Source organism: Chelonia mydas, chromosome 9, assembly GCF_015237465.2.
Source record: "Chelonia mydas isolate rCheMyd1 chromosome 9, rCheMyd1.pri.v2, whole genome shotgun sequence".
In the NCBI taxonomy this organism is placed as follows: Eukaryota; Metazoa; Chordata; order Testudines; family Cheloniidae; genus Chelonia; species Chelonia mydas.
In genome coordinates, this window is record NC_057855.1 from 39,814,905 (window position 1) to 40,968,337 (window position 1,153,433).

The 1,153,433-nt window shown below is 41.6% G+C and overlaps 3 protein-coding genes and 4 long non-coding RNA genes across 11 annotated transcripts in view; 3 read left to right on the top strand and 4 right to left on the bottom strand.

Annotated features, from left to right (window-relative positions):
* Positions 1 to 86,004: 86,004 nt before the first annotated feature.
* CLSTN2 (calsyntenin 2) lies at positions 86,005 to 788,711 on the bottom strand. The gene is made up of 18 exons (XM_037908920.2): positions 788,655 to 788,711; positions 785,742 to 786,057; positions 472,813 to 472,935; positions 226,378 to 226,573; positions 223,885 to 224,093; positions 210,862 to 211,011; positions 194,948 to 195,133; positions 184,681 to 184,929; positions 183,986 to 184,107; positions 131,865 to 132,027; positions 110,855 to 111,021; positions 103,432 to 103,580; positions 100,771 to 100,994; positions 96,252 to 96,422; positions 95,421 to 95,566; positions 88,378 to 88,501; positions 87,382 to 87,566; positions 86,005 to 86,524 (listed from the first exon to the last, which is right to left on the bottom strand). Exons 2-18 carry the CDS (start codon positions 785,806 to 785,808, stop codon positions 86,330 to 86,332), a joined length of 2,826 nt encoding a protein of 941 aa, XP_037764848.1. The 5' UTR covers positions 785,809 to 786,057; positions 788,655 to 788,711; the 3' UTR covers positions 86,005 to 86,329.
* Positions 788,712 to 930,885: 142,174 nt separating this feature from the next.
* LOC122461675 lies at positions 930,886 to 932,871 on the bottom strand. The gene is made up of 2 exons (XR_006283762.1): positions 932,802 to 932,871; positions 930,886 to 931,267 (listed from the first exon to the last, which is right to left on the bottom strand). It is a non-coding gene; the product is annotated as an uncharacterized LOC122461675 (long non-coding RNA).
* Positions 932,872 to 933,427: 556 nt separating this feature from the next.
* Positions 933,428 to 946,922, bottom strand: LOC122461674. The gene is made up of 3 exons (XR_006283761.1): positions 946,710 to 946,922; positions 934,690 to 934,732; positions 933,428 to 933,506 (listed from the first exon to the last, which is right to left on the bottom strand). It is a non-coding gene; the product is annotated as an uncharacterized LOC122461674 (long non-coding RNA).
* Positions 946,923 to 947,314: 392 nt separating this feature from the next.
* On the top strand, positions 947,315 to 974,488 carry LOC122461653. The gene is made up of 4 exons (XR_006283735.1): positions 947,315 to 947,375; positions 956,801 to 956,865; positions 973,675 to 973,732; positions 974,207 to 974,488. It is a non-coding gene; the product is annotated as an uncharacterized LOC122461653 (long non-coding RNA).
* An 18,593-nt stretch (positions 974,489 to 993,081) lies between these two features.
* Positions 993,082 to 1,072,237, top strand: NMNAT3 (nicotinamide nucleotide adenylyltransferase 3). 5 transcript variants are annotated; one of them, XM_037908998.2, is made up of 5 exons: positions 993,082 to 993,206; positions 1,025,845 to 1,025,996; positions 1,051,234 to 1,051,417; positions 1,059,223 to 1,059,332; positions 1,070,569 to 1,072,237. In XM_037908998.2, the coding sequence occupies exons 2-5, from the start codon at positions 1,025,885 to 1,025,887 to the stop codon at positions 1,070,916 to 1,070,918; spliced, it is 756 nt and encodes a 251-aa protein (XP_037764926.1). In that variant the 5' UTR covers positions 993,082 to 993,206; positions 1,025,845 to 1,025,884; the 3' UTR covers positions 1,070,919 to 1,072,237. The 5 variants fall into 5 exon arrangements, with proteins under 5 accessions (XP_037764926.1, XP_043378268.1, XP_037764927.1 ...); XM_037908999.2 differs by lacking the exon at positions 993,082 to 993,206 and adding an exon at positions 993,223 to 993,718; XM_027824907.3 differs by lacking the exon at positions 993,082 to 993,206 and adding an exon at positions 993,223 to 993,624.
* Positions 1,072,238 to 1,080,733: 8,496 nt separating this feature from the next.
* RBP1 (retinol binding protein 1) lies at positions 1,080,734 to 1,131,391 on the top strand. Its single transcript, XM_007062472.4, has 4 exons — positions 1,080,734 to 1,081,079; positions 1,081,745 to 1,081,923; positions 1,126,065 to 1,126,166; positions 1,131,083 to 1,131,391. Exons 1-4 carry the CDS (start codon positions 1,081,007 to 1,081,009, stop codon positions 1,131,134 to 1,131,136), a joined length of 408 nt encoding a protein of 135 aa, XP_007062534.2. The 5' UTR covers positions 1,080,734 to 1,081,006; the 3' UTR covers positions 1,131,137 to 1,131,391.
* Positions 1,131,392 to 1,152,125: 20,734 nt separating this feature from the next.
* LOC122461671 overlaps positions 1,152,126 to 1,153,433 on the bottom strand; it is an 18,312-nt gene continuing 17,004 nt past the window's right edge. Inside the window, exon 3 of the long non-coding RNA XR_006283755.1 lies at positions 1,152,126 to 1,152,164. This is a non-coding gene — a long non-coding RNA (uncharacterized LOC122461671). The remainder of the gene's footprint in view (positions 1,152,165 to 1,153,433) is intronic.

A 1,153,433-nucleotide genomic window follows, 5' to 3' on the forward strand; every position in this document is an offset into this window, starting at 1 on the left:
TTAGTGTGGTTTATGGCATCATGATCCAGATCAGGGAGATAGGATTAGGGTGAGTATGTCCCTACTCATTAGACACCTGCCGAGGGAAGCAATCAAAATGGCAACTACAAAGAAGTGGTAAATGAAACCACAACCACTTCACTTTCCAACAAACAAATCTGAGCCATTGCTCAGTCCATGGGACCTTCAACAGGGAAACCACTTGCAGCTGGATTCCATAATGGGAAAGGGAAGCTAAAGTAAATGGGTGGACAAATCAAAATCATTGCCACCCAATCTCAAATCACCTATTCCCACCAAGGTTATAGATAAGCATATAGATGAGGAACCACAATCAAGAGAAGCTAAAAAGAATCTAGCTGCCACACTCTTAGGGGAAAATCATTTGTATCCTAGTGTGATGCTGTATGATTGAATATGGCCATTTATATAATTGATATTACCACTGTTATACAATTGCAACAATTCTTATACAATGTTTGTCATGTAAGGTATCAATGGAAACATTGTAATCTGGTAGGTATGATCTTATTTATATGGATGTATCATTTTTGCATCTGAAGTTATGAATATGTATTTGTATCTCAAATGTGCTTTGTTCAAGGGTGACACCCACAGGCTAGTTTAACATCCAGTCTAGCTAGCCTCTTGTTGCAGAACCATTAAATTGTTTCATGGACCATTCAGGTGGTGATGGGCCATTAAGGGAAATCAGCTCAATAATGAGTCTTCCTGTGGATGCCTCAGACAGTGTGGGGCCAGTGGCTATCCCTGTGATTCAGCAAAACCTGTAAAGACATGTGAAGTGGACATGTGACCTAAGACACCATCTTTGCCAGTAACTTTCCATGCACAGGGGCTATGGGCATTGTTTGGGACTGTAACTTTCCATGCACCTGGGAGAGGGGGTAACTTGTAACTGGACCATCTCCATTTTGCCTCATTCCTGCTCCAACTCTCTGGACTGTGGATTTACAACAAAAAGGAGTGTTTTGAACTAGGGACTGAGGACCTTCCAATCTTTTGGAAGTTACCAAAGAGACTTTTGCAAGCCAGCAGTCTATTCCATCATTGCTACAAACCTGGTCTAAGGCTTTGCAATCATTTGCATGTATATGCTCTTTTAACCACTTTAACTCTATTCTTGTCTTTTATTAATTCTTAGTTCATTTACTAAGGATTGGCTGACAGCATGATATTTTGGTGAGATCTGAAATCTATATTGACATGGGGGTAAGTGTCTGATTCTTCTGGACTGGTAGAACCTCATGTATGGTGAATTGGGTTTTCAGTAACCTCTCGCTGTACAAGACCAATTTGTCTGCATGGGAATCGTGGGCTCCATGGAATGCCTAAAGGGGACTGTGTTTTGGCTTCTTCTCAAGCAGCGTGGTACTGCAGAAGCTCTTTTGTCACTGGTTTGCTGAATCTAATTGTAGTATAAACCACCAGTTTTCAGGTGTGCCTGCCTTGTTTCTTCAGTCTGCCCTGAGTGTGGCATTCTCGGTGTGGTCCATTCTAGACACCTGGTCACACCTAGCGTCATGAATATAAAACAAAGGGAGCATGAGATCTCCTCAGGGTTTTGAAACTCACTTTTTTTGGAAATTATGATTTAATCTTCCTGGGTGCCTCACTGTGTGGAGGCATAATGCTCTAGGCTGCAGTAGCTGGGGGAGGGGCTGAGCTGCCCTCACAGAGCTATGCCTGACTTTGAGTGCCCAACTTGCAATATATTAGTGTCTCACATTGCTAATGTGGGGTGCCTCCCTTTTTGGGCATGCAGTCCCTTTTGAAAACTTGGTTGCCTGTGGCTCACCCTCAGCACCTGTGACTGAGCCAAGAATAGAACCAATGTCTTTTGCCAATAAACAGGATCTCTATTTTTTTACCCTGTCAATTTCACTAATTTTTTACCCTGTCACTGGCGTAGCAGTGTCTGTTAGGTGGCTGCTCCCTGGCAATGAGCCTACCTGGAAGATAGCTGGTTTTATTTCATTTGTTTTTAACTTGTTTGCCAGCCCTGCTTGCTTCAGCACCTGATTGGAAACCGGCCCTTTCCTCCCAATATCTGTGATGTGTCAGCCCCATTTAGCTTAACTCCCACATGATAGAAATGTTTTGCTGGCTCAGCTTTTGTTAAATGAGAGAGATTTGAAGTATTGAACCTTTCCAATTTCTTGCTCTTATAATATAAAATTAAAATTCAAGATGACTCAGTTGCCAGTGAGGTGCATTGGAAATAGCTAGACCAAAGTTGGGCTCCTGAGGAGAGGAAGGCTCCAGCTAAAGATTAGCAGCTGGATAAAGCAAGAGAGCAAAAACCAGATTGTGAACTTAAGACTGCTTCATTGCCCTAAAGCTACAGCAGGAGTTTGCTGCACTGAGCATCATACACCACTGAGTAAATAAATAGGAGGAAAAAATAACATGGTTTCCTTTACAACATTTTTTCCTTCTGGTTACAAGAGAATGTAATTTGCCTCATTTAATGTACAACCACCCAATGGATTAAGTTGCACTATCACACATCTGGCAGTCATTCAGCTTGTCCTTCCCATCAACGTTAATTTCTGAATACTATGTAAATGCTAGAACTGGACGAAGTACCAGGGATAAGTATTTGTCGAGTAATTTATTTGACCGTTATTGCAGTTACCTGCAGAACAGATTATACGCAGACAATGTTCAGCCAGCTTTAAAGCTCGTTGAATGATGCCAAAAATTAATTGTCAAATCATGGCAATATTCATCATGAAAGAATATAATTGACAAATGAGCTTAACTTATATAATCATATGGTCATGATGCTGTGAAATCAGACTTTCAAAGTAATATACATGTGATTTATAAGGTTAAAAATATCAAACATAGAAACTGCCATACTGAATTTGATTGGATGGCCATCAAGTCCAATATCCTGTCTCCGACAGTGGTCCATATCCTATGCTTTGGAGGAAGGTGTTGGAAACCCTGTGAGAGAGAAAACCATTTAATAATTTGTCCATAAGGGAAGTTTCTTGCTAAATCCAGGCATTTAGGCCTCAGTCCTGCAACATGCAACATGCTCTGGCCTTGATGCACCAAAATACCCATGCACATACTTAACTTTACACATGAAAGTATATGTATTTGTGCTTAAAGTTAAGCACATGTTAAGTTCTTTGCTGTATTAGGGCTGAGGTGCTCCGTACTTTGCAGGATTGCTCCCTTAGTTGGTGATACATGAGCTGAAGCACAAGGGTTTATAGACCTCCTATTTCTTACCCTATCTTTATATAACTTCACCTGTTTTCATTATGCACGTGTCCAATCCTTAAAAATCTTGGCCTAATGATTTCTTGTGGAGGGGAGTCCCTGCATGTTAATTATGCACCGTTTAAAAATGCATTTCCTTTGAGTTTCATTTTGTTGTATTTCAGTTTCATTAGCTGCTTCTTGTATCATGAGAGAGGGTAAATAGGAATATCTGATTTACCTTCTCTATACCAGACATCTTTTTTTTATATCCTACCTTTAATCCCCACTTATTCCTCTCCTTTCCAAATTAAACAACCCTAATCTTGTCAGTCTTCTTACACAGACTGTTTCAGCCTTCTAACCCTTTTTGTCACCCTGTCTATTTCAGCTGTTATTAGGGTTACCATATTTCAGATTCCCAAAAAGAGGACAGGGGAGGGAGGAGGAGCTGAAGGGGGGTACAGTTGGAGGGTGCTAGGGGGGCACCTGTGGCAGGGGTACTCACTGGACGCGAGGGGGCAGTTTTGCTCCCTGTCATGGTGGTAGGTCAACTGGCATAAGCCCAGGACACAGCAATAGCTGTCAGTCAGCACCTCCTTGTGGGACTGCCTTCCCAGGGCTTGGAGCTGGCGCCTGGGTGGGCAGGATCCGGCAACTGTGGCTGCAGGGGAATGGACCAATCAGCTGTGGATACAGGGGAGGGACCAATAAGGAAGTGGACCAATTGGGTCTCTTCTGCAGCGTCTGCTCTTCAAAAAATCCCAGACGTTTCCTGTTTGAAAAATCCGCCCAGACAGAGGATGGAGCCACAAAAAAGAGGCAATGTCAGGGAAAACCTGGACGTATGATAATCCTAACTGTTGTATGACCTAGCTGCTCCCCTGTGTGTAGGAGGCAATCATCCTATGAAAGAGGTCCCTCTCTCTGGTGCTGTTGAGGCAGTAAAATGGTAGCATTTTGTGCCTTTCCCTTGCTATGTGTTGGATAGTTGTGCCTCATCCATACTGTAGCTATAAAGAACTTGAAAAGCTCTTTATTCTTTCTTCAGTGTTGCCAACTCTTGTGATTTTTATTATGAGCACTGTTCCCTCTAAGCTGTGTGTGAGTGTGCGTGCACACAGAGATCCTAAATCCCACGCACATGGCAAAACACCGCGCACACAACAATTTGCACAGAAGAAATATTTTACACACACAGCCTGTCAAAAATTAGAGGGAACATTGATCATGAGTCTTGCAATATAATGTTTTTCTTTAAGTCTCAGATGCTGGAGTTATGAGATTGTGTAAGAATCTCAGCTTTCATTTAAAAAAAACCCAAAAGGTAAGTTGCTAGCTCTCATGATTGCGAAGAAAAGCTTGAGAATATGACAAGTGCACCCTAAAGATACAGAAACCAGAAAGCCAATACAAAAATCTAAACTTTTTTATTAGAAACAAACAAATCCCATGATTTTTAAGCCAGTCTCATGATTTGGGGGGCCTGCCTCATGGTGTTTGAACATATGGGCTTCCCAATAATATAATCCTTCATGATGAAAGATGACATATGCACACAAGTAATTATAATAAAATTAGCAGCCTGTCCTTGCTTGCCTTCATACAGTAACCATTGCTGTGGTGGTCACATTTAAATTTCAGTTTTATTTCTACACCTCATTCAGGAGTTGTGACTGTTTTCAGTTTGTTTTGAATCTATTTCTCATTGCACCTATAGAAACTCACAGGCTGGCCCATAAAGAATCCCAGCCTACCAGTTCCATAACAAGAGAGGGAAAAGAGACCTATTGCTAATAGTTTCCTTTCAATTATTTGAGACGGCATGAGAGATTGCACACTTCTGTGTAAGTGCTTAGGTTGCTAAACCAACTACTTAGATTTTTTTTCTGCAGTATTTTTATAGTTAAATTACTGTTGGACCTGACTGCATTAGGGCTGGATTTTTGTTGCCAAGTGAAGCGTGATGCAACATTTACATTAACTGAGTTCACATTCAAAACTGATTTTTTTAAAAAATGGAATTCACAATCTGATTAATGTCCAATTAAAATATCTGGTATTGTAGTCCCCTGGCTATTGGATGTTCTGTTTCTCATTCTGTGCCTGCTCCACAAAGGACATGAGCCTGTTGCAGCTTTCAGCCTAGCTACAGCTAATTGTAGACAGTCTGGACTTCTTTGGCTCAATCGTCAATGTTGGTCAAAATGGTTGCTGTCACACTATAATGATAAAGAGCTTGGAGTCTTCGAGACAGAAATTAATATTTGTTTTCCCACAATTCTTTAAAGTCTATTTTATAATACCAGCATGATACTACAGGACATAGTAATGCTGTCCATATATCTAGGCTGAAGACACTGAGGCCAAGTTTCTCAAAAACAGGAGCCCAACTTTTAACTTATTGAAAAATCAAGAGTCCACATAAGCATTTAAGGGCCAAACATTTGACACCCAGTTTTGAAATTCTTGGCCAAAGGCTCCAAATTATTTGGTGTTTTTCTGTTTGAGTCTTTCATAGACTGATCCTTATTCATTAGTTGTATTTTCCAGATAGCTTATACAAACAATTGTCAGCCTGTGGTCTGTTTGCAAACTATTGACTTGCAAGTTCGTTTGTTCGTTCATTCATTCATTCATTCATTCATGTATGTGCTTTGCAATAAGTCGCCTTTGACATATGTTATAGCTTCTGCTCCCTGGCTGGATAATTGAAATGTTAAAACAGAAGAATAGTGAACAGCAAATGTTAATAAAAAAGAATAGCAAACACTCTTGCTTGCATATGAAGCTGCTTATTCTGGTGCAAATGTTGGCATTCATACAAGGAACAGACATTTGCGTGACCACGGACTAGTTTACTCTAATGTTCATTAACAGCAAACAGTTAGGGGTATGAACATGGTCAAACCACCACACAGTCAGAATTCAAATGACCACTCACAAATGCTGTTTTGCAGCTTTCAATCATCTCTCTTGACAAGACCTCCTTGATTTCGTGGTATTATCCATCAGCACAGCTGTTTAAGTGTTACTAAGTTACTTTCAAGCAAAAAAAAAATCATAAAGCAATCTTAAATAATACCAATCCAAAGCTCCCAAACATTTTACAGTAAGATCCATAATCAAGATGTCAGCAAATCATTGTGTTATTGTCCTAGAGATAGGAAAGGTTCTTGATGGGACAAATGACTTGTAGATTTAAGCTTTTAAAAAACCGACAGTTACCAGATCATGGTACAGCTACAACACTACAGAACAGCATATAGCCCATACATTTATACAAAATGTAATCCGCTATAATAGCAATCGGCTAAAGAAAAACTTAGAGAAGTGGAGAAATTAACGGATGTTATAGTTTGTGAGTTAGTAGTTTGTGGAGAGGGATAGGGAAGTAGGATTCTGGTTTTGTTCGTGGCCCTGGGCAAGTCACTTTGTCTTTCTGTGCCTTGGGTATGATTCTTACTGTTTTTCTCAGTGATGTTGCTGCTGAGGCTTAATGAATTATTAATAATTGTAAATCACTATTAGCTCCACGGATTAAAGAGTCTCTATATGTGCAGTTATAGCATGCGTAAGTATAAATTGTACTATGAAAGTTCCTTATGCTGTTGAATCATCCCCCACCTCCCATATGTAATGATGAATCCAGGCATTAGGCAATTTCATGTAATTAAAATGTTGGGCACTAAAATCGCCCCCTGAGTTGCAGCTCTTGTTTTCATGGGGATTCCCGTGGAAGGCAATAGTCTTCCAATGTTAGCTGAGCACACATGAGCAGAATACAAACCGTGTAATGGAGGACATTGTCTAAAATAGCACCAGGCACTTTAAGCAGCCACAATTTCAGTGAAAATGACAGAGTATTTTCAAGACTCAGGACTAACCTGTCTTTGAGCTGGTGTGAATGCTCTTCTTACCTAACAACCCAGACACATTCAAAGGCTGCATCATGTTGTTTTTTAATATTAGTAGATTGAATTCAGAATTTTGAATTGTTGCCTTTTTTGTTGCTCCATTTATAATCTTAGCACGTCACACAAAATTAAGCAGTTTCACATATTCTTAGCCTTCAGCCATTCCATTTTGTGTGACCCCCATTAGCGCATACAAAAACTGAATAGGTTTGAGTCCAGGGCATAACTAGCTATACATCTGTGGGGGCGGGGAAGAATTCAGTTTAACTATATACACCCCCCGCTGGTCTCCTCACATCACCACAACCCACCAGTCCTTTCTAGACTTTCCAGCAACAAAGGAGCTGGATTCTAAAAGATAGGCTCTAGGAATTATTATTTGTTTGTGTTATGCAGGAGGTCAGATTAGTTGATCACAAGGGTCCTTTTCTGGCCTTGGAATCTATGAATTTCCCTTTCCTCCCAAACCATCATCCCTTACCTGACTTTCCTCCATCCAGTTCTCAGCCTTAGGCCATACAACACTAATGGCTTCAGCACAGGGTCTGGCTGGTTGACCAGGACTTGTAGCAGAATTGACTGGGATCTGTGATTATTTACTCTTTGTGATAGAAGATTGGCTCCTTACTCCCCTCTGCCATATATCTGTCATATGGGAGACCTTTTTCTTCACTACAGAGGGTGAGGGTTGGGGGTAGGACTAATGATTCCATTAGCAGCAACTCCTCCCTCCCCTGAGTACAGCACTACTAGCAGTGTGGAGATGCTCTCTCCTTTCCTCACCTCAGTTCCTGGGCTTGGCTAACAGTCTCTGATGATGATGGTGATTCCTGAAGTGAGAGCACTGCAGACCAAGCAAAGGAGGATTCATGGTACTGAGAGAGGCCTCACTAACCCCCAGGCAACAGCAGATCTGTAACAAGGAGGCCTGTCATACTACAAGCCAGTGACTGACATGTCAGAGGTTTATGCTCCCCAAACATTTGATCAGTGCCACCCTCATTGGACTCTGGAGATCAGCATTTGAATAGGATGCCTCCAGGGGATGCCTACAATGAGGTCTCCCAGAAGCATTGTTGGTGATCCAGCAACTTCAGACTTCCCTGTCAATAAGGATGGTATCAGCGCTGCAAGACTGAACTCTGCGGCTGAGCCTGCAGTATTTTGAATGAAATGTAAAGACTACATCTACCCTCCCTTGATTTAGTCATCTACAATTCCATAGCACTGTTAGTCCTGGTCACAATGCCAAGCTGAATAAAATACATTATGCCTATCTAAATTATCCCAGTGTTTTCAGTTGGATTCATTTTCATTTAATTGTTGTCTAGCATTGATGTATGCCACTGAAAAGCGGCCACATTTCACCCCAGAAATAGCTTCATTTTGATGCTATTGAAGCAGTCCCTTTGTATAAGCTATATTTTAGCATGTAAAGCTCTTTTGGAGCCTGTAAGTTGAAAGCTGCTGCGCAAATGGAAAAATAATATGCTTTCATCAATACCCGCATTATCATGATTAACTTGCCACAAATCATCAAGGGAAACATGGGAATGTCATGAAGTTCTAAGTAAGTCATGATTCTTATGTCAAATCGAATAAGAAGAGCATGAGAGGACAGTTCCGCTAGCTATGATAAAATCACAAGAAGAAAAGACTCAATCCTCATGCTTCATGTGGTAAGAATAGTTGTGGTCAGGAAGACTTTTCCATCTATTGTATAATAGGGCACAATTAGATACATTAAACTTCTGAGGCATTTGATAATAGCCATTGTGGAAAACAGGATATGGGACCCGTATGACAATTTCTGTGGTCCTGCAGTTACCTATCTGGCCTATGCTAGATATAAATATAGACCAATATTTGATCTTCTTCCTCTTCTTTCAGTACGTACTTTATTTCTTCAACTGCAAACATTTAATCCCAGCACCGAGGTATTATAAATAACTTATTATTTTAACCAGTTATGTTGGTTACAAGCTACCTTGGTTATATCGTGGGCACCTGATAGAGAAAAAGAATTCGCCATCAATCCAAGAACATAAAGTCCTCCTCAGTATCATCATTGTATGGTTCTTGAAGATGAATGTTAGGACAGAGTACTCATTCACTGACATAAATAACAGACCTAAAGGCAGGCCAATAGCAGTAATATATGACTGCCAGAGTCCTTCTTTTTTTTTTTTTTTTTATATGGGTGTTTTCCCTCCTCCCATTACTCTTCTGTGGTTTAGAGGGCCTTGAAAATGGGTGTGTCTAGTTACCACGTTCCAGTTGGAAAATCAGATAGGTCCAGCTAAAGAAATAGATTGAAATGACTGTTCAGTCACATCTCAGAATTTTCCAAGTCTTTAGTTATCTCCTTGTGAATAACATACCTGAGGACAGAGGCTTGGTCTACAGTACCAACTTATGTTGGTATAACTAGATCGCTCAGGGATGTGGAAAATCCGTACCCTTGAGCAATGTACTTATACCGCTCTAACCCCCGGTGTTGACAGAGGCCGCCTTCCATTGACATAGCTACTGCCTCTCAGGAAGTGGAGTCTTCACTAAGTGCTAGAGCACTGCAGCTGCACCGGTGCAGCTGTAAGTGTAGACAAACCCTCCCAGCCTGCATCTGCTTTATTTCTTATCAAACAAAACACACAAACAAGGTGTAAACCAAGAGGTCTTTTTTATGCAGAATGAAGTGAGAAGTAAACAGCTGCTCTGCCTCTATAACGCACACCTGCTCTTTGGAAACTTTCAACAGGAGCGGACCAGTTTTAATAGTATCTGCCCATGCTGCTGCTTAAACTGTGCTTGTTTTCCTTCAAAAATGCTGTTTTACTACAAATTTTCACTGTTTATGGCTAAATGGCCCACAAGCGGTTTCAGAATTTTGTTGTTGTTGTTGTCTATAGAAATATACATAATAGCAGGAGGGCACACAGCCTATCATTCTAAATGAATGATCATATGCCACCCCTCACATGTGGGAAGTAGCTGTCAGTGCAACTGTAGATCTGGTCTCTGGGTTCCTCTCAGAATGTGCTGCCAGTGAGTTAAACTAGCCAGTCTAGAAACATAAGACTGTCCTTTCTGTTCTGACACAGCACTATTAAGGGACTGGCTGGAGATTTGAGTTCAGTTCCCAGCTCTGTCCCAGGCTTTCTCTATCCTCTTTCTCTACCCTCCTTTGTCTGACTTGTCTATCTCCTACTGTGTTTGTACAGCTCCTAGGACATTAGGGTCTCTATCTTTGCTATTGTAATACAAACAATTTTTAGCTCCATGCAGAGAAGATAGTGTCCTAACAAATACGATGTTTATCTAAAACTGAAAAATATTTATGTTTAGCAGGCTATATGTAAAACCCCATGATGAGCTCAGCTGAGGACGTCTTACAGTGTTAGACTGAACCACAGCTATTCCTGCATATTGTCCTTTCAGAAATCTAATGATCACTTTAAAAACAAGATATGAACATAGAAAAAGGTAACACTGAGCTGGGTGGCATATGCATCCTGAAATAGGATACTTCTGCACCATACTTCTGCAGCCCTGTCATTTTTGTGGAGAATGAGGGCTGAATTGTGAATTGTTTTGCAATGTGTGTGATACATAGGAAAACAGCCAATCATTTTTAGGATTTAAATATAGATGACAGTATTGATAGCAGAGCTGGGTAAATGTTTTTGACTGAAATTTTTTCCACAAAAGAAATGCAGATTCAGGCCAACCAAAACAATTCACAGATTCATGTCAGTTTAAAAAAAAATCAAAGCTTTTCATTTTGACATTTTTCAAAACTAAATATTTTAATTTTTTATTCAAAATGACTTTTCATTTTAAAATTTACTTCAAATTTACAAAAAATAAAAAAAATTAAAAAGCTAAAGAAGAAATGAAAAGTTTTGTTTGACCCAAAGCAAAATTTGCTACTTTTCAGTTTGCCAAAAAAATTAAACTTTTTGTATCAGGTTGACTCAAAATGTTGTTGTTTTTTCCTTTTTGCTTTTTGTTTTGTTTTGTTTTTGGAACAGCCACTGAAATGAAAAAAAATCAGTTATCCACATAGCTCTGTTTCTGGGGTTAATGGATACAGGATTGAACAGCCCAGGGTAGAAACATGTAGACAGCTCTTGGCAAGTTCAGGTGCCATCTTCTCAGTGTATGTTTCACAGTAAGTTTCAGTTTATGGTACAGAAAACATAAATGTCACTTGTGATACACCATACATCTTTTATACAAATTATTCAAAGGTCAGTCTGCAATTCTTATCTCTCAAAACAATATAGACATATTATAGTGGTTTGAAAAGGGGAGAGATTTGAGAGTATATTGGCTAATCTTTGCCAAAAGGAAGTGCTAATTCCAGTGCACTGAGCTATTACAAATTTGTGATAGATTACAACTCTTATACTTCAGCTTTCTATTAGAGTAACTAAATTAGGGAATAAGGTCACCTGCTGCTTGAGGAAAACCATTTAACTTTTCCATATGCTAGTATTTTAATATGAAAAGACTTTATCTGGTCTCCTTAGACGGTGGGCACCCTTAGGCAATCGTCAGTAAAGCAATATTTAAAATCACTGTCTACTTTTGTCATTCTCAGATGACTATCTTTTTTTGGTCTGTGGCCCCAGTTAAAGCTTGCATTACAAGAAAGGAGAATGAACCTAAAGAGCCTAAAGTGTCTTTACAAAACACATGTGACACGCTGGCAGACCAGATGCCATCTCTTGCCAAATGCTTCAGCCGAGCACTGACAAATTCGTTGCTGGAAATCAGTCTGTTTCACCCATGTGTTAGTATAGTTAAGATTTTTGAATTTATAACAATGTGTTTAGTTTTTATGAAATACTTGTAAATTGCTGCCTACATTAATATCTTCTCTCAAATCTGTATCTCACATTATAAGGTAATATTTAAGTTTTTGCTTTATGACTGTAAAAAATGTTTGCTCTGAAACTGTGAACCCAGTCAGGAGGAATCATCTCCTAACCACCAAGAAGGCTGGTTTGGGGAGATGAAAACTGTACATGCACCTTTGTCAGGCTGTCCCTTTGTGACCTAGTGTGAATTCACCTCAAAGGTGGGCACCTGCCTTTCCTGAGGGGTTCTATAAGGTGGTGGCAACTTCAAACCTTCCAGCATTTCCATAGCAGCCATTCTGATGGAGGTCTGGTGGGACAATAACAGAGAAATTTTTCCACTGCTTTCTGGTGTGTTTAAAATTTCATTAACAACAATAAGATAATTCTGAGGAATTGGTCCCACCTTCTGAGTATGGCACCCTCATTAAAAACAGGGCCTTCTACCTTCCTGTGTGTAAGGACAGGAATAATTGGCATGCCTTAATTTACAGTAAAGAATGCTTAGACACTAGGGCCCACATCTTCAAGTGTACAGTTTTCACCTCCCAAATTAAAAGGAGCTAGGCACCTAATACCTTTTGAGGATCTGGCAAGAGCCAAATTCTACACTCAGCTGCACTGCTGTAACCCACTGATATCAATGGTGCTGGCTAACAGTAATACAGAGCAAATAATCCGATATAGTAATGACCAGAGTTTAGCTTGTACATTTTATCCCCAAACCGGGCTTATGATGAATTGCCATTTTCCCTATGCACCCAATTGCTAAGAAGGCTTTGAATAACACATACAGATAATTTTAAAAGACCACTGCAGTGTGCAAAATCATATCTCATTTATTTTACCTTAAAATGAAATAAATTTCCTGCTTTAAAATAATTTTCATGTTAAAATGGTCATTCATTGCATATTAGTAATTAGACTACCGGCCAAAATTTTCATATGTGGGTGCCTAAACTTAGGTGCACAAATATGGACTTAGATGTCTAAATGCCTTAGGCTTTGGTTCAGCACAGCATTTTAAAATATATTTAATGCCTATTGATTTCAGTGGGAATAGACTACTTACATTGAGTATATGTTCAGGAGCTTTTGTGAATCAGGGCCACCTTCCTGATTTTGAGAAGTACTGAGCAAGCATTGCTTTCATTAATTTAGGTGCTTAAAAGACATCTAACCCTTTATGATAGTCCGACCCCATTTGTGAGCAATAAACTTTTCTTGAAAATGTAACCCATTGACTTTGGTGGGATGTAGGTGTTCAGCACCTGTGAAAATCATTTCACTTCCTGAGATACCTCGATGTGGGTTTTACTGCTCAAACTATATATATCACCATTATGTTTACTTAAAGTATTGTTACAGCCTACTGAAAATGGCTGCTATTCAGACCAGTGTTCAGTTCACTTTTCTGAAGTATTTGTACAAATAGTTAGAAAATAGCACAAATTGAATACAGTGACACAAATCAAATACTAATTGAATTTTCTTCCCATCATTACCAAGAAAACAATCATATTTCTTTCCTAAACTGCTGTCAACCATCTGGCAAGGAGACTATAGACTGCACACCAAACAACTGGAAAAGAGCCAGTTCTGACTTTCCTAGGTTCTCAGACTGTGGGTCGGGACCCCAGTGTGGGTCATGACCCCCTTTGAATGAGGTCACCAGGGCTGGTTTAGACTTGCTGGGGCCCAGAGCTGAAGCCCAAGTCCCACTATCTAGGACAGAAGCAAAAGCCCGAGGGGCTTCAGCCCTGGGCAACAGGACGCAGGTTGCAGGTCCTCTTCCTGGGGCTGAAGCCCTTGGCTCCCCCACCCAGGGCAGTGGGGTTTGCGTGGGCTCAGGCTTCGGTCCCCCCTCCTGGGGTCATGAAGTAATTTTGACAGGTTTCAGAGTAACAGCCGTGTTAGTCTGTATTCGCAAAAAGAAAAGGAGTACTTGTGGCACCTTAGAGACTAACCAATTTATTTGAGCATGAGCTTTCGTGAGCTACAGCTCACTTCATCGGATGCATACTAACAGTATGCATCCGATGAAGTGAGCTGTAGCTCACGAAAGCTCATGCTCAAATAAATTGGTTAGTCTCTAAGGTGCCACAAGTACTCCTTTTCTACAGTATGCATCCGATGAAGTGAGCTGTAGCTCACGAAAGCTCATGCTCAAATAAATTGGTTAGTCTCTAAGGTGCCACAAGTACTCCTTTTCTTTTTGAAGTAATTTTGTTGTCAGAAGGGGGTTGCAGTGCAATGAAGTTTGAGAACCCCTGTCCTAGGTATTATTATTCAGCCAGTGGAAACATCTCTGAATGCCAGTGGGGATAGTATGGGGACAATGCCCACCAATCATTATTGTACCTGGCTACAGAAGGCAGGAAAGAACATATATTCTGTTTATTTTCACCTATCAAATGTCTTTGTTTTGCACTGAAATGTGTGGATTCCATTCCTTTTGGATTCCATCCTCTGCCCCCCATGATAATCAGTTAACCTGTCTTGGATATTGATGACATTTACTTTCCACCAGACTTGATTTTAAATATTTGTCATGGACAAGGTTAAGGCGCTCATGCAGGGCAGCACGGCAGCATGTCTGGCTCCGGACAGGCGGTGCGGCAGCCAGACACGCTGCTCTGAGTGGCCTGGTAAGGGGAGCAGTCAGGGGACAGGGAGCAGGGGGCAGTTGGATGGGGTGGAGGTTCGGGGGGGGAAAAACGGGGAGGTTAGATAGGGGGTGGGGTCCTGGGGGGCGGTTAGGGGTAGGGGTCCCGGGAGGGGGGCAAGGAGCAGGGGCGGTTAGCTGGGTCAAGGGTTCTGAGGGGGGCAGTCAGAGGACGGGAAGTGCGAGGGGGCAGATAGGGGGCAGGGGCTAGACTGTTTCGGGAGGCACAGCCTTCCCTACCCAGCCCTCCATACAGTTTCTCACTCTGATGTGGCCCTCGGGCCAAAAAGTTTGCCCACCCCTGAGCTAGGATTTGATTCCCCTGCTTTTGTACACATACTTACACTAGCACTCATGCAGCTAGTGCACGTATAAATAACGTAGCAGGAGTAGCACGGATAGTGGCAGTGGACACACAGCTGAGCCATGCTGAGTATATACCTACTGGTTTCCAAATTACATTTCAACACTTTGCTAATAAAAATCACAATGGTTATCCCTTAAAGAGAGTCTTTTTGATTTATGAAGAGCAAAGAAACTGTAGACTGAATCTCAGCGCCGTGATATTGTGGAGTTGCACACAGTAGTAGTTTGGTTTCACCTGTCTGCTCTTTCTTCCCCCCTCTGATTCACTGTAGCTAATTATGTTTTTTCAAGTTAGGATCACTAGATTCTTTGAATGTTTAGTGTTGCTTTCCTGGTAATTTACATGCAATATGTTTGCTCAAGCTGATAGCCTAAAGCTAGATACAGTAAATTCCTAATTGTCTACAAAATAATAAACCAGAGCTGCATAAGATTTTAACTCACAACATTTAACTGGAAACAGTACATACATTCTACTTTATCTTCTGACAGAGCTAGTAAACCAGAGCTAAAAAGCCTTTCCTAAGTTACTTCAAGAGGAATTTAACTTCCCTGAGGTTTATGTTTACTCAGATAAATTAAAAACAAACTCTCATTCATGTCTTACTTGACTGAGGACACTCCTCTAGACCACATATCATATGCCAGCTACTGCACAGGGAAAAGTGATGTATCTGCCACTGCTGCTGTGACTTCTGCCCCTGCCTCATGCAGTTTTGAAGACATTGCTGAAACACTTTCCTCTCTCCTTTCCCCATTCCTACCTGAACTTTTATTCACTTTGTGGCACAGCTGTAGCTGAAGTCCTGGAAGTCAATGGACATATGACACTTTATACCAGAGTGGTGTCCTAGATACACACAGTTCATGGATGAAAAAATAGTCAGTCTGGAAATTAGAGCAAATGTCAGCTTCGCTCCAGGGCCAGAGAGGTAGCTGGATACAGAGCTCATAGACCCATACTGTGAATCCGGACTCCCAATAGATTATAGCAAAGCCTCAAAAATCTTCTTATGAGGTTCGGGATCTGAAACTAGATGGCTCTACAGATTGGTAACAAGATACCAGTGCTTAACCTCTTGCTCATCGGCTTCAATCAAGACCAGTTCTGTAATGATCAAAAATCCTATAAAAGTTGTTTGGGGACCAGTGTGGAATGAATACAACTGGTCACTGGAATTTAAAATGTAACCCTTCTGCCAGGTGGAGCTGGCAGCAACCAGGGCCAGGTTCAATATCTAGGGGTTCCTTTTCAACAATATAACACAGAACCGGCTCAAGCCCCTACCCAGTAATCTGGGAAAACTACACACCACGCTGGGTGCATCTGAGAGGCAATACTTCCCCTCTCATAAGCACAGAGTCTGAATGTAGAAAAGTAACTAGTGGTGTTCCCCAAGGGTCAGTCCTAGGACCAATCCTATTCAACTTATTCATAAATGATTTGGAGAAAGGGGTAAACAGTGAGGTGGCAAAGTTTGCAGGTGATACTAAACTGCTCAAGATAGTTTTGTGAGATCTTTTTGAAGTTCTTCACAGTCTGCTTTGGTCTTAAGTAAGTGATTGGGCAACAAAATGGCAAATGAAATTTCACGTGGATAAATGTAAAGTAATGCACATTGGAAAAAATAACCCCAACTATACATACAATATGATGGGGGCTAATTTAGCTATAACTAATCAGGAGAAAGATCTTGGAGTCATCGTGGATAGTTCTCTGAAGACGTCCACACAGTGTGCAGCGGCAGTCAAAAAAGCAAACGGGATGTTAGGAATCATTTAAAAAGGGATAGAGAATAAGATGGAGAATATTTTATTGCCCTTATATAAATCCATGGTACGCCCACATCTTGAATACTGCATACAGACATGGTCTCCTCATCTCAAAAAAAGATATACTGGCATTACAAAAAGTTCAGAAAAGTGAAACTAAAATGATTAGGGGTTTGGAACGGGTCTCATATGAGGAAAGATTAAAGAGGCTAGGACTTTTCATCTCGGAAAAGAGGAGACTAAGGGGAGATATGATAGAGGTATATAAAATCATGTGTGGTGTGGAGAAAGTGAATAAGGAAAAGTTATTTACTTGTTCCCATAATACAAGAACTAGGGGCCACCAAATGAAATTAATGGGCAGCAGGTTTAAAACAAATAAAAGGAAGTTCTTCTTCACACAGTGCACAGTCAACCTGTGGAACTCCTTGCTTGAGGAGGTTGTGAAGGCTAGGACTATAACAGGGTTTAAAAGAGAACTGGATAAATTCATGGAGGTTAAGTCCATTAATGGCTATTAGCCAGGATGGGTAAGGAATGGTGTCCCTAGCCTCTGTTTGTCAGAGGGTGGAGATGGATGGCAGAAGAGAGATCACTTGATCATTACCTGTTAGGTTCACTCCCTCTGGGGCACCTGGCATTGGCCACTGTCGGTAGACAGGATACTGGGCTGGATGGACCTTTGGTCTGACCCAGTATGGCCTTTCTTATATTCTTAAGGACAAAAATGGGCTTTGAGCTTCCCAATAGTCTACGAAGAACATGAGGAATATTGGGGTTTGGATTTGGGAGCTTGCTGGTTTCACAACAGACCTGTATTTCTTCACTGGTCAGAGCAGAGAACTTGATAGTATTCATATTATCCAAATGTGCACAGAAATTCAGAAGAACAATTCATCCATTATCACTGTCTCCATGAATCCTGCAAAGAAAAGATTTAGGTGTGGATGATTTAATTGTTGTTATCATGACACTGAACCTCATTAGATCACATGGCCTATATTATTTCTAGTTGTTATTATTTGTATTTCAGTAGCAGTTAGGGGGGGTCCATTTGAGATAATGGACTCATTGCGCCAGGCTCTATAAAACATACAGTCCCTGCTCTGCAGCGTTTACAATCTAAATACTGTAGACACGACAGACAACAGGTGGGAGGGAAAACAGAGGCACAAAGAGGTGAAGTGACTTGTCTATAGTTACATAGCAGGTATGTGGTAGATCCAGAGTCAGAACGTAGATTTCTTGATTGCCAGTCCAGAGCCCTTATGCACAAGCCCATGGATTTCCTCGTTGAACTCACATCTGAAAAGAGTGATTTGCTGTGCTACTCTGAAATTAGACATTTAAAAGGAAGGAACATTTTTGTAAAATTTCTTGTATTTCTAGAAGAGATCAAAGATTTTTAACTGGGAATGGGAAATCTGTTGATATGTCTGAAAATTACAAGTAGCTCTTTGATCTTGAAGGGCTCATGGATATTAAATCACATCTATATCAAAAAATGTAAATTTCCCTTTTCAGGGCTAGAATCTGAGGCTGAATTTCAGGTTCAGATCCACCTTCCAAACAAAGCAGACTTATTTCAAGCACACCTTCAGCAGAATGACATTTCTTACTTATGCCTAAAGACTCAAAAATATCAGTGAGATCACACATTCCAATACTGAACATGGATCAACAAGTTTAATGATTCATGTGTTTGATGGTTCAGGACAGAGATAAGAACATTTTATTTTTAGTGGAATCGGATGTTGCTGAGACCAAAGCAGAACTCAGTTACATTTAATACTCTGAAATTTATTAAGGAAATTCACAAATGCTAATCCTATTGGGAGTTATGAAATTCAGTGGGAGGGGACTGGGACCGTAATGAATTCCTATAAATGCCTGCTGAGTACAGATAACAAGAGTTAACATACAGGAGATGCCATTTGTGCAAGCAACTTTAGAAAGACTTGTAATGGTGACCAGGGCTTTTCTCTTACAAATGGGAACAAATAAATCACTGCAATCCCCTAACAGACTCAAATCTACATTTTAAAAAGTGTATAGCCACCTCAAAGATACAACCACATATCAATAAGTTGGTTTCAAAGGAGCCGTGCCAATCTTCCTATCTATACTACTTCTCCTGTAGCCTCCAGCAGCGCTGGAGCTAGGCACAAACAGACTAAGCAATTGTTTGGAGCCCCAAGCAGCTCAAAGGGGGGAGGGTCCCCTATTCAGTTTTTATGTTGTGGTGTGGGGCTGAGGGCCCAAAATATTCCTGATTAGGGCCCCCAATGGGCTAGCACCGACTCTGGCCTCCAGTCAGTATTTTGCTATTTTGTGTGTTTTGAAATCTTTGTATACTCTTCCAGCTCTTTAAGGTTGCAGGAACAAACCATCTCAATGTGTAGAAAAAATAGTAAATATGGCAGGCAACCAGCTTGGCTTAACAGTGAAATCCTTGCTGATCTTAAACACAAAAAAGAAGCTTACAAGGAGTGGAAGATTGGACAAATGACCAGGGAGGAGTATAAAAATATTGCTCAGGCATGCAGGAGTGAAATCAGGAAGGCCAAATCACACTTGGAGTTGCAGCTAGCAAGGGATGTTAAGAGTAACAAGAAGGGTTTCTACAGGTATGTTAGCAACAAGAAGAAGGTCAGGGAAAGTATGGGCCCCTTACTGAATGGGGGAGGCAACCTAGTGACAGAGAATGTGGAAAAAGCTAATGTACTCAATGCTTTTTTTGCCTCTGTCTTCACGAACAAGGTCAGCTCCCAGATTACTGCACTGGGCAGCACAGCATGGGGAGGAGGTGACCAGCCCTCAGTGGAGAAAGAAGTGGTTCAGGACTATTTAGAAAAGCTGGACAAGCACAAGTCCATGGGGCTGGATGCGCTGCATCAGAGGGTGCTAAAGGAGTTGGCGGATGTGATTGCAGAGCCATTGGCCATTATCTTTGAAAACTCATGGCGATCGGGGGAGGTCCTGGATGACTGGAAAAAGGCTAATGTAGTGCCCATCTTTAAAAAAGGGAAGAAGGAAGATCCGGGGAACTACAGGCCAGTCAACCTCACCTCAGTCCCTGGAAAAAATCATGGAGCAGGTCCTAAAGGAAGCAATTTTGAAGTACTTCGAGGAGAGGAAAGTGATCAGGAACAGTTAGCATGGATTCACCAAGGGCAAGTCATACCTGACTAACCTAATTGCCTTCTATGATTAGATAACTGGCTCTATGGATGAGGGGAAAGCAGTGGATGTGTTATTCCTTGACTTTAGCAAAGCTTTTGATACGGTCTCCCACAGTATTCTTGCCAGTAAGTTAAAGAAGTATGGGCTGGCTGAGTGGACTATAAGATGGATAGAAAGCTGGCTAGATCGTCGGGCTCAGTGGGTAGTGATCAATGGCTCCATGTCCAGTTGGCAGCCGGTATCAAGCGGAGTGCCCCAAGGGTTGGTTTTGTTCAATATCTCCATTAATGATCTGGAGGATGGCGTGAATTGCACCCTCAGAAAGTTTGCAGATGACACTAAACTGGGAGGAGTGGTAGATATGCTGGAGGGTAGGGATAGAATACAGAGGGCCCTAGACAAATTAGAGGATTGGACCAAAAGGCATCTGATGAGGTTCAACAAGGAGAAGTTCAGAGTCCTGCACTTAGGAAGGAAGAATCCCATGCACCATTACAGACTAGGGACTGAGTGGCTAGGCAGCAGTTCTGCAGAAAAGGATCTCGGGGTTACAGTGGATGAGAAGCTGGATATGAATCAACAGTGTGCCCTTTTTGCCAAGAAGGCTAACGGCATTTTGGGCTGTATAAGTAGGAGCATTGCTAACAGATCGAGGGACGTGATCATTCCCGTCTATTCGGCATTGGTGAGGCCTCATCTGGAGTACTGTGTCCAGTTTTGGGCCCCACACTACAAGAAGGATGTGGAAAAATTGGAAAGAGCCCAGCGGAGGGCAACAATAATGATTAAGGAGCTGGAGCACGTGATTTATGAGGAGAGGCTGAGGGAACTGGGATTATTTAGTCTGCAGAAGAGAAGAATGAAGGGGGATTTGATAGCTGCTTTCAACTACCTGAAAGGGGGTTCCAAAGAGGATGGATCTAGACTGTTCTCAGTGGTAGCAGATGACAGAACAAGGAGTAATGGTCTCAAGTTGCAGTGAGGGAGGTTGAGGTTGGATATAAGGAAAAACTTTTTCACTAGGAAGGTGGTGATGCACTGCAATGGGTTATCTTGGTAGGTGGTGGAATCTCCTTCCTTTGAGTTTTTCAGGTCAGTCTTGACAAAGCCCTAGCTGGGATGATTTAGTTTGGGATTAGGTTCTGCTTTGAGCAGGAGGTTGGACTAGATGACCTCCTGAGGTCCCTTCCAACCCTGATAGTCTATGATTCTATATTTTGTTAAAATGTGCAGTTATTTTTGCTTAAAATCCTACGCATGTTTAGTTGTGGCCCTCAGACTATTAGTAAGTTGTCTATACAGCTCTCAGCACTGCCAAGATTGTGCACTGCTGACATAACATATGGATTATTTTAAGCAATCACATTATGTGACTAGAAATAGGATGAAATCTCAAGCATAACTCTGAACCTTTCATCTTATATTATACTCTCTCAGTTCCAATTGCTTTATTGAAACAACAAGGTTAATATATAAAAACATGTTGTTTTGTCGAGTGTATGTATGTCTTCATACAATTCAATTGTTTTAACAACCCTTCCTCTTCTAGCAAATTCTAGCCTCTTCTGCTACGTCCTACCTATCTCCATTTGTTACTCAGATTGTGTCCTGAGAATACACAACTCCATACCACTATTGTATGTTTCACCCTTGTAATTATTCCAGCTGGCACACTCAAAGGAGCCAAAGAGAGTTAGATACCCACATACCTTTAAGATTCCATAGAAGTTAGATATCTAGCTACCTTTGGCCACTTCGAAAACCTAGGCCTATAATACTGAATATTACTATTATTTATTAGAGTAGCCTAGACATCCCAGCTGAGAACAAGGCTCCACTGCTCTAGGCACTGTACAAACATATAATAAATTCCAGCACTCCGTAATGTGTAATCTAAACAGACAACAAAGGGTAGGAAAGAGGAGGAATAATTCCCCATTTCAAAGATGGGGAATTGAGGTTGAGATTTTCAAAGCTATCTAGGGGATTTAGACAAAGATTTTTCAATAGAAATTAATGGAAGATCTGTGCCTAAATACCCTCCTTGTCTTTGAAAATGTCAACATGAGAGATTATGTGACTTGACCGTGGTCACAGAAGAAGCCTGTGGCAGAGCAGGAACAGCACCCCAAACTTCTGGGTCCCTTTACCACGCAACCGTAACAATGCAACCATCTTCTCTCTTAGCAGCAGAGCTTTGAATAAAACAGAGAATGTTTTTCTTCATATTTTTACTCTTTAAAAAGGAAACTAAAAATTCCTAATCAATTCCCTGCCCAGAACTAATAAAGCAAATATAAAAACTGCAGTGAAAACTCATCTCTTTTAAAATATCTGTGCTTCAGCTACAGAAATGAGAACCAAACCTTCCAAGAAAAGACAGTGTCCCCCACCCCCTTTTTGTGTGTGCGTGTGGCGGGGGCAGGGGCAAAGGCTACTTTCCCTTTTAGAAAAAGCAGTCAAAAAGGTAAGTCCCAGCCATCATGATAGCCAATGAAATGGATACTTTCTTAGACCAACTCTATTTTATTGCAATTGCAATTAATACCGTTATAAAATTATTATCTTAAAATAATCTCTGAGTGAGGAAATAAATGGTGGCTACAGATGGCATCACTGTCAGTGGAGTGACACGCATTCCCTCTTCGCTTTTCAGGCTAATTGACCAGCTTGTGCCTGTCTCTCTTGTGGCAGCTCAATTGTTTCCCTATTGCTCTCTGACCTTTCTTTCTCTATGCCTGCTCTCTCTTCCTTGCTTGTCCATTTTTTCTCCTCAATCTTTCCTTCAGTTGTAAAACAAGGACATTTTTTCACTGTCAAACTCAGCATTATCATGCACAAGAGGAGCTGAGCCCAAGGCACACTGCAGGGAAGTGATTGCATGAAGCTGGACACAAGATAGTGATTTGCTTGCTGCTGGTACTGCAGGACGCATGAACAAACATCTCAGTGACAGCAGCTGAAAGCATTGCAGCAGAAGGACTGAGGGTGCTCACCTGCATGCAGCTGTGAAGAAACAAAGCGTTTCTACTTTGTACTGAGTCCAAAAAACCCCACTCCATTTTCTATGTGGGCCAGACAGGAACATTCTGTCCTTTTCATTTCATTTCATTCACACTGGCAATTGAGTGGGATGTTATGTTTTGGTTTTTTAAAAAAAATTCCTGTCCATTAATGTATTCATTTCTTTCTCAGACGGAAAGACACTGGTTTCTCTTAATTCATCCAGCAGAAACTCTCAATTCTGGGCTGTTTAATATGGGAAGAATTATTACTATGCAAAGGAACTTGGCACCTTTTGATTATTTCTATTTTAAGAAAGAAGCAGACAACAGGATTAAACTGAATTCTTTATTCAAGCAAATTCATATGCTGTAAGTGAAAGAGCTACCAAACATCGTGCCCATCTTCTCTTGATTCTGTTGTTTAGAAACACAGGAATCACCAGACTGGATCAGAACAGTGGTCCATCTAGTTCAGTATCCTTTTTCTGACAATGACCAGAAAGAAATAAAACTGGGCAGGAAAAGGTTTTCCCATCCTGAGAGACTTTTTGAGATTTCTAATTTTTTTCCCCATTCTGAAGCAAGATGAAAAATTGAAATCTCAAATACTTCCATGAAGCATAAATCAATTAAAAGGAAGAACAACTTAGCCTCAGGTCAATTCAAACGTTTCATGTCAATAATTTCGATCTTTTAAATTTGTCTTTCACTTTTTACTATAAAGTAACTTAAATTTCAAAATGAGAGGACTTTTCAACAAAAAAATGGAACAGTTTAGTTTAGGAAAATGTCAAAATGATATGTCTTGACAACTTAGGGTATGTCTACATTGAAGTTAGACACCCACGGCAGACCCACACCGTCTGACTGAGGCTTGGGGGCTGTTTAATTGTGATGTAGACTCTCAGGCTTGGGCTGCAGCCCAAGCTTTGGGACCCTCTCACCTCGCAGGGTCCTAGAGTCCAGGCTGCAGCCTAAGCCTAAATGTCTATGCTGCAATTAAACAGTCCATTAGCCTGATCCCCATGATCCCGAGTAAGCTGGCACAGGCAAGTTTTTTATTGCAGTGTAGACATACCCTGAGAACCAATCCTTTCCTGCAAACAGTTATGGTTTTTCCATCACAAAAACATTTTGTTGAAAAATGCCCAACCAACTCCTGTACCAGCTGCTGCAGAGGGAGGTCCAAGAAGCACCGCAGTAAGAAGTTATGGGAACAATCTGCCTCCAGGTAAAGTTCTCTCCTAATACCTAATAGTTAGAGGTTGGTTTATACCCTGAGGCATGAGAAGATACAGCCAAATCTTTTGTTTGTTTCTTTAGGTCCCTACAGCACCTAAAGTATGTGTTTATTCACTCTTGTTCTATACCAAGGGTGGCCAAACCACTGCTTGTGAGCCACATGCAGCTCTTTTACAATTACCATGTGGCTTGCAGAGCCCCTCAGCTCTTCACCATTCTCACCTACCAGATTGTGGGGGAGCTCGGGGCTTCTACCCTGCAGCAGGGTGGTGGGGTTAGGGGCTTCTTCTGCCCAGCAAGGAGGGAGGTCTTGGGGCTTGAGCCCCGCGGGGGCACCTATCAGAACAGGGCTGAAGCCCTAAGCCCTGGCAGGTGCCTCCTGCCAGGCTGAAACCCCAAGACTTCCCACCCCTCAGGGCAGAAGCCCCCAGCCCTAGCAGATGCCTGCCACAGAGCTAAAGCCCCCAACCCCCCCTCCCCCCACCCTTCAGGGCTGGGACCCTGAGCCCCAGCAGGAATACCCCAACTCTCTAACTTCTGAAGATTGTCATATGCGGCTGAGAGGGTCAGTAAGTTTGGCCATCCCTGCTCTGCTCAATCAGCATTAGATTCAACATGTGACAACTAGATAGTGATGAATATCAAACAATTAAATAAATCACAAAAAAGGTGAGTCAATTTGTTGGAAATGGTGTTAAAAACTGCTTTATGTTTGGTACCATAGTACAACACTGACATATTTTGATCTTTATATTAAAAGTAATTAAAAGTAACACAGCAATTGTTATTGCCATCATAACATATAGCAGTGAGAAATGGCAACTTACCAAGAAAGAAACACAAAAGCTGGATGCATTTCATCACAAATGTCTGAGAACAATATTGGGAATAACATATAGAGATAGGAAGACTAATGAAGAAGTCAGAAAAATGACTGGACAAGGCACCCTCTCACAAATCATCTACAGAAGAAGACATCAGTGGCTGGGACATGTGCTGAGAATGGAAAAAGAATGCTTACTAAATACATCCTTGAATGGAAACCAGAAAATGGAAGAAGAAAGAGAGGAAGACCGTGAATAACATGGAAATGAACAGTTCTGAACGACATCAAGCACCTCAATATGAAATGGGAAGATTTGGAGAGAAGGGCAGTTAGATGTGCCTCCCACCCCCAGACCTCTATAACACAACATCCCTGCTGGCTTATCATGACCCATGACACCACATCTTGCAATATAAATTTTAGGTCTGAGATTCCTAGCAACATCCGAGTGACGAACATCCCCCAGTCCAAACTCTACAGCCTACCAACCATCCCCACACCTACAGTGGCAAACCCACCAATCGCTGTGCCATCAGAAAAAATTCCTCCATTTTCCCCATGTGGATTAAAGGAGCCCAGTTAGGGCCTCTGGAAATCTTACTCCATAATGAGCCCTGAAAACCTAAAGGTCAGAAGTGGATTTATTTACATACACGGTCTCTAGTCCTGCAAAGACAGCAAATTCAAAGTGTAACTACTCACAGTATATACCATTAAGGATGTGTGTAATTTGTTGCAGGACTGAAGCCTATGTCACTAACATCTGTATATGAGATTAATTAGTACAGCTGGTCCAAAAGGTTTCCTCAAAACATTTTTTTCAAAGAAAAAAAGCTTTTTTGACAAAATGGACATTTTTGTAAAAAAGCTTCCATTTTCATTCTGTGTGTACGTGCGTGTGTGTGTTTTGCTTTTCAGGATCCGAATCCCTCTTCCTCCTAAATTTAAAGATTTTAACCAAAGCCAGACATTTTTCGGCTTTTGACTATAAAAACATGAAGTGTTTGTTGTTCTGGATTTCAGTTCTTTTAAAACCCCTAAAATGTTAACAAAACCTGAAAAAACAAAAGTTTTCATCAAAAATGTTTTACAGAGAAAAAAAATTATTTCCTGGTGAGCTCTGTTAATTTGCCTTATGTTATTTAATATATCATAAAAAAATTACTTTCCCTATTTTATTTATCTCCTTTTCCTCCCCCCATTGCATCTCAAGTCTCATTTGGCCACTCTGCATATATAAGAGTAAATACGACAACGTGTCTCGTGATGCAGAGTCGGCAAAGAGGAGGACATAAACTTCCTAGTCACAGTTTAGTACTGTTTTCCTGCAGGAGTTTGCAAGATATTAAAATAACAGAAACATGTCGCTATAAAATCATGTTTCCTCATCCTGAGTGTGTATTGTATTTTATCCAGTTTTGGAAGTACCAGTTATTAAGAAAACCTATAGGAGATCCCCCACCCCTCACCCCCCACCCCAGTCATGTAAAACACAAAGTTTGATTTCAAGACAGACAAGGGCAGTTTGTTGTCAGGGCAGATGTCTAGTGAGGCTGATTGAAGAGTTTTGGAGAAGGGAAAATGGGGCTAGTGGATACTAATTGTATGAACTTCAGGGCAAGGACTGGATCTGCATATGTTTGAAAAGCACTTTGTGTGCTGTGGATGTTATCGCAAATAAATAATAGATAATTTTGGAGCTATTGGAGAGATGTGTGGAAACAAGTTGTGGGCTGTTGGGGCCTGTGGGAAGGCTGTGACAAGGGCTGAACAAGCCTGGAAAGGCTATTGGAGGCCTATGCTGAGGGGCTGCCACAGTTTGGGATCTATTAGAGTGTTCTGCAGAGGGTAAGGGAAGGCTGGCTGGCCTACTGGAGGGTTATGTGGATGGGATAGTGAGGCTGGTGACATCTATGGAATGCTATTTAGAGAGGTTGGCAGAGAAACTGGTGAAGGGCCATACAGAAAGGAGGACACAGTTAATGGGACCTGTATTAGGGTTGGATAGACAGGACCATTGTGATTATCTAGTCTGCTCTTCTGTATAACACAGGCCATAGATCTTCCCCAAAATATTTTAATATAATAATAATGACCACATAGAAGCCCTTTCATCTCCTCCTTGAAGAATGCCTCTTTGAACTTTCCCAAGCCTTGTAAAACATTTAGTTTCAGTTGAGTCTCTGATCTGTTTAGGGTGACCAGATGTCCCGGTTTTATAGGGACAGTCCTGATATTTGGAGCTTTGTCTTATATAGGTGCCTATTACCCCCCACCCCATCCCGATTTTTTACACTTGCTGTCTGGTCACCCAAATCTGTTGTTTATCACCACTGGTAATATAGGGTTTCATATATACAGCACTGAACTGACCAATGCGTATTTTGTCAGTGTACCATTGCTATCTGCTGTATCAGGGTCATTCAGCTCTGTGGTATGGGCCCCATATTAATAAAAACTAAGGAATAATCTACTGAAGGTGAAATGGTAGGGATGCACGGTTTGGGAGCTATCCCCATTACCACTGATATGAATCACCATAGCATACAGTACAGTTTTAACTATGGAGTGCTAGCTGGCCAAGGATTAATGTATATATATACACTCATACACACATACTCACATGAGTGAGAGACATTTCATATAGAAGTAGAAGGACATGATATGCAAGTAGAATACCCAGATGTGATGGAACACTATGGAGAGGTTGATTGATTGAATGGGGTGCCAGAGAGACACAGATAGACAGAAGTACACAGATAGAGAGGGATACAGATGCAGTCAGCTGGGGGGGAAAATGGCAGAATACATTACAAGAAGAGAATGGAGTAATCCCAAGAAAAGCAGTACCTGATAATGATTTACATTTCCACAGCACTTTTCACCCAGGACTCTTTACAAACATTTTACAAAGGGATCTCTTCACTCATCCCAGAAAAACAGTTAACTCTTGGGTGAAGGTGTTAAAAAAAAACAGGTTAGAGGAATGTCACAAAACAAGGAGAGAGAGAGAGAAAATGATAACATAGAGAAAGAGAGGGAGGCAGAATAGTTAAGGCTGATATTTCATTTAAAATATATCCTATTCAAAACAAAGTCATGCCCTTGGACCAAAGTAAAATACACTTCAATCAAAACAGCGTGATAATGAACTTATAATCGTGTGCTGATTAACGTCTATATTGTAACAGACAAACAGCATTATCATTTCAGTTACCCTCTGAACTTTTATATTTAATTAGTATGTTTTATCATTCAAAATGAGAAAAATATTAAATCATCAGTAACTTTTGCCTATTGTTTCTCTATCAATAAGAAATAGAACTGATATTTAAGGTTGGAAGGCCTAATTTTAAAACCAAATATCTAGTTTTGCAGTTTTCATCCCTGGTTAATTTTATCCACAACTTTGAACTTGCAGTGAATTGCAAGGTAGAAGCATGAGTGAACGGCAGATCCCAAAAAATGGTGGCCCAGTTTGAAAAATAAGCATATGTACACACCTACACCCACCCACCCACACACCTTCTAAATCTGTTCCTTGAACGCTAGCAGAAGGACTCTTTTCCTCTTTGAACTATTGTCTTACATTCATTATGAATGTTTGTATTTTGCAACCACAAAGACCATCAGTCTGCCCTACACTAAAAGGAAGAGAGAGCATTATATTACAAGAAACAGCACTTTAGCATCTATCAATACAAACAGAACATAGCTGGAATATTACACATTTTACTGAGAACTGCTGAATATAGCTGCACACTGCCATGATGGCATATGTTGGGGGTACACTACTGATCTCCAGCTATACAGATTTTGTATTTGTGGTGTGCAGTGTGTTGCGTGTGTGGGGTTGCTGTAGAAAATTCTCTCTCAGCTGTTGTACAGTCACGTCTGAAAGCTGACTGATTATAGCGTCCACATTTCATTTTCAGATAGGTTCACATTAACTTCCTCCGCTACGAAGAGTGGTCCCATTTCACTGTGTATCTGATTAAGTTCCTAATTATGTTACCCTCATCAAAAAGTAGAATGAGATAGTATATAGCAAGCTGATGCAATGAGATCTGAATCTTCTCCACATGTCCCCTTGTGCCTTCCACCCTAAACAGACACCACCGCTCCTCCACCATCAAGACATATTCTGGTGAGTAATTCCATTTTTAAAAAGTAGAAGATGCGCAGCTCTCAGCTATCTGTGGCTACATGAAATAAAGATGCATGAGCAGCTCAGGAGATGCATGCACAATCTTTTGTAAACTGCACCAGAGAAAAGCGAACACCTCATACTGACTGACCCCTAAACTTCCAAATTACATTTCACTCTTAACACATTCAGATTAAAATACTCCCCTCCAACTTTATACTTGGCTTCACAATAGGTGTGCTTGATCTTGTCTGTACTGTATCTGTTTCAGCCTTGCTTCTTGATTCTGGGATTTATTCTCTTTATCTCATATACTCTTGTTTTTTGGTATTGGTACTCTACATCATTCGAGCTGACATCCCATTTCTTTGTTCTGCTGTAGTTCATTTTTGTTGATTTCATTCCTATACCCACATCTGTCTATACACTTAACTGAGCATTTCCATGCCTGCCAATGATTCAGAATCTTTTAAAAGTTAAAACCATGACATTAGACTTTCTCAACGTTTGCAAAGTTTAGATGTTTTAAAGCAACACAAATAAATGTCTAAGGCACCGGGTGGGGTAGGAAGTGGCCCAGAGGAAGATGAGTAGGAGGTGGGCTAAGTATAGACCATCCCATGCTATCACACTTTCAGGGCCCTGGACCAGGACGCAATGGAGTAGGAGGGCCCAGGTCCCCCTACCCTCTCCACATTCCCCTATCCACCCCAGATTCCCCTATGCCTAGCTCTTTAATGGGCAGACTAAGGGGGTTGCTGACAAGGAAGCTGACCCAGCTGAGCCCCATTTAGGGGTTCTTGCCACATTGAGGTAAGAGAGAGACCCTGCTGACCAAACAAACCATTCCACATCAGTCAGGAAGCTGTTAACAGTCTTGGTTACCTCTTCACTCTCTAAAGCAGTTGGTTTATGTTTTATTCTTTCTTTCTTTCCTAATATATAGATTCTGTGGGTTCTTCTGAGGAGTCTAAATATGTGTTTATGAAGAGAACAAAAGCCTATTTTTTTTCTTAAACATTTAAATGTTGTTTGGGTTTATTCAGATGCTCAACCAGAACACCTGAAGGGAGGTCAAGAGTGTGAACCAATGAAGGTCTCCACATGTCAGAGAAATGACAATGCTGATGTAGTATGATGAGAAATCACCTCAGGAAAAATACAACTGAATCTTTTGAAAAATAGCCAGAAATTATACTTGCATCTGAAGTGGAGGAGTTTTATCATTATTCTTGCAACAGCAGGAAAGCTTCGTTATGTATTTTAGATGTTTGTTATCTTGAGTAAATCTGCTTATTACTGCACAAAAAGATCACACTCAGTTGTTCAGGGATGTGTATTCTAGTAGACTCATGGTTGTGGAGCAAATTGTGATGTGAGATTACTCTTAATTCAGACCTATTTTATCTTGTAAATAGATATGGATAAAGCCTTTTTAGATGCTACCCCACGTGCAGAGCAATGTCTGTAAGCTTCAGTTGAGTGCAGTGAAAAAGAAGAGTCTTGTATTCACAAACAACTAGATCAGAGCTAACATACACATAAAGTTACCAATATCGTCAATAGGGTGTGTTTTATTGCGGGCAAATAATCAACATTTGTCAGATTATTCACAAGAAAGTAAGTGAGCATAGATAGACTGGTGGTTATTGTCACATGCAGAGATTACTTCTAGTACAGAATGGAGTACTGTGACCTCAAGTTCTAGGTTAGTGAAATAAAGAAGTTGGACTAAAATGAGTGAAATAACTGATTTAAAAATCATACACACAGACACACACACACACACACATATATATATGTTTATTTGTTGTGGCACTAATGAATCTACTAGTCAATGAAGATTACAGGAACTGAAGTGACAAGTATCTTCTTGGTTAACGGGACTTTTAACTGAGTTCAGAAAAATCTGCAAAAAAGGATGCTAATGAGTCACCAAATGCTGTGTCAGGGTCAGTAAAGCCATTCACAGACTCAGAACTAGACATCCGAACTTGTTTCACTGACTGAAAATCAAACTGTTGTTACAGAATTTATAAAGGGAACAATCATTATCAGCATGACCTACTCAGTAGCCACATTCACCAGCCTGTTAAGTCTGATTTGAATCACTCCAGTAGAGTGGAACAGACAAAGTCAATGTAAGCGATTATCTGGGAAGTGCTGCAGCATAGGGGAATCCACTGTTGTTGTGGTGTTAGCAGCTTGACTTCGTTGCCAGTTCAGATACAGAGAATGACTGGAGAGCCACTACTGTTGCCTGATACCCAGCTGCTGCAAGTGACCCTTGGACACATAAGCAGCCTAAGTAAGATGCAGCACCCGTGAGGCTGCTCAATTGTTTATACCAGTGGCCCAGGTCTTAAGTCATGTCAGTGCCAGGATCAGGACTTAATGCCAGCTTTGAACTACACAACTTGTACCAAGAGCAGCATGACCAGTGTCGTGTATCTGGCCCTCTGTCACGTGGATTCATCATTACAGGATTACCATTAGTGGTGCTGGAACGCTTTTAGTAGTGGAGGTGCTGAAAGCCAGCCCCCTCGCCGGAGTGTGCATCCACCCCCACCAAGCTGAGGCTGGGAGCAGGGCTGTGTCTCAGGGAGGGGTAGGAACCTGGACAGTAGTAAGGGGGCCAAGGCTGTGGCCGCAGCTTGGGGTGAGCGTGGGGCCAGGAGAGGCCCTGGGAAGGGGCCGGGAGCCAGGACCCCACATGAGGGGCCAGGAGCAGAACCCTGGCTGTGGGGCTGGGCGTGGGGCCCTGGGAGTGGAGTCCTGGGAGTAGCAGGCCGGGTGCGACACCCCAGGACTAGAGTCCTGAGAGCAGGGGGTAGAGCCGGGCAGGGGGCCCCGGGCATGGTTAGGCTCCAAAAAATCATTAGATTCACTGAAAAAATCAGGAGATTTTTTAAAAAATCATTAATTTGGGGTTCTTTTAATTTATCTTCTACTTTGAGTCTTTAGGTTACACTTGCTTCATATTTTCAGTCTTTTTGCGGCAACCATAAGGATTAGAAATTTACTCTTTTTTTTTAAAATGAAAGCCAATATTCTTATATAATCTACTCACTCCAGCATTGGGAGGCTTTATGGAAAAACACCAAATATAACAAAATATTCGGATAGATGGCAACACTGGATCTATTTCCATGTTCCACAATCATATTTTTTCATATATAAAACTGCATTGGCTTGTTTGTAATATATCCTGTATAAATTGCAAACTCTTAGATTTTTTTCTTCTGATGCCAGCCTTAAAAACTGTAGATGATTCTATTTGCTGGTCAGGTCTTATAGAATAGTAACAGAAGCTGAGACTCATTGGTCTCCTGTCACTGTTCTTGGGGATATGGTCATGAATGATGATGCTATTGATGACCCACAAAACTGAAGACTCAAGATTTATATTCTATTCACTTTTTCAACTATTGCCAGTAACCGTACATTACTTAAAATCTGATAAAATAACAAAACTTCAAAAGATCCTCCACTTTTAAACTGGTCTTTAGCTCTTGCTTATACTTCTATTCTTCACCTGCTCCCTAGGTGTTACTATTACTGACTTAATTATCATTTGTGAATAAGTTAATTTACTGGGGGGGAAGGGTTTTGTTTACAAACCTCCAGTGATTTCTCCAAATGTATGCATTATTCACAACTTTATGCAAACCAGTCTAAGTGGGTTGGAAAACTATTCATTTGAATTACTTGTGATCCTTCTTTCATTACATAGCTTGATCACCCAAGCCACATGGCATAGTTTTAGTTTCGCTGAAGACTGAATGCTTCTGTACATCCAGTAGTCTTGAAAATGACTGACAGCTACAGGCTTGATTTTCAAAATTGTACACGAGCAATTATAAATCCAATGTGTGTCTGCAATTTTGTGCCTAAACTGCAGGTGCAATTAATATGACTGAACATGCAATCAGATCACTTCATGTTCAAATGGCCCTGCCCATATAACTCATGATCTGAACACACACTTATCCATTTATGTGCCTATTCGTTACACAAGTGCATGCACAGTTTTACGTATGTTGCACTGCGAGGCAATGGTCTTTTTTAAACTGGAACATTTTATTAAAGCTTTTGTCAAAATGCAAACAAATACAACATGCTCAAGCCCTGCTACTAGAGAGTTTTCAGGGGGCATGAAACTCTGCTTGCCACCCTGCTCTGTACAGCTTCGTGTCTGACTTCTTCAGCATGGTCTCATTCCTCAAATGGACCATAAGGAAAACTTCCTCACAAGGAAACTTGTCCTGGCTGGCATTTCAGCCTGTTCATTTTCTCTCTCTCATACACGCACACACACACTTGCATTTACATTATCATACTCTAACATTTATATTCTAAAGTGTGAGAGCAACACATACAAAACAATGCATCTAGTTTTGAGACTCATCTGCCCAGCTCTCAGCAGCTGTATTTGTCTGACTGCTCAAGGAATGGGTTTTTTCCTTGGGACACTGTTCTTATCTAGCCCTCTTTTCTTCATCCAAGTTTCTGGAACAAAGCTGTTCCAAGTGGATCATTTTAGCCTTCTGATAAGGAGACATTGCACTGACCTTTCAGGATAAAAATCAGCTAAGCCTTTTATAACTCAGTTTACAAATAAATTGTATCCTGTACTTTGGCAGTTGGGGGGGGGGGGGCATGTACAGTTCAAAATATCCCTAGGGCATCAAACAGAGAGAAGGTTAAACTAAAGAGCTACTCGAATGGCAGTGGGAATTGCTACCACCATTCTGTCAGCATCCTGTCAGCAGGAAGGGCTAGAATGCAAAGTGCAAAAATGCCTCTTATTGTGTAGCTCAGCAACCTCTGTGACCAAAGAATGAGACAGTGTGTAGGGAATTTACTGTTTTGATAACCCTCATTGCCTAATCAGAAGATTTTAATGCCTTCATCTGTTTGTGTCTGTCTGCTTTCAACCTCAGCAAACAGAGCAACTGAAGTAACTGGGGGGGGGTGGGGGGCAGAATCCTGAAATAATAAATGCTACTTTCTTTCAGAATCCCAAAAGACTTGTAATTGGTTTGTGTTCTTAGAAAGTCTCTGATGAGCTGCAAAGTATGTTTAGACTAATGTCTTACCTGAAATGACTTTTGTAACTCTCCTAAGCACTTACAGTGCAGGAAGAGTTTTATAAAGTTGGTGTTCTTTGCCCAGCAGATGATTTGAGAGCGAGAGAGTGAAAAGAGAGACTTCAGGGGAGAGTAACAGTCAGCAGTCTTGCTAGTACACTCAGGAAAATATCAATGAATTCCTCTTGCATTAACTATTGATATACCAACCAGCCATACGATCCCCTTAGAGTCTAAAAACATTCCTACTAATATAGCAGAGCTTGGGTTCTGCTATGTACCTTACCTTTTGCTCACCCCAACAGCCTAAGCATAAAGTTGTGTGAACCAGTCAGGAAAAGATCCCCTGCTGCCTCTGTGCACAGAATCTGCAAGGAAAGAGCACTAAAGATGAACTGAATGTGGAGAAATAAAGCATGAGTTTAACATACAGTTGTGCACGCTGAGGTCTCCTATTTCAAAATGAACGAGGAACTCAGACTGTGCTTTTGACAACTTTAGGCAGGTTTCAGATATTTTATTATCCAGTTGCTGTAAAAATCTGCTAGAATAATCAGTTTGTAGAGTGATTCCATTTGACATGGGTGAAGCTTCAGGCCAATTTGTGTTACACCGGTGCCTAACTGCCTCAGTCAGAGTTGTGGCCCTGTTGTGCTAGGTACTATGTGTACACATATTGAGAGAGAGTCTCTGTCCCATAGATCTTGCAATATAAATAAAACAGCCAAAAGGAGGGAGATGAAAACAGAAGCAAAGTGACCCGCAGGTTAGTGGTAGGGCAGGGATTAGAACCCAGGTTTCCTGCTTCTCTGTATTGTGTTCTATCCATTAGATGAAACTACTCCCATTTCTTATTTTATCCCAATCATTTCACTTCTTTCTCTTATAAATCCTTATCCTCAGTTTGGCCCTTACCTTTAGGGTACCCTCAGGGTGACAGTGTGTAGCATGCAGGTTCTACTCCACCTCTGCACACACATGTTGAGCAGCACCCAGGCAGTTCTTGTTCATAGCTCAGGACCTGGGATAATTTTTCCATTTGATTTGATTTTGCTGTGGGCCAGTGGATGGCTTCCTCATCACTTGGACAAGCTTTAAACATTTCCAGCTAGACCCCACTTGTGTAGTACAAGCCTAGAAAGGGGATGTCCCTTTTATAAATCTCACATACAACTGTATACATTGCTATGGGCCAATGAGTGAAGTCCTTACTTTGGTTTTGCTAGGTCCTTACTGAAGTCAATGGGAGTTTGTGACAGTAACGTTTCAGTAGCAGTTAATAAAATATTTAAAAAGACATCAGGATATGCCCTGTGTAATTTTGGTACTTTGTATACTGTACAATGGATGCCATTCACTATTCAACATTCACCACAACGTGGCATTGGACTTTACTGTGGTAATTTCTATAGTAATTACTATGGTGAAGTCAAATCAGTGTTTTCCACATCACAGTAAGTAACATACAATGTATTTCCTTTAAGGCTCTCAAAGCAATTTATAAATTTAAAGAAGTCCCCTGGGAGGTAGGTATTATTACATTAATTGTACCAGAAAACAAAAGCAAGAAACAATCACAATGGGAATTACACAACACCACACAGTGCAGCAGGAGCAGCGCAGAAAACAGAATGCAGGAATCGTTCCTCACAGTCCTCTGCCCTCACAAACCTCCATTCTCCTTGAACATTCATTACAGAGTCCTGCATTGCCAGGTTGATGAACTAACTACATAGCCTGCTAGCATTTCATGTCTAATATCTCTTATTTTAATGTGCAAATGCAAGCGCAGTTGATAATTTTCACTTGGAAATGACTGAAATTGAGGGCTTGGTTAGCCACACAGTTGTGTACACTAGACTCTCCTACTTCCACTTGTACTAGGAGCTTAAATTGCTTTTCTGAAAATGCTTCTGTTGTTTCATGTGTGCATCTGCAGCTCACTAGATGCTTTACTGGAGGGTTTGAAACATGTGGATAGAAATTTGTGGCATCATCTTGGTCTGTCCATTTGATTTCTGTTCCTTTCTTATGTGTTAACCAGAATGTTAATGAAACTTTGAATCTTTTTCTTACCATAATGAACAACACTACTATGGTACCAACAAGTGAAAAATGTAAAATAAACGATACTTGGAGTGTAGGAGTCTATGGGCCATATCATGCAAGGTTCCAAGCCCCATTTGACTTTCATGGTATCCAAGCTTTCAGGAGTCCCTAAGCCAGGCCTGAATGCACAAAAGGCATTAGGTGTCTAAGTCCCAGTTTCAGGACCACTGCAATGCACACAACTTCTGTTGAACTCTGTAGGTGCCTAAACTTAGCTAATGTCTAAGTTTTTGTAGTAAAAGTTCCCTATTCATCTATGTTTCTGCCTCTGGGCATGCGCACTGCTACCTCTTTCTAGGAGTCTGAATACCTATGTCCTGCCTATGCCGCAGAGCAATTCACAAACTGAGGAAATTAGGTATTTGTCTGCCAAAGTCATGTGCAGGGCCTGAACCAGTAGGCACTCTCTGAGCATGTCTACCAGATCAGATCCCTCAGGTGAGTTCACATAAAACAGACTTGCGTAGTGAAGGGCAGTGTGGTGGGGTGCCCCCCCCCCATACTTGCCCAGAAGGGGTTAATGTAGGCTAGAAAGGCAGCCAGTTAACCAGACAGGCCGCACCTGTGGGGAATCAGATGGTTTGCATACTCCCCTGATTTAATAATGAGGGAGTCCGGCTGAGGAGGAATGAGCTGGACTGAGATTATACAGACATGAAATGGGCAGAAGAGAAGTAGACTGCAGTCATTCCTTATAAGATGGGGAGCTATGGAGCTAAAGTAGCTCACAGTTACTTCCTGAAAGGAGGGAGTTTTGGGGCTGAAAAACCCAGAAAAGTGGGGGGAGGCAGAAGCTTAGAAAAGTCTTAGGGAAAAGGCAATAAGGTCTGGGATGGAACAGACCTTGGCTGCCGACTAGAAGGTCCCTGAGCTGGTGCCCGGAGTGTAGGGAAGGCCTTGGCTCCCCTACCAGCCATTGGGGAAGTAGCACTGGCTGGGTAATAAGCTATGCCTGCTTGTAAGAAGAGACCTTCCTATCCTGGACAGGGAGAAATATGACTTGGCTGGAGGACTAAGTCATGAACAGAGGGTATCTTGCCTTGCAGAGATCTAGGAAGAGACAGTAGGGTATGTGGCGAGAGGTGAAAAGGTGGAATCAGACCTGGAATCAGCGAATCCTCAGAGAGACCAGGAGCAGGTGCACTAGTGGTGAGCAGGCCTGTGACAGGGAGGAAGTGGACTCTTAGCTCAGGTGTTAGAGTACTCAGAGGACTGGGGAGAACCCCAGACCCCAGTTCCAATCCCCCCTCTGCAGAGTTCTCCCACCTCTCAGGTGAGTGACCTAACCACTGGGCTATGGGATATTCTCAAACTCTCCTGCTGTAGCTGTGGCACTCTGGATAAATAGTTAAAAAGTCATTGGAGCAGGGGGAGCGTCCAACCTCCCAGGTAACTGCTCTCGCCACGAAGCTGTAGACATTCTTTATATTTCTGCACGTTCACTCTCTCTGGCCCTAATGAGAGAGAGAGAGAGAATGTCACAATGCCTAACTCCTGTGAATTCAGGCATAAGCCCCTTGCTGGATTGGATCGGAGGATGTTAAAAGTGAGAGCTTGTACAGTAATACAAAATGTAATGGATCTGACAGATTCTGGGCTAAATTCTGCTCTCATTTGCATTGGTGTAAACCTAGAGTAACTCCATTTAGTTCAGTGAAATTGTTCTGAATTTACACAACAGCACACAAGGAAAAAGTTACTGCTGTCTACTGTATCTTGAAATAAAACTTCAGACAGAAGGATAGCCCCCAAGTACAAGTTAATCAAGTAAAGCTTTGATATGGAAGACTCATACTCTCTGAAGCCCACTCTCCTCCAGTATGAAAGTGAAAAATCACTGACTTTTTCCTATTCTGTTTAGTAGCTGTTTTATTATGATGTTACAGCATCATCTTCATTATCAAAATCTGACAGCCTGGTTCATCAAGAGTGTGTCTTGTGTCTTTCTTGGCACACCTGATTTAGTAGGGCACGTTCCTAACATAACTCCTTTGACATCATATAGGATGTTGTTTTTGAGTCTTAATGCTATATCCATAGTCAAGAGACCAGATTCTCCACTGGTGTAAAGCAATATAGTTATATTGACTTCAAATTATTTGAAGTTCTGGCCCTATGTATTGACTTGGAGCTCAATCACTAACACTGAGCTATATCGCTACATTTCTTGCACACAGAACTCCTCTGTAATTTGGAGGAAAATGTGGGTAAGTAAGGAATGTGGGACTAAGTACACTATGTGTGCAGAACCTGATGAAAAATATAGCATATACTGACTTGTCAATATAAAGGAAAAATACTTATATACATTTTCAAAGTTTTTATACAGTTTTCATCACTATTGCCCTGGTGCAGCAAACAACATAAGCAGATGCTTAATTCAAGCAAGTAAATATTCCCATTTTAGTTAAAAAGACATAAAAATGTAAAGCTAAACTTACTCCACGTTTCGGTTCAACAATCAAAATGTGGTAAGATGATGAAACTGAAAAATGAAAATCTGGCTATGGTAGCGGTATAGGTGACAATCCAGGAAAACAATTAAGAATGTGCTTAACATTTTAAGTACATTAGCAGTCCCACTGACGTTTTCTGACGTCTTCATTTTGGCAGAACTGTAAGTGCAGATATGGCCTTAAGTAGGATTTACTTATCCATGCTTGGGGAACATACCACTATTCAACGCAAATCTATGGCTTGTCCAGGTCTCGGTCTTCGTTTCAGCATTATTTTCCACCATATGTGTCTCTCACTATCCAGAGGGTTTCCCAGTCATTTCTTTACAAGTGCAACTGTAGCAACTGTGAATGATGAACCCACTGAAGCGTTATGATCCCAGTCCTCCAAGGCCTCTACACATGGATCTTTCATTCTGTGCACAGCGGGTTTATAGTATTGGACCCTGTATCTGAAATAAACAATCTTAGCCACAAATGCTGAGTTCCAACATCTTAGATGACTTAAGATAACTTTTAGAATATATATCCTATTTAGCTTTAGTATTATAAAATAGAGAACCCAGAGTATTACTTGCCTTTTACTGAATTGAGAGGCATGTCACGTAGCAAAAATGTTGCAATGGCTTTTCACATTTTGTATAAGCAATTTTTATTTGGTTGTGGTCTCATATATGCTATTCTGAAACAAGGAAATCAAAGAATATTTTAACTTGAACTAACTTGCTTTATATTGAATTATTTTAGGATTTACCTATCTTAGCTTACAATATACCTGTCACAGACTTAGACAAAAACCAGATAAAGGCTACATAGATAAAAGAGTATAACCAGTTCATTGGTTTATGGACACTGAAACCCCAAGAGTAATCCATGTAATAATCCCAAGTGCTGGATTTTCCATTTGGATCTGAGTTAGCTGAAAATTACAAAGACACAGACAGCCAAACAGCTCCTCTTGACTACTCATCTGGCTCATATACACAGTTTATCCCAGCTAGTGTAGAAAATGTGCACACATGAAACACTGGCAAACTACTTTCAGAAGTGACTGTATGACTCTCTTATGGACAGGGATAAAAACTCCCTTTTATTTGTTTCCAGTTCCTCACTTTGGACATTGTCAAACACAGATACAGTACACAGGAAAACACTAACCGAACAGGGCTTTTTGATAGCTGAATCAAGGCAGAGCACTTTGTGAGGCGGGGAATTTGCAGCAGGGAGAAGAGGCTGCTGGGATGCATTCATATGTATAGATAACTCTGCTATTTAGTGTTGTGCTATTTACATACTTAAGACAGAGAACAAGCCATGTGTGCTTTTGCTCTGTATTTAGGGTCCAATAGTTTAAGCACAGGGCTGTAATCAGGAAGTCCTGTATTCTAATCTCAATTCTAATGTGGTGTCTCTCTCTAGCCTTGGTCAAGTCACTTTGGTCCCTAAATTTCTCCATCTATAAAGTGAGATTGGGAGGCTTTATAAAATTAAGACCTAATTCTTCCCTTGGTTATTCTGGTTTCTAGAAGCACTAGGACCAAGGCTGGCTGCCAGCTAGGAAAGGTTTTATGAGCTAGAGCTAACGTCTACTGACAGAGCTGCACAAGGGAGGTTGGCTATGAAAACACTATCTGCTATGCTCTTGGGTTGAATCTCATCTCCTAAGGTGCCATGGCTGGTGGGGACTCAAGGGTACAGTATCAGCAGGGGTGGACTGAGACCACTAAGTACCTTGAATGTGAAAAATGTGAATGTGCTATAAACTACAAGCTATCCATATCCTTTCAACTCTCATTAACAATAAACACCCATAGGTGTCCTCTTAATATATCCCCCATCAATGTTATAAATCCTGGACTGTATGAGAAACCACAGGAATCAAAACCAAAGAATAAACTCTTGAAAACACCTAGGAATCAAAATGGCCACGTTTAACGCAGATTTAATTAAAATTCTGTAGCACAACAGGGGCTTAGACTCAGAGAACCTGAGTTAGTTTGGAGGCTGACTTAACACACTGTTTCAGCGTTGATGCTGGCTTAACCATGAATAATGGGTTTTCTGTTTGTTATTTAGATAGACGATTTAATGTTTAAACAATAAATAAAGTTCTACCAGCTATTCAACCAACCTAGTGCCACACAAACCACACAAGATTCAATGAATATCTAAACTCTTGGGTATACAAAAGCAGGGCTGGAAATCTAAGGTATTCTTCTACTCCTAGCCCTGGCCAGAACTAGAAAGAACAAATTATACACCATTGGGAGAAATAAATTTCTCAAACATTTTAAATATCTCAAAAACAAGTTTCGGGTCAAGTTTTGTTCTGTGCATGGGGGAGAAGTTGGGATTGAGGTGTTTGATTTCATGATTACCAATTCACTCTTCCTCATCTAAAATCTTAAATTCAAAAATATTTCATAGTTTACATATGGAGAAATAGGCTTCTCACCACTTGCCATTTCAGAATCATGTGAGCAAAATATCTTTAAAATATTATTTAGATTCACCTACAATGTTTTGCTATATACAAAGAACAGCCGTATGTGCTCTGTCTGAATGACTTAGGCAGAGCTAGCATTAGCATTCTGAGGTGGCCCTATCCTTTTTGCGCCAAAGCTAACAAATTCTTGTCCCCTTTTATTGTACCACTGTGCATAGGGCTGATCTAAGGCCTTGTCTACACTACAAAGTTTTGTCACTGCTGTTGCATGTCCTCACTAGTTCCTTGTGTCAGCAGAGGGCAGCCACAGTAACAGCTCTTGCATCGACACAGAGAGCAGTGGACTGTAGTAGCTATCCCATCCTGCACCTGGTGCTTTGGGAAGGGTTGCAATGACTCATGGGGCAGGCACAGCATCACATGATGCAGGTTTCTCAATCCCATCATTCCAGGGGCATCCTAGTAGATTGTCCGCAGCTTTTTCAACTGAAGTGGGGGAGTGGGAGGAGGGAGAGGAGAGTGGTGTGTCTGGGGTGGGGGAGACAGCAGCCTGCTGCCTGACTGACCTATCCTAAGGCAGGGTGAAACCCCCCTCACGCACACGTCAGGCCCCGGCTCTGCTCAGCACAGCAGGCTCTCCCAGAGCAGTTCATTCTGCCTGCCTGCGGTTCTGTGATACAAGTTCTCCCACACCCTCCTCAGCTGCTGGGGGAACGGCATCCTGAGCAACCCTGTGAGCTCTTGGTGCTGGGGAATGTCAAAGCAGCACAGCAGTGCCCCCCCACCCCCACACACACCCCGCTCCCTGCAGCAGCAGTCTGCCTGCCGCAGTGTTCCTAGTGCAGGGCAGAACAGGAGCATTCCACGCTAATGATTTGCTCTTTGTTCCCCAAATGGCGCAGCATGCTCAGCTGTCAGATATTTCCGGGAGCTTTGAAAAGTGAGGGCCGCATGCCTGCAGGGCAGCAGAGATCAAAACAATGAGCAGAGCGGACACGGCAAGCATTGTGGGGTACTGGTGGAAGCCAGTTATGTCAACAAGAGAAACAGCAGTGTCTACCCTGATGCTTTGTCGCTTTAACTTTGTGGCAAAAATCTTTATGCCTCTCATTGAGGTGGTTTTATTTTGTCGGCAATACAGCAGAGTTTTGCCACCAAAAGCAGCTTTGCAGTGCGTACACCTCCCCGGTTTGGTGGCAAAAGCTGCCTTTTGCCGACAAAACCTTGTAGCGTAGACAAGGCCTGAGGATTTGGGGGAAGTTCGCAAGACGAGTCTTTCAGATACACCCCTAACTTAACAAGCATGTCACATAAAGAGCTTCATCCAGAAAAAGAGAGAGAGTTCTATTTACCTGTTCCTGGATGGGCAATTAACGAACGTCTCCTTTCTGACAAAGTTGCTCTGAAAGTATCAGCATGATTACATCCATTGGCTCTCTGTTCTTTCTGAGGCATGGCATGGAGGGCAGGAAACCCATAGAAAAGCCGTGGTACTGGTGCTGAGGCAGCCACACAGAGGGCAAATTGATATTCTCCTCACCCTTTCACTGGGGCCACCACTTTCCCTCCCACAGGAAAAAAAAGCTGTTGAGGGTGCAGTCAGCACACTGCCACTCATAGGGACGTAGTTCCACATAACACCGCTCAGCTTCCACAATCAATAAGACAGAGTTAGCTTAATAGCTGGTTAACATAGTTCTCCCTGTAGGCTGTCTGATGACTACGACATGAAGATAAAAAGAAAAGGAGGACTTGTGGCACCTTAGAGACTAACAAATTTATTAGAGCATAAGCTTTCGTGAGCTACAGCTCAGTGTATCCGATGAAGTGAGCTGTAGCTCATGAAAGCTTATGCTCAAATAAATTTGTGAGTCTCTAAGGTGCCACAAGTCCTCCTTTTCTTTTTACGGATACAGACTAACACGGCCGCTACTCTGAGACATGAAGATAGTCAAGCCAGCTAGGCTGCCTTTGGGGATTGGTCCTGCTTTGAGCAGGGGGTTGGACTAGATGACCTCCTGAGGTCCCTTCCAACCCTGATATTCTATGATTCTATGATACAATGGAGTGTCCACTTTAGACAGACAGCCACAGACTGCAGATTGGATTCCCCTCTGATCCTTGGCTATTTCAGCTCCATGCCTTCTACTTCCCAGCTAGGCCTCCCCTGCAGAGGGACAAAGGAGAAGCTGCCCAACAGCCATGGAGATTTTGGATGATGAGGTTTTACATAAAACAGGCAGACAGGAGAATATTGTTGGGTTTGTGTAACCATTTGTTTCAGATTAGACAGATTTTCTAATTTTCCTCAGAAACCGCCCCCCACAGGTACAAGTACAAAGCTGTTCCTCTGAAATTGTTTTTCAGAGAAGGGATCATCTGTTCCAGTGTGATGCATAAGTGTGTGTGTCTGTTTATGACCAGAGAGTGGCATTTTAAAAAATACAAAAATTGGGAAAATAATTATATGACCGATTACATCATTCACTGCTGCTTTTTAAAAAGTTCCCTAGTGAAGATCCTACCTCTGTTGAAAGCAATGATGGTTTTGCCACTGATGTTAATGGAAGTAGGTTTGACAATAGAGCCAGATCTTCAGGCTGGTACAAATCAACGTACCTCCAATGACTACAGTGATTTAACCCCATAAGGATTTTATGTCATGTTGATTTATATCATTTCTCTATACATTTAGTTTCCCCACCCAATGTCTGGCATCTCCAGTCCTTTTAGAAGTGGTAGACACATATTGTGCTGGTTGTTAATTTTTATAAAAAGTATAGTACTACAGAAAAACTTCTCACGGTTTCCCAAATCCCTTGCTCTCATACATTAATCTTTTCATCCAAATTTTCAAGGAAACTGTGTGTTTCCAAATTCTGGACTCTATGGTCTTGAGTTCCTGGGAAAATAAAAACAGGGAGCCTGGGGAAATGTTCATTACTGAACTGATTTGCACTGGCAGCTTCTTTTAAATACAGCTGTCATGCTGCTAATGGTATGGAGATTTCTTTCTCTCTCTCAGAGAAAGGCAGTTTTCTTTTCCAACAAGAAAATCCACAACATGATGCAAAATGTCAGGAGTAATTAATTAATTAGTTGTGTCAACCAGCAGCAAAATCTCTCTCTGAGAAGGTCATTGGTTATCTAAAGCAACCACAAAGGAAACCACAAGGGTATTGTAACTAGAGCTGGACTAATTTATAAGTTGTATTTAGCCTTATTTTGCTTATGGAATACCTCTGTGTCACCATGATTTCCTTGAACCTGTTCATTTCCTGAATGTCTTAGACAAATTTGGTTTGTTTTTTCCCCTCTGTGGGCTTATTGCAAGCAGTCCTCTGTGTATTTAATATGTGCTATTTGAACTGTGTTGCCTAGTTATCATTATTCAGAGACATCACATGATACTGTTTCTCTTGCTTGATTGGATGAGTGCATTTGTGGTGAAAATACATGCATGTGCAAATTTAAACTTTGGTTTCCATCACCATTCAGACCAATATGATCTCATTCCTTCAAATATTCATGGAAAGCCATTGTGCTAATACAAAAGAGGGATGAGCCCAGTCCAAAGGGAATTCACTTAAAAAGCTGGAATGAATATTTGTAGGGAAAAACTTGCAACATTCACTCACTTTCACCCACTTGTAATAGTGATTTCACAGCACTGGCAAAAAAAAGAATGTGATTTCTTTTTTTACCCTTTTCATCTGTTAGATAAATAACTGGCAATTTCATTTCTGATAAACAAATTTTTAATAGAATCTAGGTGCTAGTTGTTTTTCTATTGTATGTGTCCACCTCTGGAATATTCATCTCACTAATTTTAGATAATTTGAATTAAAAAAAAATTAAAGGTTAGGTCCTTAGGTACGAACCACCTCTGAAGGGGGGACAAAAGTGGCTGTGGGTCACCTTTATGCCCCCTAATTCTGATTCCAGCACCCCCAAGCACATCTTAGACCAGCCTCAGGGCTACTTTAATTGGCAACAGCTTCCAAGGAGCCATTCTAGAAACTGACAGTCATTGAAGCATAGCAGTGTTCTGGTCATGCCACAAGAGGATTCCGCTTGCTGTGCTAAGGAAATCTTCAGTTTGGCCACTTAAACCAGCACTGGAGCAGCAGAAAATGCTTGATCTGGACCTCTGGATCCAAATACCTCTTAGAATCTGATGCATTAGAAGTGGGGACAGGATCCTGGAGTACATCATTATACAAGCTTAGGCGAATCTAAGGACTTGGCCTCCATTCCTTCTGAATGTGTTATTAGAGGCAAGGGCACATGGGTCCTAGCAACTAGGGCAGACCACCAGAGTAAATCCTCCCTCTCCCTGCCCATAATGCCTGAGGTAATACTAGGAGAATGGATTGGTTGTTGCACATTTCTTTGTGAATGTGACATCACTATCCAGTGTTTCTGTGGATGTTCAAGGATGGCTTCTACAGCATTATTAGAAGTTCAGCTGGGAGAGAGGACCAGAGGTGAAAGTAAGCCGGTACGCCCCAGTACCGCATACTGGCAAGAGCCGGTGCGCCATACCGGGGTGGATCGGCTTCCCCAGGCTCAATTTAAAGGGCCTGCAGCTCCCAGCAGCAGCTGGAGCCCCCGGCCCTTTAAATTGCTGCCAGAACCCCATTGCCAGAGACCCGGGGTAGCAGTGGTGGGGCTGAGGTGGCGATTTAAAGGGCCTGGGGCGGTCGCAGCGGCTGAGCCCTGGGCCCTTTAAATCATCCCCAGAGCCCCGCTGCCACTTCCCCAGGGCTCCAGCAGGCTCCGGGGATGATGTAAAGGGCCCGGGGAGTAGTGGCGACCGGAGCCCCGTCCCCAGAACCCTGCTGCCAGAGCCCTGGGGAAGCGGCGTCGGGGCTCCGGGGATGATTTAAAGGGCCCAGGGCTCCGGCCGCCGCTACCACCCAGGGCACTTTAAACCACTACCAGAGGCCCCAGCTGCCACTGTTACCCTGGGGAGGGGGGAGGAGGCACTTGCCGGTACACGGTGGGCTGGGGCTGGTTCTGACATTCCCCAGCCCCGCCCCTTCCACCCGAGGCCCCGCCCCTTCTGGGGGCCAGAGCCGGCCCCAGCCTAGCCCTGTACCGGTAAGTCCCAAGACTTACTTTCACCCCTGCAGAGGACATCCATTCCCAAACAAGAAGAGGAGAGAGAATGTCATATGACTTATCTGACCAATTGCAACTCACCATTGCAGCCCAGATAGATAGTAAATATTGTCTACTCAGTGAACTTTTCATAATCTATAGAGTTAACACTTTTTCAAATTAATTTCTAATGATTAGGTTAAAGGAAACTGAAATATTCCATAGGGGAAATAAAATGTCAAAGACTAAATTCACTCTGAGATTTAATAGATTTGATCTATAGAAGAAAATATAAAAAAAAAGAGCACACATTTTGATGCTACTCTGGCTTTACAGTCCAGCAACGATTGCTTTGAACCAAAACCTTTTTTTATTTAGATAGCTTATTTAAAACAGTCAGCTCTAAATCAGCTATTGTAGATTTTCACTTTGAGTCTGTAACAATATAAAAGATTGTTGAGTTACAGACTCAGGGTGACAGTACAAAAATCTTTGATTGGTGTCTTAAGAGCAGTGCTTTTGTTCATACAAAACTTGAATAGAGAATTATGTATATTGATGCTCTCTGAAAATAATAGGAAGCATTATATTTCAGAATAAGAAGGTATTTGATATATATTTCAAAACATCGGCATAGTTACCCAAACAAGAACCTTTTTACCCAGAATTTTTGTCTCCAGGTATCAAGCTTCTATATTCTTCTCAGGAAAATGTACAATTTTATAAGCATATGGAATAATTTCATAACTTTTCAGGATCCCAAATGGGTAAAGAGGATGATTTGCTTAGTGAAGAAGTGGAGAAAGTGGCAATTATCTTGATGATGATTTATCGACTAGCTGTGCTGCTCGATTACAAATAATTATCCAGTTAATTGCTATACGTGTCAGTGACTAAGTTTACTTTTCAAAATATAGGTTTATAGTTCATAATGCTAAAATGGGTATAATCACTACAGATACTCACCTATTTATTTTCTTTCTTTATTCCATGGTGACTGTCAGATTTTGTGACAAGAATGACAAAGCTTTCTCTTTTCCTTGTGTAAGTAGTTAAAAAAATTAACATAATTATCACTTGTCTGAATCAGTTTTATATGTTAATTTTTATTTAAAAGATACATATTTTTGAAGAGAGAAGTAAAGAGAACGTTGCCATTTTAGAGTGTCCTAATGAACTTTAATACTTGTAAGTGAAGAAATAAAGTTCAAAACAGCTGTTCACATGTTAGTCTGATTTCTCGTTTACTCTGAGGCCCCTTTACATCACTCTGGCAGTATAAAGGGGCCTTTAAAATGGGTGATAATTATAGCTATAACTACTTTAAGGTCAGTTTTCACTAGTGTTAAAAGCCTTACTGTAAATGAAAACCTGTTGAACACTATCATACCATATTAGTAACTTGTTTAAATACAGAAGTTCTATTGCATAAACTTTACCAATATAGTTAAAGTGGGACCACCCTCCTAGTGCTGATGCAATCATATTGGTATAAGATATGTATGCCAGTATTACTTATTTCTATACGGGAAATGAAATAAATTACACTAGTATAAGGCATTTTTATGCCAGGGTAATAGTGTCCACTGTAGAGGTTATACTAGTTTAACTATTTTGGTTAAAAATAAAATACATCCCTATCCAAAATACCAGCACAAAAATTGTGTGTGGTTCAGTCCCAAGGAGTGCAATGGAAAGGGATTGCAATTACAGTACTCAAAGTAACTCTGACCACCTGTCAAAGTCATTAGCTAATAAGGTAGCCTGCTCAATTGAGTAAGATTTTAATAGTGCTATTAACAAAAAAAAAAAAAAAAGAATTATGCTATTAAATAATTAGCCTCCCAAAGTTTCTGATTGTGAGGTAGTTTAGTAGATAGGTCAAGAAGGTACAAACTGCTTAGGAATTTTCTTCAAACCAGGATGATATTAAGCAGTATACTTGAAAGCTGGTTGAAACCATAGATTGATTAATAGTTCACGGCTCTTCATAATGCTACCTTCACTTTGATTCAGACCCAGACATTAGATTCAAGGTAAAGCAGACTCTTGTGAAGAAAATAGTTGTAAAATGAAATAATATTTTCTTTTCAGAAGAAATTAATCAAGTAGTGGTTGGTCCTAATGGATTCTGCCTCTGCTGCCTCGCGCACCCTTATCTGGTCTTCTAATTACAGTACATGTCATGAAGAGATGATCAACTCTGCTTCTGAAAAGAGTCCCCTGTGGAGACTGCCTAACTGCCTGCGGTTTTGACGTTTTCAATGCCAAAAATGAAAACTGACAATTAAGTCAACCTTTCACTGAACCAAAAGAAAGGATAAAAGGTCCTGTCAGTCATAGTCCAATACATATATTAATGTTTCAGAAACAACTGGGGAGAATGGAGCAAAATAAAAGGAACAGAGATGTGAATGAGCAAATAGGGAAATGGATTGTCAAGCAGTTTGTCCTGAAATCTGGGCTTCATGAAATGTTTCACTAAACCGCAAATGAACAGAAATGTTTTCATGAATTCCCTTTTTAAGGATGTGATCCTGTGGGTATTGAAGTCAAAGGTGCAAGATGAGGCTCTAAGGGCAGATTATTAAAGATATTTAGATGCCTAAAGATGTAGATAGGTGCTTATGGGAGTTGGGCACCTAGGCCTCTTGAAAATCCCGCTAGGCACCTATGCACCTAAATATCTTTACAAATCTGACCCTAAATCAATTAGAAGAGTGTTCTTTTGCATTTCCATTCCCCCTGGGTGGGTGAAACCTACCAGGACAGGAGTTTAGTGAATCAGTTCTAACAGCTTGGAACCTCAAAATCCTGTTACTACTAAAACAACTAAACTGATGTATGAATAAAGTAAAGAGTTAGTGTACAATTAACCTCATCTGCTTGAGGACAAAGATGAAGCTGGCAGCATAGGCTTCTTCAGATTTTGGCCCTCACCAGACCCAATGGAGACAATAGAGGAAGACCGTGTCCAGTCACTACATCAGTGAAAAATAGGGACAGGGTGCAAGGATCCTCCTCCACTGTATGCTGTATCAGTACCGGCCTCAGTGTCAGTCCTTGTATTCTTGGGCTGAGATTCTGAGAGCTACTGGAGAACTTATACACCCATTTTCCATTCAAATTAATAGGAATTGGGTGTTCAAATCCCTTACATGACTTTAAAGATCTTATCCTTGAAGTGCAAAGACTTTGTAGGGCTTGTATCCCTGCTGGCACTAACCTCTCCAGGGCAGGTAGGGAGAAGAGCCATGGTCCCACACTTGTCAGCAGAGATGGCCATGGAAAGTTGGAAGTGAATACCATACCTACTTGAAGGGTGTCACAGCCACCATGCCCTTCTAGTGCCCCTTGCAGCCAAGAAAACATTGTGCCTCCTGCAGTCCATTGCTTTCCAGAGCAACTCCTGGGGTGGTTGCACTTCTGCACCTCCCTCACCAAGAGACTGGTTCTACCTGCCAGAACCCACACCAGAGACTCTGCCAGCTCATACTGCCAGCACTTCAAAGACAGTTGCTGAAAATAGCCACTCTGTAAAAGAAATGCTGGAGCTGATCTCTCTTTGGACAAATTAAATTTAAAGCTTCCTAGAAGGGGAAGATTAATTCCTTTGTGTCCAAACAAGCAGAAGACGCCACCCTGTAATGTTGTAGGGAAAGTAATTACCCCAAACACTAGTGAGAAAAATCATCTGAAATGAAAATTCTTTACCCAAAAGAACAAAGCTTCTCCCATTTGACAGGAGTCTAAAAGGATAGAAAATAAAGTCCAGTTACAGAATATAAAAGGTCTTGGGCTCCTCTACTCTATTCTGGTTCTGATGCCATACCTAGCATTATGGTATTTTAGCACCTTAGCTTCTGTTACCTACAGTTCTTTCCTTCTTACTCTCTTCTTACCCACAAGGGAAAATTTAATGTGGATTTTCTTGATTTGCATTTTTTTGAATTTTGTTTTTTAAGTGTGCTGTTTTATGAGTTATTAGTGAAGGCAAGGTCAAAGTAGCACACTTTGCATTCAGTCCTCAGATCTTTCTGTCTTCATGGAAAAGTCTCTGACTGGTCTATCCGGTCTTGAGTGCTATAAAATTCTTATTGTACACACAGAGATGGAGTGCATTACAAAGTTATCTGTGCAGAAAGATCAAAAAAGAAAAGAAAAAATATGATAGACCTAATCACATATGGTTGCAATGAACATGCTGGCCACATGTTTTTGTTTTGTCTAAACAGTTGTCACTGTTACACAGTCAAGTTTCTCTTCTCTTACCCCCTTTTCCCTCCCTCCCCCGCCCCCCAACCCACCGACCAAAGGAGACATTTTGTTATGAGTTAAGGGTTAGTGTAGTCAGACACAGTTTGGATATATTGGGCCTGATTCTCATACCAGGATGAAACTGGTATGATGGGGTGAATTCCCCGATACAGTCATAGAATGGAGAATAAGGGTCCTTGTTTAAATCTTGGCAGTGCCCCTTTAAGATAACTGCATTAGATTTATATCACTTTGAGGCAGAAGTATCATTTTTGGTCTATATTATGTGAAAGTTTCTTTGGTCTGCTTGACGACACATACATGTCAAGGGATTAAGAGCATTCCTTAGAGAGCAATGATGACTTTTAAATTTGCCTGGAAGCAGTGCCACTTGAATCACCCAATTAATTCTTACCAGTCCATCTTACATACCAATGTTGAGTCCCCAGATAGTGTATTTTCATTATCAGTCAGTTTGTGTACACAATGAATGCAACCTATGCACAAGAATTAAGCAGCATACTTATTATTCTTTAGCAAAGACATTTTCAGAGCTGAAACAAATAGAAGCCTATCTCAGCACTAGAGGGCACTCTGTAGTTAGGCACCAAGGGCCTGATTTGTAAAGGTACTTAGGAGCATAAAGATGCACATAGTTGCTCTGTGGGATTTTCAGAAGTGGCTGGCTGTGTATCTGTATATTTAGGAACCTGAAATACCTTTAAAAATCTGGCCTGAAACACCAACTACTCTCTTTAAATTGTTTAAATGTTTAAATTGGAAAAAAAAAAAAAAAAAAAAAAAAGCAGTGCAATGCAGAAACACCCAGGTGCTGGCAGGACAGGGATTAATTAGAATGTTACTTCTAATGTGGCAGATGAAAATGACGCAGCCTTTTTTGGAAAGTGGGTCTCCATATAAAGCTGATCCAAACAGTTGTGAAATGCAGTATATTACAATGCTGTTCCTGCACAAAAGAATCCTCTCTGACTTGACACAACTTCACAAATAAGAATTGTCATCGTGTATAAAAGACAGGGAGTTCAAGAATGCTTAGAGCTTCCCTCATAAAAGACCTGATTTTGATCTCAGCCATGCCCATTTAGAGCTCTTGACCTCAGTGGCATTCACACTAATGTGAGGTAAGAATTGGGTCACAAACTGGGTTCAGAACAAGGATCTGAAAAAGGACTACACAAGAAATAGGAATATTTGCTGTGTACAAGTATATGAAGAAGTTTGGCAATTTCTCAACTACTGAACAAGGGGAAGCCTGTCCTGACTGGAGCTACCTTTTTTAGAGTCCCTTTGTACCATAGCAGCCCTTTCACCCACTGCAAAGGGGCTAGAGCAGGGATGAGGATTTCACAGGTATTTTCAGAGATCCAACCTACCTAGGAAAGGCTGCCAGAAGAATTAAACAATGAAGTTTATCTACACGATTATCAGGTAAATTCTGACTAAAATGAATATTTGGCCATCATGACAAAATGGAAAAGAGGTAGGATAAATATTTAATTTTCAGAAGAGAGAGAGGTAAGTAGCAGGAGAAAATAGTTATCCTGGTTGTTAGTAATGGAGTGGAGTTGTCTGCAGGTGCTCTTGTTCCTCTTAGAGTAAGTAGTTGCAAGCAACACATAATAAATATGAGCACTTGAGTTGTGAAAGTGATGAGAGCCCTGGTGAATTAATAAGGAAAGTCTTTGCCCGTGAAAAAAAATTTCTCTCATGATTTCACTCTTTCCCACTTACAAATCTTGGTATCAGAGTAGCACCCATGTTAGTCTGTATTCGCAAAAAGAAAAGGAGTACTTGTGGCACCTTAGAGACTAACAAATTTATTTGAGCATAAGCTTTCATGAGCTACAGCTCACTTCATCAGATGCATTCAGTGGAAAATACAGTGGGGAGATTTATATACACAGAGAACATGAAACAATGGGTGTTACCATACACACTGTAAGGAGAGTGATCACTTAAGGTGAGCTATTACCAGCAGGAGAGCGGGCGGTGGGGTGAGGGGGGAACCTTTTGTAGTGATAATCAAGGTGGGCCATTTCCAGCAGTTGACAAGAACGTCTGAGGAACAGCGGGGGGTGGGGGGTGGAATAAACATGGGGAAATAGTTTTACTTTGTGTAATGACATCAGGAACAGTATCCCCAATAATGTCACGGCAAACCTGGTTGCTGAACTTTGTGACTTTTTGGGGACAATGTATACCTTCAAGTTAGCAGCACTGCCCCACAGTATGCCAACATTTTTATGGCTGACTTAGAACAAAGCTTCCTCAGCTCTCGTCCCCTAATGCCCCTACTCTACTTGCACTACATTGATGACATCATCTTCATCATCTGGAACCATGGAAAAGAAGCCCTTGAGGAATTCCAGCATGATTTCAACAATTTCCATCCCACCATCAACCTCAGCCTGGACCAGTCCATACAAGAGATCCACTTCCTGGACACTACGGTGCTAATAAGCAATGGTCACATAAACACCACCCTATACCAGAAACCTACTGACCGCTATTCCTACCTACATGCCTCCAGCTTTCATCCAGACCACACCACATGATCCACTGTCTACAGCCAAGCTCTACGATACAACCACATTTGCTCCAACCCTTCAGACAGAGACAAACACCTACAAGATCTCTATCAAGCATTCTTACAACTACAATACCCACCTGCTGAAGTGAAGAAACAGATTGACAGAGCCAGAAGAGTACCCAGAAGTCACCTACTACAGGACAGGCCTAACAAAGAAAATAACAGAACGCCACTAGCCATCACCTTCAGCCCCCAACTAAAACCTCTCCAACGCATCATCAAGGAGCTACAACCTATCCTGAAGGACGACCCATCACTCTCACAGATCTTGGGAGACAGGCCAGTCCTTGCTTACAGACAGCCCCGCAACCTGAAGCAAATACTCACCAGCAACCACATACCACACAACAGAACCACTAACCCAGGAACCTATCCTTGCAACAAAGCCCGTTGCCAACTGTGTCCACATATCTATTCAGGGGACACCATCATAAGGCCTAATCACATCAGCCACACTATCAGAGGCTCGTTCACCTGCACATCTACCAATGTGATATATGCCATCATGTGCCAGCAATGCCCCTCTGCCATGTACATTGGTCAAACTGGACAGTCTCTACGTAAAAGAATAAATGGACACAAATCATAACATTCAAAAAACAGTTGGAGAACACTTCAGTCTCTTTGGTCACTCGATTTGGTCACTCTAAGGTGCCACAAGTACTCGAAATCTTGGTATGTTTGTTCCATCTCCCCTTACTTCCAGCTCAAGTAGCTTATCAAGTACATTACACACTGTTCTTGCAACCTTGTTATGGTCTTTTTGCTTCGGAGGTTTAACATAAGAAATGTCAAAAAAAAAAATGCTACACATTAGGCCTGGGTCTATAACTGACTGATGAATGATCAGACCTATGCAAACATGATGAAAACATTTGATTAATCAGTTCTAGATTTATGAACTCCAGCCTAATCGTGAACGTACATCTTTAAGAAACACAGTAAATTATTCCTAACTTCTATACCTCAATGCAATGAGCATGTAGTTAGAGTGGAGTTGATTTAGACAGTACCTGTTTTTTAGGAGCCACATAGTTTTGGTTATAATGTTGATTCCTTCAAGTCCCTCCTCAAAGGTCACCTCCACCTTAACACATGCAGAAAACTGCCATCAACCAAGCAGGTGGTGAGTGTGATCAGGGCTACTGATTAGCTAATACAATTAGCCTGTGCTAAAACACCCTATCTTTTTTGTTACCCCCAAAACCTGTTTCTCACTCACCTGTTCCGTTGGGTCTTAAGCTCTAATCCTCTGTTGACTTCAGTGGGGTTACATGTATGGGCAGCAGTTAGCTCATATTTTATCAATTGCAGGATCAGAGCCATAGATTGTAAGATGTTTTGGGGGTAGGGACTATCATTCACTATAGCTTTATACAGTGCCTCTGTTTGAGGCCTCAAGGCAGTGCAACAATTTAAATGTTAAACAACAAAATAATAATGATACCCATGATTCCCAGCCTTTTATGTATCTCCAAATTCCAAATACGCACAAGTTTCAGCACGCAAAGGAATTATGCAACTGACTTGGCTTTAAGGCTGATGAATGTTTCTTTTCTGAGAATTCACTCAATGGAAGCATGTATATTAGGGTATGCCTACTCTGTTCTCGAGAGGTGCAATTACAGCTATCTTTGATGTAGCTTGATCCCAATTGCAGTGTAGACACACTCTTAAGTATCTATCTCCTTTTTTGTCTTCCTTGACATATTTTTATTTAATAGGCTAGTTTCTCCATCACCACAATCTATCAGACTTTATTTTATGCTAAACAATCCTAACGGGTGGTTCCTTTCTTTTCCATTATTTAGCCCTATTTAATGCTTGATTTCCTAATCCTCTCTGCTGACCACGGATGCTGTTATGGATAATTTCGCAGCCTAATGACATAGCTTGTAGGTAAAGTACCATATTCGGGGACCCTTGGGGCCTAAGAATTTGAGCTCTCTGTCTAATTCGGCAACAGGATTACCTATATTATATATATATATATATATATATATATATACACCTATATGGCAAGTCACTTAATCAGCTTGTATTACAGATTACTCATTTGGAAAGTTGTGATAATTGTGGAGTTAATACCACACAGTTCTCATAGAGGATATGTTGTATGAGACTCTTAATAAAGCGATGGCCTTCAGGGTAAGAAAAAATAAAGTGTAAAAAAATTAATCATATTGAACTACCTGCCTTGCTATGGTATGATGGGTGATGTGGAGATCTGAGTATTATTAGTGCATTTCCATAGGCAAGGGAGTATGACCAGGACATGCAAGGTGACATTTGTATAACACTATAGATGAGGTATTAGAATGAGAGAACAGGCATTATGACAAATGTATGCTATAAGAAAGTCCAAATTGGTTTGAAGTGCTTGAATTTAGTGTGTAATGAGTGAGGTTACTTTCTAATACAAGGTAGTATTAAACTAGAAAAAGAGAGACAGCACTTTTATGGGACAGCGTGTAGGTATTAGTGCAATGAAACAGAGAGATGCAGTATCTGAAAAGATGCACATCAGAAGATATTTGGTATTTGGCCCATTTAAGTATAAAAAATTCTCTTACAGCTATAATAAAATGAGTGATTTGAGTCAAGTGTTCCATTAAAATAGATCATAAATCTTCCTCAGCTCACAAGAGAGAAAGTTAGACATAGCTGAAGGAAGTGTCATCCCACATAAATGGGATCTGGTGAACTTGATGTGGATTTGGCACTTTAATGACTAGGCAGGAGAGGGGCAAAGTAGAAAATATTCTGATACTTATAAAAGCTTTCTGCAGAAAGTGCCCTGTAAATAAGCAAGGCAGAACCCACTGACATTGCCTTTTGTCTCTAGCCTTATGTGATAAACTGATAAGTTTATCCCAGCAAACACATCTTGACAAACCAGATAAATAGAGATGTGAAATGAAGCTGTATGGGAAGGAAGGGCTTTCTTTTGCTTAAGGCACAGTTCTGGGAACCCAGAGAGCTAGTTTGTGTTCCCACTTCTGCAACAGATTTCATGTGTGTCCTTGGGCAAATCACTTAACCTCTCTATGCCTAGGTTTTGTCGCGTGACTCCTTGAAAACTCAGGGCCACTCTTTGTACACAAAATCAAAGCAGGAGTGCATTCATTCTTAAAAAGAAAACTTCATGATTTGATTAATCAGTTCTAGATACATGAACTCCAGCCTAATCATGAAGGTATATCTTTAAGAGACACAGTAAATTATTCTTAACGTCTATACCTCAATGCAATCAGCATGTAGTTAGAATGGAGTTGATTTTCCAGTCCTTTAAATCCTACCTTTTTTCCTGTGACATCTCTAGAGAACTGTTTGACATTCAGAATTTTAGAAACAAATTCACCTCATTTACACCTTGAATATCTATCTCCCTCTCCTCTAGTTTTATTAAAGACAGGTGTTTTTATATCAGTGATCTTCCGTCTATTCATATCCATAGGCTAGCAGCACTCACCGATCATAATAGCAAAATTTGTTGTGAGGACTTTCTCAGGTTGACACCATTCTTACTGTATATGTTATGGAACACAAAGAAAAAAGCTGAGATAAAGATTGTCTTGAGTTTATCTGCGCCACAGGCCACCAGAGGCTGCAGCATTAGGATGAAGACTGTCTTGGACTGTAGGTGTTCACACATATACATGTGAGAACAAGGCTACAGGTTACTAAATGTAACGGATTGAGGCCTCGTGATGTCCCTTGTAGCATGTATGCCGCCTGCAGGTCTCACAAATCACCACTGAAGCCATTCTTTCAAAGAGCAAGCCATGCTGGAACTCCTTCATTAGCTAAGAGCGTTCCAGTCCAACCCCAAACCACAGTTTTAATGAAAAGTCCATAACAGCAATGGCGGATTTAGAGTTAGTGGGGCCCTGTGCGCAGCTTCATTTCCGGGGGGGCTCCCCTCGGGACCTAGCCAAGAAAAAGAACATTCTCCCCCCTGTTTTTCATTCTTTTTTTCTTCATCCTCCTCCTATATTACAAGTAATGGGAAGTAAATGAAAATAAAGTGAGGTACCTTGATTGGGGCAGGGGGTTGGGGTACAGGAGGGGGTGGGCTCTGGGAGGAAGTTTGGGTGCCGGATGAGGGCTCTAAGCTGGGGCAGAGGGTTGGCGTGTGGGAGTGGGTGAGGAGTGCAGACTCTGGGAGGAAGTAATACTGATTGTGTGTATCTTAGATGCTACTCATAGACAGACAGTTCCTGCCCATCAATATAACTATTGATTCAGAGATCAAAAGGAAATATTAACATTTGAATGAATCTTGGGTAAAATAATGTCATTGTCTGTAAGTCTCTTTGAAGTTTGTAATAGACTGCCTAATGGATAAATTGATCTATGTTAATTTGTGTAACTAATTACTGGTGGTGTTTAGAAAGCAAAAGGTCACATCAAAAACCTATTGTTTAACCAGGACTGTGTGGTCAAGTGGATGCTAAGACACTGTAGAAAAAGACCCTTGAGTCCTGATCCCATTCATCTCAGATCTGCTTAGGCGTCATAGGGGACATTTGAGTTGCATGACTGGGGTTCCCAGTTATGCTGATGCCCTGAATATGATATTTGGATATTGGACCATAACCTATGAACTATTTCTGAAAGAACTCTCTGCAACTACAAAGCTCACCATCTCTGCTATGAATCTGCACCTCAATGAATTGAATTCATGTCTGTATGTATATTAATCTTTTAACCATACTCTCTCTCTTTTACGTTTTAATAAATTTTAGTTTAGTTAATAAGAATTGGCTGTAGTGTGTATTTGGGTAAGATCTGAAACATTCATTAACCTGGGAGGTAATGTGCCCAATCCTTTGGGATTGGTAGAACCATTTCTTTTATTTGCTGAAATATGATTTACAGAAATTTTCATCAGATTTGACATGGGTACCTGGATGGGGACCTGAGGCTGGATCACTTTAACGGAACTATGTTGTTTGAACTTCTGAGTAACAAGTAAGGTAATAAAGAAGCAGTTTTGTGCTGGTTTGTTAAATATAAGTATTGGAATATCCACCAGCTTTTTGGGTATTATCTGCCCCATTCTTTGCAGTTCACCCTAACTGAATAACCACAGCTGGCTCCCCACTAGGACCCCAGTCACAAAGGGGCTTACATAGTCCTTCTCATCCCTACATTAAACCAGAGTTCCAAATCATTATAAACCTACCCTGCCTGGGCTTCTATAGCTCTATGGAAGATTTTGGCAACCCTTTGTGTCTGCCTGTGCCTGAGCCTCCTGTCTCCTCCTGGACTGTTCTTTATTTGCGGGGTTCCTAGGTCTCCCCCAACTGGGACTGATAGCTCCAATTGAATTAGTGTACTCAAATGCAGGGCTGCCCAGAGGATTCAGGGGGTCTGGGGCAAAGAAATTTCGGCGGCCCCTTCCATTAAAAAAAAGGTGCAATACTATAGTAACATGTGTTTGGAAATGTAAAAAATAACCAGTGAAATACATTCAAAAATTAATTTTTAATCATTTGAAAATACACGAAATACATTATTTAAAACATTAAATGCTTTAACGGTATGTATACATTTGCAATTATGTAATGCAGCTTATGAAATCTTTTTTTTACAAATTGTTCTGAACATTAATTATAGAGCTGCAATTTTTTCCCTCGCTTTCATTTTGGCGAACTCATTAATAATGTCATCAAAACCTGCGTCTTTGGCTATTTCATATTCTATGCTCAAAGTGAGCAAATGGTTCAGCCTTTCTTCCCCAGTGGCTGAACGCAAACGATTTTTAATCAATGTTAGCTTACTAAATGCACGCTCGCCCGCTGCTACCGACACTGACAACACTGTTAGTAGGCATAAACAAATACAAATCTGAGGAAACATTTTCCAATCCTTTTTTGAAGAGAGCATTAAGAAGTGTAAGTGCAGAGGTTATATGTATATCAACTCTTAAGTTGGAATCTTCTTTTATTTTGTAAAAGATTCTAAGTTCCTCTTTACAATCTTCTCTGTGGAGGTCTTTTGGATATGCTGTGGCCAAAGTGTCAACAAAATTTTCTATAGAAGATTCATCCTCTTTATCTGGTGGACACAAAATGGTTGAAAATAAATTTGAGACTTCAGCCATTCTTTCACCAAGACTTCCTAGCTCTGCTAGAAGCAAATCCATTGTCGGGAAGAACACCTGTATTTTGAACTGAATATTGGGAGAGTCAAACAGGCCAAATCGGTCCCCCCAAGAGGCAGTTACCTAGTCACAGATACTGGTCTTGATCCCTCTTAAAGGGACCATGTACCCTGTGACACTATACCAGCAATTATTCCCTACCAATTGATCTAAGGAGTAGCTAGGGAGTTGTAGAAGATTTCTGTTTACTTCCCTTCTGGGTGAGATTTTCAAAGGTGCCCAAGGGATTTAGGCATCTAACTCCCACTGACTTTTGAAGGGCATTGGGTGCCTATCTCCTTTGGGTGCCTTGGAAAATCTCAGGCTTTGTCATTCATAGCAGCATGGAGGAGAAAAAAAACTTCAGTCTTAAGTACATGAGACCTGGTGCAAAGCTTATGGTGAGTAAATAACTTATGAACCCACTCAGAGCACCCTAGGCATATGTATTATGTTCATGGCATATACACAGAGGCGTTCAAAAACAAACACAACAATACTCTTTCTGGAAGGTTGCAAAGTAATATTGCTTTATTTCTTAGAATCCAGAACTGTAAGCCTACCTTGCTGCAGCCTACCTTGCCGCAGTCCCACTGAAGACTCAGAGCACAGGGTGTCCCTCAGACCATGCAATTCTACAAACAGGACAAGGCTACACCTTACAAATTAAAGTGATCACTTGTAATTTTCACACAGCTTTCAATACACCACAATATGCTTTTAGTCAGGGTGGTAAGCAAGGGCTAACTCTTGTTCAGGTGCCTTAAAGTGTCTGACCGCATCTGTGTGCACTCAGAAAAATCTTAATATGCTACTGCAAAAATAGCTACTGTATGATTTCACATAAGGAGGGTTATGACCTTTCTGTGTGAGCAAGTGATAGCTGAAGTGCAAAACAAGAGTGGAAGGAAGGACTTTCTATGATCGGGACTGGCAAGGAATCATAAGTGAGAAAATAGGTTTGTATCTCAATGCCATTTTCATTGCCCTTTGACTGAGCCTGAAAGAAGATAAGTTTATTTTAAAAAAAAAAATCAATCCATGAGGATATTATCATTCTAAAAAGGCCTCTTCGGGCTCAGGTGGATGCACGGTGGAAACCAATGTCCTTTCCCAGCCTGCTTACACCTCGAGGAATAAAAATAGTCGTTCTATTTGTCCTTCAGCTCTTTATTGAACCAGACCTTCAGAGTATGGTTCACTTTGAATTCATGCTTAATGAAGCATAAGTTGTATTAATAGCAGCTATTAAATTTAGATAGCTCAATAGGTTATTTGGACTTAACACACTGAGTCAGACAATGCTAAGAGTGGCCACGTCCAGTTTGTGATGCACTCCAGAAATTTCATTTCAATTCCTAATGCTCCTGGCTATGAATCATAGTCCACCACAGAAGCCTCATTCTGTAGAAGTAGTCTCCTTTCCAGGGAAGAAAGGATGCTCTTAGCAACAGTTATCAGTGAATGATGAAGCCCACAGCTGCTAAAAGAAGCAGGATGGAAAATAGGAAAGAAAAACTCAAACAAATAGTGTGATGCTGCACTACATAATGTTTTATGAAAATATGCTTATGAGTGTGAATATAATGTAACTGGAATATGCTTTATGCAAAAGGTCTCTTGTAAGGTATCATTACAAATATTCTACTAAATGTGTTTATCCTATTTGTATGAATGTATCATTCTTGTATCTGAAGCTAGAAATATAAAGTACAACTCAGGTCCTATCATAATTATGCAAAGTGTGGGCCATTGATGGTAGTTTAGAATCTTGATGGCTCCCATTGACTAGGACAATTGGTTATAAATGGCTCTGTTGACTTTCAAGCCTTCCTGTGTTCATGTAAGCCAGGCCAAGAAGCATGGTGGAATCCATCTTAAACCTGGTGCTTTTCCATTTAGAAGGAGGGGTGGGGATCCAATGAGACAAAGATTCCCGCCTTGTGCCAAAGCTATAAAAGGGGGTGGAAGAGAACAAAGGAGACTGCTAGTCATAAGAACACCTCTAGTTTCCACCTAATATGCCTGCTGGAACTCACAAGGACTGTGCCGAGGAAAGGATTGGGCCCAGACTTGGAAGGAGTCTAGTCTGTGAAAGAAGCTTATTGGAACATCCCTTAGGGTGAGATATTACCTGTAACAGGTTCATAATGTATTAGGCTTAGACTTGCGTGTTTTTGCTTTATTTTACTTGGTGACTTACTTTGTTCTGTCTGTTATTACTTGGAACAACTTAAATCCTACTTTTTATTCTCAATAAAAATACTTTTGTTTATTATTGAACCCAGAGTAAGTGATTAATAAGAACATAAGAATGGCCATACTGGGTCAGACCAAAGGTCCATCCAGCCCAGTATCCTGTCTACTGACAGTGGCCAATGCCAGGTGCCCCAGAGGGAGTGAACATAACAGGTAATGATCTAGTGATCTCTCTCCTGCCATCCATCTCCACCCTCTGACAAATAGAGGCTATGAACACCATTCCTAACCCATCCTGGCTAATAGCCATTAATGGACTTAACCTCCATGAATTTAGCCAGTTCTCTTTTAAACCCTGTTATAGTCCTAGCCTTCACATGCAAGGAGTTCCACAGGTTGACTATGCGCTGAGTGAAGAAGAACTTCCTTTTATTTGTTTTACACCTGCTACCCATTAATTTCATTTGATTAATACCTGGGGGAGCAAACAGCTGTGCATATCTCTATATCAGTGTTATAGAGGGTGGACAATTTATGAGTTTACCCAGTATAGGCTTTATACAGAGTAAAATGGATTTATTTGGGGTTTGGATGCCATGGGGAGCTGGGTGCTGGAGACAGGTAATCTGCTGAGCTGTTTTCAGTTAAGTCTGCAGCTTTGGGGGAGTGGATCAGACCCTGGGTCTGTGTTGCAGCAGGCTAGCATGTCTGGCTCAACAAAACAGGGTTCTGGAGTCCCAAGCTGGCAGGGAAAATGGGCTCAGAGGTAATTTCAGCACATCAGGTGACAGTCCCAAGGGGGTCTCTGTGACCAAACCTGTCATAAATATTATAATATCTTGCCAGCTAAGAAAAGGTAGGATATTTTAAACTATCCAAATAATATAACTGCCATGGCACAGTCACATTGTGCCTTCTACTCAAATGGTCCAAAAACGTTGGACAGCATTAACAAAAAATATATAAACTGCATTATACAATCTATATGCAAAACTCACTTCCTCCACTACTGAAGTGGTATGGAACATACCTAATGCTACACTATACTTAGTGGTATGAAACATACCTGCATGAAACATACTGAACGCTACACTATACTTAGGACCCTAACAAATTCATGGGCCATTTTGTTCAGTTTCATGGTCATCAGATTTTAAAATTCATAAATTTCATGATTTCAGCTATTTAAATCTGAAATTTCACAGTGTTGTAATTGTAGGGGTCCTGACCCAAAACGAGTTTTGGTGGGGGGGGGGGCGCAAGGTTATTGGGAGGGGGGGTTGCAGTACTGCTACCCTTACTTCTGCGCTGCTGCTGGCGGCAGCTCTGCCTCAGAGCTGGGCAGCTGAAGAGTGGTGGCTGCTGGCTGGGATATTTATGGTATTGCCACCCTTACTTCTGCACTGCTGACTGCAGAACTGGGTGGCAATACAGAACTGGGTGGCAATACCACTCTCCAGCTGCCCAGCTCTAAAGGCAGCACAGAGCTAAGGGTGGCAATACCACAACCCCCCCCCCAAAATAACCTTGTGACAACCCCCCCCCCCCCCCGCAACTCCCTTTTGGGTCAGGACCCCCAATTTGAGAAATGCTGATCTCCCCCCTGAAATCTGTATAGTATAGGGTTAAAGCACACCAAAGACCCTGATTTCATGGGGAAGACCAGATTTCATGGTCCGTGATGTGTTTTTCATGGCCGTTAATTTGGTAAGGCCCTAACTATATTATTTGATTGGATGGCAAGAAGAATAGCATATAAAACAGCTGAACCTGCCAGGGGACTTTAGGTAGGCAGAATGTCATTTCCCCAACAGATAGTGTTTCCACATTGCTAAGGTTAACATCTCCTAGATCCACCAAGTCCAATATGCTGCCTCTCAGAGTCACATATGCCTGCTGCTTCAGAGGAAGAAAATAATACAGTGATCTGAGCATAGGCCTGGGAACAAGGACTTTACTGGGTGAAATCTTGGCCCTACTGCATTGGTGAGAGTTTTGCCATTGACGTCACTGAAGCCAGAATTTCATCCCAAACTTTAATCCCTGCTCTGAGACTGACTCCCTCTGTGAGATTGCATGAGTCATTAAACATCTCGGCTTCATTTCCTCATCTTTAATAACCCCTATTTACCTCAGAGAAGCAAAGGGAAAATGATTGGGAATTACACGAAAACTACATATGCTACTAAATTCTAAGTATAATAAATGATTATAGGATTAACAACACTCCATCATGCTTCTGACCAATTGTTCAGTGGTGTACAATAAACGTTGAACAATAGTAGCTGTGGTGCATATTCTCTCTTGACAAAGCTAGCTAAGCCCTGAAGCAAGAGAATTATTATTTTCTTAAAACCTTTTAACTGTCCTCTTAGTTTCCCAGTGTGGTTTGATCAGACTTTTGTCTCTCTTTCAGATTGCATTACAGCTCTGAAGAGCCACCTTAAACAGCTCTGAGATTTAGCCCATAACAAATTGATATGAATAAAAATAATTAGAATGGAAAATCCACAATGACTAATTCACCTAACAAATTTAGACATTTTTTCTGCTCCTGAAAAATTATTCTTAGTGAATTTTACCATTGTTCACATTTTTTCATTAAAGTTTTTTACTCTGCAGATCGATCGAAGTTACTGTGCTTCCTTGTTTCAAATTTGAGCTATAATGTCAAGTTGTGATTGTTTCTGCTTCCTAATTGGATACATATCACGTTTGGAGAGGTCACTGGGACAGGAAGAAAATAAGCATAATAAAGGAATTTTAGAAATATAAACAATTTTTCTTTCTGGGCCTTTGTCCTGGGTATAACTCCTTCCACAGGGTTTCTTGGCAGAGCATAAATTTAGCGATTTAGAAGAAGTAACTGCATGTGATCATAGTTGCTAAGGGGCCAGTCAGATGCATGTGGGGGTCCCATCTCATTTCTGCATTCTGGAGTTGGCTTTTGGGAACCCTGTCCCCCTCCTGTGTCAAGCAGCATCACACCCCGTATAGAGTACATCACTCCAAGTGCAAATATTTCCAGTTTAAGCTTAACACTGCTTTCATGTAAGCAAAACTTATTTGCTTGAATGTTGCACAAAAGGGATGTGAATGAGCTCTGAGCAAAATTCACTTTTTAATCAGATTGAATTGTCATGGAAAATTCTTTGCTATATAAGCCCTACTCTAATAACAATGAATATAAGCTGTAATATCAGTCCATTTATTTAAAGCCAAGCTGTGCTATGTATGTTGCTAAAGAAGCTTAAGAAAGTAAAGGAGAGTCTTCCCTAACACAGAGTTACATTAGCATAGCCACATGGGCCACTATGTTATGTCAGTAAGTCTGCTCCCTAGTGCTATCCCCACTTTCCCCTCCCCAGATCTCCAGCTTATCTCCCTTGTGCAGATTCTTTGCATCTAAAGAGGCACATTCTTTCTTCCTTTAAACCCCCAAACATCCAGCTCCCCAGTAAAGCCAGGCATCTACCTTTATTTCTTCCTAAGTGCTGGTCCTGACTGTCTCTGGATGGTGGTGAGAGGTGATGAGATAAGGTGGTTAGGAGGCAAGCATGAGATGTGTGTCTCAGTGCTGACCTAGCCTATGGCCCTCTCCTAGAGCTGGAGCTCACTAAGTACAGATGCCTATATCTGCATCTACCTAGTGGTCAGAGCTGCCCAAAGCACAGACTGTTACTATCTTCCATATTTTATAGTTATAAGATAAAGATTTTGGGAGGGGAGTAATGATTTTGGGTGCTCAACTTGAGACACCTAAAAGGGACCTGATTTTCAGAGGGTGTGCACTCAGCATTTTCTGAACATCAGCCCCTTTAAGGTGTCTCACTTTGGGCACCTAAAAATCATTACACCCTAAATCACTAGTCACTTCTGAAAATCTTAGCCACCCCTCCCATACCATTATTAGCTACCTTTTAAGAAAAGCTGTGCTTAGAATGGATTTGCCCGAACACAAAGATGCTATTCACAGCAGAGATCTTTACTAAATGGTACAATGAACATCTGTCTTTCACTTCACTAAAGCCCAACAGACAACATAACATTAGACTTTTGATATAACAGAAATGAAGGTGATGTTTCTCAATTGAAAAGGCTTTGCCTCAACATTTATTTTGGCTAAATGCCTCAGCTTCGCCTTGGCATTTTACCGAAGCAGCGGAGGAGCAATATTCTATGTCACTGTTCTGTTCCACTGACTAACTCTTAATTATTATTCCAAATGGAACTGAGACCAGCTAATCAGGGAGCTAGAGGATGACTGACCTTTATTTATTGCTGAAAGGAACCCAAAACCACACTGATACCATTAAACAGGGGCAATCTCTAGGATATAGCCTCAGATATCTGATAGCTTTTCCTAATAGTAATAAAAGCATTTCTATAACACGTCTCATCTTCAGAGCACTTTACCAACTATAATTCTTTTGGCAGCCATGAGGTTATTAGTGTCCCCTAAGCTGGAAATGTATTTGGCTAGTGGACAAAAAAAAATTTTACTTTTAGAAGTGAATTCTGCTGCTAACATTTCAGCAAACTCACTATACTGGTGTGCCAAGCATATCCCTTCCTCCTCCTCCCCACAGCCCACCCAGGATTGGCTGTAGGTGTACTGTGTCCTAGTCAAAGGCATGAATTTTCCATGTCCTATTACTCCCCAGAATAATGAGCCCTGTCTGCAGTGGGGAATCTCACTCTCAGATATAAAGAATCAGTTGATATTTAAACTTTGCTTTTAATTTTTGTTATGAGAGGCCAGTAAAGAGCAAGTTCATGAGAAGTATCCAGATCTGTCCCTGTCCCCCTGCTGTTCTGCCTATAGCTCATCATTTGCGTCTCTGCTGAATTTTTGCATACCAGCAGACTGTCATCTTTCCCCTCTTGAGATCATGTTCTTTTGATTTCTTGTTGATCCAGCTTGCCAGAAGGTAAGAAACCTCCCAGTCCTAATACTATTCCAGTAGTATTATTCCTTGTTAGGTGCACCCTAGGCAGTCACCCATATATCCTACACAATATTCAACCCAAAATATTGTGGGTTGAACCATTTTTAAAAATGTTTTGCAAATAGAAAGTTGAAAAAATTTGTTTCAGGTTGAAATGGTTCAAAACCTTCTCCCTCTTACAGTGGTGTAATTCCACAGTGTGACAGTGCACTATGTGGCTTACAATGTTCCAGTGTGGCTGTAGCTGTGTCAGTCCCAGGATATTAGAGAGACAAGGTGGGTGAGGGGATCTCTTTTATTTGACCAACTTTTGTTGGTGAGAGAGAGAGAGACAAATTTTTGAGCTTACACAGAGCTCTTTGACAGAGAAACAAGCCTTGTGGATGGGGAAAGCGGTAGATGTGGTATATCTTGATTTTAGTAAGGCTTTTGATACTATCTTGCATAGCCATCTCATAAACAAACTAGGGGAATACAACCTAGATGGAGCTACTATAAGTTGGGGGCATAACTGGTTAGAAAACCATTCCCAGAGAGTAATCATCAGTGGTTCACAGTCAAGCTGGAAGGACATATTGAGTGGGGTCCTGCAGGTATTGGTTCTGGGTCTGGTTCTGTTCAATAGCTTCAAGAATTATTTAGCTAATGGCATAGAGAGTACACTTATAAAGTTTGTGGATGATACCAAGCTGGGAAGGGTTGCAAGTGCTTTGGAGAACAGGGTTATAATTCAGAATGATCTGGACAAACTGGAAAAATGATCTGAAGTAAATAGGATGTAATTCAATAAGGACAAATGCAAAGTACTTTACTTAGGCGGGGACAATCAATTGCATGCATACAAAGTGGGAAATGACTGCCTAGGAAGGAGTACTGCAGAGAGGGATCTGAGGGTCACAGTGGACCACAAGCTGAATATGATTCAACAGTAAAACATCGTTGCAAAAAAAGCTATCATCATTCTGGGATATATTACCAGGAGTGTAGTAAGCAAGACACATGAAGTAATTCTTCCATCCTACTCCATGCTGATAAGGCCTCAGCTGGAGTACTGCGTCCAGTTCTGAGTGCCACATTTCAGGAAAGATGTGGACAAATTGGAGAAAGTCCAGAGACGAGCAACAAAAATGATTAAAGGTCTAGAAAACATAGCCTATGAGGAAAGATTGGGAAAAAATGGGTTTGTTTAGTCTGGAGAAGAGAAGACCCATGGGGGCCATGATAACACTTCTCAAGTACATAAAAGGTTGTCACAAGGAGGAGGGTGATAAATTGTTCTCCTTAACCTCTGAGGATAGGACAAGAAGCAATGGGCTTAAATTGCAGCAAGACAGGTTTAGGCAGGACATTAGAAATAGCTTCCTAACCGTCAGGGCAGTTAAGCACTGGCACACATTGCCTAGGAAGGTTGTAGATTCTCCATCATTGGAGGTTTTTAAGGACAGGTTAGACAAACACCTGTCAGGAATGGTGTAGTTATTATGTAATCCTGCCTTGAGTGCAGGTGACTGGACTAGATGACCCACTGAGGTTCCTTTTGATCCTACACTTCTATGATTCAGGTCTGGGAAACTTACTCAGAGTGTCACAGCTAAATACAAAGTGGAACAGATTGTTTAGTACAAGTAAACACATAGTTCAAAGGACCATTCAAGGGCAAGTGGCCAGTGAACACCCCTCCAGTAATGGGGAGAAAAGAAGAGAGGGGAGCAGGGACCAGCTGGGAGGGGAGATTACAATTGAGTTATACATGATTGTAGTAACCCATAAATCCAGTGTCCGTTCAGTCCATGATTTTTATGACCGTGATAGAGCGCTGGATGTTTACAGGTGAGGCAGCGCTCTGATTACTTTGGGCGAGTCTACACTTAAAATGCTGCCTCAGTGCAACTGCACTGTTGCATCTTCGCTGCTACAGTGCTTTAATGAAGATGCTCTAAGCCAGTGGGGCAGAGCTCTCCCATCAGCATAGTTAATCCACCCCCCAAAGAGGCGGTAGCTATGTTGGCAGGAGAAGCTCTCTTGCCAGCATAATGCTGTCTCCTCAGGCGTTAGGTCAGAATAACTCTCGCTCAGGGGAGTGGATTTTTCACACCTGAGTGATGTAGTTATACCAAGACAGTGCTGTAGTGTAGGCCAGACCTTAGGCACCAATCAGTTCCCCTGGAGAAGGCAGAGTGAGGGTAGGCAGCTAATTAGCTGATCAGGCAGGGTAGGCTGATGAATCAATTAGCCATCAGCTGAGGGATATAAAGGACGATTCTGGGGCATCCCAAGGACGAGGATAGAGCTTGCCCCATTACAATGACACATTTGGGATGGAGTCAGCTAACTAGTATGGGTGAAACAAGCTCCAGTCTTGAGCTCTCTCGCTCCCTGCCATATCGATCTCTTATCTTGTCCTTAAACTTAGATTATAAACTCTTTTGGGAATGGCCCTTTGTGATATGTTTTCACAGTGCCTTTTGGGGCTCTGGCCTCTAGGCACTACTGTTATACAAAACAGTGCCAGTGCTAGCCCACTGCGGGGGCCCAATCAGGAATATTTTGATCCCCACCCCCAATCAATACTAATAATTAATAGGGGGGCCCCTTGAGCTACTTGGAGTCCTAAACAATTGCTTAGTCTGCTGGCTCTGTGTATAAATAAATACGTAAAAACTTTCAAAAATGCCACCCTTTTTTCAGTGATATTTCTCCTTCCCTTGCTACCATGGCTCGAGTTTGTAGAGGGGGCTGGGAAGCACACTCTGGAAACATTGTGAGTCTGTCTCAGGAACTTTCCACCTGCTAAACTATCAGAGTTCAACATCTTAGCATCTGAATAACTAAGGCTCATTTTTAAACTGAACCAAACTTCTGAATCTGGTGAGAATTGCCCAGAGCCAGGAAGGGTGAACACTGATTATGTTAATATGGTTCATACAGCCATCATAAAAGTGTTGATAATAATTAACAGAAATAGGTTTCTGATTGAGGATATATGTTGCCTCCTGCACAGATATCTATAGCTGTATATTAAAAAAATACTTACTAGATCATATTACAGCTGTTGGTTCAGATTCACTCAAATTTTGCACAGAATAGAATTAATACATCTTCATGCAACATGCTATGACATCACCTCTTACCTTTTATTAGGAAACAAAATTAGTTCTGGTAATCACTTCTAAACCATCAATTAGGATGAGAATTTCACACACATTTCAATGGGAGCAGTTAGGCTGAGGGCTTTTGATCATCTCACTCTGAAGAACTCATATATGTTACCAAAAAATTTAAAGTGTTGCCAATAAAATGGATTCAGGGTTTGAGTTAGGTTCATATTTTCTCTGAGTTCATTGCTCAATGGGCTAAATATGTTTTATTAAGCAGGAACAGAAAGAGTTAAAGGTTATTCTGGGGTGGGTTGGGATGCAATTCTGTATTTTTTAAAAAAACTAATGAAAAAAGGAATAAAACCCAATTGCTTTCAAGGGATTGAGGAGGGAAAAGGAGGAAGGAACTGCTTTATAAGGAGGGGAAGCTCATTCGTTTTTAAAAGGGGCTTTTTCTGTTAGAAAAACACACTTTGGAGCTATGTCCTTATGCCAGCTTACAAGGCTTTGTTCAGGCGATATTATAGCCAGCTAGTACAGCGACTGCTAACTAATATTCCAGGCCCTCATGATGTTTTATCATTAAAAATTATAATGATTTATTTTAATCATGCGGTGTCCTGAAGGGAATAAGCTTTCAGGAATGCAGAAAAGAGCTACATATGCCACACCTTCATAACTAACGAGAAAATGGAATCTTAAACCAGTAAGCTTGGCCAAGCCTAGGTTACGTGAACTAAAGTATGAAGGAACCCATCTAGCTCTGGCTACTGTAACACCAGGCCCTAGTAGGTTATCAGCAGCAGGGATTGAAGCTTGGACTTCTGGATCTTAAAGCATGAGTCTTTACTACCTGAGCTAAAAGACTCACTGTGTTAGCCACAGCTGTAGCTGGCCTGTTGACCTCTGTGTGGCCCGTCTGGAGAGGGTGTGGGGTACAGCCCATAGCAGCCTTCATTAATCTATTGCTTGCCTATCACAAACCCAAAGATGTGATGATCCACTCCCCCACTCACTTTTATGTGAGGCTCGATAGCCTCTGCAGGAAGCACGGGTGGTTGAAGGCAGCAGCTGGAATATCAACTAGGATTTAGAAGACAGGATTAGAAAATAACCAATTGAGAGAACAACCCAGAGAAAAAAACTACAACATAATTGGAGACATTGTGGCTGACAAACCAGGTGTTAATGTATAAAACCCTAGAAAAAGCAGGAACCTGGCTCATCCCACGAACAACACAGCCCACAGTTGATGCTGCTGCTAGTATCATTTTGTTTAAAACATGAAAAATGTGGATATTGTGAAAACTGAAGAGCTTTAAAAAGTAAAACAATTGGAGTTTTACAGGTCCTTTAAGGTCTCTTCAAAATTGGAAGCAATTGCTCAGATATATTTTTCTCCTCCTTTTACCTACAAAATAGGCTTTATTATGCAGCCTAAATAACAGCAAATCAATATAACAATGGAACTAGTATCCCTGAATTGATTATATAAGCGTGTTTGCTCCAAATGAACCATTAACTATTTTCACTGTTTACTGTGGGAGCTTGAAGTATGGGGAGGGGGTGGATAAGTGGAGAGTGGTGTGTTCTGGGGTTGTTGTAGATGTTTGTTTATTCTTAAGTGGTGGCTTATGAGAGTTACACAGGTAACTATAGTTGGTAATTTTAATCTTCTTTGTGTACTATAACTGTGTAAGCAAATGGAATTTTATATTTTAATCAAATGGTTCTCTCACTACAGGAATCACCTGGTGTTACTATTTTTATTTATTTATCTGGGGTTATCAGTCCATCTTTTACAGCCTTGGTCCCTTTGTCAGTCAGATATTTGTTGTGTTGTCCCATCTTTCAAAAAAAAGAAAGAAAGAAAGAAAGAAAGAACAATGGATCCAAAATGTTCATCAAAACAGTTGTCTTTAATCTCTAATCCTTTACATTTCATCACTCAAGTAAAATGGGATACATAACAGGACCCTGTTGAAAATAGTTTGTATAGATTATACTCTGAATAAATTTGTTAGTCTCTAATTTTCCAACAGTAGGTTTTGCCAGCTCTCAGGGCTTCTAGGTTCCTCACTCTGTGGGAGGGAGCCTGACAGCTCCCAAAACTGTGAAAGTCCTGTCTCAAGCCTGGGTTTCTGGCTCTGAGCTGCGCTGCAGGGATCCTAGAAGCAGAGCTACCAGATCTCCAGGCTGCTTGGAGAGCCTCATCAATTTCATTTTGAAAAGTCAAAACAAAGTGTTGTTTTGATTATTTCTAAATGAAATTTTGGAATTCCCATTCAATGGAAAATGTCAATGTTTCATTTGGATTTTTTTTCGGGTTCCATTCCACCATAGCACCAACCCTTCAACAGACCCTCCACATTACCACCTCATATCCTCCCCAAATTCACAAAAAAGTGTTGAAGTATTTTATAACCATGAGTCTTTTCATAAAGGCCACATTACTCCATAATATAGACTAAAAGGTATAGCCAATTGTTTGACTAGCTACATTCGTGGTTCTTCTTAAAAGTGTTCAAGAAAACAAATACCCAAACTCAGACAATAAATTTGGCTAAAGACAAAACTGTACAATATGAAAAGGAGACATGCATACCCCTTCTTCTGAGAAGAAATTTTTATTCACAGCATGCTCACCTTATGCAGAAGATGTGCTTCAAAGATATGCATTTGAGTTAGTAGTATTTATAATAAGAGTTTACAAGTTATAAAACTTTACACATCACTGAAAGTTTAACCCACTAATTGTGCCAGTTTTGTCCTTGATATCTCCCCCTCTGTTTTTCCCATCTCTCATTTTGAATATTACATTCAAAGCGTTGACGAGTCATGAAAGTATTCCCTAACTCTACTTGATATCACATATTCATGCATCTTTGTTTTGACAAGTTTCCTATTTTCTAACGGCAAAACAGACTTCAGCTTTTCAGTGTATTGTGGGATGTTTGACATAGATGACAGAATTGTGGGAAGAGCACAATACATTCAGTTAGCATAATTTCCCAACACACACACACACATATATATATATACACACACACACACACACACACAACATACATACACACACACACATACACATAACACCTATCAATGTGGTGTTTACTATGCCTAATATATAGGCATACAATATATATGGCTAACATATAACAATATGGTTAAGGACCGTAGAGATACAAACCTATTCTTTTTTCTTGCCATAAAGGTCCCTCATTTTCCTCTTGAATGGGGGTTACTGCTCATGCAGTGAGACAATCCAAATCTTTATTTGGTGAAATAAAGACTACAGAACATTACCTTTTATGTGAAATTCTAAAATCATATTTATTGGCCAATTCACAGAAAGTGCCATAGTGACCACAAAAATGAATCTGTTTTTAATACATGTACAGGCCAAGTTTTAAAATAACAGGTCTATTTTCAATATGCATTTAACAAATCATGTGGAAAATGCCAGGATTTTAGCAATCTCAAAATCAGAAATGATTGTTCAAAGTGACATGGTTTCCATGGATTATACCACAATGTCGATGCGGGGAGGGAACACAACTTATTCCCACTACATATAAAGTTCATTTTCAATGCACTTTTCTGTGTATCAATTTTTACTGAACAATTTATTAAAGAAAAAAATGGAAAAAAAAATCAGTAATCAGATTTGTAGTAAATGTTCAAAAAAATCAATAAAAACAAAAATGAGGAGTCCTTAAAGGAGGAGCACCTTAAAGACTAACAGTTTTATTTGGGCATAAGCTTTCATGGGTAAAAAACCCCGCTTCTTCAGATGCATGGAAGAAGTGGGTTTTTTACCCATAAAAGCTTATGCCCAAATAAATCTGTTAGTCTTTAAGGTGCCACAGGCCTCCGCATTGTTTTTGTGGATACAGACTAACATGGCTACCCCTCTGATACAAAAAATCAATGTCAGTTCATATTCACCTTTTTAATTGCATATTAATTTCAACATCCTGCAAAAATTGTATAGATCCTCTCTTCCATACACATTTAGCACTTGCAACAAGACATTTCTAGGTGTGGCTTTGATCACTTCACGTGTACAATAATATATATAATATAATGAGCATCTCTCCTATGCTGAAGAGATTGTTTGAGACACAATAAAAGGCTTAGAACAATCATACAATACGTGTCTGATACATTTGTATCCCATCTGGTATATTCCATATTGCCTATAAATATGGTCACAGTTACACAGAGATTAAATTGTCTAATTGCTAGGAAACCTCCCGAAACTGGAAAAAAATTGCTACTGGCTAGAATTATTGCTTACAAGCAAGAACTAATGCACCAATATGGAAGCAAATCTTGCAAATTAAAAGTGCATTTTCCAACAAGGAAAGGTATCTTTTCCACTATTCAGTTATTATAAAATATAGTGACTATAGAGAATATGAAATATAGTGAAATGAACTGACCCAGTCAGCCAATTAGAGGAAAGGGATATTGAACTCAAAACGGTGTGGTTATTTCCTGGTTGTGCAAAATCCTGAACTCTGATTGGCTTATAGGTATGATTTGCATAACTATATTGTTATATCTGAATAAAAAATGCCCACAACAAGCACAGATGCCTGAACTTTTGCCTCTCGACCTATCCATTCATCCCAGTTAACCCCATTCTTTGCTGTTCCTCCCCCTTGTCCACTTACAACCCCTCATCAAATAAGATTAATCCTTTTTAAATTGTATTTAATGTGTGGGGTCAGATGGGGGTGAAGAGCCAGAAGAAGCTGGAAAATGAAAACAAACACTGTTGAGAATTTGCTTACCATTTTCCAGCCAGCTCAAAAAGTGGCCACGTTTGTTGTAATTTGGGAATTTGGAAGCCAATAGCAACTGTGAGAAATATAATAGCCAGAGGTGATTTGCACTTTCACTGCAAAAGGACCACCCATGGCTAGATCTTGCCTGTTAGGTACAGACCTGCACTAGGGGAAGAATAGAGCCACTTCACACCCAGATGAGCAGTGGAAGGCCTTCTGCTTCACTGAGGCACAATGCCACCCTGACCTCCCAGCAACCAATGGGGTGTGCATCCACTATTGCAGCCTTTATGAGGTGCTGTCTACTTCCTCATTTCACACCACAGATCATAATGTGGGTAGCATGGTTCTACCTCCTCCTTTCTGCCCCTTTTGGAGCTCTATATGCACCTGGAGAAGTGGAGATATGGCAATCTCTACTCTCTCCTGAACACAGACCGCAGAATTGGGTCACACAAGGTTGGGATGGGAGGAAACGCTCCTTGCGCCCTGCCTTCTCCCCTGTAGACTCAAATAAAAGCCAGGCACAATTTGGCCCATGATGATTATGCCCAATACTTGAATCTGATTGGCTAATATCTCCAAACTAGAGAACAGGGAGTTGCACATTCCATGGTTGAAAAATAACCATACAATTTTGATGCCATGTGTATAGATTTGGGCCTGTTGTAGTGTCCCAGAGCTCCAACAGGTTGACACAATTCCATTTCACGGAGCAACCTCAAGTACTTATCTACATAACCAAGCACATTCAGCCAATCAAATCACATGAATGGATGAAAGTTCTAGTGTCTCAAAGAAATAAAAACCATGCACCAGTAATGACAACTCTTGATGGTTATTGTTCAGAGGGCAGGGTATTTCTTTCATCCCTTTTACAAATTAGAGTGTTTAATAACAGAGTTATGTGCACCAGTGATGCCTCTCTTTGTATTTCTCAGTCTAAGCTGTGACAAGCTACAACTGGTTAAGCTTGCCTCCTGACTCTTTCAGTCTTGCGTCAAATACACATTGATATGAAGAGAGACTGTCAAGTTCATATCTGGCCATATATATATATATATAAGCAGTATCAGAGCTCATCAGTCTGTTACTGTCTAAAAGAGAGTTTCATTATAGCTTTTGTATTTGTTTAATCTCTGAGATACTACACAGAAGTACACAGCACTGAGAGAGTGAACTGACCATAAGTAACAAAGGGAAATATTTTTTTTTTAAAGATTTTGTGGTAAATAGAAATTCATAAAAAAGGCAACAAAAATGATCTAGGGATTGAAGACCATGAATAAAGAGACATAATTAAAAGAACTGTGAATGACTTGTCTCATAAATGACCAATGGAGGAAAAGTGATAACCATCTACAAATATGTGGAGGGTATAAATCATAGTTAGGGAGAAGATTGATTTAGCTTAGGGTAAGAGGGTGTAACTAAGAGTAATGGGGGGAAATTAAGAAAAGGAGAATTTAAACTGAATACCAGGAAAAACTTCCTAATGATGAATTCTATTAGACTCTGAAACAGTGTCCCAGGGGAAGCAGTGGAAGCCCCAGCCTTAGAATCATTAAAAAAAACTAAACTCGGGGGAAGGGGAAGCATTAGAAATATATTATAAGGAACAATCCTGCACTGCTAGGATAATAGACTAGCTAGACTATTTTTTTTCCTCATCTTCTGATTTCTATGACTAAGATTTGATGAGCTAATATATGTTCTAAAAGTAACCTTTAAACATTGTGGTATTTTTCTTTCTTTCTTTCCTACAGTTTGGTATCTTTGTACAGGGCCACGTATATCAACAGGAATAACTTGAATGTCTGTTATTCTCTAAAGCAATGATCCACTTCAAATCCATGCTCTTTTGTCAACACTGTTCTTATTTTCTGAACTACTGAATTCCCAATTAGGTACAAACTGATATTACTCAGATTGTGGTGGTGCACTATATACATCGTAGCATGGCCATTTCATACATTTTCAGAAGTGACCACTTATTTTTGATGCCTCAATTTTTGGATGCCTAATGCAAGACATTTAGGGGCCTTATTTTGTGAGGTGCAAACTATCTTCAGTTTCCCCTGGAATTGTGGGTAATCAATATCCCTGGAAAAAAATATTACACCTAAGGTTTTCAAAATTGTAGCACCCAAAATGAGTGGATACTTGGACATTTGTAGCAACTCTAGAACGGTTTAATGTAGTAGTTAAGACCTTTGTATTATTGAATGCAATCTTTATACGGTGCCCCCTGTTCTTTATGTAACATGATTTTTTTCCACAGCTCTCTGAAATATCTTAACACAAATCGGAGTGCTGAAATGTCTCTGAATCTTCCCTTAATTTTAATAACACAATCACTGGAAATTTTAATTATCTGTGAATACCTACAGAATTTGCATTCTCACAAATCAGAGAAGACCTACGTTGACCATAAAGCATTCCCCACACAATGCAGGCGTAGCACAGTGACATTTGTCATGGTTCTTTTGCCTTCCTGTCTCTGCTGGAGGTGTTGTAACTAATGTACCAAACAAGCCACAGGCAGCAGCAACCAACTTAAATCACTCACAGTTTTAGTTCATTACCACAATAGCCTCCATGCTGTGAATGATTAAATATTAAGCAGAAATATATGTATTGTCATCTTAGAACACCTGTCAATTTGACATTCAGCTTCCTTCCTAAAACTGCTAAATGCAGATAATGGTCAATCCAGAAAGAATTATAGTAGATGTTTCTATTCTCTCACTATTGATACTCTGAGGATTTGAGCCTCCAATGCTTGTCTCTTTCACACCAACCTGATAACCTGCTTTAGCTCCGTGTCCACTATTTACTTTCATCTCTGCTGTGTCACCACTCACCATTCATTTCTTAAATATTAATCCTCTGTTTCCTACATTGCTCACCTAACATTAGCCTATATTCTTTTCACATTCCAAAAGATCATACAGCCAAAACATCCATATAAATCTTTCCCAGCACCACAGGGCCTCACTCTTTGCAGCCTACTGAAAATGATGTATCGCCAGTTTTATTTCCAATGTGAAACTTCACTCTAGTGACTAACATGGTCAAAATCATCTGAGTAAGCCTTTTATTCAACTGAGATGTGTTTAATACTTTGGAAGGAATGGAAGGGGAAAGACACTGGGGAAAAAAAACTAATCAAGCCCTGGAAAACTTAGCAAAAGGTCTGATAAAGGATAAGATAGTCAAAGGAGCCTAAAGAAGCTAGGTGCCCAACTCCCATAGAAAGATTAAATTCTTTTGAAAATCCCATCCAAAACCAGTGGGTTAGAAATTTGCTCTATATTCAGACACATTTCTAAAAATGCACCCTGTCATTTTACAGACATATAACACACTGCACAGCCTGACAGGTTCTGCTACATGAAAAAGGTCACCGAATTTGCCACCTAAAATGAAATCAGATATTTAGCTGACAAAATTAAAGTCACACTTCTATGAAAGAAACATGTAAAACTTATGCTTCTTCCCTAAAAATTCTTACCACACAAATACAGCTGTACCTATTGGCCCAGATGGAAGTTTTGGGCCCATATTGGGACCAATATTTTCTAGCTCAGGTGCCTAAAGTTTATTGTCTAAATCTATATTTAGGCACGAAAGGGCTAGATTGCTGCTTGCCTTCAGGGAGCTGCACAAAGGAATTCAGGAGTGCGAGGCTCCCTGTCCTTTTCCATTAGGCTACCCAGATCTTGGGCTGGGGTCCTGTGCACAGTGTAACACAGTCATTGCTCTCCCTCACAAGCGGAATATGAATGGAGTCATCTGTCTTCTGGAGCTGGCTGGATCTGTGTTGGGGGTGGGGGGGGTGCAAACTGCATCAATTCCAGTGTCCTAGGAGGAAAAGTGACTCTGCAGGGCTGATTGTCCACTACCTCATGCAGCCATTTATACCAGTGCAAAATGAACACAGTGTGGGTATAAAGCACTACCAAGTCAGAACTGTACTGTTTTGCATTCATTTTGTAACAGTGGAAATGACTGCAGCAGGCACAGGACTAAGAGAATAGGCCCGATGACTCATAGAACCTTCTGGAACTCCCCTGGGACCAGCACCCTATATTCAGAGCTTCATAGGTGGCTAGATTTTCAGTGGTGCCCATAAATCTTTATTTTCCACAAAAGGAAAAAAATCCATGAGACATTCCTTTTAAAACAACCCCCCCTTTCCCCCCCAATGTTTACCTTTTTCTACAGGATCAGTATAAAAGCTTTTAGCATTACATACTTTCTCTCTGTTTTTATTAGTATTTTAAGTATATTTCATTTTATTAAATATCCTCTTCAGAAAATCCAATTAAAATGGACAAGAGAATAGACCAAGGACATACACTCTCTCTCTCTCTCTTCCCCCCCCCCCCTTGTTTTTGGCAGGATTTGTGCCTACTGTGCCCAGAAAAAAGTTTTTTTCATCACACAACATACATAATTGCAAATTCATTCCTCTGTCCCTCCTCCCACACTTAGCAGACAGACACACTCCAACATGTATGCAGTAAACAGAGACCTTATATCTGCAGCTTGTAAATGTAAAACCTCCAAAGAAATTAGGAAAGTTAAAAAAAAATGGTTTTTAGTTAACATTGTTGTAAATGTGCATTTGCTACCAAGGTTTCAATAGCCCAAGTTTGTCCGGCTTTTGGTTTCTTTTCAGAGAGCATAAAATTACTTCAAAACAACTATTATTTTCCCCTACAGTAATAATTAAAGAAGCAACAGTGCTAGCAGGGGCAGGGGCTTTCTTTCACTGTGTGCGCATACAGCAGTGCCTAGCACAATCAGACGCCATCCCTGACTGAGGCTTCTAAGTGTTTCTGGAACACAAGTATTAAATAATAAATTATAATAGCTAAGTTCTCATGAGGCCTGTTCCAACACCTATTGAAGTCAACAGGAAGACTCCCAATAGATACTGCATATCAGGTCCATGCACAACCCACTTTTTCAATCACCAGGACTCTTGCAAACTCTTGTAATCCCCATGTGAGAATGTTGACAAAGCCTTGTGTCATTTTTCTACTTGTTATATAACAGAAGCTTCACATAAGATGGTGGCGGGTTTTTTTAAAGTATTTTCTGTGGTATCTTTCACCCTTAATTACAGTCAAGAACTTTGTGGAATGAACATGAACTGTCTTTATGCAATTCAGGCTCTATTAATTTCTGTTTAATCATCATGGCTCTTTTCCAGAATAATAAAACACAGCAGCTTGCTAGTCATTCAGAAACAAGGAAGCTTAGCTGACTTGCTAGACATCACTGGTGAAGTTTTGCTGCTACATCAATGTTATTTTAGCAAAAATATTTCTCAGGTCTGATGGAATGTGCTGTAACAATAGCGGTTGTCTCTGGGACAACACAGTCCCACTGGATGTCTTTCCGCCACTCTCCAGTCAAAAAGAATCACGCCTCCAGCTGGCATGGTCTAAAAGAAGAGTTAAACCATTACAGCATGGTCACAAACTTGCATTCATTCCTTCATTCCAGGATGCCATTCCCTTTACTAAAAATATTATAATATTCTACAGCAATGGTCCTAGCCCACTCTGGCTTACAACTGTTTTCTTGCTGTGTTTACACTGTAAACTGCAGGAAACATAGCAATTCTTGAAGAACACCCTGGCTCCCTATTTATTTTGAGTGCAATTCAAGGCGCTGATGCTGATTTGTGAATCTCTATGGAGGTTGGGCATAGGCATAGAAGTCAAGGTCAGCAGGGGATTCTTTTGTTGTCAGTCCTTAGACATGGATTTCTGAGGGCTCGTGGTTGAAGGGATCCTCAGTGGAAAGCAGTTGGATTGGGAATTTTTATGGTGTCTGGTGTGCAGAGCCAGAGTCTCTGGTGGACATTCAGGCTTTGGTGTACTGTTCATATCTTTCCCTTGGTCTTATCCTATGAAGGCAGCATGACTGTGATGGTCCTACATAGTTTAGGGATGAGTAAAAATGTTTAAAGTGGTCAAAAGGTGAGGTACACTATCTTTAATTAGAATAGAGCAGTAAGATACTGGCCAGCGCTGAACCCTCTGACCAAGTCACAGTCAAAATGGACCCCTTTCAGGATATAAAGAGTTCACCAAACTGTCTACCCTCACCAGGGTCTTCAGCCTCATCTATGAGCCCTTTAAATCCAGTCCTTTGCTCAGTTCTCTAAAAGGGCGTTGTCCCATTCTCCTGACTTAGGCCACCTGGCCAGTGATGAGGGGAACCCAGACTTGTCCACTACTCTGGGTTCCAACCCAGGGACCCTACAAACACCAGCCACATACTGCTTCCTTGAATTAGTTGCTGTTGAATTCCTTGGACCTGGTCCCTTTACCTGAGGCTTAAAGTTCTCAGGTCCTCTGTCTCCCCCAGTCCCAAGTCTAGTAAATGCACCCCATCAAGATCCTTTGGTCAGAGGGGAGCACTCTTCTTCATTCCCTCTGGCTCCAGCCTGGAACTGAGCTGCTAACCCCTGCAGCTCCTTTTATCTGAACCTGCTGAGATCTGATTGGCTGCTTCCATGAGACTCTCCAGGCAGGCCTAGAGGACTCACCTCCACTGCTCCTTTCTGGGGTGGGGTGTAGTAGGACCACAGAGCCTTCAAACATATACTAGGGAATAATCAACAGTCACACCGACTGGCCAGAGATGCATCAATCCCAAAGTTTGTTATTAGCCTGAATCTCCTACACTGAAGTGCACAGCAGTAAGAAATGAACCATCAGAGAGATGGTTCAATATGTTTTAAAATGCATATGAATCTGCCACCATTAGCAACAGACAGAGTGAGTACTATAATTCCAAAAACTCCAATAACAAAAGGCTTACATGAGTCACGGTGGTTTACTTATCAGTTGCAAATATCCAATTATGAAATGTCTCTGCTGAGAAAGCTAAAATGAGAAATCACCAGGATTTCATCTGCTGTATAACTGGCAGAGGACAAATACCTAACTATATTTAAAGTGGTAAAGTACACACAATGACACCTTTATTTCCTATCCAAAGTTTAATTCTCTTGTTGTTGCTTCTGCCATTATTGGCTTGTTTTGGAAGGGGAGTGGAAAACCACTATACAGAAAACAGAGGAAAAACATGACCCATAAAGGTGAAACAATTATAGTTGGAGAAACTAAGATGTTAATCATGTGTTAGACATCAAGATTTACAGCACTCTATTTCTTTCCCTCAAGCTAGATTCCTACAAATTGGGTACATGAAAATTAAATTGTGCTACAAGGTTTATATTGTCATTTTCAATAAACATACAACAACTGACACAGATATGCTTAATCTAATCAGCAATTATGTATTGTAGTAGGGAAGATGGGATTTCTACTGGCTTATAGATCATCAAGACCTGTATTTCTCCTCTCTATAAACAATCAAATGCTTTCTAGATGTTTTTAATTTCTGTGATTGATGGTACATTTCCCAGATATCATCATGTTTGAATAAATGAATATTCAGAACAAACACTAACATTGTATTTGAGTTAATACTAAGATTTAATGAACCCTTATTTGAACTGGTGTCAGCTGGTGCAGTACATCTTGATATTGATCTCAGCAGCCATATGTCTTTAGAATCATTTGTATAGATATAATACGTGTGGTATGGGTGGAAGTGAAAAAGAAATCTGAGCTATTGACCATGAAAAGCAATGTAAGCAGCAATAATATTAGTGCAGATAACACATTGTGCAACTGGACTGAATTTGCATTAGTAAATATTGCAGCTTTTTCCAATCTGCCTCTATCCTCAAAATGTCAGAAGAGAAAACGTAAGTATCTATCTTGGGGCATTTTTAACACCCCATCCCCACAACAGCCAGATGCCATATGAGGAGGTCTCACTTTTGTGGTTTTTCAGGGACTTTTGGGGCCTAATCCTGCTGCTTTTAATAAGGTAGAGCTCTCATCTTAATGACATCAGTGTGAGTTTGGCTGAGTAAGGGTCACAAGACTGGGTCCATTTTGACACTTGCTACTGGAAAATGAGGGACTTTTATGGGGCTTGATGACCCAGATCTGTATTTGGAGCAAGGGGATTTGCTTCAGAGAGCCAGATTATTCAGGGGAGTGCAAAAGAGTAAGGATATTATACTGCCCTTTTAAGAGGTTGTACAACAGTTCCTACAGCAGGGGGTGGGGAGTGGGCACCACATAGCTTCTTGAGTGTAAAGACTGCAGTTTACCTGTTTTCTAATAGGAGATACATGGATGCTCCTTGTATACATTCTCCTCCCTCGTCATGAACCTGTTCAGGGCTGGGTACAATCTGGCCTTGAATGAAATATAGTCTCTAGTCTAGCCACATGATCAAAGTGATAAGATTGAGGGTCAAGGGAAATACACTTAGAAATCTCTAAGGAAGTGAAACAGAGAGCCCCTATGAGAAATATTACATAGTATTTTTCATTATTCAACCAGTACAGTCATGTAAATTGTAGTGTGTTGTAGAACTGGTTGAAAGTTTTTAATGTAAGCATATTTTTGACAAATACTTTTTCAAGCAAAGTGATTCTCCCCCCCTCCCCATTTTGGGTGGAAAAAATGGCAACTGAAGAAAAAAAAAAACAATTCAGTAAAAATGTTCTGGCTTTCATAAAGATTTTTTACCCTTAGGAAAAAAAAATCTAGTTTTGGTTTCAGCAAAAGTGAAACATTTTTACTAAAAATGCTTTTTGAAAACCAAATGTGTTTGGTTTTTATTCATTAAAAGAAACTGAAAAAAAATTGTAGAAATGTTTGGAAAAAAATGAAATAATGAAAAACAATTCCTTCAGAAATAGATTGTAAAATGACAGTGTTCCAGTGTTTTGGGCCATTGCTACAGAAAACTGTAGTGATGTTTCATATGTGTGTACATTTTATAAAGGAATATCCAGTTCTCACTGAAATTTTGTAAAAATGACCCTCCTGATTATTTGAATGAAAAATGCTTCATAACCTGCTTAGATGATTAACCTAAAATAAGTACATTTTAGTGTATAGACTACAATCTTGTAAAACCAATAACACAGGCTCTGCTTTTACTCATCTTACTTCTATAAATTAGACATTTACAAATATAAAATTATTCATGTTTCCTCCTTCTGTAATGTACCAGCATGATCTGAATAGATTTGCATCCAATAACCAAAATGTAAATATTTAATGAATGTTTATATATTTATCAAGCCATGAATAAGTTATAAAAAAATTAGACCATTAATAATGTTGTAAGTTGCTGTTTTCAAAAAAAAAAAAAAATGATGAAAATCATTTGACAAAAGTTGAATTTTTCAATACAATTTTAATTTTGAGATTGATTTTTAAATCTCTGATTTTTACTTTCTGTCTGAGCAGAAAGCTTTGTTTAGTTGTGTGCTGAAAATAAAACCACAAATGAAAGGCCTGCTTCATATTATTATTGGAAAAAAAAAAAGAAAGAATTATGCCTTTTCACCAGATTTCCTTTCATCATACTCTGGAAGGAAGAAAACACAATATATATACACTTTAATAATGAGTTATTTGTACATACACCATCTAAAATGCAAAACAGTAAGTGGCCTAAAGAATATCTTGCTATTCAAAATAATTAGTGAGTATAAAAATAAATTAAGGGACCAATCTTGCTGTTCTTACACCCTCAAGTAAATGGGACTGTAACACATGAGAAAAGTTCCATATTGCCAACACCAAGCATTCAAAAATCATGAGTCAGGCACCCCAAAATCATGAGGTCAGTCTAAAAACCATGATTTTTTTTTTAAAAAGGAATAAATTTCGGACTGTCTTCATTTACCTTCCAATTTTTTAAGCTTGTAGGGCCCACTCGGGTCACATTTTCAACCTTTTTTTGCACCCATAAGAGCTAGAAACTTGATTTAAAAAAATGAAAGCTGAGATTTTCTGTATTCACTTTACTGTAAGAGCTGAGGCTTTAAGAAATATACCAAGTAGCAAGAGAGCTGGCAACCCTGAAAGTTATCCATATGAACCCAGAGTGAGTAAGGGTTGCCCCCTGCAGGATTAAGTGCCATGACTGTGCATGGAGCCACGGCACCCTAGCAAAGAAAAAAGATTGACACATGTACTTTTTTGTTCTGTTACACTCAACACTGTACCGCTACTGAGCTTCTTGGGGGCACACAGGAAAGATAGGAGGAATGGCTCACTCCAAACAGCAAATTACAAAGCAAAATCCAACAAACAAAATCTAAAGGAAAGAAGAGGGTTGGAAACAGGTGAAAAGCCACAGGGCAGCATTCACGGTCATGCCAGTTGGTTTGTCTGTTATACATTAAAATAGTTACCCTAGGAAATGCTGCCTCATTTGTTGTTCATGTCATTTTGAAGATGCAGAGGATATTAAAGGGAGGAGGAAAAAAAAACAGAAACAGACTTACCAGCATATTTTGTGTATTTTTTTTCTTTGAACAGTGTTTAGGAAAAAACATGCTGCATTAAACTAATACTTGCTCAAGCTCTCATTGTACTTTTACTTCCTTTGGTTCCAGGTGGATTCTCTTTCCTTGTTCCTATTTTATTTTATAGACCCCTTTTCTCAAAGAATAAAGGGTTCAGGAAGAGGAGAAAAAGGACAGTTGTAAGTGCAAAGGAGAGCTGGAGAGTCTAGGTTATGTCAGTTTTTTCCTGTGCCACTGTTTGGTTGGTAAAAGCATAGCAAAAATGTGGGACAATATTTTACAGAATAAAGCCAGACAAATTCCAGCTGGCATCATTTAATCAGTCTTTCTACAGGCAGAAGGGAACATTTCCCCAAGACTGTATTTCATTTTCATGCATACATGTAAGTACCTGTCTAAGTCCCAACCAGAGGCAACTTGAGTATACTGGGGTTCATTGATTTCCTGTTACTGCAGTAAGATACTGCATCAAGATAATGATTTACAATGCAGATTACAAAACACTGATTTGCAGCAAATTACTGAATCCGTGGCTAATGATCAGCCCCACAGATTTCAGCTGAAGCCAAGCTGAATTAGAATTTATGTTTCACATAAGAAAACGTTGCTTAATCTGTGGGCAGAAGATCTCTGAGACTTAACAAAAGAAAAAAAAAGTTTTTTTCTGGTGGTTTTATATGATAGTAGTCAGATTTCAATAGGTGGACTGGATAAAGATTTTATCTTCAAGGTCATGACACATTAGCAGATAAATGTATTACCCATTCCTATTCTCACATACACCCTACATGTGAAGTCTTAAATATCCCTCTGCAGAATGCAATTAACATCCAAGAAGGAAAAAAAAAAAAAAAAAAAAGGGAGGTGGTAAATGGCATTCAGCCTTGACACCTGTAGCACTAAACCTCTGCTTCCCCGCCCCACCCCATTCCTGGAGACACTGCAATACCAGGTCAATCTGAAGGCAGACTTTTTTTTAGACACAAGAAAGTGAAGCCAAATGGCAACAGCATTATTTGGACCCACAGAAATAATCGTCATAACAAGCTGAAATCTCTCCTATATGAAAAAATAGCAAAGGCAAAACCTCTATGGATTGAGTGACAGGACTTTTATTGGATTATTTGGAACAGAAACTGGAAATTGAGGGACTAAATTGACGGACCAAGCTCCAGACTAGTGTCGTTACCATAGAGGACATTAAAGTTGGTACCCTGTATTTCACAAGGCATTGTAAGGAAAGGGACAATTCTATCAATAGCAACTGATACAACGATATCAATTTGGGCAATAGAACTATATCTATTTTAGGCAATAAATTCAAATCCTGTCAGTTAATTCATAGACAGAAATTAACTTGACTCAGAAATAAATTGTATTGCTGTTTACAAAAGGAGCAATAGGACTGGCAGGTTCTAGTAAGGGAGTGTTGAATCATCCCACTCCAACTGCTCTTGCCTGGTGGCATTCTGTTTGTCTCCCGCATTTCCAATTTCTTCTTCCTCCTCCTCTTCTTCACTTTCACCTGATTCATCACTGGTTGTATCTTCCTCCTCTTCTACCTCCTCCTCCTCACTCTCCTCTTCTACATGGTGAGGCTCTTCATATTTCTACATTATGTTAGAAAACACAGAAGGAAAGGGACTTGTTCATTAACCTAGCTAGGGGAACATAAAGCAATTGAACCAATAGTTTAATACCTCCTGTAACACCCATGAAAATAGGTAATGTAGCTATATAATGGCTTGCTCCAGAAACTAATTGCTAATATATTGGGAAAGCGTGATTTACGTGGCTACCTGGTTACTAGAGATATATATAGATAGAGCAGAATAAAGTAGCAAGTAAATTCTAAAGCTTGAAGCTATTGTAACAAAAATGAAATACTGGTAAATGATTGTCCTTGTTTAGCAAAGCTACCCATAGTTAGCTCTTAACTTTTGCTCATGTGTCAGTTTCTCTAGACAGGTGTTCAATTTTGTTGCTCTTTTCTGAACCTCTGCCCTGGACTTCCCCTTGCCTTCAGTTTGTCAATATTTGGTACTAGCACATTTTAAAATGGACAAATTGCATTGTTGTGGATGCTTCAAATTGCAAGAGTCTATGCTGGGCAGGAAGTGATAGTGCAATGCTCCTCTCCCTCTTAAGCCAATTCTTCACCATCCCATCAAACAACAATCAGATGCAGGAGGACAAATAAAATAATAAATAATCAGAAGCATAATCATCATCATCTGTATTATAGCCATGCCTACAGGCCTCACCTTAGATCGGGGACCAATTGTGCTAGATGCTGTACATACACATAGTAAGAGACAGACCCTGCCTTGAAGAGTGATCACACAAACAAAGTAGCAATCTAAATAAATCCATCTTTAAAGTGTTTTTAAAAAACAGTAACTAAACAAGCTACCACCCAAAATGCTAACTCCTGGAAGTGCCATGGCAATCCAACTTTTTTGCATACCTCCATGGGGTTGACAGTAATGGTTAGAGCAGAATCATCCCAATCCATTTCATTTTCTTTACTTCCTTCATTTTCTGTAGAGCTGGCCTGATGAGAAGTCCGAATTCTGTAGATGCCCAAGGCTATGATGAAGACTAGTATGCTGACACAGATTATTATAACAATAGTAGCCACGCTTGGAACAACTGAAAAAAATAATGGAATAATTTCTCTACAGATTTGCCTACACACCACTAAATACATTCTTTCCTTCTGTTTTTTTCTTTTCTTATGCTGAGATTCTGCAACCTGCACATCACTGGTAATATTTCCAATAATTACATTCAGTGATCGCAAATGGTAAGAACAATGCAGAACTCAATGTTAGACAGTTGTCTGTTGCTGCCAGAAGGTTAAACTGTCCTTCATCCATATTGTCCCTTTCTGCTAAGGGCAGCCAGCACGTCCCTTGGCCTGCGCCGCTTTCCGCAGCCCCCATTGGCTTGGAGCGGCGAACCATGGCTAGTGGGAGCTGCGTTCGACCGAACCTGCGGATGTGGCAGGTAAACAAACCTGTTCGTCCCGCCAGGGGCTTTCCCTGAACAAGTGGCGGACCGGCTTTGAGAACTACTGTGCTAAGGGACAAATATTCCCAGATATTCCCAGGATTACAATTAGAGAATTAACTTCATTTGTGAAAATCACTGATGTCTGGAATTCTGCCATTTGCCAGTTTTAAATTTTTCAACTTTCTGGTCTCTATTTAAAAAAAAAACAAACAAAAAAAACAACCTGGCCACACAATTTCCAATAGTGTATTTTTTAACTAAAGCACAACTCCTCAGGAAGACAGAGGGGGACAAATGTTACTTTCTTTTACACCTATGCAATGACTTCTTTTGGGTTGCCCAGGGTATAAGTGGGGATTCTATGTCTCCATTGGTTGACTGAACTGAATCACAACAGAAACACTGACAACAACTTAAGTATTATGAGCAATTTCTGTATAGTTAATACCTGAGCCAGGAATGCTGTTTAGGTTTTCTTCTGGGTGATGGATAGACTGGAGAAACGGTGGCTGTATTACCATGTGATTTACATGCTCCATAAAATTAGAGTTCGAGTTGTGTAGGATATTAACCTGGAACAAAAGAACAAGCAGCATGATACTACAAAGTGCTGTAAATTCCAATACCATGCCTTCTGGTGTCTGAAACTGGTCTAATGATGAACTTCACAGCAAAGATTATAGTATATTGATCTTGGTAGAAGATTCATGTTCATTTTGTAGGCACTGGAGACAAGATCAAATGTCTCCCAAGTCAGTTAACCTATCCTGCGTTATTTTATGGTTTAGCTGGGCCACTTTGTTATTGGTAGCTCTTGAACAGACTCAAAGAATAAAGAAGCTCTCTCTCTCTCTCTTACCTGTGTGAACCAGCTCTCTTTTTTCATCTTTCTATCATAAGTTAGATGCACTATTGAAGTCAATAAGAGTTTTATCATTGTATTTAACAGGAGCAGGTTTGGGCATTTGTAGAGCCCTTATTAATTTGATGGAATTTTCTAAAGTACTCTAGAGAACTGTCTTGAGGGCACTCTGTTCTCTGTCCTACTCTAAGTGCAAGCACAGCCTCTTGTTTGAATGTGATGCTATCTCTGTTCTACTCCAGGTTAAGTGACAAATGTGGAACGTTTCTTTGCGGTTCACTGAGCTCTTTTCTATTCTGCTTCTATGGGGAACGCTATGGCAAGTTGGGAGTCTTGCAGTGTGGGGAGTCACCCAGTTATTCAGTCTGCTCCCTGTATGTATATCTGCTGACATTAGTGACTGATACGTTTTATTACTCTTGCTTCTGTTAGCAATATAGAGCCATGCCAGCTGTGGGAGAGTGGGCTGAATTCTATTTTGGCTCATGCGTTAACATAATTGTTAATTAAGTTGCAAAGGCATGGTCAAATTCAGTCTTCATTTACACCTGTGCCACAACACTAAAGGTAATGGAGTTAGGCACACAAGAAACTCTAGAGAATCTGGCCTAGAAAATCTTTATGGAGATGATCAATGAGCCAGAAGGAACAAAGCTGGATTTTCAGAACCCAGATTACATTTACAGGACCAGCAACTAAACTCAACCTTTTTTCTTGTAAACCAAGACAAACTGTTCTGAAAATCATTGAGACCCCAACACAGAACTCTCCAATGACAGATTTAATGTCAATTTGCACAGTGCAACGGCATTTGAAAAATGTCCAGATGAAAACCCAAAGAATCATCGACATGGTGCTCAAGAAAGTGTTTCACAAAAGTAAGTATTCATGGCAGTCCTGACTATGCAATGTAGCAGGTGTGCATGATGCTTGTGTTCTTCCTCCTTGCCCGAAAATGAGATCTGAGCCCAAGTTAACAATTTTCAAAACACTGAGTAAGATGAGCAATATATTCAAATATTGATTATATGTTTCATTTACCCGTGGCAAATAGCATCCTTTGTAATAAGTCCCCAGGTTTTAGAAAGGACAAAGATTTCTCACATGACAGCACATGTACATGAAAAATTCTATTTGTTTCCTCACAGAACTTACTTCTCTAAAGGTTCCTAGGAAGGAAGGAAGGAAGGAAGGAAGGAATGTAATTCATAGCACAACGCAACTCTGCTAACCCCTTCTTTTCTCATAGTCTATATAAATACCAATAATAGGCCAGGAGGAAAGCTGAGAAAGGAAAGCAAAAGACAGAGCAGAGGTGACAGGAATTTGTTTTTTTCATAGCTCATGCATGCATTTTTTTTAAATTTAATTTACTATTTTATTTTTAAGGGCCTAATTATAGGATCTCTGGGCCTGGACCTCTACTACTTTGCAGTATGTCCAGTCGTTTACACCTGTGCAAACTGGATATAAAATGGTATCAATGCCAAAAAAGTCACTCTGCAACAGGGTGTACTTACCCTTTAAGGAAAACTACAGGCTCAACACAACATACTTCTACTTTTATCCCCAGAAAAAGAGAATTCTGGGAGAGGAAGCACCCAGATATATTCTGTCCAATTTACAATTCCCAGAATCCAAGAGGCAGCCTTTCCTCACTCAGTGTGAGAAATAGAGATGTGGAGTGAGGAAGGGAAGGTGGCAGGCATGAAGGGAAGGTGGCAGAAGCTGGTGAAGCTAGCAATTTAGAAGGAGCTATGGAAGCAATCTAGAAGAGGTGGGTGGATAAAAAAAAAGTGTGAAGAACCCAAGGGAGATGGGAGTTCTGTGACTTTTGTAAAGAGCCTTCGGGTGGACAGAGGTAGAGGATGGTACCCAAGGGTTGTGAAGTACACACAAGGAGGGGTGCTATTAGAAATAGCCAAGTCCCAGCTGGAAAAATCAAGGGATTACCAGAGTGAAAGAAAAAGCTGTGGGCAAAGGGAACATACAGGGAATGGGGCACCAACTGATTGATAACTTACTGATTTGGGACCCACCACTAGAGCTTCCAGACAGTGAGAGCACTCCCTGGCTTCAGTTCCCTGCAACATGAGAAGGGAAGAATGGTAGACCCTCAAAGAAGGCCTGTGGCTCAAAAGGAGAGGCTGGATGAAGTGCGATTACATTCCAGAGAATGGAAAGATAGACAGAAAGGCTCATGACCCAGTAATGGGACTGCATGGAGCTTTTGTGTTGGTTTTTAATTTGAACTCCAGTTTGGGACTTCAGTTACCCCAGGAAATATGGAATCTTTCTGAGTTAGCTGGAGGACTTAATTTAATCATTGTACCTGCTTAGAGAGAAATTGAGGCACAGCTAGGAAAGGGAAACTGATGCAGTAACCACATTATAATAGGACACCTCTGACCACAAACACCAGTCCTGATTGCATTCCTCCCTCCCCCCAAAAGCCTACGTGAATAAATATGTCTTGTAGAGTGACCTAAAGGGAAACAAATATAGGCTATTTCGGATGAAGGGTGGGTGTTAGTTGCAATTTAAGGCCCCTTGTGAAAAATAGCATGCGGGTAGTTCCCTTTCATGTATACCGAGTGGGCTCCAGCTCTTTAATCTCCACTGACCAACTTTAGCTCTGTTGTGCAGGAAGAGAGGCAGTGTGTCACGTAGGCAGTCCTCATGCCATTCAAGATCAATGCCAATACTTTAATTTCCTTTCAGAAAGGAAGAGATATCTATTGCAAATCATGGCACAGAATTATCCTGTGCACTAGCTTTGTCTCCAGTTTGGTTGAAGGTGTAGCTCCAATGCTGACTGTATTGCAGTAATCTAATTTTGAGGTGATGTGGCCATGGATAACCACCACAAAGTCTGCCTCCCACCAATAAGGCCACATTCTCCTGACTAAGTTGAAAACTGGCCTTCCTAGACATGTTATATGGCTGTTTAGTAGCAGCTGGGGATCCAGTAGTTCCCCCAAATTCTATTTAAAAAAAGTAGGCGTACAACATGAATAAGAAGGGCAGGCATAATCCTTGTTCTAACTTCCAACGGCTTCAAATCAGTTAGCTAGCCGTTACCCATTCTCCTTTGCCAGAGGGTGCAACAGTCAAGAGCTGCTGCTGTTCTTAACTGAGAGCAGGGAGTGGCATAGAAATGCTTAAAGAGAAGTGCTGAAGCAGTTCAGTGTCTGAGAAAAGCACTTGCGAAGCTTTTGAGAAGAGATGAAAGATTTTGAGAAGAGGTGAAGCTGTAAACTCAGCCAGGTTTGATAAAAGAAAAAAAAACAGAATATAAGCATAGCAGCAGCCCGAATTCGCCACATTTTCTAAATGCAGGATTTCATAAGAGCTTAAAAATTAAAAGGAAACTATGCCAATTGTGCCATGAGCTGAAAGAAATGAAGTTCTTCGTGGCATTACAACAGCCATACAAAGGAGACACTGGAGAACCATGTATGTGGCTGATTAGATGAACGAATGGGAGCATCCTGCGGCATATTTTGCCATAGAAACCCACTGTCAGGCTAAACAGGCATTCAGAATTCCAATAGAGAGGACCCATTCCAAAGACATAAGGAAGAGAATGGGACAGTCATCCCAGGAAATGGGAGATAAGTGGTGAGCAGAAATGATTTCAAGTATACAGCACTTGTGGAATTACTCCCAGCAGCTGTTGCCCCAGTCAGTTTGGTTGACTGTGGAGCAGACAATCAGTCACCAGCTGAACAGCTCATTTGTGTGAACGTAGTGACTCTAGGTCTGGTTTTAGTATGCAGCCTCCAACTCCGTAGCTGAAATTTCTGCTAGCCATTTTGAATCCATTTCAGTTGGAGGCACAATTTGTTCCATTTCTACATTTAAAAGATTTATGGGTGCAAAAGCAGGAGCAACTGTTTGTAGGTGAAAAAATACGTACTCAAAAGTGGAGTGAATTATTTTTTAAAGTATTGACCTTTCCCATAGTACTGACTATTTGACCTATTTTATAGGTGTAATTTGAGATCCTAATGTGGGAAAACAAAAATGGAAATACCCAGCCCTGAAACAGCTGTGAATTACATCTATAACTGTCAAATAAAGGTGTATCTTTCAAAGTGCATGAAGTCAAAACCCAAAGGTTCAAAAAATATGCATTTTAGAAGGGAAAAGGATCAAACAGAGTGACCTGGCCCAATGCAACAGCTAGTGTAATTCATATTATCTCTATTAAAACAGATAGTTATTAAAATGCAATATTTTTGTTGGCAGGATTGGACTTTTTCTGTGAAATTTCATACCGAGGACTGTCGCCTCCATTTGTAGTAGATAAACCTGGATATACATGTAAGCAGAACCTTTTCTACAACCCTATTAATCCAATTCCAGTTCTTAATGAACAGGTAGCCATATATGTTATAAGTTGCCCTATCAGATTGGACCTGAAGTGCACCAGGTTTTATATTCTGACTCTAGCAATCTCTAATACCGGATTAGACCAGTAAAAAAGCACCACCGCAATTGGCACCTGGGTTCAGACTAAAGAGGATTACATCAGCATGGAAATTGAGCAAAACTCAATTTTGAGAGCCCCTCTCACTTGTGAAAGTTTGACTCGAGCCCCATTACTGGGATAGAGTAAGGAAGCTTACACCACTGCGCTTGTTTTGTGCCTCCACAGAGAACTTAAGCCCTGGGATATCAATCTGGTATATTATACCAGCATGCAGTTCACTTTAAAGAAAAAAATTGTTAACTAGAACAGGTGCTAGTGGTGTTGAGTGAGGTCTCTGAAGTAATGCCGCATACAAGAATGAAAAGGGCTCTTTCGTGCTGGAACAACATGCTGGTTACTAGGCAGAGCTCGCTTGCCTGTGATTTGTGGAGACACCTGCAGTATCTCACATTGCTGTGCATAGGAAGCAATAGTGTTCTGCCTCATTTGCTGGAGACAAAAATATGTGGACTCTCTGCTTTATATGCAATTATTTAATTGTGACTGACTATGTGTGAGCAGCAAATGCTGTAGAACAGAGTGTTGATCCTGAGGTTGAAAGATGCAGTACCTCTGATGCGTTAGACTATGAAAGTGAAGATCCTCTATAAAAAACTGAATTGAACCCTATCCTCATACTGACTTAGGAGGTGCAACTTAATCTGGAACGATTTCCTACTGATGAAGAATACATCATTTCACTTACCGCAAGTCGGTAACACTTGGTGGCACACAAAAAAGCAGCACTGACAAAAAAGAAACCATATGTGAAGTTGGAAAGCAATGAGCTTGCAGCATGGTGCTTTCAAGCTGCAGTATAATAGTTGGGACATAGGTTGGAGCTTGAATGTGGGAGGCAGTTCATGGAAAAATATTCATGGTAAATAGGCCCAATGTTAGATGGGGTGGATCTGAGTTACTACAGAGAATTCTTTCCTGGGTATCTGGCTGGTGAATCTTGCCCATATGCTCAGGGTTCAGCTGATCGCCATATTTGGCGTCAGGAAGGAATTTTCCTCCAGGGCAGATTGGAAGGGGCCCTGGGGTTTTTTGGCCTTCCTCTGTAGCATGGGTCACAGGTCACTTGCTGGAGGATTCTCTGCACCTTGAAGTCTTTAAAACCATGTTTTGAGGACTTCAATAAGCTCAGACATAGGTGAGAAGTTTATTGCAGGAGTGGGTGGGTGAGATTCTGTGGCCTGCATGGTGCAGGAGGTCAGTCTAGATGATCATAATGGTCCCTTCTGACCTTAATATCTATGAAAAAGTAAGGATGACCTACACCTCTACTATGCATGGGAAGAATGTGGTTTTGTATATTATGTGATACAGCATGGCCAGAGGGCAACAGGAGAGTACTAAAAGGGAGCCTTATTCCCTGTAGAGGGAAGAAAGTTTGCAAGAGACTAATTAAAGCACCTGAAGCCAGTCGCATGATAAAAAACCCCTGCTTCAATCAGACCAGGAGGAGTTGGAGCAGAGAGCAGTTTGGAGAAGTGCCATGGCTGGCTAGAAGACCAAGACCCTAGGTAAAGAGACACCTGGCTTGTGGGGGAGAGGAGAGAGAGAGGGGTTTGGAGCAGGAAGCCCCACAAGCTGAAGAGCAGGAGAAGGAAGCAGCCCAGGGGAAGGAAGCACTAGTTCAAGTGGTTTACCACTATCCCTAGGGCCCCTGGGCTGGGACCCGGAGTAGAGGGCGGGCCCGGGTCCCTCCCTCTCCACTACCCTTCTCTGGGTTACTAGTGGGACAGTAGATACCCTAGTTCAGAGGCAGGAAACTGTGCCCTGAACCACTCCTCCACTCCCCAAGCAGAGGAAGTGTGGGACCCATCATAATTGTACTGGCAATTTGCCACAATTAGTATCAAGTGAGAGTTCATCTTGTCGTTACATACCACTGAGTAGGCTAGGCAGAGCAAAATCCATTCAGTATTCCCAGCTAGGGATGCCATACAAAATGAAAGTGACCTATGACATATGTAGAAGTTTTCCTCTCGTAAGTTATTACTACTCTTTCATTATAGCACCCAAAATGCGGTAGGTACTGCACAAACACAGGAACACTCAATCCCTGCCCTGAAGGATGAGGGAAGAAATGTAGTTCATCAATAACAGAGGGAAAGTTTTGGTAACAATGCATCTTTTCATTACTCACCTCCAAGTTAAAGTCATTACTGGTGTATCGGCCATTCAGCTCTGAGCACTTGATCCTGAACTTTCTATCAAAGATGTTGAAAGTGTGCCAATTGCGATATCGAACCTGTCGAAGCACCAGTTCATAGTTTCTCATTGTGTCCACACCTGAATCAGTAACACAACACGAATAAATACCAAAAGATGTGTAAGAGGCAAGCATTGTAGGAATCTTTGTGTTTACTACAAGAGTACTGAACAGGGAAATCACATGTTCTAAATAATAAAATAAAGTAGATAGAACAATCTGAATTTGTCAAAGATTCCAGTTCATATCAAGTTAAGTGAGCAATGTTAGGACTTCAGGAACTGTAACAAAAAAAACCCCCTTATTTTCATACTAGAGAAAAAAATATACAGATGTGGCACTAATAATTTAGTAACTTCAAAAATTACAGTGTGGCCTTCAGTGGGTCAGGAACTGATCAGCACTTGTGTGAGAGCATCAAGGAATCCTCTCACTGACCTATGCCATAAGGGCTTGTCAAAGGGAGAATATGTTCTGTGTCCCCATATGCTCCTGGGGGTTCACTTCACCACATGGGGGTATAAAAGGTGGGGCTATGGACATGCTGAGTCCTACAGGATGAACCAGTTAGCTGGTGGAGCAGGCTTTCATCTGGGAGCCGAGGTGGAATTGTGCTTTTTTGAGGCACAATCTCTTATTCAGCTTCCTCTGGATAGTGTGATTCAGGTCTGCTCTGTCCCTAACACAGAGTGGTACCTTAAAGGCAAAAACCTGGCCCTTTCCTTTTAAGAATGTAATTAAAATGTAAATGACTCATTAGCATACCATAGATAGAATACCCTGCTGTGGAGTTGGTGGCATCTAGATGTTTTCCTTGGTGCTCCTTACGATCCAGTTCTAAACACTCCTGTCTGGGATCTAGTTCCACACCAATGACCAAAATGTCACAGAAATCCAGGTTGTGAACCATTTCCTCTAACACAACTGGCTTATGGACTGTAAACACAGGGAATAGACCATACAGAAATAAGAAACAAAATCAGAGAAAAAACAGTCACAAAACAGATTTATACTTTAACATGGTTTGCACAGTGCTGTCAGCTTCCAAAGGGAATGGCTGAATAGTTCTAAGCATGTATTAAACATTGACTATAGCATGCAAGTCAAAAGCAAGAAATCTCCAGTACTCAGATGCGACTATGAGGGGGGCATATCAGTACTTAGATGAATCCAAAATATAGCAAACCATAATAAAAAGTATTCAAGAATATGTCAGAAATATAACATTGAAACATGATTTTGGAAGTAAATTCACAGCTTAACAATTTCGCTTTTCAATACTATATTGACATCAGCCTGGTACTACTTCATTCAGTACATTACTACATGTGCCAAGGAGCTGTGAACATAAGTCTTTCTTTCTGTGATTGCACGATTCTCTCAATTCTTCTATGGCCCATAAAGAATTTTGTATTAGAGAGGATGCTATACTAATCTATCCAAGAACTAGCAGTCATAAACTGGAATATCAAATGATCACGCGTTTTCCAAGCTCAAAGTAATTGAGTTGTAAACTGACTGTCCTTCAGTGAGTAGTATAAAATCTGTCCTGTCTCAGAAGAGAGTCAGATGCATATTTAATATTTTAATTCTCTGGTCTACTTGGCACAAAGTGGCTGGAACACTGGCTTAACTGGCTCCATGCGGATACCCCTTGCATAATATAAATCTCTGGAATCACAGCAACTGTCACCTCTCCTTAGGGTCCCAATTTAGAGGCCACTCCCAGGAGGAAGGGATTAAAGTCAGAACCACCCTATTCCCTGGCAATCTTCAGCTGCTGGAATAGCCCATGAGGGCTGTGGATTGCTGGGCACAGCCTTAACTGTTGTGTCTGAGATGCATCCAGCCCCCAGTCAGCTGCAGAACTGCGGGGTGGGGCAGAAAGACAGATAGCAGAGTTACCTTTGCCCCAACTCCCTCAGCTGTGCCAAGTGTATCTCTGCTGCAGCTGGGGATCTAGCTTTACAGAGTCTGTTAGGCAACTTTTCTAAAATCAGTGAAAAACTTCCTTAAGTTAGCAAGAATTCACAGGTTTCATAGTGGTAGCCATGTTAATCTGTATCAGCAAAAACAACGAGGAGGCCTTGTGGCACCTTAGAGACTAACAAATTTATTTGGGCATAAGCTTTTGTGGGCTAGAACGCAGAAAGCTTATGCCCAAATAAATTTGCTAATCTCTAAGGTGCCACAAGGACTCCTCGTTGTTTTTTCAAGAATTCAGTTACCTTTGCTCTTTGATCCATGGATGAAAGTGTCCAAATGTAAGAAAGATTCAAGCCACAAAACATGGTACTTATAATTATAATTCAATATTGTTTGCAAAACCAGAGTCTTTTCCAATAAGAGTTGCAACAATTTAACAGATACTTTATCCAGCCATTTTTTTTTTACTACTGTTAATAGATAATGGTATGAGGTAACATTTTCAAAAATGCCTAAGTGATTTGGGGACCTAAATCAATTGGACCTAGATTCCTGAGTCACTTATGGACAAGGTGCATTAAAACTGATGAGTTTTTAAAAAATTAAATCTGATTTTTTTATTTAAATTAAAAGCAGGATTATTTTAAAAATATTTAAAAATTAAATTTGAAGTTGACAACCTATATTAATCCCTACATTTAATATTAAAATTTAAATTAAATACAAAAAATAATAAGCAGTAAATGTTTGCTCACAAGTTCCAAAGAAAGTCAAACCACTGAACTGATCAAAGCCACTGACTGAACACCTGAAACCAGAGTTTGCTGAAATATTAAACAAGCTTTTGACAGCAGTAGCCTCTTCTGCATGTGCAGAGAGAATATTTTCTTCATTTTAGTTTATTCAACTAGTTCCATGCAATGGACTAGTTCATTCAAAGTTAAGAAACCCACTGGAAGCTGAAAAAACAGGGAAGCTTGTTTTCCTCTTCCAATCTATGAAGAGCAACTTAGTGGGAGAGAATGAGATCTACTAGTTCTAAAATATTGAAGGACATGGTAATCCATTTACTAATGACAGATAATACTTCATTTCTTTAACACATCAGTTTTAAATGCAAAATGTCTTTTGATAAATAATTTTTCCTTACTTATCTAGCACATTCAAGATAGTATAAGAACAATATTTTTAAAACCATTTAATTGGATTTGAATTTCCATCCATATAGAGATGGACAGAAATTACAAGTTAAAATGAAGCATCTAATCTAGTAAAAATGTAAGATATATTACTCAAATAAATGTGTATCAATATAGTGCATCCTCCTGATTATTAAGAAGCACAATATTTCATTAATGTTGCAAATCAAAAATTCTATTGGTTACCCATCAGTGTGGATCAATCTTCCCTTAGCAAAATAACTAAAAAGTACAAATGCAAAACACAATTAAAATCAATTACTTAAAACAAGGTTTTCTGCTTGTTGATTTAAATTACAATTAAAACTGGTGATTTAAATTGCTTTGATTTAAATCAGGGGTCTCAAACTCAAATGACCACCAGGGCCACAGGAGGACTAGTGCATTGGCCCAAGGGCCGCATCACTGATACCCCACTCTTGCTGCCCCCCACCCCGCCTCTTTCATGAGGCCCCACCCCTGCCCCACCTCTTCCCACCCCTTCCCTGCCCCCATTCCAACCCCTTCCCCAAAGTCCCCACCCCAACTCCGCCCCCTCCCTGCCCCCAGGGGGTGCAGAAGGGGTGCGGGGTGTGGCAGGGGGCTCAGGACAGGGGGTTGAGGTGCAGGACAGGTTTGAGGTGCAGCAGGAAGCTCAGAGCATGGGGTTGGGGTGCAGGAGAGGTGCAGGGTGCGGCAGGGGGCTAGGGCAAGGAGTTGGGGTGCAGGAGGGGTTCAGGGTGCAGGGTCTGGGGTGACAGCAGTGCGCACCGGGGCCAGGGCAGGCTCCCTGCCTGCCTACCCTGGCCCTTGCACCGCTCTGCTCCAGGAAGCGGCCGGAACCATGTCCCTGTGGCCCCGGGGGGGTGGGGGGGGCGCGAGGGCACAGGGCTCTGTGAGCTGCCTTGCTGCTCCCCCAGGTACCTCCCCCGAACCTCCCCGTTCCCGGCCAATGGGAGATATGGGGGGGGGGGCAGTGCCTGGCAGCCATGGCAACGCACAGAGCCCTCTGCCTCTCCCCCCCGGGCCACAGGGATGTTGTGCTGGCCGCTTCAGGGAGTGGGTCAATCCTGTGGGCCGGATCCCACCCCTGGCCTGGAGGTAGACTGGGGGCGGGCTGCAGGAAATAGTTCCGCAGGCCGCGTGTTTGAGATCCCTGATTTAAATCGATCTGTCCTGTTTAGGACTAGATTTTTAATGGTATTTTGGTGCCTAAAGATGCAAATACATGCCTAGTGGGATTTTCAAAAGCATCTAGGCACTTAACTCCCAATGGGAGTTAGGCACTGAAGTACTTTTGAAAATCCCTTTGATCACCTAAATACATTTAAAAATTTGGCACTTAGGCATTTTTACTCATAATGCACAGGGATCGGAATGAAATCTCAGAGTCCCTAACATGCAAAGTGACTGATCACCTCTTCTGAACAGGTATCCTTTTACATATTACATTGCATGCAGTGATTGTAGCTCACGAAAGCTTATGCTCAAATAAATTGGTTAGTCTCTAAGGTTCCACAAGTATTCCTTTTCTTTTCACTATGATCTAGAATACTTTCTGGCCTTTGGAGGGCAGATATAGTTTAAGGCAACCGATAATTAGGATTGTTACAGAAAAGAAGCTTTAGAGAACCAGGGCCCCTATATATCATTAGCAGTTTCAGCTTTTCTGAGAGATGTAGAAATAGTTGCCTATTATTCTGGTCTGAGAAATGTAGCTGAGGAGGATTCCTAAGACAGCTGGTTAATGGCTTTTTAATTAAACTTCATAACAGCAGCCAAAAGGAAGACTCTTTTTTTAAGAAATTTTTGGTGATGCCTTATTGATATTTCCTAGTGTTTGCCTACCACTGAAAGAGTCAGGATATTTCATGTTAACTCTGTTGAGCACTTCTAATAAGAAGTAGGCTCTTCAAAAGCACAATGTAAAAAAAAAAAAAAATTAAATGGTTTAGAGAAACTGTACTTAATGAACATACACACAGTAGGCCTGTAAACTTGTGCCTGAGGATTTGCCCGTTTGTTTCAAAAATTGTTTGAAATACACAGTAAAATAGTCTAAATCCGAGATTGTGAGCTCTCTGGGGCAGAGATTGTCTGTGTTATTTCTGTGTACTGTATCTTGTACAATAAGGCCTTAACTCCAGCTTGAGGCAAATGTGGAAAACAAATACACAAACCTCCATCATTTTCTTTAAAGTCCACAGAATGTTCCACTTTGGTGACTGTGCTGACAATTCTGATATCTGGTAACAGAGTCACTCCTCTTTCACTTTCAAATTGCGTAGCTGGTCTAGCAAAGTGGTCCATTCCACTTATTGTGATCTTGGGCTCATTGGCCTGAAACACCATTACATAGGCTTCTATATCTGGGATGTTAATGCAGACATCTTCACCAAAACACCTGAAAAATATATTTCTTTAATTGCATGGAATAGTTGTCAGGTGAAATTCCTCCCTTGCTAGAGGCATGCAGTATAAAGCAAGCAAGCTAGCATGGCTACCTCACCCACTCTTTCTATGCATGTTTCTGTCTTTGCTTTCTTTTGCCCAATGCCCAACTAGTTAATTTTTGTGCTTATTTCTCCATGTTATTTAAGCTGCCTTTGCCCCCAGATAAGTCCATTTCATACTGTGATCCACCAGTACATATGCACATCTTTCTGTACTCTGCCATGTGTAAAAGTTAGCAATGGTACTAACAGTTCTGGGTTGCAAAGTTCATGTGGGCCTATATACAAATGTTCAAAATTACTGGAATTACCTTTGAGTAGTTTAACACTTCAGTGGCAAGTGCAATCATTAGTAAGGTCAGTAGGCAAGAAACATTTAGACACTTAATTAACATTTAACAAAAGAGTCAATGGTTAAAAAATAAAGTTAATTAGATAGCAACTAATCATTGTAAGCTTAACATTAGGGACCTGTAATAACCATACAGCTAAGGGTAGCCTAGAATTCCTCCTTACCTGTAAGGGGTTAAGAAGCTCAAATAACCTGGTTGACACCTGACCAAAAGGACCAATGGGGAAAGAAGATACTTTCAAATCTGGGGGGTGGCGCGCGCAGAACGCTTTGTTGTGTGTGTTCTCTTGGGAAGCAGAGAAGCATCAGGTCAGAAAACTCCTTCTCCTATAAACCATCCTAAAAGTCTCTCATATTACAAAAATTGAGAGTAAAAGCCTGGAAAGGCATGTTAGATTATCTTTTGTTTTGCTTGTGAATTTTTCCTTTACTGGAGGGAGGTTTATTCCTGTTTTTTTGTAACTTTGAAACTAAGCCTAGAGGAAGTTCTGCTGTGTGTTTGAATCTTTTGTTACTCTGTAAAGTTATTTTCCATCCTGATTTTATAGAGGTGATTTTTACCTTTCTTTTAAGAACCTGACTGATTTCTCTATTGTCTTAAGACCCAGGCATTTGGATCTGTGATCACTTTGTAACCAATTGGTTAGGATATTATTCTCAAGCCTCCCCAGGAAAGGGGGTGTAAGTGCTTGGGGGAATAGTAACTCCAAGTGGTCTTTTCCCTGATCATCACTTGGTGGTGGCAGTGTACCCTCTAAGGGTAAAGAATTTGTGCCTTGGGGAAGTTTTAACCTAAGATAGTAGAAATAAGCTTAGGGGGGTCTTTCATGCAGATCCCCACATCTGTACCCTAGAGTTCAGAGTGGGGAGGGAACCCTGACAGGACCAAATTGATAACATATGTGGCAAAATACCTTGTTTGCCTCAGTCCTTTTTAGCCTTGGAGACTCAAGTTTAGGGCAAGACAAATCCTTATAGGTGGCACAGGGTCCTGCTACTCCTCTCCTCAGTCAGTCCCTTGTGCTTGTTTTCCTTCCCTTCTGGGGAGCAAGTGCAGCCTCCCTACTGGGAAGATCTGGTGTCTTGCTGCAAACAGCCTACTAGCAGCTTCCCTACTCCCTCAGTCTCCTCCTCCTGCCACCCAGCAGAGGGTTTAAAAAGGTCCCAAGTAGTTGGCGTCAGCTGAAGCTAATTGGTTCCCTAGCAACCCCTTTTCCAGCTGAACCCTATTGCCCAGTGGTTCTCTCTCCTCAGTGGATAGGGAGGGGCCTTTTAATCCCCTGGGACTAATTACTACCCCCTTTTGTAGCTTTGTCCTGGGTTTACCACGCATAGTTATCTTGTTAAATATGAATCAAGAACCTAACCATCCTCTTAAATGGAATGCATCATGGGCTCAGTGCTGCTCTTCCTGAACACCAACAACTCCAACTGAAGTCTGTGTGTACAAGGAATGGAAGACTGTTCCTTTACCATGGAGAAATGTTATCATTGTTGCTTACGCTATTCTGTGATAGTTGTATGATAATAGTAGGACACAGTAATTTCTACTTTGTCCAAGATGCCACAATTTTGCAGTGATTGTGGCCCTATCACAATATAGGCAAAGGCTATTTCTAGCAGAGAGGCATTGCTCGTGTAGATGTACCCTCTATTCATTATAAAAGGCCTGATTTAAAAGTTATGGCTCTAAGTATGTCAGAAGAAACCTTAAGCAATTGGACAAATGGGAATAATACTGACCTTCTACTGATATATAACATACACACAGACACTTCAATATAGACCAAATGCTTCACAAATGGTACACAACCAAATTACATTTACAAGAAAGACACCATAAAAGCAAAACATAAGAAACCCACAAAGTAATTCAGCATAAAAGCAAATGCAGCTCATGCCTTATGCTCGATAGTGTAAAGATATAGTTTATCATATATTTTAAATCAAATTCTATTTTTACATTTCCAAAGAAAAAATAATTAATGTATTTAAAAATATAACCGATCTAATCAGTTTAACTGAATGTAACTTACTGGACTTTAGACGAGACTTTAAGACGCCGTACGCCCATGGTAGGAAACTGTCTAGAGTTGATATATGAGACCTTTTGGAGAGCTTGATTTATATTCTCAATATCATCTCCTTCTATGACAAGGACTGACTGGGAAGGGTTGAAGTGATACTGGGGAAAATGCATATAATTAGTATTTAGGGTAACAGATGGATAACACACTTCTAAGGAATTATTTAGAGAGACTGGCTAAAATCTAATAATTTAAGAAACAAATGCTGTGAGTAGTCAATATTAGTTAAGTACATATATAGCTTTTAGGAACAAGCACCCACCAGATGCTCATCTATCACACATTTTAGAAATTGTTATTGCTATAGTTAACCGTATAGTAAATGAGGAGCTAGTCGAACTACTGAGAATCTACACTATTTACTCAGCTGCTCATATTTTTGAAATGTGACTTTTCATAAATGCATCATTTTATTATTATTATTATTATTATTATTATTACAGGATATGCTAGGGAAAAATTATTGCTGGTAGAAAATCATTGACTTTAATAAGAGTTATACATGAAGAAAATTTGTCCTGCCTTGTTTTTACTGCCTCTGTGTATTTTTATGCCAGTCCATCTTTGAGATATTTTTCCACATGAGTGAACAAAGCAATTAAACTTTCCTTACCACAACCCCAGGAATGACAGTCACAACCAAGGGTATTCTCCTCCCTCTATCTCATGATCACTGGAGGGATCACTATGTAAACTGGGGCTTCTTCCTGCATAAAACCAGCTGCTCATCTGAACGGATAAGTCTTATTAGAGAATCATCGGTTGTCTTTGTAGCTGTGCTAACCTTTCCAAAGCTCATAAGACTGAAAACAAAAATGTAGCAGCCTGCTGACAGAGGCCAGCCTATCTATGTGAATTGTAAATGCTGATTGGTTTTATCACCACCAAGACCGTGAGGCTTTTCTACAGGATGGGGTAGTGCACACTGCAGGGGTGTGATTTCTAAAGCACACTAATGCATTACACATGTAGCTCCCACTCACGTGCACTAAATCTTCCTGACTGTGCTTTAATGTCATGCTGTGTGAAACAGCACGATGGTAAAGCACACTAGGCAACCTGTTATGTGCAGCGGCAGGGTCTACATGGACCAATTAATGTGTAACACATCAGTGCACTGTGGAAATCACACCCCTGGAGCGTGCACTACCCCACTATGTAGACAAGCCCTAATTCTGAGCTTCATTTACAGACAAATAAGTTTGTTTTCTACCTTTTTTGTTAGTTTGGTGTGTGTGTGTGTGAGAGAGAGAGTTTGTTGTTAATTTCCTTCTGAAAGATGTCTGTTAATCAGGTCAGTGAGCCATCAGTGCTGCACAGAAAACCAGATCAACCTCTGAGTTTACATCCTCCCACTTAGGCTCCATAAAATGTAAGGAAACTAATACCAAATGCACTTTCATTCCATGCAGTCATTTCCTGAGGCTGACTGTTGATTATGGGAACATATTTTACAGTTCATGTCACACAAACGTCTACATTTTAAAAGAAAAAGGTTTAAAAGATGAAGATTAAATAGAATGTGCACATGAGAGAGGCAGGGCAAGCTTCAAGCTGAGTAGGACAGGGAGACGTAGGTTCAAGCCTTGTGAATACACATCATGAAAAATTTAAGAGATTTTCTGCAGAAGAATGTACTAACACTACGTGATCATGCATATCACTCTTTTTACCTGTAGACTAGCAACAGCAAAGAATGACATTAGCAAGGGGTGACTCAAGCTAGCTAGTTAACTTAATGGCTCAGGTGTAAGAGCTCTGGAATGCTGCCAAAGGGAGTGGAAGAAAATCCTAGCCCTAGTCTACACTACAGAGTTAGGTCAACATAAGGCAGCATTGATTATGGAGTTGTTTACACTACAGTGTTCCTCCCGCCACTTTAACTCCCGCCCGCAATGCCAATCTAATAAATACACGTTAACCTAAGTGGCCACCATGAGGTGTCCCACAATGCCCTACCATGATTGCTCTAGTCACCATTTGAACTCCGCTGCCCTGTGGCCAGATACACGGGTGCACGCCCCTCCCCTTTTAAGGTCCGGGGAATTTTTGAAATTGCTCTTTCTATTTACTTGGTGTGGAGAGCGAACATAACTGCCCAGCTGACCATGCTGGCTCCATGCAGCACTGCAGGTGCTGGATCTCCTGGGTGCAGGCATAGCTCTGATCCAGTCATAGGAACATTGACATCTATGGCCAGATCGCTCGGGGCATGGAGGAGAAGGGCTACAATAGGGATACGCAGCAGTGCCATGTAAAAATCAAGGACTTGCTCCGGGCATACCAGAAGGCAAAAGAGGCAAATAGTCGCTTGGTGTGGAGCCGCAGACATGCCAATTCTACAGGTAGCTGCATGCCATCCTCGGTGCCTACCCCACCTTCACCACCAAGTGCCAGTAGATACTTTGGGGGGACCTGGAGTCACAGGCCACCAGAGTGAACCCTGAAGATGAGGTGCTGGACAAGGAGGAGGAGGAGGATGGAGGACGGGCAATACGGGCATCTGGTGGAGTGGCAAGCCAAGATCTCATTTTGACTCCTGAGCAGTTAAGCCACTCCCAGCAGTCCAGCACTGGAGAGCCTGATGCAAGGGAAGGAACCTCTGGTAAGTACTCAGTTTGCTTCAATATTGCAGGGCCACATCTGTGAAATAACCAATAGAGGTAGAGTCACTATTTGCTTCTCATTCCCCTGTACAGCTGGGCAGAGGGGGCCCTGCCAAACAGTTTGTTTATGTGCACTGGATGTCCCATGAATCCTCCGTAGAGATCTTTAGGAAACTTTCCTGGAGGTAGTCTGCAATCCTCTGCCAAAGATTGCTTGGGAGGGCTGCCTTCTGTCTTCCCCTGGAGTAGGACAGCTTGCAGCTTTCTGTACAGGCCTGTGTTCTTAAAGACGCATGCTTCATGCACTTTCCCTGACCAGTTCATATTATGCCAGTGAAACAAACCCGGTGATCCACCAGCGCTCGCAATACTGTAGAAAAGTAGCCCTTTCTGTTGATGTATTCCGTCGCAAGGTGGTCTGGTGTCAAAATAGGGATGTGCGTGCCATTGATTGCCCCACTGCAGTTCAGCAACTCCATTTCTGCAAAACCATCCACTATTTCCTGTACATTGCCCTGAGTCACAATCCTGTGTAGGAGGACATGATTAATGGCCCTATGTACTTGCATCCACAAATGGTGGATTTCCCAACACCAAACTGATTCCCCACTGACCTGTAGCAGTCTGACATTGCAAACTTCCACAAAACAATCGCCACTCACTTCTCCACTGTGAGTTCAGCTCCCATTTTGGTGTCGCTGCACCAGAGGGCTGGGGCGAGCTCCGCACACAGTTCCAGGAAGGTGGCCTGGCACATCCAAAAGTTCTGCAGCCACTGCTTTTCATCCCATACCTGCATAACGAGGCAATCCCACCACTTGTTTCTCGGGCCCAGAACAGACGGTCCACCATGTGCAGCTGCTCCGTGAATGGCAACAGCAATCTTGAATTGTTTATTTTTCTGGTTCATAGCAAGGCAGAAACCAAGGCACCATCATCAGACTCACAGCTCAGTAAATACTGCTGGATCAGGCATGTTGTGTTTGTGTGCTCAGCACAATACTGAAGAGCAGTGCAGGATCCATGCTTTCTAACAGAGATGGTGGGCACTCAGGTTACCACAGCTGTTGAAAAGTGGCACAAAACGTACTAGAATGCCCATGGAATGGAGAAAACCTAATCAGGAGATGCTGAACCTGCCCCCATGAGGCATTACAAACCCTTCCCAAAACACCCTGTCGTAGATTGTGGTGAGTTGCACAGTGGGATAGCTACCCAAGGTGCACTGCTCTCTGTGCACTGCTCTCTGAGTCAATGCAAGAGCTGCTACTGTGGATGCACTCCACCAACACAAGAAGGTAGTGTGGACATGCAATAGTGGTTTAATTACATTGATATAACTTAAGTCGACTTAACTTTGTAGTGTAGACAAGCCCTAGGCTGTTTACATCTCGCTCTTGGAGGATGTGGAGAGGGGAGAGAAGTTAAAAATAGCATAGACAGTGTCTGCAAGATTTGTTGTGTATATATGAAAATTAGACCATGGAAGAAGCAAGGAGATAAAAATTGCCACATAAGAAATCTTGTGACAGTATTAAACTGTTCTTTTCTAGATAAATATAAAGAGACCAAAGGGACCAACTGACAATCCTACTAACTTTTAACATTCGCTAGTCATTTTCCTTCCGGCGGTGGTATCATTCAAATATCCATATTGTACATATCCATGGCAGTCACATACAATATCTGATGTCATCAGGTGTGTTTATTTTGGGACAATGGACACTATCTTCCTCTATTAATTTTCAACCCAAGGTCAGGCACCAACTGTGCCTCTTATCTGTTCCTCTCCCTCTTGGCACAACCAGAAAACCCTGCCTGGTGTATCTCCGACTGCTTTTTTCCATTTTTGCCTCCTGCTGTCAACTCTGACTGTCAGACTGGCTGGGGAGGTAAAAATGAAAGAAGCACCTTTAAAGAAACACCATGCCACTATTGTAATTCTGAAATTGAAAATGTTTTGAAGTTCAGTGTGGGAAGGAAAAAAAAATTCCCTGGACTTCATTTTTCTTCCACCCACTGCTGGTTCATAGAGAGAACCATTCATCCATGCGGGAGCAGCAGTGGGAGGCAAAACTGAAGAGGTTTTTCCACCCACACCTGAAACCACAGGCTACTATAATAATGTCAATTTCAAAATGACAACAGGGGTGCAACGACTAAGTATGTTTTTAATAAGCATGAGCCAAGTATAAGCTGACTTATGACATACAAATTCCAACATACATGTATTGGTATATATTTGTGAGGAAACAGGATTTTCTAGTAAACAGCCTTATGTTACATTCATAATCTTAATTTGTAAAGGACATTGCTAAGAAGCATGTCATCATAATTTAGTGAATTGCTGGGGTGGAAGTCCTATGAAATCATTTACGTTCTCACTATAATAAATAAAACATGAAAATAGAGTACTTTTGGGGCTCTTTGTTCAGTATATAAAGATAGTACCACAAAAAAAGAAGGTTTCATGCAATATGTTTTACCCAGGAAAGAATGAGGTGGTGAAATAGAGCCATTCAATACTGACATGAGGGTTAAAGTAGAACAAGGTGAATAACTGGGGTTTTTTTAGGTCTCCGGAAGTTCCACAAAAAACATTCGTTTGACCCAAACTGAAACCGATTTTTTTCAGTATTTTCAGCTAATCAGAAAAGTTGACAAATTTCATTTTGGGTTAAATGAAACAAAATATTTCATTTCTGGGTATTTTTAATAAAAGCAAAGGAAAATGAAGGGCTAGATTTTAAAAAACTACTGGAGGAAGTGGTAGTAGTGGTGGAAGTAGGGGTATTCCACTTTATATAAAATGCTTGAATAGTTTTTGGCCCAAAGAAAGTGAGAATGAGGACACTCATCTGGAATGTGGGAGACCCAAACTCAAGTCCCTGATTCTATGCCTACTTAATTATGTATGCAACAGGAAAGACAGAGAGTGCCACCCCAGAATAGCCAGTAGCCTAGTGGTTAGGGGCACTCACCTAGGAAATGGGAGGCCAGCGTTCAAGGTTACTGAGTATAAGGGGCTACGACTACCTCCTCCTCTGGTACTTTTGTGATTGGCATCTAAATTCCCTTGTCAATCTAGGGTCCCCTTCCAAAAAAATGTGTTTTGTTGGAAACTATTCAGCAAATTTATATCAAATTTGTTAATAGCTTCAGCCAACCTGAAACTTCATTTTTCAGCGAATAAATTATTTGTCCAAAAACTTTAATCAAACTCAAGTTTAAAGACAGTGAAACAATCTTACCTTTACCACATAAAGCTAACTCCTGCAGCTCTTACTCATGTTGAGTATTATCTATTCTCACAAGTAAAGGTTGAAGAATCTGGTCCTAAGCTTGCACATGCAACTTAAATTTTGCCCTCTTGTCTGCAGATACCATAAATCAAGAGTACAACATAACCTCTTGTCTAGATTCACATGTGTATCTTCTTGCAGCTCTGTGTATTACTTAGTATATGCCACATTTGGCATATGTCAAAACCCACTCAAATAATTTCCCTGAAAAATACACATAAATAGTACCTTCACAACATTTTCTAGATTAAAATATAACAACACAGAGTAACAATGACAATTTGTTGCCAGGTGGAGGCCACATAAATTTGCAGTTAAATTACCTCCCTAGTTAATTGTTTAATTCTCTGTTCTGTTCCAAAGGAAGGTTGTACTGTGATTATCTATACTGCTAAAATAACTCAATATTAGTGAACTGGCTGACTCCCCAAAATATGCCAAAGCAAGATTGTGCTGCTGATTAAAAAGAAAATGTATAATACTTGGGAACTGACAAATTTGTTAAAATATGCAGTTTAGGTAACAAATACTCCTCTCTAACAAGTCTCTTAGTAACTAGAGCTGTTCTGGAATATTCTGACAAATTTGTGTCAGCATAAAAGGGTGAAAATTACATTCAAGAGGCTACGTATGCATATCCAAGAAAGTAGAGAAAACTATGAGTGAAGTCCTGGCCCCACTGAAGTCCTAGCAATTTTGCCATTGACTTCTATGGGGCCAGAAGTTTGCCCTATATTGTATTACTTTATAACGTGATTATGTCATTAAAGACCATAAGATAATGGATATATACAAACACAATTAAAGTTGCACATGCAAATTTAATCTTTGCATTTCCTGACTTTTGCATACTTAATGGTCCCATCTTAATGTCCTATTAATGTAGTTTGCCTTGTGAAATATATGTTAAATCTAACACACAACCCAGTTTGCAGAGTTGCCACCAGATGAAATGATATTTCACTTATGTTTCCTGTTGCTTTAAAGCTATTTCAGATCAAAATTCAATAAAATACAGCAGTCTGTAGAAGCATGCCTATTTTTGTAAAGGTTTCGGAGTAGCAGCCATGTTAGTCTGTATTCACAAAAAGAAAAGGAGTACTTGTGGCACCTTAGAGACTAACAAATAAAATAAATTTGTTAGTCTCTAAGGTGCCACAAGTACTCCTTTTCTTTTTGTAAAGAGTACCAAAACAGGGCTTTGACAACATGACCTGGAAATCCTTAGGGACTGTGAAATACCTGCGGCACCTTACTTTCTAAGTGTGTATTGTTGAAATAATGGAAATATTTTTCTTTGCATTATCACAGCTCCTCTCCTGGTATGCTTTTTCTTTGCATGACTCTATGGGAAATTATATTGCTTCTAGGAGTACATTTGTACTGTGTGTACTTTACCTCTGGCTCTCCACTTCATAAATCAGGTCTAAATTTTATCAAAGATGATGTCAGTTCATCCCTCACCTTTATTCCTTGGCCAAGACTCTCAAGAGAATTAATATCCAGACCTTCCTTGCAGGCCTGCAAACAGGAAATCACTTTCTGACTTTCAATTTTGCCTGGACGGATAGTGAGACTGGCAAGGCTGCCATGGAAATACTGAGCAAATCTGGGCTTAGCGACTTCCCCTCCTAGAAGAAACAGAATGCAAAATTATTCTGTTGATAATACCCAAATACAGATATTCTAATAACTCATCTTACAATATTGTAACATACAAATATAGGTTTGATATCCAATTTAGTCAAACACTGTTAAACTCCTGCAATCCCAGTTACCACGATCAAGTGAACAGAATCCCAACTAGGATATGCTTTAGGCATTGTTGTGATGGCATCCAGGAACACCACTATATTTAAGGTTTTGTCAGCATTTCCATTATTGTAAACTGCTATTTTCAAGGGTTTCAAACATGTACTTGTTGTTGAAACATAGCACACAAAATCCCTGCCCAGGAATGTATTGTTGTTATTTCAGAATATGTGAATAAAAAGGTATTTGACCATTTTTTAATTTAAACAGGATGCAAACAACCTAAATTAAATATAACATTTTTATGAGATTTTGTACACCATTTTATGCTTGCACAGACTGAACACAGGTTTCAATGTATTTGTTTGTACATATATTTATTTGTCCTTTTTCTAAACACTTGTCCATCACAACAATCTCTGGCAGCATGTGCATTTCTTTAAAAAAACAATGCAACTTCATACAATGTTAAGTAAAAGTAGACTCCATCCAGAAATTTAGCTTAGCTATAGATTAACATAAGCATTGCCTGACCTCATCCCCTCAGGCAAATCCTAAAGAAAAGATAGGGCTATCACTGTATCCTGGAAGTCAACAAGACTTGGCCTCTTGGGAACAAACATGAGAAGTGAATTCCAGAGTTGAGGTCCTTCCTCTGTGTACACCCCGCCTCTAGCCTCCAAACATTCTAACTACCACTGGATTTCATTGAGTTGGCTAACCAACTGCCATGAACGTGAGAAAATGAACAGAGCAAAAAGAGGCAGCTTCTCCAAATTCAAATCCTACAGGGTTTCAAACATCATGAGTTGCCACCAGAAGTGAATAGGAAGTCATAGATGCATTGGCATACTACAGCCAACTCATTAGGCAAACGGGCCACTTTATTCAAATGCAGCATCTGAATGGTATTCAAGTATAGCATCATTTTTAGTGGTCAATAATAAATGTTAACATCCACCACTTGCAAGCAATTGGAGTTACTGAGCTACTGCCCGCAAGCACTTTGTATAAATCTCCTTATTCTCTTCTGGGTACACTTCTAGACATTGATGAGTAAACCCCTGAGAACTCCCCTCCCCACTCTCTCTCAACACTGTACTCACTACAGAAAAAACAGTTATTTCATATATATGACAATACACACTGGAGTAATGGGGTTGGGGGAAGGTTTTGTAGACATAGGTTTGGGATTGCTTCATTCCCCAGTCATGGAAGCAGACATGTTACCATGTACTCTTAGATGCGTTCCTCAGCCAAAGAGCATCCCCTTTTGTCTTCTCTGATGGCATCACATATAGCATCACTATTTATCTCAAAGAAAACTGCCCACAGTGAGAAAAAAAATCAGTCTTTTTTTCTCCAAGCTGTCCATCATGTAGAAAAGTTTCTCTGGGTGGATTTTTGCAGAGTACAAGAAAACCTTCATTTTTTCAACATCTCTAATTCAGGATTAGTTTCTACTGTACGTTAGGCCTTTCAGTATTTACCGAGTTCATAACACCATTTGGAAAATGGTTAGTGTACCAAAACCACATTCAATTCCCACCCCCCAAAAAACCTAGTAATAGAGACATAAAGTAATAGTAGGTGTTCTTTAAAATTAGCAGCTAAGTATTTATGTACAGTAGATATTTTTAAAATATAAATTACAGTACATAAGAACACATTGAATTGAATTAACATTCATTTTCCTTTTGTCAGGAATATCCTCAAACAGAATATAAAATCAAACAAAATACCCTTCACACCCTTCCCCCAAAATCAGACAAGAGCTCAAAAAAAAAAAAGGGGGGGAGGGGCTTCTAATTGTGCTTTGAAGTTGTGCATGTTCAGGCTTTAGCAGACTCCCTAAGAGACCAAGCTCCACAGATGAGGGCCTCTGGCTAAACCCCTGACACTGATCCTGGAGTTTTAAACTTCAGAAACCAATAGCAAGAGCTTGCCAACTGATCTGAATTGTAGTAACGTGATGCAGGATGAGAAGTACACAATTCAAGGATTTAAAGATTACAGCCTACCCCTTAAATTGTATCAGGAAACGAACATGAAGTTAGGGCAATGGTTTCAGTGTAGGTGGTCTCCACTCACAGGGCCTCAGTCAGTAGGCATTCATTCTACACTATATGGCGTTTCTGGGGAGATTTCAAGGAAAGCCATGACAACTAATTAGGGTGAACCACCGTAGTCTTGTCTGAAGGTGACAACACTAAAGATGATCATTGTGTGGTCAGTGTTATAGAGGGATGATTCAAGCATCTTGGCCAGGCTGTAGAGAATAGAGTGATGCACAGATATTTTTTGCTTCTTATTAGTCCGGGTTCAGGCCTCTTACTTTGTAGTTGGTCACTTAACTGGTTTGCCAGTTTCCCTGGGATTCATCATACAGCTTCATCATCCTGGCCCACACTGAAATGTAGACATTGAAGGGAAACAATAATGAATCTGCAGGACCAAGTGGGGGGATACAGAAGAGGATGAAGAAGGCATGATAGAATCATATTTCCCATAATCTTTTCCTGTTAGATTAGCTGGAATGTCTCACTGGGGTCCTTCCTTGATATTCCCTTACTCCCTAAGTATATATAAGGAAATACAGTAGTAACATCTACAATACAACTGAAGCTACATATTGTGGTTGATTACAACATATCATTTGAAGAAGTCTTTATTGTGTCATTTAAAATGACATAATTGACCATGGACCATACTGAATACACATAAAGAGATTATTATTGTGCCAAAAACCCACTTGTAAAATCCATTTAAACTGGTTTACAAGAAAGCAGAATGACCATCTGGAGCTGTTACAATCTCTGAGGTATAAAATTCTTGTTTTAAAAATTATCTGTCATGCTGGGAATCAATGAACTTCCACAAACCTTATATCATTTGCCCATCACTATTAAAATAATTATTGTACTGCAACTCTACAGTCAGTAAGTGCACGAATCTGACAGCCAGCCAGTGATTAGCTTCTAGAGGTGCAGAAGGGGCAGTAGGGGTGAGAGGAGCATTTCCCCCTTTAACTTCTCCTTTTCCTCCATGCAGGAGCTGCTTGCAATGGCAGTGATTGCATTCACTTGATTGCATGGGGCTATGATTATTAATGGAGCTAACCACCCCAAAAAGGGGACAGGGAAGGCCCAGCAAAAGAGGGGGTCATGTTCCCCCCACTATGAACTGGCCAGCTGTGAAAGGAAGCTTGTGTTTTCCCTGTGGGATGTAGCAATGCTCTACCCTGAATGCTGGGGAGTTTCAGGATGGGTTGAGAGTCTGCACAACTCCCTCTCCCCCCACTCCCCCGCCACCCCCCACTCGATTTATAAAGGCATAAAACCAGGAAGCTGGTTTTCATGTAAGAAGTCATGACCATTTCCTAGAAATGGTCTACTAGAATGCTTGGTGGATGCAGAAATAATCAGAGACACCAAAAATATCTGAAACAACATGCTCAGATACTACTCTGGTGCTTACACACAATGCTGTCGGTGTCTATACAAGTATATAGTATTGTATAGTTGGTGTCTATGCAAGTATATAGCTATTTCAGATAGATCATTTCTAAACTTTACAGAGGTATGCTGTTTTCTTCATAGAGTGGGGTAACTTCCACTAGAATAAACAGGAATGATTGTACACGCATGCTTAGAAAGAAGAATGCATCTCATAGTTTGCTGAAATAGGCCAATGAATAAGCCTTCCATATAGCACTATTTAGCAGAGATAAAGAGAAAATGATGTACCTGTCATTCTTGTCCTTTTATGGTAAATACCAGTAATATTAACTGACCACCATCATGGGTCTCATAGCACATGAACATTTTGTAATGTTTATAGCTCAGTGTTTCAACTCAGATATCTTCTCAGACCAAGGAGCCTATATCAATTTATTGTGCACTTCAACAGCCAGTAACTGCCACCACCATGCAAGATGAACAAAATACACAGTAAAACAAGAACCGAAAACCAAAGCTTTCCCCAATTTTGAAGGCAAAATTGACAGGATAGATGAGTGCTGATCTGTTATAACTCAGTAATTTTCTGTTTTCCAAAGGTACAAAATAAGAGATCCCCACTCTGTGAAGAATAAAAAGTGTCCCGCGTTTCTATAAAATATTGCTAACTGATAACACATAAAAAACTTGTTGCAAATGGAATTTCCAGTAGCAGTATAGAATCAGTATGTGATTATGGACAGTAATGTTAATAAGAACAAGCGTTTTTATTTGGGAGCAGGATATTCTTCTTCTAAAGACACCTCTAACTCCTCTGGGGCTCATTCTGATATAGTTTTATCCTTGTGTAAGTCCATTTAACTTTGGTGCTTTTGCTCTTGATTATACCGGTACAACTTAGATCAGAATCAGACCTATTTAATTCAACAGAGTTGTATCCAGTTACCTGATGACTGAATTTGACCCATAATACCTAAAATAAACACATGCTAAGAAACATCCCCTCAAAATAAAATTTAAGGGGTAGAAGGGTGAGTTGCTTCCAAGAAAGTTCTCTGTCTGTGACACTTTTAACCAAAATTTGAATTTCTGTTACAGTGCTGAGTCCAAGCAATAATCTTTTGCATTTGTATGTAGGGTTCTCAGATGCATTTAGCTGGAAATCTCCTGAATGATAATATATATATATGGGGCTAGCAGTAACCAGGAAGAAAGGCAAAAGCTTTGGTGATAGAGGTCTGGTGATGAACCAGCTCATCTTCAATATAAGGAATTTTTAAACTCATATGCCATTGTGTGGCAGAAACTAAAACATTCTTCTTCTCTGGCATAGCACGTGCAAATTCCTGTTCTTCAGAGCTGTCCTTCAAAGCAAGCCATCTAATTGATCTAGAAATCAGTGATTCTCAAACTTTTTTTTTTGCGGGCCACTTGAACATTGCTGCGGGTCTTGGCGGACCACTTAATGATATTTCCAAATGTTGTTTGTACCGTTAGCTAACGATTGTAAAGTGCTTTGGATAAGAGTGCTATATTTTAAAAAAACCCTTAATAATTAACTTTTTTGTTCTACAAATAAAAGCACAACTCATATTTTAATATCAGTAGTCTTACCTTTCTAATGCGATTGGTGTGCCCTCTCTCCCCCACTGCGGCAGCCCCCGAGCTGATACTTGGAAGGAAGGGGGGGTCTCTCCCTCTCTCCCCTGCCGCGGCAGCCCCCGAGCTGGGGCTGGGAAGGGCGGGGGGGTTCTCCCCTGCCCTGGCAGCTCCTTAGCTGGGGAAAGTTGCCTCTTTCTCTGGCCACCTCAGCCCTGCATGGCCCAAATTCCCCACAACCCCTCTTTTCACCCCACTTTCCCCTCCCACCTACCCCTCTATTCCCCCCAAGGCCACCACCTCACCTTACATTTGTGTCTTCTCCACGGTCCAGGCACCTAATTAGTGGAACCATGCCAGTGCAGCTCTACTGATTAGGTGGGTGGCCCTTCATTCTCTTGTGTGCAGTCACCCAGGCATGCACCTTAGCGGGAACTATCAGCGGGAACTATTCATCACTATGAATGGAGCTCGCAGACCACTGGTGGTCCACGGACCACAGTTTGAGAACCTCTGATCTAGATTATCTCAACCAATTTCAGTGTCAGCTGTTCCTCATAGTCAGCCATTTCACAGTTAAACTCAATCAGATATTGATATGCTTTTCTAAGAGTCTGTAGTAGTATCAAGGACTGAGAGAATAAGGACACTATCTTCTCTGATAGAGTTTCATTTAGTGTCCCAGCTGGAAACTCTACAGAGGGAGATGATGAATCAGATTCATGCCTCAATGCACTAATTCACCTAGGGAAATAGTTACGGTTGGGTGCTGTATGCTGGGTTGCATGAGAGCGAATGATGAGGGGAACTCTTGCAATTAGCTTCCATGCTGTCAGCCATGGAGTGCTGTTGATATATCTGCAATCCATGGAGGAGTGGAATAACCTGAGAGTGCCTCTGCTTATTCCCCAGAGAATGCTGATGGGCAATTCTCCAAGTGCTTTTAGTTTCAGAATGTCACTCCTCTTCTTTAATGTGTATGTTCAGTTCAGTGAGGCAGCAGGGGTCACAGTATCTTTAATATGCTGATAATACAACTGTGCATCGCTTTTTTATCAGACCCAGATGGAGGCAATTACTTGCTTTCCCAACGTCTGGCAGAAACAGATAGATGGATGAAGGCTATCTGGCATAAACTCAACTCATATAAAATGGAGGAGATGACAATTGGCTATCGGAGGCATCTGAAGAAACTGCCAAAGTCTATTATTGCTCCCTGTATTGAGCATGTCAGAGTGGGTTGCAATCTCAAGTATGCCAGACACCTCCCAACTCCTGGATTCCCAGATAGCCAGAAGCACGTTTTTCTATATTGGGACATGCAAAAAAATCTTACTTTCTTTGCTCTGGTCCAGATCTTGCCACAATCATCCATGCCTTTACTGCCTCAAGCTAGACCAGTGCACTGCAAGAATCTATGCCATCAAAACAGTTGGTGCATTACTGGTGTGTGTCTATAATGAGGCCAAAACCACTGACACAAATGATGTCTGATGTTTCAAGAGCACAACACAATGTGGTGGAAGACCTTCGTATAACAAGCATTTTGGTAATGTGGACCCACCAGTAGGTTCTACTGAAAATAGAATCAGAGGGTCTGGAGAGAACTGAAGGTCCTTGAAGTCTCAAGTGCAGACATCAAGACATATAAGCGGTTAAAATGAGGCTCATCATCAATACGGGTAGGTCTCTACACATATTTCAAGGAAGGTTCAATTGCTTTACCTTTTGAATTAGAATCAAGTGACACACTGTGAAGGTAAGAGCACTGATGTGTCCAGGCAGTTGTTTCAAGACTGTCAAAGTGCCACTTTTTTCTAAAATGCCAAATTTGCACTAAAGTGCCAGCTTCCAATGCCTAGCCTCAGCCCTCAACCAAAATATTTGATTCATCTAATCTCAAGGACCTTCTCTTTGGGGCTGCCAGATGTGCTGAAAGCATCAGGGAAGGCCAGACACAATGATAGGTTATTGCCTGAGTTGATGGCTCAAGACAACGTCCAGCTGAGTTGTGATTCTTTTGAGGTATTATAATGACTGGTCGTGCTGTCAGTGTCAGGCATCTTCCAGGTTCATGGGGGGCAGGGGCGGGGGAAACAGAGGGAGGAGAGCTACAACCAGACAGCAAATGTAAATAGAAAAGGAACTTGAATTGAAACTTATTTATGGGTCAGACAAGACAAAACAACTTGCCTCATAAAAAGAAAATGGTGAGTCAAAGAATTGATGCACCAGCGGAGCCCAGGCAAACTTGGTAATACTTTTAAGGGGGCTTTTAAACAAAAAGGAAGTCAAGAAAAAACAAATAAGACAACTTCAGCAGCTAGCTGATGGTCTGGGATGCTGAAACACCGGACGGGGAAAACAGAACACCAGTATTAGCTGAGAGGACTATCCAATTTTGTCCATGAAGAGAAAAGAAATAAGGAGCAGCTATTTGTGGCCCTGACAGGGATGATTCTAGCAAATATGGGGCCTGCTGCAAAGCTTTCTGATTGTGGATTGGAGTTTGATGTTTAATTCCATAGTGAGAGAACTAGCTGTTGACTATTGTGTCAACAATGGTGTATTTGTGAAGGGATTTAGAAGACTAATAGATAGAGGCTTCTACTAAACAAGAAGAGGAGGAACCTACAGTGTATCCCAAGAAGGGTCCCAATAAGGGAATATGATTCCCCAGCAGTTTAATTTATCACCCCAGATCTCTCAGTCAGCACAAAGTAGAGTGTGTGCCATAGTACTCAACGCAAGAGCTAATTTCATGAACATTATGCTACCATTTCAACCTGTCTTTGGTGTGGTGTCGGGGCCTTCATGGCTTGAAGTCTGAAAGCAATATCCGAACTAGCCCTAGGTCCACAGAACAATGTTCTTCCAAATAAGATACTGGGCAACTTGCTATGGAGTTGTAACCTCACGCTGTAACTTAACTTTTTTAATTACTGGGGAGGCTGGGGGGGACGAACAAAAAAACCCCTCACAATTTCTAATTTTTGTATTCTGTTTCTCAAAGTAAATCACAATTCATGCTAAATTAATTAATGCTGTACACAGAACCATTGTACTATAAGCCTACTGCTGGAATAACATCCCAGAGCCTGATACACATCCCCAGGAGAGAAAATACAATTAAATAAGAGGCAAGTATCCACGCCGAATTAACCATTGAACATGAATTCAGCTCTGACAGAAAATACCCACCCTCTATTCTATTTTTGCTGTGTATATAATGCTAACAAAGATTTGTGAAGAGAGGCTGCATTTTTCTGCATCTTGTCTAGTCCTAATGTGATGAAAGTTGAGCAACACAAAAGGAGAGTGTAGAGACTCCCCTACTATTGTAGCAAATGCACCTGTGTACATATATGCAGGGTCATACTCTCTGCTGCATCTGAAATCTGTTTGACACAAAAGGAAAAAAAGAAGGGTTTATGACTCTTTGATTCTTTTCCAGCTTCACCTCAGCCCCAGTTTGGAGCAACCTAATATCTGTTCTAACATACATCAGCTGGCAATGACCCTCAAGTCATTGTCCATCAAGATGGAAATAGAAGGAATGCACCATTCTCCAACACATGCTGTATGCCGGGGCTACAGGGAGGGGGCTAGAAGCTGGCTCTACACCCATTGGGATCTCCCTAAACACTTAGGAAATCCTGAGAGATGCAGGCAGTTTCTTCTCCCTTCTCTCAGTATTCTTAGTCCGCCTTCTATTACACTGCTCCTAACATACTTTCACTGACTTGTGTAATTAGAAATCAGTTCTCATACTGCATATACATTTTGGTGATTGTTTTGCCAATTGGATTTCTTGGAAGGTGAGATTATTCCACAAAAGGATTCTATAACAACAATTCAGGTATTCATCTGAACTATGGGAAAAGGAAGAAATAAGAGAACACAAAACAAAAGAACCAAAATTACTTCAGTCCTGGCTTTCTATTGTATTTATGCTTACATAGTTTGCTTGGTGACAGGCTTGTCCTAAAGAATTTGCCCTTCTTAAAATGTACAATGCAGTCAACCCGAGTTAATTACCTCATCTCTCACCATGGATTCCAAGACACCACAACAAGAATAGGTTGTAATATTGAAAATAATGACTTTCAGCTATGACAAACTACAATATAACCTTGTGGCAGTAATTAACTTGTGTCACCACTTTACTGACAAGAGGTGGGGAACGATACATAAAGAAACAATCAATTCCTGAGAAGAGTATGAAAATTGGGACCTTATCTTTTCAAAGAAACCTGGCTGAAGTTCACAGTCTGTGGTACAATGGCTGATTAGATTACCAAGTTTTATAACTTGCTCACTTTTCTCACTGGTTTTGCCACAGAATGATTGCTAGCAAAGAGGGGATCAAAGTGAGAACCTATAAACCTTTGTTTAATGGAAGTAATTTCTCACCCTGTAAAAGGGTTCATTTGCAGCATCCTCAGATAAATTGAATCACAATATAATGGGCTCGTTCAGAAGAAACTTCTTACCAGGGCAGAATGCTAGAAAATGTAACTACAGGACAATCTAACCTCATTTGTTTGGACTGCTTAGGAGCAAGAAACAGCAATTGTAGAACCTGAAAGGGGGAAGAAGAATTATCTTGTTGTTAAAGACCAGGACTGGGAGTCAGGCAATCTGGTTCTATTCTCTGTTGTGACGAAGATTTGCTTTGTGACCTTGGGCAAATCACCTTTTTTCTCTGTGCCTCAACTCTCCCCTCTATAAAGTGGGGCAAATTATAATTCTCTGCCATGGAAGGATGTCATGAGGCTTAATTCACTGATGTTTGTAAAGTGCTTGGAGAGCTTTGGGTGGATGAGTGTCAAGGTTCCTTCCCCACTCTGAACTCTAGGGTACAGATGTGGGGACCTGAATGAAAAAACCCCTAAGCTTATTTTTACCAACTTAGGTTAAAACTTCCCCAAGGTACAAACTACTTTACCTTTTGCCCTTGGGCTTTATTGCTGCCACCCCGAAGCGTCTAACAAATATATAACAGGGAAAGAGCCTGCTTGGAAAAGTCTTTCCCCCCAAAATCCTCCCAAACCCGACATCCCCTTTCCTGGGGAAGGCTTGATTAAAAATCCTCACCAATTTGCATAGGTGAACACAGACCCAAACCCTTGGATCTTAAGAACAATGAAAAAGCAATCAGGTTCTTAAAAGAAGAATTTTAATTGAAGTAAAACAATCACCTCTGTAAAATCAGGATGGTAAATACCTTACAGGGTAATCAGATTCAAAACATAGAGAATCTAGGCAAAACCTTAAGTTACAAAAAGACACAAACAGGAATATACATTCCATTAAACAGCTTATTTTATCACCCATTTAAACAAAACAGAATCTAATGCATATCTAGCTAGATTACTTACTAAGTTCTAAGACTCCATTCCTTTTCTGTTCCTGGCAAAAACAACACACAGACAGAGAGAACCTTTGTTTCTCCCCCCCTCCAGCTTTGAAAGTATCTTGTCTCCTCATTGGTCATTTTGGTCAGGTGCCAGCAAGGTTATCCTAGCTTCTTAACCCTTTACAGGTGAAAGGGTTTTTCCTCTGGCCAGGAGGGATTTTAAAGGTGTTTACCCTTCCCTTTATATTTATGACAAGGCTATATAAGTACAAAGCATTTATTATTATTATAGGAGAGGAGACTGGCACTGACACTGCAAGCTCATGAGCAGTAAGTGATTGGTGGGATGGCTCATCAGCCATAAAACCCACCTTCTTTGCTTATAAAGTAACACATCAACAGAAGTAAGACTAAATTTCCAATTTAGAAAACCCCAGACACTTCAGGTCCTCAAGAACCTGCACCACATAAGAAATTACACCCCCAGTCCTAGGAAATCAAGCCATATTAATATCATGAATTGTTTTTTTAAAATGAGTCTTTCTCCAGTCACTGCACCCTCCATTGCTTCTAGGATTTATTTTGAGTTTGAGAGGGCATCAGTTTTTACTTGCATGCAGTTAAGTTTGGCTTGCATATTTTAGCCTAATTATTATAATTAGTCAAACAATTTTTCAGATGCATAGTATTTTAGATGTTTTAAAATGTTTTTTTTTTGTATGTCTGTTAGTTGAAAGATATTTTTAATCCAGTCTGATTTAAATATGGCTAAATTCCAAAACTAGCACTGTGCCCCGAAACTTCCATGGTGTAATTCCCTGAGGGCTCTAGTGTTGCTTTATGGTGCCAGTCTGCAATGTGGAACTGAAGGGGTGCTCTCCGTCATACAAGGAAAACACGCCTACTGCTACACCCCTACAGAGTGGCTGGTGGTGTGTTGGGAGCCGAGCCATAGCCACATCTCCTTCCTGGTTGAAGCAGTGGTCCCCACTGAGGTCTCCCTTGTGCCCCTAAAAGCCTGTGTGATGTCAATCTTGCCCTCAGTGAGAAAAGTGAAATGGATTTCCTTTAACATTAAAGGCATAACAGCACTTTAGACTTAAAATGATAACACCACCACTTACATCAAAGTCACAGCTTTGACAAAAATTCATCAGACCACAGCTTCATACAGGAACAGCCTTTTGAAGAGTTGCAATTGAGTTAAATCCCCTTCCCTAAATGTTGACAGGGAAAGCTACTACAAGTACACAAATGTATCATTTAAGGAACAGGTATATTATTATTGAAACATATTCACCTTCATATTCACAATTTATCATTAGGGTCCAATTTAGTCACCCTTATATTGAGTAGTACTTTACTTCATGCATATTCTCACTGAAATCAATGATCCTACCTAAGAAGGAAGGTACTATTCATCACTAAGGCCCTACCTACACAGCCCATTTTGGTCCATTTCACAGACATAGGATTTTAAAAATCATCAGTTTCATGATTTCAGCTATTTAAATCTGAAATTTCATGGTGTTGTAATTGTAGGGGGCCTGACCCCAAAAGGATTTTTTGGGAGGGTTGGGGGGGGGTGTTGCGGTACTGCTGCTGGCAGCGGCACTGCCTTCAAAGCTGAGCAGCTGGACAGGGCAGCTGCTGGCCGGGAGCCCAGCTCTGAAGGCAGAGCCACCACCAATAGCAGTGAAGAAGTAAGGATGGCATGGTATGGTATTGCCACCTTTACTTCTGCACTGCTGCTGCTGCTGCGACCAGATTTCATGGTCCGTGATGCGTTTTTCATGGCCACGAATTTAGTAGGGCCCTACTCATCATCAATAAGGGAGTGAGGAGTGGCCTCTTTTCAACTGCAAAACAATAAAAATAGCTGCTAAGAAGTTACTTATTTGCAGATAATTCCGACTATATTTTGGACAAGCGGAAATAAAAGTATAAAGGGAATCTTTATATGTTCTACTCTATATATGTTCTTATAATGTCCTCATTGCCATAATATCTGACCACCATCAATACAACATACAGCAGCATGAGGGACAGAAAGGACTGGTTAGTTTTTGCTTTGTAATTCTCTTTAAGATATGGGAAAGATGTATTTGCAACTACACTAATGGTCTACAGCAGTGGTTCTCAAACTTTTTTTTCCGCGGACCACTTAAAAATTGCTCAGGATCTCAGCGGATCACTTAATGATCTTTCCAAATGTTGTTTGTACCATTAGCTAACAATTGTAAAGCACTTTGGATAAAAGCGCTATATAAAAAAAACCTTAATAATAATTAACTTATTTTTTTATCTACAAATAAAAGTACAACTCATATTTTAATATCAGTAGTCTTACCCTTCTAATGCAATGGATGTGCCCTCTCTCTCCCAACATGGCAGCCCCGAGCTGGGACTGGGAAAGAGAGGGGTCTCTCCCAGTCAACCATAGCCCTGGAGCTGGGGAAAGTCACCTCTTTCTTTGGCCACCACAGCCCTGCAAGTCCCAAATTCCCCCCAACCCCTCTTCTCATCCCCTCCCACCTACCCCCTATTCCTCCTAAGACCACCACCTCACCTTACATGTAAGTCTTCTCCAGGGTCCAGGCACCTAATTAGTGGAGCCACACCTGAACGGCTCCACTAATTAGGTGGGTGGCCCTTCATTCTCTTGTGTGTGGCCACCCAGACACACACCTTAGAGGGAACCATCCACGGACCACAGTTTGAGAACCACTGGTCTACAGCATCATCATTTGGAAAATGTAGTGAACTCATCATTTTGCATGAATTCTCACTGCAAACGCTCAGAAGGATTCAGCAACAATTCTCAGTAGAAACTGGATCAAATCTTTTTAGAAATCCAATCACACTTGTCAGGACTTCATACAGAGAACTTCAGAATTCCACCTTTTTTTAGCTGTTGATATGATTGCACCCACTAAAAGAATCCTGGAAAAAGCATATGGACACAAACAGACTAGCATAAAAATATCATGGAAGTTTACTTAATTTCTCTGTGCACTTTGGCAATAATAAAAACAAAATTTGGATGGTGTACATTGCAAAAGATTAGTGTATTTGATGAAGAAAGTGAAAAGCAAACATGAAGTGAACTGCTGAGAATAAAAGCTCCTACTTTGGTACTAAGAGATCCCCACTCAGTGAAGAATAAAAAGTGTCCTACATTTCTATAAAATATTGTGAAATAGTAACATATAAAAAACTTGTTGCAAATGGAATTTCAAATAGCAGTATAGTATCAGTATGTGATTATGGATAGTAATGGTAATAAGAACAAGCGTTTTTATTTGGGAGCAGGATAATATTCTTCTACTGAAAATAAAAGCCCCTACTTAGGTGCTAGTTCTTAAAGCACTATTAAAATTACTCATAATTCTCCCATGATTTTCTCACTGGAATGCAAAATTAAATGAAATTCCTGAAGACTGACAAAAGCAGGGAATATAGTAGTATTCATTTAGACTATGAGGATGCTTTGGACACAGTTCTCACTTGCACTCTAGTAAAGCGGGAGTAATTTCTCTGATGTCACTGGAGTTTTGTTAGAGTCAACCTGGTGTAAGATGAGAATCCCAGTCAGGCCCATGATGGTCTTCCATCCCCATGAAGGCCTAAAGGAATACAAATTCTGGAAATTTGATCTAAAGTAACCTAGTTGGTGCAGATAGGACACTTGACGTGTCCAAGTCTCAAGCTTAACTTTATCATATAGTTAAATCCAAGAGAGCATAAATTTAGAAGATGTACAGCTGCTTTTGAAGGAAGACTCAAGAGGAATCCAGAATGGAACTTTGGCATTTCCTGTATTCCATATGAACAGCTGAAGGGAGAAAGAAGATTCTGCGAGTGTCTGTAAGGACAAATAACTCCCCTAACTCCTCAGAATGGATGTGACAAACAATGCCATAAAAGCAGGGGGAAAGAATTATTGTGAAACTGAAATGTTATTAGCAGGAAATATTTACGACAAAAAGCAAAATTCTCTCTGTCTGAGTCTCCTACATCAGATCCTACTGTACACCTTTCAGGAATCTGATTTGTCTTGCATATCTCACATTTCACCTCACCGAAAATCTACCTGCTTACAAAATCAGACATAAAAATACAAAAGTGTCACAGCACACTATTACTGAAAAATTGCTTACTTTCTTATTTTAAACATATAATTATAAAATAAATCAACTGGAATATAAATATTGTGCTTACATTTCAGTGTATGTATATAGAGCAGTATAAACAAGTCATTGTCCGTATGAAATTTTAGTTTGTACTGACTTTGCTAGTGCTTGTTGTAAAACTAGGCAAATATCTGCATGAGTTGACGTACCCTCTGGAAGACCTCTGCGTACCCCTAGGGGTATACGTACCCCTGGTTGAGAACCACTGTCCTACATGATGTTCCTCAAGGGAAGACAAGACTAACAAGCAACTGAGTGGTTCAATTTTAAGCAAGCTCAACATGGATTCCAAAGCAGATGATGAAAAAAACCGTGGCTGAAAGAGATTCCCCTCTCTTATAACCTGGAACAAGCTCAGAAGAACAGCTCCCATTTCAGGAATTTCTGATTCCGATTCCTCACCTTGCAACAGGTTCTCTTGTGTGGCCTTTAGCAAGGCACCAACCTCTCTGCCTTTTCCCATCTGTTCTTAAGTACATCATGCAGTGCTATGAGACTATGTCTTGCAAATGCTTTGAAAATGAAAAGCACTACATTTAAGGTCAGGCTTGACAAAGCCCTGGCTGGGATGATTTAATTGGGGATCGGTCCTGCTTTGAGCAGGGGGTTGGACTAGATGACCTCCTGAGGTCCCTTCCAACCCTGATATTCTATGATTCTATGATTCTGTTCTAAGGTCAAGCAATTTTTGTTATTGGTATAAATGCAGGGGTGAAAGTGAGCCGGTAGGGGCCAGTACTGCATACTGGTAAGAACCCGCACCGGCCCATTCCCAGCCTGCCCCTTTTGCCTCCCCTGTCAGCGGCCCTGCTGGTAGGGTCTGTACAGGCCGGGGGAGGCAAAGGGAGCAGCTGCCCTGGGGCCGGCAATTTAAAAGGGCCTGGAGCTCCGGACGCTGCTGCCGCTATGGCAACAGCGACGTCCAGAGCTCCAGGCCCTTTAAATCAACACGGGAGCCCTAAGCAGCATGGGCCAGCGGTTCTGGAAGGGCTGGCTGGGGGACACTGACCCACCAGCCCCGCCCCTTCCACCTGAGGCACCGCCCCGCCCCGTACCGGTAAGTGGCCTCAGTTACTTTCCCCCCTGTATAAATGGATTATTTTTAGCTCATTCAGAGTAGCAATACTGTGGTCTTGAAGTGAACATTAACAAGTGTGGTAGAAGCAGCAGTTGACTTTATAATATTAGCAGGTGCTTCACTGAACAAAAGGATGAACATTGGCAGTCAGAAATGGAGTGCCTCTTTATTCCACTTACAATCCACTGAGCCATCAAGTTTCACAAGTCACTGGATAAAATCCAGTCCAAGCCAGAAATAACTGAAAACTGTTTCCACTTGCTGTTTGTGTGGTGGTCTAATGTATGTGAAATAACTTTGTGGTCTCAACAGAGCTGTTGGGAGGTTGGACAAATGCCTCCATCAAAAATCCAGAATGACATTGCACGTTAATTTTCACCCTTACCAGCAATCTCAGACAAGGGGTCAAGATGGTCAGGAGACTGACCTATTCTCATTGCTACAGGTGGCCAGACTGGAACTAGGCTGAGACACATGAATTACTTCTGGAGGAATTCTACGTTCCTGCGAGGGCACAGAATTCATACCTTCTGCAGATTTCTTGGCTCCCCCGCAGAAAAATGGGGGAGCAAAGAAATCTGTGGGGAACACACGCCTCTTCCCCGGCAGCCTGGGCACGTCTGCTGGGAGCAGCTGGCAGCAGAGAGCAGCTCACAGCGGGGGGGAGGAGGGAGGCTGGGCATGCTTGCGTGCATCCATGGAGAGATGTTAAGGAGATGGAGCTGGGCCCGTGCCTGCGTGCGAATGAATGAGAGACACACACTCTGTCCCTCTTGCTTGCTGTTCCTGGATCCCAGCTTGGAGGCATAGGGCTGTGTGAAGCAGGCTGTGTCCCTAAGGCAGAGCAGAAATGTAACAACTAAGCAGGCAGGCTGCTAATGTTCCCATTGTTAGTTAATTGTTCCCATTCTTAATTGATTAAGGCTCCTTTACCTTGCCAGAGAGGGGTAAAGGAGGCTTATTGTAAATGACAGTAACGAAATATATCTTCTACACTTTCCACAGTATGCATCCGATGAAGTGAGCTGTAGCTCATGAAAGCTTATGCTCAAATAAATTGGTTAGTCTCTAAGGTGCCACGAGTACTCCTTTTCTTTTTGCGAATACAGACTAACACGGCTGTTACTCTGAAACCAGTAACGAAATCCTAAGCTAGGAAGATCTATGTCAAGGGATCTCAAACTGGGGATCGGGACCCCTGAGGGGGTCATGAGGTTATTATATGGGGGGTCGCAAGCTGCCAGCCTCCACCCCAAACTCCACTTTGCATCCAGCATTTATAATGGTGTTAAATATATAAAAAAGTGTTTTTAATTCATAAGGGGGTTGCATTCACAGGCTTGCTATGTGAAAGGGGTCGCCAGTACAAAAATTTGAGCACTACTGGTCTATGTGCTTTCTGTCTTTTTTTCCTGTGCCAGAGAGTCACAATGGGGTTAGATTACAGCTCAGGATCTATTTTACTTATCCATTAAAAAAAAAAGCAGGACAATGATTAGCAAAACTGTGTGACTTTCATGTGTGAAAATCTGCGCAATTTAAAGCGACATTGTACGTTACAGAACACCAAACACCAAAATAAAAGTAATGTAATTTAAATGAAAATCCACGATTATAACTGGAATGCAGGATATTGGTTACCAACTATTTGTAATTTAACTTTCATGTATTTAGGAAATGCTGAACAGTTATTGTGATTTTTTTCTGTATATCAGTTTAAATACATTACCAAAATAAGTGAAACTGGTGTGATTATATTGCAGTATTTCGACAAATTAAATATGCAGGATTTTGCAGAATTTTGCATTTTTGGTGCAGACTTTTGGGGGTTTGGGCACAGAATTCCCCCCAGGACCAATGGATATAGGAATGTGAAGATCCCTGCATGCCTGCTACTCATGCAGTATCTCTTCTGTGCACAAATAGGATTTCATTTTCCAGAACTATTAACATTTAATTTTCTTGATGAGCACAAAGGATGGAATTTTAGGGAAAGAGACAAAGTAGTAGTAGAAACTAATGAAGCGATAACTGAAAAAGGATAAAAGCAATTAAGGGGATGCACAAAAACATATTAAATAGTCCTGCTAAGAAGGATCCTAGCTAGGAATATGTGGTGAAAAATCTCATGAATGCAAACATCCAAAAAAAGTTTCTTCATCAAGGATACTGGAAGTATTTGGAAATGCAACATCATTTTTTAATACTGATACCTATTTAAAAACCCTAAATTCACTGGATCTTTGTGGATTCCATACACCCAAGGAAAGAATGGAAGGAAGTTGAGTTGAGTTAGTTCACAATAGAATTGTATGTGAATCTAACAAACTGTTGACTCTTCCATTTTGCTTCATAGATATTGTACGAAGACTACAGAAGAAACAGAAATCAGACCTAACCAAAAACCCCTCACTTAAGCTAAGCCATTACCCCTCCAAACAACCAGTTGAATTGAGGATCTAATTTCTGAAAACCTTGATAGATTTTTCACCACATATTCCTAACTAGAAAAAAAATAAGATAGAATAAAAGTGTAATAATTTAGTTATGTTAATTAATGCTAATGAAATAAAAAAATATATAAATTGCATGGGTGTGAGTGGGAAGAAAGAATCGCATTCTCAAATACCAGGCAGCTACACATAAGACTCAATCCTGTACTCCTGACCCCGGTTCTAAAGGAGCTCTGCAAAGGATCAGGTGCACAGGATTGGGCCCTGTAATAATGAGTTGATTATCATAATATTTATCTGATCAATATGCAGCACACAAAATCTTGACTATCATTATGATCTTGTTGTGTATGGTACTATACACATAAATATAAAGATAGGATCCCTGCCTCAAGGAGTTTACAATCTAAAGGCTGGTTTCAGAGTAGCAGCCGTGTTAGTCTGTATTCGCAAAAAGAAAAGGAGTACTTGTGGCACCTTAGAGACTAACCAATTTATTTGAGCATAAGCTTTCGTGAGCTACAGCTCACTTCATCGGATGCATTCAGTGGAAAATATAGTGGGGAGATTTATATACATAGAGAACATGAAACAATGCGTGTTACCATACACACTGTAAGGAGAGTGATCACTTAAGGTGAGCTATTACCAGCAGGAGAGCAGGGGGGTGGGGTGGGCGGGGAACCTTTTCTAGTGATAATCAAGGTGGGCCATTTCCAGCAGTTGAAAAGAACGTCTGAGGAACATGGGGGATGGAGGTGGGGTATAAACATGGGGAAATAGTTTTTACTTTGTGTAATGACCCATCCACTCCCAGTCTCTATTCAAGCCTAAATTAATTGTATCCAGTTTGCAAATTAATTCCAATTCAGCAGTCTCTCGTTGGAGTCTGTTTTTGAAGTTTTTTTGTTGAAGAATTGCAAATCTAAAGGCTGGATTTGATAACCCTTACACATTGAATAGCTCCAACGCCTCTGAGCAGTTGCAAACTTTACTGAAAACATACAGTAAACGACAACAGACCAAGCTGGTAAGATAGATGTGGGAGGAGGTGGGAGTTTTGCGTCATAACTTGACATTACTGCAGTCAGCCATTTTGTGTGTTTAACCACTACTAGCTAAAAACCAAATACCAGATAGCTAGAAATAATTTTAAGGCTCTAAAAGGCAAGGCCAAACAACTACATAAATGCAGTTTTTCTAATTGAAATAAGTAAATAAATAAATAAAAACCAAAAAAGTTAATATGCCATAAAAATAAAAGAAAATGTTTAAACAGACAATCTTGGTTTTAAGTACCCTTGTCATATACATTTTATTATGGTTATAACTATAAATACTAAAAATGTTTTAATAATAAAAAATAACATGTAATTTCCTACATTAAAAAAAATGGTAACCCACTAGGGGTGGCTATAATAACCCACTGAAATTATTATAAATGATGTGCTTTATTTAAACTAGCTATATAAAAAAATCAGCAAAAAATACACTTTGGAGCAATCCAAAAAAGCTTTTCTTAGGGCAGGGAGCTAATACCTAAACTCCCCATCAGCTGGACAGAAGGTGGGCCCCTGGAAGACCGGCTGGTAATTACTCAAGACCATCTCAAACTTTGGGTAACTATAATGTTTGTGGTGCTCTAAACTATTGCTATTGCATATATGCAGGTGTGCTTAAAGCCTAATAAAAAAGTATTATTATTAAACAAAGAAGTTGTGTCCCCATTGATTTATTCCTAATGCCACCTTAAAAAAACAAACCAGTTACGTTACCGTTGCTTTGGGTTCAAAAAACCCTGGGTAACAGGAGAGAGAAAACATTTAACAACAGAAAGGGAATACATCCCCTGGGAAAGTATTTTTCCCTATTTTGAGCACATTGTACACATTGTTCTATTTCATATTAGGAAGTTGTTTTTGTTTTTATGGTTTTTTTAAAGTTACGTTCCTGTGCATGAGTAGATGGCAACAGAGGGAAGATTAACAATGGAAATCTAACTGAAAGAAGTGAACTTTAGAGGAAATCGGATGGAGGAAGTTCCCAGTGCATGAAAAAAATGTGAAATAAGAGACAGAAGTACAAGTGGCATAAGGACAGGAAGGAGGACTGGGAAGAATTCACGGCATAAGAAGGGGAGCAAGAGGAAAGTAAGGCTAATATATAAGCAGGGCAAGCTGTGTAGGGTTTTGAGGATATGAACAATATTTGGATGGGCTTGAAGCTGGAGACCAAAAAGAAGGAGGTTAGAGAAGTCAAGACAAAAGATAATGAAGATTAGCCTCATCTCAGTACATGCACAATGCAAGCCAAGTACATTATTGCATAATGGAAATATAGGGCCTGCTTCTGCTCTCAATTCCACTACTTTTACCACTGTGGAACTTCATTGATTTCAGTGGGGCTTCTTCTGTTTTATACCAGTGAAAGTGAAAGCAGAATCAGCTTTCTGTCAGTCCCATAATTCCTTAAAAAAATTATTCTTAGTGCACTTCACATGAGAGAGGCAGACAGGGGAAAAAACACTCTTTAAATGGGATTTAAATACTTTCTCTCAGTTTATGTACCCTTGATCGTGTTACCTTGCCAGCAAGCACCAACAGTTAGCTGCATGGCTATGTGTGATGGATGAATAGGCCAATCATTTGTCACAAGGTAAGGCTCATACGTCGTGCCGTCCATATATAAGGTAACCACAGGAAACTCAACATTGACGACGTAGTAGTGCCATTCTTTATCACAAATCTGAATAATAAAAGAAATGAAAGAAGATCTTTAGACTCCTTTGTTCTGCTCCTATTTTCATGCAGAATAAATTCTTTTGATCATGTTATTTCCAAGACGTGGAATTCTACTGGTAGAAGCAGATAACAATTACTGCACTTTAGGCTGAAAAAGAACAATGTTAACATTTTCATGGATAAATTTTTGACACAATGCTATGGTATTTAGCCTGTAACTCTGTGGTTACATTTCTACACACGCTGGTCAAAAAGGAGGCATCTCATTGAAATTAACAAAAGTCAAACCAATGTTGACAAATATCACAACTGGCACACATGTGTAACACATTTTAAACAAATTCCTCTTAAAACACATTCTTTAAAGGGATGGAGCAGAGTGAAAATTCAATGGATTTTGCACTTGTTGTGCATCCTTACATTACTTAAGTCAGATTAACTAGTTAATACATCAGAATAGTTAATGTTTGTACAGCCTTTCAAGAATACAAAGCTCTACAGAAGTGCTCAATAGTGGTTTTTGTATCTGACCATGATTATTCTAGACCACGAATCAGCAACCTTTGGCATGCGGCCCACCAGGGTAAGCCCCCTTGCGGGCGGGGCTGGTTTGTTTACCTGCTGTGTCTGCAGGTTCGGCCGATTGCAGCTCCCACTGGCCACAGTTCATCGCTCCAGACCAATGTGGGGTGCGGGAAGCAGCAGCCAGCACATCCCTCAGCCTGCACCGCTTCCCGCACCCCCCATTGGCTTGGGACACGAATCACAGCCAGTGGGAGCTGCGATCAGCTGAACCTGCAGACGTGGTAGATAAACAAACCAGCCCTGCCTGCCAGGGGGCTTACCCTGGTGGGCTGCATGCCAAAGGTTGCCAATCCCTGTTCTAGATATCCCTTTTTCCCCTAAATTAGGAAAGAATTTATTGCTCAGGGCGTTGATGAATTATTAGCACTTGTTTGACCCAAACATTATTTTTTATTATTTTAAATTGTATTGCCTCGGTGCCTAAGGTCCTCAGTCCAGGAGTTCATTGCCCTAGGCACTGTACAAATGGAACAAAAGGATGGGTCCTGCCTCAATGAGCTTTCAATCATGGTTTGGGCAGGTAACATGAAAGTTTCCTCATGCAAATCTATCAATGAAACTCAGCGCTGGCCAACATTTTTGCTGCTATTTCAAATGTGAGATCCTATTCTGTTATGCCAATGTACCTCTGTCTTGAACACCAGAGCCCACAGCTAATTCCATACCAGCCATGCCAAATCTTGTGTGATCATTTGTGAGATGGACAGGGGTTAAAATGAGACCACCACACCCATTTTCACTTGTAACACAAATACAGATTTGAAACAGGTCTTCAGATATGAAAGACTATGCAAACCCCATTGCATTCCTAGCTCCCTGATCCCTTCATGAAATCTTGCAGATTTTCAAGTTCAAAGGCGTACCTCACAATAAAGTGAGAATGCAAAAATGTGTTTATAAAGATGAAACAGTTTCAATCATCACTTGCAACTTTGAAGTCTGTACAAATAATTGTTTTCATGTTTTAAGACAGTGACACACTTGAATGCAGATATTGTCCCTGTTTCTCTAAGGCGAGCAGAAAGGTAAGCGATGTTAAAGGGTAACAACTTTGTCCTCAGTTGGGTTAAATGTTATCTGTAGCAATATCTGCCCTTTGAGAGAAAAGCTAATGTTTTGTTCCAGAAGACATTTCAACAAGAGCTTAATCACTTCCATTTCAAATGGATACATTTATTATTGCAGACATTGTAGCCAAACAGCAAGAGATAAACGCAACAACATGCTGCTGAAGCCTTCCTTTTCCCAAGCAATATAGAGCACAAATGTTGTCTGAAGGTTAAATGAACTAAAAGCAAAACTGAAAGTAAATAAATTGGAAAACTGAAAACTCTTTTGAACAAACAGCAACAACAAATAGGATTATTCAGTCTGCCCCTTCAGGGAAAAGCAGCGTTTCAAGATTCCTGAACTAATTATGATGCATCATACCTACACATGTCTATCTTGTTACATAAAAGAAAGTGACTGATGTGGCTGAATATGGGATACTGTCAGCACATGACACAAGCCTCAGAGGTTATAGTCTATGCATTTCTGAGGGCTCCCCACGGGTGCCTCTTTTTGCTGTTATAAATAACACTCTTTGGGAGATACCATGTACCACTGCAGATGAGCAATCCTTGCTACATCCCAAACAAAGAACAAGGACATTTTAAAAAGACAAACTCTCGGGGGGAACTCTTGTGTGTATATTATAACAACCTGTGAATGGGCAGCTAGCTGGATTGCTCAATTGACTGAACAATCTGATAATTATACAGGAACACAAGATTAAATCACTGCACTGAACCAGGAGATGATTCCACTTAGTCTAGTGCTATTGGATTCTTCAGAGAAATATGTAGGTATCCGTCATGTACAAATTAACATTTCTATAGGGAAATTTATAGATCGTATGATGTGTTAGTCCTTTACCCCTAAGGTATTAAAAATAATAGTGAAAAGAAACCATGGCCTAAGTAACAGCATCTACTTCTTCACTATGCTAACAGGAGTGGAACTAGCTCTGATCCTAAATTTGCACTGGAGCACGAAGTATACACTTTGGTAGTCTATGTATTTTGTGTCCCTGATTCCGATCTCATGAAGTTATGACCGTATAAAACAGCCATGAAATGACAATGGGGCCCAGCATGCCTCACACTCATGCTCTCAACTTAGAATTGTGTCATTCTCACTGCAGTGGGAAATCACAGTGGAGAAGGCCTCCTAGGACTACAGACTTGACAATGTGCTAGACAGGGGTGGACGAGGCAGAAAGGTCAAATGGGCTCACAGAAGTAAATGGGCTTCCATAGAATTTGGTCAAAAGAACTTCATAGCAGTTTAGCACAATATGAAAGTTTCTTACATTTCCAAACAAAACAAAGACACCACATTTTGGTTTTTTATATATAAATATATTAACACTTTTTAGTCTCTGGACTATATCAGTCACTGATTCTTATGGCTAATTTTATTTCTGCTGCATTCTGTTGTGAGCCTAGAACTGACATGTGCCACACTGGCTGTGCAGAACTTAAGGAACACCCACCCACCCTTTCTGAGGGCCATTTAAATGCTACTACTTTGGCAAGCACCACTATTATGGTCATTTTTGTCAGAGACAAAGACACACTAGCACCTTGCCAGGTGTTAAAGAGCTATCATTGGCTTAAGTAGCCCTTCGTCAGCAACAAGAAGGTTTAAACAAGAAATTTATATTTCATCACAGAGAAAGTTCAACCCTCACATCCACAAGAGACTACTTGTCGCCTGCACCCCAGTTTGGGGTAATCCTCAAAGAGAGGATGGTGGTCTGAGAGAGAGAGAGACAGTGCCCTCCATTTCACCTCTCCTCCTCCCAACTCTCTACTCATCTCTCAAACAGCTGAATTAAGGGGGAGTGATCCCAGACTGGGAAGAGACCTAGCCTGTGAAATTTACAGCAGTGTATGGTGAGACAATACCTTTGCTTTTAAATTCATTTAGCTTAAGTTAGGTATTAGTTTGCACATCACTCTTATTTTCTTTTGTAGCCAACCTGACTTTTATGTATCATCATTTATAATTACTTAAAATCTATCTTTCTGTAGTTAATACACTTTTCTTATTGTTTTATCTTAACTAGTGTCTTTGGAATGAAGTGTGTGGGAAACTCTATTTGGGATTACAAGGCTGGAGCATACATCATTTTCCTTTGATGAAACGATGGACTTTCTATGTGCTTGCATTGTTCTGTAGTGTGCTGGACAATACAAGACACACATGTTTGGGGAACAAGGCTGGGAATAAGAATTTGCAGGTGTCTTCCTGTATGTAATTCAGAGAGTGCTGGTCAGAGTGCTTGTGGGTTTAGCTGGGAGTGAATTTGAATGCTGAAGGTTGTGTGAGCAGACCAGCAGTGGATGTTCTGATAGCAAAGCAGTGTAAAAGGCACCCCAGGCTAGAGAGTTAAGGGAATACCACTGTTCAGTGGTACAGATTGTGCCCTGAGGAATGTCACAACCACCTACCTACACTACAGAACATTAGATGGCATATTTTATATAGCCTGGACAAATCCCAGCATCATCAGATGCACCCATTTCATTGCACTAACAAATTTAAGGGCCTAGGGCCAGATTTTCACAGGTATTTAGACACCTAAAAATGCAGGTTGGTGCTTAGTGAAATTTTCAAAATCTGAGCAGGTTAGGTGCCTAACTCCTGTATTATTTCAATGGGAGTTAGGTGCCTAGGTGCTTTTGAAAATCCTACTAGGCACTTATTTGCATCTTCAGACCCCTAATAACCTCTGAAAACTTGCTCTGGGTCCTTTATAGAAGTGGATACACTTGAAAAAGCTAATGGAATTGTCCAAGACAACAGGACTTAATTCCAATCACTCAGAGAGCAGCCGCAGTGGGTATTTCATGCCTGGCCATGTCTCAAGAAATAAAATGATGAAATAAATAATGGCAGCATGTAATTTGTTGTGTAGCCATTTCAGACACCTTTTCTGAACCTGTTGACCACAGGAAGCCAATATGTTTTCCCATATGCATCTACTGTGGCAGCAGAACATAATGCAACCACTACAGTGAAGCTGTTAAAGTAAAATGACAAAATATAATGGCAAATCAAGATTTTTTTAATCAGATCTGGTAAGAAATTTTTAAATACCCTAATTTATAAAGCTATCCTAGTGAGATGTTACAGATGAGCAAACTTGACCTTAAAAGACTGCTGGGTGGCCAGGGTGGTCTAATCACTTTATCATGTCAGTCTGCCTCTCCAGTGCATTAATCAAATCACAACTAAATAATCAGCTTGGAGGCTCAGTGGTATTTATAGCCATCAGGATGCATTTTATATAATAGATGCAAATAATGTGATATACTTTAATGGAATAATCTGTACATTCATACACAACTTTTCAAGCTATAAAATACCCACCCTCTTCTGATGGAGTTATTGAATGCCAAATGATATTGATATTGGTGTGATCTGGACCAAAACCAAAGTACTTTTACCTTGCCCTTTGCAGTCTGCAAAATATCCAGGTACTTTCTTGCCCATTACATGCAGATAGTTCTTAAACACATACAAAAGTAGACTTCCGTGCAGTTGGACTGCTTGCATTATCAAGGAGTAAGAGTTGCAGGATCCAGCCTTGTTTACTTCAATGGGGCTACTCACATGAGTAAGGAGTGTTCACATGCTCTGTATAATGGTTTGCAGAACTGGATTTAACATTTACAATTGGTGGCAAAACAAGAGGAAAAATTAGCATAATATTCCTCTTATGCTAGTGTAACTTCATTGGCTTCAGAATCAGGCCCATTGGGAGTTTCATAGATACTAAGGTCAGAAGGGACTATTATGATCATCTAGTCTGACCTCCTGCAGAACGCAGGCCACAGAATTTCACCCACCCACTCCTGCGAAAAACCTCTCACCTTTGTCTGAGCTATTGAAGTCCTCAAATCGTGGTTTAAAGATTTCAAGGAGCAGAGAATCCTCCAGCAAGTGACCCGTGCCCCATGCTACAGAGGAAGGCGAAAAACCTCCAGGGTCTCTTCCAATCTGCCCTGGAGGAAAATTCCTTCCCGACCCCAAATATGGCGACCAGCTAAACCCTGAGGATATGGGCAAGGTTCACCAGCCAGATACTACAGAAAATTCTTTCCTGGGTAACTCAGATCCCACCCCATTTAATATCCCATCACAGGCCATTGGGCCTATTCATCATGAATATTTAATTACCAAAACCATGTTATCCCATCATACCATCTCCTCCATAAACTTATCGAGTTTAATCTTAAAGCCAGTTAGATCTTTTGCCCCCACTGCTTCCCTTGGAAGGCTATTCCAAAACTCCACTCCTCTGATGGTTAGAAACCTTCGTCTAATTTCAAGTCTAAACTTCCTGGTGGCCAGTTTATATCCATTTGTTCTTGTGTCCACATTGGTACTGAGCTTAAATAATTCCTCTCCCTTAAATAATTCCCTTAAATAATTCCTTAAATAAGTTGTGTGCGTTGGGCAGAATCAGGCCCCTATGGAGGTTATGAAAAATGCAGTCTGTTTTCTTTTAAGAAAATTTCCATCATACAGTGGTTAGTAGATATTTTATGAACTTCATACCAGCTTCCTTCTCTTGCTTTTTTTCATCTCATAATGCACATCATAATCCTCCATTTTGTGACAATGACTTCAGCACATCCTGTGATTGCACACAATATTCTGAGCTCTGAGGTACTATATAAAGAAGTCACAAATATCTTTTCACTGATTTTTTGATACTCTGTGGGCAAAATGGTGGGGACCTGGGACTGTGCTGCTGCCCTGTTTTCTACATGCAGATACTCTGCAAACAGAGTTGGATGAAGAAAAATGCTGCATCGTTGATGTTTAAATGGCACATATTTTTGAAGTTGCACAAGGTACGACCAATGTTATCAGCACTGATTTACACATGGAGGGCAGATTCCACCATCAGCTATTCCTGTGTAACTCTACAGTGTACCCATTGAGATCAGTGGAGAGACCCCAGATTCACAGCAGTGTAACTGAACAGAATTCAGCCCAGTCACTTTAAACTGATGTTTTACTCTTTCAGTCAATAAAAGACATTTACCTCTGCTTCCCTAGTAACTGCTGCATTCTTTGTCCTTGAGATGTAACCCACTTCTCCAAACACATGCATACAATGCAGCATCCTTGTGGAAAATCAGTAATGTTTAAGGGACACCCACTTTGCTTTTTTTTTTTTAACCCTACTATTCCTAGTCCAACTAAAATTACTGCCAAGGAAGTGAGGTAGAAATAGAAAATAATCCCTTTTTGAAAGATGTTTACTTTGTGCCTTTGACAGTACTTCGTGTTTGGTTAGTATCTCTGTTCCCTTATATGGTCAGTCACTCATGCCTACCCCCACACTTTATTTGTATGGGAATTTCCAGTACAGGGAGTCCTGGGACTTAAACCACAATTCGTTCCTCAGAATTGCATTGTAAATCGAAACGGTGCAGGTCGAAACTGCTTTTCCCATAGGAATCAATGGTATAAAGGGGGGATTGGTTGATACACAATTTTCACCACAATAACCCAGATTTTTGTACTAAATGAATTATAGATGACTAATGTCGCAACATCAGTGTATTTATTTGGTAAACATCATTCAAATAAACATATAAAATCACATATGCTTTGAGTTTCCAGAACTTTTTGAAGGGCTCTTGGCAGGGGGTTTCTCTGAAATCTGGGCTGCAGTCTTCTCTGGACTCTTCTCTGCAATCTTAAAGAATGTGTCCAAGGAACTTTGTACAGATGAATTGGGCTTGCTTTTTACAGAGTTGCTTGTACATAACTTTGTGGTCATGTTATAATGAATGGAGCTGGAACGGGGTCCCTTGAAGTCGCTTGTCTGATTGGCTTCCAGGGCCAGAGTAGCTTGTTCCCAGGTAGCCTTGCTGCTTGTTTTTGATTGGCTCCCAAACCCGGGCTCAGCCAATCAGAAAGCTTGAACAGTGAAATCAGTGATTGGCTGAGGCTCAGCATGTGTTGTGTGCTGTCCTCCCTGCTGGCTTTCCTCGTAAGGGTGAAACAAGCATCATAGGGGTGAAATGGGCAGTCAATTGAAAAGTGTTGTACGTCCAAGGACTCCCTGTATTAGGGGAGGGAACAATATTGAAAAACGAAGGGAAGTGGGGCCTCCTCCGTTAAACCTTCTGGTTTGTGCTTGACTCCTCTGCCTGATGCCTTCATCTCGCTGGTGCCCATCAGCCTGTTGCTTCTCCTCTCCTTCCCCTACAGCACAGGACTTTGCTGTCTCTCCAAATCCGTGGAAAGCAGGCTTCCTTTCAAACTTTCTCCTCTGGATACTTCCTCAGGTTTACCTCCATGGACAGCATCATTTAGGGATGCGGCGGGGGAGCTGGGTAGCAGAGTAGGACAAATGATTGAAAACACTCTAGTACGATTAACTTTATCTACAAAGATTTGTGAAAACTACTTTTCAATGTGTAAATATTTTAAAATAAATCACTGGAACACTCAACTTTAAAAATATTTAATATCATAAAAAGAATTTTTCAAAGAAACTTTCCTTTTCCCCTACTTGTTGTCCATCAACAGCTTTTTTGGCTTGTCCAGAGGATGACTTGCTTGAAGTCCTCAGGTCCAGCTATTCTCTTCTGAGTATTTGTGATTCCTTTGTGCTGCTACTTGGTCAGATAAGTAGTTAAGTCCAAGAAGAGACTAAACAGGTTACACATTAATTTCAGAGGGACTTAATTCCACAAACCCTCTGGATCAATTGTTCTCTTACCTCCTGGGATGTGCCACCACTGACCACTTTAGGGACTGCACTAGCTATTCTCTGACACAGATGGGTTTGTGAACACCTTGTACTAATGCAAGGTCTCCCAGAAACAAGTTTTCTGACACTGGCCAGCTATGCACTGGTGGAAGTAGAACAAGTTCTGGGTGAATCGGGTCTCTGACTTGCTTATCTCCACCTCCAGGATTGTTTTTTTTCTCCTCCCCTCTCTGCTTTTTCACCTCTCTGCTTTATCTAGTGCCAGCTTCCTTACAGTCCTTTTTCATTATCTTCTGACTATTGATATGAAAGCTAGAGCTGTGCAGGGAATGGAAATTCCATTTTATGGAGGATGTCAAGATTTTGAAATTTGTTTTCATCCCAAATGGGAACAAAACCCCCCCAAATTTGAAATTTTCTGTGAAAGAAAGTTCTTGAAAAAATCATTTGGAGTTAAATTGGGTTTCTTTGACAAAATCAAAATGGTTCCATTTTGAATTTTTAAAACGTTATAAAATAAAATATAAAATGAAAAAAATTCCCAATGAAATCATTTTCAAAAGAAAAATCAAAATATTTCATTCCAAAAAGGGGCATTTCAGCATTGTTGGAACTTTCTCTCTGAATAGGGTGACTATATTTCCCTATGCTGTATATGGGACTTGGTAAAATTACTTGTATTCAAACAAGTTCAATGGGAATCAATCAGAACTATGCAGTACAAATGTTCAAATTAACATCAAGTTGACTAAGCCCCTGTTAAAAAGAAATTCTGTGTAGTTGGATTCTTTTTATTTACCTTCTTATCTTTAAAGCTTTCAGGTTCACATGAGGAGGGGTGACACACACACCCCTACCCTCCACATACACACACTCCCATACACCTCTCTCACAAAGGTGGGGTGACTGACCGTCTGACCCACCCTGACACTCTCTGCTCTTCATGCCTGGCTGGGCCCCCAGGACAGACCCGCCTCTCCTGGTACTTGGTGCTGCGTCTTCCCAGGGCAACACATGGGGGCGGGGGGGGGCACACAGGGTCACATGCCCCTCCCCCCCCCAGATTTCTTCCAGGGTTCACACCAGAATGTGGCCAGCAGCAGCCATGGGGGGGATGTGTCTTTGCAGAGCTCATCTCTTCCCCCTCACACACACCCCCCGCCACGTCCTGTGGCTGGAAGCAGCTTTTCCCTTCCTGTCCGCACAATGTTGAAAGGCAGCTAACACCTCCAGTCTGCTGCTGGCCACTGACATAACCTGGCCGCAGACATAACCCAGCTGCCTCCAGCACAGGCAGGAAGGGGTTAATCCCTAAGGATGCATTGTGCACAAGGGCTCAGGGAACCTGACTGCAGAGGCTTCAGTGAACCTGGCCAGAGAGGTGTCTCAGTAGGGGAGGGTGCCTAGGAAACGGACTTATAAGTAAGGCTAAGATTATGTCACAGAGGTCATGGAAGTCATGGAATCTGTGACTTCCAGAGACCTTTTCCGCTTTAGCCCGGGGATGGTGGGGCTAGAGCTGTCACCCAGCATGGACCCTGAAGCTCTCACCTACCATGGGCCGCAGAGTCCCTGCAACTCCCAGCTGCCGTACCCTGGAGCTCTGAGCAACAACGAGGGGCTCCACACAGCTCTGAGCTGCTGTGGGCGGCAAGGGACCCCAGCATTCTCAGCCACCACAGGGTGCCAGGGGGACTCCGGAACTGCAGCAGCGATGGGTGCTGGATCCCCCCATACCCATTTTGTCACAGTTATTTTTGATAAAAGTCAGGAAAAGGTCACAGGCTTCCAGGCATTTTTATTGCCTGTGACCTGTCCATGACTTTTACTAAAAATAACTGTGACAAAATTTTAACCTTATTTATAAGAGGTGGATTATAATAATCTCTACTTCATCCAAAAATATTGGTCAATCATCATCCACACATGCTGCATGTAAATATTAAACTGAGTTACAATTTTAAAAATAATGTGGTTATTTGGGGCTAGCCTAGTCATTAAAGCAAAGGACTAGGGAGGTCAGAACATTTGGGTTCTAGTTTCACCTCTGCCATTGACTTGCTGTGTGATCCTGAGCAAGTCATTTAACCTCTCTGACCTACATCCACAAAGGGATTTAGGCATTACAATGCTCAGCCACTGGAATATAGAAACATTCTCAAGCTGTGTCTAGCCCAGTGCATATACATACGAAGTGCATCAGCTTCAACGGGAGGGATAGATAAAGACCCACACAATAATATCCCTTAGTCCAGTGGCTAAGGCACTCACCCGAGAGATGGGAAATCCCTGTTTAAATCCCTTCTCCACAGCAGGCAGGGAACTGAACTGGGGTCTCCCACATCCTCAGTCAGAACCCTAACCACAGGACTAAAGGTAATAAAGGAGGTCACCTCCAGTGTCCTGCAGAGGCTGTCCTGCAGAGGCTCAAGAATGTAAGTACCAACTTCAGGGCAGGCTGTTAAGAAACAGGGCACAAACCCCAAATTGACTATGAGTTCTATATTTAGATTTCACCAACCAAGTACCAAGCATAAACTCCTCAGGCACTACAACAGCCTAACCCTGGAGTCACAGACTGTCCTCCTTGGGTACTTCAATCTACCTTGTCACCTAGGCAAACTTGCCTTTGAGATAGATGGTCCCTTACATCAAAAATCACAACAATATTCAGGTTATTCCCAGTGCCAAAGAACCAATCACTTACCCCAGATCAATTGCACCTTAGATCTCACACGAAATACAACGCTCAAAGCCAATCCTACAATAAACTATCTAAAGATTTATTAATTAGGAAAAGGAAATAAGAGTAATTTACAAAGTTAATGCAGGTAAACATACACAAACAAATGAGTTACAGTCTTAAGTTTCAAAAGGTAATAGAAGCTTCTCTAATAAGCAAGTTCTATATATTCCTCAGCGCAAATCCAGGCTAATCACAGGATCTCTTGCTTATGCCTAGAAAACCTTGCCCTTGAGATTCCAAGCAGCACAGAGATACAGTTCCTCCTTGTTAAGGCTTTTTATTCCTGCTTTCAAGTTGCAATCTTAGCTGATGGGAGAAATTCGCTTACATGTGAATTCATGGGCCTGTGAGAGAGCACTCAACAAAGTCTTTTGTCCTGATGTTCTACAATAGTGCCCATGGGCCTTCTCTGCTGGGCAGGACTCAAAACTTTTTGGAAGCCAGCATTTCACACTAATTCATGTCTCCTTCCTGTCTGGTGAGCTACAGAGGTTTACGATGCAAATGCTCAAGTATTACCTTACCATATGGGATAGATATGTTATAAGTGAGATTAATACAAGCACCAACTTACAAGCATTCATAAAGTCTAAGCACTAAGCACATTTTTATAACTCTGATACCTATTTTAGCAATACTAACACACAGATGAGCCAGACTAATTCCAGCTATGTATTTATTGGTGTTCAGTTGAGACATCAGGGCTTTGGCATGATCTGGCACCTGGTTTGCCAGCATCACTTCCACTTCCTCCTCTGCCACCACCCTCCCCCACCCAAGCTGTTTTGTACAGTGTTCAGTGTGATCAGAGCATACCTACCAGATCAGGGATCCACAGGCAAGACAAGCATTTCCCTGCTTATTCTTCACCTGGTTTGAAGATCATACGGGGGCTTAGGCATGAGATAGATATCTGGGTGCCTGCTTGAGGCAGCAATGCACATGCCCACAGGCAGAAATTTAGGTGCCTATGGAACATTTACAATAAAAAATTAGGTGCATAGTGATTTTAAGCACCTACAGGGTTAGGCAGCAGTTGAACAGGGGTTTTATGGATTACAGTAGTATCTAAATCTATAGGTCTATTACGGGAGTTCGTGGGTGAGGTTCTGTGGCCTGAGATTTGCAGCAGGTCACACGAAATGGTCCCTTCTGGTCTTAATGTCTATGAGTCTAATTTTGGGGTTTAGGTAACTAAGTCCCTTTGTGGACCTGGTCTTATGTGCTTTAATTTAGCCATCTGTAAAATGAATATAGGAATAATACCTATTCACATGGGAGAAGTTATGAAGTTTAACTAATGTTCCAAAAGCAGTTCCTTTAAGATAATTGGGTGAAAATGCTATGTACAAGAATTATCATTATTAAGGCTATGAATTAATCATGGATAGGTCATGGGCAGAAAACAAAAAAAAAAATGACAGCCCCTGACCTGTCCATAATTAATACCATAGATACCCCTGATTGAATCTGGGGACTGTAGGGGGGCCCACTGCCACTCCAGCCATCACCAGAGGGGAAGCCCGCTGCCTCTCTGGTCCCTGTCGTGGTGGGGGAGTTCCGGGTGGCCCACTGCTGCTCCAGCCACCGCCAGGGTTGGGGAACCCTGAAGGGCCCACTGCCACTCTGGCCGCCGCTCAGGGAGCAAGGGAGCCCTGGGGCCTGCCACTGCTCCAGGACTGCTGCCAGGAGCCGCGGCTCCTCCTGCCATCCCCAGGACCGCTGCTCAGGCGGTCTCCGGGGCCAGCTGCATCAGCAGCTGCTCAGGTGGTCTCTGGGGCCAGCCACACTGGCCACCACAGCAGCGGCCAGTGCAGTTGGCCCCAGGGCCAGGGCCACTCCAGCAGCAGCTAGTACGGCTGGCTGTGGGGCTGGCTGCAGAGCTGCTCCAGCAGTGGTCCATGTGGCTGTCCCCAGGGCCTCCTGGGCAACTGGTCCCGGGGACAGCTGCTTGGATGGCCGTTGGATCAGCCACACTGGCAGCTGCAGAAGTTACAGAGGTCGCAGGAAGTCACGTAATCTGTGCCTTCCGCAAACTCCGTGACAGACACGGAGCCCTAATCATTATTAAACATGACCATTCTTTATTGAAATAGTTTATTTTTACAACCTCATTGACATCAACACAGATGGGCCTGTCTAGTTCAGGAAAGTTTCAGTACTTTTAACAGGGTAGTCCCACCTAACCCTACAGAATGTAGGTCATATCTCCCAACTGATGTATATCACCACCTGGAATGTCACTCCAAGATTTATTAGCCTTACAGCAGCCTGTCTGTTTACAAGATCATGCAGTATGTCACTAGCACTTTTCTTCCATCATTGTCACATTCTTTTCGGTGACCTTTCAAGCTGCTGATTTTCTACTGCTCAGCAGTATTGCAAACTTTTGTATTTTAGGCCACTGTTTACTATCAAGGCTATAATGGAGGAGGTTAGTATTGTCAAGTTACAACAAATCAAGATCATTAATAAAGGAGCAACCAGAAACAGATAGGCATTGGGATGCCTAAACTGCTTGAATAATGATAGATATCTCTACTTCTCAGTAAAACAGGTACGCTTGGGACTATGATCATGAATTACATCATTTCCGACAGTAACACTTTAGAAAAGGGGAAGTGCTGGGAGTAACGTTGCCTTATAACCCTGAAAATGCTATTCTCCCTGGATCAGCATCATAGGCCCTTTCAATATTTTTGCACATCTCTAGAAGAGCTTGTAAACTGTATTGAAAGGGAGGAAAGTCTTTAATGGCTTTGTTACTAAAGAGTTAGAGGTATCAAGCCTTTTCCTCATCAGTAGGATAAATATTGATCTTAATAATGTTAACACGTTCTCTTAACTCCATACATTTACTGTATTTATTATGCAGCGGGTCATACAGTGAATAATATATTTACCTGAATCCTGCTAGATTTCACTGTACGGTACATGTACATGGCTTATACATAAATTTCCACTGTTGTACAGTTTTCCACTTTGTAAGCATGTCTCTATAGAGTTTATAGAGGTCACTATTGTGAAAAGTTGGTAAACATGCAGGGATGGTTCAGGCTCTGCATTTTTATTTGACTTTACTAGAGAGGATAACAAATGCAGCTAGTAGAATTTCCCTTTGATCTTTTGCTTATGGGTATTAGCATTATCCGCTCAGCCACAGCACCCAGATCAAACATTTCGCCCTGCTATGGAAGAGGTGACATGCTTTGTAAATCTACTTCACAGTTTTTCACCCATTACCATTCTACAGAATATGGACCATAGATGTTGGGTGGGTGGGGGGAAGAGATATTAATCTGGGCTTAAAAAGAAATATCACTTTTTTCAACTTATAAAACAATCCTTTTTGAAAGAGCTTTGTTAAAATGTACATATTCTCACACCATCCTTTTATGCAGATGACAGAAGATAGATAGTTAAATGGATCCAATATATTTTAATGAAGAAAGATCTCATTGTTAGAACACTCAGCACCAAGTACATACTATGTGTCATCACTGTACTGTATACAAACTATGGCTCCCAAGGTAATAGAGTCTGAAGGTTCCAAAAGATAGCTTCATCTGTATCTTCGGTGGGTAGTGTGGTAAACCCAGGACAAACAGCTACAAAAGGGGGCGGGGGCAGTAATCAGCCCCAGAAGGTTAAAAGGCCCCTCCCTATCCACTGAGGAGAGGTAACCACAGATTAATAACGTTCAGCTGAAAAGGGGTTGCTAGAGAACCAGTTAGGTTCAGCTGACTCCAACTGCTTGAGACCTTTTTAAACCCTCCCCTGTTAGGCCAGCAGGGGAGTGAGAGAAGCAGGGAAGCTGCCAGTAGGCTGGGTGCAGCAAAACACTGAACCTTTCCGGGAAGGGAGGCTGCATCCCTTCCCCAGAAGGGAAAGGAAAACAGGCACAAGGGACTGACAGAGGAAAGGTATGGCCTGACCTTGTGCCACCTAGAAGGACTGCCTTGCCCAAACCTGTGTCTCCAGGCTAAAAAGAACTGAGCCTGATGAGGTGAACAAGGTACTTTGCCACAGTAGTTTATGCCTAAAGCACAGAACCAGTATATGAAAAGTAATTCAAAGGAGGAAATACTTGTTAGTTCAGAAATTCCTGTGTCTCTGGATTTAAATTGACTTTTCCAGACTGAAAATATTTTTTCTACATATGCCACCTAAGTCAAATGTGAGAAGAACTGTAGGTATTCTATTTGGGAAATAATTCATTGTGCATGAGATTGATGAATTCTGCATGAATGTGAACCAAAAGGTGAGCATACAAAAGGCTTTCCCTCCATCCTGCTGTGGATTAAATCTATTGTTCCTTATGAATAGAAAACACTTTCAAAGAAATCAAATGAGCTTTTAGATTTTATTTTTGAAAATAATTTATTTTCTTAATTCTTTTCTTATTGTTGAATCTCATCTATTAGAAACCTGTTACTGTTGAAGCATGTTAATGTAAAATGAGCTGATGAATATCCAACTGTCCCTAGCTGATAATTGCAAGGGGTTAATTATATAAATATCTACAGGTCTTTGGTTTGTTGCAATCCTTTTGTTGTGCTACTCTTTCTTTACATAAATCTCTTCTGTAAAATCTCCTTAGCAGAGAGGCTCATGGGTAATGCTGACTGATTAATGGGAGCAAATAAGTTATTCAAATTTCACCTCTATTTCCTTCCCTGTATGGTCAGTGAGCAGCTTATAATTTCCTCTGATTTGTTTCAGAAATATTTGGTGAATATTTTTGGCAAATACAGAAATCTACAGACTGAGAAGTGAGTAATTCACTGCATGTATTCTGTATTCAAGCTGACAAACAGGTCACATGGTATATTTCTATCCTCTAATAGGATGAGCATAGCTATTAAAATCATGTTCCAGGGATGAATAGACAGGTTTATATATACCAAATTCATTTTTCAGAGCATTACTCAATACACAATTGGCTGGCAAGCATATTCATTTTCTGGAGGAGTCATTGAAAGTAAACACAAGAAGGGTGCAAACAGTCTAATCAAATCCATCTAACAATATTAATCATCACAGAAGTGTTGTTTCTTTGTTTCAGTAACTGTTCTGTGTCTATTCCCTTTCTGCCTTCACATTTAACATCCAGTTATTGGCTGCATATGCCAGCCTTATTTAATCCAAACATTACTGCCCTGAAAAGAATTTTAACTGACTTTTGAGGCAAAGCGTCAGCCCACTATTCATGACTGCAAAAAACCCAACAACTAATAGCTCTACAGCCTCTTCATAACATTTATAATAATTGTCAAATTGGTTTTTTTGTTGCTTTTTAAAAAATTTCCCTTTGGCTTTCCCTTCACTAAACTTACATTTTTTGCACTTACCTAACATGCCACTTTGCTTCTAGAACTGTGAAATGAATATACCTGCCCCTCCACTGACAACAGATAACGTATGAAGGCAATTGTTAAGGGAGACTGGAAGAAAAATATCTCTATATGGAAAAGAGAATCCATATACCCAAACCCGTTAAGTTAATGGACTGTGGACTGAAAAGTGGCATCGTATTCGGCAAGTTCAATGGTTTTCCATAATAAAAGATACTGTCATGTACTTATCCTCCACATCAAACTTCAATTAGAATCTTAGCTGCTTGGATTCATACAATCTCTTTGAGCAAGTTTCTGAATCCTGACAGCTGGTGGCAGGCAGTGAAAGGAAAAGCCAGATTGCTTTGCTCTGGACCAGCGCTTATGAGACTGCAATACCAATTCTGTTCCAAATGTTAGCAGCAGAGGGGGTTATTAGGTGGTGCAGTTTGTACCTCCCTCTTAGGAGATATTTCATTTTTGCTTTGCCCATAACTGGTATCTTGGGGCCATACCACAACCTAGATTTCAGCAATACTGAAGCAGCACAATAAGCTGATGTTGTACAAGCTTCACATATATGTAGTCAATGTGGGAAATAAACTTATTTCTGGGTTCATGGACTGTTTCAAAAATTTCCAAATCCAGCTCTTAAATTGCAGGTAGCATGATTACTGTTGCCCTTTCTTCTGACAACCTGTTTTACTGTGATACTAGTGTTGCTCTTCTGCAGTGTCCCCCTCCAATCCTGGAACAGAGGCAATCACACAGCATGCAGGGCAATCTTTCTTTTTAGGAATCTCAGCCCAACACCAATGCACAGTTCCCAAAGAGCAACTCTAATCAGAGAGCAAACTCATTCTTTCTACCACTCTCCAAGGACCACCGCCACTACACAGCACTTAGTGTAACAGAACCAATACCCCAGTATGTCAAGTTCCGCACCTTATATAGTATTACAGTTCCTTGCCACAGTACAGAAATAAGCTGACTGATTCAGAAGTTATGTAAATCAAACAGCATCTAGAACAGCCTCACATTCTGAAGAGGAGAAACTGAAGATGTGGGGCAGGGTAGTCCTGTGTCACCATCTTGATCTCACTAACTGAAAAGGGTAGTGCAGCTTTACATTTCTGAACAGGAATTTGAATAATTATTAGTTATTCCATGCACATTATAAAAAATGTGCAGGATTGTAGCAGGGTAGTCATCTGCTCCTGCCCTGAAGGGCTTGAAATTGGTCCTAGGAGAGGGCTGTGGCTGGGAGCAAGCAGTTCCCAGGTAATTGGGGGAGGCAGGCTCAGCTGTAGCCATGCCCCAATCAGGGCTCAGCTGGCCCTTACAAGAGGGCAGTGGGCCAGGAGCAGAGTGTCTCCTCTAGCTGTGGAGGGAGATGGGCCTGGCTGCTGGGGAGCGTACCAGAGTACGTAAGGTGGAGCAGGACTAGGGGAAGGTCCGAGGAGCTGGGGAGCTCCGGCCTGGCAACTCCCCAGGCTGCAGGCCTAGGGAAAGGCCAAAAAGGGTACTAGGGTTGCAGAGGGCAGCCCACTGGTAGGCAGAGGCAGCAGGTCCAAACCCCCCTTGCCTGTGATGATTGGCTTATACACTGCAGTCTGCCCCAGTGAGTGGGAGCTCAATGGTGACTGGAAGTAGCCAAAGACTGAGGAGGTGGGGATAGTGGGTGGGGGTTCCCTGGGGAGGGGAGACCCAGAGACGGGGAGGGGGGGTACTGCCAGGGGGCAGTACCCCAGGGAAAGGGGCACTGGGGTCCAGGAGGGACATGGGGGGGCAAGCAGAACACTGACCTACAGAGGGCACTCTGGAGGCTGGAAGAGCTAATTCCCTGAGACCAGCAGGAGGCGCTGTAAGGATTTTATTGTATACGGTGCTCAGGTAAGTTTTGTATGCAGACTGTATTTCTGCTTTCTCTCAAGGAATATCTGTCCTCTTGAAGTTTATCATTTTTAAATTAGTTACCTTACTCAATACAGGATTAGAGTATGCTCTTTCCTTACTGTTTCATATGTATACTATTTAGTTTAATTTAAAACTAATATGCATCCTTGCTCTCATTTTTAAAGTATATTCCCTAGTGTTATCTGGAATACCCATCTAACGTGTTTATGGGGTGTTTAGAAGACAACCCTAAGGCTTGTTCCTTATCATTTTGGAAGGAATGATTAGAAAAAATTGAGATGGCTCTAGCTGATGTATGTTTGTCTTTATGTAGTAATGATTTACCTTACCAACCCAGAAACTGCATCTTTCAAAACTGAATTCTCCTCTCCTAACAGCACTACATATTTCTTTGCCACAGTGTGGATGTCCGTTGCATGTTTTGAAAATACTCTGATGCACTACCATCCATGGATGTTCCACTTGTTAAATAAGTAAAGATTATACAATGATATAGCACTGAGAAATTTACTGTAAATGTTACCATTGGTCCATAATTGCTCATTTAAACCATATTTATTCTACACACATCTGTTGGTTACACTGGATATTTCTCCCCATATCTACCTGATTTTTTTGCAGGCAATACATGGTTAATATTTTTTTAATCATTTAGTGATCTACCAAAGAAGTCATTCTCTGTCCCCACCACACATCCAAGCAACCTTTCCACAGAGATTTAATCACATTTTTGCTAATTTAAGTTTCAGTGAAACTGCATTTACTGATGGAAGAAAGTGTTGTCATATTTTTTTACCAGCACTAGTAACTGCCCAAGTAAGTTGGCTCAACTTTGATATCAGACTCGTACAAAAAAGACGTTCTATAATTTTTTTCTATGATAAAGACATGATTGAATCCAACAACTTTCTGTCTAATATATTTTCAATGATGAGTGACATAGCAAATCTTTTCTAGAGAAGGAGATAAATAAAAATATTGCAGTCACCTGCTGTCAATTGGGGCAAATATTTTATTACTGAGATTAAGGTTTAATCTGATCTGTGCACTGTTCTCAATTTACAAGTACCAAAAATAGATTTAGTTTCTTGCTTTGTCTAAACTGCCTGCCTTACATTCTATAGGAGAGAAGGTTAATTGTAGTATTGACCTCTTTGCTAGATAGTCTCTTAATCTTCATTCTCCTGATATCAAATCAGTCTGGCTGAATGTCAACTGTCTTCCAACATAGGGCTCTGTGCCCCCCTTTGTTAATCACTCTACCCCTCAGAAGGGGGGTGTGTGTGTGTGTGTATGTATGTATGTGTATATATATAATTTGCTCTTACTCTGCCAATTTAATAAAGAACATTTTACTCCAACCCTAGATCATCTGGAACATGGAGGTCAGAACTTAAGAACTTCAAGGAATTCAAAGATAAATCTCATTTATTCATTCTCAACAAGAAAAGAAAATCAAGCACAACTCATACCTCCAAAATGGGTCCTCCTTATTATGCCCTAGGTCCCATTACTTCAATGCCAGGCAGCCTTTCTTCCATCAGGGACTGTTCCAGATTGACATATAACTGGTAATCCATATTTTGGAGAGGATCCCCAGCTTGCCCTGCTCATAAGGGAATAGACTATCACACCCTACAAATACAGTAGACCCAAGGACTTCTTTTAATAGTATCTACACCACTGACAAGAGAACGTATGCCTGATTATTTATTTAAATATATTTTTCAGAGTCATTTTTATTGTAACATAATGTAAATGGATTTAAAATCGGGTTGTACAGCAGTTCTGGATTTGCAATATATTCCTGCCTTTTTTCACACCCTAAAAATTCCAACAGAATAATTTCTTTTCTACCCCCCCACCCCCTATAAAATGAATTAAAATTACTGTCAGAATGCTGCCTTTGTCAGACAACTTTCTTCCAGCTAGAGGAAGAATAGTGATGATAACATCAAAAAGTTCAGGATTTGGATCAAATAAGGATCTGGACCATTAAATGGTCACTTCTTTTCAACAAACATCATTTCCACAAAGAGGTCTGATAGCAATTTAAGTCCCTTGATACTTGATGATCTCCTTCATTAGCCCTTTGTAAACTGGTTCTTTTTTTTAGGTTCCCACCCATGAAAAATGCCGAATCCATTACACCAAGCATAAGTGATTCAAATTTCATGTCACATAGGTTTAAGATGGAGAATGTGGTATTCCAGAACATACAAACAAGTGTTACTCAAGCTAAATATTGAGCAACTGAAGTGTTTAATATTGAAATTAAACTGAAATATACTGGACAAGTAGTCATGTTTACTGGTAGTTAATAAAAATAGTTATTGAAGTTACTTCTGCTGTCATAACACAGATTAGGTAATTGATAGAAGGTTAAATGATTCCCATGAACTGGTAATTAATATGAAAAAAATGACTTTGGGATTACAAATAACACATTTGGTTGACTGCTTCTTGTTTTTTTGTTTTTTTTTTTTTTTTTTTTAATTATACTCAAGGGTAAAATAGTAAATCTAATAGATTTCTATTAAATACCCTTTGAACTGCATTTGGACGCAAGAGCTGAGGCACTCCAATGCTCTATGCAAATGATCTCTAAAGCAAGAGACCCCTAATCTCCATGCTATGCCTTTTGAATAAAAGATACATCCCGGATGCTTTCACATTGAGATGTTCATTCTCCACTCAGAGCGTCAGCCCTGCTGAGAACACAGGACTGATTTCAGCCAAAGTTGGAAGGTGTGAGGATAAAGTCGGTATTCAGCCACAGGTTTTCCAACAAAAAGGGTGAGATTTTTGGCTGAAGTCTGTGTTGTATTTGTTATCCATAATACTCTAGCTTTAACTAGGAGCACTAGGGGATGTTGACTTAGATTGTGGTTGTGTGTGTCTTTTTGTTAGCACACAGTCTGATCCATAAGCTCAGTCTGTCAGCAAAAGGTAACTGACACTGAGGCCTACTGGAGGCTTACTACTGTGTCCTCAGCTCTTGTGAGGCGTGATGTATTCATTACACCTCACACACTACTGTTAATCTGTATCAAAAATGTGTCATGTAAGAGATCACGGGAAAACTAAACTAACTGATCATTAATAGTCATGTGTGGGGTGTGTGTGTACAAAGTTATGGATGTGTTAGAATTATCTACCAAAAATGTGCTTGGCAAGCAACACATAAATCCAATCTGCCTGAGACAAAGGAATGTGTATTTGTTTCTGACCAGCCTAGCTATCAAAGACAATGAGGGTACATTTACATAAAAGGTGAATAAAGCCATCAACCTAGTGAGTGGAGGAAATAGCATCTTGAGAAGGTCAGAACCTCAAATGCTAAGTAATTTAAAACCAATTGTAGACAATATTATCATATTAAAGTTTATCAAGTAAGTTGTTTTATGAAAACTAATGATACACTGGTAATCATTGTTAAATCTATACATTAACATTATATGAGAAATTATGAATAACCAGTGATATGCTTTGTCTGTGACCAAACAGATTTTTCTCCCCAGGCAGGAGTGAAGGTAGCATTATTGAATGTAAACAACAGCAGCCTGATTTACATACGTATCAGCAGGGGAATGGGATGCCCACAGGAAGGGAGAACAGCATGAGGTCATCCTGCCTCTTAAAACAGGGCCAATGAATACTGGTGCGTGAAGGGCCAAACTCCCATTAATATGTATGTAAGATCTTGACCACTGTGTCTGTTAAGAATCTTTTACATATGCCTCAGACCAAGCTGTGGAATTTGGGCCTGAGGCCTACTTAACAATGGACAATATATGTCTAAAGAAAGCTGGGATAAGCAGGAGCCAGCCTTGTTTGTTTCAAGTATACATAAAATAAGCTGAGACAGCATAACTTCAGGTGGAGAGCAGTAATTGGGAGGCTTATCAGGAGTCATAGGCACATAACTGACTGAGAGGAATCTTGAAGTCTACTCCCTGGTTCTGGAAAAGATAACAGTACATACTCCTCTAGAGCCAACCTGAGTTCAGGGAGAGACCTAAGATGATAGCATGAGTTATGGCATCCTCCCTCACAGATGCCAACCCCCATTCGCAGAAATGCAGGGGCTAGTTAGACACGATTGTCATTGCTGTGTACTGTTCTTTTTGCTTTAAACCCTCCAGGAATGTACCTGTGGGCCAACCTGTCTGGAAAGGGCTACCATCATTTCTATGGACCTGAAATCAGGATTTAACTTGCACGTTACACAGGTATTATCCCTCAAAATTCTCCTCTTGCATTAGCAAACATGTTAACCTGAGCTATAGGTGGAGCTATGATGTAATCTTTTAGACTATTGGCTTATTGTGCTAATTTAGTCTTGCTGCTCGAAACTATCCACGGGCTCGGGAACTCCCACACCATCACTTCTCTCTGCCCATTGGCAGCCTATATAATCTATTGTAATCCATTGTTTAGCAGTGTCTCACTAAGGCTAATAAGTGAAGTGACACTTCACCAGCACTGGACGTAATAAACCCATGTGCTTGACTCTACACGGTGTCGAACTTCTGTTCCTTCAGAGAGATATAAGGGGAAACAGAGAGCCATTTTGGTGTCTTTCACCTAGGAAGACAAGGGAAATCAGCACTTCAGAGTTTGGTGGCAGCTCCTGACTAGGCAAAAGTCAGCCATGGCAGGAAAGAAGAAATCTATCTTGAACCAAGACTGTAGCCTGTTCAGTTAAATTCTAGCCACTAGAAAATATATTTTACGTTCATATGTTTGTAATTCTTTCTCCCTTGAACTCGAATTCGCTTAAAACATCTATTTTTGATTGATAAGCTTGTTTTACTTTTAATCTAAACCAACCCTGTGCTGTGTTTGAACTGAAGTGATTGACGACTCCAGGTAATGGACTAAGCTGTCCATTAAAAAGGGCAGTAAACCTTGTTACTTCTCTGAGTATTCCAGCGGAGGGTTGGACACTTCAAGGTACATTGTTTTGGGGCAAGTCAGGCCTGGGAGTTTGTTGGGGTCAACCTGCAAGTAGTAACCACGGCTGGTATAGGCAGGCTTCTGGGATCAGAGCGCTGAAGCAAGGTTGCACAGCACAGACACAAAGGAACTGAACGTTTGCCAGCTGTTGGTGTCTGGGTTGTGATGTAGAGCATTTAAGGCATCCAGAGTTAGAGGGCAGGTAGTGACACAAATTCTTACATTAACATAGCATCCTGAAGTTAGCTGGCAGTGTGGTCAAGCAATCTCAAACAGGCAGAGTGTTTGATACTGCTGATAACTTTTCATTGTCACAGCCAAATGCCCACTGAATATTAAAAAAATCTGCTGTCACGTGAAGAATTCCCACATTGGACTGTCTGTCTTATGATATTATGTAATGTTCCCTTTAGTATTTCATAAAGACACTAAACCCACCCAGCAATTCAAATTCAACTTTTCCATACTGTGCAGATTTCCCTGTCACCCATGTGGAAAGCAGTTCAAAGTGTCTGTTCCACCATAACTATGAATGCCCAGAAAACATAAGTGCTATACCCCTCAAACCACTCCCCCAAAGGCCTATGCCTTGTTAGACATTTAGATAAATAAAACAAGACAAGCTAAAATTAGCCAGTTGAGCATTGGATAACAATCCCCACCTCCTACAATTTTGTCCTTAATAAGCCTGAATTTTTCAGTCTAGGATTACTCAGAATAATGTTCTTGAACAGTTGGAGATTCAGTCATTTACACTGTGTATTTCTGTCTATTATGTTAAGGATAAAAATGTTTGGACCACAATTTGTATATTGCATACTTCCTTCTCTTGGAGTATAAAAATGAATCAGAGGTCACAAATTTTTTCCCTTTCCTCTTGAACAAGTAGACTGTAGAATGAAGAAATTAAATTGTCTGTTTACATTCATTACACAATGAGGAAGCTTCTTGCTATTCAGTTTTAGAATTAAGGCATGCTTGTGAATTATGAATATGCCACTACCTGCAAAACAAACGGAGCCTTTTTCACTTTCATATCGGCATATTTGAACAGAATGGAAAAATTAATTATTACCTGGTTAAATATAACATGTGCAGTCCTAACAACAACATGGCCTTAACAGGTCACAGAAATACAATGTAGCTCAAGTTTTCAAACTAGATTCTTTTCTTTTAAATGCCAACTGAGTAGCATGATTTTTAGGTTAGGAAAAGATATAGGGCTTCAAATCCCCACATGGGATGCTTCATATCCTGAACCACCTCAAAGTTTTCACCAGTTAACAAAATCCTAGCAATGCATGGTCCTTTTCTGTCCTTAGTATCCTGGTAATGTCTGCTCCATTACTTCTACCTACCTTATAAATGATATCATTAGTACTGATATGGCAATTTCCTGCAATAAACTTAATTCAATGAGATTTTTCAAGGATAAGAATCTTTGGAGTCCATTTATTAAATGCAAAGGTTATGTAACACTGAAAGCCCCAAGAAGTGTTATAAATTTCAGAGGACTATATTGAACAATGGGTCAAACAAGAAGGGACTTTGGGACATTCTCAAGTGATTTGCTTGAGGAATATCCAGGCAGAGGTGAATGCAAATTCCCACCTCCAGTTATGCGAGACCCAGCCTTGGAAGCTACATCCTGAGGAGGGGACCATTGTCTGCTGATTGGCTTCTTCCTGGATTCTGAAGATCAAAGGCCCAAGATGTATTCATGGGGGTGCTTATTCTGAGCTAGAGCTGTTATTAACTTGTAACTGCAGAAAATCCCCTCAGAGGGGTTTAAAGGACTGACTCCTGCCAGAGCCTTTAATGGAGTTGAGGTGATCTCTGGTAAGCTTATTAGCATGTGTTTACATTCCTTCATTGTTTTCAATATTTTTTTTCTGGAACACTTTCACCTTCAGAATAAATGTGCTTGCTTAGAAAGTGCTTTGTAGTAACTGCTAGCAGTTGTTCATAGCTTCAAAGATTAAGCAAAAGTACAGATGCTGGCCTGTTGGGAATATCACAATGTAGGCAGGGAACTGTGCAGTCTGGAAAGAAGTCAGTAAGGAGGGAGAGAGACATGTCTCCACCCAAGAGAGGTGACAACTGGGATTCTAAAAGTGGGTGCTCGTCGTGGACCATGGAGGGGAATACAAATGCCCTGAAGTGTGACACACTTTAACAGAAATCATTATAATGATGTGAGGCTCTGAAATTTCATCTTACCCAGTCACTTAAATGCAATTCTGGCTAAATGTTTGAGAGACAATCAACATCAGTATATTTCAGGAAAAGGGAAAAAAAGCCAAGTTGTGACTACACTGGATTTATGATGTTTAGAAAAAAAAACAATTGATGCTACACAGTATATAAGGTTATTACTAGAATTGGTAAAATCTGAAAAAAGAACACTTTTTATGGTTAATGAATACCAAATTTTTGATTAAACTCAAATAACTTGTTGTTGATTTATTTGTGGAGCTAAGAAGGCAAAAGTATCATGCAAAATGAATATGCATTTTAGAACACTAATTCTCTTCAGTGCTTCAAAGACACACACACACATTCCTAACCTTAGTTTATATATCCATGATTTGGAAGCACTATTCAGGACACAACTTAAGTATGTATTTAACTTTAAGTTTCAAATAAACACATACTTAAGTTGTGTCCTGAATAGCAGGCACTTAAGTTCTTTCCTGTATCAGGTATCCTATATTTTATATATTGACCCTGGGCCTGATTCACCACATTTCATTGAAGCCTGTGCAATTATTCACACTAGTGCAAGTGGGAATCTTAAAACAGACTTCTTTCCTTTGAATGTTTCCACTGGATTTTATTATGGGAGGGGATGATCTTGGTCCATGGAAGCTGGACTATAAATTTCAAATCACACATGAGGGTGAAGTCCACCTGCTTTTCCAATAACCCAGTATTTTTCCTCTTGTTTGATTTTACTATTCTGGGAATATTTTCTAATGTGGAACACATTCAGTAAAACAGGTCTTGACCGGAGAAGGATTTACCACTGGCCAAAGAAGTAGTTGACCAATACTAATTATTGCTATCACTAATACTAGTACTTGGATTAAAATACCAATCTGTATGTTTCTCCCATGGTGTAGACAATAGTATTTGTCAGAATTGTCAGTTCATTTGTCGAATAGTATTTATGGGTTAAAATAACTTAGTTTGATTACTTTTGGATGTTAAATTATAGCCTGGTCAGTTATACAGTTAAAAAAAACAAAACTGTGGTCCTATTTATTCACACATTGTCAAGAGATATACTAAAATTGTTTCAGAGTAACAGCCGTGTTAGTCTGTATTCGCAAAAAGAAAAGGAGTACTTGTGGCACCTTAGAGACTAACCAATTTATTTGAGCATAAGCTTTCGTGAGCTACAGCTCACTTCATCGGATGCATACTGTGGAAAGTTTAGAAGATCTTATTATATACACACAAAGCATGAAAAAATACCTCCTCCCACCCCATTCTCCTGCTGGTAATAGCTTATCTAAAGTGATCACTCTCCTTACAATGTGTATGATAATCAAGTTGGGCCATTTCCAGCACAAATCCAGGTTTTCTCACCCCCCCCCCCCCCCCCCCGCCCACAAACTCACTCTCCTGCTGGTAATAGCTTATCTAAAGGACCACTCTCCTTATAATGTGTATGATAATCAAGGTGGGCCATTTCCAACACAAATCCAGGTTTTCTCACCCCCCCCCCCAAACTCACTCTCCTGCTGGTAATAGTTTATCCAAAGTGACCACTCTCCTTACATTGTGTATGATAATCAAGGTGGGCCATTTCCAGCACAAATCCAGGGTTTAACAAGAACGTCTGGGGTGGGGGGGGGGTAGGAAAAAACAAGGGCAAATAGGCTACCTTGCATAATGACTAAGCCACTCCCAGTCTCTATTCAAGCCTAAGTTAATTATATCCAATTTGCAAATTAATTCCAATTCAGCAGTTTCTCGCTGGAGTCTGGATTTGAAGTTTTTTTGTTGTAAAATAGCGACTTTCATGTCTGTAATCGCGTGACCAGAGAGATTGAAGTGTTCTCCGACTGGTTTACGAATGTTATAATTCTTGACATCTGATTTGTGTCCATTTACTCTTTTATGTAGAGACTGTCCAGTTTGACCAGTGTACATGGCAGAGGGGCATTGCTGGCACATGATGGCATATATCACATTGGTGGATGTGCAGGTGAACGAGCCTCTGATAGTGTGGCTGATGTTATTAGGCCCTGTGATGGTGTCCCCTGAATAGATATGTGGGCACAGTTGGCAACGGGCTTTGTTGCAAGGATAGGTTCCTGGGTTAGTGGTTCTGTTGTGTGGTATGTGTTTGCTGGTGAGTATTTGCTTCATGTTGCGGGGCTGTCTATAGGCAAGGACTGGCCTGTCTCCCAAGATTTGTGAGAGTGTTGGGTCATCCTTCAGGATAGGTTGTAGATCCTTAATAATGCGTTGGAGGGGTTTTAGTTGGGGGCTGAAGGTAACAGAACGCCACTAGACGTCACCCCCTTCAGACGTTCTTGTTAAACCCTGGATTTGTGCTGGAAATGGCCCACCTTGATTATCATACACAATGTAAGGAGAGTGATCACTTTAGATAAGCTATTACCAGCAGGAGAGTGGAGTGGGAGGAGGTATTTTTTCATGCTTTGTGTGTATATAATAAGATCTTCTAAACTTTCCACAGTATACATCCGATGAAGTGAGCTGTAGCTCACGAAAGTTTATGCTCAAATAAATTGGTTAGTCTCTAAGGTGCCACAAGTACTCCTTTTCTTTTTACTAAAATTATTATCCTATCAAATACAGTCTCTTGATTTGAACTGCAGAGCATTTCAACAGCCTGCAAATGAATTATTGATGTATGTGGCAAAATTATCTCTCAGTACAAAGCTAAAAAAGATAATTCAATCACCCTCCCTTTGAAATGTAGCATGGCAGTCTTTAATGTGGATTCTCCTTTAAAAATCTATTTCTTTAGGGGTGGGGGAGAAGAAGAATTCTACCTGTCATTCATATATACTTGCACAGTTTGCTAAGCACAACAGAATATCTCCATGGTCCCTCCTCGATGTTACTCTGTTACTCTCTGAATGAAAAGAGTGCTCAATACTGTGAAATGAGGGTGTGCTCTGCTTATTAATTAATCTTGATAACATTATTTTTTAAATCCAATTGAACCATGTCTCCCACTGCATTTGGGAGGGGGGAGAAATGACCCTTAGTAAACGCTGCAGGTTTTGATTTTCTGTCTCTGTTTTAAAAGGCTGTTTAGCCTTTCAGCATTTTAAAAATTATATTCCAGATGATGGACTACATCATGATTTATTTGTTAAAACAACTTTCCCGTCAAATGCCTTAAGGTTTAAATTCTGGAGAGCACTATGGTATATGGTATTATCCTATTGCTTATGTGTGATCTGTATGAAACACAAGATCTTAAGACTCACAGCAAAAGCTTTTCTGAAACATAACATCTGAACAGATTATTGGCACTTAAATAATAGTAATGTAGAGTAAAGAAAACAACTCCAGAATTAGAGCCTCTAAATAGTCCCTATTCCTCCTGTCTAACTCTAATCTAAAAAGTATTTGGCTTAGATCACACAAGACTTTACATTTAACCAATATTACTGAAACATGCCATTTTCCCCTGGATATTTTATTTTATCATCTCTTAAAAAAAACATTTTATGGTCAGAAATATGTTGAAAAGGAATGCTGAGAATAATTTATTCATGTAAACTGTACTGAAAAATGTACTAGGCTCTTATATTCTCTTATTATTAATGCATATACTAAACTTGATGTACAAGCAAAATGGAACAGCAGTTTGGGCTTTGAGTAAAACATCTTTGAAGGTAACTGGAATGAGCCTTTATCTACATATTTATTCTCATTTAATAGTGAGCAAATATGGAATTCCACTTTATTTCATTCATAGGCTATATAATTCATCTTTGAAACTAGCTGGCATTTAAAACACTTTCCATGATGCATGGGATCTGTCTTCTACTCAGCTGATATCTCTAGGGATTCTTCCTGTAGACACCATTATTAAGGGATTTATGATAACATTATTTTTCACTCTTTAGAGGCTTCAGTAAAATGTATAGTCTACAAATTGGTTTTTGGTGGTAAACTAAATAAATACATATTTAAGTAGCTTTCAGAAACATGTATTATTCACCCAATAGGCTGGGAGAGACTCTTTCAAGTCTACTATATAGTAGTTACTTAGAATATATAATGTGAATATTAAAACTGTAGATTGCCCTCATGCAAACATATTATGCAAGTGGTGAGTTTTGCAGGCAGATGTCTATGGGATGATCTGGGCTAATGATACAACTTTTAAATCCTGATGCCAGGCCATAAGAAACCAATAAACAGGCCATAGTGACCAGTACTTTGTTTTGGGGAGAGGTTTTGTTTGTTTGTTTGTTAAATAAGCACTAATTTTCTTTTTATTAATAACACATCCTTTTAGTTACTGAGAGTTTGTAGGCAAGACAGACAAATGATGCTACGTTCTCCAAATTCTCCTGACTTCACAGAGAGTATGCTTATCAACAGAATATCTTATCTGCGCCTCATCCTACTCTGTTCTACAGATAACCAAAGTCTTATCTGTACAACATGGTCACTCCTAAAGAAAGAATACTAATGCTATGATTTATTTAAGGAGTCTGTGTAGGTTATTAGCCATATGTTAAACAAAGAGATTACTCAGATAACATATTTTGTAGATGTATTCTAGGAAATTTTCTATTTAACCTCCCACATTATGGAGCATAGCTATACATATATATAATTTTAGAAACAATATTATGTGAATTGTCTTACTCTTCCTTACAAAAGCAAAGCGTTCCAATTAAATATATTCTGAGTAATATAATAATAAATTAGTTGGCATATCACAGATCTTTGTACTTGTATATAAGCCTCCCATAAATACTTTAAATAATAAATTCTGCCCCTTTGGAAAATAGAACTCATTCCACTGGATTTGTTAAATGTTTTCATTTCCAGAAACATGTGCTTGGAAATAATGCTATAAATTTGAAACCTTGCTGTTATTTCTTCAGGTATTAGTTATGCAAATCCACACAAGCAGGGTTAGCAGAGACATTTCCGATACTTGGCTAATGCATGTGTTTACTTGCTCACTTTCTGGAGAATATTCTGGGGAGCAAAATCAGAATTTTGTCCTGAGATTTAGCTACTCCTCTTCTGAAACAGAATATACATGCAGCTTCCCATTTAGGGGCTTTGAGAACAAAATCTTTAAATAAAAGACTGGATATAGCAAGGCAGACATTATGGGTTATAAGCTCCCCTTTTGCATAAACTGGTGCAGAGGGAGCAGATATCTGCCAAAAAATTCTGATCTCAGTGCTGGCTATCAAATATCAAAGGATTAAGCTTAAAACCAGAATGCCTTGATCTCCGGTGCTCTCAGGGCTTAATCCTTAAATTGCTAAGAACTCTGGCCCCAATCCTGCAAAGCACTTAAGCAAATGCTTCTCTCCCTGAGCACAGCAGTAGCGCTACTGAAGGGAAGCTTCACCACAAGGGAAGTAAGTTGCTGTAACCCTAGTGAGAGTTCAGTCTGTTCTGCCCCTGATGGTCGTACATAGGTGAAAGATGGAAAATCCAGGGCTTCTTTATGAGCGGGAAGACCTGGGACATATCTTCTGCTCTCCCCACACCTCCCAGAGCTATGATCCAGGCAGCATCACCATGACTGTGCAGTACTGTAAGATTTTGCGCTCTCCCACCCCCACCACTTCAGGGTGCAGCTGTGTCAATCTGGGGCACAGACTTGCCTTATATTTGTTAAAACCCTATTGGAAGTACAGCATGCTCCTTTTCATCCCTTTGATAAGTATCTAGTCTTTATGTCTCAGTTCTCACCTGGTAATCTGAAAATATTTAGATTCCCACTTTAGTAACAGGTACACAGAAAAAAAGAGCTTCAGTAATAGCCGGTGGGGATGATGACCTCTCTCACTGTAAATTATATTTGCTGCTTCTTTGATGACTTTACATCATTTGTCAGGGCCTTCTGCAAAGACTTGCTATCTCTTAAGGTGACACTGACTTTGCCTGAGAGGGTTCCTTTGAATACCTCACAGAAGGAATGTGGAGTTCAGACAGGCAATGAACACACACCCTTTTACAATTTTCACATGATTGGGAAGGTGATTTACTTGAAGGAAGTGCATATCAGCGATAAAGGCTTCCCTGCTCCTTTAAAACTTTAATGTTATATTGAGAGACAGTCCCCTGAGAAACCGAATAGTCCTTCATGTGGGAAGCCGTATTCTAATTCTAAATGATACTTTTGTCTAGATGAGATGAAGATATGCAGAGAGAGACATGTACATGATATGTACACCTACCCTCCCAAATTAGTGTTATACGTTCCTCTGAAGATTGGGCCCTAGAGTTCCATGTTTGCAAAGAGACAGTGAATGCTAGTTTGTTTTGAGCAGACTTTGATCTTTAGTGACGGGAGGTGGCAAAGATTCATATTTTTCCACCTTTTTAGTTTCTGTAAAATGAAAAATGATCGTATTTTCATCTTTCTGTGTTTATAATAAAAGATAAATGTGTAAGTTACCCAACCCAAATATTATGCATTGTCTCTCGACTTAAATGGGAACTGCTGGCCATTTAATTACACAGCTGGCATTATGTAGAGACAGATTATATGTTAGGTAACATACAGAGACAAGTTAATTAAGTACCTGTTATGCCTGAGATATAGTCAGAGAATAGTGTTGTTTAGTCAGCAGATGGCATTCTTTCAGTGCTAACTATAACCATGATAGTGCTAACTATAACCACCTTGATTATCATAGGTTTCAGAGTAACAGCCGTGTTAGTCTGTATTCGTAAAAAGAAAAGGAGTACTTGTGGCACCTTCGAAAGCTCATGCTCAAATAAACTGGTTAGTCTCTAAGGTGCCACAAGTACTCCTTTTCTTTTCTTGATTATCATACACATTGTAAGGAGAGTGGTCACTTTAGATAAGCTATTACCAGCAGGAGAGTGAGTTTGTGGGGGTGGGGGGGTGAGAAAACCTGGATTTGTGCTGGAAATGGCCCAACTTGATTATCATACACATTGTAAGGAGAGTGATCACTTTAGATAAGCTATTACCAGCAGGAGAGTGGGGTGGGAGGAGGTATTTTTTCATGCTTTGTGTGTATATAATAAGATCTTCTAAACTTTCCACAGTATGCATCCGATGAAGTGAGCTGTAGCTCACGAAAGCTTATGCTCAAATAAATTGGTTAGTCTCTAAGGTGCCACAAGTACTCCTTTTCTTTTTGCGAATACAGACTAACATGGCTGTTACTCTGAAACCTGTCATGATAGCTTTGCTTTTGTGAGAAACTGAGTTAGCAGTAAGGGTCACATTCTGTCCTCCTCAGAGCTACTCTGGATTTGTATCAGTGTAATTGAAGGTAGAATTTGTCTTGAGCATCTAGATTAGTTTAAAGAAAAGGAGTACTTGTGGCACCTTAGAGACTAACAAATTTATTAGAGCATAAGCTTTAGTGAGCTACAGCTCACTTCATCAGATAGGCAAACTTTAGAAGGTTTATAGATTTGGTTAGGTTAAATATCCAAAAGTTCTAATGCTTATCCACAGAGTTGAGCTGGCTGAAGTTTTGCTACTGAAATGTTATTCAACAGATACTGGCTTTTTTAATCAGATAGACATTTTTATGAAAAAAATTCTATTTTTGTCAAACATCTTGGGGGGTCTTCTGAAAAAACAACAACAAAACAATAGTTTGGGGGGTTTCACTACACATTTTTTTAAAAATCAAAATAAAATTTTTAATGAGATTGAAAGAAAACATTCATCCACATTTTTCATGGATGAAAAACCATCTCCCAACCAACTCTACTAAAGCATATACAAATGTATCTCAAACTTTTTGGTCTGGAAATCTTGCAAAGTGAAAATTCTCTCAAAATTTCTAGAACCTATGGCTTGATCAGAAGTTTTATTGGTGTGAAAGCAATCTTTTTTGCAATAGAAGTACAGAGATGAAGTTCAAACACTAAAACTACCCTTCCAGAACATTTTCTTGATTTCTCCAACATCAAAAACATTTTTTTCTTCTTAATTTATTATGCTGCTCCTGGTCACAACTGCCTAGTTATGGTCAGGTTCTCTTTTTTCCGTTGAGTGATTCAACCACTTCATTCTGTATGAATAATACACTGTGTCGTCCCCAAATTTACAACGCCAAATTTGTGAGTAAAAACTTACTTTTTGGAGGATTTTCAGCTGTTACTTAGTTTAATAGTTAAAGTTGGCCCTAAGATATCTTTAAGAAATCCCTTTGAGTGCCACATTCTTATAGTCCTTCTAACAAACAAAGGGCTCATTAATGACACTTTAAATTTCCCAAATAAATTACATCTAATTGAAAAGGCTGGAAATGGACACATTTGAAGATATTGTAATTAAACCATATTATTAACTGTTGTTGTCTATAATTGTTACACTCACAGTCAAGGACAGTTCAACAGATCAGGTCAGCCTTGAGCAGTGCTGCTGTTACATTTAGAGGTAATCAATCAATCAATCATCACCAAACCCCTACAGTTATATTTGCATGCTGTAGTTTTCTTGGTTGAAATGAGTCTGTGCAATGAGGGAAACACTACAAATGCACGAAGAATTTTCTTTGGCTGATTGCTTGTTGCCTGTTCACAGATCAAAAGCACATTGGAATTGCAACATGCTCCTTGGTCTGAAAAAACACTCCTAACCTCTTCTCATCTACATCCTTGTCTCAACAGGGTCCCATCAGAAGCTGATGCCCATCTCTAATGGCAGAGTTTTCAGCCGCTCACCTTGTGAGGGTATGCAGTGATAGTAAACCTATTGCTACAGAGAGGCAGGAGGTGCTTGCTCCTCAACAGCCTCCTAGTCAGTGAACTGACCCTGCAAGAGCTCAGGGCAATGCTTTTCTCCATATTACAATAGGGCTGCCCTGATACCTCTAGCTGATAATCTGCCATTGGCAGCCTTCAGCGCTGTCCACTGGCACCATCCCCACTTTCTGATGGTCAGCATCTCCCCTCCAGTCTGTTCTACCAGCAGTCCCCAGCCCTACCCCACCTTTCTTCCTTCTGTGCCCTCAGCCCTGTCCTTCAACCTCCAGCAGCTCCTCTCCCTCTCTAGCTGCCACATACAAGGAACATAAAAGGCCCCCCATATCTATTTTATGTTCTGCCCCTTTCCCTACCTCTTTCTCGCCCACTCAGTCCCACTCCGGCAAGACACTTGAGTGAGCTGTTTGTTATGATAGGAATTCAGGCCGCACCAGAGATGAGGATCCCTGACACAACAGCATCTCCTTTCATAAAGGACGAGATCTTAGTGAAAGAGCCCTCCTTGTTCAGCAGCTTTGATAATATTTTAGTTTTTGCTATAATGTCTCATTCTTTGTGTACAGCTAGCTGAGCCTGATAATACATTTATCAACGCCTATCAAGTGCACTCAGGGATAAGAAGAATAAGAGGTTATGAAACTGCATGTGTATCACACAACGGAGCATTCATCCCATTAGGTAATAAAAAGTAATGATGATCATATGTTTATAGGTCAAAATTAATCCTGACCGGTAACTTCCCCACACACCATTAAGCATGTACCCATCTTACATATCAAAGGGGGCAAATTACATGCCAATTGAGCATTTCCCTAGTCATCAAGAACAGGCATCCCATAAAGCATGATGTGTACTAGTCCAAAGGATAATTTTGGGCCCTTGGGTTCCAATTCTAATCTTAGATATGGGATTTGCAAGCATACCCCATATACCCTACCTCATAAAATCAGGTACCACACGTGCATGAGATAAAGTTTTTAGTTAGATGACCTTCTTCCTCTATGCAACTGAGATTAGAATCAGATTTAAGTATTTACAATATTATGTAAATGTAGAGCACATGCTACAACTGACGTATATTTAAAATACCTGTGTTTAAAGAACCATCTTGGAATCTTCTGTAATTGCCATAGTGTTATCAGTGCTCTTTAGGTTTATTATTAATGTCCACAGCAGAAGAACCAAGCTTTAGATAAACATTCCAAGGAGTAGTTCTGATCAGTGGCCTCAAGATCTTTCCACCATCTCACAGGAAATAAATATTTCTTAAATCTAGCTAGGACCTCATGCTCTTTACTCAGCCCTAGCTTTTATTTTATAAACAGAAGTAATGTAATATTGCTGAGGTCTTTGATAATGATGTAGAAAAGATTTTTAAAAATAAATAATAGAATGTGTTAAGCTTAACTTTGTGTAGTTAAGTTATCAAATATTTTGGAAATATTACACTAATTATTTTCGTATATAAAAACATATACTCCCTATCTGTACACAGACTCACTCATGTGTATGCACACACATCAGCATGCACACAAAATGTAGCTGAGATATTACAGATAAATGCATATTGATGAAAAAACAAAACTTCCTCAGCGACAAATAGAACTTTGCTCTCTTCTTCTTGAAGTTTTCATAGTCCTGCCATTTAAGAAACATGGTAAAAACTGTAATGATTTAAACTGCCAGTACATATTTAGACTGGTAGAGTCTATACAATAATGTACTTTAAAGAGACACATATTGTATAGTTTTCTGCCACCAAACTACAATTATATAACTGGCTTTTGGTTTATGGATCTCATATTGATATTTATTTTTCCATGTAATTACTCTTGAAACATGACAGGGTATATTATGAACTATGACATTATATTAATATTTTTATTTTATACTTTTTTCCTCATACAAAAAGCAGATACATTCTGGGTTTATAGAAAAAAAATCTGAAGTCCCTGAATGGGTTAGCGTATCAAGTGTTTTCTCAGACACTTTTCACAATGGTGACTAAAAGTGTCTGTAGGGTGTGAAGACAGGATGCACACAGTGTGAGAAATCACATTTACGCTACATCTCTCATACAAAAATCACAGTTGAGGACATAGCTAATTTATTATCTGAGAAAAGGCAATTCTCCAGGGCAGACAACTATCAAAGTGAATCTACAACAGCATCAAATAGAGTTGGACTCTTCTATTCCCTCAAGTGCACAGCAGACATAAACCCATTCATTAGCACATAGGAATTGTTCACTTTCATGTAACATTTCCATCTTCATTTAGGTTACATTAAGAGAATGCCAAAACTGACGAAGTGAATTAACAATTTATTTTGAATTTAGTCTACACTGCGCACCCTAACATTTAAAAAAAATATCACTTGTGCTATCTTGCTGATAAAATTTTTTAGTGAATTAGGAATTTCAAATAACTGACTAGGGGTTAAGATAGCACTAATATGTTATTACGTGAGCAGATTTGAAATGCTAGGCTACTCTCAAGATAATCTGCATTTTCAGTGTGTATGAATCCATTTCATACATTAAAAGACACATTGGGTAATGGAGTGATAAAGCTTACATTAAGTTTTCTAAATTGATAATTAAGATAATCAGATACACTACAACAGCAAACAATTGGCAATAAAGTAAAAATTCTTCATACTATAACTGATCTATTTTATATAAAATAGGCTTGTGGAAAATATTCTACAAGGGTCAATCTGAATATACAGTTCCAAAATTTAATCCTTATGCATCCTATGTTCACAGTTCATAGCAAATTTGTATTCCCCCTCCTTGGTCCAGCAAGGGCCCACTGCTTCCGGTTCCTTAGCCATCACCTCTCTTGGGGAAAGACATGTTTCTCTCTTCCTCTTGACCAAGTTTCGAGTTTGCACAGTTCCCTGCCTACACTGTGATATTCCCAGCAAGCCAGACTACCTAAACAGGCCAGCATCTGCACTTTGCTTACTCTTCAAAGGCTATGAACAACCTAATTGTCAGCAGTTATAAGTTACCATACAGTTCTTTCTAAGCAAACACATTTATTCTTAAGGTGAAAGCACTCCATAGAAAACATATTAAAAACAATAAAAGAACCTACATGCATGCTAATAAGCTTGCCAGAGATCATCCCCAACTCCAGCAGGGGCTCAGGTAGGAGTCAGTCCTTCAAACCCCAGCAAAAAGTTTTCTTGTAGTAATAAGTTCATAACAGCCTCAGCTCAGAGTAAGCATGCTGACTGTTTCTTTATACAGCTTGGGCTTTTGATAGCTCAATTTTGGGAACAGGTAATCAGCAGGCAATGGTTCTCTTCTCAGGGTGTCAAAAGGTAGAGTTTTTGAAAAACTGGGGGGAGCAGAAGGGATTTGCATTGCACCTATTTCCCAGGAATCCACTTTATAGGCATTGTCCCAAAAGACTCTTCTTGTCTGCCACATTGTTCAATATAGTCCTCTGATCAGCCAGGCCCACAATAATACATAACCTTTAACTTTAATACAATGGACTCCAAAGATACTTAAATTTAATTCAATAAGTATATTGCAGTAAATTGCCACATTGGTCATACATATATGTGATTTATTTGACTATTATTTCATTTTAAATTAATTTTGTAAGATGCCCTAAACAATAATTATTTAAATAATTTTGCTGTTGACCAATGTACCTTGACACTGGAAGTTGATAGGTAGGATTTACCAAGGTACAAAGTCAAGAACTACATTTTTCAATCAATTGGCATCAATAGGGATCAGACATTCAAAATGTTGATAAGAAAAAGTGGCTGTGATCGGCCCATTGTGACTTGGAAACCATGTGTTTTCATGAGAATTCAAATGCCTCTAGTATGTGTTAGCAACTGGGATATAGGAAGTCTGGCCAACTGGTGAGAGCAGGAAACAGGTCTAGTAGTCAGAGCAGGCATCCACACTGGGGAACGGAAGCAGGGGTCAGAGCCGGAGTCAACAGCCAAGTATCAGAGCCAGGAGGTTGAGCCAGAGTCAGGACTAGCAATCAAAGCTGAGGACTGCAGCTGGCTCAGATACCTAATGCCAAGACCAAAGGGTTGAGCCAGAGTAAAAAGTCAGGGCTGGAGGTCAGAGCCAGGACTGGGAGCTGATCCTCAGAGCAAGGGAAAAGGGCAGGAACCAGAGAGAGGCAAGGATCAGGCATTGAGCAAGAGCAAGGTGGGAGCTAGAACTGAGGAGCAGGTCTGGAGCAGAGCAGGAATCAGGAATAGGGCTGGATCAGGACTGGAGGAGGCAGGCAAGTGCAGGGTCCAATGTGGCAGTAGCAGAGGTCTGCACAGTTGCTCAAATGGCTGACACAGGTCACTTCCTGGCTTAAGTAGTGAGTGTGAGCCAATTACATGGTTGCAGGCCTTGAGTGCTACAGTAGAACTGCCTGTGGTGCCTGACCTTCCAGGTACAGTGAGATGCTTCTTCACCCATCTCCCTTGGTGGTGACAAGGGAGTGCCAGAGATCCAGAAACCCCAAAGGCCCGGGCTCCATACAGTTTCATAATATTATAAAACCAGTGACCTAGATTTCATGAAACCATTAACAGTTACAATAACATATTTCAAAATATTATCCGTTAATATAGTATACAGAGGCAACATGTTTTAGTGGTTTGAACACAGAAACGGGGAGTTAGAAGACCCAAGTTCTGCACCCTGCTCCTACGCACAGGGTGACCTTTGGCAAGTCATTTAACTTCTCTATGCTTCAGTTTTTCAAGCTGTGAAATGGGGATGGTGGTCATATATAATAAAGTGGCAGAGGGAAAATTCGAAGCAGACTAGTAAGCTTTCTGTGTTACATATCCCTTGAACAAGCCATTCCAACTGAGCTGTTCCACTGAGTTCATTGGAATTTGGACCAGACCCTTAACATGGTCTGTCACTTCCCTCTTCATTTACAAGAATTTCATTATTATTAGTACTATGCTCTCTTCCCTCATAGCACCCAGCACTGTCACACCTGTCCTCTTGCTGTGAAAGAGTATGTCTACCCTCTGCAATGAAAACCCTGTGGCTGGCCAGTGCCTACTGAGGTTGGAGGGTCCCAAAGCTCAGGGTACAGCCCAAGCCAGAACATCTGCACCACAATTAAATAGACCCACAGCCCAAGCCCTGCGAGCCCAAGTCAGTGGACACAGGTCTCACCCGGGGGTGTCTAACTGCAGTGTAGACATTGTACCCAAAGTGGCCTTCTGATGCCATTAATTCTGCTTTTGAAATTGGTGAGCAGGAATTATACTACAAGGTCATAAATCATCTTCTTACCGACCACCAGTCTCTCTCTGCCATGAGTTGAGACTTTACTAACCTGAGAGGAATACAAGCACTCTTGAATAAAAGCACCTACATGACAATGTTACTTTCCATGTCCTGAGGCTGAATGGATTTCAATAATTGTCAAACTTCATGATATTCATAGCTATGGTTCTTATCTAGCACTCCCTCAGCACAGTGAGGAAGCCTTGACATGAGACAAAGAGTCAACGGTGACAAGCAAATAAATGCAAAGCTTATAATAACTTATATATATATAGTGCTACTTCACAGCAATTATAAGTTATTATAAGCTTATTATATATATATATATATAATATATATATTCACTGGTATACGTTAGTGCAACTGTCAAATACAAGAGTTTGTAAACTTGTTTCCAGGTGAATTGTGAATCATTTTTGTAAGACTTAAGAATTGTAATATGCAGATAGCACAGTAAGTTCACATTCCCTTTCAAAAAATATGGATGGCTTAATTACAGCTTTAAATAATTAAACTGCTTTATCATATTGACAGTCAAAGCGCCTGAAAGCCCAGATTATTATGTACTATAACTGCAGCATGTCTATATGCTGTCACACTGTAACTTCAATATGTCCTACTAAATTAGGTCCATAGTTCACACATGATGAAATAATGTTATAATCCACTTTTCTTGTCACTAAATTGCAAAAAGACCATTAACATTTGATTAATTCATATAGGTAGGGCCCTGTGTATTTTGCAATTCTGTAGCTACAAAGATAAGCAAGAAATACACCCTTGACACAGAATTTGCACGAGGAGCTACAAATTTACATTGCTAGGCCTTATTGTTGCCAAGAAAATCTTCCAGACATGGAATAAGTGGAAAACCGATATAGAATTTTCTTTCTGAGCCTGGAGACATTAAAAAACAATAGCTCTAAGACAGTGTAAACTGCTCCCCTTCATCTAAATGCAAAACTGTACTCTGAAGTGTCCCCAGTGTCTGTTTACCAGAAGTTGGGAATAGGTGACAGAGGATGGATCATTTTATGATTACATGTTCTGTTCCTTCCTTCTGGATCGCGTGGCACTGGCCACTGTCAGAGGACAGGATACTGGGCTGGATGGACCACTGGTCTAACCCAGTATGGCCGTTCTTAGGTTATCATGTAAATGGGTTAACACGCACTTATTGATTACAGTTTAAATACCAACATTGTTCGTTGTTTCAACGTTACAAAAAAATCCAGCTCCAGTAAGATATCTAACCATTATATCTATATAAAATGGCAGATAGTTGTCTGATTAGTGACTATGGTAAAGAACCACACAAGTGCTTTCCTCTAACACTGAACAAAGGAACTTTACTTAGTAGAATTTGGATAACAGTATTCTTCCTAAAAAGAAAAGGAGTACTTGTGACACCTTAGAGACTAACAAATTTATTTGAGCATAAGCTTTCTTGAGCTACAGCTCACTTCATCAGATGTAGCTCACGAAAGCTTATGCTCAAATAAATTTGTTAGTCTCTAAGGTGCCACAAGTACTCCTTTTCTTTTTGCGAATACAGACTAACACGGCTGCTACTCTGAAACCTGTCAGTATTCTTCCTGAAACTTCTCTGTGTCTGATTCATGGTAGATTTTCTACCTAAAACTTTCCCCATTCTGTTCCTTTCTAATATCCTGCCAGAGTTTTAAAGAAAAATACACATTTTCAAACCTTATGCCCAAACTAGAATTTAACATCACTTCTGTTATTAATCACAAATGGGAGGGGGAAAAATCTATCATTTCCCCCTTGCAAAATAAATAAATAAATAAATAAAAATAAAAATGCCTCTTGAATCTCCAAAAGCTAAACTGACTTTCTGTGAGCCTAAAGTCACAGATGTTCCCTGCCCAGCTCTCCAACTTTGCCCGATAACTTCCGCAATATAGTCATGCACATTCTATAAAAACTTCAGTGGCATAACTGGAAATCAAGGGACAGCACAAAATAAATGCAAATAAGAAGAATGGACTGAGTCTATTTTTCACATTCATATTTTATTAAACAAAAATCTTTAAAAAACAATTTCTGAAGCTCCAGGAGAATTTCTACATGAATACTTCAGAAAAAAACAAGGCAACTTGATGTGGTAGGTCCAGCTTGCTGCAGTATATACAGGTCCCAACATATAGGGTCTGCTTGTGCACATTCTCCATGTATGGAACACCCATTGACTTCCATAGAGCTATTTGGAGAGTTTGCAGGAGCTGATCCATACTGTGTTTTTCCTCCATTGTTTCCCATTTAATTTCCATGGGAGTTTTACCACTGACTTCAATGGGACCAAAGTTAAACCAACACTGGTTGCTTTTGAAAATCGTGCCCTGTAATAAAATTACACGAATATTTATATCCCTGGGAAAAAAAAAAGCGGGGGCAGTCTCAAAAGGCAGCACACAAACATCCATAGAAATATCTCCTGATCACTGAAGTTAAATGCAAAGAGGCGTATTTCTGAATGCAGCTCAATGCCTCTTCAAGGGTCATAGCAGGTTTACAAATGCAATATTATAGAATGCAATATTATAGAAATCAGTTGGCATAAAAAGAGTTTTCAGGCTCATGTAGCACAATTGGTCTTGCACAGCACAAAATTTAATCCATTTGTCAAGACTGGCTGTTAACTGGCATAGTACAATTACATTAAAAATACCTTAAATTGGGATTTCAAAGAACATTTTTGTGCTGGCAAAGGCTGCTTTGAAGCAAGATGCTACATATAATGGATCAAAATAACATTCAGAGTGAGAAAGAAAAATGGTAAATAAACTGTGTCAGATAAGACATTAGAGGGTTAGAATGTAGTAGACTAAGGGTGCTTTGGATGCCGCAGAGGCTATTTGAGGCCTGGGATGATTTCTTCTTAGTCACAGGATTAGCATGATTCATCTATCATTTTTCTCCTGCTGGCTGTGTAGGATGCAAGTTAGGTGTTTTCTAATTTTCTGTCTGTGGGAGGCTTATTAAGGATGTATGCACAGTGCTCTACAGGCTTGCATACCAATTGGTGAAGAAGTAGTTATGTGCTTACGAATTGAAACTCTTTTGTGCGTGATTAATTAAAGTCACTAACTTTTTTTTTTAAACTGGCAATGAAAGGTGCCAGATTTACCCACACACACACACGCTCACTCAAACACACAGACACTCATGTAACGGGCAGTGCAAGTCTATGCCACACTATCCCATCAATACACCCCAGCATTCTAGGGTTCAGAGTATAGTTCAGTCATAGTCCTCTCTGCTGACTCCGTCAATAAAGATCCCTTTTATGATTTTCATGTTATGGTCACTTGTCCTCTAGGAAGTAGTCTCAGTCTATTTCCTAATTTCATATAGAACAGCCATCATATAATAACAACTTTCAGCTACTACTGACAAAACTAATTCAAACTATTACCCTGGATATGAAACGCTATATATCCGATTCTAACCCATTAATTTTGCCCTATGATAACACAGCATGCATAGCTACATATCTTGGAAAATCAGCTAACGCACTATCATACACATGCACAGTTGCTTACTTTCCAAAGTAAATAGAAATGCAGTGTATTAAAGGACAAGCACTATCAACTGTAAGCTCCTATTCTATATCGTCAATGAGTCAGTTGCATGTAAATGGAGGCCTACTCAACACCATGTGCACGTGTGTAGAGGCAGACAGATAGAAGACATTATATTCAGATTCATTTGAATAACCTACTCTCTTACTATGAGCAATCACTGTTTTCTGTATGATAAAACTAACCTTGAGGCTGTTTTAGTACAATTTGTGCTTTACACTCAGTTTGGATTATTCAGAGCAGCTTATCTTGACTTTGAAAAGAAACTATTTTCTGCATCTTTACCCATTTTTGCCAATTTAGCATGACTGCATCATGCTCCTAGATCCTGCAGTGCAGCCATTTTTGCAGGGACTCAATGAAGATTTTGCCAGGGGGCTACAGGACCAGATTCAATATGAGCAAAATAGCAAGAGACAGAAAATAATTAGAGTTTGAATTAAAAATTCTTGTGTCCCTGGCTGAAAGGTCAAAATAAGATTACAGCTTTAGATGTTGATTGAGGGGGAAAATGTCTTGGCTTTGATTAAGTCTTGCATACTAGTATGAAAAATGTAATATCCATGGTGCACAGAGCGTGAAATATATTGTGCATTGGCCTGTTTAATGCCTTGTCCTCCACTATTACCAAAAGTCTTTGAAACTATGGCTTATTATACAAATCATTATTTGGACTCAATGCTGTATGGGTCAAAGGAAGTCAGGCAGGAGCAGTAGTATAAAGTAGATTGAGATAGAAGGGAACTCTTCCCACACCAGCCAAGGAGGATGGGGATCCCTATCTCTTCATATAGCTGAGGAGGGGGAGCTGTAACCTTGTTCCCCCTTAATGCTGCCCCACCACAGGGGAGGTACTATATGGGTGAGAGGAGCATTTATCTCCTTGCAGATCTCCATGGCCAACTGTGATGTTGGAGACGGAGTTGGTATTAGCAGTTTTGGGAAACAATTTTTTGCCACCTCTTCTCTAAATTAACTGACTCTTGTTCACCATCGACTCACCACTATATCAGGGCCAGCCCAAAGTTTTTGAGGAGGGTTAGAGAGCTGATCTTTTGAGGGTATATGTCAAGCTTACTTAAATTATTTTACATAAGAAGAGGGATGAGTGTGTGAGTAAGAGAGAGATTTAGCCCTTTCCAAACCCCAGTTCCCTTGCACTCACCCCTCATTTTCCTACATTCCTTCTCCACCAATATAGTCTCAACAATGCGGATTAACAACGTATCCTAACACCTGCAATAACCACTTACAACACACTTACTGACAGGTTAATGCTGAACTGCAGAGAAAGGGGTTGTTATAAACACAGCTTTGAAAGGAATATTGGTTAAGCATTCATGAAACACGTACCTTGATATGAATGTAGGTATTTGTGTGGTGGAGGAGGCCCAATGATCTCCTCCTCAGCTATGACACACATTCAAGACGATTTCTTTCCCTTTGGACTCCTGATGTTGATTTCATCATCAGATTGTTTCCTGTGCTAGTTGTTGTGACAATCTAAGCAATATAAGTGTCTGCAGACTTTTGGGATTTAGAGACTCTGGGAGTGCTATCTCATGTGTGTTGTATCAACCAGGCAAGATACTAACAAGCTTCAACAGGACTTTATTTTCAAAGTGTAAACCTCTTTACCAAGCTGCTGCTGCACCCTCTGAAGCTCTCTCCCAGCCTCTCAACTCCTCCCCCCTCCTTCCTGTTTCCTGTCCTTTCAGACTCCCAACAGCCAGTGCCCCAATTCTAATAATTACAAGCAACATCTAAACACCACATTCCCGCCTCTCTTAAGAAACTCTCCCAATTAAAATAAACATCATTGTTCTAACCACAGAAACAAATATGAAACAAGACACTATACTGTTGGCAGAAATATTACACTGAAAATACTGTAGATACTACATAACAGTCTCTGGTCCAGACAGGTGGTCGTCTGGGTCTGACAGGCCGTCTCTCAAGCCCCGGTTCCAGTGCAATGTCTTGTTGTGTTGGTACTATAGTGAAGTCATCCAATGCAGACTGGGTGTTGGCATAATCTCCTCTTGGTGCATAGGCAGGTGCAAGGTAAGAAGCATTCCATACCCGCCCATTAGAAAGTCGATAGGTGTAAGTTGTGGTTCTAGAAGTAAGCGTTCTCTTACATGGAGCATGGTTGTTTTCTCAATGAGCTCGTCTCTAATCATCTCATCTGCCATATTCCCAAAGTCACAAATTACAATCAGACTCCTCAGGGAAGCAATATACTGCATTATAGTTTCCCCTGGTTTCTGCTCACACTGGCGAAATCTGTAGCGATTAGCTACTACATTCACTTTTGGCACAAAAAAATTCTTTAACGCAGTGTGTGCAGTCTCATATTTATCATTTGGAAGGGGAAAAGTGTAAAATATATGCTGCCCTTCTGCTCCAAGGCAGTGGATTAGCAGAGCATGCTTGCTTACTTCAGAAATCTCTGTAGCACTGATTGCAAGCAGATAAGTCTCAAACATATAGATCCAAGTTGTAAAAGCAATTGGAGGCTCACCTGGGTTTTGCAGAAAGGGTGCAGGTGGGTTCAGAGGCAGAAGATCCATCCTCGTCGCCAGAAGGTTGTATCAACCAGGCAAGGTACTAACAAGCTTCAACAGGACTATATTTTCAAAGTATGAACCTCTTTACCAAGCTGCTGCTGCACCCTCTGTAGCTCTCTCCCAGCCTCTCAACTCTTCCCCCTTCCTGTTTCCTGTCCTTTCAGAATTCCAACAACCAGTGCTCCCAATTCTAATAATTACAAGCAACATCTAAACACCACAATGTGCTGTATCCATGTTTGAAAGGAATCCATTTCCCTACTGAGATCAAGGGATATAGCTAAATTTTGGGCCTTTAGATGACTGGGTAGTAGAACTGCCTTCTAATCTCCTTAAACCCCACTGCAGAGATGCAATCCAGCCACTAACAAAGGCTATACTGACAGAGTTTGTAACCTCCTTGAACATGAGCCATTTTGACAACCTATAATGGCAGTAGTTCTGTTGATGGAAATATATATGACACAGCCATAAGGAAGCAGAAATTATAAGACCTTTGGGGAGGGAACTTTCAAAGGCTTAAAAATTGTAGCCTATAACTCTAATATTAAGCACCTAACCTCCCCAAAATAACTGCAACTGCATGACACACATTAGACACATATGGAGTTTCTAAGACATATGATGTGATAGATAAATAAAACCTCTTATAGACCTTTTTCAAATGAGAAAAGGATTCATTTCAAACTCTTGGATCTCCAAAAACCCATCTCTGATTAACTTTAATGTTTCAGAGAAATATTTATCTCTTGGCAGGAGACTAAGCTTCAGAAATATCAGGTGGAAAGGAGTTTTTCTGAGGAGAAGGAAGAAAGCCACTTGCAAACTCTACAGTAGAGCTGTAAACACAGTCGCCTACTGTGCTTTAAGGAACAATCTTACATTGGCAGGAAGAGAGACTAGAAGATTTAACTGGTTTTACATTTCTAGGGTGAAATTCTGGTTTCACTGAAGTCAATGAGAGTTTTCCCATTGATTTAAAGAAGATCAGGATTTCACCCCAAATATCTATTCCAACTATGACAAGTTGGCCCTTTGAAGGGCACTTGGTTAAAAAACCTTGTGTAGAGAAAGTTTACTGAGACTGTAGGCAGCACCAGTGGCCCCTGGGAACTTGAGGGATATCTACTAGAACTTCATTAACAGCAGATCACTGGTTACAAATACTCTGGGGGATACTCCACTGGCTCAGCTATACCCAAAGGGAATTTTAAAAGTTCAAATTCTACAATAACCAGCCTCACCAATTATTCCCAAATAACTCAACTAAAGAACAACTCTACACTCATTCACCAATAACCTCACAAGTTGAAGAGGACAAATATTAAGGAAACACTTTTCAGATTCCTTTCCAAGAGATCATTATTTATAGAGCCCAATTTTTATATTTGGGTGCCTAAAGTTAGGATCTTAAATATGGATTTAAACTTTCATATAGCCATTTTAGGCAACTAAGTGCCAATTTAGATGCCATTTGTTATAAATATAAAGGGAAGGGGTTAAGAAGCTCTGATACAGTACTATAAAATCTTCTTACCTGTAAAGGATTAAGAAGCTCAAGTAACCTGGCTGGCACCTGACCAAAATGACCAATAAGGGGACAAGATACTTTCAAATCTGGGGATGGGGGAAGGCTTTGTCTGTCTGTCTGTGTGATGCCTCTGCCAGGGACAGATCAAGAAAGCAAGCAATCCAACTCCTATAGAGTTACTAAAAGTAATCTAGCTAGAAAATGCGTTAGATTTTCTTTTGTTTTTGGCTTGTGAAATTCGCTGTGCTGGAGGGAATGTATATCCTTCTTTTTCTGTGTCTTTTTGTAACTTAAGGTTTTGCCTAGAGGGATCCCTATGTTTTGAATCTGACTGCCTGTGAGATTATCTTCCATTCTAATCTTACACAGTGTTTCTTTTATCTTCTTTTGTTCTTTTAATAAAGTTCTGTTTTTTAAGAATCTGATGGGGTTTTTAGGGTCCTAAAAACCCAAGGCTGGTCTGTGCTCATCTTGTTTATTCTCAAGCCTCCCCAGGAAAGGGGATGTAAGGCTTGGGGGGATATTTTGGGGGAAGACATCTCCAAGTGGTCTCTTCCCTGATTCTTTGTTAAATCGCTTGGTGGTCGCAGCATACTTAATCCCAGATACGAGGAATTTTGTGTCTTGGGGAAGTTTTAACCTAAGCTGGTAGAAATAAGCTTAGGGGGTCTTTCAAGTGGGTCCCCACATCGGTACCCCAGAGTTCAGAGTGGGGAAGGAACCCTGACACCATTATATGGACTATGATGATAAATCAGCTCCTAATATATATTAAAGTTTGAAAATTGGGCTCTATAATTAACTATGAGAAAAGAAATGATTTTAAAAGCTCTGGCAAATGCCTCACAAATGTCCTTTTAAGCTTCTGTAGAGGAAATTTACAAAAACAAAAAAATAAATGGTTTGATTTTGCATATTGAAATGAAGGAAACACCTAAGCTTCACAATAAACTATAGTTGCCAGAAGATAGGGAAGCTGCTACCTATGGGGCATCTGTCGCTCAGTTGCTTAGGAAATGTTGCAGCTATGCTAACAGTGTGTGCATATGAGATACACACTGTTTTTCTTGAAAGTTATCTGAACCTTATCTTCTGGGTCATTACTAAGGGGCTCACTTGGAAACTATACTGGCAGCTGCAATCAATTTCAGAGATGGTTAAAGTGGGGATTAAAAAGAATCAGTGGTAGTCTGTATTCATTTTTTTAATGTTTCTTATGAATAACAAGGGTCCCTTCAGTTTAAAGTCCTACAGTCTTAACTATTAGTGTTTTGGCACATATACAGCTAAGAGGTTAAATGTGCTCTGCAGGTACAGGCCCAACGTTATGACACTTTCAGGTCAGTGGAGGACTATAGGGTGAATGTTTAGCACCATGTGCAAAAATTTAGCTTTGTGACTCTTCCATTAACTTTAATGGAAGGTATAGGGTAAATACATACCATACTGAAAAGAACCCCATCAACCTATGAATAGATTTAGCAGCCTGCCCACAGCTAACTTTGCAGCTCCTACTGTGTGGAGGTCTCCCCATGTATTATAACTGCAGGCTGCATCATATTCCAAAAGGAGGAAACACTACAAGAAGAGTAGCCATATAATATCTGATGTGGCAACTTGTGCTGTGCCTTTACCCGAGGATGGAATTTGGGACTCAGTTATGTCTTCCTGCTATAGATATAAATGAAGTATAAGAAATTATATTCAAGATGAAAACGAGCTGCCTTCTGTGATCTTTGCCTCAGAACATCAAACATCTTGTGGGCTAAATAGGGAACCCTAAGAATCTGGTATCACGAATTCTATTGCTCCACAGTACTCATGAAAAATAATCCATGCGCCTCTTGCTCCTGAGGTCACTGGACTCCTCTCAGCTCAAACAAGCACCAAATTGTTGTCAGAGTCACGCAGTAATTTATGCCCAATAAAGTATCCGCCCACTGTTTACTTTCAATTAACAGATGCTCTGTGCTGGGCCCACTGCATCAACCTCTGGTTTTTCTTCGTGAACCGTGTACATGCCATGAAGTCTGCAGATTTCCACATTATAGCATGCTCCAGGTTGTGAGAATCTGGTTAATAATCCGAAACAGCCAGGTTCCATCACGCTAGCACTTAAACTATTGATTTCAAAGACTGAGAGGTCATGTACTAGATCCTGGCCTAACTAAACTCAGAGGGCCAGATTTTCAAAGATATTCAGGTGCCTTAAAAAAGCAGAAAGGCACCTACTGGGATTTTCACCTTAGTAGATTAGGCACTTACATTCCATTGGAATTATCTTTGAAAAGCTTTCCCAGAGTTTCAGTCTGGTTGGGTTCAGGAAGAATTTGCAGACGGTGCTGGAAGGCCAGAGGGAATAGCAACAGAGAGTGCATTTACATGAGAAGTGACCTTTCCTAGTTGCCAAAGCCTCCTGCAGTATGACTGGGACAACAGTAACTAAGGGTCACAAAAACCTAGTCGCTCTAACCATAACAAACTTTATGTATACTTTACACTTAGCCTGTTGTTTCAGCATGGAAGAGCACTAGAAAATATATTGTGGGTATTATCCTACACTAGCAGAGAAAAGAAAAATGAACTAGTTGATCTAATAAGTCTTTTCTATCATTGAATGGTTTTTAAGTAATAGGGTCCCCGTCCCCTACATAAAAATTTTCAGTCCATCTTCAATGTTGGTCAGTGCCTGATACTATATGATAATATGGGGGCATATTTTAAGTATAAAAGTGGTTCTCTAATGACAATCAGGCCAATATTATTTCACTAAATATGGAAATATAATATGCCAATTACTGGTTTGGATTCCCTTCTAACGGTATCTGCTCCTGCAGAGATTCCTTCAACTGAGTGAAGCTCTTCATCTCTCACCAGAGATAGAGCACGGCCATGTTAATCTCAAACTGTCCCTAAGGGCTCATTCAATTGTCTCTAGATGAAATCTTCAGGAATCTTCAAGATACACACCAAAGAACTATAGCTAAATAGCTGGGATGATGTTTAAACTTCAGTTAAAGATGTGAGGCCAGTCTGTTCGTGTAAACTGTCATAGCTCCATTGACTTCACAGAGAATTTGGCTCACAGCCTCAGGCCCTCATTCACCCCTTATTGGACACTGGATAGCAGTTGTATTTATCAAGTTTTGACACAGACACTCTGATTTGGCTCTATGTATTGTTCTGAAACAGTAGCATATCATACCCTAAAATCCAAAAGGAAAGGTGTACCAAAGCAACTGGGAGGTGAGCAGCACTCTGCACGAGGTAGAGGGAGGAAATGTTAGTATCAAAATACAAACCCGGAGAATGTATGTTGCCTGCTAATCATCATCTATATTAATCACAAGCAAAAATATGACTTGATACGAAAAAAAGAAAAGAATCCAGAGTCCAGTTAAAGATATACATTGTTTTTGAATGTAAGAGGGAAAATATAATTGTAAAACTGTTGCCATTTCTATGTTTCCAAGTGTATCTAATTTTTAGCCTCATATCTGAAAAAGTGTGGAAATGACAGAGAGAAAGCATGTGAAGGAAAAAAATCACAGACTGTAGTAGAGATGAAAAAGTTCTGTCAGACTATTAGACATCTCCCTATCAATGGAGTATTGTCCCCTACTTCACATTTTCCACTGCTTTGTCATGGCTAAGTTACTGGAATTTCATGCTAGTTTACTTATTCAAAGCCACTGTCCCTGCTTCAAAATCACAAGGTGATTTTAATTCAGCTTTCCAGCTCAAAATGGTACACATAAGTTTTGAATAAATATCTCTAAAATGTTGAATGCTTATCAAAACTTATCTTTTTCTGTAGCAATTCAGTTTCCTGGCATTGATTTATAAATATTTCTATAGCACTCAACACAATAGTATCAAACTAAATCATTTTTACAAGACCTTTAAGGTTCACCATTCATTAGTGTAAATTTATCCTTTGAGGCAATTTAAGGCTTCTTCATTTCAAGTATACCGGAACTAACCCTCATCTGGATACCAGAAGTGAAAAACAAGTGCTATGTCCATTAAATGGGTTCCTGTTACATATATTTGACAATCAGGATTCAAGGCAACCTTCTGGTCCATTTTAACAGGAAAGTAAGGGATTAAACAATTAGCATAATGCTGTACCTGTATGTGAACTTTACATTTTGTGCTCAAAAATATGTCACAAAAACTTGGTTTAAGCAAATATTAGTCTGTAAAAATGTGTCTTTGCATCATCCTTATCGTGACTAGAATTAATAATTCTCTGGAAAGCAACCTTTGGTTACTTAATATTTTCTCCATAAAGTGTTCTTCATAATCAAGCGAAATTAAATACAACAGCAACTGAATGTAGGAGTCTACAGACTAGGAAGGACAAGTCAACACACACCATCAAGTACTTGTCTCCACATCAGCAAAGTCCTTATTGGAAAGGTCTAAATCAGTTCTATTGTGCAAATAAAACAGGCTTCTGATGGTGAATGGAGGACTTTTTAGGAACTACATGTAATGTGATGCCCCTGCGTGGTTGTCTGCAATGGGAATCAAACCCAGGAGCTCTGGATCTAAAATTACAAGCCTCTATCGCAACGAGATAAAAACAGTTAACTCAAAGCCTGCAGCAAACTCTTCAACATTGATGAGGGGAACAGAGAGCCATCCCTCGTAAGTATAGGTTATATACAGATAACAAAAGGAGCCCAAGTACCTGATCCAGCTTCCAGTGGAACTCTGCTGGGCGAAATGTATCAGCCTGGTCAAAATCTTTACGCAGCAGAAACACAAGACGACAGTTGTGCACATAAAGTGCATAATGGTGCCGATTCATTTCTGAAAATATATAACAAATAAAGAGGCTTAGACCACTGAAGTGTCATAATTGCTTTGTCTAGCTGAATTTGCCTCAAATAAAAATTCTGCCTGTATAAGCAATATACACTTCAAACAAACCAACAAACATAACATTCTACTTTGTTTCAGAATTGTACCTCCTCATGAGTTTAGTGAAAGCTGCAGGTGCTTACCACCATCGAGGATTAGGTCCTATCCATTTAGTTTATGGATTAATTAGGTCAGCAGTTTTCCAATTAATATTTAATCTGATTTCAATTAACACTTAAAACTAATTTCCCAAATCTAAATCATGAAAAATTAAAAACTAATTTTCCCCATTTTGTCAACCACTCTCCACAAAATCCTCAGATGAATTTTGAGAAATGCAAAAGTATTGCGGAAACTTTCACTGAGCTCAGTTACCACCCAACTAAGGAATGTGTAAAACTTTCAGAGACACAATACTCAAGATTTATGACTTCCTTTCAAAATATATTAACTGATGGGAAGAAAAACTCCACTCATGCCACCGTGATCTCTGCCAAAAAGATTTAAAATAAATAGACTCACCTGTCTTGTCAGAGTTGCAAAGAATGGTTTCTTTTTCAGCTCTCAGTCCTGGACTAGGTCCATGTTTCATCCACATAGTGATAGTGAATTGATCAGTTAAATTCTTTGGTACTATTCCATCAGGAATTTTGGCTCCTTGTTTTCCATCAAATTTAAAAATCATGTCATTGTTGTCTATCAGAAGGCCAGCTGTCCAGTTAGTTGCTGCACTAGGAGTGGGTAATAAGTCAATGGCACCTGAGGATGCTCCTGCAGATGACATATAATGATGAGGTAGTGATGAGAAAGCTATTCTGTTAAATTCATTATAGGCCAGATTCTGACACCCTTGCTTCTGTTCAGCAACATCTTACTCCACAAATGGTCCCATTGACTTCACAGTCAGAATACCTTTATACAGTATCAACACACAGTGTACAGAAAGGTGTATTATGTTTTAGAGGTTTTGTTTTTGATGTTGTGGTTTTTTTAAATTGGTGCTATTAATGAAATCTCTTCCCTCCTCCCCCCACCCCCGATATATTGGTCACACTGAGTACAACTTTACAAGTACTGGAGGGAGATGAATGTCTTAGAATGGTCTCGTTATCTTAAATAGTTTTAACATTATCTTATGTTTCACATCTGGCATTTCAGAAACTACAAGAAGCAAATACTCTGTCCCAATGGAAAGCTCAAAATCTCCCCTTCCTGCAGGATGACGAGATGTCCCATTTTTAAAGGGACAGTCCCACGTTTAAGCCCTCCTGCAGGTGTCCTGACTTTTTCTTAAAAACGGGCAAATTGCCCTGTATTTTCTTTCTCCCCCGCATCAGTACTGGTGGGTCCTACTGCTGGCCAGATCCCTGCTCACCAGCCACCTGCGGTGAGTTGGGGGGTCCAGTGGCCAATGATGGGGGTGGGGATGTAAGGCTTGTAGCGGGGTGAAGATGCAGTGCACGGGGCCAGCCACTCCCCCCGCTGCGTGCCAGCTCTTGGCCTGCAGGGCCCCGCCCCCCCATCCCCTTTCTGGCTGGCACTGGCTGTGAGCTACGGTGGTTGGTAAATGCAGGCAGGCGCCAGGCGGTGGCCGGTTACATGTTGCCTCTGCTGCCCACCCATTGGCCCTTTACGTGCTTCCCCTCTCACTGTCCTTTCTCTACTTTGCCTCTTTGCCCCCACCCCTTCCACTCAGCCCCACTACTCCTCCATATCCCACCCCCCAGCGGCGTGCATCCCGCTCCCAGCACTGTGCGGAGAACCAGCCCCTGGTTGAAGCGCTGAGCTCACCAACAGCCTGGCCGGCAGGCTCCTTCTTTCCCCCACTGCCTCTGGCTGGGCCGGTGCCCTGGGAAAGCCCAAGACCCTCTGGGCCAGGGCACTGAGCAAGAGGAGCGGAGCCATGCATGTGCCAAAGCCCACAGAGCGCTGGCAAGGGGAAACCTCTCTGCCCCTCAGTTAAGCTCTGGAGTGGAGGCAAAGGGATGGGGGGAAGAGAAGCGATTTCCAGCCTGTTCATGCCCATAACCTGCAGGATCCACAGCAGCCCCTGGGCCAGGGCTTAGCACCCTCCTCATCCCTTCCCCTGCCCTGAGTCCTGCCCCCAAGGGGCAAAGGGCTGCTCCATCCCCTGCTGAGCCACCTTTTTGGCCGGGTTTGCCAAAGCCCCTGAAGTCAGGTTCCCTGGCCCTGGTTCCCCTGTGCATAATGCATCCTTAGGGCTTAACTCCTTCCTGCCCGTGCTGTAGCCGGAGGCGGCTAGGTTATGTCGGTGGCCAGCAGCAGCCTGGAGGGGTTAGCTGCCTTTTGACACTATGTGTGCAGGAAGGGACAAACTGCTTCCAGCCACATGGGAGTGGTGGGGGGAGGTGGGGAAGAGATGAGCTCTGCAAGGACACAGGCCAGGTCATCCCTTCCCCTCCCCCACATCCTCCTTCCCTGCAGCTGGAAGCAGCTCCCATCCTTTCCCTCCCTCACAGTGAGAAAAAGCTGCTGCTGGCCACATTCTGGTGTGAACCCTGGCAGAAATCTGGAGGGGAGGGCATGTGACTGCATGTGTCCCCCGCCCCGTGTTGTCTCAGGAGGGCACCCCGTGTTGTCTCAGAGAGCATCGGGCAGGGAGGTGTGTGAGAGGTGCACGGGAGTGTGTGTGTGTCACCCCTCCCCATGTGTGTGTGTGAGGGGTAGGGGTGTGTGTGTTACCCCTCCCTACGTGAACCCTAAAGCCCTAAAGATAAGAAGGTAAATAAAAGAATCCAACTACACAGTATTTTTTTTTAACAGGGGCTCACTCAACTTGATGTTAATTTGAACGTTTCTATGACTGATTGCCATTGGACTCGCTTGAATACGAGTAATTTTACCAGGTGTCCCGTATTCAGCATAGGGAAACATGGTCACCCTATATCACTGTAATAGACTCTTGTAGTCCCATCGTAAAACCCTTGGGCCCCATCTACACCTAAAGTAAATAAGAAAAATGTTGTGTCCGTTGTGATGTAATTAAGTGGAGCTGACCCCCACAATAGCTGTAAGTAGGCTGATGGAAGAATTTTTCCACTGACATAGCTATCAAGTGGATATAACCAACAGAACGCCCCCTTTCATCGCTGTATGAAGTATCTGTACTACAGTGGCATAGCTGCAGTGCTGTAGCTATAGCACTTGTAGCATAGACTTACCCTCAATACAATACATCCTTGATAGCTGTTACCATAAGTACCCTAATGATTGCAGAGAGAGTGAAGGGATGCTCATGACGGAGATCAATCAGTCGCTTTCTAAAAAGTGAATGTTTAATGAAGTGGCTATAAGCTACCAGCATTTTTTGGAGAGACAATTTGAAAAACAAACATGGAAAATGCTACAGTGTAGAAGACCTTAATAAGTTAGCAAAATTCTTTAGAGTTGGGTGGTCATGGAAACATAGCATCCTTCTTAAGGTTTACCATTATCAGGCAGCTTTTTGAGATAACTAATGGTCTGTTGTGGTGGAGCCTTTACTTGGTAAGGTTAGCAAGGTTAGTATTTAGCATGGGTTAGGCACCCCAGAAGAATTTGTACATTCCTGATGGTGCCTTGGTCAAGAAAAAGTGTCAAGAAGAAACCCCAAAATGAACCAAAACAACTCAAACTAATGAGATACCACCAACTAGCAGAGAAACACCCTAACCTCTAGTGTTGCATTCGGTGTTTAGCTGTATGTGGGGACTGTATCCTAGACAATTTTTTTAATCTAATTCCCATACTGTAATAATCAACATGCAACTTTGTGGTGGAATTTGTCGCATTTAATAACTCTGAAGTTCTTGGATATTTTCCCCACCCTTACGTTATTTCTAACAGGTTTTCTTTTTTAAAACAAATCTCATTTAAAAGTCATTTCCAAGTGGCAGCATCATCAAACCTAAAAATATATATTTGGAAGCTGTGCACAAGGACAAACTGTGTTTGTTTTATAAGCAGTAATTGTGGATAACACACCAGGTTGCATTGCCTAATACACAGATGTTATCTATTGGAAAACATCAAACTCAATTTATCCAGATGGCACAATCTATAATAAACTTTGTAAATTTGTTTTTTTATTGCTCAAGCCACTTAAAAAATATTTTACTTGCGCACAGCACAAGTAACACTATCTTTTTCTAAAGGAATCAGCCTTTGTTTCTTTTTAAACTTAAAAAAGGGCACAGAAGTAATTTGCAAAGAACTGTGTATTAAAGAAAAAATATGTTTTTAAACTAAAACAGATTTGTACTAAATAATTTATGGGATCATGGAGAAACATTTCTGTCTCTTTATTAATCCTGCACCATGGTCAGAGGCAGCAATAAACATTTAGTAGGGTAATCATGCTACGATCTAATTTTTCAGTTAGAGTGAAACTGTGAGAAAGTTCCCAAATGAACAAATAAGCTTCCTAAATAGCTTACTAAGGCTCCAGTTCAGCAAGGTACTTAAGCAGGAGCCTGACTTTAAGTGTCTGATAGCACTGTTTGGCTTCTCCAATGCTTAAAGTCAGACTCCTGCTTAAGTACCTTGGGGAATCAGGCCCCAAGCTGGGAGGTTCCTACTCAATCCCCACATAATTGTGTTCCAGAGTAGCAGCTGTGTTAGTCTGTATCCTCAAAAAGAAAATGAGTACTTGTGGCACCTTAGAGACTAACAAGCTTAAATAAATTGGTTAGTCTCTAAGGTGCCACAAGTACTCCTTTTCTTTTTACATAATTGTGTGGAGATTTACTCCAAAAACAATGTTGGATTTGGATGTTCAATACGTGGCATCTCATGGAGCTTTACTGAGTTTTGGCACAGTTTATACAGGGTCCTTGCTAAGTAACTGTTGGACCCACATTCCTGAGATGTTCCCTTCTTCAGTATGAGATATTTAATTCTCAACAATGACTTTGTCAGTAGCCTGGAATCACCTGATTTTAATTTAACCCTAGAGACTATAAAAAATGACTGGTAATATGACTTATATGCAAATTCATATGTAATTACCATTTGAAGCACTCCCTTTTTCAAATTAATTTTTGTTTCTGTATTAGAGAAAACAAACTAAAGTTATAAAACTTTAACCATTTGGGAGTAAATCCTGTCTGTGCTTATGCAACCATGTCAGGAATAGCGAATCAAATAAGGAGGGCAAAGTCAACATGCAGGCAAGAATATATGGGTTGAAGGGACACAGATGCAATCCTGTTACATTGTTTTTGAGAGCATTAGCAACTGCTCTCTCCTACAGCAACATGATGCTCACCATAACTACAGTGTGTGCGGTGGAATAAAAAAAGGGGTGTGTCTTCCCCAAAATAGCATAAAGTATGTTATCATCTATTGCAACAGCTAGCAGCTTCTGAAAATCACAAAGCACTTTGTTTCACAAGGCAACAGCAGCAGACAGCTGCTCATTGAAGCACCTCAGGGTATCTTTTGTAGCAGATTTACCTCACAGAGAGCCCACAATGCACTGCTGCCTAGGGTTTGGCAATATTTAATATGAACTTTTTAAATACTTTTTGCTGTTTTTCTGGGGGGCGAGGGAGGGGTATTTCATTTTATTGATTAAAATAGATGTAAATGGTTTCATGCTATGCAAATGTCAAGAGATGTCATTCCTCCCTTTATTAATGCTGTCTTAAAGGCCTAATTCCCTCCTCTGGTGTCCATAGATCTTGTTGACTTTAGTGGGTGCTGGACAAGAGCCACGGAGTTTAAGATCAGAAAGGACCAGCAGATCATCAAGTCTGACCTCTTGCATATCACAGGCCACCCACAGCACCCACACACTAAGCCCAATAACCAAAATTAAACCATAGTGTTACGGCCCACAGGAGATTAGACTATTATGTGCCACAGGCAAAGAATAGGAGGGACCAATGTGCACCAGTGCCTGGCGCCGAAATGATTAAGTGAGAAACACCCAGCTAATCCTGGCAAGTCACTCACACTCACACGTGGCAGAGGATGGTGAAAAATGCCAATCTGACCTGGGGACAAACTCCTTTCTGACTCCACTGCTATGGTGATCAGTTAGACCCTGAGTACATGTGCAAAAACCAACCAGCCAGGCCTTTGAAACAGAGAACGCTCAGTGCCTTGTTCAATGTCCTGTCTTCAGCCGTGGCCATCCCTTATGCTTCAGAGGAAGGAGATTAAAACAAACAAAACCAGAATACATTTGGGGTATGTGTTTGGCAGTGGGGAGTCCCTTCCTGACCCCTGCAAGTGACCAGCTGAAACCCTGAAGCATGGGCTTTTAGGAACTTACGATATAAACCAGAAGTGAGCCGCAGGACTGCTGGGCCTTGCCTCTTTCCATCACAAGCAACTTCGTTGTACTCACAGATTTCTCCAGCTCTTTCTTAAAACTAATTAAGTTGTTTCCCCTCACAACTCCTATAGGGGGGTTGTTCCAGTACCTCACCCCTTTGATGGTTAGAAACCTTCTTCTAGTTTCCAGCCTGACTTTGTTCACGACCAGTTTATATCAATTTGTTCTTGTGCCAACGCTGACCTTTAGCATATAAAGGATGCCCTAGTGGTTAGGGCACTAACTGGGACTTGAGAAGCCTGGGTACAACTCCCTGCTCTGCCACAAACTTCTTGGGTGGTCTTAGGCAAATCACTTAATATCTCTGTGCTTCAGCTCCCGATCTGTCAAATAGGGATGTTAGCAGTTCCCTATGATTTTATTTTTATACAAATATATTGGGAGAAGGGAAACAGCAGCATGATCATTCATCCCCTGTTGTCCAGCCTTAACTGATTTGTTTAGTCTAAACGTTATTTTAGTGGCGGGTGGGGTGGGAAGGAGTACTGTACTGTTGCAGAAGACTATAGATTTTTTTTCCAAATTCCCTATATTTTAAAATGAGTCAAGAAGCCTAATTTCATCATCTGAGCTGAGTATTCGCTTTTTTTTTTTAAAGCTCCTGTTACACCGATCTTTTCTGGAAATTACATTGCATACCTTGATTGTCAAAGTAGGAGTGAATCACTGGCACATTGAATGGCAGGTATAAATGAACAGAAAGATAAATGACTGCATTTTAATGTCTTGTCCTTCTTCAGCAGTTGAATTCACTGGATGTCCACCAGATAAGCTAAGCAGTGAACACATGATTTATCAATTGGGGCCTTAATTACAAAGGCTTGAGAGAGTCTTGTGCTCTATGTGGCACAAGTGATCATTTCTCTGTAATCACTCAACATTGCACTCTCCCTGCAATTGCATGGTACTTCACTGACATCAAGATATGCAGGTTGTTCCTTTCAAAGAATTTGTTCCTCAAACTATTATACACGATCAGATCATTTCTGGGAGAAAACAGTTTTCTAAACATAATTAACCTGCTTTCCTATGAGCCATCTCTGAAGTAGGGACTGGCAGTAAATACTAAATACAGGCATTTAAACCACTCCAGATGCAATTCTGATGCAAAACTCATTTTCTTTTATAACCCTTTCAAGCAAACTCCTGTCATCAGTATCTGTCTGTCTGTCTCTCATATCTACTCTTCTCTATGAACACAGGAAATCCAGACACAGGAGAATATCCTTGAGTCCATTTGAATTTTTCCCATTTTACAATGATATTTTGCATTCCATCTATTTTTTCTTCTGGATTTAAAGTTTCTATTCCTCTATAGATGCGCTGAGAACAGCTCTCACCTAAGCAATAATACAGTATTGTTAGTCATTGTGTCTGTCCGTCTTCCAAAACACTTTCCTCTACTGGATACACTAACACCATAAGACCTGCTGAAGTATTTATGATCGTGCCTCTCTCCATCAGTTTTAGCCTGCAGATATTCTTCCTAGGAAAAAAGTTAACTCAGAATTAAGACTGTAAATACTTCTCAGTTACTCAAGGGGAAAAAGTAGCCCTTTAAAAACGTAGTTTACTCAAAAAGCAAACATTAGAAAGATTGGAATTTTCTTTTCAAGTGTCACCTGAACGAGAAAGCCTAGAAACTCACATCTAACCTTAACTCTGCCCCTTAAATCTACCAACCTTCCACCTTGAGTAAAGTTCTTATCAAAACCTAGTTTAAGTCTAAAGTCTTGCTTGCTGAAGTAGTTTCCTCAGAGTGTTGAGCTGAAAATCTCTGCTTTTGTATACATGTATCAGTGATACTGCATGTATGTATGATCCCTGTCATCCCACATTCCTGGCATATAACTTACTTAGTTTGGGTCCTGCCCTTAAAAGATTCATATCCCCAGATATGGTTGCTACATATCTTTTCTAAATCTTACAGAGTAACCCTTCTTCATCTGAAACCATATGTATTTTGGTGAAATTGTCCTGAATGATTACCCAAACGAAGTCAATTTTTGTTGAAGAGACATACAAACCTATGTTTTTCTGATGCCTGCAATGGGTCTTGAAAAAGGCAAGAATATTTTGCTGCAATGTGAAGACATGTTTAGTTTTATTTAAAAGCTAAAGTGGTACACAATCGTCTATCAATATGGTTTTCAAACTTTTTCTTTTGCAAAAACACTAACAAATTTTGAATGGCGGACTCCTTTGGAAATCTCAGACATGGTGTCCACAGACCACAGGTTGAAAACTACTGTTCTATGTTAATGACAACCTTCCACGGACCCCTGAGACATAATCTGCAGAGCCTCGGGGGTCTGTGGACCACAGGTTGAAAACCACTGATCTATGAACAGGTTGCCCAGATAGATCAATGTCTCAGTTTTAATATCACTAATATGATGAAGATGAGTGCTGCTTGTAGACCGATTTTCTCATGCTTTTGTGGTATCTCTGTTAGTTGGATTATGATACAGGAGTAAAATTATGGTTGTTTGTGTTACCTTACCTGTGCAATTTCCAGGCTAATATCTGTAGATTTTATGAGGACAATAATATTCTTTTACTTCTTGTTTATGCTCCAAGTAACTGATAGATATTTATAATCTTAATCCCAAATTAAAGTTTTTTGGCCTGGGAAATGTTTGAGATTTTTAAAAAATGTTTGGTAAAGTTGCCTGAGACATTTTCAGGCCCAAAATTATTTTCTAAAGGGTTAGTTTATTGATCTATACATCTGTGCAGCATTGCAGTGGTCAAAGCAAATTTAAGCCAATTAATAGAGCACAACAGAAAAGTTATGAATTCAAATGGAAAAGTTGTATTGATTGTAGGTATCCTAGAACACATGTCATGGAAGCTTAGACATGGGTCTTAGGAAAGATGCACTCTGGAGCTGTAGACTGCCTAACCGCACACTGATGGCAGTTCAGATACAAGTCTTAGGAATGACACACCCTGGGGTTGTAGACGTCAGAAGGTAAAGTGTACATGGCTCTACAGTGTGGCTTGACAGTCTGTTGACATCCTGAAGTGAAAATCTTACACAAGCCTTTAGCTGGAGTGCTGGCCACTCCAATGCTCAGGAACTATACCAGAGTCCACACATAGAAATAAAAATTTCAGGTCATAGGTGTATCGAAGTACTTTTTTTCTTAACTAACTAATAACTAACTAAATAGTCCTCTTGCCTTCCAAGAATAGCAGGACACTTTTCCTGTTGGTGATACCTGCACAGCAAAACAAATTTGGAGCATCTAGTTCAAGCCTATATTGAGTTACTGAATAAAGGGGCAAAACACATTTGGAAACTCTTCACTGAGTCAGAATATCTTTTGTAGAAACTATCCATCTCTGAAATACCTTTTGTCCATATTTCAGAGTAACAGCCGTGTTAGTCTGTATTCGCAAAAAGAAAAGGAGTACTTGTGGCACCTTAGAGACTAACCGATTTATTTGAGCATAAGCTTTCGTGAGCTACAGCTCACTTCATCGGATGCATACTGTGGAAAATACAGAAGATGTTTTTATACACACAGACCATGAAAAGTGGGTGTTTATCACTACAAAAGGTTTTCTCTCCCCTCACCCCACTCTCCTGCTGGTAATAGCTTATCTAAAGTGATCACTCTCCTTACAATGTGTATGATAATCAAGGTGGGCCATTTCCAGCACAAATCCAGGTTTTCTCTCCCCCGCCCCAGGAAGAGAGTGGGGTGGGGGAGAGAAAACCTTTTGTAGTGATAAACACCCATTTTTTCATGGTCTGTGTGTATAAAAACATCTTCTGTATTTTCCACAGTATGCATCCGATGAAGTGAGCTGTAGCTCACGAAAGCTTATGCTCAAATAAATTGGTTAGTCTCTAAGGTGCCACAAGTACTCCTTTCCTTTTGTCCATAGTCTCCCAAACTTTCCAATTTTTTTTTAAACTCTGGCAAAGGACTGCATGACATTTCTTAGGTGGATTTGTTTGGTGCAATGAAATTAGAAAGTGTCATTGGAATAGGAGCTACAGTTTCATGTGGGTGAAGTGCTAAGGTCTTCATAATAATCTGTTATTTGTTTGTACAGCTCCTGGTCTGATAAACACAGATCAGAGCCCTAGTGCCGCCAAAATAGAAATAATAAATCATCCACATCATGAATGAAGGGAAGGGAGAAGGATGAGAAGAAGAAAAGAAGATAAAGAGGGGAAGAGAGGAAGGAGAGGAGAACTGAAAATAAGATAGGAATACGTAATGAAGAGAGAGTGGAAGAGAGAAGCAGGAACTACCTCTGATGTCACATCATGCCATCTTGTTAATTCCTATGGGTACCAGCCAGTTAGCTATAATGGGCATTGTGCATCTGTAAAACCACATATACAGTAGCTATTTGGTCTCTGTGTTTATGGGAAAAGTGCTTTATCTGGACAAAAGGAATTAATAAGTAAACTGAAAACCAAGCACATACCACATAATTTTTGCAGTGATTTCTCAGAGTATGTCTCTCGGTCACAGCCCTTGCCAATGTAATTGGTTTGCAATTCAATAGTGGTCTGGATTGAGGAAACAGGTCCATCACAGGTTTCCAGATGAATGCTGGGAAACAAAGGTATGCTGCCAGAGCCAGGCTTATACTCAATACGCTTGTTCCAGTCTGCAAGATAAAAATAAATACACAGTACAAAGTAATTAAAAAAAGAAGAGTATGGTGATTAACATTAGAAGAATTTCCTGAATTGCACTGGATAAGAGCAGAGAGAATAGAGAGGAGGCAGTTGGAGAACAGTGTTGGAGACACTGAACTCTGGTGCTATGGAGACAATATTGTGCCTAAGATACTTGGTTTAACAGAAAATAAATGCACCAAGTTGTGCAGTGGAGATCCAGGAAGAGCTGTTTCATGGCAGGGTTGTCAGCTCAGGAGAAAAGAACTTCAGATTTGTTTGCTTAACCCAGAGTTGTGTTTTAGTTGAGTTATACTGAACCACATGTCACAGGCACCTAACTGGAGACCCGAATGGACAACGAATGAATAATGTGACGTGCACATTTAAAATAAGCCACATTTTCTAGTATTGACCAGGTAAGCTTGATGGGCTTCGAAGACTGAATTCTTATTGATTTGTAAAATGCCACTGCTTTGCCCCGCCAGTTCAATAAGTTCATTCCTGGGACAGAAACCATAAAGTTTGGACCCAAGCATCAATGAGTTAATTGCTCTATTTTTTTTTTAAAGATGTTACTCTATTTGTAAAAGTATTTTGTGCTCAGTGAAGTGAAGTAATAACATCACTGGCTAGTGCTAGGCAAGCACTATGTAAGTTTCCTGACAAGAATTGTTAATACATCTCATTCCTGATCTGCAATGGCATTGCTTATATCATATTCCTGGGAATGATATTGTCAATCATGCCAAATTATGACAGATTATGAAGTTCTGTGATATGAGCAAATGTCCGCTAAGGACTAGGATATGACCACCAGCTTCATTTGACTCATGATTAAAAGCTTTTCAACTCTAGTCTGGAGATGTGAAAGGCCAGTGTACCCATCCACAGCACCACCTCTCTCCAAATGTTGTCTTAGTTCTGTGAACTACTAATGACAGAAAGCTACAGATGAAGGCGCTCTGCAGGCTTACAGCCAGACCTAGCTGATCCATGCTTTGTTTATCCAGCTGTCTCACAACTGAGAAGATTTGAGAAGTTACCAATCTGATAGCACATGCTGTCTGTGCCACTGACCTTTTCAACTGGAATGTTTAGTTTCTAAATCTGAATAAATATGGTGTTTTCAAGCTGTTTTAGGGATTAGGTAGTTCTGATTTACTGATCCCACCAAAGGAATGCTGTATTAAAATTAAGAAAAATGAGTGTGTTTCAGCTATATTTCCAATTTACATTTCAGCCAATACACTTTTTTTAGGTACATAATTTATTACAAAACAAAGCAAAGGTGCCACATTAATATTGAGATTAAACCATTAATTCTTTTATAATCTGTGTCTGCCTAATCTGCACATCTGGGTATTTGGAAGATTTTTCAGACAGAGCAATCTTGTAATGTGCATAGCTCCAGCTTCTCTGGAGTATTTTTAGCCAAAGTGGGTCTTTGCTAGTAGAATAAACTAAATAAGTCTGAACATTCAATCAAACCTGATTAAAGGGAACGTACCATCCAAGGAAGTTCTCTTGATCGGGTGGTAGAAACAAAAGTCTCCAATTCAGTAATTAAATAGACTTTCACTTGCTTTATAGTGAATCTTCACCCTGCTCATGCTGAGGTTTTACTCCACTGTAAATAGGTTGTACCAAGACAACTCCTTGGCACCAGGTCTCACTGCAGTTGTTTCCAGAGGGTGAGTAAAGAAGAACTGAGCCTAGAACTGCTCTTCACTACATACTCTCCAGAGAGCCTCTTGCTACTGCTGATTTGGGATGCCCAATTTGAGACACCTTAAAAGAACTTTCAGAAAGTTCTGAGCATTCACCCTCTGAAAAGCTAACCCTTTCAAGGTGTCTCAAATTGGGCACCCAAAAATCACTGGCCACTTTCAAAAATTTGGCTTAGTCTATCCGATTATCTGTCAAATACTTCTTTTCTTGCCAGAGACAGAGATTAATCATTTAATACTTTGTTATTAATTGTCTGAAGCTGTGACTGTGGGAAAATGAAGGTTGCACATGATGTTCCATACTTACTGTAACAAAAGCTTTTAGGATGTGTTGGTCACTATTCAAAATTATTAGAAGGCAATCATGACTTGCTCACTATAGCTATTCTATAGGATGTTTAAAATAACTACATTTGCCTGAAACTCCTTCCTCTAACAGATAACTAATTCCCTAGAATGTCTTAAGAAGTTGTCAATTGTATAACAGTATATCAACAGATTTGCATTCTCCACCCTTTCCAAAATACTTCAGGTTTACACTCTCAGACTGCTTAGAAAATAATGTAATTTACTTCCTAACATTTCACTTCAAAAATATGAGCATTTGCTGTTATATATGTGCCATGAGAACAGACGAATCATGGCTCCTTCTATTCTCACATTCTCTAGTTACTTACAGACTATTCCCACACCCACAAATCATCAAACAGTGTGAGTTTCAAACTATTTAAAACGTTTCAGACTAGTTCTGCACTTCTCTGATTTTGGCCACGTTTTGGTTTCTTAGCTATCTTAGATGAATTGGCACTCATGCAAAATATTCATCACTGGATGTGTGAAAAATGACTGAACAATTAAGGTTGACACATCTGTTTGCAAATCCACAATCTTTAAACTTGTGTGAGGTGTTGCTTATAAAATAGGCCATAAAAATGTCAATACTCATATTGTAGAATAATGGAGGGCTTCTGTTCTTCTGTTTTGTTTTGTTTTTAATTGTCACCTCAATGTCTCTTGGGATTTAAAGAGGTGCAACTTCATTTATTCCAGTTACTTTTCCACTTGGCAAACGAGATCACTTATGACTAGAACTATACCAACCTCATAGTCTTAGGTATTCACATTTGTCCAAGCTCCACTGTAAAATCCCAACTAGAATTCAGCCACTGCTTTTTCATGCTGTATGTACATTGGCATCACAGTATGTGTTGCTGCTAGTATTTTCATCCGCGTTTGACACTGGGGCCTCAGCCCTGCCTAAGTCCAAGCTGCACTGCCTGCGCAGACACAAAAGGGATTTAATGCCGACGTTATTAAGGTCAGCATAGCATTTGCCCTCAGTGTAGGTGGCATTCTGGGACAGGAAAGGGGCAGCGCTGGAGTGCAATGTAATCCTGAGCACCCAGGCTCTAAGGTGATGGCTATGTTAAAAACAGATTGGGTTGTTTACATAGTCCTCATTCCTATGGTATTTCCATACCCCGGAGGTGTTAAAATGGAAGTTAACACTCTTACCCCACCTCCCAGTAAGAGGCAACTTGAAAAGTACATAGAAGTTGTGAATGTGAGAGAATGAGTGAAGTATCTGTGTGAAGAGGTGATTGGGAAAAAGCTAAGTCAAAGAGATGAGTGTTGCATTTCATTCTGAATGGGGCAAGATCTATGCTTGTTCTGATCTCTTGCAGAAGAAAGCTCCATTGATTAGGTCCCAGGTCCTGTAAAAATCCCATCCCTTGTCCTCAATACGCCTGGTTGGCATGGAAAAATTACTGCAGGAAGTCATGGGGGAAGAGGGGATCACTTACATAACTTGAACCCAGGCCAGGGAAGCTTTTGAATAGCAGGACAGACATTTTAAATTGGGATAGACAAAATGCAACTAATTTCTGAGGCTGAATAAACAATTAGACAAATTAAGATATCTGAACCCATCTGAAATGGATGGGTTGGTATCCAGTAAGCTAAATCCAAATCTCCTGGGTTCTCCTTTGGTAAATCTGATCTGTGACAACATATTTCCAAAGTAACACTCTGCAAACCCATACCAGCCACGGTAAAGAGTCTGGACGAGAATAAGTCTGCCCAGTTCCAGAGAATGAGGACACTGTCTGCACTTCCTCATTCACCTGGCCCTATCCTGCCATCTGTGCTATAAAGCACTGGCAGGTAGTCCTGGGCAGGCCTCACACCTAAACATCACCATGTCATATATTTGGGTGTGAGGTTCCATGGACTATGCAACTAAAATTTGAGCCTAGATCCAAACTCTGAGTACCTCAAACTAACCCAGTGTGATCCTGTTCAGATCAAATTTCAATGACAAGCCAATCTTTAAAAATAAATAATAATGATCCCCATGCACAATGATGGAATGATTTTTCCTTTTAAATGATAGGTAACATAAATGTTTTAAATAAAATATGGGGCGCTTATCTTGACCTTTATATGGCTATTATCTGGTTTTTCTTTCCTTTTGGTATATACTGTAATACAATATATTTCTAATTTCTATTTACTCTATCTGCCAAAAAAGGCAAATTCTGCCTCTACCTTTGTGGCTAGAGAGGGAGCCCTGGCACACTAACCAGTATAGTTCCCCCTGTGCCAGGGAAGATGCACAGAACTCAGCTCCCACTGAAATTGTTTCTGTGCCTATGTGGAAGAGGGCAGTGGGAGCTATGTGCAAGGGTGGGGTGGGGTACAGCTACCTGGTGAATCTCCCCAATCTCCCCTGTGGAAGGGCTGTCCCTGCAGGCAAGCGGGGCCTATTGCAGCCTCAAGGGTTTGCAGCTGCATTTGGCAGAGTAGAAGGGGATGTTTGATTCTCTCTGTGCGCCACCCCAGCACCCTTCTCAGCTACTGGCCCCTAACTGATTTGTTTGACAAGTATCATCTGTATTTAAATATTTTACTGTTTATGCACTGAAAACCAATACCATGTGAGAACAAATAAAAAAAGCCAGCACACCCAAATAGAGTTACAAACCGAACAACTGTGAACAGCTCAGCATCCTCACTAAGTGGCCTAGAAAGCTCATGACTGATGTATGGAGCGATATTTAGATGAAAAGAAGCCCAAGGGCTAAATAAATGACATCTCTGGACACTTACCATATGGAATCTGGGACGTACAATACAGTACAGTCAGGCAAGGCATGATTTTGTTACAACACCATTTATTTCAATGGAACGTAGAGACATACTACCACGTCACAAGCTGGTGCTGCTTTGCTTAACTTGTACACTCAGGGAATGCTTAAAAGCTTAATGTTCAATAAAGATGCAACATTTCTGAGGTGGTCCTACTTTTGATACCTGTGTTGCCCTTTAGCCTTTGAATACTGTGCTCCATGGAATGTCACTTTAAAGGCATAACATATATTGTCAAAATTATAACATCCCAATTTACACAAATAAGATACAAGGTCCCTTCCTTTGTTTTTCAAACAGTGAAGTGAATGCACCAAGCCATTCAAAGGATTAAGAGAGGAAAATGGCTTTTTTTTTCTCTGCAGTAATTTGTTTTGTTACTGTTAACCTGCTCTGAATTCTCAATATCCGAAATAGTCTCTGAATGCTAGAAAGCCTCACTTATATTAGCATTCAAGGTCTTTCCTAGTTCTATTAGTGAATTATACTTTTCCATTAATATTCTGTCTTCAGGTTACACATGCATTTGTGTGACAATAATTCCTTTGTATATATGTTGTGCACGTACACACACACACACACACACACACACACACACACACACACACAGAATAACTTCCCCTTCCACAGTTTTCCATTCATTTTATAATCATTTGGTAATGTAATTCAGTTGTTCTTTATAGTCAAAAGTTAATTTTGAGAGAGATTTTGAACTTCCACATCATAATGATTGGAATAAATAAACTGCAATTTACTTAAAGAATTTGTACACGTATATCTTTATGACTCTGCTCCTGAAATCTGATCTGTATAGGTGGATCCCAGCAAAGCCCCATCGATTTCAATGGCATTCTTCAGGATTTCACCAGGCAGATCCAACTGCAGGATCAGGGCCTGAGTTGCCAGAGTTCAGACTAGTGCAAGCATAGGAGTTAAGTTTCAGAGTAACAGCCGTGTTAGTCTGTATTCGCAAAAAGAAAAGGAGGACTTGTGGCACCTTAGAGACTAACCAATTTATTTGAGCATAAGCTTTCGTGAGGTACAGCTCCGATGAAGTGAGTTAGTCTCTAAGGTGCCACAAGTACTCCTTTTCTTCATAGGAGTTAAAACGTCAGATTTGGCCATAGTAAATTTCACTTTTGCCATGGCCCCATTTCATAGAACATTTAAGAACTGGCATTCTGTTGCACTCACACATCAGCAAGAAAGAGTGGTTAGTGATGTCACTGTTCCCGTCTTCCCTTTCATGTTTTCTTTGTCTATTCCTCCATCCCCCTCCTCCCCGTAACAAATAATTTAGCTTGCTTTTTGTTTTATACTCACAAAATTAGTTTAATGTTTAAAAAAGGGCTTCTCTCATCTGTATTTTATGCTGCCAGGTAAGTCTTTGAATATCACTGGAAGCTGGTTTGAAGAACAGTGATTGGTTATAGTTTAGGCCTTGTCTACACCTAAAACTTGTGTTGACCTAGCTACATGGCTTAGGGGTGTGAAAAATTCACATCTTTTAGAGATTTAGTTAAACCAACCTAAGCCCTGGTATAGACAGCTCTAGGTCACCAGAAAAATTCTTCTGTCAACCTCGCCATGGCCTCTCAAGGGGGTGGATTTATTACAGGAAAGAAAAAACACTTCCATCACTGTACCAAGTATTTACACTACAGCGGCATACCTGCAGTGCTGCAGCTGTGCCACCATAGAGTTTGTAGCGTAGATATAGCCTTACAAACATATCCTTAGAAACGTATGATCACATCTTTTCCAAAATGCCAATCCAATTTCACAGGGTCCTGAAGGACTTCATTTCCACAGAGTGTCAACAACTGGCTTAGTATTTTTGACTGCTAATGTTGGCTTTGTGATGTTAATGCTACCAGAACTGTGGATATATGACTCACATTTTTGAATCTGCAGAGACTTCTGAGAACCAGTTAATCCACCTAAGGATGGAGATAGTGGTCACACATTTTGAGGAGGTAGAATCAGTGTGGAAAAGTTAAAAAGATGCCTTTTTAGACTGACTGTATTTCCCTTTTAGTGACCAAGTGAGGCCAATGCATTCTGCCGGCTTGAGCACAAAAGCATTGGCAGAAGACATACTACATTGCAATCTAAACACGTTGACTCAGATGCTCTTATTTCACACCTGCACTGATCCCAACGAATTGTCAAAACTGGGTAAAGTCAGTTTCTTATAATCTGCGAAAGAAAGGACGGACTAGCACCGCATTGAAAACACCACCTCAGCCTAAATAGTGTGCTATTCACACATTCAGTGACCTGACTCATTCAGCATTGGTTGTGCTACCCAGGGAAGTAAAAACACACTGAATAGTTCTTATCCTCTATTACATACCTTTTATAGTACACAAGTACCTACAGTTTGGATGTTGGCCATGTATGGAACCAGATTAAGGGGCTTCTAAACCTCAACATGCCCTGTAAAGGATGCTCAGTATTCTTATAGAAAGCATCATGGTGATAGCACACAACTCAGCCACACAGCATACATGCACCTGGCCACTGCCTGAAAATCTGAATCCAACTGCTCCATCACACACGTTAGCCCCGAGCAGCAGGGTGCTTCAGATACACATAAGTTCACAGCAGCTGCTCACAACTCCCACAGTCAAGATGCCAAACAGCCAAGATATTCTAACAAGTTAGACACTGTAATTATTCCAATAGATCACACTAACTTCTTTGTCTTTCACCTGAAATGGTATTTTCAAAGTGGTTTTGTACATTAGTCATATCATACACATCAGGTAGTCATTCTGCACCCCTTTTTTTTGTCTGAGTACATGGTATTTAGCCAGCTGCTGTACGGCCTTGTTTATTTCCACAGAAATATTGTAGAGTTCCCTCTAGAGTTGTGTATATATAGACGTAGGTTTGCGTATGGCCATTTCCATTTTTGTGGGTTTGCCTTCTCCAGCAGTGGGTGTATTTGTCCCCTCCTCACCTCAAAAGCACATACAGGGAGAATGAAAAGTTATTTTAATGGCACAACTCTGTATGATGGCCCATGCCATTCTGCCTTCGCCAGCATTCTCTGCATGGGGTTGCAAACAAATGTAGATAAAAGTGCAGCTCAGAGAGAGTTATTTCCAAAGCATTTTCAGCTCCATTTTGGAAACAGATATATGAAAATATGAGCCATCCCACCTGATCATCTCATCTGTTCCCCCTCCCCTTGGCATAAATGCAAAAAACTTTTGAAGGGGAGAACTTTTCTCTTTTACCACTTTCAAAGTGGCCTTTCTGGGGAACTCTGGATAGAACTTCTTACAGGATCCATCAACAGCATCACTGTACCCTTGCCAGAGTTTCATTTTTTGAGATCATGCTTTAAACAGATATAAGCCCCTGACAGTGGTTGAGAGAACCTTCTCCTTCCTAAGGACCTGAGTGTGCTGCCTGCCAAGGACTCCCAGCAACTTCAACTTCCAGCATCTGATGGATAGCAGGGATTATGCCAAAATGAAGCAAAATTTAAGTTGCAGCTGGGCCTCCACAGGAACCCTGCCACTGGTGGTTGCCCCCAACAGGAAAGGGCCCGAGACCCAACGGAGCTGGGGATGAGGGGTTTGGGGTGTGGGAGGGGTTCAGGGCTGGGTCAGAGAATTTGGGTGCAGGGGTGAGGGTTGTGGGGTGGGGCCAGGAATGAGGGGTTCAGGGTGTGGGAGGGGGTTCTGGGCTGGGGCAGGGGGTTGGGGTGTGGGAGGGGGTCAGTGATCTGGGCTGTGAGTACTGGCTCTGGGGTGGGGCTGGGAATGAGGGGTTTGGGGTGCAGGAGGGGGCTCTGGGTTTTGGGGGGGGCTCAGGGCTTGGGCAGAGGGTTGGGGTTCGGGCTCTGGAGTGGGGCCAGGGATGAGAGGTTTGTCGTACAGGAGGGGGCTCTGGGTTTGGGGGAGGCTCAGGGCTGGGGCTTGTGGCGTGGGGTTGGAGCATGGACTTACCTCAGGTGGCTCCCAGTCAGTAGCCCAGCGGGGGTGTTAAGGCAGGCTTCCTGCCTGTCCTGGAACCGTGGGCGGCGCTGCGCCCCAGAAGTGGCCAGCAGCAGGTCTGGCTGCTAGGCAGAGGCATGCAAGCAGCTCCACGTGGCTCTCGCCTGCAGGCACCATCCCCTCCCAGCTCATGTGCGGAACTGGTGCTCGGCGCGGGGGTAGCATGCACAGCCCCATTATCCACCCCGCCTAGAAGCTGGACCTGCTGCTGGCCGCTTCCGGGGCGCAGCGCGGTGTCAGAAGAGGTAGGGACTAGTAGCCTGACTTAGCAAGGCAGCATCACTGGCGGGACTTTTAATGGCCTGGTTGGCAGTGCTGACCAGAGCCGCCATGACCCAGTGCCTTACATTCTGCAACCCAGTAGTGGGTCGCGACCCGCAGTTTGAAAACCACTGGCCTACGAGGAAAAAGGACCAAAAAAGTGCCACCATGGCTAAATAACAAAGTAAAAGAAGCAGTTAGAGGCAAAAAGGCATCCTTTAAAAAGTGGAAGTTAGAACATATTAAGGAAAATAGAAAGGAGCATAAACTCTGGCAAGTGAAGTATAAAAATATAATTAGGAAGGCAAAAAAAGAATTTGAGGAATGGCTAGTCAAAGACAAAAAAAATAACAGCAAAATTTTTTTTTAAGTACATCAGAAGCAGGAAACCTGCTAAACAACCAGTGGGACCACTGGATGATCAAGATGCTAAAGAAGCACTCAAGGAAAATAAGGCCATTGCCGAGAAACTAAACTTATTAAAATCTGAGGAACTGTCCCAGATTGAGGTGCCAGTAGAGGAGGTTTTGAAATAAATTGATAAATTAAACAGTAATCAATCACCAGGACCAGATGGTATTCACTCAAGAGTTCTGAAGGAACCAACTGTGAAATTGCAGAACTAACAACTGTGGTATGTAACCTATCATTTAAATCAGCTTCTGTACCAGATGAGTGGAGAATAGCTAACGTGATGCCAATTTTTGAAAAAGGCTCCAGAGGCGATCCTGCCAATCACAGGCTGTCAGGGTACCCTCCCCACTCTGAACTCTAGGGTACAGATGTGGGGACCCGCATCAAAAAAACCCCTAAGATAATTTTTACCAGCTTAGGTTAAAAACTTTCCCAAGGCACAAATTTTGCCTTATCTTTGAACAGTATGCTGCCACCACCAAGTGATTTAGACAAAGAACAGGGAAAGGACCACTTGGAGTTCCTATTTCCCCAAAATATCCCCCCCATGCCCTTACACCACCTTTCCTGGGGAGGCTTGAGAATAAACAAGATGAGCACAAATCAGCCTTTGTTTGTTTTTTAAGACCCAAAAAACCCAATCAGATTCTTAAAAAACAGAATTTTATTAAAAGAACAAAAAAAGATAAGAGAACAACTTTGTAAGATCAGAATGAAAGATAATCTTACAGGAAGTCAGATTCAAGACATAAAGAATCCCTCTAGGCAAAACCTTAAGTTACAAAAAGACACAAAAACAGGAATACACATTTCCTCCAGCACAGTGAATTTCCAAGCCAAAACAAAGAAAACCTAACGCATTTTCTTTACTTACTAGATTACTTACTAACTTCACAGGAGTTGGAGGGCTTGCATCCTTGATCTGTTCCTGACAAAGGTATCACACAGACAGACAAAAGCCTTTTCCTCCCTTCAGATTTGAAAATATCTTGTCCCCTCATTGGTCATTTTGGGTCAGGTGCCAGCCAGGTTACCCGAGCTTCTTAACCCTTTACCAGTAAAAGGACTTTGCCTCTGGCCAGGAGGGCTTTTATAGCACTGTATACAGAAAGGTGGTTACCCTTCCCTTTATATTTATGACACAGGCTGGTAAGTCTAATTTAAGTATTAGGCAAATTGGTTGAAACAATAGTAAAGAATAGAATTATCAGACACATAGATGAACCCAATATGTTGGGGAAGAACCAACACAGCTTTTGTAAAGGGAAATCATGTCTCACCAATCTACAAGAATTCTTTGAGCGGGGCTAACAAGCATGTGAACAAGGGTGATCCAGTGCATATAGTTTACTTAGATTTTCAGAAAGCCTTTGGCAAGGCTCACCAAAGGCTCTTAAGCAAAGTAATCTGTCATGGGATTAGAGGGAAGGTCCTCTCTTGCTTAAAGATAGGAAAGCAAGGGTAGGAATAAATGGTCAGTTTTCAGAATGGAGAGAGATAAATAGTGGTGTCCTCCAGGGGTCTGTACTGGGACCAGTACTGTTCAACATATTCATAAATGATCTGGAAAAAAGGGTAAAGACTGAGGTTGCAAAATTTGCAAATGATACAAAACTACTCAAGATAGTTCAGTCCAAAGCAGACTATGAAGAGTTACAGAGGGATCTCACAAAACTGGATGACTGGGTGATAAAATGGCAGACGAAATTCAATGTTGATAAATGCAAAGTAATGCACATGGGAAAACATAATCCCAACCATACATATAAAATGATATTAGCTGTTACCATCCAAGAAAAAGATCTTGGAGTCCTTGTGGATAGTTCTCTGAAAACATCTTCTCAATGTGCAGCAGCAGTCAAAAAAGCTAACAGAATGTTGGAAATCATTAAGAAAGGGATAGATAATTAGACAGAAAATATCGTATTGCCTCTATATAAATCTATGGTACACCCACATTTTGAATACTGCGTGCAGATGTGGTTGCCCCATCTCAAAAAAAGATATATTGGAATTGGAAAAGGTATAGAAAAGGGCAACAAAAATTATTAGGGGCATGGAACAGCTTCCATCTGAGGACAGATCAATAAGACTGGGACTTTTCATCTTGGAAAAAAGATGAATAACGGGGGAATATGATCAAGGTGTATAAAATCATGACTGGTGTGGAGAAAGTAAATAAGGAAGTGTTATTTACTCCTCCTAATAATACAAGAATTAGGGGTCACCAAATTAAGTTAATAGGCAGCAGGTTTAAAACAAATAAAAGGAAGGATTTCTTGACACAGCACGCAGTCAAGCTGTGGAACTCTTTGCCAGAGGATGTTGTGAAGACCAAGACTATAACAGGGTTCAAAAAAGAACTAAATAAGTTCATGGAGCATAGGGCCCTCAATGGCTATTGGCCAGGATGGGCAGGGATGAAAAATTGTGCTCTGAATTGTCCCTAGCCTCTGTTTGCCAGAAGCTGGGAATGGGCAACATGGGATGGATCATTTGATGATTACATTCCCTCTGAAGCACCTGGCATTGGCCACTGTCGGTAGACAAGATACTGGGCTAGATGAACCTTTGGTCTGACCCAGTATGGCCATTCTTATGTTCTTACTTGCAACCTTAATTCATTTTTAACTATGTATTTTGGGAAGAGATAGACTATTCAGATGAGTTCCCTGAATTCTGAGCAGACTGGTTTGTTTACAGCAGCTCAGTAGCCTGGTAGCCTTAGTGATTGTTACCCCTTTGGAATCATTCTGTTCTTGTGAAGTAAAATAAAAACCTGATTTGTGGTTTAATTGGTCAATAACTGATCAGATCTTTGTCAACATGAAGGTGAGATTTAGGAGGTCTTTGTACCTGTGTTTTTCTTTCTTTCTTTTTGGCACACTCTCTACTCAAGAATACTAAATTCCCCTTTCCTTTTTTCCCGCCAGCATAATTTATAATGGAACATAATTCACCACAGACCTCAACATGCTAGTAATGATTTTTTTTTCTCCCCCCACCTCACTGTTGCCTATGTTGCATCTTTTCTCATTATACTACTGGGTTTGACAAGCAGAAATTAGTTACTTTTATCAGTTTTTGAAAATAACACCTTTCATGTCTTCATTGCAATGAGCATTATTAATAATACAATACATACTCCTATTTTAGTTCTTTTTTTAAATGTGACCTTTGAAATTTACTACTTATCAGATGTATTTAAAATACCATATATAATCAAACAAGTTTCTAACCATTATCTGTAAAAAAATAAATTATAATTTTTAAAACTTTAAATGGTAGTCGATTTCAAAGAGAAAGCAATTTACAGCAGAAAATGAAACAGCAATTCAAAACACTGATAGAAAAACACAAAGAAGGGAACAGAGATGCACTCTGATATTTAGATTTTTGCACATTCATTTAAAAAGGTGGTCACGTTGCCTTAGTGACACAAAGACTAGGAGCCTGATCAAAAAGCTGATGGAGTTTTGTTTGAGTAAGGAGTGAAGGTTTGGCTCATCAGTTCCTTTTTTAAAGGCAGTGATTCTAACCTTAACACAAGTCCATTGTGGTGATTTATTCCAGTGTGAAACCTGGTCAGGCACAATCTCTTCAGTATCAAAGGGAGGACAGTAATTTGTAATGACATTCCACAATTTCTAAGAAATCTGTAATGATGTTTTATAATCCTCTGCTATATGTAAAAAGGACATGGGTAATTGAACAAACAACCAAAGCAATCTCATTCAACTGAGTGGAGATTCTGAGAACCAACTACCTGAAGCAATATACAAAATTCGAGATAAGCTTCTATCATTTTACATTAAAAATCCATGGTACCACAGGTGAGTGGATTATTGGTCTATATAAAATATAGGAGAAACTCAACTTGATTAGAAAAACGTGCTGTCTGTTTGAAACTCAGCTAGTGCTTTCTTCAAAGAAACTATGATTCTATGCTTATTATTTGAGTGCCAAAGATGCACTATACTCATGTAATCCAAGATCCCAAGGATCTTACAATATACAATGCAATCACATACCATTTCAAGTGATCTGAAGAAACGTAGATACAATTAAAGAGATTCTGTTATCCATTTCTCTGATGTAAAAACCAGACTAACTCCATCAAATGAACTAGTTTGGAAGCACCTTGGTATAACTGAGAGCAGAATCTAGTGCAGTTTACTAATACAGATTTTCTCCATGGCCTATGCCAAAGACTCATAATAGACTCTTGAACAACCTCAGATCATAAACAACAAAGAACACAATTGTGCAGCATAGCCTACAAAAACAAAATTCAGAATTAAAATAAATATTACGTACAGGCTTAATAAATGCTATCAGGCCACATAATTTCCAACTGCTCATAGATGTCTTAGATGAGCTATTCTCTTCTTATACCACATAGTGTACAAATTTTTTAAAATGTGATTTTTGTCTACATACTTTAGATAAGTTCTGCCTCAGTTCCCACCATCCACCCCATTTTATTTTCCATTCCAAACATATGGGCCTCTAAATTCTCTCAATGTCACTACATTAAAATAACAATCCAGGGACTGATCCCTATTATACATCAAGAGTTAAACAAAGCATCAGTCACACACAACTCTGATTTCTAGGAGGAGAATAAATTCTGCATGTGGGAAGAATCAGAACTCATGTCCAGCCTTTTGCCAAGATCATAAATAGATTATATCCATTTTACGTAATATTAAAGAAGGAGAATGTAGGCAAGAAGGGTTGTTTGCATCTTTTATCACCTATCAGTTTTTTTAATTACCTGAAATATGTTCCAATGAGCAACTGTATTGTAATTGATGTCTGAACTGTCAAATAAAATTGCTGTAAGTATGATGTTATTGTGCTTTGAGCATAATTGAGTATAATTGTGCTTTGAGCATGATTTCTTCACAAAGATTACCCAGTCAATAGAATACCTTTACGGAAATAATGAAATAGTTAACAACCAGGGATTGCATCATTTTAATACTAGTTCCTGAGCTTACATTTTGATTCATTTAATCTTCCAGCAAATGATCTCACAAAATAGAGTATTTGCACAAGTAAAATCTCTCTAAAGAATTCTCTTTGATCTTATAACAAGAATAGTAAGTTTTTTAGACCAACAAACATAGCTAAGAAAATGTAGGACTATTTCAAATTTGTTTCTTTCATACACTTATTTTTATAAAATCTGTCCCTCAAATATTCTGGACACATGCACAATGAAAACTATGTATGGCCTCTGACAACTAACGTGTGGTTTTTTCCTCTGAATGGTGAGTATAAAAATGGAATCCTGGTGCTCCACGTTTATTGCATCTCACTGACTTCCAGAACCATTGTGCTCAGTTTACAAGTAGTTTCTTCTGTCAGCCAGCTCTACAATCTAGGTGATGACAATGAAGGCAAGATTTTTCCTCCATAAGCATCCACACTAACAATTAGGTGTTAACCCCATTTTAGGGACGAGGAACTGTGGCAGATTGCTGCCTGCAGATTGTGCCCTCTTTGGTACTGTGCAAATACACTAATAGCACTAACAGACTGTCCATGTAGGTAGAACTTAGTAAACAACTCTGTTGATGACTCATGAAAAAGAATCCTGCTTGCTCTATCCTAGCGGTTCTCAAACTGTGGGTCGGGACCACAAAGTGGGTTGCAACCCCATTTTAATGCGGTCATCAGAGCCAGTATTAGACTTGCTGGGGCCTGGGGCTGAAGCCAAAACCCAAGGGCTCCAGTCTGGGGCAGCAGGGCTCGGGCTCTGCCCCTGCCCTGCCACCTGCCTGGGGTCATGAAGTAATTTTTGTATTCAGAAGGTGGTCATGGTGCAATGAAGTTTGAGAACCGCTGCTTTATCCTAGCTCTATTGACTCTGAACAGTTTACTAAAAAGTATTTAAAAAAAAACAAAACCCAAACCACCACCATTTTTGAACTCCATAGAATGTTTGACTAAGTTTTGGAAAGGTTTCTAAATGATGCTTTTATTCTGCGTTGATTTGATCAGTCCTTCATTCTGAGCTTTGCCACAAGTAAAAAATACCAGTAAAAAATAGTAATCATTTTACACATAACTGTAAAGAATACCAGACATTATATATTATGAAAGAAAGAAAAAAAAAACAAAATGATATCAAATATTAAACCCTACCTTGCCAGCCTGGTTTGCACACTGGTTTGACATCAACTTGTACTAAGACATCTTCTGTTGCACGTTTTTGTCCACAGTCAAAAGCAGTTACCATTATCTCATACTCGTGCTGTTTATCGTAGTTCAGCTTCTCGGTGTTTCTAATATTACCTGCAGATTTAATATAACATCCAGGAATTATTTATTGGTCAAGCTTATTTCTTTGACAATTATGTATTGCATCCAGGTACCAGCCCACAATAGCGAGGGCCAGATAAAGCAAGCCCTCAGTGAGCAGAATTCCCATTCAGGAGTTCTACAAGCAGAAGATTGTGGGACAGGGCCCAAATGAAAGGAACCCATCAATGTCATATAAGATTTCATTTTACAGCTATGTATTTGCACAGACTTGATTACATGCAAAAGTATCTTTTTAAGTAATATTGAACATGTAATTACAGGCAACACTATCCTCATCTGCATACACTCCTCACATAGAACATCCACATCATCTCTCCTTTCCTTTAGACCTTGCAGACTGAAAACCATTGGCCCATGTTTGGGAAAGGAGTAGGAGGAGGGTAGACTATGGGTCAGGGCTAGGAAAAAAATCACACTGTTTGCCCTCTAGTCCTGTGGAGATCATGGAGGGAAGATAGTTTAGCTTTGGCTGTACTATCTTGTCACTCATTCCCTCTGCAGTTAGTTCCCATCTAAATGGTGAATACCTTCTTCCTTTTAGTCCCCTCCCTCGGGCTTTAGCCACAGGAAGGGAGGATTGGGGCCAGGATCATCATAATCTACATAACAAAGCTCACCAGCATTTTATATGACACCTCTGTGCTACCAGATGGAAAATAAAATTCAACAACAAAACTCATCTGCCAAACCTGACAGATACATAAAGGTGACAAATTACCTGTTCTAGTTATAAAAAAAATTACACATTTCACAAGAAAATGGAAAGATCTCTCTCAGTCACCATATTCTGTAGTGTTTTAGGATTGCTGTCATAATGAATGAGTTCAGCATTTTAATTCAGTCCATTTCTGCAGAAATACAGTTGTCGCTCAACCTGCACCTCAGAAATGTTTAATATACCCTTTGCTCCAATATATTAACGCATTCTTTAGCCAGGAATATATCTAATCATACACACATCCTAAAGTTATATTCATTCTAGATGGCAACTCCTGTCTCAAGTCATCATATCATACCAAATGACAATCTTGATCTGACAGTCAAGTAGTTTGACCAAAATTTGCAAACTTGGGCACCAAAATACATACGTTATTTATGCACATAAAAACGGGCTTATTATCAAAAGGTACAGAGAAGGCAGAGCTGCCTCCTTTAAACATGCTGGCCTTTGCTAATTCTTTTCATCAAGTTTAAACTTGAGAAAAAAACAACCCCCAAACTGCTATACGTACATGGCCAATTTCCAAATCCGGTCTTTAGTTCACAGCTGTGCAGAAGACAGACCTTGAACCCACAGATAGTGTTTTCAGGGAAACTATATGCAAGTGCCATATTGGTCATTTGGCCATTTTGGTCAGAGTCGATCATTTCTGAGCACAAACAATAGCACGTACAGAACGGCACACCCAGAATTAGAGCTCTTGCACTCTGGGGGAAGTACCCTATCTGGGTGCATCGTGCTGTCCCTTCTTCTCCCCTCATAGCAGGGGGAAACAGGGAAGATGATTGTGACCAAGTCACATTCTGGTTCCTGCTCCTGAGGCAGTGCAGTAAGCATTGCACTATACTGATCCTAGGTATTTAGCTAGGACTATATATTTTCCAAATGATGCATCTTAATTAAACCCTCATAAAACTCCTACAAAGTAGGCAAGATCATTATCCAGTCAATAGCCCTCTCTGGTTAATTGTCCTTCACTTGGTTAGTAACCCGTGTAAAAGGTCACACTGAGCTTTTTCTGACCACTCTCTGACCTAAAAATAGCTTGCTATTTTACTTTCCCACCCTTATTGCAACTTATACTAAAACTATGTTATTGGTACATTTTTTTCACAGGTTTTGTCCATATGTAAAATACCTGTTTCCTTCTGGATCAACCAACCAATAACACTCAGGAAAGGTATACTCTAGCCACCCTTCACTGTAAACACAGCTTTACGAACCTCATCTAAAGCCCACTGACATCTCCTACTCTCTGCTGGATCTAACACCATCTTCTGGTCCACATCTTTGTGGGTTCCTTCAGTTTGTGTTAAATTGAATCTTGCTGCTCAAGCTCCCAGTGAGATACCCCACCCATTATTAAACCCCTTTCTTATGATTAAACACAAAAGAACACAACACCTTGTTGAATACTTGCAGCAATAAGTGTGACTTATTTCCTGTTTTGCTTTTGTCCTTCCTTAACCCCTTCCGTTCCAATTGAGGGTGAGGGTGTACACACTTCACAGAAAGGGGAACAGAGCAGTGCAGTGACTTGAAGGTCATGCAGCAAGGCAGGGACAGGATTAGAATTCCTTTATTCTAGACCATTGGCCCACGTTGAAATGTATTCTGATATTCAGAACACTAGATTCTTCTATCCGATAAGAATGAAAACTCAAACATATACTTCTCAGTTATTTTTTGGCATTACAATGAGTAACAGGAATTCACTGTTGGGAATTTGTTTATAACTCACATTGCTTAGTGCTTCCTTAGTAGAAGTTCAGTGTGTTAGGGTGCCATTAAAACAACTAAATATCAAGGCCCTAAAAAACAAGCCCCTCCGAATGGTAACAGGGAAAATTACTAACGAAGTATTCACAAACACAAGGCTTTGGACTTGGAGTGACAAAAGTCCCCTGGAAACCCCATGTTTGCAGCAGATACTCAAATGTTGACATTCAAGGGTCATAGTGTGCTCTCCAAACCCAAACAGATTAAGGGATAGAATTGGACACACTAAATATTCTGACTTATAATACTGAAATATAAAGATGATGAATTGTTAAATGGTAAGATTAGGATGAGCGTTGTTAGTTTATTTTAATAATTTGTAATTATGGATAATTTAGATGAGGTAATGGCTAGGCTAAAGCTTTACCTGGTAGGACTGTTTTGCCATTTCTTCTCCTTTTACATAAAAAATACTGATTTGCTTAAAATGACATTATTGCTGATAGGATAAATGCAACATTGTGCTGGAAATTTTGAGATTAAAAAAAACCTACACAAACCTGTAATGACAAGAAGTCCTTTTACTTGGAAAAACTAGGGGCAGGATGACAAGGAATAGAAAGATAGAAATGGTTTAAACAGCAAAAATTGTGTAAATTGCAGGAAATGTATAAAAAGACTCAATGAACACGACCCAAATTGGTAAAACTCTGGATCAGAAGCTGAAGGAATGGGACTGAAGGACAAGACCAAGGGGTCAAAGGAGGCGACGATGGCCATCATAGAGTACAGGAGAACTTCCCTGTGCCCTGGAATGCAGCAACTTGGGTCCTCTATATAATCTATTTATTGTCTGGCATAAACATGTGTTCAGACACTATAAGTGGTAATTCTGTCTTAAATTGTATAAATAAAACCAAAAATTGATTAAGCCTAAAATTGGGTGGACTCGTAAATCAGTTTCCCACCATTACATCCCTAAGAAGTGCAATGTTGCCACTATATACTTACTTGTGCATTTATTATCTGTTCATACTTTACTTACTGTCTGCATTTTATTATTTCTTTCCTGCATATTCCTTTGTGTATGCTTCTTTTGTTCTCTGTACCATTGCTTTACTCCATGATATGTGGAGATAATTCTCAAGATACTGAAGTTGGCTAAATCAACATTAGCAGCCTACAGGAATTTGCTTGGGATGATAGCTATAATGAAATACAAATACATTATAATGATTTATAAATCTCAGAACACAGTTATCTTCTAAGATTTGTACTCCTAAGATTCTGAATATTTAGGGTATTTTTTAATTTTAGAGGTCATTTGAATGTCTTCTACATATTACTATGTAGTTTACTGATCTAATTATTCTGTGTGTTTCTGTTACATCTGCTGTTTGTAGCTTTGTGTTACTTTGTTATTTTACAATTTAATCAATGAGACTTTTTTTAATAAGCAAAGGGGAAACATTATAAATAGACAAAATAATGAACGGCTTACAGGTGATATAGTGGGAATTTCTGTTCTCTGTCTCATCCTACACAAACAAAGGGATAGTCAGTGAAACTGAAAGGAAGGAAAGTTAAACCTAATAGAAGTAAATACTTTTCCACATGCTTCATAGAGAGCTCATGGAACTCATTGTAACAATATACCATTGAAGCCAAGCACCAAGCAGGATTCAGAAAAGGAATTCAACGTTTATACAGATAATAAGAATACCCAGAGTTATAATAATACATATTAAAAATAATAAGGATATAAACCCTCCTGCTTCAGGGCATAAACCAACCGCTAACTATTAAGGGTCAAATATTAGAAACTATTTATTGGGACAGGCTAACCCATAACTGCCTGTTGTACGGTTTCTTGCACCTTCCTTTGCAATAACTGATGCAATCCACTGCTGATGACAGGATACTGAATGAACCGGACCACTGATTTAATCAAATAGTGTCACAATAAAATGCCCCCCCATGGCGTCCCCTGGGTAAGCACCAGTGTTGTATATTGCTAACGCCTTTATATGCATTGGAAAGTATCTTGGGAAGGGTTGAAGGTGTAAGTGGGGAGTGGTAGATTCCTTTGCAGGTTATGAGAGGCCGAAGAGGGAGGAAGGGAAAAAGGAACGGGTTAACTCGACGATCCAGCTAGGCCCAAAGATAAGGAACGAAACTGCAGCCCAAGGCCAGCGTACACAAACAAGCTCTCTGCTGCCAAACAGCCAGAAGCCTGTATCTCAACCCCGGCCAGCCGTGAGAAAGAAGAACTGAGCCAGACAGAACTGAAGGGGTTGCAAAACTAGTAAGATTGTGAGGGTCAGTGAGTGGAAAAACAACAGTCGTGCGACCCTGAAACCGGTGTGTTTTGGGGAAACTAAGGGAGCTGCGGAAGGCTGGTTTGGACTGGTACTGAGAGCATGGGGGACGAGGGTCCCTGGACGAAAATGCCCCCGGAAGAACCCAGGGCTTAAAACCCTCCCGAGAGCTGAAGCAAGTCGGAGATTTACAGTGGACCCTAGATGACCTGTGCACAGGGCAGAACTCTCATCTACCCTTCCTCCCCTCTTCTTCTTACCCAGGGTTGGCCAGCCTTGTGTTGTGCATGTGTAAGTATAAAAGTGGGTTAGGGCTCAGGCACTAACACTTTCTTCCTCCCTCTGAGTGATGTGGGGTGCGTCCAGCACTCACCACTGTTATTTGGTTAATAAAGCTTTAAACTTAGTCACTTGGTGTGCTCCTTCATCTCCTCCCCTAAAGATCCTGCAGCCTCAGCCTGATCACCTGAAGCCCCAGGCAGATTGGTAACATAAATGTGTCACACGAGGGCAATTCCTGTGTTATCACACCAGATGAACCAGAATTGCCCCTTAAGTTTTATCCATGCCTCCTGTGATAGCAGAGAGTGACTGTATTATAAAAAAAGCAATTCATGACTCCTATGGAGGGTGAAAGGTTCTTTTTGCTGCATCAGTGGCCTCTCACCTCTACTATCTGTCCTGGGGCACAGGGGCTGAACTTTGAAATTGAAGTCTCTTTCCATCCTCTCTACAGTAGAGGGCTATGGGAGGCTGCATCTGGCTACCTGTTGGGGTATTAATAGGATTCCCAGATGTCCCAATTTTATAGGGACAGTCCCAATATTTGGGGCTTTTTTATATAGGTGCCTAAGACCCCCCCACCCCCTGTCCTGATTTTTCTCACTTCCTATCTGGTCACCCTAAGTATTAGAATAATGCCTTGTGAGGAAGCAGAACTCTTTAATGGCAGTGAACACGGGGTGATTTAAAACACACACACAGAGAATTCATGATGTCTTAACACTAAATTCTCATCTTCTTCTGACAGCCCATATTCTATGTTCTCTTCAAGGACATGTGAGCTGGTGGAGACTACATTGTGGAGAGTCAAGTTAACAAATAAGCCAATAGGCAGCTACAAGCTGCACAGCTTTCTAAATCATATCTTACAGTACTTTTCATATAAAGATCTGAAAATGCCTCACAAAAGCAGAGACTATTTCTACACTATGAGCTTGGGGGTGGGATTCCAGGCTCATATAGACATACGTGTGCTAGGTCTCATCAAGGTAGTGCACAAATAATAGTAGTGTAGCAGCAGTGGCATGGGCTAACCAGTTCAAGTACGTATCCCAGGATTCAGGCAGGTTTGTACTCAGGGCAACTAGCTCATGTTGCTGCTGCTGCTCCCCATGCTACTGCAGCTAAATTACTATTTTTAGTGCACTGGCCTGACGAGCGCTAGCACAAGTATGTCTACATGAGCTGGGAATCACACCCCTTGCTCGTAACGCAGATGTAGCCACAGAAGTTTACCCAGTAGGTCAGTGGCAATGCTGGAATAGAACCCTTGTCTACTCACAGCCCTGTGCTCTGTTCACCAAACCATGTCACCTGCCAAATGAGGTAGAAAATGCAGTAAACATAAAGTTCTGATAAAACCTTATTTTGTGACAGAACTCTGCATTACAACATAATTGTTACTAATATTGTCTAATTTTATTTTAAATAAATAACTATTGAATTGGTCATTGAAGGTCTCTGCTAGGAGGAAAACTCTACTAGGCTGCATGCCACAATCAGTTTTAAAAAAAAGTCAGATCTTGTGCCTTAATTCCCAGTTCTTCATGCTGACACGCATGAATTTGCCCCTTCCTGTTAAGTGATTTTATTTTATGGCCAGTATTTCATTACCGACAAAGTTAAGCTCATTACATAAAAAAAAGTCCATTTTATTAGCATTATGGTCTCATCACATGGATGGAATTTTATTCAGCAGAAAATTACAGACACACACCCAAGCCATTGTATGTAAGGGATATACAGAATCAGGCTCTCAGCTGGTGTGAACTGGCTTCACCATAGCTTCACTGGCTTCGATGGAGCTCTGATGGTTTACGCCAGTTGAAAATTCAGTGTGTAGTATTCCGTCCCTTGGGGGACTTGGATCTCACATGGCAAATGGCACCTCGTTCTTCCCAAGGTTTGATTGAACTGGTAATTTCAAAGGTGGTTTAAAAGAGAGTCTAATGATTAGATTAACAAATAAATTTGTTAGTCTCTAGGTTGCCACAAGTACTCCTTTTTTAATGATTAGTGGTTCCTAACAACCCCGCATCTCACACACACACACCTCTTTCATCTGAGAAAGGAAAGGTATCACACAGCATCTCATAAGCACTGAATACACATTCCATAATCCTGAGATTCATCACAATACAGTTAATAGACTCAATGCCCCTCTCCTTAAATTAGGTCTGTGATACCTAGCTTATGATCCAAATCAGGATCCAAAACAAATTCTGCTCTATTGGATATTTTCCCAATCTATCTCACAGATGTAGTGTCTGTGACACTCCTTCATACTTCCCCTTTGCATTTTTCAAATACCAGATGGCATCTTGGATCTTTTTACCACGAATTTCATCCCTGCTACAAAAAAGAGTAGACACAATGGGCATCTCTGGATAGACTGGGTGAACATTCTAAAGATAATTCAATGACTAGAGTGAACTCTCTCTCCTTTTCTACCAATAAACAGTTGCCAACTCTTGGAATTTAATCATGACTGTCATAGTATTTGGTGTTTACCGTTAAGCTGCAGCTCCTGGAGTCATGTGATTATTTGAGAATGTTTCATTGTTTACTTTCTAGCCCTCTTGCTGTGGAGAAAAACTTGAAAACATGAGGCCTAAAAGCTTAAAAACCAAAAATCAAATACCTCCCCCCCAAATTATGATTTTTAAAAGTCATAATTTTTTGCGGCCTCACTTTTGAATGCTTTTGGCTGGCAATAATGAGCAAAATTACCTGTGATTTAAGTGCCCTAAAATAACCCATTACTTGGCTAGTAAGAAAAACTAATGGGGGTAGCAAGTGGTGAGCAACAAGCAGCTCACCATGTAATTTTTAACTACACCACTCTAGCGGCTTGCTTTGTTGTTACATATTTACCTGGGTTTCTTGCTTCTCCTGGGAAGACTCTGGGAAGTTTACACTACCCAAGTACTGTTTGGCTTGGGTTTCTTTTTTGCTGAGCATGGAGCAATAACATACAACCACCATAGCTCAGCCTATGAAGGAAAGTGTGACTAGAGTGACTGTGTGACGTGTGTCAGTGCAGAGAGTTGTAATCTGCTACTTGTTTATGCTGATGGCAGGTTACAAGTCTCTGCACTGGCACATTTCTGATGTCTGGTGTTTTGGGAGGCTGGAGTGAAGGCTTTTCCTATGCACTGCCCCACAGACGGTCACATCCTGTCCACTGTTAAAACTTCTTTCTGGCAATGCAGAACAGATTTAAAGCTGAGATACATGTTTTTGTTGGTGGTGGTGGTGTCGTGCCCCAATTTCTCCCTGCTGGCTGCATAGAACAGAGGTGTTCTCCATTTTGAAAGCAAAGCAATGATTTTTCATGGGAACAAAATATTCAGATGTTTCTTGAATTAGTCAGGTACATGATACTAGGCCTGTGTAAAAAAAATGAAGCCTCTGCAGTAAGCGCGTAAGCTGCTATGTATTGTCTGGCAAAGCCATACATCAGGGGGCGGGCAACCTTTTAGAAGTGGTGGGCCGAGTCTTCATTTATTCACTCTAATTTAAGATTTTCCGTGCCACTAATACATTTTAACATTTTTAGAAGGACTCTTTCTATAAGTCTTTAATATATAAGTAAACTATTGTTGTATGTAAAGTATATATGGTTTTTAAAATGTTTAAGAAGCTTCATTTAAAATTAAATTAAAATGCAGAGCCCCCTGGATTGATGGCCAGGACCCTGGCAGTGTGAGTGCCATTGAAAATCAGCTTGCATGCAGCCTTTGGCACGCATGCCATAGGTTGCCTACCCCTGTTATACATTGTTACAGATGCAAGTGCTATGGGATTTTTTTCATATTTTTGTGAAGATGGGGGGTTGCACGTCCTAGATTGTAAAACAGTGTCTTCTCTGCACAGAACTCATATATTTGGGCTGAGTACAATATATAGGTTTTGTTTCTTAGGGTCTGATCCAAAGCTCATTGTAGTCAATGAAAAAATTTCCATTGGCAACATTGAGCTTTGGATCCCGTCCAAAAAGAATAGCTTCTAAAAAAAAAATTCCCCCCTGCTTACCATTAAATATGTGAAATACTCATCCCTTTTGTAAAGCATGACAACAGGTTTATCCATTAGAACTAAAACCTCTGGACACGGTTTGTACATTAAGCAAACCTATATGTGAACTCTTAATTAGCACAACATACCTTAATAGGCACAGTTGCAGATATCTCCTAGATCTTATTTAAAGCACCCCACAGCTAAATAAATAGTGGGGCACAGATGCTAGAACTAGGGGTTCTGTGGTGATGACGCATCCCTTGGTTTGAAGTGGTTTGCATCATATACAGGGTTTACAGTTTGGTTCAATGGCTCTCTAGCACCCCCACCATAAAAATTGTTCCAGTACCCCAGAACGTGGACTCTACCCTGAGCCCTAATGCCTACAAAGCAATTTTTAGCCCTGCAGCTCAAGCCCCGTGATCCTGAGTCAGCTGACCTGGGCCAGCTGTGGCCATGCCGCTGGTCTTTTACTGCAGTTTAAACATACCCTTCATGTCCTGTTCAGTAAGTCAAACTCCCTTAGGGCTTTCAACTCCCAAAGAAGAGGGGAAGGGAGATCCCAGTCCCTGCTGCTAGAGCAGCCTTCACAAAGCCATTGCCAGTCCTGGCACAGCTCTCACCTTGCTTCCTGGTGCCACATGCAGTTCATTTCCCCTTTCTCTTTGCCTACCAGGGTCCTTTAAACTGTTCCTCCACTGGGAGCATACCATGCGCCTGCTGAGGAGAGGGGCCCCCAGCCCCTTATTCCACCTTGTTCAGTGTGGGGCCTGTAGACCCTGTCACATTACCCAACAATCCTGACATTCCTCCTTATTCACACCAACCATCCAAGCACTACACAGCTACTTGTTAAACCACTTTTGAAAGATAATGGATAAAAACTGAAACCTATAGTATTTCCTAATATCTCAAACTCGGGAAATAGAAATCAGTAAATCTGGCAGAGTTGGAGGGAATTGCATGCACATGCCTATCTCGCTGTATAAAATCTCCTGTTCTAGCACTCTCTCTGAGAAAAGATTACTGCGCCAATTGACTCCCATTTACTTGAACACAATCATAACCATTATGATTACGCCTCCATATGATATCTAAAATGCTTGCTATGATGATATTATAATGGGGGGGATTCCCCCCCTCCCCACATGCCATTTACATTTTTATTGATGCTAACTGGTTATTATCTTTTGATGCACAGCTATGCATTATGTGAAAGCAGCACAAATAAAGACAAATCAGTTTTGAACAGGGGAAAGGTTTTCTCTAAAGCATCCCAGTGAAAATGACTACTAGGAGAAGACAGCAGCTTTCCATTTGTAATTTTGCCAAAAATCAGATTAAACTTCAGAAAAAAAGTGCTCTCCTCCTAAATACAACATGGATTAACTGATTCCGTGGGGCAAGATAAGTTGGAGCTCACATACGACACATTTCTTTGTAGAGTTTCTTCTGAGCACAGACATTAACCTTTTTTTTAAATTACTTCATGCAAAAAAAGTATTTTTTGTCAAGATCAATAGCAAAAAGTTGATAAAATGTCAATGGCCAGGCCTGGATGTTTCTTGAAAGATCTCAGCATGATGTCTCTCATGACCTTAGGGTAACACAACTGCTCAGTTTTCCATCATAGTTCTCTTCCCTCAAGAATGCAAGAGGTAGCACATTTGATCCACAAGGCGATGCCAGAGAGGATCTGCTGAAATACCCTACTCAGAGAGCTGCTGGTTTGTATTATATGTGCAGCGGGGGAAGTCTTCAAAGTGTTTTAATGTGACCCTGCCACCCGCAACTCTGGTGACAAGTGCTGTGTTGCTCCCCAGTGTGAAGTGGACTGGAAGTTGCAAGAAGCTGACAAGCAAGTAGGGCAGCCAAGGGTAGGGCTGCGGCATATGGAAAACATAAGGTGTTTTTTCCAGCGTAAACTAAGGTATTTTTTCATAAAATACCTTTTCATTTTGTTTTTATATCAGCAAATATGTACCAGGAAACCAATTTAAACCTAGGACTAGAGGGCGAATTAGTGTTTGCCCAGAGCAGTCTTTATTCCTTGTTACTCCGCAAGGAAGTGCGCTTCAGTTCCACTCACCAGGGACCACCAGTAGAGAGGTGAATTAGTCATTCTTCCTGCTGATCCATGCCAGGAAAATCTGGGCTATCAGAAACACTGGGAGCAGGTGCTCCAGTCAGCATTTAGACCTTGATTCATCAAGGTTCTTAAGCATGGGACTAACTTTAAGCAAGTGAGTAGTCCCCTTGACCTCAGTGGTATTACTCCCATGCTTAAAGTTAGGCATGTAGTTAAGTAATTTACTGAAGCAGGACCTTAGACACCAAGTTGATAGGCACTGTGGGTAATATTTTCAAAGGTACCTAAGCCACTTAGGTGTTTTTGAAAATGGGATTTAGGACCCTAAAGTACTTAGGCACATTAAAAACATATTAGTCTTTGTAAACATCTTGGATTAGAATCCACGTTTAGGGGAACAGAATTGAATTATTTGATAAATTGTTCCTCCTTCCTGGAACATTCTATTAGGACTTTAGTAATGTGCAGGACAAGATTATGGTAGGCAAACCACTGCTCAAAGCAGGGATGCACCACCCTCACTGGAGATCATGGAGGCATTGTGCCTGCCTGCTACACTCTTCCAAAGGATGCACAGTGTCCTCCCCTCTCTTCCCTGCACATGAGGTCATGTCTGCTGGCTGGTGCAGAGAAGAGCGATGGCCATACCCCCAATTTTGTTTTTCCATGCTTTTTAGGGAGGCCAGCACCAGTAGCGGCACTAGCTTCCCACAGTCCTTGTGTCCTCTCTTCCCCTTGTGCACTGCTAGTTACAATCTAGCCCTACATTAAAAAACCATATAATAATAAACCTCAAATGACAGGATGAATAAAGCAGCATAATTATATATACAGAATACAGATTTTTATTTATTGCAGCTAAACTGCTCATGGGAGAGAATATATGTCAAGGAGGCAAAATTGCATGGGGTCAAAATTGGTTTTATCATGAATATCGCCACAGAAGAACTCAGAAAAAAAAATGGCACATAGTAGGCTCAATCTATCACTGCTACAATGCAAGCCTCAACAAAGCTATCTTTAAAAAAACTGATTAAATCTAAAACTAGAATTTCAGGCCCCTGGTAAACAACCCTTACACTTTCCCCCAAGATCCTTCTCCCACTTGTGCAGCAGAACCAGTGCTGTTCCACTGTATTTTGGCCTTGTACTTTCATGGATTTGCAGGCTGGATCTGGCCCTTCATGTCTATATTGTAGAGAGATTTTAAAACTTACTTACAGAACACAAAGTAGTAACAATACATAGCACTGACTGGAAATATCACTTTTAATCTTCAAAGTGCCTTTTCAGCATTAACTAAAGAATTCCCACTACCCGAGTGAGTTAAGTAAGTATTATTAGCTCAGTTTTATAGAATGGGAAAGTAAAGCAGAGAGGCCAAATCTGGTCTTAAAAAAGCAGAGCACATAGTCTGGTGTAGCAGCATTTCCGGCATCCCACAATGTTGTACAATGAGTTACCAACTGGTAGCGCACTGAGCCTACGGGTGCGGAAGTATTTAATGCAAAGACTCAGGCACACAAGTAATAAATATTATTTCAATTTAAATTCAAATCCTCAGCTGATGTAAATCAGGGTAGCTCCATTGTCCACAGGACCCACTATTTAGCAGAAATCACTGCAGCTACGCTGACATACACCAGTTGAAGGCATGGCCCAGAATTCCTAATTGCATCTTGCCCAGGACTCACCGTTTCTGTCAATGGCAAAAGGAACATCCGGGGTGGCAATTTCATAATTGCATATCTGGCTGTACTGTGGAGAACAGTCCTCATCCACGGCTTCCACCTGCAGTATACTGTCATAGATCTTTCCCTCTGTCACTGTGGTCTTATACGAGGTCTCTTTGAAGGTAGGTGCAAACTCGTTAACATCCTTCACCTGGATATGGACCACTGCCCTAAAAATATAGAAACAAAGAATTTGGAGAGAGATATCCATTCATCTTGACTTCAAACTGAGATGTCACTCTCCGTTCATTATCCAAACACATGACAGATTAACACCAAAGAGGGCTTGGAAAATAAAAACCTATGCACTGTGAGTAAAGTGCTCTTGTATCATTTTACTTTGTGTTTCATTTCCATTTTTAATCTGCACTACTTAATACTTAATATGACATTTCTGTTACGAAAATGTGCAACAAAGTTATCATGGAGAAAGCCTAATTCTCCTCTTGCTTAACACCAGTGTAAATCAAGAGTCAGTCAGTGGAGTGAACCCTTTGTAAAAAAAAAAAAAAAAAAAAAAGGCATAAGAGGAGAATCAGGCTTAAAATGCTCCCTTAGACACCAATTGCTTAGACACTGAAAATATAGATATCTTGAAAAATCCCCGTTACTAAGTAAGCACCTTCCCTTCTTTCCAGGGCAAAAGTTAATTGTTTATCCACTCCCTAAGTTCCTAAAATACTGCAGATTCCATGTTCATTTCCCCAGTTTCTTGCATGACATTTAGAGCTTGTGAAAGATGCTGCATTGAGAGCAATAAGGGCTGAATTCATCGACAGTATTTAAAACAAGTCGTACATGGGCACTGGTAGGGACATCTTTCTCTTCATACCACGTGACTGCACCTGAGCCTTGTTCTGGAAGGCAGCGTGCTGCAACCCTCCTCAGAAGGGCTCAGCTCTAGAGATTGGGAGAGTAGTTCAAGCTCCACGTTGATTCAGCGCTTAGCTGCTCCGGTGACTGACGATTATACAGCCCTCTGGCAACAAGTGTGACGCTGGATTGTTGTGTGATGTGGATATCTGTTAATAGGAACTGAACTAGGAGCACCAACTCATTTCACAGATAGCTAGCCACTAATCAACCATCTTCATGATTATTACTTAAATTAGAGTAGACCCTACCAGGCCCAGCCAAGAGCACGCCCCCTTTGTGACAAGCACTTGACACATATGAGACAGTTCCTGCCGAAAGAGCATACAATCTGAATAGACAGCGATGGAAAGGGCAAAAGAGGGATAGAGAGGTGAAGTGACTGTTATACAGTAGGTCCGTGGCAGAGGCAAGAACAGAACCCCAGCTTCAGTTCGGTGCCCAATCCAGAACCCCACACTGCCCTGCATTAAATAATAACAACTTCCAGTCACAACTAACCAGACTTGGTTTTGTTCACAGCCAGACCACAAAGTCCCAAAGTCTAATAACTGCTAGACTGCTACTGAAGTCTGAAAGAGAGAGACCATAGCATTTCATATGAAACTCCCAAAATTGTTACAGTGGAAAAACTAGCTGTGACCTGAAACTTGTTCTATTTTTCAGGTTGTGCCTTAAGAAAAACATGATTAAAAAAAAAATAACAACCCCATCCCCCAAAAACCAGATCATGATGCAGCTCACATTATATAGTAAAATAAATTCTTAAATTCCTGTATATCCGATATAAACAAAACGGTGCATTGTTTAAATGGCTCATACAGTAAATTGGGCAGTTTATATGGCAATTTAATTGTCTGTATCAGGGCAAATTTCATCTTTACTGACAATTGGTTTCATGTATCAGACAAAAGGCAGCACCATATCTGGGGCATTGGTTCTATATTGTCTCAGTAAAGAGTGCCACCTACTGACCCACCAACAACACTTCTTGCAGCCTCTGAATCTTTGGAAGATTCTCACCAAATGCTGAGCTAGCCAGGTCTGCTGAGCTTCTAGGGGCTAATAAAATCTCAGTGGAAGGCAATAAAGCTGCAGCATATAAATGAAAATTAAAAAAGGTGATTTTCCCCCCTCCTAGTAGCTCTTCTCTACTATTTGAAATTGGCTGAATAAAGTTAGAGAAAAAATAAATTCAGCATAGTTTGGTTACATACATATCAGTTAATTCTAGTTTCCAAGGCTCTGATTATTTGATTTAGCTGATCTGTTTAATGTGGGAAAATATTTAGTATGGAAAAAATCATTTAAAACCATTATTTTATTGTAGTCCATTTGATCAGTAGTTCTATTAAAACAGTTCAATTGAAATGACTGAAAATCAGGTCAATTTGAGTGAAATGTTTTTTAAACCAAAAAAAAAAGACACCAACAATGAACAATCAATTCCAGTGATAAAGCATTTTGTTTCCATTTGCTTCCCACAGACTATAGCATAAAAAGAAGCTCTTCCACCTGAACTACATCTTTGAGTAAATACATGCCACAGCCAATGCATTTTTTTCCCTTATTGTCACTCACTTGTGAGATTTCTTCCAGTTTGTTCCACTAGGTCCCGCTCCACAGTCGTATGCCTGGATGATAAATGTGTACTCCTTCTGCAGTTCACAGTCAATTGGACTTTTTGCTCGGAGACGACCTTCTCCAGATGTCTTGTTTAGCACAACAGCTTCAAAGGGCATTTCCTGTCCATGGATTTTAAAAGCACAGATTTCGCCTGTAAAGAATAAAACATGGGGAATATTATTGTTGGTTAGAACCGATTCAGACATGTTTGAGTGACATCTGATGTGCAGGCAACCACCTGTATTTCACAACCTGTGACAGATAAGTGATGTGGACTATTCGCTGAACAGCGTACCAACACAAACTACCAGCTGAAATAAACAGAACCTCATGTAAATGAGTGAGAGGTAAAGGGACAGGCAGAAGGAAAAATAGAGAAAGTCTTTATACTAGGTCTCATCTTCTTTCGTTGCTATTCTTTCTTCTGACACCCGCATTGCCTCTGTGCCAAGTGGCAGCATGTCGATTTCACCAAATTGTTTTGGTTGGCGAAAAAAAAATCAGGGAAAACAAAACCCAAACATTTCATTTTGAAATTTTTTCCAATTTTATTTCAAAATTTAAAAGGTTAAAAAAGTTCAAAATTGACATGAAATGTTTTGTTTCAGGTCAAACAAAATGTGTTGCTTGACGCAAAGTGATTTTTTTTTAACCTGCCAGTGAACTGAAAAATGTGCACTGCTCTACTCTCGGTACATTGTAAGTGTAACTTGTTCTATTTACACATACATACCAGTTCTGGAACAGAGGCAGTCACCTCTTTTCAAAATCTCAGCACTCACCCGAACATCTTATTCCCAGGAAACTATACTGTCCCAAGAATTACTTCCAAATATAGAGAATAAGAAGAGAACCAACTCTGTGCTATTTGCCACAGCTTCTCTCAAAGGACTACTATATAACAAAACTGACAAAACAGCATAGACTAAAAACTTGCTTGCTTACTAACAAAAAATTGCAAGAATATATGTAAGAGCACCATCTGGTGACTCTTCCCATAACATTTTTAAACACACTTTTAATTAATGGCAAGTAGGCTACACTATGGCTCTTTGCCCATTTCACAGATCGTCTATAGCTTCAACCTCTGTCTTGACAAACATGCTGCAGTTTTAGAGTGTAATCCTTACGCTTCACCTCTGTAGGTAGGAAATAAGAAAATGTGGAGGCTATTGAACATTGTAGGGGAGGGTGTATTAAAGTCTGGTACTGTGGATTTCTCTACAGGATCAGCACCAGTTATTTAGCATTTGTGTTTATCCATACTTATGGCACAGCAGGAGAATACATACAATACATGTTTAGTTGGGGTCAGTGGCCCCACCACCTTACACAATAGCATGGAAGGGATGCAACTTCTATGCTAGTACATAGGCTGGAATGGTGGCTGCAGGTAGCCTGCACAGCTCTCATGGCCCTGGGCTGAACATAAGATTTCACCTTCCCAGACTCTGTTTGCTCCGCTTGCAAAAAACCTGAATGTTAGGGCTTTATGCAGGTGGATTTCACCAAATGGTCAAATCTCAAAAGGGGCTAAGTATCTGCATTTCGGTGTATTACTGTGGGAGTTGTGGGTGCTCAGCAATACCCAGGATCAGGCCCATTGCTATGTATGAACTGTAATGGTATAAATAAAGGGGTGAAATTAATAAGATGCCAAGGATGATGAAGCTTGCTGAGTGCTGATCATGGGTGTTGATCATTGTGAATATATACTAGACATCAACTGAATGCCATGTTCATCTTTGAGCAGATAATTTTCACTCCATGCATCTGAAGAATTGGGGGTTTTTACACATGAAAGCTTATGCCCAAATAAATCTGTTAGTCTTTAAGGTGCCACCAGACTTCTTTTTGTTTTTGAGGATACAGACTAACACGGCTACCCCTCTGATCTCTGAGCAGAGTGTTATCCTTATTTTCCTGCAACAAAAAATTCTGAAATAATACTGTGGACTTTGATTTTAATTTAATGCCTTTTCTGATACATCTAAGTGATATTGTTATATAATAACTGGAAGTTTAATGGAGAAATATTATTCACGGCATTCTGTAACAATGGCCTTCCCACAGTTCTTAATAATAAAGTTTCCCCACAGATGTACAGTCCATCAATACAAATCATAACTTTAGGTTTTTGTGGTTATTACTATATTGATCTCATCTGATTATGAATAATATAACATTTTTAGTCACCCGATTCTGGCATTTTAAAAAATAAAATAAAAATAGTTTACTGCAGTAAAGAAGAAAATTAGCTGAATCTCACACACACACACACATACACACACACACGTTTGTCAGGGTCAAACCTGAGTGATGCTGTGACCACTTGCACCAGGGTGCAATGCTACTTGCTCAAATTTGGCCCAGCAGCCCCTTCACCATAACGGAAGGGCAGTCAGGCCAAACCTGAGCAGCACTGCATCCCCAAGTACCAGAGCATATATTTGCCTAGGGTCCAGGGATGGGTTAATCTGGCCCTGTTTGTGATTATCCTGTTTTTTTTTTCATTTCCTCATTGCGTTGTACAAGCAATTCTCTACAAAGGGAGAGGTTGACTTTAGTTCCTGGGTTGGCCTTACAGAGACCCATGGGAAGGCTGGAAAGACAGGAACAAATCCTTGTACAGAGATTCACATAGGGCATCCATATGGCACATGCTAGTGTAGGCTTAGGAGGAGCTCCTAGTGGGAGCAGGTGTTACTCTTTCTTCCATGCCAGCAATTTGAAGTTCTCCCTCCCCATCCTTCTCTAGGCATGCCTGAGAAAGGGACCTTTGTCCTGGACCTGTAAGTAAAGATATGCTTTAAATTTTGTGGGACAACTGCTTTCACAACTCTGGCATCATTCAGACTTATCCTCACTCATGCACATGCCTATCTCGCTGTATAAAATCTCCTGTTCTAGCACTCTCTCTGAGAAAAGATTATACTGTGCCAATTGACTCCCATTCACTTGACCACAATAATAATCATTATGATTACGCCTCCATATGATATCTAAAATGCCTGCTTAAGGCTTAAGCTGAAACTGATCACCAGAGAAGGGGCTGAGGATATGATTCCCTCATCCCACCCCTACAAGAAATATTAGTCAAGGTAATTAACTTTAGTTTTGGTTGGGGTTTTTTGCCTCCCTTCAAAACATACTGCAGTATGATCTGAAGGGACCAGAAGGGTGAAGGGCTGCTTTGCAAAGTCTTCAAAGAGAGGGGATGAAGGCGGCGCTACCAAAAAATAAAGCATTTGCCCCAATTAGGGTAAGTTCCTTTTTATGGTGCCTTTTGGCTCCAAAGCTTGGGCATTTGTGGATAGGTGGAAGTCTCTTGCAGTAGAAGTTGGTTGTAATGAATGCCCATAAAACAGGCATGAGAACAGGTATCCTGAGGATGCTGTGTGGAAGGAGTGGTGGTGGAAATAGGGCATGGAGGAGGGTCTATACAGAGGTACAAAGACCCCCTTGGGAAAAAAACATTCTTCCACAATATTGATATGGGTTGGGAATTGCCTCTTGGGGACCCCCTTGGGTTTATGAGTACTTGCTACAACATTAGCTATTGACTACATGGTTACATCTCAGTCTGCATTCCGGTAATTCAATAAAAGTTGTGGCCATTGACATTAACCTATTTATGAGTGTTGTGTTCTCTCTGCACATCATCCAGATTGGCTTCAGCAATATACACTTACTAAATTTGAGACCTACGTTACTTGAAGTGTGAACTTTGGTAGAGATCCGTGGATTACTACTGTAGGGCAATCAATCATATCATTTCCCATGTAGGAGTTATGCTGAACTGAAAAACAGTACTGGTAACTCGCCATTCTTGGCGTATAATTAACAAATCTCCTCAACACTTCGAAATTCTTATTAAAACAAAATCTGATATTCAGCAACCTCTACATGCAAGGCTTAGGATATCAATTATTGCTCAAAATCAACCAGACTGTGCTAAAAGTGACTCCCATTTCAGTGAATTGGCACTGATTTTAGTGGCAGAAGATCACGCCCCTACCTTATTTAATCTAGAAACCAGGGGTGAAAGTAACTTAAAGGATTTACCAGTATTCCAGAGTCCTGAGCAGGGGGGCGTGGCCTCAACCGGAAGAGGCATGGCCTCAACTGGAAGAGGTGGGGTCTTTAAATACCCGGGCTGGGAGCCCCAGGTCCTTTAAATCACCCCCGGAGCTACCAGCTGCAGAGGTGGCTGGGAGCCCCTCAGGGATGATTTAAAGGGCCCAGGGCTCCGGCCGCCGCTACCACAGCGGAGCTCTGGGCCCTTTAAATCACCACCGGAGCCCTGCCACCGCTACCCCAGGGCTCCAGCAGTGGGGCTCTGGAGGTAATTTAAAGGGCCAGGGGCTCCGGCCGCTGTGGGGAGCCCCGGGCCCTTTAAATCACTGCCAGAGCCCTGCTGCTGCTACCCCGGGGCTCCGGCAGCAGGGCTCAGGAGGTGATTTATAGGGCCCAGGGCTCAGCCACTGCAGGGAGCCCGGGGACCTTTAAATTGCCAGCCTGGGGAAGCCAGTCCAGTCCGGCACGGTGTACTGGCTCTTGCCGGTATGCCGGACCGGACCAGACCGGCTTACTTTCACCTCTGCTACAAAATCAATTGTTGGACTTGCATTGACAGCTACAGAGAGTAAGCTACTTTAGTTTATAAATACAAAGGAAAACAGTTTATTTAATTAATTACAGAAGGAGCCAACAGATGAAAATGTGTTATGCCCTTTTTCCCCCTGCTTACAGATGACCCTTAATGCTCTGTTTACTTTTTCGTCAATTGACATGTATAACACCAAAGATGATGTGTCTCTAGCCTCACTCAAAAGGAGTGATATAAAAAGGTAGTTCAGTCTGCATGCCCATTCATCTGTTAGCGCCTGCTAAGGCTTATATATGGGCTCCAACAATAATTTTTGCTTACATGGAACTTTTAAGAACTAGATTGAGCAGATGGATTAAGATTAATCATGTCCCACAGGGTATTTGAAAGCCTTCAGTATCTACTTTTAGTTATTACCGTCCTGGACTGAACTCAAAAAAGGGTCCATGAAGCAAAAAAAGTTTGTTATTTTTTATCCCTTCACCCGTCACCTGAGCCATTTAGTCCTTCAAGAGTTTTAGAAAGGTTCATTCTAAATTGGCTAGTAGATATGATTCTGCTCTCAGCATAAATCAGGAATGGCTCCCCCGAAGTTAATTAAAAGTATACCAGTGTAAAAGGGGCATAAATCAGAATCAGGTTCTAGATCCCTTTTTAACTTATTGCACACACTCTGTCTATACACATTGATTTAGATACATTGCGCGCGCGCGCACACACACAAGAAGTATGCAAGCAAACAACACCGTTAGTATTGTATGATTAACTCAGTACCCACTTTCTCAGTAATCCAGCATGGAGCCACTGTAAATAGATTTTGTTGGTTTTAAAAGTTTTTAAAAATTGAAACCTTCCAGTGTAATAAACTGCAGGAAAGTGTGAGAGCTTGGATTCTGCAAACATCTCCTGCAGTGCACAGTTCTGTGTTCTTGGGAGTTTCTCAGTGGCAGTGGAAAGGCTTATTGCCATGACATGTTTTTCTGCTGTGCTAGCGCTTAAACAATTACAAGCTATTTTTTAAAGCAAAAGTAATAATTTGTATTACTGAAGAAAATGTTGTTGCGAGCAGTAGTACTTTTACTATGTATGCCTTTCTAGCTCGGTGAACTCAACATTATTGAAGCTTGGCGAACTACTGCAACTTAGCAAGCTATACTGAAATCATAAAGGAAGAAGCGGATAGCTTAATAAAATATGCTGATTATGTTTAATTTTATGAGCAAGAAACTCAGCCAACTGGAATTCAAAACTACTGCTATGCGCACTGCTGTATTCACTTACTCTTCAAAAGGTGAAAATTTGAGAAAGTCATTCAGCTGCAATAACGTAGAGAAGTAGCCCTTTGTTTTGATGTACTCCATTGCAAGACGGTCTAGTGCCAAAATTGGGATATGCGTGCCATCTATCTCCCCAACGCAGTTAGGGAATCTCATTGCCGCAAAGCCACCCCATTTCCCGCACATTGCCCAGAGCCACAGTCCTTCGTAGCAAGAGGCAATTAATGACCCTGCACACTTGCATCACTACAACTCCCACAGTGGACTTCCCAACTCCAAACTGATTCGCAGCTGATCTGTAACAGTCAAGAGTTTCCAGTTTCCACAAAGCAATCACCACTCACTTACCTACCATTATGGCAGCTTTCATTTTGGTGTCCTTGTGCCACCGGGGCAGAGGCAAGCTCTGCACACTGTTCTAGGAATATGGCTTTGCTCATATGAAAGTTCTGCAGCCACTCCTTGTCATTTCATATTTTAATCACAATCCAATCCCCAGAGCCAATCAGAAGGGGGGCCAGGAGGGCCAGCTGGCCTGGGCCTCAAGCTCAAAGGGGACCTCAGATTTAGACACTTGTCAATTTTTTGGCATTTGATAAGTTTCGCAACTTGTTTTTATGCGCATCCCTATCGGACCAAAATGTGACACACACTCTCAGCCTAGAGCTGAAAATTTAAGAAAATAAGAGATGTGATTTGGTAAAAGACATAATTTTTTGGTTAACTGATATAGGTTTTGTCATATTAAAGTGTTAAAAATGTTCATAAATATTAATAAAAATATATCGGTTCTGATGGCACAAGATTAGACCATGATGAACGTGTCCTCTCAGATCAGCTGATTATATAAACAAACCACTACTAGTGGCTGGTGCTGGATCAACTGTGTAGAAAGGTAGAGAATTGTTACATTTTAGTGTCTTTATAGTTTTACATCTAGTTGACTAAGGAATTATTTATGTGTGAGAATTCCTCATTATTATCTTCATATGGTAGCTAAAAGAGGTGACTGGTTGGTTGGTTGAGCGCTAGCTTGGTAGCTTGGCCATCATCATAGGCTTTCGTAGGCTATAGGCCCAAATTCAAGATGAAAATTTGTGAGGACAATCTTGTACAGTGAGTTTCACGAGGACCCACGTTTGAAATTTTTGGACATTATCCCTCTGTCTGTATCTGTGTCTGTGTTTACTATATATATGTGATCCCTTTGTCTTCAGCTCACCTGTTATATTATACCTTGAGCGCTTGAGTTTTGATTCAGTGATAAGGATAATAACCTGTCTGACTGTTTCATTTTGTGTTCTTAATTAGTATTCCTTCATTTTAAGTCTTTTCAGCATTTGTGTACCATTCAGCATTTTTGTACATATTTACAGTAGAAGATTTCAAGTGTAGATAAGCTACTTATTAACAGCAGAATATTTCAAGTGTGGATAGGCTACATATTGACCAGATAGATCACTATGAAGAGGAGATTTGAAAGTGGTGCAAGCAAGAGACGGCAAAAACAACTGATTGAAGCAGCAGCTAAGAGCTCAAAGCCAATAACTTCATTTCTCAAACCACTGGAAAACACACCTTACCCAACAAACAATGCTACAGATAATGAAAACTCCGCAACTGCAACAGGTGATATTTCAGTGCCAATACGCAAACATGAGGACAGTAGTCAAGAAGGAGATGTGCCAACAGTAACAGATGCAGCAGATGTGTACGATCAAGAAACTCAACAGCAACAGGAAATGTAGATCTTATGTAGCAAGAGCAATTCATGAGTACTACAGGTTTGACTGTGACTGACACTGGAATTATTGACCAGAGCAATGCTGCCCAAATGCAACCTTTTCTTCAAATTAGTTGTTTTGAAATTCCAAGTAACATTCTACGAGATGCTGATAATCATGCGTTCCCTACTTGTCTGCTGATAAAAACTCTTCCAAATGGTGACATCTGCAAAAGGGACTGGTTATGCTGGAGTACGGAAAAACAATCTCTGTACTGTGCACCCTGCTTCATTTTGAACAAAGGTGGTGCAAATGCATCAGTTCTCTCTGATCAATCAGGATGGAGCATCAACTGAGGTTGGAGGAAACTGAAAGACCGAATAACATCACATGAGAGTTCAACGTCACACAAAGAAAACTATGTTGCATGGAAATCAGCCAGTGGGGCAGCATCAGCTGAAAGTTCAGTTAAGAATTTACTCTTGATTGAACTCTCTACAGAAACTAATAACTGGAAAAAACTTCTTGAGTGCATCCTGAATGTCATCCTTTTTCTTTCTGAGCGGGGATTGGCTTTCTTTGGTTCCAGTCAATGTATTGGTGATCGTGCAAATGGAAACTTTCTAGGCATAGTTGAGCTCCTCAGCAAATATGACCTACTTTTAACAGAGCATGTTAAACGTGTTTGAGAATCGCAAGAGAATAAAAAGCGCAAGCAAGTCCATTATCTCTCCACACACATACAAAACAAGTTTATTGAACTATGTGGGTCATTCGTTCAAATACCAATTCTTCATGAGATTTGAAATGCCAAGTATTTTTCAATCATTGTTGATGCCACTCCAGATTGTTCTCACAAGTAACAAACTACTATGGTTATTTGATATGTTAAGATTGTAGACAGCTCAAAATTTTCAATTGAAGAAAGGTTTATTTTGTTTGATAATTTCATGAGAAAAACTGGAAAAGAAATTGCTGCTTGAGTACTAGCAAGTCTACAAGGTTTTAAGTTAGATTTCAAAGTCTGCATTGGTCACGCCTATGACAATGAATCTAGTATGGCTGGGAAGTACAAAGGCGTACAAGCAGTTCTGCTTGAGCATAATTCAAACTGTATTTTCTCCATCTGTGGAAACCACACACTAAACCTTGTAGGTGTTGACTGTGCTGAATCATGCAAGGAGGCAGTTACTTACTTTGGCACTGCTCAGCAAATGTACAATCTCTCCAGTAGCAGTCCACAAAGGTGGGGAATTCTGAAGCAATATCTTCCTGTTTCACTGCATGGGATGTCCAAAACTAGAAGGTCTGCATGGATTGTTTTTAAGTTTTTAAGGTTTTTAAGGTCAGGCTTGACAAAACCCTGGCTGGGATGATTTAATTGGGGATCGGTCCTGCTTTGAGCAGGGGGTTGGACTAGATGACCTCCTGAGGTCCCTTCCAACCCTGATATTCTATGATTCTATGGTTCTATGATTGATGGTGTTCAACCAGTTATGCAGCATTTGAATTCAGGGAGAAAAGCTTTAAATGAGCTTGGATCTCTCAATCTCACTGCACAGGCTCGAACTGAACTTCAGTTTATTCAGAAGCACATGTCCAAATTTGAATGAATTCTGATGTCATCTTTGTAGATGAAGCTACTTACAATGATCCACCAAAATAATCTGGTAATTGAAGCACACAATGCTACAGTTGATGTTGAGAGGGATAACTTTGAAAGTCTTATCAATGACATTCAACAGATTCGTGAACAATGGAATGTGATCCTGAGTGAGTCCAAATTAGTAGCACAGAATATTGGCATTTCATCTGAGTTCTCCACCAATCGCAACTTACCTACTGAATCCGATGCCGAGCAGCATTATAGGGTAAATGTCTTCCTTGTCATCATTGACTCTATTCAATCAGGTCTTACACCTCGATTTGTGTCACTGCAACTAATTTGTACCCTTTTGGGGTTTCTTTCGCAGTTCAACAGACTGAGTAATGAAGATCTACTTTCTGCAGGTGAACAATTTCAGCAACAGTACAACAAAGAAATCTCAAAAGATCTCAGTGACAAGGTCATCTTCCTCAAATGAATATATTCCACGAACTTTAAATTGGATTGCAAGCAAAAAGAACTGCTGGCAGAAATACTCCAACTTGGACTCTCTGGGGTGTTTCCAAATATCACAATTGCACTGCGTATTTTTGTCAGTTTGCCTGCATCAGTGGCTTCAGGTGAACGCACCTTCAATGTGTTGAAGCAAGTAAAGAACTATCACCGTTCAACTATGAGACAAGTGCATTTGAATGGGCTCGCCATGCTTAATATTAACTGTGACATTGCATGAAAGCTAGATTTTTCCTCAATAATTAGTGCATTTGCACAGAAAAAGGCTAGAAAAGCATTTGTTAAATAAAAAAAATATTCAAATTATGTCTCATGCTTTTTTTGGTGCCTTCTTTTGTTTTCATGCATCATCATTTTTTATTTTTCTTATGGCTAGGGGCCTCAAAAGCTGGAAGTGGCCCGGGCCTCTCTGGACCTCTGAGAGGGCCCACCGATCCCACCACTCGGTGCTTGTTTCCCGAGCCCAGTAATGAGTGTCCACTGTGTGCAGCTGCTCCAGGAATGCCAACATCCACCTTGAATGGTTCTTTCCATGGCACACAACAGGGAAGGCAGCACAGATTCCTGTTCAGATTCGAAGCTCATGAAATACTACAGGTTCAGTTGCATTAACACTTATCAGAAGACTGGTGAACAGTACAGGATCCATGCTTTTATGGAGAGATGGCAGTCGCGAAGTTTATAGGGGAAGTTGAAAAACCATGTGAAATGCAGTCAGAAGCCCTTGGCATTATGGGACAGCGAAAACTGTCCCCTCCCCCCATGATCCACTGCGATTCATTCCTAGAACTCCTAGTGGGAGAAGGTGGCGATTCGCACAGTGGAATAGGTACCCATGATGCACTGCTCTCTTTGTCAGTGCTAAAGAACCAACTGTGGACACGCTCCGCGGACACAAGGAGTGTTGCGTGAACACGCACAAGCAATGTAATTACAGCAGTTTATGATTGTCAATGTAACTTAAGTCAGCTTAACTGTGTAGTGTAGACATGGCCAGGAGTGGCGGCTCTTACAGCAAAGCAGTGTAAAAGGCACCCCAGGTAGGAGAGCTGAGGGGATACAGCTGTTCATCAGTGCAGATTGTACCCTAGGTAATGTCACACTGAGATCCTGGGGTGTAAAGCAGTATAGAAATAGAAAATATTGCAGTTCATTTTTCTCAGGAATCAATACTTACTAAATTCAATTTTCTGTTAGTTTATTATGGATAAACCTTAAGTAGCTCTCAATGTATCTTAACCAACAAACTTTCCCTCATCCTCAGATCTTCATGATTCAGCAGAATAAAGCAAGAAAGGTGTAAATTTTGAGAACAATGCCAAGGAGTTCCAGAGCACAATCAATAAAAGGAGTGCCAGAAAAACCTATGGGTGCTGAAAATGTATTCCTAACCACATTAAGCTTGCTCCAACCACAGTATATTGACTTCCTAACCTTTGTTAGTTTCATGTTTACAATAGTTACATAGCTGTAACAGTGCATATGAGTATTGCATTGACACAGAGACAGGGATGAGGGGCACACTGGTGATGTGGCATGTGGAGACCTTGGATTGATATCCCTCTATCTCTGCTCTAACTGTTCCCGCATTGCCAGCTCTTGTGATTTTATCATTTAATCTCATGATATTTGCTGTCTGCCTTAAACCACAACCTCCTAGGTTCATGATTATGTGTAATTCTCAGCTTTTGTTTAAGACAAAGTGTTTCTACCCCTAGTGGTTGCACTTTTGCATTCCCTGATTTTAACTGTATGACCTTAACATTACATTAACAGAAGGAAAAGGAGTACTTGTGGCACCTTAGAGACTAACAAATTTATTTGAGCATAAGCTTTCATCCGATGAAGTGAGCTGTAGCTCATGAAAGCTTATGCTCAGATAAATTTGTTAGTCTCTAAGGTGCCACAAGTACTCCTTTTCCTTCTGTTAATGTAATGTTAAGGTCATACAGTTAAAATCAGGGAATGCAAAAGTGCAACCACTAGGGGTAGAAACACTTTTTCTTAAACAAAAGCTGAGAATTACACATAATCATGAACCTAGGAGGTTGTGGTTTAAGGCAGACAGCAAATATCATGAGATTAAATGATAAAATCACAAGAGCTGGCAATGCGGGAACAGTTAGAGCAGAGGTGCCACAAGTACTCCTTTTCTTTTTGCGAATACAGACTAACACGGCTGCTACTCTGATACCTGTCATTAACAGAAGGGTTGTTTTTATGCTATGACTATATAAAGGACACACAAACAATGTCTTAATTAAGTCATAATGCTTAGGGAAGAAGAAATAGCATAGACTCTGTAACAGCTATATAAATCATTAAGGAAATATACTGGTATTGTCACATTCTGCAGGTTTTGAAGATATAATTCAATATTCAGAAAATATTGAAAACTGTATAGTTAAAAAGTGCAGATAGTAACATTAACAAGAAACCGTTATTCTCTGGGGACTAACTAGGACATAATTATTCTGGTTCCAATGGCATCTCTTTCTGATTCATTTTTTAATGAGTGTCAATAAAAGTCATAACTGGATGTACAAATCCTTTCGGCTTTTATACACAGCCTACCTTCACTGGATGCCTATTGTTTAGTCTAAGCACATACTGCAGCCTCTACACTCATGATCAATGATTGCATATTTTTATTTACATATCAGAAATCTGTAGTAGATGACACATCAATTCATTTCAGCCAGTCATCTTTTAGTAAACACTGGCACCCAGATGCTGCAAATGCCCTAATTCCATGTGTGTCTGAAAGATGGATCATGGAATGATTTCTCCTCTAGATTAGTGAGGTCCACATTGATGGAAATAGGCGATAATTTGCTCTGCAAGGCACTGACCCATGTTAGTGTGTATATCCTTTGAAAAAGGTGAAACCGTTATTATAATAGAGACCTAGACGACTTTATGTGTAAGATTAAAAAGCGTATTACAATGGCTGCAGTAATTTGTAGTCACTTTAAGTATTGCTGAGCTGTTAAAGGACAAATGCTAATAAAATATATAAAAGTAGCTTATCATATTAAGAAGCTAATGATGTATAATGTGACTGGAATTTCAAATTAAGCAAAGATCAAGAATTATGAACATTTGCTGGCAAACACCTAGTGCTTACTGAATCGTTACTCCACAATAGTCAATTAAACACGACAAAAACTACAAAGCAGCAGGATTACACAACAGATCTGTTCCACTCAGATTCCTTGTGAGATGTACAAATCACTCCTGTAGGGCACAGAGACAAATAAGAAACTAACAGTAACATTTCATGTTTGGAATAGAAAACTAGCAGCTGTTTATCTTTTGAGGACTCAGAAGACTGACAGAAAAAATTACTTTTTAATTAAACTACTTTCTCCAGGGCCCAGCACCAAGACAGAAGAATTTCCTGAAGGAGGAAGCTTGTGACACTGTGCATTTATTTAAATTATTCTTCTGAGTTTTTTTAAAATGCATTATTTTAGGGTACTATTAGCTTATTCAGTGAGGTAAACATGGCAGGTGGCCAAGTTTTGTTTTCTAGTCTATTATTACTTAGAGTTCAGAGGAGCCATACAACTTTAATACCACAATTCCATATAAGGCATTCTGGGCCAGATTCGGACCTGATGTAAGCAGGTGAACACTCCATTTAAGTCAATGGAGAGGCATCTGCTTGCAGCAAGACTGAATTTGGCCCCCTATTTGTGAGATTCACCATGGCTCAGATTGGGCAATCAGAGCTGGAGGAATGGACTTCTGCACCTGTGTAGGGTTCTAGACTTCTGCACACGCAGAGTGGTGGAGGCTAGAGGATCCAATTCCAGGATCAGGGCACCCCCCCCCTTCTTTTAGTATTTGGAGAGTTAATGCCTATTTGCTCTTTTTATTAAAACATGACTTACATTAAAATCAATCACTTTAATTCAAAAGGTGCTGAGTGTTTCATTTCAGGCTCAATCCCGCAAGGAGCTGAGCACTCTGGCTCCAATCCAGCAAAGCACTTTAGCCTCCGTTTAACTTTCAACACGGGAATAGTCCCACTGACCTCAACAGCTCTTTGTTGACTTGAGCGGAACCAGCCACATGCTTCAAGGTAAGCAGGTATTTAAATGCTTTGCTGGCTCAGGGTCAACATGCTCAACATGTTGCAGCATTAAGCCCTAATACTGGATAGCCATGCTATGAAAATGAAGACTATATATGCCTATTGCCATTTATAAGAATCAGGCTTCTTCTATATTTTCTTGTCTGAGAAAGGCATGTATGCTTCCCAGTTATCCTAAGCCCTTGTAACTACCACCTGCCTCCACAGAACTCTCCTGCTTGGCGAGCATTACAGTATGTAAGGTTTCCTCTGAAACCAGATTATGTCACTCCATGTATCACAGGCACCTCTTGCCTCCGGACCAAAATATTGTAAATGGTGTGTGCCTTGTTTAAGCATATATTTAAAAGGAACTCCCCCCCCCCCCCCCTTGCTGACTGAAGTGCATGAAAAGCATTGAAACTAACACATAGAGCCAAATCCTGCCCCAGCTCCCCTTTCTTTCCCTCTCCCCGCACTCCTGGTAGACACAAAAGGCTCTGAATTTGCAGAAGCAGCAGGATTCCTCTGTGTGTGGAGGAGAATGAGTCTGGGAAGTGTTACAGAGAACTTCTGGCAGACCATGAGGCTGTGATTCACTGGGGCTCCCTCCATCCTAGCACAAAGGGTTAATACAATGGGTTTCAACTTTTTCTATACTGGCAACACCTCAAAGCCCCTCTCCCATAAAACCATATGGGAAGGACACAGTGGTCATAACTCCTGGTCAAAAACCTCTGTGCAAGGGGGTCCACAAATATTTGAATCCCCTGATTAACTGTACCTATCCCCCACTGCAAATGGTGCAAAGACAAAAGCAGAGGTTACTAATTTTCTAATGGTATGTGGACTGTACATGCAAAATTGACCATCAGAGAATCAAAGCATTTTATCATGAATCATTCTGTGGTAATTCACTTATACTGTATATTGTACATGGCAGATTGTGGTCTGTATAGACAACCAATTTAGTTTTGTATTGTTGCTTGTGCAAACATAAGGATATTCTGGATAATCTATAGTCTTTCTTATTTTATCTTTAAAAATTCTGAAAATGCTTCAATTTTTTTGATAATTAATTTTGATGGTATATCCCACACTTCCTCTCCACAATCAAAAGTGATATTGTTAATGTGCAAAACTGAGAACATTCTAGGTGATGATCCTGAATGGAATGGAATTGATTCACATTCTGAGCTCTGGCAACCTGATTCATGCTACAGAAGTCAGATAAGGAGGCCAGATTTATTGCTAACCCCAAACAAACTCATTAGGTGTGTATAGAAATATGGGCCTGGTGCATGGGAGTTGCTTGGGAGGGAACATTGTGAGGCTACATGGGCTCATTTCGAAAATGGAATGTCTCCATTTACTGAGATACAACCTTTTAGTGTGATCATATGGGATCTCACACACTAGCAGACTCAGCACAGGTGAGTATTTGGATGGGAAACTACCAACCCTACATTTCTATAATTCTATGATTTCTCTCTCCAGGTTCTGTGCCTGAGGGACAGGTGAGGAACCGAGAGCCAGATTACTTTCAGAGGGGAGAAACAGAGTGAGCAAGCTTCAACTTGCCCTGGAGCCCTGAGTCAACCATGCTTCCAAGAAGCCAAAAACCCATTGTCCAATGTGCAGGAGGTCTGACTAGATCAGAGGGGGGCAAACTATGGCCCACAGGCCACATCCGGCCTGCAGGACCCTTCCCTCTGGCCCCTGAGCTCCTGCCAGAGAGTGGTGTCAGGACAGGCTTGCGGAGGAGCCAGCACAACTCCCCGGCAGCGCGGTGAGTGGAGTGGAGGCTAACCCCAGCCCCTCCCCCTTCTGTTCCCCTCCCTCTCTCGCAGTCACAGTTCCCCCAGTGCCTGGGCAGTGTGGCTGCAGCTCCGGCCAGGCGGCACGGCTATAGCGCCGCCATGGAGCTCCAAGGCGGTGCGGTCAGGGGGCGGGGAGCAGGGGAGTTCCAGGGGGTGGGGGCAAGGAGCAGGGGGTGTTGCAGGGGGATGGTTAAGGGGCCTGGGCCCTGCTGCCGGGGGCAGGGGCAGAGCAAGCCAGGGCCCCCCTCCATCCCCAGCATGCTTGGCCCCTGTCCCCAGCAGCCAAGCCCAGCCAGGGAGCGAGCCCTGCCTGACTGCCAGGGAGAGCAGCCAAATGAGCAGGGGAAACACACAGGGAAAGGACTGAGCCCCCCTTTTCCCCACCCCATAGGTAACGTGGGGTGGGGAGAGCAGGGAGGGTTGGATAGGGGACGAGTGTCCCATGGGGATGGTCAGGGGGCAGAGAGCAGGGGTTTTTGGATAGGATGCAGAAGTCCTGGGGGGCAGTCGGGGGGGGTTGGATGGGGGTGGGGTTTCCGGGGGGCTGGATGGGGCAGGGGCCAGGCCACACCTTACTGTTTTGGGAGCCATAGCCTCCCCCAGCCTTCCCTACCTGGCCCTCCATACAATTTCTGTACCCGATGTGGCCCTAGGGCCAAAAAGTTTGCCCACTCCTAGACTAGATGATCACAATAGACCCTTCTGACCTTAAAGTCTACAAGTTTATGAATCATCAACTAAATCATATGGTGTAGTTTCTACTTCTTGACTGAATGACTGAAACATTATAAATAGGGGGAAAACACTTCTGGGACAGATAGCAAGTTTCTGCTCTATGAGTCTCCATTTCAACCACATCCTGCAGGTTAAACAGCATTGCTATGATAAGTGACTATCCTTCCAGAAACATCTGCATGAGCTTTTGAACTTCTTCACCAATTATTCTAACTAAATTCCTTGTTATCATATCTTCCTTTGCATATTTAATCAGCTTGAAGGTATACGATACAGTAGAACCTCAGACTTACGAACACCAAAGTTATGAACTGACCAGTCAACCACACACGTCATTTGGAACCAGAAGTATGCAAACAGGCAGCACCAGAGACCAAAAAAAGAAAAAAGAAAAAAAAAGAAGAAGCAAATACAGTACAGTAATGTGTTAAACATAAATTACTAGAAAAATAAAGGAAAAGTAGCACTTTTCTTCTGCATAGTAAAGTTTCAAACCTGTGTTAAGTGTATGTTCACTTGTAAACTTTTGAAAGAACAACCATAACATTTTGTTCAGAGTTATGAACATTTCAGAGTTAAGAATAACCTCCATCCCCGAGGTGTTCGTAACTCAGAGGTTCTACTGTACGTAGGTTTATTGGGGGTTCTCTCAGTAGGTGTATTGGGGGTTCTATTAACTCATGTTCATAAAAATGTAAGAGAGGCAAACAAACAAGAGGGAAGATACAAATACAGATACAAAAATAAATGGCTCACCAAGATTGTAATCGACCGATTTGTCATTTCCAAGAGAAGCAGCTTAAAATAAAAAAGCTTAGGAACATTATTTGAATTTGGCATGGAGCCTGAGCCTGTGGACTTAATACCTACATCTAGCAGACATACAGTACAGTAAAGCAGAACATTGATTTTAACTGTTACGAGCACCATATGGACCCTCCTGATCATGTTTTTTTCCCCTTAATTTGCTTTAACTTGTTTGGGTTTTTTAGAGAATTTGAAAATGTTCATTTCCAGGTATAGATTCACGTTTCAAACTGGATTGATAGACATGATGAGTTACTTTGCACTAGAGACTCTTTGAGTCTAAAGTATCACCACCAATTTAAAATAACTAAGGTAAAATGATAGCGGCTGGCTCTGCATGAAAAAGAATATCACACAGTCAAGATAATAAATACATATATCAAAGGGAAAGAAAATATGGATCTCTCAAACTCAGACACTAAATTATTATCTGCAATCTGATTTATGCTTGAGCTATTGCTGATTTTTTTGTAAATTCAAATTAACTTATGCTTCTGAGCCTTTCATTCATTCCCCTTATTAGTTTATTTATGCATTTATTTTTATTTCCTGACTGCTTTTTTCTACAAAGCCTCTGGAAAAGACCAATAAAAGCACCATTAATATACCCTCTATTGGCTTGCCCAACCAACCATATATACAATCTGCCTCTTTCTTCTTTAGATCGAGTGGTAAAGGCATGTATTTTTGACGCTGAATACCCCAGCTATAATCCTCACTCATGACTGTGATGTCCGTGTCCATGCAGCCATAGTTCATTAGATTACACTTTTTTTTCAACACAGTTATTTAAGATCTGCCCGCCATATTTTCAATGAGAGCTTTTCTACAACCAAACCATGCTTAGTGCTTTATTCATTATTGATGTGAGAACCTCGGCCAGAACAGCCAATTTCTATGTTTCTGAGCATATTCTTAAATCAGTAGCAATGTTTTCTATGTGTTCCTTACTTCCTAGTTTTGTCTGTGTTATGGGCTTTTTGCTTGTTTGTTTGTCTTTGTGCAGACAAATTTTTAAAGAGTTCAGTATCTCAGTCATTTGAATCATCACTAATTTAATTCTCATCATTTATTATTGAGCCTATTGCTCCCCACTGCAGGAATGTCAAATACCAGGGCCATTTGATGGGTTTTTATCATTTGGATAGCATATTTAGGATTTGTGTTCAATTCAATGACTGCACAAGTGTAACCTGCTGGTGTAGATACTATCTACACTGTCATGGAATGACTTCTACCAGCGTAACTTAGCCTGGTTACAAAATTATGCTGCAGTGGTATAGACTGTGTTGACAATAGGCTATACTATTGGCTGAAATCCCAATGCAGAATCTAAGAATCTAAGCTTCCATTAAAAAACAAACAAAAAACCCCCTAAATTTGTAGCATTCGTAGTGGTGAAAAAAAATTGAATGTAGATAGAGAGAACAAATGCAGTGTTCTGACTGAATCTTCAGAAAGCCTTAAAAAATGACTCAAAGATGTGAAACCCACTGCCCCCCATTAATCTCACTGGGATACTAATTCTATAGTCAATGATGACTCAATCTATTTAATTGCTGATCCTTTTAGTGGATGGGTTCGGGGAAGGATTGTGATTGAAACCTCTGGATTGTGGGAACTGAAACTTGCTGCAGGATAGGAAATACAGAAGGAAGATAGAAAAGACAGGGAAGCAGAGAACAGAGAATGGGGAAGGAATAGAAATGTATGGCAGAAATAATGCTGGTCCTAGAGAGAAACATATCATTTTTATTAAGAGATACTGAATACGTATAAAATAAGGCCTAGAAAAGTTGTACCAATATAACTGTACGAGAATGGTTAAAGCAATACAACCTCTGAGAGTGAACACAGCTATACTAGTATATAGATGCTTTATACCACTATAGGTATTCCCATATAGGAAGGGGAATCTTCTTATATGAATTTAGCTTTTTGATACAGTAGAAATGCATCTAGACCAGAGGTTGTTCTTGTATTACTATTTTGCTTAAAACAATTACATCCCTAACTGAAATAATTAAACAAGTACAACAAACTGCGCATCGTAGGCCTAAGGTATCAAGCAAACAAATAACTAGAAGATTAATTACTCGATAAAAGCCATATTTGATCTTGATTAAAATCTCCCATTGTGATCAGTGGGAGAGCTGCTATATATTCAGGGGAGCACGGAGTCCAAAATGTTTCCCTGAGCCCAGGGACCATAATTAAAAACAGAATTCAGCTCTCACCATAAAGGGTGTGTCTTCACTGCAAAAAAAAAGGGAAGATGGGAGGAGTCAGAGCAACATAAATAACACACAGTTATCTCACTGTAAAATCCTAGTAGAGACAAAACACTGGTAGTTTATATCTTGAGGTAGCTAGGCGAGGTCAACATCCTGTCCATCCTCAACTGGTTTATCACGTGGTAAAACTACAGATGTCTTGTCTCCACTAGGCTGTTACATCTGGACAGCTAACACATTAGTAATCCTGTGCTAAAAAACACACTTGTTTTAAGCAGTGAAGACAAACATAAAGTGAGTTATCTAACATCCTACTGCAGTGCTTCTTTATCAACTGATATATTTGTATATGCGACCAGCTCTACTGCAAACCGTTAACAACCTTGTGATCTCTTATTCGATTCCCTCTCCTCTTCTTTAGTGCTAGTACAATTTGGGTCATATGTTGAGCCTGAGATCTTTAAGTAGTCAATCCCTTTCAATGCTATGGTACATTAGCTGCTTCTTGTTCCTCGCTTTCTGCCTTTTAGAAGAATTGTTGATTGTTGTCTCTCCTGTTTTCTATACATTTCCTAGCTCCTTCTACACTGGCCCTACTGACGTCAATGGGAGAGCTGTCACTGACTTCAATGGATCCAGAATTTCACCCTTGGATTTTAATACTTCCTATCATTGCATATTACTCACTAGGCTGCTTAAGGCATCAAAACACATATAAGGATCAGGTTGAATGGTGTAAATATCTGGGATATGCTTGGACTTCTTTTCCTGCATGCTGACATTCAACATGAGAATAAGCCACTTGCTTTCTGTGGCATATAAAGCTTCAGTGAGTGACCTGTGCGGAGATTAAGGGTGTGATCCAAACCTCATTGAGCTCAATGGAAAGACTCCCATTGACTTAAATGGGCTATGAATTAGGCTAAGGTTTTTGTCTTCATGTTGAAATACTCTTGGATATATCATCTCTTCTTTTATAACTTTTACAACCTTTGATTCTTTGACACCCTTTGTGTTTTATGATTCCAGGATGTAGAACTTTGAGTGCTCAGATAAGTAAGTGTACTAATGTGCTCAAGTATTTGGATGATCAAGCCCTTAAAAGTTAACAGGGAAACACATATTGTAAGATTCCTATAAACAAACCTTGAGAAAGGAGATGCTGCAGCAACTTAAAAAAAATAACCACTGAAAATAGGGATTTTTAACAAAAACAATAAATGGATTAGGGCTGGTCCTATTCCCACTAAAGTTAAGAGCAAAACTCCCATTGACATCACTGGCAAAAGGATCAGGACTTTGCTGAGTGTTAGTAAAATACAGCATTACAGACCACTTAAGATGCAGCATTACAGATCACTAGTGGCTATATTATTCTTAATAAGTAACCATATTAAAACTAACTCCTTTAACACAGGAAATGTACACAGAGAACACAATTACCAGATAATCTTATGCATAATAGCAAGGATTTTAAAGACAGAACAGATTTTTTTCCCCTCTCTAGTCTGTATTCCATCATCACCTTCATTTTAGAAAGTGAAGATGAAGGCTTATTTTTTACGCTTTAGAAGCTATGATTGAACTTTCATTGCAATTTAATATTTAATTTGAAATTAATGGAATGAAGGATGCAACTATTAAAACTCAACATGTGCAGCATAAAGCAATAAAAACATAGTGCTGTAAAAACATACCATAATAATAAATCGTTTCAGGCAATTTAGAAAGAGAAAATAAATATCTATATAATTTTAATTAACCACTCCTCAATAATGTAAAAAAAACAAATTACATTTGCAGCTTCTGAAGTAAATTACAACTGTAACTTGAATATTTCTGGTAGGAAATTTAAATAAAGCATTTTATCAAGATGTACAATTAATTCAAAGCCATTTCTATTGGGTGATCTTTGCATTTATATCCTCAAGACTGGACAAAGAGCATTTCCATTACTGGGCAATACTGTTTTGTTAATGTTTAAATAGCGCAGGCAGCTGTGAGCTAACTTTAAAGAGAACAGATACTTGGGAATCTTTCAAGGTTTGAACTTTGGGAAAAAAATATTTGACACCATGACATTTTTCAAAAATAGCTACTTCATTACATGCTCAACCACCATTGGAGCGGCAGTTGTACAACAAGGCTGTTGGAATTTACTGTGGCATTTAGCCACAAGTCCTGTGTAGGGGGATGAGGAAGAGTGCGCCCAACCCTAGCAGAGCACAAGAGATAGCTCAGCCATTAGGGTAGCATAGAACGCTTCCTCTAGCATGCCAGTCTCTCTCCTATTGGGGTGCTTTAGGAATCAGTCCTTGCACTTCTCCGAGCAGGGGAAGAGCAAGGGTAGCAACTGTGAGCAGCTCGTACACGGCTGCAGAAGTGGGAGGGGTGTGTCTTGTTTCTCTCTGTGGTCAATCAATGGCCAGAATCAAACTAATTCTTAGCAAATATCTAGTGTCACAGTACATTGGGAAATTATTAGAATTAGTAGAAGAAGGTGGGCAGGAGAAGCTGTAAGAACGTGGGGAGATGGTTGCATCAGCATACGGAAGGTTAAATCAGTCAAGTCATGAGTTTATCATCACTTTCAGCATCAGTATGCTCCGAGATGACACATTAGTACTCATCACTGTACAAAAATGCCTGCACTGTGGTGAGGGAATACTCAGCATCTCTCAGAGACTAGGCTGAGTTTGCAGATTTAGCAGTTAGAAAAAAATATTTTTACTTGTAAACTGAGCACATCAATGAATTGAGAAACCATATGCAGGTGAAGTTCCCACAGTACTGCAACAGAACACATGCACATTAAACACACCATTCAAACTTGCCCCTTTCCTAGTGTTTGGCTTTATTTGCAATGCAAACACCATCATTAGCAAAATATAAACTTCAGTCTGTATTGTTCCAGTGAGGCTGTTCTAAGGGTTTCCCTGTAGTGCCTCCTCTGTCTCAAAACCTAGTTTCCTCTGTCCCTTGAGAGAGACTCCTTGATCTACATGCCAGCATGAGCCACTGATTATATCTTTATGCAGAGGTCTAGCACCTCAGAGTGGCTCTGCATGCATTCTTCCTCTGCAGGATCCTAGACACTGCCACCCGGTGACAGAGACTATAACAGGGAGCCCCACCGTGCCTTTATTCGAAAGTCTCTTTTCAGTATAGAACTGCACTTTAATATTTCAAAATGCAGTATCAGCAATCTGTGTAACATCATACACCACGGCAAAGAGATGAAAGCACCTTCACTGCTGCTCTATAACACATAGTCCGTCATATTATCTGGACTAGTAGGCTTAAACCATGACAGTTCCTCTGATAGGATTATATCCATGGAACAGTAAGGAAGAACCCAGACATGTGTTACTCACAATGTATTAAAACATTATAGATGTGATAATTAAGTCAGTCAGTCAAAGGGAACTATGCTGAAGGATTCATGAAAGAAAAAATATGGTCAAAGATGTATCAGTATTTATATTTAAATTTTATTTCCTGTGAAGGGCTTAGATAGAAAAACCCCCAAAAGGTGGGTGTGGCATAGGTCTCCTTTAAATTCTCCTGTCTGTCCGTGTTCTGAATCACCCATAGCACCTTAATGTATGCCTCAGATTACTATTTAGCCTATCAAAGGTGCTCACATCTTAGTCAGAATTCCTGGGAACTCTGAAAAGTGTATGTGAGCATGTGGGGGAGGGGGGAGAGCGTACCCATGTTTTAGTGGGTGAAAGAAGGTTGAAAAAAGCACAGAAGAAGTCAAATGGTACTACTGGTGACAACAAAGATAACAATTAAACAGATCAAAACCCCAAAGCAGGTAAACCCTCAAGATCCACATAACTTCAGCAAGTAGTAGCACTCATCCTCTTTGCCCCTCCCTCCTATGGAGTGAAATCCACTGGTCTCCACTGAAGTCAGTGGGAGTCCTGTAAAGGATGTTTAGAATGTATAAAGAGACATAGAAGGAAAACAAAGATGGGCCCTTTCCATCTGAGATGTTTAATACTGATGTAAATTAAGTTTTGTCTATGCAAGTAGACAGAAGCTGGGGGGAGGGGTAAAGAAAGAGAGTATAAGAAAAGGCAAAAAGAAATGTGAAAATAAAACTAAACATAGTCTTCAAAGTAACAGCCGTGTTAGTCTGTATTCGCAAAAAGAAAAGGAGTACTTGTGGCACCTTAGAGACTAACCAATTTATTTGAGCATAAGCTGTCGTGAGCGACAGCTCACTTCATCGGATGCATACTGTGGAAAGTGTAGAAGATCTTTTTATACACACAAAGCATGAAAAAATACCTCCCCCCACCCCACTCTCCTGCTGGTAATAGCTTATCTAAAGTGATCACTCTCCTTACAATGTGTATGATAATCACGTTGGGCCATTTCCAGCACAAATCCAGGTTTTCTCACTCCCGCCCCCCCCCACACAAACCCACTCTCCTGTTGGTAATAGCTTATCTAAAGCGACCACTCTCCTCACAATGTGCATGATAATCAAGGTGGGCCATTTCCAGCACAAATCCAGGGTTTAACAAGAACGTCCGAGGAGGGGGGTGGATAGGAAAAAACAAGGGGAAATAGGTTACCTTACATAATGACTTAGCCACTCCCAGTCTCTATTCAAGCCTAAGTTAATTGTATCCAATTTGCAAATGAATTCCAATTCAACAGTTTCTCGCTGGAGTCTGGATTTGAAGTTTTTTTGTTGTAATATTGCAACTTTCATGTCTTTAATCACGTGACCAGAGAGATTGAAGTGTTCTTCGACTGATTTATGAATGTTATAATTCTTGTTATAATCCATTACAATCTACATACCACACAGACTACACTGACAGCTTGTGCCACATGCTCTCAAAGAAACTGCGGAACCACTTGATCAACATCCTCTACAGCAAACAGGGAAAGATTAAGAACGAGCTCTCAAAAATGGATACTCTCATAAAAAACCAACCTTCCACACAAACTTCCTCGTGGCTGGACTTTACTAAAACTAGACAAGCCATTTACAACACACTCTTTGCTTCTTTACAAAAGAAAAAGGACACTAAACTTTCTAAACTACTACATGCCACAAGGGGCCACAGCAATGGTTCCCTCAACCCACCCAGCAATATTGTTAACCTATCCAACTATACTCTCAGCCCAGCAGAAGCAGCTGTCCTGTCTCGGGGCCTCTCCTTCTGCCCCTCCACCCCCACGAACATGATACAGTTCTGTGGTGACCTAGAATCCTATTTTCGACGTCTCCGACTCAAGGAATATTTCCAGCACACCTCTGAACAACATACTAATCCACAGAGACTTCCCTACCAACAGTACAAAAAGAAGGATTCTAAGTGGACTCCTCCTGAAGGTCAAAACAGCAGACTGGACTTCTACATAGAGTGCTTCCGCCGACGTGCACGGGCTGAAATTGTGGAAAAGCAGCATCACTTGCCCCATAACCTCAGCCGTGCGGAACACAATGCCATCCACAGCCTCAGAAACAACTCTGACATCATAATCAAAAAGGCTGACAAAGGAGGTGCTGTTGTCATCATGAATAGGTCAGAATATGAACAAGAGGCTGCTCGGCAGCTCTCCAACACCACTTTCTACAAGCCATTCCCCTCTGATCCCACTGAGAGTTACCAAAAGAAACTACAGCATTTGCTCAAGAAACTCCCTGAAAAAGCACAAGATCAAATCCGCACAGACACACCCCTGGAACCCCGACCTGGGATATTCTATCTACTACCCAAGATCCATAAACCTGGAAATCCTGGGCGCCCCATCATCTCAGGCATTGGCACCCTGACAGCAGGATTGTCTGGCTATGTAGACTCCCTCCTCAGGCCCTACACTACCAGCACTCCCAGCGACCTTCGAGACACCACTCACTTCCTGAGGAAACTACAGTCCATCGGTGATCTTCCTGATAACACCATCCTGACCACTATGGATGTAGAAGCCCTCTACACCAACATTCCACACAAAGATGGACTACAAGCCGTCAAGAACACTATCCCCGATAATGTCACAGCTAATCTGGTGGCTGAACTTTGTGACTTTGTCCTTACCCATAACTATTTTACATTTGGGGACAATGTATACCTTCAGATCAGCGGCACTGTTATGGGTATCCGCATGGCCCCACAGTATGCCAACATTTTTATGGCTGACTTAGAACAACGCTTCCTCAGCTCTCGTCCTCTAACGCCCCATCTCTACTTGTGCTATATTGATGACATCTTCATCATCTGGACCCATGGAAAAGAAGCCCTTGAGGAATTCCACCATGATTTCAACAATTTCCATCCCACCATCAACCTCAGCCTGGTCCAGTCCACACAAGAGATCCACTTCCTGGACACTACGGTGCTAATAAACGATGGTCACATAAACACCACCCTATACCGGAAACCTACTGACCGCTATTCCTACTTACATGCCTCCAGCTTTCACCCTGACCACACCACATGATCCATCGTCTACAGCCAAGCTCTGCGATACAACCGCATTTGCTCCAACCCCTCAGACAGAGACAAACACCTACAAGATCTCTATCAAGCATTCTTACAACTACAATACCCACCTGCGGAAGTGAAGAAACAGATTGATAGAGCCAGAAGAGTTCCCAGAAGTCACCTACTACAGGACAGGCCTAACAAAGGAAATAACAGAACGCCACTAGCCGTTACCTTCAGCCCCCAACTAAAACCCCTCCAACGCATTATTAAGGATATACAACCTATCCTGAAGGATGACCCAACACTCTCACAAATCTTGGGAGACAGGCCAGTCCTTGCCTACAGACAGCCCCCCAACTTGAAGCAAATACTCACCAGCAACCACACACCACACAACAGAACCACTAACCCAGGAACCTATCCTTGCAACAAAGCCCGTTGCCAACTGTGCCCACATATCTATTCAGTGGACACCATCACAGGGCCTAATAACATCAGCCACACTATCAGAGGCTTGTTCACCTGCACATCCACCAATGTGATATATGCCATCATGTGCCAGCAATGCCCTTCTGCCATGTACATTGGTCAAACTGGACAGTCTCTACGTAAAAGAATAAATGGACACAAATCAGATATCAAGAACTATAACATTCATAAACCAGTCGAAGAACACTTCAATCTCTCTGGTCACGTGATTAAAGACATGAAAGTTGCAATATGACAACAAAAAACCTTCAGATCCAGACTCCAGCGAGAAACTGTTGAATTGGAATTCATTTGCAAATTGGATACAATTAACTTAGGCTTGAATAGAGACTGGGAGTGGCTAAGTCATTATGTAAGGTAACCTATTTCCCCTTGTTTTTTCCTATCCACCCCCCTCCTCGGACGTTCTTGTTAAACCCTGGATTTGTGCTGGAAATGGCCCACCTTGATTATCATGCACATTGTAAGGAGAGTGGTCACTTTAGATAAGCTATTACCAACAGGAGAGTGGGTTGGGGGGGGGGGGGATGAGAAAACCTGGATTTGTGCTGGAAATGGCCCAACTTGATTATCATACACATTGTAAGGAGAGTGATCACTTTAGATAAGCTATTACCAGCAGGAGAGTGGGGTGGGGGGAGGTATTTTTTCATGCTTTGTGTGTATAAAGAGATCTTCTACACTTTCCACAGTATGCATCCGACGAAGTGAGCTGTAGCTCACGAAAGCTTATGCTCAAATAAATTGGTTAGTCTCTAAGGTGCCACAAGTACTCCTTTTCTTATAGTCTTCAAAGCTATCCACCTGCCATCAGGTACCTGCCCGATAGAAGACTGTGAGCTTCAGTGTAGCTTTCAATGGGATATAAGCTGTTCTGGGAACTGAAAGGAGATACCGTTGTATTAATTTATACGGAATAACATGGGCCCAATGAGTTAAAGGTGTTAAAATGACCCTGCAAGTGTTCAGCATTAAAGAATTCTAAACAAGGTTTGGCATACAGAGATCTCAGCCTGCTTAGTACCGTGGCAAATGCCATGAAGAAGGACAAATAGTTAAAGCATTTGAAATGTGAAGTATTAAATAAGGCTCTTTTAATTTAACAACATCCCTTGTTCCCTTTAGCTTTAAAGAGTTTTTAGAACAAAACCCCCAAGTTTGACAGTCTTTTAGATGGTATTAAAGATGGTAATAACTGTACTTTCTGGGTGGGAAAGAACTTAGTTGAAATGCGTTGGAGCTGTTGTTATTGCTGTCATTGCTTGAAGTCTGATCCCCCCCCCCACCTTTTTTTAAGATGACAAAATTAGATACACACACACAAAAGGAGAGAGAGAAAAGAATAGCAAAGATGGAAAATGAAGCTTCTATCTCTGGTGTTGAATTGCACTTGCAATCACACTGCTGGAAAAACTCAGACACAGCACATGGTTTTATTAGCCACTCTTGAGACGTGGCAAACTTGTGGCACTGATTAATGCATTGCTTTAATTTGCCTTTCAGGTCACAGGCTTACACTGGTGTTGCAAAATAGACAATCCTGGCTGGCTAAGCCAGACTGTTATTGGACAGAAGAAAAAGGAGATAAGAAAAAGAAGAAATAATGTAGGGAAGAAAAAGGATACAAACTTTGAGTGAAACTGATTTATGCTTTAATTTTGATAGAAATGAAAGTTTCAGACAAGAAAACCCTGCTTTTATTCAAGAATATACGTTTTTAGATGTTATAGAAGAATTTTTAAAAGGGGGCTTAATGCAAGAGTGCATGTTGCATATAAAAATGAGTTAAGAGTATAAATTGATCATTAATCACTAGTATTTCACTATGTAGAACCAATGTTATAGCATAAAGTAAGTGATAACTAGAAGTGAAAACACATATTCAAAAGTAAATGATTCCACTAGGCATGATCTAGGAATAAATCTCTTTATAAATAAAGTTCCATACTTTTCTGATAGGATTCTGTTCCATCAATCTGAAAATTAAAAGAAAATTCCTTTGCACACAAGGGAAAAATTGAGACAGATCTAAAAAACACCGCCATTCCTAAAGTAGGTCTAGAAATTCCTTTTACGGAATGCTGTTTCCATGAAATCATGGGAGATCAGAGTTGTGTGTGACATTGTAGATTCGGTGACACTGAAATATTTCATGAATTTGTGTCCATTTCAGTGAATTGTTTCATTAAAAAACTTTCTTAAAAAATCCCCTCCCCAAATGAATTGTTTCATTATTTAAAAAATATAGAATATTTTGATTTTTCCATTTGAAATGACTTTTCATTTCAAAACTTTCTTTAATTGTATTAAAAACAATCAAACATGTTTAAAAATGGTCAAAATCCAAAACAAAACTTTCAACTGTCAAAACAAAATGCATTTTTTCAACCTTTTGATTTGCTGAAAACTAAAAGTTTTTGGTTCAATCCAATACTTTTTTTGGGTGGGTGTGTGTGTGTGGGGTGGGGGTGAATATAGGGGATTGCCAGTGAACTGAAATATCCATTATTCACACAGCTATACTTGCAGGTACCAATTACAATTGGGCCCATTATGTTAACATGGTTGGAAACAGGGGCTACCACCTCCAGTCTCAGAATGGCATAACTAAGGGTTCCAGACAGACAGATGAAGGTAGTGAAACCTGTCACCTCAGAGAGTGAACTGGTGAGATATTACAAAGGGACATAAGCCACCCCTCACCCTGTAACCATAACAGTACAGTAGGGATAGGGGGCGCAGTAGCCTGGTAATCCAGTCTAAGCAGGGTGAACCGCAGAGTTCCACTCTAGAACTAGCGTAGGTAGAGGCCTGTCACTGGGAAAAAGCCCAGAGAAACTGGAGATCTCAGAGGGGCAGCTCATCCCTGCAGTATCACTCGATCATGAGCAGAAAACTCATTGAAGTAACAGGTCACATCTCCCATTTTTTACTCTCTTTATTTTTTTTAATTGAAGAGAAGAGATTTGACGGATCAGAATGAGTGTGTTGGTTTTAGTGATCCAACATGAGCACATCTATTCTGGTCTGCAAATGTAAGATTTATTATTAAATATGATGCAATCCTCAAAAGCTCACAATGCTGTTTCCCTTAACTAATAAGTAATTTCTCTACTATGTAATTTCTCTTTTTGCCCTTTGTAGATGATAACTATTACATTCTTTGAAGAGCCCATTTTCTCAAAGCATTTTCTGTGGCCCCTGATCATGCTCAGTAGTATTCAGCCATGTGAATAGTCCCATTGACTCAGGACTACTCTATGTGAGTAAGAGTTGCAGAATCTGGTTCTGAGTGAGATGCAATTAAGTTCCAAAACCTATTCATGCTAGGGAATCCTTCTCAGAGTGCCATGAACCAATTCTATAGAAAGCAAAAATAGTAATACACTAAATCAAATGGTCAGGTTAGACCAACATGACCCTCATTCACAGTTCTCACTGTAAGGTTTTATCTACAGAGTGTATGAAAAAACTCAACAATATAAATTTTTGGAATAAATTAATAGATTTATGCTCTATACATTAGAGAAACAAGTGCATATTTGCACGGTTTTGAACTAGGACACTACATCTGAACTTTAGGGGCAGTGATGCAACCTTTAATTATGCCCCACTGGAAATCTATTGAATGGTATTATACAGAAAGACTGGCCTTTGGTTGAAATATATTCAGGAAGGGTTATGCCACTCAAAACAAATTTAAAAATCTCCTGAGATGAATAAAAAAATAGTCTCTTGGTTGTTATTGCATCAGCTTTACTTGGTATTCTGCTAAATCCAGGAGAGTTCCAGCAAAACTTTGATATTATGATATTTAGACCTCGAGAGCCTAGGAAATCCATTCAGATCTTGATATCAATGACTAATTCTGTCTGTACATTATTCCATGCTGATCGATATCCTTTTCTGTGATCCTGTGGCAGGTAAATTAATCTCAGATAATTTTATACCACTGATGAGGTATGGTCAGTGAGGGGACCTCAATTCTCTAGCACCTTTCTCACCTTGTTTAAAAAGTGGCAGAGTATTTTGGCCTTCCAGAAACACAGCAATGCTTTTTCCTCTTCCCTCCCCCGGGTTAGATCTTCAAGGAAGGGGTGAGGGGTAATTTTTTTTCTTTTGGTTAATTTTCTGAATAGCTAATTGGATAAGTAGCAGTTTAAGTAAATGTTGCTGATTTGGGGCTGAGGGGTTTTTGTTTTAGTGTGAACACAATTAGAGCAAAGGAGAGATTCATTTTATAAAATAAATATAAATCTCAAATCTTCAAGTCACAATGATAGATAGTCAAAGCCGCAGAATGGCTACATACTGCACCATATAAATGCCAGTTCTACTTTCAAGTTCCTTCGAAACACAGAGCTATATTTGGCAACAAAAGAATAATAAAATAATAATGACATTTTTTCAAAGGTTTTGACCCTATAAAGTACAATGTGCAAATCTAGAGATGTGCCAAAGAGATAAGAGTCTTCAGGGGAAAACCTCAGTGAAGGGAAATTATGCTCTAAAATGAAAGGAGTTTAGGAATGTGAAAATCTTTATGAAGATGTCATTTCTGCACTGAAAGAAAAATGTTGCAAGGGTAAACTCTATTCAAGCAGATGTATACCATCAATAGCATGCTGTTCTTTAAAGAACATATTAGAATCCATATGCTGTGAAGTCTCTGAAATCATAACAACGATTATCCACTAAAGAAAGAAACAGTGTACATTATACATAATACAAAGGCAGGATCAAGACTATACAGAAAGATACTGATATAGGTAAGAATAGAAGAAGAAGGCTTCCATTGTCTACTGCAGTACCTATTAACTCAAGCTAGGGTCTGATTCTTTCCCTTTCATTTTCCTACAGGTTTAATTTATATGGAAATGCTTGTACAATAATTAACACTGGATAATGTGCACAAGACACAATGAGCTCTCCTGCCAGAGAGGAATGTTAAAGCTATACAATCAGCACTCCAGCCTTGAGGGGTTACCCTATTTTTTGTGGAATAAATGGAGTTAACAGCCAGCCACTTCTACCAGTGTATTCCAAATTGTCTTTCCTTCTGCCTCTGCAAACTCTCTCATCTGACTCTTTTTCACTGTCAAAGCAATCTTTGCCCCTTTTTTGGCTGCCACTGCTCAGCCACCCTACCTATGTCAGTATAGTGCCAGGTGCACTCACTAATACTACCCACCTCTGTCTGCAGGACCCTTCTCTTTCCCTTTATACTGTCTATCCCACCCTCCTCCAGTCATATGTCAGTGAGGGCAGTTAGAGAAATGGTGAGAAGAGGACCTTCTACCTTCTGTCCTAAGTTACATGTTCACTGCATGACAGGTTACATATCCCTTAAGCCATCCTTCTGCCCACTATCCTTGTGACATGTGTCCATCCCCTGTACTATTCCAACTCACCCCTGGAAACAACTCTTGTTCCTTCTCCACTGCCATATGCCTCATTGTCCCAATACAACCATCTTCCACAGCCATTATGCTATGAGCCATAACACACCCACATCCTACCCAAAAGACCCCATCCCATTTACCACTTTCCCACTGCCATTCAATCACAATTTTAAGAGAGGTGCTAGTTTGGGGACTCAAAAAATCTCAACACCCTTTCAAGGTGAAGGGGTGGGAGAAAGAGAAGTAAAATTTTGTCTGGTCACAGAATTATATAATTTTTAGGTGAACAGATTTCATTCCCTCCCACAATACATATCTTGAAAATGTGGTTCTATTCTGGAAAAAATGACTGTGTGATAATTATACCAACAACAAATCTGCTCAATCTATATGAAAACATCTTTTCTTTCTGCCAGCCCTGCAAACTCATGATACCAGTCAGCTCTGTGTTCTTGGAGAACCAGGATGCAGTATCAAGCCTGCCTGACTCATGAAGGACACCCCCAACCCCAGCCTCTGCTTGAACCAAAACCAATGAGAAAAGACTTGTAAAGAGCAGTGAAGGGCAGTGGGAGACACACCTGGACCCTTCCTGACAAGGGTGATAGGATTAAGGCAACTCCCCTAGCCTCATTTGCATCAAAGATGGGACAGGGAGGCATCTCCATTAGCATACAGAATGGAAAACGGAGATTCCAAGGCAAGAACGGCACTGAACTCTGTGACCAGAAAAGCAGGGAAGCACTGCATCCTGGGGGATCTCTGCTCCAGATGTTAATGAACCTATGCCTGCACACACCTAGCTCAGCAGTTATCAGACCAATTCTAGTAGTAAATCTTTGATTGATATCCAAAATACTGAAGCAGTCTAATTGCATTGTGAGCTCCCTGGAAGGAACACCACCCATAGCTAGGAGTGATCAGCCCCTATTGTCTAGCCCAAAGAAAACCCTTGAGTCATCAGTTTACCCATAAACAAATCTAGTGTTCTCCCTTGAACCATTGTTGTTTCTCTACAAAAACCTCTACCTATGTTCAAATAAGTGTTATGATGCATGGATCCATACTCTGTACCAGTTCCACTGGGATTTCATCTTCTCCTGACTGATCATGCTGGGGACTCTACCTGTCTCCAGCACTCAGGACCCTGAGCTACCACCATCACCTGGGAACCCCGACCAGTTCAAGCCTCATGGAGTGATGAGATCCCTCTCTCTCTCTCTCTCTCTCTCTTTTCTTTTCTACCTCAGGTATAACTTTCTAACCCTGACTTGTTTGATCAGGTATAGTTTTCTATATATGACTTTTGTAACCTTTAATAGTATAACTGTTATGTTTGTTTAGGCTCTCCTTGTGTAGTTATCACTATTATTCAATAAATAACTTTTATGGTTAAGCTGGTTGCTTCTCTCTCTCTCTGAACTTTATTCTTTTGTGTTTTTAGCTTCCCCATTTGCTCTGCAGCAACACTTCTCTTACCTAAGCTACAGATTCCTGTAGCGCCCAAAAATACAGTGGGGTTTGCTCATCCAGTGGGTTACTACTAGTACAGATGTAACGTGAAAGTGGGGATAGGGACATGCTGAACCTGTGACGTACGAGGGTGGCAGCTTGAAAGTGCTGCTTGACCCCATCCGCTGAGTCCAGGGGCATAGAAGGGTGGCAGCCTGAAAGTGCTGTTCAACCCAGCCTGCTCAGGCTTACTCTATTCCAGTGCGGTGCCCGTGGCATAGGAGGGTGGCAGCTTGAAAGTGCTGCTTGACCCAGCCCACGGAGTCTAGGGACATATAAGGGGTCAGCTTGAAAGTGCTGCTTGACCCGGTCCACTCAGCCTTGCTCTGTTAATATGTGTGTGTGTGTGTGTGTTCATCTGGTTATGGGGCTGGAGGAACCCAGCCCTGGGGAACCTAGGTCCTGCAGGATAGCTCCATTGGGAGGGGACTTGCAGAAGGGAGGAGGGGAGCTCCATATGAAAACACAAATGACACAAGCAGTACATTAATAGAATTACAGAACCCCCTCCCCAGAAGAGTAACCCTAATACATGAGCGTACCCCAAAGTAACGGGAAAATCTGGTAACACTCCGCCTGGGATCTGAAAGATGAGTTGGAGTCATATGCAAGACTCTGCTGGCCTGATTCTGCCTGTAGTTAACAAGCACAACCCCATTGTCAATAGTGAGGATAGATATAGGTATAACTGGAAACAGAATGTGTCTGTGAAACTGGAAATTAGCTGTTGTCAAGGCCAAAGCCAAACCTTCCCATAGGTTATACTGGCTGTGTATGTGCTAACAGGGGTCAACAGCAGTAAAAACAAACAAACAAACAACACAACTATTTCTTACTCTAAAATAAGCACATGACTGAATATGTACAAGAAACACAAAGTAAAGGGTTGTCACCAAAAGAGAACCTGTGGTTCCCACCAGTTTGTTCCTGTGATATAAATGTGTCACTCATACACCTTTTGCTTTCAGCCTGATGCTAAAAAATCCTTTTGTAGCAAGGAAGAGGGTGAGATGAATGATTGACCTTGCCTTATATCCCAGGCATTTAAACTGCAAATCTGGTCACTTTAAGAAATGCTGGTATATTTACATATTAATTCAAATTCAGGAAAGGAAGAGCAAAATCCATTTTCTGTACAAAAGCAAGTGAAGTTAATTCAATCAATAATACAGTTGTATATGGACTCTTTTACTGTTCTTATATAGTAATTTGCTATTTCATGGAATCACTTTACAGCCACCATACATTGGTTCAAAGGATTAAGTAAAAAGAAATCCTGACAAGTTCTCTGCTGTGCTGAAACAGTGGAAAAATTCCATTTAACCCACCATTAGCATTTACTGCATTTCCAACTTGTTCCCAAGTGGTACAAAGGGACACCTCAGTACACAGTTTGGAGGTGGAATGAAGGGATGCAAAAAGGGTTCTCACACTCTAATGTAGCCCCAGAATGAACAGGAAGGGAGGAAGTAGGACCCATCTCCTTTCAGCAGCCCATAAAGGGCAGTAAGAATCTCTCCATAAAGGGATGTAGTAGCAGGCATATGTCCATGGAAATCAGGAAGATCTGGCATGCATTCTGCTTCTGGTACTTTGTTGAGAGGGGAGCAGACCATCCCCATTGCAGGGCTCTGCCTTCCTGACACAACTGGCTTCATATATTAGAAGGAGAAAGCACATATTATTACTGGTGTGAAAATGGATATATATTTTATTTCCCTCTTTATGAGCCTCTCTTTAAAAAAATATCAAACAGAAAATGTGGATTTAAATATTAACTCAAACATAGAACCAAAATTTCAGTATCATATTCTCGCAGCAGAAGAAAAGCAAAACATCATTAAGGGTAGTAATTTACAGATTCAGCTGCTATATTATCAGTTTTTGTACCAAAAACAGATTAGTACTTCAGCGGATTATTGTGCAATCCATGAACCATATATTTCAAACAATTATTTTGTGTTCTGTTTCAGCTATTTAAAAAGGCATTTGCTGACACACACACCCTGTTGTGCCAAAATAGTCAGCCAATTGGCACTAAATAACTTTTCAATTTACTTTTCATGTTCAATTTCATCTGGCAACACAAAAGCAATGAAAATATACATGGTTTAGTTCTTTGAAGGTTACTGTAAATAACTTGGGAGAGATATAAATTATTATTGCCTCATTTCATATCAGGAGCTAATGACTTTTAAATGCAAAAATGTTTCCACTCACACAGAACTGTACGTTGACATTTCTGTTTCAACTATCACATATATTTTTATGATCAGGGCACTGAATGATCTGTAATTTGTCTATTGTTATTAAAACAGCCCAGCAGTATTAGGATAAAACCTCATTTCCCACACAGTATTATGCAAGATAAATTATCTGTTAATGATGCATTTCAGCATAGAGTAAATATATCCGATACTTCATCCTTTAGAAATAAATTATATTTCAATATGATTCATGATATAAACCTGCTTGGAGGAATATAGCATTTCCATTTTTAGGGATAGATGTTCTGTGTGATAGGGAGTTTAGATATGAGACTCCCAACAGAGTTAACAGAAGCATGATTATACCACCCAAGCAGGTTAAACATGTGGGGCCCAATTTTAACCTCAGTCCCCATTGAAGTCACTGGCAAAGCTCCCTTTGATTTAAATGGGAGCAGAACTACACTCTTTCCCCTAAGTGACACTACACTGGATAATTACCATGCAACATTTGTGGGCTTAACTGTGCCTGTAGGGAGCCAGGGTGGCTCCCCTCCGAACCAGAGGGTAAAGAGCCACCCTCTCAGCCTGAGTGGGCGGGGCCAGGCCAAGCTTCCGCCAATCCCCGGAAGGGGAGGGGTGGGACAGGAAGTACAAAGGGCGGGGCCCTTTGCCCAGTGAGGAGAGCACCAGGGAGGGAGACAGATGCAGGCTGCTCCCTTGCGATCCTGCTGCTGTCCCAGGTGAGGCCCTGGGCAAGGAGGAACCGGACCGGGAGGAAGGCCTGCAGCAACCAGGACTGCCAGCCGCTGAATACCCGGAGGACCTGGAGGGGCCCGGCTGCAGCCTGGGCCGCCGTGAGTCTGACACAGAGGGGGAGCTGGAGCTGCCAGCAGCGGAATACCCGGACGAGCTGGAGGGACCGGAGAGACCCGCCGGAGAGACCGGGTAGGAAGTAGCCCAGGGGCAGAACTGCACCGTGGGGTGGGTGTGTTTGGTCAGCGGGCGCGGAAGGCCCCGCTGAGCCAGTGGCAGGACCTTCGCCTCCCGCCACTGACCGGGCCCAGGGGCTGGAACGCAGTGGAGTCGGGTGGGCCTGAGGGGCGCGCCGCAGACTCGGGCCGGCGCCCCCCTGCCTGAGGGGCACGCCGCAGACTCGGGCCGGCACACCTTCCCCGCTAATTCCCCAGCGCCCGAAAGGTGTGACTGAGGCCTGCCAGTGGGATCATAGCTCTCCATCGCCCCTAGGGGCTCGGAGGACCGACTGAAACCTGTCACAAGTGGTGGAGAATGTGGGCAGTCGACCCCTATCCCTGCAGAAAGGGGTTAGTGCGAGGGGGCCTCTGAAGCTCCCCTACTGGAAAGATGGAGACGGAAAGGCTTATCAAGTTCTTGGCTGAGAGCCAGCAACAACAGCAGCACCAACTCGTACAGCAGCTGGGCGCTCACCAGCAGGAGTTGCTTCAAACCCTGGGGGCCCAGCACGAGGAACAACAAACCCAATGCTTCCAGCAGCTTGCAACCCTGTGGCCGGGCCATGGTGGTGCTCAACCGGAGCGGGCAGCCACCCCGACCCCTCCCGCCCCACCGATCCGTCTGGCCAAGATGGGGCCGGAGGATGACCCGGAGGCCTATCTAGTGACCTTCGAGCGGGTTGCCTCAGTGGCTGGTTGGGCGCCTGACCAATGGGCGACACTCCTCGCCCCATATCTGAGGGGGCTGGCCCAGAAGGCTTACCGGGGGCTCCCAGATGATGAGGCCCGCATTTATGCTCGAGTGAAAACGGCTATCTCGACACTACCCCGGAGACTTTTCGGCGACGGTTTCGGGAAAAGGTCTACCCACCGGGCGCCAGACCCCGGGCCATGGCCCAGGAACTGAAGGACACAGGTACCCGATGGCTCCAACCCGAGCGTCGAACCGCAGCTGAGATGACTGAACAGGTCATCCTCGAACAATTCGTGCACATTCTCCCACCTCAGGGGAGGGCTTGGGTGTTGCGGCACCGGCCACAAAGTCTGAGCACGGCTGTCGCGCTTATGGAGGACTTCCTCGAGGCAGAGGCCCCGATAGGACCGGCCGCCTGCCCCTCAAACTCTGGACCCAGCGCACAGAAACTTGAACGGAGGGGGCCCACCGCCCAAACCAACGCACCCCACTGTACCCGACGACCAGATGGCGGCAGGGCCGAGTTTTCCCGACGCCTCGAGTCCACGCCACTCTCCGGCCCTGGACGCTTAACCCGACCACAGGGCCCCAGCCCACTCTGCAGCCCCACTGATGCCCCCACGCGGCCGGCGCGCCCAGAGGTAGGACCTTGTTTCCTATGTGGCGAGTATGGTCATCTGCAACGGGGCTGTCCTGCAATGGACTGCAACTTTGGCCTGGTGTGCACCGGGGAGCGACGGGCCCGTCTGCCCTCCGTGGCCAAACTGACAGCTCCCATGGAAGTTGCCGGGGTCCCTGTGGTGGGTCTAGTTGATTCGGGCTGTGGGCAGACCCTCCTCCGCCTTCTCGGACACCAAGCGGACCATTGGGGAAGTACGGATTCAGTGCATCCACGGAGACGTAAAATCATACCCCACGGTTCAGGTCCCCATCACGGTGAACAGAGCAACCCAGTTAATGAATGTGGCGGTGGCGTCATCCCTCGCCTATCCCGTGATCCTGGGCCGTGACTGGCCAGACTTCGTCGGGGTGCTCCATTCCTTACCCACCAAAGAGGTGTTCAAGGGAGCCCCGCCTGAGAGGAAGACAGGACTTGACTCGAGCTCCGACCCGAGAGCTGACCCGGGTCCCACCCCTGCGCCGGATGGCCTGGAAATGGCTGGTCCCCCTCCTGACCTGGTGGACTTTAGCCAGGATCAAAGGGAGGACCCTATGCTCCGGTTTGCCTATGAGCAGCTGGCCCGGGTGGATGGTGAGGTCATGGAGGCGCGGCGCACCACCCAATGGCCCCGGTTTGAACTCAACCACGAGCGGCTCTACCGCCTTGACCGAGACCCCCAGACCCAAGAGGTCCGGACCCAACTCGTGGTCCCCCGCATTCATTGTCGGGCTGTCCTGAAGCTTGCACATGACATCCCGGCTGCCGGCCATTTAGGGCAGGAAAAAACCGTGGCCAGGGTCCTGGCCAGGTTCTTCTGGCCCGGTGTCCACTGTGAGGTGAAGGATTACTGTGCGTCGTGCCCGGACTGCCAGCATGCCGCCCCGGCAGGGGTACGAAAGGCCCCCCTGGTCCCGTTACCAGTCGTAGGTGTACCATTTGAGCGGGTAGCAATGGACCTGGTCGGGCCTTTTCCAAAAAGTAAGGCGGGCCATCAATACATCCTCGTCCTGATGGACTACGCCACCCGCTTCCCCGAGGCCGTCCCCTTAAGAAGTATCACCACCCGCACTATCGTGGCGGAGCTCGTGAAGATCTTCGCAAGGGTGGGCCTCCCACGGGAGATACTCACTGATCAAGGGACCAACTTCACATCTAAGCTGTTCCGCCAGGTGTGTGCCCTATTGGGGATTAAGAAATTGCAGACCTCGGTCTACCATCCCCAGACTGACGGATTGGTCGAACGGTTTAACCGAACCCTGAAGGGAATGTTGCGGCGTTTCCCCACCCAGGACCCCCGCCAGTGGGACCAGCTGCTCCCTCCTTTACTACTGGCAATTCGAGAAGTCCCACAGGTGTCCACAAAGTTCTCCCCATTTGAGCTCCTCTATGGGCGGCGACCCCGCGGGGTGTTGGACCTCTTGAGGGAGACTTGGGAACACAACCCGTCCGCAACACAGGGTCTCTTGCAATATGTCTTACAACTGCAGGGGTGGCTGGCGCGGGCGGGCAAGCTCGCGAGGGAGAACTTAAACATCGCCCAAAGAGCCCAGGAGCAGCACTACAGTCGGGGCCCCAGGCTCGATCATTTGGGCCAGGGGACCGAGTACTCCTCCTGCTCCCCTCGGAGGAATCAAAGCTTTTTGCCCGCTGGCAGGGTCCGTATGAGGTCCTCTGCCAGGTAGGGCCGGTAACCTATGAGATTCGGCAACCTGGCCGCCGTAAGGAAAAACAAATTTATCATGTAAACCTCTTAAAACCCTGGCAGGACCGGGAAGGGCTCCTAGTTGCCCCATATCCCCCCGAACCGGAACTGGGGCCCCAACCGCCCAAGGAGTCGGATAATGGTGAGCCCCAGCTTGCAGAGACACTCACCGTCGAGCAGCAAGAACAGGCACTCTGCTTAGTAAGGGCATTCCCCAAGACGTTCACCACGAAACCCAGGCGGACTACGCTCACCTACCATGTGATCCAGATGGAACCCGGGGTGGTGGTCCGAGAGACAACCCGGCCATTGCCTAGGCAAAAGCGGGAGGCCGTAGAGGAAGAAGTCCAGGCGATGTTGGAACTGGGTGTTATTGAGCGCTCCCAGAGCGAGTGGTGGAGCCCCGTCGTCCTCGTACCAAAGCCAGATGGGAGCTGGCAGTTTTGCACTGACTTCCGGAGGGTAAACGCCATCTCAAAATTTGATGCCTACCCGATGCCCCGCGTCGATGAGCTCCTCGACCAGCTTGGGGAGGCCTGTTATATCACCACTTTAGATCTCACCGAAGGGTACTGGCAGATCCCCTTGGATTCCAGGTCCAAGGAGAAGACAGCGTTTGCCACCCCTTCAGGGTTATACCATTTCACCCGGATGCCTTTCGGCCTACATGGGGCCCCAGCAACCTTCCAGCGTTTGATTGGACCGGGTGTTGCAACCCCACACGAAGTACGCTGCGGCCTACCTGGACGATGTGGTCATCTACGGCAATAACTGGGAGGAACATGTTAACCAAGTAGCGGGAGTCCTCCGGGACCTCCGCGCAGCCAGGCTTACGGCCAATCCAAAAAAATGCCGAATCGGGCGGGAGGAAACCACTTACCTGGGGTACACCTTGGGCCGGGGACAGGTCCGCCCCCTCATCGGGAAAGTCCAAGCACTCCAGGAATGTCTAGTGCCGACCACAAAGAGGCAAGTGCGTCAATTTTTGGGCTTAGCTGGTTATTACCGGCGGTTTGTACCCCACTTCGCAAGCATTACGGCCCCGCTAACGGAGCTCTTGACCAAGGACAGTCCCCGCCGGGTGCATTGGTCCAACGAGTGCGAGACGGCCTTTCAAACCATCAAAGAACGGCTGTGTAGCGATCCAATACTCCTCTTCAGCCCTGACTTTCATCGTGACTTTATTGTTCAGACTGATGCCTCAGGCGTCAGGCTTGGGGTGGTCCTCTCGCAGGAGGTCGATGGGGAGGAACACCCGATTGTTTACCTCAGTCGGAAGCTGTTCCCCAGAGAACGGAACTACTCCGTCGTGGAGAAAGAGGCCCTAGCCGTTAAGTGGGCAGTCAGTGCTCTCCGCTACTACCTCCTCAGGGCCCCCTTTATACTGGTTACGGACCACGCACCCCTGAAGAGGCTTAATAAGATGAAGGACAATAATGCCAGGCTGATGCGGTGGTATCTCGCTCTGCAGCCCTATGCCTTCACGATTCACCATTGGGCGGGACGAGACAACGCCAATGCGGATTTCCTATCCTGCCTCGGAGAGGGTGAGGACGCCAGCTCCGAAGATTGGGAGCTGGATTTGAGGGGTGGGGTATGTAGGGAGCCAGGGTGGCTCCCCTCCAAACCAGAGGGTAAAGAGCCACCTTCTCAGCCTGAGTGGGCGGGGCCAGGCCAAGCTTCCGCCAATCCCCGGAAGGGGAGGGGTGGGACAGGAAGTACAAAGGGCGGGGCCCTTTGCCCAGTGAGGAGAGCACCAGGGAGGGAGACAGATGCAGGCTGCTCCCTTGCGATCCTGCTGCTGTCCCAGGTGAGGCCCTGGGCAAGGAGGAACCGGACTGGGAGGAAGGCCTGTGGCAACCAGGACTGCCAGCCGCTGAATACCCAGAGGACCTGGAGGGGCCCGGCTGCAGCCCGGGCCGCCGTGAGTCCGACACAGAGTGGGAGTTGGAGCTGCCAGCAGCGGAATACCCGGACAAGCTGGAGGGACTGGAGAGACCTGCCGGAGAGACCGGGTAGGAAGTAGCCCAGGGGCAGAACTGCACTGTGGGGTGGGTGTGTTTGGTCAGCGGGCGGGGATGGCCCCGCTGACCCAGCGGCAGGACCTTCGCCTCCCGCCACTGACCGGGCCCAGAGGCTGGAACGCAGTGGAGTTGGGTGGGCCTGAGTTCCCCTACCCCGGCCAGCCTGCCTTGGGTAGCAGAACTGCGCGCTGCAGACTCGGGCCGGCGCTCCTCTGCCTGAGGGGCGTGGTGCAGACTTGGGCCAGCGCTCCTCTGCCTGAGGGGCGCGCTGCAGACTCGGGCCAGCACACCTTCCCCGCTAATTCCCCAGCGCCCGAAAGGTGTGACTGAGGCCTGCCAGTGGGATCATAGCTCTCCATCGCCCCTAGGGGCTCGGAGGACCGACTGAAACCTGTCACAGTGCCATATTGAACCAGATTGGGATCTTCCCTGTTTTCTGATGGGGGAGGGGACCAAAGGGGCAAATAAGCTGTTATTCAGAGGAAGGCAAAAAATAACATCTTAACTACAGGTATCTTCTCATCTCTTTCTCTGGGCTTACCTGAAATCAGCTCAGACTACTAGGTAGCAGCCACCAGAAGCCTTTCCAAATTCAGCCAGCTAAGAGAAGCACAGACACATTCTTCCTCTGTTGCAACCTCCTTTGGTACCAGCTTCCCCTTCCATTTCATAATCCCACCCAGATCAGCCATGTGATAGGCAGGAACCCGACCATCCTTTGTATGCCAAAGCGCCGTTATATACTGTCTTAGTATATAACATGTTCCAAACTTTGGACCATTTCACACACTAGTCACTTTTTATACCAACTCATGTCAAGCAGAATAAAATCTGACCAGACAAATGAATGCTCCTTCCTTTACAGTTTCTGACACCAGCTAACATGGGGTGGGTTTGGGTACAAGTGCCAGCTTGTTGCCCTAAGGCAACATGTATATCAAATGTAAAGCCCACCAAACTAGGTTTTCATTTCTTAGAAAAAGGAAACCCTTAACCAGTGATGCTCACCAAAACTTTTCCCCAATAAGGGCTCACTGCCAACTTGCCAGTTTGAACATACTTTGCATAACACTGAACTGCACTCTGCTTTATTTTTTGTACCAAGACACAGCCCACAAAGAATACATGTAACAGGGAGTGCTCTGACATGATCCATTAAGCTTGCTGCCAAGATCAGGATAAATCATCACAGGCTGTGATCTGTAGTCTTTGCAGGCTGTATATCCGTACTGAAAATGAAGGCAGAATAGGTTGCTTGAAAAAGTCCATGAACCAAGCCAATGGGCTGGATGCACTTTACCCTCTCTTGGTCTTATATGGGCAAACATCAGACGGTGCCAAGGCACTTTTGGGGATGGTGGTAATTTCAGCTAAGTTTCCATATCTGAAAAATTTAAAGACAAAAGCAGATACTAATATAAGGAAATAAATTATTGATCATCTATGAAACAGCATGGAATAGTTTGGGAGTATAATTCCCAAGAGTATTTTTATTCCTATCCTTTTAAAATGAAATATTTGATCCTTCTGTCATTTGAATTTCATTTCCTCATACCCTATAAGGAACAGCTGTACTGTTTGTATTATGTATCCTAATAAAGCAGGGCCATATCATTCCTTCTCTCTGATACAAATTAGGCATAAAGGGCTGGAGTGTTGGTTCTGCGGTGTCATCTCCCACTCCCTTTTGGAAGCTTCTTCATTAAAACTCTATAAGGATTGAGTTTTGTACTATTGGAAGGATGTCCTAGAAAGGGGCAGAATTGTGTGTGTGTGTGTGTCTGTTCTTCCTAGCATTATCCACCCACAAACAGTAAGTATATGCCAAGTGTTGGCATTAATCCTTGATGTGAAATCCACCCCACCCTCCAATAGAAGGTTCCACAAGTAGTAAGAGGTAGCCCCCCTAAAGCACAGATCCTTCAGGTGTTATTCTGCCAAAGGTCCAGATGTGGGAAGGAGCCAGGAGCCAGTGCAGAGACAAAGGGTTTCTAGAACTCTGCAGAGCCCCTGTGAGCCAGGCAGCCTTGAGAGGGTCACTGTTAACGGAGCCGTAACCCCTCGTTTCTTCCTCAGGTTGGGAAACAAAACTCACCCTCAAATGCAAAGGAAACTCTATGAGTGGAAACTTATTGAATTTCATATTCCCTTCATCTGCCCAGGTAGCAGATGAAATAGCTCTTAAATAGATGGATTGGGCCTTACTCTTTGTTTGCACTCAAAAACATAGGATGCCAGGCGTCTATGACATGATGACAAATAATTCTATTCTCCCCCTACCCTGCAAACCTCATGCTGGCCAGTGAAGCTAGCCTCCCCTGAGGGAAATTGCACTTTGCAGCCTTCCACGGGATGGCCATTCTTCCTCTGTGCTCTGGGGGAAGGTAGCACTTCGGTGGTACTTCTCTCTACTACCCTTACCTAAAACTGTGGCTGTGCCTTAAGGGCACAACATAGACCAATAGATGTACTACAGCCACATACAGTACTTTACAATCCAATTAACGTTCAGAGCCTCTTACAATATGTACATTCTAAGACAGCATCTTTAATATTATTTCTTTTCAAGAGTAGCATCCTTTCTGTATTTACTCCACAAAAGCATAACTCTAGTAAGCTGGATGGTACAGTATTGACAAAAGCAGTAGTCAACAAATATTGACTAAACTTCATGCAACATAACTTGGTTTGAAATATCCTTGAAGGTCTGTGGTTTAACTTTGCCCACCTTATTGAAAAACATATATCAAAATCATTCTCCACACCCTAAAGAACAGTCCATCATGTAAATGAACAAATTAATGGCAGCTGAAGCAGGGCCTGCCAATTACTGTGAAAATTAATTATTCCGTTAATAACTACATTGATTAAATCTTACTTTAAAGTCATGTTGGACAATGTGATTCATTAATTTCACTTGAGATCTCAGCCATTTGTGCTAATTGTGTGTGTGTGTGTGTGTGTGTGTGTGTTTGTTTGATTAGCGCACACAGCTGAGGTAGATAGATGCGAGATATGGATGGATGATGGCAGGCCTTCCAAGTATGTTTCCATTCCATCTACTGCTGATCTGTTTCAAAATAGCCTGCTAGTCTGTTTCAAAACAGTATCCTTTGAAAGTAACAATGCACACTAAAATATATATCATTGTGCAGCCTGTAATGTTCAGAAATGGAGAAAGCAAATATTTTAAAAAATGCTATTTTTGAACTCTGGATATTGTGACCATAAGAATGACCCTACTGGGTCAGACCAAAGATCCATCTAGCCCAGTATCCTGTCTTCCGACAGTAGCTAGTGCCAGGTGCCCCAGAGGGAATGAACAGAACAGGTAATCATCAAGTGATCCATCCCCTGTCGCTCATTCCCAGCTTCTGGCAAACAGAGGCTAGGGACACCATTCCTGCCCATCCTGGCTAATAGCCATTGATGGACCTATCCTCCATGAATTTATCTAGTTGTTTTTTGAACTCTGTTATAATGTTGGCCTTCACAACCTCCTCTAGCAAAGAGTTCCACAGGTTGACTGTGCGTTGTGTGAAGAAATACTTCCTTTTGTCTGTTTTTAAACCTGCTGCCTATTAATTTCACTTGGTGACACCTAGTTCTTGTGTTATGAGAAGTAGTAAACAACACTTCCTTATCTACTTTCTCTACACCACTCATGATTTTATAGATCCCAATCATATCTCCCCTTAGCCATCTCTTTTCCAAGCTGAAAAGTCCCAGCCTTACTAATCTCTCCTCAGATGGAAGCTATTCAATACCCCTAATCATTTTTGTTGCCCTTTTCTGAAACTTTTCCAATTCCAATATATCTTTTTTGAGATGGGGCGACCACATCTGCACACAGTATTCAAGATGTGGACGTACCATGGATTTATATAGCGGCAACATGATATTTTCTGTCCTATTTTCTATCCCCTTCTTAATTATGCTCAGCATTCTGTTTGCTTTTTTGACTGCTGCTGCACATTGAGTGAATGTTTTCAGAGAACTATCCACAGTGACTCCAAGATCTCTTTCTTTAGTGGTAACAGCTAATTCAGACCCCATCATTGTATGCGTATAGTTGGGATTATGTTTTCCAATGTGCATTCCTTTGCATTTATCAATATTAAATTTCATCTGCCATTTTGTTGCCCAGTCACATTATGTTTCTTTATTGCACTGCATATTTCATCTCAAGGTTCTTTATGAACTAGGTACTTGAATTTTTAATGAAAATCGGACCATGTTAATGAGGAAATACACTCCATTTCGTACCATATTATGCATTTTCATAACTTGCTCTTTGGACCATGTTCTAAGCTATTCTGTGCAGACAAAAAATCCCCAGCTTTTACAAGCCAAGAAAAAAAGAAAAAGAGCAGCAGTTGAAAACGTACTAGCTGAGACCAAATTAATTGAACATATACATTTCTCCAACGTCTTCTTTCATCCCTTATAGATCTTAGTCACTCTTTGTCATATGTTCCCATTGGATGTTTGCTCCACCAAAGAGTTCAAAATTGAACTTTCTGCTCATAAGCCCTGTTAGAAAAGTAAAAGCACTTTCTCATTTTTCCACTGTATAGTATATGATGAAAATACATGAATCCATTGTGATTTATAGACAGGTTCAGCAGTCTTTTCATATTTTCTTGAGCCATGAATCAAGTTTCAGGCTCACTCTTCAAGAATAAATTATTTACTTGAATAAGTACAGTGTTAGCTGATCCAAACCAGTTGAAGTGTTTCTATCATAACTATGTTTGTTAGGATTGATTTATAGTTTTCTATATTGCTTATACCAGTTATTCATATTTGATTGCTTTATTTGTTCTGTAATGAGTTGGGGTTTTCCTTCCTATTCAAACACACTTCTTTCTTTGGACCAACTCTTCCCTCAGCTCATGTGCTAGTGAAAGTTGTTAATAGATCATAGACAATTTGTGAACAAGTGCTTTCTTATGACAAATTACCTTATGGACATCTCCTCATTCAACATCCTAAAAAGAATATGGTCAGAATCTTGACTAAACAAGTTTGGATCCTCAAATGATGATGTTTGAAGAATGGTGATTAACATTGTCTTTAGGGAATATACAAGTCACTCCTGAGTCTGATGATATCAAAGGTTTATATCTACCTCTATTTCTTCACTGCCAGATGACACTCAGAGACTCTCTTTCTCTTCTTCTGACGATTTGAAGACATTTCAGGAGATGGTAGCATGTTTGGGTCCAGATTCTTGACAACTCTGTCTTGTCCATTCAAAAAAAGACCCATATACTCTTCATCTTGTTGAATTTTCCCAAAGTCAAAGTGTTTTTAGACTTGTCCAAGAAACTGTACTTACAATCTGCTTCTAGTACCATTATGGTGAGAAAACTGTACAAAGTGCCCCAGCATTATTCCAGTTTATTTTTCTATTACCAGGATCCTTAGTGGTGTCCAATGCCTCCAGCACACCCTACTGGGGCAGGTCTTTGAGAGAAGAGTGATAATCTGGGTCTTGGGAGCCTCAAGTGCAATTGCCTGTGCCACAACAGACTCCCTGTGTGGTCTGGGATAAATGAGTTAGTCTCTCTGTGTTTCAGTTCCCCGTCTGTAAAATGCGGATGATAGCACATCGCTATCTGATAGGGATGTTATGAGGATGAATACATTAAAGCAGGGGGAAGTCAATTATTTTTGTCAAGGTCCAAATTTCTTGGTCAAGATATAGTCAAGGTCTAGACTCCAGAAAAAGTAATAATAATGATAATAAATAGATTTTGGGGTCCGTTCAAAAGCATCTGACGGTCCAGATCTGGCCAGAGATCCGCCTATTGGCTACCCCTGCATTAAAAAGAGTGTGATGTGCTTAGTTACAATGCTAATAGGGATCATACAAATAGCTTAGATAGAAAGGGATCTACTCAAGAGAGGCTGTCTAAATCCATATACATAGCAAATTATCAAGCCATTATGACATAAGATTTCCCAGCTCTGAGGTAAGATTCTTAATGTATTTGATCCCCTCTTGGATTCTAATGAAGGGAACATTAAATCCACAGTGCAAGAGGGCTACAAATTAGTAAACAATTGCTTGAGAGAATTTATGGTGCCTTGGATCAATTAGGTGAGTCACAAGGTGGATGAAGCACGATAAGCAGAAGAAATACATGCACACAACTTCAGTTACTGTTAGGCCCTATTTTAGGGACTTTTTATTTTTTAGATATGTGAAATACACTGTTAGGCTAACACTAATTCCCATAAAACAATGTACCTGAGTGCTGAAAAAGCACCATGGTAAATATCATCTGGAAAATAAAGAGGGTGGGGGTGAGGAGTAACAGCGTCCTCCCAGCTATATTTAAATATATTATAAGACAAAGAGATAGAGAAACAGCATGAAGCAGATGTGTTTGGGCACATTTTATGAATCCCAACAGTGGGATATCAGACAAAAGATGCACTATGACACAGCCATTCTAAGGCAGGTGTTTTCTCCCCCAAGCAAAAAACACCAACCAACTCTCACACTGAAAGGTTTCCATCACTTATCATGGTTGCCAATTTCCTATCCTGGGAAACATGTTTGCTTATAAGCGAGATGCATGTTGCTGTCGTTCCCCCAAACCTCTCCCTTTCTTCCCCCCTCCCCCCACTGCACTCACAGGATTATTAATTGGGGGGAAATACCTTTTTTTAAAAAAAATAAATCTAAACTTTAATGCATGAGTTCTCATTCTAGTCAGTGTAGACTTGATGAAGGAGAAAATGAGTAATCTGTGTCACTCAGCTGTGACTGCTTTATAGTCTGTGTGTGTGTGTGTGTGTGTGTGTGTGTGTACGTGTGTGTGTGCACGTTTAAAAAAATGCTTCTTTATTAGAACCTCTCATTCCCATCAGCCAGAGCAGATTGAAAACTAATGGTGAGGTCCAACTACTAAATTAATGCTGGCAGTGAACAAAATCATTTCAGAGTAGTCAAGTACATTTCTCTGTAATCTGATTCAATACGCTTGGAAAGAGACACATTGTTCCTATTTAGCACGAGTGAGAACACAGTGGCATAAATATGAAATACTGTAAGAAGTCAGGCTCCTAGAAGAAAGAACCAAATCTTCATTTCAACTACCCAGCCCATTAATTGTATTTACTGTTTTGAAATTTTCTAGCACTAAAATTGTTTTGGGAAAAAGCTTCATAAGGTTATAAAAAGTACAATAGACACCTAAATAGTGTATGCAAGTTGCATTTCATCCAGTTATTTCATGCATTGCTTATGATCAGCCACTCCAATTCAATTCTTTTCCTCACAGTCATTAGTTTGATCCTTTGTCTGACTCCAGACAAAGGAGTGGCAGATCTGGAAAAGTATGTATTGGCAGGAGAGAAGAATGAGCTAACAAGTCAGACACCATGTGGAAAAAAACAAAACAAAACCCAAACCAACCCAGCATACAGGTGTGACTGTGCAATCTATCAAACAGAATCTGTGAGAGTCAGCAAGTCTAGCGGGATTTTTTTTGCTACCTTCTTTTTCCAGTTACTAACTTATTTTTCTGTCTCTTTTCTCTATTTTGAACCAGAATTTAAAAAGATATGCCTCACTTCTGAAAGAATCACTTACCAACAGGAAGTGAGACAGGGTAGGTCAGTATGATTGTCCTCTCACCCAGAACAGAGAATATTATGTCTATGCTATTGAAATGCTCCTTCTCAATGGGAAAGAGAGAGAGAGAGTTCCTTACACGTTCCTAGATTCAGTTCCCCAGGTGACAGCATATCCTTGTCTGGCAGAGCATCAACCAGCACCCATGCATATAGATTTTGGGATTAGTTCTAGTCTTTTAATCTCCGATCCTAGGGAAAGATTTGACAGCCACCGTGACACAATGACAAAACATCTCTTTTCTTTAGTAAAGGTAGGACTGAGCATGTGTGTTGCAAAATTCAGCAGCAGTGCTGTCTATATATTACACACACAAAATGCCTTGAACATTAAGGTTACAGGTCAAGCATGCAAAAGGTAGGGAATGCCAATATTAAGGTTGCTCATGAAGGAAGCATTGAGAACACAGGGGAGCCTGTTTCCCTGTTCTCAGTTCTGGCCCCTGGAAGCCAGGAATAGCAATCACACAGGAAGTCTCCTTGCAGCTGTGGGATAAGAACATGGTCATTAAAAATGGAGTATTCAGAGAATTTAGCTGCCAAACTCTATCAAGACTCTTGAGCATGTGCAAATTCGGCTTATAAAAGGCTTATAACTTGGTCAATTTTGGATAGATTTTCGCAGAGACAGGAAAAGGGACAGCACTTACATGAGAGCAACCCACCACAAACGCCATAGTACTATTTACTAAAAAGAATGACACTTGTGTTGTGACTATATGGCATGCTCTGATATTGGGGATATAAACCCACACAGTTTGTGTATCAGCCCAACCTAGGAAGTCACACCGGTTCTGGTGTAATGTGCACTTAAGAGCATAATACAGTGGTGCCCAAATTTTTCCTGTTGAGCCCAACCCAGGCCAGTAATGGAATCTGTATGCACCCCCTCGCCATTACTGCACAGGTGGCTCAGCAGAGGAGCTTGAGCTGAAGGTGGAGCTGGGAGAGGAGCTGGGGCTAGAGGCAGAGCTGGGCTGGGGGCAGAGTGGAGCTGTGGCTGGGGCCAGAGCTGGGTTTGGGGGTGGGGTGGGGAGCTGTGTGGCACTCCCTCCCCACTACCCCCATAGGGGTTGGTCTGGGCCCTGATGTGCACCCCCTCCCCAAATGTTCCTCCATGCCCCCCCAGGGGACCACGCCCCAGAGTTTGGAGATCACTAGCATGGTAAGTGAGGAAATGCCCTTGGAAGATTTGCTTCCAAATCAAAAAAGTTACTTAATAGTTCTCATGTGCATTTTAAATGTTAGAGTTAAAAGAAAGCCCCAACATGAGACGTTAATTAACCAGTTTAAACTACATATGTGACAGGGATAAATAGTGCAGGAAAAACGCCATCTAAGGAGAAACTTTTTTCTAATTCTTGTGATTTGGAAAGGCTCTGAATCACTAAAGAAATACTGTGGAAACAGAAAAAGAAATACGAATACATTGATCTTTAATTTTCTGGTACTTAGAAAGCTTTGACAAAGTTGCTTTACATGTCAAATATTGAAAAAGTAAGGCAGAAAACAGGGTAAAACAAAAAAAGGCTTCAGGCATACTAAATACAGAAACACAATGAAAACAACTGCCAGAATTGTTTCCCTACTTCCCCCTCCTCCCCCAAGACTAAAATACAGCACTTATAAAAAATTCAGAGACAGGTCCTGAGCTAGGTGTAAATCAGCATTGTTCCCAATTAAGTCAATGAAGCTGCGCCAAATTAACTAGGTGATGCTCTGTCCTTCTTAGTGGAAACCTTTCACTTATACAGGATTATTATCTACTAGATGTGCTTGTTTTGCATGCAGGCTGTGTAGTACATTTAAAAAATACACATTTGATTTTAAAAGCACATAAAAGTAACTGCCCTAATAAAGCAAGGGTTTCTATTTCCTGACTCTTCTCTGAAAGATTTATAAAACAGCTTTAAATTCTAATTCAATAAATATTTGAGCAGGAATAATGGAAATGAGCCACATGTAAATAGTAATGGAACATTGCTGGAAGGCAGCCTGCACTAAAAAGAATGGTTAAGTCAAATCAGATCGGTATTTGTTCATCTTCAGCTGTTTGGCTCCAGAGAACCTGTTATTTAGACAGCTTATGTTAGCTACACAATAGTTTCCTTCAGCTCTGAAAACTGCAAATCAGTGTGAGACATTATTTCTGGTCTTTCCCCTCTTCACTCCTAAGCTTTTTCAAGGTTATACTGATAGAGCCAGTCTGTAGCATAATTTAACCAGTAAGAGATTCATCAGAGACACCATACAAGTGAATGCAAAAACATAAATAAAGTGTGTTACGTGAAGATGCAACATTTAACAGTGATTCTGTAATCAACAGTGACCAGGGGCTTTTCTAAGGGCCATACATGTATTTGATTCACAAAGGAAGTTCGCATGGTTTCTTATAAGCGTGATATTAAGAAGCTTTATAAAGCTGTAATGATGGCATAAATAGTCTTTTCATCCACTTCACATCAACTGCTCCCACCGATGAGTTGCTTCAGACTCATACAAAAAATGTTGAGATTCCACAAGCAACTTTCTTATAGGATGACAGAGAAACTGAAATTTCAGACATTACACCCTAAAAAACCCAACCCAAACCAAACCCTCCTCCCAGAAAATAAGGAGCTAGATCAGGGGTCTCAAACACGCGGCCCATGGGGCTTGCGGGGTTTTTTTGTGTGGCCCGTCAAGCTCCCTGCACCCCCCTCCTGCACGCCCCTCTGCCTACCCCGTGGCGCCGTGAGCCCCGCGCCTCTCCCTGAAGCGGCCGGAACCATGCCTCTGCGGCCCGAGCAGGGAGGGTGTGGGGGGGCAGAGGGCTCCATGAGTTCCTCTCGCTTCCAGGCACTGCCCCCCACAGCTCCCATTGGCCAGGAACGGGGAACCGCAGCCAATGGGAGCTTCGGGGGAGGTACCTAGAGGAGCAGCAAGAGCAGCACATGGAGCCGTGTGCCCCGTGCACCCCCCCTCCCCCAGGGACGTGGTTCCAGCTGCTTCCTGGAGCGGAGCAGGGTGGCACGGGGTCAGGGCAGGCAGGCAGCGAGCCTGCCCTGGCCTCGGTGCACGCCACTGCCACCCCGGAGCCGCTCTAGGTAAGCGGCGCCGGGCCGGAGCCCGCCCCCCGAACCCCTTCTGGAGAAATAATATGTCATTGTGGTTGTAGAGGGTTTTTTAAAAAATTTTTTAACTGCTTGGGCAGAGTTTATACCTACAGAGAGATCCAATTTATTTATTTAATTAAAAGTGAGATATACAGTACAATGCTTCTCTTTAATGTTTCATTTTGACAGGACATTTATCTTGGATCATTTGGATCCAACTTCAGATGTAACTGGTTTTGTATTAACCATTATTAAAATATCCAGTAATGTTAGCCATAACGCATGCAATGCCACAAAGGGAGCTAAGTAGCTGAATAAGTTACTTTTATATGGGCAGACCTAATTCTTATCAGACGTAAGCTAAAAATGAAAATGAGTTTGTTGGTCTCAGCACATTTCATGGTGGGCATTTCGTCACACCGTGTTGGTCTCTCTTCAGGACAGACACAGGTTAAAATGGCAAGAGCACTGTTTTTAAGGACTGAAGTGCTTTGTTAGGCGTGCTGGGAGAGAGAAATACTTGCAGACGGTCTGCCCACACTATGCTGGGTTTCGGCTAGTGCCATAAGGCCTAACATCACCAAAGGCACCCATGCCTCTTAAAGAAAGTATTTTCATCATTGACATTGTGGCTGTTCACAGCAAAATCTTTATGGTAAAATATTTAGATTAAAAACCTAAAATGGTGTGTTGATAAATTAGGTTGGGATTTTTAAAAACGAGCCTAAGTGAGATAGGTGCCTAGTTCAATGGGACAGCTGAATTCTTTGGTTAGTTGGAAGACCCCAGCCTTTGTACACAGAGGAATCTGTAATGCTCCCACCTGAACGACACCCCCAGAAAGTGTGACATTTAAAATGATAGTACATTATAAAATAGGGAGGAGCAAACTTGTTCTGACTAATTTCATAGCCACAAACAATCAGAGCTCAAAAATTTGACCAAAATGTATGGTGTATTCACATTCTGCACTGGAGAAACTGTTAAAATGGAGCAGGGTGAAAAGCATTTAAGACAGAAAAAGGAGCAAAAAGACAAGACAGAAAAATTTGAATGTAAAAGCAAAGGCAGTACATTATGATACTATACTGCACAGAGCAGTGGTTCTCAACCAGGGATACACATACCCCTGGGGATACTCAGAGGTCTTGCAGGGGGTACATTAACTAATCTAGATATTTGCCTAGTTTTACTACAGGCTACATAGCAAAGTCAGTACAAACTATAATTTCATAGACAATGACTTGTTTATACTGTTCTGTACACTGAAATGTAAGTACAATATTTATATTCCAATAGATATATTTTATAAGTATATGGTAAAAATGAGAAAGTAAGCAATTTTTCAGTAATAGTATGGTTATGACACTTTTGTATTTTTAGGTCTGATTTTGTAAACAAGTAGTTTTTTAAGTGAGGTGTAATTTGCGGGTATGCAAGTCAAGTCAGACTCCTGAAAGGGATACAGTAGTCTGGAAAGGTTGATAGCCACAGGCATAGAGGACACCCACTTCTGCTGGACTGCCTTTCCAGGGTTTTTCTATCCTTAATAGAAAACATAAGCTTCTATTTAAAGTGTTAGAATAAAAGAACAGCCGCACTGGGTCAGACCAATGGTGCATCTAACACAGTAACATTTCCTTATTCACTTTCTCCACACCATTTGCAACTTTGGATTTAATGTTTGAGGTCTGTTAGTACAACACTATAATAAAGTTAGATAGTGTAATTGATCAATCTGTTCCCTTGAAACTAATCCGATCTCCTGTCTCCCCTGTACAGATTTGGTTTTAGTATGTGATAAATAAAGTAATTAAGGTGATTACTCTAGATTTGAGATTCATCCTCCACATACATTTGTGATTGATTTACTACATTACAGAAAGAAGCAGCTCAGTATTGGAAAAAGGGTGCACGCTACTTCACTTATTATAGAGCAGTTGATGAAAATTTTGGAAAGATCTCAGAGATCTTTCATTGTTCACCTAGCCATCTGGATGGATAGAAAATACACAATGGGGGGAAAGGAGAGAAGACAGAAATTCAAGCTAAATGTTCCCATTCAAAAATAAAAATATTGGAGGAAAGAATACAAGTTTTTCTTTCACTGAATGTTAGAAAACCCCTGGGGGATTTTAAACAAAATGTTTCAGTTATGTGATATTGTACTGCAACATATGAGATAAATGTGTTTTTATGATCACCCATGCTGTGAAAAAACTATGTTCAATATCACATGTCAAGAATGCAATTGTACAAAGAATGGTTTCAGAGTAACAGCCGTGTTAGTCTGTATTCGTAAAAAGAAAAGGAGTACTTGTGGCACCTTAGAGACTAACCAGTTTATTTGAGCATGAGCTTTCGTGAGCTACAGCTCACTTTTGTGGCACCTTAGAGACTAACCAGTTTATTTGAGCATGAGCTTTCGTGAGCTACAGCTCAATGCATCCGATGAAGTGAGCTGTAGCTCACGAAAGCTCATGCTCAAATAAACTGGTTAGTCTCTAAGGTGCCACAAGTACTCCTTTTCTTTGTACAAAGAATGTTAGCAATAAAAATTAGCATATTTGGGGCTGGCAGGCTGTGCATGTCTGTCACAGGGTAACCACCTACACCAAGCACTCTTTTCTGGTTACTGGCCCATACCTTCCCAAAAGAAGTACAATCCAGGACCCTCTCTTCCTGACTTTGCTTTTTTATTTTCTCCATCAGAGTTATAAGATACAAAATTGATTTTGTGAAAAAACTGTTCCTTCCAAGCCAAAATAGAAAATTTGAATTTTGCAATTTTAATGTTTTTGATGTAAATTTTTTTTTAAAAAGCAATTTTGTAGAATTACACAGAAAAATGGAGTCTGAAGGCTGTAAAATTGCATGAAATACACTTTCTTTGTGAAAAACTTTAGAAAAAAACATTTTCAGCTGTTTTACACAGCTCTTCTGAATAGCATAATGAAAGATAATGAAGCTCTGCAGTACAGACTCAATTGATCAAAAAACAAGTAGAAACATAAATCTTTTTTTTACCTTCTAGCTGAGAAAGGAAACTCATACTGGTCAAAAGATGACCCAATAAGAGATGTGCCGGAAATGGTTTTCCCATCCGGCACACATTTTTGAGACTAAAAATAAAAGGTGTGTGTGTGCCCACATGCACAGTCCAGTGGTTAGGCATTCATCTGGTATATTGGAGACCCAGGTTTACGTTCCTGCTCCAAATCATGCATAGCAGGGACTTGAACTCTCTCTTTGGCCCAGTGAACATTTAACTATTTATACAACGTGGACAAGCTCAAACAGAATAAACTGAGATAGAGACTCACTCTATATTCTTGTGGTTAGGGTACTCACTAGGGATATGAAAGCCCCAGATTCAAATCCCATCTCTGTTTGATTCAGGCTAGAGATTTGAACCTGGGTCTCTGGGATCCCATGTGAATGCCTAGCTATTAGGCTATTGTGGAGTGGGTGTCTCTGTCCAGAAATTCCATCCTGGATCTGAGAACCCTTCCCAACAAGAGTTTTGTTGAAACTGGCCCTTTCTGGCAAAAAGTCTTGGTTTTGACAAATTGGCATTTACAAATGAAAAAATGTTTTGTCAAAATAAATAAATAAATAAATAAAAAATCCACAACCTGATCCACACAGAGCAGATACATTCCAGAAATGAGATCAAATCAAAACACAGCACAGGAGCTGCGGCATGAGGCATTACAAAGTACTGATTTAGTGGGACTGAAGAACTGCCTGCAAGAAAAAAAAAAATCCCACAAAAGTTTTCACATTATCTTTTCTGGATTTTAGCGTGAAGGCCTAAAGGCAGACTTTATATTTGCTCAAACATGCCTTCCCGGAGAGAAGAAATTGGAACAACCATTGCTTTTCCAGCAAATCTCTATGTCTGATAGGCTCGTGAGACATTTTTTGACAGTGTCTTCTTGGTGAAATTACTGGATAACATTAAAGCATTCTGACCTATACAGTCAAAACTGTAGTACTGTTAAAAACAAGTGTTTAGTTTTATTTTGAATAATTCTTGGAAAAAATCAAGCAGCATCCATAATACTGTATTGAACACATATTCCTGCCTCTATATGTAGGGTTATGTCATTTTATATATAATTTTAAAATATTATTTGTATATTTTAGAACGTAAGGACATAAAAATGGCCATACTGGGTCAGACCAAAGTTCCATCTAGCCCAGTATCCTATCTTCCAGCAGTGGCCAATGCACGGTGCCCCAGAGGGAATGAACGGAACAGGTAATCATCAAGTGATCCATTCCCTGTCGCCCATTCCCAGCTTCTGGCAAACGCTAGTGATTTTGTACATTTCTGGCTTTAGTCTTGGGATTTTTAGATCTTTGGCATTTCTTTAACCCAAGACCAGTTCCCTAAATTCATGTTATTACATAATGAGCACACAACTCATACCTGTTCCACTGACTTACATATACTTTAATAATTCTCCTGTCCTGAATGGCTAATTACAGAATCTTATGTTTTGTATTCACAATATCTGAAGTTGCAGGATACATGGAAATAAACTGGCACCTGGAAGATGCTGTTTTCTTATTCTACATCTGCTTTCACCGTGAACTGCAGTACAACAAAGAATCTGGAGTGGTTTTATTCTTATATGCCACAGGGCATAGAGTCAACATTGATGGAGTAACATCTTTTGCTTTATGTGCTGTGAACTACTTCACATTGTTTTGCCCTCCTCCTCTTGTCTGAGTCTGCTCATGGTATATTCATCTTTGTGTTTTCAGGAGGACCACCAAGTTTTATCAATTGACCAGGGAGCCACTTTTCTGATGATTTTCTATTGTTAGCGCCTCTTTACTTATTCTACTCACCCCTTCACTCTCCCACCCCAAAGGGAGAGCTGACAATTGTGCTATTGAGGAGATGTGACGGATCGGATTGAGTTAGCAACATGAAAGGAGTACAAAATGACAGAAGTTTATAAAAGATAGAAAAAGTTTCTTTCACTTTTGTGGTATATATTTTTTCTGCTATTTTTATCTTCTGCACCCTGCTGAATGATTCAACATAAATATGGCAGGTCTATAGATCTTTCTGTTCCCTGCTTTTGTGGGCCCTGGACCCTGCCACAGAACTCCAATATCCTGGTTTATAAATCCATTCCTATTCAGCAAAGCACTTAGGCATATGTTTAACTTTCAGCATGTGCTAAAGTCCTAATAACTGATGGAGCTAAATGGTCCATTGTGTTTAAGTGCTGTTGTTAATAGACACCTAAGCGCCTGGCTGAATAAGGATGGACGGAAGTGCATGTTTAAATGCTTTGGTGAATTTGGGGCCCAAATGAAGATAGGTACTTGATGTAAATGATTATCTTCTTCACCAGTAAGTAAAACTCTGCTATGTATCCAAAGCCTAAGACGCTATAGCAGGGGTAATCTATTTTTATTAAGTTCCAAATTTGTTGGTCAAGATATAGTCAAGGTCCAGACTCCAAAGAAAATAATAATAAAATAAAATAATAATAATAAGATAAATAACAATAATGATAATCATAAGTAAATAAAAAGGTTTTGGGGTCTGCTCAAAAGTATCTGTGGGTCCAAGTTTGGCCTGTGATCTGCCTATTGATTATCCCTCTACTATCGGATGTGTATCAGTCTAATAAAATCAGCATCAACATTTTCTCTTCAACCATGGACGGAAGGTGACCATTGACCAAATATCACTGCAGCGTGCCCCTATTTAGACCTGAAACCAAGGAAAGCTAAGGACTCCAGATAGTCAGACCGGTCTTGTTACAACACTCTCAGCCAATGTGCCCAAAAAGGAAGATTATGCATAGTTAAACTGACCTGTGATCAAAGGATCATGAAATATCTTCCTTTAACTCTTTACATGCTAAAACCATACAGCAGATAAATCAGAAAGAGCCTTGCCAGAATGATCTGACAGTAATAAAATCCATTCAAAATCTTCCCAAACCATGGTTGATCTGGTAGGAGTAAAGGGGTCAATTAATCTGGATTACCCTACATCCCAAAAGACTGTCAACACAAATCCCTGTCTGGGCTTATGTTTGAAACTGAATTCAAAATCAACCCAGTATTTGTTTCTACGCGTATTTATTAAAAGGTCCACATTTGTATTTAGACATAAATACAAAGAGCAGGCTATACATTTGCACTCCTTTGTTAATGGGCTATCAAAATCCACACGATATTGAACACTTTTACAGTGTAATCCAACAGTTTATTGTCCTTTAAGGGATCAATAAATCTCTTGAATCGAGGCAGTTTCTGCCTGCACTGAAACCTCAGAAAAAAGAACAAGGTCATAGCTCAAGTTGGCCTTTTGTCTCCCATGATAGTGAAGCATTCTGTTGCATTAATCTTCAAATAATTTCTTATTTTTAGGGGTGTCAGTGCGGTGCCTGGTGACATGGAGATGCAGAGACAGATAGAGACAGCAACCAGTGTCATTGGCTGTGAGGAGTGTGTGTTTGAACAAGTGCTGCATCCAAGGAACAAATAAAGCCTGTGTCCTTACCTCATAAAATAACCAGTGCCACTGATCATCCTTTCTATGCAACAGTGGTGGGTGGCATCGACATCGCTTAAGAAGCACAATACAGGCTTCAATAGCTTGTCTTAGAAACCTGTCCTGTGTCTTAACATCCCCTTTGACTATAATACCAAACTGGTCATGAACATGTTGCCTATGCTTATTCAAAGAAGATGTTTGGGATCAGATTTTGAAGGAGCAGCATAGCTAGGCAACATTTGTTCTTAGCAGCAGAGGACAAAGATTAATTTGACTGTTCTCTGAAACCTCAGAGTGTTGTATCCAGGTTGAATGATGAGGAAAAAAAACCTCACTAAGGTGCGACAGCATTGTTGTTCTCTTCTCCAGATGCTGAATGCTGAAAACACGCAGTACATAATGTGAAAGCGTAGACTTCTTTACTTTGGTGGGTTGCAGCTATTTTGTGAAGAGGATTTACTTGCCTGTAAGACTGGTTCTAATGGAAAATAATAAGAAAAGGATGCTTTTCCCCACAGGAAAAAGATGACAGTTATTTCCATGGTACATGCTGTACTTTTGTGCTTCATGCCTACAATCTTAGAGAAGCAGGGCACCCTGTAGCGAGCAGATTCATATTTACATAAATAGACATTCTTTCTTGCCCCATTTTTATATATACGGACCCCTGGAGAGTCACAATGCTAAATATCAAGCTGTCAGGCATAGCTGGGGCCCTTAGTGTGTCGGTTTGTTGCCATCTGTCTGCTTTTGATTTTCAAACCGGCACCTGGTTTTGATGGGTGCAATTCAGGTCTGTTTATGTCAACAATCTGTTTGTTAGTTGAGATTTGCATGGGACACGACCCCAACATCTTACTTTCATGTATTCCCCTTTAATCTACGTACCCATCAATCTGTTATGCTGTGAGGCTGCTCACGTACTGCGCTTTTGCAACTGCCAGTCAGCTTTTTTCCCCTCTCTCTCTGTCTTTCTCACGTACACACACACAGACTTAATTTACCAGTCTCTCCCAGAATGAGGGGGTTACTTACCTGTAACTGAGGGTTCTTTGAGATGTGTGATCCCTATCTATATTCCACTGAGGGGTTATGCATGCACACCATGCATTGAGAGTCAGAGATTTTTCAAGTAGCAGTGCCCATTGGTCCGTGCATGTGCCCTTGTCTTGCCCTGTGGTTTCATCCGAGGTGATAAAGGGTGGGGCAGATCCCGTGGCTGGTACATAGTCTCTTTTTTCTGCCCCCTTTGGGGTAGGCTTACATGTGGCCAGCGTATGCCAAACTGTGCAAGCTGGCTCAAGGATGGCATCACTGATTGGTAGAGCGACTCTGCTTGGCCCCAATGAGTGAAGCATATCTAGCAGCTTATGCTGAGTGCCTTGGATCTGCTCCAGGGGAACGTGAAGTTCACCGGACATTCTATGCAGGAGACCATGGAATTGGTACTAGTCATCAGGAGATGGGGAGGGGGCTGTCGAAGTCACAGCTACATCAGGAGAGGACGACGGGAATCTCTCCTGTTCTGGCAGTACTGTCAGAGCTGGACTAAGTGGCTCATCTTCCATTACCGGTTCCGAGTGTCTACTTGAAGGAGCCCAAGACAGTAAAAAGGGTGAAGCCTCCCTGACAGAATAGACAGGTTCTGAGGGAGGGTACTGGGGCCAGATTCCCAACAGGGCCAGTAGGACAGATCCAGAGGGTGCTGAGGAGGGCCCCATGGTGGCTGTGCAGCAGCTGGAGTGGAGGATACTGCCAAGATGTAGAAGGCCTCCGTTGGTATTTGTGGTAGTGGGAAGGGATGCATGGTCCCTGACCCTCAACCAAGCCCTCCAAAGATGAATCCTTGGAGACTGGTTCCATCAGCAGTACCTTCGGAGCTGGCAGAAGCATGTACACTGCCAGAATGGGGTGAGGAGTGCCTCAGATGTCGCATGTCTGGTGCTGGTGATGATGTCTCCCTGGAAATAGAGGACCCCAGAAGGCATGGGGACCTTGACTCTCCCAGGGCAAACACTTCCTAGGGCTCTGGTGCTTTTCCCAACTTCCCTGGAGCGAAGGCACTTTCTCAGTCCCCGGAACTGGAGCGATGGTCTTCCCTGGAATGGATGGCTTTCTGGCTCTGAGGGATGCCGATGTTGACTGTGCATGCAGGTCTGCATTCGGTATCAGCGGATCCGTCGATTTGTGCAGCTTCTTTTCATGTCTGTGCGCTTTAGGGCGCATTCCGTCCCCATGACTGGAAAGCATGGAAGGAGTCTCTCCCTTCTTAGGCTTACAGGAAGACTTACTGCGATGCTTATGTGCGTGCTTCCTTACCTCCTGACTAGGCCCTGATATGGGGTCCATAGTGGTGGTACCACCAGTGCTGGCCTCGGACTCCATAGTTGGAGACACACTCCTGGCAGCCTCAGGCCAATGCACACAGGGGTTTGCCCGGCCACGGTCTGAATGAGGTCTCATTGAGACTTCCATAAGGTGCTTCTGGAGGTGGAGAGCCTGGCCTTCCCAGGCTTGGGAAGGACTGGCAGACACTGTACCTGGCTGAAATGTGCGCTTCTCGCAAGCAATAGAGGCAATGATGAAACAAGAAGCAATGTGGACAGAAGGCACAGATTCTGAAGCCTGGGGTTTTTGGCAGAGCCCAGTACCTGCATGTAAGTATGGAGGCGGTGTGTTCACAGGGAACAAAACTCCACAAAAGGGAAGCCCAATCCTACTCCTAAAACTAGCAAACTACTAAAAACTACTATAAAAACAATAAAAACAGTAAAAATAATGATGTGCAAATGTATATTTTTTAAAGTGCGTCACATGCAAGAGGACGCTAATAGTTCTGACCTGGACCGTGCGGAGATGAGAAGAAACTGGAGATGTGGTTGGCCCGCCCCGACCTTTACTACCTCAGATGAAACCATGAGGCGAGCCAAGGACACATGTGCAGTCCAACTTGAAAAATCTCCAACTCTGGATGTGTGGTATGAGCCCCCAGTGAAATATAGATAGGGGCCATCAACCGAAGAAGTTATGCTTCAAGTTGTCACTACTGAGAAAGGAGTATCCAGTAGAGTAACTGAGGGCAACTGAGCACTGTCCTGCTTTGCAGATTCTGAGCACCATACAAGAATTACAGGTAAAAACATTGCACCAGACTGCGAACTGTTTTTTCATCTTAGTGAGCAGAGGATTAATCTTTTCCAGTCAGTTGGACTTGCAAATAACTGCTCATCACTCTAAGGGTTCACAATCTGGCACTTTGACTTTTCATATTCATTTACTATGTTAAAGTGCATTAAGGAACTTTTAATGCTCATCAGCAAGGTCTACAGGAACCAATTAATGGGCAACATTAGAAATCACACCCCCATGGTGCACATTGATGCACCATGTAGACACACCCTTACACAAGAACAGAAAGTTTTTCGTCCTGCCCTGCAATATATATTTTCCAGCCTGTCTCACACTGCCCATTTCATCAAAAGTCAACCCTATAATATTCTGCATGTATATGTACAGTTTAATTTGAATTCACTTTTCATCTATAGCTCTTTTGTTTTTTGCGGGGGAGTAAATTGTGTCAAAAAGCAAAACTAAAACCGCTTTGTACATAAAGAAATCAGGTTTTGTGAAGACATATTACACTCTGACTTCATTTAGTGTTAGAGTATTATCCACAATAAATGACATCAATAAAAAAATGTGAAGGTCGTGGTTTACCAGTGAGTAAATAAAGCAAACAACTCCCTGATTTAATTTAGAAAAAAAAATCTAGAGGGAACAATAAATTCCAGATATGAAGCAATGACCAAAAAGCAGGATGTATTTTCTTACTACTGGGATTTCTTTCAGCAATATAAGGCAGTTTCAAGTTTTTAGGTCCCTTGTCCATAAAGATTAATGTGGCTGAATTCCATCTTCTCTTCACAATCATAATGGCATGGGGAAAACATTGTTAGATTTTTACTAACCCCAGCAAATGTTATAGAGGCAGATCTCATAAACTTGGGTGGCAACTTTCCCACTATCACTTCATCAAAGTATATCTTAAATGTTTCAGGAATCAGATCTCTTTTCACTTACTAAAATATTTCTTTGAACTTTTAGACTCCATCTTTACATTTTTAAACACCCAAATTGAACATACTGAAAGCAAGATTTATTTTGCAAATCTAATCTTTAACTAAAAAGGACCATGTTTCTAAGACATTTCTCTGCATCTATTTGCTTAATCTTGTTAAAGCTGGGATTTATGGAACTTTTTCATGTGAACAATTTTGAATTAAAATAAGATTGGCCTTGTTAGGAATCAAAAATTTAACCAAAAGAGACAAGATAAACTATATCAGCAAAGCAGTAGATGCTATGAAGGGCTGTCACTATGGCACTAACTAAATTTTGTTCATTATTTGAGACTTCTCCAGTTTGAATGCTCCTGACATCATGTGTTACTTCCTGAACAAATCAGATAGCAATGGAGTAGAGTATTTTATAAGAGTTTCCGATTGTCTTCAAATAAATAGAAAAATTCTGGCTTTTTGGGGGCTAGACAATAATTCTTGCTCTGTGAGAGTAATACAGTATTTCCAACTCATGACAATAAAATCTTTATTACACACCATGTGTTCTCATTCTTGTATGTTATGGTCACAGTTCTCCACATTTTTGCATCAGTTATATGCAGCTGTAACAATGGAATTACATTGGCCTAAAACTGATGTAACAGAATGGGGAATCAGCCCCTACTTTGAACTCTTCTCTGATCAGAAATTAATTATGAGAACTGTAGCTGGTTAAAAACAGTAGTTTTCGGGTAAAAGCAGTTCCTTTACCATCTGCCTTCGCTTTGGGACCCATCCCACAATTTTAACCACTTTCCCCCCTTTGTACAGTATTTTACTACTACTGAATTAGAATACCATCAACACGTTGGTCCCTTGACTTCAATAAGGCTCCATGGTGGCACAGGGGGCCCACCTGACCTGAGTCATTTGCTGGATCAGAGCCTTAGATAATAATAACACACCATTTCTACACTTTTCACTTCTTCTACTCCAACCCCCCCTTCGCTGATATTTTAAGATGCCAGTTCAGATTAAAATAACTCTACTGAGTCCAAACCTGCTCCCAGTGAAGTAAATTGGAGCAGGATTAAGCCACAAGGGAGGGAAATCTTGAAAGTATCTTGGAAAGTTAAATGCAGAATTCACTATGTAGTCCTGCATAGATAATATTACATGGAACTTGATTACTATCATCAGAGTTCACATACTGTAGTGATGCACATGATAGACAGACCGACAGACAGACCCAATTAATAACCTGAGAAATTGAGTGGGGGCAGCATTTGTCTTCTTCTGGTAAAAACAGTCTAACAGAGAGGAAAGCTTTTACAATTAATACTTTGATGGTTAAAAAGGAGAAGACAGGCACCATACATAAAATATAGCCCAAGCAAGACAAATCATACAGACAAAAAGCACATCAAAAACTATTTCAACACAAAAAAAGAAGAAGAAGAAATCATTCTTTTCATGCTTTAAGAGTTGCCATGACACTGGAAGTTCTAGCAAAGTAAAAACGCTGTATACAATTGCAGCATAGCATTTATTTTCTAAATCTGAACAAGTGAGCTGTGCTCAGTCTTGGTCTGCTGGTGATAAATTAAGGTTAGAAATATAATCAAAGTAATTTTTCATGTTGGAGTGGCAGCACTAGATACATTTAAGGCCAGAAAGTCTGAAATGATTACGTTACCTGTAGAGTAAGTTTTGTTGTGAATGCTGACTGCTGAGAAAATTTAGAGGATTTAGAGCATATTATGCCATAAAACAGTGGTTCTCAAACTTTTTTTTCCGCAAATCACTTGAAAATTGCCGAGGGTCTCAGCGGACCACTTAATGATCTTTCCAGATGTTGTCTGTACTGTTAGCTAACTATTGTAAAGTGCTTTAGATAAAAATGCTATATAAAAGAAACCCTTAATAATAATTAACGTTTTTTGTTCTCCAAATAAAAGCACACAACTCATATTTTAATATCAGTAGTCTTATCTTTCTAATGTGGTGGATGTGCCCTCTCTCAACTGCCGTGGCAGCCACCGAGCTGGGGCTGGGAAGGAGAGGGGGTCTCTCCCCGACAGCCACAGCCCTGGAGCTGGGGAAAGTCGCCTCTTTTTCTGGCCCCCTCAGCCCTGCATGTCTCAAATTTGCCCCACCTCCTCTTCTCACCCCACTGCCCCCTTCCACCTACCCTGTATTTCCCCCAAGGCCACCACCTCACCTTACATGTGGGTCTTCTCCAGGATCCAGGCACCTAATTATTGAAGCCAGGCCTGAGCGGCTCCACTAATTAGGGGGGTTGCCCTTCATTCTCTCATGTGCAGCCACCCAAGCCCGCACCTTTGAGGGAACTATCACGGACCTCCTGAATGGAGCTCACGGACGACTGGTGGTCCACGGACCACAGTTTGAGAACCTCTGCCATAAAATTTATCGTGTAGTTCTATAGTTTCATGTCTAAAAGCTAGGCCTGCCGAAGGGAGGGGGGCAAAAGGGGCAATTGCCCAGGGGCCCAGCAATTTAAAAGTGCCTGGGGGTCCCCAGCCACCACCACTGCTCCGGTAGCGGTGGCGAGGGCCAGGAGCCCTTTTAAATTGCTCAGGTGGGCCGCAGGGCTCCTAGGTGCGCTTGGGGTGGTACTGGCGGTGGCGGCAGCAGCTGGGCAGATATGTGGAAGCCCTGGCCATGCCAGAAGTGCGCGCTCAGCAGCGGAACCAGCAGGAGATCCTTGGGTACCAGCCAGCGCAGGTGCAGTACTGCCCAAAAACCTCAGCCATCCCTTTCTAGGGGGCCCATTGACCGTTCTGCCCTGGGTCCCAGAATTGCTGTCAGTGGGCCTGCTAAGAGCTGCAGTTTTAGACCCTTAACCAACAAGATGTTTAAGCATGTTCCTACATTTGCATATGTGAATAATCCCATTTAAGATATTTATTTTCAAAAGATATAGTATACAGTAACAGGTTTTCCTTCCCTTGAAACTACACCAGAATATTAAAAAAATGAACTTGCTGTAGTCATTTGACTCTTTAACTGCAGGGAATATCATCGTATTCCTCCACGCAAAATAATCATGGTTTTATAGTTTACAATGGGTTCTCCTAATGTGCCCAGTGTGGTATCTGATATCAATCCGTTAAATTCTAAGGTACATAATCCAACCTATTGAACAGTTATGGATTTGACTGGACCCTAGACACTATACAGTAATCATAGGCCTAAAAGCAGCATCAATATTTCAAACTCAGAATGGGCTAAGAATAAAATTATGGTTTGAAGAGGACACCTGCTAATACAAGAGCCACTACTCTGTTTATGTTCACCTGCACTGTATATACTTCTCTTTCTTTAAACAAGGAGCAGAAATCAAGCTAGTCAGGGCACTGTGACTGTCAATGAATAAAAGTAGTCACTTATTTTTATTTCTCTGTCTCCCACCATATTCAGAACTCTTGACACCTCCTCAGCTCCAGAGCTATGTATTTTGGTTCTCTAAATTCCTAATGGCAAAAGTCCAATTTAAAAACTCTCCCCAAAGAAAATTCAAGATACTCTAACCAAATTCAGTCATCCTGCCATCACCTTCTCACCTGCCCAAATGTCTGTTAGGAAAAAGATGGGCCTTGCATGCTCCTGAAAGGCTGATAAATCCAAGCTCTAGAGGACCAAGAGGAAAGTATTCTGAACGCAGAGCTGGAGATCCCTCCAAGAAGAAAGCTCTCTCACCAGCTCCCCTTTGTTCCTGTTGAAGGACTTCCAGTTCTACTGCCTCTACTAATCTCAGTTATGGCAGTGTGGGCAGAGGAGAGATGCAGTCCCACTGCGTCCCAAATCATTCAGTGCTTTACAGGGTATACGGAGCACCTTCCATGTCACCCAGAAACTAATTTGAAACCAATGCAAATCTTGGAGTATTGCTGTTGTGTATACCCTGTACGTTACACCACTCAAGGAGCAGGTGCTACATTCTGCACTCATTTAAACTTCTGAGCAGTCCCAATGTACAGCCCCCTGAATCACCACAATCTACTCTCGAATCAAGAATGGCATGAATGATAGTAGCGAGATCCACATCTGAAAGGAAAGGTCACTTTCTTTTGCCTACGGCTGCTATATGATTTTATGAAAGTAGCCCTGGGTTTAATAAATCCCTAAATCTGTGAACTTGGGTCACAAATGGAAGGTGCTCTGCCAGCCAGGAATGCTGGTACTATCTTCACCCCCTCCCCTGGTAGTTTTTCTAATAAATATCACTTCAGTCTTGCCTCAATTAAGCCTCAGCCGAATCACCCTCATCTATTCTCCAAATTTACAAACACAGTTGGCTATTTGTGTTACTGCACCAACTGGATCGGATGTGATGAGAATGTGGAACAAACATTAACAGCACACCAAATATGCTGGAGCCTATATTTCCTCACTCAGGGTCTGACATAAAGCCCACTGAAGTTACTCGGACTCTTTCAATTGATTTCAATTGTTTTGGATCAGGTCTGATTTCTCCTAATGGTCTCAAATACACCCTGAAAAGGAATGAAAAAGAACTGATCCTCCCCCCCACAAGAGATCTCTGAGTAAAATAGAAGTTGCACAATTCCAATATTTGGGACATCCCAGCGAGAAATGAATAGAACAACCAAAAAAGTAAATCCATCCCCTGCTACTAGTGACCTCTCACACATCCCAATAAAACCTCAGGCTCCATGGTATCAAAAGCATGTGAGAGATCTAAAAATCTGCACAGATACTTTATCCTCCTCCATTGCTAACAGCAGATAGTTTACATTGATATATAATGTATATTTGTGCACTAGCAAACTACTGGAGAATGAGAGATGAATTGTGCCAACTACGTCTTCCACTTTTCTTGCTTTCGAAACATAAATAAGCTGAGCAAGTAAAATGTTTACAGCAGTTTAACATACATAAAGAAGGGTTTGGTTCTTGTAAAGGCAGAGGCTGGAAATGTCAATTAATATCAACAAATTCATTTAGGACTGTAGTTCGTCAATAACTGAGCTCCTCAGTTTCTTCTGTCAATCTCTGGGACCACATAAAAACATGCTATTCTGTATAAGTAGCCTGCCATGTGCACGCCAGTGAAGAAATCACTCTTGTGTATGGCCACCAGATTACTATGGATATGGTTAGGGAATAGAAGCAAATCTCAACTATGTAAAAATACCCACTGTGATAATGTACATTTAGGCAATGTACAATTAATAGTTCCAAGAATATGCTACTAAAACGGCAGGCTAACCCTGGGGGGAAAGTTATAAGAAAAACTGCAAATGAAGCACAGAGTTGAATGCAAACACGTGCAAGTGTAATCCACTGGTTAGTGTGTGTTATACATCCCCCTCTCTGCCTGAACCACAGAAGTTACTTCTGTAGCTATGGAGCTTGACTCTTTAGCTCAAGCTAGAAAGATTCATGCTTTTAACTCTTGAGACCCGCAGTTCAATTCCCATGATGTTTCCCAGCATTTCATTAGCATCTGACTTAGAATGCTAATAGATTCCTATTGTATGACATACAATACACAATAGTCCTCCATGGAGATAAGTCCTCCCTTTTTGGAGGAGACTGTTTCAAGATACACTGCCTTTGAGTGACTGGTTTTTAAAAGACACACCTAGACAACATAATATTTAGTACGTATACATAACTCTACACAATTTTTCTCCATACAGATATCTTGCACTGGTTATGATGATCAGTGTTCCACAGGTTTTCATTAGAGACTTTACACAACATTCTTTCGGTGAACCTAAGGGATCCCTGTACCCCAATGCCCACTGCCAATTTGCATCAAGAGGTTTTGGGGTCACAATTCCCAATGGCAGCCAGATCTTCTAATTTCATTATACCTCTATTAATGTTGTTGTAAATGTTAATATTGTTCAAATGGTAATAATTGAAACTTGTTACCATCTGGTGGCTATTTGGTAGCCTACAAGAAATGTCTGTTTTGTAAGGGACAAGTATGTACATTGCAAAACTAACACCATAATTAATAGAGATCAATTTAGGACTATGGGAGTTCCACTTTGGAGGCAGTTCTCATACTAAAGCTCTACTACTGCTATATATCTTCAAAGAACAACAGTTACAGATAAGTAATTATCTCTCTTTTGGACACACACAAATTACACATAGTGTCTGTAATTATATGAAAATATAGCTGTACATGTCTATGCATGCTAGATGAATGATAGCCAAGTTTATTGGGAATAATGTGCACATCTCAGAACAAATAGAAGATCCTTGAAATAAACAGGCATACTTGTGAAAGCACAAATGTTCTGAAGACAGACCTAGTATATTAATAGAGCAAAATACATTGCAGGTTTGTTATGTCATTTGGTAAATCCTCTCTGAATGTTCTCTCCTTTCTCATTACATATTTATATCTGCAGAGTAAGATAAAAAAAAAAGTACCCTGGTATTTTCTACCTCTCTACCCTCTCCATGTTACTGTTACACTATACTTCACTATAATTATTCTCAAGAGACAATGCGTTTTACAGACTAATTCACAGACACCCTGAAACTGTTAAATTATTTACAAAGTCAAAGGAAAGACCTTAAATTGTGTTCCCACTCTGAAATACTTTGGCATTTTAAGCTTCACGATGTGTGAAAGTCAGTGCATGCTCAACAATTCAGGGAAGTCAAGTACAAAAAAAGTCCACCAACCAATCAACGTACTCCGTTTTAGTAACATTAAGGCTCTGATTGAAATCCTCAAATGCAAGGAAATTCACCGTGAAGGTTGAAAATTCTGGCTGGAACTCCAATATTAAGACATAACATTGCCTTTCAGATTTCTCTCTCTCTTTTTTGGGGTGCGAGGGGGGGCACAAAGAAGATAAAATATAGGTATCAGTCTAGATTTTCAGATGTACAGTATCTTTGCCTTTTGGGACATGAAGTTGGAGCAAAAGTTATGACACTCTTCATGAGGTAATGTAAGGCAATTTTTAGCTGCTGCCAAAAGTTACCAAAGGGTGAGCTTCTTGGGGAGCCTAGAATACATAAACTTTTTAGATGGCCTGAAAAGCTAATCTGAGCAATTCCTTTGAGTTTTAACTGCTCTAATAAATCAACTATAGGGTCAGATGTTTCTATAAAATCCTATAAAAATCTCCATAAAAATATTTAGCACAGTGTACTGTACTGCAAGCAATGCTCCTTGAACTTATTGCACATATATATTGCAGATTATAAATTTTCTGGAGCCCTGTAACAGTGCTCTCTCTCCCTCTTGTATCTTTTGCTAGTAGGGTCCGACAAGAGGGAAGATTTTCAGTAATTAGGGTTGTGAATTTGTTTTATGACCTTTTGTATTGTGTATCCTAGTCAGACTCTTCAGTTTCGACTAACTCCTGGGGCCCCTACATGACTGAGCAGGCCCCTAAGTAGCATAATAGATATGTACTGGTTGTGCTGAGGCATAGCAGGAGCAGAGATCCCAAAAAATAAGACCACGTATCCTCCCATGTGCCATGAAGATGATCCTGAAGGTTAACCTTCATAGCTTCCCTATAAATGGGTAATGTGGGGAGGCTGGAACATGACCAATGGTACCCTCCATTACACGGACTGATTGGGCCAAACATTGCATAGGTAGGAAGAGCAATCTGCATTCATTACTTCTCTTAGCATGCTCAAGCCTGGCAGTGTAGGCAGCTTGTCTGGTTGGGCTAAGGATTCAATCCTCATCCTACCATACATTTCTGTCTGATGCTCCTTCCACAGGATCTGACTCTAAAGGTCAAATACACAAAATGTGGAGGTTGCTGACACTGTGCAAGTAATGTAGACATGCATAAGCATCCAGTTACAGTGGCTTTAGTGCATTGTGCATGAAACGTCAAAGCAAGTCAAAACATGGGTGCTCATGTTTGCATGCATATTTTGCACAACCAGAGCCATTCCTAGGGTACGGCAAATCGGGATGGCTGTCCAGGGTCCCGCACTTTGGGGGGCCCTGCGGTGACTGCCCAGAATCACCGTAGGCTAGGGATGGCTCTGTGTGCATGCCATACTGGGGGCGCTAGGTCGGCCCAGGGTGGGTGGGGTTAGGGTGCGAGAGGCTAGGCTGGCCCAGGGACTTAGCAGGGGGGCCTGATGGCGGCAGTGGGAGTCAGGCTCCTGGCATCGCTCGAGGGAGGGGGCGGAAGCCGGAAAGAGGTGGGGCAGGGGCAGAGTGGGGGGCGGAAGAGGCGGAGTGAGGGCTTGGGGAAGGGGTGGAGTGGGGGCAGGGCCTAGGGTGAAGGGGGGTTTGTCCCAGGCCCCACATCCCCTCTAGTGACGGGCCCTGCTGAAAACTGAAGTATTCTACACAGGAGTTTTTTGAACCGATCCAGTGGTGCAAAGCAGTCACATCTCTAGCTTCATTGGCTACTCAGAGATTCACCTAGTGGAAGGTGAATCCATAGGTGGTGCTGTCCTGTGCCGTCCTGATCTGGGATAGCGGACATGTTGAAGGTATATCTAAGTAAGCAGAGGTATGGCTGGAGTGCTGCTGTGGTCCTCCATTTATCTTCATCTGCTCGAATGTCCCTTTTGCAGTAGTTGCAGTTCGATGATACTTAAAGGAGCCCCGAAGCCTGAACTACTTAGTGGATTTTGTTTGTTGGTTGTGTTTTTTTCCTTTAACTTTTCACTAATTTTTATTGAAGTAATTTTTCATTTACACAGCAATGACCAGAAGAAAAACAAAGTACATACATGAATCCTGCAGAAGACAGAAGAGTCTGAATGTATGGAAAAGACAATTAAACATATATTTCACTATTTTATTAAACTGAGAAGAAAAAACAATGAAAACAGCTTTCGGGGTCATTGATCTATGGAAACAGAGAAATAGCAAGGAAAGGCTAATGTAACAGCCTCAGCTAACTTATCACAAGTGACACCAGATTTTATTGTACATTCTTTTAACCCTCCAGATAATGAGAGTTTCTCCACAAACTGATGTTAACTACTTCAGACTTATGGGTTGGGAGCACAAGCTTTTTTTTTTAAACCCCTTTGGTCACAGCTCAGGCCATAGAGACAGAAGAGGTGGTATGTAAATTATTCTTCACTAGGCCAAGAAGGCCAAAATGTAGCCATAAGAGCAAAAAGAGAAATACCAAGAAATGTAGCAATATCTTTGCAAATATCAGGCTACCACTTCTTTACCTTCAGGCATAAGAACTGAATGTGTGATGTCTTCACAGGCTGTGTTTTGGATTGACAACACCAACCTTTCCTTCTAGAGAGAAACTAGAAACTTGCAAGATTCCCAGGCTGGGGAGATAAACTCATGCTAGTGGGGCTCAAGCTAGCTCACTAAAAATAGGAGTGTGGATGTTGCAGCTTGGGAAGAAACTCCACCTGACATCCCGGCTCTGAGCTTGGGTGGCTAGCACAATCTCTGCCAGAGCCACAACATCCGTATTATTTTTTAGTGTGCTAACCCAAGCCTGCTTGCTAGTGTGAGTCTGTCTACTTGGTCTGGAAGGTTCACTCTCAGCAGCAGTGGAGACATAACCAATTTTACTGAACCTTGAGGGCAAGAATTTTGTTTTGACAGAATATGAAGAACAATGAGTTAGATATGCTCTTACTGCAAGGACAAATATTTTCTACTCAGTGTCAGATAAACTCATTTTCAGGCACCCATTTACATTTCACCTTTGTAAACAAGTTGTATAGCAGATGTGCCCTCTTCCAATCTGTACTATAACATCCATTTGATAAGTTGCAAAGTTGTAAACTGCCATAAGCTCTGGTGATGGGAGGAGATCAAGTAAGACCATGCACTGTTCTAGACTAATTTTTGTTGTTTGTTTATCAGTAATGAGATGACTCAAGGAGTATCTATATTTTATTATTTCAGAGCAATATTACAATTATTCCAGCTAGAAGTATTTAATAAGCCACATATATTGGGCCCAGAAAAGACAGAACATTTTTATAGAGACAACAAGCAAATTATTCTCAGGTAAATTTTTATTTCTGCTCTGCTAATCAGAGATTCTGATCTACTACAATATGGCAAAACAGTCTCATAATTTGTCCAGTAATATAGGCTACTTTAGAGCTGACAAAAACTAGCCTGCATTTTAACAGTAAACTAAACCCTCACCCCTCTTCCAAGCCCAAACAGCTGATCTTATCTCAGAAGAGAAAATGGTGGGGAAAGGAATCCTCCTTAACATTTAACAGTAATCACAAGAGTTAGTGAATAATGCTCTCTGCCGTGAGAAAGGGATATTAATCCTTTACAATCTTCTTATCAGGTGACTGGGGCCAAGAAATAAAGAGGAGTCTCTTTCCAGCACTTCTGTGTATCAACTTTCACACTTATAACACCAGGTGTCCATGGAGTGGCTCTGTAACTGCTACTGCAATCCGGAAACAGCAATAGCTCCTACTGATCCTGTGCATGATTCAAGGGTTAGAGGGTCATTATAACAGTGGATCTACCAACACTGCTTTCCACTAAATCTGGATCTCTGGAGATATACAGCCCCTTCGCTGCCAACCCCTCCCTACACAACAGTTCCACTGCCTCTATGCTTTCTGTGACCACAGAAGAGGGGGCAGGATTTGCCCCAATTCATTTCATTTAAAAATAAAGAAGTCTTTTGTATACTAACTGGAAAGGAGCAGTGATGTCCTAAGCAAATCCTTTGGGATGAGAAGGCTTTATTTCCCCTACAGCTTTCTTAGCACTCTGTGCCACACTTGGTGACTGAAGATACAATCAGACTTGTAATTCCCTATCCACCATGTTATGTTATCTGCTGCCACTCCTTTCCTATAGGCAAAGGTAACCACCACTGATTTCTGAAACGTTTGTCCTTCAAACTGTGGATTTGAGATTCTTGTGTTTCAAGAAAAGGGCAAACTAAAATAACAACTTTCCTGGGGCGTCAAACTGGGATTCACCAGCATTTAATGTTGAGTTACATTGTGATAAACAGTGGAGGGTTTTGATTTCAGTAAAAGAAATAACAGAGGGCAGAAGTCTTTGCTCACTCATCTGGGGTTTTTCCCAGAAGGGACAACTGGTGAGGCACACCCATTGCTGTAAAATGGTGGGAGCTTTTTCAAAGGCAGCCCAACCCACCACATTAATTTGAGGGGGGGAGAGACAAACTTTATCAAAACATCAACACTGACAGAGTTACTTTGATTGTTTTGTTATTTCACTGTTTAAATACTTGACAAGTATTTAAATACAACAAGTGGCTATGATTTCAGAAACAAACGTGACTTTGGCTACATTCACCCCAGCTCCCAATAAGAACATAGTTTTCCTCTTCTTCCCCACACCCCCCTCTTATTTTTTAGAAAAGATCATATGCAGAGATTGTATTTGAAACAGGAGTGTAGGCAAGTCAAAGGGAATTTGCTGATAATTATAATAATGCCTTATTTTGTTTCCTGATTTGAGAAACAGACTAGATCATCTACCTGTTCCTATGAAATGAAAGCAGTCAGAGAGCATATCTTACCCACGCTCAATTAGAGAATTTGTACATATTATTCTATATTTCTATACTGATGAGGTCTACTAGAAATTAGCAGAAAAGCATATGTTGTATACATGGGTATTACTCAATTCTAGACATTGTTAACAATTACTGCTTTTATACGTTGGGTATTACATGCCATAATATAGTGTATACAACCTTTTACATAGTCTTACAATTATATCGACACCTCTATTATTTCGTGGTCTTCATATTTTAAATGTAAGGGGAAAAATAAGATTTTTGGGGGGAGGGAGGAAGAGGAGGAGAATTTGTGATATTCTACACTCAGGGCTTGTCTACACTGGCAAGTTTTATCGATGAAACTAATGCTGACAAGGAAAAATCAACAAAAGCAAAGTCGCCAAAGTGTGTCTACATTTGCTCCCTCTGTCGACAGTTCATGTCCACATCCGGGGCACCTTTGTCGACAGCGAGAGCAATGGACTGTGGGTATGTATCCCACAGTGCCTGGCGACACTATCCATCGCTAGGTGTTGTGGGAATGTGGAAACGGAGTGCAGCGCATCCTGGGATGTGCAAAATGTACTGTCATGCACAGCTTTGTGTCCCACCTCTCCAATGCCTTCTGGCTTCCTTTCACACCGTTTTCCCAACTGTCATTCTTTTGCAGTGCGCGCCGCATCTGCAGTGAGAGAGGATGGATCCCACACTTCTCTCCTATGAGCTGTTAGCTGTCATGAGGACATCGCGCATGGCAGCACAGTTACTCGCAGAGTTACTCACAAAGTTAACAGAGGATGAATCGCAGGCACCCGAGTGTGATATGGACGGCAGCAATGTATCAGTGCTTTGTGCATTCACAGAGCAGCTGCATATAGTAGACTGTCGCTTTTGGGCTAGCGAAACAAGCACTGATTGGTGGGATCGCATTGTCATACAGGTGTGGGATGACGACCAGTGGGTACAGAACTTTAGGATGCATAAAGCAACCTTCATGGAGCTGTGTGCTGAGCTGTCCCCCAACCTGTGGCGCAAGGACACCAGATTGAGAGCTGCCCTTTCAATAGAGAAGCGTGTTGCAGTCGCTGTGTGGAAGCTGACGAATCCAGATTGCTACCAGTCAGCTGCAAATCAATTTGGAGTAGGAAAGTCCACTGTTGGGGCTGTATTACTCCAATTGTGCAGGGCAATAAATTGCATCCTGCTGCGGAGGACCATGACTCTGGGAAATGTGCATGAAATAGTGGATGGTTTTGCAGAGATGGGTTTCCCTAACTCTGGCGGGGTGATTGATGGCATACACATTCCAAATTTAGCGCCAGACCACCTTGCCTCTGAATACATCAATAGGAAGGGATACTTCTTCATAGTGTTGCAGGTGCTTGTGGATCACCGGGGACATTTCACAGACATCATTACAGGCTGGTCTGAAAAGGTGCACGACACAAGCATCTTCAGGAACAGTGGCCTGTACAGAAAACTCCAGGCGGGGACTTTCTTTCCAGACCACAAGATCACAGTGGGGAATGGGGAAATGCCCAAGTAATCCTGGGAGACCCAGCTTACCCCTTACAGCCCTGGCTGATGAAATCTTACACAGGGCACCTGGACAGCAGGAAGGAGCGTTTTTAACAACAGAATGAGCAGGTGCCGCACGGTAGTCAAATGTGCCTTTGGCCATTTGAAAGCTCACTGGAGGTGTTTCAATAGCAGGATAGATCTTACTGAGGATAATATTCCCGTGGTCACAGCTGCGTGCTGCACTTTGCATAATCTGTGTGAATCTAAGGGTGAAATGTTTGCTCAGGTGTGGAGCACTGAGGCAGGGCGCTTGGCTGCACAGTTTGAACAGCCAGATGCTAGGGCTGTCAGAGGAGCCCAGAGGGCTGCTATTAAATCAGAGAGGCTTTGAGGAACCACTTTGACAATGAGGGGCAGTAACACATGTCTGCTTTGGAGCTGCTTCCCTGGTGCATCCATGTACAATTTTGGGGCCCAAGATCCATGCAACAAAATGTCTTGGAAGCCTGGTCCCGGAGTGAATTGATTGCTAAACACTTTTGTAGAACACAGAATAAAAACACTGAACCATTCAATACCTTCGCATTTATTTATTGTTAAAAAGAGTAAAACCTCACAACTGTGTGCAGCTCCAGCTATCATTGTGCAAGCTGTGAGAGGGGGTTGGAGTGATGGGGAAACTCAGGAGGACTGTGAAGTGAAAAGGAATGTGTGGGCATAGAGGGGGGTGGGGTTGGCAAAGAATTGTGCATGTGCATGTTCTGCAGCGGAGGTCGACCACGGATCTGCTCAGTCTGCAGCTGTATCAAAGACCTGAGCATCTCTGTCTGATCCTCCATAACTTTTATCATCCATTCTGTCGCTTGCCTAGCAAATGCAGCATTCTCTTTTCTATCCTGCCTTTCAGCTTCCCAGCACTCTTTGCGTTCCCTGGTCTGTCTCTCATCAAGCTGCAGCACCTCCCGGAACATGTCTTCTTTGCTGCGCCTAGGGTTTCTCCTTATCTGGCGAAGTCGGTCTGCATGGTGTGTTCCTCCAGGTGTGTGCTGAACAGAAGAGGGATTGTTACATTCCAGCAAATGATTGAAACATTTTTGTAATAAGGGCCTTTTGCTAGTAGAAATCACTTTCTCTCTGAGGTTCTAGGCAGGCGCACAGCTCCACGAGCACCCCAATCATGGTGAGTGTTGGGAGTGGGGAGAAGGCGGTTGTGTGTATGGACAAAACGTTCATGGCTTGAAGGGCAGCTTTGCAGGGAACTCATTCTAAAATTATCACACACTTTTTCACAGGCAGCCAACCTGCTGGCTGACCTCTCGCTGCTGTGGGTTACCAGTTAAACCAGGGCACAACTGCTGAATGCTTGCAGCTTTCACCCCTGTCTATAAGCAGCTTAAGTATGTGCCGCTTTGGTGCCAGCTCCAGTGATTGCTACACAGCATGATACAGTTTCCCACAATGGGGGAAACTAACAAGGCTGCAATCCCTTGGAATCTGCAGCAGAGGATTAACAAGTACCTCTTGGAAACTTTCCAGAGCCTCTCTTTGGAGGATTCCCTGCAGGTCTTGATGTCCATCGACACCCTGCTTGGCCATGCAGATTAACTACACAGGGCAATGTCCAGCTCACAGAAAACACTACCTGCCTCCCCCTTTTCGATTCCCTATACAAGCCACAGCAACTTACCCAGCATCTCATCTGCTTCCTGCTCCCCGTTGAGCACTTCTGGAGTGGAGAAAAGTTCCTGGCTGCCTGCCCCACTGGGCGACCCTGCTGGGAGCACCACATCCTCTTCTAGCTCGACTTCTTCATCCAGGTTACCCCTCTTTCTGCTGCCTGCGAAGTATCCACGGGGCTTTTGGCAATGGAGGTGGGGTCACCACCGAGGATAGCATTCAGCTCCTTATAGAAGCGGCAGGTCTTAGGTGCACCACCGGAGTGATGGTTCACCTCCTGCACCTTATGTTACGCCTGCCTCAGCTCCTTTATCTTCGCTCTGCACTGCTGCGTGTCCTGATCATAGCCCTTTTCATGCAAGCCTCGAGAAATCTGCCCATATGTGTCCTGATTCCTACAGGTCATTCGCAGCTGCAACTGAACAGACTCCTCTGCCCATATACTGATCAGATCCAACAACTCAGTGGTGGTCCAAGCGGGAGCACGTTTGGTGCGATAGCCAGCCATGCTCACCTGGAAAGCCACCTAGGAAGCTCCTCTGGGAAGCCACCAAGCAGGAAATGAGATTTAAAATTCCTGGGCTTGCAAGGGGGAGGGGTGGGTTGGCTGCAGGGCAGCAGAGTTCAAACCTCTGACCAGAGTGGCAGCATGGGACTTGTGGGACACTTTCTGGAGGCCAATAAAATTGGGGGAAAAAAAAAAAAAGCTGTGGTGTCTACACGGGCTGTTTGTCGACAATAAAGGGAGGGGAAAAGACAAAAGTCTCTTGCAGGGGTGGAAGTTTTTTGTTACCAAAACTAGGCAAAAAAAGTCACATTGCAGTATGTGTAATAGAGCCGGACTCACCCAGCGGCGCTTCCTGCTGGTCGTCCTTGGGAATTAGCTCACCAGCCTCCGGAGCGCCCTCTGCCATCTGGTGATCCGCTTGTCACTGGCCCCCGTGTCCCTCCCGGACCTGGTGCCCTTTTGTCTGAGGTGCTGCCCCTCTGGCAGCAATCCCTCAGTCTCGGGATCTCCCCACCCAGGGGAACCCTCCACGCACTATCCCCACTTTGCCTCAGTCTTGGCTTAGCCCCACTCCCCGGGGCAGTCCATCATCGCTTAGCCCCACTCCCCGGGGCAGACTGCAGTGCATCAGCCACTCATCACAAGCGAGGCGGTTTGGACCTGCTGCCTCTGGCTACCCATGGGCTGCCCCCTTGCAACCCCAGTACCTAATAGGCCCTAATCTAGGCCTCACAGCCTGGAGGTTTCCAGGCCGGAGCTCCCCTGCTCCCCTGGCCTTTCCCCCTCAGCCCTTCTCCAATCTAGGTATTCTCTCAGGTCCCTGCAGCCAGGCCCTTCCCTCTCTGAACACAGAGAGAGACTCTGGCTAAGCTTCAGCCTAGCAGCCCCTTTATAGGCCCAGCTGTGGCCATTTCCCGAATCAGGCTAGCTTCTCTTGCCCTCAGCCCTGGCTCTCTCCCAGGGCTGGCTTTTAAGCCCCACAGAGCAGGAGCGGGTAACCACCCCGCTACAGTACGCTATCGCTGTTTTGTCGCCAAAAGGCATTTTTTGGCGACAAAACTTGGCAGTGCAGTCAAGCCATCGGTGTTAATCTTTGACGAGGTGCAAGAAAAGATTCACACAAGGGAAAACATCCTTCCCTCTGAAGTGTGTGCTTCATACGTTATTAGAGGGAGGAGAGGGATGTACTTTTTTAAAAGCAGTGAAATGAGGATTTACATGAGAAAGGCAGCATAAGTACGGGAAACAATATCTACAGACCTTGCATATGCAGTGAAACACCAGTTCTTCCATGAAACAGAAGATCTCTACTCAACAGCTTCCACTGCATTTGAGTCCTCCTGCATGGGAGTTAATGGTGCTTGCAAAAGCATTAACTTTGTTTTCAAGATTTACACTGATTTGGGAGTGTATAATTTGGTGCATTTGCTGCCGGCTTTAACACATTTGGCACCCCAGTTTACCCACTGTGTGCACTCCAATGGAATTTGCATGCTGATGCTTCACTGATGCATCTCGCAATCTGCAAGTATGCCATGTCACTGGATTTTCCTCATGCTGAAGGATTCTGTATTATGTCGTAATAAGTTACTACAGATTGTTTACCTCTTTGTTATTTAGTAATCAGGAGCATATGGGCCATTGTCTATTAGCAAAGACTGTCTGACATGCTGCTACTCCTACATATTATATCAATGAGATGCTGATTTAAAATTTCAAACTAGAAAGATTTAAAAAACAAACAAAAAATATACAGCTTGCCATGTCTTTTTGCTTAATTAATACAGAACATTTAAGTACCGTACTTAAAAATGGCTTGCAACAAGACCAAGTTAAAGGCAAGGCCTATAGGACAATAATCCAGGGTCTGTAAATTTGAATAACAGAAATGTGGGGCTGGAAGGGACTTCAAAAGGTCATCTACTCTATCTCCTCATGTAGAGGCAGGACCATATATACCTATATCATCCATGACAGGTACTTGTCTAACTCGTTCTTCAGTTCCTCCAATAACAGTGATTCCACAACCTTCCAAGGTAACCTGTTCCAGTGCTTAACTATCCTTATAGTTAAAGATTTTCATAACATCTAACCTAACTCTCCCTTACTGAAAATTAAACTGTACAGATCCTTGCTCCTGCCTAAGGTATTATCCAGTATAGTAGTAGCTCATTAAACACTGAGCACTCCATCACGTTGTACAGAGACCCTGTACTCTCCATAGCCTGTGGTCCCATAATCCAATAAGATTGCAATGGAAGTCTTGCCAATCACTGTCACTGTAGCAGGGCCAGTCCTTAAATCATTTCCCTCAAAAAACCCCCTCATACTATATGTACCTTTAACAGTTCAGAAACTTCAGCTCACATTTATTTCAAACCCGAGTAGCTACAGGGGCAGTTCCAGCAAGTGGCATCGTAAACAAGGCATGTACAAATTAAATCATAACTATCATGATTATCAACAAGCAGATTTACCAATCAATTCAAGAGAATGCAGAATTGCCAGCAGTCTTTCAAGTTTGCAGGAATATTCAAAAGAATGTTATAATTAGACCTGAGTTTAAAGTTAGAAGAGTAACAAATAATGAATTGTCTATTTAGAGTACGCTAGAAGCAATTTCAAGGACAAAATCCAAGTCTCAGGAAATTAGAAGTTGTTATATTTCTGGAGCCAGCAGAGACGGAGATGGACAGTCAGATGCAGAGGTAGCTGATAGACACACAGCTGTCTGCTGTGTTGATTTTATTGTTCTGGTTGCAAAACTGAAACAAATAGGAAAATGAGGCTTTTCACTGGGAAGGGGGAAATGCTCAAACATTTAAAGGGACAGAACATCACAGAACCTGTGTCCAGCAGCCACTGAGATCACACAAGTAGATATACAAATGCCCAGCCAACAATCTCAAGACACAGAGAACGGTGGAATACTAAAATCCATTTCAACTGCATCAAAAACTTGATGCCATGTTAATCCATCTATAAGAACTGACTTCTGATGCCCAGAAGTCAACCTCATCACCAAGGTGAAATGCAAGCAGTGTCCTTATGACATTTGCTTCCAAAAACAAAACAAAACAAAACGAAACAGAAGGGGCATACTCTAGATGCTTGAGGCTAGTTCAGAAGGGAAGGAAAAAGTGGCAATCACACAAATGAAAACATGTCTATAGAATCGCCCTCATTCAGCAGAAGCATTGGGATAGTAGTCTGGAAACAAAGGCCCTGATTCACTATAACAACCCAGGAGCGCAAAACAGCCATAAACCCATCTTCACTGTCCACCCTGCAAGATTTCACCCTGTATAGGGAAGTCCTCTGTTGGCCTAATAGTGGCACCTGTGCTACTCCACTCGAATCCTCTGGTGACAAGGCTAAACAGGGGCTTGGCTGGAATGCCTTTGCACCCAGATGATCTCCGGCTACCAAAACAGCCCCCGGAGACCATGGACAGCTAGGAATAAGGTAAATCAGGCAGCTTTAAATTATTCTGGGGACCAGCCCAGCCCTAAGTATCAGGGGAGAATAAAGATAGTTTAAAGTCAGCTTTGTTCCTCCATGCCCACTGGTTTGGCATGCAGTGTAACCCACACACCTCCTGGGTGTGGCGTTCTGGCCCATCTAGTGGCACTGAGACCACTTAGAGAGAGAGTTAAATGGGTCTGTTATACAGCCTTAGCTAACAGCCAGTTTGTTTTTAGCTCATGCTGTAGAGGCTCATGAACTAAGCTCCAGAGATCCTCGGTTCAATCCTGCCCGCCGACGACCAGGGTCTGTCGGCATTACAGCAGCACAGCACAGCAATCTGGGTGAAGATCTCGAGTGAGATCACTCTCTCCTCTTTTTGAGTTCAGTTGCTATAATAAAGTTAAAAAAAAATTCCAGTACATTTCTGAAGTGCTGTGGATGACACTCTATAGAGAAAAGAAAAGGAGTACTTGTGGCACCATAGAGACTAACCAATTTATTTGAGCATAAGCTTTCATGAGCTACAGCTCACTTCATCGGATGCATAAAGTGGAAAGTACAGTGAGGAGATTTTATATATACACACAGACCATGAAAAAATATACATTGTAAGGAGAGTGATCACTTAAGATGAGCTATTACCAGCAGGAGAGTGGGGTGGGGGGAGAGAAAACCTTTTGAAGTGATAATCAAGGTGGGCCATTTCCAGCACATTTCCAGGAGTTAACAAGAACGTCTGAGGAACGGGGCGGGGGGGGGGGGGGAAGGGGGGAGGAATAAACAAGGGGGAATAGTTTCACTTAGTATAATGACTCAACCACTCCCAGTCTCTATTCAAGCCTAAGTTAATTGTATCCAATTTGCAAATTAATTCTAATTCAGCAGTCTCTCCTTGGAGTCTGTTTTCGAAGTTTTGTTGTTGAAGGATAATCACTTTGAGATCAGAAATCGAGTGTCCAGAGAGATTGAAGTGTTCTCCGACTGGTTTATGACTGTTATAATTCTTGACATCTGATTTGTGTCCATTTATTCTTTTACGTAGAGACTGTCCATGGCAGAGGGGCATTGCTGGCACATGACGGCATATATCACATTGGTAGATGTGCAGGTGAACGAGCCTCTGATAGTGTGGCTGATGTGATTAGGCCCTATGATGGTGTCCCCTGAATAGAGATCAGGTCTGGGAATAACATAGGGAAGGCACTAAGGAAATGAGGGGTTCTTCTCACAACTTAAGAAGGAAACTGTCTCAGTTCTTTAGGAAAAAGGATACTTTGCCCCATTGCCTCTGTGGTTGGTTTGTATGATTTAAAATGTAGCCTCCTTTATATATCAAACATCAAGATATGGAACTAAGGCCATTTACTTTGACTCCCCATCAAGAAAAATTGCATTATCTCACTCTTTCTACTTCAGATCTCGTATGCTATACTTATTTTTTTTCAACTTAGGGCACAGTTCTGCCACCCTTATCCTTTCTGAATAGTACTTTACTCCATGAATAGTCTGAATTTCAGTCAGAGGGCTATTTGCAGAGTAAGATACGACCCAATGGATAACGGAACCTGACCCTTAATGTTAGAACTGTACTTTCCTTTAGCTGTCCATCACTCTGTAGCTCCATCAGCATCTGAATTTCAATCAGATGAGCCCCTTCCATCCACTCTTCTTCATTTCTCTACGTGTGATATTTAGTTAAAAAATAACCTGACAAATCAATTGTCTTTATTAAAAGTAGGGTTTCTTGGAGCAAGGTAGATAAGTGTGTGCACGTGTTCTCTAATTTGACTTTAATTATTTTGGCTCACAAGTTTCTGTGTGGAGACCTCAGGAGACGCCTATCTGAAGGGATCTTTTTGGCATTGCCATAAAATAGAAATGGTTGAATTTTCAAAAAAGCTCATCATTGGCCTAACTTTGGTCTCCCTGAAGTCACTGGGCATTTTACCCATTGACATTGAATGTTTAAGAAAGTCTTGCTCAAAAAACAGTTTTATGACTGATTCATAGATTAGGCCAGAAGGGACCATTGTGATCATTTAGTCTGTCGTCCTGCATAACACAGGCTTCCCTGAATTAATTCCTGTTTGAACTAGAGATGATAATCACACACACTCAGCAGAAGTCCAAGTGCAGAGGCTAACAGTATGAGGAGAATTGCCCAGATCACACACATACTAGGTTCATGACGATATGTGAAAATTATCAGTATTTTAGGAGCAACCTAAAACAAGCAGCCAGCACACTGTGGGCTTGCTCCTCACAGCACAGGCGTGGAGTGTTATACATAAAAACTCAAGGTAAAAAGAGCAACACAAGAAAACCTGATTCTGTATTAATGAAGTTACCACTATCTACCACCAGAAATAAGGCCAAAGATGGGAGCACGTCATTTGCCTGATGAGGCATTATACTTGAGGAAAAGGCACACAGATGGCATAACACTTCTTTCCATTCAGTGCAGAGAACTGCAGTATTGTCCATTTTCAAGCACAGAGCCTATTCATGCTTGCTTCCAAGAGCAACAACCTGTGATCTGTGTTGCATGTCACACAGAGATTCACAGGAACAAAGCCTTTGTGTGGATATGTCTGGAGACCACAGGAATTCAAGAGCAGGGTTGTTGTTTTTTTTCCCCAGTTCTCTTTCTCCTAGACCATTGACTTCTGCAAAAAAACCTATACTCAGTGACTTGTGAGTTTACAATATATTTTCTTCTGTTCTTATACCCTGCTCATCACTGTGGGTTAGGAGGGCCTAATGGTATTTTAATGGTATTTCCTCCTACTGGTTTGGGAAGAAGAGGAGCCTTAATATCCAGTCTATCTTTCCCCAGGCCCCCAATATTAGTGTAAGAAAAAGAAAAATAGACGTAATCCCTGTTGGAGTTTGTCAGTTCGTGGAATGCTGGGCTGAGCCTCTAGGGGACCTACACTATTGGCTAAAACAAGGACTCCAGAGCCTCTCGATGCCATTTCCTAGCATGCTTAGAGTCTGGGGCAGGGACAAAATAGACTGAAAATACCTACAAAAGCCAATAGGGAAGCTTCTGATGGGGTAATTTATACAGAGTTTGCTGGGCCAACAAGGAGCGAGGGCTGCTCTGTCCCTGAGGCTGGCAGGGCAGTGGGGGCCAGGGAGAAGAGCAGCCTGACTCAGAGACAAAGGGACTAGTCTTAGTTTTACTTGGATCTGTTGAGTTTGGAGCTGAGAAAGAAGCACACCTACAGAGTCTCTGCTTAGCTCCCAACCCCGACAAAGGGAGACTTTGAATTGTTGCAGGATCTCGCATGTGGCTGGACAGTTCAAGTCCTGCAGAGACCAGTGTCCACAGAGGCAGAGAATCAATCTGGAACTAGCTATTCAGAGCCTGCGAAGACCTCCACAGCACTCTGAATCAGGAAGCCAGGAGAAGACCCTGTCCCAACCACGATGAAAACCCTTTGCTTTCCTTCAGGCAGCCAATGTTTGCAGCACTGCTACCTCCGTCTCTGGACTCATCCTTTACATTCCATCTGGCTGGAAGGTGCCAGGGAGAGTTGTGGTACAGTTGTGAATGTTGGGAGAGGGAGAATTTGTTGTATTAATATTTTAGTATCTACTTAACCTTAACACTTTTCTTCCCTAGAGTCTCAGTTTCCTGTCCCCAATAAAGTCCCCTTTTGTTCAGTCTTGGCAGAATTTGATTTTCACTTTTTTATAATTTTGATTGATAATATCAATGTTTATTTTAAAGCATATTTGACTGATTTAACTGCTCGTAGTTCTGCAAAGTTATGGTGATCAAACTTTTTTATTTTCTATTTATTTAAATTGTCACAGTTATGGGAAATTGGGGGGGGGCAGATGATAATTATTTAATGACACTAGGTATTGAGACTCAATAATTGCAAACTTTGTACCCATTCTAACAAGTTGTGAATATCACATATCAAAATAGACAAAATAAATATGTTTAAATCAAACTCCAATTACTTCAAGTAGTATTTTTCTTATTTTGCCTATTTATAAATTGATTATTATCAAGGGAAATATTTTTCTGATGGTGTGTGTGTGTATGATGAAATAGACATTTACTGAGAAAAAAACCTAATCCTTTCAAGTCTACTTTTGTAATTTTTGGGCGTGACATTTCATTTGTTGGGGTTTATATTAGTACATTTTGTTTCTTGTATACTGGGTCCTACTTCTTGTTAAGAGTAGTAGTACTAGTCATTTTCCCATGGGGCAGCATCTTTTGTGTCCCCGGCACAGAGAGGAGTCATCTTGGGTGGAGGCACCAGGCATGGCAACAAACAACCCAGGAGCCAACTTATGCAAAGAGGAGGGGGAAGTCACTCCAAGTAGCTAGCACCGGTGAGGATGCTTAAGCCATGCCTTAGGGCAGGGGCAACATAGGATGTCACATGTTCAGGAGCAGTGACGCTGATTTTGGGCAGGTCATATCCCAAATTGAATCATCGTAGATCTTCCATAATATTTATTTACATGAGACACTCTGTTCATCTTTGCACCTTCAATATAAAGGTGAAAGTTTAAATGCTGTATTTCAGCTATCCTATTAATGGCAAACTTAACCTATATATCAATGATAATGCAATGTGATAGCCTCTCCTAAACCATTACAATGTATCATATTAGCATATACTTACAGGATCCTTAGTGCACTAGTTCTGATTCTGTACACATTGGTTATTTGGGAGTCAGTGTGATGTATCCTATAAATTCCATAGTTGAGATGCCTTTAATCCACTAATGACATCCAACAGAAAATTAAACACTTTAGAGTTTTCCTAGTGAAAGAGGTACATAAGTAAATTAAAGTACTGCACATGCATAGTAAGTCAGGTAGTTTTATTTTCGGGGTGGACGTAGGGTGAAAGGGCAAAAATCTAAATAGATAGATTTAAAAAGAAGTCTACAGGTCTATATATCATCATTATCAGAGCTGGCCAAATACTGCAAAAACAGTGTTTGAATTCCAAACAGCAGTTCATTTCAGCCATTCCCACTACATGGCTTATTCCAAAGACCAATGAAGTCAATGGGAACATTTGTAATGAGAAGTGGCACACCAGTTGTTCTATCAAAAGAAATATCTTGCAGAACCTGTCTCTGCAGTTAGTGGGAGAAGAGAGACATTCACCTGGGAAGTATTAGACTTTTGTTGCCTGATGAATTATCTCATTGCTTTTTGTATCAATATTCTGTAGTCTGGCATTATATATACATACACACAGACTGATTGTGGTTGCAGGTCAACCCATAGTGCACTTATAGCCCTAATGGGATCATGTTTTACTGTATTTAATGATTAACCTTTCATGATATTTTATGCTCTCTATAAGACCAAGTAACCATATTAACAATAACAAATATTAACACCAATTACTGCTAGTCAAAAAAATTCATTAATATGTACATTTTTGTGCAATGGCTTTTCAAAACCATTTGTAGAGAATATTTTCATTTTAGTCAACATTTTCTGTTTTATTTTTACGAAAAATAAAAAGGAAGGGGATTTTGGAGTGAGGTCTCCCTTGGCTCTTCTTCATATTTGCAAATGAAAAAAGTATGGGAAGGGGTGTGAAGCAGGGGCAGGATTTTTGATTTTTTTTTCCTCCTGAAAAACCAAAAGACATCTATAAAAAACTTAGAAAGAAATGAAAAATTTTAATTTCATTTGAAATTTCACGGAGAACAGCATTTTTTCATTCGGCTCTAACACCAAAGGTTCATGTCTTTATTATGAAATAGCCTGCAAATGTTCTTGTAAAACTTGAAACACAAAATCACTTGCAAGTTGCAGAAGTATATAATAAGCTACTGGCAGCATAAGATGTTTTTTGCTGTTTGCACCACTCTCACTGCCATTTAATTTATCATACTTTATAAATAAAATCAGAATTAAATACATATTCTCACTTAGAAAGGGATTAGTCAGCATGAAGTTCCTCAATCCATTTGACCTGCTGAAATCACACCTCAAGTAATACCAGTGGAGTTAGCAAAGCTGCCTAGAATGTCTTGTTTGCCAATTAGCAATGTCTGATGCTCTGATTAACTTCACTCTCAAAAGTATCACTCCAAGGGAAAGTGTATACTGGAGTGACATTCCCAAACAACTCAAGGTCAGAAATAACTTGAGTTGTTTTGGACTGATGTTAAATATCCAACAAACGCATGCTTCTCTGAATGTATACACATTTCCCCAAACCAATTATATATATATTTATAATTCTGTGTTAAAACCTTAAGATTCAAATTAAGGGTCTAAAATATCTATATATGCCATTCAGTTTTAAACCCCAAAAATAGAGGTTTGCAAAGGAAACACTGGCAAGGCAGACCTTGAACAATAGCAGATCAGACAACACCTCCATAATACATCTGATTGCTATTGATTTAGAGCTGCTATGTATTCTCTCCTTAGCAATGTGTCTTCTTTTGAGTTTCTTGCACTAGTCTCATTAATGAAGCTGTTTTCAGAGTTAGTTCAAAGACAGCTGAGCTGCATCTTATGAATACACAAAATATATCACCCACCCTTACTGCTTTGTTTCCATGACTGCTAGCAACCAAGTTTTGAGCTAGCGCTCACTTTTGTATTACTGCAACACAATTTGTACTGCTGTTGTCCTCCAGTGTGTCTATCATAAATCCCTCCATCTTCATTGGCTTTTACACTGAGTTGTCTGTAAGAAGTTAGTCTCAGATGAAATTTGGCACTTTGTTTCTTTGACATTTAAAAACAATCATTTTTAAATGTTTATAATAGGTCATTTTCCATACAACTAAACATATCACAAGAATATTACCTATCATTCTAATGTACGTTCACGGCAAATGCACTGAGTTAATGGAGAGACATGAAGTCTATTGTCCTCACAAACATGAAATAGAATATTCCCAAAGCAGAGCTAAGCTAGGACTAGACCATGAAAATCTCTCTTCCCCAACTGAGTAGATGATGTGGTTTTCTATCCCTTCTTAATCCTCCCCAACAACATGATTTCAGGTGGGAAAATACAGGCTCTTGAGCAAATTTGATTTTTGAGGGTATACAAATGGTGACCCAAGTCACTTTTCCTGCCAAGTATAAACTCCCAGGCTTTAGTTCTATGTATCCTGGTGGTTCTACCCTTGATTAGTACCATTCAGTTAACCATTGTCAGTGATTTCGCACATCCTAGTGTTGTCCAACTGAAAGGATATAGTGAATCACAAGCTAAATATGAATCAACAGTGTAGCACTGTTGTAAAAATAGGAAATATCATTCTGCAATGTATTAGCAGGAGTGTTGTAAGCAAGACATGAGAAGTAATTCTTCCGCTCTACTCCACGCTGATTAGGCCTCAGCTGAAGTATTGCGTCCAGTTCTGCGCGTCACATTTTAGGAAAGATGTGGCAAATTGGAGAAAGTCCAGAGAAAAGCAACAAAAATGATTAAAGATCTAGAAAACATGACCTATGAGGGAAGATAGAAAAAATTGGGTTTGTTTAGTCTGGAGAAGAGAACACTGAGGGGAGACATGAAACAGTTTTCAAGTATGTAAAATGTTGTTACAAGGAGGAGTTGAGAAAAATTGATCTCTCTAATCTCGAAGGACAGGACAAGAAGCAACGGGCTTAGCAAGGGAGGTTTAGGTTGACATTAGGAAAAACTTCCTAACTGTCAGGATAGTTAAGCACTGGAATAAATTTCCTAGGGAGGTTGTGGAATCTCCATCATTGGAGATTTTTAAGAGGTTAGACAAACACCTGTCAGGGATGGTCTAGATCAGTGGTTCTCAAAGCTGGTCCGCCGCTTGTTCAGGGAAAGCCCTTGGCGCGCCGGATCGTTTTGTTTACCTGCCGCATCCGCAGGTTCGGCCGATCATGGCTCCCACTGGCCGCGGTTCGCCGCTCCAGGCCAATGGGGGCTCCGGGAAGGGCGGCCAGCACCTCCCTTGGCCCACGCCGCTTCCCGCAGCCCCCATTAGTTTGGAGCGGTGAACCATGGCCAGTGGGAGCCGCGATCGGCTGAACCTGCGGACGCGGCAGGTAAACAAACCGGTCCAGCGCATCAGGGGCTTTCCCTAAACAAGTGGTGGACCGGCTTTGAGAACCATTGGTCTAGATAGGTTTCAGAGTAGCAGCCGTGTTAGTCTGTATTTGCAAAAAGAAAAGGAGTACTTGTGGCACCTTAGAGACAAGCCAATTTATTTGAGCATAAACTTTCGTGAGCTACAGCTCACTTCATCGGATGCATTATCTAGTGGTGGGTTGTTTAGCCAGGCTAAACAAGCTGTGATGCCTAGCTCTGTTCCGGAAACTTCTATCAGGACCCAGTCAGAGGTGATGGACCCGGACCCCAGGCCAATGTCTGCAACAGCAGTAGTGGATCCAGTCCCAGAGACCCAGATGGAATCAGTCCCAGAACCGGAACCAGGGGAGCAACCAGCACCAGACCCATTGCCAGCACTGAATCCAGTACTTGCAACCTCAACCCCAGAGAGCCCCACCGAACCTGAACCGGCAGCAGCCCATAACCCTACACAAGAGGCTCAGCCGGAGCCTGAACCCCAACATAGTGTCCCAGCAGAGAGCGGTTCACAGTCAACGGAAACAGCCCCATCCCCTACATCGCTTCCAGAGGGACCAAGCATAGGTCCACAATCCAATGAGGAACTGATGTCTTCAGCATCAAGGGAACAGTTCCAGATCGAACAGGAAGCAGATGAAAGCCTCCAGAGAGCTTGGACGGCGGCACGGAGCAACCCACCCCTCTCAGCTCTTCTAATCGATCCAGGTTTGTTGTAGAAAAAGGACTTTTATACAAGGAAACTCTTTCTGGTGGACACCAGGAAGACTGGCATCCTCAGAGACAGTTGGTAGTTCCAACTAAATACCGGGCCAAGCTCTTGAGCTTAGCCCACGATCATCCTAGTGGCCGTGCTGGGGTGAACAGGACCAAAGACCGTTTCAGGGGGTCATTCCACTGGGAGGGAATGGGCAAGGATGTTTCTACCTATGTCCGGTCTTGTGAAGTATGCCAAAGAGTGGGAAAACCCCAAGACCAGGTCAAAGCCCCTCTCCAGCCACTCCCCATCATTGAAGTTCCATTTCAGTGAGCAGCTGTGGATATTCTGGGTCCTTTTCCGAAAAAGACACCCAGAGGAAATAGTTCTGCTTTGAGTGTCGGGGACTGGACTACAAGACCTCTCAAGGTTCTTTCCAGTCCTACAATTCTATGATATTTAGAGTCATACAGAATCAGAAGTTAGAGACAGAAAAGATCTGTTAGCGCATCAAGTCCAAGCTATCTCTAGGTACAGGAAACTTATTGATTGACTTGTTTTCCAGAATACTGAAATAAAGATTTTAATCCGTTTGCATCCAGCTAATGGACGTGTCAGATATTGACTTGATATTACATTTGACCTTTTGGTGCTGGCAGTTTGTGAACCTGTTTCTGCCCTCTGCCATAAAGAAACAGATTACAAGCAGCTTATGCCACAGCAAATCTTTCCCAGCCCCCAATCCTACCACCTCCAGAATTTCTACCATAATACAAGCAGTGCTGTAGACTGATGCTACATTATCATGTCAGGTTTAGAGATTTTTGTGAATTGATTACTATCTACAGCCTTATAAAGTGTTGCCAACTCTCAGGGTTTTATCAAGAGTCTCACAACATTCAATGTCTTTTCAAATCCCCTGCTTCTGGAGGCAAGTAGTGACATGAGAATCTCAGCTTTCATTAAGAAAAAGTAAATTTCTCACCCCAGTGGTTTCAGTGAAAAGCTTGAAAACATGACCTGAGTGTTCCCAGAAACCAGAAGGCAATAAGATCCCAGATTGTATTATTTTTAAAATCTCATGATTTTGAGGCCTATCTCATGACTGTTGAGCGCTTCAAGTTGGCTGCTTATGTTTAAGGATAACTGATAGAGCATATAATCAGCACACCTAAGGGACCCACCATTACTTTTATGGAGGTACAGAAGTCCTTAGTAGCCTCTGTGCTGCTCCTGGATTCTCAGGTAGGAGCCATAGTTAAGAGCACTATGTTTAGATTAATCTGTGTCTGGTGAGAAGAATGCAGACTTTTCTTTCAGTTGGCCATGTATGGGTTTCCTGGATACTAGACTACTGTTTATGATCTATATGGGGCTACACTTTAAAATCGTTTGAGAGAGGAGGTTAATGCAGGCTGCAGCTGCTCATTTACTGAGCAGCGCTTCTCAGAGCATCATCTGCATTGGCTTCCGATTAGCTTCAAGGTAGAGGTTAAGATGCTGTTTAGATCTGGGACCTGAGAGACCATCTGTTTTCTACAGCAGCAGCAATCACTTAAGTTATCAGCATCCTGGATTGCAAGGGAGGAACTGAGAGACAATTTTCTGTGACTGGTCCTCAACCCTGAAATTTGTTCCCTTCCTTAATCCTATAGAGCCTGGATTTGATGGTTTGTAGGTGGTGTTTTTTTTGGTTATGTTTTATATTGGGGAGAGGGGATAAGAAACGCCCCAATGGGTTTTCGATGCAAGTACTGCAATATATAATCCTACATTCCTGCATATGTGATGCACGGTGGTTATATTTCCCCGCTTCTGGTTTTTGGTATATTTTAAATTATTGTACATGTATCTAGAGCTTTAACTAAAATAAAAAATACACAAGCTTTTCATGACACCTTAATTACCAGTTTTGTAGGAAGCTTTTGCCACTGGATACATTAAGTACAGTGAGTTATAATTAGTGACATGCTAACACTGTGGTAATAAAAATATTGATGTCCAACATTTCAGAGATATTCGTAGTCTAGGCAGCAGGAACACCTATTTAAAATGGAGGCATCTGCAATAAAGCAATCATACTTCAAGGCCAAAAGGGAAAGGCGGAACTGGTAAATGGAAGTAATGAGAACTATGGCACATGATACTAGGTGTTAACGGCAAAAATGTATGTGTGTAACCTGAGAATCAGATGCTGAGAAAAGATTGCTTTCACACCAACAAAGCATTCAGTAAATGATTAATACTTACTGCTTAATACTTGTATGACCTAATCCTTCATGGAGCTGTGTGGGATGTGCAAGGGTTCACTCATTCAGAGCTTACTACAGGATCGGGGACTTGGATTGTAAGCATTTCAGGACAGAGACTGTTTTCCTTTTATGTCTCAGAAGCACCTAGCACTTTGTGGGTGCTGCTGCAGTTAAAAGTAGTAATCTTTTGCTGATGCTACAGGAGGGATGGTTTGATTTCCAAATTTAAGCATCTGGACTGAAGATCTGCTTTTCAAAAGTGCCTCAGTACCTAGCAGTTCTCATTGGGACACTTATGGCTGACCTGTTTTGAAAATCTGGCCATGTATTTTGGTACCTAAGTGGAAGCTGAGCTTTTCTGGAAATCTAGTCCTTAGTAACTATGAGGATGCATCTAGGAAATAACTTTGTAGACAATTTGGAATACTACACGGAAAAGAAGAAAAAAATGCATTCATCTAGGGGAAGAGGCAACTAGGATTTGCTTTTTCAAACTCTTCTCTCATTTTGTGGCAGCTCCTGCAATCACTCTACATAGAGAGCTCACTATAAAGTTTTATTTTCCCCTTCTCCTTTTTGTACAAAGCAAACGTTTATATCCTGGATATGCCTAGCTAATCATTGTCATCTATAGATAGGTCAATACTTCTCCGTTTATACAGCAAATAAAAGACTATGACTACAATGATTATAGACATATTAATTATGGGCCAGATTCTTCTACCCTTACTTCATGTAGTATTTAACTCCAGCAGCATCCCATCTGATTTAATTGAGACTACTTGTGGAAGAAGGTTCTATTTACAATTTGAGCAAGGGCGGAAGAATCAGGCCCTTAATTAGAGCCAGATTATGAATCTCCTGTTGAATACTCCTTCATTCACACTGTTATTGAAGTCAGTGGCATTACTCATAGAGTAAGGGGATACTAACTGTAAGGCAGGTATTACAACCACAGGTGGAAGTGACTGCAGTATCATTTCAGAATGAATGAATGTTGTGTGATGGTGCTGATGCTTTCCAATAACTGTTGAGAAGCCAGGAGCTTGGGCATCATATCTGAATTATGAGGTAGAAGACAGCATGCATAAAAACTGGGTCAGAACTGAAGACAACACACAACTATCAGTGTGCTCTAGTTTACTAGACTGATTCATTTAAAAGTAGTTATAAGCTATCATTTGCCCAATGCCACACTTAGCATTCTTAGTTCCTTCTTGATTCTACCCAACTTCCAGTTAGTCTCCCTAAAATAAGTGATATGAAGCCAAAAGCATTTATATAAAATCACAAAACCCCAGACTGGTATGCTGGGAAACTGTGTAATTGTGTGAAAAGGCTGGAAAAAAAAGGAATCTAAAATGCCCTGAAACTATTTTCATAATTAATTTACTCCTAAATAGGACCCCTTAAAAACACTGTATAGAATGGCTCTCTCCCTTCAAAACATCTTATTCTCTTAGCACCAATACAAAATATAACTTACTAAATTAAGAGCTACTAATTAAACAAAAAAAAAACCATGAGAAAAAGGATTTAAAAAAACCCACAAGAACAACTTGATGTTGATAATACAGAACGAAATATGTATATAGACCCTTATCCTGCCACCAGATCTGCAGTTAATGAAGCGTGTGAGAGAGCGAGAGACAGAGAGAGAGACTTCAACTTTTCCGCCAGAAAGCCTAAGGCTCCAAAGGGTGTCCAAATGTAAAAAATGTCAACACACAAAGATACATAACTCTGCAGCTGTTTTGCATGGCTCTAAAGTAGGATGGCTGAATTTCAAATACCTATCAAGCAGGTAGCCATTAAGATAAACTAATTGGGCAGAGCCATCCATTTCCAATGATAGCAGCTGAAAGCTGCAAGAGCTTTCTATTTGGCCATTGATATTAAACTTTTTATTCACTTTCTTTTGTGCCAGAAACATCAACTGGCACTCTATCTGACATGCAGAAAAAAATATGCTATGAATAGATTTTTACTCTGCATATGCCCAAGAGCAAAAACAGATTTGAAAAAATAAAAAGACTCCCTTACGCTGCATGGCTCAGGTGTACAGAATAACTTATAAACATTACTCAGTCATGATCCTGAAGTGTCGAGTCTTCTTGATAGTCTGAGATGAGACGGCTTAAGGGAGTTAAGAGAGCTCATGGAGTCTCTGTTGAATAAAACTGACAAATTATCCAATAGGTTTACAGTGTGTGCAGCCAGAAAGGAAAAGCTTCCAGCTAGTGTGAACAATATGAAAGAAGTGGTAGAAGGAAAATTAATGGATTTTGCACTAGACCAAGTCAGACTTTCTAGGAAAGAATATAATGCATCATAAATAACTTAAAGGTAATTAAAGTCTAATTTAAAAGTGCATTGATATTATATGAAATATTTAAAACTGCTGAAAAAATTGAAGCTTACTCCAGAAACAAGTATCTTTCTCATTCTGCTGTATGGGGAAAGTCCTGGTGACATCTTGTTTATGAAGAAGTTCTTATCTAAGGGTATCACTGGACTTTAAAGAACGTTCTATATAACACTGAAATATGCCACAGAATTTCTATAAAGAGGTCATACCTGAAGTAATAAATCGAGAGGGACTATGCTGTTTTACTTTACCAACCACTCAAAAAAGGTAGAATACTTTAGGTACTAGGAAGAAGTCCTGTATGCAGGCTCTTTCCTGAATGAAATAAAGGTACTAAGTTAAAAAGAACTCTCTTGAGTTCCTCTGTGGGTCAGACCTATGTTTTCTGAAACAGGATCGCATAAACTTGGGTCAAAAATATCAAAAGAAGAGACCAAGGAGGACTTAAAAAAAACAACAACAGAATGAAAATGTCACAAAGACAGATTCATGTCCCTCTCTATTTTCCCTGGTCTCAGGGTTGAGCTGGAATTCCATATTAATATATTGTTCAAGAAAACGGACAACATGATCACAGTAGATGATACTTAGGCACATCAGCGTGTTGACTGCTAGTTTTGCTCAATGGCCCAAATTTAGCCATAGTATAAAAACCCTGGACCTGGTTCTTAGAAATAACTGTGGTAAATGTGATAGTCATTGGCAAATGTTCACTTATTAATGGCGGCCACCGTAGATAGAACCATTACAGCATATGGATCAAATGGTGGAATTTTTACCTGCGTTGGTATATACACCTCATATGCAGGCATAAGTATTTTCTCTCTGAAACAGCCTGGCAAAGAGTTTCAGCTTCAACAAAACAGTACTTCTTAGTGTAATCTTATAGCTACAACAGACAAACCTTTTTCTTGGGGTGTCCTTTTGAAGCCACCTATTCCTTGTGCTGCTGTAAAGCTGTCGTGTTTGCTCTATTTTCTTGTGGCCTACATTTATGTTCAAGGACAGGAATCCCAAAAGCTGCATTTAAAGGTAATATGCCCATGAGCATATCTGAGCATTTATTCACCACTTTCATATTTTTTCCTGCATTGTGTCCAAATTAATTAAAAAAAAAAAAAGTACAGATGCTGTCTCTTTCTTTCAAATGTTACCACCAAACCAACCTGCTTTTGCAGGGAATTGCCCAGTTCTGAAGACTCAGCTTGTATTTGTCAGAATGTGCATAATCAAAAGGTGATCAAGATCACCCAGGGAAGAATAAAAAGCATGCATTACATAAATTTGAGGCACTTCTCTCACACACACGTTCTGTTATACAGACTCACCCCTCAACCAACATCATTATACTGTCACAGTCAAACTGTGAAAGGACAATTGCTTTACTGCAGTGAAGGTCACAGGAAAATAACCTTTACTTGGGTTCAGAAGTTCAGATTCAATCTGAACTGAATCCAACCTGAACTCAAGCATTTTCATATTAACTCCCTTGTCCTAGAGCACTCTTCATACCTGACTAATTAAAGAATGAAATAACTACACTACGGAAAAAGAAAAGAAAAGAAAGAGCTTAAACTTTGTATACTTTATATTTTTCCCTGACATAGCAATGTATTACATTTTGTTAGTTAAACCAATCATTAACATCTGTGGTGCCTATACTTCATGGCATGAAGAAAAGGCAAAAAAAGACATCAATCCAGATCAAAGCTTGCAATCAATTCGATTCAGCTTCAGTGAAGTAGGAGGGTCTTGAATCCAATGTGCAGGATCTCTGCATCACTCCCCTCTCCCCTCAGGGTGATCATGAGGAGGGGGAAGAATTGTAACTCCCATCATTCCTCTGTTTACTCAGCATGGCCAGCAGTCAGGAGGCAGCAGCCAGAGCTTGTGGAGAGCAGCATGGGAGAAAGACAATGGAAATGGGCAGAGAAAGTCAGTATCAAAAGGAATTTTTTAAATGAGATGCTATATTCTATATTTCACATGGGAAAAACTAACATCTTAATTTGTTTTCTAAACATTTTTGGATAGGAAGGAAAAAACAACCTGAAGACAAAATACAAGCATTGACAGCAGCTTGCACTATGGTCATGACTGCTCTGTTTACAGAATTGTGGGATCTAGAGGTTCAGTGGAAGCTTTGTGCGGGGAGCTGGAATAAATGGCTGAGCAAAGGGATAGGATGGCTAGCATCAAGTTGAAGAGCATTTCAGAATTCAGGGAAGAAGAAAAGTGTGTAATGCAGAAAGAGAAGTCCTCTCAGGAGTACCAATACATCTTGAACTATCAAATGAAGCTCATAACACACAATGCAGCTGCTGTTGAAGGAAATAGATTGGATGCACCACCATTCCCATTAGGGGAGTTGATGCAATAGCAGCTGAAAAAAAGGGATAAAGCAAAAACACAAGGAGAAGATGGAGTTTTACAGTGGTGAGCTGCTCCTGGCATTCACGTTTTGCACATGCTGACTTGCTACGTTTGTGATTAAAGCTTGCTGTTGTACAAAGAAAACTGAAGCTTTTTTTATTTTCCATTTTTTGGTGTGGCACTAAATCAATGAAGACTAGGGCAAGGGGTTGGAACATGTCACGGTTAAAAATAAATTTTAGAGATACCAGGCATCCATTATCTCTGTTCATGCATCTGGTTAACTCCAGCATCCTTAGCTCAAAAGAGCTATACATGAATCAACATTCTCCACACACTTCTGCATGAATATTAAACATCTTACTTATCTTTTTGTAAAAAACTGCAGCAAAGGCTGGCATTGAACAGTTTTGTATAAATAGGAAACTGGGCATATTTACTAAGCCCACAATATAAACACTTATTTCTCATCGGCAAACTGGTGTGGGTGGGGTGGGGGAGGAGGAGGAGGAGGAGGAAGAGCACTGTCATGACTCACAGATTATAAGGCAGAGCATAAGAACACACACAAAAAGAAAATCACATTTGTTGCCCGTCCCTGGAATGGCTTCTATTACCATAGCATTTTTGAGATGAGATGACCAGAACTGAACACAATACTCCAGGTATGGGGTGCCATCAATTTATGTACTGGAATTAATCACTGCAATTTTTCCATGCCCCTGTACAGAGCAGCAAAAGGAATGGGGTAGTTTACAGAATCATGGAAGTACTGAGTGTAATGGAACCTCCTTTGTAACACATGTAACTTGCACCTCAAAAAATATCAGCAATAAAGCAATTAGCAAATATTAGGATATAACAATCGACTGAGCATTTTAGTTCCCATTGCTTTCATGGACTTGTGGGTGTCATCTCTTGAAGAGGGCACTCAGTGTTATACAAAATTGGGTCTTATGCCTCCCAGTAATAGTAATTATGGATGAGAACAGGTATCTTTATCTAAACCTGAGGAGATACACTTCACTCTGGAAACCTTTAGTGACTGACTATAACTATCATTTGCAGATCCAATAAGATATGCCTGATTAATATTTGCGCTTGAAGAATGTGCCTGTTTCCCACAGTGGGGAGTAGATACAGCCTGCTTAAGATTATACATGTTGTTTTGTACATTTCAGATGATGTGAAATTTGGCCTGTATTGCTTAAAATATATATCTATAAATAAAACCCAGCCAAGCAAAACCCTTAACTTAGAGCTCCTCAATGTCTTTCACAGACTGATTCCAAAATCTACTGGGCCAGGACCTAATCCTGCACAAACTTTACTCCTCTGAGTTGATTCATTGAAGTCAGTGAGGCTACTTACATGATATGGATGCAAGATGAAGTCCAGTGTAATCAGTATCTTCCCATGCAATTAAATGCTTATAATAGGCAAATATTTATTTCCTCCAAAATCATCCGTAAGTGTATTATAGGAGAAAGACCCACACAGATGTCAAACTCAGTTGTATATATAATAGCACTATTACATCCGCAAGTATCAATAGCTGTAGATCACATCTAGGACCTGATCCAGCAGTCAATGGAATTATTTACTTAGAACTGGGGCTCTGTAGAGAGGCCAGGTGGCCTCCCTCCAAGCAGGTGAGCGAGGGACCACTACACTCCCCTTGGTGGCCGGAGCCTCGACTGCCCTGCCCCCATCACCAGAAGTGCCGGGGCGGGACCAGAAGCATAAGAGGCAGGCTCTGCAACCCAGTTGGGGTGGAATCTCTGGAGGAGAAGGATACTCCTGCTGTACTGCCGTGCTCAGGAGGAGAACCTACACAAGGCTGTCCCATAGCCACGGAAGTAGGAGACCCGGACGAGGAGTGGCACGAACTACCGACCGCAGTATACCCTGAGGAGCCTGAGGCGCCGTGGAAGTGAGAGGTACCAAACTCAGAGGAGGCAGGAAGTGGCCCGGGGCAGCCACGGAACAGCCAGCTGCAGACCCAGGTGTGGCTCAGTCGGTGTGTTGTGGCTGGATCCCCACCAACGCAGGGGCAGCCAATCCTGCCTCTGCCAAGGCCCTGGGCTGGGACGTGGTGGAGTGGGGTGGGCCTGCATCCCCCTGCAATCCCACCCCAGGGTGACCTTCTCCCTACACTGTGCAGGGAAACTCCTGCTCTGAAGACGTAGCCTCCCTTACCAGCTCCCTTATAGACTGTTGCTTCGCTGGCCGCCTGAGCCCCACCCAGACTAAAGCCAGCCTTAAAACTGTTGAATTGCTGGCAGCTTGAGCCTCCCCAGGCCCAGGCCAAAGTGCTGTTGCACAGGTATTTATTTGCGTAGCTGAAGTGTGCTTTATGATGTGACTCTTCTAAGCAGTACTTCAGTGGTTCTGCCCTTTGCCAAAACAAAAGTAAATAAAGTCTACAAGTGCTTTTACGAGTTATATTGATGTGATTCAATTACTATCCTGCATAGTGTTTAAATATTATTATTTAGTAATAGATTATAAAATACTAAAGGACTAAACCATGGCTTCAGGACACAGCAGGAAGTGGGAGTAAGGCTAAGGAGGGGATGACCCTCCCCCAAGGCAACTCCCAGAAGCATAGTGCTTACTCAGGCACATTTATCTTATTTTAAGTATTGATAAAGCACCCATTGCTTTTACAAAATTCAGAAGTCCCAGGCTCTGTTCCTCAGGGAGAGAACAGAGATGGAACTGGTCAGATTCCTTTTACAGCATATTCCCTCCCCATCAGTTCTCCTGGCTCTGCAACAGTCCAGCTCCAACAAACACAGTGGTCCTGTCCCTACAGGGTTTTTTGCATTGCTGCCAGTGCGCAAGTCTGTCGCACATTACATGCCAGGAATGTGCTCAGCACAACTGAACGTGGGGACTCTTCGTATGGATAATAGGAAAAAGAGGACTGGCTCCTTTAAGCAACCCTTCAGCATTTGGATTCTGAGGGAGGGAAAAGAGGGATGGGATTTACTCAAGCGGAGTCAAGCGGGGGAACACAAAGTGACTTGACCAGGTAGGGGCACTGACTTATACAGGCCTTGCTGGAACCCCAGCAAGGAGTATGAGCCAAGGTAGGCCTTGTCAGAAGAGTAACATTTAGGTATCAGCTAACCAAGAACGCACATTCCTGACTGGAGAGGATGGTACAAGAACACACTGACTCCTCGTAAAGATAAGGATGGGATGACAGGGTAAGGGATGAGGATGTTTTGTTCGAACTACGAGGTATAAGGGTGGTAACTAACAATATCTGGAGTGTAACACATAACTTATTGGTATCAATGTATAAAAGGAGAAGTCATAGGAAGGGTAACTTTGTAGTGGCCTAGGGGACAGAACTATGTTGATTGAGCCGTTACCTTGTCGTAGGCATACATGTGTCGTGGACCTGTAATTGTTGAGCCCAGCCACTAGGACCTTGCCCTGTTGACAAACCTGGCCAAGGGCCTTCGCCACCAAACCGAGACTATGGTCTTTCTTTCTGATATTATTTAGCGGGTGCATAGTCGTCTAGCCAAGCGATGATGGCAGTTCTTCTAGGGCACTGCTGAACCTAGTCAGCAGGCATTTATTGACAACGTGCGTTGTTCTCTGCGTTGCTCCACAGCTGCACAAAGGGAGGTCACGAAGGCACCAGAGATACTGGTTGGCTGCACAGAGACCGTGCCCGGTCCAGAACCTGTTCAACAGGGACCATTGGCTATGGGGCAGGTCAAAAGCAGGCGGGCAAATTGTGGGGTCAGCAACAAGGGACTGGTTGGAGATTATAACAGATATCCATTCCTCTTGCCAGAGGGTTTCCGCCCTAACATCCTGGTGTGGTGGATGAGACCATAATGGGCGATATGACAGCAAACGTGCAGCTGGTGGTTTAAAAAGGTCATTGTGCAGCGGCAGGCTTGAGTTGGCGCGTACTTTCTCCAGTAACTTGCCAGTGACAACCTCTCGTCTGATATAAGGAGGAGCAATATTGCTCGGAAGTGGAAGCCATGGGAGTGGAGTCGGACACAGGGTGCCAGAGATGATGTGAATAGTGGCAGGTATACTGCATATCCACCAGTTTGGTGTGTGACCATCCACTCCAAACTGGTGTGCAGTACTCCGCCACCAAATATGAGGTGGCAAGAGCTGACATCCACAAAGTTGGAGCACGAGCACCCCATGACGAACCTGCCAGCTGCATGCTATGACAACATATTTCCAGAATTCCTGAAAAACCTTGGCCCCGTGCACATCTTTACCTTGTGAAATTCTTCACCAGGGTCATCAGTGAAGGTAGGCTACCGAAGATATGGCCCACTGCAAGTCATTGGCCTCCTAAATCCTGGAAAGGACCCAGGCCAAGCATCAAGCTATCATCCCATATCATTATTGTCAGTGTGCTTCAAGGCACTGGAGCGCTTGGTCCTACAGTGCATATAACCCGACGTGGAAAGAATTTTGAGCCCTGACCAAGCTGGCTTTCGCCAAGGCCACAGCACATGCGACCAAGTACTTGCGCTGACCACATTTGTTGAAAATGACTTCCAGAGAAACTTGAAAACAGGCGCTGTTTTCATTGATCTAACAGCAGCGTACGATATGGTATGGCACATTGGCCTGCTCGTGAAGGTATCACGGGTCCTGCTACCTTGGGTCACAGGCATCGTTGAACTGTTCCTCCACAACAGGCAGTTCAGAGTCCATATGGGGGAGAAGATGAGTGCTTGGAGATGACAGAGCAATGGGTTACCCCAGGGCTCTGTGCTTTCTTCAGCCATGTTCAATCTTTACATCAATGACCTGCCAACAACGGAGTCACGAAAGTCCATTTATGCAGATGACATCTGTTGCAGTACCCAGGCCCGGATGTTTCACAAGCTTGATACCACCTTAACCCAGGACATGATAAAGTTAGCTGACTACTGTAAGACTTGGCCCCTCCAGCCAAGCATCACAAAAACAGTCTCCAGTTTGTTCCATCTTCATCACGCAAGCACAACCCAAGAAGTGAATGTTTATCTGAATGGTCAGAAGACGAAGCATGAAGTAGAACCGATCTATCTAGGTGTGACCTCAGACTGCACACTGAGTTACCATGCCCACCTGAAGAAGACAGCAGCTAAAGTTATGACGTGCAATAATCATTTCTCTTTCTTTCTTTCTGATTAACATCAAGGTCTGCTGAATCAACAAGCTGCACTCTCTGCTGGTGCAGCTAACGCCGGACCTCCAGAAACAGCAGCACTAACCACTGACTATGTGCACTACTGGAAGGGAAGGGCATTGATACCCCATGCATTCTGGAACTCTCTCTCTCAGTCACCCATCAGCACCACACACCTTCCCACCCATGGTATCAGGTAGAACCAGGTTTTATGATCCACTGTGGGCTTCTGCTAGTCACCATTTTTTCTTTTGCAGCCAGGAAAGAATTTTTCCTTTACCACCAGGTTGGCTGATAGCAGGTGCGTTTTTCCATCATCCCCACAGCAGGTCAGGGAGCTGGTAAAGTAGGCAAGAAGGTTAGGTCAAGATGTCGCTGTGAGAGAGAGGCTCATCATTTGTTCACAACTCATTAGGCCTGATATATTCACTACACCTCACACACGGTTGTCATGATATATACCTGAAGATGGCATGTATTACATCACTGGAAAACTAATAAGTCCTTGATCATTAATGTTCTTGAGTGATGTGTACAGGTGGTATATACAAAGAGTTATGGATATGGGCTAGAATGCCGTTCTTAAAATTTGTTTGGCAAGCAATGCATAAGCACAGCCTGCCCTAGAGAAATGAATATGTATTTGTCCATCTGCCCCACCTGGTCATCAGGCAAAGACAATGAAGGTCCATTTACAAATAAGGAAAACCAAGCTATCAAGCTAACAAACAGGGGAGAAGTCAGCATAGTGTCTACACCCCAGCAGTAGAAAGAAACTATCTGGGTTACAAAAGGTTATAAAAGGGGTTTGAACCTCAAATGATAAGCAACTGAATCAGCTGTTTGTAGACAATATTACTGTATAATAAAAGGTTTCAGAGTAGAAGCCGTGTTAGTCTGTAGCCGCAAAAGAACAGGAATACTTGTGGCACCTTAGAGACTAACAAATTTATTAGAGCATAAGCTTTCGTGGGCTACAGCCCACTTCATCGGATGCATAGAATGGAACATATAATAAGATATATATATATACACACATATATATACACGCACACACACACACACACACAGAGTTAAGTTGGAAGTTAGCATACAAACTGTGACAGGCTAATTAGTTAAGATGAGTTATTATCAGCAGGAGAAAAAAACTTTTGTAGTGATAATCAAGATGGCCCATTTAGACAGCTGACAAGAACTGTCTTGTCAACTGTCTAAATGGGCCATCTTGATTATCACTACAAAAGTTTTTTTCTCCTGCTGATAATAGCTCATCTTAACTAATTAGCCTCTCACAGTTTGTATGGTAACTTCAAATTTATCTGTATGTGTGTTTATATATTACTATGTGTTCCATTCTATGCATCCGATGAAGTGGGCTGTAGCCCATGAAAGCTTATGCTCTAATAAATTTGTTAGTCTCTAAGGTGCCACAAGTACTCCTGTTCTTTTTTTTATATAATAAAAGTGTATCAAGTAAGGTGTTTTATGAAAACTAACACCACACTGGTGATTAATATCATTGTGAAATGAATATATTAACACTATAAGAGGAATTCTGAATACTCACTAAAATTATGTTTTAACGCCTGTGACTAAAAAGGTGTTTAAACCAGGCAGGTCAGGGGGAGTTGATAAAACAAGTTCTCTCCCAGCTTTGTACCTATCTCCAGTAAAATTAAGCAAGGTATGACCAAAAACAATAGAAACCCTACTTATGCAGGGATCTGCAGGGTGATGGGAAGTCCACAGGAAGGGAAGAACAGTACGTGGTCACCCTGACTGACTCTGGGGACAGAACAGTAAACTGGGGAGGTAAGGAAAGGGAAGAAACCATTTTGGAAACCATCACCGGAGAGACACGGGACCAGAGCTCTTGGAAGGGGAGAAAGATGATCCTTCAACCAAGGCAGTTGAAGTCTCTAGGAACAGAAGATTGGTGAGAAAAATGAACAAAGATTGTAAGTTGCTGAAGGTAGGTCTTTGCAATTAGAAAGTGTATTTTTACTTTGTTTATTTGTAACCCTTTCTAACTGTATTCCGTTTGCTTGGTATCACTTAACTCATGTCTTTTTGTTAATAAACATGATTTCTTTTTACAATAAACCAACCCAGTGCTTGAAAGGAAGGCTGTATTTACCCCAGTTAAATTAATAAGCTGTATTGTGCTTTAAAGGAGCAAACAAACTAAATTAATTCTTTGAATGGCCTAGGAGATGGCTGACATTTCAGGGCAGACAGTTCTGGGGAAATTTGGGACTGGGGGTGTGTTAGGGTCACTTGGGCAGTAGTAACTAAGATTGGTGGAGACCAGAGTGTGGCTGCGATATAACAAGCAGACTGTTGGGGTCAGATTTGCTAACCCAGGGCTGCTTATCATAGACACTCAGTGCATGCTTGCAAGCTGGGTGGGAGCTTCCAAACAGAAAACTACATCAGCAGAATATTTTAAGGTACTCAGGGTTACAGGGCACCTGGACTGCACCCCAAAATGTGACAGCTGAAATTTAGTAAGTAACAGGTGTCACAAAATACGGTCCAGATATGCATTAGGGAAAGGATATGGATCCCTGATAAACAGGAGTTAGAAGTGGATTTAGGGGGAGGCATCCACCGAACGAAGAAGGGCAGTTGAGGCTCCCTACACCTGGTACAGCAGGTAAACAACCTCCCTTCTTTCCCAGTCCCCCTTAGCCCTGATACAAGGAGGGAGGGGGGAGAGGGGAGGTCCAAGCAGATTGGGACGGATCCATGGCTTCCCACCCACGTTGGAAGAAACTACTGAGGAAGAATAAATGACCTGTACTGTGTGATTTATTGCAAAGTATTCCCAGAGCTGATAAATGAATAAAGATGAAGCCTAATTAAACCACATCCTTTGCATCTTGTCTTTCTTCCTGCATGAAAATGAAAGGAGAGAGATAATCTTTGGACCTTGCGCAGGGTTGGGGAATGGATCCTTGCCCCTTCTACTCCCTCCTTGTTCACCAGGGCAGGACTAAGCACAGTCTAGACTGTAATGTAAGATGGACTGGTAAAGCTTGAGCAAATTAATGAAGCTTGCAGTCTTATTGGTTAGTACTGAAGAATGAGAAATAACATTACAAATAATAAAAAAATCAGTTTGCTGTGGAAAAGGAATGATTCATGGTGCTCTGATGTTAGGAAAGTATAATATTTAACAATTCTTAATCCTTCCCATACATTATGTACTAGTTACAATGGTATTTAATATTTCAAAAGGAAGATTTGAATTTAAAAATGTAACATTTTCTATCTTGAGGGCTTGGCATTTCTGTGCCATTTGAGAAGAGAGATTTTTTTTAAAAACTAGGCCACTGGCATGACAGTTCTGCAAAGTGAGACAAGTCCAACTGTTTCTTACAAGTGCTGTAGTTTGCCATGCTTTCTCTCTCATGAAAGAGACCTTTGCTTTGTTGTGACAGTTTTACAAATTGGGATTTCCTGCTTACATGCATTCTCACTGGTGATTACTGGCTTAAGAACCAACACTGTGTATTTGCACTTTACACATGCTTGGTAATGTTACAATTTTTTTCTGTATACAAAAAAAGCAACCATACACTTAGGATGAGATTTTCAAAGCAATTAGGGGGATGCAGACACCTATATTCCATTAGTTGCAATGGAAGGGATATATGTCTCTGAATCTCCTAGACCATTTTCAAAATCTTTACCTTAAGTCTAAGGGTTTGATCATACTAGGTGCTGAGCATGCTGACCCAGATCCAGCAAAGCGCTGAAGCACATGCTTAGATCCAAAAAGATTTAGAAAGCGACTTAATTAAATCAGTGCCATTTCTTTGCACAGCCCACCCCTCACGTTATTAGGCTCCAATATCCTTTAAGAAAAAGAGTGGAATATTTGATGGGTTTTTGGCCTTGGTGCAAGGTCTACCCTATCAGATGCAAACTTATATACCATGTAGGATGTACTTGGATTTAAAAACAGATTTAAAATGAAATCCTTTAAGCAATCAAAAACCAGACGTTACCTTTACAGGCTTATATCCTGAGAGCCAGAGGTTCTGAATTACGTGCAATCTTTTAATTCCTGTCAAGAAGTTATGAGCCCCATGAGTTGCATGCCAGTGGAGTTTGTCATAGCCATTAGCTCCATAGTCTATAGGGCTTGACTACATGGGGGTTTAATCTGTAGTGAGCTAATCTGTTAACGCATAGTATGCATGCCACACTAATAGCATGCACATAGAACAGGTGTGCCTCTTTCAGTTCACAGAAAATTACGGAATTGAAAATTTAAGTGATGCCTGACGTGCTCATGGCTTCTCAGAAGTGGCCACAGGAAAGCATTCATTGTCCCCTACTACTCCTCCTCAGAATTCGCAGGTAAAGATTAATATAACCTTCCTCACATTCTTTCAAAGCCCTTTCATTAGCTATCACCTGTAGATTTGGCGGGGGAAGAGAACATTTTAAATAGTTTATTAATTGAAAAACACAGTTTGGGGGATGACCAAAATTATTTGTGAATTCAGGTAAAGTTTGGCAAATAGTTTCAGTGGGGAAAAAAAGGGGGTAGGAGAATTGGAAGAAGTCAAAACTTTGTTTCAACATGTTCTAAAGGAGAGATTTTGACTGCTTTTTTTGACATGATGTTTCATGTAGAAGATAAACTTGATTTTTTAAAAGGATTAAAAAACTGAAACTGGAAAAAAAAATCAGTTCAGTTCAAATGACCCAAACGGATTCATTTTTGTTTTGTTTTGGTGAGAAAACCTCCAAAAATTTCAGTTTTAATTTGACCTAAAACTAATTCTTTTTCAATTCTTTGGTTGCGCCACCATTCTGAAAAAAAAACCTGCTCAGCTCTAGCCACCAGCAAAGGAAGTCTCAGAGGTGCAGATTCACCAGAGATGTCCTCTCATGAGAATTTAACCGAGCACAAAATACCCAATACTAAAGAACTATTTTTTGTGTGGCAATGAGACACTGCCTTGGACCTGCAGGTGGGAAAGAGGTGGAAATGTGGACATCGTTAAGGATGGTGTTCAAAATTGAATTGCTAATTTTCTAAGTTTCTACTCTATAGTGCACAGTGTTGTAGTTTATAAATACACACGCAAAGACACCGCAACAGCATATTAGCCATTTAAAGACATATTTTCAACCTTAACGTTCTTAATGATTTATATCTGGGAACATTTGATACACTTTGTATTTACCCCAGCCTAACAAAATTTTTATTAGTGCAGACACCCACACCATGATGAGGCTTATGAAAAGAGTACTGATATTTTACTCACCTGAAATTATATATATATAAAAATAAATAAGCAAGCAAGCAAATTCATCAGGTAGCATTTTGCCAACCTTGTTTTACTCTATGAGGGAGCACCCGGTAGTAGTTTCTATAATATTCTTGAAGCAAAAGAACCTACTGGGTTAGTAAGCCTATAGCCTTGCTAAAGAAAAGAGGTGGGAAGCAATGTCTTTTACTGGACCAACTTCTGTTGGTGAAAGAGACAAGCCTTCAAGCTTACACAGATCCAGGGGTAGTCAATAGGCAGACTGCAGGCCAAATCCGGACTGCCAGACACTTTTGAATCTTTTTATTTACTTATATTTACATTGCCCGTGTAGTACAAAGAGAGCCTGAGACATAAGCCCTTGTATCAGAGGCCTGGTATGAGGCAGAATCTGGCAAGAACCGGGATGATATTGCAAAAATACACATTCCTAAGAAGTGCTAAGCACAGAGTACTCATGCAAACAGATCCCAATATCAAAGATGGTACAAAAACATTCCCCAAGTATAACATGAACACACTGACCCCTCCTAAAAGATAAGGTCAGGATAACACTACACAATAAAGATGTTTTAATCGAACCAATATGTACAAGGTGATGGGTGATAACTAACCATGTCAGGGGGCAGTAACTATGTCAGAGGCTTGTTTGTATCAGGGAATAAAGACGTATCTCAGAGGGAGTATCTTTGTCCAGCTGAAGGGGGAATGAAAGTCCCCCCATTCACTGAGCTGCATCCATTATCATGAGCATGCATGTCTTAGTATCCTTGAAGAGTCTGCCAGGTGCTATTACCTTGCTTTGTCAACAATAAACCTGGCTTTGTGCCTTCATACCTTAACAGCTCTTGTGGTCATTGGGCTGTTCATTGAAGGTCTGCTGTGCCAAGTGTCTGCGCAGAGCTGGGGCAGCACACAGGGAGAACATACACACACAGCCGAACATCTAACCACAGCCTGTTGCTGCCTTTGACAACCCGGGGCTGATGGCTTGGGCTATCAAAGGCAGCAACAGGTGATATAAGTGCAGGACTGACCGCCAGAGCCCCACTGTCATGGGGCTGACGGGGCTTTGGGGTGCAGTGCCCCACAATGCCCCACGCTGTCAGTGGTGGAAGCGCTCCTGGTGAGGACACGCACCACCAACAGAGGGGGCATAGTGTGGACAAGAAAAACTGTGGTAATTACTGCAGTGGCTGAACATCGATCTAACTTATGTTGACTTAATTTTGTAATGTAGACTTGCCCTTATTATCATCATATTGCTAGTGTGGTGCAAAAAATGTTCCTCTGGAGTCTGGACCTTGACTATACCTTGACCAAGAAATTTGGCCCTTGACAAAAAAATTAATTGACTATGTCAGCACAGAGCTCTCAGTCAATTATTTTTTTGTCAAGCTCTTCCTCGGGTCTGGGAAAGGTAACCAGAGGGTCACAGCTAAATACAAGATGGAACAGATTGCTTAGCATAAGTAGTTAACATATATTGTAAAGAGAACATACAAGTGAAGTGACCTACTCCTCTGCAGTCATAGGACAAAAAAAAAAGAAAAGAAAAGAAAAGAAAAGAAAAGGGCGGGGCGGGGTATTAGTGCGTTACAGATTGTTGTAATAAATCATAAATCCAGTGTCTTTATTAAATCCATGTTTTTTAGTATCCAGCAAAGTTATAAATTTAAGCTCCCAGGGTTGTGTTTTAAAGGTGTTGCCTGTCTCACCAACAGAAGTTGACCCACGGAAAGATATTACCTCACCCACCTTGTCTCTCTAATAGCCTGGGACCAACATGGCTTCAACAACACTGCATACAACATATAGCATTACTGACATTTGGACTTACTTTTTTCCATAAATACTGGTGCAAGTTATGTTACTATTGCTCTCATACTTGCTAGGTCTACTCAATTGTCCTGCTCTCATGCCTTCTAATACTGTAACTCTATGCCTCTTTTCAATGACTTGACATGTGGGAAATTATTTATCTCATATGTTCAATACAACTTTCTTGCTATGCATGATTTATATAGTTTAAGTATTTTGTTGATCTTTCAGTTATTTGTTTCAAATAGTTCATCTGAGGAAATATGCATAACTGTATGTTTCACTAATGTAATTCTCTAGCCAGGATAATAAAAAAAAGGCAGAGGCACTAAAGGCATGTGCCCAGGACCACAGCTCCTGGAGTCATGTGATTATTTTAGAATCTCAGCTTTCATTTAAAATTAAAGTGTATCCTTCATGGCTGCAGAGAAAAACTTGAAAATATGGTTGAAGTTTTACTGACCCAGTAACATCTGAGCCTGACTGCCTGAGTCTGCAAACAACCCAAAACAAATGCTTGGGAGTTATGAACTGCCTCAGTCATCGCAGTGTAGAACTGCTCTGGGGGTACCACCAATATAACTCCAGCAGAGGATTAGGTGTGTAATGTGCAAAAGGCCAGTCTGCTCATCTAAGATGATATACCCTGGCTCCTGAAGTAACTACTGAGAGGCTCACTGCTGCCACACTGACTGCTCCAGGTGGAAGAGGCCACTGCTGATATTTCTGGAGAACAGGGCACCATACTACTTCCCTGCCACAAGGGATGGGTGGGGGTTCCCCTTCCAATGCTACTCCAAATCAGTGGGAGAAATGAGGACAGTCATGGAAGACCATTTGTCACAGGGCCCCAGACTCCCTTACTGCCTAGAACTGGGAGCACCAACGTGCCACAAACTGTTTCACTGCATTTCCAGCCCTGTTTTGCAGATAGCTCAAAATCCAAACTTTTGGGTACTTGCGGAAAGAATCTCAGTATTCTGAGGTTTGCCCAAAATACGTTTTTGCTACCACAATGCATATTATAAATAATTAAATACATCAAATGACACATATAGTCAGCTTTAATTCCACCTCTACAGCTTTTGTATCATGGTCTGAGCTATCTCAAGGAGTGTTGAGTGGAAATTACACAATCTTACTGTAATTTTACTTACAAGGCTCTCTATATTTTTAACAGCACACTCCACACTTACTATATTGAGTCATGAGGCTGCCAGTACAGCACATGTTGAGGTCACAATGTCACTAGAAGTTTATAACATGATTTGTACACAGGTTATTTTAATGTATCTATTTTTGCCCTCAGACCAAAAGGAAACTGTGTTTTCTCTATACAGAGAAGTCTCACTCCAAAGGCTGTAATGTGAGGTTTCTGCACCTTAATTGCTTGTTTTCATTAGAAATGTATCCTTGTCAAGTTTCACCATACTTGGAAGCCATGTAATTTTGGACACTATTGATTAATATGTAATATAATGGTATTTAAACCATTTTAACAAAAAATGGAGAAAGTTCCATTATTGGTCATAAAAATGTCCTTTATGAAACACAACATTTTACATTCTGATTGATTTTCTTTTCTTTTTGTTTTAAACCCACTAATGGGGAAGACCAGGAGAAGAGGAGGAGTACTTTAGCAATAATACTGTCCTGGGTATTGTTCCATTAAAAATACACCACTAGCTAGGGAAAGGAGCACACTGTATTTTATTGCTCTTTTCCAATACAGTGAACGTATAAGAGAGTATTTTAACAGCATTAATGCTTGTTTCATATAGTTTGAGCTGGTTAAAAAAAACCTCTAGTGAAAAATGTATACCAGTTTCTCAGAAAATTTTGACATTTCTCGATCTGTTCTACACATCATTCTGGCAAAAAAAGGCCCTAATATATTCAAGTAACTTTGGTTTCTACTATTAAGTTCAGAAATACAATTGGCATTGAATACCAGAGCAGAAAGGGTTTTATCCTCTGAGGTGCTGAGCACCTTCATCTTCCATAGAATTCAATGGGAAATTGAGGGTGGATAGCACTTGGCAAGATCAAGCCCTAATGTCCTAAGTATCAGTCATGCTATTCTGAACATCGGAGAAGTACCTTGAATAGAATGTGTGTCCTGGAGAACAAAATAAAAGACAAAAACCAATATATAAACACAGTTACTTCAAAACAAAGGGCCATGGCAGTATTTCAAACACTTCATCATCACCGTTTCCCACCTCTGACCTGGAAGTTTGTAATTTGAAGCCTCTCACCAGGATATGGGTTCATACCCAGTACCATCACACATTTTAATACCAACAAGTGCTTCTACACTATATAGTGTAGCATCCATTCAACTAGCTGTGAAACCAAACTCCTTCCTGACTATCCATCAGACATGGGCAGGAAGAAGTTAACCAACTGTCTAATATTTTTATAAAGTGGAGAGGATTAGGCTGGTGCCCCTGCCAAAATTCCCTTCTCTCAATAGAAACTAGTTTCAAATGTCCAAGGATGTGCATAAGGCATATTCATATTGTTGAACTGCCCCATTTTCTTAAGACTGACACTGCAGTACACACTATGTAACCCATTACTGTAAATTGTGTCAGGAAACCTTGAGAGTGCAAGGATCTGTATAAAAACCAAGTTCTGTGCAATTCAATATGGTCCATCATAAATTACTCACTGCTCTCCCTGTGCACTTGTCCCACTCTAATTCTCTCATTGTTCTGCTTTGCTTACAGCTACATAAAACCCCAAGCTATATAGGGCAATCCTGTTTCTAGAAACAGACCCTCTATTTATTCCATCCCCTCTGCTTTGTGGCAGAGGGTCCTGAACTACTTCTATTTCCAACCAGGTTACAGAACAGTAACAGCTCAGCTGACCCCCTTTTTACTCTGTAATCTCAAAGGATAAGAAACAAAACGGTCATTTCAAGAAGGATCTTTTATTTAAAACCATTACTTATTTTCATTACAACCTACTTTTTGTAATTTTATTTAATTTATTTATTAAAAATAAAGGGAACTGACTAGGAATATCCCTGCAAAATAACCCTGGTACCGCTACTAATTCATGCCATTTCTTAAAATCAGACTAGTGCAAAGGAAAGATAGTTTCAGCTGAATGGCAGATGATTTAGCCACTAATCCTAAAATATGTTAATTACAATGAGACAGTTTGTTACCAAGGGTTTACAGTTCTTATAAACAAGCATAGTAGTAGGTTACACATCATAGATTTTCCCTCCAGGCATGCTATACCTTTCATGGAATGGAAACACCCCCCCTCCCTCCCCAATGTCTCAGAAAACACACAGAAAAGAAACGTATGCACAATCAATATCAAGATTCTTTTTGGCACTTCTGTGCCAGTAAAATCCGTGGGGAAAAAACCTAATTCAGAGATTATTAAAACACATGGGCAGTGACACAATTTGCCCTACTTTGTTTTGTCTAGCCCCCAAAAGCAACTGAAATACAGTGGTGTAATTTAAATATTATCAACCATTTGAGGGGAGTATAAATATTTTGATAGAAAGGAAAACTAAAAAAAAAAAAATAGATAAAATAATTTGAGCTGCATTCTTTACTCAAGGAAACCTGACGGTGATGTCAATCAGGCCCTGATTCAGCAAAGCACATAAGCATGATTTCAAAGTATGTGCTTACATGCTTTGCTGAACCAGGGCCTCAGCTTTTGCATTAGATGGATATTCATAAATATAGGGGAAAATAAGAGAGAGATGGACAGAAGGGGTGAATATACTCAGTGGTGTGATCCTTGCACAAGAGGAGAGAGTGTTTCCAACTAACACAATATTTTTGTGGGTCCTGTAATTTTGCAGCATTAATAATAATAATAATAATTATTATTATTATATCTCATAAATTCATGAGAAGCTCCTGACCTGGCAGCTGCCTGAATTAGTCCTGATACAGCAGTTCTGGCTTCGGCCATTAGATGCTGCTGCTGACAGTCTGAGCTTCTGGCATTGGACTGCAATTCTGGCTGCCAGCTCCTGCAGTCTGCTCCTGGCTTCTAGACTGCAGGTGCTGAGTCTGGAGGCAGTACACCATGTGGAGCACCTGTAGAGGTACTGTCACTGGCTCGGGCTGAAGTCCCTTTGTTGTGTTCAGTAACTCTCTCTATAGGCTTGTATGCCTCCTTCTGTGGGGCCAAGAGGGTAATCCAGTCCCACCCTCGACTCTGGGTTCCAGCCCAGGGCCCTGTACCAAATAGCTAGGTTTGCTCCTTTACTGTGGTTTTCCCTAGGCCACTTCCTCCCTCTCTTCTCAAGTTCCCTTTTTAGTCTCCCGGTCTCTTTCCTGGTTAGTCAGGCTCTCTCCCAGGCTTCCCACCCCAGAGAGCTTTCTGTACTCTATCCCTGCTTAGAGCTCCCTCACAGCTTCCACCTGGCACTCTCTCTCCAGCTGGGCTTTATCATCACTTAAACCTGGCTCATTACTGCAGCTTTATGGGCAGTTGCCTGATTCTCCTCAGATGAGGCTCATTCTGTAATCAGGTTGGCTGAGGCCCAGGCCTTGCAGGCAACAGGCCAAGCTACCCTGTTACATGTCTGGTGGGGAGGAAGTTGGGCAGGAATTTTGTGCAGTGAAGGAGGAGAGATGGCAAGGGACTGAGCCCTTCAGAAAGGGGGGTAAGTAGAAGGCAAGGCCCAGGGTAGAGAATGGGGAAGGGGCAACACCCTGATGGGGAGGAAGTTGGTCTGAAGACAACATCTGGAGGGAGTGAGTAGGGCAGGCAGCAGTGTCCAGTAGAAAGAGCACCTGAAAGTCCCCAGGTCAGAAATGGGAGGCTTTGGGGGTGGCCGTTCATTAGAATCATAGAAGATTAGGGTTAAAAGAGACCTCAGGAGGTCATCTAGTCCAATCCCCTGCTCAAAGCAGGACCAACCCCAACTATATCATCCCAGCCTGGGCTTTGTCAATCTGGGCCTTAAAAACCTCTAAGGATGGAGATTCCACCACTTTCCTAGGTAACCCATTCCAGTGCTTTACCATCCTCCTAGTAAAACAGTTTTTCCTAGTATCCAACCTAGACCTCTCCCACTGCAACTTGAGACCATTACTCCTCATTCTGTCATCTGCCACCACTGAGAACAGCCTAGCTCCATCCTCTCTGGAAACCCCCTTCAGGTAGTTGAAGGCTGCTATCAAATCCCCCCTCACTCTTCTCTTCTGCAGACTAAATAAGCCCACTTTCCTCAGCCTCTCCTCATACGTCTTGTGCCCCAGCCCCCTAATCATTTTCGTTGCCCTCTGCTGGATTCTCTCCAATTTGTCCACATCCTTTCTGTAGTGGGGGCCCGCAATACTCCAGATGTGGCCTCACCAGTGCCGAATAGACGAGAATAATCAGTTCTCTCGATCTGCTGGCAATGCTCCTATTAATGCAGCCCAATATGCTGTTAGCCTTCTTGGCAACACTGTTGACTCATATCCAGCTTCTCGTCCACTGTAATCCCAGGTCCTTTTCTGCAGAATTGCCACTTAGCCAGTTGGTCCCCAGCCTGTAGCAGTGCATGGGATTCTTCTGTCCTAAGTGCAGGACTCTGCACTTGTCCTTGTTGAACCTCATCAGATTTCTTTTAGACCGATCCTCCAATTTGTCTAGGTCACTCTGGACCCTATCTACCTCTCCCCCCAGCATAGTGTCATCCACGAACTTGCTGAGGATGCAATCCATCATCCAGCTCATTAATGAAGATGTTGAACAAAACGAGCCCCAGGACAGACCTCTGAGGCACTCCGCTTGATACTGGCTGCCAACTAGACATCGAGCCGTTGATCACTACCCATTGAGCCTGTTGATCTAGCCAGCTTTCTATCCACCTTATAGTCCATTCAACCAATCAGGATGTTGGTAGGTGTTGGGGAAGGATCCTTCTGACCAGTCAGAAGTTAAAGTGTACACATGTGTTTCTAACATTACAGGTGGAGTTTTCTGAAATACATGTGTCTTTCTCCCTGAGAGTTCAAAAATCAAACCAGCCCTCCCTTGCAAAAAAAAAAAAAAAAAAAGATTTGAAAAAATTAAATATCATGATTTTTAAAGCCAATTTCATAACGGCTCATCTGTCTCATGAAGTTGAACCAGTGGGTTTGACAACACTGGAGGCAGGACTCAAGTGCACTAGATACAAGAGGATTCTTTATTCGGGAGGCTGGGCACAAATCCCTGGCTTACTGACTGAGAATCACAGCTTGTGGTACACACTGCCTGGAATATGCAATCATGGAACAAATTGAACACTACTATGCATACTTAGATTGCCTTAAATCAGCCCTCCATTCAACATAACAACTAGGAAGAAAACTCTGCAATGAGAGGCAGGAGATTTCCTGCCATTTATCTCCCTCATACAGGAGGGACAGTTGTTCTTCATATTTTTGTATTGCCTGTTTTGGGGGTGGGGTTTTTTTTTTGTTTTAACTGATTTTGGTCCCTATTACATTGTAACCAATTGAAATCAATGGGAGTTTGCCTGAGTAAAGAATGCCAGACGTAGTGCTAACATATCTTGTTCCAAATGTGCTTGCACCAAAGAAAGTTCATATTGTGCAATAAAAGAAATCATAATGTAGTGCAACTGCAAGAGTGAATGCTACATAACACTGTGATGATTCCCTTTATTATACAAATATTTCTTTTGCTCTGCTGTTAGTGATCAAGTTTAGTAGAAACTCAGTCCTAGACTATGTATACAGATTTTTCTTTAACTTGACCTACTCCACTTCAGTGCTTACCAGAGATATAGGAATATGATTTTTTGAAGAACTGTTTTTGACTGAGGAATTGATTAACCTACAGAAAACACAGAGAACCTGCTTATGATTAACACAACTGGCAGACAGCATCTGCAGGTATAGGAGCCCTTTCAGGCAAAGAGTGCTATATACTGCTAAATGAAGCCTACTTTATCTTGAGTACACACATGAAAAGGGGTCTTACATGCTCAAGTAACAAGCAGCTGAAACTAGCAAAGGTTTTAAAAGTTATAAGCAACTGAAAATAGGGAGTTCAAATGGAAACCAATATTATATGTAACCTTAACTGTGATAGCTTCTGCTATCCCCACAATGACTTCCCAACACTAACTTACATGCTAAAATAGAGACAAGGTGAGTGACCCCAGATCTGAGGAAGAGCTCTGTGTAAGCTCAAAAGCTTGTCTCTCTTACTTGCAGAAGTTGGTTCAATAAAAGATATTACTTCACTGACCTTGTCTTTCTAATATCCTGGGACAAATATGGCTACAACAACAGTGTTAAAATAACTTCATTTAAAACTCAAAAATAATTTTGAAACTGACAATACCAGGAACTCAACCTGTGACCTGAAAATCAGTCTGTGTTCATTTCTGTTTCTAACATGATCTCCAGTTCAATTGGAAACTAACAATTGGTTCTGATGGAGATACATAAAGGGAAACAGAAGCCAGCTTATGCCCTATGGTGGTTTTAGCTATGTGGTTCTTTCAGTTGTTAATACCTGGAACTCAGTCTTGAAGCTCAGACACATGAACTTCCTTGATCTAACTGAGACTGCTTAAGTAGTATCAGAGATTTGATTTGCCAGTAAAATAAATAGATAGGAATGGATCTGCGGGAAAATAAGATTTTATTTTAATATAGTATTTTTCTGACTACAACCTCACTGAAAAACAGAAGACTTACTTTTCTGATTATTCTATTAGTATGCTGCAGGTTTGCACTGACACTTGGCCCCTAAATTTACTCTACTCTAGATCACTTTAAAATAGCCCCTTCATCCAAAGCACTGGCCCTTGCATGATGATTCAGAATTCAATTCAGTATTTCCCATCGGATCTTATGTGACAGAACATGCTAACAATCTAACCAGAGCTGGTAACAATCTACTCTTGGAGAGGGAAGAATGAGGATGGATGACATAAGGATTAAATTAAAAAAATCACAAGAAAATAAAAATTAAAAAGTGGTAATGGTATGTACTTCACAGTTCCACCAGAAAAAAAATAATTTCTATGTGTGGTGGGGCGGTGCCCAACCCCCTGAGAAAAAAGCCTGAGCCAGGTCTGAGAGGCGGCACAGATCAGCAGCCAATCAGAGAAGGCCTGGGGACAGCCAATCAGAGCAGGGAAAGAGGCAGCCAATCAGGGCTGGGCTAGATCTTATATAAAGGCTGCTTAGCAGAGAAGAAGGCAGTCACTCCTGACTAATGAGGGAGAAGGACTGACTCCTGAGCTAAGGAGCAGCGTCTTGGATAGAGCAGTGTGGGGCAGGCTTGGGGAAGCAGAGCAGGACTCTGGCCCAGATACCTGTCAGGCTGTGGCCCTTGCTAAGAGGGGTCGAGAAGGTGCATAGGGCCAAAGGGGAAATGGCCCAGGGAAATAGGCAGGAGAGAGGAGGGCAGAAGGAGGCTGCCGCTAGAGGCATTGTTAACATATCACTATCCAGGAGATAGACATTTTAGGAACAGTAATAAAGGTGGTGAAAAAAACCAACAGAACTTCCCCTCTTCTTAAGTGACCCAGCAAGGGGAAAAAGTATGGCGATTGCCCAGTGGCTTAGTACTATCCAATGCCCTGTTAACTACCACATAGGCATAGGTGCTGGAACTAGGAGTGTGGGGGGGAGAGGGGGACATGCTGCAGCACCCCCTAGCTTGAAGTGGTTTCCATTGTATACAGGGTTTACAGTTTGGTTCAATGGCTCTTAGCCACCCCCACTATAAAAATTGTTCCAGCACCCCTGCACACAGGGATGTAGTGGTCAGGCTTCGCAACTATGATATATCCTTAACATGTACCCTTCCTTCAAACCCACTGCCTCTATGTGTTCTTGAAACCATCTCCAAGTGTGAACTAAACTGGGCCTAAAGGTATCAAGAGCCAGTGTTTGTTCAATTTAAAATGAGCACTTTTTTCTTTCTAGCGTAATGTTTGTAAGCAATATAATTGGAAATGAACAGCTGCATCATACAGACATTAACATCTGCATCAGCTGTGAAATCTGAAGGTAAATCAGTAAATCTCAAGAAGGAATGTCATGTAAATTAATTGGGAGCTCGTGCTTGCTATGTGAACATGGTGAGAACATCTCTGTTTTCTATGCTGAACCCTTGACAGGTGTAAATGAGAGCTGTTCTATTTATAGGACATAGACAATGGAAGAGTATTCCTGGTTCCTCCTATACTCCAGTTTCCTTCATTCTATAATAGACTCATATGAAGATGTAGATGAGAAGGTGATTAGTAGAAATTTATCCAGAAATCTGAAACAGAGGAGAACAAGCAGGAGTCCTCAGTTCTCGTAAGTATCTGACTTTCTAAAGTTATCCAGGCCCAAGTTATTTCAAAACTGTACTCCAGCTTCCACTTATCCAACTTCTACATTTGCTGCCAGCAATGAAAGGAAAAGGAAAATCCTTTTGAAAAATATGAAAAGTTAAAGGTGACCAGTTCTGAGTGGAAAAGACCTGGTAGTTATTTAGTCAGTGAAGGGAGTGCAATCAAACAGGTGAGGTTGGAAAGATCAAGGGCAACTATAGCAGAACTTCAATGTGGTAGACAACAAATTTACTTTTATTAAGACCACCTGTCAGACTCCTGCAGCAACTGAAAATAACTTAATTCAATTTCTGCTTTTTTCTTTGTCTTTTTTGCTGATTTCTACATTGTCTTTTCCCTCCATCCCAAAATGCCCCTGTGCTGAGACTTTCTACAAATACAACAGATTGAGAAAAACATTACTATTATTTATGGCTGTAATAACATCACTCAGAATACAGTATATTGGCCGAGACCATTAAATAAAGAAAATAAAAACAGTAAGCTAGTGGTGGTTTTGTTTTTATTTTCAATTTGTGGTTCAGCCTATATATATATATTTTTTTCTAGGAGTAAGAGAATATTATTTTGTATCAATGAAGAAGACTGTATTGTGAGAAATATCGTAGCCAGTGAATTCTCTGCAGCTCATCATAACTGCTCATTTGCAAGCAGGAGATTTATTTGATGTATTTTTTGATTTGCCAATTCCATCAAGGCATTTTTACTCACTCTTTGCTAAGAAATTCCCAGGAGCTTTTAGGACTATTCCTCACAGAGTAAGGGGTAAAATCTCATTTTGGTGCATCAAGAATTAGCCATGTAAATCCCTGAACATCAAGAAACAAAAAAAATGTTTTAAAAGAGATTTTAGAGGAAAATATATTTTCATATTTTTATTTTGTGAAAATTATATACAGAATACTATTACTATTTAAACTGCAATAGCAGCCCCTGCCATGCTCAGGGCCCATCGTGGTAGGGGGCAGTACGTACAGACTGGGACAACATAGTCATGGCCTTAAAGAATTTACAGTCTCAACAATTAAGACAAAGAGTGGGAGAAATATTACTTCTATTTTATCTGGGAAACCGAGGCACAGATTGTGTAATTTATGCAAGATCACACTGGAAGTTTGTAGCAAAACCAGGAATTGATCCCAGTTCTCTTGGGGGCCCAGACCAGTGCTTTAAACTCTAGATTAACCTTTATATCAAATCAGAATAAGTCTTAGCAATCTGCTAAGTATTTTTCCAATTGTTGGGAGTTAATAGCATAAATGTCAAAAGCTAAAGAATAGGCCAGAAAACTCTGGATTCTGGGGCCTCACATAAGACACTTCTCCTTCCAATGCTTTTTTCATGCCAGTTTTCAAGATTAGGAGAAGGACATCTTATTATATGTTAAACCTCAGATTTACTACCCTGGTCAGCTACTGTAAATACAGTAATCTAATCTGTATTTAAAATGATGTGATCATGTCCCAGGAAAACAATAAGATTATCAAGAGGGATGGACCATTAATAATGTAGTTGCTTAGTAGAAAGTCTGCAAAAAATAGAGGAAACAGAGAAGGAATCTGAGGTCAAACTACAGCTGGTGGTTTGATGAAAGTAATTCTACAAGTCAAGCATAAGGAAGTAGCTCTGATGCCTACAGTGTCTAATGGCTGACATAAGGAACTTTGTATTTTACAGATGGTCATGTTGCACACAGGGGGTTGGCTGGAGTACACTTCAATTGAACTGAAAGCCATGATACAGTCATGTGGAAGGCAGTGTTTATAGAGGATGCACCTTAATGATCTAACAGTAAATTGTGTATAAAACAGCATGCAAGCTTTTTAATGTGCGGTTTTTTTTTTAGAAATGGCCTTCATTGTCAAGGTTCAGTAACGAGCCCATTCATCTTCAGAAAGGGTTGGTCCTATCTGAAGAAATACAGAAAACATGGGATGTAAATTTCCTAATTTCATTATCTTGTAGCTATTAAGAAATTGAACTATATTATATGAAAAACAAAACCACTGAGATGCCAGGATGGGTATTACTGAAGGAGGAATGTGTTTCCCTTAACCTCCTTTTGGCAGCTCTTAGCTTGTCAAAATTATAACAAAAGTGGTCCTTCATTGAAACGGAATGAATGTTTGATTGAAACATTGCTTAAATCTTCCTCGATGAACAATCTACACTATAGGGCATTCCAGCTATAAACTTTGGAGGCTATATTTTTCTGAACTAACAAGATGGCCCAGAGTACATTTCATCTAGAGTAGGTTAATTTAAAGATGGTTTCCAGCTCTCATTCTCACCTCTCAGTTAATGTACAAATCAGTGTTTACAATATTGCAGAATAAAAATTTGATAAAAAAGATGCCAAATGTAAACAACGAGAACCCAAATCAGTGGTGTGTTTGATTTTTGAGTTCTCCTATTTTTTGTATATAAACTATCAGTGTTCCAAAACATACAATTATGCTTTGAAATGTTCCAAAAAAACCCACAGGGAAAAAAAGATGGTTTAACTTGGAGTAAGGCTTTAATTAGACTTAAATTAATTAAATTGGATGAATTTACGTCACTATTAATATTAATATTTATTCAACATCTTTCAACAAATTCCCTGCAGACTATACCATATGCAATGCAGAAGAAATCTGTAACAGTAATATTTGCTGGAAATGTAGGAATGCAAATCTTTTGCATGTTGTTGTGGCATTGTACTAAAGGAGGGGGTAATAAGAAGCTGTGTTTCTAAGCAAGGAGTTTGCTGTTGACTCAAGGAACTTTGTGCTGAATGCTTTGAAACTTAACAAGAGCCTAAGTAATCCTCATGAATAGTTTTCGGGAGAGCTTCAGTCTACGAAACTGGAAATTGACAAGCCGGTTGAAAACTGAGTAGCATTATGAGTGAACTAAATTGCCTGAACAAATTCATATTTTAATCAAAGGGAATGGCAAAACATTTTAAGATCTGGCTACTGTTTCTAGATCACTAACATTAAGATGCCCAGTAAAGTAATTTTTTCTGGATAATTTTTACCACCTTTTTTGCTGTTTGTATTTGCCACAGTAAACCCCATTACTGCGGCCATTACCTACTCCTTTTCTGCCTTTTTAACAGACATTTAAACAGACAGAAAATGTTTTGGTGGGAATAACTGATGTCTTTGTTATCTGCTAGGTTCCTCCTGTATGCAAACCAATATATTTATGCACAATGACCTGCATGTGTATGGTTATCAAACGTGGCTATCATCTTAGCAGCTCTGACTCTGAGAAAGATTGAACTGGATATTTTGTGATTCCAGCCATCTGTCTTTTTTTTGTTGTTGTTATACCTCACTTAAAGGACATAAAAACTGACATAGGTCAAAAGCAATGGGATGAAATTAACAAATGGAATTAGGCTACAAATCAGAATTTTTTTTTTTAATCAGTAAAGTTTTTTAGACAATGGAGTATGTGCAAAGCCAAGTAGTGGCTTCAGCATCATCCAGTACTAGACTGCACAAAGCTGACAATATAATGCAGGGAACAATCTTGCATTAATTGGAGGATGTACTGGATAATCTTATACAACATTGCTATAGAAACAAGATGTCTGGAAATGTTCCATAACGTCTTTGGAGGCAGACTATATCTTAGTACTTTACTTGGAAGTAGACTACACCTCAACTCCACCTGGAGTCTAGAATCAGAGGACAAGTGGAAGGATAAGTGGAAATAAGTGTGATTGAGAAGAGTTCCGATCTGAAACCAAGTCCTGATGAACTATATTCCAGTGCTGTATTTTAGTAGGTCATAACACATGATTCTTCCAAGATCCTTTAAGAGTAAAGAGGCAGAATGTATTCAGTAACTCATGCTAGATGAGTGTTTTGAATGCAAAAATGTAAATTTCTTGCTCTGCACTGAAGGAATTTATATTTGTCAGTGTGACGGGTGTCGGTCGGTCCTCCGAGCCCCTAAGGGCGATGGAGAGCAATGGTCTCTGTAGCAGGTCTCGGTCCCACCTCCCGGGCGTTGGGGAATTAGCGGGGAGGTGCGCCGGCCGGAGTCAACGGCGCGCCCCTCGGGCAGGGGAGCGCCGGCAAGAGTCAACGGCGCGCCCCTCGGGCAGGGGAGCGCCGGCAAGAGTCAACGGCGCGCCCCTCGGGCAGGGGAGCGCCGGCAAGAGTCAACGGCGCGCCCCTCGGGCAGGGGAGCGCCGGCAAGAGTCAACGGCGCGCCCCTCGGGCAGGGGAGCGCCGGCAAGAGTCAACGGCGCGCCCCTCGGGCAGGGGAGCGCCGGCAAGAGTCAACGGCGCGCCCCTCGGGCAGGGGAGCGCCGGCAAGAGTCAACGGCGCGCCCCTCGGGCAGGGGAGCGCCGGCAAGAGTCAACGGCGCGCCCCTCGGGCAGGGGAGCGCCGGGGTAGGGGAACGCAGGCCCACCCAACTCCACTGCGTTCCAGCCCAGGGCCCTGTCAGTGGCGGGAGGCGAAGGTCCCGCCGCTGGGTCAGCGGGGCAGTCCGCACCCGCTGACCAAACACACCCACCCCACGGTGTAGTTGGGCCCCTGGGCTACTTCCTACCCGGTCTCTCTCAGGCGGGTCACTCCGGTCCCTCCATCTCCTCCGGGTATTCCGCTGCGGGCAGCTCTTGAATCTCCATCTCCTCCGGATAATCCGCTGCGGGCAGCCCCGGTTCCTCCGGATGATCCGCTGCGGGCAGCCCCGGTTCCTCCGGGTATTCAGCGGCCGGCAGCCCTGGTTGCCACAGGCCTTCCCCCCGGTAAGGCCCCTCCTTGCCCAGGGGTTCGGTAAGGCCCCTCCTTGCCCAGCAGCAGGATCGCGAGGGAGCAGCCGGCAGCCTGTGTCTGTCTCCCTCCCTGGTGCTCTCCTCACTGGGCAGAGGGCCCCGCCCTTTGTACTTCCTGCCCCACCCTTCCCCTTCCGGGGATTGGCGGAAGCTTGGCCTGGCCCCACCCACTCAGGCCCAAAGGGCGGCTCTTTACCCTCTGGTTCAGAGGGGAGCCACCCTGGCTCCCTACAGTCAGATAATGTCTCAAATTAAGAGCTCATTGTATTTGTAATTATCTCCCACCCCGCATAGTTATCTTTCTCACACTTTCTACTTAGATCACCTAAAAGCATTTTATTTATTGTCCACTGTGGGTGGTATCAGGAGTCCTTATGACTACTAGTGTAGGTAGCATGAGTCAAGAGGATGTTCTTTCACAGAAATCTTACACACACACACACACACACACACACACGAACCTCATGGGTAAAGCTATGTCACTTAAGACGATATTAGTATACTGAAAAGTAAATTCCCCAGAATATAGAGATAAAGAGCAAGTGAAGAGTGAATGTATTATGAGCAGTGAATCATTATTTGACTTCTGCTGATCTAGAATATTTTTGTAATTTCTTTCTAAACTACATGTCAATACAGAGGTCAGGCACACCTTCATGTTCAAGAGGACTAATTAAAGATGAAAAATTGCACTTCCCATGAAAGGGAAAAGTATGAAAAAAATCTAACCTGGGAGCACAAACGCTCAAATGCCTTGATCACAATCATCTGTTTATTACATAGCATCACTACTGGGCAGAGTTAAGGGTGTTGGGGTGCCTAACAGTGCATTTCTTACCTTAGCATGTTTGTATTTCTCTCAAGTGGAGTGATAACTCTGAATTTCCTGGGTTTATAATACTTGGTTTGGGGATGATTACAACATCCCTAACATGTTTTTAATCTCATAGGTACTTAGCCTTAACTCCACATTAACATAGTTATTTGTTTAGGGATATTTTAAGTGATTCCAATTACTGCCCTTATTTCATCTGTCCAGTTCCAAGTAGATAATGTCCAGATTAAAAAAAAAAATTACCACCCACAACTGGAACTCATATATGCAGCCTACAGAAAGAGGCCAAGGACTGCCTTGCCACAAAGAATGGTCTTCTCCCTCATTGATATAGGTATTCTGTCCCTCCAGCTTAAGAATGAGGCATACAGGGAGAGCATTGTTGAAAACCTGCAATGCCACTACCTTTCTTAGGTCTGGCTCTATACATAAAAAAAGAGGATGTGATTCCCAAAGACCATCAATCCAATACTTTTTAGGACCCTAAAGGCCTGAGCCAACATCACACTGAAATCAACAGAGACTCCCATGGAATTCAATGACTTTTGCATCAGGCTCTAAGGTCCAGATCCACAAGGCGACTTAAGTGCTTAACTACCACTTTAGGTACCTAAGGTCAAAATTTAGGGGCCACTGAAAACCCTTGCTCAGCTTCCATCTAACTCTGGAGGTGCCTGAAAATCCCTCGGCATTTACATTTTTGATCTAAAAGACCTGTGGGAACCCAGGTACTATTTTATACCTGGGCCTCAACAGGATCCTCAAAGCAGGAGAAGGTAGATGTTCCCCCACCTATACTCCCAGATGGTTGGGTGGAAGGAGAGAAGCAGGAGGATTCCTCCCATATAACCTTTAGCTCAGAATTTAGGGAACTCCCTTGAGATGTGGAAGTCACCAGTTCAAGTTCCCCCCTCCCTGATGTAGACAAGCGATTTGAACGTGGGTCTCCCATATTGCAGCAGTGCCCTCACTCCTGGGCTGTGGGATATTCTGATTTGAGTCACTCAAACTCTCCTGCTGAAGCTGACCCACTTTATATACATAAAATAAATAGCCACTGGCCCAAAGAGAGTGAAAATGATTCTATAGCTCAGTGGTTCGAGCACTCTCCTGAGAAGTGGGAGACTTATGTTCAGATCGCTTCTCCTCATCTGGCAGATGGTGAAAATGAACCTGGGTCTCCTACATCTTGCCACTTTTTTTTTTTATTTTAATTTTTTTTTCATTCTGCCACCAAACGAAAAAATTGGAGGTTCACACAACTCCCTACTCAAGTGCTCGTCTTTCTGCAGATGTATAATCTTTTGCAGGATCAGGGCCTGAGTAACAAATAGCAGAAATTGGCTCAGTAAATTTTATAGCATTATTTAAAGATTTCAGTCATTGATTTTGATCTTTGTTTTGAAAAAGATTAAAAACCAGGGAACCAAAACCCTTGCAGGTTTTCATCTGAACATTTCCAACCAGCTACTACATATTGTTTGATTAACTGCCTACAGCTAACTATGGTTCCATTTACATGATGCTATAATATGTTGATGTTGATTTATAGCAGCACACAATAAAAATGTAGTCAATGAAGGAGTAATTATGAGCTGCATTTTAATTTCACACAACAAAGCAAGTTCTGCATTACAAGTGGAGGAAAATTAGATACTAGAAAATTATTGTGAATGCCAAAAAAATTAGAATATAGTATTCATTCACACTATTCCAACACCAGCTCACAAGAAACTTGTTCTCTACATGTACTCAAATATGTAACAGATTGCTTAAAAATGCAATTTTGAATTTACAAGCCATATAAAAGCGTATGGTTGTGAGACATTTCAAATAGAAGTCAAATGATGGTTAAAGGAAAAAAATACCCACTAAAATACATACCATGCTGATTGTAACCCTCATACAAGTTCAATAAGACTAAAAGCTAGCTTGTTCTTTTAAGTTAGAAAGATCATTGGTTAAATTATTTAATAAATTTGCTGTATACAACTACATTAAGGCCGGGAACCAAAATCCACTGAAGTTAATGACAGTCTTTTCATGCATTATAATTTAAGCATTTGATCAGGTCCTACAAGCATTTTTAAACCATGAACCCTGATCAGTCTCCTAAATATTCTAGTAATAAAAGGTTTGATAACTAAAATTTTTATTAAGGTAAACCATTGAAAGTAAAACCTGAAGACAGGTTACCACATCAAAGTATTATACTAACAAGTAGATGTCGTCAAAGCAACTATAAAAAAAATGTTCCTCTTCTTACTAAACAAATCTCCCTAGGTTAAGTTGTGACAGCTAGGGGAAGTGAGCCCTCACAATTTCCACTGACTTCAATGGGAAATGAGGGAGGCCACCAGGGTGTGGTCTCCTCCATGGTTTTAAAGTTGTATCTGTTTGCTACAGCTACAAAAATCCATCTGTACTCCTGTTTACTCTGCTAGCTCTGCAGAGCCAATTCCATTATGGCTGAATGAGCTGGATTCCATTCATGAATAACCAACGGAACTGTCAGTTAAGTTCCACTTGCAGAATCGCTTTTAGTGGTGATGATGCATGAATCAGAATGAATACAGCTCATCTCACATCCCAAGCTGACTCGGTAGCACTGGCAGTTACAACTCCCTCCCCTTAGGGAAAAAATTGTGTACTCTTTTTTTTTTGTATACTAAGCAAATATATTTTAGAAGCCCTGGACAGACAGAAACATGGAACCCCATGATGTTCTTGAGTCAATTTCCAGAATATCTTAAGTATATTCAATAACAAAAGATTATATTTCATATAAGAAATCATTCTTCTACATTGCAGTGATTAATCATATAGGCTTTCAAAATTAAACCAGCACAGAAAGAGAGCAGAACAATAAAACAGAAAATAGCCTGACTGACTCAAACAAAGACAGCAGATAAAATAACCCCTTAAAGTAAAAAGTCTGTTCCATAATTTTAACTACTTTCTGATTTTTAAATCTCAAAAGAAAGTACAATAATAATTCATTCTGAAGGGTGACTCACAGTCTAGCATGAGCACATATTAAAAGGTGTAGTTAAGTTACCAATTCTAGCTGAAAGTAGGAAACATAAGAATTAAAAAAAAAAAAAGAAATTTGGAGAGAGAGGTAAGAGTAAAAACTAAACTGATGAACTTTTTGAGCATGATAAAAAGGTTTAGGTTAGTTTCTGGTTTATCCAAACAGCCCTAAGAAAACACAGCTTTTCAATGGGATCAAGAATAGCATGTTCAACCTCAGAGTTTGTGGAGTGGCACAGGTATAGACATGCAACCATGGCTTCTTTTCCAATCTACTCAGCAAAGGAAATACCATGACAATATTCAGAGTAGTCAGTGTTAGTCTGTAAATTGGTTAGTCTCTAAGGTGCCACAAGTACTCCTTTTCTTTTTACAATGACAATACTCAGTAGGATTGACTATTTTATTATACACGTGTAAGAAGTTCTCAATCCAAGGCCATACTGAAGAGCTGTTCAATATACTTCCTTCCATCAGCTACCTTCTAAGAAAGGAAACAATTTCAAAGGAATGATAAGTTTTATAACAGGTTTTTCCCTGCCCCTAGTTGCTAGCTAATTTCAATTGCTTTATATGTGAGCACCACACTCCTCTATTAGCCACCTTGTCTCTCCTTCCTGCAGCAACTTTACATTATGTATCTTTGAGCACTCTCCTCTCCTCCCCTCAACCCTTTTTCAGCTAACTTTGCTTTCCCTTCACACTATCCTTATCATACACTTTTCTGCTTCCTGTTAACTTCTCCTCTCTGATCTCTCTCACACCTTTCAGCGGAAGTGTTGCTGCAATCACTATTTTCTTCAGTTTGCAGTTTATCCACAGAGAACTGTCACATTTCTTCCCTATTGTGGGGTTAGGACTGTTAGTGGATTGGGGGTTTTTTGGGGGGGTAAGCAGTAAAAGGATTACTTTGGCTGATGGCACACATCTCCCTGGGAGGAAGCTTCAATCAGAAAACACACACATACCCTCTTTACGATTTGATTCTCATTCTAGAGTGAAGCATTCAGTATATGAGCTAAGTCTTCGATTTGTCTTAAGTGCATTATGAGGAGGGGATTGTTGCCTATGAGGCAGCTGGCATCTGGCCACTGATAGACAACATGATGGATTATTGCCTTGCTCTAGTGCTTAATTTGTAATGAAAGAGGTGCCAGGTCTCAAGCAATATTTTTTTACTTTCATAACAGATGCAGCAAGCCCGAGGTGCCAGGGCTATGAACTGCCAAGCCTAGAGGTGCTGGGGCTCAGCCCTGGCACATATTAAGCCCTGCCTTGCTCTGGTTCCAGTGTTCCAATATGGTTCCTGGTTATAGATAGATTTTTCATATCTTTTATGTCTTTTGGGTGAAACATAATAAAAGTTTTGTGTAGTAGTGGTCTTGCCCTTTTAAAATGATCAAAGTGCAAGATAAATAGATGATACCCTCAGCACATATTAAGAATAAGGGAAAGCTATTTTCTTTCCCTTGGAAAACTTTTTCTGCTATACCTTATGGGATTTTTTTTAGTGCATTAATACTTTAGATTGAACCTGGAATCCACCAGCAGGTCTTTCTAGTGATTCTGAGAGGAATCAGCAGTCTCAGCTAAACAAATCAGAAGCATTAAGAAGCTGGAGTAAAAGGGAAAAGAAATTGGATGCCTGTGAAAAGAAGGTTCACTCTCCAACAAGTCTGCCATGTTGGCATGAGAACCTATAATGAGAGGTTGCTCCCTCTCTCCTGTAGAATGGAAGCTCACTCCCAGCTGATACATGTCAATGGAGAAAGAAAAAGTAACCTCTGATGATGACCCTACACTGATTCCTATCCTGATACATTTGGGCATTTCAGCAGAGATTAGAGTTGGAAAGTAATTCTAGTTGCTCAGATACTACAATAATACACATTAAGATAAATCTGTAAAACAGACAGACTAATGCTGGTAATTTAGGATTATGAGATTTTTTTTTTAGTCCCATTCAAACTACTCTCTCAAGAAAAACTTTGAAAAAGAAAACTTTGTTTCTTATGTTTGTGACCCATTTTTATCGTCATCATTTTGACCAACATCCTTGGGAGTAGGTAGGAGGGCGAAATGAAATAAAATTTTAATGACGGGGGAAAAAGAAAAATTAAATTTAGTTTTTCTCCAAATTCCACTCGTGATTAATATTTTACAGTATTTTCTTAGTGGAATAAGCTGGAATCAAAATTGACTTAACAAAGAAGAAACATTATGTTTTATGTTTTAAAGACTACATAAAAATGTTTTAAAACCCTACCAAGAAGAACAAACATTACTAGCACTTGGTTGGTTTCATTAGTTTTAAAAAAGAACAGTGGCCATGACTAATGTAATAGAAAGTTTGAAACTACAGTATGTGATCAATATGAAAACTGCTTCTTTTTGATGCCAGCTGTTGCTGGTTCTGATAGCTTCACTGGTACATGTTTATGAGCTATTTAATTAAATAAAGACTGGTTTATAGGAGCAAAAGAAATGGAGAATAACCATGTTCATTTAATTCACTTGAGATTCAGCTTGTTTTCTGCTTCCTTAATATTAATGAAAAGAAATCCAATTTGTTCTACATGGCAAGATATGTAATTTAGATGCTCATTAATTCAAGGTTCAGGTAGCAGCTCCCTGAGAATGTTGTCTTTAAAGTGTTTATTTTCTAAGTTAAGTAAGTTTGGCTGGAACAAAAAAAGTCTTGCACCAAGTACAGTAAAACTGGAGATGTCTTTTCACTTTTTCCATTGCAAGTTTACATATTTTTGCATTTTATTTTAATTTTGAAAGCTACAGTATGTGTTTGGCATAGCAGTCTTTTGATTATATGTCTCTAAAATATTATTATAGGACTGATATGTATCAAACATAAGCTTATATCAAGATATGTATGACAAACAATATGCCATGTAATATATATCAAAACTATTTACATTTACTAGGGTCTCAGAAACAATCCTCCTTTGACAAAGGGTAAAGCGGCTTTCATGTTTTGGTTCCCAGCTATGTTAATTGCATTATGAGCTCCCTTATTAAGGTATTTCTTTGACACCTCTGTAGTAGGAAGAGGGCCTGAAACATAAGACCTTGTATCAGAGGCCTGGTATGAGGTCTGAAGCTTGGGCTAAAGTAGCAGTCAAAACTTTGCTGCTATAAAGCAAAGTTAAGTTGTGAGCAAAAGGCAGGCCCTGCTCACAGAATCTGGCAAGAACAGGGCTGATATTGCAGAAACACACATTCCTAAGAAGTGCTAGGCACAAAACACACAAGCAAACACATTCCAGAAGGGTGGTACCAGAACATCCCATACCAAGAATGGCACACACACATTTCCCAAATATAACAGGAGTACACTGACCCCTCCTAAAGGTAAGGTCAGGATGACAGCGAGATGGATAGAGATGTACAATGTGATGGTTAGTAACCAGCTACATCAGAGGGTGTTAACTAACTACATCAGAGGAGCAATACGTAACTTGTTTGTACTGATGTATAAAATGGAGTCTCAGAGGGAGTGTCTTTGGCCAGTCTAGGGGGCAGTTGAAAGCCCTGACTCGGCTGCGTCCATTGTTACGGGCATATATGTATTAGTGATTCGGTAGAGTCTGCTGGATACTAGTACCGTGCTTCGTCGACAATAAACCTGTCTGGGTGCCTTCGTACCTTAACAGATCCTGTGGTCATTGGGCAGTTCGGTCGAGATCTGCTGTGTCTGTGCAGAGCTGCGACAGCACCCAGGGAGAACACATACACGCAGCCAAATATCTAACAACCACCTTAGGATACTTCTGTCACCTCTAACTTTTGCCCACTGTGTTTAAACAAGGGGATATTGATTAATGCTTAAACTAGGCTGCGTTTTTCCAAAAATTAAGCAAATGGGAAGCTATTATCTAACAGCTTCAGACGCTGATCAACACAAAACAACATGGAACCATAAAAGTCCCTATGAGTCTGCACAACTGTTCGTTGCCTGCAAACAATATGTATGTATTTTAAATTCTATCTAGAATCAAATGCTCAAGTGTGGATTTAATAAACAATGATTAGTTCACAGGTTTTTCAATTTCTCTAACATTCACAGGTGAGCAAAGGTAGCAGTCCAAGGAGTCTATGGGGGGAAAGAAAAGGAAAGGAAAGGCCATTCCACTAGATATACTTTCGTATAATACAACTACAAGAATGAACACACAGGTGTTTGGAAATATTGGACATGGGGTGGGCCGAAATTCTTCCTTCTCCCAGTTTACCATCTAAAGCAGTTATAGATCAGAAGGCTTGGTTCTCCACTGCCTTAAGCCCTGTAAAAAGTAAGTTCTACCACTTGTGCATTCAGAATTCTGACTAGGCAGAGTTCTGCACAGGCATAAGTGACCATACAAGGCAGTGGAGAATCAGGCACCAGTAGTTTTGTGACATTTTACACTAAGTTAACAGGAGCCCTCCATGTTATTAGGAAATAGTAAATTAGTTTGGATATAGTGAGAACTGACAACCTCCTTAAGAACTCAAACCAAACCATTTTTTCCCCAGGAAATTCAGATGACATTCCCACCTCTCCTCTCTTTCATTTCTGCTCACCTCTGCCAACTCACCTTGGTTCCAGACATGTAAAACATTGGGAGGAAGTCTGGGCTTGTTACATTTCTACTACATGCAAAGCAGGAAGTACCAAAAAACTTGAGCTTTCTGTAGTGCTTCATGAGCAGGGCTGCTTGATAAATTTTACCAAAACATTTTCCTTTTCAGAAAATGGGGTTTTGTCAAAATTGAAAGTTTCCACAGCAAGGGGCAGATTTTGGCAAAAGTTTTCCACAGTGGAAAATAAAAACTTAACATTTTTGTTTTGCTCAGCATTAATCTTTGCTCCTGCCTGAGCTGCCATTGTGCCTCATCAGAGTTGTAGTTCCAGGACACGTATGACCCCATTTTCCCCTATGTACAAAGCTCCCCGGCTGAACTACTTTTCCTATGAGACACTGTGATCTCTCCCTGTGGATGAGTTTCCTATTGTGCCTCATGAGCAGGGTCCAGAGGGGCAAATAGGGGCACGAGAGACTCAGAACGCCTATGGGGAACTGTAGTAGCTAATGTAGATGCAGTAATTAATGTTGACTTGACCTGAAATTAAATGTTTCACTGTGGGACAACAAACTGAAACAAAATGTTCTGAAATATGGGAATGCCGAAACATTTGGTTTTAACTGAAAATGTCAAAATGAAATGTTTCAACCTTTCTGAATCAAAAGCTTTGCTATTTTGAATTTCTGATCCTAATCAGGAGGGAAACAAAATTCAAAAAATAAATAAATCAGAATTTCCTGCGTAACAAGAAATGGAATGTCCAATCAGCTCTGCTCAGGGACCTCTCAACCAAGTTTTGCACATCTAAGTGGTTATTTATAATATTTCAGATAAGATTCAGATAACTATGGGTTTTTGGAGCCTATATGCTCTGCTGATGTAGAGAAATTGTCAATATTCTACCATTAATACAAGCACCTCTTTTGGGAGCTTTTCTGAAACACTCTCCTCTCCTCTCTTCCGTAGCCTGCAGTGGTGGGTGGCATATGGCCTAATGTTTGAGAAAACACAACAATTTCTAAATTATTGTTTCATTATATCAGGCTATTGGTGTCTTGTTGGCCGAATTTTCAATGTACAGTACTTACAAACCTTCTATGCATCTCAAAGCCAGAATGATTTGTCTTTGCAATGTATTTTCAGTTTTGCTGCAGAAGAGAATTGCTACATTGAGGTTATTTTCCAGGAATGTGCATTAAGGAAATGAGTCCTGTCTCTTCTCAAACATTTTTGCTTGCGAATTGTCAGCTATAGGAAGTGAAAGTACAAAGATTATAATGAAGCAGTATTTTTATCTTGCTTCCAGGTTCCTATGCTGGGGTCTTAGTTCAGATTCTTGTATCATCACTGTTCTGCTGGTGCCAGGGTTTCCCCATCATTTTGCGCATAACCCTTAGAAATTTTAAAATGAACATAAACTCATATTTGACCACTGGCCACATCCAACAGCAAGACTTCAGCATCCCACTGACAAATTTTAAGTCATGCCACCTTCTCTCTCTGACATGAATAAAATCCTATTACGAATCTGAACTTGATTATCATGGTCTTCTATAAAATTAAGGAACAATTTAATTTCTGTTATTATGATGATAGTAGTGGATTCAATAGCCACAAATTTAGTTTCTAGCTTTTTGATTGAGCTATTTAGGGAGTGCAATTATCTGTTACCCTTGAGCTCTGCAGCCTGAATGCTTGGCTTGCAGTCAGCTTGCCATGCACATTGTAGTCCATTATGCGTTGAGATTTCTTTTTAAAGAAAAGCTTTGGAGAAATCTACTGGTTACAAAAGCAAAACTGCACTTAAGAAAGTGAATAGAAATATAGACATTAGAAAGTATGAGGTTCGAAAGTCACAAGAAACTGATTGTGTGGGACACTCCCACCTGATCCTAACAGATGTTCACTGATCAATGCTTAAGAGAAAGGAAAATTAAAAATAAGAAGGTCCTGACTACATTATTCTAGAGGGGAAGAAATCCTTCTTGGCTGTAATCTGACAATCAGTTTAATCATGCACAAGAGATAGCATAGTTAATCCCCTTTTCTCTTGCACTTTTATAGAAAGTTACATAAAGCCCCATGTAAACTGGGTTACCACATAGATAGGGGCCCACATTTTCAAAACGGATGCTTCAATTAAAATCAACAATATTTACAAGTGGATTCATTTGTACAGCAAAAACCCATATTTGTTCTTAAAAATCAGGCAATCGCACAAGAAAACCAGTACTTAAGAGTAGTTACACAAGCTGTGCATGGAAGTGGAGGATTTCAAGTGTCAATTTTATTTTATCTTTTGTGTGCACAAATGTGTTACCTCGCCAATATTTTGTGTACAGTATAGGCTGCTTCCCATGCAAATCCTCACGGCCAGGATCCTGTAGTGCCTCAAAGGGTTCCTTACACAGATTCCACACTCTTTTTCTGAGGTCAAAATATCCCTCCTTGGGGTCTGAGTTATTCATGGAAAATAACTCAAAATAAAATTCAAAGCCCTGACTTAAAGTCCCACAAACAAATGTTTCTCTTCCTGCTCCCAGGCTTCCCTGCCTGCAGAGTTTTGAACTCGTTCCCTTGGCTGCTCATTAGCAGGCTACTCCCAGCCCTTCCTTAGGATACATCTACACTGCAATAAAAACCCCCACAGCATCATGTCCCAGAGCCCAGGTCAATTGACTCAAGCTTGCAGTGGAGACTTCAGGCTTGGGCTGGAGTCTGGGCTTTGAGACGCTCTCTTCCCATGGGTGCCACTCCAGCCCGAGTGTCTACGTTGCAGTTTTTAGCTACGCTGCCCACGCCCCAAAAGCCGGGGTCATCTGACTCAAGCCAGCCACAACTGTGCCGTGGGTCTTTTATTGCTGTGTGAACAAATCCTAAATCCCAGAACTCTGCTAGAACCTGCCCATTCCTAGCAGTCTCTGTTCTCCCTGAGCATTTACCCCCTCACTGGAGCTTCCAGCTGGTCGTTATGGGGAAAATTACCTCATCCCTCTCAGGTAGGGTGCAGCCTGTAATCAGGGTGGCCAGGGTTGCCAAGGGCAAGCCACACTATTACATACAGTTAAAGGGAATCTTATGAAATGTCGAGCCTTTATATGTCACACTATTGTTTTTATTTGTTTGTGAGATTTTTAAAATGGAGGCATTTCACTGAACAGATATCCAAGAAAAAAAAAGATTTCATTTGTGTTTCTTTGTTAGTTTTTTTCTCTGATGTCATAAGGGATATAGATACCAGACTTGTTAATTGTATACACTTGAGTAATGTAGTTTGTTTAATAGAGTGCTATTATTGATTTGACCAGATTTTGATTTGCGATCAATTTACTTTTTAAAAACAATATTCTCTGGTCATTTGTGCACTGCATTTCACATCACTTACATCAGTCAGGTGTGATAAATGAACTTATAACAGACATTCTGCTATTCAAGCTGCAGCTAGATCCACCCTTGCAGCGCAAGGAAATGTCGTTTGCATGGACCCAGTGCCCACAGAAGCAATTGTACCCGCGTTGAGATTCACCCTGGGGTACGGCTATTGGCCACTCTGGAGATTCCACCAGGCAAGGACACCTTTACATTCAGCAACACTCATTCAGAAGCAGTAACTGGAGGAGATTGTCTGAAGCAGGATGTCTTTTGAGTGATCTGGGTGTTGTGCTAGTTGGCTTGCCACCCACTAACAGAGTAAAGGCCACAGATAGCTCACACCTCTGTGCACTCAATCCAGGAAACTTTACACTCACAAGGGGTCTACAGTCAGCGTAGTGCAGCCCAATGTAGAAGTGAATTCAAAACCACTGTTTACATCAATATCTCACAAGTTATATGAAGCACTGGGGAGACAGCACATACCAGACAGGTCAAGAAGCAAAAGGTGGAACTGCACAAAGAGCACAACTCCTAGAGATCCTCTGCTTTGATCGAATTGGAAAAAATATAAATATTGACTCAGAAAATCAAGTGTTGGGCATTGTGATGGGTACACAAACCCCACACTAAGCCCGAAGGGGTTAAAAAGCAATACTGGGTCCAGGTAGCCCTGCCCCTCTGGGCCTGTTAATCATGCTCCAAATGGAGGAGCAGGTTAAAAACACCTCAGAAGCCCCAGCAAAGGGTGGTGGACAGGTTGCAGGAGAAAGGAATCCTTCTCAGAAGGTTTAGCTTGGGGGATGGGGTCCATAGGCACTACCCCCTTTGAGCAATAGCAGTACCCTTCTCCTTTGGGCTTGTTTTTTAAGTGATCAACTGGCTATAGGGGCCATGTACCAAACTGAAGGGACATCTGGGTAGGAAGTAGCACAGGGAGCAGACTTAGACTTGGTAAAGGGAGGACCCTGACATTGCTTCCCAGAGGGCCCTAGGCTGGGACACGGTGGAGAGGGAGGGCCCTGGTTTCTCTCTACCACACCTCCTTAAGGGCCACACCCCAGATGTGGGTGGAGAGCCAACGATTCACAGCTTAGGGTCAGGAACAGGCACCTCTACCAGAGGCAAGGTGCCAGAAGTCAGGTACACTAACCACTAGGCTCCCAGTGACCTATCACACATATCCTTAATTGTGAGCCAGAAAGCCACCCATTGCAACACTGCAGAGCTGCAATCCCATGCTCAAGAGCATATATGTATACAGTATGCAAACAAGGAAACAGTACAATACTATTAAAATTGCTATTATAACCCAATTGTGTCAAAGCTGATGTAATATGAGAACCATATTAATAAAGTGAAAATATTGCTTTTGGCAAGACATACAATTTTGCTTATTCCTGTGATGTCCTATGGAATCAAATGGAAGTTCTGTTATTCCCCACTGGAGATTGGTCAACATAGTCTCCAACTCTTGGTGCAATAATTATGAAAAATACACCCAGTGCTTATTAATAATCACCTGCCCCACTCTCATTCATTGTAGTACTTGTAGATGAAAGTCTGATATATCACCCCTATATTAAATTAATAGTAAAATTTGTCATAGCATAGGCCTTTGTAGAATGCTGTTATGCACTCGTCCATCATATACATAATGCTCAGATCCTGCAAACGTTTAGGCGCAGAAGAATAGGACTGATCTGAAGCTTAAAGTCAATGGACTTCAGTTGGCTTTAGATCAGGCCCTATATACATAAGAATGGTTCCACTGATTTCAGTGGGACTACGCATGTGCACAAAGTTATTCATGTGCCATGTTTTCAGGCCCAAAGACAGCAGAACACTTTTCATGGTACACATTGCTGTAGGTAGGGTTGCCAATTTTGGTTGGACATATTTCTGGGGGTTACATTAAATGATATAATCTTTAATTAAAGATTAATCTTTAATTTCTGGAGACTCCAGGACAATCCTGGAGGATTGGCACCCCTAGATAGCCTATCGGACACTGGACTGTTTGAGAGGATGTCATTTAGATGAGATGTAAAAGCCGGGCCATGGTAGTAAGTGGTCATTAAAGATCCCATGGCTCTTTGTGCAAGAATTGGGAGCTGGGACATGCTCCCTACTTCTTCATGGTGAACTCCAGGTGGGGAGAGGGGGAGAAAGCGATAACATTAAAAACTGCAGCAAAAAAACAAAATACAAAAAACACTTATTCCTAGTGTATCTGAGGACCACAGAAAACAAAGCAACAGCCACTGCACTGGAGATGTTCTTTGCACCTTCACTCAAAGGCAGGAAACAAACTGGAGAAGAGGCTTATGGGAGAGGGCCTATGCTATTAGAGGGCATCATAACAGCTGCTGGGCCTGAACTAGGTTGTCTTGCCTCCTGCAAGCATCTGTTACTTTCCTTTTGTAAATCATGAAATAATTAATATAATCTAATGCGTTTTAATCAGCACGGTTGCTCCTGCAATGTAAAATAATTTCCATCTTAGAATAAATTCTGAGTTTTATAGTGTAATCACTTAATTTGAACTAATTAGAAACTAAACTATAAATGCTATTATAATATAATTAAGAATAAAAAAACATATGTTTTGCATCATAGTTTCCATAACATTTTTGATGTTTTGTTTACCAGCTACTTTATCTTCAACAGAAGCCAGGATCAATATGTAGCCTCCTCATGAATAAAATGTGAACTGAATATATTTTAAACCTGCAGTCTTATCATAGCATCATCATCTTCAAACTGATACAGTCACATTCCAAAATAACGGAGGCAAAAATGAAATCAGATTAAAAAAATGTACATCAAGAAGTTATGACAAGCATGTCAAGTACAGTAGGGTGGTGTTGAACTTATGAATCAGACACCTGGCATTCTGAAGGAAATAAAAACAGTCTGCAATTTTAAAAAAGATTTAAGATTCAGATTTTTTTCCTCAGTATGCTAATATTCTATTTTAATGTATTCATATGGGAAATTAGCAGATTACCATTTCTGATTTTATTTTGCAAACTCATAAGCCTAAACTAATATATTAAACCTACACATATGGAAACCTATTGTATCTTTTAGCACATTTTCAATTCTTACTGTCACTGTATTGCAACATTCATCTTGTGAATACAGGCTTTAGTGACCTTAGTTTGGGGTTTTCATATTGAGATGGGGGAGAAGAGTTACCATTGCTTGATGGAACAATTATTGCAAAAGATTGTGATTCACTGTTCACACACACACAAAAAATACTATCTTAAATCATGAACCAAATAATTCAGAGAAGATCATATTCATGCCTTCAGGGCAGACAGTGTAAATATTCAGGGAAGTTCTCCATGCTTGTGGAGGAGGAATTTAGCTTACACTAAACTGAAGGCTTACAGCTGAGTATTGTGCAGTGAGGGTACAAAACTTTACATGAGAGTGGAGAACAAGTTTTCCAGATTGCCTTGCTGGGCATTACCCTTTTAATGTTGGACCAAGAGTGACCCTACTGTGATCTCAGATGTGAAGCAAACATTGGACTTGTAACTTTTGTAAAATCTTCTACTATATGGATACACTGCAAAAAAGTGTCCACATATTTGAGATTATAACAGCATTCTATGTGGCGAAGTAAAGCAGGCAGAATGAGACCAGACTCAGGCAAAAAATAAAAGGAACTGATTACTGTGTTCTAGTTTGCAAATACAAAAATACACAGATTCCACCTATTAGAAATCGCTTTGTTGCCAGCAAAAAGTTGCTAGTATTTGGCAGTTGCGAATATGCGGAAGGCACGTTTGCAAGGCAGCAGTCAGGGAAGGAAGTGCTGGGATGTGCTTTCACTGGTTGCATCCCTGCAAACCTGCCTGAGGCTAGTGCTCAGTCTGTCCCACATCTTCCGTCTGGGGTGCTAGCCTGGCAAACCTCCCTGCACAGGACAACATAGGAGGGGCCTTTCCTTAAAAAAGTTGCTAATAAGTGGCATGTTGTTGCTAATATCTGAATCCCATTAACACTGATGTTAATACTGGATAAGTTCCCAGCAATAAGTTTCCATTAACCTGAAGTTGCTAGTATCAGGATTGTTACTAAGCAGAATCTATGGTGTTGCCCAAAATGAATCATATTGAACCTGACGAACTGGAAGGAGGTCAGAAAACTGCTGCACATGCATAAAGACCAAGAGGTTTGAGAGTGTGATGTATGAGAAAAATTTTAAAAAGCAACAGATGGGCTAAAATGGGGCAGTCTGAAGATCATAGGAAGAAAAGTAGGAGTTAAGGGATGCATATCCCTGTTATGATATATATGTGATATGGAATAGTCTCACATGAGATGTGGTAGGAGCCTTGTAGACTGAAGCATTTAAAACAAATATGGATGAAATGCTACATGACATACCCTAGGGAGGAAAGATGGGCCAGTGATTAAGGTTTTAGCTTGAGACTCAGCAGCCCTAGGTTCAATTCCCTGGTCCCATGTGACTTGGGGAAAGCCACTTTAAGTCACCTTCCCCCCTCCATAAAATGGGGATAATAATGCCTCCCTACTTCGTAGGAGGGTTGTAATAAGGATTGGGAGGTTCTCAGATACTTCAGTGATAGGGGAACACCTATAATACTTTGGTGAATATTCCTGAATCCATTACTTTTCCACCTCTAACCTCTATAATTCTATGACATTAGAAATATTCTATAACAGTGGGGGGGGGAATCTATCATTTGAATCTTACTGATAAGACAAATTGGAAAAGACATATTGAATCTAAAAATAAGGAAGAAATGGAGTCTAGAGGAAAAGTCAATAAAACTTTGTAAAATATATATATATTGCTGTGTGCTTGGTATAGGATATTAATGTTAACTGGAATAAGAGAATACATCTTCTGTATCAGAGGATCAAAATCCTCTGAATACAAATAAGAAAATATCTTTCTAAAATCAGAATACCTTAGTCTCGTGTGCATAAGGAAAAGGCCACTAAGAATTCAGAACAGAGGGTCATAGGCTGGCACGATGAATTACTTTGTGGCAAGCCAGGGTGTGAATCTACAGCATACCACATTTCTGTGCGGTAATATCACATGTAGACATGGCTACAGCGCACTGAGGAGTTTCAGTTCACTATAGCATTGTCCAAATGGGATGTTACTGCACAGCAAGCAGGTGTGCTGTAGATTCAAAGGCCTGCCATGATTCACTTGGCTTACCATGCAGTAACTTGCTGTGTAGACAAACTCCAAGATTGTACGCTCTCTGGGACTGTGACTGTCATGGAGTCCTGAACCCTGACTGGGGTTCCAGGGAACTACTGGATAACAAACAAATGTCCTACCAACATCAGGGGCCTTTTGAAAGCTGCAGATGACAATTCCAAACTAGACTGCCCTGATTAGATAAGAGGTCTGACTGATGCCCATCAAAATAACAATACTTTGTGTTCTGCAAACGTTAACTATGTATGCCTCACCATATCCATGTAAGGTAGAAAATAAAGGGATCCTTTCACTTCCCACAAAAATGCAGTCACCTCTAGAGTGGAACATGTGCCACTACACAATGCAAAACAGGGTAGGACTGGAAGGGGACGAGATATTTTACCTGACTCAGGGGCATGCACAGGAATTTAAATTTAAACATTTAAATTTGAATACTTTTGGAGAGGCATAAATGAAAGGTTCATGTAACTCTACCACCCATTTTTCCGGACGACTCTGGCAAGGATGCCCAGCAGCCTCAAGGAGGCAGCAGCTCCCCTTGCTGCGGCACTCTCCGTGTCCCTGCAACCTGGAGAGAGAGGAAGCAGCAGGGCGGTGTACTGCCGGTGTACCTTACCTGCTGCTTCTCCTTCCCTGCTGCTGGAGTCCCAGCTCTGCTGCCTGCTTTGCAGATGCCCGCTGAGGTGAGTTAGGGGCTGGCAGCAGAGGCAACATGTGGGACTCCAACAGCAGGGAAGGAGAAGCAGCAGGCTGCAGCTGTAGGGGAAGGAGGAGCTGAGCAGCCAGATGCCCTATTACTTCCTCCCTTCCCAGGCTGGTGCCCCTGCTTGCCCCTCTTGTGCACACCCCTGATCTGACTGAAATTATAGAAATAATTTAGGTAGCAGAATGCCATTATCTGAGTAAGTACTTGGCCAGTACTTCAGGGTTGTATCTCACTATTCTTGCAAAAAGTGGCATGGGGTTTTTTATAACCTAGAGTGGTCAGGACTCTTAGTTTTAGGTGTCATGCGTGAAAGATAGGAGGCTCTCCACTGCTAGAGGTACTAACACCATTCTGGGGCATTGGGTCAGAACCACTTACTGAATCACCATCATCACTTCTTGCAGCATCTATTCTTTTCTTGGAAGTCCCTTATCCAGGTACTCACCTGATTCAATCTTCTTTAGATTCTGAGAGCTCATCGAAACACAAAAAGGTGGTCTGGCCACAGGGAAGGAAAATTGAGCTACGTGGAAGCTGCTGACGGGCCAGATTTTAAAAAATATTTAAGTGCCAAACTCCCATTGAAACCAATGGGAATTAGGTGCCTAAGTATCTTTAAATATCTGGCCCAAAGTAACTAACCTCAATGTAAGTGTCCTATGCCCTTCAGTGCACTATTCCTCTTTTTGGGACTTTTAGTTCTCTGGCTTATGGCTGAAAACAAATGAAAATACATGCAGTATATGTCTGGGGCAATTTTTTTGCCTGGGTGTTGGTGGAGAAATTGATGGGCTCAGTGTGACTTCTTTTAAATGGCTTCTTTAAATTGATCCTGGAATAAGAGGACCTCGACTCCTTAACTGCTATTGTGTTTTGAGGGAGTGGTGTTCTTTTCTTCATGAATTATACCGGTGTCTCTTGCTTTTCCCATTGATATCCTCCCTGAACACCATTTATTTTTAAACACAAAAACATTCAGGTCACCGGGATCCCACCTTGCATTCCGATGCTGACCTCCAAATAAGGACATGTTCATTTTTGTATGGAGAAACCGGTCCCCAAGTTGGTGCACTGGAAGACCATACAGTTATGTTGAGTGAATTCTCCCAATGTCACTCCCCAGGGTCCAAACAGCACAGTTGTTGCATTCCATACTCGTAGAAGAGGGCAATATTTCTCTGGCCCTATTTTGAGCCTAAAACTGGAAGCCTTCACAAATTCTTGTTGTTAGCACTTCAAGTATGTTGAAGTACATATTGCTGATGCAATCTTAAAACCCAAAATACTACATATCAACTACTGTTACCATTTCTTGCATCTAAGTAGCAGCCTGGTTACCTGAAGATATCATTACATGCATCTCAAAATTTTTAATTTATCTCTGTCATTTTTTAAAATTAATTCATCAATATGTAAAAGCCCCCTTCTGATCAGTGCCTTTGCATTAGTTAAAGTTTAGTGACAGAAACAGCATTCTTGGCATTCAAGTTATGACTTGTTTAGGAAATTGATATTGGCATTTTCTGCACGATTTGCTATTTCTCTAGTGAATTACTTTCCCGTCTTTGATTGTCCTATAGAAATTCTAACCTTATAGGAGACCCAACTAATTAAAAAAAAAAAAGTTGGCACATTTAACTTCAGGCAGAGTCTGGGTTTTCTGTGAGAATTAACGCATGTATTGATCTGTTAAAACAATAAACTGACCGCAGCAGTCTATTACAGAAAATAGCCAGGTGGTTGAGGTTAAATATTCATCGCCTAGAGGTGAACTTAATCTCTCTCATACCTATAGGCTAATGTCACAGGTTTCAAAGAGAAGATGTATGCACAGGAGACAGGATTTTATATAAAAAGATTTGTTAACAAGTAGAATAAAGAATTTACCCATTAAAGCAAGTAGTGGGGCATTCCTATTCACCACATTCCCTTCTGTTTTACTCAGAAGAATGCTGCTATGTTATTGCCTTTATCAACCCTGAGCACCTTTCTGGTGGAATTGTTTTTGCAAGAGTGACTTGAGCAAAACGTCACGCAAAAGCAACAGAACTGAATAATACTAAGGATAAGACCTGCAGTCATTCAGCTGTTAGGTACCTGTAGTATCAACAAATTCCAAGTGCTGGGTAAAACTTAGAACAGCACATAAAGTCTAAATAATATCTGGATTTCCAAATGAAGGATCTTAATAATCCATGTTAGCCCGATCCAGACAAATAATCTTTCTGATGGGGTTGCTTTTTTCCTATGAATGGTGTGCTTTTACGTGATTCTTCAGCCACTCCCTCCCCTCCAGCCCCTTGCCCTTATAACAGAGTTGTCAAAATCATCTCTCAGAAGCCATTTTGTGATTATGAATTTGAAGATGAATATCAAAATGAGCCTTGAGACATTTTTGACCATGTAATGTAATAGCATTAACTCTAAAGCCTACTTTATACTCTACAACTTAGCCAGTAGCTTCTGTTGATACACGTTAGCTAAAATCAGCCTGGCTTCATCTTGTTGTTACCTGAGACAATTGACTCAATAAAACCTGGTCACTTTAATCATCTCTGATGCTGTGATATATCTGTCCTTAAGAGCGGCATCCTTGACATTTTCCCATAATTGTAGGTGCCACCATTGCACATCTCAGGGAGAAAAGGTGCACTCTGGATTTTCACTATCAAAGAGAAAACAAATCACTTTTATTCACCCAAGAGATTAAACTGCTGATGCAGAAGGTTATTAAAATACTGTCTGCTTCTCTGTGGCTCTGGAGTCTAGGATAATGGATCTTACAAAATGAGAGTCTGTGGGGGGAACCCTGTGTTCTCTACTGACATACAGGTATTATCACAGAAGAATAAGAGGAAGGTTCACAAATCTTAACAGACAAGAACATTCTCATGTTAACCACAATGCACATAATTTATTCCTTGAGTGAGCAGGCACTACTCTGTTGATTTCAGTGGTATTTAAGCCTGGGCAGAATTTGACCAAATAAACTTTGAGTTGAAAGGGAAGAAAACAGCAAAATTCTTCCTTAGAATTATTATACCCCACCATCCTCACGAGACCAAAACAAAACAAAACCCATAAAATTAGGGTCTCCTTCAAAATAATGTTATCACAGTAATGTAGACCTCCCTTGTGCACAGGATGACTTTTTCCCCAAGTTTGGAGTGTATGAATTGGAAAACTAGCTCATTTGATTTAATTTCCTCAAACTCCTTTTATTCTCCATTTTGGAGATGGGAACTCTGTCACAATGATTTGGTATAACTGCTTGCAGTTGGTTCATCAGTCATTATACCCATCCACTTCCAAACACATTGCATGGAAATTACTGTGTAAATGCCTTGAAAGTTGATGAATTGATCCTAAAATGTGGAACTAATAATAAAAGAGCATTATCCTCACTGCAGTTGTTAACACTGCTCTAATTAGGATTTTAACAATTACGATTACTAGCTAAGATTGTCTTCCTTTTACAGATACATTAATTAGAAGGAAAAGAAGGGAAGAAGAACATATGCCTTCACTGAACAATCACTTTAATCAATAAAGGTGTGTTGCCTTCAGTACATTACATGGAATGTACAGAAATAGCTTCTTCAAAAAAATTGCCTACCAACCCAGTTACAAATTACAAAGACTTCTTTGTGAGATGTTGAATAGAGCACTCTTTAGCACAATTATTTTAAAAAATGGATGTTTTACTACAGGACACCACAGTAATCTCTATAAACTTATTTCTTTGCTGTATCATTAAGTGGCACAATAGACCTGTATGCACAGTTTACATAGTCCTTAGCTGAAAAATGCAAATGTGCAACTATTTTAGAGGGCCACTTTCTCCACCCCCCATCACTCCCAACTCACAAAGCAGAAATGCATGGGCAATTTTAGATCTCTTTTAAATATGTCATCCACGTCTAAAACTACATGCAACCATGTTGACATGCAGATGTGAAGATGATGCACTGCCAGGATCACAACAAGCTAAGATGTTGTGACACAGGCCAAGGCTGTAGTGAGCGTGCCTGCTCCAAAGTGAGCTTTTTCCAAGCTATGCACTTCCCAATTTCCCTAGTGCAAATTCATTTCACCTTTAGTGTCTAACTACTCACCTCACCCGTGCAGGCAGACACCCCACCCTCATTGATTTCCACTTTGACATTTCTAATTTTTTTTTCAGCTGAAACTATTTGCCAACTTTGACCCAAATTTGCTGAATTTTTTTTTTTGCAAATTTACTATTTGCTGAAAAAATTTCACCCTGCTGTATCTAATCCTTAAACTGAAAGTAAACCAGCTTACTTCTTTGTAGCTATTAGGGGGACACTTCCTCTTTTAGGAATCTGAAGAGATCTGTCCGGTACATGGTTAGTATTTTTTCCCCCTGGCTGAGTCTAATTCTGGACTGTGTGCAGTTAAGCAACTTACAGCTCATTTACCAGACAGGTAAGAATGCTTTCAGCATCTCAGACATTTTGGGCCAGTCCTTGTTCGTGGGCTCATTTCCTATGATTTAGTTGCAGGGTCAGCAAAAAGCTTTCAAACTTGAGCCAATAATTAGAAGATTCTTTGTTCAAGGGTTCATGCATACTGCCTTTCATTTTGATCTTCATCACTTTCCCCTTTTTCTATGTTTCTTTGAATTCCAAGTTCAATTAAACCTAACATCTCAAACTTGAAAGTCAACAGCACTGAATGTCACTTAGTTTCTAATCAAAATCATGAGAACAAAACACTTTAACTAGCTAAGGTTCACTTGCAACTGGTTCAGTTAAATTGTTTGTCTTACGGTAACCTTTTCAAAAAAGAACATACACTGAGATTTGAAGTAAATTCAAAACCAGGGAAGTTTCACATATCTTCAAATTTCATTGTCAATATTTCATACAGCACTATTCATTAATTTACTTATTGGTCTAACTATTTTTAGATTAGTTTGAATACTTTACTACCTGGTAATGAGAAGTGAATGTGACTATATAGGTCAGTGCATAAGTTAAAGCTGAACCTGAGCAATTGTAATGTGGTAAGATAGAAGGGTACAGAAAAAGTTAAATGCAATGAAACTGTTTTAAGTGCTGCCCTTGAGACCGGCAAAACTCAGTAACCTACTAGAGGTTTGGCAATGTGTAAAAGTCAAACAAACTATACTGGAATTCTTGGGGATGATATAAAGTGGTTGCTATAGAGTACAGACAGTACTAAATAAATATCCAAATATTATAATGTTATATCATTTTAGAATTTCAGATAGTACATTTTAAAATGTATATACAAATGAATCCTTATAATCCACACATATCAATACTTATTTTGCATTATACTATCCAGATACAGGGTAACTGCCTAGTACAGGTCAGCAATGCTGTTAAATGTGTGATAAAATACAGAATTACCTGTGTTTTTGTTATATCTATATATTCATATTTGTAATTTGTTTTTATATATGAGACTAATATTAGAAAAGCATTGAGAGGAGGCATTCCCTAAGATTCCCCTTTTATTGCTGGAAAATACATCTTTGTGCTATTGTGACAGATGGATTTTAATTACTAAGTAATTCATGTTTGGAGTAGAGGTATTTATAAGAGACAACTCTACAAAAAATGCAAATACTGTAGCTTTAAGGATAAGCCAAATATGACTCAGTCTAACACTTTTAGGTAGGGACAATTGATGTGGAAAGTAGCATCCAGTCCCTGAAGAGTAGGAATGATCAAAATAGGCATTTTAAATGCTACATTTTGAGAGAGGAAATTGTAGTAATACTGCCAAATCTACACAGCTGAGAATGTTTAAAAATACAGGGGACAAATCACCATTACATGGAGAACAGAAACTATTACACTTCCCTAACAATGATCAAACACAACATTGTGGAAATGCTGATGTAAACTTGACCAGTATGCTTAATATAAAGTATGCTTTAAACTAAAAGGACTATGAAGGACTGGAGGATCCAATGAGGAATGGGAACTGAATAACCTGAAGCTAGAGATGCTGCCTCACTAAGAAAGTCAGTGTAGGGGGTCAGAAAGCTCAGACAGAAAATAGGAGAAGGAAATGACTTGGAATTGTAAGCTATTTTTATTATTAACTGTAACAGAACTCAAGGTGAACCTCTCTAGATGACCTTTTGCAGAGTGTCGTACTATATGTATACGATGTCTTTTGTTTTTAATCAGATCTTCTCTATCTGATAATAAATCTGGTTATTAAACTGGCTGCTTGGATCTCATATTGGTTGGGAATTTCCCACCGTCTGTCTTGGAGAGGTGTGACAACCATCAGGAAGATGCAAGGCTGTCTGAAGCCTATTCAGCTTGGGATTCCTGGTCAAATGGGAATGGACTAAAGAATATTCTCCTGAAGTACCATGGCCACCACCAGCTTCTATTTCCCCTTCATCAAGATCCCTTTAAAAACTCAGTTTCCAGTGGCCATCTCAGTCCAACATTCTTTAATTCACTCTGCACCAGACTGGCAACAGAGTAAACTGTCAAAAACAAAACTCAGAAGCAAACACAAAGTCTTTCAACAGTTCCAGCTTCACAATCTCCTATTTCCTGGGGTTCCCTAGTTCAGGGGTTCTCAACCTTTTCTTTCTGAGGCCCCCGCAATATGTTATAAAAACTCCACGGCCCACCTGTGCCACAACAACTTTTTTCTCCATATAAAAGCCAGAGCCGGCATTAGGGAGTAGCAAGCTGGGCTATTGGCCAGGACCCCACACCACAGGGGCCCCCACAAAGCTAAGTTGCTCGGGCTTCGACTTCAGCCCCAGGTGGCAGGATTCACAGCCCCAGGCTTCAGCCCTGCATGGCAGGGCTTCAGCTTTCTGCCCTGGGCCACAGTGAGTCTAACACTGGCTTTGCTTGGCGGACCCTCTAAAACCTGTTCGCAGCTCCCCAGGGGGCCCTGGACCCTTGGTAGAGAACCACTGCTCTAGCTCACTGCCAGGCTCCTGCCTTTGGCAGTCTTCTACTTTCGGACATATTTTATTCTGTCTAATTCCATTTGAGACTTCTGTGTTCTAGAAATGATTTTCCCTAACAAAGTGGGATGGGGGCAGAGATGTGTATTTTATATATTAATGTCACCAGTGATTGTCATATCAATGTCATTGCAGTCTGATGGATGTATGGGAAACATCATGGATGAACACTGAGTGACATTAATATAATTAAGACAATAATGACATTAATATGATAATCACTGGTGACATTAATATAAAAAATACACATCTCTGCCCCCATCCCACTTTGTCAGGGAAAAACTCTAGAAAACAGAGGTCTCAAATGGAATTAGACAGAATAAAATAATATGACTGAAAGAATAAGCCTTTGGAAAAAGTTTTAAGTATAGCCCTGATCCTGCAGTTGCTTGTACACTGAAATACCTATATGCCCACCTGCAATCAGTTGATAGATTGGGGCCCATTTCTTGTGGTGTCAAACACTGCAACAATTCAACTTGTGTAGTATGATAGATGACAACTCTTTATTGAAGTTGGTTTGCAATTGTAGAACCCAGTCATACATGACATCTGATTAAAATATATGTAATTATATTTTTTTAAAAATCAGTGCTATTTTAATTTACCACTAGTGATAAACCAATAGAATAATACTTGTCCTATGAGCTAAGATTGGAGCATTAATCTGTGTAATGTGATAACAAGGCACTTATTACTAGAGAAAGGCCTTCAGTAGTAGCCTCAGTCTGTTAGGAAACAACTGCCATAAGAACCTAGTAGCTATACCATGGCCAGCCAATGCCGATGTGCAACATAAAACTCAGTAGGATTTCCTAATGCACATGATCAAAAGTGATTTCAATAGCATACCCTCATTCAATATTTTGCCCCCAAGAATAACCAGTAACTAGTGCTGACTATTAACCACACTGAAAGTATTAAAGACTATTTGTTCAGCTATTTTTGCTTATTGGTAAAGAAAAAGTTTTCTCCCCATTCAAAATGAATAAAAATTATATCCCCACAACAAATAAATCTAAAACTGCTATACAATTTAGTTCTTTAAAAAAGTCAAATTTAGATGGAGATTAAGCATCTGGCCCCCGTGAAGTCAGTGTCAACATTCCCATCAACTTCAGTGAGGCCAGGATTTCACCCAGAATAGTTTTGGAGCAAGCTATAAGCAACTGACACCAGTGGTTTATTGCCAGTTTGACAACAGCATTTGCTAGGGCAAACACTATAATTATGCCAAATAATATTTTAATTGTTTTGTTAGCCTTGTTAAGCAACAAGAGTTTCAATTAAAAAAGAAAAAAACCTTCAGCAAATCTGACATTAAGTCAAAGGTTTTTAAATGTACTGTACTATTACAGATTAGCTCATCTCTGATTGGCTAAAGGACAGAATAAATGTGATATCTAAGACAATCAAAACACAACATTTCTATTATTTTAACCATATATACACACATATTTTGCACATAGACTATATGAAGAGCAATTGTCACTCCACTGCACCAATATCCATCAAATCAAATGACAGCATCTTCCCTCATGAATCATTTGGTATAATGGAAATGAAGTCAGTTGAATACAGCACTGTTGCAGGATAAATGACTCCCATTTCAAAAATAAACATCTCAGCTTCATCTCAACGTTTACTTCCAATAAATGTCTGAGCATCTCCTTGGCATTTATCTCATAGAGGGAGACCATTATCTTGTTGCAACATTCTATTCCACTGACATTATCTCTTAAATCATCCAAAGCCTATTATCAACATCTCCTGATGTAATTTATTGCTTTCTTGCACCCACAGTTTAAAAGGACCTTTCACTGACGTAACATTGTCAGTTAAGGAAATGGGGAAAGAGTTCATGATGAGATCAGAAATGCTGTACCTTCTGCACTGAACTAGGAAAGAGACACATGACAAAACAAAGGGCCTCATCCTGCAAGGTGCCAAGCATCTCCACATCCCACTGAAATGCCTGGGAATAGAAAATGCTGAGTGCCTCCCCAGAAGGAACTTAGCAACTAACAGGACTGGGCTCCTTAGGTGTTGAATCAGGAAAACTTTATCTTAAATAAAGATGCCTTCTTAGGGTCTGGGGGCCTGATCCACAGCCCACTTATATCAATGGAAAGATTCCCACTGACTTCAATGGGCTTTGGATCAAACCCTTGCTTAATAATCAGGATGTTGGGCTATTTGGTGAATTTGCATTTTGAATACTGCCAAGCCTGTTCAGTTTTTAAGCTCACGAACTTCAAAGACAAGTAAGTATTTATTTCAGTTCTGTATTGGTTCACTGTCTTATTTCGGCTCAGAAAGCCATTTTATGACTACAATGGTTCAGCCAGGAGCCAGCATTTAGCTTAGTTCTGTCCTATTGCATGCAATGTGCCTACCTGGCAGAACGTTGGAAGCATCCTCAACATTTAAAGTAACATCATCAATCCATTTTCATGTGGGAAACAGCCAGTGACTTTTCTTTTCATACCAGCCAGCTTTTGAGAACATAGCCTGTCCCTGACTGGGTACGGGTGAAAACCCTAAGGTGAGGCACAAAGCCACAAAATGAAATATATACATTTATCCTAAAATGTAAAAAAACCCAACAGCACAGCAGCCTTCTGCAGCAAAGAGATCATACATGATGCTGCTCTTGCTTCAGCAGTGCCCCCTGGCATCAGGTCATGGCATTGCAGTGGGCCTCATTTGTAATGGCTTCTGGTGGCCCCGTGATGGCCTGTTTCTACCTGGGTCTTCCCTCCTGCCAGGTCACCTAAAAGTGCAATCCTCGCCCAGGATAATGTCCAGTTGTAAGTCCAGATAAATATCTAAACTAATAATTCTTCTGCCACACTAGGGCTACACTTAAGTTCTCTAAAAAAGGAGTACTTGTGGCACCTTAGAGACTAACCAGTTTATTTGAGCATAAGCTTTCGTGAGCTACAGCTCACTTCATCGGATGCATTAAGTTCTCTGTTTCTTGGCCCCTACTCCTGGGCCCTGCAGTTTCTCCTAAGCTGCTTCCTCCTAGCAGGTTCCTCCCCTTCCCCACTCCATTAAGTACCATCTCTGAGGATTCTAGCAACTTGCCTCAGAGACCTTCCTGCTCCTTACAGGTTCTATCTCAGCAGCCCATCCCCCACAGGAGCCTAACCTGTTCTTAGTAGGTCTCTTCCAGCCTGACTTCTTTAGGCCCTTCCTAGAGAGGGAACTCCTCTTGGTCCTCTCTCTCCTGGTCTTCTCCCTCACGGAGTTCACAGTTCTGTTTAAGCAGTCCTTGCTTGATCCCGCACAGCAGGGATCAGTCATGATCATTGAGTCTCCATCACACTCATCTGGGGGATAGCTGTCTGGTCACAAGGAAGGCTTATTAAAACGATGCTATATTTTAGCTTCTTTTCCATGTTCATTATTCTGTCTATAAAAGAAAGTGTATCAGGTCTGTGTTTTGGGGCTTAATACCAAATGACAATTACAAACACATAATTAAGAATAAATGACATCTGTCAGATACTAAGGACTTGAGGACCATATAGGGATATCCACGATATAGATGTATAGCTTTGGGAGATTCCCCCTCTCCCAGTGGCAAAACACTACATTAATGCAGAGTTAAAGTTGCTTGGTGGTATGTCATCCCATTGAAGAATGCTGAGTTGAGAAAAAAAAACCTTCTGAAAACCAGGAAATGGCCATTTTACTGCATTGGTACATGTACAGTGAAAAAAATTTACATTTTCTTAAAATTTTCTTTCTGTGAGTACCCTAAAGATTTACTGAGTACCATACACTACCTAGGATAAAACTTCATAGATTTGAGATCATTTGACCTGCATCACATCACATCACATCAATAGTTTGATCTCCAGCTCAGACAGGGCAAGATGGTGGTGGTGAAGACCTCAATTTTTTCAATGACACTTTTTGAGGGGCTTATTTCTACAGAACTTCATGCTCAAATGACTCCAAATTTGGGCCACTAACTGAACCTCCTGAGGCACACCAAATTTAAAAGTAATCTGATTAAGCATGTCAATTTTAGAGGACTTAGCAAGGTCAATATTTAAACACAGGTCATAATGCAATCTTAATTATAGTGGTGGCTTCTGTAATGCCGACAGATCCCGGTCGTCGGCGGGCAGGATCGAACCTGGGACCTCAGTGCATGAGATCGCTACCGCATTAGCTAAAAGCCAACTGGCTGTTAGCTAAAGCTGTAGAGCAGACTCATTTTATCTTTCTCTAAGTGGTCTCGGCGCCACTAGATTGGGCAGAACACCACACTCACAAGGTGTGAGAGTTACACTCCCATGACACTATAATATATATATAAATAAAATCATTAGGGTCAATATAGTAAAAATGGTAAATATGTATTGTGTTGGTCAGAGCCAGGAGATGATATAACTGTTTACAAATAGATGAAGGGTATAAACGTCAAGGAGTGAGAGGATAGGATGGATGCCAGAAGCATTCTCCATCTCTCATTTCTATGAATCTATAATCATCATCATCGTTATTAGTACACACACATGCCTCACCTTTCCAGGACTGACATATTGAATACTTGCAATGGGTGACATTCTCCCATCTGTTCATGCTTTGATTGATACTCCTCGTTTACTGTTTAAACTTTGGTTTTGGGCAAAATCACGGCATTAAAGTGCTGTGTACTACAACTATGTCCCCACTCGTACTGCTAAAATTAAGGTTGAATTAGTATTCACAGCAGTTTCATACAAAACTGAAGTTAAAATGTGATCATAAAATTTTACTCTCAGCCTGGAATTCATTTTTATTATCAGTTAAAAACAAAAACAAAAAATGAAAACTCCAGAGTCCCACTGGAAGATACATGCTAAGAGCCTGATCCTGCTGCTATTCTAGTCAATGTCAAAATCCCCATTAACTTCAGTGGTGCAAGGTCAAGTCCTACGCATATGTCTTCAGATCTGAAATGTATGTATTCCATTTTGTGAAAGGAACTACTCATTTCTACAGGAACGAGGTTTGGAAAGTGAATATATGGAACTTTTCTCTAGCTCATTGCTAGGGATCACTGTGCTACTGCTGGGGATAACAGCTTTCCACTGGGATGAACCAATCCCTTGCAGTCAATAAAGACCCCAGGTCACTTTTCATAAGAGTAAGGGTATTAGCTAGAGCAGTGTGGAAAGTTTTACAATGCCTGCAGTCATATACTACTGATTTTTTTCTGATTATTATATTAAGTTTTACGTATAGACTGCAACACTTTACAGAGCTAATGTTCAATTCAGCATAGTACACTAGCACTTGGCAGTCAAGTACGATTATGCAGCAAGTTCTACAAGTGGTACTATAAAGCAAAGTCATAAAAATCTTGCTGGTATAAATTATACTCTTATGCTTGGAGGTGCCTGTGCACCCTTAAGAATGAGAACAAAAGCGTACCATTTATAAACCAGCTTTATCCTACTCAAACTTAGTCTTAGAGTACATCTTATTAGCTATTCCAACATAATTATACTATGAATTAAATATATTACACAAAGCAATTTAAAGCATTATGGCTCCATAGTGTAAAATATGTACATTAATAATGCACATTCAAGGAGTGCACTACAATACTTATAGAAGGAACACAAACATGTAAGATTATAACCCCTCTTATATATAGATATAGATATTTTACAACTGAACAATACTATATTGAGTTATTGCATTTTTTAGGTTTAATTATGACCCTCAAAATTTAGAATTTAAAATTGTATGTACAAGATAGATATGGGCAATAGCAGTAAACGATAATAATACTTTGCACTTTCAGAGTATCTTTAACAATAGACTCTCAAAGAGCCTTAAACAAGTGATTAAGTCTCACAATATTTCTAAGACACAGTTAAGGACTAAATGGGGATCATTTTGCCACTGAAATGCAGTCACCTCAAGAGTGGAAAGTGGCAGCTATTTAACAGAACATAGACACACAGCACAACAGTTAATATTTGAAATGCTAGAGGGAAATAGGTTAGGCAAACTAACCAGAATTTGGGCCTGCACCTGTATTCTTCAAAATGAGACACCATTTTGCATTCATGTGAAAGATTACTTCATATGTTTCTCAGTCTAGACCTATATATTACAATATTATTAATTATTATTATATATTTTATATATAGATTATATATTAATATTATTGTTATATATTTATAATATATATTTTTATTGTATATTTATAAATATATAAATGAGACACCATTTTGCATTCATGTGAAAGATTACTTCATATGTTTGTCAGTCTAAACCGATATATAAAGGAGGCTTTATTTCTCCAGCATTGTCAGTTCTCAGACTGAGATGTATCCAACAGAAAACTTCATTCACCTCTGAAAGCATACAATAGGCTGGCCTATATCTAGTGGTTAACAATAATAGTGCCATTGTTACAATGCTTGAATACAGTTATACTCAAGTTACCTCAGGTGAGGAGTGCTGAATAAGCATACACATGCTCCTTTCATAATCAGTGGAACAATAAGAAAAAAATGATTAAAAAAGTAACATATCAAGGTCATATTGTCTTTAACTTGCTGAGAATGCTGATGAAAATGATTTCAGTTGCTCTGTTACTGTAATAGAGAAACTAAAGAAATCATGCACCAAACTCTCACTTCAAGAAATAGATTTGCTTTTCCATACCTGTTGGCTTTTCAGAAAGAAAATAGGAGGGATAGATAAAATCCAGAGAAAACAGGGATCAAATTCTGCTCGCAGTTATGCAAGTGTAAATGTAGATTTGCTGAAGAAAATGGAGTTGCTACAGATTTAACACTCAGAGAATACATTTTGGCCCTGGTTGTGGAGCACAGACAATTTCTAGTTTTATTTCTTATAAGAAACCGCCCAACAATTATTAAATTGTGGATTCAGAATACTTCTTTAAAGCAAACTTTCTATTACATAACAAGGCAGATTTTTGCTTCATTCTTTCCCTTCTCTTGCTATACTTCACTTTTCTTTCTATAGTTTGATGCAATTCATACAATCTTTTTCATAATTGCCTTCTCTCAGACTAATATTCTACGGCCTCAACAGTAGGTTCTTATCCTCTATGAATATACCTAAATTGCAATTGGAAGGTGTGACTGCAGCGCATGTAGGCATACCCAAGTGAGCACTGATCAACCTAGCTTGCTAAAAATAGCAGTGTAGCCATGGCAGCACAGGCGATGACATGGGCTAGCCACTTGGGGACATTTCGAGGGTCCACGGCAATGCTATGATTACACAGCTAGCCCACGCTACCTCTGAAGGTACACTGCTATAAGCAATGGTCACATAAACACCACCCTATACACGAAAACTACTGACCACTATACTTACCTACATGCCTCCAGCTTTCATCCAGACCACACCACATGATCCATTGTCTACAGCCAAGCTCTACAATACAACCGCATTTGCTCCAACCCCTCAGACAAAGACAAACACCTACAAGATCTCTATCAAGCGTTCTTACAACTACAGTACCCACCTGCTGAAGTGAAGAAACAGATTGACAGAGCCAGAAGAGTACCCAGAAGTTACCTACTACAGGACAGGCCCAACAAAGAAAATAACAGAACGCCACTAGCCATCACCTTCAGCCCCCAACTAAAACCTCTCCAGCGCATCATCAAGGATCTACAACCTATCCTGAAGGACGACCCATAACTCTCACAGATCTTGGGTGACAAGCCAGTCCTTGCTTACAGACAGCCCCCCCGCAACCTGAAGCAAATACTCACCAACAACCACACACCACACAACAAAACCACTAATCCAGGAACCTATCCTTGCAACAAAGCCCGTTGCCAACTGTGTCCACATATCTATTCAGGGGACACCATCATAGTGTGGCTGATGTGATTAGGCCCTATCAGCGGCTCATTCACCTGCACATCTACCAATGTGATATATTCCGTCATGTGCCAGCAATGCCCCTCTGCCATGTACATTGGCCAAACCGGACAGTCTCTACGTAAAAGAAAAAATGGACACAAATCAGACATCAAGAATTATAACATTCAAAAACCAGTCGGAGAACACTTCAATCTCTTGGTCACTCGATTACAGACCTAAAAGTCACAATTCTTCAACAAAAAAACTTCAAAAACAGACTCCAACGAGAGACTGCTGAATTGGAATTAATTTGCAAACTGGACACCATTACGTTAGGCTTGAATAAAGACTGGGAGTGGATGTGTCGTTACACAAAGTAAAACTATTCCCCCCCACACACACACTGTTCCTCACACATACTTGTCAACTGCTGCAAATGGCCCATCTTGATTATCACTACAAAAGTTTTTTCCCTCTCCTGCTGGTAATAGCTCACCCTACCTGATCACTCTCATTACAGTGTGTATGGTAACACCCATTGTTTCATGTTCTCTGTGTATATGAAATCTCCCCACTGTATTTTCCACTGCATGCATCCGATGAAGTGAGCTGTAGCTCAAATAAATACGTTAGTGTCTAAGGTGCCACAAGTACTCCTTTTCTTTTTGCTATTTTAGTGAGTTAGTTTCATCAAAGCTACGCAGCTGTGGGACTGGAATCATGTTACTTCATTCAGGAGGTATGACTGCAATGTAGACTTACCCTTAACGGACTAGTCCCTTGTGGGAGGGCACAAAACACTCAGCCACTGTGATACACATTCCCATTGTCATCTCAAGAGTTTTAGGTATGCAGGAATTCGGATTCCTGTACGGGCCACTACTTATCGTAATCGGGGACAGAACCCTGCTCCTTCAGATCCAAAGTGCATGCTTTCATAGAATCATATAATATCAGGGTTGGAAGGGACCTCAGGAGGTCATCTAGTCCAACCCCCTGCTCAAACCAGGACCAATCCCCAATTTTTGCCCCAGATCCCTAAATGGCCCCCTTAAGGATTGAACTCACAACCCTGGGTTTAGCAGGCCAATGCTCAAACCACTGAGCTATCCTTCCCCCTTCACCGCTCCAAGCCAATGCGGGCTGTGGGAAGGGCGGCCAGCACGTCCCTTGGCCCGCGCCACTTCCCACAGCCCGCATTGGCTTGGAGCGGTGAACTGCGGCCAGTGGGAGCCGCGATCGGCCGAACCAGCGGACATGGCAGGTAAACAAACTGGTCCAGTGCGCCAGGGGCTTTCCCTGAACAAGCGGCAGACCGGCTTTGAGAACCACTGCTTTAGAAGAATTAAAAGCCAAGACTGACATTTGTGCAATGTTTTAGAATTTATGTCTGCTACGTTGGTATCAAAAAGAAATAATTGTTTTTGATAACATCTGAGGTACAAGTATTGTGGTTCTCTGCATGACTATGAAAGGCCAAAGTGTAGTGGAAACATCACTTTTGTCATGTGCAAGGGGTCTAGAAAGCATAGAGTCCAGGGGGCCTTGTCATAAATATAAAGGGAAGGGTAACCACCTTTCTGTATACAGAACTATAAAATCCCTCCTGGCCAGAGGCAAAACCCTTTCACCTGTAAACGGTTAAGAAGCTAGGATAACCTCACTGGCAACTGACCAAAATGACCAATGAGGAGACAAGTTACTTTCAAAGCTGGGGTGGTGTGGGGGAACAAAGAGTCTGTCTGTCTGTGTGATGCTTTTGCTGGGAACAGAAAAGGGAGTCTTAGAACTTAGTAAGTAATCTAGCTAGAAATGCATTAGATTTCTGTTTTGTTTAAATGGCTGGTAAAATAGCGGTGCTGAATGGAATGTATATTTCTGTTTTTGTGTCTTTTTGTAACTTAAGGTTTTGCCTAGAGGGATTCTCTATGTTTTAAATCTGATTACCCTGTAAGGTATTTACCATCCTGATTTTACAGAGGTGATTCTTTTACTTTTTCTTTAATTAAAATTCTCCTTTTAAGAACCTGATTGGTTTTTTTCATTGTTCTTAAGATCCAAGGGTTTGGGTCTGTGTTCACCTATGCAAATTGGTGAGGATTTTTATCAAGCCTTCCCCAGGAAGGGGGGTGTAGGACTTGGGGGGATATTTGGGGGCGGGGGGGAGAACGTCTCCAAGTGGGCTCTTTCCCTGTTCTTTGTTTAACACGCTTGGGGGTGGCAGCATAGGGTTCAAGGACAAGGCAAAGTTTGTACCTTGAGGAAATTTTTAACCTAAGCTGGTAAGAATAAGCTTAGGGGGTCTTTCATGCAGGTCCCCGCATCTGTACCCTAGAGTTCAGAGTGGGGAAGGAACCTTGACAGGCCTCCACAGACCTTTACACACTAGATAACAGAGCTGACAGAGACTCACTTTGCAAAAGTAAAGAGTGCATGTGAGAGAGAAGGGAAGGCTGTGGATTTACTGTTGGAGTAGTAGGGATATTACATAAATGATGTAGCTCCAGCGGACCACAGCTTAAAGTAACCAGCTGAACACGGCCAGTCCTACGTTATGTGGCCCACAGAATCAGCAATGTGCAAGCTACACAGATGGTCCATGTACTACATGCAAGTTGGGGGGTTGATTATATCCCCAATATCTGCATAGTTTTCCCTGTAAAGCTGTGCTTAGGGACTAGAATTCTGACCCTCCAGCATCAGTTAACACGCAATCACTGTTTTGCCAAACTCATATTTGAGACATCTGAAGAATGGCCCAGGGCAGGAAATGTCTAGTTCCCAGGCCTTCCCTTTCTATTGTCCTTCCATTGAGATCAGTGAGCTTTGGATCTGGCTTTGTATGAGTGTGTCTTTTCAGTTACGCCAGAAAGCAGCCAATCTGCATGAACACTCATCATTATAATGTGATACTGTCATTAATAATTATCATAGAATCATAGAATCATAGAATATCAGGGTTGGAAGGGACCTCAGGAGGTCATCTAGTCCAACCCCCTGCTCAAAGCAGGACCAATCCCCAACTAAATCATCCCAGCCAGGGCTTTGTCAAGCCTGACCTTAAAAACTTCTAAGGAAGGAGATTCTACCAGCTCCCTAGGTAACGCATTCCAGTGTATGGTGGTAATTCTATAAATGCAAATTGTTCCTACAACAGTTTGTAAATGATTTCCCCCCTAATTTTAAAGCACTGGGTAACTGTACTGTGAATTACACTAATAATTCTGTACAATACCTCCAGGAGTATATACAATATGTTTGTATAACTCAATTCAGATCAATAAGGCTTGAATAATAATTTGGCCTTAGCAACATACAGAGCCTTCAGGAAGGCCTGTTTTGACTATTAAGAATCTGCTTTTTGAACTGAATTTAAATATACAATTGACAAACTACTGAATTGCAAGATTTTTTTGTTACATATTATGATATATAATTTCTACTTTACTGGTGCTCAGAACTGGACAATTAAGTATGGGTTGCCTGTTTGAAAATGCAGATTAATCATTCTTTGGGAAATAAGCTAAAGATATCTGACTAAGAATTATAACTTGTCCACGTATATTTATTTTCCATTTAATGAAGCATTTCCTAATGTACTGTAGAAGTGCCTTAATTTTTTAACTCCCATTATTTACTCAGTGTCTGCAAGGTGAATAATAAGTCATTAAAATCAATATCAATGGATGAAGCCCCTCTAGATAAATAATATTTCTTACATTGTCTGCTGCTATTGCCATTCCACTTAATAAAGTACAGAAGTGTATAATTAAAAAAACAATGTGTTGCAAACAAAATTAAATTAAAATGAATCATCAATGTAATTCAATTATATATTCCATTAGGACTTTGTAAAATTCTATTAATTACAAAGGAACTAAAAAGAATGCTCTCTTCGGTCTTAACCTTCCTGTTCGTCAAGGTGATCTGGAGTTAAACAAGTTTCAGGGTAACCCTTCGTATACTTGTAGCGGGGTTTGGAAAATTTACCCAACAACAAGAAGTCTAAGTGAGAAGTATGTGCACTGCACATCCCCTTGCAATTTAAGGGGATAAAACAATGATTGAGGTTTATTATATGCTATGATTATATTTGTAATCAGGCTCTGAATGAGCTCACCCCTGACATTTAGTGATGACCTGGGGGAAAAGATTTCAGGAGAAGACCATGTTTTCATAGATACGCCTACTTTGCCTACATGCCTAGCAGGTGAAACTGCTTTACCAAAATTATCAATTTTGGCTGGTTTTGGGTTACAGATCACTCTAGTATTTGAATGCAGGGTTAATGAAAGGTCACCTTTATGTACAAGTAAAGGGCACCAGGATTTTGCTTAGTATGCCCTGATTGGGGGTGGGGGGAGGTCACCATAAACTGAATCTCACTTGCTAAGCAGGGGATAGGGATACCAAATCCCAATGAAGATAAGAGTGGGTAGAGACAGATGTTCCTACCTGGTGGTGTGGACTTTGCCCAAAGAGTGCTAGACCCCATTTGATCTATTCCTTTCCAGTGTTTAATGACAGAACTGATTAGATTCAATTTATAATCCTTGTTTGTGGTTCGTACTTCCCAGAGATCACATTACTGCTGAGCAGGTCTGGGGCAAAGCCGGGGAGGGGGGGGGGGACAGTGAAAGGCAACACAGAAACTGCACTGGCTGTGAGGTTCCTCACAACCTGCTGAACTCACTAAGAGCTGGGTTAAGTGGTGGAATCTCAGAACGTGCTGTCACAGGAGCAAAAAGCAGCGGTGGCTTGTGGCAGCAGAGAAATAGCAGCATCAGAGAGCAGCTGCTGGGAGTGGCAGAGAAGCAGCAGCAGCTGTGAGCCGGTTGCAGAGCCAGGTGGGAGGTGAACTCCTATGAAAATAACTCTGAACTCTGGGTCTTCGCTAACCAAGACCAGCCAACCCTGAGCAGGGTGCAACGGAGGGAGAGGGGAGTGATGTGTCAAAGAGACATTTGTGGCACCTTAGAGACTAACCAATTTATTTGAGCATAAGCTTTCGTGAGCTACAGCTCACTTCATCAGATGCTGTAGCTCACGAAAGCTTATGCTCAAATAAATTGGTTAGTCTCTAAGGTGCCACAAATACTCCTTTTCTTTTTGCGAATACAGACTAACACGGCTGTTACTCTGAAAAGAGACATTTGTTTGTCACACTTTCCCACCACATGGTGGGAAACTGAGGCAAAGGACACTGCACGATGCACTGTGGGGTCAGGTTTGTTTATGGTCATGTGCTTTTGGATGTGGTTGTGGGGTTTTCCCAAATTAATGCTTGGTTCCCTTTCCCTTTTATTAAAAGTTCTCTTTTATTATGCACAGACTCAGTGCTTGTGACTGGGGAAGTACGGTCTCTTAGAGGCACCCAGTGGTGGCGTTACATTCTCCCACATTATTGGGTAGGGGCTTGAGCCAGTTTGATTGTACTATTAAGAGGAACCCCTAGATATTGAATCCAGCCCTTGTTGCTGCTAGCTCCACCTGGCTGAAGGGTTACATATTATTCAACAGAAAGTTGTTTGAGAAGCTTTTTATAAACTCTGTAATACTCTACATCTCTCTTGCTTTTATTCTACCCTCCTTTCATTTTATTCTGTCTGCCTGGCTTCACACCACCTTCTCTGTTCCTTGCCCTATACTCATAGAGTGTGGTGCATATTTTATTGTATTGTCTTCAATGTTCATTTCATCTCCTTTTTCACTCTTGCCCACACACTTATACAGTCTAGCTGCCTCTTTCACTACATTGTGCTCTTCCTCTATATTTTCTCCTATTTTCTCCTACTTCTGAACATTTCTCTTTCTCTTCTAACTTATCTCTTTCATCTCTCTCGCTCACCCAAATGCACCACCCACAGATAGGGCACTAGGAGAGAGGTGCCTCTCAAATGCATCCACCCACAAATAGGGCTTGGAAATTTTACCAGATACATATTCAAATGACTTAACCACTAGCCAAATATGAATGTGGCTCTCCCACTCCAGGGTAACAGCTACTTGAGAAGGTAGCCTCTCCACCAACCCCATACATGGATATTTTCTCAGGGGGCTTGTTCCAGTCCCTGCTTGAGAGCTCCAGCATTCATACAGTGACTGCGTAGTACTGGAGGTGCCTGATAAATCTGAAGCTCAGTTCCCTTTTGTTGCTGGAACGGACCAAAAATATTTTCTTTCTCTGTCCACCCCCAGAACCTCCTGGCTGCTATGAGGGGAGTCTCCATTACTGTCCCTTCAGGATCAATATTTGCGTCCTTCTCCTCAGTAAATAGCACTAATGTTTGGCACTGCTGCTGCTCATGGATTTTCCAAGCAATAGCAGAGTAAAACTAACCTAATTCTTGTCAGGTTCACTTCTGTCCACAAGCTTCTGAAGAGCAGCAATTAAAACTGACAAAACTACAATGATTTTTTAACTTTGCTGCACCTTGGCAAGGCTATGAGCAGCAAGAGATGCCGGGGGGCTGACTCTCTGCAGGCTTAAGATAGTCCACAATTTGGAGATTATCTGCTCAAATATAAAGGCTATACATTTAATCTAAGGAAAATTATATTTTACTACTAGATTATGCCAGTTTACATCAGCAAAGATTGTGGTCCTTGGATTCTGTAGACATAATATATACTCTCCTCAGAAGTTTTCTATTTACTTTCCACAAACCCCAGTTTATAAATACCTGCTTACATAGTTCAGCAAAAATAAATAAATAAATAAAATTAAATAAATCATTCCAGTATAAACTAGTCTGAAGCTAATGTTTTGAAGGAAAGGAAAGCTGCATAATATCATTGATAGTCTCCCAATATTTCAAAGATCACCATTATCAAAGTGCAATATTGAGACGTCTATTGAGTAAGCACCAGATGCAGTCATATAAGCTAAGTCATAAAGGACTTCAAACAATAGTGCGGAATACAGTATTTATTAGTTAGCAATTGGAAAACCTCAAAAGTTTTATCAGTTCAATTAAGTTTGAACACAGCAGTTCAGTTACATTGGGATAAACACTCCAAAAATCTAGATGTCTTTCTATACCTCTTCAGTCTGCAAAACTGGGCAGAAAATACTGGAAAAGCAGCCTCCTCCCTGGGTTTTGGGAGCTTCTAATGCTGGTTTTGGCCAGAACCCAGCAGTACCAGGTGTGCACAAAGGAAACCTGTGGGGCAGGAGGGAGAATTATGCACCAGACCTTCAGACACAAACATATTCAGTCTGGATTTTGGTTGAGTTTTGGGCAAGGGTTGGTGAGTTTTCTTTTTTACCTACAACTATTCACCCGTCTTTAATTACAGTTATAAGAGGGTAATATGCCATCACTATAACTTTTGAGGGTGGCATCCCATGAATGGAGAATATACACGATACAATATTCAAATGATATTGTGAATTAAACTTCAGAGTTCTTTCAAAATAAATCATTTCAGCATAAAGGGACAGCATACACAGATGCCCCACTATATTCAATAGTGTTACCATGATGACAAGTTCTAGAGAATCTTTTAGTCTATTGCAAGATGATTATTTCACTGCTATTATTATTATTTGTATTACAGGAGCACTCAGAAGTCCCCGTCAGGATTGGGGCCCTGTACAAACACAAAGAGTGTGTTCCTACATAGTCAAAGTCAAATATTACAGCCTCGATAACTGATTTCTGCTTAAAATGCCCATATGCAAAGTTTAGTCACTTAGCGCCATACATAGCTGAATCTACACTTTTGTAGTTGCTCAAACCAAAATGCTAAATCCGCTGCAAATTAAATTAAAAAGAAAATGTAAGACCATTTAAAACTCTTCTCCCTCCTCCTCAGATTAGACATAAAAGCATTTAAACTCCAACACACCAACTCTTCTCCTTAAAGTGTGTTCCACTGTAAACTAGGGTTTCCAAGATGTAGAGAAGCTTGCAGAAAGTGCAAAGCGATGACACATTTATTTTTAAAGCAATTCAAAATTTCAGATGCAGTTCTTCATGCACTTTAATAACAGCTTTAGGAAACTGGAGGGAAAGTGACTCACAAAACAAGCAAGACTTTTTAAATTAAATTTCTTTATAACTTTAAAAATTCTGCCACAATAGTTGCTGTCATAAATATAAAGGGAAGGGTAAACCCCTGTAAAATCCCTCCTGGCCAGAGGAAATCTCCTCTCACCTGTAAAGGGTTAAGAAGCTAAAGGTAACCTCGCTGGCACCTGACCAAAATGACCAATGAGGAGACAAGATAATTTCAAAAGCTGGGAGGAGGGAGAGAAACAAAGGGTATGTGTGTCTGTCTATATTTTGTCTTTGCCGGGGATAGACCAGGAATGAAGCCTTAGAACTTTTAGTAAGTAATCTAGCTAGGTACGTGTTAGATTATGATTTCTTTAAATGGCTGAGAAAAGAATTGTGCTGAATAGAATAACTATTTCTGTCTGTGTATCTTTTTTGTAACTTAAGGTTTTGCCTAGAGGGGTTCTCTATGTTTTGAATCTAATTACCCTGTAAAGTATTTACCATCCTGATTTTACAGGGGGGATTTTTTTTTATTTCTATTTACTTCTATTTCTATTAAAAGTCTTCTTGTAAGAAAACTGAATGCTTTTTCATTGTTCTCAGATCCAAGGGTTTGGGTCTGTGGTCACCTATGCAAATTGGTGAGGCTTTTTATCCAACATTTCCCTGGAAAGGGGGGGTGCAAGTGTTGGGAGGATTGTTCATTGTTCTTAAGATCCAAGGGTCTGGGTCTGTAGTCACCTAGGCAAATTGGTGAGGCTTTTTACCAAACCTTGTCCAGGAAGTGGGGTGCAAGGTTTTGGGAAGTATTTTGGGGGGAAAGACGTGTCCAAACAGCTCTTCCCCAGTAACCAGTATTTGTTTGGTGGTGGTAGCGGCCAATCCAAGGACAAAGGGTGGAATATTTTGTACCTTGGGGAAGTTTTGACCTAAGCTGGTAAAGATAAGCTTAGGAGGTTTTTTTCATGCAGGTCCCCACATCTGTACCCTAGAGTTCAGAGTGGGGGAGGAACCTTGACATGGTGGCAGAGTGGTGGGATTAACCTGAAATCATTTTGAGATCCAGTTGAGATTTTGTTGAACTAGAAATACAGATTTTTAAAAAGGAAGTCCAGAAGCAGCTGAAACTGAAAGCAGCTTGTTTTTTTCTCTGCTTTGTGGCCAAGCAGAGACAAAAGGGGATTATCTTTGTGAATTGCAGGTTTTCTTTGCCTGGAGGCAGGGTACTTAACTCCTGCAGGGAAATTCACAGTCTTCCAACCCAGAGTTTTTTTTTTCCCTAAAAGTAAATAGAAGGGGGGGTGTTCTACCCATTTGCCTGGAGACAAAAGGGGCAGGGTTTTTTTTTTTGGATTTTGATTTTTTACAAGGAGCACAAGTTTAAAAAGGAAACTTGGTTTTTCTTTGGGCTGGGTAAACAGGTTTCAAAGTAGCTGGAAGTTTTTGCTTTGATTTGGGCCCAGAGCAGAGACAAGGGAATTGTCTTTTTTTTTTTGTAGGCTGACAATCACTATCAGAGAATAGGTATTCTATTCCAGCACAGCAAAATTTTACAGCCAAGTTTTTTTTTTGTTTATTTCTAAACCTCGGGTGTAAAGTTAGTTAAAAACAGAGAGGTTAGAATGACAAAATCTGCGGCTCGACTACGGCTGGAATTAGCCAGATTTCAGGCTGAGGAAAGACAAAGGGAACATGAAAGACAGATAGAACTCATGCGGCTGAAGAAGGAGGAGAAGGAACAAGAAAGGGAGGCAGCGAAAGAGGCAGCGAAAGAGGCAGAACAACACCAAGCGGCTGCTCACAGGAGAGCTATGGAAGCAAGGGACAAAGAACTGGAGGAGAAGGAAAAAGAGAGGAAGTATGTGGAGGAGATAGAGAAGATAAAGGCTCAGGAGAATATCCCAACAAACCCTAGCTATCCTTCTCCAAGTACCACTTCCCATCCCAGAAAGTTCCCCACCTACAAAGCAGGCGATGATACTGAGGCCTTCCTAGAAAACTTCGAAAGGGCCTGCCTTGGGTACAACATCTCTACTGACCAATACATGGTAGAGCTGAGGCCGCAGCTCAGTGGACCCTTAGCTGAGGTGGCAGCTGAAATGCCTAAAGAACACATGAACAAGTATGAACTGTTTAAATCCAAGGCGAGAGTCAGAATGGGGATAACACCCGAGCAGTCTCGTCGGAGGTTCAGAGCCCTAAGGTGGAAACCAGATGTGTCATTTACCCGACATGCCTACCACATTGTGAAGCATTGGGAGGCCTGGATATCCGGAGCAAGTGTTGAATCTCCAGTAAATTTGCCCTTCCTAATGCAAATGGAACAATTCTTAGAGGGTGTTCCTGAGGAAATAGAAAGATACATCCTAGATGGGAAGCCCAAAACTGTAATCGAGGCAGGAGAGATTGGAGCCAGATGGGTGGAGGTGGCAGAGAAGAAGAAAACTGGTCGCAGTTGGAGCGGAGACCAGAAGGGACAACCCCAGACCACACCCTATTACCGGGGGCCGCCCAAAGCCCCACCTACCTCCCAAAGAACCCTCCAGACCCCTTATCGTCCCTCCACCCCGTTCTCCAGCAACCCTCCTCGCCCCAGTGACCAGTCAGCTGGACGATGTTTTAAATGTAACGAGCTGGGGCATGTAAAGGCCAACTGCCCCAAGAACCCCAACAGATTACAGTTCATTGCACCGGAATCGCACCAGAGGTCCACAGGCCCAGATACCTCCCAGATACCCTTGGAGCGGAGGGAAACTGTGAGTGTGGGCGGGAAGAAGGTCACCGCGTGGAGGGACACCGGAGCACAAGTGTCAGCTATCCATGCTTCCTTAGTGGACCCCAATTTAATCAACCCAGAGATCCAAGTGACGATTCAACCCTTCAAGTCCAACTCTTTCGATTTGCCTACAGCCAAGTTGCCTGTCCAGTACAAGGGCTGGTCCGGAACGTGGACTTTTGCAGTCTATGATGATTATCCCATCCCCATGCTGTTGGGGGAAGACTTGGCCAATCATGTGAAGCAGGCCAAGAGGGTGGGAACGGTCACCCGCAGCCAGGCTAACCAAGCCGTGAGGCCTAGCTCTGTTCCGGAAACTTCTATCAGGACCCGGTCAGAGGTGATGGATCCGGACCCCAGACCAATGTCTGCAACAGCAGTAGTGGATCCAGTCCCAGAGACCCAGACGGAACCAGTCCCAGAACCGGAACCAGCCGAACAACCAACACCAGACCCATTGCCAGCACTGAATCCAGTACTTGCAACCTCAACACCAGAGGGCCCCACCGACCCTGAACCGACAGCAGCCGATAACCCGACACAAGAGGCTCAGCCGGAGCCTGAATCCCAACATAGTTCACCAGCGGAGAGCGGTTCACAGTCAACAGAAACAGCCCCATCCCCTATATCGCTTCCAGAGGGACCAAGCCTAGGTCCACAATCCAATAAGGAACTGATGTCTCCAGCATCAAGGGAACAGTTCCAGACCGAACAGGAAGCGGATGAAAGCCTCCAGAGAGCTTGGACGGCGGCACGGAGCCACCCACCGCCTCTCAGCTCTTCTAATCGATCCAGGTTTGTTGTAGAAAGAGGACTTTTATACAAGGAAACTCTTTCTGGTGGACACCAGGAAGACTGGCATCCTCAGAGACAGTTGGTAGTTCCAACTAAATACCGGGCCAAGCTCTTGAGCTTAGCCCATGATCACCCTAGTGGCCATGCTGGGGTGAACAGGACCAAAGACCGTTTGGGGGGGTCATTCCACTGGGAGGGAATGGGCAAGGATGTTTCTACCTATGTCCAGTCTTGTGAGGTGTGCCAAAGAGTGGGAAAGCCCCAAGACCAGGTCAAAGCCCCTCTCCAGCCACTCCCCATCATTGAAGTTCCATTTCAGCGAGTAGCTGTGGATATTCTGGGTCCTTTTCCGAAAAAGACACCCAGAGGAAAGCAGTACATACTGACTTTCATGGATTTTGCCACCCGATGGCCGGAAGCAGTAGCTCTAAGCAACACCAGGGCTAAAAGTGTGTGCCAGGCACTAGCAGACATTTTTGCCAGGGTAGGTTGGCCCTCCGACATCCTCACAGATGCAGGGACTAATTTCCTGGCAGGAACTATGAAAAACCTTTGGGAAGCTCATGGGGTAAATCACTTGGTTGCCACTCCTTACCACCATCAAACAAATGGCATGGTGGAGAAGTTTAATGGAACTTTGGGGGCCATGATACGTAAATTCGTAAATGAGCACTCCAATGATTGGGACCTAGTGTTTCTCAGCAAAAAACTGTCTGAGAGGGAAAGCCACTGGTCAGTCACTGAAAAAGAATGTTACGCCATTGTCTACGCTCTGGAAAAGCTACGCCCATATGTTTGGGGACGGCGTTTCCACCTGCAAACCGACCATGCTGCACTGAAGTGGCTTCACACGGTCAAAGAAAATAGCAAAAAACTTCTTCGGTGGAGTTTAGCTCTCCAAGATTTTGATTTTGACATCCAACACATCTCAGGAGCTTCTAACAAAGTGGCTGATGCACTCTCCCGTGAAAGTTTCCCAGAATCAACTGGTTAAAATCGTCCTTGAGATGTAGAAAATATTGTTAGTCTTTATGTACTTGGTAGTATATTTAGAGATGCATGTGTCTTATTAACTCTGTTTTTCCTAGAGCTCCAGGAAGAAATCCCAGCCAGTGTTTCACCCTAGCTGAGATTTGGGGGGCGTGTCATAAATATAAAGGGAAGGGTAAACCCCTGTAAAATCCCTCCTGGCCAGAGGAAATCTCCTCTCACCTGTAAAGGGTTAAGAAGCTAAAGGTAACCTCGCTGGCACCTGACCAAAATGACCAATGAGGAGACAAGATAATTTCAAAAGCTGGGAGGAGGGAGAGAAACAAAGGGTATGTGTGTCTGTCTATATTTTGTCTTTGCCGGGGATAGACCAGGAATGAAGCCTTAGAACTTTTAGTAAGTAATCTAGCTAGGTACGTGTTAGATTATGATTTCTTTAAATGGCTGAGAAAAGAATTGTGCTGAATAGAATAACTATTTCTGTCTGTGTATCTTTTTTGTAACTTAAGGTTTTGCCTAGAGGGGTTCTCTATGTTTTGAATCTAATTACCCTGTAAAGTATTTACCATCCTGATTTTACAGGGGGGATTTTTTTTTATTTCTATTTACTTCTATTTCTATTAAAAGTCTTCTTGTAAGAAAACTGAATGCTTTTTCATTGTTCTCAGATCCAAGGGTTTGGGTCTGTGGTCACCTATGCAAATTGGTGAGGCTTTTTATCCAACATTTCCCTGGAAAGGGGGGGTGCAAGTGTTGGGAGGATTGTTCATTGTTCTTAAGATCCAAGGGTCTGGGTCTGTAGTCACCTAGGCAAATTGGTGAGGCTTTTTACCAAACCTTGTCCAGGAAGTGGGGTGCAAGGTTTTGGGAAGTATTTTGGGGGGAAAGACGTGTCCAAACAGCTCTTCCCCAGTAACCAGTATTTGTTTGGTGGTGGTAGCGGCCAATCCAAGGACAAAGGGTGGAATATTTTGTACCTTGGGGAAGTTTTGACCTAAGCTGGTAAAGATAAGCTTAGGAGGTTTTTTTCATGCAGGTCCCCACATCTGTACCCTAGAGTTCAGAGTGGGGGAGGAACCTTGACAGTTGCCATTTCTTACTAATCTGAATAAGCAAACTATGGGGATTATTTTTAAAAAACGGACATACATGAAATTAATGAGAAATCCTTTGAATTCCTCTGTAGCTCTATTTTACCCTTTCATTTGATTTCTATTTAGCATATTACCTGTCACCCTTCCTTCTCACGCAGTGAAGAGATTGACCTGCTCATGTTTTCAAATCTATTTTTTTTTATTTAAAAAACAGCCAACCAAAAAACAAAAACAACCAACACTGAAAGGCAGACATAGGTGATAGAACTAGGGGTGCTACTGCACCCCCTGGCTTGAAGTGGTTTCCATTACATACAGGGTTTACAGTTGGGTTCAACGGCTCTCAGCACTCCTACTATAAAAATTGTTTCAGCACCCCTGAATGCATGGACCACTTTCCCCATTCATTGCTAGAATTGCTTCCATAATATAGTGGGCCTGCTTCTGTGCTGCACCTTGTAGAAAGAGCAGGCCTGGATGGGGTACAAAGGTGACATAACTGGGGAGAAGGCAGTTCTGGTTTGGGGAAAAGGCAGTCTCCAAAGTTAGAAAAAAACCAGGGCTGCTCTACCATGCAGAGGCGACCTACAGCTGACAATGGGCTGTTCTGGAGTGCAGAGCTTTCTGGCCATTCTCCCTCACACATTCAATGCTCCCCACTGTGCACCTACACTAATGTGGGCTACTGAGGGAAAAGAGGGAAAGTGCATGGCTGCCTACATTGGATTTATGGAATTCCTGTTTGCGAGGTATTCTCCAAGGGCCAGCTGAACCAGTTTTGTGGCACCTGTATGGCAGCTGAGCAACTGTTAACAGGATGAAGAAGAGTCCAGAATTGTTTCCAGTGTCTTCATTCTTCATTTAAACCATCAAGTTCCTGATTGACAGTGGATACCATTAACTGGAAGAGGAAGGACAAGGCTACCATGTTGAAGCAATAACACTGTTGTTGTGAACCAAGAGCACTATTAATCTCCTCCACCTCTTCTCATCTCAGTCTTGAATAAAAGTGACCACACTATAGGGGTTGATTTTGCTCCTATTGACACTAACAGGAGCATGATTGGCATCTATTACATCCTTCTGAATGTGAAAAGTGCAAGACATTGGAATGTCTTTTCTGTTAAAAGCAATGACAGAACATGGACCCAAAGGCCCGTGCATCAAAAGACACAGAAAAAGTGGATGCTACAACCAAAAGCTATCCAACCATTTATACTGCCCACTTCATCTACCCTGAAATGCAAATAAGAGCAAACATTTTCCCATATGTAGTTTTACCTTAATGTCCTCTAATTAATAGAGTTCTAAATGTTTTTTTCAACAACAAACATTAATTTTCTGTGGTACCTACTCATTTCAGCTTAAGTATGTTTCAATGCCAAAATACTTAATATTAGTCAGCCCCAGAGGAAAGGTGAAATGAAACATTAGAGAAGCCCCTAATTTACGGTCAATTTAATTAACATAAATGCTCTGCTTGGTTCATTTGGTCCAATAATACTTTGCAATAAAGCTGCCAGTGACAAACACTTCTTTATTGTTTGCTGGGGGAAGGGCAGAGTAGGGAGGAGACCAAAGGCAATAAAGCAATCTGCTTTTAAGTGGTGCCTCTTCTCATGGAAGGTGATTTGAACTTAAAGCAGTTTGCTCAGCTCAGATTTTGGAATCTAATTCCTCCCTGATTTGGAATTCAGGTGTTATATCACAAATAAACTAATGGAGAGGACAATGAAGAACAGTGATTTTCTGCCCTTGCCCCCCTTGGAAATATCACCAGGTCGCAGATTCAGGCATCGTTTTGTAAACGTGTAATCCAGAATTCATGAATAGAGTGGGATACATTCTGTTTTATATTCTGACCCCATGTGCCATTCTGCTGTCATATGGAGCTGGAGCTGTGCCTCAACGGATCAGGTGAGAACTTCCCCCGCATAAGGCCACCCCAAGTGACTCAATGTAACTCCTTTCATAGGGGGATGCAGGGAAGTCTCTACAGGACACGCTGCTATGGAGATTCTGGCCTGCACTGAACTGCAGAGCAGCCCATATATAGGCTTTGGGAGGCTGCCATAAACTAGAGTTCTCCTGAGGCTGCTCTTATTTATGCCGGACGGGGAGGGGGCATGATGCAGCTCCTCAAGAACCCCAGAATTCTTTGGGTGAGAAGATAAAATATTTTTCTCAAAAACAGTATTTTCAAGAACAGTTGCTTCCTTCCTGCTCTTGAGCTGCACCTCCAGGAGCACAAAGTCTCAGCCAGTATGTCTTACTTAGCCAATGCTGCTGCTTGGAGCCCAGCACTCTGTGCAAGCACTCAGCTTCCTTGAATCTTCATTTAAATCAATGGGAGTTTAGAGTCACCTGCACACTGCAACAGGTGCTCAGCATCTTGCAGGTTCAAGCCTAACATTAAGCAACTCCAGCTTTTAGTGCTGAGATACCCATGCTGAACAACATATCATAGGCATAATCTGAAAAGAGCCAAAGATATTTAACAGCTTCCACGAAATGATTTAGACTGGGATTAAGGGATTTGGACACTCACTTCTCATTCCTTGGCAGTGGGCCATCTAACTCCCTTAATCTCCTTGGAAAATCTCAGCCTTAGATTTCTGTGTATATGTTTTATCTTCTCTAACCGTACCAGAGGGGTAGCCATGTCAGTCTGTATCCACAAAAACAACAACGCGGAGTTTGGTACCTTAAACAGATTTATTTGGGCATAAACTTTCGTGGGTAAAAAACTCCACTTTTTCACCCCATGCATCTGAAGAAGTGGGTTTTTTTACCCACGAAAGCTTACGCCCAGATAAATCTGTTAGTCTTTAAGGTTCTCTAACCAGTGGCACTTGCTGGGTGAACACAGGCAAGCACCATGATTGCAGCCAGAATGCAGCGTTTTACTATATCTAATTGAAGCAGGTGTATAATTTGGGATTTATAAAGTGGGTTGGATGGTTCGCTATCTAAATGATCATAGGGGTAGTAAAGTGGTTCTTTGTTATTTTATTTGTATAGAATGCCGCTGCCCTTTTAGTGTACCCAAAGTGCTGTTTTGTTACCTATATTTATGGCACAATATTCATTCTGCAATAACAAACTTCCACAAAAAATATATCTTAGACCATTTGCCAGCTCACACTATTTGAAACAGGGTTGATAACACAGTCCCCAAGAAGAGGCTGAAAATATTACCCTACTAAACTTTGCCAGCTCATCTTTTTTCAATAGGGACCCTCTGCCAGGGAACTGTTAGACCTCTGCATTTGTCAGAAACTGTTCTCTCGCTTTCCAGGATTATTTTTATTTCCAGTTTAGCCAAGGATAAAAATCATTGAGTCTTGGAAGGTCTTTTTTTGGTTTGTTTCCTGTTCCTTTTGTCTTTTTTGTGACTCACATCCTTGACCGCTTTTGCTACTGATGCACTGTGGGGTTTCACATATGCCCAACAACCCTGTGGATGTCTGCTCACTACAGCATGCCATCCATTGCCTTTGTCAGAGAGCTGGGAATTTAGAGCTACTTTGTACTTGTGCTAAACTTAATGGGAATTGAGCCTGAGTAAAGGAGCGCAAAACAGAACTCTCAAATACGGAGATAATTGTGTCCTTCAGAGATTGGGCCAAGCAACACAGTGAAGGAGACACATTCAGTCAAGAGCTCACAGAGTGGCCCGTATTAGCATAGAAGAGGATGTGAGGGAGCATATCCCTGCTTCTGACGGAGTTCGCCCTTCTTTCTGTGCATGACTAAGCTGATCTGACAGTGTTCAAAAGTCTTCTAGTGAGCAGCAAGTGTGCCTTTGGGATGCACATAACTGCATGCATTTTTTTAAAATATCCCTATGAGAAGATACCTGATAGCTTAGGACACACCCTCCCTCCTCCAGACCAACCCCACTGCAAAGGCTTGATATCTTTCTGCTGCTTACCCTAGATCATAGTTCATCCTGTGCCACTGACAAATTAGATAGTCGACTTCTTTTATTGACTATGGTCACTCGCTAGTTGTGATACTTCCCGCCTGATGCCAGTGCATTTAATAATCCTCCATCGCTGTCTTCTGCCAGTTCTTCCTTGGCCTTCCTACTTTTCTTTTTCTTCTGTTGGGTACTCAACTCAGTGCATGCTTAGCTCCTCTCCCATCTTCCATAGAGCATGCAAGTCCTAACCACTTGACCTCTCTTTTTTTTTATGATATTTCTAAAATCTTCTGATCTGTCAGGTCCCTTACTCTTATTTCCTTTTTTCCATGAAATCTGTAGTATCTTCCTCAGCTACCTGTGACAGAAAGGCTCCAATCTCTTTTTGTTAACCACGGTCATTGGCAAGTCTCTGCTCCACATAGTAATATGCTCAGTGCAGTCACAGGGTACAATCTGAGATTTGTTTGGTGCAGAGACCTCTGTTTGACCAGACATTGTACATCCTTCCAAAAGTGGTGTTGGCTTTTCCTAATCTTGTATGAATATTTTTATTGCCGCCACCTTCAAATGCCATCACACTCCCCAGACAGGAGAACTCTTCTTCCTATTCCATTTCTTTTCTAACCACATAATCTTTGTATTGGTTCTCCTGTTTCCTGCCTTCATAATCTTGGTTTTCTGTGCATTTACTCTCACACCAATTTTTGTTGTTTCCTGATCTACCCCTAGGCAAGGACAATCATTCCATTCCATGTCATATTTAGTAATGCAATGTCATCAGCAAAGTCAAGGTAATGTAACTCATCTCCAGCTAGCCTATTTTGCAATGTCCATAATGCCTTTTGTTGCCTGCTTCATCATCCAGTCTATTGCTAATGCAAAAAGAGGGTTGATGATAACACACACCCTTGTCTAAATCCAGTCACAATATCAAACCACTCACCAAAACCTGTATCTAATTTTACTGAGCATCTACTTCCATTATATAAACTCCTCAATATGTTGATCAGCTTGTCTGGCGTCCCACAGCTTCTGCAATATTCCACAGCGTTCCTCTGTGAAAACTATCAAACACGGTCTTAAGGATGATCAAGTTGATTAAGATCCTACTCTTTGCAAATGTTTTCATTCAAACGTGGGAGTGACTGTTAATATGACTGGAGTAAAAATATTATTCGCCATATAATATGTCAGGCAAACAAGACACTCAGAGTTGTAGGGAGTATATGAAGTTTTTGCTGCTGTTAGTGCTCAGCCAGCGGGTGGAGGTGGCTGTTTACAGCAGTAAAGTACAAGGTTAAAAGTTAGCAAGCTTGTAACTGTGTGGATGATTGTGTGGTGGAATTTGTTTATTTTCAAGAACAAGAGCACTCAGAAATAACTAATTCCCAAAAACACATTTTCTATCAGAAGCACACTCAAAACTAACTCATAAAATTCAATTATCTTTTGCTATTTCACCTTGCCATCTGTAACAGGGCATGCTCCATCCCCATTCTTAGATGCTGCAGATGCCCCATCCCAGTCCTTAGATGCTCCATCCCCATCCTTAAACTCTGTCCGTTGAGTGGTAATTTCATGTGATTTATTTACATTTCTATCACCAACACCAATACAGTCCCATGAGGCGCTATAATATATAGTGCTTTTCTACCTTTAGCCCTTTGCCATAGGGCTGAGGAGGAACAGATGTACCCCTTCCAGGGCTGTCCCTACCCATACGCAAAGTACGCAGCTGCGTAAGGAACCAGGAAATTTGGGGCACTACATTTCCTGGTGCCCTGCGTGCTGCTCCAGACCCTGTCCCGCCTCTTCCCCATGGCCCCTTCCCCCATCCCTCCTCTTCCCGCCCCCACTCCAGCCCCGCCCCTACTCCATCCCTTCCCCAAGCCCCCACCCCTGTCCCACCTCTTCCCTCCCCTGCTCTGCCCCGCCCCACCTCTTCCCACCCCTGCTCCGCCCCAGCCCCATCCCCACTCCCCTGAGGACTGCTGCAGGGGTCAGGCCTGCACTCACCACTTGGTAAGTGGAGCAACCCGGCCCCAGCCTGCTCCGCTCCCCTGGCTCCCAGCTGCACCGCTGGCGAGTGCTGGGATGCGGTTCTCCCCTGCCCTCCAAGGCTGGGAGCCAGGGGAGCAGAGTGGAGTGGGCTGGGGGGCAGTTTCCCCCCTGCCCCTAAGCCCCCCTTCTGCAGAGGCCTGGAGCCTGCCCCCCCGGAGGCCTGGGGTGCTGCTTCGGGCACCAAAATGGCTAGATATGGCCCTGACCCCTTCCTTGTGATCTCTTCATGTGCTAGGCTCAGCTAGCCCTGGTTACTCTTACTCCCACTCCCTCTCCCCAGTACTTCCTTCCTGTGTCTTTCTTATGCCCCTCAGCTGAAGAACTAATTGGTCCATCCATCCTCCCAGCCTGATCAGCCAATTAGCTTGCACATCCCCAGTCAGCCTTCTCCAGGGGAGCTGATTGATGCCTATGTGATCGGAGTGCTGAGTCACCTGCTAGCTCCCAGCACTCTGTCATACCATCTACCATTTAGAATGATATAGTCCTTTGTCTAAAGCCATTATTTCAGGACATTTTAGGAGTCACAAAATTTAATGTGCTCCAATTCTTGGGTGAACTAAATAATTGACACACTACTCCAATTGAAGCCTTATCAGTGCTGAGTAGAGTGGAAGAAGTACTTCTCATGTCTTGCTTACAACACTCCTGACAATACACCCCAGAATGATTTTCATTTTTTTTTTTTGCAACAGTATTACAGTGTTGACTCATATTTCATTTGTGATCCACTTTAACCCTCTGATCCTTTCCTGAAGTACTCCCTCTTAGGCAGTCAGTTCCCATTTTGTACTTAAGCAATTGATTGTTCCTTCCTAAGTGTAGTACTTTGCATTTGTCCTTATTGAATTTCATCCTGTTTATTTTACAGTGAGACGGGGCGTGACCTGGAAGGCATTCTATAGACTAGGGATTTTCAGATAAGACTTGACCAGACCTATAGATCTTGGCCTGATATATTTAGCAGCTTTGTCATTGGTTTATTCCCATCTCTGTTACCCCTACTACAGGAAATACTGGTAGACAGGAGACACAACCGCTGCGTGGAAGGTACCCCTGTCTGGGAGCGTGCAAGATGCTTGCACAGACTAGCGCAACCAGGGACAGCTGCCGGGAAGCCTGGTGCCCAGCCTATTGGGCAGGGCTTGGGTTGGTACAGCCATGCCAGAGGAGCTGCCCGCATGGGGCACTGGCTCCTCTGAGTGGCAGCCCAACATGCTGCAGCTTTCGCTGCTGAGGTTCCCGGCAGAGTCCTCCAGTTCCATGGATATCTGCTTTATATCCGTGGATATAAATTTTGTAACCACGCAGGGCTCTACGTGTCACCTGAGGGGTGCACGCAGAAGGATTATGAGGGGATCCCCTTGTAATTGTGACATAGGGGTTAAAGTAGGCCCTGCATCCCATCCACACTTTAATTATTATGCTCTGTATGCATACACATGCAGGGCCACAGTGCTTATCAAACCTTGTGAACCTATTGATTGTGCCACCTTCCTGTTGAGACGCCTGTGCTGGCTGAATAAGAAGGTTAATATAATATTGTTTCTTCTCCTACCTCAAATTACCACTACTTCCGTCTTATGCAGTTTAATAATCAAGCATTTTAAAGCTTTCAGGTGCTTCACCAGTACCATATTTTTACAGAATGTCTCAAACCAGTTGTAACCACCAAATGCAACTCCATAATATTTGTTCAATGGGTTGTAGCACCTGCTAATAAGCAGTGAGTAAATCATACTGCAAATCTGTTGCAAATAGGTGATTAAATGACTTAGCTTCAAGAATGATTGTTAGTGAACACAAAATGAACTAACTTCTCCAGCAACTATTGTCAGTGTGAGCTCTGACAATACATAAAAACAAAGCGAAGATTAGAGTTACTACATTTTCTAATAGATAGCCCCTCTTGAAGAGATTCTACAGTCCTACAAATATAAATTAATATACAGAGAGAGAGACAGACAGGATGAATACCTGTGAAGTGACCTCAGTATCACAGTTTATAAAACATTTTCTCTATTCCTCTTTCCTTTGAATAACTTCCCTCTCATGAATGTGCCAATTTGATTGGCATGAACATCTATCTGGATGAGTTTAAAAGAGGAAATATCCAGTTTCTGTGACATTAAAAAATGCATCTTGCTGCCTTTCACAACTTTAATTGAAATGGTATCTATGTTTTATCTTTTTCCTCTATAATTTTCACTTTGCTATTGTCTTGTGTCTTTCTATTTTCTGCTTGATTTTTTCCCTGCTTAAGTTTCTTTTATCTGTTTTATCTTTCTATAAATCTATAATTTACATTCTTTGATTCCAATAGCAGTAATTTTGTATATCTGGGTTCTCTTTTGGCAGGTCTAGTATTCGTAGTCACAGGAAAATGGGTAGAAACATAATTACAGTGCTAGGCAGATGATATAGTCTGAAGATTATAGGCTGATAGACCAAGTCAACATTAGTAAAAAATATTAGTTGTGATCTGTGTATTAAGCTTCTGGTGGACTCCAGATGTAGCATCAGAACAATTATGAAAGATTATGCCATGACTAAGGCATAGTTTAATGAACGAAAATATTGAAATCCTGTAAAGTAAGTATTTAAAAAATACCTTGAGGAAACAGAGCAGGGGCAGGTTGCAGGGGAGAGAAGCAACTAATTTTCAGTGTATTTGACTAGTACATTTAAACTTTAAAGGTGGGATTTTCAGAAGTGCTCACATTTGCCTAACTCTGCTCCAAGTTATGTCAATGATAAAACATCCTTTGACTTCAACAGGAGCAGAATTAAGCAAATGCTGATACTTTTTTGAAAGTTATGTCCTTAATATGAAGAGTTGCCAGCTAGGAACCCATCTGGAGACACACTCAGGTTTCCATGTACCTGAGGAATCTGCAGTACGTTCATGAACATATAGCCAAAATCCATCTTTTGTTAACATGATAAAGGGAAGACTTGCCCTGCTGTGACTGAAGAAGAGGATGTAGGCCCCTATATTTCATATCCAGTAGAGAGGCAGGTACCAGGTTAACAGCTAACAGGCTTTGCCCTGGACCAGGACTTGGCTCACACTCACAAACAATAGAAAGATGTTCAGATTTAGCTGTGAGTTACTATTGTAGAATGCTTGGTCCTTTCTGACCAAACAAGAGCCCATATCCCATTTCTCCTGAAAAAGTAGCCTGTCTCCTTGGTCTTTGAATCTTAGCTTTTTGTTTATTATTACTAAACGGTTATCCCCTTCCTCTCTTTTCAACACAGAAGACGGGAAGCAAAATACAGGTGTCTAGGTCCCATTTTGAAATGTGACATAAGCACTTAGAGGCCTAGGTCCTGTTGATTTCAATGAGATTTAAGCTCCTAAATCCCGTGTTTTCAAAGGTATTTAGCCATTGTGGTATTTAGTGCTGCAACACTTAGCTTAAAAGCTTAAATCTCATTATCAAAAGGGATTTAGCTATGTAGGAGCCTTAATCTCATCAACTGTCAATGCATTTTAGCACCTAAGTGCCTAAATCACTTTTGGAAATGAGATGTAGGCTCCTAAATCAGTTAGGCATTGCAACACTGAGTGCAGAAATGCCTGAATATCCTTAAAAATCTGGTCTCTGTGATTAAGTCACTTTTAAAAAATTAATCCTATACCTAAATTGTGTTGGTGTTTTTTAAAATAAGAATACTGTGATAAATGGAGATGGGAAGTCAGAATGGAGAGGGGAGGCTCATTTGGTAGTTCATATGATATTCCATGATTCTAAACAGCAACAACGTGACCGAACAAAATTGAAAAATATGTACCTACAAACAGAAGTTATACAATTTATTTCTGAAATTTTAAAATGCCTCTATTGAACAAAGAAATTGATATGGCTCATTAGCTCATACCATAGATCCTTTTTTGCAACAATAATTCCTATTGCTGATATCCCTTCATTCAATATTCACCAAGGTGCTTAACATAACATCATTAATTCAATGGATAAGGCAGTAGACAGTCTGCTTGCTTTTATTTTTCTTAGTTTTTGAATTTAAAGTGAGTTAAATAGTAATTATATTAATTTAATAATCTCATAAAATAGAATGTAATTTTTTTCAAGTTAATTAAACTCTACTAAACTCAACTGCTGCCACATCAGCAAGGCTTCCAGAGTTCATAAAGCAGCTGACACAGAGTTCCTTGTAAACAATGGCTGTTCATAATCGGACTGCATTAAGCTTTCCCTCCCACTGAATTAGGAAGCCTGAAATCACTTTAATGACAAAGGTTAAAGTTTGAGCACAATTATTACACTAGCTTTTCCCATCAGTGATCCCTCTAGTCTAGTTTGTGTCTCAGTTCCCATTTCCTGTTTGTTTAATCACAGTGCAGTGTGGTGCTTAAATGAGATGTGCAATATGAAGATGTACAGCTTAGAAATGAATGAAGACAGAAGCATTAAAAAATTCATATAAAGGCTGTTGTCTTTCAAGAAGATTATTGCCACGGAAATTAGCTCTTAATAGCCTCATCACAATCTGGAAGTTTAGTGACAAGGCAAATTATTGAAACTGGGGATATAAAACCAGAATGGATATCGTAGTCTGAAGAATAAAATAAAGAGTACAATTTGTATAATGTATTAGTGGTTCATTCAGTTCGAAGAAAGGAGAGTGGCTGAACTAAAGCTGAGGGGTTGATATGTAATGTTAATCTAATTTAAAATAAGGTTTTTAAACAGAGTTCAAATGTTATTCTAATCAAACGAATGGTGTGGTACACTAATAAGCGCATGCCAAAAAGGAAACATTTGTATTAAAGTATCTATTGGCTACAGAGGGCTGGCAGGACATCAGTAAAATCTTGGAGCAACCAATATGCAAGAGACTGTCCCAATAATGGTATCTGGGTTGGTTGTATAACTAAGGCTGAATGTATTTAACTCTGTAGCAATATCTTGCCAGGACAGAACATCATTATCCTTAGGCTGCACTCCTGTCATTATTATTTATTTGTTAATCATCAGCAATAAGGACACAAATAAAAACACAATCCCTGTTCTCAGGAGCTTACAGTCTAAAAGACAGACTCAAAGGGTCACCTCATGGTATCAATAGCTATAAACCACAATTACTTCCATTTTTAAGCACCAACGGGTTCTTCATTCAAGCTTTTTCTTAACATGTTGTGAATCTTCCAGCTTTTAATGCCTTGGAAGCACTTATCAGGAGGCTAGTAGTCATCAGAAACTCATTATTCAACCAGTCGGACTCCTGATTGTTATTATCCAACAATTTACTAAGTCAGATACAAACATTTAGGGAACAACTATCACATAAGTACAAGCCTTGTGGGAAACATACCCACAGCATTTATGATATATTGAAGAAATGGGTTCCCTTTTCCCTTAAATAGTCAGTGGCTTCCAAGTCAGGTGTTTCTAATGTTTTATAATCTATGAGCAATTGGGCCAGCTGGCAGCTAGCAGCAGTTTGACTGTGCCATAACAGCAAGAAAAATCTAATCAGCTCTCCAACTTATATCAGTTAATAGCAGGAAGGGAAGAGCTACAATCTCTGACACTGGTTGCTAAAAGTATGGAAAGAATAGGAGTTCAGAAGAATACTAATAGTGATAGAACATTGTATTACTTAATAGTTAATTCATAAGAAATTCAGTCAGATAGTTGCAACAAACAAGAAATTTTAATTGTGAACGGAATAAGCCTGTGCAACAAAAGGGCTAGACTGTGGTTTCCATAACAAAGGATGGTGCAGAGCGACAGCACCCCCGAGAGAGTATCAGAAAGGATTTTACTTTAGAGTATGTTTTCCAGAGCTTCCCAGTTGCATTGTAACAGACCCAGTTTTTGAAATGCGAGCAAACTTTCTACCATGCCGGAGTGGTGCTTCACCAGTTTTGTACCTTACAATTGCATAGTGCAGAGCTGAGCCTAGCTATCGTGCCCTGACCATCAGGTGCATCCCCAGATCTCCCCCAACCATCACCCAACTCTCACACACTTCTCCTCCCTAATCCAAGATTTACCTAGATGAAATACCCACAATAAACGTAAGCCATGATGGTATTCTAGGAAGCTGTTCACTATGGCCAATCAAATGCAATCATACAACAGCGACTTCCCACAATCATACAACAGGTGAAGACAAATACCAGTAATTTAAGCTTCCACTGATCAATTTAAGTGAGTGATCAGAAAACATCATCATCGACATCATCTCAAAAAAGGTCCTTAGTCTAGCCTGTATCTTAAAAACCTGGGTGGATGATCAGCAGGCCCAATGCTAGTACATTTTGTTCTCCACACCTCACCACACACCTAGACTGACAGAAGACAAGGATAGAGAGGAAACAGCCATCCTATTTCAGTCCAGCTTCAAACAACAGAGACCACTCTGAGGCAAAATCCTCCAGGGCATCCAGTTTCTCTGTAAATCCTCAGAGAATCACAGCATGTGCATCCTACTAAACTATAGTATTCCCCAAAGTAAAGGTTTCCTAAAGGAGCTGAGATGCTGATTAATCTAAGGCATTTTGTCCTGGAAGAAGATGTTGACATCCATATTGATAACACATCTGATGCAATGATCCAAAGCTTCCTCTCCATGCTTTCCACCCTTATTGTCTGAAATAATAATTTCCAGACCTTCAGACTGGACATGAATTTAGGGATCACAAACACTCTCCTGTGCTGAACTAACTACAATCCCAAAATCAGAATCATCCCAGTCTCCAAGACAGAAGCAGAAAACATACTGGTCCACTCCTGGAAGACAATGGACCTAGTCAAATTTCAAAAGGTGGTTGCAAGCAATTCCATCAAACCACAAAGGCATGGAATAGATCTAATGAGTCACATGACCACTCCAACTCCAACTATTAATGCTGACATGAAAGTGTCCACTTTCCTCTACAGAGCTCTATAGTTTGATGAAAACAGGTAAAAGAGATAGCTGGAAGGAAGACAACATGACCATCAGTGGTGCAAAAAGGCCTGGAAAAGACAGGGTCTAGCACAAAGAATTTTTGCAGGATTATGCTCTGGTTGTGCAGGAAGCAGAGGAAAAACCTCTCCTGAATCATAATAGCAGCTCAATCATACCTCATGGAACTATTCCTGACCATGAATTGCCTTAGTAACCTGCAATGACTCCAGTCAGTTAAAGAACCCATCACCTTCTACTCTAAAGAAATATCAGCCTACTTCTCAGAGAAAAGTCACGCCCATACTAAACAGCTTAAGGATCCATAAGAAGGACTAGGTCTGCTAACACAACACCACCTTCCATGTCAGATTCCAAATCACTCAGACAACTCAGAAAGACCTAGGAATAGAGATGCTTGAACAGTTTTGACATTTCAGCAACAACAAAACTGTTGCCATTGTTCACCCGATGTATAGAAAGAGGTCAACATGTTCTGAATATTCTAAATTTTGACATAACATTTTTGGTAAAAAAAAAAATAAATGGAAAATGTTATTTTTTTCCTGCATTTTCAACCAGCTCTGGTGCAGCTGATGTGCTTAGTAACACCGGGAGCTCAGAGCACATCACACCAGTACTCTGATCCCTCACAAGCTTCCTGCTGAAAACTGACAAATTCAAGAGTTTTAGTTTTTGTCTTTAAAGACCTCCATTGGACTGGCCCAATATTCCTGAGGGACCAGCTCCCCTTTCATGATCAAGGTATCCCAAGACAATTATATTGTACTGAAACAATAGACCCATCAACCACAAGAACGTGATTCATGTGTACAGGAGACAGATCTTTATTAGTGAATGACCTAGAAACCTGGATCTCACTCCTGGAAAAGATCAGAATGAACCCCATAGCCTCCACAGAAAAATGAAAAACCTGTTTCTTTGACATAGCCATCTCACACCACCACTTTTAGGAAAAAGCCCTGGTGAATGGTGGAGACAGAGAGAAAGGGGAGAAAAATAGATCTTGTGTGGACCCTTCAAATTTTGGAAACCACTCTGATACCACAATGATGGACACCATTTAAATATATTTATATATAATGATTAGATTATTTCATTCCCTAGCTTCTCTCAAAGCATGTAAAAGCAAAATTCTAATTTCAAAAAATTGTTTTAAGTACATATGAAAAGCAAGTTTAGAACTGTAAAACTGAGTCTGAACTTGAAGTTTTTTTTTCCTGTTGCTGAAGATTATACTGTTTATAACCAAGATTTTAAACTTTCAAGTTGTAAAGAAAAGAGATTAATTAGTGATGCAGGTTTTTTTTCTGTTTGAGTTTAAATATCCATTTGGTTTAACTGTTCCAGGCAGTTTGCACATCAAATCATAATCTCTTTTTGAAGAAAAGGAAAACAGCTTGTCTCAACAGAGAATAGACTACCCAAATTAGCAACTACATAAGAGAACTGTATTATACAGCTATGGGAACTGAAGCTTTAAAATTATTCCTGGGACAAGGAACACCACATCAAATTATTATGTACATTGGAATTCCAGGAAGTAAATGAAATCTATTTCTCTTCTTTTTCCCCTTGATACGCAAACTTTATGAAACATTAACCTACGGAGAAAAAAAACCTATGAATGGTATTTTACTTAACTGTTATCAATTAGATGCTGAAACATTCGAACAGTCTCTTATTAATAAATTACATTTTCAATACTGTGTGTATGTGGGAAGCAGGTCACAAAACTCAGAGGGAGTTATTTTTAAAAAAGAGGTTATGTGTGTTTCTCATGCTGTATTGACAATAACATCTAGTGCACATACACAAAAATGACGAGTCACACTCCAAACTGCTGATTTGGGGGTTTCTTTTTACAAGATGCTGAATGCCACACAAGAGTTGCTCTGCCATAATGTTTGATGCTAGTAGCATGATCTTCTTCAAATTTTTCAATACAAGGTCAAATACGTTCTTTCAAAAGCAGTGAAACCTGAACTGACAATCAATCCAGAGCTGTTGCTTAATGAATGTGGTTTCACACAGGTCTAGCAGAATTATACTCATATCCTCGGGGGTGTTCTCTTAAAATGGAAATTTGCCTGTTGTAATACAAATAAAGATGGCCTCTTATGCAATAGTATTCTTTCATTACATTAATAAGTTATAACTAATAGTACTTATTTGTTGTTCTAACCTTTAAACCAACATTTTAAAATGAGTCTATACATGGAGATTTAACACTCATTTGAAATTATAATGGTTATGCATTGCTGAATCATTTGCATATATTATGGTTGTAAATTGGCCCTCCTGGGGTGGGGTGAGGTGGGGCACGTGGAACATAGACTGAGTGTGTGGGGCGGGAGGGAACATAACAGAGTGTGAGTGTGTGGTTGTGTGTGTGCGGAGGGGGGAACATAGCAGAAACATACAGATGATGCAATTCCAAACTATTGAAATATGCCGTGCAAGAAGATTCTGATGCGGAATTGGGGCTTTTTGTAAAATTGCAGTACTGCTCCATGTAGAGAATCATTTCAATAAAGCAATGCCTTTAAAAAAAAGTAATTATAAAAAAATAAGTTTGACATTAAAAAAAAAAGTAGGAGGACACCCACTTACCCTGAGACTTGCGTTTGGGGGGTAAATTTTGGATGTGTTTGTTTGGTAATCATGGCCACAACTTTAAGACGCATCAGTTGTCTTTTTACTGAAAGAAGATAATTTTGGTGATAGTTTAATCATCAGCTCTGCAGTCTATTTCCAAAGAATGGGGCATTTGAATGCAATGTTTCCTTAGATTTGATAACCTGTGACATATATCAGCCTGTATACTGAAAATTTGCCTTGCAAAGTGGAATGTAGCACTTGTATAGTCTCCACCGAAACGTGTCTTACCACTTGAAACTTCTTAAAAGCAAAAAGTGCACAATATGTTTCCAACACCAGAATACTACATCATGTGGAGTGTTTTACTGAAGCACCTAATCAAGACTAGTGCATTTTCATATCTGAAAATACTGGAAGAAATTATCTGTCCACTCAAGAATTACTCTTCTACTTACAAAAAACAGCACACACAACAACAAACAGATCTATTGTAGCGTAGGTTTCTCTTTTAGATTAATAGTTGATGCATGTGTTAGATAGTATGGGGAGCAGGAAAAGAATCCAAATTATAGACTTATTAGAATACCAAAGAAAACCCGGGGGGGAGGGAAGGGTTTCTCTGTTCATCACCAACAGACCATTACCCCTTGGTCATTTGTCTTCACTGTTGCAGTTACACAGCACATTTTATTTCTATGTGAAGATTAAAGGGCGAAATCCTCAAGGTGCTGTGATCATTCCACTCCCCCCTCACCCCGCAGCTGACAAACTACCAACTACAGTGTATTGCAACAGTGAAAATGTTAATCGTCTCTTCACAGGGCTTGTGACACTAGTAGATGCATCCGAAGATAGACTGTGTCAGAGACTTGCTTTTTAAACTAGACCTAACAACAAGTTTGTGTTTAATTGTCTTCTGACATTTTGATAAAATATTTTCCTCTCCTGTATAAGGAATCTGAATAATATTTTTCATGGTTCCTTATCATTCCTCCTAACTCTGTACTAGCTTGTGGCCAAGACTTTGTATATAAAAGTCATTTAGTGTAGCCACATTCACATCTTCTCTGACCTCCATTCTCAGTTGAATTCTTGCACTTTAGTCCTCTGGTACATTTGAACTAATACATTTTAAATAAATCAAGGTAATCTACAGTCTATACCCAAACATCCTGGCTTCTTTGGTGTCCACTGAGAAACAGAGAAAAGTCATTTAGCCAAAACATAGAGTGTTGAGTTTTCAAAAGCACTCAGCACTGGTCTGTGTTCCCACTGAAGTCAATGGTAGGCAGGATTTTCAAAAGCATTCATCGCTGGTTTTACTCTGCTATTAGATTTCTATAGTGTTTCTGTAACCCACAAACCTCCTGGGTGTGGTGTTCTGTCCCATCTAGTGGTACCGAGACCACTTAGAGACAAAACGAGTCTGCTCTACAGCCTCAGCTAACAGCAAGTTGGCTTTTATCGCATGTGGTAGAGGCTCACGTACCAAGCTCCAGAGGCCCCAGGTTCAATCCCGCCCACTGACGACCGGGGTCTGTTGGTATTACAGTTCTACAATAATGTTTCTCCAGAAGAGCCAAGGTGTGTGAAATAACTTCTACTGAACCAACTTCTGTTGGTGAGAGTGACAAGCTTCTGAGCCACACAGAGCTCTTCTTCAGGTCTGGAAAAAGGTACTCTGAGCATCACAGCTAAATGGAAGAGATTGCTTAGCATAAGTAGTTTAAAAAATCTTTTCCATCTTGCATTTAGCTGTGACACTCGGAGTACTTTTCCCATACCTGCAGAAGAGCTCTGTGTGGCTTAAAGCTTCTCTCTCTGACCAACAGAAATTCGTCTAATGAAAGATATTACCTCACCCATCTTGTGTGTCTAATATCTTGGGATCAACATGGCTATAACTACACTGCATCTCCAGAAAAGCAGCACATCACCAGTGGAAAAAAGTCACAATAGGAAAGCAATTTTCACAATTTCAATCTCCCATATTATCTCCTGCTGCTATATATCATCTTCGGTGTATTTGCCTAATTTATATAAGGTCCAAATTTTCAAATCTGTGCACCTAAAATTTGGCCCGTAGATCCCTATCTAGAAAGTTGGGGTCCTGATTATTTGTCCACTCTAATCATTAGAACATGCTCAAAGGTCAAGCAGCAATGATTATTTTATACTTGGGTGCTTATTTTTTCCCCATCCTGCAAAATAAGCTAAGAGGAAAATCACCCTTTAAAAACAAATATTTAAAATGCAGTTTAGAAAATGCAAACACAGAAAATTTCCCCTAGGGAGAAAACTATATTATTAAACTTATTTTAACTATAATTTCAAACACCTTTTACTAAGTGATTTTTTTAAAACATAGGGGTTAAAATCCTCAAATGTGCTTGTTTTAAAATTGGTTTCTAATCACTTATAACTCTTTATAATAGAGTCCTAAATAGCTAAAATTGATACAACATGCCTTTTGAGGATTATAATGTTTTATCTGCAACTATATGACAAATCACATGTCACATAATTCAACAGCCTTTAGTTTATATTACTATACCAGGTACCCAGGTATTTACGCACATGAGGTAGGGTATAATAGCTCTATAAGCCAGATTTAACCTTTTTTACACTTTATCTTCCTTGGAAAAATTAATGGGTGAAGGTCAAAAGTGTGACCATTTGATTATACAAGCTAAATGACATTTAATACTTTTAAAGGTAGCAAATTGATTTTTGCCAAAGATCTTCTAACAATGGGTATGGCTGGGTGCAACCAAAGTTCAAACAATCAAGAAGACCTAATACTGGAAGAATTGTGGGCTTATATGAGATAGAAAATAGAGGTTAGGTAATTTATCATCTTGAAATTGGATTTGATTGCTCAGTCATATATACAGGTTGGATAATATTGGTATGACGGATATCAGCCGCAATATCTTCATGATCCGCTTCTAAAGCGGATTTCAACAGATTGTGATATAAAACATTGGACTGCTTTTTTTTCATTTGAAAGCCTTTGTACACATGGCACAGGATGCAGGGCCTATATTTTTTTCACTTAATGAAAGTATGTAATGAAATGAAGGTTGGCAGAATCGAGTAACATATTGTGGTTGGCTGCATTTAAATGGCAAATATATATATAAAAAGAAAAACTAATTAACCTGAATTAGTTTGAGCTAGGTAGTGAAATTGTATTTGATTTTGGGATGCATCCTGGTGCTTTGGGGGATGTAGTTATGAAGAGATGCAATGTCATAAGGGAGACTTCACTGATCCTAGTGAGCATTTATACATATGAGCAGTCCTGTTGAAATCAAAGAGAGGGGTACTCATCCATGTAAGTGTTCCATAATCTAGAGCAATAATCACTAAAGTTTTTGACAGAATTTCTCCAAGCACATCAATTCAGGAAAGAAGGAAAAGTTTGGGGGAAGAAAGCAGATAGTTCAATACAGAGTTAAAATATAATTGGCCACATTTTGTACTGACTCATGAACTTCACTGGTGTTCCTCAGAGTAATGGCTCCAAATTCTGTTTTCAGTTAAATCTGCATAACTCAGGAGTAATTCCACTGATTTCAGTGGCATTAGTCCAGATTTAATTCCACTGAATTATTCCTAATTTATAAAGCTGTTACTAAGAACAGAATTTAGCATGGAGAGTTTACATGCGGTCATTGCAGAGTTTGGGACAATGGTTTAATTTTCCGATTACAAGCACATAACATTTATACTGAGAAGAAGTCATTTTGCATTTATTCAATGTTACGGGTTGTCTTAGTTTAAGGCTGCTGAATTGGATCTTAATTCAAATGGAGAAGTATTTACTCTTGTGACTAGCAATGAGACAATACATAAGCCATATACATTTTGAACAAATAGGCAACTGAGTTTGATTATTTAATTAAAACCTTTCTGAGAGTTTTCACTAGCTACCAGAACCAGGTGAAAAACTAAGGCCCTGGAGAGTGGATGGGTTTATTCTTATATCCATTTGTTTGAAGTGCTTTGTATACTCAACAAATAGTGCCAAAAAGATGAACCAATCAGGCCATTAATACTACAGCGTCAAGTTTATAATAAAAACAAATATACACATTTAAGCAATAACACATTGCGAAAATGTTTTCCTGAACAAATGGATGTATGGAATTCCAACACTGAACATGCTTTACTGCACCATGGTTATGTAAGTATTTGGAATTGAATTAATGCTATAGGCCTGAAAAGGCCAAAGCAAAATCATTCACAGGTACAATGTTTGTTGTCTGAATGTTGCTTTCCTATTTAAAAATAGTACTTGCATTTTCAACAGTTGTCTTTTCTGCAGCATGTTATATGTGGTCACTAAGCCAGAGTTATCAGAATCCTCTAAAGATCAAATAGTGTAGAGGATTTACAGTGGGGGGAAAGAAGAATAAAGAAAATAACATTTAATTAGGAAATGGAGGAACTTTTTGTTCCAACTTAGTTTTTCTTCCCTCCCTCACTTCCCCCAGTAAATGGATTCAATTCTGTCTTTACATTTAATTTTAGAGGGAGAAAGAGGTTGTACTTTCAGCTATTACGAGCAGAAGAAATGCTGAAACAAAACTCCAAATTTCAAAATCTACTGCCTTGACTTATGCTTTCATTGTTTTTACATCTCAACTTATTTTCAGCCACACCAAATAGCTTAAAGGAATTCAAATTATATTTTTAATTTAAAGGAAGAATTCTAAATCATCCTGAAATGTGATTAACATTTTTGAGCCTGCTGATTATTATTTTCATATTTTGATGCTTTGCACAGCCCAACAATTTATATTTTTAAAGAAAATAATTAAATGCATTTTGCTCACTTCTGGAGTAATTATGTTTATATGTTTTCACCTGAAAGCCTTGGCTATAAAAAGAAACTTTCCAGTTATAGAAAAAATTGGAAAGTAGGAATAGTAAATAAGATATTTTGATACCTTCTTAGTAAAACTGATTAGCTGTAAGCTGTTTTATCTAATACAAGGAAAGATGGAGAATCTATGGAGAATTTCTTTGACAGTATAGATATTTTCTCCTGCCACTAGCAAGTATGTAAGAGAAGCAAACAGAGTATTACCAAAGAGAAAGTTATACATAATTTAGGATTCAGATTGAAATTTCATCTTTTTTATACTGTCTGGGAAAATGTTTTATGTTTGTGAAAGCTAAGGGAGTTTCCATGGAGCATTAGAAACAGAACTGATGCTTTGATTCTCAGACACGTGCAGTATAATAAGTGAATCAGAAGTAGGCAAGTAGAGATCAAATATTGTAGAGCATCAGTCAAGTCTACAGTACAGTTCCAGAAGGGAGGACATCATATTTAAAGATGGACAGAAAAAGCCTTAATGGAAATGCTTGTGGTGAGTACTCATTAAATTTGTCTCATCATAAAAGGGATTGGAGAATCTCTAAGAATTTCTGAGGAGGAAGAGCTATTAGAATACAGACCAACTGGTAAAGGCTTCTGAGTTTTTCCTACCTCGTTCTTAGAATCAAACACATTAGGATCTTTACTTGCTATTGCAAGTTAGCTCTGAATTGACCTTTAAGAGGTCAATTTCAGCTCCACACTTTCAGTTGTCACCAGTGTCCCATGCAATCTATGAAACGCTTATTTTCCCCTCACTTTTTTCCTGATAACAAAGATAGCTTGAACCTGAAAGCCACAAAAAAGAAGAATAAATCTGAATATGTTGCCTGCAGCATAGGTAGAAGAGTCAAAAATAATAAAATAAAAATAATAATGATAAAAATCAACATCACAGTCAATGTCAGCATCCAGGAAAAGAAACCAATCCATCAAAGTAATTATTATTGACAACTCACATGCACTGTGGAAACAGTGGGCATTTCTTTAGAGCTGTGATAGAGTTTCCTTTCCATACATTTTTTTAAATTCTAAAGTACTATAAAGTTGCCTAAAAACACTATGCCAATTTAGAATACCCTTACTCATACATGAATGGCTCCTTGACCCCAAATTAATCTTGTGGACTAAGGTACTGCTTAGTGTGAATAATTGTATTAGAATCTGACCCACCTCCAGCAGACTTTTTTACTCCTGTACTGCTGGTGTACGGAACTGTGTGTCAAGGATGGCGCAGAGCATCTTACCAGAGTGTCCTCATCAATTCCTCATGTCCCTTCAGCTAAAAAGGATACCAAGTCCACTACACTTCTAGGGCAGCTGGGGCATAAGTCTCCCTATAACATAGTGATGCAACAATTTCTCAAATGTCCATGTCATTTTGTGCACCAGATGCACAGGCTTGCCTGATGTTTCTGGTCATCATTTCCCTGGTTAGGAAGGTTAGGTGCAAGCATATCGGTGCCTAGAGGAGCACCCACACACTTCAGAAGCAGAGGGAAGCTTCTGTCTCAATCATACAAACACAAACTCTACAGAGAATGAATGAGGTGGTTAGGTGGGTCCCAAATACTAACATTGGGCTGTAATGCTAGTAGAAGAAATCTGAAACTCAGCTCCCTTAAAAGCCCATGTCCTACAATGGGCTATGTCACTGCAAGAGGATGTTGGTATATGCAGCACATTACTGGGTTTACAGGATGGATATCTAGCATGCTTTTAAGAGATAAATAACTTTCATAACAACTGTGTTATAATGTGCTGTTTTTATTTAAAAACAACTGGCTTTTCCCAAGTCAGTCTTAGGATATGTGAAATCTGAACCCTGGACACTTCAGTCGTCCAAGGGAACTCCTGATACAAAGGCCCCCTACCCGTAGTCGCTCCCAACATATTATGATGCCCCCTTAGTACCACTGGAGTCATTCAAGGGGCTTAGTGTCTCCTCCTCCCTTCCTCTGCATCCTAAATTGTTCCCTCCATGGGTTCTTTGATGTGCTAGCTGGTTGCTCCTCCGCCTTCTCTCTTTGGAGTGGGATCTGCTAGTAAGAGCCATGGCTTCAACTAATCCCTAGCCTGAAGACCACAATGCTAAGGAGGAGGGTTCTGGGCTGGTAGTTGTTGCTGAGGATGAAGGGGATGCAGCTACAGAGGACGATGGACTATCTATTTAAGATAAGAAGTTTCCACGGTTTCTCTGTTATGTGAATGTCATCCCTCCTGATTGACAAAATGTCACAAACCTCTGTGGTGTACTGAGAATTGTATTGGAATGTACAAGTGATTTACTTTAAGAGTGGGAGCATTTCCTGGTCTTGCTTTGTGGCTAGGGGGCTCTGTACGGAAGTGTGCCATCTGGGTGCAGAAGTCAGTCTGGAAAATGCCAGCCTAGAACAAGGTGGGGCAAGTAGTGTCTCTCTCGATTTAGGGAGTAGTCTGCTTTGTCTGTCTGCTTTGGGGTTCTTGGGTGTTATTGTTCTGACTTGTAAGAAATAAAGTAGTGTTACAATGGAATTTTCCAGCAAGAGAACATTATGTTTTTTATCTAACTTCTCTGTGTGCATGCCATGAACATATCCTCAAACCCAGGCTTACCTGGAACAGCTGAACAGTTTGCAGAGCTCTACTCACTGTTGTTACTTTAAGCACATTCAGTCATGTGAATTAACTTGGATTTTCACATAGGTCCCTGAGGCAAAAAGTCAACTTCAATCTTCCCTCTACCTGCCTAAGGGAGGGAATTTCCTAGCCTAAGAAGGGACAGATTAGAACCTGTTTCAAATTTCTTTGGAAAATGGAGAGTTGGTCTATTACAGATTGTTTCCATGTGTAGAATAAATATGTCTTTCTCTGGAATTCATGTTTTATACAAGAACGTGGGAGAACATTTGTTCAGAAAAAACTCTCCTTGCGGGAGTTCTTGTTACACTAGGGCTGACCGCTGGTTTCAGTGCAACCCTGCAAACCCAGAAGCAGCTGCCATGATATTAACACAGAAGTTAGTATCACAATAGTTGGCCAAGAGCACCGTTGCCTACCCTTGACCTCTCCATTAGATTGTTCTTGGTTGCAGCAGTAGAGAGATACTGCTGTGCTACTGGTGATAAAGATTAGCCTTTCTGCAGCAGCAGCTATTGAGTCAGTCTGCTCTGTAGGCCATTGACATATATAGTAATACATACATATATTAACTCTGACCAGTGCCCCCAGCATCTCCAAGGGGGACAGGTTAGAGTAGTACCTCTCACCCTGGGTCAGCAGAGGGAGTGGGAGGATGGATCTCCTTCTTTTGTGCATACAGACAGGACTTTCCATTAGCAGCAAGATACATCTGGGGATGGGATAAGGGGAGTGTGAAGTGGGGTGCAACCTGATCTATTGCTTACCAGATATGTCAGTGCAAGGCTTGAGGCTGTCTCTTTCTCTAGATAGATTAGATTAGATAAAATAAGACAGATGTAACATCTAATGTTCCGTGTGTATTTTTACAGAAATTAAATTTTCTCTATCTACAGCACTAACAGTTATTTATATGCTGCCAAAATACTGTTCTCATCATAGTGAGAGTTACAGTGACCCTAGAATAAGACTAAGTTTTCAGTTTTTTTTCCCCTTGGACTCCAACATTTAGGGCCTCTTCTCAGAAAGCCTATGGACTTGAGAGAACTGTACATCATTTTAGCTCATGTCATATTTTCTAGAAGTGCCTGCAGTAAACATTCATATTTATTTTTGCAATAAAACATTCGAGTCTTCTTTATGTACTACTGAGACAATTAATTCTCTCAGGAAAACTGGAGGTAGGTCATTTAAACAGGCAAGAGAAGCTGTCTGGCGTTTCAAAGAACCAAATGGACTAAAAAGAAAATCCACAAACTCCCCGACAATCTTGTCTGAGGAAGAGGTTCACTGAAATCAGAGGTGACCAGGTTATTCTTTATCATCAAATTATATGGCAAATGTAACTTTGTTAAATAAATGTAATTTTTGTCATTAGAAATTTCTTTTGTGGGACTTTCTGAAATCAAGCAACTTTCCTGATGAAAAGGGAAACTCAATATAGAAGTTATTATTCCAGATCCTTAGCTGGTGCTAGTCAGCCTCAGTTACATCCATGGAGCTATGCTGATTTACACAAGCTGAAGATCTGGTCCATTTTTTCCTACTTACTATCTGTGCCCCTTTTAGGAAGCTGAGTTTTATACAAAATGCAGTATCTAGCTTTCAGAGAAGAGAGAGAATTTTAGGACTGACTATGGAGAGTGTTCTTGCCCACCTGTGCCGCAAGGTGAGTCTGAGACTGTTCCATCTTCAGAATGTTTCTTTTTACTTCTATTTTTCTCACAGCACCAGCCGTTACTGTACAGTGTATTAGGATGTCAGTAGCAGTCAATAGTCACTGCTTTGATATGAGTGAGCATGCTTCAGATATATGGCTGTAGAAATCAATGGGTCTTCCAATACTGTCATCAGTTTCATTCCATCATCAGAGAAAGGACAGAAATTCTATGAACACTGTGTTACTGTATTTGTGAGAAAGGACACCAATAATGGCATATAATCAGTACAAGTTAATTTACATTGCCTAGTTGAGGAAGTGGAAACTGCTACGCTAAAATAGCAATGCATAATTAAAATGCTATTGGTAAGCATTATATTATAATGGAGACAGGATAGTATTATGATTACAATGATGATGGTTATTCAAATTCAAAAAGATCTCTTGTAATACAATGTCAATAGATGCAATAGTGCATTGAATTACAATAGCATTTAGATATGTTGTCTGCAATTTAGTCTCATTAAGTATGAGATAGCTTGTTTTGATATATGAAAGAAAATAGTACATTACTCTTGTAATTAACCTGGTGAAGTTAGAAGTTTCTGTCTGTGATGGAACTTCACCTTGGTCTAATATATAGGAGCTGATATCCATTGGGGAAGCATAAACAGTCCAAATTCTGACTAGTTCATTAAAGGCCCCGTCATCACAGCACTTAAACATATGCTTAAATCCCATTGACATCAATGCTTTCTTGAATGTGGATTTAAAATGTGCTTAAAGTTAAGTGCCTGCTTAAGTGCTTAGAGAAATTAAGGTCTAAACCCATACATAGATTGATGCATATATTTTAAGACCAGAAGGGACCATTTTGATCTAATTTGACTTGTACAGCACAGGCCATTGAATTAAACTTGAATCTGGTACATGCATTAAACATATAGCAGGATAACAAATTATAAAAGAATATTAAAAAATATTAGGTGAAATAACTGCTTTCTGCTAGAGAACAAACAGCAGACAATTGAGCAAACAGAGCTCTTTTCATTACTCTAACACTGTCTAATGACTGCAATATTTGCATTTCAATCATTAGTTAAAAGTAATTTAAATATATTATAGGCCAAGTTTTCAGAGTGGTCCCCTAACTTAGGGTTGCCACCTTTCTAGTTGCTAGTAACCGGATGCCTAGGGCCCCGCCCTTGCCTCCCGCACCCCCTCCAACGCCACACCCTATCACTCACTCTTCTCGCTGTCACTCACTGGATTGTCTCAAGGAGACTGCCTACAGGTAGGAAGTGGCCCTGGCTGACCAGGGACTAGCGTGGGTTAATGACCCAGCGCCTCCTCCCGTCCTGTGGTAACTGGACTTTTGGTTCAGGAGCCATTTATGGTTGCCAGGTCCCCCTTTTGACCAGACTTTCTGGTCAAAAACTGGGCACCTGGTAAGCCTAAATGGCACCTGCACACACAAGCCAAAAACTGGACTGTCCGGGTAAAACCCAGACGAGTGGCAATCCTACCCTTAAGTTGCAACTGCAAAAATGTGCACACAGTGCTGCATGTCCAAAACCCCATTTTCATGCACAAAACAGGGAATTACACACAGACATTATGTCACCAGACACACATTAGGCACCCTCTTCTGGATAGTTGACCCTAAATTCTGCTTAAAGAGCAATAAAACCTGAATTATTGGCAAATACAGACTAGTTAGCCATTGATAGTGAAGGAGACAATGGGATCATTTAGCACAACAATCAAAACAAATAAGAAACATGCAACCTTTCAAAAACTCAATTGTTTCTGCAGCCAAGAAGAGAAAACACAAGCCATGCGATGCCCATATAAAAGGCCAGCATGGAGCTGCACTCTTTCAGGGGAGCACCAGAAGACGAATGGCGCTCCCTGGTGTGAACTAGGAGCACACCTATTACTGAATCCCTTTGTGGTTTTCGGCCGCCTTCTTCTGTATGTGAATCCTGATCCTTGGGCCAATGCAGAGAAAGATGGGGCTATGGCCCTGGCTTTTCTCTTCCCCCTTTGGGGTACACAGTGTACTCTGTGGAGAGTAGGAACAGTGCAAACCCAGTATTTCCCTGGATGCAGGGACTGTAATTCTGCCTGGCTCTTGCATAGGGCACTCAAGAGCGACAAGGCCCCTTGCATCTTCCCCAGCTCCACCTTCCTCACTGGTAAAGGGCCTGTAGAATCTGGCCCATCCTGCTTGGCAAGTAAGAAGAATCAGATTCTTCATAAAATAAAATTAAAAAATTGCTGACCTGAGAAAAGACCCATCTCATAGGTATTTTTGCATCTTTTGTTTGTTGGGGGGGGGTCATTAAATGAAAAACCTAAATAAAAAAAATTGCAAAGAGCAGACTGCTTTAAAAACATTAAACAAAGTAACAAAACTAGGGCCTTGAGTCATCAAAACACTTAAGCACATGCTTAACTTTAAATTTATGGGACATAAGCACATAGTTAAATGTGTCTTCATTTGGATGGACTTTCGCTTGTTAAATCACCATGAAAGCACATGGTTAATTTTAAGCCCATGAGCAGTTCCACTGAATTCAAAGGGAATGCTCATGTGCTTAAAGTTAAGCACATGCTGAAGTGCTTTGCTGGCTCAGATTCTTAATTGTTTCCTTAGAACATTCTGATTATGCAGGATTAGGATTTTTCCATTCTGCAGAATTTTCCATTATGCAGGATTAGGATTTTTCCATTCTGAGATTTAATAAATGTGCCGCCTTGTTTGTTATAATCATATTTTAGTTAATTTTGTGAAAGTGCCTTGAGACCTTTGGGAATGAGGATCTAGTTTTCAATCATTAGTATAGCGCAGAAAGTCCTCTCTAGTTTTGATAATTCTCCTGATGTATTGCTTGAAGGAATTTCTCTGCTAAGTTTGAACATGTACCCATATATTCTTAATTAAAACTTTAGCTCTGCGGAAAAACAGAACTGTATCAGAGTATGCTGTAAATGAATTATTGTAAATCTAATCAGAAATACAAGCAGCTTGGTGTAATTGGAAGGGGGGAAGAATCTCTGTGTTACAGTTATATAGGGCAGGAGTTGTGTTTCATTTCAGTTGTATGTGGCATAAGGTTATTATAAAATGAAATGTGTCTGATGTATTGAAAATAGTTTGCTTTGATTGGCAAGATTACATTTAGTGAGTACAGTCAGGGCAAAACTGTTTTGATGGCATAATGAAATGCAGTTGTCTAAACTGAGATGTCAATGAGTATAATAGCAGTGAAAGTAAAAATAGATCTGTTTGTAAATAAAGGGATTATAAGGATTACGTTCACTTGCACAAACAGTTTGAGTTTTGAAGATTTTTATTATTTGAAGGATTCTTTGTGGATTGGAGTTTTGGTAGCAAGAAATACTGGAAAACATTTTTTCCTTGAGAACACTAATTATAGAGTAAGATACTACTCAACATGGGTATGAAGGTAAGAATGAGCCCCTTAGAGAATACTTGTCTTGCTGTGGTTTTACTGCTTGTAGACTACTTAGTGATTGTGTTGAATATTATTTTCTGGGTATAGAATTATTATTGTTTCATTACAATGGTTTCCTAATCACTTGATACTAATCAAAAGACCACTTAGCCCCTTATTTGTGTAAGTCCCAATAGTGAAGGAAGAGTAGAATCCACAGGAAAGTTCGTTCCCATAGCTTGTGTCCAGCACTGCTTCCCTCCTCTATTTGTTGTTTTAACAGTATGTGCTTAGGTTACAAGACAACAACAAACAGGATTTAAATAATCTAAAATGCTCTTGTATGGTAAATTTTCATTAACCTAAAAATCTCCATGTAATATAAAAACAGGCCCAAATATTCCCATGTACCCTTAAATGTTGACCACTTCAGAAGATCTTTTACCATTCCTAACAGTCTTGTGAAGCATTTTGTCACTGATAACTCAAGACACTGACAGATCCAAGGCCCAGTCCTGTGAGGTACTGAGCAAATGAAACTAACAACAAATCAATGGGTGCTGAGAACCCAGCATTTCACAGGAAGTGTTCAGTACTTTGCAAGATCTGACCCTCCTTCACCAAGAGAACTAAGAACTCAAGGCTTTTCACAAGTTTTTAATACAATATGTTTCCAGGAGTGTATGATCAAAAGTGGAAAAAGAAACTACACTACAAAATTAGGTTGATTTAAGTTAGGTTGACCTACAGCCACCGCAGCAATTAAATCGGCTGTTGGTGTTCACACTATTCTCCTTCTGCCGGTGGTGCATGTCCTCACCAGGAGCACTTGCACTGATGGAAGTGGGGCATTGTGGGGCACTGGCAATCATGAGGGGCTCACAGCTGGAACCACCCCTCCCCAGGGTTGACAGCCCAAGTTGTTAGCCCTATGCAGGGCTCAATTTCACTGCAGGGCTCAATTTCACAGCAGAGAGCCTACCAACATTGAAAGTTGACATTCTTGTCAGTTTCATGGCTGCTGTTATTTCACATTTCCTCTCTGACTCCAGCTATCAGCCCCATGCAGGGCTCACAATTGGAGCCCCCTACCCCAGGAACCGACAGCTCCAGCCGGAGATGAAATGTGAAAAAACAGAAGCTGTGAAACTGACAAAAATACCAATTTCACTGCTGGTAAGCTCCCTACTGTGAAATAGAGCCCAGCTCAAGGCTGACAACTTGAGCTGCCAGCTCTGGGGTGGCGGAGGGGGCAGGAGGGCAGGCTCCCGCTGTGAGCCCCAGGCCAGACTGACAGGTCAGGGTGTCAGCATGGGAGCGGGCTGCAGCTGCCTTTCCCACGCAGGGCTGACAGCCAACAGGCAATGTAAGTAAAGCAGTGTCTACATGGACACTGCGTTGCCCTAACTATATCCACCTAAGCACTACACCTCTCGTTGTGGTGGAGATATTAACTCGATGTAGTTGGTGATTTAAGTCAGCGGGAGCACCATTGTACTGAAGACACTAACAGAATTATGTCAACATAAGCTACCTTAGGTCGACCTAACTCTGTAGTGTAGACCAGGCCTCAGTCTCTGGGTATTTTCAAAGCTTATAAGCCTCCTAAAACTTCAAATCTAATTGAAAAAGCTTGGAGGAGGGAGTTGATACAAAAGGGCTTTCTTTACTTGGTGGTTCTATCAGTATTTTATTGGCACTGAGCACAAAACTAGTTTGGCATCTTAATTGAAAATGCTGCCTCTTTTAGCACAGTCTGTGAAATTGAGCCCTGAAGATTCAAGGCCCAGTCCTGTGAAGTACTGAACATTTTGTTTAGGGTAATGTTAATAAACGCAAAGAAAATGGGCTGGATTCCCCAAAATAGAGGAGGAGGTGGCTGTTCCCCCGCCCCCCCCTGCCCCGCCCACATAGCCTAGTGGTAAGAGCACTCACCAGAATGTGCAGGACCAAGGTTCAAATCCCTGCTCTGGAGCAAGGATTTGAACCCAGGGCCAGGTCATCTCCCAGTGGAGATGGCTTCAACCCCCAACTCTGCATCTGGCTTATGACTCTCGTTGACCCTCAGCTCTGGCATTCAGCTTCTGTCTCTCCAGTACTGATACCTGGCTCCGCCTCTGAGTTAAGAGTCTGGTTTACCCCCATTTTGGCTCTGGCATTTGGCTGCTGCCCCTCAGGTACTGACCCTCTGCTCATTTCCTGGACTCCTCCTACTCTGGACCACACTCTAATTGGGAGGCTGAACTCTTGCCTTTACCATTAGGCCTGACCACCCACGGCCTAGCTGGCAACAGCTCCTACCTTTTCCCATGGTCTCATGAGCAGCTCCCCTGGTAATGACTGGCAGGTGTTACACCCTTCCATCCAGGAGCAGAGTTTTGCATTCATTCCCAGACAGTAAACATAAACTCAAGCCCATCTAAGACAGCAGTCCATCCCAGGTATGAGGCACAAGTTTTTTGCATGACATCCTTTCATACTGAGAGGGGGCAATCACTCTCTGTCCTGAAGATACGATTCCATCCTGCACATTCAGCTCATCTTTAATTTGAAAATCTAGTTCTGCTCCTACTGGATTTGGTTTTTGTTTTCTGGCCACCCTGCTAGTATTGCTGTCCTTACTGCCTGTCACTGGCTGCCCTTTTCTTTAGCCAATTTTGATTTCTGTCAACTTCATTGTTGAAACTGGGTGATTGAATCCACTGTGTCCTGGTCCCCTCTCCCCAGTTTGACATATGCCTTGCTCAGGGTGTCAGCTAACACCAATAATCATCCTAGACAATAGCTGATCTCTGCCTGGTAGCACTAGAGGTGCATGAATATGCACTGCAGTCTCTTTGGAGCAGAAAGAAGGGCTGTGCCATTATTTTCTCCAGCAGTATGTTGTCTGATTGCTCTATTACTTGGTAGCCATAGGAGTACCAAAGGAATCACTCCACTCTCGATACCATAACCAGAATCTCCTTTTCTCTTTGGGCATGCGCCTGTTCGGTCTCTGACAGGGCTCTGCTGGCATAAGTAACCAGCTGCTCCTTTCTCTGATACATGATGCTGGAGTGGCAGTGGCTCGCCTGGTCAGTAGTACTTCAGAACAGGGCCATCTGTTACCATTTGTTTCGGGGTGTCAAACATTAGCTGTTGGAGACCTGCCCAGTCCCACTCAACATCATGGCTTGTGAGCTGACATATGGGTTCCTCTACTGTATCCAGGAGTGGACAAAACTTGGACAGAACATTTTATCATTCCTATGAAGCGCTGTACCCCTTTCACGTCCACTTGAGCTGGCAGTCTCTGACTGCCTTGAGTTTGTTGGGAACTACTTTCAATCCTTCTGCTGTGAGCAGATATCCAATGTATGTCATCTCATTCTGAGTCATGCTTTTTGAGGTTGAGTTTTATGTTCTTGTACTATTCATTGATGTATAAAAGCTTGTAGTTTTCTGTCATGGTCTCGTTCAGCTTCTGTATCACTGCTCCCTTTACCTAGAGTGAAGATATCAGCAATTATTTTCACCCCAGGCAGTGCTTCCAGTGCATGGGTGAGTCTTCTCTGGAACACCTCTGGTGCTGGATGAATGCCCATGGGCATGCCCAGCCATCTGCAGCAACCAAATGGTGTTGCAAAGGTTGCAACATGCTGGTCTCTCTTTATCCAGCCTTATATGCCAAAAGCCATTTCTCATATCACAGACCATGATGATTCTGGCTTTGAAAAGTTCTGGGAACATATCATCAATTGTGGGCAGTGGATAGTGGTATCTTTTCAATGCTTGGTTCAATGGCTTTAATTCAATGCAGATGCATAATTTTCAGGATGGCTTCTTTACCACCACATGCTGCTTGCACAGGCCTCTACAGTTACTATGATACCCCTGCTCTGCAGACTTTCAAGTTCCTTGCAAACTGGATTATGCAGTGCGACTGGCATTTTTCTTCATGGTAAACCTATAGCTTCCACTGTGGAGTTTGATTCCATCTCCTTCCTTTAAGGCACCTGTTGCTTTGAAAACAACCCTTTTAAAATGGTCTCCATTGTCCATGGGACTCTTCCTTTTGTATCTTGTACTGCAGCTATAAAATTCTGGTGCTGCACCCTGATTAAATCCTTGGCTTGTATGGCTGTATTTCCCAAGAGGGGTCTATGGTCCACCACCACAAACTTCAGTTGGTACCATTCAGGTTAGTTACTATGAGGTCACATTTTCTTACAGACTGCATTAATCTCTTTTTGTACATTATTAGATGATGCCTGCCTCATGTAATGGATGTGCTCAAGTCCAAATCACCCCGAGGAATCACACTGCAGGAGGCCTTGCTCTCCAGCTGACTTTGCAGAGAGCATTTCTGTGAATCGTGTAAAAATCCTCTTGTGAATCTATGCAGAAAGTCAGAATGTTTTCATAATGTCAAAACAGTTCATTTTGACAATTCCACATTTTTTTCTTTTTGTGTTTCAGCTGAAATTGACACAGTTTGTGAAATGTTTCAGTCAACTCAAATCTGCATTTTTTTGTTTTTAAGTGTTTTTCCCCAAACAAACAAATGTTCACCCCATTCTATTCCCGAGCACTTCCTTTTAAGTCTCTTCAACACCTTACCTCTGCCCCCCAATAGGTACCAAACTTCTAAGAACAGTGAGAAAGTAGTTAAAAAAAAAAACTCTTACCATACAGGCAATCCCTTTGAACCTTGGTCTTCCACATCCTGGGATGATTTAGTTGGGGATTGGTCCTGCTTTGAGCAAGGGGTTGGACTAGATGACCTCCTGAGGTCCCTTCCAACCCTGATATTCTAGGATTCTAGGATTCTATGAGTGCTCTTACCACTAGGCTATTGAGTTGGGGGGGAGGGCATCCACCTCCTCCTCTGTTTTGGGAAATCTAGCCCATTGTCTTTGCTTTTATTAACAATACCCTAAACAAAATGTTTTGTTTGATCCAAATTGAAATGTTTCTGACTTTTTCATTTTACCAAAAATTCTGAAATATTTCAGTGTTGGTTCAACTTGAACCATTTTTTCCACCATTTTTTTTTGAATGGCCAGAAAAATTTCGGTTTGAAAATCAAAATCATAATTCACACTATTCCACTCAAGAGGAAATATTAGTTTCCCCACAAACTTATTATTTATTTGCATTCTCATAGCATCTAGAAGCCCTAGTCATGGACCAGGATCCCATTGTGCTAGCTGCCTGTCTGTTGGAGACCTTTTGTCGTCAGTTTCCTGAGGTTTTTTATTTTTTTTTAATAATGTCTTCCTGAATTTAGAATGGAGCATCACAGCACCAGAGACTTCAGCCTTTTGCCCCCTTAGAGGTGCAGTGTGCAGACAAATCGCTAACAACTTAAATATTGGGTGGAATTATGATCAGGGTCTGTGAAGCAGCTGAAGGGGTCACACTTCATTCTGGAACTGAGAGACTGATCCAGAATGATGACTGGGAAAGCCAGCAAAGTACAAGAACTGCTGCAAATTTTTTTCATGCTTAATAACATTAATAAAACATAACAAAAGAATGCTAAAAAAAATGCTCCCCTAAGGTTGAAGAATTGAGACAGCTGTGGTAAGTGCTCCCAAAAGTAAAACTTACTAACTTAAGGTTTACAATGCCTTTGTGGAGCTTCCAGAGCATTGCAATGTTGTAAGGTAGTTAGGGACAATCAGGACTTTGTAAACACCTTCATTTAATTGCAAAGCTGTTCTCTGTTTGGAGGACAAAATCAAGAACTGCTAGCTTTCCTATACTGCATCTTGCAGACAAAACAAAAACAAAATAATAATTTGATGATGATGCACGATCCAAGAGGAAGATTTAAACATTAGAGGTTATCCTGAAACCTACCTATGTGACCCACTGAACATCTGGTGTTTGAATAAAGGTGATTTTCTAACACAATTATAATCAGTATGCTTGGGGTGATCCTTCAAGGCAGCAGGTCACTTGATAAGGGTTGACTATTATACAGATTTTCACTCTATTTAGATAGACACAAAATTAATGAATTCCCAATCAAAAAGAGGCAAATAAAAACTTTCATCATATCTTTTTAATAGTAGAAATTCAAAGAGGTCAGAACAAAGTGCATAAGTGGAACAAAAGAAGAAAAGATCTGTTAATTGTGAAAGGGATTGAGAAGAAAACCACAGTAGAGCATTCTGGAGAAGAAAAAGGTCACAAAATGGAGTGAACAGACGTTGGGTCAGGAGAGCTAACTTCAGTTTTCATACTCTCCTCAGGGGTAAATGGTATAATATCAGTTGATGTTCTGGATTTTCAGACTATAACTTTAGTGTCTCTGCCATGATACTATCATGTCGATATAATTTCCATCTTTTTTTTTTGCTCATGATTCAATAATAATGGCTCAATGGAATTTTACCAGTCCTATTCAACTGGATGCTTTCAATTATGATGAAGAAGGTATGCAGGCAGGGCCAAATTTCCACGACTGTTTAGCACCTATGTAGGTATCTAAATTAAATGCTCACCAACCAGCTGTTATCAAGTGGGTGCTGAGCACTTCTGAAAATCAGGCAAGTGGTGAAAGAGAAGAGGGGGAAAGTCAAGACCAAGTTTGTAGCAATTACAGTTCCGCTTGAATGGAGAAATAGAGAGAGAAAGAAAAAACAAAAACTATTGTATGTCTATGAACATTAGGTCAGATTCTCAAGAATGTAAAGAGGCAAAGTCACATTGACATTAATGTTATATTAGCTAAGAATTTGGCCTTTTTATTCCAGAAATTTCTCCCATTAGAGACTGGGCAGCCCTCCTCTTACCCAACCTGTAATCTGTGACTGAAGACATAATAGCTGTAAAATGATAAAATATTAAGAAGTTTAAACAGGTTTTGAGTGTTTTGTCTAGGGACATTATGGAAAGAACAACTGCACCATTGCAATTGCACTTCTACATTGATTTGTTTTGTGTAAAGTGCCTTGTGATAAATTCATCACAGAAGCTGCTAGACAGACATTTGTGGCTTCCTAGGCAAGAATTCATAGTTAATCTCTCACAGCACCAAGCTGACCATTTCAGACATGTTCCAAGAGTGAAGTGATGGTGATGCGTTTGCTGGGAATGAGTTGGAAATGGCCTTGCAGAAATCATAAGCACATCGGGGAAATATAACAAATTGCAAATGGAGGAAGGGATTATGAAAGATGAAGGATCCTATTGTAAAATGAATTGCCATAGGCAGTACCGGATTTACCATGGCACCAATGGCTCCATAGCGCTGGGCCCAAGCTCAGAAGGGGTCCATAACACTCACTTCCTCCCCTCTCGCAGCATTGCAGAAGCAGAGGCCCTGAGAGCGAGCCTCGAAGCAGCAGGGATCCAGCATGGGAGCTGAGAACCAAAGGGGCCCTGGGAGCGTAGTTCCGTGGCCAGCTCCCTGCCCATAGAGCTGGCCCTGGAACGGGGAAGGAACTACATTTCCCAGCATTCCCTTGGCAGCTATCAACAGAAAAGGGAGTGGGAAGGAGTGGGGAATCTGCAGCTTGCTGTGAATGGAGAGCTGGCTGCTAGACGGGGGTGGCACTGTGAATGGGGAACAAATATGCCCAAGGAGTAGAAGGCTTTGGCCCAGATATCACCTTCCGAAGACTTCCCCAGACTGGCTTAGGGATGCTGGTGTGACCTCGCCTGGCAGCCCCCAAAGAAGGAATTGGGTGGACTAAATGGACAGTGCACCTCTTTATCTGAAGCCTAGCAAGGACCCCCCAAAAGTTAAAATGATAAGTAAGGGAGGGAACGCTCTATTAGAGGACCTGGGCAGTACCAGATGTAGGAGGATTTCCACGTCTGAGCCATGGAAGCAGAAATTGACTTTTCCTTTCCAGATTTATTAAATATTCAGAAAGGGAATCTAGCACCTGCCTTCCAGATTTGAACACTCTCAAACTTCAGAAGTGCTCAAGCTCAATTTAGGCAGCTGTTACTTCATTTCTTCCAAATCAAATATGCTGATCCACTGTAACTTGCTGTAGAAAAGGTAGGATAAAATTGAGCAACAAATGCTGGCTAACTAGAACTGAAATTGCTATTTTCAACAGCCATTACCATTTTTGTTTTAGTTTTGTTTGTTTAAAAGGAAGACAGTAATATTGCATTGGCTAATTCTCCATGGAAACGAAGCGTGGAACAAAAGAACAACAAAGGCACCTCAACTTTTCCTCATTTATGTAGGACAGTCTTATAATATGGATCCAGATATCCTCTAATCACACAAGCTGAAAATTGTTCCCCTGTACTGCAGTTCTGTAACCATGCGGGAACCAGTCTTGTCTGTGTTCTGTGCACATCCAAAATTCCTGGTGAATTCAGAAGTGCCTTGCTTTTGTGACCATACTACCTGATATTTTCAGCCCTGGTAAGCTAAGCAGGTTTACATTTAGTAATTGGGCAGGAGGCCTCTCAGAAAAAGTTAGGTGCTGTAGGAGGTGTTGCTTATTCACTAGGTAACGTGTGACCTTCCTGTTACAATAGTAAACCAGTGCAGCATAGAATGCACTTTGCTCCTAGAGACTGGAATAGGGTCTTTTGCTTCTATACACAGCCCATTAAAGATAATGAAAAGACTCCCACGCACTTCAACAGGTTTTGGACAGAACTGGTTATACACAGGGTAACTCCACTGTCTTCACAGGGTCCTAGTCCCACAGTGGAGGGCGGCCATGTGAGGTTGTTGCAGAGCTGCTGCTCAGGGATGGGAACCTCCTGGCACCCCAGCCTCCAAAATCATTCAGGCTGCACTTTCCTCACAACTATGTGCTAGCTGAGGGGTGCGTGGGAATTGGTGGCCTCTGCTGCAGGTGATGGGCATCTCAGGTACTTAAAGCCATGGCCTAGAGGAGGGAAGTGCTTAACTGCAGAGTCTGCAGCTGCTTAGTGCCAGTGTTAAGATTTTAGAGTCCCTAGTGCCGCCGTTGCAAGGTTCAAGCATGCTCAGCCTTGGAATTGCCACCCCTCCCTTGACTAGTAGCTGCAGCTATCTAATCCCTGATCTACATTATGGGGTTAGGTCACATTTAGCCATGTTAGGTCGATTTTAAAATGGATGCGTCCACACAACCAACCACGTTCTGTCGAATTAAAGGGCTCTTAAAATCGACTTCTGTACTCCTCCCCAGCGAGGGGAGTAGCGCTAAAATCGACTTTGCTGGGTCAAATTTAGGGTAGTGCGGACGCAAATCGACGGTATTGGCCTCCAGGAGCTATCCCAGAGTGCTCCAATGTGACCACTCTGGACAGCACTTTGAACTCTGATGCACTAGCCAGGTACACAGGAAAAGCCCCGGGAACTTTTGAATTTCATTTCCTGTTTGGTCAGCATGGCGAGCTCAGCAGCACAGGTGACCATGCAGTCCCCCCAGAATCGCAAACGAGCTCCAGCATGGACTGAAAGGGAGACACTGGATCTGATTGCTGTATGGGGAGAAGCATCTGTGCAGGCAGAACTCAGAGCAAAAAGAAGAAATGCCAATATATATATGCCAAAATCGCACAGGGCATGGTGGAGAGAGGCTACACCAGGGACACACAGCAGTGCCACGTGAAAGTTAATGAGCTCAGGCAAGCCTACCAAAAGACAAAGGAGGCAAACGGGCACTCCGGGTCAGACCCCCCCATACATGCCGCTTCTATGATTAGCTGCATGGCATTCTGGGGGGGACCCTACCACTACCCCACCACTGTCCATGGACACCTGCGGGGGTGGGGGGGGGGAAGAGTCTCATGCAACAGGGAGGAGGATTTTGTGGATGAGGAAGAGGAGGAGGAGAATGTGCAGCAGGCAAGCGGTGAATCCGTTCTCCCCAGCAGCCAGGACCTTTTCATCACCCTGGAGCCAATCCCTGACGCTGAAACCAGAGAAGGCACCTCTGGTGAGTGCACATTTGTAACTACAGTACAGGGTTCAAAATCAATAGTGTTTAATGTTTGATTTGCCCTGAAGAATTGGGATGCATTCATGGCCAGTACAGCTACTGGAAAAGTCTGTTCACATGTCTGGGGATGGAGCGGGAATCCTCCAGGGACATCTCCATGAAGCTCTCCTGGAGGTACTCTGAAAGCCTTTGCAGAAGGTTTCTGGGGAGGGCTGTCTTATTTCGTTCTCCACAGTAGGACACTTTACCATGGCAAGCCAGTCTCAAGTATTCTGGAATCATTGCAGCACAAAGCATGGCAGCGAATGTTCCTGGGTTTTGGTTGCATTCAAGGAACATTCGGTCTCTCTCTTTCTGTGTTAGCCTCAAGAGAGTGATATCATTCATGGTCACCTGGTTAAAACAGGGAAATTTTTGAAAGGGGACAGTAAAAGGATCCCGTTCAGGCTGGGCTGTTTGCACTTGGCTAAAAGGGATTATCCCGGAGAATAGCCACGCGGCGGGGGGAGGGGTGAAGGGATCATCCTAGAGAACAGACATGTGTGGGGTGGGGGGAGGTGTGTGTTGCACATCCACCCGAAAACTGCAGACCCTCCTTTTAAATGTGAAACCCAACCCATTGCTTGCTATGGGAAAGGATGGTGCTGCAGTTTGAAACCATTCCCACATGTTATGCGTAAGAAGCCAACCCCGCGTACCCTGTGTCTTACCATGGCTGCCTGGAAACCGAATTCTGTTGCTCAGCCATGTGTGATATGTCACCATACTGGCAGGTGCTCAATATAAACGGCAAAATGCGACCTTGTACCTAAAGCACACGTGCTATCTGCTGTGAATTGCTTGACTCACTGTGAAAGAGTCTCCCTTTTGTTCTCAGAAATGTATCTTAAATTTTATTCTCCCTTTTTATCTCCCCCCCATGTGCAAATGTTTCTACGCTCCCCCTATCATCTCTGTCCCTGAGGTTATCGCAGATTAGAAGGTGAAAAAAATGCACTCACGATGACACGTTTTCCGAGCTCATGCAGTCCTCCCGCACTGATAGGGCACAGCTTAATGCATGGAGGTATTTAGTGTTAGAGGCCAGGAAAGCATTAAGTGAGCACAAAGAGCAGAGGCAGGAGCATGAAGAGCGGACGCAGGAGCATGAAGAGCGGACGCAGGAGGCGATGCTGAGGCTAATGGGGGAGGAAACGGACATGAGGAAGCGTCTGGTGGAGCTGCAGGAAAGCCAACAGAAGCACAGACCCCCACCGCATCCATTGTATAACTGCCTGACCTCCTCCCCAAGTTCCCTATTCTCCTCACTCAGACACCCAAGAACGCGGTGTCTCCCGGCACCCAGCCACTGCACTCCAGAGCATGGCCCAAACAAGAGAAGGCTGTCATTCAAACAGCTTTGATTTGCAGTGTGGCTACAAAAAGCAATGTGGCCTTGTCCTTCCCTCCTCCCCCACCCCACCCGGGCTACCTTGTCAGTTATCTCACTTTTTAAAAAAATTAATAAAGAAAGAATGCATGGTTTCAAAACAATAGTTACTTTATTTCGAAGGAAGGAGTGTGGTTTGGTTACAGGGAATTAGAATCAACCAAGGGGGGTTGCTTTGCATCAAGGAGAAACACACACAACGGTCACACCGTAGCCTGGCCAGTCGTGAAACTGGTTTTCAAAGCCTCTCTGATGCGCAGCGCGCCTAGCTGTGCTCTTCTAATCACCCTGGTGTCTAGCTGCTCAAAATCGGACGCCAGGCGATTTGCCTCAACCTCCCACTCCGCCATAAACGTCTCCCCCTTACTCTCACAGACATTACGGAGCAACAGCAAGCAGCAATAACAATGGGAATGTTGCTTGTGCTGAGGTCTGATCTAGTCAGCAAACAGCGCCAGCAAGCTTTTAAACGTCCAAAGGCACATTCTACCACCATTCTGCACTTGCTCAGCCTATAGTTGACCTGCTCCTTACTACTGTCCAGGCTGCCTGTGTAAGGCTTCATGAGCTATGGGAGCAAGGGATAGGCTGGGTCCCCAAGGATAACTATTGGCATTTCAACATCCTCAACGGTAATTTTGTGGTCTGGGAAGTAAATCCCTGCTTGCAACTGCTCAAACAGCCCGGAGTTCCTAAATATGCGAGAGTCATGCACCTTTCCCAGCCATCCCACACTGATGTCGGTGAAACGTCCCTTGTGATCCACCAGTGCTTGCAGCACCATTGAGAAGTACCCCTTACAGTTTATGTACTGGTTGGCAAGGTGGTCCGGTGCCAAGATGGGGATATGCATTCCGTCTATTCCCACCAGTTAGGGAACCCCATTGCAGCAAAGCCATCCACTATGACCTGCACATTTCCCAGAGTCACTACCCTTGATAACAGAATGTCAATGATTGCACTGGCTACTTGCATCACAGCAGCCCCCGCAGTAGACCTGCCCACTCCAAATTGATTCCCAACTGACCGGTAGAAGTCAGGTGTTGCAAGCCTCCACAGGGTTATTGCCACTCGCTTCTCAACTGTCAGGGCAGCTCTCATCTTGGTATTCCTGTGCTTCAGGCTTGGGGAAAGCAACTCACAGAGTTCCAGGAAAGTGGCCTTACGCATGCGAAAGTTTCGCAGCCACTGTGCATCATCCCATTCCTGCAACACTCTGCAGTCCCACCAGTCCGTGCTTGTTTGCCAGGCCCAGAAGCAGCAATCCACTGTATCAACCAGCCCCACTGCCACCATGATGTCCCAATTGCCACAGCCCGTGCTTTCAGGAACGTCTGTGTCCATGTCCTCATCAAAATCATCCTCGTGCTGGCATCTCTTAGTCTGGTTCTGCATATACTCCAGGATAATGTGCGAGGTGTTTACAATGCTCACAACAGCAGCGGTGACTGTGAGCTGAGTGGGCTCCATGCTTGCCATGGTATGCCATCTGCACGAGAGCAGAGTTGCAGCGGAAGCGGTGGATGCCGACGAATGCCACGAGAACAGATACTTATACAGAACGACAAGAGGATCTGCGAGGTGGATTCATGGCACCAGGAGAGCAGAGTTGCAGCAGAAACGGTGGATGACGACAACATGGAGAAATTTGCTATTGAGACTGAGCTCATTAACAAGAGCAGGAGAGCAGAGCTGCAGCGAAAGCGGTGGATGATGACAGTTAGCGACTAAGTCATACTGCATCGTCTGCTGACAGCAGCACCCAGGACACAACAGCAGCGGTGATGGTGAGCTGAGCGGGTTCCATGCTTGCCGTGGTATGGTGTCTGCACGGAAAAAAAGTGCGAAACGATTGTCTGCCATTGCTTTCACAGAGTGAGGGGCGACTGACGACATGTGCCCAAAACCACCCACGACAACGTTTTTGCCCCAACAGGCATTGGGAGCTTAACCCAGAATTCCAGTGGGTGGCGGAGACTGCAGGAACTGTGGGATAGCTACCCACAATGCACTGCTCCATAAGTCGATGCTAGCCACGTTAGTGAGGATGCACTCCACCAACTTAATGCACTTAGTGTGGACATATGCAATCGACTGTATGAAATCAATTTCTAAAAATCAACTTCTATAAAATGGACCTAATTTCGTAGTGCAGACATCCTGGCCTCTGGCAATTGTCCCCATGTCTATAGCCAGAGAAGCTGCAGGTGGCTCTGTGACTTCTGGGGGCCATTAAGCTAGAGCAGATAAAGGAACTGAAATTAACCTCAAGGAACAGAGGTCACCAGTAGGAAAGGAATGTCAAGGGAAGTAGGGAAAGAGGAAGCAAGTCAGGCCTGCAGCAGGAGAATAGCCCCAGCTGGTTGGGGAACATGTCCAAAGTAGAAAGGAAACAAGTATAGCACCCCCTTTTCACCTGGTTACCTCCTTTAATGCCAGTCCACTTACAGGTTTTGATGGACAAGTCTGGGTTCTTTTGGATCCCGCCACCCACTCAGCGGCGTGTATCTTCATTCTTTTTTTCCTATGAAATTATTTGGCAGTGCGTCCACCCCCCTCGCTCCTTCCTGGCAGAGTCACCAGGGCAGCTTGGGCGGAAAATTCTAACTACAGCGTAATCCCCACTTACTTGCTAGATAATTGGAGACTTCCAAGAAATAACACAACACATAAAAATATATTCAACACAATAATTATATTAAACAGGAGACAAATACAACATAACAGGGTAAAACACTATTTTTAGGGTCACCAGTGCCCACACTGCAAATACCTGTGACTTGATGTAGCAAATGTAAAATTAGTGTCCCGTTGGTACGTGTACTTTGCTGGGGCCATTGATGACCTATAATCACAAAATTCTTCTCTGCAGTGGTTTAGCAGTGTGGCTGACTGGGTTCAGTACAGCCCAAAGGACTCAAGTGGGAGAAGGTGGTAAATCCCTTCACAGATGTAATATGCAGCAGGTTATAAAATCCTCAAACCCTTACTCCCTGGCTTGAGGACACAGTTCAGGGAGTAGGGGGTCCCCAAAACAAATTCCCTGACTAACTAACTAAAAGATGGTGCACTCACAAAGTCCATGATTCTCAGGTTCGAAGATGACTCTGGACTCCTCAGTCACCGCAGAGGGGCTGATCTCTGCTGGCAGGGATCCTCCTCAGGCAGGAATCAGGCTGCGTCAGTCCCAGGATTTCCCCTCACCACAAAGGGGTACAGGGCTCAAGGTGTAGGTTACACAACTACACTAACATCCAAACGGTAGCCTCCTAGCCCAGCCTCCAGGCACACACTCAGCAACCAGCTTCCCTGCACTAGCAGACAGAGCAGAGCTGACCATGTGGTGACTGGTCTCACCTAGGGAGCTGGAGGGCGAACTCAGCCTCACTGGGAAGTTTCCCAGCAAACACTACAAATTGGGAATCATCAGTGGGGAAGGAAAAACCCAGCTGAGGGATCTGCTGACAGGTCCCTAAAGGCCTGTTCTCAGGGCAACTCACCAGATCCCCACACAGCCAGTCCTGCCCTTTTCCTGACTGACTCCAGACTGCCTAAAAAAATGGCTTCTCCCTGGGAGGGCCTCTCACTCCCTATTGGTTGCTGGGCGGACTCTGAGTCTGCCTTGGCTGCCTCTCCCTGAGCTGCCAGCAGACAGAGTCCCATGTAATCTATGTAATCTCCTTGGGGATTACACAAGCATGGAGAGAGGTGGTGGTGATGAAGTAGTAGACTAGCATGTAGATGGCAGCAGAGGGAGAAAGGCTGGTGTCTTCAGATTCCCAAGGGCTAAGTCCTCACTTTGGGGAAATGGTGTTTGCAAGTGGCTTGCTCAAATGGCAGGATGGGTGCTGAGGGAGGGATTTGTCAGAATTGATCAGGTTACCTGCTGGCTTTGGAACTTTGAGCTGAGACTAGGACCGCATACTATGACTGGTGAAATAGGGTGATACTGGAGACATGGCTATAGAAGGTCTGAATGAGGAAGGAGATAAATCTGTGGGGAGTTTCCCCTGTTCACTATGGAAGTTCTACTCACTGTGGACACTGGTAAACTGACAGGGGTATACAGCTCAATGGGAAAAACTGGGGGCTGTGGGAGCTGTGTATGGCAATGCATATAGTCACGTAGAGGTGTGTGATCAAAATGAAAAATGTCTCAGATTCAATACCGGGTATACTATGGCAACCCCACACCAGGCTCACACTTGGAGCCCACAGTGACTACATAGGGGCCCACAAATATGTTTGGCGCTGGAGCCGACAAAAGGTTAATTCAGCCCTGGCCATAGGCAGTAAACACGGTGAGAGAAGACAGTGATAGGAATAATAATATTCATCTGCTCCCAACAGACTCATTACCTCTACTTATCTATCTGAGCACCTCACAATCTAATGTATTGATCACCACAACACCTCCGTGAGGTAGGTAAGTACTATTATCCCCAAGTGATTGCTGGAAGTCACCCTGGAAATGAGTGGTACAGCAGTGATTTGAACTGGGGTTTCCCTGAGTCCTAAGCTCTTGCCCTAACCACTGGAATATTCTTCCTTTCCAGTACATTTAGAAAACTGGACACACATGCATAAAGGACACCTTCTATGACAACAGAGAGTGAATTTTAACACTAACCATTCTAAGATAGGGGAGTCTACTACATAAAATAAAATGAGCTTTACATAAAACTGGCTAACGGGAAGTGGAAAGAATAGTTATCAGAGCATCTACTTCTTTAGTCAGATCAAATTGTTGTAAGTTTGAGTAATGGAAGAAACAAAAATCTCTACCTTTTTCCCATTCAGAGCTGTGTTTTCATTGTCACTGGCAAAGCAACATGTAACAGCTTAAGTGCAGAATACTAAAATATTAATTCCTGTGCCCTAGTTTCACATTTTTGTGCACTACCCATAAGTGTGAGTAGTTACTTATTTTGGTTGCTTATTAAAAAATTGATCAATTCTGATCACAGCTAACTTTTTAAAAAGCCTATTTTTACTAAAGTGTAAGAACTTAAAAAGACAAAAAAATCACAGCCTTTTTATGTACAAAAAGAACAAGCACGTTAAGTGCGATAGAGCAAAAGAAATATAGTATTCATTAAATTATACTGTTACCAGTCCATTTTTTTAAATATAAAGCATTATAAATTTTGACAATGGCACACCAAGTGAGGACTAACTCAGAATAAATATTATAGCTTGTCAGTGCATTTGCTATTCTCTGATATTATCTGAAACATGTAACATTTCCTTTTGTCTGTTCAAGCTTCTGTTTTATGAAGTTTGCCCACTGAATTATGAACGTCAAAAAATTAATTAGAAAGTTAAAATCAATAAAGCTTAATCTGGCATTTTAAATTACTTCCCAGTATTTTTAGCTGGCCTTCATTTCACATTCACGGTTTAACCAGCACCCTAAAATATGCTTTTATTTTACTTGTGATGTTTGGATTTTTTGTATCTTTATTCACAATAGAGACAGACTTCACAATCTCACATCACATTCTTGTATTAAAGAGAAATGATCCTGACAACAGTTTGATAAGACCTTTGTCATATTTTTTATTTTATTTCACTCTCATTTAGCTTTGTTTATCACTGAAAGGGAATGTGGGCAACCAGATCTTCTATGACTAAGAGTCAGTCTCAACGTTGATTCTTATGCTCAGCCTTATCTTCAATGTAACAGATTCAAGGAATGGTTGCTGAAATGATAACTGCTATTTAAGCAAAATAAAACAGGTCAAAATACAGTTCTTTAATTTTGGATCAGTCAGACTAATACTTGCAGTAATGGCAACATGGGTAAAATATTCGAGAAAATTCATAGGAAATTAGATGATGTTGAAAAATTAACTGTTGAAGTCTTCTTACCTTTCCCTTTCACCATGCCATTCACTGTCCTTGCCACCTGTTAGGCTATTGTTAAAAACTCTAAAATGTGCCTACTCTGTGGCTTCAGAGGTTTTAAAACTTTTAGCTAGTTATTTGATTCCAGGTTCACTAAGCATTATTTCACGGGCTAGGGAACTTGCACAGTGTGAGTCTGTTTAAAGTACATAAAAAGACTACTGTCCAGAAAAAGAGGGTTCAAAGTTATTGCTTAATTTTGTTGTTCCAAAATGTCCTCTAACTAGTTTGGGAAATCTGGGTAGTTTTGCTTAAAAGTTCTAAGAGCTTGTGTAAACATAAGAGTTGTACCATTTTAACAATACCACTATAGTTAAAGTGTTGCAACCCCATAGTGTAGACAAGTGGTTCTCAAAGCCGGTCCACCACTTGTTCAGGGAAAACCCCTGGCGGGCCGGGCCGGTTTGTTTACCTGCTGTGTCTAGAGGTTCGGCCGATCGTGGCTCTCATTGGCCGTGGTTCGCCGCTCCAGGCCAGTGGGAGCTGCGGGAAGGGCGGCCAGCATATCCCTCAGCCCGCGCTGCTTCCCGCAGCCCCCATTAGCCTGGAGCAGTGAACCGCGGCCAGTGGGAGCCACGATCGGCTGAACCTGTGGATGCGGCAGGTAAACAAACCGGCCCAGCCCACTAGGGGCTTTCCCTGAACAAGCAGCAGACTGGCTTTGAGAACCACTGGTGTAGACAGAGTCATCAGTATAAAAGTGTTTACACCTGTACAACCCATCCATGAAGGGAAACAGCTATACCGGAATAAGTGACCTTTATACTATATAACTGCTTCCGCACTAGGCAGGGTGACCAGATAGCAAGTATGAAAAATCAGGACTGAGTGCGTGTGGGGTAATAGGCTCCTATATAAGAAAAACCCTGAATATCGGGATTGTCCCTATAAAATCACGACATCTGGTCACCCTAGGACTAGGGCTTTTATTAGTATAATCATTTCATTTACCTCCCTCAACCCCACTCCAGCCAACAATTTATACTGGTAACATTTTTAACTGTAGACCAGGCCATAGAAATCATCAGAGATCACACACTGACCAAGAAAATGTCAGTTTGATTTATTTTTTGTTTTGTCCTGTTCTGGTTTTTTACATGAAACATCAAAGCACATTTTCCTATAATCAATAGGTAATGTTCTCCTACTTAATTCTTAACATTTAATTTTGACTATAGGACCAGATATTTTCACCATTACTCATGCGGAGTACTGCTTTCCTCCTTGAATAGACCCAGCATTTTAATGTGCCTGCTCGAGGAGTAAGGTAATGCCTCTTTGTGAGAAAGGGTAACAGAATCTGGCCCAGAGTTATCAGTTACCCCACGATGCATTCCATATTATTCTGCTCTCTCGTACATTGACTATACCCATTAACAACAATTCCTCATAACAGTAGAACTCTTAATGCTGTAAGTAAAATCACAATCCAGGCCGATAATAAAATTGTGCATTCACAGTCTATTTTTCTGTTGTATTTTTTGCTAACACTTCCAGATGGAAGGCAGGGGCTCTGGTTGCTATGTGGAGCAAAGCAACACTCAAGGGCAGACACGTAATGTCCAGCCTAGACTGGGAGGGAACACTGATAAGTGGGGGGAGAAGTGGCCCCCCTCTCTGCATCTTGTGGCCTACCCCCTACTTCTGTTAAGGTGTAGTGAGGACTGAGCAGTAGGTGAGTACTGGAGGGTTGTGGGACACAAGGCAAAGTAGGGAGCAGTGAGGAGGGACAAAAGGATCAACAGAGCGAGCAAAACAATCAGGGAGAGGCAGCGAATAGATGGCTGGGCAGCTGCTTCTCCAGCCTTTATTCTGGAGCATCCCTTGCCTGTAGGGTGACCAGACAGCAAGTATGAAAAATCGGAACAGGCGGGTGGATGGTAATAGGAGCCTATATAAGACAAAGCCCCAAATATCGGGACTGTCCCTATAAAATCGGGACATCTGGTCACCCTACTTGCCTGGGACTATAGCCAGGAGCTGCCTCCTCCCCCCAGCTTATTTTCCTGATAGCAGTGTGACCTCCCACACATGCTTCTAATTTACTTTATCCCTGAGACAGGCACTCAGTGAGAGGGGAGCGAGTGGGGGAGGATATATATACACACAACCACCTCCCCAGAAAGGATAATAAAGCAATACCTTTGATCAACTCATATCCTGCAAACAACGCTGCTCCCCAGAAACCTGAGAAACAGTTTTTGCAGCATGCCCTAGACATTAACAAACCAGGTTTTGCAATAGCTATGATCATTTACTGTACAGAACATTACTTATTTTCTTATTAATAAAGGCACATCAGAAATTAACAGACTCAAAACAATAAAAAATTAACATGTGTTAAGCACCATTCTTCATTGAGCTGCACAAATGAAAACCCCAATAAAGTCTATAGATGTGAAGTGGGGGGTCGACCCCCATTGGGCAAGCATTCTCCATTGTCTCTGGACTCCCTCCAAGAAGGCTTCCTGTGTTAGGGGATTCTTTTATACAGAGTTCCTGTGTTAGGGGATTCTTTTCCTGATGGGTGTTGACAGCAACTAACACTGTCTGGTTACTCCATTGTTGTGCCTGCAAGGCTAGTTTTGGGTGTTTCCAGCATCACATCATACTTTAGTAACTCACACATAGTAAGATTTCATAACTTCACATACAATAATAGTACATGCAATCCAATGATATACTAATGTTTAGCAGATTGAGACTTTTAGAATGATACCTCACAAGGCATACTTTATACAAAATATATCATAATTACATCGCCATGTAAATATGGGGTACTTTGGGGTGTGGAGCGTCACAGGAATAATCCTGTACTAGCAGGAAGTCCTGGTGGACTTCAGTTGAGAACCTGAAAGGTCTTCTTCAACTATAAATTCCATGTTTCTTTTGCCTTTGGTCCAGAGTGATGCCAATGATGTGGCCATGCTTAGATTCAAAAGGGTCCCCCATGCATCCTTCAAGTGCTGTCCCTTTTGAAAATAGGTGTAGGTACATTTGACAATTATATCATTATTCTTTTTCCTGTGTAAGGACTGAATAGGGATTTCAGGAGCAGATGCTAAGTGAATTTAGGGTGAGGTTTTTACAGGAGCTTAAGGGAATTAGATGTTCCATTCCTATTGACTTTCCTTCCTACCTCCCTTCTGCCCCTTTGAAAATCCAAGCCATGATATTTAAGTAAACTGCCATTTTGTCATCTTTGGACTCTCTCTTTGCCCACAAGGAACATATAGCAGAGGTAGCAAAAGTGTAGATGTCCACAGTATGTGCCAGCCAAGTGCCTCAATCCTGATGCAGAAGTAATCATCTGCAGGGAATCATCTGCAGAGATAAGTTTATAGTTCAGTCTCCATGCCCATTTAATCTTTGGCTTCTCTGCTGACACTAAGATGCCAGTTGCTGTGGCATGCGGTGTGGCTATAGATCCTAAAGGAATTGGACCAAGAGCACCAACTCATTTCACAATGGCTACAGAACAGCTGACAGATGACAACAATAGGGCTAGATTTGAAAAACACTCCCTTTTATATAAAAGGTTTTATATAAAAGTTAGGAGATCGGGTTCTCTCTCCCTTACACTAAATTTACATTGACATTAGTGGAATTACTCCTGATTTACACCAGCAAAAGTGAGAGAAGAGAATGAGGTCCATGACATTTAAAAGAATTTCTATAAAATATTCAGCTTTAAATACACTCAGCCAATTCTGCACTGACATAAGTGGGCAAAGCTCCACTGAGAGCAATGCTTTAGTCAATGAAGCAGCAATGAATTTGACTTTGTGGCCTATATACGACAAATAGGCTGCTGTGTCCGGGAAAAGAGAGTAACAGAGCATCAATTAAAGAACCTGCAAGAGCAGATCCAGAGGAGCGTTCTCAGAGCATAAGTAGAGCTGTGACCTAGACAGTCAATCCTTCATTGTCCTATAGAATGCTCAGTCCCCAAAGCCTCCAGTAGTCTAGTGTTAATTTATTGTCATCTTTTCTAGTCTAGTTTGACAATTAAACACAATGTTATATTTCATTTAATTTCTATACCCCAGATCCACATCAAATAAAACATTAGCCTTTTCTGGTTTTGTTCATAGCTTTCTTCATTAGCACACCTGGAACCTCTCCAAGGCAAGAATCTTAGTAAGGAGCTGAAATCTTGTCAGAAAAGTCCATTAGATCTGTTGAGCTTACTAACAAATCAATCATGCACCTGGGGGTCTTTCAAACGTTTGATTAGTGCTTGGTTAAAAAAAAATTCATTGTGAATTTACTACAAAACAAACATCTATGTTTGAAATATTAAGTCTATTTACTTATAAACATTGTAGCAAAGTCATCAATCATTTGAATTTCTTTTTAGTCTGGTAGGTATACTCTACCAGTGGTTCTCAGACTGTGACTCGTGACCCCAAACAGGGTCGCCAGGGCTGGCTTAGATTTGCTGGGACACAGGGCTAAAGCCAGAGCCCCATCATCTGGGGCCATAGCCCCACTGCCAAGTGCCAAAGCCAAAGCCTAAGGACCTTAGCCCTGGGCGGTGAGACTCAGGTTATAAGCCCTTTCCCTTGGGCTTCAGCTGTGGCCCCCCCGAGTGGCGGAGCTCGGGTGGGTTCAGGCTTCAATCCCCCATCCTGGGGTTGTGTAGTAGTTTTTGTTGTCAGAAGGGGGGTCGCGGTGCAGTGAAGTTTGAGAACCACTGCACTACACACATTAATTTTTATTAATATGTATTTCCGTAATACACTGATAATCATTCATATTTTCTCAAGACTTCTCTTGTTTTAAAAGTAAAGGAAGTAAATTAAAAAGCAACTGTTTTAAATTGACAAAAATCAATGAGTTAAAACTGAAATTGAATCTTCAGCTCACTCTGCTTTTCATAGATACTAAGGTCAGAAGGGACCATTATGATCATCTAGTCCGACCTCCTGCACAACGCAGGCCACAGAATCTCACCCACCCACTCCTGCGAAAAACCTCTCATCTATGTCTGAGCTATTGAAGTCTTCCAAACTGCCATGTATGACTAGACTCACACTATCTCAGCATTTGCATTCTTTTTATACTTAGAATAGGAAATAATTTTCCTTAGTATTAGCACTAATTTATAATCTCCATCTCCCCTTGTATTTCACGATAAGGTGGACAAAATAGTTTCTAATGTCAAAGATGTTTGTTTATTATTTTAAATATATGCAGATTTATTTCTTCATTATTATTTTAGCATATAGAGAATTTTTTTTAATTTCTTTCAGTTGCTTATACCATGCACATCATCTCGGCATAGCACACATACTACCATAAATCAGTTTATAACTACCTATAGTTTGCAGGGAAATTACACTGTGATAGCATCCCAAAGTCCCAATGGATAAAGACTGCATCACTCTGGGTTTTGTACAAATGCATGGGAAGACAGTCCCTGTCTTACAATCTAATTTGAAACAAGACACAACAATAGAAAACAATAGGAAATGGGGCAGGGAGGATGAGGGTAGCAATAACATGATCATGGTTACGTGGATTGCACAATCTGAAGGTTTCAATCATTCCGAAAAATCTTGCCTTTCATAAATACATAGATACCTGTTCAACCTAGTCATCCTTAGTTGGATGGTTTCTAGTCAGCATCACAGGAGAAGTGGATGTTGAGGAGGGATTTGAAGTGCCACCTTGAAATGGTAGAGCTTAGTGGGGCAATGCAAAGGACAGCAAGTGATACAAGTATGGGATGGTAAAGATGGGAAAGATCTTGAAAGTGAACATTATCTCAGAGCTAACCTTAGCATTTTCCCACCCTTACTGATAACCAACTCATGTCTACTGTGATCACACTTCTGTGAAGAAGGAAGGCTGCCCTTAAAATCTGGGGGGACAGCAAGGGGACAATTCTTTGGGACATCCCTAAACTCATGCATTTCCTATTAAAACATGCATATGGGGTTGGGGCGTAGGGAGCTGAGGATTCAGCACTTCCTTCAGCCTTAGCAGGAGAAATGGTGTTATGTATGAGATGGGGCACATGTGCAGTAGTCAACATTTTTTAAAAATGTTTTGCAATGAAGAGAAGCCCAAATAAGCTGGAGGTCAGCTACTACAGTACAGGGTCTATTCTGGTGAATTGTAGCACTTAGAGGGATAACCAACATTTAATAATGGTCACAACACCCTTGTGAAACAAATATCATCATCTCCAATTTTACAGATGGAAGACTATCTATATAATCTGATAACAAAGTAGAGTTATTTTTATTTATTTCAACTGGAGTTATGCAAGCTGAGTACCCCTGAGTGTCTACAGATGAGCTCTAAAAAATTGAGGCACCAAAAATCAGAGATCTCTTCTGAAAAATGTGATTTCACCCATACCACCCATGTCGGAATCCAAGACAGGATGAGAATATAGGAATACCTTAATTTTAGCCTCATGACTAAATTAGACTTCTTAAACTGGAGGCAGCTGTCTGTGAGGGAACTTGCAATGGCCTTACTCTGGGTGGCAGTTTTAACAGCACAAACCCCTACAATCACATTTCTTGATTATAGGGCAGCTGTGGATGGGCCTGCAGCTATTTATGTTGCAGTTCACAAACAACGAGCCTAATTAACCACTCACCCACCACTGGGTGGGAGGAGAGGGAGAACACTAGAAGAAAAGATATCTGAAGATGAGATATTCAGGTTCTCATAACTGCCCTAAGTTTGAGCCCAGTTCGGTCAGTGGTGATACCCTCACTCAGTGATGAGCGGCCAAAATCTTAACAACCGGTTCCTTCCTCACCCCACAAGGGGGTCGTAGCCCACCCCTGCCCCCAAGACTCCTGCCCAATCCAACCCCCTGCTTCCCTTGACGCCTTCCCCCCACGGGACCCCTGCCCCACCCACCCCCCTCCCCTGTTCCCTGACTGCCCCCAGAACCGGGCAGGAGGGTCTCATGGGCCACCGTAGTGGGAGCCCACCCCACCCCTAGGAGCCAGAAGGACCTGCCGGGGGTCAAGGTGGGGAGTCCTGGCGTTGCTTACCTGGGGCAGCTCCCAGGAAGCATCCAGCAGGTCCCTCTGGCTCCTAGGGGCGGGGTAGCATAGCTACGGGGGGAACAGAGGGAGCAGCCGCTCCCCGCACTGATCACATCAAAAGTGGCACCTTAGGCACCGGCTCCGTGGGTGCTCTGGGGCTGGAGCACCCACGGGGAAAATTTGGTGGGTGCAGAGCAGCCACCGGCAGCTCCCTGCCCCGCGCCCGACCCCAGCTCACCTCCGCTCTGCTTCCCTGGGCCTGAGTGCGAAGCCGCCGCCTGCTTCTCAGCCCTCCCAGGCTTCCTGCACGAACAGCTGATTCACGGGAAGCTGGGGGGACGGAGAAGCAGAGCGGGGCGGCGCGTTCAGGGGAGGAGGCGGAGCGGAGGTGAGCTGGGGCCGGGCACGGAGCTGCCGGTGGGTGCTCTGCACCCACCAAATTTTCCCTGTGGGCGTTCCAGCCCCGGAGCACCCACAGAGTCGGCACCTAAGGCGCTACTTTTGGCCGGTTGTTAAATTTAGAAGCCCTTTTAGAACCTGTTGTCCCGGCTTCTAAATTTAACAACCGGTTCCAGCGAACTGGTGTGAACCGGCTCCAGCTCACCACTGCCCTCACTACCTTCTACAGGAGGAGAGTCAGGCCTACAATGAGTGTTTCTGAAAAGCTCACCACTAGTGCATACCTATTTGGCAATGTGTTATCTGCAAGACATGTCTACTAGATTAACACAATTACTGCTTCTACGTTCAGCCTCATCTGTACATTTTAGGATATGTCCTATTATTTTAATAGAGTATGCTTAGGCGATAATTGTGAAATGTTAAATTTACATTACAATACATTAACCTCTGTGAATGTAAGTCATCTTTAGATATGATGGTTTTGAGTAAGAATGCTAGACTTATGGAAAACTTCTTGGGAATAGTCTCATAACTTTTATGCTTACCCCGCAAGACATTTTTGACCTGACTTTTCTGCATCAAGAACCTTCAACTAAACAAAAAGAATGCTTTTGAACATGAATAGATGCTCATATCAAGTTTATTTTTTTGAAATATAGGAAGAAACAGAGCTTAATATTTGTGTCTATCACCACTTCATTAAAAAGACTAGTGCAATTTCTAAAACTCCATTTGACTTTTATAAAAATCTCCTTAAAGTCTAATTAAATGTTCCATGAATGCTAACTATAGAAGATCTATTTAATATTGAAGCACTGTTATTAGGAATAATCTATTTTATTCTCAGAGAGTCTGGAGTGACACAGATCTTTCTGATGGTGTAAACAGATAACTGATTTAACCTACTGCCGTACAATTATTTCTAAATAACAACATGTTTTTCTTGTTCAGTGTAGAATACAATGCAGAAACATCTGAGATGCTGACCGAATAATAGTTACCATATTGTAAATTTCTGGGGTTGCTAGTTAAAGACAACAGGGAAGTTACATGTCTCAGGAAGACAATTGCTGGCAATAAGATTCTGTGCACTCTTCATGCTCATTGGTTTTGCTGAAAGTAAGTGAACAGGGAAGGCGGGGGGTGGGGGGGACAATTTCCATCTGGCTTCCTGAAAAGCCAAATATGGATCTCACAAAGCAGAGATGATGGGAACTACTCACAGAAAAAAATGAAGTAGGGACATCAATACCAGTACTGTTAAACTAGATTTCAGCAAGGGACACTAGGATGATAAATTGCTTAATCTAAATAGCCAAACTCCTCAATTATTTCTGACTATACCTGCTGCTTCTCCAAGAAACAAGATCTATATCTACATACCTGCTACAGGACTGTTCTGAAGTTATTGCACATAGATGCAATTAAAGACGTTCAACAAATCACCCATATCTCTAGCAGAGATATTTCTTCCAAGGATTTAGCCTTTGATGCACCTCTTGATTTAATAAATCCCTCCACATAGGAAAGTAACAGCTAATGAATTTAGTCATTCATTGATATTGGAACAAGAATTCTTCTTTGAGGACCATTGATTCCAAAAAGTTTCCCACATCAGTGTCAACAGAAATAAAATGTAAAATTTTTGTTATGAAACAATTCAGTACCAACAGACATCAGACATTTAATACTACAAAACAGGGTAACCCTTCGTCTGTTCCTCTTCCTGGACTAGTTTAGTTGACTCACCAACCAAAAAGCTGCTGCAATGTCTTCATGGACACATGTGCTGGAGTGAGAAAGGATATCCATTATTATGGTAGTATAAGAAATCTACGTAAATGCCCATAGAAAGTGAGTTAAAAAGGACATACTTGGTTTGACCCAAGAGAAACAGACAGACAATCTGTTTGCTAATCAAGTCTGCTAAAGGAGAACAGGGAGAAAGTCAAAAACTCTTTCCCTGACTTAGTTACATGAAATAGCTCATATGTATGGCTTACCTTACCAGAGGGGGAGCATTAAAACTTTGTTTCCATTTCATTTTCTTGGGAACAGTTCCAAGGAAAGAAGCCTTTCCTGTCAAGACTAGAATGATAATCCTGTGAAGGAGGAGGGATCATTTTGCTTTGGCCTCTAAGTCTGAGCGTTAAGGATCATCTAGATAACCAGTTTTATGTTTAAAGTAGCACCAAGATTTGATCTATTAAAGCACAGAGATATCAGGCTTAGCTTACAAGGGGAGGCTATTTCCAAACTGTGATGCAATAAGGCCCTGTGCACCTTCCTAGTATAACTGAAGAAGAGCTATCTCTCAATGAAGCTACCTAGAGCATCTGCGGATATCTTGGAATTTTTTTTAAAATAGAGAATATTCTTTTTGAGTTTAGTATCAAATTGATAGCCAGTATAATGATCAATTATCTCTTCCAGTGCTGCTTCATAAGCAGGAGAAAAAGGTACTATACTTGGTTACACCAGGATGAAACATTGCCAATTTACGAAAGAATTCTTACAACTTTCCTATTCAATAAATCTTTAGGAAAGGCATGTTCCTCCAAGATGATGGCTGAAGAACAGAAGCACATGGTCATTATCATTAGATAGATCACATTGCAGCTCTTGAGAAGATTCAGGATTTTTTTCAAATGAGATAGGAAACCAAGTTTCTGACAATTTGTTGCAATTAATGATTCTATGACAAAATCCTGACCAAATTCCAAATACCTAAAACTTTTCCTTTTGGTTTCAATTTGTTCACGTACTCTTCATTTCCTGTCCTATGGCCTGATCCAAAGTTCAACTGCTGTGCAGTGCTGTTGTGGGCTGGAAGTGATAGCAGTATAGTAAGGGTAAAATTATTAAAATACTTTTTTTTAATTTGTTCTTTATATGCAAAGCTCTTTGGAGTCTTTCACGATAAAGGGTACTACATATAAACATAACATCAACAATACAAAAATATTAGTTGGTGGAATCCTTACTCAGCTCCATACAAGAGCTACGTACATTGTAATATCCAAAAAAATGCTATTTCTGCAGTCTGGTTTTATTAACCAGATAAACCAGCATTAAGAAGCTAGACTCAATCAAACCCAGCCTAACCTTCTGCCAAGGCTTGGCTACTCATTGGACTCTTTTTCCTCAGGGCCTCTAATTTGCAGACATTAGCCCTCTCTACTAGAGGCCTCCCTTTAAATTTTCTGTATGATCAGGATGCAGTCTAATGAGCTCCAATGAGTTAGCTCTCTGCAGTGCCCACACACCTGCTAACGTGACGTGTCAATATGGAAACCTACCGAACATCACATTTCACTCTTAAAGATGTACAACTCAGACTGTCCTTTCTACATATCTATTTGCAATGCTTCATTCCTGATATCTGTTTGCAAAGCTTATATACATGATATACCCACAGAAATCACTGAGAATGCAAAATGAATGTTAGTGTAACGTTGCAAGTGAAATTTTAGATGGCGTTTCTGAATTGATAGCCCATAGCAGCCAACAAGGTCCTTGTCCTGACTGAGGTGTTTGGGTGCTATTGCAATATAATATTATTATTATTAAAATGATAGTTGATATAATTCTCTTCTAAAAGCTCACAGAGTATTATTTTGTCATAAAAGCAAGAAAAAGGGGACTATTTCAGCAGTCTTCAAATGAAGTGAAGTTGTCATTACTAGTCAGGAAAACAAAGTTTAAAATTTTTGCTATAATCGCTGTGACACTCTGGCGCCCGAATATTTACCACTGTCATGTAATTAGGATACATTTTGTACAAAGTATGCCTTGTGAGGTATCCTTCTAAAACTCTTGATCTGCTAGACAGTACTATCTTGTTGCATTTTATGTACTATTGTCGTATGTGAAGTCATGAGGTTTGGCTATGTATGTGTTACTGAAATATGTTGTGAGGTTGAAAACACTCACAAGCAGCCTTTCAGGTACAACAGTAAAAAGGCCAAACAATGTTAATGGCTTGTTGAGCAAATGCACACAAGCACAAGGATTACCCCAAGAACTGTGTACAATAGAAAACTCTCAGAGATAGCACTACACAATGGGAACTGTTTGACCGAGATCACAGCAAAAGAGCTTTCCAGCAAGTGGGAAGAAGATATAAAAGGGGGACAATGACATCACTCTCCCTACAACAACATACCTGGAAACACCTGAGGGGCAAGGACTAAACTGTGGGAAGTGATGGTTCCAGGCTAGAGGGATTTTAAGCCTGTGTATGAAAACCTGGGAAAGCCAAGGCAACTTGTGCCTTAAGAATCTGCCAGCCTGTTTATCACTCAGGGTGAGAATTTGCTAATTTATATCCTATCTAGTGTGTTAAGCTCAGTTTGCAGTTTTGTTTATTTACTAAGGTAGTCTGCTTTGATCTGTTTGCTATCTCTTATAATCACTTAAGAGCTATCCTTTTGTAGTTAATAAACTTATTTTTGTTCTGTCTAAAACAAGTGTCTCTGGAAGTCATAACTGGAGGGGGAAGCTGTTGCAAATCTCTCTTCACATGGAGGGATAGGGCGAATTTTATGAACTTGCGCTGTACAATTCCCTGTGCAGCGCAAGACGGTATAATTTTGGCTTTACACTCCAGAGGGGGATGCATGCCTTAGCAACTGGGAGGTACCTTAGCTGAGCCTTCCCATGCAGAGCTGATCTCAGCATGTGTGTGTGAAGCTGCATCTGGGTGTGTCCCTGCCTGTATGTGTGCTGGTTAAGTGTGCAGCCTGAAACCTGAGGGAGGGCTTGGCTGGCTTGCCTCAGCAATACAGTTTAAAGGGTCAGGCAGGCTCAGAGGTACCCCAGTTCCAAGTGGCACCCCGGTGGAAACCTGTCACAATCGCCAACATTCTTTTATATTCAGGCACTATCTATAATAATAGTACAGTAAAATTCAACCTCAGCTAATCTAATCACATTTATTATTAGAACTCATTCAGAAAATTAAGTCTTCACATATTAAGGGTTATGGCAAATGAATGGTAACAACAAAAATAGGTTTTAGAGTATTAATGGCAGCAGTCAAACAAATGATACACAACTATATGCAAGTCCTCATTTTGAATGTTAATTTATTTATACAAAGTGATAGAAAATACTCTTTCTTATAGATCACACAATATGATATGACAATGTATTGCCTTCATGACAGCAGATGAGGGGAGTGGGCATTGGTTAGCAAATCTTTAAGAGAACTGGCCAAACCATGAATATAAAAATATGTGGACCAGGAGAGAGACAGTGGTCCAGTTTCCAGCCGACAAACCCTCAGTTAATTTTCATTCTAACATTGGCAAGCAATTTCAGACTTAAACACTGTTGAATGCAAGTTGTAGTAGCACTGTTTTCTAATTCACAGGCTTTAACTTTTCCAAATCAGTGTTCTGGGTTGAATTGTTATTTTCTTTTTAGATAAGCTGTATAAAATAAGAATAATTTTTTTAAAAAAGCTGATGAAATATAAGGAGCAAATAGTTAGCTCATCAATGTATTTTCTTTTTAAAAAGAGCAGTAATACAGCTGATATAAACAACACTGGGCTCTTCTGACTGAAATTGAAGAGCTTATTTTATTTAATTATAAGAGGGGGAAAAGCAGCAAATCCATAGTCAGAGCTCTAGAAAGGAGGCTGACAAGGTGTTTTTTACATTTGTCCTCCGGTCTCTATTTTCCCTGTCATCTCTGCAGATGAAATAAATAAGAAAACCTAGAGACAGCATATTGCAGTACAGAGATCAAAGCACCAATCCCATTTTATTTTTCAGTAAATTCTTTAAGCCTTAAAGAGATCACTCAGATTTAAAGGTAAATGTGGACAAATAGCAATTAACCTGAAATACACACGTGCGCTCTGTTTGAAATCCAAATCAATTTCCTTCAAAAGTCTTTCTTCCAACAGTTTCCACAGCAAAATTAAACAGGAAAATAAGTTCTGAGACAACAACAACAAAAAAAGCTTCCTGACAAAACAGCATTAAACTGTTCATTTAAAAATATTGGATTTTAATTAATTTAACGGCTATAAGTGCAAAAATTGTGGCTATCAAGATATTCTATGAAGACAGACAGCTGGAGTTTTTATAAACAACAATAAAATATTGTCATACTACTATTTAATACATTCTTTCAAAAATACTGAAAGAACAGCAAATAAATGTATATATGCTGTCAAAGTTCACAAGGGGCATCTGGCCTTTCATGACTATTATGTGATTACAGTCACCACAGAGTAGCTATACAAGATAATAAAATCTGCTTCTGAACTACTGCCAAGGTGTTCACTCAACACAAATTTGGACATCTTGCCAAGAAGAGTTAACTAAAAGAACCAGTTTGCTCTTAACTGTCCAGATTGCACTTCCTCATTTAAAGTCTCTGCAGCCACATAAAAGTAAAATAATTGACCTTAGGAACTGATATTCATACTTAATATCTGTGGTAAATCTCTATTTCTATGTATATTAAATATGGATACTGTTGGAAAACAGAAAAGAATGGTTGCATAAAAAAATTAAGTTTTTTTTTAAATAGCATTAATCTTGAGAGAATATTATTTGCCTAAATCAGTTCAAAAAGCAATATACTTTTTGGATATTAGACTTATTCTATTTCCCCCCATTTCTTTGTTTTGTGTAATAATAAATAAATACATTTTAGACTTTTTAAAAAAAATAAAAGTTGCCCTATTTGCTAATCATCCATCCCCTGATCATTCCCCAAGAAACATCCCTGCGCCCTTCCCTACTTGTGTTTTCTTCTATTTCCATGTGACCGTGTTATTTTCACAGCCTCCTGTCCAGGTCCATATATCCCAAGCCAGTTGCATTTTCAGATAAATCACGTAAACCACCACAGCTCACTTTTCCTTCAGTAGCTTAGTTGGCAAGTTCCAAAATTCAGTGCTGAAATTAGCATCTAAAGGCATCATTCTATACACAAGAAGTGCTATTAATTTCTAGGTGGGGAAAACCCCAACATTTGGGGGAAATAATATCCAATTCAGGGACAATCTGTGATCTCCTTACTTATCCAAGTAGCCCCATTGAGTTAAACTCCCATTTTGACCCAGAGATTCTGCTTTTGTGTGCTTTGATATATTCCACAACATATTAAATAATTCTGTCAGGCTTGATCACAAAAGCACATTGAGCCTGGGGCAAGCAGAGTAGCCAGAACTGTCTGCACTGTGGGGGCAAAGTCATTCAAAAAGGGAGAGGTGAATACAATTCAACAGCCTAATTTTCCATGGCTTTGTACCTTGTACCTTTACAATTCTACAAAATGATTGTAAAGTGAGTATAAAACATTACGGAAAGGTAGCATTTTACACCCACTTGTGCATTCACTAGGCAGTGAAGTGCAAAAATGCCAGGCAGTAGAAAACTAGAACTCAATAATTTAGGGAAAAAAGGATTCTGACTTTCCCCTTTCTTCCAAGACCTTGAGGGTTTTTTTGTCCTCTGCTGTATCTGAAAGGTTCAGTTCCCCCTCAAGCAGCTAAAACAAGGATCCTACCATGAAAACTAAGACCTAGCTTCATCAAACAGAGAAGGAAAAAGAACACAAGAATTTAGAAGAGGAATCTACCTTCCCAGTTTCCCCTGAGCAAATAGCAACTTATTGTTGTAAATGCCTGTTTTCTCTTCTCTTTTCTCCCTGCTGTTCTCAGTAGTATGGGCGTCAGAGTCAGACCTACTGCTGTAAAACTCTACTCCCAGACAACTCTTTGTACTCTCACCTGTACCTCAGTGACATCAATAACATCCACATCACTCAGACATCTTTCTGTGCAAAGAATGGAAAAAACTGGTGAAAAGTTTGAACTTTTTTCTCCCAAAGAAGTATTATGTTTTCCCTGCAAACAGTAAATTTACCTTCTTAGATTAAATCCACAATTACCATGAACCATTACAGCCTTAAATCAATGATGACGTTACCTATGCCTCTGTGCCATATTTCTAGCAAGAAAAGCAAAGCATGTCTGTTTCCCTGTACTTGTGATTGAATGCCAAGACCACACTTACTTCTTGAATTGTAAAGACAAAGAATCAGCACAATCAAAAGATTAAGGAAGCCAAAAATGGTCATGACATTATTTCTTATGTGTATTATGTTAACTGCAACCAGATTCCCACACAACTCCTGTCCCAAAGAGTTTACAATATAAACAGACAAGACAGACAAAGGATGGGAATCAAAACAGAGGGACAGAGACAAAATGGCTTAACAAGATCACGCAAGTTAGTGGTGGAACTGAAAGAGAACCCAGGTTTCTTGACTCCCTGTCCAGTGTCATAGCTATTCAACCAGGCTTTCTTCCTTACCCCAGCCCCTCCCACAGATAGTATATTTATGGGAGATATAGGAGTTTGCATATCTTTTAAGCATCATTTGTTAGTCTGTAGCAAAGGGGGTGATGGCTTAAACAGGTTATTGAGAGAACATATTCCAGCCCAGGAGAATAATGCCTCTGAAGATATGAGTCGGGGTGGAGGATGAATACAGGGAAGAGGGTAGGATGGGAGGAGAGGCTGAGGTTCCTGACTAACAAATAAAATGTTTGCTCATTAACAGGTACAGACTATACCTCTTGCCAAAGATTATCAAGAAAACATAACTCAGTGACCCATTAATGCTTTATGTGAAAAATGGCTTTCATGCTCAGAAACCATTTGAGACAAATTACATTTATCTAAGCTGATTTGTGTTAACCTGAATACTCCTCTTGTCATTTTTAATGTATTCTACTGACATTTTCCTATCATAATTGTCTTATTAATTTTATTTTTTAAAGCAAACTGAACAGGACTCTCTGAGAAGTGTCAATTTTGTTGCAATAAACTCATAAGTAGTGAAAATTTCAGATCATGTGCTGTTACTAATACTGCATGTTATTACAAATGATTTTTCAAAGTCATTGTTCCTCACTTAAGAACACAGCTAAAAAGGAGCACAGACACATAAAGAAGTCTGTGTGATGAGGAAATGATCAAGTTATCAATCTTTCAGACATACAGGTGAAAATACAGAGATGGTTGGAGTTTTGAATGGATTGGTCTGATCCTGAAGTTCACCACCTATACACCCATCTCTGAGAACCCACTCCATTTTAGTCAGCTTTCCCACTATATTGTTCAAGTGTTGAGAGTAAAACCATGTCTACACTGGCATCTGGGTCTGAGCACCTGCTTAGCCTAGCATATTCCATGGTTCTTTGTGCTAAGATGCTCTAGGATTCTTTTCCAGTCAATAGTGTCAATTGTGGCAGAACATGTCTGCCCTTCGGGGGCAGGGGGGAACTGTAGGAATGCAGTGTTGAACTGCAAGTACTTGAGTGATTTAGCTTGCATCTTCACTGCAAAAAGGATGAGTCAGGTTGATGGGTGATTCTTGATCACCACATGCTAGAGAGAACCAAACCACCTTCCCCATTGCCCCATGCAGCAAGATAGAGCGCATGCAATGATATCACCCTGTTCATTTCTCATAAATTTTTCTGCTGGCCCTCCTTTGGACTTGCCGTCCTCTACCAACTTTTTATTATTCACTTGAAATCAATGAAATATCAGAACGCACCTAGATCATCGACAAGCACAGAGCTACATTTCATTCTGCTTACGTGTACCTGCTATGCTCTGAAGCAATCAAGCCCCAACTGATATTGTGCTTTTCAACGATCACCAAGAAATCTGACTGCAGAGTTCTTTTTATTACTTTTTATTATTCTTTTATTAATTATTTTCACAGGCTCACACACTTTTGGCAAGCACTTAGAGGAGAAGAAAGTGATCAGGAACAGTCAGCATGGATTCACCAAGGGCAAGTCATGCCTGACGAATCTAATTGCCTTCTATGATGAGATAACTGGCTCTGTGGATGAGGGGAGAGCAGTGGATGTGTTATTCCTTGACTTTAGCAAAGCTTGTGATACAGTCTCCCACAGTATTCTTGCCAGCAAGTTAAAAAAGTATGGGCTGGATGAATGGACTATAAGGTGGATAGAAAGCTGGCTAGATTATCGGGCTCAGCGGGTAGTGATCAATGGCTCCATGTCTAGTTCGCAGCCAGTATCAAGCGGAGTGTTCCAAGGGTCGGTCCTGGGGCCAGTTTTGTTCAATATCTTCATTAATGATCTGGCATGGACTGCACGCTCAGCAAATTTGCAGATGACACTAAACTGGGAGGAGAGGTAGATACGCTGGAGGGTGGGGATAGGATACAGAGGGCCCTACACAAATTAGAGGATTGGGCCAAAAGAAATCTGATGAGGTTCAACAAAGACAAGTGCAGAGTCCTGCACTTAGGATGGAAGAATCCCATGCACCGCTAAAGACTAGGGACAGAGTGGCTAGGCAGCAGTTCTGCAGATAAAGACCTAGGGGTTACAGTGGACGAGAAGCTGGATATGAGTCAACAGTGTGCCCTTGTTGCCAAGAAGGCCAATGGCATTTTGGGATGTATAAGTCGGGGCATTGCCAGCAGATTGAGGGACGTGATCGTTCCCCTCTATTCGACACTGGTGAGGCCTCACCTGGAGTACTGTGTCCAGTTTTGGGCCCCACACTACAAGAAGGATGTGGAAAAATTGGAAAGAGTCCGGTGGAGGGCAACAAAAATGATTAGGGGCTGGAGCACATGACTTATGAGGAGAGGCTGAGGGAACTGGGATTGTTTAGTCTGCGGAAGAGAAGAATGAGGGGGGATTTGATAGCTGCTTTCCACTACCTGAAAGGGGGTTCCAAAGAGGATGGATCTAGACTGTTCTCAGTCGTAGCAGATGACAGAACAAGGAGTAATAGTCTCAAGTTGCAGTGGGGAAGGATTAGGTTGGATATTAGGAAAAAAAATTTCACTAGAAGGGTGGTGAAGCACTGGAATGCGTTACCTAGGGAGATGGTGGAATCTCCTTCCTTAGAGGTTTTTAAGGTCAGGCTTGACAAAGCCCTGGCTGGGATGATTTAATTGGGGATTGGTCCTGCTTTGAGCAGGGGGTTGGACTAGATGACCTCCTGAGGTCCCTTCCAACCCTGAGATACTATGATTCTATTTTAAGCACATCTGAATTCCCTCCATGCGCAAAATTCATACTGACTTCAAAGGGAGTTCCACACACAAAACTGGTCCCCATACTTTTCCATCACAAAGCATAGGGGCTTACTCAGGAAGCTATTTATTATTATTAGTTTGAGTCACGCTCTAAAATCAAGACATGATTACTGCCATCCAATAGTAGCTCGAATCTTATCTAGACCTTGAGTTCGCAGACCTGATTTGTGCATAAACACCTTATTTGAGCATGCAATTTTGTACATTAACAGTAGGACTTGAGAGTAAAGTTTAATAGTGCTTTAGAAAATACCATTATATAATGCTTCTAATCATGTGTTTAAAAGTACACACACAAAAAATCATAATGTGAGCTTCTGACATTCCCCTCTCAAACTTTTACAATTTAAATTCTCTTAACAATAGATTATAACCAGAACTGTGGGTGATATGCTGGCCCCTTTGACATCAATGAGAGTTTTTCTCATTTATTCAAACTACAACCCACTCAAATTTTGGAGGGTTGGGATAAAATGAGCCAAGAAGCCAAGTGTTCCTATCAATTATCATTTCTATTTCTGCCCATTTCTCCTTGTAGAATCAGTATCTGAACCTTGTACTAAGAATGCCTTCCAACACTTCCTATGTTAAACAATCACTTTAAAATGTCTCCTTGCTTTCCAGGGCAATTTTGTTCTGCCTTTGACATACACCTCAATTAGGTAAATTATTTTTGTGTACACGTGGAGGACATTTAAGGTGTTTTACTGCAAAGAAATATTGTAATACGGGCAATTCACTGAAATTAATAGTTTGATATTTCAAGTACAAATTCAGATACAGTTACTTTGTTCATAATGAGAAAATTATTTTTCCAACATGAACAGGATATCATAATTGGCTAATCCTGTTGTGTTGTGTCATTTTTTGCATCTATGTCCTTTGAAAAGGACATAACATGTACAGTGTATGGAAATTACTACAATTCCATTATCTCTGAGCATTTAACACATTTGATTGAAGATTTAAAATCTTTTAAAATTGCCTAATTGCCTACTGCCCCTAAATAGGTCTTGCATTTTGGTTAGTAGGGCCATGTCCAAGCCTAAATTATTTTAACAAGTTTTCTGGAATTTACTGTACAAGATTAGTATTATCTGAAAATATCCATTTATTGATGGTTTTCACTTTATTTTCAAAAAATTCCATAAATACTTATAAACTGAGAACAAATAGTTGTGCTTCAAACCTGACCTTGGAAAGTCTGTAGCTTAAGTGTTGACTCATTTAGCAGGAATAGCTTGTTACTGGACTGATTCCCAGCTTTACATGTCAAAATCAAATTCACCTTCACTCTCACTGAGCACTAAAGCGAACCGCGTGGATATCAAACCTAATATGAAATCTCTAAAAAACCAAAAACACAGTAAATTAAAAATGTTAACCTTCTTCTGTGTGAGCAAGCATAGAGTCTTAAAGAAAAAAAAGAACAAGTAATGACTCTTGTTTTTTTAGGTTCATATCTATCTCCAGTTATGGGAGTCTTGGTTGTACAAATGTATGATTGCTATAGGATTCTTCTGTTCTAAACACTATACTACACCATTGTTGATTCCCAGCCTTCCATTTACCCTTGCTGAAGAAATTTAGATTATTGAGCAAATTCAGTCGCATCCACATGGCGCAAGGCTAACCACCCTGCACCTTTAAGCAGGGGGGAGGAGGGGAGGTGTTGGCTGGCTGGCTGCCCGAATGAAAGGATGAAAGTGCTTTATGGCTTGGGGGTCGGGGTGATGTGGGGCAGGGGTGAGAAATGAAAACTGCTGCAAAAGGGTCAGCATGGTCACTGACTCATCCCCTAGGAATGCAGGGTTTAAAAGGGGAAGCCCTGGGCCTGAAGCCTCCCTTTTACACAGAACAGTCTGAAGCAGGACCCACCCTCCCTCACCTTTATGTGGTACAATACCAGGTTTGGTCAAGACCTGCTGTGAGCATTATGCTAGCCTCCCCTTTTTAGGGAGACTGGGAAATAAGTTTTCCCTTACCACCATATTGGCTTGGATGCAGTTGGGGTTTTTTCACCTTTCCCACAGCAGGTTCAGGAAGGACTTTGTTCATGCATGGCATGATGGGCGGTAGGCCATATGTCACAATTCATTATTTAAGTGTAAGGTGGATGTTCAGTGCAGGTACTCCATAGGAAAGGTATACAGTGACCGGACAAATGGCTTGGAAAAGGACTTAAAAAGAGGTGTTCGTTAAAGGAACGAATTGGGGGTGGTTGTGGACTTCTGTGATTGATATGGCAAGGAGCCAACCCCCCATTCTTTAAGCTCACCTTAACCCTCCTGTGAGGGGGTGGATGGAAAGGTCCTGGCAATAAATTTGCTGGAGAGACCTGGATGAAAGAAGAGGGGGAGCTGGTAAGAGTCCTGGGTAATTATGGTAAACATGGGGTTACCTGCACTGTATACTTTTATCGGCCGGGTAGTCCCAGACATCTAATTATAAAGTTGCAACCTGATTAAACCCATGTCAAATGTCTCCTGTTCTTCTTTCGGTATAGCCAGACAACTCCCCATTTTCAATGAAGCTGCACAAGACTGACATAATGCAGAATCTTGAGCCACAAATGGAGCATGACAACAATCCCTAAGTGTGTTACCAACAGAGATGAATGGCTTTAGTCCATGCATGGATCAAGTCCCATCTTCCTGTCTCATGGCTTCTGAACAGCTCACAAATTCCATGACAAGATTGCCCAGAGATTCCATGATGACAAGATCACAAATGCCATAGGTCAAAGGCAAAAAAAGTATTGCAAATTAGACCTCCAAATCCTGTTTCTGTATTAGTTTGTGGCTTAATACTAGCAAGCATTATTCTATATTAGTTTCCTGTATAAAACTTTTATTTGTAAAAAACTAACTCAAATAGAATGGATTTCAACTTCACATAGTAACACTTTTGTTTTTAAAAAGTGCAAAAGAATAATATAGGTGGAAGTGAATACATGAAATGATATTTTACTAGAGCAGTTTTTTAAGCTGATTGTTGTACAACTCACTGAGTATTTAAACCAATTGTACACCCCCCTGAACCTCACACTAATGAATTTACTCATTCCTTTTTTTCTTGTAATACTAAAAGCACAAGAACATTTCATTCCTATGCATTGCACTGCATTATACAAGCAGTTGTATTCATTTAGCAGCATTCCCTAAACAGGAGATATCATTACAGATTAAGTTAAAGGGACACACTGTCATACAGCTTAGACCCAACATTTGGGTTTTGCTCAAACAAGTTTTTATGAAACCTAATATTAATAAAAAACATGATATTTAAATTTTATTTTTAAATTGAAAAGTTTTCACAGGGAATGTTTAATCTCACCATATTTTGCAACCCAAAAACTGTAGCATTATGTTGGCACACAAGAACCAGAAAGTGACTAACTTATGGCATCTTGTTATTGTCAAAGATGAGCAAACACAGTGAAAAATAAAACAATATTTTTTAAAAAAAAATTGTAGTTTGTATCATCTAAGCTATTATTAATAACATGAATACATTTGTTTTTTAATAAATACAATTTCTAACATGGTATTATTCCTTTGAGTGAAAGTTAATGTACAAGGCTGATTGCATAACATCCAAAAAGTTCCTTCATATCATGAGTAAAGGTAGACAAGAGCCTTTAAATCAATCACCAACCTATTAACTTCCTTACTTCTTCAAATAATTTGACATTTTAAGGTAAAATACACTGTACTCCACTATTATCATTACTTAGTGTTATCCTTTAGAATACAAGAAGCATCTCACACTTATTTTCACAGCACAGGATCTAGAAATGTAAGTCTAAATTCCTTCATGACCACTCAAGTTCTACACTAGACACAGACCACTGGGCAACAACTAAAAGCCTTGTGAGAACAATCTGAGTGGGTTGATCCTTTTAGACTTAAAGCAAAGTCATTAAAATACCCTATTTTTGACTACTGCCATGGCAACTAAAAAGACAGTTAAACTCAGCAGGCAAGGAGATACTTGTCTGAGATTCACGAGCTAGCCAACAGAGGTCACTATAAGAGAGAGATTGCTAGATTTCTCTGTTTCTGGAGCCTAAGCATCTCCTGTCACGCCTAACCTTACTGCATGGAAAACAGTAGCCTTGAGGTCATTCCTAATCGTGTATCTTCTGCAGCTGATTGTGCTACTGCCAAATCTTCAGGGCACTTTTATTCTCCGTGGGCTGTGTTGCCCGTCAAGAGCATCGTATTTTGGATTTTAAGGGCTATACTGAGGCTATGTCTATACTTGCAGAGTTTTTGCGGTGTCAGTTTCACTGGTGATAGGGAACTGGTGAAAGAAAAGCGCTGGTTTGTGTTCTCACTTACTTCCACAGGCGTCACATCGCGTTCACGTTTGCAGCACTTCTATCACTGATGAGAGCAGCACACTGAGGGCAGCTATCCCACAGTGCAGCTCTCTCCATTTTGAGGATAGGTCTTGGAGTGGGGGAGCGGGTGATCATGGGGCATCCTGGGTCCCTGCACAGCCTCCTCTCCCCAAACACTGATCAGCTCCAGTAGCTCAGCATTGCTCCAAGCAGGGGATTGTTTGCTCCATGGAGCAGCCATTTGTCACCTGGCCAGATAAGCGAGCACTTGCCAAGAAAACATGAAGGGGAGTTTCAAAGTTCCCAGGGCTTTACAGGGGGAGGGGTGGATGTCTGTTTACCTGGCATCAGTGCAGCTGGCCAGAAGATATCCTCCAGAGATATCCTCCAGAGGCTAAAAGCTGTGTAAACAGGAAGAACGTGTCTTAACTTGCACATCACCGCAAAAGTATCACCGGTAAGAACTGTATACCTCTCATGGAGGTGGGTTTCTGTTTGTGGTGAAACTTCTGAGTTTCACTGCAAAAAGTCACTGGCAAGTGTAAACGCTCCCATAGTTTTTGCTTGAAAAGGGACTTTTTGCCCTTTAAATGGCAAGTGTAGACATGCCCTAAATTATGCTGTACCAATTATGCTATACTAAAAACTTCTAAAATAAAAGCTATTCAGCAGGTGATTTGTTACAAACACCTCCAAGACTTAATTTAAGGTTCAAACTTTTGGTCATGCTTTACTATAAGGTTAAAATATTTAAAACCAATATATTCTGAGCCCCATAAATCTGACAGCATGTTTTACGCCTTACTGCCAGTGAAAGGTAAAAAGAGATTATTCAGAATCTCAATTTGAAGACATCCACATTTAACATCCCACATTTTTCAGGTTAAGAATTAAAAAAAAAAATTGTGCTCTGTTACTGCTGAGCTCTGTTTACCAGTTGATAAACCACCACTACCAGGAATGGTACACTTTTTGAAAGTCTATAAACATCTTAGGAGGGTCCTACAGAAAAATGGAGTTTTGTGTTCAAGCTCTGGATCAAGTGGGCTACTACAGCTGGATTTGTCAGGGTACGCTTGGGCATAAGAATTCTCCTATTAACTGTGAAAATGTCAATGATTTGCTTAAGAGGGTGAAAGTGTATGTGAATGATCAAACAACCGTACATTTTTATTTCATTGTCTACCTTTCCTTTTTAGTGGTCCGGGTCAGATGGTAAAGTCAATCAGAGATTAGGATTTCATTTGCAAAGGAAGTCTGATTTGCAAGCCGTGAACTATATAGCACTACTTAGGTGAAGACGTGCACACATGGATCACATGTGTGTGTGGTGCCAAGAGGGCAAGCATCTGAGAACCAAAATGACCATTTTTAAACAGGTGACCTGAAAACCTATTGATAAAGCCAGAGAAATTTCAGAGTTAATGGCCCTTATTCACTACAGCATTCCTCCAATTTTACCTCGGTGTATCATCAAGTTCAGTGGAAGCCCACCAGCAGAAAAACGTAGTAATAAATCAGACTCTACGTTCTGAATGCTTCAAGGAAAAGAAGAACATTCCCCACTATCCTGTTCTAAATGTTATCATTTTCTTCTTCAGTTCTGCAATAGCTAGAAACACAACAGACAGCCAAGCTCCTACTCAGTACAACACTCCAGCATTCTCTTCGGTGGGGACATGATGCTCAGCAGTAAATTCTGCTGGAAAATGCAGCCAAACTATAAGGATTAAAAAAGGCTTCCTCCCCTTACTTCCCATCCTTTCAAAAACAAACAAAACAAACAACACCCCCTCAAAAATGTTGCACAGTTTTGTAAGTTTTTTTTAAAAAATTATCTAGATAAGTTACTGTCATATTGATTCAGTTGAGCTCTCCATATCGGCAGCTAGAGTGACTCTGTGCTATGACTAACCTTACTGCTAGAAAACCTGATCCCTGAGGTTATCCCAGATCAGGTGTCTTGTGTGCAGCAACTGATTGTGTTCTACTGCCAATCCTCAGGCCAATGCAACTCTAATTTGGAACTATGTGTTTTTTGGGAAGAACTCAAAGGTTTTCCCTGAAGGCATGTCATTATAGTATTTTTTGGGACGGGTGGGAAGGGGGGTGTTAAAAAATTTTTAAAAAGAAAAAATTAACCAAGGTGGGGGGGTGGTGGACAATAACCTACCCTGAGATGACAGTTCATGTCTCCATATAGATTCAAAGATGGTGTGATAACATTAGCACAATGCATGCTGTGGAGAGAAAGAAATCACAGCAGGCTGTAACCAGAGAGCCACAGAAGTTAATGTTTAAGAGCTTGGTTGTGCCTGAGACACACAGTTATTCTTGAAGCTTCCAGGCACAGGTATGCATTAGGAGCATTCTCAGTGTATGTTTGTTAGGGTACAGTATCACCAGCCACAAGCATGCAAAAAACATGAGTTGGACTCCAAAAATTATATGATTTGACTTAAAATCATCCTGAGATTTTTTTTTAAAACAATACATTTGGGATCTTTTAATTTTCCTTCTCGCACCTGAGCCTTTAGTAGTCACATTTTCAAGCTTTTTTTCCCCACAGTCATGAGGGCCACAAATGTTCTTTCTGTGAAAATAAAAAGCCAATATTCTCACATGGGAATTGGGGCTGTAAGAAAATCCCCAAATATTGCCAGGCTTCTGATAAAATCATGAGAATTGGCAAGTCTGAATAGTATCCATGATCTATCCCCATCCCATCACAGAGGCCCATCTTAGTAACATCACTTCTAGGCACCAGCTTTTACCACCACCCAATGCTGAAAGAAAGGAGAGATTTTCAGAATACTGCAAACATATTTACCTGTGACCACACCATAAGAAAAATCACATGCATTTCAGAGTCTTTGTATTAATAGAAGGAGTTAATGTCACGAATAAAACTTTCGCCTTATTGTTCTCAAAAGAGAAAAAGAAACAGATGCCAGGAACAACATTAAAGTTCCCAAGAAAGGAGGCAGAAATCCCAGCGGAAGTAAAGACTGTGCCACTGCTGATGTTTAAAAAGCTAGAAAGTCTGAATATGGACAGAACTCCATAGCCAGATATTTATGACCAATGAATAGAAAGTTGTTCTTCATAGCACTAATCCCAAATTAAATAGCCAATGTGTTAATAACAGCTTAGCTCTACAGTTGTGTGCTTTCCTGCAGAGAAGCAGGAGACAAGTTCTTTGCTGTGCCCCTCAGAAAGCATAGCCCAGAGCGGATGGAGGAACAGCAGTGCTTAAAGCCACCTTTGTGCCACTCAGCTTTTGGCTAGCAGGGACCAATGTGTCCCTGTAGAAGTCAGAGCTGATCTAATTTACAGCAGCCTGGTCCATGCTCCTCTGCATCCTCAAGTAAACCAATAATCCCATAGTGCTCAGTATGATAGAACCCCTTCCTCCACCCCATCCCCCATTCCAGGGGCTGTACGACAGCCCTACACTGCACCTGCATTGAAGTTTTCTGCCCTAGCTGAATCTGGTATATTTACAGCCATTAAGCACCACTGGATTTGCTCTGATCTCTGAATCTGCTCTCACACAGGCTCCAGTGTAAGTGAGCTCCTAAAGGCTGCTCTAACTTACACTGCCTGCATATGTTTCCCAAAGAATCAGACCCTAGTGAAAACTGGTAAAGCAGATCTGTGCTCACCCCGCCTTACCATGATCTGCCCCCTTGTCCAATGGAGTGTCTCAGAAGTGGGGGACTGGCATAGGAGTTGGCTTCACCAACCTGATGCCCACTGAGACCTCCTCCCCCACCAGGGGAATTCTCAGGTGGGCAGTGCAAATGGGTTGGAGAAAAAACAGTGAGAATCTGGCCCATTTACATACATAGAAGAAACTCTGAAAATTGTAGAAAGCAAAAATGGAAAAATTCCAAAAGGAAAAAGGGCTTTGCTTCCTAAACCAGTTTGATGGGATAGGTATGAAACCCTCTGAGGAAACCCAACTACCTAAAAGCAAGAAAGTGAGTACTCAAGGGCACCATAAGACTTACATACCCATGAAACACAATGTTGGGGGGTGGTGTTTTGTTTTGTAAATATAAAAGTAACTAGAGATGTATGGGATTTATGCCAGCCAGAATTCCGAAAAGCAAGAAAGATGTACCCGTAACTAGCATCCATACATGCACCCTATATATACACACACACATATTCATATATAAATACATATCTGCACACACACTTTTAAAAGAATAAATGCTTAGCTCTTAAAAGCTATTTGAAAACTGATGCATTAGAATGAACTACGTGAAAGCTAGTGCAACAGCTATGGCCCTGATTCAGGAAAGCATTTAAGCACATGTTTAATTTTAGCAATGCTTCTAGGATACCTAAGTGCAGCACAGAGTCGATCTCCTGAATAGGGATGCTTTCCTGAATCTGGACTATATGATCTTAGAGTTTTTGAAGAAAATATCCCAGAAAACTACAAAATTTACAAGTGGGCTACAGCAATAGGGAAAGATACTGAAATGGAATCAAATGGAATGTAGGACCTCAAAATCTCTAATCTGATTGAAACCAGAAGGATAAATTCACAAATGGGAAATTCCATACCTAACACATCTTTTTAAAAAGCCATAAACATAATTTAACTGGACTTCAGGAAATCTTTTGATATGTCCACATAAATACAATAAATCTATAAAGGTAATTGTAAGAAATGAGGCAAGCTATTTAGGCGGATACAGGCCTGATTTGTGAATGGCAACAGTTTGTTCGTAAGTGAGCAGTGGACTGCCACAAGGATCAATACCAGGATAGATCTAACTCATTTATTTACATCAGTGGAGGAGTTAGAAGTATTTTGCACTCAGATTAGCACACAGTTGGTTCACAACTAAATCAATAAAAAAAGAGGAACGTGATGTAATTGAAAATAGATTTGAGGTGTAACAACTGTAGGTAAGTGGTTTCTGCAAATAACTGTAGAAAAAGGCAAGGGCAAATGAACAAATATATTAAATTAAAACTTAGTATTAATATTTGTACAGTGCAAAACACTGGATAGGAGAAGCATATAGGGATAGTGATGGATAATACGCTAAAAACTTCAGTACAGTGCTCAGTAGTATTTGCTTACTGTATACTTTCAATTTGCACCTTTCAAAATTCACTCTAGGCTCTTGTACAAAATGCAAATTATAAAATAAAATTCAAAATGACACAATGTCAAACTCCCCATTCATCTTCCTCTCATTATACTCACAGATGAGCCAACAGGCTGTGTAACACGCTATGAAGATCAGATGATTTAAACTCTGTTTAGCCAATGTTTTGAGGAAAACGTTTTGGATGAAGGGAACTCTAGAGTCAATTCCATTAACTATTGGAAATGCCCTGCCACCATCCTACAGTCTCACAAGACGGGCAAATAAACCAAACAAACTTCTGGGATATTAAAGCAGAAATTTTCTAGATAAGCGTAAGGAAATTTCTCTGTCATGATATACAGAACCAGTGAAACTGGATTCAGAATACCACATAAGGTTAGTTGTTTGGGTTTGCTTTTTGTTATGGAATTGGAGACAAAGTGAATGCTAGGCAACCAACACAGGGAATTAAATATTTTGGTTATTCAAACTTCTACGGAATCTAGGCTCTTATTCTTTGAAAGTAAAAGAAAAATTAAGAGTACAGCTCAATAAGAAATGTAGAGTTTTGGACAGACTAGAAAGCAGATCTGTTACAAGGCTATTTGAGCTAGTGCCAAATATTATACGATATTACTGGGCATGAACTTAAAAGTGAAACTGGCAAGGAATTGGCACAAAAACCTGCATATTGTTTTCCTCATGTTCACCTCTTATATAACACATCAAATATATTACATGCAATAGATACACAATGAAAGAAGACAAACAAGTTAAATGAATGAATACATTAAAGCCATTTTTAAAAATCAACATAAACGCCCAGTACTCGTGAGCAACTTTATCAAAACAAATAAGTCTGTCTGTGTGATAGAGAAAGATTTCAAATCCAATCTTCCAGAGGACAGTCATAAATGGCATAAAACCAAACAAACCATAAGCATTAAGGAATTAAACTAAATATCAGTCATCAAGGAGTTAATAACATATAAATGAGAAGAGTACGTGTGACTAATATTTCTACCTTATTTCAAAGAGGAGTTAGGTAAGTGAAGAAAATATAAAGCAGGTAAACCAACTTTAAGGGGAATCTTGGGCTCTTTCCATTCTAAAACACCTTCTATTCCTAAATAACTTTACAAGTAGATGGTGAAAGATGTGTTTTTCAATTAATGCAATTGCACATTGGACTGTATTATCACTTTTAAATGTATGACTAGAAGAATTAATTGCACATCTGTGAAAAGATATCTAATTTTGCAGAGGAAGGTAATACCACACAAAATGAGTGATGCTCAAACATACCACACACAAGTAACTGTTAATCATGTAGGGTATATTTTCCTGGTTTTTAAGCATTCGTTGACAAATACGTAAAAATACAAGTTTCAGAGTAGCAGCCGTGTTAGTCTGTATTCGCAAAAAGAAAAGGAGTACTTGTGGCACCTTAGAGACTAACCAATTTATCTGAGCATAAGCTTTCGTGAGCAGCTTATGCTCAAATAAACTGGTTAGTCTCTAAGGTGCCACAAGTACTCCTTTTCTTTTTGTAAAAATACAAGTTGCTTGTTTAGAACAAAACATTCTTGTGATCAAAAAATTGGCACTTCAATCACAGCTAATTAGTCCTAAAAGCAACTTTGTAGGACAAATTCCCTGAGTCTTATTACAGCGAGTATCTCCTAAGGAGAGGCAGCCTCAAAGAAGCAAACTAATTTCCTAATTCTACAAAGAGATCCTAGCATCATCTTAGCATAAGAGTCCATCCACATGAATCACTTTGCAAGCACTGGTTCCCAATCTGTGTCCTAGGGACCATATGCTAGCAGTCTATGGAGGTCTGGCTGGTCAGGTGGTACTGGATCTCTCTAATATCATGTAGCAGCTGAAAATAAAGACAGCTGAGATGGATTACATTTTTATATTCATTTCCTATCATTGCCAATTGCTATATGGTTGCTTAAGGGACAGGAGAGAATATGTGCAATTGTGGATGAGAGGGGTGCTGGTCCACAAGACAACCTTTCTATTAAAATGGGTTTCACACTGTGAAAATATTTGAGAATCCCCATTTTGCAGGAGCAGAGCATAAAGTAGCATAACAGCACACTCATGGGGGGAAATGGTTTATTGTGACTGAAGTACTGTCACATCGGAGGTCAAGGATTGAGAGTTGTTATTTAACTGAACATGGACCTATACTTCAGGATAATGCTTGCCCATGTGCACCCAGGCTAAAACACTGGAAAACAGCTCAATCTCATGTACAGTGCATGCATTTTTAATAAGCGCATCTTTTAATGATCTCTATACCACCATTATTTCTTATTATTCTTCCATCTTTTTGGAAGTTTTTTTATTTTTTTTAATGCAACAACCACTTTAGCTCTTTTGCACTTCAAGGAGCTTATCTGTTATTTTTCTGCTCCAGTAGCTCATAATGTGACAGACTAAGTGTACGGGGAAAAAGACTTTATATGGGAAAAATCCTCAATATTGCATAATCTATCATAAAGCAATCTTATCAGAAATCTTCATTAAATTTCCTGTCTTGGTTCTGACTGTTATGAAGTACTAGCATCATTACATAATATGGAAGTGTCTTTGAATACTACTTACATAGTTTACTCCACAGCTGGTTTTTAACTACCTACCAGTAAAATAGCTTAGTTATATAGAATTTGTTTAGGCAAACAGAATGGTAATTAATATTGTCAAATCAAGTTTCCTCACATATCACCCGTTTTTATTAAAAAAGCCCAATGTTAGCAGCACAAGCTTACTACAATGCACACGTATAGTCTCTCCTGCCTCCACAACAAATCAGCAGACACGTTCATTCTGAAACATCTCATTTCAAGGTTTATGGGCCCAATATCCAAATCCAATAGACAGACAATAGAACCTTTGATGGTATTAGTATCACTTAGATAATACTATCATTGTGCTGCACACAATCTGCTTGCAGCTGTTCTCTAGTAAGTTATCATGCCTTAAGCAAACACAGGTTATATTGTTTGTGTATCTTCCTACCTGCAAAGGGAACAGGAGCATCCTTATCCAAAGCAACAAGAGGAGGATCCAAAATGACAGTATCGTTGTTTTCAGTAATGACTCCGTGATAGGAAGTTTCTATCCATGGCTTGTGTTTGTTCACTAGAAAACAAAATAAGAATGTATTTAACTCATTTGATACATTTCTTATCCTCAGCCTGCTCACTTAATATATTTTTAAAAGGAAACAGTACTGTAGTATGTCACTCATTATAATATTAACACTGTTAATACATGACCACTTTATGTCATACAACCCATGCACTGTAGATATCATATCCAGTTTACCAGTGAGGAAATAAAACAACTAGGAACACAATAGTCCAGATTTTCAGTTGAGCACAGCTCCAATTTAGGTATGAAAAAAAATAGCCAGATTTTCTATACAGCACATTGGGTGCTGAGTCCTGTTGAAACCCTGGCTGTACCTGACACAATGAGAACTCCTGGATGCTAAGTACATCCACTCAAAGATTTTCTGATGGAACAGTTTTTCCGGTTGGAAAATGCTGATTTGATAGAATCCAAAACGTTCCATGGGAACGTGCCAATTCTGTTAAACCTTCCAATGGAAACTAGGAAGGCAGCAACCCACAACTAGCCTCGGTGCCTAGATTTATTTGAAAATTCCTTTTTGTGGGCAATTTTAAAGATTTTTCAGACTTCACTAACACTCAGACCAAAACACAAATATTGAAGTTTTTATTACAACAAATTTTCTTTTTTCAACCAGCTCTAGCACTTTTGAAAATCTGCCCCTCATTTAGATGGCTCTGTGGGTGCAGAGGTCTTTCTGAACATCTGGGCCCCAACTATTATTAAGCATTTCACATTCCGATCCCACTGGAAGCTTATGACTAAGTGGGAAGACAACATGAAGTACCTGACTTGGGAGTCAGGAGGTTTACCTAACTGAACATTCATCCACCACACACTTTCTTCTCCACTATTTGGTATAAAGAAAATAATGATCATTCACTTTTGCTTTTTAATATATAAAAGAAATGTTACTAATAATGTTTGTCTACAAACAGTATTTAGCCTCCTAAACCAAAATCTGAATGTTCTGTTTTGGGAGCTTCTATAGAAGAATTCCAGTGGAACTCAACTAAATTAATAATTATTAGAAGATATTTCCCAAGCAACAAGTAACAACACATTTCATCTTTGGACTTTGCAAGTTCTGATACCAGTTACTTTTCGCACATATTATTTGTGCACCAGATATTAGTGAGGACATCTGGTGGGCTAACAGAATTGCCTTCAACCAAAATCTAGGGTTGACTTGTAAAGCAAATGCAAATAGGACCAAATGGGATCATTTACAATAAATCTACCGCCAAAAAAAAAAAAATCCCTAATTTTACAAATAAAAGGTCCTAAATGCCTTGTCCTATGGTAAAACACACAGGAAGGAAGAAGTGCCTGGGGAGGTTGCCCTAATACATTTCCTTCAAATCAAGAGAGTGAGTTTTAGACACCTGTACTCACTGTTACATAGAATAGGTGCTGGTCCACAAAACGTATAGGGTACAGAAGAGGCCTGGGGCACCCATGCCTCCATACCAGCTTTGGGGTCTGGCTGGCACAATGAACCATTTCCAAGGCTTCCTCACATCACCATAAAAGATTATCTCAAAATGTGAAAGAGGAGGGGAGGCGCGATCGGAAACACTATGATATGCAATTAGATTATGATCACCTAACCCCCTGGACCAGTCTACCTTTCACCCACCACTTGTCACCTCCCTCCACATGGATCCACATTCTGACAGATAACTCCAGGGGTGCCAGAAACAGAGCCAAAGAGGCAGTTGACCCCCATCCCCATGCCTCTGCCAAGCGAGGGTACATTCAAGCTCTAAGGATGATATGAGCAGGTTAGCAATCCTTAGAGTATTAAAAATAAGGTGCCAACAGTCCACTTCTTGAAAACATTATGGTCTGCTAAAGATTGTTCCCGCTGACATATTCGTTAGAAAGTCTTCATGGTTACAACCTCATTTTTCATTGTTTTTGATGTATTAACTTAAAATTTTGTTTTGTTCCATTAGAAAAATAATATGCCTTACTACTTTAAAGTCAACAATGTCACACAAAATGGAATGAGTTTGTGAGCACTGCTTCTTAGTTAATGTATCATCAATGTTTTAAAAATATTTGCACTATCAGTACAATAAAGAAGGCCTGAGGCACATCACCACCATAAGCCTTTCCACTAGAACTGTGAAAATAATGGAATTTTTTTATCAGTAACAATTTGGAAGAGTCAAAAAAACCAAAACAAAACCAAAACAAATACCTTCAGGTCAAAACATTTAGTTCAACCCAAGACAAAACATTTTAACTGAGTTTTATATATAGAATTAAGGTAGTTTTAAAACAAAGTCAATCAAAGAATCAAAAAACTTTTGAAAATGCTAAAACAAAAAAAATATTTTTTGAGAATTTTTTTTTTACTTAAACAATTTGGTTAAATTAATTTTAATTCACAAAATGTTCTGGTGTCATTGATGAAAAAAGCAAATTCAAAAATTTTTTTCACCAAAAAGTTTTTTGCCCATCTCTACTTTCCATCTTGGTTGGGTGCAAGACTGCAAATAGCCTTGCAGGCACAAAACCAGAATCATTCACAATGTGCCAGTTTGTAGAGTAGTATGTTTTCCTTAACAATGTTTGATTACACAGTTTGAAACTGAAGGACCAATTGATTCAGATCCCTTTCTACCTCAATGTCTGCAACCCAGACGCAACTCATAAAATGCAAAATTAATTGTGTGGGTAGCCTGGCTCCTTGGAATTAGACTGGTTAGTTGACTTGACCAAAGATGGGATGAAGGCCAACAGGCCAGTAGGGGTTACAATGTGAGAGGTGAGAGTTTTATTATATGTGTACCACCCATTTGGACTCCAAAGTGTATGATATTGGAATTATACTGTATTTTTATCTGAATTTGTGAAAATCCTGAACACATACAGCCATAAATATTAATTATTATTATGATAGCATCCAAAGGCCTTGACAGGCATTGGGGGCCCCTCTCTGTAGGCACTATACAAAAAAAGGAGATGCTTCTTGATTGACACCAGATAAAATATATCAATAACCAACCACTAGAGTGGGAGTTCACATGAAAAATGAAGTCTCTGTTCACTTTTCTGAGAATGTGCGTACCAAAGCCTTACGTAGAAAACCACCCAGTCTGGATAATTTTGTTGTTGTTAAATTGCTGTCTGAGTTCCTGTAAAATAAATCTTCCTCTTTCAGCTCTTCTATCCACAGGTTTGGGCACATATTTTTGATGGAGTATTTAACACATTGTCCTATAATCAGTTGCATTACTCAAGTGATTGGAAATCTATAGCCTTTCACTTTCCCCTTTGTATCTGCCAGTATTGACAAGTTTCAGAGTAGCAGCCGTGTTAGTCTGTATTCACAAAAAGAAAAGGAGTACTTGTGGCACCTTAGAGACTAACTAATTTATTTGAGCATAAGCTTTCGTGAGCTACAGCTCACTTCATCGGATGCATTCAGTGGAAAATACAGTGGGGAGATTTATATACACAGAGAACATGAAACAATGGGAAACTGTAAGGAGAGTGATCACTTAAGATGAGCTAATACCAGCAGGAGAGCCGGGGGGGGGGGGGGGGGGGGGGGGAGGGGAGGGAGAAAACCTTTTGTAGTGATAATCAAGGTGGGCCATTTCCAGCAGTTGACAAGAACGTCTGAGGAACAGTGGGGGTTGGGGGGTGGGGGAATAAACATGGGGAAATAATTTTACTTTGTGTAATGACACATCCAATCCCAGTCTCTATTGAAGCCTAAGTTAATTGTATCCAGTCTACAAATTTATTCCAATTCAGCAGTCTCTCGTTGGAGTCTGTTTTTGAAGTTTTTTTGTTGAAGAATTGTCACCTTTAGGTCTCTAATCGAGTGACCAGAGAGATTGAAGTGTTCTCCGACTGGTTTTTGAATGTTATAATTCTTGACGTCTGATTTGTGTCCATTTATTCTTTTACGTAGAGACTGTCCATGGCAGAGGGGCATTGCTGGCACATGACAGCATATATCACATTGATAGATGTGCAGGTGAACGAGCCTCTGATAGTGTGGCTGATGTGATTAGGCCCTATGATGGTGTCCCCTGAATAGATATGTGGACACAGTTGGCAACGGGCTTTGTTGCAAGGATAGGTTCCTGGGTTAGTGGTTCTGCTGTGTGGTGTGTGGTTGCTGGTGAGTATTTGCTTCAGGTTGCGGGGCTGTCTGTAAGCAAGGACTGGCCAGTCTCCCAAGATCTGTGAGAGTGATGGGTCGCCCTTCAGGATAGGTTGTAGATCCTTGATGATGCGTTGGAGAGGTTTTAGTTGGGGGCTGAAGGTGATGGCTAGTGGCATTCTGTTATTTTCTTTGTTGGGCCTGTCCTGTAGTAGGTGACTTCTGGGTACTCTTCTGGCTCTGTCAGTCTGTTTCTTCACTTCCGCAGGTGGGTATTGTAGTTGTAAGAATGCTTGATAGAGATCTTGTAGGTGTTTGTCTCTGTCTGAGGGGTTGGAGCAAATGCGGCTGTATTGTAGAGCTTGGCTGTAGACAATGGATCGTGTGGTGTGATCTGGGTGAAAGCTGGAGGCATGTAGGTAGGAATAGCGGTCAGTAGGTTTCTGGTATAGGGTGGTGTTTATGTGACCATCGCTTATTAGCACCATAGTGTCCAGGAAGTAGATCTCTTGTGTGGACTGGTCCAGGCTGAGGTTGATGGTGGGATGGAAATTGTTGAAATCATGGTGGAATTCCTCAAGGGCTTTTTTTCCATGGGTCCAGATGATGAAGATGTCATCAATGTAGCGCAAGTAGAGTAGGGGCATTAGGGGATGAGAGCTGAGGAAGCATTGTTCTAAGTCAGCCATAAAAATGTTGGCATACTGTGGGGCCATGCGGGTACCCATAACAGTGCCGCTGATTTGAAGGTATACATTGTCCCCAAATGTGAAACAGTTGTGGGTGAGGACAAAGTCACAAAGTTCAGCCACCAGGTTTGCCATGACATTATCGGGGATACTGTTCCTGATGGCTTGTAGTCCATCTTTGTGTGGAATGTTGGTGTAGAGGGCTTCTACATCCATAGTGGCCAGGATGGTGTTTTCAGGAAGATCACCGATGGATTGTAGTTTCCTCAGGAAGTGAGTGGTGTCTCAAAGATAGCTGGGAGTGCTGGTAGCGTAGGGCCTGAGGAGGGAGTCTACATAGCCAGACAATCCTGCTGTCAGGGTGCCAATGCCTGAGATGATGGGGTGTCCAGGATTTCCATGTTTATGGATCTTGGGTAGCAGATAGAATACCCCAGGTCGGGGTTCCAGGGGTGTGTCTGTGCGGATTTGTTCTTGTGCTTTTTCAGGGAGTTTCTTGAGCAAATGCTGTAGTTTCTTTTGGTAACCCTCAGTGGGATCAGAGGGTAATGGCTTGTAGAAAGTGGTGTTGGAGAGCTGCCTAGCAGCCTCTTGTTCATATTCCGACCTATTCATGATGACGACAGCACCTCCTTTGTCAGCCTTTTTGATTATGATGTCAGAGTTGTTTCTGAGGCTGTGGATGGCATTGTGTTCCGCACGGCTGAGGTTATGGGGCAAGTGATGCTACTTTTCCTCAATTTCAGCCTGTGCACGTCGGCGGAAGCACTCTATATAGAAGTCCAGTCTGTTGTTTCGACCTTCAGGAGGAGTCCACCTAGAATCCTTCTTTTTGTAGTGTTGGTAGAAAGGTCTCTGTGGATTAGTATGTTGTTCAGAGGTGTGTTGGAAATATTCTTTGAGTTGAAGACGTCGAAAATAGGATTCTGGGTCACCACAGAACTGTATCATGTTCGTGGGGGTGGAGGGGCAGAAGGAGAGGCCCCAAGGTAGGACAGATTCTTCTGCTGGGCTAAGAGTATAGCTGGATAGATTAACAATATTGCTGGGTGGGTTAAGGGAACAAAAAAACTTCAAAAACAGACTCCAAAGAGAGACTGCTGAATTGGAATTAATTTGCAAACTGGATACAATTAATTTAGGCTTGAATAGAGACTGGGAGTGGATGGGTCATTACACAAAGTAAAACTATTTCCCCATGTTTATTTCCCCCACGCCTCCCCACCCCCCACTGTTCCTCAGATGTTCTTGTCAACTGCTGGAAATGGCCCACCTTGATTATCACTACAAAAAGTTTTCTCTCCTCCCTCCGCCACCCCCTCCCACCATCCCCCCCCCCCCCCCCCCGGCTCTCCTGCTGGTATTAGCTCATCTTAAGTGATCACTCTCTTTACAGTGTGTATGGTAACACCCATTGTTTCATGTTCTCTCTGTATATAAATCTCCCCACTGTATTTTCCACTGAATGCATCTGATGAAGTGAGCTGTAGCTCACGAAAGCTTATGCTCAAATAAATTTTTAATCTCTAAGGTGCCACAAGTACTCCTGTTCTTAAAACAAAAACACTACTTCAAAATTATTTGCAGGCAGTTTACAATGTGCATCTTTTTAAAAGCATTCTAAGAACTTCAGATAATATACCTTTTATGAATCTGAAAATAAATTATTTAATCTTGCTACTTTAGAGCAAAATTATTCTTCAGTAGCAGAAGACCTCTACTCCTAAAACAGTTCCCTGTAACTAAAAACAAGCAAGCCTTTTCTATTATTTGTGCAATTCTAGTTCTAGAGTATGGAATACATAATATTGGAATTACCAGTTGGTATCTGAGTGTAGCTTTTTTCTCTTTTCTAGGCAAAGATGTCTCATTCAGTAGTGAACATGTACTCCAATACACATTCATAATATGTGGTATTTAAAGAATGTCATTTTTCTTAATTTGTGATCAGTGAATAGATTTATTTCTCCAATATGCAAAAATCAGTTTCAGAATATCAGAATAATACTAGCCCCAACATAATGTACACATTTCAGACATATTTGAGAGTCTCCCATTCATATACAGCATCCTTGTGGAAATGGGATTTTTTTTTAAACAATGAACAGATTTTCATTTAAAGCCTTGAGAAATGCATATGTTTAATTATATATTTTCTTTTCTTCCAATTTCCCTTATCTTCCAGGTACACAATGTTTCCCACCTTCATTTCATACTACATTTTCTTTTACTTTAATAATATTAATATATTTGAAACAAAAATCTCCAAAATAAGTCATCCGCCTACTATTCCCTCTCAGCGATTCCAGCATGTATTCTAAATCATGATTTTTACGTATCATTTAAACAATATTTCCTTTTAGCCTGTAGTTTCCCTGTGTCATATTTTCTAGATTGGATCCTTCTGACCAATATTGGAAAAATAATATGAATTTAAACTACAAACAAAAGAAGAATTTTTTTCCAATGTAAGTCTCATCCCATTTACAGATTTACCAGAGTACCCAGAGTGCTGTGACAGCAAACAGAACAGGGCTTTAAGAGTCTTCCCAATAGTGCAAGTTTCTTTTATTAAATGAAATTTCTATTAAAAAGTCTTACCATCTGAAACAGCAGAAGAATCCAATATGGTACAGGAATATGTAGTAATCTTAGTTAATGCTACTACTTAATTTTCAGAGAAAAACATATGCCTGAAAGAGCCCACTAGTATTACAAGAAAAAAAATGTAATCAGTCCACTGATTAAAAAATTAATGAGATGCAGTATATAATCCAACAATTAATTTAAATACATCTTTTTTATGTTATGAGATTGGGAACCTTTATGTATAAAATAGCCTGAACCAACCTTTCAAGTTCATCCATGTCAAAACTGTAATGTGCCTTAGTAATCCTTCCGACATATTTACTGATAAAGTTAATTACAGCACCACTGGAATAAAATGAAAAAACAAACACTAGCAGCACTTTCAAAAATACAGCTACCGTATCTTATCTGCCTTTGAGTTGAGTGGATAGTGTGCTTTCAAGATGGCATCTGCAAATTTCAGGTTTAGTGTATATTATAGTATTGCATATATAGTCGATTTTTATTGTATCTACTCTGACAAGCAATTAAATCACATTTTCCTCCAGACTTTTTATGAGTTTCTGTAGCCTTGTGCTATCTGGCTAACCGATTAATCAAGGAGATTATAAACTATACATAAATATGAATGGATGATTAGTCAAGCAGATAGTATCTCACTGGTAAGGGACCTTTAAGTAGTCTACTAAGAGAATCTATGTATGACTCAGTATGGCTCTTCTTATGTTCTGACAGTATTGCCTCTTAATATGAAAGATACATGGAAACTGCTTCCTCTAAAATGAAGTTAAACTACTAGTAAGATTCAGAAAGAGGCTTTTTAACAGAATTCCTTCCACAGCCTGCCCAAAAAACACATTTGGAAGTGAATGACTCCCATCAAAGGCATCATCTTAAGAACACTAAAAACAAATTATTCAGATAACTATAATAAGGAATCAAAACTCCAGCACTGCACTGTTCCACAGACAGCAGTAAAATTTGAGGAAAAGTCATTTCCTTGTTGTGCTCCATCCAGGACTCCAGATGTCTGAGGGAAATGCAATTCTCTACATTACAGATGCGCACAAATAATTACTGGTATTGTGGTTATGTCCCTACTATCGTAGGCAGTATTACCTGGGGTTGTAAACATTAATGCAAGGTAGGGTGTGCTACAAATAGAGAGCAAAAAGGGATAAAACTAAAGGGGGGGAAAGGGGAAGAGTACTGCATTATTAAAATATTCATTTATAACTATAGATACTGCAATTAACTGTGTAAACTTTCTGGAGATACTCTAAGCACAAGGTGTTTCAGAACCAGATTATGTTTAGGCTTTGGGTGCAGAGATTATGTTTTAGGCTAAGCAGGTTTGACTCCATTGAAGTTTCATGAGCTGGTGCCAGGAGATTTTGGCAGAAAATGACAGAAATCCTGTGGGATCAGTTGATGTTCCTTGTGAGTCCTACCATCCTGGCACACATACAAAACACATGCTAAAAGCAGGCCCCTTCAGTATCTTGAATCCAATCCAGGCCCTAAATTGTACAGGAGAGTTCAGAGCCAGAGGTTTGAATATAAACTCTCAGACCTGAGATTTTGGTTTTGACCCATGTCTGGTTATGAATGCACTGACTATGTTGGTGTAACATTGTCTGGCTATACCGAAACAAGGACAGGAGACATTACATATGGCTTTAATCAGGCCACAACTTTATTATTAGATGTCTGGGACTACCCGGCAGAAAAAGTAAACCCCATGTTAATTCAATAACTTCTCAGGGTGCTTCTGCCAGCCCCCCGCCATCTTTTTCCATCCAGGTCCTCCAGACAACTCATTCCTGGGACCGTACCATCTGCCCTCCCTCATAGGAGGGTTAAGGTGGGCAATAAGAAATGGGGGTTGGTTTCCTGCCATGCCAGTCATAGGAGTCCCGTCCTGTTTCCTCCCCTCCCCCACACTCCCCTGTTCCATTCCTTTAATCAACATCTCCTTTTTAAGTTCTTTACCAAGTCATTTATCCAGTCACTGTGTCCCTTCCCTATGGAGTACCTGCACTGGACATCCACCTCACTTATATAATGAGTTGTGACATACAGCCTACCTCCCTTCATGCCACGCGAAAGTGAAAGTGAAAACCCGCAACTTCACTTAGGCCAACTGGTCGGAAGGAAAAAATTCCTTCCCAGCCCCCCTAAAAAGAGGCAGCTAGTGTAATACCAACAGCAGGTCTTGACCAAACCTGATATTTCACCACATAAAAGCGGGGACAGTGGGTGCTGCCTCAGCCTGCTCTGTGTGAAAGGAGGCTTCACTGCACAGGCTGCCCCTTTTAAACCCTTCCACCCACCTGAATTCCAGGGGATAAGTCAGTGTCGCCCCTTATCCCCTTTTGCAGCACTTTGCCTCTTTCTCTCCCCTCCCCAACCATAAAGCACTATTTCCTTTATTCGGACAGCCAGCCAAATCCTGCCTCCCACCTCTCCCCCAAAGATGTGGTGAGGTCATTAGGGCTGCACCGTTGAAATCATAAAGTCAAACTAAAAAAAGTTTCCAAAGACAGTTTTAATGTAGCTGCATTATACTTTTATACTTTATGCTGTATACTTTATGACGTACAGTAATACACTGACATATACATTTAAAACAGAGAAACATTGGAAATTAATAATAGAAATCTGCAATCATTCTGAGCTTGTGTTGCTGTTAGAATCTTAACTTCTGAATTTTCAGAGTCCCTGTGATTTTAACATTGATAGTGTGTTTTTAATTAAAGAGGAAAAAAGGAGCAAATGCCTGTATTCAGTAGTATTCACATTTCAATGTCCTCAGTGAGTGTTTAAAATTAATGCTGCAGTGAAGGAGGAGGAGAAAAAAAATATTTTTAGCCCTCCCAGTCTCCAAAAGTAGCGGATGGAATTTTGTTCAAACTTTCAAAGAAAAGAATGTTCAGTGCATGAAGAATTCCAGCAAAATAGTGCGACTAGATGGAAATTTATCAACAGGTAAAAACAAAAGGTCAGAAAGACAACCATTTTCCAACCTTTAATATACTAGGTTCTACCATGCACTAATTATAATAATTTTTAAAAGCCTAAAAAATAAGGCAGTTTATATTTTCAATCCTTTCTTTACAGAAGGCCTCTTATGAAAACATTTCTAATAAAATTACATGCATAGCCATGAAGATTAGATTTTCCTACTAAAGGAATGACTGGGCAGCAGTGAAATCCATAGCAGAATTTCTGAATTCATACCTGTATTCAGTTAAGCCACAGAAGAATTATAGCCACACTCAATGTTTTTCTTGCCCTCCCTTCTATTACTTTATTAATCGTCAACATAAAAATGCAATGCAAATAATTTGCAGCACCTAGGATAAGACCATTAATCTTTTTCGTTAATTGTACTTAGGGGCTGATTCATTAATTGTATGCACCATTAACACTGCATTCTCACACTCTGTACCTGCAATGTTCGTGATTACAAGCCTCTGAATTCCATGAAACCCTCTTCCAAAAATGTTTCACCCTCTGTTGTCCACTGAAAGTGCATTCAACATGCAAAACCCCAGAGTAAAAGCAAGAGCATCCACTCTTCATGAAGTCTGCAAGAACTGCTGTGAGCAACAGTAGCGTATTCAGCAGGCCCATACTTTATGCTGTCCTATTAAGGACCACGAAGAGATCCATGGACTTTAAGGTCAGGTTTGGATCAGGAATGAATTCATGGAATCAGGGAAACAGAGGAAGACTGGGAGATGGGGTTGGGAGATATCTTGGAAGCCAGAAATCATGCAGGGATCCTACAAGCTACAGCAGGGGTTCTCAATGTTTTTCTTTCTGAGCCCACCCCCTGCAACATGCTATAAAAACTCCATGGCCCAACTGTGCCACAATAACTGGTTTTCTGCATATAAAAGCCAGGGCTGGCATTAGATGATAGGAAGCAGGGCAATTGCCTGGGGCCCCACGCCCCAGTGGTCCCCTCAAAACTAAGTTGTTCAGGCTTCGGTTTCAACCCTGGATGGTGGGGCCAGAGCCCAGGGGTTCATCCCATGCAGCAGGGCTTCGGCTTTCTGCTGAGGGCCCCAGTGAGTCTAATGCTGGCCCTGCTTGGTGGACGCCCTGAAGCCTGCTCGCAGCCCCCTAGAGGGCCCCTTGGTGAGAACCACTGTGCTACAGGGTCCCATGAGCCTGTCCGCTGCAGACTTCCTATCCTCCATTTCCTTTGTGCCATATGGTGCTTAGCAGCTTCACATGGTATCTTGCTATCTACTTCCTAATACATGTCAGAAGGTGGGAAATTCCCAGACAAAAAACCCTTTGCTAAATGGAGTTAATTATAGATCAGTCAGCTAAGAATTAAAAAAAAAAAATCTAAGAAGAACATTGCCATTAAAAAGAAAAGAAATAAAACTATTAAAACCCTGGGAAATTAAGAGTTGAGGTTAAATACTTAAAAGAAGTAAACATTTTAAACTATGAAAAACAGATAAACATAGACCACCTTAACTCTGACCTGAAAAACAAAGTTTTGAGACAATCTTACCCATCTGTAATTATTTAATCCCAACAGTTAGAATGCCTTAAATCATGCAGAGATCATGCAGACTCCATCATCCCTATGGCTACACTGTCCCCATCTTCACTAAAATTTCCTACTTCCAACAATTATCATGAAAGCTAGAGTTTCTATATCTAGATGCCTCCTTGCTGCAGATAATGATACTATACATATGAAAAGAGCAAATGATAAAAGCTTTCAAACCTCAGCATCTAAAGTTTGGCTCCTCAACCCATATTAAAATTACCTAATTTTCAGAGGTACTGAGGATGCACATGTCCCACTGAAGTCCAAGGAAATTATAGGTGGTAATGCACTTTGAAAATGAGGCCAGTTTTATCTGGATGTTTAAACATAGAATTAAGAGCCCAACCTTAGGCACACAGGTTCAGGATTTGCAAAAAAGCTCAACAAGTTGGGTGCTGAGTTGTCATGGCTAGCCATTAATAAATATTAAAATAGGAACTGCTGGGTTCTTCTAACAACATGCATCTAGTTGTGGTGCTGAGTAGAACTGACCAGAGGATCACAATTCCTTTTTGTGGAAACTTTCAAGGTTTGATCATTTGTTTTCATTCCAACTGGAATGAAAACAAAACCCTTCAGAAGTTGTCACAAAAATAGAGTGGTTTCAATGTGTCCGTTTTTCAGATCAACACATGAGCTTTTTGATTCAGAAAGTCAGAATGTGACTGCTCTGGGATAAGGAGACCCAGATGCAAGTTCCCAACTCTGCCAACTCAAGTGCAGGGTTTTCCAACTCGCATAATTCTGAAATGGGCAGAGGAATGTCTTGAACCTGGATTTCCCAAATTACTGCCATAACAACCTGGCTGGACAGTAAACATCTCTTTCACTGCCCTCTCTCTTTATTTTAGCATAATATCTGACCAGCTGTAGTGGTAGGCCTTTGAAAATGTGGCCCCCAGTTTTGAACATGTTGAGCAAAAGCTATTGTGGCCACAAAGCATCATACCGAACACTGGAAACATATGTATAAAACAGTCCTCTGGTGATCACTTTCAACATTCCACATGCAAACTGTACACATACAGTATCTCCTCTAAACTGAAAATGGATGTAGACATTCTGAAAGCCCTTAATCAGGGGAGGGGGAGAAATGGCAACCAAAGGAAGATGGATGAAAGGCAACAGTTCAGTATAATGGTACTTCCAAATGTAAGATGACTGCAGATTTCATAAAGCCCTTGGAAAGTATGCTTGCTCTAAAATAGCACCCTACAAGCCAGGCATAAAAGGAACACTGAAGTGAGGATTAAAGGCTGGCACTGTGTGGTGTTTAGATGTTGCTTGTAATTATTAGAATTGGGAGCACAGGCTGTTGGGAGTCTGAAAGGACAGGAAACAGGAAGGAGGGGGGAGGAGTTGAAGAGGCTGAGGGAGAGCTACTGAGGGTGCAGTAACAGCTTGGAAAAGAGGTTTCCACTTTAAAAAATAAAGTCCTGTTGAAGTTTGTTAATACCTTGCCTGGCTACTACAACACACTGATACAGGGGCAGAGTTAATATTGTTTAGGTGACTTAACTCTTAATTTCCATACCTGTGAAAAGTTTAGATGTACTTCAAGTTTTCTGAGTTTTCTGCTTTTTTAAAAAAAAATTAGCTGCAACAGGGCATATATTTTTTCTTTAAAATTACTGATCCAGTATGTTCTCCCAGTCGAAGGGTTGTTTTTAATCTGAGACTGTCTAACCCCAGTTATCAATTCATCTGCCTTAAGGCTGTTAGTGCACTGACTTCAAGGAGCTTCAGATTAGGCCCTTAGAACCCAATGCTAATTTGGCCCTCAACTCCCAACTCAACAGAAATTGAGGATGTTCAGAACCTTTCAGCACTGGGCCTCTAGGCCCCAATTCAAGAAAGCACTTTAAGCCTGTTCTTGAAGTCCCGTTGACCTCAATGAAACTGAAGCTCGTGTTTAGAAGGTTTCCTGAGGATGGATGTTTTTCTGAATCTGGGTCTTAGAGGCTCTGCACTCTATCAAACTGGTTCTTTATCTTGCTACCTTACAAAGTACAAGAAAGAAAGAGGGTCTTTCTAATGCCTCATTAGGCTACTGAATAAGCAATAAGTTATAAATCCCCCAGCAAGCTGATAGTGTACTGGAGGCTGCAATACATGTGCATTAGGATACTTTTTACGTTGCAGAGCTATATATAAAAGGCTGGCTTGGCAAATTTCAGAAATCAACTTTGAAACAGACAATTAGTTTGAACTTGCAATTGCACATTCCAAGCAAGATGAATGCACATTCCAAGTGAGAGAAGTAAACATAACCAGTGTTAAGTGTTTCTTCAGGGGGATAAGGGAGAGCCTCAAACAAAGCAATATAAATACATCTGTGACACAGAAAGGACAGGAGTCCAGTAGAAGACTGGAATATAATGGGGTACTCTGTTTTCAAATACACTAAAATTACATTTAAATTAGAAACAAGGCAAGTCAACCCAAATACAAAAACATAAAAGGAGAAGAAAATAACATCTGAAAATTGGCATAACTCAGTATTTCATCCATTGTCAAATTAGTCCACTAACCCTTTATGGATTTTAGATTGAGAGAAAATTAGATTACATTATTGGTATTTCAAAAATGTATGCCTCTTTCAGTATGAGGAAAACAATAATCTGTGACTAAATTAATATCAAGACAGAATGGTGCAATTTCCTGAATTCTAGAGAGAGGCTTATCATACATACACGTTTTATACGTACTGACAAAGTGAACAGAAACAATTTCATTCTGCTGGTCACAGTCTCTCACAGCATACTTGCTTTCACGTGTTATACAGTTCACTGAACTATGAAGTACTGATACCCAAGTAGGTACTTTTTGTTGCTGTCAGTGATCCCATGTTTTACTTCTAATATGATACATTAATAGTAACTTATTTTGTACATTTTACATACAATTTAGGGTGAAATCCAGGCCCCAGTGAAATCAATGGGAATTATATATGTGTCCATATATCCAGTACAGAATAATCCACTGAAAGTTGTGATCTTTATAAGGCACCAAAATAGCTGATCTACAAAATAATCAGGCCACGTATAGAGGAAGGTGGCTAGAGACCCACATCTGCTCCAGGAGTGAGGTTCTCAAAATGGGGCTTCTCTCCCCCTGCCAAACTTTTCTTGTGGATCCCAATCCCTTGGTCCCCATTCATCGACTTCTAAGATAGTGTTTCCTCCTGGCTCTGTGAAGACTGCAGACATGATAAAAGTTATGTTTATTCATAAAACTTTTAGAAACTCTCCTTGCAGCGGGGTGGTCACCCCATTCTGTCCCTGAAGGGGTTAAAACAGCCCTGGGAGAAGGCTGCCCTGGGGGAGCCAAAAGTAAAAGCAGCCCTGGAGAGGGCCATGGCTGGGGGAAGAGAGTGAGAACAGCTAGGGGAAGCTGACAATGTAGCTGACCACAAGTGTGGCTGGCTTAATTAGGGCCCAGCTGGCCCTTATAAGAGGGCTGTGAGCCAGAAGCTGTAGGAGTCTTGCTCTAGCCTGGGAGCGGGAAGGGCTAGCTGCCTGGGAGCAAGGTACCTGAAGTAGAGCAGTGCTGGGGAAGGACAAAGGGAGCTGCGGAGCTCCAGCCTGGTAAAACCACAGGCTGCAGGCCTCGTGGAAGGCCTATGAAGGTACTGGGGCTACACAGGTGCAGCCCAGGGATAGGCAAAGGCAGCAGGTCCTAACCCCTTACAATGATGAGTGGCCATTACAGATTGCAGTCTGCCCCAGTGAGCGGGGGGCCAGATGATGACTGGCAGTAGCCACTGACGCAAGGTGGGTTTAGAGGGTTGGGGGTTCCCCTGGGAGGCGAGATCCAGAGTGTGGGGGCACTGCCAGGGGGCAGAACCCAAGGTAAAGGGGCGCTGGGGTCCCGGAGAGACATGGAGGCTAGCGGCAGGCGAGCCACTGGCCTGCAGAGGGCGCGCTGGGCTGGAAGAGCTAATTCCCAAGATGACCAGCAGGAGGCGCCACGCCAGTGAGTTGTCACATTGAAACCTCAAAAGGGAGTGTAGCAATGTAGCTCATGTAGCTCACAAAAGCTTATGCTCAAATAAATTTGTTAGTCTCTAAGGTGCCACAAGTACTCCTTTTCTTTTATCAGAGGCTCGTTCACCTGCACATCTACCAGTGTGATATATGCCATCATGAGCCAGCAATGCCCCTCTGCCATGTACATTGGCCAAACTGGACAGTCTCTACGTAAAAGAATAAATGGACACAAATCAGACGTCAAGAATTATAACATTCAAAAACCAGTCGGAGAACACTTCAATCTCTTTGGTCACTCGATTACAGACCTAAAAGTTGCAATTCTTCAACAAAAAAACTTCAAAAACAGACTCCAAGGAGAGACTGCTGATTGGAATTAATTTGCAAACTGGACACAATTAACTTAGGCTTGAATAGAGACTGGGAGTGGATGGGTCATTACACAAAGTAAAACTATTTCCCCATGTTTATCCCCCCCCCACATCACCCACTCTTCCTCAGACGTTCTTGTCAACTGCTGGAAATGGCCCACCTTGATTATTACTACAAAAGGCTTCCCCCCGTTCTCCTGCTGGTAATAGCTCACCTTACCTGATCACTCTCCTTACAGTGTGTATCGTAACACCCACTGTTTCATGTTCTCTGTGTATATAAAATCTCCCCACTGTATTTTCCACTGCATGCATCCGATGAAGTGAGCTGTAGCTCACGAAAGCTTATGCTCAAATAAATTTGTTAGTCTCTAAGGTGCCACAAGAACTCCTTTTCCTTAATTATGAGTAACTATGAGGAAGTCATGACTTACCCACAGTTATCCCTTGAACAGAAAAGGATGGTAATCAGATAAGGTTATCCTTCCTGACCAATTAATTCAGCTCTACTCAAAATCGATTTCAGCCACCTTTCTTTCTACTGCTGACCTTTTGTCCAGTGAAATCTGCTCCTCCTCTCTTTATTACCTTATTTAGTATACTTGTCAGATGTAGACTGTAAGCTCCTAAGTGTCAGTATTGTATCTGCATAAGTACTTTAAAACAAATTGCAAAGATAGGACACCATAAATAACCCGTTATACCACCATATATGGCCACTTATTTATTTAACATTACTGCTAGAGGCCCCAAATCAGGATCAGGACTCAATTATGGTAAGTACTATTCAAACAGAATAGAAATGAGATTTCTGTGATCATTTTGTCCATCGGTACTCTTGTCAGTGCAGAATAGGTCTGAAGGATGGTGGTGATATTAAAGCACTGTAACAGAACTCCAGAGATCTGGATTCGTTTACTGGCTCTGCTCTAGACTTTTGGTGTGACTTTGAGAAAGTTGCTTCATCTCTCTGTTTCAATTCCCCATGTATAAAATGGGGATACCATCTCCTTTTCGCCCACCCTTTGTCCGTCTTTCCATTTAGATTATAAGCTCTACAGGGAAAAGAATATCCCTCACTATGTGCATACACAGTGCCTTACTCAATAAGCCCCTGACTATGACTGGTGCCTCTAGAGGCTATTGTAATAAACATTATTTAATAGCAGTTTCTGACCTGGAGAGGATACAATCTAATGTTTCTACCACAGGTTAACTAGACAGGGCCACAAAATAGTCTATGTCATAGATCACACATTAATGCATTATAAATAACATAGTCATCCCTACTGAAATGCTGAGGAGCATGTAGAGAACAGACATATCTCCAAACAGACACAGTGTGTTGCCAGAGGAAGTAGAATAACATTAATTTTGTATGGAAGCATGTACAGACCCGTAACAGTACCAAAGTTAGAGATCTATAAGTCTTCAGTGACAGCTAACTAAAAACATTCATATACATGATGCCTCTTATTGCTTTAAATATTAAAACCATCCTAGGGAATTTTGATTGCTGGTATTGCTTCTTGTAGAGCTTGTATCAATGAGACTGTTACAGAATAAACAAAATAAGTATTCCAGAACACTACACTCTGTCCAACAAATGGCAAACTCTCTAAAGATAAAGAAACAGGTTGTTAAATTAAATTGTTGTTCATGCAACTTCAATTCTACACCATATGCATCATGCAAACACTATTTGTAGTCCCTTAGTTAAGGCTGAATTGAGTTGTGCACTTAAAGCAGGGATTCAAAAATTTTGCATAAAATACAGTTTGTCCCCTAAGCTATAATAGCTACTCAGTGTTCAGAATGAGTTTTTGAAAATTTACAAGTAAATTCATCCATTTGTGAGTTAAAATTACACCTAAAAATAGATGGGTTTTGGGGGCGGGGGAGGGAGGTAATTTATATTTTTAACTCAGATGCACTTAATAACACAGATTCTTCAAACTTTGACTTCCAATATAATTTAAACTCACTGAAAACTCACTTCATTCTCAGGACAATTGGAGTCAGGGGCCGGGATTTGACCTTTTTAAAAAATTTATTTTAAAATGTTCATTTTCTAGCACCTCTCTTTTTGAGAGTTTCTTCTTCACAGGGGCTGAAGAATAATGTTCTTCTGTGGGAGAACTTTTCAAAGTGACTGCCATCTATTGTTCCCAAAGGGACTGATGCGCCAGACTACTTGCAGGTCCTCTCTTTCAAAATGGCCGCCACCTCTCAATGTTCCTAGTGGAAGTGAAGTCAAGCTGCCCTCGAAGTGGTGGTAGCCTTTTTGAAAAAGGGGCCTCCATCTTCCCTGAAGACAGACTGCTGCCTCAATCCTGTTAAGAGAACTAAGAGGTAAAGGACAATTCTTCATAGATGTCTCCGTAGAAGAACACTGTTCTACAACACAGGCTAAAGAGTAAGTTTTCATTTTAAGAATAATAGCAAAAAGTTTAAATGTTTGGTATTAATTTTTCCCCCAAATTAAACATTACATCAGACCTACTCAACAGGCAAGGCAAGAAGAGAAAGCTTGGGGGTAGTATGAGGAAATAACTAAGGTGTGTAAGAGCAGGGGTGTGTGGGGGCAGAAGGGGGAGTAAACTGGGGTGTGTGGACATGCGCACACAAGGAAACACGGAGTTGGCAGTTGGGGGCAACTTGCCAGTACACTCTGACTGTTTTGTGCTGCTTCAGAACAGGGTAAAACAGGTAAAGCATAACAGTGATTTTATTCTTTTTATTATTATTGTTAGGGCCAGATTCAATGTGACATTTATTACATATCTTCAAATCCCGAGAGATACGTGGTGACATTATCCTAGAGTTTCTTGGTTTGTGTTCATGTATACAATTTTTAGTAATAATAAAATAAGCCCACAAAACTCAAGGAAAGTTCAAGACAAAAAATTATGTTAAGATTGAGTTTTAAATTGAGCGCAAATGTCAAGAACTTAGGGACAAATGCATCACAGGAAAGGGCAAAATTAAGATTATTTCGGTGCCTTCACTGTATATTTCCCTACCTTAATATGTTTGGATTTATCTTAAATGTAGGAAATTCAGATTTAAAATTAAATTTATGTTTGCTTTTGGGATAATTACAACACCTATATAACGTATTTTATCCTAAATCATTGATATGTACTTTCCACCTTAATTCCATTTTAATGCAATTTCTCCCTCCCTTGGAATATATATTACAATACTGTATTTTATTATATTATCCCATACTTTATACACACACACACAGGCTCCCTGCTGCATTGAGAGCACCGGATAGATAGTGAATGAGGTTGCTGTCCACTTTAGTCACAGGAGAAGTTGCAATACACATAGTGAATAAAGCAAGGGGAGACAAGAAGAGAAGGGATTGTCCTGTGGTAAACCATTCCATTAGGATCCAGGAGAACTGGATTGTATCCATGGCTCTGTTACAGACTTCATACGTGATGGATAAGTAACTTAAACCACAATTTTCAGAGGGTGCATCTTCTTATAAGTTTCTAATTTTTTTGTTTTTAGAGTGTAAGTTCTTTGGGACAAGGCCTGTCATTTTGTTAGGGGTTTGTACAGTGGAGTCTTACTTGCTACCACAACACAAATAATTCTGCCAATCAAAGTCAATGTGAGGTGTTCAGTCCTTCTAAAAACAAGGTCCTAGGTATCTCAGCTTTCTATTGCCTAAGACATTGGCTAGAAGAATGTATAAGCTGTATATGTATCCGGTGAATAGTTTCATTCTGAGTGATAAAGATATCCTGTTTTTCATAACAATGCTGCATTCTTTTCAACCGCATTCCATCTAAGCTTTAATTTTTCTGTTCATTTATTTCAGATTAAATCATGGTTCAGACATAGAAACCACTCAAGATAAATATTTTCCCTCAGCTTTAAGAGTGTTTCTGACTATAATAAGCTCTGACTTTTTAATGTGCTGTTTAATATAGGGGTTTTTTTTTCCTTTTATGCTGCTCTTTATCGTCAGTACAGCTTTTTTATTTTTTTTAGGCAAATTCTTGTCTCCCACAGTATATTGCCCATGATTTCAAAACTAAAACTGTCATTTCATGCACCTTAAACGGTTTAGTCTTTCTTCAGTACTATTTCACCCATTTCCTCTGCATTTCAGTCTGAAAATGGTCTCTTATCTCCTTTTTTTAGCTCACACTGAGCTCCTCTCAACTTCTATGTAATTTAAAACATACTAGTCTATTTACATAGAAATCAGGGTGCCACCAGACTTGTTTGGAAATGTAATGCACAGATTAGCAAATATGCTGTACTCCTTTCTGTAATTTTGTTTTTAAATTTTGAGTGAATGTGATGCTCGTGAAAATGAGGGATTAACAATATTTGATTACAATGTGAAATGGAATGAGCACACACTAAACAATCTTCCTCAGAGTTATGGCAATGAAATTTTAATCGTTATCTAACATCCTCTTGCCCTCACATAATTCCAATCCTAGGTTCTCTTCCCCAACCAGCCTCTCTGAATTATGTCAAACTGCACCCCTCCAAAATCATGTCTCCAGGGGGTACTCCCAATAAAACACTTCTTGCAGCACTGTTCACCTGACACCAATAGAATAATGAACTATAACACAGGTTGGATGATGGCCCGAGAAGATCTCATACAACCTCCTCTTTTTTGTCCAATCAGTGGAGGCAAGAGAAGAGACTTACATGGCTAGAAAGCAAGGTTTTCCTTTTTCCTTTGTTACTAAATTAAGAGGTGTCCAGCACACTGGGCTTTGCAAAGTATTCAAATGCAAACAGAGATGTTAGAAAAACAGTTAAATTTAATTTTCTCTCTATTTTTAATAAACCACAATTTTAAAATATAATTATATGACTTGCATGTTGGCAAGGTAACTTCATGCAGATAGCCCTGAAAGAAAGCAACGACCTTCAGATTCTAAGGAGAGGTAGAAAAGGTAAAAGGTGTTTCTGAAGCCAAACCCTTTATCCATGATCTTGGTTAAACAGAGCAGGTTCTCATTCACAGTATGGCAGAGGAGTCTTCTCCCTTAAGGTATCTCACCAAGGGCTGCAGCAGTGGGACACAGGGGAGAGACTGAAATTCCAAGGAGAAGTGAGCTGAGGGGTGTGTGGATGATAGACAATAATATTACCCGCATACTTATGGCTGGAGTTACTTGAACAGTTATCAGATCACATATTATGATGCAATTATAATTATTTCCAATGGTGTTATTTCATTATTACTGAATTGGTACTATGCCATATCATGCATTATTTCACAGTGACTATGGAATTAGCTTGTGACACCTCTGTAAATCCCTTTTCTTCTAACATTACAAAGCTTAGGCTATTTAAGAAAGCATGTATAGCAAAGACACAAGTTTTCATCTGCATTCCTGAGATCACAGAGTAGCTCTTATAAAAACAGAGGTATTGTGTGATGTAGTGTGATATCTTTAGATATAGCATGAGGTAACTCAGTAGTATGGCATTACTGGAGATGTAAACTACCCTGATCAATGCAGATGACTAGTCATTAACGGGTATAAAGCAGGGGTGGGCAAACTTTTTGGCCTAAGGGCCACATCTGGGTGGGGAAATTGCATGCAGGACCATGAATGCAGGGCTGGGGCAGCGGGTTGGGATGCAGGAGGGAGTGGGGGGTGTGGGAGGGGGTGCGGGAGGGGGTGCGGTGTGCAGGAAGGGGCTTGGGGCAAGGGGTTGAGGTGAGGGAGGGGGCTGGGGTTCAGGAGGGATGCAGGGTGCAGCAGTGGGTTGGGGTGCAGGCAGGGGGCTCAGGGCAGGGAGTTGCGGTGCAGGGTGCAGGAGGGGTTCGGGGTACGGGCTCCAGCCCAGAGCCACTTACCTGGAGTGGCTCCAAGGTGGCAGCAGCGTGCACCGGGGCAAGGGCAGGCTCCCTGCCTGGCTGCCTGCCCTGGCCCTGGCCCTGGCCCCGGCCCCGCGCCGCTCTGGGATGCAGCCGGCACCACATCCCTGCAGCCCCTGGGGGAGGGAGGACAGAGGGCTCCGCACATGGCCCTGGCCTGTGGGTACCTCCCCTGAAGCTCCCATTGGCCACGGTTCCCCATTCCCAGCCAATGGGAGCTTCGGGGGAGGTACCCACAGGCAAGAGCAGAGCACTCAGCCCTCTGCCTCCCCTCCCCCAGGGACGTGGTGCTGGACACTTCCCGTAGTGGTGCAGGGCCAGGCCCAATTACTAGCACACACATATCTCATCTATGGTTAGGCACACAACTGGGCATGTATCAGAGACAGGGGGTCCACGTTCCCTGGAAGAATTGTTATTGATGGGACACCAGGAAAATGGGGAGTTAGGCTGAAATCAACTCAGTCACATGCACAGAGTTTAATCAAGTTCCACTTGTTCAACTTAATGTGCTTCCAACTTCAGTCTTTGCAAATAAAATCTGGTGGAAGGGTCTGAGCTGTGAGTTGTCTGAAGTGCAGCAGATGTCAGCATGAGCCATGGAATTCAGTCTGAAGCCCCTTTGGATTTTGCAGACACAAACCTAGTCCAGTGATGCACCCAGTGGACGCTGGTGTTCAAGCAGTACGTACACTTGGCCATACAGGAGAACAGCAGCAGCTGGAAAGTAAAACTATTATTTTACCTTATTGGGGAACACAGCAGTGACATATGCACCACTCTGAAGCTCACCATTGCCTCAAGCCTCACAGCAATCCTAGGAGCTCTGGGGAACTATTGCTCCTTCAAAGCACAACAAAACTGTGAGGGGATACACAATTTTCACTAGAGACCAATCCAAAGGGGAAGGTATGGACCCCTATGTTACTGCCATATGCACACTGGGTGCTACATGCAATTGTGGGGACTTGACAGACCCCGTAATTCAGGAAGGATAGTCTGCAGCACTTGGGATAACCACCCATGAAAGCCTCGAGAGAAAGGATGAAAGTCCTAAGAAACACAATGCTGCCAGAAGTACATGTAGTGAGAAAACAGTCAAGGACAGCCAGGTAGCCAAGCTTCCATACCCCATAGTGAGATGCATTACTGTGGAAGACAGCATGAGTGGGTAAAGGAGAAGTGCCCTGAAGTAGGACAGCACTGCAAGGAATGTGGCAAGTTGAGCCATTTTAGAAGTGTGTGCAAAAGCAGAGAAAGCCCTCAGAAAGACTCAGACTTGTAAAAGAGGGGGATGGCACGTCAGATAGCAGTGATGATATCATGACACCCTTCTTGAGTCTAAGCGCATATCAGATTTAGGCTGTCATGACAGGAGAGCAACAAGGGACAATGCCAACCTCGGTTCATGCAACACTGTTCATAGGAAACGCTCTGTGCAAATTCAGCTGGATAGCAAGGCCTCCTGCAGTGTGATTCCTCGGGGTGATTTGGACTTGAGCACATCCATTACATGAGGCAGGCACCATCTCATAATGTACAAAAAGAGATTAATGCAGTCTGTAGGAAAATGTGACCTCATAGTAACTAGCCTGAATGGTACCAACTGAAGTTTGTGGTGGTGGACCATAGACCCCTCTTCGGAAATACAGCCATACAAGCCAAGGATTTAATCAGGGTGCAGCACCAGAATTTTATAGCTGCAGTACAAGTTACAAAAGGAGGAGTCCCATGGACGATGGAGACCATTTTAAAAGGGTTGTTTTCAAAAGCAACAGGTGCCTTAAAGGAAAGAGATGGAATCAAACTCCACAGTGGAAGCTATAGGTTTACCATGAAGAAAAATGCCAGTCGCACTACATAATCCAGTTTGCAAGCAACTTGAAAGTCTGCAGAGCAGGGGTATCATAGCAACTGTAGAGGCCAGGACAGCCTGTGCAAGCAGCATGTGGTGGTAAAGAAGCCATCATGAAAATTATGCATCTGCATTGAATTAAAGCCATTGAACCAAGCATTGAAAAGATACCACTATCCACTGCCCACAATTGATGATATGTTCCCAGAACTTTTCAAAGCCAGAATCATCATGGTCTGTGATATGAGAAATGGCTTTTGGCATATAAGGCTGGATAAAGAGAGACCAGCATGTTGCAACCTTTGCAACACCATTTGGTTGCTGCAGATGGCTGGGCATGCCCATGGGCATTCATCCAGCACCAGAGGTGTTCCAGAGAAGACTCACCCATGCACTGGAAGCACTGCCTGGGGTGAAAATAATTGCTGATATCCTCACTCTAGGTAAAGGGAGCAGTGATACAGAAGCTGAACGAGACCATGACAGAAAACTACAAGCTTTTATACATCAATGAATAGTACAAGAACATAAAAAACTCAACCTCAAAAAGCATGACTCAGAATGAGATGACATACATTGGACATCTGCTCACAGCAGAAGGATTGAAAGCAGTTCCCAACAAACTCAAGGAAGTCAGAGACTGCCAGCTTGAGTGGACGTGAAAGGGGTACAGCGCTTCATAGGAATGATAAAATGTTCTGTCCAAGTTTTGTCCACTCCTGGATACAGTAGAGGAACCCATATGTCAGCTCACAAGCCATGATGTTGAGTGGGACTGGGCAGGTCTCCAACAGCTAATGTTTGACACCCCGAAACAAATGGTAACAGATGGCCCTGTTCTGAAGTACTACTGACCAGGCGAGCCACTGCCACTCCAGCATCATGTATCAGAGAAAGGAGCAGCTGGTTACTTATGCCAGCAGAGCCCTGTCAGAGACCGAACAGGCGCATGCCCAAAGAGAAAAGGAGATTCTGGTTATGGTATCGAGAGTGGAGTGATTCCTTTGGTACTCCTATGGCTGCCAAGTAATAGAGCAATCAGACAACATACTGCTGGAGAAAATAATGGCACAGCCCCTTTTTTCTGCTCCAAAGAGATTGCAGCGCATATTCATGCACCTCTAGTGCTACCAGGCAGAGATCAGCTATTGTCTAGGATGATTATTGGTGTTAGCTGACACCCTGAGCAAGGCATATGTCAAACTGGGGAGAGGGGACCAGGACACAGTGGATTCAATCACCCAGTTTCAACAATGAAGTTGACAGAAATCAAAATTGGCTAAAGAAAAGGGCAGCCAGTGACAGGCAGTCAGGACAGCAATACTAGCAGGGTGGCCAGAAAACAAAAGCCAAATCCAGTAGGAGCAGAACTAGATTTTCAAATTAAAGATGAGCTGAATGTGCAGGATGGAATCGTATCTTCAGAACAGAGAGTGATTGCCCCCCCTCAATATGAAAGGATGTCATGCAAAAAACTTGTGCCCCATACCTGGGATGGACAGCTGTCTTAGATGGGCTTGAGTTTATGTTTACTGTCTGGGAATGAATGCAAAACTCTGCTCCTGGATAGAAGGGTGTAACACCTGCCAGTCATTACCACGGGAGCTGCTCATGAGACCATGGGAAAAGGTGAGAGCTGTTGCTAGCTAGGCCGTGGGTGGTCAGGCCTAATGGTAAAGGCAAGAGTTCAGCCTCCCAGTTAGAGTGTGGTCCACAGTAAGAGGAGTCCAGGAAATGAGCAGAGGGTCAGTACCAGAGGGGCAGCAGCCAAATGCCAGAGCCAAAGTGGGGGTAAACCAGACTCTTAAGTCAGAGGCGGAGCCAGGTATCAGTACTGGAGAGACAGAAGCCGAATGCCAGAGCTGAGGGTCAACCAGAGTTATAAGCCAGAGGCAGAGTTGGGGGTTGAAGCCAGAAGGCTGAAGCCAGAAGGGGAGCAGGGACTGGAACAAGGGCAAACCCAGATGAGGGTGTGGTGAGCAGTTCAGCGGCTGCTCAACACAGTTGGGGCCAGGTTTATAAGCAAGGCTGCTAAACCAGCAGCCCATCAGGGGCTGTGTCCGAGACAGTGCAGCTGAGCTCATTGCTAGCCTAGCAGTGAAGTTAGTCAGGGAGTAGGCCAGTCGCTGCTCCTAGCTGGCCTGTCCTTGACAGGAGTGGACTTATTTACATTCAAGGAGAAGTGGTATTTGATCACAATGGACTACTACTCATTCTTCTGGGCAGGGGCAGCAGGTTTGTATAATTTTTGGTGGTGCTCAGAATGGGTCCAAGTCCCGCCCCGCCTGCCCTCCTCAGCCCCCGACCTGCCTAAGGTTCTGGTTGGGAGTTTGGGTACAGGAGGGGGTTTGGGGTGCAGGCTCTGGGAGGAAGTTTGGGTGCAAGAGGGGTGTGGGCTCTGGAAGGGAGTTTGGGTGCTGGCTCTGGGCTGGGGCAGGGGGTTGGGCTGCAGGAGGGAGTGTGGGATGCGGTTTGGGGTGCTGGGTGCAGGAGGAGATTTCAGTGCTGGGTGCAGGCTCTCGGCTGGGACAGAGGGTTGGGGTGCGGGGTGTGGGCCGGGGAAGGAGTTTGGGGTGCAGCAGGCAGGCTACCCCGGGGCTGGGACGGAGGGGTCAGAGAGGAGGACTCCCCTCAGCCCTCTCCCTACTGGCAGCAGCGAGCTCCAGGGAAGAGGGAGGGGGACACTCTCCCTGGCCCGACACTCACTCAAGCCCCCCCAGGCTGCTACTGAAGAGGTCCAACCAGTATAAACCCCCACACACACCCCGGTGGGGGAGTGGCTGCCATGCGCCTTCTCTCTCCGCAGGCGCAGCAGCCGCCTCAGCCTGTCCCTGGAGCCGCTCCCTTGTAGCTGGCAGCAGCCAATGAGGAAGCACAGGGTAGAGCTGCAGAGGGCAGCCGCCCGCTGCCCAGGGCAGGCAGGGATGCTCAGGGAAGGAGTGTGGGGGCGGCAGGCAGGGCCAGGGGACACGCCAGGGGAGGCACATGGGGGCGGCACGTGGGGCCGGGGGAAAGACCCATCCCCGAACATTGGTGGAGCTGGGCCCCCTGGGTCCTGAATTTCCTGGAGCCGGGGCACCACAGGCCCATACAACCTGCTGCCCCTGCTTCTGGGAGGTCGATGCCCTGCCTGATACAAGAAGCAAGTCAGTGTTTGGCCCATTTTGTGGGATATGGCATTCCATCCACTGTATTCACTGAAAACAGATACCAATTTTCTTTGGAAGCATTCAAGGAATTTGCTCACAAACAGGAGTTTGACCACCACACCTCCTTCCCAGCATATTTACAGAGTAATGGTAAGATGGAATCAGCTGTGAACACAGCTAAAAGACTGATATACATGGCTGTTTCATTCAGCTCAGACCCCTTGTTAGTATTTTTGGCACATCGGAATACCCAAATATAGGGGTGGCAAAACAGTCCGACACAGGCACTGATAGGATGAAGGACCAAAACCCTCCTACCAGTGAGGGGAGATCTGTCGCAGCCAGAAGGATAGAAATACTGCTGAGAGGAGATGGGGAACCATCAGAGAAAGCACGCACTGGAGTATGACAGGTCAGCCAAGGACCAACCAGCCTGAGACAGGCATTCCTGTGAAGATCCACCCATTAGAGAGACACCAAAAGGAGTGGATCAAAGGAGTTGTGAAGGGTGCAATGGCATCCAGGTCATAAGAGGTGATTACACCGAGGGACAAGTGATTTCAAGGAACAGGAAAAATTTACTAGCCAGCAGACACAATACCCAGAGAAAGCCTACAGAGATCATCACAGATCAGAGAGAAAACCATCCAGAGGCCAATCCCCCAGACACAGTTTGCTACACTCGAGGCAGGTGAAGGGAGACAGAAAGTGGTCACTCCCAGTATGGTCACCTGTTGAGGAGACAAAACTATCGCAAAGATTACGTAACCAGCCAAGTCTGTGGTAAACACAAGACTCCATTTTGGCTATGTGCTAGCAATATCTGGCAAAGGGGGCAGGGGGTGGGGATCTGGATGTCAATTATGTTTTTTAACATTTATATTGAAGGGTTTCTACAATAGGGAAGATGATCAGGGGAACTGGAGTCAGAGGACCCATGTTCCCTGGAGAAAATGTTGTTGATTGGTCTCTGGAAAATCAGGGAATGCATGGAGTTAAGTTGAAAGCAACTCAGCCATATGGACAGAGCACTGCTCGGGGTTAATGAAGTTCATCTTTACCTGCATTCAGCTCACTTTGCAAATGAAAAAGGATGCTTAATTATGTTGAAAATGCAATTACACACCTACAATAAACAAGTGACCATGTTCCAGATTGACACAGTTGCTTTGGTGCTCTCGCTTAGATGCAAACTAGTTTCTTGAATCTCAAGTACCACCTTTCAAAAATGTTGAACCATGTGCAAATGCAGTGTCACTCAGATAGGCGATTACATTTTACACACAGAACACAGATGCTTTTGAACATTTTGTGCACTGCACAATAGAGCTCATGTCAAAAATATGCTATAGGGTCTAATTGATAGGACTAAAGTGACAACAGCACTGCAGTCCAACACTGCAAAACTAATTCACTTTTCAATCGTTGTTTTATTCCATGTTAGGAAAGTTTCACCAGTCTGATACCAGAGGATATCCAAACAGCTGAGTAACAAGCATGAACTAACATGATGGCATTTAGACACCCTGAAGATCCCAGCGATTAGGGACTGGAAAGTCTAGCATATGCATTATATGTGGGAGCTGAAGACACAGCTACATAGCCCTTCAAAGATAGAATGTGTCTCAAAGAAACATTCAGTCATGGGAAGCAATATTTTTCTAGGAATAATAGCACATTCTATAACAGCTGAATAAAATGAGATCAGAGTTGATTGATATCAGTATTTCCACAGGAATTTTATTAGTTTTTATGGGTTTGGAGTGCATTTCCTTTTTGCCATTTTTCTTGTACTCCATTCTTTGTGAATCTGGAACTTCAGTGTTTCTCAACTCTCTTTACTATGATTCCTGCATAAGCACAGTATTCACCTATTAATTAGCCACAGGAGTAAGGGATAAGAACCCAGCTTTTTGGCCAATGTATGGCCAAGTTCTTGCCCGTGCCCGACGTGTGACAAAGTGATTAAGGAAGAATGAAATTGGATCTATTAGTTATACATTTCTAATTATTTTAGCAAATTTGTTAGGTTTGATGTCTATCAGATAATATTTTTTTCCAGACTACATCACTAAATTCTCCCTCAATTATCAACTACTCCATGAACAGCTAATAAATAAGATTAATTTTGACCCACAGCATATCAGCTTTTGTCCTAGAGTGTTGCAAATGGGATACATTTTATGGCAAATTTCATTTCATGCTTTTTATTGCAAAATGTTTGGAACAATGAATGGTAATTATATATTTTATAGTTCATTCACTGCAAACTAATCATTTGGTTCTCATTACTCTAGTAAAAGCACGCCCTGTCCTCTCATTTATGCATATTATCGGTATTTATTCAGATTTTTACTTTGAGTGAGTTGTTGAACATTGAAACAATATTTCTACTAAATTTCCTTTTTTAAAAGAAAAAAAGATGAAGAAAAATGTCAGCGTATCATGTTATATTAACTTTAGTGGCTACTGTCAAAAGAATAATTGACTAAAATCAAACTTCTCATATCTCTTATAACGTGGCTCAGAAATGCAGTCATAAGAGAGAGACACTATATAAATCACTCCTACAGAAGTCAGGAAAGGTTAAAACCACCTTGATGTATTTTATAGAAATCAACTTTAACTATTTTTTTCCACAGTATTTCTGATCTTGTAGGAGTCACAACACAGAAATAATTATTTCTGGTATTTCAAGAGATCACACTATTGCATATCCAATGATTGCGCTAAAAGATAGGTAAGCCTTAAGGGAATCAAGTGTATATTGGTCTTCTAAGAACAACATCTCTAACTACAGATGGATAAGTTCAAAGCAATTTGGCTATTCTGTTCTGGGTCTGTTGCCCTCAGTAATCATATCTGATTATCACAGTCTGTCACTAGCCAAGACTCTTGTTAATGTATTCAAAGGACACTGCTCTCACAAAAATTGGGCTGTTAATGGAAGAAAGAAATCTTGATTCTGTTCCCTTTGGAGACAGTGGCAGTTTTCCCAAAAAGAACAGGATCAGGCCCCGAGTTGGCCAAATACAGGATAAAATAGGACTATTTACAGTGCCAAAGAATGTGCAGTATGAGAGCACACAGTCCACAAGTTCACTGTTCAAAGGCAAGATAATGGTAGGAAATGGTAAAAGAAAATAAGTATGAATCATTAGTGTCCAAGATACACCTGAGCTAAGAACCACTATCTGCCAGTGAGAGATGAACAGTATCAACAAGTTTCAGAGTAACAGCCGTGTTAGTCTGTATTTGCAAAAAGAAAAGGAGTACTTGTGGCACCTTAGAGACTAACCAATTTATTTGAGCATGAGCTTTCGTGAGCTACAGCTCACTTCATTGGATGCATATTGGTATAAGCAAGAGGCACACATTCCCCTGAAAGAGATTTGCAACTTTGTTGTAGCCAGGTTGGTCCCAGGATATTCGCGAAAGAGATGGTTCAAATATTTTTGCCCCATGTGTCCAACATTACCAATTTCTTTTTGCACATTGTGCATGGGCCAGTTTCTTTATAAGGATATGGGACTGGGGATGGAGTGACTCTATGTCCTGTGTTACATTTACAATTACTATTATTAAATATTTACATTACATAGCACCCAAATGCCCCAATCCCGATTGCACAGATTGCTGTGCAAACATAAAAGAGAGACAATCCCTGCTCTAAATAATCTAACAGTGTTTCTAAAGTAAAAAAAGTACAAGTTCCACAGATGTGATATTAAACCTTTGAATCTGAATCACACTTCCTATTGCAGCCAAAACCATTGATCTCCGGGGGGTTTTATGGCTAGAAACCATTTATTTAAGATCCATGTACATTAATCTGACAACACCACTTCTAAAACAACAAGCTTGCTACTTGTAAAGGTGCAACTAGAAATAGCAGGGCGAAGAGAGAATGTTTGTATCAAGCTTGAGAACCCAGGAAACTGCTTGCAACTATACAAATGCAGAAATTACATGACATCATTATGTAAACAGGGATATAACAAGACTGATGAAGTGATTTGGCAACTGTCTGTACAAAGTTTAAAGTAGTGCATCGTCAATACTGTTCGTCAACTTTTAGTGTTATAGCAACAATTTCAAATAGTCAGTATTCCATAATCCAAATAGAATGAGAAATTTTAACTCCATTTCTTCATGAGTAGAGCTGGCCAGGCATTTTTTTGGTCAAAAAATGCTTATTCATTAAAACCAAAATTGTTTGCAAAAGAGGTTCAGATATGTTAAATTTCCCAACTCAAAAAAAAAAAATGTGGGAAACAAGTTATGAAATTATCAAAGTGTTTTGAATCACCCAAATTGATTGGGGACGGGGGGTCAGGGGGGTTCACGAAGATTTTGACTTCTTATCCTGATTTGAGAAAAAAAATTCAAAAGCTCAAAAATATTGAAGGGACAGGAAAAAAGTTTCTCACTCAGTTCAATTCATGACCCCACGTGAAGTGACCAGGAATGATTGGAGGTTTTCAAGAACAGGTTAGTTAAACACCCGCCAAGGACAATCTAGATAATGCTTAGTCCTGCCTCAGTGCAGGGGACTGATCTAGATGACCTTTTGAGATCCCCTCCAGTGCTCTGATTCTATGATTTAATGATTCAGGTGTGTTTACTGGAGCTTGTATCAGTTAAAAATCTACAGGATATATTCCTTCACAGGTTTTGACCAGTAGATAGTAGTGGAACATAGAATCTAAAACTCCCTGCCACACAGTCTTTGCTCTGAAGGTCAAAAGGTTGCAGTGATGTAATATAGCCAGTGCGCTCATATGAGCAGCTAATGATGGCCACAGCATACAGAAAGGATTGTTATTTGTATTGTGTTAGTTTTCAGATGTGCAAGTTGCTTTCCAAACACAATCTATTTGAGCTGTAGCTCACGAAAGCTTATGCTCAAATAAATTGGTTAGTCTCTAAGGTGCCACAAGTACTCCTTTTCTTTTTGCGAATACAGACTAACAAGGCTGTTACTCTGAAACACAATCTCTACTCTGAAAAGCATACAATCCACAGTACATTATCAAGCATATCCCTGTGTTACCAGCATCATTTGCAAATGAATGCTGCCTTCTGGCAGAAATGTAAATTCAATGTGGACACACTGTAAATGAGCACAGAAAAAGGGGACATTCTTACTGGATGATGGAAAACAAGAGCTGCATACATAAGCCCTGATCCTAAAAACACTTAAACCCATCCTTAACTTTATAAACACAAGTTGCTCCATTGAAATTAGACTACTCAAATGCATGAATTTAAGAATGTGCATAAGTGTTTGCATGGACCTTAGAGCAAAACAATGGCAATCAACATCAACTTTAACAAACCTAGTGCCTGTTTTTCAGCAGTTTCACACCACCAGTGCTGTGAGCAGGTTTACATGACAGTACATGACAGTACATGATACACCTAATCATGTGGCCCAAAAAGGTGACAAAAGCCTAGGAAAAATATAAACCCCAAAACATAGATGACCTAAATGCTTTGTAAATAGTCTCCCATGAATTGCTCTCCCAAGCTGTTTTTCTTGACTTTCACCTCCTCTTCTCTCTACCACCAATACTTGGGGGGGTGTCATCATTTCATAGTATGGCCATTTACATTTTATTTCCTTGGGGCAAACAACCGTTCTTGTCTGTAAAGCACCATTCACAGTAACAGTCTCTTAAGATATCTTAATTTGGCGATTTACAAGTCAAGATAGCTTTCAGCAACCTCAGTCCTTCTGGCCACAGGGAGCCCCAGTAATCAAGGTGAGCTGGTGATGTGAAAGTGCTGTCCTCAGGCCTTCAGAAGGAAGCCCTCTGCTTCCTTTTCCACTACATTATGGTATTCCACTGGCATGCAGTGATGCAGAAGACAATGTAAGGGTAATACAAATACTACTTAGTGGAACGGACCTGGAAACCCCCAAACTAAATTCACTAGGTGCCCTCAAAATCCTAAATTCAGGACAGGGGTAGGAAAAGGCAGTGCTAGTGATTCTAGTGTCATTTTCCCAAAACTGAAAGTGCAGCTTCTAGCCTTGTGTGTCTCTGACTAAGGAACATCATCATAGGCAGATAGGTTAAAAGGAACAAAATGCATGTCACATCAAATCAGTCAAGACCACTGGGTTTTTATGAGGGCGGGGGGGGGGGGGGGAAGAAACTATTTGTAGAACTGGCTTCATTTAGGTTGTTTTGCAATTACAATTATATAACACACATTTATTCTTTTGCCAAGAGAATTCAGTGCTTATATAAAAAGGCGCAGAATAGAAAATATAAAGTCCTCGATCCATCCTTATAATAGACAGCATGGGGGGCAACAGCCCTGCAAGCTTTCTCTGCCAACACCCTGTCAATGCTCTTAAACCTAGACTTAGAAGGAGGTAGGCAAGGATGGTTGTGAGGCTCATTCCCCTGACAGGGGTGCTGGCAATTTTTTTTAAATGCAAAGATTTACCAATTTAACCTCTAAAATATTAAAAATTGTTATAAACAATATTAATCTCCTTAGGGCATAGCACAGGGATTTCATTGGCTGGTATCACAGGGGAAATGCAACCTATATGGAACTACTATTAGGTGGGTGCAAAACTGGTTGGAAAACTGTTCCCAGAGAGTAGTTATCAATGGTTCACAGTCATGCTGGCAGGTAATAATGAGTGTGTTGGTGACACTGAGCACTACACTAGGTAACTCGGGAGGGTGGAAGACCATGAGTGTTGATGAAGCCCTCTTGCTCTAGGCCCGGATAAACTGAGGCCCCTCTGAACTTGAACTTTCTGTGATCCTGCATAACTCTGAGGAAGCTAGCACACAAACAGACAGGTTTGCACACGGCTCGCCAGCCAAGGCCAGCTTCGGCCTGGGAAACAGACAGATAAGGCAGAAATGTTTAGCAAAAACCAGTAACAAATAGGACTAAATAAGGCAAGGCTCGGGCAATCCTACTGAGGAAAAACACAACTGGCTGCTTTAGCTGATTGGCTACGGTATTGTACGGGGCAACAGGTAATTGGTTGTATAAGGTTGTGTAGTGAAGTAGGCAAAGGTATAAAATGTATACTGGAATCTGCTGCACTGCTGCAGGATTTGAGACAGCTCAATCTCCCTGCGCCCTATTTGAAGCTTCAAATAAATCTCTCTGCTTCTCCACCCCATTGTGGTCATTGGCGCGACGCACACCGGGCAACGAACCCAGCTGTTGCTTGCCTCGGGCACTCTGTGCTGGCAACAAGTGGGGTCCCACAGGGATCAGTTCTGGATCCCATTCTGTTCAATATCTCCATCAATGATTTTGATAATGGCATACGGAGTACACTTATAAAGTTTGCAGACAATACGAAGTTGGGAGGGGTCAAAAGTGCTTTGGAGGATAGGATTAAAATTCAAAATGATCTAGGCAAACTGGAGAAATAGGCTGCAGTAAATAGGATGAAATTCAATAAGGACAAATACAAAGTACTCCATTGAAGAAGGAACAATCAGTTACACACATACAACACGGGAAATGACTGCTTAGGAAGGAGTATTGTGGAAAGGAATCTGGGGGTCATAGTGGACCACAAGCTAAATATGAGTCAACAGTGTAAGCCTGTTGCCAAAAAAGTGAACATCCTTCTGGGATGTATTAGCAGGAGTGTTGTAAGCAAGACATGAGAAGTAATTCTTCCGCTCTACTCTGTGCTGATTAGGCCTCAACTGGATTATTGTGTCCAGTTCTGGGTGCCACATTTCAAGGAAGATGTGGACAAATTGGAGAGAGTCCAGAGAAGAGCAACAAAAGTGATTAAAGAACTAGAAAACATGACCTATGAGGGAAGATTGAAAAAATTGGGTTTGTTTAGTTTGGAAAAGAGAAGACTGAGAGGGGACATGATAAAAGTTTTCAAATATGTAAAAGGTTGTTACAAGGAGGAGGGAGAATTTTTTTTCTTAACCTCTGAGGATAGGACAAGAAGCAATGGGCTTAAATTGCAGCAAGGGAGGTTTAGGTTGGACATCAGGAAAAACTTCCTGCCAGGGTGGTTAAGCACTGGAATAATTTGCCTAGGGAGGTTGTTGAATCTCCGTCATTGGAGATTTTTAAGAGCAGGTTAGACAAACACCTCTCAGGAATAGTCTGGATAATACTTAGTCCAGCCACGAGTGCAGGGGACTGGATTAGATGACCTCTCAAGGTCCCTTCCAGTTCCATGATTCTATGATTATAATATGGGCTCTTCTTATTATGGAGAGATCACTCCTGTGCAGAGGGCCAGCACAAGACGTATGCATCATTTAATGGAGGTCACAACTTGAGAGTCTTCCTGTTTTTTAGCTGACCCCTCTGCTCTAGGATATGTAGTTTCTTCGGTGTGCTTCAGTCTAAGTGCAATTCTCCCTTTGTTCCTTGGGCACAGGTTCAGAATGCACTAATGATGCCAGAGCAAAGATGGTTTTCCTAATGATGCTGGACTCAGTCCTATGTCCTTTTTTGATTTGTTTTTAATGCTTTATCAATTGTAGGTTTTAAAGATTTGCAAATGCAATTCTTCTGGTTTTTATTCAGAGACTATAATAGGGCAGGTTCTCATTTTTTTACTTTTGTTTTAATAAGTTTTTTATAAGGAGCTAAGTAGAGCTGGGTGGAAAATGCAGTTTCAGTACTGCAGGAAAATCTGATATTTGGGCACAGGGTCAGGGTGGGGATTCTTTACCATCAGTCCAAAAGTCTCAAAGTATTTCATGGAATGGAAGATCTGAAATATTTCAAATTGGAAATAATGAAATGACCTAATTGAAATGTTAAATTTGGGTAACATCAAGACATTAGAATACAAAATATTGCATATAATTATAGAATATTAAACATTTATAGTTATGTTTAATGTAGGTCATATATTTTTAAAAGTTTTAAAAAGTAAAACCAAAAAGGCAAAATGAAAGACTCCATTTTGATTCTGATTCATTTCAAAATCTTTTCAGTGAAAAATGACACCTTCCCATGAAACATTTTGGCTTCAATGTGCCTGATCATATTAAAGAAGTTCTGTATTAAAATCACAAATGAGTTTGATTCCCCATAGTTTAAATTCCAGGGTATAACTAATTAAGAGGTCTCTTGGTTTTTAGTACTGTTTCTCTCCTTCTATGTGTGAAAATTGCAAGCTGCTAATTGTGTTAGTACATTCTAAGACAGAGTCTGTTCTCAAAGCAATTCTTTGTAACAACCACCACTCACACAGAGAGAGACGCAAGTTCAATCTTTGAGGGGGCCATTTAGGGATCTGGGGCAAAAATTGCAGATTGGTCCTGCTTTGAGCGGGGAGTTGGACTAGATGACCTCCTGAGGTCCCTTCCAGCCCTGATATTCTATGAAAGCAATACTCTGTAACAGAAACAGCACCCAGAGACTCACCGCCCTTTTGTTATATTCATCTCGCTTTGTTAACAATTGTGATTAAAATAGAGATAGAGGATGTATGTGGATGGATGCCTGGTGTGGATAATAACTGGATGATCAGGGAGGTGCCAGCCTAAGAATCCAGTGTCCATCGGCTGAAGAAGGCGTCAAGTAGAAATAACCAGAGGACCCCCGGAGGGCAGACTGGAATCCACCCAACAGCCTCAAGAATGGAGAACCAAAGAACAAGATAACATCTAGCAGCACGGAGCCGTCAGGAATGTGCTATCTGCTGATTGATTCAGCAACAGCATGATGAAGCAATTCCCATAGACTGGCATAGGAAGAAATTCCTATAAAAATGGACTCTAGAAAGTGAGAACTTTGGGGTCTGATTCTGCAAACCAACTTCCAGGAGCATCAGATGTGCATCTGACGAGGCCCTGCTCCCTCCTCATGTCCAGGCCACCTGGCCAGTGGCTTGGCATGAGCAACTCTAAGGCTGGTAACTATGATAACAACCTTGCAGAACGTGTGTGTGTGTGTGTGTGTGTGTGTGTGTGTGTGTGTGTGTGTGTGTGTGTGTGTGTGTGTGTGTATATTAATGTGTGAATAAATATGAGATGGAATGGAATGTTATAGCTATAACTAACTGCTTACTATGATTCTTTCTGTATTCACAATAAATGTGGTATTTTGCCTTTTCCCCTTTAATAAGATCCTGCTGGTTTTTATTTTATTGGTATAACAAATGAAGCAGCATTTTCTGTCAGAAAACCATTCGCTCTAAAATTTTTCATCAGCTCAAGTGCCAACCCTCCTTTCCTCAAAAGCAGGGACAGCAGAGATATTTTTGGAGAGCCAGGGCAACAAGAGAGGCCTAAATTTTCATGGTTAGGCAGCAGTGGTACTAATTTAGATATTTCTTGTGGGGTGGGGGGAGAAATTCTCGTGCATGCCCCCATACCCCTGCCAGACCATGGTTTTCCTTCAGCTTGGAAAAACTCCACAGTTTCTTACCCATTCAATGCATGAGCCAGTGCTGCCAGGAGTCGATTTCTTGGCAGACGCGCCTGCACTCTACCATACAGGAACAGACTCCCTGTTCACCAGGTTCCAATGCTATTTGGCCAGACCACCCATCCATCAGGACAAAGGAATGGCTGAACCAAATTTGAGAGGCACTGGAAACACATGCGCCAGGTCACAATACCATTCACTGAAGTTTGGCCTGGCCATCTCTTCTTCTGTACATAGAGGCATCCAGCTCACATTTGAATGATGTTGTGAGTATGCAAGCTGTAGTGTTACTGATTTAGTACAGGACCTTTGCTTAAAAGTGGTTGGGCTTGGCATTCCCACTTTTAAGCCATGGTCATTCATCTCCCCCCACATCCAAATCCCTGCTAATTGGTGCCGCTGTTAGGCAGGGAGCAGGGAAGTCAAGCCCCAAAAGAAAGTTGAAGCCCAAACCCTGAAACCCCACGTGGTAGAACTATAGACTCCATAATGAGGTTGTATTTCTATACAAGATGCAAGATATCTGGAGAATTCTGGAGGGACCAGCAAACTTTTGTGCCACAGAAGCAATGTTAAAACCTGCCTCTCAGTTACATCAGCCTAAACCCACAGTAACTTCACTGAGTTCTGTGAAGTTACTCTAGATTTAGACCTGCAAGTGAGAGCAAATTTTGCACCATGATGTTTTGACCTTGGTTCATATAGTTTTGTGGAGTATGAGGTCTGAGAGAGAATTAATGCATCCGATGAAGTGAGCTGTAGCTCACGAAAGCTTATGCTCAAATAAATTTGTTAGTCTTGAAGGTGCCACAAGTACTCCTTTTCTTTTTGAGAATTAGCAGTGTTACTATAATGTCTTTGTTGCAACAATCATGATAAGATTCCAGTGTTGTATTTCTAAGTTAACTGGCACGTTGATTCCTACATTTTTCCAACCCCAGATAGTTGTCTGTAGTTTTATCCTACATTCCTGTCTGCCTGTAAAAGACACATCTGTGGGAAAGACAATACGGATGATTCTTCACCTATAAGATCCAAGCTCTGCTGTGTGTTTTTGAGATACGTTGTAGGGTTTTTGTCACCTTACCCCTGCACCAGTATATTCCCTGAGTGTAATGAGAATATTGCTTCAGAAGTTCTCTTTGCAGAGCATAATATGACAAAGAACTGAATTAGGAATCAGGTGTCTTGCATGCTTCCCCCCGTCTCCCCCACCACCTTTTTTTTTTTTTTTTTTTTAAACAGAGCTTTTCTTTGACAGATGGACAGAAGCAGTTTGCTTTTATTATCATGTGAGTAATAAAAATGCACAAGTAAATGTGGTAGCTTAACAATTCTCTCAGAGCTTCGAACTAAATATATTACACTAATTCTTTTAGTCCTTGGACAAGAAATCATTAGGTATGGGCTATTAGTTGCATTATCATTACATTACTGTATCATTATGAAAAATAAAAGTTCTAATCATCATGAACATTTATAAAGTACAGTGGTATCAAACCACTAGAATATCCAAAACACTAAACTAACCAGAATGAATAATAGATTTTGAACCAAACAAGGTTAGAAAAAGATTCATTATGAGAACTGAGATTATGGATGATTGCACGTGGATGGGATTGTATCCAGGGGACCTCAAAAGGACCATCAATGTCATTCAGTGGAACATCTGGATTGTACAGAGAGACAAGTCTACAAGAGTAGAAAATTTCTATTCAGCTGAAATCTTATCTCCCCACACAAATGGAATAACCCTGCCATCAGCTCAAGATGTCACTGCATCTGAAATATCACTTCCCTGCGATGGCTCTCACAGGACATCGCATGTGCCTACACTGCATTTAACCATAAATCAACATTTATATGTAGTAGTAATTCAGCAGGTTAAAACCTAGCAAGGTTTGGCATTTTTTGTGTGCATATAACTTTATGGTGGAGCTGTATAACTCTTCTGTGTGAATACGGCAGTTTTATATATTACACACACATATACTTATTTTGGACTAATCTTCATATAATACTGATCCATCACTGTGAAACTGTGTACTTACCTTTTCCTTTTTTATTATTCTTTTAGATCAATATTTCCATTAATTTTTATATCAGGGATGGTACAGTGTTATATTAATATCATATAACAGCCACTATATATAATATGGGTTTCTCATCCACCGTGGATGTTGCACATTCAAAGGGAGTTGGCTACAAATGTATTAAGGACATACTACAAATAGAATTATAGGGGATGACATTCATTGTAATTTTAGGCTCTCATTACACTACCATACCAGTCTGGATGCCTGGAGTATAGTTCCTCCTAAAAAGCGTGTGGAGACAGTACACTATGCTTTTTGATGCCATATCCTCCTATATAAGGGCCAAACCATTTTTCAGGCTTCAGTGGTTTCTGTCTGTACCTCGTAGGTGGAAGTCATACATCCAGTAGTGCAACAGCTAGAAGAAACAGGCCTAGAGACCTAGAAGACCTTTGCTGCATATGTGTACAGTTTCTACAGCAGCCTGCATGAGTCACCAAGGGCCAGATTTTTAAAGGCATTTAGATGCAGATTCCCAAAATACAAGATAAATGTAAAGATGCAGATAAGTGATTAAATACTATGAAAAATCCGTCCCCAACTGCCTTCTAGTCCTTGATCCTATGTTCACTAAAGAGCAACACTTTCAGTGCTTCACATTCAGGTAGCAAGCAGCAAAGCAACTGGTTGTACGTAGGCTCCATGCACTGCCTAGTACAAGCCACACACACACACACACCCCAAAAATTATTAGATTTTCTGATAATGAATATGAATGGTATATTCAAAGCTGTATCTTTAAGATCACTCCACATGCAAATCTGTGCCCTCAAACTAATTTTTAATCCCTAAAGAAATACATTTAGGATTAATAAGATTCATTTATGGAAGAAAGTTCATAAAAATAACCACACTATATATTTCACTGCCACAGAGTTTTCCTTTCAAATTCAAACAAGACAAGACACAAAACAGTCACCTGTAGAAATACCCATGGATAGATGGAGCCACAAAAAACTCATATTTGCAGGTTCAAAATGGAATGCTATATAGTTATCCACTTCTCTCCCTCTTAATGCAGGTTTTTGTGGGTTCAAATGTATTTTTCTGGTACACATACTGCCCCCACATTATTGTTACATTAATAAATAATAAGGGCCAAATGTTTAAAGTAGAAAACAATAGGAAATGTATGCAAGAAGAGGAGAGGCCCTAAAAGTTGGCATTTGGTTAATTCTGCTGGGGAGCCCTGGTCCTTGGTATCTAAAGTAGGAAGGAGACATTGGTGGTAGTCCAAAACGTTATTCTAGATCAATTATTACTGGTGAGTTATAGTGGCACTTGTACAATGCCTGCAGAAAAGTGGGGGAGGGGGACCAAAAAGGATCCCTTAGTGTTCACATGACTTATTTTTCACTAGGTTGTGCTATTGCTGCCCTTTTAAATGAGCAAATAAACTTTATTCTAGATGTAAAAGAATTTCACTTAAATTCTTCTGCTGCACAGCCCTATCTGAACTCAACCATATGTTTCCATGCTCTGTTTGACAACTGCTCAAATAGCTTTGTAGCAACAGTTTTCACTATTCCCTCAGTATTTTGTAGACCTCACTCAGAACTACCTTAATTTCTCTCTCCACCTCCTCCCCACAAGAATACATAACATCTTTCTTTAATCCTTTTGGAATATTTCCCTGTATTATGCTTATTGTCCTTTGCACCTTTTCCTTTTTAGACTAATACAGCCAGAAATGTTGTATCAGTTCTCCCATGTGCTATTGTAGAACACACAATATACTCAGCAACTTTTATTTGTGACAGTAAATATGGTGGGCCCAGTTCTGCTCCCACATGGGTTTTATACCAGTGTAATTCCTTTCACTTCCCCATAGTTACAAATTTGAAGTAAAGGCAATATAAATATAAATTTGAAGAAAGACAGGAATCAGGCTCATGCAATCTACTAACTCATGGTCTGATTCTAACATATTGAAATAGTAGTCCCTCATTTGAATCAGGCCAGCTGCTGAAACAACTAAAACCTTGTTTTTAATGTTTATTTGTTCTCTTGCTTTCCTATTCTGAATTCTATGCAACTACTAAAGATGGAACAAAGCCATGAATCTTGCATCTGAATTCATTTCTGAAGTTCAGAGAGGTTTGTATCGGGCATTTTGGGTCAGCTCCATCTTACACAGATGTATGAAAGCTAGCACAAAGGGGCCGTGATCTTTTATTATGTGTTCATAGGTGTTACCATCACACAAATAAAAAAGTAGTAGTAGTAATAGATCCAGATCCAAATATCCCCAAAATTCAAGAGGGGATTATTCAGGGTCTGGAATCCTGGTTGGAGCCCAACCATAAGGCTTGCACCAATATTGTGCAACACAAGCAGAAAATACAGAAAACCAGAACAGTGGAAGAATAAGTGATCAAGTCTCATGCCAATGGGAAAAGGACAATTCGGCATATAGACTAAGGGCATTATAAAGATGAGATTTTGATTTACATTCTATTGAAGCACCACATACAAGCTGTTATTGAAAGTGAGATTTCTGCATTTGATCAATCAGTGGTTTATATCTGTTTTGGCAAATCCTATGGGCCATATGATACTCCTCAAGTGATACTACCCATCACAACTAAGGCTTTGAGGCTCCGGTCACAAGTTCCCAGAAAAGGTGCCATCTTTTACCAGGGTCCAACGCACTGTGGTCAACTTTTCAAAACTAGAACCCTAAAGTTAGCCTCCTAAAGCCCATATTTAAATAACTAATATCTAAGTGACTTAATTCAATGGGACCTTTTTCCTTAAATTATTCAGGTGCTTTTCAAAATCCCAGCCTCAAGCACCTACATGGGGACTTACGCTCCTGTTTTTGAAAATTTTGATCTCCGCTATTGTCCTCTAAACTTCTCACTGCTCCTTCAGCAAGAATACTTCTTATACTGGCCAATATTTACCGATTTTATGCACCAGATTGTAAACACCTTATTCACACTTGTGAGCAGTTATTCACATGGCGTAGTTAACATAACATCAGTGGAGTGAACTGTGGGAATAAATGCTTACCAATGTAAGACGTTCACAGTCTCATCTTATCCAAGAAAACTAGAGGCAACCACAAGCATCAGGTTCTTACTTCCCCACCAAGCTTACTGAAGAAGTGTATAAACCCTAGTTCTATAAAAATATGTGCTGTTGTATAGTCCTACCCAGAAAAAGAAAAAATCCTCTACACTGGAAGTAAAAAGAAAGCACTTGATGCTGGCTCTAGAAAGAGTTCCAGATTTGGATAGCCAATGTAATAGGTGCCCAATTTGCTGCTGTTGCCTCTATTTGCAGGTTCAGTATATCCCAGGCTATTGATAATTCCTCCAGAACAAGTTTCTTTCTCCCTTCACGCCCTTAACAGAAGCTGCCTGACTTCAAAAGGCTCCTTCTGAACAGTAATTTGAAGAACAAAAAACCACCCCCATTATTATATTTCCCAAAGCAGAATGTAAGAATGTCACTAGACTTGCAGTTGTTACCTGACACTTACTTGAGGTCTTGACACTTTTACCTAATTATAAAATTTCAGGCTGAATATTTTACGTATTTCTGAAGATCACAAGCAGCCAATAATTGGTAAGAAAAAACTGCAGGTTTGGGGGGGGGGGTTGTTTTGGTTTTTTTAACTTTAGAGGATTTTTTTGTTTCTAGAGGACTGGTCAGAATTTTGATTTTTTTTTTCAGAAGCTTGTGATATGAAATTACAAAGAGCATAAGCTTTGTAGCAGCTGAAGAGGATTTTAAAATTTTAAATTACTATATGACAAACCTCTATAGCAGTCTTCTTAAAATTAGGACCCTGTAGGCACCCAGTGTTGGTTCTAGTGATTCCCAAGTGACCTCTCCTCGTAGTTAATTTTCTTTTCTTTCACTTGCAAAGTTGAGCAGCAGCAGAAAGTCTTCACTGCCAAGTTTCCAATGTTGTGTTTTCAACGCATTCAAAACAGTAGCCCCCAGAAACAACCTGTAGTTAAATGTCTATGAAATTACAACACTGCAGGACCTGCTGAAAAACTATAGCCAGAAATCCCCAAATGACACTTGTATAAGCTCTTGATAACTGGTAACTGAACCTTCTCACTTTCCTGGACAAATGACAGGTTAGAGGAAATAGGATTTAAAAACCCTCTCCTTACCACATTACAATTCTAATGACATCCTCAGACATTTTTATCTGATATTGGCCAGCCTTGTATGAAACGCCCCCAGACATTAATTTCTAGTTTTCAAGATGCTAGAAGCTGACAAACAACAGGGCTTCATGATGGAATCTTTCTAAGGAAGCACAGCATTGAGAAAAAGCGTTTGCTTCGCTTGATGCAAACACTGACCCAGAAAGTGCCCCCAGGGTCCACACACTTCCTGTTTGGAAAACGGGAAAACGGTTGGAGTCAGTTGCCTCAATGGTACTGTCCCCGCACTCTCCTGGGCACACTCAATTCCAAGATTTACAGGGAAAACTGGAGAATGAATGTGTCTGAGACAGGAGGGAGCAGAATCAAATGGACAAATGTACTGCAGCCAGCCTGTATAAGTTACTCAGAAAGGCAGTTCAACCCAGGAAAATTTTGCAGAGCTTCTTCCAGGCAGAGGATACCCATTAAGGGAGTTTCAAGAACAGCTGTAGATAAAAGTCAGCATGGCAGTGGGGCTGATTTGGAGCTACGTTGCCAAGGAGCCAAGGGAGATAGAATTAGGGGCAATATGAGGTGAATGGCCTCACACAGATGACCATGCTCCTTAGACATATCATAGAATCATAGAATATCAGGGTTGGAAGGGACCTCAGGAGGTCATCTAGTCCAACCCCCTGCTCAAAGCTGGACCGATCCCCAATTAAATCATCCCAGTCAGAGCTTTCTCAAGCCTGACCTTAAAAAACTTCTAAGGAAGGAGATTCCACCACCTCCCTAGGTAACGCATTCCAGTGTTTCACCACTCTCTTAGTGAAAAAGTTTTTCCTAATATCCAACCTAAATCTCCTCCACTGCAACTTGAGACCATTACTCCTTGTTCTGTTATCTGCTACCACTGAGAACAGTCTAGAGCCATCCTCTTTGGAACCCCCTTTCAGGTAGTTGAAAGCAGCTTTCAAATCCCCCCTCATTCTTCTCTTCCGTAGACTAAACATCCCCAGTTCCCTCAGCCTCTCCTCATAACTCATGTGTTCCAGTCCCCTAATCATTTTTGTTGCCCTCTGCTGGACTCTTTCCAATTTTTCCACATCCTTCTTGTAGTGTGGGACCCAAAATTGGACACAGTACTCCAGATGAGGGCTCACCAGTGTCGAAGAGAGGGGAACGATCACGTCCCTCGATCTGCTGGCAATGCCCCTACTTATACATCACAAAATGCCATTGGCCTTCTTGACAACAAGGGCACACTGTTGACTCATATCCAGCTTCTCGTCCACTGTAACCCCTAGGTCCTTTTCCGCAGAACTGCTGCAGAGCCTTCGGTCCCTAGTCTGCAGCGGTGCATCGGATTCTTCCGTCCTAAGTGCAGGACTCTGCACTTGTCCTTATTGAACTTCATCAGATTTCTTTTGGCCCAATCCTTCAATTTGTCTAGGGCCCTCTGTATCCTATCCCTACCCTCCAGCGTATTTACCTCTCCTCCCAGTTTAGTGTCATCTGCAAACTTGCTGAGGGTGCAATCCACACCATCCTCCAGATCATTTATGAAGATATTGAACAAAACCGGCCCCAGGACCGACCCTTGGGGCACTCCACTTGATACCAGCTGCCAACTAGACATGGAGCCATTGATCACTACCCGTTGAGCCCAACAATCTAGCCAGCTTTCTATCCACCTTATAGTCCATTCATCCAGCCCATACTTCTTTAACTTGCTGGCAAGAATACTGTGGGAGACCGTGTCAAAAGCTTTGCTAAAGTCAAGGAACAACACGTCCACTGCTTTCCCTTCATCCAAAGAGTCAGTTATCTCGTCATAGAAGGCAATTAGATTAGTCAGGCATGACTTTCTCTTGGTGAATCCATGCTGACTGTTCCTGATCACTTTCCTCTCCTCTAAGTGCTTCAGAATTGATTCCTTGAGGACCTGCTCCATGATTTTTCCCACAGGATAAACAATCAGGGATGTTCTGTGTCCTGGAGACAGAATCTCTTGTTTGCTCTGACCCCAGGTCAGAAAGTCATAGCATTTAAAGCCAGAAGGGACCACCAGAACATCTAGTCTGACCTCCCGTATATCACAGGCCACCAACCCTATTCAGCACCCACACTCTAACCCCAACAACTAAAATTAGACCAAATTACTGCAGCCTTCAGGAGACTAGACTTTTACATGTCACAGGCAAAGAATGGGGGGCGGGCAGGACTGAGGTGCACTTGTGCTGGAGGACCCCGCAATGGTGGGGAAATGATTAAGTGAGATATGCCCAGACAATCCTGGCAAGCGACCTGAACCCCCACACTGGAGAGGAAGGCAAACAACACTTGAGGTTTCTGCCAATCTGACCTGGGGGAAAATTCCTTCCCAACTTCACATAGGGCAACCAGTTAGACCCTGAGCATGTGAACAAGAACCAGGAAGTCAAGCACCTGACAGAGAATGAGTGCTTGGTGTCACCTCATAGCTCTGGTGCTCCCCATCCAATGTCCCATCACCTGCTGTAGCTGTTCCTGATACTTCAGAGGAAAGATTAAAAAAAATCTTCCGAGAATATAATGGGTGACCGGGGGCGGAGGGGGGGATTCCTTCCTGACCCCTGCTGGTGGCTGGTTGGAACCCTGAAGCAATGGCTTTAGGAACATAAGATATAAACCAGAAATGAATGACTTTAATAGGATTTACGCAGATGCTGGTCTGCTTTCCTGAATTGGGATGCTTTTCTGAATCTGGGCCTCTGAAAGGAAGACAAACTCCATTCCACCCCAGCAGTGGAGCTTCCTATGCTTCCCCTCCCACAGGGCTGCCTCCTGGGGAAGGGATGTTTAACCTGAGAAAAACAGACTATATGATTCAGAATGACCTCATTCATCTAAACTATTCTTGGGTGATCATCCAGTAGTGTTATTAATAGAGCTGAGTGAACAACTTTTTTTTTTTTTTTGGTTCAGTCACTGAAGGGAAAAATAAATAAATCTGGGGGTTTTAAAAGTTTTTAAATTGTTTCTAAAATAAAACTGAGGGAAATTCTGAAACAAAATCTCTTTCCAAAACAAGAAGTCAAAACTTTTTTTTGAAATCCCAAAATCAACTGTTCTGACATTTCCAGCATTGTCTCTCTATTTTTCCCCCAACTGATACAATTTGAAGTCAACCCAGATCTTCATTTTTCAGCAAGAAAAGGTACCACAAGAAAATTTTCACTCAGCTCTAGTTTTAAGCTTCTGTGAAATTATCCTGAGAGGAAGAAAAATGAGAGCACAGAGAAAAATTGTTTTAAAAGAGCAAGTCATCCATTAAAGTGAAGTGTTAGTTTTTCCATAGTAGTTATGGTAGCTTGAGGTCTAATGTAAAGTCAGCTAATTTGGGGATAAACAGCTTCCATCCTTATTTGACAAAGCAGTGGTGACTTTTCAGCTGTATAAGATTCCAAATTAGGAGAACATTCAAGTCCACTTATTTTAATTTTACCACAATGGAAAAGGAAGAGCTATGTCATTTCTGAGGAAAACATCTATTAAGTTGTCAGTCATGATATCATTTGCCTCAACAGTGTGTAGTAACTGCTAGCTCAAAACTGACAGACAACACAAAAGCATTTCAGAAGTGAAAAACAGAACAGCAATTAGCATGTCATGAAGGAATCTGATGAGGCACTGGAATAAGGAGAGAGAAACAGCTATCCATATAAGTAATTGATACTAAAAAACAGTGTGAGACAAATCATGACCTTGGTTGTGCATTTGTGCAGAGGAGACAGGGAATGTAAGGAGTCTCCTTCTCGTGAGAAGCTAGGCAGGAGCTGTGGCACTGGGGACTGTGCCTTTAAGGGCTGAGCTTCCCATACAGTGTGTGAATGGGCATTATGAAGGTCCTGTTAGGCATAGCTAAATTGGAACCCAAGTTCTTACAAGCACCTTAAGCACTGAGCGATCACAACACCACAGGGGGTAGTACAGCTGCTATTCTTACATAATCATTCCCCCCCAGTACACACACTCTGGGGTGGGGGCAGGGGTGGAGAGTGGGTCCTGGGCATGGCCTTGGCTTTACCCCCTCCAACTCACCAGCCAGAAAGGTCTGGTGTAGATTACCTCCCCTATGCTGCAAGCGGGAAGCAGGAGCCAAAATGCAACTCCAACTCAGAATTTGGTCCCTTCTCTGCTCCTTTGGGAATCTCAGTTATGTGCCCTTCTGCCAGACAGTGCAAGATTAGGATCTAGTGCTGTGTATTTAAGAGAGAGCTATTAGTAGTTTTGGACATATTCTCCACTCCTTTCTCCCAGATTCTGTACATAGGTTCCTCTCAACTCCAAACCGGGCTTTGATATGACAAAACTGTATGGTTTCTTCTTACAAGGTGCAGGAGATCCTGGTCAAGATGAGATTCATATGCATATAACAGAGTGCTAGAAATTCTGGGCAGACTGGTATGTTCTACGTTATAGATTTATTCTTGGATGGAAGAATTTTGCCCTCAAGGTCAATTTGGGATATAAAAAACCCTCACGTTATAAGCTTATTATTATAACAACAATTTAAAACTAGTAAATTCAGTTGAAATTAAAGCTACTAACTTTCCTTGAGGCAGTATTTTTTATCAAAGTTGTGAGAGATAGGTTGCCTGTGACCTGTTTTATCAACCTTTATCCCAGGTCTTCTTTTCTAAAACATAACTGATGTAGAATGAAATGCTAAGATGACTAAAAGAGCTGACATGCTTTTTCAAATGAGGAAAGGATTGAGCTGAGAGGAAAAGATGACCACACTGTTTGCTTTCTACTGAACCTAATTTAATGATCCCAGTCATTTTTAATTATTTTGTAAATGAGAAAATAATAAACTACAAATGCACACAAGGATACAAAACACATGACATTTATAGTTTTTGAGCTGAAAATTAATATTTAGCAAATATGCTTCATACTAAACTGAAGAACTATGACAATAAAACTGTTATGTAATTTCTATCTCTATCATGCATTAGAAACTGTGCTGACAACCCTATAGTAGTTTTTGGGTCACAGGGTGGAAATACTCAATCTGATATGGGATTTACAAGAGATGACTGACTGTATTAAGTTGAATAGATGTGCTTTGAAACATCACAGATGGCCAAAAAAAGAGGGTACAATAGGCTCCGTTTTTTGATTCTGCCAATCTTAAGGTTTTCATATCAGCTAATTGACTCACGGACACAAGTATTTTTTCACACAGATCATCCACACGCATTAAGACAGATGAATTTGTTGGATCGGTATCGACATGAATTATCTGCCATGTAATGCTAAATTGACAACTGCAGAAGATAAAGTTGCCATAGGCAACACTAGCTGCAGAAACAGTGTTTATGAGACGCCTGTTCTCACTTTCAGGTGACGTTGTAAACAAGAAGCGGGCAGCATTATCTCCTGAAAATGTAAACAAACTTGTTTGTCTGAGCGATTGGCTAAACAAGAAGTAGGACTAAGTGGACTTGCAGGCTCTAAAATTTTACATTGTTTTATTTTAATACAGTTTTTTGTACATAATTCTACATTTGTAAGTTCAACTTTCATGATAAAGAAATTGCACTACAGTACTTGTATTAGGTGAATTGAAAAATACTATTTCTTTTATAATGACAGCTTTCAGAGTAGCAGTCGTGTTAGTCTGTATTCGCAAAAAGAAAAGGAGTACTTGTGGCACCTTAGAGACTAACAAATTTATTTGAGCATAAGCTTTCGTGAGCTACAGCTCACTTCATTGGATACATCGGATACCAGTCATAGGGTAGGTTCCTGCGAGCTGCCCATCTACTACAAGCTACACTCTCTTTGTAAGTTCCCTGATTAAGAACCCATTACAGCTGCCTTTAGTGAACCATGCTCAAAGTGTTCAAGCGTTCTCTCTACTCCCCTGGGTCCTTGCTTCCACCAGAACTCTTTTCCTAAATATAGGCTGATGTCACTTCCCTTTGTTAGGAATGGTGTGAATCAAGACCTTGAGAGCTCCCTTTGGGATCCCAAAGCGTCTGCACATCCCCCCTCACAAGTACCCTTCCGAGAACTGATTAACGTTGGCAATTGTGATTTGAAGGTACTAAGTGCTATGGGCTAAACTGAGTGCTATGGGCACTCGTAAGGGGTGCTGTGCAACTGCACCACCCCAAGAGGAGATCCAGGAAGGAACTGGAATTCAGAGGGGCATTTATAGGGTGACCAGACAGCAAATGGGACGGGGTGGGGAGTAATAGAAGCCTATATATGAAAAAAAAACAAAAATCAGGACTGTCCCTATAAAATCGGGACATCTGGTCACCCTAGGCATTTACTCTGGGGGAATAAATTACTTCACCCCTATTTCAAGGTGCAGTTTACCCACCCGTATGTGCCTAGACACCTACTCTGGCTCCTCCCCTCCTCTCCTATTAGCATACAGTGAGGAGTCCCAAATGAGCAACCCCTTCCTCCCCTGCACCAGAACTTCAATGTGAGCAGCCCTTACTGTGCTAGGCAGGTGAGCAAGAGAAGACTTTATTCCCCTGCAAAGCTGCATAAGGGCCAAGGGCAATCTAGGGCTACAGAAGCAATAAAAAGGGCTGTGCTAAGCAGAGCAGGCTATTTTATTGCTTCCTCCTAAGAAGAGTAGTAACTGGTGTTACAGAGGCGAGTCTGCTGTGAGAACAATGTGTAATTTAGAAGAAAGCTGGTTTTCTATGGGGGCTGCCAGTAACCCAATTGTAGCACAGGCCTAAAACAAACACAGGAGGGCACATGGGTTCAGAAGTCGCCCTGGGATATGTCAAAGCCAGATATATAGATAGCATATTTTTTCCGCCCTACAACTGAAAGAATAAATGAAGCTTGATATTTCCCCCACTCTAACTACTGCACTCAATTAGATTTACCTCATGGATGAGTGAGCTGCAGTTCAGCATCAAACCCCACTGACCTCCCAGTCTAGAGAAGCCTCCACAAGAACACTATTTGCTCAAAATCCTAAGCAGTAAATCCTATCACTGACAAAAGCCTGAGTTATTGCCCACCTGCCTGTGCTCTTGATTAATGGCCCAACCACAATGGTTAAAAACTGACAATGGAGAGAGTTATATTAAAATTGAGAATGATATTAAAAATGTTCCTGGAAGAGGAGGCTGTGTTTGCAAACAGGTAATTGAATTTCCTCACACTGCCTTGTAAACCTAAGTTTGTTAAAGTGAGGTTTGTTTTCATGCGACAGTCCACTGGGAGGCTGATTACTCCAAACACTTCAATAAATGTTGGAGGAGCAAAGAGGAATATGAAGACTACATCAATATATGAAAATTCTATATCTAGTAACTCCCTAATCCTCCTGAAGGAATACTTTAAAATGTTAGGTACTTCTTAAAAAGCCAACTGAAATATATATAACGAGCCATTACTAATTACAGGGCAGCATGATGCCAACTCAGTCATCATATTTAAGGTTAAATTGAACAATGAAGACCTCGAGGAGGATTTCTTCCCTGGAATTTGGGTTTCCTTGACTCTACTCCACCACAGTGGTTGCTGGTTATATAGCTGTGGCTCATGACTGACCCTCAGTCCAGTAAGTTCTCAGCTTTATTCTTACTACAATTCACAGATTAGTGATTTATTGTCTGTCAATTTCATCTGTAAACATAAATGATCAAATTTAAGATTAAGCGGAGCAGCGGGGATACCAAGAAGGTTCATTTGAGTCAGAGAGATGGAATTTCCAGGTGAGAAATGAGCCCTTCTGTTCTTAGGTACCCACCAGCTGGGACCAAACTAGTAACATTATAAACTGCAGGGTGCAAAACCATTTAAACCTTATTCAAAAGAAATCTCTGAACAGATATGAAAAAATGGCACATCAAGTTTATAATTATTAAGGTCTGGAGATTGCACATGGAGACAGAAGCAAAACCAGGCAAGGGATAAGGAAGAGGGACCAGCAACATTACTACATTTCTCCAGAGCCAATATGAGCTCCTCTGCAGGGGTTATATGTGTATGGGGTTCAGTGGTTGAAGGTACCATTGAGCAGTTTCTCTCTGCAGCAGACCTTCTACCCAGCCCGACAGATTTCCATTGGGAAATCCATACAGAAGTTAGTAATGTTACAGAGGATGCTATGATAAGACATAGGTGTGAAGATGGTGCCAATGACGTTATTTCTGCTAAGGGAGCTAGGCGGCTGGAGCGGGGATGCCCCAGAGTACCATTGTGGAAGGTCTGGCTCTTCACACTTCTGTCCTGTGATCTCTCAGGATGTAGCTTTGTTTCCCCCAGAAAGCCTTAGGCTTTGCAGGGTTTTCAGGTCAGGCTTCCCCATTCCATGTGATCTCGGAAACCAAACTCCTCCCCCCCCCCCCCCCCCCCCCAGTTATAATATAACGCTAACTGCACAATGAACCTTGGTGAGATTCCAGCAGACTATTTCCCCTCTTGTATCTCCTCGTTTTTTGAGATCTTTCTGAGGTAACTGCATAACAGATTTCTTCAAATGAAACTTCATCCCCCAATAAGCCGTGATTAAAGGACATCAGGCCCTTGCTGGTGAACCGACATCTTGAATTTGTGACTGTCTATTCTGCTGCAGTACCTGTAGAAAACCTGTCAGCTTCGCGTGTAGATTTGAAGTCAAGACTTGGTCACGAAATATGCTTAGTTTGGGTCAATAAACATGAGGGGCACGAGCGGATACCATTGTCTCTCTTGTCAGACTAAGGGGCAAATTATGCCTGGTCCTTGCACAGGCATGCAAGGACAGATCACTGTGTGCGTGAAAGAAATGTTTCCCACATTTCTTGCCTCCCTGCACATTGGCTAGCACAAAGACCGTAGACTCCTTCCCCACCCCTCCATCCACTAGGGGGAAGAAGTAGCAGTGCCATGGTCCTGGAGGAAAGAGCATCTTATAGCCTATAGAGGTGGTAGCATGTATTCCAGAGAGCTTCAGGAAGCACGGGGCTCCTCAAATCTTCTCCCTCGGGGCAGTGCAGCTTCACACCACCCTCAATGAAAGCTTGTGCTTTAAAGACAAAAAGTAGCAAATTAGGATAGGAAATCCATAGGAAAAACTCCTGGTTGCAAGAGACAGTACCTTAGAAATACTCTGCCACACTCTTCCTCATCATTTTCCCTGGCAACAGACTGCAAAGGGGAGATGTCACTGTACAGTAGGGACATCAGCTATGTTAGTATTAATAGTACATAACATGTGTACTGGCTAAGCTTTAGAAAGTTTTGTTAACTGCATGTATTATACTCTCCCCACAATTCTGTTCACTCATGTCAAGTATCTCATAGCACCTTGCAAAGAGATCAGGACTATGCCATAGTAACAGAAAAACAAGATAGAAAGCTGATTGATTAAATTGAATTTCAGATGACCCATACAATAACGTTTTGTTTATAAACAGGACGGGTAAAAACAATAGCTTTAGAAGTGTTGCTTTGGGAGCACACCTCCTGTGTAAGGTGAATTTAACAACACAGCATGAAACAGCTTCCTGGAAACTGGTATCGTAATGAACTTTTCTTTTTGTACGATACTATTATTGACTTTTAGCAATAAACCTGACATTGGTTATTTGGTTTCTTGAATATATTTCATACTGAACCAAAGTGTTATCCATAGAATTATCAACAGCTCTTCCATTGTCCTAGCTAAACAACCTGCCACTAGTTAAGTTGCTTTCAAAAATATAAAATAGAAATGAGAAGGGGGAAAAAAACCAAATTCAGGATCTACAGGGAAAAATGAGTGAGATTTTCAGAAGTATATAATCGAGTTAGAAGTAGAGCTAGGTGAAATTTTTCAGCTGAAACTTTTTTGAGGGGGCAAATGGGGGGCAAAAAAAGACTTAGCAACACCAAAATATTTCATGAATCCATATTGGTTTCACCATTTTAGGGGGGGGGGGGGGGGGGGGAGATATTTTGTGTGAAAAAGTCAAAATGTGTTTTGTCTTGACATTTTCAAAATGAAACATTTTGATTTTTCTATTTGCAATGACCATTTGTTTCTAAATATCCTTCAATTTTATTTTTAAAAACAAACAAACATTAAAAGACAATTGAAATAAAAAAACAAAAACCAAACATTTGGTTTGACCCAAAATGATTTCCCCTCCCCCCACTTTTTGGTTTGCTGTTTTTTTGTGTTTTTTTTTAATTTTTCAAAGCTGCCAGTAAACCAACCAACCAAAAACGTGTCATTCACACAGCCCTACTTAGCAACACAAGTCACCATGGAACTACATCCTTAGATGCTTCTGAAAATCTTACCCCATGTGTCTATGAACATTGCTTTTAGGAATGTAATCACAGGCAAATGGACCTCATCCATGTGTTATTACTCTTAATCATATGGCTGTAACTTGAACCCAAAGGAGATCCAGGACAAGCCTTTGTCAAAGCTCCTTGTTAAACAATTCAAAAAAATGAATGAGCTAAAGGGGAGAATATCCCAAATCTTTCACTACTCAAGGAATGTATCCAAAAACACAGTCTGGCCCAGTTCCTTTCAGATGTGAGGGATAGGGATAAAATGACTTTCCCCTGCTGGGCTGCAGATGTATTGGACAGAGGGAGCCATTTCTTTCTTTTCTGCAATTTTCTTTCCAATGTTTGGCCATCTGTCCGCCATTAGGCCCCTTTGAATCCGAAAGCAGGTCCAAAAAAATGCAGTGGTTCTCGCAAGTATTCTCTTGTGGCAGAGGCTACGATAGATCACTGATGATGAAAGCTCCTGCTGGTTACCTACCAGTCATGGGGGGTGAAAAGAGATCTGGTTAGATGTGACCGATTGATAGCCAGGTTCAGACTACTAGCACCCATAATTACTGTATCTGCGGGAACAGAAGTAAACTATTTGCAAAGTATCTGACAGTGTTAAAATTAACAATGATTTGAGATACAATATGGAGTCACACACTGAATTTTCAGTTGAATGTCCAGTAATAATAGATTAATACTACAGGTGACAAGCACAGCAATGCTTGGAGTATAGGCTCCTATATCTTTATCAAGGGTCATTTGTTGCTTATATCTTCCTCACCCATTCTACCTTTTTTTCTGAAATTTCACATGCTAGCTCTGAGTCAGGGAGCGTATTTTTTTCTGAAAGTTTCATGGAGATCAATTGAGACAAATTCACTGGCAACAAACATTTCTATATAAATTGTGTGGAGGTTTCTATGGAATAGGCAATGTCTCAATATTCTGCTCAGTGTGCCACTGCATGAAGTGAGGTGGAATTTCACTGTAGTTGTTTATAGGCAGTGAACAGCCCTTCGGTGTCCTGCTTTCTTTCACAAGATACAGAAAAGTACACATGGAATGAGGCAACAACTCCTGTGTTGTTAATTATACATACAGCACAGTAGAAATCATTCTACTTTTGCCTGGTGAATAGTTGGACATGCATCATCTTCTTCTCAGTACTCTTGAACTGTGTGCTTAAGGACATGAAAGATGGAGTGTATCACACAAGATCAGATGGGAAACTCTTCAACGTGTCCCAACTTAAGTCAAAGACCAAAGTAAAAAAGGTGCTAATCAGGGAACTTCTATTTGATGATGCTGCCCTCATAGCCCACAATGAAGATCTATTACAAGAACTCATGGATTGCCTTTCAAGTCCCTGTCAGACATTTGCTTTCACCATCAGCATCAAGAAAATGGTTGTATTAGGGCAGGGGCTTCCAAAAGATACTTCAATTACCTTAAAAACAAACCAGCTAGACACAGTCCAAAAGTTTAGCTATTTAGGATCTACAGTGACCACCAACCTCTCATTGGATGAAGAACTAAATGTTTGCATCGGAAAGGCTGCCACCATCTTTAGCAGACTAACTAAAAGAGCACTGAACAACTCAAAGCTTACCATCAAGACCAAAATGCTAGTGTACCAAGTTTGCGTCCTCAGCAATCTCATGTATGGTGGGGAAACACGGACAATTTATGCTCCTCAGGTGAAAAGGTTGAACAGTTTCCACCTATGTTGTTTACGCCACATATTCAACAGCAAATGGCAAGATAAAGTCACCAATGCAGTGGTTCTTCAAAGGGCATATTTACCAACTGCGACTGCTCTGCTCAAGCAAAGATGACTGTGCTGGCTGGGCCATCTGAGTAGGTTGGAAGATGGATGCATACCCAAGGACATGCTTTATGGGGAGCTACCAGAGGGAACAAGAACAACAGGACATCCCAAACTTCACTATAAAGACACATGCAAAAGAGATATGAAGGAATTTGGAATTAATCCTGACCAATGGGAAATCTTGGCAAGTGATCATAACAAGTGACATCATCGTCTCCATCAGGGTATCAAAGTCCATGACAGGAGCTGGCTCCTACAGCCTGAAGATAAAAGAGCCTATAGGAAGCAAACAGCTCCCAACCAAAATACATACATTTGCAATAACTGCCAAAAATCATGAAAATCTCAGATTGGCCTATTCAGTTACGTGAGACATTGCAAACCACCTACATCATAGGCTGCAGTTCCCACCGTCTCTCACAGATGAAAGGATGCCAACAAAAAGCATTTAAAAAAATCATAGAAAATTCAGTCCAAGCAAACCCCGCCCTCCACAAGAATAATAAGTATCTAAAGGGAAGCAATCAGAGAAATTGTGCATGCTGGCAGAGAATGAAGCAGGATTGTATAGAAGATTGTGTAGTCTAGGGATTCAAAGCACCCCACCTCTCTCACTGAACAAGTTTTATAGTCTATAGTGAATGAAGCGGACAAGGAAGAATGGTCTAGAACAGTGGTTCTCAACCAGATGTCCAGGGCCCACTGCGGGACCGTGAGCAGGTTGCAGGGGGGCCACCAAGCAGGGCCAGCATTAGACTCACTGGGGCCCAGAGTAGAAAGTTGAAGCCCCACGGCATGGGGCTGAAGCCCAGCGTCCTGAGTCCCGCTACCCAGGGCTAAAGCCGAAGCCTGAGCAATGTAGCTTTGTGGGGGGCACTGCGGAATGGGGCCCCTTGCAGTTGCCCTGCTTGCAACCCCCTGATGCCGGTCCTGGCTTTTATATGCAGAAAACCAGTTATTGTGGCACAGGTAGTCCGTGGAGTTTTTATAACATGGGGGGCCTCAGAAAGAAAAAGGTTGAGAACCCCTGGTTTAGTAGTTAAATGTTGCCATGGGACGCAAGTGATCTGGGTTCTGTCTCCGCCACAACCTTCCTATGTCACCTTGGACAACTCACCTAATCGTTCTGTGCCTTGGATCAGCATCTGCAGATTGGGCTTTTAATATTTGCTACCTTCACAAAGCTGTTCAGAGGATAAAGTCTGAGTGAACCCAAGGTTTGTGAGGGCCTTAGATACTAAGGCCACAGAAAGATTTATAGGAAACATTCTGTGTTCATTGCAGGGTTTGTGGAGGGAGCAGTAAATGACGCACAGGCCACACACTGAATGATAATGTTCAAGTGAAATACTGAACAGCTGCCTCATTTGTTGAACGCTGCCACACCCACACACCTAGTGAGTTGGGGTCCTGTTAAAAAAAAGTTCATTGTTTAATACAAGGCTGCTTCATAATACATGCAGGCATACTTAATTTAGTCATTTCCTGACTTTCAATTACTTCACTCTGCAACCTTCTTTTAATGTAGGGGTTTGTATCTCAAATTATATTTGATAGTGAGCAAGGAGTTTATTGTACTACTATGAGCTGATACATCAATTTCAGGAGTGAGGGTGGCACAATTGGTTCCTACTCACTTTTCAGAGCTGGAAAATTTAGCAATCTCCCCTTTTTCTTCATTTGTCCATAACACAAAACCATTCTTTGATGGGCAGCCTCCCTCCCACCTGTGATAATCTCTTTATAAATGTTAAATAGACAAGCCAGTTCATGACTGGTAAAGCAAAGAAGTTTCAGGTTAGGATCAAAGGACATGGACACAGCTACATGGAAACCCTTGCACAGCATCCATCTGCACTAGGAATGGCTCTAGCTAGTGTTATTTTTTAAAAGCAAAAATTACACTAATAAATTAAAATCGTTCACCCTTCAGTGTATGTATGGTGACCACTGATGATTATACAGTGAGAGATGAACAGTGACAAATTAATTTTAGAACACAGGAGTAAGATGAATCACTTTACAAAATATAGTTATTAGAGTTCTAGAGAACACATATAGAGCGATAGCTAATTGTCTGCTCCACCATGTATGAATTTAGATATGTACAGTGGTAACAACAATTCTCAACAATATATATTTGTTAACTGTTTAGGGAGTTTTACATACAGTTTATGCTTCTCTCGCTCTCAATTATTTCTCATAAGACAGAGTGCTCCACCAGGATGCTATTTGTATTATATGCTATAGTAGTTAACTAAAACTACTCAAAGGTTGTTTCCATGTCCTCATCCTCTTTGCTGTCAAATCAATTCTAGCTGCAGTACAGGATATGGTAAATGTTACTAACTACTGCAGATCCTAAGGACAAAATACATTAATCATACAAAAAAATCATTCACTACCCCTTTGTGTCATATCAATTTCAGGTGTAAAGTACCTTCTCAAGGAGTTAATAGAAAAAAGAACTGGAACAGCTTGGAATTCTAAGTAGTTCTCAGAGTCATCCTACAGAATTAAGGTAATGCTGTTGCTGAAACAGTTGTATGTTTGCAAACCGTTCCGCAGACTTCCAAGTATTGTGTATTTGAGTCAGAACGAGTCATTTGCTATTATTGAAACTCACACTGGCTAGTAAATAGCAAGGGTTTAATAATTTAAGAACAAGTCTTTGTGATATCCACTGGTGCAAAGGAATGTGGTTCTTATCGATCTGCTGTAGGACCTAATATTATTCTCCAAATTTATCAGTCATTTGCAAGCAATGGGCAACACTTTAGACTACTCAATTAAGTATACTATTTCATTAAAAAATTTGCTGCTAGACCAAGGCAGTAAAATTTTATGTATAATTGTTTCCTCCTCTTAGAGGCTGATCTAAAACCCATTGAAGTCAATGTTAGTCCTTCCATTGACTTCAGTGAGCCCTTATCTCTTGTCCCATCATGATACAACACACACAGAGCAAAGAGCCCTTCTGCAAGAATACTTTAACTGAGGCCTGACCTACACCTAAAAATCTTGGGTCAACCTATCTATGTAGCTCAGGGCTGTGAAAAATTGTGTGCTGAGCAATGTGGTTAGGTCAATGTAATTCCTGGTCTAGACACAGGTAGGTTGGTGGAAGGGCTCTTCAATCACTCTCTTTACCACCTCTTGGAGAGATGGATTAACAAAATTGATGAAAAAACCCCTTCCACTGATGGAAGTGTCTACACTGCAGTGTTACAGCAGTATAGCTGCAGCGTAGACATAGGCAGAGTCTTTTTACAGCTAGGGCTTGTCTACACTACCACGCGGGGTCGATCTAAGATATGTAACTTCAGCTATGTGAATAGCGTAGCTGAAGTCAATGTCTTCACTGCGGTAAGTCGACAGCTGACGCTCTCTTGTCAACTCGCTTGCGCTCCTTGTTCTGGTGGAGTACCAGAGTCGACGGGACAGCGCTCAGCATCTATACTAGACGTGATAAATCGACCCCCGCTTGATCGATCGCTGCCCGCTGATCCGGCAGGTAGTGTAGAGAAGCCCTTACTTTTGATAACTGTGGCAGTGCATTTTGGAGTGGGCGGGAAGTGAGTGTAGAGAAGCTTAGGTACTTTTAAAACTGCCACCACCGTTGTAGTATTACTTAGCCTAAAGGTCACAGACATGGTGCTCAGCAGTTATTTTTAAGGGAGATTTTCAAAGGCACAAGTAGCACCAAGGCATCACACTCCTATTGACTTGAAATTGGAAATTAGGAGCCTAACTGTTCTGTGTGCCTTTGAAAATCTCTCCTTACTTTTCTAAAGTGTATCAAATGACACATTGCAGGATGCATTGTTTAAAACCACACCCAGTATTTGGTGTCCTTTAGACCTCAGAAGAGATTTATTTCTGTTACAGGAGAAACTAAGCAGATACCAGAGCCAGGATTGTTAGACTCTGACCACAAAGGTTTTCAACAGCAAAAAGCACTATAACTCTCATCCAGTCTCCTTGCCCAATTCTCCATTTCCTTCTCTCAGCAGAGCTAAGGAGCCCTTCCTTTTCCTCATGAAAGTCATTTTTTAAAGATTGTAATTTCTTAAACTCCATGGGACATATTCACTACATCTAGCACAGGTACGATACCTTGATAAACCAGCTAATTGTCTTGCACTGTGAGGGGGATTCACAGCGAGGGAAACTGAGGGAAAGCAGGTGATTTCCCACGTAGGACACTCACTATGGACATTGATTTTTCTAGCCTTCTAAAGGCTTCATACTAGAGGGGTGTGACATTATTGACATGAACTCTGACCGTATAGATCATTGTTGCAACCAAGGTCCTATAGTTGCACCAAATCTTGTAAAAAGGAGGTCCAGCAAGGTGTCTATGGAAAGGTTATGATTTGCTGGTTATGATCTATATGTGTGTATCATTTTTGTAGTTGAAGTTATGAATATTGGCTATGTACTTGTATCTCAATGTGTTTTGATTCTAAGCAGCCTCAGTGAAGCATTTGGGCAGCTTCGTGAGAAAGGACTATTCTCAGTAAGTGCCCAATCAAGAAACACTTAACTGACCATGAACTTTGGGAGAAGCCAATCCACATCTGAGCTTTCCTGGGAAAGCTCAAACTAACATGTAAACAATGGTGTCAACCTGTAAAGAACTGAGTCATGCATGGACATGTGACTTGCCCATGTGACTCCAAACTCCATCTTGTTGCTGAGATTTTGCACAGGAGAACCAAGGGGTTTCCGCCCACAAGAGAGAATATAAAAGGCCCTGGAAACCCCTCCATTTGTCTTCAACCCTGTTTCTTACTTCTGGAGGAACCTTGCTACAAACTGAAGCTCTGAACAAAGGACTGATTGACCCATCCCAGCTGTGGATGTACTCCAGAGACTTGATTTGAACCTGCAGTTTATTCCATCACTGCTACAAGCCTAAACCAAGAACTTGGCCATTACTGTATGTAATTGATTCCATTTAACCAATTTTAACTCTCATCTATATTTCTTTCTTTTATGAATAAACCTTTAGATTTTAGATTCTAAAGGATTGGCAACAGCATGATTTGTGGGTAAGATCTGACTTGCATATTGACCTGGGTCTGGGGCTTGGTCCTTTGGGACCGAGAGAATCTTTTTTTCTTTTACTGGGGTATTGGTTTTCATAACCATTCGTCCCCATAATGAGTGGCACTGGTGGTGATACTGGGAAACTGGAGTGTCAAGGGAATTGCTTATGTGACTTCTGGTTAGCCAGCGGGGTAAAACCAAAGTCCTCTCTGTTTGGTTGGTTTGGTGTGCCTTAATAATAAAGGAAACCCAGCCTCGGGCTGTAACTGCCCTACTCTAAGTAATTTGTCCTGAATTGATACTCTCAGTTGTGTCCTGCCAGAGGCAGCATCGTTACAAGGGGGTTATTACATCACTGTAGTTTCATACTGGTGGACTTTCCATTCTGAGGCCCTGTGCTTGTCTGTCTGATGGAATACAGCAAAATACCTGTTTCTGAAATCACATTGCAAACCTTCAAGGGGAAAATTTACAAAAGTGCCTAAAGGATACATGACTGAAAGTCAATGTGCTCCTAACCCCTTAAACTTTCTAAAAATCTTCTCCTAAACCCTTCGATCCTTATGCTCAGGTTACATGCTCTCCAAAACCGTTCAGATGTAGAAAACCCACTCTGATGTTTGAAATCATCACCTCTAGAGTTGTTTTGCAGATAGGAGATCATTTCTCATTCAGAAAAGTGAATCAATTGAGCTATGCAGCAAATAAATTCCTTGCGATTTCAAAATACCATTTTTGTAAATTCATTGGTTTAAACTCAAGGAACCATATCATGAAGTATGTCTTTCTGTAAAGCTATGAAACACAGTTCGATTATATGGGCTAATCTACACTACAGGGCTAAGTCAATCTATGTTACACAACTCCAGCTACGTAAATAACACAGCTGGAGTCAATGTACCTTAGGTCGACTTATTGCAGTATCTACACCGCACAGGGTCGAAGGGAGAAACTCCCCCGTCGACTTACTTTAAGCTTCTCATTCCGGTGGAGTACCGGAGTCGACGGGAGAGCAATCGGTGGTTAAGATCACCCACTATATCAACCCCCGGTGGATCGACCGCCGTGCGTCGATTCCCTGGTAAGTGGAGACAAGCCCTAGGATTCATTGTCCATGTGCTGCAGCAGCAGCAGAGGGCTGCCCAGTATTCAGGTCACTGCTGCACTAGAGGCAGGATAAAGAATAGAAATTCAGTACAGACTCACATTCTTGGTACCTCTAGTGAAAAATGCTAGTGCCACATGGAATTATAGTCATAACCATGAAGTCTAGCATTTTTAATCTGCAGAACTCAAAACACTTTGCAAAGGTGCATAAGCATTCTTACCCCATTTTGCAAATGGGGTGCAAAGAAGTAAAGTAAGTTGCCCAAGATCCCAGAGTTTGTCAATGGCATAACCAAGAATAGAATCTACATCCACCTGAGCTGAGAGCCAGATTCTCAAGAGGTATAAACTCTCATAGCTCCATTGACTTTGATGGAGCTATGACAAACCTACATAAGCTGAAGGTCAAGTCCTAAGCCTTCTGATTCCCATCGCATACCCTATCTGCTGGACCAGAATATCTATCAAGAACACTAGCCTCTCAAAAAAAACACTACATCTGCACAGATGGTAAGACTTTGTCTACATTGGAAAGTGAAAGACAAAACTTTTGTCATTCAGAAGTGTTAAAAAAACATCCCTCCTCCCCCCCGCAAAAGACAAAAGTGTTGTGGACAAGCACTGGTGTGAACAGTGCAGAGCTCTCTCCTGCTGACAAACAGCGGCTACACCGCGCGCCTTTTAGCAGCACAGCTGTAGCGGCACAGCCACGTCGCTAAAAGCTGTGTAGTGTAGACAGTGCCTGAGCAGAGAAGGGGGAAAGACACCACAGATATTTAAGAATTTATGTAAAAGTGGTGCAAACTGACTTTCTAGCTGTTATTTAATTTTTGCTTGATACTTACTTTTATGGTAATAATAAAGTTATTGATAAGCTGAGCCCTCAGTTCACACACTGTAGAGAAGTCCACAGACCATTTCAACAGAACACAAAATCTATCAGTCATGACTGGTGTACACAGAGTGATATATAACTATTTCCTTTAGCATACTTTGAAACCCACAGTTTCAGTCCCTCATGTAAATGTATTCTGAGCCTCATTTATCAAGAAGCAGCACGGTCCTCTTCTGCTAAACTAAACTGCCTAATGTACAGCGAATATCAGCTCTCTCCATAGAATACTGAATAACTTTAAGACAGCACTTTCTAAAAGACTTGATACCCCAATGGAGAAAATGTTTACTTCTGACTCTATGAAGATAAAACCATTTAACGTTACAAAGCCATTATCAGCTCGATAGAGAATTTTGCATAGTTTTTTTCTGTACATTTGTGTGGATGAGATATAGATCGAGAGATGAATGTGAACAAAAATGATATAGGACTGAAATAATCATTTTTTCTACTTTTAAAAATATCAAATCTAATTTCAAAGTTTGTAGAACAGGATTCCAATCTACAAGGTAAGGTCTTTTTGAAGCAAAGAAGGTAATATTCAATGGTCTTAAAAAGCAGATAAAAACACTTTTACATTATATTTGAATGGCACAATATTAAAACGATGTCAGTGCATCTTGTCTGAATACATATCTATTCCATATTCAGTATTTGCTTTCTTGGAGTCACTTAGGATATGTTTTTACTTCCCTGGAACAAAACAGAATTGTATTAAAATGCTTCTACTCACATTTCACAGCTTGATTGTGACCTACTTTTCAGCATTTGGACTAAAACGAATATTTCCAATGAACTTTCCATGCATCAAGATCAACAATGGTGTTTTGGAGAGGGTATAAAATGCTAGGAGACTGATTGTCCCTTATCTGGTACAGATATAAGGCAAGATGCAATGTGACTATGAAATGCTGCTGCTCTGATATGGTTGTGTTTATACCCATGTTATATGCGTGTGTGACGGCACAAATCCCAGGCTATGTTTAATGAGGCCGCACTTTTTGAAAAAATTCCCTAAGGAATGTACCAGTCCAAGTCCCATGTCAAAATCAGTGACTTCTGATGAGACTTAGGCTCCTATGGGTTTAGGGTTGCTAACCCTCTAGGACATAATCCTGGCACCTCCAGGAATTAAAGATTAATGTTTAAAGATTATGTCCCGTGATGAAACTCCAGAAATACATCCAACCAAAACTGGCAACTCTATACAGGCTAGATTTTTAAAAGCACCCATTTAGGGATCTAAAAATGCTGATAGGTGCCTAGTGGGATTTTTCAAGAATGCCTAGGTGGCTAACGCCCACTGATTTTAAATACTTGGCCTTAAGTGCCTAAATCACTTTTTGAACATTTCTACGCACTGGTGTATTATTTGTCTAATAGAGCTGGTTTTTTAAAAAGTGTCCTCCATCACCTTGGTGGGGAATTTTGATTTTTCAGAACTTTGAACACTGCCTCATGGGAATTTTAGTTCAGGTGCCTTATGGTTTATTCTCCTCTAAAGGCCAAGCTACCTGGTCACATTACACCTCCTGTGAAGCACCTCAGTCTACCCTCTTGGAAAGGAGAGATGAGAGATCATGAGGGATGGTAGTCTATACAGGAAGCCTAGCCCATAGAGAAGAATCAGGACACGAGGCAACCAAACAACAACTCCCATGAGGCATCATTTCCAAATCAAAATACTCTACTTTGTGGGTGTTCAATTTGTAATTTAAAAATAAAAATTATAAAAGAAAAAAAAACTTTCCATGGAAATTAGATATTTTGGGAGAAATTTTGTTTAGTCAAAGACCAATATTCTGTGGGGAAACAGTTTCAGTGGAAAATTCAATGAGCCCTACTGTGCAAGCAGCTCAGTGTCAGTTCTGTCAGTAATGCTGCCATAGAGACATAATGCTTTCATAATTTTCTGTATGCTCTCTAATGTTGATACAAGTTTTTTTAAAAACACAACTTTCCACTTGTTTCTCTCTATAAAAAAAATATACAGTGTTTATACCATCGATACCAAAAATTACACTGTAGATGTAGCCTTTGCCAAATTGATATGAAAAATATAGAAGTATTTTTCAGGGGTTCCAAAAGTAATGTTTTGCCATTGATTAGCACAGCCCTGATTTTGCTAGGAGATTTGTAATGATATAGTATGTGAGCTGATTCATACTCCTGTTATCATCAAGTGCAAAAAGTCTTTTGAAGGGTTGCCTATGGGAACTTTGGATTTCATATTATCTCCAAAAACAAAACATATCAAAACATTGACTTTAATCTTCATCTTCTAGATATTCAAAACTGAAATCCAGCACACTGATCAAAGAGATTGTAGGATCTTAAAAAACTTTTGCTAATGGAAAAAGTCTGCCTAGCAGCCTTTTAGCACCATGGTGATACAAATTGCTATGCACAACCACAGTGGACTGAATGACTTATTAATAGCTCAGGCTCTCTTTTGTCCTGTATCTAACCATAACAAAATCTATACAGGACTGCAAATCATAATGACCCTATGACTAAAACCCAAGGACAATCCTGTCACTTTTAAAGATACATAAATGATTAATAATTGAAAAAAAGAAAGAAATGCAGGTATTATTTAGTATGTTAAATCACGTCTCTAAAGAATGTTCTATTATAGCTTGGAAAAAGTGAAATTATAGAGGAATACAAAAAATTAAGTCTAAAATTTCTTTAACTGCAATGTAGGAGGACAGTTTACAGACCAGACAACATTGACATGTGAAACAAAACCTGAGAGATATGCAAAATGTAATGAAATATCAATCCACCTGAATTATACTCACTATAAACATATATTTATCTTTTTTCTTTACTACTCATTTCAAGTCTCCTTTCCACTTGTTTTTATTCAAGCAACATATTTCGAACTGGCTTGAGAAAACAGACTTCGCATAGATAGTTTTTCAAAGATCAGTGGCTACTTCATGTTATGGTCTCTGGTCTTAAACTATTCCTGTTTTCATGGGTGGGGAGGCGGAGAAAAATAAAAAAAATAAAAGAACACAACACTCACATCCCTTCTCCCGTCTGTCCCTCTTCCCCTCCCCCACAAAAAAAAAAAAAGAAAAAAAGAAAGAAAGAAACCCAGCAAGACAGGGAGTGTAAAAGCACGTTAAAGATTTAGCAGGGTGGATTTTCATTCCAACTTGTGCAATACCAACATATGCAGACGATATGCAACATTGTTATTTTGACTCTCAATCACTAAATGTCTGAATTTCCTTTGTTTCTTTAAGAGATTGTCTGGAAAAAAGATTATAAAGTAAACTGACATGCTGTAACAAAGACAAGGAATATTTCTTCCATTTCTAGCACAATAAAAAGAACACGTTGTGTTGCTTCACATTTCATAAAGTGGTTTGCTCTAAAGAGAAATTAGCTTCATACCAGTACTCCTCATTTCTCTCTTTACAAGTTACACAATGTAAAAACAAATGTCCAAATTCAAGACTCCTGCAAAACTTCAAAATCTGAATGAAAGGAAAAGAATCAAGATCCAAATTTACTTAATGTTTTGCCTCACTTTTTTGTGCTTTTCTGTATTGTCAACAGAGGTAGCAAATTCAAAACGAAGTTAAAACTAGAAAGTGGTCTGACTTTAGTAATAGCTTTTACACTAAGTTGTTCCATGCAAAGTCACTTCTCTTGCAACTAACTATATGTAATATAAATCCTATTAGGCTGCTATACAAAGTTTCTTTCAAACTCAAGAGCCACTTTATTCTGAATTCAGCAGAAGTTTGTTTACCAAGATCATATCAAGATCCTGATAAAAAACAAACAGACTCACAGACTTGAAGGTCAGAAGAGACCATTGTGATAATCTAGTCTCACTTCCTGCACATTGCAGGCCACAGACCTTCACCTATACACTCCTGTAATAGACCCCTAACTTCTGGCTGAATTACTGAAGTCCTCAGATCATGGTTTAAAGACTTCAAGTTACAGAGAATCCACCATTTACACTACTTTAAACTTGCAAGTGACCTATGCTGCAAAGGAAGGCAAACTGCCCTCCCTCTCCCCAGTCTCTGTCAATCTGACCCAGTGGAAAATTCCTTCCCAACCCCAAATATGATGATCATCTAGAACCTGAGCATGTGGGCAAGACCCAGCAGCCAGACATCTAGGAAAGATTTTTCTGAGGTAATTCAGAGCCGTCCCCATCTCGATGTCCCAACACCATCTGTTGAGGATATTTGCTGCTGGCAGTCAGAGATCGGCTACATGCCATTGTAGGCAGTCTCATCATACCATCCCCTCCATAAACTTATCAAGCTCAGTCTTGAAGCCAGTTAGGTTTGTTGCCCCCACTGCTCCCCTTGGAAGGCTGTCCAAGAACTTCACTCCTCTGATGGTTAGAAACCTTCACCTGATTTAAAATAAACTACAGTATTAAAAAAATGGAATAGTCCAAACATCCGAGTTAAAGTGTTTCCCTTAAAATCAGAGTTTCCATAGAAACATGGCCTGCACACAAACAGAGAAAGTCAGAGTTTTTAATCAGTTGTTTTTCGGTGCAGATAGTTACCACTTAGCATCAACTAATGCAACAGGTAACATGACACTTGCTGAGCAGCTTCATTATAGATTTCTCCAGACTCAGCACAGCCTATATCAGGCAATAAATTGCACAGATCACATCCTACTGCTCACAAGCAGGGGTCGGATGAGCAACATTTACACAGCACATAAGATCCATGAGTTGTCACTCCACTAATCAGTATAGGAACATCATATTAATCAAAAGACCAGCATCAAGGTATCCTTCAGGCAAGCAGCCAGATGGTAACTTTCCAGAACATTTCCGAACTGCACGGTCCACTTACAGGGTAATATTGCAACATAATAGTCAGGCACATAATTAAAATGGGTTTAGGATAAAATTTGAAATGTTTTTAAGTGAAAGAGCACAAAGGTAAACACAAGCACACAGCAGTTACTCACTAGCAGTTCTGTTTGTAAGTGTCATCTTTTCCCCAAACTCCTCAGCATACCAGGGAACAAGAGGTTAAGCCTGTCAAATATCCCTGTTTCATAAAAGAACTGCTCCACCCTTTCCTATCAATCCAAACACCCCAAGTAGTAATCCCTAAATAAATAGTATAGATTAGAACAGCAGGATGAAGTGATATAGGATGGGAGGAGAGGACTATGGCAAATAGAAACAAAATCACTTATTGGTACCTCCACTCAACCCACTCTGACTTCCTAGAGGATCGTTGGTATCAAAGGCAGAGGACGACATATGTAAAGCCCTAGCTATCCACATGAGAGAAAGAGGTAACTTCTACCAGCAAAACCATTTAGGTTTGGCTGACCTCCCGGTTATAAACGAGATGATGGATGGCACCCATACAACCAAGTCAGGAGGGTTTAGATAACATTCCCCTACTCCAAGCTCTTGCCTGCTAAACCATTTTATGTAGTGGTTGTCCATCCCAGGCAGAATCAAGCCCTTGGTACCTGAAACGGGAAAAGGAATTAGGGAGCCTGTCCCATATCTGATCTTTCCCATTCTCTCTTTTCCCTCACTTATTCTGTCATTTTTTCTCCTTTCATCGGGACCCAGACATCACCACACTGAAACATGATGATCTTTGATACCCTGAGGCTCGGATGACTGCACTGTGGTTTATTTGGAGTTCCCATTAGAAAAATAAACATAGGGCCCAATTCTGCTCCCATTTAGTCCAGGACAAAACCCCCACCAACTTCAATGGGCACAAGAGCATTCCGATACATTGCACCTACTAGAAAAGGTACAATCCTGAGAAGTAATGATTTGTTTCTGAAAGGTAATCGAGAAATCTCAGTAGCAGAACCTGAAGTGTGCAAGGCCCTTGGGACTCAATGACACCAGCAGTTCCCAACCCACAGAGGCATGCAATGGATCCCTGTGGGCTTGCTGGGAGATGGAAGGACACTTTAAGTGCTGATGCAGTAATGGAGCACAGAAGTCCTCTAGGTTTAAAGCCATCCATGGGGGTGGAACAACTCCTTATATACCTTTGAAGTCTTGTTGATTCTCATTTTCTGGCATGTGGAGACAGAAGGCCAGATTCTCTAGTCTGGCTGAGATGCACACTATGTGGGGGAGGAGGGAGAAGAGAGAGCATGCGAGAAAAGTGAGCAGAGCTGGAGTGCAGAGGTACTCTGACCCCACTTGCATTTACCACATACGGAACTTTTCCTGTTGGATCAGGGGAAAGTAATGACAAATGACAATAGTACTGAACCTGAAGATTCTGCTAAGACATTTTTTTCTTTAATTCTGATAGCAATGGAAATCTACTGAGGATCATTTTTACTGACTACCTGAATTTGTAAGTCATAGATGTCTTGTTCAGAGTTTTCAGATGGCTTACACACACAACTAGGATCAGGCTTTCAAAAGGAGCTCGGTTCCTATTTATGCACCTAACAAATGACCTGATTTTCCTGTGCATCCAGCACTCAATAGTTGCCCATGAAAGCTTCTGGGAGTTAAGTGGTTTTGAAAATCTGGCTTCACATGTGAGTGCTGAAAAATCGGCTGAGCACTTTTGAAAATGTTCTCTTCTTCAACACTTAGTCAGACAGTTGGCCATAGCGATCATTCACCATTTGGTCTGTTCCCGTGCAACCGCAAAGGCTTGACAGCCTGAGAGTCCCACATCAGAACAGACTTGATAAATCCATGTAATAGGGGGGTCTGCCTCTGGGCCGCCTCCACCCCTTGGTTGGTGGAATTTTATCCCAAATGTTACAAGTCACCCGGAGCATGACATTCACTGGAACGCCCTGTGGCATCCTTGCGACATGTCCAAAAAGCATAAAGGTACCACCTGCGGACAATGGTCCCAGTAGTCAGTTGACCCAAACAACCATAAACATCTACATTACAGATGTAGTCATTCCACTTTATGCCCAATACATGACGTTGACATTTTGTGTGGAAAGCCTCCAGCTTTGTCCAGCTCGAATAAATCCTGAACTTGGTTGTCATACTAAGATGTTTATTCCGTATCCGCTGTAAATGGCCCATGGCAGATGCTGTGATGCCAATCCAATGGAGAACCTCTGTGAGAGAATTGGAGGAGCTGGTAAGTAATAGAGCCCAGATAGCAAAAGCTGGAAACTGATTTGACCGTTTCATTGTTCAAAGAGATTTGAGTCACAGGTGAACCTGGTCCTAGATTTTGCAGTTTTGTCTTTGACCACAAAACATGGAGACCAATCTATGCTGGAGTGCCTCATGAAATCTGTCAGGGCTCTGTACTAAACGAACAGTGTCATCAGCGTAGTCAAGGTCTGTGAGCAAGAGATCACTGATCACAATGCCTATGGACCTGATGGAATGCTGCATTATGAAATCCATTGCCTGACAAAGGAGTGCAGGAGCCAAAAAGCAACCCTGCCTAACAACAGATACTGATTTAAAAGGCACTGACATCCAGTTCCCCAGACGAACACAGGCTGTGGTTCCATTGTGTAGCTCTCTAATCAAGTCCAGCTGAGTGGTAGAGACACCTATGCCCTTTAAGGCCTTCCATAACAAGACATGGCCTGCTGAATCAAATGCAGCTTTAAGATCAACACACGCTACGTGCAGGGGCTTCCTGAACTCACGATGTATCTCAGACAACAAGCGAAGGGCCAAAATGGTGTCTAATGTGGACCTGTTCCTCCTAAAGCCTGACTGCTGGCGACAATGCTTCCAATGTAGCAAAGGCACCAGACAGGCCAGCGAAACGTGCACAAACACCTTCCCTGGAACGGAGAGCAAGGGGACATTCACTGAGCGGTCCCTTGCCCTTATAGAGTGAGATCACAATACTGTCCTTCCAGGTGGTTGGCAGCATTCCAGTTCTCCACACCAGATGAAAGATGGCCAGAAATGATTTTGCTACAGGATCAACAGCACATTTTAGCAGCTCTGAGGGGATGCCATCAGCACCACCTGCCTGTCCATTTTTCAGTTTAGAGATGGCACACTTCAGCCAATGTTGGTGCATCCGTACAAATGTCTGGATCTGGAACCGCAGTGACTGCCAAATCATCCAGCTCTGAACAAGCAGCAGCTGGACGATGATTCAGGACACTGTGATAACGTTCCACCCAGTGTGAGAGAATGTAATCATCTGACTTACATTGATGGTCTTGGCTGTTGTTCAGGATGCCATTTGTTGTGACTACCTCTTGACCACTGAGGTTGCGAATGGTGCGGAATGCTGGCTTCAAGTGGGCCCTGGCTAAGCCAAATTCGACATCATCCGCCACTTGGTTATAATATGCCTCACGATTGTGGACTGCCGGGGTGTTAAATTTTCGTTTGAGCTGATTACAAGTGCGCTGATCACCACGCTGGTGGGCTGCGGCCTTCAATTTAACTATCTGGAAAGCCTCCTCTGATAGCCATGGTTAGTGTTCTGGATGCCTATAGCCAATCATCTGCTCAGCTGATTGGCTGAGGGTAGAAGTGAACAGGGACCAGGCAACCTCCATGTCGTCTGGAAGTTTAGGTAGAGCCAAGAATCTGTTGCAGACATGAATACAAAACCCATTGGCTAAACCTGGCACATGGAGTGCCTCAATGTCAAACTTCTTCATCATCGCAGAGTGCTCTCCTGCTCATTGGAGCATCAACACCATAAGGGTGACCACTAGATGATGATCTGTGTTCGCCTCACATTCCGCACCATGATATACTCTATAGGAGGCAAAGAGATACCTATCACATGTAATGATGTGTTCCAACTCCTTCTGAGTGATGCCATCATGAGAGATCCATATCATCTGTTATATGATACCATGACCCAAGAATGGAAAGCCACTTAAACCATGACCCAAGAATGGAAAGATTCTGGGAGGCACAGAATGTAAGCAAGTGGTGAGAGTTATTATTGGGTGTGCCTGAACCATAATGATCCATGACTTGTTCAAACCCAGTTTTCAGGGAGTCAGTAACTGCATTTAGGTCACCCAGGATCACGAGATTATCATGCGGAGGGACTGTGCATAGTAGATGTTCCAATTGATCGTAGAAATGATCTTTAACTGAATCAACAGATTCCTGTGTCAGCACATAGACCACTATGACAGTGAGGTAACCGTGCCGATGTTTAAGATGTGCAATAAAGTAAACGAGGAAACACGGGCATCCAGGTTGTCAGGGAGGACTTGGCCTCGCCTCGCAGTAGTATTGCTACCCCATAAAAATGGTTGGGGCTGCCAGAATACAGAAGTAAAGAATCTTCTACCTCATGATGTCCATGATCTATCAGCCTTGCTTCTATTAGTCCTGCAATTGATATACCAGGACGATCCATTTTGCATGAAACAGTGACCTGATGACCATGCCTGTGAAGAGTTAAAACATTCCAAGTTGCAATTTTGGTGGACTGTTGGAGATCCCAGATACAATTGAATGCATTGTCACAATGTATTGCAGACGTGCCAGCTGACATCAAGATGTGCCTTCCCGGGGGGAGCTTTGGCACAAACCCGTCATGTTTGCACCGAGGGGAGACAGCACTGACAAGGCATCTACAGCTGAAAGTAATGCAGGGGCTTTAACCCTGGTGCTGAGTACTAGGTTATTCATCGTCAAAAAAACCCAACAACCCAAGAGCAAGCAATTATCCAGGGAAATACCTCGTCCCACTGGGATGAGACGGAGGCACAGTAACACAACTCTTTTCCTGGTCTACCAGTACTGGCTTCACACTATGCGATCCGAGCCGTTGAGTCTCTCTCAGCGACTTCCTTCATCTCGGGTAGCTAGGTGCAGCTGCTGCCCTGCACCTTTTGCCCTTGGACTTTATTGCTGCCACCACCAAACGTCTAACAAATATATAACTGGGAAAGAGCCCGCTTGGAAACGTCTTTCCCCCTCCAAAATCCTCCCAAACCCTATACCCCCTTTCCTGGGGAAGGCTTGATAAAAATCCTCACCAATTTGCATAGGTGAACACAGACCCAAACCCTTGGATCTTAAGAACAAGGAAAAAGCAATCAGGTTCTTAAAAGAAGAATTTTAATTAAAGAAAAAGTAAAAAAATCACCTCTGTAAAATCAGGATGGTAAATACCTTACAGGGTAATCAGATTCAAAACATAGAGAATCCCTCTAGGGAAAACCTTAAGTTACAAAAAGACACAAAAACAGGAATATACATTTCATTCAGCACAACTTATTTTATCAGCCATTTAAACAAAACAGAATCTAACGCATACCTAGCTAGATTGCTTACTAACTCTTTACAGGAGTTCTGACCTGCATTCCTGCTCTGGTCCCGGCAAAAACATCACACAGACAGAGAACCTTTGTTTCTCCCCCCCCGCAGCTTTGAAAGTATCTTGTCTCCTCACTGGTCATTTTGGTCAGGTGCCAGTTATCTTAGCTTCTTAACCCTTTACAGGTGAAAGGGTTTTTCCTCTGGCCAGGAGGGATTTAAAGGTGTTTACCCTTCCCTTTATATTTATGACACAAACCACTGTGGAACATAAATGAACAAAAAACTTTGTTGATTGCTCCACCCCCCCCCACACACACACACACCCATGAAGAGGAGACATGTGCAAACACTCACCCCACAAGTTAGAGCTCTGGGGGAAGGGAATAAAAATGCCTGTCAAGAAGGAATGGTTATCCCTATGCTACTTGAGCTTCAGGGAAAGGGCAATATTTCTAAGCACAAGCAAAGGATTCTCAGCTGCTTTGCATGAGTTAGCCCTAAAGGACATATAGAGCTTGCACATTACAGCAGCTTATATTACTTTCTGAAACCCAAGCCTGTAACTCATTTGTGCGTTTCTGTTTACCTGCTTTAACCTTATAAATAACTCTTGTATTTCTTTTCTTAATTAATTAATAAAAAACCCGAAAGATTTATTATTATTATTATTATTGGATTAGCTACAAGCATTGTCTTTGGTGAGAAATCTAGGTGCACCTGACCTGGAGTAAGTGACTGGTCCTTTGGGACTGGGAATAATCTGAATACTATTGTGATGTTTGGTTGTAAGGGAGCATCTATAACATAGCTTACCTGGGTGGCAATATAGATCAGAGTACCCAAGGGGCTGACTGTGACTGCATGTTCAGGCTGTGATAGTTCTTAAGGAGTTCACACTTGATACTTGGTTGGTGAAATCTAAACATAGAACACACAACTAGTTTGGGGTTTGTGCCCTGATTTGTAACAGTCTGCTCTGAGGTTGGCACTCACAGTCATGAGCAATTCTAGACAGCTTAACACTTACCAACTAACAGAAAGAAATGGAGCAACCTAACTAACTACACATTAGCCTAGGCCCTCTTTGAAGGGGCAGGTACATGTTTGGAAAGGTTTCTAAAAGAGACTGACCTTGCACTGGGGAGCATCTGTAAAGATTAATTACTAAGAGACAGATTCTAATGGAGTAAGGTGTCAGAATCTGTTCCAAACAAGTTGGTTCCTAGGGTCAGAAAAGAATCCCCCTCTCTCAGTGCAGGGGCCTGGTCTTTGGGATAGTTAGGCCTTTCTATTTTCCTTATTACATTTCTGAAACATTTCTCAGGACATACATTATTCAGGCAAGGCATAGAAAATTTATGCCTTGAAAAATCTATTTTAAATCTGTTGCATTGTCTTTAACTGGCTTTTACAGATACCTTATGACATAGGCAAGCTAAGCTATACTGAATAACATTTGTACAGATCAGATCAATGTTGCCTTACGGAAAAATATCTGATTGGCTCCAAAATCTGCAATGCAATGCAATGCAATATAAGCAGTTCGTACATAGTGTCCTTTATAAAAGTATCCCAGGGCATCAGACAGCATGTCAAAACAAGCTCCTGTTAATTAAAAGCAAGGTCAAATGGATAATTTTTCCAGCCCCTTTTATAAATACATTTTGTATCAGATTTTCTAACACTAGCGTATTGAGTAACCAAAAAGACAGGCTGCAACACAAGCTAGAGAATCCACTGAATTTCAACGAACATTGCCACTCTAGGATCTAACCAATTTAAAATAATGATTCAAGAGTGTTTCTGGTACTACACTTGCTCCTGAATTGATCAGCCAATTTTTGTGGTTTCATAATTTCCTTATAAAATGGTTCTCTTATCTCTATTGCCCTGTCAAAGACCCAAACAAACAGGAGATGTCTCTTCTGTCTCTTCTGAAGAGCAAGTGCTATCAAATGCACAAAGTAAACAAGCTGAAAGAAGAGAGGGTTATTTGGTTTGCTCTTATCTCTTCAGTTATTCTTGACAATAGTAGAAAAAAATGATCCAACAGAAGTGATATTTTAAAGTTGATTGGGTCCCTTTAATTTTCTGCATTGCACTTACAGGGGTATATTTACAGCTGGGCTTAGAGCTAGTCTTTGTGTGAGCACATCACCATTCAGTTATTTATCCATGGTACTTCTGTGGCCCCCAGCACTGTAGAAAAGTAGAACCTCAGAGTTACAAACCTCTCAGGAATGGAGGTTGTTCGTAACTCTGAACATAACGTTTCAAAAGTTTACAACTGAACATTGACTTAATACAGCTTTGAAAGTTTAGTATGCAGAAGAAAAATGCAACTTTCAACCATCTTAATTTAAATGAAACTAGCACAGAAGCAGTTTCCTTACCTTGTCAAATCTCTTCTGTAAAACTTTCCTTTTTTTTTTTTTTTTTTTTTTTAAAAAAGAGTCTGCTACTGCCTGATTGCGTACTTCTGGTTTCAAATGAGACATGTGGTTGACTGATCAGTTCATAACTCTGAGGTTCTGCAGTATCTGAGCATTGAAAATGTTTTTGATAAATTTATTCACACAACACCCCAGTGAGGTGGGATAATAGTATTTCCCATTTTACAGATGAAGCACAAAGAGAGAAAGGCCTGGCCTACACTAGAAAATTAGCTCAGCTTATTTAACATCCATTCATCCCATCCCAGATGGTAACATGACATGGCATATCCTGTTTCCTGTTGTGACCCAAGAGCAGTTTTTAATCCTTCTGCAACCAGTGGGTAATAATGCAAAGTACAGAGGGAAACTGAGGCATGCATAGGAATCATAAAAATGTGACAGAAAATTTCACTTCGTCTCACTAAATGACTTGCCCAAGGTCACACTGGAAGTTTGAAGGAGCAGGAATTGAAGCCAAGTCTTAAGTTCAGGCTAGCACTCAAACCATCCTTCTCACTGGACCAGTTACACAATTGGACCAATTACACAATTGAGTACCTTTGCCTTCATGAGTTGATTGGGTGCCAACCAGGAACTGAGTTCTCCAAAAAGATTTGCACCTGCAATGCATTTTGTGGGCACAAGTCTTGCAGGAGCAGCTTGCACCCACTGAAGGGAGCCTGTCCTTTTGGAATTTTTTCCCCGAGAGTAAGGATTAAATGTTTCCCTAAGGAAACACGAAGGATAAATGCTACAATAGTAGTTAGGTCTTCAAATGTGCATCAAGTTATATAAGATATGTAATGCAAGGCAAGTTATTTTTGCAGTTAGAACATTTTTATTTCCTGGAATTTTGTGATACTAACTGTGGAGCCTTAGCATTGCATTAACATATTTAATTTAATTTAATTTATATTAGCAATGTAATAAGATCCTAAAATATCTCAGTTCTATATATTTCACAGTTTGGAAACAGTTTAAAATTCAAGAGAGTTTGGAGGCAGTGGGCTAAAATTCAACATTTGCCAGAGAGGTGAAAAAACAAAGAATGTACGACTGTCAGAGCTTCCATTCTGGGGGATAATTAGTGTTTATTATCTGGGAAATCATAGTAAATAGGATAGTGTAATGTATCCTAGTGCTCAAAGTTAACCTCCAGGTCTGATGCACATTGGAGTTCTGCCAAGAGCCTAGCTGTAAAGAGACCCAAATGCTTTCACATTACAGCCTGAGCTTGGCTAGAAAAAGAATGGTGGCCTCAACTCCCTCCTTGATAAAGGCTTTCTTTATTCGTACTAATGAATGATACTTCACCAGGGTGCCCATGAAAAGAAGAAAATCTAGTACTTTCTCATAGAGAATGCCCTCCAGTGACCTGGTTACTATTAAACTGTGAGCTCCTTAACCATAAGTCTATAATAGTAAAAATAATAGCCCTGAAAGGTCCAGGATCATTAGTTTTGACGTGGACATGCTCATGGTATGATAGACCCTCTTCTGTCCATAGTGGCTCTCTAGCTGCATCCAGATTGACAGCCCATTGGATTCATGTCTCCAAGAAGGCTTGAATATCCCTACAACTGCCTACTCCAGCAGTCCTAACAGATTAATGGTGTTACTGAAGCCAGCTTCTCTAATGTCTCATTTCAGTGGATATGGCTTTGTTAACAATCACTCCAGTGTTATCCCTGTAGACAAATGATCCGTCTTCCTGTCCAAGAGTATTACCAGTGCTGAAACTGCCGCAGCCTTTCCCTCCCATCCCTTCACACGGCTTACCCATCATATTACTTCATCAGGTTTGTTTGGGGTTCTATGCCAATTTTTCTACTGCTCCTTCCAAGGAATCCTGGGGAAAAAACAAACAAGTGCCCTCCCCTTTACTCTTTTGTTTTATTCCCACTTCAGCTGTTCATCGGGTTTCTGTACATCAGGTAAGAGTGTTGACTCATCAGCTTTCTTATTCACTTTTGTTTAGAAGTTATTTACAGGGGCTGGTTTCTTTTTGTTCAGGATGTTTTAGTTTCCCTGTTGGGCACTTTAATAGCCAGACATGTCTGTTTACATGACTGTTTTCTTGGCTAATGAATTATCCAATATGAAACTCATCACTTCCAAATTTAGGATGAAATCCTGGACCCACTGATGTTAATGGATTTTACAGTTAGTTCTATTGCATGCTACTTTCACCAAAATCCGTTATTTTGGTATGGTTCAAAGAGACACACCAGTGTTTCTGCTCGAATCTCAAATATTCTTTAAGACGTCTATCAGAACCATTTCACCATTCCACTAACTACATCAACTCAATGGTGCTTACCCAGTTTCCTTACAAGCTTTTCTAAAAAGTGTAAGCCCTGGTCTACACTAGGACTTTAGGTCGAATTTAGCAGCATTAAATCGATGTAAACCTGCACCCGTCCACACGATGAAGCCCTTCATTTCGACTTAAAGGGCTCTTAAAATAGATTTCCTTACTCCACCCCGACAAGTGGATTAGCGCTTAAATCGGCCTTGCCGGCTCGAATTTGGGGTACTGTGGACACAATTCGACGGTATTGGCCTCCGGGAGCTATCCCAGAGTGCTCCATTTTGACCGCTCTGGACAGCACTCTCAACTCAGATGCACTGGCCAGGTAGACAGGAAAAGAACGGCGAACTTTTGAATCTCATTTCCTGTTTGGCCAGCGTGGCAAGCTGCAGGTGACCATGCAGAGCTCATCAGCAGAGGTGACCATGATGGAGTCCCAGAATCGCAAAAGAGCTCCAGCATGGACCGAACGGGAGGTACGGGATCTGATCGCTGTATGGGGAGAGAAATCCGTGCTATCAGAACTATGTTCCAGTTTTCGAAATGCCAAAACCTTTGTCAAAATCTCCCAGGGCATGAAGGACAGAGGCCATAACAGGGACCCGAAGCAGTGCCGCGTGAAACTGAAGGAGCTGAGGCAAGCCTACCAGAAAACCAGAGAGGCGAACGGCCGCTCCGGGTCAGAGCCCCAAACATGCCGCTTCTATGATGAGCTGCATGCCATTTTAGGGGGTTCAGCCACCACTACCCCAGCCGTGTTGTTTGACTCCTTCAATGGAGATGGAGGCAATATGGAAGCAGGTTTTGGGGACGAAGAAGATGATGATGAGGAGGAGGTTGTAGATAGCTCACAGCAAGCAAGCGGAGAAACCAGTTTTCCCGACAGCCAGGAACTGTTTCTCACCCTGGATCTGGAGCCAGTACCCCCCGAACCCACCGAAGGCTGCCTCCTGGACCAGGCAGGCGGAGAAGGGACCTCCGGTGAGTGTACCTTTTAAAATACTATACATGGTTTAAAAGCAAGCATGTGAAAGGATTACTTTGCCCTGGCATTCGCGGCTCTCCTGGATATACTCCCAAAGCCTTTGCAAAAGGTTTCTGGGGAGGGCAGACTTATTGCGTCCTTCATGGTAGGACACTTTACCACTCCAGGCCAGTAACACGTACTCGGGAATCATTGTACAACAAAGCATTGCAGTGTATGTTTGCTGGCGTTCAAACAACATCCGTTCTTTATCTCTCTGTGTTATCCTCAGGAGAGTGAGATATAATCCATGGTCACCTGGTTGAAATAGGGTGCTTTTCTTCAGGGGACACTCAGAAGAGCCCATTCCTGCTGGGCTGTTTGCCTGCGGCTGAATAGAAATGTTCCCCGCTGTTAGCCACAGGGAGGGGGGAGGCAAAATGCGACCTTGTAACGAAAGCACATGTGCTATGTATGTAATGTTAACAGCAAGGTTTACCCTGAAAGAGTGTAGCCAGTGTTTTATAAAATGTGTCTTTTTAAATACCGCTGTCCCTTTTTTTTTCTCCACCAGCTGCATGTGTTTCAATGATCACAGGATCTTCTCCTTCCCAGAGGCTACTGAAGATTAGAAAGAAAAAAAAAACGCACTCGAGATGAAATGTTCTCCGAGCTCATGCTGTCCTCCCACACTGACAGAGCACAGACGAATGCGTGGAGGCAAATAATGTCAGAGTGCAGGAAAGCACAAAATGACCGGGAGGAGAGGTGGCGGGCTGAAGAGAGTAAGTGGCGGGCTGAAGACAGGGCTGAAGCTCAAATGTGGCGGCAGCGTGATGAGAGGAGGCAGGATTCAATGCTGAGGCTGCTGGAGGACCAAACCAGTATGCTCCAGTGTATGGTTGAGCCGCAGCAAAGGCAGCTGGAGCACAGACTGCCACTACAGCCCCTGTGTAACCAACCGCCCTCCTCCCCAAGTTCCATAACCTCCACACCCAGACGCCCAAGAACGCGGTGGGGGGGCCACCGGCCAACCAGCCACTCCGCCACAGAGGATTGCCCAAAAAAAAGAAGGCTGGCATTCAATAAATTTTGAAGTTGTAAACTTTTAAAGCGCTGTGTGGCATTTTCCTTCCCTCCTCCACCACCCCTCCTGGGCTACCTTGGTAGTCATCCCCCTATTTGTGTGATGAATGAATAAAGAATGCATGAATGTGAAGCAACAATGACTTTATTGCCTCTGCAAGCGGTGATCGAAGGGAGGAGGGGAGGGTGGTTAGCTTACAGGGAAGTAGAGTGAACCAAGGGGCGGGGGGTTTCATCAAGGAGAAACAAACAGAACTTTCACACCGTAGCCTGGCCAGTCATGAAACTGGTTTTCAAAGCTTCTCTGATGCATACCGCGCCCTCCTGTGCTCTTCTAACCGCCCTGGTGTCTGGCTGCGTGTAACCAGCAGCCAGGCGATTTGCCTCAACCTCCCATCCCACCATAAACGTCTCCCCCTTACTCTCACAGATATTGTGGAGCACACAGCAAGCAGTAATAACAGTGGGAATATTGGTTTCGCGGTGGTCTAAGCGAGTCAGTAAACTGCGCCAGCGCGCCTTTAAACATCCAAATGCACATTCTACCACCATTCTGCACTTGCTCAGCCTGTAGTTGAACAGCTCCTGACTACTGTCCAGGCTGCCTGTGTACGGCTTCATGAGCCATGGCATTAAGGGGTAGGCTGGGTCCCCAAGGATACATATAGGCATTTCAACATCCCCAACAGTTATTTTCTGGTCTGGGAATAAAGTCCCTTCTTGCAGCTTTTGAAACAGACCAGAGTTCCTGAAGATGCGAGCGTCATGTACCTTTCCCGGCCATCGCACGTTGATGTTGGTGAAACGACCCTTGTGATCCACCAGACCTTGCAGCACTATTGAAAAGTACCCCTTGCGGTTTATGTACTCGGTGGCTTGGTGCTCCGGTGCCAAGATAGGGATATGGGTTCCGGCTATGGCCCCACCACAGTTAGGGAATCCCATTGCAGCAAAGCCATCCACTATGACCTGCACATTTCCCAGGGTCACTACCCTTGATATCAGCAGATCTTTGATTGCGTGGGCTACTTGCATCACAGCAGCCCCCACAGTAGATTTGCCCACTCCAAATTGATTCCTGACTGACCGGTAGCTGTCTGGCATTGCAAGCTTCCACAGGGCTATCACCACTCGCTTCTCAACTGTGAGGGCTGCTCTCATCTTGGTATTCATGCGCTTCAGGGCAGGGGAAAGCAAGTCACAATGTTCTATGAAAGTGCCCTTACGCATGCGAAAGTTTCGCAGCCACTGGGAATCGTCCCAGACCTGCAACACTATGCGGTCCCACCAGTCTGTGCTTGTTTCCCAAGCCCAGAATCAGCGTTCCACAGCATGAACCTGCCCCATTAGCACCATGATACATGCATTGGCAGGGCCCATGCTTTCAGAGAAATCTGTGTCCATGTCCTGATCACTCACATGACCGCGCTGACGTCGCCTCCTCGCCCGGTATCGCTTTGCCAGGTTCTGGTGCTGCATATGCTGCTGGATAACGCGTGTGGTCTTTAATGTGGTCCTAATTGCCAAAGTGAGCTGAGCGGCCTCCATGCTTGCCTTGGTATGGCGTCCGCACAGAAAAAAGGTGCGGAACGATTGTCTGCCGTTGCTCTGACGGAGGGAGGGGCGACTGACGACACGGCTTACAGGGTTGGCTTCAGGGAGCTAAAATCAATAAAGGGGATGGCTTTACATCAAGGAGTATTTCAGGCAGGACTTCACGGAGGGTTCCAATAAGAAATGGTGCACCTAAGTTATTGTTCTTATTGGAACAAGGAGGTTATCCTGGCCTCTGATTGATACATGGCTAGATTTACCTCGCTGCACCTTCTCTGTGAGTGACTGCAGTGTGACCTAGAGGAATGAGTCCCCTAGACAGGGGAGGGGGGAAGCAAATGAGTACAAAACAAATCTGGTCTATTTCTTGTTTTGATCCACTCCATCTATCTTTTACATCTTTGGCTGGCAGCAGACGGTGCAGAAGGACTGCTAGCCATCCACATCTCTTGCCTGCCCGGCAGAAGATGGTACAGTACGACTGCTAGCCATCGTCATCTCTTGCCTGCCCGGCAGAAGATGGTACAGTACGACTGCTAGCAATCCGTATCGCCTGCCTGCTCACCATAAGATGGTTCAAGAGGACTGACTGCAGGACTAAAGAAAATGACCTGGTCAAGTCACTCCAAATTTAGTCCCTGCGCCCATGTCTGCCCAGGCGCTCCCAGCCGACGTGGCCAGGAGCACCTCAGACATGACGAGTACGGCTACCAGTCGTATTGTACCGTCTGCTGCCAGAAGGCAATGGGTTGCTGCTACTGTGTAGCAATGCCGTACCGCGTCTGCCAGCACCCAGGAGACATACGGTGACGGTTACCTGAGCGGGCTCCATGCTTGCCGTGGTATGGCGTCTGCATAGGTAACTCAGGAAAAAAGGCGCGAAACGATTGTCTGCCCTTGCTTTCACGGAGGGAGGGAGGGAAGGGGGGGCTGACGATATGTACCCAGAACCACCCGCGACAATGTTTTAGCCCCATCAGGCATTGGGATCTCAACCCAGAATTCCAATGGGCAGCAGAGACTGTGGGAACTGTGGGATAGCTATCCACAGTGCAACGCTCCGGAAGTCGACTCTAGCCTCGGTACTGGGGAAGCACTCCGCCGAGTTAATGCACTTAATGCACTTAGAGCATTTTCTGTGGGGACACACACACTCGAATATATAAAACCGATTTCTAAAAAACTGACTTCTATAAATTCAACCTTATTCCGTAGTGTAGACATACCCTAAGCTGTTGTATGTAATGTTCATTGGGTTTTGATCCTACAAATAAAAAAAGGACAAACATTTAAATTTGTCAAGAATTTACTATTTACGTGCATGACCCCATCTACTACTTGAAATGCTATCCAAAAATTTCAAGTAATCCAACAACACAGCCAATCCCATCTCAGCCAATCCCATCTCACCATGATCAACACACAACTACAAATACTGACTACATCTATCAGAAAGGTACAATGTGTTTAGTTTCTTTAATGCTCTGGAACTGTTTGAAACGTTGCAAAGATAACAACAGAGAATCCACTAATTCTGAGCCATATGCCTCTGTCTGAAGGTGGCATAAGCAGATGCCAAGATTGGGGCTGGCCAGAAATTTTCCAACAAAACAGAGTATCATCAGAAAATGCAAAGTCATCAAACCCAAGATATTTTGCAAAAATAGTTTGGGTTGATGAATTTTGGGTGAATTGCAGGCAGGATCTGATGAATTGCCAAGCAGGATTCCATCAGGAATATGACTGGTTCCCTGGCAGGCTACTTGGCAGCCCAGGCTTCCAGGGTCTGTGACTACAGGGCAGCCCTGCCATGTAGATTGCCCCAGGGCTTGGAACCCCAGCGCTGTCAGGCAGCCAGGCCAGCTGGCTACTCATGATGGCTAACTTGTGGGCAACTCTGGGTGCCAGCTGGCTCAGAGTCTGGAAGCATTGGGGTCTCTGGCCCGAGGGCAGTGCATATTGTAGGGCTGCCCCTAAGTGGCAGATCCTGGAAGTCTTGGCAGGTCTGATGGAAATTTACATTCTTGTCAGTTTCACCGCTGTTCTCTGAATAGCATCAGGGAACCTGCCAAGAATGTCAATTTCAGTCTGCAACTGCTGGGGTCCCCAGATGCATATTTTGTTTCAGAAACACCATGTGTCAGTGTTTGTGAAACAAAGATGTGTGTGTGGTGGGTTTGTTGCTTTTATGGGGGGATCATTTTTTGTTTTTCTTTGGGGGGGCAGGATGTTGAGATTTCCAATTCATGGGAAATTAACACAAATTTGGTTTCATTTCAAATCAGAATGAAACCAAGTTTCAATATATCACAAATTTCCCTGATCTGGAAATCCCTAGTTCTGACCAGCTCTAGCCAATAAGTCCTTCTGGCACTGCTCTGAAAAAAAAAAAAGAATGCATTGTACTAAGAAATCTGATGAGAGAGGAGAAATCCCTCCTCTTGGCCTCCAAAACTACCAAAAATTCCTGAGAAAATGTCTACAATCTGAGTACACCATGAGCACTCTCCAGTCTGATTAGCCTTCCTAGAGCCACCTGATTAACTATTTTGGCACCAAACCATTCTTTCACTGGCAGCAGCACTGACAAAGGGTGAAAGTTGGAGCTTTCCCAGTATGAGTGAAGGCAGGAGAATCCCAGAGTGGTCCTGGGGGCTTTGACTCTCTACTGCCTAAGAATACTTTCATTTTCCACAGAGACAATGTGGGGAAGGCAATATCTTTTACTTGGATCAACTTGGTTTGGTGACAGAGACAAGCTTTCAAGCTTACACAGGGCTCTTCTTTAGGTCTGAGAAATATACCCAAAGTGTCAGAACTAAACAGGGTGCAACAGAGGAGAACTTCTGATTCATAGTGAGAAAGCAGGGCAATCGGCTAGTTATCTTAGGTGCCTCTACACGAACGCAAGAGGCCTGGGAAACAAGCAGGAAGAATTGGAAATCCTGGCACAGTCAAGGAACTATGACGTGATTGGAACAACAGACGTGGTGGGGTAACTCACATGACTGGGGCACTGCCATGGATGGATATAAACTGTTCAGGAATGACAGGCGGGGGAGAAAAGGTAGAGAAATTCCACTGTATGTAAGAGAGCCGTATGATTGCTCAGAGTTCCAGTATGAAACTGGAGAAAAGCCTGTTGAGAGTCTTTGGGTTAAGGGTGATGTTGCAGGAGAGCAATACAGCAGTTCACACACAATCCAGGAAGTTTTTGGAGAGTGTTGGGGACAACTTCCTGGTGCAAGTGCTGGAGGAACCAAGTAGGGGCCGTGCTCCTCTTGACCTGCTGCTCACGAACAGGGAAGAATTGGTAGGGGAAGTAAAAGTGGGTGGCAACCTGGGAAGCAGTAATCATGAGATGGTCGAGTTCAGGATCCTGATAAAAGGAAGAAAGAAGAGTAGCAAAATATGGACCCTGGACTTCAGAAAAGCAGACTGACTCCCTCCTGGAACTGATGGGCAGAATCCCCTGGGAGGCTAATATGAGGGAGAAAGAGTCCAGGAAACCTGACTGTATTTTAAAGAAGCCTTATTGAGGATGTAGGAATAAATCATCCCAATGTGCAGAAAGAATAGCAAATATGGCAGGTGACCAGCTTGGCTTAACAGAGAAATCTTCGGTGAGCTTAAACAGAAAAAGGAAGATTTCCAGAAGTGGAAACTTGGACAGATGACTAGGGAAGAGTATAAAAATATTGCTCGAGCATGCCGGGGTATAATCAGGAAGGCCAAAGCACAATTGGAGATGCAGCTAGCAAGGGATGTGAAGGCTAACAAGAAGGGTTTCTACAGGTACGTTGGCAACAAGAAGGTCAGGGAGAGTGTGGGGCCCTTACTGAATGGGGGAGGCAACCTAGTCACAGATGATGTGGAAAAAGCTGAAGTACTCTATGCTTTTGATGCCTTGGTCTTCACAGACAAGGTTAGCTCCCAGACTGCTGCACTGGGCAGCACAGCATGGGGAGGAGGTGAGCAGCCCTCAGTAGTGAAAGAATAGGTTAAGGACTATTTAGAAAAGGTGGACATGCACAAGTCTATGGGGCCGGATGCAATGCGTCCGAGGGTGCAAAGGGAGTTGGCTGATGTGATTGCAGAGCCATTGGCCATTATCTTTAAAAACTCGTGGCGACTGGGGAAGGTCCCAGATGATTGGAAAAAAGCAAATATAGTGCCCATCTTTAAAAGGAAGAAGGAGAATCCAAGGAACTACAGACCCACCTCAGTCCCTGGAAAAATCATGGAGCAGGTCCTCAAGGAATCCATTTTGAAGCACTTGGAGGAGAGGAAGGTGATCAGGATTCACCAATGGCAAGTAATGCCTGACCAACCTGATTGCCTTCTATGATGAGATAACTGGCTCTGTGTATATAAGGAAAGCAGTGGATGTGATATACCTTGACTTTAGCAAAGATTTTGATACTGTCTACCAGTATTCTTGCCAGCAAGTTAAAAGAAAAAAAAAGGCCTATAAAGGTGGATAGAAAGCTGGCTAGATCAACAGGCTCAACGGGCAGTGATCAATGGCTCGATGTTTAGTTGGCAGCCAGCATCAAGTGGAGTGCCCCAGGGGTCGGTCCTGAGGCCAGTTTTGTTCAACCTCTTCATTAATGAGCTGGATGATGGGATGGATTGCACCCTCAGCAAGTTTGCGGATGACACTAAGCTAGGGGGAAAGGTAGATATGCTGGAGGATAGGAATAGAGTCCAGAGTGACCTAGACAAATTGGAGGATTGGGCCAAAAGATATCTATGAAGTTCAACAAGGACAAGTGCAGAGTCCCGCACTTAGGACGGAAGAATCCCATGTACTGCTACAAGCTGGGACCGACTGGCTAAGCGGCAGTTCTGCAGAAAAGAACACGGAGATTACAGTGGATGAGAATTTGGATATGAGTCAACAGTGTGCCCTTGTTGCCAAGGATGCTAATGGCATATCGGGCTGCATTAGTAGGAGCATTGCCAGCAGATCAAGGGAAGTGATTATTCCAGTCTATTTGGCACTGGTGAGGCCACATCTGGAGTGTCCAGTTTTGGGTCCCCACACTACAGAAAGGATGTGGACAAATTGAAAAGAGTCCAGTGGAAGGCAATGAAAATGATTAGGGGGGTGGGGCACATGACGTATGAGGAGAGGCTGAGGGAACCGGGCTTATTTAGTCTGCAGAAAAAAAGAGTGAGGGAGGATTTGATAGCAGCCTTCAACTACATGAAGGGAGGTTCCAAAGAGGATGAAGCTAGGCTGTTCTCAGTGGTTGCAGATGACAGAATAAAAAGCAATGGTCTCAAGTTGCAGTGGGGGTGGTCTAGGTTGGATATTAGGAAAAATTATTTCACTAGGGGAAACACTAGAATGGGTTACCAAGGGAGGTGGTGGAATCTCCGTCCTTAGAGGTGTTTAAGGCCCAGCTTGACAAAGCTGGGATGATTTAGTTGGGGTTGGTCCTGCTTTGAGCAGTGAGTTGGACTAGGTAACCTCCTGAGATCTCTTCCAACCCTAATCTTCTATGAAAAACAAGGTGGAACAGGTTGTTTAGCATAAGTAGTTAACAGACATTTCAAGGGACCATTCAAGGTGAAGTGACCAGTTAGCACCTCTCCAGTCATAAGCGGGAAAGAGAACAAAAAGCTGAGGGAGGGGTTTAGTGGGTTATATACTGTTTAAATAAGCAATAAATCCAGTGTCTCTGTTCAGTCCATGATTTTTAGTGTCTAGTAAAGTTATTAATTTAAGCTGCCAGGCTCATCTTTTGAAAGTGTTGTGCAGGTTTCCGTTGAGGACTGAGAGGTCAGATATAGAATGATCACTTTGTGAAAAAAGTGTTCACCCAGAGGTTATAGGGTGTTTTTGTCTTTTATAGTTTTTCTGCGAGAGTTTCTTCAAGAGCAGAGTGATTGTCTCATTTCACCTATATAACTGTTATTGGGGCATTTAGTGCACTGGACGAGGTATACCACACATTGTGATAGGCCTGCGTAGGATCCATGGATCTTGAAAGGTGTGTTGTGGGGGGAAATTGATCAACACTTTCCCCTTTGGGCCCCTATAAGTAATTTATCTGCTTCTTTGTTTACACTCAACTATTTGTACTGTTATGTAAACTCAAACTATGCATATTTAGCTCTTCTTACGTCTCCTCATTAGTCAGTCCTTCTAGCCAATGAAGTCATTTTGTTATTTTCCTTCTCAAAATATTTGTTAATATCTTTCTGGTCTTGAAGAGTCCAGAACTGAATATAGGATTCCAGGTTTGGACTCAGATCTGTATAGAATGGGTCGATTATCTCCTTGCCCTACAATTTCATTATGGATTGCTTCACTGCCTATTCTCCATATTCCATTGAAAATTACATTGGTCTTTTTTGCTGCCATACTTCACTGAGGTTCGCATGTCTGTTGTCTATCCCATATGCCATTTTCTTGGTCTCTCTTTCTCTCTTGAGTATTTTGGATTATTTCTTCTCCCTCCCCAAGCCCATATCTACCATCTAGTATTTACTTATTTTGGTTTCCTCCTCTGCCATATTTCTAGCCACTTGCAGTCACTATTGTCATTTGTCTAACCACAATACAACAGCTTCCAGTTTACATTCACCAGTAAATTTGACTAGTGTGATGTTTACTCCTGCTTGGAGAGAACTAACAAGGGTATTAAAGAGGACAAAACCCAACAAAACCTAATAGATCCCTGTAGCATCTCATCCTTCCTTGATCAACAGCCTCTTTCTCTGACTCTGTGCTCTTTCAGCTAGTTTTCAGAGAACTGAAGCTTCCAGTTACTGAACAGAAAATGATGGAGGCAGAATGCTGGGAGCTTAGTAAAGGAGAAATTCTAAGGACTCCAAATGCAGTGGAAATTATTTGTGACTATAGGCTGACCATTGGCAAGCTGTCAAGCCATCAATATGGACTGGTACCTCTGAAGTACACCAAATAGGAGGGAATTTTTGGATAGAAAGTAAGTAAATTAAGAAGAAGGAAGAAACAATTGATGTAGACAAACAAAAAAAGAACCAAGGACAATCAGATGGTTATTACTCCTAAATTTGTTGCATCAGATGTTAATTTCCTCTCTTTTAAGCCCTGAAAATGATGGAGGCTAGGTTTTAATGTACATTTTCATTTTAAAATTGCTACTCTTCCTTTCAGAGATTATTTTGAATTGTTGGGAAATTATGCTTTTCTGCTAGGTAAATGGAGAATGGCATCTACCAATTTAGATTGACCTTTTCCCCCTTTATCGTTATGATCCTAGTTTCTCCTCATTCTCTACAAGCAGAATTTGAATAAAGTTATAGTCACTCTAGTAATGTATTTTTCAGCAAATCTGCCTATTGCATTTTGCAATATTGTGTTTCTTATGGATTCCAATTTCATACACAAATGATTTTTTGCACAACTATAAACAGTTTTTTAAATAGACTTGTTAAATTTAATTTGTAAAGTTAACCTTCCTTTTACTTTGGGAAGGTATTCAAACACATTGGACACACAGGTAGATCTTATGATTTTTTAAATGAGGAAAAAACAAATGACTGTATTATTTCCTTACCTTATTCTGCAACACTGCATGACTGTTTACTACAATAGCTGGTAAGCTTCCATATATACTCAGTGCTTGAATCTTCTATTAAAGTAGGAGTCTTAGCCTAAATTACCCCAGCAATTAAAGTGATTAAAAACAATTCACACCCACTAAGTGCTATGTGATTTCACAGGAAAGACTGTCAAGGTACACCCTCTATTAAATCCACTCTAATGGAAAAGATCCCACAAGTGACCTTGGTGGACAAGCAGAGCTTACTGATGGGATAATCTTTATCCTTGCCACAGTTAGAAGAATTAAAGTACCATCACAGCCAGTGAAGCAAGGCTGTTCTCCAAACCTGCTTAAAATGAAACAAGAACATAATGTGAAAAAACAGGTGTCATGCTTTCAAATTTGATCCAAAGTCCTTAGCCCCACCCCTTTGGTGGAACTTGTTGGCTTATTTAAACAATTGACTCTTCACAGCCAGGGAAGTTATACTGGGGAGCAGATGTTAATCACCATCCAAACAATCTATTCCACTCATATAGGCCCTGATGCTGTGGACATTTATGTGGATATGTCACTTTATGCATGTGAGTAAAGTTATACACCTGCAAAGTGTTTGCAGAATTGGGGCCATGCTCACTAATCCTTGTCTGCAGACACATTTTAGGCTTTGTCCACACTAGCACTTTTGTCGGTCAGGGGCGTGAAAAAAAACACCCCTGATGACATAAGTTTCACTGACAGAAGTGCCAGTGTGGACAGTGCTATGTCAGTGGGACATGCTCTCCTGCTCAGCATAAAGCAGCTACACAGGAGACCTTACAGTGGCTCAGCTGCAGCGATACAGCTGTGCTGCTGAAAGGTCTGTAGTGTAGACATAGACAAAGTCTGTGACGTGGTGGAGTAGAAACCCAGACGGCATTCTGCAGCCAAGAAGAGGACACATTTGAGTTCCTATCCTGCTGTCTATTGAAGGACCAGTAGCCAAAGGAAGCAGTAGAGCAACAAGAGATCCATTGCTCTGTTCAAACACCGACTGGCTCAGCTGAAACCTGCTAAAAATGTTTAACTGAAATTTCAGGTCACTTCCACTATGAGTCTGCAATAAATATGCAAGTAACATATCTACTGAGATCTTGGCATTCTGTATATCAATATCTACCTTTAAACTATGGAATGTCAGTATAGCAGCCAGATCCTGTGCTCTGTAAAAACAAAAACAAACCTAAGTGTTTGCTGATCTGCAGGCTAGTGTGTTCTTATTTTTGAAAAAGTCTAAGGCCCCAATTCATTAGACATTTACATGTGTTTAATTTACTCATACAGCCTGTCTCTTGGATTTATGAAATTACTTGCATGCCTAAAGTTAAGAATGTGCTTAAGTGTTTACAAAATTCCTAACAGACTTTTTATGTAGGTTCAGTGGTATGTGATGTTAATTCCCACTCCATCCCAGATTTTGTTTGAATTATTTCCTGTGGGTGACGCAAATACAGTGCAAGTTCCAGTATTTTGTACACAGGACAGACAGACACAGTATATAGCTAGATACTGTAGTTTAATTAATTTAAGTAATTTAGTTTAATTAATTAGTTTAAATAGATTAATGTAAAATTACAAAATGTAACAATGTCTCTTGTACGCTTTATTTCTAGTACTTCCTTCTTTTCTGGCAAAGTCATATAATTGGGTTTACTGAACTCAGTTACTGAAGCATAAAATACAAAATTGTCTGAGATTATAATGTTTTGGGGGGAAGTGTCGTAAATTAATCAGTAATAAAACATTTGTGTGAGGAGAATTTTAATAAAAATGAATAATAGATACTAAAAAACTACTTTAAATAGTCACTTTTTTGTCTGGAATGCAGTTTGCGATTATACTAAAACCACCACCAATGACAAAATGCCATCCGGATGACTTATTTATAGTAGTTCTATAATTATTCTACAGAAAAAGTCAAATGTGGAGAGTAGATTCCTGGAGCAGAAAAACGGTAAATTGGAAAGATTGCTGCTATTACTGACCAATTAAAATAACGACTACATAATACTCTCCTACCGCCCCGCCCCAACTCTAACTGCTGCAAGCAGGAAACATTGTCCTCCCACCCAGTTTCTCCCCAACACCCATACACGCTGTCAGAAAGTAAACTTCCTCCACACTAGCACTTTTGTCAGCAAAAAACACACCCCAACCAACAAAAGCGTCAGTGTGGACAGTGAAATGTCAGCAGAAGAGCCACTAATTGGGGATGGTTTTAGTTATGCCGGCAGGACAGCTCTCGCCTGTTGGCATAGAGCGGCTACACAGGAGACCTTACAGCCATGCAGCTGCTGCTGTAAGGTCTGTAGTGCAGACAGCCTTAGTTACCTGACTGAACAAACCCTTGTCCTTCCTCAAATCCTCTGTGTACTTTTGTCTCCTCTGGTAGTATCGGTCTAACCTAGATTGCAGAAGTGTCAAGGGAAAGACTCCATCTTTCTTGGTCTTGTAAAGCACAATGCACATCTACAGCACTATATGATAAATATACCAGCAAACAAGTCTACCTAGCCTTAGAACGAACGTTAAGAGCACCATCTTCTCAAGTAGAAAAATCATAACATTTTTAAGAGAACTCTCTGATGTACTGCAATGAGGCCTCCATCCACAACTGGTGATATGATCAGATGGGTTCAGAGTGCATCACGGACTTAAGATTCCATAGATTTTTCTCAAACTATATCACCATGTTCACATACGTAGGGCAAGAATTAAGAGTGACCAGTGATTTTGAATATGTACATTGTTGGGAGCCCAACTTGAAACACCTTTTGAAAAAGGAGCCCCATTTCTGTGAGAAGTATTCAGCATCTCCCGAAAATCAGGCTCCTTTTAAAGGAGTCAAGTTGGGCCCTGCGAAACTGAGGCACCCCTAATCACAAGTCATTTCTGAAAATCTTGGCAGTTTTCCTTATGGAAAATACAGTGTATGAGCTAATCTGGTTGTGATGCTCACTATCTTTACAGATTAGTCAAAACTTCAAAAAGTTTGATTATAGTCTGGCAGTCTAGTTTACAAGCATTTCTAATTTGCTACTGTCAATATCTTTAAACAATATACTGTAAGTGATACAGGCAGATGGGCAATTAAGATTCCAATTTACATTGTGTTGTAAGGTCTACATAAGGAAAATGTATCCTTGTGAAAGGCTCATTTCCTTGAGGGGACCACATGAAATTTACCTCTGGGGTATGAAGATGAAAGCCCCGTTACCGACAGACTCCTTTAATGTAGCTCCTCCCAGAATCTCAGGGAGATTAAGAGGTTATCAAGAAGATACCATTGGGCTGTTTTCTTTTATAAAGATTTTAGTTAGGACCAGCTGGAAGGGGAAAAAAATCAGCTACAAATGGAAGCCAATTTTGTTCATCACCAATTTTGTCTTTGTTTAGCAGAGGGTTTTCTGGAAACCAAGTAAGCTTCTTAATTCATCTTTGTATAGTGTCAAGCAAATGTCCTTTGATAATACACTAATTAGGATGCTCTTAATATTCTTTCCACAATATCCCACCCTTTTATGGGGATATGCAACCCTCAGACTAAAGCCATCTGGGTAATACCAGGCACGCAATAACAGGGAGAATTTGTGTGTAGCTTTGTTGCAGAAATATTGACAATACATCTTGTGAAAAGCCAACCAAATGGATAAAAAAGGGGGTATCTAAGACAGTCATACTATTGTTCCATCCAAATGTGATGGCAGCATAAATAGTGTTTATATATTTGCTGAGTTTGCAAATAAAATTATTGGAGCTTTTTAAATAGACAGTGAAATATAGCAATTTTCATCTCCACCACACAATAATTTAGATTCACGCATGAAGCTGTTCTCCCATGATTCACAAGATGTTTATTGCTAATTCTTTAATGTACAGTCAGATGTTCCTCATCCAAATTTGTGGCTAGAAATATAAGGAAATATTTTTCCCCCCAACAGACTTCAGCAATTGGATTTTGTATCTATCTAGCTGTTCACAAAGGGTACATCTACACTGCAACTGAAAACCTGTGGCTGGCCCACATCAGTGGACTTGGGCTGACAAGGCTGAGGCGAAAGGCTGTTTAACTGTGGTGAAGGTGTTTGGGCTGGGGCTGGAGCCTGGGCATTGGGACCCCACGACAGGGAAGGGTCCCAGAGCCCAAGTGTCTACTCCACAATTAAACAGCCCCTTAGCCCAAGCTCACTGACACAGGCCAGCCATGTATATTTAATTGCATTGTAGATACCATAGTGATTAGGCACTTTGTGTATCTAAACCCAGAACACATCTCCTTAATTACACGATTCTCTGTCTAGCACAATGTTTAATTTAGTTACAGTGCTGCTCACATCTTTTCTAAGGTATGCTTACTTTTAATAATGCTTTGTAGGTTATTTCTACAGGGCAAACCATGGAGAAATAAGGGTCTCAAGGCAATGGAACTTGTAAATCAACTCAAGACATGTTTTACTTTACTCTTTGAAGGGGAATTTGCACACATTCCAGAGGACTACTTGAGTTAGGGCTATATCTCTTTTCTATAGGTTTTTTCTGTGGGTGGAGAGACAACTTCTGACAACTCAGCAAGTTGAAAATCTTCATGGAGGTGTCAGTAGGATTGGCCTTAAAGATCAGAATCTATTCTCTCCAACCTTGAAACCTCCACGCAGACCAGCCCCTCTTTGTTCCTTGCTAGCATAACCTTTCCACCAGTGGGCTGATTCACACAGAGGTGTGCTAGGACTGACTTCCTCACTTGTGCCTTCATAGCACTGGCCTCTCATAATGGGTAAAGTGTAAGGCGGTGGCATTAATGTCACATTGAGAAACATTAACCCAACACATATATTTTTAGTTGGAAATATCTGAATTGCTCCATCCCAGACTACTCCCACAGAGCCCCAACCAAACACTGTTCATAGGGGAAGATATGCATGAGCACATGGGAAAGGGAAGCATTCTGTTTTAGCTCTACTCCCCAACTCTAACATTTCCCCTTCCTCGCTCTCCCTCCCCCACCCCAACTCCTTCACTCCCTGCTGTATTGCACAGTACAGAAGGGAGTCCTAAAAATTAGATTAAACCCTCAGCATGGGGTGGGGGGGGAGAGGGGAGACAAAATACCCAGCACATCCTGGGCTGTTCTCCTCCATAGAGAGTCTTCTGATTGACCTTGGACAAAATGCCAGTCTATTTCAAGTCACCAAAAAGAAGATCATGCACTCTAAAGCTGTGACAGCGGATGCCAGTTCTGACATGTGCACAGAGGATCAGGATCTTCCTAAGATTGATTGTTTGAGAATATATCTTGGACTGGGTGTTGAACCCTGTCTGGTTCAGGGCACATACCCATAAGCACTAACACAAGCAGAGAAAGATACAAAGAAGCAGAAGGTTGGCCACCTATGTCACAGTCACACTCTGCATTAAATATACAGCTTTCAACTTCCACTTCTTTATACCATCATACCACAGATTAGCCAAATTAGTCAGCAGGTGATTTTATTCAAGCCTTTCCAACTAAAAGCATCCCTCTGCTATAAAACAAGAGGCCAACCTCAGCACTGAATTTAAACCACAAGCAACCCAACTTACGTTTTGCACATGGCCTAAGGCTGTGCAGAATTTGGTCCACTGTGTATTCCTACTGAAAGGAGAGAGTAGTGTCAACACATACTGCTAAAACCTGGTGACCTGTTCATTTATCTGAGCAGTAAGTGTCCATGAATTTCACAGATTGAAGTTGCACAGAAAAATTCCCCAGGCTATTTCTTCCTGAGTATCTCTCTCAACCTGTCATATGCAGAATATGAGACAAAGATCCAAAATGAGGGACACAAGGAAAAATAGCAGTGCAGGAAACGAACTCATGCAGTGTTGAATTTCTCTACCCACCTCAATAGTAAAGAATACACCAGGCATGGGAGACAAAATACAGCTGGTAATGCATCTTTAAGTGTTGGTGCTTTTCAAAGGACACTAATGTGTTCCACCACTGCAAATAATTCATAAGGGGAAGCTACAGGGACTGGGTTAACAATCAATAAGTTCTATAAACTTCAGTTTCATAATTTGGCATTTCTGATATAAGCGATTTCCAGCAATACTAGTGAGATAACACAAGGTTTGTGGGAAGATGGAGGTATGATGGGGTACCTGTCCCACACTGGGCTCTAAGGGGTTAATAGAGCCCTTGGGAGGCTGTGCAGGAGGCAGCCAATCAGAGAGGGGCTGTGAGGACCAGCCAATCAGGGCTGGGCTGGCCCATATAAGAAGGGCTGTAGAGCAGAGCAGCTTCAGTCACTCCCTGGAGCTTGAGGAGGGAGGAGAATTAGCCGCCTTGCAGGTTGAAGGCAACAAGCACCCTGGACAAAGCAATGCTGCAGACTGAAGGCAGCTCCCGGAAGGCTGCAAGGATCTGCAGGCTAAGGCCCTGAGGCAAGGGCATAGAGGGTGCTGGGAACACAGGGAAGTGGCCCAAGGAGATCTACAGAGGAGTCAGAGGGGACGCAGTAAGTGGCCATCTAGAGGGTCCCTGGGCCGGGACCCAGAGTAGTGGGTGGGTCTGGTTCCCCCAGTCAACACTGGGAAAGTGGCAGAACTCTGGACTGTAGTTGCCACAGAGGGAAGTGGCTGGACAAATATTGCAGAGCCCCCGGAAGGGGAGAAACCCAGAGCATAACATGGCTGGAGGGCTGTGTCACTGAAGAGGACACTATTGTCCTGGGAGTGATGTGGATCCCAGAGCAGAAGTGATGGCGGTGAGGCACCACCAGAAGAGGGTGCACTGGTGAGAAGAGCTAATCCCTGTGACAGCTGGCAGGAGGTGCTGGAGTGGTGAGTCACACCCCCTCATAGAAGGCCAATTAAGAGGCATGCTCTCACACAGCAAACACCCTTGGAGTCAGGGCTGACCCTAGTCTTCATAGGGCACAATGCAAAATAATATGTTCAGGGGCCCATCCATCTCCCCGATTCCTCCTAATCTTCTTCATTACACACCACCATCATTTCTAGCTACCTCCTGACTGCCTGTGATCTTCTTGGGGTGTAATAATCTCCCTCTTCACCAATCTGTTTGTTAGGACCAGACTAGACCATAGACAAGGAATCCCTCCTAGCGCTTTGCTGGATGCGGGGCTGGGCCCTAGAAGCACAACGTCCTATGCAGATGCATAATTTGCATGTACATAAGTACACAGTGATGGCAGTTCATCAGCTCTGCCTTCTTTGTGTGCAACTACATATTGTTCTGGGACATGGCTGAGGAAAGCATTGTTAAGTAGTTCAGGAAAACAGAGTGGAATAAGCACAAGCAGAATTATGGAAGCAACATAGAATAATTTTCTAAAAATTCACTGCACAGGTTACATTAAATGCAGGCAAGTCTAACCTCTGAAGAAGGGACAATAAGCAGAAACTGACCCTTTAAAAATATTACTTCTGTAATTTCAAAGTACCTGCTTCTTGCATCATTTCTGCAGTTTGCCAGGTTATACCCGGTTTTAATTCAGCACCAGGAATTGCCATGTAATATTAAAGGGTCAAGAGAACATACTGTATTCCAGGTGCTAGTGTTTAAGGGACATCTGCATGAGTACAGCAGTTCTGTTGCCAGAGCTGGAAATATATATTCTCCAATTTACAGTATAAACAAAAAGAATCCTATGTGTCCCTTGCCCGGTACTCTATAGTGACCCAGGAACACAGGATGGGACAGAAGCAACTTTTAGAACATCTGAATAGTACAGTGAGCTATGGTACTGGATCAGAGGAAGACTTCAGCCTTCATCGTGCCAATTACCTGTATGTATGGGCAGAGTTCAGGTCAGAGTTCAATTTTATGTTCACCGGCTAGACTTACATAATATTCAGGTACCCACTTTAACTTAGTTTTAACACAACCCTTACAGGCCATTTTGTCTGAACAACAGGAAGGAAAAAAAAAGGGGGGTAGTTAAACACACAACTCAAGGCATCACTAGTTCTGCACAATATTGGAAAGTTAGTGAGAATTGCAGCATGGTAGAAAATTGTCTCCTTTCTGATCCTGTTGGAAAAGATAGTTCTGCCTGTTATGAGGCTGAGTGGGAGCTGGTAAAGCCCTTTCCATTCAATTAAAGGCCTTCTCCATAGGAAGGGAGAAAGTATCTGCCTTTACACAAGATTCCGCAAAGTGATGGCCTCTAACAGCGAAACAGAACACAGCTATTACTGTTTTAATACAGTAGCACCCCGATATGCTACATACTGTCACACAGAGGAAGACATAAGCCCTATCCTAAACTGCTTGCAACTGGTTCCAAACCACTTCTTGCCTCACTCCATTATATTCAGTGAAGTTGTACCAGGAATGAATCTGGCTGCCAGTCTTCTGGGTATAATTTTTCTGCTACCTGCTACTTCTTCCTGTCCCAAATATTCATAGATGTTAAGCAATATTCTCTGGGAATACCCATCTCCTCGTTCACCAGCCTCTCCTAAAGTCTTGTATCCATTAGCATCCATATCCATTTGCATTGTTAATTCTTCTAAAACAGACAATGTAAAAAGAAAAGGAGTACTTGTGGCACCTTAGAGACTAACAAATTTATTTGAGCATAAGCTTTCATGAGCTACAGCTCACTTCATCGAATGCATTCAGTGGAAAACACAGTGAGGAGATTTATATACACAGAGAACATGAAACAATGGGTGTTACCATACACGCTGTAAGGAAAGTGATCACTTAAGATGAGCTATTACCAGCAGGAGAGCAGGGGGTGGGGGAGAGGGGGAAAAACCTTTTGTAGTGATGATCAAGGTGGGCCATTTCCAGCAGTTGACAAGAACGTCTGAGGAACAGTGGGGGATGGGGGGGGGGGAGAGGAATAAACATAGGGAAATAGTTTTACTTTGTGTAATGACCCATCCACTCCCAGTCTTTATTCAAGCCTAAGTTAATTGTATCCAGTTTGCAAATTAATTCCGATTCAGCAGCCTCTCAGTGGAGTCTGTTTTTGAAGTTTTTTTGTTGAAGAATTGCAACTTTAGGTCTGTAATCTAGTGACCAAAGAGATTGAAGCATTCTCCGACTGGTTTTTGAATGTTATAATTCTTGACATCTGATTTTTGTGTCCATTTATTCTTTTACGTGGAGACTGTCTAGTTTGACCAATGTACATGGCAGAGGTGCATTGCTGGCACATGATGGCATATATCACATTGGGAGATGTGCAGGTGAACGAGCCTCTGATAGTGTGGCTGATGTGATTAGGCTCCACAGTATGCCAACATTTTTATGGCTGACTTAGAACAACGCTTCCTCAGCTCTCGTCCCCTAATGCCCCTACTCTGCTTGCGCTACATTGAAGACATCGTCATCTGGACCCATGGAAAAGAAGCCCTTGAGGAATTCCACCATGATTTCAACAATTTCCATCCCACCATCAACCTCAGCCTGAACCAGTCCACACAAGAGATCCAGTTCCTGGACACTACAGTGCTAATAAGCGATGGTCACATAAACACCACCCTATACCGGAAACCTACTGACCGCTATTCCTACTTACATGCCTCCAGCTTTCATCCAGACCACACCACACGATCCATTGTCTACAGCCAAGCTCTACGATACAACTGCATTTGCTCCAACCCCTCAGACAGAGACAAACACCTACAAGATCTCTATCAAGCATTCTTACAACTACAATACCCACCTCCTGAAGTGAAGAAACAGATTGACAGAACGGAAGAGTACCCAGAAGTCACCTACTATAGGACAGGCCCAACAAAGAAAATAACAGAACGCCACTAGCCATCACCTTCAGCCCCCAACTAAAACCTCTCCAACGCATCATCAAGGATCTACAACCTATCCTGAAGGGCGACCCACCACTCTCACAGATCTTGGGAGACAGGCCAGTCCTTGCTTACAGACAGCCCTTCAACCTGAAGCAAATATTCACCAGCAGCCACACAACAGAACCACTAACCCAGGAACCTATCCTTGCAACAAAGCCCGTTGCAACTGTGCCCACATATCTATTCAGGGGACACCATCACAGGGCCTAATCACATCAGCCACACTATCAGAGGCTCATTCACCTGCACATCTCCCAATGTGATATATGCCGTCATGTGCCAGCAATGCCCCTCTGCCATGTACATTGGTCAAACTAGACAGTCTCCACGTAAAAGAATAAATGGACACAAAAATCAAACGTCAAGAATTATAACATTCAAAAACCAGTCGGAGAATGCTTCAATCTCTTTGGTCACTCAATTACAGACCTAAAAGTTGCAATTCTTCAACGAAAAAACTTCAAAAACAGAAAGAAAGGAAGACTTGTGGAACCTTAGAGACTAACCAATTTATCTGAGCATGAGCTTTCGTGAGCTACAGCTCACTTCATCGGATGCATACTGTGGAAATTACCACTATACATACAGACACCATAAACAATAGCTCCTCCCACCCCACTCTCCTGCTGGTAATAGTTTATCTAAAGTGATCATCAAGATGGGCCATTTCCAGCACAAATCCAGGTTTTCTCACTCTCTGCCCCCCCTCAGACAAACTTACTCTCTTGCTGGTAATAGCCCATCCAAAGTGACCACTCGCATCACAATGTGTATTATAATCAAGGTGGGCCATTTCCTGCAGGAATCCAGGTTCCCTCACCCCCCTCCAAAAACCACACACACAAACTCACTCTCCTGCTGGTAATAGCCTATCCAAAATGACCACGCACCTTACAACATGCATGAAAATCAAGGTGGGCCATTTCCAGCACAAATACAGGTTTTCTCACCTCCCCACCCCCATACACACAAAGACTCACTCTCCTGCTGGTGACCACTCTCCTTACAACGTGCATGAAAATCAAGGTGGGCCATTTCCAGCACAAACCAGGTTTTCTCACTCCCCCCCCCCCCCCCCACAAAACACACACACACAAACTCACTCTCCTGCTGGTAATAGCCTATCCAAAGTGACCACTTTCTTTACAACATGCATGAAAATCAAGGTGGGCCATTTCCAGCACAAATCCAGGTTTTCTCACCCCCCCCCCCCACAAAACACACACACACAAACTCACTCTCCTGCTGGTAATAGCCTATCCAAAGTGACCACTATCCTTACAACATGCATGAAAATCAAGGTGGGCCATTTCCAGCACAAATCCAGGTTTTCTCACACACCCCCACCCCCCCCCGACCACACACACACCAAAAAAAAAACAAAAAAAAAAAACCCCACACAAACTCACTCTCCTGCTGGCAATAGCTCATCCAAACTGACCACTCCCCACAATGTGCATGACAATCAAGGTGGGCCACTTCCAGCATAAATCCAAGTTTAACCAGAAGACCGGGGGGGGGGGGTAGGAAAAAACAAGGGGAAATAGGCTACCTTGCATAATGACTTAGCCACTCCCAGTCTCTATTTAAGCCTAAATTAATAGTATCCAATTTGCAAATGAATTCCAATTCAGCAGTTTCTCGCTGGACTCTGGATTTGAAGTTTTTTTGTTGTAAGATAGCGACCTTCATGTCTCTGATTGCGTGACCAGAGAGATTGAAGTGTTCTCCGACTGGCTTATGAATGTTATAATTCTTGACATCTGATTTGTGTCCATTTATTCTTTTACGTAGAGACTGTCCAGTTTGACCAATGTACATGGTTGAAGGGCATTGCTGGCACATGATGGCATATATCACATTGGTGGATGTGCAGGTGAACGAGCCTCTGATAGTGTGGCTGATGTTATTAGGCCCTGTGATGGTGTCCCCTGAATAGATACGTGGGCACAGTTGGCAACAGGCTTTGTTGCAAGGATAGGTTCCTGGGTTAGTGGTTCTGTTGTGTGGTATGTGGTTGTTGGTGAGTATTCGCTTCAGGTTGGGGGGCTGTCTGTAGGCAAGGACTGGCCTGTCTCCCAAGATTTGTGAGAGAGTTGGGTCATCCTTCAGGATAGGTTGTAGATCCTTAATAATGCGTTGGAGGGGTTTTAGTTGGGGGCTGAAGGTGACGGCTAGCGGCGTTCTGTTATTTTCTTTGTTAGGCCTGTCCTGTAGTAGGTGACTTCTGGGAACTCTTCTGGCTCTATCAATCTGTTTCTTCACTTCCGCAGGTGGATACTGTAGTTGTAAGAATGCTTGATAGAGATCTTGTAGGTGTCTGTCTCTGTCTAAGGGGTTGGAGCAAATGCGGTTGTATCGCAGAGCTTGGCTGTAGACAATGGATCGTGGACAGACTCCACTGAGAGACTGCTGAATTGGAATTAATTTGCAAGCTGGATACAATTAACTTAGGCTTGAGTAAAGACTGGGAGTGGATGGGTCATTACACAAAGTAAAACTATTTCCCCATGTTTATTTCCCCCCCCCCCCCCATATCCCCCACTGTTCCTCAGACGTTCTTGTCAACTGCTGGAAATGGCCCACCTTGATCATCACTACAAAAGGTTTTTTCCTCCCCGTTCTCCTGCTGGTAATAGCTCACCTTACCTGATCACTCTCCTTACAGTGTGTATGGTAACACCCATTGTTTCATGTTCTCTGTGTATTTCCACTGAATGCATCCGATGAAGTGAGCTGTAGCTCACGAAAGCTTATGCTCAAATAAATTTGTTAGTCTCTAAGGTGCCACAAGTACTCCTTTTCTTTTTGAGAATACAGACTAACACGGCTGCTACTCTGAAACCTGTCATTATGCAAGATGTTGGTTGAGTTTTTTTCCTCCAGAGGAAAACAGGTTCTGAACAATTCCAAGGGATAGATTCTGTTTGCTAGCTATCCCTTTCAATAGCCAAGAAGTAAAAGCAAAACTGTTCCATTTTTAAGATAAGATTGGACCTTGACTCAGGACAGTCCTTGTACCGTGGAAGAGAATTTGGGAGACGGGCTATGTCCAGATACAATCAAAGAACCACAGTCTTCATAGCTTAAGTATAGCTACGAGGATGACAGAGTGCTGCCCTTTCTAAACTAAACCCTTATTATCTGAATCAGAAGAGGAATAAGCATAAGAAAGCCCTTTGGCCAGGGTTGCACGAAGAGCTAGGATCTCTAACTCCTTAAGGCTCGATTCAGTGATATACTGAAGAATATGCTTAACATTAAGTACATGAATAGCGCCACTAGCGGTGCTCTGTAGACTAGAACCCTGAAGCAGAGAGTTTGAGCTTTCTTTATTTTTTCCCACGGGATGCAAAGTTGCGGGGAAGATCTTTTACATTAAATACACACACTGGAACTCCAGATCTTGGTGTTATTTCCTTGAACAATGAATGGCTCAGATTTTGGTCTCTGAGTTTACACAACCAAGGAATAGTTATTACCAACACGCTCAAGTTCATATTTTATTTGAGAAAGGAATGTTTTTAAAGTAACCCTTACAGAAATGTTTTCCACTAACCCATAGGAAGGTGAAGGATCAGTTTATACATAAAACATTTATCTTTTGGTCTTAGCCCACCATAAAGGAAAGAAAACTTTTAATATCTTTGTTACCCAAAATTAAAAATGCAACATTTATTAAAAAGAAAGAAAAACAGTTGGTGTACCTGTCTCTGTCAAACTATTCACATTTTATTTATTCCTGGGAAGTTCTAGCTTCTAATGCCAGGAAGACATCTTTCAATTTCTTGATATTTCTAAGCCTTTGACTTTATCTTAAATAAAAATCTTAAAGCATGGACCATTTGACTACTAGTTCATAGGACAAAGCGTAGTGCTCAATAAAAGAAATTTTGTCTTCAGAACTAATGTCCAACAGAAGTTTTATAACTTTGGCTGAATTAAATACTTTTTTTGTCTTCACACACAAACGTATGCCCTCCTGTTCTTTAAACGACCATCACACCTTGTTACACTAAAGCCAGGATTCCATTAACACCAACAAAATAAGGGCATGTTAAAAGTGAAATTCAAAAATCAGTCCACAAACTTGGAAGCAAGGAATCTGGAAAGTTATTTGTTCTACATTATGTTACCTTAATGGCAACAAGAGATGTGCAGACCTTTCGACATTAGTGTCACGTATAGATAAATGCTGCTTGCAGTAGACTGTAGAAAATTCACTGATACTAAACACAGAAAAACACTTAGCATGCGCTATTTTCCTGTGTGTGGTTGTTGATTTTCTATTGAAACGTGTTGTAGCAGCTCAAGAAGGAGAAGAAAAGACTTCCCAGAGATTAGGATGTTTTGATATTTGTAATGAAGATCTTTTACATTAAATACATACATAAACTATTATTAAAAATGTATTGATGAATCAGAATATTTATACCAACTATACTCTATACTACTTATTACTCAGACTTTTGAATTTTAAACCTGTACATACAAAACTATTAAAATTAGTTCTTTTACATTAATGGTCATGATTATAAAAACAGACTACATTAATGCCTCACAGGAAGAGCATGCTTGGAAATAACTGTGGTATTTTTATGTTTAAAACCAGAATCTTACAGTAATGCCTGTGGAGTTATAACTTCAGAACAAGTGTCACTCCAGTTCTTCAGGATTAACCACCCTAATATCTAGAGGCAAGGAATCTTCATTTTGAAGCATGGTTTAAGAAAATCCCAGCTCACCTGAAACCCAATCCTACTCCCATGGCAACCCTCACATTTACTTCAGTGGTGAAAGACAACACCATGAAAGAAAGTTACAACGATTCCCAAGGAAAAGACTCTGCCATAATAATGGAATAAAATGTACATATGTACACTAGTAACAGCTTTATGCAAAAAAAAACCCCAAAAAACAAAAAAAATACTTCTAGCTATTTATGTACCGATATGCCTTACCAAGGGAATACAAAAAAAAAAAAAAAAAGGTTTCTTGAAGGGAGCCATCTTATAGGTGGAAACATAAGATTTTTATTCCCTTACCACATTCTCAGTTTGCATAACTACAGATGTAAATTAATGGTTGAACATTTTTCAGCCTTTTGTAAAATCCAGCTACAGGGTTTGACCCAATGACCTTTGGAGACAACATTTCATTACACAGTTTGATGAATAAACATTTTCTTTTGTTGGTTCTAAGTGTGCTCCCCTTTAATCTTAGGATTCCCATGTTTTATTATGGAACAAAATTTAAAAAAAAAAAGAAAAAGAAAAAGAAAAAAAAGAAGGGACTGATCAGATTTAATTTTGCCTTTTTTACTTTTCCTTCCAGAATAGAGATTCCCAGTCTGTGCAATCCTCATGTTGATGACATACCACAACTCTCTCATTATCTTTGTTGCTCTTGTCTGGGTCTGGTAAATCTCCTATCCATCTTTAGAATAGCAACCAAAACTGGATACTACATTCTAGATGAGCTCAATATAACAACAAAATAGATAAAGTTTTCAAAAGCACCTAATTTCAGAGCAAAACAATGTATAAATAGCTTATATTTTTACCTTCAATATGCATTAACCTGCCTTTAACAAAGCACTGATATGCAGTCAAGTCTCTTAGGAAGAGATTACAGATAGTGCTTTGTTCTACAATACATGCAGCCAAAAATCACATTGTGGAAACAAACAGAAAAATTTACCCTTGCAAATATTAATGTATTTAGTATCAGTACTTAAAGCAAATTAAGGTCCCAGGCCTGTAAATACTTATGCATATGGAGTAGTTTTATTGAAGTCTTAATTCCAATAGAACTACTCATAGAAGTATAGTTACTCTCACACATAAGTATTCCCAGGATAAGGCCCTCTAACATCCACAAATTCATAAATGTTAGGACCAGAAGGGACTACAATCATCTAGTCTGATATGCTGCATAACACAGCCCAGACAACCCCACCCAATAATTTTTGTATCAAGCCTGGAAACTTATGTTTGCGCTATACCTACTTTCATAAAGAGATCCAGTCTAGGTTTAGAGACTTGAAGTGATGGTGAATCCAGCAAATCTTAGTGTGGAATCACTAAAACTGCATGGAAAATATGAATTCTGTTTCTAAAGATTTTGAGGTTTGTTTTCATTCTGATTTGTTTAACAAATTGAAATGGTTCATTTAAAATAGTTTCAAAATAAAATTCTGCTTGGCAGGCTAACAGGGAGCCAGGAAGCATCACCTTAGTCAGAACATCAGAGCTTGGGAGCCAGCACTCCCAGGCTCCCTCCCCCCGACCAGCCCATCAGATGGACTAAACAGGAGCTAGGAGGCTGGAAGCCAAGTAGTCCATTAGGTGGGCTGACAGAGAAGCAAGCATGTTAGGAGGAAGCCACCCTAGTTTTGGTCAAAATTAGTCTAAATCGATATATCCCATGGATACATGGAATGTTCCAATTTTAACAAAATCAGCTTTTTCCAACAGTAAAACATTGTCAGAGATTTTACTAACTACCCTCTCTGTTAAAACCATGCCTTCTTTCCAATCTGATTTTGTCTAGTTTCAGCTTCTAACCACTGGATCCCATTGTACTTTTTCTTCTAGATTAAAGAGCTATCAGCACAAATCTTTCCCCTGATGTTGGTAGTTGTAGACAGTGGTCAAGTCACCTCTTAACCTTCTCTTGGATAAACTCAGTAGATTGATCTTTTTGTCTCTTACAAAAACCACACATTTTCCAGACTTTCCTTACTAAATGACAGTATTTGGATATGGGTACCACTTTTCCATAAAAACGCCATAGCTAGATAATTCTCAATTGTGCACACTACTCCTTCCTCCAACGAGACACCAATACTTGTTTTTCCTCCCTTCCTAGCATCCATTTTTAATCAAAAATAATTTTTATCTAGTTTTCCATGTGTCAATTTAAAAAAATTAATAATGAACAAACAAACTTTTCTACCTATAAGCTTGTTTGATTTCTTTCAATGAATGCAATAGAATTGATGCTGTTCATCGGCAAGAGCAAGATGCTAAGTATCTTCTATGAGGTGCTGAATGGACATAACTCTCATTCATTCTGGCTGGTAGCTGAGCAATTCCATTGCCCACCTATCCTGCAGGAGGTGCTTGTCATCTTGAAGGATCTATCCTCAAGTTACACAGCAAGAAAGGCTCCATGGCCAAGTCAGACTAGAAGCTCAGACTACCCAGCCTTCCAATGCAGTATACAGAAAGTGCCAAGGGAGGCACTTACTTAAGTTATCTGTTAGCCTACAGCCAATTTCGTTTAACTATACCTTTCCACCTCTAACAAGTGCTGGGATACACAATACCACAGTATAAAATTTTAGGAGTTTTTTGTCAACATCAGTGACCTAAAAAGCACATTTGTCTTAAAATATCTAAGACACACTGTTCATGCATCAAGAATATGCTAGCCCACCAAATATGAAAAACACGACAGTAATTTTAGAAAAATTGGTAGTTAAATTAGCTTCACTGATTCAACTCTGAGTGCCAAACATTTCTCATGTTCAATGCCATCATTCTCCAGCTGCCATCAGGTGTGTGATTCCCAGCCAGCAAGGCAATGCATGGATACAAAGCAGCAAGAAACATCCACTGACTTCATGTTTGGGTCAATATCAAGATAGTTAAGACTAATGATATCTTTTAATCAAAATGCACTTCTCAGGTCAATACTGATATTAACTTCACCAAAGATCCACTAGCCACCATATGTTTCTACTCTCTTTCTATAATGCATAATATTTATGGGCAAGAACCACAGCTGGTTTAAAATCTACTTGGCTCTATTAAAGGCAATGAAGCTATGCTAATTTATACCAGCTGAGGATCTGGAAATGTACCTACAAGCAGATAAAGATACAAAAGTGAAAATTATTTTATGCACCGTAACTCCTGTCATACATCTTAGAAATAAATGCATTCTTGCGAGTCATTTTTGTAGGAATCTTGCTGATAAAACCAGAGCAGCTAGCCTGTTGATAGGGGAGCGGTTTACTCGGTTACAAAACATAGAAAAAGGATTTTTGTATTACATATTTTCCCTTTCTCCATCTTTGGTATATTGGCTCCACAGAGCTATTTCCCAAACCTTGAGTTTTGTGGAAAGCAGGATTTGTACAAATAAGTAGGTATTCCATGAAAACATTGATGTTTCTAGATTTTATGTTAGTTTCAACAAATTACTATAAAAGCCTTTGTTGTGATAATGGGTTTTCTGTTGTTGGGCATGCATTTGGTTTTTGGGAAGGTGTGTGGATTTCTTTTTGCTAAATACTCTCCTGAGCTAGTGGGCTTGCAGCATGTGAAATTAGACTTCACCTGCCCAGGTGACCTTATTGAATCTTTCTTTTTCTGGTAGCTTTTGAAATGGATACATGATCTTTTAAAAAGATATTTAAGGATTTAAATCTCAGAGGATTTTGTTTGGGGGATGAGAGGGTTAAACTTATATGTTCAATAGTTAGAACTGAAGTATGATATCCTGATGAAACTGTAGCATTTTAAATAATTCCACATTGCAGGATCAGAACTAAGATTAGAAGATTATATGAATTGTGAGATATGGAATGGAATTATGAGATATGGAAAAGGCAAAGGAGGGCCGGGTGTGAACCCAAAGGTAGTACTAAGAGGGAAGGGGGTGAGGAGAAGTGTTGGTGAAGAAAGTGTCAAAACCAAAACTTCACAAGATACAAACATTCTATCAGGAAAATGGTCAGTATATCAGTGATTCAATATGGCACTAAGAATAATACACTAGATTCTGAAATAGACGCTGATTACTTGGGTAGTTTCTGAAGTGTTAGAAATACAGAAGTTATACTCCTTTGCATTTAAATTGGGAAAGGCCAGATTTCCATGGGAAGGGGGAGAAAGGAGAATAACAACAGCAGAAATTGAAAAACAAGTGAACACAGTAAAGGAGATTTCAATGAAAAAAAATCTAGTATGTCATGTAGGGACCTGAGGGACCTACACAGATAATAACGAACAAGATTTATCTGTTCTGAGTCATGACAATTTTGCTGATGACTTGGCAGTCATGAATTTGTAAAATGAAAAAAAAAAAGAAAGTATATATTTCCAGCAATGCCGCTTTACAGCTATTGTGTGCTCTCTGTATTAGCCATGGTTCTCCAAAGTGAAATTAAATAAATAGCTTCATAAAATATTACTTGTATTTCCTAGAAATACATAGGGCATGTTTGAGTACTATGAGGAGAACTCAGAAGGGTTCAGAAAATGTAATACAGTCAGTTATAGGGACAATAAAAGGCCTAGTAAAGTGAGGGAAATATAGTTTAAAAATTTACTTTACAAAAAAGTTACCTAATGATAAGATAGTATCCTCACCCATTCTTCCACACAGGACATAGAAACTCCACCAACCAGCAAGCAAGGATGCAGAAGCACTGTATCAAGACAGTTATATATTTCAGCCCACTTACTTCCTCTTTCATCATGAAACTTCCTAGCTAACTAATTAAACAACAAATCAATTTAACCACAAAAGGGAGGAAGGTGGAAGGGGAGGATAGAAAAAGAGACCTTGACAACTTTATTCATTAGTAAATAATTCTTCCTTGTTAAGCATCTTGTCTTCCTCCACCCCATGCACTACAAAGCTGCAGAGGATGCATCACTTCAACAGCTAGATATACATCATTCTACAGTTTGCACAATGTTTGACCAAGGACACTTCATCCAACTGCAAGCATTAGGTTAGAAGGGGAGGGTGTGCCTTGTACAATGTTTTACTTGATCCAGGAGCATGTAGTTCAGTGGAAACTCTTTCTGCTCTTCATAAATTTCCTATCTCATTCAACCGTGGTCTGAGAGATTAGTTAGCTGAAGTGAGAGATTCAATAGACTAAGATTATAAAAATCCCTAAAAGATGGTGGTCAGCTAGCATATGTACATACCTGCACCACTGGTCGTAGGCCTTGTGTATTTAGCTCTGCTAAATAGGTCGATGCTGAATGTTTTTGAAGTATAAACATTTACAGATTGATACCCATTCCATTGTATCTCACTTATCGTAGTTGCTGTGCATTATAGTAAAGTGAAGCACTGCAATATCACAAGTACTATGGTGTGGTAACTAAGGATGATCATTGAGGTCACGTCTACACTAGCAAGTTTACAGCTGTGCTGCTGTACAATCGTTCATAAAGCTGCTCTATGTCGACAGGATAGAGCTTGCCCATCAACACAATAAAGCCACCTAACCGAGTGGCAGTAGCTCTCTTGGCAGGAAAGTGCACATATCACTGTGCACATGAGCGCTTATGCCGACAAAATTAATGTAGCTCGGGAGTGTGTTAGGGGTGTGAAAAAACCACACCCAAGTTACATAAATTTTGCCGACATAAGTGCAAGCGTAGACATAGCCTGAATTTGGAAGTGAACGGAAACACATCTCTTAGAATAAAAAAAGAGCTGTACCAGTATTGGAGGTGTCACAGTCGAGGGGTTTGAGAGAGCCAAGACTCCAAAATGGAGTTCTGCTTTTATCCATCCTTTTAAGCAACTCAGATATTCTCTCTGAGGAAGCAAAGAGGTAGTAGACTGACTTAGGGACATGATAAACCACTAGTCAAACTGATTTCAACATGCTACACGATGGCGTACAGTGGTAAATGGGAGTCTACTCAGAATAGGGGGAAGGAGCCATTTTGGGGCTGCAACTTTAAGGGAATCTAGGGTTTGACCTAGAACAACTAGAAATCAAAACAAAAACATCTAAAGAAACTGGGTGTGATGGGTTCTCCCCAGGATGCCACCTGGAACTGGAGTACCACTGAGCCTGCCTGACCCACCAGCCTGGCCTCTCTTTACACTGTACTGCTCTGACAGGCCCTCAAGCCCCCTCCAAACACACATACAGGTAGGGACACACCCAGCTGCAGCTACACACAGATGCTGAGATCAGCTCTGCATGGGAAGGCTTTGGCTAAGGCACCTCCCAGTTCCAAAGGCATGCACCCCCGCCCCCGGAGTGTAAACCCCAAACTCTACAGAAATCTGTACCGCATGAGCTAATGAAATTCACCCCCTCTCTCATGTGCAAAGGGAAAATATAACAGCTTTTTGCCCCAAGTTATAACTCCCACACACTGGTTTGTGATCAAGAAAAAACAAATTTATTAGCTACAAAAGATAGATTTTAAGTGATTATAAGGGATAGTAAACAGATCAAAGCAGATTACCTAGCAAATTAACAAAATGCAGTTTAAGCTTAATATACTAAAGAGATTCAATTCTCACCCTAAATGATGATTTAAGCCAGCTGCAGGCTCTTAAAGGGCAAGCTGCACTTGCTTGCAGTTTAAAACCCCAAGTATTCCCTTCAAAGGCTAGAAAGCCCTCTAGCTTGGGTCCAGCTCTTCCCACCAGTTCAGTCTCTCTGTTCCTCAGATGTTTCCAGGAGTCTCTTTGGGCAGGGAAGTCAGTGAAGAACCACGATAATGTCAGTCCCCTGACTTAAATAGCTTTTTCATATGACTGGAACCCTTTGTCTCCAAGCTTGGTTCCCACGCCTTTCAGTGGAAAAAACACTGGTATTCCAAGATGGAGTCCAGTACCAGGTGATCTGGTCAAATGCCCCTGTCATGTCATAGTAGCTATGACTCAGAAGCTGTTTACAGTGTTCTCAGAAAGGCTCCCCAGTGGGAGATAAACTGCTTCTAAGGCCTACTGTTTTCTCTAATGGCCCTTCCCAGCCAGCCATCTAGACTGATTGCATTCTACCCAGTGGGCATACCCCAGGTGTAAACACATTTGTAATAGATCATCATCATGTTCCCATCATTCCCCTGGCATTTAGGGCAGAAATGAAGCTCCTCTTCTCCTGTCAGTTTCTGGCAAGTCAATATTCCTAACTTCAGAAACCAGAATGATACATGCATACTATGACATTCCATTCCATATGCTTTATGGAAATATGCTTCTGATATGAATATGGCATAACAGATCTACTTTATGCAAGATGGCTCATGTAAGATATCATTGGAAAGGTTATGATTTACTGAATGTGATTATCCAATTTGTATGTCTGTATCATTTCTGTATCTGAAGTTAGGAATATTGACTATGTATCTGTATTTCAAATGTCTTACTTTCAGTGTCACCCCCAACTAGCCTTTCAGGTACAACAACTGAAAAAGCCAGACAGGGCTGATGGCCCATTAGCAAAGACAATGAACTGTGAAAGAGCTTAATCTTCCTGTGGACACTCCAGAGAGCATGCAAGTAATGGCTGCCACAGCCCTGCAGAGACATGGATCTGAGTCACCTGGCACTGGACCCACCCCTTGGAATGCCCGTGTTCTCCCACTCTGAGACAAAGGGTTCCCACCATACACAAGAGCTAGATAAGGCAGGGGAGTGACATCATTGTGGTTCTCTTCTGTCTCCCCACCCAAAACACCCGGAAGTAAGAACTGAACTGGGGGAGAAGAGTTGAGCCCAAGCTGGAAGGGTGTCTAGCTTGTGAGTAATAATACCTGAGGTCTCAAGCTGCAGGCCAGTGCAGCTGCCTTTCAAGACTTTCTGTAATCTGCCTGTAACAATATCTAGGGTGGAAAATTACTATTTGTAACCAATTTCTTTAGTGAAACAAGCTTATTTTGCATGTTTTGTTTTATTTGCTTAGTAATCTGCATTGTTCTGTTTGCTATCTCTTTAACGACTTAAAATTTATCTTTTATAGTTAATAAACTTATCTCTTGTGTATAATATAACCCAGTTTGTGCATACCTTCCTCCACATTGAGGGAGGAGACGGATTTCATAATATACCTTTCATCTGCACTCCAAGGGAGGTGGGCACCTGAGTGCTGGGACAAGTCCCTTAAGCTGAGTCTTCCCAGAGCTGATCTCAGTGTCTGTGTCATTCTGCAGTTGGGTGTGGCCCTACCTGTGTGTGTGCTGGAGGAGGCTCAGCAAGACAGGTAAAAAGGGGGCCCATGCTGGCAGAACAGGCGGGCTCAGTGGTATCTCAGCACATCAGGTGGCATCTTAAAGGGGGGCAACCCGTCAGACATTTTATTTTTGACTACAATATTTCTGAAAAATGTTGACAGATGCTCTCATTAATCACTTAAAATGCTAAAAAAAAAATATACCAACTAAATTACAACAAAATTTTACAATGCACAAAAAAAGAGTTAATTTTTGTGATGGGGGTGAGGTAGCTCTGGACATGAGCTTATTTTGGAAATCACTGGGACATCTGGGACTAGCTCATATTGGACTTAAAGCTATAACACACCATTTGATTGGCTCCTTAGCAGAAGGAAGCCAAAAAGAACATCCTGACAGGCACTAGTACACAAAAAGACTCCACAAACCCCAAACCTGCATAGAGCCACAGCAAACTCATTTGTATTTATTCCTACAGCACTCCTAAACCACCTAAAGAAAAGGAGTACTTGTGGCACCTTAGAGACTAACCAATTTATTTGAGCATGAGCTTTCGTGAGCTACAGCTCACTTCATCGGATGCATCCGATGCATCCGATGAAGTGAGCTGTAGCTCATGAAAGCTCATGCTCAAATAAATTGGTTAGTCTCTAAGGTGCCACAAGTACTCCTTTTCTTTTTGCGAATACAGACTAACACGGCTGTTACTCTAAAACCTAAACCACCTAATCTTCCTACATCTTCCCCCCAGGGGCTGCTAGGAAACAGACCCAGCTGCTCAGGAGAATGTTAGTAGGTCACTTCACCTACACACAGACAGGCCAACACCAATGCTGGCAGGATGGGTGATAGTTCCTATCTGCCCCTATTGATACCAATAAAGAATTTGTCCCTTCTTCATTTTAGCATATCCTACCATATTTTAGTCACAGACTTTTTCCCCCATCCTTCTCAGTGTTTTTTTTTTGGTTTTTTTTTTGGCCTCTGGAACAACTGAAGCTCCAGAATTTCCCTCGCAGACTCAGATTCCATACTATTTAGTTCTTATAAGCAAAAAATTAAAAACAACAAGGAAAAAAGTTGCAAGGAAAAAAAATACCACAATACCTTGCAATAGATAGATTATATTTCACTACATTAAGATCAATACCAGTAGACCAGCCATTGGAGTTCTTAGCCTTTATTCCAATTATTTACAAACTTGGAAAACAGCTCTGCTCTAGGGCTTTGTCTATACTAATAGATAACTAAAAGTTTTTTATTTGGGAATTTGACATACAGATTGCAGCTGTAATGTCACAGCCTTCTGGTGGCATATTGAAGAAAAAACTAACAAAAAACTAAACTGACATTAGGCTTTCAAAACCTTATATTTGAACTGTCAAGTTCACTAATTCTATCGCAAACATTCTAAATCTACCCAAGCGTTAGCTATTGTTCTTGAACTATCCAAGAGCTTTGAATTAGCACACTAGAGATCTCCCCAGGGTTCATAGATCATTCATTGTACCTAGACCTGTCTTGAGCACACTGATCAATAAGAAACATAATCAGAAGATTTCAAAGAAATACTGCAGTCTAGTGGTGTAGAGGCATATAAAAATATCAAAGCACAAATGGAGCATAAAGAAGTGCTCTATCTCCAATTGGAGAAGAATTATTTAAGACACTCATTTTTCACACAGAACATTTGCTTCATCATTTGTAGCTGGGAATTCCCTACTGCCCAATATTTTGCTGGGCAAATTTTTATTTCTCAAACTGAGACTATGAACATGAAACTTTCAGAATGCAAGGGGCTTAATTCTGTTTTCAGTTACACTGGATTAAATACAGAATAATTCCACTGATGTCAGCGTGGCTGTTCAGCATTTCAACCTCCAAGTTTTTCTTTGTAGACCTCCTCCTCCTGGACTATAATTCAACAGCTACTTAGTAATGGCCTGTGAAAACATTCCTGCTAAGAAAATAACTCCTAGATAGCCACTGAAGAGTTCCAGTTGCAATTCTAGCTTTTCTGAAATTAGTGGGAAAAGAGACTTTTTTGCTACAGATGTGACAGAATAAAGGTGCTTGAAAAAACAGAGAAAAAGGACTGAGAAAGATGCTTTAAATAATTTTGTGTCAGTAAATTTCCAAAACACAGAATTGACATCTAGGTGAGGTAAGACTGCATGAGACCATAAGAAACCCAAACAAAAGTTTGGGTTATTGATGGGTTAGGTAGTGCCCTGGTCTGAAGCAGCTGCACAGAGTTGTAAGGGGTAAAGGTGGCTGGAGACTGAATCTAGGTGTCTCACATCCCAGGTACGTCCCCTAATCACAAGCCTCGTGGCTACTCTGTAGTGGGTCTCTCTCCCTCTCTGATTATTCAATTTTTTTTCCCCAAAAGTTCTTGGTTTTATACTGATGCAGAACAACAATAGTTTGAAATCCTGAAAATGTTCCCATGATGAAAAATCATTTCCTGCTGAGCTCTAGGAAGGGAGAGTAATTCTCACCTTCCCTCCTACGGGAAGGTTCAGAACTCACCGAGAACTCAGGCTTGGGCAAAGGAGGAAAGCATGGGATATGCTCCTGATCCATATGGGAGGGAATGTAAGTGGGGAGGGAGAGTGCATAGGTGGAGCCAGGGTTCCATTCCTTTACGTGCCAGCCTGCAGAGTTGTCCTAATTCAGTGACACAGCATAGCACTCGAGTGGAAAAGGGGAGCTACTGATGAGGTGCTGCCAGATTCTCAGTGCTGTGCCTAAAAGCTCCATCTAGCTCAGGGGGTTCTCAAATTTTTTCTTTCTGAGGCCCCCTCAACATGCTGTAAAAACTCCACAGCCCGCCTGTGCCGCAACAACTATTTTTCTGCATATAAAACCCAGGGCCAGTGTTAGAAGGTAGCAAACAGGGCAGTCACTTGGGGCCCCACACCACAGGGGGGCCCCCACAAAGCTACATTGCTCAGGCTTTGGATTCAACCTCAAATGATGGCGTTCAGGATCTTGAGCTTCAGATCCATGTGGTGGGGCTTTGGCTTTCTGCCCCGGGCCCCAGTGAGTCTAACACTGGCCCTGCTTAGCGGACCCCCTGAAGTCTGCTTGCGGATCCCCAGGGAACCCCAGACCCCTGGCTGAGAACCACTGATCTAGATCATAATTACGTTTAATCCTGTTATATCTTTAAAATTAAAAGTAAAAAGACAAAGCATAGGGGTTGACAGTTTCTTTTTCTGGTCATTAGCAATAGCTTCCTTAATGAGAAAGTCACTGCCCACCTGCATTACTTTTAGTACTTCACTAAAAATTTTGTTCCTTCCTCCACTGAAGCATCATGTTAGCATGCAGATAGTGAGAGATCTTCAAAATTTCCTGAAACAGATCAGAGTGCCATGCTCCTAGTTTACTTACCTGCAGACCTTCATTTGAAGTAGAAATTAGTGGTCAATGAAAGACCCACGCTTCAAGATAGACCATTTCAAGTTGAACAGTATGGCTTTGGTCTGACAAACGGTGGCAGCGAGGGAGAGGAGAAGAAAATTCCCCCATCAATGCAGTTAGAACAGTCTGGATCAGCTGACAGACAACAAAACACTGGTGCATGTTTCAGAATTTATTATGCTGGTTATTTTTAATAATGTGACCCACCCAAAAGGTAACAATCAGAATTCATTGTGCTGGCCATTGTACAAACACATTCCCCATCCCAAAGAACTTACAGTCTAATATGATGTTTCCTTTCAATTGTAAATCCATGCTGACAGGATAGAGAATGTTTTTTACGCTTGTGGCTCCAAAAGGGAGCCCTGTCCAGACTTCCTCCATCGGAAGCATTGCACTAGTAATTAAATGCCTTAAGCACAGCTGATTAAAAGTTGTTGTGGGTGGCAAGTGTTTCTCATTGGGCAGACAGGGACAAAAAGGGCCTGAAGAGGGTAGGCTGGCAGTGCTTGTTCACCACTCTTTAGATTTATAACAAATAAAGGGAAACATTGCTACAGCAATGAGAATGAGTTATAGTTCTACATAAGCCTGGATACGCTATTAAAAAAAGTGTATGGGGAGGAGAGAGGGACTACAAAGCCTTTACTCAGATTTCGACTTCAGAACAAAGTACATTTTCACCTAAGGATGAACAAAGGATGTTCATCATCAGCTATAACTAAAAGCACAGAATTGAAATATTGTGCGGCACAGAACAGCAACTTAAAGCCCAAGATAAATGAAGATTGCTATAGAAATCCTAATAGAGGGCAAACCATGCTCCAAGCTAAATTACACAGAAAAAAAAAGCTACATTGTAACATCAGACTGTCCAGAAACAGTGAAACCTGTTAGAACTCTGTCTTTTTATTCCTGTTGAACAATGAATTGTAGCTAAATGTATATGTCAGATATAACAATGTGATGCCTTAGGGTGCTTATCTGCTTTGCAGTAATAACATTTTTTCTTTGATAAAATAAATGACAGATTACACCAGATATTAAGATAACACGCAACAAAAAGTAAGTATTCCTTATGCAATCTGAAACGTGTCACATAAAAGATCTCATTCAGTACTGCTAGTGTTCAACAATAAGGCTTTGATTCAGCAGAGCACTTAAGTACATGCTTAAGTCACATGGATTTTAATGGGATTTAAGCAGATGCTTAATTACACTGCTGAGTCAGAGCCAGCGGTGTTTTTCTAATAATAAAACAAGAAGATTTGGAAGCAACATTGAGATTCTCACACTACAAGGTTAGGTGTGTAATGGAGACAGCTCCTAGGACACCTGGCTGGAAGATTAGACCCTGATCCCTATGCATGCCTGCAACCTGATCTCACTAGAAAATTAGGGAGAAAGGCAGGGTAGCGGGTTTTTTTTTCCCCAATACCTCAACAGAGGAAGGGGGGAAAATGTTCTTTTGATTCTTTTTAAAATGTGCTTGGTTAGGTGTTTTATTAAACTGTCAGAGTTCTTTAGAAATAGCATTTTTAGCACTGGAAGTTACACTGATAATAAAACAGCATGGCATGCTCATCTTGAAATTCCCTTATTTTTCATTTCTACCCTTCCTAAAAAACCAAGAAGTTGGTAAATAAAGCACAATATAGTTAGGAGGTTTGCAACAAGAGGTAAGAAAACCAGGAACAGGAGTTAAAAAAATTACAAATATAGAAATATAATCTCTTTATTATGATTATGTCAAGTATTTTGAAATATTTAACGCTAAAAAGAAAAAACCCTCAGATCTAATATATTGGCTTTGAAACTATAAACATGTAATATCTATATATTTGCTAACAAACGTATTTTATTTAGCCGTTACTGTCACTTTACAGCTTTCCTCTTCCTCTGATAGCTTTTAATGTCAAGCTATTTAACTGTGACAGCTGGCAAGAAATCAGCTTTGAGTTTTCTCATTAAAAGTAATGCTGTGTTAGTAGCCAAATACTTGAAAATGTGAAATGTTAAAATTTAATGATGTGGAAAAGACTTATTCTAACTTTGCAAATTTTAACATCTTTGCCAAAGTTTGTGAAAAACACCAATTGGGCACTAGTTAGAGTATTACAAAGTGTTAATGAGGGAAAAAATAAAGTTAGGCAGAGTGATTTAAAGGGGTTTACTAGGCAGCTTTGAAGTTATGTAAAAATTGGCCTTCCCGCTGCAAAATAGTATTTGTCTCTTTCCTAGTTCTCCTAATTTCCTACAATCTCTTGTATTAGAATTTTGACTCTAAATTAGGCTTTGAAGGATTAGATTATCAGTATGTAGCAGTAAATGTCAATTTCACTGCACACACAAACTGACAAAATATTTCCATCAATAATAATTGAAATTTACAAAAAACTGATTTACAGAAAAATGCTGCTTGAGAACTTACTAGATTTTGATTTAAGGATATTTACTTTATATATTTTGATTTGTGATGTTGGTAATTTGTGTTTTATCAGTTAAAGGTTAAACTTTTTGACCTTTTGAACTTCAGAGTCTGTCATTCAATAATTGTTTCCCCCATAATTTCTTGCAACTGTCAAATTTTAAGTTGATAAATATTGGAAAAAAAATCTTAGAAACAAACAGTGATGTTATCATCAAAATGATCAAATAAAATCAAATTGTGCCAAGTCTACTCAATTTACTGTTCATACACTGCTTATGTAGTTGATACAATGCCTGTTTTTGTACTGTTTGGGGACTCTGTTTGAAAAATATTGTACAAAATTAGAGGTTATTATATTCGAAGGATCCAATTCTGCGCAGACTTAAGCACATGTTTAAATGTATACACAATCCTGGCATTGCTAAATCAATGCCAGTGGTATTGACTTTGCAGGATTGGGATCTAAAGTTATAATAAATATATCTGTCCCCTATATTACCCTCAATGCAGTGGACCTAATTCTCTGCTGGTGTAAATTTGCATAGCTGCAAGTTCAATATGAGCCAATATTTTCCTTTCCAGATAGATAGTTACAGTCTTCATTGTGCTACAACGACAGCCTGTGTTTGGGTAGTTCCAGGCTGCACCATCACTGGGGGATCATGCCTCCTTGAGGTGCAAACAGTGCAAACAAGGGCATGCAGACTACGATATATGAGGGATCATGCTGCTGCTGCATCTGATCCTCTCTGCAAGGAGTTGGAACCACAGCCCTGCTTCCTCCCGCTCCCTTTGGGGAGAAATATGTTCCTTCACATCTCTGAGTCCAAAAGCTATGCAAAGGCCAAAGACAGTGTAAAAGGGAGATATAGAGTGTCTCCTTGTACCCTAACCAATCAACACACACACACACCCATGCAAAGCCAGGGACACTATCCCCTAGTTATTTTAGGCTTTTTTAAAGTACAGTTTTGCATTATTAAAATCTACAAATACTTGCAGCACATAATATTCCTGCTCTTCCTTCCTGCTTATTATTTGGTAAGCGCCAACAGTGCTTATGAAAACATGAAGGTCAACTTTTGCCTTTCTAGTATATCTCTTAGCTGTAGGCAGAGTGAGCCCGATTGTCAATACTGTGCATCATCACTGCATCATTCCCCGGGACTCAGGAAAGGCCAGTCTGCCCCAGAATGGAGTTTACACCAATACTAGGTACCTTCTTCCTGTTGCTCAGTTCTATTTATTTTCTGCTCTCTACCGACTTGAAGCAGCACTAGTGAACCCTAGAAGAATTTGCTCCTGCCAATCACAGTAAGCCAAATGGTCTCCTCAGCAGTGCTCATTCAGTTCCCACTGAAGTCAATGTTAGTATCTTAGGGCAGAGTTTGTCTTAGTGAGTACAGACGTAACAGCTTTCTGAGATGTAGCAGCAACAGGAAGCTGAAAATAAACAGGCTCAAGAGCTCCAGGACCACAAGGAGGACAGTAATCTAACTTGCAAATGATAAAAGGGCAAACATCCAGAAAAGAACCTTGCTGTAAGTGTGCTACACATAATTCAGCAAAAAGACCCATCATAGAATTCCTGGAATTTGAACTTCAAAACTGCAGCTATGGGCATGATCCAGCCCTAATTATGCGCTCAGGTTTTTTTTTCTATAAAATACTTCAATAAGTATCAAGTAAACAATTTCCATGGAGCGTTTTTGAAATCACTCAATCTTCTCACTCTTTTGTGCTGATTCTTCTTAGTGCAGTTATTTCCAAGCAAAGATATCCTAATAACTGCTTCAAAAGGCAAAGCCTCAATTTGTAAAGAGATTGTTCAGTGGCTGATTGGCCATATACCAATAGACAAAACCATTTATTTGGATGACATCCAATAGACAAAAGATATTTTAATGACGAACTAAGAACAGAGTCTACTAATTCCTAGTTTGAACCTCTGATTCAGCAATTCTCATCTAAACAGACTTGACTGGGGTTATTAGTTCCAACTGCTTCCTAACATCTTTAAAAAATTAAATATTTAACTTAAATGTTGTCTGAAAGTGTTTTCAGACAAGAAATAGGGACATGTTTTGAGGAACTGACACTAAACAATTGTTCTTCCATTATTTGAAACCAATGGCCATCTGTTATATTCAGTCTATTAAAATACCATCTTGTCACACTGTATAACAGAACATAGTCAGCTAAAATTAAAAAATGAAAAAAAAAAAAAAACAGTTTAGCTGCCAATCTGAAAACCCATTACTCTCTCTGTTTCTAAACCTAATTTATACTGTCTAGAATGTTTTTGTTTATTCTGAAACAGCTTTAAAGAGTCACAGATGTTTGTTACTGATTGGTGCCATATTCCAGGCATCCCATGCATTTGTCCATGTACACTAAATCCTAATAAATCAGGTTTTAATGAAACAGCATTTAGCATTCTGAAGACATTCTCGCTCAAGTTCACCATGGTCTGCTAGATAAAGCAACACAAACTTTTTGTTTTAAAATGTAGTAGACTGTTTGGTTTATCAGCATGGATGACTTTTGATTGAGATGTCACTCTACAATGAGCTTGCTACCTAGCCAGATAGGCAAGAGGAAAACCCCCCCTCAATAAAAAAAATGACAGATCAAAATCCTACACCAAACCTCTAAAATGAGAGGCAGAATTTCAGTCCTATGATTCAACCCACAACTAAAACTTAATTGTTGCTTCATGTATGAGTACATCTCTAGGACAATCTAGAAATTCCTACAATATAGTTATTAATATTTCACTTATATCTCCATTAAGGTACTTGATGTTGGATATCATATTTTGACATTGCTAATTCTAATCAGGATTGTGTGCTCCCACACCGATTTTCCATGTAACATTTAGCTAGCTTCCTCCTTCAGAATGGGTTTTTCTCCTTTTGTTATATGGCAATTCATTTACTTGAATTTAAGGTATTGGTGCTAACTGAAATGCTTGAGACAGCTAACACACCAGTTGGCACTAAGGAAAATGTAAAGTTGAATGTCTTTTAAAAGGGGCAAAGGAGAAAAAAGTCAACTGTTTATCCAAGCTGAATCAAGAAAGTAATTTACAATCATTTCACAGCCACTGGAGACATGGCCACTGGTGTAAACCAATCTTGTGTGAACCAGTTGTATATCACACAATTCAGTGAGCTGGAAGTCAAATGCACAAGGCAGCATGGAGACATTATCTGCTTTTTCCATTCTTTTGGATGGATTTTACATCTGCTACTTTCTGCCAGTTTGGGCAATAGCATATAGCAAGTTTTGCTTACATGCTTGTGACTGGAACTTGAGATTAATCAGGTGAAGATCTGCCCGCTTTCATCAATTGATCAAGGAACTTGAACACTAGCACAACTGACCCTGACTTCACTCTCTCTTCTCTTTTTTTCCTCCATGCCTACTCGCTTCGGGTGCCAGGCTTTAACTACAGCAGGTTCTCCTCACCATATGGATCATGGGCCACAACAACATGCATACGAAGGGGAAGCAATATGTCCACATAGAGTGCAGATGGGCTTCTCAGCCAAAGTGTAGTTTCTGTAGTTCATTTGGCCAGGTGTGTAGTGGGACTAGCTGATGTCTTCGATCCATGAGCTGTGGAAGAAGCTCCCTGCCCCAGTTATCCTCCTCACCAATCTTGAGTGCCAGGATCTGGTCAAGGACAAGGACATTGCTTGGGGGTGGGGCAAAGTGGAATTGGATAGATGTGAAGCAGCAGTTTCCCTCAACCTTGTTGGAGAGGTTAGGGTTGCTGCAGTGCAGGGCTTGCGTGTGTGTGTGGGTGGGGGGTGTTCCTGAACCATGGCCAACTGACCAAGTGAGGAAGCAGGTTAACAGGGCAACCTCCTCATTCATTTGGGACTGAAGATCATACACTCATGCACAAGGACATTTTATATAGGTCCTCCATATTTTTTACACACACTACAACTACTTGTCTTCTGCTTATGAGGAACTGCCAGATAATAGCAATTTTTGCTGGCAACTGAGGGGTTGCTATGTGGAATCTATGGTCAATACAAGCAAGTCCCGGTTCTTCCCCCACCTGATATCAGTCATCCCCATCTCTCCAGTTTTCTTGTCCAGTCTCAGTCCCTTTCTCCACACCCATTACTCCCCAGCTCCCAGTCCCCCTTGCCCTCTCCCATCCCGTCAGCCTCCCATCCCTATCTTACTCTCGGGGCTCCTTGTCCCAATCTCTTCCTCTGTCCCCCACCTCTGCCTCAGGCCCAGCTTTTATCCTTTCTGCATTTCATTTAGGTGCCATCTTCCTCTATAATGCCTGGGCCCAGCAGAGGGCCTGGGCTGGTGCTGAAATCACAGGAGAGAGACGATTCCTACTGTCAGTTCCAGGGCCTGAGCCCAGAGTGGACATGGCCCCAAACAACCAGGAACAGCAACTGCAAGGGAAATCTTGCTTAATCAGGTGCAGCCCAGGCTGAACATTTTTAATGTAGACAGAATCTTCAGGGAGTTTAGCCTGCAAATCTCTCAGAAGTCTCTAGTGAGCTCGTGTGAACTGAGATTTTTTCCCAAGGCTTATAACATACCCAAATTTGGGACTTTCATGGGGCAGCAAAAGGCACATCCCTGCCACAAAAAGACCTGCTGCCAAAATTCAAGTCTCTGCTACGAAGCACAAGGGCACTAGAGCTTCTCAAAGAAAAGGGGGATCAATGTTGATTGTTTTCCCCATAATGTGTTTCTTCCCAAGTTTCATTCTAAAAAATGGCAGAACCATTTCAGCTGAATCTATATATCTATATCTAGTTTAAGAACTTCATCCTAAGCCAAACACTCAGCATGGAAAATTTTAGTTCAAAACAGTTAAACTTTGGCAAAAAAGTTACAAGCAACTGAAAAAGGGGTCTTGCAATGGGAAGCGTCAGGCAACCTTAATTTAGACAGTGCTGCAGATCTGTCTACAATGCCCCTACAACTAATAGCCACAATCATTACTAGATCAATTCTGTTTGTGACCATGATGGTTTCAGTTTATCAATTGGGCTTGAGTCTTTCAACTACTAAAACTGGTGCCTTAAGTGGTACCAATTTGTAAACTCAATAGAGATTTTAGTGACTTTATAGGCATGGAAAGCATGAATTACCCTTTCACTCCCAGAAACACCATCACACATTGGCTGGGTTGCATGGGAAAGATTGTGGGTTAAAAAAAAAAAGGAAGAGGAATTTGGTCTTTGAAATCAACAATTTGGCACCTTTCAATATAAAAACAACAAGGAGTCCTTGTGGCACCTTAGAAACTAACAAATTTATCTGGGCATAAGCTTTCGTGGGCTACAACCTACTTCATCAGATGCACAGAATGGAAAATACAGTAGCAGGTATGAATACAAAGCACATGAAAAGATGGAAGTTCCCTTACCAAGTGTGTCTTGGGAGTCAGTGCTAATGAGGCCAATTCAACTAGGGTGGATGTGGCCCGTTTGCAATAGTTAACAAGAAGGGGTGAATATCAACAGAGGGAAAATAGCTTTTTGTAATGACCCATCCACTCCCAGTCTTTATTCAGGCCTAATTTGATGGTGTCAAATTTGCAAATTAATTCCAGGTCTGCAGTTTCTCGCTGAAGTCTGTTTAAGTTTTTTTGTTGAAGAATTGCCACTTCTAAGTCTGTTATTGAGTGTCCAGTGATGGTCGAAACAACAAACTGGACTTCTATATAGAGTGCTTCTGCCAACGTGCACAAGCTGAAAAGCAGCATCACTTGCCCTATAACCTCAGCCGTGCAGAACACAATGTGATCCACAGGCTCAGAAACAACTCTGACATTATGATCAAAAAGGCTGACAAGGCAGGTGTTGGAGTCATCGTGAATAGGTCAGAGTATGAAGAGAGGCTGTTAGGCAACTCTCTGACACCACATTCTACAGGCCATTACCCCCTGATCCCACTGAGGGGTACCAAAAGAAACTGTAACATCTGCTCAGGAAACTCCCTGAAGCAGCACAGGAACAAATCTACACAGACACACCCCTAGAGCCCCAACCAGGGGTATTCTGCTACCCAAGATCCATAACCCTGGGAATCCTGGACACCCCATCATCTCAGGCATTGGCACCCTGACAGCAGGACTGTCTGCTTATGTGGACTCTCTCCTAAGCTACCAGCACTCCCAGCTATCTTTGAGACACCTTTCTGAGGAAACTACAATCCATTGGTGATCTTCCAGAAAACACCATGCTAGCCACTGTGGATGTAGAAGCTCTCTACACCAACATTCCACACAAAGATGGACTACAAGCTGCCGGAACAGTATCCCTGATAATGTCACGGCAAACCTGGTGGCTGAGCTTTGTGACTTTGTCCTCACCCACAACTATTTCAGATTTGGGGACAATTTATGCCCTCAAGTCAGCAGCACTGCTATGGGTACCCACATGGCTGAACAGTATGCCAACATTTTTATGGCCAACTTAGAACAACGCTTCCTTAGCTCTCGTCCCCTTAATGCCCCTACTCTACTTGTGCTACATTGATGACATCTTCATCATCTGGACCCATGGGAAGGAGGTTCTCGAGGAATTCCACCTGAATTTCAACAATTTCCATCCCACCATCAACCTCAGCCTCAACCAGTCCACACAAGAGATCCACTTCCTGGACACTACAGTACAACTAAGCGATGGTCACAAACACCACCCTATACTGGAAACCTACTGACCACTATACTTATCAACATGCCTCCAGCTTTCATCCAGACCACATCACACAATCCATTGTATACAGCCAAGCCCTCAGATACAACCGCATTTGCTCCAATCCCTCAGACAGAGACAAACACCTACAGGATCTCTATCAAGCAGTCTTAAAACTACAATACCCACCTGGTGAAGTGAAGAAACAGATTGACAGATCCAGAAGGGTACCCAGAAGTCACCTACTACAGGACAGGCCCAACAAAGAAAGTAACAGAATGCCACTAGCCGTCACCCATGGCCCTCAACTAAAACCTTTCCAGCACATCATCAAGGATCTACAACCTATTCTGAAAGACGATTCCTCACTCTCACAGACCTTGGGAAACAGGCCAGTCTTCGCTTACAGACAGCCTCCCAACATGAAGCAAATACTCACTAGCAACCACACACCACACAACAGAAACACTAACCCAGGAACCAATCCCTGCAACAAACCGTGTTGCCAACTCTGTCTGCATATCTATTCAAGGAACACGACCATAGGACCTAACCACATCAGCAACACCATCAAGGGCTTATTCACCTGCACATCTACCAATGTGCCAGCTATTAGGGGCTTATTCCTTTACCCACTTACTTCCCTGGTCCTTCTCACATGAACAGAGAGCAACAATACCCAAAGTCCAAAGGTGCAAACAATTTGATGTTTATTGGGGTGAACTTCCAGCAAGCATGGTTCCAGTTTCCTTCCTTAGTGTCCCCCTTCCCAGCTCTGACACCACAGAGCCTTACCTGTGCCCAATTCCCATTTCCGCCCCCCTTAGCAAAACATGATTCCAATTTCCCCACCCCCATTCTCTGTTCCCATTCCCCCCCTTACTTCCTGATTGACTGCAGACTATATAGTAAAACTTGAGTTCTGCTTAGCTATACCTTAACCAATCATTTTACTGAAATTTAACTAACCAATCCTAACATATTGTAACATGATTATGTAACCAATTATATCCCACCACCTTAATTAGTTTACACCCAGCAAAATTAATTATACAGCAGACAGAAACAATCACAGAACCAGACAGAGACCATGCAAATAAACAATAGCAAAGTGGGAACTATAATGACAAAACAATACAGAAGTGAGGATTTCACAACTACATCTATTGATAAGTGAGTTCTTGCCAGACAGGATGCTATCAAACTAAGTTTCCTTTTACATCTTCTAGGCACTTCCCTTTCTCTGGAGGCGATAGGCATTATCAGGACAGGATTGTATTCCTAACAGCCCACTAGCACCTTCTTTCAGTGTGACCAGTTTGGAATGTGAGGATGTGACCGCTCGCTTCCCAGGTTATGGTTGCCTCTGCTGCTTAACCAAAGGCCTTAACCTAAGAACAGGGCCTCAGGCTGTCACAATAAGAGAAGGTCCTTACACCGGCAGACAGTGATTTTGATTCTTTCTTTTATACCTCTATAACTAGCTAAGTGATAAGAATACACCTAAATTCTTAGAGGATAGGCCTTTACAGACATGCCTGAATATCTATATCCTAACACCAGCAATGCCCCTCTGCCATGTACATTGGACAAACCAGACAGTCTCTGTGCTAATGAATAAATGGACACAAATCAGACACCAAGAATTGTAACTTTCAAAAACCAGTAAAAGAGCACTTCAATCTCCCTTGACATTCAATAACAGACTTAAAAGTGGCAATTCTTAAATAAAAAATACTTCAAAACAGACTTCAACGACAAACTGCAGAACTGGAATTAATTTGTAAACTTGACATCATCAAATTAGGCCTGAATAAAGACTGGGAGTGGCTGGGTCACTACAAAAAATAACTTTTCCCTCTGTTGATACTCACACCGTCTTGTCAACTGTTGAGAATGGACCACATCTACCCTAATTGAATTGGCCTTGTTAGCACTGACCCCCACTCAGTAAGGCAACTCACATCTTTTCATGTGCTGTGTATTTATACCTACCTACTATTTTCCACTCCGTGCATCTGATGAAGTGGGTTATAGCCCATGAAAGCTTATGCCCAAATAAATGTATTTGTCTCTAATGTGCCACAAGGACTCCTCCTTGCTTTTGCTGAAACAGACAAACATGGCTATCCCTCTGAAACCTTTCAATATAGTCATTTAAATTCCATTATTTACAGTATTTTTTAAAATTCATGTAACAACTGCATCAGACAATGATTCCAATATACATGTGAGAAACAACTGAATGCATTATTGGAGGAAGGGATAGAGCAATGAGATATAAAAGCAGAAAGCTGAGGTTAAAGTCCATCAACCTAAGAGAGTTTGTTAGCCCATATTTTCCCTATCCATTTCTCAAATGACTTCAATTTACAAAACTTAAACCTATAGCACAGCACACTTCTCCAGCAATAATACAGACCATAATAGCATTTTGCACTTTGACATTTACCATTTATTTCTGAAAGTATTCTGGGTTTGGGACAGTTATGAAGAACAACCAAACATGATCTCCTGAGATATGGTACGCTAAAAATCTCTCTTGAACTATAAAGAAAGATGGGGGTGAATTAAAATAGATTCTAGATTAGAAGTACAAGATTCTTAGAGAAATGCCATAGAGGACATATTAGAGCTTGTACAGGTGTCACATAAAAGTCAACCTTGATATATTTGTGCTACAGAAGACTGTCGATTATAAAAAGTGTCTGGAACTCATTGTCTAGCTATTATCAGAACAAATCCCATTCTTTTGCAATGGACATCTGTTAAATCTTCCACTCTTAATGGAAAATGTTGCCTCTGGGACACACACTTTTATGATAACACCATTTCTTCAGAGATAAAACTCTTCTCATTCTTATTTTAACAAAGCAATTGTATTTGTGTCTGGTTTTCTTCAGGGGAAAAGAATAATAGGCTACAGAAGTATCCAAACCATTAGGGACAACATAGTGTAATAAGTGCTAATTAGACTTGCACCACCTAGCACACAGCCCATCGTCCACAGAGAGCAAATGAAGTCATCTTGCATTAACCAAGCCTGCTGTTGGCAGGCAACAGATCATACATTCAGTTAAATTAAACTCCTAAAGCTGAGAAAATGTTTAAGAGGCTAATTGACATTAAAAGTTGTTTTGACCACATCAATTCAATATTAATATGGAATGCAATTGGGGACATAGGACAGAGAAGATGACCCATCTGGCATTCCATAGAACTGATATGTGGGAGGGAAACGGACAGCCAATATTTAATGTCAACGCTCTCTATTCTAATATGGACAACTGCAACCCTAAAAAGATTAGGATTGTCATTCTCAGAAGTTGTTTGCAGTGTTGCTGTAGCCATGTTGATCACAGGATATGAGAGAGACAAGGTGAGCGAGATAACATCTTTTAGACTAACTTCTGTGGTGAAAGAGACAAGCTTTCGAGTTACGGAGTTGAAGAAGAGCTCTGTGTAGCCCAAAAGCTTGTCTCCGTCACCAAACAGAAGTTGGTCTAATAGAAGATATGACCTTACTTACTTTGTCCCCTTTCATAGGAGACACTGGAGCCCATATTAGTACTGTGTATGTGTCCAATAACAGAATTTTTTTTCAATAGGAGCTATAGGAGCACTGAAATTCAAACAATGTATTTATGTGCCCAATTTTAGGCACATAAGCTCACTGGGGCTGCTGTTTCAAAGGAGATTCATACATCTTCCTAGTTCATTGGACCTGCTCACAATAGCAAGCAACATGCCTAGCAAAGAGTGTTTATAGGATAAAGACCGTGTTATACATTTTGAATGCTAAACGGCACATGTTATAATTAGCTCATACAGTGACCTCAGGTGACAAACAACTTCTGATTGCCTCTATTATGCAGCCTTGATTTATAACATTGATTTTTCTCGCTTTTTTGAAAAAAAATGTAAACTTTCATAGTGCAGCAGCTGCCTAAAACCTAATCAATTAACCATGATGGACAGCACTAATAAAAGATCATCATTGTCAGCCATCTGCCTTTTAAAAATCTAAATTGTTTCTGGACTTGATAGTAAAGCCAGGCAAGCAGCTAAGATTATCTATCAGTCCTTAGGCCCCCTAATTGAGAATATACTCATTATACTGAGTTACTGATACATAGGATTGTGGTAATGCACTCACTGATTAAAAGTCACCTCCAATTTCCAACTATCCTGGTGGTGTATTTACCATTCCAGTCACATACTCGAAACAATAAGTGCCTGCCGCCACCACCTCTTCCTCCCCCAACACCCACTTCTGTTCCAATCCTATCGCTAAATAGATGCTAGTTTTATCTCTTACAAATAATGTGTCATTGTCCAAGAGGACTCGGACTATGAATGTAAACATATAGTACTAATTCACACAATGCAAAATATCAGCAAAGAGAAACATTAGACAAGAATAAAATTCTCCAGGGAAAGTATTTATTGAAAAGGAACAAGTTTAATCTACAGTTACAGTTCTCCATATCAGTTCTCAAGCTCTAGTCTCTGCAGTGTCTTTCCACATGGGGACAAAAAGTGACATTTAGCTTAAGGAATCTGCCATGTGTTCCTTTTTTGGATTTGGCAGAGTATTAAATAACTCATTCACAGCTGGAACAGTATTTTTAATATTTGATTCATATTAAAACAGCTTTTTCAATTATGGAAATCTAGCAAGAGAGTGTGTACTTTAATAACCCTATGATGTGTTTGGTGTTTCCTGTAAGTGACAATATTCACAAACCCTTCTCTCCCTCACTCTCTGAGATCTTCTATCATGCTGCTAAATATGTGGGTTGTAAACTGTGTACTGTGGAGCAGGAGAAGGGATATTGCCATCAGTTTGAATATGGTTTCTAAATAGGTTATCTCCCCACCCCCCGCCCTTTGCCCACTGCTTCCCCAATTTCTGGCATTTGGTCATCTTGCTCTTCCTCTTGCAATGCAGATATGTGCCTTATTGCAAAGGATTTCATATATTCCAAAACCCTATCCACCCTAGTCTGAACTTATTCAAGAAGTGTTACTGCCACTAGTGTTCTTAAACAGGTATCCTACAGTCTAATAGACTGCCATCTACTTGTTTTGTTAGTGAAGGTTGCCCTGGTATTTAACCAAAATGCCATTTGCTTAGTTCATTCCATTAGTTCTAGCTATATAATGACAAGCCAATCTAAATAATCTCCTTTTTTTCCTAGTACTTATCTCCTTGAAATACTTGTAGATGGCTATATCCCTCCTACGCACCCCATCCACCATTAGTCAATGGTTGGTAAAATTATATGAATTTACTTGGTATCATGATTAAATGGATGAGTAATTGAGGAAATATTATTTGCTCTTCTCTGGATTCTCTAACTTATCTACCTCAGGGACAGAAACATGTTATCAGAACTCCATATTCCAGCTACAAGATATGCAGCCTATCGGAAGGCACATAGCTAATATCATCTTTTCTTATTGTAATTATTTCATCATTGCCTGTGTTTAAAAAACTCATAAAAATGTCAGTATCCTTTTCACTGGGAAGAAATGTATAATTTAACTAGGATTGACATCTGTCCCATCATCATTTTAATAAGTATAATCATGAATTAAGCCATCTGGACTAATAACTCTATCATCCCATGTAGGCACAGCCCTCTGCTACATTCCCAACGGAGCGCCAAAATCAATTATGTTTCAAGGAGGCTCTGTGTGGGGTGTAAAGGCCCACACAGATGGACAAATTTGCAGGATCATGCCTGTAGGGGCAAGGTCTTCATGTTGCACCTATCTGCCACGGAAGGATTTTGGCGGATCAGTAGGTAGTAGCCTTCCCTCTGAGCTATCACCAAATCAACATACCAAGTCTGACTGTCAAGTCAGGCACTACCATAGCACGTTTAATGTAGCTAAGCATTCGGTACACGAAGTTTATTACTGACTATAAGAAGCATAGGATGGCAACTGGACAAAACAAACTGCCCTTAAGTTCAAAGGCCTAAAGGAATTTCTCTGCACTTCATAGCCATGCTCTTGGTACACAAAGGACTATGGATCCCCCCAAACTGTTAGAGGCAATAAACTCTGGTTCATATTTGAGTTTGTGAACCATGGTTTAATTTGTTGCTGATGAGAAAAATTGTAGCTCTTGGGATCCAGGAAGTCAGCGGGCAGAAGCCCACCCACTGCTAAAGGACCCCCCCTCAGCCTAAGGGGAGGATCCACAGGACCTGGAAACCACGTGATTTCGGGGAACAACTAATGAAATAACAGGGACAGGAGTGCGGTCAAAGGGTCAAACGAAGGGAACTTGACAGGGACACCGAGCAGAGAACCCCGGACAGTGTCCACTGGTCCTCGAAGGTGTCCAAGGAGTCAGTGGACGCCGCCCAGAGTAACTCTGCCAAGATGCGTGAACGGACGGAGGATCAGAAATAGGCCCCACAGCTACAGGAGACTCCGTCGGCCAACCTCCTCTCCCTTGTTTTATAGATGGTCATTTTAGGCAGGGCCAGGAGGAGGTCGACCAGGAGGTCCCGCGTCTTTGTGGGGCCACGATAGGGAGTGAGTAGATAAGGAGGTGAGGGGAAAAGTGCAGCCAGAAATGTAACAGGATATCTGTGAGGAGCCAGAATAGGGGCTGCAGCCTGGAGCACTCCAAGTAAACTTGCACCAGGGTCTCCCTCATGCCGCAGAAGGGGCAGGTGTCCGGGATGGGGGTAAACCGTGCCAAGTACACTCCCGTGCTCATGGCCCCTTGAAGGAGCTGCCAACTGATATCCCCGGTGGGCCTCGGAACTAAGGTGGAATATAGACTGGCCCACCAGGGCTCCTCACCCTCTAGAGGTGGCAGGAGGTCCTGCCACTTTGTGTCGGGGCGGGACGCAAGGGTGAGGAAGTAAAGGATTTGGAGTACGAGCACGTATAGATGTTTTCTTGGTGCGGTCTGGAAACGAACCGGCTGCAAGGGGCGGGGGGCCGGTTGGATCCACAGGGCAGGGGCCCAATGAAAAGGTCTGGAGGGCCTGGGGTGGAGGGTGGGCGGGACGTGCCCTCTCACAGGACCCGGTCGAGGTAGGCCTGAGCAGCGGGCAGTAAAGCAGCCCTCACATCCTGAAGTACGTGCCGGGGAATACGAGGCCTGGAGAGCCCCATGCTCTGAGCGAGCGTCAGGGGATCCAGCTAGTCTCCCCAGACATAGTCCAGGAGGTCTCCGACTCTGATGTTTTCTGCAAGGACCAATCTCTGGCACACGGAGGAGGACTCCGCCACCTGCACACGGAGCTGGGAGTTGTGTAGCAGGGGCTCCGTGAAGAGATCTGACCCCTCAGGGGCTGCCGTGGACCTGGTCACTGAGAACAGTTTCCAGGTCCGGAGGAGGTCCTAGTAGAAGACTGGCAGCCTGGAGAGGTCTCGCAGAAGATAAAGATGGAGATAAAGGAGCTACCGGTCCTATTGGAGCCCTCGGAAGTGGCGCAGGAAGGCGTGCGCCAATACTCTCCACGCTGGACTACCTGCACTATAAAGGAGACTCTGCAGGGCCTGGAGGCGGAAGACATGGACCTGAGTGTGTAGGCACATCAGGCCCTGACCTCCCTCCTCCAGGGGCAAGTGGAGGACCCCTGCAGAGAGCCAGTGCACTCCTGGCCAAAAGAACTCCAGAATCGCTGTCCAGAGGTTGGCCCGGAAGCCCGGGGCCGGGACCAGGGTGTTGAGCCGGTACCAGAGCATGGACAGAACTAAATTGATTGAGCATCAGTGCTCTCCCTCGAAGGGAGAGGCACCAGAGTAGTCCTGTCCATTTCTGGAGCCACTCTGTAGCTGGCAGGCAAAAGGAAGTAAGGCTAACACCATCTAAGTTTGTGTTGATTATCCCCTTTTGGTTGTAGATAAACTTTTTTAAACTGCAGTTCCTGCAGGCAATTAAGGCTAGCAGCTGCCTTTCCACAGTAAGTGCAACTCTCTGATGAAAATCTACTGGATAGGGTTCCTTTAGAAAACTCGCTCCAAGTTACAGACGAAGAAAGAAAAGTGGGTAGGATAAAAACTACATTAAAAAAAAAAATGTAGGTAGACTAACATGCAACTCTTTGTAGCAACAAAGTCCAGTAGATTGCAGTTTTGTCTCCCCATGTAAGCTGTTGAGGGCCCACTCTTTGAGATATTTCAAAATTAGACTAGACGAAGTACTAGAGAACATTGTTTATTTGTAATATGATAGTGCTTAAGGCCCCAACAGAGCTAGGTGCTGTGCAAACATATAGTGAGGAAGAGTCCCTGTCCTGGAGAGTTTACAATCCAAAAGAGACAAGACAAAGGATGGGAGAAGAGAAAGTATTACAGCCTCATTTTAAAGATAGTGAACAGAAGCCTAGAGGGAGAGAGAGATGACGTGAAGTGACTTGCTCAAGGTCCCGCAGGAAATGTGACGCATAGCTGCTAATTCCACCCTGACCTCCTGACACAAACTCCAGTGCTTTAACCACACAACAATTCTTGGGGAAAATCCGGTGTTGGCAGAGTTATGGAAAAGATGAATTAGGAGATCCTATGTCTATGTTCTCCAAAACTGTGTGGTAAAATATTTTAAATACTAAAAAGGGAACAAAATTTCAACAGTATTTTAAGTCTTCTGCAAAAAAGGAGGTGATAAAAGTGACATATAACTAGTAATCTAGAATAATGGATCAATGATAGGTCAGAATGGTCTCATGTGGAGGATAATTTCACAAAGTTCCTTCCAATTGTGCAAACAAATAGTGGGAGGATGGTCTGACCCCTCTGAAGAACAGGGGAAGTCAGGGTATGTGCCAAAGGCCACGGCCATCGCACGATGATTCCCCATATTGTTCCCCTGTTCCCAGGCCAGGTGGCTCTATTGTATCCTGGCTGCCAGGACTTTCTGCAATAGTAGCTACTACTGCAGCACCCTCCAGGAATTCCACTGTGCACAATGGAGCCCCAGAAAAGGAAGGGTTACCAATGGGTACCAGAGGGACAATGCACATTTGCCCCAGCTCACCTCTCTCCATATCATGGGTCTTAGACCGATGAGGGGAAAGGGTGAGTGCTCTTGAGGTGGCTGATTCCACACACCAAGATAGGATGGCTGGGATCCGCACAGAGAGAGTCCCTTCCGCAACCCAGGTCTCTGGGGAATTTAACCCCTCCCCCTAAAATTAATATTTAGTACATCTGTAGATGTTTCCAACTCCTCTCCAAGCACTTTCAGAACAATTAACAGTTCCTACCACCCCTGTGAGATAGTTTGTGATTAATTCCTCTTTTACAGATGAGGAAGGTTAATCAGCAATAGCTCCACTGACTTCACTCAAGCTGCATTGATTTAGGTGAGCTGAGGATCTGGCCCTAGAAAACCATAGAGAGGAGTTAAGGGTCTGATTTTTGGAAGTGCTGAACACTTGCATCTCAAGCTTGATCTTCAGACAGCTGAAATCAAGAGAAGCTGCGGGAGCTCAGCAACTCTGAAAAAACTCAGGACCATTCAGGTGACTTGCCAAAAGTTGCACAGCCATCTGTGCCCGAGCCTGGAACAGAGTCCAGATCTCTGGCATGTGTTTTGACCACAAGACAATACTTCCTCCTCAACGCACAGCCCTACAGTCACTGCTGCTTTATACAGTGACTTGCAAGCACTTTGTTACTTCCAGCTTTTAAAGAACACCATCCGTAGTGTGCCAAATGTGCACACATGGCGCTGTAGAATTTACAATGGCTTCAGAGCAATCTGCACAATCAGCACGCCATTACATAATTATGCTTTCCTGTGCAATTGCTACTTTTAGCAAATGTTTCAGCAAATTGTAGCAGTACAATTACAATACATTGACAAAACCATGATGTTCACACAAGGCATGTATTAGTTTTAACTGTTTCCAATTTTTATTTTGTAACTACATCCAATATATTTGCTTGATTTATATAATGTTTTCCAAACACTAACCCAGTGCCCACAGGGCTGACAGTACATGTAATTGTAACCTACAGACCTTCTGGGTGTGGTGTTCTATCCCATCTAGTGGCGGGGGGTGGGGGGGAAAAGGAGAGAGAGGAGATGAGACACTCTGCTCTACAGCTAACAGGCAGTTGGCTTTTAGCTCATGTAGTAGAGGCTCATGCACTAAGCTCAAGAAGTTCCAGGTTCAATCCCGCCTGCTAACGACCGGCATCTGTCGGCATTACACCATAGTTTAGCAATCTTTACTGATGGCAAACCTACTTTGGCAGAATTGAAGAGTGAACTTTGTTCCTGAATCTTTACCTAAAACTCAAATAGAAACCAACTGGCATCTTAATCGAAGAAGAATTTGGATATCTTGTTTTTCTGTCTTCACATATTATGGCACTTCCTGGTTCTGGCTGTGACCTGATAATGACAGTGATCACAGAAAGCTATTGAAATATTTCTGCATTAACTGGAAGTACTATCTGAAGCATCTGAAGAAGTGGGTTTTTTACCCACTAAAACTTATGCCCCAAATAAATCTGTTAGTCTTTAAGGTGCCACTTGACTCCTTGTCATCATTGTAATGGATCACAAGGTAAATATGAGTCAACATGGAACACTGTTACAAAAAAAACCAAACATCATTCTGGGATGTATTAGCAGAAGTGCTGTAAGCAAGACACAAGAAGTAATTCTTCTGCTCTACTCCACGCTGATTAGGCCTCAACTAGAGTATTGTGTCCAGTTCTGGACACCACATCTCAGGAAAGATGTGGACAAACTGGAAAAAGTCCATAGAAGAGCAACAAAAATTATTAAAGGTCTAGAAAGCATGACTTATGAAGGAAGATTGAAAAAATTGGGTTTGTTTAGTCTGGAGAAGAGAAGACAGAAGGGACATGATACAGGCAAAGGAAATGTCTGTTCACCTGAAGCAGAAAGCAGACACTCTTACATTCACAGAGAAGATACAGAGTGCTAATCTTACAGTCCCTAATGGATTCAATTGCATTATTAAGAAATTGATATACTTGCAAAATGAAAGCTCTATTTTATTTTGCAGTTCCAATATTTTTATTCCCTTGTGGTGCGACCAGAAGTTTCTGGAAGGTCCATACCACCATTTCTCCACCTTTTGAATGCTGAACCCCTACATACTTGAGTGTGCAATGAAATCATTCACCATGCAAATATTTGAATAACTGACACCCAAATTAGCAGCCTTTGAAAAGAAAGGGCAATTAACACCTCAGAGCTATTTTTCAGGTTCAGTGCAAACTCAGATGACATCACTGTTTTGGTCACACCCCCTCCCCATGCCCCTCCACCCCAGCATTTCTTCACAACTATAACTTCCAGAGTCTCAGTTTTCAATTAAAAATAATGAAGTAAGAGGTCAATCTCTAGCTAATAGTTCAGGTCCTTCACCTCCTGTGGGGGAGCAGTCTCCACTACGGGAAACATTGGATTATAGCATTTTGCTTACTTAAACAGTCAGCATTTTTCTTCAACATTTTTTTTCTGATTCCCCTTATCTACTAGATGTAGTTTCAGCTATGAAATGTCAATGTGTTTCAGCTTGCCTTTATCAGAGCAGCATCTAATAGGGTGCTTTCACAGCCCTTTATGAGGGTTAAACAAAATATTATACACATCAACAACACTGGGGAGATGTTGCAAAAATTAAATAAAAATCAGACTCACAGCCTTACACTGGTCTAAATTAGATAAAGATTACTTTTTTAAAGTCTGCATTTTGTTGGCATGCAGGTTTTCTGAAGCCATCTTGAAAGGCTAAACACCCAAATCACAATATTATTACATTCAAAATAAACATAGGTAGTAAACAGTATGTGGGAGTCAAGTACCGTTAGCAGAAGGGGAACTAAATAAACTCATGAAGGAGGCCTATAATTCCATCCACTCATGTGAGAGGAAGGCCTGAAAAGCACCTCTGGCTCAGTCTGTGGAGTCATTTAGTTCCACAGTGACACAATTTTACAAAATATTTGCTCCTGTCCTCGAACAAAGCTCAAGGGTAAACAACTACTAGGCAACCTTTCTTCCTCATGTTTTACTTTGTTAAGGTTCAAGCATACAGAGGAAAGATTCACTTAAATTGTACAGTGAAGTTTGGAAAATAGTAATTTTCCGTATGAGGCAAGAAAGGGTCTTCCAAATTATCCCTTGTATAAACTGCTATAAACAGCATGAAAGACATTTAACGAAAACTGTACAGTTTGGTGAACTAACTCCATTTACACATGTATTCCAGACAGACCCACATCAAGTTAAACCAGTATATTCACAGAGTAAACACCATCCCAATAATCAGACCAACATACAACTACTCATAAAATTACAGGACAGCCCCATATGCAAGAGCTGCATCCAGAAGCCACCCAACCTAGCTGCACTAAATGGCATCCTGACTTTAACCTCAGCGATGATAAAAAGAGAGTTGACAGGTCACAACGAACAAATCATGGTTAGGCAGCTGGGGTGCTGTTTATCATGATCACCACTTTGTTACCTTGTTCCTTCCTTCCCCCTCCCCAGTCTGTTAAATCCAACCATTTCCACATCTTATACTTAAGGTTGTAAGAGATGGTACCTGCTCCAAAGAACTTGGTGATGTATTTGACAGTGCCTATCACAACAAGACAGGGGCCTTTAGGCACTAGAACAATAAATTACTATAATTGTAATAGTGTAAGAGACTTAGAGAGAGATTTATCACTGAAAGCAAAGAACAGTTTTTCCTAGTTGAAGGAATCACTGGATGTCAGATTTCAGGTCAATTGAAGTAGAACACCTTCTAAAATGAGAGAAAAGTGACAGAAAAAAAATACATTATAAGTGTGTTTAAGTCTACTGAGCTGGAAATTACTTTTGAGGGAAGGCAAGGTGGGTGAGGGAAAGGATGGGTTGCAGTTACAGCTAAAAATCACCCTTCTTTCCTTGCCACCCTCCCCCCCTCCCAAAAAAAAATCAAACAGGTGTTTTAAGCTAGTTATTTAATACATAAATGCTTTTCAGTCAAGGTAAATGGAGAAGTCCATATTTCTGGCTGTGCTATATTTTCAGGATATTTGTAGATACACAAAGACTTGTCCTGTTTTTATTCAGGTGGCCAGCTTGGCAATGGGAAGGACCAGGGGCATGCGCAGAAATTTAACTTTTACCTCTTTTTGGGGGACGGGGGGACACACATTCTGTGCACCTCCCACCCCAGTCCCAGGAGAAGCTCACTCTTCCCTTCCCCCAGCCCGGCTGGAGCTCGCTTTTCCTTCTCCTGCCCCCACTACCTGGGGCTGGAGGAGTTCTGTACTCTCAACCATTATAGGGGTCCTGTGCCCCTGCTTGTCCCTCCTTGTGCACGCCCCTGGGAAGGACTATGGGCAGTTCTCAATTGGTTAGCACCTGAACCTGGACTTCTTGAAAAATGTCCTTACACTGTGATTTTCTGCATCGTCTGACAGATCTAGTAGGGGACATCCAAATCCTATCAGCATTCTCAGGTAGATGTTGCGATTTACTGACTGCTCCTCAGGGTTCAACCTTTTTCCCCCAAGCCAATTTGTTTTTATATTGGCTGTTCCCTTTAAATGAGGCCAACATGGGTATCAGTGAGGAGAATGTGCTGATGGGGTCTTGGAGAAGGACTAGACTGCAGGTTCCCCCAGATTTTTGAGGTAAACTATTGACACTGTTGTCAGTCCTAGCAAGCAAATGGGCTTAACTCAATTTATAAAAACATCACAAGAATTGGCATAGCAACTCAGGGACAGGGCACTACACTTTATTTATTTTAAACCGACTAGCTTCCAAGTTGACACTGTATTTTTAAATGTCAAGGAACTTTACTGTCTTATTATTTCAATTATTACCATGAAAATACTACTATGGATAGGGAACTTCATCCTCCTGCCTCCCATATGCCAATCTTTGATTTTCTGCATTTTAAAGTTATCGCAGTAGTTGAAATTTCACTAGAATAAAAAATTAACTGGATTCTCTATAGACTAATAAGAGTACTTTTATATCTGAGAACACTTTGCTCTCTTTTTGTTTCTCACATAATGCATATTTCATAAAATATTTTCTATTAAAAACATAACTATTGTAAACTTCATAAAAATAAAGCAGAATACACAATCACAGCTCTCCGGAATTTATAACTGCAATTTCACATGACTTCTGCATGTTTTTAATAATGGTTATTTTGAGACAGAACAAACAGGCAGAGACGTTTTCCCCTTAAGGATTACATCATTTTAAGCCTTAAGGGAAATATATACCAGACAGCTAGGAAGTTCTGGAACCACTTATGAATTGAGTAGTTACACACTACGATATCTATACACATAAAGGGAAGTCAATATGCTACAAACCACAAATCAGTGGTTTCTCAGGCCAGCATACGCAATATATATGATTAGCAGCAAAAAAAAGATCACTAGTGGTTAGTGCTCTAGCCTGGGACCTGAAACACTTAGGTTCAATTATCTGCTCCACCACAGATGCCCAGTGTTACACTGGGCATGTCATTTAGGGCCAGATGTTTAAAGGCATTTAAGAACCTAGTGGGATTTTCCAATCTGCATCTTTAGGTGCCTAAATACCATTCAAAATCTAGCCCTTAGTCTTCACACCTCAGAGCTCCATGATACACGATGGAGATAACTGCATGTCTCTAAAGTCACAGGGGTATTGGGACAAAAATACATGAGACGGTGAAGCGCTCACACTCTGATAATGGGGGCCATAAATATATTTAAGATACACAGTAAAAGTCCAACACCAAAAAAATGCTAAACAAAAGTCACACAGAGTTTTGGAGGGTTTCACAAAGTATTTTCATCAGGCTAGTTTTTCTGTTCAAAGGAATGTTCATAGTAAAACATCATTATATGAAAGTTCATAGCTCTGTAATATAAAAAGAATCATTGCTCAAATCTGTGTAGCAAGGTTAAATTAAGACACACTAATTTTGCCTTTCCAATGGGTTTCCTGTGCTAGCAACTCTAACCTAAGAACGAACAGACCTAACAAATTATAACAGAACACTATAAAACCCACCTTTCTACAAGAAAGTGTATCTTTAGACTGTAAGCAGATTTTTTTATTTGGGGGACACAACTGCTATGCACAATGTTCCCGCTAATTTTTGACAGGCCATGTGTGCAAAAAATTTCTTCTGTGCAAATTTTTGTGCTTCTGTGCAAATTTTTGTGTGTGCGGTGTTTTGCCGTGTGCGCGGGGTTTCGGATCTGTGTGCGCGCGCACATGCACACAGCTTAGAGGGAACAGTGGCACTGGGGTGTTAGAGGAGAAAGGACTAATGGATCTGCTGCTGCATGAATAAAATAGCCTTTCCCCTCAAAATGGGGCAGCAGTGCAAAAGAGCCAGCATCAGCTAAACTCCAGCTCTTAAGCTTAAGTAGCAGCTGTGGAGTATCATAAGAGAGGACTCTTCCCCCAAGGCTTCAGAAGAAATTACCAGCATGCAATTCCAAGAGCTCAGGCTATGTATTGAGATAGGACACTAAGGCTAAAATCTTAGTCAGTATAATTGCTAACTCAGGTGGCATAAGCAGAGGCATTCAAACTGGTAGTCATATTGAATCCAGATTCAGACAGGACAAAATGCCATGGGAAGCAGTCTCTGAATTTAAGAAAAATAGTCACATGGCTCAGTCAAGCTTTCAGCACAGATTCCCAGAGCTTGGAAGCCAGATCAGTATCTTCAGCAGGTTCAGAACAATTCCATGACACTAGAGGCTCTGAGCTATTTCATTCAAACCAGGACATTATAGATTTAATGGGTACATAACACTTAACTATGAAGGCCATGAAACATTGAGTTGACATTATTACATTTACATGACATACCACAGGCTAGCTAATGAGAAAATAATTAATTTCTCTCAGACACCATACACAAACAGGTGATCATTGAAAATGTTAGCAAATTAGATGGGCAGCAGATTGTGTGTGTGTCAGAGAGAGAATCTCACCCACATACCATCCTCAGGGGAAAGATTGTGCTTCCATAATATGCATGTGGATGGGGCCTTCTGACCAGAAATCTTTTTATTTAATGTAGAGATGGGGTCAACATTCCCTGTCCCTCTCAGATAGGGCAGTCCAAGTGATTCATGTGGGTGTGTTTGGGGTGGCAGTATGGTCACGAACTGGATGGGTGGATCAGCATTGGCTAGGTACCCACACCAGAGATTTAGGAAAATTAGTACAACTCCAAGCTGTAGTATCCATGCTATGGAACTTCCGCCACAATGAGGAACTTTCTTTAGAGGATGGATAAGAAAGGATACATGGGACACCAAGGCTCCTGAGGAACCAGGCCACCAGGCTGATACTCCTAATAATATGAGGGAATTTGTGGGAGTAATTGTTTAACTCCCTAGAAATCCATTGTGCTTGGCACCTCATATGCAGGAAATAGACAGGCCCTGACCCAAAGAGATCACTGTCTAATTTAAAACAAGCTGCAACAAGAGGTTCTAAAAGTTGGTGGGACGAGGGAAGTAGGGCCAAGCTAAGTAATAGGGAAGCAAAAAGAATGTAAATAAAAATTGGAGAGGATTCAGAAAAGAGCCATGAGAAAGAGTAAAGGATTAGAAAACATGCCTTATAATGAGAGACTCCAGGAACGAAGTCTGTTTAGTTTAACAAATAGAAGGCTAAGGGGTGACTTGATCACAGCCTATAAGTCCTACATGGGAAACAAATATTTGATTATGGGCTCTTCAATCTAGCAGACAAAAAAGGTATAACAAGAGCCAATAGCTGGAAATTGAAGCTAGACAAATTCAGATTGGAAACAAGTCACAATTTTTATTTTTTAAACCCAAACAATGAGGAACTTTTTAAACCCAATCTTTGGAACATCTTCTTACCTACCATTGTGGTGAATTCCCCATCACTGGAAATCGAAAAACATCAAATCTTGATTTAACAAAAAGATATAACCTGGTTCCAACAGGAATTACTCCAAGGAAGTCCTATGCTTTGTTTTACACAGGAGGTCTGAGCAGTTGATCACAATAGTCCCTTCTGGCCCTATAATCTCTGAAATGGGTATAATTAACAGGTTTCTGGTCCACATTTTCATTTAACATGTAATTAAAGAAAAAATATTATAGCTAGACATAATTCCTACTGGCCAGCTGCCTAGCCAAGCTTCAAGGTAGAGCCTTGGCTCCTTCTGCAGGGGGAGGGAGACAAGGGCAAATCCTCGACCCAATGGAAATGTAAGGAAGAAAACTTGGGAAGAGATCTTTGTGGTGTGTTCCTCCCACTTAACTTGTTCCTGTTGGTTTTCCCCATGGGGAAGAGGGGCGCCTCTAAAACTCACACACAGCTCAACTACAAAGACAGAGCTACAGAAGCTAGATTTTCAGGCAAGTTAATAATCTTAACCAATTTACAAAAGGATTAATAAATTGTATTAAAGCCAAGAAAATGTGGCTTTAATCCCTTCATTGCTGAAATAGTTACAAGACATTCTAGTTCAAGGGGATTCAGGATTTAAAAATACAGTTTGATCCCAGTAATTATATGTAATCTATAATTTTGTGTGTAATAATTAGCTTGTAACTGCAGTGATAATTAAGCACTTCATTATAGCAACACAGCATATTTTTAAGAAAGCAGGTTACCTTCAACATGTTCTGATCAAGACTGTACTTGTTATATTAGGTTGTTTAAAGTAAGAACTGTAACAGGAGGAATAACCAATAAATTTTCCTCCAAAGAGCCAATTAAAAAGATGTGCAAATATGATTAATATGGCCATTTACATTAGTAGAAACGTTATGTGGGAAATATATCATTAAAATGTATACTTTTTATGTTAGGGAACTTTGTACCATAGGCTTTGGATACAAAAGGAATTTAAGTAAAAGGCATCATTTGCTAATCTGTTTAGTCTAAACAGAAGGCAATAGGTCCTCTAGTAAGCAAAAGCCTCCATCTCACTATAATTAATCTTTTCTTAAGTGATCTCTGTCACGCGGAGCACAGCCAGTTACCCTTGAAAAGCAACAACCTCATTATTTTATTAGCACCACATTGTGACATTTTTACATAACAGCAGAACAGTTCAAACAAATGCTGTAGGGCAAACAGTTCTATTCTGTGTAAGTGCTGAGGGAATAAAGCATTATTACATTATATTAATTAGATTATATAATTATTATAAAGCATTGGATGTCAGATTAACAGCTGATCTGCAGTATAATTTCTAATTTAAGTAATAAACTTATCAAAAAGATTCATATTTAAACACTCTCACTTTCCTCTATTTGTATATTTGGCTAAAATTTTTCAAGACTTCAATTTATTTATTTTTAAGTTCAACACAGAAAACGTGTTAAAAGTTAACGGAAATGTCATGAAGTGTTCCTAATTTTAGTCCAGCTCTTTGTACTTTTTTATTATTATTTTCACTGCATTAGCACCTAGGAGGTCCCATTTGTTATTAGGGCCTGACTGTGCTAAGCACCCTATATAACCATGGTTAGAAACTCTGAAGAGCTCACAGTTGAACAGATGAATGATAGAGGGGAAGTAAAGGTACAGAGATGAAGTGATTTACCCAATATTATAGCAGATCAGTGGCAGGCTAGGACTAGAGCCCAGGTTTCCTGACTCCCAGCCCAGTGCCCTAGCCACTAAACTAGACTGTCTCCTTTATATGCAAAGTTTTATGATTTTCTGTACACAAAGAGCCATACCCTTATTTAAAAAAGAACGCCATTATGAAAGACCATTGCTTGTCTCCCATGCACAGCCTACAGCAGCTGAGAGCACAAGTCTGCTACCCTCCATGCACACAGGCAGAGTATTCAGAAATTAAACCAAAGAGGCACTCAGTGTCAGACACATATGCTACACCAGTGGTTCTCAGCCAGGGGTATGTGTGCCCCCGGGGGTACTCAGAGGTCTTCTAGGGGTACATCAACTCATCTAGATATTTGCCTAGCTTTACAACAGGCTACACAAAAAGCACTAGGAAAGTCAGTACAAAACTAAAATTTCATAGATAAGGATTTTTTATACTGCTTTGTATACTATACACCGATATGTAAGTACAATATTTATATTCCAATTGATTTATTTTACTATATGGTAAAAATGAGAAAGTATGCAACTTTTCAGAGACAGTGTGCTGTGACAGTTTTGTGTTTTTATGTCTGATTTTGTAAGTTAAGTGAGGTGAAACTTGGGGGTCACAAGACAAATCCGACTTTTGAAAGGGATACAGTAGTCTGCAAAGGTTTCAAGCCACTGTGCTACATAAAGCGATTATCTGAAGCCCCGCTGTTGCATGACCAAATATAAGATAGCAGATCTATAGGGGTCTCGGGGACCTACTAAAGGCAAGTTGTGCCAGTTTATATCCACAGTGACTTTGGCGCAGTCAGTCATACCAAGAGGACAGAGGATTATTACATGATTGTGGGGAGAAAGGAAAGAAGTGTATGTGATGCAGATGGGAGTTGAGATTATCTTCAAGTGTCTTCCAATATCTTGGAATAAAGTTTTGGGACCCCCGATCTTGGTATTCGTATTACACACACTGTGGTGGTATCTGGTCAACTAAAATAAGTTAGGGTGGAGGATGGTGTTTTGAGAGATTTCTAGCAGATGGAAGTGAGTTGTATGTTTAATGTATATTGATAGAAGTGTGGGGTACAGACAAACCCCACTCTGCCATTAGAATCCAAAAGGAGTATTGAGTTAATGTAACATTGATGATTATATGTTAATAAGTTACATACATATTCATGCTCTTATGTGAAAAAAGTCAGTATTGTATATTTTTATAAGTGATTTCTCTTAGTCTTCCCCCATTCTGGAATATTTTCTTGATTTTTAAATTGCATCCATCACTGTGGTATGATTGACTCATCCTTCCTGAATTGTCATTTAATAACAAGATCTCATCCCATTGCCAAATTCAATTTCTACATTCACTCACTAGAGGGCACTTTCCCCTCAGTCAGCACTCACCCCATTGCCCACATCACTCCTCCTTTGCCCTAAAAGATAAGTCTTCAAATAGTCTGTATTCGTGCCCATTTTCCTCAGGAAAAAAAAAAGTGTCCTTTGTTATCCATCTCAAAAAAGCTGGTTTTTAACAAGAGTTTAGTGGTCTTACCTTCCCCCATACTTTGTACGGATTGGCCTCCTCACACACACAGCTCTGTGGAGAGTGGGATACAACTTGTATCTTCTCTCTGACAAGTTAGAGGGGAGATGAAACCCCTGACCATTTTGGGTGGATGAATTATCTATCTTGCTCTTTATTTATTTTTAAGATTTTTCAAAGCCCTGCATTCTCCACCCCCTGCTGAGTGTTGCCTTGTCATTGGAAAGAGCATATGCACCAACAGCAGTGCCAGAGGACAAAGACTGTTTGGCAGATAGAATTCAGCAAGTGGCTGCTGGCTGCCCCTTCACAAACAGAGCCATGTTGGAGGAGAAGGGGAACCCTACCCCCACCTACAAAGAATCTAACAACCTGGGAGGGCAGGAGAGAACTCCCTATGAAATGATACGGGAGAGCAGGAGAGAAGTGGATTGGCAAGAGGGGATGGGATTAAGAAGGAGCACGCACACACCAGCTAGGAATCAGAAGCACTCCTCACAGCATGCACTAAGCCAGCCTTGAGCATACGTGCTGCAACCGACAACACTAAGTCTTCCTTTAGGCCATTTCCCTTTGCTCTGTTTTCAGGAGTGAGAGGAGAAATCAAAACATGGACTGTTTGTCTCTTCTGTTGCAAGTCCTGGCATGAAGCAGATTGGCTGCGTCTCACCTGGAAATAGGGAGAAGTGGGCCTCCATTTTCTCTCCCCTTGGCAATTCGAGGGGCTTAGGACAAGGTTTAGCATCTGCCATGATGACCTCCTCAGAAACACTATACTCAGGTAGTTGGGAACAGGACATATACCATGCCTCCTCCACCCCATGACCTCCTACTTGTTTCCTTCCATGGCAAAGGAGCCTTTAAGTGCTCACCAAACTGGTGGATATGCAGTTACATGCCACCGTGCACATCATCTCTGGCATCCTGCATCCAACTCCACTCCCATGGCTTCCAGTTCTGAGCAATATTGCTCCTCCTCATATCAGACGAAAGGCTGACACTGGCAAGTTACTGGAGAAAGTACGTGACAACTCAAGCCTGCCGCTGCACAATGGCCTTTTTAAGCCACCAGCTGCACGTTTGCGGTCACGTTGCCCAGTATGCTCTCATATGCCACGCCAGGATGTTAGGGCAGAAACCCTCTGGCAAGAGGAATGGATATCTGTCATAATATCAGTCCCTCTCCAACCAGTCCCTCGTCGCTGACCCCACAATCTGCCGGCCTGGTTTTGACCTGACCCATCACCAATGGTCCCTGTTGAACAGGTTCCGGACCGGACACGGTCTCTGTGCAGCCAACCAGTATCTCTGGGGCCTTTGTGACCTCCCTTTGTGCAGCTGCGGCACAACACAGACGATGACGCACATAGTCGACAAATGCCTGCTGACTACGTTCACCGGTGGCCTAGAAGAACCGCATCACGGCACCGAAGATGCCATTGCTTGGCTAGATGACTATGCACACGCTAAATAAATAATGGTCACAGAGTGTGTGGGGACAGCCGGGGGAGAAGGAGGGGCAGATGAGGAGAGCAAGCAGTTTATGCACCTACCTCTTTGCAGCATCTTTTCTTCATGTGCTACTGTCTTTTAGAATATAATTAAAATAAACTGGGACAATTTCAGTGAGCAAGGACTCCTGGTTCCAGCCCCATAATGAACATTTCTTGCTCATAGGTAGGACTAGTCAAATTTTCTATATTTTTTTTTTATTAATAGAAAATTGGTTTTCAGCTAAATGCAAACATTGCAGAAAGTGCCATTTTTCCCCCCCATCAGAAAAGCCTAAAAAGTTTGAGTGGTTTTGATTAAAAGCTAAAGAAGTTTTCCACTAAAAAAAAATTCAGTTTAAAAAAAAAAAGTGTGTGTGTGGGGGGGTCATTTTTAATTAACCTATTTTCTGGATTTCTCTACTTAGAAGGTTACTTTGTTTATTTCTGAAAAAACATTAAAACGACTAAGAATTAAGCATGGTACTTAATTAGCTGCTGGCCAGAGCCCAGATGAGATGCCAAAGGACAGAGTTATTTTCTAGTTCTACAACTTACAGATTTTATAGACATTTAAGTATTAAGCAGTTTGAAATAGGATCAACCAACCAACCATATACATTGATTTAGTTGGGGATCGGTCCTGCTTTGAGCAGGGAGTTGGACTAGATGACCTCCTGAGGTCCCTTCCAACCCTGATATTCTATGATTCTATTATTACCGGTTTCAGAGTAACAGCCGTGTTAGTCTGTATTCGTAAAAAGAAAAGGAGTCCTTGTGGCACCTTAGAGACTAACCAGTTTATTTGAGCATGAGCTTTCGTGAGCTACAGCTACAGCATAGCTATGCATCCAATGAAGTGAGCTGTAGCTCACGAAAGCTCATGCTCAAATAAACTGGTTAGTCTCTAAGGTGCCACAAGGACTCCTTTTCTTTCTATTATTACCGTGTCTGATCACCCACATTTTGTGACACTACTTCTTATCTCCTTCTCACTACAGTTCTTTAGTATTACCAGTGATGCGGTCTCAAATCACCCCCTTTAGTCTTCTATTTTTCTATCCAATTGTTTTCACTATTAGAGTCCATTTTGGTCTCTAAGAAAAAAAAATATTTAAAATAAGTGTTTGTCTAAGTAACAACTTGGCCCCCAATTGACTAGAAGGCTAAAATTGAGTGCAGGCTTTGAAGACAATACAGTAGCACCAACAGGGAGAGTTTGTGGAAACACAGAAAATCCCATGCACTAAATTACATTTTAAACACCATTGCTAGTGAAGATTATCTGAGTGATCACAATAATTTAAACAATTAAAAACAATCTTTTTTCTGTCTTGTAACAGCAGTCTGGGTTTTAAAATGGGTACACCTGACATAAGATTGACACAAGAGTTTACCTTTGAAAACAAAGACTGGTAAAGCTCTGGAGATAATTCCTGCATGTTTATCGATCTGTTCAACACCTATTACCTCTGCCTTCAGCAAACAGAGGACTGGGCATCAGAGACATAAGCAGCTGCACAATCCATGAAATTCAGAACAAACTATCAAGAATCCCGATAGACATAGGAAAAACCTTGAAGACTTTCTAGCCAACATTAGCCATCCCACAATTGATAAATATTTGAATTTGAGATGTTGCTTTTAGAATGCAGGTTGTTTCAGTCATGTATTGTTGTACTAAATAGTCTATTAGCACTATACTTCCATTTCTTCTCAGATTTTTAGAATCTTCCCATATTTTACAATACTCTGGGCCAAATACAGCTGAGTTATAAGTCAAATAACTCCCACTGACTAAAAGGAGTGGCAACATCTCATGTCTCGGCGGAATTTGGCCCTGAAATACATAGGGAATATGATTAAGGTACATAGGGTTGAAATCAGTTTAATCATTAATACAAAAAATGTTACTTTAAGTGTCCTGTAATGCACTAGGCAACTCCCAGTGCAGATGCAAGATATGATCCCTGCCTTAAGAAGCTGACCAACTAATTTCAAAACATAACAATGGTGGTGTCATGCTGTCTGGAGTGGCTCACGACTGTGAGCGCAAACCTCAGGGCAGACTGTCAAAAAGCAAGGCAGAAACCCCAGTCTGAATGTATAACGTATATCCCATGGTATGAAAGTTATATTGAGTGTTTGCAGTATACGTCTCTCTAATTTGTGGAACTCACCAAACAGCAAAAGTAGCATTAATTAAGGTAAAGTACTCAACCTGCATAGAAGGTGGCTCACTGAAGGCAAAATAAGTACTGTGTAGCATTAAAAGGACAGAGACCTTGTTGATTGCATTCCTCACTCCTTCTTGGAAGGGGAGGCCAGTGCACGAACTCATCCCTTCAGCTTGGTTTCCAGGGAGAAAAAGGATAAAAATTCCTGACAAGGAGACACTGGGTCTCTTTATGCGGTTTGGACTGTTGAGGGGCAAAGATTCCTAAACATAAGCTGCTTTGCATGGGTCAGCCTTAAAGGACATATAGAGCTGGTATTTTTATTCCCCTGCCCCCAACCCAGAATCCAAGCTGATGGGATGAGTTCAAGCACAGGCCTCCCCCTTCCTGGAGAGAGTAAGGAATGAAATCAACAGACTCTGTCTTTTGGCGGTACACAATGTCTCATTTGCCTTCAATGGGCCATCTGGTGCACAGGCCAAGCTCTTTACCTTAATTAATGCTTTTTTTCTCCTGTTTGGGGAGTTACAAAATTACAGAGGCTTACAATGCCATCACTTCAAATAAGTTTATATCATGGGATACAGATAGTATAAATAGGATTATACAGGCAGCATCCTACAAGCATTCCACGAAGCCTAAACACTAAAACATTCTTATAAACACTAACATGCATTTTAACTATACTATCCCACAAGTAAGCCAGATCTGTTTCCAGCAATGCATTTGTCAGTGCTCAGAGAGGCACTGGGCCTTGGCACAAGCTGGCACCTGGTCTACCAGCATCACAGATGGTACCAACACAACAGAGGGAGAAGAGGAGGAGGAAAGACAGAGGCATCGCCAATATGTTTAAGACTAGTTCACAACACAACAGGCTCAGAACACATGTTGAACAGAATGAATAAGTCTTGGCGCTGTGACAGAAGTGGATCTTTAGGGCAGATCAGTTTAGGAAGGGTGCTCTAGGCATAGAAGAAAGCACAAAGATAGTTATGGAAGAAATGGACAAACGGGGCATCAACGCTAGCATCGTCAGAGTAGAGTGAGTGGGTGACAACAAAACACTATCCAATAAATGGGGGGAGGGGGAGGAGAGAGAGAGAGAGTTAGAAAATAATTAATGGAGGTTTTTTCCTAAAATTGTTCGGTTAGAAACTAGCCTAATTGAATTTACCCTAATGCTTCAAAGTCAAAGCAGTACACAACAACAGCAATTTAAATCGTCAGTTTTGTTATACAGTGATTTTTTTATTCTAATCTTGAAAGATGGAAACAAATTTAAGATACTCCTAAACTCAAGTTACCATCCTTTTGACGAGATGCTACTGCTCATATATGTGCACAAGCCTTAATTCTTTAAAGCAGCAGCCTCAGAAGAACAAGGGTTGTTTTACAAGTGTTAGATTTGTTTATAGCAGATAAAGGCTGTAGAATTTGCCTCAGGTTTTCCATTAGGACTTTTCAGATACCAGAATCAGGACTATGGGGCACTTCAGACACTGTTTAGATCTTCTTGTTTTTAATAAATTTGGATTGAAACAACTTCTGATACAATGCAATGAAGAAAGTAGTTGGAACAGAATTACTGGTGAAATAGTCCTTCATTTTTTCCTGTTTAGTTTATGATCTGCTGCAGAAGAGTTTGGGGCAAAGCAATGAAATATTGCTATGACTGTTCTGTTCTGACACACAGAGGTAGTATGGCACTGGTTAGATAAACAATACAGTGTTTCTAATCCCATTAGTGAAGGCATGAGGAGGACACTCCTCTTAACCAAAGTGAGAGTGGCCATGAAAGGATACCCAGCTTAGTTTGTATGTGTGACTGGAAGGAGAGAAAGAGAAGAGATGAATTACAGTAGGTCCTACACATTTTTTGGGAGTTCAGCCTCTGAACTAGAGTTTTTGTTTAAATAGTGTTTCTTTTTCCATTAAATGGGTCTCAAAATATGTTTCAGAATTGCTTTCTGGGTCTGGCTGGTCACTGTAAATCAGGGTACCAACTACTCAGGAGTTAAATATGCTGTCAGAAAAAATTAGCAGGTTTCTCAAGTAATTACGTCAAGAATGTCTTCTCTAAAGGAAACCATTAATTGTATTCCATCAACCAGATGACAGGAAATCAACTTTTTCCCACAGAAACCCCAACTGTTAAGAAAGCAAGGAGCTATGATCTATTCGTCAACTTCATCTACTGATTTATAATTCAGCAAGGACTTCTGCTCTTCTAAGTGTTCTCTTACACTCATGGCACTTACAATATGTCAAACAACTGCCCAGTTTAGGAACATCATGATCTAGCACCTAGTCAGGTTGAAATATAGCCATTCAGAGATGTAAGGGAAAAGCAACAACCCTGGTTCCCTAGACACACACCCACACGAATAAACAAATGACATTTAAAAAAAAAAAAGAGAGAGAGAAGCCTGCTGTTTAGCAAGGGAGAGGACCATATGTACGCACGCGCACACTCACACACACCCCCCTCTAATGAAATCAGGCCATGTCAACACTATGAGTGCTACGGCAACACAGCAGTAGCATTGCAGCTGTGCTGCTGTAGCACCATAGTGTAGATGTTTCCCACAGCAACGGAAGGGTTCCTCCACCCCACATAATCATTGTAGCTAATCCATTTCTCCGAGCAGCAATAGCTAGATGAAAGGGAGAATTCTTCTGTCGACTGAGCCACATCTACACCAGCGGCTAGGATAGCTTAACTATGGCACTCAGGGGTGTAAGTTTTTCACAACCTGAGCACTATAGCTAGGATCTAAAATTTTAAATGTAGTCCAGGCCTAAGTAAAATAAAAGAGGCTGTCACTCACTATTTACTGGTCTGTCCTATCACAGCTTCTGGCAGCTAGCCCAACACATATCTGAAGTATAAATCCAATTTAAAGTTTAAAAAAAAAAAAAAAAAAAAAAAAGTTAGAGGTCTGATCCTACTATCCTGACTCATCCACCATTGAGTAAAATGAGATTATTTGTGCTCCTAAAGATTACTCTGCCTAATTTACAGAATTAGGGCCTACAAATTGTTCTACTTTCAGAACAGGCTCTATGGAGTCTGAATTTTCTTACAAAAATACCCATCATTTTTCCTATCAGTGTGCTTAACATTATTTATTTTTTAACATATATGCATACACAATGTTAAAACTTGCTCCTTAGCTCTCTTTTGTGTTATAAAGTGTTCCCCTAGGCTATTTGGGAGATATCAACCAGTACAAACAGTGACATGTAGCAAGAATCTGCAGACACTTTGTAAATAATTCCCTTTATACACTAATTTCAATAAAGAATTATTGTAAAAGCAATGCGGTTCAGGCCACCCCCCCCCCCCCATCTCTGACTGAAACCAATAGCTCAGTTTTTGTAGTCCATTACTTCGTATTCTGATGGGATTGGGTTTATTCATTTTGATGAGACAAGCAGATTGAAAGTTGAGGCAGTTTGGTTGAGTAAACCAGACAAGGGATTAAGAGACTGGGTTCTATCTTTAACTCTTGTCATTGGCCTGCCTTGGGCAACTCCTCTTTTTACCTTTCTGTACCTCTGTTCCACTCCTCCCCTGAGTCTAAACAGACAAACCTCTTTGGGACAGGGCCCCAGGGCCGGTTCTTACTATGACAGTCACAGAATCATAGAAATGTAGCTAGAAGGGATCTCAAGAAGTCATCTAGTCCATTCCCCTGAGCTGAGGCAGGACCAAGTATACCTAGACAATACCTGGTTTTCTACCCCGTTATTAAAAGCCTCCAATGATGGGGATTCCACAACCTCCCTTGGTAACTTACTTCAACAGGTAGGTGTCCTCATAATTATTAGAAAGTTTTTCCTAAGTCTTCTTTGCTACAAGCCAATTATTTCTTGCCCTACCTTCAGCGGACATGGAGAACAGTTAATCACGGTACTCTTTATAATAGTCCTTAATATATTTGAAGACTTATCAACTTCCCCCTTCATCGTCTTTTCTAAAAAGACTAAACATGCCCAGTTTTTAAAAACTCCCACTCATAGATCAAATTTTCAGAACTTTGAATCATTTTTGTTTTTCTCCTCCTCTTGCCAATTTGTCTACTACTGCTTAGGTAGTTATTTCCTATTTTGTGCTTGTGCAGTTGATTTTTTCCCCGCCTTAGTGCAGTATTTTGCATTTGCATTTATCAAAGGTCATTTTGAACTCTAATCTTGTCTTCCAAAATACTTTCAATCCCTCCTATTTTAGTGTCATCTGCAAATTTTATAAGCGTATTCTCCACTCCATTATTAAAATCATTAACGAAAATATTGACTAGGACCAGACTGTGGACAGACTCCTGTAGGTTCACTCTAGACACATCTTGCCAGTTGGACAGCAAACCACTGATAACTACTTTTGGAGTACCTCCTTTCAACCAGTTGTGCACCCAAATAGTAGTAGATTCATCTAAACCACACTTCCTCAGTTTGCATACAAGAATGTCATGTGGGACTTTGTGAAAAACTCTAGTAAAAAGCAACATATAAATTAGATCTACGAGTATGTAGAGCACCTCACACAGTTGGGTTTCTAGCTATTACTGTAATATAAAAATTAGAGTCCACCACTGAGCTGTACCCAAATATTTGCACCCACTATAACAGTGAAAAACAAATCCGTTACTTACTGAACTGTGCACTTAAGGGTTACATTCTGGCTTTGCCATTAGCCCTGACTAGTGCACAGTGCATTGCTCTGCCTTGCATTCCCCAGTCCACAATCTAGCTCAAAAAGGAGTTACCAGAAGGGGGAGGGGGTGTTTGCATGCACTACATATTTTATAGCACTCATTGTAAGCCTGGCAACTGGGAGAGGGAAAACACCCTCACCAAATGGCTGCACCCTCAAAGCTACTTTTCTTGATTTACAATGCACTTAAAAAAAGGAGCTACCAAAAGAAGGATACGTTATATTCTGCATAATAAAATTTATGAAGTATATAAATTCAATTACATCACTGAAATTGTATTGTAGTAAAGAAAAGAGCCATCATTCAAAGAACACACTGATGCATTTGACATTTTTCAGCCATGAATTACAATGTGATAAACTGATTCTTAGAAATAATAAATAAGCCTGATGATAATCACTGAAGAGGTACAAATCTTTTGAAATGTGCCATTTACGTTGCATAACACAAATGGTCACTAGTTGTTATTTTTGCTGCATTAAGAAACTTGTTTTTCAGCTCACATATTTTCTTCTCCTCCTATTATACATGCCCCCTGCAAGCAATTGATTTTGGACCCCTGGCTATATATTTTTGGCCTTTCATTTTTGATTGACAGCCAACTTTTTGCGGTCTTTTTACACTAGAATGATCTGTTCATGGCATACAGAGAAGTTAAATAAAAACAGAAAATACTCTTACTAGAAGCTTGCAATGACACTACTTTATTTCTTAGAAGTCAGAACAATAACACACAACAGTTTCAAGTGAGTCCAGAAGTACCATCTCCAGAAAGATACATTACTACAGTGCTTCTAGGAACGGTTACTGCATAGTGCCCAACAACCTAGTGACTGTTTCATCATGCTGAGAAGTACTGCCTTTCAGAGGTACTCACAGGGATGTCAATGTTTTTATATTAATATCTTTACATTGCAGAGGTTACAATTCTCAGACAACTGGCAGAGCATGTTAAACAAAAAAACCCACAACACACACAAAGTCATGATAAAGTCATTTAGACCCTTCCTTCCTTTCACCACAGACATACAGATTCTGCAGTGATTCATTCTGGACCACATCTTCCTTCAGGGAAAAACAAGATGGGGCTCTCACCCCACATGAGAAAGGGTAGATTTGTGTGATATGTCTACACTGGAGCCTGGATCATGGTTTCCCGCTCACTGAGACACACACTAGCTCTGCTGGAGCTAGCAGGTTAAATATAGCAGTGTAGGTAGGGGTAGTGGCACAGGTTAGCCACCCAAGTACGTATCCAGAGCCAGGAGGGTTTCTACTTAGGCAGTTTGAATGGGTCTGTCAGGTGTCTTCATGGTGCCATCTCCCTGTTACAACATGCAACATACACCCCACTCCTGATCAGCAGGGAATCTGCTGAAGAATTAGTACATGGTAGAACCTCTCTCTGAGATGATTCCAGGAACCAAAAGAATATGAAGTCATCTCTGGTAGCATAGCTCCAACAGAACCACCCATTCATGAGCCAGAGTAGGGGTCAGGGGTTTTGAAGTTAGCATGGACGCAGAAGGCTTTTGCTTAAATAGCCCTAGTGTCTGGAAGGAGGTCAAAATCTTTCCACCAGTTTCATGGGTGGGCCACACCACACCATCACAATGACCTGGGGAAGATCTCTGGGATTGCCTTCCTTCTACTGTAAGTTTGTCTCCTCCCAAGGGGAGAAAATCTGACCCTCTAAGTAAAAGCAGACGTAAAATCTCTCGGTAGGCACATTTAGCCAAGGGTTAATAGAATCAGCAGGCGTGTGTAGTTGTTTGTTTGTTTTTGCATCAGTAACATCCTCATCCCCCAAGACTGGATGATGGTATTTGTCAAAAGTAAAATTAGTCCATTTTAGAGTTAAAGTTGAAATGAAAGCATGCTGTTTGCAATTCACCCTTTCCCTAGTCCATTGTGGGGGAGTAGTGGAACATATTTCAGTGACTAGCAGCTAAATGCCAATGGTCTCTTAATTATGTCATCTTAGACAGAAAGTATATTTCAACCCTAGCACTTTATACTGTCATACTTTTGCAAGATTGATTGCCACAGTAATCCTTTTCATGTAAGCATGTGCAGTGGTTCACCAAACAAAAATTATCCAATAATTCAATCAAAAATTCAGTTGGGTACTGTGTGCAATAATCACATCCCTGGAGCTTTAGACTACACAAGGCATAGTTGAGAGCTTCCTGTTCCCTGAGGTGCAATTGTGCCATACTTATATTCACTAGAGGGGCCTGGTTACTCTTTAGACTTCCTTTGCTTTTCTGTAAAATACGTTTACTCTGATCAATGACAAGTTTTGATTGTTCAAGTGAGAATCAATGGTGACGTTAGTAAAAATTAGTCTCACTCTCGAAGGCTAACCAGACAATAAAAGTGATCTTTCAAACTAGGTGTTGAGTAGCATTTACTGAAATAAAGTTTGTGAATACAGTCCGCTTTGCTATGTTACAGACGCTCATTCTGTGAATGGAGCTAGTCAATGCTGACCAAGTTAAACTAGTATATCACAAAAAATCTAATAACTATAATAAATAACCTAATAACCTCCCTTTCCTATTTCAGTTTTCCCTCAGCCTACTCTCCCTTCCTAACTTTCTTCAGCTAATCTGAGTGTAAACAGCATTTAAGCACCATTGAGAGGAGTAGAGTTCAACATGATGCTAACTGTGAGTGGCCAGCCAGGGAAGACAGGACAACCTATGCTCTCCATCATGTCAACTGACTAGCGGTTAATCATTAGGCTTGGTCTACATTCATTAGTCAGCATCGTGTCATCGAATATAACTCTACTCAAACATCCACTGAAGACCCTGGGATGAGTGACAACTGGACCCCATGGAACAAGGGAGAGGGGCAGCTATCTATGATCATTATAAATGACACAGACTTCCATGAAATTTAAAGTTGCAACCAAATCCACCACGATTTCAAACTGGGTTCTTTCTTTTTAGAGAACTTTCCACAAAGCTCAAATCAAGACAAACTGATTCTAAAACTCATTGCATTTGGGTTCGATGTGGCCTGGTCAAAGGATATATAACCAGCCCATAACATTCCAATACTGCAGAATGCAAGCTTTCATTTAACAATCCTTAGGTTTCTCACACTTGTAGCTGTGAAAATAACCTTCCAAATGTGAGTCACTGACATGGTCTTAAACAACCTGAATCACCTCTAAAGTGGGTGTGTCATCTTAATTGGGTGTTACTGGACACCGGGTTGACAGATGACCGTTTCAAAACATAGGTATGCAACTGCACAAAATAGTTTTGGCATGCAAATCAGGCCATTAGCCATTTGTCCATGCCAATAAATGAAGGACAGAAATATCTGTGGTTCCTTGATTCATTCCCCTGCCCCCAGTAGAATGAAGCTGAATGAAATGATATTTGCTAAAGTAAGATTTTATTGCTTCACAGAGACCATATTTTAACCACAGTCATTGCCATCAGGAGGAGAACCACTGTGAACCGAGGGGGTGTGTGTGCGCACGCACGTATCCCTAGCTTTGCCATGGTTAAAAGTATAATTTGTCCCTTTTCACTGGTTAAGTTTGACAACCCTTCTAAAGAAGACTACTTTGTGTCAACTACAAAAAACTGTCCTTGAATCTATGCTATTTACAGGGCGGGGAGAAGGGGGAGAGTGTTTAGAAAGTTGTGTGCAACAAGAGGTGTGCGCTGAATCTTGTACTTTACCTTGGGTAGAATTTGAGACCAGCAGATCATCAGGGATCAAACATTGGACTTTTACTTTCAGTGTCAGCCAAACAAAAATATAATTATTTTGAGGCAGTTTGTAGAGCTGAAATTACATTTAATTAAAAGCCTCATCTAAACAGGTTTCTCTTGTTGTGTTTGGAAGTTTGTCAAAATTTAGATCTGCAGTCTCATTCTCTCCATGAGGGATGGAAATTGCTTTTGTCCACTTCATCTTCAGAAATGACCCCAAACAGAATAGGAGAGGTATTATAAATCAAAAGTGCACTGGCAAGAGATACAGAGTTGTCATAAATATAAAGGGAAGGGTAAACACCTTTAAATCCCTCCTGGCCAGAGGAAAAACCCTTTCACCTGTAAAGGGTTAAGAAGCTAGGATAACCTCGCTGGCACCTGACCAAAATGACCAGTGAGGAGACAAGATACTTTCACAGCTGGAGGAGGGAGGGGGGCGGGGGAAACAAATGTTCTCTCTGTCTGTGTGATGCTTTTGCCGGGAACAGAAAAGGTATGGAGTCTTAGAACTTAGTAAGTAATCTAGCTAGATATGCATTAGATTCTGTTTTGTTTAAATGGCTGATAAAATAAGTTGTGCTGAATGGAATGTATATTCCTGTTTTTGTGTCTTTTTGGTAACTTAAGGTTTTGCCTAGAGGGATTCTCTATGTTTTTAATCTAATTACCCTGTAAGGTATTTACCATCCTGATTTTACAGAGGTGATTCTTTTACTTTTTCTTCAATTAAAATTCTTCTTTTAAGAACCTGATTGCTTTTTCCTTGTTCTTAAGATCCAAGGGTTTGGGTCTGTGTTCACCTATGCAAATTGGTGAGGATTTTTGTCAAGCCTTCCCCAGGAAAGGGGGTGTAGGGTTTGGGAGAATTTTGGAGGGGGAAAGACGTTTCCATGCGGGCTCTTTCCCAGTTACATATTTGTTAGACGCTTGGTGGTGGCAGCAATAAAGTCCAAGGGCAAAAGGTAAAATAGTTTGTACCTTGGGGAAGTTTTAACCTAAGTTGGTAAAAATAAGCTTTGGGGGTTTTTCATGCAGGTCCCCATATCTGTACCCTAGAGTTCAGAGTGGGGAAGGAACCTTTACAAGAGTGCATGTGCCCACATTAATAGCAACCTTTAATAGGGTTGTGTCTCCCCAAAAGCAAAATATAGGGAAGGAGGGAATTTGAGACCTGTGCAGCTAGAAACTCAGTAAAAGCAGAGGGAACAGGCAAGGACTGAACTGAATTTCTGAACTTTGTGAGGAGATGAGTTAACTTAATGGGATTACTCACCTGCATAAGCATTTGCAGGAGGCAGCCCATAAATGTGTACTTGATTCTGATAGAGTTACTTAGGAAAACTACTCTTCCCATCTCTAAGGGTACATCTACATTGCACCTGAGAGATGTAATTCCCAGATCAGGTCAGTGTACATGCACTAGCTCTCAAGCTAGTGCCTAAAAAAAGCACTAAGCCACAGTGGCAGTGGCTGGCAGCTCAGGCTAGCTGTTTGAGTTTACAGTCACCCCTGACCCTGTCCCTGGCTAGCCCGAGGTGTCACAGCCACACTGCTATTCTTAGGGTATGTCTACACTGCAGTTAGACACTTGCAGCTGGTTTGTGCCAGCTGACTCAGGCTCACAGGGCTGTGTAATGGTGGGATAGACAATCGGGCTCAAGCTGGAACCCAGGATCTGTGACCCCAATCCTGTGAGGTGAAAGGGTCCCAAAATCTAGGCTCCAGCCTGAGCCTGAACATCTACACCATAAACAAACAGCCCCTTAGCCCTAGCCCTATGAGCCTGAGTCAGCGGCCATGGGACGGTTGCCGGTTTTTAATTGCAGTGTAGACGTACCTTTAGGAGCTAGCTTGAGCAAAGCTAGTGCGTGTACATCTACCTGAGCTGATAGTTACATCTCCCAGCTGCAATGTTGACATATCCTAAGGTTTGGGCCAAAGCACAATGAAGTCAGTGACAGGCTTTCCATTTACTTCAATAGATTTTTAATCAGGATCTACATGCACATAACTCCTGATGACTTCATTTACGTTTTCCAAACAACCAGCACAGGATTAGGTCGAAGGCCAAATTAGAACAAACATTTCAATATTAATTCCAGACTATGCATTTATTTAAACAGCTGAAAGTTATTGATTAGTTTACATAATTTAAAAAAAAAAACCCACCAGCATTCACAGTACTTTGATTGTTATTTTACATGGTAACATTAAGATGGTTACCAGAAGTCCTGGAAAGGATGCCACTTAATTTCCTTGTGATACATAAATAAAATTAAATCTGTTATTAAAACAATCATAGCCTGTACAGAAAGCCAATACTGGAAATGTAAAATTCTCTCTGCCCCACTACTCTGTTATAATATAGTAATACATTGCAACAAGAGGGCTTTAGGAGCTATAGAAAAAGATAACTTTGTTAAAGGCCACGCTGTTGCTGAAAGCATGTACATTTGGCGCTTGTATTGTGGGTGGGGTTTTTTGTTTTAAGTTCGTTTATGAACTATCTTACCTTATCCTTCAGAAGGATCTGATGTCAAAAACCCTCAGTTTCTGCATGATAATGCAGTATACTTCTTTATCACCATGATAAAAATAAAAGTACACTTTTCTTTAAAGTGTCTTCAAAGTTATGTAACACTTGAATTTTGTCACCACCATAGTAATAAGTACACTGCATTATGATACAGGTAAGCAAAGAAAGTGAGGCTTTTTGAAGTGGAAGATAAGGGGGTTTTTTTAATTAATCTATAAAACACCTCTCCCTTCTCCCCCTCACCTTTCAGCAGCAGTATGGCCTTTAACCTGGGCCAAAGCCCAGACCTTGCATTTTTACCAGTTCCCAGACACCGCTGCCCCACCCCCACCCCAGGACATGGATATTCACACTGCACCCCATCTTTCATATTCCTCCTTGATCATGTGACACCCCAAAGGGTGATAAGGAACCCTTCTTATGTCAGAAGTACGTAAAACAATCTTATAGTATTTGAATGTTATCACTACTGTAAAACAAAGCCCATATTAATGGAATTTCAATACCAGATATTATGCTCAGCAGTTTCATGAACCAAGCATACTTGAACATGTTTACTTTTGTTCTTTTTTTTTTTTAAATTAAGCAAGAACATAGCCCACCCTAAAAACCTTTACTTGCAATACAAATAAGTAATCTAAGCAAGGGATCCATCTTCCTGTATGTCAGAAATAGTTCACACACTTTGGGTGTTTAACTGTCCAATAACTAGTGAAAGAGATGGGGTAAAATGTGAATACCCACATCCTTGGTGGGAGTGTACTTGTGCTGTGGCCAGATAGCAGCATTCTAAAAGGTGGATTCTGTCCGGGACAATGAGATATTACATTAATCTGCTGAGAACCCAGACCAATGTTCTTTTACTGTTACAGACATTTATTTCTTCAGAGCTCTTTTGTTCATGAAATAACCAAGTGAACTTTTGATTAGTGAGGATAAATGTGGGCTTTCCCAAAAGCACTGATGTTAGGTGAATTTGCTTGGGCACAGATTTAATGAAGTGATTTATTCTGACAAGAGATCAAAGCTCAAATAACCTGCCTTCTTTGGTTCACCCACAAGATGCTAGAGACAATAAAGCTAGACGCAAAAGAATCAGACTAGATCCTCTCTCATCTCCTAAAATGGCACATTATTGGATTATATGATGAAGGCAAAGTTGAGGGTAAGAGTATAAACAAATATAATTTACTCCTTCCAGCCGCCGTGTGAATCTGAAATAAGAGGAGGAATGTGCTTTTGAGGACCTATTGGTCACATCCCTTTTACCGGTATTTTTGATGTTTCCAAATCTACAGCCTTGCCAGGGGATGTCAGCCTCTATGGTCTCAGTAGGGTTGCTACAAAGGTCAAGAATATTAGGATTGAAAATATTTGTTTTAAATCCATCAAAAATGTTATTTGGAGCATAACACCTGGTTTAGTTTCAGACCCAAGAGAACATTACCATATTTGTTCAAAGTAAACAATCTCAAGTCAAATTATTCAGTTTCTTGCATATTCTGCTCTGAAGTCCATAATTATATCTGAGTGAAAAGCCTGAGAACAATATCTCCAGCTAGTTAAAATGCTTCACTGTTGACTAATTATTAATTATAAATTTGTTCAACTTTTCAAATCTGTTTACTAGACATTTGTAGTCTTCTTCCCTAAACCCCATGTAATCCAACATCAGCACCATCTCTCAGGAGTGATGTATACATGATAAAAGCATTAAGATACAAAGAGAAAAAGTCGGTTAAAACAAAGTTATTTGTGGTTAGATGGAACTGAAATAGTTGCGATGCTTCCTATTTCCTAACTAAAGCTTGGTCTACACTTAAAACTTATATCAGCATAGCTAGGTCAGTCAGAAATGTGACAAATCTAGTGATGTATCTCTGCGAACAAACCTCCTGTGTAGACACAGCTATGCTGACACAAAAATGTATCAAATAAAGAGTGCTTCTGTTGGCATAGCTAACATTGTTCAGGGAAATGGTGTTCCTGCACCAACAGAAAAATTCCTTAATCATGGCATGCACTGCATCTATACTAGGGACTATGCCAACATAGGCTATGTAGTGTGGACATAGCCTAAGTATACATTCAGTCTGACCAATGCTACATGGAAGCAGGTTTGTTGAAACAGCCTGGAGATACAAGTTAAGATTTATGATGTCCTTACCTCTTAATTTACCAGCTTTGAAGTTCAGGAGTTTTGTAAGTGATGAGGTATGCAATTAACAGTTGACACTTAGAGAACCTAACTTTGCTTTTCCTTTAAGATTGTTCTTCATTTTTGAAATATTCTTTACGGTTCTGCAAAGGACGTCACTTTGTTCAGAGTCAAAGCTGGTTGAAAAACCATGAACAATTTCTCCAAAATGTTGACTTCTCATTTTTGTGTGTAAGTGTGTGTAAAGATTCAAAGTTTTCATGAAGAGTGCAACTGAAAAAAATCAGAATCTTGGAAAAATTTTGCCAGCTCCATTTAGGACAGACTGATGCATGCAGTTTTCACTTTTGCAAAGAGAACTCAGTAAAACAGAAAGCTGTAAAATGGAGGGGCTGAGAGGTCAAATAGATCCAACAGAAAGAGTCATGGTCCATTTTCTGGGATCAAAAACTGGCTAGGAGTCAGGAAACAGAGGGCATGATTAAATGGTCAATTTTGATCATGGGAAAATGTTAGCAGCAGATTGCCCCAAGATACAGTACTAGGTCCTGTGTTAATATATATATTAATTATCTGGAAAATGGGAGTGATCGAGGGAGCAAGATTCACAGATAAGGTTATTTTGGTTTGTCAGGACCAAAACGGGACTGAGAAACTTCAGAGAAACCTAAACAAGATAAGTTCCATGGGTATCACAATGACAAATGAAATTCAGTGTCAATAGAAATGAAAGTAATGCATATTGGAGAAGAGATTTAAAGTATCCGTACACCTTACAGGGTTCTAAATGAACTGAATCAAACCAAGAAAGGGACCTGGGTGGCACTGTAGACAGCTCATTAAAACCCCCGGGACAATGCACAGCTCTGGTTTAAAAAAAAATCCAACAAGATGTTAGGATGCATAAGTAATGGGATTTGGAACACCACTGAAAACATTCTAATGGCTTTATATAAATCAGTGGGGCAGTCTCACCCGGATACTGTGTGCAGTACTGGTCGCCCAATCTCAAAAAAGAATATTGCAGAACTAGAAGGGGTTTGGACAAAAACGACAAGAATAATCAAAGCTCTGGAAAAACAGATGTGTTAGGATATAGATATTCAGGCCTGTCTGTAAAGGCCTATACTCTAAGAATTTAGGTGTATTCTTATCACTTAGCTAGTTATAGAGGGATAAAAGAAAGAATCAAAATCACTGTCTGCCGGCGTAAGGGCCTTCTCTTACTGTGACAGCCTGAGGCCCTGTTCTTAGGTTAAGGCCTTTGGCTAAGCAGCAGAGGCAACCATAACCTGGGAAGCGAAGGGTCACATCCTCACATTCCAAACTAGTCACATTGAAAGAAGGTGCTATTGGGCTGTTAGGAATACAATCCTGTCCTGATAATGCCTATCGCCTCCAGAGAAAGGGAAGTGCCTAGAAGATGTAAAAGGTAACTTAGTTTGATAGCATCCTGTCTGGCAAGAACTCACTTATCAATAGATGTAGTTGTGAAATCCTCACTTCTGTATTGTTTTGTCATTATAGTTCCCACTTTGCTATTGTTTATTTGCATGGTCTCTGTCTGGTCCTGTGATTGTTTCTGTCTGCTGTATAATTAATTTTGCTGGGTGTAAACTAATTAAGGTGGTGGGATATAACTGGTTACATAATCATGTTACAATATGTTAGGATTGGTTAGTTACAGTTCAGTAAAGTGATTGGTTAAGGTATAGCTAAGCAGAACTCAAGTTTTACTATATAGTCTGCAGTCAATCAGGAAGTAAGGGGGGGAATGGGAACAGAGAATGGGGGTGGGGAAATTGGAATCATGTTTTGCTAAGGGGGGGGAAATGGGAATAGGGACATAGGTAAGGCTCTGTGGTGTCAGAGCTGGGAAGGAGGACACTAAGGAAGGAAACTGGAACCATGCTTGCTGGAAGTTCACCCCAATAAACATCGAATTGTTTGCACCTTTGGACTTCGGGTATTGTTGCTCTCTGTTCATGCAAGAAGGACCAGGGAAGTAGGTGGGTGAAGGAATAAGCCCCCTAACAAGATGAAGAGATTAACAGATTATAAAATCATGAGGGACCATTCTGATCATCAAGCCTGGGAGGAAGACAGTTTATTCCACATATGCCTACTGCGGTGTTCTTGTATCATAGTCTGAAGCATCTAGTACTTTCAGAGACTATGGTCTGGATATTGGACTAGATGAACCACTGGTCTGATCCAGTCTGGCAATTCCTACATTCCTCTGCTGGGCCCATGGAGGCTGCTGAAGCTATTCCTGCCTCAGGCCTGTTCTTACCCCTTCCATGACTGCAATAGTGAGAGAGGGAGTGGTAATGACTAATTAAAAAAAAAAAGTTACCTGTATGTTTTGGAAACACCTCTCACCACACCTGGACCTACAGAAAAGCAAATCTTGCATTCCTATTACCAGTCAGGAATGAGAGCCTTTATGCCCTTGCCTTCACCTATTCTATTGAGGAGGAGGCAGCATCTCAGAGAATGAAATGCAGACTGGGAGAAGAGAGGATCCATCAGACTGAAGCCTAGGAGCAATTTTTGAACCAAGTGGCCCTTTAACGTTTCTTTGCTGAAAGATTTTTATCCATCAAGATGGAACTATTTCAGTGTGATAGAATTTGGGGCATACTGAGACTCTTCAACGTCATTCCCAGGACCCACAGAAAATAAATCAAGGTGAGCAAAGTATGTAACTTTGTATTTGTAAAGGGCTCAGACTGGGCAGCTGCATAATATCAACAATGGCACCACAACATTGCTCTTCAGAAGGATGGACTGCTACATAACAAGGTGCAGGTTTCTCAGCTAGGCACCTCAGCCATTGCAAGCTAGGACAGGGAGGGAGAAATCTGGCCTAGAAAAAGCCTCAAGATTTAGATTCAAAGCTTACAATAAAACTAAAATCTGACTTTTTTTTTCCAATTCAATAATCTGGAAGTCTTTTTTTTGCCAAAGTAGAACAATCATGTATAAAAGATGAAGTACAACAGAGTGCACTCTCCCAATGTATTTAATAACAATTAGATTCTTTAAGCAGCCATTCCATTAAATAAAATGTATGAGTATCTTACATATTTGTTTAAACCACGAAAGAACAATCATCTCTCTTGCTCTTTCAGACACTGTGTGCTTTTAAGCATACTTCTAGGTTTGAACAATTCAATACTGAAGTTAAAAAAAGAATAAAGATGAATAATGCCATGAATAAGTAATTAGAGGAGGACAATTTCTTTGAAGTAATAAAAGAACCCGTATAGATAGAATTCTGCAAAATATACCAAAACTGTTACCCAAGAATGTAACTGGTGCATAGGTACAACTATTCAGAAGGAAAACGAGATGGGTGTAGAGGAGGGAGAAAAGTAATACAAAGTGGAGGGGCTGGAGGCATCTTCCCCTGGGAAAGATATGGAATGCCCAGTTAAGTTTCCTATATTTGACAGAATTTTAGTCCATTTAAACAACAGACACAAGTGCCTACGTATTTAATAACATGCTTTTATAGTCACTACCCATCTTTATCAATTAGTTTCAATAGTTAAAAAAACACAACCTGTTTCTTCCCTCATTTTCTCTTCAGAATTTTTAAATTTGTTTTTTACTCCAGCCTTCCCACTTTATAGATTCCCATCCCTGCCCTTATTGTCTTCTGGCTTCCCTTCACATGGTTTCCCCTCTCCATTTCTCCTTTCAGTATCTTCACTCTGACTTTGCGCACTGCCCATTTTACCCCTTTTCTATTTTTTTCCTCCCTAATCTCCGTTTGCCTCTCATTTAAGTCCTGAATTCTTCCTTTCTTCTCCTGCACCTCCAGTCAACCTTATTCTCTTTATTCCCGGATTGTACCCCTTTCCTCTGAATACCTAACGCTCTTAGTGGGGCTTCCCCTGCCAATGCACTGTGGAAAGCCACCTCTCCAGCGCACTGTTCAAAGAACTTTCCATAGTGTCAGAAAGGAGTAGGAAGAGAGCAGCTCAAACACTATGTCCTCGTCTTCTCTAGGAAAAAAGGTTTTCCTTGACCTGCTAACATCGTAGAACTTCAGCTTCCTTTGTGAACACTAGGATTTTAACCCCTCAGCCAACATATGCTAAAAACACACACATTCTAGTGGAGACACTGCCTAACATTCCTCATTAACGCAGATAGGTGGTTCCAGTTTTGGTGTGTCAGGTGGGGCTTACAGCAGAAAAGAACAGACATCTTCCAAGTACATAGACAATTTTTTAATTTGGGGGAGGAGAGGCTACAGTTAGCAATAAAGTAGCTGTTGAATATTGCTTCAGTGTGTAGTTTCATACTATAACTAAGGCAATGTCTACACCAGCGCTTTTGTTGGTAAAACTTACATCGCTGAAGGGTGTGAAAACACACCCCAGAGTGACATAAGCTACACTGACAGAAGCATCAGTGTGGACAGCGCTATGTTGGCGGGAGATGCTCTCCTGCCAACATATCTACTGCTGCCCATTGAAGGTGGTATAATTATGTCGATGGGAGAACTCTCTCTCATTGGCACAGAGCGATTACACGGGAGATCTTACAACTGTCGAGCTGTAGAAGTACAGCTGTGCACACCGCTAAACAAAGTGAAGACAATTCAATCAAAAGCATATTCTAAACAGCCGAACATGAAAGGAGGAGTCAGCCTAAAAACTGAAACACACACGTAGGCAGTAATTATAGTGTTTTATAACCCTCACGTCTCCACCTCCCCGAAACATCGTCCTATTGTAGAATCTTGTAGCTCTGTTCTTTCATCTGCAGCTGTGTCTCCATTTTTGGCTTTGTTTTAATGAGATTCAAAAAATGCATCTTCTCATCAAACTTATAAATGCTGGAAGGCATCTCCTGGAGCACAGAATCCAGTCACCTGCTATCACAAGCAACCCCCTTTATATAATCTTGTTCTTAAATTTATTAAGCTCCATTTTAAGACTAGTTAGATTGTTTGCCCACACTACTCCCATTAGAAGGCTGTTCCAGAACTTTACTCCAGGCTGTTCCAGAATTCCTCTCTGATGGTTATAAAACTTCTAATTTCCAGCCTAAATTTATTCATGGTCTTTATACCAGTTTGTTCTCTTGGGCCAAAATTGTCCTTTAGCTTAAAGAGCTCTTAGAATCATAGAATATCAGGGTTGGAAGGGACCTCAGGAGGTCATCTAGTCCAACCCCCTGCTCAAAGCAGGACCGATCCCCAATTAAATCATCCCAGCCAGGGCTCTGTCAAGCCCAACCTTAAAAACTTCTAAGGAAAGAGATTCCACCACCTCCCTAGGTAACGCATTCCAGTGTTTCACCACCCTCCTAGTGAAAAAGTTTTTCCTAATATCCAACCTAAATCTCCCCCACTGCAACTTGTCACCATTACGCCTTGTTCTGTCATCTGCTACCACTGAGAACAGTCTAGAGCCATCCTCTTTGGAACCCCCTTTCAGGTAGTTGAAAGCAGCTATCAAATCCCCCCTCATTCTTCTCTTCCGTAGACTAAACATCCCCAGTTCCCTCAGCCTCTCCTCATAACTCATATGTTCCAGTCCCCTAATCATTTTTGTTGCCCTCCGCTAGGCATTCTCACATGACCTCAGTTTTCCTAGCTGTAAAATGGGGACAATTATGCCTTCTTTGTAGAGCACTTTGAAAACTATTGATGAAGAGTGATACATAGGAGCTAGATATTATCATCACTAGCACTGGTACCTCATGGCAATTTTTCTTTAACTTCAGGTAGCAGAGGCTTGTGTTCTCAAAATGTAGGTTCCATGGCTACCTCATACATGAGGGCAGTGTAAGTGGCAATTGTCTTTATTCCCATCTATTGTTGTACCAATAAAATAAAAACCAGCAGGATCTTATTAAAGGGAAAAAGGCAAAATACCACATTTATTGTGAATACAGAAAGAATCATAGTAAGCAGTTAGTTACAGCTGTAACATTCCATTCAATCTCATCTTTATTCACACATTCATTCATACACACACACACACACAGGTTCTGCAAGGTTGTTATCATAGTAAGCAGTTAGTTACAGCTATAACATTCCATTCAATCTCATATTTATTCACGCATTCACTCATACACACACACACACACACACACACAGGTTCTGCAAAGTTGTTATCATAGTTACCAGCCTTAGAGTTGCTCATGCCAAGCCACTGGCCAGGTGGCCTGGACATGAGGAGGGAGCAGGGCCTTGTCAGATGCTCATCTGATGCTCCTGGAAGTTGGTTTGCAGAATCAGACCCCAAAGTTCTCACTTTTTAGAGTCTATTTTTATAGGAATTTCTTCCTATGCCAGTCTATGGGAATTGCTGCATCATGCTGTTGCTGAATCAATCAGCAGATGGCACATTCCTGATGGCTCCAAGATGTTATCTTGTTCTTTGGTTCTCCCATTCTTGAGGCTGTTGGGTGGATTCCAGTCTGCCCTCCGGGGGTCCTCTGGTTATTTCCACTTGACGCCTTCTTCAGCCGATGGACACTGGATTCTTAGGCTGGCACCTCCCTGATCATTCAGTTATTATCCACACCAAGCATCCATCCACATACATCCTCTATCTCTATTTTAATCACAATTGTTAATACAACAAAAGGGCGGGGAGTCTCTGGGTGCTGTTTCTGTTGTTAGAGTATTGCTTTGAGTCTCTGTGAATTGCTTTGAGAACAGACTCTGTCTTAGAATGTACTAACACAATTAGCAGCTTGCAAGTTTCACACACAGAGGGAGAGAAACAGTACCAAAAACCCAGAGACCTCTTAATTAGTAATACCCTGGAATTTAAACTATGGGGAATCAAACTCATTTGTGATTTTAATACAGAACTTCTTTAATATGATCCAACACTATAACATAGTTACAATATGTCCATTGCGCAGCTTGCACAGCCCACAAAACATATTTTCGGTTGGCCCAGGACAAAAGGGATATCCAAAGAAGGATACATACACACACACTCCATTGTAAATTATTTACATAAAACAGAGGTATACAAAAAAAAAAAGTAATTGTATTCCTTTTACTACCCAAATTAGATGTGTGGAGTTATTTTTGTATTTTTTCTGTAGCAAAAATAAATTCTCAAATTCCATTACCACTCCTGTTGCTACAAGGGTGGTACAGCTAAACCTTTTTTTTTTTTCCTCCAGTCTTTACTTAGAGCCAATAGCTTGCTTTATCTTATTCTGATCTAGTCAGAACTGATAGTAAGGTTGGCAACAATATGCAGGAAGCTTCTTATGAGCAATATAATTCCCCAGCGCTTTTGGTAATTCAACAAGATTCAGATCTTAACAGATAGGTATATCCACTATTCAAGGCTTCTTAAAAATTAAGGGGAGAAATTAGAAACTTAGAAACTGAGTTGTTGTTTAAACATGGCAGGGATATCATCATTTTAAAAATTAGATCATGAATGGAAAACCTATTAGCTATTACCCCTTATTATAGGACATGGTAGGGGTGATCACAGTACATCAGAGGGAGGCTGCATGTGAAATCCTCATAGGAAAAATTGAGGTTTCAAGAAGTATTTTAAAATAACGAGAGTAAGAGCCTGATGAAGTAGGAAGGTTATTCCATGTCTGGGAAGAAGGAATAAAAGACTAAACTCAAAGAAGGAATTTACATCTGCCAGTTTAGAATCCCACAATTGTATGCTACACTTTCTGTGCTAGTTAAACAAATCACGCCAATTTCCTTCATGCAGTAACTCCTAGATTCACCTATTGCATTTAAATTTGTAAACATTTTCAAAGTAATTGAGAAAGGGTTGAGAAGCTCCATAAAGCTATACACACACAACATTTTACAGTGGTCTTTATTATAGAAGACAAATTGGGACCACCCATGTTGTCAGTTGTGATCTTAGTTTGCTATGATTTATTGGACGCTGTGGACAAGATAGAGGTAGAGCTTGAACCCCAAAAATTCAGTTTAAAAAGGTTCTTAACTCTCATACTGGATGAGGAAATAGAGTAGAGATTTCAAGCTATAGGGTAACATGGCTTGGATGCGTCAAGATAGATATGGAGTAGAAGGAGCTGGCTACTTCATGAGCTCTTCCTATCAGCTAGCTAAACAGCAACACGGCCGTTGCTATTAAGAAGGTTCTGTGACCTGAACAGTGTCAGAAGGACAAACTGATTAGTGGCAGTTAGAGACAAAAGACACGACAAGCAAAAATAAAATTGGAGAGCTGAATAATGCACATTGTGGAATTTGGAAACAGGAGAGGCTGAGGAAACATTTTTTAATTTTAGAAGACTCTCAACGGGAATAATAATAATAAAAAAAGGCTTCTTTTCAGTAAAAGATAATTAACCAGGAAAATTGAATCCACCCCTCAGCTTGTTTGTTTTCTGTGCTTCAAGACACAATATATTAAAAAAGGGGAAAGTTTTTATTGTGGTTTGAGGCATTAGATCTCCATGCTTGATAAATCCAATTGTAATAATTGAAAGTGTGTTTTGATTACATTGCTCTTCTGCCATATTAGATGCCAGAAATCATTTGCTTAATAGAAAGTGGCCTCCATTTAGCTCAGCACAGCATTTGGAAAGTTTGTGTGATGAAATATGCTTCCCTTCATTTCGATCAGTTACACCACTTTTAAAACATCGGAGTACATGTGTGAATCTCCAGCTAATGACAGCATCTTCAAAAAGTGACATGCCTCATAGCAAGCATTTTTTTTTGGGGGGGGGGGGGGGTGGCTGGTGGGGCGGGGAGAAGAGTTACTCTGTGCTGCTTCTGAAATTCCTTTCATCCATGCTCATCTCTGTTCATGGGTGATCATTATAGAAAGAGTATGAAGAGAAGCAGTCTCCAATGGCATTAGAAGGTGCGAGTGTTTAGTAGTCTAGTCTTCACATCACTACATGCAATGTACCTACATGCGAGTCCCAGGGGCTGGTCTATGCCCCAGCCTGTAACCAGTCTCCTGGGAGTGATCCCTTTACTGTTCTGGGCCCCCCAAGAACCACAGGGGCAGGCCTGTGGCCTCCAGACTGGGCCTTTGGCAACAGCAATGCCTCTCCATGCCTGCATGCAGACTCCTGTGGGAGGCTTTTCTGTGCCCCTTCAGGGCACAATGCTCTCAGGGAGTATTTACAGTGAAACAGGCAACCTTTTCAAAACAAGGCAACCATTTATTAATCACCTGCCACACAGACTCTTATAATCCTTAGGTTAGAAGTCTCTGTCTCCCTCAGCCTCACCTCTTTAGTCAGTTCCCAGGTGAGAGAGCCTGTGGCTTCCTCTAGAAGCCAACACTTTATCCCCCACCTTACTAGTCCTTTGCTCTCAAGTTTCTGCTCAGCTTCTGTGCTTAGATTTCCCTGCGTCTATCTCTCTCTGGGTAGTTGGTTGCTAGGTGTCAGTGTCTGTTGATTCGGTTTTCCATTGTCTCCTCAGATTTTCTATCAATATAAAGTTGGCCTTGACCAGTCCTTTTAATGACCCATTGGGGCTTAGCGAGCTAGGGTTCTCTCTCTCTCACACACAATGGCGATGTCTCTTAGCCTGCTCTGAGAGCAAACTTAAGGCTTGTCTATATTTGAAACGCTACAGTGGTGCAGCTGTGCGCTACCGTAGCACTTCAGTGTAGACACTACCTACACTGACAGGAGCGGGTCTCCCGTCAGCATAGATCATCCACCTTCCTAAGAGGTGGTTGCTCTGCCAATGGAAGAATTCTTCCATCAACCTAGAGCTGTCTACACCTGGAATTAGGTGGGCTTAACTACATCACTCAGGGAGTTGGATTTTTCATATCCCTGAGAGACATAGCTATGTTAACATAACTTTTAAAGTGTAGACCAGGCCATAGTCCTTTTCCCCTCCCACACTGGCTAGCCAAAAAAATATATAGTGGAAACTGAGGCATACATAGGATTCATAAACATGTTACAGAAAAATCCCAATTCACCATAATATCCCTCCGGGTTGTATTGGTTTTAGTAATCTTTAATACTGGGGATAGTAGAGGAGACAGATCACTAAGTCTGAAGAGAGAAGAGGAAGAAAGGTAATGTATGCATGTGGAGAGCTGGTAGGGATTCCCCCTTTGCCCCCCCGGCCCATGCTCCTCAAAAAATGCCAATACATCAACACAGTGTTTTTGCACAAAAGGATCAGTTTCAACAAGACTTTCTTCTGGAAGGGTTCTCAGGTCCAGGATGGAATTTCTGTTCAAAAATAGAGACACTGACCCCAGAATAGCCAACAGCCCAGCAATTAGGATGCTTACCCAGGCTGTGGGAGACCAGTGTTTGAGTCCTTCATATGCCTGATCTAGCACAGGGACTCTAACCCAGGTCTCCCACATTCCTGGTGAGTGCCCTAACCACTGGGCTATGGTTAATCTGGGGGAAGTCTCTTGATTTGGGGGGCCGGGGGGAGACAAGGGAGATTTCAGACGTGTCACATTATAAAATAGGAACATTTTTAAAAGTTTTCACAGGAGTGAAAAACCATTTCCCACCCAGCTTTACCCAGGACTTTAAAATGAGTGAGGCTAACCATTCAGACAGTGGTCCTCCCTTTGTTGTTTAAAGTTTGGAGATGACTGAGCAAACATCATCATAGAGATAACAGATCCATTTAAATAGAGAATAAATGCAGCTGAGAGACATAGGAAACTATGACCAAATTGTCCCCTAGACTGAGAAACTACTCTCTAGAGAAGTTTGTATCTGTTGATTTTAACGAGAAAAACATTTTTTAAGTTCATAGCCCATGTGATAAACAGCATATATCATAAAACACATCAAGAGTAAACAGAGTACACAAAGGGGTTGAACACTCATTTTATCATTTACCACGGGTTTCTAAGATGTCCCCAATTCCAAATCCATTCCATATTTGCTATGGTGACAGAAGTAAAAGCCTTTCAGCGTTGTCTAACATTATATCACAGCAGCACAAGTTCCCTGGCTTGTCAGAGACTTAAAAACAAGTGGAATCCCTTACCTGCCACAACTACCATTTAAACATCCTGCTGGTTTGTTCCAGCTAACAAGAAGCAAACAGAGAAGGTGTAAGCCAAGTGTGTCAAGAGGAGTCCCAAATAATCTTTCTTATGCACTGCACTCGGAGAGGATTTACTTATTTTGTGTGTGAGGGCACGCAAAATGAAGTAAATTAGCAAAACATATTTTCCTAAAGTCTAGCTATAAGGGTTGGATAATACACCAGAAGTCTTAGTTATTGTTTTTTGCTCAGAACTTAAAAACAAAAGTTACCTATAACTAGAAACCAAGCAAACATGAACAATTTCCAGTCTGAGGTACAGACACAAGTGAAAACACAGGATAAAATGGAAACCTTACCTATGAAGATTTCTTAAGGTGACCAGACAGCAAATGTGAAAAATCGGGACAGGGGGTGGAGGGTAGTAGGAGCTCATATAAGAGAAAGACCCAAAAATCAGGACTATCCCTATAAAATCTGGTCACCCTAAGATCGCTACAAAAAGCATTATCACCAGAGCTCCTTATCATGATTTCTATCAGAAAAACAATTCATATTCAGAGGTTACCTAGACAGCACCCAGTTTATTTGCTAAGGCTCTCATCTTACTTAGGCTCAGCTGCATCCAGTTACGCAGGGGCAAGTACAATGCATAATTTCCCCCTCATTACTCACAGCTACAAGAGACACTTCCATATGGAACTCTAAAATCCTAGTTCAGATCACAGCTGGGGTTTAATCCCAAATCCCTCTGGCATTGTCTCATTTAACAGGGCTTTGGTCAGGGGCTGCACTGGGGCAGGTTTTTACAAATTACTGCAGTGACTCACAGTGCTCTAAAGTACCAGCACACCCCAGCACCTGGTGCTTACATTAGGCAAGGGCTTGCATCCTTCCAAAGAACCAGAAGATTATACTTCATTTCCAATATCTGTGGACAGACCTGCAGGTTCTACATTTTCAAAACACATGCACTGAGTCCTGCAGTATTTTCAAAGCTTCTCTCTCTAATTATGGGTTTTGCTGGTTTAATGAGACATGTAAAGCTTCACCATTATGCTGTTTGGGTTTTTTTTTTTTTAAATAAATCTCATTCATTTAAGTATAGAAAGGCCTAAAGCCTGACACCACTAAGATTCTCTTCTTGTGGGCTTTGATTTTTAAGGTAAGGCAGAGCAACTCCATTTTTTTCCCTGACACAGCAACATGTACTAGAGGTACAACTTAAACATGATGGGAATGTGGTATTGAAACCATAACAAGCACTTGGGGAGTCCTGCACCAAGCAGTTGTCCCAAAATGATTCAACAGGCATCAGACACAAACAGTATTAAGCAACTGGTGAACATTTCAGGAGCTACATCAGTCAACCCATGCTTCTAAAATTGCCCCCACATCCTAAAATACCTCATAAGGTTGTCCCATCTATTCCCTAACCTCCATCATCCAAGGAAGCTATGATTTTGTACAACATTTTTTGGAACAAAAAACAGAGCTCTAGTTATAGTTATTATTATACTATGTCAACTTGCCAGACTCTAAACTACAATAATCATGCATATATCTACCAAGATACAAATGTCTTGGATACTAGCATTTGGCATGGAGCTCAGCTGTGTAGTGAATTATGTAACTGTATTTCTAAATTTTAAAAGCCTTCCAATTTATTTCAGGCCTTCTATATTCACTTTTTCACAGTCGCATAACCTCTGGTAGTGGTGCCATTCATTATCATTTAAATCGTCAGGATGATTTTGGTCACCACTGCCTGTCACAACTCCCTGGAGGTCACTCACTGACCCGAAGAAATGGCATTCTTGAATTATGCAGCAATGCACAAAGGTGCAATTCTAACATTCTGGTTGGTAGGGAACCAAGGTCTTACGCTTTAAACCACATAAATCAATGGAGCATTTTGAAATGCAATGCAAGAGATTTATTATCCAATTTGCAAGGCTCAGATATGTTGCTTCCAAACAGTAGTTTAACAGTGGCAGATAAAATCCAGTTTTTGAAAATAATTAATCATTTTCTGAAAAGGCATTGGTTTGTGTTCCAGTACGACTGAAGTCTCAGGTTCTACAAAAACACAACCCAGTGTAAACACCATCCTTATCCTCTTCAATTCATTTAATATATTTTATTTTGTAGGCCTTCTTGAAAAAATATCTTCATACAACAAGTGCTCTTAGCTCAACAAGTACCATCTGCAAGCTGTTTACAGAAAGCTGTCAACAATACCCTGGCTGACAAACCACTAGGACTAATAGCATCCACAATACCCTAGAAGTGACGTGCAAGATCCCACTTGTTTTAATAATTGTTGACATCTCTCAACAAGGGTTTTTGAGTGACCAATATTGTTTCCTTCCATCCAGACATGCTGTACATCCAAATAAGCTGCTCCTTGTAATCTTTTGCATCAAAAGGGCAATAGCTATTATTTTTCTATGTATACTTGAATTGAAAGCATCAAAACAGTCTAACAGGGGAATCTCTAGCAATCATCAAATATATAACCCTGCAGCACTCAAATGATCTATCAATCATTCAAAATCAATTCAAAAGATGCACCAGCTTTTTAAATGTGGTTCAAAAAGCCTCACAGAGGAGTTGCATTAGGCTTCAGGTAAATACGTGAAATAGATTGGATTTTCTACAACAAAGCCCTTGGCCTATCATTTTTTCCTGACTTCCTCTCTATTAACAGATCAATTTACCTGTGCATACAAAAAAAAATAACTGTCTCTCACTGTTATTACTCTGTTTGGTAGATTTGATCTTAACTCCTTTATTTGGAATAATAATGATGTACTTTGCACTTCGGTAGCCCTTCTCATCAGAGACTCTCAATGCACTTTCCAGGCATTAATGAACTAAGCCTCACTAACCCACTGAGAGGGACCTCCTGGATATTATTCATCTTTTACAGAGAGACACAAAAGACTTGGTTATGCCACATCCCACTGTAGGAAGTAGGGTGACCAGACAGCAAATGTGAAAAATCGGGACAGGGGTGGGGGGTGATAGGAGCCTATATAAGAAAAAGACCCAAAAATCTGGACTGTCCCTATAAAACTGGGACATCTGGTCCCTCTAGTAGGAAGGGGAGTGTCAGTATGGGGCTATTGTTTGCCTGAGGCACAATACCACTATGAATTTTGATGAGCCATTCCCCAGAAAGCAGGCCCAGCTCTACTACTTTGGAGCAGACCCTGATTGCAAAGACTGTCTTGGTATCTATCCTCTGTGTGGACATGGAAGGGGAAGAAGGCTCTTTATAGAACACTTACCCCACCTTGGGCACCAGCACAGAGGTCCTCAGGCCACATGAGATGTCTGTGCAGACCTGGGAGCAGAACCCAGATCTCTCCTGACTCCCAGTTCTGTGCTTTGACTAGAAGAGCATTCTTCTTTCCTATACATGGTATTTTAATATAAATATCATGCTATGCACTTACATATATTTTTGACTCAAAAAAAATAACTAAGAGGTAGACTTGCTTTGTACTGTTTAAGAACGGCAAAACTCCATCTGCACCCTAAAATGTTTTTATATATCTAGATAAAGTACTCCCAGAGCCTTTGCAATCATAGTCTCTGAGCACCTCACCATCCTTTATGTATTTATCCTCACAACACCCCATTTTCCATACAGGGAACTGGAGCACAGAGAGACTAGGGGATCTGCCCAAGATCACACAGAAAGTCTGTTCTAGAGTGAGTAATTGAATATGGGTCTCCTAAATCCCAGGCTAGCACCCTAACCATGGGACCATCTTTCTATACTTCTCTAAATGACTTCTTCTTTCTATTTTCCCGGTAACTCTCTCCTTCCTCTGAAAGATGAGTTAAATAAATATACTATATGATGTCGTTAAGTAAAAGTCTAACTACTTTGTATACTTTTTAAACATAAGCCATCAAACCCTACTGGTATCTTACCACATGAGTATAGCAATAATCAGGTACATTATTCTATTTATTCTTTTTCTTTCTTTCTTTTTCTGTTTGTATGTGTGTTGCCTTATATAATTTTGTTAAAATACATCTAAAAAACCAATAAGGGAATTTCCCATTTATTTGATATTCAAAATCACTTTTTTAAAATTAAAAACAGGCCAAATTCTTCCCTCAGATTTGCATGAAGGGCTTCCATGAAGGTAAACAGGAAATCTGCAAGCAGATTTTAGTTCAGAATTTGTCCTAAAGAAAATGTGTTTCGATAAAAAGCTTCAGATAGGGAGCACTATATCATGATTATATCTAGGAATTCTATTTTCAGGAAGTGCTTAAGGAGAGAGAGAGTATATGTAGAAGGTATAAAGCCTGAATGTTGCATTTTTATGATTGAACATTGAACATGGCGTCAGTGGTAGGATTTGAACCCATGTCTCTACTGGGATGGCTATGGAGACAAATGCTTCTAAGAAGATGGAAAGCACATGTTTTGATCATTATAAAAATATTTACAATTGTTGAAATAATGCACATTACTAAAAAAAAAAGTAGAGTAAATCTGTTATAAAGCTCACTGGTATTCTTAGAACACACTAAGGGCCCAATTCTGCAATCACTAAGGCCCCAGTTCACCAAGGTATTAAAGCACATACCGACTTTTAACCATCAGTGTAGTCCCATTGTTTTCGAGATACTACACTTGCTTAAAGTTAGCCACGCGCTTAAGTACTTTCCTAAATTTGGCCTCACTATTGAGTGTGATATTGCTTACTGCCATGATTTTAATCCCACTTTCTTCTACTTGCAGTAATAAGAACAATATGTAGTAGTACTTCGTTGAAGGCTTGGGGCATATCTTAGGCCTTGTCTACATTAGGAGGGTTTGTAAATATAACTATGTTGGTAAACCTTCTGAGGGCAGACACAGGTTATACTGGCAAATAAGTTATTTTGGCAAAATAAATTACACTAGTTTTCTGACTATACCGGCCAAAGAATTATTTTTCTGGTATAAGCACATCTACATTAATACGTTTGCCAGCACAGCTATATTGGTTAGGGGTGTGATTTTTTTCCCCACACTCTTAACTGACAAAACTATGCTGGCAAAACTTTTAAGTGTAGACCAGACACATTTACGTTTTTGAAAGATATGAAAATTTAACTTCTGATATGCTAGATTCCCAAAGATATCATTATGGAAAGAAGATGCCGTGCTTCAGGTCAACTTACTTTATTTTTCTTTCCATACCTTTTGAGATATGCATAAACTTGTAATACACTGGACAAGTCATAAAAGACCTGATGGTACATTATCACACTCTTTTGTATACTATTTCTTTTAACTAGTGAAATATTTCAATCTGGAAAAGATATTGAATATGGTTTGCTTTTATACCTTCAGCACTTTTGCCCAACAAAACCCTTTCCTATAACTCTGTGTTCCACTGCCGGACTTTTGAAAACATTGTATTACCGTACTTCATAATATCAGTATTTTTACAGCAACACATTCTAATGTCACAAATACCAAAGATGTGAGCCCTCAACTCATCAGTATAGAGTCTTTGACCGGAAAACTAATTTAGTTCAGGCATCAGCCAAATACTAATGGAAGAAAATAATTCACGTGTGTGAATGGGCCTTTTATTTTCTTGTACATAAGAAATTAGAGTAACACTTCTAATTATAACTGACTACTATTGTGCATTCCTCTGCTTAGGTTCTGAATAAATATCTTGTCAGTGCATTCCCTCCATTTCTCTCCCCTTCCCCAGTGACTCTTTCAGATCAAAATATATTGTAGCTCTCATAACTAATCTACTTAATCCACCAGATACAGTCATTGTTTCTTAAGATCCGTTCCATATACTTCCACAAATCTTATTTACGCCAATGACAATTATTTTCCTTTCAACAGATAGGATCGAAGGGGACCAGAATTCTGCATTATGGAAAATGATAGCCATTCCATAGAATATGGTCCAATGACCCTCATGTCACAGTGAGGCAACAGAGATGTTTGAATTATTTAGTCTGTGCCGGTCACTTTCTGCCCCCATGAGCCTTAGTGGATACTTCATTGCCCAATAGGTTTGTGAAAGGCTTCCTGGAGACTGACTCCTTCCCCACATTGCTCCTGTCCTCCTGCTAGGAGAGTTTGAGCAACTTAACTGCTCATTTCCATACTTTCAAATGTTTAGATTTCTTGTAAATGGAACCTGAAGTCTGAATTTCTGGGTTTCTATTTTATTTTCCTTTTAACTTTTGCAGTGTTCTTGAAAGGTAATAAACACTCAAACCACTGATGTATACTAGCAACCTTAACTTCACCCCAGCAAAGTTTTTTATGTGAGGGTATTTTATATAGATCCTACCCCCCCAGTTCCATTTGCTAATAAACATAAAAGCATAAAAACTAGACCCTATGGGACAGATCCTCAGTCAGTGACAACAACAGAGCTGCACTCATATACTAAGCTCCATATCTGATTACTGTGTTCTGTGGTTCAGAAGCTTATAATTATGTTACAAGCAGGTGTTACAGAAAGAAGGAAAAGAATATAATGTTAGAGGGAGAGAAACAAAGGCCATTATAATGTGGTATAAAGATGCCCACAATCACATTAGGTAAATTATTTTAAGAACTAAAGCCACAGGGTATGCATGGAGAGTGCCACAGCATGAGGTAAACGATACTTTAGACCATATCACTTGGGAAACACTAGGGCGGCTCTTTCATTTGAGGCAGTCTTTCCACCTAAATAAACGTGACTGATTCGGTTAATCAGGCTCACCTGGGGCCAGGCTTTGGCAGGTAGAGCAGTGCTCTTGTGTTTCTACTTGATCTTGTTAAGTGGCACTTTAACATAGACAGAACAATAGGATTAATGGTTATTTTTCTCTTGCATGTCTCAGGGCAATACACGCAAAATACACATAACATAATTATTTTCGAATAACAGCAAAAGCTGATTCATATGTTGGAGCAAGACTAGGGTTTGAGATACATAGCGATAAAGGTTATCATAACATTTACATCGAACTAAGATGTAAGTAATTCCCATAGATTTTATTCTCCAGTAATTATTTTGAGTAAATCAGCTTCAGTAAGCAGATGTTGGTTCACAGCATTATGAAGCCCCAAAGAATTTACACTTAAAACTCTGAATGAACATTCTGGCACTCATGATTTTCCCCATTTGTCAATTTTATATTCCCATCAGTAACATTTTATATTAAATAAATCTTAAAATGCAAAGTGAAGACCAAAGATTCAGAAAGAAAGTTTTCATTTGGGAAGCATGTTTCATATCATATATCTTAAACTTGTCTTGGAATCCTGTGCTTGCTCTGTATCCAGGTCGCACAGGAAATTACAGTAATCTGTCTTCCTTTCTAAATGGCAAATCACTGTAAGAACCAATTTTATAGTTTTAATTGTCTGTAGTGACTAATTTACCATAGCTTTATATTACAGTAATGTATAAATGTACCTATCAAGCAAGACTATAACTGCTGGTAGAAATTTTTCATAGCTAAAATACAGTCTCTCAGGGATAACAAAATAAAATCAAAGCTTGATATTGGGCCAAAGGGAAAACTTATCATGGTTATTTTATCAGTCACTCTTTGCAAAAATGTTAAGCAAGTCAAATGTAATATATTGCTGAAGCAAGATTTATTCACAAAAGCAATTCAGAAATGTATTACCCATTAAAGATGAAATGTGATTTTGCATTTTGTTGCTTAAAATCCATTCCCCTTCCTTCATCATGTAATTTCCTCAAGCTTTCTTTCCTTTGTCAGCTAGCCAGTATCTGTGTCTGGTCGTACCAAATAGTATTGGTGATCTCTGATACCCACAGAGGGTTAATTTTTGTTTTATTTTCTCTCCCCAGCAAGCATCCTGAAATGCATATGACTCAGCTTGCTGGCTCAGTAAAACAGGGGAGTTTAAATACTTTGCTTTCTGATATTTCCATTTTCCCCAAAATACCTCCCCAAACCCACCTGTGGCTGCTTGTACTGGAATTCAGAAAATTTCCTGCTCATTACCACAGCTGCTAGACCTAATTTGTGTGGTAGGCACAGCCTTAGTAGCATTTGTATTAATTCTACACCTTGATCCCTTGGTATTTTGAGCAGATAAGCACTAAAAATCACTGCGCTTTTGCCCTATATTAAAAAGAGCAGAATTAACATCATGATAAATAATTGGCATTTTCTAATGAAGCTATGCACTAGTTAATATGCCATCATCAAACATTGCCTACCACATTTTGTCAATTATTCTTGTCTGTTTAAAACTATATTTTTCTTGTCTCATGGGTACAAATAATTTTTTAATCAGCTACAGTGGAAGAGTTTTTCCAGTTACATTTTTCAGCAATTCCATTAGGGTGAAAAATCACATCTTTTGTACATAGCCTGAGTAATGAGCTTTGTGCAAGGGACCTCTGGAATTCTCTCCCATCCTCCACCTCAGCTGAGAGCTAGCAATACCGGGCATGAGCACAATTACTTCAATGGCAACTGATGGCACTTGTGGGATTTAGCCTTTAATAAGTCATTTACTAGAAGCTGCAACAAATGCCATGAATTCAGAATATTTTGCCTTTTGAGAGCCTGTTCAGGGGAACCACCAACCATACACACACAGAGCAGTACCAATAATGACTTCATTTGTGTTTTCTCCACAGTCAGCCTAACTGAGATAACTTAACAATTGCCATTTATATCGGAGTGCAAGGAAGTCACCTTCTTGTTTCAGGTTATTTCTGCACATAGTCTAGAAATAGCTAATCTAGTCATGCCAACTTGAAGCAGCACTTTGAGATCCAACTTTATGCACTTAGGGTTGCCAACTTCGTAATATTTAAAAACCGAACACTCTAACAGAAGTGTCGGAACCTTCCCTTCCCTGCCCCTGCCCTCCCCAAGGACCTGCCCTAGCCCCACCCCTTCCCCCGGGCCTCATCCCCCGCCCCTTCTCCTGAGGCTCTGCCCCTGCCCTGCCTCTTCCCCCTGAGGCCCCACCCCCCATTTGCTCCTCTTTCCCTGTCTATACATCACTTACTGCTTTTCCCCTCTCCCACCATCCTTGCATTGCTCAGGAGGGACTGCAGAGCCAGGGCTGGGAGCTGCAGCTTCCCGCTGCAGGTAAGAAGTGGCCCTGGCTGAGTTGGGGCTTTCATGGGTGATGACTCAGCACTCTCCCACCTTCAGTAATCAGACTTTAGGTGTCCGGTCAGTAGATCTCAGGTCTCATTTTCAACCAGACCTTCCGGTCAAAAACTAGACACTTGGCAACCCTATAATGCACTCCCTCTCAATATATGGCTATACTCCTAACATTGCTACCAAGCCATTTAAAAAAAAAAAAGACAAAACAGATATATTTTTAAAAGCCCAATTTTCTTTGGAACATACCTTTTAAAAAGTTATAAGATTTCCCAGTGAAATACACTAGACAGCAATGGTATGCAAAGATATCCTTTACCTTGCTCTTCTAAATTTACAGCTTTGTCTCCAGGACATTTTGAAATGTTGTGTAACAAATGGTCCCTGACTAAATGATATTTTAGCCTATCACAGGGGTTGAAGCTGAAGAGTCTAAGTTTTGCTGAGCCAGCCCATGGCTGCACTGAAGATTTAGTAATTCGGAGGTGTAAACCAAAGTTTAGAGTCATCTTTTAGTTTTAATTTGACTACAGCTGCTTGAGCTCTGGAGTGAAATACTGAAGCTAAGGAATTTTATTTTAAAGTTTGATTTGTGTATCTGTTAAAAATGCAAGACAAGATTGCTTCAGAATGTTAAAGGAGATATATTGAGACAGTGCTGAATGGTCTGCATTTTAGGAGAGTTTGAAAATCAGCATGTTTCCCGTGGGAGCTACAGTCCCTTAACCTTTCGAAGGAAGCGTGTTTTGCATTGTTTCAAGACCGTTCATTTATTTTCTGTTTGAGCAAACTGCAAAATATGGAGACCGCTAACAAGGACGAGCACTCACTGCACTGTAATGATACTGTGATCAGAGTGCCAGACACTATTATCCAGGTGCAGCAAGAGGTGTTTTTTTTTCTTGCTATCTACACATTATGCAGTTTGTTGAAACAGAAAATAAATGAATGGTGTGGGAGCAATGCACACTATACTTATTGCAAGTGGTTAAAGAACTGAAACTCCATGCAGAGCTGGCAATATCCCATTTTGGCTAGGTTTTAGATACTCAAGGTGAGTGTACAGATTCAGCCAGTACTCCAAGGTCTAGGACAGACATTCCATCACTGGGGACTAAAAGCAAGAGCCTGGCTGGTGAGGGCTTCCCACTGTCCTCTGTGCTCCCAATGGATCACAACCACCACCACCACCAGCAGCCTTTGCCTAGTTCTGCAGTGTGAGGGATGAGATGCAGAGAGAGGGCTGTGTGGTGACCCCCTGGAGAGGAAAGCTGGTTCTACGGTGAGGGCACTAGTCTAGGACTTTGGAGACAGGCTATGGCTACACTACAGCTTAAGTCAACATAAGTTATGTCACTCAAGGGTGTGAGTTAGCCACCCCGTGAGTGACATAACTTATGCCGACTTAAACGCCGGTATGGACAGCGCAGCGTCAGTGGGAGAGTTTCTCCTGCCAACATAGCTACCACCGCTTGCCAGGGCTGGAATAATTAAGCCAAGGGAAGAGCTCTCTCCCGTTAGCTTAGAGCGGCTACACAGAGAGCTTACAGCAGTGCAGCCACAGCAATGCAGCTGTGCCTCTGCAAGCCCTCTAGTGTAGCCATTGCCCAAGGTGCAATTCCCTGCTCCACTACAGACTTGCCGGGTGACCTTGGGCAAGTCATTTAGCATCTCTATGCCTTAGTTCCCCATCTGTAAAACAGGAATAATAGCACTTCTTTATCTCCCAGAGTGTTGTGAGTCTAAATATATTAAAGACTGTGAGGTTCTCAGAACTATGGTAATAGGGCCATAAAAGTACCTTAGATAGACATATCACCTTTCCCATATCCTTAATGACCTGGTGAGATGGGCCACTGGGAATTTTATTAAATACAGTTTGAGAAAATGTGTGTATGCCAGAGTTGCTCATGTAAATTTGGTAGGTTCCATTAATTAACCAGTTTTCAAAATCTGGCCTTATGTATAGAAAAAAATCAAATGTGAGAGAGAGATTGACATGGAAAAAAAAATAAAAGGCAGAGTTTGTAAAGCTACAAATGTGAACGGATAGGAAGAGGTGTTTGGAGAACATTTAAATATGGTTTTTCTTTAAAGATATGTAAATACACAAGATTTAACTAGCACCAACTAGTGCTGACAACAGATGAAAGAGGTATTTGAAAAGGTATTAATTCTGGGTGCCACCTTGTACTCTAAATATCTGTAGGTATAAACCCTAGTGAAAACAATGTACTGTAGCCAGCTAAAAAGAATAAGCACTTTCCATACTGCGATAATACTACAATAATAGCACCAAGCTCTGTTATCACTGTGCAGTGAGTGCTCAGTCTTGCTACACCTGCCTACCTATTTTGTACCTTCTTCAAGCAGAAAATAAATGAATGGTTTGGAAGCAATGCTATTTTATGTAAGAAAGGTCAGCTTGGATTTGGTGCACTGCTTATATTGAAGATAAGCCTATTATACTGGGTTATATTGTTTTTACTTTTTCCACTGAAAATGGAGTTCCTCTTTCCCTATCCTTAAACCAAGTCATCTGTCAACATTATCTATTCATAACTCTATGGTAACTGTAGGTTCCCAGGAATCGAACGCACAGTACAGCTATCATGGAGTCAGTGGGACTACTCATATAAAGTAAGACAAACCAGATTTGACATCATGACACCTTATAAATACATTATTTCTCACGCCAGCGAGACCATAGTTTTGTCAGAATTTTCTGTTTAACAGGGTCTGTACCTCAGTGTCTCACTGTTTTTCAGAATCCTTTTTTGTAAACATGCCATGAGGAATTTAACTTGCCCCTAATTAATATGTGCAGAATTGGTTTCCCCATGACAACATACAGAAATTGTTTTTTAAATGTATCTCTGTTTAACATATGCCCAACATTCCATACATATTAACTTTCAGAAAAGGACTATGCCATGAAAGTTATGCCTTTACTGTCAAAAGGTCTGGATAAATGAGATTTATTTTTAATCAAAATAGATGCTTTTTTTTTTTAAGAATTGCACTAACAAATATATCAAAACACAAAGCAAAATAAAGAATACATGACTTCAAATATTTACCTACTTTAGATAAACCTAAATGTACTTATCCAATAAAAACAAATAGGAACAGGATCCACATATTGAAACTGACAATGAACATCAGAGCCAATATGCTCTGAGTTTAAAACCAGCTCAGTAATACTAAATAGCTTATCATATAAGCTATTACAGTAAGTGTACATGAAACTCTTTAAGTTGAAGTCAGTTACATAAAAAATGTACCTTAGGTACAACAGTTAAGTAGGGTCACTTATGCATTTCGGAACTGGTTAAAACGCCATTGAAGTCAATGGAAAGACTACTAATGGCTTTGAATTATGCCTACAATATGGGAGTCCCTGAAATACAAGAAGATTGGCAAACCATCATAAAAGTATTGCTAGATATTGTAAATGCTGAACTACTCTTTACCTGTGCAATAAATATTCTGAATTTACTTACTGACAATCATGATATAAACTGTTTTGCATCATCAACATTATCACAGGCAAGATGAAGAATCACAATGAAGCATAAGAGAAAATCTGTTTTGAAATTCAAGCTACAGATAAAAGACTTAATGGAGGCAACAATGATGGAATAAGCAATACATCAAAAATAGGCTAAGATACATAAATGTTACATACCTGGTCACATTGGACTATCTGGAAAGTGAAGCTCTAGCAGGGATTTTGTAGATTTATTCAAATTAAACCATGACAGATATTAGAAAAAGCAATATAACTTGGAAACGAAATCTCCATTGTTACAGTTTATTGCCCCATTCGGTAATGTACTTAAGCACTTAAATAGCTGCATTGCCTTCAGTGGAAGTATTTATGTGCTTCAGGTTAGGTGTGTGCTTAAGTGGCACATGCTTGCTGAATTATGCATTGTAGTTTAACACATTCTGTATTTTTACTTTCATTTCTAATGAAGAATATGTAGTGGTACAATCTGAACATATTGCTTTCATACCCATATTAAACCATATAGTTTTTTGCTATTAAAGAGACTTGAGCATTTAGTAAGTGCATATTATTTTAATAAATGAACGCATGCAAAGCCTGGGCACATTCTGTTTAGCAGTCCACCTCCACCACCACCACCAGTAAGACATATATACCCAGCCCTACCAAACTAGGATTTTCCTACCACCCACTATAACCCTCTCAGGCTACTTTCCCAGCAAAAGCCACCAAAAAGGTAAGTTCTGTAACATGATCTGAAACTCAACAGATTTGGGTTCCAGTAGACCAAGTGAGTTGCTGAGTCGCAAACCATTCCTGAAAACATTCAGCCTCCTTACAATTTAAGTAGAGGGCTGCTCTCGTGAGCACCTCTGCTGATCTCAAGTATTGCTGTATTACATGAAGGGGAGAAAAAGCTGTCTCTGAAGCACCTACGAACTAAACCATTCAAGCTTAAGGTCACTGGTTCAAATTAAAGACCAGTTAGCACTAATTACACTTTGTTTCTTGTCAATTGTTTGATGACTTGGATGAAGCCACTTAGCAATCTCATTCCAGTCCACATCATAAAAAAGACCTTCACAACTGCACCAGTTGCCAACATCTTGGCAGTCTCAGAAGAGAAGCCCAGGACTGAATAGGCCTTGAGACTGAATTAGTCTAGAGAACCAACCAACCTCACATCCTTATTATTATTATTTTATTATTATTTGTATTGCATAGTACCTAGAAGCCCAGTTATGGACCAAGACCTCTCTGTTCAAGGACCCGTACAAAAACAAAACAAAAAGATAGTCCTAGATGTGGTCCCTACAAAACAAGTCAGATTTGTGGAAGTCTCTGGAAACCTGCAGTGATGCTGTACCTGTTCTGTGGATAAATAAAGGGCTTTATTTTTCAATGCTGTCATTGTGGGGCCTTTCCTTTACCACTAAGTTCATTTTATTTAAGAAACATGCCCCTTCCGAGGCAGATACGAGATAAACAGAATGAGTCAAGATATTAAAATACAAAGGATCAAAGGATGGCACCAAAGTTTCAGTCGCTTCTACATAATTCTAATGTTGCTTTCAAGTGCCTTCTGTATAATATATGACAGGCCAATAAAAGACCATTCCCTGTTCCAACTTACCTGACCAATAAATATAAGTTAGGATGTCCTAACCGACTGAGATTGTTTAACACTACTATATCAGATGGGGCAGACTCATCATCTGTTCATGTCCTTCTTCACTTATTATTTAGCATCATATGTGAGAAGACAGAGTTGCTTTTTTTAAAAATCATTAGTTTCAAATGATAAAATTATTCCTAGTTAAAAGGCAACACTGTTAAATACAAAAAGCACTACACTTGGTTCATTTACAATTTCTTTTTAGCCCAAACAGACTTTTACAAAGTAGAGTGACAAGCCTACCTTCTAATCTAATCATTTTTGTTATTGCTTAAACAACACAATCTTCTTCTTAGCATACGCACAACATGCCTCAAGTGGCATGTGACCATGATTCATCATCAAATTTGGTCCGCTGGTTGGATCATTAGTTTCCCTGGGACAGGTGCGGACAGGGAGTGCGACATGAATGCTGATCAACACAATGAACATACTAAGCCATGGTTTGGAATGTGCTTTAAGTAAACTCATTTCATTCACACTGCCCTTTACAATACAGATTTAGTGCCTCATGTAAATGTAGCACTGCTAAAGCATGTCTGCATGTATATTTCTGCATGGTAAAAAACAAAATAATGGCTGTAAATCTGGTGTTGGAGCATTTGATGCAATTTCTATATGAATGTGGTAATTTAAAATGGCATATCCATTTTCTTTCAAATCTTGTCTGCATGTTGAAATGCCTTCAGAATGACATTACCAGCTGGCATGTTGGCAATTCAATTTTGTACACGTGTTGCCTTTGGAAAATTGAAATGCAAGTGTTGAACTCTATCTTAGGATAAAGTTTGATTAGAATATTAAACTTGGCCTAAATTTCCAGAGGATTAGTGATTTTGGGAGCCCAACTTGAGAAACCTTATAGAAGTGTGATTTTCAGAAAGTGTTTGCCACCTGCTCTCTGGAAAGCAATCCCCTTTATGAACGTAAACTGAAATTATGACTGAAATGTGGCCACTGGATACGATTGCCAAGCCTCCAGGATTGTCCTGGAGTCTCCAGGAATTTAAGATTAATCTTTAATTAAATATTGTCATATGATGAAGCCTCCAGGAATACGTCCAACCAAAATTGGCAGCTCTACCATCAGATAAGTTTAGGGAATGGGATAAACCTGTTCCTCCAAGACAAAAGACAAGCTGACACCTCTAGCCAGGTGTCATCAAAGCTGATGGGCAACCACCTGTCAAGTGGCCACTCTCTGGCAAAGACTGGGTAGGGGCAGAAACAGATCGATCTACATTTTAGGAAACATCAGCATGAATCCTCTTTCACCGCAAGACTCCATGACTCCAACCTCACAGCAGGAATGCACTTTATTTAGGGGTAACCCACGGGAAAATCCATTTCACTGGGTGACTGGACTAAGTGAGGAGCAAAACCACTCCAAGGTATCTCTCCCTGTTTATCTCTCTTTTTCTTTCGCCTAAGACAACAAAAGAAGCAGCCACCTGAGTTTGGAAGAGATCCTATCCTTAAATAGTCAGAAGCCGAGGAAAGAATTCTCTGTAGTACTGACTTCAGCTGTTGCAGGATCATGGCCTAAATTTGGAGTTTCTGGAATTTTGCAAATATGAGCTAGAAACAAGCTAGGAATATTTTAAAAAGTGAACAGGAAATTTTTCAACAAATCATAACTATAAAACTCCTCTTCTGATTGTTTCAGCACTTCTCAGAAAACCTCTAACCTGAAATAAGATGCTTTATGAAAAGTTTTTGTGAAATTGGCTCCTTTGGGGGGCAGTTGTGTGTGGGGAAGAAGGGCCATTAAAAATTGGGTTCATAATGGTAATTTGCTTGAACCTTAACTGTGGAACAAATGAGAGATTTCATCCTGGCATTAAAACTGAAACAAAATGGAAAATCTGTGCATCCCTTTGATATTAAACCTCTTGTGATATGTTGTTCAACATTGCAGAAGGTTCATACAATGATTTCTGATTTATTTAATAGCTACAGAGTCAGAGGACAAGTCAGCTGATTTGTGTGACCTAGGGCTAGTCATGTAATCTTTCTGTGCCTCAGTCCCCCTTCTGTAAAATGGAATGATAATAATACTCCCTTTGTCTGTCTTGTCACCTTAGGCTAAGCTCTTCAGGGTAGCAACTGACTCTTAATATCTATATGTACAGCATCTAACACAATGCCACCCTGATGTCAGATGGGTCCCTCTAGACCAGGGGTTCTCAGACTTTTGTATTGGTGACCCCTTTCACACAGGAAGCCTCTGAGTGCAACCCTCCCTTATACACTAAAAACACTTTTTTTATATATTTAACACCATTATAAATGCTGGAGTCAAAGTGGGGTTTGGTGTGGAGGCTGACAGCTCGTGACCCTCCCATGTAATAACCTCACGACCCCCTGAGGGGCCCCAACCCACAGTTTGAGAACCCCTGCTCTAGACAGTACTGAAATAAAAATAATCATCAAATATGGAAGGCATCAGTTCCTGAGTTGTGTCCAGCAACAAGATAAGATAATAAATCAGAAGTAACAGAGTTTATAATATAAAATATTAGTTTGCAGAATAGAGGACAGAAACGATGCTTTTGTTGTTCATTTAAAAGTTTTCAGTTTGATGGTTTGGCAATAGTTTAGAGCACCAGACTTACCTACTCTACCTACAGTTAGCCATTGAAATTATTAAATCATAAATAAAATCCCTGACAATATAGGAACAAAACTGAGCAACAGCTGTGGACGATAGGGGGAAAAAAGCTCCCAAAAGACCCAACATTCATTAAATATTAGCAGAAACAAATGAGCTAACTGGGAAGGTAGGCAGCAAGAGATGAGGTACTGAACACCTTGGAAATAAAGGGTATGATATTTGGGAAACTGAATAAACTATGCATAGCAAGTAACATGCATGCTTTTACAGAAACTAATGATGCAAATGCAGCACTATATGAACTGGGTGTGGGGAGGAGTTGTATCACAGTATCATGTCAATGTTAGGAAAAATAGGGGACAAAAATTAACTTTGGAACCAAGTTCAAAAGTTAAAACTTGGTAACATAGCCCAAGCCCATCCATGGCCAGAAATAGTGTACCAGAAAATCAAGAATAAAACTGGAACAGGAAAAAAAAACCCTACATAGAATTAGCTACATACAGTGGAAAGAAATTACCAGCAATTGGATGTCAGTACTGATGTGCATGTGTGTTTGTATGTGTGTGTGTGTGTGTATATATATACACACACACACATATATATATATATTAGGGCTGTCAAGCGATTAAAAAAATTAATCACAATTAACTGCACTGTTAAACAATAATAGAATACCATTTATTTAAATATTTTTGGATGTTTTTTACATTTTCAAATATATTGATTTCTGTTGCAACACACAATACAAAGTGTACAGTGCTCACTTTGTTTTGGTTTTGAGTGCAGCTATGTAACAAAAATATCTACACTTGCAAGTTGCACTTTAATGACGAAGAGATTGCATTACAGAACTTGTATGAGGTGAATTGAAAAATACTATTTCTTGTTTATCATTTTTACAGTGCAAATATTTTTAATAAAAAATAATGTATACTTTGATTTCAATTACAACACAGAATATAGTATATATGAAAATGTAGAAAAACATCCAAAATATTTAATAAATTTCAATTGGTATTCTGTTGTTTAATAGTACGATTAAAACTTAATTGTGATTCATTTTTATTTTTTTTTAGTTACTCACATGAGTTAACTGTGATTAATTGACAGCCCTAATAGATATACACACATGCATATAGAAAACACATATACACCATATACATATGGGTCTAAATACCTTTCGAAATAGGATCTTAAAATCAAATGTGTGGGTTTATCCAATTGTAATAATACAAAAGTCAAATAATATCCCCACGATGACACATGCATTGGTGTAGGGACAAGGGAAAGGTAGCTTGAGCCTTCTCTTCTATGCAGGGAAGAGTACACTCAGGGCCACCTTAATTAGCAACCCTACTTCAGTGGTCTCCGTTGGCCCCTGCAAAGGTGCAGAATGGTTGCGGCACAAATCAGTCCCAGCTACATCTTCTCCCACTCCCACTCTCCCACCTATGTCCATAACACCTGGGGCTGCTGCAGAAACGCCACAAAGCTGGCAGAGCCAGTTCTCCTCCTGTGGCATTGGAGGAATCATGCCTGGACAGTAGCACAGCTAATTTGTCCCCAAATTTCAGGGAACTTAAAGCCATAAAGTGAGAGCATGTGTGAGAAAGTAGCAGAGATATTAGAGGAACAGATATCACTACCACTTACACTGATTAAGTCCTGGTCTGGAGCATAACCAGAGAGCAATGGGATATTAGACTAAGAACAGTTGTGAGTGTGGCTTGGCGAGAGGGCTTGAAATCTAACAATTACAAACGCAGAATAGCAACCCTTGTGCTAACAGTTTCAGAAAGTACATTGTGTGAAAAAGGCAGTCGACCAGCTAATATTGGAATAGATTTTATCCTGAAAGTGCTACCACCTCAAAACAAACAGGAATTACAGAGATCCCAAGACATTGTAACATACAGTACTTTTTAAAAAATCCCTGACATCAGGTCCACTATAATTCTGCCACTTGAGAAAGTTACTGCAAAAGACTGATAAATTGTGGGAAGTGAAACACACTAAAACATTACAGAACTCAAGGAACTCTTTTTTGTATTATTTTGATCGTAACATGCTGGTGTTAGGAAGGAGTTAAAATTTAGCCAGCAGAAAAGACAGAAACTGCTGAAAATCAAGGACACTAACAACTATAAACGATTAATAAGCTTATATGGTCAATGCCCGCCTAGTAACTTGGTTTTTAAAACAAAATAAACCCTCCCTTCACAGCCCACCAGATATCTGTAAGCACTTATCCCTACCTCCCCCCACCCCGCCTCCTTCCCCAGCAAAGTAGCCATAAATGCTTAATGCAATAGAATGACCTCTATACGTATGTACTGTTCCTATTTTTATTTGGAGGGTTTTTTTCAATTTGTAACAATGTTTGGTTTTGTATGTACAAATAAATGCAAATAAGTAAATAAAAGAATCTATATAATTGGCCACTATGGCACCATATTTTTGAAACTGCTTGTCAGTCTTCCTGGTACTGTCAATAAACCCCGTTCAGTATTGTCTGTGCTTTCCTGATTCTTGGGGAAAAGAATCTTTTTGCCTAACACTGGTTAAGCAGAATGCCTCACAAAGGGGATTGGGTGCTGTTTTATTACAGGATGGTTCTCCAATTACCTTTGATTGCAGAGACATCACTCATAAGGGAAAGTACTAAGCCCGAAACAGAAAAAGAGGCACTTGCTGCAGTCTTTGCTTATGACAACCTTCACCAACATGTTTCCATTGTTAAACAGTATTTTGTTAAACCACCCAGAGAATACAAGACACATTCTGTCATCTTTACTGACACTGGGGCTAATTATGAAGTAAGATACCAGTCAACATGACTGAAGGTGGCACAATTGGGCCCAGAGATTGTTGAAGATATTACAGAGGCACCAGCATAGCCTCAAGCATGTGACAGGTGAGACCTTAACTGTAGCAAATGCGGTATCTAGGCCACATTTGCAAGAAGCTGAATAGTATGGAACTGAATTACACAGACATAGAAGCACATATGCAAATACTTGCTGAGAACCCGATCAATGCAGTTTCTACTGGCAAATTACAGGATTTGAGTGAACTATAAATTTGAAAGGCCTCCATAATAGCTTTGAATACCTCCCTTGGGACAAGTGTCAAATTCATAGGTGTACTATGGGCCCTTTGTCCCATAATTCCTCTAGTGCCACGGGGGTCCCAAAATCTGTAAAGATTTAAACTGGTTTTGTTTTAAGAACTTTTTTCAAAGATATCCCTGTAAACGCCATGCTCTTCAGTTTACATTACTTCCTATTTACACAGAAGTTGAGCTTGTAGAAAGGATATTTGCACTTTGTCATTTCAATGAGTCTGCCAAAAAGTCACCTTTTGTTAACTGGTAGCTTTATATAACATGTCTGTATCTATTTTGGTCCTAGATGTAGTTTCACTACTGACCTTCATTTGATGGATTCTAGGTGACAATGGAAAAAACTCTGATTCATTTTTTTTTTAACTTCATCATGAACTTTTGATCATTCTTTTCTGCAGGCTTTCCTCATCTGGAAATAGACGTATTTTATGTCTATTGCCAGAAATCACTATTTGAGATATAGCTGAATTGTTTTTCACTAGTAGTAGGATTATTACTGTGTCTGTATGTTACCTTCCCTTCGATCTCATGAAAGACAAGTATAAGGAAATGACTGGGGATCCTAGAGCCACACAAAGCTGTCAGTGTTGAAAAGCTGTATTATTAACTAAGCTAATCTATTAAAATGCTTCCTTGATTTTAACAAGGTGCAAAATATATGTCCATCGATACACTCTGGGCCATTTACAGTCATTTTAAAGCATAGAATTAAATAATGAAAGTTGACAAACGTTGACCTCTAAAGTAGACCTGCCCCACCATACAAGAGAAATTCACTCCCCTCACTATTTACTCAGGAAATGCCAAAGTAAATAAATATCTTGCTGCTTGTGCTGATACTCAGTAATAGCTAACTTTGTAGCATCAAGGGGAAAGTGATTTCAGAGCCAAGGCCTACCTCTTACTCACATTGAGACACACTACCTACCACTCCCTCCCTTTACATTTCAAGTCTGGTGAATGATAATGAATGTCCTAGCAGATCTCAAATGCCAGGATGCACAGAGGAACAGGAAGTCTTTATAGTAACCAGGATCCAAAACATATAGGGGTTTATATATTAAAAGCAACTAATTGAATTGCACCCAAAACCAAAAACAGGTAAACAGGTAGCTAGTGCAATGTATGGAACACAGGTGTTAAAAGTGGTCTTTATATGGAACAAGTAAGTAAGTGGGTCAGCACATTCTGCACTAGTTGAAATTTCAGAGTAGCCTTCAAGGATAGCTTCAACTGGAGTCTACCACTGTAGTCCAGTCTGGATGATAGGAGGACATAGATAAATGTGGTGTAGTCTGCATTTGAGAGGAGAGGTCACATAACCTCCTAGCTAAATGCCGACAGAAAAGTAAGCATTCCTGGTTACTACTAATGAATATAGGAGTAGCAGATGATCCAAAAGAACCCCCAGATTGTGCATTTGCTTAAAGCAATTCTAATCCAAATGATGGCTGAAATACCAATCCACTTCTGAAAGCACTTATGTCTGGACAAAAAGTGTGTTACAGATTTGCCACTTAGTGATAGCTCACCAAATTTCTCTAGCACATACAGAGTTATAAAGAGACTTTTTTTTAATGAAGTATTACATTCTGAAGCATAATTATGTGGGAATTTAAAAATAATCCATATTTATTCTGCAATTTACACAGCCACAAAACGACAGTATGTATATGGCCAAGCCAAGATTTTAGCCCTCAGAAACAAGGTCCCCAACACAAAAACATCCCAGTTCCTCACTTGTATAACCAATTTGCAACAAATCCAGAAAGACAAAGTACATCATACTGCCTACCTACTGTGTGTGCTTTTCTAGCAAGTAGGTAAACTCTTTAAAATTCTTCCTGCTCACAACACGAGGTAGCTGAAGGAACAATGTGTGGGTTGAGGATTCTTGGTTTATCACTGGGGCACAGATTATGAATTGTAGCCCTCATCCTGGAGGCACGATTTTTTAATGTATCTTAACATTTCATTTTTAAGTGGTGATGGCCCATTCTCCTCTTGTTGCATGGAGGATTTACATGGACAATGTGAACATTGGTATTTAAAAATAAATTACCCACATCAAAAGAAAAAAACAAAGTCCCCAAAGTTTCCATGTATTTTTGCAGCTTCTGCTGTCGCTGAAAGACTGAACTTTCAGCATCAAGGCATGTAAATTAGGCAGTAGTTTTATTTACCAGTGTTTTACCAGGATATGTTTTGCATTTTCAACACTCTAGTGATCTTTGTCAAAGCCACTGAATAATTAGTGGGAAATATTGGTTCCTAGTCTAATAATCTCATTAATAGCTCTGGCCAGAAAGAAGATATTTGTTCATTGCTTGTACAAAGAAGAAAATTGTTTTTCATAAGTTATACTGTAGTTTTAATTTATAAAAAAGGGCCTTTATTTTTTCCTCAGCTGTTTTAATGAGGCTTCCATTAGCTGATTCAATCTCAGAATTTTTCAATAGAGGGTTGAGAATCTGACTTCATATTCTTAATGCCACAATCTTTTTTTAAAGCCATGTAAGTTCTTGTTAGTCACGTAAATCTAAGATATGTTTGTAAGTCTTTTCTATTAGTTTACAAATATTTCTTCAGTGTCACCTGCATTATGCCAAGGCTGTGTAATTAACTTTCTGCCAACAAGTAAAGACTGGGATAAAAACATAGGCCCATTAGGCATAAATACATGGCTCTTCCTTACTATTATATCTGTTTCACCAGCAGAAATACTCATGAATTTCCATGTTACTGTTTACAGATTTCTGTGGTTGTTTGTATTCTCAAGTACAGGTCTCCCACATAGACAGTCGCAATTTAGAACTGAGCTAACTCTGACTATTGTCAATGTTGCAATGGCTTGTTTTGATTGCAAACAACTTTCTAGAGTATAAGTCTACTGTAGCTGAAAGCAGGATGGAAAGGAAATGCTTTGAGTTGCAATGCAGCTTCTGCCCCCTTTCTGACAGAAAATTTAAATGGTGCCTTCTCAACTTAAATGGCAGTGCCATACAGCAAGCACACGTGGCACTATCTCAAAGGGCGAGGCCCAACCTGTGGTCCCCTAGAGGAGCATGAGGAATTCCTTTCACAATGCAGCCCCTCCTCCACCGCATTTCCAAAGCAGGCCATACTTTAAAGCCACAGTATGACCCACATACTGGGCTGGATCCTCACATATGTTCCGGCTCCTTTATGTTTCCTGAATAGTGCAAAGACAATGGACTTCAGACACCACTGCCAAGATAAGAATTCCCACAGTGCAGGAAGCATGCTGCGGTGGGAAGAGCAGGGCACAGCTCCACACTGCCTTGGAATGTCACAGCTACTGCAGAGTCCCTTAGAGAACCTAATTAAGGCTAGATTTTAGTAAAAGTCATGGACAGGTCACGGGCAGTAAACAAAAATTCACAGCCCATGGCCTGTCCATGACTTTTACTATATATCCCTAATTAAAACTTGGGCAGGGGGCTGCAGATCCTCTGGAGGGCGGTCTGGGGGCGCCACGGGTACTGGGGAGGGCAGCAGCCCACTCAGGGACCCCTGCTGGTGCTAGGGGGAGGTTGGCAGGACTGGCAGATGCTCCCTTGTATGTTCAAAAATTTACAAATGTAGAAGCATTATATTAGGAATTCATGCACATTTATTGCTACCCACTATGCAGCATGAATTATGGGCATGCAATCTACTTGCTACTGGTATACAACCTTCACTGCGAAGCTGATCTGGCCAGCAGAAAATACAGAAAATTATTTTAATCACTTGTGAGATACTTTGACAATTAAGAATATCTGATATAAAAACATTTCTTGTTAGTATGTTGCAAAAACTTGATACTCATCATTTTTTCCTTCTCTTCCCATTTCTCCTGTGCTGAGCAATATGTAATCTTTAAAATGGGGCTTGGCACAGCAGTGGGTTCTTACCACTTTGTATTCCATTTTCCCTATTACTGTTTTCAGTCTTGAATCTAAGGCTCTGTTTAATATATCTGAGCAGTAGCATATATACTTACCCGTTTCTACCATTTCATTTGATTGAGCAGTTTAAGCAGATGACACTCTCTTGCTCCCTTGTTTATGTGGCAGTGCAAAAACTGTCTGTTGAGTTTTGTTTACATCAAGGGCCATGGTCCTCATGATACCCTGACTGAGTTAAGCTTTGATTTTTATTCCCCTGAATAAACTCAAGGCTGGCTATCCTGACTGACATCCACCATTCAGTCAGTAATACTGAGGGACATTACTCAATGTGAGACCGGGGCTTTCATTTTCAAAATACACTTACTTTGTCTTTTTTGAAACATTTAGGTTGAATAAAATTGGCCTCGTCTACCTGCCCTAACTCCCTTCACACACTCAGGTTATCTTTCCTTTGAGACTCATACACTAATGCTAATCTCAAGAGTCAGGCCACAATACATTTTATTGCTTTAGCTGTGGTTGGAACAGAGTGACAACCTTCAAGCAATTCTTACCTGAGGTTTTATATATATTATTTAGACAAAATGGGCACATTATTGTCAAAAAATAAATGACAATGGTTCAGATAAGCAACCAGATTATATCGTAATTTGTAGCTTTGAAGTCAAGAGGCTTGTTCAGGCTGGGAAGTCCTGGCATCTGCTTATTTAAATGAGGTAATCCTCTCCATGTCCTTATGCTGGTTTAATGGATGCTCTTCTTAGAATATGAAGAACATTCTTTGCAATTTACAAGCCTGCTGTTCGATTTGTCTGTTGCTCAGAGGATTCCAGTGCTACTGATGGTACTGTGGGCAGCACTCAATATTTATCAGCTGTGGGTCAATCCAGCTGGGGTTCAGAGTTAGCTGCAAGGATTTGTTTGTGGACTTTTTCTTCACTACTACCTGGCAGGCACTTCTTTCTCTCATAACTTTTGAATATTCATAATACTAAACTGTATATTGTCATCTCAAACACTAATAATGACCCATGCATAAGTGTCACTGAATTAAAAAGCTAGTTTCTAGAATTTTTCTAAGGCTAGTAATGCAATTACAAATTAAAACCTTCTACCGGGCAAACTAGATGCTACCTTGTATGTTCAAAAATTTACAAATGGAGAAGCATTATATTAGGAATTCATGCACATTTATTGCTACCCACTATGCAGCATGAATTATGGGCATGCAATCTACTTGCTACTGGTATACAACCTTCACTGCGAAGCTGATCTGGCCAACAGAAAATATAGAAAATTATTTTAATCACTTGTGAGATACTTTGACAATTAAGAATATCTGATATAAAAACATTTCTTGTTAGTATGTTGCAAAAGCTTGATACTCACCATTTTGGCAACATACTAATCAACGTCATTATTTCTAAAAAAAAAAAAAGGATACTTATAGATTCATAGATACTAAGGTCAGAAGGGACCATTATAATCATCTAGTCCGCCCTCATGCACAACGCAGGCCACAGAATCTCACCCACCCACCCCTGTGAAAAACCTCTCACCTATGTCTGAGCTACTGAAGTCCTCAAATCGTGGTTTAAAGACGTCAAGGAGCAGAGAATCCTCCAGCAAAATACCCATGCCCCATGCTACAGAGGAAGGCGAAAAACCTCCAGGGCCTCTTCCAATCTGCCCTGGAGGAAAATTCCTTCCCAACCCCAAATATGGTGATCAGCTAAACCCTGAGCATATGGGCAAGATTCACCAACCAGATACCCAGGAAAGAATTTTCTGTCGTAACTCAGATCCCACCCCATCTAACATCCCATCACAGGCCATTAGGCCTATTTACCATGAATATTTAAAGATCAATTAATTACCAAAATCATGTTATCCCATCATCCCATCTTCTCCATAAACTTATCGAGTTTAATCTTAAAGCCAGATAGATCTTTTGCCCCCACTGCTTCCCTTGGAAGGCTATTCCAAAACTTCACTCCTCTGATGGTTAGAAACCTTCATCTAATTTCAAGTCTAAACTTCCCAATGACCAGTTTATATCCATTTGTTCTTGTGTCCACATTGGTGCTGAGCTTAAATAATTCCTCTCCCTCTCCGGTATTTATCTCCCTCTGATATATTTATAGAGAGCAATCATATCTCCCCTCAACCTTCTTTTAGTTAGGCTAAACAAGCCAAGCTCCTTGAGTCTCCTTTCATAAGACAAGTTTTCCATTCCTCGGATCATCCTAGTAGCCCTTCTCTGTACCTGTTCCAGTCTGAATTCATCCTTCCTAAACATGGGAGACCAGAACTGCGCACAATATTCCAGGTGATGTCTCACCAGTGCCTTGTATAACGGTACTAAAACCTCCTTATCTCTACTGGAAATACCTCGCCTGATGCATCCCAAGACCACATTAGCTTTTTTCACGGCCATATCACATTGGCAGCTCATAGTCATCCTATGATCAACCAATACTCCAAGGTCCTTCTCCTCCTCCATTACTTCTAATTGATGCGTCCCCAGCTTATAACTAAAATTCTTGTTATTAATCCCTAAATGCATAACTTACACTTCTCACTATTAAATTTCATCCTATTACTATTACTCCAGTTTATAAGGTCATCCAGATCCTCCTGTATGATATCCCGGTCCTTCTCTAAATTGGCAATACCTCCCAGCTTTGTATCATCTGCAAACTTTATTAGCACACTCCCACTTTTTGTGCCGAGGTCGGTAATAAAAAAGATTAAATAAGATTGGTCCCAAAACTGATCCTTGAGGAACTCCACTGGTAACCTCCCTCCAGCCTGACAGTTCACCTTTCAGTAGGACCCGCTGTAGTCTCCCTGTTAACCAATTCCTTATCCACCTTTCAATTTTCATATTGATCCCCATCTTTTCCAATTTAACTAATAATTCCCCATGTGGCACGGTATCAAACGCCTTACTGAAATCTAGGTAAATTAGATCTACTGCGTTTCCTTTGTCTAAAAAATCTGTTACTTTCTCAAAGAAGGAGATCAGGTTGGTTTGGCACGATCTACCTTTTGTAAAACCATGTTGTATTTTGTCCCAATTACCATTGACCTCAATGTCCTTAACTACTTTCTCCTTCAAAATTTTTTCCAAGACCTTGCATACTATAGATGTCAAACTAACAGGCCTGTAGTTACCCGGATCACTTTTTTTTCCTTTCTTAAAAATAGGAACTATGTTAGCAATTCTCCAATCATAAGGTACAAACCCTGAGTTTACAGATTCATTAAAAATTCTTGCTAATGGGCTTGCAATTTCTTGTGCCAATTCGTTTAATATTCTTGGATGAAGCTTATCTGGGCCCCCCGATTTAGTCCCATTAAGCTGTTCGAGTTTCGCTTCTACCTCAGATATGGTAATATCTACCTCCATACCCTCATTCCCATTTGTCATGCTACCATTATCCCTAAGATCCTCTTTAGCCTTATTAAAGACTGAGGCAAAGTATTTGTTTAGATATTGGACCATGCCTAGATTATCCTTGACCTCCACTCCATCCTCAGTGTTTAGCGGTCCCACTTCTTCTTTCTTTGTTTTCTTCTTATTTATATGGCTATAAAACCTTTTACTATTGGTTTTAATTCCCTTTGCAAGGTCCAACTCTACTTGACTTTTAGTCTGTCTCACTTTATCCCTACATGTTCTGACCTCAATAAGGTAGCTTTCCTTGCTGATCCCTCCCTTCTTCCACTCCCTGTATGCTTTCTGCTTTTTCTTAATCACCGCTCTGAGATGCTTGTTCATCTAGCTTGGTCTACAACTCCTGCCTATGAATTTTTTCCCCTTTCTTGGGATGCAGGCTTCCGATAGCTTCTGCAACTTTGATTTAAAGTAATCCCAGGCCTCCTCTGCCTTGGAGATTCATAAATTCTTCAGTCCAATCCACTTCCCTAACTAATTTCCTTAATTTTTGAAAGTCAGCCCTTTTGAAATAAAAAACCCTAGTTGCAGATTTATTTTTGTTAATCCTTCCATGCAAAACCAATATAAATTGTTTAATACATTGTGGTTTGGTAGCTTTGACCAGTAAACACCAAATTAAGGTGCTGAAATTTTTGAAAACTGTTGCAGTGTTCCTGGAACTGTGCAAAAAATGAAAAATCCATTGTACCATTGTTTCACCTTGCCTACAAGCTTATGGTGTGTCTTGACAGCTCCACATCATTCCTAATCTAAATGTACATAAAAAAAGCTTTAAAATTATATATGATGTAGAAGTTTGTAGGGTGGGTACATGAAACTCTAAACACTTAATAGTTTCCAAGTTCTTTGTTTAAGGTTTTCCACCTGAAAGGTCCCAGCCCTGTCCCACCTTGAGCAGAGACAAAACTTCAAAGGCCTTAACACCTGTAAATTTGATGCCCCCTTTGAGCTTGAGGCCCAGACCAAATGGCTCTCCTGCCCCTCCACCCCTCACCTGATTGGCCCTGCTTCTCTGTCATTTCTGAGTGTGGTGAACCCAGCTGCTAGGTTCCAGATTCTGTGTGTGTGAGAATATATTATGTGACACTTTGCCATAAGAAGGAGATACTTGGGGATGCCAGACCTTTAAACTTGGGATTTCCACTGGAAAATATGGACACACTTTATATTAAGGTACAATTAATAAGTGGTTAATACATTATTAATAGATGTTATAAACATTTTACAGATCTGAATAGTACATACTGTAGGTGGTTATATGTACATCAGTGGACAGTGTAAAGGATCTATTTGGCCTGTTGGATTCTATAACGATACATTAATTATTCAATTAAACATCTGCTAAGCTGTTTACAAGCTGAACCTTAATATGAAATAGGTTACCAAACTATGATAGTAACACAGTTAGGCATAATCATTTAGGTTATCAGATGTTACCACAGTTCCTTCTCTACTATCCTCTTGCTCCAGGGTTGGGTTGCGAGAGTAAAGGGAAAAGTAACTGCAGCCCCTTACAAGTACAATTTACTTCTCCCATCATGCTGGCTCAGCTTTACTAACCGGCATTTAAGAGGAGGCAGGAGGAGTGTAGTTAAAGCTCTGTTATGATAAATGGGCCTACAAATTTACCGTAATTGTGAGCAAAGTGTGTGAAAGTGGATAAAAGTTTATAAAGTGTCACGATAACCTATAACAATAAATGTTTATGGGAAAAGGTGCAAAAGCAAGCAAGATAGACTGAATTAGTTGAAGCAAAAACGCTGACTTATGTACCTCCAAGACTGTGTTAAGATCATACTTGGTAAACAAGAAAATGTGGGACCAGAAATAAATGAACCAAAATTGACGTATCAGATATTATGCCTAATTGGTGGACAAAATAATGAAGGGATAGGCTATTCCATTTATCTCTCTATTTTGGGGTCCTTAAAGAAAGAGACTCTGGGAGAAAAATTGGCCACTAGAGCAAGCTTCACCATCATGGCTGTCACCCACTTTTCCTGGGACCCTGGGTCCTTCTTTGTCCTAATCCTGAAAGATGTCCTGAACAGACTGGGCCACAGAGTGGGACCCAGATGACATCATCACCTCCAGCTAAATCCTAAACAGCACTTGGGATGTAAGACTTCATCTTCTTCCCTCTCTACCCCAATGTGTACTTTTTTCCCCCCACTTTGTTTCTTTCCTTTCCTCTCTCTCTCCTTTTACCTTCTGTTTACTAAAAGACTCAGGCTTGGCCAGCCAGGCTGCATGTTTTGCAACATTGCTGTAAGCCTGGGATAAGAGGGGGGCATATAAAAGCAATGTCCTAAACAACCTTTTGCTGGTATGAGTTTGCCAGGTGGTGAAGTGGTTATTAGGACCCTGTAGTGCCTGTGTGTCTTCAGCAGTGAGGTTGCAAGTTGGAGTCAACACCGGAGACAAGCTGCATTTTCTATCCTTCCAGTTCTTTTCTCTCCCCTATTGGGTGTTTGTCTTTTTTTTTTTCTTCTTAGTAAACAGGATCGGACTTTAACAACAAGAGCAACAATGACAGCTCCAGCCCATCTCTACTAACTTATTCTCTTTTCTCCAAAAAGACAGTTATTACCATCTTTGATATCATCCAGGAGACTGTCAGACAATGGGATTTTCCTTCTAAAGACTCTCCCCAGCTGAAGGGAAAGGAAACAAGGGATGCTGTTAAAATGAAAGTCTTATTTAATACTTTACATTTCAGATACTTTAATTGTTTTTTCTCTTCCTTTCTGTATCTTTAATAAAAGATTTTTTAAAAATGTAATGGTGTTATCCAGGGTATTAAACAAACTGAGGCCTCGTGGATATGTCTACACAGGAATTAAACCCCCAGCTGGCCCATGTCTGCTACTTGGCTGACTTGTGGGGTCCCAGAGTTCAGGCTCCAGCCCATTCCTGAACTACCCTTTAGTTACTTCAAGTGCACAGGACTCTACCAAAAGAAATAGGGGGATTTTCTGACCTAAGTATTTTTATTTTTAGTAGATGGTTTCCCTACACAGTCCATTTCTGACTGTAAGCTCTTTGGGGCACTGATTATAATTTATTTTGTTTGTACAGTGCTTAGCACAATAGGACCTAATCTGACGGAGGTCTTTATGTACTATGGCAATATAAATGATAGATGATGATGGATGATTAGTCATAGGGAATGTTAATATTCTGCCTAACATTTAAATCCATCTTACCTCCAGAAAAGCTTTCAGACCAAAGGAAGGGTGTCAGAAATCAATCTACGCTCAGGTTCTGAGTGCCAGATGTACGAAGATGCAGATAGATGCCTAATGGGATTTTCAAAAGTCTTAAGTGAATTAAGTGCCTATTGCCCATTGATTTCAATGGGAGTTATGCACCTAACTGAATAGGCAGGTTTGAAAATCCCACTAAGTGCCATCTGCAGCTTTAGGTGCCTAAATACCTTTGTACATCTGGCAAACCAAAGGAACCTCCATTGACTTCACTGGGCTTTGGCTCGCACCCCACATTTTTACTCTTCCCTCCAGCAGTTGATTAGAAAGGTAACCATATAAGCCAGCTCTGGCACTAAGGAAATACTGGAAAACCAATTTTTTCTTTCTTTTTTCTTAAGCTACTACTGAAGTACTTGTTATTAATATGACAGATGCTTTCACTTTTTATGTTTATGTGACACAGAGGCCAATTGGTGCCAGCTGGCAAAAGGCTCACTACTCTGCATCAGCAACTCCTAGCAGGCCTGACAAACGCATTACACCCAGCACACTGATGTCATAGTATTTATCTATAAAGAATGTTGTGTGAGCTCTTAAATGAAAGCCAGAATCATGCTGGTCATTAATATTGCTATGAAACGTACATACTGATGTTATTTTAAAAGTTATGTCTATATATTGTAAATAAGTTTGTATAGGTAGTATCACGGTATTTGTATAGTTTGTACACCAGCAGAGGTGAAAAACCAGCTTCCTGCCAGAGTAGAGATGTTTATCTGTTGAAATGTAAGTTGAGTATTGTCTCATTCGCAATCATCAGTCTGAGCTAAATGTGGATGGAGAACTGTAAGATTTAACAGGCAGAGAAGAACAGGAGGGGGGAAGGAGCCTTGTTTGGGGATGCACTGCAAAGGTTTATTGGACCATAACTAGGGGACAGAGACAGAACCCTGGTGTCCATCCCTAAGGGGGAAAATTTGACAGCATTTTTTACATCTGTGAACAGTGGATCCTACCCATGTTGGTTGCTGACATTGGAAGAAAGCTGTAGGGGAGACACTACTTTAGACAAGGATTTTAGCCTGTTAAAGTTAAGTTTAAATTCTAAGAAGCATGTTATACCTTTTGTTTTATTTGTATCCATTTCTGCTTCCATCACGTTTACTTATCATCTCTTAAATCTTAATTTTTGATAATAAACTTATGATTGTTTCACTATAACCATATCTCCGTGCTGTGGTGTTATGAAGGACTTGATCCTGAGTTGCACCAATCAAGCTGTGTGCATACTGTTCCCTTGATAATAGTGAATCTGGTAGTTACTGTGAGAGTCCAGTGACAGAGGCTAGATACTACAGGGAGACACTTCAGAGGAGCTCAGGGATTGGGGTACAACATGTAAGGCAAAGAAAGGGCTGGCAGCCTTGAGGATATTATTGGGGTGGGTGTCAGGGAGCTGACACCCAGTTAAGCACCAGTAAGTCTCTCTCTCTGACTGAGATGGGGGGGACGGGGACATGATGACTCACAGTCCTGTAAACCCCCAAGTAAGTTTACAGCTTATACGATATGAAAAACTATCTGCCAATATGGAGATATGTCAGGATGCAAGGAAAATAACATTATCGTCAGATCACTGATTATTTATACTGCTATAGACTATTATAGTATCATTTGTCTAATATGTTAATGCAACATATGAAGATGATTATTGCCGTATCGCTGCAGGAAAGTCAGCGTGAATATTTTTATACTTCTGTGGCAACCATTTATATGCAGTGTAAGTTGTGGCTCGAAAGCTTGTATCTCTCACCAGCAGAGGTTGGTCCAATAAAAGATATTACCTCATCCACCTTGTCTTTCTAAACACCTGTACAGTATCTTTGCTCTTTTGAAGCAGACAGATTTGAATCCATAATTTTTATCTTTTGAGCACTCTCTTTTTTTGGCTGAAAGTATAAAAAAAGTTAGAATTTCCAATTTCAGGTGATTGATACATCCTTTCCAAACAAGCATTCAAAAGAGAGCATTTAATCTAGTCAATTATTTTTTATATTTATCTAATCAATTGAAAAGGCTCTCTCAGTACCATAGCTGTGCTTCTCACTTGTACAGCTAGGTATTTCAGTTTTATAAATCCAGGGAATAGCAGTTTTTACTGCAATCATAACAGAGAGAGTGCTCTCAGTTTTCAAGTGTGTTTGTTTAATTATAATAAGAAATTCATATGAACATGGAGGCCAGTAGAGTTGAATAAGCTAAAAGCTTGTCATTTTTAAGGATGATAGCACAGGTTTAGAAGTAATTTTATAGTCTCATTACTCTTGCAAGCATATATGTTATTGAAGAACCAGTACAACCTTATGGGAAGCATTGACTAATAGGGAAGATATAAATTTTCTGTTATAAAATATCTGCTTGCTATTGCATGCTTTATGAAGGACATGTATTATTTCTGTTCAGTATTTTTCAGATATCCTGTAATTCTTTAATCAATATTAGTATATTCAAGTTAAAACTCTTAAGGCTATGAAGATCCAGAAACTAATTCACCTCTTTCTCACTGATAGAATTAACAAAAATCTCTAACTCCATTCAAAACCAGTGATGCATCTTTCCTAAGCTTTAGAATTCGATTGTGACAGAGGGCTAGCTATAGCACCCTGGTCACTGAGGTTGCTGCAGCACAGAGAAAGTTGCAGGCTTAAATGGAGCCCATTAACCTGTTTCTAGTGGAGATTGCTGACACTTTGTAGTAATTGTTGTGCTAATGACATCATTGGCTCAGTAACTGGGAGGCTACATACTTGAGAGGAACTTCCTGCTCTATACCTGTGTCATGTCCTGTCCTGTTTGGAAACAGAGGATTAAAGGTGCAGGTGGTAGAAAAGAAACGGTGTGTGTTTGTGGACTGAGAAACCACAAAAATGGGCTAGGTAGCACTGCTCATCAGGTAGCTGAAGAAGTGTCCTGTGACATGTGGAGGCTTTTCTGTGATTTTAACCCTCTTGGTTGTGAGAAGGTGACTAGAGAGGTGACCTGTATGAGGCCAGAGTATCCAAATGCAATGGATGAGATGCTGCGCAGGACCATCAAGCAACAGACAAACATGCAGAAGATGCAGCAGGTGGAAAGATAAGCATTTCTGGGATGGCAGGAGGAGTACCAGCAGGCATTGCAGGAGTTTATTAAGGAACACTCTCAGGTACAGCAACAATCCTGCAGAGGTTGGTGAGTTCCAGCGTGGGAACTGAAATCTGGCAGTGGGTCTGGGTGTTTGTAAGATGGCCCCAAAAGATAACCCTGATGCCTTTTTTGCTGATTTTTGAGTGGATGGTTATCAGTGCCACATGAGAGCTAGCCCCTCACCTAACAGGCACAGCTCAGGTGGTTTATATGGTCTTGAGCAAGCACCAAGACCAAGACTAAGATACCCTGAAGGCTGCTAATTGGGGCCTGTCAACAGAGAAATACCATCAAAAATTTAGAACAACCAGATGAAATGTTGAGATACGTCCCAGAGCATTTGCACAGAAACTGTCAGACTGTGCCACTCAGTTCTTGAGACCAGACAGACAGGAGAGAGAGGCTATTATGCATTCAATTATTCTACAGGAGTTTTCGCTGAGCCTCCTTGAGGCTGCGAGAGTCTGGGTCCAGAAGCATTGGCCAGAATCACTGGAGGCCATTGTAAAACCAGAGGAGTATGTGGAAGCGGACATGCCACAGAAGGACTTCCATCGCTCTACAATGAGGGCAGAGGGAAGGAAGATTAAGGAACAGATTTTATCAAATCCCTGGAAGGGGATGCAAGAGGCACACAAGGGTGCCTCAGGACCTGTTTGGTGGTTAGTTACCAATGCGGTAGCAAAGGACATATAAAAAAAAAGACAGCCCATGCACAGACTATGGGCTTGTAGAGTTCTGTGAGTGGCCGGCATAAAAGGAGGGAATGGGATAAAGACTGTTCCTGTCAAAGTAGGCTGGAGAACCACCAGGGGTATGGTAGATTCAGCAGCCATGTATTTCCTTGCATGGAGCACTTTGGTTAGACTGCAGTGAGAACAGAAAGGGGTGATGATAACAACTGACTGTGTACGTGGGGAAAAAAAACACTTACCACGTGGCTGTTGTCCCATCGGAAGCAGGAAGAAAATTTAAGTGATAGAGGGTGGGTGTGATGAAGTCATTGCCCCATGTAATGATGAGGGAAGCTGACTGGACTCCATTACCCTTACATTAAAAGTGCAGAAGACAGAGAGACCACAACAGTTGGGTCCGCGTAAAGAAATCTCAGGGGTAGGCCCTCCAGGTAGCCCTCTGGCTGCAGTGTTTAATAACAAGCTTGGAAAGAACTGACACGCTAAAGGACTTGGGAAGGAAAGTAAAATTCAAGAAGGGGGCAATGGATCTGGGAGTGATAGATCAGAGACACCAATCAGAGAAGAGGGACAGAGGCTCCGTCAACTCCCAGGAAGAGCAAACCCTGGGCAAAGTCCAAGATGAAAGACATACCGAGGAGGGAGAGAATGTTCCCGATAATGAGACTAGGGCAGGGGAAGTTACCCAGATAGTCCTAAGCCCGGGGCAAGAAAGGGATCCATATATTGAAGCTTTGGAGAGACAACTTACTCAAGTAGATACAAGCCAGGGACAAAAGAGAAAAAGTCCAGGGGATAAGATGTGATGATGTATGGGCCAAGATGAAATTGTAGGAAAACCTCCACACTCTGAGTGTACTTTTTGTCACTAGAAGGCAGGAGACCCTCATCGGTGGCCCATGTCAGGCCAGGCCAGTCTGAAAGGGCCCAGGAAACCCCAATAGAACCCCAACCCTATTAAAAAGGCAGGGCTCGGACTGGGAAGAAGGCTTTCCCAGGAGGCCAGAGAAGACCTCATTTGAAATAAGGGGGTGGGGACAGAAGTATGTGACAGAGTGTAAGCTGTAGCACCCAGAGAAGGCTGCAGGGTTACCTGTAGCCAGTTAACCTCTTTGTCATGGGAACTGAGGACACTTCATGGTAATTGTTGGGCTAATGAGGTCATTGGCTCAGTAACTGGGAAGATCCATATTCTGAAGGAACAGGAACCAGGGAAAAGCTTAGAAGGTGAGCGGGGTGTAGGAGAGGTGCTGTGTTCCTACATTATGTCCTGTCCTGTTCGAAAAATTTGTGTTTGTGACTGAGAGACCACAAAACCAGGCTAGGCTGTGCTACTCACTGGGTAGCTGAAGAAGCCCTCCGTGCCTGTGATATTATGAACAAGTTTAGCTAGCTGACAACGGTGGGCCAGACCATCAGTTGAGTGTAAACTGCTATATTTACACTGATTTACACCAGCTGAGGGTCTGGCCCATATTATGGAGGAGGAACAGCAACTTCCTTGATTAAGGTTCAGCAGATCTTACTGTTTAAGAGCTGATTTTTCAAAGTACTCCAGAATGCACATGCATAGGTCTATTTGTCTTTAAATTCTCTATGCAACATCAGAGGCAGGGGTTGAATCAGTGGTGGGGATTTGGAACTTGTGCTGAACAGACACAAAAAAGAAAAAGATTAACCAAAAAGGTCTTTCTTGAAGAATGGATAAGTTAGTATGGGATACTCTGAGTTATTGTTTCAGTCTTATTTATTTTCTTCATTAAAAATCAAGATCTCTTCTATGTATTGTCATGGAACGAATGAGAGCTTGCTCCAAATATTTTTCTTTCCCTCTCTAGTAGTCCTAAACAGAAGCATCATGATACTACATTTTGACCTTCTGTCTACCAGAAACAGTGAAAGTTAACTAGATTAGGACTCTAATCCTGCAAATGAATCCACATGAGTGGACTCCTGTACCCACAAAGAGCTTCACTGACTTCAGTGTAGACAATGAAGTCAGTGTGAAGCTCTGTGTGGATACAGTGCCTACAGGGGGGCATGGATCAGCGTTCATGTCATGCTCCTCATCAGTACCCGGCCTGCACTGTGGAAGCTAATGATCCAACTAGCAGACCAAATCCGGTGATGAATCCTGGTCATGTGCCACCTGAGGTACATTGTGCATACACTAAGAAGGAGTGCCAACAGGCATCTATGCACATAGAGCAGTTTGCAGGTTTTCTTTAGGTTTCATGCACATTTTCAACATATTCTGGGCCAAGGCTGGCCATGTTAGAATTGGGATGTTCGTTGTCTTTCAAAATGTTCTAGTTCTGGAGAGAAGATGAGTGTGGTCCAATATTACATTTTACACTGTGCAAAATGTAATGCTGGACTAAAATACCAAGTTACAACCTCTTCACCAAAATGCATATTAGACCGTTTTTATTTTCAGTTAAGTAGAAGGAACAATGTTTGGGCACCTCTTCTAGGAGAAAATTTGCACATGCTCTCACCTTCAACACTTTCATACCATATAAATCAATAAATTCCTCCACTAAGGAACGTTCATACCTTATTCTCTGAAACCTCTGCCATGCTCCCAGCCCCCTGCTGGCTCTGGGAACAAGACTTTTTTTTTTTTTTTTAACATAAAAGTATGCAGTAATGAGCACATGCATACACTTCAGCATAAGAAATAATTGCACAGTCTGACAAATCTTGATTGTAGTTACCCAGGCATCTCTACAAATAATTACAGAACAGGAGCCTAATCCTGCAAGCTCTCTATGTATTGTGGCTCGCATATAAATCAATAGGAGGTCTGCACACTAAGGACTTAAAGGATCACAATCTTGTTATAACTCTAGGTGAATGCTATTGTAGATATAAACAGTTCTTAGACTTTTTCGATTACATGGTACCATCTCAAGTGGACTGGAAGTGTACAAAAGAGTAACATAACTTTGTTTTGCACCATATTAAAATTTACTCAAATTGTTTCTAAGTCTTGCAAATTCTTTCTGCATAACATCTCTGAGATACAGTACCCTTTCCTACCTATCCACACAGCTAAAACTCTCATCCAGGCTCTCATCTTCGTACATCTCAATTAATACTGCAACATCCTTTTCTATGGCCTTGATAAATGCAATCTTTCCCCGCTCATATACATTCACAATGTTGCTGCAAAGATCATTTTCCTAGATCATATCTGGATCTCATATTTAGTTTTGGTTCATCTCCAATTTTTAAAGTCAAGTCATATTTTTATACCATTTCCTGGCCGCTTTCCACTATTTTTTTTTTATTTTTTTTATGAAATCAGCACTTTCAACCAAGTTTTAAATCTTCATGGCTGATGTATAACTGGAGTTTTCTCACGTTTCACACTAATGACCCTGCAGTTATATAGGAGGAATCATTCCGATAGCCACACTGCTGCAAAACTACTTTCAAATAATGATCCAGATGAATAACAGCTCTCAGTCAAGAGGCTGACATCTCTCTAAAGTGTCATTTTAGGAACCAGGGAAATGTTCGCTTGAATGGCAGAGAAAGTGAGAGAGAACAAATAAAGGCAATTGCTTGAAAAACATTTTTTTTAAATAACTGACAGAATCATGAAAAGGGGTAATTTCTTACCTGAAATTTTGTTTCTAGAAATATTTTCTACAACAATCCACCTAAGCTTGGAACATTTTTCCAGTCTTCTCACTGCAAGCAGTGATGTCATTGTCAGAAACATCAGTACATGACATACACTTTACAGTGCTGTTTTCTCCATTATAAATTCATCTTAAGATTTTTATTACTCAGACTCAGACTTTAAGGCCAGAAGAGACCATCATGATTATCTAGTCTGACCTCCTGCAAATTGCAGGCCACAGAACTTCATCCACCCACTCCTGAAATAGACCCCTAACTTCTGGCTGAGTTACTGAAGTCCACAAATCTTGATTTAAAGAGACTTTGAGTTACAGAAAATCCACCGTTTACTCTAGTTCAAACCAGCAAGTGACCAATATCCCACATTGCAGAGGAACACAAAAAACCCCAAAGTCTCAAAACCCCAATCGGACCTGGGAGAAAATGTCTTCCCAACCCAAATATAGCAATCAGTTAAACTCTGAGCATGTGGGCAAGACCCACCAGACAGGCACCCGGGAAAGAACTCTCTGTAGTAATGTAGACCTTTCCTCCTCTAGGGTCCCATCTCTAGCCATTGCAGATTTGCTGAAAGAAGTCTCAGATGGTCCCCATGCGATTGTAGGCAATCTCATCATACCATCCCCTCCATAAACATACTGAGCTCAGTCTTAAAACAAGTTCTGGTTTTTGCCTCCCACTACTCGTCTTGGAAAGCTGGCCCAGAACTTCACTCCTCTGATGGTAGAAACTATTATCTAATTTCAAGTCTAAATTTATTAATTGCCAATTTATATACAATGATGGTGGTGGGGAAATTGGATCATCAGATTTATAGAAAGTATTTTCAGCAGCCAAATTTCAGACAGGAAACTATACCCTTTTCGCAATATTTCTGTATTCATATTCCTGGTTTCACATAAGCTGTTTGCTAGGAAGCAATATCCTAAAAATACAAATACGCTGAAATAGTACAATATATGGAGAATAAATCAGAATATATACATATAAGAATTATATCAACAAATCACAGATAATACCTTTTCATCCCAAAAGGACCCTAAGGTGCTTTATAAACAATACACACATACAACGCTACTGAAATACAGTTATCCCTGGAGGACAACCACCAGTTATACATGGTACATAGCACAATATTTGGGAGCAAGAAGTAATTTTGCCTAAGGTCATGGGCAACTCCCACTCTTACATAAGCATATAGAATCCTTAGCTTCCCACAGAGCAGACAAGAGCTCTGGGGGTTTTTTAAGTTCTGGGTGAAATTGACCAAAGTGCCTCAGTGACTTAGGAACCTAAGTTCTATTTTCAAAATGACTAAAGAGCCCAAATCCCCAGTGAGATTTAGGGCATGTCTAATGCATTCTACAGGAGTGTGATTTCTAAAATGCACTAACATGTTGCCTATTAATTAGTCTGTGCAGACTGGGCTGGTGCACTTCAGGTGCACATAGCGCTGTTTGAAATAATGTTTTGTTAAAGCGCGCTAAGGAAACTTTACTTTTTTTTCAGCCCCAGACAAATGAGCTCAGGAGGATAATTAATTCTCTGTGATAAAGAAAAAAAAACCCACACTTTGATTAATTCCACAAATCCTCCAAATCCATCAGTCAGCTGAAGAGATGGTGGGGGAGAACTGACTCCAGTTCAGAAAAAGAGAGAGAGAGAGAGGTGCCACAGATTCTCCCAAATAAGAATTTTAGGTAAAGCTTTAAAAATATCTTCTTCTGACACTAGTAGACATTTAGAGGGTTTAGAAATAGTTCCTGAAAAAGATACTGAAGTAAGTGATATAAGTGTGCTCCCAGTAGACTTTACTGTAGTTCCTTTCATTCAATCCCTCTGACACTAAACAAAAATTCTCATTTGCCTCCAAATGTGTCCAACTTCCACAAGGTAAGACTTCTCTCTGGTGATATTTCCCCAAAATAAATTTATCAGACACCTCTGGGCCTAGCATATGCAGCCTGCCCCGTAAGTCTAATAATGCAACACTTAAGGACATCATAGACCAGAGGTGTGCAACCTGAGGCCCACACGTGGCCAGACAGGGTAATCCATTGGTGGCCCGCCAGACAGTTTGTTTACATTGGCACGGCCACCCGCAGCTCCCAGTGGCCTCGGTTCGCCATTCCCGGCCAATGGGAGCTGCAGGAAACAGCATGCACCGCAAATAAGTCCCAAATAAGTCTGGGGTTGGAATCACGATTTAAAAGGCTTTTTAAACTGTGTAAACATTTTATGTGGTTTAGAAATTCATTATTCTTAGTTTTCTTCTAATTTTTAATAGCTATACATTATCACAGCACAGATTTTTTTTAATTGATTTAAGCTTTTGCTTTGTCTCAGTTCAAAGACTGGGTTTTGTTTAGAATTGTTTCTATAGTATGATGCTACTTTAACTTTACTTGTTAAGCTGTAAACAATAAATGAAAAGTATGAGAATACTTGGAAAGGTGTTTCACATTTTGCTGAAAATACTGGAGTAGCATATTTTTTCGAAGATGCTTTATGCCTACATTGACTTTAGTGACATACAAAGTAGCTGTTATATTGTCACCAACGTATGAACTCCAGGAATTCCAAGATATAAAGACCGGAATCTCAAATTTCTTCTCACAGGTTCGATTGCTGTATTTCCCAGACACTCAGAAGTCCCATGGTAGACAATGGAGGCAAGATTGGACAAATGATGGGCCATTAAAAAAACAGGAAAGTATTCTGATGAGTAATTCTGTTTATTACACATAATGATTGAAACTTATGATAGAGTGATTGAAATAAAATGATTGAAACTTTAGTGCAGGGCCCAGCTAAGGCCCCAATCCTGCACACACATCTGAATGTCTTCTACTTTATGCATGCAAGTATTCCCATTGACTTCTATCAGACTTTTCATCACTATAAAACTAAGCATGTGCTGAAGTTTCTGCAGTATCAGGGCTCTAAGTGCCATGAATGTGTGTGGTGCAGTGGAGACACTGACATGGTTCCCACATTGTAGTGGTCCTGCACAGACCAGCACAGAGGGTGGCAATGGAGGCAGTCAATGCCTTAGCCACGATGCACTGGGGCTAAGAGGCAATTCGTCTCAGGCAGAGAAAAAGGAGTGGGAGGGCTTGCAGTGAAACTCCATGCTTATTGAAATGCATATCTGAAGGTGAATTGTGCCTCCCCAAAACCTGAGAGCTTCACCCAAATAATAGCTTAATAATAAATAATAATAATTCTTTATGCAGGTGACGAGATTTCACCCTACATGTCTTTATAGAGGCCCGAATGGTGCAACTGCTATTCTCTCAAAGAAACCTTTAGGTACATTAGGCAAAGCACAACAGTTTGCAAAATCTCAGAAATATGACAAACTATCTTCCCCAGTTTTTAACCAGAACTGCTTGAAAATTTTTCATCAACATTGTTTTTTGGACGGAGAATTGGGTTTTTGATTAAATGAAAAATTTCACAGAAATTAGTTGCTTTGCACAGAAAACGTACTTTTTAATTGAAAAAGTCAAAACCAAAAAAGTTTTGGATTTTAGCTGAAGACTTTTTAGTTTTGCACAAAGTGGTCTAAATTGTTCATGGAAAACATCAACAAAACTGGTTTGTTTGTTTTTTACATTGTTAATTAAATTTTCTATGGAAAAAAATACATTTCCATATTTCAAACCCGCTTCCACAGCCCTGATTACAAAGTCCCACCTTTTCCTTCAGCAGCTGCTTTTACAATTCATGTCTTCCTGGATTGTTATTACCCCAGTCCATCATTTACCAGGCACAAATTAGTGCTTCTGCATCTTCCCATAGGGTATGTTAATGAGGCTGCAGTGTGACCTTAGATCCCTGATTGCACCATCACAGGAGTTGAGTACAGAGGCACTGGGAATCAGACACACCTCAGGGTCACAATTCCTCCCACTTCCTCCTGGCTCGTGGAAGGTAGTGAGTTATTGCTGCTCTGTATTAACAGAGCTGCCAGTCCCACGGTGGCGTAGTGGGTCTGGCCAATGAAAAATAGGGATAGAGACAAGGCTCCACCCATTCCTTCTTGTTCACTCACTCCACGGAGGGTATAACCAGACAAGCAGCCCAACTTATTCCTGCATGTCTAGACCCAAGATCTGGGTATCCACATAAGGCTGCAAAGGGGAATTCTTACTCCCCTTGCTTCTTTGCATGGGTATGTAGTCCAAGTCACAATGTAGCCCATAGTGAATATTGCAGTATCAAGGTAACCAGCAAGTCTGAATTCCCTGTTCCAAATAGAATTCTGAAGAAAACAACTGTTCCACCTATTAGTACTTCTAGCGTGCATGAACAAAATGATCAAATTTGCCCATAATTAAGTGGTGTGTGTGTGCCACAGAAGGAGAAGTAATCTGAAGAAAAGCTAATTATTGTAACTTGGATAATGATGCTGAATAATAATTATAGCACAGCACCTTTAACATGATTTCTTTCTCTCTCTCTCTCTCACACACACACACACACACAAAAGCTGGACCACAGGAAGGAAAATGAAGTTGTATTTTATTCAGAGAGGGAAAAGACAACAGGCTAATGTGAAATAAGTAAAATGGCATGCAGACAGCATTTTGATAAAGATTCTGCCAGGATCACAGTTCATATAAATTTCAACCCTATACTGCACATCTGCAAATTCAATTTTTAAAATAGTTCCACAAGGCTTCTTCTATTAGCACCATCAGAATAGTCATTTTAATTTGGAGCTGAAGAGACCGGCGTAGAACAAAAGCATTCGAATTCTATTCCAGAAAAAAATAGAACATAAACAACAGTTAAAAATAGTCTGTCAAGAAATAATTACCTACAATTTTCGTCTGTCAGTGCTAAATAATTAATCTTTTCTTGTGCAATAAAGTTATCATTAATGAAGGACTTTCAGAACTTCTTTGCAGCAACGGTTCTGTCAAGCTAGCTTTATCTGCTGTCCTTGATTTCTGTGTCTGATTTCTTCCCATTTTTCTGTCAGGGTCCAGATGGTTAGAGGGACCAATTTGTTATGATTCAATGACATTCTCAATAAGCACAGCCCATTCCAATCACTGTCTGTACTGTTAACAGCAGTACGTTTCTTGGATGGGAACTGTCATACGTTGACACCAAGGGTCTTATCAGACATCTGTTTAAATTAAGAGATCCAAATTCCTGCTGATTAATGACCTTTTTCTGTGAATAAACAGGAGGATCAGGAGTTAATTAAGGTACATGTTCAATTACTCTAATTGGTGTCAGGTGTACTATTTCATATCAGATACAAAGAGAACTGCTTTGTTGCTTTTGGACACATACAGTGCTACCTACTACACATACAGACAGGCTACAGTTTTGTCAACCCATTAATAACCTTTGGGAAAACACTATGAGGTTTACTTTCTTGCAAATCACAAAGCTAAGTGGTGGACAAACTGAACCACAATCTTCCTGGTGTAACTCCAAAGATTTCCCCAAGGATGAATTTGGCCTGGAATCCTAGCATTCTAGTCGGTGTCGTATATTTCATGTACAAAATGCTGACCAGAAATAAAATGCTATGTAGCTTCCTGCTCAAAATTTTCAAGGAATTTTTAAATACAGGATTTGAAAACTGAATATAGTGACCCTGATCTATTGACCTCTAAGGATGAAAACTTTCCACCTCCATCCATGGACATGCAGGGTCTGAACCACAATGAATAGCCTCTCTGTACTAGACCCTGGAAGTTCCATGAAGGATTTTCTGCAATGCTCTACATGTCATAGAGTTGAGCAAGTGGCAAGAATCCTCCCACAATGTACATTCACTGGCTCCAAATGCTGCTTCCAAGAGTCAAACATTTGCTGCCTGCTACTCTGACCGGGTTTGAGCTCTGCCACGTTGGTCTAAATTTCCACCCCCACCAATACCAGGTAGGTGATATAAATTTCACCCCAAGTTATTCTTTATCATTCTCCATCTATTCTATATATACACACAATGAAAAATGACAGATTTGCTGTTTGCTCAAGTTTATCCTCAAGTTTGTATTCTGAACAAAAATTGATTAAATTAATTTAATTAATTTATTAAAAAGTTTTTTTCTTAAATGTCTTTTTATTTGATTGTTATCAATTATACAATGAAGCTTTGAGAAAGCTGCATTTGCCATCTGACGATTTGATCAAGAACTGCATTTCCAGAAATATTTATTGGATACATCAGAAATGTAATATGCAACCCCAGTGGGTTATGTCAATGTCCTCTGAGTGAAATAGCAGCAACTGGTAAAACAGGTCTACATTTTTTGTACAAGACTTAAACTCGATAGTGGAAGTTGATATATTTGTTCACAGCTAGGAGAGCCATGAATGTCAGAGCAAGGAAGTCAGTCTGCTAAATGAAGTTTAGAGTTATGAGAGCTCGTGTGATAGTTTATGAAACTAGTGTGCAAGTTTAATAAAAGTTCACTTTACATCATCTCAGTATCATCAGACTGATTCTGGACTTGCAAGTCATCACAAGCATAAGCCTGGTGCTGCTGTGAAACATAAGATGTCACTGCTCTGCCTGTACCATCAATGAAACTAGCAGCAAATACTGAAGGATAACAAAAGGAAAGTATGATTGATCTCCATGAAAAAACGGCACATAAAAATCAAATGATTGAACCCCAAGTTAGAGGTAACTACATTTCTTTGAATGTCATGTTTGCATCAGTGACAGACTCCATCTAGTTTGCGTCAAAGCATATTAGTAAATATTTTATATCCCATCATATCTTGTATTGTACTGTATTTATCCAAGGATTATAAAATATTTTTCTCTAAAAATACTGCCTGTGCAGAATACTCACTCTTTTGGGTCTTAACACTTGTGCACACCTCTAGCTCTGTAAGTTTCCAGACTAGGGGAAGCGCATGAGCCAGGTCTACCATTTGTCACTCTCTGCTACTCCCTGCCAAACATAAATGCTGCTGTTTGAACATTCCAGTCAATCAGTTTCTTCTTGCCTGTGGATCACACTTACATTGCTGCAGACCTGGAGTTTTCCCTGGATCCCATCAGTGCCTTGCTGGGTGCCTGTTTCTACACCATGTCTTCCAGTCAGTTATCTTAAATAATTGAAACCTTTGCCTCAGTCACTTTGGCACACTGTTGCAGTGTTTTCACACCTGTTTCTTCCTAGTTTTTTGACATACTCCTCAGTGCTCAGGCACCACTAGTCTTTGGCTTGATTTTGGCACTCCTACCCCCATTTCTCTTTTGGCTAACACTTCAGCATTCTTACATTTGTGTACTGGTGTGCTGAGGACAATCTAGATGGTCTGGCACCAACGTTTGTTAGAGTCTTTGTTTGATCTTCGCACCTCACTGTTCACACTTGGCATTAAGTTTGTTGATTCTCATTGCAACTTGATGGTAGTTTTATTTTGGGGAAATCCCTTGAGAGTCTGACTCTCGGAGAGCGAGAATGCTGCACAAGTGATATTTTTAGGAAAGGGGAGGAATTACTTGCAATTCTTCATTACTGACGATATCATTTTGCACAACTGCCACTCACTTATCTCCTCTCAGAGTCTGCAGGCTACCTTTTCTTAGCTGTCTCTCCTGCACTTCGTTTTCCATTTTTTTTTTTTAAACTGAGGCACTTTTTTAAAAAAAAGTCATATGTTGATCACCTAGAATTGGCTTTTACTTCTGGGAGATTTGCATCCAACGCAGTTACTGATTGGGATGCTGAGACTGCAGTCGGAGGCAGTGGACAACAGTAGAAGATCCATCTGAAGAAGTGCACACAGGAAGTCATCAGCAGTGCACAACAACACATTTTATTGATCTGACAAAACCCAAGAATTATGTGAGATATTCTTGAATGCCATCTACTGGCTCCTCAACAATTTACATATATACCGACGAGGAGCCTTCCTGCTAGTCAGCAGACAGCCTTACTCACCCACAAACCCATTGCCACGGTCATCAAAGATTAAAATACCTTATTACACAGTTTTAAGCTAAACGGCTTGGAGCCAAAAGTGAGAATCCTGCAAGATATCTTCAGACAAGCCGAATAATAGAAAAGTAATGTTCCCCTCTTTATATATAGTATTTTCCTTACTGAAATTTAGAACTCTAGAAAATAAATGCATTGGGGGTTTGTTTGTTTTTTAAGGGGGCGGGGGGGAGGCGGCATTATTCTGCCGAAGTTTCTTGACTTTGTACTTATGTTGCTTCTCATAAAATAATGGCTTGTTGGAAAAACACCATGTTTCTGGCCTTACAGATGTCTTTTAGCTACTTTTCTGTATCTTTTGTTCACATTATGATAAACGTATGGTGAAGTTGTGTTTACTCATGTTGTCATTTTCTCCCCAATAAACAACAGGAGACATAATACAATCATCTGCTACCTGCTGAGAAAGAGTGAGTTTTGCATTGTGTTCATGAAAACCAGAAAGTATTTTTCTGTTCTTAAAAGAACATTAAACAATGCTACTTTATTGGATTTAATTAGGTGAGAAGCATTCGTGGTTTCTATATTTGTATACAACTATTTTAAAATGTAGATGTATTTTAACATAACTTTTAAAAATTAACTATTTTAATACCATCTTGTTACCGTCATGCTTTCTTTATCTCACAGACATATTCACGTATCGTCATTCTCACTTTTATATTACTGGACTGCAGGGTGGATTTGATTTAAATCACTAGTCAGGAAGACTCGATTTAATCATGGATTTCTACATACAAGTGCCTTCTTGTTGGTTGTTATAACCTTAATACATATTCTTCATAACTCAGAAATAGATGTAGGTTTTATTTTTAGAAGGCACACACTATACATTTTTAAGTGATTTATTCTGAAAACTTTTCAGATTAGTTTTACAGCTACATCAGAAAATGAATGATTGTTTGGTTATTTCATTTACCAAAGGTAATTGAAGCAAATATTTATGAAGTCATTGGGAGGTGAACTATCTCCAATTCAACAAGGACTACTTCCCACCATCAGGTCTGTCACCTGTTACACCTTGCCTTCTATGGAAAGGGTCGGATGGGGGTGGGGGGCCAGGGCTGTGGAAACGGGTTTGAAATAGATCTGGTTGGAAAATGTATTTTTTTCTGTAGAAAATTTCATTAACAATCTAAAAAACAAAACAAACCAGTTTTGTTGATGTTTTCCATGGACAGTATAGGTTTGAAATTTATATGCCTTCTATGGAACCTAGAAACAGAGCAACCTTGCCCCATACATAGCATTGCTTCAAGTGATGTGCTATAGAGAGGTCAGCTACACTACCACCATATGCAAGCAGCTACTGACCTGACCCAGCACGTGCCTTTATCTGTGCTCAATCTCTCCTGTACCACAAGCAAGCACTGGATTCTGGCAAGGCATGGGACTGGGGTAAACAAAAGGGAGCAAAACTTAGAAGCCATGCTGCTGAGTGCAGAATATAAATTCAGACCAGAAACTGACAGCAAATATGATGGAGAAAGAATGACTATATGAGGAACTGAGTGAAAGGGAGGAGTGGGGACCCTTTTTGCTGTTCTCCAACAACTGCCAAAACCCTCCCATACATACTTCCTTGCCCATCATCCTGTATGAACCCCTCCACTGTGTTTGTTTTTTCCACACTGAAAATCTGGAAAACTTTCCCCCCCCCCAAATACTTCCTTTCCTCTCCCTTTATCCAAGTCACAGGCATGCTTCACTCTTCTGTGTCCTACCCAAGTAAGATCTGGTTTCCTTGACCTCTCACAAACCCCTTTCATGGGAGAATTTTGGAAAAGTTGCACAGCCCCTGTCCATGATGCACCTGGGGAAATAGACGATTCTGTCTCTAAAGCCATCAACCAGCCATATTTTTCAAGGCCTAAATATACAAACAAAATAAAACAACAATCAGTAGGTTATATTACTCTTTCCAATTTTGTATTTGTTTGTTTTACGTATGAAGAAATATGAAATGTCTTGAGTGTGTTGCCTGCAATTTTTAAACTACTGCTTGGTTTTTCAAGCAGTAGTAAAGATTATAAATACTATTATTTTACTACATTTCAGCATACCGTGAATTGAGGCAAAAACAGAAATATATACATGTTTCTCATGCAGCTACCAGAGCCATTTTTATTAGTAGTAAAAGCTCAAACCTTTAATGCAACAACTCAAAATTGGGCTTCTCCTCAATAAATCCATATTTCATACTAAAGAAGCAGGTTGCCTGTGCATTTAAGGTCTGGCTCTCATCAGGCTGCAATACTGAGTTGTAAAATCTCCATCTGGATGAAGGTTGAATGTTGTGGTCACTGGGGCACAAAAAACAAAAAAATGAAGAACGTTATCTTTAACGAGTATTAGTGCTTTCTAAATCCTAGTTTGGGCTAATAAATCCTTTTCTCATTTCAAATGTGGGCTGGATAAATAGTTTATGAAATAATATCTGCAACCGTTAGAATATGTTGTTTTCTTATTTGTAAAGCACAGTTCAAAAATATCTGCTTTTATCCTTAAAATCTTATTGGCATTTATTCCAACAGAGGAAAAGGAACCAAACATCATATGTTTCCATCGTCCTTGTAGCATAAATGGCCTTTTCAGTGTACTTTGACTACAATAAATTCAACATACAGCAAAGGAAAAAATAAGAAAAGCCACAAGGACTGAATTAGTGATACAATGAGGCATACACTAATTCAGTCAAAATTACTCTGGAGGTAAGTAGGGCTACACATCAACAGCAGGTCAATAGAAGATACAGGTGGTGAGCACCTCTGGAAATCCAGACACTTATCCAGATGCCTATATACTATGTGTTAGTCCATAGGTGGGCAAACTACAGCCCGTGGGACACATCCAGCCCGCGGGACCGTCCTGCCCAGCCCCTGAGCTCCTGGCCCAGGAAGCTAGCCCCCCCATAGCCACGCCGCCTTGTGGGCAGCATTCTTGGCGTCAGGGCTGCACGCTCATGCAGGGCAGCATGTCTGGCTCTGGCCAGGCAGCATGGCTGCCAGACATGCTGCTCTGAGCAGCATGGTAAGAGGGCTGGGGCCAGGGGGTTGGATAAGGGGCAAGGAGTTCCAGGGGGCAGTCAGGGGACAGGGGTCGGTTAGATGGGACGGAGGTTCGGGGAGGGGCAGTCAGGGGATGGGAAACAGGGGGTGGTTGGATAGGGGGTAGGGTCCCAGGGGGCAGTTGGGGGTGGAGGTGTGGATAGGGGGCGGGGCAGTCAGGGAACAGGGAGCAGAGGGGGTTTAGACAGGGGCAGGGGTCCTGGGAGGGGGCGGTCAGGGGACAAGGAGCAGGGGTGGGTTGGATGGGTGGGGAGTTCTGAGGGGGGCAGTCAAGGGGTGGGAAGTGGGAGGGATTGGATAGGGGGTGGGGGCCAGGCTGTTTGGTGAGGCACAGACTTCCCTACCCGGCCCTCCATACAGTTTCGCACCCCAATGTGGTCCTCGGGCCAAAAAGTTTGCCCACCCGTGTTAGTCATATTACCCCATTGTGCTAGGCATCGTTCAAACACAGAACAAAAAGAGACAGTCTCCTGCTCCAAAGAGCTTGTAGCAATCTAAATTGCTTTAGGTATCTGGTTTAGGTGCCTGAATTTGAAAGTTTGGGCCTGGTCTCATAAATCTTAATAGAAATACAGAAGTAGACAAGCTCTGCCATACACTGTAAGGGTGTCTCAGTCAATGGAACTTTTCCATTACTAATACTGTTTTATTTCTTGCTTCTGTTTCTAACAATCAGAAGGAATTTCTGCTTTAGCACCATTTTCTTTGACTCTTCTAACAATTCATTACTTAGGGGTGATCACCAAGGATCCTAGAAATACATTTGCCACAGAAAAATGCGGCATTTGCATTTTTTACAGAGCATTTTTAGTTTTTATATTATACAGCTGCAGTTTGCTGCTCCAGGCCAATGGGGGCTGCGGGGAAGTGGCACAGGCTGAGGGATGTGCTGGCCGCCCTTCCCGCAGCCCACATTGGCCTGGAGCGGCAAACCACAGCCAGTGGGAGCCGCGATTGGCCGAACCTGCGGACGCGGCGGGTAAACAAAGCGGCCCAGCCCGCCAGGGGCTTTCCCTGAACAAGCGGCGGACTGGCTTTGAGAACCACTGGACTAGATGAAGGAAGTCCACAGCCTGATTATTAACCAAACAAATCTTTAAAATGCACTTCTACTCTGAACAGTTACTGTTTACATTGCACCTTCCTACTCCCTGTGCTTATTTAAAGTCTTATCTGATATGATATAGTGACAAAGATAGTTTACTTACTATTTTTCACGCCTTTTATCAGTTTTGTAGTATCAACTTCACTCTGGGAAAATGACCTGGATTCCATTCTGCCTCATGTGCAGACAGAGTTGTTAGCCAAGTTCCAATTACAGGGCCAAATTCTGTTCTTATTTTATACCTATTCAAATCTACTGACTATGCAGTTGCACAGGTACAGATTGAAGGCAGAATATTTGAAGGTAATAGAACAGAACAGGTCAGAGTATGACTTGCAAAGTCTTTACTATCTGTCATTAGAGTAATGATGATGAGCAAGCTAGGAAGAATGCAGTGTCATGTCCATATATCTCAGGTTGAGTTTGTCAGGTTGACAGAAAAAACACAATCTTTTTACTTGTAAGTTGAGAAAATTTGTTCTGGAAATCACTGAGAACAATACACAATGTATCCCATTTCAGAGTCATTTCAAGAGTGGCACTCTAAATCTGCTGATGTTTTTATTCTCATGGTGCTGACTTCAAGCATTCTGTCACTCTAAAATGCCAGTTTATTCCAAAGAATGTTAAAAATGATTTTGGAAAATCTGATTGAATATGTGAATAAGAGTGAGAAGAAGTGTGAGCCAACAGAGCTGAAATTTTTCTTGCAGATAAAAGGCATCTGATTCAAGCACGACAGACCATCAGGATACCAAAACGGGTCATAACTATCATGAGCCACGAAGAAGTGTAATTATTCTCCAAAGGCAAGAACCAGGTCATTATGTATAGAAGGAAAAGAGCTTGACAATAGAGAAGCATATACAAGAGTCCTAGCCCTCCAGAAAGCCAACCTCTCATTAATGTTTTTGATGAAATCTGAGATTATTGTTCAATATGAAATCCATTATTTTATTTAGACTCCTGAAGAAGCTGGCAGGGTCCCTTTCTTTCTCTCTCTCTTTCCCTCACACACAACACACAAAGGTGTTTTTTTTTTATTTTTTTTTGTGGGGGGGGGCGTTGCTGTTCCTTATATTACAAGGATTTATGGCTCTCTTCTCCCTTTGAGAAGAAGTTTCATGCACCTCTGTGAAAAATGTTCATGGCTTTCATGTGCATCTGGGATGTATAGGTTCAAAATACAAAAGAAAAACTTGATTAGGAGGGCACTTGCTTGAGATGGCAACTTTATCTCTCATATCTGAGTTGGCAGCTGCAATATCTACTTCCATCAGAACCCCCATCTTGCTATCTAAGTTGAAGAGTCACCTGGAGGTGTCACACAACCTGTACAGAAGATGGCAAATTAACTTCTAATTTCTTCAATGCCCACACAGTAATCCTCATCAATTAAGGGCTCCCATATAATTAAACCATAACCTTCTGTCAAAAATGTATTAATTAGACAAGGGAGACCTTTTTTTTTTTCCTGTGGATCCTGCTGGGAAAAACAGAAATGCCAAATGACCCAAGCTCAGCTTTCCAAAGAAAAACGAGGCTGAGGAAACCCAGAAGTCTCTCACACAGGACTTCACAGCTATGAAGGACTTTCTAACTACCAAGGACTTTCTAACTGAAGGTGATTAAAATGGAGAATGCTCCTTAAATAAACAAGATTACCTCACCCACCTTGTGTCTCTAATATCCTGTGACTGGCAGGGCTACAACTACAGTCCTTAAGGCAAAGACTAACTTACTCTTGAGGAGAAACAAAAAGATCTTCAGAACAGATCACACAGGAATAATTTGTAGCTACTGGGGGTCCCTGAAGTACTGGAAGGAAAAAAACATGATTAGCCTTCTCCAGAACATATTCTCTGAGGTCCCGGGATTGGGTCTGGTTTGCCTCCCTGGAAACTGAAAGGGCTCATCAAGTAGCAGGGGCCAAAAGGAGAGAGAACAACAACTCTAAATTTCAATTGCCAGGATTTAATGACAAAGTTAAGCTGATGTCTGCTGCTAGGCAAAAAGGAACTCTTAAGTATATGGATTTTAAACTCTCTTTGTATCCAGACTTCTCTGTAAATTTAAGCAAGAAGAGAACAGCATTTAATGGCATCAAACAAACTCTCAGGGGATTAGACATTAAATATAGCTTCATATATCCTGTGATCTTCATAATGAAGCTTACAGACTCTGAAATACTACAATACCCCATCAAATGCTTGGCATACACTACAGGACTGAAGATTATAACCCCTGAAGAAAAGCAATTACGATTGGAAAAACCAGGCAACTCACATACATATATTTGAAATATAGGATATATTTAATAGTTAGAGGATATAATTAGTACTGTTAGACAAGATATTTAATATAGTTTGATAATCAATATTTTCAATATATTGATAGCCAGCATGAGTGTGTATATTCAACACAACTATATTACTCTTCTCTCCTTATTTTTACCTATATTTATAAGTCTATGTATATATTATATTCATGATGCTTATATATTCATAAATATTTTCTTGCATGTTATTTGTGACTCCCTATATAAACTATATGTGTGAACTTGTATATTTATTTTTACATTTCTACCCATACTTAAACCTTATCTATTTATAATAAGCATATGGTAATATATTCATATTCATTTATTTGGACACGTCATTTGTGTCACTTCATGTTTACCTTTCTTTATTAGTCTGTGAGTATGGATATGTATATACAATATTAGTGTTTATATACCACCATATACTTTTGCATTCAGATCTATGAAGCAATAGATTTAATTCATTTATATACCTTGGCACATGTAGGTATTTTGGTAAATATAGGTATATTTCCGGCAAATTCCTAATTAATTCATATTGTGCGTGGGAAGGAGGAGGATGAAGGCATACACCATTCAGGATTGGAACATGCCCAAACTGAAAGTTTGGGAAATGAAGGGTAAGGTGAGTGATGTATGGGAGCAGTGGGAGGTTGTTTCTTTGTTTAATGGGCAGCAGGTTGTTTTATTTTCTATGGAGCAGTGGTGCAAGTATGCTGGTACGGTATGCTGTACCAGTAAGCTATTTATAGCTGGTACGGCATACCGGAAAGAACGAGGAGCCTGCCCCCAGCCCCGTCCCCTGACCTTCCATGGAGCTGTCTCTCCTCTGTCTGTACAGCAACCCCACTGGAGGATAGGGCTGGGGGTGGGGGGGCAGGGTTGCGGGTGGTACAGCTGTCAGAGGAGCTGCGGGTAGGAACGGCAGCGGGGAAAGGAGCAGAACGCTGACAGCTCCTCCAGCACGGCTTCTGTACCACCCCCCAGCCCTGTCCTCCGGTGGGGCTCCTGTACAGAGTCCAGGCAGAAAGACTCAGGAAACGGGGCTGTGTGGAAGGGCTCGGGGAGGCCCTGATCTCCTGGGAACCACAGCAGTGAAAGGAGCAGAATGTGTGGCCGCCTGGTGGCCCCACACTGGCATCTCCTCCAGCACTGCTGTACTGCCCCCAGCCTGGCCCCCAGCCCTTCCACGCAGCTGCATCTCCTGAGTCCTGCCTGGGGTCTGTACATCAGAAGTCTCCAGCGCAGCGGAAAAAGGACAGTGTCTCCCCTCCCCGCCAGGTAACGTGGAATGGATGTGGATCATGGGGAGGGGATGGGGAGAGTGTGGGGGCCCCGGGCTGGGGGCAGGGTAGGAGGACTCACATGGGGGGGGTCACGGGCCCCTTTGTGTCCCTCCCATGAGTGCAGCATACCAGCAAGAAATGATTTCTACTTGCACCACTGGTATGGAGAGGCTCTTGGAGTAATATCATCATTTCTCATCATGGTCATAGTGCTACAAGATCCTCGAAATAGAAGTTAAATACACTTCTACTTAGAGACTCTAAATTTCTTCAGATGGCTGAAACATCCAGTACCAACTTCTTGAAGGAAAATACAAATACTGTCTCCTCTAATATAACTATATGGGATACACTGAAGGCTGCCCTAAGGGGAGAATGTATAAAAATTGCATCTGAAAAGAAGAAAGGAACAAATTACATAATTCTTTGGCAGAAGCAGCTGCTAAATTGGGGGGGGAGGACATAAAGACCCTCACAATAATGAGCTGTTGCACTCTCTCATTACCACAAAATACAAATACAATGAATGTATGTCCACCCAGATTTAATTGATACTTACATAACTTAACAAAGGCATTATGAATGGAGGGATAAGTGGGCAAACTCCTAGTGAGAATTAAAATGGCTTCATCCAATAACACTATCCTCTTTACTGCAGGACAATGGTCATTTTGTACAAGAACCTGATAAAATTAAGAGGCAATTTAAAGACTTCTATGAATCCCTTTACACATCACATTGTGAGTTCAATTTCAATCTATTGGACCAATTTGGGGAAGGACTACTCTAAATATATTGTTGATAACTCCAACTGAATATATGAAGGAAGATATATCTCTATAAATTAAGCAGGAAATTGGCTTGCTCAATTCTGGCAAAGCACTTGGATGTGATGGCTTTCCAGCAGAATTTTATAAGACATTTATCAATCCATTAGCACGGATACTGTCTGAAGTCTATGAAATATTTACAAAGGAAATAATCTCACGGGATATGAAGATAGTGATGATTATCCGCATTCTTCAAAAAGGCAAGAACATTCTTCATTGTAGGGATTACTGCTCCATATTTCTTTTGAATACAGATGACAGAATTCTGACAAAGGTTCTCAGTTCATGGTTAAACAACATTGCTCCACCAATAATTCCCACAAACCAGGTAAATTTTATTTGAAGCAGATTAGCAGCAGACAATACTCAGAAGACATTCTACCGAATCCTTAGGGCCCTACCAATTCATGGCCGTGAAAAACATCACGGACTGTGAAATCTGACCTCCCACCATGAAATCTGATCTTTTGTGTGCTTTTACCCTGTACCAGTAGTGGGCAACTTGCAGCCCACAGGCTGCATGCAGTCCATCAGGGTAATCTGACTGCGGGCCACGAGACATTTTGCTGATGTTGACCGTCTGTTGGCATGGCCCCCTACAGCTCCCAGTGGCCACTATTCACCATTCCTGGCAAATAGGAGCTGGGGAAGCGGTGGGCCGCAGGGACGTGCTGGCTGCCACTTCCTGCAGCTCCCGTTGGCTGGGAATGGTGAACCCCAGCCACTGGGAGCTGCAGGAGCCGTGCCTGCAGAAGGTCAACGTCAGCAAAATGTCTTGCAGCCTGCAATCAGATTACCTTAATGGGCCACATACTGCCTGTGGGCCGCAGGTTACCTACCACTGCCCTATGGTATGCTGATTTCTCAGGGGGGACCAGCGTTTCTCAAATTGGGGGTCCTGATCCAAAAGGGAGTTGCGGGGGAGGGGGGCGGTTGCAAGGTTATTTTAGGGGGCTGCAGTATTGTCACCTTACCGCTGCACTGCCTTCAGAGCTGGGTGGCCAGAGAGCAGCAGCTGGTGGCCAAGCACCCAGCTCTGAAGGCAGCGCCCCACCAGCAGCAGCGCAGAAGTAAGGGTGGCGATACCACACCATGCCACCCTTACTTCTCTGCTGCTGCCTTCAGAGCTGGGTGGTCGGAGGGTGGCGGCTGCTGACTGAGGGCCCAGCTGTGGAGGCAGCAGGGCAGAAGTAAGGGTGGCAATACCACACCAGGCCATTCTTACTTCTCTGCTGCTGCTGGCAGCGACTCCGCCTTCAGAGCTGGGCTCCCGGCCAGCAGTTGCTGCTCTCCAGCTGCCCAGCTCTGAAGGCAGCGCCGCCGCCAGCAGCAGCACAGAAATAAGGTTAGCAATACCGCATCACCCCCTACAATAATCTTGTGACCCCCCCCACAACTCCTTTTGGGGTCAGGACCCCTCAGTTACAACACTGTGAAATTGTAGATTTAAATATCTGAAATCATGACATTTAGGATTTTTTAATCATCTGACCATGAAATTGACCAAAATGGACCGTGAATTTGATAGGGCCCTACTAAGCCATCAGGCACAAACAACTTATGTTCCAGCTGTTATCCTATCATTAGATGCTAAAAAGGCCTTCAGTTGAGTGGAATGGCTTCAAGCGATCCTGGGAAAATTAGGATTTGGACCTAAATTTCTGACTTCAATTTATATTATTTACAAATCACCTCTTACCTCTGTTCTGACTAATGGTATTTTCTCCCCTACTTTTCACTTAAATCAAGGAATGCATTAGGGTACCCTCTATCCCTTCTACTATTTGATACAGACATGGAACTGCTAGCAGCATATAGCAGACAGACATCCTCCACTGAAGGAATTATTATCCGGAATGATGTGCACAAGATTATTTTATATGCAAATAATATTCTGTTCACTCTAAAAAAAATCCCTTCTTTTTGATTACACCACCACTCACTGCAGTAAACCACTTACGTAAGAACGGCCATACTGGGTCACACCAAAGGTCCATCTAGCCCAGTATAAGGTCTTCCGACAGTGGCCAATGCCAGATGCTTCAGAGGGAATGAACAGAACAGATTATCAACAAGTGATCCATCCCCTGTCATCCATCCCCTGTCACCCATTCCCAGCATTCCCAGTGAGATAACAGGATTTTGGATAAATTGGAACAAGTCTCTGTGACACACTAGCGTACAATCCAGACTGTGTCTACCCTGCCCTGCAATCTTGGGTGCCATGCAATGCTTTGCTGAAGGAGTTCCCACCTAGGCCACTCACAAAGAGTCTTCCAACATGCAAGCCACACCCTGAGGTGTTTGGGTGTAACTGCAACCTGCCAGCCACACTTGGGTTATATTCTGGCTCTCACCAGACTAGGTTATATTGCAAGGTGACGCCAAAACACCTCCAGTCCTAGATTTCCCCCCAGAATGTATGTCCTGTACTGCCCAGCCCACTCGTGGACAATACAAGCTATATTAGGTCAGTTTTTTTCTTTAAAAGGAACAGTATGCATACAACTTGCCACCCCAAATGGAGTTTCACATCAATTTAAACACGCTGTTTTAGGTAAACAATTAAATAAATTTATTAACTACAAAGGGATACATTTCAAGTGAGTACAAGTAATGAGTCATAAAAGTCAGAAATGGTTACAAGAAAAATAATGATAAAACGCGACTGGTGCCTAACTTTACAAATTTATGTTAAATTCAAAGCAAAGCAGTCCAAGTGAGTAAACTTCTTAGGTCCGGACCTCTCCCCCAGTCCAATGGCTGCTTCCTTCAGATGCAGTGAATTGATGGGCAGAGAGACAGAGAGAAGGCTGCCTTGAGGTGTTTGTCCCTTTTTATAGGTTTCAGAGTGGTAGCCGTGTTAGTCTGTATCAGCAAAAACAACGAGGAGTCCTGGTGGCACGTTAGAGACTAACAAATTTATTTGGGCATAAGCTTTCGTGGGCTAGAACCCACTTCAGCAGATGCATGGAGTAGAAAATACAGTAGCAGGTATAAATACCCGGCACATGAAAGGATGGGAGTTGCCTTACCAAGTGGGAGGTCAGTCTAACGAGACAATTCAATTAACAGTAGGATACCAAGGGAGGAAAAATCACTTTTGTAGTGGTAATGAGAGTGGCCCATTTCAAACAGTTGACAAGAAGGTGTGAGTAACAGTAGGGGCAAATTAGGTTTAGGTTTTGTAATGACCCAACCACCCCCAGTCTTTATTCAGGCCTAATTTGTCCCTTTTTATAGTCTCAGTCCCCGTCTTGAAAAACATTTCCATCTGGGTACCAGGAGACAAAAAGTCTAGGTGAAAGGATGTTCCCTGCTGCTTTTTCCTTATCTGTTTGAGCTTCCTTTGTTTCCCTTCCTGCTTGATGACTCTGTTTACTATTTAAATATAATTTAAGCACAGCATATGTTCCTTTGTTTAAGACAGACCTGTTTGCCAACTTCATTTTGGAATATGTGTTAACACCACCATGAAGTGGAATCTTGTAACTTCACATACGTCTCCACACATATTTTATCAGGACGACACTGATCAGCAAATTAGGACTTTTCAAATGATACCTTACATGGCATAATTTGAACAAAGATTATTACAATAATGCGTAGGGTGTGAATACAGGGGTATGTTCTGTCAAAGTCTTAAGAGATGGTTGTTTCTTACAGACCAAATCGATCATAAATACAATCATTCAATCAAAGAGATAATTTATTTAGGCATCCGGATATGCTCTGATTTATTAAAGATAGTATCTGTAAACATGGAGGTCATACTCAGAGAAGTGACAAAAGACATGGAGAAAGGGCGGTCCCTACCAACATCTTATTTTGGAAAGGTAAAAGCTATTAAAATGAATGTTGGACCAAGATTACTGTATATGTTTAGCTTTATTCCACTTAAATTTCCTCCTTCAACTTTCAGAAGTATAAATAGAGTTCTACAAGATCTACCCTGTTCCGAGTAATGCCAAGAAACGGATGCCAGAAGAGTCACTTTACGAAAATGGAAATCTGCTATTCCTCCTCACCTCCCTTCCTTGACTGGCTAACTGAACTAACCAACATCACCTTCACGGAAAAACGGACATTAATCTATCCACAAGTTCCTATTTGAAGACACTTAGTTTCCAATGCCCTCAGGAAAGACCAACTCCAGGTAGACTGGGCTTCTGATGCTTCTTTCTCCTTCTTTTTTTTTTTTTTTTTTTAAAAGAATGCGAGAGAGGATTGTTAGGGAATTATCTATCTTAGAACACATAGGAGTATTTAACTACGAATATATCATACAACGTTATTGTTAAACTGTGTTTCTGCTCTGTTTTCTTTGTTATTTTATTTGAATATGTATGGATGGATATGTTAAAACTTGAAATTTAAAAAAGAGCCATAGCCAGGACCTATTTCCAAAAGGAAATAAAGAAAAATGGCATTCTGACAACTCACAGGGATTCGTGTCACCTCCTTGAAGTAGACAAGATCGCAGCCAAGCATCTAAAGCAGAGAAAGGGAATAGGTTTCCTTCTTCTTGATCCAAAGCTGATACAAAAGAGCTCTAAGGCACTCAGGATAGATCTCCATTCCAGGCTACTAACAAACAGACATGGCTAACCTAGATGAGAGGGTCAGCACCACTGGAACTGGAATAGGACAGAATGCAGATGGGGTATTAAATCTGCAGGCCAGAATCAAGTTTGAAGAAACAGAAGCAAGATAGGATCTTTAAAGTTGATATGGAGAACAGGAAATAAGCAGGAATAAAGGTGAGAATAACATGACACTCTGAGAACTTGGAGAAAGATAATTTGACTATTAGCGCAGAATATCATTAAGGCGATTTTAAATCTGAAGAGAGCAGATAAGGTAGTTATAGACAGGAATGTCAGAGCCCTTATTCTCTCTCTCTCTCTCTCTCTCTCTCTCTCTCTCTCACACACACACACACACACACACACACATGAAAATCACTCCAGGGGTATAACTAAAATCACATCATTATCACCAACATTATCACCTGATAAAAAAACCGAGAGAGCAAAAGATCTGCTGCCAAGCTACGAAACCCAGATATTTCAAGGTTTATAAGCTACAACCCTGAGGTTGTGCAGAAAAATGGGAAAGGTAACCTAAGAAAAAGCAAAATGATACAGATTTGGCTTCCCATTTAAATTTATATACTTCTATCTCAATAAAGTTTTTGTTACTAAGGGTCTGAAATAAAGGGAAAAAGTTCTTAAAATCCCTGGGGCTGTTTCTGGAAAGATAAATTGAGTGTCAGTGGGACAATACAGAGGAGAAGCAAAAGAAAAATACATGGAAGGCTGCCAAGAAAAAGGAAGCACAACGAACTTTAGTGTCACTTTAGAACGCTGAAAGGAATGAGGATTAGGAATGGGTTGGCTGTAATCACTGGGCATATGAATCACATGAACCTTAATTGTTCAAATCAAGAGACAATTAAAATATTAATGTAAAGGATACTAGATTATCTATTGTAAACAACCATGAATCAATTAAATGTTAAACAGTAAAGTTGGGGGGGGGGACGGGGCAGGTAGGAAAGCATATAGGAGAGCACCCTCCTAAAAGGTGGGGAGGCGAGGGGCGAGGGGCAGTTAACCAGTTTAGTTGGATAGGGTAGCTATGGGGAACAGTAAAATCCCTCACCTCTGGTCCACAGAAAGATAACAGACCTGCCTTTAATGGCTGTGGGTTCAGTGTCCCTAGTAGTGGTTAATGCCTTCCATGACCTGTGGCACTATGACAGATTCAATGGATTTGGGTGAGCATACCCCCTCATAAAAATCCTGGGTGGGAAGCTGTGAGGTGAAGAAGGGGTGTTTCTTTTTTCGTCTTGTTGTATTGGATCAAGATGAATCAGAATTTAAAACAAGCTTGGTATTGAGGAATACACCAGAATTGAAAACAGCAAGTAATATAAAAACTAGTTGTGTCAAGAAAACAAATCATAGTCTGTAAGATTTCTTATGTTCAGTAACATTCACTAACAAAATAAAACAGTGTCTCCCATTCATGGATATTATATGGCAAATGTCTTGATTGTTTAACCAAAATAGTAGCAATATAAAAACTGAATTGTTAAATTCAATTATAGTTAATAATGTACAATGACAGAAAGCCTTACATACAATTAAGAAAATGCAATGACATATTATCCTCTTGCAAAAAATGTTAAAAAAGAAAAGAGGTGTTGGGACACTTTTCCCCGTCACAGATAGGAGTTTAAATAAAAGAGCAATGAAAACACAAGGAAGGCCCCTGAATGCTTTTAAAAAGAACCTTAGTGGCAAAAATGTTTGCCATATTATCCATACATGTTCATAACCCAGTGTAGAAAAAAATTCTCCTACAGCTTCTTCTCGATGAGATGAAGCTGTTATACTCCTACACTGAAACAAAAATGTCATAGGTTTGATGACAACATTTCTGAGGGCAAAGGAATAAATGCTATTTCAGTCAAATATATTAATCAACAGTCTTAGAAAGATGGCTAGAGTCCTAATGATAAAAAAAATACACTTTTCTCCTGCCTGCAAATAAATAAATGTGCAATGACATGTTTTCATCACATATTCTCTTACAGTTAGTTGAGAGTAGCACCTCTGGAAACAACAAATTGTCAGATCTCATACCGTTCCCATCTTACCTAACAAACTGGCTTCAACCACTCACCATTTATTCACGGCAATCACACTTTGCCCTTTTACAGAATCTCCTAAAAGAAGACGTTAGTCAATAAAGAGACAACCTTAAGTACTTTAAACATAACAATCAAGCTAACATTGAATGAGGCCTACTGTGGAATGCAGGCAAAATTGTAATAAAAGATCAGTTAAAAATTAGCAGAGCTTTCCAATTAAAAAAAAGAAAGAGAGCGAGAGAAAAGGAAAACAGAATAGTTCTTAAGGAGGAAACAAATAGGCTAAAACGGTTATAAAATAGAATCAAAGAATATTTTTCAACAATTGCAAAATGCAAGAGGAAAATTAAATAGCTCAAAAAAATCAAACTGGAAAACTACTTAGATATAGGGAGCAGAAATGATATGAGAAAGGAAATAAATGGGACAAACATCTGGCCCAGAAATTAAATGTTTCCTGAGGAAAAAAAATACTCTTCCCACATAGCAAGTGACCAGCATCAGATATCATGCACCCAAAAGAAGCAAGTACTATATATTTGTAGTACTATCACAATGTGTACAAGTCTGACCAGCCATAAGTAAGGCTACGAGTTTGTCACGGAGGTCATAGATGTAACGGATTCCGTGACTTTCTGGGACCTCCGGGACTTCTGCAGTGGCCAATGCAGCTGGCCTCGGGGCCAGCCACACCAGCTGCTGCTGGGGCAGTCTCGGGCCACCGCCCACCCCTCCCCTCAGCAGCAGCAGGAGTTTGGGTGTGGGAGGAAGCTCAGGGCTGGGGGCTGGGGCGCTTACCTCTGTCGGCTCCCTGGAAGCAGCGACATGTCCCTCCCTCAGCTCCTAGTAGATGGCTCCATGCGCTGCCCCACAGCTCCCATTGGCCATGGGTTCCTGCCTAATGGGAGCTGCGGAGCTGGCGCTTAGGGCAGAGGCAGCGCACGGAGCCGTCTGGCCGCACCTCTGCCTAGGGTGGAGCCAGGTAGAGAGCCTGCCAGCCCTGCCAACCCCTCCCCCCAGAGCACCCACGGCACCCCCGGGCCTCGCCCCCCCTGAGCACACACGACGCCCCACCCAAGATTTAGTCGGGGTATTTAGTACAAGTCATGGACTGGTCACAGACCTGTGAATTTTTGTTTATTGCCCGTGAACTGTCCATGACTTTTACTAAAAATACCCATTACTATACATAGCCTTATCCATAAGTAGCCAAAAAGTGGAATTTTCAAAAGTGTTAGCATTGACTGGACTCTGCTCCCATTGGCGTCAGTGGCAATTGGCTGCAATAGGAGCACAGTTTGATGAGTACTGAGCACTTTTGAAAATCCCACCAAAAAATCTATAACTATACAGACTGTTCATCTTTCAATATAGACTCAGATTAGAAAACCTTGAAGAAGCCATCATGGAAGAAAAGGTAGAGGCTATTGCAGATTTAAATAGTCAGGTGAAGGCCTCAGTTTAGACAGGCTTCCTGCAAAATTTCATGAAGCATCTCAAGGATGTGCCCACTGAGAAAAATGTTCAATGTTACACTTATGAGGCTTTCTAAATCAGAGTGAAAGAAGGTTTTCTAATATGCTCCTCCTACCAACCCATTTTGCTTATGAAACCACAATGTACAAATATTGGCAAAGGTTTTGGCTAACAGATTAAAAAAAAATACTGCCCTCTTAAGATGATACAGGTTTCTTTCATGACAGACAGTGAAAACATGACGAGTGTTGGGAGATTATTCATTCTCCCTGATCAGAGGAAGACCCATGTATGTTATTACCATTAGATACAGAGAAAATCTTTGATCAAGTAGAGCAGAATTATTTCATGGAAGTCTTAGAACAATACAGAAGAGGGGTGTAACAGTCTTAGATGGATAAAAGCACTTTCATAACAGGAGATGAGGTTTAATGGACTCACTCTGTTTTCACTCTCTCTAGAGGCATATAACAGGGATGTCCTCTGTCCCTGAAGCTTTTTGCATTGGACTTGGAACCATTCACCCAAATAATCCATTGCAATAAAAATGTTAAAGGAATAGGCGCAGCAGATAATCAAGTGAAACCAGAGTCTATGCTCTATTATTTTGATCTTTGCTAACTCCCAAAATTCCTGTAAGGAAGTAACTAAAAGTTTTAGAATTGCATTAGTGTACAGAGTTAATCCAACTGGGTGTGAAATATTGGGTACACATTTTTCAGTGACAAAAAAACAATGGGTACACACGGAATTTGGGTTCAATATGGTCAAAAATTCTATTAGATTCCATGGGGGACAGATATATAGTAACATATCTATCTATAAGATCTTTATTTGATCTTGTTATGGAAATTGATTTAAAACAATATGAAGAGTCTGAGAGTCTGTCTATACCAAAGTCACGGGATGTGACTGTCAAAGATGAAGGCATTCCTAAGCTAGTGTCAATCTAGTTAGCCAGGGTTCTAATAGCAGTGAAACCATGGCTCCCCAGAAATGCCTGGTAAAAGTACCAGACCTTGCTTAGTGTGTGAATTCTCACTCATTTAAAGAGAGATTTACACAAAAATGGTACTCTGCTACACAAGACATTGAGTCTAAACCCAGAGGCAACACACCTGCCCATGGAGTGAGCCAGATGCTCCTGTAAAGAAGAATATCTTCCACAAGTTGGCAAATTGGCATCAGCTTCTCCTTGGGCCCCACCTGTGAGATCAGAGAGGGGGTCAGCAGAGCCTTTGGGAAAGAGTGCAGCTGCCTTGCTCAGCCAGAAAAAGTAGACAGAGCTAAATGCAGCTCTTTTCCCTCTCATCTAGTCATTTCCATTTCACAAGAAACAGATCTAAGGTCAGATTTTCCTTTTGTGTCTGGTTTGTGGTTTAGATCAGTTTGTTTTGTTTTTCTTAAGAGTTACTTTGGAGGCGAAAAATATAGTACATCAGCTCCCTTGCCTCACTTAGGCCAGAACATTCACGATAACATACATTTCCTCTGGCTCCCAAGAGAAGTGTTAGAGTTAAGATCCCCTGAATTAAGGAAGTGCCAGTTTTGTAGTCTGTCTTTAATATTAACAAAGTTAATTAAGCAGAAAAAAGAGGGACTTAGCACACATTAAATAAAGGGCTTTTACTGGTATATTGTCTCTGGAAATCCAGATTAACATCTCTCATTCTGTGTGACAATCTTCTTGTCATGTGTATAGCCGGAACACTTTAATGGAAAACACTGCAAATGTGGTAAAGATGGTGATAACTTTACAGGGACACATCAAAAGCAGCCAAAATTATATTATTTCAGCTAAAGCCAGCTCAGTGATTGAACTTTCTAGGAGGTTAGAATATACTACCTATTGCTTTCAAAGATGGCAATTCAGTTTCTGGTACTGATAGTCACCTAAGGAAATCTCAAATGAAATATCTAAGCAAGTTTCCTCAATTCTGGAGGTATTGGATAGGGAGAATAGGGGCTTTGTCCTGTGCCCTGAGGAAATATGAATTCTAATCTTTGAGATTCACTCACAATAGCACTGCATTGATCTTGTTTAATTTTTTTTTAATGGGGAGGTTAAAGAGGTGAAGGTTTTTGTGTTTGGTTCCTTTTTTAAAAGTTTCTTTTTAACATACTGGTATAAATTAAGGCTTGTCTACACTGACTTAGTGTACTGGGGTGTAAATCTACCTTGATACCACACATTAAAAATTCCAGTGTTCCAAACAACAGGTCATCAAAGCACACCACCAAGCTTGTAGTGCACAACAGCAGGGTCCACAATGCATTACGATCAGTAGAACTGGAGTCAGGGGAGATAACATTGTTGATGGTTGACACCAGTTGTAAGTTAAATTGCATTCAGCTTCACACTTTGTGGATGAAACATACATGACCAGTTAGTACATGGCAGGGTACTGGGCTGTAGATTGACCTCATCTTGCTGTGCAATAAATCTCAGTGTGTCTCTGTGAAGACAAGCCTTTTGACTGGCATACTGAAATTGGAACTGGACTTAAACTAGATCCTCAAGTTCAAATGCCTTTCAGAAGTTAAGCATTTATGTCTATTGCCTCCTCATCACTGAGTCTGACCTAGGCCATACAGTTTGGGGTCTGAATTATATTCAAAACTGGAAAAGGCCTATTTTCCAGTTACAAAAGAGTTCAATCTTGCGAAAACAGGTGTTCTCATGAAATATTGGCACAAGAAAGTGAAAATCTTGTGAGTAGAACTGTTATCATAAGATTTCTACCATTTGAGACATTTCTATAACACTGAAACTGAGAACTAGTCTAGAGTGGGCTGGATCCATCTCTAATTGAAGCAAACATACAAATTCCTTTTTAAGTTACACAGACTCTTAGAGGGCACAGCTTCATAATTCAAAACAGGGTGAGGTAGGAAGCTGTTTGTTTTATTCTTGTTTAAGGAGTTAAAATCCAGTCTTGGTTTTTTCCATTCCCCCTTTGCCCCTACAGCCACCCCCAAGAAATGATTTGGGGTATAGTAATCAATTGTATATGTTTATGTAGTGCTGTGATTGGCGATTTGGAGTTATAAAAAAAATGCTAAAAAGGGCAATTATTCACATGTTTCAGGCGACATAACAAATACACCTTGGTGCAACAATTTAAAATATTCTACCACAAGTCCCCCTTCCACTTGAATAATTCCTCACCCTATCCTACATTTGGAAATGACTGGGGGCGTGGGGGGGGGAGGGGCAGGGAGCCTGAAGGTCATCAGATTCATGCCATGGGGCCCTCACTCACAAAAAGTACTCAGCTGACAGCCCCTCTCTTGTATGTACCAACAGGACTCCAGTTGGAGTGCCACTGCTGATCTCACCTTTGGCAGTATGGCACAGGGAGAGAAGCAACCCCTAAGGTAGGTAGCTCCTAAGCCATTTTGTGCTTGAAAAAGACATAAAAGCTCATTACTAGTATAGCAATCTCTCATAGCAATGCTATGTTCTACCCTACAGGTGATTATAACCGTTCCACATTAACAACAGTATTAAACAGTTTTTGAGAAGTGAAGAATAACTTCACTACTTAAGCTTAGAGGGGGATTTTCCAGGAAGGCACACTTCATTTGAATTTTTCCCATCAGATTAACTTCTCTACTCTTGTTAAAGGGGCTGTGAATTCTGTAATGAGATACTAATTTTTGGTCTCATGTAAAGGACAGCATTTTCCACAGCACTGTACAGACTCAGACATTAGAGTACATCTACTGAATCACCAATATTACTTCCTATGGCATCTTGCGTTTTCCTTAAAAGTCTTCAATCCAAATCCCAATCAGGACAGACTACAGACTACACATATTCCAGAATGATATGGCTTTCAAGACGTGATGTCCTTCACATATATTTGGTTTAATGCCATAAAGTAATGAAACTGTAGAAAAATAAAGCCCCCACTGTATAAGAAAGGGAATTTGTTTGCCACGGATAATTGCCCATTATAAATGTGTATAGTGTGTTGGTTAAGTTAAGTAGTTTTTAAAAGAGATTTCCTGATGATCTTTATTCCATGACTAATCCAGCTAGTGGGGGTTGCAATATAATTATAATCACCATCGTGTGCGGGATGATTTTACCCAGAATGTGGATATTTTTGTTTTTAGAAGATATTCATTTATATAGCCCAATAGATTATATGAATGGGTTTAACAGTGCTAGCTCAGTAAGGCATGACTCCTATACACCTTACCAAAGAACATGTGATCTTTCATTCTCTCCAGCACCTTCTTTTCCTTGGTGAGCAGATTCCCTTGCGATGCTTGATACGTGGGCAATTGGCATTCAAGTCTTAACTGAGTTAGCAACTTGACAGCTTGTACATCTTCTTTGTACATAGGAGAGTTAATAAAGACCTGCCCATGAGGAGGATTTTTAATATGCCGTAGCCTTTAGGAATGCCTTGAATTTTTTTTTTATTACTAGTATTAATTAATTCCTTCTCAATAATGCAGTTTTCTTTCACTAGTTCCTCTGGGTTTTTGTTTTGTTTTTTTACTATAGCCTCTTTTCCTTTGTGAGTAGTAGTGTAGAATACTATTTAGCTCCTCATCATTGACTTGAACGATTCTCACAGTACCAAGGTATTATTTTGGATGGTAATTTGGTGAGCACACAGGAGATAGGTGGGGTTTTCCTAAGTGACTTTCCATTAACTTTCACTCCCTTGTTTTCTCTCTACAGCCAGGCCAAGATACTACTGTGGTGTTTGTATTGCCTTTTTCTGTGTTATAACAGAGCTTCCTAGCACAGAGAGGGAGGGATGGGGTGGCAAAGGGTGGTTCTTTGGATGGCTAATAAGCATTTATTCCATTGACATAGCAACTCAGATCACTGGTACACATCATCCTGTTTTGGGTGACAATTTTATGAAGAAGGCCAGCATAAAAATATGTAACAGCCTCATTGGGTGAGTACAAATTAACCAGCGTGGCTCGCATGGGTTCTTTATCCCTTCCACAACTAGATGAGCTCATGAGGGCAAGATATTCATTTTTCACTTTTCCACTCCAATGATTTATAAATCAATAGGCAAGCAACCCTTTTGTATTTGGTACGGAAGGGTTGACAGTTTTTAATTTAGATTGTTCTCTGACAGGAATACCAGTTGAAAGTTTTTTGCACTTTGACTCAACAGGCAATACAGGGGAATATGGGAGTCACTCCCACAATTTATTAATCAGATGGGAAAATGTTTGTGAGTGTGATCGCATGAGAAGATTATTGTATATTTTTAAGGTATTCAGTGAAGTATTGAGAGAGGACAAAAAATTAGATATTCAGTTGGGTTACCTTTAATCTAGTTGCTGTGTAGTTAAACTACTAGGACAAATAATATAGAAGCTGATGCCACTATAGAAATAATCAAATTTGATTTTTTGAGTGTCCCTAGACAGCATATTCAGTAAGAGATTGGCAAGAACCACAGCTGGACTAAAACAACCACATCATTATATTATGGTCACGAGTGAAATGAAACAGGATTTGAGGCCTCTTAAATCATAATAGAATTCCAATGAAGCATTTAACAAGGGTCTAGATGCCCACTTCTGAGCTGTTTTCTAAAACAGCAGGGGACTTGAGAAAAAGGAGTGCGTTTTCAAAGAACCATCAGAATGCCAAACATAGCCTCTTACTGGGGTTCAGGCAGGATGAGTTAGGGAAAAAACAGACAGATTTTCCCTACTTGATGGCACCACTGGACTATATTGAAAGACAGGCTCGGTGAAGAAGGCGTAAATTTTTTATGGTAAGAATATTAGCCATTGGAACAATTTACCAAGGGTCATCATGGATTCTCCATCACTTACACGTTTACAATCAAGATGAGAGGTTTTTCAAACAAGTTTACCCTAGGAATTTTGGGGGTGGAGGGGAGTTCTATGGCCTGTGTGATATGGGAAGTCAAACAAGATGAACACAATGGTCTCTTTTGGCCTTGAAATCTGTGGAATCTGTGAAAGCATAAAGAAATGCCTTTATTCGTTCAGGTAACAAAACAGCGGGGAGCCAACAAGCAGACTGCTAAATCCAAATGAAGTAATGAAGCTAGTGCATTACCCCCAATCTTTTTTTGATTGAGACCCAACCACGTGTCAGGGTGAAACGTGTCCTGAGGAAAACCTAATGATATTGATGAGGTCTTTTTTTCAGTTCATGAAGTTTTATGTCCTACAGTTGGAAACAGACAGTGAACCTTGGAGGTCATGGAAACATGGTAATCAAAAAAATGTCAGCTTTTATAGGGTCTATATCACAAGACACCTTTGAGAGCCACAGAAGCAGTTGGCTGGAAATATAAGACTTATGGCACATTTTTGGCTAGTACTGTTCGGACCTGTCATAAATATAAAGGGATGGGTAACAACCTTTATGTATGCAGTAACATCAAATCCCTCCTGGCCAGAGGTACAGAATCACTTACCTGTAAGGGGTTAATCAGTTCCACTAACCTATTTGGCACCTGACCAGAAGGACCAATGAGGAAAGAAGATACTTTCAAATCTGGGGGGGAAGGAGAGGGAAGGTTTTGTTCATGCTTTTTGTGTGTGCACCTTCTTGTACAGAGAGAGGGACCAGGGCAGGAAAAAACATCTCCTAAAAAGATCCTGAACTGATACATCTTAAATTACAGAAATTGTAAGTAATAGCAAGGAAATGCGTTAGAGTATCTTTTGTTTGAGCTTGTGAATTTTCCCTATGCTAAAGGGGAGGTTTATTCCTGTTTTGTAACTTTGAAGTTGAGCCTAGAGGAGAATCCTCTGCGTTTTAAATATTTTACAGAGGTACTTTATTATATTATATATATATATATATATAAAATAAAGTTCTTCTTTTAAGAACCTGATTGGTTTTTAGTGTCCTAAAAACCCAAAGGTCTGGTCTGTGCTCACCTTGTTAACCTATTGGTTGGTATATTATTGTCAAGCCTCCCCAGAAAAGGGGGTGAAGAGGCTTGGGGGGATATTTTTTTGGGGGGGGAGAGAGGACAGAGCTCCAAGTGGTCCCTCCCTGAATGTTTGTTAAATCACTTGCTGGTGGCAGCAATACCATCCAAGGACAAAGAAAGGAATTTGTGCCATGGGGAAGTTTTTAAACCTAAGCTGGTGGACTGTAAGCTTAGGGGGTCTTTAATGTGGGTCCCCACAACTGTACCCCAGAGTTCAGAGTGGGGAGGGAACCATGACAGGGCCCATCCAAAGAAAAAAAAAGGGGGAGGGAGGAATATCTTACAATAGGGGTGAATGTAATGCTATATTTTGAAATGATGAAGGGATAAATGTCTGGCGTTGTGCGTGAGTACATTCTGCTCTGTAACTGAATTGCCCATAAACCAGGCAGACCTTTTGAAGGCAATTGTAATAATGTCTATTGCACAGATGGATATTTACAGTATATACACACTAACAATGTCGACCGAGTGAGAGGAAAGATGTTAAAAGAAAGCAAACACTATTCACATGACAAAACAAAGAACTTATATAAAGGAGAATCATGAAAATCAGTAACAGCCATGCAAACACACAGACCCCTAACCCTATCTAACAACTCAAGGAGGAAGTGAACTCATTCCTTCATTTCCTCAGTGCTTACAAAACACTGTGTCTCAGTGAAGCCTGGTTCTTTGAGCCCTGATCATTCACTCAGGCCTTCCCTTCCAGTCTGTGTTTTAAAGAGAATTTCCCAATTCTACTATCTCTGGGTCTTCATCGTGTTTTTAGAACTCCGCTCTTTCCAAGAGGCGCCCTCTGGAACAAATTCATTCCTGCACTGACCTCAATACCAGCTCAAGGATGTGGGAGAATGACAAGTTTGCATTCCTCACCCTCAATCAGGTGGCAGATTAGGACAAATCAGAATGCTGTCTTAACTTGACCATGGCCCCCGTGGGCCTTGCAACATCAGGAACAGAGATGCTGTGACCAAATCTCCTGCCAGCCCTGCGTGCCGCCAATATGCTCAAGGCCCACTCTGTATTTCCCCCTGCACCAGGGGCTCTTGCATGAAGTGGGGGCAAAGAGCTAGAGAAGCCGGTTCTACAGATGCCACAGAAGGCTTCCTATTGTGGAGACGTTCTCTGAAGTAGCTGCTGTTTCGCCTATATGTACCAATAGGTCAGACATAAGTAAGACCCATTGAGCTCCAGATCCAAAAAGGCAATTTCACGTTGATCTCTTGAACTATAAATTAGCCAAATATTTCCCAAACTGACTCCAAACGATTCAAACAACATCCTGATGTTGCAGCTTTTTGGAACAACACATAGGTTAGAAAATTCTATGGCTGCACACAAACTCCATCACAGGCTCACTACAAACCTACTCCTTTAAGCCTTCCTGACTTTTTCTATTAATCATTTCATGGATCCAGTTCACTGACAACAAGAAACAGCTTTTTAATAGCAGGGTTTTTAATTAAGGTTAGCAGCCAGCAATAATTTTAACCTTTAGTAACTTAAAAATCCAAATATTTTAAACTTTAATATTTTAGAACTAGCTAATTATTCTACATAACAATTAACCAGACCCAGAAAAAAAAAAAAGAACAATCTGAAAGCAATCTAGTTAATTACAATCTAGGGGACTACCAAAAAAGTCTGAACATTTTACAGCACAACAACAAATCTGCATATTTCTGTCCATTGAATTATCCATACAAAGGCTATTTTTGTATTTGAAAAAGTCTGAAGTAGTTAATTACAGAAGTAGGTATCATTTGGCTATTCCTGAATAGTGCTGAAATAAAGTCTAGCAGAATTGCATAGCTTCTTGCTGTGCTGCAAAAGACTCAAAACTGTACTTCAGAGAAGACCCAGGACATCTTTATGAAGCTAATTAAAATTGATTTGGCAAATGCAAGAACACAGTTTGGAAGAATGAACTATTTTCGTTCCTTTTATTTAGTCTCTCTAACCACTCTAACCATTTAATTCTAATTAGATAGAGCCAGAGAATTGAACTGGCAGGAACAGTCATTGACATTTCATTAATGTCTGGTGTTCCATTAGCAGAAAAAGAAAGCCAAAGTAATAGGAACCTAGGCTATACATTCCTGTAGCATTTAAAACTAACCATTAAAAGTTCTCAAAAGAGGGCAATTCTATGGATAAAATTAAAAAAAACAACAATGTGAATCTGCTCTATTCACAAATGTTTCATTTAGCTACTTGCATTTATTAAATCAGTGCAGTTTTCCAAATTGCGGAATTGATGTGTTGACTGTTTATAATCAATGAACTCATCCCAAGTATATAGCAACATATTGCCTACGGAATTGTTTAATTTACTTTTGTAGAGATTTGAAAGATCCTGTGTCCACAATTGTTCCCTTATCTTCTGAGTTTTTTAACTGAACAAATCTCAAACAAAGATTGGAAACAGTTGAGATAGCACATCAGTACCAAAATACCATCCATCAGCATGCAGTTCAGCATGCAACTCCTACTGAAGTCAATGGAAAGATTCCCATTGATTTCTATGGCAATAGGATTGGCTCATTGGCCATGGGACCTGAGTAGTCTATTCATTCAGCACCGGCTCCCCATGGTTTTGAAGGCATCCTTAGAAGTTGTTCTCATAACCATTGCTGTTGGTATCACTGCACATACTCTGATTATTTAGGGTCTGATTCTGATACCCTTGCTCACAATGTGAAGTGCCTTTACTCCTAATAATTTCAGTGAGGCTATTCACTGCGCAAGATGCTATTTCATGTGCGTAAGGCTATCAAAATCTGGCAAAGTAACACAGGATACACTCTAGGTCTGTACACAAAAAACAGTATTAGCATTGTAAAAAATGGTGAGGGTAATCCTGGATATGTGCCAAAGTGATCTGTGGAGCACAGGAGTCATGCTGGCAAATGTCAATGTGGAATCTGAGTTTGGAACATATTGTCACACTCTTAACACCCTACCATGAGTCCCCTGTATCACAATGTCCCATTTCTCTGCCCCATGCGGGTTTTTCTTCAGGGATTAGTTCCCTCAGTGGGGAAAAGAGATGAGCTATCCTCCTCTAGGTCTCTGTAGGACCTGACCATAGGGCAACCGAACACCCACAGAGACCTTTGCAACACACATGCCACCATATTCAGGATTGGGCAGGTTGGTGTGAAGCTTCTTTTACCAGGACAGAGTAGGGAGGCTTCTCAGGTATCTGGGTTTGGTGCTAAGATTTTTATTGTTGTACTATGACCCGTTCTTCACCCTACTTTCTAGTTTCCATATTTCTCCTGCCTTCCAACCATTTTCCTCATGATTGGAAAGAATCCCAGGCTGGCAAGAGTTTTACAGGAAGGCTGATGAATTATTTGAATGCAGGAAAAATGACCTTTTGCAGGACACACAGGGCATGTAGTAAGTCCTTCACAAATAGGGGTCTCAGTGTCCATTAGCTAATGCATGTTTAATGGTGAATTACGATGGAAGTGCTATGCTTCTTCACAGCACACTCACAGGAATATCAAATGATTATATTTAATACCCACTTTCACAACAATTTAAAAAAAAATTCCTAATGAGTGGACACTCAACATTAACTAAACTCCTTAGGCATGGATAACATAATGAAAAGACAATTTTTTCCATCATACGATTGTTAAAAATTTTTTTTTGCAGAGAACATTAATCTTTTTGCCTCTGTTAAGTCTTTGATTATGTAAAAATAATAAGTCCTAGAAGTTAAAAACCTTGATGTACTGAAGCAAAATGCATAGAATTTTTTTTTTTTAAATCATTTAGATAGGTAAGTAGGCTGAGCTGATTAATGAAGCATCAAAATCATCAGTTAAATTTAAGAGATCATTTTTTCTTTAATTTTAGGCTTAACTGAGGCTCTATAGTCACACACTCTTATAACAGTGTTAAATATCACTCATCTGACATTTTAAAAAGAGGCAATTTGCTACCTGGGATTCCCACACTGGGATACAAGTTTTCTTATAGCACATTCCCAGGGGGAGCGTTTGCTGGCAAGGTTTCTGTGGCAATGTACAGTGAAACCCCTAGGAAAGGGCAGCAGTGCAAAAACTTCCTGGCCAATCCCTACCCCTAGGTGTGCCTCATTATATCCTGGTGGTGCAAGGGAATGTAGTTTGCTCTGCCTGTTGCAAAGGAGGTGAAGAGAGTGCATTCTGGGTTTGCCTACACCAGGAAAAGAGTTTGGATTAACTAACTCTAACCACATCACAATCATTTCCCTAACGTAGATGCAGGTGAACACGTTGTACTTCAATTTAGCTAGTCAAGCTTGACCCTAGTCTCCCATTAGGTTCTACCTCAATTAGCTAAATTGAAGCAAAAGGTATTAACCTGTCTAAATTAGGAAAATAGATAACGGCTAAGGCAGGGTTAGTCAACTCTTTCCCTAATTGAGACAAACCCTCTGTGGAATCTTGAGGGTGTTACTATGGGCCTAATTTTCAAAAGTACTGAGCCCCCTGAGCTGCCACTGACTTCAGTTGGGCCTGGTCTAGTGTAGGATTTAAAGGTGTAATGTCATCACATGCTGGCTAAGACATTGTGATAGTCTAGTATAGATAAGGCCCACTGCTTTTAACATGTGCTAAACATAGTCAGGTTAAAGCCCAGGTATGAATTCAACCAGCTAACATTACAGCTTTAAATTCTACTCAAGACAAGGCCCTAGAGATCTGGGTGCTAAATACTTGTAAAAACCAGACCCTAAATGAATTCTTTGTGTCTCCGTTTCCCCTGCTGTAAAAAGTTAAAAGCAATTTCTTTCCACAGATACCGCAAAGCATAGTTCGCCGACATTTGAAAAGAGCTTTAAGATTCTCAGATGCAAAGTGTTATAGAATGGCAAAACATTATAAACTAAAGCAACATTTTTCTTGAGGTGGATGCTTCTGTCTGAAATCCCAGTGGCAGAACTAATACAAAAACAAAAAATGTGCTTATAAAAACAAAACCATTTTTCCTCCTTTTGAAGTAACTACTTTTCTTTTGTTGTACCGGTAGTTCCTTGCAGTATGCACAGTACTGATCAGGCAGCCATGCCAAGAGTATTCCCTTCATATACCCAATATTTTGTATCCTTCCCCCAAAGCACTATTAACATGCGGTACAGTCCTTGTACAGTCCTCGATCTACATATGCATCTCCTAAGGAGGTCAATAAGAGCTGCAGACACAGAGTGAGATGAAGACAGGGAGGGAAGTATATGCCCCTTAATTATTCAGGCAAGCTGTTACTTCCTAGACTATCTAACGGATCACCAGGCATGAGGTGTTCCTCAATTCCAAGGCCAGAAGGGACCACTGTGATCATCTGGTCTGACCTCAAGTACAACACAGGCCATAAAACTTCCCTGAAAAAACTCCTAGAGCAGATCTTTTAGGGAAAAAAACATCCAGTTTTGATTTAAAAATCCCCAGTGATGGAGAATCCACCACACCCTGGGTAACTTGTTCCAATGGTTAATTACCCTCACTTAAAAATTTCTGCCTTATTTCCAGTCTGAATTGTCTAGCTTCAGCTTCCAGCCATTGGATTGCATTATACCTTTCTCTGCTAGATTGAAAAGCCCATTAACAAACATTTCCCCATGTAGGCACTTTACACTGTAATCAAGTCACCCCTTAATCATAGGTGCTGGAACTAGGGGTGCTGCTGCATCCCCTGTCTTGAAGTGGCTTCTATCATATACAGGGTTTACAGTTTGGTTCAATGGCTCTCAGCACCCCCACTATACAAACTCTTCTAGCACCCCCGCCCCTAACCTTCTCTTTGTTAAACTAAATAGATTGAGCTTCTTGAGTTTATTACTATAAGACATGTTCTCTAATCCTTTACTGAGACAGGAAGAATCCTATCCCCTTTCTTTTGTATGCCAAATGGCTGTGGTGTAACCCACTTCATGTTTCTTAGACAGCACTGCAATATGTACCACAACCCTATTAGACGTCTTGAATGAGAAATAAACACTAGATGCTAGCACAGACAAAAATCAAGGTGAACTCTCATAATAACTTGGTAATTGTACATAAAAAATATTACTGAAATGCTTTTAGGAGAAAGGCTCAAGAGGCAGGTAATAGGATAAAAGACCTTGACCTCTAGGTAACTGATTCAAGTCTGACATAGCTCAGTAGTGGCAGAAAGTCATTATCAGCTGATGGCTGTTCAGCAGCCTCCGTGAAATGAGTTAATAATCTTGCCAGTGACAGGTCGCCATTTATTCCTTTGTTACCTAGTTAGCAGTTTTGGCAGAAAGGCTAAGAACTGAATCAGCATCTGCAGATGGACTCTCCTGAAGAAGCATGAAACATAGTGACAGCGAAAGGAGAGAGTCTGCACTGCTGCCACTGCATTTTTTATATGGCTAAACAGAGTTCAATGTCTAGCGCTGTTAATCTACCACCTTTCCCGAGAATTAAATTCACCATGAAAAAAATTGCTTTTGGTTTTATTTCTCTTTAGGTTACTGCTGCAGACAAGGAATTGGTGATGTTCTTTCACTGACTTCACTTTGAGGGGCAACATATCCTTGTCTTGACATTTTTGACAGAAAAGACTTACATTACTAATGGTTTAGAAGTTACAGTTTTAAAGTTTCCATTCCATGGAAACAGTTTTCAATTTTAAAAAGCTGAAACATTCAAGTTAAAAATATGTCCTGTGAAAATATATGGCCCCTTGAGTGAATACAAGGATGATTTCCCTGGCTAGGCTGTGCTGCTGTATATGAAATGCAAGAACATGGAAAAGCCACTAATACGAATTACCAACTTGCACTCATTTAGGATATCTGTTGTCCTATATATAATGAGTTGGGAATTCAGTTGGGTTTTTTTGGTATTACCACTGCCACTGAAAATTATATTAAGTAGGTAACACTTTAATGGTTCATAACGACTATTTTTTTAAAAATTAAAGAATTTAAGTAAGTGATCACTAACTATAAGACACTAAGTAGCTGCACTTAGTTCATAGTATCAAAGAAACTAATTTGGGTCTTGCTTTTGTGTCATCAGTAAGGTGAAAGGGACATGCATAAACTCTATAAAACTATATTGTAGCTAATTATGTCCTGATAATTAGATTCAGTATAATGGTGAATAATGCAATTAGGAGCTCTGTCCATTGAGCTCACTACAATGTTTTTTATGCTGACAAAGTAGCTTCCATGACCAATTCAGGAGTCATCCATGAAGTTGCTCTCATATCCACTAAATCATAAAAAAGGGTCATATGCTCCTTCTGTCCCAAACCATCAAGCCGCACACAAAAGCTATGGCGCATCTTGTCTGTCTGTCCAAATGTCAACTATGTCTAGCCAAATATAAAAGAATTCAGGAGATCAAGCTCATTATTTGTTCTCTATGTAAGGGATAAAAAGTCTAAAAATCCTTTGATATTTAGATTGATCAGAGGGGGTGTGTGTGTAGAGAGAGAGAGAGAGATGCAATATAAGGTAAAGAGTTGGGCTTCTCCTGTACTCAGTCCATTCTAGCAGGTATTTTCATAGTTTAAGTTAACAATGTAATCATAAGAAATTATTTGTTTAGGGAGATATAGTGTTCATGAGAGCCCTGGAAGTCATTTCAGTCAGCAGGCTCTGCAGCAGGAAGGGTATATCCTGGCCAATGATTGACAGTTTTGTTACCAAGACTGCGAACACACTGAAGACACGATGTAGGATTCTTACTATGCTAAAGAATATTGAGCTTGCTTAATTAAGCAATGTTATTCACTAACTACTTCTTGAAAAATAAGCACGTCTGTGCAAAATTTCAGAATGGGTTATCTGGGTTGCAAAGCTCTTTAAGCCTTGCCCAAGGGAAAGCTGAACTTTAACTTTTTGATAGAGTGATCAGAGTTATCTACATCCTACTGTTTCTACATGTTCTCCCTGCCCTTCCTCTCTGGGGATCACAGAACTAGTTGTAGCCTTTCTGTCTGAAGTGAGGTTCATGCTGCTCAGCTAGTGAAGCCATAGTTCTGACAAGTCTCTTCAGATAGCTTTAGAGGTCAAAAACCTTGCCTCTCCCGCTGCAGGCATCGTGTTTATTTTGTGCATGTAAGTCTGGGTCAGTATACTTCATTTCCTCTTCGAGAGAAAACAGGAAAGAGTTAACTTCACAACTAACAGAAATAACACACATGGTAAAGTTAGCAAAATAGGGTACAGTATGCCATATTTAACATTCCTTTGCAGCAAGACAACCACCTTTGTCATTCAACCTTAATATCCAGAAATCACCAACCCCTTTCTACTGCCTAGCATGACAAAGAAAACCTAGGAAAATGTCAATTTATTCTATTACTACACTCATTTCTCATGACAAATCTCTCCATGCTGGTGCCACTGCATGTTCAAACAGACGTAGATATTTTACTTACTTACAAAAAAGGAAACATCTTTTATCCCTGTCATATGCAAAGTATTTTAATGCTTATTTTTTTAAGCAGAAGATGCACATTTTACCTTTGGCAACAGAAAATAGAATGAATAACCAAAGTGTTTCTAACACATTAAAAACCAAGCAATAAGACATTAATACCCTTTGTGAGCGTGCACAGCAGTGTTCTTAAATTTGTTTAAATTAAATAGGCAAATAGTAGAGACTCTTCATATACTTCTGTAGCAGACATTTAAACAGAGACATGAGAAACAAGTATTTTAGATTATCAAAATCTAACATATGGTATCGTACATAATAGGCTAAAGTTTAAAGAACACCTGTATTATTATTATTTGTATCACCGTAACCTAGGAGCATTAATCATGGACCAGGAGCCCATTGTGCTAAGCACCATTCAAACACAGAACAAAAAAGACAGTCACTGTCCTAAGAGTTTACGGGTACAAAACAAGAGAGAAGAGATGGATACAGACTGATAGGGGAGCATAAGGAAATAATGAGACAATATTGGTCAGTATGACAGGCTGTGGTACTGAAGGGCAGCTCATTTAGACACACAAGCTGTTCTCCTTTTATACACATTAGAAAGAGGCAACATTACTGGTATAGCTGTTTTCCATTTCCTTTCAGCTCTACTGGACTTTTTAGACAGCCCAGGTGAGACTTTGGACATCAGCACTATAACCACTGATTTCTCTATCACCAGCTAGGATACCCACCCCAAGGTCTCTTATCAGGCTATTATTGTGTTGTTGCCCCAGCACTGCTCTTGCCTAACTCACTTCCCCGAGTCATAATGACCTCCACACTCTACCCGAGGCCCTGTTTACCAGCCTCATGCCCACAAAGCCCATTTTAAGCACACAGCAAAGTTGAATTAAGTGTACATCAGCATACTGAATGAAAACTAATATCTTCATAAATGGTGCATAAGACAATAGGCTTGCACTGGACACAAGTGAAAGGATTGCGCAATTCTAAGCCTACTCCAATGGAGAATAGGATATCACAACAAAACCAGAAATCAGTAACACAAACAGGCTATTCTCCAGAAAGGTCCAGGGCTGAAAAAACAGCAGTCTTGCAAGACAGGAGAGGGATGTGCTAGCAGAGCTTATTAAAGCATTAACTATGTCTGCCTTATACACTCTCACTTCATAAAAAAATAAAATTCAAAGCATTTACACAGATGTTAGTTGAGAAGCAGTGTAATCTGGAATTCTGAGGAAACTGCCTTTCTCTCCCTCCTATACCCACTTTGGACTTTTTCTATGGAAAGGCATGATCCAATTGCTTATATATACAAACTACATTCAAAAGCAACAGGCTATTATTTTAATGGGAATATAAGAAACTGAATGAATTGATAACTTTCAAAAGAGGGCCCTAGTCATTTATAAGCCTATAAAGTTCCTCACTTTAATAAGTCCCGCTTCACTGTCCATTTCATTGCACAGAAATATTCTAACAACACTGCTAAAACAGTAATTCAGGAATTCTCTAATATCTAAAATAACATACTCTACTTGCTTTATTCATTGCCCCTGTGCAATGAAGTGCAATGCTATGTTAAAGTTATTGGACAAATCAAACAAATGTATTGCACCCGCTGGGGGGATATAAAAAAGGGCCAGGATAAGGATATACAGTTGGCTCCAATGTTCAAAGCTAGTTTTTGATTTTGTATGTGAAATTCTTTGAGTTGTGCATCATCTCTATAAGGCTTTCTATTTGCTCTTCTATCAACCGCATCTAAAATTTGTTTCTTCACACTTAAATGAACAGAACTTATAGTTTTAGAAGGGAGGGGGGGAAGGATTGAAAACAATTCCAAGATTTTATAAATTTACAGTAAACAGTATAAAAATATTTAAGAGCAGTCTCCATAATGTAAAATCAAACGATTAGTCCCACCCATAAAAGAGAATATATTAGAAGCTTGAAGGGCTAATGAGTTAATCATAAATTATGCTGATCAGTTATGTTAAACTTATTACAGGCTTCTTTAATTATAATACAATAAGAAAGCTCCAGGTTTCTCAGACTCACAGTTCTGTGACTGACAGGATAGTCTAAACTTAGTTACCACAAACCATTTCATGTATTATTGCTTACATAAAATAAATTTGCAAAATTACACCCAAAAGGAAAACTCAGGAGGAGAAGAGGAAAATTTTACTATATGGTCTACAGGTCCAAAACTGAAATGCATGGTTAGTTCAAGTTAGCTAACAAAGGCTGTAGATAACACCATGATGAAACACTACAGCAGGGGTTCTCAAACTGGGGGTAGGGACCCCTTAGGGGGTTGCGAGTTTATTACATTGGGGGTCACAAGCTGTCAGCCTCTACCCCAAAAACCCGCTTTTCATCCAGCATTTATAATGGTGTTAAATAGATAAAGACTTTTTTTAATTTATAAGGGGGGGGGGTCGCACTCAGAGGCTTGCTGTGTGAAAAGGGACACCAATACAAAAGTTTGAGAACCACTGCACTACAGTGTTCAACAAGGCAAACGTATTCCACAAACTGTATAAGCATATTCCATAAGCAAACCAAGGAACTATCCTAGCAACAGCTGAACAATAATCATCACAATCTTTTGGAAGAGAGAACTAAAGGTTTGGTTTAAGGGCTTGGAATATCAGTGGATTCATCACCCAGCTGTTATTCTTATGTTTTAAGTTCAAGCTGAATTACTTTACAAGGTCTAAAATTACCCAGATTTGTTGATGTTGGCTAGGTTCCAATCTATTACAAACTACCAGCATTTGACACACTTGATAGACCATACGTTTAAGAACCTTTAAAATGAATGAGCACTGGAAATAGATGATCCTTGCTTTCCACAAGGTGGTCTCCCCAGTTCTGAGTTCAAGGAAATAGATACTAAATGCTAGTTCTGAAAATATAGACTCTAGTCTGGTATATATACGGGCCCTTATTCTACAATCCCATCAGCACAGATAGGACCTTATGCCCACTGAACTCCACTGAACTGTGTGTGGCTTCACACAGATGCAGGGGTCTGCCCATGAGAATCAGACTGCAGCATCAGGGCCAGACAATGTAGACTCGAGTTTTGTACACAAGACACTATGTTCTTTAAAAAAAAAAAGAAAAAAAAAGCATGATTTAAACTAACATTCTAACCCTCTTTCCTGGGACAGATACATAATAGACTGTGTTGAGGAGAAAAAGCTGCCAATAACAACACTGACTTGACCATGTAGCATAAATTATAGCAGAATACATTAGATTTAATAGAGGAAAGTCAGTAACTGATTTTACATTTGGAAGCAGAAGATTATTATTGAACTTTTCTCCTACTATAGCTATTATCACTGCAAGAACCTTGTTTCTAGCTCTTAAAAATAAGTTACTTCCACTGACGAATTGGTTAAAAAGCTTTCTGTCCAATTTCAATTTACTTAATGTTACACACACTATAAAACAGCAATAATTTATATTTAGCTTCTGCAGGGAAAAGACTTATTTGCTTGGAGGCATCTATCTGATACTTCTGCTGTGCCCATCTATGTTCAACTGTGTGATCCCAGAACAGGCAGGATAAATAAGACTGAGTTGTGTTTGAAAAGATTCAACTTCACAACTTTGATTGACACATTGTGTTTATAACATTATACGGTAAGTTGTCCCAGTGCAACCATTATATAGCATACATTCAGATGTCTTTACCTCCAGAAAGAAAACTGTTCCAGGTTGAAACTGCACTAGGCTTTTGTGTCAGCACTGATTAAAGATATTGAGTAGCAGTTTCAAAAACACCCAAGTGTCTTAGGACTCTAAGTCTCACTGAAAGTCAATAGATTTAGGTTCCTAAATTACAAAGGGCTACATTCTTAGATGAGAGAATGAAGGCATTTAGTAGGTTCAGATGATTTTCCCCCCTCACTGCTCAGGAAAAATTAAAATACAGATCTACAAAACATCCTCCAAATTTGCCAGTAAGTTTGTCAGTATTTTGGACTGCTTTTGATATTTTAAAGTGATTGACTGAGCAATTGACGCTTAGGGCCAAATTATGGCAGCACAGCTATGCTAGGAAAGGGAAGGGCACAGAGCACTTCATCCCATCCCTCCTTCAATGCACCCACTTAAGGACAGCTATAATTAAACTACAGGACTAGATAGAATCTGGGGAAGGAGACAGCTAGCACTACTACCAGAATTAGTAGCTCTGCATTGGTTGTGTTTGAGCAGCTACTCACGTTCAATGCACATATAGATGCATGCACACACCAGAGACCCAATGAAAATTTGATCATAACAGATCTCCACTTTAAAATCTTGTTTTATGATATTTTGCTGAAGATATGTTGTTGTTTCCAAACTGTGTCTTTCCTTGCTTTTCTGAGTTATCATGGTGTTATTAAAGTGAACTTCTTGTACATGAATATTATCTAAAATCTTCGTGTCAGTCTAAACTTGGCAACCCTTTCAACCCTGGAAGGAAAAATATTTTTCTTTGTGTGTGTCTTAAAAACTGATTGAAGTTTTGCTGTCTTTACAAGCAATACAGATACGCTGGGGGATTTTTCACTTCTTGTGTTCTGTTCTTCCACTTCCTTTGATCATGTCATGAAAAGTCATTCTTTGATCAATACATGATCCAAGAGGTCAAAAGAACTCAAAGCACAGGGTTATTTAGGCATATCAGATTGTATTAACCACCCTTTGGGAGCAATAAGAGAAGCCTGCTGTGCTACTGGCACAGTAGAGATAATATTGCATTATCCAGGTCAAAATTAAAATGTATCAATTCGTCCTTAATATAATTAATTGTTCCTTTATGCTGCCTACCAATTATTTTTCTCCTACCACAGTTGAGCACTGACAATCTACACTATTTCACATGATTTGAAATACTATTTATTTTTATGAGCATTTCATTCAGCAGTGATAAAATTTAGTCTTTCATGGTCGCCTCATGATCTTGTTTCAGGGAGGAATGCTAATAGCCACACTTGCAAATGACTGTATTGCAGGGCGGGAGTAAGTGGGGAGGAGGAAGTGAGTGAGCTCCATCAGCTCAGTGAAAAGAAGAGGAGAAAAATGAATTAGAATGAGAAATCCTGAAAAATCCAAATTGGAGTCTTAACTTTTACAAGCTTTTGTTATGTCTATAACCAATGCTATTTAAGACAGCGGTTGTTATCCAAGTATTTTAAAATGTCAGTGAAGCACCATGATATTAAGCAAGGCTTTTGATTGTGTCAAAAATTGCAGGTGTAAGACAGCATCCTATAATACATCCCCAGAAGCTTAATTCGGTCATTACTTTCAAGAGATATAAAAAAAAAAATTAGATTACATTTTTTCCAACTAACAAAATGAATTTCTCCAGGCTCTCCATTTCAACATAGGAATTAATCATTTGTGCATTGAAAAGTTTGTTATTTTTGAAAAAACAACAGGACAAGCACTAAATTACCTAATGTAAGATTGTCTAGATCAGATGAGCAAACCTGACTTGAAACAAATCTCAATTAAAAACACAAAAACATCAACTGTTAGGTTTTAGTTCCTGTTGGTACTCCTTGATGTTTATGAGAGAGAGTGTCATTTATTTCTTTGGCTTTATTTACATTTACATTTCAGTGGAGATTATGGTAATAAGTTTTAGATCACCTGTGCACCACAGATCAAGCCATGTCAATGTCGTAAAATTTTGATTTATATTCTCCCAACAGGAATTTTGACTTCAATGGAAGCAAAATTGGGTCCTTAATAATTCAACCAGCGATGCCAATTCTTTCTTAACCATTTTGCTGTTTTCCATTTAAGAACATTTCTCCACCACCACAACCATGTTTCTAGTGAGCTGAAATTAGCATGATCTATGGCTGTTCACTTCTACCAGCACCATCGCTGGCATTGGCGGTGTTTTGGAATATTGATTGCCAGATAGATGCAGAGCCAGAAATGTGAGCTCAAAATATTCTTTTAATGTAACTTCCACACAAAAATATCTTCTGGATAGTGGGATGGGGAGTTAGGGCTCAATCATACAAGGTGCTATGCACTCTGGACCAGTCCAGTGAAGCACTTAAGCACATGTAGGCCACATCTACACTACCCACCGGATCGGCGGGTAGTGGTCGATCTATTGGGGATCAATTTATCTCGTCTAGTGTAGACGCGATAAATCGATCCCCGATCGCTCCGCCGTCATCTCCGGCACTCCACCACTGCAAGAGGCGGAAGCGGAGTCAACGGGGGAGCAGTGGCCACCAATCCTGCGCCGCGAGGACGCGAAGTAAGTGATTCTAAGTCGATCTAAGATACGTCGACTTCAGCTACGCTATTCTCGTAGCTGAAGTTGCGTATCTTAGATCGATCCCCACCCCCAGTGTAGACCAGGCCTAAGTATATGTAGTCCAATTACAGTCAATGGTACTACTTAAAGTTAAGAACATGCTTAATTGGTTTGCAGGATTGAGCTAAAGTGCTCCATGCCTTTAAAGATTGAGTCCTAAGAATGCTTTGAACAAGTTAGAGGATTTTAAAAAAAGCTATTTAGAATCCTAAGGACATTTCCCACCAGCTTCCATCATTTTGAAGAGATGATATATTTTGAATCTAAACTACTTTGACAGTATCTCCACATAAATAATCAGTCAGATGCTACACTGACAAGCAGAGGACAACTACATAGACAGAGCTTTCACTGTAACTCCTCTGAAAACTTTTCTGAAGATTTCCAGTCCTTTTCTCTTCTAGCCTTACAGAAGAACAGCAGACTCTTTGACCATGTGATCAAAAGATAAACCACATAAACCTGGGGGATGGGATACTCAGGGTGGATAAAAATCAATGATTTTTTTAAAAAATTCAAAAAAAATCAAATTTTGATAAAATGCTTTTTGAGGAAAAAACCTATCTAAAGATAGTTTTAATTAAGATACATTATAGCTCAAAGACCATGGAATAGGGATTATAAATTCTAATTCTATAGTATGAGACAATATATTCATGTCATGTTTAAGAAAAGTTTTGTAAATGAGTTCCAATAGTTTATTGATTAGGGACCCAATCTTATGGAGTTCCAGGGGCTTCTATATAGATTATTTAGGTTAATCTTTCTTATCTACCCAATGGGACTCAGGACTCAGTCTAGAAGATACCATCAGAGATGCTTAGTTTTGCAGTTCTCAAACTGTGGATTTGTCTCTCCAGAGATAACATGCTTGTTAACAGCAAAAATCACGTTTTAAAATAAATAAATAAATAATATATAGAGGTGAGAAATAACAGACCTCCACCCTATTGTCCCTCTGCAAATTTGAGTACACAGAGTCAATCCCTTACCTCTCTCTAAAAGTGCAAAGTTTCAAAAAGTTCAATGAATACAAGATTGTTGGGGGCAGACTAGATCTGGACAAGGAGAAGAAGTCTGGAGATAAATGTGAGAAGGGAGGGACAGGCAGGAGAAACAAAAGTGAAATTGTTTGAGCAGCATATTCCAGGAGTACTGAGGTCTTTCTGAGTGTAGCCTCCATTGATTTTAGATCTACCATACCATTCTCTCACTTGAAGGGAAAACCTGTACTGGCAGCAGGCTGTAGAAGAGACCCAGTTTGGGAATAAGAACCATTCAAGAAATAGATGTTTGCTGATGATGTTTTAAAGAAAGTCACACCAGTGAACTGGTGGAAGTCACTTAAGCACTTGGATTCAGACACTGTTGAAGTGATAATCACAGCCTTCCCTACCCAGCCCTCCATAAAATTTCACAACCCTGAAGTGGCCCGCGGGCCAAAAAGTTTGCCCACCCCTGGGCTAAACTCTCACGCAAGGCAAGGGAAGTTTTGCCTGAAAACAACTGAAAGCAACCTCTTATATTAAATAACATATTGCAACACACATAATACCTCCTTGATCATTGCAACGCAGAACTCAAAGAAGAATAATTTTTTTCACTTTGGTGTAGAACCACCACCAACAGCTGGGCATGTACATTATCTCGTCAAATTAACAGAGATGCTAAAAGTTTAATACTATTAACACTGATCTTCATTTTACAATTGAAGAGTAAATATTCAGCAAAAGAAGTTAGCAGAGCGCCTTGTGGGAGCTGTACAGCTAAATCTCTGTGCACTGCACTGAATATTTAGCCCTAAAGGTTCTATTTCGGGAAACTGAACTGCATATCTATTTTGTTTTCTCAAAGAAGTTCTCTGCTACAGGAATAATGGGTTTGTTGTCTGCATTCTGTTAATCAAAAGGAACATATAAAATACACAGCTTCATATTGAAAAGATATCTGAACCATTTACACAGGGATTTTGATGATGAGCAGCAGGATTTTTTTGTATTATTAAAAATGGAATTTAAAAGTCTGAACGTGGATTGAGAATATTTTTAAGAGACAACACCCCACAGTATTTCATTCATATCTCCAAATCCTACACAGTAGAGACATATTTGTATATCCCGTATATGATCTTTTACATAAGTATGGCTGGCATACATACTTAATATACGGCACAGAAACTAGGCACTTAAAATAATGGCTTTTCTGCACTTGAAAGGCTGCAGCTGTAGCACTTCAGTGTAGACACTACCTACATCGATGGCTGGGATTATCCCTCTGGCGCAGGTAACCCACCTCCCAGAGAGGTGGTAGCTAGGTGAATGGAACAATTCTTCCATCAACGTAGTGCTGTCTACACACGGGGTTAGGTTGGTATAACTTACAACACTCAAGGGTGTGGATTATTCACAACCCTGAGTGACATAAGTTATACTGAAGTAAACTGTAGTGCAGACAAGGTCAGAGAATGAATCAATTCCAGTCAAATATTCAGTCTGAAGATCTTCACTGACTGAACGTTCTATTTTCACTCACATGCAACTAATACTGTAAGCTAGCCAATGGTAAAAACTTCTTTAAAACATTGGACTTAAACATATTTATTCAAAAAGCCATATCTGGCAGGACTTCTGATGAGAAGAGCAGGTTACAGGCAGGTTATTATAATTAGAGATGCTATTTTTCTATTTTTATTCATTTTCAGTGTTTAGTTTTGATTATTTTACTGCAGAGGTCCCCAAACTGCAGCGGTCCCCGGCCTCGGCCCCCAGCCAGGGCTCCACTTCCAGCCGTGCCTCTGCCCCGAGCTGTGGCCTCAGCCTTTGCCCCCTTACCCCTGTCCCCCACTTCCAGAGCCACAGCCCCACTCTGAGCCCCGGTCCGGGGGTGAAGGGGGGGACTGGGGTAAGAGGCACGACCCTAAAAACTTTGGGGGACCACTGCTTTAGCGTTTTCTTATTTCCTAGAAAAATGTTTTTATAAGACGCCATAGATACATTGCTGTAACGCCATAGCATAAATGCTTCCTGCAGCTCTGGAAGGGTTTTTTTCCATCACTGTAATTAATCCACCTCCCCACCATAGCTTCTTCCATCAGCCCAGCCATGTCTGCACCAGGGGTTAGGTCTGCATAGCTACGTTCTACGTGAATTTTTCTCATCCCTGAGCACCATAACCATGTTGTTTTAAACCTTTAAGTGTAACCCAGGCCATAATTATACAGATATAGTTATACCAGTATTACCTTCTCAATGTGAGCACTTTTATTCCATTATAAGAATGGCTCTTTGGTTTAGCTTCAACCTCTTCCCAATGCACATAAATTAAACCAAAAAAAGCCACTCTTCTACTGGAATAAGAGTGTCCTCATTTGGAAATAGGGGGAGGTTAGTACCCATATAATTACATCATTTAAATTCACACCTTTGGATATGCCTGGCGGGGGGTGGGGGGAGAGACTTTCCCAACTAGACGAGGCTTAAGTCTTTGCAGAATAAGGACATTATTTATTGATTGCATTCTACATTTCCATGCTGTGCATAACTTACTACACTGCTTCTGTACACACCTAAGAAATGAACTGTGAAGAGAACAAACAGGGAATATTATTGTTAATCATGTTTATTACAATAGTTCCTAGGAATCAACCAAGAATGGGCCTCATTGTGCTAAGAGCTATACAAAGAAAGTAACAGACAGTCCCTGCCCTGAAGACATTACAGTCTAGACAGACACAGGGTGAGGGGAAGGGATAAAACACACAAGCAGAGCAAACTATGTGATGCCAGCAAACATCATGGTTAGTTCCAAACCTGGGGCGGGACAGGGACGGAAGGAAGGTAAATAGGAAAAGAAGAGACAAGAAAAAACAGAAAAGAAAAGGAAGGAGGCTAAAGGAGGACAGGGCTGACAAGAACAGGGTAAAAGACAGGTAACGGGTTATAATTTAAGACTGAAACATCCTGTTCATGTTGAATTACACTGAGCCCTGGTCTACACTAGGACTTTAGGTCGAATTTAGCAGCGTTAAATCGATGTAAACCTGCACCCGTCCACACGATGAAGCCCTTTATTTCGACTTAAAGGGCTTTTAAAATCGATTTCCGTACTCCACCCCTGACAAGTGGATAAGCGCTTAAATCGGCCTTGCCGGGTCGAATTTGAGGTACTGTGGACACAATTCGACGGTATTGGCCTCCGGGAGCTATCCCAGAGTGCTCCATTGTGACCGCTCTGGACAGCACTCTCAACTCAGATGCACTGGCCAGGTAGACAGGAAAAGAACTGCGAACTTTTGAATCTCATTTCCTGTTTGGCCAGTGTGGCAAGCTGCAGGTGACCATGCAGAGCTCATCAGCAGAGGTGACCATGATGGAGTCCCAGAACAGCAAAAGAGCTCCAGCATGGACTGAACGGGAGGTACGGGATCTGATCGCTGTATGAGGAGAGGAATCCGTGCTACCAGAACTCCGTTCCAGTTTTCAAAATGCCAAAACCTTTGTCAAAATCTCCCAGGGCATGAAGGACAGAGGCCATAACAGGGACCCGAAGCAGTGCCACGTGAAACTTAAGGAGCTGAGGCAAGCCTATCAGAAAAGCAGAGGGGCGAACGGCCGCTCCGGGTCAGAGCCCCAAACATGCCGCTTCTATGATGAGCTGCATGCCATTTTAGGGGGTTCAGCCACCACTACCCCAGCCATGTTGTTTGACTCCTTCAATGGAGATGGAGGCAACACGGAAGCAGGTTTTGGGGACAAAGATGATGATGATGATGATAAGGTTGTAGATAGCTCACAGCAAGCAAGCGGAGAAACCGGTTTTCCCGACAGCCAGGAACTGTTTCTCACCCTGGACCTGGAGCCAGTACCCCCCAAACCCACCCAAGGCTGCCTCCCAGACCCGACAGGCGGAGAAGGGACCTCCGGTGAGTGTACCTTTTAAAATACTATACATGGTTTAAAAGCAAGCATGTGAAAAGATGAATTTGCCCTGGCATTCGCGGCTCTCCTGGATGTACTCCCAAAACCTTTGCAAAAGGTTTCTGGGGAGGGCAGCCTTATTCCACCCACCATGGTAGGACACTTTACCACTCCAGGCCAGTAACACGTACTTGGGAATCACTGTAGAACAAAACATTGCAGTGTATGTTTGCTGGCATTCAAACAACATCCGTTCTTTATCTCTGTGTTATCCTCAGGAGAGTGAGATATCATTCATGGTCTCCTGGTTGAAACAGGGTGCTTTTCTTCAGGGGACATTCAGAGGAGCCCGTTCCTGCTGAGCTGTTTGCCTACGGCTGAACAGAAATGTTCCCCGCTGTTAGCCACGAGGAGGGGGGAGGGTTGAGGGGGTAGCCACGCGGTGGGGGGAGGCAAAGTGCGACTTTGTAACGAAAGCACCTGTGCTATGTATGTAATGTGAACAACAAGGTTTACCCTGGAAGAGTGTAGCCACTGTTTTATAAAATGTGTCTTTTTAAATACCGCTGTCCCTTTTTTTTTCTCCACCAGCTGCATGTGTTTCAAGGATCACAGGATCTTATCCTTCCCAGAGGCTAGTGAAGATTAGAAAGAAAAAAAAAAACGCACTCGTGATGAAATGTTCTCTGAGCTCATGCTGTCCTCCCACACTGACAGAGCACAGACGAATGCGTGGAAGCAAATAATGTCAGAGTGCAGGAAAGCACAAAATGATCGGGAGGAGAGGTGGCGGGCTGAAGAGAGTAAGTGGCGGGCTGAAGACAGGCCTGAAGCTCAAATGTGGTGGCAGCGTGATGAGAGGAGGCAGGATTCAATGTTTAGGCTGCTGGAGGACCAAACCAGTATGTTCCAGTGTATGATTGAACTGCAGCAAAGGCAGCTGGAGCACAGACTGCCAGTACAGCCCCTGTGTAACCAACCGCCCTCCTCCCCAAGTTCCATAGCCTCCACACCCAGACGCCCAAGAACGTGGTGGGGGGGCCACAGGCCAACCAGCCACTCCGCCACAGAGGATTGCCCAAAAAAAAGAAGGCTGGCATTCAATAAATTTTAAAGTTGTAAACTTTTAAAGTGCTGTGTAGCATTTTCCTTCCCTCCTCCACCACCCCTCCTGGGCTACCTTGGTAGTCGTCCCCCCATTTGTGTGATGAATGAATAAAAAATGCATGAATGTGAAGCAACAATGACTTTATTGCCTCTGCAAGCAATGATTAAAGGGAGGAGGAGAGGGTGGTTAGCTTGCAGGGAAGTAGAGTGAACCAAGGGGCGGGGGGTTTCATCAAGGAGAAACAAACAGAACTTTCACACCGTAGCCTGGCCAGTCATGAAACTGGTTTTCAAAGCTTCTCTGATGCGCACCGCGCCCTCCTGTGCTCTTCTAACCGCCCTGGTGTCTGGCTGCGCGTAACCAGCAGCCACGCGATTTGCCTCAACCTCCCACCCCGCCATAAAAGTCTCCCCCTTACTCTCACAGATATTGTGGAGCACACAGCAAGCAGTAATAAGAGTGGGAATATTGGTTTCGCTGAGGTCTAAGCGAGTCAGTAAACTGCGCCAGCGCGCCTTTAAATATCCAAATGCACATTCTACCACCATTCTGCACTTGCTCAGCCTGTAGTTGAACAGGTCCTGACTACTGTCCAGGCTGCCTGTGTACGGCTTCATGAGCCATGGCATTAAGGGGTAGGCTGGGTCCCCAAGGATACATATAGGCATTTCAACGTCCCCAACAGTTATTTTCTGGTCTGGGAATAAAGCTTTTGAAACAGACCAGAGTTCCTGAAGATGCAAGCGTCATGTACCTTTCCCGGCCATCCCACGTTGATGTTGGTGAAACGTCCCTGGTGATCCACCAGAGCTTGCAGCACTATTGAAAAGTACCCCTTGCGGTTTATGTACTCGCCGGCTTGGTGCTCCGGTGCCAAGATAGGGATATGGGTTCCGTTTATGGCCCCACCACAGTTAGGGAATCCCATTGCAGCAAAGCCATCCACTATGACCTGCACATTTCCCAGGGTCACTACCCTTGATATCAGCAGATCTTTGATTGTGTGGGCTACTTGCATCACAGTAGCCCCAACAGTAGATTTGCCCACTCCAAATTGATTCCTGACTGACCGGTAGCTGTTGGCATTGCAAGCTTCCACAGGGCTATCGCCACTCGCTTCTCAACTGTGAGGGCTGCTCTCATCTTGGTATTCATGCCCTTCAGGGCAGGGGAAAGCAAGTCACAAAGTTCCATGAAAGTGCCCTTACGCATGCGAAAGTTTCGCAGCCACTGGGAATCGTCCCAGACCTGCAACACTATGCAGTCCCACCAGTCTGTGCTTGTTTCCCGAGCCCAGAATCGGCGTTCCACAGCATGAACCTGCCCCATTAGCACCATGATGCATGCATTGGCAGGGCCCATGCTTTCAGAGAAATCTGTGTCCATGTCCTGATCACTCACGTGACCGCGCTGACGTCGCCTCCTCGCCCGGTATCGTTCTGGTGCTGCATATACTGCTGGATAATGCACGTGGTGTTTAATGTGCTCCTAATTGCCAAAGTGAGCTGAGCGGCCTCCATGCTTGCCTTGGTATGGCGTCTGCGCAGAAAAAAGGCACAGAACAATTGTCTGCCGTTGCTCTGATGGAGGGAGGGGCGACTGACGACATGGCTTACAGGGTTGGCTTCAGGTAGCTAAAATCAACAAATGTGGTGGCTTTACATCAAGGAGTATTTCAGGCAGGACTTCACGGAGGGTTCCATTAAGAAATGGTGCACCTAAGTTATTGTTCTTATTGGAACAAGGAGGTTAGTCTGGCCTCTGATTGATACATGGCTAGATTTACCTCGCTGCACCTTCTCTGTGAGTGACTGCAGTGTGACCTAGAGGAATGAGTCCCCTAAACAGGGGAGGGGGGAAGCAAATGAGTACAAAACAAATCTGATCTATTTCTTGTTTTGATCCACTCCATCTATCTTTTACATCTTTGGCTGGCAGCAGATGGTGCAGAAGGACTGCATGCCATCCTCATCTCTTGCCTGCCCGGCATAAGATGGTACAGCACGACTGCTAGCAATCTGTATCGCCTGCCTGCTCACCATAAGACGGTTGAATAGGACTGACTGCAGGACTAAAGAGAATGACCTGGTTAAGTCACTCCAAATTTAGTCCCTGCGCCCATGTCTGCCCAGGCGCTCCTGGCCGACGCGGCCAGGAGCACCTCGGACATGACAATAACGGCTACCAGTCGTATTGCACCGTCTGCTGCCAGAAGGCAATGGGTTGCTGCTACTGTGTAGCAATGCAGTACCACGTCTGCCAGCACCCAGGAGACATATGGTGACGGTTACCTGAGCGGCTCCATGCTTGCCGTGGTATGGCGTCTGCACAGGTAACTCAGGAAAAAAGGCGCGAAACGATTGTCTGCCCTTGCTTTCACGGAGGGAGGGAGGGAACGGGGGCCTGACTATATGTACCCGGAACCAACAGCGACAATGTTTTAGCCCCATCAGGCATTGGAATCTCAACCCAGAATTCCAATGGGCAGCGGAGACTGCGGGAACTGTGGAATAGCTACCCACAGTGCAACACTCCGGAAGTCGATGCTTGCCTCGGTACTGGGGAAGCACTCCGCCGAGTTAATGCACTTAATGCACTTAGAGCATTTTCTGTGGGGACACACACACTCGAATATATAAAACCAATTTCTAAAAAACCAACTTCTATAAATTCGACCTAATTCCATAGTGTAGACATACCCTGAAAGTCTTTTTAAAATGGAATCTTTCAGGGAGAAAAAAAACCCATCACTTGTGGCACTAAAAGATAAGAACATAAGAACGGCCACACAAGGTCAGACCAATGGTTCATCTAGCCCAGGATCCTGTCTTCCGACATTGGCCAATGTCAGATGCTTCAGAGGGAATGAATAAAACAGGGCAATTTATCAACTGTTCCGTCCCCTGTCCTCCAGTCCTAGCTTCTAGCAGTCAGAGATTTAGGGACACCCAGACTGTTAGGTTGCAATCTGACCATCTTGGCTAATACCCATTGATGGATCTATCCTCCATGAACTTATCTAATTCTCTTTTAAGAGAGGTTACACTTTTGACCTTCACAACTTCTCCTGGCAACAAGTTCCAAAGGCTGACTGTGTGTTGTGTGAAGAAATACTTCCTTTTGTTTGAAACCTGCTCTCTATTTCATTGGTTGAACCCTGGTAGGATAGATAATACTACATTAAAAAATATTATTCTTTTTCAAGTAAAATGTATGTGTTATATAAGGCATATTTTCAAAGAAAAATCAGGATAAAAAAGTGCATTACATTATTAAAATTGACTAAGATTGACAATTTTGCACCTATTAAGATTTTAAAAAATAAAATAAAATAAAATAAAAGCTTTTTCCTATGCTGCATGACAGCTCTTATAACTAAGGAACCCTATCCTTTGCCTCATGGCTATATTGCTCCCACTCTCTTTTTATGAGTTTTTTTTAATTGAAATACATTATTTTTAGAACAGTTCACATACCAGCTATAGGCTCCTTTCTTTCTCGCTGGGATATTACCTACAATGCTTCCTTTCACAAAGGGACATAATCAGAGAGATAAAAAGGATAGGGAAATTTTGGCACTTAGATTAATGTATCAGTACAGCTAATTAAATTATGTTTAAGTTTTTCCCCCACCAACGTACCCCTGAGAAAGCAGTGTGGTCGTTTCATATTAGCCACAGCTTCTGCTTGCTTATTGCTTTTTCCACATCACAATTTTATTATGTTTAAACATCAAAAACAAGAACACAGTCAGCAGTATTTGTTTTTGGGAAAAAAAAGCCTAAGAGTCATTTCTAGCCTTATTCTCTATTCATGGTGTGTAATTTAACAAATAACCTGTATGTTTGATTTTATTAAGTTACCCATGTGACCAGGGGAATCTCAAGAGAACAGCTGAGAAGAGAGAAATATCCATTCCATTAGTGAGAAAAATCAATAACAGATAAAAGCTGAGAATTTCTTTTTTATAAAACAGATAGTCTTAATCCAAAATGAAAGGAATAGACCAAAACCAAAAACAAACAAACAAACCCCTTTCTAAACCTTAAAATAATATAAAATCTCTCTTAATGTCAGTTCTTACATTCCATTTGCAATCAGGCCCAAATTCTACAGGAATTACTTTATATGCTCCCTATGCACGAACACATGAAATATACATAAAAATACTATGTGGCACAGTTTTGGTTTTAAATCTTTATGACTAAGCTCGTGGGTATTAGGCATAATATACTCTATTTTATCTACATTAATCAGAAAGGCTAAGCTCAGGAAAGCTAAGCAAACAGAAAAAGAGAGGAAAAGAGCCAATCAGCCTATACTGAATTTTTTTAAAAAATTTCTTGTTCACTTTTCCGCTCTGTTTTCTTTTACCCATTTGCTTCTGTTGTAAGAGTGGCTGTGTCTGGGCCTTTTGTATAGCACCCATATAGTGGGATGAGTGTTATGGGGAAAATCTCTGAATGGCTTCCATAATCACACAGCACCTAAACTGAAGTTACATGCTGTACTTCTGCTGTATGGAAGAGCTAGGCAACTGAAAATCCATGCATGGGAAATAATTTATTATTATTTAACATTTTTATTGCAGTATCACCTAAAGGACCAACGTTGAGGTCCACTGCACAAGGCACTGTACAAACATGTAATGCCCCCCAGAGCTTATGATCTAAAACTGTTCCCTCTACACTGAGATTGCAAGAAGAATGCAGAAGAAATGTGGGTAGGCCATCTCTGGCTAGCAAATATCTGCACGATGGAGATCCAGTGGGAGAAGGGAAGCAATGAGCGGCATCCATCCACTGCACATCCTTTACCCAGATGCATCTCAGCTACACACTGGAAATGGTAGGACAACTCAACAAAAAAACTACAGCTAAAATTTTTGTAAAGCTCCCTACCCCATTTTCTAACTGCAGGGTGACAACCGCATGGTGTAACTGAATATTTCATCCCCCAGCTCCACAGTGCTTCTGCACTTTGTCATGGGCTTAAAGCTATGTACTCTTTCCCAGTCTGCCCTCTGTGAATAAAAGCATTTATTAAAAGACTGGATGTCAGTGGTTGGATTGGGTGGGTAGGGAAGAGTGTTGCTCTGGCCCATTTTTGGGCCATGATCACCCCCAAAATTCTCCCGACCCCCTAGCACTAATCAGCTTTTCAGTTCCAAGCAAGGGAGGTCATGGTTGGCAACCTTTCCAAATTCAGTAAAATGACAGCTGGTCTGCCACTTTGTTACATCTTACAGAGCCTAGGGAAGAGCCTGCATGCAAACACCTCTCTGAGCAGCCTACATTGCAATATAATCATGCTAGTAGATGAGACAGGAAGTGAAAGTGACAATTAACCAGCTAGTGTAATTGGCTATGCACAAATAGTTATTGAATATACACAATAAACAACCTGGAAGAATAGAGAAAAGAATTCCTCATTAATTTCTTTCAGCTATTTTAACTACTACTTGTAAAAATACATGGTGCAAAAATATCAGACAAATGTGATTTTCCAGTTGACAGTGTCCCTTTAAGAAAAAGCCCCTGAAAAGCTGAAATTCTTCAGAGAGAATTAATGTAACCATCAGGGCCGGCTCTAGGATTTTTGCCACCCCAAGCAAAAAACTTTTTGGCTGCCCCCGCTTTTTTTTCGGGTCTCCCCGTCAGCTCCGCCCCAACTCTGCCCCGTCCCCAAATCCCTGGCCCCGCCTCCTCCCCCGGGCGTGCCGCATTCCCCCCTCTTGCTTCCTGCAGCTCACCCACCCCACAACCCTCCGACCTAGCTCACCTCCGCTCCACCTGCTCCCCTGAACATGCCGCCGCTCCGCTTCTCCCCGCTCCCTCTCAGGCGAGGGAGAGGCAGAGCGTTCAGGGGAGCAGGCGGAGCAGAGGTGAGTGAGGGTGTGGGGGAGCGCAGGAAGTAACAGGGTGGGATAGAGGAACCTCTCCCCGCCCCAGCTCGCCTCCGCTCCACCACCGCCGCCTCCCCTGCGCATCACCACTCGGCTTCTCCTCCCTTCCTCCCAGGCTTGCTGCACAAAACAGCTGTTTCGCCCCACAGCAAGCCTGGGAGGGATGGGGGAGAATCGGAGCGGCACACTCAGGGGAGCAGGCGGAGGCGGAACGGAGGCGAGCTGGGGCAGCGGGGGCACATTTCTTGGGGCGGCATGGCCGGCGCCGGAACGCTGCCCCTAGAAATGTGCCGCCCCAAGCACCTGCTTGTTTTGCTGGTGCCTAGAGCCGGCCCTGATAACCATAAAGCTTTCAGCCCTAAGAAACCTGTTCCATTAAGCATAACATACAATACATACTAAACTTATTTTGTTCCACTGAAAAAATAAGACGAATGATGCAATTAACTAGGACTGGTCTAAAGACTGGGTTCTCTCCCTCTTCAGAAGTCACTGCTGAATAGAGGGAAGTCCAGGGTTTTTTAGTTGAATTCAAGGATTCTAGGATACTATCAAAAATCATATTTGCAATTTTATGTCATTATTTGAATTACAGCAATGCCTAAAAGGCACCAATCACTGATTAGGGCCCAGTTGTACTAGACTCTGTAGCCTATTGTACTGTACCAAATTGTAGAGACATACTATAAAACAGAAATGAAAGACTGTGTCAATATATATGAACAAGGCACGAGTACTTAATTTGTATCATAGAGTTTGTTTTTAAATGACACTTGCAATGTGCACTGATAATGAAATTTAGTCAAATATTGCATCAGAGCTAAGAGAATAAATGAACACATTTCTTTGATGATGTTAGAATGTTTGTAATAGGGAGCAAACAAACAAAACTCCCAGAACAATGCAATTTGGACACAGGGAAAAAATGAAAGTCTGCGGGGAAATCTTGGGTTGAATACACTACAGGGAACTTCATACACAAGTTAGGGAAAGAAACAAATATAGCAATCTAATTACCACTCCTCCTGCACCCACTTCCTCAGCTCACATTACAGGGCCATAATTTGTAAGGAGTTGCATCATCAGTGGATTGTTATGATGCCATATAAGCAAGTCCACAAAGCTCTCCTTTGCTGAACATGGAGCTAGACTGTCCCTTTAGGCTACAGCCCTAGAGCAGGCACAGAAATGTACGTCCCCACAAGTCACAGCCTGAGACAGACAATTCCTCAGGAGCTCTGAAAGAGCACAAGCTAGTGCTACTCCTGTTAAACCCTTTTACAGGTGCAGCATGTGCACCTCCACACTGAAATGAGCCAGTTTTGCTAGATGCTGTGGAGGAGAGGACAAGATGAAGACCCTTTTGGACAGGCTAGAACTACCATTAATAGCCTCGAGCACATCATGATTGCAAGGACTAGAATGGTGTCTGCCCCCTCTTCAGAGGCACAAGTGCTAGGAGAAGGCTATTTATGCACTCTTCTCCTCTTGCAGAAAGTATACAAGTCTGGCCGTAATCTATAACCCACATGCCAGTCAGAAAGCATTTTTTGTCTAACAGGTTCTTCCACCCTCATATTTCTCAAGTAGGGTGGAAAGAAAGTATTTGTGTTTCTCTTACGTTTCCAGAAAATGAGCATTTCCAGGATATCCAACAGTTGTAGTCAAGCATCCAATTTCAATGAAAAATAGTCGGGGGGGAGGAGGGCAGGAGGGAGAAAAACATCTGTAGCCGTCCACAGGCTGCAAGAAAACTACAATGAAACTGCAATGCCAGCAGCCACATTACAGTATCCACATCACTGTTCAGAAAAAGCTATTTGATTTCGTTTCTGTGACAGTGAAACTCTCCAAGGTATGACTTTAAGGAAGAATCCTCCAGATAATAAGAGAGCATGAGGGGAGAAATAAAAACAAAACAGAGAAGTATCTACCAGCTGGAGTCCCTGAAAACCATAACTAAACCCTTTGGGACAAGGTGTTAGGTTGTGGAAGCTACTTCCCTTACAGGATATAGTACAAGATAAACAAATGTGCCTCACACTAGTCGATACATCAAGACACCTCCATCATGTTTGCTTTAATAAAGCACCAGGATCACGAACAGTTAATATAAATGTATTCACTTGAATCTTGCCAGTCACGTGGTGGTGCAGGAGGATTTAAACATTACTCTGGCCATTCACAAGAGCTAAGGCAGTTAGATTAATGTATCAATACAGCTAATTAAATTATGTTTAAATTTTTCCCCCACCAACATACCCCTGAGAAAGCAGTTAGATTAATCACATGCTCTGGTTCAATATCAGCAAGTGTGTGCTACCTGGTTGGTTTTCAAACAGGATGCACAAAGTAAAAGCATCCATATAAATGGCCTGGTAGCATAAAATATCTCACAAGTAAATATTCAAAGAATGTGGTTTCCCTCTTTATGAAGTGAAGGGATTTCTGAGCAGATTAAAATAGTGGCACATCTTTCAGAAAGAGGGCCTGGGAGCAAACTAAACTACAGAAGAGTTTGATTGGTTTTCCTGCTACTGTGGAACATAGTTCAGGATCCTGACACAAGGAAGAAAGGAGAGCAGCAGAATATGGACCCTGGACTTCAGAAAAGCAGACTTTGACAACCTCAGGGAACTGATCGGCAGGATCCCCCGGAGAATAACATGAGCAGGAAAGGAGTCCAGGAGAGCTGGCTGTGTTTTAAAGAATCCTTATTGAGGTTACAGGGACAAACCATCCCGATGTGTAGAAAGAATAGTAAATATGGCAGGCGACCAGCTTGGCTTAACAGTGAAATCCTTGCTGATCTTAAACACAAAAAAGAAGCTTACAAGAAGTGGAAGATTGGACAAATGACCAGGGATGAGTATAAAGATATTGCTCAGGCATGCAGGAGTGAAATCAGGAAGGCCAAATCACACCTGGAGTTGCAGCTAGCAAGAGATGTTAAGAGTAACAAGAAGGGTTTCTACAGGTATGTTAGCAACAAAAAGAAAGTCAAGGAAAGTGTGGGCCCCTTACTGAATGAGGGAGGCAACCTACTGACAGAGGATGTGGAAAAAGCTAATGTACTCAATACTTTTTTTGCCTCTGTCTTCACGAACTAGGTCATCTCCCAGACTACTACACTGGGCAGCACAGCATGGGGAGGAGGTGACCAGCCCTCGGTGGAGAAAGAAGTGGTTTGGGACTATTTAGAAAAGCTGGACGAGCACAAGTCCATGGGGCCGGATGCGCTGCATCCGAGAGTGCTAAAGGAGTTGGCGGATGTGATTGCAGAGCCATTGGCCATTATCTTTGAAAACTCATGGCAAATCGAGGGAGGTCCCAGATGACTGGAAAAAGGCTAATGTAGTGCCCATCTTTAAAAAAGGGAAGAAGGAGGATCCTGGGAACTACAGGCCAGTCAGCCTCACCTCGGTCCCTGGAAAAATCATGCAGCAGGTCCTCAAGGAATCAATTCTGAAGCACTTAGACAAGAGGAAAGTGATCAGGAACAGTCAGCATGGATTCACCAAGGGCAAGTCATACCTGACTAATCTAACTGCCTTCTATGACAAGATAACTGGCTCTGTGGATGAGGGGAAAGCAGTGGACGTGTTACTCCTTGACTTTAGCAAAGCTTTTGACACAGTCTCCCACAGTATTCTTGCCAGCAAGTTAAAGAAATATGGGCTAGATGAATGGACTATAAGGTGGATAGAAAGCTGGCTAGATTGTCAGGCTCAACGGGTAGTGATCAATGGCTCCATGTCTAGTTGGCAGCTGGTATCAAGCGGATTGCCCCAGGGGTTGGTCCTCGGGCCGGTTTTGTTCAATATCTTCATTAATGATCTGGAGGATGGTGTGGATTGGACCCTCAGCAAGTTTGCAGATGACACTAAACTGGGAGGAGAGGAAGATATACTGGAGGGTAGGGATAGGATACAGAGGGCCCTAGACAAATTAGAGGATTGGGCCAAAAGAAATCTGATGAGGTTCAACAAGGACAAGTGCAGAGTCCTGCACTTAGGACGGAAGAATCCCATGCACTGCTACAGACTAGGGACCTAGTGGCTAGGCAGCAGTTCTACAGAGAAGGACCTAGGGATTATAGTGGATGAGAAGCTGGATATGAGTCAACAGTTTGCCCTTGTTGCCAAGAAGGCCAATGGCATTTTGGGATGTATAAGTAGGGGCATTGCCAGCAGATTGATCGTTCCCCTCTATTCGACATTGGTGAGGCCTCATCTGGAGTCCTATGTCCAGTTTTGGGCCCCCACACTACAAGAAGGATGTGGAAAAATTGGAAAACATGCAGCGGAGGGCAACAAAAATGATTAGGGGACTGGAACACATGACTTATGAGGAGAGGCTGAGGGAACTGGGATTGTTTAGTCTGTGGAAGAGAAGAATGAGGGGGGACTTGATAGCTGCTTTCAACTATCTGAAAGGGAGCTCCAAAGAGGATGGATCTAGACTGTTCTCAGGGGTAGCAGATGACAGAACAAGAAGTAATGGTCTCAAGTTGCAGTGGGAGAGGTTTAGGTTGGATATTAGGAAAAACTTTTTCACTAAGAGGGTGGTGAAACACTGGAATGCATTACCTAGGGAGGTAGTGGAATCTCCTTCCTTAGAAGTTTTTACGCTCAGGCTTGACAAAGCCCTGGCTGGGATGATTTAGTTGGGAACAGTTGCTCTGAGCAGGGGGTTGGACTAGATAACCTCCTGAGGCCCCTGCTAACCTTGATATTCTATGATTCTATAGTGAGAGGCAGGAAGAGAAAGTGTGAGCGACAGGTGGAGCAAACGGATCAGAACCACCAGGTGCAGGCCAGCTAGTAATGGAAGCAGAAAATAATGTCAACAATTTAAACTACACAGAGAAATTTAGGTCACTGCAACATAATTGCCCAAGTTTGAATTTGGCTAGAATCAATACTGGTCTTGTCTCCTGCTCCTCTCTTTTACTTATGACACTTTGCAGGAGTTACTGCATGTTGGGAAGGGTAAGAATGAAGAGCAGGAAGTGCCGAGACCCACTTGGATGGGGGGGGTGGGGATAATCTTTCTCCCTCATGAACATTTCCTCAGCTATCACCCATAGAGAAATAAAGCTGCTTTGGGTCCCTTTTTTTTTTTTTTTTTTTTTTTTTTTTTTTACCAGAACTGACCTGCTGAGGATCAGTTGACCTTAGTGCAGTTAGTTTACATGGTAGCATGGGGCTTACATAGGCCTTATTTCCTCCTACACAGGAGTCATCCCCAAACTGAAACATACTGTGTTGTAGAAACTTAGACCTGTGTCTTGTACAATACACACACAGTGTTGCTGCTTAACACCTCTAGGCTAGATTTCGATACCTTTAATCCGCTTTAGTAACACCTGACTGCACAAAAGATCCCACTGGTTTCAATTAGACCAGTTATGGAGAAAGGTACTAGTCAACATGACTAAGGTGATCAGAACCTGGCACATATTAAATTACAAAGCCCAGCGGATTAAAAAAAGAACTTTAAATAAAATAGATGCATATTATGTGTGTTTGAAGAGCCAATTTCTGACTAAATTGTGAGAGTTTCATATCTGACATTTGGAACAAACACTATTTAAATGTATGCATATTCACACACTTTTTGCTGATAAGATTTTCACATTCAAAATTGTTACAGCCTGTGAAAGTCCACACATTTCTGTTTAACAAATGAGGTCTGGGAGATGTGCCAGTCAGGCATATCAGTCTGGTGCTATATAAGTACAGCAAGTCTGCCTGTTTGAAACATTGCTTACTGTGTATTAAGGGTAACCGATTTCAAATCTAGTGTCTTGCATTTTCCCAAAAATACACGAAGTAAATAATCCACACATACTATGGAATGATGGCCTGCAATATTTTCCATCTAAAATAAAATTCTTGTTCAGTTACCCAAAACAAACACCCCTTTACTTTAAGTTAGCTCAAACATCAGAATATTTCCACAAAGACTATTTCACAAAGTTGTTTTTAAAACATTAATTATGAAAACCTTCCCCCCTATAGAAATCTGAATGCACAAGTTTGAGCCCATTCTTGCAAACATGCATGCACATAAGTAAACCCAGAACTGGTGCCATCACTAGAAATTTCCTACAACACATAGGTATATGTTGTGTGTCCATAAGAGATGCTTGGAAATGTTGTCATGACTTCTGTCACAAAAATAGCTGGATACACATGAACTGTGTTTAGCCCTGTCCAAATATATCATCTACACTCAGATTTGTTGCTGATAAAAGGAGACTATTCATATTTTTTTAAACACATTTTCCCTTCAGGGCTCTCAACAGGGAGATCTATTTCTTGGCATTGTACGTCATTTTTTTAAAGCTCAAAGCACTTTCCTATTGATTAGAAGTAGACTAAAAAGGCAAAAAAGACATGAAAGGCTCACACTTTCCAAAACAAAAACAAAGCACTCAGTTTTAAGGGGGAAATTACTATAGGCCAGATTCTGATGCCCCCCAAATGGTAATTCTGAAATCAACAGGACTACTTTTTGAATCAGGTGCTACATACTGGAGTAAAGATGTCAGAATCTGGCCCTAAGAAATAAAAAAAGCCTCACTTAGCCACATTATATTTTAGATTTCAAAATTTTGGGGATTTCTTACCATAACATGAAATAATATTGACTTGTAAAATGAGATTCTACTGTACTCAATCCATCAAGAATTTTCATTTTCAAACATCAGGTTTCATCACTAATGGCCACAGAAGTTAGAAAAGACTATTAGGTTATCTCTAGCTCCTGCCCCGTTCGTGCAAGATTGCTCCTTACACTAGAGATTCTATTGCTTTGTCTAGCCTAGTTTTAAATGTCCCAAGTAATACCGACTTTGAATTGGAGTTCAAAGAGCACACAGTTTTAATTATGTAGCTTCCTAGAAGTGAATTAGTACAATTCTGGACAAATTTTAATTATTTTTCATGAGTAATGCTTGTATCTATTTTTTTCATATTTACCATACACTAGAGAGCCTACCTTAACTTCTATATGCCACATACTGTACGTAAATGAGCAATAAGGAAGAAGCTAGAGTACATGCTGTGATGAGCAAGACCTTTACAAGAAGTGTGGCGTATTTAGTAAACTTGAAGACAACAAGAATGTACAAAAAAAAGAAGTGTTTCCTCTCCCCTTCTCCCCCGCCCCGCAAAAAAGGTTGGAAGAATGGCTTTTTAAAATGTTTTTAGTCTGTACTTCCCTCCATACATTCCTTCCCTGAAAACTTTTCCCAAACACAGCCATTCCTTTAACATAGTCTTTTTTCACCATCAAAGCAATTCTATTTGACAATCTTCCTTTAGAATGGTTTAAAGACAGCCGTGGCTGACACAAGATATCATGTGATTTGGTCAGCCAGAATGGACAGAACCAAATCATCTTGTAAACATGTTTAAAAACATGCTTTAGCTCAGAGACAAGTTAAACATGGTAACTGTGATAGCTGACATGGGACCTCACAGAGTCTAAGATAATACCAAACTCAAATTAAACCATGTGGATGCATAACAGGCGGTGACTATGTTTGGAACCCCTAAGGGCTGAGAGTTTATTTTATGCCACCATTGATGCCTATCTGCTGTCCCTGGCAGTTCTTAGGATAAGGATCATGAACTGCCCCAACACACACACACACACACACACACACACACACACACACACCTTGTGAACTCCATTTTTATGTCTCTTGGGGTACGTCTACACTATGAAATTAGGTCAAATTTATAGAAGTCAGATTTTTAGAAATCGTTTTTATATAGTCGATTGTGTGTGTCCCCACACAAAATGCTCTAAGTGCATTAACTTGGCAGAGTGCTTCCACAGTACCGAGGCTAGTTTTGACTTCCGGAGTGTTGCACTGTGGGTAGCTATCCCACAGTTCCTGCAGTTGCCGCCACCCATTGGAATTCTGGGTTGAGATCCCAATGCCTGATGGGGCAAAAAACATTGTCGCGGTTGGTTCCGGGTACATGTCGTCAGGCCCTCCCTCCCTCCATGAAAGCAACGGCAGACAATCGTTTTGCGCCTTTTTTCCTGACTTACCTGTGCAGACGCCATACCACAGCAGGCATGGAGCCCGCTCAGCTCACTGTCACCGTACCTCTCCTGGGTGCTGGCAGACGCGGTACTGCATTGCTACACAGCAGCAGCAACCCATTGCCTTGTGGCTGCAGACGGTGCAATAGGCCTGAAAACCATCGTCATCATGTCCGAGGTGCTCCTGGCCGCCTCGGTAAGGTCGGTCAGGAGCACCTGGGCAGACATGGGCACAGGGACTAAATTAGGAGTGACTCGACCACGTCATTCTCTTTAGTTCTGCAGGCAGTCCTATTATACCATCTTATGGTAAGTAGGCAGGAGATGAGGATGGTTAGCAGTCCTACGGCACCATCTTCTGCCAAGCAGCCAGGAGATGTGGATGGCTTGCAGTCCAACTGCACCGTCTACTGCCAGCCAAAGATGTAAAAGACAGATGGAGTGGATCAAAACAAGAAATAGATCAGATTTGTTTTGTATTCATTTGCTCCCCCATCCCTCCGTGAAATCAACGGTCGACAATCGTTTTGGTGAGGTCTGTCAGGGGCACCTTGAAAACTTTAATGGAGATTCAGTCCTGCCTGAAATACCAAAGGGAGGGATAGCTTAGTGGGTTGAGCATTGGCCTGCTAAACCCAGGGTTTTGAGTTCAATCCTAGAGGGGGCCATTATGTGTGACAGTTGTTTTTGTTTCTCCTTGATGTAAAGCCACCCTCTTTGTTGATTTTAATTCCCTGTAAGCCATGTCGTCAGTCGCCCTTCCCTCCATCAGAGCAACGGCAGACAATCATTCCGTGCCTTTTTTCTGCGCAGACGCCATACCACGGCAAGCATGGAGGCCGCTCAGCTCACTTTGGCAATTAGGAGCACATTAAACACCACGCGCATTATCCAGCAGTATATGCAGCACCAGAACCTGGCAAAGCGAAACCGGGCGAGTAGGCGACGTCAGCGCAGTGATGACAGTGATGAGGACATGGATGCAGACTTCTCTCAAAGCATGGGCCCTGCCAATGCATGCACCATGGTGCTAATGGGGCAGGTTCATGCGGTGGAATGCCAATTCTGGGCCTGGGAAACAAGCACAGACTGGTGGGACTGCATAGCGTTGCAGCCACTGGGAATTGTCCCAGACCTGCAAAACTTTCGCATGCATAAGGGCACTTTCATGGAACTTTGTGATTTGCTTTCCCCTGCCCTGAAGCACATGAATACCAAGATGAGAGCAGCCCTCACAGTTGAGAAGCGAGTGGCAATAGCCCTGTGGAAGCTTGCAACGCCAGACAGCTACCGGTCAGTCAGGAATCAATTTGGAGTGAGCAAATCTACTGTGGGGGCTGCTGTGATGCAAGTAGCCTACGCAATCAAAGATCTGCTGATATCAAGGGTAGTGACCCTGGGAAATGTGCAGGTCATAGTGGATGGCTTTGCTACCATGGGATTCCCTAACTGTGGTGGGGCCATAGACGGAACCCATATCCCTATCTTGGCACCGGAGCACCAAGCCGGCGAGTACATAAACCGCAAGGGGTACTTTTCAATGGTGCTGCAAGCACTGGTGGATCACAAGGGACGTTTCACCAACATCAACATGGGATGGCCGGGAAAGGTACATGACGCTCGCATCTTCAGGAACTCTGGTCTGTTTCAAAAGCTGCAGGAAGGGACTTTATTCCCAGACCAGAAAATAACCACTGGGGAAGCTGAAATGCCTATACTTATCCTTGGGGACCCAGCCTACCCCTTAATGCCATGGCTCATGAAGCCGTACACAGGCAGCCTGGACAGTAGTCAGGACCTGTTCAACTACAGGCTGAGCAAGTGCAGAATGGTGGTAGAATGTGCATTTGGACATTTAAAAGTGCGCTGGCACATTTACTGACTCGGTTAGGCCTCAGCGAAACCAATATTCCCACTCTTATTACTGCTTGCTGTGCGCTCCACAATATCTGTGAGAGTAAGGGGGAGATGTTTATGGCGGGGTGGGAGGTTGAGGCAAATCGCCTGGCCGCTGGTTATGAGCAGCCGGACACCAGGGTGGTTAGAAGAGCACAGGAGGGCGCGGTGCGCATCAGAGAAGCTTTGAAAACCATGACTGGCCAGGCTACGGTGTGAAAGTTCTGTTTGTTTCTCCTTGATGAAATCCCCCGCCCCTTGGTTCACTCTACTTCCCTGTAAGCTAACCACCCTCTCCTCCTCCCTTTGATCACTAATTGCAGAGGCAATAAAGTCATTGTTGCTTCACAGTCATGCATTCTTTATTCATTCATCACACAAACAGGGGGATAACTGCCAAGGTAGCCCGGGAGGGGTGGTGGCGGAGAGAAGCACCGGGAGCGGTGGTGGAGGTGGGAAGGACAAGGCCACACAGCACTTTAGAAGTTTAAAACTTTAAAAATTATTGAATGCCAACCTTCTGCTGCTTGGGCAATCCTCTAGGGTGGAGTGGCTTGAGGCCCCACCACCACGTTCTTGGGCATCTCGGTGAGGAGGCTATGGAACTTGGGAATGAGGGCAGTTGGTTACACAGGGGCTGTAGCAGTGGTCTGTGCTCCAGCTGCCTTTCCTGCAGCTCAGCCATACACTGGAACACACTGGTTTGATCCTCCAGCAGCCTCAGCATTGAATCCTGCCTCCTCTCATCACACTGCCACCACCTTTCAGCTTCAGCCCTCTCTTCAGCCCGCCACTTACTCTCTTCAGCCCGCCACCTCTCCTCCCGGTCATTTTGTGCTTTCCTGCACTCTGACATAATCCGCCTCCACGCATTCATCTGTGCTCTGTCAGTGTGGGAGGACAGCATGAGCTCAGAGAACATTTCATCACGAGTGCGTTTTTTTCGCCTTCTAATCTTCACTAGCCTCTGGGAAGGATAAGATCCTGTGATCCTTGAAACACATGCAGCTGGTGGAGAAAAAAAAAAGGGACAGCGGTATTTAAAAAGACATTTTATAGAACAATGGGTACACTCTTTCATGGTAAACCTTGCTGTTAACATTACATACATAGCACAGGTGCTTTCGTTACAAGGTCGCATTTTGCCTCCCCCCAGCGCGTGGCTAGCCCCTCACCCCTCCCCGTGGCTAACAGCGGGGAACATTTCTGTTCAACCACAGGCAAACAGCCCAGCAGGAACGGGCACCTCTGAATGTCCCCTGAAGAAAAGCACCCTATTTCAACCAGGTGACCATGAATGATATCACTCTCCTGAGGATAACACAGAGAGATAAAGAACGGATGTTGTTTGAATGCCAGCAAACATACACTGCAATGTTTTGTTCTACAGTGATTCCCAAGTACGTGCTACTGGCCTGGTGTGGTAAAGTGTCCTACCATGGTGGGTGGAATAAGGCTGTCCTCCCCAGAAACCTTTTGCAAAGGCTTTGGGAGTACATCCAGGAGAGCCGCAAATGATAGGGCAAATTAATCATTAAACATGCTTGCTTTTAAACCATGTATACTATTTTAAAAGGTACACTCACCAGAGGTCCCTTCTCCGCCTGGTGGATACGGAAGGCACCCTTGGGTGGGTTTGGGGGGTACTGGCTCCAGGTCCAGGGTGAGAAACAGTTCCTGGCTGTCGGGAAAACCGGTTTCTCCGCTTGCTTGCTGTGAGCTATCTTCCTCGTCCCCAAAACCTGCTTCCGTGTTGCCTCCATCTCCATTGAAGGAGTCAAACAACACGGCTGGGGTAGTGGTGGCTGAACCCCCTAAAATGGCATGCAGCTCATCATAGAAGCGGCATGTTTGGGGCTCTGACCCGGAGCGGCCGTTCGCCTCTCTGGTTTTCTGGTAGGCTTGCCTCAGCTCCTTAAGTTTCACGTGGCACTGCTTCGGGTCCCTGTTATGGCCTCTGTCCTTCATGCCCTGGGAGATTTTGACAAAGGTTTTGGCATTTTGAAAACTGGAACGGAGTTCTGATAGCATGGATTCCTCTCCCCACACAGCAATCAGATCCCGTACCTCCCGTTCAGTCCATGCTGGAGCTCTTTTGTGATTCTGGGACTCCCATCATGGTCACCTCTGCTGATGAGCTCTGCATGGTCACCTCTGCTGATGAGCTCTGCATGGTCACCTGCAGCTTGCCACGCTGGCCAAACAGGAAATTGAAATTCAAAAGTTCGCGGGCCTTTTCCTGTCTACCTGGCCAGTGCATCTGAGTTGAGAGTGCTGTCCAGAGCGGTCACAATGGAGCACTCTGGGATAGCTCCCGAAGGCCAATACCATCTAATTGTGTCCACAGTACCCCAAATTCAACCCAGCAAGGCCGATTTCAGCGCTAATCCCCTTGTCGGGGGTGGAGTAAAGAAATCGATTTTAAGAGCCCTTTAAGTCAGAAAAAAGGGCTTCGTCATGTGGACAGGTGCAAGGTTAAATCGATTTAACACTGCTAAATTCGACCTCAACTCCTAGTGTAGATCAGGGCTTGGTGTAGTGGTACTTTTTTCACCTTTGCTCTTCCCCTCTTTTGAGAGTAAAGATTTCCCAGGATGCATAACACCACTTCTTCCCTACAGGTAACAATCAACTGCACATTTTGGCTGCATTTAAATATTTGAACAACATACTGTTATTGATTTGAAAAAAGAAAGCAGACTAGCATGGCTGTGTTCAGAAGAAACTGTGTTGTTGTTTGTCCTTCGAGTTCAAAGATGACCATGACATCACTGATTGCTTTGGTTTCTGTGAAAACATGAGTGGCTGATCAGGTCAATTTGAGCTTTGAACTGTCTGTGGCACACTGAACGAGAGATGTTGCTATGGGTTACCTGATAAACAGAGAATACCCTGCTGTTGTGAAATTTATGCCTCTGGCGCTTCTGCTCTGCCTCAGCAGTTCTCCTCTGCTCATAGACTGTAGCTCCAGTATGGCTGAGACTTCATCAAGTAGAATGATTAGGAGTGAGATCTTCCCAAAACTCTGGGTCAATGTTGAAATACCTCAAGGATATCTTGAGGGAGTCTTTGAAATGTTTCTTCTGGCCTCCCTGAGAGCGCTTTCCCTCCTTTAGCTCACCTTGAAAGATCTTCTTTGGCAGTCACTCATCTGATGTGCTGGTGGCATGGCCTGCCCAGTCCAGCCCATCTCCATCTGTGATTTCATCAGCGTATGGATGCTTAGAATACCTGCCCATATGAAAATCTCAGTATCTGGAACCCTGTCTTGCCATCTTATCCTCAGCCATTTCCTCAGGCAGTCCATGTGAAAGTGATTCAGCTTCATGACATGGCACCGTCTAGGTTTCACATGAACGCATCAAAGTTGGCAACACAATGACTTGGTAGACCTTCAGTTTTGTTTGCTCACTAATGCCTCTGAGCTCCCACACATTTGGACATAGTCTGCCAAAGGCCACACTTGGTTTTCAGAAGAAACTAGGACAATTAGAAAGAGTGTGGGCTAGAATGAAAAGTCATCTTCTCTCCAATAAGTCCACAGTTGTTCCTTTAGATCCTGGGCTGCTTCTCTTGACATCTTAGCAAAGTGCTCTGTCCTTTGATCTTCTGAGTCACGCATTTTTCTCACTAGCTAGTTTCCAAGTCCAATTTCAATAACTGCAATAGGAGGATTGCCTAGGCACCGCACAGAGCATGTTTGGGCTTCTTTGTGCTCTTCAACCTTTGGGAGTCTTTCTGTACAGAATAGTTGCAGTTTCTCCTTAAAGTCACCTTATAAGCAAATATCATTCATCATAAATACCACAGTATGTACAACCCCAAGTATTCACACACACACACAAAAAAAAAAAAAATCAAGCCTGAAAAATCATGAGATTGGGTTAAAAATTATTTTAAAAATAAATGGTAGGTTCCTTTTATATGCCTTCTGGCTTCTGAGCCTTTACCGTTCACCTGAGTTACATTTTCAACTATGGAGGCCAAAAACCTATTTTTTAAAAAATGTAACAGATTCTCAAATAATCCCATGTCTCTAAGAATTAGAACTTTAAGGGAAAAAAATGCATAACATCAGAAGACTCACAAACAAATCAGAAGCTGGCAACACACATAATGATAACTCATATATCCAGACATACATAACCATCAGAGTAACATTTCTATAATTCTCCTGCCTCAGGGAAAGATTTGGGAGCCACTTGATGGCTTTCCATTACTAGCACGAACACACAAACTCTTTTCTATGCTTGCTAAAGTATACTAAAATGTGCCACTTGTTCCGTGCAGGAAGTAAACCTCAAACAACAAAAGGTAACCACAATTTTGTGTTAAGAATCAGTATTGCCAATCCATAGTTTTCAAAAATTATGAGTCAGACCCCCAAATAATCATGAAATATTTTTAAAAATCTCATTATTTTTAAGCCTAAGTGTTGGATTCTTTTTATTTGCTTTTGGATTTATTAACATTTAGAATTCATATTTTCATAATTTAATCTGAAACTATGAGACTAGAAAATTCCTTCTCCTCCTTTCCTCCCCACAGCCCCAAATAATGAAAGCTTACATTCTCACAAAATAAAATGATTCCAGAAGCAGAAGCTTTAAGAAAAAAAAAAACACACAAAATATCACAACACATGCAATAAAATCACAAGTATTGACAACAAATCTATCTATACATAATTAACTTTTCTTCAGGTTTCTATATCAAATTAATTCTTTGACTATATCAGGGGTAGCCAAACTTACTGAGCCTCCAAGCCACATAATACAATTTTGAGACGCTTAAGAGCCGGGTGTGCCCGCCGGGGCTCCTGCCCTGAAGAGTGGGGAGGTCTCAGGGCATCGGCCCCACTCCTGCTGAAGCCCCATACCCTGGCAGGCATGCCCTGCAGACCTGAAGCCCTGAGACCCCCCTCCCCACTTGGCAGAAGCCAGAGGTGATGCATGGGGGGGGGGGGGTCACGTGCCCCCCCCCAGATTTTTGCCAGGGTTTGCTGGCCCTGTTCAGTCACATGGTGCCGTTGGACCCCCTCCCTGCATGGCAGCTGCCGGAGCCAGCAAGCTGGGAGCTGCGGCTGTCGGGGAAAGACAGTGGCAAACAGCTGGGAGGTGCAGGGAGAGCCGCTGCTTTTGCTGCTGCCTCTCCAGGTGGAACTAACACCCAGAAGCTGCAGGGAGGGGCCACTGAGGGTAAAAGGAGGGGCATACCTGGGGGGGGGGCATGACTCAAGCTGTTGGGGGGAGGAGACGAACCTTTAAATTATGCCGCCCTCTCTGAGAAGGCACCAGTTATCTCTGGCAGGAGCCCCGGGATGCTCCCCCTCCTCAGCCTGGTAGATGGAGAACAGGAGGGGGCATGAGGAGCTTCACGAGCTTCACTTTAATTATAAAAGAGCCACATGCAGCTCATGAGCGGGGGTTTGGCCACCCCAGGTCTATATTAATACTCATGTACTTTCATATTATCAGATGAAAACAAATAGATGTAATATATGCACATATATTACCTCATAAAAGCAGAGTGTACATATCTTAAATACATTTGGTTTCATACTACTGCATGTTATACATAATACATAGTCTATTTGCACAAATTTGTAATATTTCATGAAGCTCCATCTGCACATTGTTGAATATATACACCATCTGTGTGCAACATATTGAATACAAATAATAGCTAGGAAATATTTGTTTGGGCTCTTTTTGTGTGCCAAAAACTTACCTTGACCATTAGGCAAACCCCAAGCATTTCAAGCAGTGGTGGTAATGGCCTATGGAGCTGTGCAACATGCCATAATGCCTGGTTTAATTTAACACAATCAATGAAGAATCAAGGATGATATTAGACTGACTAGGGAGGGCAAGGGGGGATAGGGTGCTGTGCAGTTTCTCCACATCATTCCTTTTGTCTTGTTGGGGTGACTATTCTAATCATCACAGCCTCCCATCTAGTTTTCTTACTTACAGAAATGAAAATATGGCCCTCAACCTGGATACAAGCTACAAATTAGATAGTTTCATGGGGCCCATATCATGCAGGCACTTACTACTAGGAGTAGTGCTCAATACTGGGCATAGCTTCTCTGATATCAATGACCCATGATGCCTTTATGAGTTCCTACAGGACTGAGACGTTGGTTTGTCTATATCAACCTGCATTTTCAGTATTTAAATCCAATTTAATTCTTCTTTTTATATTATCAAACCAAATTTTATTCTGTAATCTTGAGGGGCCTCGGAAACATACTCAAATGATCTTCCTCTCTGCCTACCTGAATTACAAGGAGCATTTGAACAAAAGCCCTGTGGGTTTCCTAGTTCACCTGTCCTGAGTCTCCAGTTAAGCAAGTACAGCTTGCAGGGTTTTGTTGAAAGCACACAAGGCTTGTTGTTTTAAAACCTCAAAACAAGATCTAATTTTGGAATTTGGCAGCGAAAGGAAACATTAACCAGGGAAAATCAATTATGTATTTTTTTAAAATTAGCATTCCCATCTTTTCAGTGAATATTATCACTCATGAACAACAATGAATATTGTGCTCAAGTTATATGCTATGCAAATAAAACATTTCTTCAGCAATTTTATCCCATCCAAACAAAATTTAATATTCTTCTGAGGTTTAAAACACATCAGTTTGTCATTACCAAAGAAAGGGCAGGTATGGGGAACAGAAATACACTTAATACAATATACCTCTATTATCCAACCTTGTGACTTCATTCACAAAATGCAAGCATGTTTCCTAGCTCTTTAAAAATGCAAATTTGGGGACCAGGGTATCCCAGGGATATGCTAATTTGCTATAAAACCTTTAATATACAGTTTACTGGTATTAATCTGTCTCAGAATCACAGCAAACATCACTCTGTTTGGTAGCTTATGTGAAACGAGTTGGTTGTCTCTGTACAGTTCCAAGGATAAAGATGTCAACATTTTAAAACCCCAAATATAACTGACATTTATTGGAGACCAATCTGAATGCAGAAGTCAAAGGCAGAATGGACAGTTCTCCTCTATTCCTGCCAATACCTCTGGTAAGATAATTTGGGAAACTTGGCCCGATAGCCGTTTCAAACTTGTTCTATGCATAGAGAAAATTCATTTTCAGTGCTGTCAGCCTGAACCTTCCATGAGCAGTTAGGGTCAGATTCGCAGCAAGACTCAGCATTGGTTTAAATCACCCTAAACATGCAGATGTATGTGTAAAAGAGCCAAATTGGGCCTTTGAATATGTGCCTGCAATTCCCAGTGACTCATGAAGACATTATTCAGTTATATATAGATTTACTAAATTCATCTGTCAGTTCATAGACAATACTGACAACATAATCTCAGTAACAGCTTAATTTTAGCTTCATGTATAAATACATCTTCATTTTAAACTAATGTAATGCCAACACAATTTTGTTGTTGTTGCTGCTGCTGGACTGAAGTTAATGGTGTTAAATGCATTCACGTTCAGTGGCAAAAGAGAAGTGACAGTACAGGTCAGCCAGGGCTGGCCTTACTGTGATGTGAACTGAGGCGGCCGCCTCAGGTGCCAGACTGGGGGGGGGCATCACTAGGACCCAGAGTGTAGAAAATTGTGTCCGCGGCTGGTGCATATGTATTCTCTCTGCTCTAGATGCGTAAAGATGGTGGAGTGCTGTGGTGAAGGAAGGACGGCACAAGAGACATAACAGGCAGGCAGGCGAAAAGCTGAGAGGGAATAACAGAAAGCAGCAGGAGCTGCAGGGAGAGAGAGGAGGAGGAGCCTCTTAGGTACCTCTCTAGCACCCCCAGGAGCCTGAACTGATTAACACCAGCTTCTCAGGGAGCTTCCTGTTTCCAGCTGCTTCCCTGAACCCACTTGAGGGGAACTGGCAGTCAACTGAAGTACTAGGAGCCAGTTAGGCCCTTAAGACGCAGATAGCTTCCCTCACTCAGGCCCTGCTACCAGCCTGCTTATTTGTCCCCTTCAATTTAGTGTTGAGAGCCACTATAGCTGGCACAGAACAGCAGTCATGAGTGAAAGAAGAAAACATGGGACAGCATTCAGAAAAACAAAGCAAGCAAAGGAAGCTTTTCTATCTAAGCAGGAAGGAGCGCTCCTGAGATGCACAGACACAAATGTCCACGGTGAGCCTTCCGGCCCCAGCGAAGATGTGAATGGTTAGCAGATGCCTGATCGTCCAGTTAGCCAGAGTGCAGGTGACCTGGCAGCTACTGCAGCATTCATATCTCCATCTCAAATGGCTGTAACCATGCACATTCCTGAAAAAAAGTGTAGCTCAGAGAAGAGTGTGGTGGAGGCGCAAGAAACAGCTGCTGCTGAGTTTAGCTCCTTAAGTCTAGATGATCCAGGACTGTGGACCCACTTGAGCAGTAGCCTGAGGGACTTCCTTGTACTGCATGGGCCACAGCAAGTGAAAAACTTCATGTTCCCCAAAGACAATGAAAATAGAAGTTTCCATCCAACACATTACTGGCGTGAAATCCCCAATGGTGACAAAGTGGAGAGGCCATGGCTTATGTACTCAAAAACCCAGAATGCTGCAAACTGTTTTTCTTGCAAACTCTTCCAGACTAATGTTCCAGCCACATTGGGTTCTACAGGAACAAAGGCTAGAAATCTGGCATGCCATGAGAAGGCAGCAAATCACCAGAGAGCATTCCATAGGCAGAAAGAGCTTGAGATGAGACTAAGGTTAAAGGCCACCATAGATGATCAGCATCAAGAGAAGATTGCATCAGAGTCTCTTTACTGGCAAAGTGTTCTGAAAAGGCTCATTGCCATTGTGAGAATGCTTGCTACCCAACACCTAGCACTGCGTGTGTCAGAAATATAAAGGGAAGGGTAACCACCTTTCTGTATACAGTGCTATAAAATCCTTCCTGGCCGGAGGCAAAATCCTTTCACCTGTAAAGGGTTAAGAAGATAAGGTAACCTCACTAGCACCTTACCCAAAATGATCAATAAGGGGACAAGATACTTTCAAATCTGGAGCAGGGAACAAAGGGTTTTGTCTGTCTGTGTGATACCTTTGCCGGGAACAGATCAAGGATGCAAGCCTTCCAACTCCTGTAAAGTTAGTAAGTAACCTAGCTAGAAAATGCGTTAGATTTTCTTTTGTTTTTTGGCTTGTAAAATTCGCTGTGCTGGAGGGAATGTGTATTCCTGTTTTTGTGTCTTTTTGTAACTTAAGGTTTTACCTAGAGGGATTCTCTACGTTTTGAATCTGATTACCCTGTAAAGTATTTACCATCCTGATTTTACAGAGGTGATTCTTTTACCTTTTCTTTAAATAAAATTCTTCTTTTAAGAATCTGATTGGTTTTTCATTGTTCTTAAGATCCAAGGGTTTAGGTCTGTGTTCACCTGTACCAATTGGTGAGGATATTCTTATCAAGCCTTCCCCAGGAAAGGGGGTGTAGGGCTTGAGGGGATATTTTCGGGGAAGACATCTCCAAGTGGTCTCTTTCCCTGTTCTTTGTTTAACACGCTTGGTGGTGGCAGCATAGGGTTCAAGGAAAAGGCAAAGTTTGTACCTTGGGGAAGTTTTTAACCTAAGCTGGTAAGAATAAGCTTAGGGGGTCGTTCATGCAGGTCCCCACATCTGTACCCTAGACTTCAGAGTGGGGAAGGAACTTTACAGCGTGGCACTTCAGATCAGTTGTATCTGCCAAACAATGGAAACTTCCTTAAAATTGTGGAGCTGATGGCTGAGTTTGATGCTGTATTCCAGGAGCATCTAAGAAGAGCCACCACCGAAGAAATGGACACACACCACTACCTTGGAAAAACAATTCAAAATGAGATCATACAATTACTGGCAACAAAAGTCAAACAGAAGATTGTGGCAGATTTGAAGTCAGCAAGATATTACTCTGTTATTCTGGACTACACACCTGACATCAGCCATACGGAACAAATTACTTTAATGGTGCGTTTTGTAACAGAACCTAGTGAAAATGTCCTGCAATGGTGACTGTCAGAGAGCATTTTCTAGAAGTATTGACATTGATGATACTACAGGAGCTGGTATGACAAATGTGCTTCTTAAAAAGCTGGAAGATATGGGAATTGAGATAGCTGACATGAGAGATCAGAGCTACGATAATGGTGCTGACATGAGAGGAAAGAACAGAGGAGTGCAGACATGGATCCGAGAGCTAAACCCTCGATCTTTTTTTGTCCCATGCAGTTCTCATTCATTGAACTTGGTAGTCAATGATGCAGCATCAGTTTCTAGTGAGGCTGCTGAATTTTTTAATATAATTCAAAGCATCTATGTATTTTTCTCTGCATCAACTCATCGATGGCAAATTTTGAAGCAACATCTGGGAACATCCTCTCTGACACTGAAATCACTGAGTGCCACACGATAGGAAAGTAGAGTGGAGGCCATAAAGCCTATCCAACACCAAATTGGGAAGATAGATGATGCCACAGTTGCCCTTATGGAGGATAATGCTATGACAGGAACTGTTTGTGGGAGAACAGTGGCAGAGGGAAATGGAATCACCAGAAACATACATAACTTCCAATTTCTGTGTGGCTTAGTGTTGTGGCATGACATACTGTTTGAAATAAATGTTGTAAGCAAGAGACTCCAAGGTGTTGACCTTGATATATCTGCAGCATTGGAACAACTGGACAAAGCAAAGTCATACCTACAGTCTTACCAGTCATATGAGGGATTTCAAAACGTTCTGAAGAGTGCACAGAAGTTGGCAGAGGAACGTCACACTGAAGCTATTTTCCCACCCATTCAAGAATACAAGAGTCACCGAAGAAGACGTTTTGATTATGAGGCACGGGATAATCCCATGAGAGATCCCAAACAACAATTCAAAGTTGAATTCTTTAACCAGGTGCTAGATTGTGAAATACAGTAAGCTGAAGAACGTTTCATGCAGCTCAAGGAACACAGCAGTATATTTGGGATGTTCTATCATATTCCAAAACTCCTCACTATACCTGAAGAAGGCCTACACCAGCAATGCAGGGCACTAGAGACAGCGTTGACACATGATGACATGCGCAATATTGATGCGAGTGATTTAGCTGATGAACTGAAAGCCCTTTCAAGATACATTTCAGTTGGATCAACTCCAAAGGCTGTTCTGGAATATATGTGCACAAATAAGATGACCACCCTCTTTCCAAATGCTTTTGTTGCTCTGTGCATACTTCTAACGCTTCCTGTAACAGTTGCAGCTTCTCCAAGCTGAAGTTAATAAAAACACATCTACACTCCACAATGACACAGGAGAGGCTGGTCGGCCTTGCAACCATCTCAATAGAGCATTAGCTAGCTCAGACTGTGGACTTTCAGGAAACAGTTCAAATCTCTGCAACCAAGAAGGCACGGAAAGCACCACTTTGATTATTCAAACAGATAAAAATGCCAGTGTTTACAATGCAGACAAGAAAAGTTAACTTTCAAACGCCTGAACAGCAAATGTAAGTGTTACTTAAAATTTTTGAACAAGGCATTTTAAAGTTGTTAGTTCTACTTTACTGGGGTAGGTAACAGAGCAGTACCATGAGAGGAGTGGAACAGGAAGAAGGCAGAATTGAGACCTTTCAAAGTTTTGGCCCAAGTGAGGTGGCATGGGGGCGTCATCTGAGCTCCCCGCTTGAGGTGTCAAAATGTTGTGGGCTGGCCCAGAGGTCAGCTGTTTTAATGGTTGCATAAAATGTTTTAACTTTGTTACATACAAAACTAAAAGTATAATGTTGCCAAGTGCAGTATCATCGGTCCAAACACTCTGAGCCCGCAGATCCTGACTGGGGAAGTGCCAGCTTCAGTGTGGAATCTCTGTTTTCCCCAGAAGAGGTTGCAAGAGCAGGGTGTACAGAGGCAACAGGAAGCCAGCACAGTTGGGAAGCAGTAAAGAGCCCCTGCCTAGTAGAGCCCAGAAGACCCAGAGACACATTCCCTATTCTTCTGTTGTCGTCCCCCCACCCCACCCCAACCCAGTCAAAGACTACAAAGAAACTCTGCAAGTTCTCAGTTTTCTATGGAAATTGCTTGTATAGGTGAAAATTTGGTTCACTGTTTGCCTAATTGAGTATTATAGAGGCTACCTGGTTAGTACCTGATCAGGTTAAGGTTGTAAAAAAGTGTCCATTAATGCAACCATGTTGAACATATGCAGCATTCCCCATTTCTGTTTTTTCTGGTTGAATGCATAGTGAAACATGTTACTGTTTTGTGTTGTAAAAACATAGACCATTTTTTAAGTCTAAACAGAGCAAAGTTAATTTCACTGTTGTCAATTAAAACAAAAACTGAATTTCCATTATGGTTTTACTGTGCACTTTTGAGATTCATAGATTTTTGTAATTAGGGCCTGATCTAGCTCTACCGAAGTCAATGGAAAGATGACTTCAGTGGGACTTGGATCACGCTCAATGTACCATTCATGTAATATTTCACCCTTCTAGCAAAAATAAAATCAATCACAAAACCTATTTTTTCCATTAATGTTTAAAATAAATACTGCCTTGAAATTTCCCTGAAGGGAACATGTCTTATGTTAAATAACAGCAATCAACAGAGCAGCAAATTTTCAGGGTCACTATTTTCCTAGAGATCATTTGGATATGTAGGCTGACATTGACATCTCTGCTCCCTTTCTATAATTCAGCGATCACGTTCACTCTATAACACACACATTTTTAGGAGAAAATACTATTTGAATGTCTCATCTTAGAGCTCTAATGGAATTGTGCCAACTCATTTTACAAGGACTGTGTGGTAATTCTTCCCACTGAATTAGAGTCAACAATATGATGCTGTTGCAAAAAATGCCTAATATCATTTTGGGGTGTATCGACAGGAGTGTTGTATGTAAGGCACAAGAGGTAATCGTCCTGCTCTCCTCGGCACTAGCAAGACCTCAGCAGGAGTACTGTGTCCAGTTCTGGGTACCACACATTAGGAAACGTGAATAAAATGGAAAGTCCAGAGGAGAGCACACACACACACACGCGTGCACACACACACACACACACAAAAGTTTAGAAAACCTGACCTATGAAGAAAGGTTAAGAACTGGGTAGGTTTAGTCTTGAGAAAAGAAGACTGATAACAGTCTTAGGACTAGAAGCAGAGAAGGCAGTAGAGCCAACAATTTCTCTTGTAAGCTGGAGACTGATAGAAATATTTGCACAGTCTACAGATCCAGATGGAGTCCTCAGTTTTTTCCTGAGCTGCATCCTAGCTATGGCAACATGGCTAGTACAGGTAGTGCTTTGCTGCCATTGGCTAGGCCTCCACTTACTGAATTCTCATATTCCCTCTACTGTAGGTAAATTCTGAGAGAAGTAATTATTACTCATCAGATGGCACACAACATATGATGTATAGTGCATTGTAAATTACATTGCGCTGAGAGGGCATGCAAACTAAGTAGCTGTTTCCTTGACTCATCTCCCTTTCATGTGGCCACATCCTCCTGTTACATGAGTAGCTATCCATGAATAAAGGCAGCTACGCATTAGGAGGAAGAGAATATACCGCACATCCCCGCCAACTCTTCTCCATCTAGCTCCTAACCTACTTTCTGTGAATCCCCCTAAATTTGGCTTCCCTTGGTACCAGGCAACATTTGGGGTTCAATCTCCTCCTTTGCTGAGCATAAACAAACATATGAAAACAGAAAGTCAAAAAATATATTCTGTGATGGCTAGCATTTGCAGCCAGGCTAATCTTTGTACGGGGGCATGAGTGAAAATTGATTAAACTGGAGGGAGGCTATAGGAATCAGATTAAACAAGATCTTGGAAAGAAAGTTTCAGAAACTTCTGAAAAGGAACAAATACACTGAGTCTCAAAAAGCCATTCACAATGATGCTACAGTCAGTACCCCACAGAGAGTACCTTAGAACAGAAATAAGTGAACTGACAAATTGACTTTAAACATATAGGCTGAAATTCACCCTGTGGTTTTGTAGAAGTACAAGCAAAACCGGCAGTGGGAGACAAATCCATTTTACATTGCTGAAAATTAGAGATGAGCAACAGCTTCAAAGTTTGGAACCAAAGTAAGGGGTGCTCAGAGACCAAGTTTTTTTTCTCCATTTAATCCATTTTAGAGTGGCCACATTGAAAGTTCAGACACAGATTTAAAGTTTTCTAAAATTTGGGCATGTTTACAGCTAGGCAGGGTGGTTAAAAATCAATGATTTAAAAAAAATCAAATAAAAATCACATTTTTAATTTAAATCAGATTTTTTTGATAAAATACTTTTTGAGGAAAAAAACTATTAAGATACATTATAGCTCAAAGATATCTCATCATGGAATAGGGATTATAAATTTGAATTCTATAGTATGAGACAATATATTCATGTAATGTTTAAGAAAAGTTTTGTAAAGGAGTTCCACTAGTTCATGGATTAGGGACCCAATCTTATCGGATTCCAGGGGCTTCTATAGAAAGATTAACCTAAATAATCTATATCTACCCAATGGGACTCAGGGCTCAGCCTAGAAGATACCATCAGAGATGCTTAGTTTTGCAGTTCTCAAACTGTGGATTTGTGTCTCCAGAAATAACATAACTGTTAACAGCAAAAATGGTTTTAAAATAAATAATAATAGAAAATATAAATATAATACATAGAGGTGAGAAATAACAGACCTCAACTCTATTGTCCCTCTGCAAATTTGAGTACACGGAGTCAATCCCTTACCTCTCTCTAAAAGTGCAAAGTTTCAAAAAGTTCAATGAATACAAGATTGTTGGGGGCGGACTAGATCTGGACAAGGAGAAGAAGTCTGGAGATAAATGTGAGAAGGGAGGGACAGGCAGTAGAAACAAAAGTGAAACTGTTTGAGCAGCATATTCCAGAAGTCTTGATGTCTTTCTGAGTGTAGCCTTCATTGATTTGAGATCTACCATACCATTCTCTCACTAGAAGGGAAAACCTATAATGGCAGCAGGCCGTAAAAGAGACCCAGTTTGGGAATATTTTAATGAAGTTCCTCTACCTGTGGGTAAGACAGGCACGCTTGCAAAATGCAAATAGTGCAACAACTAAATGCAAGGCCTGGTTGCCCGATTGAAACATCATGAGAAGTGTTCCTTTTCAGGAGGAAGCTGCGTTGAAAATGATGAAAGGAACATGTCTGAACATGCAAGATTTTCAGGTTGGTAAACTTTTTTATTTCACACTTCTTTCTTCAGGACTGCCTGTCTTCCTTCTGGACTATTCTTGAATTCTCATGTTTGAGCAAAAAATATAGTTGTTACTCTATGGTACTATCATTTTAGATGCAGTTGTGATAAAAAATAAATAGCTGAAATAGACAGATCTTCCTTTTACAATTTCACCTTTAAAGTAGTACTGAGTGTCAATGAATGCAATGAGTAATACTAAATGAGCAGCATGGTAATAATAATTAAATAACTGCACTGACTTATTTTGTTTAGGAGAATTCATCCTCAACATACAGGATTCTGAAGACTATCCACCTTCAAGATCACCATCATTTTCTGTAGTTTCAGAGTTATCTGCCAATGATAGTGTTTCAGTCACATAATGTGTCACATAGCCACAGTATATCACCTGTAGCAAAAAGAAAAAAAAAATCTCCTTCATCCAGAAACAAACCATAGATAAGTCTGTGATAAGATTCAGCAGATTACAAAAAGAGGTAATTGATGAAAAAGTTGCCCGGATTATTTACGCAACAAACTCTCCTTTCCGTATGACTGAGAACCCACACTTCATTAACATGGTTCAGTCATGAAGACCAGGATACAGTCCACCCAACAGAGCAGATGTCTCAGGCAAATTGCTGGAGAAAGTATATGAAAAAGAAATTGAGCAGTGTACAAAAGGTCTAGAGGGTGAAATTGTTAACCTGAGTCTTGATGGGTAGAGCAATGTACAAGATGATCCTGTTGTATGTACTTGTGCGACAACAGAAGTTGGAATGTCTTCCCTACAGAAACTATTGATACATCAGGAAATGCACACACAGCAGAATATTTACAAGTAGCAGCAGTAAAAGCTATAACAAACCGTGAAAAAAAAAATCAAATTTTTGGTCACAGACGATGCTGCAAATGTATCCAAGATGAGAAGAAATTATTTAGAAGAGAGTGAAGACAGTCCCAAGCTAACAACATACGGTTGCAGTGCTCATTTGATGCATCTCCTAGCCAAAGACTTCAGTGTTCCAGAAATATAGGCTAATGTGATTGAAATTGCAAAATATTTCCATAACAACCACTTTGCAGCAGCTCCTCTGAAAAAAGTGGGAGTAATCAAGCTAACTCTCCCACAAGACGTGCGATGGAACTCAGTGGTGGACTGTTCTGAGCACTAGATCAAGAACTGGCCTAATCTGATGGAAGTTTGTGAACAAAACAGTGAAAAAACAGATGGCACTGTCACAGCCAAAGTTCTCAGCACGGGGCTTAAGAGACATGTTGAACACATGCCGAGTACCCTGAAGCCTATTTCTGTAGCCTTGAACAAAATGCAGGGAATCGCTGTTTTATTGCTGATGCTGTTGAAATTTGGAAGGAACTGAGTGAGATCTTAAAAAGAGAAATATGCAATGACAGAGTTAAATTACAAGCATTAAAAAAAACAATTGGGGCAAGCACCATCTCCAGCTCATTTTCATGCAGATATTCTCAATACTCAGTACCAGGGTCAAACCTTAACTGTTGGAGAAGAGGAGTTGGCTATGACATGGCCATCCAACAATCATCCATCCATAATGCCAACTATAATAAACTTCAGAGCTAAGGATGAACCATTCAAGAAATATAGGTTTGCGGTTGATGTTTTAAAGAAAGTCACACCAGTGAACTGGTGGAAGTCACTTAAGCACTTGGATTCAGACACTGTTGAAGTGATAATCTCACTTTTAAGAGCAGTAGCTTCTTCTGCCAGTCTAGAAAGAATATTTTCTTCCTTTGGACTAATTCATTCCAAATTGAGAAATGGTTTGGGACCTGAAAAAGCAGGAAAGCTTGTTTTTCTTTTCCAGATTATGAACAAACAGGAAAATGAAGGTGAAGATGACTGAGTTAGCTGCAGAAGCCAATATTTTAAGTTCTCATGTTGACCTGGCTGACAAAGTCGATTTAATTTTTGTTTTTTTGATATTTCATTTAACTATTTTAGTTAAAAACAATTTTAACAAAAACAAACCTAATTTTAAAAAACTTGAATGTTTAAATTCAAAACTCCATATGCTTGTTTTGTTAAAATATTATATGTTTGCTGTTGAAGAAAAAAATCCAGAATACATAACATTGTTGTTTTAGTTAAATAAAACAATTTAAATGTCTGTCTGGTGCTGTTCTCCTCCTAATACAGCATGGGAAGAAAATCCTCCAAATATTAATGATTAACCTGTTGAATTGGAGATAGTCCACCACCAGTGACTTTATAAATATCTGCTTCAATTACCTTTGGTAAATGAAATAACCAAACAATCATTCATTTTCTGATATAACTGTAAAACTAATCTGAGAAGTTTTCAAAACAAATCAATTTAAAAATGTATAGTGTGTACCTTCTAAAAATGAAACCTACATATATCTCTGAGTTGTGAAGAATATGTATTATGGTTATAACAACCAACAAGAATGCACTTTTATGTAGAAATCCATGATTAAATAGAGTCTTCCTGACTAGTGATTTATATCATGGATTTAAATCAATTTGATTTAAACCAAATCCACCCTGCAGCTAGGATTCTATTTCAAGGCATAGCTTTTAAGACCATCACTCCTTCCTATAACCAAGTGAGGAGAGAAACACAATACGTAGCCCTATAGTCATAACACCATGAATTACATGTTAAAACGGCTTTGGCCTGATACATGCTGTGGTAATTTGGGACATTCAATGTGTTTTAGTGTAGTTTCAAGTGGTGTTCCCCAAAGGTCAGTCCTAGGACCAATCCTATTCAACTTATTCATAAATGATCTGGAGAAAAGGGTAAACAGTGAGGTGGCAAAGTTTGCAGATGATACTCAACTGCTCAAGATAGTTAAGACCAAAGCAGACTGTGAAGATCAAAAAGATCTCACAAAAAGATCTCACAAAACTAAGTGATTGGGCAACAAAATGGCAAATGAAATTTCATGTGGATAAATGTAAAGTAGTGCATGTTGGAAAAAAATAATCTCAACTATACATACAATATGATGGGGGCTAATTTAGCTAGAACTAATCAGGAGAAAGATCTTGGAGTCATCGTGGATAGTCCTCTGAAGACGTCCACGCAGTATGCAGCAGCAGTCAAACAAGCAAACAGGATGTTAGGAATCATTAAAAAAGGGACAGAGAATAAGACGGAGAATATTTTATTGCCCTTATATTAATCCATGGTACGCCCACATCTTGAATACTGTGTACAGATGTGGTCTCCTCATCTCAAAAAAGATATACTGGCATTAGAAAAGGTTCAAAAAAGGGCAACTAAAATGATTAGGGGTTTGGAACAGGTCCCATATGAGGAGAGATTAAAGAGGCTAGGACTTTTCATCTCAGAAAAGAGGAGACTAAGGGGGGATATGATAGAGGTATATAAAATCATGAGTGGTGTGGAGAAAGGGAATAAGGAAAAGTTAGTTACTTATTCCCATAATATAAGAAATAGGGGCCACCAAATGAAATTAATGGGCAGCAGGTTTAAAACAAATAAAAGGAAGTTCTTCTTCACACAGCTCACAGTCAACCTGTGAAAATCCTTGCCTGAGGAGGTTATGAAGGCTAGACTATAACAGGGATTAAAAGAGAACTGGATAAATTCATGGAGGTTAAGTCCATTAATAGCTATTAGCCAGGATGGGTAAGGAATGGTGTCCCTAGCCTCTGTTTGTCAGTGGGTGCAGATGGATGAAAGGAGAGAGATCACTTGATCATTACCTGTTAGGTTCACTCCCTCTGGGGCAGTTGGCATTGGCCACTGTCGGTACACATGATACTGGGCTGGTAGACCTTTGATCTGACCCAGTATGGCCATTCTTATGTTATGTTCTTATGTTCAAGGAATGACTAACTATACTGGGTAATACTAAACAAAGTCAAGGAGTTCTGTGGCTCTGGTAATCCTAATTCTGAAACTCAGCTGTTTCATTTTCTTGCTCAGAGGGCTCAGATTTCTGTCTTTGGATTCACTGTATGGAATATTGTGGGTAATATACCTATTATCTCATAATGATATATATAAAGAGATACTTGTGGATGAACAGCAAAATAGTAAGCATCAACTCAGAGAACAGTGACTAGTTGATTGTTGTTAAAGGAATATAATCTATTGTGTTTGTAAATACCTGATTGGAGTCAAGACTTTTCTAGGCCATCAATCATAATACATCTTCCATCATCACAAAACTACTTCAGTACAAAGGTTGGACTGACAATACATGATACCATCATTTCTCTGGTGGCCAAATGCATTTAAAAACAAAGGTGAATTCCATACTGTACAGAAAATTTTCTGAATGTGAATCAATATAGTGACAACTGTGAATCAGCAAGTACAAATAAGACCTGATTCTGATCTCATTCTCACCAGCTTCACATTGTGGTGACTCCATTGGCTTTGCTAGACCTACTCAGTATTTGCAAATGACATCAGAATCAGGATTATTAGCTCTGAGAAAGGTGAGAACTTACGCCCTTTATAAACAAAAGAGTACTGACTCTGAAGCCCAGTGATTAGGATTTAAATGTAAAAATTGATAACTATTTCCCACCTGATCATTGTAGCAGAACTATCCTGCTATTCTGAGATATTATAGAAATATGGGATCGTGAGTGATGTGCCATACCATTTTATCTCCCCAATACAGATACCCATCTAATATGCATTTTCTGACAGACTAAGAAATAACTGATCCTACCTTACTTTGTATATTTAGACAATCTTGGCATTGAAAAAGATAAGAGTTGTGTCCAAGTGCCTTTCATCCCATGCAAAAGCGTTTTGAACAGAACAGATCCTAGTTGTGTGTTCTTAAGCTGTTAGTTCATTTCTCAGGATAGCCCAAAGCACAAGCTGTGCATTTTCTCTGACTCACTTTTTCCTTGAGACTGTCCCCTGACTATGTCCATCACACAAATTCATTCTCACAGAGTGCTTGTGGGCATACTATACATGTTTTGACACCCCATGAATTGTTAAAAAAGTTCTCCAGACACATGTGGACCCCCATGTCTTGCTGCTTGCCTATTCAAGCGCAGTATTTTGGGGTCAACAGATATGCTCCACTGTGAAAGGGAAAGTGGCATCAATGTGACACTGTTGCCAGGAGCGTGCACTGGGGCAAAAGAGGGAAGTTGTCCTTGGCATTGCAATGTTATGAAGACTGACCATCTAAAACCATATTTTCTCGTCACCTGTGTCCTAATGAATCTTACATGCCGCCTTATGAGCAGGCACAAATGTAACCAGCCAAGTCTGTGCATCAATCATGTGTGTTAAGGGTAGGATTTACAATCTGGAAAATGGCAGCAGTGCTTCCTGTGCCTATTGCTTAAGGGGACATGCTACCACTAGTTTAGCCCACAATTGGACAGTTTAAGGTGAGTTGTTGTATCTTTTGAATCAAGGTCAGTCTCTAAAGAAAGGAATAAAGACTGATATTAAAGTAAGTCTCCCCTTCTTTAGGCTTATCACACAAACAAACAAAAACCATGGAATTACCTAAGGAGCAGTTCTGTGAGGTTGTTACATTTCTGCTGAAAAGGGTGAAAGCAGGAGGAACCATTCTTGGAAGCTTCTTACAAGAGTACTTTATCTTTCTGATCAGCAGAGCCCTGAATACAGGGCCAGAGCTTCAGCTGGTATAATAAACTGGCATGGCTCCATTGAAGTCCATGGGGCAAAGCCAATTTATGCCAACTGATGATCTAACCCATTGTTTAAAATGCACATTTTCATATCTGATTATTGATAAAATACTAACTTCTTGATTTAAAATAAACCTCAGAAAACAGAATTGAAAAGAAGCATTTACAAACCTCTATAAAAAGGGTCACAACTAATCTTGGAATTCCAAACTAGCACACGATATTGGTATAACTGTATTAGTATTCACTGAGTGTCCAGTTACATACACTAAGAACTCCTTATATCCAAAGCTAAAGGTTATTTTTAAATTTTGACACAACAGAACTGCTCTGTGCCGGGACATAACTTCTTTTAATATCTGAAGCAGTAAATATTCAGTTGGTAAAAAGTCAGCAATATCTGAAATCTTTCAGCAGAAACAAACAAACAGTCTCACCCCCAAAAGATATCAGCCTGTTAAACTAGAGAGAAGAACTTTTCACAACTGTGATGTTGTCCAGAATAAGCCTTGAACTGTTACCCCTCAGACTATTTACAGTCCCAGAAACAATTTGTCTGCCTACAACTGCCTATGCCTTTAAAAGCAGTAAAACAATGGAACAGTTACACTGTGACCTTTGTATTTTTATATACACAGCTGTTCTTTTTAAAATTGATTTTAAAGAAGAAAACCACTGAAAAAGCCTAACTACATTACCATGTGCTCTTTTCTATTTCTGACACCAAATGTACAGTGTGAGGGTCTCCTATCTTAGCTAGGATTTATGCTCCACTTGGATAATGCAGACTTCCTAAAACAGCTCAGCATAAATCAGGCTAGTTTTAGAGTCTCTGTACTTCAGTTCACAATAAAAGAGATCTAGGTTGTATTAACCACGATCTTAAAAGTTTATTTCTTCTTCCTGAGATTGGCAAACAGTAGTGAGTATGTTGCTATTCAACTTCAGTTGTTGGGATATTTTAACTCTGTCCTTTAAAAAACTATTCTAAATAAGATTGCCATGCAGCTGCCTCATAAATAACACTGCCTGTGGCTCTGGTGCATTCTGTCCTACATTTAACTCTGGCAGTATCCTGGGACAAATAAAGCTCAACAGAAGATGATAGCACCTTTTTCCGCTAACCATCTTGCAGTCCCTTTTAAGTTGATTATGGCCCTTGCACAGGCATATGCAAAACTTAAGAATTTGGTCATTGGAAAGTACATTTGCCACATATGGGTCAGTTCTAAAGGCCATTGAATCAGTGGAAAGAGTCTCATTGACTCCAGTAGGCACCAGATCAAGCCCAAACTGAGGAGAACTTAATTTTGTAAATTAAGGTATTGTTGCGGGGTGGGATGCTGGCAAAAGAATGAGGCTCTTTCATTCTTGATAGAGGTGTCCCACTTTTATTTAATTATCCTAAAACCATACTGTATACAAAGATAACTCTACCGTACCAACATTTACACATATGAAATGTCATTCATACTGATTACTTAAAAATCAAAATCCACTAACAGTGTGTTGTATAGACAAACATTCTAAAAATTCATGACCTCAGGTCAGTAGTCTGTTTTAAAAAAAAAGTCAGATGGACAATATACAGGTACTTACAAATGAGATCTCATTAAATGACACTGTTGCTTTTTTTATAACCATTCTTAGAATATTCAGTTAGCAACAGAAAGGAACTGGGGGAAACAACAGGTGCAAAAGTAGCAACAGCAGGAAGGCTGTGTTAACTTGTAAACATGCTTCTAATGACAACTACACTTTATTCTGTAGTCGAGCTACCTAGGTCAACACTTCATTTAATGTTCTCAAATTGGATTAAATCTACTTTTGGAAGAAAAAAGTAAAACAAGAACTTCTCCCACTGGCTTACTGAAAGCAGTTACACCAGCTAGAGGCACAGGGAGGTCAGTTGCAAAGGGCAGGTTCTCTACTTGTTGGCATTACTGAAGCTACTTGGATAGCATGGAAAGCTTTGCAGTGAAGGAAGAACTGTTCATGTTTACACAGAGAAGCATAAACTACACATCTAGGGTGAAATCCTGTCCCCCCGGAAATCTGGCAAAATGCCCATTAATTTCAATGGGGCCAGGATTTTGTCCATTAATGCCAAACATCAAGAACCGATATAAATAATAGAATTAATTCCTGCCATTCTGCCTGGCCATCCTTGGCGGTCATTATAGCCATTAAAATGAGTTGAAATTCAAAACATCTTTTATTATACCCAACTCATAAAAGTGCCTTAGAGTTTACTCCCACAGAATTACAGGCTGGCTCCTGATCCAGGGCTCAATAGATACTGAGGATGTACTAGCCCAACAGGCCATGTATGCCAGCTGTTCACCAGTCTGAATGATGCTGAGGATGTTCAGGCCCAAAGCATGAGAAGGACAGAGGGAATCTGAACCCATTCTGCAGGCAAGTTAGATGTAGGTGTTTAGGGAGAGAACCAATGCAAATATTCTCCCCACTCCATGCAATTACAGTCCTCCACTGATCCCAAGCTTCTGTTTTCCCGCACTGAGACCAAAGTGGGGTAGTCAGACTGCTCTTGTGTCTGTCAGCAAATCATTCAAAGTCTGGCTGTCATTCAACTGGAAAGGAGTTTGACTCTGCTCCCAAGTCTGGAATGAGAAATGTGGTGTCTCTTCAGCAACACCCGTCAGCACCCGCAATGGCATATATGGCGGTCAGGGGCTGATTCACAACATCTGCAACCAGAAAGAAGCCACCCCAGGTGGGGAGTTAATCATCCTCCCTTAGAAGTCATAATTGCTTCCATGGCTACAGAACTTGGGCATGTCACCTAGTCCTGCAGATTTCTCCTCCCCAGAAGCTACAGGGTTTGAGATCTGGCCATACAAAAGGGGTGAACTAAAAGAAATATTATTAAATATACAAATATAAACACACTAAGACAGACTTTATCATATCTCAGTCACACTGGGTCGGATTTTCAAGGAAGCTGATGTTAGTGAGGACCCCAATTCCCATTAAAGATCAATGAGATTTGGGATCCAACTCCCTTTGGCTCTTTTGAAAACCTCAGCTATTGAGAATTACAGGAGATTAACAGTTATTTTCCGGGGGGGGGGGGAGGTTAGTTGTTTTTACATTTTATTGATTTCTTATTGATTTTAACCTCACTATGAGATTGTCCATAGTTTTGATTCTATTCTAGCAATAATGTTTTAATGGTTTATACATTTTCTGCAACTTTCCCCCAAACCAACTACTGTAGTCAACATGTAACCTCACGTGGCATACTTGTGATGCAACAAATAAACTACCTAAAGCAAATTCCCCCTGAACTAAGTATAAGGAATTCATTTTTACATACACCTTTTAAATATTTAAATCAAGTAGCTATCTCCCACTCCCTTATTATTCCTTAATTCAACTTCTATCTAGCAAATGCACAATTCAAAAAAAAGAAAAAAAAATCAATTCTTTCAAGTGTTAGACCTCTACACAAACAAAGCTTGATGCCAAGCAATGAACTGTGCTACTATCTGTCCAGCATAACTATTAGAATATTTAAAGAAAATCCACAACATAAAACTGAATATAAAGCACGAGTCCTCAGATTGCAGTTTCATAGTGATTCAGAGGAAACTGGATTACCTAACTAGAATTTACAAAGAATACTGAAAAGCAGGCATAGAGCATCATACCTTCAGTAGGAGAGACTATTCTGAAGAAATATCACACATCTAAGCAATAAGTCTCCTGATACATTCCCAATCAAATATTCTTTGCACAGCCAAGACTAGCACTTAAATCAATGAAACGTTTGAATGCACCATAGATATTGAACTCTTCTTTTGGATTTGGGCCATTTCCTATACACCTATACATTATTTGTGTGTGCGTACACTATATGTATACATATAGTATTGTGGTGCAAGAAGGAGCAAGAAGCACAGAGTTGCATATGTGGTTACAGAAGTAAGTGTTTTATTTGTAACAACATCGTACAAGTGACAGATATGTCACTCTACCCAGAAGTAGGGCTGCCTATACAAATTAACTCTGTAAACAGCTTGATTCTCATTTACTTCAATGGATTTTGAATCAGGCATTAAATGTCTTCCAACACAGCTCCCCTCTATTAACTTTAGAGACACTCCCCTCCCCCTCAAATCACAACCACTTACATATTTTTTTATTTTTAAAGAATCACAGCTAAACATATTGAAATAGAAAAGCCCAATGAGATCCAACCATAAATGTCTACTGAAAAACATTTCCTTTTCCTTTTGGTGGCAGGAACAGCTTTTTCCTATTTGATGTTAGTCTTGGTCTTTTTCTCCCTAGGTCTGTGGGTTTGGTTTGGGGTGGGGTGATGGGGGGAGTTCAACCCTTTTGTGTTTATTATTTTTGTCTTACTTGACTTGCACTTTCCACATCCTCTGGCTCAGATTTCTCCTGAAGGGTTGATTCATAATTCACAGATTCTTAAAGTAACTAGAAAGATTGTCGTCTTCTCCAAGATCACATTCATTATTAGATTGTCAATGGATCCGTATAGTACTTATTACAGTCTTGCCAATATGCCACATGAGCTTTGGGTGTGTGGAAAGGAAGCATTCTGCAAGCTCTCAAATGAGCTGGACTTCTTTAAACTCAGAGTGGAATTAAAATCTTTGCTAGGGACCCTCCAATTTGCATTCAGCAAACGAACTGCCTTTGCTCTCATAGGCCATAACTCCCACACTGCAAGAGGCTTTCCAATTAACGGAACAAGGATGCTTGGCTAGTGTCAAAGATCACCGATCTGTTCAATTTGTTGTTGTACCCACTATTAGGCAATGTTTACAATCTTCAGTAAACTGCTCCAGTATACAGAAGAAGAGAAGAGGCTACCTTCATTTCCAACACTGCCACAGTCACATACTGATAATCTGCAACCATAGTTATTGCTGACCTCTCTCCCACGCCATATGTGCTACCTAGATCCCTTTTTACAGCTGTCAGATATTTAGTCTGAGCAGGAACGCTGGGAAACTTTATCATATCTTCCAGATGCAGCTTCTTACTTACTGTTACCTGTCCCCAAAGTATTCTGTTGGAGTTGCTGTTTTGTGTTTGAGTTTGTTTTATTTCAAAACAAAAACAAACAAAACTCTTAAACATCATTGTATGAAAAGGGTAACTCAGTTAAGTGACTGAAGTGTCACTTCTGAGCATACTCAGTAACATCCACTGACATTTTTAGCAATGCCAAATAAAGCTCATCCTTATTTGTCACATCACAATTCACAGTCTCTCTGTTTGGCGTGATCCAAGGGCTGCTGTGCTCAGGCTGCTATTGGACAATTTGCATGAAGGAAATTGTAAACGTCTCATTTTTAAAAACTAAACATAATTCACAATCCTCCAGAGACAGACAACAGTGGTGAATTTGACTCAAGCCAAATCTCACTGTAATTGAGACTTTAGAATTAGTCTATTTTAAATTGGTTTCAGAGTAGCAGCTGTGTTAGTCTATATTCGCAAAAAGAAAAGGAGTACTTGTGGCACCTCAGAGACTAACAAATTTGTTAGTCTCTGAGGTGCCACAAGTACTCCTTTTCTATTTTAAATTGTAATTGTGCAGCTTTAAAATTGCATTAAACATATTTTGGAGGTTAGTAGTCAATTATTAGCTATACTTGCCAGGGAGGGGGGAGAGGGGGAAATAGTTTAATATAGAAACACATTTTAGTCTCCATTTTTATACCACAGTGGGGAAGTTTTTCCATTTAATTAAGTGTTCGCCATTCCACGGAGCCACTCTGCATGTGCTGGGCAAGCTATACTTTGCCATTTTCTCAGTATAACCCTCTTGGATATAGTTAAAGCAGTAAAGAACCACTTTGAGGAAAATAAGGTGAGTTGGAGGTTAGAATCCAGGAAACAAAGAATACACAGCATAATGAAAAGGGCAAGGGAAAGGCTTTTGAAAGCTAGAACCAGGCTTTTTTAAGCATCATTCCAAAAATGTCTTCACCGTATGATACAGAAAAAGTCTACAAGATAATGCAGCTGACAAATTAAAGGATAGATTTCTCTAATATTTCTTATCAGATATTTTCTCTGGTGTTCAGTAACACCAACTATGAATCTTATTTTTTTGCAGAAACTATGAAGCAGGCAATTAGATGTATTCCTAACATAGGGTGAAGTGTTTTTACTCTTCACCAACTATACGTGCATAGAGCTAGTTTCCCCACTCTGCTTTGATTCCAGTGTCTAATGGTTGTGAGGGAGGATGTAACCATTGATACATTTTTTCCAGCTAAGTGTTTCTCTGACAGTAAACAGCCAAAACAAGCGGACATTGTCTCTGATAACTACTTATGCAACTTCCATGCTTTTCTGCAAAGGGGCAAGTAGCTGATCTTTAAAAAGTGATGAAAGCAAGACTGAAACCAGTTTACCAAGGTTCAAGTGTGTAATTTAGAGATAGGTGACAAGGAGCTGTCCTCCAGGCTATAAATATTTTCCTTGTACTCCCATGAGTAACGCCATTACAAGAAAGGCAAGGCTGTGATCCCACACTGCATTCAACACCAACCAACAATGGCTGATGACAGGAAGGAGAGCACACTTGACCAAGTACAGCAATAGTTCATTCCTAGTATATGACTGTAAAGTGCTTTGAAAGTACTGGTTCTTGGCTGTGATTATCTTCCAGTGTATGCAATAGGGATGATATAGGTATGAAATGGGTATCATGTAAACTGAAACCGGCTAAGCAGCATCAAATCTAGTCAGACTCAGAGAAATTAACTCCCTCTATATCATATGGAATTAAATGCTGTCATAAGAGTCACTTCTATTGAAATACCTAAACAATGGAAGTAGCATCAAATACTCTGATTTGTTTTCTGAGAATTCTCAATCATTTCAATATCCTAACATACACGGTACGTCATTATACAAATCTTTTAAACTTTGACAAATAAATTTGCTTTTATAGCCACCTTTTCCTCCAGAGATCTCAGTGTGCTTTATAAAATATTCTTATCCCCATTTTACTGATGGGGAAACTGAGGCAAGGAGCCTTTACATTACTTGCCCTAAGTCATAAGCAAATCACTGGCAGCATCAGGAATAGAACCAATCTTGGTTGGCTCCTAGGCCTCAGAGTTAATTGCTGTACCACTGCTGCTTCTAATGTATTTTGGATGGAGGAAAAGAAAGGATGTTTTTGTTTTGCATATGCATTTGTACTTTGAATTTGTATGATAAGAGAAAGTTTCACCATGACCTAGTACAATAACATCTAGAGTTGTGTAAAACCCACAGTTTCTGAATAATCACTTCAACATATTCATAGCACTGTACAAATATTGACTCATTCAGAAATTAGGATAAGAACACAAGAACAGCCATATCGGGTCAGACCAACGGTCCATCGAGCCCAGTATCCTATCTACCAGCAGTGGCCAGTGCCAGATACTTCAAAGAGAACATGAAAATTATCAAGTGATCCAACCCCTGTCATCCAGTCTCAGTTTCTGGCGGTCAGAAGTTATGGGACACCCAGAGCATGAAGTTGCGTCCCTGACTGCTGCTGCACATTGAGCAAATGTTTTCAGAGAACTATCCACAATGACTCCAAAATTCTTTTTTGAGTGGAAACAGTTACTTTAGACACCAATACTTAATATGTATAGCTGGGATTATATTTTGCTATGTGCATTACTTTGCACTTATCAACTTGAAATTTCATCTACCATTCTGTTGCCCATTGACCCAATTTCGTGAGATCCCTTTGTAACTCTTCAAAGTCTGCTTTGAACTTAACTATCTTGAGTAGTTTCGTATCATCTGCAAACTTCACCACCTCACTATTTGCCCCCTTTTCCAGATCATTTATGAATACATTAAACAAGACAGGTCCCAGTACAGACCTCTGGAGGACACTGCTGTTTACCTCTCTTGACTAGGAAAACAGACAATTTATTCCTACCCTTTGTTTCCTATAATTTAACCAGTTACTGATCCATGAGAGGACCTTCCCTCCTATCCCATGACAGCTTACTTTGCTTAAGAGCCTTTGGAGTAGGACCTGGTCAAAGGCTTTCAAAAAGTCCAGCACCTTATATCCACTGGCTCACTTTTGTCCACATGCTTGTTGACCCACCTCAAAAGGATTCTAGTAGATTGGTGAAGCATAATTTCCCTTTCCCATGTGGACTCTTCCCCAAAATATCATGTTCATCTATATGGGTCTGATAATTCTACTCTTTATTGTCATTTCAACTAATTTGTCTGGTACTGAAGTTAGGCTTACCAGCCTGTAATTGCCAAGATCACCTCAGAGCCCATTTTTAAAAATCAGCATCACATTAGCTATCCTCCAGTCATCTGCTATAGAGGCTGATTTAAGCAATAGGTTACACACCACAGTTACTCGTTCTTCAATTTCATATTTGAGTTCCTTCAGAACTCTTGGGTGAATACCATCTGGTCCTGGTGACTTATTACTCCTTAATTTATCAATTTGTTCCAAAACCTCCTCCACTGACCCCTCAACCTGGGACAGTTACTCATATTTGTCAGCTAAAAAGAATGGCTCAGGTGTGGGAAACTCCCTCACATCCTCTGCAGTGAAGACTGATGCAAAGAATTCATTTAGCTTCTCTGAAACAGCCTTGTCTTCCTCGAGTGCTCCATTAGTACCTCGATTATCCAGTGGTTTCAATGATTGTTTGGCAGGCTTCCTGCTTCTGATGTACTTAAAATTATTTTTGCTGTTAGTTTCTAGTTGCTCTTCAAATTCTATTTTGGCCTGCCTTTACACTTTACTTGCCAGAGTTTATGTGCCTTTCTATTTTCCTCTGTAGGATTGGACTTCCAATTTTTAAAGGATGTCATTTTGCCTCTAACCGCTTCTTCTACTCTGTTGTTTAGCCATAGTGGTGGTTTTTTGGTCCTCTTACTGTTTTTTTAATTGAGGTATACATTTAGTTTGAGCCTCTATTACTGTGTTTTTAAATAGTTTCCATACAGCTTTCAGGCATTTCACTCCTGGGACTGTTCCTTTTAATTTTTGTATAACTAGCTTCTTCATTTTTGTGTAGTCCTCCTTTTTGAAGTTAATGCTCCTGTGGTGGATTTCTTTGGTATTTTCCTCTCTATGAGGATGTTAAATTTAATTATGTTATGGTCACTATTACTGAGCAGTTCAACTATATTCAGCTCTTGGACCAGATCCTGTGCTCCACTTAGGATTAAATCAAGAATTGCCTCTCCCCTCGTGAGTTCCAGCACTAGCTGATCCAAGATGAAGTCATTTATGGTGTCTATATATTTTATCTCTTCATCCCATCTTGAGGTGACATGTTCCCAGTTAATAGGGAAATAGTTGAAATCCCCATTATTAGGTTCTCTGTTTTGGTAACCTTGCTAATATCCCTGAGCATTACACAATCACTATCTTGATCAGGTGGTCGGTAGTATATTCCTACTCTTATATTCTTAATATTCAAGCATGGAATGTCTACCCATAGAGATTCTAGAGTACAATCTGATTCATTTAAGATTTTTATGATATTTGACCCTGTGGTTTCTTTCACATTTAGTGCTACGCCCTCCCCCAGAATGAGCGTACTCTGGCATTTCTATATTGTGTACCATGTCCCCTTTATCATCATCATTTCACCAAGTTTCTGTGGTGCCTATTATATGAATAAACTCATTTAATACGAGGAACTCAAGTTCCTTCATCTTAGTATTTAAGATATCTTCCTATGAAATTCTCAAACATTTTTGCTAGGGGAGATGCAGGGGGAAGAGTTCAGGCTTATACGTTTGTTGGAAGCAAAATATGAAGTATCTGTCCCTTTGGGTTTGCTGTTTTCATGTTGCTGGCAGTCATATCTGATGCCACATAATGCATTTGCCAAGTGGGACTCAACGTTCCATTGATTTGGAAGTGTTCTGAATGACTAAGGCTACAAATTTTGCATATATAACTGATTTAATTTTGTATAAAATGTTCCCCTACTTATTTAGATCACTGAGATGCTTCCTGCTGTACTTAAAATTAGGATTAAAGTGGTGTTTATGTTACTCACAGATTCCAAATAAGAGTTGAATTTCAATAGTGCAACTAGCGAGATCCCACAAGATGTTCTCGATCTTTTATTAAGCTTAACTGAACATTTAAACAACCAAATATTAAAATGAGAAATAATTTTAATGATCTGCCTTATGCACAGATTTGTGGGGGCCAGAGGGAGGAAGTGAAATGGCATTACATTTTGATTTGTTCCTACTTGTGGCCATGTGTGTTAAAATGTACTGAAAAACCCTTCCTAGGCACTCAGTGATAACATTTGAAGGCTGCACAGATTAGGAAACAGACCCTGCAGGGAACTTAGCGACAACTCAACTGTATGCATGTAACTCCAAATAATCCTAAAAGTGGCATCTATTAGTCTTACTGAATGAACAGGAGAGGGACTGCTGATTTCAATGATCTCCTCTCTCACTCCAAAACCTTCTGTGTTTTAATCTAAAAATGTGCCACTAGAATAGTTGAGTGATGGAGAAACTCTGAATAATTGTCCTGGATTGTCTGTGCTACCCCCTACAGCAAGATGCACAATCACAAAAGGCATACAAGCTGTGTACAAAGTACATGACATCTTACTAGTGCCTCAAACAAGAAAGCATTCAGCTTCAAGCTACCAAATAGCTTTAAGTTTGAAGCACTAACAAGCCTTTCAACTATGTGCACATAACTGCCTTTTGACTCCAAATCCTCCTCATCTATAGAAATATATTGAGAAAGAAGAAAGCAACATGAATTTTTTTTTAAATCTACACAACCTTTATCTTTCCCCTCTTTATTGATGGAAATGAAAACCAGAGTCTAAAGAGAGAATGCATTACATGTGATTATATGGACACTTTACTGTGATATTTTACCCACAGATTAGACCACATTTTAAATACAAATATGGATTCAAAGTAGTAGAGGACAATGCAGGCCATGTAAAACAACAAAAGTGTCATTAGTATTTTTAATCAAGCATTAATCATTTATTTTTTAAATTATTGCAGTCCAAAAGTGCTCTTTGCAGCCCTCCAGTGGTTAAGTGGAAAGTAGAACTCTTGACAAAAATATAGAATTCAGATGTGCCCGTCTGTTGAACTGGCTACAACATTGTAAAAGATGCCTAAGAAGAAACAAAAGATAGTACATTTGCTAGAAGAAAATATCTAAAACAAGAGGTGGTTATCTTAAAGTTTATGCTAAGTAGGTAAAGAGAAGAAGGGAGATACATCCCCTTATTGGTTATCAAACTTTACAGTACATTTGTCCTGAAAATATTGCATATTATAGTGCTCCAAATACATATACTGAATATGAAACAGAAAAAGCAAGTCCCTTTATATGAACTAAGTTCCTTCAGGCTCCTCTATTTCTGTCTATTGAGAGAATCGTTTACATTTTGTTCAAGTAATCGGAATCTTTTTCCAGAAAAATTGGTTCCATATTGAATACAATGTTCCTTGGATTTTACATGAGTCCAGTTGTAATTTAGCCACCAAAGAGCCCCCCACAAAAATAATACAAATGACAGGATTTCTTACATGAACACAGTAATTAGATCACTTTAAATTGATCTGAAAATAAACTAAAGCTAAAGACCTCAAAACTTCTGTTCTGAATCTCTTTGTAAGAGTGAAAAGAAGCAGAACTGCAAGAGGACAATGTCAGAAGGAAAATCAGATTATTTTTTAATGGGCCAAAACAATCCATAAGTGTCAACATGAGCAGCAGCAAAGGGTTGCCAGACCTACATAAAAGCAGAGGTTATTGAAGGATAAATCTAAATAAGCCTCCAACAATCTATATTTAATTACAACAAGAGGGAGCAGACCCAGTTAATTTGGGATGGTCCCAGCGGTTTGATGCTAGACAGCCTCCCAGAAGAAGTAATTGTTACTACCTTCTCCACACACACCCCAAAACACCCACTTTCCTTTCAGTGTTCCAGTCAGCCCTGACAATTTGTTTACTTTGAACCAGGAGACATCCCAACCTATCTGAGATGCCTAAATACGACTGTGTCTTTTTAGCTAATGCAATCGTGATCTTCAAACCGGAACTGTAATCGGAAAGTCGCGGTAAATCTCAGCAGAAATCAGCCTTACATCCTTTCATTTTACACCTCCTCCTCCACACACACACACCCCCTCCCCCGCCGCCCATGGATGTTTATCTTGTCCAAAAAAAAAAGAAAGAAAGAAAGAAAGAAAGAAAGTTGGAGTCAACAAGTTATTCAAACGTTGTTCCAGCTCTCCCGAGTACCCAGCAAGCTGTCCTCCCCCAGCGCCGTGCAACACCAGCCCCATGAGGCGGCTATTGCCCACTCACTCCCTTGGGATTCACTGTAAGGCAGGCGGTGGGTGTCTCAGTCACACGAGTAAGCTTTTTGATCCGGTCTGGCTCCCGAGCTAACGGCTTGGTCTCCGACCTCCCCTTGGAGTAAAAGACCCGAAGCCGGCAGACTCTTCCTGGAGAGCCAGAGCCCCTCAACCCCACATGCTGGTGACCCTCCCCCAAACCACGCCCAGCGCCCCACCGGCTCCTTGTGCCTCCAACTTTCCGCAGCGTCCCCTTGGCGGTGGGTTGCTCCCCACGCCGGCACTGACTTCACACCATGCACAAGCAACGTGAGGAGTTGGCGGGGGAAGCCATGTGCGCGGCATGACTAGCCCGGCTGGCTCCCTCCGAGCCACCCCAGCTACCCGAGCTCCTTCGAGCAGGAGCGCGACCCGCCCAGCTGCACCGGGCTCTCTCTCCCGGCACGCACGGCTGCCGCCGCGAGCCCCCAAACTTGTGTCCGCTCTTTGCCGGAGCCTAGGCGCTCCCCACGCCGCAGGCTCGGAGCTCAGGGCAGCCAAGTGTCACCGTCCCCCCGCGCGGCCGGCAGGGCTCCCCCCAGGCCCGGCAGGCTGCCGGGAAACTTCGCCGCGCCACCCACCTTTAGCGGCCAGGAGGGTCCCGACCCCCAGCAGGAGCACCGCCGACTCCCAGCGCAGCCTCAGCATCTCCGGGCTGCTCCAGGCAGGTGGGGACTCTCGGCTCCTGCCAAGACGTGAGCGCCACCAAACGCTGGCCCGCAGGGGGCTGCTGGGCGCGCCGCTCGGCTCCCTCCGCCCGCCTCTCCCGCGGGCAGCCTCCAGGTGCGAGCGGTGCTGGGCGGCTGCTGCTGTGGCGGCGGCTTCCTCGCTTGCTGCTCAGTCATTCACAGCCTCACTGGCAGGACCAGAGCAGCGCCAGCTTTCACCCCGGGACTGCTGCGACGTCACAGGGAGGAGATTCATGAATATTCATGAGCAGAGCGAGCGAGAACAGCACAGGGTGAGGGGGCCACGTTCCAGCCCGGAGCCCTGCACACACACACGCACGCACGCACACACACACACACAACAGGAGGGGCGAGTGGGAGCTGAAGCGCCGAGACAGCCGGGGTCCACCCTTCCGCGCGCTCACCCACCCCGGGAGCTGGAGCAGAGAGAGAGGCAGGGTTCCAGGCTCCCCCCTGCCATTTCCATCACCAGCCGCCAGGAGAACGGGCCTGGGGCTGAAGCAGAGAGAGCAGCAGTAGGGTTCCCCAAACTCCCCCTGCCACTTCCACCACCAGCCCCCACGTTAAGCAGCTTGGGGCTCGAGCAGACAGAGCAGTAGGTTTCCAAAGGCAGAGCAGACACACCTGGTGAATGGAATAGACAGTGCAGCAGAGACAAAGCCCTTCGCACCTGTGCCCTTCCCACACACACACCCACCTCCACGCACGCAGGAGAAGCAGAGTAGGGGGTAAAACGGATAGACCAGGGCTCCAGTCCAAGCCCCTCTCCTACCCCCAGACACCGGTACAAAGATGGGATGGAGGATAGACTGGAGCGTGGGAGGATTCCAAACCTGTCCCACTCTCCTCCCCCCCAACAAAGGCTATAGAAGCATTCCCAGCCCTTCCCTTCCTACCCCTCCTCCCCTCAGGGAAGAGCAGGACCCAGAGAGGATCTGGTAGGGGATTGAGAAACATAAAAGGGATTTCATGGCACACAACAATGGATGAAGGTTTCTGAGACCTTGAGGCTAGCGCCATATAAGAGAGACAGTAAATAAAACAGTGAGATTTTGGGGTGGGATAACTGGGCTGCTTTCAGAGAATGAGACGTGCTCTAGGATAGCCAAGGTACACGGTTGGAATGGGGGAGAATAGCTGGGAAGCTACTTGAACCTAACCAATTTATTTGAGCATAAGCTTTCGTGAGCTACAGCTCACTTCATCGGATGTAGCTCACGAAAGCTTATGCTCAAATAAATTGGTTTGTCTCTAAGGTGCCACAAGTACTCCTTTTCTTTTTGCGAATACAGACTAACACAGCTGTTACTCTGATACTTGAACCTAAGACTCCCAACAGCTCCACCACAACTGGGCTGTAGAATCAGCCTCTGGGCTGCTTTCAGGGAAGAGAGGGAGAATGGAGTTACAGAGGAGGGAAGAATGAGATAAAATGGGAATGGGCCTGGTCAGAAAGAGGAGTGTTTGGGGGAAAAGAGGAGAGGCGGGAGGGGAGCTAGATAGTAGGTGGAGGGTTCTCATGCTACAGGGGGAGGTTCTTTGTCCCTTCTTTCACTCCTCCAAAAAACCCCACCAACCCTCTATGACAACTTGATTCCTTCACTAGGTAGGAGACAGGATTCCAAACCCTTTTCCCCTTCCTCCTCCCCTTCCTGCACACCCAAGAAGACAGATGAAACACAGTATAGCAGGGTTCTGCATCCTTGGTTGAAACCTTCCACTACAGGGCTGGGATGAACGGTTATTCTACTGCTGCCTTTGGCTACTATAGCTAGTGAAAGTTAGGGCAGCTGTTCCCTTCTAATCTCCATCGTGGGGGTAGAAAAAGGAGAGAGATGGTGTAAGAAAAAAACCCAGCAGTAAAGTCATTTGACAGGAAAGACCTGGGTCTAGGGAAAATTCATTTTTACCAATATTTATTTGTCTCTCATCTTTTATTGAAAAAATGAACTATGACAGGAAGTTAGGCTGTGGTAAGCAACTCTACTACTATTAGGTTGGAGGAAACCCCTTAGTCCCTGAATTGTTAACTGTTTCAAAATAGACTGTTCTGTATGCACAGTAAGATTTTCCTGCAAACGTGTCATAAGGGCTTTTAGTACATGCTATAAGACTTGATAATGCTTTCTGATATCCAACTGGGAGCACATCAATCCTTATCTTGTAAAATCAGCCAAATACACTACAGCTGATTTTTAAAAGATGCACTGTAATGCTTATCACCCATCCAGCCATCCCTTAGAAGTAAATATAAGTGTGGTGCAGAGAGGTTTGCCTGCATGATACCTGTTAATATTAATGGGAATCACATGGCAAATCTCTGTATCTTCCTGAAAATGTCCCCACATATGTGCATTTTCAGTAGTCAAACTGACTCAGACTACAAAGGCACAGAAGGAACAGATAAAATATACAGGGTCAATGACCTACAAAATAAAATAAAAAAAAAAGATTTATGCTACAAGGAGCATCACAAGAAGTCTGTAATGTAAACATTCCACTTTTTTCCAGAAAATATTAAGATGATTTTTGGATAATGTGGCAAATTGCCAGCAGTACTTTGATGGGTCTCGCACTCTCTCTTCTTGGGGAGGGCTGTTTCAAACCCCTGAACTGGGATATTAACTGCCCCACTAGCGTCCTAGAGGAGGGGAGTGGAGAGGGAGAGACCCAGGCCCACCCTCTACTGTGGGTCCAAGCCCAGGGGCCCGAGGGATAGCCGTAAACCACTTGAACTAGCAGTTCCTTCCCCTGGGCTACTTCCCTCTCCTGCCCTCCCTCTGCACAAAACAGATGTCCCTTTACCTAGGGTCTTGGTCTTCTTAGCCCACCACAGCACTTCTCCAAACTCTCCTCTCTGCTTCAACTCCTTCCCTTCTCTGATTGAAGCATGGGGGTTTTATCAGGTGACTGGCTTCAGGTGCTTTAATTAATCTATAGCAAACTGTCTTCCCTCTACAGGGAATAAGGCTCCCTTCTCACACTCTCCTGCTGCCCTTTGGCCTGGGCTTTCCTTACTTTTTGCCCCTGCTTTGAGCTTTCCCCTGACCGGGCCAGATGCTCTCCCACCTTATTCCCCCCCCCCCAACTTTTTTTGTTTTTCTGCTGCTGCTTGAGCGCTGGTCAGCTGCCGGCTGGCTATCAGCCCACCGCCCTCGGACGCTGCTACCGCTCCAGCTGAAACCCTCGGGGGGGGAGGGGAGGGAGCTGATGACCTGCTCCTCAGAGGCGGGGAGTGGAGGGACCCAGCTCCCAGACCCAGCCGCTTTGTTTTTGCTGTTTGTTTGTGGACCCGTATCCGGCCGAGAGAGACTCTTATCATCTGTTCCGGCATCCCTGGAATGCTACAGCTGCAAAGAAAGCCCAGAAAAGAAAGGGAAAAAGCCATCTACCGGAGGAACACCGCCCGGGGAATCTACAAATTGCCGTGGAGGGGGCCTTAAGACTGAGTAGCTTTCGAACTGTGCTCTCGTGTGGGGGAAGGCCTTGACTGTGTCTTGACTGTGTTTGTAGGGACACAGGGGGTGTGGCACAGAGCTGCCCCCCAATCCATCTGTGTCCTCCCAACCCCCACACTACTATCTTCACCACTGCCCCCTCCACCATCTTTTCTAGCTGTTTAACATCTGCCTCTGGACTCAGCTGCTTGCCCTGATTCCACCGTGTGGGCCAGAAGCACCAGCCAACCAAACAAGACTCTCTGTACAAGCGTACGGTGGTTCATGTGCCTCCCTCCCCCGAATTGTCCACCCCACAGCTTGTCCCTTTTTACCTGACCCCCAACTCCTATTAACCACCTGCCACCACCCCCGCTGGGGCATCGGCAATGGAGGGCACCGGGGTGACCTCCGCCGCTGCCATGCCCATCGCCTCCCCCAACTCCGGGGAGCCCCCCCAGCCGGCGGGAAAGGCCAGGGCAAGAAGAAGGGGAAGGGCCACGCTAAAAGCACCAGGCCCTCCATGGCAGGGGCCACCCCCACTGCTGCGGCCCCGCCACCGACCACAGTGTCCTTCCCCCTGCCTCCTCCACCAGCTCTGCGGGTGTCCCTTCCTCAGCCCCCAGGATGTATGCCCGGGCGGCGGCAGCCCCCCCGTCTGCCGCCTCGTCATCTCTCCCGCCCACCGCCTCCGCCACCATCGATAGCGGCCGGGGCCCCTTTCCCACCATGACAAGGAAGCACGGTGTCCGATGCCTCCTGGTGCCCGCCTCGCCCCACGTAGAGACCTACGTGTGGGCGTTGGCAAGGGTGGTGGGGCCCACGGCCATTGTGGCGGCCTCCAAAATGTACGGGAAAGTCGTCTTCTTCTTAGCATCAGAGGCTGCCGCCCAGGAAGCGGTGGAGAGGGGCCTGGCGGTGGGGGGGGGGGGGGGTTGTTTCTCCCCCTAGAGCCACTAGAGGACCTGGTCCTGACCTCTGTCCCTCCTTTTCTCCCCAATGCTGCCCTGTTACCCGCCCTTTCTACCCTGGGGAAACCTGTTTCTGTTATCAGCCCTCTCCCGTTGGGCTGCAAGGACCCCACCCTCCGACACATCTTTCCCTTCCGCCGGCAAGTGCAGCTTCTACTGCTGTCGGCGGCATGTGACGGAGAGGCGCTCAAGGGGTCTGTCCTAGTCCCCCACGGGGGGGCCTGTTACCAGGTGTACTTCTCCACCGGGGAAGCCCGGTGCTACCTCTGCTGGGCGTCGGGGCATGTCCGGAGGGACTGCCCCTTAGCCCAGCAAGGAGGGGCACCTGGGATCCCCAAGACTCGACAGGACATCGACCCCATCATTGCCGACGCCCCTGGCCACCCGGTACCCGAACCTGCCCCCCTCCTCTTCGGAACACCAATACTCCCGCTCAGGCCCAAGGGGCACCGCCCCTACAACGCCCAGACGAGCGAGAGAGCCCCGCCCTCGCTGCTGACAATCTGGCGGGGGCCTATGGAAGAGGGTGTGGCAGAGATACCACCAGGCATTGGAGAGAGCCTGCCCCAGGGAGAATCCTCCCTCCCTTATGCTGCCCCACCGTTCCCCCCCCCACAAGTCCCTGAGCCATCACATCTACCCCCTGACACGACCCCTGCTAACCAGCCCCCAGATGATGCCATGGAGGGCCGGGCCCTAGTCCAGGGGAAGCGAGGCAAGCGGAAGGCTCAAGCTCCGCCTCATCCACCCGAAGCGGAGGCCCCCTGGAAGACCAGGAAGGGGGGCACCGATGCCAAGCCTTCCACTTTGCCCACGACTGCGTCCCATCCACTGGTGTCAGCCGGGAAAGACGTGGCAGCACCAGAAGGTAGTGTCTCCCCTCCACGGGAGACCCTCCCCTCTGAGACCCTCGAGAAAGCCCCTTCTGTCCTGTCCCGGTCGCCCAGGGGGAGGACGACCTTTTGCCAGCAAACCTCAATCTGGGCGACCTCACCCCACCCCTCTTTTCCCCATGCTCCCTCCCCCTAACTGCTGCTTCTGCTCCCACCTCCGAGGAGCCCCTGGACTCCTCCATCGACCCAGCCGCTGATGGCACCCTGCTGATGGCCACCGAGCCTGCTCAGGTGACAGCCGGCGCCACGCAGCCGGGACACGAGTCGCCAGGGGCAGCCCCCGTTGGTGCAGAGCAATCGACTTCCTTCCCGGGCGGGGGCCCCACAGAAGATAATCCACCTCCTGATGCTGTGGCCGCTAAATCCACCATAGAGCCCGTGCCTGGTATCACTGAGACTCCCCTCCCCACCCCCTTAACCCTCGAGCCTGATCGGGAGGCGCCACCATCCAGCTGCTTGCCTTCCGAAACCCAGAACCTCACCTCTGCCCCTTCACCTACCCCTATCCAGTTTACCTCCTGCAATGTTATCGCTGCCCGCGGGGCTGTCTCCTTCCCTTTTCCAACTGATGACCCCCCAGGGAGCAGCCTTTGTGTTCTCCTGCCCCGTCCCATTAGGGGCTATTTTCCCTCCACCGCCCCCTATTGCCCCAGGGCTTGAGGCGGGCCTAGAAGCTCCCGCCCATCAGGCACCCTGTCGGGGGTCCGCACCCTGCTTGCCCATTTTAGTGGGCCACAGGGCTGCACCAAGGGCCCCGCCGGGGAACAATCGGGAAACCGTAACCCCACCCCCCCATGAGCTACGAGGAGCACTGCGGAAGTTTTTAGAAGATGCCCGTGTCTCCCACAACAAGGTACAACTTGCTCTCCAGCGATGGGGGGGACTTTTCTCAAATTCTCCGGGTCACAAGGACCCTCATGGGGGAAGGTAAAGGGACAGGGAAGTGGGATGTCGCGGCCTACTGGCAGATCCGCGTCTTCCGTGAACAATTACTCACCTACAGACTGTTGTGTGGCCCGCTGGGGGATGCGACCATCCCTGCCAGTGAGGATCCCCACCGGCCCCACCCATGACACCTCTCACCATCGCAACATTGAACGCCCAGGGTTATAGGATGGCTCTCCGCAGGTCCCAGGTGCTCTCCTTCCTTCAGGAGGGAGGGTACTCTGTGGTTTTCCTACAGGAGACCCATACGGATCCGACCGCCGAAGACAGTTGGCGGCTGGAGTGGGGGGACAGGGTCTACTTTAGCCATTCCATGGTTCGACAGGCTGGAGTGGAGACCCTGTTCTCCCCTGACCTACGGCCCGAGGCGCTAGGGGTCGCCGAGGCCGTGCCGGGTCACCTGCTGCATCTCCGGGTCCGTATGGAGGGGCTCGTGGTTAACCTCGTTAACGTCTATGCCCCAACATCGGGCCCGGAGCAGCTGCAATTCTATCAGCAGGCGTCCGCCTTCCTCGGTACCTTAGATTCTCACGAGTGCCTGGTCCTGGGAGGGGATTTTAATACCACCCTCGAGGAGCGGGACCACTTGGGGACCGAGCAGAGCCCGGCCGCCGCAAACACCCTCCGGGAGATAGTCGAACATCACTCCCTAGTGGACATCTGGCGTGACCACCACCCGGATGACACTTCCACATTCACCTTTGTCCGGGTGGAGGCCCATCGGTCGCGCAACTCCCGGTTGGACCGCAATTATTTATCACGCTTCCATCTCTCACGAGCCCACTCCTCCAGCATTCGGCTAGCCCCATTTTCTGACCATCACCTAGCCACCGTGACAGCCTCCCTCTGTGCGGAGAGGCCAGGGCCAGCCTATTGGCATTTTAACAACAACCTGTTGGAGGATGAGGGCTTCGTGATGTCCTTCCGGGAATTCTAGCTGGCCTGGCGAGGGCAGTGGTGTGCCTTTCCCTCGGCCCGACGATGGTGGGACCTGGGGAAGGTGCGCGCCCGGCTTTTCTGCCGCAACTACACCCGGGGCACCAGCCAACGGAGAAATGCAGTGATAGAGCAGTTGGAACGGGAGGTCTTAGACTGGAGAGGCGTCTGGCCACCAGCCCCGAGGACCCGCTCCTCTGCGGAATGTGCCGGGAGAAGTGGGAGGAGCTCCGGGCCCTCCAGGACCATCGGGCCCGGGGCACCTTTGTTCGATCCCGCATCCGCCTCCTTCAGGAGATGGATCGCGGCTCCCACTTCTTCTATGCCCTGGAGAAAATGAGGGGGGCCAAGAAACACGTCACCTGCCTCGTAGCAGAAGACAGCACCCCCCTCACGGAACCGGTGGAGATGTGCGGGAGGGCCCGAGCCTTCTACGCAAGTCTTTTCTCCCCGGATCTGACCGACCCTAGAGCTTGCAAAGTGCTCTGGGAGGAGCTCCCTATGGTCAGCACGAGCGACCGAGACCGGCTAGAGCTGCCTCTCACTTCGGCCGAGTTCTCGGAAGCCCTCCGTCGTATGCCCACTAATAAGTCTCCAGGCATGGACAGGCTGACTGGAGTTCTACCTCGTGTTTTGGGACGTCCTCTGCCCAGACCTAGTCACCGTCTGGGCCGAGTCTCTGCAGAGCGGGGTCCTCCCTCTTTCGTGCAGGCGAGCTGTGCTCGCCTTATTGCCAAAGAAGGGGGACCTCTGCGATTTACGAAATTGGCGTCCCGTCTCGCTCCTCAGCACAGACTACAAAATCGTAGCAAAAGCAATCTCGCTGCGGCTAGGGTCCGTGATGGTGGACGTGATCCACCCAGACCAGACCTACACCGTCCTGGACCGCAGTATCTTTAATAACCTATTTCTGGTTCGGGACCTTTTGGAACTCGGGTGTAGAGACGGTCTGTCGTTCGCCCTCCTGTCCCTAGATTAGGAGAAGGCGTTCGATAGGGTGGACCACATGTACCTCCTGAGCACTCTGCAGGCGTTTGGCTTCAGACCCCAGTTGAAGTGGTGCTGTACGCTTCCGCGGAGTGTCTGGTTAAGCTCAACTAGACCCTGACCGAACCGGTCAGCTTCGGGCGAGGAGTACGGCAGGGGTGCCCCCTCTCGGGCCAGCTGTACGCTCTGGCGATCGAGCCCTTCCTCTGTCTCCTCCGCAGGAGGTTGACAGGGTTGGTGCTGCGGGAGCCGGAGCTGCGGCTGGTCCTGTTGGCGTAAGCCGATGACGTGCTCCTCATGGTCCAGGACCCGGGCGACTTGGCGCGGGTGGAGGCTTGCCAGGCCATCTATTCAGCAGCCTCCTCCGCCCGGGTCAACTGGGTCAAGAGCTCTGGCTTGGCAGTAGGAGACTAGCGGCAGGCGAGCTCCCTCCCACCGGCGCTTCAGACCATCCGGTAGAGCGCAGGTCCGCTGCTCTACCTCGGCGTTTATCTTTCTGCCACGCATCCCTCTCTGCCGGAGAACTGGGAAAATTCAGAGGGCGGGGTGATAGAGTGGTTCCGGAAATGGATGGGACTACTCCGATGTCTCTCCCTCCGAGGGAGAGCGCGGGTGCTTAGTCAACTAGTCCTGTCCATGCTCTGGTACCAGCTCAACACCCTGGTCCCGGCCCCGGGTTTCCTGACCAACCTCCAGACATCGATTCTGGGGTTCTTTTGGTCAGGAATGCAGTAGGCCCCTGTAGGGGTTTTTCATCTACCCCGAAGGAAGGAGGACAGGGCCTGAAGTGTCTGCACACTCAGGTCCGCGTCTTCCGCCTCCAGGCCCTACAGAGGCTCCTCTATGGTACAGGCAGTTTGGCGTGAAGCATACTGGCGCATGCCATCCTGGGCCGCATCCGAGGGCTCCGACATGACCAGCAGCTCTTTTATCTCCATCCGGGAGGTCTTCCGTGAGACCTCTCTGGGCTGCCGGTTTTCTACGAGGACCTGCTCCAGACTTGGAAACTGTTTTTAACGACCAGGTCTGTGGTGGCCACCGAGGGGGCAGATCTCCTCGCGGAGCCCCTGCTATACAACCCCCAGCTCCATGTGCAAGTGGCGGAGTCCCGCTCGGTGTGCCAGAGCTTGATCCTGGCAGAAGTCACGAGAGTTGGAGACCTCCTGGACTACGACCGGGGAGACTGGCTGGATCTCCTGACGCTCGCTCGGTGCATGGGGCTCTCCAGACCTCGTACCCTCCGGCACGTACTTCAGGAGGTGAAGGCCGCTTTGCCACCCGCTGCCCGAGCTTACCTCGACCGGCTCGAGGGCACGCCCCGCCCACCTTCTACCCCAGGCCCGCCGGACCTTTTAATTGGACCCCTGCCCCGTAGACCCAATCGACCCCCACACCTCTTTACTGCGAGCTGGCTGCATGAACTGCAGCCGGTATGCTTCCAAACCGCACCAAGGAAACATCTATACACACTCGTGCTCCACTCCCTTCACGCCCTCACCCTGGTGTACCACCCCGACACAAAGTGGCGAGACCTTCTGCCACCTTTGGGGGGTGAGCAGCCCCAGTGGGCCAGCCTATATTCCACCTTGGTTCCGAGGCCCGTCGGGGACATCAGTTGGCGGCTCCTTCATAGAGCTGTGAACACGGGCACGTACTTGGCACGGTTCACCCCCATCCCAGATACTTGTCCCTTTTGCGGCGTGAGGGAAACCCTGGCGCACGTATATTTGGAGTGCGCCAGGCTGCAGCCCCTGTTCTGGCTCCTCACAAATCTTCTGTTACGTTTTTGATTGCATTTTTCCCCTCAGCTTTTTATTTATGCACTCCCCATCCGTGGCCTCACAAAGTCGCGGGATTTCCTTGTTAACCTCCTCCTGGCCCTGGCTAAAATGGCCATCTATAAAACCAGAGAGAGGAGGTTGGCCGATGGAGTTTCCTGTGACTGTGGGGCCGTTTTCCGATCCTCGGTCTGTTCACATATCCAGGCGGAGTTCCTCTGGACAGCGTCCACCGACTCCCTTGATGTTTTTGAGGAGCGGTGGGCGCTGTCCGAGGTTCTCTGCTCGGTGTCCCCGTCCAGTTCCCTTTGTTTTGACCCTTTGATTGGGGGAGAGAGTAAGGGACCCCAGCCCCAGCCATTGCTGCTGCGGACACCACCACCTTAGAGGGGTCCTTTCACACGTGGGTGCAAGTGCCCCTCCCCCGGGTTGTCCACCCCACAGCCTGCCCCTCTTGTTGGGTGCTTTCAAAGGAGGGAATTGTTGGTGACACTGGGTGTGGCGCCAGGTAACTCGAGGGGGTGGCAGACCTTGAGAGTCGACCTCGCTCTGGGCCACCAGGTAACTCGGAAGGGTGGAAGACCACGTGAGTCGAGGAAGCCCCCCGCCCTGGTCCCAAGCAAACTTGAACACTTCCCTCCCCTGAAGCTAATGAGAAAACAATTGTGATTGGTTGCTGTGTTACACATTGCATATGCTGTTGTTTTGTAAGTGTGTTATGCAAATAAAAACACCTTTTTTGCTTCAAAATAAAAAAAAAACACCCTCTTGCTGCCCTCGCTGTATCACAATAACCAACACACAAAATGAATATATATCTAAATACCCTTTGTTTTGTTTCACCTGATGAATCAGATAGACGGTGAGGAAAGCATCATTGAAAAAATCTTATTTTAAACAAGAGCCTTAATGTGTATTTACCTTGGTTGTTGTTTATGTTATAGTAGTATATAGAGACCCTAACCAAGAGTTGGGCCTCATTATAGTAAGCCCTACACAAATGCACGGTAGGACACAGCCCCTATTCAAACAAACTTAACATTTAAATAGACAAGGCAGACAAAAGATAGGAGAAAGGAAGTGCTATTATCCCCTTTCTACAGATGGGGATCTGAAGTACAGATTAAGTAACTTATCCAAGACTACATAAAGAAGTCTGTGGCAGCCCTAGGAATTGAACCCACATCTGGTGCCTTAGCCCCAAGACTGTCCTTCCCATTTCCCTGATGCTAATGATCTGTTGTGACAGCTCTCATATACGTTACTTCCATGCATAGCAAGCCAAGGTGTTTCCTGATGAAAAAAATATATTTAAATAATGTTAATGAGGTGGCACCAATATGGAAATTGAAAGTTAAAACTGTCATTAGGAGCCAGATTTTGTGCTGATCAGCAGCACAGCATCCTCATTAATTTCCACAGGCTCTCCTAGGGTGTAAGTCAGCAAAGAATTGTGCCACAAGTCTTTTACTCACACCTGCATGCTTATATCTAATAATGGCATGATTTAGGGACTGTCCACTGGCACTCTGAATTTTTTTTCCTTTTCTTGGTTTGTGTCACAACCAGCATATTATGTAAATGTATTTGCTCCCAGGCAGGTCATTTCTTAGGGATTATTTCCCATTTGAGGCTCCTGCAGTCAACATACCTTCTACCACCTGAGAAGAGCAATAGCCCCCACACAGAGAACTAAAAAAAAAACCGCCAAAACTTTGGCCTAACATATAGTATTGCTCTGGTGAAATGGAAATTATAAAATAAGGGGGAAAAGGTCATAGTCTTGCATTTACTGGGAATTACTGACACGGGTCTGACATCAGTGACAGACAGTCGCAAAGCTCCATTTGTGCCAGGAGATCTAAAGCTTATTTTTATCATAATTTCCCCAGTAGTGGATTCAAGATAGATGTTGGAGGAAGGGATCTGCCCTTAGGGATAGAGAGTCTGCTGTATAGATTTAGGTGGCTCCAAGGTCAAGATCAACTCTACTTTATTACCATCCTCTTATATATTTATAGGTTTGAGATGTTATGATTATCATTTTTCCTAAATAAAGTCAACAATAGACTTCCATAAGTGACAAATTTAAACAGGCTTTATATATAGTATATATATTCAAGCACAAAATATTGTTAGCACGGAGTTAAGGATGTGAACATTAAAAATACAAGGAACGGTGAGAAAGAACCTTAACTCAACATTTTAAAAAACACTTCATCCTTAATATACATTTCAATAAATAAACTTGTATGCCTTTGTCTCAGGTGCGAGATCCATCGAGGTGCACCCAAGTAGTGCTCATGGCAGAATCTGGGTCTTTGACTACTTGGGTGGACTGGCTATTGCTGTGTGTTTATACAGGATGTAGCTCAAGGGGACCATGATCTGACTGGTGCTTTTAGGCACAATACAAATAAATACTAAATAATAACAGCATGTAATTTAAAATAAAAAAGCAACATAGCAAGCTAAATGTGACCATCTTTATGAGAAGTTTGAATGCCATGTTTATTGTTCATTTATTATCAAAGCATATGGCAAAATGTTTCCCCCGGGGAGAAGACGAGACAGAATGATCCACACATGACAGATGTTAGACAACATTGCTTAATGCGCTATGGGAAGGTGCTCAGATTCTCCAGTGAAGAGGGCAGTATAAGAGCCTATAAAACAGTGGTGGGCAACCTGCGGCCCATCAGGGTAATCCACTGGCAGGCCATGAGACACTTTGTTTACATTGACCGTCCACAGGCATGGCCACCCGCAGCTTCCAGTGGCCATGGTTCGCCGTTCCCAAACAATGGGCCGCAGGTTGCCCACCACTGCTAAAGAAAGTAGAATAGATTTTGGATAGTGTAGCTGTTCCTATAAGGAAGAAAACAGGATTAAAAATATAGCATTATGATGTATTCATTTTAATATTTGACATCTATTATAATAATCATATTATAGCACCAATCATTATCCACCTCTAGAAGAAATTGAAATGTCATTTTCTCTCTTTCCCTCCTCCCCCCAAGCAATATGGTGGAAAGTGTACCTGCCAGTCATATGTAGTCATTTGCTTTTTATCTGTGAGCCCAATTCACCTCTACTATAAGCAGATGCAATGGCATTGACTTCATTTATACTTACTTCCAACCAGGCTGCATTAGGCCCAATATCTTACAAATTATTTTCTCTTACGCTCTATGCTTTTTAAATATGCAATGGATATTAGAGGAACTGAACAGAATGATGTAGTGCTCTGCCAGTGTACCACCAGGAACACAGCTACATGTAGTAGAGCATAAGTGACTCAAGAGATTTATCCAGGTCAATAGATTTTAATAAATAAATAACGTGGCTATCGAATAGGAATCTGACAGACACTGGCTTGAGCAATGAACATAAATATAAACTTTTCTTCCTATATATTTTGCATTTTTTAACGTGTTATTAAATACAAGAAAAAACTTATTTTATTTAAGATCAATTATTTAATGAACTACCTGAATACACACACATTTTATAATCTTCCGGAAACATTTTTAAAACAAAAGACGAACCTCTACTGGGGATAGGGAGAATCTGTATCTGCTTAAAGAGCATTAAGCCTCTAATTTACACCAAAATAGCTGAAACATTTGAAGTTAAGGCTGCCAATATTTCATGGACTTGTTCTTTATTTTATGGTGCGAGTTAAGGACCTTCTAAGTTAAGGAAATTTCTGAAGATGTACCAGGGGATTTAATCACACCTCTTCTATTAAAATTAATGAAAGATGGCTAAGTCCCTGACTTTGAAATTTTCAAACATAGCCTTAACGTTGAGTTTCTTTGCTTTTGACGGTCTCATTCATTTTAACAGGTATTGTTGATCACATCTTGTGATCCACTTCAAGATTAATCTTGGGGATGAAGAACAGCCATTATTTTGGTTATTAATTTTATTTTTTGTGTTCTCATTTTGTTTCCTCCCCAATCTATTTTTTTCTTCCTGGATCTAGAAAGAAGACCCTCTTCCATTACTGTTCTTGCTTCTGATATCATCAGTAGAAGGAGGCAGCACCAATTAATTAATTATATCAATTTCCAAACAAAAAGCACCTAGGCAACTTGTTGATGAAAACAGAAAACAGGCTGCTGCTGCTTTAGGCCCTAGCTCAGGAAACATCCCTATTCAGAAAAGCACATAAGCACATCTCTATATTTAAGCATGTGCTTAAAATTAAGCATATGCTTAGGTGTTTTCTTAACTAGGGATGGGTGTAAGCATTATCTTATGTACTTTCCTAAATCTGAGCTTTAAACAGTGCCAGTGGGGAAGGTGTGTGGGGGTGGCAGGGCAGAGGGTAACACCTGTAGAGGTTTCCTGCTTGGGATATCCAGGTATAAGCTCCCCCACCCACTCCAAATTTCCTGTTTGCTGGAAGAGGTACCCTGCTCGGAAAGAGATCCCAGATCCTGAGGGTCAGACCTAGCACTGTTTCCTCTCTACTCCCATAGCAGCAGGGGCACTTGATGGGAAAGAGAGGAGGTTTGGGAGCTTTTAAACTGAAATCTGCTGTTTATTCCTTCTTGAAGCCAGCCCACATTTCCAGGCCTCTTGAAGACGATTGGGCAGTGATTTTTTTCTGTGATTTTCCTCCCTAGTTCCTCATCAGTGTATCTCTTTAGAAGGCCACTAGTGCTTTCCCCTTATTCATCGAGTGCGAGGAATGTGAGTGTGTGCGCACATATACGTGCATGTGCACAAACAGGGTTATTTCTCCTCTGTCCACCAGACTGGGAACGTTTTGCGGGGATGGTTAGGATGAGAGGGAGAGGGTATTTGAGGGGGCTTCTACCTGACATGTACTCCTAGTTTAAAGAATGAGGAGTACTTGTGGCATCTTAGAGACTAACACATTTATTTGAGCATAAGCTTTCGTGGGCTAAAACCCACTTCATCGGATGAATGCAGTGGAAAATACAGTAGAAAGAGATATATATTATATATATATCACACACACACACACACACACACACACCCACAGAGAACATGAAAAAAATGGGTGTTGCCATACACAGTATAATGACAGTGATCAATTAAGGTGAGCTATTATCAGCAGGAGAAAAAAACCTTTTGTAGTGATAATCAGGATGGCCCATTTCCAGCAGTTGACAAGAAGGTGAGAGTACTCCTCATTCTTTTTGCTGAAACAGACTAACACGGCTACCACTCTGACTCCTAGTTTAGGTTGTTGAAGGAACTTCTGCCCAAAACCCCAAGTTGTGGGATTTCCTGAGGAGACAGGCACTTGTTTCTATCAACCTCCAAGTTGGGTCATGTCTTGAGAGTGGGGATGGGGTGCTTGTCCTTATTTCCCCAGTTGCAGGATCTTAACACAGGAGACCGAGGTGCTTTGCACTGAGTCCCACATACGTGGTTTATCAGTGAGCAGCTTCAAGTATTTTTCCCAGGTCAGCAGATCTTCCAGGTCAAAGCTGATACCTTCTCTCTTTGCTAGGTAGAGGTGACATCTTGTGCCAAGGACATCAGATGCCAGAGCAGAAGAAATTTCAAAGGGTGCCCCTAAAGTAGCTATATTTTTTATTTCAAGAGAAGTGTGGGTCTTTATTCATTATGATCCTTGTTTTCTAGAAATGAGATCACTGAATAAAATGATCCCAGCTGTATTTTAATCTCACTTAATCACATAAAAAGAGAGTCAGGTGTGTTCTCCTTTGATGGAGACCTTCAAGGAAGACCTGTGTGCACTGCAGGAAGTGGAGATGGTGATTCAGTAGAAGGTATGAGTCATTAATGACCCACTATAGTTGTGAGGCTGGAAGTGCCTCTTTTGTATGAATAATGACACTGAAGTCCTGACAACTAGTGTTAATTAAAGATCCTATGCATGTTCTACAAGAATAGCAATGTTCTGGCCAAATATCTGTTTGCATAATTACATTCTACCTACCTAAATTCCCCTGAAAATTTAGCTGTGGAAAGTACTCTTCCCTGTGGAGTTATCTAGTGGTGCCATTAATCGCCGAAGAGTTCATTTGTTTCACCCAAAAACGCAGTGAAAGCATTTCCAAATGGTCTACTGAACACTATTCAGTGATTGTTTTTATTTGATTCATAATTAAAAAATAAAATTCTCAGTATGGATTTCAGTGTTCACTAATGAGGTATCACTTGTTACATTACTTGCCTTTTCATTTTCAGTGGTGAGATGCCTTGAAAATGACAAAGAGCTGATTATCTTTGTGTAAGCGGGGAATAGTCCCGCTATTGTGGGGAACTTTCACTAGCCCACTTCACCGGGGTAGTGCAGAAGTCCGGAAAGGATCTGAGTCCTCACTCCCACTTCCTTTACCCAGTGGCCTCCCTGCCCTTGAGGGCTCCCCTTCCACTCTCCTGTCTGGCAGAGTCCTCGTAACCCCAACAAGGCTGGGCCCAGGATTCCTGGGGGACTCGACCCCCAACACTGCTGTGGTCACCTAGGAGGGGGGGCTAGGGTGTCCCCACTCCGGGGTACTCTCTCTGCCCTGGGCACTTCTCTGACCCACTGACCATTACATACAAGTTAAAGCAAATGCAAGTTATTTAATCAACAATTCTTTTTAAAAAGAATAAGGGAAAATGGGAAAGGTTAAAGGAAACACATCAACCCGCTCTGTAGCAGGGAACATCACAAACAGTGTCTCTGGAATGTCAGGGCAGTTCACAGTCTGTTCCTTGTAAGTCCCAGGCCGCCTTCTCAGGCCCTGGCTGTGCTGCAGAGATGCTGGTGGTTGGACACTTGCTCTGGTGGTGGCCACACGCTCTCAGGCTCTAAGTGGTAGGACCCTTCCTCCCAGTGTCACCCCCGCCCTGTCTGGGTTACGATCCAAGCCTGGCCTGCAGAGCCTCTTGGCTGAGGCGTCTCCCTGTGCTGGGCCTGCCGCCCAGGGTCCCCCTCGCTCTCCCCAGCTGCTCACCGCACCCAGCGTCGGACTGCTCCAGTCCCAGCTCCACCACTCTGTCTCTACTGCTGCTGCTCTGCCTCCAGCTCCCTGGGCTGCTTCTTTGGCCCCTCTGGCTCTGGTTGCTACAGCTCTGCTCCCAGGACAGCTCTGCTCTGCAGGCTGCTCCCGTGACTCTGCTCCCAGCACTGCTTCCTGGGCTGCTTTTCTGGACCCTCTGGCTCTGGTTGCTGCAGCTCTGCTCCCAGGGCAAGTCTGCTCTCTCTGGGCTGTGCCTCTGGCTTTGGGGCTGCAGCTCTGCTCCCAGGACAGGGTCTGCTCTCTCTGGGCTACTTTTCTGGTCCCTCTGGATCTGGCACAGCTCTGCTCCCCAGCTTAGCTTGGGCCCCTGCTTTCTCCTTAGCTCGGCCCCACTCTGTCTGACCCAGGCAATTCCAGCTCACACAGAGGACGGGACCTCCTTGGCCTCCTGACTCCCTGATTAGCCTGCTCGCCCTGTCATTCAGGCTGACCTGGAGCATTGGCCTCTCCCCATTGTTCCTGGGGACTGTCAGTCTCAGGGTCCTGATTCCCCATCGACCCTTCTCCCTTTGAGTACTGGGAGCTAGCAACTAAAACACCCCCACTGAATGTTAGTAAGGGGGCAACAGTCCCCTTACATTTGTAAGATGTCATCTGTGTTGGGTCTTTCATTAAGTCATCATTTGCACATAATTTAATTAGAAATCTTTTTTTTCATGACAATGATGAGATTGTCAGTCTAGCACAAGGAAACTAGCAAATGAATCACTAAATTTTAATGAATGAAGCAAAGAATTTTCATTTTAACACTGGATCTAAATTTCATGGGCATGATATAAAAGAATAGGAATAAATACATGGGGCACTGACTAATCTTTTCTGCCTGTGGCCCAATGTTTCCATTTTCAAAAATTTGAACCAAGAGTAATACCTATTTTTCCAGACTGTAAAATCCATCAGCATTTCTAAAATGCCTGTTATGACATCGAGGCACTGTGTATAGGTTGTTAAAAAAAAACAAAAAACATTAGCAGCTATCTGGAAGGAACCAGCAATTCTCTACCTTGCTCTTTGGTTTAATAGTTGGCTTCTGTTTTGGAGCACATTGCTGAATTTTCTTCTGTGTTTTTTTTTTCCTTTGGGGAATGCTTCACTGAAGATGAGTTTTTCAGCATAATGCAAAGATGTCAAGGGTGAGATTCTTCCTGACTGAGTGTGTTCACAGAAGGCACAGCTCTGGAATAAGGCTCTTCTTCCAGCTCCCTTGTGTTTACAACTTGGCCTCAATAGCAGTATCTCTCTTTACACTTAGGTTAATTGTAGGGTGTTGGATGCCTGTAGAGCTGTGATAGTGCATCCTCAGGCATGAGTCAATCCTTGAGATATTGTGGTCCTACGTCTTTAAAAAGTGTGTAGATCAGCACCAGAACCTTGAATTGGATCAGACAGGGAATGAAACGCCAGTGTAGGTTACTGAGTACCAGTATATTACGCTCTCTTCTACTCATCCAATTATGAGATGGACCACTCTTTTACTTTTAGCTGTGCGATACCAGTAGCATCTTTGTTAACATTTTGTCTAGACTTTGGTAGAATTAGTTACAACAGTTGGCCAGAAGGTGACAGATACATGGACATCTCTGGCCATGTCGTCACTTTAAAGGATAAGCAGAAGCTTCTTGCCAGCTGAAATTAGAAGGTGACACTTTTGGTGACTGCCACTGCTTGAGTGTCTAGGGAGATTAGTAATTCCAGCATGACACCTAAGGTTGCAAACTGTCTTAGCTACTGGAAGGCAGAGGCCATTGTCTGAGGGCAAGGTGGTGGAGTTCTCCAGTTCCTCAAAGTATTTCCCTCTTCCAAGTAACGTCAGATCGGACTTTGCTGGGTTCAGTTTGAATCAACTCATTAGCCAAGTTCCATTTGCCAGGAGGCCTCACTTTCTTCATCGCATGGAAAAATATTGCCACCGGGTTGCTGACCTCAGACCCACGTAAGCTTGTGATGTTCCCCTAATAATTGTACATGGATGTTAAACAAGAGCAGTATTCCTTTTGGGAATATGGATGTTAGATCTTTAGGGGTGAAGAAATAGTTGTCCACCATGGTCCTTTGGTGCATGTTAGAAAGGAATGTAGCTTGCCAGATCCTTAAAAGGACAGGAGTAATATTTGCAGAGAAATTCTGTCAGGCTTGGGGAATTTGCAGAGGAGCACACCATCCATGAAGCTGGCCATTGTGTGCTATACTCCAGGCCTTGCTCACATTTCATAGCATGGTTCCCTTGGGATCTATGTTGTCTTTGTCCCGGGCCCCTCCTGGTTCATGGTTTCTTTTACCTCTTCCAATAATTCTACTTTTAAATGCTGTGTTTGAGATTTAGTTTTCTATTTTATCTTTGAACCTCAAAACTTTCCATCCTCAATACTCATTATATTTACCCTCTTCTTTTCTCAATTCAGTGTCTTTTCCTAGTGATACTTACTGCACTTTTAAAACAAAGTGCCAGATTTTCAGCTGGTACAAACCAGCATTATACCATTGAAATAAATGGAGGTATACAGATTTATACCAGCTGAGAATCTGGCGCTGAATTTATAGCATTCGTAGAAGTTGCTAGACTCACACCTGTGCAAACATAAGTCATCCACTTATTCACTAAACCTGTACACGGAAGTGACACTTCTCATCTTTTCACAAGTACAACTCAACTCTGAGTTGAAGGGAACACCTTTCGAGGAAGAGAATAGTTTAGTCCACATGTATAATCAAATCTTGGCATCTGTACAGTCACTGCCAACAAGAGTTGTAATTGCAACATTTCTATAACAGATAACAGTTCAATTGGAAATGTACTGAGACCATCAAATAACTATCACAGGTACAATGACTTTTGATCACTAGCAACATAAGTATGGTATTTGATCCAGATTTGAACCAGAGACTTGAATATGACAGATTGTAAATTATATCATATTACCAATCCTCTAAACCAACTGGTTCTCCATTATTCCTGTTTTGAATTTCATTTTTCATAACTCCCTTTTTTCCTCTGTGCTGGATTTCTCCGGCATATTTTACTTTATACTTTTGTTATTTCGTTTTTTATTCATGCAAGTTTCTTGATGTTAAGCTTCTTAGATTTTACTCTGGTTGATTAGCTAGCAACTCCTGAAAGTTGCACTAGCTGATAATCAGTTGAGTAAGTACCTAGGTAAAAAGTTCCATCCAGAGACATAAGGAGTTCCAGGCATAGTAAGAGTGGAGAAGACCACTGGTGTTGTGACTAATAGCAATTGTGGATTTTTCTGCAACATGGTAAACCTTTGAGGATGGATGTGGTGCAACTTGGGAGATGTATGTGTTTTAAAAAGGTAGTGTGTCTGAATCACTGGGGATCAAAATACTTTATTTTTGTGTGGTTTTATTTTTGTGTGGTTTTGTTTTCCAACAGTAACTGGAATTGTGTACTTCATAAGTTCCACTGTTCCAATTGCACTGATTGCCTTAGCGGTAGTTACACCTTTGTGTATACATTAGAAATTATGGTAATTTTTGTAGCTATAGATACTGCAGCTACATTGCATGAGTTAGCAAGAGGACAGATAGCAATGCATAGCAAGGAAAGCTCATACCAAAATATATGCATTTTGAAAGATTAGAAATACTAGAAAAATTGCATCACAGATAAATGGACTTCTGGACTGCAGGTGCTCAGCTATGTAGATGCATCTGTGAACTGTCACCTCTAATAAAAATCAAATAAAATTGAGCAAATCAGGTTCCTAGAAGAAATGTTTGATAGGTCCAGAGTGAAACACGTCAGAGAGGCATCACAAATAAGGCAGAGGTGGTGGATTCCACACTTAGGGTGGCAAGATGAGGTCTCAATAAAATACTCTTCTTCATCTGGTTTTCTGCACTAAAGAAAATAAAACCACCATACAGTGGACATTTCAATATGATATTATACCCTGCTGCATAGATTTAGCTGAAGTGGTAATCTAGTCACTCTCAACTGAGACAGCACAAAGACAAACTTGCTCATAATTTAGTCAGAGGGTAACCTCAAACACACATTGCTTATATTTTTGCTTGATCACGGACACTGTTCTCACATTCCACTTCCTGGTATCATGCCTGGGCTTTGACCAAAGCTTACAATTTGCCCAGTTACTAATCCTTTAAAGTCACAATTACTGTAATTATTATAACATCCCCCCAAGATTATAGGTACTAATGTAGAAATGAAGTGTTAGAGGAAAAATCCTAACTTTATCCTGAAGCCCAGTCTTGCCTTAGCCTATTCCTATCTGCCCAAAGGAAGGCGTTGGAGAGAAATGATGCTTCAACATGAGACATCCTGCAGTCACAGGGCAAGAGGGATTCTGCCAGATGTACTTTGAGACTAGTAGAGTTCATCACAGGCCACTTTGTGTTTTTGATATGTGCTAACTGCTATGAGGCTCATAACAGTCCTTTACTGTAGACCATGCAATTCTGGGATGTAGTGTTCTGCAGAGCTCATCAGTCCCATTTCCTAGCATTCTAAGGAAAGATTATGTCTTGCTGCTTGAACAAGGTTAAATAGCTCACTGTCCTTTTCTGCCTCACACACCTTGGCAGCACAGGGTAGGATATTGGACTCTATACTTTTCATTTTCCCAGTAGCATATCACTAGTGAAAGAGCTCTGGATTAGAAAATTATATTTTGCTAAAGTTTTTTTTGAGCATTGGTTGGTCTTGTGGGTTATTGAACATTTCCTATTTTGAGGATTTTTAACTTCTACTGAACTCATGATGTATGCTGAATGCAGAATGAGTGCATTAGCCTGCCAGTGACTGAAGTGCTAGAGTCAATGGACCAGCTAAATAAAAAGGACAAAGAAGCAGGGTGTTGTTCAGAGAGCTGCATTTTCTACCTCCCTTGTTAGAGTTTCTTTATTTGGGGGCTCTCAATTTTTCAGTGTGGTTTCTCACCGCCAGTAAACAATGGGCAAGCGCTGCTTAGCACGGTAGTCCAACACCACGATTGACACACACATTTCATCTGTCAATATCAATCATTATATGGCTTGTATGTTTTAGTCAATTTAAAGTTTTAAAAGGCAGCTATTTGGCTTTGATCATTCAAAAAAAGTCTTACCATCTGTAAGCTTCTAGATTTTAGTCAAACCCAGAAAAAGCAAAAGACACAATTAAAAGACTAAAGCATTGAAGCGGTTTGAAGTTATTTCAGATGTTCATAAATCAATGAGCGAGAATCCTGTACCTTGACTGGGTGAAAATTGCTGGTTAATCTCTGAAAATGATTGATTTTTCAAAATTGTTTTTTAATAAGTACATCGTTATTCTTCTTAACTTTAGATGGAGGTTTATAATGGCAATGGCAATGCTTCCAACTAAGCCGCAAAAGATCAAATCCTGCAGCTCTAATGCAGTTCTACCACAGCAGAGGGAGCAACTTAGGCTAGGCTGTGAGTGTGGGCACAGGAGCGTGGGCACACTTGTACAGCCCACGCTAATCCATTCTCATGGCTATTTTAGCAGTAACTTGATTAGAGAGAGTACAGGTACTCTCGATACAAACTCCAGTTACAGTATAGATGTAGCCTTAAGCACGAGGTGCTGCTCCACTCAGTCTAGTATCTTTAAAAATCTGGGTCCAAGTGACTCGTGCATGGTCACAGAGGAGTCTGTTGCAGACCAGAGAATTGTACCCAGGTTTTCTAAGACTACATCCACACTGCACATGTCTTGCAGCAGTGTGTAGGGTATGTATAGCTAAACACCACAGTGAAAAACAAGCTGTGTCCACACTGCAGTGTATAGCTACTCACGGCTGGGAATGGGGGGAGTAGGGAGGCAACGGGGAAATGATCCAGCAGCTCCCTGCTGCTGTAGCTTTTCCGCTGCACAGAAAGACTCCTGCACCAGAACACTCCACTGCTAAAAATAGCAGCATAGATGGCGAAGTCACTTCTTGGGCAAGTACAGAGCCCTGTAGGGCACATTCCCAGATACATACTCACAAGGTTCAGGACTGCCTTTACTCACCTAAGCAGTGCCTCACCGTCTACACTGCTTTTTAGACCCATGCTTGGGGGTTAGGGGAGGACATGTAGTGTACCTACTACACATGCCTACAAAAAGGGTGTGCAGTGTAGATGTACCTTCAGGTTAGCAACCTAAGCACTGGACCATATCCTGACTGTTAGTTGAAACACGCAAAAAAAAGGTCAGAAGGTTTGGTTATGTGGAAAACAGGGGATTGGGTTGAAATCTCCTTTATTTCATATGAAACCCAAAATAGATTAGAGTCCAGAAGTGAAATCCTGGCCTCCCTGAAAATGGGAATTTTGCCACTGACTTCAATGAGGTTGGGATTTCAGCCCAGGATTCTAAATGTGAAAGGCTAGCGCACTAAAAGACCCAAAGCAAATTCTACTTAGGTCAATGAGTGGGTCTTTTCCTGGACTTCACTGGGTTTTGGATCCTCTCTCGTTACTTACTCCTCACAGCCCCATAGTAATTTTTTCTTCAGATTAAATAAAACCATTATAGCAAAAAATGCATTTGATCAGGACAGCGAATTAGCTCACAATCTAGGATTAAATGTCGAAGTTCCCAGTTATATTAACTGCTGGATGACAAAAGCAGAATTTTAATTGGAACAGGTCTTTTCTGGGGGATTGCACTATTTAACTTTTCTCTTCTTTTGTTCCTGTTATTATAAAGGCATCATGGGAAAGCAAAATCTAAAATGTTGATGTAGTTCTCTCAGCAAAAACAACCTGGGTAATAGTTTCCTCTCAGAAACCTTAAATAATCAATATTTAATTATACATACTATATCTTATATAAACATAAAACCTATTATACATATTTATCTATCTTTGCTTTCATCTCTTAGTACTATGCCCCTACCACTTCATTCCACTTCTTCCTTTTCTCAGCCACCTCTGAGTTTAATTATAACACATGCTGTAAGGCTTTGTGAAATTGAGTCTTCCAACAATGCCATGGACAAGTGCAAGCATTTCACGGAGACTGAAATTTGCATGTGCTTTTAGCAGTAAGTCCTCATCATTCTGAGAATAGCCCAGACCTCTTTAGTATTAGGTTCCCCATAAAACTCTAATTATTATGGTCTAATGAGAATAACCATGAGTCTATAATTGATCATTTTGCATCAGAATCTGAGCATTTTCAAGTAGTTTTCCTGTTGACTTGTGCCCAGGGCTATCATCACAAAAGAGCTACTGGCTTTGGAGCTCAGTTGAACAAAAGAAACACAACTCCTTTGGCACAAAAAGATGAAATACTGTTTGAAGACTTGGCCACATTCAGCATTACATCTTGGTCTTTTCTTTTCTACCTAATCGTATAAATTTACCTCCTCAAGGCCAGATCTCTCTCAGAACTCCCTTTGATCTATGAGAATTGCAGAAAATCTGAAAATCTCTTGACCGGGGCAGCAGGTTTGTATAATTTTTGGTGGTCCAAGTCTCCCCCGCCCCCAAACACACTTGCCTAAGGCTCTGGGAGGAAGTTTGGGTGCAAGAGGGGGTTTCGGGTGCAAGCTCTGTGAGGAAGTTTGGGTGCAGGAGGGGTGTGGCCTCTGGGACAGAGTTTGGGTGCTGGGTGGGGCTGGGGCAGAGGGTTGGGGTGCAGAAGGGGGTGTGGGCTATGGGAGGGAGTTTGGGTGTAGGAGGGGGTTTGGGGTACAGGCTCTGGGAGAGAGTTTGGGTGTGAGAGGGGTGCAGGCTCTGGGCTGGGACGGGGTGCAGGAGGGGGTGTGGGGCATGGGGTTGGGCTGGGGATGAAGCGTTTGGGGTACAGCAGGCAGGCTGCCCTGGGGCTGGGGCCAGAGAGGAGGACTCCCCCAGCCCTCTCCCCACCAGCAGCAGCGAGCTCTGGGGGAAGGGGGTCCCTCCCCCACCTCGGCACGACACTCACCCAAGCCACCCTAGGCTGCTGCTCAGGAGGTCCAGCCAGGCTAAGCCCCCAACCCCCACGTCGGAATCACCTGCGGGGGGGAGGGGGGGGGGACTGACGGGCTGCCATGCTCCTCCTTCCTCCGCAGGTGCAGTAGCCGCCTCAGCCTGCCCCTGGCGCCACTCCCTTGTAGCCGGCAGCGGCCAGCGAGGGAGCGCAGCGCGGAGCTGCGGGGGGGGCGGGACACTCGGGGAAGGCACGCGGGGGTGGCAAGTGGGGCCGGGGGACGCTCCGGGGGAGGTGCGCGGGAGTGGCACGTGGGGCCGGGGGAGAGACCCGGCCCCGAACATTGGTGGAGCCAGGCCCCGCCCCGGCCCTGAATTTGCTGGAGCCCGGGCACCACAGGGCCCATACAACTCGCCACCCCTGCTCTCTACCTCTGCAATTTCCTCATTTAGTTTCTTGTTTTTCCCTCTTTTTTTTTCTCCTGAATCTTTATGCATTTTGTCATTCCCAAGCTGATGAATTAACACAGAAATTGAATTGGTTTATCAAAGCTTTTCAGGTGTACTCTATGCCATATGGTACATCTCTAGGATGCTGTGTCAGCAGTATTTTCCAAGTCTGTAATTACCTGACTTTTGGACCTAATTGTGAATCAGGGTTTATACATAATTCCACTATCTAAATACTCTACTTGTTTAAGGAATAATCTGAAGATACTGGGTATCAGAAACCCAGCCATCTCTAATGGCTAGATTTCGCCCATCATGTGCAAGGGGGGAAAGCGTACAATTAGTCTTCCTTACCTAGGAACTGGGCACAAGCACGATACTTGCAAGCCCAGCACGCCTAGAAGACTGGGAAGGAACAGGGAGTAGGCAAGGTATTGCCTTGCTTTCTTCACTGCATGGGACCCACATGAGAGCGCACACCTGCTGTATCCGTTCAAAGTATGTTGCAGCAATCACGCTCTTCCTGTGCTGTAGGAGGCATTTTGCCCATAGGGGGTCCCACTGAAGCAGTGCAGTTCTGCTACTAGCATGGCCAGTGACTGAAAAGTCACCATCTGGCCCACAGCCTTGTTTTTTTCATTGTAGTTACAAAACTACACAATTACCTATATAGGGCCTATAGAACAGATCCTATCGGCTGATGGATCCCACTAAACTGCTTCCCTTCTCACAGAAATATATTGATATTTCAGATTAATGAAGCAGAAGTACTAATTCTGTTTATATAAGCATTTTTTGTGATTTATCTGCTACATGGTACAGAGCTAATTTGTGCAATTTACTGGTATAAGCAACACAGTGTCTTGCATATAATTCCCAAACCAAGCCCCTGTACTGCTCAAAATATGGTAACCCTCTGTCACGGAGCTCGGCATGGCCAGCGGGGGACACCCCCATTTGCTCAGTGCGGGGTTGATACACCCCATCGCACAGTTGTCGAGATTACCTGGTGAGTCAAGCGATCACAATCAGGAACTCTGGACCCCGGGCGGGGCAGAGCAAACAAGCAATCTATAGCCCCTCAGCCTCCTGGCTGGGGCAAACAATAGCCATCTGGGGGCACTGAACTCTCCTGCGTGAGACAAGCAGTCTATATCAAGAATCCCCAGAAGCCACACCTAGTGGAAAGTGCAAGGCGGGGGTAGGGGAACCCAGACCAACCCTACTCCACTGGGTTCAGAACCATGGCCCTATGAAGCTGGTTAACTCCCTATTAAGGGTTCAAGCATCGGCTCCTAGCATGTTCCCTTGGTCACTTCCTACCATAAAGCCCATCTCAGGCATCCCCCTCAGTCTCCGTGATCAGCCGGTCTTCTGCAGCTTAGTCAGGGTCCACAGCCTCAGCAGTCTGGAGCGTCGACAGTTCTTCTGGAGAAGCCTGCAGCACACATCCTTCATTTTCCTCAGCCAGCCCCAACTGAGCTGAGCTGCCTCCTTTTTTCTGTTCACTCCCTATGGAGCATGCACAGCAGGGGCGAGGGGGGTGTGGTCATTTGGGTTCACAATGATTGGTGAGACTCCGCTTGCCCAGTGCAGGGTTGATACACCCGATCACACTCTCCTTGTTTTATACATAGGGAATCTTTTATTCCTAGATAATAAATACAGGAGCTTTTAGCCCCTCTCTATGGATTCATCTCTTCAGCAAGTGTTCTTACAGACACACAATACAAATCCCTCCATCTGCATTAATCTAGAATAGTGAATACACAAAACAAAATGAATTGGCAACAGTATAACTTGTTCAGATGTTGCTCTGTTTATGTCTCACAGAGGCATAATGGGGAGAGCTGGACTCCTACCACAAAAATATTCCCACCATTCTTCCCTTGAATTGAAAAATCAATTCACTTGGGCTTAGTGTGTGCCCCTTGCATTTTTAATTTATGTGAACATTCTGGTGACTGAGTTTTGCTCACGCAAAAGCTCACAGAATGTGAGCTTTAAACTTACACACGCAGGTAAGTATTAGGGGTGTATTTTGTATGGAATGGATGTGATAATGCTTCACACAGCAAGGGGACAAGACTATCAAACCCCACTGCAAGGGACAGATCTGGCACAGAGGCAATTACCCAAACCAGACAAAGATTGGACTGTACCAGTTACAGCTATGACCATGAATAAACACACACTTATTTTGCATGTATGTGATGAGAGAAAAATAAATGTAATATCTGAATCCATCCAGTGAATGTTGCAATTTTTTTTTCTAGTGATGATGCCTAGGGCAAGGGCATGTCTGGGGTTTTAAAGTATAGGAGGAAGGATTACATGACAGAGTGAACTTTCTGGATCTCTTAATTGATCATTTTCAAGCCTTTTAACAGTTGACTCTTTGCAAAAGGTACCTATTTTTGTAAAGAGGGTGTCAAAAAGGGAGTGTGGGGTTAGCTAGACTCCATTAAATTTCATTTCTCCTCTTAGCTCTCTTTTAATAATTTTTTGTTTGGAAATAATATTACTGTCTAGTTTGCTGCAGATCTAAAATTAATAAGGTAACTCCAAAGAAATATCTATACAAATCATATCTAATGAAACCAAGCACATTTTGAGTTTTAAAAAAAATTGAGTAGGGAGATCTCAACAGAGGTAAGAACAGCTGACAGATGGAAAGCTAGCTTTGAATGGTTCAAGCAATAAAACAAATGATTGGTTTACCTAATACTTACATGACAGCTTTCAGGGAATCACTCTCAAAGAAATATGTATCACAAGAAAAGAGGTATAACTCAAGATTCCACTTGTGTGTAATTCTGTCTTTAATGTGTTTCTGCTTATTTATTTCCAATGAATAAAAATGCTCGAGCACATAGTTGCATGTACACGCACATACACAGTCTATTATAAATACATATAGTATATGCATGTGTGAACACATATTATATTAATCATATTATAGTTAATTCTACAACATGTATCATTTATCACAGCAAATGCTATTTGCCCATTCCTCATAACATTTCATGATGTAAAGTATGGCCCAGTATATGCTCTGTGCTATCAAAAAATGAAACTCACTAAGGAAGCTACGTAGATATTTCAGTAATAATTATGTCTTCTCCCATCACTGAATTTCTTGGTTGGATGCTTTCATATAATGAGAGATAGTATATTCATTATTTCTTGCCCTGGCTGCATAGATCAGGTTTGGAGCCTCACAGAAGTTCTATCTTAGCTGTGAGCACCTCTGGGTTTGAAGAAATCAAGATCACCTAGATTACTGCATGGCTGCTACTTCTGTTACAGCTAGAACAAAGCAGTCTCTCTCTGTTTTCCTTTCAACAGTTGTTTGGAATCCTCTTTTTCCTTGTAAGGAAGCTTATACTGTAATTTGTAAAATTATATTTTCTTTTTTAAAAAATGCAATTCACCAATGATCAGTCACTGAATATCAGTGTTTGGAAGGCTAATTACTGTATACAGAATAAGTTAATTATTTCACACTACATAATGGGAATGCAGAAAGTAAGATAAAAAGAAAATATAGGAAAACTTACATGTGCTATTTCATTCTTTTGAGGCAAAACAGTCAATGTACCAGCATGTAAGCTGCTGAATAATAAAAAAAATATATATAGTGGAATGTCATATTGGAATCAATGGGCCTCTCCTCATTTGTATAATTTTTACACAGGTATAAATCCATTGAGCTCCATCCTGAGCCCCACATCAATCCCATGACGCAAAGGGACCTTTGAGCAGCTAGATCTCTGCATCTGGGAATTCCCCTTGCATGAGAGATTTTCCAGCTGGTGTAGAACTAGGATTACCAATTCCTACACCAACACCTTTCTGTGCTAGGGGGCATTCTTGGGGGTAGGGAAAGGGTCAGTTAGGAGTGCTTGGTGCTGCAGCAAGCTGTAGATGGCAGACATCCCTTTCGGGGTTACAGTCAGCCATGCATATTACAGAGAAATCCCAGGGCTGCGCTGATCTATGCCAGACACTGAATCACCCTCTGGCTGGCTCTAGGATCTGGGAGCTACACAAACCTTATCAATATCACCCAGCTGAGTCAGTGAAGATACTCGCAAAAAGAAAAGGAGTACTTGTGGCACCTTAGAGACTAACCAATTTAAGGTGCCACAAATACTCCTTTTCTTTTTGCGAGTGAAGATACTGCTACTTTACTCCAGTGTGAGAGGAAAATCAAGCCAAATCTTACAGACGTGAGGATTTCTTTAGGCCAGATTCTGATTGTTACATTGGTGCAACCAGAAGCCAAGAAAGGAAGGTAGGAGTGGATCATTCCAACTACCCTGTTCCATACTCTCCCCTGAAGCCGTGGTACTAGCCACTGTCAGAGACAGCCTATTGGGCTAGATGGACCATGGTCTGAGCCAGTATGGCCGTGCTTATGTTCTTAACCGGGGAGTAACTCCACTGATCCAGTGGAGTTACTCCTGATTTCACTGGTGTAAATAAGACCAAAATTTGACCCTTAGTTCATAGAAAAATAGAAAAAAGGGAAATTGAGGGGGGGAAGAGTGAAGAGGAAAAGTTGAACTGGGGAAATTTAGGGTGGTGATGGTTACAGATCAGTTTGTGGTGCCACATTGTCTGCACCCGCAGACGATGAAACATCATTGAATTCAGTGGAGCTGTACCCACTGAAAGCAGCAGAAAAATTGGCCCATATTTTATTTCTTCAATAAAAGACTACTTTTTAATGCCATTTAGTGGAACAAAAGGTAAGATTTCAAACTGTGCTAGGAATTAATTATAATATTAGGTAGCTGGGCTGGGGAAGTGGGGAGAGAAAGGCTAGAAATTGGCTATAGGACAAATAAGTCACTTTGGCAAGTGGAGACTGTAAAGAATGTCTTTTAAGGTAAAACCAGATGAAAAAAAAGCTCAGAGTGTCAGCCAAGGGCAGACAAAGTTTGGAATTCCACTGCCATTAGTCCTTCCCAACCACCCCCTCGAATATTCTCCAGTGGCAGTACAGTTGCTGCAAAAAGTGACATCAGCTTTCTCTGGTGCAAGGAGTATCTTTCTCTGGCCCTTGATTTTTCTAGATATTGTCTCGCTCTTCCTTCTCTTTGTTTCTGTGCCTCCTTCCTCTCATTTTTTTCTGTAAATTTCTTTTGTTTGCTCATTTTGGGCATAAGCCAGCAAGGTTCTGAGAGCTTCATAAAGTGCCAAGAGTCCTAAAATCAGCCCACTTTTCCTCCAGAGCCAACCATGCAAAGTGCCAGGCCTCCAAAGACCTGGATGGGGAGGAGGGAACTCAGCACCTCCCAAGAAGTAATCAGTGCCTTGCAGCACTGGGCTTCAGAGAAAGTTCTCAGCAGCATCCAGGATGGAGTGCTTTGTTGCGCAATCTTCCTTCTTTTAATATTGCCCTATGCAGTTACAGTGACGCTCTGAGGAGGGATTCAGAATTGTCTAAGCTTCTAGTCTCTTTCTACCTTTACACACACTATGCCTAAGCATGCAGAACTGTCTGACTGGGATGCTAGTTTCTTTCTGAAGCCAGCTCCTGCTGAGTACCCTCTTTGATGTGGCATCCAAGGTGGCTTCCCAGACTTCCCATTTAAAAAATGCCTCTTAAAAAAGAGAGCACGAGGAGAAAACTAGAAGAGGTAGGTGCGGGGGAAGGATAATTATTTTGTTTTAAATGTCAGGGTGATAAGGTGATTGTGTAGATGTTTCTTTTTATCTGGTTTTCTGTTTCTCCTAATAATTGTTGCAAGGCAGAGATGTCAGAGTAGGAGTGATTTTATTACGTAAAAAGGGAAATGTATGGCAGAGCAGCTTCTACCATTAACTTCTCTCTCCTTCCTCCCCACAACCTCTGCAGAGAATTAATTTTGGGACAAACTGTTTCCTCAGATACATGAACCCTCCTATACAGATCCCCCCCGGATCCTGTATGGAAGAGGCGGCTCCAATGCTTCCACGGTGCTCTTCCCACTTGTACCTTGTGGAGGTCTCTCTGCTGTTCCAGGCTTGGTGTGGAAGGATGTGGAGGGATGATAATAAGTGAGGGTGGGGCTCAGAGGAGATATGCATCATTCCCACTGTGTCCAGCAGAGGTTACACATGTTAACACAGCTCCAGCATTCCTGTGGATCATCCTTTAATGGGGAAGCCCAGGGCAGCTGCATGAAGGGAGGGCCTGGTGGAACTGTACTCCACGGGCCCAGCCACAGAATTTTGATATGAGTAGTACAGTGTACCATGTGCCACACACTCCACCCCATTCCCATGAGATGAAACTGGGGACATTTTATTAAGAAAATCTTACCGATTTTCCCTCCACTGAAAATTGATGGAAGGAGGTTATCAGGGGATATCACTGTTCAATAATTCTTTGCTCTTCTATAGCATCTTTCATTGAAAGATCTCAAAGCATTTTGTAAAGATTAAGTCTCAGAACAACCATAGGTATCATTAGCCTCATTGTACAGATGATTCTTAAGGCACTAAAAGATTAAATGGCCTATGCAAGATCACACAATAAGTCATCAAATTCCCATGGGACCCAGAAGAGTGACTGGCAGGAAAAACAGGAGACCATGTCTCTCCTGCCAACCATTGTCCCTGAATCAGTGGGCAATTACCATGGATGTACCCTGTTAGAGCACAATTTGGCCGATATACTATACAAGGTCATACATCTAGAAAGAAAGAATAGGGGACTGGCTTACAAGAAGTATACTGTAATCATCTAAACATGAGCTCCTAGTGTGATGCTGTGGCCGAAAGGGCTAACACGATTTGTGGCTGTATAAACATATGAAAGTCAAATTGGAGTGAAGGAAATATTACCTCTGTGTATGGCATTAGTGAGACCACCCCTGGAATACCATGTCCTGTTCTGGTGTTCACAATATAAAAAAGGACGTTGAAAATTGGAAGGATTCAGAGAAGAGTTACAAGAATTATTAGGGGTCTGAAAAATATGCCTTACAATGAGAGACTTAAGGAGCTGAGTTTATTTATTTACTCAAGCAGAAGGCTAAGTGGTAGGTCTGAAAGCACTTATGAAGGGAGAAGATATCTAAAGCTCTTTAATCAATAATAAGATCCAAAACCTGGAAACTTAAGCTAGAAATATTTGAATTTGAAATAAGACAATTTTTAAAATGCTGTTAATTGAGTGAGTGGAACAGATTACCAAGGGAAGTGACAAATTCCTCATCACTTAAAGTCTTTAAATCAAGACTGGCTATGTTTCATAAAGATGTGTTTTAGTTCAACCACAAGTTATTAGCTAGATGCAGAAATCACTGGGTGAAATTCTATGGCCTATGCTATACAGGAGAACAGACTAGATGATAACAGTGGTCCCTTCTGGACTTAAAAAAAAAAAAAAAAGATCTATGACCTAGAATGGAGTACCTAGCATCTGTATGGATGGCTCCAACCCACATAGATCTCAGTGGTCCATGGTTTCTTGGGGGTGGCCTGCTTTTTCAAAATTCAGTCCATTCCTACTCAGAAACTCCACATGGAGTTTCTTGACATATTTCTCTCCTCACAGGGTTCCAAATTCCTTGCACACTCAGGGTGAGATTGTGAATCCCTTAGTCCCACTAGTGAGCCATTATTCATATGAGTAATTCCCACTGGAGTGAGCAGAATTTCTTGGGTGTGTAACTACTTACCAAGCAAAGGGGTTCATATTCTAACCCAGGGGTCGGCAACCTTTGAGAAGTGGCGTGCCAAGACTTCATTAATTTAAGGTTCGTGTGTCAGTAATAAATTTTGCATTTACAGGGGCCCCCAATAGAACCCCAGACTGGCAGCGGGCTGAGTGGGGCCGGTGGCCAGGACCCTGGCTGGCAGGATGCCAGGTGGCTGGAACCCCAGACCAGCAGCGAGGTGAACAGAACCCCAGGCCACCAGCGGGCTGAGTGGGGCCGATGGTCAGGACTCTGGCTGGCAGGAGCCGGCGGACGGAACCCCAGACCGGCAGCGGGCTGAGCCTAGGGTGACCAGACAGCAAATGTGAAAAATCGGGACAGGGGAGGGGAGGTAATAGGAGCCTATATAAGAAAAAAAGACCCAAAAATTGGGACTGTCCCTATAAAATCGGGACATCTGGTCACCCTAGCTGAGCCACTCAGCCTGCCGCCGATCTGGAGTTCTATTCGCCGGCTCCTGCCAGCCGGGGTCCTGGCCGCCGGCCCTGCTCAGCCCGTTGGCAGCCTGGGGTTCTGTTCACCCAGGCAGGCAGTGGGCTGAGTGGGGCCAGTGACCGGGACCCCGGCTGGCAGCAGCATGCCAGTAAAAAATCGGCTCACGTGCCAAAGGTGGTGTGGTAGGTTGCCGACCCCTGCTCTAACCCATAGGATATGGGGAAGGGTCACTATTTGATGTGGGGATTGAGGCTGCTGTTTTATAACTACACCATGTACAACACTAAATAATTTTGCACTGAGAAGTAGACTGATAGAAGGATTCTCTCACTCAGATTTTTATTACTGTTGCTTCTTTCTTTAAATTTACAGCAAAGTTTGGTCCATTTTCCTTCTGTGGAGCCTGATCCAGCTCCCACTGAACCCAACAGAAGTCTTGCCATTGACATCAGTGGAAGATGGATAAGGTTTTTAGACAATAAAACAGAAATGAAACCCAACAGCAAGTCTCTATATTTATGTTCATTTCTAGCAAAAATTCTCCTATAAGTCTAAATGTTATATTTATGGTAGTCTCCAACAGTCTATAGAAAGTGAAACCTATGGTCTTGCCCATACCAAGAACTCTCCTGGGTACCCAGTCAAGTACTGAGTGGCCCCCACAAGGACTGTACTCACCAAGAAATGTAATAGAGAGCAGAAAATAAAGAGTGGGACAGATAGAGAGAGACAGGGTGAGTAACACACTGCAGTATTTTTTATGAAATCACAGTCTCCCTTATTAAAAGATCTGACCCACAAAAAGATAAAAATAGCATAGAGATTATTTAACAAAAACTAGTTTTAAGTTTGTGCTATTTTGGGCTCTCTAAATCTGCTATGCCTGAAGTGTTGATAATTAAAGAGTCACTCTATGCTGGGCTATGATGAAAAGCTGCATTCAGATTCCAATTTAACATTATCTTGTTCATGTGACAATATCAGACTTTCATACTGCAGGGTTCTCATGCATACGCAATAGTAATTTACTCATTTTTACTTGCAGCTCTTATTTTAGTTAACATAATCCACAAGTCAATTTTCTTTATAATAAAATATAGATGTTACAAATTTAACATGATTACTAGAAGAAATCCCAAATCACTCATTGCTATGTAAAATAATTGACACAGCTCTTTTCCTGTTCCCTATTGCTGAACTAATCTATTTAGAAATGTTCTTGGGAAGCAGGAATAGTTGTCATTATTCCAATTCTTTTGTATTCAGGACAAATAGACAGTGTACAGGTGACACTGCCCAGAAAATGAAGTGTTGAGGACTTTACAGCTTCCAATTGTAATGTAAGGTTTCACCTTGAGTCTTTATGAACTTGTGTTCGTGATACAAACACCACTGTCCTTTAGAGGACAATTAGCAGGATTGTTTTGTTTTTCTGCACTTAAATTGGCGGAAGCTCTATTCAGGGTATGGCAACAGCAACAAAGTTGCCAAATGCAGAAGTGGCTTCTGGGTAGATGCAAGAGTTAAGTAAATTATTGGGTTTCTTTCAGAAAAAGAGAGATGAAAAGGCCTAGAGTAAAATTTTCAAAAGCACCTAAGTGACGTAGGAGCCCAGGGCAAGTTTTACAAATATATCTAGGCACCTAAAGATACAGGCAGATGCCTCATTCAGTTAGAAATCTGGTCCTTAGTCACTTTTGTAAAAGACCTTAGGCTCCTAGCTCATTTAGATGTTTTTGAAAATTGTACTGAGTCCATTCCCCAGTCAAAGGAGAATCCTTGCCTACTGGATGGAAGGAACATTTAAATGGCCTCATGCCAGCCTATCATTCCTCAATAAACCCCTCAAAAATGAAGAAAAGCTGTTCTTCAGTGTTTGAAAATTAAAAATAAAAGCAAGCTGCTCTCTCCACCCACCCTTTGTTGTGGGGGAAGAAAGAGTGGCAGGTGTCAGTGAAGTCTCTTGTGGGAGGAGGCAGAAGGCACACATGGCCAGTCTCTGCCATCTACAGTCACTGCCAGCATCTTCTGGCAGCTCTCTCTTCCCCCATATGGCTGAAGTGCCGGCAGGGAGGGAGGAGCTCAGTCACCCATTTTTCAGCAATTAAAAAGGAAAAATGAAGCAGCCAAATTGAAGCAATATATTGCCATAACGCCATCATATAAACTGGGATAAATACAGATGTCATATATGCTCTCTTTATATATAAACCATATGTTGCGTTTGTTTGTGAAGGTAAAGGCCAAAACACTTTCAGGTTTTAAAAGATGAGCAGTTCTCTACGGGTGAAATTCACCATTGCTCAGGGGGCCAGAACAAAGCCTATGCAAAGCCCTCAACACAGGGTTTAAGTGGTGCTCAGGTCTTGGGCTGCACCTGTGCGCAGGAGAGAATTTCATCCCAAATTACTTAAGAACTGAGTGTCCACCATGTGCTTGCTATGTGATGTGTCAGCACCCACTGCTCAGCATTCAAAGATAAACTGAGTGTGTTGCTCAAATGGCGGGAAGGAGAAGAATCACAAAAGAGGCCACTCCACAAAAATGTAAACCAGAGCGTCTAGAAACGTAACAGAGGACTTTATCTTCTGATATTCCCAGTCCCTAATTTTTCATTAAGAAGGACATTAATCTGAAATAAATAACTGAAAACAAAAGGGAAATGTTTGAAGTATTTCTGTCATACACAGCAGTGTTCTGCACCAAAGGCAATGACTTATATTAGTCTTTGCAAGAGTGCTGGGACTTTCCTCTTTATATACATCTCCAGGCAATGTTTTCTGTAATTGGGACAAGATCTGAAGACTGTTTTTTGGAGTAACAAAGCTGAGGTTTTAATTCTTTTAGTTCCTTACCTATTCCCTTCCACAGCTCTTTCAAACAACAAAGTGCACTTCAGTTTGGGTGGTCAATGCAAGAGCAACTCAGTTTCTATTAGATTGGGAGCTTTACAGGGTACAGAACATGTCTGTTGGTATATATTCTGTGGGTACCTAGCACAAGTGTGGGTACTATGAATAAATAATAAAAACCCAATAGTAGTTTTGGCTTCTGCTTCAGGCCAGGACACAATGTTGCGCTCACCTATTTTTGAAACACCAACATAGTGTGTATCTGTATTCTGAAAATATTATTAGGAGGCACTAGATGAGGCCAAAACTAGCCTCAGTGTGTGTGAATTACCTTCATTTATTGTTTGTTAAGCACAAACACAGAAGACATGGATCTTGCCCAAGTGATTTTATCATCCCAGACCATACTGTACACAGCCTTTACACAGGAGGAAAAGCAAACAAGCAGCATGTAAGAAGGCCAGCCACAATTAGAGTTCCTTTGCTCATAGGAGTGCAAGGACCTATCTCTATGTCCTCCCCTAGGAGACATGGGAAGGAGGCAAGTCCATGGCTTCACCATCCCATCCACATGTCTGCAGAGCTGGTTGGCATGGGGTGGAATAAAGGTTGTAACAGCTGGTAAACTACTTCTACACCTCCCAGGTGATTCACGATCTGCCTCCACCAGGCAAAATGTCTCCTAGTGCTATCCATTTCCCCCAATGAAGTGCTGTGCCTCTTAGTGAGCCCAGGGTAGGTTTGACAATAACCCATACAACCACACTCCTTTCCATCACTGTGGATGCCTGACCCATTTAAAGCCTTCTCTTTCCACTGCGTCCTGGGACCTCCACATCTAAACTCTTCACATCCAAAGAATCTCTTGCGCAATAGTCCATAGTTCCATTCTTTGCTTGCAAAAGGGGCAAGGAATCAGGCCCCAAGACACTAAAGATGGTATAACCTTAACCTGGGTTGCCAATTGCTAGATGTTAAGCTGATATTACAGAATTCACCATTTCCCCTAATGTCATCCTATAAACATATAGATTTACTTCATCTCTCACCTTAATTTGCCTCCTCTCTTTTAACTGCATTAGCCTCTATTAAAACCCCAGCTGAGATCATCACTCTTGTGGTTATTATTAGAAATCATCTTCTCCATTCAAAACACTTAAGACTTCCTTTACCAATATGAAACCCTGGTTGGGAGTAAGAGTTAAATATATTGAAAAATAAAATTAAGTTAGACCTTTTTGCCTTCTCACAATAACTAATGCCAGCCTGTCTGGGAAGATTTGGAAAGAGGAATAGATTTTAAAATAAGGGAAAGGAAACAGACCTGTCTATGAGAATAAAGATCTTTTTGATGGGTCTTCAATTCCTGACTCATGGAAATGACTAATGTGCTTTTCAGACACCAGTGGAGATTTAATATTAAAGTGCTTCCATATGAATCTAGGGATTCATAAGTCCTCTGTCACAAAAATTTGTAAAAGCAAGCATTCCTGAACACTAGGAATCCAGTCAATTTCACTACCAATAGGACTAATTTTAGAGTCTTAATTTTTTTCATGATTTATAGTCGTCATAGCAGAGTGCAGACATTTGGACAAAACTACAGACATGTAAATTGCAGATCCCTGAAAGAGTAAAAACAAACAAAGATTTTTGCAAATATTAAGCATAGCAGTGAATATGAATCCAAACCTTCCTTCTTTATCATTATAGGTGGTGCAAGTAGTGACTCTTTCAGATAAGGTTGCCTGAGACTATCTGCTATAAGACCCTGGTTTCAGTTGCTTATAACTTTGCCAAACATTAATTATTGGAGCTCCACTTGTACTAAGCACTACACAAACATGTAAGGAGAGATGGTCCCTGTCCACAAAACCTTATCATCTAAAGGGACATGGGAAACAGAGGCACAAAGAGGGGAAGGCCGCACAGGATCTCAGTGGCAGAGCTGGGAACAGAATCCACGTCTCCGGACTCCTCATGCAGTACTCTTTCCACTTATCCACAGTACCTCTCTCCTAATTTCATGCACGCTGTTGTAATTATATCAGTGAATAATTTGTACATGCCTATACATTAATCCTGTATTACAATAAAACAGCAAAGGGTTAGAGCCATGTCTACCAAACTAAAGGCCCTGAACATTTGACTGAACACTCCTCACACCTACACCTTTATAAGCACAAATGTCCTGGCTGCTTGCCTCCCGAGCTTCTCTATTCTGCTGTGTTGTACATCTTCCTTTTCACCTGACTATTTTTGACTGAAAAAAAGAAAGCTGAGGCTACAGGTCATAGATGGAGATATTATGAGTTCTATGACATCTTACATGTTGATTCACACAAAGCTCTTAGGGAGCTACTTACAAAAGGTGGTACCTGAAGAAATGAACTTGCAGCCCTTGAAAATGAATGTCCTTTGCTCCTCTGTATAACCAAACGTGCTGCTTTCCAGAGGTGATGATTCCAGAAATGGCAGTGCAACATACAGAACATGCAGGATGTTGTCTCCTAGGCTACCCCCATATGGAAAGGCTCCTCAGTGTTTTGATGCATTCTGATCATCACCACCCACAACATGTCTACATCCACTGAAGTCAAATGGGAGTTTCACTTTTGATTTCAATGTATACAGTATTGCACCCTCTTTTTGTCACTCACTCCTCGTCCACATTAAGTTTTGCTGCATTAGCACAGTGTGATGTCTTCTCTGATTTACAAAGATAAATATGCCTTCTTGTGCACAACAGCTGAATAAGTACCGTTACGTTTTGTCAGAGTTAATAGGAAAGGTGCATGTCCGCATACTATGTTGAAAATATATTCTATAAATTATGCAACTTTCAGGGATGTTCTGCTACTAAAGTAACACTAAACAACATGACATATACTTCTGTTAGGAGAATAATTAGATAGACATATGAATTGGTGTCCCTATCTGTTAAGCTAAACAATGGATTTTCATTCGAAGGAGTGCCTTGGAAGATTAATGGTAATAATGAAACATTAAATATTTCCTTCCTGGGGTGCTTAATCTGAAACAGGGGGAAAGCAATCATTTCACCCAGGAAAGATAAATCCCTGGAGGAAAGTTTTCAGTAAAATAATGTATTGCTATATCTCATCCCACATATGTCAAAGAAATTACATGTGTTGTGGTTAATGCAGGAAAGGCCAGTAAGCACAAGGAGAGTAAATGGAATCAGCACAGCGGAAAAGGAGATACACAGTAATATCACCAGGAGAAAGTGGAGAGGGTTGGAGAGATGGTAGCAGAGAAGGGAAGGGTAAACAGTGTGGACAAAGGGAGGTCAGAAATAAGATGAGTAGAGAAGAAAGGAGCAATCATTCAAGTTAAGAAGACAAGAGAAAAGAAGATGTTTCTGGAGCTCATCTCTAGAAGGCAATTTAAATATTAAGTTTATAAAATATTAAAGGTCGGTTGAGTAAAGGCTTGAAAAGTGCAATATAAGAGTTAGGTCTTATCATACGTTGAGGGGCATGGATCCATGTTCACATCATACTCCCCATCAATACCTGGCTGGGGCTGGGGTAGCTCATGATCCAACCAACAGATCAAATTCAGTGATGAATCCTGGTCATGTGCCACCTGAGGCACATTGCACATACACTAAGAAGATCATATATTTTCTCTGTCACAAATGTATGCAACCTGACTGTCCCTTATGTTACCTCAGTTGTATATTAGTGTAAAAAAGGGGTATAAAATTGGGGTAGAGCAGTCGCGAATCAGGACCTTTATGTATGCATGTGCGCACACACTCGCTGTGTATACCAGTTTCTCTACCATAATACAGTGCTTTTGTAGTTGTGCAAAAGGGGTGTAAAGCTGGTGGATTCAGCTAATTGGGCAGTCCTGCATGGCATAGTCACTGCATATCAAGCTCATTCCTGGTCCTTCATATGGGTGTGGCTAGAGCACTGCTGCACTCCAGCGATCCTTAATTGATGCAACAGCCCTCTGAGCACTATCTAGCATACACGATATCAGCCCTGAGGCCACTTTACATTATTTCAAAGACTGGCTCAATATTCAACAAACGGCAACATTGGGGAACCACAAAAGGCTTCTTGGGACTCCTTATTAACCTCACTGCAACAGCTCTGCCCAGGACATATAGGGCACAGCTGAGAACCTAGAAAAACCTAGACCATGAGAAAAACAGATTTTTGAAAACACAGCTTTTTCCTTGTTCAATAGGGGTCTGATCCATTTGGGATCAATAAAATGATTCCCATTGATTTCAATGGGCTTGGAACACACATTAAAAGTCTTACTAGTACATTGATGCCCCATCTTCAAAGAACATTCTCAAGCCTTTCATGCTTGGAAGATAAGCAATGTAATCAATATTTTTCAACATTAATCAAGGCTAAGAGCAATTTTATTTCTACTCTTTTCTCCAAATTGTGTTGGATTCTTAGCAAGTGCATCACTTTTTACCAACATATTCAGACTTGGCTGAAGGGGACAGAAGCTTTTAGCGGCTGCTAGTTCTGCTCAGCTGATAACACTTCATATTTATTATACCTACACACCAATAAAGCAGCAAATGCTAAATTTTTCACTAGGAAAAAGCACCATTAAATAACCATCATTCCTGATTCTGGTTTCTTACCTATAAGTGCCTTTTTATTATTTGAACTGATGACTTCCATTGTCCTGGCATTTTTTCCCTTTCAACTGTATTTTACATTCACCATTTCTTTTTCCAGTCAGAAGTGTTAATTAGGAATAGAAGAAAGCAGAGACACACTGGATATAGGTTTCATCTTCTCTTTGCTGTCCATTCATCACAGGCAGTTTCTTTCAGATCTATTTTAGAGGTGGCACTATCCTTTAAAAAATGCTCATAAAAACTATATTCAGGTAAAGTTAAGGGGTAACTACCATGCAGACAAGTCAGTAACTCAGAGTCCAGGCTGGATTTCTCTCCATATAAAACTTACCTCACAGTGCCGAGGTAAAGCAGCAGCACATGCAGTAAAGAAAATCAGCTCACTATTTAATCCACCCCTCCCCCCGCCAGGCACAAGGGGGTGAGCAAAGCACAGTTTCCTCTATAAGAACTCAGAAGCCAAAATTATGACTGGTCCTGCACACCTGTACATGAGCGTAAACGTTGAGCTGGCAGAGGGGTGTCAGATAATATGGTAGCAGCCAGTTATTTCCCCTCCAATACAAGGAGTACGTGGAGAAAAATTGTGGATGTGTCTCTGAAGCACCAGTTAATTTTGGGCTGATGCAGCATCTATAGCAACCCTTGCCCAGGACTCTGTGTAAAGTCTACCCATCTGTGGTTTTTTTTTTTAAAATATCATACCAGTGGAAGATGCCTAAGAGCCTGAAAACCAAGTCCTGGACTCAGGAATGCAGCAGGTCAGCAATAGCATAAGCTTCCTCAACAAAATGCACCAATCCTTTCCCACTGGGACAACTTTTAGAGGGAGAAATCAGTCAGTAAGTCTCCTATTCATCCCTTGGCAGGATATGCTATGTGTGATGGTCTGATGACACAGATGCTTATTCACAAGGAAGTTCTCCCATAGCAGGCCTTGTCTTTGTGTGTTGTGTTGAGATCAGTACATTGTTTATCACCAACAATACTAATAATATGATCGAGGCTACCAAAAAGCATCACATCTTCACTTTTGGCTAGACTAGTCTGGATCTGAACCAGTGACCTAGGGGTGGAAGAGATCTGCATCAATCCCATGAGTTATCCTTTGTTTCTGTGTTATGATAGAATAAAATATAAACAGATGGAAAAAATTCCCTTTCATAAATGTGTGGAGTTTACATGAGATCAAATTCTATCTGCTGTGAAAATACAAGTTTAAAAAACGTTATAGAGGCTATTATTTACCCAAATTATAATGGCTCCTTTGTTAGAGGATGCCATTATAATTATCTGCTTTCATCATTAATACTTGGAGTCAGTGGTTAATGCAGAAGTGACAAATCACGAAAATGCCTCCAACAGTTGATGGCTTTTCTCTCTAAGCACCGTCTTTTTATTTCATATCCCCTGTGTGTGTATCATGCTTCCTTTAGAAGATGTCTTCTGTTCTCTCTCACACACATGATCACATTTATAATTAAACACTTCCAATCATATTTTATTCACACACAACCAATTACCAAACCCTCTATTGCTCAGTGCCGGTACACATTACATTAAAAACTTTGGGAAGTGGTAGAACTAGAGGGAAATTTCCAATTAACTCCAAGTGTCATGCAAACATCTTCAGCCTTTTCCATTGCTCTCAGAAGCATCAACCAATAAAGAATCACTTACTCAGCTACTTAGCTATGTTAGCTACAAGGAGCATAAACTAATTCTCTGAAAACTGCGTTGGCTTTCTGTTTGCTCTGGGTGCAGTTACATTGATTAGAAAGACTATGCAATTCTGCTTCTTTCTCTGAGAACTGCTGCAAGTGATAGTTGAGGCCCTTGTGCTAATAGTCCCTGGATTTGAACATCTGATGGTAGAGGAAAGGTTCTCTCTGCAGGGCCTTTCATCCTGGAATTCACATCCTCGTTGACCTGACAGAGCACAGGTCTGCTATCCTGTCAGCCCTGGGGTAAAGCCACTAGCTTTGCCCACTTCCTCAGCTAAATGCGGGCTGGGACAATCCAAATTTGGTGCTTACTATAGTGCACTGAGTCTTTTTTTGCCAATACAATTTGTGAAGTGCTTTTAAAATTTGCACATGTATCTAGAAGCCATGTTATCTGGGATATTTTATAAAAATTAAAAATAGAGAAAAGTGGGGGCTTATTCCAGCTCCCACTGGAGTCAGGCATGTCATTAAAATGTCCTTTTAACTGTGACATCCATAGCTGTACCCAGTTTTCAACTAACATGTTCTCACCCAATGCAAAACCTTCCTCCTCACTCCATTTCCTGTTTTCTCATTGCTTTTAAACCACAGTAATCCTGAGCTTTGCTTCACGAATCCTCATTGCAACTCCCCTCAGACAATAAGCTCCCATTCCCTTTGAGGATCTAGCCACAAAAGGGGGTCAGAGCCTCAGGAAGGCGTGATATCCAATGGCTGCTGGAGGTGTTGAGCAGAGGTATCCTGCAAGTGTCCAGGCCAGAGACAGGAGAAAGCCCAATGTTCAGTGTAGGCTCTGATATACTTGTCCTGATCCCAGTTATTATTTATCACATAGTGCCACAGATTCAGTTGCACACATACTGTAGCATTGTCATCCAGGTCAATGAAAGTTCTGCATTCAAAAATACTGGAGGATCTTGGGGTTCTCCTCTGTGTGGTGCTGAGAAGCCTCTACCCCTATACACTTCAGGATCAGCATCTTGCAAAATTAGACTATATATTGGCATATATACATTGGGAACCAAATTATGGGCCATATTGTGACACCCATACTCACTCTGAATAGTATGTGACTACTGGTGGAGTAAGTTACTATTCAATGTGAGTAATCTGGCCCTATATAAGCATAACTCATCCCATATAAACACTCTCATTTTTCTCACCTTCCCACTCCTATCCTTCCAAAGACATACAGCTTTGTTTGCTTAAAGTCAAATATAACCCTTCTCTGTTTTCCAGGAAGATATAGCCATCTTTATGTAGAGCAAGTAGCAACTGTTAAAATAAAACGGCATGTCAGTGACAGCATGGTTACTGTAGACCAAAAGAGAGCGAAATAGAAGTGACCTTAGCCATAAGGCTAGTTTGAATTCTTTCTGCGTAAAAAATAGAGGCTAACAACTGGCAAATGTCAGCCTCATTATCAGGAGCTTTATTTTTTTGCAATGAAAGAAAAATTAGCCGTTAGCTCTTTCTTCAACATAATAGATCATTGCTCCCATTAGAAGCCCACCATTTACTTTTGAATAACTATCAAATTACGGAAACCCTTCTTTTGCCAATCAGTATTAAAAGCATATCTTGCAGGCTTTAACAGCTATATTTATCTTTCCACCAACACTAGCTGTTTAAATAGTTTGGACATAGAGCTGTGATATACTAAGACGGGGCAGCTAAGCAAAAAGAACATTGAGTTCAAGGGTAATTGCTTCTCTGTGATATTTACAATACCCTCAAATTGTCTAGTAAAAAAACTCTGAAATGGAACATTCCAACTAGATAAAATGAAACCTGAAACACAGCTGTAATTTCAGTGCCCCTGTTGGAAACCAAGGCAACGTTCTGCAATCTCAAGTCTACAATAAGTGCTATATATATATATAAAAAAAAAGATTGTGGTCCAAAACCTGATGGACCTCAGTGGGAGTTTGCCTAAGTCAAAATTTGGAAAAGAACCACAGGATTTGATTCACCTATTGTGCCAGCACCAGATGTAAATTAATGCTGCTGTGCCATCTTACGCCAGCTCAGGATCTGGCCCACTGGAATTTCACAGGACATTAAGTGGCTGGATACCTCAAGTGTGATTATTAGACACTAAGGAATATTTTTACAAGAATCCTGTCATGGGGTCCACTCACCACAGGTGACACCTCCTCCTGGCTGCTCTGGGGATTAGCTCTTTCCAGGTCTGAGGCCCCCTTCTGCTGCTCTCTGCATGCCCTGCTGCTACTCTCTCTCACTCTCTGCCACTCACTGTGCTTCCTCTTCAGGACTTGGCCCTTTGGCCAGGTTACTATGCATTTCCCCCTTCCAGGGTCTCAAAATCTTTCTGCACCAACGGGCTTATTCTTTTCTCCCCGCTCTGGTTTCCTTTTCCCCAACCTGGGATTTCTTACCTCACCTTGTTTCACTATTGGAAAGGGGCTCCGGTCAGTCCCCAACACAACCAGATGGAGGAGCTCCTCCACTTCCCCAACCTTTTTCCAATAAACCCTCCCCTGCTTTATAGAAGCCCTGCCCATTTCTTCACAGGTGAGCTTCCCCTATTTAGGGCTTTCCTCTCAGCCTTAATTCTCCCAATGTGCAGCCTAATAAGTTAGTTGGCCTTCATTAACTCTTTTGGGATGAGTGTGGGATAAACATCCAATCACAGGTCCCTTGTCCAAAATGCTGTGCAGTTTCATATCTTGCCCCATATGCTTCCTAAGATCATATAGGAGATAACACCACATTTATTTGACTCATCTCACGATTGGTTCAAATATAGATAACCCACCTCTTCTCCCCCCATCGCTGGAAAAAACAAATTTCAGTCTGTTCCATCCTCTTACGCCAGGCCAGTTTGGATCGAAGAATTCAGCCCCAATATGGGTAGGGAAAATGGGACCCAATTTGCTGTGTATTTGTGGAAGGTGTTAGGGGAATAGTAAACTGAGGTGTCTTGTTAAAAAAGGAGGATGGGAAACCCTGCAGTGTGCCCCAGCCAGAGATTAGACAAAAGGGAAGATGTCTCAAGCCCCTGGGATCACTATGGAGCTTCCAGTCAGCAAAGAGCATCTCATGCTTCACGCCCTCATGCTAGTGGAGCACAAGTAATAAGCATCACACTAGAATTTCATCCCATCCCTGGTGAGAGGGTACAAGAGGCCCACTCAGCTACAAGTTTAGCTGCAGCGTATGATGATCAAATCTAGCATCCCCTGAGGTTAACTAAAAATTTACCTCTGTCTATATAATGGGAATACTGCACTCACGGCTCCGCAGGGATATTGTGAGGCTCAACTTATTGTTTGTAAAATGCCTTGATAGAGTCTCTGATGGGAAGTGCCTTTTTAATGCCAAGTACTATTAGCACTAAAGAAACAACCCTCCAGCCAATGCTATTGCCAGGTATAATTTACTGCCTGTGTCACAATGAGAGGTCAGATCTGATAGACACCCACTGTAAAACAACAGACTCTGCTACCACAGAATTAGGAGTCCATGCAGAGAGGTACTATAGGAAAGCCAAAGCCACTGAGTTGAGTGGGGTGAATAATAGGTTTTTTGGTTCACTGGCAATTCCAAAATAAATAAATAAAAAAACAAATAAGTTTTATTTTGTTTGAACTTAAAACCATTTTTTAAAAATATCAGGGAATCAAGAAGCCTAAAATACAAGCAAGGTTGTGATGAGCTGCTCTACTCACCTCTGGACGGGGCCTTCTCCTGGCCACTCTGGGGACTAGCTTCAGGAGGTCGATGCCCCTTCCCATGGTTACGTGCCATCTGCCGCCTCTCTCACTGGGTCTGCAGCTCCCCCACTCCTGCCCCAAAAGCTGCTACTGCCTCTTTGTGACTTAGCCCTCCGGCCATGTTCCTATATACATTTTCCCCTGCCAGGGTATCAAAGTCTTTCTTGAGGAATCTTAAGCAGGCTTCCCATTCACTGCCCTATTGCCACTCCATCAGTGGCTAGTAGGGGAACCCAGCTTTGCCCTCTACTCTGGGTTCCAGCTCAGGGACCCTTTCGTCAGCAGCCAAGGTTTGTTACCTTCTAGACGTTATTGCTTTCCTTACTATCCAGCACTCCCCCCTCTCTGGGTTTGCCTGCCTCCCTCCTCCCAGGAAGTAACTGTAGGCTACCTCTCTTGCTCACCTCCAAGCACTCTTCCCTTGTCCCAGGGAATGACTGCAGACATTCCCAGCAGCCCCCTCTGCAGCCAATTTCCTGCCTTTATAAGTCCAGCCCATCTGGTTCGTCCTCAGCTGGACTCCCTCACTCATTCAGGGGATTACTTAGCCGCCTGATTCTCCTCAGCTGTGGCCTGTCAGTTAATTATTCCCCTTGTCACTCTACATTTGCTCAGAAAGAGTAACACCCCATCACAAAGGTCAAAACAAAACATTTAATTTCCAAACCATTTTTTGGTTCAGTTGAAACTATTTGGCAAACTTGACACAATACGTGACTAGCTTCAGATCAACTGAAACTGTATTTTTTGGCAAATAAAATGATTCACTGAAAAAAAATTCACCCAGCTCTACCACTGGGTGTGTCACTTACCTGCCATGACTTTCTGAGGACACTTCTGAATGGTGCCGATCCCTCCAATATCTGTGCACAATTACCAGCAACCCTCCTCACTGAGAGCTTGCAGGGATTTGGAGGCCTTGCCCAACTAGTAAATGCTTGTCTCATCTGCATTCTCTTGAGTCTTGTTTCTTTCTATACTTCTCTGCAGGAAAGCTCTGTGGCTCCTAGTAGGCATCTCAACCTTGCCCACCTTCCACTTGGCCCCACCCACTTGGGTTTCTTTGTAGTGAGGAAGCATACAGGGTTTTGTTCTCCATTTCCACAGCATCCAAAAGGCAGCTGTGGAACCCAAACATCTCTCTTACTGTAGCCACAAGTCTCTGAAATCATAGAGCCTGTAGACCACTGTGATAATCCCCTCGCATTTTTCTTTAAAACATTATCAAGACCGTATGATGTAATGTTTTCCATTGATGCTAATGGGATTCTGGGAAGCGCTAGTCAGAACAGAAATTAGTTTAGGAATTTTGTTCCTCCTTTTTGAAAAATCTCTCCCTTTCAAGGCACAGTATGATATTTAATTGAGAACTATGAATGCTGTCACTCTTCATGAAAGTTTCAGGTTCTTACAAGATTTACTGTGTACTTAATCGAGATTTGTAAATGAGACTGTTATATCTGGAATCTCCCTGAGAAAACAGAGACAGCTGGTGTTTTGAATATACTAGATGCTACAAGATAAGGTAAAGAGAAATAACCATCATGATGACACAGCATTTACAGCTGCAACCATAAGAGATGGAAGATTCACAGTAGCCTAATTCACGATGAAACAGCTATCAGCAGCCCAATTTAATTCCTAAGAAGAGACATTATTAACTGGTGACCCAGTAAGCAGACAGGTGTGAAATAACGTTTCAGTTTAAAAAAAAAATCTGAACATGTGGCTTGTAAAATGTTTACACCCAGTTCAACCATGTTTATAGTAATGATGCTTACAAGTGTGTTTCTTATGAATTGTTTGGAGATACTGAATGCAAAATCATAAAAGCTGAAAATGGAAAGCAGTTTATTCCTACATAAAATGACTATATCAGCATATTGTACACACCTACTTACAACTGGGTATGGGGTAAGGTCATGTGTAGTTTCAGCAATCTCTGTAAATTCCATTTTGTGCTTCTTCATAAGTTCAAGTTTTCAATTAAATGTTCCATGGCACAAAACTTGGATATACTAAGAATTAATTATGGTAAAATGGTAATTTTACAGCATTACTTTTGTAGAAACTAGCACAAATGCACAAATATCTCATATGATATCTTGATTTTAATAAAGCTTTTGATACTGTCCTGCATGACCGTCTTATAAATAAACTAGGATTAAAATTCAAAATGATCTGGAGAAATGGTCTGAAGTAAATAGGATGAAATTCAAAATAAGGACAAATGTAAAGTACTCCATTTAGGAAGGAACAATCAGTCGCACACATACAAAACGACTGCCTAGGAAGGAGTACTGCGGAAAGGGATCTGGGGGTCATAGTCAACCACAAGCTAAATATGAGTCAACAGTGTAATACTATTGCAAAAAAAGCAAACGTCATTCTGGGATGTGTTAGCAAGAGTGTTGTAAGCAAGACATAACAAGTAATTCTTCTGCTCTACTCTGCTCTGATTAGGCCTCAACTGGAGTATTGTGTCCAGTTCTGGGCACCACATTTCAGGAAGGATGTGGACAAATTGGAGAGAGTCCAGACAAGAGCAACAAAAGTGATTAAAGGTCTAGAAAACACAACCTATGAGGGAAGATTTAAAAAAGTGGGTTTGTTTAGTCTGGAAAAGAGAAGACTGAGAGGGGACATGATACTTGAAAACTGTTATGTAAAAGGTTGTTACAAGGAGGAAGAAGAAACATTGTTTCTCTTAACCTCTGAGGATAGGATAAGAAGCAGTGGACTTAAATTGCAGCAAGGGCGGTTTAGGCTGGACATTAGGAAAAAATTCCTAATTGTCAGGGTGGTTAAGCACTGGAATAAATTGCTTAGGGAATTTCCATCTTTGTAGATTTTTAAGAGCAGGTTAGACAAAGTACCTGTCAGGAATGGTCTAAATACTTAGTCCTGCCTTGAGTGCAGGGGGCTGGACTAGATGACCTCTCGAGGTCCCTTCCAGTTCTATGATTTACACAACCAAGACAGAAATTGGGTGGAAATGTAACCAGTGCCACAGAGAAATGAACTGACTTGACTTAGGTCACACAGCAGCTTTACGGCACTGTTAGGAGTAGAATACAAGTGTCCTGAGTCGCAGTCCAGTGATATGCCCACTAGGACCATACTGCCTCCCCCTGGAGCCAGACAGATCATATCTTATTCCATTCTGAAACTCACGGGGCATAACAGAGACTGCAGAGAGAGGGAGAGAGAGAGATTGGGCCAAAGGGCTGGAATGTCACAGTGTTATGTCAGGATACTCACATCCAAATATTCATGTGCCAGACAGAACAGAGTGGATTGTAGCTTTCAGCCACTGAAAACTATGTTGAACAGAAACAGTTTTAAGAATTAGATGGATGGATGGCCTTGATCACCCTTCTTTAGCAGTAATGAACCAATTCCATTTTTACTACAAGTAAAGAAGTGGGCCAGGGCTGCTACTGCTGCATCAGAATTACAGTAATGAGCACAAAGAGGTGCCAAAAGGTAAAGACAAAAGGAAAGGACCAGATTCTACTCCATTTTATCTCATTGTACACTACCATATTCCTTGACTAGTTTTATTTAGTAAGGTGGTAGCATCTGATCCTTTCTAAACAGATACCTTCCTACTTAATGGTTTTTAAATGCATTTAAAATGAATTCAAACAATGTTGCCAACGATTTTAAAGATTTTATTGTTGTAAGAAACTCATTAGTCATAAATATTTGTAAGAGCAGAATCTTATGGCTATGTGCAAATGTTTGCCGATCATTTCAAGATGTAAAAATCCTTCAGTTATTGTTCAAGAAGGCTGGCACCAGCTTTGATAATCTTCAGTACACATTTTATTTACAAATTCACCTTACACAAATTCTATATCCAGGGCATTAATTGCAAGTGTACTTCGGCAGAGCTTGAGAACCGAGACCTTCTGCTCAAAATGACCCAGACCTGTTTATTTCATCTGATAGAAACAAAGGTGTGCCATAAAGATGGCCCATTGCAGTTTAGGACAGTGAATTGCTGTTCAGAATTGTACACCTACCAGTTTTCAAGCCTGGTTTATGAATGAAATGAACAAGATAGCAATATTTACTAAAGAATCCCTGCCACTGAGTTCGTTATTTGTCCCTGGTATTTATTATATTAATGTGGTTATCTCTGAAGGGGAAGAAAAGAAATATTTATTTTACACCTAAGTATTTTATATATATTTGTGCCAAGTTTAACCGTTGCCAGTTGCAAAACAGCAGAATATTTACAGCAGGCTCCAGCAGCAACCACATATTATGGAGATTGCCCCTGAAAATCTGCTGGAGTTTCTCCTTGAATGGGCCTTAGCTAAATAGTGTTGCATAAAATCATACCTTCCCTGCATGACAATCCGCTTTTGTTCCGGTTTTGTCTTTTTTTAGTTTTTCTCAAACTTTTCAGCATTTAAGTTCTGCTTCTAAATTTATACAAACAAAAATCAGAGAGCTAGTGAGAGAGAGCCAAACAGCACATCAGACTGAAAGATTAAAAAATACACTTTCTTTCTGTGGCTAGGCTACACTGAGAGGTACCGGTGACCAATGCTCCCTCTAATTTTTGACAGGCCATGTGCACAAAAAATTTCTTCTGGGCAAATTGTTGTGCTTCTGTGCAAATTTTTGTGTACGCGGTGTTTTGCCGTGTGCACAGGGTTTAGGATCTGTGTGTGTGTGTGCACACGCGCATAGCTTAGAGGGAACAGTGCTGGTGACTGATCACAAACCTCTTTGAGACTGGATATGAACCTACCCTGCAATTAATGTAACTGTCAGGATAAGTCAATCACAAGGCCCTCACCTATGACAAAAAGGGTTGTGGACCAGCTCAGGAGTTTTGGCTTGGCTGAGTATTGTCTGGGTAAACATGGGCGGGGCAGGGTGGGGCTGGGGTGGGGGGCAGAGGAGAGGACAGAACTGACCCCCTGGGAGAGACTGAGTGGGGGGACAGGGGTGTGGAGGGGGAAAGAGTGGGAGATGGCCAAGCAGCAGTCTGTAAGCACCATGTGACCCTGGAGAAGGTTTGAGGAAGGTTCTGGATCTGATACTGGCTAAAGGGGCTTGGGGCTATAAGCAAAGATGATATCCCCTGTTTTCCGGTTCTTCCTCTGTTCAAGAAGCAGGACTTTATACATTCCTTGGAAATAAACAAGATTGCATCAAACAAATACCTGACTGTCACCAATTTCTCCTCCCAACTGGAACATTCCCACTCCGCTTGAAAAGGGGCAACAGTTATTTTAAATCACTTAAGCAGGGTCCGACAGAGTTCTGCTAAATGAAAAGTGATCAAGCAGCCAAAGATGAAAGCAGCAGTAGGAGAGAGTGAAAGGCTGAACAGTGGTCACAAGCAAGGGACAGACTGCATGCGCTGCTTCAAAGACAGCTCTCATATGTTTGTAACAATGATTTATAAAGCACTAAATATTCAGAGAAAAAGATGCAAAGTCAAAGATGCAAAATATGAATCCAATCCAAAGTCCATTGAAGTCAATGGTTGGCTTTCCATTGACTTCAGTAGCTTTTGACTAGTCCTTTTACTGCAAAAGACATCTCCATCTATTTGGAGCTCTAAAAGCAATATGTCATCAGATACAGGCACACTGCTCCACTGATTGCAATGAATATCTGCACAACTGAGGATAGATTTTTGTCCCTCTGTGAATTAAATCCCATGCTTCAATACATTTCCAGAAGAGCCAGTGTATTGTTTTTAATAATATCTGTGTAAGACACTTCTCTCAGACATTTTTTAATTGGCAATTTTAAAAAGTCATGGAAGATTTTTTTATTTGTTTAATTTAATTTTTTTTAAAAAAATCTAATACATTTCTTTTTAAAAATAAACCTATTTAAAATTAGGGCTACCTATGTTAAGGCATAAATTTAGTATAAGCTATTAAATTTAAAATAGTATTCCATCAGTACGTTTGCTGCTGAAAATGTAAAGAGAGTCAAACCACTGAACTGGGGGAAGTCACTGGCTAAGCACCTGGAATCAGTGTTTGTTGAAGAGCAAAACCAATTTTTGATAGCAGTGGCCTCTTCCATGGGTGCAGAGAGAATATTTTGTTCATCTCAGTTTATTCAACAAGTTCAGTTCAATGACCCGTCATTCAAAGTTGAGAAACCAATTGAAAATTAAAAGAAACAAACAGTAAAGATGGTTTTTTGCTCCCAATCAATGAATAAAAACAAGAATGTGGTCTACTAGTTCTAAGTCTTGAAGGATATAGTTTCCAAAAACAATAAGTTTTATTCATTAACTACAGATATTTCCTTTTTAAATAAATCCATTAGTTTTAAATGCAAAACACATTTTGATAAACTTACTGTTTTTTCTTAGGTATCCAGCACATTTAAGAAATACTATTTGTGCGGATTTTTAATTGGATTCCAATTTCCATCCAAATACAACTGGACACAAATCACAAATAAACAATTAATCATCATCTAGTAAATAGGAAATGAATCATTCCCCATTTTCTAACATAATACAAAAAGGTAAAAAATAGGAATCTGAATACATGTATGTTAAGCTATATATTTGCTTAAATAAATATGTATATATTTTAGTATCTCACCTGAATAGCAAAAATTAGTGTAAAGTCTACATTTCATTGCAATTAAATATGTTTTAATGGTCTCTAGCCAATGAGAATCAACTTTTCTTTAGGAAAATACTTAAAAAGTACAAATGCAAAACAAGATTTAAATAATAAGTTTTAATCAAGGCTTCCTGCTTGCAAGTTTAAATCAGAACTAAAATGGGTGATTTAAATTAATCAACCCACCCTGACTTCTTACAGCAATCAATCTTTGCGATCATTGATGGGAGTATGAGATAAAGATAACAAGATAAAGATTAGAGTACAACTGAGAATAAATTATAAAACAAAGTTTAACAATGCTGTAATACAGCAAAGTAGGCAGTACTGCAACATCCTAGCTGTTTCTAGTGAGGTCATACATCAATCAGAGAAACAATGCCATATCCAGGAGGCAACTTGACTTGTCAGAGTGGATTTAGCACAGAGAGAGTATAATGGTCAGTGTCAGCATCTGAGACTAACCAATAACCTCTATGTGACAAACATCACTACAAACTAGAGTCAACATTCCTAATCAAAGAAATCCCTGCGTATGTCAGGAGCAGAGCCCATGTGATATCTGTAGAGAGCTAAACCTGAATTGTTTTATTAATGTCTGGCTTATTTTAGATGTTTCTGTTAGTATGGAGGATGCAGTGTAAAATCAAATGGAATTTTATTATAAAATGGCATCAGTTGGTCAGTTGAATATGCTAAATTGTTTTCCTTTTCAGTTGAAGCACCCTGACATTTTGCATCACTACCAGCCATTTTCCTCTTATGTCAAAGAACGTTTATCTCAACCAGATGACCAGGACATTCCAGTGCAGCCTTTATAGAGCTAAACTGGAATCTGAGGATAATCTTCAGTCTGACCCATGTTGAAAGAATTCAGACTCAAGAGACACAGGCACAGGAGGATTCCAGCAACAGTTATTGTTTTATTAACAAAGTATTTCTCAGAGGCCCTGATCCACCACTGCATTCTTCCAGTTTTATGCCAGGATAAATTAGGTGAAAATTTGACCCATAAGCTATAAACATTCACAGGCATATTCTACTCCAATTTACACAGTGGGTCACCTCAGTTAAAAGAAGGGAGAAATCCAGGTAAAGTTTGCACCTCAGACTCTAGCTTCCTTCTTAAAACTGGTTTCAGAGTAACAGCCGTGTTAGTCTGTATTCGCAAAAAGAAAAGGAGTACTTGTGGCACCTTAGAAACTATTTTCCACTCCATACGGCTAAATGCAGTGCCTTGCATAATGACAGGTTTCAGAGTAACAGCCGTGTTAGTCTGTATTCGCAAAAAGAAAAGGAGTACTTGTGGCACCTTAGAGACTATGCTCAAATAAATTGGTTAGTCTCTAAGGTGCCACAAGTACTCCTTTTCTTCTTAAAACTATCTTCACAAGCTCATTCATAAAAGGTTAATGCAACATTAACATGCAAAATATCCTCTCCCTAGCAAAGTAGTCATAAATATGGTACTGCAGAACAAGGAATTTATTTTCTAGACTGGGGGCCACATTCTTCTCCCATTTACATTAATATAATTCCACTGAGTTTTATAGACTTGCTCATGTATAAATGGAAGTAGACATTATCCCCATGAGCATGTGTCCTATTTCAGCCTCCAAGGATACATAAACTACAGGGGCTGACAATACAGTATGGAGCAGATTCTCGGTTGGTGTAAATTGTCCTAGCTCAGTGTTTCTTAACTGAATTTTCTCAGAATCTGCGGGACAATTTACCCCAGGTGAGAATATGCCCCAACATATCCCAAAAGGAATAATTTATATTTTCCCTTTTTGACAAAATAATCTTACTCAGTCTAGTAATGGTGTTTCCAGTTCCTCTCTTGAGCATCTCTCACAAGGTGAGTGGAAGAAAGAAAGTCAGTGGGCCAAGTTCTCCTCTGACAGAGCTGGTCAAAAAACTGGGGAAAAAGTTCATGAGACATTTCAAAATTCTGAAGTTTCCATTATGCAGGGAACAAAATGCAGCATTTCTTCACTATTTCAAAACTTCATGGGTTTTTTCCCACGGTTCCGCCCTTTTTTCCCTACTGCACGCAATAGAATTAATGATAAGTAGGAGTTTCCCCACACCCACATTTCAAATTTTCTTCTTTTCCTTTTGACACTTTAACTCTTAAAAAGTTGAAGTTTCAAAAAGTTACCGTAAGTGGAAAAAGAAGAAAAATGAAAACCTCTAGTTGTTTTTTTCTGTTGCATCCAATGGGGGAAAAGGAAAGAAAGGTGGAGAAAAAAGTAAAAGAAAAAACACTTCTTCTTCTTCTTTTTTTTTTTTTTGTTTTGAAGAAAAGCCATGGAAAATTAAAAAACAAAACAAAACAAAAAACCCCCCAAAACTCAAGTTTTTTCCATGGAAGTTTTCAGTTTAGAAAGAAGTTAAAAATTTTCCATTGGGAGAAAAAGTTTCAAATGAAAATGTCTCCCAGATTTACGCTCTCAGCTGAGGGACTGCACAAAGCCTTTTGTACTGCCCGCTATCCCTCTCTTTGGAAAGTTGCCCCTGCAATCTCCATGCAGAGATGCCCCCACCAGTGGCATCCACTGAGCAGGTGGATTCAGTAGCCTCTCTGAAAATGTCACTATGCAAGGGGGCCATGGGAGAGGTCAAGAAGGTGAACTAAAGAAGTAGTTACTGTATTTAGCAATTAAGATTCCTCACATTACAAAACAGAAGGGCAGGGTCTGCTATTTCAGTGCAGGTTCTGCTTCACATTCCAGCACAATTCTACAAAAGGCCTGTGGGACTGCCCAATGCCCTGCCTATGAAGCCTGGTCTACACTTAAAATTAGATTGACCTAGTTATGTTGCTCAGGGCTCTGAAAAATTTACCACCGAGTGCCATAGTTAGATCAACCTAACCCCCAGGGTAGATACGCTTAGATCGATGGGAAGAATTCTTCCATTGACCTAGCTACCACTGCTTGGAGAGATGGATTAGCAACTTCAATGGGAAAACTCCTTCCGTTGATGTAGGAAACATCTACTCTACAGCACTTCAGCAGCACAGCTGCAGCTCCAAAGCAGTGCTGCTGTAGAGACTGTACTGTAGGCCTGGCTTGAGTTGGGTTATAGATTCTGCCCCTGCAATTCCTCTAACTACTGAGAAGTTCTTTGCACACAGCCTATTTACATAGACTTTGTGCTGGTGTGTGAGAGAAAGGAATACATCCCAGAGTAACCATGGAGCAGATCTTTCACTGTTGCCTTACTCTGCTATCTTTCAGACCTGAACAGCCACGTTGTTTTTGAAACAGCCTCTTAGCAGCAAATCTTCTCTTTTAAAATCACAATGAGCAAAGCAATGGCATGAAGTACAGGACAAATAGAAAAATGTGAAAGCAATAAGAATAAAGGTTTCAACTCCTGAAGAGCAGGTGTTAGACAGAGATTACACCAAAGGGGAGATGAGAAAGCAAAATAAATGTGCAATAGAAAAGGGACATCGTTCAGTAATAGATTTGTGATTGTGAATGGACAGTATTATGATAGAGCTATACAACAAAAGAGTTAGTCCACAATGGCAAAAACAGTATTACACTCTTAACATTTGGACACATTATCTGTTATAGAAACTTCTGAGGAAAGCTCTTTGCATCTCTATTACATTGGGGATATAACTGGACAATTGCTCAACTGATTAATCCAGGCATGGTGCCTCTATTATGTTCTGCAATGAATACAGATGGTTTTATGCAAATGCTGCCCAAATAAAATTGTATGGGCTAAGCTGTGAGTTGGTGTGTTCCTACTGTACAAAAGGGTTTGAGGATAGACTACAGATTGTTGCAAGCTTGTCTTTAGAGCCAGGCTTTTAGGGGTCCTTGGCTGGCTGGAGAGAGATGAGCAAGAAGTCTCCCCCTGCTTGCCCAGTAGTGCTAAAGCCTCTCACTACTGCAGTCCCTCTGTGCTGAGTTGTACAGTGACAGCTTGTTACTACTGCCCTGCACAGTGATGATCAGAAGATTGAATTTCTGTTCCATGGGAAATTGCGGCTTTTCTTTCCAATCCAAAACAAAACAAATGTTGAAAAATTAAAATTTCACAATTTTTCATGGAATGGAAGTTCTGAAGAATGTTTATTCAGAAACAGTTTGTTTCAATAATGCTGAAACAATATCAAATATTATTTATAAGTTAATGTTTTAATAGAGTTGAAATTCTTAAGTCAAAACAAAACATTTTTACCTAACTGCTGACCTCATCACACGCTCTAGATCAGGGTCGGTGCCCTAAGGGGAGCAATCTGCTTCTCCCTAATGAATGGAGAGAACTGTGCAACCCCCATATGCAGGGGGAGCAGCAGTGGGGGACATGGTACTTGCCACAGAGATAGCCTCTAGTGCACAAGCCCCTGCAGTTTAGCTCTTAAAGTCTAACTGCACCATTGTGTCTAAGTAGTCTTGAGAGAGCTGCACAAGGATAACAGAGACCAGTCTGGAAGCTGATTGTAATAAGATTGCTGTTTTAACCTCTCTGGCAATCTTTCCTTAAGGGAACTTAAGCATTTTCTTAAGGATATCCAAGTTCATGCATTGCAGATCTTTCATGTACAAGTCTATCCATGCAATAGAATGGTGCAAGCCTTTGTGCTGTCTGCCCAGCCACGATGAGTACCTGATTTCCAGGGAGATGTTTGTGCAATTATTTCATAAAAAATTATTCACTGAATGCCATCAAATTCTGTTTACAAATGGTCTATGAAAAAATTTCCCCTCACCTGTGTTTGTTTTTCATAATGATTTGCCAAGTAATTTCTTGGTCTGTAGTTCATTCACTAGTAGCATTTTGTTGCGAGTGTTCAATATTTGAAACTGGATTGGACAAACAGGTAACACAGCCCGTTTTCTTTTAAAGATCTGATTAGCTCATCTTTCAGTAATAGTTTTCCAGTATGAATATGCATGAATTTGGATTCAGAATATTTGCTTCTGAAAATATTATCATAAAGTTTCAGCAAACATCCCTTCTGCTAAACTCATTCCCTAGAATATTTGTGGAAAGCAAACATAAAAAGGAGCATGACACAGTCAACATGAATTTATTGAATGATTCAAGAGCACATTCAAGCAATTCAAGGTCCTTTAAACTAGCAGAGGAATAAGCATAGCAAAGCTCAGCTCTGTTACATCCCCTCCCATTCCCAATATACCCCCAACTCACACTTAACAGTGCCTCTCCTCCTTATGCCAGGGAGCTGCTGGTGTAGGAGGCTGCCAGTGCTACCACTGCACCAGCTAGGAATTCCCCCATGGTAGGGGAATCTCTGTCTGGTTTAAGGCCAGTTTAAGAGACAGCAAACAAAGAAGGAATATAGAACCAATTTTTAACACTGCAAACTGTTAAGACTGGATCATGAAATTTTTAATATATTTATTCAGCATATTAACTATTTACTATATTTTTAATGAACTGTCAAAGGGGTAAACAGTAAGGTGGCAAAAATTACAGACAACACAAATGTAGGTTAGGTTAGTGAAGTTGCAAGGAACTCCAGAGCATCTTAGAGCCAGGAAACGGGGCAACATAATACCAGATGAAATCCTTTGTTAACAAATACGAGGTAAAATACAAGGAATACCTTAAGCTATTCATACGCATTGATGTGTTCTAAGTTACAGTGTAACCACTCAGGAAATTCAGCCACTGCAGACAACTCAGTGAGAAAATCTACTCAGTGTGCAGCAGTGGTTAAAATTAATATAATATTAGGAAGTTGTACTGAAATGCAAAAATATAATTCTACAAACCACTGGTACACCCTTACCTTGAGTGTTATGTTCAGTTTTGGTTACCTACCACACAAAAGAACAGAAAAGTTTCAAAGATGGATGAAAAAGCTATTAGTCATGGAAGGACAAACATACCAAGAGAGCTTGAAAAGACTGCCAGGTATAGAGAAAAGACAAGAGTATATGGACAGCAGAATATATAATAAAGAATAGATTAGAGAAGGTAAAACAGGCTCTTCCATTTACCTTTTGTTATAAAACAAGGAGCCATCCGATAAAACCAAAAACTGACAAGAGTAAAATTGACACAGGGAAGTATTTTCCTACAGGACCTAATTAACCTGTGGAACTCACTGCCAGAAGATATCTTTGAGACTATGATTTTAAAAAATGGTTAGACTTTTATATGAGTCATGAGACCACTCACAGTGAAGGAAGGAGTTTATCCCATCTAATGTAAAGGATTGAACTCTCATGCTTCAGGACCCAAACAAATCTGCTTGGCATTAGGAAGAACCTTCCCCAGACCTGACAACTGCACTTGCACCTTCTGAAACAATTGGTGCATGCCACTGTCAAAGGCAGAATATTGGACCAGATGGAGCAGTGATCTGATCTGATCTGGTTATTCCTATATTCCGTGTTTGTGGGCCTTCTGGTGCAGAATAAAAATAATGTTAAAGTTTCCTGTAGCTACTACAGTCTCAACACTTGGTAGCCAATTCCCATTAAAATCAGTGGGTCTATTTTAAAATACAGTACAGAAGAAACAACCCAGAGTTTATGGAAATGGCCTTTCATTATCTGATCAGTAGACTGTGAACTCTGCACATTCTTCAAGTTCTGATTGATTAGAGAATCTTGGAAATCCATATTAATCCTCAACATTTATGTTACATAAGGCACAAAAGTTAAGCTTCTTCCATGAAGCACGTACATAGCCTCTGATTGCTTTTCAGTTCCTCTGTCGTCAAAAATCCGATCCTTCTCATTTTTCCAATAGCCTATGCATTAAAAATTGTGGCCGTTTTCTATCAACACAGCAGCATCAGCACTATTTTTATTTACTTACGAGGTTAACAAGATATTTGTGGGCATGCTCGTACTCCTTCAGCTTCTTGCTTTTTGATGGCACAAGATAGGTGGATTGTCACAGGCTGTGTTCTTGTTTCCCTGTCTCTGTGTCAGATTTGATGTGGAGGGATAGTTACACACTTGTCATACTCTTTCGTACACTCCCTCCTTTTATCCTAAGGCCCAGATGCCTTTCATTAGATTTTGCTTTCCCAGGGCTTTGATCTCCATCTACAAGAGGCAGGATGCTATACTGTATGGAGCTGTGCAGAAAATCATGGAAAAGTATCTCTAATTTCTTTTTAGTGTCCTATTCTTTCAGCATTTTGCCATAGCGTTCCATCATGAATATTTTGCAGGAAATGTAAACATTTTCAAATGAAATTCTCACACTGTTTCCTTCCTATAACCCCAGGGCACTAATGGTATCTTTTTATGTATTCCTTCTTGTCTTCTCTTGCATTCATTAAATCTCTAGATCAAGGGTTCTTGGACTCCAGTTGCGCAATCTATTCATGATGTTTTCTGAATTTAAATGCTTATCTTCACTCCAGAGTCTAATACCTTATCTGTTCAGTGCAACTTTCCTTAATTCATGAGTTAATTAAACCTCATATATATATTTTCACAAGGATAATTTTTGCCCATGACTCTAACTCTGGGGAAATATAAAGAAACAGCCAATGAAGTTGATTAAGTGTAATTGTACATGCATTCCCCTCTCTCCACACTACTAGCACCAGAATTATTTTGTTTAACTTTTCACTGGATCAGACCAAAATATTTGGTCATTATTACACTAGGTTGGGTTTTTTTAAGCATTTCATTCGTGAGCTGTGCAAGCTATAATAGTCTCAGGATCTAACTACTATCCCTGGCAATATAAGAAAACTCTGCTGCTTTTTGAAAAGTTGTTTGTTTTGTGTTGTGGGTTGTAGCAGTCAATAGTAGTACCAAAGTATGGTAAGTGCTCCCTTATCACCAACTGATATGGACGGGTGTTCCAAATACTATTTCAACTTGTACAGCCATCCTCAGGAGACTAGAATGAGAATACAAAACTCCAGGAAGTAATGTTCGCTAGTGACAAGAGCACTGGCCTGAACTCAGGAGACCAGGGGTCTATTCCCCAGTTTGGCCCACTGAGTAAATTTCAGCATGTCATTTCACCTCCCTGTGCCTCAGTTTTCCCATCTGTAAAATGGGGATAGTGACACTGACTTTCTTTGTAAAACACTTGGAGATCTACTACAAAAAGCACTATATAAAATTTAAGTAGTATTATTTTCACTTGTGTCCAGAGAAGGATCTGAAACCAGTTCTCCAGAGATGAACGCCCAATACATTGACATATTATAAGATTTAGTATAGTATTAATAGTAGACAATCAATGGCATTAGTACAGATAGACGTACATGTGCTGCTTAACTGAATCCATAGAAAGTTGGATCTTGAGAAGTGCTGTTTGATAATTATGGTGCATTCACCAACAGAGTCTGCTCACCACCTGAGTGACTCAAAAGAAACAAAAATATGGCATGGTGTCAAAACATTATACTTATATGAATGTAGTACATTTGAAGGGTTCCAGATTGACAGCCTGTAGACTATGGGCCTGATTCTCGTCAACCATACACCACTTGTACACTGGTAATAAACCATTGACTTCAATGAAGTTTCTTTTGATTTATATCAGTGAGAGGAAAATCAAGCCCTTAAGCCCATGAGATAAGAACACCATGGGCAGTAACAGTGCATGCTTTCCCTCCAATGTTTGTCAATAACTGGTCTCTATTCTCAGTCATAACTTGAACTCTTTTAGAGAGGTTGCCAAGAAGGACACCACTAATTAGAACTGAATTGTGACACTGCAAGGGTAGAGGGAGTTTTGTGTGGACATCAATTCTTTAGGAACAAAACCAAGACCAACACTTCAAAAAATAAAATCACTGAACAAACCATTAGCTGATAATTATGACTTTTGGCCTCTGTCAGTCTTCAACCAGCAACTAAAGGTAAAATGCTGTGTCCCCTTGACAGTCTCTTTAGCCATATATTTAGTGTATTTACTGGTTGATTATGGCTTTGGCTGTGGTTTTTGCACAGTCAGTGAACTCCAGTTTGGAGTAGCTACAAAAAAAATGGTTCCACTGCAAGGACTGAGATTACTTTTATGACTAAATTTACGTGATCATGTTTATAGATCTTGACTAGGGATTGGAACAAGGCAAGTCATTTAATTACATATGTCTAGTCCCTAGCACAATGGTTCCTGATCAAAGACTGGGTTTTCTAGCCCCTATCTCAATACAAACAACAATAAATACAAGTTAAATGGCTGATCAAAAAGAATCCAACCTGGGTAGGTTAGCTTTTAGAAAAGGCATCTGTTTTAAATTGCTCAAAGGTTTGAAATGTTAGAATAAGTTCCAGGGAGATGGATTCATATACGGAGGGCAGGTTAGGTGGATGTTATGTTTATTACATGGGTCTGCAATTTATCACTATTACATCCACATGTAAGATACTTCGTTTGTCTTGTGGTAGCACCCAGAGGTTCCAACCGCAATTGGGACCCCAATTTGTCTGGCACTGTAAAAATACACAGGGCGAGATTGAAATTCACACTGAATAGTACCTGATGAAGTCCACACTCACACAAGTAGTAGTCCCACTGCAATCAAGTGTGGGACAGTGCTTATTGCAAATGAAAGAGTTTAGAGTGTAAGTATATATGGAGAAACCTGAATATTTCTATATAAGGACACGTGTAGGCATTCACAAGCATTTATACTGAACATATACAGATGTGTGTGTTGTCATGGCACAAACACAAACTACTCATTCAGCTAATCACAAACTGCAGGTATCCAGAAGAATCTACATTCTTGAATTTATAGATTCACAGATTCCAGGGCCAGAAGAGACCATTGTGATCATCTAGTCTGATCTGCTGTACAGCACAGGCCAAACATCCTCAAAATAATTCCTACATTTTAAAAATGAATAGACTTTACATTATTTACAAAAAAACCTGTCTAGAGATTTTTAAATGATTAATTTTAGAACAGAAATTCCCCAGAACAAGCCATTTCCCAGAAAGCTCCTACAGTCTGTCATCTAATTTCATAACTGGTACAGTCAGACAAAATTCCAATGAAGTTAATGGAACTAAACCAGGGCTAAATGTCATCCAGTCACAACATTTGAAGTGTTGCCATTTAAGGCCCTCATGCCTCAAACAGATCCAGCACAGGCTGACAATTCTGTCCACACAGATCTGAATTTGTCCTCAGAACTGAAGCATGAAGTCTTGCCTCTATTGAAGTCAAAGGGAGTTCTGTCAGGGAAGTCAATGGAAGTAAGATTTCACCTTAAGCATTGTGCAATGCTTTTGTAATCTATGAGACATCAGCTTGACTGCTTTGCTTCCCCAGAATTGGCTATGAGATCAGCAATCACAGATCAGGTACTCTTAAATTATTAACCATCATTTTTATTAAAAATATCTGTTTTCAGTTTGTTTTTTAAACAAAACGCAGATTGGTGTACAATCTCTCATCGGGCCAGCAGCCTTTATTTCCCGGGCAGCTGCAGAAGCTGCTAGCAAGAGAAGAGCAAGAATCCTGTAGATTCCCATGGCTCTTCAGAAAGAAGGTTCATGTTTGCCATGCCTCTTTCATCCCACCGGAAACTCCTGAAACCTAGCCTGCTAATGTTACTTTTTAAAAATAAAGTAAAGCTATAAAAATACATGGACAAGTCTAGACTTATTTACCCTGACACATATAATACATACACTTATGAAAAGGACCTATAAAAAAGTTTTAACTGAATAATGTGCATTAGGTATAGAGCTGGTCAGGAATTTTCCATTAAAGTATTTAACAGAAAATGGTCTTTTTGTTCACACAGAATTTTTAATGAAAACAGAATTTTTGTGAGTTTTCATAAAAAATCCAAAAACTTTCAATACTAATCAATGGTTTGGTGTTGCTGAAAACAAAAACATAAATTTTGACAGAACCTGAAAAGAAAGAAAGGTTTCTAAGAAATCTTTTTGAAAAAAAGTTTTTGTAGGAATTTTTCATAGGCAAAAGATCATTTCCCAGCCAGACTAATTATGGGAAAACTGAAGCTCCTTGAGGCCTGGAGAATTATACATTACAGAATTTTACAGTAATAGACAAAAACAGCTCCAGTGTAGCTATGAGGCTCATAATCATCACTTCTAATTATTGCAGTAATTTTAAAATCGATCATCAAGGCTAAGGCTCGTGTGGTTCGTGAAAACTTCCAAATCTTGAGGGGTTTTCATCTTATAACTATTACTACTCCACAAATATTTCTCTTCCACTCCTTCCCCATTCTTACTATCCCTGTTTGCTGTTGCAGTTCTCTCCCAGCTTCTTCCCCTCTCATCTCCTACTGATCTGAAACTGCAGATGCTGGTTTTGAAAGCTGAGTTTTCTCCCCCTTCAATCAAGAGCAAGCACAGCTGCAAGTTTCAATACCCATAGAGGCTTTTAACGTCAAGTTTTTATTAGAAATGCTAAATTGGGAGCAATAAAAGCTCCCAATTTGATAGTTTAATAAAAAGAGAGGGTTAAAAGCAGGCATGGTTGTAGATGAGCAGTACTGAGTCTGGAGGTGCCAAATATTTGTTTTTTAAATAGCTGGGCTCTCTTCTTCCAGCAAAGGTTGTAGTTTATGAATGATGTCATGGCCCATAGTACGGAGCTCTAGCTGATGGTGCAGGCATAAGCCACGGTTCTGCCTACATTAGCCAAGAGGGTCATGGTTTATGTAAACATTCCCATACATATTGCACATTGACTGCTCTTAGAAGGGAATATACATGTACTGCTTAAAATGCATATTCCATAAATACACTTCCGTAGCTCCCACTGTTGTAGCATGTGAGCATCTTTTATGGTAGTGATCATGGCTGTGTTGGCATTTGTACCAAGGGCTCTCCCTCAGTGTATCAACATGTAGGCAGCCCTCCCCTAAACCAAGGGATTATGCTCAGTTAGATGTATCACCTTTATCCAGCAAAACAGACTCCCCCTGCACCCTGAGGATAAGATTTCTAATTTGTGTCAGATGCTTTCTGCCCACTGGACCTCAGGGCTAGCTGCAACATCTTAAAACCCACAGTAGATCTGGAGTTCCACGAATCCTTCATGCCTCTGGCCCTGAAGGAGAGTTTACAAGGACTTTCTGTAAATTCCAGAACTGCCAGAGCATCCCTAGGATTTGCAGGCCACCAAATTCTGTACTATACACATAACTTGACAAAGATTAAAGTTAACCTCCGGTTCCTGGTTCATTCTAGGCAAGGATGGAGCTGAGCATGTGAGGAGGGCAAGAGGGAATTCGCATTATTAAATATTTATATTGCAGTCATGTCAAGAGCCCCAATCAGATCAGACTCCTATTGAACTAGGGTGCTTTTTCTGGCACCATCTTCCTCCAGTCCTTAGGAAGCCATGACCAGTCGGTTGTCCTGGTGTTCCTCCAGTCATGGCCTGAGGGAGACATCCATAAAGTAGCTTCTGGTTTCATGGTCTCTCTGCTTGATCAGTCAGTCGCAAGCCACTGGGTGTGAGCAGGGAAACGTCAGTCAACTGGAAGCTCTGTGGACCCGGGTCGAGACCCTTGGGGTCATGGCACAATTGCAAAGGAGAGAATAACTGGCTAGGTTGTAGCAGTGCTGAAAAGGATCTGGGGGTACAGTGAATCACAGGTTGACTATGAATCAGAAAAGTCTGCAAAAAAAGACAAATATCATTCTGAGTGATATTAACAAGAGCATCGTACATAAAACACAAGAGGTAATTGTCCAGCTCTACTTGGCACTGGTGAGGCTTCATCTGAAGTACTGTGTCCAGTTCTGGGCACCACACGTCAGGAAAGATATGGACAAATTGGAGAGATTCCAGAGTCGAGCAACAAAATCGATAAAAGATTTAGTAAAACCTGACCTGTGAGGCAAGGTTAAAAAAACTGGGCATGTTTAGTCTTAAGGAAAGACAACTGAAGGGGGGCCTCATATATATGTAAAGGGCTGTTATAAAAAGGACATGATCAATGTTCTCCCTGTCCACTGAAGTAATGGGCTTAATCTGCAGCAAGGGAGATTTAGGTTAGATATTTGGAAAAACTTTCTAACTATAAGGGTAGTTAAGGTCTGGAAAGGAGGTTGTGGAATCTGCACTATTGGAGGCTTTTAAGAATGGATTGGACAAACTCCCCATTATGAATGATCTAGTTCACTTCTCCTACCTCAGCAAACGTAGCTGGACTCTTGAGTTCCCTACCAGCCTGACATTTCTCTGATTCTAAGAGCAATGGCTCTACTTTCCTGCACGGATACTCTCCCCTCTGAGGCTGAGGCAACATTGAAGTCATTTGCAGTAGAGGATGTTCAGCTAGGAGGTCTTTTTTAGTGTACTGATATTTCTTGATAAATATGTATAGGTTTACATCCTGTGATCACGTACAGTGTTGAGCAATAGGTGCAGATGCACAATGAGATCAGTATATCAGCCAATTTGGAACCTGGAGGAGTCCTCCTACATGAATAACAGTTAAAAGAGAGTAAACTTCTTCAGAGAGAGATTGGTGCAGTCTGGGGACAGGACTGGGACTTCTACTGCCAGCTCAAACACTGAGATACCCTATGGCTTTGATTAAATTGTTAAACCTCTCAACTCAATTTCTCCATCTGTGAAGTGGTGATAGTATCTACCCTGATTTTGTACTCCTCTAGCTAGGTACACCGTGACCTGAGCGCTTTCCATGAGAAATAAAAGCAAAAATTTATTTTCCCAGCCTTCCTGGCCAGAGCAAACTTTTAATTATTGTTGGAATTTATATATTTATACATAGTGTACAAAGATGTGTTCAAGAGAGCTTTCCCAGGAGAGGTAGGACAGGGAGATGGGGTTTACATTTCGTTCTGAATACAGGGAGTACTTAGTCTTACTTTTGCTGGCAGTAAGTTCCATTGTCAGTTTGTAAAGCTCTTTGAGACCCAAACAGCACTGTATATTAAAATATTTTTGGTGTAGCACAGCTATCCATTTATCAGGTTTCTGTTCATTTACATCCCATGTTTTAATTCACATACTCAATTTGTTCTGTGGTTGGAAAACTACAGATTAAACACCATTGTATTCACTAGCTGCTAAAATTATTTTAACTATAAGTAGAATGAAACTGACACATAAAACCTTACAGCTCATTTCTGTACTAAATATAGATGTGAAAATACTGGCAAATAGACTGTAGAAAGTGATTTGTCACTTGCTCCATACGGAGTAGCCAATCTTGTCAAGGGTAGAAATGTCTATAACAAAACAACACATCTGCTTGCTCTCATGTAGGGTGACCAGACAGCAAGTGTGAAAAATTGGGGTGGGGGGGTAATAGGCGCATATGTAAGACAAAGCCCCAAATATGGGATTGTCCATATAAAATCGGGACATTTGGTCACCCTCATGAACTTCCCCATAAACTGTGAACTTCTCTTGTCTTTATTTCAATGGATGTAGAAAAATGATTCAAAAGTGTGGGTTAGAAATTTATTGTCTGTGCCCTTGATAATCATAATCTCGGAGAAATTGAGTGGGAGAGATGATTTTAAATAATAAAGCTAGTTCTATTCTACTCCAGAAATACAGTCATCACCAACCATGATTTTGTGCAACACTAGGACACCTCTGCTTGCTAACCTATTATCCCCTCTTGCTCTTCACATTGGTCATTGTGCCTCTGATGATAGTTAGCTGCAATGCTGTTGCTATTTAATGCTTCAGTATTTCAGAGGATGGGAGGTGGGAAACAAACAAAGTTGTTGATGGATTACATCTGCTACACTGTGTATTTTTAAGGCCAAAGAACTTTCACCATTTCCTATTTAAGTCTATACCAAAACACCCAGAATTAACCTAATTTATCATAAACAAAAGGTATATTAATTACAATTGCTCCAGGAACAAGTTGTCTTCATTTCATAGTGGTACGCCCCTGTGGTACTGACATAACTTGGAACTCTCAACTGAACAAACTATTGTGGAGCATGTGCCCACATCAGCAGCAGTGCTGTGAAGGCTGGCCCTGAAGCTGGAGCCCAGATTGGCCAGAGCAAGGGAAACACACGAAGCTCATCTCTCCTCAACCCCTTTCCAGAGCTCTGGTTGACTAGAGAGCTGGAGGGAAATCTCACCCCAACTTCCTGTTGCTGGCTCTCTTCTGATTGGATCGCCATTCGAGAAAGATGTACATGAGCCGTTAAAGAGGCATGTCACCTGCTGCTTCTGGGACACAGCAGGCCGAGTCTGAGGTCAAGGAGGAGCCCCTCCGTATGGCTATTGTGAACTTGCACATCATGTGTTAGGCAGCAAGACTCCACGGAGAAGGAGACCTTGGATCAGTGACTGACGAGGAGGAGTGATGCTGGGGCCCCCAAAAACTGTAGCGTTGCTGATAAACGTGTAGGAGTGACTTCTGGATGAATCTCTGTCTCCTTTGGCTATGTCTACACTACAAGCAAGGGGTGTGATTCCCAGCTTGCATAGACATGCTTGGGCTAGCTCTCATGTGAGCTAGCACACTAAAAACAGTAGCATAGCCAGGGCAGCACGGGCAGCAATGGCACAGCACATGCTAGTAGCCCTGAGTATGTACCCCTGGGGTTCAGGTGGGTTTGTACTCAGGGCTGTTAGCAAGGTGCTGTCATTGCCCATGCTATCGCAGCTACACTACTATTTTTCGTGTGCTAGCTCAGATAAGAGCGAGCACAAGTATGTCTGCGTGAACTGGAAATCACCCCTCTGCTCACAGTGACAAGAAGCTGTAAGAGGATTCTCACCCCAAGGCCCCGGGTATGACTTTGGCACCAACTACCTGCAAGCAGACCCCTGCTACGCTATTTAAAATTAAATGAAGAGCCTGCCCCGTATGTTAATTCACAACAGCTCAGGTGCCAGAATCACTATGATTTATCCTTCAAGTAATTTTATGATTCCTTGTATTGGTCTATATTCTACGCATAGGGAGGGTAATGAAGGCCTAAGATATCTACTCCAAGTCTGAGAGGCAGAGTAGATTTAGTCAAAATGAGTATATACCTTCAAACTAGTTATGTAACAAAGGACATCCCAGTTCCATTATGGGAGGCAGTGAGAATGATGTTGCTTGGCTGGAATGTTGGTAGATTTCCTCTGCAGTATCAGGGAGTCTAGAATCAACTCCCAATCTACAGGCTTGGCTTGTTTCATGTTGCCAAGTTTTATTTTTATTTAAATTGTTTTCATGTGCTATATCAAGTCACTTCAGTATTCAAACACAGTTGCTTTTTCCACACTGTCATCTATAATGATACATTTTTAGCCTTCCAATGGCCCCAGGTCAAGTGTTCAAAAGTAGGAAGGCTGGAATACACTGTAGAAGGGAATTGTACAAGTTTATTTAATGATTCCTTTACAAAAGTGATTACCATAGCAGTTTACAAAAGTTATAGATATAAATTATTCAAAGCTATCCAGTGTGTAGTTTAAAGAGCTACTGCTGTATCAAACAACTGTCACTGCCAGCTGCCACCAGAAGCGTATCAGAAATCATCAGGGGAAAAGGAAACCTACACAAGAACTAAACCAAAGAAATATGCCTTGTTTCATCGTTCTCTGAAGATCACTAAACTCTGAGGGGGGAATGAATTCCAAAGGTTGAAGCTCTACTTTGAGACAGCTCTTCTCCTGTTCTGCAAAGTTCACTTCCCAGAACCAGCAACAAGATCTTAACTGATTTAGCCCCACCTATGGCTTAATTGCTGGAATCCCTCAAGATTTTGCCCTGAGTTTCCTCCTCTGTACAGCATGTCATCCAAAGAGATTAATTCCATAATTTCAATCACTATTTTTCTAAACAGATTCAGTCCGGGGTGGAATCTCTCTCAGTCCAGTCTTACAGCTGCAGCTGTTTCTAACATCTCCCATATTGTCCTGCTGCCACCATCTCAAACCAGGCCTATTCATGATTCCCTCTAACTCCTCGGTACTCCCTCCTGTCAGTATAACCACAGATACCTTCCACTATCCTTCCAGTCTCAGCTTCAGTGCCACATTCAACTCCTTACTCTCCAGATCTTCATGAAATCCTATTGTTTCTCCCTGAAGAAGAGACCCAGATCTACCCTTTCCTCTTTGTACCCACTACTAAAAATCTTCACATCCATCCCCTAGTCACCCGTCCTTGATTACTGCAACCACTGAGTTGTCTGGCCATTTGATCACACATTCCCTATATCCTTTCACTGACTTCTTGTCTTGCTATCTCAAATTCAGGCTCCTTGTCCTCATATTCAACATATCTCTTACATATCTCTGCTCTCATTCCCATCCTCTTACTCCCTTTTCTCTGTTAAATTTATTCCTTACTTGTCCCATCCACATCTTACTCATGATTCTCCACATTCTGTCACAACCTCCCTCAACTCAAAACAACTTCCCAGTTCTTGTCTACCAAAACAATACTCTGTGGATCCCACCTTAGAAACAATTTCTTCCAGCAAGCATCTCAGTTCTGTATTTCCCACCAGTAATATTCCTACACTCTCCTCTCCCTAATTGTCCTGGGTCCTATCTTGGCTAGTCTCATCTTAGACTGCAAAGTCTTGTAGCAGGCAGGGAACATTTCTTAGGCTACATTTTGAAGAGTGCTATATGCATTGGCAACTAGAGCTGAGATTTTGGGCGAATAGTTTACCTGGGTCTCCCACATCCTGCATGAGTGCCCTAACCACTGAGATAAAGATTATAAAGGGAGATGGCAGCACCTCTCTTTCAGCCCTTCTGAAAATCTATGCCTTTATTTCCTTTGCTTTTATTTTTAAAAGTTCCCAGAAACAAAACATTTCAGGTCAAGTAAAACACTTCATTTAATCCAAAACAAATTTGTCAACTTTTTGTTTCCCCCAAATTTTCCAGAACATTTGGTTTTGGTTGGACACAAACTGATTTTTTTGTTTGATGTTGAGACTTGCCAGTGAACTGAAAAATCAGTTATTCTCTCAATGCTCTTAGCACCACCACACGAAAGATGAACAATAACAAGAAGAATGAGGCAGAAGGCAAGAGGTAGCCTTTCAGCAGGGGCACAGACAATTCAGGGCCTTTAAGATAATTATAACATCTAACAGCATATGCAATTAGCGCAGATGCTAATACCCCCACCCCCATTATTTCTTCCACCTACTGAGTTCCTTTCAAATCCAGGTCAATGAAATGTTACCATAATTTCTTAAATTTGTGCATAGTCTCACTTATGAGAGACAAGTGACATTCTAATTGTTTTGCATAAATCCAGTTCTTACAACCAATCTTGTACATTTTATGTGTTAGGCTTTCATAAGATGAGTTACAAAAGTCGGTGTCCATATTCTGAATAGCATTGTATCCTTTTCTAGGAAATCTTACAAGCCTGCCTTTGGTGAGGGAGAGAGGATTTTCAGTAGCACACAAGGCGCTAAATCCCTTTTGGTGAGAGGTGGGCTCCTAACTGCCCTCTGTACATTTGAAAGTCCCCGTCCACCCCGGCTTCTTCTCCCGGCCCCTCCTGTATCACTGTTCCTTGGGCCAGTATGATTTCTTAACTTGAGAAAGGATATTGTTTCCTACAATCTCAAACCATAGCTAGGTTACAACATTTTCTGAAGCCTGGTGTGGATGGCAACTGCTAGATTTTTATCATTAAAATCTTGCAATCCTGGCAAGAAGAGCATTTAGTTGATGTGTGGTTATGAATCAGAGGCCAGGTGGGTCTGTCTGGAGTCGGTTCAATTTCCTGGTGATACAGAAATGCAAAGTATGGAGAAAGCCAAGGACAGCTAGTTCGGTCTGAGTAAATCCCAGAGCTATCTACAAATGATAGCGCACAATTAAAGATAGGACTGAACAGCTAGCTGATCTCGATTTAGCATCCTGTTTGACAGTTTCCCTTCATGCAAGAGGAGATAAGGAAGTCCATTTTTTAAAACTTAGTTTCAATGGGTTTTTAAGGTCTTGTCAAATGCTATCCAGAAAGCGTGAGCTTCAGGCTCTGATCTCTGCTGTTATTTACAGCTCAGGCATTTTATTTACACATAACCAGAGCCCTCCCTACTCCCTTCCTTCTGGAACTGTTCCTATCCTGCTTGCAGGATGTTATAGCCTATTTTTGCCCATGTCAGTAATGTTTTGCTCAGGGGAGATAGAAGTATTCTGGAATCTGATTTAATTTGAATTAGTATTTGGAACAAGACTGGTCAGATGCCAGGCATACAATCCAAGCAAACTTGGGAGTTCCCTCACATGTATATTACACAGTACTGTGTTGAGCAGACTTACTGTGTAGCACATCCTGATACCCTGCAATATATCAAAAGATAGCTGGGAATGCAATTTCTGTCTTGATCTCTACTCCAGCTTCCTTCTTCAGTGGACAGGTCTGATTCCAGAAACCAGTGACCTTCTCCCTGTTGGCCCAGATGCTAAGTATGTCTGTCTATAAGGGGCCCTTCTTGGAATGAAGATCTATCATAGTATTTTGGGACCAGATTTTGTTCTGTCTACCCACCCTCATAAGAAATTCTGCTCATAATACCATCAGAATAGTCAACTGCTGTTACTTGTGGCTAATGAATGTTAGCAACAGAGTAAAAGAGGACCAGCGTGCTTTGCTCCTTGAAAATTTTTTCTTAGATGAATGAGGAGGTACAGACAGACTACAGAAAAAGTAACAGAGAGAGAAAAATTTCAGACACAGAAAACTCAACAGTAGTGCCACTAATGAAAAGTGAAATCTTTTATAAAAATTTTAGGATCTGTTCCTGTTTTCACAGGCAGCTTCCCCTGCATGTGCTGTGTCTATCATTTCACAGCTCCATAGGCAAATGAACTGCCATTTACAGTCACTTACTTAGCTATTTACAGTGGTGTTTGAATGGTTCTGGTCTAGGTATGTGGACACTGAGCAGAATAAAGGTGAGCTTCACACTGGCTCCAAGTTTATGTTCATTATTTTAGAGATGTGTTAAACCATGAAGAACATGGATGTGGCATTCATCCTATCTCCAACCATTGTGGAAGGCAGTTATTCACACATAGGACTTAGACCAATTTTTCCCAATTTTTTTTTTCTAAATGGGCCTTTAAATGGGTCTTCTTCTAGGCATTTTCCATTTGCAATTTGTTAACACAATGGTACATTGCATATGAAAATGCAAACTAGATGTAGTTATCTGAATTGTGTGGGCAAGTGTCCCACTGCTCATGCAAATAGGTGCGCAAAGACGATTTGCCAGTGTATTTTTAGAGGCCTGTTCAGCAGTTCACCTTTATATAGTAAAATGCAATAAAGATTTAAGACAAACCCCAAAACACTAAGTTACTAAAGAAAAATACTGAAACGTAATATTGGAAAAAGAGCTCTTTATTCTGTGTTTGGCTGCAAAATTTAACATTGGTTCTCTTCCATGTCATAGTAAGTTCATTGTACGTTTCTTCCCCCTTTTTAAATCCTCTCCTTATCTTTATAGCTAAGAGGCATCTAGAATTCATTTTGAAACCTATAAGTATTGCCTACCAGCTACCGCCCACTCACCAGCCTTGCAGATCAAGTATGCTACTCTCACAGGAGCCCCAGCATATGCAGGCATGAGGCGCAAAAGGCTGTGAAGAGCTTTAATATGATGAGTCTGACAACCAAACTTCAATGGGTGTTGGGCCTGGCAGCACAGAAATAGAGACCAGATACAAGTTTTGTAGCTCATACCCACCTCCTGTTCACATGATACCCTCATACAGACCAAAATCCCAAGTTTGACGCCACTCAAGTAAGCAGTTGATTATGGCCAGAATACATTCTACTCGCATTATTCTTTCAATACAATTTCTGAGTTAAAACAACATATACCAATAAATAAAAAGCTTTTAAAAATTCACTCCTTTTTAGGCCTGTCTCTAGCATCTCTATCTTCCACATTGGACACTTTCCCCCAGACTCCTTGAGTTCTGCATCTTAACTACAGTCATGGACCTCACTGGAATGTCCTTAATGTTTGTTTATTTCTCTTGCCATCCTTGCATCTCCCCTAATGAAGTAAGGTGCTTGCTCCTCATCCTTGCTGCTGAAATCTGCTAGTCTTTACAGTGAAACAGTGTGGTCCAATGAATAGAGCACTGCACTAGGACTCAGGAGAGCAGTGCTCTAGTCCTAAAGTGGTGACCAGCCCTGTTGTGTGACCTAGGGCAAGGCACTTCAGCTCTTTGCCTCTGTTTCTACTTTTTGAAAGCTCTTATGGACAAAGGCTGTGCTCTGTGTCTGTACAATACATAGCACAATGGGGCTCCAATCTCTGTTGGGACCTCATGGCACCATTGTAATACAAATAAATAAAAACGAGGCTGTCAATTAATCGCAGTTAACTCACGCGATTAACTCAAAAAAATTAATCGTGATTAATCGCACTTATAACAATAGAATACCAATTGAAATTTATTAAATATTTTGGATGTTTTTCTATTCTATTGTTATAAGTATGATTAATCGGGATTAATTATTTTTAATCGTGATTCATTTTTTTGAGTTAATCGCGTGAGTTAACTGTGATGAATTGTCAGCCCTAACAAATACATCAAAATGAGAATGCACCCTGCTACTGCAGTATCGACAGACCCTGGGTAGCTTGTGCATGCATTACAGTATATTTTTAATGTATGAATTAATTACGTTATAAACAACATGAAAAATAGAATGTGTGCCAATGATTTTTTTGAACTGTCTCCGAAATAATGCTGTCTATTAGATTTGGCATAAGTGTAGGGTGACCAGATGTCCCGATAAAATCGGGACTGTCCCGATATTTAGTTGTTTGTCCCACGTCCCGACTGATGTACGGTCGGGACGCCATTTGTCCTGATATTTTGCTTCAGCGCCACTCCAGCTTTTTTTTTTTTCTTGCTCCGGTGGCACTCCGGCTTTGGGGGGGGGCGAGCCTGTGGCTGCCCCCCCTTCCCCCCCATATGTCCCGATATTTTGTTCTTGTCATCTGGTCACCTTACATAAGTGAAACATTTGATATTGAAGTCAAGGGGAGTATGATTTGGCCCTATGGATAAAAACACAAAGCATTTTCTAAGGATACAGTTCAGGACTGGGAAGAAGATGCTGCTGCTTCTGGCTCTGCTACCAATTGACAGACTTTGTGACTGTCTCTCAGCTGTGCATGAATTCCCCAGCCTGTAAAACAGGGATAATATCTCTACACCAAAGCTGTTTGATCAGGATTCATTTATTAATTTTGCAAAGCATTTAGTCCAGAAGATGTCATAAAGCGCATAACCTTATCATGTTGACAACCCCAGCCATTCAGAAATCATGCGTTAGCATCCTCCCCACCCAAAATTGAAATTGTTTAAAATAAATGTTGGGTTCTCTTCCTATTTGCTTTCTGTATTTTTTGCAAATGGAAGTTTGCAATGCAGGTTCATTGAAGTTTTACAGATGATGCTCAATGGTCTTTATTAAATTCATTTTACTGTGGAAGCCATTAGGCAAAAATCTTAAATGCATTTTATTATTCTTATGGCACTATGACAGAGTCAGAACAATGCCCCAAAGCATTCATAACCTGTTTTAAATATTGGTAGTCAAGGTTATTCTCAGCTATGTATGTGTATGCTTGGTTCATCTTTTGTAATCAAATTTTGTACATATTGAATTCAAAACAAGTTTCTCAAAGTCCAATTACCAAACCAAAAAAACCAACAACAACAAAAAAAGTGTTTTGTCCAAGCAATTCAATTCTTTCTATGTAGGGCAGTCCAGAGTCATCTTGGAAAGGATTCGTTCCAAACAGAACCAACACATGTTCCAGGAAATTGAAAGAACTGATTCTCTCTTAAATTGAACATTGAATCCATCTCTTGGCATTTCTACTGCACTCATATTATTCAACTCTCGTCTTAAATAACTAATCCATTTAATGAAAGATTAGGCATAGAGTCCAATATTACAGTCCAGATCCAGTAATGTAGGTATTTTATATATTTTAACAAATTAAAGCAATTTAAGTAAGAGCTGTGTAGCTGACCCATGCTTCATATAAATGTCATTAAAATCTGGGGATCACACACAGTAACCACACTCACAGCAGAAGAAAAACTCCTCAACTAGTAGGTCACAGATCCCTATGTCCTCACTGTAAAAGGGTGGGCCTGCCCTGTCGCACCACCTTCTGGCCAAGTATGGCTCTGCTAAGGCCTGCCTCAGTTTCCTCCTTCAGTGGGCCAGCAATGGGTTCACTTTAACAGCGCAGGCAAGGAGAAGACAGATCCTCTAATTAACATAAGTGTCTCCCCAATCCTCAGGGGGCTGAGCCAGAAACCACCATCACTTGCTAGTTGTTCTGGTCCGCACCCACTCAACTTCCTCTTGCAGTTTTAATTAGGGAAGCCCTCCACTAGAACGGGGAGCCTCCTTGATGATACACCTGATTGCAGCTCCTGGAAAGGCAGCACTTCATCACATTCACCACATCTTCTTTTACTTCGTAGCTGGATAAAATTCCACTGCATTAACTGTTTGCGCCTCGTACTTGTATGTAAAAAAGAAAGAGCTAAATTTTGTGGTGGGTTTGAATGGACTAGCTCTTACCTGCTTTAGGGAATAATCCCTTGCTGGTATAAGGAAAAGCAAGATGAGCCAATAGGTGTTTCCTGTCTCTTTTGGGGGGCAGATTGTTCTTGGACTTTCTAGAGGTTTGCAAGCATGGGGAAGGAGGAGCATGCAAGAAGCCTTCCCAGCTTGTGAGGTCCATGCAAGATCCAGCTACATCTGCAAACCCTGTACTCTCAAAAAATGCAGTGACTGCTTCCTCCCCAGTCTGCAGTGGCAAGAGGCAGTCCAGACTGGGCACAGGGGAGCAAATTGTATCCCATGAAAGAGTGCACTGGTGGGTGCAAAGTAGCTCTGAAAGGTATTGTGCCTCCTACTATTTCCCATCACAGAACTGTGGCAGAACTGTGCATGTTATATTATTCTGAAGTCCTGGGATTTTTATTTTTTAAAAGGCAACTGATTTCAGCACCTAGGTACTACAGCGACTGGAGCTGTATTTGCAGCTCCCCACAAAAAAGCTTCATTGAGGTTAAGGTAGGAAGTGTGTTTCAGGAGAGCCCGGCTCACATACAGAGCCAGCATGATACTTCCTTTACAAATATTCTGCACCTTTTCAAATAACCTGAAGATTAGAATGCCTGCAAATCTTCCCCATTGCCCTATTATCCTTCATCCCTCACTATCACCTAGCTGATTTATACTGCCTGTCCAAATTTAGCTACAAAAATATTCTCTAAGATCAAAACAATATAAGGCTTTTGGGAAAGGATTCTTTGAATAGCAAATGGGATTTTTGAACCCCCTAGTAATTTGTGGTTTGGCACTTGGCATGTATTCTTGGCAAATTTTAGGTGGGTGGAGGTTAATTTGCATAGCCAATGTATTTTGTTTTTGTTCTCTATACAACATTAAGAACATGAGGAAACATCATATATATGGTGGGGTTCTGTCGATAAATTTTATAGTTAATTGTTTGACTACAATTTGGTTCGTTATGCAATATACTCAAGAGACCAAATAACCAATGACAGTTAGGTTTATTAATAGGGTACAGTCTCCAAGGAGCCATCCCATGCAGCAATGGTACATTCACCGTACGCAGAATGTGTGCTCCCCCAAGCTACACATTTCAGCTGGAGGTATGTATACGATGATTTTAGAATTTACTCATCTCTTTACACGTCACTAACATCCAACCCATCAGTTTGTCCCAGTTGGTTAACTAGTGCTCTGTTCCTTCCTTGTCTTTGTTTTAGATACTAGCATTGCAGGTACTGGTCCATGCAATGCTAGTATCGCTACCTTGTACTACGACATAGAGCAAACGTATCTTGATTTTGACAAGTTTCCTATTTGCTTATGCCAATGCTTACTTCAGCAAATGCAAGGAGTTATGGGATTTTGAGCATAAGTGAACAGGATTATGGTCAGTTTGGCTATATCACTGTTACAATTTTTGTGCTTAATGCTAGTGGTTCTTAATGCACACTAATTATATATATATATATATATAAGTAGATAATACATAATTGTTAGTAGAATATATATTTATGAGTTAGCCAGTATACATTAGTCAACAGTTCCAAATAGCTCTGTTTATTAACTATATACAAGCATAAAAGGCATAGCTATGTACATATGCTGTTTCTCTGTCAGGATTTAGTGTCTTCTGCAATAGAACACAGGGAGGTCCCACTAGAGGGCCTAAAGTTATTTAAGGGACTACTATGCAATTCCTATGTACTACACAGTATCAATCAGATGGGTAAAAAAGGTCATGAGGGATTATAGGGCAGAGGGAATCCTTTAACTGTTCATTTCCAGACTTTGTGTGGTTTTATACGGTGCAGAATCTTTGTAAAGAAAGCTGTCTACAGTGTTAGTTGGAGTTCAAATGGAACATGTTCCACTGTAAGTTACATAGATGGATATGCTTCAAAGCACTGAAGTGATTCATCTTAGATCCACCTGCCAAAGTACCAGAGCTCTCTTTATGGCTGTTAATGTTTCCTGCCACAAAAGTTGTGCCTTTCCATTGCCATGTTCACTATGTGCTGAAGTGGTTATGTCACTTTCTTCTGTACATTATGACAGTTGTTTTAGAGACATTTTTGGCTGAGGCTCTTGAGGTGCTAATAGGTGAGGGAACACACATAATTCCCACTGATTTCAGTCAGAGGTGGGTGCTTATCCCTGTGCAAACAGTACATCGTACCATGCAGGGTTAGGTCATTTGAGATGCCCATCTGAGTGCATCCTTCAAGACTCGTGTCAATGCAAGGAGAGAAAATTGTGTATTAATCTTATTTGGCCTACTTTTGTAAGAATTACGCCTACAGCAAGGCTGCATGGCCTAGAAAGAAAAGATTTAAAGTGTGCTAACATTCCCTAATCCTGCTTTATCTGCTCTTTCCCTGACACATTCTAGGCCCCCATTGTTTTTCAGTCAAACTCTTCCCCTGACTGACTATTAGTCATTGTCATCCATCAAGGAACTGAAACCATGCCATGTGATTTGCGATGAATTGGAACTAAGATAGCTCAGGTGAATACCACATATCAGCTACTTCCAGGAAACTATGAGACTAATCTAAAGGCTTAGAATTCTTCCAGAAATGAGTTAAGTAACATTTATTCAGTAATTAAACAGAAATTATAGCTTGTTCCCCAGACATTCTGCAAGCAGAGAAAGAAGCTAAATTCAGTAAATTCTTGTAAGGACTGATTAAGAACAAATAGCTTTAGTCTTTGCCATTTTGTTTCTAGATGTGGGGGCTATGCTCCCAACTGCCCTCTTCCATCAGATTTGAGAGTCTGTAAACAGTACACCAAGATTCGGTAGTAAGGTACAGAACTGGACACTACATCCTCTCTGGCTAGATGTCTACAGAGACCAGACTAAAGTGCCTGTCACAGAATGAAATGGGTTTTGTGCAAGGTCTAAGAAGCTCTTACAATTGAGTTGAACAAGTTTAAGACAAACGGGTACTAAGATAACACACGCTGGGAAGGTAGAAAGTGTTCTTGAGCATTGTTTGACATCATTTGGCCCAATAAACAATAAAAAGCAACATAGCCACTAATGGCATGCAACAGAACGCCAGACTTTCTGTTAGTCTCAAGATCACAGAGGAGAGTACAACCATATAATGAGGTTTTGTCCCAATAAGGAGAATTTGTCCCACATTTTGCACTGAGATCTCTATTTAAAACTACTTATACACCCTAACCCCCTCCCAATCGTACTAGAATATGAGCACCTCACAATCTTTTTTTATCTTCACACACCCTTGAGAGGTAGGGAAGTGCTATTGATCATTTTACAAAACATGTAACATTTTACAGACAGTGAAACTGAGGCACAGATTAAGTGACTAGCCCATGAACATACCAGAAGTCCCTGGAAATGAACGCTGGCCTCTTGAGTCCCAGGTTAGGACCCTAACCATGAGAGTATCCTTCCTCTCTAGCTAGCCTACTCCATGAATGTGAGCTTTTCCTTCTGTTTGCTATCACTGTTACACCCAGAAAGCAGCAAGTGGAATTTTAAAAAATGCGTGGTTAAATATAAAAAATCATCTAAATGATCTTAGTGGATTAAATGATGGCATTCAATCTGGAAAATGCAGAGGCTGTTCTCCTTTGGCATGCTTAAGGCTTTGTAATGAGAGTGACTGAATTTCATTTGATCCTGAACTAAGGTTAAAAAAAGACAAAGTTAATGCTGCCCAGGAAGCAACTGAATCAGTTTCCACTACAAAGAACTGGGTAGCTCAGGGGACTGGCAGTGGGATATGGTACATAGCCTTTTAGCTCTAGGTCACTGAACTGAATCCTACTCATGTCAGGAGTTTGGGCAGTTTGGTTAGATTTACTTATGGCCTCAGTCTATGCCCTTAGAGGATTAGTGTCCACATGACCAGCCCCAACATCACAAATGGTATTAATCCATGTGCTTGTTAACAATATCAACTGAGACTCCTTGCGCATGGACGCTGAACCTCACTAGTAGGAGTGAATATTCCTTGTCAAGGTTTCAGCACACCAGTGCAGTAGAGTGGAGAGGCATGCATTGCTACTGCCCATGATGCAGTGGACCCATTCTAGAGCTTGAATCTACCACTCTTGCTTAGCATTCAGAAATTGCACAGGTGGCTGGATCAGCCCTCAGTTTATCACACTGTTAGTCTGGCAGTTTCCACAAAGACTTAAAAGTTACTTTAAAAAAATCAGATTATGACACATGAAGGGTGTGTGCAGAAGAAAGACATTAGCCTGACTCTTGCGCTGACAATGAGACATGGTTGGCCTATTAGCTTTGCATGTGAAAGTTTAACTCTGAAGGCAGCAAATAAAAAGCTATGGAGTCATAACCAGGACCTCCATAGGAAGGATTCAGTTACATTTGTATGTACAGCAGAAATTAAACTTCTGCTTTGTAAAAAATACAGTGTGTCCTCCTGAAACTTACAGCACTTACTCATTGAATACAGAATGAGTTTTCTAGGAATTTACAAATAAATCAGTTAGTTTATGAGTTTACATTTATTAGAAACCTGTTACCTTTAGGAAATTCAGGATTTGTGTCAGTTTTCTTGGTGTCAGATGAGTTGAAGGTAAGAAATGCACAGGTTAGGCACCCAAACTACCTTAACTCTGCCATGTAGTGACAACAGGAAGAATAAGAAAATACCTAATGTCCTTAAGAATTAACTTAATCTAATCTGGGACCACAGATATTAAAATTCTTTCATCATGATCATTTGGTTATTGCATGATGTCACTACAGGGCAGAGTGAATGGTGCCCTAACTTTGTATTCCTAACCTCAAGAAGTTTGTAGTAAACTCTAAATTTCCTAGGTTTATAATCTTCGTCTAAGGATAATTACAACATCCCTGTAATGTTAGCCTTAAGTTACTGATATGTACTGGATCATAACTCTCTAGTAATCTAATTTTATTTGGGAGTAAATATTGAAACTCACTGAATAATGGCAACATTCTCGTACCATCAATAAGTGAAGGAAAACACTGAACTTCTTTGTTCCTGGTGAGAAAGCAAAAAATTAGAGATTAATATTTTAAATATAAAACTGAAAAAAGAGTATATGTACAGCCAGAAGAGGGGATGCATATCTCCAAGTCTTTCACTCCATGAGCTACAAGACTGAGCATTGGGAAGGCAGCATTGCCAGTTGCAAGAGGAGGAAGAGCTTTGCACTTCCGCTAGAGTGATCCCCCTCTGGCCTAATTAAATGATTTGCATTGACAGGCTTCTAGGGAAAGCCATATTGTGTTCTCCCAGCTGAGGAGTGAAATTGCAATGCAGGCCTGCTTGAAGGAGAAAAGGTGGAAAATGCCTACCAGAAAGCTAGCATGTTTGTTTTTAAATGCAGGAGCAGTAAGTGGGGAAAATATCCAGGGAAACATCCCCAGCTTCATAAAAAATAGATGACCCATTTTCTGACTCATCGCTTAGGATGGCAACAGTACATGCAAGTCTATGCCTTTGTCAATGGTAAAGGCTAGTAAGGGGTCAACAAGAGAGAAATGGCTTTTCCTGGAGAATAAAGGGACACAGTGAAGTGGAACATGAAGAGTGTTGAATAAAAAGCAAAGTGTGGGTAAGAACATAATGAACGGATGGGCAGCAGAGCAATGTGGTTGATCAAAAGAGTAACTATGGCAAATGCCAGAGTATGCAATGTTACCAGTTCCAAGCATTCAAAAACACCACCAAAAAACAAAACAAAACAAAGAGTCAGTCCCATTCCCCCCACTAAAGTCATAATATTTGAAAAAAGAGGGGTTTTTTCATTTGGCTTCTGGTTTCTAAGCATGGAGGGGAAGGGGGGAAAGGAGGTTTACGTTTTCTGGCTTTTCTCTGCCACCATGAGGTCTAGAAGCTCACTATTTTAAAAGTGAAAGCCAAGATTCTCAAGTAATCACATAACTCCCGGAAGGGCTGGAAGGAAAAAAAAACCTCATAAGAATCAAAATCATGTGTTGGCACGATTTTATCAGTACAATGGCATACAACATTACCACCCAGAAAAAGCCAGCCTGAAACAAGCCATTTCCCCCATGTGCCTTAAATAACCATCCCTATGAAAAGGTAAGCAGAACATGAGAAATGGAGTGCCTAAGAGGTTCTTTAAAGAGGCTTTGGGTCAGCAATTTAGCAAGGTATAGTCATATAGACCGTGCAGTTCCCTCTCCTACTCCTATTGTAATGCATTTAAGTTGAATAGCATGCTAGCCTTATCGTGATGCAGGTGTTTGGAACTTTCCCTACCCTGTAGCAGTCTGAGTAAGGGTAACCATAGTTAGTCCTTGTCCTTCAGGCATCCTCCAAAGGCCCAAGACACTACAAAAAGCAAGAAGGCAACAGGCCCGTGGCCCAGAGCTCAATATAAACCTACAGTTTGGGTTGAGTGTACCACAGGAAGCAAACTGGATGATAACATCTTGTCACTGTTGAGCATTTTGAAATATGACCACTTATTACAACCTCTCTCCTGATTCACTAGCCAGGTGACAGTGAAACCACTTTCACTGAAATTCATTTTTTTAAATAAAAACTTCCCACTAATATTGTGTTATGGAACATAATTAGATAGGAGGTACATATGTTATGTCTGTATCAGTGTCTGTATTAGCCATATACCTTGCTATTATGCCCTTTTCTGCCCCAGCCCCCAAAACAAGACACAAGGCATATTTTTATACTCTCAGAGCAGGCACACTTAAATTGTTACATATTCACTCATGAGAATTAATTTTCAAATACTGGACAATTATAGACACTAACAGATTATAAACCAAACACACAATCACCCGTTTTCTTTATTCACCTTTTGCTTTCTTTTATGCGTCTCATTGGTTAGTTTCCATACTAGCTACCACTACCTAGTTGCACTACCTAGTAGGCCTGTTCACAGTACTCTTCACTGGGTATGTCTTATCTTTTAAAATAATTTGGTTAGATTAATATGGACATGTTTAATCTGTTTTATCATTGTATTACCTGGAATCTATTCAGGTAACATCTTAGAGCCATTCATGAAAGGTGAGCATATCATGCTCTATGTTGCAGGAATATGGAATAATATATGGAGTGAAACGTACATAGAAACCACCTTCATACGGTATGTCCATGACCATGGTGGCATCTTCGGGATGATGATTTGACACCAGAGACTATCAAGACTTGGGTCTTAGCCTCTACATACGCAGCTGGTGGAAGATATTGCAAACAGAAATGACACTAATGAGGCACAGATTCAAGAGAGCCACAAAGAAGAAATGAAGTCAAGGATTGTGGCAGGTGCAATGGGCAGAGAAGCTGTTAATAAGAATCTAGAGCGGTGTATCAACCCCTTATACTCCACTAAGCACCCCAGTGGCAAAAGTAAATACTGTCACGGGTAGAGTGGTACCCCCAGCAGTCAATATAAAATGTAGCTGTCCCTCAGGGTTCTCTGAAAACAGCAAGGATAGTAGAGACACGGACAGTGACAAAAAAGCATGCACAGGTTGGTCCCACAAAGGTACTTTTCACTAACCTTGTCTATTCCTGAGTGATAGGTCTACAAGCAAGTTCACGAGAGGCTGAGGTCAAGAATATTTTGTTCACTGACTCTGGTGACCTGAGGATTGCCCAGGCTAAGTCTGACCTAAAGAAGTAGCTGCAAACAGAGGTATCAACTCTACATACATCACAAGAAGTCACTGCACAGTTATTGATGGTTCTACAGTTCTTTGGATAGTACACTGTCCATCAAATGGTACCATGAAGGACTTTGTGACCAGTTTCAAAGTCTATACCAAACATAAGCTAGCAGAGGGTAATGTATACCTTCTCTGACAGATACAAAGAGACTTCAGCACTAACAGGGACAGAAGATCTAGCAGGGCTAAGGAAGCAAGCAGAGTTCATCCGTTGAGAACAAGTACACAACTACCTCCACAGAATGTCGTTTTGATAGTTACTCAAAGAAACAGTTGATTGACACCACATGTACGGCATTCATTCAAGACAAGAAGTTTCACTAACATGTAGTAAAGCACAAGCTAGTCATCACAGGCAGAGACAAAACCCCAGTTGAATTAAAACAAGGAGGTATGGTGATCAACAGACAAGATATGGCCACCTCATATGAGGAAGCCAATAACATCCTTGTACAACAAATGGTGACGGCTGCAAACCAGAAACCAGATGGAATATCAGTATTATCAGATGACCAATATATTTGTCTTATTCTTGCACCATTACCTTAAACAGAGTCTAATATCTTTAGTAGTTATGAAATCTCCAAGAGAAAGCTGTGACATCCATGCTGCTGCTGAGCATCACCGAAACATTGTACCAGGACTGTCAGCTGCCCATGCTCTGTAGGGCTGTAATACAATAGCTTCCTATTTTTGCCTCGGCAAAGGCACTGCCTTGAATATTATGAAAGCTGGATACTCCCTCTGTCTGCTGGGTGACATCAGTGCAGTAGGGCCTGATATCATTGAACTGGCAACCGAATTCATGGCTGCATCCCATGGACAATGAAATTGTGCCACCATGTCAGAAGATGGCAGAACTCATGGGCAGCAAAAATTGGCAAAGATACTATGTGAATGCCAAAGCTCAGCTCCTTACCACCACCAACTGAAGCATTTATAGAAAATGTAGAACAAGCACAACTTCAGGCATGTGTGTCAGAAAAGTACATTGGATCCAGATGCACCAGCACTTGATCCAGTGCAGTATGAATGGGTAAATGATGACAGTTCCAACTCTCCATTTCTAAAAACTGTACCAGACAATGTTGTGCTTGCTCCTCCAGATATTCTGAAGATAATCAAGTGCTCCTGTGATGCCCTTTGTAAATCTGAGACATAGATGTAACAGTGTCACACTACCATGTGCCATATTCCATGTATGCCAAGGAGGTGTGTTTTGTTCTAATGACCTGACATCAGCTTTAACATTTGCTGATGAAAATGGCAATGACATGTAAGGACCTGTGTTACTCATATTAGGACACTTGACTGTAGTTTGAATGAGATAGAACACTAATGATCATTGATAATGATTCCAAAATGAAGTATTTGGTTAAAATAGTTAAAATTGTAATTTTGTTTCTTTATATATGATTAACATTTTTCACATTAAAGAGTAGCCAGTGTATCAAATGAAAATTGAGGTCTGTGCTAGCCCTCCAACCCTCCTCCTCACATTCCCCTATTATTCAAATATGTATCATTATTGGTATTGCAAATGTTAAATACATGCATTTCACATATTAGAACTCATTTGCCTTGATTGGTGGTATGCCCCAACTCATGCGGACTCTTACTGAAATGTTGATAATTCAAAATGCTCAACAGGGATGGAGTGTGACCAGGCAAATTCTTAGAAGGTATGGTCTTAAGATACAAAATCCACAAAAAAACCCCTTTGTATGGCTCCTAAAGCAAGGTTGACCAAAGTGGCTGCAGGACTATCAGTCACATCTTGGACCCTTTTCTTTGTGGCTCTAACAAAGGGATATGCCTCCCCAATGCCAGTCAGTGTCACCAAGTGTAACTAGAGACTTAGGAATGCTTCCATATGAATGACTGAAAACATTAGGCCTATTACTTCAAAGAAGATGGCCAAGATGGGACATGGTAAAGTACTGAATGACAGAGAAGGTAAATCAGGCTCTCCCATTTATCTGTTACAATGGAAGAGCCTGATTTTTTAATTTAAAGCAAAATTGATATATTTAATTTAAAGCAAAATTGATATATTACACAATACCTAATTAATCTTTGGCATTCAAAACTAAATGGGGCCAAGAGCTTAGTAGGAATCAAGAGGATTTGACATTTATGTGAGTAATGAGAACTTCAGAACGGAAACAAGTAGAATTAAAAAAAAACTGTAGAAAGGCCATCAATGCTCACACTTCAGAGCCTCAACCAGCTAGTGACTCACTAGTGGGATTAGAAAGACACTTCACCCAGTCAGCTACAACAAAGGGTTTTACATCTATGTAACATATGCTGCTGTCTCAGCTTCTCCTTGTTGGTTGATAGCTTAGTCATCTTGCTTAATGAAAACTTCACCTATTAAGGTAATGGTAATCCAAACAAGAGTCCAAGTGAGAGTCCAGAATCTTCACCAAGTCTCTTTCTCCAGATCACAGCTCTTCCCCAGGGATCAATCAGTTCTCACTTTTCTCCCCTGTCCAGGAATAATAATGGCCCATGAGGGTATGTCTGCACTGCAACATAAGCCTGCACTTGAGCCCAGGCTCAAGCCTAACACCCCTTGTGTGTCTACACTGCAGTTGTGCTAATTTACGGCTCATATGCAGGGTCCCAGGACCCTGCAGGGCTGGAGGGTCCAAGCTCGAGTTAAGCCAGGACCCAGTTAACGGGTTAAGCCAGCCCTATTGCTTTGCAGTGTAGATGCAGCCCTGCTTGACTCAGGTCCCAGGAGTTGGCCAGAAGTATCCCACAATTCCACAGGACAACTTCCTTAGTCCGCTTTATCCCAACAATCTGCAATCCACTCCACTGAAAAAAGAAGCCACAGCCCTTTGCAAATGGCAGCAGCTCAGGTCAGTGTTAACCCATTCTTTTCTGATCACCTATCTGCAAGCACACGGTCAGAGAGCCTCCCGGGTTTGCAATGGAGAGCAAACTAATTAAGCCTTTTGCAAAGCAAGCTGCTTCCTGGTAATAGGCAGGGTCTATAGTAAAGTTTTCCACAATGCAGCACGGTTCTAGGGCCAGAGTGACCACATATAGCGGTAGGGGGAGGCATTAGGGACTCTTGATATGGTTACTTTGACTTGGGTCTGCGCATTGCAGTGTGGATGCCAGAGCCCTAGTTCTGAGCATGGGTCAGAAAAGTCTTAATATAGCATTAAAATGCAATGTAGATGCTCAAGACCAGGGTTCCCTAACAAGGATCAGCTGACTTGAATCCCACTAAACCTGGGCTTACACTGCAATGTAGACATGCCCTCTGAGTGTAATATATGCCCTCCCTCTATCATAAGCACCAGCCTTGAACCTGCAATAATGAAGCAGGCATCAGGTCTGCTTGCCAGCTGATGGCTATTCTTCCTCCCACCAGTCACTTATTTCCCCTCTAAGTATTGGCTATTTCTGGTTTTCCAAACCCTCAGTATATCTCACTCAGTCATCGGGCTGTCTTTGTTGGACTTTTCCTGGACTATTTCCACCAGCTTCTTCTTCAAAAGCTACCCCCCACCCAAGCTTTCTCAGGTCCTTGCATTAGAAAGATGTAGAGCTCCTGTTGATTTCCAGGTCAATCCCCAGTAGAGAGCTCCACAACAGATCTTTGACCTTCCCCATCCTCTCATCTCCTTACTAGAGAAACCTACTGGTAGCCTTAGTCACTTCTTCGTATCAGAGAGCACCACAGGAAGACTCACTTCTGAAGGTCTCATGCTGTATGTAAAGGGTAGCTAGCTACTTCTGTACCTGCCCCTTCTCCCTTGCTACCCTAGATTCCAACACCCTGGCATCCCTCAGGACAACAACTTCCAGAATGTCTCCATTCTGAGTTTAAAAACAGTAACATGACTGTGCTGGCCTTAAAGGGCCAGCACATTTTGTTAAATTGGGTTATTCCATAACTGTCTACTAGAGTTTCCTGTACTTTCCAGTGATTACAGCTGTCATGCAGGTCATCAGACTAGATGCATCATCTGGCATGTCATTTCTATGTTCCTAGGTGCAGTTGGCACACCTTGGTCTGGTTTGGTACTACAATTATTGCTGCTGCTCAGTGCTAGAGTATGCCAAACACCTTGGGTGCCAGTAGCATGCCAGCTGTATTGCAATTCAGAGGCAAGCACTGTAGGTGCCTTAGCAGTGCGGCCTTGTAGGTGCTAGCCCTGGTGAATCCCTATAACCACTCAGACAAATGGCTAAGGGGAAGGGTATTTTACTAGGGCGGACAGGAAATGAAAAGGTTGCAGATATCCTAGGCAGAAGTTCAAACAGTTACAGTTCAAAGTGAGCAAGAGCGGTAATGTAATGTTTGGGTCTCTGGGGCAGTCCTCTCAAGAGTCATGATTCGTCAGGCCTATTGCCTGGGGTGCCCTCTCCAGTCCAGTCTCTATTCAAACAAATAGAAGCTCGCAGATTTCCAAGCTAGGCTCAGTAAGTCTCTCTCATTGAAGCCTCTCTGCACTGGCTCCCTGCCCACCTGCTCCACCATAAGTCCCACAAAGCCCAGCACCCAGCTGTAACGTCCAGCCACCACAGCCTGTCCCAAACAAAGCTCTGTACCCACTCCTACTTCCAGCTCCCTGCTGGCCATGCAGCCACTGCTTCAATTTCCCTGCAGCTCCTGGCTCCCATGAAGCCTGTGGCTCCCAAACAGAGCTCATTTACTTCCTGGTTCAGGATCTCTCTCCTTATCTGGCCAGGGGAAAGAGAAGTACAGTCAGTACAGAATTTACAATGGCACCAAGCCCACACTCAGAAGAGGTCCAGGCACCTGGACCATGGCCCTACACTTCTGCTCCACCCCAAGGCCCTGCCCCTCTCAGCCTCTTCCACCCAAGGCCCTGCCCATCATGTATTCCCCTCTGCCCCCTCCGCACCTCACTCCACCACTCGCTCCTCTCCACCCCCCGCCCCGCTCACCCCCTAGTGCAAGTGGCAGGTGGGGCCTCGAGGTGAAGAGGCCAAGCAGGGGTGGGGCCTCAGGGTGGAGCATGGGCAGAGTGAGGGGCTGGGCTATGGTCCAGGTACTAAGGCCCACAAAAGGTTAATCCAGCCCTGAGTGCAGTGAGGAGGGGATGGGACAGATGGGCGCTATAGTCCCATGATTTGCAGATCCATCACAGTACTGTATTCATCAGGCACCAAGAGAGGCACGAGCAGGAACAGGAGTGGCTGTGCTTTTTGCAGCTAATCTCAAAGGCTACCAGCTCCAAAACTAGATCTACTTGAGTGTGTCTTCTAGGAAGACAGGTTAGTCCTGGGCTGGGGGTAGAGTATGTCTACTAATAGTGTACAGATTACCCTACTATACTACACAGGTCCTGACTGCATTTCTCTGGTTCCTGTCTGTAGTGGCATCATAGACAGCAAGGCTAGTCGGGCTCACTACCTTCTCTGTCAATGCAAATGATGATTTTCCTCATTGACTCAGGAATTTGTAGCTGCCTGGACGATCTTGGGATTGTCCCAGGTGCTTTCTGGTTCTACCTATAGAGCTTATTGTGCTCTGGACCTAATATTTAGAATGGAATGAAGGTAAAGGTAATGTTTACACTGTTGTCATGGCTGACTACTGCTATTTGAGGTTGGAGCATTCTTATCCCTTTGGCGTGAGGGACCTGTTTTAGATTATCCTCCTCAGGAGAGTAGAGTGGGCTTAAGGTGGCTCCGAGTGCACATAAAGTGACAGCAACAGATCTCTGTCCATACCTCATGATTTTTTGTTCACACCCTTTAGTACAGTGGTCCATAGATATTCTGTCTGCTACTTCACCTTTATAGGACACCATTGTTTACAGATGACCTGTGACGGATGAAGCAAGAATAAAGATGGCTAGAGTGCTACTCGCTCACATCATGTGCTGAATCCAACCCATTACATCATAATGAATTCTCCATTTTATTCCTCAGCAGCGTATGTGGCAAATAAAGGGTGCATTGCAGAGTGTAGGGAAAGCTATGCACAATAGATCTCTAGTGGATGATTGAAAGCTTGGTTAACCCAGGCTGCCACCACCTGGTTACAGTATTGTTTTTCTTGTGCTGAGGAGTTTTCAAGTTACTTTGCAGATAAGAATCATTCAGATCCAAACCAAACTTTTTGCTTCCTTAATATAGCTTAATTTTTAATGGTTCCTATAGATAGGAGAAACATGTGCTGCAAGAATTTAGACTTATAGCTCTTTCTAACCCATTTTGTTATGATACCACCGCAGCTTCACACCAAAGACAAACATCTTGAGGTGTATACGAAGGGAGAGTAAAAGGGCGTGCGCTTGGTGTTAAGGATAAGAAAGTACTATGGGGATTCAATTGTACCATTCTTCACAGGGGCAGTGCTGAGCAGCAGCAGCAGCAACCCTGAGAGAGGCAAAATGCCTCCTGGAGCTGCCAGCCACAAAAAAATGAATGATCCACCAGAGAAATAGGGATGGGGCAGACCCCATATTCCGCAGACTGCAAAGTCTGCAATTCTGTCAGGACCTATGCAGCTCTCACAGAAAGGGGGACATTAATGCTCGTTTCTCCATACTGTGTAAGGGCCAGGAAGAATCTAGCCCTGAGAAATGAGTATAAACTTAGAGGCTGATTTTCTAATTGTTAACTCACACGAGTTCCTCACTCTTATGAGTAACCCCCTGGACATGAATGAGGACGGTGGAAATGAGCCCCTGTTCAAAACAAGCAGATAGAAATTGAGGATGAAATTTTCAAAAGCATACCAGGCCCAGTTTCTTAAAGGTATTCAGGCTCCTAACTTTCACTTATTTCCATAGACGTTAGGAGCCTAAATGCCTTTAATGATCTCGGCCTCAGTGACTTAGCAGGACAATTCCCATTGAAAACAAAGTTCTCTGAAAGACTTTCCATGGGATGTGTGCTCTTAGAACTTCCATTCCATGGGGAATTCCAACATTCTGAAAATAAAAATTGTTATGAATTGAAACAAAAAGTCAAAATGTTAATGTTTCCCATACAACGAAAATTCCAAAATGTTTTGTTTGAATAGTGTCAAAACATTTCATTTTATGTTGACATTTATATTGTATTAAATATATTATATATACTCATAAGCTTAATATATGTACATATATATTTATATTCATTTTAATATAAAAAATGAACTGAAATGACACTAAATGTTTTAAATGTTTCCCAAAGCAAAAATATCAAAATTGACATTTGCCATCAAAACATTTAGACTTCGATGAAATAGAACGGTTTTCCATCAAAAAATTCAGTCTGCAATTATTTTTTTTTTTTACCAGCTTTAATGCTTACTACTTGGTATCAATGCCAAACTAAAATCATCCTTGGATTTCAACAGAATTACATAAGGGATGAATTTGGATCCCTGTGTCTATAAAGCATTTATATTGGATACCTGAAATATTCGTTGGACCATGATATCTGAGAAAGAGAGAACATTAAAAATAGACCCCATTCAAACATGTATTCACGCTTCTCAAGCAGCACAGTGGTTATTGCTGAGAATACTTCCCTGTGCTGCGTACTATATTTGAATATCGACTCAAGACTGCCAGGTGCTGAGCACCCTCAACTTCACTGGAAGTTGTGGATACTCAGTATATCTCGGGATCCATCTCCAAGTATTTTTTTTTATACACCACAGTATAATTAGATATTTGCAATGTCCGGTATTGACATATTTAGATTGTGCTGCTTTCAGAGTGACATCAACACCTGCTTAGTTATTATAATAATAACAACATCAAAATACATTTCTGTGAATGAATTAAGACAAGAAAAATTGTTCTTGGTCTTTCCTATTTATAAGTACCTTGCTCTTGTAAGTAATTCCTGTCAAATTTGATTATTATAAAATGCTTTGGAAAAAGTCCAGAATACCCAGCCTCTGTTTAGATTCAGATACATTAGATTTATTTGTGAAATGTTGCAGAAGGCCAATGATTTTTCCATTTATACTAAACGAAATAAAACTGTTCTATTTGGAGTACAAAATAAAACAGTAAGGCATTGTAACTAGGAAAGTAAAAGTGATGAAATCCTGTTCTGGAGAATCATATTAAGCTTAAAGCAAGGATTTTGAATTTGCCCACTTATCTTAGAGCCTTCTTACCCCCACAATGAAAGCACCAAACTCTGGAGTCAGTCTTGTCACTTCATCTCTTAATATCCTTGCATTGGCCCCTGGCCACACAAATAACTCCTTACCAATGACCCCTGTATTAATGTGGCATGCTTGAGCTATGTTTGCATCATCCCTTTTCATTCTCTCCTGTGTTTAATGTGATGTAACTCCCTGTAGTCTTCTGAGATAAATTAATCTATGTTAAGGCAGGCAATTTTAGAACTGGTTCAGTTTTCTCCATCTATAATTCACTCAAACAATGAGAGTTCTATCCGTGGGTTACAGAAATGAACAACATGATACCACCTTTGGTAGCCCTTTTACTTCTGCTAATAGCAAGCAGGAACATCAGCTTCTGTAAGAGGTAAGCTGCAAGTTTCATCAACTGCCATCAACTCAAAGGAAAGATGTCAGCAAATATTTCATATTGAGATGTAAAATTTGCATATGACGTTTCTTTTTAACTGTATTTGACAAGCAACTAAGTTTAGCTCTAAATCAGATTATATGCTCCTCTAAATATGCAGTACAAACACAGTTACAGACAGATGTAATATGGCCACCAATAGTAAAAGAATTTGAACCAAATATGATTATATTTAAAAAAAAATCATCATGGCACTATAAAACAAGAGATTTGCTATAATAGAAAAGTATTAATAATTTAAATCAAAATCTATTGGGCCAGGTCCTCAGTTGGTGTAAATCAACAAAGCTCCATTGAAGTTGTAACAGTTTATGCCAACTGAGATCTGGCCCATTTTACTCATCTAAGATTCTATTTTAGTTTATATAAGTTCCTATATCACGTATATCACCTTAGTATCTGAGCACTTTGCCCATCATCATGGTATCTAAATTGATAGATATATTATATTGCTTATCTATTTAAAATCTGAGAAATGAGACATCAGAAACTACAATAAATGGTACTTTTCACTGTATGAGTGCTGTAATGTATTTTTTTGCACTTCGGTAACTCTATAATTTCCTACAGTATCAAATCTGCCATGGACATAGAGCTCAATCCAGCAAAGTGCTCACAACTCCCACTGAGTCAAAATCAAAATCAAAATGTTCTACAGAAATGTGTTCATTTTGCAGAAACTTCATTTAAAAAAAAATAAAGATCAAATTATTTTGATATCAAAATTTTATGAATATAAAATTAAAGGTTTCAATTTTTAGAACAAGGAAAGGTGTGATTCACCCCCCAAAATTTTTTTATCAAAAGTTTCATTTCATGGGGGAAATTTTGACTTTAATTCCAATTCAGAATAAAAAATAAACTAAAAATGGCAATTTCCTGACAATGGAAATTCTGAGTTCTGACCAGCTCTCTCTCTATAATTAAAACAAAACAAAACAAAAACCCCTCACACCAGTGTGAGATGCCCCAGATATATTGAGATACAAGCTCACTGATTACTTATTCTTAAAAACGTTTCAGCTCATGAACACAGGAGATGAATATATGATATTGCAGTTATTCAGATAAAAGAACTCTGGACCAAATATTTGCAAATTTGCATGCACATTTTACTCCTGTGTTATTAGTTATAATTACCATAAATACTTAGTCATGGACGAGGACCCCACTGTGCTAGAGGCTGAACAAACAGAACAAAAAGAGTCTCTGCACCAAAGAGTTTACAATCTAGAGTATAGGCAATTTGCACATGCTCAGGTTTTGCAAGGGATATTTAGCCTCCATTTAGAGAAATGTGTCCTTTTGTATTTATTGGAATCACACACTGCATCTATTTGAATGTCTGGTCAATCACAGCTCTCTCGTGGCCTTTAATCGGTGGCCTTCTCTTCACTAGGAAAAAAAGATGTGTGTTCTACTTCTTCGCTTTAGTTAGCTAACTCAAGGTAAAATCCTAATAAATACAAGGCTGCTTGTTAACTGCTACACCCCCCCCCCCAATATATGAAATACAAAACACAGGAAATTTGAATGTATTATTCCAACTGTAAATTGGCTACATTACTCACATGACGCTGATCTAAAGCTCATGGCAGTCAGTGGAAAAACATAGAAGTAGAAATCCAAGCTGCAAGATTTGGATCCTGATCCCTTGTTGTCTCAAAACTCAGTGGTGTTCAGGGCTGAGATTTTGGATTATTTTGTATTAGAGTTAAGATTAAAAGTGCAGCTACACTTCGGAAAAATGACTCTAATCATGCCATTGTGCTGTTCCATATTTATTGTATCAACTATTCCAGATCAAATTTGCTTTCTTTACAAGTATTAAGATCTTTTCTCCCTACCTGTATCAGGGGGTAGCCATGTTAGTCTGGATCTGTAAAAGCGGCAAAGAGACCTGCGGCACCTTATAGACTAACAGACGTATTGGAGCATAAGCTTTCGTTGGTGAATACCCACTTCGTCGGAGGCATGATCCGACGAAGTGGGTATTCACCCATGAAAGCTAATGCTCCAATACGTCTGTTAGTCTATAAGGTGCCACAGGACTCTTTGCCATTCTCCCTACTTGCTGACCCAGTAAACTCCAACTGAGATTCAAAACTCAAGGAATGCTTTTTTCTTGGCTAACATTGCACCACTAGTAATAAATATTCTGCAGCTAGAACTCAGTTAATAATTCTGTTTATGATTCCTAAACCACAACAGAACTAACTTCATTCTCCCTTAGCAGTTTTGGTCTTATAGATCAAAAAGGAATAAAAAGAACAAAAAAGAAAATATTTGTCATTATAGTCAACCTGTGGGACTCATTGTTAGGGGATGTTGTGAAGGCCAAAACGATAACTAGGTTCAAAAAAGGATTAGATAAATTCCTGGAAATTCGCTATTAGCCAAGGTGGCAAGGGAACATCATGCTTTGGGCGTCCTAAGTCTCTAACTGCCATAAGCTGGGAATGGACGACAGGGGATGGATCACTTGATAATTCCCCTGTTCATTCCCTCTGAAGCATCTGGCATTGGCCACTGTTGGAAGACAGGATACTTGGCTAGATGGATCATTAGTCTGACCCAGTATGGCTATTCTTACATTAAAAAGATGTGACTCTGGTAATGATATTCACAGCAAACAGATCCGTTGAGAAAGTAGTTCCCATTTTTACAGTCATTTTCTGACTATAACTATACCTTAGGCTATTAAAAAGTTAACATATACAGTATTATAAACTTAATTGAATCTAGAGCAGGTACTCCCACTCCTGTTAGTTCCTGTGTTGCTCTCTAACTGCTAGGGAAAGACCAATATATAAACAGAAACCCATGTCTATGGCAACATGTAATTCATCCTTGAAGTTCTCTACACACACACAAAAATTCATATATTCTTTCTTTCCCTTTAAAATACTTTAAAGGGTTATAATAGCAATAATGACTTCCAGGTCAGACATTTCCTGTCATTTAATGACTGGCTAGGTTAAACGCCTGAGGCAAAACCACAGGTCCTTAACTCCTCCAGCAAGTGAGGAATTGCCAGGAAATGCCTGTCCCTGAAAGGTATTATGCTTCAGTACAAAGTGCTTCACCAGGCATGAAGTGAGGATACAGACACCAGTGCTGGGAGAGCTCTAACTTTGAATTTCCTGACATGTGTTTTAAAACTTCCAATATATATTCCACAGGGGCCAGTCAGAAATTGGAGGTGGCACAGAATGCGACAGCCCATTTATTGAGGAGAATCTCTGTAGCGGAGATTTGCAATAAAGACACAAGCACAATCCTTTCATTAAGGTTCATATCATGACATCAGGAGCTCTGTGATCTGCCTCTCAGATCAAAGCTGGAATCTGAAGATGCTGGTTTTAACCTAACAAGCTTTAAGCGATTTGGAACCTGGATATATCAGAGACTGCCCTTCTCCCAGTCTTACTGCATTTCCAGTCAGAAGGAGCAACTGAGCTGAAGCCTTTTCAGTTCAGCTGAGAGTGAGCTGCTGGAAAGACATTTTTCATGATGGCTCTTCGCCTGGAATTTGTTCCATCCTTGGTCTGAAATAACCCAGATTTGTTAAAGTTCAAAACATGCTGCAAAGTCCATAATTTACACACACAGGCTTTTGGGGAAGATTTATTCTGAGGGGGAATACAATCTAAACTTCAATGGTATATATAGACGGCAATGGGGTGAAATTCAATTGTACAAAGTACAAGGCCATGCACTTAGGATCTAATAAGAATTTATGCTTTAAACTAGAGGCTCGTCAGTTAGAAGAGATGGTGGGGGAGAAACATCTGGGTGTATGGGTCGATCATAGGATGACTATGAGCCATCAATGTGATGCAGCTGTGAAAATGGCAAATACAGTTGTCAAGGTTCCTTCCCCACTCAGAACTCTAGGGTACAGATGTGGGGACCTGCATGAAAAACCCCCTAAGCTTATTTTTACCAGCTTAGGTTAAAACTTCCCCAAGGTACAAACTATTTTACCTTTTGTCCCTGGACTTTTTTGCTGCCACCACCAAGCGTCTAACAAATATAACAGGGAAAGAGCCCGCTTGGAAACATCTTTCCCCTCAAAATCCCTCCAAGCACTACACCACCTTTCCTGGGGAAGGCTTGATAAAAATCCTCACAATTTGCATAGGTGAACACAGACCCAAACCCTTGGATCTTAAGAACAATGAAAAAGCAATCAGGTTCTTAAAAGAAGAATTTTAATTAAAGAAAAAGTAAAAGAATCACCTTTGTAAAATCAGGATGGTAAATATCTTACAGGGTAATCAGATTCAAAACATAGAGAATCCCTCTAGGCTAAACGTTAAGTTACAAAAAGACACAAAAACAGGAATATACATTCCATTCAGCACAACTTATTTTATCAGCCATTTAAACAAAACAGAATCTAACACATATTTAACTAGATTGCTTTCTGACTTTTTACAGGAGTTCTGACCTGCATTCCTGCTCTGGTCCCGGCAAAAAAACAAAACAAAACAAAACACACACAGACTGAGAGAACCCTTTGTTTCCCTCCCCCCCCCCCGCCTCCAGCTTTGAAAGTATCTTGTCTCCTCATTGGTCATTTTGGTCAGGTGCCAGCGAGGTTGTCTTAGCTTCTTAACCCTTTACAGGTGAAAGGGTTTTTCCTCTGGCCAGGAGGGATTTAAAGGTGTTTACCCTTCCCTTTATATTTATGACAGCAGTCTTAGGATGTATTAGGCTAGGTATTTCCAGTAGAGACAGAGAAGTATTATTGCCATTGTAAATGGCACTGGTAAGACCTCATTTGGAATACTGTGTACAATTCTAATCACCTATGTTCAAGAAAGATTAATTCACACTGGAACAAGTACAGAGAAGAGCAACTAGGGTAATCAAGGGAATGGAGGGCCTATCCTACGAAGAGTCTGGCTTGTTTAGTTTAGCAAAAAGAAGGTTATGAAGGGATATGATTGTTCTCTATAAATACATTAGGGGGCTAAATACCAGGGAAGATGAAGAGCTCTTTAAGCTTAAGGACAATGTTGGCATAAGAACAAATGGCTATAAAGTGGCCATGAACAAATTCAGGCTGGAAATTAGAAGATGCTTTCTAACCATCAGAGGGGTGAGGTTTTGGAACAGACTCCCCATAGAATTCATGGGAGCAAACAACTTAGTTGGGTTTACAAGAGATGAATGAATTTATTAATGTGATTGCATGACCAGATACTTGTGGTGGTAGGGAGCAGGGGGCTCAGGAACTCTGGGACTCACTTCCAATTTGTATTTTGTTCCTAACAGCTCATGTTTCAGGGCTTCATCCAGCCATCTGCAATGGTCAGGAAGGGATTCCACCACACGATGTATTCTATGTGTGCATGTGTGGCTGGGGGGGAGGGGTATTCTCTGAAGCATCAGGGATGACCATGGTTGGAGATGGAACACTGGACAGGATGAGCCCGTGTGTGCTCTGAGGTGCCATTGAACATTCTGTCTCTCAGGTGCTTGGCTGAATGGTTATTTCAGTCATGCTCAGGGTCTAACTAATCACCATATGTAAAGTGGGGAAGGGATTTTCCCCTAGGTCAGTTTGGCAATGACCTTGTGGGGGTTTCGCATTCCCCTGCAACATAGGGTATAGGTCACTTGCCTGGATTATCTGGGCCTCTCTCACTTAATCAATTCCCTGCCATTACAGGGGCTTGGGCATTGGTGCACCTTGATCCCTCCTATTCTCTGCACGTACTAGTCTAGACTCCTATGAGCTGTAACACTTGGGTTTAAATTTTGGATTTAGTGTGTGGGTGCTGAGTGGTTTTGGTGGTCTGTGATATGCAGGAGATGAGACTGGCTGATCTGGTGGTTCCTTCTGGCTATAAACTACATGAATCTATGAGCCAACTTGGTTATGGATTGCTGTTTGTTATTATACTTTACGGATTGTATGGATTTTAAGTTGCATAAATGATTAGCCCCTACATTAGGTGCAGAAAAGCTAAATACATTAATTCATTTAATACCAACCATAATGCTGCATTAACATGAACATAATTTTTTTTTGCATTTAATTAATGAATAAAGTATGAGAGTGCTCTTTCCCAGTTTAATGCCATGAGGCAATAGTATTTTTTTAGCATTATCCTGCAAACACTACTTTTTAAAGACCAAAAGAATACTTAATTATCGGAGATATTTACAGTACCATCCCACAGAAGCACAGCTGCTAGGTAGCATCTGATTACCCAGGTTCATATTGAGAAAGTAGATCCAACAGTTTATATGGCACTGATTATGTGAAAATGAAAATAACTGCTATTTTCGTGGTTCAATGAAGGTGCAACACCAGCTATTGTAAAAGTGCCCTGATTGGAGCCTGATTGGCTCTTCAACATTCCAAAGGGGTCGCCTAATCTGTGTGAACCCCAAAGCACAGCTGAATTTGCAGTCCAGGTTTCTAAACTGCCATCTGTTCAACATTCTAAACTGCCAGACTCATCTCCTTCCAGCACAAAAATACATTTTTATGGCACAAAGTTACTTTATATAAGCAATAAGGCAACTCCAGGAGGTGGATTATTATCACAAGATGAATTCAAGTCACTGAATGTTAATCAGTGATCAAGTCCTGGATTAAACCAGGATAACACAACCACTTTTTCCAAAATAAAACTGATTTAGGGATAAGGTATAACCAGCCACCCCCCCGCCACACACACACACTGCCCCTCAAAATAAACCTGAACCCCAGCCTCCAACAGAACAAAGTCTTGTTCTGCATGATGACTTATGCATGCAATTACATATCAGTGCTGTCGGAGACCAGACCAGCTACTGGCTTGCTCCCTAACTAACTTCGCTGCTAGGCAACCAATGTGCCCAGCTGTACCACCTTGGAACTGACAAAGTGGCCATAGCCCCTGGCTACCTGCTGATTTTGCAGTCCTGCTTATAAGCCTGGCCCCACTCAATATGTATCATGCCTGTAGCTACCTTTGCCCTTGTCCCAGCTCTGCTCTAGCCTGCTTCCAGTCCCTGATCCCCTTCAGCTTCAAACTTCTGGCTTTGATTCCTGCCTCTGCCTTATGACTCAAATGAAAAAGGACCAAAAAGTGTCACCGTGGCTGAACAACAAAGTAAAAGAAGCAGTTAGAGGCAAAAGGGCATCCTTTAAAAAGTAAAAGTTAAATCCTATTGTGGAAATAGAAAAGAGCACAAACTCTGGCAAGTGAATTGTAAAAATATAATTAGAAAGGCCAAAAAAGAATGTGAAGAACAGCTAGCCCAAAGACTCAAAAAGTAAGAGCAAAAACATTTAAGTACTTCAGAAACAGGAAGCCTGCTAAACAACCAGTGGGGCCACTGGACAATCAAGATGCTAAAGGAGCACTCAAGGAAGATAAGGCCATTGTGGAGAAACTAAATGAATTCTTTGCATCAGTCTTCATGGCTCAGGATGTGAGGGAGATTCCCAACCCTGAACCATTCTTTTTAGGTGACAGATCTGAGGAACTGTCCAAAATAGAGGTGTCATTAAAGGTGGTTTTGGAACAAATTGATAAATTAAACAGTAATATTCACCAGGACCAGATGGTATTCACTCAAGAGTTCTGAAGGAACTCAAATGTGAAATTGCAGAAGTACTAACTGTGGTATGTAATGTATCTTTTAAATCAGCTTTTGTACCAGATGACTGGAGGATAGCTAATATAATGCCAATTTTTTTTGAGAGCCTCCAGAGGTGATCCTGCCAATTATAGGCCAGTAAGCCTACTTTCAATACCAGACAAATTGGTTGAAACAATACTAAAGAACAGAATTATCAGACTGTGACAGAGTCGGGCCAGATGGCTATAGGAGAGTAATTTTTTTTTAAGCAAAAAAAGGTATTTTTTTTATTTGCATAACACACTTACAAAACAAAACAACAGCATATGCAATGTGTAACACAGCAACCAATCACAATTGTTTTCTCATTAGCTTCAGGGGAGGAAAGTGTTCAAGCTTGCTTGGGCCCAGAGTGGGGGGCTTCCTTGACTCTCGTGGTCTTCCACCCTTCCGAGTTACCTGGTGGTCCAGAGCGAGGGGCTTCATCGACTCTCAAGGTCTGCCACCCCCTTGAGTTACCTGGCCATGCCCGAGTGTCACCAACAATTCCCTCCTCTGAAAGCACCCAACAAAAGGGGCAGGCTGTGGGGTGGACAACCCGGGGGGGGGGGGGCACGTGCACCCACGTGTGAAAGGACCCCTCTAAGGTGGTGGTGTCCGCAGCAGCAATGGCTGGGGCTGGGGTCCCTTACTCTCTCCCCCAATCAAAGGGTCAAAACAAAGGGAGCCGGACGGGGACACCGAGCAGAGAGCCTTGGACAGCGCCCACCGCTCCTTAAAAGCATCAAGAGAGTCGGTGGACACCACCCAGAGGAACTCCGCCCGGATACGTGAACGGACCGAGGATCGAAAAACAGCCCCACAGTCACAGGAAACTCCATCGGCCAAACTCCTCTCTCTGGTTTTATAGATGGCCATTTTAGCCAGGGCCAGGAGGAGGTTAACTAGGAGATCCCGCGACTTTGTGAGGCCACGGATGGGGAGTGCATAAATAAAAAGGTGAGGGGAAAAATGCAACCAAAAATGTAATAAAAAATTTGTGAGGAGCCGGAACAGGGGATGCAGCCTGGCGCACTCCAAATATACGTGCGCCAGGGTTTCCCTCACACCACAAAAGGGACAAGTATCTGGGATGGGGTTGAACCACGTCAAGTACGTGCCCGTGCTCACAGCTCCGTGAAGGAGCCACCAACTGATGTCCCCGACGGGCCTCGGAACCAAGGTGGAATATAGGCTGGCCCACCGGGGCTGCTCACCCTCCAAAGGTGGCAGAAGGTCTCACCACTTTGTGTCGGGGCGGGACACTAGGGTGAGGGCGTGAAGGGTGTGGAGCAAGAGCGTGTATAGATGTTTCCTTGGCATGGTTTGGAAGCATACTGGCTGCAGTTCATGCAGCCGGCTCGCCATAAAGGGGTGAGTGGGTCGATTGGGTCTACGGGGCAGGGGTCCAATTAAAAGGTCTGGTGGGCCTGGGGTAGAGGGTGGGCGGGGCGTTTCCTCGAGCAGGACCCGATCGAGGTAAGCTCTAGCAGCGGGCGGCAAAGCGGCCTTCACCTCCTGAAATATGCGCCGGGGGTACGAGGTCTGGAGAGCCCCATGTGCCGAGCGAGCGTCAGGAGATCCAGCCAGTCTCCCCGCTCGTAGTCCAGGAGGTCTCCAACTCTCGTGACTTCTGCCAGGATCAAGCTCTGGCGCACCAAGCGGGACTCCACCACCTGCACACAGAGTTGGTGGTTGTGTAGCAGGGGCTCCGCAAGGAGATCTGCCCCCTCGGTGGCCGCCACGGACCTGGTCGTTAAAAACAGTTTCCAAGTCTGGAGAAGGTCCTGGTAGAAGACCGGCAGCCCGGAGGGGTCTCGCGGAAGACCTCCCGGACAGAGATAAAAGAGCTGCCGGTCATATCGGAGCCCTCGGATGCGATGCAGGATGGCATGCGCCAGTATGCTCCTCTGTAGGGCCTTGAGGCGGAAGACGCAGACCTGAGTGTGCAGACACTTCAGGCCCTGTCCTCCTTCCTTCAGGGTTAGAAGAAGAACCCCTACAGGGGCCCAGTGCATTCTGACCAAAAGAACCCCAGAATCGATGTCCGGAGGTTGGTCAGGAAACCCGGGGCCGGGACCAGGGTGTTGAGCCGGTACCAGAGCTTGGACAGGACTAGTTGATTAAGCACCAGCGCTCTCCCTCGGAGGGAGAGACATCGGAGTAGTCCCGTCCATTTCCGGAGCCGCTCTATCACCCCGCCCTCTAAATTTTCCCAGTTCTCCGGCGGAGAGGGATGCGTGGCAGAAAGGTAAACGCTGAGGTAGAGCAGCGGACCCGCGCTCCACCGGATGGTCTGAAGTGCAGGTGGAAGGGAGCTCGCCTGCTGCCAGTCTCCTACTGCCAAGCCAGAGCTCTTGACCCAGTTGACCCGGGCAGAGGAGACTGCCGAATAGATGGCCTGGCAAGCCTCCACCCGCGCCAAGTCGCCCGAGTCCTGGACCACGAGGAGCACGTCATCAGCGTACGCTGACAGGACCAGCTGCAGCTCCAGCTCCCGCAGCACCAACCCTGTCAACCTCCTGCGGAGGAGGCAGAGGAAGGGCTCGATCACCAGAGTGTACAGCTGGCCCGAGAGGGGGCACCCCTGCCGTACTCCTCGCCTGAAGCTAACCGGTTCGGTCAGGGTCCAGTTGAGCTTAACCAGACACTCTGTGGAGGCGTACAGCACCCAGAGAAAACTCACAAACTGGGGTCCGAAGCCAAACGCTCGCAGAGTGTTCAGGAGGTACCCGTGGTCCACCCTATCGAATGCCTTCTCCTGATCTAGGGACAGGAGGGCGAATGACAGACCGTCTCTACGCCCGAGTTCCAAAAGGTCCCGAACCAGAAATAGGTTATCAAAGATACTGCAGTCCGGGACGGTGTAGGTCTGGTCTGGGTGGATCACGTCCGCCAGCACAGACCCTAGCCGCAGCGAGATTGCTTTCACTACGATTTTGTAGTCCGTGCTGAGGAGCGAGACAGGACGCCAATTTCGTAAATCACGGAGGTCCCCCTTCTTCAGCAGTAAGGCGAGCACAGCTCGCCTGCACGAAAAAGGGAGGACCCAGCTCTGCAGAGACTCAGCCCAGACGGTGACTAGGTCTGGGTGGAGGATGTCCCAAAACACGAGGTAGAACTCCACGGTCAGCCCGTCCATGCCTGGAGACTTATTAGTGGGCATACGACAGAGGGCTTCCGAGAACTCAGCCAGAGTGAGAGGCAACTCTCGCCGGTCTCGGTTGCTTGTGCTGACCCTAGGGAGCTCCTCCCAGAGCATTCTGCAAGCACCAGGGTTGGTCGGATCCGGGGAGAAAAGACTTGCGTAGAAGGCACGGGCCCTCCCGCACATCTCCACTGGTTCCGTGACGGGGATGCCGTCTTCTGCCAGGAGGCAGGTGACGTGTTTCTTGGCCCCCTCATTTTCTCCAGGGCATAGAAGAAGCGGGAGCCACGATCCATCTCCCGAAGGAGGCAGATGCAGGATTGAACAAAGGCGCCCTGGACCCGATGGTTCTTGAGGGCCCGGAGCTCCTCCTGCTTCTCCTGGCATGCTCCGCAGAGGAGTGGGTCCTCGGGGCTGGCGGCCAGATGCCTCTCCAGCTCTAAGACCTCCCATTCCAACTGTTCTATCGCTGCATTTCTCCGTCGGCTGGTGCCCTGGGTATAGTTGCGGCAGAAAAGCCGGGCACGCACCTTCCCCAGGTCCCACCATCGCCACGCCGAGGGAAAGGCATGCCGCTGCCCTTGCCAGGCCAGCCAGAATTCCTGGAAGGACGTCACGAAGCCCTCATCCTCCAACAGGCTGTTGTTAAAATGCCAGTAGGCCGGCCCCGGCCTCTCCGCACAGAGGGAGGCTGTCACGGTGGCTAGATGATGGTCAGAAAATGGGGCCAGCCGATTGGTGGAGGAGTGGGCTCGTGAGAGATGGAAGCGTGATAAATAAATGCAGTCCAACCGGGAGTGGCTCGACCGATGGGCTTCCACCCGGACAAAGGTGAACGTGGAATTGTCATCTGGGTGCTGGTCGTGCCAGATGTCCACTAGGGAGTGATGTTCGACTGTCTCCCGGAGGGTGTCCGCGGCGGCCGGGCTCTGCTCGGTCCCCGAGCGGTCCTGTTCCTCGAGGGTGGTATTAAAGTCCCCTCCCAGAACCAGGAACTCGTGAGAATCTAAGGTGCCGAGGAAGGCGGACGCCCGCTGGTAGAATTGCAGGCGCTCTGGGCCCGATGTCGGGGCATAGATGTTAACGAGGTTAACCACGAGCCCCTCCATACGCACCCGGAGATGCAGCAGGTGACCCAGCACGGCCTCGGCGACCCCTAGCATCTCGGGCCGTAGGTCGGGGTGAATAGGGTCACCACTCCAGCCTGTCGAATCGTGGCATGGCTAAAGTAGACCCTGTCCCCCCACTCCAGCCTTCAACTGTCTTTGGCGGTCGGGTCCGTATTGGTCTCCTGCAGGAAAACCACAGAGTACCCTCCCTCCCGAAGGAAGGAGAGCACCTGGGACCTGCGGAGAGCCATCCTACAATCCCGGGTGTTCAACGTTGCGATGGTGAGAGGTGTCATGGGGAGGGTCGGGGGGGTCCTCACTGGCAGGGACGCTCGCATCTCCCATCGGGCTGCGCAGCAGTCTGTGACCCATCCCGTAGGTGAGTAATTGTTCACGGAAGACGCGGACCCGCCAGTAGGCTGCGGCATCCTGCCTCCCCGTCCCTTTACCTTCTCCCATGAGGGCCCTTGTGGCCCGGAGGATTTGAAAAAAGTCCCCCCATCACTGGAGAGCAAGTTGTACCTTGTTGCAGGAGCCACAGACATCCTCTGAAAACTTCCGCAGCTCTACTCGCAGCTCATGGGGGGGTGGGGTTACGGTTTCCCGGTTGTTCCCCGGCGGGGCCCTTGGTGCAGCCCTATGGTCCACTAAAACGGACAAGCAGGGTGCAGACCCCTGATGGGGTGCCTGATGGGCTGGAGCTTCTTGGCCCGCCTCAAGCTCTGGGGTGATAGGGGGTGGTGGAGGGAAAATAGCAGCTCCTAATGGGTCGGGGCAGGAGAACACAAAGGCCGCTTCCTGGGGGTCATCAATTGGGAAAGGGAAGGAGACAGCCCCGGGGGCGGCAATGACATTGCAGGAGGTAAATTGGATAGGGGTAGGGGCAGGGGCAGGGGCAGAGGTGAGGTTCTGGGTTTCGGGAGGCAAGCAACTAGATGGTGGCACCTCCCGATCACGCTCAAGGGTTAAGGGGGTGGGGAGGGAGCTCTCAGTGACACTGGGCGTGCACTCTGTGGTGGATTTAGCAGCCACAGCATCAGGAGGTGGATTATCTTCTGTAGGGCCCCTGCCCGGGAAGGAAGTCGATTGCTCTGCACCAACGGGGGGTGCCCCGGCGACTCGTGCCCCAGCCGCGTGGCGCCGGCTGTCACCTGAGCAGGCTCGGTGGTCGTCAGCGGGGTGCCATCAGCGGCCAGGTCGGTGGAGGAGTCCAGGGGCTCCTCGGAGGTGGGAGCGGGAGCAGCAGTTAAGGGGAGGGAGCATGTGGAAAAGAGGGGTGGAGTGAGGTCGCCCAGATCGAGATTTGCTGGCAAAAGGACGTCCTCCCCCTGGGTGACCGGGGTCAGATCTAAAGCCTCGATCTCCTCGAATATGGAGGAGAGGACACTTTCCGCTGCCCCGGGATTCTCCCCACCAGCACCCGCCACGATGGTTGCCTCGGGGTTCACGGGGGTTTCGGGTAGCATCAGTACAGAAGGGGTTTCCTCGAGGGTCTCGGAGGGGAGGGTCTCCCATGGAGGGGAGACACTACCCTCCGGTCCTGCCACGTCTTTCCCGGCTGACACCGGTGGATGGGACGCACTCATGGCCAAAGCGGAAGGTTCGGCATCGGTGCCCCCCTTCCTGGTCTTCCGGGGGGCCTCTGCCTCAGGTAGATGAGGCGGAGCTCGAGCCTTCCACTTGCATCACTTCCCCTGGACTAGGGCCCAGCCCTCCATGGCATCATCTGGTGGCTGGTTAGCAGGGGTCGTGTCAGGGGGTAAAGGCGATGGCTCAGGGACTTGGGGGGGGGGAACGGTGGGGCGGCATAAGGGAGGGAGGATTCTCCCTGGGACAGGCTCTCTCCTATGCCTGGTGGTATCTCTGCCACACCCTCATAGGCCCCGCTAGATTGTCAGCAGCGAGGGCGGGGCTCTCCCGCTCGTCTGGGCGTTGTAGGGGAGGTGCCCCTTGGGCCTGAGCGGGAGTAGCGGTGGTCCGAAGAGGAGGGGGGGCGGGTTCGGGTACCGGGCGGCTGGGGCATTGGCAATGACGGGGCCGATGTCCTGCCGGCTCTCGGGGATCCCAGGTGCCCCTCCTTGCCGGGCTAAGGGGCAGTCTCTCCGGACATGCCCTGACACCCGGCAGAGGTAGCACCGGGCTTCCCCTGTGGAAAAGTACATCCAGTAACGGGCCCCCTGGTGGGGGACTAGGAAGGACCCTTCGAGCACCACTCCGTCACGCACCGCCGACGGCAGTAAAAGTTGCATTTGCCGGTGGAAGGAAAAAATGTGATGGAGGGTGGGGTCCTTGCAGCCCAATGGGAGAGGGCTGATATTAGAAACAGGTTTCCCCAGGGTGGGCAACAGGGCAGCATTGGGGAGAAAAGGAAGGACAGAGGTCAGGACCAGGCGGACGCCCAGGTCCTCTAGCTGCTCTAGGGGGACAAACACCCCTCCACTGCCAGGCCCCTCTCCACCGCTTCCTGGGTGGCAGCCTCCGATGCTAAGAAGAAAACAACCTTCCCGTACATTTTGGAGGCCGCCACAATGGGCAAGGGCCCCACCACCCTCGCCAACGCCTGCACGTAGGTCTCCACGTGGGGCGAGGTGGGCATCAGGAGGCATCGGACACCGTGCTTCCTTGTTGTGGTGGGAAAGGGGCCCCGGCCACTACTGATGGTGGCGGAGGCGGTGGGCGGGAGAGATGATGAGGCGGCAGACAGGGGGGCTGCCGCCTCCCGGGCATACATCCTGGGGGCTGAGGGAGGGACATCCGCAGAGCTGGTGGAGGGGACAGCCGGGGAGGACGCCGTGGTCGGTGGCGGGGCTGCAGCAGTCGGGGTGGCCCCTGCCATGGAGGGCCTGGTGGTTTTAGCGGGGCCCTTCCCCTTCTTCTTGCCCTGGCCTTTCCCGCCGGCTGGGGGTCTTCCCTAGAGTCTGGGGAGGCGATGGGAATGGCAGCGGCGGAGGTCACCCCGGTGCCCTCCATCGCCGATGCCCCAGCGGGGACGGTGGCAGGTGATTAACAGGAGTTGGGGTCAGGTAGAAAGGGACAAGCTGTGGGGTGGACAATTTGGGGGGGGGGCACATGAACCACCGTACGCTTGTCCAGAGAGTCCTGTTTGGTTGGCTGGTGCTTCTGGCCCACGCGGTGGAATCAGGGTGAGCAGCTGAGTCCAGAGGCAGATGTTAAACAGCCAGCAAAGACGGTGGAGGGGGCCAGTGGTGAAGAGCGTAGTGTGGGGGTTGGGAGGACACAGATGGATCGGGGGCAGCTCCGTGCCACACTCCCTGTGTCCCTACAAACACAGTTAAGACACAGTCAAGGCCTCCCCCCACACGAGAGCACAGTTCGAAAATTACTCAGTCTTAAAGCCCCCTCCACGGCGATTTGTAGATTCCCCGGGCGGTGTTCCTCCGGTGGACGGCTTTTTCTCTGTCTGTTCCGGGCTTTCTTTTTTGCATTCCAGAAATGCCGGAGCAAGTGATAAGAATCCTCTCGACTGGAGACGGGTCCGCAGACAAACAGCAAGCGGCTGGGTCTGGGGGCTGGGTCCTTCCACTCCCCCGCTCTGGGGAAGCGGGCCGGCAGGCCCCCCCTCTCTCGGGGGGGGGGGTTCAGCTGGAGCGGTAGCAGCGTCTGAGGGTGGGCGGGGGGATAACAGCCGGCCAGCACTCTAGCAACAGCAGAGAAATAAAAAAAAAACAAAAAGAAAAGAAAGGGGGGAGAGCATCTGGCCCGGTCGGGGGGGAAGCCGAAAGCAGGGGCAAAAAGCAAGAAAAGCCCAGGCCAGAGGGCAGCAGCAGGAGAGCAGGCTAAGTAGGTCCCTTTTCCCTGGGTAAGGTAACAGGGAAGATTCCAGAACAATGAGGAACCTTCTGGAGACCATTAAGACAGACAGGCTGATTAGAACACCTGCAGCCAATCAAGAAGCTGCTAGAATTAATTAAGGCAGGCTAATCAGGGCACCTGGGTTTAAAAAGGAGCTCACTTCAGTTTGTGGTGTGCGTGTGAGGAGCTGGGAGCAAGAGGCACTAGGAGCTGAGAGTGAGAATGTGTACTGTTGGAGGACTGAGGAGTACAAGCATTATCAGATACCAGAAGGAAGGTCCTATGGTGAGAATAAAGAAGGGGTTGGGAGGAGGCCATGGGGAAGTAGCCCAGGGAGTTGTAGCTGTCACACAGCTGTTCCAGGAGGCACTTAGACAGCTGCATTCCACAGGGCCCTGGGCTGGAACCTGAAGTAAAGGATGGGCCTGGGTTCCCTCCAAACCTCCCAACTCCTGGTCAGACACAGGAGGAGTTGACCTGGACTGTGGGTTCACGAAAATGGCCAAACTGAGGGCTGCCGTGAAGCTCCAAGGCGAGCAAATCCACCAATAAGTGCAAGACCCACCAAGGTAGAGGAGGAACTTTGTCACAAGACCCGTAGATGAACACAATTTGTTGGGGAAGAGTCAACGTGGTTTTTGTAAAGAGAAATCATGCCTCACCAATCTACTAACATTCTTTGAGGGGGTCAACAAGCTTGTGGACAAGGGTGATCCAGTGGATGTAGTGTACTTAGATTTTCAGAAAGCCTTTGGCAAAGTCCCTTACCAAAGGCTCTTAAGCTGTCAAGGGACAAGAGGGACGGTGCTCTCATGGATCAAAACTGGTTAAAAGATAGGAAACAAAGCATAGGAATAAATGATCAGTTTTCAGAATGGAGAGGGGTAAATAGTGGTGTCCCCCAAGGGTCTGTAGTGGGACCAGTACTGTTCAACATATTCATCAGTGATCTGGAAAAAGGAGTAAAAAGGGAGGTGGCAAAATTTGCAGATGATACAAAACTACTCAAGATAGTTAAGTCCAAAGCAGATTATGAAGAGTTACAAAGGGATCTCACAAAACTGGGTGACTGCGCAACAAGATGGCAGATGAAATTCAATGTTGATAAATGCAAATTAATGCACATTAGAAAACATAATCCCAACTATACATATAAAATGATGTTAGCTATTATCACTCAAGAAAGAGATCTTGGAGTCATTGTGGATAGTTCTTTGCAAACATCCACTCAATGTGCAGTGGCAGTCAAAAAAACCCTAACAGAATGTTGGGAATCATTAGAAAAGGATAATATCATATTGCCTCTATATAAATCCATGGTACGCCCACATCTTGAATACTGCATGCAGATGTGGTCGCCCCATCTAAGAAAAGATATACTAGAATTGGAAAAAGTTCAGAAAAGGGCAACAAAAATGATTAGGGGTATGGAACAGCTTCCATTTGAGGAGATAATAAGACTGGGACTTTTCAGCTTGGAAAAAAGACAACTAAGGGGAATATGATCAAGATCTATAAAATCATGGCTGGTGTGGAGAATGTAAATAAGGAAGAGTTATTTACTCCTTCTCATAACACAAGAACTAGGGGTCACCAAATGAAATGAATAGGCAGCAGATTTAAAACAAACAAAAGGAAGTATTTCTTCACACAATGCATAGTCAACCTGTGGAACTCTTTGCCAGAGGATATTGTGAAGGCCAAGACTGTAACAGGGTTAAAAAAAAACTAGATACGTTCATGGAAGATAGGTCCATCAATGGCTATTAGCCAGGCTGGGTAGGGGTGCAAAACCATGCTCTGAAGTGTCCCTGGCCTTGTTTTGCCAGAAGCTGGGAATGGGCAACAGGGGATGGATCACTTGATGATTACCTGTTCTGTTCATTCCCTCTGAAGTTCCTGGCATTGACCACTCAGAAGACAGGATACTGAGCTAGATGGACCATGGGTTTGACCCGGTATGGCCACTCTTATGATCACCCTCCCGATGTGGCATTTGGCATTTGTCCTGCTGGTACTGTCCCTTGGCTCATGTCTTGGACTCTGCCTACCTTGGGATCTAGCTCTAACTGGTAGGCTGACCTCTTTCATCACAAGGCCTGACCGCCCACAGCCTGATTGGCTACACATTTGCATCATGAATTTACTGGGGCATTAGAACACATGCAACAGAAATGGATTTAGCAATGACTAGTGCATCCATCACATAGGGCTTTCTATAGAAATTGCCTGGTATACTTTGGGAACATGAAATGAGGCTGGAGCAAGAAGGAATAACGAATTGGGATGGAAACAGCACACTATCAGTAGAATGAGCCAGTCTACTTCAGTTTGCCAATATGAGCATTTAACTAGTCAGGAAACATTTACTACAGCAAAATTTATAGTACAAGGCTAGCATGCTATAGTGTTTCTATAGTTTTATTTATTTTAGTGTAAGTTTGCTGTAATACAAATATAAAATTTGTGGCATTATCTCTATTTTTACAGAATGTAGTGGTGCTCTATTCAGTGTGCAAATTCACTACAGTATTTACAAATATAATGCAACATTTCCCATGGTCTACAGTACTATGATATTTACTACAGACCGCAGAACCATGTACCTTTGTCACAATGGGCTAAAACCTCTCCCTGTGCAAAATGTATCCAAACGGACTGTGTGCTGGGACACCCCATGGCAGCTATGGCCACTGGAATCATTCAGCCTACTTGTGAAGCCATTCCACTCTTACATGGTTGCTGTGCTCCAATACATGGGGTGGGAGGAGGATTTTGGGACAGCAAGATGTGGGGAAGTGTCAGCCAATACTTCCACATAGTCACAGATCCACTCCAAATCCTTTTCTGCACCCACCCACCCACAGATGGGTGGAACTCATGTTCTGTGGCATACCAAAGGTCATAGAATCATAGAATCTCCAGGTTGGAAAGGACCTCAGGAGGTCATCTAGTCCAAACCCCTGCTCAAAGCAGGACCAATCCCCAACTAAATCATCCCAGCCAGAGCTTTATAAAGCCTGACCTTAAAAACCTCTAAGGAAGGAGATTCCACCACCTCCCTAGGTAACCCATTCCAGTGCTTCACCACCCCCCTACTGAAAAAGTTTTTCCTAATATCCAACCTAAACCTCCCCCACTGCAACTTGAGACCATTACTCCTCATTCTGTCATCTGCTACCCCTGAGAACAGTTTAGATCCATCCTCTTTGGAACCCGCTTTCAGGTAATTGAAAGCAGATATCAAATCCCGCCTCATTCTTCTCTTCTGCAGGCTAAATAATCCCAGATCCCTCAGCCTCTCCTCATAAGTCATGTGTTCCAATCATTTTTGTTGCCCTCCGCTGGACTCTTTCCAATTTTTCCACATCCTTCTTGTAGTGTGGGGCCCAAAACTGGACACAGTACTCCAGATGAGGCCTCACCAATGCCGAATAGAGGGGAATGATCACATCCCTCGATCTACTGGCAATGCCCCTACTTATACAGCCCAAAATGCCATTAGCCTTCTTGGCAACAAGGCACACTGTTGACTCATATCCAGCTTCTCGTCCACTGTAACCCCTAGGTCCTTCTCTGCAGAACTGCTGCCTAGCCATTTGGTCCTTAGGCTGTAGCTATGCATGGGATTCTTCCGTCCTAAGTGCGGGACTCTCCACTTGACCTTGTTGAACCTCATCAGATTTCTTTTGGTCCAATCCTCTAAGTTGTCTGTCTTCTGTATCCTATCCCTACCCTCCAGCATATCTACCACTCCTCCCAGTTTAGCGTCATCTGCAAACTTGCTGAGGGTACAATACATGACATCCTCCAGAATCTGGAGTCCAGATCATTAATGAAGATACTGAACAAATCTGGCCCCAGGACTGACCCTTGGGGCACTCCGCTTGATACCGATTGCCAACTAGACGTGGAGCCATTGATCACTATCTGTTGAGCCTGACAATCTAGCCATCTTTCTATCCACCTTATAGTCCATTCATCAAGCCTATAATTCTTTAACTTGTTGGCAAGAATACTGTGGGAGACCATATCAAAAGCTTTGCTAAAGTCAAGGAATAACACGTCTACTGCTCTCCCCTCATCCACAGAGCCAGTTATTTTGTCATAGAAGGCAATTAGGTTAGTCAGGCATAACTTGCCCTTGGTGAATCCATGCTGACTGTTCCTGATCACTTTCCTCTCCTCTAAGTCCTTCAGAATTGATTCCTTGAGGACCTGCTCCATGAGGAGTAGGTCTGCAACCTACTCCCTCTCCCATCCATACCTGGCAAATCCATGGCTGTTCCACTGAGATCAGGACCTTATGAGGCCTTTACTGGGGCTTGAGGTCTTGGAATCAAGTCATAACTTGGGTTATTTAACATATAGTTAATAGCATGTGGCAGTATAACACCTATCCACCAAACCCTGCAATCTTTACTTAGTTTGTGGGAATTTCTTCCACTGGGTTCTCTCCAGCTTCAGTAAGTATTTATCTGTTGTGGTTTTGCTTCCTTTTCTGCAAGAAAGGGCACAAACCTGCATTCCTTTTGTACCAAGGCACTGCCACTGTACATTGTGTTGTAGATTGAAAGGGAGTTAGCCTGACTAAATCACCCAGGGCCTCCCAGGTTACAGAAGGTCATGGTAAAACTGACCAAGACTGATTAGAGCCAGCCAGAGGGGAAAGGGGGAGAATGTAACAAACAAGATAGAGAAGGTTCCAGAAAACTGTGGGGAAAAGCATGCATAACAGTGTGGTTGCCAAGACAACACAGCCTGCACAGAAGAGTATATAGGAGAGACTGAGAAGTTTTGGACTCTGCAGGACCACAGAGACTGTGCCAAGCAGCCTTCAAGATCTGTCAATGCAGACCCAGAGGACTTGTTCTGGTGCCTGACCAGCACTGTTATGGGACTTCAATACTAGGACTGTCTAAGCTAAAGCTAGACTGTTAACAGTTAATATTTGCTTGCTTATGTATTCAATAAATTTTGCTTAGCCAGAGTCTGTCAGGCTCTTGTCAGATTACTGGTGTGCCCAAAACACCCACAAAACTCAGTCAAGTGTACTGTACAAGTTAGAGCAATTCTTGCCACTTATTCTTCTGGGGTACTTAGAAAGTCTCTGAGCCCATCTGGGCAGGATGAAACAGGGGCTGGGGGAGCAATGCAGCTCCAAAATGGAGCTGTGTCTCTGTTACCTCCAGGTCCTATTGGCAATAGCACCCTCTCCACCAAAGGTGGGGTCACACTCCCATGCTGGCTGACTACAACCTTTTGGGACTGTGAAGCATTGCTGTTCCAGCTCATGGTCTGCTCCTTTATGCATGCACTGTGTGTGGTGATATAAGAGCTTCCCTCTATACCCCAGTGTAAAACTGGGGTAGGAAAGCCCAGGATTTTGCCCATAGGTTCCACTTCAATTTCCACAATTAGTGCTTTTTTGCTGTGGAGCCCATGGTCAAGATTTGCAGAAGAGGCTACTGATTTTGAAGGCCAAATGTGACACTTTAAAGGGGGCTGATTTTCACAGGGCAGGTGCTTGGCCCATTCAGAAAATCTAGCCCCTTTAAGTCATCTCAAGTTGGGCATCAAAAAGATGAGACACCCAACAGTACCAGTCACTGCTGAAATAAGGAATAAATAAATAATTTGGGAGAATAAATATTAGATGAGGGTGTGACAGATAACAATACCCTGGGCAAGGCTTACGGAATTAAATGGAACTTTATTGAATTAAGCTTAACATCTGTGAAGTCCATTGCATTAAAAATACATATGGATATGTACTATTGTGGGATTTTATGGAATTTCTTTAGCCCGATGACAGCATCAATGCAATCTCTAGAAGATATTTCAAAGGACTTTTTGAGACAATACATGTGAAGTGAATTTCCCAGGAAATACATGGGGGTAAGGGGAATGCAAATGACCCACTTCAAATCCATTATTTTGAAGCTAAACCCTGGGGAAAGAAGCCAATTTTCCACTGATTAGCTGCTCCTGACAATACCCATTCAAAACCTCCATACTGATTGGGGGTGGGGGGGCTAACTTTTCATGTGCGCTAGCTCTAAGCTGAGACTATTAGGAACTTGTGACCACAAAAGAGATTCTTTCAGGTGGGTTGAAGGACTTATTTGCCAGAATCGATATTGGAGACAGCTGGGGAGGGTGAGGGATCTCTAGTAAGCTTATTAGAATGCATGTTCACTCTTTTATTGTTATTGTTTTCCTTGTAAGGCTTATTTTTAAACCTTAAGAATTAGGGCTGTCAAGTGATTAAAAAATTAATTGCGATTAATCACACTGTTAATAATAGAAAACCATTTATGTAAATCTTTTTGGATGTTTTCTACATTTTCAGATATATTGATTTCAATTACAACACAGAATACAAAGTGCACAGTGCTCACTTTATATTTATTTTTTATTACAAATATTTGCACTGTGGAAAAAAATGTAACTTTTTACAAGTACAATTACTGTAGTGCAATCTCTTTATCATGAAAGTTGAATTTACAAATGTAGATTTTTTTTGTTACATACTGCATTTAAAAATAAAAATGTAAAACTTTAGAGCCCACAAGTCCACTCAGTCCTACTTCTTGTTCAGCCAATTGCTGAGACAAACAAGTTTGTTTACATTTGCAGGAGATAATGCTGCCCTCTACTTGCTTACAACATCACCTGGAAAGTGACAACAGGCATTCTAATGGCATTGTTGTAGCTGGCATTGCAAGATATTTATGTGCCAGATGCACTAAAGATTCATATGCCCTTCATGCTTCAACCACCATTCCAGGGGACATGTGTCCATGCTTATGACAGGTTCTACTCAATAACAATCCAAAGCAGTGGGGACCGACTCATGTTCATTTTTGTTATCTGAGTCAGATACCACCAGCAGAAGGCTGATTTTCTTTTCTAGTTGTTCAGGTTCTGTAGTTTTTGCATCTGAGTGTTGCTCTTTTAAGACTTCTGAAAGCATGCTCCACACCTTGTCCCTCTCAGATTTTGGAAGGCACTTCAGATTCTTAAACCTTGGGTCAAGTGCTGTAGCTATTTTTAGAAATCTCACATTGGTATCTTCTCTGCTTTTTGTCAAATCTGCAGTGAAAGTGTTCTTAAAATGAACAACATGTGCTAGATCATCATCAGAGACTGCTATAACATGAAATATATGGCAGAATGCGGGTAAAACAGAGCCAGGGACATACAATTCTCCAAGGAGTTCAGTCACAAAATTAACTAACATTTTTTTTTAAATGAAAATCATCAGTATGGAAGCATGTCCTCTGGAATGGTGGCCGAAGCATGAATGGGCATACGAATGTTTAGCATATCTGGCACATAAATACCTTGCAATGCCGACTACACAAGTGCCATGCAAATGCCTGTTCTCACTTTCTGGCAACATTGTAAATAAGAAGAGGGTGGCATTATCTCCTGTAAATGTAAACAAACTTGTTTGTCTTAGTGATTGGCTGAACAAGAAGTAGGACTGAGTGGACTTGTAGGCTCTGAAGTATTACATTGTTTTGTTTTTGAGTGCAGTTATGTAACAAAAAAAATATACATTTGTAAGTTGCACTTTCACGATAAAGAGATTGCACTAAGTACTTGTATGAGGTGAATTGAAAAATACTGTTTCTTTAAATACTATTAAAGCTCATGCTCAAATAAATTGGTTAGTCTCTAAGGTGCCACAAGTCCTCCTTTTCTTTTTGCGAATACAGACTAACACGGCTGTTACTCTGAAAACTATTTCTTTTCTTTATCATTTTTACAGCACAAATACTTGTAATCAAAAATATACATTTCGATTTCAAAGTTGCAACACAGAATACAATTGTGATTAATTTGAACAAGAGTATTGTCAAGCAAGTATTGTACAAGGTTTTAGCAATGTTAGGCCTCAAACTTCTGGATGCTTCAAGAAAACAAGCTTTGCAGAATTAAACTGAAACTTGTGGTCAGGATGCGCTGCAACCAGATAACACTTTGTGTTGACTCCTATGTACTTATCAAACCCACATTAACGACATTTAAGACCCAATTGGCTACAGGAGATAAATAAGCCTAACTTATTTGATTAACTGACAATTGGCTACAAGGAGATAAGTATGCATCAATTATAAGGTTAGGGCAACCACACTAACCACATTAACAATGTGGTCCATCCTGATTGGTTGGTCTGTTTTAAAACATGGCTGACAGATTGGATAAAAAATACAAAGGCACAGAACTAGTGTGTGTGAGTTGGTATTGGAAAAATCCGACCCACACCCCCTGAACAGAAGGGATGTGCACTTCTCGACTGTCTGTACCTGGCCAGTGCAGAAAAACGACTGACTGAAGGGTAACGTATTTTTGGACAAATGCAGGGTAAGATTATGGAGTAAAGAAGTCTGATTGCTCGAGCTGATTTGATCTTAGTTGTATTGATACTGTAGCATAAAACCAGTGGTAAGTGACTGGTGTGTGATAGTTTTACATGCTTGTCTTAATTTGCCAGTATGAGTGCATGTGAGGTTGTCATTCATTAGCTCCTTGATGAATAGTAGCTTTGAATGTACTTGTGCTTGTCTTCAGTATAACTTGCTATTTATATTAATCCTTATTCAGTGCTGGTCTTTAATCTTTCTTTTCTTATTTTGTCTGTATTGCCTTTATAGCTGAAAATTAATAAAAACCTTTTTGTTGAGGAATAATTAGTAGTTTTAATTTCTCTTGTATGGACACCACTCAACCTCATGACATCTGTGTTGGGTGGTGGGAAGTAGCAATCACCCAGAGCTTAATTAGGGCTCTGATGTGTATCTCCTTCTTCCTTCATCTCCGCAACAATATATATGAAAATGTAGAAAACAGCCAAAATATTTAATAAAATTTCAATTGGTTCAGTATTCTATTGTTTAACAGTGCGATTAATCGTGATTAATTTTTTTTTAGTTAATCACGTGAGTTAACTGCGATTAATTGACAGTCCTATTAAGAATACAATATGCTTGCATAAGTGCTGTGTGGTCATTTATAACTGTAGCACTGACATTATCATCTCTGAGGAGCAGAGCTGTTCAGGCAGACTGTCTTTGGCTGTGAATGACACAGTAAAGGCCATGGAACTGTTGAGCCTAGAAATACCTCGGTCAGGAGTGAGAGAGACATAGGTCTTCACCCAAGAAAGGCAACAGCTAGAGAGCCAGAAACCTGGCAGTAGGTGCCCTGGCTGAACCACTAAGGAGAAATACAGGTGCAGTTGACCCAACTCCGACAAAGGGTTATTGTAGGACAAAATTTAATTTTTGTGAATGCATTTACTGTACATAGACACATATAGTCACAATAATTGTGTGTGCAGATGTCTAGTTTTGTGCCAGACTAGACACAGGCGCATGTGAGAATCATGAGTTTGCAGATTGTATACAAGTTGCTTGTGCAATTACACACACACACGGATATTTGGCCCTGGAGCACTAACTTATCTTCAATGCTTTGAGTCTGGGGGATTCTGTGACCTCTGTGTGGTACGTTATGCTCAGTAGTTGAGACCAATTTAAAATAAGCATTTAAAAATTAGCATTTTCCATAAGTGAGGCTGCATATTAGAACTGCTCTCTGTGTACTTTCCTCATTTACTCACTGCAGGTTATAAAGCATAGATGTATTCTAAATACATTCAAATATTAACTGATTATTGGTCCTGGTGCAATAAATGTCTTGGGGGGAGCCAGTGACATCACATCACTGACATGCTAACTCAGACTCACAGCAATATACTACAGTGTCAGTTTAATTTCTGTAGGGCTGTATGATTTCTCCTTCCCTGGAAATACGAGCAACCTACACCCAAACAGAGGAAACTAACTACATCTTTCCAAGTGGCATGTAACAAACTGCAGCTAAAATTAACCCAGGATACAGTGCTAGTTCAGATTTAAATAAGAGTGTACCCCTCTAATTTAGAGGCAGGAAAAACTGCATTAATTCTTCTCTTGAGCCTAACTTCTCCTTGCTCTACCACGTCCTTGCTTCCTTCTATTTTTCTACCAAGCAGATGGGAGCGAGACACTACTGAGCCCTGAAGCAGGTTCTCCATACCCCTGGACTATATTAGTCAACAGGGAGACAGAAGGTTGGGATGGGGTAGTCCAGGTGAATCCAAAGCCTAATGTCCATGGGCTTCATGGGACTCAGATGGATAATAGGTCATCCCTAATGCCAGAACTTTGTGGGTGGGAGGGAGGAGGCAGCATCACACCATAGTTCTGACCCAGGGCCAGCTGCCTCAAACCCACTCCTGCCACACCCTAGCTCCAGAGGCAGTTCTGCACATGATCTCCTTGCTTGTTGGAAGTGCAATACAGTACTTGCTATCTCTCCTCTCCTACAGCCACTGCTCAGGTAGCCTGAACGTCTCCATTAGTATGGAATACAAATTCCCAAGCTCTGTTTGCTGCCCTAGTTGGGATCTTTCCTCTCCATTCCCATGAAATATGGTAATATCATGGGAATGGGAGAAGGCTAGGGCTGGAGACCAGTTTTATAGTCCCTTAGCTACACCCTTCATTGGCTTTATCCAATCAGCCCTCTCTATCATGCTGTTTTATTCCCCACCCTTCAAATCCATTTTGTGTGTATGTATTTCTCCCTCCCCACTGTTAAAAGGAGTTTCCATCCTTTCTTGATATGGCTAGGAGGAAGTAAGGAGCCATGGACAACAATCAGAAGAACAAATAAATTGGCTAATATTTAGCCATGTCCCAGGCATCAGTCGGAAGCTGAAGTGCTGCCTGCCTACTAATACTGCATTCCTAACACGAGATGGTTAACACCAAAGTTATCAACAGCAGCACTTACAAGCCCAATTCCATGATCTAAAACGAACCTTAACCTGCAAGTTGTGTCTTTTCCACAATCTATTTCCCAAAGGTCCAAATGTCCAAGTCTCCCCCTTCTGAGATAAGGGTAATTGAACAAAGGGGAAGAAGTCGGCTCTGAGGTGTGCATTCTGCAGTTGGATTCCATTTTCCTTGTCTTCCCACTAACACTTCCCACACAACTCAGTAAGGGGGTTTAGTGCCATTAACACATCTTTGAATTAATCCTTTAAGAAGAGCTCTACCCCTTGAGTTTCCACATGCAATGGAGCAAGCTGGATCATAAACGCACTCACCCACATTTCCCATGGTCTCCGGTAGATTATGTGGGGAGCGAAAGAGCCAGGCCTATTGTGATTGGGGACCTGAGATTTGGCAATGTGTCTGGTATGCATCCAGACTTATTGGATGTTGCTCAAATGAATGTCAGCCTTTTGAAGCTAGCCCATCGCTATTAGTTATAACCTAGACAGCTACAGCTTATTTTAAAAAACACAACTTCTAAACAAATGTGTGAAGTACTTGAGTGCCTTTGTGTTTAAATCCTAAGAGCTTTAAGATAGTGGATTTGTTAGGGTAGATTGAGTGCAAGTACCCTTCTGTGAGCTGTGGAGCTTAATTGGACTACAGTTGCTTCTCACCATGTGTGGAGAGAATAGGAATTTACTGACTTTCACTTTCTCCACTGTACTTCCATCTGTATAGATTTTATCACCCTGAGCGTGAGGGATGAGGAACCTAAAATGAAGGGGAATCCAATGACTTGCAAAAAACCCAAGGCGTGGTGCTTCCCAAGTGAAGTCAGCAGGCATACCACCGAGGCCTGCTGGGGCCCACAAAAACAACACTGCTTATCTCCCGAGAGCGCACGCTGCACTGCACATTATGTAGCAGAATGCAAGCCTCCTAGGTTGAAAAGATCAGAGAAAAGGCCAAAGAAATGGCAAGAGTGACTGAAGTGCAAAGATTAGAAAGTAGATTTGCAAGGTGAGAGCTAGCCATAAAATAAATAAAAATAAAAATAGAAGCATTGATCCTATAGCACGTAAGTGACTTAGGAATCCAGTTCCCATGGGCTTTCACTGGAATTTACGTTCCAAACTAAAATAAACCCAGTGCTATTTTTTAAGCAATCCAGCCCCTTCTTTTTTTTAAAAGGCATATTATAATTGCTACATGTCAACATCTGTTTTTGCACCATTCAGGCATGTAATTAGAAAGCTCTAATTTCTAGAATTAATGCTTCAATTTGTATATATTTCGTTTTGAGGCGTTTCATCATTAATATAAATATGAAGTGGCTAGTCATTATTTATTTGATGTTTATTGAAAATTAAATCACAACAAAAGGATATTAAACCTCTGCCGTCATTTTGTTTAGGGCTTGAAATATTTAGCAGAGAACTATAAGCAAGAGGATGAAGCCTATTGTGCCAGACATGGATGCAAAATTTGTGTGGGGAGAGATCAGCCAGATCCATCTTGCACCCATAGCTACTTAGAAGGGGGAGGATGCAGTCCTTGGATCCAGCTCTTCCATCTTTTTATTGGTCTGTAGGTAGTAGGTGTCTCAAATATGAAGCCAACTGCTCCTTCCCATTGTCTGGTTGCTGGAAAGGGGAAGCAGCTTTCCTAGTTTCTCCCCTCCTCTGCTCCCCTTATAAGAAGCTTTCTGGCTGCCGGGGAAAATCTATTACTGTAGCCTTTCCTCAGCCTCCTGGCTGCTGTGAATGTGTATGTTGGGGTCACTAATAGTGCTCTACCAGTTCTAGTTTGTGTCCTCTTCCCCATTGCATAACTTCAATGCAAGAAGCCCTAGCTGCTGCTCAAGAATTTGCCAAGCAGCAATAGAGTGAAATTGACATGATGCTTTTTAGTTTCACTACTATCCCACCAGGCTCTGATTAGAAGCAAGGGAAACTGACAAGTCTTGTTACCTCCTTTGCTGCTCAGAGCATAACCAAGCTAATGGAAGCGTCTGTCTGCAGACACAGAAAGATTTGGTTCATATTTGGACTCTGTCTTTGCAACAAGAAGGGCTACATAGCCCTTCATTTTCAGACCCAGGTTTCAAAGATGTGAAAACTTTTGCCTTAAATTTGTTAAAATGAAAGTTTGAAATTGAAAACTTAACATTCCCCTATGCCCAACACAACAAAAACATTCCCATTTCATATGAAAAAATGGGAATTTCATTGCATTTTTGTTTACAATTTAAACTTCTCTTTTTACTTTCAGTGTTTCAGACCCTAAAGCATGGAGGTGCTGTTTGCAAAAATTGGAGTTTCAGCTGTCACTTAATAGCCAGTGCTGAGCCTAACAAGGGGAGTTTTGAACTCCCCCACTCAAAAACTTGTCTCTCTCACCAACAGAAGTCAGTTCAATAAAAGATATTTCCTCACCCCACTTCGTTTCTCTGATATCCTGGGGCCAACATGGCTGCAAACACTAGATACAGGATGAGTTGTCAGAGTTACAAAAACTAAGTGCTTTAAAATAATCATTCTTTCCCAACTTTCACTTGCTCTGTTTTCAGCAGGCTGAACCTGTTGCCATGGTAACAGGCATGGAGTACATCCACCAGGCAGGAGCAGGGACATTAGATTCCCTGTTTAATTTCAGCTCTGGACAAAAGCTGAGAACTGAAAATACTATTTAACACACAACACCCATTGGACCATATCCCACTCTGACTTATGCCCTGTGCAAACCCATTACCTTAAAAAACAAGTTACCAGGGATGTAACTCAGGGCGAAACATGGTCCATAGGCTCAGGATTCTACGGACTGCAGCACTTCAACTTAAATTAAAGAAAACATCTCAAAGACGTGTCCTTTCTATTTATTGCCCCTGTTATGGTGGTGGCTAGGTGAAACCTGTTAGAATCTGGGGGGTGTAACAACTACCTTCATGATAAATGTCAGAAGCAGCTAAGGGTTTTTTTGGAGGTGGATGGGGGGAGGTTGGAGTAAGACAGCTGAAATAATAGGAGCCACCTTCTAAAACAGGCCATGTGTAAGGTCATTTAGAAACTGAGCTATGTGTGCAGGGAACATCACTGGGTGTTGTGCATATCTGTGAGCAGAAGCCGCAGAGAACAGAGAGAGAAGCAGTCAAAAAGCTAAGCAGATAGCCAGAGAAGCACTTGCAGCATGACTTTGGGAGAAAGCCAAGCATGTGAGCTTCTTGGGCAGAGCACTGGCTGGAGAGAGGCTTGGACCTGCGAGCAAAGAAATTGCCTTCAGTTTGATTCCTACTGCATTCAGGTAAACAAAACTTTGTACATTATTTGTAAATAAATAGGACTGCATCAAAGAAATACCCAATTCCAACATCAATTTTTCCTCATAAGGAAACAATCTTCAAAACCCTGAATGTTGGCTAAATGCTAAGGTCAGAAGACTAACAGCATCTTAGACAGTAAACAAAAATAGCTAGGAACTTGCAACCTCTGTGATTGTACCAGTTACTCAGTCTTACAACTGGACATTAGATTGATCTGCACTGCCTGTCTCTGATCTGTGAACTGGATTCTAATGTCCCATTTACACTAGCAAACTTTAATGACTCCCGTGGGCTAGGCTGTTTGGCAATGTTAACAGAGATTTCTGGGTGGAAGTAACTTAAAACTGACATATAATGCATTACACTGGATAAATATATACAGACATGATATATGCATTACGTCCACGCGTTGATGCTATGTGCTGATTCTGGGGCAGCTCTGCAGCCAAGTAAAGCTACATCTATACTGCAAGCAAAGGGTTTGATTCCCAGCACACATACTGGTACATACTCAATGAGAGCTAGCACCAGTACAAATAATAATGTAGCCCTAGGAGCAGGGGCACAGATTAGCTGAGCACAAACCTGCCTGAGCCCCATGGGTATGTACTTGGAATGGCTAACCTGTGCTGTCACTGTCACGCTACCAAGGCTACAATATTTATACTCTCACTAGCTCAATGAGAACTAGTGTGCATGTGAGCAGTGAATCACCCTCCTAGCTGGTAGCATCGATGTAGCCTAAGGGTTAGGTTATTTAGTGCCCAAGTGCCGCAGAGGCTGGAGGGAATATTGTGTGCGAACATACTGTCATGGTTTACACAAACCAGGCCGACAGGCGAGAACTGTTGCAGGATCAAAGAATACTAGAGAGCCTTAGCTGTGATACCCACATTATCAGACCCGATGTGCACTGACGACTCATTTTTGAAGCTTCTCTACCAAGTGTGCCAGAAGGGCATCTCCCTCTAGCCTAGTCAACAGGGGCTGTGCTAAATTGGTCTTAGCTGGAATCTCTCTGCATATCTTACACTTACTCAGCTGGACCTTTTGCTTGTAATCAGCTGCCTTTTTTCATTATGGCTGTTTTATATCGTTAAGATCTGAACAAATCCATAACTGAGCTAACCAAACAGAATCAAGGAGCTCACAGGTGGTCACTGAAGTATTGCTATCACTAGGGAATGGAGCGGAAGCAATTGCCCAGAGTACAAATTAACCTAGCCTTGAGTCAGACTATGACCAGAAATTCAGATACCAGTGCTGGAATAACTTTTGCCATCTCTTCTATACCAAAGGCGTCAATATCTTTAAATATTCACTAAGTAAATCTTTATCGTTTTAAATTCTACATATCAGTAATTATTCTGAGCTTTTGATTACAAGCTTTTATTTGTGTCTAGTTTGAGACACCATATTTCCATAATGGCTCAAGAGATTTGTACCTCAATTTTAAGTGTTAAATTACTAGGAGATCTCAGGGCATTAATCTATATTTTCCATATCATTGGCAAAAATGCAAGACTCACAGTTTAGGGTGTTTGGGGTTTTGTTTTGTTTTGTTTTTGACAATAGGCTGTTAATTTCATGTACAGCGTCATTTAAAGTGCTCAGACTTGGAAAACGCCACCTGGCGATTAATAGGACTCTAAGGCTGATAGGCCTACAATTAGATCTGTGGTACTAGCTACCCTTTGGTGAGCAGGTTTGTCCACACCCCACATTTTCCCTCTGCCGTTGTTGTGAAGAGACAGGACTATGAATATATAAAATCCAAGCAGTGTGATCTCCAAGCACCACAGAGAGCAGGATGATTGGATAATTCACTCGTATGAAAATCCCATCCTGGATTTATTGTTGGGATACTCAGGAGAGAAAACTAATTTTTTTCCAAGGTTTCATTCATTAGATATTCAGGATCAGAAAGGCTTATACAAAAAACCCTCTGTTCCAGCTAGGCTATGTTTTGTGCTTTGCAGATGATCACAGAGACACTCTCAGGAGGCTTGCTAAACCAGTTAAAAGGTCACCACACTTGTGAACCCAGGTTCAAGTAATTAGAGGATTTTAAAGTCAAGAAAAATATTGGGCATCAATAATACATAAAACCCACTAGGTCAGTCTAGAAGTCAGTAAGGCTTCATGCCAGCCACTGAATAATAACAAGGAAAGGGAATGCCAACCCACAATGGGGAATTCTAGACAGAAACAGGAAAACAGGTCCATTATCTCCACTTTCACAGCAGAACAAAAAAAAAGGATGCAGCTTGCTTGTGCATTGTCACTTACAGTTACTGACCAACATGCTCAAAAGCGCCTCTTCCTGTCTTAGTGCGTTTCACCTTTGCCGCTCTCCATGCAATGGGAAGCAATGTTGCCTCATGGCTAGAGTAGTGGAGGGGAATTCAGGAGATGTACATTCTATTTTCATCTGCCTCGGGTCTGCTGCGTGACGTTGGGCAAGTCACGTCACTTGTGTGTCTCAGTTTTCCCCTCTGTAAAATGGGGATAATGGTACTGACACCGCAAGTGTGCTATCCAGCATCATAAGTTGTTTCAGTTGTACATTTCTCAGGGTAGGGACTACGTTTTCAAACACCAAGCTCACCATCTGCACACAACTAACAAGAATACTAATCAGAATTAATAGACTAGATCAGCATCTGCTTCTGCAGCAGCAGCTACTGGATGGAAAGAACAGAAGATAGCAGCACAATATTAATAAGAAAAAGGACTTAATTGTTCTGTAATAATTCCCGTCTTTCTGTTACCCACCCTTTGAAAAGGACCTGACAAGTGGCCAGTTCAGTAGATGGAGCAACATGCAGTCTCTTTCTCCTCTTTCTCTGTCTAACAAACAGAGGAATATCTGATTTTTTTGCTTAAGAACTAGCTGGATTCATCATGTTGAGAATTGCCCACTATTGATATTTAGAAAGACAGAGAGAAAGGCCACTGATATAATGAATGATATATTTCCCCTTCACGGGCTCATTGCTGGAGCCAGAGTCACCCCTCCCTCTTTCTGCCTCTGCCACTGAACCATAACCATATTTTAATCTTCTCCATAACTAGGGGACATCAGAGGGAGGTGAAGAGATTGCTTTTCTGGAGTGTGACAGCACTAGTAAATGTGATAAAAATAATTAAATCCCATTCAGTCGGCTTCCGACTTTCCCCATCCTTAACATTCTTCTTGCAACTTCCAAAAATAGGTTTCCCAGTCGATGGCTACACTAATTCACCCCACCCTAAAATGGGCCTTATTATATATTTACTTATTTGTATTGTGGTAGCAACTAGGAGCCCCAGTCATGGATCAGGACCACATTATACTAGGTATTCTACAAACACAGAACAAAAAGATGGTCCATCCCTGCCATAAATAGGTTGCAATTTAAATAATTTTGCTTGGGTGCATGCTGGCCATAGGATAACTTGTCAATGTCGAGTGTAAATGGATGCTATCTGTACGAATTATTGCACCTACTTTTCTTCAAGATTTTATTTGCTGCCATTTGATTGCCCCTCCTTTAATGATTCTCCTCTGCTTATATGAACTCTGTGAAGAGTTTTGTTATTTGTACTGTATTCTGGTAGTGCCTACAAGCTCCAGCCAAGGTTGAGTCCGTTGTGTATGAGGCATTGCACAGACACAAGATCGAAGACAGTTTCTGCCCTAAAGAGTTCACAGTCTAAGACAAGACAGATACTCCAATGTAGACAACAGCTTATAAGTAAACTTAAACTGTAAAAAACTGACCATGATCAATTCATAGAGGAAATGAACAACCCAAAGAAACCAAAGTGTTAAATTATTCAAAATATCTAAGACATTTAAAGTAAGCATAATCTGCTCTTGGACTCTGTGAGAGAGTTGAAAGAGACTAAATTTGCACAATGAATTTGATGTTCGTTATTGGCTCAGATTATGTAGCAACCTGTGTGTCAGGTATTTGTTTGTTTATGGTACTGCTCACGATGTGGTGGGTGCTTTCCAAACTTCAAGAGATAATGCCTGTTCCTAGGTGGTCACAGACATGAGTCAGAGGGAAGGGAAGACAATAGTCAATTTATATACAAGTCACTAAACAACATGGCAGAAATGGGGCAGTGAAGGATTTATGTGTGGTCAGGGTAGTGATCTTTCAGATGAGCTCAGGTAGTTTATACAGCGCCTGGATGGGTGCTTGGAAAAAATGCAGAGAGGTGACTGTGCAAGAAGCTGAGAAATGGGCAGACAAGATGGGACTGTTGTGGAGCAGAGGGGACTTTTCCATTCAGCTGCACTTTTAAATCTTATTTTAAATAGAGTATGATTAGCTCACAAGAGGTGAAGATGGGGCTAGTCATGGCCTGGTAGCTCTGAAGGGGGCTCAGGAGACATGGGTTGTGTTCTGTCTGTAAACTGGAGATAATGATGCTAACTTCCTTTGTAAAGGACTTTGAAATCTACAGATGAAAAACACTATATAAGAGCTAGTCAGTATTATTACAGTCAGTCTGTCTCTGCAACCAAGGAACTGCTTCAGAAAGGAAGCAATCACTCTTCTTCCCCAACCCCCGTAGCCTTGAGAAAATAATTCCATATTTCACCCAGTAAAACCTCAGCACTAAATACAACAGAAGCATGAACTATATTTTTTGTAAAGATACCTCAAACTGATACTGTTTTATAGGGAACAAATAATAGTTTACATGTTGTATTCTTTAGTTATAGATATTCTTTAGCCATTCTTTGCTTTCTCTCTACTAGTAGGTACAGCACAGCAATTACTAGCTACCTCCAGGCTCCCTAAAACATGCACAAAGGGTAAATGAGCACAAAGCCATATTAAGCCTTCTCCCTAGGAGGCCCTGAGGCATCTGTCATTACTTGAGAGTGTCTCATGGAGATATTTGCATTGTACAGTAGGAGTGTCTACCTGAAAGACGACATCACCAAAGGGAAGAAGGAGCTCTTGTTGGATGGGAGGGATTTTTCCACCTCTCCAGCTGCAAAAAATGAATTCTGCTTCATTGTCTTCCATCTGAAGCCAGATGATATAGGAGAACAAATGTTTCACATTCTGGCATCCAGCCGGAAGGCAAGACTGCTCCATACATTCAAAGCCAGCCCAGTAAAACTAGCCTATCTGGTAGTGAGCTATAGCCATACCAAATCAGGCCATTATTCTAGCTAGTCCGGTAATTTCTCTAGCAGCAGGCAGCACCAAGTGTTTCAGAGGGAGATATACCCCTCCTCCTTAATCCACCTACTAAATTGCATCTCTTTAGGGGGAGACTCTCTCCCCAGACTGCAGCATGAGATCAGTTTATGCCCTGAAGAGTGGGGCTTGGTTTTCACTGTTTAATCTTGCATGACTGCAAATGTTATTACTGTCCATGGGATTCTTAAATCCTTTCCAACATCCAGCTAAGTTATTTGTCAGGAAAGGAAACACTTCTTTACACACCATGCAGCAAACCTATCCTCTACATTGTTGTAATGAATAACCTAGACTGACGGACTACACTGAGTATACAAAGAGCAGTTCCTTTCATCCTTTTACCTTTCACAGCTTTGCAAGTTTGAGCATCTTTTTGATCATGAAATGGGGATTTCCAGTGAGTGGTTTATTATCCCCTTTGTTATGCCTCAGTAAAGTCCCAGTCCTTGTAGTCTCTCTTCATATGAGAGACCGCCTATGCCTTAAACAATTTTCTCTGCCAGTCCATGGACCTTTTCAGGCTCTGGTATATTAATCACTGTGGGCTAGACTCATCACTGATTGACTTTAATGGAGTTACACTGCTCAATGGCTACATGCAGTACTTCCAACTCCACAAGCACAGGGAGGAGGCCAAACGGCCTCGTGTAGTAGCTCTGCATTTGAAAGAACCAGCTCCTCCACAGCCAATTCCTTTGAGCTAAGTAGTAGTAATCAGGATTACTACTTAATAGCAGGGCCAGTTTCCCCTACCCCCAGTGGCTGAACAAATCACTGTATTGATGATGGGGGTCTGGAAATTCTGTTTCTACCTTAGGGCTCAACCTGGATTCCCCCCATGCAACACTGCTGGTTGCACAGTGGAGATGCACACTGTAAATGCAAAAAGAAAAGGAGTACGTGTGGCACCTTAGAGACTAACCAATTTATTTGAGCATAAGCTTTCGTGAGCTACAGCTCACTTCATCAGATGCATCCCCCATCTCTGTGCCCTACTTAAAAAACTGTCATTTTCTCAGCATATGATGTTCTGTCTTGTGTCACATCATGAAGTGATTCAGTGTATGTAAATCACCATCAGTCTGCAGCAGTTTCATGGGGAGGGAATATTTCGTCTTTGTTTGGAATTAAGTACCTGCTACAACACTCAGGGAATTTATGAAAGGGGAAAGTGGAAGAGATACATGTGAAAATAAGCAGTTACTCTAATTTTGCAGGTAGATAATCACTGCTAACATTTATTTTCCATTGAAACACAGGTGAATAAAGCAAGACACCTAAATAAGTAAGTGGGTTTATTTTTTTCAGAGACGCTGAGCACTCCTGGTTCCAACTGACATCACCAGGAGATAGATGTTCTCAAAACCCTTGAAACTCCCCACATATTTAGATGCCAAATTCTGGCTTTAGATGCTTAACTCTAAGCCCGCAAGTTTGAAAATTTTCACCATAGTTCTTTGTATTGCCCCCCAAATCCTGTCCAGCAATAATTGCTCTCATAGCCATGTAACAAACTCCATACTGAGCATAGGCAGAAGGGGAAGAAGAATCTTTCCTGGTTACAGGCAAGCAATGCGATCCCACCCCTGCACAGTTGCCAGAACTGCCAGTCAGAGACAGGCACCCACAGCTGTGGTCAATAGAGAAAACAAGATCTGCTGTCAAGGGGAGAGAACAGAGAGGGAGGAGACAGAATGGCCTGAGACAGCAGAGGAATAATAGTTCTGCACCAGACTATCTCTGGAAAAGCAACCAGGAGACAGAAAGGCTGCAAGCCTTGGAGCTGAAGGGCAGATAGACTCAATTTAAGGGGAGGGTTCATGAACTGATCTGATTGAAAACAAACTGAAGAGGGTCACTTTGGAGAAGCTGGGACCCCTAGAAAGACCACACCAAGTAGTGTTGACAGGCCAAAGCCACAAGGTTTAGCTGTCCCCAAACCTCTCTCACCATCCAGCATTATCAATATCATTCTTTGTAGTACCCTTTTCTCCTTCACATTATAAATGCTTAGGGCTCTGCAAAGATGCCAAGTTTCACTTTGTTTATGTACATCCAGAACTTCTATTCCCCTCTCCCCCCAAATCAAATCCAGGATGAAATTTCATCTGTTTCACTACTTGTCAGCAAAAGCTCAGATTTTAAGGCCAGAAGAGACCATTCTGATCAACTAGTTTGACCTCCTGTAAAACGTGTGCTATAGATCTTAGCCAGGATCATTTGTAGAGCATATCTTTAAAAAAACAACAACAACTAATCTTGATTTAAAAATAGTCAGTTGATGAAGAATCCACCATGACCTTGGTAAGTTGTTCCAATGGTTAGTTACTCTCAGTTAAAAATGCATACTTTATTTCCAGTCTGAATTTGTCTAGCTTCAATTTCCAGCCAACAGGATCATGTTAGACCTTTATTAGGCTGAAGAGCTCATTATTAAATATATTTTCCTTGTATAGATACTTATAGACTGATGATCCTGCATTGACAGTTACATTTTGAGACCTGTCAGTTTTTAATCTATTTAAAGTGTGCTCATTAAAAAAAACTAGAATGATATAAAATTAATCAAAATGAGGCGCAGCATCAAGTCAAATGCCTTACAGAAGCCCTTATATTGCATCAACACTATTATCTTTATCAACCAAGCTTGAAATCTCATTAAAAAGTTAGTTTGACAGGATGTATTTTCAATAAACCCACACTGATTTGCATTAATCATGAACTAGAGGAATGTAACATAACCAAATTCTGTATCAGTCACTCCATGATCTTGCCCAGGATCAATGTCAGGCGGACAGCTCTATAATTATCAGGATCATTCTGTTTTCCCTTTTTAAAAAAGTGGCACATTAGCTTTTTTACAGTCTTCGAAAAACTTTCCCCAGTGCTACCGGACTCATTGAAAATCAACATGAATGGCCCAGCAGGCTCCTCGGGCAGCTCTTTAAAAACTCTTGGATGCAAGACTTGCTGATTTATAAATGTTTAATTTTAGTAACTTCTGTTTAACATCCTCCAGAGATTCTAGTGGAATGGAAAGAGTTGAGATGGCTTCATCAGTATTTTCCCCAAATACAGAATAGAAATATTTATTGAATACCTCTGCCGTTTCTGCATTATTATTGATAGTTCTACCCTTTCCATCTAGTAATGGGCCAATACTATTGTCAGGATTCTTTTTGCTCCTAATATATTTTTAAAACTCCTTCTTATAGTCCTAACTCTATTGGACATAAATTTCTCCTGGTGTCCCTTTGCTTCCTTTGTCAATTTTCTACAATTCCTAATGATTTATGTCCATAGCTATCAACTTCCCCTTTCATTTATTTACAGATACCTTTATTTGCCCTCTAAATCACATGGTTTTTTTTAAACTAGCATAGCCTTCTTCCCCAAGTGTGACTTTTGAAGCATCTAGTAAGGTGTTCTTAAATTATTCCCAATTATCATACTAAATTTCTGATTAAATTCTTCCCCCCAGCTGATTTGCCATGTAACTGTTTTCAGTTTTGTGAAATTGGCTCTAGTAAAGCACCAGGTATATATAGTAATGGTCAGGACTTCATTCTGATTGCACATTATAAATGTGATCAAGTCACGGTCACTTGTACCTAAGCTACAATTAACTTAGTTGTGTGATCAGTTCCTCTGTCAGTTAGGACAGAATCCAGTATAGAATTGCCCTATGTTAGCAACAAAACTGAGTTAGAAAATTGTCATCTAATAATATTTAAAAATTCCAAAGATGTTTTAGCCCTGCAGCGTGAGATCATTCAGCTCACTGGCCAAGCATGCGTCACTCAGATTGAAGCCCCCCATGATCACTGAATATTTTTCCTTACACATTGTAATAATATCTAAGGAATCAGTCATTCTGTTCCCTAGTACCATTTGGTAGTTTGTAGCAGACACCAGCTAATACCCCATCATGTGCTTTATCTGCTAGGAGATTGGGCAAAAAGGGAAATGGCACTCTGTCAAAAATGGCATTACCTGTTCCTGAGTTGCTGTTTTCTTCCGAGTTATCACTCAATCCTTCCTAAATAGGTTGTAACCATTGATTTTTAACATTCCAGTTGTGTGAATCATCCCACCAGATTTCAGTAATACCAATGAGGTTGAATTTATGCTTATAAATGAACAATTCCAATATCTCTTGTTTGTTACCCAGGCTCCTAACAGTGTATAGGCAACTCAAGAAATTTCTCCTCCATGGTCTTTGGTTCCTTGATTAATTTTGTTCTTAATATCTCAATTTTGTGTTAACTGAGTATTCACCTCTTCCCTCTTTTTACCCTCCTTTTTTTCTATTAGTTTAACCCTCTCCTGACTACTCTAGCCAGCCTGTCCCCATGGAGATTGCCACCCATCTTCTACTGTTGGAGGTCACCCAACCTATAGAACCCTTTTCTCCCCATAGAAGGTGTACCAATGTTCCACAAAACCAAAGCCCTCTACACTACACCACTTACCTAGCCAGTGATTTACTTCCAGAATCTTCTGCCTGCTTTTGCTCATGGGATAGGAAGGATCTCAGAAGATTGTTTGGATATTCTTCAGCACTCTGAGTTCCCAGAAGTCATTTACTATTTGTCAGAGATGCTGTGATGCAGTGTCAGTGCCGATATGAACCATCACCAATGGATCCTTGCCTGTACGCTTCAGAAGCCTATCCAGTCTTAGATGGCTGTCTCTTGTCTTGGCTCTGGAAAGGCAGCATACTGACCTGTTGTCCACCCATCCCTTGCAGAATGTTCTTTTGATTCTTCTGAGTATTGAACATTCAACAAGGATAGTCTGTATCTTGGACAGTTGGAGAACTCTTGGGTAAGCTTGATTTTCTTACATGTTGGGCCAAGCTGCCATCCACACATGTTCCATACATCTCTCCTTTCCACTGGGGCTGTTGGAGCTTGATATGTATCTTCTATAATTTCCATGCTGAGTACCTGAAACTTCTATTTGAAACTTCTGGCTGTTGAATTCTTCCTGCTTCTCTTCTCTCTGATGGCCAGTCTGCTCATCCTCTTCTGTCTCCAACCATGTAAAATGCTGCTATGACCTCTTGCATCTGGTGGTTACAAATTGCCAGGCCTCTTCTCTGACTTCCTGTCTCACTGATTCCTTTGTGGGCAGCTCCATTTTTCCTTCAACCGGGAGTACTGGCATTTCCTGAACCTATTCTCTAGGAACTTTTCAGCTTCTCTCTTTCTTTGCCCATCCAATCCAATTTTTTTTCCCCTGTGCCACAGCTACCAACTTGCACTTCATGCACAGGAAATCCCTTGTGTTTTCAGGTAGGAAAGAACATGGCATTTCCATTGCAGGTCACCAAAGAGTGAAGTTTTGATTTGAACAAGCATATGACATTCTTAAAGTTTTACCCTAGGTGAAAATTTTGCGTTTTTACAGATAATTTTGCCCTTTTCCTAGAAAAAAAACTTTCTGCACTTAAACAGCAGTTTTCTTCTTAGGTGTATGATGTTTCACTTCAAACTAGCAAAAAAGCTGAAGTGGAAAAATTACTTTGGGGAATTTTTTTCAAGTTTCACTAGTGCTGAAGATTTTTTTCTCACTGGTATAGCCAAGACCATTTCTGAGTTTGCGGTACCATGATTGAACTGGTCATTAGCTGGCACTAAAGAGTGATGCATAATTCCTCACTCCTACTTCCTTGGAGTCTGAAAGTCATTTCTGTGATAGAATGTCAGCCTGTTGCAGGAACAAAGGATCTATGGGCATAAAGGAGGGGATCTCTCTTGCAGTTCTCCTCCCAGAGATTGCTCTCAAAGTGTTCAGTTGTCACACACCTTCCCTACCAACTCCCCATGGAACAGGCTGCTGGACTTTCCTAGAAGATCCATAGGATTTGCAGGCTAGAGTCCAGGATTCCCATGCATGGCAAAGGATTCCTATGCACAAGCTTAGTGCCTATACAGAAGTGCTCAGTCCCTCTAGCTCTGGCACTTATCCTTGTCAGCTCTTCTACCAGGAACTCTCCTGGCTGCAGCTGCCCAAGGGGCCTGTATAAAAGACCACAGTGGAGGGCGATGCCATGGACAATAACACACTGTATCCCAATGCCTCACTTGTGGTCTGCCCATTTCCCACCACCTCCCGTGCACAGATTTCCAGACCTATGGGGGACACTCTGCAGTGTCTGTACATGATGTCAGAGATGACTGAGCTCCCTGAGGTGGTCTTATGCAGGGGTCCCCCTCCACTCCCATGAGGGGTGGGGGGCGTCACAGTGATATGATTGGACCCTGGGATTGTCTCTGCTGATACAACACTGCCTTGTTTAGGGATAATGTCCACCTGACGCTGTGTGAGATGATCAGCAGCATCATGTTCCTATTACGCTTCTAGCACTTAGGGCAGTAATGAAGCTCCTCCACTCCTGTCTGTTTCTGGCAAGTCTTTCAATGGTTCCCCAGCTATGCCCCAGGTTTTTCAGCTCTGCTTCCACAGCTCTTTGCCATGTTGTCTTTGGACAGCCTTGTTTTCACTAGCATTCAGGTATCCATCTTATTGCTACTCTGGTGATGGAATCAGTTTCCATCTGAAGCACAAGGCCAATCCATCTCCAATGCCTGCTGGCAATGATGGTGCTCATATCCTCTTGACTGCACTGCGTCAATAGATCTTGGTTTGAGATTGTTCTGGGCCAAAAGATATGGAGGATTTTTCTGAGGCAGGTTTTATGGAATGAAAACAGTTTCGCCATGTCATACTTTCTCATTCCCCAGCATTCTGTGCTAAAGTAGTGTTGAAAGTATGCAGCTCTGATAAATCTTGAGTTTGGCTTTGGTGTTGTATTTTGAGGATTTCCAGACTATATTTAAGCTCCTGAAGGTGTTCCTGGCTTTCTTGATTTTGTTCTGGATGTCTTGGCTTGTTCCACCATCCGTTGCTGCCCAAGTATGTGAATTTTTCTACATTACGTTCTCACCAATCTTCTGTCCATACCGATGATGGTGAGGCAATATTAAAAAGGTCATGATATCTGTCTTATTGCGATTTATTTTCAGTCCAATTTGCTGGCTGAATGCCTTGAGTCGAGTTGTTTATGGTGTTGGGTATGTGATAGGAGAGCGACATCAGCTGCGAAGTCCAGGTCTTCAAGGGATGAGAAGAGTGTCCATTTAATGTGTCGTGGCATACAACAGAAGACATGCCAAATTAGCCAGTTGATGGCAATGTTGAAGAGGACTGCAGACATGACATACCCCTGACATACTCCTGTTTTGACGTTGAAACTGAGCTCACTGTGATCAACACTGCATGTAAAGTTGAAATAGAAGCTTTTGATGACGTTGATTATATGGAAAGGAATTCCATATGCCCAGAATGTGCCATCCTGTGAATGCTATCAAAAGCCTTCTCAAAGTCTATGAAATTTATGTAGACTTGCCATTGCCATTCTAAGCACTGTTCTATTATGTTTCATAGAGTGAAGATCTGGTCTGTACATCCATGCCCTTTCCGAAAACCAGCTTGCTCTTTTCTAAGAATGCCATCAACTGCCTCTGATATACGCTGGACTAAAAATCTTACACAGTGCTTTGCTTGGCACAGATAAAAGTGTGATACCACACCAGTTATTACAATCAATCGCAGAGTTCCTTTCTTTGGTATCTTCACTATAACCTCATTGATCCACTTATCTGGCACTTTTTTCCTTTCCCAGACTGATATAAATAGAGGGGCCAGGATAGATGCTGCTGATTTTGGATTTACCTTGAACAATTCTACATTCAAGTTATCCTTGCCAGGAACTTTCCCATTTAAGGATTTGATGGCTTGAATGATCTCTTCCTTAGTTGAGGTGTCTGTGTTGATATCAAGATAGTCTTCTGCCTCCTGGATGTTTGCTTCCTCTTTAGGTGGCTCCCTGTTCAGCAATTCTTTGAAATACTCTGTCCAGTGCATTTCTTGTTCTTTTTCAGTTGTTAGTAGGTATTCTTGTTTGTTCCTGATGAGAGTGTTTGTTGGCATCTGCCGTGTCATTTTGTAGACTGTTCCATGAGCAGCTGCATCCTCTGCTTGTGTTGCCAGATTATCAATGTAATGCCATTTGTCTGCTCTCACAAGGCATTTGACCTCCCGGTGTGCCTTGCTGTACTGCTCCTGGTATTTGTCCTTTAGCTTCTGGGATTTAGAGTCTAAAACTTTTTTCTTCAAGGCTCATCTGGTTTCTATGGTATTCCAGATGCTGGGTGTAATCCACTCCTTCCTTCTCTTCTGCCTGTAGCCTAGACAGGCTTCACTGCTCTGTTTATAAATTGCTGTTACTTTGTCCCACTTCTTGTTGATCTCATCTGCATTCCCCATCTCTTTATCAAGGTCTGCAAGTGCTTGAAACCAGTTCTTTAACTGCAGAACGAAGGCTTTCTGTATTTCAAGGGAATTTAGCTTGCCAATATCATAACGTCTATGTCCCTTGTTTGGTGGGCCCACACTTCTCAGTTTTAGCTTGCTGGATGCTGTCACAAGGTGGTGGTCGCTGCCAACATCTGCACCCCTTCTCACTTTCAGATCTGTCAGAGAGTGTTGCCATTTGCCATTGATCATGATATGGTCAATCTGGTTCTTATCTCTGCCATTTGGAGAACACCATGTGAGCTTGTGAATTTTACAATGTTCAAATAGGGTTCCGCTGACGACTAGGTCATTCAAATTACAGAAATCAACAAGCCTCTCTCAGTTTTCATTCATGGTACCACACCCATGTCTTCCCATTGCTCTGTCATTGTTTGTGTTGTCCTTACCAACCTTGGCATTCAGGTCTCCCATGGTGATAGTTAGGTTGTGGCGTGATACTCTCTCTAACTCCGCCTGTAATGTAAGGTAGAATTTGTCCTTTATTTCTTCATCACTGTCATTTGTCAGAGCATAGCACTGAATCAGGGTGATATGATGTTTCCCTTTCAGCCTGGCACTCATAAGTCTGCTGCTGCTGGATTTCCGTTCAAGCAGGGAATGCTCCACTCCCTTCTTCAAAAAGATGGCAACACCCTCATGGTGTTGTCCATCATCCCATCCAGAAAACAGCAAAGTTTCTCCCCAGGCTGTTGTTAATCTTCCAGATTTCACTTGTAGCCTAATCCAAATCTGATCTTGGACTTCAAGAGCCATCGTGCATTCATCTACTATGGAAACTAGTTCCTTTTTGCTCTGTTAGATGAAATAGAGAAGTTATTTAATTTACATACAAAGTGTATAGTAGAATGCTGGCCAGTTTCTCCTCCAGATACATGGCTGTAACTCATTGATTCTATGGGAGTAGTATCTGTGAACCTAAAGGCAGGACTAAGCCCTTGTGTCTAAAGTGGAAATCACATGTTTGTTGAACAGCTGAAAATCTGGGAACTTTCCTTTTAGTACAAAGAGAAACTGATTCACAAGTGCCCCTTACAGAGGATCCCAACTGGCTCTGCAAAGGGCCAGTGGTATCAGTTCTAGATGCCACAGAGAAATGTTACTACTTGATGCTCGGACTCAGAGTTATGTTTTCCACACGCTACAAGCTCAGTCCTACATTGGGTTGAGCATTCTCACCCTGATCCAGCACAGTTTATGCCAGATTGGGAATGTGGTGCTCGACACCTTGTGAGATCAAACCCCCAATTCTTTTCCTGGCCAGCACAAAGAGCAAAGAATCTTCCTATAGCTTCTCTTTTTAAAGGATTCCTGCTGCCCTGGGTAGATAACATGGATGTACTGCACTGACTATACATACAGACTAGCTAGTTGCAGGGCTGGGCAATCCCTCTTGCCCCACAATATGAACCTTCTTGAGGCTGTAATTTATGGTCCCACCCACTCACTGAATTCAGGTCCTAGCACTCTTTTAGTGTTAGGGAGATATTCCACCCTGTTGCATGTGCAGAGAAATAGGTTCCCTAAACCTGCTTCTCTGCTTAGGCACCTGCACAAGAGAAGGCAGCAGGATTTAGCATTAGTGTTCCAGAACTAGATTCTATGGACACAAGATTTAGTGCAAAAATTCCTGTTTCAAATGCTGCAGTTTGCACACAATGTACCTACTTAGCCCTATGAAGATAGGGTAATACGACAGGGTATGTCTACAAGCATCTAGGAACGAGGCTCCCAGACTGGCTAGACAGCCTCATGTTAGGTGGGATTGATCTAGCACACTAAAACTAGCAGTGTGAGCATTGTGGTTCCGGAGAAGACTCTGGCTAGCCACCCAAGCTCAGGCCAAAGGGTCTGGGGGGAAGGGGAGGCGTAAGAGACTGAGCTGCCACCTGAGCCATCCTTGCTGCTAATTTTAGTGCACTAGCTCCAGCCCAGCTCATGCAAGTCTGTTTTCCTGGGCTGGGGGGTTCACTCTCAGCAGCAATGTGCACATACTGTAAGTGACCCTCGTATGTAATGGAGAAATCCTGATGATTTACCCTATTGCTGAAACAAAGTAGTCAAAGCCTAGCTGAAACAGGGCTTTAGAATTAACACTGAAGAGGCCATATTGTCATTGTGGCTTTACTTTAATATGATTGACATCCAGTGACCTTCTTGTGTGTACTTTATAGGGCCCTATTCATGAATGTATAATGTTGACAATTGGGTCACCTTTCTGCTGATTTTCTTTACATGCAACATGACCCTGTATTCTATGCATAATTAAACAGTCAGTGATCTGTAGGTATACAGAGTGTGTGCAGGGTCTTGGCTGGTGAAGAGCCACCCAAAATAAGATTAAGCTAAGAGACATCTTTTTCAACACAGAAATGCCATTTTATAATGGATCATATCTATAACAAGAACTGTTTGAGAATTTGAAAGAGGAGGGCAATTGGGTGAAAGAGATTATGAAATGGTAGAGTTCATGATTCTAAGAAATGGTAGGAGGGAGACCACCACAATAAAGACAATGGATTTCAAGAAGGCAGACTTCAGCAAACTCAGTGAGGTGGTAGGTAAAATCCCATGGGAAGCAAGTCTAAGGGGAAAAACAATTGAAGACAGTTGTCAGTTTTTCAAAGAGACATTAAGAGCACAAAAGCAAACTATCCCACTATGTAGGAAAGAAAGTATGGCAAGAGACCACCATGGCTTAACCAGGAGATCTTCAATGATCTAAAACTCAAAAAAGTCCTACAAAAAGTGGAAACTCTGCCAAATTACATAGGATGAATATAAACAAACACCACAAATATGTAGGGACAAAATTAGAAAAGACAAGGCACAAAACGAGATCAGAATAGCTAGGGACATAAAAGGAATCAAGAAAACATTCTACAAATACATTAGAAGCAAGAGGAAGACCAAGGACAGAGTAGGCCCATTACTCAATGAGGAGGGGAAAAACAATAACACAAAATGTGGAAATGGCAGAGGTACTGAATGACTTCTTTGTTTCTGTTTTCACCAAGAAGGTTGGTGGTGATTGGACGTCTAACATAGTGAATGCCAGTGAAAAGGAGGTAGGATCAGAGTATAAAATAAGGAAAGAACAAGTCAAAAATTACTTAGACAAGTTAGATGTCTTCAAATCACCTGGGCCTGATGAAGTGCATCCTAGAATACTCAAGGAGCTGACTGAGGAGATATCTGAGCCATTAGCGATTATCTTTGAAAAGTCAGGGAAGATGGGAGACATTCCGGAAGACTGGAAAAGGGCAAATATAGTGCCCATCTATAAAAAGGGAAATAAGGACAACCAGGGGAATTAAAGACGAGTCAGCTTAACTTTGTACCTGGAAAGATAATGAAGCAAATAATTAAGCAATCAATTTGCAAACACTGAGAAGACAATAAGGTGATAAGTAATAGTCAGCATGGATTTGTCAAGAACAAATAGAGTCAAACCAACCTGATAGCTTTCTTTGACAGGGTAACATGCCTTGTGGATAGTGGGAAGTGGTAGATGTGGTATATCTTGACTTTAGTAAGACTTTTGATACGATCTCACATGACCTTCTAGTAAACAAACTAGAGAAATACAACCTAGATGGAGCTACTATAAGGTGGGTGCATAATTGGTTGGAAAACCATTCCCAAAGAGTAGTTATCAGTGGTTCATAGTCATGCTGGAAGGGCATAACGAGTGGGCTCCCACAGGTATTGGTTCTGGGTCCAGTTCTGTTCAATATCTTCATCAATGATTTAGATAATGGCATACAGTACACTTATAAAGTTTGGGAGGGGTTGCAAGTGCTTTGGATGATAGGATTATAATTCAAAATGATCTGGACAAACTGGAGAAATGGTCCGAAGTAAATAGGATGAAATTCAATAAGGACAAATGCAAAGTACTCCACTTAGAAGGAACAATCAGTTGCACACAAACAAAATGGGAAATGACTGCCTAGGAAGGAGTACTGCAGAAAGGGATTTGGGGGTCATAGTGGATCAGAAGCTAAATATGAGTCAACAGTGTAACCCTGTTGCAAAAACACACAAACATGCTGGGATGTATTAGCAGGAGTGTTGTAAGCAAGACATGAGAAGTAATTCTTCCTCTATACTCCACGCTGATTAGGCCTCAACTGGACTCAATTGTGTCCAGTTCTGGGTGCCACATTTCAGGAAAGAGGTAGACAAATTGGAGAAAGTCCAGAGAAGAGCAACAAAAATGATTAAAGGTCTACAAAACATGACCTATGAGGGAAGATTGAAATAATTGGGTTTGTTTAGTCTGGAAAAGAAGACTGAGAGGGGACATAACAGTTTTCAAGTACATAAAAGGTTGTTACAAGGAGGAGGGAGAAAAATTGTTCTTCTTAGCCTCTGAGGATAGGACAAGAAGCAATGGGTTTAAATTGCAGCAAAGGCGGTTTAGGTTGGACATTAGGAAAAACTTCCTAACTGTCAGAGTGGTTAAGCACTGAAATAAATTGCCTAGGGAGGTGTGGAATCTCCATCATTGGGGATTTTTAAGAGCAGGTTGGACAGATACCTGTCAGGAATGATCTAGATAATACTTAGTCCTGCCTTGAGTGCAGGGGAGTGAACTAGATGACCTCTCGAGGTCCCTTCCAGTTCTATGATTTTATGTCAACACATACAATACGTAGAGCGTTAAAGTTGCTGATAAAATAATTGAATAAAGCACAAATATCCCACCTAAACCCGTTTATCATATTCTACCTCTTTCAAAATATGAAACATTTCAAACAACTCCATTAAAAAAATCTAAATTCTTCTTTCAAATTTCCAAAATCTTGAAACAACTAAAATTTCAGAATTGGAGAAGTTTTGTATAGCTCTTGTCCAGCTTACAATTTCTCAAGCTCATAAGAAGGCATCATGGGCTAAATATTGCTGGTCTTACTCACATGACTAATTCCAAAAGAGTCTGTGGAATTACTTCTTGAGTAAGGTAATGAGGACATTATCCCCATATGTGATGGGTAGTAGGTCCAAATGTTTAAAATCCCCAAGATTTTCCACCAGAAAAATCATGTTACAGATGGGCAGTTTTAAAACTAATTCAGATGTAAAGGCCTTTGTTGCATACAAAAGTAGCCTGATTTCACCCCCCACCCCCACCCCAAGAACTTGAAACTCAGCACAGGTTCATCCAAAGACTTGCTAAATTTCAATTAATTTTTGTGTGAATCTTGTCTCAATTTCAAGTGCAGGTTTGAGTTTCAGAAAAACTTCCTTGGAGGATCCAAGAGAAGGCACTGTAGATACCACTAGCCAATGGCCTGTTAAGCATAGATTTCCCTGAAGAGTGGAACTGTAGGGTTGGTCTACAAAGTTAGGTTGGCTTAACTACATCACTCAGGGGTACAAAAAATGTCACACCCTGTGAAACATACTGGGGGGGAAATCAGCCTAAGCCCCATTGTAGACACTACTAGGTCTTCCATCAACCTAGCTACTGCTTCTCTGATAGTGGATTTACTAGAGCGATGGAAGAACCCCGTCACTGTATTACTTATCTACACTGCAGCAGTAGCATTTCTAGCGTAGATATAGCCCAAGGTCCAAAAGAACTGAGATCCACAGAACTACCTGGAGGCCAGGATGCTACTGGAGAGGAGTGTGGCAAGGATACATGGGGAAATTAGTCAGCTGGTAGCAGGGATTGGCCCTGGCTTCTGTCTATTGTGTTTCAATGTAGGATTTTACTATTATGTATTATGGGGCATGTTCTCAGGCACTCCATAATGCACAACATGGTAACCTGCACACATGGCAGGCCTAGCACTGAAGGAGCTGGGGCCCACCAAACAACAACAGGAAGCAAAAGGGGCAGTGGTGCTTCCAACCAGAAGGTTGAAAAAACATTTTTTCCAACCAAACAAAATGGCTTTAAGATTAAGCACCCATTGAGGAAAATCCTTTTTTTTTTTTTTTTTTTAAAAAAAGGATTTTCACTAAAAAAAGAATTAAGTCAAACATCAAAAAAAGTTTTTATAAAAAATTGGGTGGGGGGGAGCATTTTGCTTGTATCTATTTCCAGCCCCTCCCCTTACTGTAGTAAGCATCTACACAGAAGCACTATAGTGGTAGTAGCTGCAGCTGTGCCCCATAGCATTTTAAGTGTACACCTAGCTTACACCTGAGCAGCTCTGTCCAGATGGCCATCAGAGATCTCTCCCCTGCACCCCCCCCCCCCGGTTGCTTTTCCAGCCTGAAATGTTCTAGCAAAGCTGGGCCAATTTATTATTGTAATTCAAAAGCAAAAAAGCTTTTTATTTGGTGATGGGGAAAGGTGCAGGGGAAAAGGGTTGAATACAGCAGCAAAAGTGACCAAATTAATGGGAATTAATTTAATTTATAAAATAGTATTTCTGAGTAGGGCCAGGTGAAACTGGTGGGCAAAGATTGTGAGAAGTTATTAAAATGTTTTCACTAACTGATTTCACACTCTTTCCCCCTTTCCCCTCTTATTTGTGTGTTTCTGGAATTTCAAATGTGTGATTCACAACAGTGTCCCAAAATCTGGGAAAGCCACCTTTTCTTGAAAAGTTGCACTTGTGAATTATGAAAGCTTCTGGAAGAGGTGCTCTGCAAAGACACGGTGATAGAGAGGTTCTAAGCTCTACTCCTTCTGTTGTCTCCAACAATACTTTTTATTTATACACATTTCTATACACACTGGCTCTGATCCCATAGCTTCAGTGTAACTCCATGGAGGAGTAAAGGTGCATGTGTGCAGATGCAGTTCCAGAAGGAAGGCATACAGAATCCAAGAGGAGTGGCAAAAAACACAACCATGTATCCCCCTTTAAGGACTCCAACACCAGTCAGAACTCCAAGTTTCCTTAATATTCTAGGAAGGAGGAGATTTACAGGATGGCTGGCTTTCTCCCTTTACCTTAGGCATCAGGCCAAGAGCCATTTAACACAGTTCAAAAGGCCCTTACCTCAGCCTTGAGTCAGAGCAACCAAATGTACAGTAAAATTCTACACACAAATAATGGGGGAGCAGAGGGGGAACTGTGGAATTGCATTAAATCAAACAGTGGAAACATTTAAGTAAATTCTCAATCTTTTCTCAGCAGTTTCACCTAGCCCTGCCCAAATACTATTTAACATTACATTGATTCCTGTTGATTTATAGTTAAAAAAATTTTATATAAAACTTTTATGCTGAGTTTGGTTGCTCTGAGGTAAGGGCCTTATGAACTGGGTTATGTGGCTCTTGGTCTGAGGCCTAAGCTAGAAATATATATTAGCATCCAGATCAGACTAGTGACCTGAATCCTACATGTATGACTTCTAATCTTTCCCTCTGTTCAGTTTCCTTTTTGTGTTTATATAGTCCAGCCCCAGAGCTTAGCATGAATCTTTGACCGCACCCAGACTGTTAGGTCCAGACTGTCCCTTAACAGGATAGAAACCCCTTCACACAGGGCCCTTATCTGGTTATATTAAGAAGGTAAATCATTATCCTATTTATCAGATTGTAAAATGAAGTGCTTTCTAGGCAAGTCAATTAACCTTTCTGTGTCTCAATTTCTCTGACTTGTTGTAACAGGAGAGTGATTATAGTTATTCGAAAGAAAATGTGAAAATATACTGGATATAAGATGTCCACAACTGCAAGTAGATCAATAAATAACAATCCTAATACTCAGAAAGGTTAAGTGGCTTATATAGGAGGCATTGTGGTCTAGTGGATTAGATATAGGCCAAGCAGTAGGACAGATGGTTCCTCCTAACCTTGGCTCTAGCAGTTGTTTGACCTTAGGCAAATAATTTAGCACCAGCCCTCCATTTCTCCAGCTACAAAATGATTATTGACTTACCTGACTACTAAATATTTAGTACTACATAACCGAAAAGCAGTTTTAAGGTCACTCCCTGGCTGAGACAGGAATAGAAGTATGGATCTCCTGGCTCCTCCTAGCCCTTAGACTAGGTTTTTGGGTAACAACAACAACAACAACTCCTATTTAGGGAGCTTTTTACAAAATCTGGAGTGGGACTTTGAGTGAAGGTAGCTTTTTGATTTTTTTTCTCCCCCACATGCAGATCATGGAGAAAAAAAAAAAAAAAAAAAAAAAAAACACAAAAATTGTCAATGAAAATTTTTGAAGTGTTGTGAAATTGCACCAGTTTCAGGAAGATTCACAGACTTGAGATAAATTGCATGAAAACCCTCAAAAAAAGAGGGTTATACAATGACTGTCTCCTATCTCATTTGAGGAACAGGAGAATACACTCAAACTCCTCCCTTCTTTTGTTTGAGGGTTTTTTTTTTGGTAAATTGACAAAGTGAAATATTCAGATTTCTAAAATTCATTCCTGGTGTGAAAGCTTCTGTGCAAAGTTTCAGTGAAGTTGAATTTTTATATCTAGGTTATAAACCCTTGCAAACTGAAGCCTATAATGCTGACAGCAGTTGTAACAGGAAAAATGTGAGTAACACTAATAAAATACTGATCTTTTGCTGCATCTCCCCAATGGGCATCAAGTGGAAGAAATTATAAAAGCATCAAATATAATCCATTAAAAGATCTTTCAGCATGTGATAGACACAAGTTTTTATTTGGTTCATTGTAAAGTTTCAAGGTGGATGTGGCTTAAAACTAACTGATTACTACAATGGGATGGAGAGATGAGTGGTTGAAGTAGTAAATTGGCAAGCAAGAGAGGTGGGTTAAATTCCTGCCTCTACCACAAACATCCTGTATTATGTACAGCAAGACATTTAGAGAGATTTTTTAAAAGGTATTTGGGTGCTTGACGCCCATTGAAATCAATGCCTAAATACCTTTAATAAAATCTGGCCCTTAATCACTCAGTTCCCCATCTGTTACATAGGAATGCTCTGTTTCTTACAGTCTGGATTGTCTTTTTTGACAGTAAGCGCCTCAGGCCAAGGACTGTGTGTATGTGCATTGTTGAGGTGTTACTGTCATACAAGTAATAACTGCCTTCCAGGAGGGAAATCAGACCTCTGTTTCGTAGTTTCTTTAGGAGCAGACTCAAGACAAGCAAATTTACAAAGCACTGATAACTGGAACGTGGTGTCCTTCATCTCATCAACCTAGGTCAGGTCAACAGGCGCAGATTAAAGCGGTCTTTGACATTCAATTGTTTTGCAGTATTGTTGTAGCTGTGTTGGGCCCTGGATAAGAGACAAGCTGAGTGAGGCAATGTTTTTTCTTGGACCAACAACCCCCAGACCTCGCTAAGCTCATCAGAACCAAGCTCCACACAAACCAAGACACAACAGCTCAAAGAGTCACGAGACTCTGAATATGTATATCCACTAGTACGATGATCAATATTCCTCCCACAGACATAGGTGCTGACTCCATGGGTGCTCCAGGGCTGGAGCACCCACAGGGAAAAATTAGTGGGTGCTCTGCACCCACTGGCAGCCAAGCTCCCCTCACCCCCCACCCCACCACCACCTCCTCCTCTTCCCCCTCCTCTGAGTGCACCGCATCCCTGCTCCTCTGCCTACCTCCCAGCGTTTCCCGCCCAGCTGCTGCCAAACAGCTGTTTGACAGTGTTTGCACGCTCCAGGGGGGAGGGGGAGGAGTGGGAACATGGTGCACTCAGGGGAGGAGGCAGGGCTGGGCCAGGGATTTGGGGAAGGAGCTGGAATATTGGAAGGGAGGGGTGGAGTTGGGGGGGGACTTTGGGGAAGGGGTTGGAATGGGGGTGGGAAGAGGTGGGGCAGGGCCTCATAGAAAGGGTGGAGTGGGGGCAGGGCCAATAGCAGATGGTGGGGGGGGGGGTCGAGCACCCATGGGAAAGATGAGAAGTTAGCCCCTACGCCCACAGGCATACCTCCCAAGATTCATGGAGCCTACGCATGCCTATCACAAAATACCATGTACTGCATCCAGTGCAACAAATGGTGAAGCCAGACAAGCACTACACTCTTGAATGAAGTCACAAAAATAAAGACAAAAACCTATCACCTCTGGATGAATACTTTCCTCAAGGAATCACTCCTTATCGGACCTCAGTCTTCAGCCTCAAAGGAAACTGATGCACAACATTTTCAAGAGATGAACCTGGGAAACTGAACTCATAACTCTGCTAGACACTAAAAATCACAGGCTCAGAGACACTAATTTTATGTCTTATTACAAGATTTTATAACCTACTAATCCTCCTTTGTCCTATGACAGCAGAGGTGTCAATTGCCCACTTCATTTTAAGTGGTCTCCTGCAACATGTGTTAGCCCCTCATGCTTAATCTGTCCAGACCTGAATAAGAGCTCTGTGAAGCTCATAAGCTTGTCTCTTCCACCAACAGAAGTTGGTCCAACAAAAGATATTACCTCACCCACCATGTCTGTTTTGACATTCAGGTCAGCCTACTGAATCTTGATTTTTTCCCCCATAATCTATCAATTTCCTGTAATATTTTTTTCTTTTAAATACAGTAAAATATACAGGAGTTCACCTTGTTGTATATCCTGTTGGACATATAGACTCTTCATCACGTGGTAGTAATGGAGTGACATGCGACAATATACAAGATAATTGCATATTTTTTTTTAAAAACAGTGGAATAAAACTTGTCAACGGTAATAATTGTTGGCTCGTACTAACAAGTTGCAATCATATTGGGAACTAATTTTATGAAAAATGACTGCCTTTCTCTGTAACCAAATCCAAATATATGTCAGAGTTAAGCTCACATTTTATCAAGTGGCTCGGCATCCTTCTATAGTCCAACCTGCTTTTCCAGTCAGGCACCCACTTATATAAGGGAGAAGGAGGATTAATGCGTTATTGATATGGCATAGTACATTTGGTATTCTTCAGCAGCAGGAATGCCACATTCCCATCATAGTAACCCAAGTATATGTTTAATAAAAGGCCCATGAAATCTCCTGCTAATTATTAAAGAAGATGGGGAGAAAAAAATATAAAGTCTAAGTACAAGCTGGGAAATGTAATGTTGAAGCCGCTAGTACTTTGGTAGGCGTTTAATCATTTTAAATGGAGTGGCTTTACAAATGAAGCAGGTCATCCCTTAGGGTTTATGAATTCTACATTTTTAGGTTCTCCTCACCTAGAAAATAACCTCAATGAAAATTTAATCTGCCGGGGGGAAAAAGCTTTAGTAAGCTGTTCTCTAATTTCCTTTCAAAGTTTAGCTATGCCCACACTATCAGTTTCCTAGTCTGTCATTCGGAGAGAAAGTGAAATATTATTTGGAAAATTTATAACCCAGCAATTTAAGTGTGTTCCCTCTGCATGAAACATATACATAATTGCTATTTCATAAAAGTTTGATAAATGAGAGATAAAATGCATGCAGACTTGCCTGTAACAATACGTAGGGCATTATTCCAAAGGTCATTTTAAATAATGAAGTGGATTGAGTATATCTGAGAAAACTAAAAGAGAATTAACAAACACTGCAAAAGGATCTAAGATGAATACTATCCAAGGTCTAATATTTCTTAGCATCTTGCACTTAAACGTGGGATTGTTGTGGTTTCATTCTAATCCTCTTCGGGAACCACAGAGCCAGCATTTGACTGAGAAGCCAGCACCCTCCCCTGCAGAGGCTGCATCTGTCACTTCCAAAATGGAATTTCTTTGGAAAAAGCAGTAAACAGCATCACCTTTTACAATCTGTTAGATATACTCCCAGGGTACTATCTATTCTGTTTCATGTGTGATCATTGTCCAATTTGTTATTATATTATGAGTGCTGAAAGATGGTTTCTATTGTATGTAGACTTTCATGTTCTTACTGGATAAAATAGGACATTACAGGCTTTTAGATTTTGAGGGACAGATTTACAAATGTTTAGTTTTCACTGAACAGATTTTGCAATATCTGACTGGTTGGGTTTTACATATCTACATGAAGTGACGCTCCTGGTCTGATCCCAGTTTGACTTAAAATGTCCTGTTAAACGCTTAATCCTTAAAAGCGAGAAACTCAATTTATTTTAAATCATAACTCAAAAAATTGCTGGGATAAATTAGACAGCATCACTAACAGCAGGGACAGAAAGGAATATGATGTACAGTGCATGTGCAAGGCTGTTTGCTTCATTACAAGAAAGCATCTAGGTGACTGATTCAAAAGGGGGCCAAGATAGTAATGACTGATAGTCATTCATTGCCATTTGATTGTCTATGTGAAATGAGTTGGTGTCTAGGTCGGTTCATAGCAGACAGGTGTCTGCAATACAAAAATCATCATCACAGTGGGCACCCTTGTTGTCAGTCTCATTATGGAAGCCAAGCATTAACTGAGCATTGAGAATGAATTAGAGATAGTCCCTCAGAGTCAGGATTGAGGCATATTGGCAGTATGGGGTTGTTTATATTGCCACTGCCATTACTATTCTTGCTTGAAGCATAAATAAGACTTCAGTCTCCAGTGTTAATCCGGCATCTATCACAAGCTATGAACTAGAAAACTAAACATAGGCCTAAAATGTGTATGCTTAACTTGGGTAGTGATTTACATGTGCAATCATACATCAAGATTGGAATTTACTCCATAGATTTCATTAAAGTAAAAAATAGACAAAGTAAAACCTTTAATATGCCAGTACTTACACTTTGTATTACAGAGCACTGCTGATCAATGGAGCTTAAAGCCCTGTACAAAGATAGATAAGTATTAATTCCACATGTTATAAATGAGGGCCCAAGTGGCTTACCCAATATTACACCAGACCTCAGTTGCAGAGGTAGGACTAGAAACAAGATCTCCAGTCTATGGTGCAAGCCTGCTACAGTACATATCCACAGTGGATGGCTTAGCACAAGCCGTGCCACACCAGTGCATTTTAAACACAATTATGAGGACTACCATACATCATGGGGAGTGTTTAATCAATAGTATAAAATACATTGAAGTCTTCATAGGCCACGCACTTATGTAATTGTATGGTTAGTGAGTTACGCTTGGAGAGGGGAAGGAAGAGAGATTCAGTTTTCCACCTTTTAATGACAAGAATGATTTCTATACAGTTTATTGAATCTTTGACCACATAAAACAGGGACAAGTAACACAGAGCAAGTCATAGCGCACACAGATACTGTGGACGCACCACTGTATATGACATGTAACTCATTGTTGATGCTCAGCATTCCTCCCGATCAAAAGTTAACAGCTATGCTGATTTGTGTGATGTGGATAAACATCCCCTGGGCATCAGGTTTTAGACCCTCAACAAAGCAATATTGTCCAATTTCAAACCGAGATTTTTCAAAAATAAAAAGCTGTCCATTTATCCACGGAGACATACTTCCTTCTCATTTCTTCCTGATAAATTTGTTGAATCCGTTGGAGCTATACCAAATTACACCAGCTGAAGATCTAACCCATTATCTAAAATCTATTTCTCACACAAGTATACTTATTTACCTATATGTTGAAATTACATATTATTCAACAGAAAACTTTTCTTTTTTCCTTTGATTGACTGATATATCCTCTCCCCCCCCCCCCCCAATGCCTGTGGAAAAGGATTTTCAATGAACCATAGACAGCCAGTATATATAGTTCATGGGTAATGAACAATGTCTACACATTCAAGCTTCAGAGGATGAATTTCAAGCATTATTACATGTGATAGAGATATCAATTGAGTATGCACATCAGCTTTTTCAAACTTTCAAAACGTATAATTTTTCTAACCTTTATAGAAGTTTGCTGTTAGTTTGCAAACTTTTAAATTATTCTTACAGGATTAGAAATAACCCATCATGAGATGGAAAGTTATTCTTTAGCATAATAAAACAATTAGAAGACCATTTCCAGGAATCAGATACAGTAGAATCAGCATTTTTCAGACCTTACAATGCAGCCTCCAAACATCTGCCTCCCTCACTATCACCGAAGTAAAAAATTCTGAATTTATCATTCATTCTGCCAAATACTAGTATATATGTGACCGACTGCCACATATGCTGGGGGTGAGGGTATATGCACAAACACACACACACAGCTTATCTTAAATACCATCCAATTAGTTTAAATGAAACTATAAATATTATGTTGCCATTAATCCACTTGCAAATTTTGGGGTTACTGCTTATTGTTGCTAGTGTTATGTTCTTCAGAACTTACAATTTCTAGATCCATTGTTTCTTTTGATCTCCATATAATCATAGTACTGTATTCTCTTGCCCTCTTCATTTATTCCATTAGTACCAATAACCTTCTCCTTACTAGAAATATTGTAATTTTTAATAGGATTTTTGTTGTAGGGTTTTTTACATTGCCGAGATCCACAACAACATGATTGGAAAGGCCCCAAGTAGCAGCCAAGAGCTACTAGATACTAGTAGGCCACATTGGGATAATAGTTTCCTAGATATCGCTGTACTTAAACACATTGGGCCAATTTCCCCCATTGCAAAAAAAAGTAGGTGCTGAGCATATGCTGAGATCCACAAGAGCCAATTTAAAAAAAAAAAAAAAAAAATCAGCAATTTTTAGAAAATCTTTTTCATCTAATTGCTTTGATGTAGCAACATGGAACACCTTATTTTTAATAAGGCTTCAACTAGTAGTTTTTCAATTGGGAAACTTTATTCTTTTTTAAATTAAAAGCCCTTTAAGTGTTACAGTGGTTAACTATAAGCAATAACCCACTTTATGATGGGTGTTATTATATACTCACACTTCATGGTTATTGCTTAATAAGCCTTATATTCATAGTTATTTGGGAGGAAGGATGAACATGTGGTCCAAAGGTGCTGGCCTAGGACTCTGGATATGTGGGTTTCATTTCTAGTTCTGCCACAAGTTTCCGGTGTGTCCTGGAACAAGTTGGTTAATTACTCTTTGCCTCAGCATCCAAATAAATAAAATCATAAAAAAGATTAACTGACTTTGCCAGTGTTACACAAGGAGTCTGCCGTAAAGTCAGATTTAAATCCAGCTAACTCACAGGAATGTTGTGAGGATAAATCCATAAATATTTGGAAGGTGCTATGGTCCATATAACTAGCTATAATCTAATCATGCAGTGCAGTCTGGATTTGATTCTAATTCCAATGAAGTCAGTGGAAAGGCTCCCATTGATTTAAATAAGAGTTGAACCAGGCACTACATGCACATATCTGGTATAACAATACACTGTTGTGTGTTATTGCTTCTTTATAGAACTGCCTATGGTACATGGTAAAACTGCAGTATAGTAGGAATGAATTTAATCATCATTCTTCTGAAGGTAGCCCAGAGGGGTCAAGAGAGTTATAACTGCAGAACCAAGTCTTACCTGCGCACTAATTGTATCTTTGCATAAATTACATCAGTAAACAGATAGTGCATTGCATAAAGTTGTCCTGTTCCCAGAGGGAGCAGTCCACCCCAGGTTTTTTGGGATCTTTAAAATCACTTGTAATGGGATACACTACATCCTCATCCTTTGCTACCCCAGACACCTTTCAGTCTCTGTCCAGTAAGTGGCAATGTCATTTGACTTTTACATTCCCATCACCAACAGTCTTGTGCAAAGTATTTACAGTGTTTCTTACCCTTTAGCATGGGGCCAGAGATCTCAGCACACACTGGACTCAGTTAGCCCAGGTCCTCCTCACTCACAGCTGTCCTGTGTCTTCTTTTATAACCCTCAGTTGATGGCTAATTGGTTCATTTGCCCTCTGAGCCTCATCAGCTAATTAGCTGCATATCCCCTCTGCCTTCTCTAGGGGAACTGATTGGTGCCTATGTGATCAGTGTGCTGGCTCACCTGTTAGCTTCCAGCACTCTGTCATATTTCCCCTCTTTGAGCATGAATATCATCAGGGAATGTCTTTTTTCTTGGCCATTTCTGCCTCCAGTTCAGTATTTAGAAAGCAGAAGGTATAAATATTCAAACATGTTTACATGTTCTACAATTTAGAGATTTTTTTTAAAATTAAGCCCACTTAATAAAAAGCATTTATGAGGTATTCCAAACTGTCATAAAGTAGCATCATCTAGAGATTTGCAAGGAAGTTTATTTGCAGCTTCATACACAGATATATATAAGCAATGCCCTATAATGCATCTTCCAGCTGCAATAAAATTTGAAATGGGCACTTGAGTCACTGCCCTATATGACAGCAGGTATCAGATTACAAAAAAGGGCTCTTATTTTAATTTTTTATGCATTATCTGAGTCATGTTCTAAGATGGCTACACTAGCGAGCTTACAGCAGCACAGCTATACTGATGCAGCTGTGCAACTGTAAGATCCCTCATGTAGCTGCTCTATGCCAACGGGAGAGAGCTCTCCCATCAACATAATTAAACCACCCCCATAGCAGCAGTAGCTATGTCAGCAAGAGAGCTGTCTCCCACCAACATAGTGCTGTCCACCCCATGGCTTCTGTAGGTGTAAGTGTGTTTTTCACACCCCTAAGGAACATATTTTGTACTGACCAAAGTGCCAGTGTAGACATAGCCTAATGGAAACCCATGAAACCTGGAAAAAAAAAACCCATACCTCTTCCCCCACAACAACTGTAAATTCTGAAGATTTAGGGATTTCCTTCAGATTTTGCGGTGTTGTCCAGAATCTAATCTTTCACTTAAAACAAATGAAGTTTGAGACCTCTTTAGTTGTGAAGATATCCTTGACAAGGTAAAGCTGTTGCCTTTGTGATGCTTCAGTCTGAAACAATAGATTTATAGGACATGTCAACTCCCTGCTAATCACTGTAATGGAGAGTCAAATCTGAAGGCTAATTATGACTCCTTAAATTTCAAAATCATTAACCCTTTACTGGTGATACTTAGACCCAAAAGTCATTCAATTGTATGTATTCTAGTTCAGCACTGAGAATCTTGAGCATGGCAGATAATTGAAGTTATAAAACTGTATAAGTTACGTTGCACATTGGAGCACACACATTTGAATTTGAAACAGGAAGTGGTATGTGGATATTACAGTTATAAGTTGCAGGATAGATAAGTTACCAAATAGCACTGGAGATCAACATCGGTAGGACTGAATTCATCATTAAAGTAACATTGCGAGGAGATCACTGACTAAAGGAGAAGAGGCATGAGGGATTTAGTGGAGGTGGGGGAACAGGTTGCTATTGCCAAGATTTTAGTTAAAAGGCTGAGAACCACTGCTATAGAACGTGCATCTGTGTGAATATTCCAGATGTTCAGTTTAACAAACTCAGGATGCACCCATAAGCGAAGCATATTGCAACTGTATTGAAAGTGTTGATCCTACAGGTTTGCACTTACTCAAGAAGAAATGTAGCAAATTAAATTTGATAATTTAATCTAGGAGTGTGGTGGATAGAGGATAGAAATTACAAATAGAGAATCTTTCCAATCATTTATAGTGTACGAAAACACACAGTGGATTTGTATTGTGTAGATATTAACATTGTGCCACTTTGTAAATCCTATGGTCCATTAGGAATTCAACAGTTAGAGGTAGCTGAATACTGGAAGAAGGGTTGTGAATTTCCTCTGCTAGCTACAAGCTACAAAATATGCTGTCAAGGTTTGCTGTTACTGCTTCCCTAACCTATGTGGGAAAGATTAGTGGTTTGGCAGTTGCACAAAGGGAAAGCTTCACTGTCACTAAGCACGGGAACTATCCCCGGTGCTGAAAATCCTTCGGAGCGTTTATGTGGTAGGGACTGACAAATATTTCCAGATCCCAAAGGCAGGCTTAGGTTTAGAGAACCCTTCCAGCTCTGGCTGGAAAATGTCAGGCTGTGATATAGGACATTTGGGGCTGTTACGTAATTGCAGAGTTTCAGAAGCTTCCTTAATTGTCGGACTGGTCATCAGTTTTCATCGGAAATAGTTTGCATCCTGCGCTAGTCTCATGAGTAAAGAGCTGGTTGGTACCACTGTGAAATGGAATGGTCATTCCACATCTGTGCTTCTACATCAAACGCATTGAAAAACCCAGAATCTACTCCACAATTGTCAAGGTCCAAGTATGGCCTGTTAGAATTTGCATGTTTAATCTTAACTAACTGTTCTCAATTGTCTTAGCTGTTCAAACTCCTTATAGTCTATAGGAGAGATTGTGAACCCTTTACTCATGCTGCTGAGCACTTTCCCACTGACATAGCACTATTCAAGTCAATGGAACTATTTATGTGAATAATTGATCCCCCCTGGGACTAAGAGGGTATAATCTGACTCTAAATTTTCTGAAAAAATCCTTGCAAAAATATTTAGATTTGTTAACACATTGCATGAGAAAAACAATGGCTAACTTATGATATGGGAACACATTACCCCCTTTGTCTAACACCATCTCTTGGCAACTAATTACAGAGAATGTTTAGTACAGAGCCTTTATAAAAGATTATATACTGTAATGGTTCAAAACACATTGCTTATAGTAGTGTTAGTACAGTGCATTGGACCACTATTTTTGGCAAGACAGGTAGTGATACCTTTAACTAAGGTTGCCTGGCACTTCCCATTGTAAGACCCAGTTTTTAGTTGCTTATAACTAAGTCAGATTCTAACCATTCAGGCTGAAATTTTCCAAACTGGATGTTTGCCAGATGCTCAGTTGTTTGATGTTTAGAAATTTTCAGCAAAAATTGTTCAGCCATTTCTGGAAACAAGATTAAGGAAAATTATGTTTGGCTTATGTAAAATTGGTTGTAAAGCTTTGGGGTTTTGGTTGTTTTAAGAAGCTCTTACACCTATATGCTTCAGAGCCAGGACTTAAAATTTGGAAAAGGGGTGCTCTCAAGGATGTGCCTTTTACTGTTCCCATGAAAAACTGCCTTAATCGGTCAAGTTACACAACAGCAGCAGCAGCTTCATATGGCTTTATTGTTGTCATAGTGGCATGTACAATGGATTTCCATCTTGAAAGGTCCTTTGCAAGTGTGTTTCCTTAGTCAACAGTCAGGATGAGAGGATTTAGCCTCCTTAAATCCCTCAAAATTGTATCTTCCAACCTCAGTCGTGGCTAGTCTCATGCTCGGCTTCCTTCAACCTCAGCTCTATAAACCTTCTGTAAAAGTGTCAAGTAATGAGCCTTAAAAAAACCTCACTTCACACATGGGCAACAGAGACTTGTTCGACGTTGGTGACCTTAAATGTGGTGTTTCTGAAATTGTGAATGCTCGACTTCACAACTGTGTTCTTTTAACGTAGTTTAAATGTCATTGCAGAATACAGTGGGCTTTTTATAAGGAAAGCGTGGAGGATCAATGTGTTCCCAAATACATGTCTTGATCCTACAGAAACAATCCACTTATGTCTATAGATATTTGTAATGGAACACCCACTGGCCACCTGGACTTCAGCTTGGAATGGGTCAGCCTCTGGTAGAATGAAAATTAGACAACTGAGCTTCCTCTAAGTACAGAGCAAACTTTGTAACACCAAAGCTGAACAGTGAGTATTACCAGAAAACTTTTAATAGGTTATAGCTAATGGGCTTCCCAGACATCTTTCAAAATATAAAAGACAGACCAAATCATCCTCACATTAGTAATTTCTAAGCTATTCAAAGCAATATTGTGAACATTAAGATCTGAGAAACAATGAATTTGTGATTGATTCACCATGTGCTTCAGTTCATAAATTCATTCTACATCATCGGTGATGTGCAAGAAATTCACACCCTCCGATCAATAGTTTTTATAGCTTCAGTGAACTACCTGAATTAGATTTTGGAAGAAAAGATCACTGTCTCCAATAGTGATAAATTTTAGTTTATCAAGTTTTTGACCACAAAGGCTGAGATGAATTTTGATCAATGAGCCCTAGTTTTTAAAATGGTTTTGATAACCACATGTGATGTGTTGCAACATAGAAATAACACATCCAGATAAGGTTGGCATTTTTAGCTTCAAAACAATGAATGCTTTCCTATTTGGCCTAGCCAATGTGATGAACTCACAGAGTGAGGTCTAGTTAGTGAGAGGAAAGGGACATCTTGTGGCTGAGGCCCATGCTTGAGACTCAAGAGACCTGTTTTCCATTCCAGGATCTGCCAAATACTTCCTGTGTGACCTCATGCAAGTTATTTCATCTGTGTGTGCACTCCAGTCTCCCCATCTGTAAAATGGGAAAGTTGCACTATCCTACAGGGATTTCATAAGATCACATTCATTAGAGCTTGGAAAGTGCAAGTCAGTAGCAGCTTTATCTCCTGTGAAGCATTTTGATGGAATAATCCAGAGGACTCCACAATGATAAACCCACTACTGCCTAGCCGCAGTGTATTCTGAAAGAAGGGAGACTTCTCATTTACCCCAGGTTCTCTTTTTATCTATATTCTGGAGAAGATTTTCATGCCTGCTATTGATTCTGTACTTAAAACAAAAACAATCCCCTTCTTCCTGCTCCCTCTATCATTTATAAGCAGCTGATCTCTCTTTCTTACTAGTATGACATTTACAGAGTGCTCAGGGTGCAAACAACATATATACTGTATTACGGGCACTGACATTTTCCTAACAGCAAAGGTTTTAGAATCCAAATATGCTTTAAATGTCTGTAGTGTGTTGTCTCTAAGACAATCCAATACATTAGGTTGCGAGTGATCAAAATCTATTACCATCTGACGGCTCTAAGGCCCTATATTAAAGGGGATAGGAGCTGATGGGTTCAGTTCCCCATGGATGTCTCCACAAACTCGCCATCACAGCTGGCTCTACCGTTTCCCTTGCTAGCAGTCTCATCGCAGAGACCAAGAAATGAATAAGCATAGAGAATGAACTACTCTCCCATCACTATAGGTGGGATTCCTCTCAGGGCACGTCTCACAGCCAAAAGCGGTGCATGGGCTGACCCACCAGAGCTAGCTTGAATCCAGCTAGCACAGGTAATGGCCGCACAGACCGTGCGGCATGGGCTTCAAAACAGGTAGCGCAAGACCAGCACATGCCCTTGGTATGTACTCGGCTCATTAGCCTGATCTGAAGCCCTCGTTGCTCTGTCTTCACTACTGTGGTTCCCTTCAGTAGCTGGATTCAAGCTAGCTCAGGTTGGCTAGGCCATACACAGCTTCTGCTTGTAGACATACCCTTAGTCTCAGGGCTGTGAAGCTTGAACTGACAGCTTGTGTTTTACCGGTTCCATTGATAAATAGAGGGTGTCAGTCTATACAGAGGTCCACCCAGGACTTTTCATGAATATCAAGGGCTTGATCCAAAGCTCACTGAAGTAAAGGTTTCCATCGACTTCCGTGGACATTGACTCAGCCCTGAAATTCACTAAAACAAGCTTTAAAAGAGTTAGAATACACATTATTGATATTTATCTCACCACAATTCTATCACTTTATATTGCATTTCTTTTCAGAGCACCTGGATGTGGGGCAAGATGCATATTTTGCTATTGCTCACTCTTGGCAATCTGTAGCTTTTATTAATAAGTGTAATGATGAGCCAAGCAATCTTTGTATTCAGCTTCTTTAAGACAAAGCCAACACAGCCATGGATAACACCATGAAACTGTGGTTGGCAGGAAAGTTCACTTTTTAAAAAAAAAAAAGAGGACTTTTTCCTTGTCTGTGTGGAGCAAGATTGCAAAGACAATTACAAATCCTGATTGAGCTTTTAAAAAAAGGGTATAGGCAGCCCTGCCATAGGTAATCACTATGGGAATCTGCTGCTAAGCAGAGGTTTCACTTTTGAAAAAGGATTTTCCCCTCTGGTTCCCCCCACCCCAGTAAAATCTTCTGTTGACCTCAGAGTTGTGGAGGTAACTGCTGTCACGAAATGACTATGATTTACTGGCTCAATATGTAAAAAGATGCATAGATGTTGAGGGATACCAGTGATATTATAAGTCACGAAAGGAGAATTTCAAGTAGCATATGACATAACAGGAACTATGAGTTTAAGCTAGTTCCATACAACTCACTGCAACTCATTTATGGGGTTTCTTCCCCTTAAGATTCAAGACTCTAAAATCAAATTGCAACTGTTAAGGGTGAACTGCTGGGCTTAAAGTATCCAAAGAGGCACTCTCTAGACAAACTGTCTACAATTACTGTCCTACCCAGACAAAAATGTTTAAAGTTTTTATCTTTGTCAACAGAATTTTATAATCTATTGTGGAACAATAATTTGTTATTTTGCCTTGAGTGCCTCTCATCTTTACTAAATTAAGTACTCCAATACCATGAAATCAATGAAGTTACAGCAGGGGTAATTCAGTGTTGAATTAGGTGCCATATTTTCATGAAAACTGCCTTGCAATTTATACTCACCATCACTAAATTTGCCCCTTATTAGGAATAAGGAATCACCTTACTGGTAACATGGGAATTACAGAAAGTCCATGAAAGATTTTAAAATCAGCTGACATGTTTTATTTCATTTGCTAAAAATCAACTCTATTTGCACTTATTGAGATGAAGTTTTACTCCCAAAATCCCTTTTCTGTCTCATCTGATGGCAACATTCTCATAGCCCTACTTGATGTAACTTGAATAGCGTTAGTTTCTCATATTTCTGCCTTTTTCCCCCCCCAGCATTTTCAGTCAGCACTAAACAAAACTTCTACAAAGCTCTCTCAATAATAGAATTATGACCTTGCTTTTCTTCCACAGCAGCGGAAAAAGGTCTGTGCTAAAGTGACATAAAAGAAAAAAAACTACATGTAGTTCTGCACTAATGTAAAATGACACTCACTTTCTCCATGCAGAGGCATACAAATGTCCTGTGCTACATGGGGAAATACAGTCCCTATAAAAACCACGTGCCCTCTGAAAACTTGAAAATTTCCATAAGATCAGGACAGCATTTGTCTAAGAATAACTGACCTTGTCATAGCCTAGCCCAAGAGCTTGATGTGTTGTTAATGTTTCAACACCAAGGTAAAAAAGAAAAAAAAAAACCAAAAAAACCCCCACGAACACTAACATTACTAATATACAGTGGGACCATCTTAGATGAAGTTTAGATAAATACAGTTAAGGGGGATCCTGAACTGTTTGCATAGGCTTTCACCACCCTTAGACTGAAGCTTCACTCTGCATATGGGGACAAAAATCTTCCTGCCTCTTGACACGGTCAGCATGAATATTTAAGTTTGGCATATGGGCAATGGGTGGGGGAAGCTCCGTGGGAGATAGGGAAATTAATCCGTCGCAGGCTGCAGAAAGGAAACACAGCTACTTCATGGTCATTGACTTCAGTGGGAGCAGATGCAGGACACTCGTTAGCAAAAGATTAACCACTTAAAAGCCCAGGCTAAGTATGACACACACAGGACCATGCTGGTCCCTATAACCAGTTCAGAGCTATTGTGTGTGAGTAATATTCTCTAGGGTCCTGGTTCAAAGCCCATTGAGGGAAAGACTCCCTTTGGCTTTAATGTGCTTTGGATGTGGTTCAAGGAGCTAGATTGTGCTATCAATTATAGCTTTGCAATTTCATACAGTAAAAGGCAGAATCTGGCCCTAGAAGAAGTAGTTAATCCTAATTCTGCTTTGCTTAGTTCCTCCAACAACACTCATCTAGCATGGCTTCATATAGATAGCTACTCTTATTTTTCCTGACTTGGCATTTTTGAACATGTGAGATGACTTGTCTCAGAATTGCATTTAGAAAACAGAAATCACAAATCCTTCCACAGAGAACTACAGATGCCTTATCCAGATGATTGTGTGCAGATTACAGCATCTTATTTGTAAAAAACACATTTCTATCAAGAATTTCTAACATTGTGCTAGGAAGATGAGCAATGCCCTTTCGAGATAACTAGCAACTTCCTTTTAAGAAAAAAAATCTCCTAAAATATTGTGTGGAGATCAAAGTAATATAAATTACTTTTTTCCCTTGGTGACACAGGTAAAAAAAAACAAAATAAATTAACAGCCAGTTATAGCAAAACCAAAACCCAAAACCTTTTGTTTAAATTTCATATTAAACACTTATACTTAAATTATTGACTGAGACTGAAGTCTAAAATAAAAGACTATTCCTTAGGAGTGAAATTCACCCCATGACAGAGGGCCCTTCAAAGGTTTCATCTGTGGCAGAGATGTACAAACAACAGAAGTAAAGCGTTAGATTCACAAGGGGCCTAGGCACCATTCACAAAATAGAGAAGGAGGAGATGGTGCCCTTATACCCAGTAACATGGTGATTAGGGCACCCATCTGGGATATGGGAGCCCCAGATTTGAATCCCCACTCCGGAACAAGGTGTGAAACTCAACTCCCCCCATCCCATATGAGTGCCTTAACCACCCAGAAATTAGCTACGCTGAGGTGGAGCTATCATAATCTCTCCTATTGAATCAGTTCCACTTTGTGTCAATACTTAAATATTCCTTGGACAAGAGAGTGAGTGACTCTATAATCTGGTGGTTCAGGCACTTCCCTGGATGGGGGGCACCCAGGTTCTGGTCCCTATTCTGAGGAATATTTCTACAAAGTGAAACTGCTTCAACAGAAGAACCCGAGAAAGCCCTGTAGCTTAAGCACATCCTCCCCTAGAACTCAAGGAGTTGGAGTACTCTGTGTTTTCAGTTCAGCCCTCTAGGGGCACAAGATGGGGAAACAAATAGACACACAGACAGACCCCACAGAAGATTCTAAAACAAATTATTCTACTTAGATAGCGCAAAAGATACACAGATCTAGACAAAAAAACAACTATATGTATTACCCTACCTCAGTTTCCTTACTGTTCAGGAGAGTTCTTTGGGCTCAGGACAGGCTCCTCTGGGGTATTCAGGATCCTTTCTCTATTCCTTACCCTCCTACCCAGAGCTTCTCATCCAGGGCCTTACAGTCAACCAGTTTAACTCTTTTTGTTACCCTTTCCCTTCAAAGTGGGGAGGGAAATTTCCTTTCTTTTATAACCGTCGGTCCCCTTTGTCAGATGACTCCCTGATTAGCCTCAGTAGGTGATCAAAATCCCCTCCCAGGTGATTACGAAGTGATCTGTGGCTTAGTTACCACCCCCTTAGAGTTCAGATTTGAAAAACTGGTACTCCTTTTCTTTTTGCGAATACAGACTAACACGGCTGTTACTCTGAAACCTGGTTTTCCACGGGCAGCAGACATCTCTTTATCCAAGGCTGCTCCATTTGAATGGACAATCATCAACGTTTATCAACCCTCTGGTGTCTGGGTGTGAGGTATTCTACATCATCTAAAGATGTATAGCAGCAGCCCCACTCCCTCTGTACCAGCCGCAACGCATATGCCTAAATGGCAAGGCTGAGTCCTTAATAATTATCTATTTCAGCTGGTGAATGTTGTGAAGTTTGGCTTCTGGACCCAACAATCAAGGAACTAAGCAGCTCAAAAGCACACAGAGTGGGAGTCACAAAGGTATTTGGTCACCTAAAATGTAATAATTACTATACAGTATTTCATATTAATAATATGTAGATGGTAACAATAATTATTAAGCAATGGTAAAATTAGGGTTGCTAAAGTTAGACCATATTTAAAATGTACTAAGTTTTCTAGGCTGTTATGGAGGAACTGTTCCATGTGCCTAGCTGAATAAACAAGCAACGACTGAGAATGCTTCTAAATTAAAGCTCACCTAATTGATTGCACTTCTGATGGGAGAGAGAGAAGAATTAGTTGGTATGCTCACTACCAAGCAGACCCAACTATTGCAACTGTGACAGGAGATAAAATAAGCTGTCTTTTCCAGTAAAATAATGAGGAGTTCTGAACACTGGTATTTCCCTGTAGTGAGAAGGAAGTGACAGCAATGAATACACCAGCGACAGACACTGCCTGTCTTATTTTCAGATTTAAAATTCTGCCATACACGTACTGTGCACAATGTTGGCTTGATCAAAACACCACAACGTTGTTATGTCAGAGGGAGTCCCAGATCTCATGTGAGGAGAATCTTTTCCTTGTACAGGCTTCACAGCATTAAAACAGATAAACAGATTGTCTTTTTATTAACTGTTGTCTTGGGTCTCTGTGGGAAGTCAACATCAAAAAGGAGAAAAATCACCTTCGGATCAGCATACGACCATAAATCCATACAAAACTGCAAAAAAGAACAATTTGTTATCTATTTCATGCCATAATGCTGCTGAAACAGATGGAAATCAGAATTGCTAATGCTATAGTCCTCTGATGCGGTAAAGGCAGGTTAACATTGGCTCTACTTAAAAGGCTTCCTCTGCCGATACAAACAAAACAGTTCCCAGGCTTTAACCAGTCTCAATTGTTTGGCTAATCTGAACTTCTGGCTGAATTTCCAGCTATGTAAATTTAGGCAGCCAGATCCATGGAATACCTTCCCTCTTCTGGTCAATGGATAGTCCATCCCTTTAAAGGTAATATTTGTAGAAGATTTTATTTTCTTTTTGTGCACCTTAAATTATGATAGACATTAGGGGCTGGATCCTGGACCCCAGCCTTTTTCTGTTTGTGCTGCTCTAAAGAGCTGCCCTAATAGATTTGAGTACTTAAGTAGCTCAGCCAGAGGAAAAAGGCCCATTACAGGATTGGGTGGGTTAGGTTCTGTGGCCTATGACGTACAGGAGATCAGACTACATGATCCTGATGGTCCCTTCTGGCCTTAAAGTCCATGAGAACTGGGGAGTCTACTGATGTAAGGGGCACTCTCAGGTAGGGTAAAGATGTGCTGCCCTGCAGGCATAGGGAGAGTTTCTAAATGTGGCCAGGCTGTGGAGAAGATGAACTGTATGGTGTTCCAGTATCCTCTGGCCAGATCCCTTTAGGATCACTCTAGCCAAAATGATTTAGAATAGTGCCCTCCTGAGCCTCCTGCATGCCATGAAACAGCTGATTGGGAGGTGCGGGGCGGGAGTGGGAGGCGCTCATAGGCAGGGCTGCCGGTGTGTGGAAGGCGCTGAGAGCGGTGGGGGAGCTGATGTGGGGCTGCTGACTTATTACTGTAGCTCTCTGGCAATGTACATTGGTAAATTCTGGCTCCTTCTCAGGCTCAGGTTGGCCACCCCTGGGCTAGGGTATCATCTCTTAGCACTCATTGCCAAATTACCCTGTGTGATTTGGAAGAAGGTAGGACACAGTCTGACCCACTCTTCAAACCATTTCCTGTCAGACAGGAGAGGGTAGGAGCTATGGAAAACACAGACAATTATCAGGAGAAATACTGTGAGGCGTGAGTTACTTGACTATTTAAAAATAAATGCCTCTATTTCTTGTTACAGCTCTAGAGATTACTCCAAGGCTAGGAAGCTCCATCCCCATTTCTAACTGAATGCAATGGTTTGTGTCCAACCTAATTTTTGGGTTGGTTGTTTTTGTTTTGTCTCAGGACTTAACATTTTTCTCTCCCTCTGATCTTGTGCAAAGGAAAGTTCCCATTGAGTTGAGGGGGTGGTTTGGCTGTGTTAAGACTGAGTGACAACTGGTATCCTGTCTCCCTGCCTGACTATATGAGTAACTCCCAATCAAATCAATGGGAGCTCCTCAAATCTGACAGGAGGTATAAGACCCCCATGGTTGGGCCCAGTCTCTTTGGTTTGTGCCATGTTTTGTTCCTCCGTCTCCTGTTCTCAGCCCCAGCTGAGCTGTATTATATGCAGCACTGTTATAGCACAGCACTGCTATCCTTTTAGAAATGTTTCCCGTCTCATCTTTATGGGAAAGATTAAATAACATTAGACAAAGTGAAGCTGTACAGTTACAATTTAGAAAAAACACAATTGTCAGGGAGTTACCAATGTGCATACTGATATGCAAGAGAGATTAAGAACGATGCAGGATTTCAAAATGTTGGCATAGGGAATTTCTTAACATAACCTCAATGTCAGGTCTTAAACACTGATGTACCAGTAATCTGCCACAGCAAAGTCCCCCCTCCTCCATCCCAGATGGCAGTCCTCTTATATATCTCATCTATTTCTAACACCCCCCACTCAGTGTAGTATTTAGGAAGTGCTACACAACTAAGCGGCATATGTCCAGAGTTGGATTTCACTGGTCCCTGAATGTGGACACTATGTCTTATTCATCAAGATCTGTTTAATTAAAAGTATGGTGATACAATCCAGGAAAAATAACTGATTTAATGTGGGAATCTCACGTTAATTGGGACAGTGTTTTCCACCGCAGTTTTGTTTTTCAGAATGTGCTGTAAAGGGAACGTTCTCCCTGGTATAGCAGAACGGCACACGGTCCTCAGTGCCACTGGTGGCCTGTGCTTGTGCTGTGCAGGGCTGCGCACAGAGCAGCTGTACAGGCCTAGGTAAGTGGTCTTCGCACCACCCCTAGACAGGAGGGAGGGAAGGGGATAGGCTAGGATAGGGAGCACAGGATTTGGATGCACCAGGATCCAGTGACCATGACACCACACAAGCAGCTGAAGTAGCAGCTGCAAGGAGGGCTCTGTGCCACACTGCTGCACTCTGATCCCTGAAGTGAGGGTGAATTTCACCTTCTCGCCTTGTGCCCACATAGAGCCCATTACTTGGGTTTTCAATTGACTCGACAATACAGTTTTGTTTATAACAGCATCTTAGTCCCTAAGAGATATGTAAATCACACTCTTCTATTACTACATACCTCATCGTTGTCTGTCATTAATTTATTTTTCAATAAACCTGCAGATGCACATGCCTTTATACAATGGGTAAAATGTGCCACCCAAATAACAGACTCATCTCAGTCATACCTGTGTAAATTGACATTTGTGGAATTACACCAGGTTTACACTGGTGTAAATGAGATCAGAATTTGGCCCCAAGTTCTTTCTCCCACAGGACTCACAATGCCAGCTTCACTGATACACTGACAATTTGTACTACTCTGGCAATGCAAAGCAGCCATAAACCCCAGTTAACTGGCTAGTTAAACCAGCTTTATGGCTGCTTTGTGTCTGGAGTGGTGCAAACTGCAAAGTAGCTATAGAGCATGCTGGTGCATCTAGCCTATAATCTAAAGTCCCACAGCTATAGAATACAATTGAAAACACACAGAGCGGGGGCTGTGACCTTTATAACCAGAACTTTTCTCTTGTTTGATTATTTGGGATCTATAACTGGAACATTTCTTATATTTTCTTATTTGGGCTCTCTATTGAGTTTTGTGGTTGTGAGATTGTATACTGTTTTCTTTCCGTGTATCCTTTCCATAGCAGGAGGGATTTATTCGCAGCACACAGCTGTGAGGGAGAGACCAGTGTGCATAATGATGTGCGGGAGAGATTGAGAAAGATGTAGATTTTCGAAATATGGGCACAGGGAATTTGTTAACAGGACCCCATAAACTGTGATATGCTTTTTAGCAGCACAGCACAGAACAACATTTCCCCACAATAAGGAAGTCCTTTCCCTCCACCATGTCAGTGGATAGTTGTGGTGATGTCATGGGCTTGAAAGGAGTTAATAGTAGGGTGACCAGATGTCCCAATTTTATAGGGACAGTCCTGATTTTTTGGGGCTTTGTCTTATATAAGTGCCTATTACCCCCCCACCCCCGTCCCGATTTTTCACACTTGCTGTCTGGTCACCCCAGTTAATAGGCAATCAATTATGGCACAGGTGTAATAGATGGACCTAATTAGTTGCTTCTTAGCCAGAGGGGTGGGACTGGGAGACATCAGCGGATAATGTAATGGACACCTGGTGCCCATAAAAGGGGGAGAGACTTCAGTCTGGAAGGACAAACTCCTGTGAAAGACCTGAACAAGAGTCTACATGAGAGCAGAGACTTCAGTAAGAGTGGTTCTGAGGGACCAGTGCTCATTGTTGTAACTGAGAAGAAGATCCTGGAGTAGTGGAGGAAGGAGATTCCCATTTTAGAATGAGAAGTGGTACTACCAATCCCCTCTGCTTAAATTCAGGAACACAGACGCAATTGGTAGTATTGCTAGAGCTAGTGTGAACTTTTTCAATGTGCTTATTGTATGTATCTAACCTTTCTAGTGTTTCTAATAATTTAGTGCCATATTCAAAATTAGAAGGCATATGTCAGAATATGGCCCTAGATCTCCTTTCTACATGGACTTCAAACTGCCTTCTCAGTTTGGATTAGTTGTGGAAAAGAATATTTCTCATGGGGGAAAAAAATTGCTATCCTACTATTCTGTGGGGAAAGATGTGTTTAAAGATAGGAATCTGTCACTGCACTTTAATAGTGACAAGACCGTGTCCTTCTAATCTCTTGTAGTAGTTAGTCTGCATCCAAAGTTCCTTGTCCCTGTTTATCATAACTGCCATAACAGATTGCAGAGAGTCAGTCAGTGAAACAGCTTGTCTCTTACCGAGCTTTAAAAATGAACTCCAGAACCTTGAAATGGATCCAGGATCAGACAGCATGCTAGCCTAGTGCAGGGAACTCTATTGTGATCAATTAGCCTAATTCATCAGCTGATCACAGCATGTTGTACTAGCTGTTACTTTCACATGGCTTTCATGGTCAGCCAGAAGTAGAGCATGTGTAATAATCTAATATGGGGAGGAGAAAAGGAATATTTCCAAGCTGAAATGACTGGATGTATGGGGGAAAAAAGAGGATGAACTACTTCAGCACAATCTACCCTTGCTACTTGTTCTATTCTGGTGCTATTGTTTCAGATGTGCAGCAACCTGGAGGCTACACCTACCTGTGACATTAGTGTGAATGTATTAGGAAGGAGACAACACAAGAAGCATATTCCAGCTCTCCACATTCCTAGATGGAAAAATTAACATTAATCCTCTCAAAAAGGAAGGAGAGCAAGATGTGTCAGACAGCTCTGGAACACTGAAAGCTGACCCCCTAAAACAGGAGTCTGCATGCTCACTACCATATATAGATATTAAAAGAGGGACCTATTGGGGAAATTCTGGTACTGACTAAGTGAAATTGTAAGCAGAATGGCCACACTCTTTGTTGGGAGTGGAATATTACATTTGCCTGTTCAAGTTTGAAGGGGGTGGAGAATAATTTCATAGCTGGGAAAAAAATCCTGCTTGTGACTACTAGACTTGGGGTTGGGGTGGAAATGGCAAAGAACAATTCAAATTAAAAATGACAATTTTGCCAAGATCACTAGCTGCAGGGCTATCAACAGTGCAAATTTAAGTAGCCCTCACGCTTTATACAATAGTAGAAATAATATGTGGTAGAGAATAGCTCAGCTCTGTAGCTTTCACAGAACTACAATCATGTCTGCCAGAGATGTATAGCTGAACCAGCCACAGAATCAGACTCAATATGTTTGACTTGCACTTTGGACAGCAGTATCCCCCTTCTTCAATTCTTTGACCCCTTTTAAATATGCACCTCCTCTCCCACCCAAAGGCAGGGATTTATGAATGAGTAGTGTATGATCTTTCCCTGAAGTCACACCAATAGGCTGAGGCCAAATGTGTGAGTACTCCCATTGAAACAATTCATATGCTGAAAGTTAGAATTGGGGCCTAAGCACAATCTGAAAGAATCAGCTGCTCATAGGGGTGAAGGCTTGCTGGGCCATCCTCCAAGTCCAGGAAGGGCTAATACACACCAAGGTCTCTGTCAGGCCCTTCCCTCAGGGCACGGTTTTAATTCATATAAAACACTTGCAGAGTATCACAGCACAGAAGTGTTTCCTCTCACAAGGCTGTAGGGGCCCAGAAGCCTTTCACTGTACACTTTTCTCCAGTCACAGGAGCCAACCTCCTTCCAACAGCTCTCCTTCCAAATAAGCTCTCTCAGCCCTTTATATGCATCATCTGTCCCCTTCCCAGCAGGGTCTGATATTGAACAGGCTGGATTGGCTAGGATTCTGGCCCTTAGAGCAGACTACCCTGTTACAAGGGCAAATGCATTTTTCAGACTTATGTTTCTCATTCATTCTTGCTTTTCTCCAGAGCAAATTATTATTGTTCTGTTGTACAGTTTGAGAAATTTGGCTTTTTCCCACCCTTCATATTTTCTTTAAAGCCAGGACTTTTTAATGATGATTATAAGGATTTCTTATTAGTGGTGCTGATGTTTCATGTAAAGTATCATTAAATTCTATTCTAAACATACCAAGATCAAACTGTGTAGTTCCCTCCTATGCTACTCCAATGATATTATCTGAAGAGGAAATAATCACTCAGCCTTTTCTGTATGGGATGCACTTCTGGCACAATTTCAATGGTAACTAGAGTTTTATTTTATTTTTAAACTTTAACAAGCAGTTAGACACATAGTCCATTATTGATGCTACAAAGATTTATTCACAGTGCTCTTGTGTGTGTGGTTTCTGAGTCAGTCCAGCTTGCAGATATGTGAGCTGAATTAAGTTTCCTCAGACGATTCTGTCTGGTTGGCAGTATACAAAGGTGCAGAGAGGCACATGTTTTAAATGTTATTTCCTCCAAATGTAACATACTAGCTGTGACATAAATTGGTTTACTTTTAAGACTCTTTTATTGTATTGAGTGCCACAGAGAGCACAGCTAAAGGATGAGTATTCAAGTGAGATGAGCGGGGACTTCAATGCATAACTCATTCTTCGTTTTAAAGGGAATTATATGACTGAATTTTTTTGCCTTGTGTTGCATACTTACCTCTCAGTAACTGCTATTGAGAAATGCTCTTCTCATAACCTGGGTAAAGCAAGGATAATGCTATGTTCAGAGTATCTAGATCCTCTCTTGCTGGAGCTGTTTCTGATCTATACTAACACTGTTTCTTAGAGCATTTACGGTTTACAGATGTACTTAAAGTTGTGTCCAAAACTTTACCTGGAGGAATCATGGTCATTCCTTTGGTCCAAAGTTTATATATATATTAGGGCTGTCGATTAATCACAGTTAACTCACTTGATTAACTCAAAAAAATTAACTGTGATTAAAAAACTTAATTACAATTAATCTCACTGTTAAACAATAGAATACCAATTGAAATTTATTAAATATTTTTGGATGTTTTTCTACATTTTCAAATATATTGATTTCTATTACAACACAGAATACAAAGTGTACAGTGCTCACTTTATATTATTATTGTTATTACAAATATTTGCACTGTAAAAATGATAACCAAAGAAATAGTATTTTTCAGTTCACCTCATACAAGTACTGTAGCGCAATCGCTTTATTGTGAAAGTGTAACTTACAAATGTAGATTTTTTTTGTTACATAACTGCACTCAAAAACAAAACAATGTAAAACTGTAGAGCCTACAAGTCCACTCAGTCCTACTTCTTGTTCAGCCAACTGCTAAGACAAACAAGTTTGTTTACATTTATGGGAGATACTGCTGCCTGCTTCTTATTTACAATGTTACCTGAAAGTGAGAACAGGCATTCGCACGGCACTTTTATAGCCAGCGTTGCAAGATATTTACGTGCCAGATATGCTAAACATTCATATTCCCGTTCATGCTTTGGCCACCATTCCAGAGGACATGCTTCCATCCTGATGATGCTCATTAAAAAAATAATGCATTAATTAAATTTGTGACTGAACGCCTTCGGGGAGAATTGTATGTCTCCTGTTCTGTTTTACCCACATTCTGCCATATATTTCATGTTATAGCAGTCTCTGATGATGACCCAGCACATATTCATTTGAAGAACACTTTCATAGCAGATTTGACAAAACGCAAAGAAAGTAAGAATGTGAGATTTCTAAGGATAGACACAGCACAGTTTAGGAATCTGAAGTGCCTTTCAAAATCTGAGAGGGAAGAGGTGTGGAGTATGCTTTCAGATGTCTTAAGAGAGCAACACTCTGGTACGGAAACTACAGAATCCGAACCACCAAAAAAGAAAATCAACCTTCTGCTGGTGGCATCTGACTCAGATGATGAAAATGAACATGCGTTGGTCTGCTCTGCTTTGAATTGTTATCGAGCAGAACCTGTCATCAACATGGACACGTCTTCTGGAGTAGTGGTTGAAGCATAAAGGGACATATGAATCTTTAGCACATCTAGAACATAAATATCTTGCATCGCCGGCTAAAACAGTGCCATGCGAATGCCTGTTCTCACTTTCAGGTGACGTAAACAAGACGTGGGCAGCATTATCTCCTGCAAATTGTAACCAAGCTTGTTTGAGTGATTGGCTGAAGTAGGACTGAGTGGACTTGTAGGTTCTAAAGTTTTACATTGTTTTGTTTTTGAGTGCAGTTATGTAACAAAAAAAATTCTATATTTGTAAGTTACACTTTCACAATAAAGAGATTGCACTTCCTGTAAGTATGGCCTGCATTTCTTGTTCGAGCTAGCTAGATTAAAGGTTGCTTGGAAATGTCTATACATGCTGCCGTCACACCTCTGACTACAGTGTAAGATGTACCCTAAGTCTCTCAATGCCTTAATTCCTCATCTGTAAAATAAGGATATTAACACCTCCCAACCTCACAGAGGTGTTATGAAGATAAATATATTAAAGATTGTGAGGTGTTCAGATACAGTAATAAGTGACAAACATAGAGGATAGGCACAGTTTGTTTGTTTGTTTTTGCGGGGGTGGGTTCTGAGGGTTTCTAAAAATACCTATTCTGTCATAGGGACAAATTCTGTCCTGATATACATTCAGAACTGCCATTAACTTCTATGACTATTGAGAGTCTTGATAGAAAAAGAGCACTGCTCATACTAACTTTGATGCAAATTATTCACATTTAAAATAAACCAAATTTGGGGGTGGGGGAAGCAAACTCAGTTGCATAGCCTAGTTTTTTTCAGAGGTGATGAGCACCTGCTTGCAGGACTGGTCCTCCAATCCTTGCCGCACAGCTGGAGTTCCTATGTGTGGATTCATCAAACTTACGAAGGGAGTAATGTGACTCCTGACTGTTGTCTCTGAACGTGAAACTTTTCTATTGCAGCTGTTTTGATGGACAGCATATCTGGGTGGCTGAACTATTCATCTGTTAAGTTGCCTTCTTTGGAGGTGAGTTATTTGGATTAGATATTATACACCCTAGCAATACTTCTCATTTTTTAAAATGCCTGCCTCTTGTTTTAGATTTCCATGATCATTCTAAGAACACGGTGCAGTTCTTGCTACTCTTGTTCAATCCTTTTCACTTCATGCTGCCATTTCTTGCAAATTGCAAACAAATGGAGTTGTTCTAAATATGGCATTATTCAATTTCACTCACCACTTCTCAGTCTGGAGACACAGCAAAGTTCTTTTTTTCTTTTCCCTAGTTACTGCTATCTTGCCCTGTGATTCCCTTTCCGTTCTGAAAAGTCTTGACCATTCTGCAGTTCTTTCTGTCTTTATCATCTCTACATAAATAGGAATGCTCGAGATCCAAATGTGCTAACCCTGTTGCATATGCAAGTAATGCTACACCCAATTAGATACTGTTCCTATCACAAATAATCTTTTTAACCAGTTTTTTATTCACTGCCATGCACTACCCTGGAGCTTTGTAGCTTATAGCTTAAGTAGAAAGCTGTCATTGTTTCCACTGGGATTTGCAGTATTACATGCAAGAAGACTAATCACACTCGAGGTGGCCCACAAGTTATAGGAATAAGGATTTGTTTTGCAGGTTTTAAAGGAGCTGTGCACTTTAACGCACCCTGCTATGGGGATGAGCATAGGGATGCTAAATGCAAGGAGGAATTGGATAAAAATCCCTGCAGAAAATGAGGGGAGCAAAATGTTTTGTCATCTTTAACAAAAATCAACATCTGTTTGTTACACTTGTATGTGCCAGACAATTGAGGTTTTCTAAAAGCTGTTTGCAGAAAACTCTGGATTGGGTGAAAGACACACAAGAAAAATGCCAAGCTAATCTCCTCTTCTCCTTTATTGTGGCACCAATAGCAAAGTAACAAGTCAATTGTACAACTCTACAGTATTCTATAGTAATGTTCCACACACTGCAATATACAGTGTAAAATCAATTGGCTGCAAACAGGCAGACCTTCGGGAGTGATGGAAGTCTGTGGGACTCCATGTGGGCACAAAGGCCTGCTCAGGTGGAACCAAGTGCAAGACTGTGGCTGTGACAATGTGAAGGTGCTGCAGCCAGTAAAGAGTTAAACAGCTCCCTGCCTGTGTCACTGCTGCTGGGGCAGCACATATAAGAAAGAGGAAACCAGCAGCATCTGCTTTCCTGGGGTAGCTGAAGCAGGGAAAGCTGCTGGGGATTACTTCTAACTAGCATTTTCAACTGAGTTGTTTGTATTGTGTGACCCAGTGAACAGTAAACAAATCCCTAAGAAAGGGACTTTAAAAGGACTTTGGCATGGAGATGGATTCCCTTCCCTAGCTGGTGAAACAGCCACCAGTTTGCAGGGCTCTTAGCCTCCAATATGTGGCAGAGTAAATACTCACTCAAAAAGCCCAGTAAGCACCAGCTGGCTGGGAGCAGGATTTGTCAGCAGGAGCAGCTTTTTCCTTCAAATAGAAATGTTTCTTTGCTTCACAGATTAACAAACAGTCTTCAGATGTATGTTTTAAGAAAGGCTCTGACTAGCAAAAGGATGGTTGCTCACTGTACCAGATGAGAAAGAGAGGGGCAGCCTAGGAGAGAGAATTGGCTAGGCATAAGAAATGGGTTAAGCGAAGGCACTGAGGGGGGTCATGTTGGAAGAAATGAGACCTGAATTGTAAGCAGGAAAAACAATGTTACTCAGTGATTAGGGCCACTACTGTGGAATATTTGAACTTGTTAATAGGGGGATAATGGCACACTGGGGTACATTCTCAGTACCTTTGTCTCCAACTCTGATATGCACCCACCCACCCACACACACATTGTTCACAGTTGTATTGGCTCCTAGGTACTATCCCTTTCTTCCCCCAGGACCCACCTGAGCCCTCTCAGTACATACAGGGTCCATGCTGGGTGAAAGGGAAGTAACTGGGAAGGCTGAGGTGATGTTTGAGAGGGTGGACGTTGTCCCCTATCTAGTCTCACTGAATTTATTTGAAAAAAGGTACATAAGAATGGCCATACTGGATCAGACCAAAGGTCCATCTAGCCCAGTATCCTGTCTTCCAACAGTGGCCAGTCCCAGGTGCCCCAGAGGGAATGAACAGTGAAAGGTAATACAGTAGAGCACTAAGATATATTACCTTTTACACACACACACTGGAGTGCTGAGGCCTGCTGTGACCAGCAGGGTGTCCAATGTGGCTGCACTGCTAGGGAGTTGGATGAGGGGAGGGCTACCAGCGTCTAGAGCTGGTGTGGAGGCACACGGACCCAGATCCTCAAAGGTATTTGAGCACCTAAATAACTTTGAGGATCTGAGCCATGATCTCTCTGCAGATGGCTCTTGCCCCACCTGAATCCAGGGGTGCTGGGACAATTTGTATAGTGGGGGTGCTGAGAGCCATTGAACCAAACTGTAGACACTGTATATAATGGAAACCATTTCAAGTCAGGGGGTGCGGCAGCACTCCCAGCACCCTTTGTTCCAGCACCTATGTCTGAATCCCCCAGGATCTGCTAGGTTTGTGGGCAGAAATCAAACTCTTTTCTGTAGACAACCTATACCTTCCCCCCAGGAGATGATGTGGATGAGTCTCCCTGAGGAAACCCTGGTTTCCTCCCTAAAAGTCCCTTCCATGGCTTTTAACACTGAAGCTGATTATCTCATCTGTTAGGTAAGTGCAACAAAATACCGTACTCAGGTTTGTTTCTGCAATTTCGGTGGAGGTGCAAAACTAGGAGCAGAAATTTTTCCCACAAAAGGGAGTCTACCCTTCATTTTAAGGTGTTTATACATTCCATACAGGTCTCACCATGCACCTATCATATCATTAATTATAATGTCCCATGGCCAACAAAAATATCCTCCTTGGGGAAGAGCAAAACAATGCTGAAAGGTCAATGGAAGTAACAGCATGAATTAAAATGGCAGGCAATAAGACTGGCTAGAGTATCAACAAGATACCCCACACCCTCAAACAAAAATCACAGGGTGCTAGATCAAAGAATGCACCCAAAGGATAAATGAGCTCAGGGGAGTCTCTGGCCAACTGACAATTATAGGAAATATTGTGGCTACAAGTGCCTGCAGCTTATTGATAATAGTGGGAGGGCCCTGCTCCAAGATTTCAGTTAAGGAATCCCCAATACAACTTATGGATAGTGAAAAGGATATTTCCTACCAGTGCACTGTTGGTTTTGGGGGATTTGCATAAGGATTTCTCACGAGCCATAGGAGACCATGAAAACAAATGTAGTTAAAATTAGCAGTCCAAATCTTCCCCATATAATGCACCATTCCATCAAGGTTTTGGGGGTTAGGATGTAATAGTTTATTGTATGTTGAGGATTTGGAGTCGTAATTTTAACATTTGTTTTCATGGTCTCCTATGGCATGTGCGAAATCCTTATGCTTGACAATCTGTCCCACCTTGTGTTTAGCTCAGACACTCTGATTACTTTCTCCAGATCTAAAGAAGAGCTCTGCAGCTTGAAAGCTTGTCCCTTCTGCCAACAGAAGTTGAGCCAGTACAAGATATTACGTTATCTACCTTGTCTCTTTCATTTTCTACGGAAATGTTTCAATTTTTTTTTTATCAAGTTGACTCCACATGAGTTAAATCCCAGAAGTTACCATATGATTATGATACATTACAAGATACCATGGCATTTCACAGAGTAGCTCCAGTCTACTCAGGGAAGTGACTTTGTCACATCTCATATCATGTGTGATATCATGAGGAAAATCAGCAGCTAGCTTATACCACTATTGCGTGTTTCTTTTGTGCTCTAGTTCTGTAAAAGGATAAATTGCCAGCATTACGGAGTCTTCACAGCTGGTAATAGCTTTTTAAAGATTTGTGGAGGAGTGAAGGAATGTTGCATCATATTTGTAGACTTTCCTTCTGATGCATGTGCTTCAATGTCCAGTAGCCAAACTAAAACCATATTTGTACATGAGCTTGTTTCCATTTTGGTCTTACATGTGCAATGTAGAGACCCAACCCTGCCATTTACAAGGCATGGGCAGACTGGGACTCTCTACAGACAATGTTTCTCAAATATGGCCACCATGGCCACAAGCGGCTACCAGGGCTTTTCTTGTGACCACAGCCTCCTGGGTGGTGATTGGGGTGTGTGTGTGCAAAGTAGCAGTCCCTCCCCCTCCCTGGTGCTCCTGGATGCCCCACCTTGGTGTTGGTTGCTGGAGCTGCCAGCAGGGGTTGGGCCCTGCTGCCTTCTGGAGACACCTGGGGCACGACACTGGAGGAACAGGCAGCTGGTGAGTTCCTCACCTTCCCAGGGGTGGTGGGACTCAGGCTTTGGGCTTCAGCCCAAGGCTCCAGCCACATGGCTTCAGGCTCTGTCCCTGGGCCCCATCCTCTGGCTGCAGGGCTTTGGGCTCTGACCATGAGGTTTCAGACTCCAGTCCCCTGCTGCTTTCCCCACCCACTCCCATCACCCCTGGCCCCTGCTGCCTCCCCCAACACTCCATCCAGACGCTGACTCCGTGGGTGCTCTGGGGCTGGAACACCCATGGAGAAAAATTGGTGGGTGCTCTGCAGCCACCGGCAGTTCCCAACCCTGCTCCGCCCCCCTGTTCCAGCTCACCTCTGCTCCGCCTCCGCCTCCTCCATGAGCATGCTGCATGCCTGCTTTTGCCCCTCCCTCCCAGCACTTGCGCTGCAAAACAGCTGTTCCGCGCAGCGGGGAGGAGGGGGAACACGGCTCACTCGGGGAAGAGGCAGGGCTGGGGTGGGGATTTGGGGAAGGGGTCCAATAGGGGCAGGGAGGGGGCGGAGTTGGGGCGGGGACTTTGGGGAAGGGGTTGAATGGGGGTGGGGCAGGGGTGGAGAAAGGGTGGAGTCAGGGTGGGGCCAGAGGTGGCAGGGCGCAAGCACCTCCCGGAGCTGGGGAAAGTTGGCACCTATGCATCCAGGGCTTAATTTGTCCCCAGGCTTGCCAGGGCTGAATAAATCTTCTATGAAAAGTGATACTTGTATGTTTGTTAATATCACTTTTCACAAAAAACTTACTAGCTAGCAATAAATAAATTACAATAATTTGGACGTGTAGATATCCATATTTATTTGGTTTTCCTAAAGCTAATTAAGTATTTTAGGAAAAATGTGAGAGTGGCCACCAGCAAGAGTTGGTGACCTCACTCTAAGGCCACCAAAAAAATTGTCCTGCGAACCCCAGTGCTAGTCTGCCCATGCATTGTAGGTTGCAGGGTTGGGGCCTAATTTTATGCTAAACATTCTAGCATACAATCTGGTGGCTACATCAAGTAAAAACCTCTAATTCCCACTTCTGAACTTCCATCTGTAAGTCCCTTTATTTTCAGCTAGACAAATCCATTTACAACTGCAGTCTTGCCTGGGCAGAAACATATGACATCCCCTGAACAGTTACACAAATCCTAATTGTGTAATGGAAGTATGCCGTATCAACAGGTACATCCATTAGGAATACACATCTCCTATGAATAGACAACATTGGTTCATATCGTCTCCAGTTTTCAATACTACAAATAGAACAGTGAAGTTTTAAGTCATGCAAACAGGAGTTGTTGCAGATATTCCACTTGAGAATGCAAATAAACTAATTATTTATGCAGCAGGAAAATGCTAGCATAAAGTATTTTGAAAGCCAGATATGTCAGTAAGACTTTAAAATTCATTACAAATCATGAAAAAAACTATATCTATACAAAAGAACCTCAGAGTCATGAACACCAGAGTTACGAACTGACCAGTCAACCACACCCCTCATTTGGAACTGGAAGTATACAATCAGGCAGCAGCAGAGACCAAAAAAAGCAAATACAGTACAGTACTATGTTAAGCGTAAACTACTAAAAAAAAGGGAAAGCGGCACTTTTCTTCTACATAGTAAAGTTTCAAAGCTGTATTATGTCAATGTTCAGTTGTAAACTTTTGAAAGAACAACCATAACATTTTGCTCAGAGTTATGAACATTTCAGAGTTATGAACAACCTCCATTCTCGAGGTGTTCACAACTCTGAGGTTCTACTATATAATATTTAGCTATACCTTCGTATATAGTGCATGTACTATATCTGATAATAGCATTCCATTCAAGCATATCTTAAAAGGATGTAGGCAGAATAAAAAATTCCTTTGATATAATGAAGCATTTTATCTTAATATAGTAACCCACTGTGATAGACCTGAAAGTTTTATAATCTTAATCAGAAATATGCACGGGTGTAATGTTTCAACACACACATTAATGAAGATATCACCGGAATAAAATAAGCAGTAGAACTGGTTGAATGCTATTCACAAATAGTTTGACATGGTTCTGCGTATCCGTTGTCAGATACATTAGTGAATGAAGTTTCTCTTAATATTCCATCATGGATTTATGCAGCTGAACAATGTTCAGAACTCCACATAGCTCAAATTCATCAAATACATTATTTGTGATTTTCCCCATGAACTGGCAAATAATTTGTACACTTCTGCTGTTCAAACAGGTCTTTGAACTGGTGCCAGATTATTTTTCTTGTTGAATTTACCAACTTTGTGACTCACAAAGAAACTGTTTTCCCATACAACAGAAGGTTGAAAATTGGACAGATTTTCTTTAGCAGAAGAAAAATGATGTTGCTACCATAATTTTGCTGGGTTTGTGGATGTAATAAATACCCAGGTTAGCTGTATGCTTACACTCCCAAAGAAATGAAATAGAGACATTCACCATAAACAGAAACACATTTCTAAAATCCATGTTAATATCACTTTGTCTGGTTTTTTTTTGTTCCAATACCATCCTTGTCTGGTATGATTTGTAGAGACTGTAGACCTCTTCAGCATGCCTTGCTAGCCATAGATCCCATTATGTGTTTAATAATTGACTATTCCATAGACCATTCATGCATTTTTGTCTGGAACTAATTCGCCTTTACATCAGCCTGAATGTACAGTCAATTACAGATGTGATCTCACAAGTGCTGCAAGGGCCACATTTGTTATTCAGTCCAGGTCTGTTAAAAGTTATATCCATGCCAGGCGCAGCTTGGAAAATATCCTAACACACGTAAACTACTATACTGAAACAATGATTTATTAAAGTAGATGGTTCATCAGAATACACCTCGAACCTTTATTGAGAAAGTTGTACCTCACATTATGCTCTTCAAATCAGCTAGTGAATTATCCAGGGCTATACATCACAGATTAACATGACAAATAAACTACTTGCAACTGTAAACTGAAGCAAACTTTGCAGTAAACTTTATGTTATTCATACATATTAATCTCTCTGTAGCAGAAAAGTACAGGAAAGTTTCCATTGTCTTATGTAGACCTGTTGTCCCACTTTTATTGATCAAAATTTATGAATTGTGGAGGTGCTGCAAACTCAGCAAAAAATGGTGCACAATAAAGAGGTCACTTACAAGTATATGATGATTTGTCTCATAACAGAACACCATGTTTGCAACTTTTTTATACACTGATCCAAAGCTCACTGAAATCAATGGAAGGACTTCAGTAGGCTTTGGATTACACCCTAAATGAGTACTATTTACTTGTTTAGATCACAGTCTTAATCAATTTAATGGGAGTGTTGTCGGATTCAGGAATGTAGGATGACAGGCACATCTAATGGATTTTTCACCCAATTAATTTTATTGACAAAGGGACAAAAAGATCTATTCCTCCCTCAAGAAAACTTGTCCTTAAATTGTAGTTAGGCATGGAGATCAAACTAATCTTTCACCCTAGAGGTTGTTTCTCCAACATAAAGTTGAAGTGCACTAGCAGAACAATGTGGGAAGTTTGCACTAACATGGCATATACTCTGTTCTGTGGCTAAATAGAAGACTTATAGAATCATAGAAATGCAGGGCTAGAAGGGACCTTGAGAGGTTATCTAGTCCAGCCCTCTGTGCTGAGATAGGACCAAGTATACCTAGACTATTCCCGCTACGTGTTTGCCCAATCCATTTCTAAAAACGTCCAGTGATGGGGATTCCACAACATCCCTGGAAGACCATTACAGTGCTAAATTATCCTTAGTTAAAAAAAAGGTTTTTTCCTGACATCTAACCTAAGACTCCCCTGCTTCAGCTTAAGACAACTATTTCTTATTTCAGTAGACATGGAAAACAATTAATCATCATCCTCTTTATAACAGTCCTTAACATATTTGAAGGTTATGTTATCAGGTCTTTCCCTCAGTCATCTTTTCTCAAGACTAAACAAGCATTGTTTTTTTAATCTTTCCTCATAGATCAGGTTTTCTAAATCTTTTGTTGTTTTTGTTGCTCTCCGCTGGACTCTCTCCAATTTGTCCACATCATCCCTAAAGCGTGGCATGCAGAATTGGACAAAGTACTCCAGCTCAGACCTCACCAGTGCTGAATACAGCAGGACAACTATCTCCCATGTCTTACATATGACACTTCTCTTCATCCACAACAGAATATTAGCCTTTTTAGCAACTGCATTACATTGTGGGCTCATATGAATTTGTGATCCACTATAACCCTCAGATCCTTTTCAGCAGTATTATTGCCTAGCCAGTTATTCCCCATTTTGTAGTTGTGCATTTGATTTTTTTAAAGTGAAAGATTTTGCATTTGTGTTCATTGATTTCAGATCAATTCTCCAATTTATCAAGGAGATTTTGAATTCTAATTATCTCGTCCAAAGTGCTAGCAATCCCACCCAACTTTGTGTCATCTGAAAATTTTATAAGTATACTCTGCACTCTATTACCCAAGTCCATAATGAAATATGGAATTGTCCCAGACCCAGGACAGACCCCTGATGGACCTCACTAGATACATCCCCCGCATTGATAACTACTCTGAGTATGGTCTTTCAACCAGTTTTGCACCCATTTTATATAATTTCATCTAGACCACATTTCCCTTCCCAATACCTTTTATGAGCACTAAAATTCACTGAAAATGTTTAATGTGTGTTTGCCATACTAGATTAGGCTAATGATCCATCAAAGACCAGTATTACCTTCAGCGATGGCCAATATTTGATGCGGCTGAGTGAAGCAAAATCCCCACACAAAACTGAGTTAACTGTAAAATAGTGCATTGTATAATGAGAGGAAATTCTTTCCTGACCCCTGCAGACAATCACTTATGCCCTGATTATCTTTCTCTTGTCTTAAAAACACCAGAAATATCCACAAATTATCCATCCTTCTTAAAAAATAAATCCATGCACGCTACTTGGCTTAACAACATCCTCGGGCACTGAATCCTATAAACCAGAGGTGGGCAAACTACGGCCCGCGGGCCACATCCAGCATGCGGGACCATCCTGCCTGGCCCTTGAGCTCCCAGCCGGGGAGGCTAGGCCCCGGCCCCTCCCCTCCTGTCCCCCCTCCCCCCCAGTCAAGCCGCTGCGCCTGCAGCACGACTGGTTCCGGCCAGGCTGCGCAGCTGTGAGCTCCTGCTGCTCTGAGCAGCATGGTAAGGGGGCGGGGAGCAGCGGGGTTGGATAAGGGACAGGGGGTCCCAGGAGACAGTCAAGGGACAGGGAGTAGGGGCAGTTGGATGGGGCGGAGGTTCTGGGGGGCAGTCAGGGGACAGGGAACGGGGGGCTTGGATAGGCATGGGAGTCCTGGGGAGCCTGTCAGGGGGCGGGAGTGTGGATAGGGGGCGGGACAGTCAGGGGACAGGGAGCAGAGGGGGTTGGAGAGGGGGTGGGGTCATGGGGGGGTGGTTAGGGGCGGGAGGTTCCAGGAGAGGGCGGTCAGAGGACAAGGAGCAGGGGCAGGTTGGATGGGGCGGGAGTTCTGAGGGGGGCAGTCATGGGGCAGGAAGTGGGAGGGGGCAGATAAGGGGCAGAGGCCAGGCTGTTTGGGGAGGCACACACAGCCTTCCCTACCCAGCCCTCCATACAGTTTTGCAACCCTGATGTGGCTCTCAAACCAAAATGTTTGCCCACCCCTGCTATAAACTGTAGGACGTTGTACTTTTTGTCATCTTTTTTATTGCAAGTTAACTAGTCTCTAATTTCATTGTCACCTGTCATTCTCATATTACCAAGGAGGAGCTCCGTGAGCTCGAGTCAGCTGGCATGAGCCAGCCATGGGTGACTAATTACAGTGTAGACATACCCAAGTGACCCTGTGCAAGTTGCTTCATGTACCTTAGATTCTCAATCTGTAAATTAGGAATAATACTTATCCAACTTGGTAGAGCACTTTGAGATTTATAAATTGTATATTATTCTTTGGACCCATTCATTCTCAGCTATATCTGTCTTAAGGTCAGAGGACACAAGTATCCTGTTTGTTTTTAGCTGCTATTGTATAAGGATCAGCTGTCTTCTCTAAGCCATCTGTCAAGATTTCTTGTCATTCTCCTCATGTTATTCCTACATATTCAGAGCCCATCAGTGTATGCAAGAAGTTTAAATTCTTTTTGCCAGAATGCCTCACCTCTCATCCAAGATAATTTTCCCATGTGTCCATTCTGCCTATTTTCCCAATCCGTCATTCTTAAGAGTACTATTCCTTGCATAAACATCCATCTAGACTTTCCTCAATAGTTTTTCCTAATCCAAACCATTTGATATCATCCTATCATCATCATCACCAATCACTAGCAACCTGCTATCTACTTCCTTAAATTCCTGTGTGAATTATGTTGTATGGTTTTTTTGGGGTTCTGTATAGCAGATGGTGTTAGAGCAGGGGTGGGCAAACTACGGCCCACAGGCCCGATCCAGCTTGTCAGGGCTTTGGATCCGGCCTGTGGGATTGCTATGCCCGTGGTGCCGCGGGCCCTGTGCTGTTCCCGGAAGCGAACAGCACCGCGTCCCTGTGGTCCCTGGAGAAGGAGGGGCAGAGGGCTCCACATGCTGCCCTCGCCTGTGGGTACCTCCCCCGAAGCTCCCATTGGCTGTGGTTTCCCATTCCCTGCCAATGGGAGCTGCGGGGGGCTGTGCCTGCAGGCGAGGGCAGCACGCAGAGGCCTCTGCCCCTCCTCCCCCAGGGGCTGCAGGGACATGGTGCCGGCCACTTCCAGGAACATTGCGGGGCCAGAGCAGGCAGGCAGAGAGCCTGCTCTGGCCCCGGTGTGTGCCACTGCCACCCCGGAGTCACTTCAAGCAAGCGGCACTGGGCCGGAGCTCACACCCCAAACCCCTCCTGCACCCCAACTCCCTGCCCTGAGCCCCCTGCCAAACCCCTCCGACACCCCAGCCCCCTGCCACACCCTGCACCCCTCCTGAACCCCAACCCCTTGCCCTGAGCCCCCTACCACACTCCACACCCCCTCCTGCAGCGCAACCCCCTTCCCTGAGCCCTAACCTCCTGTCCTGAGCCCCCTCCTGCACTCTGCACCCCTCCTTGCACCCCAACCGCCTGCCCTGAGCCCCCTCCCGCACCCCTCCTGCACCCCAGCTCCCTGCCCTGAGCTCTCTCCCGCACTCTTCCCTGCACCCCTGCCCTGAGCTCCCTCCTGCACCCTAACCCCTGTCCTGAGCCCCTTCCTGCACACTGCATCCCCTCCCACACCTTGCACTCCCTCCTGCACCCCAATCCCCTTCCCCAGCCCTACATTCATAGCCTGCATGCAATTTCCCCATCCAGATGTGGCCCTTGAGCCAAAAAGTTTGCCCACCCCTGTGTTAGAGAGTTGTCAATTGTCCTTGTTGATGTATTCATCATGATTGAGGACTAAAATAGTGCACTTTTTGTTTGCTGGTTTGATCACTATCTGGTGGATGAAGTTCAGGGACTGAATAGCTGTGCTCTTGACAGTGGAAAAATTTTGGTGGATGTGATATCTGTAAGGATTTCAGCCTTTTTTTAAAAATCCTGAAGCAATCAATGTAATGATCAATTTGTAGGTTAGTCCACCATGGGGTATCCAGTCAGATGATTCTTTTTCTCTTATGACTGTCAGTGGGGATGTGGTAGTGTGGATAGACTCATCTTTGTTGTGAAAGAATTCTTTGAGGCGGAGTCAGCTCATTACAACAATCTAACCCACTAACCTTGCTTTGTCGTCTGATTTTTGAGGTGCTAACTGCCCTTCACCTTGAATAGTCTTTTGCAACATATAGAATCATATAGGACTGGAAGGGACCTTGAGAGTCCAGTAGTCCAGTCCCCGGCACACGAGACAGGGCTACGTGTTATCTAGACCATCCCTGACAGGTCTTTGTCTAACCTGCCCTTAAAAATCTCCAATGACAGAGATTCCACAACCTCGCTACACAATTTATTCCAGTGCTTAACTACCCTGACAGTAAGGAAGTTTTTCCTAATGTCTAACCTAAACTGTTCTTGCTGCAATTTAAGCCCATTGCTTCTTGTCCTATCCTCAGAGGTTAAGGAGAACAATTTTTCTCCCTTCTCCTTGTAACAACCTTTTATGTGCTTGAAAACTGTTATCATGTCCCCTCTCAGTCTTCTTTTCTCCAGACTAAACAAACCCAATGTTTTCAATCTTCCCTCATAGGTCATGTTTTCTAGACCTTAAATCATTTTTGTTGCTCTTCTCAAGACTTTTGCCAATTTGTCCACATCTTTCCTGAAATGTGGCGCCCAGAACTGGACACAATACTCCAGTTGAGGCCTAATCAGCGTGGGATAGAGTGGAAGAATTACATCACGTGTTCTGCTTACAACACTCCTGCTAATACAGTGGTTCCCAAACTTTTCGGCATCACTCCCCCTTTTTAATTTTCAAGAAACCCTCATGCCCCCCACCTTCTTGTCCCCTAACCGCCCCCTCCTGGGACCCCCTGCCCCTCTGAGACCCCACCCCCTATCCAACGCCCCCTGCTCCCTGTCTCGTGACTGCCCCGACCCCTATCCACACCCCCACCCCCTGAGAAGCCCCCCGGGACTCCCACGCCTATCCATCCCCCCTTCTCCCTCTCTCCTGACCACCATCCCAGAACCTCTGCCCCATCCAACCACTCCCTGTCCCCTGACTCCCCCCCCCGGGACCTCCTGACCCTTATCCAACCCCTCTACCCCACGCTCCCTGCCCCTTTACCAAGCCACTCAGAGCAGCAGGACTGGCTTATTGGAAAGCCTGGGAGGTGAGCGGGCGCAAGCCGCACTGCCCGTGCGGCTTGCGTGGCTGCAGGGGAGGGTGGGCAGGAGGGGAGGGGCTGAGGGCTAGCCTCCCCAGCTTGGAGCTCAAGGGCTAGGCAGCCTAGCACCCCCCTTGGAATTTCTTCACACACCCCCGAGGGGGCAATGTGCTAATACATCCCAGAATGATTTTGCTTTTTTTGCAACTATGTTACACTGTTGACTCATATTTAGCCACTGTGACACCTAGATCCCTTTCCGCAGTGCTCCTTCCTAGGCAATCATTTCCCATTTGTATGTGTGCAACTGATTGTTCCTTCCTCAGAGGAGTACTTTGCATTTGTCTTCATTGAATTTCTTCCTATTTACCTCAGACCATTTATCCGGTTTGTCCAGGTCATTTTGAATTATAATCCTATCCTCCAAAGCACTTGCAATCCCTCCTATCTTGGTATCATCCACAAACTTTGTAAGTGTACTCTATGCCATTATCTAAATCATTGATGAAGATATTGAGCAGAACTGGACCGAGAACTGATCCCTGTGGAACCCCCACTTGTTATGCCCTTCCAGCATGACTGTGAACCATTGATGACTACTCTCTGGGAACAGTTTTCCAACCACTTATGCACTCACCTTAAAGTAGCTTCACTAGGTTGTATTTCCCTAGTTTGTTTATGAGAAAGTCATGCAAGACAGTATCAAAAGCTTTAATAAGGTCAAGTTATACCACATATACTGCTTCCCCCCATTCACAAGGCTTGTTACTCTGTCAAAGAAAGCTATTAGCTTAGTTTGACACAATTTGTTCTTGACAAATCCATGCTGACTGTTACTTATCACCTTTTTATCTTTTAGGTGGTTGCAAACTGATTGCTTAATTATTTGCTCCATTATCTTTCTGGTACTGAAGTTAAGATGACTGGTCCGTAATTCCGCGGCTTGTCCTTATTCCACTTTTTATAGATTGGCACTATATTTGCCCTTTTTCAGTCCTCTGGACTCATACCTGTCTTCCATGACTTTTAGAAGATAATCGCTAATGGCTCAGATATGTTCTCAGTCAGCTCCTTGAATATTCTAGGATGTATTTAATTACGCCCTGGTGTCTTGAAGACATCTAATTTGTCTAAGTAATTTTTAACTTGTTATTTCCCTATTTTAGCCTCTGATCCTCCCCATTTTCACTGGCATTCACTACATTAGATGTCCAATCGCTACTTAACTTTTTGGTGAAAACTGAAACAAAAGTACCATTTAGCTCTTCTACCATTTCCACATTTTCTGTTTATGTTTTTCCTCCCCCTCGTTGAGTAATGGGCCTACCCTGTCCTTGATCTTCTTCTTGCTACTTATGTATATGTAGAACGTTTTCTTGTTACCCTTTATGTCTCTTGCTACTTTAATCTTGTTTTGTGCCTTGTTAACTCCTTATCTGTTCCACCTTGGTGTTGAGCTGTGACACTGAGTACCTTTCTCAGACTTAAAGAACTCTATCTGTATAAACTCAAAATCTTTTCTCTTTCATTAACAGAAGTTAATCCAATAAAAGAATTTACTTCACCCACCTTGTCCTTTATTCCTATTGGCAGTGTGGGGCTTTACGGCATACCTAAAACCTCCCTATCTTCCTTCTTTTGTACTACTCCCTGCTCAGTCCACAACGTGTAGCTAGAATATAGCCGAGCTCTACTCAAGGGAGCATTCCCCGTCTCCACCTCTGGCTAAGTGAGAGAAGTAGAGAGTTCTCTGAGCATAGGGAAATCAGAAGAGGTTGACTGGAGAGGACACTCCTGATTCAAACGCTCGTTGGCAGACTTGCCCTAATATTAGTCTCTCTCCAGAAATTCAGTAAGACACTTTGCTTCTTGTCCTTTAACCAGTTTTTAATCCACAGCAAGACTTTCCTCCTTACCATTTGATTATTTATTCTACTTCAGTGTTTCATATTTTGCACGTGTATAGCACTCCTTATCCTGAAAGAGCAGAGCAGAGTACTTTACAAATACCTGTAAGTGTAGCCTCAACTTGGGTGGACGGAAGCACCCACGAGTCATTGGATTGCATAAATGTCTATCAAAGGAAAGCATGTCAAACTCCATCTCTGAGCATGTGCTTTTTAATGCTGATATAGAATTGACCAGGTTTCTGGTTTAAAGGTTTTTCGAAAGTATCTGCATGCAGTTAAGGGAGTTCCATGAATGGAACTCATTTGAAAAACCATAGTAATGACAACTTTGGTGTCTTTGCCAAATTCTAACATGGGCTTATCTAAAGACACCCTGTGCTTTCAGTTGGAGGAGGGATTCTTCAGCTCTCATACTCCACCTACCATGCACAGCAGCTATGTTCTGTTAAGCAGCTGCTGTATATCACCCAACTGTGGCTGCTGCAGTTCACCAATCAGCAGAGTAATTCCTATACATATGTTTCAGCTTTGGAAGGGATTTAAGGTTTTGTCAAAGGCAAAATACTGGCTCAGCTTTAAGAACAAAGTTGCTATCAGAGCCTCCATTATTTTGTAAACCTGTTGGGGAAATTCTGGAGGAAAGACAAGATTTTAAATAGAAATCATTACATTTTTTCAAATAATTACAACAGATAAGAAAAGCCTGACTTTCATTTCCAAAGCCCTGCTGGCTTTCCACAATGCATATCCTAGTGTTCTACTATTTTATTCTTTGTTGAAGGATTCTCAGTGAGGTTTTCTGGTCTATAATTTGTGGGATCTTCCTGGACTACTTTAGTAAAAAAGACAGGACATTAACAATTTTCCAATCTTCAGTGACATCTGATTCAATTTAAAGAGGTGGAACCTAATCCAAAACCCAATTCATGGAAGACAATGGAAAGTTTCCCATTGGTTTCAGACAGGCCCTTACTATACTTCTTCATTTGGTATCTCTGCTCTTTCACATTCACAAAGATTGCACACCCTGAGCACTATAGTTAGGTTGACCTACCCTCCCCTGTCGAAAGGCAGCTAGGTGGACAGAAGGATTCCCCAGTCAACCTAGCTACTGCCTCTTGGAGAGGTGATATAGCCCATGTCCACACTATAGCGGCACAGCTGTGGCCACACAGCTGGATTGCTTGTAGCACAAACGTTTGCTATAGTGATGGAAGAGGTTTCTCCATTACTGTAGTAAATCCAGCTCCTCAGGAAGAATTCCTCCATTGACCTAGCAGTGCCTATACCAGGGTTTAGGTCAGCCTAACAGTGTGTTTCAGGGGTGTGAATTTTTCACAACCCTTAGCAACATAGCTAGGTCGACCTAAGTTTTAGGTATACACCAGGCCTTAGCCAAATACAGTGTGGGTCTGATGATTTACTGGACTTAATGGTTGCTGAACAGGAAACTTCATTTATTTATGTGTATATCATTGCAACTCCTGATCTGCTGTACTTTCACACCTACTCTGGTAGGTAGTGTTTTCATTTTGACTGTGATCTTATTATACATGGATGGTTCAAATATTGTATGTTAAGACCTTAATTATGCAGATTGCTTTCTCTTCAGTGTAAACTATATTTATTTATAATGTAGCAATGTGTTTTTCTTCTCTTTTCAAATAATTCTGTTTTAGCTTTCACTGCACTTGAAGTTTATCTGTGGGGAAACCAAAAAAAGAGAAATCTTTTTGAATTTAAGACTTTAGGGAGATAATTAAATGAAAATTGCAGGTTCTGCATTAGCTAGAAAATTTTAGACATTTCATTGTGTGAGTGAAGCTTTTTTTCTTTTTTCAAGTGGATACTTCATCTTTCAAAGGGCTAATTACAGTGTTGACTACCCAATGTACTGTATGGTAAGCTTTCATTTTTTCATTAACAATGGCAAACAACAAAATTGTGTCAGAGCTGCAGAACTATTGCAGTTGTTGATGGCTCTTAAGTAGTGAAAGTAAAGCAACAATTACTCACTCATCAGTTATTTTATTCTCTCTGTAATTGACTTTTGTTTTTCTGCAAGCACTGTTATTTACCATCCATTGCCAAAGTGAAAGTGCACTTTGAAACTGTGGGGGAAGGGAAGATCACTACTGGACATAAAGACTGTGAATCCCAAGAGGAAAACTGTCTATCTGCTAAAAGAGAAAAATGAGGTTATATCATAGGTTTCAATCATATTCAGCTAGTCTGGTTTGCAGTGGTAACTAGCAATGACAGTTGCACAAAATGTTATGGCTCTTCTCAAACAAAAATTCTTGATATTGCAATGAGGACATGAAAAAGCCCTAATTCTGCTTTTTTCAATTCATATAAAATATTCTTCTTTCCAGGGTTCTATTTCACTGTTGATCTCTGCATGAGGAACAGGCTGCAGATAAGCTAGTCACAAATGTCAGATTTTGAATTACCTATGTATGGACAAGTCAATTAGTGAGTGGCAATAAGTCATCAGATGCAATTGCAGGGAATATGCAGTCTGGTCTTCCCTTTCTCAAGAGGCTCTTATCTTCTCATCTATTGCAGCTATAACTTGAAACTCTGCTGCAGTTGCCATCTGGCATATAAGCATGGATCTGGGCCTAAATGCAAACCAATAAAGATGGATGAAAGACTTTATGCTTTGTGTAAGTTCTTGTGTATTAAATGATGTTAAAACCAGCGATTCAAGGGTTCTATGCACAGGTGTTCCATCACATCATTTTAAAGTTTGTCTAAAACAGTTTAAGACATTCTCTAGCCAAGGCGGGGGCAAAAATCCAGCTGAACAGCATAAATAACTTAGTTCACTTTATAGGTTTCTCTTATTAAGTAAAGATATGAGAGAAAGAAAGGTCATATTACCATTGCCTTTAGCATTTATGATCTTGAAATGTTTCTGTCACCAACAATTTTGCACACTTAATCAAATGTAGTGGACACATCAGAATGAAATTTCAGACTCAATCAGGCATTTAATTATAGCTGTGTGGTGGGTCAGTAATCCAGGAGGAAGATTATAAGTATTGCTATGTTGGAAAGACAGACATCTGATTTACATTAAAGCACTGCAGTTGACAAAGTGATAGAATAAGACGCTACTGCATTGCAATTTGCGGGAGACTCGGTTAATGACTTTCTGAGTGCAAAGCTATCAGATTCCCTACACAGACGGGTTTCAGAGTAACAGCCGTGTTAGTCTGTATTCGCAAAAAGAAAAGGAGTACTTGTGGCACCTTAGAGACTAACCAATTTATTTGAGCATGAGCTTTCGTGAGCTACAGCTCACTTCATCGGATGCATACTGTGGAAATTGCAGAATATCATTATTATATACACAGACACCATGAAACAATACCTCCTCCCACCCCACTCTCCTGCTGGTAATAGCTTATCTAAAGTGATCATCAAGATGGGCCATTTCCAGCACAAATCCAGGTTTTCTCAGGGGGCGGAGGGTGAGAAAACCTGGATTTGTGCTGGAAATGGCCCATCTTGATGATCACTTTAGATAAGCTATTACCAGCAGGAGAGTGGGGTGGGAGGAGGTATTGTTTCATGGTGTCTGTGTATATAATAATGATATTCTGCAATTTCCACAGTATGCATCCGATGAAGTGAGCTGTAGCTCACGAAAGCTCATGCTCAAATAAATTGGTTAGTCTCTAAGGTGCCACAAGTACTCCTTTTCTTCTTCCTACACAGACGGAATTTGTCGGAGGAAATGTACTAGTGAATATGTCATGCTGCAGTGCCCACAACTGGCAGACCACAGTGCTTCCCTTGTTCCTCCTCCTAAAAATATTGTCCTGTAAATCAGGAGCTTAATCCTGAACAGGCACGACTCCCTCTGCTTTCCATTGATGTTAGTTGGGGAGGGGAGTGTAAGAAAAGGCAGGCCACAAAAAAGAATGCTGCAGCTTTAGTTTTCTCTCCAAAAGTGCAGAAATCTGGGCACGATGTGTAGAATATATGACAGAGTGGTGTATTAAGTCTGCAGCAGCGTAAGTTCACTTAAACTAGTGAAATGAGGTGACGTATAAAAATCCTCTCAAACAAATGCTGATGAAACCCATGTACCACACCCCACCATGTATTCTGTATATATCACCTGTATTATAGAGAAACTATAAGGTGTAGAGCTGTACAAAGGATGACAATCATGTTGACCAATATATGCTGTCTAGCATATATATATATATACATGTAATATTAAAAATATGCATTATCCGCACATATATATGCATTAAGTACAAATAGTATAGTAGTTATATAGACTAAATTGGCCAACACCTTTACTATAATACTGTTAAATTATACTAAGTAGCTCATAACACCTTGCATTAGCTGATGCAAGCTTTGGCCTATGTAGATAGGAATGCTGACAGGATCAGGATATACAATTATTTTTCCATAGCAACAAGTAGGGAGTTATTCTTGCAGGCCAGTGTTGGAATGTCCCAAAGAAAGAGGACAAGACATATGATTGTTCTACCCTTATATAAACCTAGGAAGTGCCCTCACGCCCCTTGGTACCTGAAACGCGTGTGTTCAGAACAAAGATAAGGGATACACCATGGTACCAGAAAAACAAGGTAGAAAGCTGATTGGTGAAATCTAGTTTCAGATGATGTACACAGTAAATATGTAGGGTATAAAAAGATGTCTTTAGGGGTATAACTTTGGAAGCAAACCTTCTGCATAAAGTGAATGTAACAATGCTGCACGAGATTGCTTCCCAGAGACTGGAATTGTGTTAAACCTTTTTCCTGTACTATATTATTATTGGCTTAAAGCAATAAATCTGACTGATATTGGCTATTTGGTGTGTTGAATATACTTTTTAACAAACCAAAGTATGGTTGTGCAATTAACTTAAACAACTTATCAATAATTGTTTCATTGCAATTTTTGAGATTTCAAAATTTCTTCTTGTTCTGCACTTAAAAAAACACATTTGAATACTTCTGTGAAAGGGATGTGTCAAAACATCCATTTTTTGATTGAAAACCCGATATCTTTGATTTAGGACTTGTCTCCTCTCCCTGGTCAGATGTGACCAGAGAGAATGCTGGACTAAAAAACCTTCCTGACAAAAATGTAATTGAAACCAAGATGTTCTTCAATTAAATTTTGACAATTTCATTTTGTCAAGTGTTCCAACCAGCGCCAAAAAATTGAAATCAGGTACAGTTCCCAACTGCTCTGAACAGAATCTTAACGCCCTGGGCTTTCTACTTCTCTCACTTTCCTCAGTGCAAAGACAAAGAAACTCTACTGAAGCCAACAAGGTTTGGGGTAGATGTACTCAAGTGTGAGTACCTCTCGGTGTTTAGTGCAAATGTATACATTTCCTGTGACTTAGCTTTATTGGCAACATCAGTTTAAAAACAAAAACCATAAACCTCAGCCAAAGATTTTTCCATGATAAGCTACCCTGAGGAATTTGTTAGATACACTTCCCTCTTTTAGACACCCCTCCCTCCCCTTTCCTCTGCCCATAGAGCTGCTCCTACTTCCCTGATATCACTGTAGAATTAATGAGCCACATCTGTTAAAATGAGTCAACAGGATTAAGCCAACAGCTCCTTGAAGGATTCCAACACATGCTAACAGGGTGTGTCAACAGAAGAGCCCTGCCACCTTGTTTTATAATGTTTCTAAAAATATTGGGGCTATTTTCAATATCACTTTATCTTCAGAGCCAGGTATCATGAGTCCAACTTCACAGGAAAAAGAGGAAATGAAAAATTAAGCTAGTAAACCCTTCAAAGATGAACTAAAATAACTTTGCCCTACATAAAAATGTTAACAGTTGCAATGTGCTTTATCTCAGGCCCTTCTAGAGCAAGATGGAAGTCTCATTGGGAAGCTGGCAATCTCTTCTTTCCAATATAACACTCCCTTTTCTAGCCCTGCAGGTTTATTAGAATTTAAAATACGAATTGCAACAATTTTTAGGTAGAGAAAAGGTGTCAATGTCCTAGAAGATAATTGGCCTATGTTGGGCTAGTATAATTTTGGGGGTTGGGTGCGGAGGGCAATTCTGTATTTATGGGGAAAAGGATAATGTACTACTTTGGTGGCTTGATTTTTTTTTTTAAATGGCAGCTGTCTTAAATTGCTTCATGGTTGGACTGCTGGAACAAGTTCAAGAGGAGTAAAGTAGTGATACCATCAAACATGAGCAATACCTTAATCAGGTTTTCACAGTGGTATAAATCCCCCACCCCAGAGCTAGGACCATATGTACAGAAGCCGCTCACTGGCCGGCACTCCCCTTATAACTATGTGTGGTGTTGCTGGACTCTGTTGGTTGCCACCATCTGAATCTTCTGTGGCCTCATCCTCTGGCCAGGTCACTTAAAAGTTCAGTCCCCATCCAGGACACTCGAGGTCCCAATGACTACATGAGTGTATTTCATCCCAATAGCAATGCCACAGTAACAGCTGGAGTCTGTGAACCATATCCATGTGACATGGGTGTAAACATTTGAAGCTCAGGCCCATGTTAAGCGATTGGGCCTGGAAATATAGGATCCTTTCTTGCTGATATTTCTGAGTCATGCCCTTATTTCAAAAACAACTCACTTCTTGAAATGGATGGAAGGATTTATAGTGCATTTTACTACAGTCCATGTACATTCTGCATAGCGTCATCTAGCAACCGAATAATCGAACTGCATCTCATGTTTAGAAGAGGAAAGCACTCAAGTGCATGTCAGCAGCAGCCACAATTTAAAGATAGATGTGTGAGTGAGACAGAGGCCATGCTGCAGCACGTCTGGTGAAGACCCTTTTTGCTGACGGGAGAGCTCTCCCGCTGACATAGCACTGTCCACGAGCGCTTATGTCGGTGTAACTTATGTCACTCAGGAGGGTGGTTTTTCACACCCCTGAATGACATAAATTATGCTGAGATAGACTGTAGTGTAGACATAGCCCTAGTAAAGCTAATCTCGGCCTTTGCTGTCCCTCTCTGTCTGCCTCTAGGCATCCTATGTGACCAGTCTGTCACACTGATAACATGCTGGGTCTTGTGTATTCTGTGAATCCACATTCCTTGAATTTTCAGTAGAATTTGGCATCTTGTCAAGCTTCTGTGAAATCCCATGTTTTGGCCGCACAATCTGCCAGTTCGCTGCAGTCAGGTACCAGATGTTTTGTTCTCCCTGCCCTGCTGACTTGGCTTCAGCTCTTTCCCACCCAGGTCCCTCAGGCTGCCTCACCTGTCTCAGGGGGAGGAGTGCCTTGGGGGAAGAACGTGGCAGCTGGGGTCAAACCAATGAGCTTCCAGCACTGAGCAGAACTCCATCTGCCTGGGTTGTGAGGTGTGCAGGACTGGATTAAAATAATTTGGGACCCTAGGCACATAACAGCACAGAGCTCCCTGAAGACTTTCTTCCACAACCCTGTCCCAGCACCAAAGCCCCACCCACCCAGAAAAGCAAAGACAGTGCAATGGGGCAGGAACAGCAGGGAAGGCAATAAGGGTTTTCTCTCCCTACCAGTAAGACAGGGAAGGCAGCAGGGCTCCCTCCAGTACTTTACCAGAAGGTGAGGTATATTTGTGTGTGTGTGTGTGCCGGGTATGCTCTGTTGCACTCTTCTCCTCATGTTACGTGCAGGGGGTGGGTTGGTGGAGATCCCCAGAGCAATGGGTTTTGGAGTTAACAACTCACTGAGAGATGAATAGGTCAGTTCATCCCGCTCAGAGTTATTGCTTCAAGCTGTCTTGATATCGCCACTTTGGTGATGCTCACATTACATTTCCAAACTCCGCTACAATGAGGGCTCGTATTTTTTTTTTTAAATTAAAGCTTAGAATCTGATGTAATGAGATGACTCCAGGAACTGGGTCTTATGCTTGAACTCAGCAATACATTATTAAAAAAAACAAAACAGCTTAACCTAATCACCATTGCTGCAGAATCAAGTTCTGAAGACTACCTGCTGCAAAATGTGGGTCCATTGTGCTGCAAAGTAGACAGGGCCTTGATAACAAGGCATCATTTCACTCTACTAACAAGTTTTCCACACTGGCTAAGAATTTACAGAAAACCTCTCCAATACTGTCATAAAAATCCAATTTAAAGAAACACTGTCAAGTTTTTTAGATCCAAAATCTGCACTATTTTACATGACCTGATACAAGTCCTTTGGATTCTAAGTACTTCATTTTCTTTCAGATCTAAACTTCTTTTACAAGACAGTTTTAAAAACACACAGTTTTTGTGAGGACCTTTATGTTCCATTTGAAGTAGCATTATATTAAATTAACAAACACAATTCCAAGAGCTGAGTTTATATCAATCAATAATACTGTTAAACCAAAAAAATAGTTTGGAATGACACCATGATATATGATACACTGTGTAAACAAACTCAGTTATGTTAATTTCAGCTCCATTCAAAACAAAGGGGAATAAAAAGCAATGAGTACACACAAAGGATAAAATAGAATGGAAGACAATTCTTACCAGCCTTTCAAGGTGATACTATGAACAATGGATGATTAGAAAAGAAAAAGTATCGTAAAAGTGCTTGACAGGGTCTTTAATATAATAGAGAATAGAAAGAAATGAAGCAAACAAGAACTCTCCATTCTGTTCTTCTCTGACAAAAAGCTGCTTTAATCCTTCATGAAGCTTAAAAAAAAGTGAGAAATTTTTATTTATGTGCCTTTCAGTTTTTGTATTTTATCTTCCAGATAAATCTTCCACACAGCCAAGTTAAAAAGTTTTGTGGTTGTTATTTGAGCCCTTTTAAGTAGAGTTTTTCACCCATACCTTTCAGGTAAAGCTTTGTGTCCTGCCCTGTCTCTACCTATGCTCATTAATCTTTTGCAACTTCAGAGAAATACAGTCCACTGTAGCTTGTTTTGCTTTGTTTTGTTGAAGCATTTTAGTCCTCTGATTGCCACTTTTGGCTGCATCAGTAACAATGGATTAGTTAATGTTTCTGTTTAATCTTAATGGCAATCAGGCAACTGGATGATATTCATTAATTGAAAGTTAACATTTTCTTGTCCGCTTATCTCTGTAGCACTATTTCTGTGTAATGTTTCAAACACTAACCATAACACTTAAATTATCTAAAATCATGTGTATGTGTATTTATAGGTTAGGAAGAGAGAATGATAGCCACATAGTTCATGCTAACAATCCTGACTATCACCAATACTGCTAAGGTGGGTAGAGGTTAATAAACATTTATCTCATTTTCCCCCTCATCACTTCCCTGTAGATATTTTTTTTCAGACCAGAAATACAGATTGGTAAGGGCCAGATGCCAGGAACTGAAAGATTGTACTAACTAGTGCTGCTGCTGTTTTGGCAGGTCTTACAACTACAAGGCCCAATTCTACAGCTTTTATGTATGCATCACAGACACTGAAGTTCATGAGAGTGTTGCATGTGAAGGGCAGCAGGTAATGCCAAGTTTGGGACAAAGCTGGCAATCATACCATCCACAGGGAATGTTTAACTAACAACTGTTGCTTAAAATTCCATACTCTTACTTTCACTTCCTTGGCATAGATATCTGAATGCTCCAAATTACACATTACTTAGCTTAGGACATGAACAGCATCCTCTGGTCTTCTCCTGCCCTCCATTGAAGTCAATGTCAAAACTCCCAATGGGTCAAATTCTGCTTTTAGTTACACGGAGAGAAATCCAGAATAACTCTACTGAAGCCAATTAAATTACACTGGTGTAATTAAGTACACTTTGACTTCAGTGATACAGCTCTGGTCAGTTTGTCAAGACATCCCATCATTTTGTAGCAGCAACTGTTTATCTTAATTATTTACAGAAAGACAGGCTGGCATCTATTAGTTCATCTCCCTTAGTCAACTGAAAACTTTTAATGCACTACCCCTCCTCCTTTGCATCCCTACCTGCATGCTTAATGTTACTGTATTCACAAGAACATAAGAATGGCCATACTGGGTCACACCAAAGGTCCATCTAGTCCAGTATCCTGTCTTCCAACAGTGGCCAATGCCAGGTGCCACAAAGGGAATGAACAGAACAGGTAATCATCAAGTGATCCATCCCCTGTCACCCATTCCCAGCATCCTGCAAACAGAGGCTAGGGACACCATCCCTGCCCATCCTGGCTAATTGCCATTGATAGACCTATTCTCCACAAATTTATCTAGTTCTTTTTTGAACCCTGTTATAGACTTGGCCTTCACAACATCCTCTGGCAAAGAGTTCCACAGCTGTGTAAAAAATACTTCCTTTTGTTTGTTTTAAACCTGCTGCCTATTAATTTCATTGGGTGACTGCATGCTGTGTAAAAAATACTTCCTTTTGTTTGTTTTAAACCTGCTGCCTATTAATTTCATTGGGTGACCCCATGTTATTCCTTGCACACTGGACTTGATTCTAATCTCTTTAATGCCATTGTAAATCAGGTGTAGCTCCATTTATTTCAGAGGAGTTAAAATGGTGAAAGGGAAATCAGAATTAGACATACTGTACACACCATATTCTTATGATATCATCAAATCACATTGTGTGTGGCTCATTTGTGAAAGCATTTTTTTATCCAGTGATACCTAAACTCTAATTGGAAATTGAATGTTTCTGTTTAAAGGCAATGACTATGAAATGTTTACTGTGCTGCAATAGCATTTTGTTTAGAGTGAGAACAAAACCATCAAGGTCAGATCCTCAGCTGGTGTATATCAATCTAGGTCCCTTGACATCAGTGGAGCTATACTAATTTATGTCAGGTGAGGATCTGGCCCTCAGTCTAAACTTAGTCCAAAAGATTTAACATTTGTATCATTTTTTGCAAGTGAAGCACAGTGCTGTTTCTTCAAGTTGTGTCCCAACGGGTGCTCCACTCTAGGTATATCTGCATCCCAGCACTGCTGATCCAAGAATTTTGGTAGAAGTGTCTGTTTGGCCTGCGCATGCCCTGCCCCTCCTTGTGGTCTGCCAAAGGTTAACCAGCACTGAGCAGGTGAACCCTCCTCAATTCCTTCTCCTTCCTGGCTTGAGATGGAATTTTAGCTGTCCGTTACAGATCATTACCTTTTATAGAATTGCTAATTGTTCCTCTCATCTTTTAGAGCTCCCTTTTCTTTTTTGTCTCCTTTATCTTTTATTTATTTATTTAAAAAAAAAAACCCAAACAACTTTACTTTTAATTTTGTTTTTCTTTGCTCCCCCCTCCCTCCCCTGTTTGGCAATCCTCCACTGGTGATATCATGTCATGCACCCCCATTTCCAAGTGCTGAGTCAGGCAGTGAGCAAGAGGACATAGTCTCCCGCTGCTCCTGTCATCTATCCTACGGTACCCATTTCTAGTATGACCTCAACCATACCACCCCTCTGATCCCCAGCCTCTTTGATATGGGCAGCCATGGAACCCATCTCCAGGGCCCTTCCCACCCTCTCAATGACCTCACTTCCCACCCTCTCAATGGCCTCATCACCAGATGAGACAGCGATGCCCCCTCCTCCGTCATTGACAGATCACTTCAAGCTTCTCCAGGAGCTAGTTCAGAGCGTGGCAGATGCAATACAACTACCATTACAAGAGGTGACTGAGTCACACCATAAACTATTGGACATTCTACATGCCTCTGCATCATCCAGAATAAGGCCCTCTTGGATTCTGCCAAACTCATATGGCAGACCCCGGCATCGGTCCTGTTAACATGCAAGCGGGACAATAAAAAATATTACACGTCAGCGAAGGACACAGAATTTTTCTTCTCCCACCTGGCGCCCCCCCCCCCGCCCATTTTGATCATTGTGGACGCAGTGAACCCAAGAGGCCATCAGCGTCATCTAAAATCCACCCCCTAAGACTGGGACTGGAAGTGCCTTGATCTTTTCTTTTGAGAGAAAAATATACTCATCAGCCACTCTACAGTTACATATTGCAAACTATCAAGCCTTAATAGCAATATATGATTACATCAACTTCTCAAAATTGAATTCCTTTATTGAGCAGCTCACAGATTCTCACAAGGACCAATTCAAAGCCATCATTAACAAAGGCCAACTAGTGGGGAAAACATCACTCCAGTCTGCACTCAACACAGCTGACATGGCAGCATGTTCTATCTCCTCTGTTGTTGTGATGACATGAGCCTCTTGGCTGCACTTATCCGGTTTCCCCAAACAGGTGTGAACACTCATGGAGGACCTTCCCTTTGAAGGTACAAAGCTCTTTGTGGAAAAGACAGACGCTTCCCTCCACACTTTAAAAGATTCCAGGGCTACTCTTTGATTGCTCAGAATCTATTCACCTGGGCAGAAGAGAAAGTATAGTCCTGAGCCTTCATTCAGGCTTGTCACAATAGTCATCCCAATGCTCAGATGAACCCCAAAGAAAGAAGTCCAGTTTCTCCAAATGGAAACCTTTGGGCCCTCAACCTGCTTCTTCGCAGCCATCCACCTCAAAACAACATTTTGACGGCTTGGTCGGGGTGCTGTCAGACCACTCTCTTCAATACCATCAAACGCTGAAAATCCCATAACATCCCTATGGATGCCTTCTCATCCCATTGCCGAGCATGTGGGAACAGATGATTTCCAACAAATGGGTACAGGAAATTATTTGAGAGGGGTACTGTAACACTGCATTCTGTATTCTTCAGAGTGGTATGGTTATGATATGATTATGCTGCATCTTGTACAAGATATGTCTTGTCGGGTGTCATTGGAAAAGTTATGATTTACGGAATATGATTATCCTATGTGTATGCATGTATCATTTTTATATCTAAAGTTATGAATATTGACTATGTATCTATATTTCAAATGTAGCTACACCTGAGTGACACCCACTAGGCAAGATGCTTCCAGTCTAGATAGCTGGTTATGAAGGGCCTATTCAAGGTAATGGGCCATTAGGGAAAACAATAGGCCTGAGGAGAAGCTTATCCCCCACCTGGTGAGCCTTCCTGAGAATGCTCCAGACAGCCTATGGATAATGGCTGCTATGACTCATCAAGCCATGCAAGAGCATATGACCGGACCATATGACACTGAACTCCATTTTGGGTACCTGTATTTTTCCACAAATTGGTGTGGGAACTAAATTTGAAACAAAGGGTTCCCGCCACACGGAAAGGCTATATAAGATGGAGAGTGACATCATCTGCTGTTCTTCACGCCCCCACAACTGAATACCTAAGAGAAGCTCTGGAAGAAAAAGGACTTGGAACAGGGGTGGGGAGCCCAAGCTGCAAAGGAAGTGCAGCTTGTGCCTTGAGACTCTGCAAACCTGCTTGTATCATCAGTCAGGGTGAGAAACTGCTAATTCATAAACAATCTATCTAGTATGTTAGGCTTAGTTTGAGATTTTGTTTATTTGCTAGGTAATCTGCTTTGATCTGTTTGCTATCACTTATAATCACTTAAAATCTATCTTTTGTATTTAATAAACTTGTTTTTGCTTTATTTAAACCAGTGTTCCTTTGAGCAAAGTGCCTGGGGACAAATCTCAGCTTGGTTAACACAAGTGTATGTGCATATCTTTCCCACATTGAGAGGAGGGTGAACTTTATGAGCTTACTTTGTACAGATCTCTGTGCAGTGTAAGACGGTACAATTTTGGGTTTAAACTCCAGTGCAGGGCAGGGGGTACATGCCTGGGGAGCGAGGGGTTATCTTGGCTGTAGCCTCTCTATTGTTGGTTCATGCAGTGGCTGGTCAGAGAGCCTGCATGTAATTGCAGTTGGGTATGTTCCTGCCTATGTGAATGCTGGTGGGAGTGTAGGACCAGGAGTGGTCTCCAGCTTGTCACAGCAGCACAGTGAGAAAGGGAGCCCAGGCTGGTGAGTCAGAGGGCTCAGTGGTACTCCAGTTCCAGTTCCCTGGGGGGAACCCATCACATGTGCTCCATCCATTTCACCTCCCTCCCCCAACCAAACACCCTTCCCTGTCCCTCTCCAGGAACTTGTCTCATGAGAGTCTATTATGACAAGGGATAGACCGTCTCCTCAACGTAGGAGCCATAGAACCAGTGCCCCCACATCTAAGAGGCAAAGGCTTTTACTCTCGCTATTCCTGATACCCAAGAAAAAGGGAGGTTGGAGACCCATACTAGACCTCAGAGCGTTCAACAAATTTGTCAAGGCTCAGAGTTTCAAGATGGTAACTTTGGTGATTATCATTCCAGAGTTAGAAAAAGGAGACTGGTTCACGGCCCTTGAACTCCAAGATGCTTACTTCCACATTTCGATCATACCGGGTCACAGAAGATACCTCAGATTCACACGAGGCCAGGACCACTACCAGTACAGGCACTCCCTTTTGGACTCTCATTGGTCCCCAGAGTATTCTCCAAGGTTCTCTCTGTGTTGGAGACCCACCTATGGTCCCAGGGCATTATGATCTACCCTTATCTGCATGATTCACTCCTCAAGGTATGTTATCCATCAAAATCAGGAAGTCAAGAGCTAATATTTCTAATGTATAAAGAGAAGTGAGGGAAAAACCCTAAAAAAGAAATAAAATCCAAAAAAACCTTTCAGATTTTATATATCCTAAAAAAGTGGGAAAAAAAAAGGCACAACCCAAATTTTTCTATGTAGGTCTCCTTTAAACAATGTGAAATTAATCCCTTTGCATAAATTACAAAATAATATTTATAACTTCAGCTTCATGACTAAATTGTTATTTATATTAATGAAATAGAGATATCTCCAGATTGGTATTGGAGAGAGGCAATTTTAATGTAGAGTAAGAGGCAGTTGACAGGTAGAGTGGGACGGGATAGAAAGGCAGAATGGGTAAATATTTTTTATTTTTAAATTTAAACCAAATATATTGCCCTGTTAGTAAACATTCTAAAGGAAATAAAGAAGAAAATAGTTTTAAATGCTAAACACTAAATTTTAGTACACGTAAAACTCAAATTTCTATAGCTATTATTTTCATGTGTTATTTTTTATAAATATTGAGATCTGATCACTAGAAGTACATATAATCCACTTTTTTTATAAAAGGTATTAAACAGGAGACAGGACAATGCAATTCTGAAATGTTCACATTGTATGTTACAGGTTGCATGACTATATGCTTTGTATTGGAAATCTTAGCACTTGTGCAAAGGACAGCAAAGTACTGTATAAAAGTTAAACTTTTGCTCTTTCCTATTCTTCCAAAGTGTTATTGTCTGAGTTGCTGCCCATGATGAATTATATTTGATATAGATAAATGACAAGGAATGTGACTGTGTGTGTGCAATAAGCTATTCTGAAAAATCACCGTTCAGCTAGGGAAACCAAGAGACATTCTGGGATGAAAGGCCATCTCAATGGTAAATGTATTCAATGACAATGACCTCATACAAAAAGGGATGTTGAATTTAGACCCCAAAAGGGAAGTTGCTGTTGTTTTGGGAAGACACTAGACCAGGCCTGCACAACTCGTAAAGCGGCGAGGGCCATATTACTCCAAAGAAAACAGCTGAGGTCCGAAACCCACTGGCCCCGACAACCCCCCCCACCCCCCCAGTGCCGCCAGGCCCCGCGGAAACAACACCCCCCACCAGCGCCGCCTGCCCCGCAGAAACAAACCCTCCTTCCCCAGCACCACCCAGCCGAAACAGCTGTAGGTTGAAAAGGAAGGTGGGGGGGGTGATACTTTATTAAGAATTTTTCAATTAAAGCAAACAATTTTTTTTATTTTAATTTTTTTTATGAATCATGGAAAAATGAAAAACACCTGTTCTGTTGAAAGAAAACATTTGTACTTTTCATAATTACCTTGCAAATTTAATGAGAGATAGTACATCTCTTTTTGGCAACAAGCTTGTCGTATTCGGGGGTCATATTTGAAGTGGATATTTTCATAATGTCTTCCAAATGGTTGTCAGTCAGAGAAGAACATTGCTTGTTTTTATTCATGTTCATGATGGAAAATGTTTGTTCACATATGTAAGTGCTTCCAAAAATGCTGAACATTTTCAGTGCAACTTCGATAACATTCTTGTATTTTTCATTGTCCAGACTTTTGTAGAAGTCCCGCAGGCTGCTTTCTCTGTGCTTATTTTGGTAAACTGCTGAACATTGAAGTTCAATAACCTCCAACTGCAAATCTAGTGGCACTTCCTCTGGATCCACAGAAAAGGGATCTTCAATTAGCTTCAACTGTACGTCTTCTTCTTAGACAAAGTAAGTCTTCTGTCAAATTCTTCAATCAAAAGATTAATGTGCTTTGCGTATTTTTCTTCTTGTGCTGAGGGATATGCTGTGCACAAGTGGGAAAGTGACACATTTCGCCTTTTGACAGCTGACTTCTGAAAAGTTTCAATTTCATTTTGAAAGCTTTCACTGCTGCACACATTTGAAATATAAGTTGATTTTTTCCCTCAAGTTGAATGTTGAGATCATTCAGGTGTGCTGTAATATCACAAAAGAAAAAGAGATCTTGATTCCAGGACTCATTTTCAAGCTCTGGGAATTTTATTGGCCAATTTTCTAGGAATTTTGCTACCCCCTCTTTCAAAGCAACGAAACACTGGAGCACTCTTCCTCGACTCAACCACCTCACTTCCGTATGGTAGATTAAGTCGCTGCACTCGGCGTCTACCCCTTCAAGAAAGTCTCGAAATGTCCTATGTTTTAGTCCTCTAGAACAGATGTAGTTTACAATGGAAACTACCACTGACATTACATGCTCACATTTTAAGACTTTGCTACACACAACCTGCTGATGTATATTGCAGTGATGTTTGGTTATTTGTCTCCCGATAAATTCTTCAAGAAGAGTAACTGCTCCAACATTTTTTCCGCACATAGCTGGAGCGCCATCAGTACAAATGGCCACCAAGTTTGTGAAATCTAATCCCGATTTATCATTCATGCACTTTATCACTTCACTGGAGATTTCTTTTCAGGTTGTGCGACCTGTCATGGAGCACATGTTCTTCAGTAATTGCCAAGTTTTTATCAACACCTCTAATAAAAATAAGAAGTTGGGCGGTGTCTTTTAAATCGGTGCTTTCATCCATAGCTAGGGAGTAAAAGCAGAATTCACTGATTCTCTGCTTAACTGATCACTTAGATTGGTAGAAAAGTCAGCTATTCTTCTCTGTACAGTCATGCGTGATAGACTGACATTCTCAGATATTCCCCTCTTTTCTGGACATAACTCAGATACAGCAACCAACATACACTTTTTTAAAAACTCGCCTTCTGTGAAGCATTTCCCAGCAGCAGCAATTTCCTTAGAAATTTGAAAGCTTACTTTAGTAACCGTATCGTTCTCAGTGCTCACTTTCTTGAAAATTTGCTGTTCTCAACTAAGGTTTTTTGCTAAACTGGCTGCTTTAATTATTTTTTCATTTTGGTTCAATTTGGCAAGATTGGGATATTTAGTTTCAAAGTTTCAAAGCTGCCGAAGGTTGTATTCTTTTGGAATGGCTAACATTTCGCGACACATGAGGCACAGTATTTTGTCTTTGGAAACAGTAAATAAGTACAGGTTTCAGAGTAACAGCCGTGTTAGTTTGTATTCGCAAAAAGAAAAGGAGTACTTGTGGCACCTTAGAGACTAACCAATTTATTTGAGCATAAGCTTTCGTGAGCTACAGCTCACTTCATCGGATGCATACTGTGGAAAGTGTAGAAGATCTTTTTATACACACAAAGCATGAAAAAATACCTCCCCCCACCCCACTCTCCTGCTGGTAATAGCTTATCTAAAGTGATCACTCTCCTTACAATGTGTATGATAATCAAGTTGGGCCATTTCCAGCACAAATCCAGGTTACAATGTGTATGATAATGAAGTTGGGCCATCTCCAGCACACCGCCCCCCCCCGACGTTCTTGTTAAACCCTGGATTTGTGCTGGAAATGGCCCACCTTGATTATCATACACATTGTAAGGAGAGTGGTCACTTTAGATAAGCTATTACCAGCAGGAGAGTGGGTTTGTGCCACAAGTACTCCTTTTCTTTTTGCGAGTACATAAGTATTTATTCGTCCATTCACAGTCACACACAAAGAGAAGAGATAACTCATGGCGCATGGCACACTAACAAGGCACTGATGGTGTTTGGAAGCCTGTAGAGGGGGAAAGAAATGGCATGCATACGGTGACCAGATCACAGCAGTAAAATAGGACCCGCCCCCTCCCCATTCGACCCCACCATCACACCCCTCTTCACCCCCTAGCCCCCTCTTCACCTGCTGGCTTCCTGCATCCCTCCTAGTCAGTCCCCCACCCACCACTCACCTCCTTTCACCTCCTCCGTTCCCTGCCATAAACCCACATGACCGCCCCTAGAACCCCTGCTGGCTCACTGCTCACCTCTTTGCCCACCCGCCACTTGCCCACCCGCTCGCCCCCGACTCGCTGCTCGCTCTCTCGCCCCCCCAAATATAAAGCCTCATTCAAAGACCCAGGGGTCACTATATTACTGCACAAAGCAGTCAATCAATGCAGTTGTAGATAAATCTCTGCATTATGCATTTTTGTATAACTTTTATATGACTTTGTATTGAACCTTGGTAATATGTTATACCAGGCCCCTAAGGTAGTATAATTAAGGTAAAAGAAAAATGTCTTTTTGCTAGAAGTAGAATAAGATCTTCCCCCCACTTTGTAATCCATTGCCCTGTTGAATGAATGAGGTGTGAATGAGGAAGGTGTGGAAGGCAGGCACCTCCAGACAGCTGCAACCCTTGGAGAGGTGATGCGAGCCAGACCAAGGACAATCAAACTTGTCAAGTGGGCTGACTAGAGAAGAGCAGACAAGCACCTTCCTTTGGGAACACCCTCTTTGCAGCATTGGGACAACCCCCAGTCCAGAGAAAAGCAGCAAAAAGGACCAACGGACACAGTCCCAGATTTTGAATCTGGGAGATTTGCATAAGAGGGAAGCTGCTATAAAAGTGAGGTGTCTTGCGGAGAACCCTGGGTTTTGTCTTGTCAACATCGGAGCATTGATCCGGATCTACAGAAGCCCGGCTCCACCACTCCCCCATCTAACTCATCTGGCCAGCGAAGTTAAGGGAAGCAACTCGTTGGTAACAATAGCAAGACGGAGTGTGTTTGTATGTGAGTGCATGAGTGTGATACATATCATATGCATATGATAGTGTTGATTATTACATGTAGTACTAATAAATGTGGCGTTTTGCCTTATTAACCCTGAAAAGATCCTGTACAGTACTTTAAGTACAACAAGGTAACAAAAATTAAAATACTGAAAATGGATGCCCCCCCTCCAGCCACCAAGTCGCCGCTTGCCCCTCAGCCCCCCTCCCCCGCCGCCAGCTCACCTGCCCCCCAGCCATTGGCCTCTTCACCACCCCGCCTGCCGGTTGGGTGTGGAGCGCTTACCTGGGGAAGCTCGTGTTTGGTGCTCAGGATTGGGGTGGGGATGTGGGGGGGTGCAGGAGTCAGGGCAGGGGGCTGGGGAGGTGTGGGGGGTGCAGGGAGCTGGGGGGCGTGAGGGGGTTCAGGAGTCAGGGCAGGCGGCTGGGGAGGTGTGAGGGGGTGCAGGGCAGGGGGCGCAGGGTTCAGGGTGGACAGAGGGCTGGGTGTGTGGGCTGGGGTCATGGGGGTCCTCATGGCAGAGGCTGGAAGGGGTATGCCCTGATTCTAGCCCCTTCCCCAAGGCCACCCTCCCTCCTCTTCTCCTCCTCCTCCCCGGAACAGCGAGCATGCTGAGGCTCTGCTCTTCCCCCTCCCTCAAGAGGCAGCGGGGGGGGGAGGGGAGGGAATGTAGCATGCTGGGGGAAGAGGCGGGGGAGGAGCTCCAGCTGCCAGCAGCATCAAGCTTCTGCCCCCACAGGAGAGAGCAGGGGGACGGAGAAGAGCGGGCCAGGCCGGGGCCCCTTTGGACCAGGCACCAGTGGCGCCATGGTAAATCCGGTATTGCTGCCACTGCCCGCCCGCCTGCTTGGCTCGCCGGCCCCCCATCCCCCCAGCTCGCCTACTCGCCTGCCACCGCTGGCTCGCCTCCTCAGCCTCCCTCCCCCACCGCCAGCTCACCTGACCCCCAGCCACTGGCCTCTTCACCACCCCGCCCACCCACCAGCCGGCCATTGGCTTGCCCCATCCCGCCGCTTGCCTACATCCCCCGCGGGCCGCACAGTGAGCCCACGGGGGCCGCAGGCAGCCCTGGGGCCACATGTTGCGCAGGCCTGCACTAGACCACCCTTACGAGCTGTGTATTTATGAAGTGTAAATGTTGCTGTAACCCTGATCCTGCTGACTAGGAAGGGAGGGAGGTGAACACCTTCCCCCAGAGAGAAACGTAAGAGGAACCAGGACTCCATTCCCCCCTTCCCCACATTCACATACGCAAAAAGACCTGTACGGCTTTGTTAGGGGGCCTTCGGGCAAAAACTCTCCACACCCAGCAAATGCTACAGTGCTGCTGATGTGGGATCTGTGAAGCAGCCAGAGCTGCTACCAAACTCTCTGCCTGGACTCTGATCTTCCCCATTGACTCTTGCTACGTTTTGAGACATTGGCTTCTCTGGCCTTTTGGAGCACCCCAGGAGAGATGGGAGGCATTGCCTTTTTCTCCCCACCCATGTCATATTCAATCTACGCCATATAAAGGCAGAGGGTGTGGAAGGGTGAGGGAGGTTAAACTAGACTAGTAGCAAGTGGCTCCCTTCCTGTAGTACTTCAAACGTATAGCCAGCCCAATTACAAGGAGCAGAGAACTTCAGGGAAGAGTCCTGCCCCTTTCAAAGGTGACCTTTTGAGGGAACTTAAAGGGCTGGTAGCTCATTCAGAGGAATCAAATCGCTCAGGTCATATATGGGATAAGTACAGTAGCCAAGTAAAAGTGTCAGCTCTCATTCCTTGATGAGGGTGTGGGGCATTCCCTGGTGTTGGGGGTCTCCCTTGGCTTGTATGTGGGGGAATCTCCCCAGGGCTTGGCTGTGATCCTCTGGCATGAGAGCTCTTTTGGTATGTGGTGGGGGTGGGGGGCAGGTAACCCCTCTGGCTGCATATCTTGCTGTAGCAGTGGGTGTTCCCTGTAGGGATGGCTCCCTCCATAGCTGGGTGTATGAGGGGGTTCACTGGGTGAAGTGTGGGATGTGTATGGAGGGGAGGGCTCCTGGGGGAAATGGGGTCGGGGGGGGGGGGCTGCACAGGAGGAAGGGCTCCCGGGGTGGGGTCGCCGGGGGGTGAGATATGTACACGTGTGAGGAAGGTCACGACGCGGTTTTCAGGGGGGCAGAGCGCCCCGGGGGAGGTTACGCCGCTCTCAGCTTTGCCCCCTCCTCCCCGGCTCCGGGCCCGCCCCGAGCCCCGCCTCTCAGCGGCCGGGCCGGAGGAAAGAGGCGGTGGCTGGGGGCGGGCTCGTCCAACGCGGCTAACGCTGACCCCGAGTCCCCCCGCAGCGGGTAAGGGAGGAAAGGGATGGAGGCAGCCCCCGGGGCCTGGCTAGGCCCAGGCCGGGCTCCCATGCGCGCCAGGTCCCGGGTGACCCGGCTGCCCGCGCTTGCTGCGGGCTGCACCCACCCGCCCAGCCCCTGTATGTGCCGGCGGCGGGGATGGGCCTATCTCCGCGCTGACAGGGCCCGAGCGCCTGCGGCCGCAGCGAGCTGCGACCCGCACCCCTGCTCCGCGGGCCCTGCCTAGGCGGGGGGGCTGGTCAACGTCCGTTCAAAGTAACTTCCCGCCCAGGCCAGGCTCCGTTCCCGGCCAGCGGGACTCCGCCGCCCCGGCCATGTGAACGCCAGGCTGCTCGGGCCGGCACAGCATCGTCCTGGAAATCTGCGTGCGCACAAATTGGGAAACTGGAAACATCCCCACGCTGGGGTGAGGTGGGGGCTATTCATGGGTGTTATCCCCACCCTTCACATGCTTCCTCCACAGTGCCTGTCTGTGCTGTCCGTTGTCCTTTGTAAAGCAGGTAATTGCAGCGCCCATGATGCGGTTGGCTGTAATCCGTAGGTTACCGGGCATGGCGAAGCCTGGTGGGTTGCTCTGTAGGGTCCGTGATCAGGTTTTGATTGTTGACCCTGCTGCTTTTCTTGCAGTCTTTGCCACTTGTGTTTTGGTGACGGTTTTGAGAGCTTTGGCCCCTAACTAAATGGGATTCCTGAAATTAAGGTGGCATCTCGGTGGTAGAGGGGGTAACTGGAGACTTTCATAGTACATGCATCCGATCAAGTGAGCTATAGCTCACAAAAGCTTATGCTCAAATAAATTAGTTAGTCTCTAAGGTGCTACAAGTACTCCTTTTCTTTTTGTGGATACAGACTAACACGGCTGCTACTCTGAAACCTTTCATAGTCATGCAAGTCTGGGTTTGACCTCCAAATCACAGAACATCTAGTGAATCCACTGTCTATGTAAGATCCTTCTTTGGTGTTTTGATTCATTCCTTGTCACCAGAAGAGTGGATGACAAATCTGATTATCTACCTTTAATGTTGCTTTTCAAATTTCCATATGAAAAAATAAGAGATGCTTCCTTTAACTGTCTTTGTGTGCTGTAAGGGCCTGTGTTTCATTTTTACAGAGAATAGGCAGGGATAACATGTAGCATTGTTGGATATGGATGGTGTCAGTTGATCTTTCTCTACCTGTCCGATCTGTGCTTAAGAGGAGAAGGAAAAGGAGACTAGTTCGGGGGGGGGAAGATGTATGTGTAAGAGAAGGTAAAAAGAAAAGGAGTACTTGTGGCACCTTAGAGACTAACCAATTTATTTGAGCATAAGCTTTCGTGAGCTACAGCTCACTTCATCGGATGCGAAAGCTTATGCTCAAATAAATTGGTTAGTCTCTAAGGTGCCACAAGTACTCCTTTTCTTTTTGCGAATACAGACTAACACGGCTGTTACTCTGAAACCTAAGAGAAGGTAAGGATGTATGTCTGATGAAGGAGTAGGTGTTTGGTCTGTGTTGCTGTTTAAATCTGTTTTGGATTTTTAAATGAAGGAAGATTAATTGAATTCTAGGCACTGTAAAAGGCAACGTTTACTATCATTTTTGGTTGTAGTATCAATTTATCTCCACACCAAGATAAATGAACACAGGCCTTTAAATTAAACGAGTGTAGAGTATATTATATGAAGCTGCAAAATACAGCCAAAACATTTTCTTTAAAAAGGCACCTAAAATTAAAATCATGGACTGACCTGGATAGCTGAGGATGGCTAGATACAATGTCAAAAAAGTAGGGCTTGGTAGCTGTCCACAAGAGAATGCCTGTGGAAAAAAAGGGGGGAAAAAAACCAAAACAGATTGCTCAACTTTTCTGTTTTGATTTCCTTGCAATGTTTGGCTGTGCCTCCTTGCCTTCAGCTTTAAGAATGTCTGTTCTGTGAAGTACAACGATTTCTGCCTACTTTTACCACCAGTACTGATCCCGTGCTCAATTGTGGAAGAACATTGAATTGTTTGGGGTTCTGTCCTTTAGTGATTCAATAAGAGACAAAACAGAGACCCTGATTGCTTGTGGTCACTAAGTCCTCAATTCTCCAAACATGCATATGATTAAAGTTATTGACATGCCCAAGTGTTTACAGGATCGGAACCTACAGATCACATGGAACTTTTTATAAGAGTAGAGATGAAGACCTTAGTGTTTGGACCGAACTCCAACTTGGGTAATGACGTTCTTCACACTCAAATTTCCCCTGTAGTTACCACTGGATAATCAATTTTTGCTTAGTGTCCTATGTGGTTTTGTGTCTTTACTATGTGCTGGTAAATGACTACTGCATTCAACCCAAAGGGTGAGTAAAGTGAGCCTTATACACATTGTCATAAATGTAAAGGGAAGTGTAAACCCCTTTAAAATCCCTCCTGGCCAGAGGAAAACTCCTCTCGCCTGTAAAGGGTTAAGAAGCTAAAGGTAACCTCGCTGGCACCTGACCAAAATGACCAATGAGGAGACAAGATACTTTCAAAAGCTGGGAGGAGGGAGAGAAACAAAAGGTCTGTGTGTCTGTCTTTATGCTGCCTTTGCTGGGGATAGACCAGGAATGGAGTCTTAGAACTTTTAGTAAGTAATCCAGCTAAGTACGTGTTAGATTATGATTTCTTTAAATGGCTGAGAAAAGAATTGTGCTGAATAGAATAACTATTTCTGTCTGTGTATCTTTTTTGTAACTTGAGTTGTTGCCTAGAGGGATTCTCTGTATTTTGAATCTAATTACCCTGTAAGGTATCTACTATCCTGATTTTACAGAGGGGATTTCTTTACTTCTATTTACTCCTATTTCTATTAAAAGTCGTCTTGTAAGAAAACTGAATGCTTTTTCATTGTTCTCAGATCCAAGGGTTTGGGTCTGTGGTCACCTCTGCAAATTGGTGAGGCTTTTTACCAAACCTTGTCCAGGAAGTGGGGTGCAAAGTTTTGGGAAGTATTTGGGGGGAAAGACGTTTCCAAACAGCTCTTCCCCAGTAACCAGTATTTGTTTGGTGGTGGTAGCGGCCAATCCAAGGACAAAGGGTGGAATATTTTGTACCTTGGGGAACTTTTTGACCTAAGCTAGTAAAGATAAGCTTAGGAGGTTTTCATGCGGGTTCCCACATCTGTACCCTAGCGTTCAGAGTGGGGGAGGAACCTTGACACACATAGACTGTAAAATGCTCTGGGATCCTTCAGGATGAAAGGTGTTAATATAATTGTTACTACTTCAGAAATGAACCTGTTAGCAGTTTTTACTTCTAATTATTTTATTATTATTTGTATTGTGATAGCAGCTGGGAGCCTCATTGGACCAGGACCTTGTTGTTCTAGATGCTGTACAGACACAGGACAAAAAGACAGTTCCTGCCCCAAAGAGCTTGCAATGTAACTATTGCTTATCTATAGTTAAGAGTGTTTTTAACTTTTTGTTAGACAGTTGTCTAGGCGGCAGGTAGAACAGATAGTAGAACCTCATTCTGGATCCTATTTTTGGGGAGCAAGGGTAGTTTGAAAAATGAAAGTAAATGATTACTAAGCGCTGTTTTCCCTGCAATCTTTGTTTTTTCTTTCTTCTTTACTTTTCTAACAGTAAGTGAAAGCAAACACAACCAAGAATCAGAACTGGGAAAGTGAAGAGAAAGTCTTAAAGCTTCTTTCATTAAACAAGGGTATTCCACTAGGGAAGTAGATCTCATCATGGAATGGATCACCCAAACACCCCTGCGAGAACCGGCTTCCATACAGAAAAAATAACCCAATTGATCGCACTCCCCTAGTTGTCTCCTTCCACCTCATACTAGTATGCTTTCAGGGTATCATTATGCAATTACAACAACCCGTACTTGAGGGTGACCACATCCTGAAAGAAATCTTTCTCAGCCTTCTTCCCCCTGCACCCATTTCTGCCTTCAAACAACCTCCCTCCCCTAGCTTTGCCAAGGTCATCATGAGAAGCAAGCTCTCCACAGATCAGGACACACTGACTCAAAGTGGTGCCAGAACAACAGATGCAAAACATGCAGACATAGCAATACTGCTATGATGATCAGTACCATCGCCACTCTCCCCAACACACCTTTCAAGATCCATGAGTCCTACACTTGTCTATCAGAACATGTGGTATATCTCATCCAGAACATCAAAAGCCACAACAACTTTGTGGGTGAAGCTAGACAATCACTGTGCTCTCAAATGAACTCATGAAAAAAATACATCCTATCACCTATGAGCAAATCCTTTTCATGAAGTGATCACTTCATATCTAACCTCTCAGTTCTCACCTTCAAAGGAAAGCTATACAATGCCTTCAGATGATGAGCCTGGAACTTAAATTCATTATGCTCCTGGACATTAAAAACCATGGACTGGACAGAGACAGGTTTTATAGCTCATTACAACACTGTATAACACGCCCTACCACCTGCTAACCCTTAATTGCCCACTTCATTTTAAGTGGTGGTCTACCTGCAGCACGTGTAGATCCCCTTATGCTTAAGAATCTGTCCCACCTTATATTTAGTTTGGACACTTCGGTTACCTTTTCCAGACCTAAGGAAGAGCTCTGTGTAACTTGCAGTGTTGCCCATTCCACCAATATAAGTTGGTCCAATAAAAGACATCACCTCACCTACCTTGGTCTCGCTGAGGAAACAGTCAAAATAGTAGTGGGGGGTGGGAATTGAAGGTTGCATGACATAACTACATAGCACGCAGTGGACAGAGAATGGACTGGGACTCAGAAAACTTGGGTTCTGTTCCTGACTTGGCCTCTGGAGTGCTAGGTGACCACTCCGCGGCTCAGTTTCCCCATCTGTAAAATGGTGATAAGGACTCCTTTGTAAAATGCTTTGAGATCTACTGATGAAAAGTGCTAGATGAGACGATATATTCAAACAGTATTGCATTTTTATAGTTTATATTATTAATATGTATCCCAATTAATTGAAAAAGTTTTAAATATTTAGGCTGGTATTTTAAAAGAAGCTACGGGAATTTTAAAATACAATGAGAATTGGGAACCTAAATTCCTTAGGCTCTTTTGAAAATCCCAACCTTAATTATCTTAATCAGCAGTCTGTGTGCAAATGAGCACACCGGACAGGCAAGCAAAATATGTTAGAACATAGATATGCCACCAGAGGGAATTTTTTTTTTATGCCCAAATTGTTTTGAAATCTTTGATCACTTTGATTATTATTTACTAGTTGAAATTCTAAACATATAGACTTGTGTGCATGAGGTGGGGGAAACAATTTAAACTATTGATTTGAACAGCAGGCTTGATTTACAAAATACCTAGCCCTAGTGGGAAAACTTTTGCGTGTTTTATGTTTTTGCATGGTGCTCTGATTACCCAAAGTCTTAATCACAAATTTCCTATTAATTGTGATATGTTACTTTCAGGGTCACCTAGGTGTTATTGAATTTTGTAATTTTGTTTAAAATAGCATCAATAATATGTACAATATTAGCTCAGACTCTCAAGTCTGGTATCCTGCCTCTGGCAGCAGCCAATACTTGAAACTTTAGAGAGTGATGAGAAAACCCATAATGCACTTAGCAAATTGTACAGATCTGTATATGGGAGAATAATTCCTCCTTGGTCGCTAGTGGTGGTCAGTTTACACCATGGAGCACTAGAATGATAACCTTTCTTAGATTATCTTTTTTCCATTCTGTTTGAATTCTTTATTTCAGTAGAAGACACCAATTATTTGACTGGGAGACTTTTTTTTAATGACTATACAGTAAATTGGCAAGATGTAGTTTCTCCCAGCAGAACAGGTGCCTTAAGATTATCTCATTTTTAAAGGCTGAGTTGTTAGACGAATTGATCTCTCTTCTGTGTGTCCACTGTGTTCCTAGCATCTATTATCATCCCTTTTTTTCCTTTTATTCCCCTTTTGGTCATCGTATTCAACTTATTCATAAATGATCTGGAGAAAGGGGTAAACAGTGAGGTGGCAAAGTTTGCAGATGATACTAAACTGCTCAAGATAGTTAAGACCAAAGCAGACTGTGAAGAACTTCAAAAAGATCTCACAAAACTAAGTGATTGGGCAACAAAATGGCAAGTAAAATTTAATGTGGATAAATGTAAAGTAATGCACACTGGAAAAAATAACCCCAACTATACATACAATATGATGGGGGCTAATTTAGCTACAACTAATCAGGAGAAAGATCTTGGAGTCATCGTGGATAGTTCTCTGAAGATGTCCACGCAGTGTGCAGCGGCAGTCAAAAAAGCAAACGGGGTGTTAGGAACCCTTAAGAAAGGGATTGAGAATAAGACAGAGAATATCTTATTGCCCTTATATAAATCCATGGTATGCCCACATCGTGAATACTGCATAGAGATGTGGTCTCCTCATCTCAAAAAAGATATATTGGCATTAGAAAAGGTTCAAAAAAGAGCAACTAAATGATTGGGGTTTGGAATGGGTCCCATATGAGGAGAGATTAAAGAAGCTAGGACTTTTCATCTTGGAAAAGAGGAGACTTAAGGGGGGATATGATAGAGGTATATAAAATCATGAGTGGTGTGGAGAAAGTGAATAAGGACAAGTTATTTACTTGTTCCCATAATATAAGAAATAGGGGCCACCAAATGAAATTAATGGGTAGCACATTAAAAACAAATAAAAGGAAGTTCTTCACTCAGTGCACGTCAACCTGTGGAACTCCTTGCTTGAGGAGGTTGTGAAGGCTACGACTATAACAGGGTTTAAAAGAGAACTGGATAACTTCATGGAGGTTAAGTCCATTAATGGCTATTAGCCAGGATGGGTAAGGAATGGTGTCCCTAGCCTCTGTTTGTCAGTGGGTGGAGATGGATGACAGAAGAGAGTTCACGAGATCATTACCTGTTAAGTTTACTTCCTCTGGGGCACCTGGCATTGGCCACTGTTGGTAGACAGGATACTGGGCTGGATGGACCTTTGGTCTGACCCAGTATGGCCATTCTTATTCTTTTATCCATTTGTTGTTTCTTGTCGTATTCTTAGATTGTAAATTGTTTGGGGCAGCACATAGCACAGAGAGGTACTGGTCCATGACAGGGGCTTCCAGACACTTCAGTAATAGAAGCAATAAATAATAATAATAATTAATAGGTGTAAGACTTGATTTACCACAAAATATTCAGACGCTAATGCAGTTGGCCTGTTTTTTCAGTGCCCCTCATATTACTAATACTTTGCATAATATATTAATGTAATGCTTTCTTTTCCTATACAGGTGTTTGGTTACTACTGGCAATGCAGAGCTAGTTACCTATGTTCTTTCTAAGGAAGAAATTAGCAATTAAAATGACATCATGCTAATAAAAAACCTGAAATGTAAAATGTGAGCAAACACTTATCACATTTTGAAACTGGAAAGTGAGTGGAAAAAGCATTGGGTTTTTAAAAAGTTTTGGAGTATAGCGTCCCCTACGAAAATCTGTTGGAAATCCTGTGTGTTACTGTGGGATTTTTGTGTGTGTGCTGATAGGATGTGGAACGTTTGCATATCGTTTCCTTGTTGAGTTTCTTCAGTAGAAATTCTTGCTGCTTGCATTAGGTTGCTCCATGTTGTAGCTAGATTCACAGGCAAAGCTGGTTTGGGTTAGCTGTTGTGCTGCTTTACCATTTTTAAGGCATTATTTGTAAGTAGTTTGTGCTTTCATAACTAATTTTGGCTTTACTAGTGCTTAAAATGGGGGCAGGGAGAAAGGAAGAGGCACAAAGCATCACAGATCTAGCAAAGTGAATAAATAAACTCAAGCCTGTTACTGAAAGATACACTTTACTCTCTGTTTTAACAAAAATGCTGCTTCCAGATTGGGATAATCCCTCCACTTTTTTCAGACCGCTTTAAGTACTGGCTTACACCCAGGGGTGCTGGAAGGGGTGAGGGGGCACATGGCCCCATCAGTTTTTACTGGCCATAAGGGCAAGCAATGGGAGAAGGGGGCGTAGAGGAGTGAATGGGGAGCAGGGTCTTGAGCGGAAGAGCGGGTGCGGGGAGAAGGGCCGCACGGGGGGGGGGGGGGGGGGGGGGGGGCGCATGGTTTGGGTGCTGGCGTTTCCGCCACTCCTGCTTTCACCCCTAATAAATAAATTTTGCTAACTCTAAAAGAATTACAAGTTAGGTAATAGAACTGTTTTATTTCTGAACTGACCATTCTAGTGGAATTGTGGAGGTTTTTAAAATTGAGCTTCTAGTGGTTTGAAAATGGAGATGTTACTTTGGCTAAATTGGCTGATCACTTGGCTTGGGAATACTGGCATCGCAGATTAGTCATGCATGTAACCTTTTCCTCAACATTAATGATTGCTAATTGCAGGGCACTGTTCAGTTGTGTGCAATGAACAAACTTATGTTTAGGAGTCAAGATAGATCTCTCATTCAGTACCCTCTGTGGGCTTTGTTCTCTAGTCCTTGTGCAGGCAAAACTCTAATACTGCAGGATAGGGACCTAAGTGAGAAGAATAGAAGCAGCTCTGGTTTAAGTGGGTGGGAATACCAGGAATTGTTGTGTAAGCTGCAACTTGTGCACAGACTCCTAGCACGGTTTGTTTGATTGTTTGATTTTTGTGAGGCTTCAAGAACAGCACAGGGTCTGCCTATGGGCAACGCGTAGTGGGATCCAGGAGTAACCAAACTGCTTACATTGCCACCAAATGTGTAGATCATGGAAAGACCCTTGTGGCTAGCCTCGTTTGACTCCTTTCGTAGGTAATTATGGATTAGTGAATTTCCTCTAGTTTTGTTAAGTAGATAAAGAAGTGAAACTGTGTAAGTATACAGTAATACACGACATACTCAAATTATATTGCATTTTTATATTGTATATAATTACAATAAAAGGCATAATTTTAAAAAGTAACAATTTATTAGAGCAAATGTGTGAAGTGTTCCATATCTTTACTGAAGAAAAAGCAGAAAGACCTTGAGGAGTTCCTTTTTAACACTGAAAACATAAATAATATAAATGAATTGAGATAAGGGAAATATGATCTTGACAAAGGCCCTGACATTGCATACGCTTTGAAACATATTTAGTGCTATGCACATAAGTTCCTTGAATTCAGTAGGGCTTCTCTTGTAAATAAAGCTGCCCACCGGCATAAGATTTTGCAGGATCAGGCCTGAAATCAGGAAATTCAGATACTTGCAACTGCAGCACCCTCAACTGAATGCACCTGTGCAGTCCCATTAATGGGATGCAGGAGTCCGTGCTGGAATATCCCACTGTGGATTTGGTAGTTAATTAATTTTTGATGAATTATTTAATGTGTGAATTTTTGTGAGCGAATACAATATAACTAACATGGATTAGTTTTAGTACATACATGTAATGATTTTACGAACCACGTTGGCTGTTATGAGTTGCTTTGTCACTGTGTAATGTCAATGAAAAGTTGCCAGTTTGGTGACTTTGATGTCAGTTCTTTGCAATGGCATAAAGAGGATAAAGAACTTAATTTTTTTAAAAATCCAGGTGTGGCTTGCATTTCAGAGGAGAAAAGTTTTTGATAAAAGGACAAAACAAATGTAAGTGAGATTTTTAAATGTTTATTTCAGAAATGTAATAACAATGAACACTTCTCCAAGATTTAAATTTTCAAACTTAATTCAAGAAACGAATATATTTTTTTCCTTGTTTTAGAGTTTAGCTAGTCTGGTATTTTTAAATTAAAAGAAAATAATGATGCCAAACTGAATTGAAATGATGCAAAGAAGGCACATTGATGCATCTGTGGCAGGGAATCTGCCTTTGATATAGCTTCTAATGGAGTCAGCTGAAGAGCAAAGTATAACAATGTGATTTGAAGGGCCGCCAGCTTGAAGGGAGGAGCAGGCAATTCCAAAGTGGCTAGCTCCCTCTGTTAACACCTCAGGCATTTGAAATTCATGGTAGGGAGACCTATTGCAGTTTATCTGTAAGGCACCATACCCATTGATATGCTGCTGCCAGCTCCCATTTGCTCAGAAAATTACTGCTTAGACCAAGAAAGGATATTTTAAAGCTTAAAGCCAAGAAAAATGGAGGGACACCCCCCCAATAAAGCTCCACCCCATCTTGTGTGCTGAGCAAGAAAGCTACCGTGTTTACATAACAGATTTATTTTCAAGATGACAAAATCTGCATACCTGTCTCTGTCAGTCTCTGCATTTAAATGCCAGAGTTAACTCTCCACAGTTGAAATGTGAAAAAGCCCATATGATCCCTTGTGTTCTTATATGGTCACTGCTTTGGAGAAGACTAGGATCTGTCAGAATAAGAGGACCAGAGTTTTATCTGCAACTTATAAAAACTACGAATGGACTGTTATATGCCTTGACTATACGCGCAGGAGGTGGGGTCTGCTTTGTATTTTAATAGGCTAGGACTGATTGATTGATTATTATATCCTCACATGCAATGTCATTTTTAAATAGAGGGCAAATGAAACTGGCAAATGAAATGAGGTGCACTTAAGTCACTGGCATTTCACAGAAGCATGGTCAGTTACGTGGCCCTGAAGTGGTTATATGTATGGTATCTTGAGAGTGTCTGTGTCTAGTATTTATACCAGCCTTGCAAAATTCTGCTTGGCCAGGGTCAGTATTTTGTTGATGGGCAAATAGAATATTCTGTACCACTGAAATAAACAAATATGGCTCATCTATATAATTATTTATATTATGCTAATCACCAAGGTATCTAGGTGTGGATGCACTGGTAAATTTTCATAACAGTTATGCAGTACTGCTTTGGACAAAAGCACACGCTAGCAGGAATATATTAGCTTGAATATTTTTTGTTGTGGAGATTGTCCCATAATTTTATGGTATTAGGATGGGTTGATCACCGACTGGCAGTATTTTTAAGGGGATTGTGTATATCAGGATTTTTAGCCAAATTTTCCTGTGAGGTTGTGGGAGGATCAATGAGATTTTATATTCTTTAGCCAACTTTATTGCCTAAAAATGTAGTTTGGGGACATATTACCTGCTGGTGTAAATCAGTGTAACTGAGCTGGCTTCAGTGAAGCTGCAGTGATCTACACCATCTAAAGATTTGGCCCTTTAAGTTCATGAGGTAGGTTGTGATCTCACACCTGTACAAATCTAATTTTAGTGAAGTTACTCCAGATTCGCCCAGTGCAATACGATCAGAATCCTGTCCTATGTTTCTAGAATTCAATTTTTTCTGGCTTGTCCAGAAAATTTAATGTAATGTAAGGGTCAAACTGGTCCTTACTGTGCAAGCATCAGTGTCTTGTCCTTCAGTTTACTAACTTTACTGCATACTTGAAGGTTCATATATTAAACTGCACTTGCTCAGCACTGTATTGTACATTCCAATAATTAATGAGAAATGGGTTGAGTTACTGATCGTTTCAGCAGAATTTACTGTGATCATCTGTAACATCATCTATTATTGATGTATTGCAGGAATATAAGCAATACAAGAAGAACTCACATGGATTCCCTAATGAATGTTATAATCGTTGTTTTATCTTAAAAGCTATTTGATATGGAGAAAGTGTGTCCTCCACATTTCTAAAGATGTCAGCATATCTTGTTTGTGCAGCCACATGCTTTACCGGATTTCTCAAAGTGACCCTCTCAACTTGTTCATGCGTAAATTTGACCTGCTGTACCACATCTCTTGAAGGATCCTGATGTGCTTTATGAACGTACAGCCTTACCTATAGTGTAGCCACTTTTTGAGTGTAAGGTGGCATTTGGGGACAACTGGCACACAGTGATAGAGAATAAGAAATTTTGGCAGAAAACATCAGGGAAAACCCCCTATGTTAAGTGCCATGGGATTTTTATTGGCAAACAGGACCTAATTGGCAAGGACTCATTCTAAAGAACTATGGGATGGAACTTAATCTATCTGCTATAGTCTAGTAAGGTGTGAACCTGTTGTTCAAGACAGTTTAGGTATTTCAAGCTTGATTCTTAGGCCTGGTCTACACTACGAGTTTGTCGGATTTAGCAGCGTTAAATCGAATTAAACCTGCACCCGTCCACACAACGAAGCCATTTTTTTCGACATAAAGGGCTTTTAAAACCGATTTCTGTACTCCTCCCCAACGAGGGGATTAGTGCTGAAATCGACATTGCCATTTTGAATTAGGGTTAGTGTGGATGCAATTCGAAGGTATTGGCCTCCAGGAGCTGTCCCACAGTGCACCATTGTAACCGCTCTGGACAGCACTCTGAACTCGGATGCACTGGCCAGGTGTACAGGAAAAGCCCTGGGAACTTTTGAATCTCATTTCCTGTTTGGCCAGGCGAGCTCATCAGCACAGGTGACCATGCAGTCCTAGAATCGAAAAAGAGTTCCAGCATGGACTGAACAGGAGGTACTGGATCTGATTGCTGTATGGGGAGAGGAATCTGTGCTATCAAGAAGATATGCTATGCCAAAACATTTCAAAAAATCTCCTGAGGCCATGAGGGACAGAGGCTACAGCAGGGACGCAACACAGTTCCATGGCATGAGCCTGCCCCAGTAACACCATGATCTCCAAATTGCTGGGGACCGCGGTTTTAGAGAAATCTGCGTTCATGTCCTCATCACCGCACTTCCGTCGCCTCCTCGCCTGGTTTTTCAGGTGCTGGTTCTGCATAAACTGCATAAAGTTAACTTTCGTAGTGTAGACATAGCCTTAGAGCACTAAGTCATCTCCTCTGTCATGAAAGTTAACTGCTGCGGTGAGCTGAACAGGCTCCATGCTTGCTGTGCTATGGCGTCTGCTCGGGCAATCTAGGGAAAAGCCATGAATTTATTGTCTGCTGTTGCTTTCACGGAGGGAGGGAGGGATGGTTGACTGGCGACATTTACCTATAACTACTCGCGACAAATTTTTGGCCCCATCAGGCATTGGGAGCTCAGCCCAGAATTCCAATGGGCAGCGGGAACTGTGGGATAGCTACCCACAGTGCACTGATCGGAATGTCGATGCTTGCCATGGTACTGTGGATACACACCGCCGAATTAATGTGCTTAGTGTGGACGCATGCACTCGACTTTATACAATCTGTTCCCAAAAATCGACTTCTGTAAAATCGGAGTACTTTCGTAGTGTAGACATGGCCTTAGAGCAGTAAGTCATCTCCTCTGTCATTAAAAACAACACCTAAACTTCAGCTGTTTGTTCTGCAGCAGCAAGCTAACAAAATCTCTGACCAGATCGCTGCACTTACTCCGATTCATGATCCTTGAAGACCGATAACACAGAACCAGAAGGATATGTTGGCTTTATCTGATTAGAACCACAGCCAAAGTCAGTGCCCTCCCACCCACCTAAATTGACGGGGAAATTTTAAATATAAAATGTCTAAAGACATTTTTAACATTCTTTTTGTTAAAACCAAGCTAGAGCTAAGTGAAAAAATGAAAAAATTAACAGCTAAAAATGTGGAGAGTGTGCTCTAATCTCTGAAGTGGTTTATACCCCCAAACTTTTTTCCATTCCTCCTTACAAAATTTGACTTGCTCATGCTGAATAACTATTTTTTATTTCAATTTTTTTTCTTATGCACACCATCATGGTCTAATTGGGCAAGTAGATTTTGTGCCTGGGCTGGTAAATTTTCAGGATGGTTTTGCAAGGCTGCCCTACCTGCAAAGTAGTCCAAAAAAGTTACCGATAAATATTAATTGTAACGAATCGTAACTTTTTGTGAAGTGATTTTTTGAACATCTGAATTGGAATACCCTGAGAAGCACATTTTTGAATGAGTATGCAAAACCGTTTACTGTGGCGATACTTGAGCCTGTATACAATAATGATCTCTTAGCAATATTGTTACTCTCAAGCTTGCATCCTTATTTTTCTCAGTAGTAAAATATAAAGGTGTTTTCATACTACAGAGCCAAATTATCAAAGCTATAATATCATCATAGACAATAAAGTACTTAAAAAAATCCTTTTAAACCTCAAACATAACATGCATATCTCTTCCTCTGATCTGTTGCTTTAATTACCCTTATTTCACAAATGCAGTAGAAATATTTTTTTCTAGCATTCCCAAGGCACATTTTTTTATTTTATTTTTTTACTAATGGGATTTCAGGCTCCTAGACCTTGTGATGCTTTGAGGCACACATATCTCCTATATATGATACCTGGGCAGTAAGCAGCTGAATGGGCTTGTGCTCTGCTGTCTTGCAGTTTTTAAGCAATGTAGCAGCAAATAACTTTAAGCATATCAAGACGGTTTTGAAGCCCAGCAGTTATTTGGAAAAGGAACTACATGGGAATGTAACCTTATCTTAAATGATTGCCATTTTTGTCATGCAGCAGAGCAGAATTGAATCTGGTTTGCTGTGCGGTAATTGCACAATCATAAAATGCTACCATGCAACTTAATATTTCTGTTTCTTGCTGAATAAAATGGTCTGGCTAGCTGATCTGCAAATGCCAGGCTTTGTTGTTTGCGTTGCCTCTCACCTTTTAGCACTAACGGTTTAAAAGAAAAGTTTTTCCAGTGACAAGCCATAATTTAAAAAATGATGGATGCATAATAGAGTATAACAGCTAGAGATTTTTTTTAGGACACATTTGAATAGTTCTGTTTCCCAAATTTACTGTAGAAAAATAGTAGAGTGAATCGACACTATATATTGCAATTCTGTAGTCATACCACCCTGTGCTCTGGTCCTATATGTTTTAACCAACTAATCAGGGCCATGCCTGGGTGAGTATTTGGATGGGAAACTAAGGGCATGGCTACACTTGTGAGTTAGAGTGCATTGAAGCAGCCCTGGGCACCCTAACTCACGACGTGTCCATGCTGGCAAGGCACCTAGAGCGCCCGGTCTCCACGGCTGGAGTGCTCCTGGTAATCCACCTCGATGAGAAGCATAATGCTTGCTGCACCCCGGCTGGAGAGCCACAGCACCAGTGTGGACACCCTGCTCTGTTAATGCAGTCTGATCGACCTCCAGAAGTGTCCCACAGTGCCTGTTCTAGCCACTCTGGTTATCACTTTGAACTCTTTTGCCCTGCCGTCAGGTGACCAACCATCAGACCTGCCCTTTAAATTCTCTGGGAATTTTGAAAATCCCCTTCCTGTTTGCTGAGCAAGATTCTCAGCAAATATTTCCAGGTGACCATGCCTCCACGCGCCAGATAATTCCAGTATGGAGCAATAGCAAGGTGCTGGACCTCATCAGTGTTTGGGGGGAGGAAGCTGTCCAGTCCCAGCTGCGCTTCAGCCGTAGGAATTATGATACCTTCGGGCAGATATCAAGGGCCAAGATGGAAAGGGGCCATGACTGGGATGCACAACAGTGCAGGGTTAAAGTGAAGGAGCTGCGGAATGTCTACCACAAAGCCCGCGAGGCAAACCGCAGCTCCGGTGCTGCCCCTGTGACCTGCTGTTTCTGCAAAGAGCTGGACGCAATACTTGGGGGCGACCCCACCTACACCATGGACACTTCAGAGCCCAGTTCAACAAGGCAAGAGGAGGAGGAGGAAAGCGGGAGTGAGGGTGCTGAGGAGGAGGGAGACACCCCGGCATCCCTAGATGCATGCAGCCAGGAGCTGTTCTCAAGCCAGAAGGAAGGTAGCCAGTCGCAGCAGCTGGTGCCTGGGGAAGGATAAACACCAGAGGAGGTGCCCGGTAAGCGGCTTTTATTTTGGGAAGGAAGTTGTTTGGTGCAGGCTCTTGGGGCGAGGAGGGTTAGGGCTGGATGTGGAATAGAGCGTTGATGTGCTCTCTCACATCGCGGTAATCGGTCTCAGTGATCTCTTCAAAGGTCTCATGCAGAAGCTGGGCAATGTACTTGCGCAGGTTCCTTGGGAGAGCTACTGTGCTCCTTGTCCCAGTCAAGCTTAACAGTCCACACCACTGTGCCATGTGGGGCGGGGGGACCATTGCTGCACACAGGCAAGCTGCATATGGGCCAGGGCTGAAGCCGCATTATAGTAGAAGACTCTCCCTTGCTTCCCAAGTCACCCTCAGCAGCGAGATATCTTCCAGGACGAACTCCTGTGGAAAATGTGGGTACTGTGTTCAGTTCAGCGGACCCCTGCAGCTGTTAGCTCTCCCCAAGGCACAGAGCCCCAGAGGACAGTACGGCAGTGAAACAATCAGTCCCCCTTGACCCTGTGTACTTACTCACCATTTGGAGCTCCTGTGGGTTATGTGGGCTCGCTTTGGGACAGACAGATTCTGCTTTTGGGTAGACTGTGCTTGTCTTTGGGTATGGGCGAATCATTGCTCTGTCTGGTGTGAACAATGCTGCGTCTGTTAAGTGTTGCATTTTGGGTTTACAGATGCAACCTTTAGATCTCGGCCATCCTTGTTATTACCGGCTGAAAGACTCCAAAGAATTAGGAAGAGGCCACGTAGAAGCAAAGACGGCATGCTGCATGAAGTAACGCAGTAGTCCCTTAATGAAAATCAAAAAGTGCAGGAGTGGCAGGAGAATGAAAGGAGGGTCCGCCAGCAGAATGCAGATCGCCGGCACGAAAGCATGGAGCGGCTGCTAAGCATTATGGAGCGCCAAGCGGACTCGATACAGGCACTCGTAGCAATGCAGGCAGAGCACTACCGCGTCCTCCCCCCCCCCCCATGCAGCCCTTGTCCCAAAACTCTTTCCTTTGTGCCCCCATGTCACCTCCAGCCCACTTTCCCCCACATCCAGGTTCTTATTGCCTCCAACACCTGTAGCTTCATCACCCAGCCCTGCAAACTACGACCCTTACCCACTGCACTGAACCCCTATCACCATGCATTTTAGCCAGCCTGAAGTGCAGCACTCATTGCACAGCACTCCAGACAGGAAGGCTGAGTATGAGAACAAGACATGCGCAAATCTGTGACTGAACCGTCTCCCACCCCACCCCCTTGCCCTTTCTGTTCCCAAGCAGTTATGTTTCTTTCCAATAAATGGATTTTTTGGCTTTGAAAACATTCTTTATTATTGCATTAAGTAAAAGATACCATAGCCCAGGAAAGCAACAGGCACTGCAAGTCAGTGTAGCAAACACAGATTCCTACTAACATTGGAACCGCCGCTCCTCACTCCCATGAAGGGCACCAAACATTACTGGTGGCTTTCAGCCTCAAATTGTTCCATCAAATGCATTCCTAATCCTTGCAGTCCCGTGCTGGGCCCTTCTAATAGCCCTACCCTCTGGCTGTTCAAATTCAGCCTCCAGGTGTTGAACCTCCGAGTTCCATGTCTGAATGAATCTTTCACCCTTCCCTTCACAAATGTTATGGAGGGTACAACACGCGGATATAACCATGGGGATGTTGTCATCAGCCAGGTCCAACTTCCCATATGGACAGTGCCAGGGGCCCTTTAAACTTCTATCGTCATAAGTTCATAACAGCAGAAATCTCTCTACATAGAAAATGGGTAGATAACAAGCTACACATACAGTCCTGCAGCAGCACAGATGCAGGGATGCAGTTGTGCCACTGTAGCACTCATTCTGCACTGACTCAGCCTGTTGTTGAACCACTCCTGGCTGCTGTCAAGGCTCCCTATTCAGGGTTTCATGAGCCACGACATGGATGGGTAAGCAGGGTCTCCAAGGAACACAATGGTCATTTGAACTTCCCCTACGGTGATCTTCTGGTCTGGAAAGAAAGTCCCAGCTTACAGTTTCCTGAACAGACCAGTGGTTCAAAAGGTGCATGCATCATGCACCTTTCCGGGCCAGCCTGCGTTAATGTCAATGAAATGCCCACGGTGATCCACAAGTGCCTGGAGCAACCATAGAGAAATACCCCTTCCGATTAACGTGCTTGGAGGCTAGGTGGGCTGGTGCCAGAATATGCGTCCCATCTATCGCCCCTCCACAGTTAGGGAAACCCATTTGTGCAAAGCCAGCCACAATGTCATGCACGTTGCCCAGAGTCATGGTGGTTCTGAGCAGGATGCAATTAATGGCCCTGGAAACTTGTATCAACACTATTCCAACGGTAGACTTTCCCACTCCAAACTGGATAGCGACTGATCAGTAGTTGTCTTGAGTAGCCAGCTTTCAGATTGCAATAGCCACCTGCTTCTCCACTGGCAGGGCAACTCTCAATCTCATGTCCTTGCCCTGCAGGGCTGGGGTGAGCTCATTACACAGTCCCATGAAAGGTTTCAGAATAACAGCCGTGTTAGTCTGTATTCGCAAAAAGAAAAGGAGTACTTGTGGCACCTTAGAGACTAACCAATTTATTTGAGCATAAGCTTTCGTGAGCTACAGCTCACTTCATCGGATGAAGTGAGCTGTAGCTCACGAAAGCTTATGCTCAAATAAATTGGTTAGTCTCTAAGGTGCCACAAGTACTCCTTTTCTTTTTAGTCCCATGAAAGTGGCTTTTCTCATCTGAAAGTTCTGCAGCCACTGCTCGTCATCCCAGACTTACATGACAATGTGATCCCACCACTCAGTGCTTGTTTTCCGAGCCTAAAAGCGGCATTTCATGGTGGTGAGCATGTCCGTGAATGCCACAAGCAGTCTTGTGTCGGATGCATTACGCGAGTTGACATCATCGTCGGACTCCTCACTGTCAGTTTGTAGCTTAAGGAGTAACTCAACTGCCAAACGCAACATGCTGGCGAGACCCATCAGCATATTCTTCAGCACTTCGGGCTCCATTCCGGCAGATCTAAAGGGAAGACAGAGCGCAGGGTACAAAAAACATTGAAAGATGGTGCCAAATGTGGATAGAAGCACAGGGATTGCTGGGATGCGAAGCGATGCATCACGGGGGGTTGGAACAAGACCCAGAATGCCCCACACCCCCCTGACCCTTTCCCACAAGCCACAGCACCAAAATGGGAAGAGGTGCTCTGTGGAATAGCTGCCCATAATGCACAGCTCCCAGTGCCGCTGCAAATGTGGCCACGCCAGTGCGCTTGCAGCTGACTGTGTGAACACACTGCAGCACTTTCCCTACTGCGCTTTCCGAGGGCTGGTTTAACTCACAGTGCTCTACAGCTGCAAGTGTAGCCATGCCCTAAGTATCATGGAAACTGTTTGGCAGTTCAGCAGGTGGGACTCTTCACTCTGTCAGTACTGAATCAGTGCCTTGGTATATTGCTAAGGGGCACTGGACTGTTGTATGAGACCTAAAACACAAGTTCTGAGCCTTTGTTTCCATTAAAATTCACATATTACTTTTTGTAATATAGTTGTAAAAGCAGGGGTGTTTCTTGAGTTCAGATTTCTCCAAGGTAATTTAATTCTACCTACCTGCATCTCCCCTGCAGTTTCAGTTGAATAGAGTATTTTTCTTCATTTCTTGTCTTAAATTTCTGTGTAGGGCTACTGTACATTAAGTAGCTACTGCAGAGCTGGTTGCATTTAAGTATGGAGTAAAGCATTCTCCTAAGTTCCCTTACAGGGATGTTTGGATGAGCACATAGATAATGAATGTGTTTAGAGATCCCTGGATGAAAGGAACTGTATTCTTACATATTAAAGCTTTAGTTTAAACCATAAATAAGTGTAGTAGTTTTAAATCTGGAAGAAGGGTATAGTATGGGACTTAAATAAAATCATTATCTTAGAAATCACATCTTGGACAGCTTTGAGGCTATGTATTGCCTAAGCCTAACATCACCTCTGGATGGTAGCTAAATATTATCCCCATTTTATAGATAAAGAGATGGATAAGGATGTGAATTTCTGAAGTGGTGAATGACTGATGTTTCCATTAAAGTCAGTGGGAGTATTGCAACCGCAGAACCTCTGAAAATAAACCCATAAATTATTGTAAGGATCATGGTCGCATAGGTACTCTGTAACATAACTAGCGATAGAACCCAGAACTCCTGACAGCACTCAGTTTTAGCCACAAGGTTATCCTCCCCAACTATTTGTTTTATTTCCTATAGAACTCTCTCAGACTGCAATGTATTTGTGACTGGCTGGTATGTATCTACTCTTAGATGCCTGCAAAACAAAACAAACACGTATCTGCAGTTAAAATTGTTGAATTACTTATGCACAACTTCCCTCAAAAGGACGTATTCCTCTCTCTCTTTCAATTCTAAGATAGAGTATGTAGGAGAGGGGGTGCAAATTGTATCTTTTTCTGAAAACCGTTAATGGCACACCCATTTAATCAGAGCAGTTGCTGGGGAATAAATTCAGCATAGTTGATTTCACTGACTAAGCACTATATAGATGTTGCACCTGGTGATGTTTGCACACTTATTTACATTAACTAACAGGTGCAAATTGGTGTTTGTTGACATATAGTTAAATTGGTGCAGGCTTTTACTAAATGCTACATCCCTGCGATTAAACAAGTGAAACAATGTACTATTCAGAACTGTTTTAATGGTTTGTACAATGCTTATTTTTATGTAACAGATGAAATAAATGTCAGCCTCCTGGCACAAAGTGTAAGGATTTGACAGTTGAGATGGTCATTTAATTGACAAGTTTATTTCTACTCTGTGTGACTAGTTAAGGCAGTTCTACTGTATATGCATGTAAGTAAACGAGATGTTTTATATTTATTGAAAGTTTAAAGGTATTTGAAGCCATATCAACAACAGAACTCAGTAAATTGTAAAAGAACATGTGTCTACATTGGGGTAGACATAAGGCTCATTGCTCAAGAGAAATTTGTGGTGTTTAAAATTCTTTTTCCTCGTCTTGGTACTGGAAGATTTTTTCTATTGATGTAAAGAGTGAGAGCTTGGGTTTTTTTTCAGGAGAAAGAGTTTCTAGTCAGTTGCACTCTAGCTTGAACAGCTTTTGTAGAACTTATGATCTATTTCCATTCAGGCCTAGAGCCTTCTCAGTAGTTTTCTAAAACAAGCACATTTGTTTTTCAGTTCTTTAGCTCCATCAGTACAGCTGACATACTCCCCGTTGGGGAAAAGGTAAATTGCCCAATCTTGCCTCGAATCTGGGAGATCAAATCCTTCCTTTTTATAATAGTAGTTAAAGTTAACATTTCCCTTGCATTTGATTTCTCTCAGGAGCTTAGATGAAAAGGCAGTTAACACTCTTCATCCTGTTCTCTTTGCTATAACTCTGCTTGATTTTAAGCCTTTAGTTAATTAATGTCATACAGAAAGTTGTGCAGATGTGTGCTTTGTCTACACCTGAGAATAACCTCATCCAGCAGTCAGTGTAGATATACAGGGGGTCCCTGGTATACATCTCTCACTTATCCGTTGTTTCTGATATCCATCGCTCATCAATAGGGGAACATGTTCCGATTTATGTTGGTCCTGATTTGCATATCTGTCGTTTGCACGGATCGGGACTGATATAAATTAGAACATGTTCCCCTCTTGTATAGTACAGTACTGTACTTGCGTCCACCGGCCTCGGTCAAGGCTTATTACCTACGGAGAACGTTCTCCATGCTGATTAAGGAGACAGCTGGTGAAGGAAAGCCCAGTGTAAAGGAGTTTTGGAAGTCCTACAACATCTTGAATGTCATGCAAAACATTGCCGCGTCATGGGAAGAGGTCACTTCACAATGTATATATGGCATTTGGCGCTGTGCATGGCCAGATGCTGTCCACAGCTTTGTGGGATTTGATGTCATTCCTGCTCTCGAGCAAGAAATTGTCAAGTTGGCAAAGAATGTCGGCTTCGAGAAGGTGGAGGAGGAGGGTGTACAGGAGTTGTTGGAGTCTCATGCTGAGCAAATGTGGAACTGATTGAGCTGGACCAGTAATGGATATCCGAAAAAAGCAAGAATGATGATGACATAGGGCAGGAAGCCAGGAGTCTGACAACAAAGAAATTCTCCCGTTTCTTTGGATTGCTCGATGAGATGATGGAAATCATATAGAGCAGTGATCCTTTTCGTGAACGGTCTGCCAAAGTCTGAAGGGCTCTCAATGATGCAGTGGCTTGCTACAGGGAGATCTATCGTTCAAAGATTCATGCAGGAGAGCAAATGTCAATAAAATCCTTTTTTAAGACTTCTGCAACCAAAAGCCAGCCACGGAAAAGCCAGCCCAAGAAAACTTAGCTACCCTACCTAAGTTTAGTGTAATTGATACTGTTTTATACTGTATTACTGTATTGTATTACTATAATAAAATGTTCTATGTGTTTGAACGGCATTAGTAGGGTTCTGCATTATTTTCTTCAGTGTTTTATGTGTAAAATGTGTACTGTAGAACCTGTCATTGTAAAATGCTACTCTGTTTAGGCGAAAAGAACATTGTCATAGGTGGGTGTGGTGAAGTTGTGAATGCATCCCCCCCTTATTCCATTATTTCTTATGGGGAAAAATTCCCTGGTATATCTCGTTTCAGTATCCATCGCCCTTTCCAAGAGCGCAACCCCAGTGTATACAAGGGACCCCCTGTATTAGTGCATATCTCTATGCGTAGACAGCTTCAAGAAAGGATAACACTATCTCAATTAGTGCAAATCCTAACCTGCCTTGGTCTGTGTTTAGGGGTTGGCACTGGGTCAGGTACCCTGACTGCTGAATCAGGGCTATTCCTGTGGCCATATCTACACTACAAACTTTGGTCAGCTCACATTATGTCAGCATACATCTGCTGAAGTTTGTAAATCACTCGGGCATGTGCATACTTGACTACTTGCACCGGCACTGTGCATGCTTATCCTGAGTGCTTGTGCATGGCTGGAGCACCCATGGAAAAAAATTAACTGGTGCTTAGCACCCACCAGCAGCCAACCTCCCCTTCCTCCCCCCCCCCCACCGACTCCTGCCTGCTGATGGCCCTGCCAATCAACTCCTCCCCCTCCCTCCCAGTGCCTCCCACCCGCTGTGGCGTGGGGGAGGCACTGGGAGGGAGGAAGAGGGGGGAGTGGGGACGGGGTGTGTTAGGGGGAGGGAGTGGAGCAGGGGTGGGAAGAGGCAGGGTGGGGACTTGGGGGAATGGGTGGAGTGGGAGCGGGCCTGGGGCTGAGTGGGGATTGAGCACCACTGGGAAAAATTAGAAGCTGGCGCCTGTGCTGGAAGGGACCTTGAGAGGTCATCTATTCCAGTCCCCTGCACTCATGGCAGAACTAAGTATTATCTAGACTATTCCTGACAGGCGTGTGTTTAACCTGCCCTTAAAAATCTCCAGTGATGGGGATTCCACAACCCCCCTAGAATGTCTTTGGGGGTCAGTTTACTGAGGGACAGCGAAAAACAAGTCAAGGTTGTTGGTGGTGGTCTTGGAGCTGCAGATGGCGGAGTGCTACTTTTGGGCCTGAGAAATGAGCACTGATTGGTGGGATTGTATCATAATGTAGGTTTGGGTCAACGAGCAATGGCTGCAGAACTTTCAGATGTAAAAAGCCACATTCCTAGATCTGTGTGCTGGGCTTGCCCCAGCCCTCCAGGGCAGGGACACCAAAATGAGAGCTGCACTGACAGTGGAGAAGGGATTGGCATTTTATTCCTTGAGGAATTCTGTTCCAAAAAATTAAAAATGCTGTGCACAATATTTTAAAATTCTGCATATTTTATTTGTCAAAACAACACAATGTAATCATGCCAATTTCAATTATTTTGGTAATTTATTTCAAATATCTGTCAGCAAGTATGTCTGTAACAATAGAGATAACAAAAAAGATTCAGGAAATGTTTTATGACAAATAGATTGCTTATTAATATAAAACTTTGAGTAATTAAGGCTACGTTTTAGTCACTGGTATTTTTAGTAAAAGTCATGGACAGGTCATGGGCAGTAAAGAAAAATTCACAGCCTGTGACCTGTCCATGACTTTTACTATTTACCCTTGACTAAAACTTGGGGAGGGGGGTATCTGGGGAGGGAAGCCTGGGTGCTTGGGGGTCAGGGGAGTGGCATCGTGCAGCCCGGGACCCCTGCAGCTGCTGGGGGGAGGGGTTGGCAGGCCAGCAGTTTCCCTACCTGGCTACGCACCTTCCTCCCACCCCATCAGCAGAATTTGGGTGTGGGAGGGGGTTGGGATAGAGTGAGGCGGGCTCTGGGCAGTGCTTACCTGGGGGCTTCCCAAAGCAGCAACATCCCCCTTGCTCAGCTGCTAGGCAGAGGTGTGGCCAGGCAGCTCTGCACGCTGCTTCCACCTGCAGGCACTGCCCCCACCGCTCCCGTTGGCTGCGGTTCCCTTTGCTATCCCAGGCCTTTATGCCTTCCTACCTTCTTTGAGCTCCCTCCTTTTCTAGCAGACCTATATTGGTTGCAGTTGTGAGTGCCAGCCTCCATGATAGTCAGTTGTGGCAGCTGCATGAGGGTGGGGTCAGGGTGCTTGCCTGTAAGCAGAAGAGGCTCTCCTCTCCCTTCTGCCACTGCTCAGTGTGGGGTTTGTAGACCAGTTACACTGCTTCTTGTGTCTTGTTGCCTCATAGGTATTATGGAGGGGGAAAGCTGCCACCAGGGTGGAGATAGAGCAGCTGATTCCTGACTTTGAACAGCCAGACACAAGGACTGTTACAAGAGCCCAACTTGGAGTTGTGTGGTTGAAGAAGGTTGGAAAGAGCACCTCAGTGGTCAGCTACGATAGTGTTCTGTGCTGGTGTTTTATGGGTGCTGCTAAGAACTGTGTAATGCTTGTTGTACGGGTTTGTAAATGTGACTAGGTGTTTTCCTGAAGCTATGCATTATGTGGTGCTTGCTATATGTTTACAAGTACTGTTTGCTTTGACTACCGCTATGCATTATTGCAGTATTGGTTGTGAAGTAATAAAGATAATTTGATTCTCCAAAAATAGAACTTTATTGAGTGGGGAAAAAACAGTATGGAAAACCAGTGTGCAAACCCCCAGGCAATGTTATACAAATTTTTAACATAATTTAGTGGGTGAAAATATAAAATTAGAAAGGAAATAAACATTAGTATATTTGAGTATACATACGCCAACTATGCTTATAGTCCATTGTACGCATACGCCAACCGTGCTTCTCACAGGTCAGTGTATGTAAACTGTGTTTTTTCTTGCTGTTCCCTAGCATAGAGTGGAGGGGTAATGATGTGCACTGAGATACCACGTGGTATGTTAGAGGAGTGTAGGGAGCAGCGACCATGGTGTTCTCTAAAGCCTGCAAAGGGTGAAAACTCGGATTATTTAAGCCTGTAGGTCAACCTGAGTCTGCAGCATTTGGATTTGCTGCCTCAGAAGACCCATGTCCTGATGCATTTCCCTCTTCTTGACCTGCTGAGACTTCTGGGCCTTTTTCTTGTCCTCCCTTTTTCCATGTTGTCAGACACATTGGCCTTCCAAGCCCTTTGGTCACGGTCCAGTGCAGCAGTGGCTTGAGAATCTTGCAGAACATGTCCTCCCTAGTCCTCTTCCTTCTATTTCCCCTGCCCTCCTGCCTAATCCAATAGGGGACTAAAAGGCAGATGTCGGCTCTACCTCTGTTTGTCGGCTCTACCTCTGTATGGCATGCAGTTCCTTGTAGAAGCGGCAGGTCTGCTTCATAGCATGAAATCTGTTGTTGGCCTCCTCGGCCTTGTTGTATGCCTGGCGAAGTTTCTTTGCTGTGACGCGGCACTGCTACTGATCCCTGTTGTACCCCTTTGCCTGCATCTCCCATGCAATCTAGTTGTAGATGTTCACATTTCTGTGGCTGGTCCGTAGCTGTGCTTGCACAATCCTTTCTCTACACAGGCCCAGGAGATCCAGTACTTCCTGTTTACTCCAGGCAGGCGCTTGTCACTGTTAGGCAGTTGCACGCAACAAGGGTGAGCTGCTAGGTGTACTCGCTGAGGAGTGATTAGGAAAAGGCATTTCAAAAACATGCAGGGGGATGGGGGGCAGGGACTACATCTGTTCTCTGTGACCTCGGGGCAGTGAAGTTTAAAGTTTTGCGACCAGTCCAGAGCGATCACTGTCACAAGGAATGGGGCATTGTGGGACAGCTGCTGGAGGACCTTTAGGGTCAACACAAGTTATATAGTATCTACTCCTGAGAGTATTCTGTGGAAAAAAAAAAAGTAAAAATTATGCGCAGAATATTTTAAAATTCTACAAATTTTATTTGTCAAATAGATGTGGAGGCTATCTGGGTGTGGGCAGCTCAGTGGAGGATCCAGATTGGGGGGAGGGGGGAGATTTGGATCCACAGGGGCTTGTTGGGGGCTTCTGGGTGCAATGGTAATGGGATTCTGCAGCGGGGTCCAGGTGAAGGTGATTGGGGCTCAGCGGGAGGGTCTGGATGTGGGGGGCCTAGTTGGGGGTCCTGATGCTGGCGGAGTGGGTCTCAGTGGGGTTGGGATCCAGGTGCGGGTGGCTTGTCGGCGTGGTTCAGGTGCAGAGGGAGTGGGGCTTTTTGGGGGGGGGTTCTGAGTGTGGGGGCATGAAGCTTAGTGGGAGGGTCTGGGTATGAGGGGTTCTGGATGCATGGGAGTTGGGCGGGGTTATAGAGGGATCCCTCCCCCTGCAGCTGAGGAGCTATGGATGCTGGAAGCTGGTGTGGGGGGAGTTTGAAGAGCTTCCTGCAGCTCGGGGAGAAATCTGGGGGTTGGTCTGACCCGGATCCGGATGCCATGCAGGGGAAGAGGAAGTCCCATCCTCCCCCATCAAGGACTAGCAGCTGAGCCCGGTGCAAGGTAGGAGCCCCCAGCCGGGTCTTCCCCAGTCCTGCCTACTGCCTCACAGTGATTTACCTCTCTGCTGGCTGCCCTGGGCACCCAAATCATACTGCTGGGGAGGGTTGCATGACTGTTGTGGCTTCCCCATCAGAAAGTCATCTTTCTGCGGGGAAACAAAGAAATCTGTGAGGGACATAAATTCTGTGCATGCACAGTGGCGCAGAATTTCCCCAGCAGTAAGTATCCTCACTTACACTGTTGACCTCGGTAGGTCAACCATGGCTCTATGCAATTTGAGGAGGGGTTTTATTGCATCGCTGTAGTGAGGTGCTTGTGTCAGCCAAAGAAAAAGTTGAATGTAGACATGAGCACAAATAGTTCTATACAAAGTGACTTACATTGTAGTGTAGACCAGGCCTGAGTCTTAGGTTCATTTTGAGTGTTTTCCTCTCCTGGCACACGTCTTCTTTAGATACTTAATCTGGGGTAGATACAAACGCTATGTCACACTAGGAAGCTAGAAATCTCCTCTTTCCAGTGGCATAAAGCTTCAGCTCCTAGCCATGTGGTGCTACAAAATATTGGGGTTTAAGTGGTCATGATTTAACATTACAGGAAAACTGTTATGTGCCCTAGGATTTAATTTTGCTTGAATTGGGATGCAATAAGTGGAAGGGGGGGGTCTCCTTCATTTCGGGAAGTTTTTTTTGTTTTGTTTTTAATGGCAGCTATCTAAAGCTGCTCAGGGGATTGGAACCTTTATGTCCAGCAAAATTTGCCAGATTAGAGATGAAAGGAAGATGATGATATTGGTGCAATTAGACCAGCAGGGACTCTTGTGCTGTCCCCCCTCCCCGCCTTGGTTTAAAAGAGAAGGTGCTGACAGCATGAGGGCACCTCCCATTTGGAATGCATCTCCCTTCCCTCCCCTGGTCTGAAATAACCTAAGCCTGCTTGCCTTCCAAGCACACTGCAAAGCCCATCTATTTGAGTGGGCTGTCAAGAAGGGCTAAAGCCCTTGGGGGTGGGTTTTCTGTTTGGGGACAAAGTGGGCTGGGAGGTTTAATTCATGTGGGGCCTGCTGAGTGTTGATTAGGATTGTCAGGGTTCTCTCCCCACTCTGAACTCTAGGGTATAGATGTGGGGACCCGCATGAAAGACCCCCTAAGTTTATTTCTACCAGCTTAGGTTAAAACTTCCCCAAGGCACCAATTCTTTGTCCTTGGAGGGTATGCTGCCACCACCAAGTGATTTAACAAAGAATCAGGGAATGGACCACTTGGAGTTCCTATTTCCCCAAAATACGCCCCCAAGCCCTTACATCCCCTTTCCTGGGCAGGCTTGAGAATAATATCCTAACCAATTGGTTACAAAGTGATCGCAGACCCAAACCCTGGGTCTTAGGACAATAGAGAAATCAGTCAGGTTCTTAAAAAGAAGGATTTTATTTAAAAAAAAAAAAAAAAAAGGTAAAAATCATCTCTGTAAAATCAGGATGTAAAATAACTTTACAGGGTAATAAAAGATTCAAAACCACAGCAGAACTTCCTCTAGGCTTAGTTTCAAAGTTACAAAAAACAGGAATAAACCTCCCTCCAGCAAAGGAAAAATTCACAAGCAAAACAAAAGATAATCTAACACGCCTTGCTTGGCTTTTACTTACAATTTTTATAATATGAGAGACTTTTAGGATGGTTTATAGGAGAAGGAGTTTTCTAACCTGATGCTTCTCTGTTTCCCAAGAGAATACACACAACAAAGCCTTCCCCCCCCCCCCCCCCCCGATTTGAAAGTATCTTCTTTCCCCATTGGTCCTTTGGTCAGGTGCCAACCAGGTTATTTGAGCTTCTTAACCCCTTACAGGTAAGGAGGAATTCTAGGCTACCCTTAGCTGCATGGCTGTGCAAGGATACAATGTGTTGGGTCGTAGGAGGAGTTGCTTTGTAACTCCTCATTATTGTGCATTTAAATTGATGTCAGTGGAGCTTAGAGCTATGCATGGGTGTTATTTTGTTAGGCACTTTTAAGTCAAAATGAAAATAAATACTTGGTTTGTACTAGCAGTGCTGTCTGGTTATTACCAATAAAAATGTACTTTTTGAGTCCACCTTTAGAGTCCGTGAAGTATAAATATGTAAAACCAGGGACTGAGCTTTCCAGGGAATGTAGAAATCTTTCCCAGGTGGGAAGGAACCATCCACTTCTGTGGAATATAAATACACTTTAATTAAAAATAAATTCCATTTATAACCTTCGTGGGGGCAAAAGAAAGCTGTGAAGCATAAATCAAGTATAACCAATGCAGTAATGTCTTCCTAAGTCTGCAAAGAAACAGCTCTGGTGTCACTGCCTCTGCTGGCAGAAGGGAGTGTGGCTGCCGCGGTTGTTCCTAGGAATAGGGAGCCCCAGGAGGAGTGGGGGACACAACCACTCCAGAGGAGGGCTCTGTGTGTTTATAGTGCTGACATCATCTGCCGTCTGCGCACAGGGCTCCGTGGAGGCTTGGGCTGGGGAGGAACAGCATAAACTGAGTTATTGAGGCCAGGTGATCCCCAGTAACGACAACTTGGCCTGGCTTGAACTGATTTATTGGCTGGGGGTCGGAGGGCGGGGGGGAGAAGCATTGATTGATTTGCTGCCAATATAGGGAGGGCAGCAGAGTTCATCCAGCAAAAATTTGGGGTCTTTGGTGAATGCTTAGACAGGCTGGCAATAGGGTGGATTGATTGAGATCAATGATTTTAATCATTTAAATCATGAATTTTAAATGTGTTTTGCATTTGTACTTTTTAGTTATTTTCCTAAAGAAAGGTTGATTCTTATTGGTCAGGAACCACTGACATGTTGATTTGCAACTAAATATAGTCTTTACACTAAATATGGTGCTTCTTTTTGCTATGTCTATACTCTTTTACGCAAATATATAGCTTGATTTATGTGTATTCGGATTTTTACTTTTTTATTATGCTAGAAAATGGTGAATCTTATATCTTATTTACTAGATGAATATTTTTTTCCAAGTTCTATTTGGATGGAAATTAAAATTCAATTAAAAATACACAAAACCAGATTTTTTAATTAGGTAAATAGAGCCAGCTTAATTGGTCTGGATACATAAGAAAAATATTTTATCAAAACGTGGTTTGCATTTAAGACTAACTGATTCATTAAACAAGGGAAGTACTGTATTATCTGTAGTTAGTGAACTGAACTGATTGTTTTTGGTCACCATGTCATTCAAGATTTTAGAACTAGTAAATCTCATCATCTCACGCCTAGTTTTTATTCATAGATTGGGAGAGGAAAACAAGCTTTTCTGCTTTTTCAATTGCCACTCAGTTTCTTGATTTTGAATGAACTAGTCACTGGACTGAAGTAGTTGAATAAACTGAAATGAAAAAAAATACTCCCTCTCTGCACTGCAGAAGAGGCTACTATTGTCAGAAGGTGGTTTAGCACTTCAACAAACTCTGGTTCCAGGTGCTTAGCCAGTGACTTCAGCAATTTGGCTTTCTTTAAAAATTGGCAGCAAATGTGTACTGCTTAATATATTTATTGCCATATCATTACATTTAAGCTGTTCTGAGTAAAAACAGGCGGTGAAGGGGAGAAGAGGCTTCCTCATTATGGATCATTAAGGGTCACCTATACTACGACAATAATCATGTTGGAGAACCTGAACACAGGTTTGACTTGCTGTGTAGATGGATCTAGCTGTGCTGTAACCATATCCCTGAATCATGCTATAGCCCTTGTTGACAAACACGTCAAACCAATCTAATAGCTTTCTTTGACAGGGTAACAAGCCTTGTGGATGGGGGGAAGCGGTATATGTGGTATATCTTGAATTTAGTAAGGCTTTTGATACTGTCTCACATGACCTTCTTATAACAAACTAAGGCAGTGGCCCTAACAAACTAGGGCCACCGCTTGTTCAGGGAAAGCCCCTGCTGGCCGGGCCGTTTTTTTTACCTGCCGTGTCTGCAGGTTCGCCCAATCATGGCTCCCTCTGGCCACGATTTGTCGCTTCAGGCCAATGGGGGCTGCAGGAAGTGGCGTGGGCCAAGGGATGTGCTGCTGCCCTTCCTGCAGCCCCCATTTGCCTGGAGCGGCAAACCGCGGCCAGTGGGAGCCGCAGTCGGCCGAACCTGTGGACGCGGCAGGTAAACAAACCTGTCCAGCTCACCAGGGGCTTTCCCTGAACAAGCGGCGGCCCTAGTTTGAGAACCGCTGAACTAGGGAAATACAACCTAGATGAAGCTACAATAAGGTAGGTGCATAACTGGCTGGAAAACTCTTCCCAGAGAGAAGTGGTCAGTGGTTCACAGTCAAGCTGGAATGGCATATTAAGTGGGGTCCCTCAGGGCTCAGTTCTGGATCCGATTCTGTTCAATGTCTTCATCAGTGATTTAGATAGTGGCATAGGGAGTACACTTACACTGCTGACTCATATTTAACTCTGTAACATTCGTATATCCCAGAATGATGATTGATATTTTTCTATTAGCAGGAATTTTGTAAGCAAGGCACAGGAAGTAATTCTCCCGTTCTAGTCTGCGGGTTTGTTTAGTCTAGAGAAGAGAAGACTGAGCGAGGACATGATAACAGTTTTTAAGTACATAAAAGGAGGAGGGAGTAAATTGTTCGTGTTAACCTCTGAGGATAGGACAAGAAGCCTTAAATTGCAATAAGGGCTGTTTAGGTTGGACATTAGAAAAAACTTCCTAACTGTCAGAGTGGTTAAGCACTGGAATAAATTGTGTAGGGAGGTTGTGAAGTCTCCATCATTGGATATTTTTAAGAACGAGGTAGATAAATTCCTGTCAGGGATGGTCTAGATCAGGGGTTGGCAACCTTTGAGGTGTGCCAAGTCTTCATTTATTCACTTTAATTTAAGGTTTCGTGTGCCATTAATACATTTTAATGTTTTTAGAAGGTCTCTCTATAAGTCTATATATTCTATAACTAAACTATTGTCATATGTAAAGTAAAAAAGAGTTTCAAAATATTTAAGGAGCTTCATTTAAAATTAAATTTAAATGCTGATCTTATGCTGCTGGCCCACTCAGCCCGCTGCCAGCCTGGGGTTCCGTTCACCTAGACTGGCAGCAGGCTGAGCGGGGCCGGCGGCCGGGACCCTGGCTGGCAAGGGGCTGAGCGGCTCAGCCTGCTGCCACTCAACCCGCTGCTGGTCTGGGGTTCAGTCCACCGGCTCCTGCCAGCCAGGGTTCTGGCTGCCAGCCCCGCTTAGCCCACTACCGGTCTGGGATCCCGGCCCTACCCACATAGAGTGGGTACCTATCTTCTCCCTGGTTCTAGCCCATTCTCTTCCTCTCTCTCTGCACTGAGCTGAGGGTGGGAGTGCACTGAGCACAGGGCTGGGGGTTGGGGTGCAGGGTCTAGCCAGGAGCTAGAATGAGGGAGGGGGCTCAGGGTTGGGGCAGGAGGTTTGGGTGTGGAGTGCTTACCTGGGAAGCTCCCATTTGGTGCAAGGGGTGGGGATGGGAATGTGGAGGGTGCAAGAGTTAGGACATGGGGCGTGAGGGGGCTGGGTATGTGGGGGGTGCAGGAGTCAGGGCTGGGGTTGTGGGGGGTGCAGGGGTCAGGGCAGGAGGCTGGGGTGTGTGGGGAGTGCAGGGGTCAGGTCAGAGGGCTGGGTGTGTGTGAGCTCACGAAAGCTTATGCTCAAATAAATTTGTTAGTCTCCAAGGTGCCACAAGTACTCCTCTTCTTTTTGCGAATACAGATTAACACAGCTGCTACTCTGAAACCTGTCATGATGCAAAAATGTATGTTTTGTAAAAAACATTAAGATCATGAAGGTTTTGGTGATAGCTCTCAAGAGCAATTATCTTGTTCAGAAGACCATTTTATTTTCTGGTAGCATTACCTTCCTAACTTTTCTGTTTCCAGAACATTATTAGGGGTGTGTCCATAGATTTAATTTCTGTACAAATATAGGGTTTTTTGATTTAATACTCACCTGGCATATATTCTGATAGTGCTGTCTGCTGATCTCTTGACATTTTAGTAATGTTCCAATGATGGACAGTTCTGAAAATGGTAATTCATTATTTATTATTGTGAGAAACAGCTGTGGAATACCTCTCTGAGGCAAGAGTTATTTTAATAGTTATTTTTCCTTTAGGGTGAAATGCCGGTCAAGATCTCGGTGTGCAGTATCGGTCATGATGAAGAGCCGGCTACCTCTTGTTCTCCTTGCGTGCGGCTCCTTTAACCCCATCACAAACATGCACATGCGTTTATTTGAGCTGGCTAGAGATCACCTTCATCAAACAGGTCAGTAAGATGGAGTTTGTGCAGCCCTCTTGGGGAACATGGAGTATTTGAAATGAAAGGAAGGTTGGATTTTCCAGTCTCGGAAGTAAGGGCTGATTGGCTGCCATTTTAACATTTTCTCATTTTCATGGTATTATTTTTTGCTAATTAAGTATGAGTCTTTGATAACACACTTGATGGAATGTTAAATAAAGAAATCCTAATGTTGTTACCTCCTCCTGTTGAGTCTAGTTACCCACTGTGGAGATTTCATAACAAGGTGTTTGCACAACTGCAGATAGTTTTGTAAACAGTTTTAAGATCTCATTTGCAGATTTGGAAATTTGCTGCAGGCTTGCTCCAGTGAAAGTGCACCCTTCTTTGGAATGGAGAAGAAGCATTTATGTTGAAATTTCGGCAGTTTTTTGATGATGTAATTTTATATGAAGAAATGGTATAGTTTGCAGTTTTGACTACTAGGCAAAACTGGGAAGGGGAAAAAAGTGAGTTTAATTACTCATTACCCATATTCGTTAAAGGGTAGAACTTTCCTCCTCTAGCAAAACAGTCTACATGAGGGACAGGAGGTCAAAATTTCAGCAAGCTAGGAAGTCTCAGCAGCTAAGCGGCAGTGGGTAGTGGCCTAGAGAATCAGCAGTCTAAAAGAAAGCAAGAATCTGAAGCAGCACAGTGCTGCTAGGAAGGAAAGAATCCTAAAATTGATTAATTCTTAATTCCTGAGTGCTTTCTCCCAGAAATTGTCAGGGAGTGGGGATAAGTAATTGATTGGAAAGAAGTGTGCGGGAGGGAAGAATGGATAGGGAGATAAGGCATTTGAAAGTGGTTGGAGAATAGCAGTAGCAGGAATTGTTTGGTCAAACATGGGGATCCAGAAATGCTGCTAACCTGCATTGGTTAGAGAGCAGCAATTGCATGCTAATAGCATGCTTTAAGAGGAAACTGAGTGGGTTTTCTGGATGGAGAATTGCTAAGCTGCCTTTGTTTTACTAAAGGGTTTCAATCATCTAGGAGCATCAGAACTAAATAGTTAAAGGAGGTTTGAAGTGGGCTTCCCTTCTTTTGGGTTACTGCTGCCCCTGCTGTACAGTTGGACAGAGAGAGGTTGCACAGGGGTAGGAGTGGGTCATCTGCTCCAATATGGCAGGCAGCACAGCTGAGGTGGTGTGAAGTGGGAAACAATCTGATACTGGAACAGGCCAGTGGCTGATTGCTTTCCCTGAAGCTAGGACTGAACCTGGAAATGAATTATGACTGTCTGAATCACAGTTCATTCCCTGGTCTTCTCTGGCAGATTGTTAAATCACAATTTAGCCCAAATTTTATTAGAAATGTACCTTTGGAAGATTGAAATGAAAGTTTTGCTTTGCAGTGTGACATTCAGTTCTTTGATGTGTGATAGTGTTGTTGAATTGAAATTGAATGAGTTAGGCTGTTGTTGTGTCAGTGTGGTAAGTTGTGGGGTTAGTGGGCTAATGTTTGGTGATTGGTATTGTGAGGGATGTAACTTGTTATTTTTACTTTTTCATTTAATCAGTGCTGTCAAGGTTCCTTCCCCACTCTGAATTCTAGGGTACAGATGTGGGGACCTGCATGAAAGACCCCCTAAGCTTATTCTTACCAGCTTAGGTTAAAAGCTGCCACCACCAAAGTGTTACACAAAGAAAAGGGAAAGAGTCCACTTGGAAACGTCTTTCTCCCCAAAATCCCCCCAAGCCCTACACCCCCATTCCTGGGGAAGGCTTGATAAAAATCCTCACCTTTTTGCATAGGTGAACACAGACCCAAATCCTTGGATCTTAAGAACAATGAAAAAGCAATCAGGTTCTTAAAAGAAGAATTTTAATTAAAGAAAAAGTAAAAGAATCACCTCTGTAAAATACCTTAAATACCTTACAGGGTAATCAGATTGAAAACATAGAGAATCCCTCTAAGCAAAACCTTAAGTTACAAAAAGATACAAAAACAGGAATATACATTCCATTCAGCAAAACTTATTTTATCAGCCATTCAAACAAAACAGAATCTAACGCATATCTAACTAGATTGCTTACTAACTCTTTACAGGAGTTCTGACCTGCATTCCTGCTCTGGTCCCAGCAAAAGCATCACACACAGAGACAGGACCCTTTGTTTTTTCCCCCCCTCCAGCTTTGAAAGTATCTTGTCACCTCATTGGTCATTTTGGTCAGGTGCCAGAGAGGTTATCTTAGCTTCTTAACTCTTTACAGGTGAAAGGGTTTTTCCTCTGGCCAGGAGGGATTTAAAGGTGGTTAGCCTTCCCTTTATATTTATGACAAGTGCCAGCACAGGTAATTGAGTAATGCACATTGTATAGTACATCTTTCTGTTAAAGCAAATAGACCTGTTGTTCACTTATTTAATTTACTATTATGATGGTGACCATCTAAGTGTATCTCCTATTAATGCATACAGATTTTCTAATATAAATAGTCTAAGCAATAAGGGGGTAATCTTTATCTCTGTCATGGTTTTCTGTAGCACCATGACTGTGCTTTCTAAGTGCTTCCCAGGTAAATTAGATCTGCATACCAATAGCTTTGTGGAATCTTCTCCCAGGGCTATGGCAAGTTTTACTTGAGGTAACCAGATAGATAGATAGACATTTTTAAATCATTCCGGCTGTGGTGGGGAACTCTCTAAGAGAAGGGTCTGGCAGCATGCCCTAGACATTTGTCACAGTCTGAGTTAGTTTCCTCCAGAAGCTCATTTCACAGTAGAATCCCTCTACCCAGAAAGCTTAAACGCTTTGTCCCTCACTTTGTCTGCTGCATTGTTCCAGAGGAGTGAAGATATCTGGGCAGGATGTGCATAGAGATGTGCCTGCTGAGGTAACTGAGTCCTGATCGATTGATGTCTTGGAAGATGAGGACCATGACCTAGAACCAGACTGGAAACCTATGGCGGGGTCGGAGCTCAGTGATGCTGTGCCACAGAGGCCTGTTTCACTAGAGGGGGACCATGGTCTGCTGTATTTTGCATTGCTTCCATCTTCAGACACGGATACAGGAGTTGTAATAATGCTCTCTCTGAGTAACAAATGTTAAGGACTCTGTAGCATGGTCCTTCTTCAGAAGGTGTGAAGTTGTTAGCAAGCTGAAGGTAGAAGAAAGCATTTTTGGTTAATGATGCTACCTGGCTGTGTATGCTCAATGATGAGTCAGACGAGCTATATAGCAGTTATGCAATAGTATGGTTCAATTTCTCTTCACAGTCCCGCTTCACTGTTATGAATGGCATGAATCACCCGTGTAATTATGTAATCACTATGTAACATAACTGACATCATCTCTGGTAATTTTTTCCCATCTTTTTGCACACCTCTTCAGTTTCAAATGCAGTCTCTATATTCCTATTTCGTATACTTTCCCACTTTAGGAATGGCATTTTATTGAGTTCCTTTAGATCTTCAGTGATAACTGCATTCTTATCAGCAGATGTCAAGAGATTCATCCTTTCGTTAATATCAGGAGACAAGTCTTATGAAATCACTTCATAAATGCAGTGGATGTGTCTATACACCACTGAATAGCTATGAGAATAATGCATCTTTTAGTCTGCATTTTATCTTTTCTCATGTGAAACCATATTTGACTTGTCATGAATCCTCACACATAGATTTTTTCCATATGTGATACAGCTCCTTGTTCTGCAAGTGTCTTTTGGAACTTGTGCTGATTGTGAAAAAGGGTTTTGGCACAATCTGTTAATGCTAATTCTGTCAGATGCTCATGTTCCCCTACCATCTTTATAGTTTGTATGAATTCACGCGGTTTCAGTAGACAGTGAGAAAAGCCAGTTCTAGAAGCTGCCTGACATTTGGTGTTTTGAAATATTTTTGATAGTATTCTGGTTTGTATATCTTCTGTTGGTTGGTGTCTCCTAGCTGGGTGCTCCAGACAAGCTCAAGAGGAGTGGAGGACCAAAGAGAAGAACAGTGAAGATCAGTGAAGCTGCAGGGACCCCAGATCCATTCACCCAGCACATGCCGTAAACATGTTGTTGCATGGTAAAGCTCCCATTGTGGCCCCTAGGGTAACTGGCTGCAGGAGTAGCTGGCATGTAAAAGACTGCAGGCTTTGATGGCCTCTCATTTCTGCACCTGTGACTTTCCTGTGGATTCCCCTCAGTGGATTCCCCTCTCACCCCGAAGCATATAGTCTTCAGGAGAGTGGAGGATTGAGGAGGAGGATTGGAGTTAACAGAGAAGGTATTGAGAGGAGAAGAGTCAGCAGAAAAAAATAAGGAGGAAGGAAGGAAGGAAAGAAGGGGCCGGGGGGAATGAGAGAAAATGGACTGAAAGAAGATGAGATGGTTGCTGTTGTGTTAGGACATTGTTCAAGAGGGAGGTGACACCCAAGAGAGAGTGCCAGCAATACCAGTTGGGAACCACTAGAGTTACCAACTTGTACACGTGTGCAAAGGCTTTATTGTAACCAGTATTACTTACTATTCACACCTTGCTGCTGCTTCTTGGCAAAGTATGATTGCTGCCTTGTCCCCATTATTCAGATGTACTCCATGCATGATGCCTCAAAAACTTACAAAAAGCATGTCCATGACACACAGGAGTCAAATCAACCTGTCTCCTAGCTCTTCATGTTTATCAGATGATATTAGAGATTTTTTTTTCCTGTTTGTGTCTCCGATATATCCTGGTTTCTTCGATATATTCTGGTGCAGTATGTTGATTATAGAGGCCCTTCTTACATTTATTACTAGTAGCTAATAATCCATCAATAGAGGACTATAATATCATAACGTTGCTCTGTCCTTCTGTGACCGAAAGCACCCTTGTATTCACACACTACACACCTGTGACAGAGTGCTGGGCAACAGCAGCTGAGCCACTACAACTCTTAACTGATTACTAGAGCAGACCTTATTAAGAAGAGCTGTGCCTAATTGATGGGCTGAGAACTAAAAGGCCATATGGGAAAGGGGGTTGCAAAAAGATACCCTGGAGAGAGAGATCTCTCTCCCCTCCTTGCCTTAGGTTCCCTAGGACTGTAGGGGTTAAGGCTATTTGGTGTGTAAGGGTGGTGGAAACAAATATTGTTAATAAAGTGCATGGGGTGTTTTACCACCAAAAAGGGCTCTACGCTGTTTGTGGGCTTGAGCAGAGGCAAGAGTGAGCTGGTCCTGCCACAACACCATTGTAATAATCTTTGTACAAAATATGGCTTGTGAGGGTATCGTTTGAGAACTAATAATTCAGTGGTCAATATGGTGATATGTAAAGTTATGAATTCCCCCTGTACGATATTATTAGCAAACGTTCAAAACCAGACAGCCCTGCCTATGCAAATATTGTTAGACAGGTCCAAGGAATGTCTGCTTACTTCAGTTTACATATAAGTAATAAATGGGATCTTCAAGATAGCAGGGGGAGGAGATCATATGAAACAGAACAATTTTCATTTTAGCAAACACAACGGGGTGAAAAGGAGGGCAGTCTCTGCTTAAATATACTTTACTTTCAAGGGAAACCCTCAGAAAAATCTACTTCAAAGATTCACTGGACTATAAAAGAAAGAGGAGAACTCCAAGTCATCTCTCTCACCTAAGAAGACAAAGGCACCAGCGCCTTTGGGTCTATGGAAGAGATCCTGGCAAAGAAAAGGGTCAGTCTCCATCTTGCTGGAAGACTGGGAGTGAAAAAGGCCATCATAAACAAGGCCTTGAACCAAAACTTGATAGATTAAGTTTTAGGCTCTTATATGTATTTTCACTTTTAATTGCTCGTAACCATTTCTAACTTTATCTCTTAGGCTTTGAAGTTCATTCAATATATCATCTTTTGATAATAAACTTGATTGTTTGTTTTTTTTAATCCAAACCAGTCCAGTGCTGTGCATAAACTAAACCGTTTGGTAACTTCAGTTAAGGCAACAAACTGTTGAATATTGACTCTTTACGTGGGGCAATGACTCGTAATATCTGAATTGTCCAGAAGAGGGCTCGACTTTGCAGAACACACGTTTTGGGGAAAATCCAAGACTGGGAGTGTGTTGGGGTTACCCTGGTAACCAAGGCTTGTGGAAGCTAGAGTGTGACTGGTGTGTTGTTTGCGAACTGCAGGATCAGGGCTGCAGCAATACACAGACACCCTGGGTGTGACCTGCATCTTAATAGACTGGTTATGAGCAGCACAGGTCGGGAGCTACAGAAGCAAAACATTGTGTGGCGCCCAGAGTTACAGGGCAGCTGGTGACACAGCCCCACACTGGTCTGGATTGCACCCCAGAATGTGACGCCTTCTCTCATCTAGTTCTCTCCATTCCTAGCTCTGTTCCAAAAACAGCATCTCATCACGCACTGAACTCAAAGTTTGGAGACTTCAAACTCACTGCCCCTTCTGTTCTCATTACTCCCTCATCTACCTTGTGGCACTTTGTTACCTACTGTTGGGTGATGAGACAGGAACTATGACAGATTGTGGAACATGTCTATGTCATCTTATGAGTTCTATTTTGGGTTAGTGAATGTCTTGTTACATGTCAGCCTCCAGTCTGAATGAAACCTGTTGTGTGGCTTTCAGTGTTCATTCTTGACACCTAATGGACAGTCTGTGTCTAGGAAGCAGTGACAGAGTCATTAAGGGCCATCAACATTGAATTGCTCTACCCCAACTGAACAATGGGTTTGCAGCTATCAGGGTCAGTGTCTTTGAATGACTCTGCCCAGAAGCTGATGGGCGCTGGAGCCTAGAAATTTCCAAGTGGAAGCACAAGAAGAGAAAAGGCGTCAGAGACTGTTTTAAAAGAGAAATGCTCTCTAAGGTTATGTCTACACTGGCAGAGTTTTGTCACCGAGAGTTTGGTCAATGATCAAAAGCATTTAAAGAAAATCATTGTTGCATGTTCACACTGTCATACGCTGTCCGCATTGCACATCCACACTTGGGGCAGTCACATCGATAGTGAGAGCAATACACGGTGGGTAGCTATCCCACAGTTCAGCTCTCCACTTTCTGCCAGTAGGTGTTGTGGGAAGGCAGAGAGGATCGTAGTGCATCATGGGTCCGGGCTCAGTGTCCCACGATGCATTGCTTTCTGTCCCAGCAATCCGTAAATTTCTGTCTTCGGTTCATGTCTTCGGTTCTTCCCCTCCCCACCCCCGGCCCCGCCTCGACTCCACCCCTGCCCCATCCCCATTCCAACCCCTTCCCCGCCCCAACTCCGCTCCCTCCCTGCCCCTATTGGACTCCTTTCCCAAATCCCCGCCCTGGCCCCGCCTCCTCCCCTGAGTGCGCCGTGTTCCTGCTTCTCCCCCCTCCCTCCCACAGCTTGTTACACCGCGAAAAAGCTGTTTTCGGCAGCAAGTCCTGGGAGGAGAAGCAGGGACGCGGCGCGCTCAGGGGAGGAGGCGGAGGTGAGGTGAGCTGGGGTGGGGCAGGGAGCTTGGCTGCCAGTGGGTGCAAAGCACCCACCAGTTTTTCCCCGTGGGTGCTCCAGCCCCAGAGCACCCACGGAGTCAGCGCCTGTGGCGAATGGCAATGGAGTTAGTGTTGAAGCTGCAAAGTCAACAGGAATCACGGTTGTCTGAGGTGCTGTCCGACATGGATAGGAGCAAAATTAGATTGCTTTTGACATTCACGCAACAAGTGAACATGGTGGAATGTCAGTTTCGGGCTCGGGAAAGTAGCACTGAGTGGTGGAATCACATAGTTATGCAGGTCTGGGATGATGAGCCATGGCTGCAGAACTTTTGGATGCAGAAAGCCACCTTCCTGGAACTGTGTGCTGAGCTTGCCCCAGCCCTGCGGTTCAGGGACACCCAAATGAGAGTTGCCCTCATGGTGGAGAAGCGTATGGCGATTGCAGTGTGGAAGCTGGCTACTCCAGACTGCTACCGTTTGGTCATGAATCAGTTTGGAATGGGGAAGTCAACTGTTGGGGCTGCGTTAACGCAAGCATGCAGGGCCATTAATCGCATCCTGCAGCGAGAGACCATGACTGTTGGCAACGTGCATGAAATAGTGGAGAGCTTTGCAGAAATGGGTTTCCGTAACTGCAGAAGAGTGATAGATGGCATGCATATTCCAATTTTGGCTCTGGATAACCTTGCGATGGAATACATCAAAAGGAAGGGGTACTTCTTCATGGTGTTGCAGGTGCTTGTCCATCACCACAGCCGTTTCACTGACATCAATACGGGGTGGTCCGGGAAGGTGTATAACGCACGTATCTTCAGGAACACCAGCCTTTACAGAAAGCAGGGGCTTTCTTTCCAGACCAGAAGATCACCATAGGGGATGTCAAAATGCCCACAGTGATCTTGGGAGACCTGGCGTACCCCTTAAAGCCATGGCTCATGAAGCCGTACACGGGAAAACCTAGATAGCAGTAAGGAGCGATTTAACAATAGGCTGAGTAGGTGCAGGATGACCACGGAATGTGCATTTGGTAGATTAAAGGCCCGCAGGTGATGCCTTTATGGGAGGTTAGACCTCAGTGAGGAAAATATTCCCATCGTCATTGCTGCATGTTGCATAATATTTGTGAGGGGAAGGGCGAAAAGTTTGCTCAGGGGTGGACTGCTGAGGCAGAATGCTTGGCTGCTGCTTTTGAGCAGCCAGATACCAGAGCTATTAGAGGGGCACAACAGGGGGCAGTTCAAATCAGGGAGGCTTCGAGGCAACACTTGGAAGATGAGAACCAGTAACATTTTTTGCTATGCTTGGGACTGCAATGCTTAATGAAGTCGAGTTTTGCTAGGCCAAGAAGCACTTGCAAATGTTCAGGTCAAGGATTCAATGTAAGCAAAAGATTACAGTGCTTGTGTATTTGCTGATGCCTTTTGCTAGCATAACTTGCATGGAAACAAATAAAGAGTTCCTGTCTTTCAAATAACTTTGCGTTTATTGCAAAACAAAAAAACCACAACAGCACACACATACAGAAAAATGCACATTCTCAGGGGAGAGGAGGTACTAGGGGAGGGCCGACTTTCAGAGCTGAGCATAAGTCCAACTATCGTTTGTGAAGATGTCTGCGGGGTGGGGTGCCCGGGAAAGTGAGAAGTCCCAGAATACAGAAAGGAATGCACGGGTGGAGTTTGGGGAGGGCATGGGAAAGAGTTGTGAATGTGTTGAAGGGGAGGGCTTGCACACATGTGCTCAGTCTGCAGCATTATGAGGTACTGCAGCATGTTGGTTTGCCACTCCAAAACTTTTATCATCCTCTCTATTGCAACCCTACTGTAGGCCTTATTTTTCTTTTCTTTTTCTGCCTGTCGCTTTCCTGCCACTGCCTGCATTCAGTGTTTCATAAATGGAACCACAATACCTTATTATTCACAGTTATTTTTAGGATGGAGGTTTCATGCTTCATTCCCAAACAAAACATTATTTTTCACAGATCACAAGATGCTGCTTTTCCTTTCTTCTGTCCAAATCTAAAAGACCCTATATAAGTGGGGTGGTGTTTTGAGAAAATGTGGTGTGAAAATTGCGATATGAATGGAAAATAATTTTTATTTTATTATAAACTTGATGTGTGAAAAGCACTCTGTTTATCTAAGGACTGTCCCCTTAAGAAGATCTTGATCTTGTTCATCCTCAACTACTTGATTTACAGGAATTCTTATTTTGTCCTGATGCTGTAAACCCCAGCAGACTGGCCACCTCAAGGAGTTGCCAGCTAGCCGAGTTAGTGAAAAGAACAGTAGGCTGGGTGCGTATGCATGCACCTCAGGGACCACTCTTAGATCCGTCACATGTTAGAGTGCTAGGCTCTTCTGTGTAGCTCCTTGTGGTTTAGGCAGCATGCAACTTTCCAGCATCTCCCTTGTCCTGTCTCTCTTCCGCCTGCTCTGCCACCAAGTGACCAAGGGAATGAGGAGCACTCACTAAATCTGTTCCTTCACCTGTTCAGGTTAGGTCCTGCCTGCTGCACTTGCAAAAGGCCTCTGGACATCAGTCACCAGCTGTCCATTGCCTACTAATAAATTTAGGGGTCCTTTCCTGTCCTAAACCTGTATCCCAGTGCACAAGGAATTTCCCTTAATTGACACTGAGCAACTCTGGATATTTAGTGGAAATCGCCAACATCAGGTCTAGGGTGAAAGAGTACATGTTGCCTGAGAAAGGTTTGTTTTTTTGTCTGGGAGTTGTAATGTATTTAAACCAGCAGCCGTAATGCAGTAAAGGAAGATGTCTGCTCCCAGCTGTCGGGTCAGTGTCAGGTTTAATTAATGTCACAGCAGTTACTGCTATGAGTTTAACTTTGATTTTCCATTACAAAATGTAAGTTGGGAGAATTAAATACTGCATGATAAAGTATTTCAGTCAAATCTAGAGGTGAGGTTGAAGTGTAATCTGTAGTAATTCTGTTTAAGCCTGCAGCAGTGCGATCTTCAAAACTCTGGAGTTTAGAGAGGTGCCAAGCAACATAAAACAAATATATAAACTTTGTTATGTTTTTAATCTTGGTTTAATTTAGAAGATTTATTAATCAAATGAAACCATTTCAGTAGAGAGAAGTAAATTTTCCACATGGTAAGCTAGAAGTAGGACACAGAACCCTTGGAACTGGTAATAGCTAATATAGTATGCATTTCCATTTCACATCTATCCTGACATACTGCTAATTTAAACTCTCCTGTATTATTGGGAAGGTTCTATTTTTGTCAATTAATGTGGAAAAATAATTGGTTAGATTTAAACTGTGAGGCCTAATCCTCTACAGGCATACGCAGGTGTAACTGCATGAAATTAATAGGAATTTCATTAATTTTGTCAGCAGTGAATCTGATTCCTAGAGACTAATCTAGATGATGCTAAATGAATACCAGCATTTAGCACCTTTATATTTTCAAAGTACTGTACAAAGATTAACTGATTTATTCTAATCCAATTAAACAAGTTTTTTATCGAGATAAAGGTGGTAGAGCCCTATGTGGGACTTTTTTTTTTTTTTTTTTTTAAACCCGCTTCCATCCCACACTGCAGTTCCCACTCCGGCATTGTTTCTTGCATTTTTATCCCACTCCCACCTGCAGAAACCTTAGATCCCACAAATGCTGCAAGAGAGGCAGATTCTCCCCATCCCGCTACTTAAAAAAATAATAATAAACCCACACAGACTCTCAACATGGTTGATTAATATTATATAAACGGAATTCAGACACAATTTTTACCACTAGAAGGATAAAACAAATCTTGCTTAAACCATGTAAAAATACTTGCCTCCTGTTCTAATAGACATCAAATCTTTCTTTCCCTCGTTTAAATGTAAGTACTGAAACCTTTAATAAAAAAGAACAATATTGCTGAAATTCTATTTGACAAACTACTGTCGTGTATATCACAGAATGTCAAAACAAATTTCACCACAATTTTGCCTTAAAGGTGCAGATTTTTTTTAATGATTATAAAAAGTAAGTTTTTAAAAATGGAAATATAGTTGTAGAACTTTGAAACATACCATTCAAGTTATTTATATGTCAGGATTATTATTGCTTTTTGAAAAACATTTAATGGAAAAAGTGCTCACAACACTAGGTTTTCTGATAGAAATAAATTTTAAAAAGAGGCTCAAACTAAGTGATCAGTAATAAGGTCAACTTAAACAGCCAGTGTACTTAAACTTGCATTTTGTTTTTCAGCAAATTACTGCAGTACGTTTTGCCTGCAATCCTCCCTGCAACAAAGTACATTTTATCTACTCTTGCTATTATGTTATCGGGCTCTCTGGGACCCCATTCCCACTACAGGGCTCTAAAAGGTAGTTTTACAGACCCATACAAAATTCCTTGCAGAGCTGCTGTCTAAATTCAGTGTTAATTAGACTAGTGTGCCATTGCTTTCCCTGCCCTTGTGCCCATCCTAATGAAGTCTTGTACCATTAAAGTGACTTTTAAAAGACTAATTGGAATGGACCTGGTGACATCATGAACTAACACACCTCTCTAAACATGGCACTCTGCCTTTCTAATACCGTTCTGATCCTTATGGGAAGTGGAGATGATCCCAAGGACCCTAGAAATAAGCATACCTATGATGATAAAGAAAAAAAACACCAGAAACACTTTTGAAAGCAACAGGAAGAGGCAAGAGTTTCTAAGTTGGCTTTGAGCGTGAAGACTGGACATGACCAGCACTATAATCCAAATAATTAACAATAAATATGTTCATAGTCTAGGGTTAAGAAACAAACAAGGCAAATGAAAGTTAGGGTTTTTTTTGTTTTTTTTTTAAGAATAGGAAAGTATGAGTGGATGGAAATACCCTCTTTCCAGCCTCCAAAAATGCCTCCCCAATCCGGCTGAGCTGTCTACTTAGATTGTAAATCCTTTTGGGCAGGGAGCTGTCTTACAGAGTATTTATAAAGTGTCAAGCGCCATATGAATTAGTGACACTAATATTGCCAGGGGAATAGGCATGCATGGTCTGCAGGATTGAGCACCAGGCGTGGAGTCAGGAGTAGAAGAAACTCCTGAGTTCTAATCTGGCTCTGGTATGGACTTGCTGTGTAGCCTTGGGGAAATCACCTTTTCTCTCTGCCTTGGCCTATGTAACGTGAGGATAATAATACTTACAATTACCTACCTTGCAGGGATATTGTGAGGATCAAAGTGCTTGGTAAACTTAAAGTGATGTAGCACGGGGGGGGGGGGGGGAGAGGAGAGCAAGGAACACCTGGCTTTCAAAGGAATACTGCAGGAAGTGGACTAAAATATGTGGGAACAAAAATGCTGGTTGCAATTAAACAAATTAGAAGACTGAGCAGAACAAACACAGAAGGAGGGCAGAGGAATAAGACTGAAGAAGTAACAAACATGCACAACAGAATGAAAAAACACTGAAGCAAGAAAATAATTGAATCTTAGATTGATGAGTTAGAGAACAGAGAGAGGCAGAACAGGAGTAGCAGATAGAAGGAAGAAAGGGAATCACATGACATTCACATGGGAGTTAGCAAAATCCTGGAAGGAGGAAAAAAATGGTTCAAATTGCACAAAGATCAAAGTAGAATGCCGTATTTATGGAGTAACAAAACTTTTGTTGTTGATTGCGTTTCAGTACTGCCTAGAGGTCCCCAGTCCAGGACCAAAACCCTGTTGTTCCAGGTGCTGTACAAACATATAAAGATTGGCCATCCCCAAAGTACTTACATGTTGTTGTTTGCCTTATTGTCCCATTTGGTGAGCAAATTTGCCACCTTCTATGTCTGTCCTTTGTTTCTTTTCATTCCCCATCCTCCTTTCTGTCCCTCTTCATCTCTGTGTGTGTGCGCGCATGTGTTGTTTGACCTTCTGTCTGCATTTCCTTCCCTGCAGTGACTCCCAATTCCCACTGCTTGCAGTCTTTACTCCCTCTTATCTCTTTTATTTTTTGTGCAAAATCTTAGATTTCATAAAATCTGAACATGTCAGGTGGGACACATAATTCATCCTGTGGGCTGGATCTGGCCCATAAGCTGTATATTTGACACCCCTGCCCTACACTATTACAGTAAGACTAGCTAATGAAAAGGTTAACTCCCTCAAAGGCACACAAATTTCAAATGTTCAAAGACTTACCCTACTAAACAAAGGAGTGGAGAATAACTGTAACACTCTGTTAAGCAACAATCTCAGATGATGGGAATTCCCCTTGAGACTGTGTGTCTCAAGTACCAGCCAGCAGATTTTGCAGAGTGGCGGAATTCTAGCCCATGCTCCCTGACTCCTACCTGCCTATTATCTCACCCGATGGAGCTCTACTGACCCCTTTCTGCCACACAGACAGTCGAGATTCAAAGTGACCCAACAACTCAGCCTAAAAAGTAGCATGAGCTCTTTAGAAGAGTGGTTCTCGATCTTTACCTTACCTGGACACCCAGGTCCCTTCCATCTAGCTCAAACCCTACTTCTATTTAGAAATGGGAAGGGCAGGATCATTTTGACCCTGTAATGCTTGTTTTCAAATGCCCTGGGGGTCCCAGGTTGAGAATCCAGGCTCTAGTTACTTAATCCAAAGACAATTGAAGTCAGAGAGATTCCTATTGGCCTCAGTGGGCTTTGAAACAGGGCTTTCATATGGGTGAGGCAAGAGGAAGCTCACAGATGGACATCACAGAGGCCCTTTGGGGGATGAAGAAGAGGGTCATTCAGTCGTGGGCACTGTCATAAATATAAAGGGAAGGGTAAACACCTTTAAAATCCCTCCTAGCCAGAGGAAAAACCCTTTCACCTGTAAAGGGTTAAGAAGTTAAGATAACCTCACTGGCACGTGACCAAAATGACCAATGAGGAGACAAGATACTTTCAAAGCTGGAGGGGGGGAGAAACAAAGGTTCGCTCTGTCTGTGTGATGCTTTTGCTGGGAACAGAAAAGGAATGGAGTCTTAGAACTTAGTAAGTAATCTAGCTAGATATGCGTTAGATTCCGTTTTGTTTAAATGGCTGATAAAATAAGCTGTGCTGAATGGAATGTAGATTCCTGTTTTTGTGTCTTTTTGTAACTTAAGGTTTAGCCTAGAGGGATTCTCTATGTTTTCTGATAGTGATTGTCAGCCTACAGAAAAATCCTTAAAAAAAACCCTAACACCTTTGTCTCCAGGCAAATAGATAGGTAAAAAAAAAAAAAAAACTTCTTCAGGTCTGTGAAGACTTGTGAATTTCCCTGCAGGAGGTTAACTACCCTGCCTTTAGGTAGAGAAAACTCCAGCTCACAAAAGACAATTTCCTTTTGTCTCTGCTCTGGCTCCCAAGCAGAGACAAAAAAAACTTTAACTGCTTTCAGCTGAAAACCTGCTTTCCAGCAGCCCAAAGGAAAAAAAATTCCTTTCTAAAATCTGTGCTTCTTGTTCAAAAAAATCTTAAATTGATCTCAAAATGATTTCAAGTTAATCCCACCACTCTGCCACCATGTCAAGGTTCCTTCCCCACTCTGAACTCTAGGATACAGATGTGGGGACCTGCATGAAACCCCCCTAAGCTTATTTTTACCAGCTTAGGTTAAAACTTCCCCAAGGTACAAACTATTTTACCTTTTGCCCTTGGACTTTATTGCTGCCACCACCAAGCGTCTAACAAATATATAACAAGGAAAGAGCCCGCTTGGAAACATCTTTCCCCCTCCAAAATCCTCCCCAAACCCTACACCCCCTTTCCTGGGGAAAGCTTGATAAAACTCCTCACCAATTTGCATAGGTGAACACAGACCCAAACCCTTGGATCTTAAGAACAAGGAAAAAGCAATCAGGTTCTTAAAAGAAGAATTTTAATTGAAGTAAAAGAATCACCTCTGTAAAATCAGGATGGTAAATACCTTACAGGGTAATCAGATTCAAAACATAGAGAATCCCTTTAGGCAAAACCTTAAGTTACAAAAAGACACAAAAACAGGAATCTACATTCCATTCAGCACAGCTTATTTTATCAGCCATTTAAACAAAACAGAATCTAACGCATATCTAGCTAGATTACTTACTAAGTTCTAAGACTCCATTCCTTTTCTGTTCCCAGCAAAAGCATCACACAGACAGAGCGAACCTTTGTTTCGCCCCCCTTCCCGTTTTGAAAGTATCTTGTCTCCTCATTGGTCATTTTGGTCAGGTGCCAGCGAGGTTATCCTAGCTTCTTAACCCATTACAGGTGAAAGGGTTTTTCCTCTGGCCAGGAGGGATTTTAAAGGTGTTTGCCCTTCCCTTTATATTTATGACAGGTACATTCTGACAATAAGGAACCTAAGAGTGTGGAATCATGTGCACTTACGTTTGTAGCTCTCAGCCTGTCCCTAAAGCCAGAAATTTACCGTAAGAAACTGTGAGGGAGAAAGTATCAGCTTGGTGACGCAGGAGAGGCCATGGAGAAATGACCTCTGAATGGTGGCAGTTAGCCAAACTAAGGCAAGGTCACAGGTTAAAAAAAGGGGCTATTAAAACACACATGCACACCCTGAGGTAGTAATTGGGGTAAGCAGTAAAATGTGACTAAAGATTCATTGACAAAAGCCCTTACGCTGACCCCTTGGGACTTGGCTATTGACTTAAGCAATAACCAGGCTGCAAATGAATACTAAGTGATTAATGGGACTTGACATCCATAAACTAAACAAAAGAGTTGTGAACCTAACCTTAAATTGCCTTTATTATGGTGCCAGAAGGAAAAATATTTACAGTTTCCATAAAATTGGTACTTGCAATAATTACATTAGAACATTTTACAAGTAATTTGTAGTAATGTTTATTAATTGACAATAATTTATAGCTACTTATAATAAATGAATACTAAGCCAAGGCACAAAACAAGACAGAACAGGGGGGCTCAAATCAGTATCTTAGATGTCTGTATACTAATGCAAGAACTATGGGAAATAAGAAGGAAGAACTCGTAATGCTAGTAAATAAACACAACTATGACATAGTTGGCATCACAGAGACTTGGTGGGATAATATGTATGACTGGAATATTGGTATAAAAGGGTACAGCTTGCTCAGGAAGGACAGGCAGGGGAAAAAGGGAGGAGGTGTTGCCTTATATATTAAAAATGTATACACTTGGACTGAGGTTGAGATGGAAATAGGAGACAGACTAGTTGAAAGTCTCTGGGTAAGGATAAAAGGGGTAAAAAACAAGGGTGATGTTATGGTAGGGGTCTACTACAGACCACCAAACCAGGAAGAAGAGGTGGATGAGGCTTTTTTTAAACAACTAACCAAATCATCCAAAGCACAGAACTTGGTGGTGATGGGGGACTTCAACTACCCAGACATCTCCTGGGAAAATAACAGCAGGGCACAGATTATCCAACAAGTTCTTGGAATGTATTGGACACAATTTTTTATTCTAGAATGTGGAGAAAGCTACTAGGGGAGAGGCCGTTCTAGATTTGATTTTGACAAATAGGGAGGAACTGGTTGAGAATTTGAAAGTGGAAGGCAGCTTAGGTGAAAGTGATCAGGATTCTAAGGAATGGTAAGAGGGAGAACAGCAAAATAAAGACAATGGATTTCAAGATGGCAGACTTTAGCAAACTCAGGGAGTTGGTAGGTAAGATTCCATAGGAAGCAAGTCTAAGAGGAAAAACAGTTGAAGACAGTTGGCAGTTTTTCAAAGAGACATTATTAAGGGCACAAGAGCAAACTATCCCACTGCATAGGAAAGATAGGAGGAATGGCAAGAGACCACACTGACTTAACCAGGAGATCTTGAATGATCTAAAAATCAAAAAAGAGTCCTAGAAAAAGTGGAAACTAGGTCAAATTACAAAGGGTGAATATAAAAAAATAACACAAGTATGTAGGGGCAAAATTAGAAAGGCCAAGGCAAAAAAGAGATCAAACTAGCTAGAGACATAAAGGGTAACAAGAAAACATTCTACAGATACATTAGAAGCAAGAGGAAGACCAGGGACAGAGCAGGCCCGTTACTCAATGAAGAGGGAACAACAATAACAGAAAATGTGGAAATGGCAGAGGTGCATAATGACTTCTTTGTGTCGGTTTTCACCAAAAAGGTTGGTGGTGATTGGACACCTGACATAGTGAATGCCAGTGAAAATGGGGTAGGTTCAGAAGTTAAAATAGGGAAAGAACAAGTTAAAAATTACTTAGAGAAGTTAAATGTCTTCAAATCACCAGGGCTTGATGAAATGCATCCTAGAATACTCAAGGAGCTGACTGAGGAGATATCTGAGCCATTAGTGATTATCTTTGAAAAGTCATGGAAGATGGGAGAGATTCCAGAAGACTGGAAAAAGGGCAAATATAGTGCCCATCTATAAAAAGGGAAATAAGGACAACCCTGGGAATTACAGACCAGTCAGCTTAACTTCTGTGCCCGGAGAGATAATGGAGCAAATAATTAAGGAATCAAATTGCAAACATCTAGAAGATAATAAGGTGATAAGTAATAGTCAGCATGGATTTGTCAAGAACAAATCATGTCAAACCAACTTGATAGCTTTCTTTGACAGGGTAACAAGCCTTGTGGATAGGAGAGAAGTGGTAGATGTGGTATATCTAGACTTTAGTAAGGCTTTTGATACAGTCTTGCATGATCTACTCATTAACTCACATGATCTACTCGAAACTAGGGAACTACAACCTAGATGGAGCTACTATAAGGTGGGTGCATAACTGGTTGGCAAACCATTCCCAGAGAGCAGTCCTTAATGGTTCACAATCATGCTGGAAGGGCATAACGAGTGGGGTTCTGTAGGGATCAGTTCTGGATCCGGTTCTTTTCAGTATCTTCATCAATGATTTAGATAATGGCATACTGAGTACGCTTATAAAGTTTGTGGATGATACCACGCTGGGAGGGATTGCAAGTGATTTGGAGGATAGGATTAAAATTCAAAATGATCTGGAAGAACTGGATAAATGGTCTGAGGTAAATAGGATGAAATTCAGTTAAGACAAATGCAAAGTACTCCACTTCAGAAGGAACAATCAGTTGCACATATACAAAATCGGAAATGACTGTCTAGGAAGGAGTACTGCGGAAAGGGATCTAGGGGTCATAGTAGATCACAATCTAAATATGAGTCAAACACTGTAACACTTGCAAAAAAAGCAAACGTCATTCTGAGATGTATTAGCAGGAGTATTGTAAGCAGACCACAAGAAGTAATTCTTCTACTCTACGCCACGCTGATTAGGCCTCAGCTGGAGTATTGTGTCCAGTTCTGGGTGCCACATTTCTGGAAAGATGTGGACAAATTGGAGAAAGTCCAGAAAAGAGCAACAAAAATGATTAAAGGTCTAGAAAACATGACCTATGAGGGAAGATTGAAATAATTGGATTTGTTTAGTCTGGAAAAGAGAAGACTGAGAGGGGACATGATAACAGTTTTCAAGTACCTAAATGGTTGTAACAAGGAGGAGTGAGAAAAATTATTCTTTTTCTTAAAAATTATCCTTAACCTCTGATGATAGAAAAAGAAGCAATGGGCTTAAATTGCAGTAAGGGAGGTTTAGGTCGGACATTAGGAAAATCTTCCTAACTGTCAGGGGGGTTAACCACTGGAATAAATTGCCTAGGAAGGTTGTGGAATCTCCATCGTTGGAGATTTTTAAGAGCAGGTTAGATAAACACTTGTCAGGGATGGTCTAGATGGTGCTTGGTCCTGGCATGAGTGCAGGGGACTGGACTTGATGACCTCTCGAGATCCCTTCCAGTCCTATGATTCTAATGACCATTATCCATTTCCCAAATTATATATATTCTTTATGATGTTTGGGTGTTCTTTTAGCTTTTAATTACTTTAAATAATTAAAATATGCTAAGTAATTATTACAACTATTTGTTGATTATAAGTAGCTCTTAGAGAACACAAGTAAATAACAAGCAACAGTTTCATTTTGGATCAGCAGGAACTTCACATTCAAGGTACCTTTGAAAATCAAGCCATTTATTTAGGTGCCAAAAAGGTTTTGGTGCAAAACATTAGGCACTCGACTTCAAAAACATTGGCCAATGTCCATTTAACACAAAGGGATTAACCCATCTAGCTGAGACAAAAAAAGTGGTAACTAAATTTCAGAGATTACCCATGTAGATTGTTTATACAAAAGAGACTTCTGAGCAGGCCAAGAAAGGGAAATTGCCATAGGGGTATTTTCAATCAGAAATTCTCTATTTGCCAGGAGTCAGAAGACAGAGAGTAGTAATCTCAAAGGTACAGTTCTATTCTGAAAAGTGACAACATAAAATTAGCATGTTCTTACCTGATTCTTATTTATATTATAGTAGTGCATAAAGGCCCCAACTGAAATCTGGGGCCCATTGTATTAGGTGCTCTCCCAAAGAGGTTGCAGTTTAAGTAGACAACACAGACAAAGGAAGCCTTATTTTACCTGTAGCTGAGGCAGAGAAAAATTAAGTTAGTTGCTTACAGTCACACAGGAACTGTATGGGAGAGCCAGGAATTGAACCCAGGTGGCTTGGGTTTCAGTTGAGCTCTTTAACCAGAAGACCATCCTTTCTCCATTTCAATGTATGTATTCAGAGTCATATGTTTACTTTATTGGCTGACATTAGTTTTTAACTACTTGTTCTACCTCTTATCGCTGCAGCACCAATATAGCTAAGGGCAACCTCTACACCCTGAGCTAGGGGTGTGATTCACCTGCTCGTGTACTCATACTCACACCGCCTCTTATCGAGCTAGCATGAATATAAATTGCAGTGTGGCCACAGCATCCCACGTAGTGGCGAGTGGAGACACAGCTGAGTCAGGTTAAGTATTACCCACCAATTTCAGGCAGATTTGTACTTGCCACAGCTCAGCCGTGGCTTCGCTGTGCAATTCTTGCTACTGCAGCTAGACTTCTACTCAATGCGAAAGCAGAAATTTGCCTTCAGGACCTTTATTACTGGTCAGGTTTTACTGGTGACAAAGCCAAGGAAGGAAGGAAATAACTCAGTTTAGCTTTCATATCCCAGGTTGAGTTTATACGGCTGGCAGTAAGGAAAAGCTCTTTGTATTTGTAAACTGAGCAATATCACCAGACAATAAATATGGCCATTTTTACAGGGTACCTTTAAGTCATGAAAGCCACACAGTTTGAATCTGCTGGCATGAAGACAGCTGGGGAGGTCTGTTACATTATTTTTAAAAGGAAAGAAATGTCATTGGGCTTAGTACATATTCCCAACAGGGGGACAACAGCCTTTCTTTGAGACCATCTCCCATATACTGGAAGAATTTACAACTCAGTACATTATAACAGGAGATCTCAATTTTACAATATATCCTAAACTAGACAGGTCAGATTGCAGCTGGAGAGAGGATAAAAAGACAGGATAATACCTAATGCAAATAAAAAATGACAAAAAAGAATCAGTAAGATTATTAAAGAGTTGGGTGGAATTAAGAGCAACCATGAACACCTTTTCTCCCTCATTCACATCAGCTATACCACATCTGAGAGTACATAATAGTATGCATTCTTGCTTGCAATGCATTCCGTAATGTAGGCAGAGATGAACCAGATTGTAGGGCCAGGCGATGCCCAAGTAATAGTAAAGATAAATATTGGTCAGACTTCAGGGGCACAACTCCCAATCAACAACCACTGATTAAGACATGATGTGTTTTTGAACTCAGATAAGTTAGGAAGATATTTTCAAATCATGATGCAAGTGGGCCACAGGCTCTGAAATGATAAACTGTACGTTATAATATCAGGAAGGGTGGAGGAAAAGGCAGAGAAGCTAAAAGAACTCAGGAGAACAAAAGAGAACATTCGAATAAAAATCCTGAGGAAACCTGCAATCCTAAGAGGCCAGCTAGACACAATTCTGTCTGAAAAAACCAGAGACTTTAATAGGCTAGAGCAAAACTGCTGTGGGTAAGGAGACAAAGCAAATGAATGACTCATATCTGAGGGTGGAAAGAGAGCAGAAATCCTTTATATCCGAGATCAGAAGGGGAGTCTACAACACCAAACAAAAGAAATATCTGGAATCTTTGAAGATTTCTGTTTAAAAAAACTTTACCAAAAAAAAAAAAAAAAAGGTAGTATGAAGATACTGGCACTAGAAAAAGTAGGATTCTCATGCTCAAGAAAAAAAAATCCCACCTCAGAAGTCTTTGTTATTTTGTAGTCAACTAAACTTTGTTAGTTTAAAGTAAAAATTGATTTTTAAAAGCCCATGTTAAATACAAACACCACGACAAACAGTAATTGTAAAGATTCAGGGTGACCACAGATGGCACCCAAAAGAAATTGATTACTAAAGACAAAGTTTGAGTGCTCATTTGAGGGAGGAAAACCTGGACAAAACTGAATTCTGGTTATTTTAAGGATAATTATTATGGGTGATAGGTATCTTATTGTAAGCTCAGTTTCAGGAGAATTGTAAGTGATAGTTGGAGTGTCAAGAATATTTGGTATCAATGTACTAAAATGGAACTGAAGTCTTCTGGTGGAGGTTTGGGAAAGAAACAAGAATTCAAGTAGAAAATATAAGTACCAATGTTGAATAAATGCTTGTAAATCTTAGAAATGTAGGGCTCAAGAAGTCATGAAGTCCAACCCCCAGCACTGCAGCTGGACCAAGTAAACCTAGACCATCCATGACAGGTGTTTGTCAGGTTTGTTTAAAAACCTCCACGGATGGGGACTCCGTGATTTCCCTTGGGAACCTATTCCAGAGCTTAATTACCTTTACAGTTAGAAAGTTTTACCTAATATCTAACCTATATCTCCCTTACTGCACATTAAGCACATTATTTCTTGTCCTGTCTTCAGTGGGCATGGAGAACAATTGATCATTGTCCCCTTTAAAATCGCCCTTAATATATTTGAAAACTGTTATCACATCCCTCCTCAGACTTCTTCTCTTAAGATTAAATATGCCCAGTTTTTTTTAACCTTCCTTCATAGGTCAAGTTTTCCAAGCCTGTTATCATTTTTGTTGCTCTCCTCTGGATTGTTTCCAATTTGTCCACATCTTTCCTGAAGTGTGGTGCCCAGAATTGGATACAATACTCCAGCTGGGGCCTCACCAATTGCCTCCCATGTCTTATATATGAGAGTCCTGTTAATACACCCCAGAGCGATATTAGACTTCATTGCAGTTGCCTCACATTGTTGACTCATATTCAGTTTATGATCCACTATAGCCCCAGTTCCTTTTCAGCAGTACAACTGCCAACCCAATTATTCCCCATTTTGTAGTTGTACATTTGATTTTTTTTCCTTTCTAAGTGAAGTACCTTTGCACTTGTCTTTATTGAATTTCATCTTGTTGAATTCAGACAAATTCTCCAATTTGTCAAGGTTGTTTTGAATTCTAATCCCATCCTCCAAAGACCTTGCAACCTCTCCCAGGCTGGTGTTATCTGCAGATTTGATAAGCATATCCTCCACTCCATTATCCAAGTAATCAATGAAAATATTGAACATAATACCAGACCTCAGACTTGACCACTGTGGGACTGGATACTCCCAGTTTTACACTAAACCATTGATAACTTCTCTTTGAGTATGGGCTTGCATCCACTTTATAGTAATTTCATCTAGACCACATTTCCTTAGTTCGCTTTTGAGATTGTCATGTGGGACTGTGTCAAAAGCCTTACTAAAATCAAGATATATCACATGTACTGCTTCCCCTATCCACTAGGCCAGTAACACTGTCAAAAAATGAAATTAAGTTGGTTTGGCATGATTTGTTCTTCACAGATCCATGCTAGCTATTCCTGTAAACCTTATTATCCTCCAGGGTACAAATTGATTAATAATTTGTTCCAGTATCTTTCCCGGGATCAAAGTTAATCTGACTGGTCTATAATTCCCTGGGTCCTCTTTGTTCCCCTTTTTAAAGTACCAATGTGTGTGTATATCATGCAGTGGAAGGTCAGACCTGCTAAGATGTGTAAGTTACTTCAGAGGACATAAGACCTAATTCTGTTACAGCTAATGGAGATTCTTCTTTACCTCTGTGGTTTTTAGAGCAGAAGATTCTGATTTTCATCATTGCTTACCCCACTGGAAAGATGCAAATCTAGTTCAGACTAAAGATCCAGGTGTGTACATCTAACAAAGACACAGTACTTTAAGGTACTGCAATTAAAAGTAATTTCCCCTTACTTGGATAATGTGACCACACTCCAGCTTGAGCTTTTAGTTCTTTTATTAAATATATTTGCTGTGGCATATAGTTATAAAAGAACAAATATATTCCGCCTTATTTTTATAGAAATATTGAAAACTAATTAACTGAAGCCCAAAAATGAAAATTGTTGAATAGTATGTTATAAGCAAAGTACCTAATATAATGTAAATACAATATATGAATCCATACTGTATTGCAACTCCCTCCCTAACTGGGGATCTATTATAGCACTATATTATCAAAGCAGTTGATTTATTTATCAATGTTATTAATAAAAATCTCATAGGTAGCACTGTAAGTTTACACAACAATTAAAATATTTTATGTACCTGTCATATATTGTTCAACACTTTAGATGAACCTTCACCATATGTAAGTGAAAATGTTTTCACTTTCAGACTGAGGTGGATTTAATGACACTTACTTTCCAGCTCCACAGGCTGCATTGCCTATATGAGGATGGTTTAAAAGAGAAGATACTTTAAGCTGGGTTTTTCAAAGCAAACAGGCATGCAAATCCTGTTGAATTGTAATGGGATTTGTGTGCCTAACTCCCTTAGACTCTCTTGAAAATCTCACCCCAATGTATAAAATGAAATTGCAAGCTATTAGATTACAGTGTCATGTTCAAGTATCAGAAATGAATTATGAGGCTCTCAGGATAGCCCTCTTTGTAGAATAATAGAGATTGGCCGCAGCAGGGTGATTTGATTTTTTTTCTTTATTCAGTAATAAGTAAGTTATAAAGAGATCTGTTTTTATTTTATTTTCTCCCCATATACCTTAGAATACCTATGTTAGATTCATAAAGATCTTAGCGTGATCATTTGTATTTATTGAAACATCTCTATTCTGCACTCTGTTCTTATCCATTCTAAGGACGTGAAGCTCATGTTGGAGCTGCCTTTCTCTGCTGTTTCTATTTGGATGAATGCTATAGCTTTTGTGGGAAGATTTTATCTGCTTTTATTTCCTGACTTGAATTTGGGGCTGCAGAATCTGACTATGACAGCTTATAGCTTTAATGATTTCATTACATTACAGTAGTTGGAAAATACGGGCATATTTTCACATTTAATTAACATGATCAACCAGATGGAAAGCAGGTTTCATGGCAGATAAACTCGGCAAGGATGTTTTTCCAAAGTGTTTTAAGTTTTGTTTTAAAACACCTTCATCACCCATCCTCTGCTATACAAAAAATAGAATTTTTGAATCTACTGATTTGACTGGTTTGTGCTATTAAACAATACAGCAGAAAACTGCTCCGATTTTACATAGTGTAATTCTTGTTTTAGCCTGATGAGGAAGCACGATAATCTTGTTAAATGATACGCGTGAGATGCTTGGAAACAAACTTTGGTCAATTAAAACATTCATCATCTAGGCTGTCTGAAAGCTGCAGTGGTACAGTTACTTGAACTAAAAATTCATTAACCTTCTCTTCAGTGAGCTTGACAAACGTTTCTATTTGCAGGAAGTTATATACTCATCCAGCTTTCCTTTTAATATTGTCCAATGGAGTTAACATATCAATAATAGAACTTAGATCACAGAAGAACAGGAACATTACTTTTCAGTGTTTACATAAATTCCTTTTTATCACCATTTTTAAAAAAAGATCTAAAATGCTGATTTTCTTTCTTGTCTTCCAAAGGAAGGTACCGGGTGATTGAAGGTATCATTTCTCCAGTCAGTGATAACTATGGAAAAAGAGGCTTGGTTTCAGCAAAGCACCGGATAGCAATGGCTCAACTTGCACTGGAGACATCGGACTGGATTAGAGTGGATCCATGGGAGAGTGAACAGGAGAAATGGACTGAGACTGTAAAGGTGCTGAGGTAATTGTGTTTATTTTTATTCATGGAGTTGCCAGAGGCCTCAACAGCTCACAAGGAGCAGCATTTGTCATGTCTGCATTTTAACAGGGCTACAATGCAATGGAAAGGGCAAAGTATGTTCACTAGGACAAAGTACTAGTTGGGTAGGCCTTTTAGACCATTCACTTAAACAGAAACAAAGGGATGTGATTCATCTTTGCCCAGAGATGAAAAGCCTCTTACGGATTGTTCATGAATCATCTGCTTTGTGATAAGGATGCTAGGTCTGTGGGCTACGAACACTCATGAACTAAACTTTTTTCTCTGAGCAGGATTCTCACTCTGGAATCTAGTGTTCCCTAGTGCAAGGTGGGTGGAACTCCCCAAACTCTCAGGATTTTTAGTCTATAAGAGTAGTATTGGGTTGTGGCACAAGTTCCACTACACACACCCTTACGCTAGTGGTCACACACCATCCAGGACATTACCTGCCACCATGGGAACCTTTCAGTGAGTTCCTTCTTGATTAGAGTCACTGAAGAAGCTCCATGCCAAAGTCCATGTCTCTTCACGTGTTGCTCCAGTTCTTCAATACACTCAGCACTGATCTTGCTTTGGGGTCCTTTTCTGCTGTGTCCCTCCCCTGCCTTCCAGTCAGGTCCAGTTCTTTTTGCTGTTATGGTGTGGCTGGCCTGAACTCAAGAACGATGTCGAGGCTCATTTGATCCAAGGTAGGGTGGTTTCCTCTATCTGCCTCAGGGCTGTTTCCATCTTACACAAAGCAGTTATGTAGTCCTCACTTCATAAGCTTGCGAAGCACTGTTGCTTGAATTCAGTCTGTGGGAAAGAATCCTACTCTGGTCGTTCAGTACTGCAGGGATGTAGGGGAGCCCAAACTCTCCCACCTGCTAGAGTTTTGTTAGCATGCATCTTGAAAGCTGTCAAAAGGTGACGGGTTTTGGTGTGTATCTTACCTCTCTTTTATATTCTTCTCATTTCTTGGCCTCAGCCTTGTTCTTGCTTCCTGTTGCAGTTATTTATGGTTTCACTTTTGACCTTTCTTCAGTCTCTGAGAGGGAGAATTCTTTCCAGGTGCTATAGTAAGAGAAGATTACTGTGTAATTTTGCTTCTCTAAAGATATCTTTTTGGCAGGATTTCTTCAGGGTGGCGGTGGGAGATATCGTTTTCTACTTAACCAGGAACTGACTGGACAGTTCCAAGAGAAGCTGGGGGTGGGTGGAGTGTGTGTGGTGTGAGACCACCAGTAGTAATATGACATGTGCCTCAGTGTACTTCTGCTGACATTGGGGATTTAGAACTTGAGATCTTGGGGAGTTTCCCATCTCACATTAGGGAGCACAAGAGCCAGCTGTGAGACTCTGACCAGAATAATGCTTTCAGAGAAGCCAAACTACTAGGTAAGTAATTCTTCCATGTTGGCCTTGATGACAGTTCTAAAGTCTGCCTGGCATGCTGGAAGTGCATATCTCTGGATTCTAGTAGGGGGGAGGGAGAGAAACAAGAAAGAAGCTAACACTTAATCTAGAAATATCTTTTGAGAGGATTTTTATTGGATTTTTAAACAGTTGATTTTGGTGCATACAGGTGATTAAGGAACAAGTTTTCAGCCATGGTCTCTGAATTTTCATGGGCAAAATATGTGTATGCAAGCGTCTTGTATGCATATGTTCACAGGTGAAAAATTGAGTGAGTTGTCTGAAAATTAAAGTACCTGTACATGTTTAGTCTACATGTTTCTGTAATGACATACCTACATGAGTTTACGAATATTTATAATTTTCATTACTTAAAGATCTTATCCACCCAGGAGGATAGAAATTAAGACTATGAAAGCACTAAAACCTTTTGATTGTGGTCCTGATCATCACTTTTAAAAAGGAATGCTATCATGTTATAGGCCCAACATCTACTACTAATATTTACATACAGTACCTATAAATGACACACACCTTTACCTATGATGTCACTGTTCTCACATGCAGTGTGTGTCCCCTAAAGATGAAACCAATATCAGCCCTCCAAAACCAGAGCTTGAATGGTCTGATAACCAAAGTGTTGATTCTGAATGACCTACATATTCTGCCTCTTAGTCTTAAATTTTCAAAAGCAAACAGTAATTTTGGATGCCCTACTTCTTAGATGTCTGACTTGAGACCCATTAAAGGGGACTGGTTTTCAATTAAGTGCACAGGACTCAAATTGGGCACCCCAAAATTGAGGCACACCAAATCACTAGTCACTCTAGAAAATTGTCCTTAATTTCACCAGGTAAGTTTAAGAAATTAAGTAATATTAAAGGGACATTGTTCTTAGGTCACATGGTCTAAATAGGTTAGGAACCATATGGCTGTGAGAAATAGAGAAAAAACTCTCCTCGCCAAGGCCCTTCTGGATGGATTAGTACAAAGAAACAGAAGGCTAATATAACTTGCAAACCAGTCTACTTTCTTGAACTTCCACTGAATTAGTTGAGATATTTTTGCCCTCAGTACCATTTTTTCTGCATGTTTATCAGTTCAAATCAGTGCTTTGAAGGATTTCTTACTGAAACTCGCAACTAGTAAAACCCAACTCCATGGCAGCTGCCGTTTTTTTAAAACCACCTGAACTTGCTATGTCCTTTTGTCTGAAACCTTACAACTTCAGCTATACACACGCACACATACATATAAATAAATACATTATGGTGGGTGTATCACAACATGTTTTACTTCTTGTCCTATTTCTATTTCAGAACATAGAAATTATAGAAGGTTTAGCCTGTATTTTATGAGAGACCTCCAAGGAAGATGAGTGTGCTATAGCTATGTTGTTGATTCAACATTCTCAGCCACAGCCATCTGTCCTCACTATGGGATGTGCTTTTTCTCCCTCTGATTAGAGCCAGTTTCTAGACCTGTTGCACAAAGCTTAGAGGCTCAGACAAAAACCTTCCAGGATTGTCCGGAAAGTAGTGTCAATTAGGCATGTTATTCTTCTCTTGTTTTCCTAAACAATCATGTTGCATCATTCCTAAACAACTGCTGCTTTCCACCAGAGAAGCAGCTGCAGTTTTTCAAGGTGAAGTGAGCCCTGTGGTTATCCAGGCCTTGATCCTACAAGCCTTCTGTACTCACAGCTCCCTTTGAAGTCAGTAGACATGCTGCTTGTAAGCATTTGGTTTGTAAGATACTTTGGAGTCCTTTGGGAGAATAGGTGCTGTATAAATGTAAACTATATATGTATATATTTTGTCAGTGATTATAACCACAGTCTCATGTGAGCAACCAAGTGCACAATCTGTACAGAGAGAGTACCTGAAGAGAACTATGAAGAGATTTGAGGCACCAAGAATTTGTGCACTAACAATTCAGGTGGAGAGTTCACATATTAATGTGATAAACTGTGTTAATTCTGATTTCTTTGTAGCTTTTTACCCATCAAAGAGTTTAGAGCGCACTAATAACCAAGTTTTATTGTGACAATTTCTCATGCTTTCTTTTATTAATCAATTGTTACCTAAACGCTAAAATTAAAGCAGGTAATAGAAAAGAAAAAGTGAAACAAGCATTTTAGCAAGAATAAGAGTAACAGTTTGCCTCAAAGCAGTGACTGAGCTCTCTGCTTTCTAGCTGAAATAAGCACTAATACCTGATGCCTTGTGCTTAATCCAGTCCCTTAAATATAAATTCAGTGTTTTGGTAAAATGGCATGCCAAGCAATCTTAATTGTCACTTCCATTTTTGTTAAAGAAATAATAGGGATGGAGCCTCAGCTAGCATAAATTGGCATATCTTCATTGTAGAGCTATGCCAATTTATACCAGTTGAGAATCAGGTCCATACAATATACTCTTATCCTGCTTACTTAATTAAGGACTGATTGCTTTCCTCACTGTGTGTTTCTCTATAATTTTAGTAGCAAGCTGAAAGATATTCTGATACCGGAAAAAAGGGGTAAAAATCAAGCATTACTGTACATAGCTCTCCCTTCTCATCAGCAATTTGAATCACACACTTTACTGTGTTGGTATATTGTGTCCTGTTAGGGGGCATGGGAATAACTTACAGTTCTGGGTGGGTTTTTTTTTATGATTAAAAATGTGGTAGCAAAGCAAAATTCTAATTTGCATAAACATGATTTACATATGCTGATTTTATGCAGGCAATGTAGATTATTTTGCCTGATGTTTTGGGGAATGTGTCCCTGAAATTTGTTGAGGGATCGAGAGGCACAGTGAAGATAAAAAGTATCTGTTTAAGGAATTTTCGTTCCTCATTATGGGTATGATTTGACAAAACATCACCCTGGCTGCTGTGCCAATCGAAGGCTTCCACAGCTTTGCATTGCCTTGTATAGGGAGAAAGATTAATAGATTTTATTCCCCTCACCCGACTCCTGAATTACGTTCTGTGAGCTTTTCTCACTGTGGGTCACAGTAAAGGCATTTTTGGTGGATTGCTAAAATCTCCTCTGGTTGTGAAATAAATTCTAACATGAGTAGCAGGTCCTGCAATGCAGAGGGGAAATGAGAATTGTTCTTTGTGAGTTTCAGGTTTTGCATGGCAGTGCAATATGTTCCTCATGCACCATGAGCTGGGGAGGAAGGGACTCTCTGGATCTAATTCCAGTCAGTTACGGCATATTGTGTATATTTCTGAGTATAAAACAGTATTGTTAATAAACACAATGAACTAAATGTTGTACCCCTGTTGTGACTGAGGCCTGATTGCAGTGTATTTACACCAGGGATTAATTTAGAACAGAGAAATTAGGTTTGTATTGATATTAATGATCAGACATAGCAATATTTTAATTCCACCAGTAATGTAGGAAGCATTCTCTGGAAGAAAGAGAATAGATAAATTTAAAATTGCTGCCTTTTATCCCCCATGTTTTACTGTAGTGTTTATAATATAATATTGTGTGTTTCTCTATAAAACATGATACATATGTATCTAAATAAAGTTGTATATATAAATTCAGAAGCCTGGGAATTTGTAGATTAGTAGGTACATTGTGGCATTGTTTAAATGAAAAGCTAACAGCCTTTACAATGTACACTGTACAGAGTCGCTGTTCAGTTTTTGTCCTATACAAAACCCCGGTCCGCAATTAACTTTGTGCAATGGGTTATTGAAGGATTCTGGATTGCATTGCATTGATTAATGCATTGAAGATTGTGTTAATATAGTAAGAGTTTCATACTGTAGATTGATGCCTTGCATTATATATTTCTTCAACTCTTATATGTTTATAAAAAAGGGTTTGATTTTTTAAAAAAATTTACATTGTAAAATAACGGCAGAAACCGTTACAACTGTGTTTTATATTGTTTGAAGGGGGGAAACTTAAGTCACCTCTCGGAATACCACCAGGAGAGATGTCGGGGATCACCAGTGAATTTATACATAACATATAGCCTGAGTTAAGGAAGAAGTGTTACCCTTTAGTCTTTCTGGCCTCACAGCGGTGCTTTTAGATCTTCTGTGCTCACAGATGGAGTGGGGTAGTAGGGCTGGAGGCAGAGTGGGGAGCTGGAGCTGGATAAAACCAGGAATTAGGAGTGGAGAGTGAAGCAAGGGAGAAACAGGACAGGTGAGAAGGAGCAAAACCCAAAAGAGAATGCAAAGAAGTAAAAGACTGACAAAAACAAAGTAGTAAAGGAGAAGAATGCAGAAATATTTACTTGTGGCCTCACTAATATATTGTGAACTGGAAAAAAAAATTCTATTGGCCATCAGGGAACTGGACTTGGCAAGCTGGGGATTGGGAAAACTGTGCGTTGGGATTTACAGAGCCAGCAGAAAGCCACTGATGACCCATTTATCCAGGCCCTCATCTTCCCTCTAATATCTTAAACCCCTGCATCAGGAGTCCCATTCCAGTAGTCCTGCTGATGTCCATCGAAAAGGGTCTTACCTCTAATGTTCATTAAGAGATTTCATTCAGTGGAGAATCTGTCTTCTCAGGCAACTTTGGCTAAATTTCTTACCCTCTCCTTACTCTCTCAGTGCTACCAGTTGGTAATGGGGACTAACACTGGGGTGGGCAAACTTTTTGGTCCAAGGGCCACATCAGGGTTGCAAAACTGTACAGAGGGCTGGGTAGGGAAGGCTGTGCCTCCCCAAACAGCCTGGCCCCCGCCCCCTATCCACCACCTCCCACATCCTGCCCCCTGACTGCCCACCTCAGAACCCCTGACCCATCCAACCCCTCCTGCTCCTTGTCCCCTGACTGCCCCCTCCCAGGACCCCTCCACCCCAACCACCCCCTGAGACCCCACCCCTTATCCAACCCCCCCTCCCTGTCCCCTGACTGCCCCGCCCCCTATCCACACCCTCGCCCCCTGACAGGCCCCTTGGGACTCCCACGCCTATCCAACCCCCATCCCCTGACCACCCCCAAGAACCTCCACCCCATCCAACCCGCCCCCTGCTCCCTGTCCGTTAACTGCCCCCCCTCCCAGAACCTCCGCCCCATCCAACTGCCCCCTGTCTCCTGACTGCCCCCCGGGACTCCCATGCCTGTCAAACTGCCCCCTGCTCCCCAACCCCCAGAACCTCCGCCCTATCCAGCCACCCCCTACTCCCTGTCCCCTGACTGCCCCCCGGGACCTCCTGCCCCTTATCTAATCCCTCCCACTCCCTGCCCCCTTACCATGCTGCTCAGAGCGGCAGGACTGGCTTATTGGAAAGCCTGGGAGGTGGGTGGGCACAAGCCGTTCTGCCCTCGCAGCAGTGTGGCTGCAGGGGAGGGGGGACAGCAGGGGAAGGGGCCGGGGACTAACCTTCCCGGCCAGGAGCTCAAGGGCCAGGCAGGACGGTCCCGTGGGCCGGATGTGACCCACGGGTCATAGTTTGCCCACCTCTGGACTAGAACATGGTCGGAGGAGGATTCTTGTAGGCCAAGTATATTGAGGAGTCGAGTTTGCAGCTCTATAAAGGCAATCTCTCAGTCTGGCATACCTCCCATAGATGGGAGTCCCATTCTAACAGACCGTAGCTGGTCTGTTGGATTGGGACTCTCACTACTGAAGATAGTCAAGTTGCAAGGAGACTGGTGTCAAGGAAGCACAGAGACAAGTAGGAGTGGTAAGGGCTATTGCCTGGAGACAGAGCAGGAGGGCTGGCGAGGCAATGAGAGCAAATGTAAGTTGCTGGTGGATCTGGGCAGCTACGTCAGCCTGTCTTTGTAGGGTTAAACTCACTTATGACACACAAGGCAATAACTCCCTTTGCATTTAAATTTGAAAAGTAGCCATATCTGGAATCTCATGAGAATTATGTGTTTGGAGTTTCTGGGAACTGTGGCTCTTTAACTAAAGGAACCAGGAAAATAAATAAATAAAAAGGTAGACTCTTGGGGAATGAGCTTTGGAAAAAAGTATCATTTTTAAAATCTCCTCTCCAAGATTGAATATTTTAATAAAATAATAATAATGGAAAGTCTGTGTTTAATATGGAAACTAAATGTAACAATTAAAATGAAAAATGGAGGGATTTTAATTCTGCTTTAAGCAAAAATCTCAACGATGCTTTAAATGTGGAGTTGCTACCATAGCTGCCGTAATAAGTAGAGGGCTTTAAAAGGGACTGGGGACTGTAACCAGTACATGGAACTTTTGTGTATTGTGCATGAATGTTAACTACCATTGATACTAATCTTGTGACGTAGAGAATGAATATGGTGAATTCTTCACACATCTCATTAAAGTCTAAAGTGCATAGAAGCAGACTGTGTTCTGGAAGCTGAAAGTGCCAGGTAATTGCTTTGTGTATCTCTGAGAGGATTACCTCACACCAAAGCCTTTATTTTAACACAGGCACCATTATAATGAGTCGCTCAGATCGCTCCAGTTCAGGAAGGAACTCATGAGAAACAATTGGCCTATAGAAAGAGCTACTGAGGATTTCCTTTCTTCATTGGACCCAGGTTTGTTTGTTATGGTAAACAGTGATCGTTGTTTTAGAAGTGAAACCAATTCACCTTTACCAGATTAACCTAACTGCGGTGGGAAAGTTGGACATAGTAGCTCATTCTTCTGATGGTTGGAGCTTTATGCCAAAAATAAACAAATCCAAATGCCTTCAGAACTGCAGCTTCACCTTTGGTTGTAGTGATTGCCATATTAAGATAAAATTGTACTCCATTTTGGGTTGGTATTTTCAGGTTTTGGGTTTCTAATCCCTGATCAGTCTTTTAAAAATCTGAAATATTTTCTCTTGAAGCTGTAACTGTGAGAATATGAGTTGCTATCAAGCTGATCTTACATAGAGGGAATGAGCCAAAAAATGAGGAAAAGGTTCAAAAAACATATTGAAAAATATAAAATTACTTCTCATTGTAATGCTAACATTGGACTATGTGCAAGAATGGTTCAAAAAGTGCATACATAGTGCCCCAGTAGTATGTTAATTTATTATTTATTTATTTTATTGCTACAATTTTGGGTAGGAAAACTCTAAAAATACTGAATTAAAAACAAAAGAAATGCTCTACTTGGGGATTTTCTATTTCATCATTCTACTCCCTGGGTCTGTGGTTTGTTGAGACACTACTAGATTTCTGAGGGCATTTACTTTTGCCCCCACAGTACTTGAAACGTTTTTAGGCATAGATAATCTCTCTTCTCTTACATTAAAGTTTCTCATGATGACATAAGGACTTTAAAAGCTCCCGCTCTTCCAATAAGCGCTGCCTAGAGGAAGGTTAAGTTACATGTTGACAGATTGCCCAGAAGAGAGTCACAGTGGATCTGTTTTTCCTCATCTTGATTATGCACAGAATAGGAAGAAGTTGCTTCCCTCTCAAACCATACACTGTAGTTGGATGAATTCATCACTCGTATCTATGACTATGAAGATATTATAACTTGGCACTTCCAAATGATATTTCTTGCTGCCAAGAAACCTCTGGAAAGCAGTTTTTTGAGCTGCATCTGACTTTCCACTTGAATCTTGTCATTGTCACTTGCTAAGGCAGCCGTGAACCCCACAAGGAGAGACTGCAAACTTCTGGTTATTGCATCCACTGACTGTAACATCCTTACATAGTCTAAGAAGGTTTAATTAACCACTGATGTGTGACGGATTCACATCAGTAACTGCCACTGGTGTAAATGGGTTAATAGACTGCTGAATGCAACTGTCTTTTGACAACTGTAAGACTCTTCTCTGTAGCCATTGTGAATTGAATAATGATCTGGGTAGCACTTTATGTAACAGTAAAAGGAAAACACTAATTTTCAAACGGATTATTTAGTTTCCCATAAAGTCTTTCTCAGTTTGTAGGTGATTTACAGTCGACAGGCCAAATTTACACCTGCAACCAAGATCCACTCAATGCGGCACAGACTGAGTGGGGCAGTGAGGGTATGTCTAAATTACAGCTAGAAATGAGCCTCCCAGCCTAGGTAGACAGACTCAGACTAGCTGGGCTCAGGGTAGTGTGCATCTGTCTACTCAGGTTGGTAGGCTTGCTCCCAGCTGCAGTGCAGACATACCGTCAGGGAGCGTCACGATTCTCTGCCCATCCCCAGACACGAGTTAGAGTAGCTAAGGATTGCTCTAATCTATGCCAGCTGGAACTATCTGGAGATAGTGGGAGCACAGTGTGATCTGGTCACTCACCCTCCCTTCCCTCTACACTGGGCTGCTGTGGAGGATGGCATATTTGTTGCCTGTGTCGTCTCTACACTCTCTAGGAAGATGCAGGAAGTTTCTGCTCCTTTTGTGCCACATGACAAAGAATCTGGGCCATTGTCAGCATTTGCCAAGAATTGCTATACAACCTAGACCAGGAAGTCGCTGCAGTGTCTCAGTACTCCTGAGAGAGAGGTTAGTAAATGCTGACTTTTTAGTGGCAAGCCAGTGCAACTATAGAATTCTCAGAGCCGTATGAAAAAGTGGAAATGGGTGAATTTGGGCTTTTCATCATCTTTGCAAAAAGGCTTAATAATCAGAATCTAATGGCAGGTTTGTGAAGCGTGATGAAATTAAGTTTAATTTTGCATACAAAAAAGTTGAAGCAAAATTCCAACAAATACTTTGTTTTTTTGCAAAATGTACGCAAAATAACACCTAGGGTTTTTTGTACAGCCTAGTTGTCCTAATTTTGTCCCTCACTGAATTCATCTGTACTTAATGTACATTGTAAATAAAAGGGGCCAATGAGGACAGATACAGACATCTGGATTTTAGACCAAATGACTGCAGTTTTATTAATTCTACAATGGTATTGCTACTCGGTGCAACCCATCCTGGCAGCAATGGAAAGGAGGAAGGCCATCGATGTTCCTTATGTCATCTGCCTTCCTCCTGAGCATCCCAGCCACAGGACTTTACAGCCACCTGAAAACAAGGCCTTATCAGAACCTGCATTATTCTCAAGGTATGTAACCTATGATGATCTGGAAAACCCTCTAGCCTCATAGGATGCCTCAGACTTATTTCACCTTCAGCCCTTTTTCTCAGGGTTGTGATGATGTAAAATGAAGATAATAGCTGCTGAAAAGTTAACTCGTTGAGAATCTCCAAATTATTTTTCCTGATGGCACTGGAACTTTTTGCTGTACTTTAATTATTTATTTAATGATGATAGTATTCTTTTCAAAAACTACAGTAAATACTATAACAGTATTGTTTGCTAATAATTTGTAATTTGTTTGCTAATAATTTGCTTTGAAAGGACTTAGAAATGATTTATGGTGGCTGATTCCACGTTAATTCTTCCCTCAGTCCCTTGTATGATATTCTGGCAGGGTTTCACATTCTTGATAGATTCACTGAATTAAGCTTCACATACAGTATTTCTTTTTCTGCTTATGAGACACTTGATCTTCGTTTTATTTGAAATTGAATTCCTTGCATTTCAAGTCTCCAAGTTGCCTTACATGAATAAATTTGGCACCTTTCAAATGCTTTTACATGGCTTAGTCCAACAGCAGTCTTTCTTAATTAAAGCTTGCTGGATCTTAAACCAGCTCCTTTCTTTGTGTTAATGATTGTTTCTCCTTTGGCTAACCCTGTCCTTCTTCCCTGAATGACATTGCAGAGTACGGTAGTTCATTTCTGTCCATTATTGATTCAGTCACACCAATCAAAAACTTGCAAAAATTTTCCCAGTCTTTCTTCTTTTTGGATTTATAGAGACATGGCCTGAAATAAAGGCTGTTGTACTCATCAAAAATTGGAGCACTGGTCTGTGGGCATTTGGGCTTTAGATCTATTATCAATTGTGAAAGGTGCAGATCATTATTTTGCAGGATGTCCTTGAAAGTCTAAGGACATTATTTTTTTCCTCACTGTATTGCCTTTGGGGGAAAAATGTGCTGGTTATATTGGCAGCCTTTTGTAAAACTAGCCATTTGTTAAATTTGGACAATAGTCCAAGATTTGCTTCCTCTTTCAAAGGATTTCTTATTCTGTTTGGATATTTTCTGTGAGGATGGATAGTGTGTTGTCTGTAGTTTGAACTTATGGCAAGCTTGGTTGTTTAAAGTAATCTATCAAAGGGCAGTGCATGTACCTTCAGAGAGAGAATGCTATGCACAAACCAGCTAAAGCTATAAAGCATTTTGTGATGTAGTATTATGTAGTATCTGGGACACAAGCCAGAGTCTACTTCAGGATTTTTTAAAAAAAATATTTTATTTTGGCCTTTTATAATGAAAAAGCCATCTACCTAATTTTAAACAGAAAATGTTGCTACCTTCTAATGAGCCACACACCAACTAGAGACTCTTCATGGAAGCTTTATTGTCTCATTGCACTGTTATTCCTTTTTCAATTGTGCTGTTAGCCAAAATTCAGAGACTTTCAGACAGGTGGAGAAATTGATGATGGAGTTGGATATTTCTTTGATGAGTCCTGTTTATTTACAAGTGTGACTGGCATCCCAGGGGAGCCAACTGAGATCACTCAATTAGGAAGAACTGCAAAGAATGGGTCAGGCAATCCCCAAAGCTGGTGGATATTCCAATACTTAGATTTACCAAGCCAGCACTAAACAGCTTCTATAACTCCTCACTGGTTACCCGGAAGCCAACAACACAGTTCCCTAAAAGAAGCTCAGCCTCAGGCCTCCACCCAGACATCCAAGTCAAAGATGATGAGGATTACTGAAAATCTTATTCATCATATAAGAAAGTTCTACGAATCCCAAAGGATCAGAAACATTACCTCCCAGGTTAATGAATCTTCCAGATCTTAGCCAAATACACGCTTACAGCCAATTCTTATTAACTAAACTAAAAATTATTTAAAAAGAAAAGAGAGAGAGAGTATTGGTTAAAAGATCAGTATACATACAGACATGACTACAATTTCTGAAATTCAGATTCATAGCAGAGATGGTGAGCTTTCTAGTTGCAAAGAGTTCTTTCAGAATTAGTTCACAGGTTATAGTCCAAATGTTTATATTCAGGGTGGTCCAGCCTTGTGGCTGAAGCTTCCCCTGCATGAAGCATCAAGCAGATCTGAGATTAAAAGGATTGGGACCCATGGCATCTTTATACAGTTTCAGGCCTTCTTGTGACAGCTCAGAGTCCTTCGGCAAACAATAGGCAATTATGGGTACTTTTGAAGTAGATCTACTTCCTAAGCATTGCCAGTAATTATCCACACAGGTTAACATAAGGCAATTGCCCATTTTCCATCATTCTCAGGTGATTTGCTCTACATTTCAAAGAGAGACGAACACAGCGCTATCCTGTTTACAGTTAATTTAAATGTTAATATTCCATTTTTATCTCTGAATCAATAGCTATAGTGACAGATAGCCATGTAAACAGTCAGTTCCTAATGTTTGACAAGATGTAAGTATACACATACAATTAGTATCACCTCCAATTTTCTAACAATACAGGTTTGCATTTCAAAGTTCTAGCCTATCTAGCATGGAGTGGCCCTAATTACCATTCACATACTTTTCTAACTTGTCTCTAATGATTGACTTTGGGTCAATTAGCCTGCAAGCTGCTTAACCCTTTCTGACCATACATCACACTTTGTATAAGATTTGTTGCAATTATATAACAGTGGGAGCAACAATGATTTGCATGGTCATATTTTAATTAGACAACATCACAAGAAGAAATTACAAAGTCCTGTTTCCTTGAACACAGAGGAATTAAACAACAGGAGAAAGTTTCATTGCTCACAGTTCCAAGCCTCTGTCAACCAGCACTCAGCCCAAAAAACTCTCTCTAGGTTTTTATTCAGGACTATGTTCCCAGTGCTTGTTCTGGTATCTCCATGGCACTTTGCTCCTTTCCTTTGTATGCTTCTGAGGGGTTTCTTCAATTCATCTCTCTCACACACAGATACACCTCTCCAATCCAATCAGTCCCTTGCCTCTGAATGATCATAGTCATACCACCGCCTCTTGTGCCACATTAATCTCTCTCCTTCTCCAGACTTGTGTGTGGCTTTGTTTTGGGTTGAGGCCCCTGTTGTTTCAGCTATCTATTCCATAAAGGACCTCAGTTGCTTTTTACATTTATCCTGTAATGAAAGGCAGCTGTGAGACCCAGTAGGTCTACCGATAACATGACCTTTTGGTTGTCTTTTTAAATAAGCAATGGAGCTTCTCAGCAAGCATCAGCTTTCTGTTCCATGTGTACAGTGCTGGTGACATCACAACAGTTCTGGAGAAGGAGACAAGGTGATATTGTAGTTTTCTAGTATGGCACAATTCCTGTTTAATATTAAATACTTTGAGTATTAACTACCTTTGAGAACTGCACAGTACCATATTAAAAAATATCCTTTCTTATAATGCTGAGAGATGTTCAGACTTTTCTTAACTGCATGGAAAACATGCCAAGACTCTAAGGGCTGCACCTAAATCACCTAAAATGGAGCAAGTTTCCTGGCTGCCAGAATCAAGATGGTGCATTGCATGCTGGGTATTGCAATCTCTGCAGGCCATACTTCCACATTAAAGATGAGCGTGGCTACTGGTTGCATTGAGCTAAACTTGATTGCCCATCCCTCTTTTATCTTTGTGGGCAGATTCTAGCTCCGATTCTGTCCAATACCTGCACCATGCATGTGTAGAGTTTTGCTGCTGCTGCTGTTTTCCTTTGTAATATTGCAGAGCCCCTTTTAAATGGGCCCATTTTACCCGGCGAATGTGCAGGGGTTGAAAGTTGCCAGCCCACCCTCCTTACTGTGATAAAGCTGGTCAAGAATTTTTGATTTTAGAAATTTAACTGACAAATGGCAAGAATTTTCTGACTTTTTTTGACCAGCTGTAGCACATAGAGACATTGACACCCCGAAATCCTCAAGGGGGGCTGGCAGTGGTACTGCCCCCATTCTCCTAAGTGTGTTGCCAGGGGGAAAGTCACTTGAAGTTATGTCTGGGGCTTCATAGAAGCCTGTCAATGAAGGCTCCTTGGAGATGTGCTGAATCAACTTATCTCTTGCTTTGCCTGGCCCTGCTCCCTCCTATGCTGCCAATGCTCACTTTTTGGTCTGCATCTATTGTCTCCAGGTTCCTTGGAGGAGCAGGTGTTCCAGGGGGATTGTGCTGGTGAATCTCTGATCCTTTTGGACTTAACACTGTGAGGGGCCCACATATTTTGCTCTATTGGCAGATCTGGCCCTAAAAATATTATTAATTAGTACTTATATCTTTTTTCATCTTAAGAATGATGTGCATCAGCTCGATGTAAGAGTTATACAGCAGACCTCTGTGTAAAGTTCTCCTTGAAAGTAAGTTAAATTTCACCCATGCAAATAGCAGCCTTGCCTATATAGGGTGTATGGAGGCTGGCCAGCAATGGCTGTAATTGGGTCAAATCCCTACTGCAGGCAAAGTCTGAGACAGACACAGGTTGAGACTTTCCCAAACTCTCACTGATTGTCTGGGTTAGAACTTATGAATTTCTGTTTCCCAATCCTGTGCTTAGTCTATCTGGGCTTTGTGCCACCTTGCCTCATATTATTAAGGTTGTCTGACACTTCCCATTAAAAGTTTTTGGTTGCTTTTAACTTTGCCAAGCTTTAAGCTTTCAGGATGAAATTTGCCATGCCAGGTACCTGTTTCAGGCTGAACTTTGCTGGAAAATTACAGGAAAAAAGAACCCAGTCATTTCAAACAGCATTTAACCCAGTTTTAAAAAATTCTGGTGACCTTTTCTTTGAGACACTCTAGTGCCTCCATGCTTTGGAGCAGTGACTTGATATTTGGCAGGGAGGTGACCTTTATGTCATGGATGTTCCTTTTGCCACCCCCATGGATATCTGCCTAAATTTGGCTAAGTTATAAGCCTCTGAAAAATTGCAGTTCACAAGTACTTAGTAGAGACTTGTTGGAGCTTTTCCGTTCTGTTTCCCAAAGATTTTATCCAGCTGAGAGATGAGCAGGTCTTTCCCTGTAATTGCTGCTCCTTATGATTGCAGACAGCGCCAGGTTGGGCACCTGAATTGAGAGCAGGGAGTCTGTTTCTCCTGTCCTCTCAGTGTGCCCCGGGGTCAGTACCAGGTTTACCATGGCGCCATGGCGTTGGGCCCACAATCAGAAGGGGCCCCAGCCAGCCCGATCCCCCGGCTGGCTGAGCTGGCCAGGAAAGCTGCCCCTGCTCCTCCCCCGCCCTTCCTCTTCTCCAAAGCCCCTGCCTCTGCTCCGCCCCAGCCCCACCCCCACCCCGCAGGGTAATCTCCCACCTCCGTGCCACCAGTGGTCTGTGCTCCCCACTGCCGTATTGACGCCTCCACATTTATTTATTGACAAATAAAATGTGCAGAACTTTAAAATATTGTGCACAGAATTTTTAATTTTTTGGTGCAGAACCCCCTCAGGAATATGGGGTGCTGTGCAGCTGTGATGGTGGGACTGTGGGGAAGGTGGTGGGCAGTAGGGAGGTCTATGGGTGGGGGGCACTGAGCGAGCGGTGTGGTGTGCAGGGTGCTGTGCAGTTGTGGTGGGAGGACTGACCATCCTGCCCCCCTGCACCTTGCCCCATGGGGGACCACAAATGTGTTTGGCGCCAGTTCCACAAAAAGTTAATCCGGCCCTGCCCAGGGTGCCCAAGGAGGAAATTGCCTGTTTCAAATGCAGAGGGACAAGAGCCAGACCTAGCATCGAGGGGCGGGGATGAGGGGCAGGGAGAGTAGACTGGGACAAGAAGTCTGGGGTGAGGGAACTGGCATGGAAGTTGGTAAGGGATTAAAGAGGAAAACTGGGAATGGGGTAGGAGACTGGGACTGGTTGGGCAAAGTGACTAGGACTGGGAGCCAGGGAGGGAAACAAAGTGGCGGGGACTGGTTGAACAAAGAGAGTGGGACTGGGAACCAGTAGGTCAAGGGGAAGAGAGACAGATCTGATGAGGGGCCAGAAATCAGGAGAAGAACTGGGAGTTGCTGAGCAAAGAGAGAAGGAAATGGGTGGTGGGGGTGGAGAAGTTAAGAGGCTGAAACTGATATTTGACAAGGAGCCCAGGGAGGAAGACTGTGGGTTTGGTAAATGTGAGGTTGGGGGTCACTGGAGGCCAGTGGGGTGGGGAGGGTAGAGACAAATCAGATGAGGAGCAGGGAGCAGAGACTGCTTGGGCAAAGAGATATTGGGACAAGGTGCTGGTGGAAGATAACTGGGAATGGCTGAGCAAGGAGATTGGGACTGAGAGCAGGAGAGGGAGTCCAGACGGGAAAACTGGGTCCGGGATGAGGAGTAGGAAAGACAAGATTGGGCCCGGACAGATTGGAGGAGATGGAGCTGCAGGGGTCAGTGTTTGGCGTACTAGAGCACACTCCTCTGAAGAGCTTGAAATGGAATCCAAAATTCTAAGTCTCACCATTCCTCTGCTGTCAGCTAATGTCTGTGAAATCCACAGTCAAAAAGCATGCCATCCCCCTGTAGTGCTGGTTCACATGGAAGATGGCAACCTACTACCGCTATCATTTACTCAGGTGGCTCAAGTGGCAGAGGTCTGTGTGGTGGATCTAAAGGTTCCAACCTCGTTGATGACCCAGTTGGGTGTCAGTGTAATGCAACATGATGGAATTTCTGGTTTTTCAGGTTGCTTTTTTAAAAAGAGCTAAAAAATTATGCAGAAAATAAACCAAGTTAAAAGAACATTATTAAGGTTGCAAAGTCAATCATTTAGAAGTTAAGAAATGCCATAGTTGATGTTCCTGGTGCAACCTAAATTTGATACAGTCTTTAATTAGACAATCATACTTCTTCCACAGGACAATGGCCTCATTCTGTGCATATAGTGGGCTTGCTTTGGGAATAAGTCAAAACTGTGTAGTGAAGGAGACTACAGACCCCTGTTTCATTTGTTGCGAAAGTTGGAAGGTGTGTAGTGAATGAGATAGAAGATTGTAGGAAGAGAAAGGATGATCTCATGGTTAAGGCAGTTGAATGCTATTCTGGAGAATTAAATTCTATCCCTACCTCTGCCACAAAGTTCCTAAGTGATGCTAGGCTAGTCACTGAAACCAGGTAATCACTAATTGTGTGTTCCTCATTTTCTGAGTACCTGATTTGAGGGAATGGTGTCAGGTTTACAGAATTGCTGAGCACTCACTGTTGCAACTGAAGTTAATGGAAGCTATGCTTTGAACATATGAAACACTATATAATGCTACATATGGTCCTAGGCATCTCAAATTGGAAACCCAAAATTAGTAGATACTTTTTAACTTAATCTCTCTGTGCCTTAGTTCTCCAACTGTAAAATGGGGATAATGTCTCCTCAGCTTACATGGGTATTGTGAAATAATTTATTGTGAAAAAAATTAATGTTGGTAAATCACTGTCATAATTTACCACTGTCTTTGGAGCAGGGTTTGAATAGAGTGCAGTAAATAAAGTATGGGGCCACACATTGAACAACTGGGTGGGGGGGAATGAAAAGCTGATGATTAGATGAGCCCTGTCCACTCTGTGTACTGAATGAGACTGTCCTGTGGGAACAAAGTGTGTATGAACATGTAATTAAAAACTGTGTCATAAAGCATGTGCACAGAGGGGCTACACTAAGGTTCACAGGCAACCTTAATTCAGGCATTTCCTAACTTTTGAGTGCTTGACTTTGCAACCTTAATAATGTCCTTTTAACATAGTTCTTGTGTGTGTAATTGTGATATAAACCTAACAAAACATAGCAGAAATGTAAACCATAAAGACTTACTTTGAGAATAATTGTAAGGAGGTTCTGAGATAAACCACTAAAAGAAGAACGTCCACATTACAGTAATTCTGGTTTGTCCTGAATTCACCACCTCTTGCTTGTATGGTTACTAGGTACTGGAAAAATATGTGATCTTGCCTACTGCGAGGACTGATGTACTCCCACGGAACAGGGTGAATTAAGGGCAGTAGCAGCCTTAATGCTGCATTTCCTGGTCTCTGGGTTTTTGTCCATTATTTTTCACTTTTTAAAAAAGGTTGATTTAATATTACTAGATTTTATTACTCCTAACCTATATTTAGGAGATGATGCTGAGATAGAAGAAAGGTCTCTAATAGCCTTACTTTACCAGTACACAACAGTAATATTAAGTTTGGTTGCTCTGGGAAAATGCTGGAAGCTGCCTCGGCTCGGTCAGAAGTACTCTGGAAAAAACAGAATGACTTCACAGCTGAGAGATATCATCACTCCCCAGTGCATAGATGAAACGGCTAAAATGCTCGTGGGAGCTGTATGCACCCCAGCTGCCTGATCCTTCATTGTGGAAGTCAACGGGAGTTTTTCCATTACCTTGAATATAAGATCAAGCCTATACTGAGTAGTGAATAGCACCTCAATGGGTGGACTACTAGTTTCTCAATGTATGGCCTGTTATCCAGCCTAATACCTTATGAGCCAAATTCATGCCCTTAAATACCCCTTGATTGTATTTCATCTTTGTTGCTTATAAAAAATACTGCAGTAACTGTCCTTTACAATCATACAGATCACCTTTTAAATCCTATGGGCCAAGATATAGTTGGCCAATGGAGTTTGGGTTCTTTTGGGATCTGACTGGTGATTAGACAGTGGACCTCTGTCTCAAATTCCTTACCCTTTTTCCAAGCAGAATATTTCATGTAACTTTTCAAAAGAAATTTGGGTAAAATACCAGAAATAAGTGAAAAACTTAATGTCATCTCATCAACTTTTTTTCATGTTTAATAAGGATCTTCATAAAACTTCCATTTGTTTTTGCTTTTCCAGTTTCCCCAGAGGTAAAGCTGCTTTGCGGAGCTGACATTCTGAAGACGTTTAGTACACCTAATCTCTGGAAGGAGGAGCATATTAAAGAAATAGTAGAAAAGTTTGGTTTGGTGTGTATTAGCCGTGCTGGCTCTGACCCTGTTCAGTACATCAGTGAATCAGAACTTCTGACTCGATTCCAGCACAATATCCACCTGGTCACAGAATGGATTCAGAATGAAATCAGTGCCACGCATATACGACATGCTGTATGCAAAGGACTAAGTGTGAAGTACCTCATTCCAGATTCTGTCATTTCCTATATTAAGCATTATAATATCTACACAGAAGAGAGTGAGAGGGAAAAATAAAGGGGATTTAACTTCAGCCTCTTAAACTACACAACACAATGATAAACACACTAAATGATTGACGTCTTTATTCCACGAAATGGGGAGAACACAATGGCATTAATTTTTGGAAAATCCCTGCAAAGGCACAATCTTTGTGTATGGAGGAAAGTGAAGTAGGTTGTGGGGAGCTGCAACTAGCTATACTTCTGAACATTTGTAGAGTAATTCAGAAAAGTTTTTGTATTATATTACTACTGAGGTCATGCTTTCCTAAGCTGTTATGTGCAAAGGGCTATCGGTTTTAAGATCTCCGCTAAGAGTTAATTTACATTACATTTCTTCTGTTTTTAACACAAATATTAAAATCTTTAGTAATTGTTGAGGGATTCTTGTGATGACTTAAATGACCTCAAGGGCTGTAGTTAGTGCTTTCCTGTATTATAATCTTCTAATACCAGGAACTGTTTCAGTGGTCTTGGCCATTCACAGATAGTGAGAGTAAAATTGTCATTTTCCTTCTCAGGAATATTTTCAATAAACTGCTAAAATGTACATAGTTATTGCCACATTTCTACTTTATAGGATCCTGAAAAAAATTATTTCACTGTATTACTTAATACCGTTCAGTTTATGCGTATATATGTTGGCAGATCAGAAATAAAGCCCTGATTCAGGAAAGCACTTAGGCATGTGCTTAAATCCCATTATTTTCAATCCAGCTCATAATGAGACCTTTAAAGGGGGTTCTTTGCTTTGCTCTTGAGTCCTATATGCTAGTCCAGTCCCCTGGCGTAGTTTAGAGCAACTAGCTGTCAAAACCCTGAAGCTGTTGATATGGCAGCCCAGCTATAAGGGAGCCCCAGCCATGTCCCCTATGTCAACATCAAGAAGAGTGAGCAGCACTGGAGATTCTACACTCTCTTTCCTTGCATTCAGGTGAGAATTATCTGAACAACTCACTTGATTCTACTGTTCTTGTTCCCTTTCCTTCTTGCATGAATAGCCCCTAGAGATGTCTCAGCAGTTCTGAAGCCTAGTAATGCCAGCCAAAGTTTTGAAAGATTTTGTTAATAATTTATGGGAAGTGGTGAAATTTATCTGCTGCTTTCCCTTAAGTAATCTTTGAGTTTTCCCAACTCAGCAGTCTGTGGATGTCCTGTATAAAATCATACAAATTCAATACAATGATTGTTCACACCATATGCTCTTTTGGTGTCATGGGATTCATTTCAACAATGAGATTGTGTTTTGCTTTGGCTTTCATAACACACACATGCTGCATTCTACTTTGTGTATAATGCTTAGAAGTTGCAATAAAAGAGGATATTTTCCAAAAACCTGTTTCCTCTGGGCCTGATATGGGAAGGCCTAATTCAGCTGTGTCCTCTGGATTACTGGACAGCTGATAGTTGAGAAAATACTTTTAAGGAAAAGAATAAAAGAAATAACAAATGCAGCATTAACTGGTGATATGATCAGATATTGTTGGTTATAACGTGTTTGGATAGTCAGGTGGCTATATATATTTTCAATGGTAGCAACATTTTGGTTGCCAGACACAATTATATAATTCATATAGTAGCTAGATCAGGGTGGGCAAACTACAGCCCGTGGGCCAAATCTGGCCCGCCAGCCATTTTAATCTGGTCCTCGAGCCCCCGCTGGGGAGCGGGGTCTGGGGCTTGCCCCGCTCTGGCGCTCCAGCCGGGGAGCAGGGTCGGGGGCCACTCCACGCGGCTCCTGGAAGCAGCGGCATGGCCCTCTCCGGCTCCTATGCATAGGGGCAGCCAGGGGCTTCCTCTCTGCATGCTGCTCCCGCCCCAAGCAATGCCCCCGCAGCTCCCATTGGCTGGGAACCGCAGCCAATGGGAGCTTCAGGGGTGGTGCCTGCGGATGGGGCAGCATGCAGAGCCGCCTGACTGCGCTTCCGCGTAGAAGCCAGAGAAGGGACATGCTGCTGTTTCCGGGAGCTGCTTGAGGTAAGAGCTGCCCGGAGTCTGCACCCCTGAGCCTCTCCCCGTGCACCAACTGCCTGCCCCAGCCCTGATCCCCCTTCTGCTCTCTGAACTCCTTGATCCCAGCCCAGAGTACCCTCCTGCACACCAAATCTTTCATTCCCAGTCCTACCCAGAGCCCGCACCCTCAGCTGGAGCCCTCCCCCTTCCCCCCACACACCCTACTCCCTAGCCTGGAGCCCCCTCCTGTACCCCTCATTTCTGGCCCCACCCAGGACCCCTAACCAGAGCCCACTCCCCGTCCCGCACCCCAATCCCAATTTTGTGAGCATTCATGGCCCACCATACAATTTCTATACCCAGATGTAGCCCTAGAGCCAAAAATTTTGCCCACCCCTGAGCTAGATACTATGTTAATGGGCATCTTGTTTACTAATAATAAGAAAGTCTGATGTAATTTGAAAGGGATATGATTTGTACCTAAGACAGTGGGTTATTGCTAGTATACCGGTGTGCAACTTGAACTGTAGTGTTTCTGTAATGAATAATGCAGTGAAAGTAGTTAAGATGCCTACTGAGTAGCTGTTCTTTACATGTCACAACGGACATGGTAAACCATTCACATGCTGGGCTAACATCTTACGGATCCTGTCAAATTCAATTTTGATGTAGAAGATTCCACAAAAGAAAGGGAGGGAGGGAGGGATTGTGTAAGATGCATGCATCCGATGAAGTCGGCTCTAGCTCATGAAAGCTTATGTTCAAATAAATTTGTTAGTCTCTAAGGTGCCACAAGTACTCCTTTTCTTTTTGCCTCAAGAGTGGACTCTGGAGCACTGTGGCTTTGGCTGTGTTTCAATGCATGTTAAGCATGGGGTAGATAGTCACGGGGTAATTTAACTTGTGGTAGCCTAACCTGCAATAGTGCAACCACATCTCTATTTTGTCGTATCCCATATCAGCACTGGTGTTGTATCCTGTGACAAGCATTACAGCTATCTGGGCACATACTGCAAGATTCATATACACAATTTACTGTGCCAATCTATGCTCACATTGGCAGGTGTTGTGGGACAACTTGTCTGCCCTCTCTGGTGACTGCATGCTGATACATGGGCATGTTAGTAGGTATTTTTTTCCTATATCAGACGACACCAGACATGTGAAGATGGAGAAACTGCAAGGCAAACTGCAAGTAGGACACTGAGCGGGAGCTGAGCAGAGTGATAATCCACTTCCAGTCACAAGGCTAATGGGAAGGTACTGGAGGATCATCATGTCTTGATTGTTGTCCATGGCTGCACATTTTCACTGCACTTCCTTCAGAAGCAATATGTTACCTCAGGATGTGCCCCATAGCTCAGGGAGTGGTCGCTACTATATGATGTAGCACTGATAGAGACGTGTAGCTGTTTAATTTCCATATTTACATAATCTGAAATTTCAAGGTTATAAATTAAAATGACCTTTGGGTGTTTACGTGCATTTTGTACTTACAATAAAGCTTGGTATGTACTGTGGAGATCTGTCTGGATAGGTCATGTAGCTCTTCATTAGTTCAGCTCTTTGCAGCAGGATACCCTTTGCAACATGAGTCAAGATAAAGGGTCAGGGAAGACATTTGTTGTGTTACTTGCATCTGATTTCAGATGCCGTTTTCCCACTCCAAAATCAGATTGACTACACACCCTTTGTCTCTGAGTTGGAAGATTGGAGCTGGAGCACACGTCACCCTGGTGCAGCCGATGAAGTGAGCTGTAGCTCACGAAAGCTTATGCTCAAATAAATTGGTTAGTCTCTAAGGTGCCACAAATACTCCTTTTCCTGTTGCATCAGTATGTTATGCACAGTTACATTTTATTTACTCCACATACATCTTTTCTGAAGATCCAAGAGGATATTCATCAGTTATCAGTGAACTTCCAATGCCTGATGGATCAAGAATGATGTCAACCTGGTTGCCCCGCCCACTGTTGCATTAGGAACATACGAATATAGTATTTGCAATACTGCGTCATGTCACATTGGTACATTGTAATGTCAAGTAGCTACTTTTACATGATGCTTTCCAGGTGACATTCCACCTTCTCCCACTGTACATAACCCACTGAGCTTATCATGCAATGCTGGATATGTAGGGGAAACATTTCTTACTGGCCCTGTGGTGATTTAGCTTCTGTCCAAAAGCATGAGATTTGATTATCTGTATCTCAGCTTGCACAACTATCACTGGTATACTTGGTCATCAAATTCTCCAGCCCCTTTTCGAATCTAGCTACGCAGTTTAACTTTATGAACTCTTACATTAGTGGATGCCACAGGCAGGTTACAGCTTGTGTGAAGTGTTTTATTTGCTTTTAAATTGACAGCCATGACCTATCCCTAAGTGTAGGAAGATTTTACAATCTCAGGCTACTTCCCTCAAGCAATGATATATTATTGTTTGAATAATCTGGTACTGTAGCACTAACTTTTCACTTGCTCATTTCAACAGTATTTAATGTCTCCTGAAATGCTTCTTGTTCCAGTGTCTGAACATGGTTTGCATTCCCTTAACTAACAGCACGCTCTGATTAATAAAGACATGCAGCACTGATGAAGACATAAGATAACTGGAATTGGCCATTACTCCCTAATAATAACCTCTGCTGAATAATGACTGGCTTTTCCTGAGCCATCAATTCACCAACCAGTCAATATCTGCTGGCATCACCCCTCGCTTGAAGATGGCTGTATAATCATGGCTTATTACTAAACTCTGAAACAGAACATACAATTACTTTCACTGGTAGAGCTTGTGTGATCCTCTTCTGAGGGGAAGAGATTAAAAAAAACCACTGAAAATATTCTCAAATACTCCAAATAAACAGGATTTCAATTGTCTGCAGAAGCCACCCAATGTGTCCACTACAGCCAGCCACCTATTGTAATATCCATCCATATGCCTAAACCAGCCATCTTATTTTCTAAGCAGCATAGAAGGGGAGGAGTAATGTGGATAAAATGGACACCCGGATAATCAGTGGCCTTACAGCCATTGTATTCATAGATATTTAGGTCAGAAGGGACCATTATGATCATCTAGTCTGACCTCCTGCACAACGCAGGCCACAGAATTTCACCCACCACTCCTACAAAAAAAACCTCACACCTATATCTGTGCTATTGAAGTCCTCAAATTGTAGTTTAAAGACCTCAAGGAGCAGAGAATCCTCCAGCAAGTGACCCGTGCCCCATGCTACAGAGGAAGGCGAAAAACCTCCAGGGCCTTCCAATCTGCCCTGGAGGAAAATTCCTTCCCAACCCCAAATATGGCGATCAGCTAAACCCTGAGCATATGGGCAAGATTCATCAGCCAGATACTACAGAAAATTCTTTCCCGGGTAACTTGGATCATACCCCATCTAAAACCCACCACAGGCCATTGGGCCTATTTACCATGAATATTTAATTACCAAAACCATGTTATCCCATCATACCATCTCCTCCATAAACTTATCGAGTTTAATCTTAAAGCAAGATAGATCTTTTGCCCCCACTACTTCCCTCGGAAGGCTATTCCAAAACTTCACTCCTCTGATGGTTAGAAACCTTCGTCTAATTTCTAATCTAAATTTCCTAGTGGCCAGTTTATATCCATTTGTTCTTGTGTCCACATTGGTACTGAGTTTAAATAATTCCTCTCCCTCTCTGGTATTTATCCCTCTGATATATTTATAGAGAGCAATCATATCTCCCCTCAACCTTCTTTTAGTTAGGCTAAACAAGCCAAGCTCCCTGAGTCTCCTTTCATAAGACAAGTTTTCCATTCCTCGGATCATCCTAGTAGCCCTTCTCTGTACCTGTTCCAGTTTGAATTCATCCTTCTTAAACATGGGAGACCAGAACTGCACACAGTACTCCAGGTGAGGTCTCACCAGTGCCTTATATAACGGTACTAAAACCTCCTTATCCCTACTGGAAATACCTCTCCTGATGCATCCCAAGACGACATTAGCTTTTTTCACAGCCATATCACATTGGCAGCTCATAGTCATCCTATGATCAACCAATACTCCAAGGTCCTTTTCCTCCTCCATTACTTCTAGTTGATGCGTCCCTAGCTTATAACTAAAATTCTTGTTATTAATCCCTAAATGCATGACCTTACACTTCTCACTATTAAATTTCATCCTATTCCTATTACTCCAGTTAACAAGGTCATCCAGATCCTCCTGTAGGGTATCCCTGTCCTTCTCTAAATTAGCAATACCTCCCAGCTTTGTATCATCTGCAAACTTTATTAGCACACTCCCACTTTTTGTGCCCAGGTCAGTAATAAAAAGATTAAATAAGATTGGTCCCAAAACCGATCCCTGAGGAACTCCACTGGTAACCTCCCTCCAACTTGACAGTTCACCTTTCAGTAGGACCCGTTGTAGTCTCCCCTTTAACCAATTCCCTATCCACCTTTCAATTTTCCTATTGATGCCCATCTTATCCAATTTAACTAATAATTCCCCATGTGGCACCGTATCAAACGCCTTACTAAAATCTAAGTAAATTAGATCCACTGCATTTCCTTTATCTAAAAAATCTGTTACTTTCTCAAAGAAGGAGATCAGGTTGGTTTGGCACGATCTACCTTTTGTAAAACCATGTTGTATTTTGTCCCATTTACCATTGACCTCAATGTCCTTAACTACCTTCTCCTTCAAAATTTTTTCCAAGACCTTACATACTACAGATGTCAAACTAACAGGCCTATAATTACTTGGATCACTTTTTTTCCCTTTCTTAAAAATAGGAACTATGTTAGCAATTCTCCAATCATACGGTACAACCCCTGAGTTTACAGATTCATTAAAAATTCTTGCTAACGGGCTTGCAATTTCTTGTGCCAATTCTTTTAATATTCTTGGATGAAGATTATCTGGGCCCCCCGATTTAGTCCCATTAAGCTGTTTGAGTTTCGCTTCTACCTCAGATATGGTGATGTCTACCTCCATATCCTCATTCCCATTTATCATGCTACCATTATCCCTAAGATCCTCTTTAGTCTTATTAAAGACTGAGGCAAAGTATTTGTTTAGATATTGGGCCATGCCTAGATTATCCTTGACCTCCACTCCATCCTCAGTTTTTAGCGGTCCCACTTCTTCTTTCTTTGTTTTCTTCCTATTTATATGACTATAGAACCTTTTACTATTGGTTTTAATTCCCTTTGCAAGGTCCAACTCTACTTGACTTTTAGCCTGTCTCACTTTATCCCTACATATTCTGACCTCAATAAGGTAGCTTGCCTTACTGATCCCTCCCTTCTTCCACTCCCTATATGCTTTCTGCTTTTTCTTAATTACCTCTCTAAGATGCTTGCTCATCCAGCTTGGTCTACAACTCCTGCCTATGAATTTTTTCCCCTTTCTTGGGATGCAGGCTTCCGATAGCTTCTGTAGCTTTAATTTAAAATAATCCCAGGCCTCCTCTACCTTTAAACCCATAAATTCTTCAGTCCAATCCACTTCCCTAACTAATTTCCTTAATTTTTGAAAGTCAGCCCTTTTGAAATCAAAAACCCTAGTTGCAGATTTATTTTTGTTAATCCTTCCATTCAGTTTGAACTGAATTAGCTCATGATCACTTGAGCCAAGATTATCCCCTACAACCATTTCCTCTATGAGGTCCTCATTACTCACCAAGACCAAATCTAAAATGGCATCCCCTCTAGTCGGTTCAGCAACTACTTGCTGAAGGAATCCATCAGCTATCGCATCTAGGAAAATCTGAGCCCTATTATTATTACTAGCACTCGTCCTCCAGTCTATATCTGGGAAGTTAAAGTCTCCCATGATCACACAGTTTCCATTAGTATTTACTTTATTAAAAACATTAAAAAGGGCTCTATCCATATCCAAATTAGATCCCGGCGGTCTATAGCACACCCCAAGCACTATCCCAGGGGAGGCTCTAATAGTTTTCTTCCCCAATTTAATTTTTGCCCAGACAGACTCAGTCATATCCATTTCATCGCTTCTTATTTCTTTACATTCTATCTCATCATTGATATACAGTGCTACTCCACCACCTTTACTTCGGTCTTTCCTAAACAGCACATACCCTTCAATACCTGTATCCCAGTCATGACTACTATTCCACCAGGTCTCTGTTATACCTATAATATCTGGTTTCACTTCCTGCACCAGTAACTCTAGTTCCTCCATTTTGTTACCTAGGCTCCTTGCATTAGTGTACAAACATCTTAATTTTTGCTGTTTAGCCTCACTCACATTCTGTACCCTATTAGGCTCGGTTATTTTACTACCAGTATAACCTATTAGACTTGTATCTACACTGCCCTTCCTCCTACCTACAGCTGTATCCACTCTTACTTCATTTTCTTTCCACTCTATGCTGAATTCTGGCGTGGAGATTACCTGGACATCTCCCAACCATCTCCCCCAAATTCCTAGTTTAAAGCTCTCTTAATCAGTTGTGCCAGCCTCCATCCTAGAAGTCTATTTCCTTCCCTACTCAGATGAAGTCCATCCCGAGAGAACTGTCCTCTATCCATGAATGCCTCCCAATGGCCATACATCCCAAAGCCCTCCTTATAGCACCACTGCCTAAGCCATCTATTGATAGTCATAATCTTGTCACACCTTTGTTGCCCTTCTCTAGGAACAGGCAGAATCCCACTAAAGATCACCTGAGCCTCAATTTCCTTAAGCGTCCTCCCCAGCCTAGCATAGTCTCCCTTAATACTTTCCAGCGAGAATCTAGCCGTATCATTTGTTCCCACATGAAGGATAATTAGGGGATTCTTTCCCGCTCCCTTTAGAATCCTTTTCAACCTCAGGTCTACATCCCGTATCTTAGCACCCGGAAGACAGCACACCCTCCTATTTTCTGGATCAGCTCTGGTTACAGGCCTATCTATTCTTCTCAGTAAAGAGTCCCCAATCACATAGACCTGCCTTTTCCTAGTGACGGTGCTATTCTCCAGTCTATCCCCTGTTCCCTCTGGCTGCAAGTTCTTTCCATTCCCATTCTCCCTTGTAATCCTTTTTAACCCATCCTGTATCCTCCCGGGGCTCATATTTGGTGTAATCTCCATTAACTCTTCCCCTTTTCCTATAGGACTAACCTCTCTTCTCTTCTTCCTTGCCCTGTCACCTTCAGTGACTACCTGCTGAGCCCCTTCTTCATTTTCCAACTCTGCAAACCTATTCTTAAGCTCTATTTCTCCTTCACTAGCCCGTCTTTTCCTCTGCCTAGTTCTTTTAGTCACATGCTTCCACTGACCACTTTCCTCACCCAGTCTCCCCTCAGAATTCCCTAGTCCTGCTTCCATCTGCAAGTCTGAGCTTTTCCCTTCAGATACCTCATGTCTTTGCTCCATAATCTGCTCAAACCCCTTCCTAAACTCTACCAGACTTTCCACCTGCATCTCCAAACCTCGGATCTTTTCCTCCATCAGCTCTATCAGACGGCACTTCATGCAGACAAAACTCTTACCAGGTGCCCCCTCCAGGATCATGTACATACCACAGCTTCCACATCCAGTCATCTTCATTGTGTCATCTGCTACATGGGTCACTCCCACTGCCACCTCTGTATCTGTCATATCCTTCCCACCTAAATCCTGTTAATCTGGGAAACACAAACCACACCAAAACACCACCACCCACAGCAAAACCAAACCCCACACAAGCACTGCAAGATAAACTCCCCCGTTTACAGCTCTGTTTGCTGGCTCCTCTGCAGCTGTCTGTGCCGCTGCCTGACTGGCTGCTACCTTTATAGGACCCCTAGTCAGTGAAGCCCCGCCCCCTAATCAGGGCTCAGCTTCTCTCCCAGCACAAAGCCCCTATAAGCCTCTACACATACAAATACTACCAATACTGTATTGAAGGTGAACGTTCCATTCCATTCCATTTAAATGAAGCCATCCTGCTGTCATTATAAATCTAAAAGGTTCAGCTTTGTGGAAGGATTTAATGGTAACCCTTCAGCGGTAATCGGATTAGAGGGGCTCATATAACTGCATGGTCTGAAGAACAGATAAAAGAAACCAGAGTTCAAACTCGCCACAGAGGACAGGCATTGAGCTGTGTGGTGCAGAATCAACTCGCTGTTCTGAGGCTTTGGTTTTGGCTATCATATACCCCAGAAATGCCTGCAAATTTCAATGGTTACTGGAAAATGCTTAGCAATGACAATTTTGAGGAGTATCTGAAAGCACTGGGTAAGATTCCTTTCATGTTTCTTTAGCACATAATCAATAAAATGCCACCTATCTTAGTCTTGGGTTGGATTTGATTTCTTCTGGGATAGTCACAACCACAATTTTAATGCAGTCTGAATGCTTTCTTCAAAAAATATGATTACTCTGTGTTATGCAAAGTTTTGTTTGATTTGCTTTAAGCGACCTGTTTGCTTTTTACCTTACTACCACTAATCTATGCAGAGATTCAGCTACAGAACTTTAAAGGGCAAGCAAAAATTATTCTCTCAACATACATGGAGGTGGAAAGAAAACAAAATGTGCTTGATGTAAAAGTTTGTGTGTATGCAGTTGGCAGGGAGGTACATAAAATGCTTATTTCTATAGAAGTAGCATTTTTAAGTAATCAGAATGAATTTGTGTCAAATATCTCAGTAGGAATTAGTAATGTCATATTTCCTTTCATCTGTTTGTTTAGAAACACTTTTGTTGTGGTAATAAATGTAAAGGGTACAAGGTTTTTTCCAAGTAAGCAAATTAATTCACTTGTAATTAACTTTAGTAAAACAGCCAGGGAACTATTTACTTGTGTTTTGGTCCATCCCAATCCTCTCAAATTGTACAAGTCTTGTATTGTTGTAGATTTGTGGCTTTACTGCAAATCTTTTTTTCTGTTTTGCTTTCAGATGTAAACGCTGCTGTGAGAAAAATTGCCAGCTTGCTAAAACCTGACAAAGAAATCATTCAGAATGGAGATCATATGATCATTAAAACGCTAAGCGCTTTTAGAAACTACATCATGGAATTTGATGTAGGAAAAGAGTTTGAGGAGGATTTAGCAGGGGTGGATGATCGCAAATGCATGGTAAGAATTAGAACTGTTACTATTGCATGACAAAAAAAGATTAGAAATAATTAGTAATAATCCTAGGTCTTGCAGCAGGATGCAGAGGCAAGACATTTTCATGTGGTTGTTCTTAGAATTTTTATTTTTGTATTTGACAGCTTCATTTAGACAGGGCTGCAAACTGTTTTTAGCTTGTCTTTACAATAAAGGAATGTTAATGTTAAACTTGAATGTGAAGTTATTTCTTTTATTAAAGAACAGGCACTAGGTTTAAATTGTCTCCAGTATAATGTCATTGTAGAGTGACATTTGCTATTCAAAAAGTCATTTACAGCCAAATTGTGCCACGCTTATATTGAGTAGTGCTTCACCCCAGAAGCAACCCTGTTGATTTCAGTGGGGTAATTTACTACTTAATATGAGCAAGGGTGACAGGACGGAGGCCCCTAATGTTTAGGAACTGGTGCTTTTCCTCTTTCTCTCTCTCTCTCCCTTCCCTCACTTCTGTGGTGTTGAGAAGTTGTATAGTCAATTGTTTGACCACACTCTGGTTTGTTATGAAATATATACAAGAGGCCATAACCAATGCCAGTCAGGTTTATTGCTCTAGGCCAATAATAATATAGTACAGGAAAAAGGATCTATATGGATGATACCATTTTCCATGAAGCTGTCTCATGCAGCGTTGTTACATTCACCTTGCGCAGAAGGTGTGCTCCCAAAGTTACACCCTTTTTATCCCCTACCTGTTTACCAACTAAAGGTACTGTGTATGTCATGTGAAACTAGATTTCACTATAAATCTCCCCACTGTATTTTCCACTGAATGTATCTGATGAAGTGAGCTGTAGCTCACGAAAGCTTATGCTCAAATAAATTGGTTAGTCTCTAAGGTGCCACAAGTACTCCTTCTCTTTTTGTGGATTTAACTGATCAGCTTTCTACCTTGTTTTTCTGGTAGCATGGTGTACCCCTTATTTTTGTTCTGAACACATGTGTTTGAGGTATTAAAGAACGTGAAGACACCTCCTAGGTTTGTCCTAGGGTAGATAGCTTATGAGGGGAACTCCTGTTCTGTTGCTATAATAAAATAATCACATGTCCTGATCCTGACAGCTTTCCTATCTACTTAAGCCATAGCTTACTTCAGGTATGCAAAGTGTTATGGAATACTGAGCATAAGTGAACAGGAGTATAATAAAGATATAGGCCAATTTAGGCTATTTAACTGCTATATTTATGTTTAGTAATATTTGTGCTTAATGCTTAATATATATGGTGTGGATAATACATGTTATCAATATAACATATATGCAAGTAGCCAGTATATACTGGTCAACAGTGGAGAGTTTTGCTACACTACAGACAGCAGGCTTAGCACATCCATTTAACAAGACAAAACCAGAGCAAATCTTACAGTAAGTAAGTGGCTCCAAGTGCTCTCTCTTGTGAGCTTTTACAAAATATTGTCTCTGGCAAGAGGTATCTCATGACCAATAATACCAATTAGCAGAAAAGGCTCAAGACTATCAAGCTACTTAGATAAGTCTGAGACTGGATGTTATCTCTCCCATTAGTCCTAGGGCATGCCATCTCTGCAATCTCCTAAAGCGCAGGAATTGCTGACGAGCTAAAGAAAAGTATTTTACCAGCCATTGTAGCAGGGAAACAAAGCAGAAAAGAAATAATAGGCTCCCATTCTTAAAAAAACCTGGCCATCTCTATGACTGATCAATATTTTTCTCTGACATCAGGATGTAGAAGTTTACTTTTGATCTAGCAATGGCAGGAAAAGGAAGGTTTATGAGATCCGGTGAAAGGGAATGGCTAGATACGTGTCAAGCCACTGCATGGACTAAACCTTCAGTACTCTTTGCTTCAGAGCCCAGACACCAGGAGGGGAAAAAAAGGCATTTTTTCCCTCCTTCCCTCCAAAAGGTGGTACAGTATAGTACAGCATTTCTAGTTACTGGCAGCTCCTTAAATCAGGGCATAGAGGCTCAATAGAGAGGTATACAACTATTTAAGCTTTATTGACCCTGTGTGGTTTGCATGAGTCACAATACTGACTGAATTCTCAAAGACTTGTCCCAGAATTCACTGGGCTTGCTGTAAAACCCAGGATGGATTACCTGGGTGGCATCATCTGCTGCAATTGTTCCGAAATTCCGGTCAGGAATCTGGGGGAATATACCTGAGATATGACACTTTCACCAAATCTGATCTGACATCTTGGCCACCAATGCTATAAACAGTCTAGAACTGCAGCTCTGCAACTAAATAAATACATTAGTAATGTTAGCCTCATATCTACCGAATTGCCTTGGGTAATAGCATAGTTTATAGTTTAGTGCTTCCTACGGAATTATAAATGGATTATTTTTTTAAGAATGAGATCCCAGCTCTCCTACATCATAGGAGGGTTGCACACTGGAACTGTCTCAGGTTATTTTGCTCTCCAGACCCTGGGAACAATATGCAATGTGGTGCTGTACCAGTGCGATGACTTACTGGCGCAGCACCTCCTGCTGGTTGTCCTGGGAATTAGCTCTTTTCCAGCTTTGGAGCACTCTCTGCAGGCCAATGTCTTACTTGCCACTGGCCCCATGTCCCTCCTGGACCCTGGTGCCCTTTACCCTGGGGTTCTGCCCCAGCAATACCCCCACACTCTGGGTCTCCCCTCCCAGGGGAACCCCCAACCCTCTAAACCCACCTTGCCCCAGTGGCTACCGCCAGTCATCATCTAGCCCCCACTCATTGGGGCAGACTGCAGTCTGTAATGACCACTCATCATTGGCAAGGGGTTAGGACCTGCTGCCTTTGCCTAGTCTTGGGCTGCCCCTCTGCAGCCCCAGTACCTGTGTAGGCCTTCACCAAGGCCTGCAGCCTGGGGGTTTATCAGGCTGGAGCTCCCCAAGCTCCCTTTGCCCTTCCCTAGCGGTGCTCAGCTTCAGGTACCTTGCTCCCAGGCAACTAGCCCTTCCCGCTCCCAGGCTAGAGTGAGACTCTTTCACCTTCTGGCCCACCACCCTCTTATAAAGGCCAGCTGTGGCCTGATTGGGGCATGGCCCCAGCTGTGGCTGCTTCCCCCAATCAGCTTCGCTGTTCCCTGCCACAGCCCTCTCCAGGGCTGCTTTAACCCATTCAGGGCCGGAGTAGGGTGACCACCCCGCTACAGGTGCCCATAGCCTTTGAGTGACTAATCACTAGTTTCTGACCCTGGCACAAATAAGGGACGACACAAGAAGCACAGGGACTGTTCCTGCCTAGTGTTCCTGGGGGCAAGTCACTCTGAAAGGAGCAGGGAGAAGGTGGAATTTGGCCTTGATTCCTCCTCTCTTCCACACTGGCATGAGCTGGGAAGGTGAGAATGGCTTCATCTTCCAAATAGATGTTGCATCTTGCACACTTCCCCTCTGTGGGGGGAAGTGTGATTTGAGTATCCTGAGAGGAAGGATGGTTCAGTGGTTATGAAACTGAACTGGGACTTGAGATAACAGACTTCATGTAGGACCTTGGGCTTGTCACTGAATCGCTCTGTGCCTCAGTTTCCCATCTGTAGCTGGGGATAATACCTCTTTTTCTCACAATCTAAATAGACAAGGCAAGGAGTGGAAGTTCTTCAGGGCAGACACTGTTACTATGAGACATTTGCTGGGGCCTTTTGGCGTTATGTTAGTACTGTTAGTAAATGATAATAGAAGCACAACCTGGCCTTGTATGAGTGCTTCCAAATGAAGTAAAATCAGGAAAGTGCTGCCTTTTCACATCTATGAAACTAGGCCGAAGCCCATCCTCTGAGTCACAGTGTAGAAGTAAATATTGTTTTGATAGAAAAGTGGTTCAAGTAAATCCTACACTGAGTTGATGTACTAGAAGCATACTACAGAGATATTGCCTATGAGGTATCAGGAAGTTCAGTTTTGAGAAAATTCTTGTTGGCAATATACATAACTGTGTTGGACGTAAGCATCTAATGTAAGACCTCAATGTTTTGATGATACCGGTATAAATAACTACGTAGTTGCAGAGGTTGTGAATAACATCTGTACAGCAGCTCTCCTTTTAACTAACAACTATTATTTTCCTAGATCCTATCTGCTTGCTCATTCCCTGACTTCTCAGCAGTGTTGCCAACTCTTGCAATTTTACCTCACAATATTTCGTGGTTTTTTTAAAGCACCAGCTCCTGGAATCATAGGCTTATATCAGAATCCCCTGTGATGCCACTAGTCCACTGCGTGTAGATTATTTTTAAAAAGCAGATGAATTAATAGATAATACAAACAGTAAGTTATGTCGATACAAGATAAAAAATTGGTGACTCTTCATTGTGTACACTTAGTTTACATTTTGGTCATATTTCTATAGGGAAAATGTAACCTTGACAGGTTGTGGGATAGTTAGAATAATTCCAAATATCAAAAGCACCTGTGATGAGGAAAGACTAAAGAAATTGAGCTGTTTCTTATCAGAGAACAAAGACTTTGATGTGTCTTAAAGAAGGTACAGAATGTCACAAGTGGGGCTGGTATTATTGAGCTAGGTGCTTTATCCAGGGTTTTTGTCCTTATACTCTGCTAAAGCATCAATACTGATCACTGCTAGAGGCCAGACAGGGCTTGTTGAACCTTTGCTGAATTAAGTTTAAGTATCTTTCAGGTCCATTGTTTTAAAAGAATGGTTTATGTATGATGTGTTCTACACCACGGGGGAGGGCTACTACCCCTCCTCCAAGAACTAAAAACAGCATGTGGAGATTAAGGCAAATCAGCCCAGTTGTAACCCCACCACAAAGATACCACCTCCTGGAAAGGCTCACATATACTGATTCTCCAGGGACCAAGAGCCAAATAAATGACTCTGGGATAAACAGTCTGAGTTTAAACTGATCCAGCAAATGGACAGGACCTTCTGTTCAAAGAAGGGCCCCAATCCTTGAGAAAGGGTTGGAAGGATTGACACCTACCCGAGTCCTTGTTGGAGTTGGTTGATCTCTGGTAAGCTTTTTAGAAATTTTTTCTTTTATTGTTTTTAATAGGTTTTCTCTGCAATGCGTTCACCTTAAGAATAGAGTGCTTGCTTAGAAAGAGCTGTGTTATAACATGTAATTTTATCTTTTTGAGAAATGCAAGCAGGATGCCTGCATTCATATCAGTCCACAGCAGTAATGTATATTTTCACAGTATTTTCCCTCTGCTGTTGAGTTTTATTACTTGGATTTGACTTTAACTGTATTAGCCATAGAAAAATTCTTTACCTTTACTAATTATCTGAGCCTTAAATTTGTGAAAGGATGTGTCTATTCTGCATGTACATTACAATAGTTTAAAGTAATTATTTGACTGTTACAAATAAATTTAACCTTATTCCATTACATTCAGTAATGGAACAAGTAGACTTGATAGGACTGGTTCTGATCTCTCTCCCACCAGGTACAAGGCTACCTGCTTCTTTCAAGTCACTTATGCTTTACATAAGTGTGAGGTCAGAATTGGGCCCATTATAACATTACATAAGATGTGAAGTTAATTAACAAGTATTTAGGGAGGGTCTAGTCCACGGTATTACTGGATTCTACGAGAGGAATGAACTGTTGCTAATCTATTTTATATCAGGAATCATAATTAAGACCATGTCTACCAGAAGAGCAGGCACCCTGTAATTATAATCACAGGGATTTCCGTAGGACCGCTCAGAGAGAAAAGTAGTACTCAGCACAAGTCTGAGGCCCATTATCAATTGTGCCATTTTAATGAGATGTGTTGAACAACCTGCCTCTAAATCCGCAGCCCTTCCACTTGACCCACAGGTTGATTCATGTGTCCTGTGTTCCTGCCTCCTTTTCTGATTCTGTCCTCCTGTAACAGTTCTACTTCCTCTGGGCTCTTTGCTCTGTGCTTTCAAGTATGCCCTTACATCCCCCATCTTGAGGATAAAACATCCCTCAGTCCCTGTTGTCTCTCTACCATTCTATCCTCTGGGCTTGTTTCAAAAAGTACTACATTGAGGTACACTAAGGAACTTTTGGTGCATACCCACAGTGTCCATACAGGCCAGTTAGTGTGGGACATGCTAGTGCACGCTAGAATTTACAGCCCTCTGCTGCGGAGCCCACAAATTCTGGCGAGTTTGTCTTTCAGTAGAGATTTGAGCAGGCCTATAAGGGTATGTGTGTGCAGCAAAGAAAAACCCACGGCTGGCCCGTGCCAGCTGACTCAGGCTCGGGCTGTAGGGCTGTTTCATTCCTGTATAGACTTCTGGGCCCGGGCTGCAGCCCAACTCTGGAACCCTCCCTCCTCGCAGGGTCCTAGAGCCCAGGCTCCAGCCTAAGCATTGAAGTCTACACAGCAATGAAACAGCCCCACAGCCAGAGCCCTGAGCACCCGAGTTGGCTGGCATGGGCCAGCTGTGGGCATCTAGTTGCTGTGCAAACATACCCTAGTTGAACAAACATGTTCCAGAGTCCTATGGTGGCAGATTTCTGTTGCCAGGTGCCAGAATTCAGAGGAGCACCCACAGCAAGAGAGGGACATTGTGGTACACCCTACCAACCTATTTGCTTTGAATTAACTTTTGGTGCTGCAAAGTGAAGCAGAAGACAGGACACCGGGGGCCGGATCATGGTAGCGAGAGTACAAGTGTGAGTGTGGGGGAAAGGATGAAATAAACAGCTCCATTGTGTACATACACAATGTATGTAGATGCTCACCCTGCTCTATCTAGTGTGCTAAAAATAGCAGTGCAGCCTCACGAGTACAATCCTGACTAACTCCTGCGTATACACATGGGAGGCTAGCCCAAGCTGCCACCCATGCCACCACAGCCACCATCCTATATTGAGCATGCTAGCTCGAGCATGTGTGTCTATCCATGCTGGGAAGCCCCTCCCAGCTGCTGTGTAGATCTACCCAACGTGGCTAGGAAGCACAGGCTCAACACACAGATAATGCCGCCAGTGGGATACCTTAATCCTGGCCCCATTCTCCCCTCCGCTCCTGGGAATATTTGTTGCATCCTTTGACAGGGTGGCAGAGGTGCGACTGCCACATACACCCCAGGAAGAAATCTGTCTGAAGAATCCTGAGGATTCACTTTCAATAGGAAGCACCTTTGCAGCCCTTCCAGCACAGGCTCCATCTCTAAGCCACATGCCAGCTCAGTGGTCCACTTTTCCAAACCCAGTGGAAGAGTCTCCAGTAGAATGGAAGACAACTTTCAAGTGCATTTAATTTCTATAGTCAGGTCAAAACGCAATACATTCAGATCCATAGACTAAATGACACAAATGTTTCTATAGGCTGTGCGTGGTCCTTCTGTTCACAGACAGCCAAGCTCTTGGCACCACTTCTTTAGCTACAGTTCCTGCCCACCTGGATCATTTCCAAGCTGAAAGGAGAAACCAAACATTTTAAAATTCTTTGTAGGTGCTGAAAAGCTTTGTATACTTGGGATGAGTCATTTGCGGAAGAAATGTATTTCCCTGCATCAAACTTCAATTTTTCTTGGACTTCTGGCAAGTCTGTCATGAAACTCATTGAACATGTAGTAAGAGCATCTCTTAGGATACAACATTGTCTTACTACTGTAGATCACTTGCATTTTGAGAACCTTGTTGGAAGCCAGTTTTGCATACTTTCTCCAGCACAACACTGGTGCTGTTCAAGAAATTTTATTTGTCTCTGGCTTATCAAGGTTCATGACTGTAAAAAAACAAACAAACAAAAAAAAACCACACACACAGACAGGCAAATAGGAAACATGAAGGAACTGATTTCCTTACACATGGTTCAGGCATCATGTGCTTCAGGTCATCATCTTCTTTTGCTGCGTTTCAGAGCCTGTAGCACTTCAACAGTTTGGGAACCTAATAGCTTTGTTTTCTCAGCATTTCCATAGCGGATTCAGCTTCCTGGATTTCATGTGCAAATCCCAACTGCAGCCGGAAAATAAAAAGTGCACACATTTTTGATTCAGAAGGTCCACTGAGAGAAACTGCATTTTCAGGAGAGCGGGTTGCTTCATGCACTACCAGATGAAACTCTTTGTTACAAAGTAGATAGAATGTCTTGTTGAGCTTAGTTCACTCGTTCAGCTCTAGGCTGTCTTTTTGCTGACATTGTCCTATTCCTGCTTATGGTTCTGAGTCACAGTTTGGGCAACACTTATTATGAGTTTGATGTTCCGTGAGCTTTTGTATATTTATTGAGATATCCTGGATCTCCTGGATTTTTGATTGTCCACCTGCACTCGATATTACTGTATCAGACTTTGCCATCAACTAAATCTCATCCTATGATTCCTGTTGTATGACTAGAGAAGTGTCAGAAGAATGTCCATGTGACACTAACTCATACTATGTCACTTTAATTGTACTCTGTTTTTATTAGCTTGTCTTTGTGTCGCTAGTCCGGTGGTGACTTTATCACCCATGTTGTCTTTATTTGCAGAGGAGCCATGTCATGGGTTCAGAGGAGGCCTACCATTTCTTATCCTCACCTGAGTCAGTCTTCCATCTCCTGTAACTTGCATTTTTCTCAAACAACTTGTAGATGTAAAGAACGACTATTTTAATGACTACTTCAGTCCCACTGTGTTCACAATTTCTGTGTAGTAGTTGAAATATTGTTAAAATATTGTACAAGGAGGTAGATTAATGGATTGTTTCGGCTAACCTGTCATTGCTGGAGACGTAAATTCAAATTCTGACATAGGTCAAAAGGGAAAGATGAATTTTCTGCTCCATGTTTGATCACATCAGATGATGACCATAATTTTGTTCATTTCAGCAATAAACTGTGGGATTCCTGGTACTGGGTCTGCTCTAAAGCTTTATAGAGAAGAGTGAAAGGGCAGAGGTGCTGCAAACTTTTGTTACCTTAACTAACAAAACACAGAACCTCAATCTAAGCTTTTTTTCCTGATCAAGGCATATTGCCTGTGTTTGTCACTGCAGGGCCTTTGCCCCTAGTTTTCTCAGCTTCAGACACATACCCTTTTTCTACTCTTGGGGTCTGGTCTGGTGAGTCAGCAACAATAACTCTGCATCTCTCTGTAGTGCCCTGGAAGTTTGCGCAGTTTTTCCTTGCAGTGTTCTTGGCTTGCTTTAAATGACACAAAAGGGGCTCATCCTGCAAAGTACTGAGCACCCTCAACTATTAGTGGCTTCATTGAGTAAGATACCAACAGAATCACTGGATTGAGAAGGACTATGTTCGGGAATGTGGCATACAGTCTTGGGTCACTGCAGCCATTTGCTGCATGGCAATATAAAGACACCTCTCTGAGTGGTATTAGGAAGAAAAACAGAAGTGCCTATGCTGTAGTCCCCTAAAGGAAGGGAAATCAATAACACATTTTTGATGAAAGGCAGTAGCTACAATTCACATCTTTAGATGCTACAAGGTGGGATTCTTCTTAAACGTCCATTGTTGTTCTTGATCAGTAAAAAAAATAATTCTTTAATCTTTGAACAATTCATGTTATTGTCTTTTATTCACCAATAAGATATGCCAGCAGGTTTAGATTATGATTAGATTAGGTTAGATTATGCTGCACTGTGCATGTGAGCACATTAGGGATAGTACAGCAGGAAACATTCTGGAAAGCCAGCATCAAAGGCTTTTGCATTTGGGCCACAAAGGGAAAAATACCGTTTTCTGATAAAACAGTTCTGATGAATACTGGAGTAAATCTCAGAAGTCGGTATTTGTGACCCCGTGTCAATATGATTTATCACTAAATGTAGGAATTGTGACTGACCTTACTTCCATGAAGACTACACTAGTGTGGTTGCCACTGGAGGAAATGCAAAAGGATAGTCAATAGGTTTGTTTGGTTTTACTGAATGTTCCATTCATAAATTTTCATTGGCCCACACTTGAAGACAATAGTGTTACTGCTGAAATGGGCATGTGTAATGTGTTTTCTGGGCTTTCCTTTTCAGGAAGATGCTGCTGCTTTGGATGCATATTTAAATTACAATGTTCATAACACACAAACAGATGAGGCAATCAATTTTTTTTAGTGAATTAAACACCCAAGCAAAATAAAGACATCTGAAGAAAAGCAGTTTAATTGAGACCATACAGCTCAGCTCATCAAGAATATGTATAATATAAGGCAAAAATGATAAAACAAACCTCAGAGATAGAAGAAGAAAGATTTATTTGCCGTCTGAGCTTTTAAAAGCTTGTGCTTTCTCAGACTTCTCCAGGATACCTATTTGGGGCAGTGGATACAGTACAATCTATTTTGTAGAGTCACCTCACACCTGCTAACTAAAGCACTCAAGTACTGTACAGTTAGAATTAAAAACATTGTAAGTAAATTAATAGTATTTACAACCACCTTCTTGTAACTTGGAAATAGAAAACCCAGAGAGGCTTTAGCACAAAAAGGTAAAAGGAAATGGAGGCAAAATAGAACTATTACAGGTGAATAAGTTGTTGGGGGTAACTTTAAAGATCCCAGTGTCAAATAGAGGCCTAAAATACAAGCAGCTATTGAAGGTTGTGGCTTGTGTGTGGAGAAGGAGCTATGTGATTGTGCACAGACACAGTACTATCAGGAGGACATCACTACTGGTTTCCCTCTAAAATTTCTGTGGATATTGTACCCGCTTTAAGCTGCATTTGACCCACAGAGGTTTAAGTGACTAGTCCAAGGTCACATTGCAGCTAAGTGGCAGAGTCAGAAATATAAGCAAGAAGTCCTGCCTCAGTGCCCAGCTCCCATCACAATACCACTTAATTTCATGCATCCTAACTGATTGTTAATGGATACACTGAAATAACTTTAAGCCCCTTAACAAGCTCTTTTGTCCAGTCTACCCTTTTTTGTGACCTGCAAAAATGGAGTTTAACTAAAGTTTAACAATCAGAAGTGTTGTGCAATTTTCAGGACCGGTGGTATCCCCCAGGTAAGCACATGTTGCTTGCTAGGGAATTCTGTAGGTCTGCAGTGCATAGATCTATAGGTCTTGTCCTTTTTTTTTTTTTTTTTTTTTTTTTTAAAGATGTCAATGTGTTTTGTATTACGTACTGGCTCGCTGTAACAGGAGTTACAGCGAGCCAGTAAGTAATCCTAACAGGCACACAGTGAGACACAATCATCATGCCAAATGCCTGCCAGCCACTGTCATGTGTTTTCTGCCTCAAACTAAAGTCATTACAGACTACACAAATATTCCACTTCAGCACTGTATTCTGTGCCTTAGTTAATGTTTACAATAATTTAAGGGGGTCTTTTCTTTTAAGAGAATGAAAAGTGTAAGGAAGGTTTAAAGGTTTGTTTACTGTTTGAAGTAGAAGCAGCAGCACAAGCAGTTATGAATCTAAAAAGCTACATTACATTTTTGAAATAACTGGGTGTCTCCCAGCCAAGAGTCACTGAAATATTCTAAGTATTGCTGTGATGCTTGGAGTTCCTTCCCCGGACCTGAAGAAGAGCTCTGTGTGGTTCAAAAGCTTGTCTCTCTCACCAACAGAAGTTAGTCCAATAAAAGATATTACCTCACCCACCTTGTCTCTCTAAAATACTCTTCTTCTTTGTATAACTAATTAGTTTATAGTGGAAAAGAACTGTTTTATCTTCCAATGTAAACCCCAGCAGGGTACTTCCATAGCTTCCTTCTGAATGTCTGAATCATAGACATAGAGCCTTTTCCCAGCATGTTTAATCTAAGATTTAAATGTTTTAGAAGTTGTGTAATGCACTCCAGTAATATAGTAATATTATGGTGATTAAAGTGCCGTGTTTGTGCTGAAGTAAAACTGTTTATACCCTTTGGATGTTTTTTTTTTAATGTCTCCTATATTATTTCCCTGTAATATGCCCTATTCATGGGAAGGATGTCAAACTGGCAGAAATGGAAACTGAAATATTCACTTTATCCTCCAGGCAGTGTAAGATTTTCAAGGAAACAAGGAATCCCAGGCTTCAGTGAATTGTTATTAATTTATGACATCAAGATTTTAACAGATGAACCTGGATTAAAATTTTTCACTCAGAGACCCAAACTCTATCTCCACATCTCTCTCTCTCTCTCTCTTGCCTATTTCCTCTTGAGTCTTAGTTGTCTGTTAGATGTATGTGGTGTCCAGCAGATGGCATTATGCAACAGGCAGCAGCGCTGCAAGCTTTCTTCTTGCTTGTCCGTATGGTGGGTAATGTGCTCTACAGGGGAGAGATTTCTAAAGTGGATCTCTTGGTATTGAAACCTCCCCCTCAATTACTGGAAGCGGATCACATCCACCCTGACTAAATTGGCCTTCAGCACTGGTTCTCCACCTCTAAGGTAACTCAATTCTCTTCATGTGCCAATATATATTTATGCCCATATCTGTAATTTTCACTCCATGCAGCTGAAGAAGTGGGTTTTTTTACCCACAACAGCTTATGCCCAAATAAATGTTAGTCTTTAAGGTGCCCCTGGACTCCTCATGGTTTTTGTAGCTAATCTGGTCACATCTCATGGAAAATAGAAATAGATCTCTTCTGTTCCAAAAATATTGCCCTATTTCCACTAGCTCTCAGTAGTACTTTCTCAGTTGCTTTTTTTTTTTATCAGCCATTAGAGTTTGAGCTAAAGGGAAAACCCCCAATGATAAAATACTACTGATTAAGATTAATTCTCCTGACATACCAATTTCTGCTACCTCTGGAACAAAGATGAGGAGAACACTGTGTTCTTCTCTAATAGGTTCTGTTCTCTTTGAATCCTGTAGGAAAATGAGCACAACGTAAGGTCAGAAAAGATTTGATTTGCTTGCACCATTCAAGTGTGTATGTATATCCATGCATCCAAAGAGAAGGCAAAAAAGACTATTGGGAATTCTAGGTAATAAAACTGCAGAATTAATGCAATCTCTTGCCTTGTGCCTCTGGGGGGTCATGCTAAATCACTTAAAGGAATGTCTAACCTTGATTGGTAAAAAGGAACATAAAAACATTGCATTTTTCTGAGCTCAGACAGCATTTTAATCACCTTAGAAAGCTGAGGGGGGGAATAAAGTTGTCTCCCTGTGCTGCTAGAAAGATTTCTTTATTTTCCCCAGCTGAACTAGACTAGAGAGGAGTTATCAGACCTCTTACAAGTTAGACAAAGATCCATAAAGTTTATTATTGTTGATATGAGCATTGGATGAACATAACCCGATTCTGATCTCACACTGGCTTTACACCTACGTAATGCAACTGATTTAAATGGAGTTATTCCTGGTAAACATCAGTGTAAGATCAGAATAGAATCAGGCCCAGTGTGTGCTGCTTTGTGTCTTATGATTTACATTATCTGTGCAAACTATATGTAGTGAATTATTTACTACATACATTTAGCTTTTTTTTGTGTCCATAAGTTATCTTCACATGGGGGGGTCCATTTTTACAGATTTTTTTTCATTATTCAGAGTTGTTTGACAGCTTTATATGAATTTATTTCAGACTATGAATTGTTGACACATTATTCACTTTGATTAGTTGCTATTGGTTGCCTAAGTCACCAACTATTGTTTACACTTTGGGATTGGATGACTGAAGAATTTATAAACAGATAAAAAGGAATCAAATAAATTTTAAGACGGATATATTCACCCTCCTGGCAAAAACCATGGCACCAAACGCATTTTTCACCAGTATGTTTGAGACTTACCTAATTTGTGAATAAAAACCAAAAACAAATCAATGGTTCAATATTCATAGGAATGAATATAAAGTACTGTGAATGCCACAAAAGTGAATTTACAGGCTTTATTAGAACAAATATTTGGAAACTTATTTTTTGCCATATTTGTCCAGTTTTAACTAATATTCATAGGTACTTGTTCTACAATTAGCTTTCATTGGGACCACTCCCGTTCCACTTGCAGTCAGTAGAAAATGCTCCGCTTGACTTATTGGGGAAGGACCGAGCCTTTTATTTGTAAATGTTTCTTTCACTGAAGTGATTTTTCTATGCTGTATTCAGCATTACAGGCCAAACAGGCTTTAAGTTTCACTGTGGCTGTGTTTGGCAAAACACAGTTATCGGGTCAGTTCCGTTCCCCGCTACCCACTATGCAATGAGAAGAATGCACTTCACTCAGTTCTCTAGGAAGGTGAGTGTGCCAGATCCTCAGCCAGTGTAAACCAGGTTAGCTTCAGAGTCAAGCTCAGTAATGTGAATGAATATTTCTTCTGTTTTGAAATTACCCCCCTCCCCTCTCCACACACACTCTTTGAATGCCTTGATATTGACCTTCTCTAATTTTTCTTTTTTATAGAATATTTATGGCCTTTATATTTATGTAGATAATTAAGGTGCAGATCTTGCCCTCAGTTTATGCAGCCCCATTGTCCTCCCCCTTTGTCACTTAATCTTGTTCATCACAAACTGCTTTTGATTAGTTCCAATACAATTTGATTAGTTTCTTCTATGGTACAAAGACTCCTGAAAATCTGCAAAAGTCAAGGTACGTAGTTAAAAATAATAATGGGAGGTTGTTGATGCTTTTTCCTTAACAAGTGTCCCTTGAGTATGTCCTGTATATTCACCAACATTTCTTAAACATCTTGCTTTAATCATTTCCATTAGTATATTTCATGAGCCCGCATAGCCTTCCTACTCTTCATTTACTAGTGCGTATGGGGGTGGATAGAACAATATTGCTGATTGCCATGGCAGCATTGTGCCTATCTGCAGCTATCATTAATTCTTAATGGAAGGGTTCAGGCCGTGAGGAACCCACCAGTAAAGGAAGCCAACTTAATCTTTAATGGAAATTGGTTTTAAAATAGACGTTGCAAAAAGAGACAAATGAAAACTAGTGTTACGCTTGTGAATCTCATGAATGGCTAGAACATCTACATCTTAGAAGTTCGAATTTTCTAACTGGCCATTTTAACCCTTTGTGACTTATTTCACAATAATTTTATCCATATCTTCTCCTGTCAGATGAATATGCTGAACATGTTGTGATCAGTAGTCCTTCATGTAGTAAGGTATTAAGACAGTAAAATGTAGGTGGTTCTTTATGAATGTGATTTGCTGCTGAGTTTATTTTAGAGGGAAAGACCAAAACATTTCTGAATGCATTGTAAAAAATGGAGAGACTTTTAGCAAGGACAGTTGAATAGTTTGTCTTCAGAGACTCCATATGACTGACAGTGCCTCGCTTACAATTATTTACCCTGGCAATCTTTCTCATGATTCATTTTCTATGCTTGTTTAGTCGGAAGCTTCCCCTGGGATTTATAGATGGTGGCTATCATAGTTATCATTTGAGAATTAATTGTTTGTAACATACACATCCTCAAAAAAGAATAGGGATGAGTAGTACTTAAGCCCTATTCAGTGTTCAACTCCTGAGCATGACAAATGTAGGCTGACTTCTTTTTAAAAAAAAGCAAGGTGGAGACAAGTGAATTTCCATAATGTCTGTAGAATTAAACCTTTTCTCCATTTTTGACTGCTCACAGAGGCAATGTCTTCAAGGCTTTCAAGATCTGCACAGTAATTCCTTACTTTTTTATTCCTTGGACTCAGTTCTCCACTCTGTTACACTGGTTTAAAACCAGTATTATTCTACCAGTGCTCAGGGTAACACTGGAGTAAAACTAGTGTAATGGAGCCAAAAATCAGGTCCTTTTTGTTTTTATATCACAAAACAATATTTCATTTCAATCCATCGTACATTGTTACAAGAAAAAAATCTAGTTGTTGCTTTTAAAGATAAATAAGCTGTACTGCCTTAGGGCCTGATCCTGCAAATGCTTACACATGTGAGTTGTTTTACTCATGGGAGAAGTCCCATTGAACTACTCAGGTAGTCATGTATAAATGTTTACAGAATTATGCCCAACCCAGCACAACCACTGGGACTTACACCCTTTCTTAAAGTTAAGGGCATGTTTGAGTGCTTTGCTAAATAAGAAAGGGTTGCTGAGCCAGGGCCTAAAAAGTTATTTAATAAAACCAAAAACGTAATGAAGGAAATCTGCCATAGTTTCAGCATCTCCATAACGAAAGAAGGGTCTGCCAGGCAGAGATGCTACTTCCACAGAAAGTCCTGATTGATGATGTCGGACAGCCTGGGACATGAACTGCAGCTCAGCATTTGGATGCACAGGAAAGGCCTAGACAGTTATTGTTAGGTACAGCCGATTATTATTTTAAGGCAGGGTGTAGTTGGCCCCAGGCATGTGTAGGATCTGAAGGAAGGATTGGGGAGGCCACCTAATGATGGGAAACGTAACTTTTAGAAGGTCAAAATTTCAGGCCCTTTTGGAAACATACTACTAGTCTGAGCACCAATGGAAAGAGTGCATGTGTGTATAAAAAAGGGAGAGCGGTCATACATGTGAATTAAGGCAGATTTTCTCCTGACCTCGAGGGTCAGCATTTGTGAAGAAATCAGTACCCCCACACTGTGGGTCTCCCCTCCCAGGGGAACCCCCAACCCTCTAAACCCACCTTGCCCCAGTGGCTACTGCCAGTCATCATCTAGCCCCCGCTCATTGGGGCAGACTGCAGTCTGTAATGACCACTCATCATTGGCAAGGGGTTAGGACCTGCTGCCTTTGCCTAGTCTTGGGCTGCCCCTCTGCAGTCCCAGTACCTGTGTAGGCCTTCACCAAGGCCTGCAGCCTGGGGGTTATCAGGCTGGAGCTCCCCAAGCTCCCTTTGCCCTTCCCCAGCGGTGCTCAGCTTCAGGTACCTTGCTCCCAGGCAACTAGCCCTTCCCGCTCCCAGGCTAGAGTGAGACTCTTTCACCTTCTGGCCCACCACCCTCTTATAAAGGCCAGCTGTGGCTGCTTCCCCCAATCAGCCTCGCTGTTCCCTGCCACAGCCCTCTCCAGGGCTGCTTTAACCCATTCAGGGCCGGAGTAGGGTGACCACCCCGCTACAGGTGCCCATAGCCTTTGAGTGACTAATCACTAGTTTCTGACCCTGGCACAAATAAGGGACGGCACAAGAAGCACAGGGACTGTTCCTGCCTAGTGTTCCTGGGGGCAAGTCACTCTGAAAGGAGCAGGGAGGAGGTGGAATTTGGCCTTGATTCCTCCTCTCTTCCACACTGGCATGAGCTGGGAAGGTGAGAATGGCTTCATCTTCCAAATAGATGTTGCATCTTGCACACTTCCCCTCTGTGGGGGGAAGTGTGATTTGAGTATCCTGAGAGGAAGGATGGTTCAGTGTTATGAAACTGAACTGGGACTTGAGATAACAGACTTCATGTAGGACCTTGGGCTTGTCACTGAATCGCTCTGTGCCTCAGTTTCCCATCTGTAGCTGGGGATAATACCTCTTTTTCTCACAATCTAAATAGACAAGGCAAGGAGTGAAAGTTCTTCAGGGCAGACACTGTTACTATGAGACATTTGCTGGGGCCTTTTGGCGTTATGTTAGTACTGTTAGTAAATGATAATAGAAGCACAACCTGGCCCTGTATGAGTGCTTCCAAATGAAGTAAAATCAGGAAAGTGCTGCCTTTTCACATCTGTGAAACTAGGCCGAAGCCTATCCTCTGAGTCACAGTGTAGAAGTAAATATTGTTTTGATAGAAAAGTGGTTCAAGTAAATCCTACACTGAGTTGATGTACTAGAAGCATACTACAGAGATATTGCCTATGAGGTATCAGGAAGTTCAGTTTTGAGAAAATTCTTGTTGGCAATATACATAACTGTGTTGGACGTAAGCATCTAATGTAAGACCTCAATGTTTTGATGATACCGGTATAAATAACTACGTAGTTGCAGAGGTTGTGAATAACATCTGTACAGCAGCTCTCCTTTTAACTAACAACTATTATTTTCCTAGATCCTATCTGCTTGCTCATTCCCTGACTTCTCAGCAGTGTTGCCAACTCTTGCAATTTTGCCTCACAATATTTCGTGGTTTTTTTAAAGCACCAGCTCCTGGAATCATAGGCTTATATCAGAATCCCCTGTGATGCCACTAGTCCACTGCGTGTAGATTATTTTTAAAAAGCAGATGAATTAATAGATAATACAAACAGTAAGTTATATCGATACAAGATAAAAAATTGGTGACTCTTCATTGTGTACACTTAGTTTACATTTTGGTCATATTTCTATAGGGAAAATATAACCTTGACAGGTTGTGGGATAGTTAGAATAATTCCAAATATCAAAAGCACCTGTGATGAGGAAAGACTAAAGAAATTGAGCTGTTTCTTATCAGAGAACAAAGACTTTGATGTGGCTTAAAGAAGGTACAGAATGTCACAAGTGGGGCTGGTATTATTGAGCTAGGTGCTTTATCCAGGGTTTTTGTCCTTATACTCTGCTAAAGCATCAATACTGATCACTGCTAGAGGCCAGACAGGGCTTGTTGAACCTTTGCTGAATTAAGTTTAAGTATCTTTCAGGTCCATTGTTTTAAAAGAATGGTTTATGTATGATGTGTTCTACACCACGGGGGAGGGCTACTACCCCTCCTCCAAGAACTAAAAACAGCATGTGGAGATTAAGGCAAATCAGCCCAGTTGTAACCCCACCACAAAGATACCACCTCCTGGAAAGGCTCACATATACTGATTCTCCAGGGACCAAGAGCCAAATAAATGACTCTGGGATAAACAGTCTGAGTTTAAACTGATCCAGCAAATGGACAGGACCTTCTGTTCAAAGAAGGGCCCCAATCCTTGAGAAAGGGTTGGAAGGATTGACACCTACCCGAGTCCTTGTTGGAGTTGGTTGATCTCTGGTAAGCTTTTTAGAAATTGTTTCTTTTATTGTTTTTAATAGGTTTTCTCTGCAATGCGTTCACCTTAAGAATAGAGTGCTTGCTTAGAAAGAGCTGTGTTATAACATGTAATTTTATCTTTTTGAGAAATGCAAGCAGGATGCCTGCATTCATATCAGTCCACAGCAGTAATGTATATTTTCACAGTATTTTCCCTCTGCTGTTGAGTTTTATTACTTGGATTTGACTTTAACTGTATTAGCCATAGAAAAATTCTTTACCTTTACTAATTATCTGAGCCTTAAATTTGTGAAAGGATGTGTCTATTCTGCATGTACATTACAATAGTTTAAAGTAATTATTTGACTGTTACAAATAAATTTAACCTTATTCCATTACATTCAGTAATGGAACAAGTAGACTTGATAGGACTGGTTCTGATCTCTCTCCCACCAGGTACAAGGCTACCTGCTTCTTTCAAGTCACTTATGCTTTACATAAGTGTGAGGTCAGAATTGGGCCCATTATAACATTACATAAGATGTGAAGTTAATTAACAAGTATTTAGGGAGGGTCTAGTCCACGGTATTACTGGATTCTACGAGAGGAATGAACTGTTGCTAATCTATTTTATATCAGGAATCATAATTAAGACCATGTCTACCAGAAGAGCAGGCACCCTGTAATTATAATCACAGGGATTTCCGTAGGACCGCTCAGAGAGAAAAGTAGTACTCAGCACAAGTCTGAGGCCCATTATCAATTGTGCCATTTTAATGAGATGTGTTGAACAACCTGCCTCTAAATCCGCAGCCCTTCCACTTGACCCACAGGTTGATTCATGTGTCCTGTGTTCCTGCCTCCTTTTCTGATTCTGTCCTCCTGTAACAGTTCTACTTCCTCTGGGCTCTTTGCTCTGTGCTTTCAAGTATGCCCTTACATCCCCCATCTTGAGGATAAAACATCCCTCAGTCCCTGTTGTCTCTCTACCATTCTATCCTCTGGGCTTGTTTCAAAAAGTACTACATTGAGGTACACTAAGGAACTTTTGGTGCATACCCACAGTGTCCATACAGGCCAGTTAGTGTGGGACATGCTAGTGCACGCTAGAATTTACAGCCCTCTGCTGCGGAGCCCACAAATTCTGGCGAGTTTGTCTTTCAGTAGAGATTTGAGCAAGCCTATAAGGGTATGTGTGTGCAGCAAAGAAAAACCCACGGCTGGCCCGTGCCAGCTGACTCAGGCTCGGGCTGTAGGGCTGTTTCATTCCTGTATAGACTTCTGGGCCCGGGCTGCAGCCCAACTCTGGAACCCTCCCTCCTCGCAGGGTCCTAGAGCCCAGGCTCCAGCCTAAGCATTGAAGTCTACACAGCAATGAAACAGCCCCACAGCCAGAGCCCTGAGCACCCGAGTTGGCTGGCATGGGCCAGCTGTGGGCATCTAGTTGCTGTGCAAACATACCCTAGTTGAACAAACATGTTCCAGAGTCCTATGGTGGCAGATTTCTGTTGCCAGGTGCCAGAATTCAGAGGAGCACCCACAGCAAGAGAGGGACATTGTGGTACACCCTACCAACCTATTTGCTTTGAATTAACTTTTGGTGCTGCAAAGTGAAGCAGAAGACAGGACACCGGGGGCCGGATCATGGTAGCGAGAGTACAAGTGTGAGTGTGGGGGAAAGGATGAAATAAACAGCTCCATTGTGTACATACACAATGTATGTAGATGCTCACCCTGCTCTATCTAGTGTGCTAAAAATAGCAGTGCAGCCTCACGAGTACAATCCTGACTAACTCCTGCGTATACACATGGGAGGCTAGCCCAAGCTGCCACCCATGCCACCACAGCCACCATCCTATATTGAGCATGCTAGCTCGAGCATGTGTGTCTATCCATGCTGGGAAGCCCCTCCCAGCTGCTGTGTAGATCTACCCAACGTGGCTAGGAAGCACAGGCTCAACACACAGATAATGCCGCCAGTGGGATACCTTAATCCTGGCCCCATTCTCCCCTCCGCTCCTGGGAATATTTGTTGCATCCTTTGACAGGGTGGCAGAGGTGCGACTGCCACATACACCCCAGGAAGAAATCTGTCTGAAGAATCCTGAGGATTCACTTTCAATAGGAAGCACCTTTGCAGCCCTTCCAGCACAGGCTCCATCTCTAAGCCACATGCCAGCTCAGTGGTCCACTTTTCCAAACCCAGTGGAAGAGTCTCCAGTAGAATGGAAGACAACTTTCAAGTGCATTTAATTTCTATAGTCAGGTCAAAACGCAATACATTCAGATCCATAGACTAAATGACACAAATGTTTCTATAGGCTGTGCGTGGTCCTTCTGTTCACAGACAGCCAAGCTCTTGGCACCACTTCTTTAGCTACAGTTCCTGCCCACCTGGATCATTTCCAAGCTGAAAGGAGAAACCAAACATTTTAAAATTCTTTGTAGGTGCTGAAAAGCTTTGTATACTTGGGATGAGTCATTTGCGGAAGAAATGTATTTCCCTGCATCAAACTTCAATTTTTCTTGGACTTCTGGCAAGTCTGTCATGAAACTCATTGAACATGTAGTAAGAGCATCTCTTAGGATACAACATTGTCTTACTACTGTAGATCACTTGCATTTTGAGAACCTTGTTGGAAGCCAGTTTTGCATACTTTCTCCAGCACAACACTGGTGCTGTTCAAGAAATTTTATTTGTCTCTGGCTTATCAAGGTTCATGACTGTAAAAAAACAAACAAACAAAAAAAAAACCACACACACAGACAGGCAAATAGGAAACATGAAGGAACTGATTTCCTTACACATGGTTCAGGCATCATGTGCTTCAGGTCATCATCTTCTTTTGCTGCGTTTCAGAGCCTGTAGCACTTCAACAGTTTGGGAACCTAATAGCTTTGTTTTCTCAGCATTTCCATAGCGGATTCAGCTTCCTGGATTTCATGTGCAAATCCCAACTGCAGCCGGAAAATAAAAAGTGCACACATTTTTGATTCAGAAGGTCCACTGAGAGAAACTGCATTTTCAGGAGAGCGGGTTGCTTCATGCACTACCAGATGAAACTCTTTGTTACAAAGTAGATAGAATGTCTTGTTGAGCTTAGTTCACTCGTTCAGCTCTAGGCTGTCTTTTTGCTGACATTGTCCTATTCCTGCTTATGGTTCTGAGTCACAGTTTGGGCAACACTTATTATGAGTTTGATGTTCCGTGAGCTTTTGTATATTTATTGAGATATCCTGGATCTCCTGGATTTTTGATTGTCCACCTGCACTCGATATTACTGTATCAGACTTTGCCATCAACTAAATCTCATCCTATGATTCCTGTTGTATGACTAGAGAAGTGTCAGAAGAATGTCCATGTGACACTAACTCATACTATGTCACTTTAATTGTACTCTGTTTTTATTAGCTTGTCTTTGTGTCGCTAGTCCGGTGGTGACTTTATCACCCATGTTGTCTTTTATTTGCAGAGGAGCCATGTCATGGGTTCAGAGGAGGCCTACCATTTCTTATCCTCACCTGAGTCAGTCTTCCATCTCCTGTAACTTGCATTTTTCTCAACAACTTGTAGATGTAAAGAACGACTATTTTAATGACTACTTCAGTCCCACTGTGTTCACAATTTCTGTGTAGTAGTTGAAATATTGTTAAAATATTGTACAAGGAGGTAGATTAATGGATTGTTTCGGCTAACCTGTCATTGCTGGAGACGTAAATTCAAATTCTGACATAGGTCAAAAGGGAAAGATGAATTTTCTGCTCCATGTTTGATCACATCAGATGATGACCATAATTTTGTTCATTTCAGCAATAAACTGTGGGATTCCTGGTACTGGGTCTGCTCTAAAGCTTTATAGAGAAGAGTGAAAGGGCAGAGGTGCTGCAAACTTTTGTTACCTTAACTAACAAAACACAGAACCTCAATCTAAGCTTTTTTTCCTGATCAAGGCATATTGCCTGTGTTTGTCACTGCAGGGCCTTTGCCCCTAGTTTTCTCAGCTTCAGACACATACCCTTTTTCTACTCTTGGGGTCTGGTCTGGTGAGTCAGCAACAATAACTCTGCATCTCTCTGTAGTGCCCTGGAAGTTTGCGCAGTTTTTCCTTGCAGTGTTCTTGGCTTGCTTTAAATGACACAAAAGGGGCTCATCCTGCAAAGTACTGAGCACCCTCAACTATTAGTGGCTTCATTGAGTAAGATACCAACAGAATCACTGGATTGAGAAGGACTATGTTCGGGAATGTGGCATACAGTCTTGGGTCACTGCAGCCATTTGCTGCATGGCAATATAAAGACACCTCTCTGAGTGGTATTAGGAAGAAAAACAGAAGTGCCTATGCTGTAGTCCCCTAAAGGAAGGGAAATCAATAACACATTTTTGATGAAAGGCAGTAGCTACAATTCACATCTTTAGATGCTACAAGGTGGGATTCTTCTTAAACGTCCATTGTTGTTCTTGATCAGTAAAAAAAATAATTCTTTAATCTTTGAACAATTCATGTTATTGTCTTTTATTCACCAATAAGATATGCCAGCAGGTTTAGATTATGATTAGATTAGGTTAGATTATGCTGCACTGTGCATGTGAGCACATTAGGGATAGTACAGCAGGAAACATTCTGGAAAGCCAGCATCAAAGGCTTTTGCATTTGGGCCACAAAGGGAAAAATACCGTTTTCTGATAAAACAGTTCTGATGAATACTGGAGTAAATCTCAGAAGTCGGTATTTGTGACCCCGTGTCAATATGATTTATCACTAAATGTAGGAATTGTGACTGACCTTACTTCCATGAAGACTACACTAGTGTGGTTGCCACTGGAGGAAATGCAAAAGGATAGTCAATAGGTTTGTTTGGTTTTACTGAATGTTCCATTCATAAATTTTCATTGGCCCACACTTGAAGACAATAGTGTTACTGCTGAAATGGGCATGTGTAATGTGTTTTCTGGGCTTTCCTTTTCAGGAAGATGCTGCTGCTTTGGATGCATATTTAAATTACAATGTTCATAACACACAAACAGATGAGGCAATCAATTTTTTTTAGTGAATTAAACACCCAAGCAAAATAAAGACATCTGAAGAAAAGCAGTTTAATTGAGACCATACAGCTCAGCTCATCAAGAATATGTATAATATAAGGCAAAAATGATAAAACAAACCTCAGAGATAGAAGAAGAAAGATTTATTTGCCGTCTGAGCTTTTAAAAGCTTGTGCTTTCTCAGACTTCTCCAGGATACCTATTTGGGGCAGTGGATACAGTACAATCTATTTTGTAGAGTCACCTCACACCTGCTAACTAAAGCACTCAAGTACTGTACAGTTAGAATTAAAAACATTGTAAGTAAATTAATAGTATTTACAACCACCTTCTTGTAACTTGGAAATAGAAAACCCAGAGAGGCTTTAGCACAAAAAGGTAAAAGGAAATGGAGGCAAAATAGAACTATTACAGGTGAATAAGTTGTTGGGGGTAACTTTAAAGATCCCAGTGTCAAATAGAGGCCTAAAATACAAGCAGCTATTGAAGGTTGTGGCTTGTGTGTGGAGAAGGAGCTATGTGATTGTGCACAGACACAGTACTATCAGGAGGACATCACTACTGGTTTCCCTCTAAAATTTCTGTGGATATTGTACCCGCTTTAAGCTGCATTTGACCCACAGAGGTTTAAGTGACTAGTCCAAGGTCACATTGCAGCTAAGTGGCAGAGTCAGAAATATAAGCAAGAAGTCCTGCCTCAGTGCCCAGCTCCCATCACAATACCACTTAATTTCATGCATCCTAACTGATTGTTAATGGATACACTGAAATAACTTTAAGCCCCTTAACAAGCTCTTTTGTCCAGTCTACCCTTTTTTGTGACCTGCAAAAATGGAGTTTAACTAAAGTTTAACAATCAGAAGTGTTGTGCAATTTTCAGGACCGGTGGTATCCCCCAGGTAAGCACATGTTGCTTGCTAGGGAATTCTGTAGGTCTGCAGTGCATAGATCTATAGGTCTTGTCCTTTTTTTTTTTTTTTTTTTTTTTTTAAAGATGTCAATGTGTTTTGTATTACGTACTGGCTCGCTGTAACAGGAGTTACAGCGAGCCAGTAAGTAATCCTAACAGGCACACAGTGAGACACAATCATCATGCCAAATGCCTGCCAGCCACTGTCATGTGTTTTCTGCCTCAAACTAAAGTCATTACAGACTACACAAATATTCCACTTCAGCACTGTATTCTGTGCCTTAGTTAATGTTTACAATAATTTAAGGGGGTCTTTTCTTTTAAGAGAATGAAAAGTGTAAGGAAGGTTTAAAGGTTTGTTTACTGTTTGAAGTAGAAGCAGCAGCACAAGCAGTTATGAATCTAAAAAGCTACATTACATTTTTGAAATAACTGGGTGTCTCCCAGCCAAGAGTCACTGAAATATTCTAAGTATTGCTGTGATGCTTGGAGTTCCTTCCCCGGACCTGAAGAAGAGCTCTGTGTGGTTCAAAAGCTTGTCTCTCTCACCAACAGAAGTTAGTCCAATAAAAGATATTACCTCACCCACCTTGTCTCTCTAAAATACTCTTCTTCTTTGTATAACTAATTAGTTTATAGTGGAAAAGAACTGTTTTATCTTCCAATGTAAACCCCAGCAGGGTACTTCCATAGCTTCCTTCTGAATGTCTGAATCATAGACATAGAGCCTTTTCCCAGCATGTTTAATCTAAGATTTAAATGTTTTAGAAGTTGTGTAATGCACTCCAGTAATATAGTAATATTATGGTGATTAAAGTGCCGTGTTTGTGCTGAAGTAAAACTGTTTATACCCTTTGGATGTTTTTTTTTAATGTCTCCTATATTATTTCCCTGTAATATGCCCTATTCATGGGAAGGATGTCAAACTGGCAGAAATGGAAACTGAAATATTCACTTTATCCTCCAGGCAGTGTAAGATTTTCAAGGAAACAAGGAATCCCAGGCTTCAGTGAATTGTTATTAATTTATGACATCAAGATTTTAACAGATGAACCTGGATTAAAATTTTTCACTCAGAGACCCAAACTCTATCTCCACATCTCTCTCTCTCTCTCTCTTGCCTATTTCCTCTTGAGTCTTAGTTGTCTGTTAGATGTATGTGGTGTCCAGCAGATGGCATTATGCAACAGGCAGCAGCGCTGCAAGCTTTCTTCTTGCTTGTCCGTATGGTGGGTAATGTGCTCTACAGGGGAGAGATTTCTAAAGTGGATCTCTTGGTATTGAAACCTCCCCCTCAATTACTGGAAGCGGATCACATCCACCCTGACTAAATTGGCCTTCAGCACTGGTTCTCCACCTCTAAGGTAACTCAATTCTCTTCATGTGCCAATATATATTTATGCCCATATCTGTAATTTTCACTCCATGCAGCTGAAGAAGTGGGTTTTTTTACCCACAACAGCTTATGCCCAAATAAATGTTAGTCTTTAAGGTGCCCCTGGACTCCTCATGGTTTTTGTAGCTAATCTGGTCACATCTCATGGAAAATAGAAATAGATCTCTTCTGTTCCAAAAATATTGCCCTATTTCCACTAGCTCTCAGTAGTACTTTCTCAGTTGCTTTTTTTTTTTATCAGCCATTAGAGTTTGAGCTAAAGGGAAAACCCCCAATGATAAAATACTACTGATTAAGATTAATTCTCCTGACATACCAATTTCTGCTACCTCTGGAACAAAGATGAGGAGAACACTGTGTTCTTCTCTAATAGGTTCTGTTCTCTTTGAATCCTGTAGGAAAATGAGCACAACGTAAGGTCAGAAAAGATTTGATTTGCTTGCACCATTCAAGTGTGTATGTATATCCATGCATCCAAAGAGAAGGCAAAAAAGACTATTGGGAATTCTAGGTAATAAAACTGCAGAATTAATGCAATCTCTTGCCTTGTGCCTCTGGGGGGTCATGCTAAATCACTTAAAGGAATGTCTAACCTTGATTGGTAAAAAGGAACATAAAAACATTGCATTTTTCTGAGCTCAGACAGCATTTTAATCACCTTAGAAAGCTGAGGGGGGGAATAAAGTTGTCTCCCTGTGCTGCTAGAAAGATTTCTTTATTTTCCCCAGCTGAACTAGACTAGAGAGGAGTTATCAGACCTCTTACAAGTTAGACAAAGATCCATAAAGTTTATTATTGTTGATATGAGCATTGGATGAACATAACCCGATTCTGATCTCACACTGGCTTTACACCTACGTAATGCAACTGATTTAAATGGAGTTATTCCTGGTAAACATCAGTGTAAGATCAGAATAGAATCAGGCCCAGTGTGTGCTGCTTTGTGTCTTATGATTTACATTATCTGTGCAAACTATATGTAGTGAATTATTTACTACATACATTTAGCTTTTTTTGTGTCCATAAGTTATCTTCACATGGGGGGGGTCCATTTTTACAGATTTTTTTCATTATTCAGAGTTGTTTGACAGCTTTATATGAATTTATTTCAGACTATGAATTGTTGACACATTATTCACTTTGATTAGTTGCTATTGGTTGCCTAAGTCACCAACTATTGTTTACACTTTGGGATTGGATGACTGAAGAATTTATAAACAGATAAAAAGGAATCAAATAAATTTTAAGACGGATATATTCACCCTCCTGGCAAAAACCATGGCACCAAACGCATTTTTCACCAGTATGTTTGAGACTTACCTAATTTGTGAATAAAAACCAAAAACAAATCAATGGTTCAATATTCATAGGAATGAATATAAAGTACTGTGAATGCCACAAAAGTGAATTTACAGGCTTTATTAGAACAAATATTTGGAAACTTATTTTTTGCCATATTTGTCCAGTTTTAACTAATATTCATAGGTACTTGTTCTACAATTAGCTTTCATTGGGACCACTCCCGTTCCACTTGCAGTCAGTAGAAAATGCTCCGCTTGACTTATTGGGGAAGGACCGAGCCTTTTATTTGTAAATGTTTCTTTCACTGAAGTGATTTTTCTATGCTGTATTCAGCATTACAGGCCAAACAGGCTTTAAGTTTCACTGTGGCTGTGTTTGGCAAAACACAGTTATCGGGTCAGTTCCGTTCCCCGCTACCCACTATGCAATGAGAAGAATGCACTTCACTCAGTTCTCTAGGAAGGTGAGTGTGCCAGATCCTCAGCCAGTGTAAACCAGGTTAGCTTCAGAGTCAAGCTCAGTAATGTGAATGAATATTTCTTCTGTTTTGAAATTACCCCCCTCCCCTCTCCACACACACTCTTTGAATGCCTTGATATTGACCTTCTCTAATTTTTCTTTTTTATAGAATATTTATGGCCTTTATATTTATGTAGATAATTAAGGTGCAGATCTTGCCCTCAGTTTATGCAGCCCCATTGTCCTCCCCCTTTGTCACTTAATCTTGTTCATCACAAACTGCTTTTGATTAGTTCCAATACAATTTGATTAGTTTCTTCTATGGTACAAAGACTCCTGAAAATCTGCAAAAGTCAAGGTACGTAGTTAAAAATAATAATGGGAGGTTGTTGATGCTTTTTCCTTAACAAGTGTCCCTTGAGTATGTCCTGTATATTCACCAACATTTCTTAAACATCTTGCTTTAATCATTTCCATTAGTATATTTCATGAGCCCGCATAGCCTTCCTACTCTTCATTTACTAGTGCGTATGGGGGTGGATAGAACAATATTGCTGATTGCCATGGCAGCATTGTGCCTATCTGCAGCTATCATTAATTCTTAATGGAAGGGTTCAGGCCGTGAGGAACCCACCAGTAAAGGAAGCCAACTTAATCTTTAATGGAAATTGGTTTTAAAATAGACGTTGCAAAAAGAGACAAATGAAAACTAGTGTTACGCTTGTGAATCTCATGAATGGCTAGAACATCTACATCTTAGAAGTTCGAATTTTCTAACTGGCCATTTTAACCCTTTGTGACTTATTTCACAATAATTTTATCCATATCTTCTCCTGTCAGATGAATATGCTGAACATGTTGTGATCAGTAGTCCTTCATGTAGTAAGGTATTAAGACAGTAAAATGTAGGTGGTTCTTTATGAATGTGATTTGCTGCTGAGTTTATTTTAGAGGGAAAGACCAAAACATTTCTGAATGCATTGTAAAAAATGGAGAGACTTTTAGCAAGGACAGTTGAATAGTTTGTCTTCAGAGACTCCATATGACTGACAGTGCCTCGCTTACAATTATTTACCCTGGCAATCTTTCTCATGATTCATTTTCTATGCTTGTTTAGTCGGAAGCTTCCCCTGGGATTTATAGATGGTGGCTATCATAGTTATCATTTGAGAATTAATTGTTTGTAACATACACATCCTCAAAAAAGAATAGGGATGAGTAGTACTTAAGCCCTATTCAGTGTTCAACTCCTGAGCATGACAAATGTAGGCTGACTTCTTTTTAAAAAAAAGCAAGGTGGAGACAAGTGAATTTCCATAATGTCTGTAGAATTAAACCTTTTCTCCATTTTTGACTGCTCACAGAGGCAATGTCTTCAAGGCTTTCAAGATCTGCACAGTAATTCCTTACTTTTTTATTCCTTGGACTCAGTTCTCCACTCTGTTACACTGGTTTAAAACCAGTATTATTCTACCAGTGCTCAGGGTAACACTGGAGTAAAACTAGTGTAATGGAGCCAAAAATCAGGTCCTTTTTGTTTTTATATCACAAAACAATATTTCATTTCAATCCATCGTACATTGTTACAAGAAAAAAATCTAGTTGTTGCTTTTAAAGATAAATAAGCTGTACTGCCTTAGGGCCTGATCCTGCAAATGCTTACACATGTGAGTTGTTTTACTCATGGGAGAAGTCCCATTGAACTACTCAGGTAGTCATGTATAAATGTTTACAGAATTATGCCCAACCCAGCACAACCACTGGGACTTACACCCTTTCTTAAAGTTAAGGGCATGTTTGAGTGCTTTGCTAAATAAGAAAGGGTTGCTGAGCCAGGGCCTAAAAAGTTATTTAATAAAACCAAAAACGTAATGAAGGAAATCTGCCATAGTTTCAGCATCTCCATAACGAAAGAAGGGTCTGCCAGGCAGAGATGCTACTTCCACAGAAAGTCCTGATTGATGATGTCGGACAGCCTGGGACATGAACTGCAGCTCAGCATTTGGATGCACAGGAAAGGCCTAGACAGTTATTGTTAGGTACAGCCGATTATTATTTTAAGGCAGGGTGTAGTTGGCCCCAGGCATGTGTAGGATCTGAAGGAAGGATTGGGGAGGCCACCTAATGATGGGAAACGTAACTTTTAGAAGGTCAAAATTTCAGGCCCTTTTGGAAACATACTACTAGTCTGAGCACCAATGGAAAGAGTGCATGTGTGTATAAAAAAGGGAGAGCGGTCATACATGTGAATTAAGGCAGATTTTCTCCTGACCTCGAGGGTCAGCATTTGTGAAGAAATCAGTACCCCCACACTGTGGGTCTCCCCTCCCAGGGGAACCCCCAACCCTCTAAACCCACCTTGCCCCAGTGGCTACTGCCAGTCATCATCTAGCCCCCGCTCATTGGGGCAGACTGCAGTCTGTAATGACCACTCATCATTGGCAAGGGGTTAGGACCTGCTGCCTTTGCCTAGTCTTGGGCTGCCCCTCTGCAGTCCCAGTACCTGTGTAGGCCTTCACCAAGGCCTGCAGCCTGGGGGTTTATCAGGCTGGAGCTCCCCAAGCTCCCTTTGCCCTTCCCCAGCGGTGCTCAGCTTCAGGTACCTTGCTCCCAGGCAACTAGCCCTTCCCGCTCCCAGGCTAGAGTGAGACTCTTTCACCTTCTGGCCCACCACCCTCTTATAAAGGCCAGCTGTGGCTGCTTCCCCCAATCAGCCTCGCTGTTCCCTGCCACAGCCCTCTCCAGGGCTGCTTTAACCCATTCAGGGCCGGAGTAGGGTGACCACCCCGCTACAGGTGCCCATAGCCTTTGAGTGACTAATCACTAGTTTCTGACCCTGGCACAAATAAGGGACGGCACAAGAAGCACAGGGACTGTTCCTGCCTAGTGTTCCTGGGGGCAAGTCACTCTGAAAGGAGCAGGGAGGAGGTGGAATTTGGCCTTGATTCCTCCTCTCTTCCACACTGGCATGAGCTGGGAAGGTGAGAATGGCTTCATCTTCCAAATAGATGTTGCATCTTGCACACTTCCCCTCTGTGGGGGGAAGTGTGATTTGAGTATCCTGAGAGGAAGGATGGTTCAGTGGTTATGAAACTGAACTGGGACTTGAGATAACAGACTTCATGTAGGACCTTGGGCTTGTCACTGAATCGCTCTGTGCCTCAGTTTCCCATCTGTAGCTGGGGATAATACCTCTTTTTCTCACAATCTAAATAGACAAGGCAAGGAGTGAAAGTTCTTCAGGGCAGACACTGTTACTATGAGACATTTGCTGGGGCCTTTTGGCGTTATGTTAGTACTGTTAGTAAATGATAATAGAAGCACAACCTGGCCCTGTATGAGTGCTTCCAAATGAAGTAAAATCAGGAAAGTGCTGCCTTTTCACATCTGTGAAACTAGGCCGAAGCCTATCCTCTGAGTCACAGTGTAGAAGTAAATATTGTTTTGATAGAAAAGTGGTTCAAGTAAATCCTACACTGAGTTGATGTACTAGAAGCATACTACAGAGATATTGCCTATGAGGTATCAGGAAGTTCAGTTTTGAGAAAATTCTTGTTGGCAATATACATAACTGTGTTGGACGTAAGCATCTAATGTAAGACCTCAATGTTTTGATGATACCGGTATAAATAACTACGTAGTTGCAGAGGTTGTGAATAACATCTGTACAGCAGCTCTCCTTTTAACTAACAACTATTATTTTCCTAGATCCTATCTGCTTGCTCATTCCCTGACTTCTCAGCAGTGTTGCCAACTCTTGCAATTTTGCCTCACAATATTTCGTGGTTTTTTTAAAGCACCAGCTCCTGGAATCATAGGCTTATATCAGAATCCCCTGTGATGCCACTAGTCCACTGCGTGTAGATTATTTTTAAAAAGCAGATGAATTAATAGATAATACAAACAGTAAGTTATATCGATACAAGATAAAAAATTGGTGACTCTTCATTGTGTACACTTAGTTTACATTTTGGTCATATTTCTATAGGGAAAATATAACCTTGACAGGTTGTGGGATAGTTAGAATAATTCCAAATATCAAAAGCACCTGTGATGAGGAAAGACTAAAGAAATTGAGCTGTTTCTTATCAGAGAACAAAGACTTTGATGTGGCTTAAAGAAGGTACAGAATGTCACAAGTGGGGCTGGTATTATTGAGCTAGGTGCTTTATCCAGGGTTTTTGTCCTTATACTCTGCTAAAGCATCAATACTGATCACTGCTAGAGGCCAGACAGGGCTTGTTGAACCTTTGCTGAATTAAGTTTAAGTATCTTTCAGGTCCATTGTTTTAAAAGAATGGTTTATGTATGATGTGTTCTACACCACGGGGGAGGGCTACTACCCCTCCTCCAAGAACTAAAAACAGCATGTGGAGATTAAGGCAAATCAGCCCAGTTGTAACCCCACCACAAAGATACCACCTCCTGGAAAGGCTCACATATACTGATTCTCCAGGGACCAAGAGCCAAATAAATGACTCTGGGATAAACAGTCTGAGTTTAAACTGATCCAGCAAATGGACAGGACCTTCTGTTCAAAGAAGGGCCCCAATCCTTGAGAAAGGGTTGGAAGGATTGACACCTACCCGAGTCCTTGTTGGAGTTGGTTGATCTCTGGTAAGCTTTTTAGAAATTGTTTCTTTTATTGTTTTTAATAGGTTTTCTCTGCAATGCGTTCACCTTAAGAATAGAGTGCTTGCTTAGAAAGAGCTGTGTTATAACATGTAATTTTATCTTTTTGAGAAATGCAAGCAGGATGCCTGCATTCATATCAGTCCACAGCAGTAATGTATATTTTCACAGTATTTTCCCTCTGCTGTTGAGTTTTATTACTTGGATTTGACTTTAACTGTATTAGCCATAGAAAAATTCTTTACCTTTACTAATTATCTGAGCCTTAAATTTGTGAAAGGATGTGTCTATTCTGCATGTACATTACAATAGTTTAAAGTAATTATTTGACTGTTACAAATAAATTTAACCTTATTCCATTACATTCAGTAATGGAACAAGTAGACTTGATAGGACTGGTTCTGATCTCTCTCCCACCAGGTACAAGGCTACCTGCTTCTTTCAAGTCACTTATGCTTTACATAAGTGTGAGGTCAGAATTGGGCCCATTATAACATTACATAAGATGTGAAGTTAATTAACAAGTATTTAGGGAGGGTCTAGTCCACGGTATTACTGGATTCTACGAGAGGAATGAACTGTTGCTAATCTATTTTATATCAGGAATCATAATTAAGACCATGTCTACCAGAAGAGCAGGCACCCTGTAATTATAATCACAGGGATTTCCGTAGGACCGCTCAGAGAGAAAAGTAGTACTCAGCACAAGTCTGAGGCCCATTATCAATTGTGCCATTTTAATGAGATGTGTTGAACAACCTGCCTCTAAATCCGCAGCCCTTCCACTTGACCCACAGGTTGATTCATGTGTCCTGTGTTCCTGCCTCCTTTTCTGATTCTGTCCTCCTGTAACAGTTCTACTTCCTCTGGGCTCTTTGCTCTGTGCTTTCAAGTATGCCCTTACATCCCCCATCTTGAGGATAAAACATCCCTCAGTCCCTGTTGTCTCTCTACCATTCTATCCTCTGGGCTTGTTTCAAAAAGTACTACATTGAGGTACACTAAGGAACTTTTGGTGCATACCCACAGTGTCCATACAGGCCAGTTAGTGTGGGACATGCTAGTGCACGCTAGAATTTACAGCCCTCTGCTGCGGAGCCCACAAATTCTGGCGAGTTTGTCTTTCAGTAGAGATTTGAGCAAGCCTATAAGGGTATGTGTGTGCAGCAAAGAAAAACCCACGGCTGGCCCGTGCCAGCTGACTCAGGCTCGGGCTGTAGGGCTGTTTCATTCCTGTATAGACTTCTGGGCCCGGGCTGCAGCCCAACTCTGGAACCCTCCCTCCTCGCAGGGTCCTAGAGCCCAGGCTCCAGCCTAAGCATTGAAGTCTACACAGCAATGAAACAGCCCCACAGCCAGAGCCCTGAGCACCCGAGTTGGCTGGCATGGGCCAGCTGTGGGCATCTAGTTGCTGTGCAAACATACCCTAGTTGAACAAACATGTTCCAGAGTCCTATGGTGGCAGATTTCTGTTGCCAGGTGCCAGAATTCAGAGGAGCACCCACAGCAAGAGAGGGACATTGTGGTACACCCTACCAACCTATTTGCTTTGAATTAACTTTTGGTGCTGCAAAGTGAAGCAGAAGACAGGACACCGGGGGCCGGATCATGGTAGCGAGAGTACAAGTGTGAGTGTGGGGGAAAGGATGAAATAAACAGCTCCATTGTGTACATACACAATGTATGTAGATGCTCACCCTGCTCTATCTAGTGTGCTAAAAATAGCAGTGCAGCCTCACGAGTACAATCCTGACTAACTCCTGCGTATACACATGGGAGGCTAGCCCAAGCTGCCACCCATGCCACCACAGCCACCATCCTATATTGAGCATGCTAGCTCGAGCATGTGTGTCTATCCATGCTGGGAAGCCCCTCCCAGCTGCTGTGTAGATCTACCCAACGTGGCTAGGAAGCACAGGCTCAACACACAGATAATGCCGCCAGTGGGATACCTTAATCCTGGCCCCATTCTCCCCTCCGCTCCTGGGAATATTTGTTGCATCCTTTGACAGGGTGGCAGAGGTGCGACTGCCACATACACCCCAGGAAGAAATCTGTCTGAAGAATCCTGAGGATTCACTTTCAATAGGAAGCACCTTTGCAGCCCTTCCAGCACAGGCTCCATCTCTAAGCCACATGCCAGCTCAGTGGTCCACTTTTCCAAACCCAGTGGAAGAGTCTCCAGTAGAATGGAAGACAACTTTCAAGTGCATTTAATTTCTATAGTCAGGTCAAAACGCAATACATTCAGATCCATAGACTAAATGACACAAATGTTTCTATAGGCTGTGCGTGGTCCTTCTGTTCACAGACAGCCAAGCTCTTGGCACCACTTCTTTAGCTACAGTTCCTGCCCACCTGGATCATTTCCAAGCTGAAAGGAGAAACCAAACATTTTAAAATTCTTTGTAGGTGCTGAAAAGCTTTGTATACTTGGGATGAGTCATTTGCGGAAGAAATGTATTTCCCTGCATCAAACTTCAATTTTTCTTGGACTTCTGGCAAGTCTGTCATGAAACTCATTGAACATGTAGTAAGAGCATCTCTTAGGATACAACATTGTCTTACTACTGTAGATCACTTGCATTTTGAGAACCTTGTTGGAAGCCAGTTTTGCATACTTTCTCCAGCACAACACTGGTGCTGTTCAAGAAATTTTATTTGTCTCTGGCTTATCAAGGTTCATGACTGTAAAAAAACAAACAAACAAAAAAAAACCACACACACAGACAGGCAAATAGGAAACATGAAGGAACTGATTTCCTTACACATGGTTCAGGCATCATGTGCTTCAGGTCATCATCTTCTTTTGCTGCGTTTCAGAGCCTGTAGCACTTCAACAGTTTGGGAACCTAATAGCTTTGTTTTCTCAGCATTTCCATAGCGGATTCAGCTTCCTGGATTTCATGTGCAAATCCCAACTGCAGCCGGAAAATAAAAAGTGCACACATTTTTGATTCAGAAGGTCCACTGAGAGAAACTGCATTTTCAGGAGAGCGGGTTGCTTCATGCACTACCAGATGAAACTCTTTGTTACAAAGTAGATAGAATGTCTTGTTGAGCTTAGTTCACTCGTTCAGCTCTAGGCTGTCTTTTTGCTGACATTGTCCTATTCCTGCTTATGGTTCTGAGTCACAGTTTGGGCAACACTTATTATGAGTTTGATGTTCCGTGAGCTTTTGTATATTTATTGAGATATCCTGGATCTCCTGGATTTTTGATTGTCCACCTGCACTCGATATTACTGTATCAGACTTTGCCATCAACTAAATCTCATCCTATGATTCCTGTTGTATGACTAGAGAAGTGTCAGAAGAATGTCCATGTGACACTAACTCATACTATGTCACTTTAATTGTACTCTGTTTTTATTAGCTTGTCTTTGTGTCGCTAGTCCGGTGGTGACTTTATCACCCATGTTGTCTTTTATTTGCAGAGGAGCCATGTCATGGGTTCAGAGGAGGCCTACCATTTCTTATCCTCACCTGAGTCAGTCTTCCATCTCCTGTAACTTGCATTTTTCTCAAACAACTTGTAGATGTAAAGAACGACTATTTTAATGACTACTTCAGTCCCACTGTGTTCACAATTTCTGTGTAGTAGTTGAAATATTGTTAAAATATTGTACAAGGAGGTAGATTAATGGATTGTTTCGGCTAACCTGTCATTGCTGGAGACGTAAATTCAAATTCTGACATAGGTCAAAAGGGAAAGATGAATTTTCTGCTCCATGTTTGATCACATCAGATGATGACCATAATTTTGTTCATTTCAGCAATAAACTGTGGGATTCCTGGTACTGGGTCTGCTCTAAAGCTCTATAGAGAAGAGTGAAAGGGCAGAGGTGCTGCAAACTTTTGTTACCTTAACTAACAAAACACAGAACCTCAATCTAAGCTTTTTTTCCTGATCAAGGCATATTGCCTGTGTTTGTCACTGCAGGGCCTTTGCCCCTAGTTTTCTCAGCTTCAGACACATACCCTTTTTCTACTCTTGGGGTCTGGTCTGGTGAGTCAGCAACAATAACTCTGCATCTCTCTGTAGTGCCCTGGAAGTTTGCGCAGTTTTTCCTTGCAGTGTTCTTGGCTTGCTTTAAATGACACAAAAGGGGCTCATCCTGCAAAGTACTGAGCACCCTCAACTATTAGTGGCTTCATTGAGTAAGATACCAACAGAATCACTGGATTGAGAAGGACTATGTTCGGGAATGTGGCATACAGTCTTGGGTCACTGCAGCCATTTGCTGCATGGCAATATAAAGACACCTCTCTGAGTGGTATTAGGAAGAAAAACAGAAGTGCCTATGCTGTAGTCCCCTAAAGGAAGGGAAATCAATAACACATTTTTGATGAAAGGCAGTAGCTACAATTCACATCTTTAGATGCTACAAGGTGGGATTCTTCTTAAACGTCCATTGTTGTTCTTGATCAGTAAAAAAAATAATTCTTTAATCTTTGAACAATTCATGTTATTGTCTTTTATTCACCAATAAGATATGCCAGCAGGTTTAGATTATGATTAGATTAGGTTAGATTATGCTGCACTGTGCATGTGAGCACATTAGGGATAGTACAGCAGGAAACATTCTGGAAAGCCAGCATCAAAGGCTTTTGCATTTGGGCCACAAAGGGAAAAATACCGTTTTCTGATAAAACAGTTCTGATGAATACTGGAGTAAATCTCAGAAGTCGATATTTGTGACCCCGTGTCAATATGATTTATCACTAAATGTAGGAATTGTGACTGACCTTACTTCCATGAAGACTACACTAGTGTGGTTGCCACTGGAGGAAATGCAAAAGGATAGTCAATAGGTTTGTTTGGTTTTACTGAATGTTCCATTCATAAATTTTCATTGGCCCACACTTGAAGACAATAGTGTTACTGCTGAAATGGGCATGTGTAATGTGTTTTCTGGGCTTTCCTTTTCAGGAAGATGCTGCTGCTTTGGATGCATATTTAAATTACAATGTTCATAACACACAAACAGATGAGGCAATCAATTTTTTTTAGTGAATTAAACACCCAAGCAAAATAAAGACATCTGAAGAAAAGCAGTTTAATTGAGACCATACAGCTCAGCTCATCAAGAATATGTATAATATAAGGCAAAAATGATAAAACAAACCTCAGAGATAGAAGAAGAAAGATTTATTTGCCGTCTGAGCTTTTAAAAGCTTGTGCTTTCTCAGACTTCTCCAGGATACCTATTTGGGGCAGTGGATACAGTACAATCTATTTTGTAGAGTCACCTCACACCTGCTAACTAAAGCACTCAAGTACTGTACAGTTAGAATTAAAAACATTGTAAGTAAATTAATAGTATTTACAACCACCTTCTTGTAACTTGGAAATAGAAAACCCAGAGAGGCTTTAGCACAAAAAGGTAAAAGGAAATGGAGGCAAAATAGAACTATTACAGGTGAATAAGTTGTTGGGGGTAACTTTAAAGATCCCAGTGTCAAATAGAGGCCTAAAATACAAGCAGCTATTGAAGGTTGTGGCTTGTGTGTGGAGAAGGAGCTATGTGATTGTGCACAGACACAGTACTATCAGGAGGACATCACTACTGGTTTCCCTCTAAAATTTCTGTGGATATTGTACCCGCTTTAAGCTGCATTTGACCCACAGAGGTTTAAGTGACTAGTCCAAGGTCACATTGCAGCTAAGTGGCAGAGTCAGAAATATAAGCAAGAAGTCCTGCCTCAGTGCCCAGCTCCCATCACAATACCACTTAATTTCATGCATCCTAACTGATTGTTAATGGATACACTGAAATAACTTTAAGCCCCTTAACAAGCTCTTTTGTCCAGTCTACCCTTTTTTGTGACCTGCAAAAATGGAGTTTAACTAAAGTTTAACAATCAGAAGTGTTGTGCAATTTTCAGGACCGGTGGTATCCCCCAGGTAAGCACATGTTGCTTGCTAGGGAATTCTGTAGGTCTGCAGTGCATAGATCTATAGGTCTTGTCCTTTTTTTTTTTTTTTTTTTTTTTTTTAAAGATGTCAATGTGTTTTGTATTACGTACTGGCTCGCTGTAACAGGAGTTACAGCGAGCCAGTAAGTAATCCTAACAGGCACACAGTGAGACACAATCATCATGCCAAATGCCTGCCAGCCACTGTCATGTGTTTTCTGCCTCAAACTAAAGTCATTACAGACTACACAAATATTCCACTTCAGCACTGTATTCTGTGCCTTAGTTAATGTTTACAATAATTTAAGGGGGTCTTTTCTTTTAAGAGAATGAAAAGTGTAAGGAAGGTTTAAAGGTTTGTTTACTGTTTGAAGTAGAAGCAGCAGCACAAGCAGTTATGAATCTAAAAAGCTACATTACATTTTTGAAATAACTGGGTGTCTCCCAGCCAAGAGTCACTGAAATATTCTAAGTATTGCTGTGATGCTTGGAGTTCCTTCCCCGGACCTGAAGAAGAGCTCTGTGTGGTTCAAAAGCTTGTCTCTCTCACCAACAGAAGTTAGTCCAATAAAAGATATTACCTCACCCACCTTGTCTCTCTAAAATACTCTTCTTCTTTGTATAACTAATTAGTTTATAGTGGAAAAGAACTGTTTTATCTTCCAATGTAAACCCCAGCAGGGTACTTCCATAGCTTCCTTCTGAATGTCTGAATCATAGACATAGAGCCTTTTCCCAGCATGTTTAATCTAAGATTTAAATGTTTTAGAAGTTGTGTAATGCACTCCAGTAATATAGTAATATTATGGTGATTAAAGTGCCGTGTTTGTGCTGAAGTAAAACTGTTTATACCCTTTGGATGTTTTTTTTTAATGTCTCCTATATTATTTCCCTGTAATATGCCCTATTCATGGGAAGGATGTCAAACTGGCAGAAATGGAAACTGAAATATTCACTTTATCCTCCAGGCAGTGTAAGATTTTCAAGGAAACAAGGAATCCCAGGCTTCAGTGAATTGTTATTAATTTATGACATCAAGATTTTAACAGATGAACCTGGATTAAAATTTTTCACTCAGAGACCCAAACTCTATCTCCACATCTCTCTCTCTCTCTCTCTTGCCTATTTCCTCTTGAGTCTTAGTTGTCTGTTAGATGTATGTGGTGTCCAGCAGATGGCATTATGCAACAGGCAGCAGCGCTGCAAGCTTTCTTCTTGCTTGTCCGTATGGTGGGTAATGTGCTCTACAGGGGAGAGATTTCTAAAGTGCATCTCTTGGTATTGAAACCTCCCCCTCAATTACTGGAAGCGGATCACATCCACCCTGACTAAATTGGCCTTCAGCACTGGTTCTCCACCTCTAAGGTAACTCAATTCTCTTCATGTGCCAATATATATTTATGCCCATATCTGTAATTTTCACTCCATGCAGCTGAAGAAGTGGGTTTTTTTACCCACAACAGCTTATGCCCAAATAAATGTTAGTCTTTAAGGTGCCCCTGGACTCCTCATGGTTTTTGTAGCTAATCTGGTCACATCTCATGGAAAATAGAAATAGATCTCTTCTGTTCCAAAAATATTGCCCTATTTCCACTAGCTCTCAGTAGTACTTTCTCAGTTGCTTTTTTTTTTTATCAGCCATTAGAGTTTGAGCTAAAGGGAAAACCCCCAATGATAAAATACTACTGATTAAGATTAATTCTCCTGACATACCAATTTCTGCTACCTCTGGAACAAAGATGAGGAGAACACTGTGTTCTTCTCTAATAGGTTCTGTTCTCTTTGAATCCTGTAGGAAAATGAGCACAACGTAAGGTCAGAAAAGATTTGATTTGCTTGCACCATTCAAGTGTGTATGTATATCCATGCATCCAAAGAGAAGGCAAAAAAGACTATTGGGAATTCTAGGTAATAAAACTGCAGAATTAATGCAATCTCTTGCCTTGTGCCTCTGGGGGGTCATGCTAAATCACTTAAAGGAATGTCTAACCTTGATTGGTAAAAAGGAACATAAAAACATTGCATTTTTTCTGAGCTCAGACAGCATTTTAATCACCTTAGAAAGCTGAGGGGGGGAATAAAGTTGTCTCCCTGTGCTGCTAGAAAGATTTCTTTATTTTCCCCAGCTGAACTAGACTAGAGAGGAGTTATCAGACCTCTTACAAGTTAGACAAAGATCCATAAAGTTTATTATTGTTGATATGAGCATTGGATGAACATAACCCGATTCTGATCTCACACTGGCTTTACACCTACGTAATGCAACTGATTTAAATGGAGTTATTCCTGGTAAACATCAGTGTAAGATCAGAATAGAATCAGGCCCAGTGTGTGCTGCTTTGTGTCTTATGATTTACATTATCTGTGCAAACTATATGTAGTGAATTATTTACTACATACATTTAGCTTTTTTTTGTGTCCATAAGTTATCTTCACATGGGGGGGTCCATTTTTACAGATTTTTTTCATTATTCAGAGTTGTTTGACAGCTTTATATGAATTTATTTCAGACTATGAATTGTTGACACATTATTCACTTTGATTAGTTGCTATTGGTTGCCTAAGTCACCAACTATTGTTTACACTTTGGGATTGGATGACTGAAGAATTTATAAACAGATAAAAAGGAATCAAATAAATTTTAAGACGGATATATTCACCCTCCTGGCAAAAACCATGGCACCAAACGCATTTTTCACCAGTATGTTTGAGACTTACCTAATTTGTGAATAAAAACCAAAAACAAATCAATGGTTCAATATTCATAGGAATGAATATAAAGTACTGTGAATGCCACAAAAGTGAATTTACAGGCTTTATTAGAACAAATATTTGGAAACTTATTTTTTGCCATATTTGTCCAGTTTTAACTAATATTCATAGGTACTTGTTCTACAATTAGCTTTCATTGGGACCACTCCCGTTCCACTTGCAGTCAGTAGAAAATGCTCCGCTTGACTTATTGGGGAAGGACCGAGCCTTTTATTTGTAAATGTTTCTTTCACTGAAGTGATTTTTCTATGCTGTATTCAGCATTACAGGCCAAACAGGCTTTAAGTTTCACTGTGGCTGTGTTTGGCAAAACACAGTTATCGGGTCAGTTCCGTTCCCCGCTACCCACTATGCAATGAGAAGAATGCACTTCACTCAGTTCTCTAGGAAGGTGAGTGTGCCAGATCCTCAGCCAGTGTAAACCAGGTTAGCTTCAGAGTCAAGCTCAGTAATGTGAATGAATATTTCTTCTGTTTTGAAATTACCCCCCTCCCCTCTCCACACACACTCTTTGAATGCCTTGATATTGACCTTCTCTAATTTTTCTTTTTTATAGAATATTTATGGCCTTTATATTTATGTAGATAATTAAGGTGCAGATCTTGCCCTCAGTTTATGCAGCCCCATTGTCCTCCCCCTTTGTCACTTAATCTTGTTCATCACAAACTGCTTTTGATTAGTTCCAATACAATTTGATTAGTTTCTTCTATGGTACAAAGACTCCTGAAAATCTGCAAAAGTCAAGGTACGTAGTTAAAAATAATAATGGGAGGTTGTTGATGCTTTTTCCTTAACAAGTGTCCCTTGAGTATGTCCTGTATATTCACCAACATTTCTTAAACATCTTGCTTTAATCATTTCCATTAGTATATTTCATGAGCCCGCATAGCCTTCCTACTCTTCATTTACTAGTGCGTATGGGGGTGGATAGAACAATATTGCTGATTGCCATGGCAGCATTGTGCCTATCTGCAGCTATCATTAATTCTTAATGGAAGGGTTCAGGCCGTGAGGAACCCACCAGTAAAGGAAGCCAACTTAATCTTTAATGGAAATTGGTTTTAAAATAGACGTTGCAAAAAGAGACAAATGAAAACTAGTGTTACGCTTGTGAATCTCATGAATGGCTAGAACATCTACATCTTAGAAGTTCGAATTTTCTAACTGGCCATTTTAACCCTTTGTGACTTATTTCACAATAATTTTATCCATATCTTCTCCTGTCAGATGAATATGCTGAACATGTTGTGATCAGTAGTCCTTCATGTAGTAAGGTATTAAGACAGTAAAATGTAGGTGGTTCTTTATGAATGTGATTTGCTGCTGAGTTTATTTTAGAGGGAAAGACCAAAACATTTCTGAATGCATTGTAAAAAATGGAGAGACTTTTAGCAAGGACAGTTGAATAGTTTGTCTTCAGAGACTCCATATGACTGACAGTGCCTCGCTTACAATTATTTACCCTGGCAATCTTTCTCATGATTCATTTTCTATGCTTGTTTAGTCGGAAGCTTCCCCTGGGATTTATAGATGGTGGCTATCATAGTTATCATTTGAGAATTAATTGTTTGTAACATACACATCCTCAAAAAAGAATAGGGATGAGTAGTACTTAAGCCCTATTCAGTGTTCAACTCCTGAGCATGACAAATGTAGGCTGACTTCTTTTTAAAAAAAAGCAAGGTGGAGACAAGTGAATTTCCATAATGTCTGTAGAATTAAACCTTTTCTCCATTTTTGACTGCTCACAGAGGCAATGTCTTCAAGGCTTTCAAGATCTGCACAGTAATTCCTTACTTTTTTATTCCTTGGACTCAGTTCTCCACTCTGTTACACTGGTTTAAAACCAGTATTATTCTACCAGTGCTCAGGGTAACACTGGAGTAAAACTAGTGTAATGGAGCCAAAAATCAGGTCCTTTTTGTTTTTATATCACAAAACAATATTTCATTTCAATCCATCGTACATTGTTACAAGAAAAAAATCTAGTTGTTGCTTTTAAAGATAAATAAGCTGTACTGCCTTAGGGCCTGATCCTGCAAATGCTTACACATGTGAGTTGTTTTACTCATGGGAGAAGTCCCATTGAACTACTCAGGTAGTCATGTATAAATGTTTACAGAATTATGCCCAACCCAGCACAACCACTGGGACTTACACCCTTTCTTAAAGTTAAGGGCATGTTTGAGTGCTTTGCTAAATAAGAAAGGGTTGCTGAGCCAGGGCCTAAAAAGTTATTTAATAAAACCAAAAACGTAATGAAGGAAATCTGCCATAGTTTCAGCATCTCCATAACGAAAGAAGGGTCTGCCAGGCAGAGATGCTACTTCCACAGAAAGTCCTGATTGATGATGTCGGACAGCCTGGGACATGAACTGCAGCTCAGCATTTGGATGCACAGGAAAGGCCTAGACAGTTATTGTTAGGTACAGCCGATTATTATTTTAAGGCAGGGTGTAGTTGGCCCCAGGCATGTGTAGGATCTGAAGGAAGGATTGGGGAGGCCACCTAATGATGGGAAACGTAACTTTTAGAAGGTCAAAATTTCAGGCCCTTTTGGAAACATACTACTAGTCTGAGCACCAATGGAAAGAGTGCATGTGTGTATAAAAAAGGGAGAGCGGTCATACATGTGAATTAAGGCAGATTTTCTCCTGACCTCGAGGGTCAGCATTTGTGAAGAAATCATGTAGAGTGCTTACATTACCAAAAAATCATAGATCTGACTATACCACATGGATTCTTACAACAACTTTAAGAGTCTCCTGCTTTTCTGGTGTATTGAGACACCCAGCTTCATTTCCTGTGGCTCAGACTTTGCCATCAAACTACATTTAATTGTTCTTTTTAATGACTTCAAGAAGTTTAAAAAAAAGTGTGTGTGAGATATACTTTTCTCTTCTGAGTAATGTGATAGTGTGATTAAAATATCTATTGTATTACACTGAAGCTTTCCTTTAAGGAAATTGACTCCACCTAAGTGTAATAGATGCAACTGAATGCCATAATAATGCTGAATAACATGTATATATTTTGCTAGACTAACGTGAGTTGGGATGGAGATAAACTTCTTTGCGTACAGAAAGGAGAAAAAGAAGGCCGTGGTTGGACCCAGTGGATCGAAGGAGATGAAATGCACCTGGTATGGTCATGTAACATGTTTTAGATGCCATAATTTTTTCTCTTATTTATTCAAATGGTGAAAGTAACAGCACACAGCTTGCCGCACATTATCTTGGCTTACTGTGGAGTAATTAAACATTGGTGTTGTATTTGACTTGCTTGTAAAGCAATAATTTCATGCCGGGCCATTATTCTCTCATGCCCCTTCTGCAAAGAGCAATGTTCTAAATTCAGGCAATCTTTGTGTTAACTGTTTGTTCCCAGATCTATCCATTTAAATTGTGTGCACAGAGGAAGACATGTCATAGAAATATCCTTCCTGCACTCAGTGATATAAACAGTATGGGGACTGAAAAAATTCTGTATCTAGCAGCATAAGCCAGAGGGAGAAAAAAATACCATTGTTCTTTTTAAATATGGGCCAGAATGAATGCTGGCTTAGAAAATAAAGAGAGCAGTTTTGTTTGTAAAACGCCATGCTCTTTCTGACTGTTGTCTCTATATTTTCTAGTTAACAGCAATTAACATAAGTTTATAACATTTTTTTCTAGATAGAGGTTCATAACATCCTCTTTGAGGCTTACCTGATGTGGTAAAATGTTCTTTTCCCACTGAAGGAAGCAAATCAGATCTCTAGTCCCACTCACCGTTCAATTCATGCAGCACCTAGGAGTTTTCTGTTTAGAATGCTGAATCCCTGTCTCCAGATCAGTAGCACAATGCCATCAGAGATCTCTGCAACAGCACCCAGAGCCAAGTGAATGCCACTTTACTGCATAGAAGGGTCTGCGAAAGGTTAGGAGGGAAGGAGGCCCAGAAACACATTTTTTTTCCCCCACACACTGCCTAATGCCTTTGTGTATGACCTCCATGTATGATACTATGGCCCCATTGAAGCCAATGGTAAAACTCCCACTGACTTCAGTGGGGTCAAGATTTCACCCACACATGTATTTTTCACAGTCAGTATAGCCTCATTGTCCCCAGTTTTAAATCACCTGGCACACTGGCCTTGAGCTACCATCATTGCATCAAGAAATAATGGATAGGAATCCCCTTTGAGCCTGCTAATCCTGCTTCTGAATCAATCTGTGTGATAGCTCCTTCGTTCATTCGTTCCCTCTGGGGAGCTGAACACGTGCTGTCTCAGTAATGCTCCCAAACCTTGCTGAGGAGAGAAGTTAATGAGGGGGGTCAAAAGTCAAAGCTGGATCTCCCACTGACATTGCAGAGCACTTATCACAGGGAAAAGCAGCCAGTTCTTTTTAAAAACCATTTCTTCTAATTGCTCTGTAGCCTTTGCTAGTTTGTTCTGTAACTAGGGTGACCAGATGTCCCAATTTATAGGGACAGTCCCGCTTTTGGGGTCTTTTTCTTATATAGGCTCATACTGCCCCCCACCCCGTCCCGATTTTTCACGTCTATCTGTAACACATATCTTTACATGTGTTGTTGTTGTCCAGGTCCCCATTCCTACATATGTCTGGCATATTCAGGCTCCAGGCAGGGGAAGTCTGCTAGGAGCCATGGAGAAAGTAATCCTTGTCACAATGGCAGCACAGATGTGGAGTCCCGCTATGTTTAACTTTAAGGACATGTATTTCTCCATCCCTTTTCAGCAAAGCAATTACATACGTGCTTAAGTGCCATTGACTTTTCAGCATCCAGACCTGCTGCTTCAAGGGCTCTCTGGGCCACTGGGAGGGTTCCTATTCAAGCAGACACATAACCAACATTGCAATTTCCATCTCAGCATGACATGTACCAAATCACACTCTTTTGTACCAGCCAAGTACTGACACTGCTGTATATAAAATACTCTGGATGGAGAAAGTCTCTAAATTGCTTTAATGCCCAGCCTTTTCTGATGTACATTTTGTCACTTCTTGTATGTTTCACTAACTCAAAAAGGCATCTTCAGTCCCATTGGAATCCTCATTGTGGTCTCCTCTCCTTTGACCTTATTTAAAACTTGTGAAACTTTTAAATAATTGAGATCTTCAGGTCTCTGTCATTCTGAGAGCCCTTTGGTGCCAAGGCAAATTACCATAAACATATTTTATGATACTTCAATAATTATTTTATGATCCTATTGAACTTTACACAATGATCTAAATATTTATTTAAACATTTGCACAGTTTTATAATATATTGAGTGTTATGCCTTGGAGTTTAGTAGTTTCCCACCAGATGCTTGCACCCTGCTAGTTCTCCTGGTCTGAATTTTGTAGTATGATGGTCTTCTTTTTCTTTCTTTTTTTTCTCCCCTTCCTTCCTCAAATTCTGTTTCACTACAGTGACTTAAAACAGGCACTTATCTGGCCATTCTCCAGTTCCTTCTGAATTTTATAGCCTTTTTCTTTTGTATTGACTGCCTCTCACAATTTGTGGTGTTTTTTTAATCAGTAGGTTTCATAACTTTACTGCATGTTCCTTCTTCCAGATTGATATATCAGAGTGAACAAAATTGGTTCTAATACCAATCCTTGTAGAACTCTACTAGTTGTTTCCATTCATCCTGAACTGTGTCCTCTTACTAGTACCTTTGAAATCCAGCCATCCATTCAAGTAGCTCAGCCCAGTAATATACTTACTGTCCTAGATTAGTCTTTTGTGTGATACTATATCAAAATTTTTCCTTTAGTCCTAGCAAACTATGTTCATGGCTTCCCTGTCAATTTTGTCTCACGCCCTGAAAACGTTCAGTAAGACATTTTCAAAAATTTTCTCCAAGTTAGGTCTCTAAGTTAAGTTAAGTCAGAAATGTCTAAGTTCAGCCCTTTCCTATCCCTCAGGAGGTTTTCTCAATACTGTCCCCACCGCTGAAGTAAAGTTTGTGAAGCTGTAATTGGCTGGATCTTTTCCAGAACACCACCTACAGTGGCTCTCATTTTTCAATGACCATGTACCACCTTGTGGTATTTATCTTTATTGCCGTATTTCCTATATTTAATGTGGAAAATACTGCAAATAGCATAGTAAATGTAACTACTGCTTATGGGAGATGTCCAGTTTTTAATGATATCCTCTCCATCTCTCTTGCTACATCCTTGATGATTCTGGAACAGATCCTCTTTGCTTGTTCTGTGTCTTAGGTCCCAGTCTTGCAAGCTCTTGTGCCTGGGTAGAGCTCTGTGCGGGAATAAGAGTCTACCTATGCAGAGCAGCTTGCAGGATTGGAACCTTAGTCTTCGGGGTGAAATCCTGGTCCTGTTGAAGTCAGTAACAAAACTCCCATTCTCTTCAGTGGAGTCAGGATTTCACTCCAGATGTTTAATGTCTTAATTATCTGTTCAGACTTTATCTTGATTTTCTTCAGTAGTGGTTTCCTTCCTAACCAATGTTCCTTTGCGAACACTTGAGCCAAACCAATTATCATCCCCATTTTTCAGAGGCACCAGTGTCTCTTTTATTTTACTTTATGTTCCTTGTGTACTTGAAGGCTTTTTTATCTGTTTCTCTTTTCCTCTATCTACAGTATTTAAATAATTGTTGAGTTAGATAGAAGCTTCCTTTTCCTTCGTTTGTTTGTCTAATCATTTTATATGATTTCTATATACCTTCCTTTTAACTGCAGTCCTATTTTGTACATGCCTTTCTTTCTTGATCATTTTCTGCTCTCTTTCCTTCACCCTCATTGGTCTTTTGTATTCCAGCAATATCCATTGCTAGATCATGGGCATTTATTAATTTATTTTTGAACACATTACATTTCCTCTTCTTTTGTTTTATCATATTGATTTAATTTCTTGCGTTCTTTCTAAGTTTGCTCAAGTAAAATCAATGAGCAGATCTGAAAAAGTAAGTGGTGGCTGTTTCCTAATCTCTGCCCATTTGTGACCCCAAAATGAGGAGCTACTTGCAGCATATTGTGCAGATTTTCATAAAATGATTGTTCTTTTTTGGGTGCTTTGATGAGCAACAAAAGTGTTATTGTGATCTTATTTGGCTTCAGCATGAACATTCGTTAAGATAAACAATGTTCCATACTTCTCTCAGAGCTGTTCTCTCAAGATGGGTACACGCTGAAGTAGATATCACTGCATCAGTTTACATGCTGCAGTTCACACTGTGAAGTTTATCTCTGCAGCCTCTACTAGCAACTGAATTATTTTTTAAAAAGTCTTAGATTATGAAACGCAACATGGCAGCCAGCAGACAAAAGTGCTGGCTATCCAACCAAGCATGCTCCACTCAAATCCAGCCTTTGGGTAAAATCCTCTGTCCTACAGAGCACTGCAAAATGCACTGGATCACTTCTAAATTGCTTCTTCTCTGCCCTGTCAGTTCTCCATTACCAATTATCTTCATGGAGCTATCCAAACATAAATTAGGGATTGCACCCTTCTTGGTTCCCTCTTTTACATAATGTGTAATGAAACAGAAAAGTACCAGGTCCACTCACTGTTCAATATACTTCTTCCAGCTAATTTGTCAGAATCTGAGGCAATTTTTCAGCGGCCTTCTGTTTTTGGCACTTGCAACTGGTTACCCATGCATCAGTGAGGACACAGTCCTTATGCAGATGCAAAAACTTATTTTTGCACATGTAGCTTGGGTACTATTCAATTTGCATATGCAGATATGCTGCTTGTATGCCCACAATGGATAAATGTCCATTTTGATGTGTGCAAAAAGTAACATGTGCAAAAGTGAGAATCCTTACAACAGTGGAATCCTAGGCTGGATATTTGGCCCTTGTACTAATTTTTAGCTTTTTTCTTTCCACAGTTCTATCCAATTTCAGTTATTGTTGCTGCATCATCATACATTCCTATTATCAAATTACTCTAACACTTGTTCCTTAATTTGAATCCACTGTAATTGTCCATCTAATATTTGACTTAACCGTATAAGTAGGTGTTTTAGAAACTGACATTTACACAGTACATCCATGTGTGTAAGTCACACTTATGACTCATATTTTCCTTTCAGGAAATCAGAGTAGGCGGTGTCAAATGTAAACAAGTCTTCAAGAAGGTACAGTGAACCTAACCTGCCCATTGCTGATACAGAGATGAAGAAGAACAGAATAGAATGTATGGACTTGCTACCAAAGCGCCACCTGCTCTTAGTGCCCAAGTATATCCTTAAATCTAGCGAGCAGACCCCCGTGAACATCTGTGCACATGAAATTAGAACTGTATAGTGCTGTCTTTGCAAAAAGGATTTTTTTAAAGAAATCATTCTAACTAAACACAATCATTTTTAGAAATGCTAATTAAAGATACTGAAAATCATAAATCACTGTGTGTGCCTTACTTTATGGTAGATCTAAGTCTAAAGTAGTTTAATATAAGCGAGTTCGAGGGTTTTAAAGTATTGTTATTGCTGTTTCTCATTTACACTAAGGCCACTTTACGTTGCAGTAGTCATGTGAAGCATCCTTAAGGTGGACTTTCTTTGTAAGATCTTGTGGTGGGGTGTAAACCACATAGATAAACAAAGGGGTTAGCAGGAGTCAGACCTCAAATTAGTCCACCTGGCTGTAACTGGAGGGTGTCTCAGGCTTGGGGAGGAGCTGGGTGGTCTTCTGATGGAAGGAAGTGAAAATTACTGGGGAGAAGGTCCAGGAGAGAGACCCAGGACAGAAAGGCCCGGGAGGCAGAGGGAAGAAACCACAGGGAAACTAGCCTCAGGGGTAAGCCCTGGGAAAGGGTCTACATTCTAGAGAAGTAGCCCTGGGGGTTAGTTTTCCACAACAGGAATGGAGCTGCAGAGAACCTGGAAAGATTGAAAGCTCAAACCCAGATAGATGAAGGTTGCTTTAGCAGTGGTTGGGGCTTCCTGAGTTCTGTTGGGAAGAAGTCTGGAACCCCACCCCCAGCCCTGGAAAAAAAGAATGGGACTACAGAGGAGTCCAGGACAGATGGAAGATGCCATGTTGATAATTAGAGTTGTGTGGGACATTCATACCCGAGAAAGGGTGAGACTTTAAAGTGACCTGGCAAGAGGATTGAGTAATGAGAAGATGTAGACCACTGCAGGGGCAGAGGGACAACTGGCAGAGGACGGCACAGGAGAAGTCCCTACCACAAAGGGACTTTGCCTCTAGCTGGTGAGTCCCTCTTTGACAGCTCCCTTTTCAGTGCTGGAGATTGTAAAGGGCCATTCGTGTAAATGTGGATCAGATCCAAAGTATTTTGTTGTTTTAAAAAAACCCCAAAGATTGAAGTCCTGACTCCACTGAAGTCAATGGCAGTTTTGCTATTGTCTTCAGTGGAGCAGGATTTCACCTGAACTGTTGTAATAGAAGAGAGATTGTAGTTTCTGAAGTTAAGCAATGTTGTGGACCAAGAGTCAGCAAAAATAGTACTTAAAGCTTGTGACCAAGGGCCAATCCCTTTTTAGGGGTATTATCCAAGGCTTTGCACATTGATTTTGTTTCTTATTTCAAAGAGGCTAGCAGGTAAGTAGATAAAACTACAAGGAAGTTTTTACTGTGGCTGCTAGAAATTGTGCATAATAATCTCCTGCCGTGTAGAAGATTTAATGCACAGGTAGTATTTGTAACTTTAATTGACATACCAGAATATACATGTTCTTGTGCTGAGGGAGGAGTAGAGCACAGCATCAATCTGACAGTGATTAAATCTGTTTAAAAATAAGCATATTAAAAGTAATTGAAAACTTATTTCATTGTTGGAACATCAATCAATGTACTGAAATGCTATAGTATAGCGTTTCTCAAAGAGGGGGTCCATTGGCCCTACTGATCAACTACTCACCCCGTCCCTCAACTCCTCCCACTCCTTCCCAGTGCCTCCTGCATGCCTGGAAACAGCTGTTCAGCCACGTGCAGGAGGTGTTCAGAGGAGCGGGATGAGGCGTGCTCGGGGGAGAGGGCGGAAAGAGGCAGGGAAGAGGAGGGCCACGGGTGAAAAGGGAGTGGGAAAAGGTGGTAGGGTGGGGTGGAGCTTTGGGGGAAAGGATGGAATGGGGGCAGGGACTGAGCGGGGGGCTCAGCAAAAAATTTTAAATCAAAAGGGGGGTCCTCAGGTTGCTAAAGTTTAAGAACCACTGCTATAGTAAATTAGACCCAAGTGGGCAAGGTGCTAAGCATTATCAATTCCCATTTAATTCAGTGAAAGTTGAGGGCCCTTGGCACATTAAGCATCAGACCTGTAGTACCTGATATATAGCACTAAGTGTTCTTTACACAAAAACTACTGTTATGAGCTGTTTTCACGGGACCAACCAAGGATAGACCTGAGATAAATAATAGATGTGAAACATCTTGCATATTTGCACTGAAATGGGCTGTTTACATTCCCACTTTCTGAGCTCCCGCTCGTAATTTATTTTATCACTGCTGGCCTGTAATAGCTATGAATATAGAAATGCAGCACAGATAATCAACTGTTTATGTAATTCTCTAGCCATAACTATAGCGCCATGATATGGAAGTTAAATAGTAGACAGGTTGTAATGTGTACATGACATGGTCATGTCATTCTACTGTACATTAAAATCTACCCACTCAAGTTGTCCTATGTATCTGTGAAATTAACAAAGGGGCATGATGAAATACCCCCTTTGCATGTAACTTTTTATGGAGGTTTTTTTGTGTGTGATTTAGGTCTCTGTATGAAAAGTTACAAATTCAGTGTGATATTTCTACTTTAGTCCTCTGTGGTTATTTAATGGCAATGCACGTGCTTAGGTTTTGGGAGTGATATTTAGACTCCTACTCACTGGGCTTGTGGGCTTTAGACATGTAGAGAAAATGGGTTCACACACTGCGGAGAGGGTGTTAATTGTCTGTCTCCTTTGGTTTCTATATTTTGCCATCACTGCAGTATCTGAATCCCTAAAGAGTTGTGTCATTCTTTTAGCATCCCTACTAGCTGATACATGGAATGGTCGTGCCACATGTTCTGTCTTTCCTCTAAAATGGAGGTAGGACAATGCAAAGATGGCTGAAAGTGAATGGAGTACAGGCATTCTATAATGAAACGGGAGAGGGGAAACTCAAAAATCTGGTTAATCTCCTGGTCAGCATCTGGTTCTGTTCAAGGAGAGCCCTTGCTCAGTTGTTTAAAATTATCCATTAGAAAATGGTCAACATCACCTCAGGTCAGGACTGGCGGAAGCCCTAATCTTCATAATCCAAATCATCAGATGTTTCCTTCTCTTGGAAGAGTTACTGGTGTAGGAGCTAACAATTGCCTTTTAGCTATCCAGGCTATGGATTTTACACTGCAAAATTTCAGACATCTCTGACCAAGGAAAATGTAATACAATGAGCAATAATGACGGATCTCCTTGCCTTTTATTTATAACCCAAATCTCAATTCATTAAAGGATCACTATTATTCCTCTCAAGTGAAAATTAAGATTACACTATAACAAAATGGTTCACAAGCCTCTATCTGTAATTAAAATTTGCATAATTCCTTTTAGTGCTCTGCTCCACTCAGATATTTTTAAAAAATTAGTTTTCCTTCAATAGAGCTTGACAGTTCATAACCCTTGATTCACCAAATGTCTTCTAATTTTTGCCGCCAGCTCCCTGCAATCTTATGCAACATTCACAGACTCTTTTGTGGAAAGTTCTAAGTGCATCAATTAACATCTAGCTAAGTAAATCCAATTGTTAGAGACTTGTTATTATTGTAATCAAACAGACAGCTTTTCTCTGTGGGGTCATTTGGTACAAGGGCAAATTTAGTACTGTAGTTAATAACTAATGGGTTATCAAACTGGGGTACTGTAACCTGTTTACAACTATAGAGAAAAGGCAGACTCAAGAAATGCTTTGACATTTTATAGAACCTATGGAAACTCTCAGTAGATTTTCTTTAAATCACCTCAACTACTCATCATTACAATCTCCATCTGCTATCTTTACTCCCACACCACTTTTTCTTTGAAAGAGACACAGAAAATTCAACTTATTCATTGCTTACCGGGCAGTGCCCTCCAAACAACGCATACAGAGCTAGCTATGCTTTTATCCCTATTAAGACCTTAACAACAAGGCATCAAAGTAGAATTTTAACTTCCTCTGTAAAATACCTTGTTGGTTTGGATGTTATGCAGTCAAAATCTTTATCTATGACTTGACAAACAATACCAGCTTCCCCTACTGCTCCTAAAGCTACTTATTGGCTAATTTTAAGACCTTCATGGTAAATTCTTGCCCAGCAGTTTGCTACTCAGAGATTTCTCTTTGACACTGATTATTTCCTTGATCTTCCACAACCATCCAACTCTGGTTAACCAATACATCCAGCTTTCCTTATTTTTGCACAATGCGTTCCTTCTAACTACTGGATTAGATTTTTGCAGGGAAAGAATAGATGATGTATTAAAACAGCAGCAGGGATAGAAGGAGTAAAGCATGTTTAATTTGTCCTTGTTTCAAGAAATTAAACCCAGTCTTGGTTCTATCTTGGGTCTAGAGAAATCTGTCACAAAAATAAAAAGTAAATAAAATGCAACCGTTTCCCTTTAACAATTGCACATCTGTTCCATTCACCTCCTTAGTGTTTATTGATCTCCTTTCCCCACCCTCATTGTGCTTAGATATTCAAGGGATGACTGGCTTACCCACTGCCTTATACAGAAGTAGTGGGAGTCAGATACTTTAGCATTGTATCCCGCTGCTTTGACAGCAGGTGAATGGATGACTAGCTCCAGATTGATTTAGAGTCTATGTGGGGAGGTTTCACAATCCCTTATGTTTTCTATTCAACAACACCTTTCCACTTCGGTATAGGTCTTCATAAGTGGCCTCAATATTAGAAGTAGAACTAATAAAAAAATCTTTATCACCATTTGAGAGAAAATAGCTATTACTTCTACATGGAAATTTCCAGGGAAAATGGCCATGTCCTGCGTCATGTTTGAGCAGAGGAGTTAGTGAAAAACCTGAAAAACTAAAAAAAAAAAAAAAAAACCTATTTTTTTGCAACTGAAAACCAAAAAATGTTGGACAAAGATGGTTTGGTTTTGCTGAAACTTTTGCCTGACAAGTTGAAATTTTCAGGTTTTGATTGCTGTAAAAAGCAGAAAAAATTTAGTTCGTTGCCCAAAACTGACAATTTTGTGTTTTTCCGGAGTTTAATAACAACCCAGACATTTTTGTAGAAAAACTCAAAAAATGTTCTTTTTGTGGAGATTTGTTGGGGGGGGGCGGATAATTTCCCAACCAGCTCCAATCTGAAGCCTTTTCATAAAGTATTTGTTCTGTAGGTGGATAAGCTTCCAGGAAACTAAGACTACTATGCTTCTAGCATAATGTCTCCCAGAGATTTTCACTTGACCTATCTTGTGGTGAAGCTAATTTTGGCCAGCTGACAAGTCAATTTCAGCATGAAGTGTCTTAACTATAGCACCAGTGGTGGGATATACTGTACAGACATTTCCAGAATGAACTTCTCAAACTTAGAAGTTTTTAGCTCAAACTTTGACATAGTCTCCAAAACCCTACCTATAAGTGTGGCCTTGGGAATACTTGGCCTGTTTGTGACATAATTTAGCCTGTGATTCATCAGAATCATAGAATATCAGGGTTGGAAGGGACCTCAGGAGGTCATCTAGTCCAACCCCCTTCTCAAAGCAGGACCACTCCCCAATTTTTGCCCCAGATCCCTAAATGGCCTCCTCAAGGATTGAACTCACAACCCTGGGTTTAGCAGGCCAATGCTCAAACCACTGAGCTATCCCTCCCCACTTAGAATGAATTTTAGAAAACATTAACTGTATGAGAAATGTGTTTCCCATTTTGAACCTAACACTTCACATCGAAGATATTAACAGCATGCTTTACTATATCATAGTTCCCAGATTTTCTTAGAGGTGACATTTAAAAACATCTTTGGTCTTTTTATAAACTAGGAAATATTATTTACTAAGCGCTGGCAAGGTAGTTGGTTCTGCAAAAGTCAAAATCAAAACGCATGGCCTGATTACTCCCACCCTGCACACATCATAGTCATTATTCTGCCCAAAGTGAATGCAAAATGGATATAAAGTGCAACCAAATCAGAGGAGGAGCATAGCCTTCAATTCAACAATTTTAACTCATGTTAAAATCTACCCTGCCTTGTCTATGCTATATGCAGTATAGTTGTAGGCATGTCAGTCCCAGTCTATACAAGTCTATTAGGTACAAGGTATTAGCGAATACATTCTAACAAAATACTTCTAAATCCACACATTTCAGTATATCGTGCTTCTCTTGCCTTCCTCTTCTGAATGGCTGTATACTGAGTATCAGCAAAACCTGGCCTCACTTAAAGTTAGGAGCAGTAATCTAGACTTTCCTCTACCTCTGTTTTGTATTCCCTCGTCTTTCAGGTGGTGTTATCTGTTCTGAATATTTGGCAGAACGGGTTTTGCTAACTTTAGGCAACCAGGACTTGGAAAGACAATTAGCACTAATTATAAATAATACTACCTCACACTTCTATAGCACCTTTCTTGCAAGGATTTCAAAGTATGACGTATTGAAATATCTGGAGGAAATTACTTAACCAGACAAAGCCCTCTAATGAAAGGTGTATGTGTATTTGGAGCATTGATCCATACCTGTCACTCAGAGGAAGAAAAGTGCTTACCTCTATATAAGTTAGGAACAAGGGAGAGATTTCATAAAGGAAATGTCAGGCCCCCTGCATGGTGGCAGAGAGAGAGAGACAGATTTCCTTCTGAGGAGACACAGGACATACCCTGTAGGATCAGAATGAACCACAGAGCCTAGAAACATAGTTCAGATATCTTTAAATTATTAATAATTATTTTCCTCTTTGGAACTGCGAGCTCAGCCTAGCATCACTGGCTCTCTAGAGAGCATGTTGAGTGATGGAGTTAATGGTTAAACTTTTGCCTTTTCTACATATTCTCTTTTGTATCCAAGTTGATATGAAAAGCCCATTTGGTCGATGAAATCCAAGTGACTGGTGGTGTGTATTTGAGGACAGCATTGGCTGAAGAGACTCTGGAACTCCTTGCCAGGGGATGTTGTGAAGGCTAAACCTATAACAGGGTTCAAAAAACAACTATATAAATTCATGGAGGATAGGTCCATCAATTACTATTAGCCAGGATGTTCAGTGATACAAAACCATGCTCTGAGTGTCCCTAGCCTCTATTTGCCAGAAGCTGGGAATGGGCAACATCGGATGGATCACTCAATGACTGCCTGTTCTGTTCACTCCCTCTGAAGTATCTGGCATTGGCAACTGTGGGAAGACAGTATATTGGGCTAGGTACACCAGTACTCTAACCCAACATGGCCGTTCTTATGTTAATACTGTCCCTGACCAGAGACAAATCAATGTAATAGTTTGGGTTCCTGCTCGCTCAACACAGGTAGTGAGTCAGGGTGTGTGATTTTCCCTTAGAAGTGCCATTGGGAAACTTCAAAGCACAGCCAGGGCAGAGTGGTATAAACCAGGGTTCTCAACCTTTTTCTCCCCCCCCCCCCCCGCATACTATAAAAACTTCACAGCCCACCTGTGCCACAAAAACTGTGCCAGCATTAGGGGGTAGCAAACAGGGCAATTGCCTGGGACCCCACACCACAGCGGTTCCAGCAAAGCTAAATTGCTCAGGTTTCAGCTTCAGCCTCAGGCGGCAGGGCTTGGCACCCCAGTCCATAGCAAGTCAAATGTCAGTCCTGCTTGGCAGACCCTCTGAAGCCTGCTCACAGACCCCTAGTGGGCCCTGGACCCCTGGTTGAGAGCCACTGGTATAAACTTCTATATTGCCTCATGCACATAAGTCACTGGAAGGGCAGGGAAAACTAGGACTTGGTCAGCCTCTTGGAGACTGGGAATTGAAAAAGTCTGGAATGTGAAGTTTCCTAATCCACTTGGAGCTACTGAAATGCAGTGATTTTGATGGGATTAGTTGAAGAGTGAGATGTTACTTAACATGAGCAAGTGTTGCAGAATCTGTTAATTAGTTATGCATTGCATTTGAATACAGTGGCTGACATTAAAAGGAAATATCTCATGGTGATTAGTTGCAATGTTGTTTTTAGGCTGTATTGGTTTGCACAATATGACAAAAACTTCCTTTTTAATGTAAACTACTGTAAATTCAGTATTCATAGTCACAGCCTTCCTCCTCATACACTGGATGTATTGTTTAGGAACATGCAAAGGGAAAAGGATGGGGGGCAGGTGGAGGCTGTGACTACAACTATTGAATATACACTTTTTTACAGTAAAAAGAAAGCGTGTCTGATTGCGTTCACTGACTCAGGATTAAAACAGTGTTGCAACTAATTACAAAAAGACCAATACTGTGATAAGAACGATGATTCCTCTTTAATGTAGGCCACTGTATTCAAATATAATGTGCCACTAATTAATGGGAAATGATATGGGTAAGGGTGAACAGTTAGCTACTCTACAATTGCCTATGCACATAAAAATAGTGCACCCCCCAAAAGCAGCATTTGCTGTGCAAATTGGATAAATGTGCATATAAAACTACCTTTCTGTGGACAGTTGCAGAATCTGCAGCTGCAATGGGTGTACTCACCAGTTTTGTGGGCTCAGTTTTAAAGTGCCTGCGTTTGAAAATTTAGCCCTTATTTTGTTTTCTCCTTTTACTAAATAAACTAGTTCTGAGAAGCAGGAGGAGAATACAGAGAGGAAAGGTGACAAGGAGGCTGTAATAGAGGAAGTGCTAAGCCTAACTCTAGTAAAGCTTACTTATAGGTGTTTGGCATTGTTACCCTCCCCCAACTGCTGTTCCATGCTGAATGAGGAGAGTCATTTATAACCGCATGCAGTCACCGCTATCATTTGTTATTGCTTAAAAATACAACAGATTAGGCCAGCCAACTGATACTTAACATTTCATCAGGTTCAACATGACTCATCGCTGGTTCCTTTTTAATTTTTGTAATCCTAAATTAGCATGATCCATCATAATTGTTCCATACTGAGTAATTGCTGATCACTAGCCACAGCTGTTATTCTTTCCAGGACTTGCTTTCACCTGTGGCATGCTAAGGGAATGAGTAAAAATTAACACATTTCAGTTCTCTTTCAGTGAAATCTTTTTACTGTCCAGAAGCATGTTTCACTCTTGACTCTCACATTGTCAGATTTATATGGGGAAGAAAATGTTGCAGAATACAATAGAATCTTCAGCAGCCTAGCAAAGCAGCCAAAAGACTGGCAGTCACAAACTTCACAAAAATAGTAGGAGGCTGTCTAACTAAAAGATCTAAGACTAGTTTTCATACCACACACACTGTGTGGTTGTGAAGAAAGCAGTCAGCCCTCTCCACTCTACCTCTGAAATCAATGTCTGTTACAGACACGAAAGAGCTGAAAATACACTTTCTAAACACTCTATGGGTTTTAAAAGAACAACCATCACAACTGCCTTATCCCAATAAATACAGTTCATTATCCCAGATTTAATTTCCAGCCGCTTTCCTGATGCCACAAACAGATGGTAGCAGAATAGATTAATCTGAATAAATTGGTCCAGGTGAGTCAGAGACCTGCTATCACTTGAACAAACCACCCAACATGTACAAACCAGAGGCTAGATTTTCATAAAACTCTCCAGCTGTGACATTTCACACCAGTTTCAGATGGGAAAATACACTCCTACTGATGTCAGGATTAGAGACTAAATTAAGAAGACTGAAATAAACAAGAACTAAAGGCCATTCTGCAGTCCTAAATGGGGAAGAAACAGATGAGACACAGAATATGGAACCAAACAGGAACTAAAATGCCAAAGTTCCATAGTCCAATATTAGGATATGTTCTGAATGGATCAGCTCACCAGCTCCACACCATATGTTAAAGTTTCCAAAGGAAAATAATCACAAATTTCTCCAACTCACTTGCTATTGTTAATTAATCTGACCTCCCCTTTTCAAATCACTGCTGAAGGAGCTGTGAGCAGACAGGTCACTGAACACATGGTTTCTAGAACATCCCACAACTACAATATCACCTGAAAAGGACCTTAACCACAACTGCAGTGTGTGTCTGGCTGCTGCATATTTGCAAATTGACACTGCACCAAACCACATGCTCAGTGTAGCACTGGATGCTTAATCACACAGATTTTTCAAAGCTATTTAGGTTCCTGAAGATGCAGATAGGTGCCTAGTAAGATTTTTCAATGCCTCGGTCATTAACTCTCATTGAAACCAATGGGAGTTAGGTGCATGTCCAGCTAAGGTGTTTTTGAAAACCCTACTTGGCACCTAAATCCACCATTGAGGCATCACTAACCTTTTCACAGCTGCTACCTGATCCCCAAGGCACCTAAGTTTCAGTTGGCCTGCAGTTGCAAAGCTACCTAAGCCCTGATGCCACCCCACAGCCAGCAAATTGCTTGGAGGGCTGGAGGCAGGCTATCGCCAGGTGGAGGTGCAGCAGAGCACCCATGCAAAATACACACAAGGGAATGGAGAGTGAGAGTGAGAGAGCTAGCAGGCATGATCAAGTGAAAGAAAGAGAGATGATTTTGGCAGCTAAGGCAAGGGCTGGCGTAAGTGTCTAACTCCAGGAGGGGGTATGTAGATGAGGCTGCAGAGCGAAGGGAGACACCTTTCTTTGGCCTGTCAGCCAGGCACACTAGGTCAGTCACTTAGGGTATGTCTACACTGCATTTAAAAACTGCCAGCTGACTTGGGCTTGTGGGGTTCAGGCTGCGCTGCTGTTTAAGAGAAGGGTAGACTTCTAGGCTTAGACTGCAGTGCAGTCTGATCTCTGGGACCCTCCCACCTCACAGCTTCCTAGAGCCTGGAGTCCAGCCCAAGCCCAGAAGTTTATGATGCAATTAAACAGCCCTGCAGCCCGAGTCCAAGTCAGCTGGTCCGGGCCAGCCGCAGGTGTTTAATTGCAGTATAGACATATCCCCAGATGCTTGATCCCCTCTCCTCAGCATTTCACTCCTAGCTAGTTTAGGTGGCTCTCTGCTCAGCCGGCTGGCATCTGAACATCCCTTTCTAAGGTGTTCAACTCTCCCCAAGCACTGATTGTACTGGAAGCCTGGGGGCCGAGCATAGGGCACAAAATTTCTCTAGTTGGCAGCAGAACACCTGGGGTTAGGTGTTGCTATGCTGACCGAAGCAACATCCGAACATCTTTAAGGCACTGGGCCCAATATCTCTGTTACTTCCTCTTTACATTGCTCACCTGTATTACCTCAGGTATTTTCTGTGTGTCCAACAGTTTTCTCAGGCATGCATTTTCCTATAATATCCCTCTGATGCACAAATGAATGATTGTAAGTACACAACACAGGTCAACTTATTATCAGTCTAAAATAAGATTTAAGGGACCTGTATTTAGAGGAGAGATTTCTAAATCTCATCTCAATTAAGGGCAAATGTGAATACTTCCCAAATCAAGACAATTAGCTTCCAAAAAACTTTTAAGTTTTTAAATAAGTAAATAAATAAATAAATAAATAAAGGCCACGTGTCAATAGGTCTCATGCTTCTGATTCAGAGATATGGATATTCCTGTTTTTGAGTCTTTTTGTAACTTAAGGTTTTGCCTAGAGGGATTCTCTATGTTTTGAATCTAATTACCCTGTAAGGTATTTACCATCCTGATTTTACAGAGGTGATTCTTTTTACTTTTTCTGCTATTAAAATTCTTCTTTTAAGAAACTGAATGTTTTTTCATTGTTCTTAAGATCCAAGGGTTTGGGTCTGTGGTCACCTATGCAAATTGGTGAGGATTTTTACCAAACCTTCCCAGAAAGGGGTGGGGGGATAACGTTTGGGAGGATTGGGGGGGGGGGGAGAGATGTTTCCAAACGGACTCTTTCCTAATAATAATACTAGTTAGACGTTTGGTGGTGGCAGCGAAAGTCCAAGGGCAAAAGGTAAAATAGTTTGTATCTTGGGGAAGTTTTAACCTAAGCTGGTAAAAGTAAGTTTAGGAGGTTTTCATGCAGGTCCTCACATCTGTACCCTAGAGTTCAGAATGGGGAAGGAACCGATGAAGTGAGCTGTAGCTCACGAAAGCTTATGCTCAAATAAATTTGTTAGTCTCTAAGGTGCCACAAGTACTCCTTTTCTTGATTCAGAGAGTGGCTCAATTACCCAAGAGACCATTTAAAGTGGCTTCAGCCTTTCTTCTCAGCTTCTCCCAATACAAACACCTACCTTTAAATATGGTGCTTACGCAGAAATCTCTAGAGGAAAAAGTATCACTGGTGTAACAGAGCAGAATGCAGTCTGGAATACCCAGCTTTATCAATGGAATGCCAAAAGACCTACTTGAGCTGAGCACTAAAGAAAAGCATAATAGATATAAAAAATATTATACTGAGCACCAGTGGCTTGTCTTTCATACCTGACCACAATCCAAGGCTGTGATCCTAGTTTTAAAGCACTGCCTTCTACAGTGTTTCTTGCACTTTCCTCTGAAGCATCATGTACTGGCCAATCATGTACTGGCAGACAGGATACTGGACTAGATGCAATGCACAGGTCTGTTCCAGTCTGGCAATTCTGATGTTCCTAAATACAATATACAAATATAATCTGAAAGGAAACTAAAGCTCTTAGGTATCAAAAAGAGGGGTATATCCTGAAGGCCACTGTTTTCTGACAGGAAACCTCCCTTGGACTCTTACACCCCTACAATACATCTATAGAGGACATTATGGGTCCCAGGAGAGTTGGGAAATGAGTCACTGGATCTGGGATAGAGCAAAGAGATTTATTCTTCCTTCAATGTTTCTCTTATCTTTTTAACATTCAGCCCTATGAAGCTATCACCTTGTCCTATATTTGCCAATAGTTTGACCTCTTTGCAATAAGAGTACTTTTTTTCCCCCCCCAAAAGGAAAATAAAACCTCCCATAATTGCAGTGGAACCTAGGAGATTCAAAGGCCAGACTCCTTCATGGATCAAATTGATATGGTGTTTTTTTCTTATAAGAAGACACCTAGATACTTGGGTTTTATGGTGATGTATGCATTAGAAATGCTTAGGGCTTTGGTCCTGCGAAGTGCTGTGCACTCTGACCCCAAACACAAGCACTTAAACACATGCCAATGATGTCAAAGTTAAGCATGTGCTTAAGTGCTTTGCTGAATAGGGCCCAGACTCGTTGGTACATTGCTGGATTGAGCCGGACAAGCGAAAGCATTTTTATGTGTTTTTTGCACCTATTAAGTCTGAACTTCCCAAGAGTCCAGTTATTGGTTCTACTTTAATGTGAGTGTGCAGTCATAGCTACCGTACAAAGGGTTGCTATAATGACAGTGTCTCAGACTTGGAACATCTCTCACTTCCACGTAGTAACATAACCTTTAAACAACCAGCTAGGGCATACATATTTGACAGAAGATAGGAAATCAAAGATAATTGGCATTTTCCAATGTAATTGGAGACATAAAGAGATTACATGATTACCCAATCACAATGCTTTTCTGGCCTCCTACTATTTTGCACTTTGCCACTGTGACCATTACAACTCATGATAATAATCAAAGTTGTGGCAATGATGGCTGGAAATGTAGTTATGAATTTAGTTCCAAAAATGGAAGGATATTTTGTTCCATTTAACCAGCTGGATATTGTCCCTTTCAGCCTCTGAAATGGCCCCTTCCTTTTGCTGTTTGTCCATGCTGTGAATTTGGTTGTGTGTCCATTTGTAGCACTGATGCTATTTGGGGATGGGGGTGTTGGGAAACAGCTTAAGAAACTATATTGAGCTTGGGGTACTAATTACCCCGGTCTCTTATTAGATGCTGAACAGACTCTAGCCCAAATTCTTAGCAGTGGCCAACTTCCAAGAGTGAAGCTGGGAAGGGAAGCCAGAAGGGAACTAGCTGCAGCTTCTTGATTGTGGGGCTGCTTCTGGGGCTGGTCCATCTTCCAGTCCATCTTCCAGTTGGGGATTGCTGGAGCACATCATTCCAGAAAATCCCTTCCTAATTCCAAGAGGCACCCTTCACTGGAGGTAGGCATGGGAGAAGACACAGGAGCTGGCTATGCTGTCTCTCTGCTGGCTGGGACTCCCCAGGGCTGGAGAGATCCTCAGTACGAGAAATATGACTGCTTCTGCTCCCTTCACATTGTAAGAGTGGAGCAGAGTGAGAGGAGTGAAGCTCAAGGTTGACTCCACAATCTCTTCTCCAACAGTTCCAGAATTTAAAATCAATTAAAACAAATGATAGACCTGGGATACTTGGTGAGCCCATTATAATCAATACTTTACATGACATAATACACAAAACATACTAATTATGGTCACAGAGTTAAGAAAAAAATCACCCAGCTACCTACATTTTTTCATGCATAGAACTTCAGTGTGGGATCTCCTCCTGCTTGGGAATGTCGTACTTTCCTTCCTTGGAAAGACTTTGATACTCCTACGGAAATAGCTCCTACATTATAATTTCCTTTGCTGGTACTAGCCATACAGCAACCCAAACTGACAAATTATTTACCAATATCCCTCTCAGATGCCTGATTTTCTGTTCCATATTTAGAAAGCAGATTGTATTTATTCATGTACAGGATGTCCCTGGAGATCAAACACTACAGCACCTAAGCACTTCACAATAATTAAAGCTGCATCTTAAAATACAAACAGAAAGTGGTGAGACGGTAAAACCTTTCCAGTCTCCAGCCTGGGCTCCACTATATGCTGTCCTCCATACAGCCCAAATGAGTTTTAGCAAAAGAAGCTCAACCATTTGAAGGCCTGTCATTCTCCTTTGGCCTCCTTAAGTCTAACCTTTTCAGCTCAGTTATTGGCAGGCTGTTACAATGATTACTATGATTACACATTAAATTTATCTTTAGTAATTCATATAGGTCTGATTATTCCACTGATTAGTGTATTAAGAAACTCATTGACATACTTCTCACAATTTCTGTGAAACTTTTAATGCAAAGCTGGAAAGATAACCCTCAATTATCTGTTAATCAATGGATTAATCTGCTGCCCACCACATATAAATTAGAGAAAACTGTCACCAACAGTTATTTTCAGCTAAATTTGCAATAGCCTGGATCCCTGTGGAATTCTCTCAGACTTCTGCTTTCAATTTTTATTTGAGACCTCACTCTGGGACTTGAACATCATCTAATTCATTTAGTTTCCCTTTTCTTTTTCCATTTGATTTTCCAGTGAAAGACCATTTGCCATCTTGTAATATAATATATGTAAAATTTACTAAAATATATCCATTCTGTCAAGCAGGGCATGCATTTATTTATTTTTATTTATACCAACTTTTAGAAGGGGGCACCCTTGACAACTTTTTACAAATATACTAAAATAAGCAGACCAGTCAGTTCCCCAAGTTGAACGCAAATCCACAGCAACATCATCGATGCACCTGAAATTAGTTGATCCCAGCACACACAAACCCCAGAGCCCCATGCCACCACCACCTATCCCTGGTCTTGTCATGGACAAGGGAGAAAAGGTGAGTGGAGCAGTGCAGCCTGCAGGCTCTTGTTATTACATTCCAGCTGCCAATGTATCTTTCATTTTATAGCTATGGCTCTCATCCAGGGTGGTGCTGAATACCTTAAATTCCCATTCATGTCTGGGGGACTTTGGAGTTCTGAGCAGCTTTCAGGTGTCACTCAACACCACAAAAGCATCACATCAATGAGACCCAATTCTGCCCTAGAATCCACTACCACAGACCCTTTGTGCCTGTGTGGTGTTTCTGTACATGGCTACAGGGGGTCTGTGCCAGTGGATCCTGAAGCAGGATTGCAGCCTTAATTAGTGCATTTATCTCTGATTTAATTTCATAAAGTCATAGAGTTTAAGGCCAGAAGGGACCACCAGATCATCTAATCTACCACCAACACCACCTGCACACTAAACCCAGCAACCCACATTGGACTAAAGTATTACAGCTCACAGGATACTAAACTATTGTGTGTCACAGGCAGAGAATGGAAGGGACCAAGGTGCACCAATGTCCAAGGCCCGGCAATGACAGGGAACTAATTCAGTGAGACATACATGGACAATCCCAGCAAATGACCCACAATCCATGCTGCAGAGCAAGGTGAAACTCCCTCAAGGTCACTGCCATCTCTGTATTCCTTATAACTCCTAATAAAAGCTCTCACATTTGATGTATTTGGAAATGAGCTCCTTGCATTCTCTTCGGGTCTCTCTGAAAAGGACCTGAACATTTCAGACAGCTGATCAGGAATTTGAAATCCCTCTTATCCTGGCCCCCAAAGCTAGAACTTTTAAATGTTTATCAATGGCCTCTTAACTACAACAATAAACTCCCATGCTGCTAGCACTCCAAATCGTGTTGGCCATCTTGCTAAACTCATGTCTTGGTATCATAATGTTGAGCAATCATATTTTTTAAAAGATCTTTAAACAAATAAAAAATGATTGGTTAAAATTGCCAGCTCTTCCAATCACAAGAGCTCTTTCAGGACCATACATATTGCCTTCCCCCCACTATTAGTACTGCATATGGGTAGCTCTTAGTGGTGAAAGTAAGCTGGTATGGCGTACTGGCAAGAGCCGGTGCGCTGTACTGGGGTGGATCGGCTTCCCCAGGCGCAATTTAAAGGGCCTGCAGCTCCCAGCAGCGGCTGGAGCCCCCGGCCCTTTAAATTGCTGCCAGAGCCCTGCTGCCGGAGCCCTAGGGTAGCAGCGGCGGGGCTGGGGTGGCGATTTAAAGGGCCAGGGGCGGTAGCGGCGGCTGAGCCCTGGGCCCTTTAAATCGTCCCTGGAGCCCCGCCACTGCTTCCCCAGGGCTCCAGCAGGCTCCGGGGACGATTTAAAGGGCCCGGGGCGGTAGTGGCGGCCAGAGCTCCATCCCCGGAGCCCTGCTGCCGGAGCCCTGGAGAAGCAGCGGCGGGGCTCTGGGGATGATTTAAAGGGCCCAGGGCTCCGGCCGCCGCTACTGCCCAGGGCCCTTTAAACCGCTGCCAGAGCCCCTGGCTGCCACTGTTACCCCGGGGAGGGGGAAAGAGTCACTTACGGTACAGGGTGGGCCGGGGCTGTCTCTGACCTCCCCCAGCCCCGCCCCTTCCGCCTGAGGCCCTGCCCCTTCCAGGGGCCTGAGCCGGCCCCAGCCCAGCCCCATACCGGTAAGTCCCTAGACTTACTTTCACCCCTGCCCTTAGTAGGCGAAGACCAGACTTTCATGCTATAGTTTTGAACTTTGTTAATTAACTAAGAGTAAGTTTTGAAAAGGAAACCTGTCAAGAACTTGTACTTAGGATTTTTGTAGGAGATTGCTATTTTTTACGTGCTTGTTTGTTGACAGACTTGCATGGTTCTACTTTCCCAGTCACCTTGGACAAGTACTTTTTTTTTATAAGTAAAATATTGCTCATTTGTGGTCATAGTGATTAGGAGCAAGAAAAGTTAGATTGGCCTTGGAATGGAGCAACAGTGGAGCACTGACTGGCAAAAATAAAAGTCAGCACTTGTGTCCCCAGAACTGGCAAAAGCCCGATACAACCCACCTCACAGGCCCCAGCACAGAAGCCATGGCTAGGAACCTAGCTGAGGAGAAGTTTAGGCAGAGTACTACTGTGCTCCAGCAATCACTTGAGAGCTGCTGCAGTTGCACCCAATTTAGAGCAGCCCTGAAGTACTGACCCCGTGTGAATAAAACTCTCATTAAGAATATTTGTTGGCTTTTTCTATAGGGGAAAACACTGGGTTTATTTGTTGCCTGTACAGTAACGAGCATTACTGAAGGTGGTGTGACTTTTTCTACTTTTGGGCTTATAGATTTTAAAACAAGAAGATATTTAGAGCATAGAGAATTTTCCTCATCAGATTATAACAATGATAAATTACATGAAAGGGTAAGGTCTAGGATATTTGAGAGAGCCCCGTTAAAGTGATTTCCAGTTGAGGTAAAGAAGACCCATTTCTGTTTTTATTTGACAAAATCAGTTCTTTAAGATGTTCTCTTAATGGATGAGCCTGTAATAAATGACATTATGGCACTTAGAGTGGTCAGGCATGAACAGGCTAAGTGGGATATATATTCTTTTAGTTAAATTATGCTTGTCACAGGGAAAACAAACCCACATTGCCTTCTAGGAAACCTTTCCATTCAAAATCCATCAATCAGTCCTCCAGTTCAAAGTCTGAATAATGTAACCTTTGTCTGATGAAGATAAGAACTGGCAATGGCAGTTAGAAAACTTTGTCACACAATAAATACAATTAAGTTATAGATTAGACATATAGATATTAATGCACAACTCATAAAGGGAATTCAGACAATACAGAATGCTTAGTAGGGAAAATTCTGGTCCCATAGAAGTCAGTTGCGAAACTTCTCTTGGCTACAGTTGGGTTGAGATTTTTATGATACCTATGTTTGAAATCAGCAAGAATAGAATTAAAAGGGATGGGAAAAGATGGCAAGAAATTGACTGAGGACACAGTGTCATTGATCAGATGAGGAAAAAGCCAACTATTTTATTTTTTAAAGATTTACTTAAAATGGATTTTTATATATTTTCATTTAAAGTAAATTTAAGTGCTTGTGAAATGTGCCAGACTGATAAAACTGAAGTGCAAATCCCCTCACTATAGAGCATGTCCAGCACAGTGCTGGCAATGAAATCTACTCTGTAGAGGTCTGCCAGTGCACTGCAGAACTGCCCTGGAGGGATCACCTCTTGGGGAATGAATATAATTAATTCTCCAGGCTACTTGGGGTCTGTGCTGAAAGCCACTATGTTGATATTGCTGATTTTGTTTTCTTTCATATGCACAGCTAGGTACCAGCGTGAAACTTACAAGTCACTTCACAAACCAGTGAGCAGTTCAGCCAACAGCCACATACATGATTCTCTAGCAACAGCAGCCAGATTTGAACCAGTAACCTAAAATAAAGGTAAAAGACGTCAGATCTTGTTATCAATTCCCCAAGCTCTCCAATCTTTCTGTTCTCTCATTCTGAAGCCAGGACACTAACTTAGCTCAAAGAATCTCCAGAGCAGAGTTGAAATGAGCTACTTTCATTTGTTTTTGGTTTGGCAACAAATAGTACGAATTAGGAAAACCCACAGTGGCCAGTTTCATTTGTGGTGGGGGCTGACCAGTTTAGGTTTGCTATGTCCCTTTTGAAGCTCCTTCCCGCTGTGCATTTCTCTGCCACCTTCCCTCCTACTGGGGGCAGATTCCTCCTCCCAGTGGCTAGATCCCTCCTTCCATCCCATCCCCTGATGCCAGCATCCCCCTTCCCTTCACTCTCCCATGAACTGGCTTCCTCCCAGTTGCCAAGATGTGATTCTACTATAATTGGATACTCTTAAATGACAACAAAATGACGAAGGGCCAGAGTCTTGGGGGTAGAGCAAAAAGAGCATTCGGGCTTGTCAGATTCCACTGGAGAGCACAGGAATGCTCCCTCTGGAGGTCCCTGGGCATGCTAAATGATTAAAAAGGGAAATCAAAGGGCATGCTAAGGATTGGGAGCATGCTACACCATCTCCAAGGGTGGTGTAGTGGTTGTGTACTGCCTGGGAATCTATAGGAGGAATTCTGTCTGGTTCCAGCTGCTCTGTACCCCTCCAATGCACCCAACAGTGCCTACAGCACAATCTACCCTAAGAAAATGGGGAAATGAGTCCTTCTGAAGAGCAAGGAAACTGAATACACTTCTTACTGTGATACGGGATCCTTGCGCAGGGCAAGTCTGAGATATAGTGCCAGAAATGTCTGGGCAGCATATGGGGTAGTTTCTATGACCATTGGTTCTGTAGAAAGAAGACTTGAACCTCAGTTTTCAATCTGGCAGCTTTCATGAGCTCTTCAATATACATCTATTTTATTTCACACAATTACCAATCAATTTTGTTTTACAGGAAAGGGCTTTCATTAGAGGCCAAGCAAACCCTCTTTGTTTCTTCGTATGTATACACAAATACAGAATAGGAAGGCAATTTAAACCTTAAAAATGAAGGGTCTTTCTGACTTCACATGGTATTGCCTTGTTTACTGGGTCTTATAACTCAGCAGTAAAACTTTGCTCTTGGCTGAAACTTGACACAGAAACAATTGTTAGTTCAGAAACAATTGTTTTTAACACACATACTGGAAAACCAGAAAAAGAATCAACGTGGCCCATTGTTGCAGTCCTGCCACACATAAATCCCCTTTGACTTCAGCAGGAGTTCCTTTTGAGGAAGGAACACTGGAATTAAAACAACAAACAGCACTGGGCACTTTTCCCTTAATTTCCACAATGGCATATTGTCAGTTCAGAAATTAAATTAACTTTGCCATATGGAGAGTATGTATATAAAGCAACGGGAGCTATTTTCATTTGGGAATGAGTTATTAGCATGATTATTTAATCCAAAATGTCACCAGGGACAGATGATTCTAGTTGGCGGAGCACTGACCCAACAGACCATCGCAAGGCTACTGGAGCAATGACCAGCAAATTAAAATTTTCCATGTGGGGCTTGAAATAATATTGTGTTAACAGAACCTGCATGAAGCAGTTGTCACTGTTTATTTCTGAATTACATATTTACCTAAGAAGCTGTTACAGATTGTTGGGTAAATAAAGACATGCTTAGGGAGTTCCTACAATGGAATTTATAAAAATGCTATTTAAGTAATATTAAGGATCCGACAAACAGAAACCTCATTTTAAACATCTGTGCTACAATTCACGTCCTTGTGAGAAAAAGAAAAATATCTTCTTATCTGATCATTTATTTTCTTTGAATTTTACTAAGTCCAACTACCTTCAAATGGCCTCTTCTATTTCTCTATTAGGCAGTAGGCAGATCGGAAGAATCCGCAATTACTGGTTCATGTGACTTAGCTCTACCCACTCTGTCATCTGCCAGAATGCCTTCCAAAGATGTAGTAAATTATTTCAATTCTCTGTCCATGAAGCTGGTCTCTCTGTCTTGTGGAATGTGCTCTGATTTTAGAAGGTGACTGTAGACACTTAACCTTATATGTTTCTTAAATGCTCACCATTCCCCATGTGAAGGTGCAGAGCCAAATTCTTCTCTGGGTCAAACCTTTGTAACTCCATTGACTTCAAAGTAGTTTCTCCAGATTTACACATCTGTCAGTGAAAATGGATCCAGAGCTTAAAGACATTTTCTGCCCTCATCTTTTTATAAAATGATATTAATATTATGTTTATCACAGTAGTGTCTCAGGACTCCAACCAAGATCAGGGCCCATTGTGCTAGACACTGTACAGAGTGGAAGACAGTTTCCTGCCCTGAAGCTTTACAATTTGAAAGGCAACACAAACAGATATAGACAGATTACAAATAAGCAACTGGTCAAAAGTTACAAAGCAAGTTTGCTCTAATTATCAATCACTCTCCTAACAACCTATCTTGCAGACAAAATGAAGCTCTTCACTTTGGTTGTGCTATTTTAATATTAATCATCAGAGATCTTCTGACATCTACATTTTGTGCCAATGGTTTCTTTTTGTATGTGCCTGTGCTGCACTAAAAGAAGGTAATATTACATTTGGAGACCTCCAAAAGCTAGAGATCACTAGGGGTTTTTAAATGAATCTGGAGCTGTCTTTACTCAGCACTCCCACTAGGTGCTCTGAATGAAAAGGTACAAAGTCTTTCTTTCATTTCAAAGCACAAAGGTGCAAAACTGTTCTTGCTGGTGTTGTAGTCATAAGAAAAGCTACTTTGTTAGGAAGTATATTAATACACAGGATTGTGCCATTTAGCACTGCCTTAAATAGGGAGCCATGCACAACCATGCCATCCCGGAGGGGCTCAGCAAAGGATTGTTCCTCAAGGAGCTCTGCTGAATCATCCCCTGCCAGGAATCCATCCCTAAAGCTCCCTAGGGCAAATGACTTGTGCATTTTGCACCATTATATTGGATGGTTCAGTCTATTCCCCTGGCACACCATGGGTTGGTGTAGAGACAACAGGGCCAAGGCCTTGCCTCTGTCCTTCCCACTTTGGGGTGATGTGTATCTCTGGGCAAGCATGGTGTGTGCGCAGTCCCCATGCTTCCTAACCACAGGAATTGTGATTGTCCCTGACACTTGTGCAGAGGCACAAAGGAGGTGGAAGTTTCTTTCCGACAGTTGCCTTCTCTCTGCACTAAAACACGAGTCCCCAGAATGGTTTGAAAAGAATATTGCACAGGAATCCTGCAGATCTGACCTGAAAAACTAGCCATTAGACAATGAATTGCAAAGCATCTGTTCACCCATGAATATACCCTTTTCCCTATAGAGAGGTAAATATATTATAGGCAGGGATGGTAGCACCACCTATTGCTAAGACTGCCCAACACTTTCCATTATAAGGCCCTGTTGTAAGTTGCTTATAACTTTGCGAAATGC

Bases quoted from the DNA above. Each gene is read 5' to 3' on its own strand.
- RBP1 (XM_007062472.4), top strand. From the start codon at position 1,081,007: ATGCCTGCAAATTTCAATGGTTACTGGAAAATGCTTAGCAATGACAAT. The intron at 1,081,080-1,081,744 runs GTAAGATTCCTT...TTTTGCTTTCAG, and splicing joins GGAGTATCTGAAAGCACTGG to ATGTAAACGCTGCTGTGAGA. The intron at 1,126,167-1,131,082 runs GTATGGTCATGT...TTTTCCTTTCAG, and splicing joins AAGGAGATGAAATGCACCTG to GAAATCAGAGTAGGCGGTGT.
- NMNAT3 (XM_037908998.2), top strand. From the start codon at position 1,025,885: ATGATGAAGAGCCGGCTACCTCTTGTTCTCCTTGCGTGCGGCTCCTTT. The intron at 1,025,997-1,051,233 runs GTCAGTAAGATG...TGTCTTCCAAAG, and splicing joins AGATCACCTTCATCAAACAG to GAAGGTACCGGGTGATTGAA. The intron at 1,051,418-1,059,222 runs GTAATTGTGTTT...ATTTTAACACAG, and splicing joins GAGACTGTAAAGGTGCTGAG to GCACCATTATAATGAGTCGC.
- CLSTN2 (XM_037908920.2), bottom strand. From the start codon at position 785,808: ATGCTGAGGCTGCGCTGGGAGTCGGCGGTGCTCCTGCTGGGGGTCGGG. The intron at 111,022-131,864 runs GTAACACGATCA...TGTTTCTTCTAG, and splicing joins TGTTGGTGCTTGCTGGCAAG to GAGGGGAAGTCGCTAAGCCC. The intron at 95,567-96,251 runs GTATGCTAATGA...TTACTGATTCAG, and splicing joins AGCAGGGTATTCTATCTATG to GTGTGGACACAATGAGAAAC.